The 1,119,441-nt window shown below is 44.3% G+C and overlaps 75 protein-coding genes and 6 long non-coding RNA genes across 170 annotated transcripts; 40 read left to right on the top strand and 41 right to left on the bottom strand.

Annotated features, from left to right (window-relative positions):
• Positions 1-7,624: 7,624 nt before the first annotated feature.
• arap3 (ArfGAP with RhoGAP domain, ankyrin repeat and PH domain 3) lies at positions 7,625-21,984 on the bottom strand. The gene is made up of 35 exons (XM_088294744.1): positions 21,827-21,984; positions 16,681-16,831; positions 15,806-16,582; positions 15,671-15,711; positions 15,398-15,483; positions 15,247-15,308; positions 14,727-14,849; positions 14,358-14,427; positions 14,171-14,291; positions 13,881-14,065; positions 13,674-13,780; positions 13,398-13,597; positions 13,223-13,308; positions 12,958-13,140; positions 12,700-12,841; positions 11,995-12,099; positions 11,761-11,914; positions 11,586-11,688; positions 11,266-11,464; positions 11,129-11,192; positions 10,908-11,071; positions 10,624-10,836; positions 10,433-10,538; positions 10,216-10,363; positions 10,053-10,121; positions 9,902-9,976; positions 9,690-9,807; positions 9,477-9,605; positions 9,262-9,398; positions 9,099-9,181; positions 9,001-9,036; positions 8,850-8,913; positions 8,622-8,759; positions 8,366-8,404; positions 7,625-8,290 (listed from the first exon to the last, which is right to left on the bottom strand). Exons 2-35 carry the CDS (start codon positions 16,761-16,763, stop codon positions 7,958-7,960), a joined length of 4,743 nt encoding a protein of 1,580 aa, XP_088150870.1. The 5' UTR covers positions 16,764-16,831; positions 21,827-21,984; the 3' UTR covers positions 7,625-7,957.
• A 3,110-nt stretch (positions 21,985-25,094) lies between these two features.
• LOC148338970 (putative pancreatic secretory proteinase inhibitor) lies at positions 25,095-28,427 on the bottom strand. The gene is made up of 4 exons (XM_088293371.1): positions 28,162-28,427; positions 28,062-28,093; positions 26,070-26,182; positions 25,095-25,417 (listed from the first exon to the last, which is right to left on the bottom strand). The coding sequence occupies exons 1-4, from the start codon at positions 28,211-28,213 to the stop codon at positions 25,372-25,374; spliced, it is 243 nt and encodes an 80-aa protein (XP_088149497.1). The 5' UTR covers positions 28,214-28,427; the 3' UTR covers positions 25,095-25,371.
• A 548-nt stretch (positions 28,428-28,975) lies between these two features.
• nipsnap3a (nipsnap homolog 3A (C. elegans)) lies at positions 28,976-30,971 on the bottom strand. The gene is made up of 6 exons (XM_088293370.1): positions 30,847-30,971; positions 30,034-30,241; positions 29,783-29,944; positions 29,405-29,554; positions 29,255-29,317; positions 28,976-29,181 (listed from the first exon to the last, which is right to left on the bottom strand). Exons 1-6 carry the CDS (start codon positions 30,898-30,900, stop codon positions 29,105-29,107), a joined length of 714 nt encoding a protein of 237 aa, XP_088149496.1. The 5' UTR covers positions 30,901-30,971; the 3' UTR covers positions 28,976-29,104.
• Positions 30,706-34,871, top strand: noa1 (nitric oxide associated 1). Its single transcript, XM_088293369.1, has 9 exons — positions 30,706-31,522; positions 31,886-32,797; positions 33,046-33,210; positions 33,284-33,391; positions 33,460-33,554; positions 33,628-33,759; positions 33,947-34,063; positions 34,141-34,258; positions 34,326-34,871. Exons 1-9 carry the CDS (start codon positions 31,318-31,320, stop codon positions 34,565-34,567), a joined length of 2,094 nt encoding a protein of 697 aa, XP_088149495.1. The 5' UTR covers positions 30,706-31,317; the 3' UTR covers positions 34,568-34,871.
• Positions 34,584-41,161, bottom strand: rest (RE1-silencing transcription factor). The gene is made up of 6 exons (XM_088293368.1): positions 41,007-41,161; positions 38,733-38,956; positions 38,163-38,660; positions 37,912-38,072; positions 37,749-37,832; positions 34,584-36,656 (listed from the first exon to the last, which is right to left on the bottom strand). The coding sequence occupies exons 2-6, from the start codon at positions 38,945-38,947 to the stop codon at positions 35,179-35,181; spliced, it is 2,436 nt and encodes an 811-aa protein (XP_088149494.1). The 5' UTR covers positions 38,948-38,956; positions 41,007-41,161; the 3' UTR covers positions 34,584-35,178.
• Positions 41,162-42,827: 1,666 nt separating this feature from the next.
• Positions 42,828-53,652, top strand: b4galt1l (DP-Gal:betaGlcNAc beta 1,4- galactosyltransferase, polypeptide 1, like). Its single transcript, XM_088292715.1, has 6 exons — positions 42,828-43,517; positions 44,586-44,821; positions 47,086-47,273; positions 49,059-49,181; positions 49,795-49,899; positions 52,852-53,652. Exons 1-6 carry the CDS (start codon positions 43,235-43,237, stop codon positions 52,979-52,981), a joined length of 1,065 nt encoding a protein of 354 aa, XP_088148841.1. The 5' UTR covers positions 42,828-43,234; the 3' UTR covers positions 52,982-53,652.
• Positions 53,653-54,573: 921 nt separating this feature from the next.
• On the bottom strand, positions 54,574-64,467 carry tgfbi (transforming growth factor, beta-induced). The gene is made up of 17 exons (XM_088292714.1): positions 64,241-64,467; positions 63,793-63,891; positions 60,932-60,996; positions 60,513-60,670; positions 60,255-60,419; positions 60,034-60,180; positions 59,815-59,956; positions 59,533-59,745; positions 58,757-58,894; positions 58,553-58,689; positions 58,299-58,435; positions 58,102-58,232; positions 57,770-57,894; positions 57,315-57,417; positions 57,179-57,246; positions 55,596-55,623; positions 54,574-55,521 (listed from the first exon to the last, which is right to left on the bottom strand). The coding sequence occupies exons 1-17, from the start codon at positions 64,354-64,356 to the stop codon at positions 55,460-55,462; spliced, it is 2,034 nt and encodes a 677-aa protein (XP_088148840.1). The 5' UTR covers positions 64,357-64,467; the 3' UTR covers positions 54,574-55,459.
• Positions 64,468-65,874: 1,407 nt separating this feature from the next.
• stard15 (StAR-related lipid transfer (START) domain containing 15) lies at positions 65,875-69,742 on the top strand. 2 transcript variants are annotated; one of them, XM_088293880.1, is made up of 6 exons: positions 65,875-67,042; positions 67,872-68,001; positions 68,806-68,909; positions 69,016-69,133; positions 69,238-69,290; positions 69,434-69,742. In XM_088293880.1, exons 1-6 carry the CDS (start codon positions 66,896-66,898, stop codon positions 69,650-69,652), a joined length of 771 nt encoding a protein of 256 aa, XP_088150006.1. In that variant the 5' UTR covers positions 65,875-66,895; the 3' UTR covers positions 69,653-69,742. The 2 variants fall into 2 exon arrangements, with proteins under 2 accessions (XP_088150006.1, XP_088150005.1); XM_088293879.1 differs by having other exon boundaries at positions 67,854-68,001.
• Positions 69,743-70,514: 772 nt separating this feature from the next.
• On the top strand, positions 70,515-73,929 carry tsr2 (TSR2 ribosome maturation factor). Its single transcript, XM_088293300.1, has 5 exons — positions 70,515-70,822; positions 71,336-71,426; positions 71,797-71,888; positions 72,135-72,293; positions 72,708-73,929. Exons 1-5 carry the CDS (start codon positions 70,727-70,729, stop codon positions 72,804-72,806), a joined length of 537 nt encoding a protein of 178 aa, XP_088149426.1. The 5' UTR covers positions 70,515-70,726; the 3' UTR covers positions 72,807-73,929.
• A 322-nt stretch (positions 73,930-74,251) lies between these two features.
• trip6 (thyroid hormone receptor interactor 6) lies at positions 74,252-82,923 on the bottom strand. Of its 3 annotated transcripts, none has more exons than XM_088293294.1 (10): positions 82,584-82,923; positions 80,235-80,442; positions 79,553-79,656; positions 79,362-79,475; positions 78,268-78,789; positions 77,448-77,544; positions 77,212-77,381; positions 76,514-76,692; positions 76,318-76,438; positions 74,253-75,423 (listed from the first exon to the last, which is right to left on the bottom strand). In XM_088293294.1, the coding sequence occupies exons 2-10, from the start codon at positions 80,431-80,433 to the stop codon at positions 75,292-75,294; spliced, it is 1,638 nt and encodes a 545-aa protein (XP_088149420.1). In that variant the 5' UTR covers positions 80,434-80,442; positions 82,584-82,923; the 3' UTR covers positions 74,253-75,291. The 3 variants fall into 3 exon arrangements, with proteins under 3 accessions (XP_088149423.1, XP_088149420.1, XP_088149422.1); XM_088293296.1 differs by having other exon boundaries at positions 79,362-79,472; positions 82,584-82,922; XM_088293297.1 differs by lacking the exon at positions 82,584-82,923 and having other exon boundaries at positions 74,252-75,423; positions 80,235-80,439.
• A 2,856-nt stretch (positions 82,924-85,779) lies between these two features.
• Positions 85,780-93,462, top strand: bcl6b (BCL6B transcription repressor). Of its 2 annotated transcripts, none has more exons than XM_088293299.1 (12): positions 85,780-86,018; positions 86,101-86,183; positions 87,103-87,293; positions 88,139-88,357; positions 89,217-89,336; positions 89,420-89,570; positions 89,937-90,103; positions 90,168-90,247; positions 91,360-91,458; positions 91,523-91,653; positions 91,921-92,058; positions 92,130-93,462. In XM_088293299.1, exons 3-12 carry the CDS (start codon positions 87,112-87,114, stop codon positions 92,268-92,270), a joined length of 1,428 nt encoding a protein of 475 aa, XP_088149425.1. In that variant the 5' UTR covers positions 85,780-86,018; positions 86,101-86,183; positions 87,103-87,111; the 3' UTR covers positions 92,271-93,462. The 2 variants fall into 2 exon arrangements, with proteins under 2 accessions (XP_088149425.1, XP_088149424.1); XM_088293298.1 differs by having other exon boundaries at positions 85,782-86,018; positions 89,214-89,336.
• Positions 88,055-90,722, bottom strand: LOC148338961 (uncharacterized). The gene is made up of 3 exons (XR_015842838.1): positions 90,629-90,722; positions 89,485-89,551; positions 88,055-88,365 (listed from the first exon to the last, which is right to left on the bottom strand). It is a non-coding gene; the product is annotated as an uncharacterized LOC148338961 (long non-coding RNA).
• Positions 93,463-94,873: 1,411 nt separating the features above from the next.
• slc16a13 (solute carrier family 16 member 13) lies at positions 94,874-101,146 on the top strand. Of its 9 annotated transcripts, none has more exons than XM_088293900.1 (8): positions 94,874-95,025; positions 95,101-95,172; positions 96,168-96,218; positions 97,070-97,312; positions 97,389-97,532; positions 98,587-98,843; positions 98,987-99,518; positions 100,449-101,146. In XM_088293900.1, the coding sequence occupies exons 4-8, from the start codon at positions 97,081-97,083 to the stop codon at positions 100,664-100,666; spliced, it is 1,383 nt and encodes a 460-aa protein (XP_088150026.1). In that variant the 5' UTR covers positions 94,874-95,025; positions 95,101-95,172; positions 96,168-96,218; positions 97,070-97,080; the 3' UTR covers positions 100,667-101,146. The 9 variants fall into 9 exon arrangements, with proteins under 9 accessions (XP_088150026.1, XP_088150024.1, XP_088150029.1 ...); XM_088293903.1 differs by adding an exon at positions 96,950-96,993 and having other exon boundaries at positions 94,902-95,172; XM_088293906.1 differs by lacking the exons at positions 94,874-95,025; positions 95,101-95,172 and adding exons at positions 95,191-95,238; positions 96,950-96,993.
• Positions 101,147-101,508: 362 nt separating this feature from the next.
• Positions 101,509-115,939, bottom strand: acap1 (ArfGAP with coiled-coil, ankyrin repeat and PH domains 1). Of its 5 annotated transcripts, XM_088294005.1 has the most exons (23): positions 115,320-115,934; positions 113,923-113,980; positions 113,082-113,201; positions 112,917-112,970; positions 112,078-112,136; positions 111,804-111,987; positions 111,683-111,727; positions 110,558-110,653; positions 109,451-109,525; positions 108,701-108,813; positions 108,207-108,258; positions 107,989-108,089; positions 107,818-107,929; positions 107,553-107,743; positions 107,406-107,475; positions 106,518-106,612; positions 105,843-106,033; positions 105,719-105,766; positions 104,539-104,714; positions 104,346-104,455; positions 103,192-103,302; positions 103,046-103,107; positions 101,558-101,981 (listed from the first exon to the last, which is right to left on the bottom strand). In XM_088294005.1, exons 1-23 carry the CDS (start codon positions 115,370-115,372, stop codon positions 101,884-101,886), a joined length of 2,274 nt encoding a protein of 757 aa, XP_088150131.1. In that variant the 5' UTR covers positions 115,373-115,934; the 3' UTR covers positions 101,558-101,883. The 5 variants fall into 5 exon arrangements, 4 of the variants coding, with proteins under 4 accessions (XP_088150128.1, XP_088150129.1, XP_088150130.1 ...); XM_088294003.1 differs by having other exon boundaries at positions 101,510-101,981; positions 107,553-107,929; positions 107,989-108,099; positions 115,320-115,939; XR_015842882.1 differs by having other exon boundaries at positions 101,556-101,981; positions 102,349-103,107; positions 107,553-107,929; positions 107,989-108,099; positions 115,320-115,937.
• Positions 115,940-116,989: 1,050 nt separating this feature from the next.
• On the top strand, positions 116,990-125,838 carry agfg2 (ArfGAP with FG repeats 2). 4 transcript variants are annotated; one of them, XM_088294998.1, is made up of 15 exons: positions 117,218-117,352; positions 118,382-118,484; positions 118,658-118,751; positions 119,462-119,577; positions 120,094-120,232; positions 120,314-120,428; positions 120,510-120,599; positions 120,695-120,727; positions 122,301-122,495; positions 123,045-123,117; positions 123,198-123,241; positions 124,443-124,529; positions 124,605-124,694; positions 124,874-124,944; positions 125,019-125,838. In XM_088294998.1, exons 3-15 carry the CDS (start codon positions 118,698-118,700, stop codon positions 125,064-125,066), a joined length of 1,155 nt encoding a protein of 384 aa, XP_088151124.1. In that variant the 5' UTR covers positions 117,218-117,352; positions 118,382-118,484; positions 118,658-118,697; the 3' UTR covers positions 125,067-125,838. The 4 variants fall into 4 exon arrangements, with proteins under 4 accessions (XP_088151122.1, XP_088151123.1, XP_088151124.1 ...); XM_088294996.1 differs by lacking the exon at positions 118,382-118,484 and having other exon boundaries at positions 116,990-117,352; XM_088294999.1 differs by lacking the exons at positions 117,218-117,352; positions 118,382-118,484 and adding an exon at positions 117,359-117,557.
• A 1,628-nt stretch (positions 125,839-127,466) lies between these two features.
• LOC148338956 (insulin receptor substrate 1-B) lies at positions 127,467-156,898 on the top strand. Its single transcript, XM_088293844.1, has 4 exons — positions 127,467-128,115; positions 139,079-139,380; positions 139,615-142,738; positions 156,676-156,898. Exons 1-4 carry the CDS (start codon positions 127,701-127,703, stop codon positions 156,681-156,683), a joined length of 3,849 nt encoding a protein of 1,282 aa, XP_088149970.1. The 5' UTR covers positions 127,467-127,700; the 3' UTR covers positions 156,684-156,898.
• An 8,825-nt stretch (positions 156,899-165,723) lies between these two features.
• On the bottom strand, positions 165,724-169,510 carry LOC148338955 (uncharacterized). Its single transcript, XM_088294047.1, has 3 exons — positions 169,152-169,510; positions 168,976-169,046; positions 165,724-167,572 (listed from the first exon to the last, which is right to left on the bottom strand). The coding sequence occupies exons 1-3, from the start codon at positions 169,166-169,168 to the stop codon at positions 165,849-165,851; spliced, it is 1,812 nt and encodes a 603-aa protein (XP_088150173.1). The 5' UTR covers positions 169,169-169,510; the 3' UTR covers positions 165,724-165,848.
• Positions 169,182-181,809, top strand: dvl2 (dishevelled segment polarity protein 2). 2 transcript variants are annotated; one of them, XM_088294046.1, is made up of 15 exons: positions 169,182-169,332; positions 173,456-173,525; positions 174,983-175,140; positions 176,069-176,178; positions 176,290-176,419; positions 176,480-176,570; positions 176,677-176,746; positions 177,560-177,699; positions 177,784-177,860; positions 177,947-178,014; positions 178,093-178,227; positions 178,381-178,512; positions 178,994-179,170; positions 179,430-179,654; positions 180,294-181,809. In XM_088294046.1, the coding sequence occupies exons 1-15, from the start codon at positions 169,271-169,273 to the stop codon at positions 180,851-180,853; spliced, it is 2,205 nt and encodes a 734-aa protein (XP_088150172.1). In that variant the 5' UTR covers positions 169,182-169,270; the 3' UTR covers positions 180,854-181,809. The 2 variants fall into 2 exon arrangements, with proteins under 2 accessions (XP_088150172.1, XP_088150171.1); XM_088294045.1 differs by lacking the exon at positions 169,182-169,332 and adding an exon at positions 170,051-170,532.
• Positions 181,810-183,153: 1,344 nt separating this feature from the next.
• Positions 183,154-188,341, bottom strand: LOC148338953 (actin-related protein 2). The gene is made up of 9 exons (XM_088294148.1): positions 188,206-188,341; positions 187,041-187,151; positions 186,811-186,969; positions 186,616-186,745; positions 185,650-185,786; positions 184,379-184,528; positions 184,152-184,297; positions 183,613-183,745; positions 183,154-183,387 (listed from the first exon to the last, which is right to left on the bottom strand). Exons 1-9 carry the CDS (start codon positions 188,251-188,253, stop codon positions 183,217-183,219), a joined length of 1,185 nt encoding a protein of 394 aa, XP_088150274.1. The 5' UTR covers positions 188,254-188,341; the 3' UTR covers positions 183,154-183,216.
• LOC148338952 (uncharacterized) lies at positions 185,032-188,631 on the top strand. Of its 2 annotated transcripts, none has more exons than XR_015842899.1 (5): positions 185,032-185,135; positions 185,642-185,739; positions 186,581-186,670; positions 186,793-186,991; positions 187,933-188,631. It is a non-coding gene; the product is annotated as an uncharacterized LOC148338952 (long non-coding RNA). The 2 variants fall into 2 exon arrangements; XR_015842898.1 differs by having other exon boundaries at positions 185,043-185,135; positions 185,628-185,739.
• A 546-nt stretch (positions 188,632-189,177) lies between these two features.
• Positions 189,178-195,076, bottom strand: six7 (SIX homeobox 7). The gene is made up of 3 exons (XM_088292645.1): positions 194,606-195,076; positions 192,218-192,381; positions 189,178-190,168 (listed from the first exon to the last, which is right to left on the bottom strand). Exons 1-3 carry the CDS (start codon positions 194,993-194,995, stop codon positions 189,985-189,987), a joined length of 738 nt encoding a protein of 245 aa, XP_088148771.1. The 5' UTR covers positions 194,996-195,076; the 3' UTR covers positions 189,178-189,984.
• Positions 190,523-202,979, top strand: LOC148338950 (uncharacterized). The gene is made up of 3 exons (XR_015842790.1): positions 190,523-190,881; positions 191,256-191,336; positions 202,723-202,979. It is a non-coding gene; the product is annotated as an uncharacterized LOC148338950 (long non-coding RNA).
• Positions 202,351-204,336, bottom strand: b4gat1 (beta-1,4-glucuronyltransferase 1). Its single transcript, XM_088292643.1, has 2 exons — positions 203,110-204,336; positions 202,351-202,947 (listed from the first exon to the last, which is right to left on the bottom strand). Exons 1-2 carry the CDS (start codon positions 204,187-204,189, stop codon positions 202,756-202,758), a joined length of 1,272 nt encoding a protein of 423 aa, XP_088148769.1. The 5' UTR covers positions 204,190-204,336; the 3' UTR covers positions 202,351-202,755.
• Positions 204,337-206,589: 2,253 nt separating this feature from the next.
• Positions 206,590-209,233, bottom strand: pfdn2 (prefoldin subunit 2). Its single transcript, XM_088292646.1, has 4 exons — positions 208,901-209,233; positions 207,882-207,970; positions 207,568-207,691; positions 206,590-207,080 (listed from the first exon to the last, which is right to left on the bottom strand). The coding sequence occupies exons 1-4, from the start codon at positions 208,979-208,981 to the stop codon at positions 206,889-206,891; spliced, it is 486 nt and encodes a 161-aa protein (XP_088148772.1). The 5' UTR covers positions 208,982-209,233; the 3' UTR covers positions 206,590-206,888.
• Positions 208,460-213,817, top strand: nit1 (nitrilase 1). The gene is made up of 6 exons (XM_088292644.1): positions 208,460-209,258; positions 210,068-210,301; positions 212,037-212,140; positions 212,218-212,354; positions 212,428-212,553; positions 212,957-213,817. Exons 1-6 carry the CDS (start codon positions 209,185-209,187, stop codon positions 213,230-213,232), a joined length of 951 nt encoding a protein of 316 aa, XP_088148770.1. The 5' UTR covers positions 208,460-209,184; the 3' UTR covers positions 213,233-213,817.
• An 887-nt stretch (positions 213,818-214,704) lies between these two features.
• On the top strand, positions 214,705-229,211 carry clcn3 (Cl-/H+ antiporter 3). Of its 5 annotated transcripts, XM_088293917.1 has the most exons (15): positions 214,705-214,873; positions 217,231-217,412; positions 220,102-220,262; positions 220,816-220,915; positions 221,402-221,589; positions 221,650-221,772; positions 222,912-223,118; positions 223,205-223,285; positions 223,355-223,602; positions 223,751-224,048; positions 224,122-224,308; positions 224,408-224,806; positions 225,753-225,969; positions 226,105-226,180; positions 228,393-229,211. In XM_088293917.1, exons 2-15 carry the CDS (start codon positions 217,250-217,252, stop codon positions 228,549-228,551), a joined length of 2,607 nt encoding a protein of 868 aa, XP_088150043.1. In that variant the 5' UTR covers positions 214,705-214,873; positions 217,231-217,249; the 3' UTR covers positions 228,552-229,211. The 5 variants fall into 5 exon arrangements, with proteins under 5 accessions (XP_088150043.1, XP_088150045.1, XP_088150044.1 ...); XM_088293919.1 differs by lacking the exon at positions 226,105-226,180; XM_088293918.1 differs by lacking the exons at positions 214,705-214,873; positions 217,231-217,412 and adding an exon at positions 218,513-218,891.
• Positions 229,212-230,140: 929 nt separating this feature from the next.
• On the bottom strand, positions 230,141-234,452 carry mfap3l (microfibril associated protein 3 like). Of its 3 annotated transcripts, none has more exons than XM_088293935.1 (3): positions 234,286-234,452; positions 232,494-232,874; positions 230,141-231,587 (listed from the first exon to the last, which is right to left on the bottom strand). In XM_088293935.1, the coding sequence occupies exons 2-3, from the start codon at positions 232,753-232,755 to the stop codon at positions 230,743-230,745; spliced, it is 1,107 nt and encodes a 368-aa protein (XP_088150061.1). In that variant the 5' UTR covers positions 232,756-232,874; positions 234,286-234,452; the 3' UTR covers positions 230,141-230,742. The 3 variants fall into 3 exon arrangements, with proteins under 3 accessions (XP_088150061.1, XP_088150062.1, XP_088150063.1); XM_088293936.1 differs by lacking the exon at positions 234,286-234,452 and adding an exon at positions 234,114-234,262; XM_088293937.1 differs by lacking the exon at positions 234,286-234,452 and adding an exon at positions 233,602-234,014.
• Positions 234,453-235,326: 874 nt separating this feature from the next.
• aadat (aminoadipate aminotransferase) lies at positions 235,327-240,339 on the bottom strand. Of its 3 annotated transcripts, XM_088293934.1 has the most exons (14): positions 240,313-240,334; positions 240,162-240,226; positions 239,903-240,071; positions 239,064-239,232; positions 238,548-238,680; positions 238,409-238,483; positions 238,142-238,336; positions 237,577-237,725; positions 237,395-237,491; positions 236,609-236,670; positions 236,467-236,531; positions 235,994-236,100; positions 235,812-235,913; positions 235,327-235,728 (listed from the first exon to the last, which is right to left on the bottom strand). In XM_088293934.1, the coding sequence occupies exons 3-14, from the start codon at positions 239,967-239,969 to the stop codon at positions 235,687-235,689; spliced, it is 1,263 nt and encodes a 420-aa protein (XP_088150060.1). In that variant the 5' UTR covers positions 239,970-240,071; positions 240,162-240,226; positions 240,313-240,334; the 3' UTR covers positions 235,327-235,686. The 3 variants fall into 3 exon arrangements, with proteins under 3 accessions (XP_088150060.1, XP_088150059.1, XP_088150058.1); XM_088293933.1 differs by having other exon boundaries at positions 240,162-240,339; XM_088293932.1 differs by lacking the exons at positions 240,162-240,226; positions 240,313-240,334 and having other exon boundaries at positions 239,903-240,146.
• A 49-nt stretch (positions 240,340-240,388) lies between these two features.
• On the top strand, positions 240,389-242,551 carry ino80b (INO80 complex subunit B). Its single transcript, XM_088293938.1, has 5 exons — positions 240,389-240,698; positions 240,806-240,980; positions 241,044-241,234; positions 241,682-241,854; positions 241,924-242,551. Exons 1-5 carry the CDS (start codon positions 240,659-240,661, stop codon positions 242,425-242,427), a joined length of 1,083 nt encoding a protein of 360 aa, XP_088150064.1. The 5' UTR covers positions 240,389-240,658; the 3' UTR covers positions 242,428-242,551.
• On the bottom strand, positions 242,462-252,620 carry intu (inturned planar cell polarity protein). Of its 8 annotated transcripts, none has more exons than XM_088293923.1 (18): positions 252,480-252,620; positions 251,600-251,736; positions 248,923-249,059; positions 248,060-248,454; positions 247,877-247,962; positions 247,480-247,683; positions 247,259-247,377; positions 246,699-246,788; positions 246,390-246,467; positions 246,136-246,310; positions 245,844-245,897; positions 245,685-245,747; positions 245,426-245,605; positions 244,777-244,869; positions 244,450-244,707; positions 244,016-244,113; positions 243,745-243,934; positions 242,462-243,434 (listed from the first exon to the last, which is right to left on the bottom strand). In XM_088293923.1, exons 3-18 carry the CDS (start codon positions 248,943-248,945, stop codon positions 243,012-243,014), a joined length of 2,529 nt encoding a protein of 842 aa, XP_088150049.1. In that variant the 5' UTR covers positions 248,946-249,059; positions 251,600-251,736; positions 252,480-252,620; the 3' UTR covers positions 242,462-243,011. The 8 variants fall into 8 exon arrangements, with proteins under 8 accessions (XP_088150049.1, XP_088150057.1, XP_088150050.1 ...); XM_088293931.1 differs by lacking the exons at positions 251,600-251,736; positions 252,480-252,620 and having other exon boundaries at positions 242,462-242,652; positions 243,117-243,229; positions 243,304-243,434; positions 248,923-249,351; XM_088293924.1 differs by lacking the exon at positions 252,480-252,620 and having other exon boundaries at positions 251,600-251,916.
• On the top strand, positions 249,574-252,815 carry trmt10b (tRNA methyltransferase 10B). The gene is made up of 7 exons (XM_088293939.1): positions 249,574-249,905; positions 250,209-250,311; positions 250,380-250,513; positions 250,756-250,908; positions 251,543-251,621; positions 251,693-251,760; positions 252,466-252,815. Exons 1-7 carry the CDS (start codon positions 249,753-249,755, stop codon positions 252,715-252,717), a joined length of 942 nt encoding a protein of 313 aa, XP_088150065.1. The 5' UTR covers positions 249,574-249,752; the 3' UTR covers positions 252,718-252,815.
• cxcl19 (chemokine (C-X-C motif) ligand 19) lies at positions 252,743-254,161 on the bottom strand. Of its 2 annotated transcripts, none has more exons than XM_088293940.1 (3): positions 254,019-254,161; positions 253,484-253,619; positions 252,743-253,074 (listed from the first exon to the last, which is right to left on the bottom strand). In XM_088293940.1, the coding sequence occupies exons 1-3, from the start codon at positions 254,068-254,070 to the stop codon at positions 252,945-252,947; spliced, it is 318 nt and encodes a 105-aa protein (XP_088150066.1). In that variant the 5' UTR covers positions 254,071-254,161; the 3' UTR covers positions 252,743-252,944. The 2 variants fall into 2 exon arrangements, with proteins under 2 accessions (XP_088150066.1, XP_088150067.1); XM_088293941.1 differs by lacking the exon at positions 254,019-254,161 and adding an exon at positions 253,760-253,997.
• A 945-nt stretch (positions 254,162-255,106) lies between these two features.
• Positions 255,107-264,756, bottom strand: f13a1b (coagulation factor XIII, A1 polypeptide b). The gene is made up of 17 exons (XM_088294972.1): positions 264,740-264,756; positions 264,486-264,613; positions 264,177-264,409; positions 262,626-262,845; positions 260,975-261,163; positions 260,489-260,740; positions 260,180-260,298; positions 259,710-259,817; positions 259,137-259,311; positions 258,413-258,551; positions 257,239-257,342; positions 257,086-257,174; positions 256,709-256,862; positions 256,324-256,599; positions 256,036-256,196; positions 255,821-255,957; positions 255,107-255,347 (listed from the first exon to the last, which is right to left on the bottom strand). The coding sequence occupies exons 4-17, from the start codon at positions 262,813-262,815 to the stop codon at positions 255,206-255,208; spliced, it is 2,235 nt and encodes a 744-aa protein (XP_088151098.1). The 5' UTR covers positions 262,816-262,845; positions 264,177-264,409; positions 264,486-264,613; positions 264,740-264,756; the 3' UTR covers positions 255,107-255,205.
• Positions 264,757-278,962: 14,206 nt separating this feature from the next.
• Positions 278,963-282,959, bottom strand: tex261 (testis expressed 261). The gene is made up of 6 exons (XM_088295152.1): positions 282,744-282,959; positions 281,907-281,986; positions 281,666-281,819; positions 281,513-281,580; positions 280,938-281,040; positions 278,963-279,753 (listed from the first exon to the last, which is right to left on the bottom strand). Exons 1-6 carry the CDS (start codon positions 282,811-282,813, stop codon positions 279,638-279,640), a joined length of 591 nt encoding a protein of 196 aa, XP_088151278.1. The 5' UTR covers positions 282,814-282,959; the 3' UTR covers positions 278,963-279,637.
• A 21,865-nt stretch (positions 282,960-304,824) lies between these two features.
• Positions 304,825-319,879, bottom strand: vax2 (ventral anterior homeobox 2). Its single transcript, XM_088294832.1, has 3 exons — positions 318,971-319,879; positions 316,158-316,345; positions 304,825-309,228 (listed from the first exon to the last, which is right to left on the bottom strand). The coding sequence occupies exons 1-3, from the start codon at positions 319,152-319,154 to the stop codon at positions 308,713-308,715; spliced, it is 888 nt and encodes a 295-aa protein (XP_088150958.1). The 5' UTR covers positions 319,155-319,879; the 3' UTR covers positions 304,825-308,712.
• Positions 319,880-321,943: 2,064 nt separating this feature from the next.
• Positions 321,944-328,362, bottom strand: adisspb (adipose secreted signaling protein b). Its single transcript, XM_088292409.1, has 6 exons — positions 328,248-328,362; positions 326,931-327,026; positions 325,385-325,524; positions 325,064-325,202; positions 323,528-323,653; positions 321,944-323,419 (listed from the first exon to the last, which is right to left on the bottom strand). The coding sequence occupies exons 2-6, from the start codon at positions 326,962-326,964 to the stop codon at positions 323,319-323,321; spliced, it is 540 nt and encodes a 179-aa protein (XP_088148535.1). The 5' UTR covers positions 326,965-327,026; positions 328,248-328,362; the 3' UTR covers positions 321,944-323,318.
• Positions 328,363-329,002: 640 nt separating this feature from the next.
• Positions 329,003-346,042, bottom strand: rin1b (Ras and Rab interactor 1b). 2 transcript variants are annotated; one of them, XM_088292974.1, is made up of 12 exons: positions 345,772-346,042; positions 339,805-339,948; positions 339,079-339,193; positions 338,939-339,011; positions 338,485-338,576; positions 337,697-337,860; positions 337,335-337,619; positions 335,923-336,457; positions 334,452-334,766; positions 333,789-333,923; positions 333,549-333,718; positions 329,003-332,078 (listed from the first exon to the last, which is right to left on the bottom strand). In XM_088292974.1, exons 2-12 carry the CDS (start codon positions 339,946-339,948, stop codon positions 331,755-331,757), a joined length of 2,352 nt encoding a protein of 783 aa, XP_088149100.1. In that variant the 5' UTR covers positions 345,772-346,042; the 3' UTR covers positions 329,003-331,754. The 2 variants fall into 2 exon arrangements, with proteins under 2 accessions (XP_088149100.1, XP_088149101.1); XM_088292975.1 differs by having other exon boundaries at positions 333,789-333,920; positions 345,772-346,041.
• LOC148338935 (uncharacterized) lies at positions 334,191-339,993 on the top strand. Its single transcript, XR_015842806.1, has 3 exons — positions 334,191-334,807; positions 338,918-339,214; positions 339,813-339,993. It is a non-coding gene; the product is annotated as an uncharacterized LOC148338935 (long non-coding RNA).
• Positions 346,043-348,171: 2,129 nt separating the features above from the next.
• gal3st3 (galactose-3-O-sulfotransferase 3) lies at positions 348,172-352,134 on the bottom strand. The gene is made up of 3 exons (XM_088292976.1): positions 351,323-352,134; positions 350,396-350,498; positions 348,172-349,396 (listed from the first exon to the last, which is right to left on the bottom strand). The coding sequence occupies exons 1-3, from the start codon at positions 351,435-351,437 to the stop codon at positions 348,277-348,279; spliced, it is 1,338 nt and encodes a 445-aa protein (XP_088149102.1). The 5' UTR covers positions 351,438-352,134; the 3' UTR covers positions 348,172-348,276.
• On the top strand, positions 351,264-355,333 carry ccs (copper chaperone for superoxide dismutase). The gene is made up of 8 exons (XM_088292978.1): positions 351,264-352,364; positions 352,512-352,584; positions 353,252-353,392; positions 353,509-353,686; positions 354,067-354,127; positions 354,709-354,786; positions 354,873-354,976; positions 355,075-355,333. Exons 1-8 carry the CDS (start codon positions 352,341-352,343, stop codon positions 355,205-355,207), a joined length of 792 nt encoding a protein of 263 aa, XP_088149104.1. The 5' UTR covers positions 351,264-352,340; the 3' UTR covers positions 355,208-355,333.
• A 1,294-nt stretch (positions 355,334-356,627) lies between these two features.
• rbm14b (RNA binding motif protein 14b) lies at positions 356,628-366,046 on the top strand. Of its 2 annotated transcripts, none has more exons than XM_088294350.1 (4): positions 356,628-356,775; positions 358,541-358,893; positions 361,636-362,629; positions 364,930-366,046. In XM_088294350.1, exons 2-4 carry the CDS (start codon positions 358,545-358,547, stop codon positions 365,225-365,227), a joined length of 1,641 nt encoding a protein of 546 aa, XP_088150476.1. In that variant the 5' UTR covers positions 356,628-356,775; positions 358,541-358,544; the 3' UTR covers positions 365,228-366,046. The 2 variants fall into 2 exon arrangements, with proteins under 2 accessions (XP_088150476.1, XP_088150475.1); XM_088294349.1 differs by having other exon boundaries at positions 361,615-362,629.
• Positions 366,047-369,362: 3,316 nt separating this feature from the next.
• actn3b (actinin alpha 3b) lies at positions 369,363-379,821 on the top strand. 2 transcript variants are annotated; one of them, XM_088292874.1, is made up of 21 exons: positions 369,363-370,457; positions 372,731-372,845; positions 372,929-373,048; positions 373,143-373,229; positions 374,243-374,330; positions 374,428-374,506; positions 374,629-374,710; positions 375,539-375,624; positions 375,707-375,799; positions 375,883-376,113; positions 376,191-376,338; positions 376,451-376,601; positions 376,660-376,768; positions 376,837-376,977; positions 377,061-377,243; positions 377,314-377,448; positions 378,330-378,509; positions 378,590-378,736; positions 378,822-378,887; positions 378,965-379,123; positions 379,261-379,821. In XM_088292874.1, exons 1-21 carry the CDS (start codon positions 370,335-370,337, stop codon positions 379,417-379,419), a joined length of 2,682 nt encoding a protein of 893 aa, XP_088149000.1. In that variant the 5' UTR covers positions 369,363-370,334; the 3' UTR covers positions 379,420-379,821. The 2 variants fall into 2 exon arrangements, with proteins under 2 accessions (XP_088149000.1, XP_088149001.1); XM_088292875.1 differs by lacking the exon at positions 369,363-370,457 and adding an exon at positions 372,436-372,567.
• A 117-nt stretch (positions 379,822-379,938) lies between these two features.
• Positions 379,939-387,428, bottom strand: klc2 (kinesin light chain 2). The gene is made up of 14 exons (XM_088292876.1): positions 387,316-387,428; positions 386,360-386,605; positions 385,961-386,291; positions 384,826-385,042; positions 384,573-384,762; positions 383,750-383,923; positions 383,570-383,669; positions 383,081-383,130; positions 382,945-383,012; positions 382,164-382,272; positions 381,944-382,078; positions 381,357-381,481; positions 381,184-381,241; positions 379,939-380,499 (listed from the first exon to the last, which is right to left on the bottom strand). Exons 2-14 carry the CDS (start codon positions 386,585-386,587, stop codon positions 380,416-380,418), a joined length of 1,869 nt encoding a protein of 622 aa, XP_088149002.1. The 5' UTR covers positions 386,588-386,605; positions 387,316-387,428; the 3' UTR covers positions 379,939-380,415.
• An 870-nt stretch (positions 387,429-388,298) lies between these two features.
• On the top strand, positions 388,299-391,564 carry wdr55 (WD repeat domain 55). Its single transcript, XM_088293712.1, has 4 exons — positions 388,299-388,874; positions 389,462-389,568; positions 389,639-389,908; positions 390,720-391,564. The coding sequence occupies exons 1-4, from the start codon at positions 388,368-388,370 to the stop codon at positions 391,039-391,041; spliced, it is 1,206 nt and encodes a 401-aa protein (XP_088149838.1). The 5' UTR covers positions 388,299-388,367; the 3' UTR covers positions 391,042-391,564.
• Positions 391,565-391,898: 334 nt separating this feature from the next.
• On the top strand, positions 391,899-401,661 carry psip1b (PC4 and SFRS1 interacting protein 1b). 2 transcript variants are annotated; one of them, XM_088293709.1, is made up of 12 exons: positions 391,899-392,040; positions 392,404-392,501; positions 393,383-393,450; positions 393,550-393,685; positions 394,369-394,950; positions 395,800-396,120; positions 396,838-399,240; positions 399,309-399,421; positions 399,495-400,140; positions 400,313-400,414; positions 401,053-401,278; positions 401,347-401,661. In XM_088293709.1, the coding sequence occupies exons 2-12, from the start codon at positions 392,424-392,426 to the stop codon at positions 401,352-401,354; spliced, it is 4,683 nt and encodes a 1,560-aa protein (XP_088149835.1). In that variant the 5' UTR covers positions 391,899-392,040; positions 392,404-392,423; the 3' UTR covers positions 401,355-401,661. The 2 variants fall into 2 exon arrangements, with proteins under 2 accessions (XP_088149835.1, XP_088149837.1); XM_088293711.1 differs by having other exon boundaries at positions 391,935-392,040; positions 392,409-392,501.
• A 1,382-nt stretch (positions 401,662-403,043) lies between these two features.
• ttc39b (tetratricopeptide repeat domain 39B) lies at positions 403,044-410,202 on the top strand. Its single transcript, XM_088294830.1, has 18 exons — positions 403,044-403,194; positions 404,611-404,645; positions 404,746-404,850; positions 404,926-405,057; positions 405,120-405,190; positions 405,258-405,390; positions 405,556-405,661; positions 405,983-406,048; positions 406,138-406,246; positions 406,787-406,854; positions 406,943-407,002; positions 407,080-407,241; positions 407,313-407,404; positions 407,755-407,875; positions 407,971-408,082; positions 408,164-408,281; positions 408,483-408,599; positions 408,687-410,202. Exons 1-18 carry the CDS (start codon positions 403,156-403,158, stop codon positions 408,781-408,783), a joined length of 1,743 nt encoding a protein of 580 aa, XP_088150956.1. The 5' UTR covers positions 403,044-403,155; the 3' UTR covers positions 408,784-410,202.
• Positions 410,203-410,943: 741 nt separating this feature from the next.
• cfi (complement factor I) lies at positions 410,944-417,955 on the top strand. Its single transcript, XM_088292665.1, has 17 exons — positions 410,944-411,137; positions 412,540-412,604; positions 412,673-412,826; positions 413,702-413,765; positions 413,860-414,025; positions 414,539-414,741; positions 415,214-415,315; positions 415,398-415,508; positions 416,169-416,198; positions 416,278-416,298; positions 416,381-416,517; positions 416,593-416,696; positions 416,778-416,882; positions 416,955-417,133; positions 417,306-417,407; positions 417,486-417,634; positions 417,812-417,955. The coding sequence occupies exons 1-17, from the start codon at positions 411,087-411,089 to the stop codon at positions 417,878-417,880; spliced, it is 1,812 nt and encodes a 603-aa protein (XP_088148791.1). The 5' UTR covers positions 410,944-411,086; the 3' UTR covers positions 417,881-417,955.
• A 461-nt stretch (positions 417,956-418,416) lies between these two features.
• LOC148338924 (dickkopf-related protein 2-like) lies at positions 418,417-420,554 on the top strand. The gene is made up of 4 exons (XM_088292668.1): positions 418,417-418,607; positions 418,681-418,837; positions 419,003-419,140; positions 419,200-420,554. The coding sequence occupies exons 1-4, from the start codon at positions 418,449-418,451 to the stop codon at positions 419,523-419,525; spliced, it is 780 nt and encodes a 259-aa protein (XP_088148794.1). The 5' UTR covers positions 418,417-418,448; the 3' UTR covers positions 419,526-420,554.
• Positions 420,266-423,460, bottom strand: LOC148338923 (aminoacyl tRNA synthase complex-interacting multifunctional protein 1-like). Of its 2 annotated transcripts, none has more exons than XM_088292666.1 (7): positions 423,373-423,460; positions 422,733-422,827; positions 422,527-422,640; positions 422,330-422,464; positions 421,967-422,157; positions 421,718-421,889; positions 420,266-420,860 (listed from the first exon to the last, which is right to left on the bottom strand). In XM_088292666.1, exons 1-7 carry the CDS (start codon positions 423,399-423,401, stop codon positions 420,688-420,690), a joined length of 909 nt encoding a protein of 302 aa, XP_088148792.1. In that variant the 5' UTR covers positions 423,402-423,460; the 3' UTR covers positions 420,266-420,687. The 2 variants fall into 2 exon arrangements, with proteins under 2 accessions (XP_088148792.1, XP_088148793.1); XM_088292667.1 differs by lacking the exon at positions 423,373-423,460 and adding an exon at positions 422,905-423,114.
• A 596-nt stretch (positions 423,461-424,056) lies between these two features.
• LOC148338922 (phosphatidylcholine:ceramide cholinephosphotransferase 2-like) lies at positions 424,057-429,204 on the top strand. The gene is made up of 7 exons (XM_088294788.1): positions 424,057-424,206; positions 425,544-426,184; positions 426,943-427,060; positions 427,147-427,204; positions 427,519-427,614; positions 427,698-427,864; positions 427,986-429,204. Exons 2-7 carry the CDS (start codon positions 425,664-425,666, stop codon positions 428,157-428,159), a joined length of 1,134 nt encoding a protein of 377 aa, XP_088150914.1. The 5' UTR covers positions 424,057-424,206; positions 425,544-425,663; the 3' UTR covers positions 428,160-429,204.
• LOC148338921 (myeloid-associated differentiation marker homolog) lies at positions 428,660-431,759 on the bottom strand. Its single transcript, XM_088294789.1, has 2 exons — positions 431,675-431,759; positions 428,660-430,403 (listed from the first exon to the last, which is right to left on the bottom strand). The coding sequence occupies exon 2, from the start codon at positions 430,378-430,380 to the stop codon at positions 429,535-429,537; it is 846 nt and encodes a 281-aa protein (XP_088150915.1). The 5' UTR covers positions 430,381-430,403; positions 431,675-431,759; the 3' UTR covers positions 428,660-429,534.
• Positions 431,760-431,863: 104 nt separating this feature from the next.
• arhgef11 (Rho guanine nucleotide exchange factor 11) lies at positions 431,864-450,058 on the top strand. Of its 7 annotated transcripts, none has more exons than XM_088292660.1 (42): positions 431,865-433,115; positions 433,463-433,477; positions 433,607-433,698; positions 433,769-433,873; positions 434,676-434,725; positions 434,808-434,865; positions 434,952-435,130; positions 436,038-436,109; positions 436,181-436,288; positions 436,368-436,416; positions 436,508-436,548; positions 436,618-436,710; positions 437,164-437,232; positions 438,050-438,154; positions 438,225-438,323; positions 439,309-439,351; positions 439,434-439,530; positions 440,121-440,243; positions 440,428-440,451; positions 440,521-440,647; positions 440,717-440,810; positions 440,926-440,955; positions 441,804-441,918; positions 441,989-442,186; positions 442,250-442,297; positions 442,385-442,533; positions 442,666-442,806; positions 442,887-442,963; positions 443,473-443,598; positions 443,672-443,789; positions 443,861-444,009; positions 444,250-444,325; positions 444,517-444,672; positions 444,752-444,833; positions 445,844-445,921; positions 445,990-446,045; positions 446,124-446,243; positions 447,491-447,640; positions 447,720-447,818; positions 447,901-448,118; positions 448,555-448,642; positions 448,730-450,058. In XM_088292660.1, exons 1-42 carry the CDS (start codon positions 433,081-433,083, stop codon positions 448,777-448,779), a joined length of 4,002 nt encoding a protein of 1,333 aa, XP_088148786.1. In that variant the 5' UTR covers positions 431,865-433,080; the 3' UTR covers positions 448,780-450,058. The 7 variants fall into 7 exon arrangements, with proteins under 7 accessions (XP_088148784.1, XP_088148786.1, XP_088148785.1 ...); XM_088292659.1 differs by having other exon boundaries at positions 441,795-441,918; XM_088292658.1 differs by having other exon boundaries at positions 431,864-433,115; positions 436,508-436,710; positions 441,795-441,918.
• Positions 450,059-452,858: 2,800 nt separating this feature from the next.
• On the top strand, positions 452,859-456,153 carry LOC148338919 (uncharacterized). Of its 4 annotated transcripts, none has more exons than XM_088294015.1 (8): positions 452,859-453,066; positions 453,444-453,511; positions 453,677-453,736; positions 453,806-454,003; positions 454,517-454,627; positions 454,767-455,033; positions 455,102-455,212; positions 455,518-456,153. In XM_088294015.1, exons 3-8 carry the CDS (start codon positions 453,694-453,696, stop codon positions 455,571-455,573), a joined length of 786 nt encoding a protein of 261 aa, XP_088150141.1. In that variant the 5' UTR covers positions 452,859-453,066; positions 453,444-453,511; positions 453,677-453,693; the 3' UTR covers positions 455,574-456,153. The 4 variants fall into 4 exon arrangements, with proteins under 4 accessions (XP_088150141.1, XP_088150143.1, XP_088150140.1 ...); XM_088294014.1 differs by having other exon boundaries at positions 452,861-453,066; positions 453,444-453,575; positions 455,521-456,153; XM_088294013.1 differs by having other exon boundaries at positions 452,864-453,066; positions 453,444-453,575.
• Positions 456,154-457,034: 881 nt separating this feature from the next.
• On the bottom strand, positions 457,035-460,474 carry LOC148338918 (uncharacterized). 2 transcript variants are annotated; one of them, XM_088294341.1, is made up of 6 exons: positions 460,056-460,474; positions 459,834-459,910; positions 459,166-459,471; positions 457,947-458,234; positions 457,768-457,878; positions 457,035-457,353 (listed from the first exon to the last, which is right to left on the bottom strand). In XM_088294341.1, exons 2-6 carry the CDS (start codon positions 459,868-459,870, stop codon positions 457,184-457,186), a joined length of 912 nt encoding a protein of 303 aa, XP_088150467.1. In that variant the 5' UTR covers positions 459,871-459,910; positions 460,056-460,474; the 3' UTR covers positions 457,035-457,183. The 2 variants fall into 2 exon arrangements, with proteins under 2 accessions (XP_088150467.1, XP_088150466.1); XM_088294340.1 differs by lacking the exon at positions 459,834-459,910 and having other exon boundaries at positions 460,056-460,473.
• Positions 460,475-461,153: 679 nt separating this feature from the next.
• LOC148338917 (ATP-sensitive inward rectifier potassium channel 10-like) lies at positions 461,154-465,449 on the bottom strand. Of its 3 annotated transcripts, none has more exons than XM_088292512.1 (6): positions 465,315-465,449; positions 463,842-464,174; positions 462,703-462,914; positions 462,504-462,635; positions 461,773-461,950; positions 461,154-461,673 (listed from the first exon to the last, which is right to left on the bottom strand). In XM_088292512.1, the coding sequence occupies exons 2-6, from the start codon at positions 464,167-464,169 to the stop codon at positions 461,318-461,320; spliced, it is 1,206 nt and encodes a 401-aa protein (XP_088148638.1). In that variant the 5' UTR covers positions 464,170-464,174; positions 465,315-465,449; the 3' UTR covers positions 461,154-461,317. The 3 variants fall into 3 exon arrangements, with proteins under 3 accessions (XP_088148638.1, XP_088148639.1, XP_088148637.1); XM_088292513.1 differs by having other exon boundaries at positions 463,842-464,170; positions 465,315-465,421; XM_088292511.1 differs by lacking the exon at positions 465,315-465,449 and having other exon boundaries at positions 463,842-464,351.
• Positions 461,313-465,585, top strand: LOC148338916 (uncharacterized). The gene is made up of 3 exons (XR_015842783.1): positions 461,313-461,676; positions 461,782-462,029; positions 462,488-465,585. It is a non-coding gene; the product is annotated as an uncharacterized LOC148338916 (long non-coding RNA).
• A 683-nt stretch (positions 465,586-466,268) lies between these two features.
• LOC148338915 (transmembrane protein 184C-like) lies at positions 466,269-470,373 on the top strand. Of its 2 annotated transcripts, XM_088292515.1 has the most exons (12): positions 466,269-466,542; positions 466,844-466,968; positions 467,082-467,212; positions 467,607-467,643; positions 467,730-467,935; positions 467,996-468,070; positions 468,702-468,795; positions 469,012-469,124; positions 469,204-469,303; positions 469,395-469,472; positions 469,715-469,808; positions 469,877-470,373. In XM_088292515.1, the coding sequence occupies exons 2-12, from the start codon at positions 466,852-466,854 to the stop codon at positions 470,230-470,232; spliced, it is 1,401 nt and encodes a 466-aa protein (XP_088148641.1). In that variant the 5' UTR covers positions 466,269-466,542; positions 466,844-466,851; the 3' UTR covers positions 470,233-470,373. The 2 variants fall into 2 exon arrangements, with proteins under 2 accessions (XP_088148641.1, XP_088148640.1); XM_088292514.1 differs by having other exon boundaries at positions 466,269-466,968.
• Positions 470,374-471,601: 1,228 nt separating this feature from the next.
• Positions 471,602-478,954, top strand: LOC148338914 (serine/threonine-protein kinase DCLK2-like). 3 transcript variants are annotated; one of them, XM_088292510.1, is made up of 16 exons: positions 471,602-471,652; positions 472,079-472,664; positions 473,677-474,056; positions 474,191-474,317; positions 474,398-474,529; positions 474,592-474,680; positions 474,749-474,824; positions 474,899-475,004; positions 475,070-475,127; positions 476,187-476,306; positions 476,381-476,527; positions 476,599-476,732; positions 476,809-476,886; positions 476,974-477,070; positions 478,145-478,225; positions 478,317-478,954. In XM_088292510.1, exons 2-16 carry the CDS (start codon positions 472,274-472,276, stop codon positions 478,413-478,415), a joined length of 2,115 nt encoding a protein of 704 aa, XP_088148636.1. In that variant the 5' UTR covers positions 471,602-471,652; positions 472,079-472,273; the 3' UTR covers positions 478,416-478,954. The 3 variants fall into 3 exon arrangements, with proteins under 3 accessions (XP_088148636.1, XP_088148634.1, XP_088148635.1); XM_088292508.1 differs by having other exon boundaries at positions 476,809-477,070; XM_088292509.1 differs by lacking the exon at positions 471,602-471,652 and adding an exon at positions 471,698-471,848 and having other exon boundaries at positions 476,809-477,070.
• Positions 478,955-480,259: 1,305 nt separating this feature from the next.
• Positions 480,260-492,259, bottom strand: LOC148338913 (uncharacterized). Of its 2 annotated transcripts, XM_088294301.1 has the most exons (16): positions 490,392-492,259; positions 488,416-488,452; positions 487,963-488,003; positions 487,836-487,896; positions 487,618-487,768; positions 487,408-487,552; positions 486,401-487,330; positions 484,309-484,444; positions 483,177-483,393; positions 482,971-483,111; positions 482,035-482,072; positions 481,754-481,947; positions 481,607-481,635; positions 481,278-481,452; positions 480,852-480,946; positions 480,260-480,785 (listed from the first exon to the last, which is right to left on the bottom strand). In XM_088294301.1, exons 1-16 carry the CDS (start codon positions 490,480-490,482, stop codon positions 480,678-480,680), a joined length of 2,589 nt encoding a protein of 862 aa, XP_088150427.1. In that variant the 5' UTR covers positions 490,483-492,259; the 3' UTR covers positions 480,260-480,677. The 2 variants fall into 2 exon arrangements, with proteins under 2 accessions (XP_088150427.1, XP_088150426.1); XM_088294300.1 differs by lacking the exons at positions 487,836-487,896; positions 487,963-488,003; positions 488,416-488,452; positions 490,392-492,259 and having other exon boundaries at positions 480,260-480,556; positions 480,641-480,785; positions 487,408-487,635.
• On the top strand, positions 491,980-493,699 carry tm4sf5 (transmembrane 4 L six family member 5). The gene is made up of 5 exons (XM_088294302.1): positions 491,980-492,248; positions 492,456-492,536; positions 492,642-492,784; positions 492,867-493,059; positions 493,145-493,699. The coding sequence occupies exons 1-5, from the start codon at positions 492,075-492,077 to the stop codon at positions 493,160-493,162; spliced, it is 609 nt and encodes a 202-aa protein (XP_088150428.1). The 5' UTR covers positions 491,980-492,074; the 3' UTR covers positions 493,163-493,699.
• A 1,507-nt stretch (positions 493,700-495,206) lies between these two features.
• LOC148338911 (uncharacterized) lies at positions 495,207-497,042 on the top strand. The gene is given in 2 exon segments (XM_088294303.1): positions 495,207-495,243; positions 496,091-497,042. A coding segment is annotated over 1 exon segment (300 nt). The 5' UTR covers positions 495,207-495,243; positions 496,091-496,099; the 3' UTR covers positions 496,400-497,042.
• A 2,052-nt stretch (positions 497,043-499,094) lies between these two features.
• On the bottom strand, positions 499,095-503,579 carry lgi2a (leucine-rich repeat LGI family, member 2a). 2 transcript variants are annotated; one of them, XM_088294681.1, is made up of 8 exons: positions 503,411-503,579; positions 503,181-503,252; positions 502,400-502,471; positions 502,254-502,325; positions 502,083-502,154; positions 501,851-502,017; positions 501,245-501,409; positions 499,095-500,061 (listed from the first exon to the last, which is right to left on the bottom strand). In XM_088294681.1, exons 1-8 carry the CDS (start codon positions 503,575-503,577, stop codon positions 499,244-499,246), a joined length of 1,605 nt encoding a protein of 534 aa, XP_088150807.1. In that variant the 5' UTR covers positions 503,578-503,579; the 3' UTR covers positions 499,095-499,243. The 2 variants fall into 2 exon arrangements, with proteins under 2 accessions (XP_088150807.1, XP_088150806.1); XM_088294680.1 differs by lacking the exons at positions 503,181-503,252; positions 503,411-503,579 and adding an exon at positions 502,557-502,720.
• An 824-nt stretch (positions 503,580-504,403) lies between these two features.
• On the bottom strand, positions 504,404-510,372 carry sepsecs (Sep (O-phosphoserine) tRNA:Sec (selenocysteine) tRNA synthase). Its single transcript, XM_088294041.1, has 12 exons — positions 510,248-510,372; positions 509,456-509,571; positions 509,245-509,399; positions 509,017-509,135; positions 507,643-507,801; positions 507,413-507,566; positions 507,241-507,343; positions 507,033-507,162; positions 506,579-506,670; positions 506,095-506,188; positions 505,922-506,012; positions 504,404-504,861 (listed from the first exon to the last, which is right to left on the bottom strand). Exons 2-12 carry the CDS (start codon positions 509,567-509,569, stop codon positions 504,630-504,632), a joined length of 1,443 nt encoding a protein of 480 aa, XP_088150167.1. The 5' UTR covers positions 509,570-509,571; positions 510,248-510,372; the 3' UTR covers positions 504,404-504,629.
• Positions 510,373-512,573: 2,201 nt separating this feature from the next.
• Positions 512,574-535,422, bottom strand: slc24a2a (solute carrier family 24 member 2a). Of its 7 annotated transcripts, none has more exons than XM_088292717.1 (12): positions 535,141-535,420; positions 533,297-534,342; positions 525,688-525,726; positions 524,914-525,022; positions 523,650-523,664; positions 521,279-521,329; positions 519,502-519,600; positions 518,092-518,174; positions 515,810-515,944; positions 515,632-515,721; positions 515,346-515,512; positions 512,574-514,736 (listed from the first exon to the last, which is right to left on the bottom strand). In XM_088292717.1, the coding sequence occupies exons 2-12, from the start codon at positions 534,158-534,160 to the stop codon at positions 514,487-514,489; spliced, it is 1,902 nt and encodes a 633-aa protein (XP_088148843.1). In that variant the 5' UTR covers positions 534,161-534,342; positions 535,141-535,420; the 3' UTR covers positions 512,574-514,486. The 7 variants fall into 7 exon arrangements, with proteins under 7 accessions (XP_088148843.1, XP_088148842.1, XP_088148845.1 ...); XM_088292716.1 differs by having other exon boundaries at positions 525,688-525,736; positions 533,298-534,342; positions 535,141-535,419; XM_088292719.1 differs by lacking the exon at positions 521,279-521,329 and having other exon boundaries at positions 525,688-525,736; positions 533,298-534,342; positions 535,141-535,419.
• A 4,276-nt stretch (positions 535,423-539,698) lies between these two features.
• rpl34 (ribosomal protein L34) lies at positions 539,699-540,794 on the top strand. The gene is made up of 5 exons (XM_088292577.1): positions 539,699-539,785; positions 540,149-540,220; positions 540,296-540,395; positions 540,470-540,573; positions 540,668-540,794. Exons 2-5 carry the CDS (start codon positions 540,156-540,158, stop codon positions 540,750-540,752), a joined length of 354 nt encoding a protein of 117 aa, XP_088148703.1. The 5' UTR covers positions 539,699-539,785; positions 540,149-540,155; the 3' UTR covers positions 540,753-540,794.
• A 937-nt stretch (positions 540,795-541,731) lies between these two features.
• Positions 541,732-543,457, top strand: ostc (oligosaccharyltransferase complex subunit). The gene is made up of 4 exons (XM_088292575.1): positions 541,732-541,973; positions 542,839-542,932; positions 542,999-543,196; positions 543,281-543,457. Exons 1-4 carry the CDS (start codon positions 541,835-541,837, stop codon positions 543,297-543,299), a joined length of 450 nt encoding a protein of 149 aa, XP_088148701.1. The 5' UTR covers positions 541,732-541,834; the 3' UTR covers positions 543,300-543,457.
• Positions 543,458-543,526: 69 nt separating this feature from the next.
• etnppl (ethanolamine-phosphate phospho-lyase) lies at positions 543,527-549,726 on the bottom strand. Its single transcript, XM_088292574.1, has 12 exons — positions 549,585-549,726; positions 548,763-548,922; positions 547,869-547,943; positions 547,686-547,779; positions 546,610-546,726; positions 546,449-546,531; positions 546,144-546,369; positions 544,965-545,119; positions 544,814-544,903; positions 544,616-544,746; positions 544,211-544,255; positions 543,527-544,057 (listed from the first exon to the last, which is right to left on the bottom strand). The coding sequence occupies exons 1-12, from the start codon at positions 549,655-549,657 to the stop codon at positions 544,044-544,046; spliced, it is 1,263 nt and encodes a 420-aa protein (XP_088148700.1). The 5' UTR covers positions 549,658-549,726; the 3' UTR covers positions 543,527-544,043.
• A 699-nt stretch (positions 549,727-550,425) lies between these two features.
• On the bottom strand, positions 550,426-634,034 carry col25a1 (collagen type XXV alpha 1 chain). Its single transcript, XM_088292576.1, has 38 exons — positions 633,415-634,034; positions 633,252-633,321; positions 598,485-598,529; positions 595,557-595,564; positions 587,625-587,651; positions 586,426-586,452; positions 580,640-580,711; positions 580,169-580,285; positions 579,152-579,187; positions 573,720-573,746; positions 572,987-573,031; positions 572,397-572,441; positions 572,021-572,047; positions 571,430-571,474; positions 567,604-567,636; positions 567,500-567,535; positions 565,356-565,400; positions 563,904-563,966; positions 562,140-562,208; positions 561,154-561,198; positions 561,025-561,069; positions 560,838-560,915; positions 560,661-560,684; positions 559,833-559,877; positions 559,692-559,736; positions 559,518-559,598; positions 559,345-559,407; positions 559,221-559,271; positions 558,896-558,922; positions 558,143-558,223; positions 557,860-557,895; positions 557,008-557,061; positions 556,883-556,936; positions 556,765-556,791; positions 556,406-556,459; positions 554,756-554,833; positions 553,038-553,076; positions 550,426-552,864 (listed from the first exon to the last, which is right to left on the bottom strand). The coding sequence occupies exons 1-38, from the start codon at positions 633,658-633,660 to the stop codon at positions 552,862-552,864; spliced, it is 2,013 nt and encodes a 670-aa protein (XP_088148702.1). The 5' UTR covers positions 633,661-634,034; the 3' UTR covers positions 550,426-552,861.
• An 808-nt stretch (positions 634,035-634,842) lies between these two features.
• larp7 (La ribonucleoprotein 7, transcriptional regulator) lies at positions 634,843-638,983 on the bottom strand. Of its 4 annotated transcripts, none has more exons than XM_088293723.1 (12): positions 638,884-638,983; positions 638,469-638,724; positions 638,299-638,399; positions 638,150-638,233; positions 637,781-637,945; positions 637,594-637,696; positions 636,809-637,078; positions 636,596-636,731; positions 636,182-636,494; positions 635,691-635,850; positions 635,210-635,301; positions 634,843-635,138 (listed from the first exon to the last, which is right to left on the bottom strand). In XM_088293723.1, exons 2-12 carry the CDS (start codon positions 638,653-638,655, stop codon positions 635,061-635,063), a joined length of 1,689 nt encoding a protein of 562 aa, XP_088149849.1. In that variant the 5' UTR covers positions 638,656-638,724; positions 638,884-638,983; the 3' UTR covers positions 634,843-635,060. The 4 variants fall into 4 exon arrangements, with proteins under 4 accessions (XP_088149849.1, XP_088149850.1, XP_088149851.1 ...); XM_088293724.1 differs by having other exon boundaries at positions 638,909-638,935; XM_088293725.1 differs by having other exon boundaries at positions 636,182-636,285; positions 636,373-636,494; positions 638,469-638,902.
• Positions 638,984-639,738: 755 nt separating this feature from the next.
• On the bottom strand, positions 639,739-691,653 carry adamtsl3 (ADAMTS like 3). 5 transcript variants are annotated; one of them, XM_088294661.1, is made up of 26 exons: positions 691,522-691,653; positions 670,385-670,501; positions 657,843-657,970; positions 655,129-655,174; positions 654,298-654,534; positions 653,960-654,086; positions 653,796-653,870; positions 652,070-652,227; positions 651,807-651,918; positions 651,186-651,324; positions 651,052-651,102; positions 650,753-650,957; positions 650,018-650,165; positions 649,853-649,937; positions 646,680-646,981; positions 646,477-646,609; positions 645,456-645,666; positions 645,185-645,364; positions 644,537-644,690; positions 643,577-644,462; positions 643,370-643,497; positions 642,399-642,492; positions 642,125-642,332; positions 640,778-640,887; positions 640,502-640,704; positions 639,739-640,117 (listed from the first exon to the last, which is right to left on the bottom strand). In XM_088294661.1, exons 1-26 carry the CDS (start codon positions 691,576-691,578, stop codon positions 640,005-640,007), a joined length of 4,407 nt encoding a protein of 1,468 aa, XP_088150787.1. In that variant the 5' UTR covers positions 691,579-691,653; the 3' UTR covers positions 639,739-640,004. The 5 variants fall into 5 exon arrangements, with proteins under 5 accessions (XP_088150787.1, XP_088150788.1, XP_088150785.1 ...); XM_088294662.1 differs by having other exon boundaries at positions 642,125-642,329; XM_088294659.1 differs by having other exon boundaries at positions 642,125-642,492.
• A 3,362-nt stretch (positions 691,654-695,015) lies between these two features.
• On the bottom strand, positions 695,016-773,545 carry LOC148338900 (uncharacterized). 2 transcript variants are annotated; one of them, XR_015842943.1, is made up of 6 exons: positions 773,468-773,545; positions 773,311-773,368; positions 772,260-772,339; positions 772,003-772,150; positions 703,861-703,995; positions 695,016-695,060 (listed from the first exon to the last, which is right to left on the bottom strand). It is a non-coding gene; the product is annotated as an uncharacterized LOC148338900 (long non-coding RNA). The 2 variants fall into 2 exon arrangements; XR_015842942.1 differs by lacking the exons at positions 695,016-695,060; positions 703,861-703,995 and adding an exon at positions 761,477-761,641.
• Positions 697,615-701,609, top strand: gba3 (glucosidase, beta, acid 3). 2 transcript variants are annotated; one of them, XM_088292368.1, is made up of 6 exons: positions 697,615-697,772; positions 698,203-698,427; positions 698,636-698,997; positions 700,175-700,615; positions 700,685-700,808; positions 700,872-701,609. In XM_088292368.1, the coding sequence occupies exons 1-6, from the start codon at positions 697,718-697,720 to the stop codon at positions 701,072-701,074; spliced, it is 1,410 nt and encodes a 469-aa protein (XP_088148494.1). In that variant the 5' UTR covers positions 697,615-697,717; the 3' UTR covers positions 701,075-701,609. The 2 variants fall into 2 exon arrangements, with proteins under 2 accessions (XP_088148494.1, XP_088148493.1); XM_088292367.1 differs by having other exon boundaries at positions 700,668-700,808.
• A 6,380-nt stretch (positions 773,546-779,925) lies between the features above and the next one.
• Positions 779,926-965,548, bottom strand: ppargc1a (peroxisome proliferator-activated receptor gamma, coactivator 1 alpha). 5 transcript variants are annotated; one of them, XM_088293664.1, is made up of 15 exons: positions 965,324-965,548; positions 883,897-883,944; positions 814,754-814,885; positions 812,852-813,031; positions 800,359-800,553; positions 799,434-799,559; positions 796,595-797,750; positions 795,724-795,769; positions 795,422-795,495; positions 792,103-793,252; positions 790,391-790,483; positions 789,332-789,452; positions 787,494-787,615; positions 786,059-786,210; positions 779,926-782,449 (listed from the first exon to the last, which is right to left on the bottom strand). In XM_088293664.1, the coding sequence occupies exons 3-15, from the start codon at positions 814,799-814,801 to the stop codon at positions 782,346-782,348; spliced, it is 3,567 nt and encodes a 1,188-aa protein (XP_088149790.1). In that variant the 5' UTR covers positions 814,802-814,885; positions 883,897-883,944; positions 965,324-965,548; the 3' UTR covers positions 779,926-782,345. The 5 variants fall into 5 exon arrangements, with proteins under 5 accessions (XP_088149790.1, XP_088149789.1, XP_088149792.1 ...); XM_088293663.1 differs by lacking the exons at positions 883,897-883,944; positions 965,324-965,548 and having other exon boundaries at positions 814,754-815,025; XM_088293666.1 differs by lacking the exons at positions 883,897-883,944; positions 965,324-965,548 and having other exon boundaries at positions 797,396-797,750; positions 814,754-815,025.
• A 3,182-nt stretch (positions 965,549-968,730) lies between these two features.
• On the bottom strand, positions 968,731-985,568 carry dhx15 (DEAH (Asp-Glu-Ala-His) box helicase 15). The gene is made up of 13 exons (XM_088295190.1): positions 985,324-985,568; positions 985,042-985,235; positions 984,732-984,891; positions 983,653-983,871; positions 979,464-979,631; positions 975,022-975,108; positions 974,442-974,591; positions 974,265-974,373; positions 971,564-971,755; positions 971,257-971,379; positions 971,016-971,194; positions 970,695-970,864; positions 968,731-969,293 (listed from the first exon to the last, which is right to left on the bottom strand). Exons 1-13 carry the CDS (start codon positions 985,525-985,527, stop codon positions 969,185-969,187), a joined length of 2,064 nt encoding a protein of 687 aa, XP_088151316.1. The 5' UTR covers positions 985,528-985,568; the 3' UTR covers positions 968,731-969,184.
• An 821-nt stretch (positions 985,569-986,389) lies between these two features.
• On the bottom strand, positions 986,390-998,370 carry LOC148338897 (coiled-coil domain-containing protein 149-like). 3 transcript variants are annotated; one of them, XM_088295191.1, is made up of 15 exons: positions 998,226-998,370; positions 997,493-997,654; positions 997,379-997,417; positions 997,098-997,205; positions 996,905-997,021; positions 996,652-996,824; positions 995,580-995,652; positions 995,425-995,509; positions 995,079-995,223; positions 994,095-994,171; positions 993,953-993,985; positions 991,878-991,967; positions 989,365-989,718; positions 987,643-987,765; positions 986,390-986,568 (listed from the first exon to the last, which is right to left on the bottom strand). In XM_088295191.1, exons 1-15 carry the CDS (start codon positions 998,271-998,273, stop codon positions 986,555-986,557), a joined length of 1,641 nt encoding a protein of 546 aa, XP_088151317.1. In that variant the 5' UTR covers positions 998,274-998,370; the 3' UTR covers positions 986,390-986,554. The 3 variants fall into 3 exon arrangements, with proteins under 3 accessions (XP_088151317.1, XP_088151319.1, XP_088151318.1); XM_088295193.1 differs by lacking the exon at positions 987,643-987,765; XM_088295192.1 differs by lacking the exon at positions 993,953-993,985.
• Positions 998,371-998,950: 580 nt separating this feature from the next.
• Positions 998,951-1,013,173, top strand: adgra3 (adhesion G protein-coupled receptor A3). The gene is made up of 19 exons (XM_088295188.1): positions 998,951-999,757; positions 1,001,044-1,001,115; positions 1,003,217-1,003,288; positions 1,005,230-1,005,301; positions 1,005,394-1,005,465; positions 1,005,557-1,005,717; positions 1,006,791-1,007,004; positions 1,007,075-1,007,239; positions 1,007,362-1,007,563; positions 1,007,644-1,007,793; positions 1,007,913-1,008,071; positions 1,008,478-1,008,645; positions 1,008,879-1,009,089; positions 1,009,909-1,010,117; positions 1,010,220-1,010,344; positions 1,010,430-1,010,553; positions 1,011,222-1,011,367; positions 1,011,445-1,011,540; positions 1,011,635-1,013,173. The coding sequence occupies exons 1-19, from the start codon at positions 999,552-999,554 to the stop codon at positions 1,012,953-1,012,955; spliced, it is 3,945 nt and encodes a 1,314-aa protein (XP_088151314.1). The 5' UTR covers positions 998,951-999,551; the 3' UTR covers positions 1,012,956-1,013,173.
• A 1,373-nt stretch (positions 1,013,174-1,014,546) lies between these two features.
• Positions 1,014,547-1,058,556, top strand: kcnip4a (potassium voltage-gated channel interacting protein 4a). Of its 7 annotated transcripts, none has more exons than XM_088293279.1 (8): positions 1,014,569-1,014,715; positions 1,052,881-1,052,976; positions 1,054,391-1,054,515; positions 1,056,282-1,056,351; positions 1,056,792-1,056,970; positions 1,057,055-1,057,159; positions 1,058,339-1,058,401; positions 1,058,494-1,058,556. In XM_088293279.1, the coding sequence occupies exons 1-8, from the start codon at positions 1,014,652-1,014,654 to the stop codon at positions 1,058,539-1,058,541; spliced, it is 750 nt and encodes a 249-aa protein (XP_088149405.1). In that variant the 5' UTR covers positions 1,014,569-1,014,651; the 3' UTR covers positions 1,058,542-1,058,556. The 7 variants fall into 7 exon arrangements, with proteins under 7 accessions (XP_088149410.1, XP_088149405.1, XP_088149404.1 ...); XM_088293278.1 differs by lacking the exon at positions 1,052,881-1,052,976 and adding an exon at positions 1,016,962-1,017,139 and having other exon boundaries at positions 1,014,577-1,014,715; XM_088293280.1 differs by lacking the exons at positions 1,014,569-1,014,715; positions 1,052,881-1,052,976 and adding exons at positions 1,016,703-1,016,884; positions 1,016,962-1,017,139.
• A 643-nt stretch (positions 1,058,557-1,059,199) lies between these two features.
• sec24d (SEC24 homolog D, COPII coat complex component) lies at positions 1,059,200-1,069,674 on the bottom strand. Of its 2 annotated transcripts, none has more exons than XM_088294791.1 (22): positions 1,069,590-1,069,674; positions 1,067,887-1,068,102; positions 1,067,675-1,067,777; positions 1,067,470-1,067,591; positions 1,067,173-1,067,400; positions 1,066,345-1,066,460; positions 1,066,161-1,066,272; positions 1,065,955-1,066,082; positions 1,064,847-1,064,985; positions 1,064,640-1,064,755; positions 1,064,439-1,064,563; positions 1,063,687-1,063,878; positions 1,063,513-1,063,606; positions 1,063,137-1,063,424; positions 1,062,959-1,063,055; positions 1,062,469-1,062,614; positions 1,062,251-1,062,389; positions 1,061,995-1,062,113; positions 1,061,092-1,061,271; positions 1,060,834-1,061,025; positions 1,060,264-1,060,353; positions 1,059,200-1,060,162 (listed from the first exon to the last, which is right to left on the bottom strand). In XM_088294791.1, the coding sequence occupies exons 2-22, from the start codon at positions 1,068,035-1,068,037 to the stop codon at positions 1,060,022-1,060,024; spliced, it is 3,018 nt and encodes a 1,005-aa protein (XP_088150917.1). In that variant the 5' UTR covers positions 1,068,038-1,068,102; positions 1,069,590-1,069,674; the 3' UTR covers positions 1,059,200-1,060,021. The 2 variants fall into 2 exon arrangements, with proteins under 2 accessions (XP_088150917.1, XP_088150916.1); XM_088294790.1 differs by having other exon boundaries at positions 1,067,887-1,068,077; positions 1,069,590-1,069,670.
• Positions 1,069,675-1,071,646: 1,972 nt separating this feature from the next.
• On the top strand, positions 1,071,647-1,082,582 carry synpo2a (synaptopodin 2a). Of its 2 annotated transcripts, none has more exons than XM_088294709.1 (5): positions 1,071,647-1,071,786; positions 1,074,848-1,074,999; positions 1,076,026-1,076,495; positions 1,077,315-1,079,953; positions 1,081,598-1,082,582. In XM_088294709.1, exons 1-5 carry the CDS (start codon positions 1,071,679-1,071,681, stop codon positions 1,082,066-1,082,068), a joined length of 3,840 nt encoding a protein of 1,279 aa, XP_088150835.1. In that variant the 5' UTR covers positions 1,071,647-1,071,678; the 3' UTR covers positions 1,082,069-1,082,582. The 2 variants fall into 2 exon arrangements, with proteins under 2 accessions (XP_088150835.1, XP_088150836.1); XM_088294710.1 differs by having other exon boundaries at positions 1,077,315-1,080,574.
• Positions 1,082,583-1,082,790: 208 nt separating this feature from the next.
• myoz2a (myozenin 2a) lies at positions 1,082,791-1,089,600 on the top strand. 2 transcript variants are annotated; one of them, XM_088294712.1, is made up of 5 exons: positions 1,082,791-1,083,606; positions 1,085,247-1,085,413; positions 1,086,505-1,086,637; positions 1,088,756-1,088,939; positions 1,089,011-1,089,600. In XM_088294712.1, the coding sequence occupies exons 2-5, from the start codon at positions 1,085,255-1,085,257 to the stop codon at positions 1,089,222-1,089,224; spliced, it is 690 nt and encodes a 229-aa protein (XP_088150838.1). In that variant the 5' UTR covers positions 1,082,791-1,083,606; positions 1,085,247-1,085,254; the 3' UTR covers positions 1,089,225-1,089,600. The 2 variants fall into 2 exon arrangements, with proteins under 2 accessions (XP_088150838.1, XP_088150837.1); XM_088294711.1 differs by lacking the exon at positions 1,082,791-1,083,606 and adding an exon at positions 1,083,639-1,084,009.
• Positions 1,089,601-1,093,901: 4,301 nt separating this feature from the next.
• Positions 1,093,902-1,115,489, top strand: usp53a (ubiquitin specific peptidase 53a). The gene is made up of 17 exons (XM_088294052.1): positions 1,093,902-1,094,251; positions 1,098,789-1,099,322; positions 1,101,201-1,101,293; positions 1,101,391-1,101,525; positions 1,102,729-1,102,839; positions 1,103,786-1,103,868; positions 1,103,950-1,104,034; positions 1,104,164-1,104,310; positions 1,105,597-1,105,746; positions 1,107,075-1,107,228; positions 1,107,537-1,107,686; positions 1,108,744-1,108,884; positions 1,110,121-1,110,874; positions 1,111,084-1,111,142; positions 1,114,504-1,114,558; positions 1,114,629-1,115,269; positions 1,115,352-1,115,489. Exons 2-17 carry the CDS (start codon positions 1,099,179-1,099,181, stop codon positions 1,115,429-1,115,431), a joined length of 2,982 nt encoding a protein of 993 aa, XP_088150178.1. The 5' UTR covers positions 1,093,902-1,094,251; positions 1,098,789-1,099,178; the 3' UTR covers positions 1,115,432-1,115,489.
• The last annotated feature ends 3,952 nt before the right edge of the window (positions 1,115,490-1,119,441 follow it).

The raw sequence follows: 1,119,441 nt of genomic DNA, 5'->3' as shown, positions 1-1,119,441 counted from the left end.
TCAAAGACTCGGGCAATTTCCACAGCAATAAAGCGTTTCCACGGCGACCGGACCACCGAGGGCCCGCCCGGGGTCCAAGACACCGACTTCGAGGCCGCATTGCAGGATGGACGGTCCCGTTCCGAGGGTACGATCTCTTGGGGGGGGCGGATTTCGGTCCCGGTCCGGACGTAATAATGAGGCACTTGTGCTGCTTTGAGAGGACGTTGAAAAGCTTGCTTGCGACGCTTCTTGAAGGAAAGGATAAATCAGGCGGGGAACACAATGACAGTGATGTAGGGGGGGGGGGTCACGCTGGGGGGCAGCCAGGCGGCCGCGGAGCAGGCAGGGGTGCAGGGAGCCAGAGAGCGCCCCGATGTAAAATAGTTAAAAGCTTATTAGAAGCTCTTTCAGGCTTTTGCTGCTTTGGACTTTGTTTGGGGGACACCCTGAGCTCCTTTCAAGTGATTGTGAAGGGGCCCATTGGGGGGGGGGGCGGTCTGGGGGGGGGGGTTGCTTGCTCTCAAAGCCCTTTTAGATGCTGGCCAACTCCCCACAGGCGCATGCCCTTTAGCTCCGTTACTGATTCACCACAAACACCCCCTTCTGTCGTCTTTGTCCACCTGACCTTGCCGAGACCACAACCAGGAACAGGACCGCGACGAAGACTGAGACTGGGAGCTCAACTTCAATGGAGTCGTTTTAAAAAAAAAAAAAAAAAAAAAAATGTCGATCGGCGGATGCCCGCGTGTGAGTGTGCGTGTCAGGCGGGAGGTGGGGGGGGTGGTGGTGGGGGGGGGGGGGGGGGGTGTACCGAGGAGAAGGCGGGGGGGACTGTTAAACACGGCCGCTCTGAATGGGGCGGACCCGCCGATAGAAAAAGGTGGAGGCCTGATCCCTTCTCTCTTTTCTTTCTCTTTCTTTGGGGACCCCCCCCCCCCCTCCCTCACCCCCACCCTCCATTCACATAAAGAGGAGAACAAAATTCCAAGTGGGCCTATTGGTGCCGTACTTAGATTAATTAGAGGCTCCTTTAGAGGCCATTCAGACCCCCTCTCAAACGGGGGTCCCGCTCTAAACTTCTCACATTCATTTGCATTTGTTTGTGTGCTGTGTGTGTGTGTGTGTGTGTATGGGGGGGGGCAAAATATTCTTTTAATGGCTTTTTCACTACGTTACGCTTTTTACTTTTATCTTTGAACGGCTTTTTCACGACGTTCCGCTTTTTAGGCCACTTTTTCTGCAGCTTTCAACAGGCGACCGGCGCGCCGCCACAACACAACACTCGTGCGCACGTGCGCGTGTGTGCGTGTGTCTGTGTGTGTGTTGAAATGTTGATTGAAACATTCCCTCACCGGCGTGAACGTTTCTGAATGAAGATGAAGATGAAGATGGTGGACGTGCAGTCGAGCCAAGTTGCTTGCGTGATCTTTAACCCTGATAAAAAAAAAGTTACATTTGTGAATCAGAAAATCACGACAAGTTTCACAAACCAGTGAGGAAAAACAAAATGATTTTGTGGCCCTGCCCAGGACACACATGCGTGCACACGCGCACACACACGCACACACGCGTGCGTGCACAAGCACACACAAACACGCCCAGAAGAGCAGGTGGTGCACATTTTTATCATTAAACAAACTGACCTGAGAGCAGCTTCGTGTGGCTGTTCCTGCTGCACCTGTGCGTGTGTGTGTGTGTGTGTGTGTGTTGAGGTGCACAAAAGCAAATGTATGACCAAATTTGCTTTTTAAAAGGTGGTTTTCAGTTCAGCTGGATGAGCTTCCCGGTCAGTATTTGAGGCCGACCCAGATGGGCCCGATCAGCATCAAGAACATAATTTGCATACGTCGGCGCAAATATATCGATATTTATTTTGCAGCGTGTCAGGTGTGCGGCACCTGCGTGTGACGAATGTCCACCTCTGGTGTTTTGTTTGCTGCTTGTGATTTGGTGCCATTTGGCAATTGTTGCTCGTTTTCACTGATGACATTTTTTTCTGTGGTGCTGGTTCTGGTAGGGACCCAAATGTAGGAAAAATGAGGAGGGAGGTAGGGGGCAGTTGTAGTCTTGAAAAAAAAAGTCATAATTCACAAAAAAAGGCGAACAACGTATGTGGTAGAATCAACACACTCAATTAAGATAAAATAAGTAAGTTCAAAAGTAAGAGAAACAAATCAGGAAACAAAAGCTGAACTGCTACAAACGGCAGAAAACGTGGTTACGGAGGTCAAAGAGAACGTGTAGGTGAATGTCTTGGTGACCCCACCCCTCCTGCCACCCCCCTCCCCTCGGCGACTCGGTTCCCATCACCTTGTCTGGCGTGCGCCCTGCTCAGGTCAAAGGTCACAGTTCAGGTAGCACACGTTGGTCATGTGATCCCTCAAGGGGCGGGGCGTCGCATCGGCGCTGCCGACGGAGCTCTACGAGGAAAGCCGATTTCCTCTCTTTCATATTCAATAACTTGCTGTCATTTTTTTGATCTTGTCTTTGAAGGATGTTGAGCAGCCTGTCTGGTCAAAGGTCAACTAACAACTGGCAGCGGTCGCGCTGCTTTCACCTCCGACCTCTTCTGAAGCTCAGCTTTCGCTCTCGTTTTCTCTACTGGCCCGCTTTCTTTTTCATTTGACTTTCTGCTCCAAGAAGACAAAATGGAGGCCAGTCACTTCTTATTTGACGTTTCAAAGAGGCTGAACTTCGTCCTTTGGAAGAAATTTCGCTGAGCCTTCCCAGCTTCACACAAGTCAACAATTGCTGATCGTCCGTGGACTGATTTTGCACAAGACACGCTTCACATCGGCCAATGCCTCTTGAGAGCAGAAACCACAAAACTGGTCTGTGTTGACTTTTTGACGGTGTTCTTTCAGGCGGTATTATTTATTTTTAAAAATCCAGCTCATTCCAAAGGGTTCGCATACTTTTTTGTGCTAATGTATAAAATTTGAGTCGATATAGTCATGTTGTAAGTGAGGTAAACAGAATAGACCTCACAGAATACATGTAAATGTCGTAATTAATCCGTAGAGGGAGTTGAATTTGTCTGTAATTTGGTTTGCAAGAAAAGGGGCGTGGCCAAAGGTCAGACCTGTAACTCAAGGCGCCTGCCGGTGCCGCCTTCCGAGTCCTTCCTTTGTTTTGCTTTTTTTTTCTCCCATTTTTACTTTTTTGGGTGAGCAGATTCTGTTGAAACAAGGCGACGGGGGGCGGGGCCAGCCTTCCGGTTGCCACGGACACCTGAACAAGACGTCCCCGTCACCACTTTCACTTTCATCCTTTGTAATGGAGGGGGCGGGGCCACGTGGCTGCTTCCGGCATCCTCCTTGGTTCACCTTGAGCACGCGCGCGAACGCACACACCCTCCCACAACGCGCACGCGCACACACTGGCACTTACGCCACACAGACCTGCGCATGCAATTACAAAGAAACAAACACATGCTGAAAGGCACTTGAGTGAGGAGTTAACGAGCCGCCCTGCCTCCTTGTTAAAGTGTGACGTCATCAGGACAGCGCCACCTTGCTGTCGCATCGCAACACAAGACTCGAAAAACAATCTTTCATTCACGGTCCAAATAAAACACCCACACTCCAAATAAGATCCTCACGTCACGTGGGTGGAAAAAGATGACACGGATCATCAAAAGACACACACACACGCACACGCACAACATTTGAATGGCGTGTGAGTGACTTGAGTGGTCTCGTGTGTAATCCCCCCTCAATGGACCCCCTATGGTAGCCCAGGCCCGCCTCGCCGGCCCTCACACTCCTTCTGGGGATCAGCGAGGATTTGGGTTGACACCGTGACTCCACACACACACGCGCACGCGAGTGGAGCAGAGCTTTTCTGGCGCATTCACCGCGAACATGCCGCACAGCACGCGCACGTCACGCCACAGCACAACAGTGAGAAAGCGTTTTGTCTGTCCGGCCAACAGTTGTCTTCGACCCGGTTCGAGCTCCATGGTTCCGTCCAAGCTCGAGCGTCCGATTCTTTTAGCAAGGTCCATTCTAATATTTGTCCAATGAAAACGGGACTGTTTTTTTCCCAACAGAATATGATTTCTTTGGCTGTGATGCTTTGATTAAATTAGAACTATGTGGATTTTTTTTTTGTCCAATCAGATGTCGGCATGCACGCGTTGCCATGTCAATGTTGCTACCCAAGTTCTTCAGTAGTCCCGGCCTATGAAACTTGAGCTGCGTTAGCGGCGGAAGAGTTTCTTGCACCAGTTGCATTTCAAATTCGTCAGTCATGATGTCGGCATATTACCGTCTTCCGATTGGTCGGTCAGAGCAAAATTTGTTCAAGCCAAGTTCAACAATCAGACATTTTGGGACATGATCCGCAGCAACCAAACAAAGTCACGAAACAATGAGCGGCACTTGCATGAGACGCCAGCACTTGATTGGCTTACACGAGGGACCGGCATGACAACAGGTGGAAACAATAAAACAAAATAACAAATCAGACAGAAGGCTGCCAGGATGGCCGAGTGGTCTAAGGCGCCGCGTTCAGGACCCAGTCTCCCCAGGAGGCCTGGGTTCGAATCTCGAATTTCCCCATTGTGGGACTAATAAAGGGAATATTATAAAAAAAAAAAAAAAAAAAAAAATCAGACAGAACCAGGCTTTGACTTTTGGGTTTTTCGTAAAATTTTTTTTAGTCCGTTTTTTAAAAAAAAAAAAAAATCTTTTTTGTTTTTAATTTAATTCATTAACACAATTTATTTATTTTCCTTAATTCTACTTATTTTGTTAGTTTTTGTGATCTAGAATAACCTGCACGAAATTAAGACGTAACATGATCCAAACCTCTTTTGTTTTGTGTACCCCGAAAACATTTTGCCATTTCGCGCGTACCTCATCGCTTGATGAGTCTCCAAAAGTAGACCGTAACACAGCCGATTGGGAAATGAAAATCCTTTGTCGTTCTTTTTAATCCTCTCTTTTCTTTTCTCCCATGAGTCATCTGAGCTTTCATGAGACGCTTGAGCTGATGAGCGGCTGTTTTACGGATCGATTTTGGCGAGGATGTGGTCTCCCCGGGAAACAAGTTGCAGTGCACTCGCAACATTTTATTGACGGGATTATCAAATAATTGGAAAGAAATGTTTCCATGCAAAAATCTGTGTGGGCCTCAGTCCGTTTGCTGCGCCAGTGTAATTTTGACAAATTGGCAGCCATTTTGTTTTTTAAAATGTCAATTTCCAGCAAAGTCTGATCCCACTTGAGTCTGAGGATAAATGTCTTTGCACGACCCGAAGGTACTTGCATGCCTTTGTGTCACGACAGAAAGTCAAAGGTCATTTTTGGGGCTTAACCTCTCATCAGTTCAGACGTTTAAAGCCTCGAAACGCGAAGGAGGCTTCAACTCTGTCGAGCTGTCACCGTTACATTCTTCGGTTTCTTGCGAATTCAACGTTAGCAAGTTGGAGCCAGCCAGCACGCGTGTCGGCGGAGGACGATCCGCCGCTGGTCAGATCAGAAAAGAGGAGAAGGCCTTTGTGCTGGTCACAATGGCGTCTGAGGGACACTCGGGGCTGTCACGGGACAAAAAGAGCAAAAGACAAAAGGCAAAAAGCATCTCTGGAGAGTCCAACATCAATCATGGAGTCCGCTTGCCGTGTTAACGCTGACATGCTTGCGACTCGAGGAATTGTGGCAAGAGTTTTTAAATTTTTTTTTCACCTGAACACGAACAGTCACGTGGCTGTGATGATGTCACCTGACCGTCAGGGCGACCTCAACAAACATTTGACTGTTCGCTCTTATTATATTTGGCTGGCGTTTATTTTACTCCATTCTAATCTATTCTCTTACATAATAAATATATAAAATAATTGATTGCGTTTGATTCTATCACGCTCTTTATATATTCTGTTGTTTCATTCATCCACTACAAAATTAATCCTTTGCAGATTTAATTTCCCTACAATTTGTCCAAATTTCTGCTTCTCGATAATATCCTTCCTCCGGTTTCTGTTCTCCTCCTTTCTCCTCTTGTCTTTGTGATTGTGAATTCGGAAATCACCGATCGACATTCCGGCCGAATTTCCGAAACGTTGCTGACCAAAACCCAAGGCCATGCCGAGGTCACGGGTCAAAGATGAATGTTGACGTGCGCCAATCGTAAGTGACGAGTTGCTATGCAGCTAATGTCGCTAACAGATGAGCGTGCGTGCGTGCGTGCGTGTGCGCAGCTTCCCTAGACCCATCTGTCCTGTCCCGGGTTTCTAAGTTTTCTTTTAGCATGCTGATGGGACCCCGCGGCCCCCAAACACAGAGCTGGGTGGGGTGGGCGGCGTTGGTGGTGGTGGTGGTGGGGGGGGGGGTCTATAGCCCCCCACCCGTCGACCCTCGATTGTGTCTGTGCACGGCAAAGCAAAGCAAAGCACTCTTCTATAGCTTTTTGATTGGCTTTCAATCCCCTGACACCCACACCGTTCTGCATGGCGGCTCAGTGTGTGTGTGCGTGTGTGTGTGCGGCTTAGTGAGGAGATTTAGTGAGGCGGGGCACAGAGGTGATTTTTCAGGGGGAAGTAAAACGGGGCCAGATGGGGCTGATTGTTGCTTTCTACGCAAATTAAAGAGAGAGACATCTGCACGGAGATGGACGACACAGGCAATTAACACATGCACACACCACACAAGATAGTAACAAGTGTGTGTGCGTGTGTGTGTGAGGCAGACTCGAGAATGCAGACATCCAGCCAGGTCCACATTACAAAGGGCTGTATATGTGTGTGTGTGTGTGTGTGTGCGCGTTCTTTCGTGCGAGTGAGATGACACGTTTGGCAAAGTGAAGTCAAAGTTGAAGACGAAAAAGAAAAAGAGGACAATTCACAGCTTCAGCACAGGTCAGAGGTCACTGTATAGAAGAGCACAATGAAGGATTTCATGTGAGGAAACCCTCGACCCCCCCCCCCCCCCCCCCAATACACACACACGCACACGCAGACCGAGACCTCGTGTGAGAAAGCAAGGTCAACCTGAGTATGAATTCTGTGTTTGGTCTCATAAGACGCTTGTGGAATCACAAGACGACTTGAGAACAACTGGCTCAACAATAGTCACAAGAGACAGATGTACAAATTGTTAGTTTATCGATGCACTACTTGAAAATAGACGAATACATAAACGGAGATGAGATAGCTGCACACCCACAAGTATGGTGTGTGTGTGTTTGTGTGTGTGCGCGCGTTTGCACCACCTGAGGGCATTTAGTCACTTAGTGACAGACTTTAGTGGTTTCAGTTTTCCTCTTGAGGGTCTGTTTTTTTTTTTCTTTTGGGAAAGGGTCACAAAGGGGCAAACGTCCCCTCAGTGCCAGGTGTCCAACCCCATACCACGTGACCTCGAACACTGCAACCTCACGCACTCACCTGGACAACAGGAAGTTCCAAAAGAGGACACTCGGGAAGTTCAGGAAATTCCCGGTTGAGGAAAACCAGGAGAGGTGTGACTGGCTCGCGACCGACGCAACTGTAGCTTGTGACTTGGTGTGCATTTGATGGGCTCCCCTTGCGTCTTATCGGGTTGATGTGCTTGTGCTGTCACCTGCTGTTCAAGATGAGCATTGCATCCTGCAGAAGCTTCATGTTGCAAAAAATGGTTTAAAGAAAACCCAGATTTGAGTCATCAAATGATTAGAACATCTCAGCCTTTACTGATGAATTGATCACCTTGCAAATCACCCAAATCACCATCACCATAGCAACAAGGCAAAACATTCAAAGCAGCCAAAAAGAACAACTTGTGCGTGAGTTTGACATTCATAATTTTTTTTTTATTAATGCAATTTATGAATAGTGGCTACTTTGGACGACATCCAAAACAGTCCCCATGAAATGGGTGAGTGTGTTTGTGTGTGTGCGTGCCTCACGTGCCACAGGTCATGGTGTACATAAAGAGAGCAGCATTGCCCCCTGCAGGCCACCTACTGCCATTACAAGCCGATAATATTTGTCTGGTGTCCATCAAATGATTCTGAGCTCCTGCGCTTCCTCCCGTTGCTCCTCGTCTTCCTCTTCCTCTTGCTCCCCCTTCCTGCCAAACGCCGAGGTCATTTCCTGTAGGAGGAGCTCTTGAGACGGCGTGCAGCCGGCCTGCAGACGCGTGTCGGCAACTCGGTGAGGGGCGGGTAGCGGCCGGACCTCGGGCGCGTCTCGGCGCTCTCGCGTGTCGCTGCCGGACAGGAAGCTGCTCTCCAGGGATTTGAGCACCTGCAGGCCGAAGTCGCCCACCTCCTCGTAGAGCGGCTCCGGCGACTCAGAACGTTCCTCGGCGCTGTCCTGCTGGACCTTCATCGGCTACGGAAGCAAGCGCGTGAGAGTCAGAGCGCTCGGGCCGCTCTCAAGGCTGCAAATTGAGCAAGGGAGACTCACAAAGTACATGGAGAGCGTCCTGCGGTCGTGAAGCTTCCTCTGTGGACAGCAAACAATGTTTCCAGTCAACAAGGAGTTCGGAGGGTTAAAAGCCGCCTGTAGCGTTTAGCAGCGGCACGCGAGAACTCGTTCAAGGAAGGAGCACTCCCAAAGCTGTTAGCATTTGAACGAGAAGCTCCATTCACATTAGCTTAAGCGCTAACGAGGTTATAAAAACAAAGCGTCGCGAAGCAGTTGAAAGCGCGGCGCGTGTTACCAGCGTCTGATTGGCCGACAGCATGCTTTGGTTGCTGTCGTCTCCTCGGATGGGCACCAGCGGCATCGTGCCGAACTTCTGCTTGGCGATGTCGGATGACGAGTGGCGGCGGAGGACGGGAGGGCCCGGCTCATCGTTCTGCCGAACGCACCGAGGTCAGAGGTCAGGAAGTCGCGGCGGCAGCCCGTTGTCATAGCAACAGAAGCGGGGGGGGGGGAGTATACTGACCTGTGCTTTGAGCAAGCTGCTCACCCAGTCCCACAAGTCAGCCTCGCTCGGGCAACACAGGAACCTGCACGCACACACGCGCGACCAAATGTTTATCCGCCGGCGCAAATAGTCCCGCGCTAGTTGGCAAACATGCGTGTGGGGCACTTACAGCTGATGTTTGTGTGACATCACAGTGAAGCCCCACCTATGAACGCAATCACACGTTAGCCTAGCTTAACGCAAAAACAACTGGATGGCAGGGGTCACCTTGTCGGCGCTTTTAGTTTCCTGCGGACCCCCATGTAGACCTTCATGGTTTTTAGCGACCACTCCTTCTCCGCTTTGAAGCTCTGAAGGCCAAAAACAGGCGACGACATGTTAGACCTCACTCAAAAGTCCCTCAGTCCCAAGAGTCCCCGTCATTGGGTACCTTCTTGTCCTTGAGCAGCAGGAGTTTGTTCTTCTTGATCTGGAAGCTTCTCTCCTGGAATTTGTTTCCCTGAAGCAGTTTGGGGGGATCCTCCCGACACCTCAGCACGCCGACCTTTGTCAGGTCACTCTTGTAGGCTAACGGGCACGCACCCGGGTCGCTGTCACGCTATATTTTCACGTGTGCGCGTGGGTGTTGATGTGCGCTCAACCTACAGGTGAGGATGTCGATGCCGTCGCGTTTCGGGACACTCTTCACCACGAGGTAGGCAGAGCTGGGGTCGGCCATCTTGCACCACTGCAGTGCCTGCTCCAGAACTTTCTCTTTGGGATGCAACGGACGCTCTGCGGACGCACAAAAGCCTCAGCCACAAGTGTGCGTGTTTTGTGTGAGCGCGTGTGCGTGCGCGTCCGTTGCGGTGGACGCACCCAGCTGCCCGTCTTCAATAACCTCAAACGTCATCCAGACATGTTTGTCGCCGGGGGGGACGTTCCTCATATAGAGAACCTGATTTGTCAGCTCCTCGGCACACATGCTGGGCGACACCTGGATGATCGTCACAGAGGCGTCAAAGAAGGGCTAAAGACTGTTACCGTGGCAACAAAAGCATCTTCGTTTACATGTATGTGTGTACGGTTACTTTAAGGGTGACGCAGGTGTCGGGGGTCTTCATCTCCAGGTAGACCTCGATGATCAGATCTCCCGCCTGAGACAACTGAACGGCACAACCAGAAGAAGTGACTCCTCCCACTTCCAGACTGACCCCACCCACCCTGACAAGTGTGAGTTACTTGAGTGTCCTTCCAGGAGGTGATGAGGCTGATCTCCAACTCCATCTGATTCTGGTGCTCCTCATCAATCTGACACAAAGCGAGAAGTCCAATCAGCTGCGCACTCTGAACGTGGACTTGGGGAGCGGAGTCACAAAGTCGACTCGGGGAAAGTCGTACTCACATCAAAAACATACAAGTAGTTGTCAATGAGATCTTCGACGATCTTCACTTCATGTTCTCCCTTTCCGTCCGTTTGGAAGAGGCTGGGAGCGAAGAGCAGCGACAGGTTCTTGGTGCACATCTGGTTCAGGTCGGCACATTTCTGGACCCTGACGGGAGCGATCCATCATGATCACGTGACACCGACGGGACGCCACGCCGGTTCAATTAGAACTCACCGATAGAGGTGGCTAACGAGCGCCGCCAGCGTCATCCGGTTGACCCGTGGAAGAGTCCGGATGATCTCCTTGTAGCGGTCTAACCTCGAACCTTTCGGTTTGATTTCTGAGAAGTAAACGGAGAGAGAAGTGCTCGCGAATCGTGGCGCGTCACCCGATGCTCGGTGCCGTGGGCGGGGCAGTTGACTCACTAGCGCCCTCCTGCCACAGTGGATGGAGGTCGGCCATGAAGACAGGGTCGTCGATCTCCCTGAAGAAGCGCTTGAGCACATCCGTCACATCCTCGATGAAGTGGTCGCCGATGCGCAGTTTGACATTGCGAGCATCTTTCCGGAACTCCTCCATCAGCAATTTGATCCTGGACTTGGCTCCGTTCTTGCGATAGATCCCCTCGTGGCCCAGACCTGTGGGCGTCCACACAACAGCTGGAGAGGTTCTGAAGGACAAACTCCAGATCCGCCCCCGGGCTACTGACCGTACTGCGTGATGAAGGCGATGCAGCTGTCCACAATTATCGGGATGTCATTCCTGCTCAGCTGCTGATCTCGCAGGGCGTTTCCCTTCCCGCCCCCGGCCCGCTGGATGTCCGAGTACCATAAGCTGAAGTCGGTGCGGCCCACGCCCCGCAGGTGGAACGTCCTGACACAACGGCAACGTCAGACAACCGAAAGCAGCTGAAACAAAAGGTCCACTCACCTCCCCTTCTCCACCAAAACGAGAATTTCTTTCTTCTCGTGGTTCTGGCTTTCCAAAGCTACACCTTCAAAACAAACAGTCAGTCAGACAGAACTTGGATGTGATCTTTCGGAGACTTTCTTCTCATAGACACTGACTCAGCTCCTGGAGTCGCTTCAGGTTGATGATGTCTTCGGCGGCGCCGTCGTTTTGTGGACAGATGAAGAGGTTGGACTTCTGCAGGACAAAGTACGCCTCCTTCCACTGCTGAGGGTCCAACATGGCTCGGTAACGCAGGCGCCCAATGCGCTCAAACTCCCGAGTCAGCAGGCAGTGACAGCTGAGCGGTGTCGCGGCCTGGAGAGCAAACACGACCCAGCGGTTCTGTCTCGGGTGCATTGAAAGAGTGCTAACAAGCAGAACACCGTGACTGGGCTGAGACAATCGGCAACGACCCGGCTAAGATAAAACACCTAACCTTTCCGATGGCACTGGTCCAGGTGTGCAGAACCTCGGCTGTCTCCACACCAAACTGATAGACTTTGTCCGAGGTCAAATATACCTCAAAGGTGTACCGGAACCTGAGTGTTGAAAGCACTCCGTCGATTGCGGGTTTTGCTTATGTTCTATGCGGTGCTGAGCAAAAACGTCACCTGTCCACAAAGCCGTTGTTGCTGGACGAGTCGGGTCGGCTGACTCCCAAACACACAATGTCCTTCAGGCTAATCTCCATGCACGGCTCTGCCGATCGCTCCGACTGGTACAAGAGCAGTGACTGATCCACTGAGCACCAGAACTTCTGGAAGTCTGCGGCAGTTCAGTGGACAAGAAGTGAAGCCAACAATTAGCTGCCAAGGGACATATTCCGTCAGGACGACAACTCCAACCTTCGCGAGATCGCCGGGATAGCGTCCCCCTGCTGGCGCAATTGGACCTGAAGAGGAAGCCCGAATGAAGAACCGTCTTCATGATCTCGTCGTAGACGCCAGGATCTACAGGACCAGACCAGAAGAAATTCTATTGACCGTCCACGTTCTATAACACTCGTCTTCATTGCGGCTTGGGAGGAGTTGGAGACCAACCCAGCAACTTTGGAAGAGAAGCTGAGTACACCTGGGACTGGTCGCCAGTCAATCACAAGGACTAGACAGACAAACGACAATCCACATTCACAATCATATGCTGCCAAAACTGGGGGCGACGCATGTGAACCTTTTTCCACCGTATGACAATAAAGTGTCATTGCACATCCACTCCACTAGTTGGCAGTGGCGCTCTCCTTGCCCATTGTGCACAGCGAGTATTAACTCTTCGGTGTAGGTTTGTTCTGCAACGAAAATGCGTTTAATTATAGTTGGGCCGGAGAGTGGGTGGTGGTGGTGGTGGGAGGGGGGGGCAATTTTTTTTTCTTGCGAGGGGAGGTGGCGTAAAAGAAAATAATTGAGAAGCTCTCAACTAATCTGATGTGTATGTTCTTGGAAAGTTCCATGTTCCAACCATTTGTCTGCTGATGCTGCTCACGACTCAGGTGTATTGTCGTCATTTTATGTGACGTCAGTAGTAGTCACAGGAGTCGTAGCAGTAGTACTGACCCGAGTCGGGGAAGTGATCCAGAAGGTCTCTGGTTGGCTGCTGTCCCTGAGCGGTGGCGATCAGGTGATTGGATCTGGCCTCAGAGAAGATGTGAGTGACAGTTTTGAGGAGTGTGTGTTCAGAGACAGCAGAACACAAGACCTAAAGGTCACATAAAAAAAAATAAACTGTTGAGGAACACAAATCGTTTTGGATAAAAAGAGACGAGTTCTTAGACTTGCTGATCAGAACTTGCTGTCATCATCAGAGATGTATACCTTGAGTAGCTGCTCCTGGCTGCTGAAAGCGGGATGGTCCAGTCGGAAGCGTCCTTCTCGGTACTTCAGACCGATGAACTCCCGCCGCTGACTAGGCGACGCGTCGCAATCCAGCTCGTCCGACTGGGACAGGTGGGCCGCCCAGAACTCGTTAGCGCGGTCATTACCCAGCATGATGAAGAGCTGCCACGTGAACAGACGCAAAACAAATGCCAGACAAAGGGTTTCAAGTGTTTTCGGGGTTTCGAGCCGATTCAGGTCTTACCTGCACGATCTGGTTGCTCCACACGCTAGTGTCCAGTTTTAGACTCTGGACTTTGGAAACCATTGTGCCCAGACCTCTGTGCTGACCTGCACTTAGCAATTAAATGATTGGTAAATAAAAGTGATATCACCATGCTAACACGCTACCCTTCAGCATGTCGCTAACCCGGGCGTACCGGCACAGTTCTTGCAGATGACCACACACAAGTTGATGGAAGCCCAATCGGGGTTGACGGCCCGGCAATCGGCACACGTGCGATTGGAGCGGTTGGACCAGATCTTCTCGGCCACCTCATAATCCGACAGGGTCTCGGTGATGGCTTCCTGCAGCGCCTCCATCCAGTCGCGCTTCTCTCTGTCTGATTCGGCCGTGAAGCTGGAGAGGCGGACCGACAATGAGAGGTCGCCGTGGCAACAGAACGGTGAAGGTGTCCAAGAGGTCGAAGTCGTACCTGAAAGTTCTGTAGGGAGTGATGAGTTCGAAACTCTTGTGTTTGCCATCTCGGATGGTGGCACCGCGGGCCTCGATCACCGTGATGCCGATCCCAGTCCGAAAACACTGAAAGCGTGCAAGAAGCGAGATCACGCAACGAAAACGTGTCGACGCAGGGTCCGGAACCACATCAAGGTTCTTTAACGGCTTGTGGCGCTGACGTCACCTGTTGGCTTTTGTGGAGCCAAATTTGCTCCATGTTGATGGCAACGTAAACTTTCGACTTGGTTCCTTTCAGCTCCAGAAAGCCGTGTTTCTGACAGTGAGGACCGGGACCCAACCAACGCCGGCCGAACACCAGCTGGTCCCGGACGTGGTCCTGTAGCGTGGACACCCAACGGCGTCTCAGTGCTGACATGCGTACATCAACAAACACACACACACACACACACACACCCCCACACACGGTATGTCAAAAGTCAGCAAGGAATCACTTTCCCATGTGTGTGTCGGTACCTTCATTATCAGCCTTAAAAACAAAGATCCGCTGACTGGTGACAATTTCAAATTTGTTGTCTTTAGAGGGGCGGGCCATCTGGATGGCAGCCAATGGGACGACTCCTTTCGGGTACGCGTCCTGCGAAGCGAGAAGATAATGAAAATGAAGAAAAAAAATGAAGTCAAGCATGGACTCAAACCTCACCTTTTCATTTCCAAAATACATGAGATTTTTGCCGTCAAACTTGACAAAGCGTTTCTGGAAAACGTAGTTTCTGAAATCAAGCACAAATTCGGGCCCATCAATCCAGTACAAGAAAGTTACAAAATGTGAAAAAGGGAGAAACACACACACACCCAGTCAAGAAGGAAGAAGAGAAGGACGAAGACGAGGAGACACAGGACAGGACCAAAATGATGACACGCACAACGAGAGGGTGTGTTGAACTTTCAAGCCTGAGGCACAGGCGCACACACACACACACACACACACAAACGATCAACATTTACCAAAGTTACAAAATCTTCCTCGACCTAACCTGGACCCGCCCACTGAAAAAAGTAAAAAACGCACCCTTGCGGCGACAATTTGTCCAGCCACCCGCTGATGATGGGCGTGGCCCTGTCGCTGAGGGAGGTGTAGCTGGCGTACGGCGAGATGGTCTGGTCCTCGTCGCCGTCCGGGGACACCACGCAGCTGCAAACGGGAGAGAAATGAGTGTACAGTCACACCGAGGCGCCTTCGCACACCCTCAAGGTCTCGCCACACCTGGCCGCCAGTCGCCCATGTCGGGCCGGTAAAACTGACGGTGGACGCGTCGCAGCAACACCAGTCTGACGACGACTACTTTGTAGCTTCTGTGCGTGTGTGACAAGTGGATTCTCCGTTTTGCTATACAACACGTTTTGATGAGGCCCAAAAATGCGACGTGAAACACTTATTTCGAGTGCTGCGATGAAAAAGCACCAGCCAATGGTTTGCTGGTGGCCCGAAGCGGACAGAACCGGACACGTCCGGTCGACAGCAGCTTGGTGTGTAGAGACCTAAAGGTCACGTGGCACTTCGCTAACATCCTGAATGTCACTTGATTTACCCGTGATCTTGATCACATTTCCCTTCCCGCCTCCCGGTTTCTCCATCTTGTCTCACGTCGATCTGATTGAAAAACAAAGAAATAAAAAATAAATAAATAAATAAAAAAGCGTGTGGACGCTGACATCAAAATGGCGGCGTCGAGTTCTCACCTCACTGCTGAACGTGTTGACTCCAGCCCTTTGAAAAAGGGTTTCACAGTAAGGACTGATGACGTCATCAAGGTCAACGGGGTCATCTGGGAACACAAACATGGAACTGCAGCGTGAACACGAGGATGTCACGATGATGTCACGATGACATGCTATCATGTGATGTCACATGGTGATGCCACCCAATGATGACGTCATAGTGACACCACATGATGTCACACAATGACGCCTTACAGTGACATCATGCTGCACGAGGGGCGTGGCCACACTCACCTCTGGCTGATCCTGATGAATTGTTGCTTGATGCTCCGCCACTGCCAACAGGATTCAAAGGGATTCCATAATGATCGTTAATTGATTGATTGACTTTTTGGCTGCTGGTCGAATTGATTGATTGGTTGTCCAAACCTGTTTCTCTGGTTCCTGTCAATTGCCTGTCGAGGAGGCGTTGGAGGCGGAGACGCGACAGTTCCCCAGTAGATGTCATTGGAGATCATCTCAATCCTGCTCGAGCCGAACCAGCGCGAGGACCCGGATGTCCTGCCATCGTCATGGCAACCAGGAGGCGAAGGTGAACACGAAGCAGGAAGTGGTTGGCTGTTGTGCGCTTGTGCAGGAGGAGAAGGCAACGGGGACGTGGTGAGCTGAACCGGACGGGCGACCCTCGGGGGAACGGGCGGCAAGGAACCGTCCGGCCTGCCGACGGGCGCTGCCTCGTCCCTCCGGCCGGGCGAAGGTGAGCTGATGCCGTCTAAAAGTGGGAAGCAGATGGACTCCTGGGAAAGTCTCCTGTGCGGTGACGGGACCAGGTCCGGTGCTGGGGATTGAAAGTGAACCGGTGCGGTGCGGCGCCGGTTAAAAACGGTTCTGGGTTTGGGCACCGGCTTCAGCATCGTGGCCAGGTCCGGAGCCGAGCTGTTCCTGAACGCTTCCAAGCCGCAGGAAGTTCGCGGCGGCGACGACGTCGGCGAAGACAACGGCATGTCTGTCACGGAATGGCGTCGTTCAGCCGCCGCTTTCTGATTGGCCGTCTGAGCGAGCCGCCTCTGCACATGCGACAGAAGTCTCAGGATCCGTTTGCGATGTCCGGTGGCTGTTATTCCCAGGCTGACCAGGGCGTCATGATCCAAGTGGGCCACGTCGGCGGCCAATAGGAGGCCGGCTCTCTGGAAGGACGCGTGGTACCTGTGCAGAACAAGACGGATACAGGATGTCGGGACTGCGTGCACGATTGCGAACCAGTCCCCCACCTGTGTTGCTTTCTGCAACGAGTAACCTCTGACCTCTCCAGATGGATGGCGGCCAGGAGCGTTTCCACCGCCGTGTTAGTATCCAGCGTCGCCATGACGACCATCGCTAGCGCCATCTCCTGACGCCATCACGGCGCCATCACCAGTCACAGCGAGCCATCGTCAATGAGACCTTTTTCAGCACCTTGCAAAAAAAAAACCAAAACAAACACAAAGCTTAGATGTTAGCGCAAAAATATTTCGCTAACATGTTAGCATAGTCAAAAACTGACAAAACCACGCAAACATGTTAAGGTAGCGTTAAGTGACCAAAACATGAAAGTAAGTAAATATATTAGCACACCATAAAATGATTCATTCACTAGTCTCGAATGCAGGCGTGGGCAAACTACGGCCCGAGGGCCACATGCGGCCCATTTAACGTTTTAATCCGGCCCGCCGAACTTGAAAAAAATTTCATGAATAAACCTCGTTCATGTTTTATTTTCTAAATACAGTTTTTTTTTTCCAAAGACATATATATTGTAATGCATTTGTTCACTTTCATTTTAAATTAAATGCATTTTTTTGATGAGGTGGGGTGAGGTGACCAAAACACTCCATCCATCTGCTCCTGGTCCGGCCCCTCTGTCAAATTTTAGAACCCATTGTGGCCCGCCAATCAAAAAGTTTGCCCACCCCTGCTCTAAATGTGTCAGTGTAGCAGACCATGAACCTAAAAAAAAAACCAAAATCTGTTGCATTTTAACATAGCAAGAAGTGACGATCAAAATATGCAAAGAGGTTAGCAGCATTTGTCTGTAAAATCAGATGGAGGAAGTGGCCAAAACATGTTGATAAATTTAAAGCTCGCGAAGCAGGAAGTGACCCAAAATCATCTTACAATGGCAGGAAGAGCCAAAAATCTTCAGTTTTGCAGAAAGTGACTCCCAAAATATGTTGCTTCCATACTGCACACACATTGCTTCACATAGCAAGAACTCAACTTAACAAAAATGTATTTATCCAATGAAGCACTTTAATTGACCAAAAGGAAAGAAGGGGAGAAGGGAGATTTGATGGCTCAAGTGAGCCAGTCTTTGTTTTTGGATCGCCTGGGCGTGAGCTGTGGCCGATAGCAGCTCTTGACCGTCTGCGCGTTTTCTTAAAACTCGTGGGGGAAAAAAAAAATGCAACCACACTAGTGTCATCCTGAACCACTAACGAGGTCACGGCAATATTCACGATCCTTATTTCTTTCAGCGAAAAACGACCATTGTTTCCATTGTTTTCTTTGCATGAGCAGTGGACCTGAACGCAACGTAACGTACATGTTACGCTCGACAAATGTTTTTTTTTTTTTCAAGTGACAAACTTCCACATCCGTCTGGAAAGCTTGACAAACGCGACTGACTCATCACAACACACCAACTCCAGTGGGGACTTTTCAAAGAGGGCAAAGTAGTCACACGCTTCCTTGTCAAGCAATGTCGACATGACAATGTTGTTGAAGTGGTTGTCAGCGAGCTCCTCGGTGGACAAAATGAGCCAAAAAATGCCGTGAACGCGTTCTTGATTTCCGCAGGCCAGACCGGAGGCCCTGAGTATCGCAGGAAAGGCCCACAAAACATGTGGCGGCTAACACTCAAGCACCGCAGGAAGAGATCAAAACTTAGTGTAATGTGGGAGGAAGTTGGCCTCAACTTGTTAACAGGAAGTAACCAAAAGGCGGCGGTGGGCGGTCAAGGCCTTTGAGGCCTTTGCTGGCCTAACAGAAAATCAAGAAATCCTGTCATATTATCTCCTTGTGTTGAATTTTTAGGTTTGAGTTTTTAGCCAATCAGAATTCAGCTAGCTTGTGTTGCCAGGCAGAATTCATAATATCAGTAGCACACACTATTCGCCCAAGGCCTTCAGGCACAATTGTGCGAGCGTCTGTTCTGTGTCTCAAGGGGCTTTTACAGTTGATAGACACTTGCGATAGCCAATCAGATCACGAGTTGACGTAAGGTCTTCTGGCTTGAAGGTGATGAACGTGTCTTGTGATTGGATAATCACTCGTGAGGGGGCAGCGCTTTGCGGAAATAACACACCAGAAAGTCGTAACTGGCGACCGATCGAATATCTAAAATATATTCTTGCTTTTTTTTAAACAACACTGGCCGAAGGAGAATTTAATTGCAGATGCACTTGTGAGGCCATTTTCAAGATGGACCTTTCAAGAGAAGCGAGGTCGTGCAACACCCAGTAGAGCATAAATGTCTCTCTGTATATTATTCCTTGAGCCGTGATATCATAAATGATTGAATTATTAGGGTTATTTATTCAAGTCGGACTAAGTAGGACTTCACTGAAGGTCGACGTGTGAAATGCACGGCCCGCCACTGCCAAAAGGGGTTCCCAACGTTGCAGGAAGTGACCAAAACATGCTGCGGCCATGTTAGCAGACCAGCAAGTGACGAAAACACGAGGTGAGCTTGTTCTTGAACGGCCTCGTTGATGTTTTCATCCCTCACATTTGATGCAAATGATTGGGTCGCTTTGATGACTTGAAGCTGGCTAACACAAGACCGCGATTGTTACACACATGCGCATAGACACAAGCGCACGCACGCACAATCGAGGCGTTTGTTAGTCAGCATGTGTGTCGAGCAGACCTCGGTCCCTCCCGAGGACGGCGAGGGGGCGTGTTCCCAAACAAAAGGAGTTCTGTTCCGTTCTGTTCCGTTCTGCTCTGTTCACATCACCCAAATGGAGGCCACGAGAACGTCCCGGCCTCGTTTGTTCCTCACGCTCGCGTTTCGGCCCCGGCCGAACACGTTGCCGTGGCGATGCCTGACAAGGCCGCCAATCACAGCGGAACAGGTCATGTGACTGGACAGGATGCAAACGCACCCGAACTTCCTACACGCATGCACGATAAGAGTATCGCACAAGTTTGTGCGTGATTGTGCAGGAGGAGGAAGTTTGTGTGCCGCGAAGGCCGGTGTGTATGCGTGAGTGTGAAGGACGTTGCGTGTGTATATTTCCTGAAGAGGCTTGACTCTGCATTGTTGTGTGCGTGCATTATGTGATTGGTCAAGTGGACAATGCAAGCTGGACATCCGGTTGTTGTCAAGTTGGCGAAGACGCCCCATGAGAACTTGATGAAGACATCGGACAATGGCGTCCACCACGCGCGACCCAAAAACCAAAAGCCAGAATGCCACGGTGGCGTGTTCCCGCGCCAAGGTGTTGCCATGATGTCACGCTGCGATGTGAGATCACATTGCTCGCGTCGCTGACGCACGGTCGTACAGGCAGCAAGCGCTAAGAAAGCGGACAGAGGCGGGAAAAAAAAAATCAAAAAAAAAAATCGCTTACAACAGGAAGTGGCCAGCGAATGGCCGTGACATCACAACGGGAAGTTTTCAACAGGAACATGCCGCCTTCCGACATCCTCTTACTGTGTTTGCGTGTGCGTTGGCGGGGGTGTTTGTTAGGTAGGGACGATGACCCACCCTGCCTGCAAGGAATTGTGGGAAATCCTAAAAGAGCAGAAAGGAAGCAAACACCTCCTTTTCCTTCACCCCCCCCCCACACACACACACACACACGCGCACTCTTTTTTACAAGGGCGAGTTGTGATTCCAAGCATTGCCTTCTTTCAAATTATCGAGTACTTGCGAAGGCGGTCGATACTAGCCATTGATGGTTAAGGCATTAAAAAAAAAAAAAAAAAAAAGTTCTAAAAATGTAAATCTGTGTATGAGCAGAAGAGTTACTTTGAGCAGTGGCACCCGATCCTGACCTTTGACCTGTTCCTGAATGCTCTGACGGGGAAATGAGAACAGTGACTTTCAGGAAGAATTTGCTCTTGATTACAATGCGTTTCGTTTCACGGAGCGGTTTATTTGAATGCACGCCCCCCCCTTTATTTTTTTTTCCTAAACCCCAATTGCATTGCAAACTAATTTTGCACTGAAGAAGTTGAATCTGTGACTTGCAAGAGCAATGTTTTGAACAGGCTGCCCAGACGAGGGCAAGAAAAGGGTGCGCTAGTTTTTCAGCACAGGGATGAGAATCACAAAAAAAAAATTGTCTGAAGTATTAGTCACCCTCTGAAAATTATGACAAGGATCGCCACAATATTTGGGAACTGACGTGAGCGCCCGTGCTCACAAAATGCAAAATATTAGCGGTGGAAGTTGTCATAAAAAGAGATGCTCGTATATATCCATTAGTGGAGATTGATTGCAGTTTTATGACATTGAGTGACGTGAAGCTTGTTTACATTACCTCAGCTTCAGAAAACAGGTGAGCTGTGATTGGTCGTTAAAAGAGACCAAATTATTAATCAGAATGCTATGTTTAGATGAGCAAAGTGCCACAGAACATTTTAATGCAAAGATTATTTCCGGGTTGACTTCCCCTTTAAACGTGACTGTACTTTGTCACTGGTTTCTATTTTACGTTGACCTCCGACAGGAAGCGGGATTTAAATATTTTCTCTTCTAAAAATGCAACATCAGCCGCTCACACATTGTTAAAGTCGGTAACTGTCATAGGAAGTGAGCTCGCAACAAAAGTGTCCATGGAAACAAAATGCCCGTTCCGCTATACATGAAGTGCCATGCAGATCTCACGCAAAGGCTCATGGGGCGTGGGAATAAGGTGGATAAAAGATCAGTCGGAAAGTCACCACACGTGGGCTCCCTCTAGTGGTACTCAAAAGAATCACTGCATTCAAGACAAATATGATTTACATTTACCACATGACATTCAATCTGACATATTCAAGTGAAGCTTGTAGATGTACAACAGTTTTTTAAAAAACTTTTTCTTTTAAACTTCTCAGTAATGAAATAATTTTCCAGTACAGTCTAGTAACATTTCATTTAAGCGTACCAATCACTTCAGGACTGAAAAGTCTTTGAATTTTGAGAACTGTTTGCAAGTTGTCCATTTACTATGAGAGCTCATTTATTCACGGCTAGAACCAGTCCGACCAGGAAAACCAGTCCAACAAGCAGAAGCGGTTAGAGCTGTAGAACTACTCAAACCAGTAGAACCAGACAGACTAGCAAAACCAGTACAACCAGAAGGAAAAGCAGATCAGTCGAACATGTCGAGAACACAGTGCGCATGTGTACCCGGTTTAGTCCAATTCCGACAGAACCGAACCAGGACCCAAACAAATTGACCAGGAGCGGACACTCACTTGACTCGTGCTCGAGCTCCTCTTCTCAACCGGTTCGGTTCGGTTGGCCTTATCCACACGCAGTCCAGAACCGTAACCACATCCACACGGGTGGTTCTGAGACTAGTGAGAGTTGGGCGAGTTCTGTTGGACAGCGGACGTTCACACGCGAACATTAAGGCACAGTAGGAACAACGTACACGACTTCCGGATGTCAAAATAAAAGCATAAACAAGTGTTGACTTCCGTTTGTTGGCTGACGCAATAGTCATGATTTGATATTATTAATCACTACACGTACGCTGTTGGGGATCAAATTCGCTATTAAAACTGATTAAATGACAAATATAAAAAAGAATCTAATTAAAAAAATGTTACACTGCTCTATTTCAAAATAATTACGATATTACTCATGATATTAAAAGTGTTTTTGTATAGATTATAAACATAAAGATTAAATAAACAATGTTAATATATTATTCTGTTATGCTATCTAAAATTATACTATTAATGTTAATAATTATTGATTTGAGATGACACTGTTCCTTTGCATTTCTTTAGAGATTTTTCCCGGAGTATTGGTAAATCCGTTTGGGCCATTATCAACGGCATTCCGGAAATCAAGACCTGGACCATCATGCTGACTTGGGCCTTCTGGCTCCTTATCTAAAGCCAAAAAGTTTGAACTTGGTTTTAAACTGGCTAGTGATTTAAAATTGGACTCACAAATTGGTGCTGTTGTTGTCAAATCCATCTTTTTTTAATCTTTGGCAGCTGGCTAAGGTGAGGTATCTCCTTTCTCAACAGCACTTTGAAACAGTAATTCACGTCGTCATCATAACTTGGCTGGATTTTTCCTCCATCAAGCATCTCCAGCTGCTCCAAAATGCCGCTGCTTGCCTCTTGACGGGTATTCGTAAAAGGAAGCGCATAACTCTCGACTTTGGTTTGACTGTAATGATAATATGACCACATTTTTCAGTAGGTTGTAGTAAGCGTGGAATTTCTTTCAAAATTATGAAAATAAAAGACAATTCAATTTGGTTCAAAATATATTTTAATACAATGTGTAATGAAATGAAATGTGGTGTCAGGTGACAAGAAGCGCTCATGTCCAACTAATAGTTTTGTGGGTCGCGAGAATGATGAAGACAAGAACAAATTTTCAAGCTTTGCTGGGCTGCTGCTGTTGTGCGGACAGGAAGCAAGCGCCTCGGTGGCTGCCCGGGAGCTGGTGGAGTTTCCTTTCCTCTCCTCTCCTTTCCTTTCCTCGTCCTCGCCGCCAAAGACAATCAGAAGCCTGCAGACAGGAAACGGGAAGTGTCTGAGACAATATGGAGGCGGACATCAAAACAAAGTGAGGAAGTGCCACTTGACCGGACGCCTCTGTACGGACACCTCAGCGTCATGTTAGCATCAAGTTGATAGGACATTAGTGGACATTAGTTTCATGTTAGCATCACTTTAGCATCATGTTAGCATCACTTTAGCATCATGTTAGCAACATGTACCACAATAGCTTGACCTTGGCACCTTATTAGCATCAAGTTAGTTTCAACTTAATGCTAATGAAGCATCACTTCAGCTTCACGTTTGCAATGTATCATGTTAGCATCTTCTTTGTGTCAAGTTAGCATCATTGGAATGTTGATTGAGCATTACATTTGATCAATAACGGTAGAAACCAAGTCCCACTTTCCTTTGGAAAATCAATTAATTGAAGTGATTATTTTAAGTGATATTTGAATTCTTGGCAATTGTTATCATTGCAAGGGTTGTAATAGTTTTTTGGAAAATAATTGTTCAAAAGTCATCTTTTTCACAATTTGAGTGCCAAAATGCCTCAACCGTAATGTGTCCCAAATAAAATGTCATAATTTGCAACATGTTGGCTCATGATGGGATTTTTTTGTCGTTGTTTTATATGCTTGTTCTTCTTTTACAAACGTCACTCAAGCTGTTTTTACCATTAATGCCACCAGGGGGAGCCTCATGACGATTTTTTTTTTCATGACGCACAGATGTGGGCTCTGCAAGAGAAAGTGCCCGGATGGAGTCACACAATAGCTGACGGCAAAATAGATGTGATGTGATTTCTAAGATATGTATTAATTTTTGAATGAGTCCGAACAATGGCATGTCTTTTTTCATCACTTTGAATGGATAAAGACAAGAGTGTAATGGCTTTCGTGACTATTTGGGATCATTCAGAATCAGAATCAGACATTGGGCTGCCATGTCATTTTTGCAATTGATTGTCTTTATTATATTGGCCTAAAATCGAGATCATTAATAACCTTTTGAGAATAAGACTTGAAGCAAGGATGTTCTAGCATGGCATACATTAACATATATAAAAGCCAGGTGGCATCGGTTCCTGAGGTGAAACAAGCAGACTTGTTTTTTTGCAGGGTCAGCATGTTGTCGGTTTTGCTCAGAGTAAAGAAGAAGGTCGTCGAGTCTTGTGGTGAGGTTTCCACTGCTTCAAACATATTCTCTTGGGACGATATACGGGGGGGCGTGTGGGTGAGTAAAACGCTCAGTTCTTTGGTCTGTTTGTTAGACGTAGGTGTAAATGTAAAACAGAAGGGGCGCCAGGACACTGCCTTGAGGAAAGCCATTTCGTTGTATTCGCCAATGGCTTTGATTTGTTGTTTAATAAAACAAAGGAGCGTTCATCTTTTAGAAGGGCTCCAAGGAGGTCTGCAAGTGCCAGGACATTTGTCGATTCCGAGATTGTTTACTGCTTAGAACTGCAACATAATGTGTTTTATTTATTATTTATATAATTTCATATTTATTTTTATTTAAGTCATTCAATCCATAAGAGAAACATATACATTTTCAAAAAAGTAGTCCCCGCCTCCCAAAGACGTATTTCTACGTCTTAGCCTTTTTTCTTTTTATGTCACAGCTCCGTGTTTGTATAATATTAGAACACAATATTCTGTTGGCCTCGCAAAATCCGTCGAAATCCAGAAAAATGCTGGAATTGAGGGTTTTCCTCTCATGATAATTTCTCGGATTAAATGAGTTAATTATTCCATCTTTAATTAATTTAATTGATATATTTAATTAAATTATTTGTTATATTGCACGGAAGAGGTGAGTTCTCCAATCTCGTTGTACACGGAGTACAATGACAACAAAGCGCATTCTGATTCTGGTTCAGTGTTCAGTTCAGCAGACAGATCAACAAAAAAAAAACAGCTCCTGTTATGAGTTCTCTCTGGAACCCGTCTTCGATGTGTTGTGTAAGATTCAGGAGTGGGTTGTTGTAAATTTGCCAGAACGGGACCCAGCTTGTCGAGGGATGATAAGCGGTTCAATGAAAGTAGAGAGCCCGTTAAAAATGAGGCGCTTGTTGACATTACATCGTCATTTATTTCATCGGAAAACAATTTATCACATTCAAATTCATTGTTTGGGCGTTTGTCTTCTTGCACACGTGACAAGCAAAAGATCGCACGTTTGTTTTAAGAAACACCATGAAAAATAGACAAACGTGTGAGTGTGCGTAGTCTGTGAAAAAAAAAACAAAAAAAACACGCGATAATGTGATGTCATCAGCAGGGGCCGTCCTTCATGATCACAATGTCCAACTTCTTCTCCCTGCAAACTCACACACATGCACACCCGGACACGCACACATAGGAACAAAAAAAACATGAAAGGTCACATGACCGTGACTGTTCGACCTGTCTTTGCTAAGGCCATGAAATAATCTCAAAAGAAATATTTTTTTAAAATAAACAAATGACAAAGATTCGCTATAATTTGCGTTATAATTATAGTTCTATAATCATAAATTATAGTTACAGTTATGTATTTTCAAAAAACACTCTCTTGTAGTATTTCGTTGAGTTTTTTCAATTTTAGTCATAATTCATTTGTTAGCGTTCATTCACGATAATCAACTCAGTGTAAAAAAACAACAATGAGTGTCAACAAGCAACAGTTGATTTGATTTCTACGTAGAAGATAAAGAAATATATTCATTTGTTGTCAGTGTTGCTGCTGCATCATTTGTAAAGGCTTCAGACGACATAAATGCGAATTAGCGTTAGCATGTTAGCGGCCTGAAAAGCCAAGCCAAGTGGTTATTTCAAATGATTGTAATTGTTTTTGCTTCCTGTTTGGGGTTTCCCTAAAAATCAGCTTGGGGTGTCCAAAAACCGCTTGAAGCCTCTTTTCAGGAATTATAGACCGCTATGATGAGGCGTGTTGTAAGTCGGTTCGATCGCAAACTCGGAGGTCAACTCACAGTCGGTGGATGCACAGAGCGCATTCGTTGGGGTAGGTGACGCCGTCGCTGCCGCACACGGGCGAGTAGTTGAGCGGACACGCTCGGGTCAGGGTGGTGCCGCTGCACTGCGGCTGCAAACAAACCAAAAGTGGTTACCACGTGGACACAAGGAGCCGCAAGCGCTGACAATCGCAAACTCCAGCTTGGGTGAGAACAAAAAGTGCATCCAAAAAGGTGTAACTGCATACACACTAATTTGTGTGTGTGTGATCCACAAATCTTTTTGTGACGCAAACATATAATTTGATCCTAATAGTACTTTTAGTTAATGTATTGTATGTAGGCTCTGTTATTTTTTTTTTAGGGTGACTTTTACCATGTGTCAAGAGACTGAAGTTGAAAATTTGGTTTCTGGTTAATTCTGGCATATTTACAATTTTCTTTTTTAATCTATCCTGTCCCTAAAAAAAAAAGAAAGAATAAAATTTAAACAAGATTCATTATATGTTGTCAGCTTGCCTTATTTTTATTCATTTATTTATTTTTATTTATTTATTTTATTTTTATTTATTTATTTAATTAATTTTTATTTATTTATTTATTTTATTTTTATTCATTTATTTATTTTATTTTTATTTATTTATTTATTTGCTTGTTTATTTATTTGCAAATAGGATCAAGATTGAAAAAGTTCGGAACCTTTTGGAGCCATCTCTTGCAATTGATGTTGCCAATGTTGCGAATACGCTCAACTTGTTTGCGGAGTACCAACATTCCTACGAGACAAAAACAAGCTAGGGCCTGTAATTATTTTTCTACAACGAGACAACTAAGAAAGACAGTTTGAGCAACGCTAAATCAGCGCATTGGGTCGAGGACAGTTTGAAACACTCCATGTATGAAAAAGATGAACGTGGCTTTAAACTTTATCAAACTTCACATGCACATCTTTGCCTATGATGAAATCAACGTCTGAAAATATCAAAACGATCGACGTAATATGCCCGGATGGACAGGCATGAATGTTTTGCTCTCCATACTGCAGGTGCATCCTCTTAATCCTTAATGAGGAAATGTTTCAAGTCCATAAAATCCAAACTAGTGAGGCGATCTTTTATGATATTTGTGCGGTCGTATATTATTAGAGTCAGGTGCAAACCTCGGAATCCTACCAAAGCGTGGTTTTTGGTGTCCTTTTGGAGATACCAGCAATTGACCCTTATCACAGAGTCACAGCTCAGGTGTCGAGCAGCCGTCTCCAAATTGGCGGTTGACGGCTCGTAGCTTGAGTATGAAATGAGCTAAGTGAAAAAATAAAAGCTAACGTCCCTTGGTGGATTTTTTAAATTCAATAATCTAGTAAAATTTACTGAGAATGTCTGAATGAAAAAACGTTACTAGATGATTTTTTTTTTTTCAATTAACGATCAAACCCCATTTTTTACAGTGCTCCTTAGATAGCGTCATCTTTCCTCGCAATCATTTCTACTAGATACGGCGAAACACACAGCGATATAACAGGTGTTCTGAAATTCTTTCCTACCCATCGACGTCCTACAAATGCCTAGTGCGCATGCGCACTGCGCCGGTAGTGATTTTGTGGGAAGTATAGTTTTCTGTCCTACCTGCCGTTTGCTTGATTAAAAGTGGGGAGTACTTAATACTTTTATTTTCATTGAGTCTTATTTGAATTCATTGCCTCAAAATACACTGACGTGTGTTTCTGTTGAGCACATTACTCACGCAGTATATATGTCTCGCTCGTTTGACATCGCCAGTAAAATTTGTTTGTAAACATATCTTAGCCTCTGGTCGGACGTTTCGCATGGGTCGGACATTTTGACAGATCAGGCTGTCAAATCAGCTTCCGGTATGACGATTCGTACGAGTAGGACATTTTGGCAGAAGACCGGTTCAAGTGTCCAAATTTCCAAAGCCCAAATTTCTGCTGGCATTTCTTTCCCTCATAATGAACGTGATTGCAGTCGAGCAACTTCAGAAGTTTCTTACCCTCCTGAAGATGCTGGCTTGGTCCTCAGCATCTGAAAAGAAGAAACATGCTTGAAGATGAGCAACGACTCACCGGCCGGCATGTTTGAAGGCAACTCACGTGAGTGGACGACAAGCGTCAGCCAGACAAGCAAGAGCCGCGCGCGCCACATGCTGACCGCCGGACCGCACCTGATGTGGGCCACGGACGTACTCACTCCATGTACATATAGCCGCCCGCGCACGCGCCACCACGCGCACTCGTGTTGTGACGGCGCTTTTGTGCGCGTCTAATCTCGGGATCAACGCCGTTCGCAGACTCTGCTGAGCCAGCGCAAAAACGCAACAACAAGCCGCTCGGACAAAACACGCCGAACCAGACCACGCGTCATCGGCTGCGTGTCGGCTTTCACGTGCGTCGGTTGGACAACATCACGCACGCTCGTGCACGCATTCAGAGCAGCAGCAATTCACCAAGGATTGTTTTGCTTTTTTTCTCTTGAAGTTTTGCAATAATGCAAGGACACTTCGACGTGGTCACCGGGGAAGGGGATCGAACCCTCAACCTCTGGGTTGGGGACAACCACTAAGTTTTTTAATTGCACTGATTGCCACGCATTTTGCATGCGTGTCTGTTTTTTATTTGGCTGAACGTCTACTTGTGCGGCACCTGTGTGTGATGTAGACATTATGTTCTCAAAGCTGATTGGCTGTCGCTGAAGAGGGATGAACTAGGCCCATGTGGTTTGGGCCTGAAATACTGACGGGAACTGAGTGACAGACTGACGATTCCCACCATAAATTCATACTGGAGTCTTAGTTTGAAGAAAACTCAGCTCGAGTACTGATCAAAGAATCTCTAAATTGTTGTCGTTTCCATCTTGGCGACACATCTTTGAATGGCAGAAGCCACAAATACAAGTGCAGACACAAACTTTGTAACACCAGTTTATTTGGAAGCAAAAAGAAGTGTTTTGCGTCACTATGGTGACAGAGGTCAAGCCCCACCCACCACCGCACAATTGGATGCCACCGACTCCACTTTGTGACAACCCATCAGGAAATCACTTGAGCGGCGAGAAGGAACACGGCAACATCACTTTCGTCTGCCGGGACTCAACCAGGCTCAATCCGCGCGCCACTGAAGAACACGTCACGATGTCACTCACTCTGTTTCGTGGAAGGTCATGATGACGTCTTAGGCGAACGCTTACCTGCTGCATCACTTTCCACTTGACGCCGCTCGTCAGCGCTCTTGAACCACCGCAGGGCGTAAACTGGCGAGGGCAACCACGACACGCGTGTGTTAACCAACATGCACGTACACGCACACGCACACACAAAGGCACGCGCATTGCACCGACCTGTGTCCAGTTGGCCGATGTCGCTATGGAAAGCGGCGATCAAGTGAGCGTGTCCGCACGCGTCATTGGCAGTGACGGCGTCCTGGAGAGACGTGGCCCACAGTGCGGCGGCACCTGCACGTGTCCTGATGGCGGCCAGTTCAAAGACTCCTGAAAAACATGTCTAATGTCACGGGTTTACAAAGATGAAAGACGGCCGGGACATCACATGTTGAATTCATTGTTTGACAACTTCTGGTGAAGATGTCACGCTTGAGGGGAAGTGTCAAAGGAGCTACAGGTAGCCATGATGTGGCGTGCAGTCATGTGACAGACGTGATGTCGCATGACGGAGGTGACATAACGTGGCGTCAGACGAGTTGATGCAGTGTGACGGACCTCCGTGGTGCGGCGGTGCGCTAATGCGGCTCCAGGGCAGCAGGGAGGTGATGTGGTTGTCTTGACACGTTAGCATGGGAATGGCCCGTCTGATGTACTCGGTGATCCAGCGCTCGTCCTGAGCTAGCGCCGCACGCACCGCCGCGCGATGGCTGAAGGAATCTAGGGGGAAGGGAGTGGCGGAACTTATTCACACCTCGCAGAGGTTTGCGACTGACAGAATGAGAGACGTCTGACAGACAACTCCTCACCGTACTTCCAAATATGGAAGACCTGATTAAGGGCCCCGTACTCGACGCTCCAGTAGCCAATGAGTTCTGAGTGGGCGGTCCTGAGGTTAATCTTCTCATTGGTTAGCTTCAGGAAGGCGGAGTTTTGGTCTGGACGGATTTGGTAGGTGCGAAATTCGTACAAGGCCCCACGTTCTTGTAGGAACCCCGTTGAGAGGCCTGCGGAGCACTGACCGGACACACGCGCCCACGCACACACACGCCCACACACACACACACCCACACGCACCCCCCCACACACGCACACGCACACACACATACACAAGCATGAGCATTGGCATTTGAAACTCTGTCATAAACGTGCTAACACACTTTGAATAATGAATTTAATTTCCGTTATTAACCTATTATGAATCATATTTGCCATATTTTGTGTTTGGTGTTTGAAAAGGAAAGCAAACATGTTTTTCATTTGTGAGTTTGCGTGCTGGTTAATTTTCAACTTGAAACATTTCACTCCAGCCTGTCCAAAGAGCAACGGTGTGCATGAGCGTGTATGTGTGTGCGTCTAAGTGTGTGTTTGTGTGTGTCGCCTCAAAGACTCCAAACTGTTCCAGTCCGTTTTAATTACCAGAATCAAATGTTGCAAATTGACTGGCAGCTTGACAGCATCTGACGCGTGTCGTCAAGTGTTCAATGTCACGTGATGTGAGGAGTACACAAAACTACACGATAAAGATGACTTGAGTCGTTTTCAGCGTGGTGACATTAAGTGTCCAAAAAAGTGTCAAGCTAAAAGTTTTGTCCGGTGCGGCTAGGGTTTGGTGGACTCACGTGGGCATCCGGCGTGAGGCGGAAGCGGGCCAGCAGCCGTGAAAAGCGGATCATTTTCCGAAAGGTGAAGAAGAAAAAAGTGTAGTGGGCGAGAAGAGAGTAAGCATCCAAAGATCCTGCGATTGAGTTTTGATGACGTCATCACGTAGCGTGTCTGTCACGTGTTTCAATTTACTCTTGTTTATTTTGGGGATGGGCGTTGACATTTGACTGCATCCGTGGCTTTGTTAAGATTTCTGAGGACAACTGGACTATACAAATATTTTAAAAAGCAGAAGTAAGGACGTGTAGTACTAGTATGTTCGAGTTATTGTATACAGGGTTAGTTTATAAGCCAATGCAGTTATCATGTTAGATCATTAGGTGGCGGTAATGCACTGCTTGTTTGTAAACCGCCGTTAAACGCAACAAGAAGTAGAGTGACGTCACTTCCATGCCGGAAAAGACAGTGATATCACGCTACCAAGGAATATGTTGAATGTGGCGCGCGTGTCAGCGAGCTTGGGGCTCGCGCTCCGGCGCTCGGCGAGATGGAGCGTGTCACTTTCGGGTTCGAAGGCCGGGTTTGGACGCGTCTCGAGCGGCCAAACGCACGGCAGACGTTTGCGTGGACTCGAACATAGCTGCACCGTCGACCCCGATCGGGAAGAACGCTTCTGGTTCGAGGAGCTCGCAGGTCAGAACTGCGCATGCGCGATGTTAATGTCACACTCGACATGACAAAAGCGTTGGTGTCCTTTCGCTAAGGTTAAAATAGTTAACAAAACCGAGCAAAAAAGAAAAGCCAACTTTTCTTCCAAAACAAGTAAAAGCGAATATATATATATATATATATATATATATATATATATATGCCAAAAACTAAATAAAAAAAAAATACAAAGTAAAAACATAATCCTACCTTGCAATGTCCCAAACTATGATAAGACTCCCTCCCCATCTCAAAGTTACTTTTTGTGCTGTTGAGCTCCATCATGTTGTTGAACTTCCTTCCTGTTAGCATTTAGCTGCTCTTTGAACAGTTCGCTTGTCCTTTCAGATCCCGAGGAGGAACCTGCCTTGACGGATATCGCTTCACCACAGAGCTCACCTCTTCCTGCGCGTCCTCCTCGCTCTTCTCAGCAAACTCACGGCAGGTCCGTGGAGCGTCATTTGAAGGACACAAGCAAACTGGACCTCGAGGCGGAATCCCTCATTCAGTTCCACGACACGGACTTCCCGCTTGGTCCAAGCATGGTGGCCTCCGACAAGAAAAAGAAGAAGGCTGAGCCCAAGATCTACGGTACACCTGATTCGGAGGAGCCATTTAGTGATACTTGCTGCTCCGGCTGCGGTGCCATCTTGCATTGCGTGGACATCGCCTACCCGGGGTACCTACCCAGCGAGAAGTACAAGGTCCTACTTCAGGAGGACCGTCTCAACAGCGCCACCTGCCAGCGCTGCCATTTGCTGCGCTACCGGCAAAAGGCTCTGAACTTGCAAGTATCCAAGGATGAGTTCCGCCACATAGTGCAGAAGATCCGCTCCCAGAGGGCACTGGTGCTTCTCATCGTAGACCTCTTGGATGTCCCTGACTCGATTGTACCGGACCTTCCGGACTTGGTGGGCTCCAACAAACGCGTTGTGGTCCTGGGCAACAAAATTGACCTCCTTCCCGCGGACTCGCCCAACTACTTGCAACGAATCCAACGGCAGCTCATCCGCTTCTGTCAGGATGCCGGCTTTGGCACTCAGGTGAGCGACACCCACCTGATCAGCGCCAAGACCGGCTACGGTGTCGAGGGTCTGATCTCCAGCCTGCAGAGGGCATGGAAGTACAAAGGCGACGTCTACCTTGTGGGTAGCGCCAACGCGGGAAAGTCCACGCTCTTCAATACGCTGCTCCAGTCCGACTACTGCAAGTCCAGAGCGTCGGATGTCATTGGCAAAGCAACCATTTCCCCGTGGCCCGGTGAGCTTGCTGCAAATGAGGGGACTGATCATCAAGTTTTTCGCTTTGTCGCTAAAGTTCAATGTCGGCAACTGGCCTCTTGGCGGTTGCTAAGGTAGTTTCACCATGAAACATTTGAAGTCACCACTATAACAAATGTATAGATTTGTGTTTTTTTTTTTTTTCCCACAAGAACCATTGACAGTTCATTTGAAGCACATGAATTTGTTGAAATATTACAGTGAATCTGTGCGCCATCTTGTGCGCAGGGACCACTCTGAACCTGCTCAAGTTCCCCATCATCAACCCCACACCGTATAGGATGTTTCGACGGCGCGAGCGTCTTGAGGAATGCCGCCAGCAGACGGAGGATGACCTGTCGCCTGAGGAGCAGAAGCAGCTCAAAGATCTCCGCCGCCAGGGATACTTAGTAGGTATGAGGAGGATGGGACTTGGGAGGGGGCGGGGCATGCCTGAGCTCAAACCGACTTGGCCTTTATTGCTCAGGTCGCGTGGGTCGAACGTTCCTGCCCAAAGTCGGACCAAGAACAATCACCTTCGATCCGGACGATTTAGCGTATGGAGAATATGACGACAGAGAAACCGAGACAACCGGTGAGAATGTGCTTAGGTCGACTGACGGTGAAGTTGTGCGGCGTTTTGACCAATCCAAATGTTCACAGGAAAACAAGACGACTCGCCAGGCGAGTTGACGTTCGACGAGCTCAAAGATGCACATTGGCTGTTTGACACGCCAGGAATCACGAAGGAACACGACGTGAGTGCCGGGTTAGCGATTCGATTCTGTAGCGTCTCCTGGATGAAGACTAAAGTCGATCGGGTGTCTGCAGATCCTCGGCCTGCTCAACGAACAGGAAGTGAAAGCCGTGGTTCCCACCCGGGCCATCGTTCCTCGCACGTTCGTGTTGAAGGCCGGAATGAGTCTCTTTGTCGGCGCACTGGCCAGGATCGACTTCTTGGAGGTCAGTTAGCATCGAAATGCAACACAACAAAAATACTGCTAACAGCCATCTCACGGATTAGAGAATTTGGACTTAATGCTAACCGGCAGGTGACCTGCTCTTCAATTGTCAGTTGAAAATGCCAGCAACGCGCTTGTCCTAATTTGGAGCACTAACGCTCTCGACATTCCGGATTTGTGTGCTGCAGGGGGAGAAGTCCTGCTGGTTTTCCGTCATCACCTCCGCTCGAGTTCCGGTTCACGTCACCGCTTTGGAAAAAGCAGATGCCGTTTATCAGAAACACGCCGGACGTGAGCTGCTGGGGGTGAGCGATCGCCTGAGCATGGAAAATGTCGGTGGGGGTGGCGGTGCTGATGGCGTTTTTTGTGGTTTTGGCTTCAGGTGCCAACAGGAGGAGCGGAGCGCATGAGAGACTTTCCAGCGTTGACGCCTCAGGATTTCCGGCTGGAGGGTCGAGGACATACCGAGGCCGCCGCTGACATCACGTTGTCGTCCGCAGGTACGCCGCCGCCACTGAGACGCCATCGCCTGCGTTCTATTGTGACAAAAATGGCCGCTTTGTCCAGGTTGGGTGGCGGTTACGGCGATGGAGGGCCAGCTTCCGCTGCTGAAGGTTCACGGGCCGCCCTCGGCAGCTTTCGGTCTGAGGATACCGCCGCTGCTTCCTCACGTCGTTTCCCTGAAGGGGACGCGCGTCCCCAAGTCCGCTGCCTACAAAACTCTGACGCCGGCAGCATTACCGGAGATCGGCGTGAGGCGGAATCCGAAGAAGAGCGCCAAGGAGAAGAGAAAACCGACTGCGCTCTGATGAAGACTCGAAAACATTGTAAAATCTTGAAAATTTTATTTCACCCAAGTCTAACTTCTGTAAGCACAATGTGGAAAAAAAAGCTGAACGATAACTGCAGTTAGACCAACGTTCATTCATCTTTGACAATCGCACCATGTTGAATCTCCAAAGTCATCCACTGAGCAGCCACTTTATTAGGCACACAATGTTTCTAATATTTGGACCACGTCCGCTGTTGGCTACATGAGGGGCAACATTACAAATAGTCTGACATGCACACATAATACCTATTTTTGTCTATTAAAAGGTGGACTGTCGGATTTCATGAAAATTGATGAGGTGATGTGATCTGACGGAACCTCATCACGTAACAACTCAATTCGTTCATTCATCACGACAACGAAGAATATTGCACCAAAAAAACATTTACATGTTAAATGAAATGCCGAGTCAGCTGAAAGTGATCAACAAAAGAGATTGTCAAACGCCACAGAGAAACCCATGATTAACCTTTGACCCCATCTCCTCTTGATGGGTCCTAAAGAACAGCGCCACCTGCTGCTGGAATTATCTGACAGTTCAACTTTGGCTTCCCAAAGCAGAAATGAAACAAAAAGTATATCTCGGCGTTAGTTGCTCGCCGGCGCGGCATTCATGTAGTACACGTTAACAAGATGGCGTTTGAGGTGGCGGTGATATTCAGCCTCCACGTGGAAATGGCGGTCACAGAATATGCACATATGACTTTTGAGCTCAGTTGGAGTGGGAACTTCACAGGTGGGCGTCTCCGGGTCTTCTGAAGTTTTACCAGGGCCTGTATGGTTTCCGTTGAGTCCTGAGTCGTCGCTGCCTTCGGAGGCGCCGTCGCTTACATCGCCGCCGCTGTCACCACCTCCTTCGTGGCTACTGTGGACGCCTTCGTCGTCGTCTGGGTCGGAAGCTTTGTTGCACTCTCCTGGATGCGGCGGCGTCGGGGAGGCGGATTCAACCGAGGGTGCTGGAGCGGGTGGCGTATCGGTGGGAGAGTCTTCCGTCCGGTTGGCGGGTTCCCTCGGTGGTGAGACCACCTGAGCCGGAACGGGGGTCGACTCCTCCGGGTGGGCGTAGTCGTCTGGAGTGCCGGACCGGCCTTTTGCTGGAGGTGGTGATGACTTCCTGGCGGACCTCCTGGTCCTCTTGACGGGCGAGGTGGACCGGAGAGGCGCTTTGACAGTCAAAGGTGACTTGTTGCCTTTTCGGGCCCGACGGGCCTTGGGGGCGGGCAGGCACGAAAGGTCAAACGCTTCGGCCGCTTTCCTCTTTTTGGACTTTTCTTTGCCGTCCTTCTGAAGAACTTCTGGAGCAATGATGGTCTGAGCAAATTCTTCTGGTTCAGAATTCCTCCCGCCGGATCTTCTTGGCTTGCTGCCATCTTTCCCATCTCGCCGGCCGGCCGTTCCTGATCCTTCGGACTTTTCCCTCTCATCCTTTGTCAATTGCGTGTCACGTGGTCCATCGCCCATCGTCTTCTTGATTCTTTTCTTGGCCTTGCGGGCGCTGGACGCCTCCTCCGGGTTCTCTTTGGTCTTCTTTTTTCTGGTTGTGATGGTTTTCTCTTGCTCCGAAATCACCGCAGAGACATGGCACTTCCTGGAAATCTCCTCTGGCTCCGCTTCCACCCGTGCCGCTTTAGCGCTTTTTCTGACCGACAGGTTGATAGGCCCGGACAATTTGTCACCAGGAAGCGGCTCGTCGCTGACCTCCTGGTCGTCAAGGTCCTCACCCACATTGGACGCGTTTGTTTTGGAAGGCTGGTCGGGCTTTTTGACTCTCAGTTTGACCTTGGAGACGTCGACGGTGACGTTGCAGCCCGAGTGTCGAGATTTGATGTGGTACTGCAGGTTGCACTTTTTGGAGGCGGCGTATTTGCACAGCGGGCAGAGGAACTGGCGAGGGTTGAGGTGCAGCTCCACGTGCTTCTTGAAGTTGCTGCGGTCGGCCGTCTTGTATTCGCAGTAGGGGCACGCCAGCGGTTTGGGACCGTTATGGACCTGGCGGGCGTGGCGGGTTACCTCGTGCTGGTTGGCCGCCAGGTAGTTGCAGCTGTCGCACTTGAAAGGCCGCTCACCTGCACACAAAAACAGTGTAAAGCATAGCGTCGAAATGGACTGAAATTTTTACACATTGCTCATTTTGTCCAAAGGTTACACTGGCGTAATTTACTGCTGTGAAAAGGAACGCCTCCGATCGAAATATTTGAAGAGACTGAATATATAAAAATGTCAACCAACAATGTTTTTTTTTGTACAGCCGCAAGTTGAGACGTACTTTGAGACGTGCATTTACAAGGCAGGAGTATTTTTGTGGAAAACCTCATTTCACGGTCACGGTCCTCATTTCCACATGGATGCAGAAATTTGTCAATTTGAAATGTTTTCTAGAACTTTCAATGTTTAACATTATATCCACAATATAGATACACTCTGAGATGATAATGGCCCTTGAGGGGAAAAAAAGTGCAAATCGTTCATTTCTAGCACTGTCATCAAACACATCAGGTCAAGACAACACACACACACACACACACAAACACACACAAAGAGTTTACCGTGTCACTGCGCCATTCGAATGCTTCAGTGGACAAACAAAAGTCACAACAATAAAACCTTGTCAGCTTTTACAGCATTTACATAATAACGATGACTAGGGCCCGACCAATACAGATTTTTTTTTAGGCTTAATCAGATTCCGATAATTGGCAGAAAATAATTCAGACAACCTATTAAAAAAATGCTTAACAAGACAATGACAATTTTTTGGGGGGTCACAAAACGATATGAACAACAGGCACAACATTTGACCAGTCCTTTCGTGTTTGTTGAATTTGACAAGAAAGAATTTTCAAGTACTACTTTCAAAGGGTTTCCAGTCAACAAATGTGTGACGAAATGTATGATACGCACACACACACCTATACATAGTATATGTATAATTATATCATAATAAATCCATTTCTTGACTACTGCTTTTTAATGAGCCACTGGAATCATTTAGTCTTTCATGAGAAAGTAAGATTACGTTTTAAAAAGCTATCCAATGGTCGGAAAGAATTATCCGACTGCTGTATCGGCCGGGCTCTAACGACGTGACATACTGAAAAGGACGTTGCCTCCCTCCACAGAACACGCGAGTGACACACTAGGAGGCATGCGCTACTAACCCGAGTGCGTCCGCATGTGTCTGGTCAGATGCGTCTTCTGGGAGCTGGAATAGTCGCAGTACGGGCACTGGAAAGGACGCACACCTGCAATAAGAATGCAGACCGTTAGAATACACGGGTGTTGGTGCGCAGAGCAGGCTGACGCGACGCCACTGGCAATCACCTGTGTGTGTGCGGATGTGCTGGATGTAGTTGCTCTTGCGGTCGGAAAAATAGGAACACTGCGTGCACGTGTGCAGCTTGCTGGGAAAATGATTGCGCAGGTGTTTCCGCCAATGGTACTGACTGACCGTGCTGTAGGCGCACAACGTGCACTTGAACACCCTGCGACACACACACACAACGTCAACGAGTCATCGTCACGGTGTCGACGTGCGGCTGTAACAGCGGAAGAAGACGCGCGCGGTGGCTGACCTGTGGTCGTCGCCCTCCTTGCTGTGGTGCTTGAGGTGCGCCACGTAGTGATCGTATCGGTTGGTGTTGTAACCGCAGCGCTCGCATCGGATCAAGCCTTTGGCGTCCCCTGAGGCCGCCTCGCCTTCGCCGCCCTCGGCCGTCTCCGCCTCTTTGGCCTTGGCTTTGCTGCGGCCCTCCACGCGGTTGACCACAACCATCTTGCTGACGGCGTGCGTTCGCAGGTGCTCCACAAACTCCTTCTCGTCGTGTGCCTGGAAGTGACACGGCTTGCAGTGGAAAGGTTTCTTCTTCTTGCCGCCCTCTGCGGGGATTGCCATCGCTGCGTCTTTGTCTGGCGGTGGCGGCGACGGCAACGGTGGGGCGGGGCCACTTGAGTTTGGGGGTGGAAATTCGCTGTTGGGCTCCCACACACCATTTTGTCCACGCACGACAAGGCCCGGCGGGTCAGAGAAGTCGACGGCGTCGCCAGTGGTGTGACCGTTGTCGTAACCGTACCTACCAAGAAGCGACGTGTAACGTCAAGTCCAGCGCAAGTGGTTCCGCCGCGTGTCTGCGGGCGACGCTCACCTGATGACGCTCTCGTCCTCACTGTCTGAGTAGCCGCACGCCACCGTCTTCAGCTCCATCATGTCTTCGTCATCCGCCACGCTGCCCTCGACGCCGTCCGCCGCCGCCACGGCTGCCACGTTGGCCAACATCACCAGCTGAGGGGCCGCCGAACTGCGGACGTCGTCGTCCATCAGCGAAAAGGGCTCCATGGAGAACACGGACGCTGCCGCCATGTTGACCTCCTGCCCACAACAACACATTTGATTGCTTTAAACCATGTCCAAGAGAAATCCGGTGCTATCAACTCCGCACTGAAAAGCCAAAAAGTTCCTCAAAGTCGGGCCTGTGGACTTCAAATAAAATCACAGGTTTCTTTTCAACAAAATCTATTTTGTATTCATTTTCTCCCTTGATGACATAATTCAAAACTTCTTTTAAGTTGTGTCGAGTTCCACAGAAATGATAAATACTTTTTTGAAACAGATCACATGAAAAGAAGTACTTTCTCTTTGAAGTAAATAATTTTGATCAATGGTTGCAACTAATGATGATTTTCATAGTCGATTATTGTTTGTCAATTATTTATTTGAATCATCAGTGAAGTGGATGGGAAAGAAAAATGTTAAATTTCCATCCTGTGCCTTCAATTATATGTTTGAGAGAAAAAAAATCTCAAAGCAAACTGCAACTGTGGCATTGTGCATGTAGTAGACAGCGCACAGCCACCTCCAAACACGGAGAAACATTTTCCAGCCATGTCGCCCAGCTGTATTATTTATTTATGATATATCAATCATTGACCAACTGTCAAATAATGGATTTATTTTTGCACCACTAATTTTAACTCATTCGCTAACAGCCGAGTAAAAAAAAAAAAGAAAAGAAACGATCTTTGGCGTCTTTAGCCGTCAATGGCAGTAAATGAGTTAACAAAACATACATAAAGGCCAAACTTAATTAAGTGAGATTACATAACACACCTCCCTCCCTCAAACAATCAAATTCGTAAAGTTTGCTAAATATAGCAAACAAATGGCTATAAACTACAATCAACCGCCACCAAAAATCAAGTGGACATCTCCATTCATGTCCACTTAAATTTTTGTAAATATCAAAATAGTGGTCCAGGATAGTTTGGGTTAAATGGATGTTAAACATTTTCCTCATAATAGATTCTCACTGTAGAGACAAGATTAAACGTCGCTAAACTTTCAGAAAACTGTGATCTAATCACATTCTTTCACTTGTACAGCCCTTTTCCACCTGTTAAGGCACTCGAGCAACCGGCGGTCCATGAATTCCAAAATATTGGAGTGGTTGTTTTCACTATTTTCTGAGGTTGAAGTTGAAGTTGGCAGGTGTGGAGATGTGCATGTGTATTTTGGTGATGACTAACTAAGGATTTTGGATGTTAAGTTTTTCGACACGAAGCGTTTAACAGTGGCCCTATGGCCGCTCCCATTGAGGCTTGAAGCCAAAGGAAAAAAAAATTATTGCCCAAAACGAAGGAACGCCTAGACCTTGGAGGGTTGCGAGCATTTTGAGCTTGTTCGTGTGAAGTTAATCACTTCTCCTGACGTCACTGTTGTGTGAAGAATGCGCTTGTGGCAAAGTTTGCCAACTTTGGGAGGGTGGAAAAAAAAAACAGGACTGGTCGGCCATTTTGAAACAGCACCAACGCAGTCGACAGCGCCTGCATCGCAAAAGCAGTAAAAAAAAAAAAAATAAAAAAATCAACAACGCCCAAGACACTCGCTTACATCGTACTCTTCATCGTCATCATCATCATCATCATCATTTTCGAGTCCTCAAGTGTCGAGTACAATGTTTACACTTTTGCTCATATTCGACAAACCATTTGCATTCTTTCGGGAATTTAATGTCAAGTTCGTTTTCCGAAAACATTCTGGACGCTACTAAACAAAATGTCGTCGAATGAAGTTGGCACGAACGTGTCGTGATTTGCTTCGGCCACCATTTCACTTTTCAACTAACTTGGCGGAAGTCAAAAGCAGCCGCGAGCGAGCGAGCGACACGATCCGTAAAAAGGTGGGCCAAAAGTGGCGACGAGGTCGCAGAGTAACAAACGAAGGCAAAAAAGTTTTGCCCCACAAAGTGTTAGCCATGGTCCTGAATCGTGATCAGCGACGGACAGCGCCTCGTCGCCTCGTCTCGTCTCGTCGTGGTCGCGTTGCACGGGCCGCCTCCATTTTCCAAAGTTTGCTCGGAGCGAGTTACGCCAAGTTGAGTCGCAGGCCCGCCAAAGTCACACACTGTCCCGGTCGCACTCACCAGTTGTCCCGAGGCAGCAACTTGTCGAGCGATGTGACTTGCGAAGAAAACTTTCAGGCGTCGTCGAGGTTGAAACCGAGAAGAAAGAAGGGAAAGTTTGCGCACATTCCTCCACAGGCGTACCCGAGCCACATAGCTCGTGTGACGTCATCACGTCGGCCTCGCACGCAACGCAGATTACTCCCCCCCCCACTACATTATTTTACATTTGATCACACTTTTATCTTTATTATTTACACCACAACATGTTTTTTTTGTTATCACAATACTTTTTTCTTTCATACTTTTTAATTTGTTAATCAAGTCCCCCCAGATTTCTGATAACTGCAATTCTGCACCATATCTTCCCCACGTAAGAATGCAAAGATCTCTAATCATATATGCAGCAGTAGACAAGTATAATAAATGCGAATTGGCCTACTTCAGGCAACTTTAATGCTGGAGGGGCAACAATTTTTCATCAGTGCTTCCAGGGATGGCCACGTTGGATCACTCACTTCCTTACCACATGTATGACAAAAATACTACTTTAAATACGGACAAATTAAGTGCAGAAATCATGCTCATAATATATTTAATTTTTGATATATATATTTTTCAAAGCATGTAGAAAGTATCCTATTGCAACCCAACAAAAAGGGTTTGAAGCAAACAAGAAAATAATCACGTACTGTATTTTGTTCCCATTTGTTTTTGTTTATCCTGCAAATCCATATTTTTTTAGTCCTGCTCACGTTTCTGTATTAAGACCCAATGTAAGCGCAACTAGGACACGTCTGCCATCTCGTGGTTAATAGTGTTAGTACACCTACAGCCGATTCCTGTATTATTCGCAATTCGAAAGTATATTCAATGTTCATCAACGTTCATTGAAGAATTCTTGGGGTTTGTAAAACTGAAAATGAATGAAAATTAATCAGGGGTCGTCTGAGAGTGTGGAGATGACGTCATCTTCCGTTGCACTCCCTTGCTTTGCACACACATTCCAAAGTATGTTTCCTAACTTTCCAGATGTTCTTTTGGAAGTGTTTAAATTTCCACAAAGTGACTGTGAATGTTTGTCAGTACCAGTCTTGTGATTGACTGGCGACCAATGCAGGGTGTAGCCCATCCCTCACCCAAAGTCAGCTGCGATAGGCTCCAACTAACCCACTACCCCAACAAGAACAAGCATAAAAAGATGGATAATATTTTTTTTTTGGGGGGGGGGGCTCACAGTTTATAACTGGTTGGTACGATGGCCTCACAGTGAAGAGTTGCAGGGTTCGGTTCCGGCTACGGCCTTCCTTGTGTGGAGTTTGCATGTTCTCCCCGTTTCTGCGTGCTTTTTCTCTGGGTTCTCCAATTTCCTCACTCAATCCAAAAACATGCATGGCAGCTTAATTGGACACCCTGAATTGCCTCTCGGTGTGAGTGTGAATGGGTCTTTTTGGGGCCCTGCGATGGGTTGGCAACCAGTTAAGAGTGTACTACGTCCACTGCCCGAAGACAGCTTTGATAGACTCCAGCACTCCCGCGAACCTCGTGAGGAGAAGCAGCTTAGATAATGGAAGAATGGATAATTATTTATTTATTTTTTTATTGTGTGTGTGCGTGTGTGTGTGTGTGTGTGTGGGGGGGGTTATAAACATGTTTTTACTTTAACGCATTGATTAAATAATACTAACATTTTGTGAGTTGATTTTTGAGGGGGAAAAATGAACAAAATTAATTGTTGCACTTAATGTTGGTCTGATGTTTAGCAGCTTTTCTGTGGTTCTTGAACGGTCATTTTCATGAAGCTCAAATATTTTATTTTGAAATGTGTCAGTGGAGACGCAGCTTCGCAATCTTTTGTCTTGACGGATGTTGAACTTTGTGGACTTTTCGGGCTGTTTGAAAGTTTCCATCAAGTTCTTTTGGTCGCCGCGCTTCACCGTAAGCCTCTTTGGGCTCGCGACGTCAGCGCGTGGCTCTTCTGGCCCGGTTCGATCTCTGTTTTTCCAGAAGCGGACGATCCGAACCAACTTTGGTGAACGCTCGTCGGGGGCGCGAATAGGGGCAAAAGCTAACGTGGCTACAGCTAAGTGTGACAGCACCGGAGTTGCTGACGTCACATCAGTCCTTGGGCTCGTCTCTGGGCTCGGCTCGTCTTCTGGCTCGCGTCGTCACGTCCACCCGAGAGAAGATGGAGGTCCAATCGAGCAGTTAGCAGGGTCAACACATCCGGAAGTGAGAGCGAGGTCACGATGGCCTTGGCCGAGCCGTCGGTTAACTTTAACCTTCTTCACCGGACGTGCAAGCTCGTCGTTCTGCTCTGCTTCCTGCACATCTCCGTTACCGTCTTCTTCTACGTCCGCTCTCTGGACATCAACTTCGCCTTCGCCCAGAACCAGCAGACCCGCTCCGTCATCGCCGCAAACAGCGAGGCCGTCAAGCCGACTCTGGAAGCCACATCCGCCGAGGAAGTCCAAGACGAACCGTCGGCAGGCAAAAGCTTGAAGAAATGTCCACAAACTTCACCCGTGCTCGGTCAGACCCTTCAACAACTTTTAAATGTGTATTTTATCTTTACTTCCTCCCCACTTTTCTCATCCCTTCTAAATCTGTTATACGCCTTTATTTAACTCGCACTCCAACTTTTCTTAACAGTTTCACATTTGGTTTTGTTCGGTGGGTGTGTTCGCAAACTTGCATTGTTCGATTTTATGAGCCTTGTTGATATTATTGTAATGGATTGAGGTACGTTATGTTTGTCGTCTTTTTTCCAAAGTTCATGACATATGTGTGGAAACCTGAACTGTGGCCTGGTGGCTTCATTGCAGCCCTCCGTGAAGAATAGATGCAGCACTTGTTGTTTGCCTGCTTTGCGCAACTCACAAGACAGAAAAAGACAACAAGTATTTTGCTCTTTCTCTCTCACTTCCTTACTGTCCACCTTTCACCTTCCATTCTGTGACACATTCCAGAGAATGCGCGGCTGCACTTATTGCACTTCAAGTCTGTGGACCCTTAAACAGTACCCGTATTTGTCGATGGTATCTGATCTGTTTGTTTTCTTTCTTTTTCCGTTTTTTTCTTTCCGTTTTTTGGGTGGAATGGTGGACGACTCGTTAGCACGTCCGCCTCACAGTTCAGAGATTCAAGGTTCGATTCCCGCTCCGGCATCCCCGTGCATGTTCTCCCCACATCCGCGTGGTTTTTCTCCAGGTGCTCCAGATTCCTCCCACATTCCAAAAACATGCGTGGTTGATTGGACGCTCTGCGCGTGTGAATGGTTATTCGTCGCTATGTGCCCTGCGATTGGCTGGCAACCAGTTCAGGGTGCACCCTGCCTAATGCTAACAAACCCACTCTAAAAACAGATGAAAACTGAATTTGAAAAACAAAATCCAAAATAGCAAATGAACTAAATGTAATGGACGTGCTCGGCCGTGTCAGATGCGCTGACCGCAGGCGTCCCATCGCCGGCCGTCCGAGTTTGAGCGTGAGCTGCCTCTGCTCGGCGTGTTTCCTCAGCTGTGACCTCCCGTCGGCCATTTTTACTCAGCTGAGCCGCTGATGGTAACCATGGCGACGGAACAATTTCTCTCGTTCCAGTGGGTCCGCTACGGGTGGAGTTTAACATTCCGGTGAACCTGGACGCGGTCACGAAATCCAACCCTGACGTGCGGCCGGGCGGCCGCTTCAAGCCCAAAGATTGCGTGGCGCTGCAGAAGGTCGCCATTGTCATTCCCTTCCGCAAGCGAGACGAGCACCTCAAGTTCTGGCTCTACTACTTGCACCCCATCCTGCAGCGCCAGCAGCTGGACTACGGCGTCTACGTCGTCAACCAGGTAGTCGTCGACGGGGACCGTCCGTAGCGCAATGCATGGCTTCTTTGACTCATCGAATCGTGACTATTGCTCTGTGAAAATAATCTCAAACCTATTCCAGCTAAACTATCTGGCTATTGTTCTTTTATACACCACCTTAAAGCGTGCAGCTGCACGTTTCTCCGGTTGCGCGCTTACTCCCGTCAAGTCAAGCGTGTCATTTATGCAGTGGCGGGCCGTGCATTTCACACCTGGGCCTTCAGTGAAGTCTGACTCGAATAAATCCCCCTCATATTATCGTCATTTATGACACCCCGGCTGGACAAATAATATACCGAAAGAAACTTACACACAGCTTCTCTTGAAAGGTCCGTCTTAAAAATGGCCTCGCAAGTGCATCTGCAATTAAATCCACACTTTCCCCTCCTTCGGCCATTGTGGTTTAAAAAAGCAAGAATATATTTTAGATTTTCAAACGGTCGCCAGTTACGACTTTCGGGTGTGTTAGCGCTGCCCCCTCACGAGTGAGTAACCAATCGCAGAATGCGTAAAGCCAGCGACAAGGCTCACTGTCACCAACTCGTGACTTGATTGGCTATCGCAACTGTCTATCAAATCTGAAATCTCATTGATTTTGACAGAAGAGATGCCAGCATGATTGTATCTGAAGACCTCGGAAAGAATAGTGCATGCTACTGGTATTATGAAATCTGCCTGGCGACACGTGCTAGCTGAATTCTGATTGGCTAAAAAGTCAAACCTACAAATTCAACACTAGGATATAATATGACATCAATTGGAAGAATCTAATCATTTTTTTCTTGATGATGTTAGGCCAGCAGAGGCCTTGAAGGTCTTGACCGCCCACCACTGCATTTATGCACCCATATCTCAATTTTGAATTCTTCTTCTGTGTCGGTTGTAAAGCACATTTAAGTGACTGGCCTGCAGCCTGCGTGGCGCAAGCCGGTTGCAGGGCCCCCGCTGATAGAAAACATCTGGCTCACCTACTTTTTGATTGATGACCCTCGGAACATTCATGAGCACGTTAGTCGGGTACAATTACAAAATGATACAAAGTATTTGACCGTCATCACGGTATCTCTTCGCATGCGTGGACGTTATCTGTTGCATGGTGTATCAAAATCACATTCCTAACATGTATGAACACAAGCCAATAACTCCTCGCTTTTCAAATGTTGATCTTGCATCTTGGCATGAACATTTCTAACACTCCTCTTTTCTTGTTGTGTCTTCCTCCGTGTTCTTTTTAACCCTAAAACCGGAACGACAGGCGCATCTCTCTGGAGCGGCGCAGACACGCCCCCCCGCCCCTCCCCCCCTCCGCTCTGTGTCAGCCAATAGCAGCTCATCTTTTGCTGACCGCTGACCAAAAGGGGCTCCACCTCCTTCTTGTTCTTCTGCTTCTCTTTTTCGCTCTTCCCGTAAAGTCACGGCATGCTTTCGTATCGCCAGCGTTAGCAGGTGAGCTTGCTTTGCTCGATTCTTTGCAAAATCAAAATTGTATCCATTCCCACATCCAATTTCAAAGTGTAAAGTCTCAAGGGATTACCGTGCAACATTTGTTCAAGCGTCCATTTGCTGACAAATTCAGCGGCCTCGTTTATCAGCCGCGTGGGGAAAAAAGTCCGGTTCCTTTGTGGGACTGGACTTTGGTGCAAGTGACAGAAAATTTTGATTTCTCAACGTTGCGGACACGTTCTACGCACACCAATCGCCCACTTATTCCAAATTCCCACACACGTGCAGATTTGCAGTCCCACGCGCCTTCGAATGAGCAAATATGCTCGCGGAAATCCCTTGAAGAATGCGCCGATGCACTGCCTCTTCGAAATCATGGCAAAGAAAAATAATTCGTTTTAAGTTTTGTGGTCACCGCTGATTGCAAATTTCCGCACGTCATACGTAAAAGTGCAAGTTGATGAGTCTTGGCGAGACGATGCTCGTAAATGAAGGAGGCTGCAGGAATAATTGACGCGCAGCTTCAAAGGCCTCATGGTTGTCTATAGAAGACGCAAAGTATGAATTTTATCGAAATGAAACTCTTCATGTTGCTACAAATTTCTTCCCTTGGAAGCAAGAGACCACCAGATGTCACCAAAGCTTTTTTTTTTTTTTTGGTGCCATCCGGTGGCATTTTGGTGCCAAGGGCTCAAAAAATGGCGTAATACTCACGCACGCACGCACGCACAACAGTAAGAATCAAAATGCCTGATGAAGCCGGTCGACATTTAAGCCTTCTTGTCCGTGTGTGCGTGCATCAGGACGGAGAGGAGATCTTCAACCGAGCCAAACTGTTGAACGTGGGCTACGCGGAGGCAATGAAGGAGTACGACTACGACTGTTTTGTCTTCAGTGACGTGGACTTGATCCCCATGGACGACCGCAACCTCTACAAGTGCTTCAGCCAGCCCCGACACTTGTCCGTGTCCATGGACAAGTTTGGCTTCAGGTCAGATGTGCTGCCGCCACCGCTTCCTCCTCCCCACTTGTGTTCCTCCCGTGTGCTCGTGCTTGAGCAGAGCAAGTCACATTAACCAATCAGCTCTGAGCGGCTTAAAGACCAAATACAATCACCCATCTTACTTTCTGGTTGCTCGCAATTACTCGCCGCTAAGATGCGTTGTGTGTGTTGCACCATTTTGGGGAGGAGCTACGAGGCTGCGCGGTACGGACGCGCTCCTCTGAGTCATCCCTGTGGCCACAAATAAGGTACACTTCCAACAAGTAGCGCTACCACTTAAAGGCGGATGAGTAGCAAAGCTTGCCAACACACGGAGCAACGAGAGAATTCTTAAAAAGAAACAAAATAATAAACCATGTATTGTTTGACTATAACTGCTAATTAGATAATCTAACAATTATGTGGTTGGAGAAGTCTTCAAAAGCAATTACAATTCTTTGTGTGGTTAGTACAGTCATTGCCATGAATGCAATTCTATTTTTATGACTTTCTATTTTGAATGTAGTTTTGATTAATAGCCTGTTGACACACACACTGCCCCTCGGTCATGTTCTTGAAAGCAAAGAAATTCCGGTAAGCTTGAATTTCTATAGGTTGGCAGTTCTGCTACATGTTGCAACACTTTTATGCACCGCATATGATGTCATTAATTTCGGTAATCCAAATTAACTCGCCCTCTGCAGGCCTAATGTTGTGTTGGTAAGGTCCAGTAACATGAATCTTATTGATATGCCCAACGTTAAATTTGATCTGGCTTGGGGCTTCAAGCTAAGTAAATTCTGGGTTACAACGATTGCACGCCACGTTGGTCCCCTCGCGTTTGAATCTGGAATGCGCCCACACATCTGCCATTTTCCTGCACCGTCAAACAAATCACTTCACTTCTCTCTCCGACTTCTTGCGCATAAGTGACGGAGGGGCGCAATGCAAATTGCCATGTGAGAGCGCTTATTCCAACCCTTTTTTTTTGTCTGTAAAGTTAGGTTATAGTTATGGTGCTTTGATTATTAAAAAAAAAAAAATTAATCACAATTATTTTAAAAAATGCACAAATGGAAACAATATTAACTCATTCACAACCAGCCAAGGAAAAAGAATGGATCTTTGTCGTCTTTAGCCGTCAATGGTAGTAAAAAAATTAAGACAAATCTAATTTATTGAATCTTAAAACAGGTGCACGCTGTAAAAAAAATAAATAAAGAAATACAATGAGAGAGAGAGAGAGAGAGCGAGAGAGAGAGAGAGCGAGAGAGCGAGAGCGAGAGCGAGAGCGAGAGAGAGAGAGATCATTGTGTGTCGTAATTGAATTGAATTGAAAGAAAATGGTAAATGGAATCAAAAGCACCCAAACTGTCCAAAAACTACCACTATCGTCATTTCACAAAAGCATTCAGCCCTTGTGCGTCCGTGTGTGCAACAATGAGTACTAAGAGGAAACTGATGTGCTGTCAAACTCTCGTCGACATTTCCTCTTTCTGATGTGCGCACACAACGACAGGCTTCCTGTTCCCTGGACAAAATTGTCCATCAGCAGAATATGGAGTACCAAGTCCTGTGTCGCACATGCACACGCACGCACACAACACAGGAAGTACGGTCATCTCTCACCATAGCGCCGCAAGTGTCCAAATTTCGAGATCATTTCTCACCTACAAAAGTAAGATCAAGTGCAATGTGTCTACGACTCGCCACCACTGCACGTCCAAAATCACATTTCTACGTCAAACATGGTTTGGAAGGCAACCTGTTGCTCAATGTCACGTGTCCTTGCAGGTTGCCGTACAAGCAGTATTTTGGCGGCGTGTCGTCCATGATGAAGGGGCAGTACCTGAGCATCAACGGCTTCCCCAACAACTACTGGGGCTGGGGGGGCGAGGACGACGACATCTACAACAGGTTAGCCCACAAATCTCTCACTTGTTGCTTGTAGACAAAAAGATGACCTTTTGGTACACTTGATCTCAAAAGAAGGCAGCAACGTTTTCATTACCTTCGGCGAGTCGCATTGCTAACCCTAAAGTTTTCTTGACAATATGTTCTATGCAGCCCCACTTTTCGAAACTTGATATTCTGAATAATATTGCGTTTATGAAATATGAGTTAATCAACAAAATGCACCCGTTTTTTAGCCATCTCGGACAGCGGCCATTTTGTCACTCGCTGTCGACTGAAAATGACACCACAGTTGCTCAGGGCTCAGCTAACGACCGATCATGGCTCAGCGTCAGAAAACAGGTGGCCCATGATTGGTCGTTACCTGAGCAACTGGGGTGTCATTTTTAGTCGACAGCAAGTGACTCAGGAGGTGGCCATTTTGTTCTGTACTGCCTCCTGCTTTCGACTGAAATTCACTTGGCGGCTCACCTGTTTTCTGGGTATGATCATGTTACGTCAAATCGGTTTTCAAACAAAAATGACATATTATTATGTCGGTGGCTAAAAAAAAAAAAGCAACAGGTGATCTTGTTTTCTAAAAAAAAAAAAGCAACAGGTGATCTTGTTTTGACAGGCTGGCGTCCAAAGGGATGTCCATCTCCAGGCCCAGCGGCGAGGTGGGGAAATGTCGCATGATTCGCCACGAGAGAGACAAACAGAACGAACCCAACCCTCAGCGGTACGACCACTTCTCGTTGTCTCTCTTCTATGTCTCGCTCTTCTCAGCATGAAAATTCCCAAATGGCGTGTGTGTCACATAAATGCACATCTGCAAACCACAACGTTAGCTCGTTGGCCACACGCTAGCCGACAACTAGTTTTAATCGTTAACAGGTCGGATGGAAACAGTCCCCTTGTTTTCTTTCAAACGCTTTATGACGCGAAGAGCCTCGATTTGATGTCGTGTGCACAAAATTCGGCCTCTGCATTTGAGCCATCCGACATGGTGTTCGTGGCACCAAGTGGAGCAGGGGGCTGCCAAAACGCCCGAGTGGGGCACTTTTGGGTTTGGGTGTTTTTATATCATTCAGGCCAGGGGTGGGCAAACTTTTTGATTGGCGGGCCACAATAGGTTCTAAAATTTGACAGAGGGGCCGGACCAGGAGCAGCAGATGGATGGAGTGTTTTGGTCACCTCACCTCATCGGAGGGAAAAAAAAAATACATTTAATTTGAAATGAAAATGAACAAAAGTATTACAACAAAATATATGTCTTTGAAAAATCACAGAATTTAGAAAATAAAACATTAGCAAGGTTCATTCATTTCGTTTTTTTCAAGTTCGGCGAGCCAGATTAATACGTTTAACGGGCCGCATGTGGCCCCCGGGCCGTAGTTAGCCCACGGCTGATTGAGACTGCCAACGTTATGTAACGGGTTACTAATTGCATATTTGTATTTTGTATTATTATTATAATTACAGAGTCAAGTAACGCATTACAACATCAGGACAATAGGAGAAAATGTAAATTACACTTTGGAAGTAACTACCCAACAATGGTATGAGTCGGAGCAGGTCTGACTCGTTCCAGGATCAACAAACTCGGAATATCCCCAAAGAATGCCGATTATCTACACACACGCACGCACACACTGGCTGCCTCGTCTTGGCAGTGCGCAAGAAGGAAGAACTTGATTTCAAAGCAACAAAGGAATCAAAGAAACACTGTTAACTGTTTTACAAGCATACATGAAGCGCTGCTGTGGCGCCACTCCAACCTTTTGAGCGCACCATTTTATAAAGAAATGCAGAAAAGATCACGGAAGATGTCCATTTCATGTCGTTTGAAGGAAAAGGACTTTATCAGCGTTGATGAGAAAGCGAAGACGAGAAAGTCCATTTGTTGTGCATGGGTTCCCACATGTGTGTGTGTGCGTGCGTGCGTGTGTGTGTGTGTGCGTATGGATTTGGAGCGAAGTGATGCTCAGTTGTGATGCTTAGTTCCTTGACCCTGATTCAAGTTAGATTTTTTTTTTTTTGACAACCGACGGATTTAAGAGTTTGTTGCTGGATATGTCAAAATTGCAAATTATATTATTCGAGTAAATAAATATCCGTTTCAAGCTTCACAAATGATAGTAGTTGAAAAATGTAATTCATCTCAATTTATTACGGAATTTATTTTACAAATGGCGGTGCTCCAAAATTAAGATCACTCAAAGCGAGACGTTTGTTCGCACGTTGACGCGCCGTCCTTGGCGATGACTTCAACAAGTCGTTCTTGCACGGAATTTGTGAGTTTGTGGATACTTTCTGGCTGCATGTCATTTGCGACTGCAACAACGGCCTCCCACAGTTGCTGTTTGCAAACATAATGGCGTCCGCAGCCGTAAATCTTCTCCTTAAGTATGCTGCACAGGTTCTCCATGGGGTTGAGGTCAGGGGATGATGGTGGCCACATCAGGAGTTTTTCTCCGTTGTTACCCAGAGCAGCGAAAACCTGAATGAAAGTTTGTGTCGCCTTGCCTTGCGTGAAAATGATTTGATGGCAGAAGGTGCGGTTCTTTTGATACCATGGCAGGAAATTGTCCATGAGAACTTGGGCGCCTGTTTCCGGGGCCTTGGTGACGCCGTCTGGCAACCGAAAGGGGCCAAGCATCTCGCACGATATCATTCCCGCCCAAAACATCACGCCGCCGGCTCCTTGCTCTGTCGAGCATCCGCAAGTCCATCCGTCCGGACCGTCCGACGGAGCGTGACATAGATCCGTGAATAAAACCCTTTGGAAAGGAGTCTTGATGTGCTTGCGAGCCCACCGCACGCGTTTCTCCTTTGTGAGCGTCGCTCAGGGGCGGAAAGAGGCTCGGGCGCGCCGCCAGCAGTTTTTGGAGGACCCTGCATCGAGACGTCCTGGGGACTCCGGACACGCCGGCGGCTTCAAAGATCTGCTTGCCGCTCATCTCCCTCACACTCTCTGAATCCCGCACATCTGCCCCACGGAGAGTTTCCTCACTCCGCCTTTATCGGAGCGAACCCGCTTGCTCTCCGAGTCGCACGCAAAATATTTGACGGTGCGATGATCTCGCCCGAGTCTTCTTGAAATGTCCAGCGTCGTCATTCCATCGGCGAGGCACTGGGCGATTTCTCGCTCCTTCTTCTTCCCCATTACACATGCGCGACAACAACAGCGTCCTCCAAGTCTTCGATACAGCCGACGTTTTCAGTCCTCGGCTTTGGAGGCGGGGCTCTGGTGCTGATGTTGTGCTTCTATTAGGAACCCGCCCCTCTCCAACCTCGCCTGCTGTCGTCTGCAAGAAGCATTAGGAGGACTCCTCCAATTCCCGCTGACCGCGCTTGACCTGAACGCTCCCCCGCAGTAACGTTATAAAAACTTGACGCGATGTTGGAGGGAAAAAAGGGGCCGTTTGTTTAGATTCCTTCCCTCCCTCTTGTCAGGCACCATCTTGCATCTCTCTCTCTCTCTCTCGTTCGCCCCCCTTCCTCTGTCTCTTTCTGCTCGCTCGCTGGATGGCTCTTATTTCTTTGTTCTTCCTCGCTCACTTCTCTCTCTCTCTCTCTCTCTCTCTCTCTTCCCCCTCTCCCTCCCTCCCCACATCTCCCACTTCTCTTGACTCACAGAGAAGCTGACAGGTCTATTTTTTTGTTTTTTTTTGTTTTCATACGGCAACAGGTTTGACCGCATCGCTCACACCCGAGAGACAATGCACAAGGACGGCATCAAGTCTCTGTCCTACAAGCTGGTTTCCAAGGAGACGTTGGCGCTTTACACCAAGATCACAGTCGACATCGGAAAACCGTGAGGCGCGGCCGGCTGACCCCGACCTGGCCGGTTTTTGCTATGCTGGACTTTGCTTTTGCTGTCGACAAGTCAGCTTTTCTCAGTTCCTGGGCCCAAATCAATCAATCAATCAATCTACCAATATTTTACCGTGTTTTTATATTTTGCTGTGTACATTTTTTTTTTTATTATTATTTTAGTCATTTTAAATTGGAGCATCTTGTTTCCACAGCAACGGCTCACAGGTCGTGAAGGAAAATCTGATCAGCTTTAATCACGTCGATGAGTGTGTGTGCGTGTGTGTGTTTTGTATGACTTCCAATTGTTATATTGGCTTCGTTCACACTGCAGGGCGTGATGCCCGATTTGGATTTTTTGTTTAAATCCGATCTTTTTATGTACTCGTTCACGTGACAAAAACAAATGCGTCGTCTAATGCAACACATCCGTGATGTGACACGACATCGAGTGACCAAAAAAAAAAAAAAAAAAAAGACGTCACATGGCGCAGTGTTTACGCAAGTAAATATGTTCCCGCGTGACGGGACTCATCTTATCATCTCATATTGACAGAATAGCGCGGTGGGAGGAGGTAGAAATAGTTTGAGGATATGAGGCAACGTTCCCCTATGAAAGATGACCTCACGTCATTGCCGCGTGTACTAATTGAAGCGTCTGCGTAGCTGAATTACTACTTTCCTCACAAATGCCCACTTCATGCTTTGTGTGGGATTCAATTAAATTCAGAGATGTAGGCGATTCAATTTGATTTTAGAACCAAAAACGATACATTATGCTGCGTTGCACTACTGTGAAACTACAAATAAATACTTCCAAACATATTTTACTTTACATGGACACCAATCCATATTTTTTTTTTATGTAGACGGGACTGAAGTTAAATGAATACATTTTGGGTAATGTACTGTGCTAAAAAAAAAAAAAATGTTTATTCAACCCTCATCCAAAATGTTTTGGTTCGCTTCTCTAGTATGCAGAATATAATCCACCCATACAAAATGCGATATGTACCCGAGAATCATGAAACCACACTACCCACAATGCTTCTGTTTTGCGTCACGTACGACCTGGATTACCCCCAATGCGCATTGTGCGTGTGCAGTTTTTTTTTTTTGCAGCAGCAGACATATAAGAGCAGCTCTGGTTAACATGACGTTGCAAATCGATACTTTTATTTTTTCCATTGATGCATATTTTAAGCAGTTTAAATCGATATATCGATTTTCATTGAATGTTGAAATTCAAACGTTAAATTACTCAAAGCAATGCACGAATGTTTTTCTGTACGCACTTTTTACGCATATTTGGCTTTTGACGACATATGTCGGATGCGTACAGATGAGCGTTCATACTGCAGATACAGATCCTTTTTTTATATCCACATACAAAAGAGGCCCAGTTCGGAATTGTACTCTTCACACTGTATTAAAAATTCAGATACGTGTCACATATGGGGGGGGAAAAAAAGTGCAGTGTGAACACGCCGACGACAAACATTTCTGTTGATTAGCTTTAATCATTCGGATGTGTGTGTGTGTGTGTGTGTGTGTGTGTTGGATGGATTGCAAGTGTTCTGAATAACGAGCAATGTCATTGATTCTTGATCATCTTTAATCACTTTGATGTATGGTGCATGCATGCGTGTTTGATGGCTTCCAAGTGTCCTTACGACAAGCGGCATGAGTGATTATTGATCAGCTTTAATTGTGTGCGTTGACTTCCAAAAGTTTCCCACAGAACTTTAATCTCTTCATGTCGCCGGTATCCGTTTCTTGAATTTTCCTGGAAGAGGTGACTGACGTTTTATATTGTCACAATAATTGCACTTTTGTCACTGTTTTCAAAGTGAAATCATTTTTTGTTTTTTTTTTCCTTCTTCCAAAATAAAAACATGGGATCATTGTGACACATTTTACAAAACAGAAGATGAAATGTTTGTGTCCATCTTTCACACTTCTTGTCAACTCACACATACGCGCACGCACACACACACACACTCCACGTTGGAGCGTTATTCTACAAAAGAACTTTGGTCAACTTCCTGACCACGTTTGTTAAAACAACATCAACATCCTCATCATCAACAGTGTCTTGAAGGGATTGGAAAAGCAGTCCAACCAATTTCCCAGAATGCTTTTTGGCAACATTTGCATGGATAAAGTCCAAAAGAGGAGGAAGTTTAATTGTGTTGACGCATCTCGGTGATGATTAGGTTTTGTTAATGAATGAGATAGCAAAAGAGCAAGCGATAGCGAGTTAGGGATAATAATAACGCTAGTTAGCAACATTGCTAAAAAGCAAAAAAAAAAAAAAAAAGCTTCCTCCAATTTGGATTGGTTTCTAAAATTTGGTTTGAAGTCAACTCAAGCGGATTGAGTTTTGAGGGTTTAAAAGTACTTTGTTTTATGTCATTGTCAAAAAAAAACAAAAAAAAACTGACATGACAGACTTGTAAAAGTTTCACGAAAAAATTGTGACATCACTGAGCGGCGTTCATTGTCCGGCTGGAGCGACTTTGGATGACCTTTCGGAAAAGGTCATCTGCAAATAGAAGAGGAGAGAAGTGAGTGTGTCATCCAATGTATCACGCGATCCACTTAGAAAGAAAACCTTACCATTCCTGAAGCTGCCGGACTCCGAGCGCTGGAAAAAAGACAAAAAACATCATCGACCGAGTTCATGGACACCATCGTCAGCCTCAACACAACCAAGAATATAGTCAGCTAAACATCAGCGCATCGGGCCTGCCAGAGTGACGGCGGAAACAACGCGGCAGCACGACCTTGACGCCAATCACTATGTTAAGACAAGTAATATCCGTCGGTACCATCTTCCAAAAAAAAAAAAAAAAAGGCCGCGGTGGAAGGCGGGTTTTCCAGACACACTTTCTTAATGGGTGTGGCTTGCCAGGCTACTGATTCGCGAAATAACAAAAAAAAAATCAAAATCATGCTGTTCTATGCTGTTTTTTTTAGCAAAGCAATCAGCGATCAATTTCCACAGACGATGGATGACATGTCTGACAAATGAGCGAACACCGCCCAACTCACCAACTGCCCAATGTCAGTTTGGTATTGTGACGAATCGTGTTGTCTGTTCTTGTGTTGACATTTGTGATTCGCTGAGTTGTGTCGTTTCCGATTTTTTTGACTGCATCACGCGACTCACTGGACGAGAGGTGTGTGTGTGTGCGCGCGCGCGCGCGCGAGAGAGAGAGCGAGCAAGTGATCCGTTGTGCTGATGACGTAGCGAGTTGCCCGGAGTTGTGGTCGGTTACATCCAAGAGTGCCGTTTGGTAAGGATAAAAATGAGAATTTAATGGAGGTCTGACGTGTGTCTTTTAAAGACGCTACAGTATGTTTAGACGCATGTCCAGCTCCGGTTGTCAATGGCTGCTGCCCTGCCTGTTGTAGAAATGTCGCTAATGAACCACACCTGATTCAAATGATCAGCTCATCAGGAAGTTGTGAAGAAACCTGAAGACGATCCTGATAATTTGAATCAAGAGTGTTACAGGAGGGACACATCTAATGCTACGTTCACACCAGTTACGTTTGAGCGTTCCGCTCCGATTAATTCGCTGGCGTTTCACCGCGGAGGTGTTCACCACGCAGCTGCTCGTTTGTGCTCGTGGGGGCGGGGCTTCGATTTGTGACGTTGATAGCGTTTCCGGTAGCAAACAAAAAAAAATGTTTCGACATCGCATTTAAGTGGCCGACACTGTCCTAAAAGCTATTGCCGTCTTGGTAAAGTTCTACATCTGTGTAAAAAAAAAAAAAAAGCTCCTTGCTTCCCTCCAAGCTTGGTCACGTTTCTTTTCTTTTTTTTTGTCTCTGTAGTGCTAGTGGCCGTGTTGTAAAGCTCTGGATGTCTACAGACGACAACAATAATTGGCTGATTGTCTCCCGCAATGTGACAGGTGAAGAAAGTTAAATTTCCCTTTCACCGCGCAGAAAGTGTGAATTTTTAGTGCTTCGCTCTGCGTCCCATCGCTCGAAATGCGTCATTCGCGTCGCCCTGCACGCAACCGCGCCCGCTCGTGCAAACCCCATTGACTTCAATTTAATCTTGCCGCCGCAAATCCTCACAACGGATTTGGTGTGAACCAAACATAAAACGTGCAGGAGGCAGCCCTTAAAGTCAGCGTTTGGACAACCTTAGGCTTGGTCATGTGACTTGTGATGTCACTGATTCTCACCGTGGAGGTAGACGAAGACCTGAGAGAAGCCAGCGGCCCGTCAGCTTGCTCTCGCTCGACCTTGGGAGCTGCGGGCAAACAAATTTCGTCTTTACCAGCTGCTCTAGACGAGCATCTCAGGTCATGTCGGACTCACGCAGCGGTTTGATGATGCTGTTAACACCATGCACTACGCCGTTAGTGGCCATCAGGTCGCCGTGGGCCACCGGGACTCGGTTCACGTAGACGGTGTAGTTCCTCTGCGGGCGACAGGTGCCGTTAACGCAGCGCTTCTCAATTATTTTCTGTTACGCCCCCCCCCCCCCAGCAAGAAGAAAAAAAATTCCCACCCCCATTTCACCACCCACTCTCCGCCACAACTGTAAATAATAGCATTTTATTTGGAAAACAAACCTACACTGTAGAGTTAATACTCGCAAAAGGCAAGGCGAGCGCCACTGCCAACTACTGGAGTGGATGTGCAATTACACTTTATTGTTCCCCAGGTTCACACGCGCCTCCCTCAGCATCGCATCGCGCCCCACCAGGGGGGCCCGCCCCACTATTTGAGAAGCACTGCGTTAACGGAACGATGAGGCGTAAAGCACTGACCACGCCCAGTTCCAACTTGTCGCCCAGTAGGGGCTTGATCCTGGTGTGAGAGCCCACGCCGCCCCTGACCACCATTCCCTCGCCCAAGTGGTATTTGAGCAAGGCCGTCAGCTGCTGGCGGTTTCCTGGAAGAAAACAAAAGCAGCAGTTGACAATTATTTCCACATGGACAGCTTCACGTAAATATTTGTCTCGTCGGAAGCGGCAGAGTGCAACTGTTTGCCGTTTAAATCAGCGAGTAGTCTCAACACGTCGCCAAAGAAGCAGAAGAAAGGCCAACAGATGCCTAAAAGTCCACACAGGCTCCACTTTCTGACAAAAGCGTCACTCACGCATCAGCTTGTTGAGTTCCGGCTGCGTCATGGCGTTGAAAGCGGCGTCGGTGGGAGCGAAGAAGGTCAGCGCGCCCGGCTGGTTGAGCAGCTCCGTCATCCCGGCCAACTGGATGGCGCCGACCAGAACGCTGAAAGGCCGCACAGGTGGCGTGCCGTCACGCTCGAGAGCCAAATCGCGGCAGCGCTCGACTCACCTGAAGCGGTCGTCCGCCTTCAAGACGTCCATGACCGTTCCCGTGGGCGGCGTGAGCACGTTGTCGACGGTGAACATGGTGCCGTAGCGTCCCGTCTTATCGTGGGCGGCCAGGCAAGCGTTCTCCACACACAAGTTCTACGCCAGCGGCATAAGTCGGTTAAGCACATTAGAAAAACTACGCGTGGACAGGAAGTGAGACGTGCGGATGAAAAAGGAAGCGGGCGTGTGGCAATCAAGAGTGAGATGGGTTACGTTTCTGTAGACAAAAACTCGGAGTTTGACGCCGGACAGCGTCTCCAGCTCCTGATTGTGATACAAGGACTTGGACGACAGCTGTTCCTTGACGATGTGATTGCTCATCACCTTCCGCATGTCACTGCTCACGCTTCCTGTGGAGGGCACGCATGCACGTGACGAGCGGGGCCGTCAATGGTCGTCGGCGCTGACGTTCCTCACCTCTGAAGGCGTCGTCCAGCGGGGCCAGCATGGTCAGAGGTTCAGAGCCCTTCAGGTGGGGGCTAAGACCCGCCTCCACAAACATTCTGGTCGCCGTCGCCACGTTGGAGCTTTCGGCCAGCTCCAGCAGAGTTTTGGCTACATAACACTTTTTTTTTTAATGTCGTAAATATCTGCTTTTGACTCCTTGCTTAAAAAGTCTTTTAGATTTTTTTTCTCGCTGTTTTAGCTTCTTTTGGACAAGAAGTCCTCAATTTACAAACGAGTTCCGTTCCCACGCTGGCGATCTTACTCGAATTTCCGTGTAAATCGTAATGAACGCTTTAGTACTCCCTAAATTTCTAAATAATCCAAATACGTGATATTAATCAAATAAAATTAATTAAAATAAAAAAATCAGTTACTGTTTTTAACACTGATGAGAACTGCGGCCATCATGTGAAAAAGATTTTTGTGTAATCGTTTACATTGCATTATAAATCTGGTGTGCGAAAATGTTGCGTTCCAAAAGTGATCCGCATGCACAGGATACGAATGTACAAAAGTGAATCTGGTCCAGCGTGTCGAAGCATTTTCTACAGCGAAGCGATTCGATAGGATGAAAAATGAGAGGATTTTGGGATAGTGATGAGGCGAAGCTTATTAATGTAAAATATAAAGTTACTCAACCTGTTACTCAAAACGTGGCACGGCCGTCGTAATGTCTAAACGTCAATCGAGTACGTCGTAACTCGATTTTTTTTTTTTCAATTTTCAATGTTCGGAGTGTAGCGTACCCGAATCTGGGATGAGCAATTCGTTGATGTAGTGGATGACGCCGTTGGTGCCCAGCTGGTCCTTCTTGACCACCACGGCCTTCCCGTTGACGGTCAGCTGGTCTCCGTCGCATCCCACTTCCAGAACCGTGCCCTGCAGCGTCTCCATCGGCATTCCCGACACGATGGACTCCGCGCAGCGCATGTTCTTCAGGATGTGGTAGTTGAGCAGGTCTGAAAAGAAGAACGTGAGCGAGCTAACCGGCAGAAAAAGCCGAAAGCCTTCCAAAAACGTCGCTTCACCTCGAAGAGACACGGGATCTCCCAGAATTCTGTTCAGGGTCTCTTGCTGGATCTTCTCGAAGGCCTCATTGGTCGGCGCGAAGATGGTGTACTGACCCTCGCTCTCCAAAACGCTGGTCAGACCGGCGGCGGCGATGGCCGTCTGAAAGGCCGAACAGGAAGCGGTCCGCTCTCGTCAGCGTTCCGAGCGATCGAATCATCACGCGAGTCGCCACTCACACGCAGCGTCTCCAGGTCGTCGTCCACGTCGATGAGCATGTGCACGTTGTTGGAAATGGCCGTGATGACGCGGTCCACCACGTGCACGATACCGTTGGTGGCGTGTTGGTCCGGTTTGATCAGACGTGCGCAGTTCACCGTCATGATCTGGACGCAAAAAGCAAGTTTGTGTGGGTGTGTTTGCGTCCGCGCTTTGGTGTGTGCGCGCGCGCGCGAGTTACCCCGTTGGAGTAGTGGTGCACGTGCACGTGGAAGTCCTGGTACATGGAGGAGAAGGAGGCGCCGTGCTTGAGCTCTTCTGACGTCAAGCGGCGGTTGATCATGTGATAATGGAGAGCGTTGAGCAGCTCGATGTTCACGTTGCTCACCAGCGCGTCCAAGATCTCCTGCGCACGCGCGCGCACACACACACAAACACACCACCATTTTAGGCCAAACCGTGTCCCGTAGTTTGAAAGAACGGAAGTTTTCCGACGGACCGTGGGCAGCGCGGCCCAGGCCTCGTTGCTGGGAGCGAAGAAGGTGAAGCTTCCGGGACCTTCGATCTCCTCCCTGAGTTGGGCTCTGTCGGCGTACATCTTGGTGGTGGATGCGCCCACCGCCCCCACGGTGTTGTAGATGTTGACCAGAGGGAGAGCTGCACACACAACAATCCTGCCGTCAATGGCCTCCTCCTCGAGGCAGATGGAGCAGAACACCAGCGCGGCGATGAGGCTCCACCCCGTGAAGGTGATCGACAACAAAGGATGAAAACTAATGCAAAGTTGCTTCTCGCAATGCGACACACACTAAACTCGCATTTTTGCTAGGAGGCTGAAAAGTTGGAGTAAAGACTGTATCAAATTGGCGGAGGTCACAGGTGACGGACTGCATTTGTGCTAGAGGTCAAAGGTCATACCTGCAGGGCAGCCCCTTTCTCCGGGAATCTTCTCGTAACCTGGACAGCACTCGTAAGTCACCACCCTGTGCCGGGCCACACATCAAAGACACGGCGTCAAGAGAAATTGCATCAGTGACATCACGTCAGTAACACCGCATCAACGACATCAAGTAATGACATCATATCCTAGACATACCATCAAAGACGTCGCATCGTCGACATCACATCGTCTGCATCCCGTCACTGACATTGCATCAACGATTTCACGCCAATGACTTCACATCATCGACATATCAGTGACATCTCATCAACGACACCACATCGGGGACATTGCATCATCGGAATCGCGTCAATGACATCGCATCAAGGACACCGCACGACATTGCATCATCGACACTGCGTCACTGACATTGCATCATCAACATTGCATCAACGACACCGCGTGACACCGCATCACCAACATCGCGTCATCAATATCGCATCATCGCATCAACGACATTGTATCAACCATACCGCGTGAACGACACAGTGTGACATCACATCAACGACACCGCTTTAACGTCACATCGACGACACAGTATGAACAACATCGCATCATCAACATCGCGTCAACATTACGTCAATGACGTATCAACGACACCGCATCACTGACATTGCCTCAATGACACCATATCAACGACATCGCGTCATCAATATCGCATCAACGACACCGCTTCAACGTCACAACATCAACGACACCGTATCAACAACACGACATCAACAACACAACATCAACGACACGACATCAACAACATCGCATCATCAACATGGCGTCAACATTACGTCAATGACATTGCATCAATGACACCATATCAACGACGCCGTGTAACATCACATCATCCAAATCACGTCAGTGACATGGCATCAAAGACGTGACGTCCTCGCCATCAGAACAAACCTCTACTTGCTGTCCTTCAGATTGGGCCGTTGGCATAAAACAAAAAGTTCAGGTGGGAACACTTCCCTCCATAAAAACAAACTTTTTCCACACGACCACATCATCGAGCTCCGCAGACACGGAAATTCTTGCCTGCTCGTAAAAGTTGTTAGTGAATGTTTTTAACTAGGTGTTTTCACCCCCCCCTCCAAATTGTTAGTAAATGGGACTTGAGTTTTTGTGCATTCCCACTGATTTTGTGCACGTTTGTGTGCGCGTGCGCGTCCGTAATAGAAAGACGACGCAAGCGCTCTGCAGGGGAAGTGGATGAGTGCAAAGATCCGATCCAGCTGCCAGAGTTGACAATTGGCTTGAAAGCTTGGCTCTTGAATTCCTGTTGAGATTTCCGTAATAAATGGGCCTCGTAAAGCTCTTTTCCTTGGAGAGATGTCTGCAGCCAAGTGTCCGCAGGGCATCGAGCAGGAAAAAAAAAAAAAAAAAAACATCCTGTCTGGGAAGGCCAAGAAAACAAAGAAAAGGAAAATCTTGAGGATCTGAGATTTGAGAAGACACCTTTGCCGTCTCCACTTCCAACTCAAGCAAGTGAAGCCTGGTTGAAGTTTGCGGAGGTTTTCAGGTTTGACCTGGAAAACGGTCATCTGGGTTTTCCTCGCGGAACATTCCAGCACTTCCGCACAGGAAGTCCGATTTACAAATCTGCCACAATTGAAAACGTTCATGCAAAGACGCAAGAAAACAAAATAAACACTCCACGTCAATTTCTACAAAGTGGACTTCCTCCTCAACGCTGGCGATGTGCGTGCGTGCGTGCGCGATGACAGACATGTTCTGACAGGTTTGCATGCAAACAAAGACGCGAGCGAGCAGGAGAGGGACAAGCCCTGCTTGGCTCGGCTCTCGCTTGACCTCATCGACAAAACACTCAGCGAGTCAAACGACTTTTCCAAACGAGCCACTCGGGGAAAAAAAACAAGAATGACGAAACAGGAGGTGACCACCAGGGGGGCGTCATGAGCGCAAGGAGAGCCAGCAGCGCTAATTTTTTTTTGGGCTTTAGCCTTGTAGCCAGACGTAGACGCGTACTCGTAGACGTAAACGAGGACGATGCCTCATCTGGCAGGTTGGCCTGATGCTGCGACGGTCCGCCATGTTGAATGTGGCACACATGTCCCATCAACTCAAACCGAGAAAGGAACTGAACTCGTTCTTGTGATGTTCAGGCACGACACCAGGATTTTTTTTCTCTCATTTCATTACGAGAGTCCCATTTTTTTTTTCCCAATGAAAGCAGCACGAGCGTGTTTGAATTAAAGATTGTTTTCTTGTAACTGCACATATACAACCGGTTTAGATCTTGATCTTTATTAACTGCAGTGGGTTTTCATTCTTAGAAAAAGTTAGAGAGCGACTAATTTAGAGGAATTTCGCTGTTCAAAAAGTATCTTGTCTTTCGAGTGTTGTTTTTTTTTCGTCATGGTTCGTTCAAACAGTCGCAAAGATGTCTGCCAACGATTTTGACGGACATTTTTTTTCATTGCAATAAAATTTTGTTCAAAAGTTCAGAGCAACAAAAAAAAAAATATTTTTGCAAATGTCTGGCGTTTTTGTGACATTGGACCAATCCTGACGAAAAATGAACATTCAAGATGTGCGCAAACACTCGTACAGTGAAATACGGCTTTAGGAATAAAAGATCTGCTTCATTTTCTATGAACACTTGGGCCTAGTATGCTTCTCTTTTCAAATGTTGGTCATCGAGGTGGTACTTGGCGTGCTCGATACTTGTGGGGTTTGGTTATTTCCCAACTCGCTGTGCTTCCGTCACGCTTTTTTTGCCTGCCCGCTTTTCTCATCATTACTTTAGTAAATAAAAACTGTTGTTGCCATTTGACAGCGCAGCATGATCCCTCCCACCTTCCCCCCGGGGGGCGTGGCCACTCACGTGGGCTGGTTGCAGATCTTGCGATGGTACCACTGCTTGCAGTTCGCGAAATATTTCTTGACGCTGCCTCGCGGTTGCTGCATGGCGCACACGTTCGGCCTGCAGGGGGCGACACACAAAACAGCATTTCATGTCATTTGGGGAGCGCACCTCGGAGGAAACACACACGTGGACGATATGCGGACTGCGATGCATTCAAGTCGTCACTATTTCAATAATATTCGACCTTCGATCCATTTTTGCCTCGTTGATTAACATTCAGTAGCTTTTGCTTTCTTGGCCCACATTTTCACTTTCATTTCGAGACATCGCAAAGCGCCGCTTCCTCGTGAGCATCATTCGAGTGTTTCAGGGGAAAGAATAAATCGTGTTAGTCAGGGAAGAGCGTGAGCGGTTAGTTTGCAAGTATAGTTGGTGGTAGCTGAGGCGAGAAGTGTTCAGTGTTCACCCTTGCTGGCGTCCGCGGACGCGGCTGTGCTGCAGGACGGCCTGGTAAGGCGAGCGGGCGACGCTCGAACTCCACGAGAACAAAAAGAACAAGGCGAGCGGCCAACGCGACTTCATCCTGGCGCAAATTCTCCCCTCTTCCCTTTTCAGGCTTTCTTTGCTCGCTGCTTTCTTTCTTGCTCTTGCACGGCTGCCGCTGCTGCTCTGCTTACTTTTATGCCAGGCGAGTTTGGGGGCGGGGGGGGGCTCAGGGGGTCTGCAGCTCACTGGGCGGAGACTTCGACTATGAAAAGAGCGTCCTTTATTCGTTTGTTTCGTTCATCATCTTGTATGTGTTTTGCGGGTTCATTTGAATTGGTCAAGGAGGGGTGGTCACGTAGTGATGACGTCATCTAATTATAGGACAGTAACTGATCACACGCACGCAAACCGTCGGCTGTATGTATGGCTCGAGTGCGCATTTTGTGTTCACTGAAATGTGTTGGTGACGTCACGTGACGAAGGCAACATGTGGTGAAATGATGGAGGAGCTTTCAGGAGTTTCCTGGCGCGAGTCGAGTCCCACTTTTTACTTTTCCAGCAGCCGCTTGCTTGAAGGCCACAAGGCGCAAAGTCAACAAGTCTCCCGCTGACCCCCATCTTGAGCCTTTCAACACACGTCCTGTGCTCAGGCTGAAAGCGGATCTGAAAAAAAAAAAAAAATCTGAATTTCACCACAGGGGCAATTTTTCCCTGTAATACTCACACAAGCTAGGAGACGGTCAAAATCAGGGGTGGGCAAACTACAGCCCGGGGGCCACATGCGGCCCGTAAAAAGTTTTAATCCGGCCCGGCAAACTTGAAAAAAATTTAATGAATAAACCTTGTTTATGTTTTATTTTCTAAATACTTTGGTGTGTCAAACACAGAGATTTTATTGTAATTTTTTTTTTTTTTTACGGATCAGAAAATTGGTCCGATTGCTTGGATAATTTCTGAGGCTGAACGTTACATTTTTTTTCCTATAGTGAACGTCGATGTGGAGAAACAAAGCTCATAGTTTTCTGACATTAATTCCGAAGAATTCCACCCGTAGTGATGGAAGTCAAAGGAAATGCCGAGCCTTTGTTTCGTGTGTGTGGGTGTGGGGGGGGGGGGGGGGGGGGGGTTGTGGACACTTGGAAAATCCCTTTAGTGCATCAGCGTAGCGATCCCAGCTGACTTTGGCTGGACTGGTCGCCAGACAGACAAACATGCTCGCCTTCCCACCCACATTCACGACTTGTTCACTCAGGCTCACGTTTCTTTGTTTTTGGAATGTGGAAGGAAAAGCCGAGCCGAGAGCAAGTATCGCAAATGCGTCGTCGTGTCTGTCAGAGTTTCTTTGTTTTGCTTCTTGGGCAAAAGCGTTAATGCAGCCTGACGGGGGGAGCCTCAGGATGTTTGTTGTTGCAATCTGTGATCTCAAGTGCCAGGATGCGGCAGCCATTTTGAGTTCGCTCAACCGATGCTGGGATTTCCGTGCTATGAACAAATTTCGGAAAGTGTCTTGACCGTTATTACCAATGTGTAAGAACAAGAATGTCGTGACTGTTATGCATGTGCATCCGCGGAGTTCGAAGGGTCGCACATTTCAATTGTGCGGTTCACGTAGTTCTTATGAAGCTGCGCAATATTGAAAAACATGCGATATGGTTGTTGGACATAAAAAAAGAAAATAATTTCTATTTTTTTATATATTGTGCAGCCCTAACCCAGATTATATTTTTTTTCGTGTGGAACTATTTGTTAATATTGTTTATAACAGCATTATTACACCATATTAACAATAATGTTAATACTAATAATTTACTGCCCACTGAGTGAGAAGACACGTTGCCATAGCAACGCTAAGCAGACGCTGTGTTAATGAAAGTACCGAAGAAGCCTTCCCTCAACGAAAGCAAACATCCGAGGCGAACCCACTTAACGGCTGCTCTCGTGCGTGCGTGTCGACTCTTCACACCGCCTCGGGAAATGGTGCCACTGGCAAGAGAGGATCGCTTGCGTGACTTTTGACCTGTAAGAATTTGCAATCTACCTGACAGCCTGCAGCATGCACGCACACACACACACACACCAGCACAAACTGTACCGTACATTATCAGCCTGTCTTGCAACCGAATCTCGTCCAAGACTGAAACGAGACTACGGTGGCCTACGGCGCCACCCGGTGGCCCTTTTGAGTTGCTGAGGCACACCTGAACTCGCCAAAATGGGCCGCATGTTTTGCGGGTTGGGGAGGAGGGGAATCATACTTTAGGGGGCGTGGCAGTGCAACTCTTCCAGTGGTAATGACATCCAAAAATCAAATGCAAACATGATTAGTGTGCGCACGTGCTCGCTGGCCATCCTCCTAGCAGGTAAATATACGACTCACGGGTCAGCTTCAGCTCGTGGCTCACGTCAGACGGCGCCGGTTCGACATTTTTGACAGTAAAGTGACAAAACGTCTGGTTGCTACACGCAAGAAATCTCCCTAGCAACCAAGGCGCTCCGGCCACGAGTTAGTTTTTGTTGCCAGGCGGGATCACATGAGCCATGATGTCAGGTCACCTGAAACGCACCTGAAAGCGACACCTGCTTGTCAGCACGCACACGCACCTCCGCAGAGGCATTGCTCCCGGCTTGGGGCGAGATGGCCGTTCAGATTCCGGACGACTCGGACTTCTCCTCCTTTAAAGATCAGTGCCTCGGCTCCCAAGGCTGGTCCAGGCGCTACCACAAGGGAGGGGTCACCGTGTGGTGCCGCCCCGACGACGGCGACAGCGTTCACAAGATCAAGGTGATCATTTCAGCACACGCGATTGTGGTTCAACATCAAACAAAGCAGCGGGTTAGTTTGTTTGCCAACAAACTTTCGGTCGGTGCATGAATGCCGCAAAAAAATCTTCTTTGTCATCCCCACAAACATATTCAATATGCAGTGGTAGGCGGTCAAGGCCATCAAGGCCTTCTCTGCTGGCCGAATATAATCAAGAAAAAAATGATCATATTCTTCACATTGATGTCATGTCATATCCTAGTGTTGAATTTTTAGGTGAGAGTTTTTTCATCCAATCAAAATTCAGCTCGCTCGTGTTGCCGGGCAGATTTCATAATACCAGTCGCACGCTCTGTTCGTCCGAGGCCTTCAGATTGAATTATGTGGGCGTCTGTTCTGTGTGAACGAGGGGCTTTTACCGTTGATAGACAGTTGCGATAGCCAATCAGATTACGACTTGGTGACAGTGAGCCTTCTCGCTGGCCTTACGCGTTCTGTGATTGGTCACTCACACGTGAGGGGGCAGCGCTAACACACCCAAAAGTCGTAGCTGGCGACCGTTTGAAAATCTAAAATATATTCTTGCTTTTTTGAAACCACAATGGCCGAAGGAGGGAAAAGTGTGGATTTAATTGCAGATGCACTTGCGCGGCCATTAGATGCAAACCCACAAGGATGTGAAGCCACCAACACACGCCGATGCAGACGGAGCGGCAAACGCACACCGCAAAAGCTCATTTGTCAATTTTGAATGAGGCGGCAGATCGAATTTCATGACGGGTGGAAAACACGTATCACATTCGCCCTGCCACGTTCTCTCCATGTGATTCAGATGAAAATCATGTGCAAGGGCGTGAGCGCCGAGACGCTGTACGACGTCCTCCATGACACCAGCTACCGCAAGAAGTGGGACACCAACATGATCGACACGTACGACATCGGCAGACTGACCGTTAACGCCGACGTGGGCTATTATTCCTGTGAGTCCAGGATTGAATCAAGTCAAATCCGCTTTTGGAGTGATAGTTCTTAAACACAAAATGATGCCAAAGGGCTTTCCAGTTGTGATAGACCGATATGCTTTTTTTCAGGACTGTTACCGATACCGATTATTCAAAGTCATGGAGGCCGTTAACCGATATTTGAAGTCGATATTCATTTGTTGAAAGAAAATTGATAAAATGGTGTCAACATTTTGCAAATTAAAAACTCCAAAACTTAGTTTAAAAGCCTTTAACCACATTTTTATATGAAACAACTTTAGTGATTTACAAAATGTTCAAGCTTTTTTAGATCTTAGAAAATGGAAAACCTGGTTTTAAAAGTCGTACAAAAAGTAGAGGCTCAGCTGCATATTTTCTAGTTCAATGGAAGCAAACAGGCAGCTTTTTGCTGATTGGCTGCTGCAAGAAACCAATCAGATGGTGCTGTGGGCCAATCTGCTTCTGCAGGCAAGGCCACGAGCACATCAGAGAGAGAGAGAAGTGTGCTGCGGCGAGCCAAAATAAACCAGCTTTTAATTTATCTACCTTGAATGTTAAAAAGTAAAGGCCGATGCCGATAATCGGCAACATGTCAAATATCGGTCACGATAATCGGCCCGGTCGATAATCGGTCTATCACTACTTCCCAGGCCCACAGTTGACAGGGTGAGTTCAGGTGAAGAAGTTTTTAGTATCTTATCCTCATCTCTGTCGGCAAGTCTCACCCGTCAGTCACCAATTTAGGAAATGGACGGACAGTTGATGAATAATCAATGAAGGCTTGAATGTTCTTGATTGAAGGGAGGTGTCCCAGTCCACTGAAGAATCGTGACTTTGTGACTCTGAGGTCGTGGCTCCCTCTTGGCAGTGACTTCCTGATCATCAACTACTCGGTCAAACACGCGGTAAATATAAAGATTCCTCCATGCGGTGTTGTCTTGAAACAATCGACCGTATGCGTGCAGGAACGTCAAACCACAAGGCACACTTTTCATGTCTTTTTTCAATTAGCAACATCCTCCGAAGAAGGATTTTGTGCGTGCCGTCTCACTGCTCACCGGATATTTCGTCCAGTCCAGCGGTGCCGACGGCTCGTCTCTGTACTACCTCAGTCAGCTGGACCCTCGAGGTGACAACACACGCATTCAAATCTCATGCCGGCGGGGACGAAAAAAGGTTCAGCGTGTGAGGACCAATCTGGAAGTTGAAGAAAATCTTTCATGGTTTTTACAGGTTCTTTACCAAAGTGGGTGGTGAACAGAGTCTCTCAGTTTGTTGCTCCCAAGGTAAATGAAGTGACGTGAATAAAAATGACGGTAAAGTAAGCCCAATGAAGGGATCTTCAGTATCCAGCGTATTTCAGGTTCAGGCTGAAAGCCACGCCAAAAATTTGTTGAGGTTGAACCGAGTGTGACGTGTGGCTTCTCAGGCAATGAGGAAGATCTACAAGGCATCTCAGAAGTATCCCGAATGGAAGCGCCGACACAATCCCAACTTGAAGCCGTGGATGTTTCCGGAACAGAACGCCTTGCCGTGCATCAGCGTGTCCGAGCTGACGCTGCAACGCGCCGACTCGTTAGAGAACATCGACGAGAGCGGCCTGAGCGAGGAGAAGACCAAGCACAGCGATGACGATGATGAGGCTTGAAGGTGTCCGAGCTCTACTTTGGCTTTTTGCATCTTGTGCCCGTGAAAAAGAAAACATCATCATCATCCAAATAAATCTCGTCATTTTCTATTCAGAAGCATTATGCTTGTTTTGTCGTCAAATCCAAAAATGAGACTTGCTTCTACTGTTGTTTTGATTTGTAAGCGTGCTTGTTGAGGATATTTTATATTGCCGATGACATCATACGCTTTGAGCAGAACTGTGTGATATGATTCTACAGTGTTTGTAATGATGTAATTTTGAGTGAGAGAAAAAGTACTGAAAACAATCTCAAGGCTTGTCGCCATTAATAATTATTCCAAAAACATTAAACCATTCGTCTCGGGGTGTCATACAATCAGTGGCAAAAAGACAGAAAATCGTACAATAAATGAAATAAAAGAGAGCACATGAATCCTTGGATTTAATGTCCTTCGCATTCATGGAGTTTTGTAATGTCTAAATAGTTTGACGTTAGTTAGGAAAAGTGGAGTCAAATTCATTTTGATTGAAAATGTAAAGCACTTTACTATACGAATAAAGTTGTATTTTATTGTATGGTATTCAATTTTTAACTTTTTTTTTAAAAGAGTGCCACCAAAGGTTAAGAAAAGGTGACAAAGGTTAGGAGAAGCGGCCCGACTTTCGCTCCAAGTCAGCAAGAGGCGCCAGCTAGTAAACGCATATTGCGATGAAATGACGCCCCCTGGTGGCGATGGAGGAGCCTATTAGGAGGAATATATAGTACAGAATATATACGGTAGATTTAGGTCTGGCAAATTAGTTCCTGGTTATCTTTTTGCTACACAACAGCGGAAAAAGGAACGGAAACCCTGGAACGTGTTTAACTACCAGGGAAAAAAATGCGGTTCGTGGGGCATTGTGTACTGGACATTATCAAAGGGCTTCGGCATCCGTTATGTCGTGCATTTAAAGATTTGATGATTATGTCTACTTGTTATTGCTTAAATTGTCTCACGGCCGCCCTAATCGCTCGCCCTGATGGAGTTTGAAACGAGTATTTCATTGATGTTTTCTGTCTGAGCCAAATCAGAGCATCGAGATCGATTGTTGATGTCTGTCTCATCCAACATGGCGGCCTCCGCAGATTCGCGTGCGCTTTTTACCGAAGGCGTGAGAGCGACTCTGCATACTTGGCCGGTTCTGCAGGTAAATACCCCTTATCCTAATCATATTTTTTTTTACATTCTGTGCATATACACGACTCAACATGGTGCATAATATACAGTCGACGACGTCGTGACACACACGCAGGGTTAGCGAGCGGAGATGAGCCGTCAGCTGGTTACGCTCTTGAAATGTTTCTGTTCAAGTCGACGCGTAGGTTTGAATCTAACTTTTGTAGTTCAACAAATATTACATTAGATTATGGACGTCGCAGCGCATTATCGTGATCATTAAGAAGTGTCGAATCTGCGGCTCCCAAGAGAAAGAGACGAGTTCGGTGTTTGTTTTCCTCTCCACTTTCTTAACAAGCAGTCAACTGCGGGGAAAGAGGAGAAAGCAACCCCATCACAGAAACAATGTTAATAATCAAAGTAGTGCACAACATGCACCAGTAGAAGAGACAAATTAAAAGTGTTAAATCCTGCTGATCATATTAGTCTTTTATGAGTTGCTACATGTAATTATACCACTAATAAACAACATATTTGCTTTCAGATTGCAGTGGATAACGGTTTTGGAGGAGTGTACGGGCAAGAGAAAGCTGATTGGCTGGTGGATGTTATCCAGCAGTACTTCCATGACAACGGTAAATATTTCAGCTGTCAATGAGAGTAATGTTTCAACTGAATCAAACAAATCAAAACAATCGAGAGATGGCTAGATAATTGGTCCCCTAAATGGCGCACAGCTGCGTGGAGCCTCCCAATACGGATCACATGGATTTAATGTTAAATTTTTTGTTTATTGTTACAAACATTGTTTCAAATTGACAGTGAAGAAAATGAACATACAAACTATGATTAAAATCCAATCTAAAATGACTCGTTATTAAGCAAATGTGTGTAAAAATGAAGTAAATATTCTTTGAGGCAATTATTTGTCTCACTTGGGCTGATTTATTGGCATTACTTCTAAGGTGCCAGCTGTTGACTGTATTTTGTGTTTCATGCCATCAGCTGACTTGGAGCAAGATGAAGTGGAAGATTTCATCAGCACCCTCATGGATCAAGAGTTTCAGACGGTGGTGGATGATGGAAGTTTACCTCAGGTACACACGCTGTCGTCATCATCATCATCATCATCATCACAGTTCTTGCCTCATAATAATAATAATAATAATAATTAATAATAATAAAAATAATAATAACAATTATCATTAGTAGTAGTAGTTATATAATAATAATAATAATAATAATAATAAAAATAATAATAACGATTATTATTATTATTAGTAGTTATATAATAATAATAATAATAATACTAAAAATAATTCCTACTTTGTGTGTGTGTCCAGGTGTGTGTCCGATTGATGCAGATGTTCCGTCAGTGGCAGCAGGGAGCGCTCCAACAACTGTCGCACTCCATCCAATTACTGACCCAGAAGCAGACGCCCCGGGCGAAGGTCACAGCCCCGCCTGCACAGTCAGACTCGGACAGTGATGGTGAAACTCAGGTGACTAAAACTAAAAAAAAAAAAAAAAAAAAAAAAAACCTGCATAAAAACTAATTAAAGCTAACTAATAAAAAAAAGTTAAACTTGACCACATTCACTTTAATTCCTTTTCACCCAGATGGTTGTCATGACATTTATTTTCTTATTTATTTATTTTTTTGGGGCAGGCTATTTTTCAGAGTAAAAGCAACAGATCTGTATCAAAATGTGTAGTTTTTTTTTTATTTCGGACTCCACCTGCTGGTTTCAGAGGCCAATTCACTTCAAACTTAATTTCCTTGTATTCCTGTTGACCATTAAACTGAACCATCTGCGGACTATGAAAAAAAAAAAAAGACAATAAGAAAAAGAGTCGTTTAAACGCATCGGGAGAATAAAGCGCTTCATTGCGAGTGTTTGTGTGTTGCTGTGTAGGAGATGGAGTGTGAAAGTGCGTCAGTCAACGCATCAAATCATCATCTTCCTCCTCATGAAGACGAAGATGGATGGACGCTGGTCGGCAAGAGGAAGTGACACTGGAGATGAACTTTGACCTGTGCTTGCGTTGGACTATGAGGACGCGGCGGCGCTTGTTTTATGTGTGATGTCTTTATGACAATCGGCTGCATTCACACTGCAGGTACCCAAATTCTTATTCTTTTTTTTGGTTCAATTTTTGGATGTACTCGTTGACGTTGGAATGGAACGCGTCGGTGAAGTGAGCCGCCCGCGCCCGTGACGTGACGTCGCGTTAACAGAAGTAAGGGCGATATGGTCCTGCTCATCTCAGACTGGCAGAGGAGCGCGCGAGGTGGGAGGAGGTAGAAATATTTTGGCGACATGAAATTTGATTTCACAATGGTCTGCTCAAGATGATCTTCCTTCTTTTTATGGCTTGTCCGACATATTGCATCGGACGCCAGGCGGTATTGAAAATGGACCGGTGTACCGGGCTTAGTAGACAATTTTTTTTTTGCGATGGCAAATAACACGCACAGAGTGCACGACGGGTTCATTCGTCACTTTTATTCATCTTTGCCCGAGCTTGTAACTCAATTCACTCGTATACCAAACCGCTATTCCTCATTGCAATAAATAGAAATTTACTTTTTTTTTAATGCATTTTTAAAAATTTTATTCTGTTCATGTTTTGTGTACCGCGACTCTAGCTGTCATTTATTTTGTGTTTTTGAGGTGGATATTAGAGGTTTGAGTCCTTTCCACACATTTTGTTTTTTTCTTTTAAGGAATAAAAAAAAAATAAAAAAATTTAAGAAAAAAAAAAGTAGTGTTTTACAAAGTCGAGTGAAAGACATTCGAAAGAACCAAATAGCTTCATGGAAAATTGATTTATGAACAAAGAGTTCAGAATATCCTTTGACAATAAAAGTAAAAAAAAAAGAATATAAAACACACATTTGGACATCAAGACTGATGAGTGAAGTCGGCTTCGAGTTTCAAAGTTGTGTTTAAAACTATGGTTAGGGTTTCCAATTAGGATTTGAAAGAAAGGGTAGGGCTTCAAATTAGGGTTAGGGTTTTGAAAGTGGCCTTTTTCCTCTTGACGTTGAGAAACGATTGAACTCTACTCCGATTTGTACTGCCAAGCGCACTGCAGCAGGCCACGTTCGTATTGTTTGAAGCGATTCAAAAGATGGAACTGTCACTTAGGGGTGACCTCACCGTTGTTGCCAGCCGTTTAGATATGAATAATTGCGTGTTGGGTTATTTTAGGGAAGGGTAAGTTTACGGTTCTTCAAGCTGTACACTTTCTCATAAAAAGTGAAATATTTACAAAAAAAACTTTTTACATACGATACAATAAAATAAACAAAAATACAAATTTTGCCAAATGTATCCAGCTTGGCACTGAAGTGAATGAGCCACAAGACAGCACTCGTTTTAAAAATATTTTTTATTCAGTCGCCAAAAAAAGGGGGACGTGCCGCAGTACCGTGAGCTCCACTTCACAGCATTTCAAAACGGAGAACCCCCCCCCCCCCCCACTCCCCGAAAAAAAATACAATACAGGACGTCGCCAAAGCTACATGGCTGATTGTGCAACTGGACATAACATTCTGAGTGTAAACAAAAAGGAAATTGAGATCAGACAAAGACGGTAGCAAATACTGTAGCTGCAAAAACGACCGAGCCCCAGACATGACATGAAATGCTAATTAGCGGCCACAAAATAGAAATAAAAATATATCCTTTATTTCATAGCTTGTGCGCACATTCTGTCTTATTTTTAAACGCCAGTTTAGTATTTTCTTGCATTAAATTAGTATTTCGTCTGCACGTTTAACCCATTTCGGAGCCACAGTTTATTTTAAAGCCACAAATGAGTATTTTTTTCCGCATGTTGTAACTGTTTTTAGGCCACAGTTTGATATAAGGTAGCAACAAACTAGTATTTTGTCCTAGCAACAAATTATTGTTTTGTGGAATGTTGCCATGTCATGTCTGAGGCTTTGTACAAGTTAACAAGTGCACAAAAAAATACCCACAAGGTACAAGAAGTAAGTCTTGATTGATCTTTTTTTTTTTTTTGGTGGATGTTTTCACCCTGTATTCCTATCATACCATCGACTTCATTGCACCGTTCTGAATAACAGTCCAAAAAGAGATTTTTTTTTTTTTTTTCCCCACATTCATCTCGGTCAAAACTTCTGTAACCAAATCCATGTTTAATACGACATTCTTTTTAGCTACAGTTCTACGAGGCTACGTCACGACCTGGTCAAATGTAGTAGTCACAGTTATTGTGTTTCGAGGCAGTTATGGATTTTTTTTTTTCTGTCAATCCTTCAGTTTGAAATTAGTGTGCAAGTAAGTACCTGTGCGGTAGAACAAAATGTACCAAAACATGACGATGGCTACTTCAAATGTCACTCATTTGGATCAGTAACGCGACACACAGACTAGCAAATATAAAACAAAGGTAACGGGGGGGACTGTTAAAGCTGTGTGATGTTTCCCCAACAAAAAAAAAAGGCATTAGTGTCCCACAGCGCGTCGGTCAGCAGTCGGTCGAGATTTTGGCCGAGAGGTCTTGGATCCGCCGAGCGCTGCAGCTCTTGCACAGGATGTGGCCGTCCAGCGGGTAGCAACCGCGACCCTCGCCCTCGGAGGACAGCAGGAGGCCGCATTCCTGCTCAAGACGGAGTTTAGAGTCAGTTGGACACAAAACCAACAACACTTCAGGCCGTTTTAATTCTCATCAATTCTGGTGACGTGCCCGCTTCAAAGCGCTAATTGATGAAGTGTGTGAAATGTAGACGGCTTCTAGCACATACACAATCATGAACTCAAGTTACAGAAGTGATTATTCAGTATTGAATTATTCAACAGAATCGTCTCATCAATAGTAATAACTAGAGCGGCAACTAACAATTACTCTCCATTTTATGGACTATAAGTCGCACTTTTTTTTTTTTTCATAGGTGGCTGGTACTGCGAATTCTACTCGGAAGCAATTTATACATGGGGGGTGTAATTTCACAGCCAGCCACAAGGGGGCACGCTAGACTTATGAAGCGACTCCTACTCCTTAAAACTGAGCACAAACGCCCCTCAAGAGAATCATATTCTGCAGATATAAAACTGCAAGGAGTGAAATGTGCAGCGGAAAACCGTAATCGAGTAGCACAGAGAAAGTTTGGAATAAATGAGAAACTTGTGTAAGGAACTAGCGAAAAGCGGAGGCTACTCCCACTGAAATGAAGACAAAAAAAAAAAAAAATGCCAGTGTTTGATCTGGTATTTTGTAGAATAAATTACCCGCAAAAAAATGCGATTTATACTCGCGACTTATGTCGTTTTTTTTTCTTCCTACCTCATTGTGCATTTTTCCACCTAAACTCCAAAGCAACTTGTCGTCTGGAAAATATGGTATTTTAATAATCGACTAAACTGTTGAATACTCTAATCAATTAATTTATTAATTAAATACACTTTTAAATTTTTATTCCTTATCGTTAGGTTATTATAACGATACGACGCACTAAGTTGTCGTTTAATTGATTAGTTGTCGCACTCGACTCACCTCGCAGACGTAACAGTTGACGTGAAAGCTTCGGTCCAGCGCAACGATCCTGACCGTCTCATCTTGACCCGCCTCGGGCATGATGGGCTCGCCGCACACCGAGCAGCGAGGCGCGTACTTCCTGTCGGGGGAGGGTGGGGTGAGGCGCGGCTTCGTTAGCGGCGCTCAGAAAACGCGCGCGTCTTTGCGTGCGTACCTGTGAAAGTCCTCGATGCAGTGGATCTGCGAGGTGGCGTCCACCGTGAAGGGCACGCCGTCCAAGCAGCAGTTGCACACCACGCATGTAAAACAGCGAGGGTGGTACGCCTTCCCCATCGCACGCAGGATGCGATCCAAAATGGGCTTGGAGCACTTTGAACATTGCTCTAGTGTACTCTGGCGAAAGGGGGGGGGGGGAGCTTTTAGTTCGATGCCTCTTTAGTGTTGCGTTTAGGAAGCCGTTTGAGAATTCTATTTTATTTTTTTTATATCCAAGCTTAAGGTAAATTATTTTCAACTTTGCTAGGGGGGGGTGTAACAGAAAATAATTGAAAAGCACAGATTTAGAAAATGACATCTCAGTTGGGCGGTTCCAAGCAATCACTGCTCACCTGTTTTAGGGGGGCTGGTCATGTGACATTTGCAAGCTGAGCCGTGATTGGACCTGAGTAACTGTGATGTCATTTTCAGTCGACAGCAAGCCCCCCCGAGAGCGATAGAAATGGGTGGATTTTGCCGCTTAAGTCATATTCCACAAACGTAACAATCAGAATCGCGTTTTTGGACGAGTGGGACTGCATAGGACATTTTACTGAAAAGAAAATTTGGGGGTTGACTTGCATGTTAAAGCAGCTGGAAGTACAATGCTGAAAAGCGCTTTCCAGAATTGCAGGCATGGCGCCGTCGGTCACTCACAATGTAGCAAGTCTCGCAGTAGCTCTTCTTGTCCAAGGCGTAGAATGGCTGGCCTCGTAGGCGGGCGTGGCAGGTGATGCACGTGAAGCACTCCACGTGGAACACCTGCTCCATGGCGATGCAGCCGCTGCCGTCTCCCACCACGTTGTCGCCGCAGCGAGCGCAGCGGCCTGCAAGGAGGGAAGCAAAATGTTTTGGACGTTTGTCCTCTTGCCGCGGTTGCTGATAGGTCGTACCAAAATAATCCTCGGCGGGCGGGTGGTTCATATCGTACACGAGCTTCTTGGTGAGGCGATCCAACTCCTCTTCTGGACGGGTAGGTGCTGCCACATGCTGAACAAGAACAGAAATATTCAATTTCACTTAACTGCTCAGAAAATGTACTATTTATATTATGGATTGTTATTACTTTTATTCATCTCTGTTGTGGCAGCTGCAGCTATTATGGAATAATAAAGTACTTTTGTGTTGCATTTGAAATCGCAACTTAACTAATAATGTATTTTTGATTCAACAGCTTAAAAATATCCAAATGCGTTTCTCTTAAATTGCTGAGTTAACTGTTTAAAATCTAACTTCCCGACAAAATTCCGAATTAAAATAATACTACCTTTATTTAAAATTAACTCATTGCAAAGAAAATACAAATTTTTATTTTCAATACATTCATCTGAATTAAATTTTTTTTTTTAAATTTAAAATTGATTATAATCTACATTTTTAATTAACGTAAAAACAAACAAAATACTTAACTATTACCGTTTTTCTCTTGCACTAATTACACGATTGGTAATTTTTTTTAATATACATTTTATGAATATTAATTTGCAATAAATCGTTTGTAAATCAAATAAAAAATACAACTAAATATTGTACAATTTAGAAAAATAATTTAAACTAATTCAATTACAATTATAAACATTTTTCAAATTGTTCAATGAACTGGTAAATTATTATAATTCAATGAATTGTGACAAAAAAAAAAAAAATCAGACTGAATTTAATTTGTATTCTTAAAATGCGCAATTTTATCAACACCAAATGTGTGGCCCCCACCTTGCCGGACTGGTAAGCAGGACTTTGTGCCGCTCCCATTTGATGATTTTCCATCCCTCTTTTGGACAAGGCCACCTGATCCCCTCTCGCTCGCCGCATCTCCTGAGCTGGCGCGGCGGGGTGCGCGGCGTACCAATCCTGCAGCCCGGCCTGAGGCGGCGGTCGCGGCACGTGCTGGCGAGGCGGCGTCGGCGGCGCGTAGGCCTGCTCGGCCTGCCGCCCCGTCTGCGAGTAAGTGACGGGCTGGGCAGTCTTGACCTGCACGCTGAACCTGGGCCCGGTGGGGGTGGAGGCCGTGGTGTAGGACGCCGGCACGGGCTGCGGGTACGGCTTGGAGGCGTAGAAGTCCTGCTGGTGCGGCGCAGCGTACGGGGATGCCCGGTGCTCGCTCGGGTAAGAAGATGCCGGGTGGTACTGGCTCTGGAGGTGAGGTGGGTACCCCGAGTTGGGCCGGCTTTGAGGCGCCACCGCGCTGTAGTGGTCCCCCGGGAGGTATTTGTTGTAAGGCACGTTGTCGTACAACTATGGAAATCAAATGAAAAGTGTTCATTGCTCTGATATGGATTTTTTTAGGCTGATGCAGATTCCGATACTTTACAGAATAAAATTACGACAAGCAATTAATTAAATAAATATAGAACAAAATCATTTATTTTCGGCCCTTAAATCTGAAAATAAGTTATTAAATAACCGGCAAAATATTCACTTATTTTACAAAACTTTCCTTCATATTTCTTTACAACAGAGAGACAAATGTGCAGAAAAAGTAAAAAAATAAATAAGTAAAACTAAAACTAAACAAACGAATTAAAACTAATAATAATGTCCCGATTTGAAAAGAGTAAATATCTGCCAATTAAATTCGCCGGGGGATTAATCAGTACGGTGCAATTACAAGTACGCATGCAAAATTCCTGAAATGTTTCATGTTTGAAAAATGTATTAAAATTTTCCAAGAATGACAAGAATCGACGTTAAAGGTGAATCGATGCAAAAATGTTAATCAGATGAATTAACGTCGCAGGGAAATACACTAAAAAGCTCCCAACGCTTTGCGAGCCAATGTACAGTACGAAGCGCAGCAGGTGTCGTACTTGTGTGCTGGAGTCCTGCGGCTGGCCGTCCAGGTCGGCCAGCATGGCGGTGAGCGAGTCGATTTCGGCGTCGATCTTGGAGTGATGGCCCGCGGATTTGTCGGGGCCACGCTGCTGAATGAGAGCACGTTCCCCGTTGGAAAAAAAGACAAACTGAAGGTTGGCCGGGGCGACGTTGACGAGACACCTACGATCAGCTCGTAGCCGTCCCCGTGGGTGCTCCACTTGCGCTCGTCTTTGGGCCCGTGCGGAGGCGGGTAATAGTGATCGGCAGGCGAGTGATGAACGGGCCCACCTTTGGCGCAAAACATAACGGGTACAGGGAATTCTTAAAGGGCACATTTTACGGTAAATGGACTTTCTAATTGCGGACTCTTGTACTTGAAGGAGACGGCTTGAAGCAAGCACACATAATGAGTACTTACAAATGTAATTTTTGCGGTTGTTTTTCAACTTGTATATTGTGCAAACAAACTACAATTTTAAGAAAATAAATTAGGGATATTTTCTAACAACCAGCACAGATGTTAGATTCAACTTCATAATGGAAACGGTTATTCTGGTGGTATAGAGCTCCCTCTAGTGGTATGCATAAAAAAAGTCACGTTACGAAATCTTCAAATTGCATTTCTTTTTTTATAGTGACTTATTTTATTTTAAATTCCCCACAGAACATTTGAAAACAGCAATTGTAGTCTACAACATTCGTGTTCAATGTTACAATGGCTGACAAAAATGTTAAGAGAATGTGTGCCTACGACGCTGTTGTATCTTAATCTTGGTCCCTAACGCTTGTGCTTTGAGGGCCAGACATTTCTTGAGGTGCTGCTTAGTGTAAAAAAGTAAGAGGAAACAAACAAAAAAAAGGCTTACTTGTGGGTCCGGTTGCCATATACCTCGTCGCAATCCCTCCTCCGTTAGGGTCATAAGGGTTGTATTTGGGCCGGAAGTCAGGTGCAGCTTTCTTGTTGGGGACTCGATAGATGGGTGAGCCTGCAGAGTGCGACATCTGGGGGACGGCTCGTTCGGGACTATCCAGAGTCCTCGGTGGCAGCCAGGTAGGGCCGGACATGGTGGGATTCTGAGGAGTGACACAGGTGGGGCCAATGAGTCCAGCGAAACATGTGTCACTGTTTTTTTGTTTCCCGTGGCAACGGCAGCTCAAACAATGGACTTTGGGGGCAGGAAGGCAGCAGCCAGTCGGAAAGGTTTGGGGATTTCCAGCAGCGGGCCCCCCGAAAACATTGGACGCGCGCACGCAGCTGCGACTCTCGCACCCTCGCCGCCTGCCACCCACAATGCTTATTGTCTGTGGCTGTTGACACCAGTATAGCGAGCATTTGCAAAATAGGAAATGTTGCGTAATGATAGCACCTGGCTCAAAACAATACAATCCTTGACAACTTGCTACATTTTCAATTCAAGAGTTGGGGGCCGGTTTGGATTAATAAGTCACTCAGACTGATTGAAGAGAATTTGGGTCATGGAGCCGTCATAAATCCTCGTGGCTAAGAGAATTATAACGATGAGATCACTGCACCAAAAAAAACAACAATGCCACGACTGAAAGTGTAAGCCTCAACACTTTTCATATTATTTCATATACAACGCTTAACTGATATGATAAATGATGCGTAAAAAGGTGTCAAATGCTCTCTCATACATCCAATCCATATATCTCGCTATACATATTTATTAAACCTTTTTCGTGTGTGTAAATATATTAGGGATGTAAAGATTCATAGAAAATCGATTTAGACTGCTTAAAATATGCATCGATGTAAGAAAAAAAAATCTTTCTCTCACATCTCCGTTGTAAACAAACTACAGACGCACATTGCGTGTTGACACTAAGGCTGCCAAGATTAGTGGACTAATCACGACAACCAAAACCGTCGACAGTTTAATTTTAATAGATGAGGCGTTGTTTATTTATACATATAATTATTTGGCGCTTTGTTTTCCTTTGAAAAATTGCCTCTTCTTCTACTGGCTGTTTGCACATGCGCATCAGCGGTGATCCGGGTCATCTGTCATGTAAAACAGAAGCATTGTGGGTAATTGAGTTTCATGGCTAACCCCTGTTAGCGTGAGCAACAGAGTCACACAATTACTTAATACGATGTAAACCTCCCTTTCATAGCATCTTGCATGTGATAAACGACCATATTAAAAGGAAGCTCGTTGCGGCTGGTGCCCGATTATAATTTCTAATGATAATTCATTTTCGATACGGAGAGCCCGACACATATGCAGGTACTGCTGATGAATTTTTAAACAAACCATCATACTTAAATGTGCTGTTTTTGCTGACAAACTTGTTAATGTCTTTCTTATCTCACTCCGCCTCATAGCCTAAAATATCACTAAGGTTTCTCGAGAAGAAAATATAGTTTGCTGCGAAGCACAGTTGAAATTAAAGTTTAGTTGATTAAGGTGTAAGAGGTATGTTTTATGTCTAATATTGTCATAGTTGTTCAACCAAACAAAAATATATTTATTTTTATCTGACTACTCGGATTAGTTCATATAATATTCAGTCACATATGCAAATGCCAATATATTCAGATGCTGCAGCAATGATATTCTATATCGTGCCAATTTAATTATTTTCTTCATTAGTAATTGGTTTTATATTACCGTTTTATACTCCGCTGCTGTCAAATGCCTTACCGGGAGAACCAATGCAATTAAACATTTTAATGCATTGCCTGAGATTTGACGAATGAGAAGTGACAGGCCGTGAAAGGGAAGCGGGTGTTTCTTCCGTTTCTTTCGAAGTAAAATTCTGTGACACGAAAAAGGGAATATACACGCATAAATTACAACAGAGATGAAAGGCGTAGCAACATGATTTCAAAATTGTCTGCGCCGTGAAGAAAACTATATCATAACGGCCGCTCAAATTAAAAGTAAATTCATCCGACGCCTTTATTTTGAAGGCTTTAGCTAATAGCGTGTAGCTCGCTACATGTACCGTTCTTTTTTGGTCATCTATTACATTGCACTAACAGCCAAAATGCAACAACAACAAAGTGCATTTGAATCGGCCTAAACCAATAAAAGCAACGTGACTCCATTCTGAAATAAGAAGGAGGCGGGCGCAAAAAAAACAAAAAAAAAACAAAACAAGATCATTTCGATGCTGCGTGCTGGCAAACTTCGCAACACACGACCAAATTCCAATAAAACAACAAGCACGATGACAGAATGGCCGCTTACCACCAGAAATGGCGAACTGCAAAGATGCGCGCCGCTCCCATGAAAGCTCGGGAGCGAACAAAACTTTCTCTTTTTTGGTAGGCTAGGGAGCGCCGTTCACCTCCTTTCTCCTCGGATCCGGAGGGAAGCCGAAGGGAAGGCAAGGTAATGCAAGGGAAGGACAGGGAGGGCTTCTTCCTTCTTCTTGGACGGAAGCCACACGAGCAGTTAGTTAGACAGACAGCCAAGCGACGCGTTCCCCGCGTGTGACGTAAGCGAACGCTCTCAACGACTTGGGTGCGCGCGCACGCAAGGAACTCGAGATGGGCGCGTGACGGGTGAAAGTTCTCAAAATAAAAACTTGGACGAAGGGACTACTGTAATATAATAAGGATCACACTGTGAAAGGGGGTGGGCAGATTTTTACGCAAATAAAGCTTTATATTTTCGGTGGGGAAAATGGCATATTTTTCAAAATAAAAGGTTGTGTATATATATTTAAAGATAAAACATAAAACATCACGAGGTCAAATTAATACATTTTCGCAAAAACGTCGTCTAAAAAAGTAAGTAAAGGTATATTTTTAGATTTTAATTGCATTTATTCTGGATTAAAGTATATATAATATGAGAACAGAATCATATATTTGAAAAATTTCCTTTATATTTTCGTGATCAGTTGTAGTATTTTCTGAAAAAAGGTCATATTTAATAAAGTAGTATTTTAATGTTTTGGGCGCCACGGTGTAAGCACGACGGCCTCACAGTACAGAGGTTGTCGGGTCGATTCCGGCTCAGTCCTTCTCGTGTGGAGTTTGCATCCCCGCGTGGGTTTCCTCCCACATTCCCCCAAAAAATCTGACTTTTGTCTTCTCTAAAATGCAACATTTAATCGTATTCATCTAAAAAACAAATAAAGCCGATTCCCTGGGATATCCCCCACGTCCGGTATCTGCTTGCCCTTATATGGTCATGCCGATGGCAAATTGCAGGAAGTCTTTGTTTTTGTCAACACGTTGGCACCATCTTGAGGGATTCAGGTCAACGTTGGGACTAGTCAACACTGACACACATGTGAAGGCCAGGAAGCCCCCCCACCGCCCCCCGCCCCCCCATCTTTGCCAACGGGACAGACTCGATGGCTTCCGCCCATTGGAGAACCCGTTTAGTAATGGTCTCACTTTTCCTTAGACACCCCCCCACCACCCCCATTGCACTCATCCGTTGCTCTCACAATGCCTGGAAGCAGCCGAGACCACCTCTGTTTTCTTTCCTTTATGCGCTTTCCTTTTGCTACAAAGCACAACCACCCACCCGATCACCATTGGACACTTGGCAACAATTTTGTTATTTACTGTGTCGTAAACACATCGTCCTGCAGCAGACAACTAAATGGTTTACCATAGATAAAAAAAAAAAAATACAAAATACAAAATAAATTTAATAAATAAATAAATACATATATATATATATATATAGATAGATATATCATTTTTTTTGGGGGGGGGGATTACAATTGCGTAATCGTCCATCAGTCGGTCTGGTCTGTCAGTCGGTTGGGCAATCCGTTTGCCCAAGTGACGGACTGACCATTTTAATATTTTTAATATTATTAAAGTTGTGTACTTTCAAGAATAGTTGATTAATTAAAAAAATTATACTCTTGAGGTTCGGACACCCTTTTCAATGCATGAAGCACGCTTCTTTTTTTTTTTTTATATAGTGCCACTACAAGTGTATGTTTGAACCTGACTTAGCCCCTGCATGAGGTATCCTTCCGTTTTTTTTTTTACTGATATGTGAACCCCCGTAATCTCCCTCATCGGCTTGTCTCCCCCCTCATCTCCTGCCTGCTTTATTATTGACGGATGTCCTGCACAGGCGTTTTCATCCATGTCTCTCCATAGCTTTGCAGGATGCATTGAAAAATGTGTGTGCGTGTGTTTTGTGTGTGACCAGGGGGGTTTCCTTCACATCTGTCGGCTTCATTTCGCTCAAAGCGGGGAAAAGGTTGTTTTTCACCATCAAGGAGAAGGTGTCCCCCCCCCCATCTCTAAGCCACGTTGTTGTCTCGCTTCCTTCCTCTTCGTCCTCGTAGCACTTGCACCTTGCTGAACAGTGTTCGGAGTGATTTGGAGTACAGATCCCGGAAGCTCCTTTTACCTGCCGGTTGAGTCGAGGCACCTGCGGCTAAAGCCAAACTGTGGCAGGGTTTGAACTTTTTTGGCCCGGATTTCCCAATCTCGTCGAGATGTTGTTCCGATATTTGAATGTACCTTTCAGCTTTAATGGGACATTCACATTTCTGGCATCTGCGCCAACACACCCCCCCAGACCATCACTGATGCTGGCGTTTGAACTTTGAACTTTGCACTGGTAACAATGGGCTTGGTCCTTTTCCTCTTTGGCCCAGAGGTCACCATGTCCATCTTTTCCAAAAACAAAAAATTTGAAATGGGGACTCGTCAGACCACAGCACTTTTCCACTTCTCATTAGTTGGGTTCTCTGGCACTTTTCCTCGTTGCTGTACTGTAGAATTGTCTTGGACTTACTCAGTAAGCTCGGGGTCAGAGAGTGGACGGCAGTTCTGTTTTGTTTTTTTTGTTGCTTTTGTTTGATCGAGTTTTAACTCATTTTTCAATGTCGTGGCAACTGGAAATGTTTTTTGGAGTTTCTGAGCCCACATGGTAATATCCTTTATAGAAAGAGGCCGCTTTTTTTTATTGCAGTGTCCACTCAGGGATCAAAGGTCAAGGACATTTGATGTTGGTTTTTGGCCTTCTGAACCTTTAGTTTGGAAATCCAGACTGAATCGCTGGGCCTGTTCAACCAATCAAAACACTCAATTATATCCAATTAACCTGCTCACCTGTGGAATGTTCCGAACAGATTTTTTTTTTTATGCGATTTCTTTTAAGACAGAATATGGATAGACAGAATAGAGAGGAAAAGTAACATTAATCCGGTTTGAACATTAAATATCTTGTATTTGTAATTGACTATAGGTTGAGAAAAGGAATTGGATCGTTCCAACGCCATTGGAATTGTGTTTTCTGAATTTGCAAACAATTTCAAGTTCATAATTTGCACATGGACAATTTGAGTTAATATTTTTTTTTTCTTCCAACGGGACCCCACGAGCGTTTTCCTGCCATGACTTTGCTGAGCGTGAAGGGGGTTTAGACAAACTAATAGACCACTAAAAATACTTGGAGCTCAGAGTGCTGGGCCAGGCCTTTTCCTGCGCGTGGGCCATTGAGGAAAAAGGAAGTACGAGAAGGCGGGTGGGCGACATTATAAAGACCCCCGCACCCTGTGGCCTCCCCACACGCAGTTGCCGCCCGTGGAAGTCGAGGTTGAGCTCAGCCCCAATTTCTTATTTGACCGGAGGAGCCTGAGGCGAGGGGCTTGAGGTCCGCGCGGGGGCACGTCGGTTCTCGTCCCTGCTGGTCGGGGTGAGTTGGGGACAAAAGATGGAAACAAAACGAGAAACACGATAAAAAAAATAAGAGGTCAACTTTGAGGTTTTCGTTCCAGGTACGAGTAGGGAGCTGGTCTCGCCTAACACATGTGTCTGGCACACTTGTGTCGATTTATTGGCTCACTAAGAAGACACATTGGTAAGTATTTAGATTTTTTTTTAAATTAATGTATTAATTTGTTCATTATTTTATGATTGTTTTGCTTTGGTAGGTACAGTAAATGAGATAACTCAGATGTCTGCAAAACAATTTGTAATCATTTACGTGGTGGCAAAAATTAGGCCCAAGGGGAATTTGCATTTTTTTTTTTTTATTGGTCAGCCGCATATTGTAACAATAAATTAAAAACATGTTTGAATGAAGTCACCTAATTTCACTGACTTTAGAAATGAATGAAAGAAAATTAAAAAAATCACATGATCATCTGCGATTTCTGATCACTTGATCGGATTGTACTGCAAAGATGTTTAAATGTTGCAAGATCCTGCTTAAAAATAATATAAACAAAACATTTTTTTAAATGTATGATGTCTGAAGCTGTTACACTTTTCACAGCAATAAACGGTTTAATTAAAGAGTCATAAAAAGTATAAACAATATTACTCTCAATTGTGAAAAGTGACCAAAAAAATTACCAATTTAAAAAAAAAACAACAACAATTTAAAATAAAAAACAATTAAATTAATTTTAGCTTTGTAAAAATGTTTAGCTATTTTGCAGATTTGAACTCCAAGTGCCACATAAAGTGTTCATCAAACACAAAACGCTGCAGCATTTGTTCCTAAAACATTATATTTAAAATGCCTCTCTGATTAAGATTAGGAAATTTTGAAAAAAAAAAAATACTGAAATCATGATTCATTCAAATGAATTGCACATACAAGTTAGCTAAAATGGTACGTCATTGTTTGTTTTTAAAATTCAAATATACTGAGATTAAAGTTAAATATAACTGAACTGTCCCGTAAATCCGTTCAGCGGTTGTTTAGATGTCATGTGCTACTACTTGAGTTTTTATGTATGTTTTTTTTTTTGTTGTTTTCTTTTCCTCCACAGAGGAATGCGATGACGTCGAGTGCGGAAGGCCACGTGGCGTCCGCCGGCTACGTGAAGGAGTTCACCCGCCACTGCAGCGATGTGCTGCTCAACCTAAACGAGCTGCGACACCGCGGCATCTTGACGGACGCCACCCTGGCGGTGGGCGACGCGCGCCTACAGGCTCACTCGGCCGTGCTGGTGGCCTGCAGGTAGCTTTGGTGTGACGTGATGAGCTTTCTGGGATGCCCCATTTTGATCATGAGTGCATGCTTCCTTTGTCATTACTTTCGTTGACAGGGTGGGGAGGATGAAAAAAACAAATTCTCATTCAATGCGATCGGCCAAAGTCATTTTTTGGGGTGGGATTTGATGGGATTTGTTTATTGTGCTGCTCCTTCCGGTGTGCACCTTGCCCACTAGGTGGCAGTATACAGTCAAGCAGGCACAAAAAAGAGCAGCATAATAGAAAATCTCGATTTTTTTTTAAATCGTTGCCGCAATGAACAAGGGGAAGGTTCATAATAAAATCTGATGATTGGTGAATCTGTGAATGCTAAACCACAAATACGTGGGCTTTACCTCGTGCTTCTTCTTCGACTGTGATGGTAAGTGACTGAGTAAGATGCCGTTGTAATATTAGTTCTTTGTCATTGAGGATAAAGTATATATGCTTGTGAGTACTGTTCTATTATTTGTCTATTATGTGTTGCTCCATGTACATGTCTTCAAATATTTGCTGATTACAGGGTTCTAAAACCGCACCTACCAATGCTCAACATTAGCATGGTCAATGGCGTTTTGAATTATGTTAGCATGAAGCTAAACAGACTCAGTAAGCATTTGGATACACGAGAGTATTTTTTTTTTTGTTTTATGCTTAATGTGACAGTAAACGTCAATTGGGAGTGGAATGAAAGTTGAAAAGTTTGAAAGCGCTTTTCTGATTGAATTGCTTCTCATTGCCACAAGATAACGTCCAAGCATTACTTTTATTGCTGTGTGCAAAGTCAGCATCGCTTGAGAATTGTCTTGTTTTGCTGTTTTGTTTTCTCAGCGGGTTCTTTTATTCGCTTTCCACGCGGCACACGCAGCACATGAGCGTGTCTCTGCCCGGCCACCTGGAGCCCATCAGCGTCTCCCTGCTGCTGGACTTCATGTACACGTCCCGCCTCCCACTGACGCCCGACACCGCCCCTGGCGTGCTTGCCGTGGCGGCTTACCTGCAGATGGACCACGTGGCCGACACCTGCCGGGACTTTATGCGGCTGCACTGGTCAGAGCCTGAAAAAATACACGACTTCACTTCACACATGTTGAACAATATAGAATTAGTTAATTTGCATATATTACTATTATTTCTAAGCAATATCTATCTATTCATCATATTAAATAAATGGTAACTTGATTCACTTGAAGTAATAAAACAGATAAAAAAAAATCTAAAATATTTGCGCAACATTTAACATTTGTATTTAGTTTCTTAAAAATTTGTAATTAATTACAATTAGATTAATTATAATTAATAATGTATTATTTTAATTTGTTGCACTCACAATTTAGCATTTTCTTCCAGCAATGTTTTTCTCATTTGTAAATGATCAAATAAATTGATTTATTGTGAATAAGAAAAAGGAAACAAGTAAATCATTTTACTTGAACATTTAACATCTTTTATTAAATCATTCCTTAATCAAAATTACATTATTGTCACATTAATTATTATAAATTTCAATTTAAAAAATCATCCATCTTTCCATTATGATGTATTTTAAAAATCGACATTATTTTATCATTCAAATACACTATATTTATTTGTTATATTTGTTTACTGTCACATTGAATAAAATGAATGAATGTCTTAATTTTTTATAGCAAAGGTATTTATTAATTTATTATATTAATGAATGGCAATAGATTTCATATAAGTAATAAAATAAAAAAATGTAAAATATTTTTTTTACCTATAAATTTGATAATTGTTTTTATTTATTTCATAAAAGGTTAATAAATTCTTTTACTTTCAAAATATATTATTTGCGTTTCCCCGTCCACATTTTTTTTTTTTAATAATCTATGAATGAGAAGGTCCAGCTGTCCTTTTCAAAACTCAAATTGCTTGATTTTTGTAGCAGGGAAAACACGAGCATGAGACACCCCCAACTGGAGCTGGACCCCAGGGTGTCTGTTGCTTCTGTGGCCCCGAAAGGTGGAGACCTTCCTAATCTTGGACCACAAGCAGCACGGAGAGCCAGGTAAGAACTCAAATGAAATTTCTTTCCTTCTTTTTTTTTTTTTGGGGCTGCTCGAGCTTCCCCTCAAGCCGTATTTTCTCCAGGGTCCCAAGTGAGGCAGAGGCAGGGAAACCCACTTCGGAGGAACTGAAGAAGGAGCCCGACTCACCCCCTCCCTCTCCCGACAGCCCCGCATGCTCCAGTTGCCAGCCCAGCTCCCCCTGCGAGTCCAAAACCTGCAACAAAAATCTCCCGGTGAGTTTCAGGACCATCGACAAAGACGTCCTTCAAGCACTCAATTTATTGAAAACCCTAGAACGACCAACGTATCAAACGTGATACTCAAAATTGACTGTAAAACACGTACCAATTTGACACATTAATTTCTTAAAAAAGACTTCATTTTTAATGTATTAATTTTAGTATTGGTTTTAGTTTTTTTTAATTTAGTTATCGTTGAGTACATTTTAAAAATAAAAATCCACTGTATAAGATACAAATTGAATGTCATGAATTTAAATATATTTTCGAAAACCCATCCAAGCCTCTTATTCTCCGCTTTGGAACGTCGCGTCGCTTATATTAGAGCACAGCTTTGATAAGGTTTTGTTACTCCCTCAGCGTGACAGCAAAACCACAGCGGACCCAAAGTCGTGCAACTGGAAAAAGTACAAGTACATCATCCTCAACCCTCTCTGTGCTGGGAGCTCAATGAAGGAGGAGCCGCGACGCCACGCCATGGCGGTCACACAGGCGTGGCCTGGAGAAGTGCCCGGTCAGATTGATAGGTAAGAGGTCACGGGGGGGGGTCTTGGGGCGGACATTCTACATCTCATTGTCGCTCCTCACCAGACAGGGGCAGGCCTCCTGCTACGAGGGTTCTGGCCGAGCCCCTCCCCTCGGGCCACCCGCCTCCGTGCAAGAGGGAACAGGTAACAGCCGGAAGCTTTCTAGACATTTCTTCTTTGTTTTCTTCCTTTCTTTCATCATCCCTTCCATCTCTTCTGGCTTCTTTCATTAATCCTTCCTTCCTTGTGTCCTTCACTTTCCTTTATTCCAACCTTCCATTCTTTCCATCTTCCTCCCTTCCCACCTTTCATGCATCCTTGTTCCGTTTCCCGAACACCCTTTGTAGCATGCCCTCGGAACAAGGGTGAAACTTTACTGATGATTTTGCGGTTTATTTTTTGAGCAACAACTATCCATAACCTACGAGCTGAAAGACGTTTCAAAACACACAATTAGCTAACGTATTTCACATTCAACACTCAATATTTACAAACACAAAAAACGTAGACACGTCATTTACCCACCTTTTGCCTCTTCGGAGGGGGTGCAAGTAAAAGAAATGTTCGTTTTTCTGACCGTCAATATGAAACTCGTGGCCGTACTCTTTGTTAAGTTACCTTACGTGTGAACTCTAATAAACAGGAAGTTCGCATTCAAAATAAAAGCACACAGCTAAAACCGGAAGTAGCACTTTTCAATGCAAATTTCAAATGAAAATAAATTCTAATTCATAAAATCACAACTGCTGTTCCAAAAATTTGTTACACCCTTTCCCACCTTCCTTGTTTTTTTCTTTCTTACTTTCATTCCATCCTTTTTTCCGTCCTGTCAGCAGTTTGTGAGTTCACTGGGAGAAACGGCAGCATTTTGTCCAACCTATCTGTTTTCTACTGCTGATTGTAAAACAGGTGTGGGCAAGCTACGGCCCGGGGGCCTCATGTGGCCCGTTAAACGTTTTAATCCGGCCCGCCAAACTTGAAGAAAATTAAATGAGTAAACATTGTTAATGTTTTATTTTCTAAATATTGTGGTGTGTCAAACACAGATATTTTGTTGTAATGCTTTTGTTCACTTTCATTTAAAATTTAAATGCATTTTTTTACCTCTGATGAGGTGAGGTATTCAAAATCATTGAACTAAAATTTCCTGTGCCGCTTGAGAATGCCAAAATGCTCTCAAATGGCTGGCAGTGAATGAGTTTTAAAACATGCACAGCTACTTTTGGCCCACCTTGTTTTTTCCTCACATTCCACAGCTACCACTCATCACCGCCATCCGGCTGTCAAGCGAGAGTGCTACTACGTGCCTTATGGTTACCCGGGCAACGCTAAAGGAGGCAAAGCCATCCTCTCAGGTGAGGCTCGCACGACACCTGATGGAGCCTCAAAACTTTTAACGTGTCAAACGACATCCCGCAGGTGACAAGCCGTACCGCTGCAATGTGTGCGGCGCCCAATTCAACCGGCCGGCCAACCTCAAGACGCACGCTCGCATCCACTCGGGCGAGAAGCCGTACCGCTGCGACACCTGTGGCGCTCGATTTGTTCAGGTGAGCCTTTACACGCAAGACTACAGCTCGTCAGTACGTCGCTAATCTTAGTCATTCTTCGCAGAGGATAAAGAATATATGACTGTGAGTACTGCTTTAGTGTCTGTCATAGAAAATGTGGTGTTGCACTGTTTGCGTTCAATCTGTCGATTAATAAAAATCGCCAAATAGATGCTAATTAGCATTAGCATTAAGATAGCAGATGCTAGCTAAGCTATGTGGTTGTTTTGACGATACACCTTGTAAATGGCCTTGTTTTACTTTTAGGTTGCTCACCTCAGAGCACACGTCCTGATCCACACGGGCGAGAAGCCGTACCCGTGTCACACGTGCGGCACCCGCTTCCGCCACCTGCAGACCCTCAAGAGCCACCTGCGCATTCACACCGGAGAAAAGCCGTACTCGGTGAGTTCGGCAAATTAGCGGCAATGAAAAGGAGACAAGGTCAAATCTTCATTTGTTTTTTTTTGGGGCAGTGCGAAAAGTGTGAGCTGCACTTCCGCCACAAGAGCCAGCTGCGCCTTCACCTGCGCCAGAAGCACGGCGCCGTGACCAACACCAAGGTCCGCTACAAGGTCCTGACTGAGCCGTACCCGCTCGCTGTGCAGGCTTGTTGAAGACAAACAAACACAAAAAAAGCCTAGCGTGGCGAACTTTTCATGAAGTGTATTTGTCACAACTCATTGTTGGTTGTGAGAGAACATTCAGCTGCCTGTAAAAAAAAAAAAAAATTGCATTCAAGATGAGGCCAGGAAAAAGTTGGATTAGAGGGTTACAGAAAGTGTTTTTTTGAAAGTTTGTGAAGAGTTTGAGAGGGAGTCCTGTGCGAGGTTTTGTCAAGTTTGAGTATGTACAGTGAGTGAACCCTTGCCATTCGCCAACTAAGCTCTTGTGAATTTTTTGCTAACTAAATTTAGTATCTTAAAACTTGACAATTTAACCAGCCAATCCGATTGGCAAAAATCAGATTTTTTATATTTATATATATATTTTTTTTTCCCCAAAAATTAAAAATGACAACACAGTAAGACAAAGATTATGACATTTAAACAAATTTAAAAAAATTAAAACAATTTTCTGGCTGCTGTAAACTTAAAGTAATAAAATAAATATAAAATATTAAAAATAATAAGTATGTAAAACAACCAAATCTTCAGCCTGAAATTCATATCTTTCTTGCTGTCAGTGTTAAGGGACCAAAAAAAATCATTACATTGAATTAATTATTCGGTTATCGGAATTTTATTCTGCCAAATATCAGAATCGGCTGTCGCTTAAAAAAAATGCAAATTGGTCAGATTCGACTTAAAATCAGTAATAGCTACTCAACTTGACAGCAAACAGCAGCATGATGGGAATTTCCAGAATCGAGTTCGCAATAGCTCGCGGGGTCAATTTAGGGTTTGAATTATTAACATAATCCAGTATTGAAAACAAAAAGAGGAGAGCATCTTTTATTCTCATCGGGTCATGAATAGCGAGGGTTCACTGAAGATAGTTCGAAGGAAGTTGAAACAATGTTGATATCTGACCTAATTCAGTTAAAAAGCACTTGGAATGGTGATTGTGAGGTTTCTTGCTCACGCATTTTTATTTAACTCCACGCGTGTGAGGCCTGGAGCCCTGCGTGTTCTTTCGAATAATTTATGCATCGATAGACATTTGAAAAAGTCAAAGTGGTCAACGTACTTTTGCTGACATATAAGCGTAAAAATGAGCAACTATTGTCTAGAAACAGTCAGGAATTGGATGCTTCATTTGCTGGACAAAGATGCTTTGTGTTATTTGAATTAAATTGGAGCTTGGAAATCATGTCTCTTGATTTCTTAAAGCAGAGGCGACAGTGGACATGATGCATACATGCAACCAAGCATTTTCATAAAACTTCTTTATGTTAAATTGATATTATTTTCAAAATGTGCATTTTTTAAAATGAATAAATAATGAAAGCATTTCAAATGGAGACATTTTGGGGAAGAAATATTTTTTTCCTAGGGGGGGAATTAAATTTTTCTGAGAAAAGGTGTTAAAGGCTTTTTCTTTTCTTTTTTTTAAACAAAAACAGTATTTTTTTGTTGTATTTTGAGATAAATCCTTTTTCTGTGAAACAGACATATTTTTTTGTCGTATTTTTAGAGAAAGAAAATGTCATATTTAAACATAAAAGGCTAACTTTGAGTGGAAAAAAATGTAACATTACTTATTACACGAATGTCCATAAAATTGTATTTTAGGTGGCAAGAAAGTTGTATTCTATTCTATTGTTGTCTCTTGTATATCTATAGTTCAAGATATTTTTCCTAAAAAAAAGGTCAATTTTTTAGAGAAAAGGAACGCAAGATAGTGTTTTATTTTCTTTTTGTAATTTTGAGAGAAAGATATTCTTTTTAAACAGTTATATTTTTGGGGATATTATTTTCAAGAAACAAACCTTATTACTGCATTAGTAAAAATATTTCTAAGCAAAAACATCACATTTTCTGAAAGAATTGTACATTTTTCAGGAAAAATGCCCATTTTTAGGGGGAGGTAAATTTAGAATTGAAAAAAAAAACATTATGGAGGGGTAAAAAAAATATTTTGAGGAGCAAGCCATTAAATCACAATATTTCCTCGCCGTCTCAAATTTCCACCACTGAGTGTCACTTCCTTTCTCTCCTGCCACTTGGAAAGAAAGAAAACATCGCTGGCACCTGTTTCCTGCTTGACACTCACCCTGGTGCCATGGCTGGTGTTTCCTGAGGGGCGGGGCGGGGGTTGCGAGCGTGGTGGGAGGGCGGGGTCAATTATCTTTTGAACTACTGGGCAACTACTTCAGCTGAACTCTCTCACCCTCTGTCATCCTCACTTCCTGCCGCCATATGAATTATGACTATGAGCATTGTATTTGCACTGAAGACAAACATTGGAGCTTTGAGGGGGCTTTCCAAAGCTCTATCGCGCTCGCGCACGTGCGTGTGCGTGTCCAACTATCGTCTGTCCCAGCTGACTCTGTCCAGCCAATCAAAATGCACATGAAGGCAAGCGCTTCATTAAAGTAACTTTTAAACATTTTTCACTAACAAGCTCAGCTTATATAATTTTTGATCAAGAGACTGAAATGAATTATAAATTTTTTATCCATTAATTTTAGAGAAATTAGGAAATAAGTGACAACTTGAAAAATGCCTACTTTTAATGAGGAACATGGCCACGCCCCCCATGTTTTCACTCTGAGTCATTGAAGGGACTGAATACAAACTCGTCATTGGAATTCATTGTACTTTCATTGCTTAGAACGTCCGAAAAGGGGGATCCATTGGCACCAAAATTCCTGTGGACTTCTCTACCTATGATCACTTCAACATATCAACATGTAGCAATAAAGCAAATGTGTGAGAACTATTTCATAATTACTCTTTCACAAGATAACAATCTTGATCATTTGAATCAGTTGTGTTGCAACAGGGAGAGCAGGAAAACAGGTAGGACACCGGCCCGCGAGGAACAGGATTGAAGACCCCTGCGGAACCAACTCGGGTGTGTAATGCCCAATCAATCATTCAGTTGCCGCATGTTGTGTCATCGTTTCAACTTGACCTAATGGTAACAATTTCAATTTCTCCGGGTCAGTGAGGGCCAACCTTTCCAGCAACATTTGCACATTATACCTTATAATTCTGAACATTTGAAGCCAACGTTTTTAACCGTTACATAGCTACTGCATTTTGAAGTTAATAGACCATATTGCTTGATCACAAGATTTCCCCCTTGATTTGGGAAATTGCATGAAAAAACGGACACATTTTTATGAAATTCAAATTTGGGATGGATGGTGCATCGTTTTTGTTCGTGTTACATTGTGGTGCATTTGATAAAACAATTTTAAATGTCATTTTGAAGAAAAAAAAAATGTCCAAGTCCCCACTATTGCACTCACTCGTTAGTACGTCCAAGTTCCATTTAGAACGCAGCCCTTCTCAACACACACGTACACACATGCACACACCGACGCATACGTCTAGAGCTCCCGGCCGAGTCGGTATTGTTTGACTTCATCGAGTTCGGAGCGAGTCAATGAGAACATGACAAGTGATGTAATACGGAGAAGGTTCAATGTGCAAGCGGTAAGTGTTGCTGACAGGTTCCCATTATTTCACAGGTTTTTCGGCGAGCGGAACACACTTGCATAACTGCATCTATCATTTCGGTATAAACATAACTATATTTATTTCATTGTTTACAATCATGGTGGTATCATTTTTTAAGGTAAACGGCGTGTTAATTTTGTTTTCACCGTTATTTTTATTTCGGCTTTCTGGTAATTTAGTGTGTTGCGAGTGCGCATGCGCTACGCCAGTTCTACGTTACTTACGTAGACCGGTGCTCCGCTGGCGTAACTTTTTTTTGTTTGTTTTTGTTTTAATCATTTTTTATATTCTGTATTCACGTCAATCGTTTTATGGTTGTTCAAATAATTTAATAATTTAAAAAAAGGTTGTAAGTTATGTTTAAAAAATGCTTTTGTCCTTCAGCTTGAGCTCCTTTGAAACCACATGTTTTGCAGTGCACTCCTCATTCAGCAGGTGGGTCTCCTCTTGTGTCACAGCCCACCGAAAATAGTGACTTTGTTTGGGAAATTTCTAACCCCTCTACCTTTGATCAATAATTGGCGTGTTTTTTTTTTTTAATTTAGCTAGAACGTGTGCACATAATGTGTCACAAACCCATGATTAGTATTTCCTTGGCCATGAAATTCAGAATTGTGTCCACAAAATATGCATAAGATGTACATCTAATTTGTGGACATGATGTATGTACGAAATATTAATTTTTAGCTGCAAAATGCGCACAAAATACTGTTTTGTGACCATAAAAATGCTAGAACACAAAATATAAAATTATAGCACTAAAATTATAATGTGCATACAAAATAAAAGTTTGTGGCCATCACATAAAAAATGTGGACATGAAAATGGTACAGTATGATTTATGCACAAAAAACTAATTTGTGCCCACAAAATAGGTATTACTTTGGCACAAAATTGTGGCCACGAAACAGGAATAAAATGCGCTCAAAATTCTAATTCGTGGCCACAAAATGTATTTTGCATGCATACAAAATACAAGTTTTCTTTTTTTCCCACAAAAATACCCATTTGTGGTCACAAAACTAACTAACACAGTCCGCTTTCATATTGGATTATTTTTGTGTTTGCGGATAAAATTGTATTGTATTTAGTTTTTAAGTTTTCTCTCTATTTCATGTCTGGCATTTTTCCCACATGGTGTCAATGAATATCGTCGCGTTCTTCAGTGAAGGATTGCACGTTGTTCATCATTAACCCACGATGTGTTGAGGTGCTTCGTCACACTGGCCCCAAGCAAGTTAATGATTACGCAACAGTTACCTTTTCTTGACATACTTTTTCTCCAGATCACTCAGCGATGGCCAGCGTCCGACCCAGAGCGGAAAGTCAGCGCGTCGACGAAGCCGAAGGCCCGGACGGAGGCCGCAGCTGGGTTCTGGTCGGGGCCCTTTTCGTCAGCACCAGCCTGGTGTTCGGGTTGATGCGCGGCATGGGGATCTTTTTCGTGGAATTTGTGCAGTACTTTGAGGAGAGCGCTCAAGCCATCTCGTGGATCTCCTCCACCGGCCTGGCGGCGCAGCAGTTCTTCAGTGAGTGCACCCCAGTGGAACACCCGCCGGACGCTTCATTAGGCACGGCTGAAGCAGTCACTGTGTTGTGTGGCAGGCCCCCTGGGTGCCGCCTTGTCCAATGCGTACGACACGCGGCTGGTGGTGATGGCGGGAGGCTGCCTGGCCGGGCTCGGCTTCATCCTCGCCTCACAGGCCACCTGTTTGCTTCACCTCTACCTCACCATGGGCCTCCTTTCAGGTAAAACCATCGCACTTTGCTCCAGGGGATTTGCCAGGGGATTAACGCTTACACACTACTGCAATGCTCGACTACACTCCCCTCCGAAAGTATTGGAACGCCAAGGTCAATTTTTTTTTTTGTTTTATACTGAAGGCATTTGGGTATTCAGATCAAAAGATGAATAAGTTCATTTATTAAATTAACTTCAAGTGAATGATATTCAGCGGCCTAACCTTTCCTTGAAATAAGTTCATCAAACCTGCGAGTCATTGACTTCACCAGGCTGGTCCTATTTATTTATTTTTTTTAATTTGAAATGCTTTTGCAGGCCTTTTACTGCAGCCTCTTTCTTTTTTGTGGTTTGTTTCTGGGGGGTCGTCCCGTCAGTAAAACTACTCTCTTGGGTTATGGAAGTGCTTCTCAAATAGTGGGGTGACCTCCCCTGGAGGGGGGGGGGGCAATGCTGAGGGGGTCGCGTGTGAGCCAGGGTACCCTGTTTTTTTTTTTTTTTTTCAACCGTACTACAATAAAGTGTAATTGCACATCCACTCCAGTAGGTGGTAGTGGTGCTCTCCTTGCTCATTGTGCGTATTTCGACGGCGTTGGTTGTTTTGCAACGAAAATGCTATTATTTATAGTTGGGGCGGAGAGTGGGTGGGGACGCAAATTGTTTTCTTCTTGCTAGCGGGGGGGGGCGTTAAAAAAAGTAATTGAGAAGCACTGGGTTAAGATCTGGTGATTGACTTGGCCAAGCGAAGACCTTCCATTTCCTCCAAGTTGAAGTCCTTTATTGTGTTGGCACCGTGTTTTGTCTTGTTGCATGATGACTTTCTCTCAATTCGTTTGAATGCATTTTTCTGTCAAAATCGTTTTGTAGACTTCCGAATTCATTCTGTTGCAGCCATCAGGGGTTTTATCATCGATAAAGACTTTGAGAGAAGAAATATACAGGATGGCTCACCTGTCTTTCTTGATGATCGAACTCATGATGGTCCCAGCAAAATGAATTTGGAAGTCTACAAGATGATTTTGTCATGGCCTCCCTCACAGGTCTTCCTTGTGTGTGGTCCAGGGATGGGCTGGGGCTTGGTCTTCACGCCCATGGTGGCCACGGTCATGGCGAGCTTCACCCAGCGCCGCAGCTTGGCTCTGGGCCTGGCGTTCTCCAGCATCGGCCTGTCGTCGTTCACGTTCAACCCGCTCTTTCAGTTCTTGGTGGAGACGTACGCCTGGCGCGGGGCCCTGCTCATCCTGGGCGGGCTCAGTCTCAACATCGTGCCGTGCGGGGCGCTCATTCGGCCACGGCGGCGGCCGAAGGGCCCAGCAAAGGTGCCGTTCAATACACCCTACATACAGCAAACGACCCTTTGGCGCCATCTTGTGACAGCTTGGTGCCAAGGAACTATGTTGAAGTGGATTGAGGAACTTCATTTAGGCACAAGTAATTCATTTCCGACTTTCCCGTCTTGCAGGTGCATCCAGAAAGCAGGTCGTCATGCGCCAGCGCGTTTGAACGAGTCGCCTCCTACTTGGAGCTGTCGCTGCTGTGCGAGAGGCCTTACCTCACCTACACCTTGGCCATCTCCCTCCTCAACGTGGGCTACTTCGTACCCTACGTCCACCTGGTGGCCCTCAGCCGACACGTCGGCTTCTCCGAGTACCAGGCCGCCTTCGTCATGTCCGCCGCCGGCGTGACGGACATCTTGGGCCGCGTGGTCTCGGGCTGGTTCTCGGACCTGGGCCACTTTCGGCTCATCCACCTGCTGAGCGTGTGGACGGCGCTGGCCGGGCTGTTCATCATGCTGCTCCCCGTGAGCGTCCTGCGGGGCTCCTACGTGGGCCTGGTGGCCGTCAGCCTCCTCTACGGCTTCTGTTCGGGGGCGCTGACCTCGCTGGCCTTCACGGTGGTGCCGAACGTGGCCGGCGCTGAGCGTGTGATGGGTGCGCTCGGGCTGCTGCAGCTGATCGAGAGCTGCGCCGGACTGCTGGGATCGCCTCTGTCAGGTAGTCGCAAAACGTGCATTAACTCATTTACTGCCATTGACGGCTAAAGACGTCAAAGATCCGTTTTTTGTTTTTTTACTCGGCTGGTAGTGAATGAGTTAAGAATACAGTCAAGCCCTATTCATCCAAGCTGGCAAGCCACACCCACTCACCCAAGTCACTTTTTGGCGGCGGAAGTCTGTCATCATTAAATTCAAAATGGCGCATGGGAGAGATCGTTTTTTTTCATCCCGCATTAAACTCTGCTTTAAATGACCAGAAACAGTCATTAAAACCCCAGCAGCTGACAGCACTGGAAGCATTTATTTAAAAAGAAGACAGCAACAATATTAAAATTTTTAGTAAGTTGATTTTTGTTAAAAAAAAAAAAAAAAAAGGTTGGTTCATTGTTCAACAGTTTTGTGCCATCCTTGAATTGTCATTTTTATGGAGCAGAGCTTGGGGAAAAAAAATCACAGAATGTAGGTCATTATTTTTGGATTGTACAACACCTTTGTTGTTGAAGGATAGATATTTTATACATGCATGAAATATAGAAAGATACTGTGACGGACATTGGTTGAATTAAAAACAGGCATGAAAATATTCTGCCATATGTTTAAAATGGCATTTTTGTCAGAACTGTTTAGGAAGTGCACGATCCTATGTGGCCCATTTGTAGGACCGATATTAATGATTGTGATGCATTTCTGGTTGATTGCGGTGATCAGCTGTGAGCATATGTATGAAATAAGTTCAGCTAAATGCACTGAGAGTAAGTGCAGAAACCACAAATTCAGCAGTGGAGCCAATTTACTATACACTTCATGTCATCTTGACATGTCATGACCTTAAAAAAAAAAAAAAAAGCACTCCAGTTGTCAAACAGTGACTAGAGATATTTGACCAAAGTGTCTCGTTTACCCATCGTGGCTTGTCTGGTGCTTCCAGGGCTGCTCCGGGACATTACGGGCGATTACCTGGCCTCCTTCTTGGTGTCGGGCTCCTTCCTCATCCTCGGCACGCTAACCATGGCCACGCTGCCTCACTACTTCTCCCGCACGGCTCCGCCGCCGCCAATGCCACCAGCGGTGCCTAATGGCGAGAGCCAACGTCGCAGCTCAGAGACAGAGCAGTTGAATGAGCTGCCTGGTGACGCCAAGCACTGAGGAGGCCCCGTGTAGAATACGCCACTCACAAAAATGCAGGAACATTGCGTTTTGTACATTGGATGTGCATTGACAAATTTAGAGAAGGTCAAATGAAGTTTTCCTGTAAAGGTTTGGTTGCATTTTATGTTCATCCTGTGAATTTATCCCCAACTTCTTTGTGGAGGGCATATGATTTTGTTATTTAATGATCTCATTTGCACAACAGTAATGGAGTGTTTTTGTAATTGTTGTTAAGTCTGATGGGAATCTGCCGAAAATGGTAGCATGCGGTAAACTGGTGTGACATCGGCACACCAAAGACTGTCCTGGAGACCAAAAAAATAAATATAACAACATCACACGCTTTAGTTTGTCCCACACACTCAGGAATACAAGACTGCTGTTACATAAGTGCCATTTCTTTCCGAGACAATAATTATGACGGTACTTTGTACGTTTGCCGGCCATAGATTAAACCTGGAATTGGTGGTGACTTGATTACATGTTTGATCATTCCGCTTCTGCCTGTTATTTTAACTTCCATGAGCTTTGCTACAACTATTAATTGATAGCAACCTCAGGAAAATAGATAAAAAAAAAAAAAAGTGCATCCCTTGTTTGCTAACACCTGAGGACAAGGATAGCAAACAGTTGCTAAGTGAAGGGACTATAGGCAGCTAAAAGGATTCAGCAATGTTGCGGAAATGGCAGTGTTTCTGTTGCAGTTCAAAAAAAAAATCTAAAACATTAAGAGTTTTAGAAACAATTTACTATAAATCATGCTAACAAAGCAGCTGTAGCTTGTCTACATTGCTAATGCTATCCTTGTATAGCTAGCGCTGGTATTTCTTTTTCCAATTTTGTAGAAGCTGAACAGTGCCCTCTTGACTATCAGTGTCATATAAGGACTATATCAGAACTAAACATTTCAAACTTGGTAACTGAAAAGGAGGCAACTAACATGTGGACCTATAGAGCCGCATGACGACGTAATCTTGCGCCTCTGCACAAAGTAGTTCTTTTCGCGCCACATCACAAGGTTTCATTCAAATTACATAAAAACTTTATTTGACATGCATTCCATCGACAAAACAGAAATTTCTGTTAATAGAAATTTCTACATTTTCCATATGATTATTCATAAAAAAATATCGGTGACAAGGTAGAAGGTATCATTTAAAAAAAAAAAACAACAATGGCTCACGGATTTCTTTTTTTTTTTTTTTTTTTCTTTTTTAGAATTTTCCCTCTGCGCTGCACCGCTTGAGCTTCTCCGGGTTATTGGACGCCATGTGCGAGAAGTCTCTGAAGATGTGCTGGTAGGTTTCGTCACCTGTGTGGCACAAAAGAGGTAAACAAAGTCAATTTAATACCAATAAATTAAAACAAAGAAAACCCCAAGCGGCCCATAGCTAGAGCAATTATTTGTTATTCCACAGGATGGCGCTGTCGGCTCGGGATGTGCACAGAAGAAAAGCGTTTTGCCAGAAGAACCTCGAAACCAAGTAAGTCGTAAGTTCAAAATGTCAATAAAACATTTGTTTAGAGTGAAAATGTGCGTTTAGATGGTCACACCGTTCACCAAAAGCGGCATAAATGCATAGAGCTTTTATCTTAAAAAGTCCCCTTTGAAGTCAATTTTCGGTTTGCCTCGGAGCAGAAAGTAGTAGGAAGCATGACGCATGCACGATGCACATTACCTCGTAGATTGCAGCTGGTGGCACACTGCACAAACTGGTGAGACCAGCTCCATGTCTCAGGAGTGCAAAGACACACAGACGAAGTCAAAATGCTGACCAGCAGGGTCTTTTTTTGTTTGGGTTTTAAATAAGCACAAACAAACACATACACACAAACAAAACAAGGTACAAGAAGCAAGCCTGAATAGCAAAAAAACACAATGCAATGAGCACCTAGGCTGCAAGTTAACGTGCATGCGTTTACCTCCGTTTATGTGCAAGCAGCTCAACACCTACTCCATTTTCACAGTATTTTGAAATTTTGGGGGTTTCAAAGTGCCATAAGTGCTAAGTGGAAGAATTAATGATATATCATAGAAGATCCTTTGTTCTACTGCACTGTCACACCTGATGTTCTTCATTGATTCTGAATAGAAAACTGGATTTTCACGCTTTCGCATTGAAGGCGTAGTTTTTTACTATCTCACATGAGATTTCTAATGGTATAGTTCCGCATGGTAAAAAAAAAAAAAAAGGTGACACTGTAAAACCAGTGTTTTCCGATTGCAGAAGAAAAACGAGGCGCGTTCCTATGACACTGAAGTGAACTACTCATTTTGTCCTCCCAGAGCCCAGCCACTTATTTGGTTCTTAAAAGCTTGCAGGCTCTTCCTGGTTTGGCCCTGCCCACTCCCGGCCACCTGCCCCTTGGAGAGACCTGATTTTCCCAGTGATCCGTCCATCTCTTGCATCTCCCTGTTCATCTTGGCGATCCGCAGTCTGGGGGATAAAAAGCGCTTCGGTCAAACTTTCAGTTTTGGGCTTAGGGGGGGGGGGGGGGGGGGATGTGTTCACGACGCTCACAAAGTGACAATGTCGGCGTTGGCGTTGTCTACGGCGATGGTGATGGGGTCCTTCTGGTTTTTGTCTCTGGCCTTGTAGTCCGCGCCTCGTTTCAGGAAGAGACACACCAGCCTGAGTTCACACACAAGCGGGTAACTCACTTTACTTGGATATCAAATTCGCCACTTGAAAGGAATTGAAATCAAGAAAAATAGCACTTGTTGTCTAAGCTCTAAAAAAGGCCTTTGGAAACATTGAATCGGCTTGCTAGTTGTTGCAAGTCTGAAACCGACACTTCTACCATTGTAAACTATTGTAAACTTTGTTCTCAACACACAAAAAAAAGTCTTAGAATGGTCCAATTTCAAACAGCTGTTGCTAAAATGCGACCAGCTGGTATGCTAACATTAGCAAGATAGCAACCTGAGCTGAGAAAGCGCTGCATGCTATTTCTAAAGAGAAGTGATACAAAGTTAACAAGCTAACACTCAAGAGTTAGCATGCTCCTTGTGAGTGATTTCATTCTGTATTGCTCAGTGTGTTTATCCCGGTCAATGAATGACTGGAAATGAAACTCTTACAAGAACAAAGTCGGATTTTGTCAGGATAAAAATCTGCCATTTTACGAGATTGAGATTGTATTTTTCTGAGATGGTCATAATATTTCAAAACAATACAACTTTTTTCATATAGCGCATTTCAGACTTCAACTGGGGCAGAATGTCATATTTCAAAAATCTTTATTCACGTTTTTATGCACTGTGTACTCTGCAAACGACACATTTATTCCCAGATAATATAATTATATTGTTTTCTGGGGGGAAAAAAGTATTGGTCTTAAAAAAAAAAAAAAAAAAAGCTGCAGGGTCCTGCAATATTTTATTTGTTCCTAAAATAAATGTAAAAAATGGCAATAGTAGGCAATAAAAGGAAAACATCGTCCGAAAAAATATTTCAGTACGGATACAAACATCCATCGATAATTTGGGACGGCTTTTACTTGACAAATTGAGTTTAATTTAGTTGTTAAATATTTGTATTTTGGTTGCACAGTCACTTGTTGGACACAAAAGTGTGCTGTGCTGCATTTTGTACACTCAAGATTTTGACCAACACTGGTTATTTATTAAGTCTAATATTTGTGTGTGTGTGTGTGTGTGTGTGTGTGTGTGTACCCTGTGTGACCCAGTATGGTGGCGTGATGAAGCGGCCCTCTCCCATTTTTGTCCGCCTGGTTGACGTCAGCGCCGTTCTGCAGCAGGAATTCGCATGCCGCCAGGGCGTTCTGAAAAAAAAAAACCCAAACAAACAATTGCTTACAACCCAATTGTGATGCCGTGTCATGGCGGTCTACGGAGGAACCCTCACCACTGAGACGGCCTGGATCAGCGGCGTGCAGGCCTCCTCGGCCGCATTGACCCAGTTGACGTTGGCGCCGTGGGCCAACGCGTCGGCCATGACGGGGAAGTTCTGCAGGGCCGCCGAGCGGTACAGCAGCGCCCCGGGGTGGAGCCCGCTCAGATCCTCCTCTTCTTCATTCACATCTAAGGTACGATAAAGACAAAATAGCTCGGATTACTGCGTCGCACTTTTTTACACTCGGGATCACCATCATGGCTGAAAATAAAAAAATAGTAGGAGGCATAAGTGTTCCTGAAAAACAAGGAAAAGTTCTATTGAATATTATCGGAAGCCAGCGTGTAGCAGCAGCAAAAAACAATGTGATGGAAGCTTCCCGTAGCGTGTTGGTCAAATTGTCAAGATGATGCAGAGGTAGAAGTTAATTGATGCTAAATGGCTAGCTGCTCAAAGTGAGCTACAGCAAGGACCCAATCGAAGATTTTTGAAAATAATTTTGAGAAAAAAAAAAGTTGGATGTTTTAAAGTCACCTATTTTGTGTATGCACTTTCTAGAAGTAAAGTTTTGTAGTTTCTCCAAAAAGTTTAATATGAAAATGTTGCATATTGTTTAGAAAAAAACTAGATTTCTAAAAAAAAACCGTTTTTTTTCAGCGGTAATCTTTTTATAAAATATAAAGATTATTTGAAAGTCATCTTACGGTAGTAGCGAATTGTTGTATTTATGTAAAGAAAAAGTTGGATATTTTCCAGAAAGAAGTCATGCTGTATTGTATAGAAGATTTCTGAAGAAGCTATTTCACAAAAAGTCAGATAAAAAAAAAAATCTGTTTATACTGTAGAAAATTCTGAAATGTCTGAAAAAAATTCACATTCTTGTTATATCTTAAGAGAGTTGTATATTTTCAAAAAGCGACATTTTGTTCTGAAAAAAATAGGTAATTAAAAAAAAAAAGTAATCTAATATTTTTGGTTATTTAAATTATTTTGATTTTTTTTTTAAATTTTGTTGAGTAAAATTAAGTTGTATTTTTAAAGTCAGATTTTCTGGGGAAAAATGTAATTAAAAAAAAAAAAGTTATTGAAAAAAAGTATTTTGGAGAGCAAGTTGTATTTTTCCAGCGGGACGAGCGCGGGCCACAAATTTCACTTTGACTTTTTCCGTGCTTGTGCTTGCGTGGGTACTGACCTACACGGGAGCCCGTGTTGTTCTTTTGGACCTCGATCGGGATTGACACTGAGGAGAGAGAACACTGGTGACGAGGCGGACGTCTGACTTGAGCTTCTTGGGTTACCTTGCGGGTTCACATTACCCGATCGAGGCAGAGTGCTTCGGCCCGGTTTGGGTTTGAGCGGCGGCCTCTGCGCGGTGCGGTCTTGCGTGGCCGCCCTATTCCTCTTGGCGCCGGGCCGCTTCTGCAAAGTGTTCCGACCCGTCTCGGGCAGCTTTTGGATGAACTTCTTCTCCACATATTTGTAACGAATCCAGGCCTCCTTGTCGCCCCTTTCGGCCACACACACGAGGAGACGACTCTCGTCACGGCTTTGTGGCGAAATCCGCTCACACAGACGATGAGAGACGCTACTGAAGAGAGCATGCGGTCGCGACATGAAAAAACATTTCGTCCGTGTGCTTTCGCCACTTCCTGTTTGCTGCGGTAGCGGCGAGATGAGGAAGCGCTCTCACGTAATCAAGTGTCGAATTTTGACAGCACAAAAATCACTCGACATCGGATGCATTTGTTCTCCTACAAGTCGGCCTGAATTTCGATGTCGCACCAACCAATGACCAAGAACGCTGCTCTCAGCCCGATTTATAGGAATCCATTTCTGTCATTCGGGTCTCGACACCACCGTTGGAAAAAATGTCAATGTGAATCTGATCTGGGAAACAAGATTGAAGACTAACCCAGTGCTTCGCAATTATTTTCTGTTAGAGTATTCGCACAACCCAAAAGAAGGAGATTCTTCATTTGCATTTCGCGTACCTTGGACTGGAGGCAAGCGGCTTCTTCAAGGTGATCTCGTCAATTCGGGCCTCGTAGATGCCGTTGATGACGCCGTTGCCCAGTTCGCACATCAGCTGCAAGACACAAGTTCATCTCAGCCATCTCAAGTAGGGCTGGTTTGCGATTCAAAATTCCAGATTCGATACTCAAGGGCCCGATTGGATTCGATTTTCAATTCACTTTGATTGATTTTTGATTCAATTGAGAATTTTACTCAGTGCTAATTTTACTTTGGTATGGAAGGCATTCTCAGAAGAACCAATGCTCCAATTAACTCATTCAATCCATAAAATATACATATACGTTTTCAAAAATGTAGTCCCCTGCCTCCCAAAGACGTATTTATACGTCTTAGCCTTTTTTTTTTTTGCGTCATAGCTCCGGGTTTTTACAGCATTAAAACACAATATTCTGTTAGCCTTGCAAAATCAGTCAAAATAAAAAAACAAAACAAAAAAAAAAAACGCTGGAATTGAGGGGTTTCGAGTGAAAATCTCTGGGATTAAATGAGTTAGTTAGTGCAAACTTCTTGCTGCAACTAGGTGCATTAGTACAATTATTAATATTTACTTTAAGAATTGAAGCCAATGCAGTTACATAATCAAGTATGTTTTATTTAACATGAACTGATCAAAACAATCAATCCATCGGCCTTCTTGCTTGTTGACGCTGACTTCACTGCTTCCGCCATTTTGTTTTGAGACGCTATTTTTGCATAGTGACAAGATTTTACGTTTTATGAATCAATATTGGGCAATGAAAAGCATCATCAATTCAAATTGATATAGCGATTTTCTTTTAAAATTGTTTTTTTTTTAAACCGAATGACAAGGCACCTTTTTTGTTACCATAGAAGAAGAACGTTACCTTAATGAGTTCTGGCTCCCAGGAATCCAGAGTAAGGGAGCGTACTTTGGAAAAGTGGACCCCCAGGCTCCTGAAAGAGAGGCAGTCACTCTCAGGCCATTGCGTGCGTGCGCGTGTGCGTGTGTGTGTTGGTTCGCCAGAGTGTACCTGTGTATTCCCGAGCACACGATGCACAGCGTGATGCCAAGGTTGATGGAAGCCCAGTCGGGTCCCGGCGCCCCGCAGTCGCAACACTGGCAGTTCCCGGCGATAACCTGAACCTCCTCCAGGGCCTTGAAGCCTTCACTCTCTTGACTGTTGACGAGGCTGCCCGTGGACAGCGAGCTGGAGCGCTGGCGCTGCGGGAAACGTCGACACGGGTGATGAGGAGAGGCGGAAAGTCCTGTCGAAGCGCATGCGTGCGGATCCTCACCGGACTGTGTTGGACATCCCTGCGCTCGTGGAAGGCCGAGGCGATGCTGTTCTGCACGGCGCTGATCCACGTCTGCTGCTGCCTGTCGGAGTCGGCCTGCAACAGACAGCTTCTGCACACGCGTTATAGTCGGACACGCTGACACCGTGGTGCGCCGCGGCCGAGACTCACTTGGACGGGGAGACCACTTCGAAACAGAAGCGCCTCTCGTTCTCGCCGTTGGGCTTGACCGTGCACAGGCGCAAGTCCTCCACCACCACCGTGGGCTGTTCCTGAGGGACACTACACATTCAATCATGCAGACCACACGCCATGCACAAGACTCCTTTTGGCTACGTCTTTGTTATTTCCCATTTTCCAAGCAACAGTTCTACTCTTTGTTAGTTTACCTTAAATTTCTTCTGATACACCAGCTGATTCTTCTGAATGGAGAACCAGCGCCTGGCAGAGAACGGAATAAGATCACAAAACAAGACCCCCCCAAAAAAAAAAAAAATAAAATAAAATATATATATATATATATATATAAAAATATATATATATATATATAAAATAAAATAAAAAAAAAATATATATATATTTATATATATATATATATGTATTTTTTTTAAAATTTTTTTAATTATATATATATATATATATATATGTATTTTTTTTAAATTTTATTATATATATATATATATATATATATATATATATGTATTTTTTTAAAATTTTATTATATATATATATATATATATATATATATAATAAAATTAAAAAAAAAATACATATATATATATATATATATAAATTTAACAAAACAAAAAAAAAAAATATATATATATATATATATATATATATAATTTTTTTAAAATTTATTTATTTATTTTTTGGGTCACACCTGTTCCAAGTCTTGAAGGCGTTGCTGGCCCTTTTGTAGAGGTACCCCTCCATGGCAATCCCAACCGCAGCATCCGGATTGAAATCCATCATGGAGTCGTCGTAGGAAACATCCTGGAAAGCCGACAACCCGTCGTTGTGTTTGTGTAAAGCAAAGCATGTTGAGATTGCAGTTTCTTTAGAATTGATGTGGAAGTGCTGACGCAGAACTTAAAATGCCGGACAATTCATTGACATGAACCAAAAAAAATAAGATGGAAAAAAAATGATGGGGGTACGATTCTCAAAATGTGCGTATGATTTTTTGGAAGGTTTTCATGGAAAATGTGGAATGCAAGTAAATTCCGGAATTTGGGGAATGTGAAAAAACATTTAGCTGTCACCAGTGAGTTGGAGAGTTTGAAGTTGGAAAGTGAAAATGTGGCAGTTTCGGCAATGTGAACGATATCCTAGGGAAAAATATGGGCAAGTTTGGGAATGTGAAGAAATGTCGCTGAGATATTCATAATTTTGTGAATATTTTGAATTTAGAAAAGTCTGAGCCAGTTGAGAAATGTGAGAGGAAATGTAAATTTGGGAATGTTGTCATAGGATATGTCCGAAAATAAAAAAATAAAATGCAGCAATTTTCAGAATGTGAAAAATGCTTCCTGCGATTTCCTGAATATTTTGCAGCTCAAATGATTTGAATCTTTTGAGAAATGTGGAAGAAGGAGGCAATGCAGTCAGCCCGTCCGAGGACGTCGAAAACCTTTTTTTTAATGGCGGCGTGTCTTTGCTCCATATCTCGCTTCTCCCGGGCAGAATTCAGGACAAACTGCGTCTGCTGTCGAAACACAACAAAATGGATGCTCGTTTGGTGGCCTGCAAATTGTGAAAAATCACTTTTCAAGCTTGATTTTAAATCTTAGCCTTCATCCTTCCCGTCATACACGCACGCGCTTCAACATTTATCACATGATTTTTGGCTTAATGACTCCGGCGGGGGGGCCACAAATTCATTTCCTGTCTTTGGACACGCGCACGCGGTGTCAGGCTAGGCCATGTGAAATATTTCCTGTTGTTGCTCGCTACTTCCTGAGCCGTGTGTCAGGCACCCGTGCTATGCAAATACTCGAGTTGAGCGGAAAGGTTTTTTTCTGCGACAGGAAACCTTTGAAATGGCTTCAGGTGGAATCCGGAAGAACCGCCCATCACGCTTACGGGAAGAAAAGTGCCGATCGTCGAGATTAAAGAGCTGTGTTGGTTAGATATGACAAGAGTTCGATCGTATATTTTAAAAATGAAATTCGTAATATTAGGAGATCAAAGATGCATATTTTTTAGGATCAGCAGGCATTATTAAAAAGCGAAAAATGCATATTTTGATCAAAAGTCAGACTTTCGAGATGAATAAAATAATTTACGAGAATGACGTTTATTTAAATCGGATGTTTTTTTTCAATTAAAGATAATTCTAATAATTAATATTACACGAATAAAGTCATTCTAGATTAAATTAATAGTTTGAGAACAAAGTTATATTTTTTCAAGATTAAAATTAACGTTTACAAGCATTAAATTGTTTTTAAGAGTAAAAATGTCAAAATACTTGAATAAAATTTTATAATTTCAAGAAAAAAAACATCATCTCAGGGAAAGTTTTTTTTAGCAATTTTATTTTGAAAATTAAAGTAATAAAAGCAGAGTAAAGATGGATTTTTTTTTTCATATTTCCAAGATTCGTCATAGTTTATGTGAAGGAAGGCACATAACTTGGAGGAAATTGAGATTAAAATCGTAATATTACGAGAATAAAAGTCTTATCAAGATTAAGAATTCTTCATTGCATGTTTGTGAGATTGAAATTGAAAATTACCTCTTCGCTCAGCTTTTGCCGATAACGGTCCAGTTCGGACAAGGACTGGTAGCCGTTCTGGAACAACTGGGCCTGAGCGTCCATTAGCGACAACATCTGACGGGACCAAAGTTTGGAAAATTCAATGTATATTTTCAAGATAAAAATGCGGATAGTTTCAAGTGATAAAGTCGATAATAAAGTCATGCATTTGAGATCAAAAGTCCGATACTTTTGTCATTTAAGCCAGAAAATCAAAATGAAGTCATGAAGGGGCGTCAACGTATCAAGTTTTGACTGGAAAAAAAGTTATAAACGTGATTCATTTTTTTACTATTTTAAAAAAAAAAACACACAAGACGTCATATATCTTTGCATTCAAGTTGTAATCTTATGTCAATAATAAAAATTAATTTTGGGGATCAAATGTTTATTTTCAAGATGAACGTTGGAACCCTTTGAGCATGAACTTCTATATTTTGGAGGAAAAAAGTTCTAGAAGAAAAATTCTCCCTAACATTCACGTTAAGATTGGATAATTTATTCTGTTTCTTATTTATACTTGAAGTATAAGACGCGTCTTTCGCCTTCTTTATTCAATCATTCAAGAAAGAAAAGCGGTCTATTTTCAAGCCGATACTATTCTAGATCAAATGTGCACATTTTCCAGATTCAAGACCTAAAAACACAACAGTGCATTATCATAAATAATTAAAAAGAAAAAGAAAATCTTTTTTTTTTTTTTAACGTCATGTAAAAACAGGAATCCCTCAAGGATCCGTTTTAGGACCATTACTTTTTAGTCTATTCATAAAAGTGTGTTGTTGGTCTCCAAATGTATGCAGATAATATCTGCATATATGCCCTTGCGCAAGAGTTCCGGGTACATTTGGAGGCGATAGCTCGATGGCTGAAAAGCTCATGTTTAATATTTAACATCTCTTTCTTCCTCGAGAAAATGATGTTTAATGTGTTAGTAAACGTTTCAGAATTTCATTTTTTTCTGGGCGTGGTGTACAGAATTTTTCAGGCGACAAAATGAATGTTACGTTTTGATGAAGGGTGCATGTAACCCCCCTCAAAAAAAAAAAGTGAAATGTGATGCGTTATTCAATTTTTCAAACTTGCGTAAAAAAGTCCACTCACGGCCATCAACAGTTCCGTCTTCTTCTTGGCCTCGATGATGTTAATCTGCAACAAAATGACAAAAACAGCTCCAGTTTGGAGGCTTCCAACCCTAAAAAAATGGACCTAATTCCTTGCTCACCTCCAGGACGTAGTCCAGAGCGCCGGATCTGAAGGCCCGGCGGGCGTTGAGCAGCGCGCCGCTGGCCTCCTCCACCTCGTGAGGCTTCCCGCGAGGCGCTTGAGCGTTCCTCGCCAGCGCCCCCTCCAGGGATTCGCTGCTTCGCTCAAACTCCTTGCGTGCGTCCTTGAAGCGCCGAACATCTCTGGAGCGGCGTGACGTAACACAAGCGAGCGAAGGTGAGCGAACGTGATGGAGGGCGCTGCTCCAATTTACATTTTGGGCTGTGACTCACTCTTTTACGAAATTCTGGAGCTTCGTCTTCACTGACTTCTGCGTGATTTCAATCGCCTCCTAAAAGCGCAAGATGTGTTACGTTACATACCTAAATTTTTCTTTTTTTTTTTAGATGAAAGTTGTGTATTTCCCCTGATAAAATCAAAAAGTCTTTTCTAGATTAAAGTGTCATATTTACAAAGTTGCAACAGTTTATTTTCGAGAGAAAATCAGATTCTTACTAAAACAAAGTTTTTGGTTTTCTATGGAAGTCTGCTATTTTCCAGATTAAAGTCGTGATATTGCAAGAACAAAATGGAATATTTTTTAGATTAAAGTCATTTGTTTTTGAGATTTCAGTTTATACATGGAAAGGTGATAGAGTTTTGAGCTAAAACGTTTTAAAACATAACATTAGGAGAAAAACATTTCTGTCTTTTCCAAATTCAAATATTTCAAGGAATTAAAGTTCTAATATTAATTAAATAAATGTGCATGTTTTTTAGATTAAAAAAGCTGATTTATTAATTTCGTTATTGAATTTATGCATGTATAAATATTGAAATATGACAGTAGTCATAATTTCAAGATTAAAAATTTCACATTTTCAATATGAGATGTTTAATATTGCAAGAATAAATGAATGTCTTTGAGATTCAAGTTGAAATATTACGTACAAATATATAATATATCATAAGTATAAATTCACATTTTCTTAATTAAAATCATTAAATGTCACATATTTTCAAGACGAAAACGTTTTTCGAAATTAAACACAATAAATTTTTCTGTAATTTTGTGCCATCCCTGAAAAACGACAGCAGGCATCTCGTACAAAAAGCAGACAAACGAACTCACCCCCTGCGCGTCCAAGATGAGGGACAACTTTTGAGAAAATGTCTGCAAACACTCCTGTAAAAAGCAAAAAAAATAAAAAAAAAATGAACACAAACAACATGATTTGGATGCCAATGAACTTTCAGAGTTGAGTAGTTCCCGAACGCGGGGGGGGGGGGGCCTCACCTCCATGGTGGAGTCCCCGGAGCAATGGTGTCCGAGACTCTGGAGCCCGCTCACAAAGCTCTTGCTGGTCTGGTAGTAGACTCGTCCGGCCTCGAGCATGGCCTGGCATTGTTTCACCAGCTGCAAGACACAGAAAAAAATAGACGCTAGATCTCAAAATCGAATCTCGAACAATATACTTGTCGTGTGACTTTATTCTCACAATGTTACACCTTCATACTCATAATATTATGATTTTAGTCTCGTATGATAACTACGTTAATCTAAAAAGGACAATTTTTTTTTTGGAACTTTTACTGAGAATGTCCGATTTTATTTTTTTAGTCTTATGACTTTTATTTTGAATATTTACATTTTTCTCCACGATATCGTCACTGTCCTGTGAAAAGCACGTTTTTCACGTTAATGTGTCTCTAACGCAGAAACCCCATTGATATAAAAAAAAATTTAAAAATCCAGTAAAAAATAGACAAATGTTTTTCACGGGACGGAGATGATATACAACTTAATTCTGGTGAAATTGCGCCTTGATTCTGGAAAAATATAACATTTTATTCTTCTACTGTGAGGATTTAAATGGGAAAAAATATGCAAATTTAATCTCAGAGAAACACACATCACTCTCGTAATACATTCATAGACGTCTTTTCTCAAAATTCTGACTTCAGTCTCATGATATTATGACTTAAATTTAAGAAAATTTACAACTTCATCATGAATACATAGTTTGAAAATATACTCCTTTTTTTCCCCACCAAAATATACAACTGTATTCACATGATATTACAACTTATATTTGAAATGAATTAATGTGATATCATTTTCTTCACACAAATCTCACCTTGTCTAATCGCGTCTCAAGTTCGCCCACGTCAGCTTGGACGGCCTCAATTTCAGCTCTGAAACAAACACACACACACACACACACACACACACACACACACACACACAGAGGCCAATTGTCATTTTTGAAAAAAAAGTTTTAAAAATATAACCATATTCCCTCCGTGAAACAAGCACCCATAAAGAATGTTTGTATTTTCACTGGTGGAGGCAGCACTTCGCCAATGAGCTGCCAGATGACACTTTGTCAATTCAGTACCTCGATTCATGCATGTGGCGCATGCAGCCGATTAATTGCCAAATAACCCCTCAAGCCTTCACCCAACATTTGAGTTTGTGTCGGTTGGCAGACGCTAACGCTAGAAGCACTCGAAGACGAAGCTAATCTGCGCTAACGTTGCAGCTCTGCCTACCAACGCTTCCTACCTAAATTCATAATTGAATGACTTTTTTTTTTTCTCCAGATAATATGCAATTTCATTTTCAGAACAGAATTGCCTTTTTTTCTCATGGGAAAATATAAGGAAAAGCTGACCCCTTTTTTTACTTTTTACTTTGTCAACAAAGGACAACTTTTCCCAGGTATATATCACATATCTGTGTTTTTAAATAATCCTTAATATGGGCTCCCAAGAAACTATTTTTTGGATGGTAAGCGGAGCTCAATAGAGACGTGTGTGTTATTTTAATTTATTCATAGGACACTCACACAGAGGAAGTACAAAATGGGGAAAGAAGAAAGAGCTAAAGATTTGTTCTTGTGTCAACATCAGTGGCCCAAAAAGTGAGGTTTCACACTTCCTGCGGCGCTCGGCTCACTTCCTGTTCACCTCAACTGTCACCTGTAGCAAAACGAGGTTGCGCTTTTTTCAAGTAACAAAACGGCCACGCTACCTTAGAAAGTACACCCCCACCTTTCTCCTTCTTTTGCGTCACCTTTCACTGTTTTGTTTTCCACTGCCTAGGCTCCAAACATTCGGATGGGTGTGTGTGCATAGGGGGGCAAGTTTGAAAGATGCCAAATCAGCTGCAAGGCACAACACTGACTCAGACCCTGGGCACACCCAAAAACTGTTCTCGCCGGCTTACATGCTTACAACTGTTCCATTTAACACCGCTTGCCTTGACTTATGCTTCTACTTTTTGGCTTTACATGCAAATTATAAAACTGCTCAAACAGTCGCACTTCATGCCTGCACAGAAGACCATATTTTATATTCTCATGTCACAAAAGGTATATATGAGGATTGAGGGGCATATAAAAAAAAACTATTTGAATCGGAAAATCGTTTCTTGATTCCACTTGTACGATATATATATATATATATATATATATATATATATATGCCATTTCTTTTTGATCATTCTATCACAAATAAAGTCTTAAAGTCTTACCTGAAGCGTGGGGAGTCTTTCAAACACTCCTCAAAGTCCACTTTAATAGTCATAATCCTCTTCGTTTTGGCGCAAAAAAAATTAAAATTAAAATTAAAAAAACAAATAAAATTCCAACTTCGTCCCGGCAAGGTTTACTTTGTCATTTTATGTCCTGCGGATTGTTGGACTTGTTTGATTTGTGCGGCTACTGTGTACGATGGAACTCGGCAGACGTTTGACTCGTCATCGACACACGCGTACGCACGCGCACACGCACAAACACACGTCGGGGTGTGTTTTTCTTGTCTGGCAACCAGTTTTCCTCCCACGCAACACCGCCCACTGCGCGCAAACAAACAAAACGCACACACAAAAGCACGTACTTACGAGTCGAGCCTCGAGTGCCACACGACTGACGTCACGCACCCTGGAATTCGATGAGTCTCATGACTCGAACTAGCCGGGGCTTTCTTTCTATTTGTTTTAGGCGAAATGTCATCTTGAAAATGCTTTTAAATGCTCTAAAATAAGCACCTAAATCCACTTTTTTATTTTTTTTTAAAATGCTCTAAAATATGAGTTTAAAGACAGTTTTGATTTTTTTGTGTATGTTTCTTTTCAATTACATCAGTAAGAAAATGATTGCGCTCAATAAAAACACGCCTTTTAGAGGCGAGCATTGAATACCAAGCGAGTGACGTCACGCACCCGGAACCCTGAAGAGACACGTGACGGTGAGCGAGGTCGACACGAACGTGTCGAGCGCCCTCTGCTGACGAAAGACAGTTATCGGCGTAAAAAAGATTCGCTTTATGCTCTAAAAAAAATAACGCTGCAGGGTCATTCTACAATTGGGGTACATATTTGGCTCAATACAAAATAATGCAAAATACAGAAACTTGCGCTTACAATAAATTTACATTTTAGATGCTTTGAGACACAATGTAACTAAAGTTGAAGTCAAACTGAGAAATAAATAGTCTCCAAAATAACATCTAAAATGAGATTCTATATCAAATCAAATAGATAAAATGAGTTTCAAATTAGCTTTTTTTTTGCGTGAATCCGTTCACGTCTTCCGCGTAACCCGTCACTCAGTGTTTTAGTGCAGACTCGTTTTAAATAGTCGCTATTATGTTTTGAAGTTATCTCAAGATAGACTCAACCCAAAAACATTTAGGAAGAGGAAAAAAAGTGAGCAACGGAACTCAGCTGAAGTGACCTGAGCTAAGTCTTCTCTTCTAGTTTTCATCTTTTTAAAACCGTTTCCAGCAGTAATGTTGTGTGACTCAAATAACCCATAACCCAATTCAACCATATCAGCGAAAGGAATCAGTTCGCAACGCAGCTGACACAACGAGCATGCAAAAATTCTAACTTTAGCGTTGTTACTGTAATTAGATAATTACTAAAATCGGATTAGTATTTCAAATCAAATGCAACTTCATGTCATTCCAAATATAATGTATTATGAAAAATAAATTATCTTGCAAAAAGTACAATTTATTGTTTGAGCTATCAATGTTACTTTTTTAACAACATATATAAAAAAATATATAAAATACATGGTTGGTATTTCGTTTGAATGATCGCATATGTCCGGTGCTATGGCACGCTTTTATTCTGAAGAGCGTCCGCGTGCTTCCGGTATTCGTCGCATCCTATTCACTCCAACTTGCCCTCCTCCGTGCTGCCTGGCATTCGCTGCGAAGCAGGAGCCGAGTGGCGTTCTCTCCTAGCACCAGCCCACGCCCCTCGACCCCCCAAGCCCCCCACGCCCCTCGACCCACAATGCGGCGGTGAATTGGCCGAAGTGGAGAGCCCGGGAGACGGCGCTCGGACGGAGGCTCGACCCCTCAATCCCGCCCCTCCTCCGGATCCACGATGTCGAACCGCAAGCACCGGGACAACCAGGAGATCTGCGCACGCAAGGTCCGCGAGCTGGCCCAGTCCGGAGTAAACAAACACTGCTTCGAGTGCAACCAGCCCGGCGTGACGTACACGGACGTGACCGTGGGCACCTTCGTGTGCACGTCGTGCTCCGGAATGCTGTGAGTAGCATCTGCAGCCTGTGTCTTTTTCGAATTGCAGTTCTTGCAGGCATCAGAGTGATCATAGTAGAGCCGAAGTGGCAGGCCCGGAGATTGCAGCACGCTTGCACATGTTGGTGCAAGAGAGGGAGGAAGATGCTTTCCACGCATTTTGACACACTCTCTATCTCCCCACAGCGTTTTAAAACGAGTCATTGGGTGCAAGGTTTGTTTCTTTCCGTCCCCTCCACTACCTCCTCTAGAGCCTGGGCGTGTGTGTTGATATGTGTGTGTGTGTGTGTGTGTGGACACATTTTGCATGTTCAGCCCACTCCAAGCAGCACTCCACGAGAAGGCCACTCTTGTTATTGCCCAATCCTGCCGTGTTTGATCATTGAGTCCATATCCTTCATATCCAGCCGAAAGTTCATGTACGAGTCCAGTGTAGTTAGATAAGTCAGCCGAGCAGGGCGCACAACAGAATGATATCAACTAGTGCAGTTTTTCTCAGTAGTAACATGTAGTTGTCTTACCGGTTTGCCGAAGTTGAGCTACTAGTGCGACTGTTAAGCTTGATATTGAATAATAATCAGTGTGAGCAGTGATTCAATATCCTGGATATCCAATTAAGGTTCATGTACTAGTACGCACTTTGTCATCACTAGTAACACAGTTCAAGCACAATAGTAGGTCCAGCTACTAGTGTTTTCACAATTGTGACATTTCTGCACACTAGTAGGACAACGCTTGCTGTTACCAATGAGGCAGAGCTACTAGTGGGCATTTTGTTGCTACATTCAGATCTAGGAGGCTACTAGTGCATGACACATGCCTACTAATCGGACCCAGTTCTGTTACTAGTGCAACACAGTATTTTATTTGTGAAATTTTGTTGCGCGTTAGTCCAAAAGTAGGACCCGATATTGCGATTTAACGTGCGATTATTTTTTTTTCTTCATCTATTTTTTTTTTTTAGCAAAGAGAAGCCATATGTTTGTAAATAATAAAACAATAATAGATTTATTATACATTCATGTTCTGTTCTTACAGGTTCGCCTCATGAAAAAAAAAACGCAAATGTAAATGCTGCTTAAGCTGGATATCAAGGAGGTGGAATAAATGCCCTCCCCCCGCCACCTCAGCATGGATGAAGGTTTCACACACGTTCGAAGCCCCCCTCCCCCCTCCTCGACACCACACACACGCGCGCACACACACACACCGTGAAGATGTTTCACGCCCACCTGCTGTTTCCTCTGCTCGGAATGACAACACGAGTTGTGCTTGCGTTGATTTGTTTTTCAACCATTGGTCGTCCTCCCCCAGGCGAGGCCTCAACCCTCCGCACAGGGTCAAGTCCATCTCCATGACGACCTTCTCCCAACAGGAAGTGGAATTCCTCCAAAACCACGGCAACGAGGTGAGTGACACGAGCAGAAAGACGTCTCGTCCCAACCTCGGCCCACTTGCTCCCGGCCTCTCCCGCGTGACATCGAGAGGATCGCCGGCGATTATGTCCGCAGGCTTTTAGGTGGAGTGCCTTTTTAGTTGATTGCAGGGCAGCGTGGGAGTTCGGGGACGTTGAAATAGTAGACGTCACCATGAAAGTGTTTTTATCGTCGCGAGTCATTGAAAACGGGTGATATAGCGATGTGGAAAAAAATCAAATCAAAGTCTCACCCGCCATCGTCCATCACGCTGCTTTTGCTGTCAAAACGTCCGCTGGACATCACTTGCTCCTCCTCAGCGAACGTGGCGCTACCGAAGGGAGCGGGGCGAGATCGAAAAACACAATTTGAACGTCGATAGCTGCATTTTACAATTCCGCAAGTTGACAAATGTCCATTTGTGAATCAGCGAGGTGGTTCTGCATGTCTCGCGCCGGTTCACTAAACCGGTGTTGCCCAGCGTTCATGGTGCCAAGACTCATATTTCACATTTGAAACTGTCTCACGGCACTTAGCCACAATGTGGCAAAAAAAGTGACGGCGATGGAAGGGAAACTGATTTGAATGGGAAAATCGGTTTGGATCGAAAAGAAGGGAATGAATCGAAGCAAACGAAATCAAATTTTTCCCACTGTCATATTGCCCCGTCATCATTTTCCCGCGGTGTGCCGTTTGCGTTCAGGTCGGCAGGAGGACGTGGCTGTGCGCGTTTGAGCCCAAGACCGACGGCTGCTCTGACATGAAAGACTCGCAGAAGTTCAAAGAGTTCCTGCAGGACAAATACGAGAAGAAGAAATGGTGAGCCGATGTCCCAACGCGATGTAAAAAGCCTTTTCAGCCGATAACGTAACATGGCGGAGATTTGAAAGGAGGCAATTGGATGCTTCTTGTTTTAAGACAGTGCTTCTCAATTTTTTTCTGTTACGCCCCCCCCCTCCGCCCTGCAAGAAGACAAAAATGCCGGAATTATAAATAATAGCATTTTCATTGCAAAACAAAAAGGACAACCGGCAAGGAGAGCGCCACTGCCAACTAGTGGAGTGGAGGTGCCATTACACTTTATTGTCGTACGGTGGAAAAAAAGCTTGGGGGAGCCCCTTAACATTGCACCGTGCCCCCCACCCCAAGGGGGGTCCGCCCCACTATTTGAGAAGCACTACTTTAAGAAGTGGAATACGGGGATCTCGTGAGAATTTTCCTCTTGTGAAAGCGGGACAAAGGTTATAAAAAAAATAAAAATTTCCCGTAACATGTCCCATTGAAGACCACGATTACAAATTGTCCCATCCTGCGACATTCATCCTTGTCTTGCAGGCATTTTTCCAAAAGTAAGAACCGAAGAGATGTGGAGGGACCTTGGAGCCCGGGTGTCCAGACCGTCCTCGTTCACGGTGCGCTGTCGGGCCAGCCCCCTCATAACCTGCCGCCCAACGCCCGGCCCGCCAGGACGCTGGTGAGAGATGCTCGCTGTCGGCCGTCAAGACGCGGCCCACGGAGCCACCGCGACGCTTAACGTGTCTTTCCCTCTCGGCAGTCCCAAATGGCGCAGTGGGATCGAGCCCCGTCCGCCTCGCCCGCCGACGCCCGCCCCGATGCGTTCACCGCGCGGCCTTCGCGCTCCCAAAGCTTCCGGGATCCGCCGCCGAAAGGTATCGACACGCGCCGGAGCATTTTGCGCTGCGCTCCAATCGAAACATTTCCCCTTGTGCGTTTTTGTCTCTCTATTGTAGAGCAGAATGTCTCCGGGATTGAGAGACAACGCCCGGGCTCATTGTCTTCAGCTCACGGTCCTTCCTTCCCTGCCCTCCCTCGACCTTCAGGTGGGCATCCCGACTGCCTTCTGCTCCCTTTTTTGATTTGTCCTTTCAGATTAACAGCCTCTTATGCTCTGTGTGTGTGTTTCCTGATTTTGTAGCCGGTAGCTCTTTCAAAAAACACTTCACGTTAGGTAAGACACGCCCCCTCAACCTCGTCCCACTGGTGTGTTTGCCACATGCCAAATGTGCCTAATATCCATCCCTCATGCATCGAGTCCTTTGCCGCTCCGATCAGACGAGTCCTCACGTTGCTATTTTTAGGAGGCGGCCGCGCCGTTGCTGCTTGCGGTCAGCGGCGGGCTGCTGATATTTCACTCCGCGTCGGCGGCGTCAAAGCACTTAAAAATAAATATGTGGGCTACCGCTGTAATCCCATCGTGCCTACAGGTTCGGTTGTCCAAAAATAGTTCTTATCTGGACAACTACGGCTAGTTGTACGCATTCAACACATCAGCGATTCAGCACTTGCGCACTTTAGTCTGTTATTTTAAGAGTTCATATCATTTTTGTCAATTTTAACCAGAACGGTGTCACCGTTCAGGAGAAAAAAAAAGACTTGCTTTATCAGATGCTAGCATGCGCTGTGGCTAACGGTTGCTGTCCGCTAACATGCTTTTTTTTTTTTTTTTTTTGCTTGCAGTGGTGTTTGTGTGCTGAAACTACCGAGCAGAAAGCTTGCTGTTTCACCCAAAAAATAAATAAATAAATAAATAAATCATACCGTTGTTTGTTTGGTTGTGCAAAAATAGTCCTTTTCTAGACAGCTATGGCCAATCGTGCATATTCAACACGTCGTCGATTCAGCACTTGCGTTCTTTGTAACTGCAAGATTGTCGATAAGATAAGTATTTCAAGTTGATTTCGTCCAGAGAGTTCAGCAAATTATTTGAATTGTTGTCACCAAAAAAAAAAAAAAAAAAAGACAGGCTGCTGCTAGCATTCTCTATGGCTAATGTTTGTTGCTAGCTAACATGCTAATAATGCTAATATTTCTCCTTTCTTATTTTTTTACTGTTGCTATTGTGTTTATGTGGCGGAACTACAAAGGACAAAGCATTCTATTTTACTTTTTTTTTTTAGAAATAATAATTTCAACTTAATAAAAATAGTTCTTCTCTTCACAGCTATGGCTAGTCGTACATATTCAACACATCAGCAGTTCAGCACTTGCACACTCTATATCGGCAGGATAGTCTTTTATTTCAAGGTCATTTCCAGAGTTGAGCTAATTATGTAAATTTGAATAAAAAATTAAAAATAAATATGTCACAGTTAAGGAAAAGAAAGACCGGCTTTATCAGATGCTAGCATGCTCTGTGGCTAATGTTTGCTGCCCACTAGAGTGCTAATCATTTTAATCTCTCTTGAGCAATTAAGCATATTTTGTAAATTATTTACTAATAATAAAAATGTCACAATTCGCAATAAACGACATGCTCAGTATCAAATGTTTGCTGCCCTCTAAAATGCTTACCATGCTAATCTTTTGTTTTTGTGTGCTGAAACGATGCAGCAGCTTGCTATTTTTTATTTTTTTTTGTAAAATTTAATAACCCTCAATAATATTTCTTCCAGCATGAAAGGTTTATATTACTAAGCACCTCGTGGAGTTGTTTACATTCATTTTGTGATTTTTTTTTTTTAAATGTTATTTTTATGTTGCCTGTCTGTGGCTTCATCCTTTTTATTTTTTGTCTTTCTCAGGTCGCACCGCGTCAACGTCTGGCGCCACGGGGCCCTTCAGAGCCTTCCCCAAATCGCTCAGCTTGGACTTCGGCGGACTGAAACAACCGCACGCTCCTCTTCCTCAGTCTCTGTCCCAGCAGCAACAAACCACTGCCAACGCCCAGGACAGGTACGCTGCGGTATCGCACCTGGACAGCGTCTTCTCGGAAGCAGGTATGCCATTTTCTACCGTCTGTTTGCATTCGATTTTAGAGACACTCCACTATGTACAAAAAAGTGATGACTCATTTTGTTTTTTTTTTTTGTTTTTTTGTGTAAGCATCCAATTCTTATTTCCTCCACTGTATTACAGTAACAGCCGAATTCCACACTCACTTAGTTTTCGGCATGTTGACTTTAATAAAGCACTGCAGTGGAGTCTGTGTGTGGGCCAGATTGTCACGGCGCGCTCAGCAAGGTTGCGTAACGTCCTTCCTCCAAATGCCAAGGCTGTTAGCCGCTGAATTACGCTCATTGTGTTTGCTCCACATCACGCACAGTTGGCTTCAAAGGAGCCCCTTGACTCGTTTTAATCGGTTTAAAATCAGCCGCTTTTGACTCACCAAGGCAGATTTTTTTCTTCTTTTTTTATGTGTTGAGGAGGAAAGCTTGTTTCCTGACTCAGTTACAGCACTTTTTTTCCCATGTCAATGTTAGATTTGAACCCTGTGTTTCTCATTTGGATAAAGTGGAAAAAAATCTGCGTGAAATGTTTGTCCGCAGCACCACCTGCTGGGCCACCACAGTATAGCACCCTGTTTGGCAGTCGGCTCTCTACTGGCTCCACTCCTGCCAGGTAATTAAAACATTTTTTTGGGGGGGGGTCAAATCATCACTTTGCTGCTATTTTCTGAAGCTGTGAAATTCTTCCACCAGCTCTCCGGGTGTTGATACAACGTCAGCCTCGCAAACATTTGCAAGTAAGATGAACATTTTTCAGATTTTTATTTCCGTTAAACCAAATCATCGCTGTAAAACTCACTATTTTTGCTCTTTTTGTGCTCAGGCCGAAGCAATGAAACGAAATTGTTAGGTTTCATTTATTTTGCTGCGGGTGTTGATGTTGTTTTTTCATTTGGATTTTTGAATGCAACTCAAACTCAAACTGAAAGTTGGATTGTGCTTCTCTCACTCTATCTTTGTGTGTAAATGTGAGTTGCATGACTCAAAAATGTGCTAAGTGTGAGTGCACTTATTTGTTTGCCCATATGTAATGTCGCAACAGTTCGTGCAAACGTGTTTTTTTTTAGCCTGGTATCCTCCGGTGAAGATGTTTTTTTTTTCCTGTTGAATAATTGTACTACAAAATACTGCTGTTGATGTAACATCGGTTTTTGATTGTGTACATGCTTGATCCATGATTTGAATTCTTAGTGTCGTTCCAGATCATAGTAAATACAGTACCGGTAAATCGATCCAGATGAAACACTAATCTGGATTTAAATGATTTAGCGCCATCTTGTGGCATCTCTAGGTACTGACGGAATTTCACTATCTGTGGTTGATCCCTAGCCCCCTTGAATGGCTGGCTTTCACTTTATTATTATTATTATTCCCCAGACGTCTTAATAAAATGTCTGTTACTCGCTTTTGTCAACAAGCTTCCCTCGCCAAACACGCGTGGGGCCACAATTTTTGTTCCAGGAAGGTCAAAAACGCTTCATGCAAAAAAAAGCACGTGGGTTCATGTCAGAAAAGCACAATTTCGTGATGGTTTTGATATTATCTGAGATTGATGTGCATGTGAATTTTGGTGATGATTGAGAGCAGTTTTCCGGCCGTCCCATTTTGCACCTCCTCTAAGCTCGCGTTCTGACAATTTCATCTTTTTCAATCTGCTTGGCGCAAAGCCAGCACTTGGCCATGTGCGGCAAGGATGTGTGAACTGCACTCAGCTGTCAATCTTTTTTGGCCATGTTAGTGAGAGAGAGCGAGCGAGCGAGCGAGAGTATGTTTATAGGAATATGTTTGTGTGGCGTGTCTCGGGGTTGTGTTGTGCTGAATAGTGTGGCATGGAGCCTGTTCACGCCACACACACTGTCAATTATCTTTTCATCCCACTGACCGCCCCCCCTTTCCTGTGTGTGTGCGTGTGTGTGTGGGTGGGCGCATGTGTGTTAGATTTCCCCAACCCATTCAGCTCCAGCTCCACTTCCCAGCAGCCCGCTGCGCTGTCTCCCAGTAACCCTTTCAGCAGCTCCCCAGGAGGTGAGTTTGTTGGTTTGTCCGCAATCCCGCCACCTAAGCGACCAATCACAACCCGTTGCGCTCTTCCCCCCCCAGGCGACAGCGCGTTTGTCACCTCGCCCACTTTGGTGTTCCCGCCGCCTGCTTCGTTTTGCCAACAGGCTGCCAATAACCAGGAAGCTAATGGTAATGCCCGTTTTTCTTCCCATTTGAGGATAAAAAATTTTTTTTTTTGCTTCATTTCAATGTGCATTGCGCTGTTCATTTTTTAGTGTGCACTTTGACCACCAGGGGGAGTCGATCTTTGCAGAAGATAAAGAATAGTTACAGTGAGCTTTGTTATCCATTCTATCAAATGTTTTCAGGCTTCGCCGCCTTCCCGGCGTGCGACTCCCAGCCCAAAGTCCCTCGGCCCATGTCGGTGAACCCTTTTACCGTGAGTACTTCCTTTTCCTGCCAAATGTAAGAGGCGTCGTCAAGCAACATCCTTTTCATCTCGCTCTCTTTCAGGGGAACGTTTACCCCAGTCGGGGCACGTCGCGAAACCCTTTCATCTGACTGAGCCTCCCGTTACGCCCCTCACTCGACCATCTCTGGGAAAAGTGAACTGGAGTAATCTCTGCGGCCATGTGGACGTCTCTGGAGTATCTCCCCCCCCCCCCCCCCGCCCCCTCCTACTAATGTCCTCTTATTTATGTGTGTTTACTTGTTTGCGTGTGTTTAAAAAAAAAAAGGAAGAAGAAGAAAGCCTGAATGTAATTATGACTTCAACTAGCGAGTTCTATTTTAACGCCCCAAGCATATTTTTTTTGTGGGGGCAGAAATATACACGCAAACTGCTGCAACTTTGCTTTTATCCCCCCTGCTTAAAAAAAAAAAGACAATAATACTAATTGCATCCATTTTTAAAACTATATTCGTCAACAGAAAAAGTCGCCCCAAATGTTAAGTTTGAAGTTTTTGAAGGATCGCCGCCTTAAAGTCTGTCTTTTGTTCGTTTTTCCTTTCTAGGATGTTAACCACTGCCAGGCTGCATGAGCTTTGAGGGCTAAAAAAAGCTAATGAATGTAAAAAAAATAATAATAATTAAATAGCAACTACAGAATATTAACTTATAATATAAAATGATAATGCTTCTTATACTGGACCAAAATGTTTTTTTTTTCTTTTTTTTTTTTTTTTTTTACATGGGGGTGGGTTGACGTTTCCTGAAGGTTTCGCATAACCACGTCTTTGTCATGGCAAGTATTGAGAAAAATAATCCGTTTCATTCTTTACTGCTGGGTGTAAGCAGTGTTGTTTTCCAGAAAATAAAGCCCTTTTACACTAAGTTCCTTCTTTTGAATGTGTCCACCAGGGGGCGCGCGTTGCCCATTTTGCACTTCAAGGCCCCGAGGTTACTTTGGGATGCACGTTGCATAACACGCAGCCTGCTTTAGGAATAGTACTCCTATTTTAGGAAGGCTACCAAAATTATGGGATGTGTTGCTTGCTTTGTACTTGTGCTCTCACTGCGCTATACAATGAACCCCCTCTATTCGCGGTGGATACGGACCGGGCCGGACTGCGAATAGCAAAAATGCGCATGTCGTTGACGGCCATTGAAATGCATTAAAAAAAAACTAAATTTGATAAACTGACAATAAGCATTTTCCTTGAAATAAATCCACTCTTAGGGAAATCCGCACATATGCGTGTGCGCTATCTAATGATTCCATTCAAATGAATTTCATATAAAATTGTTTTTGTGTTAACAAATGTTGAAATAGCGTCAATGCTAATGTGCTTAAAAGCTGAATACAACCGAAATCTACATAATAGTACTGCACTACTTAGATTCCAGTTAGAATAAGAAGTATGGCTAATGAATGTACGGATTACCGAAAAGTTACGTGAATTGAATTCAGTATTTTTTTTCTCTACATGCACCACGTGATTTTCGCGAATATACAGTAGTCCCATTTTTCAAACATAAAGGTGTCCTTTCTAGAATAAAAGGTGTAACGTAATAGGCATAAAATTGTACTTTTGAAATCCACTTTCTTCCCTCGTGCTTTTTTTTTTAAACAAATATAATATTCATATTTTTGTGAACACTTCACAATTGTCTCTTCCAGTGCTAAAGGGGGGTTTGACCGAAAGGATGGGCTGAGCAAATAATTTACAAATATATTTTAGAATATTAGATAAAATACTGGAGGCTGCACAGATTTCTGACGGGGGAATAGGACCCTCTTAGTCCAGGTATAGCACCCTCCCTGTTCATCAAAGACTATTCTATGATTTTTTTTTCATGATGACAACGTTTTAATTCAGTTGGCTTCTTTTTTTAGTGAGGGGGGGTCCTTGGAAAAATGTCTTCCATTTTTTTGTTTGTTTCACCAAGTTATCAAAACGAAGATATTTCAGACACTGTATTTTTTCAGGATTACTCAGATATAACTTTGACCAGTCTTTTTTCAATAGAAGTGTCTTCTACTTGAAGTTACTTTTGCTTTACTATTTTCATAGTCGTTTAACGGCAGCCAGTCGCAATTCAGTGTAGTGTTCTCAGGCCGAGGTCCCTGAACGCAACACTTTCCAGTGTTGTGTCGACTGACATTGGTGGACAGTATTTCGCGCCTATAGTCAAATATACAGCTACTTAAGTTGAGTTTTTAATTTTAGTTTGAGTTTTTATTTATTTTAACGACGTTTTACAAAAACAACATGTTACATTTAGTCTAACGTGTCTTCCGCCGCGATATACATTGAAAGTAAACAGAAATGGAAAGTATTTTTCCACAGTTCAGTTATCAAAAGGGTTATCAAAAATTATGTTTTACGCGATTTATTCAATCGACTTATTCAATCGGAGTCTTGTGATCTCCGAGCTCACGCTGAGGTCCTTGAACGCACCGCGTTCTAGAGTACTACTAGGACGTCGCGTCGTGTTGAGTTCAGTTGAGTTGAGTTCGGTCGTGTGACAGTTCCACGGTAGTGGACCACCGTGGACGCGGAACCGAGGCGGCGGGGTCGCTATGCCTTCAAATTGCTCTCGCAGTAAGTCCTAGCGGAGTGCAGGTCGAAAGTTGCTTGCGCAAAGCGTGAGGAAGCGAAGCTTTGGGGGAGTAAACAAGACTCGCGTCTGAGGCGGTGGGGGCGCCACTCCAACCTCACATGGCCGAGTGGGGGGAGTCGGGAGATGTTTGAATGAGCTCCGCCAGCTCGCCGCGAGGACACAACGCGTCGCCCGGCTGGGGGGCGCTGGTGGCGGGCGACACGATGGACGGCCAGGCTGCGGATAACGGCGAGGACGTGCGCAAGAGCGGCTACCTCCGCAAGCACAAGTCCATGCACCGGCGCTACTTCGTGCTGCGCTCGGGATCGGAACGCGGTGCTGCTCGCCTGGAGTACTACGAGAGCGAGAAGAAATTTCGTGGCAAGGCCCCCGTCCCAAAGAAGGCCGTGCTGCTGGAGACCTGCTTCAACATCAACAAGCGGGCCGACTCCAAGAACAAGCACATGATCGTCCTGTACACGCGGGCCGAGAGCTTCGCCGTCGCTGCTGACAACGAAGCCGACCAGGACGACTGGTACCAGGCCATGGTGGACCTGCAGTGTAAAAGTCAGTATATATACACACGCACACACAAACACGCGCGTGCACAGGAGGCAAACGTGGCAGACAGCGGCTGCAGGGACCATCAAAATCGTGCGCGTGCGTGCGTGCTTTACTGAGTGCTTGAGGAGTGTTTTTTTTTTTAAATGTCCAGACCAGGAAAGCGGCATCACAGATTTTTATAGGGAGAGTGGAAGCATGTTATTTTGTTTGTGTGTGCGCGCGTGTGGTTTCTGTCAACTGGAAGAGTTTGGGAACACTCGGGTGATATTTTCAACTTGTTTACGTCGGAGAATGCCACCCTGTTCAAGACCCATTTTTTTGCTTCTTATTCTAAAGAGAACAACTGCATGAAGTTGTGAGTGCAGGCATGTGCACGGGTAGACCTCTGGTGGTGCTCAAAGCCTTTGCCTGGAGCCCTTTTTTGTTCCTTCAGTTGTATTTTCAAAAAACAAACTCAACTTTTTTTTGTCATCAATTCCTCCAAAAATTGGTATTCAATCATGAAAAAAAAAGAAGAAAAAATACAAAATATTTTTTCAGATCATTTCGTGTCATGATTTTTTTTTGCTGTCAGTTTTAAAGCATAAACTAAGATAAATGTAAAGGGGAAAAAAAAGGTCCAAAGCACAGTGAAGTGGGAAAAAAAAACAGATTGAATTGGGTGCAATGTCTAACTTTGACCAGCTGAGGGCGTTTTCTTGAGAGGCTCGTATTCGACGTAAAATCGAAGAACACCGAAAACAAACATTAAGTTTGTGTTTCACAGATAACAAACACAAAAAAAATGAGACCGACTGACATCAATCGTTTCTGCACCTCGCAACAGAAACAAAAGTGGAGGCTGAAAAGGTCGACTGTGATTGCCTGTTGTCACGCCCGCAAATATGCTCAAGGCTGATCACCTTGAGCAACCTGAAATTCATTGCAATCGCTGATTGTGATCATATTATCGCCCAATTTAAGATTGCGTCTTTGCCGTTTGAACAGGGGTGTGTAGACTTTTTAAAAGCCACTGCGCCGTCCTTTCGCCTCCATTGAAAATACTTTCATTGTCTGTGCTGATCGGGGCTTCAGCACTTGCCCCCAAAAATGTGGTCACATGCAGACGTTGCCCATGCGCTGATGCCGAAGAAGAAATTCCAGACGACCGTCTGGTTCCGCCCGCCGATTGGTCCATCCTAATGGTCCCTGAAGTGCTCACAAGTGGGCCAAATGCTCACATTCCACAATCAACCTCTATCGGCCCGCTGTGTCAACACAGCTGTCGGAGCGACGGCGCGGAGTGCGTCCGCTCCGCAGTCACCTGCTCAACCTCGCCTCGCCTCTCCGAGTCGCTGACGCAATCCGGGCAAACAAGATCCCAAGAGTTCAAGGTGCTCCTCACACATGACCTGCTGCTCTGTTGCATAAAGCGGCTGATTAGCGGCGGCAGTCAAGCGGCCGAGTGTGGACACTTTGTCTTCACACCATTGTGTTTATGTGCGAGTCGCATTTGTCAGGCATTTAGCACGTTTCTGCCCAGCCTCCTCGGAATGTGTGTGGAGACGCGTTCTGCCCACCAAGTCAGGGAATGGATCTAGAATGGCTAAAACAGAAATGGGAGACTTTCTTTTCAATTTCGGGGGTTTGGGTCCTTGAGGCTTTTTCTTTTTTTTTTTTTGTGATGATCAAAATGTCCAACAAATTTGATGACACGGGTGACCCATTTTGGCAAACTTTTTAGGACCCTTTTTTTCATGGCATTCGCCCCAAAATGGTTGACTGCTGGTTCACGTTTAGGCATGGGTCCTTGCGACAGTTTTGTGCATTTTGTTGTGAGAGACATCGCCACCAAATTTCATATTTATTTTTTTTTTGGTTCACTTCCACGACTGTTTTTGCATTGAATTTGCCTCAAAATGTCTGACTTCAAATTTGTGCACGAGGCTTTGGAATATTTTTGCGCATTTTCTTCTGATAGACATTTCATGTCGATCTGTGAAACTGGTGACCGGGCAATTTTTTTATTTCCTCACTTCCAGCCCTCTTTTTCATGAAACTCGCTGCAAAATGGCCGACGTCCTGTTTAATTTTGTGAATCCCTGCGACTTTTTCGTACGTCTCGTTTTGATCATCATGTCCACCAAATTTTGTGTCGATCGGGCCGTGCTAGTTTTGCGTTGTTCCGTTTCTGCTCATGCATGGCGAGTCGTTCGAAAGGGGGGGGGGCGAAAACAACAAAAAACTAACAACAACGCTCTCTCTGATGACGGCGGCTCATCGAGGAGTGAAAAAAGTCCTCGACACCAACACTGAACAGTGTCCGAATCGCCGGCGCTTAATAACGCAGCCGCTGGCATGCGCCGCATGGCCGTCAGTACAGTGAAGAACTTGTCCCCTACTCGAAAGATTCACAGCTTGCAGACTGTGTGCATCCAAAAGATGCTGCACTGTTCTGCCTGGAGCCACACCCTCAGTGCAACGGCTGCCGTGAGAGGTTCTTTTCAAAGCGTGGCAGGGTTTGGCCGCCGCGGTTTCCAGTGGCGCGCCGCAGGTGAAATCGCGGCTTTGGATTCAAGTTTGAGATAATCAAGCGCCGCCGAGGGGTGGGGTGGGGGGGTGGGGGGGCTTCTCAACCTGCAGGCACACTTGCACAATCTGGAAATGTGTTCACGGACCCTTAATCGGGCGGATTTTGAAAGCGGTGCAAATCAGAAAAAGGCTCGATTATGAATGTCTGCCGTCTTTGCTGCTCTTTCTGGAGAACGCTTCTTGGCCACTTTGGAGCGATAGACAGACAGACAGATTTACTGTTCATGGAGTTCATCAGAATAGCATTAATAATCGTCATTCTTCGCAGAGGATAAAGAATATATGACGTGTGGCTGCATGCTTTGTGTTTGGTCCGTTGCTGACTTCATGATAAAAATGTTATAATGTGGCGAGCGTTGAAGAAAGGTAAAAAAAATTACAAATATTTTGTTAAAATTAAATAAAAATGTTTGAAAAATGAAAACAAAAATCGAGAATTACAGCGAGATTTGTCGATTAAGATCAGCCACACACTTTTGGGGTAGATTTTAACGATCGTAAAAAAGAAGGACGCTCAAAAAGTCGTTTGAGAAGTGTACTTTACTTTATTACATAGTACCTAATGACTTTTTTTAAAAAGTCTTTTTTAATCGATTAAAACTAATACTAAAACTATCCATCCAATATCCAAGTCAAACTAAACTAAAACAAAGCATGGAAAAAAAAAAAATGAAAAAAAAAGTCAAATTAAACTAAAACAAAGCATGGGAAAAAAAAAATAATGAAAAAAAACTAAAGTCCAAACAAAATCAAAAGTAACTCTAATAAAAATCCCCAAACTATTCTACCCCTTGTTGGGGCCCGGCTTCAGTAAAGTGCCGACTTGAATTATTTTAGTAACCTGCACAACTTTGGATGTCATCCCGTAGCGTGCCTGACTGGGTCCTGGAAACGTGGCCTGAAGTGACCCCAGGAAACGCCCGGTATCACATGGGCTCTCCTCGAGCGGATGCTAATTGCACAAATACGAGCGTGCCGCCGCGCATGGCGATACGCGGATCGCAGTTATTTATTCAGCTGAGTGCAGTAAGACCCTTTCGGGCCATGAGTACAGTATCAGTATTGAGGGCGGCTATTTGTTCAGCTATTAGGAGTCAGTGGAGTGTGTAAAGGCTTCACCTCGACAGAACAGGGCGGAGGCGCGGCCCCCGCGCTTGCCGTTTGCCAGGAAAATTGCCCCCGCGGCTCTGGCATCACCTCAGGAATTGTTGACCTCCATAAAACCAAATAGCAGAGTCCAAATTTGGAGCTGCAGCGCCGGCTATAAACGAGACGGAAATTGTATCTCCACTCAGATGGAGGCCGGTGTATGTCGCCGCGGTGTTGGCAGCATCAAAGTGTTGTTACAAGTCTTTGAGGGCTCCCCTAAAATTGAGCTTGTTGAATTTGTGTCGCCGCTTGGCTCGGCAGCGAATCAGCTGCTCTCCAGACGTCACATTATTTTCCTTTCAAGTTTGCCTGACGTTGTGACGATTAATTGAGTGGCTCCATGCACAATCGCAAACTGTAAAAAAAAACTAACAAAAAAAAAACAGCGAGGCTTTCATTCACTGGCACCCACGTCACTCACCAGTTGGGCAGATTGCGATTTACCTCTGTGGCAAACAATCGAGGGTTCTTCTGCAACGGCGCATCAGATGGATGGATGTTAAACAAACAAGCCAACTTAATTGAGTGAAGATTAATATTTTCACTCATTATTGTTTAAAAAAAAAAACAGTACTCAGACTTTAAATAGTTTTATTCTTATTATTTATTTATTTATTATTATTATTTCAATTACGCCACACAGCAACTATTTTCACCATTTTAAATTGGCTAATATTGGCTAAAAATTACAGACATAGCCGGTAGACCATTAGTATCAAATTGTGGGGAAAAAAAATCAAAATGACCATATTTGGACATATGAGGTTTCTGCCGACAATATGCACATCTCTACTCATGTCCACGTCAATTTCTGAAAATGTCAAAACAATCGGCTCAATATTTGAGATTTTATGGGAGTTTAGTGTTTTCCTCTCTGAACAAACAAAACAAAAAACAAATGCAATCAAAAATCAATACGGACATCTCTACCTATGCCCACGACCGAAATAATCACGCCAATATTTTGGATTTTATGGACAGAACGTTTTAATCAGTACAGTAGAATTAAAAAAAAAAAAAGTACAAAAAAAATAAATAACCCAAGATTATGGAATGAAAAAAAATAACTGAAAGTGCCGTTTACAAAACTAAGTAAAATGAACTCTAATTATGTTGAAAATGTCATTAGTTTTTTCTTCTTGCTGTACATTCATAGATAACAAATTGTTTGAGAATTCTAATTTACCTTAATACTTAGTGAACTGTTTTTTTTTTTATATATATATCATGCTCTTGACGAATACTTTATATATAAAAAAAAAAACATACTAAAACTATCCTAAAACAAAGCATTTTCTAAATAAACTCATTCTAGAAACAAATAGACAGATAAAAGGACAAAAATCTTATTAAAGAATAAAATAAATGAGAACATTTTGTCTCGAGACCCTTCAAGGGACGACGGGAGAAAAAAACCCACAATTTGTTAAAACAATCATTCTGACTTGCGGTAAATGTGTGGGAAATCTTTCCCTTTGATTTGATAAACAGTTCAAGAAACCAGCGTATCTGAGGAAAAACAATCCACAAACTCTAATCCAGCTGCGTTTAAAAGACGGACCTCCGAAGCGTTAGGCAGACTTGCGGAGCGCCGTTGCACCCGTGTTGCCATTTTTCCGTCACGTCTTCTTTAAAAGCATCATCAAGCTTTTACGATATTGATTATTGCAGATGGTGCACGTGAGCGCTGTGGTCAAAGCGGTCAGGAAGCGGCCTCAAATGGATCAGCTTTACATTACTGGCCCCGCCCCCTTCTATTTCCTCGCGTATCCTTTGGGATGCAATTGAATATGCTCCATTTTTGTATACGCGCAGCCCAGATGTTTTCTATATTTCATTCGGATGCTCCATTTTTTTTTTCTTCCGCAGCAAAGCTCAACTTAAAAAATTTAGGAGTTTTTAAATTTAGGGGGACATGAAATATTCATTCACACGGTACTGAGGAACTGGATAACTTGATTCCTGAATTGCTGCATCCTCAAAATATATCTCGATATTTTTTTTAAATTTATAGATTTTTTTCTCCTTAAATATTGCGATTTAATATGCAATTTTCTTGGGGGTCCTCTTCTCATCGGGTATCTTGATTATTGAAAATAATATTCATTGTGATTATTTTAGTAATAATTAAAATCACGATTATTGAAATGATTTTTGGGGGTACAAAAAAATATCTAAATGGAAACTATTCAAACAAATCAAATTTATTTTATCTTAATTTTTTTTCTTTTTAAAAAGGTTCAAATTTATACATTTAAGTTTCCTTGTATAAAAAAATGGAGTGTACTTGCTATTCACTTAAAGTGTCACTGCTGCAACATTTAAATCATTTTAATGGAATGCTCAAATTTTAAACTCCAGTATGCAAACTATAGTATTAAATATGATTTAATTTTTTTCATTATTATTTTAATATCTAAGAATAAAATGGAAAATTTGAATATGTTGAGTGTAGAAATTGTAGTTGAATTACGATTAATTACACACCTTTTTTATTTGCATTTTCCCCCCCAAATTTCAGCTTTTACGATTTCTTCTGAATTAGCATTTTACGCCGCAATGCCAATTTGAATTTGATCAATTGAGCGCTATTAAATTCTCGAATGGTTTTATTTTCTCGGTACAGTATTTCTGCAGACTCAAACTTCTCTGTCAAAGAAAGCGGGAACGTCCTGTTCCCAATCGCTGTTTACTACCGCAACACCAAGCTAACCAGCAAGTGGGAGACGCGCGCCAGAAGTTTGAGGTTCTCCTGGTGTTTATTTTTTGTGTGCGGATGCGTGTGTGCGTGTGTGTGTGTGTGTGTCCCATCCTTAAATGCCTCCTTTTCTGGCTGTGGGGATAACTGGGAACACATGCGAGTTTAACCCGGGGCAGATGGCGGCGTCAGAGTCGGGAAGCCTCGTGTTCTCCGGTGCGGGCCCGGATGGAGGGATTACGCACGGGACGGCGGGATGAAGCTTGAGGAAGTGGCGAGGTTGAAACGAGAAAAGGGGGCACACATGACGGCCCTGGGAAAAGTACAAAGCGCCAATTGAGGGTGGGCGGGGTAAGAGGGAGGAGGGAGCTCGGAAGGGGGGGGGGGGGTAGTGGGGGGTTCTTTTGCAGTCTGTGCGGTGTGGAAAAGCATCACGGCGTGCTACGGCAATGAGGTCACGCGTTGGAAATGCGAGGAGCCGACTGCACTGATTTACAGGATGCTGGCTATGAAAAAGCCGTTCTATAACATCGTAAATTGGAATCGTTTTGGACGCGCCTGAGCAATCGGCGAAAAATGAATTGCGACCGGCTTGTCGAGTCGGAACCCAATTGTGGACATGTAGGCACTTTCTTTTTTTTTTGTTTTTTTTTTTTGCTTGCTTCTGCGGTTTGAAATGGGGCACGTTGTACATCAAGTGCCACAGAAAAATATAACCAAGTATAACTATAAAGACGAGCATTCGAGTACCGCAGCCTCATGATTATTTTTTTTAATAATATTATGACATTATTTTTTTCCCCTACTTCAATTAAATTGATTAATTTACTAAACGCTTGAAGTCAAGTCAGCCTAAGAGACAATTAAACGTATTTTTAAAACGGACCCTTATTTTAGCTTTCGTCCTCTAACATCATGCTAATTCTTCCGCATAATTGGTAACTCAATCAACCGACATTTAAACAGCAACACAATTCTACACTTAATCTAATTCTCACCGTCACATTTTCTTTATCGTCTGCGAGGAGCTGCGACGATCTGGATTGTTTATATTCTACTTGCCACGTTGGGTAGCAGCACATTTGACTGTCAATTGATGCAAAGTGTAAAAAAAAAAAAAAAAAGATTTTTTTTATAAAGTACAATATTACGTATAAACTAAAGTGTGTTTGTTACCACTAGTGGTCTACATAAGATACTACAAGAATCAGTTTTGTAAAGGAGCTCGGTTGCCTTGGAGGAAGACAAATCAGAAATCAGAAGCATCCCAAGGTTATTGCTTGGGCGGAAGCAAGCTCAAGGCAAATGTTTCATACTGTACCTTGATCCCCCCCCCCCTCCCCCGTACATTTCCAACCGCCTTTGTAGACTGCTGGGAAGACACCCAGAGAGAGGAAAGGCAGAGGACGCTGCTACATAATTTAGATGACAACACCAAGAATCAATTCTTGCGTTACGTCACCAAGAGAGGATGGATTCTGATAAACTGTGCGCTAGCTTTTTGAGATTTTATTTTATTTTTATAAGCCTGAGTGACCTCCGGACGAAAATGTGCGCATGTGTAAAGTACAGCGAAATCCCTTTGAAGACGAACCTAATACCCCCCCCCCCACCCCTCTGATATTGCGATTTACTATGCAATGATTTTTTTTTCAAGGTCCTCTTCCCGTGTATTTTTCAACAAACACGAGCAAGCATTTGCCAAGAATTAATATGAAAAAAAGGTAATCTACTTTGATTAGCTACTTTACTAAAACCTAATCAGATTACAACGAGAGTACAAACACATCTGAGGCTTTCTAACTTAAACTCTTCATGTTTCATGATAACCATCATCCATAAAATAGAATAAATAATAAAAACAAAGCCTGCCGAGTAGCGAGTGACTGAAATAAACTAATTCAAGCCATAAAATATACTTGTTATACGTTTTCAAAATCGCAGTCCCAGCTCCCAAAGACGTATTTATACGTCTTTGCCTTTTTTTTTTTTTTTTTTTGCGCCATGGCTCCTTGTTTTTACAGCATTAGAACACAATATTCTGTTGGCTTCGCAAAATCAGTCAAAATCCCCCAAAAAACGCTGAAATTGAGGGGTTTCCTCAAGTGAAAATTTCTGGGATTAAATCAGTTAAGCAGATTTTTTTTTCAATTCTTGCTGCTTTCCAAATTGTTCAAGATTCTACTACATGATGATGTTGATTTGAATGTGATTAATTCATTTTTTGGGTGAGCCTGAGTGGCCTCCAGATGAAAGTGAGTGTGTTTGCATATGAAGTCGAGCACTGTGTCCTTCTCCAAACAAATAGTGTTTGGCCTCTCCAAATGAAAATGATGCTAAACCCTAATTGGCATTCTGACTTAGCATTTGAAATAGTTTTGTTCTCACACGTTTTGTTTTTACAGTCGCCGATATCTTTTTGCAATCTCCCGAAAAGCCCCCATTCCCTTGCTCGCCTCTCGAAAAAAAAAAAAAAATCCCCCAACTATCAACTCCTTCCTGTTGTAAATCTTAATAGAGGAGCTCTGAGAGAAGCACAAAACAGCCACGCACGGCCTTGAGTGAGTCATCTAGCTCAGTGTGTCGGGGACGTGCGTGTTGATACACGCACGGCAAAGAAGCCACAAGACTCCACTGGCTCTCGGCACAGCATCTATTCGAATTGGCTTTGAACTTGTAAATGCTCCTCCAGTTCTTTGACGCAGCCAGAAAGCATCGGCGGAAGCTTGGCTAATGGGGCCTCCGCGGTGCGTCATCGGACGTCTTTGTCAGCGAATGGTTGCCGTTGGATGTTATGTTAAATGTTTTAAATTGGCCGTTTAAAGTCCACGAAAAAATTATTTTTAAGTTATTTTATTTTATTTTTTTGGGGTAAAATTGTTTTTCATTGGAGACTCGACACCAGAGCCCGGCCGATTAATCGGCTGCCCGAGTTAAATGGTTGATATTAGTTCGTTTAAAAGCAGGGAAAATCATTAGATTTTTTTTTCCCAACTTAAAACCCTCCTCAAAATAGATTTAGCAGATTTTATTTTTTTTCTCAGTTGTAAAGTTTTAAATTAATCAATTATTGTAATTTTACTCACATATTGGTATCTGCGTTGGACACAAATTTGTCTTCGTTTATTTATTTTAATGACTAACAGATCAATTATTTTTTAATCAATTTCCAAAAGAGGCGTTCAATAATGCCAATGGAGCGAATTATATAATTTAGATTAATTAATTAATTAATTAATTAGTGGCAATACCCTGCCCATGATGTGTTGACTCTACAAAAACGGTTATACTAATTTAAGAAAGGAAAAAAAACAATACTTTTTGAGTTGTCTTCTAACCCACGCATCGTACTAACAAGCTGAAGGGAATTCCAAACGTTGTCCAATAGGAAGCAAAAAAAAAACATTTGTAAAACTCTTGAAAATTACAGACTATTTGTATGTGTCCAAAACAAGCTAACAGGCTAGTAAAATTGAAGACCTGGGGGCCGGAACTCGAACTTCATGGAGGCAAGGCAAAGCACTTTTTTTGCTATCGCGCATTTCTTCCTCAAGGCAACTTTACACAAGCAAATTGAAACAAGAATTGTCACTTCACCTCTCAGATTTTCTTCACAATTTACTCGGAAATAGAAAATAAAAGTCCAGAACGCCAAACATTTGACTTGTAAACCTCCTTATTAGAGGGAAAACAAGCTAATAACCGTTAAGCTAACTGCAGCTAGCCTACTAGAAATACTGAAACGACACCTCTTACAAACCTGTTTGGTTTCATTTCCATCTCTTTAACCGCTACAACACGTGAGTTACTCTTTGTTTTTGAGGAGACCTGTTTGGATGCGTAGCGTAACACTTTGCCCTCACACATGCGTGACTAAAAGTATTTCTTCAATTGGAGCACTCGAATCAACAGATGTGTGGTCCATTTTGCTCACAAGCGTAAGAAACCACAAAGCCAAATTTCCTGCTTCCGATGAGCGAGCGGCAACGAAGCACTCAAATGATGCTCATTGTTGAAAGAAGTCATCAAGAGCTTTCTCCTCCATAATAGTCACTTTGTGGACACACACAAAGCATGAATGGGCTGCCGGTGCCAATGAAAGGACCGATTTTTACAAGTTAACAAAGTGAGCGGATGGTTTTAAGACCTGCCCCAGACATTTTAAGACCTTTTTTTTGAAGACATTCCTTTAAGTGTTGGTTTACTTCGGATTTCTCCCCTCCTCCCAGAACCGTTCATCATTGTTGAGCTTCACTTGTCAGCAGTCGACTTTTTCCACGCTGGTATGCGCGCTTGTGTTTGCGCGTCAGGGTGTATATGTGTGTGGTTGACAAACGAGACCCCCAGGTATGGAGCCCGCAGGTACATAGCCGGTCACACAAGCTCGTGCATGCTCGCTTTGCACACCTATCTGGTTGGAAATCTGAAAAGCTGCGGCACAGAGTATCAAAGAAAGCCGGGTAAATAGTGGCCGTGTTCATATCAGCGCTACGTTTCTTCCCACGGTTCAATTTAACCCAGCCCGCATTTTTGTCTTGTACTTTTTAGGTAAGAACCCGTCTGATAAAGGAGCTGCCGGGGACTACGGTGTCCCCAACCCTGGGCCGGCCTTCAAAGAGGTCTGGCAGGTGAAAGTCTGGCCCAAAGGTCTGGGTCAGGCCAAAAACCTGGTGGGCATCTACCGTCTCTGCCTGACGGACAAAACGATCAACTTCGTCAAGCTCAACTCCGATGCTGCAGCTGTGGTACTGCAGCTGATGAATGTTCGGCGCTGTGGGCACTCTGAAAATTTCTTCTTCGTCGAGGTTGGCCGCTCTGCTGTGACAGGCCCGGGCGAGTTCTGGATGCAGGTAAGTCTCGGATCTCCAGTCCCATTCATGTTTAAAGTACAATTTATATAATTTGATATCGATATTTATCGCAATAGTTAGGTGATTGGTATCAATAGAAAATAGAATCGATAAAATGATTAAAGATGATGAACCTGCGCTATAGCGGTGGCCATTGTATTATTGTTCACACCTCTGTCTATGCAATGACACCTATAAAAACGTGCGGCGTTTGTGTTTTGTCCAAATGTCTAGGTGGATGATTCAGTGGTTGCCCAAAACATGCATGAAACGTTGCTCGAGGCAATGAAGGCGCTCAGCGAGGAGTTTCGGCAACGAAGTAAATCGCAGTCAAACTCCGGTCCAGGAGGAGGTGCAACCGCCTCCAACCCGATCAGTGTTCCCACGCGCCGCCACCACTCCAACCCTCCGCCCAGCCAGGTGGGCTTCACCCGCCGGCCCAGAACAGAGCCTCCCGGAGGAGCGAACTGTGGAACGGGGGTGACCAGTGCCAGCGCTTCTCCCACCCCTCGACACAGCTTTCCACGGTCTCGCACTGCCAGTGATGGGAGCAAAGTTGAGGAGGGCCTCACCGGGGTCCCCAGCTCCAGTCCCTCAGCCAATGGTTCTTGTTCCACCACACCGATCCTCAGGTCAAAGTCGACTCGCTCGGCCCCCACCTCAACCGCTAAAACGCCTCTTGGTCTGATGCGTTCCATTTCCACGCCAGCACCTTCCCCAGCTCCGAGCTTGTCCTCCAGCTCAGGGCATGGATCGGAATTTGGAGGCATAGCATCTTGTGCTGGTACCGGAGCAGGGACTGGCCCCTACAGTCGTGTCCCGATGCATTGCACCTCCGTTTCTGGTTCGCCCAGTGATTACGGCTCCTCAGATGAATATGGCTCCAGTCCGGGGGAACAGACTCTCCTCGTTTCCCCCAGCCTGGCGGGAAGTTCGGTTGGTAGTGTTGGCAGCCAGTCCCTTGGCGAGGAGGGAGCTAATTACATTTTAATGGGACAGCACAGTGGTGGCAATAGCGGCAGCAATCAAAGCAGTGTGACGTCCAGCTCCTTTCCGGCACCTGGAGCACCGGTCTGTGGCTCCCAAGCCCAGACAAGAAGAGTACTTCGCCGTTCCTCCAGCCGGGAATGTGAAGCGGAACGGAGGCTGCTGAGCAAGCGTGCCTCCTTACCTCCGATGGCCTTGGAGAGGCTGGTCCCGTGTCAGCACAGAAGTGAGGAGCCCACAGAGGAAGACTCAGCTGACTATGCTATAATGTCGAGGAGCACCAGCCGCGAGTCATTTTCATCCACGTCCTCCACTACGCAGAGGGAGTCCCTCATGGGTGCTGGGTCAGGCGGGGGAGGGGGTTACTTAGATGTGGCAGGAGAGTTCAAAGGTGAAACAGGCGCGGTATCAGGTGGTGTTGTTGATTTAGGAGTGGACAATGGCTACATGTCCATGTTGCCTGGCGTTACTCAGCCTCCAGTGTCCCTGTCCCAGTCTTTGGCCGTTTCTGTCCCAGACTCGGATCCGAAACCTGCCGATGATTACATGGCCATGACGCCGAACAGCAGTGTGTCCCCTCCACAGCAAATCCGACCTCCACCCACCTCTGATGGCTATATGATCATGTCTCCCAATAGCAGCTGCTCGCCCGATCAACGTGGCGGTCTCTCTTCAGGGGCTTGGGTGGGCTGTGGTAGTGCCGACAGCCGGGCAGGTAGTGACTACATGAACATGTCGCCTATCAGCGCTCGCTCTGTAAATGGTAGCCCGCCTCCTTCAGAACACAGCCACTCGGAGACCAGTTCTCAACAGCAAGTCCCCAAGATGGTGTACTCTTACTATTCCCTCCCAAGGTCTTACAAACACAATCCCTCTTCCAGACACTTTGACGATGGACCCGGACGTGGCAGAAGGCCGAGCGGGAGCGGTGGTAGAGGAGTGGCTGGAGGTCGGACAATAGCCGGGCGTCAGGAGCAAACGGCCACCAGCAGTTCAATGCCGGGGCGACACCTGTCGCTTTCCTCTTCGTCTTACTCGTCCAGCTCCGCCAGCAGTGAGAGCCTCGGAGAAAGTGAGGAACGATCAGCCAGCGCCGTCGGTGGGGGGGCCAAAGATGGAATTAAGCTCCAGCAGCGACGAGGCTCCGGTGGCTTGCCAAAACACGGCATCCACTCTCGTAGCAGACCTGTGAGCTTGTTTGTTGATGTATCCAAGGCCAACACACTTCCCAGAGTCCGTGAGAACCCTTTGCCCCCAGAACCGAAGAGCCCCGGCGAGTATGTCAGTATTGAGTTTAAGGGGGAGAACAGCACCACGCCTGTGGTTGCGGGAGGGCGTGGCCGGGGCCTCACGCATGGCTCCTCAAACCCTCATGGTACGAATAACCAGCATCCTCAACACAGGCCGGTGTCATGCCTTGGCAATTTTATCCCCGTCTCCCACAGCCCAACTGCCCCCATCACCTCTCCAGCTGCTTCTGAATATGTCAACATGGACCTGGGCCCATCTCCTTCGCCCTCACCACATACCCCGCTCGTTTTCCCTCATTTCCACACCCCTCCCACACCCCCAACTTTGGCTCTTGCCTCCAAAGTCCCTGATCCCGGATCAAGCGGCCCTCGTGATGAAGCGGCAGCAGTTGCCGAGGCACCGCTAAGGAAAACCCGAGAGATCGTCCCAGAGTCGGAGTCCCCCACATCCTGCGGGGACTACACGGTGATGGCCTTCAGCCTGAATAACAACGCTGCTCCCAGGTCGTCCTCCAGCGTCTCACCCAAAGCTCCGTCCCCAAACAGGACTGATCTCTCCGTTGCGTCACGGGGTTTAGACTTTGCGTTAGCCAAATCGGGGCTCAACCCTGACCACGGAGCTAAAGTTATCCGTGCTGACCCCCAGGGACGCAGACGACATTGCTCCGAAAGCTTCCTCGCCTCATCTTCCCTCTCCACTCCCGGTTCAACCCCCTCTTCATCCACGGCCTCGCTCTTCCCAGAACAAACCGGGACTCGCCGGCAGGGCTTCGAAGTTACGCCGTGGCGCAATTGTGCTGTCTCGGATGCCCTCACTCAATCAACCCTCCCTGGACAGCAGCAGCCCGTTGCCTCTCAAGCGCCCACCACAGAGCAAGGCCTTAACTACATAGACTTGGACCTGGCCAACAAGGAGAGCCCCCATTTGGCCCTGGATGGGCCCCTGGGGAGCCAGGCATCTGCGCGCCTCTTTTCGGTGCTGGGTGCGAGTTCTGTGGTCGGAGGAGGGGCTGCAGCGGTCGGCAACAGCGGCGGCTCCAACGTCAACACGTACGCCAGCATTGACTTCTACAAGTCCGAGGAGCTGCGGACGCATCAGAATGGAAATAAGGAGGGAACAGGTACCTTTTTCAAATTTCTATATTTTGAAATGCCGATCATCTGCTTTTATGTCATTGTTGCAGGCCTGCTTTTCCTTTTTTTTTTTTGACGCTGAAGTCATGCCGACTTATTGTTGCCCTCTCCATAATACAATCGCCTATGCTTCCACTCGGCTTGAGCTATTGTTTTGCTGCCGCAAACATCTCACTGCAGCAGACAAAGGATGCTTTCAGACTTGCCATCCAAGCGTCCCACTCCGTTGAACCAATGATCCTGCCGTGTGACATGAGCGTTTAGTGGATTACATTTGGCCGGTGGTTTCATGTTGGGTCGAAGCATACCTTCTTTAGGTTTGCATTTCTCCAATAAAAGCCGATTCGATACATGAAGTGCGCTAAGATTCAAGGACTCGTGGAACGATTCGATTGAGCGGGATTCCGATTCAATTCGATGCGATTCGGATAGTTTGAGAGTTTGCGATGCATTGAGTTTGCGGTCATTTTACAGAATTAATGCACTTGTCGGTACTGGAAATGAGAAATTCTCTTCAAAAAGATTATTAACCGTATTTTCCGGACGATAAACCTCTACTTTTTTCCGCAATTTTAAACCATACGGGTAATACAACATTGCGGCTTTTTTGTGGATTTTTTTTTTCACCACTAGGGGCGCTCTATAGTTCAGAAAATACGCTTAACTAAATCTTTTTTTTTTTTTTTCTCTTGGGTCTGTTCTTTTTTTTAATTAGCAAAGTTGTTGCCGTGTTTAAAGGCACTGTTTTAATAATCTGTTTATGAACCTTTATGTGCATTCATCGTACAAAACATTCTTTTTTCGCCACTGTCTGCACTGAATTGGCCCCGTTCGGAGCTTGGCGCCTGCAGCCTGAGCCGATAGAGGAGCATTTATATTTCCGTGCGGATTGATGAGCATCCGTAAAACACTCGGCTGTCTTCCTCAACCATCCCACAGTGGGGCTCTTGTGACGGCCGCGCCCCGGCCAAGCCTCGCTGTTTGCCGAGCGGCTCTGCGAGCTCCCCGCTTTGAATCGCAACCTCGCTTGCGTTCACCGCAAACATTTCGTACCTGGACTCGAATCGGAGGGACGCACGGAGGCGGGATTGCCGACCGAGTTTGCCAAACGTCGCGGAGCACACGGTGTGAGTGTCTTTAACTCGAAATACTTGCAGGCTGCTACTGCGGCGGCGAGGGGGGGGGGACGCGAAGTTTACACGTTGACTGTGAATGTGAAACGGGGCCAGGGTTTCTCTCGCAGTGTCTCGTAAATGCCTTTGGACCGCGCTCGCCTTCTTTCATCTCCTGAATCGCACTTACCCTCTTCCTCCTCCACCAATAAATGATCCTTTGTGAGAGTCTTGGGGAACTCCCGAATTCTTCTTACACTCCCAGATTGTTGTCTGGATGTTTAGCACCTTGTATCAGTCGGAATGCGATTTTGGCTCTGTCTTCATAAGATGGATTTTTTTTTTCATTTCCGACTTGTGATACAGTTCGCCCATCTTTGAGGTAAGCGACCCCGCTGTCCTCTCACGACATCCTTTAAAGGCGTTTTTCTAATCTCGCTGGCTTCGTACGACGGGGCGCGATGACGCCAATGCGCCAGTCGCAATCATAAACAAAGTCCAAATGCTTAGAATCCATGACTTATCGTGGTCGTCGTCGTGTTTTTTAAATGTTATGTCTGCTTTTATGACAGAAATCTTATCCAGAAACAAAACATGATTAGAGCTTAAACTCGCACTCAATATCTACATTTAGCGATTCTTTTTTTTGACATGAGCCACCAAATGTCTGAATCAACTCGAATGGGTTTACCCGATCTGCTTTTTGTTGAAAAACATACGTCGAGCAGATACAGGGAGACGGGACGTGCCGTCCAAACGCTTCTCTCTGACGACAGTTTATGACAAAATTTGTCTTGAATGGGAAAATTCCGATTCAGCTTTCGTTTACGATCGGGGATTGGGCGATTCTATTAGAATCACTAACAATTCATGCTCGATAATATTACAATTAATTAAAAAATATATAAAATAGCTCAAATAGCTCAAATAACTTAGGGCTGACAAAGTTAAAGCTCAATTTGCCACTAACCCTTGCAAACCAATACAGTTGGAATGTGGTGCTTGGTGGCAAAACTAAATGTCAACGGTTTGAGAATTGTTTTGAAGAAAAATGCCTGGAAAGATGACTCCATTTAGATCGGATTCATGGATCAAAGAAAACGATTAGAAGAGTCTTTGAGTTAAAATTTACTTCATATTTATTGTTTTACATTCATTCCAAGATATTATTCAAGGCAATATCTATTACAAGCTTCAGAAAAAAAAAGTAATTGAAAAATGTGATTAATCACAATTAATTACGCAATTTTTTTGTGATTAATTAGTTAAAAAATTTAATGACCTGACGGCACTAATAAATATATATATATATATATATATATATATATATATATATATATATATATAATATTGTTTTTGGGCCGGCACTGTTTGAACGTCATTATCTTTCTCTTTTTCGCCGATTCTAAAACATCCGATGAATCGTTTGAGCCCCGCTATTAACATAGTAGGTTGTTTCGTAAGCTTGCGTACAGTATTTTTTATTATTTGTATTTCAAATCATCTTTCCCATTTGGAATGAATGGACACATTGATACATGACAAGTCAGCGGCGTGTCATACGTGACAGCGGTCCGAGCCTGGATGAAGCCAGCCGCGATGTTTGCGTTCTCCTCCAGGAAAAGCACGTGGGGGAATTTTATTATCCGCTGTTCCAAATATTTGCCGTCTTAACCATCTGGAGGGTGTATGCGCGCACCACTTTCACACGACTCCCGCCCCCGCCGCCTTTATTTATTTATTTATTTTTAAAGCTTCTTTCGTCACACTACTTAGGGATGAACATTTTCAATTCAGACATTTGCGCACAATAGTTTAAACTTTTACTTCGGCCCTTCTTTAAATTCTCAATGGCAGCGCCCCCCCCCCCCTCGTGCACAGAGGCAGGTCTGTTCGCTCTGCTAATTGGACAAAAGACATGCTGCATAACTGGCCAATTGGATCACTGCGGGACTGCATGTGTGTTCCCTGTCTCCTACTTGTCTAGACTCTTTTGCATGTGCCGTTTTTCTCTCGGACGACTGTCGGATTTGCGCAGTACGCCCGTTTCTTGACGTACTGATAAATGGAAGCAACCATGCACTATTCTTTAAAACACACACACACACACACACACACACTCACACGCACGTTGGCGGTATGGATAGTTTATGATGACAGGTGTGTCCCCCCCGGCCGCGGAATCCAGGTCAGGCTAACAGCGCGTTATGTAAACCACAACCACGTGGACGGGACATGATCTCCGTACTCGCCCCCCTCTTTTCTCAATTTAAAACAAATCCCAACTGTGTCTTGACAATATTTAGTAAAATTGCCGGGGCTGTTGGGAAATTATTGAATGGTTATATTTTTGTCTCCGCTGAATTGTAAAAAATGTAAATTGCCTGAAAATTGGTTGTTTTTCTTTTTGCATATTTCTGCTAATATCAGCTGATTAATTTGGCCTGCTTCACTTCGTTGTTTAAGCTCCCACTTGATGGATGGACAGCCGCTCCAGCGACACGACTGTTTTTATCCAAGCCATTCAAAAGTTAATTTTCCATAATACGTCCCCTTTAAGATAAGACTCGCTGAGCTGAAGGTCAGATAAGTTTTCTTGTTTGTTCAACTCAAGGAGATTGAGTTGGCTCAACTCTCGGGTTGCCTTTGTTTGGGTGGGAAATGGGCAGGCTTGCCTCTGTTTGGGTTTCGGGCCGGTGTTGAAGGTTGTGTGGAGCTTCATTGGCGCTATTCAAGCGTTGAACACAATGAGCTGGATTTGAATTGCTGCACAAAAAAAAGGATGAAATTGCTGTGGACATTTTTCAATAGCACACAAGTGATGACTTAAGTCATGGATTGCGTGTTCATCATTTGAATTAGAATTGCACTAAGGCTCAACTTTGCTCCGATTTAAATCTTGCCCTGCCTTTTGCAAGCCTTGGCACTGCTCTGCGCTTGGTCACCTGAAATGTTTATTTTCTCGCAATTTGTATAGGTTGTGTCCAAAAGAACTTTTTCCTTATGTGTCGGTGAAACTCAAACACTTGAGGTGCTTTTATGACTTTTTCCACAACAAAAGCCTTGAAAAGGAAAGCTGTCTGAGGTCATGGGGCGGGGAGATAAAAACTGCTGACACAGAAGAAAAAGCAAAGTAGGCATAAGGGTTACAATAGTTGGGGATTTTTTTTTTTTTTTTGCAAATAATTTTTTTTTAATTGGATTTGTTTTAATTGGTTCTTAGAGTAAGTTTGTTTGTATTAAGTGGTTTTATTTTGAGGAAATGCTTCATTTTCATTAGTTTTAGCCTGAATTTTTTTAAAGGCATATTTGTTGAGCGCAAACGCTATTGTTTAATAAAGCCAACTAATATTCCCGAATGACTTTTTGACCCTCCTGCACGAACATAGAGCAATAGCGAACTACTTTCAGTTAGTATCCGGTTTTATATGAAGCATTCTGAATAGAAAGGATCCAAGTGACCAAAAGGAATAAAAATGCTCCGTATAAGCACCTCAACCGGAATAAATGAATTAATATTCCTTTTTGCCAACCCGAACGAGCGTTATGAGAACAGTTCAATCGGAATAGCCATGCTGCATCCTGTCTGCACGTGCTCTGTTTTGCGAAAAAAAAAAAAAAATGAATAGTGACGTCATCGTAGCGCGCTTGAAAATGGCAGCGGACTGCTAGTGTAACACTCGATTCCCTGGGGTTGGTGAGTGCTAGTCCGACATCGGGGTTAGTGGGAGAAAGAACAGTACACGGAGAGGGAATCGCTCCACATACGACTTTATTCATTCGTCCGCTCACTCCATATATCGAGAGCCTCTCTCTCGCTCGTTCCTCTTTACACTCCATATCCCTCCGCCAATACAACAAAACAATAGTCCCCCTAAATAAGAAATAAAATAGATCTATACAAATATAGACATCCATCCACCCATCTTCTGTACCGCTTCTCCTCACTTGGGTCGCGGGGACAAATATAGACATTCTCGTGAAAACAAATCTTACACTAGCATACCTGTCAACCTCGGCCAGTAGCAGCCCTTCTCAATGAAGCTAGCAGCTAGCTTGTTTTTGTTTGTTTTTCTATCGAGATGCTGCTTTGATAAAAGTGTTAAAACAATTGTCAACACTGTGCTAAATAGACGAATGAATTCCATTTTGATAAATCATGTGATGTTTACATCCATCTCGTCGTGTCACACGGCTGTAACACGGCTGATCTGATTAACAGGGTGGAGCATGTGAACGGCGGATCAGAAACGATCACGTCACGCGTAAACAGGTGACCAGAGATCTTCATTCGGGATGATTTCAATCAGAATGACAAAAAAAGTTTCCGTGTGAACCCGGCTTGTCTGTTTATTTTTTTCTTTTTCTTTTATTTTTTATAAAGCATCGTTAATGAAAACGATTTTTCAGTTTGAGTTATTTTGTTCGTGTACAAAAGTGGTTCAACACCAAAATTGTCAGAATTCCTTTTGTCGTTATTTGTTTTTTCTCCTTCCGAAAAAGCTCTCTGCTTGCTTGCTTGTTTACTCATTTAGGTGAGCGCGTGCACGCGTGACGTGACGGAGACCAACAGTTTGACTTGTGCAGAGGCACAAGCGGCAGCACTTGATGTTCTGATAACATATCTTTACCACGCCAATGATCTCCGATTTTTTTTTTAATTTATTTTTTTGCTCAGTAGACCAGTAGTATGACTTTTGTGTGTGTGTGTGGGGGGGTCCGTTTGCGTGTTCACACACATGCACACACTAAGACACACAAGCACACACGCTGTCCCACAGTCTCCACTCTCACACACCGACACTAAGACGCACACACAATCTTCCACGAATGGTCTCATACACGCACACTCACACGCACACGCAGTCACTCTCTCACACAAACGCAGGCTATGTCACACATTTACACGCACCCCCTCGTCCACACACTTACCAGGTGCACTCTCACACTCAGACTTTCTGACACGTCTTTGACTATCTTTCTCATACACACGCGCGCGCGCGCAGACGCTCGTGCCACTCTTTTATCCACGTGCACGCGAATGCTCAATTGCACTCTTTCATACACGCCCTGAAACAGATTGGTTGACTCACAGCCACGCACTTGCTCTCACATGCACACGCCCTGTCTCACACATTCACAGTCACTCTCGTGCACAAACGGACGCACACAAACATGCACGCTCTCTCTCTCTCTTTCTCTCTCTCTCTCTCTCTCTCTCTCTCTCACGCGCACACATTCACTAGATGCACAATGATATACTTACACGCGCGCGCGCACGCACGCGCAGTTACACACTCTCAAACGTGCACGCGCTCAAAAACTCACATGCACGCACTGTCATACACGCACACGCTCACGCAGGCAGTCACACTCTCTCGCTCACACAATCTCACACTACGACACGCGGTCACACGGGAACGTGTGCGTGTGTGTGTGTGTGTGTGTGTGTGTCGTCGTGTGTGAGTGTGCGTGGCATGGTGCCAGTCGCTGGTCTATGCTTGATCTTGGCCACAGTACGTGGATTGTGCGCGCCGTGGTTGGCTGCGTGCCGGTGCTCCGGGTGCAGCCACCCACCAACCTACTGGAGGTGACTGAGTGCATAGAAGGAGGAGGGGAAAGGGGGGGGGGGCGGACCCGGTCCTGGTCCCTGGACCGTTCTCCCTCTTTTCACACACTCCATCTTATTTTGCCTGCCCGCCCTCCATCATCCACATTATCCCGCGCAGACTTTTCCACGCCTTCACCGCGATCGTCTGAATGTCCCAAGTGGCTCGGCTCTGGGCTGCTGCGTGTGCGCGCGTGCGTGCGTGTTTTGTAGCCATCAGTTTGCCGCGCCACTAACAGTGTTTGTCCGTAAAGAGCTTCTCCCCGGTGAGCGCTAAGCTGATTAGCGTCTCGCTAACAAGCCAGCTCGCATACAAGTGACACGTCTGACTTGACTTGTGTGCGTTTGTGTGCGTGCATATCGCAGAGCATATTTTGCGTGCATGTCAGTTGACAATATTCTACGTTTGGAAATGCTGCAAGGTGTGCAAGTACTGAAACGTTAATTTTTTTGGACATAGTTGTTATTTAGTTTCCCCTGAATTTTTTTGCATTTACTGCCAATGACGGCTAAAGACGTCAAAGAGCCATTCTTTTTTTTTCACTCAGCTAGTAGTGTTAATTGTAAATGCAATATAACGTGCCTTTTTCCTGTTAAAATATTTACCCGTTATTCGTACTTTATGTCTGCATTGAGATGCACGTTTATGTTCTGAGACTTCGATCGTAGCTCAAAACACTCAAATCATTTTTCTTATTAAAATGATTGGACCTGCCCCCGAAAAAATAATGTTTGTGTTTTTGATAAGGAAAAATAACACTAATATTGTACCTGAGTGATTTTATAAAAGTATCACCGCTATCAATGCTAACCTTTAGCATGTCACTGGCGTTTAGCGTTACGTGTTAGCATTAAGCTCACTTTTCCACAAAGCCAAGCCACGTTGTTTTAAATAAACAGAGTGTAATTCTGTTTGTTTCGTGTTTAGTTTAAAAGTAAACAGCTCGGAGGGTCTTTTGTATGAATGATCCAAAACTCTCCTCCTCCTCCTCCAAGGACACGAGAGTGGAAGATCTTACATAAGTCGTGAGTGCAGATGGAAGTGAAAGGAGGACAGCGGACATGTTTGCTCACCGCTGCCGCTAATGTCCGTAGCGCGGTCGTTAACCTTTCGGTGTGCCGGCTCAACTCAACGTCACCTTGGCGTCAGCGGCGCCGACCGAATAGCGCTAACTGCTTCCTGTTCTTGGCAGCCTTCATTTTATTGAATTGCCCGCTTTGCTGGGGGCACCGCGTGCGTGCGTGCGTGCGTGCGCGCGCGCGAGTGAGCGAGCAAGAGCATATGTGAGTAAGTGTGAGAGTGAGATTGTGTGTGAGCATAAAATGCTCCCTCTTTGTTTTGGGAATTGGCATCGCATCAGCTTGACGCCTCTCTTGTCTACTGACGTCACGATGTGCAACTTTGACTGGGTTGCATTAGCAAGGTAGCACGTCTCACAGGCTGTGGTAGAAAACAACAAAAATTTATTCATAACCTGCGGTGAGACTTTATCATGCATTTTTATCCTGCTTTTGTCGAATCAAAGCTCTTCAGCTCTCGTCAAAGCACTACTTTTGTCTAAATGTAGCCACTTTACTCACTTAAACAGAGTTGTTTGGCAAGAAGCTGGCAACAAAGCACTACTTTTGTCTAAATGTAGCTCCTCTACTCACTTAAACAGATTTGTTTGGCAAGAAGATGGCAACAAAGCACTACTTTTGTCTAAATGTCGCTACTTTACTCACTTAAACAAATTTGTTTGGCTAGGAGATAGCAACAAAGCACTACTTTTGTCTAAATGAATCTCAACTTAGTACAAGATAGTCCCTTGGCAGTAAGATGCCACAAGATGGCGGGAAGGCACCATTTTTGTCTAAATGGAGCTCCTCAACTTGCTTTGACGTTGTTGCTTGGCACCAACATGCCTACAAGATGGCAGCCAAGCCCTACTTTTGTGTAAATGAGTCTCCTCAACTCAGGTCATCGTAGTTCCTTGACACTAAGATGGCAGCAAAGCACTACTTTTGTCCAAATGAATCTCCGTAACGTACCTCCCTGCCATGCAATTTTGCCGAGCCTCCCGTTCCCATTTTGCGAAGCGTTGCCTCTGAACTGCCGCGCTGGGAGCTTCATGCAGTTGCTCTCAACCAGTCGATTGCATCATCCCAACTGTTACGGCAATTGAGTAAGCACAGTCTGCGATTTGGTGAAAAGTGGAGGGAGGCGCGCTTTTGGAGGATTTGCGACGTTTCCGTCAAGAAGCAGGAAGTGGACCAAGCAGCTTTTTCCATTAATAACATGCTTCGTATTCTCAAGCACTTGGGCTGAAAGGCGACATGCCGCGTGCGTGCCAGGTGGTGACATTGTGCATCGGAATAATCACATCTTGTCCGGAGCGTGCACGCGTTGCCGAAGCGCGGCAGCTTGGCCTGGCGTCATCGCGCTGACGTCGCCCACCCAATGCTGCACATGTCATCAATTAGGGGGGGTCATATGCTAGTTGTGTTCTGTTTCGTGTCTAGTCATGTAGTATGACCTCAGCCCGCCACAAACACCCCCCCTTCCTCCCACACACACACACACACACACACACACACACACACACGCTCATGTCCCAAAAGCTTGTGGTCCACTGGCTGCTGGTGTGCGCCCGTTTTTTGGTTCCAAACAATTTGCACGCAGCCCGCTTCACCTTCGGTGCCCCCCAACTCATTGTCAGACAATTTGATAACACGAGTCGTGCGCAGAAGGTCCCCCTGAAGGCAAGTATAAGTCCATTCGTGTTGTTTGGATCTCATACGCAACAAGCGGGCGATATTCTGCGAAAGGCTTTTCTCTGAATTCAAGAGCCCACCTGTTTGTCTTCTCAATTTTGCCTCACACTGCCAACACATTTTAGTCATGTTGTTTCTGTGCATGTGTGCGTGTGTGTGGCTGTGAAAATGCATGCCACTGAGTGTGTAAGTGTGTGGACGTGCGCGAGTGCGACACCGTGTTTGGAGAGCACACATGCATGTTAGAATGTGACTCACACAATTTTTTGTGTGCACTTTTGAGAGTTTCACTGCGTGTGTGTGTGAGTGCATATGCATGTCAGAATGTGAGTGTGCATGTGCAGTATGTGTGAGAGCATGTCTGCATGAGAGTGTGATTAAGAGTTACCGTGAGAGGAGTGTTTGTGAGAGTGTTGACGTGTGTGTGAGAGCTTGAATGTGTGTGAGAAAGAGAGTGTGTATGAGTACAGTTTTTTTGTGCTTATTTTTTTAAAGGTGTGTGTGCGGGCGCGGGCGTGGGGGTGGGGGTGTGTGTGTGTGTGTGTGTGTGTGTGTGGGCAACCGACAGACAGACAGAGAGAGCGATCAAGAGAGATTAAATGAGATAGCCCAAATCCTTTGGTCGTGTTGGCTGTTGCTTCATGTGTGTGGCGGCCAAGGACAGGATGTCCCCTGTCACATTTGCGAACGTGTTGCACAAGAACGAGCTATTTTGTGCCCCCCCGCGTGCACGTGCAGATTTTCAGGTTCTCCTCCTGATCTTCGAGATTCGGTTGTGGGGAGGTGTCTTTATACATTTTTTTTTTTTTCTCCCAGCGTGACATATTTGAAATAGGTGTGCTGTACCATGAGGAGGTCATCGTCTTCTTGGTTTGGCAGGATCTTTTTTTGTTTTGTTTTGTCTTCTGTAGTTCAAAACACAATTTGGATTGACTTTATCAAACATGGTTGATGACAAAGATAAAAAAAAAAAAAATTGTCGCACTTCAACGTGCTGCTCATTTTGGGGAAAAAAATATGTTTCTGAATACGACAGTTATTTTTGTGGTTCTTCAAAGAGTATCAAGTGTACCGATGGTGATCCCCGTCGTATGTTAGCTACGTAGCATGTTGATGCTACGTAGCTATTTTAGATACGTCATTGTCGACCCTTCACTGGAAAGCGACTGGCGCTTGTTGCGACGTGACACAAAGAGAGCATTTTATTTCAACCCGTAGGCTAACATGTCGTTCCCTAAAAAAAAAACCCACAACCCCCCCCGGCCCCCCCGCCCAGCACTGCCCTACTGACTTCCTGCCCCTGCACATTCCAGCTCCCAAAATGCCCACTCGGTGAAATACAAAATGACGTGAGCACTTTCGATTCTCACTCTATTAAACGGCAACATTTCAACACCCTACATGCACCATTTTTTTTTTTTTTGGCCAAGTACTCGCCCCCCTCTTGGTCTCGTGCGCTGCACACACCCAAACCTGTTTGTCCAGTCTGCGCCATATATCTTTGTTACGTAACAGTTGCTTGAAAAGTGATTGACGGCGCCAGGGTGAAAGTTCACGCCGGGCTCGTTTTTCCGAGCCCTTCGCTCCGGCCCCGCCAGCTGTGCGCAGCGCAACGTTTGGCAAATAACTTTGAAGAGTACAAGCGTCAAATTCACCGCCTTCGTCGTAATCGAAGCTTTTGTCCACAAGCTTGATGTTGGAAAATGTTTGCGGCCAATGTTGTTTGTTTTTATGTTTTGCTGCTGAGTGCGCTTATTTGAAGTTTCACAAAAACAAATGATCATTTCCGTTTGCCCGTTTGTGTGGTTTCACATAAAAATATTAGCGATCTGATAAAATTATATGAATATGATTTTGAATTTGTGAATCTTTTTTTGTTTTATTCCTTAGCCTCAAGGTAACTTGGATGAATATTTTGGTATTAAAAAATAGAACGTTTGATTATTTAGTTTTATGTGTCAGCCTTGCAGAAATTATCAGCATTAAGCTCGCTGACTTTTATTTGACAAAATGGTTCGGTTGATGATTTATTAAAATTTTTAATTTTTTATTATTTTTTTTATTTTCATTTGTTTTCTGTCAGTTTTACAGTAAACATCAACTGGTTGTGACAAATATATAGAGCTGCCCAACATGTTGAGGCAGAACGCAGAGTGCTACTCTAAATCAGGAATTGCCTGTATACTGTAAAAAAAAATAAAATAAAATAAATTTAAAAAATGAAAGTTCATATCTGTAATATACCAGTTGAAGTTTATTGTAAAACTGACACATACAGCAAAGGAACACCAAAATTCTCAACCCAACCTTGTTTCATTTTACAAAGTATGCCTGCTTAATGCTGACATATATAATGCAAAATGCCATAGACAGGCTAATGGAAATTAGCATAGACGTCGCAATCATTTTTATTTTTTTTTTGACATCACAATAATTCTAAACCCTTTAACAACTACAACTTGAACACACACGGCGCAGCAACACATACAAACACAAATGCTGTCACGCATAAAGTTGCTGACCACATGACGCCTCCTCAGTCCCGCAGCTTGAACAAGAAGCAATGACAGAATGACCCCCACTGGATTTATAACTGCCCCCCCCAAAAAATGGGCGACTTTCAATTGTCCACACTGTAAACCCATCGAGCCAGACTGTCTGAATTACAACGCACAGAAACAAGACAGGGAGCACTTTCTGGCAAAGGCAGACTTGTTCCACCAATACGAGTATTCACTCGAGTACTCGCTGATACCAAGTACATGACACAATGACAGATAATGGCACACGATTGATACCCGATGTGTTACCATGTAGCGCCAACGAGTACCCGGCTGGACCGTGAAACCTGGTTTTGGTCCTAAGTATACTTTGCTGAAGGAAATGAAGTATATCACTTTAATTTTTCTCCGTATGATGTTTCTAAATATGAGGAGTCAATGAATTAACCTTAGGCAGTCTTTCCCTGTATAATTTCAAATGTCCGCAATTGAAGAAGGCTCGTCATTATGAGACTAAATATAGCATCTGTGTCTGTCTCATGTGCACGTGCGTGTCGTTGCCGTTTTGGCGCTCGTGGGTGAGGGTGGGGATTGGCTAAAATGTGGCGGGAGCCGAGCCGTGTTTTTGGCCGTCATGGCTGCCTTTGTGCCAGGAGGGTTGGAGGTGGGGGGGGGCTAAATATAGCTCGCCGCATCAGGAGGAAGACCAACCGGGAGAGCGAGAGGGGCGTGAATATGGAGCCGTAATTAAAGGATTCGAGCAGTGCCGGGAAATGGCAGCGAACGGGACGCTTTCTCGTTGGTGCGTTTGTTGTTTTGGCTCCGGGTTACTTTTTGCATGAGTCATTGGGGGGGGGGGGCTCTTCCACTCGTCTTTTTCATGCTGCTCTTTGTTGACATGTAGGACGTATTTGGCATATGAAAAGAGGAAGTTTTTAAGTATTTCCGTTTTTGCATGTCAATTCCCTTCAATCCTGTTTTTTTTTTTTGCCGACAGAAAGCAACAACTGTTGGTTAATTTTCAAATGTGTATCTTGAGGCATGATTGTTTTTTTTTTGTTTCTTTTTTGTGAGTGAGACGACAGTGTGCAGAATTTTTTGGCTGCATAGCAGCATTAACGTGACCGCTCGACTTTGAGCGCTTTGCACTCATTGGCAGCAGCAATGACCTGATTGTTAAAGTAAACAAGCGTCAGGTGCCTTGGCTCTTTCCTTTATACCTTTTTTCCCCTCCCTCTATCTGTTTGCTCGTAATGTTTACCGCCACTCTTATGTACTTTCGGGTCACTGTGTTCTCCTGGATTAGATGTCCTTGTATTTATTTGATTTTTTTTTTCAGCACTGTATATACAAGTTTGGATAATTATTTATTCCTTCTTATCTGTGTTATTCTTCTAACTCGGTGGTTATCAAACTTTTTTTTTTTTAAGCAAATCACATAAAAGAAAATTCTTAAGTATGACCATCATGCCCACAATTAGAATCCAGAAGTTCATTAGGAAAAAAATCTCATCAAAAGGCTGAGCCCCAAAAAATTAAATGAAAAAAAAAAAGCATTTTTAAACACTTTTGAAATAATGCAGACATATAAGAGCGAAACAGATTTTTTTTTTTTTTTTTTTAAACAAACTAATCATCTCACTATATTGATCACTAATCATGCATAATTATGAAATGAACCGACAACTTTCTGTCGGTGTAAAAAGCAGGATTATAATGGCTGACTTTCAAGAAAAACAACCAAGGCCGTCCCCGTAATACTTCCTGTTTCGTTCTTTCAGATTCACATCTCACTGTGACGCCATCTAGCGGTCGATAGTGGAATTAATCCAATATAATAAGAATTACACATGTATATAGTTAATTTTTATAAATATTTTTTTAATGTATTAATTTATTTATTTATTTTTTACCATTCTAACAAAACATTTTTCTGTGTCTGTTTGCAGAATGCTAATGGCGGCGACGTCGTCCTTGGAGGAACAATCAGATCGCGCGCAAATCTCCGCCTGCTCCCTTTTTTTTTTTTTTGTGGGGAATGGACGCATCTCTGGAGAGAAACTGCTTTTTTTTCCCGTTGGTTGCGCATAGCAACGGTGCATGCGTGCCAAGTGACGTTCTCAAAAATAGCTTTCATTCCGCGAGTGGGAGCCAATCGGGGAAGTGTTAAAAAAAAAATTAAAAAAAAATATGGAATTTAGGTTCGAACAGAAAAAGAGCTACTCCAATTTTAAAGAGTACGATTATGGAAAAGAACATCTTTCCAGGTCTGAAACTTCTGATAAAGTGCCTATTTCGTATTTTAGACTTTGTTCCAATGCGCGAGTGAACCTTTTTGGCTTTTTGGAATTCCCAAATAACAGCGGCTAGCACCTCAAACAATCTTGTCGAATGATTTTGAGGTCCAGCACCGCATTTCAGCGTTTATTTTTCTCCTCAAATGTTTTCACTTTTCTGTTTTTGCCGTGAAATAAGAGCCATACACCGCGAGTATTTGCAAAACTGGATGTGGAAACGAGTAGCAAGGAAAATGCCGTAGCATAGCACACAGCTCAGGATGAGCTGTACAGTTGTTTGTCGGCCAAAAATAACATTTACCTCTCACGCGTAAATATCACAGGCATTCAAAACGCTTCCCATGCTGATCAAAAGAACTCACAAACTTGCATGAAAAACACTCACGCCCCCCCCCCAAAAAAAAAGGAGATTGTGAGTCTTTTTTTTTTTTTTGGGGGGGGTAAGAGTAAGTGCTTTTTTTGGGTGACCGTGAGTTGTTTTTTTTTTTTTTTTGTCTAGAATTTTTATTTTTTTTTTTTTTTTGTCTAGAATTTTTATTTTTTTTTTTGGTGTCTATAATTTTTTTTGGGGGGTGGGGTAAGAATAAGTGCTTTTTTTGGGTGACCGTGAGTTTTTTTTTTTTTTTTTTGTCTAGAATTTTTTTTATTTTTTTTTTTGGTGTCTATAATTTTTTGGGGGGGGGGTTAGAATAAGTGCTTTTTTGGGGTGACCGTGAGTTTTTTTTTTTTTTTTTTGTCTAGAATTTTTTTTTTTTTTTTTTTTGGTGTCTATAATTTTTTGGGGGGGTGGTTAGAATAAGTGCTTTTTTGGGGTGACCGTGAGTTTTTTTTTTTTTTTGGGCTATCATTTTCTTTTTTTTTTTTTTGGTGTCTATATTTTATTTTTTTTTTTTTAGAGGGGGCGAGTGTGTGAGAGGCAAATGTTGTTTCTCACCTACGCAGCACCTCATAATTATCCGCTCAGGACAATTCATCATTTATGACTCATCGATCAGCAAAAAACGTTTTGATGGCCACGCTAATGCTAACCCGCTAGCTTTTCGGAACTTTTCTCCAACCTCATTTGTTAATAAGCGCATCAGCACTGAAGTGCCTGTCTGTTTTGTCTTATTTGACCCATCACGCGGGTCGTCCTTGTCCGGTACCACGTTTATTTTTCTGTACATGATCGCTTTTGGATGTATATAAGTCATTTGTTGGGTGTGAATCGGATCGATCAGGGGACTTTCTCGTTGGCCGTGACTCTGATCTGGAGACTTCAGTGCCAAAACTCGACGGGAGAGATTTCTCCTCAAGACTCAACTTTCCGATGCATTGCTTTGTCTTGAACGCAACGCCCCATTTTATCTTTTTTTTTTGCAAGCCAGTGGAAGAACTGGCCCCTATCTCGCCACGCAGTTCTTGTGACACTCTTGAGATAAAGCTGTTGTTGTGAAGACTTGACGTTTTAACCTAGATTTCACTTTGACCAGCTGTGAAATGCATGAAGGGGAGTGTCCATCGGAGAACCAAAACCACCGCTGCCCATGCGGCGCCATCCTCATCGTCATCATCATTGTTTCAAATTGACTTCATGTGTTTGTCTGCGCATCTGCAAAGTTTCTAAACTGCACTTCATTGGGAGCAGATTTGGATCTGCCGTTTGTAATTGTCCCCATGTTAGCAGCTACCAAAGTAGTTCCACGCAGACGCAACAGGCAAACACATGAAATGTTTGCGATGTCTACAAACCGGGGCTGGGCAAAGTATGGCCGAGATTACGTAACGATTATCTTTGTATTTGTACAAATAGGGCAGCGTCGTTCCCCTTTCACCAAATGATCTGATCGGAAGACAAACTGCTGTACTGAAAAGCTGAGAATTCATTTAAAAAACCAAACGTGACCCATGACAACGAACATTTTGCCCAGCCCTGCTTCAAAAAGCCCAAAGTAACCCCCCAAAGCATTCCTATCCTCCAATTAGGAACGCAACAGGATTTGCTCAAACTGCCCACCTCCATGGTCATTGCTCGTTTTTCTTTGAAATACACTTCGTTTGTGTTTAGTCAAAATTGTCTCTTGTTCGTGGGACGTTACTGAATGCGAAAAATGCGTGAGTGTTGCCATTGCTTTGTTGTTTCAGAAACAAAACAAACAACAACAAAAAAACTTGACTAAAAGAATCCAGTCAAACAACAGATGGACTCATCGTGTCTTTTGTTTTTTTTTTGTGAAACTGGCCTGCTGATTTTTGGGAGGGTGCCGAGACGGAATTAGCTGGCGTCGATTTTACGACGCATGTTTCTGATCGCTAAAAATTCACTGCCATTGACGGATATGGCCGCCAAAAAGTACATTCATTTTACCGAGGCTGGCAGTGAATGAGTTAATTTCAGCGTTCTACCAAAGGAGTTTTTCCTCAGCTCTCAGTTTCAAAAAGGTTGTCGACATCCCACCTATCCGATCGAACCTCAACCTTAATGAGTGCACGTAAATCAAATGGATGCTTCCTTGTCTCTATGATTGATTGGTGACCACCGATGAGATAACGTTGACAATCCTCGTCTGTCGTCTCACTCACCAAATATTCAACTCGCTGGCCGTCACCGGCTCATCCGCAGATGGCGAAGTAACCTGAACGGGTCTTTATTGTGCACTGATTATAGAAATTAATAAAAATGAGAACTCGGCTCGCACCTGCAGATGTTGTAACATGAACCGAAAAAATTGAACGTGACCTCTCATCGTTGTAAAGGCCACGCGCAGCTGCATTGCAACGACGATTGCTACTGTGGCGCTTTCTGACGGAGAAGACAAACGATTGACCTTTGACCCTCCTAAGCAGAAGAGGTACGACTGAAGTTAAGGTTGCCCGAAAATAAGATAAACTGCTGAAGTTGCACTTTCCTAAAAAGAAGAAAAACTACTCGTGTTGCGCAATCCGAGAAAAGACCGAATGTTCCACTTCATCTTGACTCCTCGTCGTCGTAAAGGCAAATGTTAGCTACATTCCACATTCGCAGTGATGCCGCGGCGCTTGGCAAATGGACGGAGCTCCCACGCTGTTGTCGTGGCGACGAGCTCATCTTGCCTCCAAAGGTACGAGGAGATGAAGTTGGACGGGAGGCCCCGGGTCACAAGGTCACGGGTTCAAAGGACGCTGGATGGCGGTCAACCGGTGGATCGACGGGATTTAGGTGCGTAGTGAATCCATATTCCCGCTGTGATCATTTGAATGTTGGCATAACGGAAGGACTGTTCAAACTGCTGCTTAAATCTTTTTAATGTTTTTGGGGGGTGAATGCCACATTGCTTCATCCTCAGTGCGCTACAATGTTACGCAAGAGCTGCATATGCTCAAAACGCAAGAAAAAGTTTGGAAATTTCAAGTGCCCGCGTGCAGAGGGGTTCTTTTCTGTTACCCCCCCCCGACCCCCTTAGCGAGAAGAAAACAATTCACGCCCCTCGCACCACCTCCCACTCTCCGCTGCAACGATAAATAATCGCATTTTTGTTGCATAACAAAATTACGCTGTGGAGTTAATACTTGCTGTGCACGTTGGGGAAGGAGAGCGCCACTGCCAACTAGTGGAGTGGAGGTGCAATTACACTTTATTGTGGTAGGGCGGAAAAAAAGTATGTTCCCCAGGTTCACATGCACCCGCCCCCTCAGCATCGCACCACGCCCCCCCCCCCCGCCAATTTGAGAAGCACTGGGCTAAAGTCACTAAACGTTCAAAGGAAATGACAAAAAGTTGGAAGGTTTTTGCAAAGTATGTTCGGTATCGATAAAATGTAAGCTAAATGCTAAAAACGGCATTTTCCCCATAATGCAACGGGGTATTGATTTCCGTATGCTTAAGTCAATATCACATATTGGTCGAGCCGCTTCCACTGGCGCCGCTGTCAAGATGTTCAAAAACCACATTTTTAAGTTGTTTTTTGTGTTGTTTTTTTTTTTTTTTTTTTTTTTTTTCCAATGTCATTAAATCTGTTCCCGTTTACACAAAACATGCGATTTTGTTCCCTAACGGAACCAAACCATGACCTTAAAACATTGGTACGCATTGAAACGTGATTATGTGCTTTCACACTTTAGGTGGCCACCTGAGGGCAACCATCGGCAAGACGCGTCTTGCACGTGAACCAATTTTGGGAGTCTTAAGTGTGGACCAAAGCAGGGATGAATCTTTCTTCCACAAATGTTTGTTGGCCTTATTTTTATATTTTATGACTTTTTACATCACAAGTCCCCCCCCCCCATACGGTCTGCGCTGCTCACTTCATGGTGGCAACGTTCCAGGAAGTCTTTCTGCCTTTATGACTTCCTGCAGGGTGCACAGGACGGGAAGCTGGCTGCATGTAAGCGTGAGGAAATAGCTTTTTGTTCCCATCGTAAACGGGGGGGGGCGGAATTTCGAGGCCGTGTCCATCATGATAAGACATGAAAAAGTTGAGTGAAATTGAACAGGAAGTTGGCCATTTGGGTTTTAAGGGAAGATATTTTGAGGGGGGGGGGCGGGTTACATGAAAGAAACCGGCACGCAGCAGCAGTTTTAGCATTCGACATGAAATTTGGTCGAAAAGTCGCAAGGACACAGTCGTTTGGGGAGACAAATCCCATGAAAAACCGACTTGCGAAATTTGGAAAAAAAAAAAATGATTACACATTTGCAGTTTTATGGCTCAACATCATAAGATGCACAAAAAAATGTCAAGGACCCAAGCCCAAAACTGAAGAGAGAGGCACCCGTTTGGGTTTAAAGCAACGATTTGAGGAGACAAATTCTTAGAAAAAGGGAGCCTGCAAATTTTGAGGGAAAAAAAATAAATAAATAGCCCACAGCACCAGTTTTATGAATCAAGATGAAATTTGGAGGATGTCTATTGTGACAAGACGCACAAAAAACAAAAAACCTCAAGAACCTGTGCCCAAAATTTAAAAAATAAATGTGGATTTCTAACTTTGACTCACTCCAACTAGGGAATTTGCCTCAATCAGAAACTGTATCCTTTCAAATGATTTTGCCTCCACCATCGATTGTGGGCGGAGCATGCCGTCAACGTCTTATCCGCATATTAACTAGCCTCCGTCACGACAAAAACGTAAAGACTCGTTGGTTACTGCTTAAATTTCAAATTGCTTCCTTCCGAACATTCGTATAAATTCATTCTCGACTTTTTTTTTTTTTTAAAGATCACTTTCTACACTTTTCCAGTCATTTTAACCAACTGCTGAATGTGTTTTACCAAGATAAACAGTCTGCCTGATTCCCGAAAGCCCCCCAGGATTACATTTGGTAGACTGCAAGACACTTGTGCTAATCCTCCTAATTTTTTTCCCTGCATCACATCTTCCCATTTAACTTTCAGACTCAATAAAGTGAATTTAAACCCACAGTCCTGGCCTAAACTGCAATGGTTGGCTTATTGTTGAGCAATCTTTTTCCCTCCTCCCTCACCACAAATGCAGAAGCAACCATTTTTCTTACAATATGTCCTCACCCACCGCCATCCCCCTCTTTCGCTTCGCAAAACAAAAGGCCTTTCTCTGTCTTGCTTTGCGCACACACACTCACACACCAGACACACTTTTGTCTTATTATCCTTCTGCCTTTGTTTTTATCGTGCACAATTCTCGGTCATAAAGGGAAAAAAAAGTTGAGTTGGACGAAAGAGGGAATGAGGTGAGGGCGTGCCCAAGCGTTATTTTGACGGAAAGCTCCCTGAAAAGCGTCGACACATGCTACAGAATTCCCCCTCACTTCGAGACGGGGAGGAGGAAAAAGGGGGCGGGGCTTGCAAGAGGACACCATGCGGCCAAATACACACGGAGGAAGTAGTTCACACACATGAAAAGAACGTGCAAAGCAAACGGCTCGGACACAAACATGAGGCCTGTTAAGACAGTTCAGCTCTCTGGGAAAGTGGAGCTCGCCACTTTCCACGCCACACAAGGTGGGGGGGGGGGGGGGCAGTGTTAATCCAGCGTACAATGTGTTTGACTGGCAGGTCGCCTCACACTCTCGGCCGCGGTGAGGCCCCTCTCTGAAGGAGCTGGCAACTCGGGACAAGTGTTGGTATTTTAGGTGGCGTGAGCTAGGCTGAGAAAAAGGGTGGCGGGGTCAGGTGATGTGAAAGGGCCCAATCCCGGTTTAGCGTGGACCCGATGCCCCTCGGTTGACTCGATGGCTGTACTAAAAGACAATCATGTCTTCAGTTTTACCGAGGAAAATGTATTTTGTGGTGACACAAAGCGGTTGAGCGAAATCAATAGCTAGTCGGAGCGTTAGCTTTCTAGGTTGCTAACTAGCAAATGTAATAAACGTGCAACTTTTCCCGTAAATTTCCTTTGTGTGAGGGAGCCCACACACACACACGACGACTCTAACGAATTAGATGACCCTGCCGTGGTTTGGCGAGCTTGTTGGCTCGTTAGCTCACAAGCTGGCAGGCTAACAAAGGTTATAAACGGTTAACTTTGCCTTAAGTGCCTCTGTTATGTGGGGAGCCACTCTCAACACCACTGAGTGAGGCAGAGACTTATTGGACGGAACCGCTGCGGTCTAGTGCGCTTGTTAGCTAGTTAGCTAGCGAATGTAAAACACAGTTGACATTACCTCATGTGTCGCTGTTGTGTGGATCTGCGTTCGAAGTAATGGTTCGGATTCAACGCTGGTCGGCGTGCCAATTAGTGACTAATAGCTAGTAGCCGCTAGGCACATGCCCATTCACAATGGCGCGAGCTAACGCGCCGTTGGCTTGCTCCGTGCGTCACACATGGCATAACGCCTCATGGAAGATTCATTTTTTTTGAGTTAGTAACTCCTAATTATGACGGATAGCCACTGCTACGTACACAGAATAATGGGGAAAGCCAATTTATGCCAGGGGCCCAAGTGCGTCACCGGCCCTCATTTTAGCCTTCCCCCAAAAATGTGGACACCAAGATCTTCAATCATATTAAAGGCATTAAGAAGCAAATCACGAAACGACTTAACGGGATATTTATAAAAATCTTCCGTGGGTTTTGTTAGACGTACAGATCACCACTAGCTAACAATGAAAGCTTCTAATGTGATGCCATTATGTGATGGTGGCTGACTTACTTCATAATAGGCAAGACTAGAAATGTGAGGTTTCAATTAACTTTTTGGGTCCATAAACCTCTTGGGGGGGGGGCATTTTCCCATTTTTACCCTCTCGTAATTGTAACAGCGGGTCTACTGTAACCCTGAATTGCACGTGAATTTAAGTTTCCTACTTTAATCAAATAAGACATTGTTCGGTTGAATTCACTTAAAAATAAGGTTCCAATGTTCAGATTTTGTTTGGTTAATGTAAAATTTCTGTAATTATGTCACTGTCATGTCAGCGCTTTTAATGGACCCAAATCAAAGTTAGGGGAGAGCAACTGTCTTAGTTTGTTTAATTGGCAGGCTGGCCACGATTTTGAGGCTTGCACTATATATTTAATTTACAATATAATTTATTACAAATTATTTTGAGGACCGCCAATCTACGCGTCATGTAACCCCGCACACCCCAGTTTGAGAACCCCTGGTGTAACTTCCGCTATAATTCTTGATCCTTGAGGACATTTTTATTTTTCTTCAAGACATTGTTTCCAACTTCGTACATGAAAGCACATTGCGTCTCATTTCAAAGCTGCAGCATTTCGAGCCTCTGGCAAGCCATATTAACGATGGATCACCAACGCCCTCTAGTGGACACAGGCGCCTCGACAACGCACTGGTGGCTCCAATCCTTTGATTGCCCAACTTTGCAAATATTTAAGACGGGCATCCTTCCTATTGTGGTCAAGTGTGAATCAATAGTCTGACGTTATCGTTGTCAGCGCAACCCCCAAAATAGTCCAACTTTCATGCGCGATAAGTAACTATTGGTTCCTCTGTTTTATGTCTTCTGGCACCACAACAAAAAAAAAAAAAAATTGTACAAGTGAGCAGATCATTTTTTCCATCGCGTCGTTATTTCACCAGCACGCTCGAGTCTTGACGAGAGGACAGAAGAGAAGACGGAAAATCTGTGTCAGCACACTTCGTCGCTGCCGCCTGCATGGGAGAAATGAGGACAAGAGGAACGGGAATATTCGGCAGCCTTTTGTTCTCAACTTGAATCGCGGGAACAATTCGTTTGATTGCTTTGAATTTCTCGAAGGAAGCGGCCTAAAGAAATGGTTCAAAGCAGGCCATCATGAGAGTCCCAACAAAAAAAAAACTTGTATTTTCTTGGGCCTAAAACACTCATTTTAGTTTGCTTCAAATGGATTTGCTGAGTCTTTTTTGACTTAGAGCATGTTCATCTCTGGTCCTCGAGGGCCGCTGTCCTGCCCGTTTTACGTCTCCCGCTACTGCATTTAAATGATCAGCTCATGAGCATTTCCCCCCCCCAAAAAAAATTTCTCTCCTTGCTGAACTCTCGCACACAACTACCCTTACATTGAAGAAATGCAACATACTGTGTTTTATTAATTAATTTCACATTTATTTTTTTATTTAATTTAATTTAATTGATATATTTAATTAAATTATTTGTTATAGTGCAGTGGAGAGGAGAGCTCTCCAATCACTGAGTAGAATAACAAGGGCATTCTGATTCTGATTCTGATCTGAAACCAGGTTTAATATCTTCGATTGTCAGCCTTGAAAATCTCAACATGCTCCACCTCACAGGACAAAAAAAAAACAACTCAGGATTGTCTTTTAATCTGATTTATTGGAAGAGAGTACTGATTTTTGGAAACAAGATATTTTGAGCGACAAAACCACAACAAAGGTCGTCTTTAATTTCCTAACTATCCAATTTATCCAAATCTGATCTTTAGATGGACTTGAAGGAGATGTTCCCCGTCGCAATTCGGAGGTAATTCAGTTCGAACAAATCCTCCTGCAGAATCTCGTTCACCCCGACGTCTGACGCTTCACTTCCGCTTGATTGTTCATCCGTTTGAATGTTCTTCTCACGTTCCTCGTCGACAGCAACGCTCGTCTCGCGGCTTCGCTTTTCACTGGTGGGCAAGCGAAACTCGGTGCTGGAGAATCCGACGGCAAATTGCGTAACGTCGGGCCGAGTCTTTGTCGTCGTGTCTCCCATCAGCTCAGCTTCGGGCCGCTTGGCCAGCCTGACGATTGGCGAGTTCTCGACCACAAGCTTGGGGCCGTCGTGGTGGGCGGCATGCACGAGTTTGCCTCGCACCGTGCTGCTGGCGGACGGGCCGAAGAGCCTCGATTTCCTCTCGGGAAGCCGGCGCCCGGCGCTTCCCGAGACGTCGCGACCTGCCATCGCCGCTCTTGTCACCATTTGGTTTGGATCGTTTTCCAACGCCAGGACCTCGTTTCGATGTCGCAGAGGCGTTTCTGGAATTGGGCTCGTCGTGGCAAACGGAAAAAGGTTCCGGTCAAGACCTTGAAAATTCTGCTGAACGGCAGACTCGTTCGATGGTCTCGCTGAAGTGCTTGCACCCTTGACCTGATTTGATGGCTTTTTTAGCAAACTGCCATCCAAGATTTCGCGATATCGAAATCTAGTCGCGGTCGGAGCTGCTGTCGTTTGAGGCGCGATTTTTCTCCGGCTGAAACTGTATTTGGATGACAGAAAGGGGTAAACATTTGCCATTTTGAACACGTAGCTTCTTCCTTTATTGGTCCGAGAGTCGCTTTCCATCGAGGCCGGCCAGTGGAATCTTTTAACTCCCGGTAACTTGTTGATGTGTTTTGAGAATGTCGGGCGCGCAGGCTTTCTGGTTGTCACGGCGACCAGGCCGGTCTTAAATCCACGAGGCACGAGATACGATGAAAGTTTCTCGGAGTGACTTCGGGCGGCAAAGTGTCTCGAGGCGACTTGATAGCGACGAGCATCCTGATCCATCCGGCCAGCACGGTCTTCGTCCTTGGCGGGCGTCGTCCTGCCTTGCTTTGGAAGCCTTTCATCCTTCTCAATCTGGGACACTGCAGGGGGATTCAAAAGCTTCCCAAAATCTTCCCGTCGGACGAAAGAAGGCTTGTAGAGAAACGACTGAACCTTTTTATCGTTAGCGAAGGATGATGTCGCCCTTGGAGGAAATGCGCCAGGCCGAATCCCTTCGGACACTCTCGCGAGAGACACTTTGGTGGACTTGTCAACGTCCTTGCGACTTCCAGCCAAATATCGGCCCGGCTGCATTGAAAAGAAAGACGACGTTTGCCACACTGATTTACCGCCTGACCGATCTCTTTTTGCCGCCCATTTCCAAACGTCTCCTTGAGACAACTCTTCTTCTGGGTTCCTGGAGCTTTGACGTAAGGGATGACCAGGAGCCGATTTCAAAACGACCACGGGGTATTTGTAGAGGCTTTCTCCTTGCCTGATGGAAAGCCTGTCCGTCGGTCCCGTCATCTCTGATCGAAACGCTCGGTAATCTTGGCCCCACGGACGAGAATGAAAATCGTCGTTTGTGTTCCACTGATGGCTCGATTGACGTCCAGATGAGACGTCCAGATACCGGCTGTACGGAGAATTCCAAGACGGCTTCGCAATGTCAGCACTGAGGACTCTTACTGGACCGGCTGCGAGTGAAAAGGAATGGGAGAGTGAGAAAAAGGGTTTATTTCCAACTATGATTAAACAATACATGCAATTTAAAAAAAAAAAAAAAAGGTCTACAAACGCTTGTTTAAATGTCAGATTTAATTTTTTTCTTTTTTAATTCAAGCTAATTTCAGATTTTTTTTTTACACAATTAATGCCTAATTAAACCCCAACTGTTTGCGTAAGTCTGCACACCCTCTGATAAATGGTGATTTGATAGTGGTACATTCAAGTTAGGGCACAGCTGTCACGGTTTAAAATGCCTCCCATTGACCCAAAATGAATTTCAGTTTTATCTTTGGATACAAGCCAGGGCCCACAGAGAACTTTCAAAGAATCTCATACATGAAAGGCGAAGGGAACAAAATGTTTTTTCTTCAGCTGGAACTGAGGCCTTAGTCAAGGTGGCGTGAATTATAAACTGTTCCAAATGCTTGCATATAACCAGCAAGAAAAGCTCATTAGATTGTGAATGTGATTGGTTAATTATGGACAGAGCCCCAGTTAGAAAGAGGGTGTGAACACTTGTGCAAATTATTATTTTTTTTTTTTCATTTTTACTTTACCTCACAAAATGATTTTTTTTTCCCTTTTTAAACGAGTTGTACAAGTTTTGGTTCAGATACATTGGTGGCAAGTTTTAAGATTTATTTGTATTCATTTTAATAATTACAGTTTGGTCAACAGCATTTTAAAAAAAATAGAGTTTGAGTTTTTAAAACATCAAAATGGGACAGTTTGACTGACAAAATAACATGAATGTTAAATTTTGTAAATGGAATTTTAAATCAAAAAATAATTGGGAAAATGTCTGTTTTAAAAAAAAAACATTATGTAAGCAAGTAAACCCTACAAAAATGTGGGTCCTCGGGGCTGCTGCTGGAATATTTCCATGTTTTTATTTGATTAAAATGTGGAGAAAAAAATAATTCCAGTAAAATAAAAACTTTTTTTAGATTTTGAATTTAAAACAGGCCGATTGAACAAAAAATAAATATTTGTTTTGATTTTATGACTTGAAAATGGGTCAATTTGACTCGCATCATGAACGCAGTATGAAAAATTAAAGTTTAAAATAAATAGGGGAAATAAATACAAGACCAACAGCAAAGTTCAATTCTATTTGCCTGGATTTTCGATCAAAAATATTTTGTGTTAAAAAAAAAATATGTATGATTGTGAAGATTATTGTTATAAATCAACCCAAAAAAATAGCAGTTTTATATTTTGACTTGTTAATATATCGATAAAAAGAGGCAAAAAAACACAACTTTGGACAGCAGAAGTTTCTTTGAAATGTTATTGTTGTTTACATTTTTAGAATATATAGCATCGTTACACTTCCTACGTGGAAGCGGCACAGTCAGTTTTTTGGGCTCACCTCGTGCAGAATGTGAGCGTGTGATTGATGACATGACAGCTGCACAGACCAGCACAAAGACAAAGAGGAGCCTGCAGATCAAAACACACGCACACGCACACACACACACACACACATGCAAAACAACAACCGTGTATTGCTTCAAAACGTGCTCAAAGTGCAAACAACATTTTTACCTCGTGACAAGGGGCATTATGAGCTATTCCCTCCTTGGCTTGTGCAATGAACAAAAAGGTTCCAGTTGACTTTTTTTTTGCCTGTCAAAGCAACCGGGTTGGGAGTTGTGATTGCTTTCATGCCTTTCACCTGGTCTACTTGCTCAATGGAATACCATCAAGCGCAGGAGATCACAACCAGGTGCAGTCATATTTCATCTTTCATTTGATATGTAACAGCGCATTGAAAAGAAATAAAATATCCGTGGCCCGAGTGAATTATAAATATGACAGTTCATGGATTAAATGACCAGAAACAAGCCTGTTGGTGGTCTCAGGGTGTATGAAGCTGCAGTTAGATTGCCCAAGGGTAGAGAAGAGGAACTCTTCTCTATCATAGTGACCTGATGACATACATTGTTGTTGTCATGACGACAATGTGAACTATTTTTTTTTTAGAAATTATGACAAGGACAGTGTTTTTTAACTTTTTAGTTTTGTACTTTTTTAACTGTTGTTGACTGAAGAAGTAATTACACTTTATTTTGGGTCTATTTTGCACATTAAGGGTCAAACCTAGAGTACGTACAGCCATTTTTAATGAAGTTCAGAATTTTTTATATAAAGTGAATTGTATGTAATTATTGGAAGGGCGAATAAAAGAGGAAGGAGAGAAGGCAGGAGGAATCGATTAATGGCACTTGAATTGATGGAATTAATTAATTAATCCAGCCCGTCTACAAAAATGTTTTTCATTAACAAAAAAAAAGTAGGGACAATCGTGGTGGAGAGCGCACGTATGGAAAATTGGGCGTGCGTAATGACGTCACACGCCGCGTTGGCTCGCGCAAAAAAAAGAGAGAAAAAAAAAAGTGGTGAAAACTTTTTGGTTGTCCCCCCCCCCACTCCCGCCCCTCCCCTTCCCTTCCCCCGTGTGTTTTTGTTGGGGGGCAAAGTTGCTCCGTGTTCGGTTCGCGTAAATGTGCTTATTCTTCCGCTGTTGTCGGTAAAATGTGAGTGTAGACATTCGTTGGAGGCGAAACGGCGACGGGACGAGGAAGGGGGTCGTGTAAAGGCAACAAGAAAAGAAAAAGGAATCTGAGCGGCCACCATCGTTTCACCTCTGCCGTCTGGTTAGCCAGCCAGCTAGCTTGCTAACGGCTAGCTGCCTCAACTCTTCTGGACAACTTCGGCAAGGACCACAAAAGCGAACCAATAAACACACAAAAGCCACCGCGGACATGGCGGAAACCAAAATCATCTATCACATCGATGAAGAGGAGACTCCGTATTTGGTGAAGATCCCCATCGGCGCCGAAAGTATCACCCTGTTGGATTTTAAGCAAGTCTTGAACAAGCCCAACTATAAGTTCTTCTTCAAATCTATGGACCAGGACTTTGGGTGAGTTATAGTAAGATTCCTCGCTTTTGTAAAAAAAAAAAGAAAAAAGTTAGAGATAAAATATCCAGTGAAAAGTTGCCCAATGAGGCGCTGCGTGGGCATCGTGACCGTGAATCTCAACAAACCTCATCATTACAATGGAGTGTGATTGGTAGTGGTGGTGTGAGGTGTGGGGGGGTTCATTACCTGTCCCTGCTGCTTTTCTTTGCACTTATCCAACCCCCACCCCCTACCTCATCTCATTAAGTCCATCATGGTAAGATACGGCTTTTTCTTTTTTTTTCTTTCTTGTCTCACACTCTTTAACACTTTGGCAGTCAGCCCCCCCCCTTTAATTCGCAGGATCCCCCTCCTCCTCCACCTCCTCCTCCCATTCCTTCTTCCATTCTCCTCCGGATAGAAGCAACAAGCTCCCCCTCTATCAATTCACCTTTTTGTGCCGGCTGCTAATCCTGCTGCAGAGGAATGCGCTGTATGTGTGCTTTATGCAGCGGCACAGACCCCTCGTCCCAAGTGGGGGACCCACATAGACCAATATTGACTATCTTAACCGATTTTTAAAATGTGAGAGACACCCCACACACAACGAGAGGAGGAAAATAAAGTGTGTGCTTACTACCTGCAGTGATTGTATACAAAGAGCGGGCGGAATGACTGCAAAATAACCTTTGTGGCGATTTGTCTTAACCCTGAATATTACAATTGTAATATAAAATTAAAATTTAAGAGTTTCTTTTCCCAAAGTCCATGTTTTTTTTGTTTTTTTTTACAAACAGAAGCAATGACAACATGTAGAAACGTGGACTGAACCCATTTAGACAGTGCATCACTAATTAAACTGAATAATGAAGTTATAACAGGCACCCAACTTTTACATGCTGGCAAAAACTTATAGTTTTTACACATATGACCAGTCAAAGGCTCCTTGTCTCCCAAAAACATATTTATTATAAATCTTAAAGCTTGGCTAAGAATTTTTCCGAGCGCCGATGGCTGGATGCCATTCACATGAATAACATCTGTAGCTGGGTCCAACAGTCGTGTCCCCGTCTCGGAGGTGGCGGCTTCGGGCGTCCGCAGGGGGGCTCTGACGCCGCAGAGTGATGAGGACCGAGTTGTAGCGTTCCCCTTTTTGTTGGATAATACCATTGTGTGAATTTAATCGACAATTGGATGACAATGCAATCTGACAGGTTCGAGCGGCAGACGAGCCAGCATGACTTCCGTGAAATGTTGTTAATTTTCTTTTCTTAAAACTGCAAATGCTACAACGTGGCGTCATTCAGGGTCCTTATTTGCATCTTTCCAACAGAGTTGTGACTATTTTCAAACGTGGCTTCTGAGTCAGCTGGGCAATCAAACCAACGGACACCTCCTTCCATCTGAGAGGAGTGTGTAATAATTGTGTTTTTATTTGTCCTGGTATGAGGCCAGCTGTCTGCCACAGCAGTGTGTGTGTGGGGGTGTGTGTGTGTGTGTGTGGGGGTGTGTGTGTGTGTGTGGGAGTGCGCGCTATTGGGGGGCGGTGGGAGGAGCGTGCTAGGAAACGAGGGCCGGACGTCGAGCATTTGCTGGGTGTCTGTGTCATCCGTCGGGAGAGGAGCATTTTTGGCTTGTTCTTGGATGCTGTGCTGGTACCACTCGAGTCTTCTCGTTGGGTTCACAGTTTCAGATGAGATGTTTCACAAATTTAACATCAAGGGGGAGGAAATACGGAGTATGGGGATGGATAATATCCAATTTTTACTTTATCCGACAGGACTAAGGCCATTTCTGTTGCAAAGAATGAAGCTGTTGCATGTTGTCATCAGACTCGGATTTTTTACGTCAGGGGAGGGCGAAGTGTAATCTGCTTATATAACACAATTAATATTTTCGACAGAGACATAAATCTGCTTTTTTTCCTGAGAGGGTGGGGGTAATCTTTGTCTTATGTTGTAACGTGTAAATGTGTAAAAACAACAACAAAAATAGAAAAGAATCGACAAAAATTAGAATTTAGCAAGTTTTAAAATATTGACTGATTAATTGGAACAGGCCCTAACTGTTTTTTTTGTTTTTTTTGCCAATCTAAATAGATAATTGGTAAATAGAGTAATTGTAACTCATAAAATAAAATGCAACATTAACTTTTGTTTTAAATTAGTAACTTTATTATAAGTAATTGAACAATAGACATTGACATTAAAAGTGGGGTTTAAATAAATGAAATTATTTTAGCTATTTATCTTTATTTCGCTTATCAGTGCCCAACTCTAATAATAATAAATGTTTATTGAAAAACAGATGAATTCATTGCTTCTTTGATAAATACAGTTGAAGAAAACTCTGAAAAAGTACTCGCATATAAATGAAGTTGTATTGTATTAACGTGCAATCGCAATATTGAAGGTTAAAAAAAATCGCAATTAGATAATTTTTTACAATTATTCAGCCAAATTTGCTGCAGACTTTGTATATCCTGTAAATGTTGTTGTTTTTGTTATTTTCACCTCAATACTTAATGCTTAATTAGTTGGAAGATGGTGTAAACAAACATTTCGTTTCAAATGTTCCAAAAAAAAAAGCCGCCAGTCTTCCTTTGAGGCTTGCTGCTCTTACGCCAGCGCCGGCCCACAAACAGCTGCTTCAGCCCACTGGAGCCTGACCAAGTCTCGCACTCATTCGGAGTTTGTGCGCCCGCCCAGCCCATCTTCCTGTTAACAACTTGAATAATAACATTTATGCTGGTGTGGGTGGGAAATTGGGAATACACAAAAGTTGCGCCAAACACACGGGACAAGCCCAAAGCGGCTCTTACGTAACGTAAAGACTTGCTGCTGTGTTTTTAATTTTTTTTAATGGCTTTGTTTAGAGAGGTTTTCAGTCCTGCTACCCTTCAGTGCTCTGAATCATTTTGTTGACGTTTGTTTCTCTGTTTCAGAGTGGTGAAAGAAGAGATTTCGGACGATGGCGCTAAGTTGCCGTGCTTTAATGGTCGTGTGGTGTCCTGGGTAAGTCCTCGTTTTCAAATGCTACTTTCCATAACCACTCTTTTGGTTTTCAACACGACCCCTAAAGATACTCTATGCCGTACAAAAAATTGTAATTGAAGTAACATTGTTTGCTCCGGAACTAGATTAAATGTCCATTACAGTGTTCAGCAGCGCAGTTGAGACTTCTTCTCGACTGAGGTGGCCATATTTCAAAGCTTAAACGATATGGCTCGGTATTGATTCAAAATTTCAAAATCCATTCGATACACAATGGCCCGATTCAATTCACGATTCGCTTTGATTAATTTATTTATTTTGGAATGACAGTACCAATTTTAATTTCATATTAAAGGCATTCTTGGATGAACCAATGCTTTAATTAGTACAAACTTCTTGTCGCAAGTAGGCGCATTAGTAAAAATATTCATATTTACATTACGAATTGAAGCTAATTAACATGACCTGACCAAACCAATAAATACATCGGCCTTCATGCTTGTTGGCGCTAACGTCACTGCGTCCGCCGTTTTGTTTGTGACGCGTGAAGTCACGTAAATTTATGGGGTTTATACATCATGCCCTTTAACCTTAAATTATATCTCCTCTGTGATGTAATTCACACAGAATAACATTGTCATCCATTTACTTCCTGTCCTTTATTGTTTCATGAGAACGTGAGATAATATTGTTGCTTAGGTAGCAAAACACCCGCTGATTATTTATGATTTTTTTTTTTTTAGGCCAAATATCGGCCGATAAACTGGTCACACACTTGTTGAAACTGCCCTGATGGGTCCCATTTGATCATCAGGACGTCCTAAGAACGTTTCTTCAGTCATTGGCTCACTTGTTGCTTGTTTAAAGTCGAGCCGAAACCCTGCGAGCAGACTTGGCCCGGTCGAGCAGGTTTGAGGCTCAAGCATCTGTTAAGTGCATAAGAATGAAGGGAGCGCTTTAAAGCCAATAGACCCGTGGGAGCGATATGTGAGCTGCACGCTAAGAAGGGTGGAGCCAGTCCAGAAGACAGTGGAGGCTTCATGGTCACGCCAGGCATTGGGGTGACGTGTGTTATGTGGAGAGGGGCCAAAATGGCTGTTCCACTCCATTTCGTTCAATTGTTTTGCACTTTTTGCATAAATCAAGAGGGCTGTTAGTCCAGTAAATGTGCACCAGCTCAAACGCAAGATCCGAAGCGCGTTACATTTCTTGCTGCATGCGTCGCGAGTCACGTGCTGTACATTTAACCTGAGCGTTGACGCGCGTTTGTTTGACCGTAGCGATACAGCTCAAAATGGTGGATAGTGTTTCAGTGATCCCCGTGAGACGTCCGCTTGAGAAGAGAGTAGTGTTTGCGTGTCCCATCTTACCTTCTGATCTTCTCCCTTTTTTTCCCTACATTTCCATTCATCGTTCGCCATTCAGCACCCCCCTCCCTCCCCAGGTCCTCTGGCTAACTGATTTTTGCCCCCCATCAGCTGGTGTCTTCAGACGCTCCAGCGGCAGAGCCTGCAGCTCCAGCAGCGCTGCCCCCGGTGGAGACGTCCACCCAGCCGTCGCCCCCTCCGCCGCCCCTGCCACCCCCACCGGCGGAGAGGACCGGGGGCATCGGGGACTCCAGACCGCCCTCCTTCCAGTAAGTGTTCTTCCCCGGTGGCCACTATCAATTTTCTGTAAGAATAACAATCATTGCTCATTCAAATGAGTGTGATGCCGCCATTTTTAATGCGGCCATCTTGAGGACATCATACGCCACAGACTTAATGCACAAGATCAGATCGATGATTGATCTTCATCTCCTCGTCTCGTTATTTACTAGCCAAAACAGGCTTATAATAGTTTGTGATTTTTTTTCCATTAATGTTGTTTTTTTTTTTTTACTTTTGTTTTTTAAATTCAGTTTAATTTGAAGTTGATTTTAGAGCACCTTTGTTAGTTTTTTATTAGTTTTGTAGTCACCAACATGCTTTGTTTAAGTTTAGTTTTGGTATTTGTTTTAGTCTTTTTGAGTAGATGAAAAAACAAAAAAACAAGTCACTAAGTATTGCGTAATAAAGTCAAGTCAATTACAATTGTCAAACAACTGGCTTACCATCTTCTGTAGCTACGGATGTACAGCAATACCGAAATAAATGCATTTAAAAATAATAAATTGATAATGACAAAAAATAAGTACATTTTACTATCATAATAATTTTCAGCTGTAGTTTTCAGTTCAATTTTGTTTTTTGAAAAGCCTCTTGTTTTCCTTTTTTATTAGTTAACGAAAATGCCTTTTCTGTTTTCGTTTTTTTTTTTTTTTCCTCCTCTCGTTTTGGTCCACTATAATAACCTTGGTAACTCTTGTTTTTTAAGTGGTCTGGAAGCTGGTGGCCCGCCAGGGTTTATGCCTCCACCATCAAATTATAGCATTTCTCTCCAAAAGGTCACTAGATGTGTCATTGTGCAGCCTGCTGCTCATGAAGTCTGCATGTTCATACTTGCGGGGTGAAAATAAAAGTTGGCAAGCCAAAGGCCTTTCTGTAATCGGGTCTCGTCTGACTTTGCTCCCACGTCTCCCTCAGTCCCAACGCGACAGGCAGCGTGGAGACTCTGGACGAGCAGACCGAAACGGAGTCTGTCGTTTCCTTCAGGCGAGAGCGGCCTCGACACAGGGAGAGCGTGGAGCCACACGGTGAGCTATCAAGATGTGGCACGCCGCCATCGTTTGCGGGATACAATCAAGGAATGGTGGCGAGTCTGTAAAAAGTCAAAAAGCCTGACGTCTGGTCGCTCCCTTTTTCAGGTCCTCGCGTGAACGGCCAGAGTCGCTTGGAGCGGCACTTGGCAGGGTACGAGAGCTCCAGCACCATGATGAGCAGCGAGCTGGAAACCACCAGCTTCTGCGACTCCGAGGACGACGACACCATGAGCAGGTGAGGCACAAAACGTCACGCAAATAAATTCACATTCACTCCCCTCTGTATTGGACTTAGGTTCAGCAGTGCGACCGAACAGAGCACGGCGTCGAGACTCTTGAAGCGGCATCGACGACGCAGGAAACAGCGCCCCCCTCGCTTGGAGAGGGTACGAGCACGCCGCTCCTGTCTGATGGGCTCTGTCAATTCTTTTTGTTTTTGCATCTGCTGTGGAGTTGTGCGCACGATTTTAATTTAGTTGTTTCTTGTTCTAGGCTTCCTCCTTCAGCAGTGTGACGGATTCCACAATGTCCTTGAATATCATCACTGTCACCTTGAACATGGGTATGCATCTATTTCTATACGTTGAAATGCAGTGTTTGGGGAAAAAATATTTGGCCTCTTCCTAAATTCTCATATTCTTGCTTGCGTGTCACACTTAAATGTTTTGGATCATCAATCTGGTTTTAATAACTCCCATAGACATGTAAATACGAAACATTAACTGTGCCGCATTCTTAACAAATCTAAGTTAAATGCCAAATAGTATTTGTCCGACAAAATGAAAAAAGAAACATTGTGGTGAACTTCCAAAGAAATTGAAGAACAATTGAGAAAACAAAGTGATTGAAATCTTATCCGTCTGGAAAGGGTTGTAGCGGCATTTCCTAAGTTTTGACCAAACGTGGTTAGTTAGAGCAACTCAGGCAACTTTGGTGAACCTTTTGCTGAAGTGCTCGGTCAATCAAAATTCTTCCAATAGGACAAGGATGAATTATCCAAGAGGACACAAAAGAGTGTAGAGCGACGTCCAAAAACCTACAAGCCTAACTGACCTCATTTAAGGTCGGTTATCATGACGCAACCAAGAAAGACTTGAGGCAAAAATGGCATCCATCCATTTTACGACAAGTATTTCGTATGGCGGTGAGCCAAAAGTTGAACTTTTTGAAAGGTGTGCAGCCCGTTACATATACTGTGAAAATAACTCCACCAGTCAAACATAACGGTTGCAGTCCGGTGGACTGGGGCTGCTTTGCTTCTTCAGGACCTGGATTCTCTGCTGTGATTATAGAATTGGATGGATTTTTATTTTGTCCCCCTTACTAAATAAATAAAAAATGATCTTTACATGTTTTTTCTCCCCCCACCGTATAGAGAAGTACAACTTCCTGGGCATCAGTATCGTGGGCCAAAGCAACGAAAGGGGCGACGGCGGCATCTACATCGGCTCCATCATGAAGGGGGGAGCGGTGGCCGCGGACGGACGCATCGAACCCGGTGACATGCTGTTGCAGGTGACGCGACAAACGAACTTTCTTTGCAGCGCGTCTTGAAACGACACGCCACCTACTTCTGCTTTGAATTCTTTTCTCCACAAGGTCAATGACATCAATTTTGAGAATATGAGCAACGACGACGCAGTTCGCGTGCTGAGGGAGATTGTGCACAAGCCAGGGTGAGTTGATGACTTTGTAAATTGTGGCGTCGCTCATCAGACCCTCGCGCAATGAGCGGTGCTGATGTATCTGTGGCGTTTGCCAGGCCCATCATCCTCACTGTGGCCAAGTGCTGGGACCCGTCTCCGCAAGGCTACTTCACTCTGCCGCGTAGTAAGTAGCCGAAGAGCCCTCTTGTTGAACAAATCAGAGTTGGACATTTTTGAGCGAGTGTGCGTTCTTGCCGTGCAGATGAACCCATCCGGCCGATTGACCCAGCAGCTTGGGTCAGCCACTCGGTAGCCATGACTGGCGCCTACCCGGCCTTCCCCGGCAGCTCCTCCCTCAGCACAATCACATCCTCCTCCTCCGTCACAGAGACTGAACGTGAGATTTGCACAATTGGAAATTGTTCTATTTAAAACCAGCTGTCTTTCTCCTTTTTTTTTTTTTTTTGTTTTTAAACATCCTTTTGATTTCCGGGCACCTTTCCATGAATCATTGCACACTCCCCTAAAGTTGTCTGAAATGACTCCACAGGATTTGATGACTTCAATTTGTCACTGCACTCTGACATGGCGTCCGTCGCCAAGGCCATGGCCTCGCCGGAGTCGGGGCTGGAAGTCCGGGATCGCATGTGGCTCAAAATCACCATCCCCAACGCTTTCCTTGGTGAGAGAGCACATTAGTCAGCGAACCTCTGCACTTCACATGACTTCACAGGGCAGGCATTATGTTTCGGGAATTAAAACCGTGTGATTTGTCGGAGGGAGGGAGGGAGGGAGGCAAAGTACGAATGTGTGAGCGCTTGTCTTGACTGAAAACATCTGTTAAATTGGAATCACCTGCAGCTAAATCACGTGGAGCAATAAAATGCATTTTTAGAGGTTTTATTTATTTATTTATTTTTTTTACTGTGGTAAATGACATGATTTTTTTTCCCTTTCAGGGCATTTTCAAACTTAACCAAGTTTTTTGTTTTGTTGTTTTGTTTTGTTTTTCCTTTTTTTTCTGTTTTTCTTTTGCAATCGTGTCACTAGCTAATAAAAATTTGGGTTCCCCCACTCCTTCCATGACAGAAAGTGCTCTTTTGTTAAGAGCCCTTTGCGTGTAAATCTCATCTTAATTTGCCGTGCACGCAATGTGTGACCAGGCTCGGATGTGGTGGAGTGGCTGTTTCACCACATCGAGGGATTCCAGGACCGCCGTGAAGCCAGGAAGTATGCCAGCAATCTGCTGAAGGCCGGCTTCATTCGTCACACGGTCAACAAGATCACCTTCTCGGAACAATGCTATTATGTCTTCGGGGACTTAAGTGACTGCGAGAATTGTAAGTAGTGTGTGCAAACCTCACACTGTATTGGAGCGCTCGCTACACATTCTTTAGGCAGCCTTTTAGAGGTACAGACACATTTTCTGACATAGGCACAAAACTAAACATTTACTCAGTTGTTTAAGTCATTCTCTACCAGCCGGAAAAAAATGGATTTTTTGACGTCTTTAGCCGTCAATGGTAGTAAATGAGTTAATGTAACACACGGAGGTCAAATTTTCCACGATAATAGCCAACATTTGACATTTGCGCCCAGATATGGCCAACCTGTCCCTGAATGACAACGACGGCTCCAGCGGGGCCTCAGACCAGGACACCTTGGCCCCTCTGCCCCTCCCTGGAGCGTCACCGTGGCCCATGATGCACACGTTCCCCTATCAGCCCTACGCCACCCATCCTTACTCCAGCCAGCCGCCGCCGTACCACGAGCTCACCAGCTACAGCTACACTCCAGGGAGCACCGGCAGCCAGCACAGCGAAGGTGAGCGTCAAGTTTTGACTTTTTTTCTTTCCTTTTTTTTATTTTACTCGTAGTGTTTTCATGTGTTAAACAAAATCACTGCCTTCAAATTTCACTGGGATCGTTTTTCTCGGGCTGATTGCAATGGAGGATGACAGGGCTTTTCAAAACAACAATCAGACGTAATAATCAGAGATGTTGATACAATCTTCCTTTTTCATCAAAGAGTAAACGCTTTTCAGTCGGTTTGAGCAGGAAGGAAAGGACACGCATGGCTGTCAGAACGTTAATTTGTATGCATGACATCATCCTCTCACGTGCCCATTGTTTTTCTCTGTTTATAAGTGCTGAAGACAAAAACATCACATTTTCACTTAATAATGAACAACCATTTTTAGATATTCAACATTTTCTACTTAAATTTAACCTGCTCTGTATTTCACAATATTTTCCTTCCTAGAGACAATAGTGAAATTTCGAAGTTCTTGCTAACGCTAGCGCCGCTGCTAAACACTGGAAACAGGCGACGTACAATACGGTGTCAGCGTAATTACGTTTTTTTTTTTTTTAAGCGCCATTAATTGTGTCCTCGCCTCATCGTGTCAAAACCAGCCAAGTCAAAAGCATTCCAGTGTGACTTTGTCGTCCGTCCGTTCGCAGGGAGCCGAAGCAGCGGGTCGACGCGAAGCGAAGGCGAGCGCCGTCGTGGCAGCAGCAAAGGTCCCGGCAGCACGGCGGGAGGTGGTGAGAAGTCTCCCTGTGGGGGGGATGCCGGCGGGGGCGACTCGCGCTCCGGCAGTGGCAGCGAATCGGAATACTCCACCCGGAGCAGCTTGAGGCGGGGCCACGGCTCGGCCGCTCCCAGCGAGCACAGCCACGCCTCCTCCCAGCGCTCGCATCATCACCGCATGCCCCAGCCCCCCCACATGTCCCCCTACCCTCCGGGTATAATGCCTTACAACCCCATGATGGTGATGATGGTCCCCCAGCACCCGCACCCGGCCCTGGCGAGCGCCCACGCCCTTCCTCACGCGCCGCAGCTGCCCACGGCCCCCATGCACCCGACCCTGCCGCCACCGCTCTCTTCTATTTCGGCCGGACCTCCTGGAGCACCGCCCACCCGCGACTTGGGCTCCGTGCCCCCTGAGCTGACTGCATCCCGCCAGTCCTTCCACCTGGCCATGGGCAACCCCAGCGAGTTCTTCGTGGACGTCATGTAGCCGTCACGCCAAGTCGTCATGCCGCTCCTGCTCGCTTGGTGGCAGTTGATTGTGCTTCTCACACAGGCCGATTGGATTGAGGGCACTTGTTCCATATTTGGTGAGAACAGGGTTAAGAATTGACAAAATAACATATTCAAACGGTCAATGTGGAATCGACGCGTCATGTCGTCTCATTCGACCGATTCAAAGTCCTACTCTAGTTGCGTACCGAATCTAGTTTTGGATATGGCCAATGTCATTTAAAATGTAGCTTTTGCGCGCCTTTTCTGGTCGTTGCCCATTTCTTCTTAGTCCCATTGTGACTGATTTTCAGTTTGAACGCCGTGGCGATCCACAACGTGCGCAAATCTTTTGAACACTAAAGAGTTACCAGGTACACAATGTGCCGGACAATGGATTAGATCCTGGTGGGACACCATTTTTAGTGCCCTAGGTATTAAGACACTCCAGGTACACAAGGTCACACTTTGAAGTTTTGTTTTCGTGCGGCGTTGTTTGACAATGGATGTGTGTGTGTCGACACACACACACACCAAGCTCTAATGTGAAAGACAAAAAAAGGTCCAACAAATGTAGTCAACTTTTGCTTAATGTCGACTGTGTTCCGTAATCACTTATCTAATTGTGAAGTGTACTGTATAGTGGCTGCTTTGTGGTACAAGTTGGTAAAAAGAGACCATTCAGAAAGCGGTACATAAAAAAAAAACACACATTGTAGATGTTAACTGTGATCCACAAGCCTCACAACACTTTTTTGTGTTCCTGACTCACATTATATACACATTTCAATTTTTTTTTCTTTTTTTTTTTTGTACGAGTGACTATATAGATCATGTATAACCCAAATATCAAGGTGTGAAGTGAATTGTCATCAATGCGTGAGATTGCATTTCTCATTGATTTCATTCTGCCGCCATTTGTGTCAAAAAATAAAACTTGATTTTGACGCTTAACTATTTTTGTGTTTGATTTTTATTTAATTTTAAATTTAAAATTATTTATGTGAACCCTTTGGTCCTTACCTGTTTTTCTGCATAAATGACTCCTAAAATGGGATTTGATTTAAATCAGATGGCGGCAAGGACTGACCGTTCTCACCCAGGAGAGGCTCCCTCTAGTGGTTATCTCTCTAAATCACAGTCGTTGTCTTTGGCCCCATTTAAAGAGACAATCGCGCTTTTAGGACCCCGCGGAGTCTAACCGTGACTTCCAGGAAGTGAATTAATGATGCCGTTTATGGCGCGGAGACAAAAGGACAATTCCCCACATTTTCTTGCATCAAGTTGTCGAAAAGACGTTATATATAACACAACGTCGTCTTTTCTTTGTTTTGCGTTGAGATTATTTTTTTGTATACGTATGAATTGTGGCTCACGATTTTTCTGGAACTGTATTTACAACACATTATGCATTCTTGTCTTTAGAGACTCCGTAAGTCTGCTGACTCAGTGGGCCACCACCCTTTTCTGTGTCTGCGGGTTTTAGCAACAACACTGGAGCAAAATTTAAGTTGTTAACATTAAACATTATTTTTGTTGTTTCCCCGTGCAAGTTTGACCAACTTTGGATCGACTGCCAAGAAATTAAGGGCACTAATGGGCAAATTAAATGATGGCTTGGGCCATAATTATTCGCAGCCACCAGGGGGCTACATTGCACTTTCTACCAATCCTATTTTAAACTGACTGTTTTTATTTATTTTTTTGCTGACTTCTCCAATATTTTCTGCATCTTTTTCAAGGTAAGCCTATCTTGGGATTCATGTCATCTTGTAGCAAGACTGCTCTTCACAAGCTCCTCTACTTTCTCCTGGAGAATAGTTTTCGCTTGTCGCCGTTTGCTTCAGTACGTTTATCCAAACTTGAAGAGAAAAAGTTCAGTCTGAAAAGTCCTCATGGAGAATGGTAACGTTCATATTATGCTTTTCCGCTTCATTTTCCTATTATCGTGTTTCCTCCTCACTTTCTTCGCGTTGCAAATTTTTATGGGTGTATTGCTTGCATTTATTTTATTCGATTTAAATGAATTATCGTAATTTCCTCAATGTTTTTAATGTGTTTTGTATTTTGTCTTACATGATTGATGGGCAAACTTTTTGATTGGCGGGCCACAATGGGTTCTAAAATTTGACAGAGGGGCCAGACCAGAAGCAGATGGATGGACTGTTTTGATAACCTCCTCACAAACACATTTCAAATTTCCCCATCAACAAGTATTTTATTTAATCCTCACCTGGACAACAAGCACTCATTGAAGCGCAAACTCTCTTTAAAAGCAGGATTTGAATAAGCACTACGTCTACTTGTAGAAGTTTAATCAAAGGCGGCGTTCATTTCAAATGAACATTGTTCAAGGCACTTCTATCTGACGCCGCCTCCCAGTTTCTGCAGCACGGCAAGGCCTCTTTCCTGGTACTCGGCCCTGCTCAGCCAGAAGGATTCCTTGTCCTTCATGATGTTGGCGAGCACGGCGCCGCCCAGGAACACCATGTGTTTGCGCCGCGGGGGGTCCTCGATGCGGATCTTGAACTTCTGCGGGGATCAAGCGCAACAACTTTAAGTGTGATAGAGAACATAAAACTACGAGGGGCTGCCGAGTACATGTTTCAGGTTGACTTTGAAATGTGAAAAAAAAACAACTCTTGGGTGCATTTTTAGTATTGTAGCATTTCTGTTGTGCGTGTGTGAGGAAATCCTGAATAACGTCCCTGATGGCCCCTCATACACGATCACACTTAAATATTTGTGCCGTCTTACAGCCAACTTGTGTGTGTCTCCATCCAGAACCCGCTCCAAGTAGAGCTGCTTGATCTCTCGCTCCAGTCGTGACGGGAGGCCGGGGTACATGGTGCTTCCACCAGACAGGACAATGTGTTTATAGAAGTCCGCCCTGCAAACGGCAACACATCAAAAGCCGTGTTCTTACATAGCAGTAATCAGTAATGTATAAATAATTATTCTTCACATTCATGTCATAGTTGTATTGTATTGTGTTATATCCCAGTGTTGGATTTTTAGATCAGAGTTTTTATCCAATGAGAATTCTGCCAGTTTGTGTTGCCAGGCAGATTTCATAGCACCAGTGGCTTGTACTTTTCTTCTTCGCCTTCAGAATGAACAGTGCGGGCGTTTGTGCTGTGTGATTGAACGGGATCTTAGAGTTGATAGACAGTTGCAATAGCCAATCAGATCACAAATTGGTTTCAGTATTATGAGGGATATTTTATTCAAGTCGGACAAAGTAGGATTTCACTGAAGGTAGAGGTGCGAAATGCACAACCCACCACGACCCTCACCTGAGATCAATGTCGGCCGCCTGGATGGTGTTGAAGAGGAGCTCAGCCACGCCTGCCCCCTCCACATTGATCAGGTGAGGCTGGAAAAGCGCTTCTGGGGCGCCGAACCTTTCACCCCCCACCATCACCTGACGGCCGTCTGGGAGCTGCAGCAGATGCAAAAATTGTGTGTGAAAAAAAAAACCGCAAAGGTGACGATCAAAGAGTTCTGTTAAGGTCCAGCCTACCGTGTAGGACTCCACCAGGTAGGTGGTTTCAGTGGCGAGACGCTGCTCCTGTTCAATGTTGTATCCCACGTAGCACAACTTCTCCTTCAGCATGCGCACCGTCTCAAAGTCGGCCGAATGGTTAAAGGCGTAGCCGCGCAGCAGCAGCAGCTGAGGTTACAAATGGGGTCAAGGAGATCATGACGTGTTTTTGTGTTTTTAGTTTCCTGGTGGCGGATGGAGATTGATGTGGTAAATGTGAATAAATGAATGACACCGTGAATTCAAACGTAATTATTTTATGATCTTCCCATGACAGGTAGCCTCTGCACACCGCGTCATGCTGAGTTGCCAGGTAATAAAATATATTCTCTAATAAAAATGTATTCTTAAAAAAAAAAAAGTTAAGTCGCCTTCAATATTTTGCCATCTAAAGAGAAATAATTAGTATTTTATAATAATTACAGATAACAATATATTCAAATTGACCACCCCCACCCTCACAGCTTTTGTGCCCCCCCGACGCCACTGCGCCCTTACCATTCACCTATAATGGTTTTGTTCTGCTATGCCTCGTGTTTCGTGTTGGTTTAATTCCACTATTGACCAATAGATGGCGGCATACTGTTATTTAGCACGGTGCAAATTTGAAAGAAGAACAAAAACAGGAAATATTTCAACTATTTTTTATTGAATATGATAGACTGTGAAATCCTCTTTCGTTTTACACCTACAGAAAGCGACTTTAGGCGTGGTTATTGATGGATATTTTGAGATGGTATGTTAAATTTGCTACTTTAGGATTTTCTTTCTGTAACCAGAGTGATTGTTACTTTCTAACACTATTGTTATGTGTTTGTATTATTTTTGAAAGTGTTTTTTTTTTAATTAATACAAAACCACATCCAGAGTAATGTACACTAGTACAATTTTTGCAAACTGGAACAACTAGATTCATTTTGCTATTGACATCTATTTACAGTATACCAGTAATAATCGCCAAGCGCTAGACATTAATTAGGAGAATTTTATGTAGTTTACTCTTAGTCCTCATTAGTCAGATAGTGACACTTTACTAATGAAACATAATTGTGAGCTAGTTGACACCCGTGTGCTGTTTAAGCAATGTTTAATTTTCTCCTTTTATTTTTTTTCTCTATTTTTATTTATATATTCATTAAGCGTGTTTTCATGTGGGTAAATGTGTTTAAAGTATGGCGAGGGGTAAAACTTTATGACAGTTATTCATCTTTTCATCTTATCCCTGGAGATATTTTTTTTCAGTGTCGCACCTTGATGAGGTAGCGCGTGATGTCACGCCCTGCGATGTCCAGCCTGCGTGTCAGGTGCGGCAAGGAGTAGCCTTCGTACACCGGGCAGATGTGAGTGACACCGTCGCCCGAATCCACAACCACTCCCGTCAGTAGACCTGTTGGCGCAAGTCATTTATTCCGAAACAGGGTTATGAAAAGGTGTTTTGCGATTAAAAACTCAACAAAAGATTTTTTTTTTTATAAACAACCATGCTCATATCAACTAAAGCTACTATTTATCAGCCCACAAAATTGTTGCGTAGCTTGTGAAAATGCCAAAAGGTCAAATTTGATGCTAAACATTGTTCATATCACTGATACATTTAAAAAAAAACTTAAGTGCAGAATTACAAAAACAGGCAAAAAGCTGCGACTTTGGGATGTTTCATTTTGTTTCCATAAATATAAATAAAAATGGTTTAAAAAATGCAGGGAATAAAAAAATGAATCAATGGATTAACTTAATTTAAAGCAGCAACGAATAAGAATGTGTTTAAAAAGGAACATGTTAAGGCTTAAAATATTTTTGAAGCTTTTTTTTTATTTAATTCCATTTTCTACATGTTGAATGGGTTGAAGTCAAACTCGTCTTAAGGTGTGATTATCATTTTGATGAGGATGTTCAATCTTTATTTGAGAGAACATTAAAAAAAAAAAAGTTGGTTTGAACTCTCCAAAAACTTTCAGATTAATTCTGAAAGGATTGTTAGCACAAAGTTAAAAGCCAATTTAATTATTTTAATTTTGGACCACTCAAAATAATTGGTTTCGTTCACAGTTGCAAAATTATTTTTCAAGACGTTGAAATTTTCAGGTTGCACTCAATTAATTATTAACATGAGTGAACGCTCAAATACTGTAGGTGCAGCAAACCTCTTACATTTAAAAACATTTTTATTTTTATTTTCAGAACCCAAAAGGAGTTAATTGTGGCTCGCAGCGTACCTTGAGCATACAGCGTGAGCACCGCCTGGATGGCCACGTAGATGCCGTGGAACTGGTACTTCTCAAACATGACCTCGGCGATCTTCTCGCGGTTCTTCGTCGGGTTCATGGGAGGTTCCGTCAGCAGGATCTGCGTGCGACGGGAAGCTTATACCGTCTGACTTGTGCGCTTTTCAGCGCCCACCTCTCGGCTACCTTGCAGGAGGACGGCTCGATGTCCAGCCTCTCGGGTCCAAAGGTGTGGTCCCACAGGTGGAGCATGTCCTCCCAGCAGCGCACCATCCCGTTCTCCATGGGGTACGCCACCTCCAGCAACGAGCGGCACTCGCTGGCTTCGTCGCCCACCATCAGGTCCTGAGAGACGAGACGAGGTGAGGTGAGAGAAACCGCGGCAACGTTTGCCACACTTTTCCGTGCCTCCTTACCTTGATCTCAATGTCGCCCACTTTGGTGGTGGATCGAATGACCGGGCGACCCACTAAGGCGGGAAAGATGTGCTCGGGGAAGTTGGAGCCCGCAAAGCCACACTTGACAAACTGGAGAGGAGGCGCCGGAGGCATGTTAGTCCCACCTTTTTTTTCAGAAATCAATCTAGCTGATTCATGCAGCTCTTGTTTTATTTGCATCCTGCGCATAATAACCTCGTAAATCTCAATAAATGAACAATATTAATTCGAGCCGATTTGATTTTGAGAAAATGGACGACCCAGGATAAACTTGGCGCCTCCCCGACATTCGAGATGAATCACATCAACATATATTTTTGGATCAATTATGAAATACTTTTGTTTTTATATGAGCTTTGGTGCCACCTTGTGGCATCTTGGACCACTTCAAAAAGAATACAAAAAAATCTTATAGTTGGGAATAGCTTCAGAAAAAAAAAAAGGCAAATAGGTAAATTTAGGGAAAGTGCAGAAGGGCTACTTCTTACACGACTGATTTTTTTTTCCACTCACACTCTCTTGAAATATTCTCACACCCCTTTGAAATGCTCTTACATTTTACTGTTTTGAATGAGAGAGTTTCTGTTGTTTATATGAGCAGATAGATTTTTGTGGTATGTTAGAGCATTTCATTAGTGTGTGAAAGCATGTCAATTATTATTATTTTTTTTTGGTGAGTTAACAAAAATTCAGAAGCCCCATTGCGAGACAACATTTCAGAAGTGAGTGTGTGAGTGTTTCAGGAGTGGCTGTGAGTTACGACATTTTAGTAGTATGCATGAGAGCATTTTAAATGAGTGTGTCAGGCTGCACATCAAATTTCTAATTCAGTTCCATGAATGCTGTGCTGTGTTCCTTCCTTCCTTTGAAGGCCTGAGAGACGGACGGCAGCGCATTCCAAGCAAAATCCGATGGCAGACCCAAGCCAACAGCCCCTCCTGAAAAAAGTAGCACCTGAGATGTCACTTCCTGCCTCTCTGCCAATGGCTGTTCGGAGGAGAACTTCACCGCCTTGTATGGCGGCCCCGGAGCGCAACAAGTTCAGACAGGCTGGTGCATTCTCAGCTCGTTCTTTCAGCTCAGAATAATATGCACAAAGAGAAGCTCCAACGCACAGGAAGTGGGTTGGAAGTGTTTGACGTACCCCCGTCCCGTTGTCGCAGACCACCACTCTCCGGCCCTCACTGTCCATCTTAGCGCCGCTAACAGCTCCGACGTGCTGGCCACCTGGTCTGAAAAGCCTCCGCACCTTACCAGGCCCAGAAGACCCGCCCGCTTTGGAGGCCGGCTTGGGTGGGACGCCGGATTTGCCTCCTCCTTCGCCTCATTTTTGTTTTGTTGTGTGTGCTTGCATCCAGACATCCATCTCAAAGTTTTGAATTTGAGATCTTACTTATACATATACAATTCATTAATTATAATCCCCCTCGATAATGTTCAACAATTGGGTGTCAATGAACATGAACTTTACAGCGGACTGGTCAAATTCAGATAAACGCAAGCAATTCCGTTACAAAATTTTTGCATGTCCTTGCGGTATGCATTTTGCATTGGCCATTATCGTGGTATCAATATAAGGCTGCCAGGATGGCCGAGTGGTCTAAGGCGCCGCGTTCAGGACCCAGTCTCCCCAGGAGGCCTGGGTTCGAATCTCGAATTTCCCCATTGTGGGACTAATAAAGGGCAAATCTAATCTTATATATTATATGTATTATATATTTTGTATATATGTGTCCTGTATGCTTATATTATATATTACATCAAATTGATTATGAAATCAGTCTATAATTATTTCCGATAATTGAATAATCAATCGTTTAGATACCTTTTTTTAAATTTAAAATTGTCCAAATGTTTCTTCATTCAGGTTCTCAACAAGTAATGTCAATAATTAAAATAAAAAATCGGATTCATCAATTAATCGACAGATAAAATAATCGTTTGCAGTCCTCTCTCTCTCTCTCTCTCTCTCTCTCTCTCTCTGTAATTAAAACATTCATTTAATTGAGTCCTCAATAACGACATGCCTAATTACGTTCGTAAATGCGACGATGTACGTCATCGTGTGGCCCTCAGCACCATTCAAGGACAAATAAAACCAGTGAAGCAGGCTCACTTCGGATAGAAATACTTTCATTTATTGACGTTAAAGCATCATTCTTTTTCCCCACAAATGCTTCAGGAGAAAGTCCGCCGGTGGCACGCGTCGCCGAGACTCTCATCCTATCATAGACCTAGTGGGCGTGGCTTAGAAAAAAAAGACATCGCCTGACGTCAGCAGGTAAACATGACAAGTGGTGCCCTGAGTTCCTTTTAAGGCAGTGACATGCTCACTGTGCTAGCTACAAGAAACGTTTCTTTTATATTTACATTTCACAAAAATTGGTTGAGCTTTACTAGCTTTTTATGAGTACACGCGTTATGTATGTTAAAAAAACAAAAATATTTTTTTTTGTGCAGAAAAGATTTTTTTGACCAATTATGGCATGTTAAAAATGACTAGAATATAACCGACATTAAAAAAATCATTCATTACTTTTGCACTTCAGTCCATCCCAGTCTGCACTTTTTAACATTATTTCAGTAAAGGAGACGAATCAAAACTCCGAGTCTTTTTTGTTTGCTTTTTGTTTTTTAGTTTTTTTTTTTTAAAACAAAAGTAACCGTATTTTTGCCGCCTCTGCGGAGTCAGGCACGATGCTGCCGGATCGAGCAACAAGAAACACTTCAAAAGCAGAGGCGTTATTTCTAGAGAGCCGTTTGAAGATCATGGGGCTTAAGTGCATGACGTTTGTAGTTGTTGTCTTTTTTTGTTTGTTTTGTTTTTTCTAAAGTGTGGAATCCTGGCCCCGTCATGGTACAGCCTAGAACAAGCCGGAGGCCATCTTCGGCACGTCCACACTTGTCTTTAGCAGACGCCGTCTCAGGACTCAAATTCGCTGTCGCTGCTGACAGAAATGTCCGGTGTGCATCCGCCGGTGCCCCTGTGCTCGGTCCCTGTGCTGCAGTCGCTGGCCTCCGGGCTGCCCAAGTTCCGGGGGGAGGGCACCAACGAGCGGGGGCGGCACTCCTGGTCCGAAGGGAGGAGGTTCGGATCCTGCTGCAGCCTGGCTCGGAGCAAAGACAGGTTCGAGAGACGAGGGTCATTCCACGATTTATTAAATCGCAAAGAATCTACGTGTAATTGTGTCAATTATATTGAAGAAAAAGAGAAACCTAAATATTATTCAAAATATCAAATAGTTCATGAGAAGTAAAGCACCCCCGAAAATGGCTTGTTTCTCATGCCCCTCCTTTTTGATGACCAACTTGCATATCAAGAATTCAACAGAAACAATAATGAAGTTGTGTCACTCAACATACATGACACCAAGTTGACTTCACACGTTATTTAATCAACCATTCATTTTCCAAGCCGCTTTTCCTCACGAGGGTTGCGGATGTGCTTTCCTTTTTTTTTTTTTACTTTTTACTGCTACCAATCAAATCACAATTAACGTGCATCATTCATCTGTTGAAACAATTTATTTGGCCTAATTATGGTTTGCCATTAATTCTCCATTATGACATTATGGTTGACTGCGGTGTACTTCACATTTCTGCCACATGGTGTCAGTATAAACATGCACTCTGCGAAAACTTTTCTGCTAATGACGTCATTGTTAATAGTTCTTCCAACGACGAACGCTGGACGAAAAGACCCTAAACTAGAAGTTGAAGTCGATTTAAGAACATAATGGATACTCAAACTAACTTTATGTGAACATGTGATTGTAAATTCACCTATGCTGGACTTGCATCTAAACCTTTGTGAAACTTGGTGAGTTATGTGACTTTAGCATTTTGTGTTACGTTAGCATGCTAACATCGCTGAGCCGCCGTTAAAACGCTTCCGACATTAATTTTAATTTGATTCATATAGTTGGGTGAAAAAATTAACCTGTCCTGGTCACCGAAAGAATTCATACTGTTTAAATGTGAATGTGGTTATTTTGGCGCAGCCTAATATGATGTATTATGTTGTACGTTATTTTGGTTATGACTGCCTATATTGAAGTACATTTAAGTTGGACATTTGAATGTAAAATTATAGCGTTATATTAAGTTGGTAAAAAAGTTATATGCTGCATAATAATGAATAATTCTCTGCACATTTTGTGCTGACTGTTTTTTTTCTTTTAAATTATTATTAAGGCTTCTCTGAACCCAGATTCCTGATGTTCTATTCCTGGTGCCTGGACCTTAAGCCCCCATCTCATATCTACTCATCGCTAAGTAAGTATTGAAGGGGCGGTAGGACAATAATTTTTTTTTTGGGGGGGGGGGGGGCTGCACTCAAGGGGTGTAATACAATTTGATTGAACTTTGGACTGGATTTGAATTTATTTGAGCCTATTTGTTTCTTTTCCTGAGTTCTTAAGGTTACTGTCATTGTATTTACTGATTATGAGCAGAGCGTTTGAAAATTCGAACATTTGTGTGCTTCATTTGAGGTGGAATCTGTGTCTTCTTCAATATGACCTAGTTAAAACCATCCTCATCGCATCTAGAGTAAGATAACCCAAACCAATAACTAACTGATTGGTCATAGGCAGTCCTATACTTTTAGTAGGGTTACATTTGTGCAGCCACATTTTTTTATTGACATGTATTTTTACATTCACATGTTTGTCTGTTGCTGTTGCATAATAAATTGCCCGAAAAGTGAAATGATATATATTCTGCCTTAAGGTTAGGAATCATCTCCTTTTTCACTGCTGGTATTATTTCAATGCCCAGGTTTCATTACTTTCCATACTTGTAGAAGAAAGTCTCTTTTCTATATTTCCTCCTGCACACAATTGTATGTCTGTAAATTCGCTATTTAATTGGCAGCTTTGCTCAAGAAATACTCTTGAATACTGGAAATAAGATTACCTTTAAAAAATAAAAATCTTTAAACGTTTATTCCACAGTGCTGCTAAACTATTTGTTCTTTCCTCTTCTTCTGCTGTGCTCAGTCACCCTTAGTCTGTTGCTCCAACTCTCTATGGCATGCTCATTTCTAAGAGTTTAAAATTGCACATTCTATCGTCAGCCAAACTCCTTAATAGCTTCACTCTGTAACCCAGGCCGTCTGGTCACGGACTAACATATCTCACATTGTGACGACTCACCTGTTTTTGGCGGAGGCGGCGCGGTCTCGTTGCCGCCTGTTCTTGAACCAGTTGCCAACCTGGGTGGGCGTGAGTCCCGTGGCCTGGGCCAGGTGCCTCTTCCTGGACGGGTTGGGGTAAGGATCTTGAAGGTACCACTCTCTCAGCAAACTGCGCGTCCTCTCCTAGTGGCAAATGGTGACGAGGACTCAATTTATTAACTTGCCCTGAGACAGCCCCAGCCATAAAATAATTAGAAACCTGCTTTGTGCCCCACGTCCACTAGGGGATGCTCAAGAGCAATTATTAGCTGTCAACAGATCCTAGAGAGGTAATCGTTCTTATTTCTTTAGGTTTATTACACCTGTAAAATTGCTGGCTTAAAGGGTTAATTTTAACTCAGACATTTTCGGGTGAAATAAAAATATTCCATGAAGGGTCATTTTATAACCCAGCATTTTTAAATGTGTATTTATTTATTGTATTTAATTTTTCAGCTTTAGAGCAGAATCGAGGAGTAACATAAAACAAAATATTTGGATTAAGGTTTGTTTGTTTAGATTTTTTCTGATGAACACATTTCTGCCTTTTGCATAGTTTTAAGACATATTTATTTAACTTTACATCAATATTTTAAGATCCATTTTGTCACCTTGTTTTAGGTACTCCTGTTCACTTCCATCTCAACTTTATAGAGCAATTTGAATACAGCCACTGGTGTGTACAAAGTGTTGCTGTCTATTAATGAAAACTCTTAACATATAGAACCAAAAAATGTTAAAACAATAAATTAATTACCTCAAAAGAGTAAACCCAATAAAACACAAAAGGTCCTGCTGAGTTGAAAGCCCAACAATAAAAATGTGCTGAGATGAGACAAATCGTCTTGATTTATTTATTTTTCGTTGACATTTTCTTTATGATTTTAATTACTGTTTTGGTGGATTATATTTTTCAATATCTCACATTACTTTTTTCACTTTATTTCTGTGGGACCTGCGACTATCCTGAGATTCATTGCACTGTTGACCTACAATTTCTTGCACATTTTATCACAGTTCTAAGACCTAAGTATTCAACTTTTTCTCATTTGCGAAACCATTTTTTTCTCCCTGTTCTGCTTAACATGCCATTGTTTATTTTCATCAATACAGTATCAGTTTAATACATATACCAGGAACTCTTTGTTCAACGTTATTGTTTTTGCACTACAAAATATTTTGTTAGTGACCGAGCCTGCTGATGATCGCAAAAGTCTTGGCGTACTTTTCCCTATTCCCCAAAATTATCATGTAATTTCTCGTATAGGCCACAAGATGGCAGCAAGGCAATAAAGTTGTCTAAATGAAACTCCTCAACTTACTTCAGCGTGCATCCTTGGTAAGATGCCACAAGATCGATTGCTTTGGCCTCAGCCCAAAAAAACAGAATTGCTGATCCTGATTTCTTGAGCTCGCGTTTATTTTCTATGTTCAATGCTAGTCATTCAGTATTTTTTCCCCCTATAGTTAAACGCAATTTGAATGTTCAAGCTCTGCAAGTGGTCGAAAATGCCAATACACGTTCATAGGGTTCCGGCAATCTAATGGTGACTCTCCGATCATGCCCTTGCAAGCGTATTAGACTGGATATTATAGGAAGATTTACTTAGAAGTCACTGACTCTCCACTCAATTGGATCATGTTTAGCAGCTTAAAGCGCTGGCGGCACAATTGAAGCAAGGCCTCATCCTGCCACACCATCGAGCTCACGCACATCACCACCCAGGTTGTTATAGTTAACAAAATAACTAAACGTAAACAACGGAAGGGAACGCGGCATGTTATTTTTTTTTGTATGTGTGTATTTTGATTTATTTATAGAACGACTAGATATGTTCAGTGCTTACAAAGCGCAGTACAAAGGTGAACATAATTCCTGATGAAACATGACATGTTAAAGTGCTAAAGCCACAGATTTGTGTGCATTAGTGTTGTAATCTGATTTATGACTTATTGACTTGTTTTTACGCCGCACTCGTTTGTTGGAATTTTGTGAAGTTGTCGCTATGAACACGTTAAAAGATTGCAAGTCAGTGTTTTGTCAGTTGACTAATTGAAGTAGATAATTAAATTCTTTCATATTAATTGGTGGTTCATTTGCCTGTAAAATCCAAACCTGTACGTATCGCGAATCTTACAGTGTTTATTGCAAAATAGTTTCATGTATTGCTTGAGTTTGTTTAAAAATACACGAACTGAGGAGCTTGAAAAAGTCACCGTATATGAAATCACAATCGCATTCCCGAGTGTGGAATAAAAGGCCGCAATTAGATTTTTTTTTTTTTTTTAAATCTTTCCGCTCGTGATGCGCTTAAAACAAGTCCAAATGATGGAATAGTAGCTTAGAAAATATACAAACAGATATTACCTTAAAGCAGTGAGTCTTCTGCTCGCCATCCCAGATAGTTCGGGGCAAAGGGAACTTCTTGCGGATACGGTACTTCTCCACCGGACCCAACGGTCGCCCCCGCAGCCTCTCGGCCTCCCGGTAGTGCGCGTCAAGCCACAGGTCCTGCAGCTTTGCGTGGGACTCCCGCGTGAAGCGGTGACTTTGCAAGATCTGGTAGAGCGCCTCGAAGTTGCCCCTGTGGAAGGCCACCAGGGCTCGGGCACGCATCACCGACTCGTGGCGGTTCAGGGCCTGCCCGGCCGGGAGGGACCAGAGGAAGCGGCCCAGGCGCTCGATGTCGCCCGTCTCCTCCAGGTTCTCGCACACGCGTGCCACCTGCTCGCCCGTGAACATGGGCAGCGGGAACATGTCGCCAATCGAGGAGGAGCGAGGACGAGATGCTGCGGGGCGGCCGGTGTCACGGATAAAGCGAAGGCCACCAGGAGTCGGGAGGTATTTATAGCGGGATACAATTAGCATCTCTACGCTTGTTTGGAGAAGGATTATAGGACCGGGGTGGGGTGGGCTGGTGTGTAGGGGGGGTGTACCATACCCTGAGGTGACACACAGATCATCAGCTTGTTTGGATGATTAGCCTCAACATACATGGATCGAGTGACCGGGGATGGATCTCACGCCAAAGAGCGCGCGGATCAATTCACGGATGCACCTTCAACGCCCGAGACTTGGACGAGGTTGCCGTCAGGTGAAGGATGATCCACAGAAAAGCAGATTATCATCCTCCTCATCATCATCATCGGAACATCTGCACTCTTCGATGCACTCCTTCCCCACCCCCCAACACACAAACAAAAACTCATTTCTCTTAGCCGTTCTGCGGAGGCCCACTTGGCATAATTAATTAGTGGCTTAAACTGGAGCCTTCTGCCTACAAAAAAAAAAAATGACCTGTTGATTTTGCCAACAGGCCAAGTGGGGGGTATGCATCTGTGTGTGTGTGTGTGTTGGGGGGGGGCGGTGGTATTAGCATGCTGTATAAATCCACAGTGAACACAATTAACAAGCAATTGGGAGGAGAAGTAATTAGTATTATCTACTTAACACGCTGACAGGGAAAATGGGTTAAAAACACACACGCACGCACACACACACACACACACTCACACACATAATCCCTCCGGGCAAATGTGTAAAGGCTAATTACAAGCTCATTTGCAACTCAATAGCGGTATCCTCTCAGACAGGTCGATCCCATCGCGCCCCACCCAACTCAACACCCCCCTCCCATAAGACACTGAGTGTTGGTTTTATGCCTCACCTCACACAGGGAGGGGATGCTAGGGGGGGTTCTTCTCACACACACACACACACTGTCCACATCCCAACTCAACGGACGACTCTATGTGACCTGGGCATCGCCACAGACACTATCATGGTCGCTGTTTGAGGGATCAGCTTACCGAGAAGCTCGGCGTTAATTGAAGCCGTTGAGAAAAATAGCCCGGCCAATCAGCGCTGGCCAGGGATTATTGCTTTTCGTGTTTGCCGACACCGCCGGGAACTCCAACAGAGCGGTGCACCGATTTGTTTCTTGGAAGACAACTGGGGAATCCCCCCAAACGTTTTTGTTTTTTCCAAGTTCAGTTTGTTAAATTACTTTGTCCCTCAAATATGAACTGTCATACCACTCATCCATCCCAGCACCCGAAAACCAGCCGCGCTGTTTTGTTTATGAACATAATTTACATTGGAATAAAGTGATTATTCGTAGTGTAATTACTGTGCATAGTAGGGATGAGCGAGTGCCGATGCCGTCGTAACTGCTAAGGCGTCGCCGTACAGAGTGGCAGCTGAGGCCCGCTCAAATTCGGCCTTGCAACACTAGGCCAAAAAAAAAAAAAAAAAAATCGGTCAAGCAACAGCTCATAAACTGGAAAAACTCGCAAATTGTAAGTCAAGATACACATCGACCACGGAAATTGAAGGAGAGAGGCAAACATGTTAAAGATAAAGGTTATAAGATCTGCACGGAGCCGGATGTTCCTGCGACGAGAGCAGCGCATATTATTTCTAAGGTGAAGTGACGTCTACTTAGACAATCTCCCTGGACGTGGGAGCAGGATGAACATGGACAACAAATTGAAGAGACGGATAATGCGAACGCTGCTCTTGACATTTAACGCAACACAACCTAAAGAGGGCTTTCCTTTTTTGTTTCATATGCCGTATATAAAAAAGAAAATGGTACATTGTACAATCAGATCTTGTACTTCTCAACATAAATTCAAGCCACAAATCCACTTTGGAAGTTGTCAACTTGGCAAACGAGCCATCCTCGGTTGATTATAATTCGAGCGCGTGCCTGCATCCAACTTTAGGAGCGCTAGGCACGACACTTATTGTAATTCAAAATCTGTGGACTGTAATCTGTACCACTTTTCTATATTATCAAAATGTTTTGATATAATATTTATGTTGAATTTTTACTACACAATATTTACCGGGGTCTTTTTTTTTTTTTTTTTAAATCTTGCACGTAAAACAGCTTTAAAAAAAAAAAATCCGAAAACTGTTTTAAAAGAAAACTAAATCTAATAAAAACTAATAAAGCCACCCTGACAATTAAGACAAAAAAAAAAGAACTCCAAACAAAATAAAAACTATAATTAAAATGATCAAAGGGCGACAGAGTGGCCGACTGGTTAGCGCGATGGCCTCACAGTGCAGCGGGTCGCGGGTTCGATTCCGGCTCCGGCCTTCGTGTTAAGAGTTTGCATGTTCTCCCCTTGCTTGTGTGGCTTTTCTCCGGGTACTCCGGTTTCCTCCCACATTCCAAAAACATGCATGGCAGGTCGATTGAACACTCTAAATTGCCCATTGGTGTGAGTTTGAGCGCGGATGGTTGCTCGTCTTTGTGTGCCCTGCGATTGGCTGGCAACCAGTTCAGGGTGTCCCCCGCCTACTGCCCGAAGATAGCTGGGATAGGCTCCAGCACCCCCGCCCCGTGACCCTTGTGAGGAAAATCGGTACAGATAATGGATGGATGTATAAAATGATCAAACTCTAACCTGCGAACCTCGCCATAGTCTCTCCAGCGTGCGTTGCCCCAGGGCCTCCCCCCTGGTGGGACGTGCCCAACACACCTCACGAGGGGACACGTCCAGGGAGCAGCCTCCCCAGATCCCCGCACTTGACTCCACCAACTTTTTGAGTTTTTCTTTCATCACCAGAGGCGTACCACCATGTGCGTATGCCCATTTTGCGATATTTTTCTTTGGTGTTGCGCAATGTCAAATATGTCTTAGCGGAATAAAAATCTGGAAACACCGATGGAGACGACGCAGTATATATAGCATACGGTATGTAACGTTTGTGTCCATGTAACAGGTGTTAGTGGAGTTGTTTAGGATTAAAGGTGGGACTTATTCTTACCTAAGAGCCTAATGCTCATTAATTCCTGCTTTGGTGACTTAGCTCCCCCCTGATCCTCTGTGGACCGGCCGGCCGAGCCTGACCGGCCCCCGTGCTGCAGACGCCACCGCGGCATCGATGGCGGGATTGCTTGTCCATCCGAGCGCGAAGGCACGCCGAAGACCGACAGGTGCCGAGCAGGGTGTTAGTGTGTTGTCCAACTTCTGGGTCAAAAGTGGCCGTTTAGATGGGGGCGGAGCAGGAGGTCGGGGGATTGGGGGGTGTCCCGAGCGGAAATACTCACGTCTCTGAAGGCAACAACAAATAAACACACGATGTTTGACGATGAGAAGAAATGCACGAGTGCGTCAACGATACGCGAGAAGTGAAGGTAGTAGTGAAAAGAAACACTGTCTCCACGTGGCGCAGCTTTTATTGATTTGGACTAATAAAGTCTTTGTTGTACGCTGCAACAGATGACGGCCTACTGTGTGACTGCGACACTCAAATTTAATCTGCTATATAAATCCTCTTAATCCGCTCGATCGCCACAATAATTATAGCGAGAGCTGTGCCACGCTTGACCATTCCGGGGAGGCCACGGAAGCTTTTTCAACGATGAAGTCATGCATCCAAAGACTTTAATTAACCCCAGAGAGAAGTAATTATCAAACATTTATTTTAAAAAAAAAACAAACAAACATCATTTAAGATGGATTCCCATTCAAATAACAAGGCAATCACATTTCTCTGCTGAGACGAACAAGTGGTGGAAAAGTTGACAAATGTGCAGTCCGCAGCGCCGCTTTTGCTTGACACAAACTAGTTAGCACTCACCTGCGTGTGCGTGTGTGCGCATCAGTGGTGTTGCTGCGCGGGTAAGACAGCAGGGGTGCGAAACTAAGAAGTGTTAGTGTGGTGAGAAGGATTACATCTATCTGTTAGGCCTCCTTTTCTCTCCCCCAGCGTCGTGTCACATCTCATTATTGCCACGCTGCAGCGGAGACCGCCCGCGCCTGACGGATTTGCAAAAAAAAAAAAAACGGAAGGACCCGTTGCGGCTCCTCTCCTTCCTACGGGAACTTTTGGTTTCCGGGAATTAAATAAGCAAGGATACAGTTTGTGTCTGTAGCCGCATAAAAAGTTCTTGGAACTTTTGGTTCTTAGTGGGGGGCTTCGACGGGCTACATTTGGTCACTTAAGTGGAACCGTCAGTATGAATCCACTTTGGAATCAAATATGTTTTGGCAAGTTGCCCGGAGCCAAATGTACCGAGAATCATTGATTGCAAATGCGATTAATTTGTTCAATTGTCACATCACGAATTGAAAGTATTTTGATATTGAGTTTTGGGAACTTCTGCTTCTAATTTCCGGGGACGATATTTGGCAAAAGGCGGGAGTAAGTCAATTAAGTGAGTAAGTCTTAAGTCACAACATTCAAGTTCCAAGTAAAGTCAAGTGGAGTCGCCGCCAAATTTGAAGCTACTTGAGGAAAGTCAGTATTTAGTTTAAAAGCGATACATTTTATCCCAGCATCAAAAATCTGTAGAACGAGGAGAAGCTCCAAAGGTGACGTGTTACCAATCCATCGTCTCCTTGTTCGACTTGTTGTTTGTTGACTTGACTTGTTTGTTTGACGTGCATGTTACGATTTATTAGTCACGTGGGTTTCATTTCAAGTCATCAACATTTTGACACCTCACGACTCTGACTGCGAGTCGGATTCGATGCTAAGACGTTGTCGAACCATCGATCCTCTTTGAGGAGTCCAAATGTCAAAATGATACAAATTCTGTCAATCAGCTCGCTTCAGCCACTCGTGTCTTGTCCAGGTTTTCCTCGTTGTCTCCTCAGTTATTTTTGGACCTTAATTGAGTTTTTTTTTTTTTTTTTCATTACACCACAATCTTTGTTTGCCATATCGGAGCGTCCTCCTCCCCCGAAGCTCATGGCGCCCTCCTGCTGCTTCCCCCCGCCGGCCACAAGCAGAGCTGCTCTCTTGGCCCGAGATGGCTGGGCGGGGAGGTGGTGGCCCTCCTGCCATCCCCGCGCAGGAGAAGGCGGCCCTAATTGCTTTTGGCGTAAAGCTCTGTGACCCAGATAAGCCGGTGGAGATAAACCCCACTTTGCTCCTGCAAACCTGCTCCGGTCCACACCGGCCACCCCCTCTGAGCTTCTCTGCACCTTCTGCCACATTATTAACAACCACCACGGGCAACCAGGGCCACTCGAGGACCCCGGGGCGCTTCCCCCGCGCCTCCTTCTTGCTTGACTGCTCGGCAACGAGTGGGGCCCGCGGAAAGTGGGCGTCGCGTGCCACCGGGCTCACCAGGAGGACGCTGAGACGATTAAGCCACGCCAGGCCGCGGCGCCTCGGGAGGCTTGTCAATGCACCGAACATCACAAGTTGTCCACTCCGGTGGCAGATGGCAAAAGCGGGCAATGTGACCAAAGTCAACATTGAAATGCACCCTCTCGCCCCCCCCACCTCTCTTGGAACCATCAGCGCTGATGGGGAAGGCGGAAGGAAGTCGTGCAAAAGTTGCACCGCAAGATGTGTTGAGACTTAAATGAACGAAACCCGACTGTAATGACAAGTTTGCGCCATCTGATTAATTTGGGTGTTAGTAACACAAGATATAATTTAATAACAATTTTTATGCATGTTTTTGCATGCGCTGGCAACATTGCTGCCCTCTGCTGAGCAAAGAAAAACAATTGCTAACGACCGTATTTTACGGACCGTCAGTCGTACCGTAGTAACCGGCGCAATATCAATTGACAGATCTATTTTAAACTAAAATCATACATAAGGCTAATTTTTTCTGTGACTCGTTTTACGTTGAATAGTTTATTCTAAATGGACCAGATGTTTATATGAAATATTTAGCGCTAAATCACCGGGTAGCATCTTGTGTCTCACTTGCTTTTGTTCAGCGTGCAACCACACGGGGGTTGCGTTGAGCAGAGGAAGGGATTGTTCGACATATGTGACAAAAAGGTTGAACATCGCTTGGTTGCGTTGTTGCTTTGGCTAATGCTAAATGCTAACTTGGATGCTAGCTGAACAGCTGAAAACAATCCCATGCACTCACCATTATCCAATTTTATTTTTGCTCTGTTATTGGAAGCTGGCTGTGTCCCAATCAGTTACTAGTACCTCACATCAGTTCGTCCCACATTGGAACAAAGTTCTGCTTACGTTGGATCGACAGCGAGTGCAGCATTACGCTATTAGGACTACGTTTCCCATGATTCTTAGACCTGCCAAATTTAAATTGTCAAAAAAAAAAAAAAACATTGCCAAGTATGTATGTTTTCAAATAAAAATGGTCCTCAATTACGACAATGATCAAAAAACGTATTTTAAGGGTTTGCATATGAGAGAAGACAAAAAATGGATTACAATGTTCTAAATTGGCGTGTGTGTGTGTGTGTGCACGTGTGTCATGCTTTAGCAAGTTGTTGCCACAGCCAACTTTTTTGGAGCAAACTACACAGCTAAAAAAAAAAAAAAAAAAAAAAAACATGAAATGAACATCGTCTCCACCTAGTGTTTGGATGTAGACAGTACAACGGAATGATTTGAATTGCAAAAAATTACAATACGGACAACTTTATTTCAAAAAGCCAAAGTGCTTTCTTCAAGATGTTTATTGTCAACCCTAGTTGAAGTTTTAGCCAGCTTGACAATGAAACAAAACTTCTTGTGTATTTAACCAAAGCACATTAACTTTGTCATACCTAGCTTACGATGCTAACGCACACAGAAAAAAATGCCGAAGGGGTTCACGTAACAAAGACCAAAGTTGTGCAAAGTAAAACAGTTGACTTGACTAGGTTCAAGGACGCCAGCGGTCCAGTTGTTTCTGAAGCCATATAACCACCTTATGTTATGTGGACATTTGGTTCTGGGGACCTTTTGTTTCCAAAACTATAGTTGGCCTCTTAAATTGAATCTTTATAACAGATAAAACGAGGTGACCAAAACTACCCAGAACCAGAGGTTCTTGGAAAATTAGGTGGAAACACGACGGGCGTTTCCACTTAGGTGACCAAACATTTGAAACTATTTGAACCAGAACCAGAAGGTCCCATGACTTTTGATTGAAATTTAATTGGTGGCCAGAACTAAAGGTTCTTGAATTGTTAGGTCAGAATTTTGTGGATATGTTTGGTTCCAGAGACTTAAATGGTCATTTGGGCGGAACAAAATACCAGAACTGGCTATAGACGTATAGTTTCTGTGCTTTTTTGCTAGCTAGTTACATGGGTGGATCGATAAAGATTGAATTCATGTTGTGTTTGCAGTGACAACTTCAACCTAGATGCAAAAAAAGATAAAAGAAAACCAAACAAGCTGCTTTGTTAAGAAGTGTAACAACACAAAAGTTACAATAAATAGAAGGCAAGTAATCTTCTCCACCAATCAGGTGATTTCTAAGGGATGTGCCATTTTAGAATAAATATAAATACAAAACAACCATAAAAATGTTACAGTACAAATGTCAACCGGCAGTAGTCAGCGTGTATCTGCTGCCATCTAGTGGCCAATGACGGATATTACTGATTGAGCAGTTCCTCCTCCTCAAATGAAGAGAAAATTGATATATATTCTGATGGGTTTCCTGCACATAAACTTATATATATATATATATATATATATATATATATATATATATATATATATTAGGATTTTTTTTTTTTAATTTGTTATGTTAGGCCAGCAGAGAAGGCCTTGACTGCCCACCAGCATTAGCAACGCCTGCTCGAGTTTGGATATTTGGTCTTCAGAGCTTCTTTAAAGCGTCGAAACAGGAGCATGTTGCGATTGTTCTCCTCGTCTTTCCTCGTGTGGAATTCGCCCTGGATCTTGAAGCCGCGGTGGACAAGGAAGGCCGAACTCAGCACCGAGAACTTGTACCCTGCCACGTGGAGCTCGCAGGCCTGCTCAAAACAGGAAACAAGTCGGATGAGACGTCACAATGTACAGAGGGGTCCAGTCTAGTGGTGCAGCTTCATGAAAAAATTATAATTATATATATATATATATATATATATATATATATATATATATATATACACATATATATACACACACACACTAACCTGGCTAATGCGATTGAAGCCATACTGCTTGAAGTTCTCGTCGTAGAGCGGCACATTACGTGGGCCGATGTAAAAAGGTTCCCATGGGTCGACCCAGGTCAGCGTGTAGACCACTTGCAGGACGTCGGAGGTGTCACTGACGGGGCTGTTGACCCACTGCGAGTAGTTGGTGTGGGCTTGGCAGCGAGGACACAGTTCCTCGTAGAAAGGTCTCACTTCGCCCACCTGGTAAAGCTGCACCAGCTCGGCCTTGGTGGCCGGGATCTTCTTGGTGTGGCGGATCTCGAAGACTGGCAGGACGAAAACCTGGTCTGGGGTATGCTGGCGCCTGGCGACCATCGCCAGGAACTGCTGGTGCAATTCGGCGGAAGGCATAATGTCGATGTCGGTGACCAGGATGTAGGAGGACTCGGCGCCCCCTCGGGCCACGTTCCGGAGGAGGTTATTCGGGTAGGGGACGTCTGCCCCCATGGCGTAGTTTCTGTATTTGTTCTTGTGGGCTTCCAGTCGGGATAAGACGGCGGCGCAGTCGTCCAGGCCGACAAAGTGCTGGTGGTCCTCTTCGGGGAAGCTCGCCGTCTCCCCCGAGAGACACACCAGGTGGAAGTCCACCAGGGCCTGCACGCGAGGGCACAGAACGCTGATCGCGTACACCATCGCGGTGGCCAACTTGACGTCCTGGCCGTGCGCGAAGATCGCCACCGAAAGCGGGTTGCGCCATCTCTCCAGAATATCCTGCAGGTGGTAGAGGTTGTTCAGGCTCGTGTGGGTGGCCAGCGAGAGAACGTTCGAACCCGGCTTGTTCGCGCCATCGCTTTGAATCAAGTTCTTGTACACGCGATACTGTCCACTGTGGTCAAAGATCCCCCCGGTCGAAAGGGAATATCGCAGACGCTCCTTGCGGGAGTTCTTCTCGGAGTGCGCCACTCTCCCGGGGCCGGAGCCCCCAAAGTGCTCCCGGTAGCTGTTACTCTCCTGGAACGTGCTTGAGAAAGACAAGTAGAGGAGCTGCAGCAGCGCCACAAGAAGCAGAGCGCTAAGCACCATGCAGAAGGCTGAATATTTCTTGGACAGTTTCATTCCACACCAAGTGACGCGAAACGACCCCACACAGACTACTTTTCCAAGATGGAGGTTGGCCGCCTCGCCACCGCGGTTAAGCCAGCCCCTACTCGAAAAGACGAAGTCAAGCCAGCCGCCCCTTAGTTTCTTTCTTACCAGGCATTACGGTAATAGGTCGCAGACGAGTGGCGAACGGCACCTTCAGAATAAAAGCATGTTAATACGTGACCTGGACGTCGATGCTTCGTGTTAGAAATAGTTATATCGCTCTCTGTTATAACGCAGCCTTTGTCTTTTTGTCATTGACAAAATTGCATTCATTTTAGACATGCATAGTCGATGCATGGAGGGGGAGGAGGGGGCGCACAGGACCCCCACAACCTGTCACAGCCCAGTGTGTTAAGGCTGATTTTCTGCCGTACTTCTCGTCAAGGAAAAAATGACGCGAGCCTGCCAGGGCATACGTCAAGAAAAAAAAGATTAAGAAAAATACAGCAGCAGAGTGGTAAGTTAAGTCGTGTATATTCTGACATTATTTCTTTAAAAAAAGTTGTTATGCTACTTTCCCCCAGCCTGTACTATAGTCTCACAAAGCACAACTGGACATGACATGTTAATTGCACTTGCTTAGCCTCGATTATTTAAATACCGTACATCATATATCTCCTTGCCTGTTCATTAATTATTCCAAACAGATTTTTATATATATATAAAATTACCTCATTTAATATGCAAAAATAAAATACGCAAAACAAAATTGAATAGTGTAATGACGTCTGTGAAAATGCTATTTAGACAATAGCGTCATACAATTTAAAACATGGAATTGTTTTTATTCATCGACTGTTGCATAGTTGCTGAAGTCAAACAATACATTTTCAATGCAAACGATATGATGTGGTTCTGTAAAATAAAAAAAATAATTTTAATACATTTACATAATCTCATGTGGGGTGCACATACATCATCTTTCTGAAACAATGTAGTTAATGATTATACTGTTGCGTATTCAAGAGATACAAACTTCACCTGTTACCATTTCTTTGATCAGTAAATAAGAAAATTATAGGCAGAGGTTGTTCCCTGCCAAACTTGTAAACGACATGACTCCATCAGAAATTGTATTCAAAACAATTTTATCATTTCTTGATGTTAAAAATTAACCATTTGAAATAAATTACTGAAACAGTAGAGCTTAAATAACAAATATTTTTCTACTTCCATGATAACTAGGTGACAAATATAAATCAGCTACCACAAAATAAGCATCCATCGTAAGCTAACATTTGAACAACGCCATTTACGAGTGACTCCTTAAGGTTAGTTTAATTCGCCTGCTAACATGACAAGCTAATGTTTGCTAATATGATTTATTGCGTACTTTAGCAGATACTCCTGATCTAACTTTGACTTCATATACTTATGTTGAAAAATAAATGCGGCTCATGTTGGCACTTTCTACAGCTTCCGTTCATCGACATCCGGGAGAGAGTCGAGGTCGTCAGCGACCGATTACCGTAATGCTTAGCATAGCGTAGCATCTGCTGTAACACCTCAAATTTCCCCATTGTGGGACTAATAAAGGACATCTTATCTTATAGCATCGCCGAGCAGTATGGAAGCCCATAGAAAAAAAGCTAGGTATGTAGATATATACGCGAGGAATACGTCAACGTTTGCATGCGAGTGTCCTGCGCAAATTTCAAAGTGTAGCATCATGTACAGTGGCAAGGTATGTGTGTAAAAAAATAAATAAAAATATGTACGTAGGTAACGAGAGCCGAGGACACAGAGATAGACTTTGGGAAAATCTATAATACGATTTCTGTATTTGTCAATTTCAAGTCCAGACATATATGGTACTGCAATACATTAACTTCTTTGTTTCTTGTCTCATACTTGAAGCACCTGATGTTACATTGTACTGAGCAGTCAGCACCAACTGAACAAACTAACATACTGCATTTAGTTGTGAGCTGCCATGTGACATTATTTGGTGCACAGCGCCACTGATTATCATTCCAACACGTTTCAAAAGATGAGCAACCTCTTGATTGGGGGTCGAAACTTGCTTGATGATGTGGCGGGTCAGTTGTGGACCCCGGGCCGCGTGTTTGACACCTGTGACCCGAAAGAAATGTGAAATTGGGTGCATAACGATTCATCGAAAATACCTAATGAATAAAATAACAGATTTTTTTGAGGGGGGGGTCCCTTTATGCTTACAACAGCAAATGTATAAACATTTGACCTTTTTCCTCTAGTAACTAACCGGTTGAAGCTGATTTTGCCGAGATGTTAATTTTAATGTTTTGTTTGAATGTCAATCCTTGTTAATGTGTTATTCAACCGCATACTATTTACAAATCACTAGTGTGTGGACAATACAGTACATGACAATTGGGGACTCACAAGAAAAGCATTTGCAAGCGCCTTTATTCTTGCGGCTCGTGAGAACAAAACCCATTGTTCCAACACGGGAGGACCTCGCCTGCGCCGTCACGTTATTTTAGTGACATAAACACACTGTAAACAACATTCGAGACCTACCAAAACAGAAAATGGATTTGGTAGGGCACATCACAACTTGAAGTTGTCAGTACAAAATCTTGAGGCATATTCCATTTTTTAACCTAGATATTTTTTTCAAATTTGTTTATATGTGAGACAGCCGAAGACCCATACCATCATCAAAAAAAAAACAAAAAAAAAACAAACTATGAAACCAAAACACCAGCTCCGCTTTTAGGGCCTCCTCCTTCGCTATCCTTGGAAGACGCCGTCAACTGGCTTTGCGTGTCTCCCTCGCCCTCGCCCACCAGGCGAATGTTGAAGCGTTCTCGGTACTCGGTGAGTTCGCGCCCTTTCTCCTGCATCATGCTGTTGAGGGACTCAATTATTTTGGAGATCTGTGGGAACACAAAAAGGAGAGGAAGTAAGCTTCAGTGTAGATTTTGTTCAGGCCGCCCTTGACAATTGCAGCGATTTGGCAATGGGCTTAAGCGTGTAAATGACATCCTCCATGTCAAACAGTCCAAACTTTTTCTTATATGGCATGCATTCCAAACAGGACATCTACCCTATTTTTCAGATGACATCTGAAAGATCCAGATTGGGAGAAAGATGCCTCAGTCCTACATCTTCAAACGCTGATCTTGACAGAGCCAAGGTAAACATTTTTTGGACAGCAAACTGTTCATTCCACTCGACCCACTTCTTTACACATTAACTTTCCAAGTCTGTTCGTTCCACATTTGGCAGTGCAAAGTTAAAATGAGCATTGTCGCCACCTAGTGTTTGGAGGTAGGAAGTTTGGTCAAAGAACAAAGTGCCAGACGGATTTGTGCATAAAAATGTCACACAAGGCTACTTTTTAAAAATCAACACATCCGTTACCTGCTCCTTGTTGGTTTGCAATGCTGGCAGAACTTCTTTCACCGTCCTCTCCACCAACACGCCGCCGACGAGACGGAAGCATTTTCGGGATGGGTCCACGTCTTTCAGGGTGTCAATGACTAGGCTGGGGAAGACACACAAAATCACAGAAGAAAGGGCAAAGAAATTCAGTCAAACACCATTTGAAGATTTTTTGGGATAACATACGGTTGGGTGATATGGACAAAAATTCATATTGGGGTATAATTAGTTATTCTCAAATGCATGTCATAGTTTGGTCACTGTCATAGGCAAACACAGCACGGGAGACCCACTTGTGCTCATTTGATTCCATCTCCAACTCAGCTGCTTTGGAGGCCATACTGCGCTGTTCCTGACGCATCCTCTGAAACGTCGCCACCACCTGTCAACACAACTCAAGTCAATTCAATGACCCCTAACCTTGACTTAACCTGGCACAGAACGTTTGACTCTGCATTACAAATGAATCCAAATAAATCACATTTTAAAAAGCATTGAATTGAGCAACATGGTGGACAAGCAGCTAAATTCAGAGTAGGGGTGCATTACTGAGGCCAAAATGATTCTCTCTCTCTCTCTCAAAACTGCATTTTCACTGCACTACTTAAAAAAAAACGTAATGGATAAGTATAATTTAAAAAGAATGGCTTATTGTTTTAGATTATAGTAAAAATAACTGAAAAATAGTCAATAAAAGTTACCTAAATAAATGTGCTTTTATTGTTTAACGTCACTTGCTCTGAATCCGAAACTACAGATGTTCAACAATATCAAGGCAAAAGCTCTTCATCTGTTTTTTTCCTGAAATTTCTTCTTTGGACATGACACAGCAGGGTCGGCTAGCATGTTAATTAGGCAATTTAAAGACAGCTTAAGCATGCATTCGCCCCCTGGTGGTGGGCTGACTCGACTGGTGGAGAAAGTGCTTGATTAGATTTGCAGCATAGCCCGCATTTTAATGGAAATATCGCCGACCGTTATTTTTAATTTCACTGCAAATACCGTAGAAGGCTCGGCAAGTGTACACTGAATACAAAAAAGGCGTCGACAACACACTGACGGAGCGGTAACCATAAAAGAAGGCTATAAGAAGCAGCAAATCCACCAATCCATCGCTACAGCAACCAAAGAATCCGCCATTGACAGATTCTTTGGTTACGAAGCAGCCTTCCACGCCGACACAAGCACAGAGTCACCGGGCAGGTGGTGGCGACGAGAAGCTATCGTTAGCATTAGCTAGCTTGGCGTCAATCCACGCGCTGGTGGCCGGAAACAAACTGATGAAAGGCGGCCACGGTGCCGCTGGTCGTACCTGTTCGGCGGAGGGGCCGGTCTGTTTTCCACCGCTGTTGTTAACAGGTTTGGAAGTCGTGCTGCTACTGTTGGCTGCCATTTTGGATCTCGCTTGCTGACAAGGAAGACCCCTGTCAGGAGTTGAAATGCTGCCCGCTGGATTGCCTGAATCAAATTATCATTCTCTAGCCATCAACATAAACAAACACGCTAACGTGTCTGTTTCTTTTATATAAAAAAACGCTTGCTCGTGTGGGGAGTTAAACTCGAACATGGAGTGAACGATTTCTTTCATTTGAGTCAATGTTCTCCGCGTTGAGAGTGTCGGTCGAGATTCGTACCTTGCTCTCCGCTTGGACTATCAAGCTACACAACAGGTACTGTATTTGTTCCTCCACGTTTTCTTCAAAATCTCTACTCAATTTAATTTTATTTACTGATCACATGAAAAACAGCCGCAACTGTAGCAAATATGGGTGCATTGTAGGCCTGAAAGAAAACAAACATTGAACAAAAATGCACAAAAAACAAGAGCAGAGTCTAGATGAAGTTCAAGAATGAAACCCGAGTTGGTTTTTCAAATGGACGATGTGGGTGCTTGACTAATGTACAACAGGAGGCCATTCCAGAGTCTGTCTTGTAGTAAAATAGGTGAGACTTGAGATATAGCAAAATACGGTCTGAGAATGTTATGGAGATAAATGACTAACATTGATGAAAAGTTAGATGAGAAATGAATCTGGGAATGCCAGCATATCATTTTAGAGTTTACTGTGCCCCTAAATTGATTTGGGCGAGGAAACAAGTCTAGCCCTTTTGCTTCAGGTTGGAAGAAATTTTGTGAAATGTCAGAATTCCTCTTCTCACAGTTGAGACTTTTCCTCTTTTCAGGGTCACCTTACTCTGTCTTAACATAACCTGCTGCTGCAATATGCCTCTGGTAGGGAGAGGCTGTTTAAATATTTGAAAGGGAGCAGAATCTTAAAAGGAAGTCCGTAAATGATTAGTTAAAGACTACAGCTGGAATTCAGTCTCAAACGTAGGAGCCCAGTAGTGCACACCGTCTAACGACTATTACAAAGGAAATAATGTTTGGCTGCTGTGGTCGATGGAGAGACAATTCTGCATACATTTTTTGAAAGCCAATCTCGACTGTTGCATGCAAGGTGATCTGCTCTACGTGCAGAATGTCCAGCTCTTGCCATCCGCGCGCTGCCTTGTGTCAGATGAGCGTCACCGCAGACAAGCGAGCCAACTTGTGCGCCGCCCAAGAGTTGCTGGAGGAGGCAAAGCGGCAAGGCGCCATCATGGCCTTCCTGCCCGAGGCTTTCGACTACATCGGCTCTAGTACCGAGGAGACCCTGGCACTTTCCGAGACGCTTGCCGGAGACACGGTCACGAAATACACTCAGATGGCCAGGTACTTTTGCTTTATTATAAGAAACATTGGAGCTGATTAACAATCATGATAAATTTCAGGTTGATTACCGCCACCCGTGAGCATATTTGCTTTCTCAAACATTGGTGTGCTCTTTTTTTTCTCTATTTATTTTGTTTGCCTTCTTATTTGCTTTAAATGTCAATAAAATGTTGGGTTTGCTGTTTGAAATGTTGGAATATGGAACAGCCCAGCCCGAACGCTGACCAAACTTGAACATCGTCTTAATTTACGCCACATCTTTTTGGAGATACGGCCACACAACCAATGGTGTGTAACTTCTCCTGTCACAATAGCCTCATCTTCAGACAGTAACACCAAGCGTTGGCTAAAATTTATTTTGCTGCCCTCAGCGTTGGCTAAAATTTATTTTGCTGCCCTCAGCGGCGCGTTGAGCTGCATTTGCAGTAATTGATTTCGTCTTAGTCTTAGGGCGTCTACAGACCAATCCAACGTCGGCCTTCATGGCCAACTTTCGCATCGGCTTAGAAGTCGGCATGTCGGACCGGAAAATGACTGACGTACACCCTGCAAAAGCCGACGAAAAGAGCAACTTCCACAGATCTTCTGCACGGGCGTGATATGTAGTACCCCTCCATGCCATCGGGGGCGCTAGTCAATGCGACGTCTTTCACGGTGATGTTCAATAACGGCCATCTTTCTTAAATGAGTGATTAATTCGTCTTCTCGCTCTACCTAGCCATTATGTCCATACAAGAGACGTGAACAATTACAAAATTCAATTTAGTCCTTGAGCAATAGCTTCAATTTCCACCGCCTTTCCCGTGCTTGTCCAGTGCACCGATTTGCTAGCTGACAGCCAATCACAGTGATCATTTGTCCCAACAGCCCGAGCCAATTCTACACGTTGAATCGGCCGAGTACGCCTCCCAAACACCCCAACGACAACTCTGACTTCACGACGAGGCGCGCTACACCAAACAGACGCGCGTGTACCGATTTTCCGACATCGGATTGGTGTGTCGAGGCCTTTACTTTGCTTCTTAAACTTGCAAAAAAAAAAGAATAGAAGAAAAATATCCACTCTGGTTGTCTGTTACGCACATTTCCGCCACAAATGGAATTATGCTCACAGCTGATTGCTAATCACGAGCCGGGTCACGGCACCAATTGAAAGGTTCTGGGGAACTTTTGCCGGTATTTTATCTTTAATGGTCGCACAGCAACTACCAGACGACTGTATATTCCGAATTAATCCATTTAAGGGCCCGGAAAGATTGACGCACTGCCGTGGAGCCTTGTTCTGCCACATGCGGAAGGACTGTCCTCTCCAAAACGATCGCGATTCGTTTGTTGCGACCACGTAGGAGTGCTGCAAAGCCGAAACAATGTGCGACTCGACGGTTTTAACTGGCTTCAACCAGTAAGTGTGCACGGGTGCAGATGGTTTGCAAGATACGGAGCCAGCCAATGGAAGGCCTGTGACCAGATAACGGCCAAGCTCAAGTCACCCGCCTAATTGTGTGAACTAAAAATCACCCAGCACTACGGCAGGTCGAGTTTTTGTCATGTCAAAATGTTAAAACTGAATGACCTGACAGTAAAATATTTGGAAAATTATATTTTGAAAAATCATCCCTCTCTGGCCCCATCGTATCTCAAGTTTGCGCTCTTAAGTCATAAAATCAGCCGAATGACGGATCGTAATTAGAGAAACTCAAAATGGCCTTTTTCTCACGCCGTTCCCATGTCACAGGAAGTTGGACATCTGGTTGTCTCTGGGGGGCTTCCACGAACGAGCATGCGACGGGGAGTCCGAGCAGCGAATTTACAACTGCCATGTCGTCGTTAACAATCACGGTAGCGTTCTCATAAACCGCACGTGGACTCCTTTGCACTTATTGAGGCCATGTTGACAGATTTTCGTGTCTTTGCAGGTGAGCTTGTGTCCACGTACAGGAAATGTCACCTGTTTGGCGTGGAGCTTCCTGAGAAGGGCATCTCGCTCAATGAAAGCAGCTTCACCATCCCGGGACCCTCACTGGTACCACCAGTCCAAACCCCCATCGGCAAGGTCTTCTCCATACTGTCAGTCAAGCCGTGTTGACTTCCCCGTCTCACGAATATCGCTTTTTCCCCCCCATCAGCTCGGATTGGGAATCTGCTACGATTTGAGATTTCCAGAATTTTCACTGGCGCTGCAGAAGAGCGGCGCTGAGATCCTGACGTTCCCATCGGCCTTCACCGTGGCGACAGGAGCTGCTCATTGGGAGGTAGGACATGACCACTCTTGAGTCAAATTGGACTTGTTTTGATATTTGACTGCAATGAAAAAAAACAAAAACATACACTTCCAACGAACTGTCAACGGTTCTTCGGTTCAAACACAACAGATTGGTTTGTGTTTGAATTTGATATTCATTTAACCACTTTCATATTTTACTTGAAAGACACAATTTTCTTGGCCTAATTTGGTCCTAGCTTTTTTTTTTTTCTTTTTTTGCCAGCCCCGCTTTGGGTTTGAGATGTTCTTAAACAATGTCTTCCATTTGGTGATGAACGCTGTTATTATAACTTAAAATTGCTCAATTACAGTAAGCTGCCCCCGGGTCAGATTGGCACATATGCATGAAAAATGAATTTTTCGGAAGCGTTAAGCCCTTTTTCATTCGCCAGGTGTTGCTGCGGGCGCGAGCCATCGAGAACCAGTGTTACGTTCTGGCGGCGGCCCAGGTGGGCCGGCATCACGACAGGCGCTCCTCTTACGGCCACAGCCTGGCTGTGGACCCCTGGGGGGTGGTGACGGCCAACTGCGGGGGAGAGCGGGTGGGCGTGGCGCTGGTGGACATCGACCTGGACCAAATCCGCAGCGTCCGCAGGAACATGCCGCTTCAAAAGCATCGCAGGGACGCCACCTTTTACGCCAGCCTGGAGGGAGGATGTCATCAGTGAAATAGTCGGACGGGACTCAACTTCAAGATTTTTTTATCATCATGTGGAAACCTGCTGCAAATGAAGATTGTGGCAATATTCATGGCGTGAAGTGTGTCACTTTCCGACAGCCCTTCCCTTTCTTGCAGCAAAGATATCATGACTGTAATATTATCTGCACAGTCTTTGCTTTTTGCATAAAGTGTTTTGTTGCAGCTGTTGTGAAAGCGCTTAATCAAGAAAATTAAAGTGAGTTGGTTTTCAATGAAACATCAGTGGCGGCACTTACTCATTAAAGTCCCAAACCGCTCCACATCCTTTGCACACTCAAGTAAACAAAGTCCTTCCATTTGACTTGAGTGCATTTGGTGACACTTAATTTTCTATTCTTTATGCTGCAGATTCACTAGCAAATATTAAAATGTAGCCAAATAAATCCTTTCTTGAGAATAAATTTGATTGTCATGAGTGGCTTTTGCAAATAATTTTTGTATGTGCCGACCCGGATTTTTTTTTCCAGATTATGCTTCTTTTGTTACATATATTTAATTAGGCAAAGGGCTGTGTTATGTTATACCGTGTGAATAAATCTAAACATGTTCTCAATATATTGCTGTCTGTCAATAACTTACACGTCTGGACAAAATAGCTGGCATCCCACTGTTAATGAAAGAAAAGCCACAGAAAAAAAATCATGAATCTGACAAAAGTAATAATGAATTAATGAAAGTCTGACGTTGCTTTTGAATTGTGCTTCAAATTGCTTAGCACACGTGCCATACAAACAAACTTGTCTTGCCTTGAACAGACTTAAAATAAATAAATAAAGCACGTGAAACAGGCCTGGAAATAAAAATGGTATCCCTAAAAAAGATTGAAAACAATTTGACCATAGGGATATGTTCAACAATCTAATTAGTGAAGACTAATGTTGATTGAGTTAGTTGACTTATCTATGAAAAGAGTGGGGCCTGATTAAATTAAAGTATTCAAAGTCTCTGTCAGGGTCTGTGTGGTGTTGGATCTTCTAAGTGAAGACTCACAAAGGCTCGTTCAATAGCACACATCCTATTTTGTAATGTAAATCTCTTGGAATTGCTCCCCTGGTTGTAATCATGTAATTCTCAAAAAGAAGAGATGAGTCTTGTGTGTATTGTGTTGACTCACCATTTGGCTCGGGGGAAGACATGGAGGGGCGAAATTAAAGGTGAACTCCAACGTCAAAGTACATCAATGTCAGATTGCACCATTTTATTTAGTGACAATTAATAATAATAATTACACTCGGCACTGCCAGTGAAATTGGTGGGTGGGGAAAAGAAATAAGCACCAATCAACATGTATCATAAAATAATAAACATTATTTTGAGAACCATAATATTACCTCGAATATTCGGGCAGTGAAGTCATTTCGTGTCATGGTTACTGCCATAAAAAAAAGAAAGAAAGAAAGAAAAAAACGTGCGTGCTTTCAGTCCGAGGCGCAGTCCAGTTGAGTGGTGACGTCATCAAAGAGAAACAGGAAGTGACTATTGCTGACACGGGTACGAGACTGTACGCCAACCGCAGCAATGAAGATGAGCTGGCTGTGCGAACGATTTGTTTAATTCGTGGAGAAACGATGAGCTGTTGCGTCCGGACTGGATTTGAGGCATCGCCAAGGTTGGTTTGCCTCCTCGCTGGCTAGCTTTAGCTAACAGCGAAGGCTAGCTTTAGCACAAAGTCCCCACTGAACACCTCGTTGAGCATTTGAGGTAGCCACGTACAGGTTTAAATAGGTTTATTTATTAATTCATTTTTATTATTGTCTGCTGTTGCGTTAACAGTCAACAATGGGAAAGCTACGAAAGGCTAACAGAGTCGCTGCGCTTTGTTAATGTTACGACGGAGGCAATTTTGTTCGAGCGCAGCAATCCCTCCAAATGTCGACTGGACGCAAGTGAGCCAAGAGCTGTAACGGTACTCCCAAAATCAGGGTTGGGGACCAGGAAGGTGCAGAAACATCTGAAGGCAGTGGGAAGAAGAGTGTGGACTGTCAACGGAAACCAACTTGTCCATATCACTTGCTCTACTTCGTGTAGTAGAGCTGCTGGGATGATCTGTGTGACTCGTGTGTTCGTGCTCTGCCTGTTGATACGCCGCAGGACATGATGCACACATGGCTACATTAAAATACAAATGTAGCCACACTGGGTTAAAAATAACCCAAATTGGTTGAAATGGCTAATGGCACCGCTAATGTGGTTCAAAATTCTACATACTAAACACAAAACCATTTTTCAAAAGAACTTTCCCGTGGATGAGGTTGCCACAGCAAGTCACTCACATATTGGTGCGTTTTTTAAACCAGATGCCATTCCTGACACAACCCACCCATTTTTCATGGTTGGGCCACCCTGCCATGGCCAGGATTTAAACACCTCAGTCGGCGTTGTCACCCGTGGAGCCTTCCAACGTCTTCTAAGAATGTTACAATAAATTTACTTCAACTTCTGTACATATTAAAAAAATGGTGACCAGTTTCAGACCTTCACCGCCCAAATCTCATCTTTCTCCCAATCTCCTGGGTCAAAAATAATCAACCCAACCTTGTGTAAAATTAACCTAATCACTTTAAAATCCACAACTACCCAGTGAGTGAGTTCGGAGAACATACAATGCTCATGTTTAGTCATGAAATACTAATGTGTGCCCTCGAAGGAGCATAAAGGACAGTTGGGTAAGCAAAGCGAGAGCTCCTTCCCTCGAAATGGGGCAGCGGACTACACGGGTAAGATTAGAGCTGGTAACACAATGTCCTTAGTCAAATAATGCGTTGCGTATAAGTAACTCAGCATTAACGGGCCCTTTTGGACCCAACGTTGGGTTAGCCCTAACAAACAATTTGGGTTACTTTTAACCCAGCAGTTTTAAGAGTGCACTGTCGCTACATTTGTTTTTTTAATGGCGCCATGCCATGTGTGCATCATTTCCTGTAACATGCCAGCAGGCAGAGCAGGAATATACTAGTCACACAGGTCATTCCAGGTCGTGTACACCAAGTCGTAGTTAGGCTAGTTAGGCTAGGGATGAGCTACAAAGACATTTGCAAAAATGTGGCATTGTTGGCTATTGATGAGAGTATTATATTTTGTAACCTGCTTTATGTAGAACGTCATGTGACCGAACCCATAAAACGTTAGTGGACTTCCGGTGTATGCTGCAGTAAATGCAGCGATTAACTAGTTTATAACTACTAGCTGATGTCATGGCGGTTTGAACCCGAACATGCTCAAATTGATTTCTTTGGCGCCTCTTGCATCATACAGTCTGCAAGGGATGATTAACAGTTTTACGGATTTGTAATTTTATTGGACATTGATACTTTGTGCGAGTGTGTGCGTGCCTGCCCAGGTGCGTGAAAAGCCTTCTTGGATATGACTTTGTGGGCAAATAAATAAATAAGTAAATTAAAAAAAAAAAAAAATATATATATATATTATTTTTTAATTATTATTATTTTATTTTTTAATCGTGGTCCCCCCCAATAAGCTTAAAATTACGTGATTGGTCCAATTTTTAATTATGTGATCCGGACATCCCTTGTTAGTTTTTATTTTGTGTTGACATTTGTTGTTCAACTTGGCACAATTGTTCATTTTATTCGTTTTTATTTTGTCCGAAATTGTTTAGTTTCAGTTTTTTAGTTTTGGTGTTAGTTTTTTAAAGATATATGGAGCATTTGTCGAGTGCGAGATAAAAAAAATTGTCGCGAGGTATTGTGTCATAAACATAGATTAACTACAATTCTCAAAAGACTATTCGATGTTCTCTCTTCTGCGCGGATGTATATGGAAATAAATCAATTTAAAATGAGCCCTGAACGCTCACTTATGACATTCATTGAAACATAAATGCAAGAAAATAACCTGTTGGGAGCATTTCTTGCTATGTAATCGTAACGGTTGGTGGCTTGATCATGCCTGCCGAGTGCGGTGGCGCCGATGCAACGCGTTCTCACTGCGCTGTTTGTCACCCAGGGCACGGCTGCTTTGCTAAATGGAGTCGGAGCAGCTGTACCACAGAGGCTACTCCAGGAACAGCTACAACAGCATCGCCAGTGCGAGCAGCGACGAGGAGCTGCTTGATGGAGCTGGCATCGTCATGGACTTCCACACCACCGAGGACGACAACCTGCTCGACGGGGACGCTTCCTCCCCAGGTAGGGAGCACCTGCACTCACGCCATCGTCATCGCAATCAGCGCCAGACATTCTTATCATCGAGCAGGCCTGTCTTTTATTCCAAATTCTCTTGCACCTCCACTCTACAAACTTGGGGCTGGTCAACGAGTACTTGGTTACGTGCAGGAGTTACTGTGGTCACCGAAGACCACGTAAGTAACCCGCAGGCCCGTTTTGGTAATCGATTGTGATTTCCTAGGATTGTTGAAGAACTTATTTGCAGAATGTAAACACTTGTTGGAATGTATGAGTAGACTCTGGTGCATATTGGATATTTAGCTGTTTCCTTGTTAAAATATTTTCTAATTACTGAGAAAGCGCAAACATGAATATCATTATCAATATTAACGCGTAATGAAAGGTACGGAAAGAGCAAGTTTGTTCTTTGTTCAGAAGAGCGTTTCAAACTGGCAGCCCTTTGTTTTAATCAGTAGCCAGAAAGTAGCTCTCTATGAAGTAGCTCGCTTTTTCCAAATGGTCGGCGACCTTTGGTTTAGTGTGTTTGTTTATTGGTCCACGGGTCACCACATGACACTTGGGAGTTTTCAGTCACACTTAGCGAGCGAGTGTAAGTTTGTGCATGACGGCCAGGAGAGACTGTGTGAGAGAAAGGGAGTGAGCGAGCGAGTAAGAGTTGGCGTGCGAGCGTGCGTGCGAGCGAGCGAGTGAGTGTGTGAGCAATGACAAGTGGTAAAATGGCCGCCTCCCGCGATGGATCAAATTGGGTGGATTATGATGCTTCATTCATTTTCCACAAACAAACATTTATCAGAATGTTGTGCTTAGACTAGTGGGGGTGCAAATAACATATTATTTTTATGGGCATGCACAATTGTGCACTTGCATGAATTGATGTTAAAGTGTCTTCAGGTTCGCATTGCCACCATCACCTGACCAAACCAAAAAAAAAAAAAACAGGTGACGTTCCAATATATATAATTATATGGAAATTGCTTTCAGCGTTGGTAGTTACTTATTTGTTTAGTCATGGTCTTATTTATTTATATTTTTTGGGGAGTGGGGAGGGGGGGGGTTGAGTCTCTCCGGTCCTTTTTGCCTACAGTGGGTCTCCAACCGCCCCCGCGAGCGGGCTGTGAGTGTCGGTTTGTGTGTGATGATGTCATCAGCCTTGAAGTCAGCTGCTGCAGTGGAGAGAGAGGGCGCGCGAGAAGGGAGGGTTAGTGCGAGGCGAAACACGCACACACACTCACAGCCTCGCTGTGTCACTGCCTTGTGCAGCCCTGCTCGCCTTTCTCGAGCAAAAATGGCAGCAGCCGAAACACGCACGCGCACCTCCCGCGGTGCGCAGTGAAGCCTAGCTTAGCTTCTTTTCCGCTAGCCTAGCCTCAGCTCGCCGACTGTCCATCAACATGGAGGAGGAGGACACGGGCGCCGATCCCTATTTGCCTTACGACGGGGGAGGGGACACCATCCCCCTGCGGGAGATCCCACGACGAGGTACGGGTCGCAGCTCGGGCCTTTGACGCGCCGTTGCTATTGACGACGCGGCGCGACGGTGCAAGGATAATACGATTAAGTGAGGGAGGCCATTTGAGCCGTGTCGGCCGCAGCTCGGCGCTTGACGTCTGTCGTGCGACATACGTGTACTGTATGTTCATGTGTCCAAATAGATCGAGAGTACGGGCATGACCCCCGTTGGGTGACACGGATACAGTCGCGGTGGTCATGCTCAAACGGGCCCTCTTATCCTCCATCATGATTTTGGCTGCAGATGTGTGCAACAGTTTCATTCAGCACGTTTAATTTGGATCTTTCTCCATCACGTAATGAATCGTCGTGATTGTGATTCCAATTTGCTTTTGGACTGATTGCCGTGGCAGCCTTTGAATATGTCGTCGCGTGAAATACGAGGAAATGCTCAGTGACCAACCTACTAACTGTTTGAGTGTGTGTGCGTATGAAATGCCGCAAGAGGGCACGTCACAAGCCACATTTATCGCAGGGCTTGTGGCAACATTAGCTTTATAAAAACTTCAAACAACAAACACACCTGGAGGCAACACCTGCTAACTCAAAGTCAGTTTTGTAGACCGTCTGCATGGCTGACTCAACATAATTCCGCGTGAATGACATCCTTCTCCATGCTCTCATCAAGATGCAATGTCTCAAAGTATATATGTTGATCATATTTATTATCCCTCCCCGCAAAGCCGTCAAAAATGTGCGACGGCAAGTGCCATGCGGTGTTGTGGGCGGAGTCTTGTGTTGCTTTCCCGCTGGCTTTGCTGCTTTTCGTACGCCGAGTGAGCACAGACAAATGAGTGTGACTCAGTGGTGGCCTACTTGGATTTAGCGTCCCTCGCTCACATGGCTTCCTCGTTGTTTCTTCAGCTGGCTTCACACAGCAACGCTACACTTGAGGGGTGGGCGCCCACATTGAGGCGATCGCGGTCATTTTGTGTGACGGCTGAGCGAGCAGATAATTGTTCTGCTAAATCTCTCAAATCTGATTTTGCTTTCATGGCTGGACGTCGCCATTACGAGTCGAGGCCTTTGTGGTACTTTAAAGTCTCAGGCTGATGTGGCAACCAGGTTGGGACCGTTTCCAAAGAGATCAAATCGGCCCGCTGACTGATCGGTCGGGCCTTAATTATTAGGATTAAAAAAAAATAAAAAAAATGACATTTGGAGTCTCTCCGTCTTGCAGGTTCCAACTACGCCATGTCGAATGGGGGCGGGGCCCCCAGCAGCTCCACCCACCTGCTGGACTTCTTAGAGGAGCCCATCCCAGGCGTGGGCACCTATGACGACTTCCACACCATCGACTGGGTGCGCGAGAAGTGCAAGGACCGTGAACGGCACCGGAAGGTAATGAATGACCAGTTCAACCAGTACCAACAGGAAATATCGAGGAGCGTTTAATCTGGGATTTGCAACTTTTGGGACCGCCGCCCTTTAAACAAATATTGATATACGTTTGAATATTATGTGATGCCATGTTTCCCAACACGATGCACCGCCAAACCAAAATGGTACTAAAAGTGGGAGCGTGATCTGCGAGTAACCCGAATCACTTCAGGTTCCTCCTTTTTGAAATGAAGAGAAATGGCTTCAGTCCGCTCCACCTCGGGCTGTCACAAACAAATCTTTTTCAAAACTAATATCCGATGAATTATTTTGATTGATTCCTTGGGGAGTAGTAAAGTATTTCCCGTACTTTTTAAAATCCAATTTTCCTTAATCTTGTTTTTGTTCTTTTTGTCATTTTTGTAAGCTGCTTTTTATTTCTTGACTTTTCTTTTTAAATGACTTACTTTTTTTTTTCTTGTAACTTTTTTGTTTCTAAAGACTTTTTAAAATGCGTATAAATGATTTTTAGTATTTGTAATTTGGAATCCTTCTCCCAATGTTGTGCGCGCAGATCAACAGCAAGAAGAAGGAGTCTGCGTGGGAGTTCACCAAGAGTCTGTACGATGCCTGGTCTGGATGGCTTGTTGTGACGCTCACAGGCTTGGCCTCTGGTAATCACTTTTTTAAAAATTTTAAAAATAATTCAACCCTGCCTACCAAAAGGACCAGCACCGAACTACTATCGTACACGTCGTCACACATTTCAAGAAAGAATATCAAACACAGATTGATATTCCTTTTGGATTATTTATTTTATTTTATTTTTATTTTTATTTTATTTTATTATTTTTATTTATTTATTTATTTATATTTTTTTATTTATTGATTGATTTATTTTTACTATAGTGTGTAACAACACAGACAAAGAATTGACAGTAAGCCAACTGGAGTCAGTATTTGAATTATTCAACACAAAACCACATTCACGTGAGGCTCATCAGTCGTACCAGCAAGCACGCTAGGCTAAATAATTAGCGAGCACAAAGTGACATGCCCATTGGCCACGATAAATTGACACCATCTGTCGTCCGTGCGACGAAGCCAAAGTAATGCTTGTCGACGCCGCGTCATCTTTGGTCTCCTTGGCCCTCTGGCAGGCGCGCTGGCCGGCCTGATCGACATCGCCGCCGACTGGATGAACGACCTGAAGGAGGGCGTGTGCCTGAGCGCCATGTGGTTCAACCACGAGCAGTGCTGCTGGACGTCCAACGAGACCACGTTCGCCGAGAGGGACAAGTGTCCCCAGTGGAAGAGCTGGGCCGAGCTCATCCTGGGCCAGGCCGAGGTGAGTTGCGGAGGGACGTCCCGTTTGAGATTGTCTTTCTAACTTTGCTCCCCGGCGCAGGGTCCCGGCTCGTACATCATGAACTACTTCATGTATATCTACTGGGCGCTGTCCTTCGCCTTCCTCGCCGTGTGTCTCGTCAAAGTGTTTGCTCCATACGCCTGCGGATCGGGAATTCCGGAGGTAAAGGCAAAATGGACATCGCACAGCTTTTTTGGTTCCGAACTGGCGTCGGCCCAAGTCATATGTAAAATCGACACGTGCTTAGCGGCCCGCCACTGCAAAATGACAAAAATGTCAAATGTAAAAACATTTAAAAAAAAAAAAAAATGAAAATGCTTTTAAATAATTGATAACCAAGTGAAACTACAGCTTGCGTTTATAAACCTAACTCTTATTCCAGCAAAAATTATCTTTGTTTTTGTCTTGGTCAGTTCGTTTCGTATACGAGCGAGCTTTCGGGCTTCGTTTTAAATGTATTAATTTTCGTCTGTATGTCCACATGGAAGAAGGAATCGTCGTAATTAGTGACCTGCTTTTGTCGTCTTGCACTCAACTCTACTCCATCTTTAAAAAAAAAAAACTAATACAAAAACTAACAAAAATTCCCAAAATTAAAAATTAGGTTTAAGGTGGACTTTATACCATAATTTTGACCTAAAGCTTATTCGAAACCGTTACAAATAATAAAAAAAAATAAAAATAAAAAAAATCCTGACTTCTAACTGAATTTTAAAAAAGTCAAAGCAAAACTGAAAACAAGCTTTCATGCAAAATCCCAAAGTATTCTCACCCTGATTGACAGTAGATCAAGTTTGGAGTATCGAGAAGAACAAAAAAAAAAGAAACCCCTCAAATGGGTGAAATTAGGTTTATTTAAAAAAATTTTTTTTTATGAAAACCCACCATTTTAAATGGCTTTAAATCATAATTTTTCATTTTAATCTTTGTCTTCTGTCAGATCCTCAAAGTATTTGCTTGCCTATTTTTTTTAATACGACAAATGATTTTTTATATGTTGAAGTCATTTTGTTCTTCTTCTCCTACAAATTATTTTGGCACTGAAGCATTTTTTAAAAGCCAAAATAATTAACCAGATGACACTTTTACACCCTCTATAGAGAGAGAATATATTGTATATTTTTTGAATAGTTTTAAAAACACATGATTTAAACATAAACTTAATTACCTGATACAATACAACAATCTATATTCCTTATTGCCTGTTGTCACTCATTGAAATGCAGCAACACACGACACAACATACTTAAGAAGGCAAAAAAAAAATGGGAACGAGGCTCCGTTGTTCGTCCGCCCCTCAGATCAAGACCATCCTGAGCGGGTTCATCATCCGGGGCTACCTGGGCAAGTGGACCCTGATGATCAAAACCATCACGTTGGTGCTGGCGGTGGCGTCGGGCCTGAGTCTCGGAAAGGAGGGCCCGCTGGTCCACGTGGCGTGCTGCTGCGGGAACATCTTCTCGTACCTCTTCCCCAAGTACAGCAAGAACGAGGCCAAGAAGCGAGAGGTGCGCGCCGCCGAACCTGTCGCCATCTTTCTTTTTTTTTTTTTGCGGCGTTTTTTCCACTCACGCCCGCGCTTCGTCTCGCTCAGGTTCTTTCTGCCGCGTCGGCAGCCGGCGTGTCGGTGGCGTTCGGCGCTCCCATCGGCGGCGTTCTCTTCAGCCTGGAAGAGGTGATCGTGACGTTATCGGAGGTGCGCTGGCAGGATAACACCTGACACCCTCTTCTGTCTCCCCTCCAGGTGAGCTACTACTTCCCTCTCAAGACGCTGTGGCGCTCCTTTTTCGCCGCCCTGGTGGCCGCCTTTGTCCTGCGTTCCATTAACCCGTTTGGAAACAGCCGCCTGGTGCTGTTCTACGTGGAGTACCACACGCCCTGGTACCTGTTCGAGCTCATCCCTTTCATCCTCCTGGGAGTTTTCGGGGGCCTGTGGGGCGCCTTCTTCATCCGAGCCAACATCGCTTGGTGTCGGCGACGGAAGTCAACCCGCTTCGGCAAGTGCTTCGGCTATCCGAGGTCCAATTTGCAAATACGGTCGAGGTTCATTTTGTAGTCGTACCCCTCGCAAAAGTTCAGTGGGACACATTTGGTTTGTAACGTGCCGTGTCAAAGGGCGTCCGTTATTCCCAAATGTAACCTCAGGTAAGTACCCGGTTTTGGAGGTGATCCTGGTGGCGGCGATCACGGCCGTCGTGGCGTTCCCCAACCCTTACACGCGCCAGAACACCAGCGAGCTGATAAAGGAGCTCTTCACCGACTGCGGCCCGCTGGAGTCCTCGCAGCTTTGCCAGTACCGCAGCCAGATGAACGGCAGCAAAGCTTTTACGGACAACCCCAACCGTCCCGCCGGGCCCGGCGTCTACGCCGCCATGTGGCAGCTCTGCCTCGCGCTCGTCTTTAAAATCATCATGACCATCTTCACGTTCGGCCTCAAGGTGAGCCCGCGTTTGGATGTTTGTGTGATCCTGGTTTGACGCGCCAGCGAATCAGCGACGCTGCCCCATCCAGGTTCCGTCTGGTTTGTTCATTCCCAGCATGGCCATCGGGGCCATCGCTGGGCGGATCGTCGGCATTGCTGTGGAGCAGCTGGCCTACTACCATCACGACTGGTTCCTGTTCAAAGAGTGGTGTGAGGTTGGCGCCGACTGCATCACGCCGGGGCTCTACGCCATGGTGGGCGCCGCGGCCTGCCTCGGTGAGTCTACGGACGGTGGAGGCTGAAAAATGGGTGAAAAAAAACCCCACCATTTTGAAAACTTGTTGAAGATCGCTTTCGTTTTGTCGCCCCCTTCAGGCGGCGTGACCCGTATGACCGTCTCCTTGGTCGTCATCGTCTTTGAGCTGACCGGCGGCCTTGAGTACATCGTGCCCCTCATGGCCGCCGTCATGACCAGCAAATGGGTGGGCGACGCTTTTGGCCGCGAGGGCATCTACGAGGCCCACATCCGTCTCAACGGGTACCCCTTCCTGGATGCCAAGGAGGAATTCACGCACACCACGCTGGCCCGGGAGGTGATGCGGCCGCGCCGCTGCGACCCGCCGCTGGCCGTGCTGACGCAGGATGACCTGACCGTGGAGGACCTGCAGGGCGTCATCAACGAAACCAGCTACAACGGATTTCCCGTCATCGTGTCCAAGGAGTCCCAGCGGCTCGTGGGTTTCGCGCTGCGCAGGGATATCACCATCGCCATAGGTCAGTCGTCCCATTCGCCCATCGCACGTTTCGGCCCGCCGTGTATCCTCATGACACGGCGGTAACTTGACTTCCGTGTGGCATCGCAAGACATTGTTAGGTCGTCATTTTGTTGGGCAAAATCTGAATCAGATACGTTAATTAAAATGAAAGAGATAGCAACAATCGCCAGTGCTTGTTTCATCATTTTTTGAAGATGACAAAATGAAAACTGAAATTACTTTAATAATAGAAAAAAAAACAAATTCTAGCAGAAATTCCCTACTTCTTTTGTGTTTGTCAATCATCATACGTGAGCATGCGAACTTCATTTTAAACGTATTTATTACATTATTGCTGTTCGTCATTTACAGAAGCGAGTCATTCGAGAGGGCTACTTTATTTATTTATTTATTTTTATTTTTTTTACACATTTTTTTTAATGTTGAGCGCAACAGAAACTCCAAATAGAAACAAAAATGACAACAAAACTAAAGCAAACCAACAAAGCAGGTCTTAATTAAAAGTCAAAAAGAATAAATAAAATACAACAAATGATTCTGGGATAGGCTTCAGGACGCGAGAAGCATCGCAGATTTTACCTGGATATTCTTTTAGAACTATTCTATAAAATAAAAATGACTTTTACTTTTTGGCCCCTTCAAAAATCTGAATTCCAAGCCGATTATTCGATTGTTTTACAAAACTCGATTGAACTTTCTAGCAGAGAGGAAGGAAAGAAAAAGCATGAGATGATCATCTGACCAATTTGATTTTGTTTTCTTTTCCAAGAGATGAATGATGTGTTTAGTCACAAAATAAGTCACGTTCCGACTGCCAAATAAAAATATGACCAAGAAAAAGTTCAACTGCTTAAGAATGAAAACTAGACCTTCAAAACATTTCCTGTTTGAACATCCCTTTGCTTGAATCTTAAGACGCCTCCTCCCCTTTCCCACCGTGACAGAAAACGCTCGGCGCAAACAGGAGGGCATCATGTTGAACTCGCGGGTGTACTTCACCCAGCACGCCCCCACCCTGCCCGCCGACAGCCCCCGCCCCCTCAAGCTGCGCTCCATCCTCGACATGAGCCCCTTCACCGTCACCGACCACACCCCCATGGAGATTGTGGTGGACATCTTCCGGAAGCTCGGCCTGCGACAGTGCCTGGTCACTCACAACGGGTGAGTGCCCAAAATGGAGGACGCCGCGCTCTGATTGCGCCGCCCCCCCCCCCCGAGGGAAACTCCAAAGTGGTCCTGTGTTGTTCTGTATTTTGCTCGGGGGCCAGTTGTGCGAGTAACGGGTGTGTGTTGCAGGATTGTGTTGGGCATCATCACTAAGAAGAATATTTTAGAGCATCTGGAGGAGCTCAAGGAGCACACGGAGCCGCTGGTGACTTGCCAACACACCGACCCGCCCGACCCTTTAGGGAGGAATGCATGAAACGTGATGTGGGGGGAAACAAAAAACGAGTGGTGGCCTTAACCTCCTGCTTTCACTTCCTGGTGGGGGGGGGGGGGGGGGGGGTGTTCGTTAGGGAGGTTTGTAACGTTAAAGCAGTAGCAAAGAGCTGGAACGCTAGATTTGCCGCATCATGGCAGCCACAGCCAAGAGTCGTCGCCATAGATTAGCCATGTTGACTTGCCACGTTCTCGCAGATGTTGCAAATATTCCAACGCTGTAGATTTTTTTGCGTTAACGGTAGATTTAATCCTATCGTAGCAACCGTAACTAAGGGCCATTGACGTAGATTTGCGATGACTGTAATAGCAAAAAGCCGTAACTTGTGTTGCCGATTAATTGTGAGATGTTGCTGAGACGGGCCTATTTGTTGCCATTGCGTGATGACGGCAGGGCTTAATTTGGCGACATGGGAAATAACGTCTCACATTGACTGGCCATGTTAGCAGGACGTGATTTGAACTTTGTTCATTGAGTTGAATTAGTTGATTTGTTGTCGTTGAACTGCAGTATTTAAACCAATGGTCCTCAATTTTCCCATCAATTACCAGCTAAAAAAAAAACTCCCACGTGTTGCCAATATTATCGTAAGCCACTGTAACGTAATACACGTATAGGAAACCAAAAAAAAAAAAAAAGGATTGACTTCAATAATGAGTCAAGACAACTGCAATGTGTTGCATAGAAAAGTCTACCTACAGAAAATGTTTCAAACACTAATGAAAAATTAATTCCATAAAGATTGATCTTAAAAGCCATTTTGAGCGAGTTTCCTTTTAGCCCGCGTCGTTGAGAGTGAACGTGTGTTCATTTTAGCCGATGGTTGACGAAAAGTAGCCGCGTTTCTTGCTTGGTGCTTTTTGGAGCAAAAAGCTTGCTAGGATGACGAGTGCCATTAATGACTGACAATTCTTCTGGCGTGTGTGTGTTTGTTTGTTTTCTTAAACCTTCCTGCTCTTGGTTCCACAATGGATGTCATCGGACCCGTCGCCGTAACGACCACCTGGCGAGTCGTATACGTTTGAGTCCCACTCTCTTCCCGGCTGTGGTGTTAGCTAGTGCTTGTGTGCGACCATCCATGCAGGAACCCCTGTTGAATCCCAATCGACTGAATTCTGTCACCACTTAAGCTAACACCTACGCTAAAATGCTAATAGAACTGCTAGAAAATGAGTACAGCCTATGTTCCGCGTATTAGCACATCTTTATCTTTAGTATGTGGTAATTAATAGTCGAACTTGACCTTTGCATATTTCTCGTGTAATCATTATACCAAACAAGCACATGCTAAACTAAACTTGCTCGTTTGATTTTGAATTAGCGCATTTACAAGCCGCGTTAGCGAGCTAGCATTGCTCAGATAATAGATTGATTAGCGTTGTCTGTTTTCGCACTAGAACGTTCACATTAGCATGCTAGCTAGGCTAATATGTGAGTAACAATTTCACAATTAGAAAACTGCATTTATTTGCCCATTAGCATTAGCATGTACGCAATCTAATCAAACTGGAACCCACTTGTCAATTTGATGCACAGCTAAGGTTGCTAATTTTGTTTTCGGTTTTCACATTTGTGGGCCGCGTTGTGATTAGCTTTAGCAAACTAGCATTGACATGTTAGCATCAGCATGTTAAGCCAGTCACTAAGCCGATATGTGACCAACAACTTTAAAATTAGGAACATTGCATACGCTAGCATTAGCTTGTACTCAGTCTCATCGAAGTGAATCAATTATTTTTAGGTCATCACATTAACAGTTTCCATTTTAATTAGTGTTGAAAAGACAACATTAGCACGTTAACATTAGCTTGTTTAGCCTATTGCCAGGGTCATTTACGACAAGCCGCTTGAAAATGAGAAACGTTGCATAAGTACGCAAACGCATCCAACTGAAATCGTGACCAGTGAAGGCTCTCCTTGGCCACAAGGGGGACACTTTTATTTTTCTGGGTTTCTTCCTTGAAGCAGCTGCTGTCTGTTGTGGGTACTGGTCACTTTTATCTGCTTCCTTTTACTGCAGCTGAACCACCCCCCCCCCCCCCCCCCCGGTTTGTAGACTGTCACGTTGACAACGTCCCCAAGATGCATTGGCATTGACGAAGTCGCATTTGCAACGCAGACTAATTCTTGCTCTGTCTCGCAGGCGGCTTCTCGGCATCATCACAAAAAAGGATATCCTGCGTCACATGGCTCAAATGGCAAATCAAGACCCAGAGTCCATCATGTTCAACTGATCCGATCCTTTCAGGACGAGGATGAGGACGAGGAAGTAATTTGCCTCTTGGACGACGCCGATCGTTGACATTCAGGCCTTGTTTTCCCACAGTTTACCATTTTGTGCACTTCATCCACTCGAGTTGATTTGATGGCTGGTGACAAAATGGTGGGCCGACTTGTCGCTCCCTCCCGAATTAACGTTGCAGGAGTTCCACACGGCGCTATCTGGTGTCCCAGATTTTTTTTTGTTCACTGATCCCTCCATCGTTGTGAAGTTCCCAAAAAAAAACAACACATCTGTGAAGTGATGATGTGCAATTTACTTTCCACTACTGCTACTTTTACCATTTGGCGTCACTTTAACTGAGAAGACTTGGAAAGACACCGGTCGGCTCCAGCTCACCCTTGACCTAGTGCTCACGAAAAATCAGTCAATGGATGGACTTTTAACGGCAAATCAGCTCACCCCGTGTGCATTTTAGCGCAGAGGCTTCAGAGCCGAGAATAATTTTGTCACAACAAAATGTGAAAAAAGAAACGTTGCTTTGTGCTCCCTTTTGCCTCACAAACTGATTCACAATGTCGACGCACGTGGCCGCGTCCGTCCGTCCGTCCGTCCTGCTGAGGTCCGGCGTCGACCCATCTTGTTTTCTTAATTTATGAAGTTGTGCAACGTTGTGATCTTTGCTTTCTTTGATTGTACATTTGAAACATGAAGGTTCATTAAATTTGGATTGAAATTTCACATTTGTAATTTCACTTTTTCTGGAAAAGGCAGAATAAAATGCAAAGACAAGATTTTCTTTTTTTGATTGGGGGAGGACATTTTATTGGAGGGCCATATTGGCCAGCCCTAAAGTGAAATGAGAGATCATCGCTTGTATTCACTTAGAAAAGGCATCAGGAGAGCACCGAGTAGCAGAGAAGAGAAGCTCCATCGAAATGTCCCACAGGGCGCAGCATCAGACCAGCTCAGTGATGGAACAGGAAAACAAAAAAATGGCCGTGGGAAAACAAACGTTATCATTCGTTCTGTCAATTCACCAACAAATTCAAGATTGACAGATTTTTCACCAACAAAGCAGTCGACACAACGAAGCCAAGTGAGCCTTGGTTTAAAAAAACAACATTTTTGGAAAACTAAGTGCGTCCGACTATGTCGCGGCTGTGTCGCTCGTGTGGCGAACGCGTCATGTATCTGCTCTAAAAATCAAGAATAAGCTTCAATTGTGAATTCTGACAAGTATCAGTAGAACGAAACAAGAACAAGTATTAAGAGGAAAAGACCACAAGGGCACTGGGAAGCTACACCACTTGAAAAAAAAAACGGAAAAAGTGCTCGCGAGTTCCAGTAACATTTTTCACCGAAACCAAAAAACGGAAATTAAAGAATAAATGATCAGAACCAAGAGGAGGAACTTAGATCAAAAGTATTATTAAATATTTAATCATCAATAGTGCTGAGTTCGAGATCCACACAATGTTCTGAAAATCTTTTTTTTTCAAATCAATTTAGCTTTACGAAAGGCCAATAATTAAGAAATACTTCCATTACAATGTGAGTAAGTAAAACTGTCACGAAAATGTTTGTTAGACTGACAAGCAGGGTCATGTCATAGCTTTGGCTTTTTTATTATCATTCATTTCAACTTTATAAAATTCAGTTATTTTGAATTGTTTTTTTTTTTAGTTTTTGGAAAATACTCCGCTTTAGTTTAGTTTTTACTTTCAGTATTTTTTAATACAGTATTTGTCGAGTGCAAGACAAAAAAAAAAAGCTGACCAAGTATTGTGTAACAAAGTAAAATAAACTACAATTCTCCAAAGACTATTTTAGCATCCTTCTTTCATGTTTACGAACAGCAAGAGCAAAATCAACACATTAAAAATGAACCCCTAAAGTCCATTTGCCATATTAATTGACAAAAATGAAAACAAAGGACATTTTGTGGTTTCAGGTTGTTTTTTTTTTCATTAACGAGAATGGTTTTCAATTTTAGTTTTTTTTGTTAACTCGAAGAACCTCGGCGCCAAAGACAAAAGGCAATAACTTCAAACTTGCTCATTGCAAATGGAAAGAACGAATGATAGCCAGATTGCGGCATGAATTAAAACGAGACATTTCAGCACTCACTTGTGGAGGAAGTCAACATTTCTTTGCTGATGGGAGTTTACATTCAAGCGTGACAAGAAATGAAACGCTGGCATGTGATTGGTCAGTTGCTGGAACAGCCCGCCAAAGCTTTTTTTTTTTTTTTGAGGAGTCGTCTTCCGTATCACACGTGACTCTCGTAAAAAATCTGACAGGGCGCGGGGCTCTTGGCGGCGGACTCGTCGCTCGGACTCTCTTGCGCATGGTCGTCGAGGGGCGGAGCGGGTTCCGGTTCCAGTTGCGGGTGCACCGACACCTGGATGGCGATGTGCTGAGGCTGCTCCTGCACCGATGAGTTGTCGGAGTCGGCGGCGGGCGATTCGCTGCGCTCCAGCTGCCGGCCCCTCTCCCGCTCCCGCAGGAGGCTGAGCACGTCCCTGGGGCCGGGGCCGGGGCCGCCTGCGTCCCCTCCGCCGCCGCTGCCCGGCCGCCGGCCCTCGGGCGCCTGCCTGAGGAAGGTGTGCCTCATCTCCTCCACGCCCACCACCTCCAGGATCTCCTCCATGAAGGTGCGGCAGTTCATGATGAGCGGCGGCAGCGGGATGCTGCGCGCCAGCTCCTCGATGTAGCGCGCCAGCTCCATGGTCTTGAACTGCGTGACCTTGGCCAGCTCCAGCGTCTTGGTGGACGTGATGATGGGGATGCGCTTGGCGATCTCAAAGGCCTTCTGCAGCTTCTCGGCGCCCTCGGTGCGGAAGAACTCGTTGATGGCTTTCTCCGTCTTCTTGAGGTGGCTGCTCATCATGCACAGGCGCGTGACGTTGAGCGCCATGATGATGGTGAAGGTGACCAGGCACACCACCATGTAGTAGACGCCCATGTCGCCCTTGGTGAAGACCACGCGCAGCGTCACCGTGCAGTTGGAGGCGCCGTGCGCGTTGGACGCCACGCACGTGTATTTGCCGCGGTCGGCAAATTCGATGCTGGTGATGTTGAGGACGCCGTTCTCCAACAGCCACCACTTGCCACCTGTCCACACCAACGTTATTAGACACCAACGAAACCACCACAAGTGGAAAAACATTTTTTATCTAAACTACAATGCTTTGAAAGCACATCTCGGGTTTGTCCAGTCATCGCGGTTTAACCGAGTTACAGTTCAGTTTTTGAGTCTTGTGTTCCGATTCCCAGCGCATTTCATCAGCTCGGGAGATGGGCATATGGAACGATCCAATTTTAGGATGGAGGACAGAGGATAAAGAATTTCAAGAAGGACGGTAGGTGGTTTTCGCCCGTCTCTTTATTAGTCTTGAATCGAGTCAAGTACCACGTGTAAAGAATGAATTTGCACTCGGAGTAGAATGAAATGTGTCCTGGCTCTTTAAATGAAAGTTCAACTGAGAGAGAGCAAGCGAGAGAGAATGTGAGAGAGAGAATAAAGCATGAGCTGACAAGTTTAGTTTTTAAAAAAAGGGGTGTCGCACATAACTCAACATGATGAATAAAGTGCCGAGCAAACACGATTCACGCATGATCCCCTTTTAACATAAATCACGTTTCTTCGACTCCATTATTTTCTCTGCCATGAAGTGACGACTTCAAAATAAAAAAGAAACTGCCTTTCTCATGTCCAAATACGTCATCTTTGACAAAGTTGCATTTGAAATATGAGATGAACAGCGTGAGGGAGCGAATGCAACTCAAACGGGAGCCAAGTTGGACACGAAATGGACACTAAGCATGAATAGAAACCTCGTTTAAACGTGACCCACAAAGCGTCTTAATGAGAAGATGAAGAAGAATGTCATGCACGCGGAATAATGTTCTGTCCGGCATCTATTTCCTTGGAGAAATTGGGTTTTCTTTGCATTTCAAGGCCAGAAGGAGCCAAAGCCATTTAGCGGGAAATCAGAGTTTCGTGTGGGTTCGTCTTACCGCCACTGGCGTCCGTGTCGACGAGGTCGCCGTGAGAGTTGAACCACTTGATGCTGGGGAAGGGATCGCCGCTGACGTTGCAGTCAATCAGCACACAGCTTCCCTCGCGGGCGATCAGCTGGTTCGTAGCGGCGAGCACCGCCGGGACGGACCCGCCGACGCCATCCAACCCGTCGGTGCCACTTCCATCTCCCGAAGAGGCGGCGTGAAAGGCCGCCAGCCACACCACAAGCACAATCTCGAGTGTAGCGGCTGGCGACATGGCTTTTTTTTTTTTTTTTTTTGGGAAGGGACTGTCGGCGTGTCAGCAGGTCATTCCTCCGTCCGACGTTGCTGTGTTCCCTGACCGGTTATCTCGGTTGAGTGGAGGGCGACATCTCACTGAAAACAAGTTGTTAGAAATTTGCTTACAAATGAGCCAAGCCAAATCTTACAACGTATTGTTGCAATCGACATGACACACAGCAAGCAGTGTCCAGTGCAAGAAAAAAATAAAAACATCACAAAGTATTTTGTAATAAAAAACTAAAAACAATTCTCAAATGACTTATTGATCTTCCCTTGTTTGTAACTAAGGATTTACAGCAATACCAAATTGTATACATTAAAAATTAAGCCTGAAATTTCAATTCTGAGTCTCTGACATTGATTGCCAAAACACAAAAACTAATAACATTTTCTCTACATTTAGTTTTACAAACACATTTGTTTTAAATTAACATTTTTTTAAATTAACAATTTTATTTTGGGTTAATTTTGTTAACTATAATAATCTCAAAAACCTACAGGCTTGCAAACTAAAAGCGATGCTCGTGCACAAAATGTCCTCGCCAGAAGATTTTGGACACAATTGCAATTTGATACATTTTCAGAATGGCTCAGCCCAAACATTTATTGTGGAGGGTAACATTTCAAACATTTAGATATTTTTTAAGAGAATAAATCCTGGTTTAACAAAATAATTGTCGATGAATTTAGTTGTCGACTATTCAATTAACTGTTGCACTTTTTCTGTTTTGAAATGTGTCAAGTAAAAGTGAAGAGTCGTCATATATATATAAATACTCAAGTACAGATACCTGGGGAGTAAATGTACTTCGTTACTTACCACCGCTGACCGAGGCAAACGTTCCCAATTTCAGCGTCAACTAGTTAACTCTTTTGGATTTATAGCAAAAAATATATAATAATATTTTTTAAAAAGAAGAAAGGTGACATTTCTACTTTGGCTGACAAACGTTATGGTTGGAAACGACAAGTCGACGCTGGAGAAAAGCGGCACCGTTTTCTTCCTGACCTCGTTACGGAAAGAACAAACCGACCGACTACACAAAAAATGGATGACAATAAAACACGTCCGACTACACTCTCAGATTGCGGCGGTCAGGCACGCCGCCATGTTACTGCAGTTCGATATCATACGTGCTTATATAAATTGTATGAATTCAACTGTTGTGCCCCAACGAGTTTGGGATACGGCTATGAACTGGATTGTGGGTCTTTGTCACGGGACCCTTCGAAGCAAGTAGCCGCTCCGGCGTGCACATAAAACGGACGGAAATTGAACACATAGCTGGTCTGTCGCGACGACAAAACGAGAAACGTTTTTTTTTTTTTTACATGTTCTTTTCGGTCGCCTCTCCTCTTGTCTCGGAGAATGTCGCAGTGTGGTCGCCCTGAAAACAACGGAAATCCTCCACAGCACGTTGGTGGATTTGTCGAAAGCGCTGCGGTAACTTCGCGACGGCATTTCGCCTCCTTTTTGGAGGTATTTGTCGACTTTAGTACTCACATCAGGCCTCGTCAGCTGGGACAAGATGAGGCGACGATGCTCGAGTCCGGACCTGCAGTCAAGGGGGCCGCTATTTTCATGCTTCGAACTGCTTGGCCGCAGTGAGGCGCTGCCGACTAGCATCCGTTCGGTGCTCCTCATCACGCACGTCAACCGAAAGCCGAGCTTTTCCTGTTCAGAGTTCCAACATTTAAACTGGGCACACTTTCAGTTCGAGGCTCTGTGCTTTGAAGAACAGACTCGCCACTTCTCCTTTGAGTTTGAGCCACAGGAGTTGAATTTCCGAAAGATTCCAATCTTTACCAGACACTCAATATCATCAAACATGATTAGTTTGACTTCAAAGGGAAAAAATACAATTAAAACATTTTTCTTTTTTTCCCTCTCAAAAAAGTTCATGTGATATACAGCATACTTGTAAAAATCATCCTGGAAAAGACAGCATTTTGTCACCTCAAATATGTTTTCAAAAATGTGTGTGAATTTTTGAAGGCTGATAGTTGCACATAGTCCCTCAGGATTTTCTGATCAAACAATAGAATTTATGATTCCATCAATCAGAATACGTCGTCCAGGTCCTGAAGTGTGAGAGCAACCCCAAACTATCTCACAACCACCATCATGTTAACTGTTTGTTGGGATGATGTTCTTTTTCTGCAATGTTGTCATACATTTACACCAGATGCAAAAAGAGGCACACTTTCCCCCAAAATGTCCATAGAATATTCTTCCAAAAGGCACACCTGGTTCTCTTAAGGTAAGTTGTTGTAGTAAGAAGATTTTCGCATTCAGAAAATCGATTCAAAGGATTTCTTTCCGGTTCAGGTCACTGGCGAATTCCCTCTTGTCTCAACTAGCTACACAGTTACACTGCTCCTCCAAAATATTATCCTAGAATGTGTTTAAAAAGTTCCAAGATTTTAAAATAATACACACACACACCAGCACTGCAGTGAAAAAGTATTTGCATTCTCCTAATTAATTTTTTCTCCACTTTAAGAACATCAGACACATTTAAATATCAGACAAAGATAACTTGAGTTAAAATGACAATTTTTTTATGTGTATATATTATATGTCAAGTCAAATTTTTGGTTTTACTGTTTGTACTTTTTACTGTCTTCATTCAAAATTAGTTTTGTTCTTTGTTGTGTGATTTACTTTTCCTTCATGTGCAGCACTTTGTATACTTCATTTGCCTTAATCTTAGCATAAATCTATAAAAAGATCAAATGATGTATATCTGATGTCATTTTAAAACAGAAAAATGGATTGCTTGTGTTGAAAAAATATGAGATGAGGATCTTGCGTGAAAAAAAATAATCACATGAAATCTGAATTGCAATATTGAGGGGAAAAAAAACTGCATATGGATTCTTTTCTAAAATGGTTCATCCCAAATCACAAGGCCTCTTTGATGAGACTGGCGAGGCGTCTGAAGGCCTGTTGGCAGGGAAATGAAGAGATTCAGTGTTATACGTAACAAGTGTGTGTGTGTGTGTGTGTTTTAACATGCAAGCGCATACTTCGTCAATCTGTTCAGGCATGGACAGCGAAAACGCCGCTCTGACGTAAGAACACGGCTCGCCGCTGTTGATCATGAAGACATCTCCCGGGACGAGCAGCACCTTTTCAAAGCGGGACATTATGTCAAACACGTGCAGGAAGTGGCAAAGTTGCAAAACACGTGTCGCCACCCTCAACAGACCTCCTTCTCCAAAGCCTTCTCCACGATAAGCTGGCGGCTGTCACGGATGCCCGGCAGCTCCATCCACAGGAACATCCCTGCCGAGGGCGCGTGCCATTTGGCCAAACCTGAACATGTTCAACAAGAAACAAACAAAAAATGTCTTTTTTTTTTTTTTGCTTATGGGAAGCAGGAGATCGGTGACCACGTCTTGAAGTGTTTTTTTTTTCCTGTTCGTTCAAATCAGATTATGTCGTTAATATTTGTCAACTGTGGGCCTTTGACACTCTTTTTGAGATTAAGGGCAGGAGATATAAATTTGAAATGTTAGGTTACGTTACACTAGATGTAACGAGACACAAAGACCTGACAAAAAGTTCAACTTTTATCTCGTCAGTCCATCGACCGTTATATTAAAAAAAATTGTCCTTGGAATTATTCAGATGTTCACGTTCGGTGTTGGTTCTTTACGTTGCGATCTATGCAGAGTGTACCTGTGAGCCACTTGTGAGCCGAGCTAATCATGGCATCTCGCTGATTTCTGTAGAACTCGATCACTCTGTGGCAACAAGAAGAAAAAAAAAATCGATGGTTTCAAATAGTTGTCTTTGCCAAAAGCTTGCGGGGACGACATACCCGTCGATGTGCTGAAGAAAGCCGTCTTGGCCCCAGCTGTGCAACAGTTGCGACACCATGAGCTGCACAGGAAGAAAAAAAGCGTGAAGAAAAATTGGAAACATTTAGTTGGACTGTTTGTACATTCATTGTCATTGATATCGGAATTGACGTCTTGCTAGTGGCTTCTTGGACCTTCATCACTTTTAAAACGGACGACGTGATCGCGATTTCGATTTGGGCTTCTCACGATCATTAAACATGTTACAATCCAAATGATTTCCAAGTTGGAGTTTGCTGTAGAATTAAACACACTACAAAAAATACAAAGACAGAAATACACAAATTTGATTTTGGTACATTGCCAACTTGGTGCTAGCACTCAATGGGAAAAAAAAAACCTAGCAAAAATTAGCATTCGATATCGCAGGAGGCATTTACCTTCAAATAACGAATACTCACACAAAAACGACGAGTAGTAACGCATACAGACTGGGTATATATTCTTCCCAATCTGTGAAATAAATGAGTTGTATTAATAAACTTAACCACTTTTCTTCACTCTTTTATCTTCACGTAAGTGCGAAACACTGCCCCTAAAAGGCCAAAGCGTGCATAGCAGGGATTTATTTTTGTTGCAATTATTTGTATAATTCCATACACACAATGCGAGTGTGCTCCGATTGTGGCCTCTCATTTTTTGTTTCTTTTTGCAAAACTAAAAACACAAAGCTTGTTTATTTTGGTCACTATAATGGTGACCGGAACTTGGTGGGTGTGAGCGGGCGGGCACCAAAAAGGGCTCACCTGAGTGAAAGTGCTGGTGTGCATGGTGGAGGCCTGGATGTGCAGCGCCACGCGCTCCACCAGTGGCTTGGGCCCGGTCACAAAGCCGATCCGCAAGCTGAGACGGGCACACATTCAGTTCCAGTTGCGCAAAAAAGCGAGCGGGACGGCGGATAACGGCAAAGGATGAAGATTGGGATTACCCCGAAGACAGGATCTTGGAAAAGGAGTCGGTTCTGATGATGCGTCCGTCCACGTCCATGGAGAGGAAGGTGGGCGCCCAAGGCTTGTCAAACTGCAGGAAGTAGTAAGGGTCGTCCTCGATGATGAGCATGTCGTACAACCTCGCCAGCTGGGCACAGCCACAAAATAAAAACATTCGGACATGATCTTTTTTTTTTTTTAAATTAAAGTCCCGAGAGAGTGGATATTTTTATAGGCGTCCTCGCCACCATTCAATTGAATGCACGCCACGCGTCACGCAATGGCTTCCGTAAATTTTGCAGACTGACATCGCAAGGTTTGCTACTTCATCCACAAGTAGATATCAAATTATAAAATTAGTTCAGTATTGTTGACTCTCTGTGCTTAATCCATCTTTTTTTATTTCATCCTTTGTTCTCCATCCCAAAAACGTCCGTCTGTCCGTTCCATACTGTTGATTAATGCTCACTACAAGTATGAAGGAGTTCACCGTCATGAAGGATTATTCGCTATCCTGCATCGGTCAGCGTGCTTAGCGAGCAGATAACTAGACGAGAAGGCCACCTCGTAGACTTCCTTCTTCCTCTGCATGGTCATGGATGCCCCAGTGGGGTTCCCCCCGTTGGGAATGGTGTAAAGGACCTTGGGCCTGCGAACGTCTGACGGGTCCCAATGGGACAAGACCTCCTTGAGGGCCGCCGGTATCATGCCGTGCTGATCGCTGGCGACGTTGATGATGTTGCAACCCAGCGGCTGGAGCTGCAGACAAAAAAGTGGAGCTCGGATGAGATTTTGTCGCAAAGTCTCTTCGGGCGGGCGACGCGGTCTTACCGCCGCCAGCGTTCCGGGGTAGGTGGGCGAGTCCAGCAGGACGTTATCTCCTGGGCTGACCAGCATCTCGAACACCTGCCACGCAACGAGGAAGCTGAAACGGTGCCAGGAAGCGAGAAAAAAAAAAAGGACTACGTACTTTGCAGAGTCCCTCCTGGCTCCCTGTGGTCACACATAGGTCCATCTGTCCCTCTTCGGGACCGAAGGCAGCCGTCGGCGGGTCGTGGAGCCTTTTCTGGAGGTTCTTCATCCACGTTAGCAGCTCGGGGATTCTGCGTTGAGGTTACACATTTCTATGAGATGACATACAGGCAAGTGACACTGACCTCGAGTACGCAGCAAAACTCTGCATTCAGATAAAAATCTCTCACCTCACTTCACATCACACAGTAGAGCTGCCTCACTCATTAAGCATTCTCGCATTTAAAAAAAAAAAAAAAGATTGGAGAGAAAATTACTTATTGTCTTACACAAAAACAAAAAAGATATTTTGTGAAGTCTTGTTTTGGGATGGGAAAATTGTTGTTGTGTACCCAGCACATTATTTAAAAAAAATAACCCAACAAGGGAAAACAACAATATGAATTATTAAAAAAACAAAACAACATGTTTGAAGCCATCACGTGTCCCAATGTCAGAATTTGAAGCATGTTACCCGTTGGAAGCGGAGTACTGGAGGGCCCTTTTCATTGCCACCTGGTCGAAGGAGACCTCCGGCCCATTCTTGACCTTGATGACGGCCGACTCAAAAGGGAAGGTGTTGGGGTTGGGCGCCCCAGCAGCCAGTGAAATCAGCGACGGGGGTGAGCGCTGCTGCAGCTCGGCTTCAGACGCACAGCACACCGTGCGGCAAAGGCAAGTATATTATTTGGGCATCTGCAAAGTACTCACAGAGCTTCACTTTCATTTTGGGTTTGCATAATTTAAAAGGTCAATTAAATATTACAAGTACAAAAGTGGTTACTTTTTCATGTTAATCCTGACTGAATATTATACACTGCACATTTTATGGGCCTGATATCTTGTTTAAGTCATTCCTTGTATGAGAATTTAATCTAAAAATAATCAATGACTGATCATTTAAATCTCCAAATATGAACTCATTCACTACAATTGATGGAAATAGAAGCCAAAAAGTCCATTCATTTGACCTGGGTTGGCAGTGAATGAGTTTTAAATATTAAAAGCCCCCATATCAAGTGGGGGGGGACGAAATATATTGATTGATTTCATTTTTGCAATGTACAACTCCAGTCGCTCCCCATCCAACCTGACAGAGCGTGAGATGTGTTGTAAAGGTGAATTGGAGTTTTCTTTTTAATTCCTCAAGTCTCTTAGTATTCAAAAAGAATGTTTAATACCGTCAAGTATGAGGTGTTGAGTGTACCATTTTAATGGGGGGGCACCCGAATGTGAAAGGTGTGCTGTGAATATTTTCCAAATGCACTAAAAGTGCTTCATTTTGTTGTTGTTGTTTTTTTCGTGGACACTCACTCAGCATCCTGATGGGCGACGGCTTCCTTGCTGCACTGACAGCCGTGAGGAATCGAGCGTAATTCATGTTTCCCGCAGGCAGACTTCCTCTGCAAACCACTCACAGGTCACCCAGTCACGTGTTCTTATTAATTTGACCAGCCTTTTTGAAACCGCTACAACTTTACAACTGTTGTCATAAACAGAGATAGGAACTCTAATGAATGGCAAGCTCAGTCAGGAAAAGTCAATATTGTCGCATGAGTGTGACGTCACGCACCTGTGCGCTACCCAGACTCATCCATTGAATGGCTTCGAGTTCGTCGAGAACGTCGTAAATGTCAACTAAATCAACAGCAAATAAATCAAGCAAACGGGTCAAGATACGTTTGGAGAGGCAGGACAGCACTAGACATGTCTGCGATGCGTACAGTGCGAAGTTACCCCATAACCAAGCGTTGTTGATGCTGTACAGCCCACTGCCAGTAGAGGGCAATGAGTCTCGAAATTACAGCAAGAAATGTCCGGAAGTAGAAGCGGATGCGTACATTTCGTGTTATTAGCATTAGCTGGTAACAACAAATGTAACTTCTGGCTTTATCTCGCATTCTTCAACGTTGAATCCGCCGATTAGCGAACGTGATGTGGCCGCCCAACTTTCATGGTTACAAAAAATACAACTTGTCGGCACTCTGCGGTGTAAGTCAAATTGTTTATTTTTTTTTGAGTGCGTTTGCTTCCATATATTGAAGAGCTTCTGCCACTGTACTGCTTTCAATGGGGAAAAGGAAAGACGTGACTCATTCCAGATTTCTTTGTAAGTATCTACTTCCGTGATGAGAATATTGTGCAAATTTAGCGCATTTAAAATCTACAAGGCTCTAAAGAAGTTTTCGATAAAACTCCATCCGTTCTCACGTGTAGACGAAGGCGGCGTGGGGCCGCACGGCTTGCACAAGCACAAGCATAAAAAACACAAGAGGCACAAGAGGAAGCATCACGGCCTCCCTCAAGTTCCGGAGCCCGTCGTCGCCCCTCGTCCGCCCCCGCAGCTCCGACTCAAAATTAAGATGGGTGGACAGACGCTTGGGACAAAAAGGTGAGATGGCAACAAGGGACACTGAGCTTCACATCCATGTTCATGGCTGCTTTGACCCTCCAGTGTTCCTACTTTCACCGTGCACCCTGGTGTGGCTTGTCCTCCCTCACCACTGATGATTGTGGACGATGATGATGATGACGACGATGATGAGGACGACGACGACCACGACGATGATGAGGACGATGAGGAGGATGATGAGGATGAGGATGATGAGCCTTCTGTGCCCCTGGAGCAGTATCGGGCCTGGCTGGGTGAGAACAAGTATAGTGACCCTCACAGGGATGATTATGATAGTCAACAAATCACAGATTATTTTTGCGATGAGCCAACAAACAGGTATCATATGAAAATTGCATTTTATCGTGCTAGCAAGCAACTGCTCTTATGTCCATAAAGTTTCAGATTGATGCAGATGGACGGCAGTTTTAAGAAAGATGGAAAGGTTGTTGCATGTTTGGTTGAAGTTGTCAAAGATGATCTCCTACATTGGCATTTTTACACCAAACACGAAGCGGAGGACGGAAAAAATAAAGTAAAATAACTCTAAGGATGAACATTATTACAATTAGTTCTATTTCGTTGTATTGATTCTGGAAGGCGAATAGGTTTTGTTTCGGTGGTCAAACAGGACAATTTAAGTTGGCACTTTGACACCAAAATAACGTGTCCGTTTCAACTGTCTTGTCCGTCCGTGTCAGATGAAGACAGCAACATGGCCACATCTCCGCTACCTGACATGGACTCTGACTCCATGTTGGGAGTGCCTGTGGACGAGGAGGAGAGGTGGCTGGACGCTCTCGAGAAGGGTGAGCTCGATGACAACGGCGAGCTGAAGAAGGAGGTCGACGAGTCTTTGCTCACCGCCCGGCAGGTGAGTGGACGGGGGGGGGGGCAGTTTGTGCGGTCCACATTTTTGCTCACAGCACTTTGTGCTTTTCAGAAAGCACTACTCCACAAGCAGCAAATCCAGCCCCTCCTGGAGCTGCCCATGGGCTACAAGGAGAAGGAGATGACGGCCGAGATGATGCAGAAGCGGGAAGAGCGTGCTCGGAAGCGACGCTTACAGGCAGCCAAGAAGGCGGAGGAGAACAAGAACCAGACTATTGAGAGACTCACCAAGACCAGCAAAGCCAAGATCAAAAGCGCGCGAGAGAAGAAGTCCAAGCAGAGCCAGAGTCCCATCATCCGCTACAACGACTCGGCCAGAGGCGTGACCATCTCCTATCCGGCGGGCGTCCCCGCTCCCGACGCCGCGCCGCCCCCTGCGCCTCCTCTGGTCCCCGTGAACTGCGGGGTGAGCGGCTGCTCCAACCGCAAGAAATACAGCTGCTCCAAAACGGGCGTCCCTCTGTGCAGTTTGCAGTGCTACAAGAGGAATATGCAGTTAGCGGACAGGACTTTCTCTCACTGTCAAGACATGGACAACCGGATAACGTCACTTTGAGAGAAGAACAGTTTTCCACATAAAAGGCAACATGTGCTTGCTTCAGGCTCTTTTATTTGTCAGTCCCAGTTGAAGTTTACTGGAAAACGAACACAATTAAACCTTATACATTTAAAGACCAAAATGTTCACTGCTATCCCGTCCCCGGTCGGTGCTTTTTTTTCTTCTAAGTCCATCCAGAGTTCTTGCATTCAAGGTTTTTCCTTGCGTCAGCCGAGGTTATAACTACAATTAAAGAAACATAGTCATTAACAAAATACAATAAAAAATGCTTAAAAAAAACTATAAACAAACTACTGACTAGAATAACAATAACAAAATATATTTATAGTGTATATTTGTTTTTTCTTCATATCATACATGAGCTTTCGGGGGTCATTTTAATATATTTTGCTATTGTGCAACCATAAAGACGAATGGGTAAAATAGTCATTTGCGAAAAGAAGTTAACTTTATCACACAATACTAAATGACCTTTTTTTTTTTTTCTTGGACTCGATAAATATTCCATAAATTAAAAGTAATAAAAAATAACAAAAGCTATACTAAAACAAAGCCAAAACTGCCCTAAAAACAAATTCAAACTAACTGAATACAAAAAAACAAAAGTCAAAAACGTCATAACCGGCGTCATCACGACATCCAGTTTCAGCGAGGAAAAAAAAAAAGTCTTTTGGTCCAGTGATTACATCAAGTAGCCAAGCCGAAGGAGAGTCTGAAGGCCGTCTCCACAGGAAGCTCCGGTACAGAGTCGTGAAAACACACGTAGAACTCTTGAGGAACGGGCTCCAGCAATAATCGCCTGGAAGATGGAAAGAAAGTAGCACAAGATCCAAATGTGAGCTCAGCTGTGGGCTTGTATGATGCGTTTTGTACCCAATGACCCAGTATGTCAGACTGGGAGCAGGTTTCCTCTGGTCCGTCCAGTTTTCAGGCGCACACTGAAACAGGACGCCGTGTTCTTTGACTGGGCCCAAACCTTGACGCCTCTCTGCTGCCCCCTGGCCCTGAAGGGGGGGTAAGGTAACGCAAGATGATTAAAAAAAAAAAAAAAAAGTAAGTGGTTTTTCCCCCCAATGCTTTATATTAGGCGTGGGCAAACTACGGCCCGGGGGCCACATGCGGCCCGCTAAATGCTTTAATCCGGCCCGCCGAATTTGGAAAAAAATTAAATGAATAAACCTTGTTTTATTTTCTAAAGATTGTGGTGTGTCAAAGACAAATATTTTGTTGTAATGCTTTTGTTCATTCTCATTTAAAATGAAAATGTATTTAATTAAAAAAAACACTTTGATCGCTTATTGATTTTAGGCTTACTTGTACCAGCATGTGCTCTCGGAACATCGCCCGAATAGACAGGCAGCAGTGGTAGAAGTTGCGAATCAGCGACGGGTGAACGAATCCGCCGTGCTGAGCCTCCTCCGATCGCGTGGGCGCGATAAAGATTCCCTGGACTGTTTCCATGAGCACGTAGTGGAACAAGATGCTCTCAGCACCGACGCTTAACCTGTCGCACACAGAATCAAGACGAGACAGCTCAGCTCAGCTCGGGCTGTGAACGTTTGCAAGAAAATGTGAGGACACAAACTTGGTGGTGTTGGTCATCTCGTCCGTGTCCCTCCTACTCAGAGACTTCCTGAGGGTGCCCAGGTGGAACGAGTTTGAGGGCTTCATCCATTGGACCTGATGCAAACAAGTGCAACAAGCAAAGATAATGAGCCTCATGGGAAGGTTATTAGTTTGCTTTTTTTGGCCCATGAACATTTATAACAAAAAAGATGCAACACTTGACTGTTTAACAATACTTTGTCCATTACTACTTGTTTAACTTTAACAGACAAAAATCTGCAGATTTTTTTCTAATTAAAATTTTTTGGGGTGGGGGGATTGAATGTCATTAATTTTGTCTTAAATGAAGAAAAATCAGATTTTTGCTGATTAAAAAAAAAACAAAAAAAACATGATAATATTTGCTGAATAATCGCTCAGATCCCAATTCCAACACTTTGACGCAGTCGTTACCTTGAAGATGCCTCCACTCGCATCAGGCGAATCTTGACGCCCAACGAGGATCTTCGCTGGAGAACCTGACCCAGTGTCCGTGTGTCCCTCAGCACCCCAGTCCCGGGCCTTCTCCCCACTCAGGCCGTCCAGGCGGGCTTGGGTCACGCCATCTGGCAGGAACCAGTCGGCACTGAACAGGCGTGGCGCGGCGGGGGCGCTCAGACGTTCTTCGATGGCCTCCTCCAGCGCCTCCAATCGTAGCAGCGTGGCCTTCACCTAAGGCGGTGGCGTGGTCAGCGTTGTGCTTCAAATCCACAAAACATCATGTTGCTGCAAGCGCTGCACCTGATCCACATAAACGCAGTCGGGTCCCGGAGTTGCATCGGAATGCGCCGCGTAGCCGCCAGCCTCCAGCAGCACACACTGCAGCCAGCTCCTCTATCAGGAGACACACACACACACACACACATTTGCGTCAAATTTGCCATCAGTAAAGAACCCAGATGTCATTTGTTTACCCTGAAATTAGTATTAGTTTTTGTCTTAGTTTTTTTTATTTTATTTATTTTTTAAATATAATTTATGTATTTATTTATTTATTTATTTATTTTTTAAATATAATTTATGTATTTATTTATTTATGTATTGAGTATTTGTCAAGTGCAAGTTTAAAAAAAGTCCATTAAATATGGTGTAATAAAGCAAACTAAACTACGTAGTCCAATTCTGAAATGCTTGTTTGACCTTCCTTCTTCTTCTTCAGCAATACGGAAAAAAAAAAATGAACCCCAAAAGCTCTCTTCTGCTATTAATTGACAAAGACAAGAATGAAGGATATTTGGCCATTGTTATTGTAGGATGTAGTTTCCATATTTTCTTTAATTTGATTTATTTCATGAACTTGAATAACTTTGATTCTGATTCATTACCATGCACATGGTGGCACGTGAAAATTGGTCCAACCGAGTTTGCATGCTTTTACTTTTGTACTAACCTGGCCCACAATGAGGAGGAAGTGGCGTCGTGGAAAGGAATCCTGAAGAAAGACCTCCCGCCAGATGATTAGCTGGCCCACCCGCCGTCGAGGCGCCACGGGCAGCAGGCAGTAGTGCTGCACGTACAGACACACGTCCAGCAGGTTCTCTTTGGGAAGATGGTTGGCGATCAGGTAGGACTGTTGGCGACAAGCCCAAGCGTTCGGACTTCTTGGCCACTTTGAAGGGAACAACTAAACGACGGATCCTTCGACTTACCTTGTAGAAGAGACAAGAGCCAAGGATCCCGTAGAGTCGCCGCAGACAAAAGAAATCCTCGGACTGACAGATAAAAAATTAAAAAAAAAAAAAAAAAAAAAAAAAAGGTCTTCAAGTGGCGATTTGTGCGAGACAACCAGAAAATGTACCACAGCTCACCATTTCTCCAAAATCTGAAGCCTCAAGGTCAGTGAGGATGGAATCCACGTCCGTCTGTGAAGACACAGCAAAATATTATTTTTTGATAAAAAGACCTTTAAAAAAAAAAAAAAAGTGTCGGCCGTAAAGGCTATGCCCATGACGGAGGTGGGTTTTCTGTATTACATTTTTATACAACGCAGTTTTTTTCTTTATTAAAGGCATTTAATAAAAAGCTTGTGGTGTTTTTTTTGGCGCTTCGTCAGTCGAAAGGCATTCAAATTCATTTTAATGTCGAAAAGCGATCACTCACTTTGACTTGCACAGGCAGCGTGAGCCACCGCACAGCCGGCAGCCCGTCCAGAAATATGCTCCCGGAGGTGTCACTGGGCGGCGCTAAGGGCGAGTCTGACGGCTGGATGAGCCGCAGGAAGAACAAGTGGAAGAACTGGTCCAGCTGCAGCGTGTGCTCAGTCCCGCTGAAGGCCCTGAGGAGGCACGGCGATAAAACGCACGACTGAGAGACGAGACGCGTCAACCGCTTGTCGCTGTGCACGTGCAACCCACCTGTCCAAGGATCCGTACATCACTCGCAACGTCCGCACGACATCGCCCACCAGCGACTGCAGGCACAGCAACGGAACCCTGAGAGGAAATTTGAAAATCTTCATACCATAAGATGCTTATCCCCAGAACACCCACCAGGAATTCGGAGTAATTTTTGAAATAGAAAGCGATTGCGATTTCCCATCCCACCCTTAATATTGCGATTGAATGTGAGATTTTTTTTTTGAACAAACACAAGCAATAAATGAGCAAAATGAATTTGCTAAATTGTTCAGCCCTATCCGGAACCCTCTTGCAGCGGCCGCTTACCTCTCAGCAGGAAGTCCAAGCACCAGCAGGGCGTCGCCTTCCTTCCAGTAGCCCACGTGCAGCAGATGCTTGTCCAGCAGCAGAGTTGAACTAAAGCGGCAAGAGGGAGTTGAATGACCCGTCAAAAGGTGCTAGAGAGCTAAATCAGACCATTACTAAGAGATCAGAACAGTTCAATAAAGAAAAAGCGATTTTAAAATTATGCTTAAAAAAAAAAAGAAAATCTCTGAAATGGTTCAAGTCGTGAATACGTTAAAGAAATTATTATTACATTTCATTCAATTAAAATCTTTAGGTTTGCAGACTCAGGTAAATTAGCGGAGCCCAGAGTTGAAAGTAAACATGATGGAGCAGCATGGAGCTGTTATGCTGCAGGCAAGTAGAAAAAGTTGCCAACAGAAGACAAGTCTGTAAAAATGCTTTTAAATCCAGGTTAAAATCTTTTTTATTAATTTACTTTGCTCTTATATGACTTTCAATTTTTAAAAATGTGTAGCACATTGAGTGTGTAACACGCTATGGAAATAAAGTTAACGAGGTTTGCCTGTTGCCTTCGGTACCTGACAATGCGACCTCCTGTGACGCTGTCCAGCATGTCACACAGGGTCAAAAAGATTCCTCTCGCGCCTTTGAGCCGGGCGGCCGCCTCTGACGCCGGGTATTGGTACAAGATCTCCTCCTGCGCACACCAGACCGCAGACAGATGTTTTTTTTTTTTTGTTTTGTTTTTTTACAAACATGCCGGCAAAACGTACGGCTCCGGAAGTACTTCCAGACGGACCTCGTCCTGCGGCGACTTGGCATCCATTTTAAGTGACAGGTACATGAGCGAATATGGGTCCAGGCAGGTGGACATCTGCCTTTGGGACGCGTCCTCCCCAAGCAGCAGACGCACCGGTGGACTGACAGGCTCGGAGGCCGCGGCCACACAACCCGGTCCGGCGGTGCTACGTGTATTTGTGGGTGTTGCCAAAGTCAGCTTCACCTGAAGGAGGCGGAGATAGTTTTCAACCAACACTATACAAACAGAAAATGAAACATGAAAAACAATAGGTCTGAGACGGATGCTCGGGTTAGGTGGTAATGAAACCTTTCTTTTGGAAAGGTGAGGATGTTGAGGGAGAAAGTATGAATTCTAAGAGGGAGAAAAGTGGTCGATGATGAACCTGGCGTCACACCTGACTTGGTCCGCCAATGCTCGCCAGAACTTGCTGGATGTTCTGAGCGCTCACGTTCACGTCGTCCACAGCAACAAGAACATCACCTACAGGGCACACCAAAGTCAACGGCTTTACTTTACGCGTTACTTCCAAACGCGTGACCGGCATCATTGATGGCAACAGTGCACATTTTCACCTCACCAATTAGGATACGGCCGCACTTGCTGGCAGGGCTTCCAGGAGTTAGCCCGTCCACTGTCAGTCTTCCCTCCCATCCAAGCGAGGCGTCATCCGGCTGACATTGCCGACACACCACTCCCAGCAAACCCTCGAGCAGAGGGAGCGCACCCGAGCCGCTGAGATGTTTCGGGTTGAGGTAGACGAACACGGTTTTGAGCTGCGTCTTGCAGACGTGTACCGATGGTATAGAGTCCTCCAAAGCGCCTCCTTGACAGCAGGATTCATGCGGTTTTCTCTCTGAGATCCAAGTTCGCATGTTTTGGGTGGCCGCTCCCTCCTCTTCTCCCTCGCTCAGCTCCAAATAGAAGAGCTCGCCATTTTTCTGGACGTTGTCCAGCCATTCGTGTGGCGGGTCACTAGAACAACACAAGTTAGTTTACACTTGGGAAAATTGATAATGAACGACATCTGCCCAACATCACTATGCTTCTGAACAGACATAAAAAAAAGAAAAAAGAAATCGTAAAAGTAAACGATTTCCCACATTTTGAATTGTGCCATATTATGGATTACTTGGAATTTAAGGTTTCAGACATTATTAATATCATTTGTTCCTGTGCAAATATCATGTTAATTGTACCAAATGGAAACACAATGAGCCCTCCATCTGCAGATTTATTAATGACATTAAAATATTTTGCCCATGCCTTAGAAAATGGAAAATGCAACAATGTGACATAAAAATAAAGATATATTGTACTTAATTGTCCTATCATGTCTATGTTCCATTTTAAATGCCCCTTAATTGAAACTTTTTCTTTTTTTTTTGCAAGAATCCCCGTTTTGATTTGCATTCTGAAAGAATTTGTTTACTTGCTTCTTACTTGCTTGATGGCGTAGCCGGCATGTTGTCCCGGCGACGTCGGAACAGTCATTAAAACAAAAGGCCACAGCCACCCGACATGTCGGAAGCACTTCCTCCAAGTTTCGCGTCCGAGGTGCACAGACGCCTAAAGTCTCTCTTTTGGCAGAGGAAAAACTCAAGAACTTAGACTCCTTTGGAATGATCCAGTCTCGCGTTGAACATAACACGACACTGTCGCGTTTTATGGCGTCATCGTATTGGCATGCATGAATATGACTGACAACATAATAATCAGCACAAAATTCCCTGAAATGTCCTTATTATTCTCCTCGTAATACAATATAAATGAAGTAGCCGTGGAAACACTGGCAGTTGATCTGAACTTCCCGTTTAGTGTTGACACAAAATTCACTCTCACCAGCTTCCTGTACACCAGATTTAGCTTCCGACAAGGAACATTAGTCATCACAAATGGGAGGCCATATTTTCGTCACATTTTTTTTAACTACTAAAATATAATACTAGCCTGTATGCAAAAAATACATCCCTGAATAAATAAAATCATTGAAATCACTCCTGAAATTATAGCTAAAGAGCTTTTTAAAAAGTACAGTCGAATTCTGATTCCATTGGTCTGGCTAGCTGATACCCGATTGGCTGAAGCCACGTGCGTGGCTGTGACATCACACACGCGCGACAATCACGTTTTCCAAGTTCCCAGTGTTATTATTTGGCTTGTGTTCCTTCGCTTTGTTTTTATTTTGGTCAGCTGTCAAGATCGATAAACAGCACTCCTAATATTTATGCAAATTATATACCAATGGTTGATTATCAATTTAGTACGCGAACATGACAGAGATTGCATCAGAGTCGAGTGAAGAGCAGACAAATGGAGTTTGGGAGATGATGGCGCTGCTTCACATCGACGTGTTGGAGGAGGAGGAGAATGTGGCGCAGAATGTGCGACAGGAAACACTCAAGCGAGAAGAGGCTACCCTTTCAGTAAGTTTTACACCAGTGGCGGCAAAAAAGGGGTCACCACATCAATTTTATTCTTCCTACTCGCAGATTTGCCACTGCTTCAAGGCAAGAGTTAATGCAGAAGATTAAATGCATATCAGTTATTTGAACCTTTGATTAATCAATAATTACACTTTACATTGCAAGATCCAATTTTAATTTATGTGCAATCCATCTTAAATGGAATGAATTTGATTGCTAAACATAGAGACCAAATAATTCCACTCTTTCGCTGCTGCGGTGTTAGATATTGATCATAACAGCTTATGTGCTGTGTTACATCAGAAGAACGTGTTGAGGAAGCAGCGGCACTGGGAGAGGACACTGGCTGCCAGGAAGAGCAAAAGAAAAGAGGAGAAACTGAGGAGGAAACTCAATCGGCGCTCGGGTAAAGACTACAGGAAAGAAAATGGCACATGTCCTCCTCTCTTAACAGTTTTTTGCGCGTATGAAAAGGTGAAGATGTGGAGCCCCCCCAGCACACCAAGCGAGTCACGAAGGCCATTACCAAAGAGCGTTTGACTGAGGCTCGCTTCAGTGGAATCAAAGTGTGCGTTGACCTCAGCATGAGCCACCGCATGTCTGACAAGGTGCGCACAGCTCTCGAAACCGAAACCTCTCACACATTTTGGGTCCAGGGACAGACATTTTTCTAACAACTGCCTCATAAGCCAAATGCCAATCAAGCGTGACTTATCTTGTGAAGGCAAATCATTTTTCTCTCCTCCAATTTACTGAATAAATTAAGGTCCCTCAAGTGTCCCTGGATGACAATTTGAGAACACCTGCTCAAGACTTTTTATTTGACACGGTTGCACGTGTTGTGCCGCAGGAACTTAGCCGGCTGGCGGCTCAGTTGCGGCGGCTCTATGGATCCAACAAAAGGGCGAGCAAACCCTTCCATTTGTTTCTGACCAGCTTTGGGGAGGACAGTCGCCTCTTGGCGGAGTGTGTGCGCATGAACGCCGGCTTTCTCAACTACGTGGTGAGTCGCCATTGCGGGCAAGAGTTCGAGGGTCAGTATTAATTAATAACCTCCAAATTTCAAGCAAGTCCCCAAGTGGGGACCCAATAGAGATGAATCTCTTTATTGTTGCTTACTTTTTTGTCATCTCAATTAAACGCGTAAGCGACGAGAACTTGAGTGCAAATGTGACTAGCTATCAGTTAGCTCAACTGAGAAATTAATCTTGCTTACATGTTGACCATATTTTGTTTTACAAAAAAAGCGGACACACGCCAGTAATGGTGCATTTTAGCGGTCATTAAAAAAAAAAAAAAAGCACTCAGTTGCCACACAAAACATCAGTCAAATTTAACACATCCAAATGGAAAAACAATTACAGCCCAACATTTTCTTGAATTTATAAAACTCCCACAGACGCCCTGACGGGGTGTAAAAAAAAAAAGTGGACATGTCCAGGCAAAACCGAACATTTGGTCACCCTAATAGTGACGGATGAAATTCGATGTTCTAGTAGTCTCTGTATTTTTTTTCTTTCTATCTTGTGGCATCCTAGTCGAATGTTTTGTAAGTTTTAACCAAGCAAGTCCAAAGCCCGAAAGTTGGTGATTTACAAGTTTGACTTCCGTCTGACAATTGCCATTTCTTCTCACAGCTGGAAAGAACAGAGCAAAGCTGCCAGGACATTTTCCCTCCAGAAAGCATCGTCTACCTCTCGCCTGACGCCCAAGAAGGTTGTTGAGGCGGAAAGTCACCCCGGAGACGCACGAGACAGCCACACTCAGACTTCCATGTGTCCTTTCAGCTTTGGAGCGAGTGGACCACGACGCGGTGTACGTCCTCGGAGGACTTGTGGACGAAAGCGTGCAAAAGGTTGACAAAGTCAATTTCAAGTTTATATATTGTAGCCCTTTTCGAACAATCGCAACTGAAAAAGTGTTGTACTTTTATTTTACAAAGGTTATGAGTTTGGATTTTTCATTAGCTTTAGTTTTGTTTGGACTTTTGTGTTTCAAATTCAGATAGTTTGAAACAACTTATTTTTAGTGGGCATTTCATGTGTTTTTACAGTACTTACAGTGGATATAAAAAGTCTACACACCCCTGTCCAAATGCCAGATGTTTGTGACATAAAAAAACAAAAAAAACAAGACTAAAATAATTAATTTCATCCATTGTGACCTACAAACATGTAGACCTCAAATGACCTGAAACTGAAATGGAAACAAGTATGATGTGGTTGCAAAAGTCTGCACTCCTAGAACTGCCAATGTAGCTTTAAGTATTTATTAACCAAATTCTTGACTTTTTTGTAGATGTTTTTTTAAATGTAAAGCTGGACAAAAAAGTTGACCACAAGAATAAGTAAAAAAAAAAATCACAAAAATCTGGCATCATGTTATCATACTGCAAATCTATTCAATTAATTGTTCAATCAAATAATTGATATGATAATTAATACCCCCCCAAAAATAGATAAAAAAGTTAAAAAAAAATTAAACCAGTTAACATTTTTTTTTTCATTTCTAGTTTGCTTTTTTTTTTTTTTCTCATTTGTTTCCATTAAATTGCATGCAGACGCTGAGCCTCACCCGTGCCAAAGAAATGGGCGTCCGCGTGGCGAGGCTTCCGATCGACGAACACATGCAGAAGACGCAAGATCGCAATAACTTCCACTCCAAGATCCTGGCCATCAATCAAGTCTTTGACATCATGCTAGCCGTGTGCGACACGGGCAGCTGGACGCTCGCTCTGGACAAATGCTTCCCACGCGGGAAAGGTTACGCGGTCGCACCGCATGGCCGACACACGAGCAACAGTGAGAATTGACACAAATGAAGACATGTAAAAAGTGTTTTTCAGTTCCAACACTTAATATATTTTTTAATTCATGCACATCTGCTGCTTAATAAAAACTCCGAACAGAACATTTGCCTGTCTGAATTACAAGCTTTTTGGGTGAAATTTCAGGAATTTCACCCGAGAGCTAAACCTCCTGAACTTTTTTTTTTTTTTTTTTTATGAGTAGCCTAGTGAGTATATTCACAAGACAGCACTTATGCCCGACTCCGGGAACGTGCGGCGTCCCGCTGACGGAGCTTCTTCTCTAGGATAAAGTGAACCAGCTTCTTCACCCACAACGACTGAGGATCCAAGCAGACGAGCTCACCACTCACCAGGATCGCTCTGGTGAGAAAGATGGACAACATTCAAGTTCTCAACAACATTTTTTGGGGATGGGACAGAATATCAATACATTAGCTACAATATATATTGTTTTTGTACCCTTATATTATTGATTATAATTATTATTGATGATGTGATATCCCCCCCCCCCATTAACTCATTTACTGCCATTGACGGCTTAAGACGTCAAATATCTTTTCTTTTTTTTACGCGGCTGGCAGTGAATGAGCCGAGTAAAAAAAAAAAAAAAATGGATCTTTGACGTCTTTAGCCGTCAATGGTAGTAAATGAGTGAAATGTTTATACACAACTATGTCATCAATATAAGCTAAGCCTTGATTAGACTCTTGCGGAACTCTGCTGCTGTCAAACAAAGCGTTGGAGGGCAGAGGTGTGAAGAGTTGCTCACATGATCTCGGTCTGCGTGCAGTGCGGCCCCTTCGGCACCACCTTGATGCTCCGCAAGCTGTCCGGCGGGATGATCCTGGTCTCCGTCCGCAGGCAGCGGCAGTGTATGTTGTAGTCGCGGCTGATGGGTGGCATGCCTGGCGTGGGGAATCGACAGTACTTTGGAAAGAATCCCCTCAAAATTTTCCAACAAAAATTTTCAATACGGCTTTTTCCGTATTGGGATCGTTGGTGAGCTGGAGCCTTTCCCGGCTGATTTTTTGGGGGTAAGATGCACCTTGGATTGGTCGCCAGTCATTCACAGGGCACATCTTCACATAGATGAAATTGAAAAGGAAAAGCCGCAGAAGACGCGGAAAATAAGTTGAATCTGACCAAAGCCAGAGGAATTCTCCTTTGCTTCCTCTGGTCCGTGTTTCGTGTCGTACTGCACAGCGACAACTTTTCGCCTTTTAAATAAGCCGACTGACTGATTACAAGATTGAAGACACCTGTGATGCTAATGAGCACACAACTCGGAGAAGAAATTCTCTTACCGCCAACGACGGCCAGCAGGCTCCCAAAGGTGAGCAGGGCGCAGAGCTTCATGGCGTCGACTCCAAGATGTGTTGGACGTGCGCCTTCCCGCCGCGGTATTTAAGCGGCAACAAAAAAAGTCATGTGAATGACTCCTGTGAAGGGTTTTTTTGAGTGTGTGTGTGAAACATTTCACTATTTAAGGGGAGTTTACAATTTTCAAATAAGTAACTGCGTCAAATTTGTTAAAACAGTTGACTTGACCGTATTACACACAAATGGGCATCGTCAGTAATTTTCTGCCCATTCCGTCCCTCGTCGGCAACAGACAATCGGTGTCAAGGGCATAAGACAGGAAAAAAAAAATAAAAACCACAGACACACCCATGCCCATTGTGGTCATTTGAAATAAAATAAAAAAAGAAACATGTAATTATGTTTTGTGGCCTTGATAGGTAGACAACACTGCTTTTTTTATTTTTTTTTTTTTATTTGGCTGAGTCAGATGTGCTTGTGACGTGGTACCAGTAAGTCTGTTCTCTGTGCCGCTTGGTTGACTTTGACGGGGCTGAAAGACTGATAAGAACTCACAGTCGGACTAAAGCACGGACAAATACCCACGTCTGGTATTACATGAAAAATATGTTTATAAAAAAAAAAAAAGTGGTCTTTGCGCTCCATCCTGTCCGTCTTGTGCATAACAGGTCAGCGTGAAACCGCAGATAGAATTGATCAAGTACCATACATCATGTCTAGTGATAATGGATGTTCCCAAAAGTGATTTTTGTACTTCTACAATTGTTTTTTTTAATAACATAACTATCTGTACCTCAGTAATTTTTCCAACCTGTTAATTATGAGCCAAATCAGCAACAACTTTCACATCCTTATTCCTGTCAACCCCGCAATCAGTTCAAGCCTTGTGGACTCATGACAAGTGGTGATGAACAGGTCATAAGCGTGGCTTGATCATACAAAGCCTCAAGAAAAATGAACCTTATGACTGAAAAACAAGGACCTTCTGTGAACTCACAAAACAGTCTGCTCTCTAAATTTCATAAGTCACAAGGCGGGTGGGGGTGACAATAACGGCACTTGTACACACGGACAGCTGCCACTCATTTATTTAGTCAAGCCACAATGACAGCGCGTAGAAAACACAGCAGGAGGCCACAGTCCTACCCATCAACCCGGACGGAGCGTTTCCTCAGGCCTCCACAATGAGCGTGACCTGGCCGTGCACCTGCCTGAGAGCGGCGCAGTCCAGGGTGGCGATCAGCCTGCTGGTGCCGGCCCGCTGCGGGGTGAAGAACTCGCTCCAGGTGAGAGATGCGCCTCCTGTGATAATCCTGACAGAGAAGAAGCAGAGGTGGGAGGAGGTCACATATGTGCAAGTCCGTAAGGAACGGTTCAAGTCGCAACGTTTAAGTTCCAAGTCAATGCATCAAAAAGCAAGCAAGTCCCCGGGGCATTTGGAGAAAGTCCAGTCAAGAAATATCGGAAATGTGTGAGTGTGTACACATTTCTGGATTATAAAGCGCACCTGTACATAAACCGCAGTCTCTCTCTCCCTCCCCCTCCCTCCCTCTCTCTCTCTCTCCTCTCCCCCCCCCCTCTCTCTCCTTCCTTTTCTCTCTCTCTCCGCCTCCCTCCCTCTCTCGCTCTCCCCCCCCCCCCTCTCTCTCCTCTCTCTCTGTCTCTCTCTCCCTCCGTCTCATGTCACAGATTTTAGCCAAGTAAGTCAAAAGTCTTCAAATTTGGTGACCGTAGTCCCCCCCCCCCCCCCCGAAGTCACCAATTCAGGAATTCCTGTCGCGCTCACCTGTAGTATTTGAACTTGGGAAGCATGAGTCCAGCTCCTTCCATGCGAATGTAGACATCCTCCAGGCTGGTGCTTAAAGGGTTTGTAAACTGCACGGTGGCCATCATCTCCTCACTCACTTTCCCGGGGCCGCTCACCTGACGCGAGGGAGATACATGAGATCGGCATCTGAGCGGGCGATTTGAACGTGACGTCGACGGGACTTCGGTCGGAACCTTGACGGTGAGTTGGGGATTGTGCAGTCGGATCACTTTCATGGCGGTGATGATCTGTCCCGTCTCAGTGACCTTCCCCGTGACGATGAAGTGCAGGTTGGCCTGTTCCACCAGCGACTTCATGTACTGCTTCGCCTCAACGGCCACAGATTCTTTGACGTCTATAGAGCACAAGGACGTTGGAGAGTGGGCGGGGCATTACTTTATCCGTGCCTCTATTTCAACACAGAGTTGAAGTACTCTTGCCACCTTGGCCCCTCCCACAAGCCCCCGCCGCCCCAGACTTACCGCCATTCGGCCCAATCTTGACCGAGGGAGTTGTGAAGAGGAACTCGGAGCTGATGAGGCCCGTGTAGTAGACGACGCTGCCGCTGACGTACGCGTCCACAGTACGCCGACTGCCGCTTCGATTGACGAATTTCAGATTGAACTCAAAGTCTTCACCAACGCTGACTTCCACGTTGGACAGGACCAGGTCGACCTCCCCCGGAGGCAGGTTTGACTTCTCTCTGTTGCAGCTGTACGCCTCGGCTTTCTCCAGGACGGTGCGCTCCTCAGCGCTGCCTTAATATCATTTCAAGGTCATTTCGCAATATCAGCTTTGCAAATAAATGGCTGATGATTATATGTATCACGGTGGTCCACCAAACTATGGCGGCAACTTCTCACCGACCTTCAGGGAACTTGTAGTGATCAGTGATGTCACAGCGGTTCAACGAACCAGCAGCTTTGGTCAAAACCATGCGGCCAATGTGACTGCGATTCACCTTGACCGGCTCCATGCTGCCATCCTTCCGCCGGGAATAAAACACCATGTCGCTGTTCACCTGCGGACAGACGAGAGAGCATCAAAACGGCGCCCGTGTTGACTCGGCGGTTGCTTAGATCGAACAATCTTTGCCAGCGCTGTGTAAATGATGCTTTCACTCGGGGTCTAGTCACTTTCGTTGCCATTGTATAACCGGTGTACAACTTTCGTAACATTTTTGTTTTGTGATGTAAAATGTGCCTCGGCTCAATTAAGTTTGGGAAAGTCTCAAAGTGACCCACCTCGGCAAATACAAAGGCGGCGTCAAAGGGGAAGCAGATTTCACCGTGTTTAATGGCGTGGATGGACGCCGGGCCGCATCTGTACAAGCCTTCAAGGAGACGAGGGAGATTTTGCGTCAGAGCACGGCAACATTTCCCAACGTCCACATTTACCATCGCTGGTCTCCTGCGGTGTGGCATCCACAACCTGCCAGCCTCCGAAGCTTGGCGGCAAGTCCGGTCTGGTCATGTAGCACTCGTTCCAGCAGTGGTAGTTCCTGGTGGTGGCAACCGCAAACGGAGTGAGGTCAAACTTGAGCAGGCTGCTTGTAGTTCAAGTTGATTTACTTTTCTGACTCGCTTTGCGCTGACAAAAAGCCTTTCATACTTCCTGAAAGGAATCGATTGTGTTTGCGTCATGGTCCCGAATTATTTTTTAAAGGTCTTACATAGTCATACGATCACTTAAGATGATGTGCTGACTCGGCAGTTTAGAAGGAAATTAATCTGCACACCTTTGTGGCTGACACAGTACAGTTAATCATTTTTAGCTTAACGGGCAGACTCAAATGTTTCTCAATTATTTTCTGTTACGCCCTCCGCAAGAAGAAAAACAATTTGCGCCCCCCCCCCACTCTCCACCGCAACTATAAATAATAGCATTTTCGTTGAAAAACAAACCTACACCGAAGAGTTAATACTCGCTGCGCACAATGGGTAAGGAGAGCGCCACTGCCAACTACTGGAGCGGAGGTGCAATTACACAAAAAAAAAAAGCATGTTCCCCACGGTCACACGCGCCCCCCTCAGCATCGCACCGGGCCCGCCCCATTATCTGAGAAACACTGATTTAACCTAACAATTTCTACATATTATTGACTCAGTCTTGAGGCCGCATGATCTTTGATCATCTACTTGTGTGCTGAATGAACTGTCTCACTAGTGAAGGCAAAGAATGCACAAACTCATAGGCCCTTAAGCTGAACATCAAGCATATTCATCAAATGATCAAAAGCATTACTAGAAGGACAACTACAGGTTACTAGTGAGGGCCTTCTGGTGCTACTAGTGGGGTCCAGAAATCTAGTATTAAGTGACCTGTCTACTATTTGACAAGTGCAGCAAGGAGGTTCACTAGTAAGGTGAACTTGATACTAGCATTAGTAGTGGAAAAACTACTAGTAAGACAGTTGTTTGACTCTTGCATGGAATTGTCTAACTAGTGATGGCAAAGAGTGTACTAGTACAAGCTAGATAATAAAGACATCAAACGAATGCTCAAACAGCGTTCGAAACCTGTCGTCCAATTTGAGACAGAAAAAACCGTGTGAGGAAGAAGGAGAGCTACCAGATGGAGTCTCTGGTCCGGCTGCGATCGATGCGGCCGTTTTCGTCCAGGATGATGTCGGACTTCAGGTTGCCGTCGTTGTCGTGGGCCGAGAAGTAGTTGGTGACAACTCGTGACGGTATACCCAGGCAGCGCAAGACTGCCAAAACAAGACAAAACTTGAGTTCTCTCATAAAAGCCAACATTCAGTTGTGTAAATTTGCATTTGTTCTCATTAAAACCCCACGCAAAGTTTTTCTATTTCTAAATTTCTCCTAATTTTGGAATCCTACACAGCAAACATTGAAGTGATACATTTTCAGGGATCAATTTTGGGGAGTTCATTTTAACACTCAAAGTGTCATTTTAACCTTTCCAGAGTTACCTATTTCACAGAGTTGATCACACAGTGTTAGATGAACTCAAATCATGAAGTTAGTTTGAGAGACGAGTCAGCGCCATTTTGACCTGCACGTATGAGCCGTCGACGGGCCGGCAGATTCAACATGCGAAATAGCCTCAGCTGCAACTCATCATTCGGATTGGCTGTTAGCCAGCGAATCAGAAACGGGGACGTGACGAATGGCAAACTAAAGGGCCTTATCCAGTAAATTAAGCTCAGCTAATTGTTGAAATTTGTACTTCAATTTGATCCTTTGTTCCTTGAGTTCAAATTGAGCTGATGTGAACTCTGGCTCTTTTTTTTTTTTGTTCCTCATGAGACTGAAATTTGCAGTGCACTCACATGTGTTGAAGACGGCGGCGTAGACCCAGCACTGCGCGTAACACACCGGCATCTTGCTGCTGGCGTAGGTGAGGAGGATTTCGGTGCTGCCGGTCCAGGCCGTGGGCGCCACGCCGTAGGTGTAGTCGCCACTCCAGTTTCCCACCAGCACGCCGTCATCGTCGCGAGAGTCCAGCTACATCCCAAGCAAATTATTTGTTTCAAAGAAAGTACATTTTCTCACTAAAGGCAACGACAATCTTGTATCGGCAGCGTCACGCTTTCGGTGTGTTGGCGGCTCATCACGTTATCAGCAACGGAGGAGTAAGAGAGAGAATTCTTTGTCAGCTAAAAACAGCAGACCGTGTGCTCTCGACAGAGTGATCTTCAGCATCAATAACACGACATTCAATTAAAAATGAAATAAAAGCAAATTTTATTCTTAAATGTTACTGTTACAAATGCATGAGGCAAAACCGGCTATCAATTTTGAGTCATCAGGGAAAAAAAAGTGCGTTAGTTTTTCAAGCAAGTAATCTGTAAAGGAAGTAACGAAATGGCTTAACTGAACGTAAGCGAGGCAACAGTGCTCACCATGGCAGAGGCCCTTCTCGCCACCTTGATGGGGTCCCCTCGGTGCACGAGGGGCATCTCACACCGGTCCATGATGTACAGGCACGCATCCAGAACGCCGTAATTAAACTACACACGAGAAAAAAAAGAACACATTTCATTTAGAAAATGCACAGATGGGACAAGTCGTGCTTGTCCATTGATGAGGTCATTAAAAATGAAATAAAATAACATCGGACAATGGTTTAAAAAATATATATAATGAATAAAATTATTTAGTTTTTTTTGGTACAAACACAAGAACATTCTGAATTACAGGCAGAAACATTCTTTTCTGCTTTATGCGAAAAAAAAAAAATATATATATTTTTCAATACAATGAGAGTATAATGGGCGTCACTCCTCCACTCGATATGTTCATTTGATTAAAATGTAACAATTTTGAAAACAAATAAAATTGTATTTCTGTACTCTATTCAGCGGACGCGCACCTGTCCATAGTTCCAGTTCCGCTCTGCGACGTCGTCATGGGAACCGTGGTAGATGATTCCCGTCTCCATCATCACGCACTCGTCACGCTCGGCGGCGTCGGCCAGAAACACGCTGTCGGCTGCCAGAAGACGACATGCTCACACTCAAACAAGACGAATCGTCTTTTGGGCTTTTTCTCGTATAAAATACCAAAGTTCTCTCTCACATGAAATTGAAACATTCTCATGCATACTATTGAATTGGTCTCACATGTGTCGCTTGTACGTGTGAGAGCGTATTCAGTGGTTTTCAGGAGGGCTTGAACTCACCCGCCAGCCAGGGGTTGAAGAGAACATAGACGTAACGGCTCTTGTCCCGCCTGGTCCTGCGGATGCCGTACGGGGTTGCCACGGCGACATACATCTGGTACTTGCCCACGATGCAGTTGGCGGCGGGCGTGACGCCAATGCTGAGCACGTTGTCCGAGGTCCGGATGATTCGGCCCGGCCATGAGCTCCGCGTGCCCTCCTCGTCGGGGAAGACGGGAACGTATGTGTTCTTGCTGTACTGAGGATTGGAACCTGGGAGAGAACGATAGACATTCGTACGGTTAAAAGAGGGTACGCACACTTTGCTGATTTTGATTTTTCCTCATGAAAATTTGGGGGGGAAATTTTTTTTCAGCTTGAAATAATTCCTCTTGGTCTGTTATTTGAAAGGGGTGTGTGGACTTTTGCAATCCACCGCATGGTGCTTCGTTGCCTCCTTGCCGATTGGACACGTCAAACGATGTGCAGGTGTGCGAGTCAGCTCACCGATGACAAACTCCACGGCAAACTTGTCCTTGTTTGGCTGGTAGGGGCGGTTGAAGGTGACGTTGAGCTGGAACTCTTGCCCTCGACGGACGATCAGATAGTCGCACTCGTACACGGCCGTGTGGTGCGCATTCTTGTTGCTCTGGTCTTGATTCTTCATCAAGTCCACTTCCCAAATGTCCAGGAACTCTGCGCAAACACACACACACACGCATACATTTGTATTCTTGCACCCCACTTTCAATGCTTTGGCACCAGATAACGGCAAAAAAAAAAAGAAAAAGAAAAAAAAGAAAAAGACCTTTGCATTCCGAGTGGTCTCGTGCGACACCAACAAATCACGGAATTGAATTCTCAGGTGCAATTTGGACTTAATTTTTACATGCGATACATTATTAATCAGTATTTAAATACCGTTTTTATTTTCCTATCACTTTAAGAGTATTGAGGTAACTTTTAAGAAGTATTTAATTACATCCAGGAGTGTATAGACAACTTTTAGGGAGTATTTCAGAGTTTTAAGCGTACTTGGGTCATTTTCAAGAAGCATTTGAGTAGATCTAGGAGTATTTCGATTATGTTTTGTGAGTATTTGAGTACATTTAAGAGTATTTATTTCACTTTTGGGAACTCTTTGGTTGTATTTCAGTAGCTTTTAATGGGGAAGTCAACCCAAAAAATGTTCTTTACAAGGGCTCAGGAAATGTCACCTGAGCAACTGTGATGTCATTTTCAGTCGACAGCAAGTGACAAAATGGCCGCCCCTTGAGATGGCTAAAAAGATTTTTTGGGGGGGGGGTTGGAGAGTATTTCAGTGTATTTAAAAGTATTTGGGTAACTAAAGAAGAATTTGAGTGAACCAAAGAGTAATTAGATTACTTTTAGTGGAGAAGATGAAGATCATCCTTTCTTGGACACGTGTAAATGTCTACATTTGATGCATCACAGTAAACACGGCCACTGGATCGGGGGTGATTCGATATTAAATAGATAAACAGATTGCGATTCGATGAACAAAACCATATCTTTAAGGGTGGAACAGTTCAAAATGTTGTGATTAAGTTTGGAGCAATACCATTAGATTTGATATTCAAAACAATGCGAGAGTTAAAATTTGTTGGTGTTAATTATGAAGAAGCCTATAAAATGAATATTCTTGCAAGCTGAGCATTGCTGTTCTGTGCTACTTTTGAAAAGCCAAGTCAAAGAGAAATTGTGCCACTCAAGATAAGGTGGCTGTCCAGGATTTGGCAGATGACGATCAAGTTACACGTTTTGGACCACGATTAGCCAAGCCAGTCATCAGCTGTCAATCCCGTCTGCGTATCTGCGTCCGACAAAGAGCCCGAGCGTGATGAGGGTGACAGGCTGCCGGAAGTGAGGGCAGTTCATCTTGTTTGACTTTCGATTGTGCTGTCACTCATCTTGTCAATCATATGCAAAAACGGCAACATGTTTGTTACTTGATAAGAACTTGTGTTGTTCAGCAACGGGGCCAAAAATAGTCAGCCTCTCTATTTAAGTAGGAGGACAGATAACGGACTGAAGTGTAGCCTAATAGCTCGAAAAAAAATAACATTTACAGATTCTGTCAAATCAAACAAGTTCAGAAGCAAAGAATTCACATTTGATTGTTTGCCATCCCCCTTACCGGTCAAAGGCGGAAGTCCTCTCGGGCCGACGGCACCAAAGAGCTCAAACTCGGGGATGTCGGATTCGTCCGAGTTGGAGTTGGCGGCAGCACCGGCGGTGCGGCCTCGGCTGCTCACCTTGGGACGGAGTCCGGCGGGAGTGGGAGGAGCGGGTGAGGCGGTGGCGGAGGTGTCAAGTTGGCCAGACATGATGCTTGGCGATGTTTCACTCACTGAGGACTGGAAGAGAGGAGAGTGATGTCATAGCGCTGACTTGCAACCAATGGTAGGCAGTCCGCTCGAGGGTTTGGATAATACAGAACATGGGATAGGATTGGTTCTGGGTTAGGTTCAGATCAGGATCATGTCAATGCTCCGACCTCTGCCGCATTTTCGTCGCCAAGAGGCTTGCCTTTTTTTTTTTGGCGCGAGGGTGCCGTTTGGTCTCAGCTGTCTGCACTGTACACCATTAGTCTACACCAGAGGTGGGCAAACATTTTGATTGGCGGGCCACAATGGGTTGCAAAATTTGACAGAGGAGTCGGACCAGGAGCAGATGGATGGAGTGTTTTGGTATAACCTCACCTCATCGAAAAAAAAATAAAAAATACATTTCATTTTAAATGTAGTTGAACAAAAGCATTACAACAAAATATCTGTCTTTGACACACCACAGTATTTAGAAAATAAAAATAAATAAAAATAAAAATAAATAAATAATAAAAATAGAACATTAACACAGTTTATTCATTACATTTTTTTCAAGTTTGGCGGGCCGGATTAAAACGTTTAACGGGCCACATGTGGCCCCCGGGCCGTAGTTTGCCCACACCTGCTCTACACAGTCAAGCGCTTGGCATTCACTTCAGCGACACACATGCTTGCAATTATCCTCACTGACTCACTCACACATATCCAACCAATTTGAATGAACTCTCCAGAGCTGAACACATACTCACCAAACTACAAAAGGAGTGTTGGGGCGGCCGTGATGACCAGGACCAACATGGCCGTTTGGGAAAAATTCACAGATTATCCTGAAATTGTCATTGGTTACCCAGATGAACTAAAAAGTTAAGATTTATGTATTCTGACAAAAGTGTATCGGCTGAGTCCTGACCTGTGATTGGATAAGAAAGTGGCATCTATGGCCGAGGAAAGGAAAATTAGAATTAGAAATCCCTTTATTGTCATTGTACTCAAGTGTGCAACGAGATTAGAGATGAAGATGAAAATGAAGCGGGCACTAAAGTTCTGCATTGTTGTTGATGCAGATTTTCTCATGTGTTTCAAGCGTAACCTCCCAAATACCAAATCAAGACATTTTAGCCAAATATGCCACTCGAGTATGACTCGTGCCGAGTCACATGACTGGCGTCCCCGACCTCCGTTCAGTGCTGTTTACGCAAAAGATGATTGTGACACATCCTCAGTGGCACACTCAACGCTCTAATGCAATCAACATTTACGTAAGTGTCCTTAAACAACGAAATAACAAGACACCCATGCAGGGATTCTCTCAACAAATTTGCAAGTTTGCATCACGAGAGCGAGTTAAAAGTGGTTCTCACCAAGAAGCGTGCAAAGGGTCTCCAACCTTGGTCAAAGAGTGAAAGCGTGTGCCTGCCTCCTCACGCCCTTCTGCTTAAATAGTCCACGTCGTTTCCCTTGTGCGTATGAGTGGGCGTTATTACGCGGGTGGGCAGGACCCTGCAGCGGGGTGGGACCGCATTAAGTCAGGACAGTCGGTCCATCTTTGAGAAGGACATGTGGAATCTGAGGTCTTGGTACTGCTTCTCTTCATCTGGAGAAAAAAAAAGAAAGACATAATCAACACCAGTTTGACTAACATTCCTTTTGGTGAAAGGAAAGTGACCTACGATCGTTCGCTGCAAGTCCTCCTCACTTGTGACCCAGTTCACTGGCCACGCGATAAAACATGTCCTCATCCCTCCCGAGTTTGGCGTTTGCAGGAAGTGGTTGACTTGTTGACAGGGCAGCCATCACGCTAATATTCAGCAGACCTCAACATGAGTATCCCGCCTATGTGCACGGGCGATCCTCTTGGTGGTCGACGGTCAACATGTTTGAAGGTGCAAACATAGCGGACTATTCGCACACCTGAACATCTCACCTTGGAACTTGGCGTCGACAAGATGCGTTCTTTGGTTTGGTCCGACCCGACTCCGCCTTGTCAATGGATGACGTAGCAAAAAAAAAAAAAAAAACAGAAGGGCCACTTGATGAGAAGCAGTGGTGGGTAGGAAGAAATGACAAATACTTCATTACTACCGTATTTTCCGGACTATAAGCCGCTACCTTTTTCATAGATTTTGAACCATGCGGCTAATACAACGGTGCAGCTTTTCTGTGGATTTTTCTTTCATCTGTTGGGGTGCTCTGTAGATCAGAAAATATTATTATGGTACATTACAATTTGAAATTCGGGTATTTTAGCAAGAAACATGAAGTCGATGCGCATAATTTGCTTGAGTGGGCCACGTACAATGACGTGGTGGTCTCTAGCTTGCCCACGGGTCTTGAGTTTGATAAAGCGCAGTGGTCCCCAACCATTTTTTACGCCGCAGACGGGTTCATACAAGTCCTCAACTTTAGCGGACCGCAAAGAAGGGAGGCGGTTCGATATATTTTACAGAGTGGGCTTCGAACATGGTCTGTTTTATTTTACTCATTTTGCTAGCTTGTGGGTTTAATATTAGCATAATGCAACCAAGAAGATTAGCATCATGACATCAAGAGTCCGATGAACCGGAGAGAGGCCCATCACGTTTAGAAATAAAATATTACGACGAATTGGTTTACTTGTGTAGTTGCGGTAACAGTTTGTGTTTTGCCGAGCAATGTTGTTTCCGAGTTTCCTGAATGCATCACACGACTCGCTGAACGGGAGGAGTGCAAGTGAGAGCAGGGAGTGGACAGAGGAGGGAGGTTCCGTGTGACTAATTTTCGGTCTGCTGTTGGCATTGGCTACGGCCCACAGTAACAGTGTTGTGATAACAAAAGGGAGAAAGTAAAGTAATATTCACCAGTTATGTTTTTTGCGCAGGTTTAGAGTAACATCAGCATTTTACTCCGTCCTCTGATTGGCTGCGATAAATAGTCTCGGGATGTCCTGGAATTAGGACGAATTATGGCACTTATTAAATATGAATTTTCAACAAGATGTTTCATGAACGACCGGAGAATCGCTAGGATGGCCAACACTGTTACTGACTGGCTTGTGAAAACCTGGATAAGGATTTATATGCACTTACAGTAAACAAGCTAGCAAGGTCACTGAAGGCCCAGGTCCCAAAAGCACTTCCCGCCACTGCCGCCCCCCCCCCCCCCAAAATAAAATAAATAATAATAATTTAAAAAAATGCTCTGCACACTAGATTAGCATTGCGTGGCCACAAAGTAGCACATTAGACTCATTTAATGCCTGTAAATGAATTTTAAAAAATGGCAGTGAATTAGATGTAATGTGCAGAAAATACTAATTTGCTGCCACAAAGTAGACCACACACAAATAAAAATTAATAATACAGCAACGTCAATAATCGTCATCATAGAGTGCTGTTAAGGAACCTCAACTGACCTGCGAGGAATGATGTTCTGCTTCTGTCCACTAGATGGAAATCTTGCAACACGTGTCACCTGACCAGGATTTGATGGCGGAAGTGGCATGCAGTAAATGTTTTTTTTTATTTGTGTGTGTGTGTGTTGCGAACATCCTGTTGTAAAAGGGTGTTGGGGGGGGGGGGGGGTGGGGGGGCATCTTGCAATTACCACGGCGGGGGTGCCTTGTCCACGCTTGCAGCACCAGTACTCTGACAAGTAAATTAGGACTCTGGATAAGAGCCACGCGTCTTCCTCCAAATGCAGTTTTTGACAGCAGAGTGGGTACATGATGCCTCCTGTTGCAACATTCAAAATCGCTTGTGTGCAATCATTCCACAGATAATTAGGGAGTGCTGCAAACATGGAGGCTGGATGTTTTTTAAGGCACAATTGCCATGCCGCCTCCTTGAAATCTCAAAGAAAGGATTGTCACTGAAGAAAAAGACTCATGTTTATGCATTTTAACGCTATGTTGAAAACAACAACAACAAAAAAGCAATGATAAGACGCCCTCTTACATGATTGCTGGACGAGAAGACAGATTGCAAAGAGCCTCATTCACTCTTGTTTCAAAAGTAATTCCAAATTGTGGGAAATAGTAAACCCAGCACTGGGTCCAAAAGGGTCCGAGCCAATGCTGGGTTATTTGTACCCAGCGCACTGGGTTAAAGAATTAACCAAGCATGTTGGGTCATGATTTTGACCCAATTATGATTCCTACTAGCGTCAATTTGACAACATTTCTTTCTTTCTCTCTCATTTTTTTTCAACAATGTTGTGTTATTTATACCCAGCACAGTGGGTTTAGGATTTGACCCATAACGTTGGGTCAAGATTTTGACCCAACAAGGGCTAAAATCTACCCATAGTGAGTAAAATTTGTTACCAGGTTATCAGTAGAGCTGTGGTTAGAAAAACAATTGGGTCAAAAACAACCCAATTATGCATCAAAAAGGGACAGACTATGTATCGATTTTACCCAATTATTATCTGTTTTTGTACAAAACAATAACATTTTGGTGGTTATTTTGTGTAGGTGGGGGGACGTTGGGTCAAATTGACCCAAGTAGCAGTCTGTCTCTTTTTCACTCATAATTGGGTTATTTTTGACCCAACTGGTTTTAGAGTGCAGTAATAAAAATATTACTAATCCATTAAACTCTAAAAATGATGACCAGCTTCATCTTTTCAGCCTGCCCAAATCCAATCTACAACTTAACATGTTGGGTCAAATTAGTCGAAGTAACCCAATCCACAAACATTCCACTGCTACCAAGCCAGCGGTTTAAAAAACAAACAAACAAACAAACCCCCCAAAAAAGCAAAAACAACAGGATTTTTAGAGTGGGCTTCATTAGTATTAGCCTGTTGGTCAGCTCACTTGTTGAACTGTCTCAAAAAGACAGAAAGCCCTTTCATCAAACGGTTGCGCACAATGATGAACCAAAAAACGGGTTTTGAACATTGAACACGTCATATTCGCTATTTTGCTACCTTCCAGCTCGAGTTCAAAGTAATGCAACACGGCTGCCCTGATCGACTCTCATTTGGAGCCTTTTAAGGTTGAGCGGGGAGGCTTTTTGGCCTAAGTATAGATGCGGGCTGCATTTTCATGTCTACAAATGAGCAGCTTGCTAAAGCAGAAGATAATGGTTGGGCTGATTCTATTAAGGTCTGCCCGCTCTCATTTGAATAATGCTCTTTCCAGCCATGTTCGGCGCTTCCAGCACTTGACCCGGGAAGGACATAAATGCTATTTTGCTTTAACACCTTCATTAATATTTGAGTGGCTTTAAGGTTTATTTTTGACTTCCTAATTAGCATGCTGGCTGGGCTTTTTTTTTATGTGGAATTTAAGTGTTGCTGGGGGGAAAAAAAATGTTTCATAAACGATCCATTGTGCAACCATTGAAGAACCCACTTACTATTCAGTTTGCTTCCCCCGTCCTCTTTGTGGACAACAGAAACTACAGCAGTGGTGTAGCCCATCAAAGCTGAAATCAGACAGTTGCCGGGGTACAAGTTCTTGAAAATTAAGAGCAAACGTATCGTACTAAAAGGTTAAATACAACTGACCTTTTTCAACCTAATTGGATTGGTCTTATCTCCCAAACTTCTGTGATTCTTCGGCGTGCCACTAGAGAGAGCCTGCGTATCACTAAAACTAAATGGGCTGCCTCCACAGTTTTTCAGAAGTACAGTAAAGGTCAGCATCGCTCCCAGAAGGGGGGGGGGATCATTTCTATCAGAGTCGATGGGCCGTGAGGAGCTGCCTCAACCGCCACCCAGAGGCAACATTTAGGCCGCGTTAGTCCGTCTAACCTGCTCGCGGCACTCACATGAACGCTTTCAAGTGCCTTTGGATTCTCGTGGCCACCGGTTGTGAGCAAATTCACATACGAGTCGGTATGGTTTTTTTTTTTTTTTAAAGACAAATTTAACCATTGGTAATTTTGTTCGGTTCTTCTTAGAGTCACAGGTGGCAAACGTAAAGGTCCGTCATTGTCATTTTATATTGTCGGCAGAAAATTTTAATTTGACCTTAAGTTCTGTTCTGAACTTTACTAAAATTGGTTCCCGCACAGAACAGATTCTATTAGGTAGCGGATAAGAAGCATCACGCGCAACTAGTTTTTACATAGCTAAGAATGTGGCAAAAGCTAAGTAGCGACGTTCAGAATTCACTTCCAGCGGCACATTAACAGCCCGGGCTCTTCAAACGGGGTAGTTACTATTGTGGTTTCATGATTATTGAACAAAATGTGTTTAAAACAAACTAAAAAAAAAAAAAGAAAAGAAAAAATCTAACATCTCAATCCACACTCTCGAAGCAGGGCAGCCAAGAAAAAATTTAGATAAATGGTTATTGAATATATTATGAATGGGGAAAAAAAAGTCCTGGTCCTACAAGTGTTGATAAAAATAAAAAAAAAAAAAAATGCAAATTGGCTTTTTCCACTGGACAGAGATTAAAAAAAGGGCTATGTTCAGGATTACTAATACTATTATTTAAAAAACACTTGTCCAGATTATTTAATTTTTTTTAGGGTTACACGATCAGCCAGCGTCATTATGTAAGCCCAAATCATCAGATAGGTTTTCCAAATAGCATCATCTTCATGCTTGAGCATTCATTGGCCTCGGCGGTTCCTGAAAAGGCAGAGAACGAGGATAGAGGAGCCGATGCTGCAGATGATGAATCCCCCTCTGGACGGCATTCTTTCCGGCTGAGTGCGTCCAGTGGGCCAGAGCCAGGTCCTGGAATCTAGCTAATGAGACACACACCCCCGAGGTCTCCCAGCCTGCGATTGGTGGAGCGCCTGGCAGCGACTGAGATGATTGGCTGACGGAGCAGCTGTCGTGGTGTGTTGCAAAGCAAGCTGGCAGCTTCCATGAGCGAAAATAGCCACTATTTCGCCACAGAAACATTTAAGAAAGCCAAAAGGACAAAGTCCAGTAAAACCATGCAACACAATGAAATCAACGAAATTTAAAAAATTGACAAATCTAATACTGTATGCTTGTTTAAATTTGCTAAAAGAGCGGCTTGTCAAAACATTACACACTATTTACCAACTCAAACAATACTACTCACAAAATGCAATATTATATTACGACTAGTAAATAGAAACTCTCCCTACAAACACTTAAAAAAAAGAAAAAATATGTATTATGCTTAAACTGAACTATAACTGAGCTGTACTTACATATTTATGTATATGTGCGAATGCCAGGCACCGTATTTTCCGGACCATAGGGCGCATCTGTATATAAGCCGCAGCAATTTTTTAAAAAAAAGTAAATAAATAAATTAATAATAAAAATAATAAGAAGAATAATAACGATAATAATAATAATAATAATTAAATAAAAAAACAATATATATATATATATATATTTATATAAGATATAAAGCCGCACCCTGCTATAAGCGGCAGTTTTCTATGTTGAAAAAAAATGAGTAGTTTACTGTATGTACAGAACGATTTTGTACTGTGAATGCACACAAAGGTACATAAACAAAAAAAAAAACTTTGCTAATTAAAACAGAACAGACCCAAGAAAAAAAAAAGTCAAGATTTATTTTGCGTATTTTCTGAACTATAGAGCGCCCCTAGTGATGAAAGAAAAATCCACAGAAAAGCCGGACCGCTGTATTAGCCGCATGGTTCAAAATCTAGGAAAAAGGTTGCGACTTATAGTCCGGAAAATATTTACATTTTTATTATGTCTAAATGACGCTCCTCCTTGGTGCCGAGGCAACGTTTCCTCTGAAATGCTGGCCTTCTCTTTGCGGTCTTCTGTGTGGATGAATGAGTAATAAGATCTCCTCGGAGAAAGGCTCTTTTCTCCCCCGCTTTGATCTCTTACTGTGCTCCGTAATAAATAATAAAGACAGTTCTATAGATGCTATTTATTCAGTGAGATATCTAAAGGGACAATGAGAGTAACATGCCGCTGACATGAATAATACAGCATTTGTTACGATGTGTTAAAGTCGCGACCTCTCATCCGGAACGCCCTGCGCATATTTTGAGCATGACTGCTTTGAACTGGAAGTGTGAAGAACTCCTTTGCAATTTCCCAGATTGTCGTGATTATGTAGCTGGAAACGCAAACCTCGGCGATGGGCAGGAAAGCATGACAACGACCCCCCCACCGACCTGATAGCGAACGCAAGCAGAAGGCACGTGTTGAAGGATTCTGACAAGTGATGGAGGTTGTGAGCCTGAGCAACTTTGAGCTTTTCCATCTCCGTGGGCTCCTTGGCAGCATGACGGGAGGGGGGGGGTTCAGCTGGAGGTCAGTTTGTACGATGAGCATTTGACATCCTAGGCAAGCGTCCTCTGATCAGCTCATGGTGGCAGATGCCTGCGGGGGGCTCGAGCGGAGCGAGTGTGGGCAGAGGCTCCAACCAACTGGGAGAACGGGGTCACAGAGTCGGTGCGCATCATCACGTTTGGCCAAAAAATCATCAAAGCTTCCCACTTTATCCAAATCCCCAACGGCCTGGCTCAGGAGTTCACTGCACAGCACCTTTCGAAAAAATAAGACCCCACTTTGGCTCCATTACCTTCATGAAAGTTGGATGGGCGGTGGTAAGGAGAAGATGAATTGTTGAATATTCATTGCGTGGGGTCATGAATACGATTGCCTTGTGCTTTGGACAAAGTGCATATATCTCAAATATATTTCCCATCTGGGACAACATGCTGCGCTTACGTAGTAGTACAGTCGGAGATCTCAGATCGAACTCACAACCTCTCGGTTGGGAAACGAGCACTCTACCACTGAGCCACGCGGCCCACCCAAAGAGTCATTCCACATCACTGCAGATGCGGAACCAACCCGTCTGTCGATCTCATGCATCCCTTACTCATCGATAAGACCCGCAGATGCAGTACTTGAAGTCCTCCACTTGGCACGTGATCACATCCCGACCTGGAGAGGGAATTCCACCCTTTTCCCACTGAGTACCGTGGGGTCCCCGATTTGGATTTGCTGATTCTCATCCCAACAAGCTTCACTGTCGGCTGAAAAACTCTCCAGTGAGAGTCGACGATGCAGCTTGATGAAGCCAACGGTTACACCAATTATGTAATACTGATGTCACCACACCAAACATCCTCAACAACTTGGCCGCGTCTACAAATTATGTCCAGGTTACATGAACAGAATCAGTGACAGATGCAACTGAAATCCAATCGGACTAAGCCAGCCATGTGGACCACTTATACGGGGACTGAACAGACCACATTAGAACGTCTAGTAGCCTGCACTTCAAGAGCACCTCTTCACAAGACTCGTGTGTGACACACCCCCTCCAAGTCCACAAAGCACTTGTAGACTGCCACTGTTCCTCCCGAATGTGAGATTCCCAACGGACGCGCCCCTGAATAGGCCTTAGCAGGGAGGCTGAGGGGTGTAGTCGGAACACACCCCCAGTCCCAGTCCGGAAGGGATCTCGGCTGCATTCGTGATAATGGCACTTGATTGTACTCGTGTCCTTTAACTGTAAGCAGCCACGGCAAAATCCGCTCTCTCCGGCGAGCGTGATATCATAAAAAATGCACACAGTGGCATATGGCGTGCCGAGCTGCGTTAGCGACAATATAGCTGTTGAACACTCGCCAATCCATATCCATTACTGCTGCTAAAGGGGTCAAGAGTTCATGCCAGAACCCTCCACATCTGCCCTTGTTGTCATGGCAACTACACGCTGAAGACTCGACTGCACCGTGACGACCTTTCTGAGCCTCCTTTCTCAATCTGCTCACATAATGCGATCATGCGACACAGGTGTGTCCAAAGTATGGCCTGGGGGCCAGCTGCGGTTGGTTGCACGTAATGAATTTAAAACGTGTGCAAAAAAAAAAAACATCCATAAAGATAACACAATATATATTTTTGAATTTTTTTTTTTTTACTTTGTGACAAGATCAAAGGTTTGGTTTTAAGTGATAAAAAATTAACTGTCACATTTTTTTTTTAATTTTAAAATTAAATTTTTAGATTTTAGATTTGACCTTTCCCTTAAAATATGTAATTATTTATATTTAATTCATCAGAATTTATTTATTAATTTTTTTACAATTTGTAATTAAAAAAACAATGTTCATTGAATTCATTTTGTAATTGATTAGAAAATGGATCCGTTTGTGTTTTTAATTTTGATTTTAAATTACAAAAATAAAAGCAATATGATTTTTCAATTACAAATCTCATTTAAAAATAAGTATAGTTAAGTTTAGTGACAAGACATAACTGTTTTATTTTAAATGATTTAAAACAAAATGTAAATTACTCACACATTTCTTTAAACAATATATTTCAACTTTTTATTGAAAATATTTTTAAAAAATTGAAGGTTGCAACATATAGTTTATGTTTAAAAAAGTAAAAATGGGAAAGTTTAATATTACAAGCTATCACAAGCTCCGATGATTCCCCTTGAAAGTACCTGGAAGACATTTCCAAGTCCAGCTTGTGACTCTGTCGCGCCTTTCATAGTCAGAAAATCAAAAGAGCTCTCGTAAATAAATAAAATAATTGAAGAGCAAACAAGTGACCTTAAAGCCGGGTTTATGTGGTAAGGCTAACTCTTTAGCAGTACCTGCTATGTGCGGATGTTCCATCAATTTTAAATGCCATGCCAAAGAGAACTGTCCATATTTTTTGTACATTTTATCGCAACAAGCTTGCACAGCATTCGAGCTATCTCTTGAAAGCAAAACGTTGGGGCAAACGTGACCCAATTATGTTGTCGGCTGACTTGACCTCCGTTTATGATGCTGTGTGTGCTACTCCCGAGGACTCTTTATGCGTGCGCACTTCAACAGGGTTCAATTAAGGGTGACAAATTCACATGGAGTAGCTGCTGCTGTCTTAAGATGCGGGGGGGGGGGATCAACTTTGTTTTTCCCTTGAAAAGGTCAAAGTCGACTTTCAGTGTTAAGCTGTGACCACGTATTACTTGGAGATTATTCGAGCTGTTCTTTAATTAGCCACTTCGACGGTCAAATATACAATTAGATACGCATGCACGCACACCGGGCCTGTCGAATGATTAAAAAATGTTATCGAGTTAATCACAGCTTAAAAACTAAAGAATCGTAATTATTTTTATTTCAAACTATCCAAAATATGTCATACTTTATACATACACAAATGTGCAACAAACACATGCCTTGCGTTGAGATTTAATTTAAATTTGAATAGCTGAGGTGGAACTGAAATTCCTTCTTGCCATGAGTGAAAATTACTTGCTGCATATTTATTGTTCCATCTCTATTCTTTTTTCGATTTGAATCCCCACCCACCTTTCTTCCATGTTTACATTTACGCATGCATATGTCCGCTACGGCTGAAGAATTTTAGGAGAAATTTGGATTGCGATTTTTCTGGAAGATATTGCGATTTTGATTTTCTTCACAATGTACACTGACATTTACAAACATGACAGAAAATGCCATTAGAGCATTAAAAACAATAAAAGCTATTATTTTAAAAATGCAAGGACAGGAAAGACATCTTGAGAAGTTTTTAAAAAAAAATGGTTCAAGTAAGGCAAGACCTACAGTTCTACTTGCCGTCGAATATAATATTGTATTTGTGTGTTAATGTATATGAAAAGGCAACATTTTTAACCCAAAAATGTTCGACATTTTCTACTAATGTACATTTTCTTTGTACATAAATGTAAACTTATTGTCAAAAACTTAGCACTCTGTGGCGCAAAATAATGCAAATAACATTGATGTTCGGTTCTAGCCAGATTTCTGTACAAAGGCACTTATTTTGCGTCTTTCCCGACTCTGTATTCCCTCTTTAGCGATTAGCACGCTTAGCGACTCCTCCTTCGCCTACTTGGTTAAAACGCTACTTGTTAAAATTGTAGTTTTTCACAACAGAGGAGAGGATCTGCATCAAGCAGCTCGTTGCTGTCTGCTAAGCCCGGACTTACATAGAGCGCAGATAAAATCCGAGCTGCTGCGGTACGCTGCAAGCTATTTTAGCGCCTAGCATTCAAGTAGCCGCAAAAGCTTCCTGTAGTACGGGTGAAACCTTGACGTAGACACAGCGTTTTTTTTTTTTTTTAACTAGCTGGACACTGTGACCTCTTTACTGTAACATGCCACTGATTCGTGAGCATGGGGGGGGAGCCCTTGAACAAAAAGCGATGTCGGAATTGCATTGTCTGAAATCACTGAGACACTGACCGCTCGAGTGCTCGCTGCACTTCTGAGTGCGACCGTGGGGATGTATGGGAGGGTCGTTATGCGCATGCGTTAAATGCGTCGAATATTTGAAACAACGCACACACACACACACACACTCCCACGTATACATATACACACATATACTTGATTGCTTTTATTTTTGTTTGTTTTGCCATGGTCACCTTCTTGAGATATCTCAATTTTAAAAACGATTGTCGGTCATAACTGTTGAAAGGAAATATATAACGTTTTTTTTTCTTAAATTATTGTATTAACTCAGGAACAAATGTTTCGGAGAAACAGTGGAAAAAGATGAGCAAGGGACTAAAACTGAAAAATGAACCCGGACGAGATTCCTAGTGAAATCGAAGGACTCCAGGACCCGGAAGCCGCAGGGCAGCCGGGTCCCCGTGCGCGGTGCATTCACAGTTCAGCGGCATCTCGGCCTAAATGCGATGTGACGGGAGAACCTTTACTGATGCAAGCAGCAGTGTAGTATCAGGGAGGGCTGACCGAGCTGTGAACCGCCCAGCGAACACGGAGCAAATTAACATCAGCAGAAATAGCTCCGCCACACAGCTTCGTCACAGCCCGCACAACAGCGAGAGGCAGATTCCTGGGCCAATCGGCGTGTTTGACCTCGGATCCATCGGACGGCGGCGTTGGATGCCGAGCGCTGCTCCATGTATCGCCATGTCAATCGAATCTGCCCAGGGCCTTTAAAATCAGTAGTGTCGGCCTTGGTAACTAAAACTAAATGAGCAACGGGATTTCGGATTTGCTTAACAGGGCCATCTTGCTGGCCGTCGTTATGGTCAGCAATTTTCTGCTTCTTGATTGGTTGGTCAGAACAAAAGTTCGACTTGCAAAAAAAAATCTGAAGGGATCTGCGCGTTGCATATATTATTAATCAGCATTTCTGATCCGTATGAGGTATTTTATTTGTGTTTTGAAAGTCTGCCATCTTATTCGATAAATATTTCTTCCTAACAGCTCCAGATGATGTTCGTGGCATAGTAGTGAGCTGTTATCGTGCGTTTTTGCATGGTGGACTCACTGAAGGTCAAGAAATGGGGGATTGGAGTTACTTGACATGCCTCAAGTCAGATTGAAGTCACAGACATGCTTGGCCAAAACTTATTAGACTCAAGTTCACTTTGACTTGGAAATCCAGAGACTCCACTTCACGAATACATAAACGACATGACTCAGTTCACGTTTGAAAATCTTTAACTCATTCACTACCAGCCGAGTTAAAAAAAAAAAAAAAGGATCTTTGACGTCTTTAGCCGTCAATGGCACCAAATGAGTTAAGTGTGAGAAAGTCTGCCATTTGTTTGGTTTCAAAATATTTTTTGGGGGGGGAGCAAAGCATGCGCATATGGTAACGCTTCAGTATGCTGTCGTACACATTGCAGAGGCCACCAGAGGAATGACTTCTGGCTTCTCTGTGATGGGCTCGCCAATATCTGGGCTTGAGGTCACCGAGGTGGTTAAAAAGCACCTCAGTGCAGGGTCCAGTGAGCCACAAGTTCCTAACGTCTCCAAATATTGAGTTGACACGCGTCTGCGTTGCGTCGGGTGTATTCGTAGGCTTGTATTGGTGCTTCGGATCATGAGGTCATGTCACCACTACCGGCACCATGCTGAGCGAGCCATCTGCATACGTGTCATGAGACAATGGGCTGTTTGCCGAGCGCTGCCCCGCTGTTGAACCGGAACCGGGCCGATGCTCCGTGACCTGGATACAAGAAGAAGGCGCTGCCACCTAACGATGCTTGTAGCGAGCACACGCGCAGCGGTGATGTGGCGTGTCACGGGGGGGGGTTGCATTTCCGTGCACCCTTTTAAGTGCAGAACGTACAGATGTGTTGCATTTCAGTAGATTTTTTTGACGTTTTATAAATTGTTGTGGCCAGTCTGGCGTAATGTCGATTTACGTCCTTTCTGCTAACACACACGTCAACATTCAGTGGAACTGAAGCAACGACCAACGTGTGAAGCCTCTTTGAGGATCAGTTCACGACCTCCTTCCTCTTACCTCCTCAAGATTGACCTTTACGCAGCCATCATGTTATTTTCTCACCAGCTCTTGTGGCCTCGCTCCACCCTCCTCCCTTGGGTGTGTGAGGACTGAGGAGGAGTTGGGAATGGGAGCAAGATGGCATGAAGTCAAGTCCTGTGATCCAGATAGCATGCTCCAGCGTAAGGTCACAATCTTAAAGGCAGCTTTTTCCACTTGCTTCTGACCAAAACGTGAAAAAGAAAATACACCCCAAAAATGTAAAATCATTTTAAAAAGTCACAAATATGAACCCGCAGGTGCTGAACCGCAAGTATGGAGGGGGTCCACTGTATTATTTTGCCGCCATCTTGGGGCTTAGGCTCTGTTTAAGTGAGTTGAGCAACTTCGTTTGGACAAAAATAGTGCTTTGTCGCCATCTTGTGTCACCCAAAGTTAATCATAAACCTCTTTAGTGGAGTGGCAATTAATTTACTGCTAATCAGTTATTAGGCATGGTCTTGACTCGTGTCGTCAAAATGTGAAGCACAGACGGAAAAGGACTGTTCAAATACAAATTTCAATTGGACCAGGACATTTATAGGTCCATTCAGGGATCAAATACAGCAAGCAGTGCAAAAAAAATACTTGAACATTGAACAGCTGGACATATGCAATAAATACTAAGAGTTCAAATAAAGGTCACCTCAACAAGGTTTACACAGTAAAACAAATGTTGGGTTGGTTTTCTAACCCAATAGCTGGGCAGCTGTGGATTGTGGTTGGGTTAATTATTTTTGGCGCATCAGATTGGGTGCATAATCGGATTTGGACTATTGATACGGATTGGGGCTCAAATCCCGGTTAACCACAGCGATACTGACAACCTTGTAGCCCAATTTCTGGGTCGCCTCAACTCATCAGTATTTTTACCCCTTGTTGGCTCAAAATCTTCCACAACCCAATCGACCGGGCCACATTTGCTTTTGACCCAATAATTTTAAAAGTGTAGCGCCTTTTCAACATCACCCTGAAGCTCAACATCCCAAACTTTTCACGAGAGGTGTCGAGCATAACACCATTCAAATCCCTCACAGGTTTGCAGCCGGTTTGACACTTCGATGAAGGAGTCTCTCGGTGCCTCCTCTTCGTCGCGAGTGCACAATCTCATTCTGAGAAGGGCCGTGTGGCGATGCAGAGGGAGGTCGCTGCGCGGTCACCGTCAGGAGCTTGAGTCGCATTGTGACTCGGAGCTGCTGAACGTGCCATGGTGCATTAGCGCGGGCAAGGAGAAGGGGAGGGAGCGGATGGAGAGCGGCGAGGAGGAGCGAGCGAGCGAGCGGGAACAAGAGAGAAGATGTTGAGAGATGAGGGAGGGATTTAGCGCACTTACAGAACACGTGTGGAGTCCAGGAGCACCCTGAGGGCACATGGTCCTGGGCAAGGTTGCTCATAAAATATGAAATGGCATCCGGGGCTACACATTTATCTCATTTCATAAATTCTGGCTTTAGAGTTTGCCATACTCATCAGCAGAGGGCAGCAGAGTCCGAAGGTCGGCCAAGCGCCAATCTTGTGGAAGTCCAGTCATCGGTGGTTACTGTACTTCAGACTTTACAACTATCTGTAGGCTTCCTTGAATTTTTATTTTTCGGTTTTTACTCTTATCGGCTATATTTAAAAACAGATGTTTTCACTCTTTCACTTTCGCTATAGAGAGAGATGATCTCAACAGAAAAAAATGCAACAGCAGCGGCAAGGAAAAATGTGAAGAGGAGAACATTAATGAAAAGGGCAGCCTCAAAAGTTACAGACTCGAACCCCATCGAACTTGGGCCGGCCGCATATCACATGACGCGAGTCGAAAGCAATTGAAGCGGACCATCGTGTCCGAGTCCGACTCAAGTCAAGTCAAGTCATGTGACTCAAGTCGCCCCACTCTGCAAAGGAGGCATGAAACAAACATTTGGAATCAAAATGGACCATTTGCAAAAAGCACCAAACACTCTGAGGCAGTCAAGAATGATTTTACTCCAATTGCTTCCAGTAATTTGGGACTGCAGGAGACGGCGCCTTTTGTATGATTTGGGAAAAGCAATTGAGCGGCTTCTTTTACAAAAGTTTCGCATTGACATTTTCGGGCTCCGTGCGTGCTTGACACTCTATATCAAGGTAGAAAAAAGTGCTCATCTCAAAAAAAAAAAAAAAAACAGTCCAGCGGATGTGATGACAGGTGGCTTTCCTTCAACTTTGCCAATTGCTTTTGTGGGCCGTCTTCTATGCTGCCATGTGTCTCGACCACCACTTTCGATTTGCAGCCACTTGAATGAATTCCTAAATGACTTAACTACTCCCAGGTAATCCCAAGGTTTCATAAATATTCATCTTCCAACCTTCCTGTGGAACCATTACGCGACGGAAGCAGGCAACCAAGGCCGAGATTTCTGGTTGTGTCTGACAAAATTCCGACATGCTTTGAAACACTCGAACGTGACAGTCCAGTGCAGCAGGTAGTGCAGGTGCTGACTAAGATCTCATCAGATCATCAGCTGGTACGGCAGGAGGCGCTGCACACATCATTGGTCCCTCCTCTTTCCCCTTGAACCACAGTTACATTGGAATCCCAAACACACACACGCGATTCAGACAATCATGCCTACCCGATCCCCCCGTGAGTCCAAGTCCCTCAGTACATTTTCTGCCTGCTGGGCAGCACAGCCTCCTTGAGGAAGGAGAACACCAGGAGGATCCCAGAACGCTTCCCCCGCTTGCCCTTGGTGAAGTAATTGGACACCACGTCATCTACCAAAAAAAAAAAAAAAAAAATCCAAAGGAGATAAATTAATTGAACATTTATGGCGCTGTGCTACTGAGCCACCAAACCTCCGGCATGTTCGCTTTACTCGACTAGTTTTGTTTGGTCTTGAAAATGTGCCGTAACTTTCGGATTGTTGCTAACAACAAGTACTATGACACCCCGCCTCATTACCCACAATGCTTCTGTGTAGATCACGGATGACCCGGATCACCGCTAATGAGAATGTGCGCCCTATGAAGGCGAACAGCCAGCGGGGAAAAGCGTGAGACGAGGCGTTTCAAGAGAAAAGCAAATAAATAAAAAAGAAAGAAACAAAAGGAAAAAAAAAACTAATGAATATAGAAATAAACGACTCGTCGACTATTTAAATTAATTGTTGACCATTTAGAACGGCGACGTCATAGTGATTAGTCGACTCATCTTGGCAACCCTAAAATATTCTAAAAGTTTATTCAGGCAATCCAACAAAAACCTCATTTTCTCGTCGAAAATTTCAGAAGATGGGAGAACACTGAATCATCCGGCAACCTGGGTCTTCTCATTTGAACTTATTTTTATTATTTAGCTTTGGTCATAATGTGGAGCTGGATTCTAGTTAAGGCAAGTCATTATAAACTTTAAATTAAAACGTCTATGACAGCTGCAGGTAGTAGGGCTGAACAATTTATCGCTTTGGGATCGAAAACGTGATCTCAGACAAGACGACTGACATTGTCAAAGCTGCGTTTAAAAAAATAAAAATAAAATAGACTCCACACAAACTCAAACCAGCACCAAACTGGTAATAAATAAATAAATAAATAAATAAATAAAGTGTTGCGTTATGTCACGCTGTCGGCCATACTCCCTGAAGAGCACGAGCTCACGTGGCCACAAACTGCTATCTTTTACGATCAAAAGAAGGATGTTCTGTTTGTTATTTTGCAAACGGATCTGGCTACTTCAAACGGGTCGAACTTGAGTAGCCCAGACTTGCTAAAGTCAAAAGTGGCAGTGAGTAAAGAAATTCTAATGCCTGCCCTTGGCATTGTGTTTGAAGAATCACTCCTCGCTGTAGTCGAATGGAAAAAAAAAATAAAGTCTTAAAAGTCAAGCTTTGCACGCGTGGGACAATATGACCCACCGAGGCTCGATGGTATGCCACCGTAAAGAGCAAAAAGTCACTCACCGCCTTGCTGCACGGTGGATGGAAGCACGTTTTCGCCCGCTGACAGTGACACGAAAAAGGCAAAGGGGATCACCCAGAGGCAGATGGTGAAATACGCCAGCACCTGAGCAAACAAATGCCACATTAAACGTTCGGAGCAAATAAAACAAATCTCTTCATATTTTAATCCGGATATTACAAAAAAACACATACAAAATCAAAAATACCCGTGTTAATTGTTTTTGCTTACTTAAATTTCTCTGTGTTCCAGTAATATGAAGTAATACTTGTAATTTGGATGGATATTTTCATTATGGCCACATAATCGTCTTTCCTTTTGAGTCCTACTCAAGTGTCAACAAAAAACATGTCCTGAATATCACTTTGTACATGAATGTCATTATTAATAAAGACTGGAAACGGATTGCATGGTTTACATGCATTTTGTGTTTTTTCAACTTTTTGGTTTAAAAAAAAAAAAAAAATACAGATGCACTATTATGTTACATTTTCAAAGCATGTATTCATCTTAAGCAAATAAAAGCTTACATTAATGTCATAAAGCATATATGGAATCAGATGTGTGTTGAAGTTACCTCCGAGAAAGGATAATACTCCTGTGCAAAGAACTGGAAGGCCATGTAATGGTTGACCACCACCAGCACTGCAGAGTGGAAGAAAGAACGGTTTATCGACACGCACGCTATCAAATGGCGGCCGACGAGTTGAGGGCGTGGCAAAATGCGTACCGCAGGAGAGGATGAAGTTGGGCGAGCTCAGGAGGATGTAAGGGAACGTTTGCAGTAGGCCAAAGTAGACCAGATTGGTGAAGAGTCCCACTGCCATCATCAATGTTGGGAAGCCTTCAAAAATGTACAGACCTGCCAGCACGCCTGTGGAGAACTGCACAAATAAAGACATGAGACGAGCGAACTTCATAAACCAAGACGCCCACAGTCAAGCGCACAAACGGCTTGACAACTGTCTTACCAGGATCATGTACTTTATTATTCGACTGGTGGCCACTGTGAACTCTTCTATCAGTTCTGCCAAGTAGTATAGACCAGCAGCTGAAGTGAAGTGGAAAATATAAATGAAAAAAGCCACAATTACAGATACTATTATGCCTTCACTTATAGGAAAGGAGAGCTGTGCAGCATTATCCCACCTTAAGACTGAAAGTCTGGATGTTTTTGAGACAATAAGGAGTCAAATGGTGATTATGTTAGACAGATTTGAGAAAGCTTGGTGTGTTAAATAAGTGATCCATCAAAGAGATTCTGCAGCATTTTGTTATGTTTAGTGCGTGAGAATAAGCGTGAGTTGGAACACAACAACCTCAAAATATCCCAGTCGATCAGTCCCTAATTTTAACTTTTTAATTCATTTACATATGTTTTAAGGAAAACACACACTGAAAAATAACATGTTTCAAAATATGCACTGAATATTTTCCGAACTCCTGGGGAACTTTTTATCCCATTCCCCAATTGTTCACGATGAAATTCCCAAATTAAGATCTACTTTGCAATATTTGCCTGCACCTTCCATGTTTCTTGCATGATTTTCGTTTCCAAAATGCCAGCATTTACATAAGAACATTCCCAACTTCAGAGATCTAATCCATCATTCTACACAAATTGAAATCTCTAGTTATAATTACGTTCATTAAACACTTCTTGGATTTGTCATGTCGGAAGCTTAACTAGCAAAGTCAGTCAAGTGAGCAACAGACAAGCCCCTGTCCTTAAATGTGAATTGTTTGATATTCGACGTTTAGCAGTTTGTTCTATAGCTCGGGCCACTTTGACAGTTGCGAGCACGTACCAATAGCGAGAGTGACGAAGGACACCTGGATCAACAGCGACAGCCAGCTCAGCAAATAAATAAACCACATCGCTCCGCATTAGAAAGGACACGTTAAAATGATGAAGGAAACGAAAAGCTAGCTAGCTGTTAAGATAGCAATGCTAATAGGAGTCGTAGTTCCGGTCAAAGGTTTTCTTTTTCTTTCTCTCTCTCTCTCTCTCTCTCTCTCTCTCTCTCTCTCTCTCTTTCTCGCTCTGTCTAGCTCTCTCTCGAGCGCAGGCTGACGAGAATGTTGGAGGAGCGCCCGCAGAGGCTTTTCTTTTGCCTGCAGCGCCACCTGTCGCTGGGGGACAACAGCTGTCTTCTGTTATGTGCAGTACAGTCAAAGGATACTTATTCACTAACATCCATCCACATACACGTGTGTATCCATGGCTCAAACGTAAGACTGTGACAGTGACATAGCACAGCATTTTCATATTTTGATTGTCTGCAATTTGCCTTAAAATTATGATATATAGAGACGCACACACACACACACACACATATATATATATATATATATTATTACTAGTGATGCCAAGCGATTACATCACTTTTTTAACTAATTCATTACCACACAAAAATGTCAAGCTTGATTGTGAATAGTCACATATTTCAATTACTATTTTTTTGTGAAGCTTATAACGGATATTTACGTAAATAATATATTGTAATTAATGTAAAATCACCAAATATGAAGCATATCTTAATTTAAAGAATATGTTTTTATATACACTATTCAGTACTAAATTCCATTGCACTTTCTTATTTATTTATCTAATTTATATATTTGTCTGTATTATTGTTGTATTGCACTGGAGAGGGGAGCCCTCTAATCTCGTTGCACACTTGAGTACAATGACAATAAAGGGATTTCTAATTCTAATTTTAATTTCTAATTCTAATGATTGAAACAATATGTATAATGTGTGTGGGTGTGTGTGGGGGGTTCATATTTGATTAGACAAACAAAGTCATGTGATATTAATAATACATTTGAAATACTGGTAAAATGTTCTTGCATTTTTCTTAATATGCTGTTATAATAGTTCAAACAATTATTTTAATTGAAATGTTGAAGATGTTTTTTTAAAAGGGTTTATTTGACTAATATTTGTTATTTTATCCTTAACATTAACCTACCACTCATTTGGATAACCCAATTCATTTAAGAAAATAGTAAATACAATTTAATTAACTGATTTGAGGAAACAAAACAGCTAAAATAATGCAACTTGTGCAAAAGTAATTGTAGTGCAAACCGTGTCAACACAGTGTAAAATACATACAAATACAAATAATACAAATAATTTGTTTAATAATTAAAAAAGAGATTCCTTACAAAGTGTCAAGCCACAAGCTTAAAATGATTGAAAGAAAGAGAGAGAGGTGAGAAGAAAATGTACAGAGAAAAAGCATCACAGGGTTAAAAAAAAAACACCAACTAAAGAGCAAATTTCCAACATTTTTACTGCTATATACCATATAAATGTTTCTCCTGTTGTGTAAAATGTTTTTCATTGAAAATAATAGCACTAAAAAGTATTGCATTTTGTAATTCAAAAGAGAATGGAAAGAATGAAACAGTTCATGCAGCATGATTCTATGCTTCAATGACTTTGTGCTGCTCCTTCTGATGTGTGCACTCCAGCCACTAGGGGGAGTATAATCCACAGTCATCACACAATAAAGGTCAGTCAGCCGCAACAATATTTTATTCCCAGAGGACAAAGACTACATGCTTATGTTGTCTGTCTACATATGTTGCTGCACCGTGCGTATTCAAATACTAATATGGGCTGAAACTCAACTTCTCGTCCAAAAATCCGCTTGGGTAGGCAACAGTTTAGTCGTAACCACTACAGTGAATACATTTTTTGGGTCATCAATAGTCTTATAATGGCAACAATAAGTGGCCGTTTATTGAACAAAGCAACCACAGTAACAGCATTATTATGTTTGGTGAAATTACTCAAAACAGTGTTGCACTGTTTAAAAAGAACTGCTGCCATAGCCGCCTGAAAATGAAGCGTATTGATTCATAAAATCATGTTGATGTTTTTGTCATGTCTTACAATGACAGTATGTAGAAGCTCTCCCCCCCCACTCCCCCCAAAAAATAAAGGCTAAAACATGGTTGCCAAATTACAATAAGAAAAAAACCTGGGAAAAAAGCAAAGCACATTTAAGAACTAAGAATTAAAATGAAATGACCGTAATTTAATTCAGTGATTCTCAAATGATGTATTTTGTTTATGCCAGTGACAAGTGGTGACAGGCAGAAGATTTAAATGCTTTTCCACCAGATGGCACAAGGTACATAATTAACCTGTTTTTGTGACATTTTCATTTGTTGGTGTACCTTGAGATTTTCTTTCCAATGACAAATATGCGCCTTGGCTCAATATTAGGCTTGATTGATTTCTGACGTCTCGCAGAACAGTCGGCTGAATCGTTCTTATAAAAAGGTGAAATTAGAATGTGATCATTCTTAAAAAGATACATTGAAAGAGTGGACCTTAAAGTGCCGCATGCAGGCCCTTCCGAATATGAATTGAACAAAAGTGGACTTTAATATTTGCTGGGCCCAGTTTTCATTTTTTTGTATAAAATTCAAGGTACACACCTGTTACGTGGTCACATCTTGTTTGTTTATATGGCAGGTTGTCTAAAAGAAATTGTTTGACAATGCACATGCAGGATGGGGGTCATTTCAGAATTAGAGGACATTTTCATGAAATCATGAAATTTCTAAACGTTCACAAACGTGCCGTTGTTGTATAAATTATAGTTTTCTTTCCATAGAAATGTAACTCCAGCTTTGATAAAAGTGATTCATAAATATTAATTCCATCCATCGTTCCATCCGATCTCTGTACGGTTTACGCACACTAGTGCTATATGACTCAGCGAAAATGACATCATCAAGCTAATTGCGCTCACCATGGCTAGACTCAAAGCAAGTCTGCTATTCTGTTTTCAGCCGTAATGAAGTGAGTCACCGAAACCATCTCATATGATCAAACACTAAACGTTATTATTGAATTTTGATTTGATTATGTAGCCTAGTTGGTTCTTGACAAGTTAGCATAGCAGCCAACACAGCTAGCAAAAATGCTCTAATATTAGCATTCATTTGCAACTGTCTTACCGTAATTACAGCAAAATAAAATGTATTCAAATAAAATGTAAGTTTTTCTTTGTAAAGATTTTATTTTTAAATACAAGACGTGACGAATAAAATAGGTGTACTGTCGGTTTAAGCCGGGCAAATCAAATTAATTGATGGTTTATAACCTGATTATCTTGAAAACATCTAAAAAAGTGGATCAAATAATGGATTGATGAATGGATAAATAAATAAATTGTCTTTCTTTCTTCAAAAATGCTGATGGCTCAATTGTCCTCCAAATCTGGAATAACCCACATAATTAATAATGAATTTGCAAGATCGTTTTAGTCACTTTAAACTTCATCAATTTGGACTTTGATGCGAGTTGAGCTGCCATTTACCAGCAGATATGTGTCATCCTTCGAGGTGATGTCAGCATCCATGAATCAATTCCGCCAGGCTCTCTCTCGCTCTCACACGCGCACACACACGCACGCGCGCGCGCGCACCATATGCATAGACTCGCAAGCGCAGCAGAGCCGTATTCATTATTTCACCCCAAAAGCTGACACCTCGATGGAGGAAAACAATAAAAAATGAATACTAGAGAGTGGCAATGCAGGGCTTCCCACTGATAGCGCTAAATAAAGTTAATACGTAATGAGAAACGGTGTGAAGACGCCAAAATGGCGCCGGAGTCAAAGGTGCGACTAATGCTTTTTTCTACAATGGCAAGAGAGGCACGCGAGGATTTATTTATGCGCGCCTCAGCGCACATGTGCGGCATCTGTGTGGAGGTGCGAAAACAAAAGGCGACCTGCTGCATCTCCAAATCGTTCCAGGGTGAAGCGTGTCAATTTCTTACCTCGGCTGAGAGCTTAAATGCGTTTCGGTTGCCGTCCTCCTTGCCGGGCCCGAGCTTGAACAGGCCGACACCTCGGCAGAGAAGAATGTTGTTTTTTTAATGGCGCCGTCCTTTAAGTCGCACTTGGACTCGCTTTAAAGCGCGATCGTGATCGTGGACATTAGCCACGTGCCAGTGCCTTTTGGTTTCTTTGGCCTCACATGCAACAAGTGGCGTTTGAACGCATCACGAATGCATTTCTCGGAGCGCGAATGGGGGACAAGAAAGTGGCTTTTTTTCCCTCAGCTGCAGCCTTTTTATATTTTTTTTCCCCCTATATGGCTTATTTGCTTGTTTTTATAGTGTTAAGATAGGTTCAGTGATAAGAAGTGTCCTCATTTTTCTACATTGTTTTATGATGACGTCATGGATTTTTTGTATTATTAGTGTTATCTTAATTTTTGACTTACTGATTTAGGGTTAGTTTTGAAAAAAAAATGTGAAGTTGTTGTCGTGAACAACACTTTGAAGACTTCAAGTCAAAGTGTATGATAAAAACTCCAATTGAAGTAGGTAAAAAGTGTCTTAATTTGCCTTTATTGCCACGGAAGCCTAAACTCTAAGACTGAAACATTTATGTATAATTAGTCTGAGATTGTTTATTTTAATTCAGATGAATTTATTGCTTGTGTTTGTTAAAAAATATATGGGAAGAGGACCTTAAAAAATTTTATATAAACAATCATAATTTTGAAGGTAAACAATTGCAATTAGATTATTGTTTTTTTAAATAGTTAGTCTTTATTCTTGCTACTAATTGATCTCATTTAATTAAGATTAAAAAGAAGAGGTTTCAAAAGTACTCACCTCGCTGTCCTTGCATATAAAAGTACAGATACTGCATGAGTACTTAAGTCAAAGAACAAAATACAAGTCAACGCTCTGAAATTGAAGTAAAAATGAATTTACTCTCATTTGCAACATCGATTTCGATTGAGTTAACACGAGAACAAAAATATTTGTGACAACTGACAAAATAACAGAAAATGTCAACTAAAAAAATACGCCTTACCTGCATGTGTTTGTTTCAAATTAGGAGAATTTTTGAACGACAAATCTGTTTTTTTTTTTAAGCAGGGACAAGAACAAAATGCATTTAACCCACAGTACAGATACCGGAAATTTCAACATAAGTACACTTACAAAATATTTGTTACTTCCCACCACTGCGGCATTACTGTGAGCCACCCAATCACGACCTGATTCTAGAACATTTCGGAAAAATCACCCAGAATAAGCGAACAAAAAAAACAAAAAAGCAGAGTGGACCAAAACAAACACAAGCGCCTTTACTAACACCAAAGATGATTCTGGCCGGCCTAGTGGGACACCTCATATTCGCCACAAATACAAACACACAAAAGGACAAAGACTTGCGACGTACACAAAAAGGTTTCCCGTTCAAGGCGTGGCCGTGAATGGCCGCTGTTTTCCCAAACACACCAAAACAGACAAATAACGACGCACACAAGAGCCATTCAGTGCGGCGAAGGAGGCGTCTTCGACAATGACCTGAGAGGAAGGCTTCTGAAAAGAGGGGGGTGGGGGGGGCGGTCGGGGGTCCCCTTTCACAGGTAGGGACCCCGGCAAGGCGGCCCATTGTGCGCATGTGGGCTAAACGCGAGACGCCCACCACAAAGATCACAATTGACATGCAAAGGTGTCAGCCAAAGACAGGTTGGCCATTCTGTGCTGACGGCTAATTACAAGCAAAAGGGCGGACATTTGCAAAAGGGAAGCTCCTTCATTAGAGCAGCAGCTGGGCCGCGTGACACTCTCATGTGGGGACCAGTGAGGCGCTTTTGTCCCGCGTACCTCGGACGGAAGCTTCGGATTTGACGAGCCGACAGTGGTGGAATATCGGATTAGAGCTTTCCAATTTGAGTTCAGCCTCCACACAGTTTAAAAAAAAAATCTTCTTGGATTTCTTGAGGCTTAAGCAAGTGGGAACAACTTTGAAAAAATAAATATTGACGTTAATGTTAGTTAGCGCAACAAAGCAAGCAGGTTGTTTGCCACAAAGCACTTTGCTAAATTGTTTTTCTTTATTTTGTTAAATATGGGGGTGTGGGGGGCATAATACTCTTATTTCATTTGCTGTAAAATACCAGAAAGCCAATTTTCACCAAAGCAAATCTTAAAATGTGAAGTTGGGCAATTCAGCTCCATAATTTATCACACTTTGTTGCCTTAAACTTGTGTATTCTGCCCAGGACCTTTAGTAGTGCTGCCTGATGTAACTTAAACTATATTCACGACAAAAGCATTTTTTTTTCCAAATTTGTCGACATCCAAGACACACGCATTATTCAGTCCTCTGATTGGTTATCCAGCGCAAAAGAGCTTACACCCGAGTTTATGATTAGTATCGATTTTATTTAACATTTCATGTCTTTGCCACGATATTAGATTAAGATTGATTGAGAACTGGTCCACATCAAGGTTAATATAATAATAATAAAAAATGAAAAAAATCTTAAGTTGGAAAAGCATTTTATGAATGACATAAAATACAAATGAAAATGCTTTGAAAAAATAAAATAAAATCTTCCGTTTACTAAAGCATCTAAAACTAACTAATTATAGCACAAATGTCCTTGGTTTTGGTCTTTATTAATTTTTGTATCTATTTCTGTATTGCTGTACACTCGTAGAGACGGAAGAAGGAAAGTCAAACGAGTCTATGATAATCGTAACTTAATTTTTTGCACAATACTGAGTGAACCAAGTTTTTTTTATCTTGCAATTGTCTAATTATCCACACACTGAAAAACTAAAACTAAAGCTAAAACTAATTAAAAAAAAAAGTTGTTTTTTTTTTTTTTTTTTTTAAACAAATAAAATGCACAGAAGTGCTCTCAAAAATAATTAAAACAGAATTTAAAACCAGTAAAAACCCAATAAAAACTAATTACAATAAAAAAAAATCCCAAACCTTTATAACACTGTTCAGACGACGCACAAAATATGGCACAGTTGTGTGCAGATATATATATATTTTTTTACAAAAGTCACACCCCGCAAGTGCGCATGGCTTGAAAACGGTCACAGGAGAGCCCCTTTATCCTGTCTCGCAGCATCATCTCCTCCGTGACGCTAAGATGATACGCGAGCGTCTCCTCCACCTTGCGTCTGTCTGCGGGCGCCCCGAGGTCAGCTCGCGCTCGCATCCGCTGGCACGCCCTGTCACGCCTGGCCGTCCGTAGGTGCGAACGTATGACAAAACACGAGGTACCACGCGATCACACCTGGTAGGCGAAGACGTCCACGGGCTGCTGCGGGCCCTCACCCCTCTCCGTACACGCACGCACGCACGCACGCACATCCAGAAAAGGCCGAAATGCAATTCAAATAGTCCTGTCGTTGTTTTAACTTCCTGCGATCGGATGGCGACTGGTCCAGGCGTCCTCTTTTCCAGACATAACTGGCAAGCAGTCCAGTTTTAAGAAAGCTGTGCAGATTCTCAATGAGGTTGAGGTCAGGGGATGGCAGTGGTCGCACCATGAGTCTTCCTCCCTTTACAGCCAACTAAAAGCTTTCGTGAGAATTATTTTTTAGCGCAGAAGCCACGGTTCTTTTTTTGTATACCTGCGGAGGTTCTTTCACCCTGATAGGGAAAATCGCCATCACTCTCTCTAGAAACACAGATTATTGTTTAAGCCTTCCACGGCGGTTCACATTAGAGCTTGTCAGGACGCGGGTGATTAGCAAGAATGGGCGTGAAGGAGGGCTGAATGATTTAACATTTTGGGTCCAAAATCGAGACAACGCGATGTTGAGATTATCAAAGCTTTTTTAAAGGTCTCTTGTGCCTCTTTCAAGGCTGCGTTAATACCCGGTAAGCTAGCAGAGACTTAGCTCGTAATTTAGCTAGCTAAGCTAACCGTATTCTTAAGAATTTCCACACTAACCGCTGCCATACTATTGCCCGTAGTCCCGGAATTAATTTCTTTGAAGGCTGCTTTAATACTAGGTAAGCTAGCAGTGACTTAGCTCGTAATTTAGCTAGCTAAGCTAAATTCATAAAAGGGCTGAAAGAGAACGTGATCTCAGACAACGCGATTTTGAGTTGGTCAAAGCTGCGTTTTTTTGCCCCACGCTCAAGCAGCAGGTCACACTAACCAGCGGCATACTAATTAAAAAAAAAAAAAGTTTCTAGTATTGGATTGCTCCCTTCGAGAGCCGTGCTAGTTCATGCACTTTCCAGACCCCTTCATCTTAATATGAGTTGTCTTTGGGAGAGTTGGGATAGATACCCTCTTCTCAGCATCTCTTCTCAAACTTAACCTGAACATTCAAGGTTCTCGTGAGGTGGTCCCTAGCAACCGTTGCCGTTTTAGCTACCGTCCCGCTCGCTCTTACTTGGCTTTTTAGATGAATTTCCTGAATGTGTTGCTGACTGCGCCGATAATATATTAATCAGGCACGACATTAATATTCATATGACTTCCCTGTCGGAAGCTCTTAGCGCGGCGTTCGCGAGACAATATTTGTTACTTTCGGTTTTGCGCAGTTTATACATGAACTTGTCCGGAATAATGGGAATACAAAACTTTAGGCTATGAACTAATCTCAACCTCAAATGTAATGATACTCTCATATATCACTGCTCATTGAACAGGACAGTTGGAAACTCAAACGTTTTGCCGTTTCGGCGCTCTTACCATCTCACTTTGTCATCTCCTGGATGAAGTTGCAGTCTTCTTGGTGGCCTGACACCAATCAGCCAGAAAATTCCGTCCCATTGGATCCGTCACAACCAACGAGATTGGTGGGTGGATACTGACAGGAAGAAAGACACGGTTAAGAAAATGAAAAGCAGTAAACTAAAAAAAACCTAAAAAAAACCTAATAGCAGATACATACAGTACTACTTAAGGCAGGGTTCCTCAATCCTGTTCCTCGAGGGTCGGTGTCCTGCAGGTTTTTCAACTCTCCTTGCTGCAACGCACCAGATTCAAATGATCAGATAATCAGCAAGGTCCGCAGAAGCCAGATAACTATCGTTCAGGTGTGATGCACCATGGAGAGATGGAAAACGGGCAGGACATCGGCCCTCGAGGAACAGGATTGAAGATCCCTGACTTAAGGGCAAAAATTGATGATGAGAAGTGTATGATAAGATATGGTTCTCCTTACGATTATTTTTAATTGACAAATAATTGACCCAAAAACATGCGCCATCTTGGAGTTTCCTGACAAGTGATGGTTTTGCAGATGAACTTCCCCAGCCAAAAATTGAAGCTCAAATGCTGACCCTAAATCCTTATGCACGATAATATGTGGCGTTAGCAACATGCCGGTCACGTTTTCTTGACTTCTCCTGCGTTTTATTTATTTGTCTGCCGTCCAGACTCAAAGGGTGAAACGTAGTAACGTAGTACCTTCTTAGCTCGCAGCCCTCAGGGACGTGTTTTTGCGTCCAGGCAGAGACGCACACACGTGGCTCGTAACACAACCGATGCCATGACGCCGTCTGGTGTGAAAGCACGTGACCGTCGAGATCTTTGAAGGCGTGAAAGAAACTCACCTGCTCCGGCTCAGCAACGGCTGCGTGATTGGATTATCGGGGCCTTAAACAGCTGACAGAAAGGCTACCCCGTCAAGGGTCAACGGGAGGCCGCCGGGGTCGGCTTGATGATAGACGTTGGTGGTGTCGTTTGGCAAGATGGTGGCGGACGGGATCCGTATTCCCAGGAAGTGGAGGAGGAGGAAGCCAGAGAGAGACGAGAGATACTTTTTGACAGCGGCGCCTCGCAGACACGGCTGGCCTTCTGGTGACTCCACTGTCGCCGCCATTCACACACTCGCACACTGCTGGGGAATCATTATCAGGGCCCCACGTGGTTCTTTCACCAGCCACTACTCTATAATATTCTCAAAGAACGGTCCACTTAGGATGCTCTAAATTAGGTCAACTTAAAGGTTAAAGGGGAAGTCAACCCCATAAAAAGTCTTTGCGATAACGTGTTTTGTGCGCCTTCATGAGTCGAAACATGGCATTCTGATTAATATTGCGTTTATGGAATATCAGTTGAGCAGGAAAGTCCACCTGTCTTTAGCTATCGCAGGGGGCGGCCATTTTGTCACGTCTGTGGACTGAAAATCACGGTTGCTCAGGGCTCAAATAACAACCAATCATAATTCACCTGTTTTCTGACTCTGATGCATGATTGGTTGTTAGCTGAGCTTTGAGCAACTGTGATGTTATTTTCAGTCAACAGCAAGTAGCAAAATGGCCGCCCCCAGTGATGGACAAAGATGGGCGGATTTTACTGCTTACCTCGTTTTGCACAAACATAATATTTATCAGAAGGCCATGTTTCGATTAGTCGGCCTGCATTGTTGTCAGGAACATTTTTGGGATTGACTTTTTCTTAAGAGGACCGCACACTTCCTAACCAGATTTATGCCATAAACACCATTTTAAAATTTGTACAAAATTAAAAAAAGGAAAAAATATTGAACCCATATATATATATATATATATATATATATGTCACACATAAAATTGACCATTCAAACGAACTGTCAACGGTTCTTGTGAAGAAAAAAAGTTTCTGTTATAAAAAACATTTTTCAATACTTTTCAAGTGTGTTAATGTTAGGTGTAGTTGTGTCTTAATAAAAAAATGGCTTTCATTTATATTTCAGTTAGTTTGCTGGAAATCCTAACACAATTGTGTGTGAAAAGGTTACTGCATGGTCATGTATATTTCATGCTAAATTATGATGAGCTAAGTGCTTCCTGACATCTGAACTAATACAGTATGTGAGACGCTAGTGTGTGTTCCCCCTGGCAGTTATGCCCTGAAGCAAACTCGGTAGGTAGACTTTAAATGTGTTGAACATAAAAACTGCTTCCTATTCATGACGATATTTTGAATGGAGAAGATCCGGCCAGAGAGAAGATTTATTTTGAGCTATTCATTTGGCAAACCTTGGGTAAAAACAACAACAACAAAACAACTTTCTGAAAAAAAAAAAAAAACAGACCATTTAATACTCCGTGCTACATGAATCGGAAAAAAAATAGTTTTTTATGCAGATTAAAAAAATAAATAAAAGAATGTTATCGTCTTAAGAAAACATATAAGAGTGTTGTGGCTTCTGGCATTATTTGTTTTTTTCTGTGGTGTCGGCGGTCAAAATGGCTGCTTTCGACGTTTCTCATTTGGACACACGAAGCTCAATGGAAATATTTGAAGGTACATTCAGCACTGGAATACGCACATTATTGTCAAATCTACGTCAAGCAAAACAAACCATCGACATTTAAAAAGAAAAAAAAGAAGAAAAACTCTGAGTGAATATCATTGCAATCCGTACCTCAGTCAGCTCTGTAGGTGTCACTCTCACGCCGCCATCTGCCACTTGTTGCCTCCGTTCCACAAAGGAAAGAGGAGACCCATCTGAACAAATTATGGCCCCCCCCCCAAAAAAAAGGGGAGCGAAACGTACATAATGAATTTTGTTGGGCTGCTGGTCTCCGAGTTAAGGTGTCACACACTCGCCTCTCAACTCAGCAGCAGCACAAGCAAGCGTCATCATTTGACACTCTTAGCCTGCGACTTTATTTGCATACATTCTAATATTCCTTTCATCAATTTGTCATCATTTAAATTCTGGACTGTCTTATTCTCTTTTTATTTCCGCGCATTTTTCTTGGCCCCGCTGCTTCCTCTGCGAATGTGGATGTTACATTTTTTTTTCTGGCCAAATCAGATTTCAGCGTTTTTGTTAATTGTCATGTCAAAATCATCGCAGACTAAAAATACGTAAAAGAGACATTAAAATATGAATGAAACTGTTGCATGTGGTTATACAGTATTGCATTTTTATAACATCAATTGACTTGTGCACCCCCTGTGCACAAATTATAACAATACATCAATTTTATTGAGAATATAAATAAACATCCGGTTAGATGTTCGGAATTCAATTATCAATACAGTAATATTTAAGGCCCATTTTAAGGCAGATTAAATAAGCACTTTTACAATCACTAACATGTTTCCAAGACTGATCATTTACTTTGATGGCAAGTCAATTTATTTCAAGCAAAAAAAAAAAACTTTCTCTACTGCCAAGACTCTCAATTGTCTTCACAAAAGGCACAACGTACATATTTGCAGGTAGGGTTGGAGAGGGACTCATTTTCAGCCATTTTTCATCAAAAAGAAATGCATTGAATTTTAATTATAGTTAGTTTTTATTTCATTTTGAGTTTTTTTTTTATTTTAGTTCGTTTTAAAATTCATTTTCAGAGTGACTGTCAGTTTTTATTCATTTTATTTTTTTCAAAAACTTTTTAAGTGTTTCACTTTTAGCACGATTTAAAAAAAAACATGGTAAGTATTGGGTAGTAAAAATTCAACAAACATATATTAAAAATTTCAATAATGCAATTTACAGTTTTAACAATCCACAGACTTTGAATTGCAATAAGTGCAGTGCATATAGCACTTTTAAAGTTCGAAGCAGGCACGCATGTACCCAAATTATAATAAAGTTGGATGCTTCGTTTGCCAAGTTGACAACTAAATTAGATTTGTGGATTGAATTCATGTTGGGGATTATTAAACCCGGTTGTACAATGTACTATTTTGTTTTATTTACTCTAGATATATTTTTCATATATATAAAACCAAAAAAGGAAAGCTTTTTTTTTACCTAACATTGTGTTTCGGGCTGGGTTAAATGACAAAAGCAGGGGAGCCTTTTGAGCCAAAGCCTCACGCAAACTCGTCTCCTCCGAGAGACTTCGTTTGCTGGCTCCTTTTTATTGGCTGCTGCTTGATGACATTAAGAGAACTACAACTCCCACACGACTGTTTGACCTTTATTTATTCAACTCAGCTAACACGGCACTTCCTGTTAGCTCTCTTATGTGAAACCTATTCGCACCACTTACACGTATTTTTATAAACACATTTTTATTTGTATAGACAGGAAGTGGTACAAATACTAAAACTAATAAAAAGTAAAATTAAGCAATTTCAATAAATACAAACTAACAAACCTGCTATAATTCAAACGAACTGAATTTAAATGTCAAAACCCCACAAAAATATCCAAAACAAATACAACCCTGGTGAGGGCCCAAAACGTAAATTTCAATCAAGCAGGAGGAAAGACTGTACTTTCAAGTCCCGGCCACTCAGATCTCAAACTTCGCCCCGTTTTATCTCATGCTTTGTCTTCATTTTCGGCACTCTTCATCTTCCTCCCTCCTCCTCCTCCTCTTCCTCGTCTCTGTGCAGCTGCTGGGGCCCCGCCATTAGACCTGACATGCAGAGGCGCTGATTCTGTAAAGGTGGTGACCCTCGCAGTGGGTTTCGCCAGAGCTTAGTCCGGCACTCTCGCCACGTCTCAGTTCCCCCCGAGGTGTGCGAGCCAACGCAAATTCATAGTCCACCTCGCCAACCCCTCCCTCGTCGTCGGCGTGTGTGTGTTCATGAGCGTGCGTGAGTCAGATGTGCACGCTGACAAATGTTGGTTAATTGGACAGCTGCGAGCTTGGGAAAGACCCACTGGCTGTGTGCCGGTCTCGCTTCGGCTTTGGGAAACCATCGTGGGTACACGCCTGAAAGACTTAAAGCAGGAACGAGTTGACTCACTACACAAGCAAGTCGAAATAACATTAATGCAAATTTTTTATTTGACGGTATATTTTGTGTGATATGTTAGCATTAAGCCAGGGGAATTAAATCTAAATTATTAGGTTTATTTAAACACTTTGGTGTTGATATATATTTATATAGAAATATAATTTATTCATAAATACATTTTATATATATACAAATATATTACATTTATTTTGTGGACTTGAAGGCGCACCTGTACATAAGCCCAGCAACACGCTTGGGGGAAAAAAAAGACATACAGGCCGCATCAGGCTATAAGTTTTATTGTTGTTTACTGCATGTACAGAACGATTTTGTGCTGTGAATGCACATAAAGGTACATGAACAGATTGTTCAAACAGTGCCTTTTAACACGGCAACAACTTTGCTAATTGAAACAGAACAGACCCAAGAGAAAAGAAAAATAAAGATTTATTTAATGTATTTTCTGAACTATAGAGCGCCCCCTACTGGTGAAAGAAAAATCCACAGAAAAGCCGCACCGTTGTATTAGCCGTATGGTTCAAAATCTAGGAAAAAGTAGCGGCTTATTGCCCGGAAAATACGGTACAATGTTTTATTTTATTTTTATTTTTTTTCATGTGTCAGTTTTGCAGTTGAGTGGTTGAAGCAAGCATGGGTCACTAACGATAATGGTCACTCACTAGTCTGAAAATTTCAAGTCTAATGTTTATGCTAACGACCTAAATATTGAACCAAGGCCCAAAATAATTATAGTCTGCCAGTCAAAATTTGCAATTTTTGAGATGCCTGGGGGCGCCCCCCAGCCCCCCTCCCCCTTGCCCCCTCCCTAACATTACACGCCACCGTACAATACAAAGACAGATTTACGTGATGAATTTTGACTGAACTTGTTGCGGAATTGGCCAGGGTTGCATTGAGGCACCTTTCCTCTGGCATTTTCAAATTCAAACATCCGCGATCTGCTAGGACAGGAAATTAATTTCAACACAGAACCCATCTGGGCCTGCAACGTATCCCCCCCCCCCGCGCGATAAACGGGGTTTCTCGCTATTTGTAACCAGACTGCCTTCACGTCTTTTGAGCGTCCTTTTCATTCCCCTCGCTGACTTCCTCGCCTGTATGCCCCCTTTGCCCCCCCCCCCCCCACCCCCCGCTCGCCGCTCGCTGTAGTTGGCAACTTTGCAGGGCTGGCCTTTGTTGGGCGGACAAAGGGGGCCGTTGCCCTCTCACAGGCTATGTTACAGGCTGTCACATGAGGCGGACACTCTAGGACAGCCCTGCGTTATCTACTGTGACAACTCCGATTACTTCCACAGCCTCCCATCTGATCAGCACATCCAATTCAATTAGTGCCAATTAGTCCTGGAAAGCACCCCCCCCCCACCAACCCTCACTCAACCCCCCCGAGAACCCCCACAACCCCGCTCGTCGGCCCCGCCTCCCTCCGCGCCTGCTGCGTCTCCCCTGAAAAGAGTTTTTAAGCAACTCGCTCAACCTGCCAGGCCCGCCTGGTGCCCCCCTCCCGCCTTCCCCCTCCAATTACCCTCACACACACACTCACACACACACACAATGAGTCATTCACACATTCTCTGGGACCGGATTCAAAGTGACACATCACACAGAATTCACAGTTTCTTGCACATGAGCCCTCCCAGATCCGATCCGGCAACGACACACGGACGCACAATATCATTGAGGAGAAACACGCAAAAACGACGGCAATCAATAGCCTGCTGCAACCTCAATTGAGCCGAGACACACGCCACGAAATAAAAATGTCATTAACTCATTCAATACCATTGACGGATAAATACGTCAAAATCCATTTTTTTTTACTGGGATGGTTGTGAATGAGTTAAATGTACTGTACGTGTGCAAAAGCAACGGTATAGACCGAAAATCATAAATACGTTTCTGAGCAATGATGTGAAATTTGATCATGATTAATGATCGCCCATGGGATTTCTCCCACCTGTGAATTCCAACTAGCCCCGCCCCCTTTGGCCCTGTGTGATGCGCCAGTGACCTTGGCGGTATTCTCTGAGGTTGATTGCCGAATGCTTTTCGGAACGCCCTGACTCAAAATGCGCGCTGGCTTTCGTCTCGTCTCTTTCATTTGCTCGCTGGTCAATCAGGAGTTGAGTTGACAAACAACCGAAAACAGACCTTGAGAAACAGACCAGTGAATAGTGTGCACTGATGGCCGCTTCCTCACTCCCCCTCCCCGCATCCACCCTCCCTCTTGTTGTGGGTCTGCACACCTGGCATTGGCAAATGAGGGCGAGCCGAGAGAAAAGGGGGGGGGGGCGAGGGAGGGTGGGGGAGGGTGGTTCGCCGCGGTGTTTCAGCATTCCGACGGAGCAAAAAGTTAATGATGGTCGCTTTTGTGCCCTGAGAACGCCGGTGGCAGCACAAGTGTTACAGGGAATCACCGCCTGTGCCAGCGAGCAGCGACAAAAGGGGGCCAGCCACGAGCTGCGTCGAGTTTCGAGCATATTGATATCGCTTACATCGCGGGTGTCAAACTCGTTTTCATTGCGGGCCACATCGTAGTTGTTGATACCCTTTTTGGTCTCGTTACATCGGGGAAAATGTTCAAATAATTTTCGGGAAAAAGGAAGTCATACTAACATCCAAATATGGTGATGGCCCGGGGTCGCTTTGTAACTTCAGAACCTGGACGACTTGCTGTGATGGATGGGACCAGGAAATCCTCAAGGAGAATGTTCAGCCATCGGTTTGAGACCTAAAACGAAAGCAGGACAACGATCCGAAGCACACCGGTGAGACAACTTTGGAATGTCTTCAAATGAAGACTTTGGATTGAACCAAATTTAGGATTGCCTTCAAAATAAAAACCAACCGGTTTTTACTTTAAACAGGCAAATACTTTTTCCACACAGGGCCAGATAGCTTGAAATATTTTCAGCCAAGTGAAGGGAAAAGAGGCTATTTTTTTTTCTTCACCATATCACTTTGCCCCCACCCCACCGGCCTCCATCATAAAAGCCACCCGAACACGCCCGCCTTCCCTGCAGGCCTTAATGCAGGCTGACAGCTTTCCTCCATAATTGCTGATCACACCCAGATGGACGCTTCCTTCATTCGAGGCTTCCAATGAAGCTGGCCTGCTCACGGGAAAAGGGGGTAGCGGGGGGGGGGGTAGTGTTACAGTGAATGTGTGTGTGTGGTTTGGGGTGCCACGGCTGATTTGTTGGTTATAGATACAAGCGCAGTAAACACCCCGGGCTGCGCTCCGCCAGTTCGGCCGAGCTTTTGTTCACACGTCGGTTGAAAAACAGAGAAGCCTCCTCCTCACTCCCCCTCCCCCTACCCACTTCTGCTCGGCCCTCTCTAGCGCCCTCTGTGTGTGTGTGTGTGTGTGTGTGGGTGTGTGTGTGTGTGTGTGAAGGGTGGGGACCAGGAAGTGATTGTGTCTTTTGGCCCTTTGTTGCTTTTTTTTTTTTTTTTTTTTTTTTTAAGGCAAAGAACAGCGTGAAGATTGTCAGGTGAAAGGTTACCGTCCCGTTTGTGTTGTGTGTGGTCGTTGTGTATTTTTTTGGGGTGTTGCGGGGGGGGAGGAAGCAGGGTGACAGACTGACCCCCTGATACTAATGAGGGCAACCTGCCGTGACCCCTACGAGCGAGAAGCCCAAATGAAGGATAAATTGAAAGCCTCAAAGTGCGACATTCATTGCGTTTGTGTTTCAGCTGCTTTTTTGATGGTTGCGTTTTTTGCTCCCCCCGACTTGACTCGAGTGAGTGATACGTTCCAAACATACTCGCAATGTTTAATAATCAGCAAAACAGAGTAGCCATAAAAAAAATATAATCATTTTTTTGATAGCATACATTGGTAGTCTTTTAGCCGGTTTACAGAGTTTGCTATCGTATGTTAGCATTAAGCTAGCAGACGAGTTAGGCTAATGATACTTTTAGTGATGCAGTGTTGAAAGTTCAGTCGATCCCGGTGGCTTTGCAGGTTCGCATATTTTCGAGGGAATTAATTTTTTTCTCAATATTTTAATCTTTTGTCCTTTTTTTTTTTTGGGTGGAGGGGATATTTTTTTCCCTCGTTTCCCCTCACAGTTCACAGGAAACATACACTTGATGTTTATCAGCATTTTTTTTTCTGGAAAATGTTTTGGGGTTTGTAAAAAAATAAATAAAAAATGCTCAACTAAATTTCAATAATTAATATTTATATATATTAATTATAATATTCTTAAATTAAATAAATAAATTAATCGTAATTATCGATGCAGTATGTCAAGTCCACGGACCCATTTAAATCAACAGCAGCTCATTTTGTATTTCATAAGGTAGCCATTTATGTCTGAAAAAAGTCAGGTTTTGGCCCTCTCTCCTTGTTACGGCTGTTGCCACGGAAACACAGCCAAACATTAAAAAAAAAAAAAAAGCTCAAAAGATGCCGGTAAGTGTGACATAGAAAAACAATCAATGTGATGAATATCTGCTTCAAACCGACGAATGCGTTCATTGACGCATTCCAGTGCAAGAAAATGCAGACGTCGGACGGCACAAGGACATTATTGTTGTCGCATGCGATAGTTAATATGTCTGTTCTTGAACATGTTCAAAATTCCCTCGCGACAAGGAGACTATAGGCGAACCTCTGGCGACTGTTTGGTAAACATTTGCGACCTTGAACGAACGCTGGCGAGAACGCAACAGTCCCGAGCTTTGCAAACACTCGCCGATGTTTGCCGCTTGAATGACGGTTTCCTGCTCCAAAATGCAAGTTGTGTTTTCTATGGTGTTCTTATACAAGTCATTGTGGCATTGCTAATCTAGCAAAGCAAGACTTTTGCAAACTTAATGTCCCAGCGGCAGTGTGATGAGCTTCCACGCAAATGTGCGTCAGGACACGAGGCCGGGCAGCCTTGAATCGGGTAAATTGGCAGCTCGGATTGCTGAAAAGCGGGAGACGAGGCCTCGGCTTCTCATCCACCAGTTGCATTGTGCAGAAGGGCAAAAACACAATGTGCGATATTGTGCGCGGACCGAACATTCATTTGGTGTTGAAAAGCTCAACAAATTGGAAAGTGCCACAAAACGCGGCCGCTGCGGGTCAGGCTACAATTCTCACTCTAAATGCCGTAAATGTTTGTGCCGACCCGCGCCGGGCCTTGACAAAAAAGATTCTGCCGTGGTAACGTTGGCCTGAACGTGCGCCTTTTCAAATATTTTCATCAACGAGGAAAATGCAAGGTTGCCGCGGCGCCACGACTCCACAAGCCCTACAAAGGCCAACTGTTCAATGACATGATGAAAGCTGCATTAGTAAATATTTGAATGGAAATGGTTTCTATTCAGCGAGCCTCGTTTCCTCAAGCTGGAATGCAGCCGCGAGTCTTTTTTTTCAGCCGACGCTTGTGTGAATGCTGTCAAAACAAGCCGACATCAGCGCAAGGGGCGGGGCTGGCTTGTGGCCAATGCTGAGCCGGCCACACCCACCCAGGTCACCTGGCAATTAACCTCTGACCCGGCTGCCTGAAATCCCTTGCGAGTGGTCTTGCACCTCTCTGCGCTCGTCTGCCTGTTGCACCGTTCGAAATAACAAAGAGGCATAAACTGTATATTTATATATATATAAATATATCTAATCTAATCTAAAAATAATTAAAGCAGTTAAATATTTTAACTCAGTTTTATTTATTTAAAAAATTAGAGTCCTTTGCAAAGCCAAATTCAAATACTCTACCATATTAATTGTACATTTTTAGCACATCATCTCATAACGAAATACCAAAGGCTCAAGTTCCCACTCTGGCTTGCAAACCAACACTGCTGGAATGTGCTGCTCGTGGGCACAACTAAATGTACTGTATACGTTTTGAGAATTGTTTCTAAAAAAAGATAACTCCGTTTAGATCGCGTTCAAGGATCAAAGGAAGCTTTTAGAACAGTCTTTGGATTAAAATGCACTTCATATTGGGTGATTTCACATTAATTACAAGATATTATTTAATGAATATCTATTTCAAGCTTCACAAAAAAAATGTAGTTAAAAAATGTGATTAATCGCAGTTAATTAGGGATATATTTTGTGATTAATTAGTTAAAAAATGTCATCGCCTCACAGCACGCACGATATATTTATATTTATTTATTCATTTATTTTGTCTGAGTATATATGTGTGTATAATATTTTTCTCATCGCATATGATCAGGATCTGCAGCTCTTTCATAACAAGCCACCTAAAATTGTATTCCTCCATTCTGGCTTTCCTGCTTTTTTTTTTTTCTGCGCCTTCCCCATCAATGCAACTAATCCAAACCCTTGACCTTTGCGCACCTCTTTGAATGTCACATGACCATGCAGGTGTGGAGGGGTCCCTGGCTCAGCCGACCCCCAATTAGTGACCCTAATTAGTGGAGGCCCTCACCACCCACCCGCTGGGAGGCTGAGCTGCTTTGGAGAAAGGGAGAGGACAGAGGGATGCGGGCAGGAGGGTGGGGTGGAGTTTTTTCTTTTTTTTTTTTTGTGGGAGGCATTCCTGAAGAGTTGCCGGAACTTCGAGTTGACCTGAACGATCTGGGGTACGCAAATAGGAATTAGGAACATATTGAATGTAGCCTGATTTATATTTTTAGGCCGATATTTGGCTGGATATAACTCTGATGGATGATTAATATAATAATGAAAAAAAATAAATATTAAATAATAATAATTCACTATATTTTTACTCATAATCTTGACTTATTTTGAGAGTGTGTGAAATGAAGCACATGCCATCTTTACATAAACTTTATTTACCCTTCTCTGGGACAAGTCACATTTTCATTAAGTGCGCAACTCACGTGCACATTCTCAGCAACCAAAAGTGGAGGAAGGAGCGCATTTCTGGCCCGATTTGGAATTTATGTAACTTGTGATCTCCTTTAGTTACCTTTTAAAACTGAATAATCAGTAAAGTAACTAAGTTGATTTTTCCAGGTAATTGTGGCGACACTCGTGCACACAGCTTAACATTTAAAATTGTCGGCAGGGACAATTTCTCTAGCTGACCGGGGAAGTAAATTGCTCTTAATACAGCGCAGAATAATCAGAACCATAATCAGTGTAAAATATTTTTTAAAAAAAAGATATGTGGGCCCAATGGTCACTATGTGTGTGTACACAAATGCAATGCCAAGTGAATACGAAAAAAAAAATAAAAATCAAGAAATAAATGTGTTTTCTCACCAAGGTACCTTTGGGCGGATTTCTACAAAACGCTGGTCCGGGCGCACCTGATGGGACTTGCAATTGTGTGGTGACAATGTTGTGATGTGTTTGGCCGAGGCCTAAGCGACACAACAGGCCACCCATCTGGTCCCCTTTCTGCAGGCCCATCCTCGCTCAAAGAGACGTGCCAATCACCATAATTGGCACCCTGCCGCTCAATTGTCCCAGTGTGCGCAAGTGCCTCGTTCTGACGTCTGGGCCGAGGATGCGGACGTTGGCGCGTACACGTGTGTGCGTGGCCGTGTTTGGGTGCGCCTCTTAAACGTCGGGTGAAATTTCGAGAAATATTCATAGAGTCGTTTGCCCTCGAGGCAGAAAAAATGGCATCAACGTCATTGTTGGAAGCTCTTAGCTATTTGCTCCAAAGCCTCCGTTTTTTTCTCCGCTGAACCATCTGTGATATGTTGCAATTTCAGCTGCGAGATAAACGCCCAAGGGCATGACGGTTTATGCATGGGAAATAAAAATCAAAAATATCTGAGTGAAAGAGGTATTTAGAAGGATTGAAAAGGTGAAAATGCAAGGCTTTTAGTGTATATTTGAGGGTGTGTGTGAGTATATATATTAATAAATAAAAAAGGTGCTGTCAAGCAATTTGATTAGAATTTAACTAATGACAATTTTACATAACTAATTGCGATTAATCACATTTTTCCACTTTGGTTGTCTACAAAGCTTGTAACAATTTAATTGGGTAAAAAACTTGCATGTATATTTCCATTCGACCATTCTAATTGCTTTCTGCTTTGCGGGAATTTTTCTTATCTTCTGCTAGAAATAAAATTCTCAAAATTTCTCACTCTAGCAGCGTTGATATGGGAAGCCCAGGTGGAGGAAATTTGAGCAGGGTCTTTTGCTCGGACTCAACAACGAAATCAACTAATAAGCTATTTGAATTAAGCTTTGCAAAGTGCCCAAATTAATTTTGGATTTGTCCAACAAGCTTGTAAAACAAAATGCCATTGAGGTTTCTGAAAAATATAAAAATAATTAATAATAAAAAATCATAATTATATATATATATATATATATATAGTTATTTTGAACAATATTTAAATTTGCTTTTTTTCATGGTTTGCTGAACAGCCCGAATATGAAACGTTTAACTGCCGAAGTGCACAAAACATTTTGGATTTGAATGAGAGCGGAGGACACACGACACTGTAGACAGGAGGCAAAAGACATAGACATATAATTATATCAATCAAAGTACTTATACAATATTGTACAATAGAAAGGTCAGTCCAGAAAACAGACGAAATCCTCTTTAAATAAGTGCAAAATGTTAAAGAAACAAAGAATTGTAAAGCATATTTAGAAAGGATTTTTTTTTCTTTTCTTTTCTCCGTCAACCACACAGAAAGATTGACTTATAATATTTATGATGATATAGTGTATATACAATTCGAGCTATGTACAACAACAAAAAGAAAAGAAGTGATGACCGTGCAGAGCAGAACGCAAATGCGCAAATGGGCTTCAACAAGTGTCGAGGCGCCGTCAGGGTGATCGTTCAAGATTCCCACTCCCACACACACACGACTGAAATGTTCTCATTCACGTTAGACAAACCCTTTCAGACGTCATATCCAAATAGGGCAACCGAAATTTGAATTCCAATAGCGTGCATGAGAGCATTATATGAGAGTAGGTGAAAGCAAAAAAATATATCCAGTGTTTGTATTAGAGCATTTCAGTAGTGTGTGTGGGTGTGTGTGTGTGTGGGGGTGTTTTCGTAGTGTGTGAAGTGTCAGTTGTGTAAATGAGCAAAAGGAATTTGGTTGCATGTGCCAACAAAAATCAATTGCAAAAATGTATGTAAGACCATTTCAAATGTACGTATGTTTGTATCCGTGTTAGAGTGTTTCAGTCGTCCACATATGCAAAATAAAAAAAATAAAAAATAAAAAAATACATTTCAGAAGTGTTTGTGAGCATTTTAGGACGGTGTGTGAGAGTTTCAGTAGTGCCTATGAGGGCATAAAAATCTGTGCGATCATTTCATTTGAGAGAGTATTTCGGCCGAACACGAGTGACACATTTCAGTAGTGTGAAAATGTTTCAGTAGTAGTGTGAGATTTTTAGTAGCCTCTGAGAGTTTCTTGAGCGTATATGAGTGCAAAAGAGCAAAATAATGCGTATGTCAGCAGTGAGAGCATTTCAGCGTAATGTGAGTGTCAGTAAGCAATGAGAGTGTTTCAGTAGTGCCTGTGAGAGTCGTTCACTAAAAATGACGCAGGGAGCATTTCATCATGTGGGAACTTCTCAGGCGTGTGCGAGCATTTTTGTAGAGCTGTTCAGTTGTGTTGATAAAAAATGATGTGGTAAGTATGAGAGCATATCAGTAGTGTTTGCGTGCAAATAATACAGCAGTGGGTGTGAGCATTTCTTTTGTGTTGTGAGAGGATTTAAGTTGTGTGAGGAAACAATTTCATTAGTGTGTGTGAGAGCGTTTTAGTAGAGTGTGAGGGTGTTTTCGTTTGGGTAGTGTGTGTGAGAGCGTTTTAGTAGAGTGTGAGGGTGTTTTCGTTTGGGTAGTGTGTGTGAGAGAATTTTAGAAGAATGTGAGTGTGTTTTTTGGTAATACGTGTGAGAGAGTTTTTCAGTAGTGTGTGAGAGGGCTTTACTTTTTTTTTTTTTTTTAATTTACATTATCGTTTTTATTTTCTTTTGACTTTCCACCCCCCCCCAGTCTGTTATAATGACTTTTTGGAGGTTTGTCAGTTTTTATTTTGTTTTGATTAGTATTATTTTTTTTCTTTTTTTAATATACACAGTTTCTGTCATGTGAAATATTTTAATGAAATAATGAAAAAAGTGTTGTGTAATCAAGTCAAGTACAAGTGGCAAACTTTTTTTTTTGTACAGGCGTGGTGCAGCAAAACAAAATCAAATGAAACCAAAAGCTCATTTGACAAAGAAAAAACACAGCGGTATTTTTTTTCCACGATGACGAGTCCCACCTTAAGTTTTCGAGGCGCAACATGCTGTTTTAGGAAATATTCGTTTTGTAAAAGCATTTTTGTTTGTATTTGACTCATTTCTGTTATTTGGTTAGTTTGGTTGACCTCGAATGACCTTGATGTGTTTCGGTGGCGTGTGTGAGACAGAATCGTGAATTGTGTCCCTGAGGTGACTTCGCTTGCAACACGTGCGCACGCCATTTTCCTCACATGACATTTCGAACGTTGGTGTGGACGTGCGCTTCAATCCCGATCGCTTTGCACATTTTACAGCGGTCGCCGTTTTTTTTGTGTTTTTTTTTTTGGAATAAGTGCAGATCGGTGAAGAAGTCAGGAAATTCCTCAAAGAGTGGAGGCTTGGGTGACCCAAAAATAACCAACAACTGATGTCTCTGCGTGTATTTGGATTCCGAGTCTGTGACTGAAGGCTTTGGCGCGGACGTGAAAAATAAACTGCATTTGAGACGAGAGCAGCAGGCGGTCGCAGGCGAGCGAGCCCGTCACTCCGGTGGAGGGTCAAGCGAGTTGCTTGGCGAGAGTTGAGGCGGCTCCAAAGGACACGCCGACCTAAAGTGCTTGCAAAATGGCCACCAAGTTGGAGTTGCTCTGACTGAGGGTCCTCAGAACAACAAAAACAACCTCTGGAAGTTATTTTATTGGCGGGATACACACCGCTAATGTATATTTCCCAGTTTTTCTAAAAAAAAAATTTAAAGAAAATTTGTGCCGATAGAACTCGCAGGTGCCAAACCACTGCTATGTAGGGGTCCACTGCAATTGGTGTCAAGGAAGTAAGTTTCTTTTCTCAAACGGAGAGTTCTTTGCAAATTTGCTCATTTTCGCCTGGGCACGTATGCTTCTCGCGTCTTTGTAACCAAACTACCAGAACTAGAGCTACCTACCACAGTATTAGTTCACGCACAAACACGAGCAAATCAAGAACCACAAAGATATTTAAATAACATTTAAATGCTACACTTTTTTTTTTTCAAGCAGAGGCTGTGTTCGGAGTCATTCCCTAATCGAAATTTTCAGATTGAGGACTATTGGAGTTGAAAAGAGCAAAATAAATCTGATTATTATTATTATTATTATTAATATGATCCTTACTTTGCTCACCTATTAGTGAAATTAAAAATTGATCGTCAAGTAAATTTTGTCATTACTGTTGCATAATTATCAGGCAGGATGAACTCCCGTAATAAATATTGAACAAATAAATCAGTCCTAATAACATTCGATTACAGGAAGTTGAGTGTATTTTACAAAATAACGCACTTTGATGATGGGATGTGGTTCCCTCTAGTGGTGTGCAAAAGCATTACTGAATTAAATGTGCAATCTTTTTTTAATCCACTACACTTAAGAACGGTTCGGTTGTATTTAACTTTCTTTGCATTTGATCTTTCATAAGGTCTTGCTTTCAAATGTTGAATTTCTATTCAATTTTCATGTGCTATTCGTTTGAATTGAAAGCATTTTTTTTTTTGGTGAAAGTGCATACTGTTACAGCGGCTTACAATAATATTTAATATACTTTGAAGAATTAAAATCTTTGTCTTGTTTGATCTGGGAAAGTCCTTTGAATTGACCAATTGTAATTATCAGCTGCACATGATTAAAATGTAAACTGACGTAATTGTACCCTCATTTCAAACGTGCAACCAAATTAAGCAAATTCAAAAATTATATAACCACAGGACCTGGAAGTATCCTTTCGGTGGCATTTTTGAAAAAAAAAAAAAGTTTGATGACATGCAAAGCACAGGGCCGTGGATGCTGGGGGGCTCTGGCCCATTCAACTCCCCCCGCCCCCCCTCACCCCTTTTGCACGCTACTGCATTCAGTGCATTTTTTAACTACTCCATAAAATGGCAAAGTCACTCAATTGAATAGGGAGTGATTTCAAACACAGCCTCAGTGCTTCTTCCGGATTTTCACAGAACGGAAATCACTTGATGCTGCGCTGGCTCTCATTCACTCACACTGACACACACACACACACACACACACACACACACAGGAGAAAAGCATATAAAAACAGTAGGGAGAGTCTATTAGATGAGTCACATGGTACCCCTTCAGGTCCCAGAAGTCACTTCAAGAAACGGTTTTCTTCCCCCCGAGATCAGCCTCCTTGCGGTCCATCCTCATATACGGCTCGAAAGCCGAGGAACCGCAGCCGTAGGCCGAGGTCAGCTCATGATGTGCGCCACCCAGCAGCGGCACGGAGAAGCAGAGGGAGTGCGGCGGCGGCGGCGCGACGGCCAGCCGGGGGGACGGCGGGGTGCCGGCCAACGTGTGCAGGGGCAGCCCGAACGTGGCCCCGGGGAGGGAGCTGGGGGGGGTGCTGCTGCTGCTACTGCTGATCCCGGGCGAGCCGGAGGAGCCGCCCCCGGGGCTGCTCAGCAGAGAACCGTTGGCGGGGTGCGGCGGAGGAGCCAGGAGGGGGCTTGGGGCAGGTGGAGCGGGGCCCGACAGGAGCCGGCCCTGCTCCAGGAGACGCAGGATGTTGCAGGTGGCCAAAGACTCGGAAGATGATGACGTGCGCTTGTCCGAATCCTTGCTGGTGTCCTTCTTTTGTTTGGTCCGACGGTTTTGGAACCACACCTTGACCTGCAGTGGCCAGTAGACAAACAAAGAGCAGCCTCAATATTGCCTTTGGAATTTAGTCCGTGATCAAGGTCCTCTTCACGGGTATTTTTTAAACTTTGGACCCTTCAGGTCTGGCAAATAAACTATAAACAACAACAACAAAAAAAACCGACACACAAGCCGGACCAGGTTATAAGCCGCAGTTTTCGAAAAAGATTCGATGTTTACGGCATGTACAGACGATTTTGTACTGTGAAGATTGTTAAAACAGCGCCTTTTAACACGGCAGCAACTTTAATAAAAACAGAACAGACCCAAGAGAAAAAAAAAATTATTTATTTATCATATTTTCTGAACTATAGAGCGCCCCCTACTGGTGAAAGAAAAATCTACAGAAAAGCCGCACTTTTGTATTAGCCACATGGTTCAAAATCTAGGAAAAAAGTAGCGGCTTATAGTCCGGGAAATACGGTAGTTTAATTTGCATTCAAACCGGAGCCAGGTAAATGCTAACGCTAATTGTAGCTAACATATGTTTTATTCATTGTATATCAAATTGGCTACCGTGCTTAAAAATGGCCGAAAACAGCAAATGGTGATTAATGTCGCAAGACAGGTGCTTGTGACTCTCGCGCCTTCTAACATGAGCTTAACTGCTCAAAACGCTGCCAAGCCAGCAACACAGCAGAGCACTTCCTGTTAGACTTTGAAACTCACACAATTTAACAGACGGACGCTAAGTTACTGATCACTAAAGCAGGTTCACGAATGAACATCAGATTCAACACTCGAACAAACCACTCCGGTCAAACGAACTACGCCTCAGTTGGTACGCGCATGTTGCGTTGCATTGACGCAAAATGCTCTGCGCACGCAAGCTAGCATCAGACTTCTGTAGCAAATTATGTCAACTAAACTCCTAAACAACATTATTCAAACACAAACAAAATGAATAAAAACTCTTAAATAAGAAAGGGGCGACATATTTCCTGACTGTGATTTTTTTTTAACGCCACAAGTAACAATTTTCGCTAGCCTGTCTGTAGCATTTTGTATAATACGTTAGCATTGCCATTCGTTGACTTTTGTTTGATGAAATGAAATATTTCTACTACTCTTTTGTTTTCTGTGTGAGTTTTACAGCAAATGTCTAACACAAATAAACAGCTGGAAGCTAATTCACAATTTGGAGAACGGTGCTAGCGCCAAAACAGGCGCTAAGGAATATACTGCACAAAATGTATAGCACATAAAAGTTAAAAAAAGCGTTGTACTGAGATCAATCTTTAACAATGTATGGTGGTGATTCTTCTGCGCGTCACTCGAGGGAGCGCACACGTACAACCGTTGGACACTCGCCGGGATGGCGAAATCTAATCTCCAAGGAGCAAAGCGCTGCAAACTCCTGCCGCCCTTGTCGGCCATGTTTAATGCAGTGTGCCGCGAGTAGTGTGTCAAGCGCATGCGAAAAGTGGATCCCGAGCGACTGGCACGCCGATCCCTGCCCCCGAGCAGATCAAGCGTTTACGTGAGACGGTATCAGCGCGCCGTGAGGGCGGAGTCATGGTGAGCCTCGGCCAAGTGAGCTCATGAGTCAGCTGGCGGCCATGGCACGTATAATGAGATTGCGGGTGGCCAAAGCAAGGCCGGGGAAAAGTGCGCAACAGCCAACGTTGCGTGGAAAGCTCTTAGTACGCGTCCAGGCGGGGGCGAGGGCGAGGGCGAGGCCTACGCTACTATCTATGGCGAGGGATTTGATTGGAGGGAAACTGATGAGAGGAGAAGAAAGCAAAGCTGCCTTTGCTACATCTACACTATTGCACGTAAATCCTTTTTAATGGGATCCAGGGTTCAGCGCTGGGGCACAGATTATGCCGAGGGGCATCTGGATCTGGCCTGACCTGTATTTTGCCCCGGCCCTCGGCCTTTGCACACCCGCCCCAACGCACTCGCCAAGAGGAAACGGAAGTGCCCTCCTACAGTGGCACACAACCTGAACATGAAACAGTGATGGCGAGTAACTACCGGAATTTCTCGTCAATCGTGTGCACCCTCCAAAAAAAAAATAAAGCTTTTTTATTGTCCACTGATTTGCTGGTATCATTTATTATACTTTTAAATATGTGAAGCAAGCTTGTGTATGAAATATCAAATATTAAAAAAATCAATCAATTAATTAAAATTAATTAATTACTAAAACAAAAAAAAAGAGAGCTGCCCAGGGCTCCAGACTGCTCGTTAATGGTGGCATTTTGCTCCGGAAATTTCCAAAAGTTCAACGATTGCGTAAATTATCAGATTTAAAAATGTGTTGTTGTTTTTTTTTGCTATAATGACTATTCTTGAATATATTTTGTTATTCTGCATCACACTTAAGCCCATTTATAAGGAAAGTAGTAAAAATGATCGTCAAAGAAATATAGCAGCCGTTCAGGAAAATTGACATATTTTTCCGACATTCCCGATGGCCACCCCGTCCCCGTTTACAATATTCGGTGACGCCACATCTGCAAATAGCCAGTGGCATGCCATTATGAGCTCATGAGCAATCATACAGGCTAAACGCAGGAGACAAGCACAGAACATTCCTTCCTTACAAGTATTACTTATTTTTCGCACATGAAACGAAATAAGAATTTATAAGGCAACTAAGGCCTTGTTTAGCTACCATGCTGCGACCGCAGCGGAAGCAGGAAATTAAAACAAATGGCCAAACATCTTATTGTGTTATATACATTTTATATTACATATGTTTTAATTATTAAACATTAAATGTGCTGGAAAAAGTTTTCGCTCCTGGTAAACATCTATTAAATGTGAAAAATAATCCTCCTTTCTAATTTTTTTTATTTTCTTATTTTTATTTTTTTTTACTTATTTATTTGATTTTATTTTTAGTTCTTTTTTTTTTCTTAAAATCGACTTTTGTAAAATGCATAGGGTGGACAATTCTGGATCCTTTTTTTTTCATCTATTAACATCTATTAAATGTAAAAAATAATCCTACTTTTTAATTTTTTTTATTTTTATTTATTTTACTTATTTGTTTTTATTTTTATTTTATGATTTTTTTTCTTAAAATCGACTTTTGTAAAATGCAATGGACAATTCTGGATAAGAAAAATGCTTATTAATCATGGAAAATTACAAATACTTTGCTGCTGTACTTAAGACAGTTTTCTTCGGTCAATGTATTAACTATTTTTTTTTTTGCATGTGTGCCAAAAGCTTACATTTAGTGTTACGCTAACCCTAACCTTCTTGGATTCAAAATCAGCGTCTAAATTGTGTGAAGTGCCAGATGAGAGGGACAAGAGGAAAAAAAAGGAGTGGCGGCAGTGAGGTTAAATTCAAGGGCAGTGGGACACGAGTGGGTCAGTCGGGCAGAGGTCAGCCAATCAGGCGCCGTGGATACGCACAGCTGCAAAAAAAAACACAAAAAAACTGCACAATCCAGATCAAGACAACGGACTCTGAGATCAGTGGAATCCACGACGCTGTTCGCCGTGAGCGATTGCTTCGACGTTTAGAAAGCCTGACGCAAAAACAAAAACGCTCTTTCCCACTTTGCCGCAACAGAAAACTTGATCCCGCTCTACTGAGCAGCATGTATGTGAATAACTTTGCTTGTTTTTTGGTACAAGAGAAGGATTAGTGAATTATTTGCTGATAAAAAAAAAATGGAAGGAAAAGCAGTAATGACAGAAAACTAAATGATCAAACACGTTCGAAGTGGAAATTTGTTCCCGTGCTGATACCAACTCACGGGCACGGTCAGTAGGAATTTTGCAGATTTTTTTTCCATTTTTACTTGAACAAATTTTTTATTACTTCCACGCCACAAATCTACCAGAGTGTAGTTGTTTTTTTTTTTCATATACACTTTTTGAAATATGACCGATCAGAAATTATGATTATGAATGATGACAACTTTTTGTTGGTCTTTGCTCTTGTAGAAATTTCAACTGAATTAACGCATTTTGGGAATCACCCCTACCCCGCCGGCCCCAAAATGATCAATTTATTTGATCCTATGATATTTAGGGGCACACCTGGTTTAATTGGCGTTAGGATTACAATGATAATTTTTTTCTCTTGGACCCAAAAAAGTTTGAGAAACTACTCGTGCCGACTTTCAAGCTAACGTGTGAATTGCTATCGGGAATTTCACGCTAAAATTGTCGATATGGTGACTGAAATTGCTTGGCTGGCTAACATCGGGGAAATTCTGCACACACATATCAAAAATGCTCAACTTTACAAACTCAAGGCCCGGAAAAGTCAAAAATGTGAAGCCGGGAACCCTTTGAGGGAAAAGCCCAACTGCGATCTTGCAGGAGACCGAACGCCTCCCGATTGGCAAGGCAGTGCCAAAAAAAAAAAAATAAAATCTCTTGACAAACTAGCGACCTTTGGAGTTCTCACCGGGACCGGTCGCCATCAGAGCAGCCAGGTTCAGCCGGGGGTTAACCCCGTCTTATAGAAGGCCTGATAGATATGGCCGCCCTAATCCCTCCTTAGCACAAAAGCACTTGGGACAGTTATGAGGCCCATCGCCCTTCCCCCCCTCGCAATGGGTCACGCCGGCCAGAGGGGGCGCTCAGGTGAGCCTTCGCCTGAAACGACATTCTCGCCACAGCTGGGAACTGGCAAACTATTCCGATTCAAGGACGGTTCATGTTTCAAGAGGAACAATTTAATTCAGCGAGATTCCGATTCGATTCGATTCGCGGTTTAATTGGAGGGGGAATGACGCGAAAAAAACCTTGTCAGTACTGTCAATGTGGCAAGATGAAGCTCTCCAGTTAAAGATCATTAACTCATTTAATCCCAGAAATTTTCACGAGAGGAAACCCCTCAATTGCAGCATTTTGGGGATTTTGCGAGGCCAACAGAATATTAAGTTCAAATGCTATAAAAAAACGGAGCTATGATGTGAAAAAAAAAAAAAAAAGGCTAAGACGTATAAATACGTCTACGGGAGGCGGGACTACGTTTTTGAAAACGTATAAGTATGATTTATGGATTGAATGAGTTAAATATGCATCTTGATATATTTTAAAAAGTAAAATATGTTGAATCTAAATTAAATTTTTGCCACTCCTAATATATATGCATATATGTACGTCTATAAACTCTACTTTATTATGTGCTACCATTTTTAGGGATTTTTTTTTTTTTTGATTGCCGGTCTTGTTTTTAGATTCATGGATTCAGTGCCTTTGAAGACTTGACGGAAGCACTGGATGTATTTGATGGTGAGGCGTGTATTCCGCAAGTATTCCAAAGAAATGATCAATAAAATCTACAAAACAGCAACAGAGTTTTAAATCTTTTTTTTTTTGGTGGGAGGATTAGTTTTTCGATTCAGTTATTCAACTTTTCCAGTCAACTTTTTAGCGACCTCAACTGGTGCTAAATTCAAGGCCATTTTTTGCAATGAAAATAAATTTGCCTGACAATTTTTCCGAGGAGAAAATCGATATCCAAACGAGAATTTGTCTTCCCTTTTCACTAAATTGCCTCTAACACGTAAACTGAAGTGCTTGTGTGGCAAGGCCAAGCGTGCTCAACTGTCTCGCTTCCTGTCGCCATCGTTGGGGACAGTCGGGCCAGTGTGCGTCATGGCGGCTGCTCCTGCGGGCCAGACGCCGCCTGCTTGGGCCTCGACGGAGGACAATGCCAACATGGTCCGCCTTTGACACACGCCACTCACGTCATGTCGCGCCCAGGCTGGAACACAACGCCACCACTTCGTGGCGGGCAGACGTTGTGTCATGGCAACAACAGCCCATCCACACACACAACTGCTCAAACGTCAGGCAAAGTCTACTAGAACAGCTGAACTTTATTCTGGCCTCCTCTAATAACATACATGGTAATTCATGGAAGACTCGAAATTTTCTGTATTTGCATACATATAATAAAATGTATCAATGTGAATAAATTAAGGTTATTCGATCCAAGCACAAGATTTGTTTTTATTTTTTTATATTTTTTATTTGAATTGTATCCACTGTATGCCACACTCACTTAAAAGCAGGCATTCTCAAAACTTGGAGCCCAGTGGAGAATATTTTCGAGCAACCCTCCTCATAATTTCAAATTGCACCCCTAAATGCCATAAAGGAATTAAAAGTGCACTAAAAGTTGCATTGTTACAATAAAAAAATGTATCAAGTTAAACCAGAATCTTCATAACAACAAAAACAAATTCATTCTCATAATAATCTGCCTATGTTTCTCCACTGAAAATAAATATGTATGGATGTATATACTTTTTTTTATACACCTTTTAGATTTGTTTTTGTTCATGCAGGGATGTACTAAATTCAAAAGTGTTAATTCATGATTGATGGATTGGAAATGTGGAAAATTTATGTATATTTTATGTATATTATTTTAGGATTTTCCAAGGCAACTCAGTTTGAGTTTACGACATTCAATAATATAAATACAACTTTCAGGATGCTTATGGTTCATTTTTTAGAATTAGATGAAAATACAATAATGACAATGAAAGGTCCATCCTTATAGCGTCAGGTTCTTGATTTAAGATAGATATGGAGTTATTATGAATGAAGTATATTTTTTTTCTTCGGAATGTGTGATTTGTGCGACATTTGAATTTCCATTGACAGGCTTCACAACGTTGTAAAGGCGGATTCAACCAACGAGAAAAAAGGAATGTAGATAAACACATGACGACTTTTTGCTCCGTTTTTAATAGCTCAAATAGCGAAGAGCTGAAAAATAAACGCATCTTGCGTATATGACGAACCACACACTCCATGTTTTTTTTTTGGGCGGGGGGGCTTTTTTGTATGTGTTTTGCAGTGGTGGCCTCTGATTGGCCCGCGACTCAAGTAGGCAAAGCCAAGCGAACCAATGGAGGAGCGCGTTGGCTACGCGTGGTAGGCGTGTCGCGTGCGTGCGTGCTTGCTTCTCACCTGCGTCTCGGACAGGTTGAGCTGGCGGGCGAGCTCGGTGCGCTCGCGGCCGACCACGTACTGGCAGCGCTGGAACTCCACCTCCAGTCGGTACAGCTGCTCGGCCGTGAACGAGGTCCGCGTGCGCTTGGGCCGGTCCAGGTCCAGACCTTTGGGAAGCACGATCTCGCGGATGGTGCCTTTGGCGTCTGCTCATCCCCGCCGCCGCCGCCAGGGGCGCAGCAAAAAAAAAGGAGCACACTTACGTCATCATCGTCATTAATGTCCTTTAGCGTTATTGTTAATAGCAGCAGTAGAAACATCAAAATGGTTTCGATTGATAAGATTATTACTAATGTTAAAATTGTAAATTAATAATATTTATATACTTAAATGTATGACTTTTTTGGCTCGATGTACAGCATACAGTGGTGGTTGTCTTAAAGTGAGCAGTTTGAGTTGAGTCGTAGCAGTTGTAGTATATATCATGTTTGAACATACACTACTACTACTATTACTACTACTAGTACTACATCAACAAGTTTTTATTAATGACAATTATTTCACTTTATTATTTTCATTTACGTTACTTAATTACTCACTAGCCAAACTATAAAAACTAGTACTATTTTCTCGTTAATAATATTAATAATTGTTACCATTTCTAATACTACTAAAAATAAAATTGTATCGTTTGTGTGTGTAATCTTACACATGCAAAATTAATATTATGCAATATGTATACTGTATATACTTGATATAATAATATTATTACTATTATAATTATTAACGTTTTACTGCAAGTACAAAAAAAAGTGTGTGTTGAATTTACACAATTTTACTTTATCATGTCCCTGCACAAAATAAAATAATCTGGCTACAGATCATTTTTAAGTAAATATATAAAAAAGAAATTCTCTGCACCCAAGATGCTTTGCAACTACTTAACGAAATTCAATTGAGTAAATAAAAAAATAATAATCAGTGTAGCAGCAGCATAAACTTTGTTTAAAAGTAAAATATTATTGTTACTACTACAACTGCAGCTAATAATAATAACAACATACACATATTTTTTAAACAAATAGATACACATACTTAGACACTCACACATACACATATACACATATATATATATATATATATATATATATATATATATATATATATATATATATGTGCAATAATAGCAGTAGTAACAACATTATTATCTGCAATATTAGATTTCTATTACTAAAATAATAAAGTGTACTCTTCTCTTGAACGAACACACGGTAATAATATGTACCTGTTGTTTTGATGACTTATTGGACATTCATATTATCTAAAATATTCCATATGTAGACGACCTTTTGCTCCCAAGGAGAAAAAGAGATCGTATCAGTCATTTTCACCTACAACAGCATTTTGCATCATCCCCTCCCACCCTGCCTGAGTGTATTTCAGAGGAGGAACAGATTCAAGTGTCAATTTGTTGCTGTTGGTCAGACAGAGGTGCTCTTAGTCTTTGTCCACAGCATGCTTTCAAGTCATGAAATATGGAACCCGGCCACTTCAAAAAAAAAAAAAAATCAACAGCCACCCTGAATTAAACATGATGCAAGCAAATCGTTGAAATGAGGCGAGAACACGTGCGAGATGGGCACAAGTAGAAAACACACACACACACACACGCGCAAAAAAAAGACGTCAAGCAGCTTGCTTGCTTGTTGGCTAATAAGTCTGTTCATTGTTTGCTTGGTTTGCAATTTTAAGGCCAAACGTGACGCAAAAAGCGACGAGGAACAGTTTTGTTGGTTGTTTTTTTCCTGGGAAGAAGAAAAAAAAAACAACGAAAGCGAGTGCGCTGAACTCTCAGTGACCCCGCGCCTTTAAGAATAAAAATAATCCACGGCACACAAAAAAAAAGTGGAATAAAACCAAACGGGAAAAATGAATTCGACATTTTCTATCTACAAATTTCACATTTCATTAATTGCCGTTTTTCGAACCTCACACCACAAAAAGGATTATTTGGCTTGAGGACGCAAATAAGACACATTTGTTTTGGAAATAAATATGTCAGGTGCAGCTATTGGGTTATTTTTTATCGTAAAAAAATGGGGCACATATTGCATGCGGGCACTCTTTCAAACGTTTATTGCACATTTCACGCATTTCGCGCTAATTGTGCTACGTTCTTTTAGATGAATTATCCATTTCATTTCAGATGTCTTGCGAACGTATACGTTGCTTTTGCCTTTCGATTGCGGAGTGCTAAATTACACTCTTAAGAAAAAAAACAAAACACTTTTGGTCCAAAATTGGACCGAACTTTCCGGATTGTTTTGTACAAAAAAATACCCAACAGCGGTTCTGTTGGGTTTCCTTTTTTTTTTTTTTTTTTTTACCAAAATTGTGATTGTTTTATTTATTTTTGTTTTTTTAATCTAGCAGGTTTAAATGGTTATTTCTTCAGAAAAAAAAATCTTCTAAGACTGTTTATTTTTTTGCTCGGTCTGTTGGCCTCATAAAGCGTGGACAGCTAAATGTCAAATTCCTTAAAACAACGGGGCTGTTAAAACAAAAATATATCAAAACTGGATTAAATACTGGATTAAATATAAATAAATAAACAAATAAAATGATTGGGCTATTTTGAAGCCGATAGTTGGAAGGGTGTAACATCACCGTTGTCAAACAGATAACGAGGCGCTCCCACCCCTCTATTGTTTTGTCTTCTTTGTATATTAAAAAAACAAATGAAGCGTTTTATAAAGTTCAAAAGCGAATTTGAAGTGACCTACTAAATACATTTTTATTTTTTGCTAGGGATGACGAACTGGCGCACTCACCCCTGACCAGTATCCGCCGGCAGTAGTCGGGGTCCACTCCCAAAAGTTTGTCGTGGGCGTCGTCGGGCGTGGACGACGACGTGCCGGGGGCGTCGGGCGAGCTGTGCAGAGGCGAGCGGCACAGCGGCTTGGCTCCACCGCGGTGGGGGCTCCCGTCGCCCATCGCGGCCTCATCGAACATCATGTACGGCTCCTTCCTCGCGTCCTCCCTGCTCTCCTTCTTCTACTGCTTCTCCTCCTCTTGGAGGGGCGCGAGGGGCATGGCCTCCGCTCCTCTCCCCCACGGGGAATAAAGCAAAAAAAAAAAAAAAGAAAGAAAGAAAGAAACCACTCAGCGTGGAAGCACCTGGCAGACAAACGGAGGGGACCTCAGGTGTGTGGCCGGCATGACGCGGAAGTGGAGTAAGGGCGAGCCCAGCCCGGCCCGGCCCGGCCCGGCCCGGCGACACTACGGAAGCCGAGAATTGGCCAAGGAAGGCAACCAAGAGCTGAGGAGGAGTGAGGCGGGCGGGGGGTCGGGAAGATTTTGGGCTGGAAGGGGAGGCGGCCCACCGCCCCTTCACACACAAACACACACGACTCAAGTGAGTGAGGCGAACAGGCAACTTTGGAAGTGCAAACGATTGACTGGAAAGCGAAACACACCCGGGCACCACCAATTTGTCATGTCCACCGTCTTCCGTTAGGGTTCGTAAAAGCCACTTTGCCGGCTAAGTGACGTCACGTCCGGCTCTTTCCTGATTGGCTCTCATTTGGAGGCGAGAACGTGAAGAGGTGACGCCTCGGTGGCCCCGCAGCCGGAAATCCAAATACGGGCCGAACGGGAATCCCCGCCCCCAATACACATTCACCCACGTACACGCTCACACACGCGCACACGCACACGCTCTACGCTACTCCAAATAGGCGTATGTTGAGAATGTCGTAAATCGAAGAAACGCTCGACTGGGTGATTTGCTACAAAATCGTTACAATTCAAAAACATGAAACAATGAGTAGATTGTCCCCCCCCCCCGAATTTATGATAGAATAAGATACATATACAAGGGTGTGCAAAAGTCATAAAATAGAGAAAATATTTACAATAGACTTATTTTTGTCACGTTACTAGGTTATAAAAACTAGTAAAAAAATGAAGCATTCATCATATAAAATCGGTAATTTGACCGATGTAATACAACTGCATGCCTACTTTTGCACCCCTCTGTATATTTAATATATACGACACAACCATACACACATCATTGTATGTATTAAATGATATGCAAGTAAATAAAGGGTTGCAGGCTACAGTTGGATACGTATAATTGCAAACCATTGACTATAATTTCTATTTTATATTGTGAAAAAATGCATCATTATTTTATATAATTTCTTATTAAAGAAAATATTTTTAAATAAAATATATATTATGATGCAATGTCATGCACAGGTTAAGCAAGTTAAGAAATATATATATATATATATATATATATATATATATATATATTGGCAAAAATTCATCATATCGAGAAATCTTACCTTGTTTATATACATATCATCATATGCATATGCATATGCATATAATGTGCCACACTAAGTGGCACATTGACATGAAATTGATCATCGCAATGCTTCATATGAGAGAAGAAGAGCAGAGGGGTGTGGGAAGATTGCAGTGCTTGCAGTCACGAGTGGGCTTGTTGTCATCTGTTGTGATGTGTGGTGTTGCATAGTGCACCTGCGGCGCCTTGTTGTGACGCTTTCGCAGCAAACAAGCGTTTTTGTGCGGGGATGATATAAATATAGTTTTGCTTTTTCTTTCTCCAAGGTCGTAATTACGGCACAGTGCGGAGGCTCGTTACGCCTTTCGCCTGGCCTAATCTCAGCCGCCATCAATAGTAGCTGTCAATCAAACGCCGCACTCAGCAGAGACAACAGGAGGCTGATTGCTGCACACACACTCACACACACCCACTCATACACGAGCACACACACGCCAATTCACTGCTGCCACAATTTTTTCAAATTTGGCTTTTGTGAATATACTCTAATGCTGTAGTGCATTTTCACTTATTTGGGCCAGACAATGTTTTGTTGTGTGTGTGTGTGTGTGTGTGTGTGTTATTTTCGCCATGCGCCGGTGTTTTTGTACCACAAACGGCTTCTTTGTCGAAGCTTTGCAGCCACAACGTTGCCAAATTATTATGCATCAATTGCTGCAAATGTAAAAAAAAATGCGCGCGTCAAGCAAAAATAAATTGAACACTAATTATGACAATGAATTGTTCGTGAACTGGACGATCACAAGCAGTCACTGCCACTTTAAATATTTGTCTCAGAAAAAAACGTGTTTTTAATCTAAGTAGAATTTTTATCATTCCAATCTTTTACAATACAACTAATAGTTGATGATCTGATGTATTTCACCAAATTTCAGATTATATTCCATCCTCACACGTGCACACTTTGGGGTTTGGCATGCAATGCTTGATGATGATTATGAAGACATTTGTGGAGTCTTTGAATCAGCATTTTGCTGCAAAACGACAAAGAAAAGACGCGTAACGGCAGTCACAAAAAAAACATGCTTTACCATATTTTCTGCAATTTTAACGTTAATAGAAACTATTGCTTAAAATCCCATTTATCAGATCCACGATTTAATTTTTGCGGGAGTAAAAAAAAAAAAGCTCTACTCTCGTTGCAAAACAGATTTTTTTTTACATGAATTTTAGAAACACGTTACATTTTCTTTGTTACCATTCTAGCGCCTAAGACGTTTTTGCTACGTCTGTCAGTTAGAGGGGGGAAAAGATTCATCTGTAATTGATATAATTATTAAAAATAACAATCCGTTATTGGAGCATTATGCAGCCCTCGAAACCATCACAAGTAATTATTTTGTGGCGCGTCAATGTGTCCTAATGGGCACTTAAATACCTTCGGCAGCCTCAACTGCCACCTAGCGTGCATCCGAGGAACTGCAACAAGTCACATGGAAACACGTTTCTTTATTGGAGACGACACAAAATACAGTTGGACAGTCACTAAACGACGACTCCCCGTTTAAGGCTCAACGCAGGAACACAACAAAACGGAATGACGAGGATTTGACAGTGGCAACGTTGTCTCCATAGCGTTGCTTCTCCTCGTCCTCGTCCACGACGAGACAGGAAAACAAACAGTAAGGAGGAAGGCACTTGATGAACACAAACATTGAACAGTGCGAGCTTTTGCAACATTAAAGGGGGCGACATATTTTATTGGTGGTAAACAAACATTTGATGCCTGCCCACCTAATCAAGTACATTTATTTTGTAGTCAGTCTATTTTTGATCCTGCGTCAGTGAGTGAACCTTTTCGGCTGATTGACTTACACAAGGGCTGCACAATATATCGAAAAATATCGCTATCGCGACAATGGCTTGTTCAATATGTACATTAAAAAGACATGCCTTAATTTTCTTATGCAATTGTATGCTTTTATCGTAATTTGAACAGCTGGATGCAAACTTAAATGGCCATCGCCACTCAGTCGTTACAATTAATTGGCTAAGAACACAATGAGCTTGCTTATTCCACCACATGAAAAAAATTATACTGCTTTCATTTTATAATAAATATATAATTTCTTTAGGTTCATGTGAACTATCGCGATAATTGTTTTTCCAATATCGTGTCGAATAAATGCTGTCACACATTAACGCAAATGCTCTCGTTCGTACGCACGCACAAATGAAATGTTCACACGTCACATAAATCAGATAAAATGTAGGTAGCAGCAGCCTGAGAGTGTTTCAGAAATGCCTGTGAGAGCGCTTCAGTGTGTGTGTTGGGGGGCATTTTGCTCACACATTTCCAACCGTGTGTGTGAGAGGCTTACGTTGCATTGAATTTTGCAGAACACGCATATTTTAAGTTAGTTGTTCGCTTCTATTAAGTGGCAAATACAGTTCCACTTGGTGATGTTGCTGCGTTGCGATTGGCAGGCAATTTGAGTTTGGCGTTTCGACGCCACTTAAACACAACATAGCATCGCCACAGGTGGAAATGCTTTCATTGTTGCTAGTTATTAAGACATCTATTGTTCAAAATAGGGGAAACAAAAGTTATATTTATGATAAACGGGGCGGTTTGACTATTAACTCAGAAAAAAAATTGAATTAAAGGTGTTTAAAGATCACATGAGAGTTCCTTTGCAGATTATTTCCTATTCCAAGTTGATGGGCCACTGCTGCCCCCCTGTGGCCAAATGGCGCAAGCTCAAGTGCGAGTTGGGAAAAGAAGGCAAAAAGAGGCTAGTCACTGTTGTCACCTGTGTGTGTGTGTGTGTGTGTGTGTGTGTGTGTGCCAGTGCAATAGAGTATCAGTCAAAGCCTTGCCAGTCGCTCTGCTCCGAGTCGTATTCCAGCTCGACGCCGATGCAGCGGACACCTTCCAGGAGCATGGGCGTGCCGTGATGGCGGTCTGAATGGAAAATATAAATATAAATAGACTGAATATATGAAATGTATCATGTAAAAAATAAGAAAGAGAGAAAAAAAAAAGACTGATCGAGTGAAACGAGACTCGTACCCATGACTCTGGCGTGAACTTTGACCGTGACGCAGACGTCATCGTTGTCCTCACTCAGCAGCTGCACCTGCTCACATAGAACGCCCTCCTGCTGAGCCATGTACTCGCACGTCACCTTAAGACCTCCTGCAGGTGGCCAAGGACGACACACACACACACACACACACACACACACACCATTATATCTCATATTCACGACTAAAACCGTCTCATACGCGTGACTGAAACAGTCCCCCTAACACAGGTGAAACATGTTTTCTCACACACACACACACACACACAAACACACACAAATCAGATATGTGGACTTCTACAGCACATGTTGAACCAGAGCCTGAATAAGTGCTTCAGCTGTGGAAAAGATCCTGCTCCCAAAGACCTCACACCCTCAGGAGCTCAATAACAACAGGCCGGTGGCACTGAGACATCTCATCGGATATAGAGCCCAGAGAGACGGGCCCTTGTCCACTTGCGCCCTCGAGTGGGTTCCTCAATCAACACATTCCAGTTTGCCATCCACCTCACCAACTGACCACAGTATGTAGGACACATGACGTCAAGCCAGCAGCACCGGGGCACCACAAGGAACTATCTTGAGTACTTTGATGTTCATACGCTACCAGAGTTGGAATATGATTAATATTTTCATTATTATTATTTTTCTTTTAAATAAAGATGGCCACAGCTAGCGGAAGAGGTTCGCCAGCAGGTGGGTCCTTGAACAACGTGTTGTGAGAAAGTCTCAACGGCGAAGTTAGGTACCTCTCCACGCTTAGGCTGTTGCCAAGGCGATAAATATAAAGGACTTTGCTGCTTCTGTATCAGAGCATGGACGGCGGTGTCCCGAAAACATGAACAGGAACACGGGACACCTTTTCTGTTCATGTTTATTTTTCGTGTAGCTAAATAACCGTTATTGTGTTAGCATATCTTACACCAATTCAGCCTGTTCTTTATTATTTTATGAATGTTATAAATTGCCTTCCAAAGATGAAATGTCTGTTTTTGAGCTGGTATTTTGTAAAACAAATTACCCGAAAAAAGTGCGACTTATGCGTGTTTTTTCTACCTCATTATGCATTTTTTGGGCTACTTCGACTCATTGTCCTGAGTGACTTGTAGTCTGGAAAATATGGTAACTGAATTTAAAAACTAAAAGTAAAAAAAAATAAATAAAAAACTATTAAAAAAATTATTAAAAAATTTTAAAAAAATTATGTAAACTAAACAGTGCTGGACTATTTCTTTTCTTTTTTATTTTTAAACTTTCCCCCTCACCACACAAAAATGTTTCATAAAATGCGAGTGTCAACACAAAGATGCTGAAACACTATAATTTATATGCCAGACCTGAAGGGGCGCTGTAACGCTGCCACAGGAAGTCCCAGAAAATAAAGAATAAGAAGCACGTGACACGACATGCAAGGAAAGAGTTTTCAGATTCATCTATCGTATTGGGTTTAATGTGGATGAAACGTTGACGTTGTAAAAAATTCAATCAGGATTCCGTGTGGTCCGGATCTCAAGTTTGCTCACCTTCAGGAGCAGGCGAGACATCGATGACGCGGAGGTGGGGGCTCGGCGTTGGCGCCAGACACACGTCCTTTCCGAGAGCCGGGACCTCAGGCAGGGTGAAGGCGATTTCGTAGCGGTGCTGCGCCTTCAGGAAGCCCAACTAGACGTAGAAGGCGGGAAATTCAAATCAATTGGACGGCCCAATTGCAAACCCGAGTTGATTTTGTGTGCCGATGATCTATGATTGTGCTGAGCTTTCCTTTCCCCGCAAAAGAAGATTAAGCTGATCAAACTTTAATCTAACCGTCCCGACGACAGCTGCGGCGGCAAGGTTAGCGTCACCTTGACCAGGAAGCTGCCGTCATCCTCCGCCGTCACCATGACAACAGAGTCGTGTAACTTGTCGTCGAAGTGGACGTGAGACAAGGTGCTGGCCGCCGGGTCTTTCTCCGAGAAGCGAACGCCTGCCGTCTTGGCAGAGCCTGCAAAAAAGCAAGGAAGGACGAAAAAACTAAAACATTTGAGACAAAAAAAAAAATGTCTTACAATAATATTGTTAATATACAATAATGCTAGCACATAATCTAGAACGCCATAGACAGGCTAAGGAAACTAAGAAATGCGTTGACTGGATGCATTTCAACTGTGTTAACATCTTTATATATACAGGTGAAAATGTCAAAAAATAACAGATGTGGTTGCATAAGTGTACACACCCTCTCAATTGGGATGGGGCTGTGCCCACAATGAAGCAATTGCATTCAAAATCTTAAATTGGAGCCATTACACACCTGCCATCATTTAAACTGCCTCAGATTAACAAAAAAAAAAAAGTTCAGATGTTCGAGTAGGCTTTTCCTGTCACTTTCTTTCTTTGCAGCAAAAGCCAGAAAGTGTCGTACCAACACTGACTGGGATTTGGAATGGTTCATAATTCCCTCCGCTTCCACCAAAGCTTCTGCTCAAAGTAAAAAAAAGACGAAGAAAAGCAAACATCTGAACACTTGAAATGGTGGCAGGTGTGTCGTGACTCATTTTAAATGAGCTGGAATGTAACTGGTTCAAAAAGTAAGATGTGGGTGTGCACACTTGTGCAAGTTAATTTTTACCTTAACTCTTAATTTTTTTTTATTTTCAATTGAGCTGTGCAGATTTTGGGTCCCATTTTTAGAGCCACTGTAGTTCCTTCTTGTTGATCTGCTGATCTGCATCATTTCTACGTACTTCCTTGGAATCAATTACTACTTTCCTATCAGCCAGCGCTTTGGCAGCATCTTGTTGTTTCCAGAAAAAAAAAATGAAATATGCCAATATTCCATGAATTATATTGTTTACTTAATTTGTCAATTAATTATAAAAATAAGATTCATTATTTTTTCATCATAAAATAAACTATTTTGCATTCTCTTCTGCATCAAGTGTGTCCCCTCAGCACTCCAGTTTGCCTTCCACTGAGCTAATCCCACACAAAAGGAGAGCAACACATGTGGAGACAAACGCATACGAATGCACTCGTGGCCCACTGAACTGGCTTACTTCAGATGAACTCCTCTCGACATCTGCCCCTAATCCAAGGGCTCTCGAACATCAGACATCGGAGATAGCAAGATTATATTTGATTCAAGAGCAACACAAAAAATGCTTGACAACTAATTCCAGATGAACACACCAGAAACACACTTTGTTGCCTTAAGGGGTGAACATTTGGTTTTGAAGTGGTCCCCCCCACCCCTGTTATATATTATGATGCTCAATTTGGAAATTCCGTCTGTCGGGAATACTGTCAACACTGACGTGACACGGCGTCAATTTCCAGGAGTGCCGACCAAGTCGACAGGAAAAAAATTGCCCCACGGGTGCACGGGGGGGCGACGTGGTCAACACTCACTCTTCTTCTTAGCAGCGGCGGCGACATCAGCCATGATCCCGGGAATGAGGTGCAAACTCCGTATCACAGCCTGGCCATCGCCGCCATGGCGTCTTGCTGGAGGAGGAGACAAAAAAAAAAAAAAAAAAGCAATGATGGAGTAGTGGAATGAGAAACTAGCGAGTGTGTGCCTGACAACCGTGAGGCGAGCTGTGCTGCCAGTGGAGAAAAACAAGTCAATAAGAGGATTAGCATGTTGGTGGCTTCAGCCCAAATCATCAGCATCATCATCATCATTGCCTCATCATGAGTGATCCCCGACCACGACTGGAAATGATCCAATATTACGCCATTGGTGTGAAAATTATTTATATATGACAAATAATCTGTCCAACTACTTGAAATTGGTTGATATTGTGTAAAAAAAGAAGGTTTTTTTTGTATCAGTACACAGCGTTAGTAAATTAATAAGAAAGCATCTTGAATAATAAATAAATTAAATAAATTAAAAAAATCAATGCAACCTTGCTCTTATTTTGACAAACATTTTATTCTTTGCTGACAACAAAAAATATTTACGTTTGTGCTGAAGTACATTTAGGATGAGTGTTTTTTTTTTTTTTATTTTACAAAGGAAAAAGGGAGTCGAATAGGCATTCAGTGTTTCTTTCAACACAAGCATATTCTACTTAAATATAGAGTACGAGAGATGCTAACGTGCGATGGGTGCGATCCAACTATCGATAATATCAATAAAGATCGATATACCTTAATCCCATAGAGTTGTGCTATTGAATACGTTGACTGAAATTTAAATAAACATCGTGATTGTATTTGAATATACTTTAACTTTAGAGCATTGATTGTGAAACGGTTACTCTACTTCTTAGTTGTTTCATTTACAAAACAGCAAATTAATTGAAAATCAATTAATTATTTTCAACGTTCTAAAAGCGCTCATTTCCAAGTTTTTAATTCATTACAAAGTGGGAGAGCACTAAACTATCAAAAGTCAAGTAAATTCATTACGTTTTAAAAATGACCTGACAATCTTAATTATTAAAACGTACAAGCGATACTTTATGGGTATTTACGTATCCTACAGTATTGCGCACGACTACTGCCCACCAGAACTGAATGCAAAAAAAATCCCTGAAAAAAAATAAAAAATAACATGCTCGGACATGAGTGCCATTGACGGTCCATTGTAGAAGCTCACAAATGGAACTACACAGTAAAGCAACGTTCACATCCCAAACACGGGCGCACTGTTGTATCCGGGAAGTCTTTACTCGCGTACGTAGCCCAAACACACGCTGAGTGCGCAGTTACACTTACAAGCAGTTTTTTGTCTTGTATTTTTCTACAGCGTAGGTTCAACTCGTCTCCTCACGCCCCTCGACACTCCATTTCCGCGTTTGGTCACGTGGTCTGTCCTGGTAACATAGTCACGTGGCGCTATCCGCTGGCGACTTTTGTCATCGATTTAACCAGTGTTTTGTGACGTCACGACCCACGACACACACTTTTTAAAAATATATTTTCAAATAAAAATGTGTTTAATTACGATGGCAAGCAGTAATGCACGTTTTTGTGTCGAACGATATATATTTTACAGATGCCGACCGAGCTCAGGTAGGATCCATAAAAGCAAGAGCAACGTGTGATTTTGGCGCCATCTCGTGGAATAGTCAAGTAGGTGCTAGGTTTCATGAGCGTTAAATAATGTATTTTCGCGTGTATGGAAAGGCCTGTGTCAAAACTCACAAGTGAAAGTCTGCCAAAAACGGTGTAGGCTAGTTTGCGGTCCTTCTCAATGAGCTAACCAGTTAATTGCCAACATTTTAGGCTTAAACGTCCAGCCACGTCCACTTGACTATTTACCAAGACTATAATTCCTGTCTTTTTTCTTTTTTAATGCCTCATCATTTTGTGTTATTATTCATGTTTTGATACCTCTTTCAAAAGTACTTTAGTTCTTTGATGTCTCTGGGCGAAAAGAAAAAAAAAATACTGACTGTATTTAAATTGCACAATATGCCGTGAACATCTTGAGTATTAAATATGTTGGAGGGGGGAAAAAGTACACACAGTGACACAATATTTTTTTTTATTCTTGTAATTATTGCAAATGACCTGGCACATTTACAGTGAAAAGGAATAGTGAGCTCACACAGAAACACATGCACACACCACTTTCGCAGAGCCTTTAAATAAAATAGATATATATATATTTGTTTTGTTTTTTAAAAAAGCATGCAGTTATTTTCAAAACACATCATGGTCGTCACTTGCTGGTTAAAGCCTGCACAGCGCTGCAAACATCCACCTTTGCAAGCTGAACATTCAAAGGTACTTTGCAAAACAAAACGTAGAGTTGAATAGTCCGTGGGAATTTGTTCCACTCACATCCATTCAGTCACAACTTCCAAAAACTTCAAAGAATTTTTCTCGACCTTTCCCTTGGATAGCAAAAACAATTGACGGCCATTATAACTGCAGTGAAAAACAAAACAAAAACAAAAACAAAAAAAACATTTTAATCAAATGAACAATTATAACAAGGCGTCTCCATTTCCATCTGTCTTATACCCCTCTCAAGTTTCAAAAACAGACTCTAAGACATTTATTCTTTTATGCATCATGTTGAAAAATGAGTTTGGAATGATCGTAAATGTTTTGGAATTATGGGGCAACTTTTGACAATTTGTGTCCTTAAGCCTCCTGAATCGTGGGGGGGGGGTTACCGTACTTTCACGTAGCATCTCCACAATAGAAAAGTGATCAAGAAGAATCTCACTCACACTGCATCATGCTAAGAGACACTTTACAACAATCGCAGGGTAAGAAGAAAATCAAACAAAACAAAGGAAATGATGGATGACCCACATTGCCTCTAGAGGGCAGTGTGCAAGCACTTGAAGAAAGACGAAGACACACTAGTAGAACGTCTGTGTCTTACTGTTATCGTTTTTTTTAGTACTGAAACTAGATGCAAGACCTTATTTCAAATTATTGGGTATTCAAGGAGACTACCGATACCAGTCATCGATATTTTTTGAAAAACTGACATTTCTGCAGCGGTTTATGCATCAGAAAGAAAGAAATGTTGTTCACAATTATCTTTTATTAAGTTAATTGAAATGTACGTGTCAAAAGTATTGGTGTGTTATCTGTACTTGGTATCCATGAGTACTTGTACTGGCCTTGGTCTGAAAAAAGTGGTCTCAAGCATCTCTTGGTTTTCCCACTACTAATGTCACTCTTGACCTACTAGTACCATATTAGTGAACCTCTGTGCTGCACTAGTAGCACCACTTGGCCCAACTAGTCACACACTTAGAACCTCTTGGACCTTGATAGTAGCACTAGAGGCCCACTAGTAGTTTTGCTGCACTAGTAACAGTGGCATGTCAAAATTGTCCTGCTCGTGTAGCTTTTTCAACATTTTTTCCAAAATTATCAATACCCATCTTAAGATTTATGCACTAGTATACTCTTTGTCCTCACTGGTAAGACAATTTAGCGAGCTTGTGTCTTACTAGTAGTTGTCAAAACCATGCACTTAGTTGACAAGTGTGTGAAAATTTGACAACAGTTGGCAACATCTTGCACTTTCCAAGTACCTAGTGCAAAATTGTCATTTGGTGCATTGTTTTACCTCACAACTAACATGTTGTCCTTCGTGAGGGATGAAACTTTATACAGCAGTGAGAGACAATCGTGGAAAAAAACGTGACATCATTCTGCTAGGAGCCAGTCGTAGAATGAATGGCTGTTTCGCACGAGTAGGACCAAACCGATTAATCGGCGAGCCTATTTAATCGGCTGATATTTGTTTTAAAATCCGTAAAAATGACCCGAGTTCGTTTTAAACATTAACACATTACAACATAAGACAAACATAATGAAATTAAACATTCCTTCGAGCCATCGAATTTTTCGTCCGATTTTTCCCTCTGTGGTAAAGCTAGACAAAGCATTATACACCTTTTAAGGGTATAAAAAATATATTATATCATTCATTCGGTGAATATTTAATTGGTAAACCATCAGAATTTAATTATTGGATTGAACTATTAAATCAATGCTTTACAAAAACGAAAATCTGCCGATTATCCAACTTAAGGTCTTATTGCTCGACCAAAAGTGTTATTAGTAGTGGAAAAAAAAACTTTACAGTAAGACACATTTGTTCGTCTAGTGTGCTGAGTTGTCTTGTTCATGCCTGCAAATTTTGTCATTCATGGGCTGTGTCCAAATTCACATTCTACGTCCTCCAAAGACTGCATTTTCCGTCATTGACCGTCATTTTCCAAATTCTTGACAGATAATTCGCCTGGCCCCTTTGACGCCTTCAGGGACTCCTCCTCACGTAGCCTCCGTGGACCCCAAAAAAAACGCAGAAAATTAGTGCAAGCTCAATATGAATTTGGACACCGCCGAAAATGCGGCCTTCGGAGGGCCCAGCCTGTGAATTTGGACACAACCATTGACTCGACTGACGTTTGACCTCTCATCCGAGCAGACGTTATGCAGCGGCTCACCAGAGGGGGCGCCGTGGGGCTGCTTACGGGTAAGCAGGAGAGCAAGGATATCGCAGAAATGCACAACAGTTTTTCGTAAGCGAGCCAACATTGGACGTCTCTTCTCAAAAGTCAAACGCTGGAAACTTTGGCATCGAGGTCTTTGAGCGGATGGGCGTTTTCATGATGTCATCTCTCCACGAGACAAATGGAAGCCTCCTCCACACCAGGCATCGGTTTGACGCCAAGTTCCGTCCCACACCCCCCCTGCGGGCATCAGTCTCTTCTTTCCTGCCGCCCTCCTCTCCTCCGCTCCCACTCACTCCTCGCACACCGACTCACTCAGGTCCACGGCCCCACCTCTGGTGAGCCGCCGCATCTTGCTGAAGTCATGGTCGGTCCTCAGGTAGGAGAGGGAGGGGCCTCCCTCGCTGTGGCCCGCCAGGTCCTGGGGCTGGGCCTGGGGCGGCAGGGGGCGCATCTCGCCGCCGCTGCGCCAGTACAGCGCGTACTGCTGCGGGTCGGACACGCCGAAGGTGGCGGCGCACAGCTGCGCGAGCGCCTGGCTGCTCTCGCCCACTCGCCACTGCAAGGTCCGAACGGCGCTCCGCTCCCCGTCCTGGAACAGTATCCGAACGCACCTCTGCAATGGGGAAGCACAAACAACATTTAGAGATCGAGGAGGGGACCGTTCCAGACCGACCGGAGAAAAGTGAACATTCGCAACACAAGGAGATTTAAAAAAAAATAATAAATTAAATCATATGTTAAAAAATTGTACCCCTCTCGCAAGCTTTTATCACATTTCCAAACACATATTTCACTTCTCTAAACCTAACCTCCTGAGGACCTATCCTCACCGTCTCATTATCATCAAAACTTCTAACTCTTTGCTGTATCTACAGTGCATCCAGTGAACCTCAGTGTTGTCCGCCATCTTGTGGCACAACCTGGTACTACACGATAAGCGCGCAACTCCAAATTCAAACTTGCCTGTATAACGCAAAGCGATGGCTTAACAATCGGTAATAGTTCACAAGCGTGAAGAATGAGCCTGGGCGTCAAAATTTAGCAGTGTACACTTATCCTTTTTGTAACACACACACACACACACACACACACAGAGCAACGATGGACAAATGTCAACAGGTCCAACTTACAGAGTCACCCAGCTCCTCGCTGTCCGCGTGCATATTGTGTTGTTTGCCTGCTCGGATGAGTAGATGCAGCTCAATAAATTTCATGTTATCTGACCGCCCACTTCCTCATCGCACTCGCCTCACAGATCGCCCGCCTGTGTCGGAGCAGAATCTGGCTGCCGGCTCACTTGGATGGGCTATTTGAAGCCCGAAGAGGCACCACGTGACCGCACGCAAACGTTGTGCTTGACAATGCCGCTTTTATTTTTTTGTTCTCTCTCTCTCTCTCTCTCACTCCTGCATCTGCTCGGACCTGCGTGAACCCAGCGGTGTGCTAACAGGTGTGTGTGTGTGTGTGTGTGTGTTCTAGCATGGCCCACATCAGAGGATTACCTTTCAAAACTAATCCCTGCAAATTAATTTCTAGCATGTTTAGGAAAGCTGGAGGGGGACCACCTGGTCTTGTGCAAAATGCAAATTATTTTACGAACCCCCAAAAGAACAGCTCGCCAACTCCAATTGAAGAAGCTCGTGTTTAAGGAACTGACTTCTCGAAAGGTTTTTCACTCGTTTGAGTCCGGCTCTGGCCTTCCTGTGTGGGTTTTCTCCGGGTACTCGGGTTTCCTCCCGCATTCTAAAAACATGCGTGGTAGGTTAATTGGAAACTCTAAATGAGGTGTGGGCAAACTACGGCCCGGGGGCCACATGCGGCCTGTTAAACATTTTAATCGGCCGTCTAGTCGGCAATCAACTTTTTTGAAGAATGTTACCAAAAGTTTACCTAATGCAGAACAACAAATGCGTCTAAACCATTTGGTCCAAATACAACATCTTTACCCCAATCTATTGGGTCAAGATATTCAACCCAACCCGCTTAAAATCCTCATGCAGCTCGCCATCATTTTATTACGGTGTAATAAGATTTGATTGTAGTTGTCGAGTCAACCAACGTGGAATTCTGTGTCTTCAATTACCTGGCTCTGCAGATTCTCCTTTTGCCTCTGAGCCTCGCGGCTTCGCCTGCAGCGCCACTGCTTCAGTTCTTCCTGAGCGTCGGGTGTAAGGAAGCTTGAGATGGGCTGGTCCCGGTCCAGGCTTTGGATCAAATGCAGGCTGGCAAACACGCTGGTCAAGTAGGAGCCACCTGGAAGCAAACGTGCAGCAAAGTGGAGCCCAGACAAGTTGAGAACGCCAAAGCGCCACTGATGGCTAACCTTCGCCACCGAGCCAGGATGGCTCCAGGAGCTCCATCATGTACTCCACCTCGATGAGGATGTGAGGCCGGTTGGACTCAACGATCACGTAAGACAGCGACGGAAGGAAGTCATCCCAGCTCACTTCCTGGCCTGCTGAGAACCATACAGTCCAGATTACAAGGGTTCTGACAACTTTCAAATTTCTCATGGGAATTCACGGGAATAAACAAGTCAATTGCAAAACTGAAAGTTGCGCAAGAAACAGTTTTAGCATAATCTTGACTAAAACAGAACAGTTACGCTAAAACAGTGCTTCTCAAATAGCGGGGCGGGCCCTCCTTGGGGGGGGGGCGGTGCGATACTGAGGGGGTGTGAACCTGGGGAACATGCATTTTTTTCCTGCCAAACGACAATAAAGTGTAATTGCACCTCCACTCCACTAGTTGGCAGTGGCGCTCCCCTTGCCCGTTTAGCGCCGCGAGTATTAACTCTTCGGTGTAGGTTTGTTTTGCAACGAAGCCGCTGTTATTTACAGTTGCGGCGGAAAATGGGTGGTGCAAATAATTTTTTTTTCTTGCTAGGAGGGGGCGCGTAACAGAAAATAATTGAGAAGCACAGTGCTAAAGCCAATTCCTGTGAATTCCCATTACGTCTGGAACTCTTCCACCCCTTCCGTCTCACCGTGCGGCGCGCCCATGGCCTTCTGCACGCACTTGCAAACTTGCAGCAGAAGCAGCACCTTGTCGACGGGCGAGTGCGTTCGCCGCATCAGCGCCAACTTCTGCTTCACCTTATCCACCTGCCGACCATCCGGCACGCCCGTGCGCACGCCCAGCCTTTCCGCAGCGCCTTCGCCTTCGCCTTTCAGACGTGAGAGGTTCCGGTTAAAGCGCTGGCTTGATGCATCCTGCTGGTGCAGCGTCACAAGAGCTTTGTCCAGGTGAGACCTCAGGGGGCGGAGCACGCAGGAGAACATGGCACGCTCCAGGGCAAGATCTGCCAAACCAGGACAACTATTGGAACTCGACCTGTCAATTGTAAGTCCTTACACGTTGTTGCTATGTTGAAGTCCAGAAACGTATGTAAAAATAAATAAATACTACTGTATTTTAGTCAAAGTAAAGCATACAAATGTTTACTCATTAACATAAAATACTGCTTTAAATAACCTGACATGAGAAAAAAAGAAGTTATTCTATTGTATTCTAACGGCACAACACAACATGCGACCGTAACAAGGCTGACGTCAGCAGGCTGAAGCAGGGGGTGTCAAACTCAAATAGACGGTGGACCGAAAAGTAACACTTGAACAAAGCCGGCCAATTTAATTAAAACAATATAAATGCTTTTTTTTTTTGTTTAATTTTTTTATTATGAATGATTTTATTAATGCAATACAAAGTTTAGTTTTTAAAATTACAATTATCAATTAAAATTGTATAGTAGTCATTTGGTATAGCCTTGCCGGCCGAATATAATGACACTGTGGGCCAAATTTTGCCCGCGGGCCACAGTTTGACACCCATTGGCTAAAGTATTGTCATTCGGCGAAGTTGAATACGGAACGAGCCGATTTTGACAAAGTAAGGAGTGGAAAGTATAAGCTAGCAGTGTTCAAATCTACGGAGTAATTAAATAATCAAGGAAAGGACAAATATTCAAAAAATGTACAACGTAGTGTAGCCAAGAATTTATTTGTTACTTTTCATTCTCCTTCTCTCTCGCTCTCTCTCTGCCTCACCTGTGCTGAAGTATAGATTTCATGTGTCCATCTTGCTCACTTACAAATATGTTAAGTGACTCCATGTTTCTACTGTAACACTGCCACCCCCCGCACCCCCCCCCCCCTTTGAATCGTGCGCTCTCCAAGCGTGCGTGGGCCTGTGAGATCTTTTTATGATAAACGAGAGAGAGGGAAAAAAAAATGCAAATGGCTCCCACCAACGCAAAGGCAGATAAATCAGAGTGCAGGAAGGAAGGAAAGCGAGCGGCCCAGCAATCCCCCCCAGAAGTCCGCGCAGTGCCAGGCAACACACGTGCACGCACATACACAGAAGCCTACGCACGGGGCGGTGTGACTTGAACATCTTTTATTAATGCGTGCACAAGAAAACAAGATGAGTCTTGTTGCTTTGGATTTGGATGTGTTTACCTTTCTCGTTCTCGGGAACCAAAGTTTCGATGGGAGGTTCCAGCTCGCCGCTTTCCAGTAAGCAACATTTGGCCTGGGACAGGAAGAGGCGCACACCTTGCAGGAGTTGCACCGACGTCACAGCGGACGAGGCCGCGGCGAGCGATTTGAGTAAGCTCGTATGAGCCAGGAGGAAGTCTTGGACCATCCCGCCGAAAATGGAGCGCCTGTCCCGGGACAGCTCCTGCACCAGTCGCGCCAGACGCTTGTCCGGAGCGAAGAAACACACGAATGCTTCGCTCATGCGGTGCAGACCGCCGCGGCCTCGCGAGCGCACCAGCGGCGGTCGCCGAGAGCCCCGTGTTTGGCTTTGGAGGACGCACTCGGAATCGGAATCGGAATCCGAATCGTTTTCCTCATCCAGACTGCTAAAGGAGCTGTTGCTGTCCAGCTCGGCCAGAGACGGAGCCGGCCGGCGCTCCAAGGCCAGGAGAGACACTTCGATGGCAGGCACCTCCGCCGGGACCGGCTGCTGGACATCGGGAGAACGCTCCACCTTAAGCACAGTACACACAAACATCCATGTAATTTCGTCTACAGCAGGGGTGGGCAAACTTTTTAATTGGCGGGCCACAATGGGTTGTAAAATGTGACAGAGGGGCCCGGCCGGACCAGGAGCAGCTGGATGGAATGTTTTGGTCACCTCACCTCATCGGAGAAAAAAAAAAAAAACATTTCATTTGAAATAAAAGTGAACAAAAGCATTACAACAAAATATCTGTATTCGACACACCACAGTATTTAAAAAAAAAAAAAAAAACATTAACAAGGTTTATTCTTTTTTTTTTTTATTTCGGCGGGCCGGATTAAGACATTTAATGGGCCGCATGTGGCCCCCGGGCCGTAGTGTGACCACGCCTGATTTAGAGTGCCCAATCAACCTGCCATGCATGTTTTTGGAATGTGGGAGGAAACCCACGCAGGCACGGGGAGAACATGCCAACTCCACACAGGAAGGGCGGAGCCGGAATCGAACCCACGACCTCTGCACTGTGAGGCCATCGTGCTAACCAGTTGGCCGTTATTATTATTATCTTCTTCAAATTTTATTTGGAGTTGCATGCGTAACTTCATGGAAGAAGAAATTTGAGTTTAGTCTGACATGCAAAGGAAACAGTTTTTATTCACTAATGAGCAACACATGAGAAGTAGTCATGTGACGTGGCGTATAAATGTTGGTCATGTGACGTGCTGCGTGCACAATCAGAAGGTCGGGTGGTGGTGACACCGTTTTTCTGACCGTCAAGCTCAAAAAAAGAATCGACGATCATTACGATCACTAGACCCGGAAAATCCCAAACCAAAAGTATCAAAAATAGATTTTAAAATGAGAAATTCTTTCTTTCTTTTTTTTTTTTAAAACAGACTCTTACTTGAGGTGCTCTCGCGGCCATCATGTCCTCTTCCTCTGACCCGGCGGAGCCCGGTTTCACGGCGGGGGTTCTCCTCAAGACTCCAGCACCCGCATGAACTCTCCTCTGCAAATTGGAGTTGCGAAGCGTCTCTGACCCGCCGGGTATCTCCACGGATGGAGGCGGGGAGTAGGAGCCCACCCCCTCCAGTGACAGGTTCATGGAGGACTCGGAGAGGCGGAGCCGCATGCTACGCTTGAAGCGGTGTCGCTTGTTGGAGGCACTGCGGTTTGGGAGTTCTGATTGCTACGGGAATGGAAAAGATTGGCTGTATCAGCTCATCGTTGTCGGTTCGGAGTCGCTGGCTCACTGACACAACCCACCTTGGACACTTCCAGCTGCAGGAAGAGCGGGTTTATAAAGCACACTTTGCCTTGACTGACGTGGCCCTCAACCTGCCATCGGTCCGCCGCACGGATCAGGCTGCTGCTCGATGAGGCCAGAGGTCCATTTTGAAGTTCCGATGCGCTCGGAGAGTTCCAGAAGTCTGCGTGGAGACCGGATGATAGGGAGGACAGAAAAGCAGTTTAGGCTTTCGGTTTCGGCAGTAACACATCGCTGTCGCCAGTGCTTCTCAAATAGTGGGGCGGGCCCCCCTGGGGGGGGCCGTGTGTGACCATTGGGGGGGGGGGGCATGCTTTTTTTAAAAGTGTAATTGCACATTCACTCCACTAGTTGGCGGCGGCGCTCTCGTTGCCTATTTTGTGTAGCGAGTATTAACTCTATAGCAGGCGTGGGCAAACTACGGTTCGGGGGCCACATGCGGCCCGTTAAACCTTTTAATCGGGCCCGCCGAACTTTTTATTTATTTTTATTATTTTTTTATTTTCTAAATACTGTGGTGTGTCAAAGACAGATATTTTGTTGTCATGCTTTTGTCTATTTTTTTTTCTCAGGTGAGGTTGTGGCCCGCCAATCAAAAAGTTTGCCCACCCGTGCTCTATGGCGTAGGTTTGTTTTGCAACAAAAATTATATTATTCATAGTTGCGATGGCGAGTGGGTGGGGGGGGGGCATGAATAGTTATCTTTTTGCTAGGGGGGGGGCGCAACATAAAATAAATGAGAAGCACTGCCTTAACGAGAAGTGATGACCCATGTGATGGATTGCACCTTGGCCCATGTGCGAGATGGCCTCCAGCTGCCTGTGCGTCGTGGCATTGGCGATGGCGTCCGGCAACTGAAGAGGGAAAGGCAAGACGTCCCTGCAGAAAAGAAAATCATCGAGAGATCGTTTCAAATGAGGATGATCTTAAATATTGTTGAGAAAGATGACTAACAAGGTTGGCAAGAGGTGGAAGATTTGGAAAAAAATGTCTGTAAAGTTTCTGGTAAATTCTCAGAACTCTCATGGGAAGTTAACCTGGGATATTTTGGCAATCATCAGCATGAATATAAATATTTTCTTGAACTAATTCATTGAAAGTTCTCAACTGTGAAAATTCCCGGAACTTTGCAACCCTAAATGAACCATTTCAATGAAAATTCAAAATCTCAAAGTGTGTGGCGTCTGACGTGATGCTGCATCTCCATTATTGTTGTTCAGTAGAACCACAGCTAACTGGACCTGCTGATGCAGTAGAAGGCCACCATGCGACACAAGTCCGGGAAGCTGAGTGCCGAGCTCTCCAAGGCGAACGCTGGCGGAAGAGGAAGCAGAGTTTGAGTGACAGGCATCAGCCACAGTGCTGGTGTCGCTGCACTCACTGTAGTCTTCCTCACAGATGAAGCACTCCTTGACGGAGGACAAACTTCTGTCAGCCGTGACCCTCACGCAAAGAACCTTCCTCTGGCTCAAGCTGCACTTGCGCACCAAGAATGTCTGCAAGGAGACCAACTACAGGTGAGTATCCAATCACAAGTCCAATAGTGCGTGCTACTGGGATCATGAAATCTGCCTGGCAACACCAGCTTGCTGAATTCTGATTGGACAAAAACTCTAACCGAAAAATTCAGCACTCGGATATCATACGACATGAAGAATCTGATTTCTTGATTATGTTAGGCCAGCAGAGAAGGTCTTGAAGGTCTTGACCGCCCATCACTTTGTTTTTGTTTTTGGTGGTGTCTGCAGACATTTTTATTGGTTTCTCCACAGATTATAATTGCATTTTATTTTAACGGAAGAGGTTATTGAGTATTTAAATTTGGAATTTTCTGATTAATTAATCTTGAGGATTTTATGTTCAATTATTTCAAGAAAGTAATGGTTTTGGGGATATAGTGTCTCAGTCTTGCAGCAAAAAATTTAATCGACATGAATTCCGTTATATTTTCAGTGTTGACACTACTAAGCAACTGTCATATTGTTTTCACAAATATAGGAAGAGTCAAAATCAATAAAATGCATAATTTTATGCAAAAAGTATCAAAATATTTTTTTAATTGAGCGGAGTGGTTGACAAAGTGCATCTTTTTTGCTCGTGTGCTCACCCCGACAGGCTCTCTCAGCAGAATGTAGAGGGCGGAGTCTTGCTTGAGTGACAGCTGAAGCCACACCGGGTGTGTTAACAGCAGACGATCCAGGACGCTGAAAGCCCTCTGGGGACCTGGCTGAGAGGCGTCCGCCTCCTGCATCTGAAACAAACAACAGACAGATCTGCTATTGGGTCACTCTCAACAAAGTGGGCTTAGTCACATGAGTCGTTATATATATATATATATTAATATATATTAATATATATTAATATATATTAATATATATTAATATATATTAATATATATTAATATATATATTAATATATATATATATTAATATATATATATAATATAAATATATATATATATATTAATATATATATATATATATATATATATATATATTAATATATATATAGAGAGAGAGAGTTTTTATGCATATATAAATTTTTGAATATCCTGCTTGTGTATTAACATAATATATTATGCTTTCTAATAATTCATACAGAAAAGAAAAGGGGGCGGGACTACATAAATCTACTTCTTCCCACTCCCTTTGAACATAAAAATAGTTTTGCACTAAAATGTTGCAAATGGGGCATTCACAGCCTCCACGCCCGACAAAAACATTTCAAGCCACCTTTCATGCTAACGGTGTGGCTCAGATTGCTGTGGCAACCCGACAATTTAAGTGCATTTCAAACTGTATTTTTTTTCTCTTTTACTTAAGTTGAATCAGTACTTCAAAGTGATTCTCAGTATCACGAGCATTGAAAGCAAAAAAAAAAATAGAAGTTGCGACGGAACTGAACATGGTTTTCCAGTGGTTACGCAAACTGGAAGGCTAATGCTAACTACCGTTAGCTTGATGGTACCACGTCCTTATTCTGGTGAGACTTGTGGCGCTCGCTCGGCTCGATGTGATGCTGGATGTCACAGTGTGTGGGCTGCCGGCAAGCATTCGCCAGCGTAGCAGCAGATGGTTGCCATGGCAACCCTGGCCTACACGTTCTACCAGGCATTCCCACTCAGTGAAACACCTTTTCCCTGATAAACTGAGGCTACGCACACACGCGCACACACACACACACACACCAACGCGGTTGTTAAAGTGGCAAGGGGGTTACATGTTTAGAACCACAAACCTTTGAAAAAAAAAATAAAAAGTGACACCTTGGGTACGCCGCATGTATTTATTATTTTTGCCTCCTCCCTTGCGTCCGGTGAATATTTGGGAGGAAACATGTGCTTCAGCAACGTTCAAGGAACATACTGCTGAACATACAGCTCTTTGTTTCCATTCATTTGCACATCAACAATCACCTCCTGACACCTGTTACATAACTCCTCCCCCTCCATAGCTTTGCGCTTCGCAATGGTCATGACGACCGCAAGTTGGCGAAAAAAAAAGCCAAAGAGAGAGAGCTCATTTGTCATGTCCAGGATAATTGTTTTCATCATTTCATTCGTCTCCTCCGCAGGCATCATCGTTGGCCACGACCCGAGTGCGCGTATGAGACGCCCAGGGAGCGCGACCCCACACTTCCTTACGTAAAATGCAACTGCGCCCACACAGACGCGCGCACACGCACACACACACACACCAGAGAGGGGAAGTAGTTCTAATACTTTGTTACTGTACTAAAGTAGATGTTTCAAACACTTTTTACTCCCAACATTTGAAAACAGAATGTGTACGAATGTTGTTGGTTTTTTTTTTTTTGGCTGTGGCCCCAGGCATTCAAATTTCAATCATAGTGTGAGTGAAGATCCAATCGGCATCAACATCGAGTTGTAATTTCTATCCATCCATCCATCCAATATCTGTACCGCTTGTCCTCACAAGGGTTTCCGGGGGTGCTGGAGCCTATCCCAGCTATCTTCGGGCAGTAGGCGGGGGGCACCCTGAACTGGTTGCCAGCCAATCGCAGGGTACACATAGACGAACAACCATTTGCGCTCACACTCATACCTAGGGGCAATTTAAAGTGTCCAATTAACCTGCTATGCATGTTTTTGGGGAATGTGGGAGAAAACCGGAGTACCCGGTGAAAAGCCATGCAGGCACGGGGAGAACATGCAAATTCCACGCAGGAAGGCCGGAATCGTACCCACGACCTCTGCAATGTGAGGCCATCATCTTGTAATTTCTATTCCTTACTTCATTTTTTTTCAACCCCCTTCATGAAGAATTAAATTCCTATCTAGGAAATCTGCTTTTTCAGATGAGTCAAGCCTTCACATCTTAGAGGAGGCACTAGTTCAGAGCCACTTTGACTACGCTGCCATCTCCTGGTACGCCGGCCTTTTGCAGATTTGAAAGAACTACAGACAGCTCAAAACAAATTAGTGTCATCTAACAAGTGGATGGGCGCACAAATCTGGATTCTGAGAACTTAAAAAAAATTCAGTGTTCTTATTACCTGCTAATTTTTATGACATCATATGGAAAGCGCTTTGTTCCAGCTCCATCTGTTGTGAAATGCGCTATAAAAATAAAATTGTATTGTATCAGAGAAAATGTATGATTGCATGCATGTTGCGCCTCTATCAGACTTATTGGTACAACCGTATGTGGTGGCATTTTCCCAATGGAGAGACCTGAAAATGTCACAGAGAAATCACTGCATTCAAGCTAGGCAAACTTAGCGGGTGGCAATTCAAGATGGCCGCCGATGGCTTCATGCCTCATTCTGGCAAGTAGGCGGAATTGTGAGTCTATCATATCTACATCTGTGTCAGAGGGTTTACTCCAAACTAATAAGAAGCTTACGTTTGAGCAGCTATCATGGGTTAAACTGTGTAGCTAAGCTAGCTAACCTTGCTAACCTAGCTTACCTGGGTCTCTAGGTTTCATAGTAACGGATGGATTTTGACGACTGTTGCCACAGTTGCCTCACAAAGTGAGGCGAAACTGGAGAGGGAAAAAAAAAACAGTTTGACAACCGCCTGCAACTCATCTGCGTGAACATGATGACGGCTAAATTTAGCCTGATGACAAATGGGACAGCTATAAGTGTCCACATAGAGGGCGGGAGCGCTAGCGCGGTCCTGCAGGGGTTCTCTTTCTGATTTGGTGGCAGGTGTCCGTAAGCCATTTGTGAGTCACAAAAACACAACACAACATTTGGACTGTAGCGGAGAAGGAGGAGCGTTAGCATAGCTGTGAATATTCATTATTTTACAAGCATATCACTTAGGGAGTTGAGCGCACGTCTGTGTGTGTGTGTGGGGGGGGGGGGTCTTTTTATGCGTGCGTGTGTTTTGTTTGTCTGAGCCTCCATTTGAATTGTTGTGCGTGTGTGTGCCTACAAGTGTCTGTAAATGTGATTTGTGCGTGTGCGCGTGTGTGTGTCGTGCATTTATGTCTGTGTGTGTCCGTGTGTTTTCGTGTGCCTGTTTCTACGTAAAGTGTGTTCGCGTGTGCGTTTTTCGCATGGTTCTGTGTGTGTGCGTGCGCGCGCATTTGTGAGTATATTTGCACGTGTTGTAGTAGTGTAGACCTTTTTGAGGTTGTCTGTCCATTTTTCTGTCTGTCAATATCCACGTGTGCTTGTCATTGCGCGTGCGCATGCGCGTGTGAGAACGTGTATGAGTGCGCTTGTTTGTGCGTGAGTACAATGGCGTCGTGATGACTATCCGTGAACTGTTTGCTGTGGAGTTGTTTCTTACTTTTGGAGCGCGAGTGCGCTCATGACTTTTGTGGCCATCAGATGGCGTCAATGACGCCCACGTCAATCAAGCAATGCCTTCGGGCCGTTAATGGTGAAGGAATAATTTCACACCGGACTGACGCTTCTGTGTGTTCGTTTTTCAACCATCACCATTAATTGTGTTAAACTGTGCTGATTTTTTAATTTCCGTTTACTGTACTGAAACTTTTACAACTTTTACTTTATTTATGTTTTCTGACAGATTACATTGTTTAGTAATTTTGAGGGACAATTTCGTGCAATTTCATTAGTTTGCCTAAAGAGACGTTTCAGGGCCGACTGTACTTCAATGGAGGAAATAAATGTTGCCATTTTTATTTGAAGTGGAAATAACCTCTGCTGACCATGTAGATTAGATTTACATTTTAATTGAAGAAGATGAAGCGCCCTCTGCTGTCTGTAGAAAGAATGTACTATTATGAATATAAGGAGAAAGGGTGCTGCTACTCCATCGCGCAACACGGTTACATTTAGATTACTATTTTGTGGAATTGATTTTTTTTTATAACTTATTCAATTGTTGGCCACTAGATGTCAGACCTCTGCTATGTTCTACTGTCAGTTTGAAAAAAAGAGTAAAAAGTATTTCAAAGTCTGCCTTTTTTCCCCCACAAAATCCGCACACAATTAGCATGCCTCAAAAAGGGGTTTGTAATTACATATAGGTGCCACAAGGTGTCGGCAAAGCCCTTAAAACCGAGGCAATGAGCGAGCATTTACACCATACATTTAGCATGTACACCATCATGAACCCATGTTACAGAGAATCTGTTAATTTTAATTTGATCTTTTTTTTTATTAAGAGACAATGTAATCATTGATGAAATTATGTAGAACAAACACAATCCACATTCACATGAGGCTCATCAATATTATTAGTTAGCATACAGGCCAAGTTTTATTGCTAGCGCAAAGTGCCATGACACATAGGCTAATAAATACGTGTAGCACTATTTTACAAAAACAATATAATGTTGGTCAAGTCACTTTTCGGAATGTACAGCAATAATCAAATGTAGAGGAAAATGTTCATGAAAAAGTGGATTAAAATGCCTGTCGGGAGCTGCGTCGCAAGGGTGGCAAAAATAAACAGTGCATATCAACAAGCAAAACAGGACTCAAAACAGCAGCATCACAATTCCACCAGATGGCGCTAAAGTAAAACTTTTAAGGCTTTGATCTGAGCACAAAAATGCAACAAAAAAAACAACTGGATTTTCAGCAACAAATGGAGGATAGCTCCCAACCCTCCCAGAAATCTGTTAATTGAACCGTGAAAAGTGTGTGTGTGTGGTGAGGGGGTATCCTCCCGTAAAACTGCCGGGTCAAATGTCACCACCCAGCACTGGGTCTTAAAGGGACCCCTATCCCACTGAGCTGCGAAAATTTGCGACTGTTGGCGAAGGCAGCCAAATGCCCGTTCAAGATTGTAAATGTTCGCCAAAGGTTTGCTAAATGTCTGCCATTTGACCTTATGCATTGACTTTGAGCCAAAATGAGTTCAAGCTCCCACGAAATTGGTTCGCAGTAGACTCGGGTTGAAAATGAAACTTTATGATCATCGTTTTCTAAGCTTCACGTGAGATTTCTTTCAACTTCAGTACACAAAATTGCCAAGAAAAAAAACAAAAAAGCAGCTTCAGCTCTTCATCCCGCCCAAATCCAATCTTCAGCACAATCTGCTGGCTGAAAAATAATTAACCCAACCTTGGCTAAAAGTAGCCCAATCTGCTCAAAATGTGAAGCTACCTTGTGGAGTGTTTGTGGGGGGGGAGCTTATTTTGGGGTGTTTGTGAAATTTTGCTCTGTTTTGCACAACTCAAAAACCCCCAAAAATGAAGGACTGTGAATTGCTCCGGATGCATAATGGGGAGAGGGGTCCTAAGCAGGTGCTTAATTAGCTGATACCATGGGTGGTCTCTGCTTGCGTGCCATGCACACGCACACGCGACGGCTCGGACGCGAGGCAAGCGCGAAACATCATGTCCACTCCCACGCCGACAGGATGGTGGTTTTCACTCTTGACGATTATGTAACGTCCCAAGTGTGAGCTGCCGCCCCCTCGGGTTTGCTTTCACCTGATCTCGACGCACGGACGGGTACGACCTCTCCCCGCCAGACGCACAAAGTCACTCGCCAAGAGCGACTTTGCGACTTTTCGCTGACATGACGTCATCATTCAAAGTTGACGTCTTTTGGGGGGAAGTCGTCACAGCCGCCCACGTTGCAGGAGGTCACGCTCAAGTCAGAAGTCATGCAGGTGACTTACCTTGTGCTTCCCGGGAGGGGATTAGCGACGCGGCGTGGCGGCTGCTCGGAGGGCGTGTGCGCGTCTGCAGGAGCGCGAGCACGTCAGCGATGATGAGCGCGCATCGGCGGTGACAAAGCGGAGGAGGAGACTGAGCGCATCTCCAGTTGCCGGCCCGTCACTGTGCGCGCAACTTGCATCGAGTACAGACGACTCGAGTCCTGGAAGCCCAAATAGAGCTCAGGCGTGGCCATGGGAACGCTGTTCGGCGCGTCATTGGACCGGAACTGGACTTTGTCGCACGTCAGCGCGCTATTTGTGTCCCCAAAGCGTGCAGGTTAAGGGTGGGTGTGATTCTTCAGCTTGTCCGCCGGGGCGCGCCGCCCACCGCATTGGAGCGCTTAACTCTAGTATGTGTTTGGAAGTTTGTTGCGAAACAGACTTCAAATGAATGACACACACGAGATGACATTTCGGGACTGTAATATTTACAATATTTTTCAAAGTCCGCTCCTGACGATTTTTTTTATGACAAACACAAACAATAAATGAATCTATACCGGATGTTTTGGTCTCATATGTTTGGCTAAATTGCAATGTACAAAAAAAAAACATTTTGTGTGAGAAATTGACCAAAAAAAATGCCTCCAAACTCATCAGGCGAAGCTTCATCACGCAACAAGATGACCCAAAATACAGTGCCAACACAACGAAGACTTTATCGGGGAGGTGTGAAAGGTCTAGCCATGTCAATCATTAGCCCTTGCCCCAATTGAGCATGCATTTTACCTCCTGAAGGAACAAACCCCTAGACACAAACGAGAACTGAAAGAGGCTGCAGTAAAGGCCTGGGAAAGCATTTCAAATCAAGTCATGCATATATTGTCAGCAAATGTTAGACAACCAAATAGTCAATGTTATTCACTTGAAATTCTTTTAATATTGTCCGTTCCAATACTTTTCCTTGAGCGGAATGTGTGCGTATTTTTTTTTAGTATAGTTTACATACATATAAAATCACTGTACTTTTTCCATCCACTGTTGTCATGGCAACTGCACTACAGGCAGACAGTTCCTTCAACTTCCTTCACTGGAGTTGTAAGGTCCCAGTCTCCTTCTGCGTCCTCGTCTCCCCCTGCTGCGAGAGGATACTAGGACCTTGTGAGGCCGTCGGGGTGGCAGGGCAGTTGAATTTAAGTTGGGGAGAAAGAGGAAAAATTCCTCATCGGTTTTATGGTTGGACATGTCAGGTGAGAGGACCGACAACTGTCACATGGTCTGGGAGGTTTGAGTCTTCTCCAAAGGTGATTCTCAAACTGGGGTCCCCGGTCTCCAGGGGTTGTGGGACATCATCCGAGGGACCACCAAATAAAATAAATGTTGTCACATTATTTAATTGAATCAGGATTAGGATTATGAGAGCATACATAGGGAAATGTATCTCCGGTATAAAGAAACTGGATCCCAAAGGTTTGTGAAACCCCTATGGGCTGATATTTGTGCCACTAGAAACTGAATCTGAATATCATTGATTTGAATGTGAATTGCTTAACTTGAATATTTGAATTGAAAACTGAATTATTGAATTTTAAACTCAATTATTGAATGACATAAATGACATAATTGTTTAATTTGAATCAGAATTTTTCCTTCTACAATTTATGCAATTCAATAATTCAGTTTTTAATTCAAATATTCAAGTTAAGCAATTCACATTCAAATCGATATTCAGATTCAATTTCTAGTGGCACGAATATCAGGCCACAGGGGTGCCTCTAGGATGAGCAATGGATTCCAGATACATCGATCTCCTCGTCGGCCAATCAGCCCCTTCGTTTTGAAGATCGTAAACTACGTCATGAGTATTGCCAGCCGCCATCCCCAACCATGTTTCTTTGATTGTGCTTTTGCAGGACCGAAAGAGACCTCTGGAGGGCGCCAAGCGTCGGACACTTGCAAGGCTGGTTGCTGATTTGTTCACCGCAAATTTCTCTGGCGTAACTTATATTTTATATATGTGTATATATATCGTATATTCCTTGCCATGGCGGCTGGCAATACTAATGAAAAACTTTAAAACGAAGGTGCTGTTTTATGGGCTGATATTTGTGCCAGGTTGCCGATGAGGAGGTCTCTGTATCTGGAATCCACTGCTCATCCCTGTGCCACTAGAAACTGAATCTGAATATCGATTTGAATGTGAATTGCTTAACTTGAATATTTGAATTGAAAACGGAATTATTGAATTGAAAAAAATTGAATTATTGAATTAAAAAACTGAATTATTGAATGACATAAATTGTAGATGGAAAAAATCAAGTTGAACAATTATGCAATTTATGTCATTCAATAATTCATTTTTCAATTCAAATATTCAAGTTACGCAATTCACATTCAAATCGATGATATTCAGATTCAGTTTCTAGTGGCACAAATATCACCTCATAAGCCCCGCCCACCCCCAACGAGGCCGGGTTGAAAAGAGATCTGGTCCGGCCTGGAGCAGCAGCTTGAGTGCAGTTCGAGTCAGTGCTGGTTGTTACGGCTGTAGCGAATGGATTGGGAGTGCAGCAGATTCCTCGTATACTGGACCTCGGGCATGATGAGGTTCAAGCAGAGTTCTCGTTTAAACTTCGAGAACCCGCGGCTCAGTTTGTCGGGGAGGTCATAGCCCAAGATGCCGACTTTGGCGCTGGGCTGCCAGGGCTGCAGGTCCTTGTTCTGCATCTTCCCCACTGATCTGAGAAGAGGGCGCTGTTCGCCAAAGCACTTCTGCAGCAGCCTCTCTTGGGCGGCATGCAGGAGGCGGATCTCCTGTTGCACACAGGCGGAACCCAAAGCGGCCAGCTGGCGCCACAGCGAAGCGTTGAAGTGATCGTACAGGTACGCGTCGATCCAATTCCACGTACGGATTTTGCTCACGAGATTTGGGGTCAGGCTACGCTTGGAGCTGGGCGTGCGCATGTTGAGCTTGACGTAGACTAAGTCGTCCAGGTCCCAGGAGAGGAGGTAACGCAGGAGAACAAGCGACTCGTCAAAATGCTCCGTGATCATCACCAAAGAGAAGACTCGCTCCACTTCGGCTGCAAAGGAACGCGCGTACGCCACATCTGTAGCGGGGCGGTCCTTGTCACCACCAAGGTCGTAAGTCAGCGTGTTCCGTGCAAAATTCGAGTTCTTGTCTTGTGGGCGATAGTAGCGCAGGGGCTGCTCCAGGAAGGCTTCCAGCGAGCCCCTGGGGACTCTCCGGAAGGTTTGACAATTCTGATTGTAGTAGCTGAACAACGACTCAAACATGGCAGCAGGCTCCCTCAGGATGGTGATGTAGCGTGCATCGGCGGGCACGACGCGGTGCAGCTCGCCGGCGCTGAAGCGCATATGACTGCTGATGATGTTGGGTGGCAGCGTGTGCGGGTGTACGAAGTGAGCCTGGAAGGTTTTTGGGTAGCAAAAAAAATGGCCGCATTGCTGCTTGGGCAGCGCCACTGTCAGGCCGTTGCGTTCGGCGAAGCGGAACAGAATGTTCTGCACGGTGCTGCTCGCTGTCTTGTGGGTCTTCAAGAAGACCACGTTGTTGTGCTTGGACTTCAGACCCGCCGCTTGATGGGAGCACTGGTCGGTCTTGGAGTGAAGGTGGGCTCTGGGCCTAGAGGCAGGAAGGCAGGTGTGGGTCATTTGGAGATAAGGGTAACGTACTTTCCGGACTATAAGGTGCCCCTGTCAAAATTGTTGCTTACGGAATGTACAGAACGATTTTGTTCTGTGAATGCACATCAAAGTACAAAAACAGATAGTTAAAACCGTGCCTTTTAACACGGCATCAACTTTGCTCATTAAAACAGAACAGACCCAAGAGAAAAAAAAAATGGAGGTTTATTTTGCGTATTTTCTGAACTATAGGGCGCCCCTAGTGGTGAAAGAAAAATCCACAGAAAAGCCGCACTGTTGTATTAGCCGCATGGTTCAAAATCTAGGACAAAAGTAGCATTTTATATGGTAAAAAAAATTATAATAATAATCCAATATAATAATTAATAAACAAATTATTAAAAATTAATATAATAAATAAAAAAATACAGTATTTTTGGCATGGTCGGGAGGGTTACTTTAATAAATGGAATTGCAGTTATTAGATTTGTGTTGAAAAATTTAGTTTGTGTTCATTAAAACTGGAAAGTGACAACAAGAAAGTCATCGCGTCATATCCTCTTGAACTGAGCCGTACAATATTGAAACGAATCGTATCGTTCCAATTAAAATAAACTGTCTTTGAACTGTATCGCACACCATGTATCAATACAAGTACAGTATTGAGTCGTTTTTATTGTATTTTTTTTTTGACAGAGAGAGATGCACACCACTAACACAAACACAAAATGAAAACAAAAATGAGAAGGTGACGCATGCATCCCTCATTTGGATCCGGTTCCTCATGAGATATATTTTAATATAGACAAAGTTTGATATTGCTTTAGTTTGCACAATTTTTTGGGTGGGATACTTCTCTTGCCGTCAGCATGTGACCAGAATAAAATATTTTTCGAACCAAAATGTCTCTGTCGGAGAAGTTCTTTTCCATTTCCAATCCAGCCTTGCTCTGAGACAGACCCGTTCTTCAAAGGCAAAATACAAAACACTCACTCACCAGCTCCAATGGCCATTGTAGAGCATCAGCAGAGTCACCGTAGTTATGGCGATGAGGGCCAGAAAGTGCTTAGGTGACATCCTGATCCTCCGCGCCCCGAACACTGCGACGATGAGAAATGAGGACTCAAGTCAGATATGATTTTGGGTTATCGCAGGGAGGCCTCTGAGCCAATGGGCAATCAGATACGTTTGGGCCCTCTTGGGTAATAGGATAATATCAGTTGCAATCATTTTATTAAAAACTCAATGTCATTGATAGAAATATTGATCAAAGGTAGTGATTTCCCACCATAGACTGGAAACATTTAATATTTGATCTCACACTATATGGTTTAATCTTCACTTCGTGTTAACTTTATACAGGTATTGTATGGTAAAAAATGTCAAACTCATTATTAAATAAATTAAATCTCGATTTAAAAACAAAGGAAGTAACTTAAACTCGAGTATAACTCATTACTGTACAAAGACAGTTTTATTGTAAAGGAACTTATTATTTTCAGATGCAAGTTTCACGTAGTAACGATGTTCAAAATTGGCAGTAGTTTGAGAGCGAGTTATTTCATTTCGCACATATGCACTGGGTGGTTTCAGTGCAAATGAAACACATTCAGTTTGAGTTGATGTAAAGAGGAAACTATAAATAAATAAATAAATAAATAAATAATTAAACATATACATATATATATATATTTTTTTTTTTCCTTAAGGAGGATAAGAAGAGCTGCAGTCATCATTGCACTTGCTACGGAAGTAGGTAGGGAGAATTCTGACTTTTTTCTCAATGTATTCTCAATAAAGTCAGAATTGATTCTGAGAATAAAGTCAGAATCCTTACAACCTTACAACCAAATCCTCTTCCTATATTTGCAGTCGTATTTAGAACAGGTAAAACAACGTGAGACACAAATACAAAAACACTCACAAGGAGCTGCTGTAGTCCAGATGCTCACACACAGACTAATTGGCCATGTTCTTGACGTCAAACAGGCACAGGTTGAAACTTCGGTCCGGTTAAGGCTCTGGCCAGCACAAGTCATGTTATGCGCTTCATCCAAGACGGAAAAAATATCATGGTCGCGTTCGTGGGGCAGCAGGCGATCCCGATCCAGGATTTAATCTCCTACATGGACCTTTTTAATCTGACGGACATGACAAGAATTCTGGATGAAAGCCCTTGGAATGTAGCCCGAATGGCATTAAAACCCTCGTCCATCTGGACTCGTCAGACCCTGACGTGCATTCCGAAATGACGTTAGACGTGATGGAGAGACCACCCCCACGCCCCCAAAAAAGAAGAACCTCACCCATCCTTAAACACAGACACAATATCACCTATTTTAAAAAAAACGATGATGGACGCGGATTCCCGCAACACGTATGAGACGAAGATACGCCCTTTTTGGGGTGGGGGGGTGGGGGTGCAAGTAAAACAGACCACCACAGCCCACAGCAGACTCCCACCTTTGTCATCCCCGCGATTCCCGCTTCGGTGGACCTGCTGTTTACATTTCCCTCCTCCTGTCCCGTGGATGATAAGGGGACCGCTCAACCATCCCACATCACTCCTCCTCCTCACTTTGTACGGTCGAAATAATAATCCGGAAAAGGTTACCTAGAATCTGCCATTCTAATTTACAATATAAATAATTCCGAAATGAATCCAAGAGCAATAAATTACCAAAAAAGCTATTTCCCCTTGTTATGTCTCAAAAACGAGTTACAGTGGTGCGTCAAGGACTATGACACTAGATGGCAGTAATGTAATCTTGACGAGCCCTCACCAATATGGCGGCGGTTTGACGGAAACTCTCAACAACCCCTGGCCAACATGGCGGCCAGCCATCCTTTGACAACTTCCGCTTAGGAAAAGGGGAAAGATAAGTTTTTTTTTTAGCTTATCTCGAATACTGAATACTTTTAGAGGACCACGCGCAGACGTCATGGACACGGATAAGCCAGCAAAGGTTTGACAAGCACGTATTTTATTGTCAATAAGCGTTGAAATGGACAAGTTTGGCGGCTAGCAGGCTAGCCGCGCAGCTAAAAACACAGGTAGCATTTTTGGGGGTTTGTTTGTGTTGTTGACGTATCTTTGACGTGCACGTCCTCAGTTGGAGTTCGCGGTGCAGATGACGTGTGATGCCTGTCGAGATCAAGTCAAAGCTGCTCTTGAGCACCAAGCAGGTTCGAAAACTTCTTCTCTATCTCCCTTTTTGTACGTTTTATGTTTTTCACAAGTGGTTCGCAAACTGGATTCCCCGGACCCTCAGTGGTTCTAAGGCTGGAAAGCGTGGTCCTAATTATCTGTAGCGTAGTTTAGTATTTTCCTTTTTTTCGTATTTGTTTGTTAATGAGAAAAGGGCATTTAATAAATTTTTCCATAATTGAATGGAGGTTATAGATTAATGAAAAATATTAACTAGACCTGGTGGTACGGTAGATGTCTGGTTAGCACGTCCGCCTCACAGTACAGAGGTCAAGGGATTGATTCTGGGCTCCGGCCGATAAATCAATGCCACTATAATTTGCAATCCATTACCTAAAGCGTGCTATATAAATAAAGTTGTAAATTTACTGTATTATGTTGTATGTTTTAAAAAAAAAAAATAAAGTTCATATTAGGGCTGGACTATTTTAAGAAATAATGTAGTTCTAATAAAAAATTTCCTCTCAATTTTGTAATTGTGATTTAATATGAGATTTTTTTCCCCTAGGTCCTTTCTCGTGTACTTTCAACAAATTCTCCACAATAAAAATTTCCTACGCCCATCAAGTCTGAGAACCCCTCGTTACTCTGACATGGACAATTATTATGATGCAGGTGAATTATTCCTAGATTTTCCCTTTTCAGGCATCCACTCTGTCAGCGTAGATGTCAGCGAAGGACGCGTCCTGGTGGAGACATCCCTGAGCAGTGGCGAGGTGCAAGCCATGATTGAAAGCACCCATCGTCAGGCTGTGCTTAAGGGCATGGGGAGCTTTGAGGACCGAGGTGACATTTCATGCCACAAGCAGTAACGCAGCCAAAATGATGGCCAAATCCCAAGCAAAAGAGAGAAACATGTGCAAAACGCCCAAGGAGGGTTAAGCATGGTGTGGCTTTGACAGATCTGGGCACAGCTGTGGCAATGTTAGCCGGCAAGGAGCGGCAGGTCCAGGGAGTGGTGCGTTTTCTACAGCTGTCTGATGAGCGTTGCTTGATCGACGGAACCATCGATGGCTTGGAGCCCGGCCCCCATGGCCTCCACGTACACGTGCTCGGCGACCTCACAGAGGACTGCCTAAGGTAGCCTGAACGGTCACATGACAGTCAAGACAACCAGGGGAGCTATTCACCATCATTACTTTGTACTTTGGCTGTGTTTACATTGCAGGTCAAAGTGCCAAATTGTCACACAACAAAATTCCCATGTAATTGAGGGATAACTCTTGTTTTTTGTTTTATGATATGACAATTGTTTTTTAAAATTGTTTGGACCCCCAAATTATGTCTGAGAGACCCTAGTTCAAGAACCACCGGGTACTGCTCTCGCCCTTTGGATGACGTGAAAGTCACACTATGTGGTGGGGTGACATTGTCTTACAAATATTCAAATTGTGGTTCTTGAGAGCAAAATATCAGAATTGCGTCACTTAATGACATTGTTGATGATCATTTGTGTGCAGCTGTGGTGAGCACTTCAACCCGTTTGGAAGACAACATGGTGGCCCACAAGATGCTGAGCGGGTATGATGTTGCTTATTGTGTGGTGTGTGTGTTCTTTGGGGCTGAGTGAGTGAGATTGTGTGTCAATTGTCACAGTGTTGGTGCAGAGAGAGAGACCTAGCCCACCTAGATCTGACGGCGGGCACATAGAGGTTACTTACTGCCCTCAATTTATTGTGCTTCCAAGCGTTATAATAAGAAACAGAAAAGTGGATGGACGAAAAGAAAGATGCCATTCAGGGCTCGAGCTAACGAAATGCGCCAAAGCAGAGGGTTCAGGTGATGATAAGGACAGGGAGACATCGGCCGAGCAGCAGGTGAAGAAGAAAAAGGGATGTCTTTTATTTTTAAATTGTCTTAAAAATAAGTAACAAAGAACAAAAAAAACTCCCTTTGTTCAACGTAACAGAAACTTTATCGACCAAAGAGTGGAGCTCCTTTGATTAAGTTCCCTTTAAATAACAGGAACAAAACATTTAAGAAAACCTCTCCGACCCGCAATGGCAGTTTTGCTTTCTTGCCTTTCAATTCCGCGCAACTCTTCTACACTGAGCAAGTGAAGATGTAAAAAGGGCTTCACCAAGTTTGTTGTCGTCATGCAGCATGTTGGTGATCTGGGAAATATTCTCGCTGGACCTGAGGGCAGAGCATCGTTCCGACTGGAGGACAGACAGCTTAAAGTACCACACACACACACACAAACGCACACGTACACACACATGGACTATTGGAATTTCAGTGTAAAAGTCTTGGTGACCCGCCACAGGTTTGGGACGTGATCGGGCGCTCTCTCGTGGTGGATGCTGGGGCAGATGACCTGGGCCGCGGAGGCCATCCGCTCTCCAAACTGACAGGAAACTCAGGCGCCAGGTAAGTTAACAGCGAGGCGCAGGAGCCATTGCACCAAAGATTCAAACCCGCATCTCAGGCGTCGCTCTTTGAAGTTATTGGTCACCTGTTCCCGGCAGGCTAGCGTGCGGGATCATCGCTAGGTCGGCGGGCCTTTTCCAGAACCCCAAGCAAGTTTGCGCCTGCGACGGGCTCACGCTGTGGGAGGAGCGAGAGCGGCCGATCGCTGGGAAGGGGCGGAGCAACCTCTGATTGAAGAACACTGACAACACATGAAGAAATATGCCAAGCCAATAGAAAACTGTCTAAATGTAAGAAAATTACTTTTTCTTTTTTTTCTTATTATTTCACAAAACATTAAAGAAGAAATATACAGTCGTGTTGGAAGTTCTTTATGCCAGAACTGGGCAAACTGTTGTGTTCTAGTGTCGTATTTGATTTTTAAAATGGTCAGATGCACCAAGTCATTTGTAGATTTGCTCAAATAAAATATATATGATTATTAAATTATAAAATTCGATTCGTTATTTCTGTGAATGCTGATTTTTTTTTTCATGAAGAGTGTTACCAACAATTTTGTTCTTCTTTAAATTTAAGCAATAAATCAACCGATTATAAGTTCAAGAAATGAAAATGAATGAATACATACACTAACCCATTTTAGGAAAATGTACTAAATGAATGTAACAAATATTACATGACTCTTCATAATGTCAATGCTCCTTAGGTCGTATGCCCAACCCGTTTCAGGCCTCTATTTGATTTGATGTAGAGCAGTGCAGTAATGCTCATACACAGCAACAATGTTTTCATGAACCGAATAAACCACGGCATTGTTGCAACTTCGGTAGGAGAAAACGGTCTCTCTCTCTCTCTCTCTCTCTCTCTCTCTCTCACTCTCACTCTCTCACTCGGCAGGAGAAACGTAAACGTTCCACTGCTGTTGCAGCAGCGGCTTCTCGTGGCATTGGCGGAAGTGACGTAGAAGCTGCTGCGCCAACGTGAGAGTAATGCAGTTTTTTAAATTTATTTAGCGAATCAAAATATGCAAATAGAACAGACAGGTGTAAAAAAAATAGAAGCAAAGAAATCTATTTGAGAAATACGTTATTGAAGCGTGACGTCATCAGCAGGCGCGCAGCCACCGAAGGACCCCGACCACATCTCTGCAACCCGACTACATCTATTACTGACAACGGCACACTTGTTTTCTGAAACTGAGCCATGATTGCTCATTAGCAATATATGTTTTTGCAAATATTTTTTGGGAACAAAGACCTTTGTTTCTGTAGCAGATAATTCGCCGTTGTGTCAAACTGCGGTAGTATAGCGTCACCTACTGCTGAGGATCATTTACTTGATGACAGATTTCGATAAAAACCTTAAGATGAGGCAGAAATAAGACTCCACCTTCCCTACCACAATTGGAAAAAAATGTACATATCATAACCGCAAGGGTCTCCGTGCCATTTTGTCGACAGCAATGCAAGTTGAATTTCCCCTTGAGGGATCAGTTAATTTTTTAATTCAAGAAACGTTTTTATATATTTACAATAGAGTGATAAAATGTTAAAACTCAAAGTACCACTTTACAAGATACTGAAAATGAACCTTATTTTCCTCCGAAAGGTTCCACGTAACGTGCAAAAAGAATGAGAATAAACTTGAAATCCAATGAGAGGTTTGAGTTCACTGCATCGCTGCTTGCCCGTGCACGCGGACGCGCACGCACATCTCTCCCCCTCCCCCTTTCAATGCCGGGCAGTCAGGCGGAAGCAGCCGCGACCATTTTGAAAAACGGGATCAGCAGCAGCGCGAAGGTAAGATGGTCGATTGGTACATTTCTTCCCTCAAGCGCACGACACTTTCCTGTTTCTGATATCGGAGCCGAAACTGCCAACTATTCTTATGTTGGCGCAGGCTTCCCTTTTGTTACGATCCTTCCCGTGTGCTTGCTCGACGTGCTCGTATGACGAGACCCAAGCGGTCTCATTGTGTGACTTGTTTGTGTGTGTTGCTTTCTACTCGATTTTTCGACGGCGTGTTTGTTTTTTCCCACCCTTGTGTCCATGGTTTGTTGAGTGATTATATGTTATGTACGCACTTTGTTTGTGCGCCGACACCGGGTAGTTGTTTGTTTCCCCTTTTTCTTGGCCGTTTTATTGCCAACGCAAATCTGCGTCGACGCGAATGTGATGAGTCAGCGTCCGGTGACGTCATCAGCACGCCGCTCTGATGAAGCTGATGGAGCCCGTCCCGTTAATGTGTTGTGGTAAACGGCAGGAGAGCTGATCTCCTTTACCGGATGCAGCTGTGTGTTACAAACACTTAACAATGTAGATGAGACGGGAAAGTTAAAACTCTCGATTAATTTTTGAAAACAAACTGGGCTTTGGTGGAGCAGTTTGAAGTAGTGTTTCATTACCAGATGGGAGATGCCTGAAGATGACCTACGACCCCTAGTCTGTGCTCAAGTCAAGCCACGATGATATTAGTAGAGGTGCGCATTTTACAAAATATTGCCAATCCGTCATTTTTCAAGAAGAACCGAATTGTGATGGTCAATTGGTCAGGCCGTCAAATAAATCCGTCACTTAGTCCCTCAGCCCATCTCCGTCCACCTAAAACACATCACCAATAAGCGGTTAGTGCTCTGGCAGACCCAAATCCACTTCCGTCACTGCTTAGTCCGGCACTTTTCGGAAGTGTCCCGTCAATCATCAGTAAAAGCGCCGTCCGTCTGTTACGGACTGACAGACCGGCCCCTTAATCTGTTGGAATGCCCTCCTTTGTAGATAAGGTCAAGAAAATTAGTTTTCAGGTAAAATAGCAAGAACATGCGTTTACAAAATTTAATCCATGTCGAGTTTGCTTTTAGATATTTATCAGTATGACAGATTTAAGTCAACATTACGACATCAGCGTTCCCACGCAGCCCTAAACTAAAAAAAGGTAGTGTTGCCATCTTTCCAAAGTCCTGAAATACATTAACAGAAGATAAACGGATTTTATGATTGTAAATGATCTAAAACATATCACTTCTTTTTTAAACAAGTTATGGGTATGGATGTTACTATTTTACACACAACCGCAAGTCAATTTTTATCACGAGGGAAGGTAATCGTTCCTGTCAGACCTGTGGAAATCTGTGTCCAAATTACATATTTCACACATCTATGCTCATGGTCTATCCTCACTTGGCTCTGTTGGTTTTACAAAAGTGTTAAAAATGTCTTTTTCTCTTTGGCAATGTAATGGACAAAAAACGGTTTCCTGAAACATATCCAATATGCAAGCTGTTTTTCATGACGACGTTTCAGTTTTGGTAACGATACCGGTGTAGGATCAAAGTATGATTTATTGCTATCATGTCACCTCCCGAGGCAGTGCGGATTGTAACAAACTATCTGGTCTATGTGCCACAATTGTTTGCAAAAGCAGCTGAGGGAGGCCCAGCCAGTTGTCTTGAGCATGAAATAGGAATGCGCTCAGAGGTGTCTCGTTCCATTTGGTTTTGATTGACACCCGCAAGCCGATGAGTGACGACGCAAAGCTAACCAGCCCTCTTTTCCTCCACGCGCGCAGCACCATGGACAAGGGCCAAACGGTGAAGCTCTTTGTGGGCAACCTTGCGCTGGACACCACCCAGGAGGAGCTGTCGGCCATCTTTGAGCCATACGGTCACGTGGTGAGCTGCAGCGTGCTGCGACAGTTCGCCTTCGTGCACCTGCAGGGCGAGGGCGCCGCCGAGCGAGCCATCCGCGAGCTCAATGGCCGCGAGTTTCGCGGGCGCAATCTGGTGGTGGAGGAGTCGCGGGGACGGCCGCTGCACTCCACCAAAGTCTTTGTTGGCAACCTGAGCGGCATGTGCACCACGGAGGATCTCCAGCAGCTCTTTCAGACTTTCGGTAAAGTTCTGGAATGCGACAAAGTCAAAGGTGAGCCACAACTTGACACCTGATAAAGTGTGTTGACTGCATGTGTTCAGATGTTTTCCACTAAAGGCCACGCACAAAAAAATGCTAATCCTTCCAAGTTATTAGTGTCAGTATTTTCATTGCTCTTGAGTTTGTTTGATTTCTTACTGATTCACAACAGCGCCTATAATTACTTGTACTTGATATTGACGCCAGACTTGTGGGGCAGAAGTTTGCTGTTGTGGTGAAGACTACGCATCAAAGTAGCTGCAGTCAATAGGATAAGATAGGGAGAGTCACGAAATTCTACATACGATTGACGTCCATCAAAAAAAAAAAAAATAATCAGCAGATTCTGATAAAAGATTAATTATGAAAAAAAAAAAGCCTGCTTATTTATGTATTTATCAAATGTGCATGTGCTGAACCGCATGTGGGGGGTGGTCAGCTGTAGGTTATAAAAATAAAATATTAAGGTAAAGGCAAATGAAGCATTAACTCACATGAAATTGTCTTTCACATGAATTGATGCTGCATTTGCCTTAATCGTCATATCCGACAAAGTAAACGTTATGTTTACTGTCATAAGGATTCATAAATTGGACGTTTGTTGAAAAGAAAAAAAGTGCTGAATGATAATAAAAAATAAATAGAATTGCAATCCCCCCCCCTAAAAATTATTTGATTTGATATTTTTTTTCTTAAACCCAAGGTCATTTTCTAATGTATTTTTCAAGAATTAATTTTTATTACACAATAAAAAATCCTCTATTTTCCATTATAGGATAGGAAGATAAAGCCAAATGAAGCATTCATGAATACAAAATAGTTTATTTAGTACAATTACTGGTATAAATCTCGAAAATATTTAGACGTGCAGTTACATAAGTGCACTGCAAAGGCACAAACCGAGTATACATCCCAACAATAATGCAAACGAGTGAGTAGCTTTACAACTTCCTACATATCACTTTGTTTCGTAAAACATATGTAAACGTGACCTTCACTTCTTAAATCACTTGCTCACCTTATATGTATAAGAAATGCAGCTTACCCGATCTCCTATTTGCCACATCACACATACCAACGCAGGAAAAGTGGCGGCATCTAATCTTTTGGTTTGGAACATACAGCTGAATTCGTCCTCTTAATATTTGACCTCTTGACAACTTTGCACGGTTGCACGCTTATTTGTTTTGGCTCAAGTAGCAACCCACTATTGTCTCTCTGTGCGTTCGTGTGCTCAAACTCCAGAGGCACGTAAATCCAAATCAGCCCTTACAACGGCTTACACCAGACACACAAATGCGAGCTGACTTCCATCGGCAGCCAAAATACACACGGTGCGGTTTAGCCCCCCCCCACCCCCAAACACGGGAAGTTTTGTTAATCATGCGAGGTCCAAAGGATCAAGCATGTTCGAAAGCTAAAAGCTCGTGTGGCTGAATGCCAGCTTGCCATTTTGTAAATACCCCTCTCCCATCCACTCGGCTGTCAATAAAGTCATGACCATTTCAAACGCGGCCTTTGAGTTACAAAATCGCAATATGTCAAATTCTGTTTAGATTGCAAATGCTAATTGTTCAGCCCTATTAGAAAAGGACCTTAAAAAAAAAACAAGACCATATTAAATTGCAATGTTGAGGAACATAATGTTAAGTCGATCATTCACCCAAATCGTTCTTGAGTGCTTAAAATATCTCAAGAAGTGTTGTAAAATTCGTCTTTAATCCGTAGAAGGCAGGACTCGTTGAAATTTTAACGCATGTTTTTTTTTGTTTTTTTTAATATAAGACAAAGTGTGACAAAAGTAAGGTAATATAATTTGGAGTAACCTTGTTTTCTTTTAGTCAATTGCGGTAAGGCTTCATTGCAGAAGGAAGCCCGCCTGTTTGTAAATGAATACACATGGTTAGTTAGTGTGTTTTTGTATTTCTTGCAGCACTCTTAGCTGAAAGAAACGTGAGGACGTAACACGGCGTCCGCTTTTGTGAAATATTAAAAGCTTTTTATACGGTCGGCGGCATGGCGTGAGCGCAGATTTTTAATGTGGACGGCTGGCGGGGTGTTGTACCAATCTAATCAATGACAGAGTCAAATAATATAATAGAACTGTCCAATTCACTTCTCCAAAATCAGAATGTAGAGCGATCTGTAATAAGATGAGCAATTTGAAAAGTTGTTTTCTGGAGGCAAACCATTTTTACAACTGAAATGCAATTATCTTTATTCACAAAGAGCCATTTTGAGATGTTTTTCATGATAAAAAGTATTTTTGCGTTGCCTAGAAAACGTCTATTGATTTAAATGACATTTTCGGTCCTGAGAGTAGTGCCGTAGTTGTTGAGAAGAGGAAATGAGAGTCAGAAGAGTCGCAAAGGAAGATTTTAAGTTTGTTTCAATCACTAAAATGTATTTAAAAAATGAGTTTAAAGTGAATAGGTGGGTTGAGTTTGGAGTGTTTTTTTCTGAAGTGTTGGAAGGGAATGACATGGAATACAGGCTGGACAGGGCCTCTCAAAGACTAGACTTGTGTACAAAAATATATTTTTGCTCTCTATATCCATGTTCCTTAAGAGCCAGCCTTTAATTTCTTTCATTTATGATTTATTCCCATGAAAAGTTACCAACTTTGACAGTTCTGTGACTTTTGCAACCCAAGTGTTCGTCCACATCCTGCTTCACTTTTAGTGCTTAGGTGTTAGCAAAGATGCTAATTGTGGTCCCTGCGCTCACTGACAGCCAGGCATTCCTCTTCCGTAGGCTACGCCTTTGTGCACATGGAGAACAAAGAAGATGCGCTTCAGGCCATCGAGGCGCTTCACGGCACCTCCTTCAAGGGGCGGCCGCTTTCCGTGGAGCTCTCCAAAGTTCAGCCCAGCAAGCAGACGCCCACCGGGAAGATCCCCTGCGTCAACTGCGGAAAGCAGGGCCACTATGCTGGCGAGTGCCCAGTGGGGAAGCCCACTTTGGAGCAGTACCAGAGTCAGGCCGCCGTGCTGGCCGCCGCCGCCGCCGCCGCCGCGGGCCTGCCTTTACAAGTCCAGCAGAGCGTGCACAACTCGGTGTACAACACATCCACATTTGACCCCACGTACGCCGCCCTCACCGGGATCACCACGGGCACGCGCACCGACGGCAACCCCGTCAACCCGGCGGTCTACGGCGCCCTTGCCAGTCAGGTGTACGGCGCCAACGTGGCCAATCAGCTGTACGGCTCAATGGCCAACCAGGCTGCGCTGACGTCGGGAGCCGCTCAAGTTTACAGCTCGGTGGCCCCCAACATCTACGGCCAGGTGGCAGCCAGTGCCGCCGCCGCGTCCGCTTACACGACACCCGTTTATACGCCAACAATGGCCAACCCCATCTACCTAACCGCCGCACCTGGGATAGAAATGCAGTCGGCGGCGGCCGCAGTCAACCCCGCCTACACCGTGGCATCGGCGATATCGCCCGCCTACGCTCACATCACCGCCATGGGCGCTGCAGACCCCGCGACGGCCATCTTTGAAGCGGCCAGACAGGCCCATTATTTTGCTCAAGGTCAGCAGGTTGTGGCCGAGCAACAGACGGCGGCGGCCAAGTCTAGCGAACGGGACCGCAGCCCGCTACGGCGGACTGCCCCCCTGCTGCCGGACCCCATCATGAAGCCCTTTATTTACCAGCGGGCCAAACCGCGGCGCTCCCTGCTCCCGACACCTGCCGGCCGCGCTGCAGAGGAGGCGGCGTCAGAGGCGACTGAGGACTACGTGGCAAGGTAGGACGTCGTCCGCCCGCCGACCTCCAGCTCTTGGTTTGCCTGCGTGTTGCTCATGAAGCTGCGTATCATTTGTTCTTTCCATTTTCAATTGACAATTGAAAATGCCCAAAAAGAAAAGGTGACTGATTATTTTATTTCTTAATTTTATTAATCCAACACAAAAAAAAAACAGGGAAAAAAGACCCAACTGTTTTTTTTTTAGTTTTATTTTATTTAATCTCAGATCAAAAAGACAGCGTTGAAAAACAGGCCACAGGAATAGTTTGATTTTAACTTGAAATTAGTGTCAAGTTTCCGGGGTAGTTTGCTAAGGACCTCCAGATCACGATCAAACGATCAGTTCTATTAAAATCGGTGACAAAAACCTGCTTCATGCATGACATCTTACACACAAGATTTGCTTTTATTCAGCCAGAGCCAGTTTTGCTGGATTGTACTGACTCTCCAAGGTCATTAAATGATGTTAACACATTGTGTAGCATCATATCGTCAAAATTATCATGTTTACATTTGGAGTCGACTTCATTATTCCAGAGAGGGCAATTTGTTTATTTGGGGTCTTGTATACCTGCCAAAACACTTAAGACTGTCAACTAGTTCACTGTGTTCTTTTATATTGTTCTACATATGTTGTACTGTTGAGTAAAAAAAAAAAAAAAATGTTTTCATATTTTTCAATGTTAATCTTTTTCATTTTGTTTCAAAAAATTACTTCATGTTTTAATAAAATGTTGAACTACTCTCTAGTTTCTTCAGTTTTCAGTACAGAGGCTTTAAATCTGGCGATTAAAAAAAAAAATTTGTGACGATAATTGAGATTAGACAGAAGTGATTTATTTATTTTTAAATTAGCTGTACGTAATGGCTCACAACAATGCTTGTCACTAGTATCCCTATTTTTTTCTAGTGTAGCGTTGACTTAACATTGAGCGTTCATGACGATTATGATGACTGGGTTGTATTTTAAATGGAGGCTCTGCATCTACTTAAATGTCAGGTCTCCTTAAAGGTCCCATGGCATTAAAATAATTTTTTTCCTACTGTTGTATGCGTAACATTCGTCAAAAGGACTCTGTGACGCCGTTTTGCGTGCATTATCCTTTGAAGACTGTGTTCGAAACTAGCGGATCTCAATTTGATATCTAAATACCCTCCTAGACTCAAATTAATTTCTCACGACGTCGCGACAACCAATCGGCGTTGAGAGTATGCTACGTCACTCAGTGTCCGACGACATTGGCGGAGAGTCGCTGGTCGTGAACACCGGGAACGTTTTGATAACTCCTGCTACCAATATCGGGACTTTACGAAAAAAAAAAGAGCTGAACTGGAGAATGGTGAGCGAGGAAATTGACCTATCTGGTAAGTACTACTTGTTTACAGTTGTCAGTTGACGCCTGCTTACGTCGAACCAAGCTACCAATAGCCACATATGTTATGATACTCTATAAAGGCTTGCTCAAACGCGCAAATTTTATTAAGCACACATGGAGAGAATTGTTGGTACGCGTCTGTTAATGAAAGAAAAACCCGCAGTGGTCACAGAAATAACTTGACTGTCAAAAGTAATAATACAAATTTATCCTATGGAAATCAGACATTTCTTTTCAATTGTGGCTGAGCGACATTATTTTAAAAAACACGCCTAGACCAAAAGAGTGCTACCGACCGCAGGTACACCTTCAACCAAGGGCTGTCACCTCATTACTGTCTCCGCAGTGAGGCTGCGTATTTTACGGGTGACGTTTTTTTTATTTTTTTTTATTATTGAACAATATCAATTTCCATTTTAGAAACAACACACAAAAAAAAAAAAAAGTCTACTCAGAGAAACAAACCCACCATTTCTTATCATATATTACAACAGCACGTTTTCTTTTAAATTTCTGCAATATTTTATGGGTGACAATTCTGCTGTTAGGACCACACTAAACATGGACCAGAGGAAGCAAAGGACAAAGTTGTCTCTTGAGATAAGAGACAAAATTGTACCGTGTCTAATTACTAATGGTTTGAAAAGAGCCTAAAACCACCAAAGAAATTGAAGATGAACGCCAAGGACAAGGTCCATTCGTGTCAGATGGCACGAGCCATCCTCATTCGAGCTGCAGTGGACTTAGTAGGGGACCAGGGAGGACGCCATTTTAAATCGCAATATTAATTGAATGTCAATTAGATTCCTTTTCAAAATGGCTCAGCCCTCCAAAAAACAAAATAATCAGTCACTTTTGATTTTTGGATGGAAAAGAAGGAGTGTCCGTCGTCTTGTAACGCTGTGGTGTTCCCGCCTTCTCCAGATACTATGCTGACTACTACCAGCAGCTGCAGCAGTACCCTCACTTCCAGTACGCCTACCCCTCCCCTGGTGCCATGACCGCCATCCCGGGCGTGCAGGCGGTGCCCGCCATGTCCGGCCAGCCCGTGGCCACGCTGGACGCCCTCAGGCCAGTGGTGCCCGCCGCCGCCGCGGCTGTGGCCGCAGCCATAGCTGCGCCCAGGGTGTATGAGCCGCCGTTGCCGCCGACCACGCGCAAGGAGTCCATCCTCCGCCGCCCCGAACTTTCCCTTCACACGCCTGAGCCCCCCTTCCGATAGTCTGCCCCCCCCCCCCCCCCCCACCCCTCCTTTGCTCCATTCCTCCTCAAACGGGCTGTTTGGTGTGCGTTTGTTGGGGCGGGGGTGGGGCGATGGGGCTATTAACCTGCTTGACCAGCCGTTCTGTTCGTCATGCAGTGCAGCCCCTCACCTGTTGGCCATCTTCGACCTCTGCTGATGTCGTGCCTGTCGCGAGGACATGCGCTACTCTCAAAAAGTTTGGGATGTCAAGCTTTGTTGATGCGCTATAAACTTTACAGCCAAACTTAATTTGACCTCTAAGTTTTTGAATGCTTCTCAGCGTTTCAGTACGTTTTTTGGACAGCTTGGGGTTCTCAAACAAAAATCTGAACGGCAACATACACCTCAGCTGTTTAACAATTGATTAAGTGGATTAAAAAAAAAAAAAGATTTTGTTTAAAAGTAAAAACAGAAAATAGTTTTGATTTATTTGCGTTTTGGTGTGTAAGAAAATCGGCAAAAATGTTGCTTGGTGTTTTTTACCCCCAAAGTAAAAACTGATGTTTGCAAATTTCTTATTTTCTGGAAAAAAAACGATAATCAGTTTGTTTTCAGAAATCTGTAAATATTTGTTGAGAGGCTTAAAGTTAAAGTAAGGGCTCTTGGCGATTAATCGCGATTAATCGATTATCTAAGTAATGATCAATTAAGATGTTAATGGCTGAGTTGTTGGTTAATTGTTGCTTAATCCAAAAATATTTTTGATTACTTTGAAACTTAAAGAACCGTAAATTGTCAGCTTGGTGTCATTCGCCGATTACAACTGAAAGACTGGAAAGAGTTAGCCCCGAAAGGCACCAATTATTATTTCATATTTAGATGTCAAATGAAGTCAAGCTGTAAAGGTTAAAGTTCATTTTGGGGTCATCGTGAAACGTCACCCAAGATCTGAATATCCCTGACTTAGTGACTAGTGCACTTTGACCTTTTTTTGTTGTTGTTGTTGTTTTTGTGCCAGTAGTGAGCCACATCCGCGACTCACCTCCGCCTTTGTTGAGTTCCTCGCTCCTGCGACAGGAAGTCAGGTTCCGTGCAACTCGCCATCCTCCCAATGTGTGTTCAGGTGGTGGTGGTGATGGTGAGGGGGCCAACCGCTCTTTTCACAAAACAAGTTTTCTTGCCTTATGTTAGTTCAGTCAAGAGGTCAGACAAGCACACGCCGCGTGGCGGCTGCATTGTGACGGACAGAACCAAGCGTCCGCGAGGTGTGTGTGTGTGGGGTGGGGTGGTGGGGGTTGGCGTAGGTCAAAGCACACACACACCCACACACGAGCCGTACTTGAACCTTGGTTTCTTTTCCCACCACCTCCTGCTGTCGTCACGGCAACGCCGGAAGCCACAGTCTTGCCTCTTGTTTTTATACAGCAGGCTACCTCTCGTCCCTCATTTCACCTCCACTCCTCATATAGTTGACCCTTTATTCCCCCCCTCCCCTCATTTTTTTTTTTTAATTTTTTTTTTTTAAAGTGTTTAAGTCTTTTTGTTTGTTCCTGCGTTGCATGTTGACTAGTGAATGAGAAGCTGGACTCTGTGCCTACGCAACAAGTGCTTTTCACATTCATCGTTTGGGGCGAGGGGGTCGTTTACGTTCATTTTACATGGAAGACATCGTGGCGCAGTGGTGAGCACAATTGTCTAGAGGGGGAGGGGGGGCAGTTTTATTTCCTGTACTCTAAATGTCATTTTTTTTGTTATTGTTGTTCCTGATTTCTTGCAAAGAAAGCCGTTATATTTTTGCAAAATGACCGTTTGACATCTGCACATAGACACGCAACAATCCCCTTCCGATCACCCGACTGCCTTGCTGCGCCTCCCCCCTCCCGTTCGCCCTCCCCTCCCCTCCCCTGTGGTGGTCACAGTGTAATCTTGTGGTTGCATCCTTTGTAGAACTTTGTGTCAACTTTTTGTCTCTTGTTTTATTGAGGGCATGCTCTGATTGACACGTGTATCCAAACTTGAATAAATGTTCTCTGGATGTTTAGTGCTGACTAAAGGAACACAAAGCTTGGGCCATGTACGCTTCTTTTTCTTCTTCTTCTTCGTGCAGGGTGGGTGGGGTGGGTGGGTGTGTCGCCGTGTGATCTCCCTGCGTGTGTTTGTGTGTTCACTGTGCATGATGTCACCGGCCCGCCACGCCCGCACACCCCCACTAACTGTGTCAACTGAATTAGGTCACCTGGATGGCGGCGTGGGCGTGGATGACTTTTTGACGTGACGTCGGTCACCACCGAGGTAAATGAACCGAGCTTTTGCCCGCTCAAACCCCCCCCCCCCCCTCCGATACCCTTCCCTTTAATGCCTTGTCCTCAAGAACCCCCCCCACCCCACCCACTTTCCTTGGTATCGGGCCTGAACCCACCTCCAGTCCCAGCTCACGTCAGCAATCCACTGCCTCTCTCGTGTGTGTGCGCGCGCGCGCAGGTCCGTGTGTGTGTGTGCGCCTGGCCGTGTGTGTGCGTTGTAATATTGGGGACTCGGACTCGCTCTCCCCCGCTCAAAAGGTCGATCCCGGTCCGCCGCATTCGCCGCCCTCTCACTACCCCGCCCCCACTCCCAGCCGCCGTTTACACACCGTGCTTTTGCCCGCCGCCACCGCCGCCGCCACCGGATGGGAGCGCTGACTTGGCTCTCCCGGATTCTCCCACCGCCTCTCCATTTTGTGACCAGGAGATGAGGAATGCACATGAAACGTGTGTGTGTGTGTGTGTGTGTGTATAGTGAACCCCTGTTTATCATGGGGAAAACATTTATTTCAAATACAATACAGCAAAATCATTTTATTTTCTTTTTTAAGAAATTTAAACCACTGCCACATACTCATCCAAACACTCATTAAAACGCCATCTTTAAAATAATCCTTAGTTGCTGTTTGTCTTGAAGCCAAGCAATGGAAGCCTACCGTTCACACAGTTCTCCAAATAGGATGCACAACGTGCCTTTTATTTGAACGGATGTATGTGGGAAGTGCATATGTATTGCGGCATGTGAAAGCAGATGCTTCACTAACAACTAGTGAGCTAGTTATGAGCATGAAATTGGGGGGGGGGGTCGCCTATGATCACGCTTTTATTTTGAAAGCGGTATGTCTGTCTGCTCTCTTATTTTGACTACAATAAATCTTGACGAGCAACGAAATTTGCTCCGGCTAAACTGGTGTACAGATGGAGAATGAAATAGAGATTATTTTAAAACCAACATGTTTAACCTGACCGTACATTAAAGATGCAGACTACAAACTCGCCACGGTAGTGCCAAAACGTAAGAATCTGTGATACATTAGGAGCACGAAAACAAGTGAGAAATAGCGGGGGTTCACTGTACTGTGAAAATTGACCGGCTTTGTTGGTGTGTGCGTGGCGAGGGCATTTTTGAGGTGGCACCACTCATGTAGATGATCCGCAATGTCAAGAGTTGTTCTAGAATGCTTGCGGACCAAGATGGAGGTGTCGGCCCTTACCAGGTGAGTGTTGCTGACGCCTTCCTGATTTAGGGGACACGTGTTAATTTCATTTTTTGAAATGTATGCTTCATTTCTCTCCTGATCATTATGTATGAATAATCAATGGAACAACCGCAGTCAATCCGTAACCATGGTGACAGGACTCTGAAAAGCTGGTTGTGTTGTACAGTTGAGTAAAGTCACAGAAGGGCGGAACGTGCCATATGCCGTGTTTAACGAGGGAATTAATAAAAGGTCAAATGCAAAGAACTGCTTGCGTCCTGTCTCTTTTATAGCTCCTCATCTCGGTTTAGGATCGTTGCGTGGGATCATTATCCTGCCTCTATTTGTGTGGAGACGTTCATTGGAAATTAAGTTGGACCGAGTTAGGTTTTAAAGGAGACGGCAAAGAGAAGTGAGCAAAAACAACAGTATGATGACAATGTTACATAGTAAGTTGTGGACTAAATGGTGGCAAAGGAGTGGGAGAAGGACAGGACAGGATTTTCTCTGTAGGAGTGGGATGGGATGTGGGAAAACCACTCCCACACAGTTTTTTTTTCTTCGTTAGTGTATGTTTTTTTTTTTTTTTTTTTTTTCAAAAATAAAATATCAGCCTCAAATAATAAACTGGAAGTACAGCAAGTTTTTTTTTTGGCCCACAGCCTGGCCCTAATGGTTAGTCCCACTCCTTTCTGTTCCCGTAAACTTTTTATCCTGTTCCGTCCCAATCACGTGACTCCCATCCCATGGATTCTTGAAAAAATGGCACCCTCCAAAATGGACGAAGGAAGGCGAACGAGAGCAATAGGTAGTAAATCGGACAGGACTCGGACTAGTCCGATAGTGTGGGAGTTGTAACATAGCAGGAAGTCCCACTAAATCTGTGCTTTTCAATTATTTTCTGTTACGCCCAAAGCAAAAAGAAAACACTTCGCACCCGCCACCACCACCCACTCTCCGCCGCAACTATAAGTAGCATTTCTGTTGCGGAACAAACCTACACTGCAGAGTTAATACTCGCTGCGCACAATGGACATTGAGAGCACCACTGCCAACTACTGGAGTGGATGTGCAATTACACTTTATTGTACTACAGCAAAAAAAGCACGTTGGCTGAATGGCAACGTGGTTAAAGTTAATTGTACCTTCTGCCCTCTAGTGGAAAGGCATTTTAGTATTCTGCCTCTCACTACACATTGCTGACATAGATAGGAACTAAATATAGATTTTTTTTTTTGTAGTGTAACAACGAATGATTGCTCACAGAAAAATTAGTTAAGAACTGCAAAAAGATATAATAGGCGCTGAATTAATAGCTTGCGAGGCGTTTTTGCCACCCGGTAGAAGGCGTGACCTCCCCTATGGCGAGGCATGCCTTTATTTCCTATGCTGATGATGATGATGCCCACTTGCACCCCTTCACTGGAGCTTCACTAGCAGCAACAGGTGCACACGGGAGGGGGGAGAGCGAGGGGGCGTTTCCTCGGATCCCCCCCCCCCCTTCCTTCCCCTTTTTTGGATCACAACCCTGACCCTCAGCCCCCGCTTGACGGCAGTCAGTCGGTCAGAGTGGAGCACGGCGTGAGCGCCCCAGGACGAGAGCTCGTGTCCCCCCCTCTTGTTGATCTCTTTTCAGCGGCCACCATGACGACGCTCGAGAGCCACATGACGTACACCATCCACCACGAGCAGACCTACATGACCCAGGAGGATGACTGGGACCGAGACCTGCTGCTCGACCCTGCTTGGGAGAAGCAGCAGAGGAAGGTACACACCTCCACCTTTTTGTGTGCGCGCGCGCGTGTGTGCATACATTTACGTAGGTGTGTGTGTGTGTGTGTGTGACGTAGAGACATTGATTTAAAATCATCCAAACGTTTTCATAAATGAAGTCTTTCTCTTGTTGCTCCTGGCGCCAAGCCTCGGCCGTGAGGATATTTTTGGCCTTGGAACTTTCTCAGTGTTGTCTTTCACTTGCCCCCCCTCCCTCCTCCTCCTCCTTCCCCCGCAAATTCAAGACCCCCCCCCCCCTTGCTAGGAGTATCTAAATATAAACACGCTTCTATCGGCCTAAAACTTGACTCAACTTTGATTTGTTGTTGATTTTTTTTTTTACTCGCTGCGAAGGGGGGTGACATCGCAAGTTGTAGTTTCTCGAACCAACTCCTCATTGGTGACTAATTGGCACACCTGTGCCCTGCGCTTCCTTCGAATTAGGCGCTTCTGACGTCAGCAATTCCAATTTTATTCACCAGACTCTTATGAGCGCACCTGCTCCTCATTGGTGACTAATAATCGCACCTGCAACTTGCTCCGGACTCAAACGAGGCGTTAGTGACGTCATTCAGCGTCCAAGCCCAGGCTGGGAGTGGGGGGGGGGCTTCGTACGTCGTGCTTCCCATTACAGACGAGATTAGCCAAAGTGGCCAAGGGACACCAACAGATGGTTTCACTTCCTCCTAAAAATACTCCCCCATCCTTGCTCTCCGAAATGTCTCAATCCGCCCGCCCACCGCCAACTCTCCACCTCCCTCCGTTTTGGTCCATCTGAACGTTGTGACGGAATGGACACCAACCGAAGATCCCAGCTATGTTTGTTTGGTTTTGAGTGAGAGTTGGGCAGGGGGCTGGTCGATCAGAAGACAAGGAGACCCCTCCCCTCCCCCCAGTCCTCCTTCAAGTGACGTAAACATTCGAGGTGCGTCACGTGGTGGTGGTGGTGGTGGCGGCTAAGTGACCTCATATCAAGTCTTGAGAAAGCAACAGGTGTGACTCAGTGAGGGTGGGGGCGGGGTTTCATTCTGAGGGGTGACTTCATACGGGTATGAGCAATTAGTTTGCTAGCAGGAGTGCTTGTGCACGCTCGTCATCCTCCCCGATCCATCCCTTCCTCTTAGAGCTTGCCTCAGGAATCTCGCCTTCTCAGCTGTCCGCCGGTGTCCCATAGCAACCCGATTTAGCCTCTATGCACCTTGTCCTCTCTCCACACACACACTCACTACTTGGCCTAGTGGCCTGAGAGGGCCGCTTTAGGAGTCTGTCTAAATTTGGTCATGTGTGGCAAAAGGAGCCCCGCACCTGCCAGGACCCCCATCTGGCCCCTCTCCAGGGAACGCACATCAAATGCAAGCGGGACCCTGGAAGTGACCTCAGTTTGGTGTCGTGTCACCCGCAGAAATTGAAACGGCGATCGTACTGTAAGACGTTTGACTTCATCGGACGTGCCGATCAGTTCCGACATTGTGGACCAAAAAGTGCACTCGACGTCATCGCGGGTCTTATTGTGCAATGGTTCTCAATATGGTCACGAGCTGTTGGGTCGAAGGAACGAGATCTCAGTTACCAGCGGAAGAAATGAGTTTCCTTCGCATGGTGTTCGGGCTCTTCCTCGGAGATAGGGTCAGGAGGAGCCTGATGAGGTGGCTCGGGCATCTGATTACGATGCCTCCTGGACGCCTCGCTGGCGAGGTGTTCCGGGCCCGAGGATGACCCAGGACACGCTTGAGAAATCATGTCTGGGAACGTCTCGGGATCCCTCCGGAAGCGCTAGAAGACGTGGCTGGAGAGAGGGAAGTCTGGGCTTCCTTGCTGAAGCTGCTGCCTCGATGACCCGACCCAAATAAGCCGTAGATCAGGGGTGTCAAGATCCAGTCCTGGAGGGCCGCTTTCCTGCATGCTTTCAATCTCTCCCGGCTGCAACCCACCTGATTCAAATGATCAGCTCATCAGCAAGCTCTGAAGAAGCCTGATAAGTATCCTGCTCATTTGACTCAGGTGGGTTGCAGCTGGGAGAGATGGAAAACATGCAGGACACCGGCCCTCGAGGACTGGAGTTTGACACCCCTGCCGTAGATAATGGATCCATGGTTCTCAATTGGTGCGTTTTAGACTCATAGTAAAATAATGCTATCATCGAATGATAGTTGCGTTCATAAGCCGTTTTTGACATTGTTCTTTTCTTCTTCTAACTTATCAGACAATAAGAACCGCTGCGTTAGTGTATGCTGTTACTATATTTTGTGTGTGTGTGTGTGTGTCAGACTTTCACAGCCTGGTGCAACTCCCACCTGAGAAAAGCCGGCACGCAGATTGAAAACATTGAGGAGGATTTCAGGAATGGCCTCAAGTTGATGTTGCTTCTGGAGGTCATATCAGGTAGGCGGTCGGCCCGCACACGAAAAGCGGGCCTCTTCGGTTCTGTACCAAGGCCTACGCTGACTTTGTGTGCGTACGGGCAGGCGAGAGGCTCCCCAAGCCCGACAAAGGAAAGATGCGCTTCCACAAGATCGCCAACGTGAACAAAGCCCTGGACTTCATCTGCAGCAAGGGCGTGAAGCTGGTGTCCATTGGTGCCGAGGGTGAGCGGGCTGCCGCGTTGCTGTCGTGATCCTGTCAGACTTCTGAATCGGAAATGGACTTCACATGTGTGTGTATGTGTGTGTGTGCCCGCAGAAATCGTTGATGGTAATGTGAAGATGACCCTCGGAATGATCTGGACCATCATCCTGCGCTTTGCTATCCAGGACATTTCTGTTGAAGGTTTGTGACCTTGTGCGTCGCATTAAAATGCCTCAAGGCTGGAAATTCAGAAAAGAGAAGATTCTGTGCCAGCTGTTAGCTTATCCGGTCACTGCATTGCTCTTGCTAACTCTTCCTCCTCTGGTGAAGAACTTGATCGACCCGTTATACACTCAACAAATGAAAATGAAAATGTTTTTGACACACCTCAGGGAAAAGTGTTTTTAACCACTATTCCAAATTTGAGTGAATAAAAAGAATCAAGTATATAAAATAAGGCTTTAAAGCTATCACTAGCCACAAGCTAATTTGCGAGCTAACAAGCTTCCAAGGCTAATCTCGGCTGGCGAGCTCGTCCGCCACTTTTGGTGAAATGTTCGCGTTTATGTCCATTTAACAACTACGTGACAGACATCTGAGCACATGCTTCCTGCAAGTTGTGTGTGTATATATAAATTATATATGAAAAAAGATAGATTTTGACATATTACGGTAACTAAGACAAAATACATAACACTTGGGAACTTTAATAACTTTGAGCTGTTCTGTAAATTGTGGCAGCTGGGGATATACACATTTCTTGCTAGCTAACTAGCTAGCTAGCTAACCGCACACTGCAATAGTAAAAATAGCTGCTAATGTGAACCAAGTACGGTGGTTATTTTATGGAAGTGGAGCAAACTAAAATGGTGAAAAACAGTTTAATGCCATCTCCACAAGTGAGTTCTACTCTGTTCTCAGCCTATTTAAACAATTTTTAGAAACAACTCTCTCTTAAGTAGCGTGTGCTGTACTCGAAATGACCCATTAAACCAATTCAATCCACCGTGTTTAACTTTTACGATCTGAACCGATCGTTGCAAAAAAAATCACTCTTCAAATCCGCATCACAGGATAGTTATTCAGAATAATTTTTGGAAGACATTTGAGAATCGAATCCTGGCCGATTTGGATCGTCGATTATCAAAGTTTGTGTAGCCTGCTTTAAAGTACGTTTGTAAAGAACGCCGCCTTTGCGTTTTGTGTTGGTGCAGAGACGTCCGCCAAGGAGGGTCTGCTGCTGTGGTGTCAGAGGAAGACCGCTCCGTACAGGAACGTCAACGTGCAGAACTTCCACATCAGGTGAGTTGACAGGGTCCTATCCCTTTGGTCCAGACTGTCCCGCCCCCTTTTGGGTTTCCATCCTTTATGGTTTCCTCCTCGTCCTTCGCTATCTCAGTTGGAAGGATGGCCTGGCTCTGTGCGCGCTCATCCACAGACACAGACCCGACCTCATCGACTACTCCAAACTGAGAAAGGTACCTCCTTCTTTCCTGTCTTCCTTCCTTTTTTTCTCTTCTCCGTGGTGTTCCTCCAAGCACGACAGTTGGAATGTCTTGACTTCACTTGTCACAGTTGACGTTTTGTTTGTTGCCCGTAGGACGATCCCATTGGCAATCTGAACACAGCCTTTGAAGTGGCTGAGAAGTTCCTGGACATCCCGAAGATGTTGGATGCTGAAGGTGAGAGTTGTTGTTGGCTCTGTCCACCTTTTACTATGATGTCACGTGTACTTGTTGGTGACGGGAGCTTTTGCGATCTCCAGTGGCACCTCGAGTAAACGCAACCTTGGATGCCATTTGACTAGTGGCGGGCGGTCAAGGCCGTCAAGGCCTTCTCTGCTGGTCTAATATAATCAAGAAAACATGATCATTTGCTTCACATCGAAGTCATATTATATCCTATTGTTGAATTTTTAGGTTAGAGTTTTTATCCAATCAGAAGTCAGATAGCTCGTGTTGCCAGGCAGATTTCCGAGGCCTTCACATACAATCGTGCGGGCGTCTGTTTTGTGTCTCAAGGGGGCTTTTACCATTGATAGACAGTTGCGATAGCCAATCAGATCACGAGTCGATGACACACAGACGTTGAAGGTAATGAACGTGTCTTGTGATTGGATACTCACTTGTAAGGGGGCAGCGATATGTGGAATCAACACACCCGAAAATCGTAGCTGGCGACCGTTCAAAAATCTAAAATATATTCTTGATTTATTTTTTTTATTAATTTTTTTTTAAACACAATGGCCAGGGAAAAGTGTGGATTTAATTGCAGCTACACTTGCGACGCCATTTTCAAGTCAGACACTCTTCTCCCACAAGTTTTGCTGGATTAATATAGATTTTTTTTTTTTTTTTCCTTTGTAGGAACTCTACCCCCAAACACAAGTTTTTGTCATTATCAGTTCAATTCACCAATTGTTGCTTTCTGCCACTCGGAAGTACCGCTGCATCTGTTCTTTACAAACGTTATGTTAAGGTCAATAGGCTAACTGTCCATGTGGCCTTCAGACATCGTCAACACGCCCAAACCGGACGAGAAAGCCATCATGACCTACGTGTCCTGCTTCTACCATGCCTTTGCTGGTGCCGAGCAGGTACATTTTGCACACGGGAACAGGTTGTGCGCTCACAGCTACGCCGCCTGATGACATGGCCGATCTGATCTCCGCTTGACAGGCTGAGACGGCCGCCAACCGCATCTGCAAGGTACTGGCGGTCAACCAGGAGAACGAGAAGCTGATGGAGGAGTATGAGAAACTGGCCAGTGAGGTGAGAAACGCCCAGTGGCATTCTTGCGTGGTTTTTGTCACGGGCTGTCCTCGGGAGCAAAATGTCTTGTGGGCCAAGCGCAGCTTCTGGAGTGGATCCGCCGCACCATCCCTTGGCTCGAGAACCGCGTGGCCGAGCAGACCATGCGCGCCATGCAGCAGAAGCTGGAGGACTTCCGCGACTACCGCCGCGTGCACAAACCGCCGCGCGTGCAGGAGAAGTGTCAGCTGGAGATCAACTTCAACACCCTGCAAACCAAACTGAGGCTCAGCAACAGACCCGCCTTCATGCCCTCCGAGGGCAAGATGGTGTCGGTGAGCACACGTCTCCGCACGCACGTCGGAAGGGAGCGACGCACGCGTCACTGGTGGGCGCCATCTTGCTCCCACAGGACATTGCCAATGCCTGGAAGGGTCTGGAGCAGGTGGAGAAGGGCTACGAGGAGTGGCTGCTCACAGAGATCCGTCGCCTAGAGAGGCTGGACCACCTCGCCGAGAAGTTTAAGCAGAAGTGTTCCATGCACGAGTCGTGGACCTCAGGTTGGTGGCCGTCGAGTAACCCCGTATTCGTACGTCGTTACTTTCTACCGCTGACAATCCGCAAGGTGTGGTGGGATGACTCAATCCTGGCTAACGCTAAATGCGGTACCAGGTAAGGAGGACCTGCTCTCTAGGAAGGACTACGAGTCTGCGTCTCTGATGGAGATCCGGGCGCTGATGAGGAAGCACGAGGCCTTTGAGAGCGACCTTGCCGCTCACCAGGACCGCGTGGAGCAGATTGCCGCCATCGCACAGGAGCTCAAGTAAGACAAAGATCTTGTGCGGTGCCTTGGCGGAGGTTGACTTTTTGTCACCCTCCAGCGAGCTGGACTACCACGATGCCGCCACCGTCAACGCTCGCTGTCAGGGTATCTGTGACCAGTGGGACAACCTGGGCACGCTGACCCAGAAGAGGCGGGACGCTCTGGAGGTATAAAAACTCGCTCGAGGTCGACTGCGGCCGTCATCTTTCGTAACACGAACGGCGCCTCTTTGTAGCGCGTGGAGAAGCTGTGGGAGACCATTGACCAGCTGTACCTTGAGTTCGCCAAGAGGGCGGCGCCCTTCAACAACTGGATGGACGGAGCCATGGAGGACTTGCAGGACATGTTCATCGTCCACAGCATCGAGGAGATCCAGGTATGCCGTCGCTTCGCTTCTTTGCCTCACCTCCCAAGAGGCGCAAGTGTTTCTTCTTGACCCTTCCCTGTCGACCTCTGCAGAGTCTGATCACCGCCCACGACCAGTTCAAGGCTACGCTGCCTGAGGCGGACAAGGAGCGCATGGCCACGCTGGGCATCCACACAGAGATCCTGAAAATCGCTCAGACCTACGGAATCAAGCTGTCCGGCATCAACCCGTACACCAACCTGACACCCCAAGACATCAGCACCAAGTGGGACACGGTGAGTGGGCGAGCGAGTCGGGTCCGGCCGTCCGACGTGCTTTTTGTGACGACTTGATGTGGGTGTGCAGGTGAAACACCTGGTGCCCCTCAGAGACCAAATGCTGCAAGAGGAAGTGGCCCGACAGCAGGCCAACGAGAGGCTCAGGCGCCAGTTTGCTGCCCAGGCCAACATTATCGGACCTTGGATACAAACCAAGATGGAGGTAATGGTGTTGGCGATGAATTCAGTCATTCAAAAGTTGGATTGAAATCTGGAGAGGTCATTGAGTTTGCTGGTTTTAACCAGTGGCGGGCCGGGCTCGACAAATAATATCCAGAAACACACTTGCGAACTACTGAGTGAGTGTTGGACGACCTAGCTTCTCTCGAAAGGTCCGTCTTGAAAATGGCCTCGCAAGTGTATCTGCAATCAAATCCACACGTTTCCCTCCTTCGGCCATTGTGGTTTAAAAAAAAGCAAGAATATATTTTAGATTTTCAAACGGTCGCCAGTTACGACTTTTGGGTGTGTTGATTCCCCATAGCGCTACCCCCTCGCGAGTGAGTATCCAATCACAAGACTCGTTCGCCTTCAGCGAGAAGGCTCACTGTAATCAACGCGTGATCTGATTGGCTATCGCAACTGTCTATCAACGGAAAGTCCATTGACAATGACAGAAGAGATGCCCGCACGATTGTACCTGATGGCCTCGGACGAATAGTGCGTGCTTCTGTTATTATGAAATCTGCCTGGCAACACAAGCTAGCTGAATTCTGATTGGATAAAAACTCTCACCTAAAAATTCAACACGAGGATATAATATGACATCAATGTGAAGAAAATGATCACGATTTCTTGATGTTAGGCCAGCAGAGAAGGCCTTTACGGCCCGCCACTGGTTTTCACTTACATCAACTGTAAATTTGGACGATTGATCAAATAGTATATGAATATTGTTGGAGGGAATGGTAAGCTGTTTTGGATCGACGCATGAATAAGAGTCATTGTACATTTTCATTAAAACGTGAACTAAAGTGGGCCGATCTGAACTTAATGTTGTCACTCTGCTATCACTCCGCCACCACCTGTGCGGCTCCGGTGCAGGAGATTAGCCACGTGTCTGTGGACATCTCCGGCTCTCTGGAGGACCAGATGAACAGTCTGAAGCAGTATGAGCAGAATATCATCAACTACAAGTCCAACATCGACAAGCTGGAAGGCGACCACCAGCTGAGCCAGGAGTCGCTCATCTTTGACAACAAGCACACCAACTACACCATGGAGGTAACGTGCGCTCAAGTGGGGGCGTGGCCGGCAGTCTTTTCCTCATCCGGTTCGCTTAAAGTCCCCATGCTACTCCGCAGCACATCCGTGTGGGTTGGGAGCAGCTGCTCACCACCATCGCCAGAACCATCAACGAGGTGGAGAACCAGATCCTGACCCGTGATGCCAAGGGCATCAGCCAGGAGCAGCTCAACGAGTTCAGGGCCTCTTTCAACCACTTTGACAGGGTGAGGCCTTGACGGACGCAAGCGTGACCAGATGACGTTTGATTTGATGAAAAGAAGGGCTCATGTCACGTATTTGTCTTTGCAGAAGAGAAACGGCATGATGGACCCAGACGACTTCCGTGCTTGCCTTATCTCGATGGGCTACGACCTGGTGAGCCTCAGCCAGTATGCCGGACTTGTCTCGGTGTGTGTGTGTGTGTGCGCTCAATGTGTTTTTTTGTAAAACAGGGAGAGGTTGAATTTGCCCGCATCATGACCCTGGTGGACCCCAACAACACTGGCGTGGTCACCTTCCAGGCCTTCATTGACTTCATGACCCGAGAAACTGCAGAGACCGACACCGCCGAACAAGTCATGGCCTCCTTCAAGATTCTGGCCTCAGACAAGGTACGCACGCAGTTTTTAGCGATTCTAATCTCAGATACCAACTTGTTATCCGGGACATGGCATGACACCTTCTTGTGACTAGTATCATCCTATCCAACCGAGGACTGAGCACACGTTTCTCTCCCCCCCGAACTCAGAACTACATCACGGTTGAAGAGCTCCGCCGTGAGCTTCCGCCCGAGCAGGCCGAGTACTGCATCAGCCGCATGACGCGCTACGTCGGCGTCGACAGCCCTGCCGGCGCCCTCGACTACATCTCCTTCTCCAGTGCCCTCTACGGCGAGAGCGACCTGTAAGGTCAACCAGGAGGCGTGGCCACTCCTGCAACTTGTTTGTTGTACCACCTGTTTACACACACACACACTTGCAGACACACACACACACACACACGCACGCAGATGCAGTGGATCTGGAGGAGGGATGATAACAGTGACGTGATCCGAAGTCAAAGCATTGTGGGTAGCTACAGGTGTAAATAAAGCGGCACAGGGAATGATGAGAAGTGGATCCTCTTTTTTTTTTGTTTTTTTTTTTCTCCCCGGGAGTCTTAATGAGATGCGGCAGGAAGGTTTCTGACGGGCTGATGTGTGACCTTCGACTGTGCTCCCTCCTCCATTGAAACGCCCCCCCATTGACCCCCCCCCCCCCCCACCCATTCACCACCAACCCAAACCTACACCAAAGCTTTTTGGAAACACCAAAACTTGAAATAAAAACTTGTCACATTTGAACCATCACTGCACGCCACGTGTCTCTCGTTCTCTTCCGCAACAACTAAAACGTGGTCGCGAGCTAGCATCACACGTCAACAAATGCACCGTCCGAGTACATGTTTATTAATTTATTGAAGCATCTTCAAGCACGTTTATTGATTTGTGGAAACATGTTGGACAACAATGCTCCTGATAAAATGGCGAGAAGCGCTAATCTGATTGGATTCGGTTGTGCGACATTCATTAAGGTGCTACTTCTGTACACCAACAATCACTACCTGTCCTGTCTAGCCACGCCCACATGATAAACAACCAATCACTGAAGAGCAGGTGACGTCACGTGTCACGACGGGAAAGCGAGCGACTAATCACGGCGACGTGGCCAATGGCGCGTCACCGTTGCAAAGCGCAAACCTCGTCGCTGAGGGTCATGCTACAGTTTGCGTCATGAGGCATTTGTGTTCACATGCGGAGTGGGGAATGTACAACAGTGACGCGGTGTCTGATGTGTTGACAAAAAAAAAACAAAAAAAAGTGAGCTTGATATGTGCCCCCCTGAGCCCCGCCTCCTGGCTGGATCTAGCCAATCAGGGAGTTGCGTCGAGTGAGGTCCACGTTGCTGGCGCTGAGTCCCCGACAGTCCGACAGGCCCGAGTTTGCGTCCTGAAAAAAAAGCGTTTGAGTAGAATGCGTGAAAAAAATGTGAACACATTTTTCAGTAAAAGCAAAGTGTTTCAATTCATTGAGTCCAACTTGAATAAATCCCTCTCCTGACACCATCATTTATGACACCGCAGCTGCAGAAATAATATACAGAAAGACACATGCGCACTAATGAGCGAGTGTTGGACGACCGAGCTTCTCTTGAAAGGTCCATCTTGAAAATGGCCTCGCAAGCGCATCTGAAATTAAATTCCCTCCTTCGGCCATTGTGGTTGAAAAAAGCGAGAATATATTTTCGATTTTCGAACAGTCGCCAGTTACGACTTCCGGGTGTGTTGATTCCGCATAGCGCTGCCCCCTCACGACTGAGTATCCAATGACAAGCCGCGTTCATCACCTTCGTGAGGCCCGCGAGAAGGCTCACTGTAACCAACTCGTGATCTGATTGGCTATCGCAACTCTCGATCAACAGTAAAAGCCTCCTTGAGACGCAGAACAGACGCCCACACGATTGTATCTGAAGGCCTCGGACGAATAGCGCGCGCTATTGATATCATGAAATCTGCCCGGCAACACGAGCTAGCTGAATTCTGATTGGATAAAAACTCCAACCTAATATTTCAACTCTATAATATGACATCAATGTGAGGAATATGATAATGATTTCTTTCCTGGCGTGCTCACCTGCGCTGTCTCCTCGGCGCTCTTGTTAAGGAAGTTGAGGGAGCTTGCTCTCTTCATTCTGGAGGTTGGTAAACAAAACAAAAAAAAAAACACCATCAAGTCCAATGCTGGTTCTCATGATGGCTGTGGTCTGCTAGCCCGCTATGCTAGCTGTGGTATGCTAGCTGGCCCACCCTGGATTGCGCGGCTCTTGTGGGCCGCTGCCTTGAAGCTTCTTGACCAGCATCTCGCTGCTCCTCCTCAGGGCATCGCGGATCTTCCCGAAGGAGCCGCTGCGGCGAAGGGAGCCGCTTCCGTCCTATGGGAAGGACACATGCAACTTTGGCTGGGCGCGTTTCGGTCGTGCGCGAAGTGCGTGTGACAGTTGCTAGTTTAGTGTGCGTAAATTGTTTTTGTTTTGGTCGTGTTTGCTAGCATGACTGCGCAATTATTTGTGTGTATCTTTTCAGTTGTGTGTGTGTGGCTTAGAATAGTTTGGGATTTTTCATGATACTTAGTTTTGTTCTTTTAAATTCAGTGTCTGTTAGTAGTTTTTAAAGCAGGTTTGTTAGTTCTACTTAAAAAAAATGCTTCATTTTAGCTTAGTTTTTTTATTAGATTTAGTTTTTTTTAATATATGAAGTGCAAAATTACAAAATAAATAGTCAAAGTGTGTATCGCTCATATTTGACGAGTGTGTCGAGCATGTCAGTCGTGTGTCGTCAGTGTCATTTTTCAGTTGTCCACATGCAATCGTTTGGCCTGAAGCGCGACGACTGACCCCGTTCCACTCGGCAGAGTCGTCGGCCTCGTTCTCCCCTCTGGCCGCGCCACAACCGCTTTCCCTGCCGTGCCGGCGCTCTCCTCCGTCCTTGAGGAGCTCCACCACCTTGCTTTGGTTGATGGCGTCAAAACCCTGAGGGCACACACACACACACACGCACACACACAAATGCAGTCGACTTCCTTGAAGCGTTTGGCCAGCGGGGGGCGCTACCTACCTGCTTGCGGGATTTGCTGGCGCACTCCTCCAGCGTTTCTGCTGCCTCCAATTTGCCCTGGCGGCGGTAGAGGGCGCCCAGACTCTTGAGGGTGGTGTTGACGGTGGGACTGTAACAAGAATTTTTTTTTTTTCAAGAGCACTTTTTAAATTTAGTTGTGCACTCTACAAGAAAAAAATTACAGAATATGAAAAAAGGAGGGAGAACTTAGATTGGTCACCAATCAATATTGGGGCTTGATCAATACGGATTTTTTAGGCCGATGCCAACGTTATGCAAAAAAAAAAAAAAAAAAAAACAGAAAATTTATTAATTCACCGATAATTAAAAAAAATATATATGAAAAAAAACCTTTTTTGGTCCCTTCACACTTACAACAGCAAAGGTTTAACTTTACAACTGAGAGGAATTTCCAAGCCGAAAAAAACCCATGAAAAACCCAAATTCCTGAATTTAGCTTTAGATTTAGATTTAGGCGGGAACTGTGTGAAGTTCAGACGCAGCAGAGTGAGTGAAGTGTCTGGCCCAAAACAAGTTTTTCATGATGCCATAACATGAAATCACATTTCTTCTCCTCAATTATGTGATATTTAGTTTGTTTAAATGGCCTAATGTGAGCCAATTAATCGGTCAGACCCTATTACACAATCTAGGTTTTGCTCCTCTCCGCTGCACAGTATGGTAGTAAAACTAATCGTTCTTCTCAGAGGATAAAGAATATCTCCATCCCGATACCACTGTAAAAAGGAACGATGTCCTCCAAGAGATGTCCGCCACTCACCTGTCCACTTTGCACGCCTTGTACCAGCTGCCGTACTCCGTGTATGGCCCCGCCTCCTTCCGCTTGGCCTGGCCAGCAAAAAGGTAACATGACTCATCTGTTTTTAACTTGCCGCCTGATTGTGCTGTCAGCCCACCTTGCTCTCTTCTCTCTCCTCGGCGTGCATCCAAATGGGTTTGTTGTCATCTGCCACACACACACAAAACTTCTGAGAAACCTCTCACACAAACTGAAAAAACTCACAAAAGGCAAAACAAAAAAAAAAAACACATCAACCAAAAACCAGGACTGTGAGGTTTTGCTTCGCCTGTTTGAGAGGTTTTTGGGCGAATGAGAATTTTATTTTTTTTTTTTGTGTTTCAAAAGTTTTTGAGTGCACTTGAATTTTTTTGGTGGATGTTTGTGAGACATTTTTTTTTTGGGTGTGTTTCAAAATTTATTTATCTTTTTGGTGAGTGAGTTTATGGCTTTCGAGAGATGTGTGATCTATATCTTTGCTGCTGTAACACCTCAAATGTCCCCATTGTGGGACTAATAAAGGACATCTTTATCTTTTATCTTTATGTGTTTTGGTGGAGAGGTTTTGGGGTGTTTGAGAGTTTTTTTTATCTCCCACGTGACTTACTATTGACGGAGCCAAAGTCGCGCTCGTGCGCTCGGGTCAGAATATCCTTGTAGAGCGTCTCGGCGTCCTTGAACTTGCCCTGCTTGAGGTAGCACGTGGCCTGCGGGCGACACACGCACCAGCCTCACTCCAAGCCGGGATGAAAAGGACAAGAAAATCAGAAGGGCGCAAAAACCCCACCAAGTTGTTTTTGGTCTTGGCCACGTTGGGGTCGTCGGCGCCCAGCTTGGACTGGTAGATCTCCAAGGCGCGGCGGTAGTAGTACTCCACCTCGGTATACTTGGCCTGGTTCTGACACAGCAGGGCCAGGTTGTTGAGCTGCTTGGCGACGTCCGGGTGGTACTTGCCCAGCACCTGCGGACAGCATGGACTGCAATGAATTTGCGTCCTCACAAAGGATTGGGGTTGCGAATCAAAAGCTTGAGTGAAGTGAAAAAAAATAAGAGGCTGTATTGTTTTTTTTGTTTTTTATCCATTTCTATTTTTCTCTCAACATTGAAATATCGAACTCATTTACTACCAGCCTAGGAAAAATGAAAATACTTTTTGGCGTCTATGTCCGTCAATGGCAGTGAATGAGTTAACAGAATAAAATGCAGATAACTGGTCGATTAATTACAATTAACGCATTTACTGCCATTGACGGCTAAAGACGTCAAAGATACTTTTTTTTTTTTAACTCGGCTGTTAGTGAATGAGTTAAGAGAGTCAAATGTTGCGCAATTTCTATTTTACAATATTTGACCTTTAGTGTTCGTTTGGCTTAAACCTGAGACAAATCAGGAAATGTTGCCTGCTGTTAATGACATTGTTACGCTCGCGTAATTTCAGAGTCTCCTACGAACGACACCCTGCGGGCTCCTCCATCATGAATGTCGAACAAATAAATTAGAATCAAATTCTATGAAGATGAGAGCACTGCAAAATGTTAAACTCACTATGTCGGAAACTCCATCCTTAAAAAGTCTAGCCTAGTCACATGACACGAGACGGGCGACCCTACCTTCTCGCGGATCTCCAGCGCACGCTTGCACAGAGGCTCCGCCTCCTTGTACTTGCCCCTCTTGCCGTAGAGGACGGCCAGGTTGTTGAGGGTGGCCGCCACCGCCGGGTGGTCCTTGCCCAGCGTCTTCTCCCTGATGGCCAAGGCGTCATTGAGGAGGTGCGCCGCTTCTTTGTACTTGTTCTGGTCCCTGATCACAAAGTCACATCAGATTGCCAGAATCCAAAGTTGACAACTAAAGGTGAAGTTGAACCTGTAGACGAGAGCCAGGATATTGAGCATGGTGGCCACGTCCGGGTGATCGTGTCCCGACGTTTTCTCCAGGTCCTCCAAGGCTTGCTTGCACAGCGGCACGGCCACCTCGTAGCGGCCCTGCGAGGCGTACTGGATCACCAGGTTGTGGAGCGTCCGAAGGCGAGCCGGGATTTCGTAACCGCCCTGCTGCGCCGCCGCCTCGCCGCTCGGTTGAGCTGCGTGAAAACCGGACCAATAGGCAAGGATGTTTTTGCTTTATGAGAGTGCGGCAAAGTCTTTTTTCACTTTAGCAACAGTTTGGGCATCTTTTAGATCGTTACGACATTGGTTAAAATATGAACATTTTGTTCGGTTTATGCTCCTGGAAAGAGTCACGAAGCCTGCACGGGAAGACCTGACGAGTTTCGTCTCATGGGGGAGTACAAGGTCTTAAACTATGGCCCGCGGGCCACGTGCGGCCCGTTAAACGTTTTAATCCGGCCCGCCGAACTTGAAAAAAAGATTTCATGAATTAACCTTGTTAATGTTTTATTTTTTTCATACTGTGGTTTTTCAAAGAAATATATATTATTGTAAGGCTTTTTTTCACTTTCATTTATTTTTTTTCTCCGATGAGGTGAGGTGACCAAAACACTCCATCCATCTGCTCCTGGTCCAGTCCCCTCTGTCAAATTTTAGAACCCATTGTGGCCCGCCAATCAAAAAGTTTGCCCAGCCCTGGTTTAGTGTATGTTAGACCAAAATCAAGATTACATTTTTGGACTTTTACTTTTACTTTTTTTGTGATGTATTCAAGTTTCCTGGCCCCTGTAAAAAGTCAAATCTACATTCTGGACTATTTGCATCTGTCTGGCTATTGTTTTTTTTTTGTTTTCAGTCCAGTCAAAAATGGATGAAAATGATTCCAGAGCACGGGTGTTCAGTCCTGTTCCTCAAGGGCCACTGTCCTGTTCCTGCTACATCACACCTGATTCAAATGATCAGGATCGTTATCCAGCTTCTGCAGACCTTACTGATTATCTGATCATTTGAATCCGGTGTGTTGCAGCAGGAACAGGACAGTGGCCCTGGAGGAACAGGATTGAACACCTCATTCCAAGAGGTTAGGCAGTGATGCCCGTGAGACGCCTCACCTGCCCCGTGATCGTCGTCGTTGGGGAACAAATCATCCAGGCTGTCTTTGGACGTCTCCCCACCAGAGTTTTGGTTCTTGTCGTCAGAGGGCGAGGCGGCGGCGACGGCGTCGTCATCATCCAGCTTCTTGATCTGGTTCATAAACTCCAGGTGCTTCTTCTCCTCCTCGAGCTGCGCCACGCTCTGCTCACTATGCTGCAGCTTGTGCTGCGTGGCCGCCAGTTCGTCGCGCAGCCACTGGTTCTCCTGGCACAGGCGCCGAACCTGAGCGCGCAGCTTCTGCTTCTCAGACTCCACCGCGCTCAGGTGGCCCGACAGAGCGATGATCACCTGGACGCCAAACGGGTGCTCAGCTCATCACGGACGCGTGGAGGAAAACCCGATGGCGGCTCACGTACCTGAGCTTCTCCCAAGCCTAGCTCAATGGCCTCCATGCTCTTGCGCAGCACGCCCGACTTTTCCTGCATGACCGGCGGCTGGGCGCAGTCCAAAAGCGAGTTGAGGAGCTGGGCGTGCTCGCCGCGCAGCGTCTCCAAGCCCTGCATGACGGCTTTGGTGTTGACCACGATCTCATCCTGGCTCAGACGCTCCAGGGCTTCTTCTCGAGGGTACACCATGGTGGACATGGCCAGCTCGCATCAACACTTGCAAATATGCAAAAAAATATATATAATGTCATACAACTGCATATTCCATTTGTATCTTGATACGTGGAGTGTAAAACCAATCTCGTAGAGTTGGATTATAAAGCGGAACGGGATAGGCTCCAGGACCCCTCGCGACCCTTTTGAGGAGAAGCGCTACGGATAATGGATGGATATTGAAGAAAAGAGTGAGGCTTCCTGCCTCATTCCACAAACACGTTAGGTTTTTAGTGACGACTCTAAAATGACCTTAGGAGTGGTTAGGAATGTTTGTCTATGTGCCCTGATGTTTGGCTGGCGACCAGTCGAGGGTTTCTAGTCCAAAGTCAACTGAGAGGGATCCAGCTCACCTGCTAATGAGGACAAATGCTACAAAATCAGAAGGATGGATGGAAGGACGCCGAAAATGGCTCCTTCAAAAACATCATACAGGGGCTGCCTGCAAGCGTCACTTTTGCCATCGTCTGCGACGTCATCTCGCACCTGGCCGCAATGCACCACTCGGCTCCGTTGACACGCACAACAGAACCAGCTGATGACAGGACGGACGTCATCGAACCGGACTTGGCCGCCATTTCATTATTACACCGCCTCCATCCTCACAACAGAGCCACGCCGAACAAGTGCACAGCCGTGAATTGTTTTTCTTTGACATGAATGTTTCACGAGAATATCCCCCCGTTGGAGTGGAAAAGGGAGAAGGTACAAACCTGCATGGAACAATCCCGGCGAACAAAGCCGCGATGTTGCGATGAGCCGCAGCGACCTGAGCACACTCGCGTCAAGTTCCACTTACGTCACTACAAAGCCACTTCCGGAGTCTTTCAACATTAAAATGTGTGTGAAGAACGCGACGTAAGGACGTAATAAAAGTCCCGAGAACATAAACTCATAAGCGTCAATCTCGTCAACTGGACACCTTTGACGAGATGCTGTATTTGTCATGTAATTTGTCAAAAAAAAAAAAAAATAATAATAATAAATCCGACAAAATCTATTACTCGTATAATTTATTTTGGTGTTTGGATCACCCGTTGACATACAGTGGACCTACCACGGAATCGCCCCCCCCCCAAAAAAAAATTCATTTCTGCATCTTATCTTTTTTCTCATGCATTCCAATGTATTTCCGAAATGTTGATGACTACAACCTTTGCAATCAAATACGATATATGTATTAGAATATTAATTTAATGTATGTGTTATAACTACAGTAATAACTTAGACATTAATAAGTACTTTACTCATAGTTTTAGTGACAAGGTTGCATTGATTTGAGTGTCACATTACGACTGCACACACCGAATGAACGAAGATTTGAATAAAGGACATGACTTAACCACCCATGGTCACAGGAATAACTTGGCATCATGATTGTGCTGAGTGATGAAATTATTTTTTTATTCATCTAGAATCTAGATAGTTCGTGTTTTTGCGTGTATGATACGAGCCTAATTACGAATATAAAAAATCCCTGTGAACGACCTGATCTAGAACTTAGTTTAGCGTTTGACATGAAAAGTAAATTGGTCTTCGTGAAGGAGAGAAAAAAATTGATAGCTCAAGAATTTTCGCCGGACAACTATAATTTATCCACGAAGTGCATTTTCCTGAGTTATTTATACATCAACTTGAACTTGCATCATAGTTGCCCTGCAATAACATTCACACTCCATACCAGTAGATGGCAGTAACATGGAATTGTTCTCCAACCGCCATTAAACCACTCATCAGAAGAAGAGACGAAGCAAACGAAAACATCATGGCGGCGGCCACGGAACACGCCGTTCTACCCTCAACGTCACAAACGGACGCAAATCCCGATCCCACAAGTTCCGAATTCGAACCGGGAGATCTGACTTCGGATGGCGACGGAGACGACCCGATCGAGCCGAGAATCCTGGACACCCCGCAAGACATCCGGCTTGAGGCGGTCGCCAACACGGTGGCGGTCCACCCGAGCCGAGACGTGCTGGTGTGCGGGGACGTGGACGGGGACGTGTACGCTTTCTCCTACTCGTGTACGGAGGGGGAGAACCGTGAGTTGTGGTCCTCCGGCCACCACCTGAAGTCCTGCCGCCAGGTGCGCTTCTCCGAGGACGGCGAGAAGCTCTACAGCGTCTCCAGGGACAAGGCTGTCCACATATTGGACGTGGAGCGAGGACGGCTGGTGACCAGGATCCGCGGCGCGCACGACGCTCCTATCAATAGTCTGCTGCTGGTAGACGCCAACATCTTGGCGACTGGAGATGATGGAGGCACACTGAAGGTCAGCAACGATTCTCAAACTTTCTACACTAAGTAGGATCTCGTGTTTTGCTCAAGAACACACCATCCGAGACCAGTATCTGCCCGAAACCAGTTTTCACCGAGACCATAACAAGGCTATGACAATCCATTAAAAAAAACATTACATGGTTGAACAGTTAAAGAGCATGGTTTCTTTAGATTAGTTTAGTTAGATAGATAAATACACATGTAATGTTTAATTACATTTTTCATTAAATGTTTAATTCATTAAATATGTAATTAAATAAGTCAGATGAATAAATAAATGCAGCATTAAATAATTACATAAAAGTGTCATCAATTAAGTAAATTACCAATGATTATATGCAAAAATATCTCTATATAAATTTCTGTATTTAATAAATGATTTCATTGTCCCGCATTGCAGTGCTTCATGAATTTATTTTATCTGTCAAACCTGCGCTTTAAAGTTTAGTGGGCATCAAGGCAAATCAATACCAGAATAATGCTGTTTTTTTCTTATTATTTTTTTTATTTTCTCTATCACCTATGATAAAATTGGGGTTGACTGTAGAAATAAACAAAATGCCAACTTCTTGTCCAAAGGTGTGGGACATGAGGAAAGGTTCAGCCATCATGGATTTGAAGCACCATGACGACTACATCAGTGACATCGCCGTGGATGAAGCCAAAAAGATTCTGCTTACAGCCAGGTGGGGTCCGACGCGACCGCTGCTCGTTTGCAGACTAGCGCTAACATCCTCTGCTGTGTCCCGCATAAAGTGGCGACGGCACCATGGGCGTCTTCAACATCAAGAGGCGGCGCTTTGAGTTACTGTCGGAGTACCAGAGCAGCGATTTGACCTCTGTGACGCTGATGAAGCGAGGCAAGAAAGTTATCTGCGGTTCTAGCGAAGGCACCATCTACATCTTCAACTGGAACGGCTTCGGCGCCACCAGCGACCGCTTCGCCCTACAAGCCGAGTCGGTGGACTGCATCGCCCCGGTCAACGACAACATAATATGCGCTGCCTCCATTGATGGCTATATCCGGTTAGTTGCAACCCTTTGATAAATTACGTTGAAGTTCTGTTTATAAGTGGTCGGGGGAGGCGGAGGGGTATGGTTCAGACCCATCGGAGCGAGAATTACAAATCTGCGCAATAGAGAGAACATACATAGTTGTACCCCTCCAACATATTTTAAACACATTTAAATGACTAAAATTTACTAAAACAGACTTTTGAAAATATCTCTTAGCTCCTGTTGCTCTCTCATTCTCTCCGAACAGCTCTATAAATAAGAGGCAGGTTTATTTGTCACTCCCTGTTGAAATTTCATGCATGCCCGTCATGAACAAAAGACAATCAAACATTGTTTAGTTAAACAAAAAAAAAAAAAAAATGTTCAGCCAAACTATAGAAGCTCATCCAATGAAAGTCAGCCGGTGAAATGCTATTGCTAAACGTTGTTAATGGCTTAATGGGAATTAGCATATTGTAGATGTTTTAGATAATTGTAAACATTTGAACAGCTGCTACTTAAATGTTACATGTTTTTATTGATACAATCAGTGTCACGCTATCAATGCAGCAGCCGTAGCTAGCGAACGTTGGCTATCTAGCTAATACTAGCTTAGTGTTGCTAGCACTGCTATTTTGTTGAAGCTGTTTTCTTTACCTATCAGAACTTTACACTTTCATCAATTCCATGGCATTATAAATGGCCATGATTGAGAATTTTTATTCTATCGTTAAAAAAATTTGCAATATAGCGGGGTTGTGAATGATGAACAGGGTTTACTGTATTTTTGTTGCCACGTTGGGTAGGGTGTCCCTAACATTCTGTCGCTTCCTCTCATCAGAGCCATCAACATCCTCCCCAACCGCGTCATAGGCTGCATCGGGCAACACGTCGGCGAACCCATTGAGGAGCTCGCCAAAAGCTGGGACTCTCGCTTTCTGCTCAGTTGTGCCCACGACCAGCTCATCAAGTTCTGGGACATCTCCTCATTAGCCACGACCACCGTCGATGAGTACCGCAAGAGGAAGAAGAAGGACGGCCGCATGAAATCGCTTTCCAAGAAAGCTTTCGGAGACACCGACTTTTTTTCGGGACTAGTTGAGGAGCCGGAAAAAAAGGAGGAGGAAGAAGGACTGGATGACAGCGACAGTGGCAGTGATTAAAAAACAAAACAAAACAAAAAAAAATTATGTTCTGACTCTTGGCAAGACACTGTTTACTTTTAGTTGAATTTTTTTTGTCTCACATTGTTTTACTTTTGCTCCCTACGATATAAACACCTGTCTCCGCTTTCTACCATTTATTAGATGATGGCAACAGATTCACACTAGCAAGATATTCCTCATTGTCTAAGAAACGTGCTGGTCGGAGATCTCAAAGCTAATATGTGGACTGGATACATAAACACACACACAGACACACACCCACACACACACACACGCACCCCCACGCAAAACTGTATGAGGAGAGGTTTCATTTTCAAAGTTTACTGATTATTATTTTTTTTATTCTCATACACACACAGGACGGGGAAGAAAAACTAAAGACAGAAGCGACATTTTTGTTTTTAAATTGTTAAATTAATATGCTTGTAAGTCATTTGTTTTATTATTTGCATTATTACAATGAAAAGACGGACATTTTTTAAAGCTGCATTTTCTACTGAAGAGGTATTTAGAACAGTAAGACTTCATTGTACGAGCACGATGTAAGGTAATAACACAGAAATTTCGGTTATCAAAATGTATGTTCCGTTACTGTAATAGACAGTAGATATGTACTTTTTCATTTTTGAAAATCTAGTACGTACTTCAAAAAACAAAACTTTTTGTTGAATGATGCCCACTTGTTCTTTTCAGACTTCTGAAACGAAAGATGAGTTTCAGTTCAAATAATTATTCCTCTTATTGACTTTCATATTAAAATAATTATTTAAAAATATATGAAGTGGAAGCATTATGCGCACATTCAACTTTGACCCTTCCACGCGGGAAGGAAAAGCAGGAAATAATGTTGCCGCTTTGCACGTCACGTGACAAGGGTAGTTCCGCTCCAGTCACGTGATACGTAGCGTAGTAACCACTAAGCTTCCGGTGGCGCGGAAGCGTTGTCCTTCCGCGGCGATAATAATCAACAAGACCGAGAGCAATCGTAGTTGCTGGGTAAGTGAAGCCTTCGTGTACCTTCGCACGCCTACGACGACGAAGTGCGTCGCTAAATTCAGTCTAAAATCCTCCACGAGAGCCGAGGTGCTCCCAGCTAGCATCCTTGCTAGCCTGATTGTAAACAATGTCCTAGCTCGCTGCTAATGATGCTTTCACGTAAATCCTGCTTCCGTTTAATTGACCACTAATCACTTCTAAGATGCATCTTTTTCAATCACTTTTTGTTCGTTTTCTTCAGCGTTTGTGTTTGATACCGAGACTATTGCCCGTGTGTGTGGTTACATGATGTGTGCATGTGAGGAATAAACATAAACGTGACGTTTTTTCTCTCCTTAATTTCAATGTATTTGAAATGTACAGGACAGTTTTGTTGCAGCAAGATGTCGGGCAAACCGCAGTTTAAAGCAGGGGACCTCGTGTTCGCCAAAATGAAGGGCTTCCCTCACTGGCCGGCCAGGGTAACACGCACGCACACAAACGGAAACTGACACACATTTATACACTCGAAGATAGAAATGCACTGACGGACACACACACTGGCAGAAACACACACTTGCAGACAAGTCCTCTAATGACATTTCGCTCGCATTGTCAATCAAAAAACACATTGACGCACGCGCGCGCACACAAACGCACTTAAAACAAAACTAACCAATACAAAAGTCAGGGATGGCCACATCCCAATATTGCTTTCCTTCAAGAATTCTTTCAATTTCTAGTTAGTTTTATTTGATTGTATTTTAATCTTTATACCATTTCTTTTTTTTTGAATAGGTAAAAATAAATAATATCTGCTGATTGGAAATACTTACATTGTGATAAAAGTGGAACCTGTATCATTTTTTGCATTTCCATTTATTTTGAACCAAGACAAAAACCCAGGAAGTTGTCGGTTTTAATTTGCCCTTTTTTCATTTATTACAAATGAATCTTCAATCAGAGGGAGTTTTATTTTGAACTTAAGTTCTTTATCGCAGTGTGATTGATTTGCCTTCTGTCAGAAATCAATGAAAGTTCTGTCTTTTATAATATCTGTCATCACTTAAATGTAAATTTGATGTACCAAAAGTGGTATTGGTGTTGCTTACTTTGTATCGATTTGGGGAAAAAATTTGGATCAAACAAACCTTACTAAAATACACACACACAAAATCTCTCACACTCCAAAAGTTCTTGCACAAAAAACTCAAAACCAAACCACATTTCTTTCTATTATTCACCAACAACCTTCTTACGAAAATGAAAAAACCTTCAAAAAGACAATCTTTTTGTTGAGAATGAAGGTTTTTTGTTTGTTTTTTTGCAACCTAATTTCTTCACTTGTGTTCTTGTCGTTCAGATCTGTAAATCTGATGAGTCACAACAAAGGAAGCGAGTTGGCGTCTTCTTTTTCGGGACCCATCAGATGTACGTACATATCGCCTTGTGACATCACTTCCTGCGCCACACCAACCGCAATTGTCGAATAAGCTGACTGGCTCTACTTTTTGTTGTTTTTCTTTTAAGAGGACACCTCTCTCCAGAACAGATCGTTCCGTTTTCTGGTAACAAGCTGAAGTACGGCACCGGCGTACGCCTCAAAGGCTTCGCCGAAGGCATGTGGGAGATCCAGAACACACCCGGAATTGGCAAGAAAACAACAGTCAGTGTCTCGCTATTACTTCTATTAGCCACACCGAGCATTTTGTCATACTAGTTACAGTGGGGGAAACGACGATGATGATGATTCTTTGGCTCACAAGAAATTCACCATGTCTAATTTCAAGTGTGTTCATTGTTTATACTAATTGACAGAATCTAAGTCCAAATGAGTTTAAAAGTTATAAAATGATGCCAAGCCTCAAAATTTGTTGAATAATGTTACCACCTCTGTGCTTGTGCTGATTGTGTTTAGGTCTTACTTTAACCAACAATTCATTAGCACCAATTCTTCGTCCCCTCAAACGTATCATAGTCTGCCACCATTTTTTTTTTGTGTGACTCCAATATGTACATGTGGCATAATATCTGATCAAAACATGCAACGTGGTATTTGGTCCTGTCATTGTGAATTTGTAAAACCTGTAGACAAAATTTGCATTTTCCTTTTCCAATAGACTGAAAAATTACCTGTAGCGTAAAAACGTTTTTGCACATTTTTTTTAATTTCAGGTTTATCTACGCAATACTTGAAAATTCTAATTTAAAAATTTGTGTCTGGAAACCAACCAAATAATCGACCAATGAAAATTGGAGGCAGTTTGTTCCTCTTTAAGTAAAATCTAATTATTTCACCCTCACTAACTACTAGTTCATGCTCTTTTTTTTTCGTGCTTGTCTCCCCAGTTTGCAGCCAAAAGTACACCTAACAAACCAAGTCCCGCTTCCAAAGCAACTTCTGCAGCCAAGGAGGCTCCCGCAACGGCAGCTTCTGCCTCGAAAAAAACAACCACTGCAGCCAAACGCTCGCCTGACCAACCGCCTTTGCCTGCAAAATCAAGAAGCGTAAAACTAAGCACAGATGCAAATGTCACTACAGTGAAAGCGTCTTCTGAGGCAGCGAAGTGTGCGAGCAGCATGTTGCGCCTGAAGCAGTGTGTCGTCAAATGCATCCCAGCCAAGACCCCGCACACCCCCGTTAGCGGTCCGATCGACTTGCCGACCGCTAGCCCGCCAGCAAGTGCTTTGACTGCATCCGACAGTGAGACGAGACGTACACAGTCGACCAAAACTCCGTTGAGATCTTCATCCAGGTCATCTGCACAAATACAAGTGGAGGAAAGTCCAATGGAAATTCAGACCCCACAGGAAGCTCCCACGCCTGACGGTGGCGTCGCGGCACAGACGCCAAAATCAGCACCTAAGGTGCCACGGAGACCAGGGCGGCCTCCGAAAGCCTCGGCAGTAAAGAAGAGCGAGTTACCACAGGTTGGCATTTACATATGAACCGTGAACCCTCGCTGTTTGTGGAGGTAAGGGGCCACAACCTGACGTGAATCGCGAAAATTCCCAAGTTGGAGACGCTCCCAAATAAACATCAGCATTTTTTCTTAAAAGGCGTGAAAAGTCTTTTGTCAAAAAAGTGGGAGGAGACCCAAATAAATCCCTACTGCAAGTCTTTAACTATACCTACGAGTGAAAACGTCTTTCAACGTCGAACTTTTATAAATATCGCCAACCTAATTATATATTTGCATTTTTAAACATATTTTTTTGGGGGGGGGGCAACAAATTTTAAACTTTTTTCAAACGCTTTCTGCTACTTGTCAAGGTCCAATTAATGATCCTAAAATAAAAAATGTCATCTTTCTACAGAATTTGGTTCTTAGAGTGGAGGACAACATATTAATGGGACGGCGCTTTTCTAGATGGCCACCCCAAAATTTTCAAAATAATTTTTTGACGGACACAGAAAGCTGTGATGTCATTTTTATTTTTTTTTTAATGTAACTACAGTTTCTAAACCATATGAAATTGCTTGGTAGAGTGATTTTGTCATATTCTATCAATTGGAGGAAACACTTTGGACACCCCTGACCTTGCTCAACACTTTCAGATCATATTTTGCCTGGCGTCAGAGTTTTAGTTGCCGTAGGTGGCCCGAAATTTGGTCCAGATGACTCCCTTCAAATTTAAATGGGGAAAAAAAATCCTTGTTAGGTTCTATAGAAATATTTGCAATTGGCTGAGTTTGTGAATCGCGAATCGGCAGGGGTTCACCGTTTTCATGTTGACTGTGTTTTATGTTAACTGTCTCCACTGCGTCGTCTCTGCCAGGTTGAAGAAGGCCAGACGGCAGTGAGCAGCACGCGCGTCACGGCAAGTACGCTGCGATTGAAGCCATGCGTGGTCAAATGCGTCCCCGCCAAAACTCCCGACAGCACCGCTGGTGGCGCAAAGAACGACAAGTTGGCAACATCGAGCGAGCCGGGCAATCTGTCCAGACCGTCTGCCCCCGCACCAACAGATGACCTCGGAGCACCACGGGAAACTTCCACGCCAGAGGGCAACGTCTCTACACAGACGTCCACATTGACACCTGTGGTGAAAAGGAAACGAGGGCGACCATTTAAATCCAGCACAATCCAGAAGTACAAGGTACAGACTTTGAAATTTATGGGCCGTGGCTGCTGGCAGAGTTCTAATTGGAACCAGTTGGGAAAAAAAAGCTCCTATATTTTGTGTTGATGATTGGGTTAAAAACAAAGTTCCGGTTCAATTTTTTTGAATGTCAAAATGTCGTCTCTTTTCAGACTGGCACAAGAGATTACACATTTTTCACAAATCATTCATGTATCTGACATCAAACAATTTTTACAAAAAAAAAGGCCGTGATGGACGATATTTTGAATCAGCAAATCTGTTGCGGTCTCCCCCAGTTAGACCTGATTAGTATTTCAATCAAGATCTCAATCCCAGTAGACGTTTCTCTATTAACATCTTTTTTTTATGTTGTCATCCACGCAGGTCTTAAAAAGTAACAAACCTATCGTGAAGAATAGGGATGTAAAGATTTTTTTTTTTTCATTTATTTTATTTATTTTTTAATGATTTTTTTAAACTGCTTAAAATATGCATTAATGTAAAAAATAAAAACATTGATTGCTAAGACCACGTTAACCAGAGCCGCACTCTGGTTGTAAACCAACATGCACACGTCGCGTATATTATTTCACTTGACACTAGAGCTGCCAAGAGTAGTGGACTCATCACGTCGACAATCCAACCATCAATTTTAGTGGATGACGTGTAGAAAATAAATATTTTTATTTATTTGGCGCTGTGTAAGTGGGATCTTTGTTTTTGTCTTGCCAGGTTGTAGTTGAACGGCCCAAGAGGACATGCACAATCCGGCCTCTCGCTACTCCAAACGCTTTACCTAAATTCCACAGTGCACGCGGTCGTCCCAAAACAGCTGATCAAGCCAAACCAGCTCAGACACAATCGTCCCGCATTAGCGAAGGCAGAAGAAACGAAGCGCAGACGGCGGTGGCAAAGATGAAGTCAACAGGTGAGATGGGGAAGGAAAAGGAGGAGAGCAAGCAGGAAGGAGGCGAGAAGGAAAAGGCGGGGATGATGATGGAGGAGTCGACACCTTGCAGAGGGAAGAGAAAGAGAATGGACGAGGTAAAGGAGAGGACAAAACAGGAAGGACCCGAGACAGGCAAGCCGGAGTTGACAATTGAGAAGTCGGCATCTAGGCGAGGACGGAAGAAGCAGAGAAGAGAAGGGGAAAACGAAGAGAACAAGCAGAAAGACGATGGGAAAGGAAAGACCGAGGTGACAACAAAGGAGTCAGTTCCTAGCCAAGAAGAGAAGTCAAAGACACAAGAAGGAAAAGAGGAGACCAACCAGGAAGGAGACGAGACGGGAAAGACAGAGATGACGACAAAGGAGTTGGTACCTAGCCGAGGAGAGAAGTCAAAAACAAAAGAAGGAAACCAGGATGAGACCAACCAGGAAGAATGTGGCGAAGGAAAGGCAAAGGTGTTGATGAAAGAGTCGGTACCTAGCCGAGGAGAGAAATCAAAGACAAAAGAAGGAAAAGAGGAGGAGACCATCCAGGAAGGAGGCGACAAGGCAAAGTCAGAAACGACGACAAAGGCGTTGGTACCCAGCCACGGAGAGAAGTCAAAAACAAAAGAAGCAAAACAGGAGGAGACCAACCGGGAAGCTGGGAAAGAAAAGACCGAGATGATGACAGTACTTGGCCAAAGAGGAAAGAGAAAGGAAGGGGAAAAGGAGGAGACCAAGCAGAAGAGAGGTGAGGAAGTCAAGGTGACAACGGAGGTAGCAACACCGAGCCGAGGAGAGAAGTCCAAAAGTAAAGAAAGGGAGGAGTCCAAGCAGCTCGGGGGTGAGAACGGAAAGACAGAAATGATGATGGAGTCTGTACCGAGCCAAGGAGGAAAGAAAAAAGAAGGAAATCAGGAGGAGACCAAGCAGAGGAGAGTTGAGGAAGGAAAGACTGAGGTGACAACTAAGGAACCAACACCTGAAGGTGAGATGAAAAGAAAAGAAAGGGAGGAGGTCAAGCAGCTAGGAGGTGAGGAACGAAAGACAGAGTTGACGACGGAGGAGACATCTAGCCGAGGAGAGAAGTCAAAGGCAAAAGAAGGAAAAAAGGAGGAGACCAAACGGGGAGGAGGCGAGGAAGGAAAGACAGAGGTGACGACAAAGGAGTTAGCATCTAGCCAAGAAGGGAAGTTCAAGAGAAGTGAAAGGGAGGAGACGAAGCAGGGAGGAGGCGAGGAACGAAAGACTGAGTTGACAACAGAGGAGTCAACACCTAGCCGAGGAGAGAAGTCAAAGACAAAAAAGGAGGAAACCAAACAGGAAGGAGGCGAGGAAGGAAAGACTAAGGCGACGACAGAGGAGTCAACACCTAGCCGAGGAGAGAAGATGAAGACAAAAGAAGGAAAAAAGGAGGAGGCCAAGCAGTCAGGAGGGAAGGAAGCAAAAACAGAATTGACTCCAAACGAATTAACATCCGACCGAGAAGGGAGGATGAAGAGAAAAGAAAGGGAAGAGACCAAGCAGGGAGGAGGCAAGGAAGGAAAGACGAATTTGACAATGGAGGAGTCAACACCTAGCCAAGGAGAGAAGACGAAGGCAAAGGCAAACGAAAAGGAGGAGAGCAAGCAGGCAGGAGGCGAGGAAGGAAAGACGAAGTTGACGACAGAAGAGTCGCCGACTAGCCAAGAAGGCAGGACAAAAAGTAAAGAAAGGGAGGACAGCAAGCAGGTAGGAGGCGAGGAAGGCAAAACAAAGGTGACGTCTGAGGAGTCGACAACAACAAAGAGGAAGAGAAAAGAAGGGGAAAAAGAGAAAACCAAGCAGGAAGGAGGTGAGAAAGGAAAGCCGGAGGAGACAACATCGAGCCAAGGAGGAAAGAGGCAGAGAAGAGAAGGCGAGAAAGAGGAGAGCAAGCAGGCGGGACGTGAGGAAGGAAAGATGGAGGAAACGACAAAACCAGCAGGAAGAAGGTGGACGACTCAGGATCAAAAGATGAAGACGACGAGAGCGGACGCTCAACAAGACGGCGACGACGACAAGAAGAGAGCGAGTCACGAGAGCCAGAAAAGCGAAACAAAGGCGACGAAGGACGATGAGAGAAGAGGAGAGAAAAAGAGGAGGTCAAGGAAAGAGGACACAAGAGATGGAGGGATGGCGACAGAGGGCGTCCGCGAAAGGGACGGAAGCAACTTAGACGAGGAGGTAAGGCTTCTTTTACCTGGTTTTGTTCTTGCGTGTTTTGACCTGACAGCTGTGTCTTCCCGTCGCAGCGGCGGGAGCGGCGGCTCGCGGCCAAGAGGGAGAGCGTCCTGAAATCGCTGCGAGGTCTACTCAAGTCCACGAGGGGCGGCAAACGGAGGGAGGCAGGGACCAAGGGCATCACGTGAGACCAACGGACGCGTCTTGGCGTTTGCTGGAGAGCATGTGTGACACGCGTCTACTTCTTGTCTTGACAGGAAGACGGCCATCAGAGCTCAGGCCAAGCGGACTCGAGGTCACAATGAATCCAACATTCGAAGGAAAACTATGCACGTGACAGAAAGTCCACCTGTCGCGGGAAATCCATCGACGGCCAACCAAAGCGACTGCAAAGTCAAAGAGGGTCCGGAACCGCTCCGAGAGGAACTCCAGAAGAAAGATGGGAGAAAGTTGATCGGAAAAATCGTGAAAGCAACCACCAAGGTTCACGTGAAGACGATGATGGGCGGAGCCTCGCTGCTGCCGCCACTGGAGGAGGAGGAGAAGGCGGCGGCTACCGCCACGCCGACGAGAATTGAGAGGGCGGCGGACCGAAGCTCAGAGGAAGAGAGGAGGCCGCAACGAGTGTTAACGGATGACGAGAAAGCTGCCACAAAGCGTCGCGAGGAAAAAGATGCCGGGAAGGCAGGCAGGGCCGCAACCGGCGAGAAGAGGGAAAAAACGGACGCCAGCGCATCGGCAAAGCTGCAAAGCGGCGGGAGGAGTCGTAAACCAAGCATGGACGACAACCAGAGTTGCGTCTCCAAAGAGAATAATCAGCAGAAGAAGAACTTGACGCTGACAGACTCGACCCTGCACAGAATCCACGGAGACATTCGCATCTCGCTCAAGAGCGACAACCCGGTAGGTGGCTCGTGCCAAGGTTACAGTTCCAATAAAAAAAAAAATATATATATATATTTTGAGAACAAGAGAAATCAGAAAATATTTTATATTTATTTATATTGATGATGCAACGGATTGCGTTTAAGCGCCAGCGCATACCTAACTTCCATTTCCGTCTGCCTTTGGTCAGGACGTCGCCAAGTGTCTGGCGGCTTTGGATCAGCTGAGCAGTGTCTACGTGACGTCGCAGCATGTCCAGAGGCACAGCGAGCTCGTCTCCACTCTGAGGAAAGTAAGTACCTGAGGTACCGGTACTAGAAAAGTTACACAATAGCTCACCGTCAGAAGTCAAAACAAGTATTGAAGTAAAAAACACTCCAGAAAGCTTGTCTACAGCTACAATTTTGTCGATGTCCAAATGTGACATAGGTTGATGATTGGGAACAATCGAGATCAGGGGTGGGCAAACTTTTTGATTGGTGAAAAAAAATTTGACAGACGGGCCGGACCGGGAGCAGATGGATGGAGTGTTTTGGTAACCTCGCATCATCAGAAAAAAAAAAAACATTTAATTTGAAATGAAAGCATTCCAACAAAATATCTGTGTTTGACACACCAGAGTATTTAGAAAATAAAACATTAACAAGGTTTATTAAATTTTTTTTTTCCAAGTTTGGCGGGCCGGATTAAAAAGTCTAACGGGCCGCATGTCGGCCCCGGGCTGTAGTTTGACCACACCTGTGCTTGATGCCTGATGGTGATGCTTTGTGGATTAGTCAATCAGTCCAATTGCAATTCAAGAGCATTGCTGCCCTCTTGTGGCATTTGGACGCAATCGCAAATTTTAGAGAGCACGTCAAAACGAATTCCACTTCGGGGGTTGACTGAAGTATAGAAACGCGCCGCAAACGCTGCTCCGTCTTGCCGCAGATGCGCTTCTACCGCGCCAACCAGGACATCATGGACAAGGCGGCCATGCTGTACAACCGCTTCAAGAACACCTTCCTCCTCGGCGAAGGTGAAGAGGTCGTGAGTGCCGCCTTCTTGCGCTCGCTTCTTGAGGAGAAGGAGCGTGAGGAGGCGGAGCGTTGCAAGAAGAAAGAGAGGACGGCGGGAGGTGAGGAAGAGGAGGCCCCCAGACACCACACGCCTTCAGGTTTGCGATGCCCAACTTATTCTTGCGTCTTAACTTTCAAATAATTACTCACGGGGTCTTATTTGCAGTGGACTAGCTTCTGGCACGGAAGACGTCAACTGCGCGAGTTGGATGTGACTGATCCACGCCCACACAATTCCCATGGAAACTTGAACTGAAGCAAGATTTTAGTCTTGATCCGACGTTTGTATTTATTCACGTGAACGCCGCCCCCACTCTGTCTCCATTGTCCGCAATCTGCGGTGCAGGAAGGTCCTGAACGTATACGGTGATAGGATTTGTTTTGTTGTTGTTTTTAACACAATGTTTAGATGTTTTCAGTTCTACGAACCTGGAATGAATGCAGCCTGTTCTGTCATCGTTCAATAAAGCGGCTGCGCTCACGCTCCGTTTCTCATTGATGTGATGCAAAGCTACGGAGTCGAATGACATCTGAAAAGCACAAGCTGCTGTTATGTAACTACTTTGTGTGATGCTGCTCTTGCTGCGGTTGTTTTAAAGGCTAATGAGATATAAATGACGCTTTTTTAAAAAAAATAATACAATTGTTTATTTGCATTTAAGATGAATTTATGCAACGCACAAATGTTTGAGCCGGAGTGGATATTACAACTATTAATAATAATACTTTTGCTTTTCTCGCACATGTCCTAATGCACAGGTGTCAAACTCCCGTCCTCGAGGGCCGGATGTTTTCCATCTTTCCCGGCTGCAACACACCTGATTCAAATGAGGAGGGTACTTAACAGGCTTGTTCAGAGCTTACTGGTGAGCTGATCATTTGAATCAGGTGTGTTGCAGCCCGGAGAGATTGAAAGCATGCAGGAAAGTGGCCCCCCCAGGAATGGAGTTTGACACCTTTGTCCTAATGTGACCCCCCCAACGTCTGGATGTGTTGCATGTTGGCCCGTTCTAAAAGTAACTCACCAGTTGGACATTGGGATTTCAGAGCAATATTGAAGAAGTGATCATTTGAAAAATGTAAACCATTGTAGTCATCAAAATCTAGTATTTTTACTTCTATTGATTGATGGAATACACCTATTATTAATGGTAATCATCTCACTTTAAAACATGTGGGCGATCCCATGATTTACAGCAGGGGTGGGCAAACTTTTTGATTGGCGGGCCACAATGGGTTATAAAATTTGACTGAGGTGCCGGACCAGGAGCTGATGGATGGAGTGTTTTGGTAACCTCATTTCATCGGAAGAAATAATACATTTAATTTTAAATGAAAGTGAACTAAAGCATTACAAAAATATGTCTTTGAAAAACCACAGTATTTAGGAAAAACATTAACAATGGTTATTCATTAATTTTTTTTCAAGTTCGGCGGACCAGATTAAAACATTTAATGGCCCGCACGTGGCCCCCGGGCCGTAGTTTGCTCACGGCGGTTTAGAGTCTCAGGTGACCACGTTTCTAGTCAACCCCCTCATACTGAGCTGGTCGGCCACCGCTGAGTTACCTAGTTATTGAAAAACAAATATGGTACTAGTTTTTTTTTTGCTTTGATAGCAACGCTTGTTTTTTTATGTTGTTTGTTTTTTATACGAGCGGCACATGAGTGATTGTCAAGAATTTTGGAGTTTAAAAAAATAAGTTCTATGCCTTTTCAACAGGTGTCAATTCGTTAAGTATAAGCGGATTTTCACCAAAAAAAAACAATGAGCACATTTCTATTAATTTTACTCGGTGATTTAGTCTTCCGCGGCGATAAAAAAAAAATATGACTCCGCTGGAACTAGGGCAGTGTCAGACGGAGGCGTGTCCGCCCCGTGACGTATCCGGAAGTGACGGTCACTCCACTACGAGCTGGCTGGCTGGCTGGCTGGCTGGCGCACAAGCGCGAGCGACGTGTCGACTGCGGAGCGATGGACGTGATGGAGGACGCGGCCCATGCCGAGGACGAGGTGAGAGGGGACTCACTGACCACTCTATTCTTTACATGTTCAGCCCGAAAACCCCATAGATAGATTTTGTCGAGTGCACTTCCGCGTATATTCGCAGCACGTCGGTCTTTGACGGAATACTTGGAAGTGTTTTATTGAGGTCGTCCGACTCTGGAGGTCTCCAGTTTGGCTCATCTGAAGAAACGTTCGAACTGCTCATGTTAATGTGAGGGACCTCCTCTGCCAGTTTCCAGGCTTTTGAGCAGCGAGCTTGTAGTCCTGGGTCTTGGCCTTTGTGGTGACGTTGTATTTTTTTTTTTCCCATGTAACTTGACGCCGTCCTTGACACTTGACCCGGTGGGGAAGTGGCAACACCGCCCAGCATCTTTGCGTCGGTGTGAACGTCCATTGTGTGGGGAAAGGATGTGCTGAGGCTGCAGGTTGAGCAGCGGTGTCTGGAATGTTGGCAATGTGGTAGAAGCCAAGATAATTGTGAAAGGGGCATCTGTTCTCCTTCTTAGTGCTTCGCTCCTCAGGTTCTTGTCTCCCTGGTGCTCCCGGCCGGCCTCTGAGTGTGTTCCGGATGGGGTCCTTCTACTTGTGACTTCGGGTTTTTCCTCCAGTTCAGCCTTTAGGCTCTTCGTTAGGTGCTTCATCACCGAGTGTTTGTAATAGACACCAAAAAGAGCATGTGAAGTACAAACCGAAAGAAACACCTCAAGGAACATGTTTCTCCTGAAAGTGTTCCTTGTGGAATTTCCTCAATTTTTGGTACAGTTTCTCCTTTTGGTGTTTCTTCAGTTTCTGTTACTCTTCCCTCATGTTTTACTTGAGGTGTTTCTTCAGGTGATGCTTTAGGCTTTTCCTCAGTGTGTGTGTTTCTTAAGATACACCAGAAGGACCTTGTAAAGGGGAAATCAGTGAACATGTTTATTTAGGTTCCCCTCATGATCTAAATTCAGTTTCTCCTTCCTTTTGGCTTTTCTTGAGACGGTTTATCAAGGTACTTGTCTCTTCAGTTTCTCCCTCCGGAGTTCCTCAAGCGTTTCTGTAGACCTGCCACAGAGCTGGAAATTAGGCCTGGAATCGCCTGAAGCGGACCAACGCAAAATAAATAAATAAAATTCTCGTCTGTGAGTCTTTGACGCACTTCAAGCTATTGAGAACCATGCATCAACCAACGTACTACGATCGAGAAACTGCGAGCCTGTTTTTACATTGTGGCTTCACACACTGTACTTTCTTGTATTTTTTTTTCTCGTGAACAGATGCTTATTTAGGTTGTTTAGCTCACGGTATACCTGAAGGAGTATTTTACCTTTGCTAGGTTCTCCTTCAGCTTTTCCTTTGTGTGTTGAGGTTCTTCTGTGAAAACGAGACGAACCCCATCGTTGTTGAACATTTCTCCGTATATGACCGCCTGTTTTTGTTTGGCAGGACCGCTTTGAGGATGCCTACGACCACATTCCCACGTGAGTCACACCATCATGCACGCCACCACTTCCCGTGTACGCTTCTTGTCACTTCCTGTGGATTTATGCCCACACCGTGTTAATGTGCGCTCGTGTACAGAGCGTGTCACATGGACCTGCAGTCGGCCATCCGGGAGACTCAATGCGCCCTCAACTTGGTCCTCAACAACAAGTTCTCCGAAGCCTTGGACCTCCTCAAGCCATGGTCAGGATGCAATTGCGGATCTTTTGGACGTGCTCGTCTCTCGTCTCAATAATAACGGGCTGCGCATTCGTGTAGGTGGCGCGACAGTATGTACCACGCGTTGGGTTACAGCAGCATCTTGGTGATGCAGGCCGCTATGACCTTTGAGCACCGGGACATCCAGGTTGCCATGGCGACCATCAAGGAGGCCTTGCACACCTGTCAGAGGTACGAGGAGACCGCGCAGGAACGCTTTGTGATGCTCACATAAACGGGTATTTGTCCTTCAGGTTTCGCAAGAAGAACTCTGTGGTGGGCTCCCTGTCCGGTCTGATCAGCAGACAGTCCAACCTTCAGGAAGGTACGCCCGCCACGCCCCCGCCGCCCTCAGCCGAGCGAGGCGTAACCTGGCGCTTTTGCGTCCTCAGAGGAGATGCACGCTGAGCTCTGCTACGCCGAGTGTTTGCTCCAGAAAGCCACGCTGACCTTCGTGCAGGATGAGAACATGATCAGCTTCATCAAAGGAGGCATTAAAATCAGAAGCAGCTATCTAATCTACAAGTCAGTCCTTTCTTCTTCTTAAAAAAAAAACATTGACACCCCCCCCCCCCCAATAATGTTTAGAATTGTTTAAGTAATTAAATATATCACAAAGTGTTTTTAAAGACACAAAGCCACTGTTGTTGGATTGTTGGCCTTTCACCTTCTTTTCTTCTTTTGTCTCAGGGACTGTCACAATGTGCTGAATGCCGCTCGTGACCTGAGCAGCCAGTCAGACTCGCACAGGCAGTTTGAGGGTGGAGTCAAGTTGGGCATTGGCTCCTTCAATTTGGTGAGTTGTGGTGCTCCTGGTTGTTCTTATTCTGCTCTGGATTATTATTCAGACTACAGTGAACCCCCATCTATCGTTGGGGATGTGTTCCATTGCCACTCCAAAATTTGGATGAACCACTCCTTTCCTCAGCTGAAATGGAGAACTGCGATAGAGCGACGTTCATTGTTTTTGTTTTTGTTTTTATTTTTATTTTATTTTTATTTAATTGATTTATTAATTAATTAATTAATGTATTTATTAATAATAATAACTATTATTATTATTATTATTATTTGTTTTGGGTCCTGTGAACACTAACACGATACACGGCTCCACCAGATGCTGTCCCTCCTCCCGCAGAGGATCCTGCGCCTGCTGGAGTTCATGGGCTTCTCCGGAAACAGGGCAAGTTGCTGCCGCCGTTGTCGTATACCGATCGTGACATGCACACGTGCGTTCTAACGTTCGCTGACAACACGCAACTGTCCCGACAGGAGTTTGGCTTGTCCCAGCTGCGAGAGGGAACGTGCTCCTCCAGTTTGCGCTCCATCTTGTGCACGCTGACGCTGCTGTTCTACCACACCTACGTCTCACTGGTGCTGGGTATGTGCTTGCCTTCCGGCGGTTGCAATTAGTGACGCTGAAAAGCACTTTAGAAAAACTACCAAGTCAAAATGATCAACACAATACATGGACAAAAAGTGTTGGTACCCGACTTGAGATCATTGAAGCGGGCCGAAGTAGTCGTAATTACCACATTTTATGAAAATCAGCCAACGAAAGTTGGAATGAATCGGTTGAAACAGGGCTGGAGTAAAAATGATGCTAGGCCTAGTAAAGCCTGAAAATCAAGGAGTGTCCTCTATTTAGTCTCGCCATAAATCAGTCAGTCAACCTTTTAAAAAGGTGACCAGTCAGCACTGTGCTGTTTGGTGACACGGTGTGTGCCACACGAAAACACGGACCAGAGGAAGTCAACGCGAGAGTTGTTTGAGGACATTAGAGAGAAAATTATAGACCAGCACGTTTAAATTCAAGGCAAAAAAGACATCTCCATTCACGTGGCTGTCGCCAATCTGCCTGCACGAAGCTAAAAGGAAAACGTGCTGGAAAAATCAATCATTTTTGGCCATGTGTGTGCAGGAAGTGGTGAGGGAAACGTGGTGGAAGCTGAAGCTCTGCTGGAGCCGTACCTTCACAAGTATCCCAAAGTAAGACCTCCCTCCCTCCCTTCCTGTCCAAGTGACATCTTGCAGGCTCCCTGCACACATTCACTCACGTCTGCGTGGCTTCTTCCAGGGTGCCATCATTCAGTTCTACTCGGCCCGGCTGGCCGCGCTGCGGGGACACTTCGAAAAGGTTCTCGACTCAGCTACATCGCTGCCAGGGTGGGTAAGCGGCGGGCTCTGACGCGTGTGGTTTGATGTGTATGGCAGGCGTGCTTGGGCTACCAGGAGTGTGTGAGCAGTCAGCAGGAGTGGAAGCAGATCCATCACCTGTGCTACTGGGAGCTCATGTGGACGCACACGTACCAGCAGGAATGGCTGCAGGCGTACCGCTACGCCGAGCTGCTGTGTCGTGAGAGCCGCTGGTCCAAAGTAAGTCCTGCAGAGTGGGCGGATCCCAATCGCCGACGGGCACGGCACTGACATTTTCCGGTTTCCCACAGGCCATCTACGTGTACCAGAAGGCTGCTATCCTCAGTATGATGTCAGAGGAGGATGTAAAGAAGACGGGCGAAGACGTGGTGGAGCTCTTCAGGTGGGAATCTGAAATTCCTCCTTCTTGTGGTGGGCTTGCATCTCTGCCATATTTTTTGTATTTTAATTATTTTATTTTATTAATTAAATTTTTTAATTTTTTTTTTATTTTTTAACTTTTTTATTTATTATGATTATAAGCAAATATTTCGGGACAGTAATTTTTGATGAGTACTTGTTAGTTTTTTTTTTTTTATATATTTTTTTTATTTTGGTCAAAAAGGTGGTGCTTATAGAGTTAAGTAATTTTTTTTAAGGTGGTGTAATAAGTTTGAGAAGCACTCGTTTTGACTATTGCTGGATGGACAACAGCTCAATGAACATATTTTGTTTGCGTCCGTGTGCTTGCAGGCAGGTGGAGGGACTCAAGCAGCGGCTGGCCGGCAAGTCCATCCCCACGGAAAAGTTTGCAATTCGGAAATCTCGCCGCTACAAGGCCAACACCCCTGTGCCGCTGGTGCTTCCAGCGCTGGTACTTCACACTTGCCATCGACCTTCAGATGACCCGCGCGGCGTGATTACGCGAATGTGTGTGAGACTTTGACTGATTATGCCCCGCCCCCACAGGAAATGATGTACGTTTGGAGCGGCTTCACCATCGTGGCCAAGCGAGCCGACTGCACCGAGGCGCTGCTGGTAACCATCGAGGCGGCTGAGGAGCAGCTTGGTCGTGACCCCCGTGAGTGACCCGGCGACCCCCGCTTCTCCTTCTTGTGTGTTTCACACGCCCTCTGCTGACTGCTGACCGCGCCCTCCTCAGAGCCGTCCGAGTTCCACGTGGACGACAGCTGTCTGGTGCAGATGTTGAAGGGACTTTGTCTCAAGCACGCGGGACGCCTGTTGCAGGCCGAGCTCTGCTTCACGCACGTTCTTTCCAGGTACAAACGTTTCTGTTCCGCTGTGTTTGGTACAATAAGCAACACTTTAGCAAATAGTGAAAAATTCATCACAAAAGAGGCTCGCAAAAACTGTTTAATTACTCCATTCTATGTCATTAGGTTCGTACTCTTTGTTTTATTATAAAAATGCAGTTGCATGGAGTGTTATTTAACGTTATTTATCAAATTTTTTTTTTTCAGTGAAAATCGCATCCGCTATGATCACTACCTGGTCCCCTTCACGCTGTACGAGCTGGCCCTCCTCTACCGACAGCAGGGTGACGACGCCAAGGCTGCCGCCTTCATGGAAAATGCCAAGTAATTCATCACATGCACATGAACACAATTTTCATCATGTACCTGAGTTGTTTTTTTTTGTTTTTTTTCTTTTTGTCATGGCATCAGGAGCAACTACAAGGACTACTCCATGGAGTCCAGACTGCACTTTCGCATTCATGCGGCCCTCTGCAGCCTCAAAAGTTCGCCTGCTGCCACCCCGTAATAGCCAGCCAGCGCCTCCTGTCAAGGTGTGTGACTTGACGTGTATTTTGTAACGTTGGGTCGCTCGACTTTCATAATTGGCTTTTGGGCGGCCTCGACATGCCCGAACATCATCTATCCTGCTGAAAATGGATTTATTTTGAGGGTCCTGAACATGACCCCCTTCCCTGGAAAGTTACTAAAGAAAACAAAACATAGCCCCCTTCACCAATTCCACCAAATCACATGAAATTTGGTGGACGTACACCATAACAGGGTACACCAAAAAGTCTCAGGAGCCCAGGCTCGTCATTGAACAGGAAGTGGCCCCCGAATCGTAACCAGGCAACACTAAATTCCGGCGGGGCGTGGGTTTGAATTTTGATCTTTTTGAAGAAGCCATGAAAATGTGGCTGCGATGTTCTGCTCATCACGGCTTGCAGCTTTAATTATTATTATTATTATTTTTTTTTTTTCATTTTGCCTTCAGCTTCCGTTCGTCCCACACAGCTGCCAATCAAAATGAATGAGCACTGATTGGCTGCCGTGTCGAATGACCTCCATATGTCGCCGCGGCAACACGCTTGACGGCAAGACGTTTTCTCCTACCTCTTTATTTATAATTTTACGTCTTGGCATTTCTGCACGAGTTGGGAGTACAATCTGCGCATTACACTCTTGTTATTCATATTATTGTTATTGTTATTATGTTAGGAAACAAATGTGTTCTTATGTGAATTTATATGTTCCGCACTCCGGTCGCCTTAAACAGCGACACGCACACACTCTCCAACTGACACGTTAGTGTGTTTAAAAAAAAGAACTCCCAAAACACTTAACAGCCAGCTGATGCAAGACAGGAAAACAAATGAATGGTGTGTCACGCGTGCGTTGCGACGGAGTGGAATGTTTATGTGACGGGCGGACTTCGTCCCACTTGAAAAACTCCTAATTCTTCAGCAGTGAGATTAAATCGATGTAAAATGGTCAGGAAAGAACACTAAAAGAAAAATGATATTTAACGTGGTCTGCTAAATATGTGTCACTTTTATTTTTTTGTGCCTCTTTGTCATTCATTCACAAAACTGCCTTTACGGGATTTTCTCAACAAATATTTTTGTCGTTTTAATGACTTGACTAAACCTCTTGTTGGCTTTAAACCAAACTTTGCAGCAAGCTAAGCTCACGGTTACCTACTCAAATGTAAAGTAGGTACAAAGAAGTACTTCAGGCATGACAAATCAAATGGGCCTGTCGCAAGAGTCCAAGTAATATGTAGGAATTGGTGCAATGCAAGCTTTGTCAGCTTTAGTCTGTTTATTTATTTTGAAATTTGCTTTCAACACGAACTGTTGTTTATTTTTATTTCACGTTGACTTGATGTCAAGTCATGTTCTGTTTTCATTGAAATGAAAAGCAAATAAATGCATTTCAGACAGCCTTTTGGTTAATTGCCTTTGCTTTAACTTTTATCTTGATCGTTGGCTCCCTCTAGTGATGCATTTAAGAATTACTGGATGGAATGTTCAAACTGCATGTTGTATTTAATTGAAATACGGCTTCGATAAGGGATGGATGGACCTTTTACTTTAATCATTACGTAAGTACAGTTTTAATTTTCATGTATTTCAGCACAGTTTTAATACTGTAATTAGAATACAATAATAAATTAATACTCAAACCTCTATTATATAATTTTATTTGCTACAATGTTTTTTTCTGTTTTATAACTTTGGAGATTAATCTTTTTTTTTAACTCAGTAAAATATTTTAAATCTGTTTGATTTACTTCAAACATAATTTGCATACTTTCTACCATACTAGCTGTACATCTTTATCATATCATCTCAGAACAAAACACCCTGCTCAAGTAACCGCTGGGTCAAGAAAAATGCCTGTAAAAATTTTGATCGTATTCACGAATCAAAGAGAGCTATTAGAATAATCTTGGAATTAAATATACTTCATATTTGGTGTTTTTATATTAATTCCAAAATATTCAAGTAAATATCTGTTGAAAAATGTGATTAATCGCTATTAATCACGGATTTTTTTATTTTTTGGGGGGTGAATTAGTTGTAAATTTTAATCACTTGACACCACCCAGCTGTCCGGCATGACCGCGAAAGGTCCGATACTTGAAATTGATCTCATACTGTTTGATGTGTGATGCACGTGTACTATTTGATATGTTGTTGGCCGGATCGATGCGGTTTGTCCTGTTCACCGAGGCGAGCTAATAATTGACGGACGGTGTCATCAGAGTCTTGATTCACTGCTGTGGATTTTGTGGAGACAACAAGAAGCTTTGTCGAATTGGTCAGGATGAAACTCGGTCTTCTCGTGTCGTTTCTCCTCATCTGCGCTTCCAACTTGGTGAGTTCATCTTTTACTTTTTTTGTGTATTATATTCTTTGGCTTTGGCCGCCATCTTCCACCTGACCGAACTCTATTGAGAACCTCTGGCACATACTTTAACGTAAATTACAGCATACATTACAGCTGCAATTCTGAGTAATATTACAGGCGGAACCTATCGATGGATTTACGGTTTCAGCCAATGACAAAGGTAAGGTAGTATGATTTGATTAGAATGCGGTGAAATAGTATTAAAAAATGGCGGTTGCTCTCATGTCAGTCGATTCTCATCACAGTTTAAATCAAGTCACCGAGTAGTTCAAGTACCCCCATTAAAAAAAATAGCTCAAGGATTTGTTTGAGGACAGTTGAGGATATAGTCAAGTCAGCCGCCGCAACAATTGCGGATGTGATGCATGACGGTAAAACACCGCCAACACTGCGAGAAGCCCAACTTCAAAATAAAATCTTACCAACGAAGAAATGGACACCAATGCCTTGTCATGCTTTTATTTTGAAATTGCCCTGTTAGCGCCTGGTGGTTCGTCTTCCCAATCCGGAGGGTTTATTGGTTGGAGGCCAGTTGACCATTTATTTATTTATTTATTTTATTTTTTTTTTTAGGCCAGTTGACCATGCCGTCACAAACATAAACACATCTGACGTCATCCTGAAAATAGCAATTTTGCTGACTTTGTAGAATGCGGTGCCCGTTCCCAACGTTAGCATTAGTGGCTAGCTGCTAGCTGTTTAGCAAGTGCTTGTGAGAGGTCAGACTTCTTTTCAAATGCAGAGGCGAAAATGACTGCATTTTTTTTACTCCTTTCTTTGATTTTTGTTTTTTTTGTTGTCTACTTATTTGTATGTATATTTATTATAACATTTCATTAAACCTTTTGAGGAAAAAATCTTTTTTAGAGAGGAAAATTCCATTTGCTGCTATTTACAGTAAAAACATTTGTAAAAAAGCATGATGATCAAAAAAGCTAAACCAGTTGGAGGTTCATTCTTAAGTGAAATGTTATTTTCTGGATTTATAATTGTCTTAAGCAAAAAAAAAATATCTGACTCTTCTATTATTCAATAGAATTTTGCATTGGATAGCCAAATACCAAAATATTGCATAGCTGCAGTCCGACAGTCATATATTATTTATCCTCTGTGTAAACTAATATTAATGCCGGACTGATGATCTTAGAGGAGTTGAGACATCTCCGTGAACAATATATAATTCCATTTTACGCTGCCCCAGGTGTTCTTCATGGATCAAACATTTGATCAATTTTGCCATTCAGGTGCTTTTTAGGAAAGAGCAAGTACTGAAATGTCACGTGAAGTGGTTGGGTATTCCTGCTCGAGCTAGCATGCGACACATTATACATTATATGATTGTTGTGATCAAGCGCTTGTGCCCCTGCAGGAGGTCACCTCAGCAGCGACTGATCGAGACAACTTTTTGGGTCCCGAGGAGTGTCTCAGCAGGAAGTAGGTTACGCTTTTGGGCCTCTGGCTGCCCCTGGCGACGTGCGCTCAAGGGTGACTTGTGCCTGCAGGCCCACGCGTGCATCATGTGACCTGGTGTTTTGTTCCCCGTGGGAGCGATGCATCGAAGGACGTTGCTCCTGCAAGCCGCCGTATTTGTGTCCCTCTGAGGAAGTCACTCCTGTTTGTGGGCAGGACGGCCGCCTTTACCGCTCCTACTGCCAGGTAGCTCACATTTGCAATTTGGGGGGAGGGGGGCGGGACTGTCCGACATGGTTTGGGTCCATGACCACACCACTTAATTTTAATGGCATTTTAAACCTGGCCACCACTGGTAAAACTCTGCAATATAGACAAACTGCTGTGGTGTGAGTTGAGGAGCTTCATTTAGACAAAAGTAGTGCTTTGCTGTCGTTCTTTTACATCATTGTACATGCATATCTCTCTCTCTCTCTCTCTCTCTCTCTCTCTCTCTCTCTCTCTCTCTCTCTCTCTCTCTCTCTCTCTCTCTCTCTCTCTATATATATATATATATATATATATATATATATATATATATATATATATATATATATATATATATATATATATATATATATATATATATATCTATATAAATTGTTAGATAATTTTATTATTATTAGATAATTTTATTATTAGATAATTTTATTATTATTAGATAATTTTATTTTATTATTATTATTACTAGATACTTTTATTTTATTATTATTATTAGATAATTGTATTTTATTATTAGATAATTTTATTATATTATTAGATAATTTTATTATATTATTATTATTATTATTATTAGAAAAGTCGAGTTTGCAAGAGAAAAACGAGGGCAGATTCGGAATCACTTCAATATATTAATTGACAAAATAAGGCTGCACAATATGCGATATGGTTGTTGAATATTGATATTGCGATATTTAACGTGTAACTAAACAAATGTATTTTTTATTATCTAATGGTAAATGCGCTTTCACTTGTATATCGCTATTAAAGCTCTCACACTGATTTGCTTTCACTCACTGATGGCGCGGCACCATTTCTGGGTGCCAAAAATTGTCTGAAAAATTTCTGTTTATGTTCGGCAGGCCATGGCCTTGTCGTGTCGCTCCCGCAAGTCGGCCATGTCCCACTTTGCCCAAGCGTGTTCAGGTTTGCTCTCCACGTTGTCTCGAGTCGCCGGCTTTCCGACGTGTGGAAACGTGATATACGCTGGTTGAGCTCTCCCCAAATCTGCTCTCTGCAGAGGAGGAGCCCAAATTCCAGAGTTTCCTGGATTCCCAGTCGGGTGTGCTCAGCCTCTTCATTCCCAACCAAACGAGTGATGACGGGGGCAAGCGCTTACTGGTTTGTCGCCAGCACTGGGACATGGCCAGCGCCAACGTGGCCTGCAGGCATCACGGGCACCCTCTGTGAGAGCGCACCACAAACACTCATACACTACTCAAAGCCTCTCACACATGCACAACTGAAATACTCCACACACACTACTCAAGAATTATTCACTCACTCACATGACTGGAATGCTCTCATATACCGGAGGAAAAAATGATATTCCGCAAACATTCCTGAAGCGCTCTCACTCACTCTCTCAAATGAGACATTCTCACACACGCTTTCATGTGATACTAAAATGCTCTCACACGTTGATGAAACATGCGCACAATTGTCAAATACTCTCACACATTCACAACTAAAAAAACCCTCACACTCACTTTAACATTTGCTCACACATTACAGAAACTCTCACACTTACTGAAATGCCGTTAGAGATCACTGAAACGCTTTCTCACTGTTACTCTCATACTTGCTACTGAAAACTGATTTACAGGACTTGAATAACACTCTGACATGCAACTCAAAACTTGCTCTCACGTTTACTGCTGAAACAAGTTGGCTTAAGCCAGTCCTGGTGTGTCCTGCAGTGGCGCCGTGTCTGCTGGCTCTCTCGCATACAAAAACCTAAGACAAGAGCATGCCTTCCCGCAGCTTCCTAACAAGTGCGTCAGTGTTCGCTGCCAGGGCTTCGAGTCGTCGCTGGCCGAGTGCGTCATCCATGACAGCGTCCCGGTCTGCAGCGGCAAGGTTGCCACGGCAACCTGCTACGACCAGTCCAACGCCCACCTAGGTAAGAGGCCTACTAAGGGACAACATTCCGCATCACCTCACACACTACTAACGTGTTCTCATACACACCCTACATGTTGCTGAAATCCTCGAATACGAAACTGAAATGCGGTCACAATCTCACTATTCAAATGTTCTTACATAGAACTCTCACAACCCAATGGAACATGCTCACACACTACTGAAAAATGATTTGGTCACACTCACTACTGAAATGCTCTCACACATACTGCAGAAAAATTGTGGTGTGATTATTCAGTCATGATTGTGAGGTCATTTCAGTAATGTTTGATTTGTGCGTTTTTTAGTCTTGTGTGTGCGTGCGTGTAGGGGTGTGTGTGTGTGTGTTTCTGTAGTGTGTGTGATAGCATGACAGTATATCGCCGAAGGGCTCTCATATAAAGTGTGACTTTTCTCACCACATTCACACCAATGCACGCTCACAACCTGTTGACCTGCTCATCGTCTCCTAGAGTGCGGCTTTGTGTGTGCCAACGGGAAGTGCGTGTCTGCCAACCAGACGTGTGACGGCATCGACGACTGCGGCGACCGCAGCGACGAGATGTGCTGCAAACGTAAACGCGCGCGCACACACACACACACACGCTTACACAAACGGTTTGCGCCCTCACTGTGATTGTGTCCCCCCCTCGCCAGGCTGCAGAAGTGGCGCCTTCCGCTGCGAGACGGGCGTATGCGTGCAGGCCGACGCGCTGGCTGACGGCCAGATTGACTGTTTGGCGGGAGACGACGAGGCGGTGATGCACAGTGAGACAAACGTGCTCGCTCACGGAAGAATTGACAACTTACATCCTGTTTGGGTTACATTTGGTGTTTTGACATTGGCATGCCAGAAAAAAAAAATTCAGTTCCGTTATGTCTGAAAAATTGTTGAAAAATCTGGGACATCTGCCTCCACATAATTAATCCGATTCACATTTTTTCCAATGTCAACATATTTAAAAAATTTCACGCTTTACAGATTATTATTTTTCTCATTCCAAAATTTCACATTTTTTCCAAAATTCTGCATTTTCAAGCAAAATTCCTTCATTGCCTTCCCAATCCAACAGATTCACATCGTTCCCATTTGAAATTCAAAGCATTCATCGGCTCATTCAAATCACAACAACATTCAATGTGCCAAAAATTCATATTCACCAAAACTCTAAAATTACCCATCCCCCAAAAAATTTAATTAAAAAAAAAATATATATATATATGTGTGTGTATATAATATATTTATATATTAAATATATTTATATATTCATTCTTACAGACACATTCAGATTTCAAATAACTAGAAATTTTTTCATTCAACATTTCATGTCATGAGCATTTTCTTGGCCCGACTCTGACTCTGGCCTGGAACATGTTATGTGTCCTTGAAAAATGAAATAAAGTTGATCAACTTTTATTGTCGCCCAGAACCAGTCAGGATGGAGATTAACAACAAAGGTAGGCACTTGGAAAGGATCACGCTAGAAGCTTCCACCACGTTGACCACTGATTACATCATTCAATCTCCTGCTCGCAGAGTACGTCTCTCCTAGGAAAGGTTTGGAACCTTGAACATTTTGGAGCAGATTTGATCCCCTGCTGAATCTGTGCTTACGTCATTTTTATGTTGTGTTATGTAGAAACGCGTGCCAGCCGTTTAGATCTGGAGTCCCGTTTGCAGTGCGGTGTTCCCAATATGACCGCCGCTCACGACGACAGCGTGAGGGACCGAGTGAGCCGGATCAAGAGAGTTGTTGGCGGCATCGCGGCCAATCGGGTGAGTTTGCACGTTTCCAGAGTGTGCAGTTAAGTCTGAAAGTCGGGACTCAAAGCGTGTGTCGCCGTCGCGCAGACGCAGATCCAGTGGCAGGTGGGCCTGGAAGAAAACGGCAAGATCAACTGCGGGGGGACTTACATCGGAGGCTGCTGGATTGTGACTGCAGCGCACTGCGTCAGGTGCGACTGCGGAAAGACATTCGGGAGTTGATATGAGGAAGATTTTTTGCCACGTAACCAACAGTTTGTCTGTCTTTCCAGACCCAACCCATCGGCTTTCCGGGTGAAGTTTTCCATTTGGAAGAAGTCAAAGCCTCAAGACACCACCGACATCATTCCTGTGGGTGACATCATCATCCACCCCAGGTAGCGCTCGCTTCCCCGCTGCCTGTCCAGCGTGGCTTTGCTCGCATTGCTAGCACGGATGTCGTCCCGCAGGTACAACGGCAGCACGTACGAGAACGACATCGCCCTGGTGCGGCTCAAGGACCTCCCGGAGGAGGTGGGCAAGTGTATGGAGGACAACCCTGCGGTGAAGCCCGCCTGCGTCCCCTGGTCCACGCACCTCTTCAACGCCAACCACACGTGCAGCATCTCGGGCTGGGGACGCACATCAGGTGCGTGTGCGTGTACGCTTACGGCTCCGGGAAAAGTAGAAATAGTGAATCGACATCTAAAAATTGGCCGTGTGACGAAGTCGCCAAAGTCGCTGGTATTTCAGTCTCGAAACACCTGAAAAGAAACAGTTACTTCTCATCACAGTTGACATGCCGTCTGATGGTCTTTCAGAGGGAAAAGCCTCGCAGGTTCTGCTGTGGGCCAAAGTGTCCCTCATCCATGACTGCCAGCGTTTCTACAAAGATCGCTTCATACCCGGGATGATGTGTGCTGGTCAGTGTGTCGCTCCACCACAGCAGCGCATGTGACAGTGCAGTATGTGTCCATGTGGAAATGTGTGTGTGTGTGTAGGTGACCTGAACGGAAACGTCGACTCATGCCAGGGGGACAGCGGCGGCCCTCTGGTGTGCGAAGACCACCTTGGGGTGTCCTACCTGTGGGGCATCGTCAGCTGGGGCGATCAATGTGGCCAGCCGGGGTTGCCGGGCGTTTATACTCAGGTGATACCAATTAGCCCAATTTACCAATGTTTGCGGCCATCATATATAATTGATAAATCACTGTTACAAATATTTTTTTATTTTTTGCTGACTTTGATATGAATAGCTCGAATTGGGCCCATTCATCCATGTACGATATGATGGTAGTCTAATTCACCGACGTTTGTCTGTCTGCAGGTGGCGCACTACTTCGAGTGGATCCGCCTGCACACGGGCTGGCCCGCCATCACCAGGTTCAACTCGTGATCGTCGTCTTCATTCTCATCTGTTATTACTTGGGAGTGCCATGAAGGTCAATGTCATTAAATGCACAACCTGAAAGATGCGTGAGGGAACCTTTGACTTGGATACTGAATGATGAACACTTGCAAACCACACCCACCCACCAGGGTTGTAATATAGCTTTGTGTATTTAATTATAGTTAGTCCTAGTTATTATTATTATTATTATTATGAGAGAGAGAGAGAGAGACTTGAGTGTGTGTTAATTGAATGTTTGAGACTCCTATGATTACGCTTTTATTTTGAAAGCGGTATGTCTATCTGCACTCTTATTTTGAAAACAATAAATCTTGACGAGCAACGAAATTAGTTTAAAGAAACGTATTTTCCCCTTACAATTAAACCCCTAACTCTGATTCCCCCCCTCGTATCGGTTGGGTGAGGGTGAGGGTGGGGGTCTTGGGGTATCGGTGTACGTGAAAGGGCGGGTCTCGTGCGCGTGGCCCTATAAAGTGCACGCGCACACGTGAGCCGCACTTTCGAGGAAAAGAAGCCGAAGAGTTGTGTTTTTTTTTTTTTGGGGGGAGCGGGCATGTTTCTCAACGTGGACGCGCTGCAGTGCGCGCTCACCCTGGCGATGGTGGCGTACGCGTGCGGCAGGGAGGCGCGTGTTCGACTCAACTCCATCCGGACGGTGGTTGTGCACAACAGGCCCGCGGTTTCGTTTAACGGGAGCGCGTGGGAGCTGACGGTGAGTGTTTGCCGGCTGCGCGTGGCCGCGAGAGGTTGACTCCGCAGTAATAATCGCGCGTGCGCGTGCGTAGCTCCGGCAGTGCATAAGCGACCTGGAGTGCAGAGAGGGGAGCTACTGCCACGCCCCCTACAGAGTCCCCGCCTACTCTGAATGCCGAACCTGCAAGAGGAGGAAGAAGCGTTGCCATCGAGATGGGATGTGTTGCCCCGGCAACATCTGCAGCAAAAGTAAGACCCGTTTGTGTTGCATTTTGAATTCCACTTGTCGTTTGTAAATTATTGTGAGACGAAAGCGCTCTGCCCTTCCTAACACAAACTCTCGGAGTAGTGCGCATGCGTCAAAGTGACCTGCCCTGGTTGCAAGGTGAGCCAATTAAACGGCGTCTCGCACAGGTTTGTGCGTTCCTGACGGCGACACGATGGCGTCCCAGCAGATTGCCCAGCACGACGACTGGGGGCGTGCAGTTGTCTCCCCCAGGGCAAGATGGGGCAAGAAGGACAAAATGGAAGTCGCAGGAGCATCTGGTAAAGGTAAGTATCGCGTCACGTCCAGTGGTCAAAACTCTCGCTAAGCATTCTCACGTCGCCAGGCCAAGTCGGTGACCCGTGTCTCACCGCCGCCGATTGCTCGGGCGAGCTGTGCTGCGCTCGCCACTTCTGGACTCGCATCTGCAAGCCCGTTTTACGCGCGGGACAAGTTTGTTCGCCCCAGCGCAGGAGGCGGCGGCAGGGTGGCCTGGAGCTCTTCCAACGCTGCCCCTGCGGCGAAGGACTCGCCTGCCGCTCGCCAGCGAGAGCCGCCGCCCCGCCCTCGTCGTCCCTCCTGGCGGCGGCGAAGTCCAAGTTTACGGCCTCTTCCCGCCACCCCCGCCATCGCGTAGCCAAGACGAGACTGCACGAGTGTCGGAGCAAGTGACTCTCACACACGTGACGACTTCGTTGTTTATATGGACGCATTTGGGCTCGCTTCGAAATATCGCTGCCATGCCGGTGACTCCTGCTTAAAACATTGTTGATTGTGCTTTCAAAATGAAGGACATTTCTAATTGGGGGGCGGGGTCAGACTTGTCAGCGGGGTGGCCAGTGTGACACAACACCTTGCATGTGGGCGTCATTCTTTATCATACCATCATTCATTTGATTTTATGAAACCACGACTGTGGATGGTATGATAAATAATGACTTCTCGGCCATGTTTGCGCGCTGTGATGTCAAAGTAATGATGTTGATTGACGGTGAATCAGAATTCTTTTTTTTTTTACCTAAAACTGATGAATTTGTAGTTTGCATTCACATTAATTGTATATCTATATCCATCCATCCATTTTCTGAGCTGCGGTTTAATATATATATGTATGTTTAAAAAAAATGTGGGAGAGTAAAGGAGTCTAAGATACTGCAGCCATGTCAAAATGTCCGAAAAATCGCAGCTATCAAAAATTCTTATTGACCCTGCAAACGTTTGAACGATAGTGTATACAAAGCAGACTACACGAGTTTCGGAGGAAGTGTCGCTACGCTCGCACAGACGGAGTTGGGAGGGGGTGCCTAGTATCGCAATGCTAATGAACTTTCTGTCGAGCCGGATTCACACACGGCCGGTTTGCTCGGGTCACTAGTCTGTCTATTGTCTTCTTATACTCTTCATGTTCAAAAGTTTGGGCTCACTTAGAATTTGTCCTTATATTTTAAATAAAGCCACTGTTTTTATTTGATAATGTTGAAATATTCAGAAATGTGCATTTGGCTAGCTTGCGATCATGAGCAGATTTGACATTCATAAACATGATCAAATTTACAAGTCGCAGCTTACATTCTCTTACTTTCACATTCCCTGTAATTGACTGATGACGAGTGAGATGCGTTACGTGTGTATACCCTCCGTCTGACCCTCTGAGTCAGTCAATCTCAAGATAATTCGCAATAAATATGATCCAACTTCCAAGTATCACTTTCAATTTTCGTTTTGAAGGACCATCTGGAAAAAAAACACCACTCCAAATGTCAACAATGTTTTTGTGGCTCATAACAAGAAGATGTAACCATGATGATGTCATCAAACGGCGCCGGTGCCGAGTCTACGTGCATCGGATGGTGCAGCTGGTGAGGGATGGCGCCTTGCACAGGCCTTTTCCCTCCACTCGGAAGCCACAACCTTTGTAGTTGGCCACTCCCTCGTCGTCCACCTGCAGGTCGGGCTGGACACGATCCCAAACCCGCTGCTTGGCCTTCAGCTCTCGGTCAGGTTCACCTGGTCAACAGGTACGCGCGCACACGTCACCTTGTCATTGTTTAGTGTCAAATAATTCGCTTCTAGATGCTTAACACCCCAAGTTGAAGTTTACTGTCTAACAATATTGTGTATTTGAAACAACCAATGTTGCCAAAATAACGGCCGTCAGATTAACTCGAACATGTTATAGGAAAATGCCACGGATATGCTAACAGTTAGCATAGATTGGTACTCTATCCCATTTTGCCGGTCCGTCCTCCGCCCCCCGCCCTCGACATGAGCACCCTTCCGTCCGTACACCTTCGTCCTTATTCATAAAAGTAATTGCCCTCCGCCCCCGTCCGTCTTTGTCCCTTTAAATTAAGCGCAAGGATGCTAACTTTGGTGACCAGGGGTGCGATTGAAGCATTCGAAGGCAATTTTTGTCCAATTTTGCAGAGTAGGTCTAAATAAACTTTTGGCCGCCTCGTGTCGGCGTTGAAAACATACGTGGTATGTCATGCACACGCATGAGGGACGGCCGAGAATCCACTTCCACGTCCCGGGAACTAAATGTCCATCTCTGACAGTTGGCATTGCAGTTTTAAAACACTTTTAACAAACTTTATTTGAGCAGATGGTGGCGCAAAACCCATAGTCGTAATATAACATTAAAAAAAGGCATTTATCCTCTCCCAAAAAATAAATTTTACAGCATCTTACTGAGTTTAGAACAGTAGAAGTTTCTTCTTCTACATTAGTGTCATCACTGTGTTATACTGCCTCCCAGTGGCCAGAGCGGGCACACCAGAGGGAGCAGCACAATCAAATCAACTGAATACGTCTGATGTGTCTTGGAAAAAAATGAAGAAGTTTACGAGTACGACCAAGCTTACCGGGGTAGTTGAGGAAAGTGACTCTGTCTCCAGGGTTGGAGCCTGTGGGCGGGGCCAGCAGCTCAACTGGACCGTCAGGCTGAAAGCAGCGCAGGAGGCGAGCGTGCGAAGCCACGCCCTTCACTTTCCAGGCCTTGATGTTGCAGAGCAAGACCGCGAGCGAGCCAGTGACCTTCCGGGCAAAAGAAAATGAGTGACGCAACGGAGAAGCAAGGGCGGAAATGAACGAGATGAAAAATTAGAAGAAACCGGTTGTTCGACGTCCGGGCGGCGCTTGCTGACGACCGAGCGAGGGGTTTTCTCTCCGATGTCTACGTCTTGAACTGTCAGATTGGCTGCTTGCGGGTGGCGGCGAACATTGAGGATGCGTCCAACCCGCAGGTCGAGGCGGGAAACGTCAACTGTGGGCGTCGACACCAGAGGGAGCGCTTCAGGTGCGGCTGGGCAAAAAAAAAAAAAAAAGAGCTTCATGACTGCATTGTTAGATTTCATCATCTGACCCATCTGAATCTGGCCAAGAGAAAGAGAAACACTCCGGAATTTTTTTTGCCCCTAAATTGAGACGACCTACCAAATTTCATGTCGCTCTGTGCCTGCATTTTGATTCCTTACCTTTTTTGTCTCCTCTTTGCCGGGTCGTCACCTTGCGTCTCCCCTCGAGGTCGCCCGAAGTGGTTGTCGACGCGGCGGTGGCGGCAGGTGAAGCAGGTGGATTGACGACTTTGCTCGGTGAGAGGAGCGCCTTTGCTGAAAGAAACGGATCCAAATGAGAAAAATGGTTTCCAGCCAATGACGGCGAGCGCCCGTACCCACGCGTCTCCTCTGTTTGTCGTGGAGCTCGTGCCTCAGCTCCTCGATGTCCTTCTTCAGCTTGCCGTTTTCCACCAGCAGCTTCTTCTGCTCGCGCACGGATGCCTGCAGGACTGCGAAAAAAAAAAAAAAACACAAACCGTTCACCATTTCTGCGCTCACCGGAATCGATTTGATCGTCTGAGAAAAAAAAAAAAAGTCCCACGGGCTTTCTCTCTGGCCAGCAATGCGTGTGTTTGGAAGTACTCCATCATTTTCCCGCCATCTTCTGGGTCCAACTTCATCAGGGCCGCAGAAAGGCTGCAAAGTGTGGCATAATATAAAATAAATCGTCATGTTTTATCCAAGATGACTTTGGGCAAGAGGTGGGAATACACCTTGGACTGGCAGCCACTCAACTTGCGAGGCAAATCCAGACAAACAACCATCCATCCATTTTCTATAGCATAGCATGTACTTGTACGTCTGCAAAAATGTCCTCACATGGCGTGCACGCGACAGCTGTGCTTCTCAAAATAACTTTGGCTGACAAGGCGCATGCGCACACTCCGAACAAGCGTGACTAATTGTAAAAACACACGCACGCACAATTACAACAACAACGGTCACTGAGAAATTCGAAAAAATAAAAATGAAAATGTGACGTCTGGCAAACTGTCCCCTGTTTATTAGGAAAACGCGTAGTTTCACACTCACCCAGCCCCCCCCAAAAAATATATAAAATAAACAAAAACACTCATGCTCCAATTCCAACCACGCCGGCTTTAGTACGCTACACACGCACACGCCACAGGCACACACATACATATGCACACACTTGCACAGATTTGCGGCAGTTTTTTAACCTGGGATGAAAGATCTTGTCCTTGTCCATATTTCCGAGAATTGTGTTGCCCTACGCCGACAGAGACGTTTGTCCATCAGCTGTCCCAGTCCATCTTCAGCTCCGGGGGCCCCGCCTCCCCACACCAAAAGATTATAAGTTTTAATTATAAATTAAATAAATTTTATTCTTACGATGATCACAGGTGAAACATAAACGAGCCCATGCTTATTTATACAGTTGAAAAACAAATCGAATGAATAACAAAAGTGAAAGGGGGGGGTTAATGTGCTAAATACTTCCCTCTGGTGGATAGTAAACAAACTGCATCCAACGAATTGTAACAAAACCGATCCCGTGGCATGTATGAGAATACAAATTCAAAATATTAAACATGACACTTTGACATAAACAAATTCCTGAAGAAAAAAGATATGGGTCCAGTTTTCTACAGTATATATCCTGTACACAGAAAAAAACGACGTTGTCCGAGCTTTTGACGTTTACTTGGTTTAATTTCTGAATTATACAAAATATTGCGATTAAACATTAGTTTACAACACACATACAAAATAAACATATATCTGGCTAGAGCTAGGTCGCTTTCTATTCTGATATTCCGGGGTTTCATATAGCGACTCCTGTCTTTTTTTATACGGAAAAAAACGAATTTGTCCGAACTCAGGTGAGTCACGAAGCGCAAGAGCGGGGGGCGTAACCGGAAGTAGACGTCGAACCACAGCTGTGTGAGCCCTCAACACGTCCAAGTCGAACGTACATCAGCGCCAAGTTTGCCAAAGAGCGAAAAGAGTTCAATTTGTTGGGATTATTCTTTTTCTAATGCTGATCTGAAGCGGTGAGTGTGTGTTTGTTCACTTTTGTTGTTTTATGACGACAAAGTGTCTTCAAGACAGGTGTATTTCTGATTTCCGGTCTAAGCCTCCATTGAGGGACGCCAACTGCTTCATTTTCATGTTTTGCCCATCTAAACGCTTGTCGTGGCTTATGACAAATTCATGGATCGTTTTCATCGGCGTTATGTGTAAAACAGAAACATATAATTTATTTTAACACTCTTATCGTAGTCTCTGAATGTGTACGCCCCCACTGCCCCCCCATTATTATTATTCTCTCAACTTTGATGGTCAAAACAGCGACATTACGCCCTCTCTTGCCGAATCGGCTTTAATTAGAGTCTCCTGATGTTGATTTGAGAGGCGTAAACAGGAAGTTAAGATGATGTTGCGTTCAATGTCAGACTTTTTCAGAGTTTCTTTCAGTGTTCCAATGCCGAGAACGAGTCATAATTGTCGTTTCGATTTAAAAGCTTAATTGTCATTTTTAAATTGCTCTCTCTCTACACATATTCACACATACTTGCAGTTACAGGAACGAGTAATTGCCTGCATTTATTAATAAATTAGTTGTAAAATGTGGTTGCATTTTCATCTAAATTTATGGTTCTCAAACTTTTGACACACATTAACATCTAAAAAAAAATGCTGTAAGTGCCACCGTCTAGCCCAGCATTTCTTTGCAATAATGTCTTCAAACGAACATATTTTCGTGCGATACACTGTTATTCACATTTGAAATATTTCATTCAGTGATTGTTAATTTTGAGAGCCCACATATTACAAAGGAACCACGCACCACACACCAATAATCACTGATATTTGTCATAATAAGAGTCCAAAAACAGAAATCTTAAACCAATACCTACCCGTTTTCATGATTTTTTTATGTTTCTATATTTGTGTTGTATGGATGTAAAAATCCAATGCAGACTGAAAAAAGTATGTGAACCTTTGGATTTAATAACTTGTCGAGACTGCTTTTGAAGCATTAACATAGAACTTAACATTTCCTGGAGTTAAATATCTGACCAACAAATGGTCAGGAGGAATTTTGGATCATCTAATTGAATTTCGGGCAGTACTCTAACTGAGCCATTCTCTTATTTACTTCTGCGTTGTGGTCCGGTTGCATCATCCAATAGGTCCAGTCCCTGAGTGCAGCTCCAAATCATAATTCGCCCATACGTAAACAGCATTGTGGAGTTTTTCTAAACTAGTAATTTTTTTTATATTCATCTGTGCACATTGCCAGTAGTGAACTCATTCACTCACTGACTGACTGGAATCATTTGTGTATAAAAGAAGTTATTAAAAAAAAAATATATACGATTTTCAGCTTTGCAGCCCAACTTCCGGAACGGGTGTCATTTGGGAGGCGCCATCAAGGATCCATTTTTCGGACCTGGTGATTAGTGTCGGGACTCCGTTCTGAGTCGCGGTCATCCCTAAAAAGGCCATGGCGGCCTCGGGTCTGATCCAAGACGACGACGACGACATCCGCCCCCACGTGGAAGTGAGTGTAACTACAACCGCCCCCTCCTCGCCCTCTCACCCTAACGAGAGTCCCAGTCGCCCCGAGTCCCCGCCTCCGGTCAACGTCCCCGACGGCAGAAGCAAGCGCAGCAAAATGGGCGGTCTTCTCCAGCAGAACCAGCTGGTCCAATCCTTGAGCAGTGGCCTGAAGCGCCACTGCGACTATATCAAGATCTCATTGCCCGAGGAGCGCTCTGATCGCCTCCCCAAGGAGTGGTGGAAGACGGGTGTGGCCTTCCTCTACGCCGTCTTCAACTTGGTCTTCACCACCGTGGTCATCACCATTGTGCACGAGAGGGTGCCCGACAAGTCAGTGAGCCCGCCGCTGCCCGACAAGTTCTTTGACTATGTGGGCCGGGTTCCCTGGGCCTTCACTGTCACCGAGGTCAACGGGCTGATCCTGGTGGGACTCTGGCTGGTCCAGTGGCTGCTCCTCAAGCACAGGTAAGAAACGTGATCCTGTGCTAAAGCTCAAGAATGATTTTAAAATTTTTTTTTTATTTATGTCGACTACGCACAAAAGCGTTCTCCGTTTGAGGCAACCGGTGTCTGATCAATTTCCAATGTAGACCCACCTTTGTCATATTGTGCATGTCAAAAGTTTCATACAGACTACATATTTGGTGCATTACAATTGATCATTCCATCCTTAAATAAAATTGTCAATAATAATAGACTAGCTACCTACAAAGAATAAAATTCCGCTGACACATTAATTGTCCGATTAATTGAGAAAAATATACATTACTTTGTCCTTAAGTATTAGTTTGACTTGGTAACAGAGAACAATCTGACAAAAATCGGCTCATTATTTTTTTTTTCATGGAGGTGGACAATGTTTGAATAGTCATAATAATAATCACAATAATAATAACAATAATAATCTTTGTCATGTACTTTTTTGTGTTAGAGTGTGGTGGAACAAAATTGTCCATACAATTGTCGTAAAAAAAAATCTGCAAATTTCTACCCATTTTAAAACCGCTAATATTTAGATTTACAATAGCGACATTTATCATTCAAGCCCTTCTTAGCACATACCACCTTACAACACCTTAATTCTTCTAGTTTGTTACATTTAAATTTCTTTTAATTCCTACTCAATGCTTCGCTAGCTTGGTTGTTTCTATATTCTTAACACAAATACAGTACAATATATGTGAAAATTGCCTCTGTGACAATTTCTGTTCCCTTCACTTAAGAGCCATCGTGGGGCGCCGCTGTTTCTTCCTCATCGGCACACTCTACATGTACCGCTGTGTCACCATGTACATCACCACCCTACCTGTGCCGGGCCGACACATGGTGTGCGCACCTAAGGTACACAAACACACACACACACACACACACACCCTCAGTTGCCCTCATGATCTTGCATTGACATGTGTTGTTGTGTAAACTTGCAGCTGTACGACGACTCGGCAGGGAAGATTTGGAGGATCGTGCGGCTCATCTCTGGAGGAGGTCTCACCCCCCCCCCCCCCACACACACACACAAATAAATTTTCATTCATTTACATATGAACTGTATTTGATACACACCTGAAAATCATTATTATATATGGAAAAAACTGTGGTCCTAAAATAGACCTTTGTGGCACTCCTTTACAGACATTCAGGTAATTTGATTGCCAAACATAAGCCACCGCAGCTCAAATTCTGCAAAATGAATAATTATTTATTTATTGTTATTATTCATCTATTATTTCTTGTATATTTACTTAAAAAAAAAAAAAAAAAAAGGTCGAGACTCTCAAATGTGCTTAATGCATTCACAGGTTTATCTCTGACCGGCTCTCACATGATGTGCGGCGACTTCCTGTACAGTGGCCACACGGTTATGTTGACCCTGTCCTACCTCTTCATCAAAGAATGTGAGTTGGCCAAATAGATAAACGGAATGGCGTCGGCACGTTCGGCGCGGCGTGATCTAACGTGAGCCTGTCGCGCGCTGCAGATTCTCCTCGCTGGATGTGCTGGTACCAATGGATCTGTTGGCTGCTCAGCGCCTCGGGCGTGCTCTGCATCCTGGTGGCGCACGAGCACTACAGCATCGACGTCCTGGTGGGATACTTTGTCACCACCAGGCTCTTCTGGTGGTACCACACCATGGCCAACACACACGTAAGCGCAAACACGCTTTTATCCACCTAACCTTGACATCGGGTTGAAGCTACTAGTATGCTTTTTGTCCTCACGAATAAGTCAATCCACCTCACGTGACGTCTCCCTTCCTTCCTGGCAGGCTCTCCGTCGGGCGCCCAACAACTTCCTGTCGCGGACGTGGTGGAACCCGGTGTTCAACTTCCTGGAGCGAAACGTCCAGACGAGTGTGCCCGTGGTCTTCTCGTGGCCGCTGGCGCTGCCGTCCTCGTGCCGACAGCGCTACCGGATGGTGGAGGGGGGGCGGGACGAGTGAGGCGGCGGCCAGTGACGGTAAAACGCTCCTTTTTTTTTTTTTTTTTTTTTTTGCCTCGGGCCCAAAGGCGAGAGTTAGTCTGTCACTCACTCAGCGTTGGAGAAACTTGAAAAGTACACAAATACGTGACGGAGTTCAAGAGCAAAGCTTGCAAACTCCCGTTTGGTCTTTTCCACTGATGACTTCACGACGTTTGGACGTACTATCAGTCTTTGATTACTTCTTATTATTTGGAAGGACCTGTTATTTGTCGTGTGGACTGCTGCCAAGTTGGCTTCATGAAGTCAAGCGCTTTTGATATTTTCTATGCTAAAAATGACTGCACACGATTAACACGCCTTGCCACGTCCGATCGCCATCACTTTGCTTACCTCATTCCGCTACAGTTGCCAACACTGGAAAAAGTATCCGAAGGAAACGTCTTGTTACAAATGAACAAAATGAGTGATCTAACTTCACACGCAGTTTGACTTGAATAAAACGAGAGACATGTCTGTCCTCGGGAGCTTTTATTCAACAAGCCATCGCATTTTACTGGGATCCAAAATAGAATGCCGATTTGTTAAATAGTCTGGGAAATTCGCGGGCCAACAATTTATTTAAAGCTTTTTTTTTTTTTTAACAATATTAGGATTTTATTTTTGCTCCTTAGTGGAAATTTTGCTTTCCCACAAATGACATAAAAAGTGTGATTTGCTTAACAACGTGGAACAAATTTCAGGATGAACCTAAAACCTACACAGGTGACCTTTCGAAACTTTTGAACATCCCTCTGTACATTTTGCATTTTGACTTTTTTACTGTTTGCTTAGAAAGAGCTGAATGGCAAAATTCACAACAACAAAGAAGTGAATTTCGATATTCAGCTCCAAGTTGTACAATAAGTGACGTGCATTATAGGGACATTCAAGACCAGATTTTTTTTTTCAAACTGACACCCATTGCAACAACCCTCTTTGAGTACTGCTACTTTCATTGCTTTGTAAATATAAAATTTCTTTTCACAAAATGACAAAAAATGGTGAATAAAGACCTTTCTTTCTAACGGAGACAGTGATTAACCCATGTCAAATTGTCGCAGTATGGCGCCAACTAGTGGCAAAGAGGACTTACTCAATGTCGTTGATTAGTATCTGCAGCCTCCACCAGAACCGATACCTTAAATCGGCCCGATAGAATTCTTGGAATTTATTTTTACTTTATATACATATGGAATATATTATGTAATGAATCTAGAAACGATTCAATTCTAAATTCATCACAAATGTGTTCACCAATGTGTTTTTTTTTTTCTTTTTTTTTTTTTATTGTTCCGCCCTAGTAGTAACAGAAAGTTCTGGGGGAAAAAAAACCCAAAAAACAGTGGAGTGCTGCATTAGCCGCTGACAAAGACGAGTCTGGCAGTGTGCGCTACGTCAGCGAGGTACAGCAGGAAGTTGAGGCCGGTGAGGACCGCCACGGTGATCAGGCGGGACTCGGCGCCACCTCTGGCCCCGTAGCGCTTGCCAAACTGGAAGATGGGCCAGATGATGGTGGCCGTCAGGTACATGATGGCCGCCAAGAGGCCGCACGCAGTCAGGAAGCGGGGGAAGGGCACAGGCAGCCAGCCGGTGCACTCGCCCACGCACATCACCACCACGGCCATGGAGAGGATGAAGCAGATGCAGTACACCGCCATGCACCACTGGAGCGCCGCATGGTGCTCGTACGCCACAGGATCGCTGACCAGGATGAAGATGATGCACGCCACAAATGTTTGGCACACCTTCAGCAAGCCCGGCGCCGTGGCCATGTAGCCCGCCACCTCGCCGGGCCGCGCTCGCGTCAGGCTCACCTCCACCATGTAGGCCAACGCCGCCAGGCAGGAGAAGACGGTGGATGCGATGCGGTGGTCGCGCGCCTCGCCGTAATAACTGCGCTCTCTCAGGAAGTAGAGCGGGAAGATGACGGAGGCGGAGAGGCAGAGGAGAGCGGCGTAGCACGCCACGGTGACAGGGAAGTTTGACCAGGATACGGGAATGCGAGACTGCAGGCCCAGCAGCTCCACCAGCAGGATGACGACGGTGGCGGCGAAGCTGAAGGCCCAGCAGAAGATGCACCAGGCGGCCATGCCGCCGTGCGGCAGCAAGGCGCCGTGCGCAGCCACGCTGAACGCCACGCAGGTGAACAGCAGGGCGGCGACGCGCACGCTCAGCAGACGGGACCAGGTAATCAAGGGCATGGTGGGTTGTCACAGGGGCGGAGCTTGATTTGATGTGGTCAACAGAATGGGAGAGAGGGAGACAAGTCATCATGCTTTTTGTTCTTCAGACAAATTCTGCAGCAACACATGGTGACAGATCATACTACGGGAACATCTTCTTTATCCTCTGAAAAGAACAACTACTCAGACTTACCATCCTGAGATGTCTCCATGCTGTACAACACTCTCTTATACTGCCTCACAAACCAGAATAAGCTGACCAATCAAAGTGCAAAGGGGGACAAAACGGTTTTCATTCCACTGGTCAACACGTTCAGCACTCTTTGTAATACAAACCAGTGAGTAAAAAAAATGTTACCTAGACTGCATTCAACAGGAAAAATATACCTTATTAATGCACTAAATTACTTTTTATTTTTCTCAGTGGATGAAAGCTGGTAAACGTTTCAAGTAATTAATTTAGGCATGAAATACTATGACTGAAAAAATCACATCATCCAAATTGATTTAGCAAATGTTTACTTTTTGGTAGCAACACACAAATAATGCCCAAAAATCATTCATATAAACCTTATAATAATAATTGTATACATAGTTATATAAATTGCATTTGAGAGGATTGACATGGATGCAATTCAATTACAAACATGTTCTGTCAGCATCCATGCATGTCATTCACTTTCTGAGAGTAGAATGGCCACAAGAGGGCACCAGTGCCTGATATCGGCAGCCTCCTGAAAATCGATACCTGCAAATATGGCCGGTATCGGCCCGATCCCTCTCGTATATTTTTTAATATTTATGAATGAAGGGTTAGGTTCAGAAACATGTGGATTTTTTTTCCCAAAAAAGTCTTTGCTTCAAATGACAACACTTAATAAAATCTGTTTTGCGCCACCTTTTATTGGTTAAATTTAAAAATAAGAGTATCTTAAAAACCTGATGTGCCACAAAAAAGAAATTAATACAAAGTTTTTAAATCAGCATCAAAAATATGTTTAGGAACACGCTGGAAGTTGTGCAGTGTTACATATGGATAGCTATGACGTTTACTGTGTAGGAAGTTAATCACCTCCATTTTCCCCTGCATAGTTTTTTTTCTTTTAGCAAGATCGTCTTCTTTAAAATCCACCTCACCGAACTATAAAAATCCCCCCACGCCCTTCCTGAGCGAGCAGGGGAAGTCGCTGCGAGCGACTGATGGATGACAGGAAGTGTCGAGACTACGCAAAAACTAACATGTGTGCGTGACAGAGAGACAATGAAGCCGCAAAAGCAGAAAAGCAGCCCCTGAGCAGTAGATACAGCTTACCTCGATTCTCTCTGGTGGCGACGGCTTGTAGTTTCTCTAAAAGTTTGCTTCTGACATGCACGCGTCTGAACCCCCCTCCGCCCCCATCCTGCCCTGACGCCCCACCAGACCATGTTTGGTCAAAACGAGCGTAGTCGTATTTTTTAAAACAATCACTGATGGAGGGTGATTTGCCACACTGTGATTTATTTTATTTCGTCTTATTTGTTTTAAAACTCCTGGTTTGTCATCTTTTGGCGATATGCGCGTTCCACCGCGCGCGGAACCCGACGCCGTGTCCGCAGGGGGCGCTCGCGCAACTGAGCTGCGGTCGAGCAGGAAGCGGAAGTCAATGACCGCGGATGCCCCGGAGAGCACAGCAACAAAACATCACGCTCGTTCGCTCCTCAGCTGGCATTCATCAGGCTTCTATTTTTGTGCATGCGGCGCGGGATGTGACTGCCAGACGTGTGTTTTGATGCAACACGCGTTGTTGTTGTTTTTCTTTTTTGACCGCGTAGCGGAGGTGGACATCGGCTTGGGTGGCGGCTAGCCGGCTAGCATTGATGCACCTTTAACCTCCTGTGTGGATTTGCACCAGCAGTGGATGCAATAGCTGTCTTCTTCTCGTTCAAGGAGCGCTGGTAGCGTGGCGGCTTAACACTTTATCCACACGTGGCACGTTGCCGTTTTTATGCATAGCTGGTTTGTAGCAATCTCAGACAGAAACCCGAGAATGAGGCGCTTTGGGCGGCCGCAGCTTTCACTCCATCTCGCTGCTTGACGTCAGCCCAGCCAACCAGCTCACGTCGGCACGCTATCGCGAACTTGACACTAAGCGAGACGCGAATAGTAATGTTGAATTCTCAATAAAATTGTGCCTTTAATAGGTTAGCAACGGGTAGTGTTGATTCAGCTGCTAGGCAGCCAGTTTGCAGTGGACGTCCACCTGGTCTGTCCACTGCAGTGTTTCTCAACCTTTTTTTGAGCCAAGGCACATATTTTGAATGAAAAAATCTCATGGCACAGCACCAGATTTGTTTGCAGAACAATGAAATTGCACAGAAAGCACTCTTTACATTTTGCCATTTAGTGGAAGAGTGTTTAAAAAGATACATTATTTGTTGCAAGTGAAATATTTTTCAGACCATTAAGTTGTGTGCTACTCAAGCTAGACCTGCAAACAAGCCTTTTCCTCGACACATTTAAGTTTAAGCAACTTTCTGCACTCTGCGTCGTGACCGATGTGGACAAATTGGTTTGAACAATTATGGCTTTGAGTGTGAGTATTCTCACAAGAATGCTGAAAGGAAAATGAGCAGCTTGTACATGTCAGTGTTGTGAAGCCGCATAAGAAACGGACACTTGAACAAGTGGAACATGGCCACGAAGAGGACGGCGACAGCAACAGCTCACTGACTGAAGACATGAGTCTCCGCCAGCCCACCTCCACCCTTGACAGGTAACGTTGACGACACATTTGTACCAGAGAAGGTGAAGTTAAAATATTGACAGAATTTAGGATCCTGCAGGTCTGAGCTGTCTCCAGCAGAAGTTCTATATCACCTTAAACAAAAAAAAAAAAGAAGAAAATTCAAGAGCAAAACCTCTCTGGGGGAGGCAAAAGAATCAGGGAAGAAAATTAAGAATGCATTATGTCGCTTTAGACATGCCAGAGATCACCTCAAATGCAAACTGGAGTAAAATAATTGAGCTATTCAGAGAAGCGGGTTGACAAACGCGTTGTGAGTTCTGAACGTCTTCTCTCTCTTTCCCTTTGCTTCGCTTCCCGCCTCCTCACGCTTTCAGCCCCTTTGCCGCTTGGTGAGTTGTCAGCTTGTCACGCCTTCCCCGACCTCCCCTTGTCCTCCCTGCTCGACACTGTCCTATCTCAACGAGTGTCCCTCAGCTCGCCGCTCGTCATCTTCTAAACGCGTCTCTTTGCTAACACAGGCTCAGCAGTCTGACCATTGGGGACTCAGAACGCAAATTGTCCGCCACTCAGCAGAGGGACCCGCTGGTTGATCCCCCCAATGAGAGCGCTGGTGAGTGCGGTTTGTGGGGTGATTTACCCAATGCGTGGTTTGTTTGAGGTCTACGTATCCCGTCTGTCAGGCGCCGGCCTGGTCCAAAGATGCGTGGTGGTGCAGAAGGACCAGCTGGGTTTCGGCTTCACCGTGTGTGGAGAGCGGGTGAAACTGGTTCAGAATGTCCGAGCAGGTAAGTTATTCCCGTTTAGTGTAAAGTATCTAAAAGTATGTTGAGTAAAAATATCTTAACAGAAAATAACTTGGGTGAAAAGTCTTTAACTCCCAGACATTTGCTTTACGTCATTTTCAGACATCAAATGTACTTTAAGTATTGGAAGTAGAAGTATTTTTGTCAAAGTATAACTAGCGGAGGAACTATAGTGGAGTAAAACTCGAAGTTGCCGTAAATTAAAGTGCAGATTCGAGCTGAACAATTACTCATTTAAATTAACGTTGCAATGTTGTACAATGAATTTTCAAATTGCAAATGCTGCTATTTAGGGGAGAAAAAATGCTTTATTTTTTTTAATGTATATTTTATCTATTTATTTGTTTATCTGTATTAATCACTGGTGTCAAACTCGAGGCACGGGGGCTGCTGTATCGTTTTTTTGTGGCCCACCAAAGTAGAAATGATGTGCATCAAATTCATGTTTCTTGCTAAAATACCAAAATTGAAAATTGTCTTCACATTTTGCGATAATTCTTTTCTTATCAATTCCGCCTTCATAATAAATTCAATCGTATTTGAACAAACAGATTTTTCTGGCCTCTGATTTTAAACTAGTTGGTCATGAATTTGCTGAACAGGAAAAGTGAATGTTGAAAATTGATGAGGAAAAACCGTTGAGCCCCGGGGTACAAATATGTAAAAATTCTGTACAGTAGCAAAGTATTTGCACTGAGTCGCGTTCCAAAAAATGAGTCCCACAAAGGTTAGCTGCCAATTATCGCTTAGTCGGCGCTTTTCTTATCCTCCTTTGTCGTCGCAGGCGGAGCAGCCGTCAAGGCCGGAGTCCAGGAAGGAGACCGAATCATAAAGGTGGGCGCTGCCTCGGGGGCACACAGCCAACGGAGAGCTTAGTCACCGCTTACTTCCTGTTTGTCCCTCTCCCGTCCTCCAGGTGAACGGCTCGCTCGTGTCCTCCATGTCCCATCAGGAGGTGGTCAAGCTCATCAAATGTCAGTCCTGTGAATTAAAAAAAAGAAAAAAGAATGCATTTTTACTCGAATTTGTCTTGACGCGTGTTGTCTCTGTCATGACACAGCTGGAACGTATGTCGCGCTCACGCTGCAAGGGCCGCCCCCTTCACCGTCGTCCTTCCCAGCGGATCCCACCCTCAATCAGAGAACGTTTACTGGTGGGGAGACTCCACCCACACCACCCTCACTGTCAGGACTGTGCAGCACCCCCTCCCAAAGAATCACCGGACCCAGACCACTCCAGGTCAGTGGGGCTCTTGGCCGGGGTTAGAACCCCCAACCTCTGAGTTGGGAGACAAACGCTCTACCGCTGAGCCCATGCCTCCCTATCGTAGTTAGTATTTATTCAATTTTTACTTTTTTAAAATTTATTTCTTCCTTTTTTTTAATGCTTTGTTTAGTTTAAGTTTTTGTTCATTTTACTATTAGTTTTAGTTTTTTTTTCCAATATATGGAGTTTTTTTTAAGCGCAAGATAAAAAAATATAAAAACAAAACCAGGTCACAAGGTATGGTGTAATAAAGTAAAGTATACCGTATTTCCCAGACCCCAAAGGCGCACCCGTATATAAGCCGCGGTAAACCCCCCAAAAACATAAGCCGCACCAGGCTATAAGCCGCAGTTTTCTTTGTTGAAAAAATGAGTTGTTTACTGCATATACAGAACGATTTTGGATAAAGGTTCATAAACAGATTGTTAAAATAGTGCCTTTTAACACGGCAACAACTTTGCTCATTTAACAGAACAGACCCAAGAGGAAAAAAAATTGAGATTTCTTTAGCGTTTTTCCTGAACTATAGCGCGCCCCCTATTGGTGGAAGAAAAATCCACAGAAAAGCCGCACCGTTGTATTAGCCGCATGGTTTAAAATCTATGAAAAAAGTAGCGGCTGATAGTCCGTAAAATACGGGACTGCTATTCTCAAATGATTTTTTGACCCTCCTTCCGATTGCTCACGTATGATATTAATTTACAACAGAGGTTATAGTTTCATAAACATAAGATAGTTTTTAAAGCATTTTTGGATTTATTTCATGAATGAATATTTTTTTTTCAATAACGGTGTGTTATTATTTCGTTGTGAATTCTATTAACCTTAACCCTCACCTGCGACTGGCATTCTCGTCATCATCGCAACTGCTATGTTTTAGGACCCGGAGGTGCAGAAGCACGCCTCTCAAATACTCAGGAAGATGCTGCACCAGGAAGAAATGGAGCTGCAGGTAATGCAGGCACAGCAATGACATCATCGCAAGCCTTGCGTCAAACCCTGCGCTGTTGTGCGCTTTTCCAGACCTTAATGAACGAGCAGTCGCGGAACCCGTCGCCGTCTCTGGAAGAGCGAATCGAAAGCGCCAAGCGGCGAGCTCATCAAGTGCGCGTCAAGCTGCTGCAGGATGCGGTGAGGATGCTCGTCGGTGGGCCGTCAACATCTGGTGCTCTTCTCCCAACAAACGTTTGACCTTTTTGTGCGTCCCCAGGAGGGAATGCGGCCGGAATGCGTCACTCGGGCCATCACGGCGGTCGAAGGTTTGTGTCGTCGTGTGAGCGGCTACAACATCATGGTAGTCACTCTTGCTACAACTCCTCCTCCTGGTCTTCCTCTTCTTCTTCCCTCCAGCTGGACGCTTGCCGGCGGACTCGAGTGAGGCCGACACGGAGGTAGGCAGCCCGTCACCCCGCCTCGCACCCTGGCATGTTTGTGATTGTGCCCCTCGCCGTCCCTCTCAGGCTTTTGACAGTCCCCACTCATCCCCCTCACCTTCCTTCCGGAGCCTTCTACACCGACGGCAGAGCTCCGACACACACCCCCTCTCTGATTGGGTGAGCACTTCCTGTTTGCTGCGATGTTACCTGCTGACCTTGTGACTGCTCGGTCAGTCAGAGGGGACTTCTCGTTTCTTTGAAGTGCAATCCTCGTTGCCGATATATTGGGGCCAAATAATTTAGAAATGTTAAGAAAAAAAATCTGTATTTTTAATGATAATTGTGATCCCCCCGCCCCCAGTATTGCAATTGTGATTATTTTTTCCCCACACAAAAACATGCAATGAATTAATCTGTGATACACTTAACTATATCAGAATTATCACAAATAAACGATGGCGATGCACTAACAAAGTGTCAAGTAGGAACGGAACGATGTCCGCCGCATGCCTTCCTCACCACCATCATCATCATTTTCATGATGGACCCCTCCCGACACGTACACATGCGCATGCATGTGGTGTTTGAGCTGTCAAGTGTAAGTGTGTGTGTGTGTGTGTGTGTTGGCAGAGCGGCAGAGCCCAGATCATCGGGCCCGAGGAAGAGGAGGAGGATGAGGACGGTTACGCGTTCAATGAGGTGAGCCTTTCGCAGCTCCGGCCGCGTTCCGCCATTGCTGGTGGACTTGAGTCACGTGACTTGACTGGAATCAGACTTGCGCTGCAGTCCAGGAAGCTGAGAAGTCGGACTCCACTGGGATTGTCCCAGTTCCAACTTGAAAGCGTGTGAGGCGAATGGAAACAACAAAGATGGCTTATTCTGATCATTTTTTTTGCGGTTTCGGTTTATGACAACACATTTTGACCATCAGCAAACCTCCTTCATAATTTCCTTTATGCAGTCATTACAAAATGTGTGTTACGTCATTATTTTCAATAGCTAAATTAATGTAATCATAAATAGAGAGACATTTTCATAATCCTGGAATTATATTTCGCCATTTCCGGTCTGTGTCTCCATGGGGGTTACAATTGTCAAGTGACATCACATTTTCTGAAGCTGAGCCACAATTTGCCGCTACCTGAGCCCTGAATGACTGTGATGTCATTTTCAGTCGACAGCGAGTGACAAAATGGCCGCCCCCTGAGATGGAGAGAAGCGTGGATTTTGCTGCTTAATTCGTTTTCCACAAAGAATAATATTCAGAATATCAACTTTAGACTTGTGGGACTGCTTAGAACATATTCTTGTCAGGATTTAGTTTTTTTGGGGGTGGACTTCCCCTTTAAGGACTGAATTGTGTACAGTTTGAACATTAACAGTGTACTGTTTCAAAACTGGTGTTACTGCTCATGAATGTGTTAGCATAATTGACTTGAGGTTGATTTATGACTTGGACACGTGTGACTTTGATTTACTGCTGCTGATGCCCCTAACCCCCCCCCCCCAAATCCAGATGGATGGCCCCTTCCAGGACATGGAGCTGCTGAAGTCACGGCCCGCCCACATGACTGTCTTCCTGAGATACGTCTTCACGCAGCTGCTGGACCCCAACCCGCTGGTCGGCTGCCTTGAAATTTGTGCCGTTTTTTGGCTTTGCCGTCTCCTGACGTTGTCTTTGTGCACGGCAGCTCTTCTACCTGTCGGTGGAAGCGTACCTGAGCGCCGCACACAAAGACGCCCGGTCCCTGGCACCGCAGATCTGCTCCCATTTCCTCGATCCGGACGCCGTACGTACAGCCGCGATTTGCAGACGTTAGGATGTTCGGGTCGTTCCTAGAGGCGTGTGATAGGAGCTTCAAAAACAAAACTTTTTTTTTTTCTATTAAAATCCGACTCCCAATTTTAATCATTTTCATTGTCACTCAAAGCAATTGTTGTTAGTAAAAATAAAAATCTCTTCTGAAATTTGAAAATAGTACAAGTCAATACTTTTTCATTATAGATAGTGATTTATTTTGTCAAAATGTTGTCAACACAATCTTTCAAGAGGAACTCGGCTCAGAACTGAACTTGACGTCCAAGTGCCCTCGAGCTCGCTTTGTGGATGTCACGTGACCAAATCCAGAAAGCAGGTGTCATGATGTTCGCGGCGTCAGCTCGAGGCCGCTTGACTGATTTTAGTCAACAGCAGAGGGCGCTGTGATGTCAAAATGGCAGCCGCCCTGCGACAGATGAAAACAGTTGGATTCATCTGCTTTAAGGGATAGTTTACTCATTTTTCAATTTTCAGCGCTTAAATTAATATTTTGTCTATAATGACATTACTTTTCATGTACAATTAGTGTCTTTAAAAATGCATTTTGCTCAGGGACCAATCATGGCTAAGCTTATGTACATTAGGTTGATTACCCCCAAAAAAAATTACTAATGCGCCTAATGAAATAAACAGTCTATAAAATATTGTCATGGTACTACATATTTGTCTTATTTTGGTTCTGAACGAGGACCAGAAAAATCCTGAAAAATGTCTAATTACGATTTAGCTCCTCACCTTGACCAGAAAGCTGTGTGGTAGCAGTTTTTACAAATTATTTCTATATTTATGAACATAACATTTGATTGCTTAGCATATCTTAACTTTGTAGTGTTGGATTGGTTTTAGCCTGTTTCATCATTTAAAGCGCCTGTGCAAAATAAAAAATCTTGACAAAATTGAACAAATCAATCAAATGAATCAGTCACCACTAAACACTGCATTCAATGATATTTCAGCCCTTGAAGATCAAAGTGCCAGAAGACTACCTTACAGATATCGGTAAGAAGAAGAGGCGGTCCTGTTCTCTCGTGTTGCGCTGGCATGTTCCCTCCCCAATTTGTGCGTTTTTTTTCCCCGACAGAGAGCCGCCTACACGCCCAAGAGGACATCCGCGGGCCGCTGTCGGAGCTCCAGCAGCAGGTGCTGCCTCACATCCAAGACCAACTTCTGGATTACAGGTGTGTTAGTAGGGCTGTGTCGAAAATTCGATATCGATATTTATCGCGATAGTTAGGTGATCGATATCGATAGAAAATTCCATCGATAGATTAGCCATAAAAAATAAACGGAGCAGATTTGGCTCATCACGGCCCAATTCGTTATCAAACTCCCTCCCATTTAGGAAATACAAACTGAGGCTCAGGCTTGTGCCGCTGAGCTAGCGTGACTAAAACCAAAAAAAGGGGGGGGGGGGGGGGGCGAAAGGTCGACTTGACAAAACGGCCCTCAGTTCCATCACTCGGGAGCTCCGGAGGAAAGAAAATAATTAAGCCGATGACACTCAATTTCTTTCAATTTTGAAATAAACTTAAAATGAACTTTTAAATAAATTTATTTCAAGATGACACTCCGAGCCTTAAACAAGGTGGCTCGTTTAAATAATTGTGTATTTAATTTGTACTGAACAGAGCGTTAGACTTTTTTTTTCTAGTTCATTTTGAAGGTTAAATTTTAAAATAAAACAAATTCAGCCCTTTTTCCCTTTTTTATTTTCAATAGTTAAAAAAAAAAATCTGTATATCATTTTTTTTTTTAATGGCTGGGACAGGAACAAGCAAATGATGGGGCTGGGCGCGCTCTTCGGCGAAGGTGACCTGCTGCTGCTGGACGGAGACCCGATGAAGGAGCGTCAGGTGGTGGACAAGCAGGTCACTGCTCTCTGGGACATCCTGTAAGTGCTGACTCCAATCATGTGACTTGACTTGAGTCCACTTCATGACTCGCTTTGGCCAACCCTGAACTTTATTGGTGACCTGACTAGCTTGATTTTTGCCACAATAATTTGAGCCCAGAAATTGTGGCTTACTCCCACTTCCTCCTGTCCTGATACTTCTGCTTTTGTGACCCTGCCGCAGGTGCAAGCACGAAGAAGACAAGAGGTAAACAAGGCAGCGAAGTTCGAGTCCGTTCTAGCCTCCCGCGCTCTTCATCGTCCTGTTTTTGCCCAGCTCCCCGCTAGCGTCGGCCGTGCTTCTTTACCTCCGTCACGCCGGCATCAAGCTACGAGACTCCAAGGTGTTCTCCGGTTTGAGCACCGAGAAGGAAAAGTGGCTCACGTTTCTCAAGGCAAAAAAGGTAACAAGCGTCGGCGCGAGCTTGCATCACGACGCCGCCGTCGCTTCATGTCCGTTGTGGTCTCCTCAGCCGAGCAGCGCCAAGAAGGACAAAGATGGCGAGGACAAAAAGAGGAATCCCATCCTGAAGTACATCGGCAAACCTCGGAGCACGTCTCAGTCCAGTAGGCTCACAGTCAACAAATTGTTTTGCGATGCTCAGCTACGATTTCATATTTGTTTGATTTCTGTTTGGTTTCTCATTGTGCGCTTTCTGTTGGCTTCTTTTTGCTTTCATAGCATTCCATGTCCCGTTGTCCCCCGCTGAAGGTACTTTTTGTCCTCACTTCCTGTCTTCCTTCCCTCCCATCGTGCCTTTTTTGTTTTGTTTTTTTCCCCTTCTGTGATTTTCCTCATTTGCATTGAACCAATTTTTCCCCAGCAAATAATTTTTACCCAAGCATTAATTTGCAGAAATTTAAAGAAATAAAAGACTTTTCTTTATAGTTTTGGGGGAAAATAAACCCAATCATTAATCAATTAATATTTTCTGTACAGCTCAACTGATTAATTGGCTTTTTAGAAATTTGACAGATTTTTTTTTTTTAAACACATTTCGACACACAACAAATAAAAACATCCACCCCTCAAAAACATATAAAATATTAGCTGATTTTTCTCTTGTAAAGTTAAAAAAATATTAAAGGGCAAAGTATTAATAGACCAAAAAATTAATTGATCAAAACGTCATCAGATTAATCGGTTATCTGAATTTTATTCTGCCAAATATTGGAATCGGCCTTACAAAATCCATATCGGTCACCCCCTAATATTAAACATTCAAAAATGTAATTAAGATTGAAGAGTCAAACTGTGTGGCTCGGTTGAGGCAAGGCAACCTCGGCAAAATATTGACGACTTCGATCGGGTCATTGTGCCGTTAGTGAAGACGACGTGAAAATGGTTTCACTCAAAGCTGGAATTAAACCTGCTTAAGTTGTTGAAAAAGTTGCTAAATTGGCAACGCTGCTCGACGTGCCGAGCCCTGCGACCTCTTTTTTGCTCTTCGCCTCCATTCTTGACGTTTTTATCTTTTCATTAACCTTCATCCTTCTTGACAAGCAACTGCAGCTTTGTGCGTGTTTGCGTTTCGGTACGCGTGCGCACAGTGCGTCCAGGAAGCGTCAGGAACATCATTCAGCAGTTTGAGAATCACTCCGAGCCCGGGGCCGAGGACAGCGGCGACCCGCAGATGGCGTCGTCCGGCGGCCCGGGGGAAGACGCGATGAACAGGTGAGGCACGTGACGCCGGCTCGCGAGATCCATGACGTCAACGCGCCGTGTTGTGCGTTTGCGGCCCCAGCGCGTCCGTACGTCTGGCACGCAGCGAGTCTTTGAAGGCTCAGGGAGAAGGTCGGCGGCGCGGCATGGCCTCGTGTAGCGATTCCGTTCCCCGATCTCGCAGCGACGTGGACATGGATGACCCCAGCGAGGAGAGGGAAGGGCCAGGTTTCAGACTGCAGCACAGCGCCTCGTCGTCGGCGTCGGGCAGCTCGGCCAGGTTGGGCGACGTGTTCTGAGCGACGCTGCATCTGGAACATAATCGCTTTCTTCTCACTGTCAGGTCTCTAGAGAACCCCACGCCGCCGTACACTCCGCGCTCCCTCCGCAGGTGACCCTTGACGCCATCCCTCGCCAGTTGCGAGTCCACTCAAGCTAAGTGTTGACATTCGTACCCGTGTCCGTCCAAACGACGCAGGAGCACGGAGTCGCCGCTGGCCCTGCTCCTGGACACCGGCGCCACCGAGGAGGAGGCGTGCGAGGGTCACAACTGGCAGGAGACGGTGCCGCATGAGCTCTTGGCCACACTCAGCCCGAGGGAGGTGGAGCGACAGGCCGTCATATATGGTGCGAGTCCAAACAACTGTCACAGTTTAGAGTTTTAACATTCATGATGGAAATGTCACAGCACACTATTTAAAAAAAACCATCCACTTTTCCTAACTCGCTCAGCACGAATGTAAAAGTTGTTGTCGGCAGAACTCTTCACCACCGAGGCATCGCACCTCCGTACGCTCCGAGTCCTGGACCAGGTCTTCTTCCAGAAGATGAGAGCCGTGCTCAACGCCGACGAGCTGGCATGCATCTTTCCTAACCTGCCGCAGGTCTACGAACTGCACGGTGCGTACGCCTTTTCCCGGCGTGGGCGTGGGCGTGGCCCGCGAGCTTGTAACGTCTTTGCGCTTCGTCTCCACCCGCAGCCAGTCTATGCGAGGCCATGAGGATGCGGCGAGAGTCTCTTATCGTTCAAGACATCGGCGATGTCATGTTGGCAAGGGTAAGCTGACTTCATTGATGACATTTTATTTTCAACCGGGACAGAACGAAATTCATTCAACTCGTCCAAGAGACATAAAAAAAAATTTGATCGACGGAGGGAGACAAAACAGAAAGTCTAACTAATGACTTGCCAGGTGGCAGATTATTTCATTAAAAAAAAAAAAAAAAACTACATCTTGGGTTCATAAAACTAACTGGAATTACCATAAAAATTGTCCTTGGTTTTCATTTTTATTTCCTTCATACTTTAGATTGTTACACAATACTTAGTGACATTTTTTTTTATCTTGCCCTTGACATATATTCCATATCTAAAACTATTACTTATAAAACTCAAACTCAAACAAAGCACATTTGAAAAAAAAAAAAAAAAAAGAACAAACCTGCTTTCAAAACGAATTCAAACTACTGAATTTCCTGAACAGAAGTCAAAAGGGAAAAAACATTCTGTGATGAAAATGTTCAAATTAAGTGATGAAGATGATGTGTGTGCGTGCTCACGTCCAGTTCGAAGGCACCGCCGGCGAGGAGTTTGAAGAGCAAGCGTCGCAGTTGTGCAGGCAGCAATCTCAGGCGCTGGAGCTGATCAAGAGCAAACAACGCAAAGACCCTCGCTTCGCCCACATTGTGCAGGTACGCGAAGGTCGGCCGCCGCCTCCGAGACCGGACGGCGGCCGCATTTTGCTTGACGCTGTGACTGGTCCAGGAGTGCGAGGCCAGTCGCCACTGTCGCCGGCTGCAGCTCAGAGACCTGCTGGTGTCGGAAATGCAGAGGTTGACCAAGTATCCGCTTCTTCTGGACAACATCATCAAGCACACTGAGGGTGATTACGCAACATCGCGTGCGCGCGCAGCTGCACAGCTGCACAGCTCACACGCTTCTTTTTTCTCCAAGTCACCTCCGCCGACCTCCCCGCCCTGCAGCGGGCTCAGGCCTGTTGCCGTGGAATCCTGCAGGCGGTCAACGAGGTGGTCAGGGAGACGGAACACCGCCACCACCTGAGCAAGTACCAACGCAGACTGGATGTGGCGCCGCAGTTCAAGGTAATCGACACCCCGACGTGTCCGTCCGTCCGTGGCTTGGCCAGGGGTCAAGAAAAAAAAAGATTATTTTCAGTTGAATCCATCAAGACAAGTAAACAGAACTTAGTTGAGGGGCGGGAACGAATTGCTTTCATTTCCATGGCGAGGAGTTACTTCGAGGTCTCGAAACTGAATCCGGAAACAAATTTTTGCTCAGCTTTGTGTTATTTACCAATGTTTAACTTCCTATCTTGTTGGCAGGGTCTGGATCTGAGCACCAAGAAGATGATCCATGAGGGGCCACTGGTCTGGAAAGTCAGCAAGGACAAGCAGTTAGGTCAGTCGAGAGCAAACCACACTTGCATCGGCGCCATCTCGTCTTGCGAAATTCTGGTAGATTTTCGAAATTGAAGGAATGTGCAAAATTAAATGGAGACGTGTGAGGATGGTCAGCGAGTGTTCTCGACCCTTTTTTTTGTTTTTTTTTTTAACCACGTCCACCGCATTTGGAACCCTTGCCGTCGTCAGACATCCACGCGCTGCTGCTGTCCGACTGCCTCCTGCTGCTGCAGCGCAGCCCCGACGAGCGTCTCTTGCTACGTCACCCGTCCCGCTGGCTGGGCGGCGGCGGCGACAGCCCGCTGGTCAATTTGGACTCGCTGCTCGTACGCTCGGTCGCCACAGGTGAGTTTGGCGCCGTGTCGAAAATGCGGCAGGCGACTGTACGCCACCTCATCAAGTTTTTTTTCTTCTTCCCACGCAGACAACAAGGCGCTCTACGTGATTAGCACCACAGAGACGCAGATCTACGAGCTGGTGGCGGGGACGGCGTCGGAGAAAAACACGTGAGCTTTTTTTGGGCATCCTCTTCGGTTTAAGTTATGTTCACTTTGCAGGTCAATTGTGGGGGTTTTTTTGTTGTTTTTTTTTTTTTTTTTTTTATTTGTTTTAACTGCGACCCAGGCTTCTTCCTAACGTGGATATTTGGGCTCAATGATTTGGAAAATTAATCTAAATATGATTTCTTTTTTTGGTTGTATTATTATTATTTTCTTTTTCAAGGTCCTCTTCCAATGTATTTTTGAACAAACGCAAGCAATTAAAATAGATCCGGATCCAAGGAATTTCTCGGGGCAAAGAGCCAAACCAAAAAATGTTTCGATTTGCCTTAGCTGACATGTCAAACAATATCAAACGGGATCATTTGTTTTTCTTTTTCAAAGCATTTATTTGTGCTTTTGCAAATACGTTTAATTTTCCACCCCCAAAAAAAATTTGTCTTTACTTAAACCAAAAATATTTTAAAGCCACTTAAAGATAACACAAACAAATGTATTGACCCCAATCGCCAGTGATAGTGACAGTAAAATTTGTGAAACAGAAATACCCAAATGTATATACTCTCTTGGCCTATTTTTAAGAAACCTTGAAAAAGACTTTTAAAATAATGTAAACACATTTAAAAACATATTGCACAAAATCAAGAGCAATGGATATGACAAAAAAATTGTACAGTTTTAGTGTATTGATCCCTCCATTTACAGTCAACAAACCATATTTTTTTTTCAGAAACTAACCAACTTACCAACTTGCATTATACATCAATAATCTTGCCCAAAAACGTACATGATAAAATCAATCTGTCGGCATAAAATGCAGGATTTCTCATTCAATAATCTTCAGCAAAAAAGAGGCTGATTTATTATTTCTTTTTTTTCCTATTTTCATTCTTCTTTTTCCTTTCCAGAGTCAAGTATATTAATATGCCACCAACTAATGCCCAAAAGTGTAATAAAACCCAAATAAACCAAATAGTTGAAAAGTGTACAAGAAAAAGAATTTGTGTTTGTTTCAGCTGGAAGGACTTTCTAGAAAAGACCATCGCTTCTGCTGCCAGACCGCCGCCAGTCAGCCACGGCTCAGCGGCTGTGGCGTAAGTGCACGTCCCCGTTCAAAATCCACTTTATCAGAGGGTGAGCCCTAAAACGATTGCTTTCCCAGCTCTCCCAGTCATGGCGGTACGTCCGTGGTGGCAGCTGCGAGCCCCGCCTACGCAGGTACGCGTCGCTCCACCCGTCGCATTTTTGAAATCACAGCCCGACGCTTACCATCCCACTTGACTCCACTTCCTCCAGAAAATGCAGCGAACATGCAGGCCGACGCCGCGGTCATCTCTGCAGCGTGTGACCAAGCGGGGTTTTTGTACTGTGATGAAGTACATGCAGTGGGTGTGGCGGAGGCGGCGTTGCAGGACGGTAAAGAGCAAAACATTTCAAGTGGTTGGCATTTGCTTTTTCCGCAATGTGGAATTCCCACACTTGTGTAATGCAAAAATCTTCAGCACACTGACACTAATGTGGTGGCTAACACGTGTCAGAATTCAGGTCACATCAGATCAGGGCTACAGTATAATAGTTGTGGATTTTTCATGATAATTTGGATTTTGTTTTGAATTTTTTTTTTTTTCTTTAGTTCAGTTCATTTGACTGTTTTTCGAGCGGATTTGTTTTTTTGTTGAAAATATTTTTTATTTGTTTTAGTATTAGTTTAAGATTTTTCTTTGATATATTCAATATTTTTGAGTGCAAGATGAGGGGAAAAAGTGACAAATAATTGTTTAAACAAGTACATTAAAATCAATTCTTAGACGACTTTTGGACCTTCCTTCTGTGCGCAAAAATAATTGTCATAGTTTTATAAACTACATATGATGTAGTTTCACTTAGTGATTGCTTATTTTAATTCATTGAATTTTCTATTTTTTCAATTAGTTTACGTGAGCTATAATAACCTTGCACCTGATATAAAATTGCTTCCATAACTGAGATTGAAATAAATTCGCACAAACTAATTTAAATCTGCTGTCATCCAGCTAACATCTTTTTTCTTTTCTTTTTTGAAACAGTGCTAAATCAATCAACAACAAATTCATCAAAGCATAATTTTCGACATATAGTCCAATTTTGAGGTGAGGGATAACCTGCTATTTACAAAATAATAAAAAAAAGTCATATGAAAATAATTTTGCAGTTCTGAAAATCACGCGGTAAGACTATTCCCTCCTTAAACTTTGACTTAAGTATCGTATTACGCCTTTATCTTGGAAAATCATTTTTGCTCATAAAATCACAACTTTACCACTGCTCCTTTTTAAGAAAAAAAAAATCCCAGCGTCAACATTTTTTTTCCCCTCAAAAAAAACATCAACTTAACATTTCAACTTTTTTTCCTCTAAAAAGTCACTTTTTAATCCTGTTGGTGTTTTTGCCTTAGCGTAATAGTTATGATCGCCGTAATTAGCATTGAGAAGCACTTTTCTGTCAAAATAAAATAAATAAATAAAAAATGTGGAGAGTGAAGCAAATTGATGCGCAGGAAAAAACGAAGAAAGAAAAACAGCCAAGGGCATCAAATCAACTGGAAAATCGGACAATTCAGACTCCCATTCACTTCAATTATTGAGCCTGCCCCTCCCTTTTTTTTTCTTTTTTTTTTACGCCAGTGGCCGCTCTTCGTCAGCTCCTCTTACTCAATGCGGACGAGGATGGCTGGAGCCACGCCTCCCAAGACTCGCCCAATGAAAGCGTGCACAATCTGAGCGGTCACCGATGGGAGGCTGCGATGAGCGGCAACGCTCAAGTCCTACGGAAAGGTTCGCCATTTGTAGCCATTTTTTATTTTTTTTTGCCTCCTCCTTTTTTTCTCACTCTTGTTTCACACACTTTAATTAGCGGCAGCGACGGCTTCTTCTTACGCTGTCGCTGATGATGTCACTGATGACATCACGACGGCGCCTGAGCAGTTGTCGCCAAGCCAGGCCGCTGCGCACGGTAATGCCGACCCACGGCGGCGTTGTTGTCCGTGTGAAGCGAACGGCTTTCCTGATTTTTTTTTTTTTTACACGGTGGACAGGAAACGTCTTCTGCCTGGTCATGCCCACCCAACCAGGTGAGAGTACCACCGACCCGACCGATGAAGCGACGGGTCGCTGCCGGGAGAGTGTGCCGTCGGATGGCCGGGAAGAGGAGGCCGGCCAGTTGGAGGCGTCGTGGCAGAGTCACGTGATCAAAAACGTCGAGGAGGTCTTCCGCACGGTCGAGAACTTGACGAGCAAGCTGCGTCAGCTCAAGGTCAGTTCGCGGACGGCCATTTTGTCATTTGAGATAATGCTGTTTTTTTGAAGGAACTTTTTTTTTTATTGGCCTTCCCTGTTGAAGTTCAACACAAAGCAAAAAACAAACCGTATATTTAACCAAACCACCTGATTTTGTAACGCGATTCTGTTAGCTTAATGCAAACTCAAATGCTTGCAAACAAACTAGCATAAATATTGAAGTGATGAACTTTTAAAACGACTGATAAATGAACACAAACAGTGCCGAAGTACTCAGGCTTCTATTCTTTCTGCTCTGTTTTCATCAGCAAATCGCTGTCAATATTTTTCCGCCCCCTTCCCTAAACGTCACTGTGGAATCGTAAACTCGCCACTTTACAACCCCAACTAGTGGGAAAAATTGTTGGTTGAAAACATCCTGAAAATCAACTTTGCTCCCTCCATCTGTGCAGGACATCGAAGGGGAGCATCACAAATTGCTGACGTCGCTCCGAGAGCGCTCAGCCTGTCAGGAGGAGGAAGACCGCGGCTCGGCGGACGGTAGGCGCGCGACACGGCACCTTTTTACATCCGCACTTCCTCCCTAACACCCCCCTTTTTTTTTTTTTTTTTTTGTCAACCCCGCAGGCAAGGAGGCAAGTCCCGCCCAGCCTCGGATTCAGTCCACTGGATTGTGAGAGACACTGGAAGCACCCCACGAGTGACCTCCAATCACCCAGCACTTTAGCCACAACGCAGACCACCCGAAATCCCCCCCCCCCCTTTCCCGCCCTTAGCCGACTGACTGTGTTTAGCATGTCCTAGGCCAGTGGTTCTCAAACTGGGGTCTCCGGACCCCCAGTGGGCAGTGAGACGTAGCTTGCGGGTTTGCAAAAATGATTTGCAATAAATTATGACTTTGTGTCATTTACTAAACGAGTGCATACCTACTGTACATACGAGGACGGAAGCGCCAATTGAATAAATATAGGAAACCAATTACTACTTCTTACAGAAGCAAATTCCTGCCATTCCAGAAAAAAAAAACACTAACATGATAAATGACCACGTTAAACATGATAACTGATTCTTTTCACTTGTTTTTTACAAATCACAGTTACTGGAGACGAAACTATGTTCAATACTTGAAAGTCATAATAATAGGCCCAGTTTTTAAAAAGGAAGTGCTTGGTTTGTTGATTTCTGAAGTCAAACTGATCACATTATGATGTTAAATTTAATACATTATACATGGATAATGGGCAACAAGCCACTTCCATACTTCCTACCTTAGTTTTTGGCAAATGAAGGAACCGTTTCCAGACTAGAAATCGTGACAGCTGATGAAGTTTCATTTTTGAAATGCACGTTTTAAGAGTCGCTGGACTCTGATCTCATGATAGTTTGATTTTATCTTTTTGAAAATGTGTTTGCTCTCATAAAACATGACTTCATTCTTGAAAATCAGTCACTTTTTTTTTTTCACTCCTTGGTCATTTTGGGGTACACGTCATAGTCGAGTTTCAAAGGCGTTGCGATTTTGAGGGAGGCCGGACCCAAAAGTTTGAGAATCCGGGACTTAGGCCACGGCCACTAAGGACTGAACCGCTCAGCTTCCGCTTCCATCGGGACGTAGCGGGAAAACGAGCAGTGCTAAGTAAGCTGTGCTAATTTTTCCAGCTGCTGCTGTTAAGTCATCACAATAAAAAAAAAAAAGTAAACACTTTTTTCTTATTGTTGTGTTGTGGAATCACAAAGCAAAGCTACGCCGCCGCATTTCACAAACTGGCGGACGGACGCTACCAAAGTCAAAATATCCGCCGAGTGCGGTAAATTAGCGCAAGTGATTCTACCTCCACAGTCACATGCGGGTGCTCTGGCGTAGTCTTGTTGTTTTCCAGGTGTTGCACAAAGTAATTCTACTGTAAGTTGTGTCATGTTTCCTGTGTTTGTGACATTAAAATCACACAAATCAAAGTGTGTTTCTGTTGTTTCCGGTGGCTTTATAGAAAACTATTTGAGCATACTGTGTACTTATTTGTTCAATATCCTTGATATCTATCTTTAAGGCATTCCGTTGCAGGGACAGAATGGATTTATTTATTTTATTATTTTTTTAAAGGACGGAATCATCCCTGACCTGGTTAAGTACGCACGGACGTGTTATTTTGGGTTCTTTTTAAAAAAGAATGACCACTGTTCTCTTCTGCGTTACCACGGACCTGCCTTTATTAACTGCCTGCAACAACAATGTAGAGTCCTTTATTATTTTTTTTTCATGTGCGTTCGCGTTCCCTGCAGGAACATTGTACTCAAAGATCTCGTCTGCCCTCTAGTGGTTGGACACGTGTACTACCATGGATTACGCCCCTGACGACTGTCAGAAACGCTCAGCCTTTCTTTTGAATTACTCGATATGTATGTGGTATAGAAAAAAGGATATCAATTTTGTTTTGTTAACATTTAGTACATAGATTATCCCTTTACATGCGAAGTATGTCCTTGTGGGACATCGCTCAGGAGTAAAAACTTCTTCAAACCGTCATACATGCTTATGCGCATCACGGAAGTGAAACTGCAGTCAGGCCTGCCTCCGCTCGCAAAGACAAAGTCAAACCAGCCGCCACTCTTATTGTCAATACTGTGCAACACGGTGCATTACGGTAATGCACCGAACGCGCTTGTTGATGGCCACCTTCAAAATAAAACCTGTGAAACTCAAGTAAGCGCGTCAGTGGTTTGGATTTAATGTTATTAAACTCGTCTTTTCACCCAGGGGGAATGCAAACTGACTCAGAATTGCACCAATAAATGTTATGAATCGAGATAGAAAGAGATATCAATGTTAACTGTAGATCAATGGCTGATATTAGAACTGATTTAATAAAAAATAATTTAAAATTCAGTTTTTGTTTATCCCGCAACCAGACAAGCACTAGGGCACACTAGGCCACCCCAGGTATCCAACCAAAGTACTTTCATCAAAATCTGATGTGGCATTTCAAAATAAAAGGGCAAAGAAATATCAAAATTTGATAATTTCACCCAAATTTGAAAAATCATTAAAAATGAAGTTTTCGTTATCCCGCAACCAGACCGGTGCTGGGGCACACTAGGCCACCCCTGGTATCCAACCAAGGTACTTTCATCACAATCTGATGTGGCATTTCAAAATAAAAGTCATAAGAAATCTCAAAATTTGACCTTGACACACGATTTTGAAAATTCATTAAAAATGAAGTTTTCGATATCTCGCAACCAGACAAGCGCTGGGCCACACTAGGCCACCCTAGGTATCGAACCAAGGTACTTTCATCACAATCTGATGTGGCATTTAAAAAAAAAATCCTAAAGAAATCTCAACTTTTTACCATTACACATTCTTTTGAGAAATCATCAAAAATTAGGTTTTCGTTATCCCGCAACCAGACAAGCACTGGGGCACACTAAGCCACCCCAGGTGCCCAACCAAAGTACTTTGAATGAAATCTGATGTCACATTTCAGAATAAAATGCAGAAGAAAGCTCAACTTTCGGGTGTAACTGAAAAATGTTGAGATTTCTTCTTCCTTTTATTTTGAAATACCAAATCAGATTTTAATGAAACTACCTTGGTTGGATAACTGGGATGGCCGAGTGTGCCCCAGGAGCAGTCTGATTCTGGGAAAACAAAACTTAATTTTTTATGATTTTTCTAAATCGTGTTTATTTGTCAAAAGTTGAAATTTCTTTGGCATTTTATTTTGAAATCCTAAATCAGATTTCATTCAAACTACTTTGGTTGGAACCTGGGGTGGCCGAGTGTGCCCCAGCGCTTGTCTGGTTGCGGGATAACGAAAACTGAATTTTTAATGAATTTTCGAAATCGGGTGTCAAGGTCAGATTTTGAGATTTCTTTGGACTTTTATTTTGAAATGCCACCTCAGATTTTGATGAGAGTACTTTGGTTGGATACCTGGAGTGGCCTAGTGTGCCCTAGTGCTTGTCTGGTTGCGGGATAACGAAAACTTAACTTTTAATGATTTTTCGAAAATCGGGTGTAACAGTCAAATTTTGATATTTCTCATTCCTTTTATTTTGAAATTCCACATCAGATTTTGATGAGAGTACTTTGGTTGGATACCGGGGGTGGCCTAGTTTACCCCAGCGCTGGTCTGGTTGCGGGATAACGAAAACTTCATTTTTAATGATTTTTCAAATTTGGGTGAAATTATCAAATTTTGATATTTCTTTGCCCTTTTATTTTGAAATGCCACATCAGATTTTGATGAAAGTACTTTGGTTGGATATCTTGGGTGGCCTAGTGTGCCTCGGCAGTAGTCTGGTTGCGGGATAACAAAAACTGAATTTTTAATTATTTTTTATTAAATCAGTTGTAATATCAGTCATTGATCTACAGGTAATATTGATTTCTCTTTCTATCTCAATTCATAACATTTCTTGGTGCAATTCTGAGTCAGTTTGCATTCCCCCCGTTTGAAAAGAGAAGTTTAATAACATTATTTTAAATCCAAACCGCTGACGTGCTTACTTGAGTTTCACAGCTTTTATTTTGAAGGTGGCCATCAACAAGCGCTTTCGGCGCGTTACCGTAATGCACCGTGTTAAACAGTATTGAAAATAAGAGTGGCGGCTGGCCTGACTGCAGTGAAGTTGGAAGTCGTCAGGCGCAGCCTAAAATCATTTTGCAATAATTATTTTTAAGGCAAATTCGCGCGATAAAAACGGAAAACTTACTGCATTATAATACATTTTTCTTTATAATGCATTACTCTTGTGAAATAATGCAACAGAGTATCTTAAATATTCTCGCGATATCCCCAGAAGGGCTCCCACGTGGAGCACTCTTCCTGTCTACTACGTGGTTTTGTTGGCAGGAGGTTAATTCTCTCTTTGTTGAGACGTAAACATTTATAAACAATTCAATCCAACCAACCACAAGTCACGCCCAGACGGTGAATGAATGTGAATAAGAAATGAGCCAGGTAATGAGTTTTAAATAATATTTATGAATTATGACACCACTTCCGTTAGCTTCTCTCCCACGGCGTCATCATCCACGACGCTATTTTGTTTGTTTGTTTGTTTTTGGCGTGGGGGGGGGGGACGTGAAAGGAGGATGAATATTTTTTATAATGAGGACGATGACGGAAGAGTGGGCACCCTTCCGTCACGGACGCAGAACTGATGGACTGGCGAAATAGGATCAAGTGCCCATCTCTGCACACACACACACCATAAAAATCGTCTGTCAGTCATGCATGTTAGTCAGTGGCTTAGTTCCAGGACATACGCTGTCTTTCGCTCACAATTCCTGCCAAATGTAAAATATAATGTCTGTGATTTTTCACTTCCTGAAAAGTTGAATGACTATCATGCGGCGCATGATAAAGAGGAAATGAAAAGCGAGCGGCTCACGCAACTAAAGCGGTGAGTCCTCCTCCGTCAGTGCAACGTTCTTCCTCTGTCATGCTCCGAGTGGTCGTCTTTCAAGGTAAAACCACTGAAATACATTTTTGAAACCAGCCTCTACTTGATGTTTTTTTTTTTTTTGGGGTGGGGGGGGGCCCACGTGTCATGTCATCATCACAACAGAGCTTACCCTGGCTGCCATGTTGGTTTTGCTGGCGTCTTCGTTTGAGACAGCTGCCAACGGTGAGTGGAGCCTCAATTTTGCGAGCAAATGTACCGCTATGCAGTGATGGGTCACGTTACGTGGCACAGTGCTTCGTCGCCAGCACGTGGCCTACCAGGGCGAGGCGGTCACGTTGTCTTCCGGCGCCGACCCATCCCGGGAGCTGGCGTCCATCAAGTGGTCGGTGTTTTTCAACCAGACTTGGATCGCCACCTTTCACAGAGGGAAGATAAACACGGAGCGCTTCTTCCTTTTCAGAGGACGACTCGCTCTCAACGCTTCATCGGGTGAGCACCGGCGACCTCGAAAATACTTTACTTCCGTGCAAACCAACACTGCTGGAGTGTGGTACTAAATGTAAAACTTGTGAGAATTGTTTCGAAGGAAAATGACTGTAAAGATGACTCAGTTTTATCGTTTTCAAGGATTCATCATCATCAACAGTCTTTGATTCATCATACACTTCATATTTGGCGATTTTACATTAAGATATTATTCAAGTAAAAACCTGTTACAAGCTTCACAAAATTATTTGCAATTAATTACGGATTTTTTGCGATTAATTTGTTAGAAAATGTAATATATATATATTTATTTTATTTTCAGCTTTAACAAATATTTCATACATTAAGAAAAATAATCTGATGCTAAAACAGATAAAACAAATATTTTTGAAAAAAATAAAAAAAAACTAGAAAAGTTGCTCTAAAAACGAATTAAAACTAAGTGAGTGAATTTAAAAAGAAAGTCAAAAATCAAATACAAGTGACTAATCTGACCGTATCGGTGATTATCACCAGGCGACCTGACGATCCGCAACGTGAGCCAGGAGGACGCCGTGGACTACGGCGTGGAACTTGTGGACACGGAGAAGCGCAGCGTGGAGAGAGTGGTGACTCTGGTGGTGAAAAGTAAGTCACCAGGTGCCGCGTAAGCTAGTTAGCATACGGCTAGTTAGCAATTCTATTCTCAAGTGTAATAACCAGCTAAGTAGCTGACGAAAGAGTTCTAGAAGTAAGTAGCTCGCGGCCGTTTGTTGTCTCTTCTCAGGACACCTCCAGAAACCGATAATACGGACGCTCTTCTCCGTGCATTTGGAAAGCGGCTGCTGGGTGGGACTCCACTGTTTGTCCCCGAATTTGGGCGCCAACCTCTCTTGGACACTCGAACCCCCGCTTCGGACTGCCTACAACATGGCCGACGCCAACGGCAATGCCGTCGTCCTTTTCGCGTCCGTTGCCTTCCGCGACGTGGCGCACTTTGCGTGCATCTCCAGCCGCAGTCCAGAGAACGTCTCAGACAGCGTCCGCGTTGAGTGTAAGGTTCCCTGGCCGGTATGGCTGACGACTTCTCGTTTTGAGCGAGCTCCGCCTCATGTGTGGCAGGTGTGACGGTGTCAGGGTGGCAGCCTCGAAATCGGAACTGCCTTTTCATCTTGGCAGGAATTGTTAGCGGAGGAGTTCTGGTGGGCATCATGCTAAGGAGGAGCTTGAGAGGTGAGTGGCAACATGTTAGCATGCAGCTAGCAATTAGTATCAGCGTATGGAAGTAATGTCAACCTCATACTATAGGTAGATATATATTTAAAAAAAATTTTTATATATATATATATATATATATATATAGAAAATACAAAAACATTTAATATATATTTTAAAAAATTATATATATATATATTAAAAAATAAGAATATATATTAAATAACTGTCTACTTCCGCCCACTTTAAATGCATAAAAAAAATTTTTAAAAACGATTGCTTAAAAAAAGCACTCATGATGAATTTGCTTGTTGTTTTCTCAGCAGATCAACAAGTTGAAGGAGAATTAAGAGGAGCAAAAAAAGAAGACAATGGCTAGATGGTGCGACATTATTTTGGTTGTCGTAGGATGACATTACATCCGGGAAGTATTCCCAGCGCTTCAACTCAACGCCTCATCCCAAAAAATGGACTAGATTCAAATCAAAATTCCATAAACAAGACCTTATAATGAAGATGTAAAAAAAAAAAAAGAGACTTTCCCGCCTTGGAAATGAGTTGGGAGAAGATGAACTTGAGTTGACTTTTCAACAATCTGCACTTCACTTGAGAATTTATTCTTCCTGATTATGTCTTACTTTTAAAACCAGATATTGCTGATCAGCTGATGGTCATAACTGTCAAACAAAACAAAAGAGAATTACATGTGAATTTACAACAACATAGCCTTTGCTACCTGAATGCAAACAGCCAATTAGAAACTTCACAGGCTAACATTTAAGCATCTTTGAACACAAACGTCGTGACAAAAACATTGACGACGACTTCTGAGATTCCACCCAGGAACTGAGCCTCCTGTAAAGTATTTTTGTTTGTCTGTCTTATAAGATGTCGTTTGCCAGAATGAACAGCACAAGTGAAAGAATGTGTGAAGACAAAATAAAATTTTTATGACGATGTTTTTCCATGGTATGCTGTTTTAGTGGTATTTTTCTCATGAAAAACATCTGATAAATTGTTGCTTTTCTTCAAGTGGGGGGAGACTGGACTGGATTAATCTCAAGGCTGCTTGAGTGTAATAAGAAATATATTGGCATTGGTACAAGGAAGTAATGATTTGACTCTTTAAGCAAATGGAAAAAGTACATTAAATGTACAAAAGTAAAATGTAAGAATTATAAGTGATTAAAAAAAGTGATGATCACACATAATTACAGTATTTTCCGGACTATAAATTGCTACTTTTTTCCTCGATTTTGAACCATGCAGCTAATACAACGGTGCAGCTTTAATGGAAATTTTTCTTTCACCACTAGGGGCGCTCTATAGTTGGGAAAATACGCTAAATAAATCTCGATTTTGTTTTTTCTCTTCTGTCTGTTCTGTTTTAATTTGCAAAGTTGTTGCACTGTTAAATGGCACGGTTTTAACAATCGGTTTATGTATCTTTGTGTGCATTCACAGTACAAAATCGTTCTGTACATTCAGTCAACAACTCTTTTTTTTTTCGACATAAACTGCGGCTTATAGCCTGATACGGCTTTTATGTCGGCTTTTTTTTTTGTTTTTTCTCCCAAAAAGAGTTGCTAAATACAGGTGCACCTTATAGTAAAATAGGTAACTTAACTCAGCTGAATATGTGAATATGTACTAGTGAAGTCATGAATATCCGTGTCTAAATGACACCCATTAAAATCTATTGTGAAACAGTTAAAAAAAAAAAGAAAAATTATTTCAATTTATGTACATTTTCATCATGTTTTCCTAAAAAAAGGAAGGAACTGGGGGAAAACAATTCAGATTAAATATATATATATATATATATATATATATATATATATATATATATACATATATATATATGTGCACACAATATCCGCCAATATGTAAATCGTTAGGTTACACTGCCTTCAAATGAAATGTCTTTTTTTGTTTTTCCACTAGTTGTCATGATGCTCCATCAGCCACCACAAACCACAAAATGTCATCTTAAGCGCCGTGGTCGTCCGTGGCCATGCGGTCGAGCTGTAACTTGTCATAGAGCGTCTGCATGCGAACCAAGGACGGCGGCGAGCTCGGTTCCGCAGCACGCACGCTTACGTAGGTGGAAGTCACTTCACAAACGTCAGCGTAGACCGTTGCATCCTCAGACTTCCTGCCTGGGACGTTGCAAACCGGAAGTAAGAAGAAGAAAACAAGCAAATGAAAGCCTGCTGATCAAAATGGGGGAGGACGCATGAGCCATTGATGCTAAAAATAACATTTACCTCTCACCAAAAAAAAAAGTCCCTCTAAAAACCTCACACATCTTTCTCACGCTTAAAAAATTTTATTCCCCCCCCCCAAAAAAAATCTCAATCACGTGAGAAAACACACAAATCCAAAAGTTCATTATAAAAATGTATTCACTCACTCCCAAAAACTTTTTGTCGTGTGTGATCGAAATTCACGTTAGAGTTATTTGGCTGGGTGTGAGAGTTTTTTTGGCGCGTGGGGTATTTTGGCAAACATGAGAGGATTTTTGTTGTGTTGTTTTTGGCATGTATGGCAAACGATCGGGGAGAACGTCTCACTTGCTCGTTGGCGCCTGCGGCGGCAGGTGGCCGCGGCGATGCCGACAGCCATGACGAGCAGAAAGAAAGCTCCCGCCGCCACGCTGACCACGGTCACAAAGCTTGAAGGATCTAAAACGATGACGTCATCACCATGCATGACACTCAGCGGGGAGGAAAATCCCGAACGACTTGGTCACCTGTCGCCGACGTGCTGTAGGCCGTGTCGTTGGCGCATGTCACGGAGGCGGAGGCGGACTTGGCACTCACGGCGTTGGAGACGGTGCACGTGACCTCCGTGGTGGCGCCCCGCGGCGGCACGCTGACTTGATGCCACGGGCCGCTCAGGCTTCGGTTCCCCACGCGCCACTTGTACTCCACCGGCCCCCTGCTGGCAGAGGCGCGGCATTGCAGCAGAACGCTGCACGATCGGTTGATGGCGCGCCACGTGGCGTTGACGGTCACCGCAGGTTCCGCTCTTATGGGCTCTACAGGGAAAGAGCGTAAAGTTGAAACTTCTTAAGGACGCTCACTTACATCTTTTTATGATTTGAATAAAATTGCAAAAGTACAATATACTGAAGGTGCAGCCTCAAAAGCTTACACAGGCTTCGCCGGTTAACGTCGCATGGCGTCCTTCCAGGAAATCCGTCATTGTGCGGGTGTAAATCACTTAACATCTTTTTTTTTTTTTTTGCAATGGTCCAGTCCAAGTTAGGTTCGTGTAAATAGTAAGTGGCACACGGCGTCTTTTGTGTCTCGCATGCAATTTAGTAAGTCACATATGCACCTTGCGTATATCATGACATACTAAGTACCGTATTTTCCGGGCTATAAACCGCTATTTTTTTTCTAGATTTCGAACCATGCGGCTAATGCAACGGTGCAAGTTTTCTGTGGATTTTTCTTTCATCAGTAGGGGGCGCTCTTTAATTCCGAAAATACGCTAAATAAATCTCGATTTTTTTCCTGTTGGGTAAAAAAAAAAATTGTTAAATATTTGGTGCGACTTTATAGTCCGGCGATTACGGTAAGTCATACACCCTACTTAAATATTTTACCCACATTTTTAGTACGTTGCACATGCTACTTCTGCATTTCATGAGTGCAACTTACTAAGTGTCAAACATGTCTCACGAATCTCGCTTGCAACTTAGTAAGTCGCAATTGGTCCTTAAAAATCTCGCAAGCGCAACTGAACTAGTTGCACGTGTGTGTCGTAAGTACCGTACCTCATGAGCAAAACTTAGTAAGTCACATGCACTTGTCACTCACATGCACTCGCATTTCTCATTTTTTGTATCTTACATATCTCACACGCGACGAAGTAAATTATGAATTTTTTTTTCCAAGCGCAACTCAGTCGCACATGCGGCTCACTTATTTTCTCGTGACCACCCTTTTATTAGGCGGCATTACCGTCAACGTGCAGCGTAACATCCACCGTCTCTCGCTGGGTGTCGTTGACCGCCGACACGAAACTGAAGATGCCCGAATCCTCCAGAGTCGCAGACCTCAACGTGAGACTGAAGTTACGGCGGTTGAGTTGCAGCCTGCCAGCGAAGCGGCCCGCCTCCGCGGCATCGTCATCGTCGTCCGCGGATGCCACTTTCCTGCCTTGGTAGTTCCAGCGCGCAGACGTGACGTCTCTGCTCGGTAAACACGACGGGAGCTGCACCTTGTCGCCAGCTTTTGTATGGATGACACGCTGGCATCCCGGTGCTTCTGTAAAGAAAAACAACAAGTAAATAAATATAACGCTTACGAAGGTGCGTTGGCGAGGAACGTAAGAGGCGCAGGCAGTTTTAGTGCCGCCCGGTAGGCTATGCAGGATTCTGCCACGTTTTAATCACGGGTTCAGCATCTACCTTGACAATCACGCTATGTTTTTGTGGGTCATAAAAAAAAAAATGATACAAAACAAGATAATGTATGCACAGCCTCAAAACCTTTAAAAAAAATGCAGTTTTTCCATTGTGGCGCATCATGTGTGGAGATGTAGTAAGTTACGTTGACAAAAAAAACAAAAAAAAACCTGAGCGTGCGTCTATCTTGCAAAAAAAAAGGCATGTGCATGTGTGACTTACTGTAAGTTGCAGTCACAAGTTTGGCAGCAGATTCCATTTTTTATGATTACTTGCAATGAGGAACAACAACAAACGCCCTGAAAGCAAAGAGGAAGGGCGGCAGTACGGACGGGCTGACCTAAGCGAACAGGGATGAGGACTCGACATCATTTTTTTTTTTTAACTGACTTTGTATTCCAGCGCAAACCATCAACTTCTTAGAAAGTGTCACCCAAACCGTACCGTGGAGGCTCGCCAGCAGGAGGCTCGCCAGGAGGAGCCACGCGCTGCCGCAGCACATGAAGGAGGTCTCGCCACCCGCCACCATCGCACCGTCTCAACTTCAGCTGACGCTGCAGTCTCGGTCAGGGGCAGGTCCACGCGTTCCGTAGGCGACTGAAATGGGAAGCCTCTCGCTTTTGCCTCATCAGTATTATCAAGAGCAGGGCGGAACCTCGAGGCAAGTGAAACCTTCAGGATCCGTTTTTATCAAAAATCTAGAAAATGTAGAAGAAGAAGCTTTTGGCTTCACCCACCAGATTATATTCTGCAGTTGGTGCAGACAAAACGAAACACCCACAAGAATCGACAACACGGAATAATGTGGACACGGCTCTGGTTAAGTTTCCTCTTTCTGGTTTTGCTAGCCTTCATCTCATTGGCTGTGTCACGTCACCACAAACATGTTTGCTATTGTCATAAGATCAAGACTGAGAAAAGACTGCTGAAAAAAACAACAACTCTGAAATGATCACCAAACTCTAAACCAGGGGTGGGCAAACTTTTTGATTGGCGGGCCACAATGGGTTCTAAAATTTGACAGAAGGAGCAGATGGATGGAATGTTTTGGTAACCTCACCTCATATAAGGAAAAAAAAAATCTTTTCATTTTAAATGAAAGTGAACAAAAGCATTACAACAATATATATTTGTTTGAAAAAACCACAGTATTTAGAAAATAAAACATTAACAAAGTTTATTTATTTCATTTTTTTCAAGTTCGGCGGACCGGATTAAAACGTTTAACAAGGCCGCATGTGGCCCCCGGGCCGTAGTTTGCCCACACCTGCTCTAAACTATCCAGATGGCGGGAGTGAATTGTGACTCCAGTAAAACTCGAAACCTTCCCTTTGACTTGAAGTTTTTAGTCTGAGACTAAAAATCACTATCAGCCCAACTTTAGACGGAGGGCAAAAGTGACAACTAGGAAGAAAGAGTGATGGATAAAAGGAGATGAGACGAGCGACAAATAAAAAGATGGGCAGACAGACAGTTAGTTTGACACGCAGACGACATGCGTGTCGTAAAGATAATTTTTGACGTCCTGTCAGGCACACACACTTCAAAATGGACAATTAGATTTTATTATGTTGATGATGTCACGACAAACATCCGGTGCTAACGTTAAAACTAAGAAAAAACGTTTCCTAAAGAGCCTTAGTGACGTTAAATAGTAATTCAAGCGAACCCACGTGGGTAGACCAGAACGCCACTTTCTGTCTCAGTCAAACATTACTTATCCGCACGCTCAGCGCGCCACTGTCTCGGGACCGCCCCTTTTGGCCCCGCCCTACTACCCGGAAGCCCTCTTCGAGTTTCGTCTTCTCCGAGTCCGTCCCTTCCTTGCCAGGCGGGGCGCGCATGCGCGGCGGCTGCATTTTGGCTTTGGCCACCTTGTCGAAGAAGGCAAAGTTGGCAACGTAGCCCCCCGAGGCGGACAACGACATGACGGGGGGGAATTCGTAGCCCCAGAGGATCTCGTCGGGGAGGTACGACGTGCGCACCTGGCAGGTGGCCGACGTCGGCTCCACCGTGGCGCTCAGAATGACCAGCAGCTCGAAGTCCGCCGCCCAGCCTCCACCTGGTAAGTGCAGGAGAAGAGGCTGTCTGACTCGCAAAGTGGTCACGTGATAATTGGATAATGGGGGTCACCTCATGCGCGGCCTCACGACTGGCTTACCTTTGGCAGCCCAAGTTTGCAAGGGGCTGCTGTTGTCGATGATGTGATAGAAGGTCAACGGGATGATGAGGAAGGGGCTGTCGCTGGACGTGTCCACCTGGAAGGAAACATTCCGCTGGTCCAGACGCACCGCCTCACCCTCCTCACTCAGCGACGTCTGCAGCAGCTTCCCTGTCACCTGAAGGTCAACACGGCCAAGATTTGAAAGCGGGGAAATCTCGCCGTTCGCAACGTGAAGAGCACAAATCTTCTTGGAGGTGAAAGAAATGCTGAATGAAACGTTCAAACTGTGTTTAATGCCATAGTATCTTTAAAAAAAAGTACATCTTGTTAAGTTCAGGTCATTTAACATTTGTTTTGGTACAATGTCTATGAAACTTATCTGCATCACATTTGAAATACAGTTTTTGATTTATATATATATATATATATTGTTTATGAAACATGTTTTATATTATAGCGTGTATACCTGAGTTCCAAATTTAAGCGTTCTTGAGAAATTGTTCATTTAAATGTCAATGGCAATTTATAAGGTTGTAGCATGTAAACTCCAATCGACCTTTTTTTTTTTTTTTTATAGACAATTTGATTTGATTTGGCCAAACACTGTTTCCATTCATTTATACAAATTTATACACATAAATATAAATAAACCTCTTTCAATTATTACTAAAATAATCGCAATTTATTTTTTTTTTTTTTCATAATGGAGCAGCCTGACTTCACTGTACCTGACACCCCAGCAGCAGACTCTTGCGCATGTTAGCCACGCGGACCATGAGACACGGCCGCCCTTCGTACGTGGACACCACGGCGTGCTGGCTGAACTTGACCGTCTCGCCGCGCTTTTTGGGACGCGCTACCTGCAAGCGCACGAAACGGATGACGTCATCACGCCAGGCGAGGGCCGACGGCGCGCTCGCGGCTCACCTTTGCGAGGAACGTGCCGGTTATGAAGATCTCCATCACCATGGTGACGACCAGCTGGAAGATGAGCAGCACGATGGCGGCGGGACACTCCTCGGTGATGACGCGGAAGCCGTATCCGATGGTGGTCTGCGACTCCAGCGAGAAGAGGAAGGCGCCCGTCAGCGTCCGCACCTCCGTGACGCACGGCGTGTGGTTGGAAGCCGAGCTCAAGTCTAAGAGGAAACGCAACGCCGCTCAGACCTGAAGCGCCAAATCATTCAGCCACAAAAACTCTCACGCATGCAAACTCTCACCAAACCCAAAACGCAAGTTCAACATACTCACATAAATCCTCTCACATACACTAACATAAACACACCCAAAATCTCTCATTCACTTAAAAAAACTCACATTGCCCAAAAAACTTTAAATCAGACAAAACTCTCCCTCGCCTCAAAAAGTCAACATCTCGCATTGCCCCAAAAAACTCCCCCAAATCCTCTTACATGTGCATGAAAAAACATCCATGCAAACCAAAAAATGTCACGCACACTAAGAAACCTCTGACTCACATATAAAACACCCTGAAACACATGACTCACACACACACCAGAAAAAAATTCTTACTTGCTCAACCTCCCACATGTTAAAAAAACAGAATATGCACCTCAAAAAAACACAAAAAAAAATTTAAATATAAAAATAATTAAAAACACACACACACACACACACCCCCAAATGTTTTTTTGGGGTTAGTATGAGAGTTAATGAGAGAGTTTTTTTCGGGGTGGGTGTCAGAAGTATTTTTGAGAGATTTTTGGTGTCAGTTATTTTGGTGAGTGAAAGATTTGTTTGGCCTGATTTGATTTATATTTTTCTGAGACGTTATTTGGTGTGTGTATTTTTATTTTTATTTTTTTTTAACTGTGAGTGAGAGGATTTTTAGTGATGTGAATTTTTGTGTGAGAGTTTTTTTTGGGTGAGTGTTCAAGTTTTTCTTTTAAATGTTTTTAGTGAGGGTGAGTTTATTTCTTGAAGTGCAATTTTTTTGAGTGGTAAATTGAAGATTTTTTTTCATGACAGTTGATTTTTTTTTTTTTGACCATGAGATGTAAATGATATTTTTGTGCAATACGCCACCTGGTAGGTTTTCCCCTCACCTGCCAAGTCGCCATGTATGGCGGCCAGCAGGTACCACAGCAAGCCGAAGAGAAACCAGGTGCCGGCGAAGGTGGCGCAGAACAAAAAGAACTTGTAGCGCCACCGCATGTCCAGGAAGGTGGTCCAGAGGTCGCGCAGGTAGAGCGTCTTCCGCCCGCTCACGTGCTCCATCATCACGTTGCTGCGGCCGTCTTTGGAGAGGACGCGCCGCCGTTCCCGTTGCCCTTCGCCGGCACCGCCCGCCGCCGAGCTAAGCAGCGGCACGGTGTGGGAGTGACTTATCTGAGGGGAGGAGCCTTGAGAGGAGGGAGGCGTGGCCACTGTCATGCTGCCTGACAGGAAGTGGAACATTTTGTTGGCTTTAGAATAAATCAAGACATAAAATAATAAGTGTGGCTGTGTGACAATCGAGGGAAATGCCGTCTGTCTGTACGCGCTGATGAAAATAGGTGGCCACGCCTCCAGCACTGACGTCACCCATCCTCTTTCTTTCTGTGAATGCGCATTTGTAAGTGTGTGTGATAATTTGTTTTCGTGTGTGCGTGTATTTACAAAGTATTTGTGTTTGTTTGCGCGCACGTGAGCGTGCATGCACAAGCCCACTTTGTCTTGTTGAATGTGACAGGACAAAAGATGCTTTGAAAAATCCGAGAGGGGTGCGTGACGGTGTTTCATGTGAATTTTAATGTGTGTGTGCGTGTGTGGGTGTGTAAGGTGGGCGTGGACAAAAATGTGGCGGGATAAAGTGAGAATGGAGTCTGACGACGGATTGTGGTCAAAGTAAACGTGTTCCGTCGCCATGGCGATTTCAAGCTATGACCATCAGGGCCGAGTGGTTAAGTCGACGCGTCGACTAGTCGGTTCAACGACTAGTAAGGAGCACCTGCGACTTGGTAAACTGTTTTCATGAATTAAATAAGGCACATGTGAGAGTCACTAAGTTGCGCTTGCAAGATAAAGAGTGGATCTTTTTGCGAGGGAAATGAAAAATGAACAAATAATGCGGTTGCACAAGTGCGCACACCCCTCTTACAAACTGGCTCTCGCTGTGTTCAGAATGAACCAATCACATTCCAAGTCATGTTAAGTGGGAGTCAGCACACATCTGTTATATTTAAAAGAGCTTCTGATTGTGAAAGTTCAAATGATCTCGTAAGCTTTTCCTGACATTTTTGGACTCACATCAAAGGGATCTTATTGTCCAAGGATCCGTTAGGAGAAGGCGACTGAAGAATTTCGAAGGGTTAGCCTTAGCAACATTGAAGCAGCTGCAGAAATTTCTGGCAAAGGTCGATTATTTAAGACATCTGACAACAATCTTTGTTGGCCTGTTTAACGTCAGTTGCTGTTGACGTTGTACAGGTTAAAGATCACATTAATGGCGGAGTTAGTTTTGAAATGATTTACATTTATCACAAAAAAAAACTGGAGTTTGGACAGGGGTGTGTAGAATTTATATAAAATAAACGTACCTTAGCGAGCATCCACGTTTCACCTTTTCATCGCGTGGCGTCCGGCGGTGGTGCCGGCGGTGCTGGTGGTACTGGTCCCAGTGGTTCCCAGTGCAGCTGTAACTCTGCCCCCCTCTTCGAGAAACCCACCACAAGTCACATTTTTCATTCATTCATTCAACCCCCACCCCCAGCGCCCCCACCCCATGCTGACTGAGGCCGCCTTTGTGTGTGTCATGTTGACAATCAATGTCATACTGAATATTTTCTAAGCAGTGTCCCACGTAATGAGGCGTGTGCGGTTTTGGTTTGTTTTCCGAACTTTGCAATGTGGTTGACATTTAAATCATCAACAATTATTCCAGATTAGGTAAGAATTGTGTACAAAAACACCATCAGACGGTTTACAATGTCAGAGTCTGCTCAAAAAAAAAAAGTGTGACGTGAAAAGGCCATCCCATAGTTCAGTGTGCTTGTGTAATAATTATTGCAATGTTTCTGCTGCTTAAAAAAAGATAATGAAATATTTTTTTTATTTTAAATATTATACAGGCACAATATTTAACATTAAAATGTGTTTTCTTGTATTCCCTGCTAAATATTGTGATTCTGTGGAAACACGTCGTGAGTCCTCTGTGCTTGCTAGTGCCCTCTACATGCTGATCCCTACACTACATCACACAACAAATAAACCGGTTTTTTTTTTTTTTACAATTGCCACCAAAATTAAATTAAACGAGTCCTATTACTCATTTTGATACTACTTAATATTTTATATATGTACATTAGAGGCCAATACCCAATTGATGAATGATTGTCGTTTAATTAAAATTTTTTACCTTCTTTGTTTTAAATGTACTCAGAATAAGACAATAAAGAAACACCCCAGTTAATACGGATACCCCCCAAAAAACAACAAAAAAACAACGATAAGGAAAATAATGTCCCCAATCGGAAGCTGTCGTCTACACGTGACTAAGGTCGCGTACGTGACGCAGCGTGCAGAGGGAGCGCGCGCGCATCGTGCCCGCGCGCACGGCGTATCAATGGCGATTGATTGATTCATCAGCTTCGTCGGCCGGTGATCGTCGGTCGCGATCGCATGGCGGGACTTGGAAGGAGGTTACGACGCTTTTGGGCGGGGGGCAGAAGAGGCGTTGCCTGGTAACAGACCCCCCCCCCCTCGCAGCCTGCACGAAGACAACAGGCCCGCCAGCGCCTCCATCAACACAAGCTCCGACGTTCAAACGTATGAAATCTTCACACAATTGCGACTAGTAGGCACTACTTGTAACATTTAATACAGTAGTTTAGGATCTGGGTGAGTTATACGGAACCCAGGGTATATTACATGTGAGAATTCAATTGTGTCCTGTTATAGATGTCACGTGCGTAGAAAATACTAATTTATGTCCAGAAAATAGCTGTGCCACCGTTTTGGACGGCTGCTATGCAAATGGTAAAACGTAATTTGGGGTCACAAAATACTTAAATGGTGAATGAAATAAATCTGATTGAGGTCGACGTTAAAAAGTTGTCACACGATCAAGATCCCGCCATGCCGTGCTCGTGCACCGAGTGGCGACGATGGATTCGCCCGCTGGTTCTGGTCCTGTACGCCGTCTTGCTGGCGGCTGTGGTGCCGCTTTGCGTCTGGGAACTTCACAAGGACAAGGTGAGGGAACATGACAGGAATGTCTCAATGAACGCCCCCTCAGAGCATCCATTTGTGTGTGTGTGTGGGTGTGGGGGTGTGTGTGTGTGTGTGTGGGTGTGTGTTGTTTTCAGGTGGGGACTCACAGCAAAGCGTGGTTCATCGCCGGCGTCTTTGTCTTCCTCACCATTCCCATCTCACTGTGGGACATTCTGCAGCACCTGGTGCACTACACGCAGCCCGAGCTGCAGAGACCAATCATCAGGTGACCCCTGACCCCCACTAAGTGCATCAATTTTTTTTTAACACAATCATCATCAGGCATATTGGCTTTTAAACAATCCCAAACGAAACAAAAACTTTGGCAAAACTTGCTGATTATTGTAAAGTTAAACAAATACTAAAGGACAAAGTACCGTAAAAACGTGATTGTTGTTAGCACCGAGGGACCAAAAAAAGAAGTTATTTTATTATTTATTTATTTTTTATTTATCATAATTTTTTTTTCATTAATCGGCCGATTAATCGGTTATCTGAATATTTTGTTTTATTCTGCCAAATATAGGAATTGTCTTTTAAAAAAAAATAAATAAATAAAATAATTTCAGCCAGGCACTCGTTACCACGGCAACACGTAATAAACTATTTCACTTCCTCAGGATACTTTGGATGGTTCCTATCTACAGTCTGGACAGCGTGAGTCAAAACACACACACGTTCGTCCACTTTGCTCATGTGTCCCCACAGTGTGCGTCACCGGTTTTTTTTTTTTGCCTCCCTAGTGGCTGGCCCTGAGGTATCCCAGCCTGGCCATCTACGTGGACACGTGCAGGGAATGCTACGAGGCGTACGTCATCTACAACTTCCTGGTGTTCCTGCTCAATTTCCTGAGTAATCAGTACCCCAGCCTGGTGCTGATGCTGGAGGTGCAACAGCAGCAGGCTCACCTGCCGCCGCTCTGCTGCTGCCTGCCGTGGCCCATGGGAGAGTAAGAGGAGGGGGGGGGGTCAAACGAGTGCGCTGTCAACACAACTTCCTGTCCCGACAGAGTGCTGCTCTTCAGGTGCAAGCTTGGAGTCCTCCAATATACTGTAGTCCGGCCCGTAACCACGGTAACAGCACTGTAAGTTCCGAATAGGAATTACATTTTTTTTCAATCGTGGGTTTCCCTTACATGTGTACGTGAAACAAGTTATTATCTAGCTTGAAAAATTTGCAAGTATAGTGTTAAGTGAAGTCAAGAAAGATTTTTTTTTTTTAATAGAAAATAAGTAGCCATTTATGTTCAGTGAAATCCATTAAGACTCTTTTCCAAAAATCAAATTACTACTTACTTAATGTTTAGTTTAAAAAAATGGTTGATTCATTTTTTTATTTTATAATTAATTTAAAATAAACTTTATTCTTAAACACCATTGTTAAATTAAATCACTTGTAATCTGTTACTTCTAAAGTCAGGTAATCGGTTCAGTTATTTCGTTCATTTTTCCAGGTAACCCTCGACGCTGATTATATTTTCCTGTCTAACAAAGATTTTTGATTGTTTTTTTTTTAAAGTGGTCCTGAGATAAAAGAGTCTGACTTTGAGATTGCAAGGTCATCATTAAGTCCGTTGCCATGGTGACGGCGCAACATAATTGGCGTAGTAGCCATGGCAACAACGCCACGATGGCGACACCGCAGAATGATTTCCGAAACCGAACCGTGACGACACAGCGCGACGAAGCGTGATGCATTTCCTTGGCGTCCCGCAGGGTCTGTCAGCTGTGCGGCGTTTACGACGAAGCCAACTTCAGCTTTCGCAACGCCTGGTCCTACCTGGTCATTATCAACAACATGTCACAGCTGGTAAATGATTTTGGACATAGATTAAAGGATTATAGGATTACATATTTTGATAAAATTGCATGTGTGTGTGTGTGTGTGTGTGCGTTTGTATCACATCTATATGAGGACTTTTGACATTTTTGATAAAATTACGTGTGTGCGTTTGTATCACATGTATATGGGGACTTTTCACATTTTTTGATAAAATTGCATGTGTGTGTCTGCGTGTGCTTGTAGTTCGCAATGTACTGCCTGGTGTTGCTCTACCGAGCGTTGAAAGACGAGCTGACTCCCATCAGGCCTGTGGGCAAGTTCCTCTGCGTCAAACTGGTGGTGTTCGTCTCCTTCTGGTACAGACGTCGTCTATCACATTTAAATTTATCATCCATACCGAGCCTGATGTTGTGATTCCGGGTGCTGCGTGTCCAGGCAGGCGGTGCTGATCGCGTTCCTGGTGAAGGTGGGCGTCATCTCCGAGAAACACACATGGGACTGGGCCAGCGTGGAGGCGGTGGCCACTGGGCTGCAGGTGAGCACAAATAATTGTGATGAGAATAATAAATTGAAAATGAGGCTGTGATGTGATCACAATGATGTGATTCTTTTCACCTGCAATCCAGGACTTCATCATCTGCATAGAAATGTTCCTGGCAGCCATTGCACATCATTACACTTTCACCTACAAGCCCTACGTGCAGGTGGGAGCGCGCACACACACACACACCCACACCCCCCCACACACCCCCCCCACACACACACACCCACCCCCACCCCCACATACACACACACACGCGGTAACTTCAGCATCCCTGACATGTGTACACATGCATATACACACACGAACACACACACACACATGCACACAAAAGCCCTATGTGGGAACTTACACATGCGCGTGCACACACATTAACTGTGGCCGTATATTGAACGATACATTTAGGAAGCAGAGGAAGGAACATGCTTGGACAGCTTCCTCGCCATGTGGGACTTCTCGGACATCAGGGCCGACGTCACAGAGCAGGTCCGCCATGTTGGTGAGTGCGTGTCCTTCTGCTGCCATTCAATCTAGAACAAAAACAAAAGCCAAACCGTTTGCCTCCAGGCCGCACTTTCCTGGGCCGCCCCAACAAGATGTACTTTGGCGCCGCCGCCCGCCCCGAGCACAGCGAGCACACCGGCCTCCTGTCACAGGATGCCGCGGCCGCGCCCGCTTCCATGCCCGCCTCCCCTTCCTCGAGCGGTCGCTACCAAGGCCTCGGGCACACCCCCGCCCCGCACTCCATCTCTGCTCCGGCGGGATTCACCACAGCATCTTGGGAGGAGGACGACAGCGACGGCGACGGCTCGCCAACGCCGGCGGGGACACTCCTTAACAGGCAGACATGCAACGCTTGTTTTTCAGTCAACAATCACGGATCACTTGGACATACTTCCTTGATACCAATTCCCGTTCGATAGGGCATCTTAGGGCATTTCAGATCGCACAAAAAACTGAATTGTTGTAAAGGTGCCCTCATCTCACATATACATACATAAACTTTTCCTTTAATTACATATATCAAGACTTTGTGTTTTTGTGCAATAAACAATAATGTCAAAATCAAACTGACCTGCCCTTTACTTCAATTTTTTTGTTGTGCCATTTGGATTTGGATGAGGTGATCCGGGCAATGTCCCAGCAATGAAGCTTAAGACGTCTTGGTTGTCTATAAAAGAGAGAGAGAAATTATTTTCAATAGTGCCCGACGCAACTCACTGCAGGCATGCACGTACACGTATCGTACATACAATTAAACAGTGATGAGTCACAGTTAGGCAGTTTTTTTTCTCTCGTAAAAAAGGAGTGGAGATAATTTATGAATAAATATATTTTAGAATATAAAATAAAATGCTGGAAGGGCGTATCTGAGTCATATTTTTGTGATTGGGCTATAGGTTATATCCACCCCACAAGCCCCAGTGTATCACCATCACTTTTTGAGTATTGAATGAAAAACTATATATTTTCTACACACACCTACAGTCTATATTTAGACAAATACACAACATCATATCTGCTTTATGTCTGCAGATCTAAAAATACCGAAATAGAAATATATTGATACATACAGCCCAGATCTATATTTATCAATATAGTAATTAAATCCATTTATATGTCTATTTTTAGGTTTTTCTTCCCTCGGGCGTTTGCCATTTTTCAGCTTTAATTGGCAGAAGTGACAAAAATGGGACAAGATTAGGGGGAGGGGTCGAGATACACAAAAGACAAGGGGGGGGAAGAGAGAGAGAGAGAGAGAGAGAGAGAGAGAGAGAGGAGAGAGAGACAGAGAGAGAGACAGAGAGAGAGAGAGAGAGAGACAGAGAGACAGAGAGAGAGAGAGAGAGAGAGAGAGAGACAGAGAGACAGAGAGACAGAGAGACAGAGAGAGAGAGAGAGAGAGAGAGAGAGACAGAGAGAGAGAGAGAGAGAGACAGAGAGACAGAGAGAGAGAGAGAGAGAGAGAGAGAGCAGAGAGACAGAGAGACAGAGAGACAGAGAGAGAGAGAGAGAGAGAGAGAGCGCGCCTCGGACGAGGGGCGGGAGCGGAAGCTGCTTGTACCGGCGTCTGGTCTCTGCTGCAGCGGCCGCGCAGCTGCTGCTATCCGGAGCCCGTTGCGGCGCATCCCGCTGCGAGCTCCCCGCCTCTCAATCACTAATCCCCGGATAGCGTCCCGGTCCCGCTCGGGCCGACCGTCGTCGCGGTGGAATTCACATGCAGGCGCCGTTTCAACCGGAAAATACCGGAACCTGCGCACCGGGGAGGAGGGGAGGGCAGGGAAGTGTTGAGGAGGGGGGGGGGGGCCTCCATAGCAACAAACCGGCTCCTCGGCATTATTGGTAGGTGCCTCCCTCCGCCGCGCACGCGTTTGGGCGGGTGCGTGCTTTTGTTCTAATCTCGTGTGCAGGTTGAGCGGAATGGGATGGAAGGCAAGGCACGTGACTGGATTGCACCTGCAACCTTGACTGACATGTTTGCATGGCAAGGTGATGCTGGCTCATCTGACCTTACGGACGCGTGAAAACGGGTTCGTCGGTGAGCTTGTGGTGGACGGCTGCAGGATGCTGTCGTGACCTCTCCTTCTGATTCGGGCTCATTGTTTCTTTTCAGGAGCCAACCGGAGATTTTGGATGATTTTTATTTCAAAATTATTTCGACGCTAAATGATTTCATTTCCTGGCCACGAACTACAGAGAGAGAGCACATTTTGCAGAATTTATAGCGGCTCAGTCCAACAGTATTTCACCCCCTTTGCTTCTTTTCAGGATTCAAGTGGATTCTCGACTTCCCACCAGAATCTTCCCATCTGAAGAAGTCACCACTCAAAAGATCTTGAATGGCTTTCTAGAAACACCTCATCCCGGTCTTCTCAAAATCGCCACGGGAGCTTCTCAGCGGAATCGAGATGACTCTCGCGTAACGGGACGGTGCAAACGGACCTGATCCCCGACACCAAGACCATGGAACCGGAGCACTTCGATGAACGCGACAAGGTCCGCCGAGGGCGCTCCGCTCGGGCCAAACGAGACGACTCGGGCCCGAGCTCGCGCGGCAGCAGCCTGGTTCCGAGCCCGGCCCACAGCACCAACTGCAGCTACTACCGCACACGCACTTTGCAGGCGCTCACTTTGGAAAAGCGCGCCAAGAAGGTGCGCTTCTACCGCAACGGGGACCGCTCCTTCAAGGGGCTGGTGTACGCCGTTTCCAGCGACCGCTTCCGCTCGTACGACGCCCTCCTCATGGAGCTGACCCGCTCGCTGGCCGACAACCTCCACCTGCCGCAAGGTGTGCGGACCATCTACACCATCGACGGCGCAAAGAAGATCAACAGCATGGACGAGCTGGTGGAAGGTTAGCGACATGCACGCAGTTTCGCAATATTCGGGTTGCAATGATGTGGGAGCTAAAATGCTTTACGGCTTCCGTTAGCTTAATGCTAACACACAATACAAAATGTATGACAGATTAATGAAAAGAATCTATGTGGAGGTGTTCTAACCCTTTAACGGATATTTGAAAACAAGTAGTGCAACATTGAAAAAGACAAAAATAATACTCACAGGCATATTTTCTTTATCCTCTGCAAAGAACACTTCTTATTGCAGCTGACTGAGGAGCTGAGACTCCATCCATTATCTGTACCGCTTCTCCTTAGGAGGGTCGCGGGGAGTGCTGGAGCCTATCCCAGCCGTCTTCAGGTAGTAGGCGGGGTTTACCCTGAACTGGTTGCCAGCCAATCACAGGGCAGACAAAGACGAGCAACCATTCGTGCTCAAAGTCACACCTCGGGGCAATTTAGAGCGTCCAATCGGCCTGTCATGCATGTTTTTTGGGAATGAGGGAGGAAACCGGAATACCCGGAGAAAAGCCACGCAGGCATGGGGAGAACATGCAAACCCCACACAGGAAGGCCGGAGTCGGGGATCGAATCCACGACCTCTGCACTGTGAGGCGGATGAGCAAACCAGTCGTCCACTGTGACGCGAGTATGTTGCATTCTTATGTAAAAAAAAAATAAATAAATAAATTGCAGCCATTGCGTTTTGAAAATTCTATTCTCCTACATTGCGATGTCGATTTTAATCGGATTAATTGTTCAGCCCACATGCGCACCATTTTTGTTCTCGTTATGCCTCTTCCTCTTTCCTCGAAATACTTTCCGGATGTGATTTATGGACACTCAGCAAAGTCCAGTTCAATTGACTTGAACTCCACTCATCAATATTGATGACGGTTAAGACGGCTAATGAGAACTAATGCATGGAAACGAAGACCGATGCGTCGCTTGGTGACATACGCGATGCACAAAACCTGACAGGATCTCCGTTAAGTTCTGCAATGATCCTCATGTGTCTGCGCTCAGGCGAGTGCTACGTTTGCGCCTCCAACCAGCCTTACCGTAAAGTGGACTACACCAAGATCTCCGTTCCGAGCTGGAAACCCGGCGCCGGATCCGGGAGCGGCACGGCAACCTCGAACAGGTCTTCGGCCGCGTCTGCCGGGGCGGCGACCGGCGTCGGCGGGAGCGGCAAAGAGCGCCCCGAGGGCCGAGAGAGCAAAGACTTCATCAAGCCCAAGCTGGTGACGGTGATCCGAAGCGGAGTCAAGCCCCGCAAGGCGGTGCGGATCCTCCTCAACAAGAAGACGGCTCACTCCTTCGAACAAGTGCTGGCCGACATCACCGAGGCCATCAAGTTGGACTCGGGAGCCGTCAAGCGGCTGTACACGCTGGACGGAAAACAGGTGAGCTCACAAAACAAATATACTCCCCTTAACGTCTCATAGAGCGCCTCACTGTTGAGGTTTGACCTTCAAAACGTGCGTGGGGGCGTGTGCGTGTGTGTGTGTGGGGTGGGCGTGTGTGTGTGTGTGTGCAGCTGACCTGTCTGCAGGATTTCTTCGGGGACGACGACGTGTTCATGGCGTGCGGGCTGGAGAAGTTTCGCTACGCTCAGGACGACTTTGTGCTCACTCACAGTGGCAAGACGGCGGCCTTTGTGAACGGTCTCTCACACACACACACACATTTATTGCCAATTCTTTTTTTTTGTGAGCAGTGTCATTAAAGTCGTCTCCTTTTCCAGAGTGCCGTGTCAAAGTGGCTCGTCCCGCCGCCTCTCAGAAGACTTCCACTCCTAAAAGTTCCAGCGGCTCTGGTTTGGCCTCCTCCAAGGCTGCAACAAAAGCGATGCCGCGGTCCCGGTCACCAGGATCAGGTAAGACGCGAGAAATTTGGTTTCGTTTTCCTACCATCGTTGTTGTTTCTTTTCTCCCGCAGCCAATGAGGCGTCAGGATCTCAAGTCCCCGCAAAGTCGTCCAGGTCCAGCCCCTCCCCCACCAGTCCCGGGACACGCAGCAGCCTCAAGGTGGGCTCTTCTTTAAAACTCGTCTTCACCGACATGATCCGTGTGGAACGTTTCGGTTCCATCCGCAGGTTTCTCCACATCGCTCTTCTTCCACGGACATCAACGGCGCGGCTCAGCACTCCGACGACGACGTCCCTCTCGAAGGTGCGTGTTATCGCGTCCGTCCAACTTTCTGTCCAACGGCGACGTGACCACACCGTCAAAACTTCTCTCCCAAGTGAACGGAAACGTGTCGGTGTCGTCGTCGCTCATCAGCAGCAAGTACAAAATCGGGAAAGTGATCGGCGATGGGAACTTTGCCGTGGTGAAGGAGTGCATCGAGAGGTAAAGACAAGATTTGTTCTTCTTTGTTGAACGTGGAGTGACGGTGGTTCTGATGCTCCGGGCAGGTCGACTGGACAGGAGTTTGCGTTGAAGATCATCGACAAAGCTCGCTGCTGTGGGAAGGTAAATTGTTATATCCATATTTTAGCCACAGAAAACCCCCAACAAAATCCGCCATTGCCGCGTTGGCGTCCCACACGGGTCACTCTTAGGACCCCTTTCGTTCAGTCGGTATATATTCCCTTTGGGTCAAATGCTTCAGAACGCCAATATTGGTTATCACATCTACCGTATTTTCTGGACCATAAGGCGCACCTGCATATAAGCAGCAGCAACTCTTAATAAATAAATAAATTATATATATGTAGAAAAAAAATGAGTTGTTTACTGTACAGAACGATTTTGTACTGTGAATGCACATTAAAAAAAAACAGATTGTTAAAAAAGTGCCTTTTAACACGGCAACAACTTTGCTCATTAAAACAGAACAGACCCAAGAGGAAAAAAAAAAAAAAAATCGAGATTTATTTAGTGTATTTTCTGAACTATAGAGCGCCCCCTAGTGGTGAAAGAAAAATCTACAGAAAAGGCGCACCGTCGTATTCGCCGCATGGTTCCAAATCGAGGAAAAAAAGTTGTCCGGAAAATACCTTATCTTGTTCAATAACCCCAAATGAGAGCAGTTCAATTAACTTTTTGCGTCTGGAGCAAATTAACAACTGGATGAACCAAAAGTTCCTTCAGTTAAACCAAAACAAAATTGAGGTAATTTTTTTCTGTGAATAAATAACCTAGAGCAGGGGTGGGCAAACTTTTTGATTGGTGGGCCACAACGCGTTCTAAAATTTGACAAAGGGGCCGGACCAGGAGCAGATGGATGGCGTGTTTTGGTCCCCTCACCTCACTGGAGAAAAAAATCATTTTAATTTTAAATAAAAATGACAAAAGCATTACGACAAAATATCTGTCTTTGACTCACCACAGTATTTAGAAACATGAACAAGATTTATTCATTCCATTTTTTTTGCGGGCCCGATTAAAACGTTCAACGGGCCATATGTAGCCCCCGGGCCATCTGTGGCCCCCGGGCCATAGTTTGCACACACCTGATCTAGAGTCACTGACTTTTGAAACCAAAGACCAAGTAAGAAATGTGCCGCCTAACTAAAAGGTCTGGAATAGGAGCACCTGATCGAGAACGAGGTGGCGGTCTTGCGTCGGGTTCGCCACCCCAGCATCATCCGGCTCATCGAGGTGGACGAGACGCCGTCTCAGCTTTTCCTGGTGATGGAGCTGGTCAAGGTGCTTTTCCGCGTGCGACGAGACAAATCGCCGGGGGGAACAACGTTACAACGCCGTCTCTCCGCCTGCTTTAGGGAGGCGACCTGTTTGACGCCATCACGTCGTCCACCAAGTACAGCGAGCACGACGCCAGCGCCATGGTGTACAACCTGGCCGGAGCCATCAAGTACCTACACAGGATGAACATCGTCCACAGAGACATCAAGCCCGAGAATCTGCTGGTAGGCGTCGGGTGGACGCCCCACGTGGACGCCGGCCAGCGTGCTCACTGACGCTTTTGTGTTCCCGGCAGGTGTGCGAGTACCCGGATGGCACCAAGTCGCTCAAACTGGGAGACTTCGGTTTGGCCACGTTGGTGGAGGGGCCGCTTTACACCGTGTGCGGCACGCCGACCTACGTGGCGCCGGAGATCATCGCCGAAAGCGGGTGAGAGGAGACGGGAAATGAGCACGGAGGTTATTCCGAGCTGGCGTTGATTACGCGTGGATGTTTTGTGCGATAGTTACGGTCTGAAGGTGGACATCTGGGCGGCGGGCATCATCACCTACATCCTCCTTTGCGGTTTCCCGCCATTCAGAAGGTCAGTGAAGGTCAAACACGGTGGCTTTATTCCCAAAAAACCAAGCGTCGGTCATCGTTCAGTGGAAATGGGTCTCGTCTTTCGCAGCGAGAACAACGTCCAGGAGGAGCTTTTTGATCAGATCCTCCGAGGGAAACTGGAGTTCCCGTCGCCGGACTGGGATGCCATCAGCCTTTCTGCTAAGGTGACGGCTGCAAATTTTACAGATGTGGTTGTGTTTTTTTATTTTTATTTATTCATTTCTTTTTTGAGGGCCAATACAGATTACCAATAGTCAAGGTGGCCGGTAGTAAATATTTGGAACCGATATTCACTTCCTGTTAAAGGGAAAATATTAGTGTGAAAAAAATTCACACTCCAACTCCTAACTTTGTTGAAACGTGTTTGAGCATTTGTTGAGAGACAACTTAATTTGCAAAATTTTGAAGGTTTTTTTTTTTTTTTGGTTTTCGACAAAACGTTTTAAACAAAAAGGTGCAGCGCTCCCAAGGTCAGGCGGATCTCTTATAAAATTAATGGAAAATTCAAATTAATAGATCCCGGAAGTGAGCACACTTTTATTTATTTATTTTTTAAAATTTCTTATAGGCTGTCAGATTTTCATTTAAAAAAAAAAAAGGCCGATGCCGATATAAAATGCCAAATATCAGCAGATAAATCGGCCCAGTGGATAAGTTTTAATCAGAGATGGCTGAACTAAATGACGATATTTTTTATCCTGATTTAAAAAAATGTCTTTACTTTCTTTCTCCCCCTGCAGGTTTTAGATTTTCATTTTTTGTTTTCGTTTGACCTATAAAAACTTGCGCAACATGAATTCCGCAATGCATCGGAACTTTTAGTTGACATTCCAGAAATGCCGGCTGCGGCGGAACCAAATCCGTAATTCATACAATTTTGATTTGTTATTATTACGCAAACCTGATGTGCTAGAAAAAAACAAGGGCAGATTCTGAATCAGTGCAAAAAAAAAATCTAGAAAAATTGACTTGCAATGCGGATTAAAAAAAAAAAGTTGATCAAATTAATCAGTTTATCGCTTGTTTTTACTAGTTTTTGATTTTTTTTTTTTTTACATATTTTTTTTATGTATGAAGATAATTGTTGAAAATGTGCAAAGACCGAGAACTGAGAACCGCGTAGTACTTAATTAGTGAGCGATGTATTGTGAAAATCTTTACGAGCGTGCCCGTTTTTCTGCTTTTTGGGCCGCGGTGGCGACCTCAATATCGTAACGAGTCCACGCGATGTCCCTCAGATGCTGATTAGTCAGATGCTGCAGGTGAACGTGGACGTTCGCTTCACAGCGGACGAGGTTCTCTCCCATCCGTGGGTGTCGGTGAGCTTGCCCCCTTTTTTAAAAAAAAAAAAAAAAAATTCTTAATTATTCTGAATAACAACGCTGCTCATTGCCGTGTGCGCTCTCGCAGGACGACGCTCCCGTCGACTCCGGCAACGACGAGCCAATCGCAACGGAGAAGGAATCCCCGGGGCTGGAAACCAAGCAGGTTCCGTCCCCGCTGGTTTAGATGTCAGCCACTGGACCAGATCTCGTCCTGGAGCGCTTTTATTTCTAGAGATTGCCGACAAATTGACATCGCGGAGGATTCGATCCCCATCGGTGACAATCGCCGATTCGAGTTGATCCAGCCACCACAATCGCATCCTCAACTCTTCCGACTGCTCTCAACTGGAGCACCGCGCAGTATATTGGGACTATCTGCAAAAAGGCAAAAAAAAAAAAAGGGGTGCACACGTCCAGTGTGTGCATCAGGAAAAGTGGACAGATCATTTCAAGCCTTTGCCCGTTCCCAGAATGTCTTCCACTTTTTCTGGGAAGATGCACCCCAAGCTACTTGTTTCTAATTCGCGATCCAAGGCCAGAAGCACTGTGCCTGTCTGCACTGATCCAAACAGGGTTTAAAAAAAAAAAAAAAAAAAATCACAGTTCCGTGCTCAAGGCCCCGTTTCAGTCCAACAAACTTAGTTGTTAGTTTCCCGCCTTGTTGAAATTCAAAATATGTTGTCCATGTTAGCTGTCATGTGAGTCTGTCGTGAAGCCGAAAATTGTGACGGCTTCCGAATGGTGCTTTTAAACTAATTATCCCATTCGTCCATCGTTCTGTCTGTTGTCTGTGAGCATGTGGGAATTTAAAGCAGGGTTGTCCAAACTACGGCTCCAGGGCCAATATTTCTTTTAGCAACCAGAAGAGAGGAAAAATAAAATGTTATTGCTTGTAATTATTTTTTAAATCAATAAGTGGTGTCTCATTTCAACGGGAAAAATGATTTGAGCTTGAGAATAGCTTCGCCTATTTTTTTTCCTCCACTGATGGCTTATTTTTTAAATATTTAAAATGAATTAAAGATGAAGAATGTCATTGGACCGCCCTGATTTAAACGGAAGAACTCAAGCCGTCGGCGCGATGCAGTTACGACCTGTGGCCGAGAGCCACTCTTAAGTATTTCTACTTTTCGCTTTACACCAAACCAAAAGACGCCTTGCCGTGTTGACACCGTGAGCGACGTGCACGCAAGGCGCAAGTCCTCGCGGCTAACCTCTCCTCCTTACTAACATACTTCTGTTTCCGTATGTGCTCGTCATCATGCCTTAGTAACCTTGGATCAAGTGCAGTAGATTAGAACGTTTGCCCAAACGCTTTCCATGACAAAGGTCCTTTCTGAATTGCATTCGTGTGTTTTTTTGCAAAACCGAGCCACCTTCGATGGCTTTTAGGAACGCTTTGCTCGTCCCAAAGCATGTGATGATGTGTGTGTTTTTTTTTTTCTATCAAACGGGCCACGGTGCGTTCAAAGACCTTCAAATGGAGGACGAAGATGCATTCAACTGTGAAATAAAACGTAGCCAGTGAAAATGTTTACTTTGTCTTGTTTTGAAATCCGAGCTGGACTGAAGCCAATTAAGAGCCTGCAGCCACTAGAGGGCCCCCAAGAGCAGAGTAACAAAAGTTATTTTTCTTTTTTTAATGACTCAAGTTATTTTGCCCATTTACATTTTAAAGTCCTAACGATTCATCCATTACGTTAGTTTTTAAACCATGTTGTCACCTCACAGTTTAGTCACATCAGGGGTTTTCAATCCTGCTCCGATTGGCCTGTTCTTTACATCGTTAGTATTTGAATTTTTTTTTCCATTCAGTACGCTGCTTTTTTTTTTTTGCATATTTTGATTTCTCGTTGCACTTAATTGTCTTTGCACTAAAAATAATTTTTGCTGTTGCAGTTTTTTTAATGCAAACAAAATAAAACATCTGATACTTTTACAGTAAATGGATAGTAAAGTCCAAATGGCGTTTACTATATATAACCTACATTTGGAGCTTTTTTTTTTTAAAAGATGAGTTGAACATAATTAGAAGAATGCAGCAAAGTTTTATTAGGATTTAAAAGTTGGAATGTTTGTTTTGATTACATTCACGTCACTTCACCGAACAAGCCTCTCATCGTTCTGTAAAAATACTTGGGAATTCTCAACTCCACTTATATTGTCGTTCAGGTGTCAACGTGCATTAATTAGACTGAGACACTTCACGGAAACATCCGATTGGTTAGTTACGTTAATAATCAAACGCGTTACGTCGAGGAAAGAAAAGATCTCGTACTTGAGCTTCAATGTCCTGTTCCATGTCGTCAAGACTCCAAAAGCGTCCTGTCGCAAGTATTGAGCAGCACGGAGGAAGTCGTGAGCGAGGCCCATGCCGATCTTGGTCGACGGAAATACTGTTGTCCTCACCTCCGCCACAAAACGTCCGTTCAGCGGATTGTGCTCGTCAAAGAAGCAAAATGTAGTTTTTGGGCACAATTCCACGCTTACTGCCGACCACTCCCGCAATCCACTCCTCATCCGCAGACTCCACCTGCGTGATGATGTCGCCGGGCTGGAAGAAGAGCCACAATATCAAGTCACAACATGTTGTTTTGATGACGTGTTTCCAGAAACTCACCTTCACTGTGAGTTCATCCCGGTGTTCGGCGGTGAAGGAAAATAAAGCTTTGGCCACGCCTCTCACTGCGACCTTCTGGCTTGGGATTGGCCGAGCTGGAAGCAGGAAGAAAGCAATTCGGTCAGTGGCTTGATAAACTTGGGAATTCATTGATCTGCAGAAGATCGCAATGTAACCAGGCCTTGAAGGAGCAAAGCATCCCCAAAGCGAAAAGTTTGATTGGGCGGAGCAGCTTTAACCAAAAACGCCAGTCTCGTCGCACTGAATGAACTAAATGTTGGTTGGCTGACTAGACCACATTTTATGAGCAAATTATGCAGAAATCAAATCTTAGGTCGAAAGATTTTTGTTTTTTGGTGTCATACACAGTATGAAATGACATAATAATACAATTTTGCACATTATTCTGTTTTGTGTGTGTCGCACCTGGGCAGGCCTGCGTGAAAGCTGCGGGATAAAGCCCCTCCCTCCCGTTCAGTCGGCCCCTCCTCCATTCAGAGTCCACGTGTTCCATCACTCGGATATACGCCCCCTTGTGGAAGGAGAGATCCTCTGCAGTCTGACCAGGGAAGTCAAAAAGCGCCACTGCCCACTCCTCCACCTGAGTTTCATTTAAATATATGGATAACTAAGACATTTGTTTTTCTGTGAAAATGTTTTCTATGTCAGTGATTCACAAACCCAAATTAACTTGCAATATTATGACATTAAGGTCAAAGTTTATCAAGAGGAAAAAAAAAACATTTTACACTCACTTCTGTTTCTTTTGAGGGGGTCGTTGCCACTGAGGAAAAACATAAAAATGCAATATTTAATTGTGCCATCGCAGAAGCAAAAACATAGAAACAAAAACACAAAAATAAATTAATTAATTAAAAAAAAAAAACAATGCCGGGCCTCACCAGGACTTTCTGCTGGGCAGCCCTCGATGGCTCGGGTGAAGCTAAGTGGGAAAAGTCCGACGCGCCCATGAATCTGGCCACGCCCCCACTGTTGGTCAACCACCTCCAGGAGGCTGATGGCGTCCCCCTGGGAGAAGGTGAGCTCGTCGTCCTCCGCTCCCACAAAGTCGAACAAGGCGACATAACGAGGGCCACTGCGCACACGCGTACACAACAAGGAAGCAAGTTTAGTTTGACAGACAAACAAACAAACAAACAAGACGGTATTTGACGTGTCCGACCTGACCGGAGGCGGCTCAGGATGTTTCTGCATGGCCGGCTGCACAGACGACACAGAATGTTAAGTGAGGAATGTTCACGCTAGAGAATTTTAAAAATCTCGCACATTTGAATACATATTAAAACATTTTTAAGTACTGTTACTAAAGTCCAAATTTAAAGTTGTGCGCTTTCGGTTTCATACCACATTACGGGGCAACAGCTAATTTCCGTGAGGCCCCGAGTGTCATTTTGTATTAAATGTTAGCATTAACTCATTCGCTGCCATTGACGGATATAGACGCCAAAAAGTACATTCTATTGGCAGTGAATGAGTTAAGATAGCTGACTATTGTTAGACAAAATTACATAACTTGATGACATGGTTTGGTTACAAATGTGGGTTTTTAAACGAGCAATGTTGAATTGTCTTGTTTTCTGAGCGAAAACAAAGCGACAATAACAGCTTGAAGCAAGCACGCTTGGCTTCTTTTTTGAAGAACTGTGCGAGCCACAGTGGGAACTTAAAGGAATTAGGGAGGGGTCAAGTTAAAAATTCTCTTCTTATTTGATTTTATCGTAGATATAGATAAACTGAGGGTGGGGAAGGAATGTATCCCCTACACTGTATAATTTTAAAATACATTTTTAATGAATTAATTTAGAATTAATTTCAAATGAAATAAAAAAATAAAAAAAGATGATAGGGGTAAAAAGAAAAGCTCCTCCCCTCCACACAAAACTGCATCACTTGAACATATTCAACAATACAATTAATTCAATGCTTTGGCGCCATCTTGTGGCATTTTACAGGAGCAGCATCTCGATGAGTCATTTCGCTAACAGCTGAGAATGAATTCCACAGGCGGCAATCGACATTTGTGAACAGCAAACCGGTGGAACTTGACTGAATTGAACATTGTCTGCATCCCCCCCACGTCAACAGAACCTCCTCATACCTGCAATGCGGGTTCTGGTCCTTGTGCTGGGGGCAGCACGTCCAGGTCCATGAGACTTTCCGACGTGCTGAAAAGCGGCGTGACGAGGGTGGGCGGAGACTCCGGCGGCAGGTCATCCAGAACGATGAGGACTTCCTGTTTCTGAGACACAAACGTTTGATAGCAACGTGCTTCAAAATCATATTTGTGACCTTTCGGTTTGTTACCGTGGGATAGAGCGGATGTCCGGGCTTGGGGCGAGGGGGAAGAGGCGGTCCTCGTTTGGATGCTTTGTGATTGGACGCTGTGAAGGAAGACGCCGTTTGCGGCTGGGGCTGGCTCGCCACTGCCGAAGAGATGATGGCGGGAGGCGGTGGACGGGCAGGGACGGATTTGATTGATGGAGGCCTTGGGGGGAGGGCCACGGGTTTCACACTTGAAGGCCTGAAGAGGAGAAAAGTTGTGCTAAGCGGCTTGGCTAACGTTTGCATGCATGTTGAGGTGAATTAATGACAGCCATTTTTGGAAAAAAAAAAAAAAAAGAAAAAACCAGAACATCACAATTTTAATATGCACTAATCTCATCCAAAAGAGAACCAATGCTGCCACCTGCTGGCCATAGTTATTTTTTTTTGTTTGTTTTTTGGATTTACCCAGTTGAAGATTAAATCAGAGTTGCCCAAGACTTTTCTCTGCCCATCACCATAAAAACGGCAAAAGATGTGGACTCGTCGTCAATGGCGTTCAAAGAGTTCATCAATCTTTAAGTTGAATGTACGAGCATAATTGTCTTCTTTATAAATGTGGACACACGTTAAAGAATTCAAGCTTTAACATTTTCTGACAAGTTACAGACCAAACAAGAAATCATAAACACATTTTTTTTTTTGCATTTGCAGCTCTGTCAATTTGAAACAATTGTCATTTTTTTCATGAAGGCATTGAAATAAAAAAAAAATCGGATTCATCCATTAATAAAAAATATTTACTGATTAAAAATCTCTTAAATTAATCGTTAGCTTCATGCGTTAATTTTGTTATTTCTAGTCATCTAATTAGCGTATGGGTTCTCAAACATTTTGGGGAGCAAAGCAATTGAAGGTTTTTATTTTTGAACAAATAAGAAATAAAATACTGCTCAGTGTTCGAAGACGTTCAAATGATCTTACAACGGTTGAAATTTTGGAAACTATACCGACTGTCATTTGCATTGACAATCGAGGAAAAACAGAAAAATTTTGAACACGCTGTAAAGCAAAACAATTTATAACTACGACTTACAGCGCCACCCACACTTTGAGAAGCGGTGATCGAAAGAGAGACAAAGAGAGAAAAACCGACACAAGTCGTCGCTCTTACCTCGGCGGTAGCGGCGGCTCACAGATACTGTCCGCCTTTTTCAGGCCAGGCGACGACGGTTTGACGAGGACGGGAGCGGGAGCGGGATTGAGCGCGGCAGATTTGGAGGGGACCGGATTCGGTTCAAAAGCGGAACCTGAAAAGATAACAGCAACATGCTTTGACATGGAAATTAAGTTGCAGTTGAGCACTTTCAGATAGCAAGCATGCGGTTTTATTTTGAAAATCATGAGCCGAACTGTTTTGTAAGTAGTAAAAAAGTAACCCCAAGAGTTGAAAAAAAAAAAAAAAAGAGAGAGATCTGTGTTTTAGGTTTTTAACTAGTTTATTTTATTTTATTTATCAAATTCAGATAATGTTTAAATTGTTTTTAAAGCAGGTTTTTTTTTTTTTTAGAAAATCTTTAGTTGATATTAGTTTTATGATTAGTTTTTTTTTTAAATGCATGGAGTTTTTGTTGAGTGCAAAATAAAAAAAAATAAAAAAATGTCACAGTGAGTGAAAATTCTCAAGTGACCGTCCTTCTTTATGTTCGTACAGCAATAGCCAAATAAATACATTTTTAATTATTAACTGCCAAACACAACGCAGAACATTTTTCCGAAATTAAAGTTACTTTCACAGTTCTATTTTTTTGTAAATGCATGTTTATTTATGTTATTTCATGAACAAAAAACGTTTTTTTCCCCCAATTGTCATTTTAATCAATTTAATTAATCATTTTCGTTAACTAGAATAACCTTTGGTCCACACAGAGAGGCTTCTTCTTCTTCTGCGCACACAATCGGCCAATGTCCAGGCTGAATCGGACGACCACAACTCTCTCACAGTGGCCGTGCAACGTTTGCATTCAGCCTCAAAAGATGCTTTGTGTTGCGGCGCACAGCTTACGTTACCCACAATGCAACTCGGGAGCTCAGGCACTTTAGCCGAGTTGCCAACACGCATTGTTGATTCCTCGGGTGAGGAAGACGAGACAACAACATAAAGCCCTGAGGGGGTATCGTCTTCCCGCCGGCATGGAAAGCAACAGGTTTTCTCGTTTCGTGTCATTTCCTGTCACGTTTTCTTTCAACGGGTGTGGTGCACTGAGGCGGCCAACAACAGAAGAGGAGGGCAAGCGAAGGCCACTGGTTCAAATGCGACCGACATCCTCACCCACCTGATTTCAAAATTGCTATTGTTCAATATGTGTTGAGTACACAGAGGATTTAAAAAAGTCTACACACCCTTGTTGAAAGGCAAACCTGGCCTTTCAACAAGGGTGTGTAGACTTTTGAAAACTTTTTGCGATAAATTAAAAAAAAAAAAAAAGACTAGGTTGGCTCACTGTGACCTATAACCTGGAATGCTCAATTGAGGGAAAAAAAAACGATTAAAGAGCGGCGCTAAAAATAAACTCCATAGAAAGTGTGCTTGCGCAAGCGAGCACGCCCACATCGCTGAGTTGTGTTCAGTCTTAGCCAATCACATTTAAAGTGTGGTGAACCTAAAATCAAGTTTAGCCGTGCCAGTGAGCTTTTCCTGACGCTTTTGTGCTAACACTGAGTCATAATTCCCTCCGCCGTGACTAAAGACGCCGATTCCAACTTAAGAGAAATGACCCAGAAAGTCGATGCTGCCGCCAACGTGATTGACTGCAAGGTTTGTTCTTTTGGCGACGAGCAGCGTTACGCTTGCGTCATGTTGGAATTTTCTTTTCAAGCTGGCGTTCATTAGCATGGAAAACATTTTCCCACGTGCTTTGGAGAATTTGTCACGGGCGATGGAACAAGGAGTTGAACCATTTAGTACGTCACATTAATGGTGGAATTTTATTTTTATTTATTTTTTTTTTAAATCATGTCCTGGTCGTATTTCTGGTGTATAACAAAAAACGGGGTGTGGATTTTTTTTTTTTAGGTCTTTTGTCCTGAGGTGATCGGAAATCGGGCCTGAACTTTTAATTATTTGTAATTATCAGCAGTTCTGTAAAAAATGTCACGGCCCACCCTCAATAGTTTGCATTACAGAGAGACATAACAGTAACTAAATTGTAATAAGCAAAAAAAAAAACAGTCGACTGTATATTTACGAGTAGAACAAGACTTACCTGTCAGGTTAGCAATATCCTGACTTTGCGTTTGTGGCCCCCTGCTGTCCTCTGCGGAAGGTCTTGGGGGGCGTGCTGGGGCCATGTGTACCTTTTCGTGGGGTGCGGCCCCCACACTTGACCGCGGGGCGATTGGTGGTCGAGATGGAGATTTAGTCGGGGGAGGAGTCTCACTGAGGGAGGGGGAAGATTTCGCCGGGGTTTGCCTGGGGGCTGGGACAGGCGCAGTGCAAGGCGAGGTGGTGGGCGCGTGAGTCGGAAGGGGCTCGGCGATTGGCGGTGCTTTGGGGTTCGGGATCTCAAGGGGGGGTTCGGTGGGGTCCACGGTGGATGCTTTGGGGAGGTTTTTGGGTTTAGGGGCAACGGCGGGAGGAGGCACTTTGGCGGGTTGCGCTCGGAGAGGAGGGCGCGGCCGGGGGTCGGGTTTCTTGGCGACCACCTCCTCGTTTCCGTCGAGCGCCACCTGCTGCTGTTCAAACGCCTGGATTCTCGCCCTCAGGGCCGCCATGTCGTCGTGGTCGTCGTCCTCCTCCTCCGATTGGCTGAGGCCGCTGTCGTCACCGCGCTGCTCCGGAAGACCCCAGTCGTCGGAGCTGAAGGCGTCCAGGAGCTCTTGAAGGTATTTCCCTTTACTCGCGTCCAGTTTGCTGATGTCACAGCGAGCGCGGGCGGCGAGCGTGGCCAAGCCGTCCTCTCGCAGTTTCACCAAAGTCTGAACCTTGACCTCGTTGCTGACCGGGGTCAGAGTGGGCCGGGATCGGGATCGGGGGAGGGGCTTGGGGCGCTCGGCCTGGTCGGGAGGTCGCGCGGCACCGGGGAGCTGCTCCGATTGGCCGTTTTCCGAAGCTGGGGTCGAAGCGGAGACGATTTCGGAATTGGCTCGAGACGGAGTGGCGGGGATCGGCGGGCGCTGCGGTTTGACTTGTTTCGCTGGACACCGAAAACGTTCAGATTAGCGTTTTTTTGTGTTCAAGTTGCGCCTCCAAACGAATGAGGCGTCTTCTCACCTGCAGAGGATCCGGTGTCTGTCTGAGTGGCGATGGTCGTTCGAAAAGCTGGATGAGACGACGCTAACGAAGATGACGGCGATGAAGACGTGTGCACAGCCAGCTCCTGCGTCTTCTCCCTGATCACCTCATCATACGACGGCGGCTGCGGGTGGGAAAGGCGATCAAAGTTCCCCGTGGCGCAGCACGGCATCATGGGAGAGGCGTTACCTGTATGGACGGCGGGATGGTGGGCCCCCAGATTTGAGCAGCCGGTGGAGGAGGGGGCGGGAATGCGCCAGGCGTTCCGGCTAACCACGACGGGGAGGGGAGCGGTTCGGCCGACAGGATGGTGATCTCCGGTCGCCTGGCAACGGGAACCCTGAACAGGAAGTCAACGGGAGGAATGAAAGGCGATGATGACGCTAAAGACGAACGTGTCGCCTTACCTGCCGTCTCCGTTACGGTTTCTGTCCCGCGGGGGGTCAGACAAACTGGACCTGCTAGTGGCTGACGGACAAAAAGTATTGGGACACACTTGGAAAAATCCAATCCGAGGCACTTTTGTGTACTCACTTCTTTTGATGGCCGCTCTGAGGGACCAAAGTGGACCTTGGCTGCGCAGACAGAAAGATGGAAAAACAACATTTAGCTCAGCACTTAAACGGATTTTCAAGATGTTTTAGAATGTCTGAATGAAGACTGAGATTTTCTTTGTTGCTAGGCAGATTAGCAAAGGACAGCAACTCAACACACACACACACTCAACAAAACCACTTTGAGGTTTGCCCCATAAACAAACGCTGACAGTGCTGACACTGCCCCCGGCTGGTTGCCATGCCAACAGACCAACAGCCTAAATACTTTCAAGAGTGTGTCAGAGGAAAAGTAGGGGGGGGGCTGGTGGGGGTTGCAGACACAGCAGAGTGGGGATGGACTCCAAGCACAAAACGTTTGGAGAGGCCAAAAGGGTCGATGAACAGATTGGGTTACACACAAAAACGAAGAGAGGGAAAAAGTGTTCACAACCTGAGACGATTTTCTGGCTTCCTCCTGCCCGGACGACCTGCGGGGGCACAAAAAAAAACGACACAGAGGTTACGGCAGGAAACTTCAACGTGTCATCGGCTGTCAATCATCCTCACAAATCGGTACATTTTCCCCCAAATCCTCTTTTTCGACGGCGCGTCTTCCGCTCACGCCGCTCTCCTCCCTGCTCTGGACTCCCGACTCTCCCGACTCGCTCCTCTCCAGGAAGTCACTGCGATTGGCTGCGGGAACTTCTGCTGGAGTCATGGCGCTCCTCTTTACACTTCCAGATGTTTGCAATACCCGCCCCCAAGATTCTTCTCTTGTTCACTGCTTTCACGAGAGAGTCCAAAGATAGTTTCTTTGATTGTGACCTGATAGTGGAGGTTTTAAGAGATGGATTAGGTCCAAGCCAAAGGCCCCCCGCCCCAAAAAATGGCCAGCCCACCACTTCATGGACATAAAGATTTCCGAGGGGGAAACACCTGCTCAGCGAATAGCAGGATTACACCTTTTAAAAAAAGAAGAAAAAAAAACTGACAATTATCTGAAGTTTTCTGACACTCCTCCTATTATTTGTTTAGTTAGTTTGTTTATTTAGCAGAATTTAAAAAGAGGGCAAGGAGGAAATGGCGCCGAAAGGGCTTGCTCGAGATTCCATTTTAAAATGAAAATTCCGAGGCGTACGGTCAAAGTTAAAAAAAACGAAATAAAATATAATGCGTACAAAGCAGACATGATAACAAATTGAGATTTCATTACAATGACAATGAAGAAGAAAAAATGACCTCCTCTAATGTAGATTTTCAGTGACTTTTTTAAAGGATGAGAGGTAGGATATGGATCTCAAAGATATATCCAAGTCTTCCCAAAGTTTGTGAATGTCAGATTTTACTGATGACAAGCGGTCCAGCAAAAGGGGAAATGAAAATTGTGACCATGCCTCGTTGGATACAAATTAAAGGAAAAAAAAGGAATAGGGAAATATTTCTTACTGTTTATGCATAAATAGGCAATAATAGAAGTTATTGATCTCATGAAAAAGTATTGTTAAATATAAAAAAAAGGTGAAGATGAATCTCAATTGTTCTTATTCTGGTAACTATGGTCAGATAAATTGCACGCAAAATAATGTGACAGTAATTCATGAATAGAGATTAAAAAACAAACTATGATACAATATTCAATAACCAGAGTAGAGCAGATAGATATTTTTTTTCTTCTTAAGGAAAAACAAAAGGTGTATTTTTCAGAATAAAGCGCAAATCATCTTCGAACATGGGTCGCTTATGTAGAAATAAAATCTTTTAACTTTGACCTTAATATACAAGGAACTTTATTTTTGTCAACACACATTTCTTCATGACATGGCATGAAACACGACACTTGAGGTTCCTCGTTGACTCAGTAAATTCAAAGACTCGTGAAAATAAAAACAAAAGATCAACGATAACAAGAGAAAGGAATGCTTATTCACGACTCAAATGAGTGCAAAACATACAAACGGATGCAAGACAAATTTTTAAAAAAAATGAAAAGTGCAAGAATTGCACACGATATCTGCAATGTCTCTGAAGTTTGTATATTAAAAAAAAATACAACTAGCAGGGATGACGAGTATCGGTGTTTCGCGTCTGTTCCAGCAACTTCCGGGATAACGTGCTATTGCGACTTTCTCCCGGGAAAATAATCGAGGAAAATTAAGATTTATCATCCTGACAAAGACATTAACTTACTTGTCAATAGCACAACTATAAAAAATAAAAAATAAATGTTACTTTATGATAACGATGTCCCGAGAACGCAAACAACTTTTGTTGAGTTTTATGAGGGGGAGGGGGTACTTGGAAACATTTCACCCTGGATTCAATACATTTTATTTAGAACCCCCGAAGTAAACAAAGGTAAACGCACAACATCGTGACTCAAATTGTTCCCGTGTTTGTGTCCCGTTGTTGTTGTTTTTTTTTTTTTACCTTCGCTGCCGTTGGACTGCCGTCGGACCACTTGTTCCCCGGGATCCCTCCTCATACTCTCCTCGTCTTCCTCGGGCCGAGCCTCGGCCATGTCTGCCCGACTTTCGGCCTCTCTTTCCCCAGGCAGCGGCGCGGTGACTCGGCTGTGTTATTGTCGTTCAACAAAACACGGCGACGAGTTCGTGCATAGCTCCAGGCGCCGACAACCATAGATACGAACCTAAGTGGTTAAATAGGACACGCCCCTTTGTAGCTGCCAGCCTGCAAGCGACGCTAAGCTAGGAGGGGCAAACTCGTCAGTGCATTCCATGTGCGTGTAAGGCATGAGAACGCGAAAGAAAAAGGATGCCGGAACACTGTGCCGCATACGTTTGTGCAATTACCCCAAATTACAAGGACCTGGGAATAATTTTTCGCAAGTTAAATGAAAACAGCATTTTTTTCATGTTATGCGTAGATAGCACGCATTTGGGCATTGATAAAAAAAAAGAGAGATGATTTCATGACAAATTGGTTGATTAAAAAGGACGTTAAGACTTAATATCTATGTGCATGCATTGCCTTTAATGCAAACTTTGCCCCTGCCAACATGGCCGTCACATAAGCACGTTGGTTAGCCAGTGTTCAGCAGTGTACAGGCATATCACTTCATTTTTCCCTCGCCAACATTTTTATTATTTTGTATATTTATATTTTCATATATGAGTGGTCAACTTTAAACCTCAATTTTACTTCTGAAGATTTTCGCCACGGGGACTAGCAAAAAACGGGAACACGCAAATGGCCCGGAAACCGAATTCAAACGGGCCTGTCTGATCATGCTGACTCTTGTTGCCAGAAAGATAATGAGAACACATTTCTTGTATCATGGTAAAACAGAAAGCCAAGTTATTATCACAAATCATCTGGGAATATGTAACTTTAGAGACTGACTCTAAACACACTCCTAACAAATTACTTGAAGAACGACATTAATCCTGGATGGATGAAACAAAAAATGCATCCATTCCAATGTTCAACAGTGATCTGCTGTGATGAATGAAAAAAAACAAAACATTTTTATTAGCAAAATCTTTCATATTAAAAATAATACTGACCATTATTGAAACCAAATTTGTGAAATGCTGCAAAAGAATAGATCAATTCATTCTATCGGCTTTTTTTGTCCATGGATGTTTGACATTTATGATCATTTTATTAACTGATTAATGTGTCACTTAATTAATCTGCTCCTGAAAAATATTCCAAACACAACAAAGGACCCTTGGTATTTATCTAAGAGCTGAATCGACATCACGAGATAACACGAGGGGTCTGTACTTGAGATTGCAACGGCCCGAATGGTAACTTCGGAGGGAGTGTGCCATGTAAACACCAGTGAGCCTTTCACCTCCGCCCCCCCACAAGTCACCAGTCGACAGGCCGTGCCGAAATAATCCAAGCAGATAATAAACACGATCAAGTCATCTCGAATAATGGCGAGAAGCTACCGGGTGCTAATCAATGTCCACCTGCAGCCTATCAGAGGTGGAAATCAAAAGCGCACATCCACCCTTGGTGGCCTTTGTTCCCTGTCTTGCTTCCGCTTTGACGTGTTTGAGTTTCAGCGAGTGACGCACTCACTTTGCTCGCCTCGTTGGCCGCTCGAGCTTGTGGCAGCAAAGGCTCGGAAAGCAAGGCAGGATGTGTTGTACGGGGAAATGCGCCCGCCTGGTGGGCTTGCTCCTGCTTCCTTCGGCCTTCGTCTGCATGATCGCCAACCTGCTGCTCTTCTTCCCCGACGGCAAAAGTCTGGAAAATGATCAGATCTCCCTGCAGGTGTGGCTGATGGGTGGTCTCATCGGAGGAGGACTCTTTGTGAGTAACTCGACAAAGGCGACCGTTATTTGGGGGATTCCGTCGGCAGGAAACTGTTTTGTAGAATGATGACTGATTTGACACTGAAAGGTGTTAATATTCTTGTGTCGTCAAGCGCTGCTCGAGGCCTCATCATAGCTTCGTTAGAACCCTTTTGAGGCGCAGGTGTCTTTTTTTTTTTTTTGAGGCCCGATTTTCTGTTTTCAGATGCTGTGCCCGAGCTGCTCCGCTATCAGGGCCGGGGGCAAGGGTTGCTGCGGAAAGGGTTGCTGCGGCAACCGCTGCCGGGTGAGTGCTTGAGATTACAGCGCCATTAGATAACGAGCGAAAGCAAACATAGGCGGGGGAGGTGTGGGCACCAGATAACATCCGGGTTGATTTCGCCACCGCCAGATGTTGAACTCGGTGTTCTCGTCGGCTTTCGGTCTGGTGGGCGCCATCTACTGCTGCAGCGTGGCCTCGGCCGGCTTGGCCATCGGGCCAAAGTGTCAAGTGGAGGGAGACGTTTGGACGTATCCCTTCGAGGAGCTTGGAACGTGAGTATCCACAGATGAAATGTCGAAATGGCATTGGGAGGGAAAGGCGAAAGCTAACATCGAAACGGACTCGTCCTTCCAGCGGCAATGAGAGCTACCTGGTCAACCAGAACTTGTGGGACGTGTGCCTGTACCCCAAGAATGCGGTGATGTGGCACGTGGTTCTCTTCTCCATCCTGCTGGCGATGAGCGTGCTGCAACTGGCGCTGTGCGGCGTTCAGGTGGTCAACGGCTGCCTCGGCTGCATTTGCGGGGACTGTCGCGAAAGCAAGGAGGTAGGCGTCCCATCGGGACTCTGAACTTTACGCCAAACATCTGATAGATATTCCCATGCAAGCTAACTCTTGTTTTCCATCACAGGATGAAAGCGGGTTGTGAAATCGGCGGCAACAGAATTCTGCCAATTTAAGCGGTTTGGGATGTCCTTCGCCACAGCTCTTTTTGCAGGAGTGATACTTTGACTCCATTTTGTGTATATTTTTTAGCAATGTGACAACTAGACGCCATCAAGGCTGAAATTAGATTCCGACGGTCTGATAACCAGGAGCAAAAACATTACGTTTTAAAATAACATCTTTTGAAAATATTTGTGTAACCAAAAATACTCTCATTGAACATAATCTGCTTAATTTATAAAATATAACATTTGGTACCAAAGAAACATGTACAATATTACGTTTAAATAAAATTTTAAAAAAAGAACATTCTATTCTGGAGAGCTATTTTTAGAATCGACCTGTGGACACTCAACTCAAACAACTCAAACAAACACCAATGTGATGAAATCATGCCGTAAACATTTCTCGATTTGAAATTCCCTCCAATAAAAATGTTTTCGTCTGTTTTTACAAAAATAAGTGTTGAATGGCTTTGCTGGAAAATGTTTGGGATATTAAACATTGACTATTGACACTTTTTTAGCACTTTTTGTTTAGTTTTTCCTCTGTTCGTGCAGAATTTAAAGATGAAGTTGTCTTTATACATTTGGAATGCAGTTTTAGCGTTTGTGTTGAAAGAGGAAAACAACCGCGTCTGTTCATCATCTCGTTCTTGACAATTGTATTACAGCACCACCCAGTGGTCGAGTAATGCAACAGCAGTGTTAATTGCAAACTTTGATTGCGCAGTCGTTTTTTTTTTTTTACAAGACCGCAGAGTGACCCAAAATCTCAAATTTGCGCGGGAAGCTCAGTGAAATCCGCATTCAAGCACTTCATGGTTTTCTTTTTCACACTTTTGCACTGGAGGCCACGGAATGCAATGTTAAAAGTGTAAAACGAACGAATGACAGTTGTCCAATGCAATATGTGCAAAACATTCAAACATGATGAATCATCGCGAGCTCACAGCCAGACACGTCTCGTATGTGATTATACGTCTTCTTCCACATCTAATAGGATTGTTGTTGTTCAGACGGGGTCAAAGGTTCGCGTTGCGACGAGGATGAGGAGGAGGCGCAGGTTAAGCCTTTAAGCTTTTGTTGCTTGCTGGCTATTGTGAGCTTTGTAACCTTCAAGTGTAAATATAGAATATAAAAAAAGGACAAGTGACATCCTTGCTGGCTCGGGAACGAACGCGCGGGCTAAAGTACAAGAATGATGTAACGAGTTGGCGAGGCCTCTTGGCGGCTCGCCTCCGCGCGCTTGTTTTCCCCAAGCAGGAATCAGCCGGATATTCTCGACGTACACTCGGCTTTTTTCATTTCTAACCAGATAGTTGCACTTTACCTGCTTTTTGTACTTATTAACCAACATTTGGAAGCATGTAGTCAATGTGTTATCGTTGTTTTGGCCAAGACAGGAAGTGTCAAGTCAAGTGCTAACTCATGAAGGGTACACAAAGGCCACTTTCATTCTTTCATTATTAACATAGTGCACATGCTGAAAATTTTCATTTGCTATCAACATTACTAAGTTGAGAAGCCACAGCAACCTTTTAGTAAACAAAACCTCTAAAGCCAGTTTCATTGACAAAAAAAAAGAAAAAAAGTCTTCTGACAGCCACAGCAAGTCTACCATTTTGATGTGAAGAGGCAAAAAAAATGAAGAACTATTTGATGTGTTGGTTATAAAGACCAGATCCGCTTTTAGCAGCCATCCTTCCGATTTGATGGACGGCCCTCGTGACGTCATCAATGTTGATTACGATACTTTGCTAACATGTCATTATTATTAATTTGTTTGGGAAACATTCACAATTGATTGGACTTAAACGTTCTATAAGAATGCTGTAACTAACGATTGCTTTAGAAAGGATTGAGCTAAGTAGTGGACGAAGCTCATTGACGACGTGATGAAAGCAAAAGCTTGAAGGGCAGACAGAAGAAGAGCGCGAAGGGGGGTGGCGGGGGGCGTGTCCTACAGAGCGGAGTGAGTGAGCTATTTAAAGTTCACTCTGGGAGTGAAGAGAGCTTTCCATCGCACCTCATCCAGCTCCCTCGACAGCTTGCTCGGAGTCAGGTGAGTTCTTTGGATCGCTTTGCAAAACAAATCATTTCAGATGCGCGCGAGTTTGTTTCTCGGAAATGATTGAGAGAACGCAGCTTACCGGAGACTTGAGGAAGACTTTCTTTGCATGCGGGTCACCAAAACATTCGATCGGACGCATGACATCGCTCTCATCCACGCACACGCGCACGCGCGCTCCCAGGCAAAGAGAGGACGTCCGAGGCTCGGTTGTCATCTGCAAGAAAGTCAGTGTCAGTGTCTGAAACGTGTTTTTGAGGGAAAACAGACAAATGATCATGTCGCAATCGTTTCACCTGACCCACTTCCCAGCAACGTTTGCTGAAGCCCCCCCCACACACACACTTGGCCTTTGGCTGTTTCTGCAATTTGACCTAATTTCCTCATCTGAATTTGAAGTCGCACATTCTTTAGGTTGACATCTCACAATTTTGAGAATAATAACACAACAATCCGGTTCCTTGGCCAATTTCTTTTTGAATTGAAGTTAAAGTCGAATATGACATTAATGATGGCCCAAAAAAAAAAAAACGAAAAACGGTTTGTGATCAAAACGATATGAGATACAGATGAGATGTCATGAGTGATTGGGCAAATTATTAGGATTTCTCCGTGTAGGTGACGGCAAAAGAATGTCAGTTAAAACGATTCTGTGACGTAAATGAAACAACCCAGAAAACGAAGGCCGAGCAGCTCACCTGGCCGGCAACGTCTTGCGTCGACTTTTGTGTCGATTGCAACTGAAAGTCGAATGGAAATTTGTGGAATATTTCTTTTTAGCGTAGCATTTTCTGACTGGTCCAAATGAACTTACCGAGCACGTGGTCTCTTTTTTGTGCAGTTTTGCATCATGGGCGTGAAGATGCTGCAGTGCTTCCCCTTTTACAGACACTGCAAAGAGCGTTGCAAAAGCAAAGGCTTCCCCTCAGCGGCAGGTGAGACGCGCAACTGACGACCGAATGGCAACTTTTGGCTAAACTAGACTTTGCTGTCATCCAAAGAGGAGAGGAACCTCCGCGAGGCCTCCGGCACATCGTGGGGCTGCGACGGCCTCGCCCGGGGATCGCACGTCTATTTCTCCTCCAAAGCCAGGATGTCTTTTCGACACCAGCTGGACAGCAACGTCAACGCGGTGAATGCCACCGACTGAGCGAGCGAGCGAGCGAGACAGTCGGACGGCAACGCCGATGGACGCTTCGCCACGTCTGTGGGCTGAGCGCTGCGATGGTGCCTGTGAACTCTTTACACTTAGACAACAAGCAGCAAAGTTTGGCAGACACTGAACGATTCTTGCAAAAAGAGGCTTCAAGCTAGTTCATGCCACTCCCAGCTGAAGTTTAGTCGAAATCTAAACAAAAAAAACAACGAGGAGAGAATTACACTTTGGGGTTTGAATGCAACCACATAACTTTGCTTTTATGCAAAGCGTCATTGACGTGCTAACGATAAGCGTTGTTAGTTGCGGGTTTAGAAGCAACACACGTAGACATAATTAATAATAATCACAGTCGTGTATTATTTATCTTTTATGAAAAATAAGCTAATGATGACGAATTAGCATCTTCTTCGCTTGTTTGCATGGCTAAAATACAGTACTGCCCTCTGGTGGTCATGGCAGGCACACCAGAAGGAGCAGCGTACTAAATTGGGTCGCAGCATTAAATTTGTTGCATTATTTACATTCTATTTAATCATGTCATCATTCTACATTTTTACAAAGTGCAATTGCTAGTTTTCCACATTAAAAAATCGCAAATGTTGCATTTTTTGCCTTTTTAATGTCTTACTACGCAGTGTTTTAAAATTTTTTTTTAGACCTCACTATACTTCACTGCACATTGTAAACAAATATTTAAACACCGTATTATACATTTTTCCTCAACACTTTCTCATACATGACCCCCTTTTTAAACACCTTGCTTTGAAAGTTCTTCTAATAATGCCATACAATATATGGGTTTATTTTTTTTAAGCCTTTCCTGCCTAACAACGAAGGTCAACAATCGTCCCGTCCAATAAGAATGGATGGCAATGCACCTACATAGACATAAAAAAAAAGTGCCACAGAGAAACGAAAGCGTCTAAATATAAATAACAATATTAATTATAATAATTATTAATATTAATAAGTATAATAACAATTATTATTATCAATAATAGTATCATATTATTAGTAATAATAATAATAAAAAAGAATATTAATAACAATATAAATAAATAATAATAATTATTAATAATAATAATAATACTAACAGTTTAGGGTCAAGCCATTGACTGGGGTTCAAAATGTGCCGCGACCCTCAGAAACGGAAAGCATGGAGTCGTCATAGCCAAGCCCATCTTGCAATGTTGGCTTTTATTATGTTGACATTCGGAAAGCTTGGGTGGATCTTTGACGTATGTGGAATATCTTTTGCTTCAAATATTTGCATTCATGCTCTAACAAACTACTCAAACATGATGACATCATTATACAAAGCTGATGAGATGCGTTCCGGAGGCCGGGCGTGTCGTCGGTGTTTGTTGGGAACAAATGTGTCAAGCGTAAAACAACATTTGCGTTTACATTTGGATGAGCGATGTGATGCGATGCGATGCGATGACCCCACTGCCCCAAATGAAACATCGGCAGTGGGCGTGACCTCCTTATTAGAATGTCTGAGAGTCGTCAAAGGTTTGCGCTTCAAGACATTTCCTGCACAGGAGAAGCAAAGGGCCGCGACGCTCGTTCACGACGGCAAATTGTTGAGAAGGCAACAAACGGGATTTTAGCACTCCTGCTTCCACCCGCAACAAATGTCTTTTCCTCCCATTTTTACACACAGCTCAACATTTGAACAACACACTGAGAGGTGTTATTTTGCCAAGTTTAGGAACTCTCCATCGTGGATTTGAAGAGAACAAGCCTTAACTTGTTTGAAACATTGCGTGGGAATTAATGTCATTAAAGCAAGAATTTACAATGTTGAAGGTTTGCTCCCAACTGGGTGAAATGAATCGGAGCATCGTTCGTGACTAAAATAGCAAAAATGTCATTCGAGTACCGCTGAATATCGACACGATTCCTCGAGCGATTGCTTCGCGCTATTGAGCGGACGCCGCCGACATGCAAAGTGCATTCCGACGTCACATGCAGAGAGGATTTCGAGACTCGAGTGTGAAGCGGGCGGGCTGCCTCTAGTGCGATGCAAAAAAATCATGAATGAAATGTTTCTTACATTTAGTTTAGTCGTATTTAACGCGCAAGTACAAGATATTTGTATTTGCTTCAGACATTTGCTGAGAAACAATTTGTGCGCAATATGTTTCACTGGAATTCCATCTAAAACAAATTTTGAAATAATTTTTAATCAGAGATGCAAGCTTTTCTTAATTTTTTTTTGCGGGGTTTCTTAATAATAATCTAATATCGTAATATATTTAGTAATATTTCTGAATTAAGGTTTAGGTTCAGAAACAGGTAGAATTTTTTTTCTGAATCGTCACAGCTCTAAATTACAAGGCGTGGCAAATCACTATTGCACAAGTCAAATTAAAAAAAAAAAAAGATCTCAAAAACTTGATGGAAAAAAAATTGGGATTTTTTTTTTTTTTTTTTTTAATCAGCATTAAAAATCATCTCTGATTCAAATTTCATGATGACCAGTGTAATTAACTCATTCACTACAAGCCGAGTAAAAAAACGGATCCGTGACGTCTTTAGCCGTCAATGGCAGTAAATGAGTTAATTGTTAAAAAAATAAATAATGCAATTGTTGTATTTTACATGGATGTCTGCTTTGAAGAAAAAAAAAAAAGTCCCTTTCCAGGCTTGAGTATGACACTTTTCTGTAGTTCAGCAGCCGAACTTCCTGTAAATTGACATGAAACTTCCTGGAAATGCACTGCAAACGTTCTGAAAGTGGCGGCCATCTGCGAGCCAAATCCCGACACGTCACTCCTCATTCGCGGAAGACTTTGGATTGTCTGAGCCTGCCAATGGCGGCGCAGGGACTCACGAGCTCAAGTCCACGATGACGTGCTCCCAGATCTGCGTGCTCCCCTTGAAGCTGGACGTAAAGATGAAGTCCCGTCGGTCCGTGGACACGGCGGTGAAGGATCGCGGCGCCTGGATGTAGACCTCCTTGAAGCGCTCAAACACGCCTTGTTGCTCATCCCACAGGAGGATCTGCGAGAAGGTGTAGTCGCTTCCCAGGGCCAGATAGTGGCGCTCTTTGAAGGAGAACGGCTGCAGGATCATGGCGCCTCGCGAAGGTAGCGCCTGAATCTCAGAGAACTGCTTGGCGCCCCAGTGCAGCACTTTGGAGTCTCCGATGTAACGCGTGACGGCCAGGTAGAGCTCGTCCTTGATGCGGAAGTGCTTGACGGCAACCACGTCCTCCGTGTCGGGGATCTCGCCGTGGAGCGCAAACTTGCGGTTGCTGCGGCTCCACTGGTAGATGACGGGAACCTGCGAGCGGCTCGCCAACACCAGGTGCGCTTTCCCATCCAAGTCCAGGAACTCGGCGTCCGTGTCGCGGTACCACTCGTGAAGGGACTGGTAGGAATAAAAGCCGTTGTCGTTCCATTTATAGAGAGTGGAAAGGCCCGCTTTGGAGCTGTCGGCGATGACGAAAAAGCGGTCGGAGCCGATCTGGAACACCTCGATGTCGTTGGGTTTGGAGATCTTGGACACTTCGATGTCCTGGAATTTGGTGAAGGTGCTTTGGTCCTCGTCAAACTTGTAGATGTGCGAGCCGCCGAAGAGCTGAGCCACGATGACGAACACCTGGTCCTCGATCACCACCGACTTGCATCCCACGATGGATTGACCTGAAAAGAAAGTCGTGGAAACGAGACCGGGTCTAGTCCAAAACTTCACCGTGGCCCGTTGAGGCGCAACGGCATAAGGTTGCGCTCAAAATAAAGATACAGGTTTGACTTCAATGGATTGAGATCACAACATGGACTTGACAGAAAATGAAGGACCTAAATCTTGGTATAGACCAGGCGTGGGCAAACTACGGCCCGGGGGCCAAATGCGGCTCATTAAATGTTATAATCTGGCCCACCAAACTTGAAAAAAATTCAATGAATAAACCTTGTTAATTTTTTATTTTCTAAATACTGTGGTGTGTCAAAGACATATTTTGTTGTAATCCTTTTGTTCATTTGTATTTAAAATGTTGGGTTTTTTTTCTCAGATGAGGTGAGGTTAGCAAAATTCTCCATCCATCTGCTCCTGGTCCGGCCCCTCCGTCAAATTTTAGAACCCGTTGTGGCCCGCCATTCAAAAAGTTTGCACACCCCTGATATAGACTGAAGAATCTTATGATACTTGTTCTAAATGTATAATAAAATATATATTTTAATCAAGCTTTTCATACTCTTGTACCTAACGCAAATATGGTTGGTTCTTTTAGTTCATTGATACAGTAATCATTTGGTAATGTCTAAGGTTATTTGGAGTTAGAAATACTACAATACTAAAGGAGCTTGGAATATTGCGTTCGATTTGTGTTAAGGAAATGTTTCCGCCACAAGGTGGCAATGATGTTTCACGTTGGTGACCGGAACAGTACATTTCTCTTTTCAAATTGAGAGCAAATTAACTGGAACATGAAGGAACATGTGGACTTCTGCCCATATATATTATAATAATATTTATCAATGCTTGATTGTGTTATGGTGACTCCTTTGCGTAACATTGCATGCTTTCATTTTGTTACGTTTTAAGCAGAAATAAAGCATTAAACAACCTATCTTCGGGAGTTGCTGAATAAAACACATTTCAAGTCTAAACAGCAAGTGAATTGGAGTAGTCCAAGTGGCAAGACCGGCAAAAACATGGCTCATGGCGAATCAGGAAGTGCCCATGCGGACCCTTTTACGAGCGGTCGAGCAACCTAGCTCGGTGCTAACTGCTAATTGACAGCCGACCAATAGTGTTTTAACTTCATGAATGCTTCTGGACATCATATTTAATGGGCCGCTATGATTTGTTAGAGAAATGTACCTGTGATGTTATCATAAGTCCTGAAGTTCATTTCGATGTGGTCCCACTGGAGGACCATGCAGCTCTCCACGCCGGGAGCGGCGACCGCGACGAAGACGTCATTCTTGTAGCCGAACGTGTCGATGGACAGGGACTCTGAGCTCACGCTCTGATGCAGGATGAAATCTGACAAAGGCAATTCTCATTGTCAATGCTGAGTCATGCATCAAACGACAGCTCCCATTTCGTCGCCTCCGTCTGGTCACGTGACTTAAACACGCATTGCAGGTAAAAAAAAAAATTCAGCTCCAAATCGATATTGTTTGCTTTTAAAGATGCCGAAAACGGTCAGTTGTGTCACCACGGTGCTCACGATACTGTATTTCCAAATGCTTAGCAAAAGATGCTTAGCAAAGTAGCTAGCCGTCCCGCGATAACGTTCTAATGAGCGTTTTCCTGTCCTCTCGATTGGTTGGTCAGCGCAAGCAAAGTTCGACCGGTTAAATGTGTCCGTAGCGATCAAGACAGATAATCAGCATCTTTGTTGAATTTGAGTGTGCTTTTGTCATGTAATGAGCTAAACATTGATCCTGAATGCGGTACAAGTTTCGCACTGCTGTTTCTCACCCGTTGAGACGCACTCGTTTTGTAAGCTCATGTGGTTGAGGCGTTTGTCCTCGACGTCCTCCGGCCCGGCGCACGGCACGTCGGACACGGTGGCGTTGGTGGTCCGCAACCACGTCATCAGCCACTTGGCTCGGCAGTCGCACTGGAAGACGTTGCCTCGCAGGTCCCTGTGACGTTTTTGATGTTACAAAAGCAAAAAAAAAAAAATAGATCCGCACATGGCCGGACTTACAGCTCGATGAGAGAATCCAGCTCGCTGAAGAGATCCGGAGGCAGCGCGTTGATCTTGTTGTTCGCCAGCGACCTACAGCCGGACAACCAAACACAACAATCGATTAAACCTGCTGTCAGCTCTTTTCGTTAAACAAATCAAATTTAGCCAAATGGAACGTGAGGAACAAACAAGTGGGTGAGATCCCGGAGTCCCCGGAAGGCGTATTTGGCGACCGTCTCGATCTTGTTGTTCTCAATAAACCTGTCCAAGAACCACAACTTGGTCAGTTTGTTTCCCCAACTTCACGTAGCCTTCATTTCCCGCGACAAACTTACAGGTATTCGAGATGTGGAAGGCCAGAGAAGGCATCGTCCCTTATGGTGGTGAGTGAGTTGGAATTGAGAAGCCTGGAATAAAAGAAAAGACAGACGTTTCAATTTGGTGTCCATTCCATTTGAAACGCGTGCAAGCACTGTACATGTCGTCACACACATGGCAGCAGCACTTGGGTAGATTGATGGCATGTGGTGGCGAGCCAAAGACTTATGCCGCTGAGCTTTCAATAATTGCCGAGGTGTTAGTTAGAGGCTTCTAAAAGCTTTTAAGAAGCAATAAACAAACGGGGCTCCAAAGTTCTCCAAATAATCACATCAAAACCTTCATGTATTGTCTTTGCCAGGCATATGCACACAAAGCCACCAGGTGGCGCTCAAGCACATGCTCCTTTGACCTGGATGAAAAAACGCACCCCTTTTTCAACATTCTATTCAAATTCCCAAAACGGATTACCCTTTTAATTCCCCACTCTCATATATATACACATTTTTTTCAATTGAGTTCTACATATTTTATTAGTCGGAAAAAACTTTATTTTAGTCTCATTTTTGGTGTGTCATAGAGACTTGCAATTTAAGCAAGGGTGTGCAGACTTTTGATATACAAGGTCACTCCAATTGAAGTCCTTTGTTGTTTTATTGACTGAGTTAACAGAAATAAATTCATATTGCGTTATTTTTCTTAATTGTATAATTTCAGCAAGTGGAACTTGAACACCTGCTCACAAATTGTTATCCCACGTTCCTGATGAGTGAAAAAATAAAAAATAAAAGCTCTTACAGCAGCTGGAGTGACGGCATGTGTGAGAACATTGCCTCTTTGACCTCTGAGAAAGTGCCGTTGACGATGCTCCTGCAAGCACAACAACATGCGTCACCATGGAAATATGAAAAAAAAAATATTAGCGATGCAAAAACGTCTGCTCAAATGTCGATTTGCTCCGACTTGCTATCGTGTATTGAGACTGCGTCAACTCGCTGGTGCGGGCTCGGAGGACGGCGGGTACTTACAAAGAAATGATGTCGCCGGGGCTCGTCCGGGGGATGGAAGAGGAGCCGACGCAAATGATGGACTCCTTGGAGCAGCTGCAAGTTGAAGGGCAGCGGGCAGGCTTTTTCGCCAGGCTGCCGCACAGGCACACGCAAAGCAAAATCCAAAATGTTGCAGTCGGCGGCATCGCTGCTGCTTGGTTTGCATGTGCGACTCGGAACGAGACCGAGCAGGGAGGCTGGCGCGTTTCCACCCTGCACCACGCGACGCAGCACCGGACGGCAGCGAATCAGCAGCAAGCCCCCCCCGCCCCCGCTCCACTCCAACCCAACCCAACCCCCCCCCTTCACCGCGCATTTTTATTATTTATTAAATCAATCCTCCTCCTGCTTAAACAAGCAAGCACCGCAATACTGACAACATCACGACTGCCAAAAGCGAGCGGCACCAAAACACGAATAGGCGCGTTTCTTACTGGACAGAAAATAGCCCCCCCACAACGAAAAAAAATATATATATATAATAATAACAACAACAACTGCAACATATTGGCTGACTACGCAGATATGTCTATCTATTTGGAAAACATTGATTCCAACTTGAGCAGCAGAAAACAAACACTTAATGATCATATTTTCACAGCTTTTAATGGAAGGAAAGAAGAAATATGCAATGTGCATTTCTGAACAAAATAAATAGTTGTACATATGTAATGGCTTGAATATTATACCAATTCCAACTCAAATTTGGGTAAATAAAACGCACACCCACTCCTCAATCCTGTTCCAAAATGGTAAAAAAAATCTGAAAGATTTTGTTTTTAATAGTTTTATGATGAAAGTCATTGCTTTTTCTCTCATACATTTATGAAATAATCTTTGACGGATTAAATAGATTATCAGTATTCACTTTGTCTATGTGTGGCTTGAGAAAACCAAGCACCATACCTATGGAGTTCCACAAGGATCAATTCTTGGACCCACATTATTTTGGAACTACAATCATCAAGTTTGACACAATATAATTATTATTAAAAGACTGTAAAGTGAATTCAGAGATTTGTTTCTCACAAATACATTACACATGTTTTAAATTACACCACAACACTCTTCTATGTGGTCTGTCAAATTTACACGACACGATTTTCTCTTTCCCGGGAATTTAATGTATAAGGATTTTTTTACTGCGACTTTGCAGCATAAAAATATAAAATGGAGCTAAGTTTTTGGGTATTTAAATTCAACTTGAATTTGCCGACGGTTGTGGAGAACTACTTTGAAGCGAATTTGCCTCCTTACGCAGCGTCTTCAGGCACTTGTCCAGCCTTTTGATGCACAGCGCCACGTCATCACCGGTGATGCCCACGGCGGCCGCCGCGTTGAGGTACGGGCACGGGTAAGACTCGGAGTGCGACATGAACCCTCGAAAAGTGTGCCCGCCGATGCTCTGCTCCTTGCCCAGCGCTACCACCCTGCAAAACAGCCACATCCGAAGAATTACATGAACGACCTTGACTCCACTTTTCATGACGATTCTACGTTTGCCACCTCTGGATGAAGATATGAAAACACTTGATCGTTAGCCGTCCAACGTGTGTGGAATCGATAATTGGCAACAGCGGCGAAGCCTCAAATGCACCTCATTACAATTCTGCAGCCGTGACTCAACCGACTGAGTGAAATTCTTCACCTTACTGCAAGGAAAAACCGAGCAGCCGAGGGAACGGGCTGCCAAGCGGAGACGCAGGCTAATGTTATTGGATCGAGAGGACAGCCTTATCATCTAATGTCCTCCGGCGTATTTCGCACATCCATCTTTTTTTTTTTTGACAACGTAAAAGCATCGATTCTCATCTTTCGGGTCATGCTTTGCCCCCTTTTCCACATACACCTCTTACAATCTATCTTGCTTGATGTGTGTTAAAGATAATTTGGTCCGGGCACGTTTACAATTTAGTTAGCTTTTATTTCATTTGGACTTTTTTTTTTTTTAATTCAGTTAGTTCCAATGAGTTTTTAGAGCACTTTTGTTAGTTTATATTTGTTTTCAATAATGCTTTGTTTTAGTTTAGTTTTTATTAGTTTTGCTATTAGCTTTATTTTTTTATTTTATTTTATTTATTTTATTATTTTTTTTAAATATATGGCGGTCTTGTTGAGTGAAAATAAAGGTGACTTTTCAATAAAATAATTATATTATATTATATTCATATTATAATAATTTTATAAAAAAATAGTTATTTTAGTTGGTTATGGATTTTTTAAATTTTATTTTCGTTCTAGATTGGGTTTGTTACATGTCACAAAATTAGCAAAAATGTTGAACATTCTTTTCCAAAGTAAAAACAGATATCTGAAAGATTTTTTTATTGAACAAAGACAATCAGTCTGCTACAGAAATATGAAATTAGAGTTGATAATGAATTATTTATTTATTTTTTTTAAACACAGTTTCTCTCTATTGTGTTTGTCTTCACGGGTAGGTGTGAAACGCACCCCCGCAACAAAAACGCTCAATGGCAAAGTACCTACCTGGCTCCTGAAACTTGGCGAGTAAACAGCATAGCACCCAGCTGAGTTGGCGCCTGGTCGCAGGCGGCCCGCAGTCCGTCCAGCGACATGGCTGCAGCACCAAAACACAAAGTGAACATTTAACAGCGCGGAAAGCGCCGTCAGAGGTGCGCTGACGTAGGTGTCGTGCTCACCGAGCGAAATGGGGTTATGTGGCGTGTGAAGCAATCGCTCGCCGTGCGCCGAAGCCAGCTTCTTCAGTTGCTCGGCCAGGAGCGCGTAAATCTCCTGCGAGGAAACACACACAGGACACACATAGCATGGCAAGGCCGAGAAAAAAAAGAAAAAAAAGAAATAGCACCACTCGCTTTTCTATCCCTTTATTGCTTATCAAGCGATTCTTCCAGCTTTCAACCCATTGAAAAATCGACCTCAAAAGGATTTTTGAGAGCTTCTCAGCTCAGGGGTGATGCCATTTAAAACCACGAGGGGAGTCTGCTTCATTATTGATGCACAATGCGGGGCGAGACGCAGCATTAGTGAGCCGTGATGGCATCGGGTCACCCGAGGGGAAATTCCTCCTTATTATGGAGTAAGATTCATCACATTTTGGGATTCTGATTCAAAGTTCATGAGCAATATTGTGTTCCCCCCCACCCCACCCTCTTTCCACCTTACCTTCCTTTCTGACAGTAGCTTCTTATAGCCGCTGGCTCCCAGCGTGAGAAGCGTGATGAGAAGGTCGAGGGAAGGCGACGCAGATGCTCGGCCTGGACAAGCAGGTCGTTTACGGACAAACAAAAGAGTAAAAGTTGTCATTAAACCAAATTAAAAACAAAGTTTGTCACACTGCATCAATTAAAAATGCTGGTCCGTCTTGGCCACATGGGGGCAGTATAGGACACGCAGAATTAGAGACAAAATGACATTTTTTCTCTCATATTATTGCTTAACCATTTGGATTGTGCTTAAAGGGTGAAAGCAAAGCAACAGAGATGTTTATTTCAGCAAGCCTTTTTTTCCCCCCGACTTGTTCAACATGCATGTGACATTATTTTGCTAAAATAGCCCAAGGTCAAAAATAAAACCAACAAACAAACAGACTAAAAAATACACAATGAGCTCACTCGACCTGGGTAAGTCTTGCTAATCTCCTGTACGAAGGCTTCGTCAAAGCCGGCGATTATGGCGCCCCCAACTGGAACCATGAAGTTCTTGTCCAAGCTTTGGACGAAGGCGTCGATTCGTCCGACACGGGCTCCCTGGCGGACAAACCCAAAAACGGATTTGAATATGCAGGCGGTGCTCACATGCGTGACAGATATCATAATCATACGAACCTGTTGGATGAGATGCATGCACTTGGATGACTGCACGCCGTACGCGTTGTTGACTATGTGCGGGATGTCATATTTGGCACACAGGGTGGCCAACTCTTCCAGCCTGGCAACATTAACAAGGATGGAACACAGGAGAACAGTTCCAATCGTAAGAGCTGAGTGCGCGGCTTACCTGTCGGGCACTCGCGGCGCAAAGCACGACGTCGTGGAATGGACGCACAGGACACTCTCGGGTCCCAGCTCGCAGATTTTGCGCTCCACCTCGTCCACGTCCGTCCGCAACTCGTCGCCCTCCAGCACGTTCTCCACCACGATGGGCACGAAGCCTGTGAGCGACACGCACGTGCACGAGGAGGTTTGAGCGCACGTGGGTGGGCGAGGTCTCCCGGCGAGCGAAGTCACCTGCTGTGATCATGGCCTTGAAGCAGGACTTCTGGTCGATGCGCGGCCAGACGATGTAGCGGGCATTCGGGCGCCGTTGCCGCAGGGTCAGAAAGCACAGAGTCAGGCTCATGCCGGTTGCCATGGGAACCACAAAGCAGCTCTTCACGCTCCTCACGCCTGTCGGAAACATGACAAACGGCGGCCGACTGAATGGTTCCATTGAATTGATTCAAGGGTTAAAAGTAAGATGGAGGTCATGAAGCAGCAGATGTCGATTTTTTTTTTTTTACCACGTTTAAGTGTGGAAAATGGAATTGAGATTATCGGTTTAATTAATAAATACTGATGTTTTGAAATTGAAGTTTATGAATTGATTGAAATAAACAAGACTCGCTCGAGTAGGATGGGAAAGCGGCGGCCCAGTGGCAGCATGTGGCTGAGTATTTAAAAACAAACAAAAAAACATTTAAGATTTAATATAGGGTTTTCACAAAAAAATGAGACAAATGAGGAAATAAAATCCACCCAAAAAAGGGGAAAAAAACGAACTAAAATACATAAAAAAAAGGAAAGAAAATCGAATGCCGAACTGCAAATATGCATACTGTAATTTTAAGTTGCAAGATCGTAATTTTTCAGTTTTTTTTTCATATTTGAAATAAGACATAATATTAACATTTATTATTATATATTTATTAACATTTCGAGTGAGTTGATATTTGTGTGGAAAAAAATGCTCATATTAAATCCTTGCACTTAATTTCTATTTGTTGTTTAGCAATGTTGTGCCATCCTTGAATGGGAATTTTTATGCAAAAGAGCTCTTTGTACTGGCGGGGAAAACGTTACGGAATAGTTATTTTGTTGTTTGTTTGTTGTTGTGTGGTTAGGATAGTGGATCTTTTTTTTTTTACTTGCATTGAGAAATGCATTATAAAATATACTAAGAGCACATATTTTGCACAGCTCTAAACTGGCATCTTTTAAAAATGAATAAATGTGAAATGAACCTCGAAAAGTCATTAATGAAATTAATTGGCAAAGTTGAAAACAAAGGACATTTTTACTGTAATTATAGTTTGTTTTATAAATTTAAGCTGTTCTTTCAGTTAGTCAGTTTTATTTTTTTTTAAAGCATTTTCGTTTCTATTTTATTTTCTTGCCGATAATGATTTTTTAATTTTTTTTTTCTTATTTAATTTTTACAATAAAATGCAATTGAACATTTCCAAATGACTCAAATATTAGTTGTTATTTGAAAGTTTCGAGAGTTAATCCAGGTAAATCAAGTTCAAAGACTTGCATGTCATTTCATCAGTATCTAAAAAGTCCAAACTTGACACCATTTGGGTGCACATGAACCAAATGTTGTGTTCGCTGAACGTCACACACCTGCCATCTTCAGAATGTCCAGCACGAGCGAGTTGGTCAGCTTATTGAGCAGACTGGAACCGGCAGCTTTGGGCTGAACGGCTGCAATGTCACCTGAGCGGCCGATGCCGTGGATCAACCTGCGTGTTAAAAACAGTGACGATGGTCTGTTAACACCATGACTTTCACCTCGCTTAAAGAACATCTCCGAGTCGTGTAACATCGTCTGCCTGAGCCCAGCAGACGGACCTGTAATATCGTCTTGCCACCATGTTGGACACCACGCGGCCTTCCCGCTCGCCCACGCCGCAGTTGCCCAGAAAGTTGTTGCTGTCCATGACGGCCAGCTCGTTCAAGAAGAGCTCGACGGTGGCCTCGCTCCATCCTTCCTCCGGACACTTCCCCTGCGAACGAACAAATGATGTCAGATGAGATAAGACGAGGCGAGGATCGCCCTTACCTGCTCCAGCAGTCGCCTGATGAGCTGCTCGTGGCTGCGGCGAGCTTCACTCGCCTGTCGGATGTACGACGCTGACACCAATTTCTCGCTCAGCATGAAGTTTTCACTGTTCATCGCTATTTAATGCAAGTTATGTGTTAACATAAAATAATACATGACTGAGTCGAGCCGTACATAATGACGTCCCTCGGTAAGGAGTGTGCAATTGCGTACAGATTCCACAAGATGGCAGCAGAGAATCATAAAGCATAAACGCCATGGTTTTGTTTTTTTCCCCCAAAAAGTATCTATCTATCTATCTATCTATCTATCTATCTATCTATCTATCTATCAATATCAACCAATTAATCAATCACTATAAAATTATTAAACAAAGCAATTTATTACATTCACTAAATAACAAATGCATTTCAGCACACGTTTAGAACAATTTTGTCTTCTTACATAGTTTCTTAGTTAATTTCACTTTGAGATGCACTCAAGGACCGTCAACAAGGCAGGACATCTCAAAAGCACACGAAAAAAATATATTATTGGCGAGAACGAAAAATAACATTAGCCTGCTTTCGCAACGACAACGAGTATCACTTTTCATTTCCAAATTGAACTTAAAGGTGGTGGACAATCCGATCAAGCAGCAAATGTGCATTTAAGTGACGATCCTTTGGCTACATCAACATTTTATAGTGTTTAAAAAAGCACAACCTAGTCACCATAAAACCCTTTATAACTAGCAACAAATAACCTTCGCAGAAGGGACATTAAATTAAAAAAAATAATTGTTTTGATTACCTCAGTGCGGTAAAGTCGCCGGTGCAAACGCGGAAGTATCTGGTTTTGTTACGAGAGTCACGTGACCAGCTGTTCTGAACTCTTAAAGGGACAGCGTCCAATTTGACGTCAATCGACGCTTTATGGCCAGATTGATATCTGATTTACAAATACATACGATACAATAATACCAAACAAATTGTTCTATTTGATTACGTGTGTGTGGATAGGGTATGAACTTCAGAAAATTAATTCATTCGTTTGAATCCCAATTTATTGATTTATTTATACAATACTGTATATAACAATTTACAAAGATAATGAGAAAACGCTTATATGACAAAATGACAAAATTGTTCTCAGTCCTGTCAGTCTGCTAGGTAGATTCGGGACGAGAAAGACGGCAAGTTGTTGGCATAGCAGGTTTTCTCACACAACAGCTATGCCAACATCTTGCCTTCCTTACTGGACCCATTCCCAATATTCCCAATATTTGAGGTGCCATTCGTTGATTTTCTCCCAATCTAAGAGAATCTGTGCAAAGATACATTATTTTACTGCGCAAATTAATGATATAACGTGAACGAATCAATGCCGATGATTTACCTGTTAAGATGTTTGGCGCAATTGAGCCACCGTCGTAGTCCTGCCTCAAAGTGAGCCTCCGAGAAGAGTGCGAGGAAGTTTGACAAGATCAACTCGTCACCGCCCATTTGTGTGCATTTGAAAAGCTGCTCGACGTGCCGCTTGAGGTCCGTCAAGTCACAAAAGAACGCGCATGCGCTCGTTGGGCGTCCAGCAGACTTGGAGAATCCCGGGAGTCATGGCCAAACCTGCCAAAAACTGTTCCAAGTCTGATTGTAATAATCAAAACGTGATCGTGACTTCACCGTGGGGTATTTCCACCTAAAGTCATTTGCTGATGAGGAGATTTGCTTCATTCATGAATCACTCAATGATTCAAAAAGTGTCTAGACCAAAACGTGAGGACGAAACAGGACCGGGTAGTACTGTAAACGAGCAGAAAACGTGAATTGAGTCACAGTGTATTAGTTAAGTGGGTCATACTTTTTGAAAGACAATGGCAGGAGCATAGATAGAAGTGGATGGACTAGATGTCCTTTGCATAATAACAAAATCACATTCCAGACTCTTCCAACATTGATGACTCACTAATTTCCCAAGGTGTCGACTTTGCCACTCCCCGAGTAGGCAGCACATTATATGGGTCATTTTTTTTAATCTGTTGTTTTTTATGGTTACCACCCAACAGCAATCAGAGAAGTCATGTCATCATGACAAATGACATCGGGTTGTCCTAACCCCACATTCAGTAGGATTTAGGTCTGGGTTCTGACCAGCCTTCTTTCTTTTTGGTCACACGCTCCCATTCTGTTTCTCTGGCCATCCAGCTCAGTAACACATGTACACCAGCGACTTGTGAGTCAGTCCAAGTCTGCTGAGGCCCTCATTTTCATGACCACCCAGCCGCCCCCTCCAAATAAAACCATGACTCGACTTGCACTGTAGCCTCCCTTGAGATGTTTTCTGCTGAGTCAAACCCAAGCATGCCCCGTGACGGCAAATGAGCAAAGTCGACTCAATAGCCAACCGGCCCGTGTGTTGCTAACTTTGCCCCCGAGATCGTGCGTTGCTGACTAATCGCTGGCAAATAAGCACTGAATGAGCTGCCGTGCCATAAAATGAGAAGAAAATTCTCCAGACAGACTGCTCACATTTGAGCCATGACTCACGCAATACAAAGGTCATACAAGTTGACCTTGATATTTGTATGGGACTACTTATTTGCTTTTTTTCTTTCTTAAATTATAATTTTTAAATGAGCAAGCAACATTCCAATGTGGCTTCACAGTTCCATGGAAATAGGCTGGACAGAAAAACAAAACAACATTCTTGTGGAATAGTTAAAAACTGAACTACTTTCTTCAGTCTTCTATACATTTGAGAAGATTAAATACCGCAAGCCTGCTTGTCCTAAACTCATTTTACATTTTTTTCTGCTAATTCTATACCGTTCAATAATCTCCATCTAAAAAAAAAAAATTTAATTAATTGTCCCAGTAGCCCACCTGTCTTATTTTCAAAGTGGTGTCCAGATTTGTCCACAAGAGGGCGCAAAATTCCAATTATTAACCACGACGATCACGTATTAAAAATGACAAATTCACTGAAAGAGTTCGACTTCAATTGTCAGAAACAAAACTTATACGCGAGAGTCACTGCTCTAGACAAAGTGCTTTTAAAAACATATTCTTTTACTATACCATTTGGGATCTTGTGATGCATCGCGTCCGTTTCATACAAAATCGCCACGCAAGGTCATCGATGCATATTGGAATCAGATCAGCTTTATTCGTTTCATTATATACTTTGTGTTTTTACATAGAGACAAATGTGTTGTACATATATAGATTATATAGTTAAATTTGTATCTGTATATATGTACACGTGAAACCAATCTTACATGAACACCCAAAAATAAAGACAATTTACAGTGCAAAACGTTGATTGGTGACTTGTGCCACTTGACTCACTTACCTTCATCAAGCACAATCAAAAGTCATTCGACGGCATCTTTCAAGCAACGTGTGGAAGAGCAACTTTGGAGTCCACCTTGAGTTGATCGCATGGGCCTTCAAGTGCACAGAAAAGATTGTCCAAACTCAAGCAAAATTAGCTGACACCATACAGTACCGGTAAATACTCAACGAGCCTTAGAGAGGCAGGTTGTGGGTCTTCCATGTTTTTTTTTTTTGTTTGTTTGTTTGTTTTTTTTGCACTTCAATACGTGAAAAAAATATTGGCAGCATCAGCCCTACGTCCATTTGCTCAACATGAGTATAAAAAAAGAAGTCATATCCAAACTGGTTTTGCTCGTTTGAAACAAAAATAGATATTTACAAAGTAAAACCTGTTCTCTTTTCTAATCGAATGCATAAAAGTGAAGAGTTCCGTTGTACAGTCCGTGGGTAACCAGCCCAAAATAACCTGAACGCAAGCACCCCCCCCCCCCCTCGTTTACACGTCATTACCACTAAGATGCTGTACAGACGCTGAGGTCAAAGGGCGTCGAAATGGAAAGGCGGTGGAGTGCGGGGTGGACGCATGATAACACGTATATTGCTGTTTAATCCACATTCTAATCTCACACATCGTGATTTGGAGCTCTCTTTTTGCGTACAAAAGACAAATGGGTGGACTCATGTTTTTTTTTTGTTCTAGTATAGCGCCTCTACAGGGAAGGGATGGTCATTGCAGCTTAGAAAGCGATCTTGACTAGATTGCCGATATCACAGTTTTTTTTCTACGTCGAGACTGAGCACTAGTTTACGTTTGCATGTAACATGGTGGAAAAAAAGTGTACATTTTGGTATACAAGTTGTTTAAATGCGGATTACTACGATTCATCTGCGAGTGTCTTTTTTTTTTCTTTTCTTCTTCAGCTGCGACTCGAGCCCAAAGCGCTACACGCTGACTAATCTATCAATTGTGACGCGTTTACACCGATAAATTCTTTTCTCAAATGTACTATTTTGACTTCATAATGGAGGCTTAGCGAGCCTTAAGTACTCATGCTTTTGGTTCCAGAGGCCCCCTTTTTTTTTTTTTTGTGGTGGGTGTGAGTGCGTGGTGTGTTATCTACAATCAGAGGGAGCAGATTGTCCTGCTACAGTACATCTAATGCTACTGCTAATTATTTCATGGAAAAGTGTTCAAATTGAAAAAGAAAATCCTCTTAAGAGCGAGTGCTGCGTTGAACAATGAAGTCACCAGAAATGAGTCCGTCTGCCTTCTTTTTTTTTTTTTTTGGGTCGTTCAAAGGATTCTTTTCCCGGTCTTCCCATCTTCTTGTTATCCGTATTTCTGAGCTCCGGGCGGCTTCATGTGTTAAACCAATGTGTACAAAGTTCCCAGCAGGTGGCGCTCCTCAATCTGCCATCTTTGTTAAGCCTGATCTAATGACACTAATGGCATGCATAATGCTTTTGAGATTTAGCCGGTGCGCCCGTAACGCACCCCCCCCCCCTCACCTGCTAATTAAAGAACACAGAAAATCCACTCAGGTGAGACCAAGTTGGGCGCCTTTCGTTGGCGTCTCCACTGCACGTTCTCCTCACTCCAGTTCGACCCAGCACGCAGGAGAGCCGATGAGGATGTTTTGTTTGTTGGTCGGTAAGGGGGAAAGCTGGGGGGCGGACCTCGGGTGGAGGGGTGTGGGTGGGTGTCCGGCCCCCCCCCTCAGACGGACACGGGACAGATGAGCACCCGGTCCTCCAGCATGACGCTGACCACCAGGAAGACGAAGTAGAGCATGAACATGATGAAGCCCAGCAGCTTGCTCATGCGCCATTTGCACGCGGCGATGGAGATGATGACGAAGAGGAGCATGAGGAAGAGCAGCACGATGGCGCAGAAAAGCCCGTTGGAGCTCACGGCCACCGGTTGCAAGCCGCTCAACAGCGACCACATCAGCCACGGGAACGGAAGCCTGCGCAAAACACAAAAAGTGCGTCGGGTCATGTCGGAGGGGAAGTGACGAAAACGACGACGGGTTATTCTTGACCCGGTTAGCGGTTGGCACGGCACTCTTGAAACGGTTCAAAGTCACGAGTAAAAATGTTCAAATAAAAAAGAAAATAATAAGTAATACAATAGATTCGTAAAAAATATATAGTGTATATGAAGCGGCGCATGTAGAATTGATCACAGGAAAAAAGAAAAGAGCATTTTCATTCCGTTTCGTGGCGCAGGCTCATTGCGATCGCATTGCAAGGCTCCGTGTAAACATGACTGATGAAGAAGATTCAGAAAGAACGCAATCTCACTTGACAGTTTCATCCGTCCACTGCGCCGTATTCGGCATTTTCATCGGTTAGATATGATGAGACCCGACCCGGAATGGTAATTTGCTGCTTTCCCGGTGGGCCAGTCCGCTAAATGCGCCGCTCGTGGCTGTTCAACCAGCCTGCAAATTAATTTCTTCGGACCGGCAGAACAGTTTTGTAATCACCGTGTAAAATAAAAAATAATAATAATAAAATGAAAGCCTCCACGTTTATTTGACAGGAGCAAACGGGTTTTTTCTTTGCTGTCGTACCCGACGGTAATGTCAAAGATGTTGGAGCCGACGGAACTGGACACGGCCATGTCGCCGAGACCCTTGCGTGCCACAATGACGCTGGTGATGAGGTCAGGGATGGACGTTCCAGCCGCTAATATAGTCAGACCCATAATCTCCTCGGTAATCCCGATGGTCTCTCCGACCTGCATAAAAAAAAGGGGGGGGGGGGGGCTTCAGAGTAAATAAATAAAGCCTCATCAGCCGCTCCGGCTATTTTCTGAGGGACATTTGTGAGCCGCTCGGTCGGGAGGGGGGCATCTACCTGGTGGGCCCACCACACCATCAGGTAGGAGAAGGCCGCGATCCAGCAGATGGCGCCCAGGAAGGTGATGGGGAAGAACTTCTTGGACGACTGGCAGAGAGGAGGCAGACGAGCGCAAGAACGTCAGCGGGAAAGGAGCATTCCCGCACGGCGGCCGACGGCAAAGGAGCAAGGTTACCGGTTTCCTGACGTCCGGCAGCGTCAGCCACAGCGGGAGGACGATGGGCATGATGAAGAGGTAGGTGAAGCGCTTGCGGCCGGACTCGGGCCACGACAGGCTCAGAGGTTGGTCGTCTTCCTCTTCGTCTTCCGCCTGAAAGTCCGCAACCAGTCAACAAAGTTCACGCCTCACGACAGAACCCCGGCTGCATCGCGGGTTCTGTTGGGCGGTGATTATTCGAAATATTCGCCAGCCAGGAAGAAAGAGGGTAAAAAGACTGGTTGGAAAGTAAACCTCGTTAGCGCATTGCTTAAAGCCTCCCACTGCGAGTTAGAACAAACTGGAAACCATAGCACATGGCAGGCGTGGGCAAACTACGGCCCGGGGGCCACATGCGGGCCGTTAATGTTTTAATCTGGCCCGCCGACTTGAAAAAAATTAAATGAATGAACCTTGTTAATGTTTTATTTTCTAAAGTCTGTGGTTTTTCAAAGACATATTTTTTTTTTGTAATGCTTTTGTTCACTTTCATTTAAAATTAAATGTTTGGTTTTTTTACTCCGATGAGGTGAGGTGACCAAAACACTCCATCCATCTGCATCCGGCCCCTCTGTCAAATTTTAGAACCCATTGTGGCCCACCAATCAAAAAGTTTGCCCACCGCCTGGCACATGGTTTCGATGGAGAAGATTCTCGTCCAATTGCTTTGTTGGACAAATGCTGACAAAATACAGTCAACACAAGCACATTCTGAGCTGAATTGCAAATGGCCTCTTTGATGCCGTCGCTCTAAGCACGGTTGTAAAAGATTTTTTCTTTTTGTTTTGAGTTTTCTTTTTTAAATTCAGTTAGATTTAATTACTTTTTTTTTTAGGGAGGGTTTGCTAGTTATCATTAATTTTAGTTTTTAAAAAAAAAAAAAACTTCAATTTACTTTAATTTTTATTAGTTTTAGTATTATTTCTGTTAGATTTTGTTTTATTTCAAATATGGAATATTTATGGAGTGCAAGATAAAAAAAATGTCACTAAATACTGCGTAATAAAGAAAAGCAACCTACAATTCTCAAACGACTGTTTGACCTTCTTTCTTCTGTCTAGACTCATGAAAATGTTAAACTTGAAAGCTCATGTATGATACTATGACAAAGACGAAAACAAAGGACATTTTTGCTATAACAAGAGTCAGTTTTAGTTAGTTCAATAAAATCTTATCTTATTTTTGTTTCACTTCCTTAGCAATTTTTTTTTCTTTTTTCAATTATTTCATGATATTTCCATAATAACCTTGTACTATGAATGCTTATACTAGTTAACAGCCAGCTGGCCAACTATACGTCCTCATTGGCTCACTTCCATGTCAATCAACAGGCCACACATTCAACATCACAGATGCTACAGTGTAGAATTTGTGAAGACGGTGGCTCCAAGTGGCCAAAAATAATACCGCCACCTCCGTTGCATTTATTTCACGGTGGCATTATAGCGCACACCAGGAGACTTCCATTGGTCTATTTATGGTTGGATTTCATCGCTTGGGGAGGGGCTATGCTCCCTATTTCGCAAATGCCAGCCCCTGGCGGGCCGTTCCCGCCCCTCGGGGACCCCCTGCCAAGGCCCCGCTTAAAGGTATCGACGTTGCACCCGCTGCAAGGGAAATGTGACATTTGATCCGAGTATTCGGCTTTGATAAACGTGCTTTATTTACATGACATTCATCCAAGCTGGGAATGTAACGCTCGTCTTCAAAGATATTCAAATGGGATGTTATTTCCATCCCGTAATCCACCGAGGTTACACGCGCAATTTGTTTGAGCTTCTCTAAAGACGGGATGAGTCAGAAACACCCCGTCGCGAGCGATTCGGATTACTCATGAATATTCAAAAAGGGAATATTTGGAAGCAGTCGGGGATGATTTCGATCAATAAATAAAAGGGGGGGGGGTTCGCTTCCAGGAAACAGGCGTGACTTTTCAATTTGACCTCCGCTTTGCCCTTTCTTTCCAAACGCTTGCCAAAGAATGAACAATTGGTGTGACAGCACACGGAGCACCCGGCGTCTTCCTGGATCACACAGACAGGTGCGCCGTGGGAGGCGGCGCTGAAAATAGCCACCAACGCCAACGCCAGCCAACGCCCCCCCCCCCTGATGTTTTGGCACTTGACAGAAAAAGAAGCGCTTGCAAAAAGGGAGTACACGCCGATTTTGCGAAACACAAGGTGAAGTGTGTTCCTCCCGTTTTTTAGAAGATACATTTTGGACAGCCTTGATGGTTTTGGTATAAACGGTTTGTTTCTTACCGCTTGGCCCTCTTGGCCCGCGGTGCCGTTCATGGGCGGGGTCACCTCCACTTGCACGCTGGAGCTGTTTGGCAGGTTCTTATCTGTGCAGGGACGGAAAAAAAAAAAAAACCTCTGATAAAAAGCATCACTCGTCGCGGTTTGAATTGAAAATGCATCTGTGGTTTCCAACCAACGGCCCCAAATCTCCAGCCGACGTGATCTTTGCGCAGCGATGCCGCCCGAGCGCACCATGAAGAGGCTAACATGTTAATGCGGCGCCGTTAACATAATTGCGCCTCACTTTGATTCCGCTGCACAATGCGGCAATGAAAGCGATTCCTGCGGCCTCCTCCGCCTCATCCTTCCTTTCAAGTGACACTTGCTCACATTAGTGACTGGCTTGTCTCTATCATGTGCTAAATAGTGCTCGGACAATCCATTTGGCACTTCTTGATCACAATGCCGCGCCACGCGGCTGCCTTTCAAGTTGGTCCGCAGCAAAGCCATCCTAGCATGCCTTTTGGGACCGTGCTGAGATGCAAAAGAACGAGCATTTCCAAACAGCCGGAAATTTGCACGTTTATTTGAGTCATTGACTGTCGTGGACGACGTCAACCGGAATGCAGGCGTTCGCTTCCGTCAAGTCCGAATTTAGGTTTGTCAATTGCTGTAATGGCGAACAGATCCCAGGAGATGGCACAGCTTTTGAGTAGAAGAGCAAGACTAGGGAGTGAATCTTGGCTTGTCACGTTGATTGGGAGGAGACAAATGGCAACGTGTCGGGAGTCAGGCAAGTTGAGGCATCTCGTGGTGACAAAAAAAAAAAAAGGGATTAATTTATTTTTTTGTCGTTCGTTACCAATAAAATTGGACACCTTCCGTGACGCGTCGCTTACGTAGTTGACGTTGAATGAGAGAATCTTTTTTTTTTTTTTTTTTAATTGCATTATGAAGCAAAACTAGTGAACTCACTGTTTAACTTACTCAAGTAATTTGGCGGGAAGCAAAGACTCCAGGACAAAATTTGAAAATCATCGGCGGTACCTCGTGGACACATTTTTTTTTCCGCCAACATATCCCTCGAGACCTCACGATGACATTACGGACATTCGATTCAACGTTTTTATGTTCTATTGACATTCTGACAGTTAGTTTGTAAAAACTATTTTTGAAAGTGTATATTATTTAAAGAAAGAGATGGTTTGTGGATATTGCGTCTCCGTCTTGCAGAAAATAATTGTGTAATTATTAATTAATTATGTTATCTAATCGACATGAAGTTCAATTTGTTAACGACTGCCAGTCGTTGAGTTCATTTTTCCATATACGATTTTTTTGTTCATTCAGTATTGTGGCATTTATTTTTGTTGACGAGATTTTTTGAAGATAACAGATGGACGTCGGGTAAGAACGCAGCGGCTTCCCTACCCGAACGGCTGGCGACCCCATTGGCCTTCTCGCTGTCCTCGACTTGGCATTTCTTTTTGGCGATCTTGTGAAGAATGGACGCTTTCTCCCGGAATTTCCCTGCAAAACAGCAGTCGGCACGGTCGTTAAAAGTGCAGAAGCGAGCGGCCCGCCGCGGACTCGGTTTCCTCGTCCGCCCTCGCTTCGCTGCAGCGGCTGTGACGTGAAGTGATGATCCCGCATGTTGTCGTCTTTGCGTTTTGGGATCTGGAGCTCAGCGGGCTCATGTTGCTTTTTTTTTTTTTTTTAGTACATCAGAAGCTAACAAACGATGCAAGAGCGACGCGGGAAAGGAATTCGTCATTCTGATTGGACGACGGAGGACTTCCTTCTCCGCACTTGCGCTCGGACTCCACGAAGCTTCACTCTTTCTCTTTCGTTTTTTTCCATGTGTGATTGAGCAACAACAAATCCGAGCGGCGCCGAGCCGTTCGAACAACAACGAGAACACATTTGAGCAAACGACTAGAACGGGCGTCTCCATCTTGGCTGGATCGCAGCGGTCGATTTAAAAAAAAAAAAAAAAAAAAAAAAAGCAGTGACGCACGAGGGCGAAATGAAAAATTGGACGTCGATGACGACCTTGGGGTGTCCTCGAGGCCTCACGACGACGCTCACACGCAAGTTGAGGCGCTGGCGGTTTTCCCGTCCTCGTGAAAATTTCCAATTAAGTCCCATCGTAATTTGGAGCTTTTCTTTAAAAATGAAACCAAACGCAAAACGGCGAAATGTTGACCAAAGATCAGGACTGTGTGCGTGGCCGGCCTTCCACCAATTAGCCTTTTTGTAATCAATAACTTTTTCATTTTTGGATCGCACGCGTGATTTGACGCTGTCAATGTCAATACGCGTTTGCCCAACCATGTCCGTGCTCGTCGGTGACCTTCCGGCAAAATCGTTAGGCACCACCAGCTTCTGTCTCATCTCCATCGCACGCACACCCCCCCACACACACACACACACACACACACCATCTTTTTATTGTTTTCGTTGTTGTGACACTTGACACTTTGGCCTTGATATCAAACCATCTCCGTTTGAAAGTTGGATATTTCAAGATGTCCTTTTTTCGAGGAGTGACAACTGTGTCGTTGCGAGAGCCATTTAACATGCACGCGGAGTTGCGCAATCTGTGTGAAGAAAATGTTAAGAATAGCTTCAAGTTGTCACTGTTGTTACGCTCAGTTTTTTTTTTCCTGACGCCAGCTCTGCCTCTTATGAAAGCGCCCAGTGGATGACTCACTCCACTCGGGAAAAATTCAGCCACGGCGGCTGCTGCATCGCCGGCGTGCAAGTAGAAGCTCTGAAATGAATGATGGATTTTTCAGCGAAAGGGAAAAAAAAAAAAAAGAAAAAAAGAAGATGAAGCCTGTGTAGCAAGTAGCGAGTGACTGCGTTGCGTTTTTACGGGCATGCCTCTTTGATGCATTTCAAAACAACACATGAGCAACATGTAGAGACTCAAAATGGTACAGAAGCACGACACAGATTGTCGAAAACGATCATGACAAAAAATAAATAAATAAATAAATTAAAAAAAAAAAAAAAAAAAAAGGAGCACCACGATTTGCACTTTGGGAGTGAAATCTCAGAAAGGTCGTGTCACCAGAAAAACACGACCGAAAAATAAAAAAAATAAAAAAATCACAACAAAGAAAGCTGATGTGCTCATAGTGGAGATGGAGGAAAAAAACCCAAAAAGGACGCCACATAGAAGTGAAATTTTTTTCGGGCTTACCTTCCTCAGTCATTGAGTGATAATATTTTAGTTTCCCATAAGTCCCAAGCTCTACAAGGCCACAGCAAAGGACAAGGAAGGGTAAGGGCAACGGACACACAGAGAAAAGGAAAAGAGTGAACACCACTGCGCACTGCACAGAACACACACAAAAAAAAAAGGAACTCCAAGTCGTCCCCTGCAAAAAGTGGCAAGCAGCAACAAAAACATTCGCTGGCACACAACGCGCCTTTCATGACAACAATTCAGCGGAATGAGCCAGAAATGCCGAGGTGAGCGTGCAAAAAAACAAGAGTCCTCCTCTCCTCCTCGCCATTTGCTCTTCAGCGGACGCAGGTCAAAGGTCGACTGCCTTACAATTAGTGGCTTAATCGGCTGTAAATTCAAACTGGTTTGCCAACCGAATCAAGAAGTGATTGTGAAGACGCGAGGATTCTGCGCTCTTATCATTTTGTGATCTTACGTTGCATTGCGCCAAACGTGAGCCTCGCTCACAAACCATCGGCAAATCGGGCCTTCAAAACCGGGCCGGCCTTGAGCTGGCGTTGGACCGGAGGGGCAATTAAGCGGCGGCGCAATCACTGCACTCGCCCGTTACAAAGAGAGAGAGGGAGAAGCGAGGAGGAGGGGCTGTTGTTTACCAGGGGGCCTCTTGTCCTTGCGGAATGCCCTCCAAACCTCCGCTGAGCCATTTGACTGAGTGCATGCACACTCAGAGTGGGAGCTTCAGTTTGAAGCTTAAAAAAAAAAAAAGCTTTTACATCGATTCGTTCACTTGCTTGTTGCGAGGAAGTGGAAGCCCGTGTGGATGTGCAAGCGACTGCTGTCTATGTAGACTTTTTTTTACATGTTGGGAAGGTTATTTTACTTCACAAAAACTAAGTTGGAAAAAAGGTTTTTGTTAAAGAAAAAAAAAAAAAGCTAAAAAAAAAAGCTAATAAAAAAAACCCCAAAAAATAAAAGTCACTAAAATGAACTCTAATAATAACGATTTAATGAATTAATTTTTATCTTTGGCTGTTAATTAAATATTACGAGCCTTTCGGGTTGGTTTTAGCCATTAACCCGAAGAAGAACAGTCGCCTGGCCGTTCTTAAGGTGTCGCACAGAAATGACATCATCAAGCAGCAGCCAATAAAAAAAGCGGCACCAGATGACGTCACCCCTAGTTTTTTCTTCCCTGTTTTTGTCACTTAAGCCAGCCCGAAACACAACGCTAGGTAAGAAGAGTATTCTTTTTTTGGATCATATATAAAAAAATTATATACAGTATATATATGAAAAAAAAAGTTTAATACTTCTCAATGGGAATTCAAGCCACAAATCCACTTTCCAAGTTGTCAACTTGACAAACACGGTTTATGCTAGCTTGATTTGATTAAGGTTGTGATGCATCTAAATTGAGAAGCGGTACTTCGCACTGCACTTATTGCAATTCAAAATCTATGGACTGTTATGAAGTACCTGTATAATCCAAATGTTTTTTTAAAATAACAAAGTTGACTTTTTACTCCACAATATTTAGCATGGTGCTTTTAAATATTACACAAAAGAAATACAAATATTAAAAAAAACAAAAAACAAAACTAATACTAAAACTGAGTTGTTTTTTTTTCTAACGAAAACTTAAAATCTAACTAAACTGCCCTGAAATCTAAATTAATAAAAAAAAATATATATACATATATATATATATATATATAATAACCCTGCCAGTTGACCACCGTTCTCAGTGCAGAATTCAAGTTGAAAATTTTGAATACACGTCTACGTCCACACACACACACTCACACACACACACGTGATCTTGTTTTTGCTTTTTATGGGGTCCACCGCAGCGAGGTCATCTGCTCTCTCAGCACTGTCGTTCGCGTTAGCCGAGGCAGGCTGCGACCATGCAGATGTGCGTCCCTGAGCTTGCAACGCAACACAATCAACACATTTGCGCAAATGAAAGAAAAAGCATGAAGGAGAAAAAGCTCTGCTCCAACTCCAAAGGTGATCGGATGCAGATTAAGCATGCATGCAAACACGGGCGAGGTCATCTTTAATCCCTTGTCAGGTTGATTGATTAGAAATCCTGAGGAAGGTCAGCCATCTGGCCAGGACATGAACTCCATTGATGCCTACAGACTGACTGCTAATAACCAATAAGAGGAGGGAGAGGATGGGCTCGGCGAGGGGGGGGAAGAGAAAAAAAGCTCACAAAGAAGTCCAGGGAGGGGAGACGACACCCACAGACGAGGATAGAAATACACGCTTGACATACGGGAAAGTCAACAATACACACATGAGGGAACATTGAGAATTTCCTGCAGGTTGAGGTTAGAATAATGGAGGGGGCGGGGTTACAGAAATGAGATCAACTCACCAGAGTCGGCAAATTCTGAAAGGGGGGATATTTGACAAAAGAGTTGGAGAGACAGAAACAAACAAGATCAATCCAAGAACACAATTTTTGTTTCAATTCAACCCGAAGCGGAAAGTATTCCAAATGGAGTCGCATTGTAGTCTGCAAACATGAACGCAGAGAAACTTTCTGGGAAGGGATCGCAGATGAAATGGACACCTTGCACCATTTCTTCCACGGAAAAGTCAGAGCGATGACGATAAGAGTTTTCATTCCATTATTCATATTATCGCTTCTCTTCTTCTGATAACAGTAAAAAAATAAATAAATATCGATGCCTGCGTGCAGTTCGTAAGGAAACTGAAAGCTTCTCGTTTTTGCACCGGGAATGGGATTCATCAAATACGGGATATTTTTCAGATTCACTGCAAAGTAATGCCAATTTGGACACGCAAAGAGAAAGCAAAAAGTGAACAAAAAATAAAAAAAATAGCAACATCAGACATCCTCCGCAGCCCAGACAACTTATTTTGAGAACTTCCCATGAAATATACATGCCCCCCCCCCTTCCCACCGCCACATGTGCTCCACTTAAAAGCCCAGAGTGTGTGCTGGGATGCGGCGCACCTGCTCAACTCCTCCCGAGCAGCCCAAATGATGCGTTGCGCTTTTACGACATCGGCACGATCAGATATTTTTTTTTGGGGCATCTGCACATTGGAACAAATATAACACGTGTGCACGCTATTTGCTCTGATTGGAATTCCCAGTTTTCCCGTACAATCAATTCACATTCATTAGAAGCAACTACCGTCATGTGGAGCATGATGGATGCATCTCTTAGGGAACCAGATCTTGGACTCTTTTTTTTTTTTTTGGTTTTTATAATCGCCCAGACAGCTTGATGGATATACTTAGGGATGCAATGTACAAGTTGATACATGCTAATGGGCACTTGAAAGCCCAGCTCGGGAATGGCGTGCTAATCTCTCCTGAGCTGTCTCACTCCAGGCATGGCTCGGCTCTCAAGGAACGCAAAGTCTTTTGAGAGACAAACCAATATTTCAAGATGGATTCTTTTGAATTTATCTGGAATGTTGCCACAGAATTGCGCAATTTCCAACTGTCAGGATTTTATTAACTGTTACCTCTAGGTTAAAAAGCTTGCAAAAAAAACAAAAAAAAAACAACAACCCTAAAAAGACTGAAAGAAACATTTCGGAAATAATTTTAAAAGAACGAGAAATAAAAGCCAACAGGAAAGTGGGGACAGAGACCAACTCACCTTCACTTAAAGGGTCCAAGGTGTGAATCATAAGCTGGAAAATGCTGTTTCTCATCAAGCTGTTGTGCAGGGAGGCCGAGCTGCCTCCCCTCTGAAGACGAGGTCTGGCCTGCGACGAGACGGAGACGGCGTTAAGAACACTTCCTGGCTGCCATTTCGAAGGAGCCAGATCTACAACATCTCAATATGCAAATAAAATAGTTTGGCCAAATAAGTTTCTAAGTTAGTCTCTCTCTCTCTCTATATATATATATAAATATATATATATACACATTTCTTGATATAATTTTTTTTTTTTTTTTTTAAATCGCAGCTTCACCAATTATGCTCCCGCTTGGAATATGATTTGTTAATCCGCTTTTGCAAAAACCCAAAGTGGAACCAGCAGGCAATGTTGATAAAAGAACCCTTCTACTTCAGGAGGCCCTTGGGTTGCATTTCAAGTGTGGTTATGTTCTTCCAAGTGCCGCTAAGGTGGTTACATGGTTCCATGCTCAACTGTTGGGAGAATCGGAGCGCCATTGAAGCTAAGACGGCAGCTGGAGCCATCCTTCTCGCTCACAGGTGACACGTCGGATGACGTCTGGTGTTTTCTCCAAGGCCAACGCCGGTGCGTACCGTTTGATCCAAACATCTCCCGTGCATGTGGATTTTCTAAATAACTTGTTTTGTACGAAGGGAACGACTTGGATGAAGTTAACACAAAGTCACGGTATGGTGGAAGAGACACACATCATCTAACGGCCACAACAAAAAAGGAGACAAGACACCTACCGACAACTTGCCATCATCCTCGGGTGCCCCTGGACTCGCCTTCTCATCCAACAAAAAGAAAGAGGACGATCAGAAAAGAAGGGGGGGGGGAGAACAAGACAAAAATGTGAAGCATGCCGCACACAACGATACACAGACGTCACATCACAGTTACGGTCATGAAGATGATGACGATAATGAGGACGACAAAAGGACGTTTTAGGGGGACGATTGTTTTGAAAGGTCGAACCGATATCACATCGCAAAATTCCAGGCGGCAAGTGAGATCAATTTATTAGGAGGGAGACAAATACAATCGTCCGAAAAATGGTTTGTATTTTGAAAAAGTCGCGTCGCTCTTATCTCAAGGCACAACTGTACATAATTTAGTTTGACGATTTCGTATTAACATCCTCAGTCTCCAGAAATATCAACAGAAAGTAACATTTAGTTGAGTCTTGGAGAGGTTTAAGAAACTCAGGGGGGGAAAAAAGTTACAAGTTGTCATGCAAAACTTTTGTGACTCAGGCCTTCAAACAATCACTCACTTGCCGACCATTCTTGCCAGCAGGCATTCTGGCACATCTATTTTTGAGAGGCAAACAAAAAAAGTGGCGCATGTGCGAAATGTCCCTTTAAAGGCTTCTTGCTACCCTATTTGTTTGGACGGTGGAGTATGGAGCCTTTTGTTTCCCGGCCTACACAAAATGTGGAGGCGCACACGTGTGGTGAGAAGATCCGCCGTGTCCAGTAAGATCTGGATCCTTTTATTGAAAACGTCACTTGAAAGTGAGCCCGAGCATTGCAATTGTGAAGCAAAGCTGTTAATAGGACTTTATTATAGAACACACATGGGGGGGGGGGTCCTTTGAATAAGGTTAATTGCTAAAAACGTGTCAACATGTAGTACTCAATTTTGAAGATAGCGTTAAACTGTTTTCTGTTTTTTGTTTTTTTTTTAATGGAAAATGGTGCCATGTGATGTATTTGAGATTCAGCCCTTCCCTGCACTGAAAAAAAATTCAGTTCAACTTACTCAATTTTTTTACATCAAGTGGTAACACAAAATAAAATACCTGAAAAATATATCTTTTATTTCGTGCAACCACTTGACAAAATAAAAAGGAGTAAATTGACCACATTATTTTCAGTGCGCTTTACATAAGAACTTTTTGATTCAACATTTTTTTTCCATTTCTAACAATAATAATAATAATAATAATAATAATACAAATAAATCTAAAAAAAAAAAGAAGAAACTGCACGGGACTTCAACCAGATAATTTCCCAGGCTAATTCCTGGCACATATCAAATAGAATTGCTCTTTTTGGCTCGGTCCTCCTCAACGGAGGTGAGTACAGGTGTCTGATTGAGTTTAAAACACGTTAAATATTATGACTAATAATCTCACGGACGGATTAGGATACTTGTGCGCTCCTCTAATACCCGCCTTCCACTTGTTACGTAATGTCACATCACGTCAGGATGTTTCTTGGAAGCGGCTCAGCTGGCGGCGGATGAGCGGGACGGACGAACGGAAGGGATGACTGGATGGACGGACGGGCGGTCGGATTAATATTCCCGCGCAACTACGTGCACGTGGCGCGACGTTTCGGGGGAATTATCGCTGGCAAAAGTGTCACATGCCATGAGCACTTCCACTCCAGCGTCACAAATTGCCAGCAGATTAAAGGGGATTTTCTGTCCTGCTCGCTGAACGTCCACTGGGGTTGGAGGCGTTCACAACCAGCGTTTTAACTTCGCCACTAGGGGCGCCGAAAAAGGGGGAATAAGGAGATTCTCGGGGGGCTAGGATCATCAAGGGCCCAGAAGCGCCCCTAATAAAATTATAATCCTGCCCAAAAAAGTATGACAGTCAGTAATAAATCTACATTTACCCATGTATTTAATTTACAATGCATTGGTGGCAGCATTAAGTGTATTTGTTTCAGAAACTTCCTCAATGCCTCCCCCCTCTCCGTTTACGTCAAATGGTTCAGTCCACCTGCTCCCGCCTGCAGAGACAGACATCTTTTCACGTTATCAGACACTGAGTGGAGCCAAACCCGGAAAGTCAAATCCGGTAGACAAAAACGGAAAGCGAAGAAGCCTTAGTAGGAGAAAGAAGTCGACGGACGACAATATGTCACCCAATTTTTTTTATCGGCAAGGTGGGTTAGTGTTTCATGTGATGTAAAGTTTTGGAACAACAGCTTGTTTATTCTTGTTCGATCGATGATAATGTTCAAAATACAATAAATCCTAAACGACAATTGGCCATTTTGTTTTTGGTGGTGTTTGCAGAAATTGTATTTGTTTCTATATAAATAAAATTGCATTGTATTGTATTGTTTGTATGATTTCACCACAGATTATAATTGCATTTCATTTGAATGGAAGAGGTTATTTAGTAATTAAATTTTGAATTAATGAAAGTAATCTTGATGATTTTATGTTAAATTATTGAAAGAAAGAGATGGTCTTGGGTTGTAGGATCTCCGTTTTGGAGCAAAATAATTAAATGGACATGAATTTCCTTATATTCTCAGTACTTACGCAACCAAGTAACTCTCATATTGTTTTCACAAATATGGGAATAGTCAAAAATATCAATAAAACGCATAGTTTTATGTCAAACAGCATCAACATTTTCCGCCTGCCTCGTGGCTGGCTGTGGAAGGGTCCAGGAAGATTTCTTTACATGGAGCCCAAAGTCCCTGTTAGCGGATCTGTACGCCTTTTTGCCATCGGCAGTGGCGCTGTACCAAAAGGGTGGCGCCAACCAATCAAGGCGACTTGTTTCTGTGTTTGAAGTGCACTGCGCAGGTCAACATTGCGTCAACAACAACTTCCAAAAAAAACACTCCTCTCCTTTTTACAAGCAAGCGTGGCATGAAAACGATGACTTGACAGTTTGCGACAGATTGCGCCGTCGTTTTTGCGCTGCGAGCTGTCTGCCTTGTTAAAGCGACTTGTGCAAATCTTCCAGCAGCCAACCTGTCTGCTGAAGCGTGACAGAACACCCTCCGAGATTTGTCCGTGTACATCAGCCATTGCCCTTTCTTTCCATTATTGCTCGGAGATGATAATAACCATCTTTAAGGGGGTGGGGGAGAAAAATTTGCACAAGTCAAGAAGCCGCCCACTTGCTAATTAGTAACCCCTTCATTTCTTTCCCCCCTAACAAGCAGAACTAATTACAGAAGCTGCCACCGTGGCTGATTTCCCACAAGGCAGCGCTCACCAGCTCAAATTGCTTCCTCTCACCCGCCCACCGACCAATCAGGTGCCGGCTTCTGGGAAATGCACACAAGAGGACGAGAACACAAAACTGCTGTGCCGCCTTCGAAAAAGAAACGCAGAAGCCCGGCGGGTTTTATGTGACATGTTTGGATAAGTGATCGTTAGCAATATCGTCGATGGTCGAATTGTCGGCACGTTGAAGCGAGTGAGGCAGCCGAAAGACAAGTTGTGTTTTTTTTTGTTTTTTTTAAACTTGCGCAGAAGCTGACATGTTCAAAATGCTTCCTGAGTTTGGTACATTTCGCAAGAGCTCCCTCAACTGTCAATCAGCTGCGGCTTTTATTTCATGCAGCGGCGAGAAAAAGATCCCATTGTCCTTCGCATGCTGCGTTTACAGTGCACTTGTCGAATTCGACCTCGCGTTCAGAAATAGCTCGGGATCGATGAAGCTCTCAGTTTCTTACTTAGCCATCCGACTCTCCCTTAAGAAAAAAAAACAAACAAACAAACCCCGAATAGAAAGTATACAGCCTCAGGTTTTTAAGACTCCTCAGTCGTGAGAGACTTTGACCTTGATTTGACTTTCAAGATCTTTATCACAAAACTTTGCGAAAGGAATGCAGTGAGCGAGGGAGCTGTCCGTGGTTCTTAAATGGAGACAAACACTCAGTTGGGGACTCATATTAAACGAGACTTCCAATTTCTTAGAATTTAAATACCCGGCAGTGTACGGGCAACATTATTCATCAGGAATCCAAAAGTGGGCCGCACAATGACGATAATTTGTTTTTCAAATTGCACGCGCGATGTTTAACTCCTTTCGGATGCGCTCCAAAATGCTAATGCGCAGGAGATGACACAGTAAGCACCTGGGATGCAAATGAGAGCGCCGCTCGCTGTTGTTTGCAATGAATGCGGCCCCCAAACAACAACGGCGCCGGGCTATTGATGGCCAAAGTCCAGCCATGCTGCAGCTGCATTGGATGAGACAACTTGGGAGGCTTTTATTGTCACGCTGAGATCAAACTCAACAGCTCTTCTATTTTTAAACGCAGGCCCACTTGCAACTCGACGACGCATGAAAAGACAGCTCAAATCTTGCTCCAACGCTTCCTGGAACCGAGGATATCGCCAGAACTTGGACTCACAAAAAATAGTCCCGGGGGGGAGGAAAAAAAAAAAAAAATCGATAAAACCCATTCTTGTTTCTTCAGTTGTTCGTTGGAAATGTCAAGTACAACTAAAACTACATTTGTTTGGACAAATATGACGACAAGAAAAATAGTTCATGAGAGTTGAATTTAAGAGTTGATGTCTAAACATTGACCTGGTTTATGATACTAGCAAAAAGTGCTCTTAGGCATTCCATGTTTTCTCTGTTAGTCACGTGAACCAGCTTTTGTGGTAACGGGCGTTCACAACTTGGGATGTTTAACTTATTCACTAACAGCCGAGTTAAAAAACAACAACAAAAAAATAAAAATAAAATAAATAAATGAACCGATCTTTGACGTCTTTAGCCGTCAATGGTATTGAATGAGTTAACAATTATCTTGCACCTGATACGAATATGAGTATTCACTCTTTGCGTACTCACCAATACTGTTACCCCATACTTCTAGTATACTTTTGATACCTAAAATTTAATGAAACTTATTTCAGTGGGAAAAAAATTGTGACGAATAACCTTTTTTTTTTTCTAACACTGCTGAAGTGTCTCACTGTCGCAGTATATCGCCAACTACTGCCGAGGAGGACTTACTACATGTTGGATTCTTTTTGTCTTGAGGCTCGGTGGCTGGTATCGGCTACCTCCACGACTACCTGATACTTGAAAAGTTATGACACCTTATGTGTGTCGTTGCACACCCGTATTTAAAAAGAAAAAAAGTGGTCTACGTCACCAGACCAATGAAGTGAAAATGGATTATTTGTGGCACGAGTCGGGAATGCCTGACAAGTTGACAAAACGCAAACACACAGGCAGTATCTTCCGTTTCATGTTGCACTGAACGCGGCAACGCCGACGGGAAAAGGAAACGCAAGCAGTCTGCTTTGTAAGCGATCTTTGAAGCCCCGTCATGACGAAAAATCTCGCCTCTGCATCGTCTATTTATAGCTTGCTAATGCCGCGAGCAGAGGTCGCAACCCTTCCTATCTCAGCAGATGCAACATCTGCCTGCGCGCAACAGCAATTTATCTGACGACGACGGAGGAATCTTAACCGGCTTCCTGGTTCCGTTTGCTTCACAGAGCACATTTTCTCCCAGTCAGCCATTTGCGAATAAAACCGACGTGTGGGAATAATTTGCCGACGCTGGCTGCCCTCACACTTGTGAAGTGAATGCATTTTATTTTCATGACGAGGAGCCGTCCGGGTATCTAAGACTAATCGAAATGACTAAGGGGGGTCGGAAGCGCCATTCGTAAACAGGTGACCTTATTTGACCCATTCCGCTAATACACGACGACTTTCATGTTCGTCTCATCGAGTCGCCAACCGGCAAAGAAGCTTAGCAGAGCGCACTTCAGTTTAGTCATCTTCACACCACAACAAATCTTACAAAAAAAATCACCTTCTTGCAGCGCTATGGTCAAAAGCCCCCGTGAGATTAACGCGCAGATTGAGCGCCCATTAAGTAAACAAAGGTATTAGGCGGCCGTTCGGGATGAACAAATAGGTATAACGACATCCTTGCAACATCTGTGCCGCTCAAATCAAATTACATGCTGTGCGCTGGGATTAGCGCAATGACTGACTGCTGCAATAAAATTCTGCTGCATGACTTTGCTACCCCCCCACCCCGACGTTTGACAAACAGCCTCTAGGGTTTAACTTTGCAGGGACAACAAAACAAGAGGCGCTAGCAGCCGACTCAAAGCTCAACGAGAAGTTGCAGTCGTGTGGTGGAGACTGCCGGCTGATAAACTCTTGGATTTGCCCGTCATAACCAATATACGGCACGGGTGCATTTGTCATCAAGTGAGCTCGCGCCGAACTTTTCGGCCGTGTTGGGTAACGCGAGCTAGCATACGCCAGAAGTCTCTTTTTAATCAAATGCTTATGAGTCAAACTCATTTCTTGCGGCACAAATAAAGTGCGTCTACTATTTTTTTGGTGATAAATTGCTTTAGTTCTTTTCATTTTGGCACGACAGATATTACTTGTTACCCCCCACCCCCTCCCCCTCCTCATCCTCATCCCCCGCGCATCCCACCAGATCCTTTTGTAGAATAAAAAGAGCAATAATATTTCTATTGGGTTGACACAACTTTCCAGGATTTCTCATTTCCAATGAGAATGTGTCGTAATGAATATTTTGCGCCACGAGAAAATTCTACGGGCAATCGGGTGTATGTAATATGATGAGTTGATGACACAATTTTCAGTCACCATCATTTGACACTTTTTATTGTCCTCACAAGGAAGGCAAGTTGTCCCACCTTGTGCCTCTCTTCTGTTCTGTTCACGGGAACATCACGGCTGAGAAGATGCCCCCCCCCCTCTCGGTCAAACGGCGTCGAGTTAACTATCTATGTCACAATTGGAGCGCCGTGACACTCACCTGCTAATTTGCCAATTAAAAACCCAAAATAACACGCATGCACGCGTCCCCAAAGTGTCAAGACTTGATGAAAAATGGCGGCTCTTTGGAAGATTACGATCCAATTACGTGTGGGCCTTTTGGACGCCCTAATTAACCCGGTCCATTCATCTGACGACGACCCAAAACATCTTCCGCAATACACCGTCACATCACCGGCGTCTACGATTGCAGAGTCATCGGCGTCCGCACCCAGAATGCTTTGCAGCTCAAGGTCACCTCGCTTGTCTGGCACGGAGGCGGCACACCTTCCTCCTCCCTCGCCTGTCAAACAAACCAATTGAGCGCAACCTGGAGCGACATCCCAAAAAAGTAGAAAGTGCCGCCTCTTTGGAGTGAAATTTAAAAAAAATAAATAAATAAAATGTCCTCTGAGCAAATCCTGCCATAATAAAGGCTTTATGGGACAATGCGCTCCAAATTTCATTTCCACCTCATGTCACGAGGAAAGCTAAATCCGCAAAGATAATCTGCAGGCCGGTGTCCGATTGCACCAGCGATTAAAGGACCGGCGAGCGAGCCCACGCGGCGTTGTTTGCCGTTAAGTGGCCACACCTCAGCCACTTGCGGTGAGGTTGACTCACCGGAATGAAGCGGACGGATGCTAAATGTCTCCTCAGAACTTCCGGCGCGATTTGTTACTCAGGCAGAATTTGGCGATCTTAACCCAGGATGACCGTCTTTTCTCTCGATCCGAAATGGAAAGCAAAGTGATATGGACGCGCGTAACCTTCAAGTGGCATCGGCTACTTTTGGGAAGATGACGGAGAAAGCCACTCACCTTGGGCTGCGCCTCCACCTCCACCACTTGGTTCTTGTTCATGCAGTTCTTGACGAAGCCCTCCATGGTCCCGTTGAACTTCATAAAGATGACGTAGGCGGCGTATCCCGACAGCAGCGTGATACTTTCCCACACGGAGATGAAGTTGTCGAGGAAGAAGACGATGAGCAGGATGAGATCCAGGATGTAGAAGGAGACGTCGCGGAAGAGCGGCCACCACGTCAGGTTGAGGATCTCCTTGGAGAAGATGGCGCACATGCCGATGACGAAGAGGATGTTGAAGACGGCCGAGCCCACGATGGTGCCGATGCCCACGTTGCTGTGCGAGATGAAAACGCCGATGATGGAGGTGAAGAGCTCGGGGGCCGAGCCGCCCGCCGCCATGAAGGTGGCGCCCGCCACGTCGTCTGAGATGGTCATCTTCTCGGTGATGACCGTCAGCGCCGGGACGAAGAACTCGTCGCACACGATGGCTAAGGCGATGAACATGTAGATCATGCCGAACATGTGGAGGATCACCGCACCGCGGCGCCTTTGCTGGAGGTCAAAAAGGTCCGGCGGGTACGCCCCTTGGCTTTCGTTGCCGGCCGACCCGTTGGCGTCCTTCTGCTGTTGGCTGAAGAGCAGAGTCCGGTGGGGCACGGGCTGGCTGAGTCCCTCCTGGGCGTCTGCCCGATCACCCGAAGCGGCGGCGTTCCACGTCAAGGCACAGATGGAGACGGCACTTACGGCCAGCAGGCTCACCACCAAGCCCAAGATCCGCACCGGCCTCAGTTTTCTCCGCAAACAGCGCTGACCCCTCCGCTTGCAGGGACCCGCCGCGACGGCTTGCGGCTCAGCCGGGCGGATGCACGGCGGACGCATCTCGGGGCGCTTCTGGAGTGACCTCGCTCCAGCTGGCTTGGTAGGACGAGGGGAAAAGTGGGGCGGGGGCACGGCTTTTACCGCAGATGGTAAAACATGGTTTTGCTCTCAAATGTGTTGAAAGGACTGCTGGTACTTTCCTGGGTCTGGCTTGCCAAATGTTGCCTTCATATTAGCCTTTGCTGGAAAGACAACAAAGAATAAACGACACAATGAGAAATTTACAGCGTGTGATTTGACCATTGTTGTGGTTTTAGGGCAGCTCTGCAATAGAAAATAACACCACCCGCAATAAGATCACACATTTATCACGAAGGTACTTATTTGGACATTTTGTTTGGGGCACAATGACTTGTGTCGACTGCCCTTAACTCATTCTCACTACCAGGTGAGTTAAAAAAAAAAAAAAAATCTTTGACGTCTTTAGCCGTCAATGGCAGTAAATGAGTTCAAGTAAAGGCTGAGAACAAAATTTACCTTTTTGGTCCCAAGGGCACCATTGGATATATTATTATAGCTGACACCATAAGGGATGGAAATTAACACTCAGAGTACTGACAGCGCAGACAACAAAGTGCGATCATTTTGCTCATTCGATAGCCTGTGTAGACCTGTAGATTCAACACACAATATGGAAAACTTGAGAAGGGCAGATGATTTTTTTTTTTGGCATGCGCCAAACTGCAGTAAGAGAAATAACAAGAGGGCCGTCAGATAAGGGGCATCCGAACCGTGATGACGCTGCTGAAAACGGACGATCGCTATGATTATTCTTCATTTATTTTGACGGCCAAAGCCCATCTGCGCTGCCGGTAACCCTGCCTGTTACTGATGCGTTCACCCTCTCAGCTGTATTCAATGAGAAGAAAGAAGAGAGAGGAAAAAAAAAAAAAAAAACACGAGCCAACGTGTAATGTGCACGCGGATAACGGATGATGCGCGGCGTGATGCGGCTGCAGACGTGCGAGGTCTCGCCTTACCTGTGGACGGAGGCAACAGACACCAGCAGGTTGCAAATTCACAGTCCGGTGCCCTCTTGCTCTCATTGAGCACAAAAATGTCACCAGTCTCGGCTGTAGCGACGGTCAGAGGAGGAGCTTTTGACAGAGGAGGAGGAGGAGGAGGAGGTGGTGGGAGGAAGGGGGGCGGGGTGGGGGGGTAAATGCGCACGCCTCCTCTCTCGCTTCACAGTCTCGGCTCAGCAGCATCCATCCCGGCTCGGATGAAAGCAAACACATTAATCGCTTATAAAAAAATTAAAAAAAAGAAGAAAAAAAAAGGAAAATCTTGGCAAATGTAGCCAAGTGACGTGCTTAGCTGGGCTGATCACGTGATCTAAATGAATAAAGTCAGGTAAAGAGCACCCCCCCCCCTTTTTCCTCGCCCTCTTGCCTGGTTCAAGCTGCTGCATGCGTGGGGCTTTTGGTGATGCTGCATGTTACCGTGGTTACTGAGCAATGACAGCTTTGCTACTCGATTTCTCCCCTCTCCCCCCTCCTCGGGCCTGGCGTCCTGCACGAACAGGTGGCCGTGCTTCAGACGGGAGGCTGATTGATGGGCCAGCCGGCATAAAGGTCATTTCAAGGTTACACGCAAGACGCGGTGGGAGGAGATTCGGCATCCTCGCATTTCTTTCACCAACTGCAGCAGTGAACACTCGATCGGTGATGGGGGGGGGGGGACAATTTTTCATCAGTGCTATGGATGAAAAAATTCATATGGACAAAATATATGCTCTTATCACATTTTATTTTTGATAGCACATTTCTCGATGCATGTATAAAAGAGCCGGTACTTCACACTATTACCTCATCTATCCACTGATGACATCAGAATAGACCATACAAGGACAGCACAAAACTGCTGAAGAAGCAACCGACATTAAGAGCAAGAACTCATTTTGTATGCTTTTTCACTCACAATCAACTCACTTATTTTATATAAGTTTATATTATTGAGCTTCCGTCTGTCATGCATATCATTTCAAATATGAAAAAAAAAAAACATTAGGGCAGTATAAGACCCTGTGTAAGCACAACTAAGACATGCCTGCTATCTAGTGGTGAGAGGTGATATTACAACTTAAAACTACAGTCAAAGCCAGCATATTTGCTGATTTTTTTTCTTTTGAAGATTTTTTCAATATATAAATTTTCGTTTATTTCCCCAGTTTTTACAGGATTCCCCCACGCCCATTTTATTTAGTGCAAAATATTAATTGAATGATTATCAGTGGTTTTTTGGGGGGTTTTTGGAAGCCACAAACACAAGAAAATGTACTGAGCACAATTTTCAGTCTTGTAGCTGGATCGTCACTATATTACAGAAAGTAAGCCAAACGGTGAATTAGCAGACTGCAGGGCACTTGTGTGCTTCCAGTGGTGGTGCAACGCCAGTGAAAAGCATCAAGGGACAAAACAGTCCCGCTGGCTATTTAAAGCTACGCTAAAAGAATGTGTGGAATCAATAAGCAGGTGCCCGGGTACTTGTGGGTGGAAGAAAGTGCTTACAATTTGTCCACCGGAAGCACAAGTGACGTCCTGCAACAGCACATACAATAAATCACGATTCACTGACCTTATTGATTGACCCCCCCCCCCCCAAACTCCTCCCGACCGGCCTTCTGTTACCTAACAGGAAACACACAGACAGATCACATTAAAGGACGACATTTTATTATTCATTGAAAAACTCAAAATATGTTTAGGACCAAAACGAAACGGACGCGGACATTTAACAAGCGTCAATTCTTTCATGAAAGTTTGCACGAGGCCTCGAGGAGCCCCTCGGAGGCCCCTCGCCGGCAAGTCTCATCATCTTTTCAATGCGATTAAATGGACTGCTGAGTGGACATGAGAGGCGACGTTCTCATGTGAGCGATCGCCGGCCTCGTCATTAAAATGCACTAAAAGATGCCCCCCCCCCCTCCCGGAAAAGTCCATCTAATCAGCGTGCACGGTCCTCACGCCAGCTCTCCCCGATGATGTCCGTCGATAGTTTTCTCATCGAACCAGATCTCTCCAGGCCGTCAGCTCTTTTCACCCCCCCCTCAACAATAGCGCTCGGGGGTCTGGCTGCCTTTCCAGCATAAAAGTGTTGACTGGTCACACGTGGGCCATGAAGGAGGGGATGGGGACAGTGGGTGTTTTGATTTTGATTCGACAAAAACAAGAGAAATTTCCACGCCGGGCCTGCCGCACCCCCCCCCCCTTCGGAAGCGGCACAACCCGAGCCCACCCCACGCTCGGGCCCGGCGGCTAAATCCGAGCCTTTGTGCTCCACATAGTTGTATGGATTTGTCAGCATTGGGGCAGGGGCATCGGGGGGGCAGATAGAGCGATGATAAGCAAGCGAGTTTTTCCAGTGAACGGGGAAGGACAATTGAGCGAGCTCGGCGAGCTATCGAGCTAGCGTGATTGTAAAGGTCTATCAATCACGCGTTTCGGTCACATGCGACGCTTCTCTCACGGGTGAAATGCTGGAAGCTTCCAATCACAGGCGCGGGGCTGTGCCGCTTGACGGCCGGCGGAATGCAGTCAGCACAACGAAAAGGCAACCGGCGGGATTCGGGGAAAACCAATCAACCAGCGAGGCTCTTATAATGGCTTTGTGAATGTATCGCCAATGCCGGCGAATATTTAAAGAGCGCGGAAAAGGGAAAGTGGAGAGATAAATTGGTTGGGTTGCGCCGAGGGAGATTAATCAATTGATAATCGTCGAGGAGGTTTGATGGCTACTCCATGCACTGGAGCTGATTAGAAAGCAGCTGAAAGTGAGATCCGACTTGGATTTCACAAATACTGCAGGCAGAATGATGAATGTACGCCAATTTTTCTCGTACTGCCAAAACCTCCTGAGTATTTTGTGCCCAAAATGAAATTTTGTGATTTCATAAGATGCTTATTCCATTTTTGGATATGGAAGACTTTTCTTCTAATTCTGAATGCGCCTTTTCCAACACAAATGCTGCTGAGTTTATTTTACACACACACAAACTTACTTTACCGTTCATGCCACTAGGGGGAGCTTCATCACGTTGCCGCAATACACCAGAGGATTCTGTGATCTGCATGTCACGAACGGTGAATTTTGCCAAATACGGGGGTTCCCTCCCGACACGCGACGAGCGTCCGCTTGCTGGCAGATTGCAGGACAAAGCAGACAAAAAAAAAAAAGAAGCAGCGTATTGATCCACTGGCTTGATCTCGCAATAAAACGGGAAGGACACCGCCTAACCTTTGGCAGCCGAATACGGCCGCTTAATATTTCATGGCTTTCCGTGGGCGGGAGACAAAAGAGAGGCCAGATGTGCCGAGGGACACTCGGGAAGCTTTGCGGGTCTTGTGCGGGGCAAAAAGAAATTGACATAGGGAGGATGATAAGGTGAATCCCGAGGTTAACCGTCCTGCTGGCGCAAGTCGGACGGAAGAAGCCAAGTAACAGAGTACAAATACTCAGGGATGAGCGAGCTCAGGTGACAAACTGTCAGGTGAAGGAAATGGGCGGGGCTCCGCTTGACAATTATTTCACACTTCAATGTCATTGGGAAGGCAAAAGCGTGAGCTGTGATTCTATTCTAATCACAGTAGAATTATTAAACGGGAGCAGCGGGTTTAAATCTCAGCAGATTACATGAAATGGCCCAGGAGAAATGAAATACATAATCATGCAGGGACAATTCTGTATTCGCAATTAGATGGTGAGGTTATTACATATTTATAATTTTACAACACTCTGAAGGAAACCTGAGCCGTGATATTTCTTCTGGAAAAAATAAAGTAAAAGTGAATTTGACAGCCCTGACTGGAGACCATGATTATGAAACAATCACAGTGCAGTGTTTAGAATAAGCGTGGTTGCAAATATGATCCTTTTCCTTTGACTTTAAGAGGACATTGTCGTCGTCAGAGTCATCACTGAACTTGCATGTGGAAATGTTCCACATGAAAAGTTTGCCAAGGTCTCCATCTGTCGGATGACTGTGACAAATGCCTAATTGTCTTTTTTGTTTTCAAACGTGTGCTGTGCGCCATCTTCCCACTTCATGACATCTAAAATATGAATATGCACATTCACTATATGGATACTATTTCTCTTTAAAATGCTAGTAGTGGATCCAAATGTGATAATTAAAAAATATCCCTTATTAAATGTTAACAAAATATAATTGGTTGTTTTCATCTCTACTTTGACAGAAACAGATTTTAAAAAAGCGAAATATTCCTATCCACTGGCGTGAATTATTTGATGTTATCAGCTTCAAGAATGACTCATAGCGAATGCCAGAAAAACATTGTTTTGAAGTTAAAAACCACCCCAATCTGATAAAACACAAAAATTTGTTTTTAATGAGTTTTTTGTGGCAAAGCCTGAGCCAAAGTTAGCAAATGCATATTGTATATAATCAAGAGCAACTATCCTAACGATTTATATTTCAGAGGGTGTACGTTTATTTTATATACGTTTTCTAAGTGTTTTTACACAAGCGTCCGAAAAAAAAAACAAAAAAAAAAACATGCAGTACATTGTCATCTCCAGTAGAGGGCGGGGCAACAACCGGCATGGAGGACTTTAAACCTTCCACATCCGCCTTCGTGCTTCCTCTTCCGGTCACGGCGATAGCAGGTATGGCGGCTATGGAAATTCCTGTTAGATCGCCGTTTGCGAATCCAGTTTAATCCGCCCGCACATATATGTTTACAATCAATTTCACGACACAGTGATAATAAGGACATCTTGACCTCCTCGTTTGTGTAATCATTTTTCTATCGGCGCCTTGGAAGGTTTATTGTCAAAGTAAAACAATAAGGCCGCTGCCGGTTCACATCATTGAGCGTTCGCTGTAGCCACAAACCAACTCTGGAGAAAACGTATCAAATCGCTTTTGTCTTGTTCGGAATTATTCATTCCGGTGCTCGTTCCCGTGGTTGTTTGTGTGATATTCGTTAGGCAGACCAACGGGCTAACACCAGTGTTTTGTTTTGGCAGTTCAAAAATGGTGCAGCGCCTGACTTACCGACGTAGGCTGTCCTACAACACGGCGTCCAACAAAACCAGATTGTAGGTGCCCATCAGCGCTGGAGTGTTTGCGGCCGCTTGTGCAGCTGTGTCACGCCCGACTGCCATGTCTTTCAGGTCCCGGACGCCTGGTAACCGCATCGTTTACCTGTACACCAAGAAGAGGGGCAAGGCCCCCAAATCAGCGTGTGGCATCTGCCCTGGAAGACTTCGTGGAGTAAGTGGAAGGGAGCATGCCAGAGCTTCAACATAACTTGTGCGGATGCTTATTTGTTTGCATGTGCTTCCCAGATCCGGGCTGTGAGACCTCAGGTTCTCATGAGGCTCTCCAAGACCAAGAAGCACGTCAGCAGGGCTTACGGAGGCGCCATGTGCGCCAAGTGTGTGCGTGACAGGTAAAAAAAAAAAAAGAGCACAGCTTTGAAGGGGGGGGGCAGGGATCAATCTCCCTTATGTTTTAATTGAAAAATAAATCTCCCCTTTTTGTAGGATCAAGCGCGCGTTCCTGATTGAGGAACAGAAGATCGTCGTCAAGGTGCTCAAGGCGCAAGCACAGAGCCAGAAGTCCAAGTAAAATGTCTGTTTGTAGTGCCACAATAAAAAAAACAAAAACCAATATTTGTGTATGTTGAACTCATTTTATCAAGTTGACAATCTGACGTTTTAAAAGAGTGTGGCTCGTGAACTCCCTCTAGTGGTTCTTGAAGAACACCATGTACAGTTTTTTTTTTCTTTCAATATAAGCGTGTACTGTTGAAAAAATATTTTTAGAGGTTGACTTCAGAGAAACGCTGTTATCAAAGATCGACTTACGTCATGGTGGACAACTACATAGCACGTCCACCTTACAGTAAAGAGGTGTAGGGTTAGATCCCGGCTCTGGCCATCCTGTGTGGAGTTGGCATGTCCTCCCGGTGGGTTTTCTCGGGTACTCCAGTTTCCTCCCACATTCTTAAGACATGCATGGGTGGTTGATTAAACACTAAATTGGCGCTGGGTGTGAATGGTTGTTCGTCTTTGAGTGCCCTGCGATTAGCTGGCAACCAGTCCAAGGTGTACCCCACCTACTGCTTGAAGACAGCAGGGATGGGCTCCAGCACGCCCACGACCCTCGTGAGGAGAAACGGAACAGATAATGGATTGATGGAACTTATTCTTTTTCATTGCTATTTGCCAGTTGCAAAAAATAACTTCAACATTTGGCTTTAAACACTGAAATATTTAATTAAACATGTTTTGAGTTGGTATGAATGGCAGTAGCGATAATACTGGGGTCCTTCAAAAATACATTTCAAGAATTTTTTGGGGCAAAATTTCATATAGTACCTCCTACATGTTGGGGGCAGGATGCCAATACAAATATGGCACCTTAACTTAGATTTGGGCCAACTTAAAGATCTGACAACTGCCATTTGTGGGTGCATAAAAGCATTTCTCGCTAACAAAGATGATACATACGCATTATTCCACACAATTCCATTTAGTTAAGGTCCTTTCTATAAAAGAGTCAATGCATGAGACGAATGCATTTATTTTTGTGCAAAAGAAGAGAAAGAAGCGTCACTCACTTGACTTCCGGGACACGTCACCAACTGCTTCCGAGACGTCAGGCTACGAGTGGAACAACAAGCTTGTCTCGGTGCAGTCGGCGACGTGATGGAGACTTTGTACAGCATCCCGTTCACGGTGCTCGAATGCCCCAACGTGAAGCTGAAGAAGCCGTCTTGGCTGCACATGCCGTCGGCCATGAGCGTCTACGCGCTCGTCATTCTTTCCTACTTTCTCATCACCGGAGGTGAGGCCGGCGAGCGACTGACGCGCTAACTCCACGGACAGGCAACATAACACATTGCTGCACACGGCTCATGAAAAGAAGTCACCGCAAGAGCCGTCGAGCGTGTGGATTTTGCCTCAAAACGTTAAGAAGAACCAAGCTAGCCGAGCTAGCATTAGCCGACAATTGGAGCAATTAAACGGACGAATAAGTGACTGAAATTTTGTTGGCAAGCCTTCACACGTTTCACTAGCTTGACGACATTTTTATCGATTGAACTTGATAGTCAACATAAGCTTCTTGGAAAAGAGTTTTGAATTCTACTCGGGCGCGCCGCTAAATGACGTCATTGCAGTCGCATAATTAAAACGTCAGCTCGCGGCCGGTCTAATAAGTTTTAAAATGTTTTCATCGAAGTCTGTTTTGCAAAATGACCGTATGTTCATCCGCGTTGTGGTGTATACGCTTGTAGATTTTTCAAAACATGTATTTGTTCTTATTAATACTAACCGTTTATTTAAAAGAACAGGTGAGACCGAGCAACTTTTACAATAGTGACGTGGCCAAGACAGCAGCATGTTAATCGTAAAACACAAATCCTAAACTACACATCCAACCAGAGACATCAAAACAGTGTGAAATTGTCAAAATGACGCAACATTAGCAGTTTGTGGAAACACTAAAATATAAAAATAATTGGACGGTAAAGTTTGAAACACTTCTCGATGTTTATCTACTGCCCCACTGCATTTTAGTATTTGTCATGATTATGATGATGACACACGGAGATGGAAGTTTTCATTTGTATTTTTCTGAGGGACTACTTGATGTAAAAAGCTTGTTGATGCCGTCCTATTTTTAGCATGTATTTTTCCCCCCCTGCCAGGTATCATCTATGACGTGATTGTGGAACCGCCAAGCGTGGGCTCGATGACGGACGAGCACGGACACCAGCGGCCGGTGGCGTTTCTGGCGTACAGGTGAGCACATCGCCCACTTTGGCACTATGACGCAAACAATGCGAGCATGTTTTGTGCCTTCTGCAGGGTGAACGGCCAGTACATCATGGAGGGCTTGGCGTCCAGCTTCCTTTTCACCATGGGAGGCCTGGGCTTCATCATCCTGGACCGCTCCAACGCACCGAATATCCCCAAGCTTAACCGCTTCCTGTTGCTCTTCATCGGCTTCGTGAGCGTCATCCTCAGCTTCTTCATGGCCCGAGTTTTCATGCGCATGAAGTTACCGTAAGTCTCCGGAAACATTGAGCGTTTGCGGCCATTCCGTCCCGTTTGTCTCACTCCTTTCTTTTTTTTTTTTTCTATCACCAGAGGATATCTCATGGGATGAATTCAAGTGTGGATGATGATTCATCTGGACTGAAAGCACTGATGTTGCTGCAGAAATTAAGCGCGAAAAACTGCCAGCAATGGAGATGAAGCATGAAGTGGGATTTTCTTTTTTTAATTTTTTTGTTACGCAGTCCTGAAATAAAGCGGTTTCCAGAACCTCCTGTGGTGGTGGAAGTTGATTTAAGGAATAATCCAAAACTAAATAACTCACGAGAACAACATACCTTTGCTTCATGCTGCATTTAATGACTGTAAGGCTTTCATTCATTTCATTGAGCATAAGATAGAATCATTAAAATCACTCCCAAATGTAACAATTTAAGAGGAACAGAATGCATGAGTCATACCTTAAAACCTGTGAAACGTTAATACTGCTCTTTTGAGAACCCAGCTTAAAAAAAAAAATATAAGACGTCGGGTGCCATTTGCCTCATAACGTGTTGAGTGGGCAACCCAGTTTTGTAATCGTCCCTTTACCCCGTTTAATGTCCAGTCAAGATCAACTCATTGAGCACCAACAAAGACTTTGCGCTTGTTAATTAGCATTTCACATGTTGCACACTTGACTAGGTCAAGTCCTAAAAATAACAAACCGAGCAGGCTTTGCCTCTCAGTTTATCCTCCTTTTTCATCAACAGTCAAGTTCTTCTTTGTCACCAGCAGCACACTTTCTCGCTCAAGCTTCTTCATGACACTTTCTTGACTCTGTGCCAAGCTGCTGTGACGATCATGCAAAGTTGATTTATCCGGCGCCACCTTAAGTCAAGAAAAAAATGTTTTGTTAAGCGGTAAGCTAGTAAAGTTTTCAAAATATTTATCATATTATTAAAGCCAGTGTTGTATAATATCTACTTAAATTTCTTCCCCAATTCCACGTTGAAGATTGTATTTTTTTTTTGACATTCTTACCATTGATTGCGTTGGTGGTGTTCAAACCTGTGGCTGCTTCAATTTCTGTGTGGGGGGGGGAAGAAAGTAATTCTGTCAAAATGCTGCAAAGAAAGAACGCACCAAGAATTTTCAAAATCAGAGTTTTTTGTGTGATATCACCGAGTGAAGATCTTCAAATTTGAGTACAATTGTAAAACTTGAACTTTTCGATTAGCCTGCTTCTTCATGAACATTTAAAAACTTTGATTTGCTGACAAATTTACTAAAAGTCTTACTTCAGTGTAGCGGGTACTCATGAAAGCTGACGATACCAGCTACCGATACTGTCCTCGACATAATTTGTTTTTTGCTGACTTTATTCGTTCAGGAGGATTTTTCAAGGTGTTCAAAGCGCCCCGACAGCGTGAATACTTCCCGTCGCACCTGTGAGAATGGCGTCCATTTTCTCCACCACAAAATCGGCGTCATCGATATTGAAGCACATGGGGGGTTTGAACTTGAGCACGTTGCGGTGCGGCCCGTCGGCGCTCAGCAGCACGCGCTCTTTCTTCAACCTGGTTACAGAAGGGTCAAAGGTCGTTCTTCTTGGGCGTGTTCACGTTAATCGTGCACGTGTCTTACCGATAAATGACCTCCTGGGCCTCCGCCGTCGCCGGTGTGAGTTTGGACCTGTCCCTTACGAGTTCCACGCCCACAAACAGGCCGCGACCCCTGCAGGAGGTCACATGGTCTTTCTCCGCCGCCGACACATTCTGTAGGACTCGCATTTTACCTGATGTCGCCGATCAGTGGGTGCTTCTCCTTCTGTTTTTCCAGAAGGGAGGTCAGGTACCCCCCGACCCGCAAAGCTTTACCCTGCAGGTCCTCCTTGGCGATCACGTCCAGGACGGCGAGGCCGATGGCGCATGACACCGGGTTACCTCCAAACTGCGAGCGCACACGCACACACACCGGTTAGCGTAGATTTTGAAGGCCTCATTTGCAAGCGTGTTGCAACATGCAAAGCTGGAAAATCACCTGCAGCGGTTAATCTAAATTTGACGGCAAGTCGTACTGCAAATATTGTTTCTTACAGGCGGCTTTCTTCGGCTGAAAATTGCCTGCTCTTAATCTGTTTCATTTTTAGGCTTTTGCCCCTCTTTGGAAAAACTGTCAAAATACTTTTTATTGCTTATTTGTGTGTTTGTTGGATTTTCAAAATAAAACAACTCTGATGATCAAGAAATATGTTTTGTTCACGCTGCGTGTGATGCAGTGGTTGGGCGGCTAACGACAAACTAAAAAATAGAGCAGGCAAATGTATCAAAAATTAATTTATAGTTCTGCTCGCAACAAAGTTGATGTTTGGCTATTCCTTTTTCAGTGAACTGAATCATTAGAATCAGTTCATCAAAAGATTCGTTCACCGAATTCTGAGCTGCCCTCGCCAACACGCTATGTGCATTTATATTGTTATTATTTCAATTAAAAACGTTGCGGCTGCAATGTACGAACGAGAATGGCAGCACAGCACGTTCACTCACTGAATCGTTGGCGACCGGGAAATGACATCACATTTTTTTTCACCGATTCGTTCGTGAATGGGGAATGACATCACATCTTTTTTTCATCAAATAGTATGTGAACCGAAAATTACATCCGGTTCACTCACTGAATCGTTTGCGAACGGGAAATTTCAGAACAGTTTTGGTGAACGACAATAGCGTGGCCGTCTGTTCAGTAAAATCCCTCGTCTATCTGACACTGGCTGCTTATTGGTCGTTCGCGATGATTGACGAAATGCGCGTTCATGAGCTCAAATGTGAAAAGAACGAATCACTCGAGGAAGTGATCCATTCGCTCACATTCACTGAAAAGAGTAATTCTTTTTGAACGAATCGTTCAAGAACGACCCAACACTAATTCACATCACAATCAGAGATTTTAGGAACGCGCGGCGTGGCGTTCTCACCGTGTTGAAATACTCGATTCCCGACGCCACGAAGGCCTCGGCGACCTCCCTGCTGGTGACAACGCACGACATGGGGTGCCCGTTGCCAATGGGCTTGCCCATGGTGACGATGTCGGGCACAAAGTCGTCGCCCTGCAACTGGAATGCCCAGAAATGACTGCCGACCCGGCCGAAGCCCACCTGGACTTCGTCGGCGATAAAGAGTCCTCCTGCTTTACGGACGTGCCTGCAGCGGAGGCGACAAGGAAAGATTCAGTCAAGCGCAAAGCAAAACGGGACGGTTTAGATTTCTCACGCGTACGTACTCGGCTACTTGTTGGAAGTATCCCGCCGGGGGGATGACCTGCCCGCCGCAACTCTGCAACGACTCGGCAATAAAAGCGGCGATCTGCACCAAAGACAAGTCCGCATAATTAGACGAGTTCTTCTTTTTCAGACTTCAAATGAATGCTCGACACGACAGCACCTTGCCTCCTTGAGCTCGCACTCGCTCGATGATATCCTGCACTTCATCAGCGTATGCTTTTGCGGGATCCGGGTGCTCTCTTTTGTATTTGCCACGGTACACATCCGGGCTGGGGGCCTGAGGAGGAAAGACAAAAGAGCTCACAGGTACGCCTCAAGCAGTAGGCGGGGTACACCCTGAACCGGTTGCCAGCCAATCACAGTGCACAAAGACGAACAACCTTCCGTGCTCACACTCACACCTCGAGGCAATTTAGAGTGTCCAATCAACCTGCCATGCATGTTTTTGGAACGTGGGAGGAAAACAGAATTCCAGGAGGAAACCCACACAGGCAAGGGGAGAACATGCAAACTCCACACAGGAAGGCGGAGTCGAGATCGAACCCACGACCTCTGCACTGTGAGGCCATCGTGCCGCTGCCTTTTAAATATATAAAAAAGAATGTGTTCCTGGATTTCACAGAACATGAATGGTCGACTTGTTTGTATTAAAAAAAAAAAGTCTTTTTAGACTTAGAAATACATTATTGTTTAAACATTTCTAAAAAAAAAAAAAAAAAAAAAAAGAAAATAATCAGGGACCTCCTGCATTAGTTGCAGCGTTGCTTCACACAACCTGTTGGGACTTTGTAAGCTTTAATGAACTGTGCTGCTCCTCCAAAAGTGATTTTTTTTTTAAAGCTAAATAACATTTTGCCGACAGTATTTTCATCTTTAGCTGTCGCAAACTGAAAATAGGGGTTTCCAACTTGAAAAACGCAAACGTCTCAACGTCCTTCATTGGGAAGTGAACATGCTGAAAACACCACGACTTGGGCAGAAATGGTATTTGTGCCTTAGTTCATAAAAGGTTGCGCTTTGTTGACTCTTAGTTTTGTTATTCATGACTTATGCCTCCTCACTTCTACAATTATCTGCGATTGTCTTCCAAATGTGTTTCGTCCCGAATGCATGACGTCTCCGCTCTAGTCGAGACAGAAATGCTTGAAACGGCAGCCATGAGTAACACTTTCCCGGCATCAACGCTCGGCGGGCATGACAGGTCCAGTTAAGTCATGGCGTTTTAATCGCACTCACCACGTGAACAAATGGATTGAGCGGCGCGTCTGCCAGATGGTGGAACTTGTAGGGGCTGATTTCGATGAGCGAAGTCACGTGGCCGTGGTAGGCGCTGCAACAAAACGCAAACAAGTCGTTGAAGGGGGTGGCGAGGTGGGCGGAATGCACGCTTTTTTTTTATTTGAATTTTTTTTTACTCACTTGTCCAGGGTGATGATATCTTGGCAGTGCGAGTACTGGCGGGCGAGCCGCAGTGCCAGGTCGTTGGCCTCCGATCTGGAGTTGAAAAGGGCACCAAGGTCAGAGGGAGTCCGTTACTCGCAGTCATCCAGTTACTGAGTCACCGTTGAACACACGCACACACGCACAAACACTCGCTCGCTCGCTCGAGGCCCCGCGCATGATTCACTCAAACTACATTTCTGCTCACAACCCCCAAAACTCAAATGACGACAACACGTTATTACAACGTTTTGGTTGTGGACAATTTTTCAGGCGCTGTTAGCAAAGCAAAAAAAAAAAAAAGCAAATACAAGACTTGAGGTGAACATTTGTGATCGTCGGCGTAGTTACTTATTGACGCGTCTCGCTGCCACGTGACCTTTGACTTATCTGAGCAAACGTCACAACATGGAGGTTTATGACATCGATTCTTTTGGACGTCCCGGTAATAAAGATGAGTTGTTTTTTTTTTTATCATGTTTCAAAAGTGCTGACTGATTACAGTCATCCTCCTCCACTTCAAGCGACAGTATGCTAATAATATGCTATGCTAGCATTCTAAATCGTAAAAATCTTGTGGGCCTATTTCTTGTATACTCCTTGACCTTGAAGTACAGAATTTACTTTCAAATAAGAGGCGAGTTCAAGTATTTGATTGTATTTTGCGGAAAAAAATATTCCATCCTTCATATTTTTGTGTGTCCGAATGAACAAAAAAAGAGCAACAAATTAAATTGAATCATAAGAGTGCGGTGGAGGGTTGCGCCTGCCGTTGTTTTCTGAGTTGGACGAGTTTTGTGGAATGCGGTGTAGCTACAAGTGAGGTGGCAAGGTTCACGAGAGGCGTGTTCCCGCGTTGCCGCGTGTACCCACCCCGAGTTGACGAAGTAGAAGAAGGAGAGCCGGGCGGGCAAGGTGGCCTGCAGCCTCTGGGCGTAGAGCACCAGGTTGTCGTGCAGGAAGCGCGAGTTGGTGTTGAGTGTCTCCATCTGCTTCGCGCCAGCCAAAACCACGTCCGGGTGACAGTGACCCACTATGGGATGGAAAAAAAAAAAGGGTGAGGTGCATTGTGCTGCTAAACAAGGCAGCTGCAAGTTGTGTGGGTGTGTTTGCGGTGGCTGCATCCAAATTATTCGCTAGAAGAATCATGATAACCCAAAACACGCTGCCACCTCAACAAAGGACTTCATCAGGGGGGAAACGTGGAAGGTCATACACTGGCTGGACCAGACTTGAACCCAATAGAGTATGCATTTTACCTCCTGAAGAGGAGGCTGAAGGGAGAATTCCCCCCCCCCCCAAAAGAAAAAACTAACGAACTAATCGAGGCTGCAGTAAAGGCCTGGATAAGCATTTCAAATGAAGAAAGCCGCCTTCAGAAGTCAAAGAGTCGTCGGCTTGATGCACTTCTTGCAAGGAAAGTTGACGCCATCAAATATTGAAAGTTATTCACTTTAAGTCAATCTAATAATATCAGTTCCAGTACTTTTAAGTGGACAGCTTTAAATAAAAGGTGAGCTGTCCAGAGAAGTTCATGACATCTACATGTAAAAAAAATTCACCCCATATGATTTGTGTCATCCGAAACCCAAATGTCTTCAGTATACAACCAAAACACAGCAATTGACCTTGCAGTTCCATTACTGCAAATTTAAGTCTAATCTTCGACATTGCTGCAATAATTCAGCTCTTCACCTTTTTTTTGCACTTGCAATTTGCACTTTGAAGTGGTGCTGATGATGACGTCATTTGTTACCGTGCGCCACATTGTTGATGCAGTCCAGGTAGCGTTGACCACCCTCGTCAAACATGTACTGACCCCTGGCGCGCACCATCTTAATGGGGTCATCGCTGAAGAAGATTTTGCATGATGGCCTGCAAAGGGAGAGAGGAAGAAAAAAATGTCAGAGTAAAAAAAAAAAAAATAAAAATAAAAAAAGATTATTTTTAATAAACTCGGTTTGCTCGTACCCAATGAGCTTCCGTCTCAGGTCGATCGTCTGCGTTTTAGCCAACTTCTCGGCACACATCGTGCAAGTGTTCCGCGGGAGGAGCACTCCACGCACTTTTGGACTGACGATGCGCGCCGCCCATTTGCTGGGGCACCGAAGACACGCCTTTCTGCTGCCACCTACTGGCAACGTGCGCGCATTACACTCACGAATCAATGAAGTAACAAAATATTGAAATGCACTTCCGTTTCACTCGAGAAACATTTTTTTTTTCTCAAACCAAAAAAATCAGCATGGTGCCTCAGTGCCTGCCTCGTAGTCCTTTAGTTCAGTTTTGCTCCACGTTCCTGAAACTAAGCAGGAAAAAAGGAATTTCATTACAAATATGACTTAAACAAAATGACCTGTCAGTTGATCAATTCTGCCAGAAGTCTTTATTTCTCCCTTACCTTGAGATTTGTGAATGCAGGTGTTACTGCCGCTTGGCCACCTCAAGCTCACCTGCAACTTAAGTGTTTTAGGGATAAACTTGATCACCAACCATTGCAAACGTGTGTGTGTGTGTGTGTGGTAAATACCAGTGATGCATTTGAAAGACTGCGTTTATTTGGCTCCAACAGTACAGTCACGAATTTTAACATGTTTTTTTGGTAAAGAAATGTCAATCAAATGGGTAAAAAAAAAACTAAGAAAATCGTACAAATGCAGAACATAAACTTAAAACACAATCAAAAATAATACAAATATAATCAACTCACACGACTGTTTTTTTTTTTTGTTCCAAAACCACACGTGACATTTCAGAGTCTTTTGCAGAATTTTGAATGGCAAAATATTGGATTGGATAACTTTGGCACTTGTGCACATGATTAAAACAAAAACAGACTTAAAAAAATTAGCTGCACATGCTAAAGACACAGCACCATGTGAGAACAAACACGAAATCAAAGCGGAACACTGACGAGACGTTCAAAGTCTTTTGTGGAAACATCCTGGAGAAAGGGGCAGCATTTGAATTGGACATGGAAAGTCCAGTTTTCTATTATTTGTGCCCCCCCCCCCACCCAAGTGGTAGCCTATATTTGAAATGGGTCGGGAGGCACAGAAATCACTCAAATAAAATGTTCCTGTTGCATTCAGCACACACGCACGCGCGCACACACACACGAGGTGATCATAAAATTGCACTTTGTCAAATGAGCACACATCTCATCAGTACATTAACTCATCCACTATACAGAATACATATACAGTACACACACATGACATTTATAGATATATTTATAGATATCGAGAGAGAGATAGAAAGAGACTGAGAGACCATACTACATTCAATGCAAACGAGCAAGGGGATAAAAGCAAAAAAAAAAATCGCATTGGCTGGGCCCAACAACATTCAGGTCACCGAAATAAAAGCAGATGTGTCGTCATGGCGACGCCCAGGAATGCCGCTTCGGAAAACCCAAGCAATCCAAGAAATCATAGAAAAATAAATTATATCATCAAATACATCATATATGGATACATAAACAATCCGACGACAAAGAAACTAGTGAATATCCCTTCCGCATATTTGGGAAGAACAAAACTCGCTGAATAAACAGAATGCACCCCAAAAAAAAAATGCCCTTGTGGGTGTTCCATTCGGGACTTGCAATATAACGCACACGAATGCACGTGCAGTGAACTGACACCTCCAAGTAGCATTTGTGTTTTGTTTTTGTTTGCGCTCACTTGAAGCAGAACAATTGTGAAGAAAACAAACAACATATTTTGCCACACAAATTCCTCTCCAATAAACACAATAAATGAAAAGATGCAATAAAATTTGTGGTAAAGGAATGAATAAAAGCTTCAGGCACCAAAGGCTATCATACAATAAGAAAACAAAAGATTATTTTAGCGTCATATATATATATATATATATATATATATATATATTAGGGGTGTGTTCTTCGCCTGTGTTTTCTGACTCGATACTCAAAGACATTACATTGTAAAGTGGTCCAATTTGATTCGGTTTACTGACATTTTGAAATCAAAACTGATACCCCGATGCAAATCAGTTTTTCGGTACACCCCAAAGTCAAGGAATAACTGTATATGTGAAAATGCTCTCATTTTGGACGGACCACCAATCAGACGACGACAACATATGCCAGGTCGCTTGCGCTTCAGCAAGATAACAAAAATTTGAAAAAAAAAAAAAAATCAAATAAAATGAAACCAAAAACCATGATTGCATTCCATCAACACTCAGTAGATCCTCAGCCGTCACCGCGGAGACCGTCCCCGGCTCAGAGGGGGCACCCGTCCCAACTAAAACCCATTGTGGATTATTATCAGTGCAGCCGAAGGGGGTGCGGGCTTCCCCGGACCCGGCGGGGCGGCGCCCATCAACGCCTCTTGCAGGCACGGCGGGCGGACGCATTAAAGCAACAAACATCTTTGACTTTCGGGACTTTTCAGGCAACCAGCCATGGCGTGACTCCCTTGGGAAGATTCAGCAAAAGTGGACATTAAAAGAAAAAAACTAAACAAATCTAATCTCTCTCTTGTTAGTTTTTCCTCTGCAGAAGCCAAAACAGTGTGCGCACAAGACATTTCAACATGCTTTTGCGAGGTTTTGTCTTTTTTTTTTTTTATGCTGCGTGAGTGAGTGGGTGGGCGGGGGTGACACAAAACATCTTCCTGTCTGTGAGTCCAAGCGGACCTAGGCCAGAGCCCTGTGGCACTCCAGTGTGGGAAGTTGCTCCGAACCAACCGACACGCAAACACAAACAATGTGGATGTGAGAGAGCAGACAAGTTTGCTTTTTTTGTTTTCCACACGCTGATTGTGATGTGAGTAGAAGCAGCTTTGACACATCCCAGGGTTTCTTTTGTTGTTGGTGTTGGTTTTTGCATCCTCATACACGACGTAGACTTTTTCTTTTTTTTTTAATCCCATTAAAAAAACTATAAATACCAAAAAAAAAAAAATCATTATTTACAAACTCCATGCGTTTCAGGTTAGCGTGATCACTGCAAGAAAAAAAAACACAAGGAGAGAAAACCACATGAGGTGTGCTCACGTTTTGATTATTTATTATTATTATTTTTGTGATCATGCCAACAAAACAGCGTGGAAGACGAACAAACTCAAAAGAAGCCACATTTTGCTCTTGCCATAAAAACGTCAACATTGACACTCTTACCTTCTGCCAGCAGCCAGGCATCGGTAAGCCATCGGGACCCTGCCACCAGCACCAAAACACACAATTAGACTGAACCGGCACTGGGAACTTGTTCAACACACACCCGAATAAAGATGGCTGATTTTATATCACAAGGCCACACACAGTAATTGATGCACAATGTGTCTACACAGAAGATGATATCAAAAGTCTACACACCCCTGTTCAGATGCCAGGTACAAGAGGGCCAGTCAGTTTATTTTTACCTTTCTCTTTTCAATTCAGTTGTGCAGGTCATAGGTCACATTAATGATTTATCTTGGTCACATTTTCTTTTTTGATTTCACACAAACTGACATTTGAACAGGTGCGTGATAATGTTTTATGTACAAAAAAAAAAAAAAAGATGAATCTCGCTGATATTTTGTGAGACACGTCAAAACATTTATTGTGCATGCATTTAAATTATCTGTCAAATGTTTTTAAGTTTTGATAAGTTCATGGCTGGGTGATAATAGGAATTTTTCACAATAGCTAGTAGCAACTTTGAAGCAACTTTTTATTATGACTTGTTTTTTTTTAATTCAATTAGATTGATTTTTTTAGCACAAGGTTATTATTTTTTATTGCTTTTGTAAAAGTTTTAGTGTTTACTTTTTTTTTTTTAAAGATGTTTTGTCTTTATAGAGTGCTTAGCAAAAAGTTTGAAAAAAAAGTCCACCTGTTGCTGAATCTAACCGTTAATTCAAATGACTAAATAGTATATCTTTCATGTAAAGTTGTTGTTATATCATTATTATTATTATTATGACAAGCTGATGTAATTGGAAAAAAAGGACAACTTTGAAATCAGCTAAAAAAAAAAAAATCCAGAAAAGATTAAAGATTTTTTAAATTTGTCAAGCAGTGTACGGTATTTATAGTTTTAGTAACACAAGATGTGCTTTCAGTTTGTTTTTTTGTTTTTATTTCAACCCCAAAATTTTCCCTCCAATATTTGTTTGTTCTTTTGTTAGTTTTCGTGAACGATGACCTCGGTACGTGATTACGAACACTATATTGTCATTCGTGCAAATTATGACATTTCAAACTAAAAATAAACAGCATGCAAGCTGAAACACTGATTCAAGTCTCTCCTTTTGCTGGGATGAAAAGTGAAGCGAGTTGCTCCGTATGTGCGTGTGAAAACTAGCGTTCAATGTTGCAGCTTCGACTTGGGTGACATTACGTAAAAGATGACAAGAAACTTTATGTAACATTGGAATGTCTTCCCACTTGTGACGGTCTGGCCCAATTGGTACAAGAACAGGAGGGAACGAGTTAATGGTGGGGGAGGGGGGGGGGGGTCGCAGGAGCGCAGGGGGGGTCACTCGTCAGGAGAGAAGTCCGTTAGCGAGGATGTTAAAGGGTAACTTCATTGGAGGGATCAGCTAGAAGAAAATGGGATTGGGAATTTTTAATCGGGCGTGAAAGGGGAGCGTTAAAGTTGATGCCAGCTTGTTTGATTTTTTTTTTTTTTTTTTATCACGTCACATTCGACTTGTGTTGTTTGAAGAAGGCTGCGTGCAGTCAAGAGGTTAGTCTGATGCAGTGGGTGTTTTGCACATGTGGCAAATGACAAGATGGCTGCGCATGCGTGCGTGCGTGCGTGTGTGTGTGTGTTGCATACGTGCTTGATGGCTGAACGTGAACTGCATGCAGAAAAGGTGAGTAGTGGAGGAAAGAGAGGAATACTGTACCAATTGGCACGGGGCATCCAGCCCGTCCAGACCTGGCTGCCCTGGTTCCCCCTTTTCACCCTTAAATCCCCGGAAACCCTGTTTGCAAAGATGACCTCGGAGTGTTACTGAGACAGAGGAGGACCGAGCTGCCTCAACGCGCGCGATGGCGGGGTCGCCTCGTGACCTTGCCGACGCCTTCATTCGGATATTTTTGGACGTAGGGCTGCTTGCCGGGCGTCGGTGTGGCCACGAGGCACCCCCGCCCCTCATTCGTTCGGGGAGACCGCCCTAAACGGCTGGGAGGTGACTTCCAGCTCACAGTTGTGACATACCAATGGGCAGGGTGCATCTAATCCAGGGGCACCCTGTTCTCCTTTCTCGCCCTTAGGCCCTTTTTTGCCCTTCTTTCCCTTCTCCCCCTGTGAATACAACCAATTGGTCAAGTTAAAAAAAAAATAAAAATCACTTCTGTGGAACAGCATTTGAGATTAGGAAAAAGGGAGTGATTAAAGAAGAGGAGCCCACGACAGGGGGAGGTTAGATTGATCGCTCAGGAGAAAAAAAAAGAAAAGAAAAAGGGAAATATTACAGTCAGAGGGAGTGAAGCTGACCACCTTTTAAGGCTGTCGAGGGCACAAAGGATGAGAAAGAGTAGCAGGGAAAAAACACCGTCAACAAGGGAGTCATTTGAGTCATGCATTACTCTGTTGACGTCACACCTCAAGTTGGGTTATCTGGAGCAGACTAAACAGTGAAATGTTGTGTACGCCAGTGGTGGGCGGTCAAGACCTTCAAGAAATCATGATCATATTCTTCACATTGATGTCATATTATATCCTAGTGTTGAATTTGTAGGTTCGAGTTTTTATCCAATCAGAATTCAGCTATGCTCGTGTTGCCGGGCAGATTTCACAATACCGGTAGCACGTTCCATTCATCAGAGGCCTTCAGATACAATCGTACGGGCCTCTTTTCTGTGTCTCCAGGGACTTTTACAGTTGATAGACACTTGCGATAGCCAATCAGAGCTCAAGTTAATGAGAGTAAGGCCTTCTCGCTGAAGGTGATACGCGTCCTGTGATTGGATACTCGCGTGTGAGGGGGCAGCGTTATGCGGAATCAACACATCCGAAAGTCGTAACTGGCGACCGTTCGAAAATCTAAAATATAGTCTTGCTTTTTTTAAAGCACAATGGCTGAAGGAGGGAATTTAATTGCAGATACGCTTGGCCATTTTCTAGACGGAGCATTCAAGAGAAGCTAGGTCGTCCGACACTCGCTCAGCCATCAGAAAAGCACGGCCCGCCACTGGCGTACACAATATCTTCCATCGCATTTCCTGACTTTTCAGGTCAGTAACTGAATTCAGCTCAGTCCACAATTTTCGCATCGAGCTAATGTTAGAGCAAGCGAGCAAAGAATTAGCCATTTATTTTCGGGACCGGAGGTGGTGAGATGCATGTTGCCAATCAAAGATGGATGCAAAGAGCCTGCTGTCAATGGACCTTGAATGGAAATGACGATGAGTGGTGACATGGTTCGCATGAGCTGAAGATGACATTGCGAGGAGCTCGCCGTGACGCTAACAAATGGAAACACTCGTCCTGTCCATTGACACCAGTCGTCTCGTGTTAGAATCAGTGCAGCGCATCGAACTTCTACATCTACCTTCTCTCCTCTTTCCCCACTGTCGCCTTTCTCTCCTCTCAAACCCAGCAACCCCTGGAAGAGGGCAACTTCATTAATCCCAACAAAACAAAGAGATACAGAAAACAACGTTGCGTGCCATTTTCAAGGATATCGCCAGATGGGATCCAAGGTCCTAGGAAATCTTCAAACCTTCAGCAACCCGGTTTTTCTATGTCACACTTGCTGATTCGGATGGAATGTCGAAATGGAAATCCATCAAAAATAATTAGCAATGGATGGCGATGAGACTTTTGGAACGACAACACGACCGATACGTATTTTTTTTAAACATTCTACTTGACGGCCATCTCGTTTCTTCCAAGTTTCCTGAGACTTACATCCAAGCCCGGTGTTCCTGCTGATCCCTGCAAAGAAGGAACGACCCAGATCAGAACCAAGCAAGGGAATCTCAATCCTGGCTGGCAAAAACATGCAAAATATACAAGCCAAACTCACAGGTAATCCGTAGGGTCCCCTGGGTCCCGGGTCCCCCGCCGCCCCTCGCTCGCCCTGATCCGGCAACAACAACAAAATCAGCTCAAGCTTCAAAACGGAGGTGAGTGCGGCGCAGTGCTTCTTACTCTATCCCCCTTTGGGCCGGCCGGACCAGCTGGACCTGAAGGCCCGTCGGTGCCCTGGAATGAGAAGCGTTGTTGGGGTGACTCTAAATAAGTGCCGCCCCCCCAAAAAAGGAATTCCCAAAACACATTTGGACAATAGAGCAGCGTACACATGCACCACCGCAGTTAATGAATGAGTGTGTGTTCATGCTGACAAAGCTGGACTGCGTTTTGCGTGTGTGTTTGAGAATACAGTGGTTCCTTGACATAATACTTCCATTGGCTCCGTGTCAATTTAAAGGAAAATGACACCTTTATAAAGGTTGAAATGGGAATGCATTGTATTACAAAGTTAAATACAACTGAACTGTATTGAGGTCGCGATTATCTCGGATAGCACTGGAAGGGGGAAACGTACCACTCATAGTACTCGTACCTCGCTAGAATCATGGATTTAGAGCTAGGAGGTCAAATATCAGAATCTTAAAATGAACTCTGAAGTGCTGGCTGACTCCAAAGTAAAGTGCTTTTTAGTAATCCAGCCAAGATGTTCACCAAAGGGCTTCATCGTTGCCAGCTGCCTGTGGTGGAAAATCAATGTTCAACTGAAAACCCAACTTGGCAACAAGTTCGCTTCACAAAGTGGGATCACTGGGACCAAAGCAACATTTCAGTTCCCCGCGTCAAACTTCTAAATTTGGCTCATTGCCCGGTGCAAAAATAAATTGACCAAGCAACAGCTGGTTGTTGGGGGAACCTGGAAGTCAAGGAACCACTGAACTGGCTCACGAAGTGGGAAAAGCGAGTCCGGATGAGAGTCGTAAGACAGGACAACGAGACTTTTTGGGTGGTCGAAGCCTCTCGGTCACTCACCCTAATCCCGGGCTTGCCGTCCAAGCCGGAGGCTCCCTGCGTGGTTACGGACGTATGAGTGACATGAACATGGACAAGGCGGGATTAGTACCAGATGAACTCTGTTATTACTGCACATTCTGATGCCAAGTTTACTTCTAAATGATACGCTGGGTTACTGGGATTTGGCAAACTAATCAGGCAAATGAATGAGCGCACATACACACGCACACCGTCAATATCATACAAACACAAACAATCCAGTGCACAAATACAGAAGCAGAGGCCTTTTTTTTGTACTTACAGGGAGACCCAACGGTCCTCGGTCTCCCTTGTGGCCTGGTTCTCCGCGTGCCCCCTTTGTACCGTGCAAACCGGGTTCACCCTGCGTCATAAGGATTTTTGTAAGTGTTGCACACACAGCGAATTAAAAAAAAAAAAAAAAAAAAAAAAGGACTGCCCACTACAAGACGCCAAAAAAGCTAAAAAAATTGAGTTGCTAATTGTTATACAAGGATATTATAGTTCATGAAAACTAAAATTAAAAAAAAAATGTTAATGAAATTAAAAAAAATGCCCAAAAAAAAGAAAAAAAAATTACTAAACTAACATCATCTTATATTTATGAAATTACTATAATTAAAGAGAAACGATTATTTACGTGTTTGTCACTTAATATCATAGATGAGCTTTCCGGGTTAATTGTAATAGCATTTATTTCAGTATTGAAGTACATCCGTACAGTGGGGACGGTCAAACAATCTTTTTTTTTTTTTTTAAATCTTGCACAAAAAAAAATACTCAAAATATATTAAAACAACAAAACTACAAAAAAAAAAATTACGCTAAAACTAATACTAAAACTAAACTAAAACAAAACTTTTTGGGCAAAAATAAAAACTAACTAACATAAGAAAAATATAGTAAAAAAATAAAACATTATAATAAACTATAAAATACTTTTATATTTATATTATAATAAAATTATAATTATAACCCTGTTGCTGATGCAACTCAACAACTCAAAATCAACTGCTCCAAATGGATTCTTAATTACCTTTGGTCCGGGGAAACCGTGGGGTCCCTGAAAGACAAAACAGGGAACAAGTCTATGTTTCAGAGTCCACCCATGGCGACTCTTATCTTCATCATTCTACCAAGATCGCTGTTCTACTTTGGCATGTTCATGACATTGACTCACACACTCTGTTCAAGTGAAAAAAATCCTGAATTTGTCTGACTTACAATCAATGTCTCAGTACTCAAAAGTTGAGTGAATCCAAAATCATATTTTGTTGCATAGCTGCCATCTACTGGCATCAGTTTGTCATTACAGTTCAAATTCAACTGCGAACATTTTTTTTATGGCTTTTGAGACTTACCATCGGTCCCGGGGGCCCGTGAGGTCCTGGTGCCCCTGGAGGGCCAATAATCTAAAGAGAGACACGTTTGTGACACATGAGGCTTTTGAACGTTCCCATCAGTTGTGTGGTCGTTGAAACTCACAGAGGAGCCTTGAGGACCGGGCAGACCCGAATCTCCCTTGTCTCCTTTCACCCCGTTGACGCCCTAGGCATGAAAAAAAAAAACAAAGACAAAAGACAAACAAATAAAAAAAAAAAAGCACCATCAAGTCACATGTCAGCAAAGTCACTATGAGAATGTTTGCAGATTCTTACAGGTAAGCCGGGTAAACCGGTGGCTCCTTTGTCTCCTGATGCTCCGGGCATTCCCATGTCTCCTTTGGAACCCTTGTAGCCCTGCCAAATAATGACCCAGAATGATTAAAATAAAAAACAAAAAAACTCTCATTCTGTCGTGATTGGAGTCAAACGTCAGCGATGTTATCTTACGCGTTCTCCGTCAAGTCCGGGTAGGCCAGGCATACCGCGATCGCCCTGCCGCAATGCAAACAGGAAAGCTCGTCACTTTTTTTTTTTGTGGTCCTTTTAAACAGCAGTTCAAGCACTCATTGGAAAACGTCCAACATGTACCTTCATCCCGTGCGGTCCTACAGGCCCTGGAAGACCCGGCGGACCCTGCACACAAGCAAAGGCGTCACGACGATACAATTCGGCAATCACCGAAAGCAACGCTGCCTTACGCTACGTGACGTGATGATTTGGAAGAACAGAAGAAGTGAACACATGCCAAAGATGACGAGAACGTGTTAGCCGCAAAACATCAATTCTGTTATGCAGATCTGCCTTGACTTACAAATTCCATTTGTTGCGTGACCATGCTTGTACCTCAAAACAGAAACCTGTTGCAGGAGCGTCGTCTCATTTTTGCTTTTATTTCGTTTCGTTTAAAAAAAAAAAAAATCTATTTAAATGTGTATTTTTTTTTTTAAATGAATTTAAATCATGAGCGTGGTCATGTAACAAATTCAATTTGTAAGTCAAAATAAGAAAAATGGCAAATATTTTGATGAGAGCATGCCAATGTTGATGATTGCTTCAAATTAGTACTTTGTGAATGATGATTAAAGCTAATGGGAAAAATAAATAAATAAATAAAAACACGAACACGCAGACCTACTACGCTATTGTATTGTCATGTTGGTCATCAGGGCAATATTTGGAGCGCGCTCATAAATTGTTTTTTTTAGGGTGGTTTAATAGGTTTCAGAATAACTGACAGTCAATCGATTGCTGTTGACAGAATGAAACCATCACTTTTTTTTGTAACTTAATGTCGACATATGAAGCCATTTCAGTCACTGTTTGGTACACATACAGTTAAAAAAAAAAGTTAGGGTTGTGCTCATGCGATGAACAAACAAACGCGGATGGCAATTCTTAGTACAGACAAATAATTACCGTCACTGTAAGAGTGGTAATCTTCTGCAGCACACCAAACGAGCGCAACGAGAAAAGGAGAGAACATTGCACAGGAAACAATCCTTTGCGTCAGCATATTTTCTCTTTTGCACGGACACAGCCTAAGACTTGTATTTTCAAACCAACAAAGCCAAAAGATATCATCCATTGTCTGACCTGCAACGCGTCCTGAATATTTCCATTGTAGTCGATAATTTCAGTGGCCCCCTGCTCTCCTTTTTGCCCGGGTGGGCCCTGCACGAGGACATTTGGCACATTCATTCATTGAGGATGAACTGTAGTTACAAGTCGTTTACAGATATTCAACACGGGTGATGACGTCAGATGAAGGCAAGAGTCTCACCTTTGGCCCAGAAGGCCCAAATTCTCCTTTATCGCCACTTTCACCCTAATTCGGGATGGAGAAAATATGAATTAGTTGATCTCGCGGGATCCAGTTGTTTGCAACAAATAGAATGGAAGTGGTGATGACCTTTGACCCCTTGGATCCAGGTGTGCCCGCCTCTCCTTGCGAACCCTGACAAATATAAGACAATTAACAGAACATGACAACAGTGGTAGGAAGGAAGAAAATACAAATATTTTGCGGTCACCAGATATAAAAACAATACAAATATAACACCTTCACCTGTATTGGTTGTATGAAAAAAAAAAAACATTTTATGCAATAACTTGAACAACCAATGGGACGGTGAGAAGAATTATGGACTAAAAAAGGAGCCCCAATTGGAAGCGTGCGGAGAAGGTCAAAGAGCATTAAAATACATCCAAGTAATAAAACTACAACTACTGTGATTGAATCCGTACTTCGTAATTAGTTGACCAGTCTTGTCTGAAGTTCAACGTACAGAATGTGATTACTTTTGCCACCTGTGATGACAGACAGACTTCTTATGTTTTTCTGCCTTTTCCTCATTCACGGTAGTGACGTCGGAGTTGAGGTTTCCATGTCATCCCATTGGGATGCCGGCGAAAACAGAACCTCGATGACGGCGGTTCAATTTCAAAAGAATTACACGTGCGCCTCCCGAGGGAGCCACGCGCGCCGTCGGCTTTCTCTAAAACAACCGACGGTGTTTATTTGAAGTCTGTCAGCGATTAAGGCGAGGTTTCACATTTTGGATTTTTTTATTAGCATGTGAAACACATGTGTGGGTCATCTGAGTTTAGACTGGAGTTTATTAAAGCTACCTGTCGGGTCCGAGCCAGACATAAACAATGGCCGACTCATTTCCACTGAGTTGACATGACGCAAACTCCCGGTAGAATGTTAAGATCATGACTTTGATTTGAATAGTTTAAGCAGCACTCTGTTAACACAATGAACCACTCAATTGGAACTGGTGAGGTATTTTTAATTAAAAAGACGTAGACAAAAAAGACAAGTGGGCGGACCGCCATAGAACCGATATAAATATGCCTCTAGAGGGCGGCAAAAATCAATTAGGAATGACACACCTTTGGTCCGATGGGTCCCAGATCGCCTCGTTCGCCTTTTCCGGGCGGACCGTGCTCGCCCCTCTCGCCCTTTACACACAAACAACAAGTACTCAGTCCTGGAAGTCTTCATTTGTCACCATTTGGTCCGCATTAAGCCGACAATTATGTCTGACATTTGCGTTTGTATCCTATCCTGCCCTCTCCTCAAGCGCTCAATGTACTTTGTAGTGAATTGAGCAGAAATGGCCAAAAGAGGGCGCTGTGGTGCAACTAAGAGACGCTTTGAGCCAGTGTCATCTTTCTGTAACTAATCATCAGCCGAAACAGTTTGCATAACCACCCCACAAAATAAGAATAAATCTGACTTGTCACTGCCAGCATACATAAGGTAGACCATCATATTAAATGTGTTTTTACTCTCCTACTTGTGCCGTCGGATGAAACCACAACCCAATAAAAACACATGCACATTCTGGACGCCCTGACAAGAACATTCTTAATTATCCTCCTGTGAGCGCTTGTGGAGCATCACAGCCAGCTTCTCAGTGTGATAATGTCACGACTCAAAGGAAGCACAGGTCGCCAAAAACAAACAGCTCTCCATACAAACTGGAACTTGATTGTTTGACTCACATAGGTCAATAAATTGCTGGTAACAGGAAATAATACCTTCAGTTCTTGCAAAGAAAACATTTGCCTTGTGATCCCTTTAAATGGTGATGCGGGCCATGTGATTTATTTGTTTTTGTTTTTTTACGATATGCCATGTTCTTCTAAAAAAACAGACAATAACCCACAAATGCCCCTCAGGCCATAGTTTGTACACCTTATAAGCATTGCTGTAAGTGGGGAAAAAATGTCAAAAAGTGCCGCTACTCCCCTTATTCAACTGTTGCCAGGTAAATTAGGCAACAACAGATCATTAAATTAACCTCTCTCTCTCATAAATAAATAACATTCAACTCAAGATGTCAAATATGACCTTTTAGGTTTCATGGCCACAATTTCAAGTGCAATATAAGGCAGGATCCCTTCTTATTTTCGACATGGACCATGAAGGAAAAAGTGCAATTTTAGTCACAACCCCTTCCTTTAAATATGGAGAGTGAGTTACAAAAAAATAGTCCAAGGACACGGCATTGAAAAAGAAGAAAGAAAGCAATGCAACACAACAGTCGTCAGACGCTTTTGCCAGAGGGGCACCCATTGCTAGCAGTTAGCCGCTAACGCCGGAGATTTGTGCTGTGTGATACAATGACGGCGGAATCAACTAGCAACCTCAATAAGCAATTGATATTCGTGATTTCAGAATGGTGATGTGTTGATGTTGGTATCTACCCTGTGATGGCATTATAGAGTAGCATAATGTGAGACGAAATCGCGAGAAGGTACGTCAAGCTAGCTGTCACGCCACCACATGCTACGAGTGACGACTTCAAAACAAAAGCTTACCAAGGTCATTGCATTGGCGTCAATGTATTATTTGTTAAGATTGTATTTTGAAGTTGTGTTGGCGCCGAGTACGTTTGCAGCTTTCTTGAAATGTCTAATTGACGGGAAAAATTGAAAAGTGGCGGTACTCCACATCGCTACATACCGGCTCACTGAAAGCACTGTGTAAAAGGGATAAGGGATTTTATTTCATATTTTGTCATTATTTAATCTGTAATTTATTTAATTGATATATTTAATTACATTTATTAAACGATTCTGGAATGATTCTGAAATGAGATATTCATGTGTTGTGTAAACTGAGTTCTATACAATGTGGAGCTCACCAACCTTAGTTCCTGGAAGGCCTGGGAGGCCTGGCTCTCCCTGGGGACCGAGGAATCCCGGCTCTCCCTAAATTCAAGAAAAACAACATATTTAACACGGTAAGTGAGAGTCACCTTTCAGTTCAACATGCACGGACAAACACTGGAAAAAAAAAAACAAAACAAAACAAACAAAAAAAAAAAACATGCGCGCGTGCGGCAATTCAAGGTTTGTTCCCAAAACTGTGCCGCAAAATGTAGCGATGGTACAGACTCCGTTAGATGGTCAGTCGAAATTCTTGTTTTTGACTTATGAGGAGCGAAGGGATGCTATGAGGTGCGACGCTCTATCTGATTTTCAAGGGAGCTCAACGTCGGCGTATCGCTAAACCATCTGCGCCCCCACCCCCCGTCAAACACTTGGGGGGGGCGGCGGATGAAGCAGAACGCGGCAAGAGTGCAAGCTCAGAAGTAGGTGAGTGCTGCGTTAGCAAAATGCTGTGAGAAAAATCAAGCTTTCAAGCCTTTTAAGTATAAAAAAAAAAAAAAGGAGAACGCGGCATGTTAAGCTTGAACAAGCATGAAAAAGGCACCGTCACCATTTGTGCATTGATGAGTTTGGATTTTTTTTTTCTTTGTTATACAAACATGAATAAGGCAGCCGACTCAGTCAGGAGATGCAAAGAAACATCCACACAAATGAAGCCTACAAGAGCGCACATGATCGACAGTGGTCCATTTATGACCTTTGACCTGGCAGCCTCTGAAGTGGAATGCAAAGCAAATCGTAATCTTGAGTATCATGATTCTTCGACCAATTACAGGATGGCCGAGTGGTCTAAGGCGCCGCGTTCAGGACCCAGTCTCCCCAGGAGGCCTGGGTTCGAATCTCGAATTTCCCCATTGTGGGACTAATAAAGGGCATCTTAAATTTGTGTTTGGGTGATTAATCTGTTCCAAAAGCAGATTGTGCCAAAACCAAAGCAATATTCCCCACAGAAAATAATGCAAGTCGAATTAATCTGTTCCAAACACTCGGAAATAAGAACAGAAAAAAGATTTTATAGCAAATAACTATAATTTAACATCCAGAAAACAATTTGAAATACATTTAAACGACTATTCAAATGGATAAATAAATATTCACCATCACATTTACCTTTTATTGCACGTAACATTTAGGCCAAAGCAAGTCACAGTGAGGTCCCATGCGTTCTGTTCTTATGGCTCACTTCCGACAACTCCTGATTCATCAGGCTCCAAACACAAGGTGGCGCTAAATGGATGACTGCTAGCAATGTGTGCAGATGGACCCACAAAAAACAAAAATAAAAAAAACCCAAACCAAGCACAACGCTAACACCTTTGTTTGCGACACAAGGGTGGTTGAGTTTTTGCCGTGTTGGGGCTGAAGCAGATGGAAAGCAGGTCGGGAGAGGGTGTGACAGGGTTGGGAAGGAAACAGCGGAACATTTACCTTAATCCCTGGCAGTCCAGGCAGCCCTGGAAGTCCTGGCTCTCCCTACACAGGAAGAGTTGCGACATGTTACAGCCAAGCTAAGCTAAGAGGCCAGCTCGGAATCCGCAGAATATTCTTTACATGTTCAATTGGCAATCGAAAATCCTACCAAAAATTTCGCTACCAACCCAGAATTCAATTTTTTTAAACAAATACAAAAAAAAAAAATGGACCACGGTACTGAGTTTGCATTTTAAGGCCAGGGACACACTGAAAGATAATGTTTTTGCCTCTTCCTGACTATCTTATGTCTTCAAAGATGATTTTCTAAGATGATCTTGTAGCCTGAGATCTCTTAAGAGTGGATTTGTCCTGATAATCGCGACGCAAATGAGATCAAAAGGCAAGAGTGTGGATCGTGAGTGCCGGCTCATTCATTGACTGCACTTGTACATTTCAGCTACAGAGACTCTACACGCTTTGCTTTTAGCACTAGGGACATATGAACTAAAAAAAAGTGTTATTCTAAAAAAAACCCCAAAGTAATACATAGATTGACAGGTTTCTAACAAAATGAAATGTTTTTTTTTTTGTTTTGTTTTGTTTAAAAAAAAAAAAAAAAAAAGTCACTTGCCTTCCCGCATTCTTTCTTTTTGGATTTTGGATTTACCAATTGAAAATGGACAGAATGAATGAGACCGGCCCAACATTTTTGGGCTGCTATCACATCTCATCTTGTCGACCTGCTGTGCCTCGTCGTCCGTCGCTAGTGGCTGTCACCAGGAGAAGATGGCGCACATGCACTTTCACACCAACACCAAACCATGCCGTCTTCATGGATTAGTTTGTTAAATCACTCAAAGCCGCAACCTGCAATGCGATTCGCTTTTATCTTTGCTGGAAAAAGCTGCAGCCGTCACACACTGCACAGTTGCAAGAGCGCTTTTGGACTTCGCGAAAGCAGCCGTGGCTCGGAGATCATTAGGAGATTGGCGTAAGCCTTCCGTGTCGCCGACAAGCTGAGAACTTTGAATAATGCGCCGAGAGGAGGCCTTGGAGGGACTTTCCAAACAACGTCTTGGGCTAGGAGAGATCTACGACTCCGTATTTACGGCACATGGGATGGAAGGATTAGCTGGAACGCCACTCTTTCAAGGAGACAGCTGTAAATTGACACTGTGGTAAATGAAAGCCTCGTAAAAGTCATGAACAAAAGCCTTTCTCGCACCATCTTCTGTATTAGCGACAAATTGCGTAAGGCCGTCCAACTGGGGCGGTTAATGCGCAACAATAACTTCACGATGCCGAGTCGGAGATTATCGTACGTCAGCGTGTCAGCACAATTGCAGTGGCAGTAAATTGTGTGCTAAGAGGATGCGAGTGTTTGCTAAAAGCTCTCGCGTTTGTATGAGCCCACAAAAGACAAGTTATTCATGTGCTGCGGCACTCAAGGTTGACTTTTTTTTTTTTTTGGTAAGGCTACATTGTATGTGCAAAACCTAACCAAAAGAACAGTGACATGATGGCATTATGCTAGTAATCCCAGCATACACGCAGGGACGGCGCTATACCGGCAAAATTCAGTTGAGCATAGGAGCAAGCATGAGAGCAGTCGGTCAACAGCAGAGGGCGACACGGCGGGGCCCAGAGAAGGATGAAGCGTGATGAATTATTCCGTTTTGTTCCGATTACCATGAACACGATATTAATCACAAAATCCTGTTTTGAGTAGACATGGCACACATAGTGTATTCTTTCAGGGATTGAGTTTAGTGCTCCCTGAAAAGAACCGTCCACTTGTGTCCCTGTTTAACAAGAGGCTAACACATTTGAAACCCAAATCGGACATTTTTTAGTACATTCGCAAAGATTGCACGATCCTGGGAGGTTTGCGCGCCTCAAGCCAAAGAAAATGAAAAGTGAGATCGGCGTGACTCTCCACAGCCAAAAGTCAAGCGTCAGGTTCTGCTCGGCGGGCCTCCCGTGGACCTCAGTCGGTCCTCATTTTGGACTTTCAACTCAAAGGCTCGACTGAGATTGGAATTCTCTTGTCAAAACTCGATCCTGACCTATTTGATCTTGCGCAACACACGCGTTTGCTGCTCTAGTGGCACAGACATCAAATAGTCTTACGGTTTCAGCTGCAGCAAAGCCGTCATTACCTTGTGTCCGCTTCTTCCAGGCTCTCCGGGTTCGCCCTGAAACAAAAGCAATGACAACGCTTGTTTAAGCTGTTTTTGGGTAGAAACTTGTTCAAGTGTTTTACCTTGATGCCCGCTGCAGAGGAGCCTGCATCCCCCTGCAAGGCAACAAAAAGGGGTAAAAAAAAAGTTCGGGCTTATGATTGAGCCATGAGGAACACCACAAGTAATAGGGAGAGTGGCCAACTATGCTCCTCCCAAAGAATCACACTCCGTTCGGTCAGTGAGATATGCAGTGAACCAAGACAGGCAGAAGGACGATACGGTGGGCAACGGTGTCAAAGGCTGTGGTGAGGTCGTTGCTGATCATGACCAGAGAAGTTTCTGGACTATGGCCACAGCGGGAACCAAATTGAGATTTTTTTGGCATAGCAATATTTGTTTTGAAAGGATTGTGGAGTTGGGGAGCAACTTCTTTTTCTAGGACCTAGTGCGGCTGGGGCAAAGGGGTGTCAGTGGAGGCCTCCGGTGGACCTCGGACCTCATTTTGGGCTCGACTGAGATCGGACTTCTTTTGTCTCCCGTTTGTGTTGCATGTCCTGATAATTATTCTCACATATGCTACTGGTGGCATTTCAAAATAAAAGGAGGGAGTGGAGCGGCTGTGGTCTGCTTTTGAGCTGAAGAAGGAGATGAAAATATCGCAATGCTCCTCTGAGTTGTCCGAGGGTCGCTGGGTTGGAGGAGTTGTGTGAATTTACTAGTGAGAACAAAGAGTATACTAGTGCAGGGACAATTGAGCACACTAGTAGGAGATGGAATAAAATCATCAAATCTAATTACAGAGATGAGGAAGCCAGACGGCTCCCATGTGCCACCTTGCAGACGAAACAAGGGGCCAACGAGACTAATGAAGTGCGGTCGCGGGGGAGGGAAAAAAAAAAAGGAGAGCATGTTTTGCTCTGGACTTTGTGGTTTTCTCCACATGTGCCTGCTGCTCAGACATTGCTGAGCGCTTCAAGCTTTTTATGGGGCACATTATGATGCATGGCGCACAAGGTGGCTTTAAGCGTCTCAACTCCCAACAAGGATGCTTTCAGCACATTTGCTCGAGATTGCAATTGAAGGAATTTGCACACATTTGGAGGAATTACCTCGACAGAACTTACCACCTGCAGCTGCATTTACTTTCTTAAATGTCACATGAAGAAAATACGAGTGATAAAAAGGTCTTGTTAAACAGCTAGTCAAGCAATTAATTCACTCAAAGGACTTTTGACAAAGTGCTAACCGATGCAGCACTGGGCGATTTAACAGCGGGGCGTGTCTGCTTTTATTTTGAAATGCCAGCAGTGGCTCATGCGAGAACAATTATCAGAAGATGCAACACGCGCACTTCACACAAATGGCAGCCGTTTCGTCACTGTGGACCCTCACTGGACAAGTTATGGGGACTTCCTGATTTCATAAATATTTCAACGCGAGCCGCAAGACCCGCAGCCCAAACCGCAACTGCGTGTGGCGCAGCGAGCCCAAATGTCCCGACTGGGCCAATTAGCATACTAAGGCTACATCCTGCGATTAAAGTGTGTCGCCGCAGCTCCAATTTACAGGCAGTCGCGACCCACGCTGAGGATTGCAAGTTGAGGATAAAAGCGCAACTGCTGCTCAGTAAATTGGGCAATTTTCCAGCTATTTGCCTAAGCGAGGATGTCTGGATGGCGGCGACTCCATGAGCAGCTGCATACAAGTCGGCAATATTTCACTCATTTCAAAAGAAGGACAAGGTAAAAACACATTTTGCGTGATCACTGAGATTCTGCACTGTTGGAAGCAGGTGTAAAAGAATAAAAAGAAGGGTTTGTGCTTTTTTTTTTTTGCGATGACAATTTCAGGGAATTAGTGACGGATGCTTGGGGAGATGCAAATTCAAGGACAATGAAGAGTTGATAATGAGTTTCATCTTAGTTGATCTGGCATGACGCCTTCTTGTGGCTGACGAAACAAGTCTTAGTTCCAAAGTTGCATTTCTGAATAGATGAGAGGGTCATTTTCCAGTTGTGGGCGGTCAAGGCCTTCAAGGCCTTTTGTGCTGGCCCAACATAACCAAGAAATCCTGTTCATATTCTTCACATTGATGTCATATTACGTCTTAGTGTTTTATTTTTAGGAGAGAGTTTTTTATCCAATCAGAATTGAGCTAGCTCCTGTTGCCAGGCAGATTTCATGATATCAGTACCGTACTATTTGCCCGAGGCCTTTAGACACAAGTCGTAACTGGCGACCGATTGAAAATCTAAAATATATTCTTACTTTTTTAAACCACAACGGCCAAAGGATGGGAAAAGTGTGGATTTAATTGCAGATACATTTGTGACGCCATTTTCAAGACGGACCTTTTAAGAGAAGCTAGGTTGTCTTTCTGTATTTTATTTTTCCAGCTGTGGTGTCTTAAATGATGCTATTATGAGGGGGATATATTCAAGTCGGACTAAGTCGGATTTCGCTGAAGGCCTAGGTGTGAAATTCACGGCCCGCCACTGTCATTTTCATTGGTGACATTTCAAAACGTTGTGCAGCTTCCACATCCCGTTTATTTTTGCACGTGCCGCCGTTGTAAAAAAATCACGGCGGCCAAGACTCAAGTCCACCAAGCTCTTTTTGCACTTATGACAACAAAGCAACATAAGTAGCCTGCGGTTTGACTTTTAACTGCGGCAATAGTTGCTTCGACATATTTTTCACAAGAGGTGCTGATGTCTTGCGAAGGCAACACAGCGGCTAACATTTGACGCGTGCACAAAATTCAGCCTAGAAATCATCATCGGCCCCGGCGCTTCGAAGTGAAGGTGTATCTATCATCTTGTCATTTGCTTTCTCCTCTGGGTCCCCCCAACCAACCAGCCCCCCCCCCTTCCCCCTCCTCCACCCAATCCTGTCTAAACAAACCCCCTTTGTAACGTGCAAAGTTCCCTCTAGACCTCATTCTCTGCGGTTTTCGCTCTTTCCCAGAGCGTTCCCGCTATTTTCCCCACAGTGCGTGCTGCCTATTGTTAACTTTGGCATCACCGCGTGCCCGCATCTCGCGTCCCAAAAAACTCACACACATATATAGCCGCTGATGGATCGGGCTTCTGCTTTGACAATGACAAATATTTCCTCGGAATCCGATCCTTCGCCCCTCCGAGACGGACTCTTCCCTGCTGCACCAGTTGCATTTCCAGCTCCTCACACTAACTTGTCTCTTCTCATCATGTAATAACCACATTTGATCTCAACTCAATTCCATTTTATCCATTCGTACTGCAACTTCCAAGTTAGGCCTGAGCCGCTATCTCATTTTCCACACGTGATGTTCCGCATCTGTTTCCCGTGAACGCAGTCGTTCTTGGCAGACGTGTTAAGTGAGAAACAATCAGAGCCGAGCGGCACTAAATTGACAGTGACATTTTGAGCGCAACATTCCTGCCATCAGTCAGACGTAAGTTTTGTTTTGATAAAAAAAAAAACATAAAATAGAACAATAGACATCAATCAAATAATCAAAGTATATTTCTGATGCCTCAAAAGAAATTTGATATCTTTGTCATTTGAAACACATTAAAGATTCAAATTTTGTTTGTCAGGCGCTTGACAAGTTTTCACTCTAACAATAATCATCGAGGCAGCGTGAACATTTGTGAAAATGATATGCGATAATAATGAAATGAGAAATGCTTTTGGACCGAATTGACCACTTTGCAAAGTTTGTCTTTTCGTTGGCTCTCCGTTTTATAAGGTCTTCACTCTGACGCTATTTTGGGTCTTTTCTTTTCCGGGCTTTGCCCTTGGGCTCCCCCTTCATTTATGGAGTGGAATTTACTTTGACAAAGTCCTTGTGTGACAGCCGCTGGCCCGAAAGCCCTCGCTTAGTTAAAACCACAAGTATGGAAGACAACGGAATGGACGTACCTTCTCACCGATTTCACCTTTTGGTCCTTCTTCTCCCATATCACCCTACAACAAAACGAAAAAGAAATTAGCTTCCGATGTCGAAAGAATAACGAGGAATGTTCTGCTTTATTCATCGAGAGCAGCCAATAAAAGTGCACAGGTTGTGCATTAGGGGAGGGGTGGGGGGGCGGTTGACTTTTATGAACATCTTAAATCCACTTCAATGTCACTCAAATGGCTCACACATGGTTCCAGTACTTCACGTGATGTCAGTTAGGCGCACGTTTAATGAGTCCAAAGTATTATTGCGCCATTGATCACCAAATTGCTTTGCAATGAGAGCTCGGGTGGGGGTGGTCCTTCGAGGAGTTGCAAAACATCACGTGATGCAAGACTGTCGGTGAAATGCCGCGCGGTGGGCCTCGGAGGAACCTGGTGGCTTATACGGTCGATGAGTCAGAACCTTCGACCGGCCGGGGTCGAAAAATAACCCCCCCAAAAAAACGGCCTCCACTAAAAGGTGAGCACGAAGGAGCAATCATTACTCCCTTGGTGGTCGGATTGGCTGGAGTGGACAATCATCCGGAAAGATCTGAACGAGACGCTTACCTTTTCACCTCGCTCTCCCATTTCACCCTGTTGGCAAAAGAAAGCAGAGGGTATTACTGACGCCGCAGTGGGTCCGATTGTATCCAAGGTGCTCAATTCAGGTCGGATTAGGACAATTCTCTTGTGTTATGGCAGCATTTATCCCCAGATGGAACATCAAGTATCATATTCACCCCTCCCACCCCAGTCAAAACAGGGAGTAACATTTTTTCACAATAACATTATTCTATCTATATCCATGCACGGTAGAACAAACAACATATTTGCCCCCAAAAAGAAAGCGGGGCAAAAAATAACAAAGAAAGCATGTAAAGGGAAGTTTAAGGAGGAAGAAATATGAAATGGGATGATGACACGGAATACGTGTGCACCAGACCTTAGCGCCGGGGATGCCGTCCAATCCCGGGATGCCAAAATCCCCCTATGGACAGCACACACACACACACACACACACACACACACACACACACATGCAGAATGCTGCATCAGCATTAGTTCTCCCGAGTGGATTGATTGAGCACTGTCGATTCTGACATATCTGCAAAATTCATCGTTTAAAGGCTGACAAACAGTCGACGTGCAAAGCGACTTTGGCCTCGCCTCTCCGTTTCCCATTCAAGCCGTAAAAGCTCTCATATTCTTGATGTCGGACTGAGATTAGAAAGATGGCATCTCTTAAATGATTCCCCATCAGTCCTCGAGACTCCCCCAGAAAAAAGAAAACAGGCTTCATTTCCCCCCTGTTGAGAAACACCTGCACCGTGTCCTCTTTGTTTGCTTTGGGAATTCGAGGCAGAACCGAGTCGGACACGCACTTACGCACCGTGGTCATTTTATGAGGCAAGATATATGGCCGTTTTTTTTCCCCCTCTTATGAGAACGACAATAAAAAAAAACAGTCAAAAAACGAAGGTCGAGCATCAACAACTGCAGCTTCGAAATGTGTTTTTACTGGAATGAACTCACCTTCAGTCCATCAACACCTGGAATACCAGGAGGCCCCAGCGAACCCTGGGAAAATAATTAGAAAAAGCCTTGAGGCACTTTATAATTGCCATGCAGAACACATTAAGCGGGGGTGACAAATGATTGCATTCACGACGCATTTAAGAATTTCCAAACACAATAAAGAATGGTTTCCACTAACGCGGCGACACACGGCTGCCACGGTAACCGCTGTTTTGATTGTAAATCCTTCCTAAAAACACCTCACGCGGTTGAAATTAGCCGTCGTCACCTCAATCACCTGAATGGCACCTGAAAAGCTACTAAACGCCGCGCGACGAGAAAACCCAATCGAGTGAGCCTCGAGGCCAGGCTCGCCATCGTTGACCCCCTGACCTCCTCCGCACACATCGTCTTTGCCGGCGGTCAGGTCCTGCCGACGCATGACAGCACAGACAGGAAGCGTCCGATTGGGTTACGCTGAACAAACACTGGCAGCTACCTGATGGCTGGATACGGCCAACATCTGCTCCTCACATCAGCGGCCCTCAGCCTGTATCACTGCATCGCAATTTTCACTCTGCTCCCTCTCCATTCTCCACGCTGGTAGAGTTATAGTCCTTAACATGTCAATTCAAGCCCATGCCGTATGTCATATCGCGTATCTTCATAGACGGCCGCTTCCTGTGTGAGCCACGATCATGATTTATTTATTGAGAAGCTAAGGTTGTAAATCAAAAAAAAGGTAGATTACCTTGAGTCCTGGAGGCCCCTCTGGTCCCTGGAAAGAAAGAGTCACACAAGGGAGGTCAAATACAGTCAGCCCCGGTGCATGGCGGGGGATTCGTTCCAGACGAGAGAAAAAAAAAAAAAAAAAATCGTATTGTAGCATTTGTGTCGGCAACGCATGGCGATATGCGAACAAATGAAATCTTTGATTTGAAGGCAGAAGGCACAACAAACCCGTTGTCATTCATGCAAGAGCACAAGTCAACAAGTCATGGCTTCCTGCTTGGCGTTGAATTTTTATGTATTCACATCCATGTGATATTATATACCAGTGTTGTACTTTTAGGGGAGAGTTTTTATCCAATCAGAATCCAGCTAGCTTGCGTTTCCGGGCAGATTTCTTCGTACTAGTGGCAAGTATTATTCGTCTGAGGCCTTCAGATAGAATCGTGCGGGCGTCTGTGCTGTGTGAGTGAACGGGGCCTCGCAGAGTTGATAGACAGTTGTGATAGCCAATCAGATCGCAAGTTGGTGACAGTAAGGCCTTCTCATAAGCCTCACGTCATCGCGTCTTGTGATTTGATCACTTGTGAGAAGGCAGCGCTATGCGAAATCAACAAATCCACACCAGAAAGTCTTACCCGGAGAGCATTAGAAGATCTAAAATAGATTCTTGCTTTTTAACCCACAATGGTCGAAAGAGGGAAAAGTGTGCATGAAATATACTTATTAGGCCATTTTCAAGATGGACCATTTAGGAGAAGCTAGCTCTCGTGAGCCGCGGTTGTCCAACACCCATTGAGTGTCTGGAAATGTTATTTTTCTGGCCGTGGGGTCATAAATGATTTTATTATGAGGGGAATTTATTCAAGTCTGACTAAGTAGGACTTCACTGAAGGCCTAGGTGTGAAATGCACATTCCGCCACTTAAAAACTCCAAACCCAAATGACTTGAGAATGTGCAAGACAGCTTTGCAGAATTGCAAGGTGAACACTGCAATGAAATAACGCCAATTTCAGTGTCCGTGTTCAGTGCAGCTGAAGCCTTGAGCTCTTGACAAAGATTCAAAATTCCACTTGAACACCGTCTCTAAGCAGTGACCTCAACAACATGATCTCTGCTCCACCTTTGCTGCTCTCGTTTGGCATCTGGGCAGTCCGCGGGTTTATTACCCAAATGAGGCAACGGCTGGAACGCTCCGAACGAGTCAACGCAAATATGGCAACAGACTCTGCAAGCGTGATTCAAACCAGGGATGAAGGTGGCTTTCTTCTTATAGCCCCTCAATGAAACTTAAGGCCATGAAGGAGAAGGCCCTATTTTGGCACCCTCCTCGACTGCCGTCCAAGAAACAATCGAGGACAAGGTCTTCCGCTTGGGTCTGTTGCTTTGTTTTCATTCACCGACGGCGTGTTTTAAGGAGTTCCGATTGTCCCGACAGCGGAGCGACTCTCTCCTCGGAGAGAGCAACAATTACCCACAGAAAAGGACTTTCCTCCGCTTGCCTTTGTGGAGCCATCCTCAGCAGGGCTCGGTAAACATTTTTACGACCCGTGAGGTATGTGAGCATGTGCCACTCGCCTGTGCACTAATTAGCTTGGCTCCATCTGAGAACACTCAAGGGCTACTGGCTGAAAAGCACCATTGAGAGGTGGAAGCAGTCAAGAGCTCCCTGTGCTAATCCTGGGCCCTTTTGTTCCTGCCAAACTGAGGATCAGCACAATGCGTCCGCGTCCAAAACCACAAGTACGATGAATGTTCACAAAGGGAAAGCAATCGGAAACACGGTTCCTTTCCGCTTTCGCTCGAGGTCGGGAAACAAACACGGAGGCAATCGTTGCATTTCAGGAAGTTCCCAAACGGAGCGGGATGTGAAAGTGTCTGTTCCCATTCTTAAATCTCTGCAATTTATTTGATATGTGAAGGTGCTTTTACGCTTCCCTAGACTGTTTTTTTTTTTTCCCCGTCAGACTCACGGTGTTGTCTTAGGGTCTTGCGTTTTACCATCGGAGCTGTAGGTTAGCATAACAGTGCGCTCACCACAGCAGCAGGGAGCTTACGGTGGCGTTTGCTTTATTTAAAGGGCGAATGTTTCAATCATAAAGCTTTTGCGAGAAGCGTAAACAAAACGGCGGCGAGGCGAGCTGGCGGCGATGTCGTGCTTTCAAAACACGGAGTTGCCATCAAGCGACTGAAATGTGTTTACAGAAAATGAAGGTGGATCGCTGGTGCATTGTGGGCCGTTTTGGAATGAACGGAATGTAAAGTGAGGAACAGTGCAGCGTGAAATGGAAATGGAAACAACACCAAAAGGCAGATTTATTTATTTTTTTTCCCCATTTACCGGATGAACACAATACAAGTGCACACTTTTGCTTTCCCGCAAGTTCCAAATGGATACTGTACGCGGAGCAGCAAGCGACTTTGAGCTCCGACCATCCATGTATAAAGCATTTAAAAAAAAAAAATGGTTGAAGTTTTATATTTATTTTCATTTGAGTTGTATGTAGGGCTGGGAGATATGGCTGGAAAATATATCGTGACGCAAGTATGTCATTTCGGTCGATATCGACATATATCGAATTATTAGTATTATTATTATTTATTTATTTTACTCTTGAAAATAAAAAAAGGGCTGAACTTAAATTTTTTTTTAATTTTAAAGTGTAGTATACAACTTTCAAAATGAACTAGAAAAAAAGTAAAACGCACGCCGGCCTCCTTTGCGATGTGTGTCCGGGGAGGGTGCTCGTTAGCGTCTTAACTGCTTTGTACGCCAGCCTCGCTTCTCCGGAGCTCTTGTGTGATGGAGCTATGGGCCGTTTCCTCAAGTCGGCCGGTAAGGTTGGGTTGCATTTCCTAAATGGGAGGGAGTTTGTGACGAGTTGGGCCGTGATGGGTCAAATCTGCTCCGTTATTTTATTTATTTATTTTTTGGGGATCGATAATTTATCGATACCATTATTGGTGCCAATCAACCAATTATCGCGATAAATATCGGTATCGAATTATCGTCACAGGCCTAGTTGTATGTATTTAAATGCGGAAAAAGTGTTTGACTGCATCCCTTGGGGATTCTTCTGGAAGTTTGGCGTCCCGGACCTCCTCATATGAGCTATTCTGTCCCAGTCCAACCAGTGTCGAGTTTGATCAACATTGCTGGCAGGAAGTCGGATTTGTTTTTAGTGAGTTTAGTTATCGTCCTCCCTCCAAAATGCTCACTTTTCTGGAGACCCCAAAAAATGACATGTCTGTCCAACAATTGACATATAGTAAAGATTTTCAATTTAAGTACGGTAACAAAGTACTTTACAAGAGTGGAGCTGAAGATTCCCCTCCCCCCCTGCAGGAAAAAAAACCCTTACGGCACCAATGATTTGGAGCGAAATCCTGAAAACTCGTCCCTCCTTTTTTCTCTTGGTCTTCCCACCTCCGCCCCTGCAACAACTTCTAATCCTTCTAACTAGCACCATATGTCCTCGAAGGCTGCTGGAAAACTCCGGAATCTCCTCTATGCCGCTCAAACAATAGCACGCATCAGAAATGCGAGTCTGCGTCAAGTGGACACTCCACGTCCAAGAGCAGTTCACATTTTGGACCTGGAGATCAAAGCGCCTGTTATCTCTGCATGCATATCAGATTTTTAGATTGATTTTCAAGGACCTGTCCTGGGTGGAGACATGATGGAAACATTTTTTTTTTCTCGCCGTCACATCTTTTAACAGCCTTTCGGGTCGCTCTTATTTCAAAACATTTGAACAGGATTGAGTTACAAATTTATTGGCGTAGTTATGACACAATACGCTTCATTTCAGGAATTACAGTGAGCCACCATGTTGGGGTTATAATCGAGTGCTGCTTGCACACGCTCCGTTTATGATACGTTCAATTTACTACTCGGAAGAAGGTCCAAAAAGGTCGAATCCAAATTGTCTTCCATCATCCTCCAATGCAATTGTGACATAATCACATTTCCCTCCCTGCACTTTTAACGCATCACATGCAACTTTTTCGTGTAAAAGGGCCATCAAATGTGTATTCGGTGGCTGTTAACTCCAACAATGTGTCCCTACTGTATCAGGGCGCCGACCTCATGAATTATAATGCACGCCGTGAGTCATTTTCTCCATCACACGTGGTCATATATTTCATCCACCTTGAGTATGACTGATCATGTTGGATGCTTCCGTTTACAAGCGACGCGCTGCACTTTCCCACAGCTTGTCGTCTTAATTCCGACAGGGCTATTAATGCCATTTCTGTCACTGTTGACGCAACTTAATAATGACAGAGTTGCTTTCGAACGCTCACAAAGCTGTCGCGCAATATCGTTAACATGTGTGCAGCAACTGCTATGTTTTGTCATTTTAGATGATAAAAGTTCCTTTGTGCATATCAAGTTTGTTGTAAATTTCCAAGAATGGCAGAGTTTATTTTTCTTGTGTTTACCACCTCGCTGGACATGTCAATCATTTGTCTATTTTATTAACATTTCAGTTGGGCGTAGCCATACTTGGAACGTTTGCGTAACTAGCAAGTGAGCAGTAAAGGAAGTAGATGCTCTCAAAAACAAGAGGATGCAGAGTCTACAGATTTGTTTTGTCACCCAACGTGAGTACGTCATGTATTTATTTTTATTGTGCTCAGACGGAAAAAAGCCAAATGCTTATTGCAATTTGCGACGTAGCGATGAAAGCTAATTGCATTCTAGCAGCCGCCTGCGAGAGCGACTAAATTGAAAAAGATGATTTGCGGGCCAACTTTGGCACGCACCAGAAAGTGGTCCCGAGCCAAGCCATAGTATAAATAGTGTTTTAGAAAATTTCAGGGAGCCCGCCAGAATGGGTCTGAAGTTGCCGCGGCGCGTGTTTATATTACAAAGCCAAAGCGAATCACACAGCTGTATTAGGTTTTATTTGACTATTTTGAGACGTAAAGCTGCAGAGTCCGCGTATACATTCGGCTAAGTAACGGCAATCACGGTGAGATTTATGTCCAAAGTGTTTCTGTTTGTTTATATCCAACACAAAGTGACACTGGGATTGTCCGCTTCCTAAGAAGTCCGACTATTTTTTTTTTTTCCAAGTCCAGTCAGCAAGCCAATTGTTTGGACCATGTTTATGTCAATCACACAGTTGTCATAGCGATTCATATGATAAACCAATTCAAAAAGGTATTTTAATGATCAATATTTATTTTAACATTCGCATGGAACCACTTCCTGCTTCCGTGCCTAAGAATCAGCGTAAATTTAAAATGAAGTAATAATCACTTTTAATTTAATTTGTTATAAACAGTTCCTGGTGAGAATTTATTGTAGATTTGATATTCAGCAAAATCGTAGTGTCCCGGTTTGCAATTGTGAAAATCTGGTTACCCCAACTTTTATGGTTCCATGCTTGAATGTGAACATGTGAATCAGCACAATGAATACTCGAGGAAATGCTCGTTCTTACCATCGGTCCGATTTCTCCTGGATTCCCTTGATCACCCTGAAAGAAAGAGTTCATGGGATGAATGTTTTTATCATCGATGGTCACATTACCCCAATTTGTCGGTCCGTCCTCAGCCCTCGAGACTATTTTGCTGAATAGCTTGAAATTAACTTTTAGCCTCCTAGTGTCGGTGTTGTACATGCAGGAGGGGCAAACGAAAATCCACTTCCCTTGCTTTTCATCCTTTTCTAACACCTCTCGCCCTACGACTCAAAAATGTACTTCCGTCCAGGACGGACCGATCCGTCCAAGGGACTGAATGCCCATCTCTGCGTTTTATATTTTAGGTGGCCACCTGTGCTGGCTCCTCAAGCTTCCCACCCCCGTTTTTTCCAAAACATTGATGCAGAAAGCGTACACCTAACATGTCAAAGTCAACCATCTACAATGAAAAGGGGAAACTCTGGCGCGTCACCCTCTTGCCGAATTGCAGAAATGAACGATGAGAAAACAGAAAGCACCGCAAGCCAAGCAAGGTTTAATTTCTTGGAAAAACAAGAACTATTGCAACTGTGACTGGAAGAGCTGACAATAATCATCTGAAAGTTGGAGAGAGGCAGCTAACAACACTTAATTTCTCTGCACTCCCGCCGCCAGCACAACAAAGATCACATGGAGCTCCCGGGAAGGCTTTGGCTCAGCGTAATTGACAGGCCTTTCTGCTTCTTCTTTGTCTCACAGAGAGAGCGCACATCAATTAGCGTGATGCCAGTGACGCGGACATGGAAAATGTTGTGCACACGGCCAAGTGTATGTAAATCTATACAAGGAACTATTCTCGTGGGAAGCACAATCATGTTGCGCTTGTCGAGCGTTCATTAGGGTGGTATGTTTTGGAACAAAGCTTGCCGGCACGGGGAGATTCAAAATAAATATGATGAGCAACGAAGCTGGAAGAGAGTAAAAAAAAAAAAAAAAGAAAAAAAAGTGCAACGTGATCTCCATTTTCAGATGAATATTCCGTATCTCAATACTCACCGGTACGCCTGATATGCCTCTCGGCCCATCTTTGCCCGTGTCCCCTGGTGGGCCCCGAGGGCCCGGAGGACCCGGCGGCCCCGGAGGCCCAGGTGGTCCTGCTTGCCCCTGGTCTCCCTGTCCAGCAAAAAATAAGACGTCAGCCAGTTGCAATATTGCGAAATGCACTTAGACTCAAGGCGCTGCCGTTAACTCATTTACTGCCAATGACGGCTATAGACGTCAAAGGACCATATTTCTTTTTTTTTTTTTAGTGAATGAGTTAAACGCTAAGTCGGCCTTTTGATTTCTACGTCTCATCATGCGCTACGCGTTCGTTCAGGCATTACAAGTCGAATGTCCTGCAGAAGCAACCAAAGTGGTGCTCTTTCCCGCAGGTTAACAAGCAAGGGGAAAACGGAAACAATGAAACAACCAACAAGAGCTGCTACTGCATATGCGAGCAGAGAGTGAAGTGACTGCGGCCGCTACCTTGATGAGACGTCGCTTTATGAGCTGCTGGTCAGCGGAAAGAAAGCCGTGATTGATCTTAGGGAAGACCATCTGAGCAGGCGAGCAGGTCAGAGGCGAGAGAAGGTTGAGATCCCGGAAGAAGGGGAAGGAGAGGCGGCCGGAAAGCGAAGAAAAAATAGAAATAAAAAGAATCAGAGTTGGACATTCTTGAACTTTTTGAGGAGTGTCTTTAGAGATTATCAGAGAAATCCACACTTCTGCAGCACAAGAGGAGGCTTGCTTCGGAAGCCGTTTGCTAATTTTTTGGATCTCAAAGGCTATAATTACGTCTAAGTCTGTGGACAGAGTGGGAATTTCTCCGTCTCTGTGAAAACGCCGTCATCATCGTCATCATCATTGTTCCGGCTGCAAAGTGGAAGCCCAGCAGCTGCTCGATGCACAAACACCCAGATGGATTGTCAAAACATGGTCGCTGCTGTCCACTGGCAGGAAGCGGCGTTTGCGCTCACTCAAACGGCACCGAAGGCCAAATTGATGGATTTAGAGATTTGTGGCGAACCACTGGCATGAACTTTAAAACAGCACTTTGCCACATAGGTTCACCAGCATCGTATTTTCCTTGGCCTTTCTTTGTTTTATTTGAGCATCAATGGACACAAAGCAGACCATGTCTCCGTTTTGGGATTCGGCTTCTCGTTCCAGAAGGCCGCATACTAACGGGTTGGAGGCCGCCGACGCGTTCAACGTGGGGACATTTTTTTTTGGATGCAAGGCAATTTGTGCCAATGGAGGGAGGGGAGGGGGCGGGGGGCTCTGGCAAGTGCAGCGGAGGGATGCCACTGTGCAGCGAGGCGGGCGACGTGGCCGCCGACAAACCTTGACGGTCAGGATCTGATTGCTGTGCAAAGCGGCGAGCGTGGGGAGGCCGGGCAATCCCTAAAAGGGGTAAACACGGCACAATGCACACATTCAAGACATTCCAACACGATGGGAGACACCATAACGTGCGGAGGAGCCAAGCACCAGATGGACATACAAGAATTCTTGAGGACCAAAATCAGACATATTGACGTGGAAATGGGTGTGAGGGCCCATTTGCATTTTTTGGGTTAGTTTTGTGGGCTCGAGGATTCAAGTATTGGATTTCAAACGTGCATTATTTGGCTAAAAACAAAAACAAAAACAACATTATTAAATTGTATTTCCCATGGCACTCGAATGAAATGACCAAATAATCATTCCCTGTTGTTTGTGCCACATGCTCCAAACAGATGGGGCGTTTGTTGACATGATTATCACACGCGCGACTTTGAAGTCGAACGCGGCGGTAAATCGAGACGCGGTGTTGTTCCGACATCAAGGAAATTCAAGTAAACGCTTCCCAAATTGCCCGGTCAACAATCCTCATGACAGACACGATCCACTCGTGAAAACGGAATATAGAATGAAAACATTGAGGTTTTTGTCGTTTAGACTTGGAAACAAACTTTAATCTCAATCCAGCAATGTTCGAATCATTTGGGGTTGACATGCTTTTGGAAAGTTCGCCGAAGTTTACGTGCAACTGCTCTCCGTTCCTTTTAAGGGCATCTGTTCCCTTTAGGGTCACGACAGTTGACATGGCATCTGTAAAGCTGACAATTTTTCTTTTCATTCATTTCTCGTTTATTGCTCTTGAGAGTGCCGCAGAAGCCAACATGCTGTTGTCAGAGGAGCTTTCGCCATTCAGGTTCTATGAGCACATTTGACCACAAAAAAAAAAAAAAAAAGGGAATCCCATATGCGGTTTGCGAGTTATTTTACTTCCATTCCGAGATTGATCTTCCCATACATTTCAAATCTGGCCAATCCAAACATGTCTTTGGTGCCATCATTCTGGTTTTCCAAAGATAATTCAAAGCGCATGGCTCGTTCAGACGTTGGTCTTTTCAAGGGCATGCGGGTTGGTTTCATTGAGGCCCTGCGGCGGAAAGAACACAGGCGTGGAATACGTAACGCGACACACAAAAGCCGTAACTGGTATTGAAGTGCAAATATCTCTGCAGATATTGACAACCTCAAACATCTTGAAGACCGAAAACGAAAACTGGATCATGGTCAAGGTGAATACACGATACATACGAGTTCAAAGATGATGTTTCAGAGCGATACGCAAAAGGCAAGAACAGCCTTTTAGTTTTTTTTAGCTTGGAAAGTGCGCATATGCGACATTCTGAATCAAAGCGGAAAGCGGCAAGAGAAAACAAATCCTTGATTAAGTGTGGCGATCTTTCGTTACCAGGACAATGGACAAGTCTTAACCATTCACAGATTTCCTTTAAAGAAAAAAAAAAAACCAACAAAAACAAAAAGACAACAAAAAAAAAAGGATGTTGGTTATTGGCTGATCTGCCTCCAGCGGAGCAAACGGAAAAGCAGCGACGAGGACAATCAGCAACAGCCGCCACATCGGACGGCGGCCAGAACACGCATCCTTTCAACCACAGCAGAAAAAGCTCAAGCCCACTTACAGGCGACAAGGCTCGTCTGCATCTGTGGCCAGGATTAGCGGCAACACGCACAGATGGGTTCAATCCATTTAAGAGAGGAGTCGCACACATGCCGTGGCCTCACATCTGACATGAATACGACGCAGCACTTCTATCCTTCGCCCAGTTCAAGACAATACTGGAAGTGACTACAACGAACGACAAATGAAGCAGGAAAAACATTTTTTTTTTTTTTGAGGATTCACAGGTATTGTCCCGCTTGCTCAGTGAAATGCCACCCAGGAAGGCAACTGAAGCTCGCGCAAATGTTTTGGAAAGACCACACAGCCACGCGTTTCATTTGAACACTGGCGGCATGTTTGGGCCCAATTCGTTATCGCTTTGTTTGCTTAACCTTTTATTTGGAACTTGGCCTTTCACCTTTGAGGCCCAACAAATGGCGGAGCTGACATGTGGCTCGCAGGCCCAGTGGAAACTCCGCCGGCCATGTGCTGATTCTCAGATAGTCTATGGCACAGATGCAAAGTGACCTTAAAGGACCCTCACCATTGAAACGATTGGCGCTTATATTATCCGATACCATACTTGGTATTCATGCGTATGTCCTATTAGAAGGTTTTAATAGTTTTTTTTTTTCCTTCGCTGAACCGTTTTACGAATCAATGACTTCCTTTGAAGAGCAACTTTATAACTTTGGGGAACATTTTATTTATTTATTTATTTTTTTGCAGGTCACTGAAGCAAGGATTTTGTTAAACAACAGATATGACATAAGAATGAAGGAACAATTGCTTTTCTATTTTTTTTTTCAGTTTTATTTCTTAAATTCACATTGAGTAAAACAGCAATTTCTATTTTCTTGTCTAGAAGCAAAGCTAAATTAATTTTAAAAAAAATGACTTCCTACCCTAGTATAATTTGAAGAATATTTTCTGAGCAGACCTCGAAATTCAAAGTTAAAACGCAGGCCGGTTTTCTAAAAAAAAATTACTTACGAAAACTAAATTAATTACGAAAGTGAATTAATCGCTAGTTACGGTTCAAGTTAGCTTGTATGAGTTTCTCTCCAAAATCCAGACGAGTATTAATTGTCCCGCTATTTCGCTGTACAAAGTTGGATGTGCCCCGCTTTGATGCGGTTCCCGCAAGACGTCTGTAATCAATCACCCAAGCGCTTAATTGCGGTGGTAAATGCGCAAGCCGTGTTATCATTAGGATAGCTTAGCATTTAGCATGGTTTCTCCATATTTTCTAACTAACCCTTCATGAGTATGATACTTGCCAGGAATGTAGCTTTTTCTTACATTGACAAATTTAGAAGCCACTTTAGGTGCACTAGAAGCAAGTTGAAGCTGTTGCTCGCTAGCTGCTTCTACGCAATTAGCACAGAACTTCTCTCCCACTGTGAACTTAGCCACCAAATTGCACATTTCAAGCCTGAGATTACTCGCCAACCATTAAGAGCGACAAATAAGCACCAAATAAAGGCCTTAAATGAGCTCAAAGTCAGAAAGTAACCGAGGGCTCGGAAAGTTCATCGAAAATCCACTTAGTTTTGACATCGAAACTTCGTCAGGCAGCTCCACATTTATCCGCCTCCACGGGGGCTTTGGTCGGCTCCCCGTGTTACACGACAGCCAGTTTGACGCAAGGTCACACAGCCCTTGCCCTGTTCCGTCTGTATTTGTTGCCAAAAATTTCTCCTCCGGCGATATATACGAGCTCATCTAACACGTCCCCAATCGATACGCCACTCTGGGAAGGTAATACGATTTAGATAATAGCTCTTGTCGTCCTTCGTATGCGACTGGATGTTCATTTGCAGCCCTTTGAGAACAACGCTACTGCAAATTGGACATTCATGAAATACTATCTGGAAGTGGACGCTTTATTTATTGACTCTGGAAGACAAATAGGGTTTGGCTGGTCCTTGTTACCGAACTGTCAGCCCCGCTGCTGCCTCGGAGGTATGAATCATTTAACTGATAGAGACAGATGACTCCATTTCCTAGGTTAAAAGGGTACAAATTATGGGCAACCGTGAAATCCTAGCCGAAAGGACGTGGTTTACTTTGGTCAGCTTGTCTGGAGAGCAAAGCCCCCCCCACCCCATTTGGTACTCTTTTGTAGTGGTTTACTTCAAATTGAAGTCAACCAAAGCAATTATTACCGAGAGCACTGGTAAAACGTGTAAAGTCAAACGAAAGTCAGTGCGTCTGTGTAATACAAGATGCGTGGCGTGTCATATCGAGAATGCTAATTCAATTTCACAGGGAAGGCCATTTTATGGACTTCCAAATGGTATGAAACGTAACGCTTTGCAAAGCGCGTACAAGCGGCCCGCAGGAGAGTTGACAAAGTTATCGGTGACGTCTGAGTGGGCGCCGGTAAGGGATTGGAATCAAATCCTCTCGGGTGACGGCTGCTTCTGGTAACGCAACCTCAGCTCGTGCCTCCATGCAACACAATTCCCATGAGGAAGTGACAAATAGTGAGTTCCTGCGGGCCGGTGGAGTTCAGTGTAAACAAAACCCGGACAACTGGCGAGTGGATGCATTTGTGACCGTTGTTTAAGAAAAAGCACGTTCGAGTCGTAGCCTGACAAGCAGGAAGGAGAACTCGCGTCATCATCATTTTTAGACTCGACGCACACTTCAGGTCGCGTGCCAAACGGGATAAACATTTGTCAACGAACGAATACCAAACACAATGAATGCGAGTTAAAAAAAAAAGCAGCAATCTGAAAATAGGTTGTTAAATACAAAGGTCTGTCAAAATCATAAAAATTTGAAGTGTCAATATAAATTGTGCTTTTAAGTCTTATGAAGAATAATATCTAATAATATTACACGCTGGCTCATGCAAGAGTTAATTTTCGGTGTTCTTGAGATTCTCAGAAGAGGAGGCTGAGGAGGACTTACTTGATGTGATGAGTTTTTTTCGCATTAAGTATCGGCAGCCTCTCGGAAACTTTTAACTGCCTTGTATCGTCCCGATACTAATTTTACAGCCTTTGTACACTTGCTGTGCTTTTTATTAAATGCCGTTTGCGCGCCGTGAGTTTGTTTGACAGTGATTTAGACGCTTGACTTGGGTAGATGTCAAACAACAGCGCTGGATCTGAGGAAGGGTCTTCGTTTTTTAAGGTCATCCGCACGGTTTTTTTTTTCTCCCCCCTTTTGGATTTTAAATAAGCAGACTTGTCATTCTTGTTGTATTTGGCCAGCGAACGCTATCCCAAAAATTTCATGCATCCCAAGCCCGTTGCCCACATTTCTGCCGAGGGAGACGCAGTCATCGGCGTTAAGCACATACCCGTGGTCCCTGGTCGCCTTGATCCCCCTGCAAGAGGACGAGAAAGACAATTTCATCTTCCGTGCACGCTGCTCAATAACGGTCATCAATAAGCCGAGACAAACAGGGCGAACTAACTCAGAACACATTGACGAAGAGAAAGAACGCGGGAGGCCACAACTATTCATTGCGGCGGAGAGTGTTATGATAAGAGAAGGTGACGGACGGCGGCTATGCGAGACAAAGACAAGTTGCGGCGTGGGGAGGTTTGAAGGCTTTGGCAAAGGGGCGGCGTAAGTAAGCGTTGCCAGGCAAAATGTTACGCACGAGAATCAATTGAAACGCGAGTGATTATAAAGACGAATCGGCAACGGCCACCGACGTTAACGCCTTGTAACGACCGCGTTTCTCTGGAAGCGTTCGGGCAGAGTCAACCAAGCGAGGTGTCAGTTCTGGACGGGACTTTTTTTTTACGCAGAGATCTACTCAGCGCCTGAGTCAATTCAAACAAAACAGCTCCCGGAATTCGCTTCTTCATTGGAGCCAGATTTAACGGAAAACCAGTGGAGAACGGCCACGCGGCTGCTGCACACTTCTTGGGTGGGAGACTGCGCGCAGTTGTTTCTCATTTGGTTTGACTGCCGATAAAGAGGTTCATGGGAGAGGCAGCAATACCGAGCCGCTGGTTCCGGACGCTCGGCAAACGAGCGTCTCACGCTGCTAACCGTGAGAAGTCATCACCAAGATGAGCATTTTGATGTTGCTGACATACGATTTGGATTAATAAACGAATCATCAGCCGCCTATGGAAGGCATTGGTAATTCCAAATAGTCTTTTAGGGGTTTACACAAATGAATAAATTTGCCTTTTGAAGCCAAACATTTCACTCCACAAGTCGTGCACACGATGCGGTTCATTTTGCTGGCTTCAATTTGAGTTGTGTGGAGGAATGCTGAGCGAAGGACTTCATCCGGATCGCGCTTTATAATTTTCAAGCATGTCGATTTATGAATGGAAAAAAGCATCTCCCTGTCCTCAGAGATTCGCAAATGCAAAACGACAACTTGTACAAGTTGTTAGTCGCCGAACCGAGTCACCTACTTTGAAAAAATATACAATCGTTGCCGTATTTTTTCACATGCATTCCAAAATAAAAATGGCGAAACATTACGGACGTGAAATAATATCACAGCATTGGTTGAGTCGATAAAATATTTACCTTTTCACCCTGTGGACCTGGAGGGCCCTGTGAAAGAGAAGAAAATACGAGTTCAGCAACAAATGAGGAAGATTCAAATCAGCATTCCAATATAGGACATAATATTTACTTTTTCATATTTGGGGGATAAGCAGCGAACTTTTTTTTTTTTTTTTTTTTTTGGAGTTGAGCGACACGGTAAACAGACTGCAAAGTACATAAACAAGAGGATCTCATGAAAAAAAAGTGTGTCCGTCTACCTGAGCCTACTGCGAATGCATTTGATAATTCAAGCTCACGCGTATGATCGCCATGAAGCTGCTCTCGTTCCACACTGGGAGGTTTTGGAAAATCTTACATGGAAGGGGTTACTGCAGGATTAGGGAACAGCAAATTGACTAATTGACCACCCACTTAGACAAGCATGGCATGTCGACAGCCACCAAGATGAATGCGCCATGTATTATTGGAGCTTCAACTTGACTGTGAGATGTTATTAACTTGTGCACACGAGCAGCAAAGTTAAAAACTCCAAAAGTCGAAATAGGCTCACAGGCATTGAGCACACACGCCTGAATTTCTCCCACCCTCATTCCTCATTGGATTCAAATAAATCTATTTTTGCCTCGACAGCTTGAAGGCATGCTTCTGAGGGACGCAGTTATAAAATCAAATTTGCAATCAAACCTCTCAAGAAGCTGGGCTGTTCGATACGTGAGAAAAAAAAAATAAATAAATATCGACGCCGGTGTCTACTTTTGCATTTTGGACAATGGAGAAAATCATATTGAAGTGTTGCAAACACGAGCGACACGCCAACCATTTCCGCCCACTCAACACATTTGCAGCTGAAATTGGAAAAACAACAATGGAGCGCAATCAAATTGTTTTTGTGCAATTTTGCATCGGGCAGCAATAGAGAAAAGCATTTTTGGATGGCCTTGCATGTACTCCACTTTTCCTCTGCTCATTTTCACATCATGTGCGAGTCATCTACCCGCACCTGCCTCGGACCTCGGCCCATCGTTTGGTCAGCACTTGGCTGCACATGAGCAAACGCGGTATGGACAGGGAGTTTAGAGACTATTACACCCCCTCTGTTGCCCCGCAAAGATTGTTTCAAAGTGAATTTCAGTGAAATAGCACCGGGCGTCTATTTAGCACGTTGCCTGTGCAGCTTGTGGTTTTCTGTGTGCCCCCAGGAAGCTTTCTGATTACCAGCTGTGAGTCTTGCGCAGAATTTTTTTTTTTCCACTGCACCGACAAAAGCAGTCTGAGACGCACACAACCAGAATGATGTTACCCACCGGTGTGTGATTTGCTGAAGAGCGGTCGCCATAGTAACAAGGTGCTAACGTCAAGTCTGGCTATGAAAGGGCAAAGAAAGTATGTGATACTATTCATGCACCAAAAAGTTCTGGTTCCACCTCGAAATATGACACTTTGATCTCCATGCCAATGTCACCTTTGACCTCATTGGTGGAAAAAGTTCAAGACGTTCCAAAAGTCCGTCACTGATTTTACAGCAACTCACCCAAAAAACATTTAAAAAGCGATGTGCACAGATCACATCTTTTGCCACTTAATGCTGGGAAACCACAAGAAGATTTGTAACAGAATTTCCCCGTGTGCATATCGTCTGATTTTACGGCCAAGCGTTGGATGCCGATGATGCTTCTTTCCTATCCAGATTCAAATCTCGCTTCTTGAGTCTCTCGAAGCCAAACCGTGACCACTGTCTCCTGTACTGGCCCGAGCGAGATGTTGATGTAAAATAAAATAAAATAAAAAACTTTACCACCTTGGGGGGAAAAAAAGGAAGGAGGAAAATATGAAAGGCAGAAACTTAACAGGGGCCAAAGCCGCAAGCAACATGGAGAGCATCTGCATTTAAAGCACACAATATAACTTACTTGACTTCATATTTCTGGCAGAGAGTAAACGACGACTAATGAAACGATGCTGGCAGGTTTGGCTGCAATCCCGAAGAATATTTTTGTATGCCGTATGCCTGTGTATCTTTTTTATTAATAAGGAGCTGGTTTTACTTTCATTTTGTGTGTTTTGGTCCTATGCCACATCACAAATACAAATGTCTGGAAAATAAATGTACGTTTGCATTTATCACAACATGAGGAAAACAAAAGAACTTTTCTGATCTTTCAAGATGTTCGCATTACATTCTGGTGAGGATAGATTATTTTCTATCGACAAATGGGTGGATCTTGCCAAACCTGTCAATCAAAAGGTGGCTACACCCCAACAGGCAAAATGCACTTAAGTCATAATTTTGTGGCTGGAAACTAACACAGTGTTGATGCAGAGGAAGACTAAACTATTGATTCAAGCGACCAGCTCCGTGAAAGTCGCTTTGGTGAAACACTACACTACCAACAGCCCAGAATCCTTTCGTTCACCGGATTCCAATTGCAAATGAATGTCTTTTAATTTTTTATATTTTTTTTACATTATCATAGGCAGTGTCGCTGCAGTTGTCGTGGACACAAAATCATTCATACGGGCTTGGCCGCCTCATCTGACAAGATGCAGAAACATAAGGATGGCGCTCGGGACCTGGCTGGACCTGCCGTGTAGTCGTTTTCATCACAGCGACCCTGGTAAGCGTAGCCAGGTCCAGAAAAAGCCATCCATCAAACGAGAGCTTCGGATCCTTATTGGAGGTGCCGAGCCAATCGGCCTGCCAGCATATGGATCCAATCAGCTCACCGTGAAGCCCGTTTTTTTATTATTTATTTTTATTAAATGGCCTCGTCTTTACAGGCGCGACCAGCACCGCAACATTAATAAGCATGCATGTACACAGGAAGCTCAACTACACCATCCTCGAGTGTTGACAGCAAATTTGGAAGATTGGCGGAATCCTAACCACCATCAAGTGGCCTCGCTTGGTTTCCATACATCCAAACAAAAAATAAAAGTGGACTGCTTTCACAGTTTATCAATCTATCAAAAGGACATTTTGATCAAGAGAAACAAATTTACGTCTCCGACTACTGGCGCGTAAGCTATAACTCTTGACAAAACGAGAAGATATAGTGTACGTCAAACGCAGACTGTGCCTGGCAAAAGCAATAATGGTCTGTAAAAATTATTCAGTTTTATGACGTGTCAACGCCATGGTTACGTTTTAGGGAAATATCATATTTTGGGTTGAGATAATTACTCCCTGATGCGAAGGTGACCTTCGCTGGCTGTCATGCTTGCAATAATGAGCACATGGTTAAGGTTAGGAGATGATCGAGTCTTGACTGGCAGGAGAACATGTGAAGCTTGCGGTTGGAAACAGAGGAGGAGGAAGCCACTTGCCGTCTCCCGCCGCAACATTTGGCTCCTCGGTCACCCTCACGCAACATGTGGACGTCGCCTGATTTTCTTCCTTGCGCAAAATTACGACTCCTCCAGCCACGAGAGGGCAACTTGTGTGGGGACAGCAGCTAATCTATCTGGAAATAAACAAATCGGTTTATTTTTCTTTTCCGATAAATCTCTGTAAATGGAAAATAAATGTCTACTATGTGAAACGCCTTGTGACCAAACCCGACAACAGACTTGTGTTTTCTCAAACAATGACGGCGTAATTAAGTAGCTGTCCCTACCTTTGTTCTGCCGCGGACCGGTTCATACAAGTCGCTAATTTTTGCGACCCGCAACCGGAGTTGGGAAGCGGAGGTCGCTGGCACGCGTTGCTAATGATAACCACTAAAGCCGAAGTCTTCTGTCATGTCATACAATGAAGGCATGATTAACTTACGGTTTGTTAGCATCCAAAATTAGCGACTGATTATGATTTTGGGATGGCGTCGTGTTGATGTGAACGGCAACTATGCCGTGTCAATTAAAACTGGCATAAAGTAAACCGAAAGGTCGTCAACGGAAGTCAAGGTAGTAGTTACGCCACTACGAGAGCCGCCTTCAAAGTAAAAGTCGGCTAAGGCTATTGCATTGGCATCAATGACTCAATTGATTCTTTGGTAAGTTTTATTTTGAAGTTAGCCATTGCGCAGGCGGCGTGTTCGTTGATTAAGTTTGCAGCTTCCTTGACACGTCTGTCTGTAATGACGGTGTCGGAGTATGAGACAAAAATATAATCCTTAATCATTAATTTGAGGACTCGTTTCACCGCGGTGGCCCACTGCTGTTGATCACATGATGGTTTGAAGCCCAACTTGATAAAAAAAAACATTTTCTTTACAGCCGGCGTCTTTGAACAGAAATTACATACTTCTTAATGCAAATGTTTTGAAAACTGGATTTTGGGATCAGCCTCACCACAGAGAAGAATGCCGAAATCAATTTGAATGATTCAATAAGACTATAAAACGAGGCTGCAAAATGGTGAGAAATATCCAGTCATCGTATTTGCTCTCCAACACGGCGGCTGTGTTTGCCGGATGCGCAGAAACCCGCCCGACTAAACTGTCAACAATCAATCAAATATCATTGCTACTACCCGCATACATGGATACCAATTCACCTAGCATCCCTCCAAGTTTAAGCCACGAAAAGACATCCGCTAAAAGCATCTGGAGGTTCAACGATATCCCACCGGATATTTGCGAGGCTTTTCCCATGCCACGACAATGTCGTACGCTGGCTGTCATTTCTGGTTGTGTGGTTTTTTTTTTTTAACACCTTGCTCCTTTGCCTTTTCTCTGGGATGTGCGCACACTCATGGTTGACAATGAGGCACTCCAAAGCGGACACACCGGTGAACTATCTAAAAGGAAGGGTGCAGCAAGCTATCTAGCTAACTGGGCATCACATGCCACCATACATGCTCAAGGTCTTTATTACTGATGGAGGGGCTGAATTTTGGCGCGGTTTTAGCCACGCCCACCCTCCCCCCGCATTAAAAAAACTAGAAAACTGAAATGGTGAAAAACTATTTAATGCTATATCTCCAAAAGTGTTTTTGCATATTTTCAGCAATTATCCTCATATAGCACTTTAACTCTGGATAACTACAGTATAAGTAGAGAATGAGAAGAATTCAAGCCAAACTAATCCAAGCCCGAACAAATGGCCGAAGAGGTGCGCCCATATTTGTCCATGAGTTATTCCAAGCGCCGCCGTGCTTTTCGACACAATAGAGGCCGTTGGCACCTGTTTCCAATCTTCATGCCACAGGGCTAAGCAGCTACTGGCTATCTCCCATGGAGCCATTTGAGCTCCATCCACCTTCTCGTCGACCTCTTGGCAAGAACGGGGAAATTAGCTTCTTTCCCAGAGTATCAAACTATTCCTTTACACACGCAAAGAAATAAGTGCAATCTTCTCCAATTGCGATGATTTTCGAAAAAGAAAAACGTCCCATTTGGATGCGGCAAATGCAAATCCATTGTGGCTGCGCCGGGGTACGAGTTTTGCATATAAAAGACTGCTGCGGGCATCATTAGTGGAGAAAGTGCTCAATGTTGGAAAGGGCTTCAAGCCGTGCCGTAAAAACAAAACAAAGGGAATTTATACACCTCCATCTGTTACTGGTGCAGCACACGAGCCCCTGAGACGTTTTTTAACTGTTGGAGGACACGCATGCGAGCAATCAGAAGCAGAATGGGCACAGACGGACGACCACAAGCGGCTGGTGCTCCTCGCTCCAATTTGGACGGAGAGGTTAGGCCCGGCTAGGGAAACCGCACTGGAAAAGCGACTTGGAATCGCATCTGGTTCCCATATCCACAGTGTGTCACAATTAGCCAGTCGAAAATGACAATATACGGTATTGTGTGAGTTGGAATCGGCCACAATGGAAACTTCTAATGAGATTTGTTGCCAGTCTTTATGTGTTAACACGTGGGAGGTTAGACTTCCCGCTCACAGGTTTGGGGAGACATTTAACTAGCTTTAAATAAAGAGCAGGTGCTTTTCTTCAAGAAATTTTCACTTGCATAAAAGAGGAAAAACAGAAGATGGAAAATTCATCCATGACCAGGATTACTGAAATCCAGTGGTGGGCGGTCAAGGCCTTCTCGGCTGGCCTAACATAATCAAGAAAAAATTATCATATTCTTCACATTGATGTCATGTTATATCCTAGTGTTGAATTTTTAGGTTAGAGTTTTTAGCCAATCAGAATTCAGCTTGCATGTGTTGCCAGGCAGATTTCATAACACCAGTAGCACGCACAAGTCGTCCGAGGCCTTCAGATACAATCGTGCGGGTGTCTCTTCTGTGTCTCAAGGGGGATTTTACCATTGATCGACAGTTGCGATAGCCAATCAGATCACGAGTTGATGACGGTAAGGCCTTCTCGCTGGCCTTACGCTGAAGGTGATGAACGGGTCTTACAATTGGATACGCACTCGTGGGGAGGTAGAGCTATGCAGGATCAATGCACCAGAAAGTCGTAACTGGCAATGAAAATCTAATAATAATATTCCCTTTATTAGTCCCACAATGGGGAAATTCGAGATTCGAACCCAGGTCTCCTGGGGAGACTGGGCCCTGAACGCGGCGCCTTAGACCACTGCTTTTTTTCAAACCACAATGGCCGAAGGAGGGAAAATTGTGGATTTAATTGCAGATACACTTGTGAGGCCACTTTCAAGAGAAGCTTGGTCGTCCAACACCCGTTCACTACTGCGTAAGTGTCTTATTCCTCCAGCCGTGGTGTCATAAATGATGATAATATGAGCTGGATTTATTCAAGTTGGACTAAGTAGGACTTCACTGGAGGCCTGTCTCATAATGCAATGATAAGGATCCATACAAAAAGCACGTACGGAAAAAAAAAAAAAAAGATTTATTTGTCCGATCCAGAACCCAGTCGAGCGGGGCCGAGAGGCGAGACCACCTGGGCTCACTTACTTCCCAGGATCCCGGGAGCGAGCGTCTGCAAAGGCTCCCAGGATTAACTTACGACTTTTACAGCTAAGTCAGCACATGCCAATTCGACGCGTTCAATCACACTCGCCCCCGGACGATAAATAATAGCAACGACACACGCGAAGCTCCCCCGAGCGACGGCGAGTCATCGTAAGCTCTGCTGCTTTTCTATGCATGGATTTGTCTTTCTCTTTGAAGAAAGTTTTCCATCTGTGATGTGCCGGATGTGAAATGAGGTGTGAAAACGGCTGCGAGTGCCACTCGCTGGCCGAGGGGGAGGAGTTTGGTTTCTGCCACCAAATTTGTCAGAATAAAACAATTTTGAATTTATTTGTTGGAGCAATCTATGATCACTCGTAATAGTTCATTCTTTTGCAATCCGTTGCTCATGTAGGGCTGAACGATTTTAGGAAAAATTTGTATTGGAATTTTTCTGACAGATATTGCGATCTCAATTTGATTTGCGATTTTCTTCACAATGTACAGTGACGATTACAAACATGACAGAAAAATGCCACCATACAATTAAAAACAAAAATGTTTGCCGTAATAATGCAAGGTCACTAAAGTTTTCTTAAGTTTTTAAAAACTACTTTGTCAAGTATAATTTTGTATTTATGTGTAATTGTGTATATGATAATGCATTTTTTTAAACCCCAAAATGTTTTACATTTCCAACTAATGTACATGAGCGTTGTAAATGTCAGATATGTCAATAAAGTCATTGTCCCTGAGCAAAGCTAAATTCATTGAAGAGCCCTTTAAAAATAAAAATAAATAAAAAAAAAAACAGTTTTGAGGATCTCGAAATTGCATCGTCTGAGATTGCGATTTCCGTTCCAAAACGATACGTCATTCAGACATACTGTCATGCCCATCACTACTGGCTGTACCAAAATAACCAAATAAATTGCACCCAAATGTTAAGTTTCAAGAGGAATCTGGCTCTTTACTTCCTGTTTTGGCAGAATGGTCTCATTAGTTGTCGACTTCTAGCCAGGAAATGAGCATCAGCTGCTCCTCTGCGACTGTTCAACCTCTGGATTGGTGTGTGTGTTTTTACCTTTTTGCATCTTTAAGTAGAATATGCAAAGCAGGCATACTTACAGGAGGTCCTGAAAAAGAAGAAGAAAAAAAAAGTCATCGTTAATAGAAAGACAACATTCACGGTGCTCATTTGGTCTTGTGTACCGGCTAAAAGGTGTTTGTCCCCGTGTGTCAGAAAATGTTTTTCCTTGGCCACCGCAATTGGCAATCCGGTGACACATTTGTAGCTGGCTCTACTTTTACAACTACAAGGGACTCTGCGCTTGTTAAAAAAAGCCCCCCCCGGACCCGCCCATGTTTTTTTTGTGAGGTGACACCTGTCTTTTTTTCCCCCCTTTATTACCACACCTGGAATGGCCTTGCTCCCTGGGCTTCTTGTTAAAACATCGCCTGAAATTTTTTTATTTATTTATTTTTGGATTCCTACGATCTCTAAGTGTTTTTCTGAGTGCAAATGAAATCAGTCGTTTATTGTTTAGTCTTTTATTGAAAATTAGTCAGAAAGATGACGAAATTGAAAGGCGAATATTGTTGAGCTATCATCAAGGATGCGACGTTAGTGTAGCAACAGAGCTAACACAATAGCCCGCACATTAAAAGAAAACATTTTGACGGCAGAGGGCTGCATCGTATCGTCGTTTTTATATCGCACTATGACATATATCGTCATATCATACAGCTTTGAATAAACGCTCAGGGGTGGGCAAACTTTTTGATTGGCGGGCCACAAATGGGTTCTAAAATTTGACAGAGGGGCCGAACCAGAAATAGATGGATGGAGTGTTTTGGTCATCTCACCTCATCGGAGAAAAAAAATACATTAAATCTTTAATGAAAGTGAACAAAAGCCTGACAACAATATATATGTCTTTGAAAAACCACAGTATTTAGAAAATAAAACCTTAACAAGGTTTAGTCTAGGGCTGTCAAAATTAAAGCCTTAACTCAGGTGATTAAATATTCTAACTCCGTTAACTCAGTTTGATTTACTTCAAATATGATTTGTATACTTTGCCAATATTGAGCCATATTAGTTGTGCATCTTTAGCATGTCTCAGAACAAAACACTGTGTTTAAGTTACCACTGGGCCTTGTAAACCAACACTGCTGGAGTGTGGCGCTTGTGGGCAGTTTTGAGAAATGTTTCAAAGAAAAATGGCTGTAAAGATGTCTCCGTTTAGATCGTATTCAAGAATAAAAGAAAGCTATTAGAACAGTCTTTGAATTAAATGCACGTCATATTTGGGGATTTTGCATCAATTCCAAGATATTATTCAAGTAAATATCGGTTACAAGCTTCGCAAAAAAAATTGTAGTTGAAAAATGTGATTAATCGCGATTAATCGGAATTTTTCCGTGATTAATTAGTTAAAAAATTAATCACTTGACAGCACTAGTTTATTCATTGAATTTTTTTCATGGTCGACGGACCGGATCAAACCGTTTAACGGGCCGCCGGTGGCCCCCGGGCCGTCGTTTGCCCACACCTGCTCTATAAAACGGTCTTCAGCTCCGTGAAGTTGACAGGACTGAATCTACGAGTTGACCACCGTAGCAACAAAATGATGATTCCCGTGACTTTCCAGCCATTTTTACGTGGATGCAGCAAACCCAAAACATCGACCTGATGGAAAGAATCTTTTACTCTTACAATGTCAATCAAAAGCATCACTTTCATATCTTAGTGAGCAAACGGCAAATGGCTGAGAAGTCCTTGATTATCGCAGTCATTTAAAACGGAGTATTTCGTCACTGATCACTCCCATTGGCTGTTAGCTAGCAAATCTTAGCATGAGATGGAAGTGGATTATAAGAAAAATCAAAACACTCAAAATAAAAAGCAATTGAGTATATTAAGCTCAACAAATCTTATCACTTAGACTTGATGCCGCTCGTTTTATGAGTGCGTCAAGCCAGCTTCTGGATATGGTATGCTGTGCTAGAAAAAATAATGAATTCTCACGCTACTGAGCAATTTCACGGTACACCCCAGGAACTTGACTTCTCGTGAAATAACGACATTTTTCTCTTCACATTTATTTTGTATCATACAAAGAGCTCGGAACAATGTTTGGAGTAATCGGTGGCGCCGTTAATGAACGCGCAGGGCGACGCCAGCTGAATGTGAGTGAACGCTTCCATCTTGTCCAGCGTCATGTAACGTAACGGGGCTATTAGACAAAACACAGTATGCCGTCCGATTGCCTTTAATAAACTCCCGCGCCGCGTCGGAGCGCGCGGCTCCAGACTTGAATGGCTGCCATTGTTTTTCCCGGCAGATTCAGCGAAATGAAGCGTCGTTTGCTCCGGCTGAGCGGCGAGCGAAAGGGAAGCGTTGCACAACGGCGCCATTGAAAGGAGGCCAGCGAGCGTCATGTTGATTGAGACATTACGCCGTAAACAAAGCCTGGCTGGATTTCAGAGCTGCAGCAGCGCTATTGTCTGCCTGTCACTGGAATCCCCGCCTCTTGCTTTCATATCATGCGAAAAGCTTTCAAGTGCTTCAAAACAGAAAGAAAATTGTTGTGTATTGTTGCAATCTCTTGGAGGAACAGCTCTTCAATGTATGAAAATATGCGGGATTGAAAAGGAGGAAAGCACACGTGCATATATATGAAATATTATGCAGCGGTGACCACGCTGCAAACAAATACAGTGCGGCTCAGCCTCAATATCGCCTGGGGAGTTTTGACGAGTCAGCTCGGGAGCAGACACTTTTCAACTTTCTCATCCCTTCCCAATGTGGAGCAGTGGGCTGGTATTCCAGTGCAAATCTAGCGTTCCTATGGCGACCCAAACGGCAACAGTGAAACCACTAATTGCACATCTACGAACCTTTTTGGCTTCCCAAGATATACGCGGAACTTTGACATGATTGTAAAATACAGCATGGATTGCCGATGTCCTCCCGAATCATTCCTCAAAGAATTGTGGATTGGGCCAGCCTCGGCCACACACACACACACACAAAAACAGATACACACATACCGGGTTCTCCATTGCGGCCTCTCCTTCCTCGCTTCCCCGGAGGTCCTGCAACAGAGGAAAAAGGGCACATTCTAGTGACTTTTATTTTTTTTTAAAGAATTAAAGTTAAAGCTTTAAAAGAATGGCAATTGGTACGCTGGCTGGTTGGTTGTCATGGTTACCGAGGATGCATCACGTTACTTTGTCTCTAATTCTGGCCGACAGACTTCAAATAAAGCCACAAAGTCAAACTGGAAGCCCTTCAGACAGTTTGTTTATCCTTCGGTTGTTTTTTTTTTCTTCGTCAACACCAGCACCCTTCTGGAGAAATGAGACAATTACACGCTTTGGTGACTTTCATGCGCTGTGTTTGTATGAGGTCGCATTCACTCGCTGACAACGAGAAGCTGGAGCATGGTTCCCAAAAATGCCCATCCCGGGCCGGGCCTCTGGTGTACCGATGGCAGGTATGGAAAGAGTTTTCCCTCCACGGGGTTTCACGCAGTCAAAAGTTGCGATTGTTGCTTTCACAAATTGAAAATTTCAGCCGCTTTGCACGGCACATGAAATGGACTTGGAAGTCAATGCAACTATAGAGGAAGAAAAAAAATCTGCTTCACATAAAAAAAAATTATTTTTTTTTTTAAATTAAATAAACTAAATGACAGGAAACAAAAACAGTTGATGGAACTGCGCTCTTTTTTATAGACGCATTCATTTTTATGCTAAAATTGGTCTATGTAAAAAAAAAAACTTTCCATTCCATTTTCTTTTTTTTAAATGAAGTGACCGTTTGTATTTAAGATGCCTTTGGAGTTTTACAGCAAGAGAATTCGTCGGAGACATGGTTGATCTGCGTGACCCGATTGGACCTCGGCTTTGCTCGCTCCTCCTCAGCATTTTATCACTTTGACAACACAAGCCGTCTTGATTTATGTCCCTCCGGTCGTCCTACTGGGGCGCAAAACGCAAGCTTATGTTGCTTCCCCCTTCCACCATGCTCGCTCCTCAATTCCATCCCACCGTTTGGCTACGCGTCAGCCTCCAGCTCTGCTCTTCTGGACGGCGTTCAGGATAATGTCTGACGCTGCCAACCGAGGGTGCGTGCGCGTTTAAAGCGCGTAACCACAGGTGGACGCAAGCTCGGGTTGTTCTCATCAAAGACCGTTTAAAAAAAAAAAAACACAAAAAGGGTTTCCTGTTCTTGGCAGCGCCGTCTTTGTCATCGTGACACTGGAAAGCGCTCGGAGGTTGGCTCTGACGATACGATGCACTCGTGAGAAAATGTTGGCCGCACGGGACGATGACAGGCCAGACAAAATAAGCTCGATTCGTTTTTCAGATACCGTCACATATTCACACTATTTCAAGACTCTGATTACAACCTGAAAGACGAGATGGCCGCAAAAGCGTGCCAGCGCGGGTGTCCGGTGCAGGCCAAGAGAAACCGAGAAGAATATTTCACTCGACCAAACCCAAATGAAAGACTAACCGGATTGGTACCAGCGAAAACAGCTTTTCTGATTTTGTGACAATCGAGACCCAAAGCATACAAGCAAACTTCTGCCGCGTGTCATTTGGCCACCACGTCGTGGAACAGCTCGCTCAGGAGGGGGGAAAAAAACGAGGGATTCAAGTGGAATGCTCCTGTCGCAGCGCTAGGACCGATGAAAAAAATTGACAACTTGTACATTACAATACAGACATCAAAATTGACATGAAGGAAAATTATTTTGCAGTGGTAAAGTTGAATTGACAGGACAATGTTTGATAAATATTTTCAGTTGATGTACATACAAGGCTGAAGTCATTATCGAGTCCAAATCAAGTTTGAGTCACAGTTGTGCGAATCCAAGTCAAGTCTGAGAAACGAAGGAATGAGTCCAAGTGAAGTCCGAGGCACAAAGGGCCCAGTCAAAATCAAGTCCGAGAAACAAAGGTCGCAGCCCAAATAAAGTTGGAGAAAAAAAATCGTCTGAGTTCAAGTCAAGTCCGAGACATAGAGGTCCAAGTCTAAGTCAGGTTTGAGTCACAGTTGTCCAAGTCCAAGTCAAGTTCAAGTCAAGTCCAAGTCTCAATGGTCCGAGTCCAAATAAAGTTTGAGTCACAATTGTCTGAGTTCAAGTCAAGTCCGAGTCTCAATGGTCCGAGTCCAAATAAAGTCCGAGTTACAGAGGTCCCAGTCCAACTCATGACCAAGTCACAAAGGTCTGAGTCCAAGTCAAGTCCGAGCCATAGAGGGCCGGGTCCAAGTTAAGTCCATGACACAAAGGTCCAAGTTAAGTTAAAGTCAAAATTGTCTGAATCCAAGTCAAGTTCTAGTCACAATTGTCTGAGTCCAAGTCTAGTCCAAGTCAAGATTGTCTGAATCCAAGTCTAGTCCTAGTTACAGAGGTCAAAGTCCAAGTGACGGCCAAATCACAATTGCCCGAGTCCAAGTCAAGTCCAAATTACGGAGGTCCGAGACTAAATTAAGCCTGAGTCCCCAAGGTCCAAGTCCGAGTCCAGATGTGTACAAGCGTAAACCTTAAGACATAAGCTGAGAAATATCCCATTTTCGCAAACACAAAATTAGAGAAATTTCATGATTCTCAACCCTCTTAGATGGCATCGTCGTTGCGGCAGGGATTTCGCAATTTCATCATCAACTCGTCCATTGGACTCACAAAACATTTATATTTTTAGTCAAGTACGAGTCAAATGCCAAGCGCTCCTACTTCCCGGTATACTTTCAGACTAACGGGAGTAGCGCTCGAGTCCTTTTGCCCTGAAATTTTGTCCAAGTTGTTTTAAATCTCCAGTACGTGGACGTGTGATTATCGTGAGTCCGCATAACGGCTAACATATTGTTTTAGTGCTAACAAGCAACAATCCCGCACTTCAAAACCACACTGAAGCAAAACAAGCCCAGCCAGCCTCCCCGGACAAACACGGAGGATCGTTTGAGGGGCTCCTCGCAGGCCACGGCGAGCCTCCCTCCCAGAACCCGTCCAACATTTCTTCAGCATTATTGTTCGAGTGTGGCCAAAAACAGCAAAGTCGGGGTCTCGGCGCAAAACCTCACAAGCATCAATCAGGTTTGACGAGCACTGGAAGCGCTCTGGAAATGGAGTTCTGGTGCGGCAGAAGTGGCCCATTGCTGGCGTGACCGTTTGATCAAATAGTTTTGTAAATATAGCAATTGTGTCAGCGCCGACTTTCGACTTTCACCCTCTCGGCTCATTTTTCGCTAAATCCCCAAGCGACCTTAGTGTGTTTGCACGAGCGTGGGCATATCCTGAATTTCACACCATAAAGGAACTCCCGAGAGAAATAGCTTGCGCGGTCCTGATCCCGCAACTCGGTCCCGACCCAAAGGAAAGAATGGGAGGTTTGTCAGCATATCTCCGACGTCGATTTACAAATCGAGTCTTTGTTTAACCGTCGACGGACTTTTTACGACGTCTCCGCAGTCCGAGAGCCTTCTTGAGTGACACGCTCATTTCTCGCATAGCTGACAAAACCCATTCAAGAATTTCAGGAGGATTAAGTCGAGACAGACTTTAACATCTCCCATTAAATCCCGCAACACGCTCGGATGACTTGATTCAACCTGGCAACCCTCGAGCATCCAGGTCAAACGGAACCCAAGCTGCACAGTCGGGTTTTCTTGGTGGATTTTTGCGGAAAAAGGGTCTGGCAAAAGGGGGAGATCGTTTTTTTTTTTTTATCCAGGCTCATAATTGAGGCGCATGACAATGAATAAATCCTGGCGGAGAAAAACAGGAAGGAATGAATTGCAAGTTTGAAAAGCGGAGTCAGCTCAGGAAGTTGCTTGCCCGGTAACAGATTCCAAGCAAATCAGAAAAATCTTACGGGAATCATCTTCCTGTAACTGAAAAAACGACTTGGAACCTGAAAATAAAAATTGTCCGACAATTCCAACATGAACCAGCCGAACGGTGTCAGTCAGCAACAGAACAACGAGAAGAAGTTCTGGAATTCGTCTCCATCGACTCTGGACTGGATTCGAGGTCACCGGTTAAACGCGTCGTTGACAGAAATAGAAGACCCCTTGAACTTGTGACCTGTGCGCAAAAGCCTTTCCTGGACACATGCTAGCCTTCTCACTGTCAGTTGTTCAACTTCAAGCAAGTTTGTGTGAAATGTAATGACGGCCAGCGAATTCAAGCGCACTCCCGGTGTGCTTTGCTAGCTTGCGTTAAGCTAATAATGCGGAATGTAATAATGTCGATTCTCGACAGTGGCACACACATCACAACAAAATAATCCAAAAGCTTTATTTTGTCCATTTATGCGCCAAAGCCTTGACTTCCATGAGTTCACAGGACTGCACATTCAATCCTGTTCCTCGATGTCCGCCGTCCTACCCGTTTTCCAACTCTCAAATGAGCTAATCAGCAAGGTCTGTAGAAACTAGATAAAGATCCTGATAATTTCAATCAGGTGGGTTGCGGCAAGGACAAACGGATAACAGACAGGACAGCGGACCTCGAGGAACAGGATTGAAGGCATTAGACTTTACTTCTTGGGCTAAGATGAGCATGCTAGCCGTTCACTGTGTTAGATATATTTTTTTTGTTTTATTTCTACAGAATAACATCCAATTTGCTATAAAATAAAATATTTCGATCGAGTTATCATAAGGCTCAATTTTAATTGACAGAGAATAATTTGTCCTGAAAATGCAGCGTTTAAGGGGGAGTCAACCGAAAAATGGTCTTTACAAGATTATGTTCTACGCAGGCCCACAACTCGAAACTTGGCATTCTGATAAATTGTGTGTTACGAATGCGAGTTAAACAATAAAATCCACCCGTTTTTAGCCATCTCAGGGGGCGGCCATTTTGCCTCTTTCGATCGACTGAAAATGACATCACTGTTGCTCAGGGCTCAGCTGACGACCAATCATGGCACCGCTTCAGAAAACAGGTGAACACTGATTGCTCGTTACCTGAGCAACTGCCATGTCATTTTCAGTGGACAGAAGTGACCTCATGGTCACACCTTGAGATGTACAAAAACGGGTGGATTTTACCACTTGACTCAAAACCATCATATGAAATCAGAATTCCGTGTTTTGACCAGCTAGCCTGCATAAAACATCTTAAGATTTTTTTTGTGGGGGGTTGACTTCCCCTTTAAGGCCGCATTCAGCTATTGTTATTGACAAATTACACAGGAAGCCAAAGAAGTTAGCTGCAAGGCGTTGAGGGCTCGAGACGGAAGCCTTCTGAGAGAGTCTTTTCATCACCTTGAGTGATCAATGCGCTTTCCTCTGGCAAGAGTGCTGACATATTTTGGAGTGGAAGTGGCAAGGTAAAGGGAGGGGGAGGTTGCAGTAATGAGCCCATTGATTGGCTGCGTTGTATCTCTTTAGACAGCCGTCCCAGTCAGGCCTATCATAGCAAAGGCTTCAGAATGAATAACACGTGCATGCCATCTCAATGTTACTCTTGGAGAATCACGGCGGGAACTATTCAGCATGTATTAAAAATAAAAGAGGCATAATAAGTTTGGCTTGGCATGACGACTCAATGAACATTTTCCTTTTGATTGTTCTATCTTGGAATACATATGTGTCGAGCGGTTCACAAACACACCAGATGAACTGCGGTTATGACAGAAGGGCAGTCTGGAGCCAAGAAACGAGACTCGAGTTTTGGGACGCCTCGCCATGGCAGAAATTTGTTGCGTTCGCTTCTCTGGGAATTAGAGGCGTGGATTGTCTTACTTAAACATGATTTGTTTTTTTAGTAGGTAAAGTAAGAAAATTCACACTCTGCACTTCGAGTGAATGTGAACGTTTCCTTTTTTTTTTTTTTCCAATTTTTCAGAATCAGTCAAACTGACAGAGACAAATTCAAAGACACAAGAAATGGGACTGTTTCTTTAAGCAATCAGATTTCAAATTCATCCTCACAGGCCCAGTCACTATCTTTTCCTTCTTTACTCAAAATTCTTCGAGGTAATTTCGACCGGCAAAACACATCAGTCGAGATCTGCATCGCCGCTGAATTTGATGTCTTTACATTTTGGATTCTATTCTCACGTTAAACGTTGAATATTAATTCAGAGCTGCTCCAGATTCACATTGCACCGTTTCAAGGGATTCTATTGCATTTTCTTTTTTTTTTTAAATACCAATAACCATTTTGATGAATCGAGTCCCCCTCACTGAGGGCGCAGGAAGCAAATGCGCACTTTAAGTCCGGCAGTTACTTCAGCTATATATAAATATCTGCATGAATATTCAAAAAGCCCGTGACGCCTCCTGGGTGCACTTTTGAAGCTCTCCGAGAGTACCGAATACTGCACCGAGCAGAGTGATGTTTATGTCATTTTCCCACACATGCGCTCGGCCGCTAAAATAGTTGCCGTGGTCCAGAGTTCGCCTGCGAGCGAGCGGGAGGGACTCGAGTTCAAATAAAATACTTTCTATGTGTTTAAGAGTCGCGTGGCTATTGGATGTCGCGGTGAAATTATGTGGAAGCCGACACCTGCGGCCAGCGGACGGCGTGACTCCTGGCCGACCTCCAAGACGGCAAAGATGTGTGCCCACCTGTGCATGTGCGTCTGCGGCGGGAAGTTTAAGGGACCCACGAGTCGTAAATCAAGGACCGCTCCAGGACAGTTTTTGTAGACATTCAGTCATGATGGACTTCAGTGGGGAACAGAAAGAAATCCTGCCTCCAAAGAGCATGACTTGCGTGGACTTGAAAAGTAGGACAAAATTCAAAAAAGAAAACCAATTTAAAAAAGATTTATTGAATTTTGCAATGACACGTGCAACATACCAGTTTGTAGTTTTCTGTTTACATGGCAACCAATTGCGCAATGTGGATACGATCTGGATTGAATTTGGTTTGACATTCTCACAATTTCGATTCCAGCTCCGGACTTCTTGTGTGGGTTTTCTCCGGGTACCTCACCTACTGCCTGAGGACGGCTGCGAGCTGCTCCAGCACCCCCCACCCCCCGCAACCCTCGTGAGCGGAAGCATCTTAGAAAATGGATGGATGGATTTTAATTCAGATTTTTTTGTCTTTCTATCCACATGAATCCAAAGTTCCTCTTCTCTTTCCGCAACAGCGTCACAGAGCTTCATCGGACCATCTTGTAGTAAGAGCCGGTGGTCCGACGCGGCGTTTACTTGACTTTGTGCACACGAGCGTGACGGGCGAAGACTCTTGTGTCATCGATACTTCATCTTGTTGACAGCAAGACAAAGGGACGTACGTTTCAAAAAAGCAACACGGAAGCTTGCGTCTGAGACAACCACAACATCAACTCAATCATTTTTAAGCGATGGCGCTACTTGCGTCCGAGACACTGGTCGCTATTTTGCAAACCCACCTGCGCTCTTACATTCGCATCCTCCAAAGACCGAAAGCGTCAAATCACAACAGTACCCATTCACAAGTCCGGAGTGGAAAGATTTCCTCATTGGGCAGTTAAAGTAGACTCACGCAACTTAGAGCCAACTTACACAGTTTATTTTCCCAACCTGGAACAACCCCTTAACCCACTCCCGGGGAAATGAACTCTTCCTCCAACCAAGTCAACGAAAGCAAATGAGGCACACACTGGCACGAGGGAGCACATTAGAAGATAATCCTCGCACTCAGGAGCGTCAAAGACGGGCTTGTGATCAAAAAGACTCTCGGAAGACACCATAAAGCATGCAGAAGTGCAATCCAAGGCCCAGAAATAGCGTGACCGAAGAAGCCAATGAACAAGGCTGCTGTTTTCCCAACTTCTATCCATGTTTCCTTTTAAAAAAAAAAAAGAAATCCCTCACAAAAGCCGAGTCATGGACGTGAACAACAAGCTTCATGCACATTTTCAGGAATGGACATAAAAGCTTCTTGGCTGCAGGGAAGTTGAAAAAATGTACACATGACAAATGCGTCTTTTATCGTCATTAATACAACTGCGCGTGTGAAATGACCAAAAGGACATTTTTTCCGGCTTCCCAGAGAAGACAAAGACAAAGTGTGTTTCTGCAGCATTCACCTCGTTGCATCGTATTTCCTCCCGATATGTCACTCAAACTGACCAGGTCAAAGGGGCCGAGGGGCTGGGGGGTCATGGGGGGCTCGTCCTCTTGGGATGATTCGAAATCCGGAGCCTGTAGTTACAGCTGGTCGACGGGCCACGGGGAGAAAAGCTGGCACGACTCTGTGGACGCACCTCTTTCTTATTATGGGATTGAGCCCAAAGGGACGTTCGAAAACAAGCGAACCAAGTCATGCCTCGGACGGTAGCCACGTCAACCCCAAATCTCAAATTCTAGAAGAAAAGATCTGATCTCCAAGCAGCATAACGGCTTGCTTTCAAGTGTTGCATTAAAGACGAGTGTCAGATTTTTGGGGGGACCTTTAAAGGCACCTTATTCAGCAGAGCGGTCCAGCTGGCGGCCACGCGCGACCACCGGCGGCACGCTAAACGAGAGCCAGAGCAGAAATATCAAAGCGGCGGTGAGAAATCGACAGCCGTTTTCAATTAAGCGGGACAATCATCTCTTCTTACGTCGCCTGTAATGAGTGAGATTAGAGCAGATCCCGCTCCGAATCCATCCTGTTCCCCCTCAAGAACCAAAAGAAGACACGCAAGATTTAAACGGCGAGGCAAGCGAGGAGTCTGCACGCCAACCTCGGACTTGTAAACAATAGAGAGGTACAAATGGAGACGCTTGGCTGTGGAATGAAGGGAACAAATAAGGAGATTTGCTTTTAACGCTTTCTTTTCAAGCCACCCAGTCGCAGTTAAAAGAAAAAAAACGACGGAGGACACAATCGAATTATTGCATGGAACCAATTAATCGGTTAAGGCAGCGGTCCCCAACCTTTTTCCCGGTGTGGACCGGTTCATACAAGTCCAGAATTTTTGCATACCGGCAACCGGAGTCGGGGAAGCGGAGTTGGCTGGCATGTGTTGCTAATGCTAACAGCTAGCTGCTAGCCAGTAGTAACCACGAACGCCGGAGACTTGTGTCGTGTTATACAATGATAGCGTAATTAGCTAGCGGTTAAAAAAAAAAAAATATATACATTTTTTCTCAATTTACTTAAATGGAACAACCGGCTGATCTAAAAAGTCCTTTGAATTGGAGCTCAGGTTCTTAGGCTGGACGTCAGTCTGTCGGTCCAAAACCGATGCGGTTTTCCCGTCTTAACTTCCTGTCACTAAATCAGCCTTGAGTCCTAATCATCAATCTCAACTCTAATGATCCAAAAAGGAGGAGGAGGAGGAGTCGTCCTTTCCCCAAAAAAACAACCTCAATGGCATCGATGCATGCCACCTTTCACCACGCCTTCGCTTCATGGAACTACAAAGCGTCGTTCCAAAACAAAACCAGGCCGAAGATGACGACATCAAGGACAATGAAGACATTTCTGATATGGAACGATGGAAGAGAGGAAAGAAAGGGCTTTCCTCCCGGAAAATGGCTCCACTGATTGCCGGCCCGCTGGAGCAGAGTGGCAGCATACTATTCACATTACAGTCGCCGTATTACGGCATCGGGATGTTCCGTGAGAACCCGTCAATGGCGTGCACTTGCGGGAAGACGATGAAAGGCGCATGTTCGGATGCTCGGGTCCCGATTCTGCTTCAAGCCATCCCCGCCGATCTTGTCGAATACTAATCAGTTTCATGAGCCGAGCATGAGCACCTCTGTCAAGTGCAAGCGCGGCTTGAAAAACGGGCCTCGTCGTGAGAGCGCAAGACCAACAAGGCAACTCTGTTCTACGAGTTCCATTTTATCAATCATGAATCGCACGGAGGCCGTTTTTTTTTTTTTTTTTTTTTTTTTTTTTTAAAAGATGTGCTCACGTGTTTGTGGGTTGCGGGAAAAAAAAAGATCTTTTTAACCCAACTAGACAATTTTGGTTATAACAGACACTGAAATCATTAGTTCCCTGGATTTCCATCAATGCATACGTCAACCTCGGTCCACTCTGGAATGATTCTGCGGTACAATTTTTCAAGAGAAAAAATAAATAAAATAAAATAAAAAAAATTTAAAAATTAAAAAAAAATTAAAAAAAATCAAGATTTATTTAGCGCATTTTCTGAAATCTAGAGCACCCCCTACTGGTGAAAAAAAAATCCACAGAAAAGCCACACTGTTGTATTAGCCGCAAGGTTCAAAATCTAAGAAAAAAATAGCGGCTTATAGTCCGGAAAATACGGTAAATGAAATCAATATAATTGTGTTTCATAGTCGTGACGCATTGTTTTATGGGATGTTCTATCCTTCGCTACAATGACGTGTTTTGAGTTATGGGCTGTCGGAGCAAACAACAAGGCTCGAAGCCAGCTAGCACAGATCTGTTGCTTGTGAATGCCGTGACAAAATTGATTTTCACACCGATAACACTCGAGATTCCATTCGATAATTGCAGGTTATTATAATTAGCTGTGCTTTAAAAATTGTCGCTTAACGCTCGTTGCCACGTGGGCGGAGCTAATAGCATCGCGGCCAAATTGTTTGGCATCCGTTTCGTCATGTAATGTCGTCATTATTAGAATTTAATCTCGCATCTGCTGATGACACCACCTGCACGCGACTCGAAAAACAGTCGCAGTAGCGTGAACACCCTCTTATTCTTGAAAACCCCCTAAAAGGCGGCCAGACCGTTCTTGTTGGCGCACACACAACTCAATTTTTGTTGTTTCCATTAAATCTGGGGAACACGGGCCGAGCGTTTGAGCAGCCAAAACGTTCTACATCTTTACTGTGGAAGCTCAACTTGTTTTCCCCTCCAAGACCTCCATTCATCGGCCTCGCGTGCGCCAAAACTCTTGCCACGGAAGACCCTTTGAAAATGAGCCTCGCACACAATTTACAGACACACTACACTAATTCCACAACAATAGTTTTCCACACAACCTTTGACTGAATAACTTGGAGCAGGCTAATAAGGAAGCGTGATCGAGATTGGCCAATTACTTGGCTCGGACACCACATTACTTTCCAGTACGCTGAATTATGATTTGAAATTAATTTCACGACTCGCAATGTAACACAAAATTGCTTGGCTTCCAATTGAGAGCCGACAAAGACACCAATGATGCAGAATCAGCCTTGAGGTTTCACCAGGATTAAAGTAAATTGACCCAAGACTCCTCGGTGATTGTCTGTGGTGTTCGGCAGTTAAAGGCACGTCAACGTGGACAATGGCGCAATTGTTGCGCAGCTCACTTGTTATGCCGTCGCATGACATGGGACGTGTATGACGCAAAAAAAAGAAAAGCACGTTAAATGTCAAGAGCAGGTGAGCCACACTCCAACTTGTCTCTGAGGAGAAACGTCGTTTGCCGGCTCGTTTTTAATTGGCTGCTGCTTGATGCTGTTCGACCTTTTCTTCCTCCGGGAAACGATTGTGTCGTTAATATCAAAAGAAATGTTTTTAAAATCAACTCCAAAGGCTTGTGTATTAAATTAAGAAGACAAAGAACTTTTTTTGGGGGGGGCAATTTTTTGTTTTAGTTCGTTTTGTAAATGTAAAATGTGGTTTCAGTTAGTTTCCATTTTTCTAAAATCATTTTAGTTTTTTGCCTGCTGGCCACAGTCAGCCTGCTGCGAGTTGACACAACTTTAGCTTGACTCCCTGTAATTGTCCGAAATATAACTAGTTGGGGTTCGTGTGCACATTCTTGCTCTTGTAAGTGGTAAATCATTTTTGATTTTGTGGAGGTGAGCTGACGTGATCTCACGTTGTATGTCAAAGTATTGAACGCTTTTGTCTTTTTGTCATTTTGGTGGCGATCGGTTGCCGTTTTAGACAATAGAGCGGACAAAGCCTCGCTTGCCTCCCTGCTGTGATGTCGACGCTGAAATCCCCTCTTCCCACCAAAAAATAAAATTAAAAATTAAAAATATAAAAAAAATAAAATCAATCACAAGCCAGCTCCAAAAAGGGGCGTGCCAATTTGTCATAAATTGCATCACAAAAAAATAAAAAAAATAAAAAATGTAAATCACGGGGGGGTGGATTTTAGTACTGATGTCATTTTTACATGCAAACCTATTATATTACATTATTATATTACATAAGTGCAAATTTTAACATCAATGAAGTGTCCTAACGTAAAAGGGAATTTGAACAACAAGTAAATATAAAAAAATAAAACAAATTAAAAATAAATAAAAAAAAGAGTACCGGGAGAATCCATGGAACCCATATTGAGAAGCGCTTCAACTTGCCTCTCAAATTTCAAATGAAAGCCGCTTTCCTAGTACACAAGCAGATGCCCCGACAGCTGACATTTGCCTTAACGCAAACGCTTCCGGGCTGAAAATGCTTCGTTAACGTCCGCGGACAAAAGCTTCTCCACCAGCTGCATCTGGTCTATTTCAATGCGCTCTTAAGCGCGAGCGACTCGCCAGCAGGTAATGTCTGGGGTGTGTTAAAGCCACAGAGACAGGTGCTTCCGAATGCCCAACACAGCGAAGTGAGATGCATCAGACACAAAAAAAAAAAAGTCAGGGGCTGTTTTCAAATTCTGTGAGCTACCGAAGGTGCTGGCAGGCGCTGACAGCTGCATGTAAGCAAGCGGGACCTTGACTTCAGTTTGGGTTCGCCACCCTTAAGAGGGGGCGGAGGCAGCGGTGAAGGCTTCACATGAGGCCCATCCTCAGAACTGCTCTTCAAACTCGTTAGAAAAAAAAAAAAAAAATGTAATTGATTTTTTTTTGTTTTTTTCTAACGCCCTAATTTACTGCTATGGCTACCACGGTAATGAAATTGCTGCGAGAAGTGTTCTATTAAAACCAAAGACCTGAAAAATTAACGACTTCCATCGTCTCGCCCGCCAAAAGCAAAAAAAAGAATTCTGGTTTGATTAGAATGTTCCTGATAAGCGGCAGTTCGTTAATGGTTGCTTGTTCTGCTCACAAGAAAGCAGATAATACGCCGGCGTACATGATCAAAGTCCGGAAGTCTTCCAGAATCCCATTTATTTCTCCGCTCGCAAATCCGAAACCCTCCTTGACATTTCAATTCTCTTGGCTAACTGCTGTGTTTTGACTCGGCCTTTCACAGATGAGGCTTTCATGCAGTGGTAATAACGCAACAAATCATCCATCTCTTACAAGGCAATGAAAAAAAAAAAAAAACCCAATGGAAGCGGGCATTACATTCAGCTTGCTGATGGATGGATTTTTTTATTTTTTTTTTTTAAATGAAGTCACTTTTCCAACGGAGCAAATCCACTGCTGTGTGCCCTTTCAAAAATAATAATAATAAAAAAATATTATTGCATTTTTTTTCATCTCACAACACGGTCTGACTGCTATGTTGTCAATGAGGAACTAAGTATTTGTTTATCTCTGCCCTAAGCCCGCCGCCCACAATAAACGAGAGAAGGGGGCGGCGGCGGTGTTGGTGGTGAGGAGTCGGAAGAGCGGAAAAATCATAAACAAACTGCCTCAGAGAAAGCCAGCGCAGGTAAACATGGAGGTCAGAGGGGAGGCTCTTTCGCACACCAAGATAACGAGGACCTTCTGCAATGAGCGAGAGGCGATCGACAGCGAGTCCGCACTAAATGTTTGTGATATTTCGATATCTTGTCATTTTGCGATTAAAACCATCCGTTATCTGAGTCGCGACGCCTCACGAGGATCGCGGGCGTGCTGGAGGCTAACCCAGCCGTCTTCGGGCAGTAGGCGGGGTTACACCCTCAACAGGTTGCCAGCCAATCACAGGGCACACAAAGACAAACAACCAGACAGACTCAAAACGACAACTCGGCTCAATTCAAGGTGTCCAATCACCCGACCATGCACGTCGTTTGGAATGTGGGAGGAAACCGGAGTACCCGGAGAAAACATGCAAACTCCACGCAGGAAAAGCGGAGCACAGGACCTTTGAACTTTGAGGCGGACGTGCTAAATAGTCGATCGCTGCGCCGCCTGCCATTAAAACGAGTCAGAGAAAAAACAAAAAATAAATTCATTGCGACGACACCCAGTGACCTCCAACGTACGTTTTCTTTGAATGAGGGCTCTCTGCGGTATTTTACGAGCGTCTTATTTTACGACTCTTAAAATGGCTCGCCGTGGTGCGGCTTAGCGTTTCAACCACAAAATAATAAAACATCAGCTCATGCGTTTTTTTTTTTTTTGCTCTATATGTCAAAACGATGTTCCATTCCATATATTTACGGCAAAGTCGCATCGCTGCGCAAGTGTCATTGTTGCGCCGCCAACTCAACAATAACGCACAAACTGCTGCACAAGTTAATTGGCGAGTATTTTTGTTTGCGTTGCAAAGTGAGAAGCGAATTCAGGAAATGATCAACGCGTCTCTGCTTTTTGACAGCAGACGGGGATCACGAAGGTCACATGACATGAAAAAAAAGTCAGTTGGCAAAGAGCAGAGCCTAAGAAGATACGGTACCCGCCAGTACACAAACGGAATTAGCAGTCGCGTGAACTCCCAGAATCCATCCGTCTAGAGCAGGGGTTGGGCAAACTTTTGGATTGGCGAGCCTCAATGGGTTGTAAAATTTGACAGAGGGGTCGGACCAGGAGCAGATGGATGGACTGTTTTGGTATAACCTCACCTCATCGGCGAAAAAAACCCAAAACATTTAATTTTAAATCAAGTGAACAAAAGCATTACAACAATTTAAAGGTCTTTGAAAAACCACAGTATTTAGAAAATAAAACACAAACAAGGTTTATTTATTTCATTTTTTTCAAGTTCGACGGGCCGGATTCAAACGTTTAATGGGTCGCTTGTGGCCCCCGGGCCGTAGTTTGCCCACGCCTGTTTTTTTTTTTTTTAGTTCCAAAAGTATATCCAGAAGTCTCCGCCACCAATTCCAGCAACATTTGCATTTTGAAGTTTACAAAGAAAACTTGCTGTGTTGCGCAAAATGCGACCAAAGAGTCAGCAAGTAAGCAGCACGGGTGGGAAAAGTGTGCTTGACACGGGAGGCAAGCGAGCGTCGGCCTTTTTTAAAATCAGACTACTGAAGCATAACAAGATACGAGCTGAGAGGTGGCAGCAGGGCTCGAAATCACCTCCCGGAACTCCGATATGGTTTGCAAAACGGGTCTTTGACTTGAAAGTCATGAATTTAAAAAGCTAAGGAAGTAAAAAAAAAAAAAAACGCACGATTACTGGCAAAGGCAATGACAAAGAAGAGAAGAACTCCAAATGAGTTAACTTGAGTGATGAGAAATGTCAAATATGCAGAACGGCTCGCGTTGAAACACTCGTCGGGTTCCACCACTGGAAGCAGGACAACTCGTAGTCACATTTTGCGGCTTGCGCAAAGCGCCAAAGATGAGAGGAGCAAAGCGGAGAATTCCAGTCAGCTGTCATAGAAACACCAGAAAATAAACCGGCGATGAATTGGCACCAAATAAAGCAGCAATCAATACTTTGAACCCGGGAATCGTGGAAAGAAAATTCCAAACGTTCGACGTGATGCATATCTGGATTTGCATGATGCGGCGTTTAACCGATCACATTTTCGGCGGCTCCTGGCATCGCAAAATCAAATGGAAATGCAATCCCGTAATTGGTTACAACCCAACACGGAAGGCGCACGCATCGCTCAGCCTAACCGGCGTGCAAAAAAAAAAATAAAAGCACTGGGAGGAAATTTGCGAGCGGCGGTGGTCAGAGCTCGAACGGCGCCCCCGTGGAGCCGCACATATCGCACATACCACAAACCGCCACAGTGAGTGCGAGTCTGCCCAACAAAATCCACACCAAAACTATTTTGCAGCAAATTCATAGCAATAAAAAAATACTTTTGTTTTTCTAAGGGCTGGGTGGGAAAAATTATAAAATAAATAAACCCGTTCCAATGCTTCCACCAGGTATAAACAGTAAAGCGCAAAAAAAATGCATCATGAACAAAAAAAAAATGCTTTGCATTTCCAGCCGACTGGGAGTAAACAAACCAAATTGGGATTACGCCGCAGCAATTAGACTTCCATTTTTACATCCTGCAGCTTCACGAGAGGAGACGACAAGAAATGTGGAGTGGATTTGATTAAAAACAGAAGAGACACTCGAAATCGCTTGTCGCTGATTCGAGTACATCATCGCAACGAGATGCTCCGTTAATTTTGTCAATCGTGGGCGCGAGAAGGATTTTGAATTATTGGACCTTGAGAGTGCAATTTATTCCCCAAACTTCCGTTTTGCGCCGCCGTCGATAGGAACAAGTGGATTTCAGAAGCAGCCGTTTGAGAGCCATCCACTTTTCAAACGTAAACATCTGTAAAAGATCATATCCAGTGTTTTGCGAGCGACTCGGTCGACCTCTCATTATTTTGTTTCACGAGGGGGGGGGGTTGATTGAGGGTCTTTTCTCGCCTTGAACGCGGCACGATTATGGCTGATGAAATTAAAACGCTTTTGTGTCGTAAGCCGCTCGCATCTTTTGACGCTCTCTGGCAGGCGGAGTTTTGGGGTGGGGAGGGGAGGGGGTGGGGGCACACTCGGGGGAGGAGGGGGGGGTGTATTACCAGACCACACAGCACAGGAGTGCGAAGAACAAGAGGGGGGGGATTTTGGCAAAACGGAGAGGTGGATTTGCTTGCGAGGGAATGACGAACATTCCTCCCAATGAGATGCGGAATATAAACATACGTGGGAAACAACAACGAGGCTCTGAAAAGCGGTCGGAGGGACGCTGCCAACTTGGAAAAGTAGCCAAAAAAAAACAAAAAAACGTTTTCCAGCTTCATTAGCGTAGCATCAGCCCGCGTCCCGAAGGAGTCCAAGCAGATGCCGCCTGTAGACTTACAGGAGCGGGCCTCCGGGCAAAGAAACGTGATACCGGCTTGAGAGGCGTGAACTTCTGCGGGCGATGCGGCGAGACACCAAAATGAATCCATGGCCAAGCTGTCCACCGTCAGACCCGTGTTACTTGCTTGTTAACAGTTCCCCAGCTGGCGTCTGATGTGCGCGAGAGCAAAAAGGCAACAACGCACATTTCTTCGCACGGGCGGAATGCAGACCACAAGCAGCAGGTCCGAAAGTGGCAAAAGGGGGTCCGAGATTGGGTTTCGACCAGTTTAGACGGGAGACCGGCAAACAACTTTGCCGCTTAGCTGCTCGGCTTTCTCATCGTGCGTCACATTCACTTGTCAAAAACGATGCATGAAAAGTCAAAGCCGATCCCGGGATAAAAGACGCCGGCGCCATTTTCGTCACCGTTTTATTCGCATAGTTGAAGGGAGCCTTTGCATTTTTGGTGGCGAGCTGTATCTTGTCATTATAGACTACAAGCGCGATTTTAGGACGCAGGGGAGGGAAAAAGTTTGGAACGCCACTGGAGCATGTCAGCAAGAGGACTTTCTCTCTCATCTGCGATTGGGAAGGGACGATGGGAACGGCTGGTGGCGATGCCTGCGGTTTGGGTTTCCTCCCGCAAAAACCTCACCGGGGTCATCAAGAAGCGTTTAATGAATCGCAAAGGGTGGCGTCAAGTGTGAGCGGACACTCTGCTCAAGTGAGCCAAAACGCAAAAAAGGGGATGGCTACGATTTCCAGGAATTTCAAATGGACAGATATAAGGTCCCGATGGGGTCTCGGCTAAAGAGACGATGGATGACGATGACTCGTATTCATCCAGCTACAGTTATTCAGGGGAAAAGTTTCATTAAAGAGAAGCTAGGGCTGAACGATTTATCGTTTTAGGACCGAAATTGCGATCTCAGACAAAATGATTGAGACTTTTTTTTTTTAAAAGGGCTCTTGTGCCAAAAGTACACAAAGCAGGTCACACAAACCAGCGGCGTACTGATTTAAAAAAAAATAAATAAAAAAATGGTGGCACTGTTGCCTGCAGTCCCGGAAGTAGTTTTGCAGTGGCTTGAATGCTAGCCGCTAAGCTATCTTGCACCGCAGCAGTACGGACTTCATTTGTACTATATGCCGCAATGAGCAGCGTGATGTGGATCATCTCCTCCATGGTGACAAATAAACGACGCCACTAACAAGTGGCGTATAAAACGAGGAGGCTAGCGAGGAGTCGCTAAGCATGCTAATCGCTAAAGCGAAATGCAGAGTTGGGAAAGACCCAAAATAAGTGCGTTCAACAGAAGTCTGGTTAGAACCGCGTTAGGGTGGAGAGCCGGCAGCTATGAACAAAAATGTTGTTTTGCAATCAATACGTATCGAGACGTAAAATAAGACGACGGCTACATTAGCAATTGAGCAGACGCTCTCAGACCGGAACACGTAACGGCTGAGGTTTGAGTCAAATGTTTATTACATATTTATAATCTCATCAATAATATCAAAGATATTTTTCGACACAATAAAAGGTCTCATTTGAATCCATTTAGTTTTGCTAAGGGACTACAATTTTATTGACATATAACCTGGCATTTATGTAGAAAGAAAATTCACATTAGTTCGAATTTTTTTTTTTTTAAAAATGCATTTTCATTTATACACATTTACAAAAAATAAATAAATAAATCACAATAACAAAAAAAAAAAAAAAATCATAAAATAGTTTTTCTTAAAATCGTTCAGCCCATAAGCCACAAAAGGCAAAATACTGTTTTGCCAAGTGGAGCTAAAAACTTCAAAAAGGAGAAAATGACCTTAAACTTTTTAGCTTCAGAAGTGAATACAATGGTCAGATGCTGAAAAAGTGAGGCTGCTTTATCTAATCCATTTACGAATAACACCATACAATCTTGTCATCAAACAGAATAGCCGTCCAGGCTTAAGTTGGACAACTTTAAATGTGTCAACTTCTGCTACTGTTTTATTTTGTTGTTTTTTTTTAAGCACTTTACACAGTTCCATTGCCGTGACGCCGACGTGCACGTCTCATGAGTCGTTTCTCTCGGGAAACACATCACTGGTGAATAACGCAACGCCGTCCAAGTGTCTTCCCTCAGCAAATTGTGCATTCCACCACCGAGAATTTTGGACGCCGTGGCCTTTCTAATCATCAGTGGCGACAAAGCGCCTTTTTAGTTTCAAACGTTTGCTTGTCTGCATGACTGACTCGGCCTGGAAATCGGAGTTGCTGCTAATGAGCCCCCAAAAACAAACCGGGGGGGGGGCTGTGGTGGCGGGCGCAACAAGAAGAAAATAAAAAATCATTTCTGATGAACCTTTGGCTCACATTTGACCTGAGTGTGAGAAAAGTTCAGAGGGTTATCCTGCTTGGAGACGTCCTACAGATCAAAAACCATCCCCCGGTGTACCTAATCAAGCGTCCCTTGAATTGTGAGCATTTAGCCTATCAGCAATTAGCTGCCAAGCCTCTCGACGTGAATAGCCAACTTTTTCCTCTCACCTCTGATAAATCTGATCAGTGAGTGGACCCAGAATAATAATGGCAACCTTTTTTTTTTATTTACATTACCCACCACGGGGAACCGCTTTTGCTCGGCCAATCACAGCGGGTCATGAAACATTAATGCATTGAAAGGTTAACGATACTTCTCGGAGGGACTTTTGATGACTAATTAAGTCCGAGGAGGTTTGTTCTTTTGTTCCTTATGAACAAAAGCGGCCTTCTCTACAGCTATCTCTGCCAAGGTTGAACAAAAAGTGACTTCTGTTCATTCGCACTCCCCACACGCCGTCACAAATCCTCGCCGTGAACTTGCAGACCCAAAACGAGCCGCTGTTGTCGTTTCCCGTGCGGCGCGGCATCGTGGCACCCTCGCGAGCTCGTCCTTCGTCGTCTCCAAAATAGCCGGCACCTGACGCGACAACTGCGATCTGGCGGCGGGTGTCGGCGGTCCAGAATCCGAGGGTCCCGTTTCAAAGCCTCGCGAGCCGCCGGGCTGCTCGTACCCAGGCTGGGGGGGCTATTTGAGAGTGATGACCTATGACCTCTGGCTTCCGCACCGTGATCACGTCCCACTGTGCATTCTTTCATGCGCCAACTGCTTTGCACTGAGACGCGGGCCTTCGAAATTTGCATTTATGACCAAACACGAAGCCCCAAAGGAGTTGAGTAAATTATACCATCCATGCCTGAGTATACTTACTTATCAGTTAGTAATTTATTAACTTAGTAAGATTCACTAGTTTTTCTCCATCTTGGGGCGGGGGGGGTGATCAACAGAAAATGACATCACAGCTGCTCAGGGCTCAAGTAATGACCAATCACGGATGTTTTCTGAAGGTGAGCCATGATTGGTCCCTACCTCAACCCTGAGCAACTGTGATGTCATTTTCAGTCGACAGAAAGTCGCAAAAAGTGGAATGTTTAAACTAGTGAAGGCGCGTCAAACTTTTTATTGCAAAGAATTTTGATGCTTGACTTCACCGTTAACAACAAAAGTGACTAGACTCAACATTGACAACATTTAAACAATTTAACATAAAATGTTAAAAACATTTAAAAAAAAAAAAATACAGGTGGGTTTCTAAACTCTCTAAAAGAAAACAAAAATGATTTAAATTTGTTTGGAGGACAAAAGTTACTTTCTCTCTTTTGGCAGATTATTCCGCTTGTGTGCAGCATAACGGCTAAATGCAGCTTCACCATGTTTGCTTTGAACTTTGGCCCAATCAGCGTTTCTTGAATGCATTCCGGACCTAAACCATTCTGTGATTTATAAACCAGTGAGACTTTTTAAATCTATTCTCCAGCGAATTACGCGCCAACGTAGAAGCCTGCTAACGATGCGGATCATTTGAATCAGGTGTGTTAAAATTGTCTGGTTTGAGGCTCTCGAGGACATCCCGGAGCTAATCCATCAATTTGAGCGCCATCCTCCTATCTTAAGAGCGGCGTCGAGAATGCAAGGTTGCTTTCACCTCGGCCTCATTGCTCCAGCCATTCGCCCGTCGGCCTCTTTTTGAGCCAGCGCGTGAGTCAGTGACCTCCGTCGTCATGCGCCATGACTCGACTCGAAAAAAGGAACGTCCTTCGTTGGCCCTTAGACGCTTAAGAACAGGAAAGAAAGACAACGACGGACAGGAAGAGGTCGCTTTGGATGGCATGATGTGAAATGACGAGTAATGGATGCACGGGAGATGTTGCGATATATTGCAACGCTTCGTACCAGCGCCGCTCTCTCCCTGCCGGTAACTCAGATTCGTGACGGGCATGACATCGTAAGAATCAGTTCACTAAAAATGAATCGTTCAAATGATTATCATTCGCGCCCCCTGAGTGCATTCACTCATATGTTCGGTAAAATCCTTCGTCCATCTGACCCTGGCTTACGATTGGTCGTTCTTGATGATGAACAAAATGCGCCTTCCTGAGCTCAAATGTACCGAGAAAAGAACGACCCACTTGAGCAAGAGATCCATTCACTCGCTTTCACTGAAAAGATTCATTCTTTTCGAACGAATCGTTCAAGAACGACCCAGCACCGACTCCGAAAAACACGTATGCCATTTTTCAGCTGGCATTAAAATCAGTCGTTCATTTTTAGAATGAATTTGGCCACTTAAAACGCCTCCATAAAGACACACTTTGTGTTTCCATGAAAAGACTGCAAAGTGTGCATACGTACCATCGAGTAAATCAACACAAAACAGCTGTCGTATTGCCGGAGCCGCTGAGTGGAGTGTACCATCTATCATTATTGTATTTGAAAAAAAAAAACTATGAAAATGTTCAAATATTAGACCCACAAAACCACTAGAGAAGCTCGTGTGCATGACAAACGTTGACACATTTCATTTGAACGGGCCAAATGGCTTTTAAGGACGACCATCAAGTGCATGTTTTCATATTGTTGCGTGTTTACGATGGGGAAGCTTGCCATGCTTTTGCCATTAAGAAGTTTGAAATCTTTTTTTTTTCTTCCCTCAAGCTGACTTTGGGCTCACCCCTCCCTCTCTTTTTGGCTTCTACAATGAAGCATTTTGCACACCTTGCCAGGACTGTAAAATGCATCCAATGCCGACAAGTAAATGCCAACTTTAATGACATGCCTACAAGTTGACTGCAGTTCAGTTGTGTCACATCATTCGGGTGTTATTTTTTTCTCTCTGGCATCAATTAGAACACTTTACGGGCCTAATGGATTTGATCATAGCAGCCAGCCGGCTGGATTTCCATTCGCCGCGAAAGGTGACAAAAACAGAAACAGTACACGCTTGTTTTGGATGTTAAAAAAGGCCACTGATCACTCTTAGTGGATGCGTTTGTTATGCACACGCACACACACACACACACACACACACACACACACAAAAAAAAGGTCTTTCATCAAAGTTTGGTGACAGAACCAGTAATAGAAGCGCCCTCCGCTTTAAGGCCCCAGGCCACATACAAGCGTCGACGGCGTGATTTACATCCTGGCCTTCGATCATGACGCACTAACTGGAGCGGCCACCGTCGCTTGCGGGAGCTGAAAATGCGTCAATCAAAGAGGTCCGCTTCCTATGCGGTGTTCCGACCCGATGGCTCGGACCGCACCAGCCCCAAATTGTCTCTCTCATTTTCAGGACGACTTTGGTGGGCCCGTTGGTTCGCCCGTAAATCAGATGAGGACGAACGCTTTTGTTTGCCGCCTCACAAATGAAGGCCGGAATTAAGGCCGGACAATTTATCGTTTCGAAACGGAAATCCAATCTCAGACAATATCATTTTGAGATCTGCGAAGCTTTTAAAGGGCTCTTGTGCTCCATGCTCAAGAAAATGATATCTTTTAATCAATTTAGATTGCTCAGGGCCAATGATTTTAATGACAATCTGGCATTTGGGGTTCAACAAATTAATTTTCATATACGTGATTACACATAACTACAAAATTATAATTGACGGCAAGTCATTTTTAAAAACTTGAGAAATAACTGCCCCCTCGCAAAACCGCTTTACTGTCCTTGCATTATTACAGAAATAGCTTTTGTAGTTTTTAACTCATTTAATCCATAAAACGTACTTGTACACGTTTTCAAAATTGTAGACCCCGCCTCCCGAAGACGTATTTATACGTCTTAGCCTTTTTTTTTTCCTTTCTGCAGCATAGCTCCATCTTTTTATATCTTTAGAACACAATATTCTGTAGGCCTTGCAAAATCAGTCAAAATCCAGAAAAAAAAACGCTGTGATTGAGGTGTTTCCTCTCGTGAAAATGTCTGGAATTAAATGAGTTAATCTCTAATGGCATTTTCATGTTTGTAAATGTCATTGTACATTGGGAAGAAAATCGCAACTCAGACAAACCAAAATCGCAATAACGGTATTGTGATTTTGCGGACAATATTTTCCTCAAATCGTTCAGCCCTCTCCTGAAGCCTCTCGGATGAGGCGCAAACGTGAGGACGCGCGTGCATCAGCGCTAATGAGCAAAACACCCCAGGAAGTGACTGTGACTAAATGCCACCGTAACAGTTCACGTCAGTTCACGCTCTATTATTGTGGGCCCCTAATTATTTAGAAACAGCCCGGAGAGCCTCTTAAGACCTTTGTTTGCCTTTTATAAAAACTTCACGCCGCGTCCTTGTCAAATTAAAAATCAAGTGACGAACAGCTTGAGACGAGGCCGCAAATTGTGCTCGCTAAAATTAGGCCGCTTTTCTCCGCCGTGCAGTACCTACTTGGCTTACCGCGGCTCTTTCAGCAAATCAGCACATTATCAAAGTGAGTGTCTGAGACTTAAAAAAAAAAAAAAAAAGCTTGAAAGTGCCTTTACACTTCATTGTCACCCTCAGCTCTCGTGAAAAATGTTAGAAGAGTCGCTATGGGCGCTCCAAATAACGTTAATTAGAATAAAAGCCTTGCCGTCGCCCGAGTATTTGTGTTTCGAAGCCTCACCTGCAAAATGAGCGCGGCCGCTCCACCGGGAGCTCATTTGCGAGCGGGAAGAGACCATACTTGAAATTCTTGCCGTAAAAACAAAACTAGTAAGCATTCCTCTCAAACTAAAATAACAAGTGCGCCTGCCGCCGTTGCTCTTTATTGAGCAGATCAAGGGAGCCACTTGCCAAGGAGACATCTTGATTATTTTTGCACAACGAGGAGGCACCGAGGGGTCGCACAAGTGGAAGCTTGACAAGCGCAATTGAAAAATAATAAACGGACGTTTGCGGCGCAGGGGATTTTTATTTTTTTTTTTCCAATATCATCTGCGCTTTTATCGTCAGTGGCGCACGTGACAGGTGAGCGATGCGCTCCGTGTCTTCGGCAACGCAAGAATTTGATGGAGTCGACGATTAAAACGAGTTTATGACGGCGCTAAATAACAAGTGCGAAGAAACGGCCGACTCAGCGTGCCGAGCAACCGTCCCGACGTTCTCGGCGCCTGTGATGCGGATCTTGGAAGGGCTGCGGTAACGCAACTCCGTTGGCTCGTATATCGAGGGGTTGTCAACGGCGGCGATGATGAAAGAGATGAGGGGGACTGAAATCAGAGTGCAAGGACAAGGCGGCAAAAAAATAAATAAATCGCGGGAGGACTGCTCTGCCTCACATCGGATCCATCCTGAATTTATCTGCTCAAAGGCTTTGAGGTGGCTCATTCCTCGTTTTTATAAAAATGCCATCCATTCTTTTCGCTTCACATTCATGTCATATTACATATGAGTGTTGTATTTTTGGCTGAGAATTTCTATCCAATCAGAATTCAGCGAGCTTGTGTTGCCAGGCAGATTTTAGAGTTCCCGTGGCAGGTACTGTTCATCTGTTCAGAATCAACCAGCCATGGTGTCATAAATGAGTGTATTATGAGGAGGATTTATTCAAGCGAAGCCAAGTAGGACTTCACTGAAGGCCGAGGTGGGATATGCACGGCTCGCCACCGCTTGTCACATTGTTAACGAAAGGCAAACAAAAGCATTGATGCTCGGCAAAGAAACCAAAAGAGGAACAACATTTGCTTTTGTCGACCAAATGTTTAATATCCCAAAGCACATATTGTGTTTAAACAAACCAAATGGAAAAAAAAACATCCCAGTTCTCTTGTGGTGGACACATGAAAACGTTTGAAAGGTCCCGCCCCAAAATAATGTGCTGCCAGTATTGGCAACTATTCGTTCTATTTTAATTTTTTTACGTTATTATTTTCAAATGAAAATAGAGCTCATGGGGCAGATTTTACAAGTGCCGCAAACGATCCTAAACAATAAATCAGCGCAAAGCAATGCTAAGTATGGATGAGTGCCCCGGCGTTGCCGTGGCAACAATAGGGATGCTATTCTTCGTATTATACGAGGCTGCGGCAGCAGGGCAGTCTGATGCGAATTCAAACGCGGCTCGAGTTTCATAACATCGCAGACGGCGGCAGACCGGAAGCCTCGCCAACATTCCCACACCACCGGCATGTCGGAAAACATGACAGTTGTCACCATCCGTCACCGCGGGCGACGACTCGGAGAATCTTGAAAAAGAGACGCGCCGGCCGATAAAACGAGAGCGGGGCCGCTCGTAAAGGGCCTCCCGTCGTCAATCAACAAACGTGCCGCCTCGCAGACATGACAAGCGCGACCCTCCGCCCAATCATCGGAACGCGGACAATGTCGGCCTTTCGCCGGCCCTTTCGCATCAGTGCGTTGCCGTGGTGATCAAAATCCGAACGAGCGATGCCCGACAACTAGGCCAAGTGATTCAGAAATGAAAAATCGGGCGTTGAAGAAGCAAGAGTCGTAAACGAGGGAGCTCTCACGAAATGAGTGGCAGAGAAACGGTTGGAGGTGACCACAACAGAAGCCGCAGGACATTTGGACCATTCTTTTTTGCATTCTTTCTCCGAACGCTGTTGCGACACAATCCCAGATTCGGCATTATGAAGATTTTTCCAGCATTTCATGAGTGAGCTCTTCCCTTCCTATCCGAAGGCGGCGTGTAATTGTGGCACTCGGGGCAACAGATTTTTATTTTTTTTATTTTTTTTAAATAAGCATCTGGGCGAGGGCTGGCGCTCATGGTTGACAAACACACTTACCGTATTTTCCGGACTATAAGCCGCTACTTTTTTTCCAAGATTTTGAACCATGCGGCTAATACAACGGTGCAGCTTCTCTGTGGATTTTTCTTTCACCACTAGGGGCGCTCTACAGTTCCAAAAATACACAAAAAAAATTTTTCTTGGGTCTTTTCTGTTTTCATGAGCAAAGTTGTTGCCATCTTAAAAGGCACTGTTTTAACAATCTTTTTTTTTTTTATGTGCATTCATAGTACAAAATCGTTCTTTACATCAATTATTTTTTTTTAAATTTTGCTGCAACTTATATACAGGTGCGTCTTATAGTCCGGCAAATATGAGCGTGCGCCTCCACGTGAAATCACGAGAATCAATATTATATATATTTTTTTTATTTTAACGAAGCAATCATTTTGTCCAGTTAGTCTCCTCCGTCCCAAAGATGAATGTGAGAATGCATGGTGGCATTGAGCCGACCTTGTTACAATGTGCTTGAACGCTCCCTTGGGATCAATTTCATAGACCGGCGTATCAATATTTGTGCAACGCCGCACGCTTCGCATGAGGATTTCACAGTGGGGTGACGCCACTTGGCGTGGAAATACAGAACCCAATTATATGGAGCTACAACAGAACAGTGGACAACGCGCTCTTGTAATTTTAGATGTTTACTTGGCAAGTGAACATCCACAAATGCATTTTTTTTTTTGATCACATGGGTTGTCAACTACCACGGGATAATGACTAATCCGCCCTAGTTTCGAGTTCAGATCATGTATCCCAGACGGTGTAGTGTCGTGTTTTCCCTCCATTAAAAGCCTCGCACATCCGCCGACACACTCAGATTAGCAGCCAATATAATCGTATCACGGCTTAGCTCGGACGGTAGCGTTGGACTCGCTAAAACGGAATGAGGAGACGCAGGGCCTACAGTCGGTGACGTGTTCCCAACTGTCCGTTCGTCATTGGCGGACACCCTTTGGAAAGAGTTTCGAGTTAGGGGACACGGGATTTCCTTTTTCATCGATTTGAAACTTGTCAGGTCGTGTTCCGCGAGCGACATTTGTAATAAATAAAAATAAAATCAAACATTAACAAGGTTTATTCATTTCATTTTTTTTCAAGTTTGACGGGCCGGGTTAAAACGTTTAACGGGCCGCATGTGGCCCCCGGGCCGTAGTTTGCCCACACCTGCATTAAGGGCTTCAAATATGTTTTTGCATTGGGGGTACGAGATGAAGTCGACCTGCAAGATTGAGGGTCCCGCCTACTGATGACATCACGCTTTAGAATATATTTTTGGAATGCATTTCTTGGCCTGGTTGTTGTGTTTGTATGTTATGAGTTATTCAATAATAATAAAAAAAAACAAGTACATTTACTGTGACACATGATCATCCATGACACACTTGGCTTAATGTCCATTTCTTTTGTGGATCCCTTTTCATGATTGCCGCCAATTCCCAATGGGCGGATCGTCCAGTTGTGCACCTCAGCAAATCCCGCCATTCCGGTTTGACTTTCCATCCGTCGCCAAATCACAACTATATTGTCAGTTCTCGGATTCCAATTTACAATGGCGGCACCCGAAGCAGCTGCCAGACCGTAAAAAAAGTGACCATGCAAACGACGGCGGGTTTTCGACACACAACCGCCGTAACGGATTACACCGGCCCGTGTTAGTTTCCACATTGTAAAGATTTCACCGCAAGCTTTCAAACTGGAGGAAATGTCGCCCAGAAATTGGCGCCCATCAGTCCCACGGTACCAAAGTGTGTTTTGGCGGGTAGGTGGAAAAGTGCTGGACGGTCCCTGCGGCCACAAGACACGCTGCATGAACCACTTGTGCATGTGGCGGGCCAACTTTTTTTGTACCGCCACGGTTTCGGGCCAAAATAACACGGCCATTACAAGCAATGACACTTGGGACGAGACGGAAACACCGACCTCCCTTCGGACTTGGCCCATTTCAACACCGCGATGTGTGTACGGGCTCAAAGAAGTCAGTCAGAAAAGTTGTAATTTGACAGTGAAATGATGGCGTGCAGTAAGTTCACCAAGGTTGCCTCCAGTAGGAGACTAATAGCCGCACTCACGCGTCACCTCAACAAAGAAAATAGGAAAAAGGTCGCACGCGTTGTCAAATGCAATTCTGGTTCTGCGTCAAAGTCCAGTTTAAATGCTCTCCGTTTCAATACGAGCGCCGCCACAGCAGATGGGCCGAAATCTCAAGTTTCCCCTCTGATGTTTTTATTTTAGTCCCGCATGTCGTTCTGCAGGCCGCCTCCCAAGTCAGTCCAAAGTTCGCCGAGGTCAAAGGCCTGGTCCACTTTGAGGGACCCGACCATAAACGAGGGAGCCGCCACCACTGCCGCTGCTTTTTATTTGTCACCGCTGACGTCATGTCGCGGCATCTCTACGAGAGCCTTAAGGCTTTGGCGGGGTGTCGACTGATAGGCCAGCTCAGGGGGGAGTCGTGAAAACGCGCTTAAGACGTTCGTCTCGGAGGCGGGGGACGCCGCCTGCATGGCTGCAATTAAATTGCATCTCGAGCACCTGGAAAAATGGATGCTGATTTGTTGAGCAGCTTTTTTAGGCCTTCACCTAACTTTATGTTGGACCTGGGAAAAGTATGAGCTGTGGTCATCAGTATCCAAACTGTGGCCCGGGGGCGATTTGCGGCCCAACGTTCAATTTTAATGGCCCGCGGCGTATGCTAAAAATAACTTTAGACGTGGCTCGCAATTACATAAAAAAAATGAATAGACTTCATTAGATATGCAAAGACACAAATAATACACCAGAATTTCTCTTCATATCACTGGACAGCAAAGAAGAAACTTTTTTTTTTTCCCCACTTTCTGCTTAGTGTCAAGATCAGATTTGTGAACATGTCGCATGAATGGTCCTCTAGCACGGTCATCTTACGACAGATTGCTCTCGTTTTGGTTCTGAATGCGTAGATGGGACTCAGCTGACACTCAGTGGAGGAGCACATCTATTGTAGTTGCTACAATGCCACCGCAAAACTAAAAAAAATTAAAATTAAAAATTAACTACTTGCTTTATCTCATTTCACAGAAAGCTTTGACAGCAATTTTTCAAAATAATCATCCATAAACAATGCCTCATTCCGTGATTCATTGATTGGTTCTACCGTGTTTAATAGATTAAAGGTAAATTTGATCATTTTCTGTAAGCGGCCCTCAGAGGAAAAAAGGTTTGGACCGAAGTACATCCCAGTGGGTCGTCATGGAACTTTTCCCCGCCATGATGATGAGGCACTCTGAAGCGGCCACACCAGTTTGAAGGTCCGATTCACAAAAAAACGGTTTGAACACGATATCACCACGGTCATGGCTTGTTTTTCACCAATTAGCCTGAAACATGATGTTCAGAACCAAATCTTTGAATTCCTTTCATAAATCACATGTCGGGCTGATGACAAAATGTTTTCACCCGCGGACGACTGGGAAAAGCCCAAATCGTGACTCGTAAGGCCAGACGATATTTTGAGGGATGCGTTCACAGGTAAACAAGTGATGACGCCATCGTCCGAAGTACATCGAGCAGATCGTGGAAGTCGTAACCTGCTGACACTCCTCGAGGGTAAACGCAGACAAAGAACAGAAGGAGGCCTTTCAGCACCCTGCCACAAGCCAGAGGAAAAGCAACTACCCCCCCATCTGTTTTCTATTTGGCTGCCGCTGTCTCGGAGCAGATCTTCAACACTCTCACCTTCGCTAATATCAATTCCCCACCTCGACCCCCCTTGCAGAGGTGCTGTAGACATGCACCTGTCTGTCGGGATTCAATCACCGTCGGCAGCATAATTCATTACTGCTGGACAACATTTGCGGAACGACTCAGTGATAATAATCACTAAAATAAAGTATAAAATAAAAAAATTAAGTTTTCCACAAATACCGGATTAAAAAAAATAAATAAAGCTGATACGTTTTTTTTTTTTTGCTCTGACATGAAAGCGGAGAGCCCGTGAGGAAGTTAACAAAAGCGCTTTTATGCCTTCGAACCTTCACCAGATCTCAACCGCAGTGTTGACACGTCGTAAAATATCATTATTTGATTCTAAATGGGTGATAACAGCCTCCTTGAGAAAAATGGGGAGATCATTTTGTAAAATTTATTTGCGTTCGGGACATTACCGTTGATCTGGCGATAGAGTGACAAAACTTTTTGTTTTTGGGGCTTCTGAGAAAAAGCTTTGCTTTCAAATGCAAACTGCGAGAGGCCGCAGCGGGACGTCTGCCCTCGCACGCTCCACCACACAAGCTTCCGGCACGTTATTATTTCCAAGTGTCATTTCTCCCTCCCCCCAAAAAAACAGAGACTGCGTTGTTTCCGGGACCGTCACTTAATGAAACGCGCCGACTTCCTCACTCCCCGGCGTGCGGCCTCTCGGGAGGCTGCGACGGAAGCAAGTTAGGAGGCTATAAAAAGGACGCGGTACTCGCGGCTTGGTTACGGCAAGACGCCTGCTCGTGTGTGATGTGGCTCATTTGCTCCGATTTGGGGATTCTGCATACTGTCATCTTTCATGGTGCGTCCCGCTGTCCAGATTCAGAGTCTCCTTCGGCAAATTTACAAAAACGAACGGACGGTTTCAATGAGCCGACCGCATGAGGGGACGCAAATCCGAGCAAAGCCTCGTGAGTGTTTTTCCACACACCTGCCAAGAGTACAGAGAGAGAAGAATGGAGCACGTTGTTGAAACGGTGAAGAGGATTATGGCTTGTGGTGGACGGACGGTATAGACGCGGACAGTCAACTGCAACATTCACGATGAAACAGAGTGTCACTCAAGTAGCAAGTGCTAAATTAATACGGCAAATAGTGCATCTATTACAAGAGCTTTATTACAATTTTTCTTTTGAAAAAATCACGACAGTTAGCATCATAACCATCTATGCGGATTTTTCCTTAAAAAAAAGAAAAAAAGGGGGGGGGGGACAAGTGACTCAAAATGAAAACATTACGGTCATTTTGACTTGGAGAACGAGTCCGAATTTCAACCCGTGCACGCTTATTTGGGGGATATTCTTGACCCAAACTTTTCAGCCAATCCGATTTTTTTTCCCGATAGGTGACATCACAGGGAACGATGAATGATTTTATATAATATATACGGTGAATATTTGAGCGAAAGTTATTGTTCTGCTTTTCATGGCTCCTTATATTCAAATAAAATGATTGTTTTCTCTGCTTTTTGAGAGAGAGAGAGCGAGCGAGAGTGCGAGCGAGAGAGAGTGTGAGAGAGATAAGGTTACACGATATCACCGAAACAGTTCTAACGCCTGAAATCTGTCTGAAAAAAAAGTAGCATGGCTCATCGCAATTACAATGAATTTCCCAATGCACATCCCCTGGAACACGCCACAAGTTGTTTTTTCACGCATAAACAGGCCCGGCTTTGATGGCGAGCGCAAATATTGACTCGTCCATGATGGTGTCCCCGCCGTCGAGGGGGTGAAAGCGGGCTCACCACGACGGCAGCCATATTTACACCCGGCAGCAGACGAGGCCGAGATCCACGGGGGCCCCCTCGTCGCTTCACACATCAGCACACACTCTTCTCCTCCGGCTCCTGACAGGGACGGCTTTCTTGGCGCGCGAGCGGGAGCCTGGCCAAGCGCACGACCCGAGTTGGAATGCGTGTGTGCGCTCAGTACACAACATCCAAACGAGCGACATGACCCGACTGACACATTCAATACGTGAAGACATTGCCACTGATCCGAACGCGCCCGGCACAGAACGCCACGAACAGTCGCTTCCGAAATGATTGGAACAGCAAGGTCAATTCCTTTTGTTTTTGATTCATTCTGTTGGAAACGAACAACTCGGGTCAGATCACCTTTTGCTCGAAGCCTGACACTTCTCAAGTGAGCAAAGGAATTGGAACGTGACGGACGGGTGCTTCGAGAGGCTCAGACGTTGCCTTTCTGATCGATCGCTTAAAGATTAGACAATTCGCACCGTCAACGTAAAACCTGCGAGAACGCTTACTGTCACCAACTTGTGATCTGATTGGCTATCGCAACTGCCGATCAACTGTGAGAGTCCGTTCGCTGACACACCAAAGACGCCTGCATTGTCGATTCTGAACGGATGAAAACTACCTGCCACTGGTACCATGAAATCTTCCTGACAACACTAGCTCGCTGAATTATGATTGGATATAAAAAAAAAAAAAATCTCACCTAAAAATACACAAATATTAATTCAGATTTTTTTTCTGCCCAATAGTATGTCAATAACAACAATTCTGAACCAAACCATGATCGGTCAAAAATCCTGACTTCTTCCACATTTTAGGTCGACGTCACATTTTAAGCGTGGCTCACACGGCTACTTTGTCAGCCGTCTTTCTCATCGGATGCGCACCGAGGAGGAGGAGGAGTTTGCGTTACAAGAAACAAATCAACCCAGCTCAAATGAAAATGTCTTTTGAACGCCATTTGGGGAAAAAACAATTGCCAGTTGCAGAAAAATTCCCCGTATGTAAACAAAAGATCAACTGTTCCACACGTTAAAAAACGTCTCTGAAAGTGTCAGTGAATGGCTCGTGAAGAGAACTCAAAGGAGGTCTCAGGCAGGGGTCAAAGGTGGGATGAGATGGAGGGTCTGTGAGCTGGCTTTTGTGCTAGCTTTGAACCCACCCCAACTTCAGCCCAGCTCGGACAGAAAAGCATCAGGGGGGTGCTGATGACGCCCACGTCACACGACAAAGACTGGACTTGAATGAACCACCGACTGCAACACGAGAATGGCACTTGCCAGACCGCAGACCTCCACCAAGGCTCGTCAGCCCCCCGTTATCAGCTATGTGGACTCTTGTCAACAGAGCAGGACAGGAAATGTTGTTGAACACGTGAGAAGAAGCACTCTCAGATATCTGCTATTGTTCGTTGGCTCTCCATTCAACATTTTGCCCTCAGGTTCCACACGCGCCATAAAAGCAAAGCGGGAAAGTGTGCCGCGCTTTCAAAACCGCCGCTTTTCGGTTTCAGTGAAGAAAGGCTATTCGTAGCCTCCCAATGGAGAATTAGAGCAAGTGTAGCTCGTGATGAGTCATCGGGATGAACTTGAAAGCACGGCGTGCTCAACTTAACTGGCTCAATTCCAACGGCGAGGCAATCGAAGCGTTATTGCGTAATGCGCGTCTCATGAGGTGACTCGTCTTAAGCAGAATGCCGCCTCGGCTGCCATCTGCTCGACGTGACCTCGCACTTGCTAATTACCAGTTGGGCAATCCGAGTCACATGACTTGACTCAAGTCACATTTGAGTTGTGGATTTTAAGAACGTGAGACTCACGTTAAGAAAACTTGAATTCGTATTCTTGACCATGTTAATTTTTTTTTGCCGATGTGTGAGAAGTATATGACTTTTTCATGTCAGTTTGACCCCCCCCCCTAAAATAAAATGACCCAAGCCTGTCTTTAAATTAGACAAGTCTACGTTGCCGCTTCACTCCAAACACTCAAGTTGCACATATCTGACCGACAATATTAACCAAAAGGCAGACGTGGGGAACGCGAATAACATGATTTAAGTTGTTAATTTTGCGACTTGCGTGACAAAAACTTCTGAAACTTGAACTCAGTGACTTGACAAGTCATTATGCCTTCCATTTGAAAATCAGTAATCATTTGAAAAACGCCTGACGCGGCTAATGCTAGCCGGGTGAACTGTGAAGCTAAGCTAACTATTAGCTTGACAGTTGAGCTCACCACTAGCCGGTCAAATATGAACTAAACTTGATCTCGCTTCTGCATTTAATGGTGAAGACAATAAAGTGAAAGATTTGACACCTTGGAGAGTGTCATCTTGAAAGCTTACTACTAAAAATGCAATTGTTACATAAACAGGCATGTTCGTGAGCGGGCACCGTAAACCATAATTTGACTCAATTTCAGAAAATGACAACCTATGAACATAACGCCTCGCAAATACACACAATGATAGATTTTGCCCAAGAGTCACGGAATTATCAACATTGCATGACTTGCCTGGTCTTGCTTGACATTTTTGGGCGATTGACTTTTTTTCTTGGGAGTTCTTAAGAACGTTACGGAATTAAGACTTGAGACCCACTTATGACTTTACCCAACAATGCAATTATGACACCGCCCACCATGAAGGAATCAAAGTTGCTTTGGCCACCAGGGGGCGACTTGGCATATTTATGCCGGAAATGATGGGATTTTAAGCCTTTAGGCGGCAGTTTTCTTTTTTTAATTAAATATTAAGTTTTTATATCGCTATGTTCAGAAGGGTGTGGCTGGAAAACTATTAGCAATGAACGCAAAGTGTAAATGTTGTAGGTAACATTTTGCTGCTTTGGCACTTAAAGGGTTAAGATTTAAGTATGAAAATTGATGACTAATTGAAAATCTTTACACGACAACAGAAACGCGTGACGGAGCTGTGCCTAGGATTAATCAGCAGAAAACAATCCACCTTGTATTTAAAATTTAAAATGCATGCATTGTTCCCAGAGAAATTAAGGAACATGGCTCTTCACTTTTGTTGTCACCTGAACTAAAATTATGACGGTGCATGCTTCCAACATGTATGATTCAGTAACTTTTTTTCTTAGCTTTACTGCTGCGTATATGTCCTGTGAGGCTGTTGAGTTGTCAAACCAAAAAAAATAAAATAAATATGTATATTGAAAGTGTGCTGGACACAAAGCTGAGGGAACAAATGATTCCATCTACCGGCGGCAAGCGGGAAGCTCGTGTGTCGTCGGCGTTTCACAACAACATCGCAAGTGTGCCAGCCACTCAGCACGTCTATGTTTAGGCCGCTCACTCCATCTCAGCTGCGCGCATCCGTCACAGCGAACCTGTCAAACACGCGGCAACATCCGCCGCGTCCTTCAACGCACCACTTCCCATTCACTCCCACGCGCCGTGGGTGGCTCACCTGGAGGACAGTTGCATTCAGGTGACGCTTGCCGGGCGCTCCTTATCTTGACGAATTGCTCATACGAACGCTGCGTGGGGGGGGGGGGGGGGGGGATTAAAACATCGTGACGTCAGCAAGGCTCAATTGAGCAACATCGGGGATGTCCGCGGGTCGATCTCACCTGGGAGAGCATCTCGTTGACTTTTTGCGCAATCAACACATCCAAGTCGTCGGCGGGGGCGCGCGTGGCTGCGTCCGCGCCGCGCTCCAAGCCCGCCAGCCGGCGCCTGACGTCTCCTGCGTGGATGCTGAGCACCACGCAGAAGGCGATGGACGCCACGGAGCACAGCGACGGGATGACGCTGGCGGCCCGACGCCGAGGGGCCACTTTCTCGTCCATGTTCCCCGCGGACGCTCCTCGCTCCATCCGAATCTCGGCGCTGGTTGACGGTCGCGAGGCGTTCACGTTCACCGCCGCAAAACTTGTTGCACCTCAGACGTCCGCGATGCGCGAGAGGAGGCGCTGAGGAATCGCGTGTTAAGTCAAGGCGGCGTGGGCACTCGCAGTTTTTCCACGCACACGCACAAACACACACGCCCCCACCCTCGTTCTGGCAGCAACACGCCCCCAAACTCTCGTGGCACCCTGCAGTCAGTCACCGGATGACGACAGCCGTGAAATCAAGTCGCACGAGCATTAAATTCTATCCAATTAAACTTGCAATTGTCAAGTAAGCGTACTATGAACGTGGAATTATTATTTTTTTCTAGAGTTACATAGAGCCCGTCGACACAATATTCCATGCCTGAGGACAAACACAAATAGACACACGAGATACTAATTAATGTTAATTAGTGAGCGGTAGTTCGATGAGGCTTTCGGGCACAATATCGCCACCCAGTGGACAGAAGCAGAATCAGAATTAGAAATCCCTTTCTTGTCATTGTACTCAAGTGTGCAACGAGATTAGAGAGGAGGGAGAGCAAACGCTGTTTCAGTGGGAGGCGTGATTTAATAATTCATTCGCTCCCCAGACCTCCACACACAAGTCATGACAAAATATTGGTGCCAATTTAGGCACCAAGTTTTTTTTGTCAAGGAAATAAAGCACCATATAATTTTTAACTTGATGAGTTTGGCACAACCCTGTTAGAGATCCTTAGGTACCTGAAAAAACATTGATTATTGGTGAATAAATTCAAAGTAAAAATGGAAAATGAAAATGTCAGCATTAGGCTAATTACAAATAATAATGCAAATGTCAAAGATTTTTGCTCAAGAGTGCACGCAAGCTAGCTGGTCCAAAACAAACTAAGCCATGTAATAATAATAACAATAAAAAAAGAAAACCATGTTAGCTAAATGTCTTTTTTTGATAAAATGAGTAAGAGGGTTGTGTTGATTGATTTGAGTAGACACTCCATTGCGGTTGAAAACAACATGAAAAATAGAAGAGGGGTCAATCCACGGTCAGAGCAATTACCTTGACGTCATTTCAGCTGAGTCTTTGCTTTCCTCCCTCATCCTGTGGACGGCTGAAAGATGGCTTTGGAAAACTGTCACACCTTCAGAGCATAATTTAGGAGTCAATTAAGTGAAAAACTCTCAAAGTGTTAGAAAGTTTTTCTTTAATGCATCCTGCACATTTGATTGAGTCCGTCTGTCAAATGACAATTTAAAAAAAAAACATTTTGTCCACAACTTGAGATGAGGAGAGTTTCGTCCTATTTACATCACAAACAGAGCACAATTTTGTGCTTCAGTGCAAACACAAAAATGATTTAAAAAAAAAAAAAGCGTCTCTTCCCTAACAAAGTGGACGCCAGTCAGTCCTCTTGAAAGCGAATGTGCTTGTTGGCCTCCTTGGCGCGAGCTGTAATGATCTTCTCCGCTTTGGAGAGGAGCTGAAACGGGAAGGATTTGAAAGATGAGCTTGATGTCAGTCAGAGGCCATGCGAAGGCGCTCCCGTCTCACCTTCTCCGTGCCGCGTTTCTTCTCCCTGGGCCGGTTGAGTTTGACTTGTCGATCCACGAGGATCTTCTGCCAGTACCTCCGCTCGTTGTCACCTTTTGACAACAACGCAACCGAGATACGTTTTCTTACCACCCGGGTTGTATTTTCTTTTGACACCGTGGCGGCAGCAGCAGAAGAAATTGCTTCTGCCCTACTTGTTTTGCACGAGTTACACGTGCGTAAAATAGAAATTTCTTTTGGGAATTTGCCGTTTTCACTGGGAATGCGAGTGAGACATGGTCTATTTTTTTTTTTTTAAGAAAACAAATAATGTTGGCCATTATTTCAGGGAGCTGACTGTTATTTTGCATATCCTTATTATTATCCATATTTCTTTTAATGTGTTACATAACTCGAGTGGTTCTTGCATCCTTCCTTTTTTTTTGCTGTACAAAAGCCATGGAAGCAAACGTTTTCGTGCGTGAGCGTGTGTGAGAGCCACCTGAAAGGATTTCCAGCTGCCAGCTGTGCGCCCTCTGCAGCTCAGCGCTGGTGGCGCTGACGGCCTGCGCATCTTCCGGGCGCTCGAAGCGCACGTAGCCCTCGGCGTCACCTTCCAACAGGTCCACGTACGCCACGGGCGAGATCTTACACAAGGCATCCTGCGTCCGGAAGAAAAGTGGACTCAGTAGAGATGGAAGCCTAAATAAACGTTTCTTTTTTTTTTTTTTTTAAAAACTCTTAGTGCAGTTTACATGAAATGTCATGAACGGGATTTGTAACGAGAAGTGCCGGGGACTGTGCAAACAAAAGACTTGATGAGCTTTAGTTTGATCATTAAGCTGGAAAAGTAAAAAAATAAATTAAAAAAATAAATAAATAAATATTAACAATGGCCAGCAGATGGCGACATTGGTTCCCATTTGGATGAGACGTATCAAAACGAAGCAACTCAACAAGTGGTCAATTTGATCTCGATAAAGTGCACTTTACTTTGATCGTCTTCCTCCCTGGAAGTGCTTTGTTGTCCGAAATCTTCATGATGACGCCGCTGGTGAACTGAGGACCTTGACTGCTCGCCTTCTCGCTCGCCTCCACTGCAAGAAAGCCGACGACAAAAACCAAGCCGATCCACGTTATGTGCTCGTGCTTGACGTTCTGAAGCGAAGCGTTGCGCGACTCACTATTCTCGCCGCCGCCGCCGCGCCGCCCGTCGCCATCCAGCTGCATCATGCACTTCTTCAGGGACGCCATGCTCCGCTTCTGCAGCTTCAAGTATTCCGCCTTGAGCTCCAGCCACGCTTTCCTATGAACGCACAAACATGCGCATGTGCCGCAGATATTTTTATTTTTTTTAGTTCTCTTCTGTTGAGCGGAAGTGACACTGTAACTGTTGTGTGTTCGTACTTGGATAAAACCCGCAGCGGGATGACCTCCTCGCCGATTTTAAGCTTCTCCTTGTGTTTCTTCTTCCGCTTCCTCTTGGCTTTGACCAGCGAGTCTTCTTGGTTTTCTTTCCCGAGCTCGCCTTCCACGGGAGGATCTGCAGAGCACACGCAATCAAATGGTCACTTTGCTTTTTGTTTTTTCTCACACTCAAACTTCACCGAGTTGACTTACTGCTCTCGGACGCGACTTCATCATTCTCCCGGAGCTTCCTCATCTTGGAGGGCAGCGCCGCTTCCGATTCGTCGGCCGCCTGCGAGCGGCGTCTTTTTTTCTCAGAGATTTTACCCGCCGTCTTCTGACTTGCAACGTCTGAGCCCCGTGACTGCTGCTGCTGCTGAAGATCCGACGATTCGGCATCCATCGGCGCCACCTTGGCCTCCTCAACCAGCGGCTTCTTTTTCTTCTTCTTTCGCTTTTTCTTCTCCTCCTCACCCCTTCCACCTGCAGGAATTACGCACATTGTGTATTTAAATACAAGAAATGCTTTGTTTTTAGAACATCGCTAACACAAATTGCTAAAGTCAATGGAAAATACAGTTGACATGCTAACGGAAAATTAGCAACGACTTTGGGGAGTGATGTTCTTTAAAAAAAAAAAAAATATTCACATTCAAACGCTGTAGAAACACACACAGGAAACACAAACGCGACTCAAAGGCACAAATTCTTCCCAATCTGTGAAAAACGAGTTTGTCCGCCCAATGAACAAAATACAATACCCGACATAGTAAATCCCAAGATTTCTGAAAAGAATAATAAGATAAAATGCACATGATAATGTGAAAAGGGAGATGCTTATTCACAATTTGAACGTATAAAAAGATGCAAGGCAGCAAAGGGATGTTGCAGAATGAAAACGGAAGAGGCTTGAATTCCAAATATTTACAAGGTCACTTTCTATTAAAGGCAAAATTTACAGAGGAAAAAAAACAGCTTTTTATGCGGGCAAATCCTACCTGAAGGCGGATTGTCTGCAACCTGTCGGATGGGCTTCCCGTTTTTGGTCTTGGGGAAAATTCCCGGCTTCCTGGGAGCGTCTTCAGGAGGGTTATTGAGCATCTGGATGGGAAAAAGAGCAAACCTATTCAAGTGTTCTTCTCTTCAAGCTCATCAATTGACTTTTTATTATGAATGCATGTTCACCTCAATGGCTTTGTTTGCTGCCTCTGGGTTTTCGAACTCCACAAAGGCAAATCCTTTGGAATCGTTGGTGGATTTATATCTGGGGATGCTGGCGTAAACGACGTTCCCGCATTTGGAGAAGACCTTCTCGATCCAACTGTGGGTCACATCCTTTGGGAGGAGTTCCTAATTGATGCCAAAGCACGTTCAATAAATAACATTTGAAAACAAAATCAATAAAAAATACTTTAAAGGCATGTTTGTTTGTTTCTTTTGATAAAGCAAAGACGTTCAAGGGTCAATGTGGGTCCTTGGTCAAATGACATGCAAATTGATTGTTTCACACTACCGGAAAGGAAATGTGACAGAAAGAAAAAGAAATAAGTTTACCACGTAGACTGTGCGGCTGTCCACGTCAATTGGAACGTCTCCAATGGGATGCTGTCGTCTCACTTTATCGCCCTCTAAATTCACCTGGAAGTTTTGCGATTCATTGGGTCAGTTTGAAATGCACATGTAGGCGTTTAATGCACGTTTACCTCCACCACAGAAGAATTCTTCAGAGCCCTTGCGATCAATTTGGTGTCGCTCGTCAGCTTCTTCATCCGATTAAAGCTCGCCACCACCGATAAGTCGACATCTGAGGCAAAACCACAAAAATAATCAAAACAAAACACGTCCGACGAATTACCCAATGTGGGCGACTTACAGCCATCGTCCGACGCGTCAATGAGGTTTTTCAGAAAGCGGTCCTTGTGGAGGTTGACGTCTCCGAACCAGAATTCCACTTGCTTCTTCACTTCGCCCAGCAGCTGCTTCACGCGGGATCTTTTCTTCTTGTCCGCCTCTTTGCTCGGACCTTCTCCGTCAACCGCGGTTCTCTTCGGCTCGCTCATCCTTTCCTTCCGGAGCCCGAATCGGACAAAACGCTACCACCACGTCCAAGATGAATTCCAATGCGCGGTCTGTGGCATTCAAAACAGCAACAACAGTCCTGACCACGAAACGTTTATAAACTGGAAATTCATACGCCAATGGTCACAATTTACCAAATTAAAACAAAAACCCAAAAGAGGGCATGTAAAAACAAACGTACAAGGGATTAATAGCAACCCATTTCTTACGTGTGATTGTGCATGATGCACTTACTGATTACTGCCGTCGCAGGTTGTATACGTCACACGTATGCGCCACGCTTGGTGTTGACGTAAAAGAGAAAGTGGGAAACTATGAAAATAATGGTCCATTCAGAAATGACAAATAATAAAAATATGAGGAATAGGCAACATGTTATAAAAGGAATGTGCTTTATTTTAATCCAAGAAAAGATAACAAAAAACAAACAGACGTGACATATCAAAGCCTCCAGCAGAGGGCGACCTCAGCATGTACATCAAATACAATCATCATTAGGCGAGTTCAATTACTTAAAACCCAACCATTTTATTTATTTACAACACTATACACACAGACACGCATGATAATAAATAAGACAAAAAATACACATCTACACAACTGAAGCGTATACTTGATATGTTGATGACTGTTTCTTCTCACAAAATCCAAAATCACACCTCAATAAAATGCAGAGTATCTGTAACATGTTGCACTTAAATCCAAAAGTGCCAATCGGGTGAATAAATAATGGAGGAAAAATATATACCAGATATAAAAAAAAAATAAAAATCAACAATTCAAAGAGAAACACAATAATGATGCTTCAATATTGCCGTTTTTCAGCATTGTGCTGGCTTGTCACCTGGGAGCCAAACCAAAAGAGGAATTAAAATTAACAGGCGACACTACTTGTGCAAAAGCATACAAAGAAGTGGTTAAACTAGACAAATAAAAAAAAAAATCACCAAGCAAAATATATAAACGTAACATTAAAAAAAAAATTCAACAAGTCATGTTTTTCACAAAGACTTCAGTTGAGTTTTGAGTGCAAAATACTCCCCCTCCCCAATTGCCTCCCATTTTGTGTTTGCTTCAGTCATGAGTGCAACATTCATTTCAAACTCCTAGCCTATTCACTTCATCAATTCAAATCTCAGATAGGAGTTAGTTCTTTTTCGGCCAACGTGAAAAACTTTGGAAAATGTGTTTCAAATCCTTTCCAGTGGTTATCACATCACGTCACATCTGTAAACGTCCATCGTGTGATATGTCCCTCCCTTCAGTCAATGCCTGCAGCGTCACGGGGACAAGCGGGAGGTCCCCGACCGCATCCGACGTATCCCGTCCCTCAGGTGTCGAGACACGAGTGACAGCAGCGACTCTTAAACTGCGCCAGTGTGCACAGCTCCAACTGCCGCACCTTCTCGCAGTATCTGGTGCTGTCGCGACACTCTCCGGCGGCTACGGTCATCAAAGCATCAGTGAGTGATTAGGCTTCAAATGCACACGCATCCGTAATTGTCAACATTTTCATGTCGTGGATTTAATTTATATAATGCAAATTTTGGTTGAATTGACCTCAAAATGTCAACAAAATGCTAATCATGACTTATGGGGCTTTTTGATGTTACTCAAATGCCTCTCTAAATTTAACTGAAAATGATGTAAGAATCCAATTTTTATAAGTCAAATTTTGGTGGACTTCCAAAATCACCCAAAAATCTCTGATGAATTTCAAATCCGGATTTATTTTCATGTACACTAGCTGTTTGAAAATGTTCAGACATCAAGCGACGTTTCATAGTGTCACGCCTCTTCCTGCACGGTTGCGTTCGAACGGCTCACCTCTGCCGCAGGACACCGTATTGCAGCGCTGCCAACTGGCGGGACGAGGCCTCCGCGCGCAGCTTCCGCCGGGCCGCTGCGTGCACACCACCCGACGCGACTGGAAGCCGTGTCGGCCGCACGTGGCGGTGCACTGCGTCCACGGTCCGACTCTCCACCGTGCGGTGCAGGCGTCCGCTGAGCAGTTCCTCGTGGAGCTCGGCCTTGGAAGGGGAGCACAGAGTCACGCAGTGATACATGGTGGGGGGAACGTTTCGTCGGAACGGCGATTTTTACTGTCGGAGTCCGCTACACATCCTGGAGGGGACTTTGGTGCCATTTGTTTCTTGGCAGAAAACATTGCGGTGTTGAGCAGCCAATCTCGGACCCGTGCATTGACCACGACACTAAAACATTCAAAAAGAACAAACAGGTTGTCAGAGGGTTTTGAGTACCACTTACAAAATACTTCATTTCCACGTCAAGAATCACAAATGAACGCAATTCTAAATCTATTTGTGTCAGTGTTCAAGTCATTCACTGCTGTAGACGATAAAATTCGTCGGCTTGAAAGCAAGCGTTCTCCGCCACGGACAAATATGTTTTACCATGAACGAGTGTGTTAGGCTGTCTCACCGTTTTCTAGTAGACGTTCAAGATTACGTCAATTAAAGTGGCGAGAAAGGCCAACACGTTGGAAGTTTGACAACAGAGTATGTACAGTATATGTATGGCAGTGGTCAGTCAAGGCCTTCTCTGCTGGCCTAACATAATCAAGAAAAAATGATGATATTCTTCACATTGATGTCATATTATATGCCAGTGTTTTTAGGTGAGAGTTTTTATCCAATCAGAATTCAGCTAGCTCGTGTTGCCAGGCAGATTTCATAAGAACAGTAGCATGCACAATTCAGATACAATCGCGCGGGCATCTGTTCTGTTAGAGTCAATGAGCTTTCAGATTTGCTAGACAGTTGCGATAGCCAATCAGATCATGAGTTGGTGACAGTGAGCCTTCTTGCTGGCCTCACGTTGAAAGTGATGAAAGCCTCTTTCTTGTGAGGGGGAGCGCTATGCGGAATCAACACACCCGAAAGTCGTAACCGTTGGAAAATCTAAAATATATTCTTGCTTTTTTTTAAACCACAATGGCCGAAGGAGGGAAAAGTGTGGATTTGATTGCAGATACACTTGCGAGGCCATTTTCAAGACGGACCTATCAAGAGAAGCTAGGTCATCCAACACTCGCTCAGTAGTGTGTGAGTGTCTTTCTTTATTATTTGCCCAGCCATGGTGTCATAAATGATGATATTATGAGGGGGATTTATTCAAGTTGGACTTTACTGAAGGCCGAGGTGTGAAATACACGGCCCGCCACTGATGTATGGTAGAAACAGAGTATGTGTTGCATTAGGTAGCTCGAAAGTGTGTGTCATGAGCGTGAGAAAAGATGATGCAGTTCATGGAGTGAATGGCGAACGTCGCGTAAAAAAAGCCACTAATGATCAACATGAGCCGCAAGTCAGCGTCGCCCTTGTTGCCAACGAGGTCGCAAAAATGTGTTCCAGACAAAGCGAAGGGAACCAGGCCACCTACATTTTTCCATGACTTGGTATGATAATTGGTGACCACAAATTGCCTTACCAGTCCCCAGGCGCCGGTAGCCCAAGTGGCGCAGGGCAGAATGTTACATGTCCTGGTGTCAGAGGGTCGCCGCCCAGCGCCGAGGCAGCGGTGGCGCTCCACGTCCATGGAGCCGCCCTCGGCACCTCGCACGCAGCGCACTCGTCTGGTCTGGTAGCCGCCGCCGCAGGTGGCTGAGCATTGCGCCCAAGGGTCCGTCCGCCAACTACTTGAAGAGAGTTTCACGGGTCTCTGATTTGAAAACGGAGAAAAACAGTGCAAGGCAGCCACCAACCTGTGCCCAGCTGATTGGATGCTGCTGTTGCTCCTATCAGGGCACAAGGGGCCACCGGCTCCGACAGCTTGGACGCAGTTTCTTCCTCCGCTTCCTGAAAATACAGTGGACGGGAATTAATGAAGGAAAAAAAAACCAGAATCGCTTGTCCCTTGACAGCCCCCTTATCCTTTGCAACTCGGAGCGCAGCGGCTTATCGTCTTTGAAACTTCCCCCTTGAGCCATCTAATTGTTGTCGTATGAGTGAGAACAGCGCCAGAACGCGAGGAGAGCGGCGGCGGCGGCGCTTTGATGGCAATCCAGAGAGGTTGCAAGTGGTCACGCTTTGAGGCGAGGTGGGACAGTGCGGCTCTGAAGAGACTTGTGCCGATGGCACGCACCACACATTCCCCACCACTGACTCAGCCAGACCAGTCGCTGCTTCATGACACAGTGTAAAAAAAACTTTTGTGGTGGCTCTGCTCAACTGCGTGTGTGACAGAATGAGTGTGACTTCCCAGAAACTCAAAGCTTGAACCGGAAAAGTAGACATCTCTGCCACCTGGAGATAATGGAGATCATTGTCCCTTAACGGAGGCTTGTATGTGGGTTTGGACCAGCAAACATTTCTGTGCCTAGCAACCGTTACTAGGGCTGAACGATTTATCGTTTTGGGACCGAAATCGCAATTTTGAGATCACCGAAGCTACGTTTTTTTAAAGGGCTCTTGAGCTTTTATTGTTTTTAAAGGTATAATGTCATTTTCTGTCATGTTTGTAAATGTCACTGTAGATTCTGAAAAAAAAATCAGCAAGTAAATCAAAATCGCAATATCTGTCAGGGAAAAAAAAAAAAAAAAGAATTCACAGTTTTTTCCTAAAATCGTTCAGCCCTAACCGTTGTAAAAAAACAGACTAAACAGTTGGTCAGTTAACAAAGCTCAGAAAGGATCTTTTACTTGCTCTTCAACTAATTAGGGTTCCGGTTCTCACCTATAATCTGCAACCAAGATGAGCGCGATGAGGACCCAAGTCGGTTCTTTGCAGTGCAGGTGTACAAACCCTCATCTGCCGGGTTTGGAGACCGGATCCTCAGCGAGCCGCCGGGCAACAGGCCTATTCTGCCGGTGCAACGACACGATGTCCAATCAGCAAAATCGCAATCACACCTAGTTGCGTTCATGAGTCATCGGGTCATACCTGCTATCGTAGCGCAACTGTTTTCCATTTTTGGTCCAGGTTAGGGATGGCTCCGGGTAACCAAGAGACTCACACTTGATCTCCAAACTGGCGTAAGGCTTACGCAGCAAAATGGGCACCCCTACGTTAACGGTCACATCCGAGGACAATACCGTTGCGATTTTCCCGGGGTTGTGGAGAATCGCCGGGCTTCTGTACCTGCTCGAGTGTCCTTTCGTGTTTGGTTTAAGAAGGAGGGGCCCTTGCAGGGAGGGTACGTCCATTTCTGGGTAGCGAGGAGTTGAGTAATTGGTTTCAAAGTCGGATGGTGAAAGCTCGCTGAGTAACTGAGCAAACACTTGCTCGCCTTGCTTTCCTTTGAGACGGTCGAGCTCAGCCAGCTTCTGGCTATCAAGAATGACAACATTGGGGATGTTGAAAGCGTCTCGCCCGTCTTCTGAGGTGGTCTTATTATTTTCAACTTTGAGTTGGAGCAAGCGCTCGACGATGTATTCGTACCCGTTGGGGGAGACGGAGAGTTCCTGGACCCTCAATGTCTCTGGTGAGTGCAACTTTTGCTCGGCGCCAATGACCCGGAGAACTAAATGTTCCTTGGCTTGGCCTGCGACGCAGGTGTACGTCCCGGCATCAGATGGACCAACCTGCTGGATCTTCACTAATCCCAGAGGGGTCACGGACAGGCGTGGGCGACTCACCAGAGGCTTGCCTTCTTTCAACCACTGGATATTCGCCTTCCGGATGTGGCGGGTTGGACAGCGAAGCACCGCCGTTGTCCAGGGAAGCAGATAGGCAGCGCCGCCAACCACCAAATGGACCTTTTTGCTCTTCCGCCACTGAATGTACACATTCCTCTGAGCCAGGATAACCGGGTCGGGTTTCAATGAATCTACGACAAAAGATGCACCGTTTTGTTTATTTTCTTTACAATCTTCCACTTGAAGTCTAAAGAGGGTTTCTTACGCTTGCAGAGCCTAAGAGAGCATGGTCGGATTCTCGTGGGTCGCGCGAGGGAGGAGCAATTGTTAGGATCGACGGTGTGATATTGTCCATCGTCTCCTTGTTTCCTGCACACCGCTTCAAGTCTTTGCATTCCATTTCCACAGGTTACTGAACACTGCACACAAACACACACAAAAAAAGCAATTTTCACAAGGGCTATGGCTATATATTTTACATTTTCAAACGGTCGCCAGTTACGACTTTCTGGGTGTGTTGATTCTGCATCGCGCCGCCCCCTCAGGAGTGAGTATCCAATCACAAAACGCGTTCATCACCTTCAAGGCTCACTGTAACCAATTTGTGATCTGATTGGCTATCGCAAGTGTCTATCAACTCTGAAAGCTCATTTGCTTTGACAGAAAGATGCCCACACGATTGTATCCGAAGGCCTCGTGTGTGCCACTAGAATCATGAAATTTGCCTGGCAACACGAGCTAGCTGAATTCTGATTGGATAAAAACTCTCACCTAAAAATAAAACCCTCGGATATATACGGCACCAATGCGAAGGATATGATCATGATTTCTTGATGATGTTAGGCCAGCAGAGAAGGTCTTGAAGGCCTTGGACGGCCCACCACTGCATTAATGTGATCTGGATCAAGCCTACCTGGGACCAGCTCGTGACCCAAAGTGGCGGGCACCGCTGCTCTGCGCTACACAGCCGCTGGTTTGCTGGCATTTCAGAGGGACAAAATGAGTCTGGCATCTCCAGGACGCTGCCATCTGCCAAGCGCTGTTTGCACAGGACCCGTCTCCTCTCAACTCCATCTCCACAGCGACTGGAGCACTAAAAGCAGCAGCATCAACCAAAACAACAAACAAATATTTCAGAGTTTTCTTGCGAGGGATCAGTTTGAGTGATTAATTTGTCTTCTTACCTGCCCCCATTCCTGCGTCTCCCACATGGGAGGGCAGTCAAAGCGATTGCAGGCTTGGACGGGGTTTGGTTTTGGATCGTGGCAGTTTTCATTTGGCAACACTTCCGTGTTGTTGCTGTCCAGAGACGGTCTGTGAGCGCACGCTACGGTGCGGGACATCAGGCCAACCCCGCAGGAAGCGGAGCACACACTCCACTCCCCCGCTTCCCACCTGTAAATAACATTATTACTTATCACTCCACCCAGCCATGTTGCGGTGTCGGCCTTGCTGCATTGCCCCGCTCCGACGAACATATGCTTTTTTACAACCTGGAAAGTGTGATTGCGCTTGGATGAGCTCAAGCACTTCTGATTTTTCTCACCCACATGCTGCGAGTGTGATGAACTAATCCCTCTCCCACTTCATGAATCGAGCCTACTTGAAACATTTTCCTTTCCAAATGATTCATATTGACTCCGAGGCCCTGAGGAGAATCGGGAATGCGGCGTGTTTCAGGCGTTCGGTCTTAACGCCACGGCTGTTTCACCTCATGGGGAATACGACCCAATGAGTGGAGTTTAATGCGGGAGCGTGAGGAGACCTCGGGGAGCGAGCGCAAGGCCAAAGGAAACACGTCCAATGCAGCGTTTGTTGTGCCTGAAAATAAGGCTCAAGGCCTGGAAAAACAGGCTTCCAGCCTCGGCGTTCGCTGACGAGAGGGAGCAGCGGAGCGTGACACCACCGAAAGCGTTCAAGTCTAAATGTGCGCCATCAGTGGTCCGCAGTCATTCAAATTCAATTGTTATTTCCTGTTCGCCGAGAAACAGCCAACAATCCGTCTCCGTCTGGTTTGCTGAAATGATGTCACGGGTGCACGATTGGATTATGTTCATTTAATCGTGCGATGTGTTTCTTCACAGTCAAGTGGTTGCAGGTGTGTGACGAACAGACGCTTTTGGACATTAACGTCGACAAGCTTGTTGCTTAAAACCAAAAACATCCATGCGAATGATTGCCAAACTGTTGATTTGAGGTTTTTACCTGGGGGGGCAAGGCTGCGTTTTGCAGTCCAGGAGAAGCGGCGGGGGCCTGCGGGTGCTCACGCACAAACTCTGGTTTGCTGACGCCTCCCTGGTCTGCTTGTTCAGACAGATGACCACGGCCTCCTGCACACCTGAGATTTAAACGAGTGAGGCTTATGAGGAGTGCATATGAGACGACGAACACTGGAAAAAATCGCTGACCTCCTCCGCAACTCTCGGAACATTCCGTGAAGCCGTCGTACTCCCATTCGTGCAGCTCCTCTCTTTGGAGGTTCTCCTCCATCTCCTCCTCTTCAACATCCCGGTGATTTTTGCCTTCTGGCGTCTGGCAGGGAGTCTGGTAGCAGGCTTGACTCACCGCAGGTTTGATGCCCTTACACTCATCATCAGGGAGGTCGGCAACAGTCTGGGAGAAGGAGAGCAACACCCGGCACTTGACTGTGCGCCGCTGAGTCCCGACGCCGCACGTTCTGCTGCAGGGCTGCCAAGCACTCGGGTTGAAGCTGGCAAGGAGAGACGAGCGTCATACAAGTGCAATAATTTATCGATATTCTCCAAAACAGGAGTTGTGAGGGGTCGCGACTACATCGCTCGTGATCAGGGTTTAGATTTTTCACAACACAATTTTGTTTTGACTTTTGTTTGTATAATTCAGTTGGGTTGAAATATTTTTAGAGTAGTGTTTTTATTTGGTCAAAAAAAATCTTTTTATTTTTTTTTTATCATATTAGTTTTAGCATTGGTTTTAGTTTTTTTTAATCTATGGAATATTTGTCAGTCAAATGATGGACCTTTCTTTCTTCAGTACGGACGCACAGCGTTACTGAAACAAATACATTTAAAGTGAATCCTGAATGTTCATGTAGATTATTAATTGGCTAAAATTATAGTAAGTAGTAGTTAGTTACGATTAGTTTTAAAATGAGTTTTAATTTTTTTAAAAAACGTTTTTTTTTTTTAATTTGATTTCATTTTTAGCGTTAGTTTTAGTTAATTATTATAACCTCGCTCGTGAGCAAATGGTACCTCCCAGGGCCACTTCAAGTCGCTTGCCAAGGATTGGGAAAGAAAAAAAAAAAAAAAGGACAATTAATTCAGTCAGAATGGCAGATGTTCTGCCTGCCCCGGAATGAATTTTTGTTTTGCTGCAATGTTAGCCGGCTATGCTAACAACAACAGCAAAATGTGAGCACCAAAGTTGATCAACAATCCAATGCTTAATTACTTTTCAGTCCTCAGCCACTTCACCCTGGATCAAAGGAAGTCAGCCAGTTTCATGGTTGCATATTTTCATCGTACCTCCTCTAATTTTTTTTTTTCCATTCGCGTACGGCTTCACTTCCAGAATTCCACTCTTCCTCTTTGACATGGTCTTTTGACTTGAGTGAAGACGTTAAGTCCACCTTAAGTACTGGCAAAACTCTTTTTTATAAAACGCTTCATCGTACAGCTGTGATGCATTAGGAAGTCCCGTCCACGGATAAACCTTCCTTCCTGGTTCAAAACGAACGGATCAGAAGAAGAAACACTTGTAGCTCATCGGTGTCCATCAAGGTTCATCAAGAGGAACGATTTACATGAAATCCTGGGGGGCTTTTAAAAAAAAAAAAAAAAAAAAACTTCAGACACGCTTCCTGAGGAATGCGCAGCAAAAAAAGTGTCATCTTGAATTAACAGATCAAGGAGCGGATTTTTTGGGGTTTAAATCATTGTGTTTTCAAGGTCGCCTTTGATGACTAACGGATGTTTGAATGGTAAAACGAGCTGCTGTTCATTAACGGAAGACGGATGAATATGTTTGCCTTGGTTGAATCATCTCCCCACAAGACCTCAAATGCAGTCATGCTAGCTCCCTCACAAGGACGCGACGTGTTTAGCGTTAACAAATAAAAGACGTCCAGAAAAAAAAAAAAAGATGTTTGTGAGTTATGATCTTGCAAGAGCAGATGTTTGCAATATCCGCCAAAGCCCCTTCCTAATCTCATCAATTACATTTCCGACAGTGGAAATATTTCATTCAGTGGTGTTTTTTTATTTATTTATTTTTGTGTGTGTAAATCCAACACAGGACTAGTCTTTGTAATTTTGTCCCATATGGTTGGCAGATACGGTATTAGTGTTGGCTTGCGAACGAGGCGTCATTACACGCACGTATTTGCAGGAGGAACGACGCTCTTCTTTGTCCTTCGTTGCAACTTTCCCACTTCACAGATGTGTCAAAGTCGCAGATGTTTCAAACTGGCGTACGTGCTCACTAATGCAAGTCATGCGACGCGCCGGGCCGCGCTCCAAAAGTCTTTGGAGGACAGACTTTATTAGTCAAATGATATGCAAGAGAAAAACATCTGCAACATCTGCGGGGGGTGTTGAAGCAACACGGGCAGCCTGTGACAAAGGGGGCGGACCCTGCTCCAAAATTTTTATTTTTTTTTTCACCCCCACTTGCTTTCAACTTCCCTTTCGTTGCCTTACGTGACCCCATACATCACATTTACGAGCGGGATCTGACAAGGCAGGTGTTGAGCAGAGGAAAAGAAGCGTGAAAGAACAAACTTGGAACAAGGTGAACAATGAACGCAATGCACACGCAAATCCCTCTTGGGCTCAACCCAATGTAGTTAAACTGTAAATTGAGTTTATCCACGCTGCTCATTCAGACCCTTTATGTCCATATATAACAATTGTGACATATTTCATGACACATGCCGTGTTTTGACAGGTGTGGACAACAGGTGCACACTGAAAACCGCCGCTGGGTTCCCGACGCCACTGAAACCGCAATCCCATCAAGGTTTTGGCAACAAACAACGAGTCCTATTTTGCAATAAAAGGTTTCGCCGTAATGCGGACTGTCAGTTATTGACAGACCGATTATCGGCCGATTTTTGGCATTTTGACGATTATCGGCATCTGCCTTTATTTGACTTTCAAGGCCGATAAATTAAAATCTGGTTTATTTTGGCTTGCTGCAGCACACTTCTATCTCTCTCTCTGCTGTGCTGGTGGCCCTGCCTGCAGAAGCAGATTGGTTCCTTGCGTAGTGGGTAGCAGCCAATCAGCAGTAAGCTGCCTGTTTGTTTTTTCACCTCAAGTCACACGCACTACGAGAGAGGATGGTAAAGCAACGGACTTTGCCCAAATTTTAATAAATGTCAGTCTACTAAAACTCACAACTAATGGAAAACTATTTGCCGTAGTAAACTTTAAAGAGATGTTTGTTTTCATTGAACTATAAGACATGCATCTGAGCCTGGGAGCTGCGGGCACTTTTTGTGAGACTTTTAAAACTAAGTTGTCTATTTTCCAAGATGGAAAATGGCTTTAACATGTTGTAAGCATATCGGTCGATCACGACTATCAGTTTATCAACTCACTTTGGCTCCTCGGTCACAACGGTCTCCTCGTTCAGCTCGATGGCCTGCTTATGCCACAGCGGTTTGGCCTCCACGTGGAGCGTATCTGAAGCACCGGACGGCGAAAGGAAAGGAAAAAGTCAGGCGTGGTTTCAAACTCTTTTCTGCGTATGATTCCAAACCCACCGATGGCCTTGTAGCAGGGCACGGTCACCAGGCACTCCTCCTTGATGTGGGGCTTGCTGGTGGGCTTGCATCCTCCCGCATGGAGCCCCCTGTGATCAATGCAAAGCACCACCCTGTAGCGTAGCCCCTGACCGCACGTCACGGTGCACTGAAAGCGATGGAGGGGGGCGGGGGAAGGGACAGTTAATACCTTTCGCCTTGCATATACATTCAGAGATAAATCTGTGTACGTTGGACAGCTCTCATCTCTTTTCTGACTGACTAAATGTCTTGGCCTTTGACTCAAGGGGAGACGGGGGAGGGGACGCTTCAAAAATCCCCCACTGCTGTCTGAACAGGAGTGAACTTTGCGTGTCCTCGGCCAAACCAAGCATTTGAAAGGCACGTTCCGGGAAGAATGTGCAAGGTAAACTGCATCCAAGTGTTTTTTTTGCCTCTGTGTGTTTGTATGGCTGCCATCGAAGATGAATTAATGCAGCAAAAAGTGACATTTCAACCTGCTGGTTTTGGCATTTGAGCTACTGGTCAGGATTTAAACTTCTCTCCAAAAAGTTCGGGATATTCAGCGTTTTGGAGGAATTTTGTAATGATCATAAAATGCAATATAGCTTACAAGGGTGGACCTGCAAGGCCTAACATTAGCAAAAAACAAAAGATTAAATAAAAATCAAGAAATCAGGATCATTTAACGGACAGTGTACAGTAAACAAGTGGAAGTAGAGAAATGGAACTTACAGGCGACCACTCCTGCGCCATCCAGGTGGGGCAGTCAAAGGTGTTGCAGGGCTGCAAGATGGCCATCTTGGGGGCGTAAAGGCACTTCCACTCATCTGTGGCGATGACGGTTCCCTGCATGTCTTCCTCCACGCAGGAAACCGAGCGACTCTGGAGGCCCCCGCCGCAGGAAGTGGAGCAGGCGGTCCAAGGGCTGCTCTCCCACCTTACAAGACAACAACGGACAAGGTTGGAACGCGGATGCGAGTACTTTAACTCGTGTTTTTCGTTTTTTTGTGAAAGAAGTCAGGAAGACATACTGAGGCAGGGGGTGGTAGAGGTCGTACGGCATGATCTGCTTGTAGCCGTCACTAATAGACAACAGATCAAGTTTATATCACGCGTCTCTAAAAATAAATAAATAAAATAATAAAAGCAAATTGCAAATTTTAACCTGGCCAAGCAGGGCTCCATGTTGCACTCTTGCAGTTTGGGTTTGGGCTTGCTGTTCTCTGGGTAATAATGGCAGTACTGGTCCACCACCACTCGGCCGCTACGCAGGTCGAAGCACTCTGCCGATGTCAGCTGGTACCCTGGGCCAAGGAAAGCAGGCATTTATGGACCTTTTCAACACAATATTACACATCTGGGTGGCAGGAGGAAGTCTTATGAGCTTCTCTATGTAATTTTCCTTTTTTTTTTTTTTAATAAATAAATAAAAACAACAACAAAACTACACATCTGGCGACACAAACAAGTTTTCTCGTCGTTTTCTGTTGAGGTCAGCGGTCGCTTTCGCACCCCGATAAATCCCCCACATATGGTTTCCAAACATTCTAAAAAGGTTTATGCTAGGTTCACACCAAAATACGGCGCAAGTAAATTGAAGTCAATGGAGTTTGCGCAAGGCGGCGCGTTTGCATGCAGGGCGATGCCAATGATGCGTTTGGAGCGATGGGACGTGGAGCGAAGCACTGAGAATTTGCCTATTTGCCATTTTGGCGCGGTTAAAAAAAACCCGCTGAAACGGATTTGGTGTGATCGTAGCATTGCAGCTCATATCTCGCTCACTTACCGCCACCACAAGTGACAGAGCAAGGGAAGAAGTCCGTTTCCCTCCAGCGGTGGACGATGGGCTGGTAGAATATGTATTGGATGACGCTGTCCGGTCCACTTGCAAACTGGACCTGCCGGAAGAATATTCAATAGAAAAGATAAAACCACAATGCCATGTGGCTACAACCGCTAAAAATGTAAATTAATCCAACAGTTGGACTCTTAAGCAGCACTGTAATTAACACCAGATTTGAAGCACTTGAAAGGAGTCTTCGCGCTTACTTGGATGGTGAAATCAGCCCCAAGTGGCCCTGGAATTCGCAGGACCTCCTTATCGGACAGTTTCTGGTAGTCCAAGGTGGTGTTTTCCAGTTGGTACTGCCCTGATTTATCCAAGATAAGTTGGCCTTTCACGCCATGCAGAGTCTTACTCTCCACATCTAAAAAAAGGAGGGAAGTCACACGTGTGCACACATGGAGGAGAACTAACTCTCTGACTTGTGTTACAATTGTCACCGTCTTAGATTCCGCCGATATTTTGCATTCTTGCCAAGTGCATTTTCTTCACCGTGAGCACACTTTGAAACAAACGGACAGGAATTGTGCTGGAAGGTTTGGAGACAAAAGTCGCTATTTGACATGCCGCAAGCTAAGCTCTTGCGAGGTTTGACCTGACTTCAACCCTGACCCACGACGGCCATGTGGATTTCCAACAAGGGCATTCAGGGCAATGAAAACACGAGGAAGTACAAGATTGAGCGCTAACCAACAATAGCCAACATCAGCGCACACATGGTTCCAATTTGCATGCCAAAAGGAGAATAAAAAAGCTCTCCATTCAGAAAAAGGCCTTGGGAAAGCTCACTTGAAAAGAAAACATACAGTAGGTTAAACGTATGATTAGCAAGTGATTCAATTTGTCTGCTGATGACATTTAGTTGATGGAAGCATCTGCTTGGTCCAAAGGCTCAATATCTGGCAAGAGCTGAACATGCAGTGAAGGATCGAATGTGAGGTCACGCAATACATTTGACGCCAGGGCTGAACGATTTATCGTTTTGGGACTGAAATCGCGATATTAGGCATCGCTATTTCGAGATCGTCAAAGCTGAGGTTTTTGCTCACAAGGCAGGTCACAGCACCGTACTGATAAACAAAAACAAAAAAAAAGGTCGCACTGCCACCTGTAATCTCCAAAGTCATTTATTTCGCCGCTGCTTGAATGCTAGGTCCCAAGCTAGCTTGCAGCGCAGCAGTAAGGACTTTATTTGAACTATATGCAAGTCCGTGCAGAGCAGCCGCAACGAGCTGCGTGATGTGGATCATCTCCTTTGTGGTGACAAATAAACGACGCCACTATCAACTAGCGTTTTAACCGAGAAGGCGAACAAGGAGTCGCTAAGCATGCTAATCGCTAAAATGCAGAGTCGGGAAAGACCCCAACTAAGTGCTTCGGTGTACAGTCGACTTTTAACAGAAGTCTGGCTAGAACCGCGTTAGAGTGGAGAGCCAGCAGCTATGAACAGAAATGTTCTATTTCAATCAATACGTATCGAAACATAAAATAAGACGACGGCCACGTTAGCAATTTCGCAGACGCTCTCAGACCCGAACACGTAAACAGCTCATCGTGACTAGAGTGGTTCAATGTCAAACGTATATTAAATAGTTATAATCTCATTAATAATATTTTGCACCTCAGAGTGCTAAGTTTTGAGATCTACACAATAATAGGTCGCAAAATTATATTTTTAATCAATTTAGCTTTGCTAAGAGACAAGGATTTTATTGACATAATCTGACATTTATGTACCAAAAAATTTGGGGGTTAAAAAAAATAGCATTTTCTGTTAAGAAAATCGCAAATCAGAAATCGCAATATCTGTCAGAAAAATTGCAATACATTATTTTTCCCCCAAAATTGTTCAGCCCTACTTGACGCTACAAGTACAAGGACAGTATTTGTCCGATTTGTATGGAAGAGCACCCTGGACCTACCAGGACTTACACAAGTGATCCGGTCCTTTTAGGATAAGACGCACGTGTCGACTCTTGAAGGGGATGACGACAACAGTGTCCTCCGCTTCAAAAGTATGGATGAGGGGGGAGAAAGACAAGATTTTTTTTTTAATCACATATTTTAACTTGTGCAATGACAAACATTGGACTTACTTTTTCCTGAGGCATGCTGGGATTTGTAGTGGCCTCGCACCAGCCTGCATGAGGAGCCGTCGCCACTGCACACGCCGCAGTTGTCCTCTTTGGCCGCGCTGCCCAACTCGTGATCGCAGCCGACAATCTAGAATGCGCACACACGGGCGGGTCTAAGAATAGCTCAGTAGTGAGGGGATATTGTGATTTCCGAGGAATGTTGCAGAAGTGATCATTTGACAATTTACGGATATTTCTAGAAATAAGGAGCCATGCTTTGATGTTTAGTTGTCTATAAATTGTGACATAATTTGAAGAAGAACAAGATTTTCAGGCTGCTCATTTGTCATCTGTCCCACCTGGCACATGCCACTGATGCACATGTCTAAGGACTCGGTGTAGCAGCGCGTGCCATCGAGAACCTTGGGCGCCAACTCCACCAGCAGCCCGGAAGCCTTGGCTTTGCATTTGAGAGCGCACGGGTTGTCCGGGTCGTTGTACACGGGCAGCCATTCGTGGTACTGGCCCTGGTAGCGAACGTCGTCGTGGGCGGAACATTGTTGAGCGCGGAAGTCTCCGGCATCCACGGGGCAGTCCTGAGCGCAAGATGACGTCAAAGTGCATCGAAACGATAGTTTTGCGATACAGTGAACACCTGCCTCGTCGCAGTTTGGCTTTTATATTTTGGTTGTGGTGGTGGAAAGTAAAAATAGGTACTGCGTGAAATGTTTAATTGAATCGAAAATCAAGCAAAGTCAATTGCGAATCGAAAATCAAATTGAATCGATTTTGGAATTTTGAAACGATACCCAGCCCTAATCAGCCTTCGTAATGTAGTTCAGCCCTTAAAATTTGCCTTCACATTTATAATTTTGTGTGAATGCCATAACACAGGTTTAGCATTTGTGTATGTTTTCCCATGAGCATAATGCCAAGCCAGTGCTCGTGTGTCTTTTGGACCCTCCGTGCAAAAGTAGTTTGCGAGGAAAATAAATCAACTAATCAATGCATTTGTTTCTCTACCATGGCTTCTTGCAAGATACTCAGTGTAGATGCTTTTTCAATTTGCGGTAGAAGAACTCGGCCCCCCGATCGCCTGCCAATAGCAGGCGTTCACTGTATTTGCATGTTCATTCATTCCCAGAAATCCCCCATTTTCAAGTTCCCCAACATGAAGATGCTGAACTTACCACATTACTGCATGTGCGATATTTGATATTCTGCCCTTCGCAGGTCCTAAAGGAGCAGGAAGGAGGGGGAAAAAGGAGCACTTGTGTGAACTGGCTTTGGCTGGTGTTGAATGATGAGGCGAACCACAATACACACCAGTCATGTGCGCCCAAAGGCGGCGGTTAGCTCGACATTTGCTCAACACTTTTCGCATGTGGCGAGCCGCAAGCGTGCGAAGTGCTGCGGCGAGCTCGCAAAGACATAATAGCGGCCGTACGACGTGACCGCGCACCGAGCGCAACACTGTGGCGCTACAGTCCAAGGAGATTTATCGCACTTGCAAATCTGCTGATCTTCAGCGAAAACGAAGATGTTGACACGGGGCAAAAACGGACATTTATTCATGTTTTTAATCGAGCCATGCCAAAATAAATCTCAAATAAATCCAAACGTTTCAGGGTAGACAACCACAACGGATCCCGTCCGTCGGTGAGAACTGTTGCGATCATCCTAAACCGACTGTAGATAGAGCAGCGCTTCTCAAATAGTGGGGCGGGCTCCCTAGTGGGGCGCGGTGCGATGCTGAGGCCGCGTATGACCCTGGGGAACAAGTTTTTTTTCCCCGACGTACTACAATAAAGTGTAATGGCACATCCACTCCACTAGTTGGCAGTGGCGCTCTCCTTGCCCATTGTGCACAGCGAGTATTAACTCCACCGTGTAGGTTTGTCTTGTGACGAAAACGCTATTATTTATAGTTGCGGCTTAGAGTGTGTGGTGGGGTGGGTGCACGAATTGTTTCGTCTTGCTTGTGGGGGGCATAACAAAAAGAAAATTATTGAGAAGCACTGAGAGAGAGTGAAGTGAGCCCTCCCAGCGGGTCAAACACATTGGAACAGTTTAGGATGTATGGACGACAATCTCCAGTATCTCCACTCCAATTATCGAGCAAAGCTCAAATTCTGCGGCGCTTTGATGATGCTGAGCGATGATAAAACATTGATGGCGAATATGATGGGCTAATTATCCGGAACCAATCATAGGCAATTCTGTTGACTTTGGAAAACCTTTAGAGGAATCCAGAGTGGAATCAGAATTAGACGCCACAAGGCAGTGTTTCAGAGCGACAGATGACGGAGAGTAGGGCTGGGCGATAAACCGAAAATTTACTGTTACCGAAATGTATTACAATGACCGACACCATTTTGCCCATGTCGGTAAATTTGGTGTCTAAAAATTTTTTTATAAAGAAAAAGAAGTCTTTTCTGTCTGCGGCGATGTTCATGCCCCTTTAAGACGGCTACAGCGCGTGTCGTCAAGTGACTCCACCCTTCTGAACAAGAATGTAAACAAGACGCGTTCGTAGCTGGCGATTCAAATTCAGAAGCGGCTGACACGGCTGAAGACGAAGTAACGTTAGTTGAAATTGTTCCTGTTGCGCTTGTCCCGAAAAGAAATTGGACATCTGTCGTTTGGAAATGTTTTGCATGCATGTAAAAAAAAAAATAATAATAATAATTAAATAAAGCTAAGATGCCTTGTTGCCAACTTCTAAAGAGCTGATGTCATTTTTACATGCTAACCTATTATATAAGTGCCAATGTTCACGTCAATCAAGCGTCCATTTAAATACACAGTAGAAGGGGAAATATGTATTAGCTTACAGATTTCATGCAAGGAAAAAAAAAAAAAGAAAAGCGCAATTAAGAGCAAGTATACATTTGGCATTTATGCTTGAGCATAATGCATTTCAATCGAATTACCCTCGATTTCTTGGAACTCCCAATAGGCCCCATTACCAATTTCGTAGCTTCCCATGGAAATGCACCGGAAATATTCCAGCTCTTTCCATTGCTTTCACTCTTTAAGCGGACATCGCAATCAGCGAATTATTGTCACGCTCCATCTGACAGACACAATCGTGAGTCTCAATTTCCCCAGATGGTACCGTTTGGCCCAAAAAAGAGGACCCGAAACGTGGTACTGGGCGCGGTAGTAAGATGCGGTGGGGCGAACAAAGCTGGCCTGCCGCTTTGTTCCACTTGCTAATGGAGCAAGCGGTCCAGCTGGCTACGTTTGGTGCTTTGGGTGGGTGATCCATTATGGGAAGCGTAAAGTAGCGCAATGCAATGAAGTCACGCTGAGGCTACTGCTCAGTCTATCAACGTGACATGACCAGAAAAGGCGCCCTTTGGATCTCTATTCCTGACCTTGTTTTGCAAATCCTTTCAAAAAGGCCACTTACACGTGTTTGGATTTGACTTTGGTGTGGCCATTCATTTCGAACCCCATTGTCGGGAATGAACTCAAGTCTGGAAAGATTTAGTAGGTGGTTGACCGATGGCATAAGAGCGTTGCGGGAAGTCCCGTCGCAGACTACGGGAGGTTGACTCACACTATTAGGGCAATTGTCTGGGTTTATTTGGCGGAACGATTGGGAGTAGCAGAGAAAGGCCGACCAGATAGAATTTAAAAGCCAAAATATGGCAGTTTAATCGAAAGCAGCCCGGCGGCAGACAGGAGGTTTCATTTTGAAAAAGTCCAAATGACTCTGGATAGCGTTTGAACACGCGCTTACAAATTGGCCACAAGATGTTTCCATTTATCCAAAGGTCAATGAGGTATTTCATTTTCTAAATATGGCTCATGCGATCCAAGCCTCTCTCGGTGCAGTCTCGAGCTAAACGTTTGCGCCGACTAAATATAGCGCGGTGCATTTGCGTGGAGGACTTACTTGGAGCTGAGGCATCGTCTCAGAGAATATGAAGCGCCTCCTCCGCAGGTACGGGAACATTCGCTCCACGAGCCCCAGGCGTCCCACAGGGTGTCTCGGTCCTCTTCCGAGCGGGCCGTCCGCGAGCTCTGCGCACGGAGAGATGGGATGACCGTGAGGTGCGTCTCGTTCTCAAAACGTTCTCAGGCCTGACGTACGCTCGTCCACTCAGTGGCAGCGGGGCTCGGAATGTTACCGCCGCATCCAATGTCAATATTATGAGATGATGAATTTTTTTTTTTGGAGACTCGCAGGGCAACATGCATCTCAGGTGGCAAGTGACAGCCCAAAAAAAAAAATATGACGCTCCCCACACAACCCCCTGTTTCTTTTATTCCTGCACAGGAAGCGTGGCGGGTGGGGACATGGGGGGGGGGTCTTCGTTTTCTATTGATTTAATGGGACAGATTCATCAAGCTGTAAAACAAGGTGTTTATTTTGAAAAGGCTGGCATGGTCATGTGATACGCATCACCTCCGTCTGACTGCGTGCGTGTTATGTTTCTTGCTTTTGGCCTGACGATGCCGCCGGCAGTCGATCGAATGACGCCGGAGGGTGAGAAGCAAGGCCGGCTAAACTGGCACGCTTCAAAAAGCTGCCGCTCCCAATAAAAGACAGGCGAGAGACCCTGTGTTGCTTCTTTTGCACTGGGGGAAAAAAAAACAAAAAAAAAAACTCTGGGAAATGGAACTAACACTGGGACAAATCATCCACCTCCCATGGCAGTTGGAATGCGGCGGAAAAACTCGGGGTGCAAACACATTCAATCAAATAATCTGCCATTCACTGGAGGATTTGAAGCCGTGAAAAGAAAACTGCTGCGAAGGAGGGGAAAAAAAACAAAAACATTTCAGGCAATAACCTAAACACAAAGACGGCCTTTCTGATGTTGGTGGACCATCAAAGCATATTTGCGGAAATACTTTACACCACAGCTCCATCCAGGCTTCAAAATTCTGCAGCCATGGGGGATCATTTGCATCAGAATTATCCCCCCCCCTCTGCCCCCTCAAAAAAAAAAAAAAAAAGCCCCTGAAGTCGGGACAAAAACAGACCTCAAGATTTTAGCTCAGTGATCACCTCAAGCAGGGGTGTCAAACAACATAGTTTGGGTGTCAGTGAACCCATAGAACCCAGAAAATTATGTGGCGGGCCAGATCTGGCCCCCGGGCCATGAGTTTGACACCAGTGACTTAACGGAGCAAGTCCCCTTAGTCGTTTTTCCAGAAGCTGCCAGTGTCAGCAAAAGAGGAAAATATGATGAGCGTGGAAGAGGAAACTTTTGGGACATTAGTGACGAGAGCTCATTGCATCCGAGCCGTTTTTCTTTTGAAGAATTAAAGCAGTCATGTTAAAATGCTATTTCCACAGTTGCAAAAAGCCGATGCGGAGCCGCACGGGTTTGTTTTCTTCAAAGTGATGTGAATGGCTGAGAGCTCGCAGAGGATGGCAGAAGTCAACAAACGGCTAACGGAGAGCGCAGCCAAAGCCACGCCGCTCCTTCTGACTTATGTGCTTGCCGACTCTTCCGATGTTTGGACCCACGGTAAATAAACGGATTTTGTCGGGCAGCTGCTTGATTCTCCTCCTTTTGAAAGCCAATCAGGATATTTCGCAGTCCACTGGCGAGCCAAGAGAGCTGGAGGCCGAACAAGGCTGGTGGAGAGAGGAGAGGACAAGAGGGATGGACATGGAAGGAGGACGCTGCAGCCGCCGCCGCTGCCGCTTTGGCTCGCGGCTCCGCTATTGTTCTCATCGAAAGCGGGATAATACAAGCTCCCGCAGGGATTCGGGGCTAATAATCAAACGGCTCGCATGTCCGCTTGGCCGTCCCGACTCGTCTCGTTTGCGTCGTCAATGAGAAAAGCAGAAAAGGTGGCCTCTCTTCTCGTCTACTCAATCAAGCAGAAAGGAGGAAATGAGCACCCAGCGCCGATGCTCACTGATGGACAGATTCAATGCAAGTCACCTGTCAGCACGGAAGGACATTTTCCTGGACGTGGCGAGAGAAACACCACTCATAGACCTTCTATTGAAAACGCACACTGGACGGCCTTGTCAGGTTGGCAAGACATTTGATCGGCGCACATCTGCTCAATCTCTTGTCTTCTGCATCACTGCATCCTAACCAAAGGAGGCTCAAGGAGGGGGGGGGGGAGCTGACCTCAAGGGAGGGAAGGGACACTTTTCAGCTGTTGCAGTAAAGCGGACCTCAAGGGGTGACCGCTCTGGAGTCACATGTCGCACAGTAAACGACATCATGTGACATCCAATGATGCAGATGTGGTCCAAAAAAAAAAAAAGAAGAAGAAAAGCGAGATATTACAGTACCATGATGAGAATTGCCGTCAGCAGCAGTTTGCAACCTGTTGAGCCCTCCATGCCTTCATGAAGCCCGCCGAAGCCGTCTGTGCTCCTCTTTGGGTCAATCTATGCGTCTGGTCCGCCTGTAGCCTTCGCTCTGCGCTCCTTAGTCGTAACTTGGATTCACGGGAGGGAGGGAGAGAGGTAGGGAGGGAGGAGTGTATATTTGTATGTGCAATGTGAGGAGGAGGATTGGGGGGGGGGGGGTCCTGAAGTCTGGCACAAGAGCCAATCAATAAATGGGCTTCAGTCGAGCGTGCTAGTTCAAACAAGGAGTTGGCGGGCAGCCGCAACTTCACACGTTCGCTTGTATAAGGATGTCCAACTGACCGACGCTCGGATGTCAGTCTCCTCTTCACTCGTGCGCAGCTTCCGCTTTTTACTGAACAGGCCCACCAAGTTTGTATTGAGAATGGCCCGAAAAAATACACAGAAAAAAAAAAATGACTGGGAATGAGCGTCATGTATGTCATGTGACCGTTTGCCCACAAAAAAAGTCATTACGGGTGACTTCGCTCTTAGTCCTTTATGAGCAACTTCAACAGCGCCTTTTTAGAACATCTGGCACTTTAGGCCCAGGCCAGGTGGACGGACAATTCTGGAGGAAAAACAAGCCGTGAGATGGACAGCTCTTGGCACGGAGGGATTGGATTAGAAATTGAGCAACGTTCCAGTTTCTGCAATGGTAGGCAAAGAAAAAATGGATTCTAGAAATTTAGTCCCCGCCTGTGATCAAACCAACTCTGTTGGCCTTCCACTCAAGTTGCGCCTGATGCGTTGGACAAAACATGGCCACCGCACCACAAATGGACATCCACTTGACCCCACGGCAACGGCGAGGGGAGGGGGCTTTTCCACAAGCCTTGCCACCCCCCCCCCTCTTAATACATAACCCTGAAGTTTGCTTTCAGAAGGAATCCTTCTCATTTTTTTTTTGCAAGTGCAAAAGTACAGAAAATAAACCGCGGCAGTTGCTTGACAACTATCGCTGCCAGAGGAGGAAATGAACGCGCTTGATTGACAACCCACTGGAAATGGTCGTCGACCACAACATTGCGGGAGGTGTCTTGGCTTCAAACGACAACTTGTGAAGATGAAAAATGTGTATCGCTATCACACGCAGGACTTGGGGAATTCGATGTACACCCCAAAAATGCAAAAACAACAATAAAATCTTAAAACGTATTTGAATCAGAAATGGGTCAAGTGATCAAGAGATTTGGTTGTTGCCACGGCAACCCCAGATCACCTGCTTCAGTGCTTGCCCGGGACCACCCCCAATATTGCTGAAATCAAAAGAGTGAGCGGAGTACACTTCTGTCGTTCTTTGTGCTCCAGGCATGATTTACATCAAAGTTATTGTTAAAACAGCTTTCTGGGCGACTGCCTTAAAATGTTTTACCAGGTTAGATTTTTTTTTTTTTTTAACGACCTGCAGTTGAATAGCCACCACATTTCCCAGTACTTGTCCAACCCGATGGTCGGAATAGAGATGTAATTCCCCAGCGCCAGACCAAGTTAGGGCAGATGTAAGGTGAGTGAAAACTGTACTTTTCTACACTTTGATGTAAGTCTCATTAAAAAAAAAAAAATGTAAAAGAAATTCAAGCTACCATGCATATATTTGACGATTAGCGCAAGGTGACTGGAATATACTTTGCAGGTTTTGAAAAGTTCTCCAATGTAAGATGTTGGTAGAAAGCCATCGGGGGTAAAAGCTCAAAATGGGCTTCCTCCTCCTGCGACCAACACATAAATTTGTGTTTCTTGATGTTTTACGGCACATCTAGGAGAGCTTTGATGGACAGGACACTTCAGCCAACCGAGTCTGTGCAACACTTGACCTCCTTGACACCGAAGCAGGGACATAAAACTGCAAATATGGACTCAGCTAAACTGTTCTTCGTCAGTGCACTGGAAGAAATGGGCCAAAATCCCAATTTGGTCACCGCATCTGCTAAATGCTAAATCTCAATCAAACCCAGATGAAGCCATGTGGTTAAAAAAAAAAAACAAGATGATACTATAAATCCAACCGAAGCGCTTGTTTCTTTCCATGCCTGACACTGATGAATGTTGCGACAGAGTTGGTAAAAATATCTTGAAAGTGAACAGAAGACCAAGCGGCTCCGTGTGCGGTGTCCAAGACACAACCTGACATTTTTATCCCCTTGCAAAGTCTTTCGATGGATACGATGTATAACCCCATGAGGTTAAATACTAAACTCCAAAGTAGCCTTTTTTTTTTTTTAAATATTTCCATGCACGAGAAGATGGGGCTGAACAATTTATCGTTTTGGGATGGAAATCGCGATCTCAGAAAACGCGATTTTGAGATCGTCAAAGTGTAGTTGGTTGAAGGCCTCTGTGTTCGGGGGCCGACAATTTTTATGAATAAGGTCGGGCGGTCGAGGCTGGAAGGCTAGCCAGAGGGCGGAGGACTGACCGGCAAAAAAGGGTCAAGTGCCCAGCCTTGCTAGGCGCCAAGTTAGCTTGCGCCGCAGCAGTACGTACTTTATTTGTACTATATTTTTTTCAGTGCATTTCCCACCTAGGCCTTCAGTGAACGACTGTGTCAGTCGTATGAGGGTACAGACCAAGTGACTGCATCCAGAGGCCTCAACAACACGAAACAGACCCGCAACCATCCAACTGTGAGCACTGAGGCACCTGGTTTGCCTCAGCAGCTTATTTTACCTGATGAGAGTGCTGAGCATTCACACTCCAAGTTGTTATGACCACCAAAAAGAGACGTCTGATCTTCTGGAAAGGCTCCGTCGAGCCACGGTTTCGGTTTTCAACCTGAAAATGGAGTCGCTTCGGTAACATGTGGTTCTCATTGTTGGGAATGTATTATGTGTTGTCTTTGGCTCGGGAACATCCACAGAAAGCGATAGTAACGTGATAAAGGTGGTCAAAGTTAGGCTTCAACCCTTTGGAGCGTCCTCTGCTGACATTTTCCCCTCGGTTAGATAATAATGCAATAACAAGAAGCAAGAGAAGGCACTTCAGTTCCTCGTCGTGACCTGCGGCTGACCTATAAATACGGCTACGATTAAAGGAGAAAAGAAAAAAAAAATAGAAGGAAACCACAAGTGCCAAATCTCCTGAGAAAAACCCATAAATTCACAGAGATTCTTTTGATATACGTGCAATTAAGTTTTCAACAAGGCATGGATCAAACAATGACTCCGCCTCTTTTGTGGAGACCAGCAAAGTTCAAATCCGAACAAAACACGTCAAAATGGAAGAAAAATGTTTGGACCTTAGTCGCTCCTGCACTTGTTTTTGCGTCATCTGACTAGTTAATCAGCATTTCGCACTTGGGCTGACATCTGACAGCAGAACCGAGCTCAGCCGTCTACATACGTTACCGTGGCGAGAGCTTTAGTGGCTGCTCGGCCACGAAACACCGAGAGGCGGCAAGGAAAGCAAAACAAGGGAAGAAGTACGACTTCTTTTTAACTTAAAGGCTATTCTGCGTCTTACTGTTCACCGCCTCCATCGTGCCGCAGCATTCAGCTCGACAGTGGCACCTAGTGGCAGGGATTAGAAACTACAACAAACTACCCTCCAAAGTACCACCAATCGCCAGTCCATAACTTTGTCACGCCAGGCAATTCACTCCAACTCGGAGACTTCTGTATGAGCCATCTCCATGTCGCTCCATTCGGAAGGGGCGGGGCTGCCCTTCACCCCCAAACACCCCCGCCACACCGTCATTATCCCAAGTGAGGTCACTGAGAATTTGCTGAGGAATGCTGTCGGTTTCATTGTGGTCCAACCTGGAAAACCCCAGGCGCCACAAATAATTGCCCAACAATTTACAGTCCAAACAAACCCTCCCTTATCGCAATTATTGCAAAGAATGTGAAAGGGGGCGGGAGGGGCCTGATTTTGGCACAATCACGCGGATCAATTGATTGATGTCTGAGAACCCGATCAGATATATTTCCATTTCATAATCATAAATCACAGGCGTCACAAAGTTTTCAAGGCAGAGACCCTCATTGTGCGCAATCGCCAATAAATTTGGAGGCCTCAGTGCTCCGCCGCGTCGCCTCACATTGCGATTTGGGGATGCAACTAATCGCTGGAAAGTTGGGAAAACACATGTTGCAACAGGATGAATATTCCCTCAAGAAGAAATCATTTTCTCCCCTTTGACATCTTCTGGAAACACACCCCGATACATCTCGCATCCATCTTTAGACGAGACCCTTCACCTTCGTTCCCGCTTAATCAGGTTCGATGAACTCGAAGAGATTCGAGACGACAGTCGTCTTCACAGCTTTTGCCTATTTAGAACTTTTGAATGAACCTTGTCACACTTTTTTTCCTGTTAAGTATGTTCCTTTCATCCACTTCATTCTCGTTCAGAGCTGATTTAGGAAAGTCATCTGGTTCGTTCTCAATTTTCAAGTACCCCAGCTTCATGAATTGGTGACACGCGGTGGCGGATGCGAACGTCCTCGACTGCATGAGTGGAAACAGTGGCAACGCAAAGTCGCAGGCCTGGACGGAAAGAAGCTAGTTTTGTCGCCTGCCTCCCTGCTGTGAGGTTAGGTGCCGAAACCGTAAATAAATGAGCCGATCTCCAAAAGGGGGCGTGCCAATTTGTCATAAATATCATCACAAAAATAAAACTTAAATCACTACAGAGTCTTTTAAGGGGGTGAATTTTATTCCTCATTTTCACATTTATACATATTATAAAAGTGACAATTTTTAAAGGGACTCACGTCACATTTTCTCCTAATGTTTGATCCACAGAAGTTAAGTCGACATCGCTGGCCACTTTTCATCAAATGAAAGATAAAATACACAAACCATCAACACAAAGAGGCTTAAATTATTCTTCATTGAAGTCAAAGGCTTATCTCAGGGTTCTATAAATATTTAGACCGCGTGTGCCACGCGTTCCAAGCGCTGTTTACTTTTCAGCTCGGCAAGTGCGTCAAGGTTATCGTTCCAATTTTGTGTTTTGTGAACATTTTCTCGGCGAGCTTCGGCATATTAAAAAATGTGCATTTGCTTTTTTTTTTTTTTTTTGCGACTGGAAGAGATGGACTCTCGAAATGCACAACAGGGACACTAGCATGCTCACTGCGAAGACCAGAACCTTCTGTCAATATGTTAGCTGCACGCAACCATGTGCGTGCCAAAGTTAACGGCTAAATGAAGCAGCAGCATTCGCTTCACAAATGAAATGTCATGATCCTGGTCACATGACTACCGTATTTTCCGGAATATAAGCCGCTACTTTTTTCCCAGCTTTTGAACCATGCGGCTAATACAACAGTGTGGCTTTTCTGTGGATTTTTCTTTCACCACTAGGGGCGCTCTATAGTTCAGAAAATACGCTAAATAAATCTCGATTTTTTTTTTTCTTTCTCTTGGGTCTGTTCTGTTTTAATGAGCAAAGTTGTTGCCGTGTTAAAAGGCATTTTTTTAACAATCTGTTTATGTCCCTTTATGTGCCTTCACAATCCAAAATTCTTCTGTACATGCAGTAAACAACAAATTTTTTTTCAACATAGAAAACCGCGGCTTGTATATCGTTTTTTTTTTTTTTTTTTTTTTTTCAAAAATAGCTGCGGCTTATATACAGGTGCGCCTTATGGTTCAGAGAATATGGTATTTGTGGCCGGGCAGAGTCGCATTCAGAATTGTTGCTTAAAAAGAATTATAGTATAAACTATTTCCTCTGATGGCAACTGTTAGTTATCAAGAGACTTTTTTTTTTTTTTAACAGCAAGTACAACATGACACATCTTTCCGGGCTTTAAAAACACTTAATTCTCGATCCTATCCACTCGAGCCATTAGAGCCCACATTAAAGAGATGGATTCGTTTAGAGTTGCATGTTGCCCAGTGGTTAACCTAAACGCCGCTCCGCATGGGTGGCGGCGGATCTTTCAACGGCAGGTAATTACAGCCGGGATAACACTGTTGCTTACGCTGGAAATTACCGCGGGTTGTCTGAGCCAAGTGCTTGCAATGAGCGACTCATGCAGAAGCTCCCACCGCACTGTTTCTGTGCTTCTTCACGTTTATCAAAGTGCCACACAGTGATAGATAATAAACAGCTAATAGGCGGGCTTGGAACTATTTTTATTTTTTTTTTAAACAGCGCTTACGGCCAAGAGCAGGCGAGGTGTTTGGGGAATTCCCTTCAAAGACAACATGTTTACCATCCCAGGACGCTGAACGGGGAGAGGCGGAAGAGGAACAATCGGCTCCTTTTGGAGTCCACTGGAGTGTGCAGTGCCAAGGCACAGCCAAGGACATCCAAGAATCCTTGGATGAGACTTTTTCGTTCCCCGGTTGTACAAGCATGTTTATGGAAATGCAGGCGGTACATTGTGGAGTATAAACATCAGGGCCACCTGATATGGAAACAATTACATACGAATCACTTGACCCGGGAAATGTGCGCGTGACTTGACGTGGTGAAGAGGTGCAGATATTGTGTGTGGGAGGGGAAGGAGTGCGAGAAGGATGGGTGATATGGTGTGGGCAAACATGTGGCCCGTTAAACGTTTTAATACGGCCTGCCGAACTTGAAAAAAAAATGTAATGAATAAACTTTGTTATTGTTTTATTTTCTAAATACTGTGGTTTTTCAAAGACATATATATTGTTGTAATGCTTTTGTTCACTTTCATTTCAAATTAAACGTATTTTTTTTCTCCGATGAGGTGAGGTGACCAAAACACGCCATCCATCTGCTCCTGGTCCGGCCCCTCCGTCAAATTTTAGAACCCATTGTGGCCCGCCAATCAAAAAGTTTGCCCACCCCTGGATTACGCCAACGAGCCACCAAGGAGGACGAAACAGCTTCGATGGAAAAAGGCTACCGTATTTTCCGGACTATAAACCGCAACTTTTTCCCTAGCTTTTGAACCATGCGGCTAATACGACAGTGCGGCTTTTCTGTGGATTTTTCTTTCGCCACTAGGGGCGCTCTATAGTTCAGAAAATACGCTCAATAAATCTCTATTTTTTTTCTTGGGTGTGTTCTGTTTTAATTCGCAAAGTTGTTGCCGTGTTAAAATTTTAACAATCTGTTTATGTACCGTTATGTGCATTTACACCACAAAATTGTTCTGTACATGCAGTCAACAACTAATGTTTTTCAACATAGAAAACTGCGGCGTTTTGCCTGGTGAGGCTAGTATATCGTTTTTTTTGTTTGTTTTTGTTTTTTTAGAAGGAGTTGCTACGGCTTATATACGGGTGTGTTTATAGTCCTTATAATCTGGTTTGGGTTCCCAACTTTTCACACCAGTGACTTCAACATTAAGGACAAAATATGGCTGACGTGTGGGAAAACTCTGATAAAAAAAAAAAATGCACAAAACTAGTAGCTGGCCAACTATTGGCTGCACACCAACCCGCATTTGTTATGTGGTGAGGCCTTGTACCTCAAGAGCATAACTCCAGTACCCACAGTGCAATAGTGTAAGACTACACCAGGCTGGGGGGTGGTCACATGGGTTGCCAGAGATTTACTGAGAGCGTATGTTGACGGAACAAACACATGGAGGGATGACAGAACGCTTCAATGAGCCAACGCCACGTGGCTTGACACCACATTCATTGCTCGGGAGCTTCTGTCCAAACAGCATCTTGTAAATATACACGGGTTAGTCAAAGCAAACATAGCAGGAAGGCAAATATGGGCTCATTCCCTAAAGAACCATTCCGTGCTTTTAATGGCATCATTTCTGACTTTGCAAATAATCTTTGTCATTTGTTGCAAACATATCAACATTGGAGTTTGATTTATTCTCGCCCAAAGTCAGCTGGGATTGGCTTCAACTCACCTGTGAGCTACCAGCAGGATAAGCAGTATGGAAATTGGACGGATGGATGGATGAAGTGTTATTTATGGTCAGAAGCATGACTGTTTGTATGTGTTGGTGCGTGTATACCAAGACAAAGTTCAAACCCAGTGGGCAGGGCGCACAATGAGAGAAAAAGCCCCAGCTAAACATTCTCAACAATCGGATAAAATATGTGCACACGGGCAATATTGATCAGATATTTGTCATTGGAGGTATAACAGATACACAATCCAACCCCAACAACACAGTGTTGGAATCAAACATTAAAATAAGCCGAAACTGTCATTAATTTTCCAGTGCAAACGGCTCTTGTGTAAAAATTACTATTCAAGGTTGGCACAAAACTGCTGAACAAGAGAAGAACATTGAGTGCAAAAATTCATTTTTTTCACAAAAATTAACATGCCCAATTTTTTTACATTATTGAGGTACCACTTTTGTCCTGCATCTGCAAAAAAATATTAGGCCTACTCACGTTGTAGACGACCCTGCGACAAAGATATGTCTGCCACCTGGTGATGATTGGTGATATTAAAACTAAAAATTACAGTTTGAAAAAAATACTGATGTTGAGACTAAACACAGCTGAAGACCGAGTTGCCATTTGCCACACATGCTCAACCACAACGCCTTGCATTGGATTAAAAATTTTAAAAAAACTAAAAAACTCAAGACTCTTTCCGCTTCAGGAGCAACTTTGAAGTTATGATTTGTTACTGGATTGTTCTGGATGGCTTCTTGCTTTTATTGTAGTTAAACTTGTGAGTTGATGCACATCCATGACGGAGCCTCCCTGCAGCTCGGTCCGCACTGGTGTGAAACCGAGCCTCATTTGTCAAACAAATAGGAGTCCAAACAAACCCACAATAACTGAGAGATCACTTTTCAGAAAGTCACTTCAAAGTCGCCTAGCTCCAGGATGAACGCATTTGCCGTCTAGACGGTAGCTGGCTGCAAAGAAATCCACCCGGTTTGTCCTGTCACCACCTCGCTGCTCTTTTGTTCTATCACCGACGGTTTTCCTCTCCCACGTCTCAAATCCCACAAACAGGCCCTTTGAATGAGTTCACCTGCAACGGCATTTATTTGACTGGTTTGGAACTTGAAGAACGGGAGCAAATCGTCTGGGAAAATTGCCCCGAGTGGAAAAAAAATGGAATTATCTCATAATCCCCTGACTCGTTCAAGTCAGACAATACTTCAGTCATCAGACCCCTGATGAACTTTGAATTTTTGTCTATGAATGCTGATATGTTTTATGCTCATTCACGGCTGAATCCGCCGAAGTATATTGGAATGCGGCCGACACCCTGGCAAATGTGTTGCGCCCCTCCCGAGGGACGAACGAGGTGAAGGGTGCAGGCGAGGTCGGCTTAAATGCGCACCGAGCGACTCTGGCATCCTCACAGAAGTCAAAGCCAATACTCATCGGAGGCCACGATCGGCCTCCCGGAGCGCTCGCTAATTAAGCCGCGTTTATGTTGGCTGCGAATCAAGCTCAATATTGAACCAAGATCCAACATGGAACATGGAGTCCGAGACCAAGTGAGTGGTGAAAGAAATCACAAATATGGCTCCAGGGAGTCTGCGGCCTCCTGGTCTTACAACGTGTGAGCATGACACACACGGTCCAAGAAGTCTTTGGTGACATCGCAAATACGCTTTGCCTGGAGTTGGCCTCCAAGCACTCAAAGTTTTTGCTCGGATATGCATCTTTCACGGAATATTAAGTCCTTTATTTATTTATTATTTAGATATTATTACGTGCGGACGACAACTTACACACAGACGTTCCAAAAAAATTAAGAAAAACGGAACTATACACGCCGGCCCAGTAGGTGGCGATGGAGACGCAAGGGAGGTCGCGCCGTAATGGACACATCATATCAGGATTTGGAAGCATCCTTCTGATACGGTGGAAAGGCGATTAAACCAACCACAACACAACCGACATTCACATAATTAGCAAGCGGAATCCTCCCGTGCGTAAACACATTTGGTTTATTGGCACTTTGTTGCTTCAATACAAAATAGAAATTGATTTGCATAGGAATTATTGAGGACGAACCGATTTATCGTTTTGGGAGCGAAATCGCGGTCTTAACTCGATTTTGAGATCGTCAAAGTTACGTTGATTATTATTATTTTTTTTATAAGGGCTCTTGTGCCCCATGCTCACGAAGCAGGTCACACTAACCAGCGTAGTAATGATTTAATAAAAAATAAAAAAAAACGTTGCACTGTTGCTCATAGTACAAATGTCCTGACATGGAATTAAAAATCGCTTACCGGATCCTCAGGTTTTTGGCCGGCGTCGTGGAGAGGCTCCTCTGAGAAGGGGTCTCGACGAATTAGGGTGAACTCTCGGATGAACACTGCATCTCCGTTGTTGGCCCACACAACAATCTGGAAAAAAGAGATTCCATCACCACTGTCCTCCAGCTCACTAGAAAAACGAGCAACACGATGCAAAAATCTATGCGAATCCAAGCACTGCAAAAATATTGGAATGAGCTATTTCACAATGCAGGTGAATCATTTAGAAAGTAGGAAAACTTTGTTTTTGCTTGCAATCATATTTTAAGTCCTTCTTGACAGACGACATGTGGGAAGGATGTGATGTCATCGGACATAAGCAAGTATCCCGTCTCGTGTGGCGGGGACAAGCGGGAGGAATGTTGGACAGGGCCCATTAGCAACGCAGCGGGATCCGCATTCTCAAGGAATCACAGATCAGGGGGCCCGCAGCTGCTCTTCGTGGCTCGTAAACACCCGGCAATGACACGGGTGAGCAACGTTTGCCAAGTTGGAGTTACTTAGTGGCGACGCGGGCCGGGGATTCTGGATGACTGAAGTCGCATCTACTGTGAGACACTCAGTCCAGTTTTGCTTGTGACGATAAAACACACAACACTATGGCGAAGGAGTGTTTAGCATACCCACTTTGCATGCTCAAATGGATTTTCGCTTCTCACGTCACATTCCAGAAAAATACGTTCGGTTCACTGACGACTCAACTGTCCGCAGGTGTGAATGTATGCCTTGTCATTGGCTTGCATCAAGAAAGGACTTTATGCATAAAAAAAGAACGGAATTCACACCGATAAATTTACAACTTCAGTTGTGCAAAGAATGATTTAAAATCAACCGAGAGCAAGGTTATTATAGTTAAATAAAACTGACAAAATAACTAATGCTGAAAAAAACAAAACAAAAACATTTTCGTTAATGAAACAAAATAAAAAGGAAAATATTTGTGTGAAACCACATCTTACGTGTATAAACCTCACTAAAACTGTGATTGCTTTCAATTATTAGAACTTGTTGCTAATGCTAACAGCTAGCTGCTAGCCAGTAGTAGCCACTAACGGCGGAGATTTGTGTCGTGTCATACAATGACAGCGTAATTAACTTACGGTTTGTGAGCGCCCTAATTTGGCGACTGAATATGATTTCGGGATGGCGTAGCGTTGATGTTGGTGGCAACGACGTCATGTCAATTAAAGCTGCCAGAAAGATAGCCGAAAGCTCGAAAACGAAAGTCAAGTCAGCCGTTACGCCACCACGGGGACTAATTTCAAAGTAAAAGTGAGCTAAGGCTACTGCATTGTCTTCAATGACTCAATGGATTATTTGGCAACTTTATTTTGAAGTTAGCCATTGCGGCGGCGGCGCGTTCGTTGAGTATGTTTGCAGCCTATTTGACGTGTCCGTCTGAAATGACGGTGTCAAGACAAGAGACAGATAAAAAAATCCTTTGTCATTAATTTGAGGACTCGTTTCACCCTAAAATACTCCCGTAAATGCGACTTACGTGATCCATGTTGGGTTTCAACTTCTTTTTCTGCAATTATAGTGATTGCGGGTTCATCATGATGCCTTCATGTGATCGCACACACTTTTATTTTCACCAGCCATTCGGTGGATCGCGCCCCGCCCGAACCGTGGTGCTTGATCCGTACGGATCACAGGTCAAAGATGATCCAATAGTCACAAGTCCATCATAGAAAGATGGAACAGAGAGAAGAAGCCTGTCACTTTTCAAAATGAGATATTTTTTTTAGCCCTAAACAATAAACAAACCAGAAGTACTGCAAGTTTTCTTTTCTTTCATCTATGAGCACCGCCGCGGCCCGGTGGTTGGGCACCACTGCCTGTCAGCACATTTTGTTCGACTTGAAGAGGTTCCACAGTGCTACAAAAATTGCATCAGTCAGGCCTGCTTTGAGAAAAACTTGTTCCCCTAAGTAGGTTGGACCAAATTTGGTCTCTGGGTTAGGGAGTATGTATAAACCTGAATGCTCATTCCCCCCCCTTAGCCCCCAGCAAAATGACTTTACGTTGGCGGCCCGCCAGTCAGATATGAAAACCACAAAAATTCACTTCATACATTTGAGAAAAGCGAGTAACATGGCTCAACAGCGTGCATGTTTCTCAAGTGGTCTCAAGTGGCTTCAAGACCCCCGCACAACATATCAATGCACATTTAATGGACTTAATATGGCAACACAAAAGGCCTACATGTCAAAACTTTATCAAAACATGGACGCAACACGACACCTCAGCCAGGACGTGCTGCTTTGCAGCGAAGCGTGACGTCCCTGCCCTCCGACGCCGACAGTTCAAACTTAAACAAAACCCCCCCGCGACGCCACCAGTCCGAGAACCGACTGCGGTGGCGTATGACATCATAGCTCCAGCGAGATCAAATGAGCTCGCAGAGGTTAAGCAAACTGCCTTTGCGCCAGCAGATCTCCACATGAGCCGAAATGCAACCAGGTCAACGACTCGTTAACCTCTCAGACCAGTTCGATTATTTCAAAGTCTCGTGCAGGGAAGCGGAGACAAAGTGAAAAATGTTTGCATGAATCAACTGCTGCTGTTATGTCATTGACATTATGCCAGCTTCTAGGAAAAAAAAAAAAAAAAGCGAGCGACTTTGACCATGCTAGCAAAGACTAAAAATCTGGATTTGTGTTCCAGGCAGGTCTGCCTTTGATTAAGTTCACATCCAACATTTAAATAAGGACAGGCCTTTTTTATTTTTAAGACTGGCTCCTGTCTGAAAGAAACCGGGAAAGATATTTTTTGCTAATCCACGTTGGAGGGATTTATGCAAGCATTTACTTAACACATCTTGGAAGAGGAAACGTTGCGGCCTTCTTTTCCTCTCCCTCGCCGCTAATCTAGTCAGAGGAAATAAAAGGAACATTTTCTCTTGTATCAGAGGAGTTTTGGATATCCAGACATTGTCCAAATCTGAGCCCCCCCCCCACACTTAAAATGGTGAAATCCTGGGATTAAGAAGCGCTTGGACTTCCTCGTGACTACTCGATAATTTTGCGACCGATAAGAGTATTAAAGGTTACAATTTTCCCCTTTTTCACACAGGAGACCCGAGAAAGCAAAGTAGCACTTTCATCACGTTCTCCGCTTCCTGATGGATTGTTTAATTATCTTACAAATCTTCTTCAAAACCCCTCTTTGAATGCCTCGAAGCCCATCTGCCCGATTGCTTTCAGCTTCTTCGTCTCTCGAGCGTCATCTGTCCGCCCGTCGCGGATTCTTTATGAAAGGCCGTTCGCCGCGTCCGACTTTGCTTGAGAATGACCGTGACGATTCATTCTTCAACCTGAGCACCTTTCGGATGAACGCGAATGACGGCCCAGACAACGAGGAAGCAGCTGTAGCCTCACACAGGCCTAATAACGCATATTAAGCGTAAATGTTTTGTGTGCGAGGCGTAAAAGGGAACTGGATAACTCATCTTACGAATGTTATAGCATCCATCATTTTTTATGATGGTTGTCGGCAGCCATTTTTCTTCAACTATCTGCTGCCGTTTGGGACCGCACACTATCGGCCTGGAATACAAACAGGGAGCGAATTCTATAATGTTCATACCGGCTGTGTCCTCGCCTCGCTATAAATCACGGTTCATCACCTGACTAAAAGTGACTGCAATGTGAACATTTCACCAAAGAGTGGAACGTAAGAAAAAGTGGCGGGTTGTGCATTTCGCACAAAGGGCTTCAGTGAAGTCCGACTTGAATAAATCTCCCTCTTAACATGATTTATGAAACCACGAGAGATACTATACAGACACATTTACGAACAACCTCGCTTCACATGAGAGAGCTTTTTTTGAAAATTTTAGATTTTCAAACGGTCGCCGAGTAAGAATGTCTGGTGTGGATTTGTCAATTCTGCATAGCGCTGCCTTCGAGTATCGAGTCACGGGACGCAATCCAACTTTGAACGTGAGGCCTGCGAGAAGGCCTTACTGTCACCAGCTCGTGATGTGATCGGCTCTCGCGACTGCCTATCAACTCTAAGAGCCCGTTCGATCGCACAGCACGGACGCCCGCGCGGTTCATTCTGAAGGCGTACTTTGAAAGCTGCCTGGCAACACAAGCTAGCTGAATTCTGATTGGATAAAATATCTCAGTTAAAAATAAAACACTGAGATGTAATAGGACCTGAATGTGAATAACAATAATCATTATTATCTATTATTATAACAATGATCATAATTTCTTGATTTCTGGTTATGTTAGGCCAGCAATGAACGCCTCGAATGCCTTGACCGCTCACCACTGGAAAAATCGCAGAACTCCTTCGAGATTGAGCCCACCAAGTCGACCATTTGCGCGTCTTCTACGAGCTGATAATGTGGTGGGACAATACAAACACAAAAACCTGTGAAATCCACCAGCCGAGGCCTTTAGAAGACATTACAGAGCCAGGGAAAATGGTCACATGACCAGCATAGATTTACCACGTACATTAATCTCTGCACCAGACACTGCGGTTGTCCCACTCGGTAATAGCTGGTTTTACATTTAATGTCGAGGTTTTTAATGAGGCCCTCAAAAGAGCGCTTTGACAGCTCGCAAAACAACAGCGGAGTTAGCAACCGCCCAATCGGGAAGCAAAAAACCCCCCAAAAAAACTTGCGTAGCTTCAGCGGACACTGGAAGGGTTCGGTCGGCTTTCATGTGTCGCAGAGGAAATTGACACCTTTGGCCCTTTGGTGTTTAAAGTGCATATCAGCGGCAGGAAGTCGTGACAGGCCCGCATTGGTTCCCACGGTGATGTCAGTGAAGGCACCGCCGCTTGTTATTTCCTGAAAGAACATCCACGCAACAGCGGGAGCAAAACTCAAGAGCCGCTAAGCCAATGTTCCACGGTTATTAAAGAGGTAAATTCACAAATGCTGATTGCGTTTCTTTGTTGATGTTCTCGAGCGCTTCATAAAGAGGCAGCTGGAAGGCTTCAGTTGGACGTTTGCTATGACATCCACGCAAAATGCATCCTCCATCACACCCACTTAAATATGGAAAAAAAAAAAGCCACTAGTTTTCGTTACTACTCACTCCGCTCGTGATTGATGGCTTTGGCCCTGAATTTAGTGGATCGCAGCATGTAACACAGGCGGGAGATTATGTAAGGATGTGAAACTCAAGCAAGCGAGGGTGGACAATCCTGAGTTTGTTTCCCCCAAATCATCCATCTTTTCACTCGTCTGCCGAGATCTCCTCTGTCCTTGGGTCCAAACGCAGATGAACTAATCCATCATTTAGCCTCCCGCCAAGCAGCGCTAAGAAATGTTATTTGTTTGAATGAAGCAGGGCAGAGAGAAGGGAGTCTACGGAGATTTGAGCCACGAACATCCAATTAAATCCCAATCAGATGGAGCCAATTCGCGCCGATGATGCAACAACGTGCAACGCGTCTGTGACTGCATATTGAGCAAGAAATGCTACGAATAATTTCAAACGAAATAAAACGTTGACTTGCACTTGCTGGATTTATAGATGGGCAACTCGATGTTTTGAACAAGTCAAGGAGGTTTCGACGGAAATCAAAGGCTGGGGCCAGGAGGGCTGAACGATCTTCGGAAAAAATTTGTATTGCGATTTTTCTGAGAGATATCACACAATTGCGATTGAATTTGCTATTTTCTTCATAATGTACAAACATTAAGAAACATGACAGAAAATTCCATGATACCATTAAAAACAATAAAAGCCATTACTGCAATAATGCAAGAGGCTTTGTGAGGGAGTAAGTTCTTTCTCAAGTTTTTATAAACTACTTGCCGTTAGGACTGGGCAATATGGCTGAAAACTAATTAACCTTCAAAATGAATTAGAAAAAAATTCCAAAGTGGGAGGGAGTTTGTGAAGAGTTGGGCCGTGATAGGTCGAATCTGCTCCATTGTATTTTTTTTTTTGATCGATAATTTGTCGATACCATTTTCTATTGATATCAATCACCCTATTATTGCGATACATATCGATGTCGATATATGAGTTTTGGTACTTTTTTTTATCTTTGTACATAAATGTCAGATTATATGTTAATAAAATCATTGTCCCTTAGCTAAACTCAAATGAAAAAACTATAATTTTGATACCTATTACGTAGATTTCAAATATTATATTTTATATAATCAATGAGCACTTATTTTGGGCCTTTTCCAACTCTGTATTGCACTTAAGTGATTAGCACGCTTAGCGACTCCTCGTTCGCCTCCTTGGTTAAAACACTACTTTTTAGTGTGATAGTTTATTTGTCACCACGGAGGAGACGATCCACATCACGCAGCTCCTTGCTGCTGTGCACGGACTTGCATATATATATATATAAAGTCCAAACTGCAGCGGCGCAAGCTAGCTTGGCGCCTAGACTCTAAGTAAATTAATTACTCATAAAAAAATAAGTAAATTACTGGTGACACCGCAACGTTTTTTTTTTAAATTTATTTATTTATTTATTTATTTATTTTAATCAGTGTCACATGCTTTGTGAGCCCTTTCAAAAAAATACGCAGCTTTGACGATCTCAAAATCACATCGTATGAGATTGCGATTTCAGTCCCAAAACGATAAATCGTTTAGCCCTTGGAATGAGGTTCCCCGGGCTGGCAAAGCGACCATGGTGATTTCAGCTGCGGGACTAGACTTTTACTAAACTTTGCATCAGCACTCATATGTGACAGCGGTCAGCGCTGAACCTCAGACGCCAATCCAGAATGGTCCGCATGTGAGAGAAAAATCAGAAGGAACCACCAAGACTTCATCGATAAGTGATTGTTAACCCAAGGTGGCGTCAATTATGGGCTGTTAATAAATTCAAGTGCGAAAGTGCTTCGATGGTCCGTCGCATTGACGTCGCAAGCGTTCGCACACCCAAATGTTGGCAAATGAGCCAAACTGCCGCGCTGCAGTTCTCCCCTGAATAGGTGCCATTGACTTGTTAGTCTGCTTGTGGCTACGCTGAATAACCATAATCACCGGCTCGAAGCGGTAATGAAGCAAGGTGTGGTTAGAAGCCATTTAGCACAAGACCACACAGCAACGACAAGGCTGGATGGATGAGGTTGCGGAACGACACGAGAAAAAGCAGCCGCTTCGAATTCAGAGTCTTATTCGTAACCGCACACTTGGCGCACGCAAAGCCCCGAAACATCTGTCCGGCCTCATCATATCGCCCTCGTCGAGGGATTCAGATTGACAGCTGGGTGGCACAATGTTGCGCACGTCCAAGGACAAACGGGTTTCGGGATTTGCTTGCGTGCTTAAAAGGTGACTCTCGCGGAGTGATTGATGACAACATGTGAGGTCCACCGCTTGAGTGTTACACTTGAATACGTTGTGTTAAAATATACTTTCAATTGAATCGAGAATAAAATATTAGAGCACATCCACAAATAGTCTAAGTCGGAGTTGCTCCATGAGTTCATACTGACCTGTGAGATAACGTTAATAAAATTCCGTATGAGAAAAAAAATTGTTGCCTTGAATGAGGCATTTTAGGAGCAAAGACGGTAATTTTTCTCTTATCTTATCGCTCAGTTGTAACAGGAACAGCGTGTGAGAGAAACATTTTTCTTTTCTGTTCCCCTGACGGAAGCTGCAAATGAGAACACGCTCACGTCTAATCTATTTAATTCCATCAATTTCGGCGCTAACAACGAGAGTCTCTGAAGAATCACCGGTGGCAGTTCCCCCAACACGGACCACTTTTTACTTTTAAAACACGAGCAAGCGACCCGCGCCAGACCTCCCAGAAGAACAACGCTGTAAGAAGTGCTTTCCTTGAAATACACAAAGAACAAAACTAGCCAAGCATGAGGCCCAAATCGCGACCGCATTCAATGAAGGGAATGAAACCTCAGCGCTGCAAAGCAAGAACCATTAAGTAGAAAATACAATCTGTGAAGATTCTCGGGCTCCAAGAAGTTTGCTCTGTTGAGTTTTTCCCAACTTTTTTTTTTAACCAGCATCAACTCCGGAAAACTGTCTGCGGTCACTGACTAACCATCATTTGGTGGAAATTGTCCTCCATAACCTCGGCAGGAATGGTGCCATGCCCGTAGCGGGAAGACATTTATGCCTTCTTTATTAAAAGCCAACAACAAACCTTGCATAACGCGCTCAGAGGTCAGCTCAGCTAGTGCCTTTCACTAAACTTAACAAATGCATCCATGCTGTTCTTCATGGTCACAGACGGGTTGGGTTTTTCTCACCGGTCGAATGGTGTGACAGCGTAAATTGGTCAATGTGACTCCCACAGGGTACAATTAGCTCCGACCGTGTCATTGAAAGGCGACCAACAAAACACGGGCGAGCCGGACCGGCTTTCAAGAAGACATTAAAGAAGGTTAAGTTAAAAGACATTCCAAAAAAGGTGTCTGTAACTTCGGCGTCGTTGACAGTGATAATGAAGGATTGCCAGTACGTTGACTAATCGTCCAAACTTCCCTGTCATTTTTGTGAGATGGCTGGCAATAAGGAGCCTTTTTTTTTTGTTGCAGGAATTACAGCGCTGACTTCTGGAGCCAGCTTTAAAAATGAGCTGGTCCAGAAGGTTATGCGGCAACTTAAAAAAAAAAAAAAAAAATCCCTCAGAGTTCATCTTTAACTCATTCACTGCCATTGACGGGTATATACGTCAAAAAGTCCATTCATTTTACCTACGCTGGCAGTGAATGAGTTTTAAAAGTCAGCAGGCAAAGTGAACATGTTGGGAGAAACTGGAACGCTCCAACCACAAAAAAGACGTAGAACAGTGTTGCATATTTGTCAGGCTTGTTTAGCCTGGCAGAGCAGCTCGTGTTCTGCACATGGTGGCTGAATAGGTGCTACTGAAATATTATAAAATATATATTTATATATACATATAAAAGAAAGGGGAGGGGCAGGGGGGGGGTCTCAAGGCTCGCTAAATAATTGGATTTGGCTCAGCTTAAACATGAGTGTGTGTTCAGCAATAAGGTTGTGTTTGTACAGCTGGAGCGCATGCCCAGGGTCATCTCAGTGGGGAGCACAGTTTGGCAATGTTGGGCATAGCTACAGAACAAGCGTGCTGAAGAATCCCTGGCTTTTGTCCTAGCCCTGTCCTTCCTCTTTATAAAAAAATTAATAAATAAATAAATACAAAAAGCAGGTTAAACTCTCTAAATGGTTCACCAAAGACAGTCTCCGTTTTGAAACCAATGACCAACAAGACAATGGCAAGCTGAGCACCTGAGAGCACAAGTGTCAATCTCCGGTCCTCGAGGTCGGGCGTCCTGCAACATACCTGATTCAATTGATCGGGATTGTTAGAAGGCCCCTGCAAAGCTTGCTGAGGAGCTGATTGTTTGAATCGGGTGTGTTGGAGATTGGAAAACATCTAAAACATGATGGCCCCTTGCGACTTAGAGGGTCAGCGGAATGGTCTTGACCAAAAAGTTATCCAGAAACGGATTAACTTCAAAAAAAGATCCATTGATTTTTGGAACCAAAGACAGTGACAGTCCTGATAAAACTCATTCTAAAAGCAACACACACATTTTAGTTCCAAACACGTCATTGTAGTAGTGAAGAGAACCGCCTGTAAAAGCTTTCAAAATGTGCCTACTCATCTCAGAAATTCTATTTCAGACTTGTCAGAAAATTGTGTCTGCGACCAACAGTCTTCAACGAGGCCAAGTAGAACAGATGGCATTGCATTTTGTGGATCTGGGAGCAAGCCAGACACGATACAACGATCCTAAGGGTAATAGGTCAAGTCAAGAGATGGAGCGATGGAGCGCAGCGTGGTGTCAATACTGTTCTTGGCCCTGGATCCAGAAAGTATTCAAGGAACAACAGATCCCATCGGAAACAGAATATCATGACCTGTCTCTCAGGTTCTCACCAAGAATAAGCGGGATCCGCGAGACTACCCGAGTCCCGTAAACGTGATGCCTTCAACAGGTGGACGTGACGAGCACACTGTGAATCTTGACGGGTTCGGTGGGCAGGAAGAAGAGAAGCGCAAGGAAGCTGCATATCCAGGTGGTTGACGGACACTTAAAGGATTAAAAAAAAAAAAAAAAAAAACACTTCACAGACATTGGTCTCTTGGAACGATTTATCGTTTTGGGACCAAAATTGCGATCTCCGAAAACACGATTTCAAGATCGTCAACCCTTTTTTTTTTTTTTTTTAAGGGCTATGATCGGAAACGGAAACAGCTGACGTTAACCATGACGAAGTGCTCGATGCCAAACGTGTATTAAATATTTATAATCTGTGATTTTGTACCACAGAGTACGGATCTTTGAAATGTACACAACAATAGGTCTCAAAACTATATAATCAATTTAGCTTTGCTTAAAGGACTGTTTTTTTATTGACATAAGTTTCCCTTTATGTACAAATGTATATTGGTACAAAATGTTTAAAATGCATTTTCATATGCAGAACTACACAAATAGAAAATTCAAACTTGACAGCAAGTAGTACAGTAGGTAGTGATGGGAAAATAAAGCTTCAAATCAGCTTCATGAACCAGTGGTTGTATTTTTGAGTCCTCTAGATGGCACTGTTGGTTTAAATAAAGGGTTTAAAAAATGGCAAGTCGGTGTGCTTTCAGCCCAATGTTGAACAGAGAGTGCCAGCTACAGGAGTCCAAAAATACCACCACAGGTTCATGAAGCAGATTTGAAGCTTCATTTACCCATCACTAAAAGTAGGTCTTGCCATCCTCGGTCCAATTGTAACGACTTGAAAACGGACTGCCTCCCTCACAAAACGTCTTACCTGCCCTTGCAGTTTTACAATAATATATATTTTTTTTAAATGATATAATAGCATTTTCTTTCACGTTCATAAATGTCACTGTACATTGTGAAGAAAATCGCAATTAAAATCAAAATTGCAATATATGTCAGGAAAATCGCAATACAATTTTTTCCTAAAATCGTTCAGCCCAACTGCACGGATGACGGTTTGTGACCAGCAAGAGACCAAAAAGTCCCCACTAAGGACATTAACGCTCTGACAAGGTAAGCCTTTTAGATCGTACAGATCCTACCCTCCCATGGTCTGGATTTATTTTTATGAGGTGTGACAGGATCGTATGTTTTGGAAACTGTAATTCCTTTCGAGCCGATGGCGGGTGCCAAAGTAGCCACTGTGTTTGTGTTTTATGGTTTTGCTTTTTCAGTTCATCGTGCTCATGGTTTATGAGAGCAGTTTCATTCCAGGGTGGAACCCATCCCACCGAAAGAACGATCGAGCCTGTTCCCGACCCGTGACAAGGACAGTCCAAGAAGACAGAAGCACACAAGAATTATGACAACAGCTGGGTGTGCCTGAAACCGATGAGACACAAGTGCTGGATCTGCCCTTATTGTCTTGCGTCATCCAGATAACTCGGGCATGCGGGTTCACGAAGGGTCCGCCGGCAAAGCACACGGGGGGGGGGGGCACAGCAACGACTTTCAATAGAGCTTGAATTCAACAATCTGGCACTGGATGTTAACATGAAAAAAAAAAACATCCCTATCCTTTTCACTCTGTTAGAGGAAATAATTTTTCCCCCTTAGTGACCCTACCTCTACTCTCCAGCCAAACAAGCAGCGGTCATCCTTTTGGAGAGTCCAACCAGTCAGGCGCAGGAAACCAGAAATCGATTAGTTCCAGGAAAAGGGAGAGGCTGAGTATGATGACATGAAACCAGGATTTACGACAAAAATACATCTGCGCGCTGCTTGTGTCATACGCTTGAAGGCGTCCATAAAACTGGACAATTAATGGAAAATACAGATCTAGACGACAAGGTGTCGGCGGAAGAATATCGCCAGGAACGAATATCATTCGTCCTTGATTTGATGAAACGTGCCTTCACTTTCCGTGAGTGGCACTCGTTCAGAGTCACATGATGGTGAACGGTCGCAAATTGCCGGCGTGAAAGCAAAGTGCGGTTGTCGGGGGAAAAATATTCCCCGCCGCAAATTAAAGTCAAGGCGGATTAGCCGCAGCAATTACAAGCGAGCAAGTGTTGCAACATTAACGGCGAGCGAGTAAGCATTATTCACGAGCGAGTTCGCTGGCATCGAGGGAAAAATAAAAAAAAAAAGCAATAAATACTTCAGCAGTTGTGCAAAAAGCCTCGTTGGCCAAATATATTCATGTGTTGCTGGCTGCCAGGCGTTTGCTGCTAATTAACATGTTTTGCACTCACGTTTGCAATTACATGAAGCCAGCGAGCATTACAAAAGTTTAATATTAGCCCCGAGCGAAAGGAAAAGATCATTCTGGGCGTATTTCCGTGCCTGTGCCAAAGACTAAATGTCACCCGTGTTAATATGGTGGAAATAAAGAACACATATTGTGGCCGCACACTCGATTGTATCGCGATACAGTTATACAATACAACTTTATTTCGATTTCACAACAGCTGGATCTGTCGCAAAGCGCTTTCCGTATGGTGTCATATAAATTAGGGGGAAATTAGGACACAAATTAAAAGACATAAACAAGAGACAACCAGAAAAACAGCGACAGTCTCATGTTGAGTCGAAAGACCGGCAACACTGCAGGGGTGGGCAAATTACGGCCCGGGGGCCACATGCGGCCCATTCGACGTTTTAATCCGGCCTGCCGAACTTGAAAGAAAAAAATGAAATGAATAAACCTTGTTGATGTTTTATTTTCTAAATGCTGCGGTTTTTCAAAGACATATCTATTGTTGTAATGCTTTTGTTCACTTTCATTTCAAATTAATTTTCTCAGATGAAAATTTTAGAACCCATTGTGGCCCGCCAATCAAAAAGTTTGCCCACCCCTGGGCAACAGAAAAGCCCCCCCTGAGGTTTCGTCCTTGGGAAATCTAGTAGCGTCTCGGCCGCAGACCTGAAGCAGCGGGCAGTGGAGGAGCTCAGAGAGTTACGCGGGGGCGGGCCCAATTAAAAATTTGAAAACGAACAGAAGTATCTTAAAGCGAACTCTAAAGTGCGCCGGGAGTGAAGAGAGGCCAAGATTGGGGTGATGCGATCCGTCTTCCGAGCATCATTTAAAAGACGAGCAGCAGCATTTTTGGACCAGTTGGAGACCCTCGAGGGAGGACTGGCTGACTCCAAAGTCAAGTGCAATGCATTAATCGAGCCGAGATGTAACAAAGGCATGGATTAGTGTTTCGAAATGCTGCTGGGAAGAAAAGGGCTTCATTTTAGTTATTATAATATCACGATACAAAAGTAGATTATTTTCAAACTGTTAATAATGGGCGCTAATACAGTGAGATTTGTAAATAACTTTTTGGCTCTAAACAGCACCACGATGGCTGTGAAATCATCTTTAATTTCATTTAAAACGCATGGCTGCCAATTTGGATTTGTTGAAACCGTGACCGCTGGATGAATTCACATTTTTTTGGGGGGGAGCCATCTGATTATCGTCTCGTATTCAGTCAAATGCTTCAGAACACATTGGACACACAAAAGGTCCGATGGACGATGAAGTGTGATTTATGATTGTTCGATTGTCTCATTACTTTTGGCAACTTGAAAAGTGGGTGGCAAATTTACAAAGTGTTTTCATTCCCACATTGTTGAAATTGTTTCATTTCAAAAACATTGTGGTGGTTTTTTGAAGCAAAAAAAAAAAAAAAAAAATGACAATTGGGTCCATGTCCACATCTTTACAGATCGTATGACACATCTTAATATCATCTTTGCCTTTGGATTTTTCGGAACGTTTCGCTTGGTCATTTATTTATTTATTTATTTATTTATTGCTGGCAACCTGCCAATCATGTTTCAAGTTAACTGAGACAACTTTGGTGATAAAGTCGTTTGGGCTACTTTCAGCAAGCAGGTTTGCCCTCCAGCCAATCAACCTCTCGCAGTCACATGACTTTACTTAAAAAAACAAACAAAAAAAAAAGAAATAAATATTCAAGATGATGCACACATGGCAGCACACGCCCTGCAAACATTTTTCTTTTTTTGCAAGCGGAAACATTCCTGCTTTGTCAGTCAGGATTAAATCACGCATTCCTTCCTCCCGACATTGGCAAAACAATTGTTAATTGTTTGCTTGGCACGTTACTCAGTAAATGTGATGAAACGCTGACACCACATTTAGAACACATGCTAAGAACATTTGCATATTTTTGCCAGGATTTGATGAACAAAAACAGACGTTATTTTGTTTCATTTTTATAGATATCGCAAAAAAAAAAAAAAAAAAAAAAATCAAATGTGCTTTCCATCTTTCTGCTGCAGGCCAGAAGCGAGGCAAACGCGGACAACACGTCAGGCACACGCGAGACTGTGTTTTTTTTCTGTCCCCCGCTGAGATCACAGCGAGCGAGAGCTTTCGGGCAAAGTCATCAGGCGACGGTATGCCGAGACGAAATTCCACAGTGGCACCTCAAATTTACCGCCACGCACAAACAAAGGCCGTCAAGCCAGTCACTGCCTTGAAACAACAACAGTAGCCAGCGGGTGCGTTTTCTTTTTTTGTTTGTTGTTGTTTGTTTGGACATTGTCCAGGTCAAACGTCCATCATTGAAACAACATGCTGCAGGCTTATAAAAAAAAAAAAAATCCAATAATCATTTATAAAAAAAAAAAAAAAAAGAGAGGTCACATCGAGTTTGCAGTCAAGTTCATGCTTCGGTCTTCAAGTTATGCTTTGAGCTGTCACCTGATATGAGCATGAACACGGCCGCTTTGCAGGAATTACAGAAAAAAATGTGCAAGTTAACATGACTGCCATTCTACTACTTCCGATGGAGGCGAACGAAGAAAAAGATGGTCAGGGCAACTTTGTGTTTGATTTCCACAACAATAATTTGTTTCAAATTAACCAACCGGAATTGCAGCTCTGGCAAGAATGCGATGTGGGATTCTATGTAACGTATCATTTTAAGCTTAAAATAAAAAACTTTAAGTTAGTTATTAAGCGGATGTTTCGTCATCAGCTCACACTGCAAAACCTCCCCGAGAAAGAAAAAAAAACCCAGCAGTAGTTTCATGCATGTCAGAGGGCTGCCACTTTGGCCTCAGAGCGCCCTCTGCTGTTGAAAGAAGTTGATATCAAAATGCCATCGAGCTCACAACTCACTTGTTTTGTGGGTTTGGGCCTCGCAACGCAAGCCCGAGGGTACTTTGAGTTATACTTCAGCCAACAGCAAGGGGGCGGTATAAAGTCAAAATGGCAGCCGTCTGAGACGGCATTCTCTGAATTCAAACGGACAAGCCAACTGGAAGAAAAAATAACACGGCTCCAGGTTACTGATTTGTGTCGAAAATGCAGACAAGTGACAGGCCAAGGAGGACGGGACAAAAGCGACACTAAGCAATGCTAACTTTGCCAACCGAGGGGGAACCTCACTCCCCTTTGTTGGGTGACAATATTGAAATATTATCTCGCAACATTTCATCCGAAACTGAGCCAAACATGCTTTTGTTTTCTTTCAATTTGGACCACAGTCCCTTAAGATGAAAGCACATCTGTTCTCTCGCCGCCGCTTCAAGACATAATGAGAAATACTTTTGAACGGCCAGAGGTACAAGACGTCACCCAAACACACGGGCAAACTTGTAAGCAGCAGATCGAGCTTTTTTTTTTTTTTTGTCCTCCTACTTGGACATTTCTCACACTCCAATTCAGTCGCCTTTCCGCCCCCTCTGAGCAGCAGACAGATAGCCGCGCTTCTATTTGTTTTCCAAGCCGTCACGGCGTCTGGAATTAGTGCCGGTTGGTTTCCTTGTGCCGGGACTTTGCGAGTTTATCTCTTTCATGTACGTTTCCTCGACTTGACTTTTTTGCACTGTGTCTCAGGACTCTGCGGTGCCTTGACACACAAGTTCGTATCTCAAATCATCTCTACCCACTGGAATGAATGAAATAGCCATTAATCCAACCAAAAAATAAGAAAATAGCGCAGGAATATTGTACTTCAGAAAAATGAATAAAAACAGATGGAAATAAATAAACAGTTTGTGAATTAAAATTTGATGACTCAATCCAACCCAATGTGCTCTGGCCACCCTGGCCACCAGGAGGCAGTACAGTATACTCTAATTTGTCTAAATGTGTTGCTTCACCATTTGTGTTCAAACGTCATGCTTTCAACCGATGCTAACTGTTAGCATGGAAATGGATTTTCCATGTGTGTTAGCATTTGGCTAAATAGAGCCGAGCGAGAGATGGATTAATGTGCCTCTAAATTATTACGATGCAAATTTAAAATATGTCTTTACTATATTACGATAGCACGTCAGGTTTGTGTGATGTTTTTATTTTTTGTTTTGATATTTCACCTATAAACGCTTGTGCGGTATGTATTTTACCATGCAATGTCATTTATAGCAATAATGTTTCAGAAAAAAATCTACCGGTTGCGGAACCTACAAACAATATTACACTACATTACATAATGCATTATAGTTGTTATATGATGAAAACGAGCTAATGAAAAAACGGGGGTAGATTCTGAATTAGTGCGAAAAAAATGTAAATTAAATAAAAAAAAGTTTTCTTCAAAAAATGTAAACATTTGTTGACCAGTGTCATTGAAAGCGAAAGAAAAAACCTCCCCACTTCATCTTGCTCCTATTTCAACATCCTTGTTGACCTTTTCATCCATTATTTCCTCGTCATGCCCTCTGAAGTGTCAAATGGGGCCTCTTCCTCGAGCTCTACAACTCTCCCAAGTACTGTTTTCAACACTTACACAAGAGCGCACACACCTCCTAGCTCGACTCCCCTCTAATTAGACCTCCCCTAGAGGCGGGCGGGGGGCACCCGAATTGCGATCTCCCCTCTCGTTAGCGCCACTCCTGCTGCAGCTCCTGCCCTGGGAAGGGATCCGAGGTCAAGGCTGGGGCAGAGCCAACAGAGCTGAACACGCCAGGAGACGCTCCAGTCGTGAGCGGCTTGAAAAATATGCCGAGCAGATGACGCAGCGAGCTCGGGACAAACAAAAACGGGAATAAATCAACACAACTCGATTGCGATGACGGAAGATGGAGTCCATCGTGTTTCACGGGGACGGGGACGCCAGAGGCTGGATGGTGAGAAACGAACCTCCCGCTGAGGGAACAAGCACAAGATGGTCCTGGGGAAGGGGGAGCGGGGACAGGATGGGGGTAACCAGCACACAAGTCGCACAATGTGGACTATAAAAAAACGCCCCTCTGCTGTAACGTTGCCATCTACTGGTGGCCCCTTGGCAATGCACGGGATGAAGTAAATGTTCATGGGCAACCATGCAGCAGTTTTGCTCGAGCCACACGCATCTGCCCGCCGACAAGAGGCTGTAAAAGCAAATTCAGGCAAATTCTGGGCAAAATTTACTGCCATTGACGGCTAAGGACGTCTAAAATGCTTTTTTGTTTTTTCACTCGGCCGGTAGCGAATGAGTTCAAAATGCAAACGCTTCTGCTTTCAAAGTGCTCGATTGCAGCAGCTCCTTGCGAGTGTTGTCATTTTGTATCCGTTTGTCATGTTGAATAAACGTCTGAAAGCCAATTGGCAACCGCGGCTCTCCTTGCCCACAAGCCACGGCATCAGCCTTTTCTTCCACACTCCTCTCGAGTATCTGACACTCGCTCCTAATGCCAATTTTGGCTCGAGATTTTCAAGTCAAGCCACCGCAGTCTGAACCATGTTTGCAAAACAATTTCAAGTGCCAGTGTCTCAACTCAGGATTCCTGTTCCCTTTCCCATTTTCCAGCGCCTTTCGTCGCTCGTTGCCAGTGTCCATTGCGAGTACTTTATTTGGAATCTGCCATCTCTTATTCTGTTGCCAGTGGCTTTTTATTCACCAGTGTACCAAGCGCAGGATGGAGTTTCACGCTTTTCGGCCAAGCTCCGGCGGGATGAACGCCGGCTCGCCCCGATTTGGAACAGGAAGCATCCCGGCACACCTACAGCAAGTCGGCCAGCAACACGCCGTTTGCACGCTTGTGCTTCGCAAACACGAGTACCACTTCAATTTGGCCTGACATTACACACACACCCATTTGAAGCAAAGGCACACTCGGCAGAGATGAAGACCAGATGGCGACAATGGGATGAGAATGAAAGCTTTTGTTGTGTAACTGAAAGCAGTCCTTCTTGTTAACACACTCCAAAAACTTGCTCCATCCATCCATCCATCATGCGCCAGATGTTCTCTTTAACTCCTCAAGCGGGACCGATCCTTCTCCATATTAATTTGATTCCCTTTCTGCCCCCCCCCCCCCGCTCATCAAAGCTATGTTGAGATTTTCTGCTTTTTTGTCATCACGCAATCGAATCGAGGCGCCACTCACTCGCGACCGTTTACATGACTTGACCCATCTGCCACGATGCCGTTTTTCACAATAACGACCAATCGAACGCGTTACTTTCCTCAGTGAAGGAATTTGACTGCTGTGACTTTGCAGAGTCACAATTCGTTACTGAGTAGCAATAAATGATGACAATCAGCTCACAGATAACCAGTTGCTAGTTACTATTCACTATCAAGAGGAAGTCTTCTTGAGTACAACGGGGAGCAAATATTTTTCAATCATGTTTTCTCCTCACACATGTATGTGGACCAAAAATAAGAATAAACAAATAATTAGTTTGTGTCCGCAAAATAAAATGCTAAGAGACGATGCACATTCTGTGCTGTTGACAAAGTGTGATTGAGCTTCCAAAACACTACCAGTATGTTAAATTAATTACAGACTGCGTTAAAAAAATAAAAAATAAAAGTCATGGGCAGTCTAGAAAGACTATTTTTGTAGTCGTTTATGTGAAAGTTGCACAACAGCCTTTTCATTTGACCATTTAAAATGTTCACATTTTATAAAAACCAGATTAAGACTTTCGCTGTTCACAACGGACAAGCTTGCAAGCCTCCGGAAAATAATTTCCAGACTGGAAAATCGGGTTCGAATTTCCCGCACTCTTTCTGCAGATGTGACTTATTCGCGTTCCCGTCGTTCTTTCGACCAGAAATTTGAACAGTGGAGAGTTCTGAAAATCGGATTTGGCAGTGAAAAATTATGCCCAAATTGCTTTCTTTCTGCTCCAAAAGTAAGAAGTGGTGATTTAAGCCGGAATCGTGCATGCGTAGAAAGATATGTGCAATTTCATTTTTGGGCTGCAGGGGGCAGTAGCAGTACAAAACTCCAAATCCTACATTGTGAAGATTTAAGTGAAATTATTTCACGTTCCGGTTGAAAACGTACTTCCAATTAAGTACTGGCAAAACTGGTTGTCAATTTTATGTTAAGTGGGGTCATCGGCATCTGTTGAGTGTAACTTGAAATGTAACTTAGTTCCTTTCAAAATTTAAAACATTCAAGTAGCTTCAAATATTTTTTAAAGTCAACTAAGAAGTAAAAGGACAAAGTCATTTTTTCAACGCTGCCCATCTGGATCCTGCCATCAGCTTCCTTGTGTGTCCATGGGAGGCTGCATTCAAACGTTAAGTGGGGCCATTTCCTTGAATAAACACGACAATTTGTTGCTTCTTGCGGCCAACTTCCTCACAAATTCCAGCGGGATCATGAAAAAGGAATTGTGGTGGCCGAGCGCGGCACACAAGAGAAATTGTTGCCCACATCGCTGCTTCTTAAGGAAGATTCTGCATGGTTGCGCCAAGCACGGGAATGACGAGAGAGCCCACTTAAGGTATGCCATTATGTCACCCACAAAGGAAGGTCTATTCCATTTCGGGTCAGAGCCACAGGCCACTTGGCCCACACACGCAAATCTCACAGAAGAGGACCCCCAAAGACCAAACGCACAACTATAGAGCGTCATTCTTCTTCACCAGAATAGTCGCGCTGAGACGCTGACCCGAGGTCTAAACATGAGAGAGTCGCCGGGACCACTTGTTGATCGGCCGTCTCTGAAGTCAAGCGTGCGGGTCACCGCTGTGCCAGCAAATGTGCTGATTCATGCTTACCCAGCACACATGCTCGTCATGTTTTGGCCTCCAACGCAACGAGGCGCTCCCTTGCTGTCACTGTCGCAAAGAAGGTGGGGGGGGGGGGAGGGGGGTCGATCCTGAGCCGTCAAGGTGCAAGCGACACTCACGGACGACTGGTTAGAAGGATCCGAGCTCGCGTTTGGTCTGCCCAAAGGATCGACATACAGACTGAGCCCAAGATGGAAATGTGGACAAAAGTTATCTTTGGAAGGAAATGAACCCAGGGAGAAGCGAAATATAAGGCACAGGTGTCAAACTCAAGGCCCGGGGGCTAGAACTGGCCCGCCACTTCATTGTATGAGGGTCGCGGAAGCAAATCTTCAGCATTAAATTTCCATCTTTGTTATCAAGCCCCTTTTTACGGTAACTTAACGATAGTTGAACAAACTATTGGCATATCGACATTGAGGTCACAGTTTGTTGCTTTTTTCGGCGCAGGTCAGCGCGGTTAAAGTGTCAAGGCTAGCAAAGAAGTACATTAAAAAAGATGATCGAGGATAGCGCCGGATGACGGCCTTCATCGCAGATGTTCACTGATTAAAGTGGACTAAATGAAGGCCGGACCACCGCGAGGCACTCTCAGCACCTGTCGCGCCGTCCGTTACGCGGCGTGCGGCCGCCTGGAGGAGATAACAAGCTTGAGTGGCGATTAGTGCGAGCTGACTGCATACACACACGACTGATTAGGATGACACGCGCGGCGTCCAATCAACTTTCCTGGGGGTCGGCACTATGAAGAAGAAAAAAAAAAAAAAAAAAACTCAGGTGCCGCTACCCCCCCCAACATATTTCATTGCACTAACGGAGCTTTACAATAAAAGTGGCAATGTCACTTTTTCCCCCTCACTTGTCCCACAGTAATGAATCAAGTTTTCTGAACCTGAATGAACACTTAAGGCACTCGATACTTTCAAGGCAAGTTATTTGATTTTTATATGGAGTCTTCACTTTAAGGATAATTACATGTAAATACACACGGACCTAAAAAAAAATGTCCAAATGAGTTTCCTATTAAAAGTTGACAGACTACAGTTAATTTGGTAATGCCATAACAACGATTTATATTTATTCGACATCATATGATAGCTCTAGGTGATAATATAGAACAATAATCAACCGCTGCCTGATATATCGAACATTTAGATTAGCCCTTGACTCTACAAGTGTGCTCTTCCGAACCTTACCTTGACCCAAAGCGCGAACAGAAGCAGTCCAGTCGCGCCCCAGCCGCCCCCCGTCATCTCTCCCCAAATTCCGCGTGTTTGCACACTGAATGGAGACAAGTGATCGCGTCTCCTTTTGCCTACGCTTGGTGCTTCGCGAGTGAGTGTGCATGTGCGCGCGCGCGCGCGTGTGTGAGACAGTGTGGAGGGGGGCGTGCGAGATGAGGTGGGTGGGGTGTTGACTCAGCTCAGCTCCCGCACCGAAAGGACGCGCGCGTCGGGCTCCCAATAAGTGACGTCTGACGTAACATTTGAGAGATATGTTGCTGCCGGTGCGAACACGTTGCTGCTAAATTTATGTTTGCATACCAGGCACGAGTCAAGCAAAAGAAAAAAAAAAAAGTGGGGGCAGGGGGGGTGGTGGGAACCCGCGATTCTTAAAGAAACACGATCCTGGCTGCTGCGTTTACGCACTGACGTCACTTTGTGGCCATTGTGGCGCGAGAGTGATTAATCGGGAATTCGCTCATTTTAAATGAAAAGATGATGAGTGGCTATCAGCATAAATAATAATAATAATAATAACGATAAATAACAGTAATAATAATAATAACAAAATAATAATAATGATAATAAGCACGGCTGAATGGGCAGCTGTAACCATTGGCGGAGCTACGTGGTGGCCAGGGGGGCCACGACCACCCCTTATCACTCTCTGGCCATCTCCACCCCAAGATTAACATTTTAAAATGTGATTTTTCTGCCATTTTCAGATGGATGCAGTATTCTTAGATCCTTTGATACTTTGTCAAATGTACTTTTTATCAACTGCACATTGAGCTAATACATTTACAATTGATCTGAATGGAAAAAATGATTAAAAGAGGCTGTCTTATTAATAATCATACAAAGATTACAACCAACACCAATCAATTACACAACATGGCTGAGAAGTCATTGTTTCTCATATGATCCACAGTAATGATTTCATGAAATAAAATACAAGCACACATATCCAGAGTACATTTTGAATACTAGCGGGAACAAACCTAAGTAAAAAGCAACATTTAGAATTTTGAAGAATTACAGGATTTTCGTGTTACTGTGCTTTTTGGATATGATCTAAACCAGTGGTCCACAACATTTTTCTTGCGGCTGACCGGTTCCATAGCTTTTGGGGACCGGCACCCAGGGGGAGCAGTGGTTGGTTTGTATGGGTGCAGAGCGTGCTTCGTATGTGGTCTGGTTTTTTTTTTTTTATACTAATTTTACGAGCTTGTGGGTTGAATTTGAGTTTTAATACGACCAAGAAAATTAGCACCAACATTTTCAAAACTAAATATTTTTCAGTCATGAATAATAAATAAACCGGAAAGTACTGTAAGTTGCTTTTTTCTAATCATCAGCCATAGACCGGTTCCGGGCCGCGGCCCGGTGGTTGGGGACCCATGATCTAAACGAATAATTAAGCAATGGCAGTTTGCAAAATGGCATCGACCATCTGTGATCACTGATCACTCTGATTGGTTGTTAGCTGGTGAATCACACTCACTGTTTCCAGGTACGCCCCTGGCTGTACCTAATGATGTGGCCATTTTCTCCAGACTTCCAAGAGAAATGCTTTTTCTTTTTCTTTTCATGAGGCGGATGCCACAAACGCCCTCTCCCACGTGCAGGTGGTCAAATGTCAGTTTGACCCTCTTAAAAACACAAGATAAGATAATCGGCTCCTATTTTTTTTCATTCTAAATAGCGAATGGGTCAGAGAGCTCCTGAAAGGGAAGTACAAAGCGTCGGAATATCAGCTCTCTGCTGTCTAGTTGTTTTTTTTGGAAGCGCCGCCAAAAGAACAGGGCGAAGCGGTGTCCTCATCGGAGCTCGGAGAGAATGCGAGCAGGCTCACAATAGTGCAGGTATGCGAGGTATGAGCCACCTGAATTGCTGGCTGACACGCAGGCTCGAATTCGGGTTAATCTCCATTAACACGGCGAGCGCAGGAATGCAAATGTTTATGACCCCCCCCCCCCCCTGGAAAGAGAGACAAACCCCCTAAAGAGCGAGTTTCATCCTGGAAATATTCCTTTAAAGGCCCGTTTGTTCATGGCAAATTCATAAGGTGCACTTGAACTTTGACCCCCCCCCCCGCGCCAGCGAATATCATGAATAGTTGACATTGAGAGCGGCGAGCGCATAGCTAAGCCACATCCTCATGTTACAAGCGGGATCACGGGCTCAAAATGAACTTTCCTGGGTTGCCGCTTTATTTTTAGCCGCTGGAAATGCTTAATAGCGGACAAATTTTCTCAGTTTGTTTTCATACGACTTTACACGTGAGCACGAGGGCTGCAGTATGTATGCGGCGTGTGGAGATTTCCTTGCTACATATTCTCCGCAGAGGTCAGTCACACACACACACACACACACACACCCCGTGAGTAACCTGGTTGTCTCCACTTTCGGCCAAGCCCAAACAGAGCTTTGGCCCGGGAGTCAAAGTGCTGCTTGTCACATGTGTTCAGAGAGCGGGCCAGGAATTTGCCAGCTACATGCCCCTTCATGGGACAGCGGCTAGTTTGTTTTTGCACTCCAACGTCTGCTCCAGCATGTCGGAAAGGCAACCGCAGGGGCGATCGAGACGTGATTAGAAGAAGTCAACCCACTGCTTTAGTGTAATTTATCCATTCGAGAAAGCGGAATTTATCGGATCAGAAAGAAAACTTCAAGAGGGCATGTGTCAAAACTATGACTCTTTTGGAATTTGAAAAAAAAAATATTGGTGTGATGCATTGGCAGGCCGGGCATCTCCCACCGAGGCCTTCAGTGAAGTCGTACTTATTTCGACTTGAAAATCGCCCCCACAATACCATCATTTATGACACCACAGCTGGACAAATAATATATAGAAAGACACTTGCGCAAGACAGAGTGAGCGTTGGATGAACTAGCTTCTCTTGAAAGGTCCGTCTGGAAAATGGCCTCGCAAGTGTATTGCAATTCAATTAAAAAATTTCCCTTCTTCAGCCATTGTGGTTGAAAAAAAGCAACAATATATTTTAGATTTTCGAACGGTCGCCAGTTACCCCTTTCGGGCGTGTTGATTCAGCACGAGTGAGTATCCAATCACAAGACGAGTTCATCACCTTCAAGGCGAGAAGGCCTTACTGTCACCAACTCGTGATCTGATTGGCTATCGCAAAAGTCTATCAACTGTAAAAAGCCCACACATTCATACAAAACAGTCGCTCGCACGATTGTATCTGAAGGCCTCGGACGAATAGTGCACGCTACTGGTATTATGAAATCTGCCTGGCAACACGAGCTAGCTGAATTCTGATTGGATAAAAACTCTCACCTAAAAATACAACACTATGACTTCAATGTGAAGATTATGATCATGATTTCTTGATTATGTTAGGCCAGCAGCGAAGGTCTTGACTTCCCGCCACTGATGTGATGTGTCCTCTCAAGACAATCCAAAATAAGTGCATCTGACCTGTGGGTGGAGCTCTATCCGCCGGTTCTGGTCAGTCACTGCCCTCCATTGCCCCGATGCAAGTGCACTGTAACAAGTAGAAGAGGGGAATTTTTATCTGGATGGCCGCATAAAGTTACAGCTATTCAAAATGAGCACGTTCAAGAGCTGTAAATAGCGTGTTGCACGCAACACGTAAACAAGATACGGAGTTCAGGTAAAGCACTTGCAAGAAAAAGTAAAACAAGCCACATTGTTCTTGGCTCGCATCGGTCCCCTGCCGGGTGCTTTCAACCAACACTCCCCGAAACAAAGACATTGCCTGTGTTGCTTGCCAACCCAAAAATGTTATTCTAATTCCTCCCAAGTGCCTATTTAAGGAGCTGTTTTTTGTAAACATTTGGCTGCGGATCGTTCTCAATTAGATTTCCTAATCCGCAAAATCTGAAACGGGTTATGAGTGACTTGGCCGACAGGCCTCTGCTCTCCTTAGAGGTCAGCGTCCAGCGCAACAGAGAGACTTTCTACACCTTGTTGACAAAATCATTCAAAAAAAAATCATTCCCAGGGTGGTCGCGAGGTCACATTTTACATGCTGCATTGCCGATTGAGCCTCTGAGCAGGTACTTCCAGTTAGCAAGTTGAAAGAGCCTCCATTTGGTTCCTCTGAAATCCACCCAAGACAAGCATCATGACAGATTTTTATTTCCCTTTTTTCATCTTCCTAAATTTAAATACTCTTCAGGAATAAAAACATCACCTGAGTACTTGGGAGCTAAATATTTTTTGAGGCGGCTCTTGGTGTCAAAGGTTCGAGAAGAGCAGCAACCCATTCTCACAGCGGGTGAGGAGCACACAGGTATCTGTTACCGAGATCCATTAACTGCCACACAGGGACTGTGGAAACCCGAGACTGGAGTCACAATAGATTTATTTTGGTAGCCTGCTTGATCTCACTTGGATTGTGCGTCGCAATATTAACTACAAGCTACAACGCTTTGCTTCACATACCTCACGATGTGCATTATATTGCTCCACTTACTACTGTTTATTGTTGTTTATAACGGTTTCATACTTTTACTTCATGACGTTAAGTCGGTGAAGTGTCGGTGATCTCAGCAACACGATTGACAAATGTACAATTGGTTTACGTTAGCGCCATCTGGTGTTCAAATATAAACATGTACAGGACACTTTGTCCAATGCATTTTAAAAAGACAAACACACAAAGAATCAGAAAAACTAAAAAAAAAAAAAAATCATATTAAGTTTTAGTTAATGAAGAATTAGCTTTAGTATAATCTAATACTAAATAATTACATTTATTGAGGATAAGTGGCTCATTTAGTTGTTTATTTTTTGGACAAAATACAACAAAGAGCAGGCAATTCAATTCTCACACTTTACAAATTAGAAAGCCAATATAAAAAAAGTGAGTTATATAATAAAATAAATAAAAACTACAATAGTAATGAGAAAAATAAAAACCAAGTTCACCTTTCAAAACAAGGACATGCGTAAGCTACTCTTTAAAGATTTCTGAATATATGTTGATTATTGATCTACATTTTTTATTTGTTATCAGATCAATAGATTTAGCATGAAAACTATACTTACAAAACATACAAATTAATAATAGTGCACTATTTTCTTCTATATTTGAATAGAGTATTTAAAAAAATCCATTCAATGTAATCTAACTTGTTTTATACAATAGTTCTCCAAGTCTTTCCAAAATGCAACACTAGCGGGTCAGTCAAAAAAAAAACAAATGAGTCACACTTTCGTGTTCAGCTGTACAAAAAGAACAGTTATCATCAATGTCCATTAAACGTGAAATAGTTGGGTATATATTATGCTGAATTTTTAAATGTAATTCTCTGACTTTATTTGTAACAAAGAGTTTAAAAGGAACAAGCCACGCCTTACTCCAACTAATAATTCAAAATTGAGTGTTCCAAAAACACTTTCAACGTGGGATTATTTTCTTCACTTTATAAGGAGATTCTTTGTGTTTATTGGTACATTTACAACTTAAAATGTCAATACCGTTTATATTGAGATTTTTCATAATCACAGGCTGCTCGTTTTGTTTCTTATAACCGTCCATTCATTCTACTATACCACTGGGAATGGAATTTATTACAGAGTGAAATAAAATGGCTCAGACAACGGATGGATAAACCAACGACACTTCCTTGACTTTAGTTCCATCTTGTGGCAGGACGCTGTAAATGCAAAGAAAAACCATCCACGACGAAACTTTTTAAACAGACGACTTATGCATATCCAAATATTAAAAAAATAGACGTTATTATATTCCGTTTTAAGTAGTTTTTGAGTAATTCATAGTCTGGATTTATCGTATGCAAAAACGACCTGTTCGACGTCATCACGCAGTAAAAAAACGCCCCCAACGTGTGCTGCATTCAATACCACTCGTAAATGACAGAAATTCATCATTTTAGACAAACACAAAATCCCCTGGGTATAAAGAACAATGACAGTATTTTTTTTAGATTGCAATTACGGTGTGATTCTACCATCATGCCACATATGGCGCTCAAAGAAAGGGAATAAAAGTAATGAATTGGATAAAATCCTGTCGTTGCAAACGTCACACGAGAAACACTTCCTGATTGTTAACGTCACTCGTTGGCATTGGATTTGTACGCAAAGATAAACTACGACGATTTGTAAATTCAATCATAAGCATTCGAATTCACTACTGCCCTGCAAAAAGGCATGTTTCCATGTGACTTTGCTTGGGGAGCGGCGACTGCGGCATATCAAATTGAAGGTAGGGACGCAAACTCCGATTGTACATCATTGATTAAAAAAAAAAGAAATTGATAAAAAAAAAAAAACAGACATTTCCAAGTGCATAAAACAACCAATTATTTATTTGTTCACCAATCTTTAACAGTACATTAATGCTTACAAATAACGCAATACTCGTTCAATAACACAGAGAAACATTTGAATTTGAGAATATAAAACTTTGCAAGAAATATGAGTTTGGATAGTATTCTTTTTTAAGAGAGGTGTCACAATCTTCTAAGCCCAAAAAGTGCATTTCGAAAAGTAAGATTCAAGTGACAGCATATATTATCCAAGACAAATCTGCAGATGTTTTGTGTAAATTTCCAGAAAAAATACATAACAGCCAATCACTGACAGAAATGTACATTTTATATGATATGATGAACCCCAAATCCTTACTATTTTAGGAGGTTGGCAGGCGGACGGCAAGGGTCCGAGCATCTGGGACACATTTTGTCATGAGGAGGGCCGTGTGCGCGGGGCGCAGACTGGTGACGAGACCTGCAACAGCTATGAATTGTGGGAAAAAGACCTGAGTTGCATCCAGCAACTTGGGCTGACGCATTACCGCCTGTCTCTCTCCTGGGCCCGCCTCCTTCCCGATGGGACCACACGACATGTCAATCCGAAAGGTATCAGAAATCTATGCAGAATATTTCGAGGCAGATGCCAATTCTGATATTGCGACTACCGATTAATTGGCCGATTAATGAGGTGATGAAATAAAATTAAGATTTTCAGCAGTTTAACGGCAAAACTCTTGCCGATTATGATTATTTTGAAAAGTGCTCAAATAAATCAGGCTCTAGTTGTAATATCAGCCATGTGGTTTCTCTGCAGGTGTCCAGTACTACAACAAGGTGATTGATGATTTACTGTCATGTGGCGTGTCCCCGATGGTCACGCTCTACCACTTTGACCTGCCTCAAGCCCTCCAGGAGCGCGGAGGCTGGAAAGCGTCCGCCATCGCCGCCATCTTTGACGACTACGCTCGCTTTTGTTTCCAAACGTTCGGGGACCGCGTCAAACTCTGGCTCACCATCAACGAGCCGTACGTGTGCGCCAAGTTCGGCCACGAGTACGGCGTCCACGCGCCGGGCTTGAAAGAAGCTGGAACGGCGGCCTACCTGGCGGCTCACAACATGTTGCGTGCCCATGTCATGGCTTGGCACAGCTACAACTCGTTCTACAGGCCAAAGCAGGTGCGTATTAAGCGTTTGATCGACATCCTTGAAGTCCAGCTCGAGGCCCGTGTTCTAATTCTTTTATTGTCCTCGATGGTAAAATATTAGAGTGCAACAGTAGAACGAGGGGACCCTCATAATACAAGTTGAAGTAAAAAAAAAAAACATTTTGATGAGTTTAATTTACTAGACAATGTCATTTGATTTGCTGCAGCTCTGCTTTTTTTTTTTTAAGATAAGATAAGATAAGAGATCTTTTTTTTTTTTTTAACCATCTCATCGAGTACTTCCATCTTATGCACTGATTTACATTTTCTTGCTAACAAGCAATTAGAGTGATCAACTGGAATCAAAAAGCACTCTTCACAATTCTAAACGCTGCCTTTTACGTATGTTTGCTCCGGATTGTTTTCTGAAGGCGTTGCGCAAGATATGTTTGGATTTAATTTTAGGAAACCATGACTGTGGACAGGATGGCAAACAATGACTTCTCAGGAATGTTTATTATTGTGAGAAAGTGATTTTGATTGACATTGATTGTGTGGGTCAAGTTATCGAAGGACACCTTTGTCAGAAATTTGCATTGAACAATTTTAATGGCATTTGAAATTATACTTTTATACGTTGCCTTCCATAATTATTAGCACCGATGGTTAAGATGTGTTGAATAAATTCATAAAAAAAATAATCTTATCTATCCATTATCTGAATTGCTTCTCTATTAGACCAAAATAAGAAAAAAAAAAGAGGATATTCCAACTTTAAAGGGGCAGTCAACCCCCCCAAAATTATTTGCAATAACCTATTTTAAGCGACTTAACTAGTCTAAGCATTTCATTCTGATTAATATTTCGTACGCGGAATATCAGTTAAGCAGCAAAATACACTCGTTTTTATCCATCTCTGGGGGCGGCCATTTTGTGTCACTTCTGTCGACTGATGATGACATCACAATTGCTCAGGTTTCAGATAACGACCAATCATGGCTCAGCTTGTGAACACTTGTGAGCCGTGAGCGGCAGTCTATCAAATGACCTTAAGATACTGCATCCTTTTGACTCAATAGCGACCCAGCGGGAATTTTCCCGGTGATCCAGATGAGCCAGTCCGTTGTTTTCCGAGTGAGAACAAAGAGCAAGCTAGTCGCTGGATAGCAAGTACATGAATAAAAACATTTTCAAAGGGCTTTCCGTAGGGTGGTGCGGCGTCCCTGGCCATCAACAGCGACTGGTTCGAGCCGCTGCGTCCCGAGAACGCCGCGGATATCGCCGCTTCGGATCGTTCCTTGGCGTTCACCTTGGGATGGTTGGCGTGGCCGCTCTTCCTCACCGGGGATTATCCCGACGTGATGAGGGCGGCCATCGATGCTCAAAGCAGGAAAATGGGCTACGACGGCGGCCCGCGACTTCCCACCTTCCCCGAGGATGAGCCGTCGCCGTTGGGCACGGCAGACTTTTTTGCCTTGAACTATTACACTTCCCGGAAGGTCAAACATGGATGCGTTGGCGAGCGGCGGATGTCCATGAAGTGGGACCGGGACACGGAGGAAGTCGTGGATCCCACTTGGAGCATTTGTGGCGCGTCCTGGTTGGCTGTGGTGCCGTGTGGCTTGCGGAAGCTCCTCAACTACATCAAGGTAGGACTGGAATTGTTTGCATTAAGGTGAAATGAAATCAACTTTGCAGAAGGTTTCTTCGCCTTCCAGGACACATTTGGCAATCCAGTGGTGTACATCACCGAAAATGGTTTCTGTCAGGCGGGGCCGTTGGTCATGGAGGATGTTCAGCGTGCGGAGTTTTACAAGGAAACCATCCAGGAAGTGGAAAAAGGTACCATGATTGATGTTTTGGCGTCGGCGGACAGAAGTTTACGTGTGTCTCTTGTCGGCGCAGGTATCGGAGAAGATGGCGTCGATGTCCGCGGGTACTTTGCCTGGTCGCTTCTGGACAACTTCGAGTGGGCCGAAGGATTCGATCTTCGCTTCGGATTGTTCCACGTGGACTTTTCCGACGCAGAGAAGAGGCGAACGATATACCGCTCCGGATTGGAGTACGCACAGATCATCTCAAAATACAAAGCGTTGCACTCCAAATGATGTCAATGTCTTCTGCCATCCGTTTTTTTTTTTTAAGAGAAAATTCAGCGATTCTTCTTAAATTGTGCTGAATGACAGATTAGAAGTGAACAGTTCTTCAACATTAAAATCAAACGAACTAAAAAGTTAAATAGAACTGAACTCTGCTTAGAAAATGATTCTTTGGCTTACCACTAGAGGGCGCACAAATAGCAAACTATGAGAATCAACGCTCGAGACTGCATGATATCAATTTGGCTACTACTTTTTTTTGTTGTTTTTGCAGGACACTCAACTCCTCCGGCATGTTTATTTTTTGCAAATCATTAGAAATGGCAAACTCGGAGGAGTGCTGTTCTTCTCTGACATGTGGCCTTTTATGGAACGCACCTTGTCAGTGTAGCAATAAGTAGCGCGATGCATCATAGGTGTACAACAGTTAATATTCATGCTCCCACTCGGGAGAAAATGTCATTTATATTCGCCGCGGAGAGACTTTATTTGCATTCATAAGCGTGTCGCACCGTGCCACCCATTTGGCTCCGCGTTCTTTTTTTTTTTCGGCACACGTGTGAATAATAACACCCCCGTGGCCTCTCTCCATCTACGTCAAAGCCAGTGAGATTCTCCTTTGTCTTATGATGAACGGCACGCTATTGTGGAGCCATGAATAATCCAACTTCTTTGTGGGCTCCTGCGGGCTCCAAAGTTGAAGCGCACATTTGAATATCTGAGAACCCTGTTGGAGTCTGAGGATTGATCCTTTAGTAAACACGCGTCCACTCGTCTCGCCGCGGTCACGCTTAACGACTGGCGCTCGTACGAATATATCAATTAGCGTTGGAATGGTTCACCCCTGCGGCCAAACTTCAAATATCGCACTTCAATTCATTACTCGGAGCCAATTCATTGTGATTAGAGTCAAAGAGGAAAGCATTTCCAAATGTGCTTTCCAATTACGCGCCAGATATATCACACGCGCAGATAAGTTGCTTTTGACAATGAATTAGTACGTTTAATTGTTACATTCCATCACATGCACTGCGGGCGGAGATTTACCCCGAGGAACATTTCAGAAAATGACTAAGGCAGGTCCATTTGTATTGGACAAGCATTAGGAAATATTCAGGATTTATTGAGTTATTCTAAATTATCTTAATAATTTAGCAGGGAATTGTGAACTCAAAATTCCCCCCCCCCCGCCAACGTGCCAACTTGTGGCAAATAATGACCTTTTTCTATTTACCGATTAGCCTCATTTGCATATTCCCATTAGGAATCTCTAATTAGATTGTTGGTTCCATTTCAAGATGAAGAAACGGCGCCCCCCCCCCCCCACCAAAATCTCAAATCTCAATCCAATTGCTCATTTGCTATTGAGTGGAGGAAAGAGAGAAAGAAAACTTTGACAATCCCATTGACCTACTTTGCAGAGAATTCACGCCAGCGCCGAAAGAACACGGAAAATGTTTGCTCTCCTTTTCCAAGTCTTCCGAGCCGTGTTTGGATGTCGCAAGCGTGACATCAGAGTTATGAAAAACGCTTACAGACAGAGTGGGTGGGTTGGGGGGGGTATAAGTGGGGTTCTGCCTGGAAGACAGGAAGTGGAATTATGACAGACGCTGAGTAGAAAGGCAGCTCAAATAGTTTCCTTTTTTTCCCAGTCAAACGCTCCCCTTTGGGAATGCCGATGACCCCGGCTAACGAAATTCTTGAGTGTGACGGCACCACTGAGGAGGGGCGGAGGGGGTTCGCGGACCTGCCTGAAAAATTGAAAGCCCCTTAGAATATTCAAGTTTGGCCGAGGGGAGGTGCACGAATTTGTATTCGAGGTGTATGCGCAGCGCCCGCCACCACCTGTGTGTGTGTGTTGGCAAATGAGCCAAACACAGTTGAGTGGGAACAATGACATGAGAAGCGCAAGCGAATGGGAGCCAGAAAAAGGGGGAAGACAATTTATAGGACCGTCGTAAGAATAGAAGATGCAATTTTTTATTTTTTTTATTTTAGTTATCAGGGCGGAATCCGAGCGACTAATGACGTGTGCATAACCTCGTGCTCCCAATATTCACACACAATGCTGGCAAAAAGAAAAAGAAAAAGATCATCTACTGCGAATTTCCTCGGGAAACGAGCTTGGGAGCGAAGTCTTATCTTTTGCGATAATGTCAAGAACACAGACAGATTGGTGGCGGACTCGTTACACGGAGCTCGTCATTCTTGTAAGCCGGCGTTAAAGCGGAACAACAATAAATAAACACGTCACAATTTGGGTAAGATGGCACAAGAAGTGATGCATCTCAATTGAGAGACACGCTTTTTATGGTGGGGAATAACTAACTTTAGCTTGGGTTGGAAGCAGAAAGTAACGCAGATTCTTTGCAACATGAGCATGCAGGGACGATGCTCCCCATTTGGGGGCACTAAGCTGAAAAATCAGATGGAAACCGATATCGAAATTGTCGTGTCTTGACATTTTTGCGTGCATGAGTGTGTGTGTGTGTGGGGGGGGGGGGGGGGGGGGGGTGTTGCATTTGTTTAATGGATACATACATACAGTTACTAGTAAAAAATGTAGTTAGAAATATAATTAAAGTGCCAAAATATTAATGTAACTCGAATACATATAATTACTTATATTGAAAGAAATTAAAACAGAAAAATCTATATTTGTTTATTTTTATATATATTTCTTATGTTTCCCATCCTATGGTTGTTTCATATGCACGGTTTTGGAATGCTGGAGAAAGTCTGAGCACCCACAATTCAAATCCAAAGCACAAGAAATGTTTAGGAGGCACACTTACCACTTGAGCTTCTTGCTGCAGAGTCGGACAGACAGACAGATAGATCGATAGATGACGTCATCTGGTGAGGGACAGTAGATTTGGTAGCTTCAGAAAGGTTTTTAAAACCTTTCCACGTGAACCGTTCGTTCATTTCTAAAAGGTAGAAAAGAGAAGTTCGCTTCACAACCTGCCGTCTCATACAAACACGCACACACACACACACACATGCTCTGTGATTGAGACGGCAACCACAAAAATAAATTTGCATTTTGTGCATTCTCGGTGACAAATTTATCAGACGACATTGGTCATATGGCGTTTAAATAGTAAAGTTGTACGTCATTTCTAACGAGGATTCGTGACGTATTTACTTACAAGTCACGGGCGTAGCACTAGCATGCTAGCGGTTCGCGCTCCTCCACGATAACAAGCAGTCCGGATGATTTTGACAGTTGACACATTTCCTTACAAGTTATTTAAAATGAATAAGTCCGGCGGTGAATACGATCCAAAACAGTCACCAGCCACTTCCTTTTGAAAGTGACCGCTCTAAAACCAACACACCGTGATCTCGCGATGATATCGCAAAGCGTTCCCATGGACGAGATGTTGCGCACGGACGATGGCGCTCCGTACTCAGCGTATCGGCGGCGCCCGTCCCGTGTACATGTACACATGTTTAGGCAGTTATGAATATTTTTAGGGAATCAATTACTCATTTTTCACGATTCCTGGAACTATCGCCCATTTGATAGTTGGGGGTTAGCATAATATTAGCGAGCTAACCAGGATAAAATGTTAAAAATATTCAAAGCTGCCTATGTGGACAAATGGCAACGTAAAGAATACAAACACCAAGATTAGGTTATTTTTATTATTTTTTTTAAAGACGGGATATGTTTCGCTGGATAAAAAGGGCAAATGAGTGAATTTGTGAATACGCGGCGAACGACTGGATTATTGCGGTCCGAGCCATGGTGTCCGTAGTCCAAGTTGGGGAATGCGGCGGCGGCGGCGCGAGGAGCCGAGAAGCGGCGGCCTAATTAACTCGAAGTGTTGTACGACATGCTCCCCTTCTCACCCGTGTTGTCACTCAGGGTTTGAGTGGTGCTAATGAGAGAATTATCTCGCCTCGGACCCCGCTAATGCATTCAAATGAACACCGGCCCGACCCGACCTACAAGACGCCTTTTTAATCTCCGGCACTTAATAGAAATCAGAAGTGCTTTCTCACGCGCCCACCCGCAGCGGGAGGGCCCTCTGCTCCCGACGCCGCCAACTGTTGATCCGGGGGAGAGCGCTAATTGTCTGGGACGAGTCGAGGGGCCCTCCGCTGGTATTATGCCGAGTTCCGCAGGTGGGGGCCGCTTAAGTGTTTGCTAAACATAAACGGGTTTGCATTTGCGGGGAGTCCCGTATTCCTCGCGGAGCTTTTTGTCGGTGTTTACACTAAATGCTAATCGTCGGGCTTAAAATAAATGTAAAGAACAGAGAATCTCTGCATATGGCGATGTTTTACTCACCAAATTTGATGTGTTTTTCATAGTGATGTAACGGTATTATAAATATTGTGGTATGTTGGTTTCAAAAGTCTTGCAATAATATTGTGGCTGTATTAAAACAAAACTGAGTGAAATGTGTAATTTTTATCTGGGCCTGCTGTCAAAGTTTTGCGACTGACTTCGGTGCTGACAAACAATGACTATTTTTTTACATGCCGTTAATATTCGGGTTGAGGTCAAAATTTCTGTTTCGGAAACACAGAATACAAATGTTCCGTTCAAAAGGGTAATTCAGGTATGCTTTTATATGACCAAATATTCTGGAGTAACCGAAGCGATTTTTAAAAACTGGAATATGAGCATATTTGTGCAACCGTAATATTGCTAATATTCCAGACCTGTCAAGTCTACTGGAGATAAAAGCACGTATAAACTTCTCCTGGTCTGCTTGGAGCATACAACACCTCAATATGGATGTTTTCAGATGGTGAAAGATTTTTAATCAATGATTTGATCTGGTTTGTGAAAGTCGGTCATTAATTTGTTTTAGAAAATTACACAGCACCTTAATTGAACGATTGTCATTTGGGGATGTTGATAAATGAGAGCAAAAATGTGACCCAAGGGTAGCACAAGCACGCTGAACTAAAGGGGGCCAATGACTGACCCTTGAGAGATCTCACATCATGGCTCATATCGATCATATTCAAACCTTCCAATGATCACAAAATAACGACTTTCCTCCGAGTGGAAACGGAACCATTTTAGGAACGCTCCATTTAGTCCTACCCGAGTTTCCAACCCAAAACTCGTATGTCAAGGCACTTGTATCTCAAGGGACCGCTATACTGTATATATGGACTCTCAAGATGGCAGATTTCCTCCTTTTGCGAGTGGATTTCAAAGTCCGTGTGACAAGGATTTCTTTTAGGCAGACAAAGCTCCACTTGAGAAAAAAACACGAGCAGTCATGCAGTTTTTTGTGTTTTTTTTTTTGGTTTTCTCTCCGTTTTCTTTACATGTTCAGGCTATTTGTGTTCATGCCAAGAGCTCCAGATAACAAATAGCACATCAGCCAGAGTTGATGTCAGCTGGGGAAATGCTTGGTGAGTTCAATGCCTCTTGTAGCAAATGACGAGTTTTGCTGCTATAAATCTTGTGCGTCAAATATAAACTTGGGTGCAATATTTGCTCGCTGTGAAGCAGCATGCTTGTTCTGCATCTGTCAACATATTTCTTCGTACCAGGCACTTTTATTTTTTTTTTGGTAAGAGCATTCCCCCCCCCCCTTAAAAGTTCGATATTTTATTATTGTATTGTACTTGTTTTTAGAAATGTGTCAAAGCACGTACAGTCACGCTATGTCAAGGAACACCAAATCAAATTGTCGAGCGCATGTGCATTTCAACTCAAAAGTAGGTTAGTACAACACCAACAGCGCCATCTGGTGGCGCACCGGAATGTCACGCGGCCCTTATTTGCAAATGAGGTCCAGTTAACGCCAAATTATCGGTCACGGCTTCCACGTCAACTGTCGTTAACTCCGCATGACAGCTTCCATGTTAGCATGTTGATTGCAACGAGGAAATGCGCCGATGAGGAGCCCGCAGGCCGATTGTCAACGCGCCGGCTCGTCACTCATCTGCCCTGGCGCTGACTGATGATGGAACCGCAATGCTGAGAGTTTAACGTCTTCGCACCTCTGAGCGTTTCCGTGGCAGTGAGGCTAGCACAGAAGTATTATTTTCAGAGGTGCAAGTAAGTCACATATGTGCAAGACTCAGATGTGAAAGCGGAATTTCTTTTTTTTAATTCTATGAGCTCAATATTAATCCGAATATTGTCGATTGACTACCGGGGTCTCAAAGAAAATTTTTGCCTTGGGTTCTCTTTTAACCTGAACGGGATAGTGGTTGCAGTAATTAATTAGTTTAGCTCGGAAATGAGACAAACAGTGAATAAAATACACCTCTATATTGATTAATTGCCCTTTTATTGCAACATTTTTGATCCAATCGGGGGGTTCATATTGACTGCTAACACGGAAGTGACGTCACGAGTGACGTCAATTTGCCGATTTCCTCAAGTTCCAAAAGAAGGGAGAGCAAAAAAAAATAAAAAAATAAAGACAAAGGTCGGCACAACAAGGCTACCTTCACAATTACCGTATTTTCCAGCCTATAAGGCACACCTGTAAAAAATAAATAAATAAATTAATTAATTAATTTAAAAAAATAACATTTTCTGAACTATAGAGCGCTCCCTCCCGGTGAAAGAAAAATCCACATAAAAGCCGCACCGTTGTATGAGCCGCATGGTTCAAAATCTTGGAAAAAGTAGCGGCTTATAGTCCGGAAGATACGGCACATTGCTTGGATTGCATTTATTTGTTTATTGATCGAACATAGCAATTTCAGTCGCAAAGAAAGTCAAATCACTCGCTGGGCCAACTTCAAAATAAAAGGCCCACAAAATCCTACACAGCTCCTTGACTTATTTGTTCATTGGTCGGGCAAATTTTGCTCCGTCACAATTTGCACTTGAGCCACTTCGTACTCAGTATCCGTACTTTCTTTAGTTAGAGTAATAACCGATTTTTTCCCACAAAACTGCGACCTCCCCACCGATGTTGCCGCGTCCTCCACACGTGTGCGCCGTGGGTGTGCAGGTGTCAAAGCGTGGGAGGAGAGTGGGCCGACAAATGCTAAATGGATGCGATGCAAATGGCACCAGAGGACAGAGGAATCAATTTACCTTATTGAAACAAATGAGAGCGACTCAACCCCTGCCATGCCAAACCTTCTATCCTTTTTTTTTTTTTCTTTGGGCCGCCCCCATTGTTATTGTAATTAACCCAACCAACCCGACTCCCCCGACCCTCCTTTCTACAAACACAGCCCTGCTCCCATCCTCACCGTGCCTTCCTCTTACTGTAATGAAAAAGCCTTTGCGGTGGCCCGGTAACAGAAAAAAAAAACAAAAAACGGGCGCTATATCGGTGATTCATCGCCAGGGTGACATGCTAAAAGGCATGGGAAATCTGCCTCTGTGAGCATTTGGGGATGCCGTGTAGGAGTGAGGGTCCCCCCCCTCCCCGCGCCATCAGCACACACAGTATATCGGATTTTCACTTGTATTGACTTCCGTTGGAATTCCAATGCTCTCACGTTTATAAACTCCCCCCCAATAACGAAATGGGTTACTCCAAATGACCTCGAAGCAACAATGTGTATTTTGTATCGCGCGATGTGGCGTCCTGATTGAAAATCTGCTTGTTTAAAACTATGCCACATTGACACCCGCACTCCCAATTCCCCCGTGTGGCACACGCATTGTGGAATGGTCTTGGATCAATGCTTCGAGAGAATGAAAGGTGGTGTGAGGAAGAGGGGGGGGGGGGCGGCCATTCACGGTGGAATCAATGCGCCGGACAAACGACCTCCAGCTGCCGCCTTCCAAGCCACTCTGACACTTGAGGCAATCTCCGCCCCCCCCCTCCGACGTCCTCTGCTCAAATGCCAGCGGGCCACGGGCCGCTGAGCAGCCGCTCAAGCGGCGCTCCCCAAATCGAGCGGCGTTATGCAAACCGGCCCGCGGCCTCTCATCCGCGGCGAAAGGCCTCGGCTCGGCGTGACTACACAAAGCAAAAGTGGAGCTTCACCTGGGGAATGTCAATGAGTCGCCGCTCGCGCCTTTTGACGGCTCGCCGCTTTATGGCCAAATCGGGATTCATCTCGGGAGGACGGCGACCAGCGCAGAGGTGACACCGGATGCATATCGCATTACGTGGAAAATCCCATTGTGGGCCAATCTTAAAGGTCGTCGTCATTGCGGTCACTAGCGCCTCAAGTTTTTTTGTTTTGTTTTTGTGAAGAGGTCATCTCATTAAGCAAGTAAGAGATTGAAGATTTTTTGTTGTTGAAAAAGGAAGTAGAGCGATTAAAACACAACAACGGTGACATCTAAGGCCAGGTTCACCAAAACATTTTTTGTCTTGATTTTGCCACTTCCCGACCAAGGATAACAAATGCCAAATCTTCCGAGTCATGACTCCGTGAATTGAGATGTGGAACAAAATGTAGCCAATCAAGAAGCGACCCGATGAAGGAACAAGGAAGCAGCTGGGAATTATAAATGAGTTGTGACTACATATAACGCAGGAATTGGCAACTGGCGGCCATCTTGGCAGCCTGCACACTAAGTGGCCGCTTGATTAATTTTCAGAAAATAAAAATGGGGGGTTGTTTTCTTTGCGGGGGATTATAAAAATGCTTACTCTACAACAATGGACTCCAAAACACTCGCGGCTTGGTTTTCTCAATATTTTTTTTTGTTTTGTTGACATGCAGGACAAACATACAAACAAAAAATTACAGAATAAGTTATTGCTCATAATGGTGCACTGCACTGGAAAAAAAAGATGTAGTCTTTGCTGTTTGCATCAAACCCTTTGCAATTGAATAGTGGATCTATTATACATGCATTGAAAAATGAGCACATATTTTGTACATATTTTACATTATTGTCGGAATTATCTGGTGCCCCCCCCAACCTGTCACAAAAATAAAAAATTGGCCCCCCACAAGACTACTGTCATGTCTTGAATAGACATTAATATTTCACAAGTTTGTGTTAGTCAAAGATTTTGAATAAACTCATGTTTCCTCGTGAATAAGTATATTATTCACGATTGCCTAGTGCAAGCTGTTAAAACTACCGATAAAAGTGTAAGACCTCTTCTTGTTGTGGATCGTTTTCAAATTCATTGATTGTAGCGCATCTGTTCCAATAGCGGATCTTTGAGGATTTCACCTCCGCAGAAAAAGAGAGAAGATATCGTCGTATTTGCATAAGAGTAGCTCATGACGTGGTAAACGTACTCTAAAACACTTGAGCCATGGAAGACTTTCGTCTTTGTGAGTGTTTCTAATTTCCTAAACATTTATTTGAGGTCAAGTGTGTACTTTATTTTGAACGCAGGTGTGTGGAAATTTGTTATTTTATCAAGCTAACTGCTCATGTACAGACTTGCAATATATTAATTTACTCTCCGTTTATTTCGTCTGTTTTTGTCGTTTGTTGTAGTTACTGTATTTATAAAAAGCTCAAGCCCAAGCTCGCCGCTTGCTCTCCTCCAAAGCTGCCACAATTGTGACGTCACGGCCCAAATCGGCGTGACCTTGCAGGTGTTGACGCGTGCGGCATAAAATAAGTAAATAAATAAATAAATGCTTCCTTGTCAAACTGAAGCCAACTTCCTGTGCCCGTGTGGGTTCACGGGGAGGTGCTGCATAATTCTACAAGAGAAGCTGTGCATATTTATCCGCTTGAGGATATACTGTACATTTCCTTTCATTTCCCCTTCGTTTCTCTTTTGAAGAGGTCAATTCCCTTCTCTTCTTTTATGCAGCGCCGATCTGTTTTTCATTCGTCTTACCTGCTGACGCGCGTGACAACATGCTGCCGTATTATCGCCCTCCCACCTTTCCACAACAACACTTTCTCCTTTTAGAAAACTGATTATAAATGGTCAATTTGAAAATAGACCTGAAAGTCCCCCAAGGCTGCTTTGCCTTGTCAAATTGAAAAGGGACAAGGACAAGTCGGTCTACTCGGCCCCCTCGCCGCTGCCCCCATGAGTTGGAGGCAAAAAAAAAAAAATCCCCCACCCTGGATGATGCGGAGGGAGGGGATGAGGGCAGCGAGCGGTGGATCTTCAGCATCTCGCCCTCAGCATTTATGTCACAAGTCTCCACAAAGAGTCTATGGATCACTGCAGTGAGCTTGTGGCGGCGGCGCTATCAGGAAAAGCCAAAGGCTGTCAGGGAATATAGGCGCCTTCCATATTTCACCGTCGACAGCCCTTCCCGTCTCGCGGCCTCACTCACAGCAGCCTTTGAGGATAATATCTTCAAATCTCCCCGCGCTGAGAGCCTATTTTTAAATAGATATTTATTTCGCTCTCTCAATTTGTCTTCCGCTGTCCTCTCCGTCTCCGAGGCGCCACTTCTCTTCTTGGGACTGCTCGCAAAGATCGCCACAGAACGGGATAGGCGGACTTCCGTTACCTCCGGCAAACGCTTCTCAGCATCCATTGTACAGTGCTACCTTGACTTATACGTGCCCCTCCACGCCTGAACCGTCGCTTGGTCGATGTTGCGAGCGAGCTTCAGATACGGCGCCGCTCGAGTAGTGAGACTTTCAGCCTTTATTGGCCTTATCAGAAGCATGGTTTCAGATGCAAAACCTGAACTAATTGCGGATTAAACCGACGATGTGAGCTGGAGTTCGGGCTCCTGATGTCACTCACTAGGCCACGCCCCTTGAAAGCGCACATTGCACAAATTCTGTGTGTGAAACTTTCCCAGTGAAGGTAGTGTGATGCCCTCATATGTGGGCAAGGAGAGCCACATTTGCCACAACTCAGACGCAGATGCTCACACACGGATAAACCAGCCAACCACAAACTCCAGTTTGTGCTGCCACTCAATAGGCACCGCCCCTTAACTCATTCAATCCATAAGACATACATACACGTAATCAAAAATGTAGTCCCCACCTCCCAAAGACGTATTTATACGTCTTTTTTTTATAGCATTAGAACAATATTCTGTTGGCCTCGCAAAATCAGTCAACATCCAGAAAAACGCTGGAATTTAGGGGTTTCCGCTAGTGAAAATTTGTGGGATTAAATGAGTTAAAGGCACACATCAACAGAACAAACATGAATACGGCAAATATATTATATTCTCGGTTATGTGTTTATATTTTAATCAAGAGTGCTATTTTTTTCACCCCCAAAAACTTTTCAGGGGTGGGGCTGTTTAACCAATTTCTGATTTTTCAATCCAATTTCACACAAACGTCATTGACCGAAATGCGAAAGTCAAGGTAGTACTGTACAAGCAATTCTGATGAGGCATTTTTTTTCCCCACGCAACTCGCGTACGTTCATCACGTCAAGGGTGGGGGCGCTGGCGTGGTTCGGGGAGGGGAACCTTTGCACTAATCAGATTGGACGTGAGCTTTGTCTCCGACACGTATCGCCGCTCTCCGCTGAATACATTGGCGGCAGGGTGAGCGACAGAATCATCAGATAGCGGCGAGGCGAATTGAAGTGGTCATGAACCTCGTGTCAAACTCAAATCGCTGAGTGGCGGCAGATAAAACAAACAAGGCCGGCCTGCAGAGGGCGGCGGCGGCGGGCCGATAAGGCCGAGCGCGGCGGCGCCGCATCGCAATCGTAACATTTGACCCCAAAATTTATGTGCGCCGTGAACTTTCTCCCCACCTGAGTTATGTTCCACGTTGAACGCGAGATGGAAATTTATGTGCCCTCCGGGCGCAACGTTGCCAAGTGACCTCGCCGGCGCCCAGATAAAATACACCACACGACTCCAATGCACTTCATCGGCCGCCATGATATTGCCTTCATGTTTACAAGAGCCTACAAGCAAATGTCCTCGTTCCCTGGCCTGGATTGCACAGCTAGCACATTTGCTCTTCGTTATCTTATTTCACCCTTCTAACCGTGCTTAATAACACTGTGTCCTATCTTTCGCTATTTCTGGGCTAAGCCGTCCTCTGCCTCGCCAAGAAAACGCTTGGCTAAGCAACGGGAGGATTCCACCGTTGCTTCCTCAGGTATCGCCAAGCCCCCCCTCCCCACCCTCTCCTCCTTTCTCACGCTTCCTTCACCTTCTCCCTTTCGCTGCGATTTCCATCCCCCCCGGCCCTTATTATCACCAAACAAGCACTTTTTGATGATAAGTAATAGCCGCATCCCCGTGCACACGACTCACTTCTCAGGGGAGGAAAGAGGAACGTCCTGGTCATCTTTCTTTTACACAATACCCAGGAAAAGAATATTTAGAGATGAGTCGTAAATCTCGGAGGCAGACGTGTCAAACGTGTTCACATTGTTGTAAAAGCCACAAACGTAGAAATGCTAGCGGTGTACAGCACACTCCTTCATTTTAAGCTGACTGTTTGATTCACATTAGGCAACAACATGCGAAGAAAATAAATAGATTCTTATTTTTTGTGTTGACAGGAACAGATGGGATTTTCTTTTTCTTAAACGTCATAGCTATAGATGAATGGCCATAAAAAATTTAAAAAAAAATCTGGATTGTGCAAGCTTTCATAAAGTAAAAAAAAATAAAATAATTTAATATCTTCAAAATCTTTCTCCGGGTACTTTGGTTTCCTCCCACATTCTAAAAACATGCATGGCAGGTTGATTGAACATTCTAAATTGCCCCTAGGTGTGAGTGTGAGCGCTGGGATAGGCGCGAGCACCCCCCCGCAACTCTTGTGAGGACAAGCGGAACAGATAACGGATGGATGCATGCATGCATGAACCCGCCTCGGCAGTAGTTGGCGCTAGACTGGGGCAGTCGGCAAATCGTCATTTGCGTCATTCTTTTGTGTCTTTGTTAAATGAAATTCTGTATGTCAAAAGTGCTAGAGCTGTTGATATCGCTGAGTACTTAAAGAGTGAATAAAAAAAAAAATAATAAAAAAAACGTGGTCAAACATCCTCAATTTTTAGGCCAGTTTTAAACCACAGTCGTCGTTTGCCAAATGGGAAAATACAAGCAAGGAAGGAACTGGAACGGATTCATTTGAGTTTCACGGAAGGAATTCAACTCCAAAGTCAAAGTAACAAGTGTCGTTCTGGCGTTATTTTGACGAGCGGGCATTTTTTTTTTTTTTTTTTTTGGGCATTTGAATGTGTGTCGGGTTAGCGCAAAAGAAGCCGAGTGTATTAATAACGCTGCACTTCAAGATTATATTTGAAGGCATTCAGGAATCAGCACATGCACCCGCGCATTAGCCGAGTCTCCAGTGCGGCCAAGATGAGGGATGAGCGCATCATAAAAAGGGTCAGCTCTCTCCCGCCCCGAGAGGAGTTTTGTCAGCGCCGACAGCGCGCTGAAAAGATCTCGCATAAATAAACAACATCACGCAACCTAATCCCGGAGAATTTCTCTACAGTGGCTTGTCAAATTGAGCAGACCAATTTGAATGCACAGCAGGGGTTGCGGCGGTGGGCGGCGGCGCTCCTTTGCTCCCTCAATCTGGCACTCATCAAATTTATCTGCAGCGGCATCTCGCAAATCAGTTTGTTGATGTGGGAGAAAGCAGGGCTGAGTGGTCAGGGCCAGCAAGGCCTTCTCTGCTGGCCAAAACTATGACAAACACTGAGCAACCTTTAAAAGATAAATATCATATGAGTTCATTCGAACAGATTGTTCTCTTCATTTGCTGGCGTCTTTATCAGCTGTTGACATTTTTTGTTCAGCCTCTTGCTGAGTCCAACTAATCTGCCGTCTCAGAAAGTTGTCCCTTGCTATGTCATGATTTATTTTGTGGGTTCAGTGCATCACCAAATCTTTTTTTTTTTTCCAAACCTCCTCGGATCGCAGATTATTGACGATATGACGGGATTTTGCACCCACTATTTTGCTACTTGGAGGAAAGAGTGCATGAAAGTCAGAATGTCCAAAATTTGGCATCATTGAAAGAAGTTGTCGTACAATGAGCCAACATCCTTTCATCCATTATCTGAGCCGCTTATCGTCACGAGGGTCGCGGAGGTGCTTGTGCCTATCCCAGCTGTGTTCAGGCAGTAGGCGGGGTTACACCCTGAGCTGGTTGACAGCCAATCACAGGGCACACAAAGACAAACCACCATCGGCGCTGACAATCACACCTGGGGATAATTTACTGCGACCAATCAATGTACGATGAATGTCTTTGGAGTGTGGAAGGAAATCGGAGTACCCGAAGGGATTTCTGATTCCGATTCTGATTCTGAAAGCCACGCAGGCACGGGGGAGATAATGTCAACTCCCACACAGGAAGCCCGCAGTCAGAACCGAACCCTGCACCTCAGAACTATGAGGCCATCATGCCAACCATTTGTCCACCGTGCCGCCTATTAAAAAGTACAGTCGTGGTAAATTAGAAAGAGGGAAGATGGAAATCAGCCGCTGGTGCACTTTGTTTTTTTTTTCCTGAACAAATTCTACCAAAATACATAAACGCAAGCACATTCTTGGCCTCAACGAATGCCGTCTGCACGCAAAGAAGCTAAAGCAAGTTAACTTCCTCGGCACTTGACAAAATCAGGTCCGCCTTTAAAGGGAACACACGCACACACCGTCACAGATACTACAGTGTATAATGTTATGATGGTGACCCCTGGTGGACATAAATAATACCTGCATGATGGCGAAAAATATTCGATAATACAATAAATACTTGGTTGTGATTCCAAAAGCTTTCTCTCGCCGCACCGTTTCTTTAATTCCAAATTTTCTTTCCCTTCTCTGGACTAGCAAAACAAATCTGAAGACATTTGCATAAAATAATCCATTTACTAATCAGGATCTCTGCTGGGTGTGATGAATTTTGCTTGACATGTTTCTGTCACGGCATTCGATGAATATGAATTGTCAGACGCTCCAGTTGGATTAAGTCAGGTAAATGAGCCCGGTCCGAATGCAGTCTCTTTTTTTTTTTTTTCGTTTTGGTTTGAAGGCTCGGTCGGGTGCTCTTTCTTTGCTTTCTCAGGCCTCGTCTCGCCACTTGACAGAAATGATATTCAAAGCGGACGTCCGCACAAATCCTATCAACCAGATTGATCCCTGAGCCTGTGCAGCCTTTGCGAGGACGCTTTCATCCTTGCAAGGTGCAAATAATCCCTCCAGCGCCTCGAAGGAACAATATGTAGATAGCTGAGCTCACAATAACCGCTTCAGAAGAATTTGGAGGATGGAACAGGGAGGGTCGCTTGTCTGTTTTTAAACGGAGTGACCCCGGATTATCTACTTTTGTGCTCTATTGTAGCGGCGGACCAGCCAGGACGATTTGAGTCGGTGCTATTGTTACTCTTCAGCATTTGGAGTTCTTTGACACGTAAAACGGAGATGAGTGTATGCTGCAGCTGACCTGCGACCCCCACTGGTACAAAAAAATTCATGTGAATTTTTTTTATTTAATTTGCTTTCAAGGAGTCATTTGAAAAACAACAATGTTCAAAGGCAAAGGGTGAAGCGACAGCTTTTTATGTCTATGCCCCTTCTTCATTCAAAAAATCAAATAAATAAAACTCCAATACTGAATCCTCAAGGCCTCAACACAAACATTTCAACACGTTCAGGACTGGAATGAGTAATAAACAACATAAATAGCAAAAAAAAAAAATGCATGAATTTATCGCAATTGTCAAGCGTGCAACAATATTTTTCTGTTCTGCAAATTAACTCCTGCGCGAGAGACACCTCTCTGCGATATATTCGTTCTTGACTTATATTTTATCTTGTTCCACTCAAATAACTCAAAGTCAAGTCATCGGTGCAATTCGAAATCCTACCAAGCGGATTTCAATTGATAACATAATTAGAAATTTTCATAAGAATAATTGTAATCCATGATGGCGGATGACCACAAGGTACCGAACCCAAGAACGATTGTCCAACTGCAGGGGGAGCTCTTGGGCCAAACAAACCAAACGTCGCCTCCGGAATCGAATCATTTGGGCCAATAGTTGCAGTTGTCGTGTTGCTTCCACTTAAGCACACGTGAGCTTTTGCGTTTATGGTCTCGTGCTCTAGAAGGTGTTGCCTCCTTCCACCCCCACTCGACTCTCCGCAGCATTTTCTTCCCGGTGGCTGTCACGGTGATTCCCCGAGCTGCCACAGAGCAACCCGACCTTTGCCTTCGCCTTTTAGTGCATCGATCCGCCGCTCGGTCATTGTGGGCCGAGATGGCCTCCCTCGTCGCACGTACCTCCCAGCCCAGTTAACCCCGAGCGCACGGCGCCGGCCCGCACCTTTGCCCTGCCGCCCGTGGGCCTCCCGTCACTTTTCAAAATGTCTTTAAATGGAATGCATCCGGAGGAAAACGGAGAGGCATCTTGTGAGAAGGCAATTAATCCGTTCCAGCTCCCCCCCCCAAAAAAAAAAAGTTTTACGAATGCCTGGCCGCACTTTCAGCAGTCAAACAATCAGATGATTAATACAAAATGAGAACACTCGCAGAGCTGCTGTAAGCCAAAACTATCGGACTGATGCTCACACGCAGACCAAGCGAGGACCTCACGTCACTCACTACACATTCATCCAACATGCACCAGCCTATAATTTCAGCCGTCTACTTTTTAATTTGCATACCAAACTTCGAAATGTCTTTAATTCACATGTTTCAAACTTCTTTTACATGTACTTTTAATTGTGTGAAGCACATTGAGTTACCTTGTGAATGAACTGTGCCTGACTGCCACCTAGTGGTGACATTTTGCCCCTAAAATTTGAGAGAGTGGAACGACAATTTATCAACTCGCGCCAGTGGAACCGGTAAATTTGCTGATATATTAAAAAATATATATATTTCTACTCTTGAATATTTGGGGATACCAACAAACTTCTGCTTTTCTTCAATACGTTCATCAGAAATAAAGTGAAAGTGAGTGGAATAAATATTGACGAGTGTAAAGTAACAAAAAAAAAAAGTTATCCTGGAGCTCTGCACTCTGTCTCACCTCCACATATGCCGCACTGAAATACTGGACTGGCATTCACCAAACAAGTAGAATCTTAAGAAAAGTCAGTGTAACGTCACCATCTAGTGGCTTTAAAAAAATAATGGCACATTTCAACAAATTCCACATCCGACCGCGGTAACTTTGCAAGGAGCAACAATCGTTGCGCTGGCTGACTCTTCAATATGCAAATAGCCAAAAACATGACCTTAGGTGGGCATTTTACGTGCTGCAAACGTCTTTCGGCCAATGCTAGTAGGCTAACGTGGCTAACTGACGCGTGACCCTACGGACGAACTTCACGATACGAGCACAGAACTGGTCTTCTCCAAAATTCTCTGAAACGAGAAAACATTTACAAATTTTTATCGATCCTTGTACAATACAGTGGACAATTTAAAAACAATTTTTTTTTGCAAAAAATGCACATTAATCATGAGAAATTATCTTCATTTAGTTCGAAGCTTTCAAACGTATTCAAACCGCATTTATCCGCAATATAGCCGATAAATGCTTTAATTCTGTGTTTATTGCGTCACCTTGGATGAGAACACCCTTGATGTGAAGAGGGGGCACAGTGAAGACCCCCCCCCCCCTCAATGTTACTTTGCCAGTTGTTGCTGACACCTCCTTGGCAGCACCGCTTTGGCTCTGAAATTGCTCCCCTGCCTGCCAGCGAGCTTGTCCCATAAGGAGGAATGCATACTATAGATGAAGTAAATGTCAAGGCGCTCCCATGTTACATTTCAGGAATAAGCGCCACAGACAGAGCCTGTACTTTCTAGATATTATTACCATCAAAGCATACTCGTGGAAAGAAAAAAAAAAAAAAAGGCAACGGATCCTGTGTAGTCCATAAAACACCGCGCCTGTCTCCATGTAAGTGGGGGCGTTTTATCACTCCAAGCTCTGGGAGTTCACCCCTTGGTCGGCCCTCGTAAACATGCCCCCCCCCCACTCCTCCACCACATCACCTTCCCTTCACCTCCCCTCCCCCTTCCTTGCCGCAAACGCAAAAGAGGCGCGGCACGAGCGGCACGGCGCAATCGGACATTGCATTTCAAGCGCCTTTTTTTTTTTTTCTCTCTCTCTCGCCGCCACACTTCCAGCAGGGCAGTAATTAATCTGCTTGGAGTGGAAGGAGGAAGGGATGAAACGGAGAGGAATTGGTTGAATATTGCATGCCTGGATTGGTTGACAACAACACACACATGCAGCGCTTTGAAACCCGCAAGTGGTCCACACTCTTGACACAAGCGGCATATGCAAAGTCAGCCGGTGGCAGTCCTGCCGTCAATGGCAAAAACAAACAGACAAACAAAAACTGATGAAAACGTACACACAGTGGTCAGAGGTGGACATTTGACTAAATTCTTATACTTCAGTCAGAAGCTGAGTGAGACCCTCCAGGACACGCGTAAAAAAAAAAAAAGACGTATAAATCCGTCTTTGGTAAGCGTGGGATAATTTTTCTTCACTAGAAAAATGTAGACACCTGCACCAAGCTCTTTAGTTGGCAAAAGGCTACAGCGGCGCACCGCTTGTTTGATTGATCATTAAAATGAAATCTGGAGGTAAACGTGTTGGGCACATTCTGTAATTCGCTTTGACGCCTGCGCATGTGCACATGTTCAGAGAGGCGCCAATTAATTTCCAAAGTATTAATGTTAAAATTCCAACGTTAATCCTTTTATCCAGGACTTTGGCGCCATCTTGTGGCAAAACTACAACTGAATGCTACGAATGGTTGCAGCGTTTAGAAAATATTAAAGTATACGTTCCCCCCGTAAAAAAAAGAAAAGCTGAATTTGTGAATAGTGAACCGAGCAACCATCAGTATTCTCTTTGAGTGTGCGCATATAATGTCGTGGTTATTCTTCCAAAACTGAGCTGATGAACACAACGTAAGCTGCTTGCATTCTAAAAAGAAAATGAACAAGTTGAAAATATGTAAAGTACATGTGAGGGAGGGAAGGGTGGGGGGCGTTTTTTTTTTTCCTGTTCCAAAAAAGTTGGGCTTGTTTGGAGAGTTAAAGTGCTCCACAACCAATTTTCAGGCTTAATGGAGGTGAAAGGGTTCATTACACTCCCTCTTTTGGTGATATAATTTCACCTCTATCAGTCCTCATTTTTTTTTTTTTTTTTTTTTTTAATCAGTGCTGCATTTGAGGACGCTTGCATTGAACGGGCGTCTTATTATTTCCCAACTTTTTGACACATACTGTTAACTTTTGACGAAAGCGCGCTCGCAAAGTAATGACTTTGCGAGCGCTCTCCACTCTAACTTGTGCTCGGAGATAAATTAGCAGCGCGCTAACGCGACGGGAAGACTAAAAGGAAAAGGAAAGGATTTGCGCTAAGAGGGAAGTAAACAAGCCGGAGCCGAGCTGTCGGTGCAATCGATGTTTGGGGCCGAATAATTGCAGACTACACAAGCGATTCCGGCGTTGAAATTGGACTGAATGCATGGCTAAAATTGGCTTCACTTTCTGCTTGAACACACCTTTAGTCTTGTTCATTACTTCGACTCTTCTGGGGGGAAATTCCACCCCCCCATCCAGCCGAGCGAGTTTGGTCCATACGGTTTCTTTTTTCTGGAAGCTTCAGGTACCAAAGGGATCTTTTACGGCACAACGAGCCAAATCAAAGTCAATTTGACATCAAACTTGCACACACAAAGACGGAATAGACGCGAAGTGATCCGAGCGCTTCTTCTCATCCCCTCTGATTTTTTTTTTTTCCCCCCTCCGTCTTCTGCTCGCAAAGCTTTACAAGTTTGCTTCGTTATGACTCGTGTTAAATATCTTTTTTTAGTCTAGTGAGCAGCGAGAGATGAGCAGGAGGGATTCAAGTCGGAATTGAGTGCAAAACTCTTTTTTTTTTTTTTTTCCTCCTCCCAGCCTCCATTTAAACTTTGAACAGAAACAGTTTCCAGTTGAGACTCTCAGAGGATGAGCGGGGGATTGGAGCTTTCAGTTTAGCCTCCGTGCTCATTTTAAGCCTTATTAATCGAATTACTTGCCCAATTGTACGTATTTAACATTGTCCCCGAGTAGGCACCCGGCTGAATTGCACCTTTTTCGGGAACATTTGCGGATGGAGGACACAATGGCCTCCCTTGCATGAAACCCTCGCGCTCGTCTTTGAAATCCCACTGGGCATCCCGCAAATAATTTCGTTTATTTCACATGACTGTAAAGTGTCATTGAGTTAACGCGAGTGACTTTGAATAGTAAGACAGGATGAGGTGTCCGGACTTGTCCGCACACTCAAGTGGGTCGTTCCAAAAAAAAAAAAAAAGATTTTGGTTGTTCAAAAGTGAAATGGGCCTAAATTGATGCATGGCGACAGCGGCGGTTTGTTAGCGCTTTATAAATATTCTCGCTCTTTGTACGGGGGACGGTAGAGTCGTTTATCAAAAGGAGTTGTAAAACAGGAAGCACTTTTCCACAAAGTGACGACAACACAATGACGCGGCTAACCTTGAGGTATCGGCCCAATTGGACTTTACTGGACTTTTACTCACTGGCGAATGACGAGACAAGTGCGCCGCACACCCGTTATCCATATACTTCTCAAAACGCAAGGTTAGCACGGGTGGGAATGCAAAAATGAGTCAGATAGGGTTGAATGATTTTAGGAAAATATTATATTGCGATTTTTCTGACAAATATCGCGATTTTGATTTGAGATTTTCTTCACATTTTGACATTTACAAACATGAGAGAAAAATGCCAGTGAACCATTACAAACAAAAACGTTTACTGTAACAATGCAAGGACACTAAAGAGGTTTTGTGAGGGTGGAAGTTCTTTTTCAAGTTTTTAAAAACTACTTGCCGTCATGTATAATTTCATACTTCTATGTAATTGTGTATTTAAAAATACATTTTTAAACCCCAAAATGTGGACAGCGAACATCCGAGTCTCCGATTTGAAACCTTCTCCCGTTTGTGACCATGTCAAAGCAAGGAGGGCGCTGAAAGGAAGAAGGGGAAAAAAAAAAAAGGTGACAAGAGGAAGACACGAGCAAATCGAGGAAACAAGGAAGGGAGGCTAAAAAGAAACAAGTCAGGGAGAGAGCAGGTAATGAAGGGCGAGAACATGTCTGACTGTTTCAACGCTTCATTCTGATGCATGGAGACAGACGGGAGAATAGATTGGTAGCCTTGGGTGGATAAGGACAGAACCATTCCCCGGAGAGATGGATTAGGCCAAGGAGTGAAAATAAATGATCACACTTTTTAATGGCCCTTTGGCTTGCCCCCCCTTCCCCCCTCCTCCCTCGCATCTTCCCAACCTTTCCCACGTCCACGTGGAGGCAAGTTTTACAGGCGTGACATTTTCACACACCAGCTGTCTCATCTGTGCAAGAATGGCATCGAGGGTCGGCGGCCTGACAATAAGAGACGTGCGTCACCTGATGAATCAGTGAATTCATCCTGAAATCGGACGCATTTTTTCTTGGTGTGCCCCGCCCCCCTCCCCCCGGACCAAAAAAGTGCAAAGGAGGGATATCTGTGTCCACAGAGTTTACCTCCAAACCGAACGAGAGGAAGTTCATGTTGAATTTATAAGCTGACATGTCAGCACTGTCACAGCTCACTGCAGCGTCCAAGCTTTTGGATTTGTTAATTTTTTACAAGGCGCCATTTGATCCAAATATGTTACGACAGCAGACAGGTCCAGCATCTTCTACTTGTCCGTGGCAACACCCCCCCTACTTCTGAATTTGAAAAAAAAATACTCGCCATCACTTTTGTTTCTTTTAAATCTCCAAATTTTCTCAATATTGCAGCTTTTTTTTTTTTTTTTTTTTTTTTAGAGGGGGGGGGGCCACAAAATGGCTTTTTTTTTTTTTTTTTCACGTCCAAAGCAATTTGCGAGCGCGCCCTGCCTTTCTCGCAAGGGCATTGCACATTAATGACATTCATTACCCCGTTTCATATCTCCAAATCCAGTAGCGCATTAATCTTGGCAATTCCGACATTACATATATATGTATATTTAAAATACAGTGGAGGCGTCTGTATAGAATAAAAATCGGCCGCCGATCGTTTTTATGGAAATGTAGCCCTGGGTTGTGGAATAAAAAAAAAAAAAAAACACGGCAGCCCTCCTAATTTGTGTTATGATAAGTTCCATACCCGATTGCCTTCATAAGAGGCAGATCTGTCTTCATAATGCACAGTGAGGTGCCTGACACCTATTTAACTCTGCTAATCCATTTGTTTGATTTATTTCGTACAGGGTGTAGTTAATGTCTCTTTAAAAAAAAAAAAAACGTCTCACAAAGAGAGAAAAGGCAAAAGCGAGCTGATAAGAAGCAGACTTTTTCAACGTCTAATCGTTCTTGTGCACCTCAAAATTCTTCTGGTTAAATAGATGAGATGCTTGATGAGCGCCGGAGATACGGGTTGTCTCGACAAGATAGCAATTCCGAGCTATGTGATAAGCATCCTCTAAATAAACTCCAGACTTCTGCTGCATAACAATTGCGAGCGCTTGAAAATCACCATCCGAATCTTGTTCCGAGTAACTCTTCCACCCGATCGCTTGTTTGAGTCGAACCCGCAGCAGGCCAGCCGCTCGGGTTGCGACCGGGTGCTTGGGAGACTTTCGGGGGCGGGGTGGGGGGGGAGTTCTGCAGGCACGCCCGAGCAGGAACATCCGTCACTGTCGGACTGAGCGCCACCAAGCCTCGGCGGCAGGTGACGGAGGGGGTGCAAAAAGCGAGAGCTCCAGACTGATGGGTGAGCGGCTCATGCTCCTCTATCATCATTTCACAGGCCTGGGACTGTGAGACATGGCCATCAAACTGGGAATCATCACCAAGCTTGCCAATGGATGGCAAAAGCGCAAAAGCACGAAGCTCCGGGAAGGCGGACCAAAGCCTGTAATTCGCATACCTCCAACGCTCGCAATATAACTTCGCCAGGATATGCAAATGTGAAGAAACCAGCAGTAACACGTTTGAAATAAAGCCGCATGTCCGCACGCAGATTAGACCACTGCAGGGACTCGAGAGAAACGCTTTAGGGGTAGCGCGCGTGCGGTGTGGACGCGGCGACGTCGATAACTAATCCTGACCTTTCCCCGGCCTACAAATTGAAAAATAAGAATAAGGGCAAAAATAAATAAAATAGATGGCGGATGCGATGGAGGCGGCGGTGAGAAGCGCGCCGTCTAATGGAGTCGAGAGGGAGGATTGCGTTTTTTTTTTTACAAGGTCCTTCCGGACTGTCCTTGGCTTGCTACTCCGCTCACAACCTTGAGAGCCGTTTTTGGTCCATCTATCTCCCAATCGCACATCCGCGTGACGGAAGAGCCGCGCTACGATGGCATGCGATACATGACCTATACAAAGCCAAATCACGGCCCCACGGTTCATTAAATGAGGGCCGTTTAACCTTTACAAGGCTTGACAGAGCCGCTTGCATTGTCATACCTGTTAGAGTTGTAAATTACCTTGGCCGCAAGCGCGGCCCGCTGTCGGCACGCATTTAGCTGGGGCGAATATATTTGGTTACATTACCCAACCATCCGTGGCATGGCGCCAAACGGGGGGGGGGGGGGTGTTTATGAGTTGCAATGCGCTCTACCCCCGAAGTGGCTCCAGCCATGTGTGACCGTCATCAGAACTGGAATAGCACGACGAGAGCGCAGACCTCCGCCAAGGTTTCCACACACCGTAAAGCAAAGATGACTGACCGTTGCCGTGCAACTGAAAGATAAGATGCAATCCCAATGAATAGGGGATATGCCACAGAGGAGGCGGGGGGACTTCCGCCCCCCCCCCCAAAACAACTTCCGGGTCACTCTGGTGCCTTCGCTTGAGAGTTGTACAGATGAAAACGTCTCAGTTGGTCAGAATAATTGTCAATTCAAGTATCAGCGTATTTTTTTTTTTTTTTTGCCCTCAGATGTGGAGACTCGATGACAGTGGATCGTCTAACACTCACATTTTTTAAAAGAAGACATGGGGGCCAACATCAGAGCCAGGACACCATTATTTTTTTTTTTAATAGAGAGGAGTTGTCCATGTGTTGTTTGAGTGGAAGCGAGATGTCCCGAAAAAGAGCGCCACGCAGACACACCTGACCATGACTACGACGTGCATCCTGATCCGGCTGATGGAAGGTCCGTCTTGAAAATGGCGTCGCAAGTGCATCTGCAATTAAATCCATACTTCTCTTTAAGAAAGCAAGAATATATTAGAGATTTTTGAACGGTCGCCAGTTACGACTTTCTGGTGCGTTGATTCTGCAGAGCTCTGCCTCCTCACGAGTGCGTATCCAATCAGAAGATGCATTACATCACCTTCAACGTAAGGCCAACGAGAAGGCCTTAGTGTCATCAACTTGTGATCTGATTGGCTATCGCAACTGTCTAACAATGCTAAAAGCCTCCTTGAGACACAGAATAGACGCCCACACGATTGTATCTGAAAGCCTGCCACTGGTATTATGAAATCTGCCCGGCGACACGAGCTAGCTGAATTCTGATTGGATAAAAACTCTAACCTACAAATTCAACACTAGGATATAACATGACATCAATGTGAAGATTATGATCATCATTTCTTGATTATGTTAGGCAGGCAGAGAAGGCCGTGACCACTTTTTAAATCGACTTTCTTTGTTTGCCCCGCGGCATTTTCCAAAGTACCTGACCAAACCTAAAAAGTGATTCCAAACAAAACTAAATCAAACACTCACAGCTGCTTTACAGTCACTTCCAGATTTATACACGGCAACAAGGAGACGGCGGCCTTTCCTCACAGACGGCATTCGTCGCTAATGTCGGCCACGCAACAGGCTACAACTTCAATTCACACCGACAGCTATTGAGGAACGTGTTCAAGCGACATTCTCCAGCTGTCACGACGCAAGCTAGCCACGTTTTACACTCGTTTCCTTTTTCTGTCTTTTCGGCCACTTGGGGCATTGACAAACAAAACAGCTGCCTCATCTAGCGGACACAAAGCAACATCTCTTTGGAGTGGTGTTTGTGTCCAACGGAATATTCCCCTCGTGCTAATGTTTTCTCCTCGGGGGGACGTTACGCTGCCGCTGTCATCACCATTGTCTGCAACACCGTTCCCATTCGGCAAAGTTGTTGCTTTATATAAAGACAAACAGGCCGTTGTGAGCAGTCGCGACGCCTCACATTACCGGGGAACTCTTTTAGAGTAGTTTGTACAGCTGGGGAAAGGCCGCAAATGACAATCTCGGAAAACCATCCACCTCCTGTTGGGAATTAGCAGCAGTTCATGAAACTCGACAACTTCAGTTCAAGTGCCTGTTGTCCAAAAGCAGTTATCGCCGTTTCGTGTACGTCAGAGAAGGTCACTGGAGTCGCCTCACCCGGGAGTTAGCTTAACGGCTATTTTCGACGGTGTTTCACTTCACATTAATGGAGTATTGGCCCCCGGATATCCGAAACAGGGCTAATTAATCCGAGTCATTATTTGCTTAAGCAGACAAAGCGAACATTTTGTCTGCATTCTGCACTTTTGGACAGGGGAACATTGCGTTTCGGGAAACACGGGAACCGGCGCTGATTCCAGTGATTCGTTAGCACGTGGTTAGCTTGGCACGACGCATACAAAAATTCAATACAACTCGGACTCGTTTTCAATCGCTCACGAATCAGTCCGCTATTGGAAGTCTTCCTTTCATTCCTTCTCAATCCTGAATTATTTTTCACAAAGCTCCTAAAATTCACCTAGCACCCGACGCTTAATTCTTCATCATCTGAATGTGATTTAATTTCAGGAACAATGACTCTCCAGTCAGCTGTAACCACCATCTCAAACAAATCTAATTACCTCTGATCTAAAATGGAGTTAAATTTGTTCACTTGTTGAGATTTCTTTGCGGAATTAATTGGCTTGAAAAGGCCACAGAAACGGGCAGTAATGAATCGACGGGATCAAAGCGGCATACGCGCGCGTTCTCGTCACTCTGGCCTATATATCGAACAGGCCGGTGGTTCGAGGACTCCAAATCTGTTCATCTGTCAAAGTGTCAGAGTCTATGCATCACAGGCGAGTGTTGGGTGCACGCATGCGGGAGAAAAAGAGCATCGCTCCCAAGCAAAGCAGAAGGCTTCGCCATATTTTAAATGACGCCGCCTCGCCAAGATATCAGATTGCTCTCCATCTTTGCGGGAGACGTCTGCCGCTCTCTCGTCTTGCGTGGGAGTAACAGAACATAAACTATTTTCAGAAGGCCTCTAAACACCGGAGAGAAAATGAAAGTCGCGCAGGTGGAATATATTTGCCTCCCGCCGCCGACTTGGCGACGCTGTTCCACTTTTGCTCTGGGAGGCCAATCAAGGTGTCACGGGAGTGTGACAACGAAACGCGTGTAAGACTTAATGGGTGGAACGGGCAGGCCGCATAAAGGCGTCGGCGCATTGTTAGCATTCTCGAGGTGACTATATTTATGGGCAATAGTTACGAACGATTGGGCGCAAATGTGGCGGCGGAAACACATGGAGGTCACGTTGGCCTCAAGTCAAGTTTGTTTGAGTCGCAGAAAATGTTTGACTTGCGTTAGCGGCGAGGCGACATTGAGACACGACCTTCACCATGTGCCGAAGGCTGAACAATTTTGGGAAAAAAATGGAATTGAGATTTTTCCGACTGATATTGCGATGTTGATTCATGATGACGTCAGCTGTTACGTGTTCCGGTCTGAGAGCGGCTGCTAAATTGCTAACGTAGCCGTCGTCTTATTTTACGTTTCGATATGTATTGATTGAAATAAAACATGTCTGTTCGTAGCTGCTGGCTCTTCGCCCGAATGTGGTTTTAGCCAACTTCTGTTACAAGTCGACTGCACACCGAAGCACTTATTTGGGTTTTTCCCGACTGTATTTCAATTTAACGATTAGCACGCTTAGCAATTCCTCGTCCGCCTCCTCGTTTAAAACGCTTCTTTTTAGTGGCGCCGTTTATTTGTCACCACGGAGGAGAGGATCCGCATCACACAACTCGTTGCTGCTGCTGTGCACGACTTGCATATAGTACAAATAAAGTCCATCCTGCTGCGCTGCAAGCTAGCTTGGCGCCTAGCATTCAAGCAGCAGCCAAATAAATTACTTACAGGACTACAGGTGACAGCGCAATGCTTTTTTTTTTTTTTAAATCAGTACAGGGCTGGTAAGTGTGACCTCCTACGTGAGCCCTTTAAAAAAAACAACTGCGATCGCGATTTCTGTCCGAAAACGATAAATCGTCCAGCCATATTTTTTCCCTTTTACAACCCAGTTTCTACTGCAGATTGCTAAAGAATGGAACAAATCTAAAAAACTTCTCTTTTTTTCTTGAAATATTGGTTAAACAACACCAGAACAGCTGGCAATATTGCGAACGCTATTTTGAAAACGTCTGGAAGTGAAAAAGTTAACCTCATAAATATAATATAATATATAAAACGGTTATACCCCAAATTGCATGATCCTAACAACGACAAAAACAAAGTAAATAAAGACAGACGTACCAAAAAAGGAAGGGCTCGTTTAAGAGGCGTTTTCTTGAACAACAGACTAAGCGTGGGCTGGCAAACGGCGCTACTTTCACCGACTCTCTGCATCCCATTATAATAATGTCCTTATGCGATTGTTCTTAAAGTAACCCCACTTACGAAGCACTTGCATGCAACAAAGAGATGCTCGGCTGCTGCATTACTCAGACGGCTGCATATAAATGGGAACACATTGCGCAAATGTGATTAGGCTTCAGAAGTGGCCACAGAGCTTACTTACAGGAAAGAACTGCAGACGGGAGTTGTTCGCAAAAAAAAAACAAACAAAAAAAACGTTGGTCTCTTGTACTTTCCTGACTTTGGAATGTTGCATCAATTCCTGATTAAGCAAGCAAACCTAGCTCCGACTCTTCAAGTGTCACGTTAATTATTGAACAGCAGACACCCAGTCAGTCATCCCTGTGAGAAGCGTGATCAAACGTTGGAACGCAACGACGATCAATTTCACACCCTTCTTGGATACAAATCTTGACTCAGCATTTTTTTTTATTGTCCGGGTTTTGTAATGAGTCACGGATGTGTGAGAGGAAAAACAAGCATAACCAACGCAAAACCATTCACTGGCCCGTTTCATACGCCGAAATAGATGAGAATGAAAGTTTAAGATGAAGGGTTTAACGGGAGCCGTCAATTTGCCGGGATGGCCGATGAACATTCCTGCCGCTAACGCACCGACGTCCCCTCATACTGACACCTTATTGGACATTTTATTATGTTTGTAAACAACAATTGCCAGGATACTTGCAGGTGACACAAAAGTGATTGACTACCGCTGACCTGAAGTGAAAGGATTAAATATCATTGCTGTCAGGTTTAGGTTAACGTTCGACATAGAAGATTGATAAAAATTCTCGCAAAAATTCAAGACATTTTTGGTCGCTTGTCGTTGGTTAAATTAGCAAAACATGATAGCTAACGTGCCAGGTGACCACAGCGTGCTCGTGTCGCACCTGAAATAGTAGATTCTCTTTTCATTTAGTTTACGCTAGGGTGTGATATTTTGCCATACAGCAGAGGGCAGTGTTGAATATTTTGTCTGAAAGGAATATTTGCGAAGTGAACAAAAAGAAGAATCTCGATAAGAAGGAGAATCGCCGTGCTGTAGCGATGGCTGAAAAATGTGTCTACCACCTCTGTTAACAGCAATAAAAGTTCCGGCTCGTTCCACACTGGTGTAACGCTAGCCATTAATCTGAAGGACATAAAACTCAAGTGATCAGTCTTGTTTGTTAGCGAAAATGGAAATATAACGTCCAGCATTGGCTAACTCAGTGCTTCTCAATTCTTTTCTGTTACGCCCCCCCCAGGCAAGAAAAAAAACAATTCGCCCCCCCACACCACCACCAACTCTCCGCCACAACTATAAATGATCGCATTTTTGTTGCAATACAAACCTACATCGTAGAGTTAATACACAATGAGAGCGCCACTGCCAACTAGTGGAATGGATGTGCAATTACACTTGATTGGAGTACGGCAGAACTGAACAGCGCAATCCCAGGTGGGCCTGCCCCACTATTTGAGAAGCACTGGTCTAACTTTTTACAAGACGAAGCTCTCTCACAAATGATTGTAGGCTGACCATTTATTTTTTTTTTTCCCGATCCCCCAACTTCAATAGCAAGACCTTCCATCTCAATGTCAACCATGTCTTAATTTCAATCACGTCTATATTTGAATGTTGAAATTGAAATTACAGCCAGTGTTCCATCTGCCACACATTCAAACTACGACAGTAGAGAAGAAGAGTGAACTCATCATTCAAGCTTCTCAACTGCTCCGCCTTGAAAGGCTTTGTTTACGAGCCGTGCGATCGGAGGAAGCGCCAGCTTTTGCCGCCTGGAAGTTGGTGAACGTGGTGGTGAAATGTCCTATAACCATCACGCCTACACGAGCCTTTGACTTTATTGAACGCCACCTCAGACGTTATCAGTAAACCGCGCTCCTCCACTGAGCGTTAAAGACTTTATCCACTGCGCAATAAAAGAGTTTTGGGATGGGGGGGGTGGGGCGGTTGGGAGATGGATGAAAAAGCAACAATGTATTGGCACGTTATCGGCATCGCTCTGTAACGTGTTGTCTGATGTGGCAAAATGGATGCATCGGCCGGGAGAAAATAAATCCAACACGCATTTACAAACAGCACATTTAAGCAAAAGTGCTCCATCATCTGCTCCACCCAGTTCAATTTCCTCACGCAGGTGCAGCGCCAGAGTTCTGGCTTAGCGGGCAGGCACTCATTCACCTGAGCACTGTTGCTTTATTCTTCCATACATCAAAATAAGAAGCGAGTGCGTCGGCGGGCGTATATTTACAAATGAGCGCTTTTAATAGAAAAGAATGAGCCAATTCTCAGGCGGTGTCAAAGGCATGATGACGAATGCGTCGCCTTGAGACTCGCTACAAGTGATTGCTTTTCTATTGCATCAAAATCAGAGATTCATAGATCATGATAAAGCCACGCGGCCGCCGACGATGTTTCATTAACGGTCAGAAAAAGACACGGGCTTGAGGAGGGTGTCTGGAGAAACGCCCCCTTTGGGCCTTAATAAGAGCGAAAACCAGCAACTTTTACGCAAGGTCACAAAGAGAGAAACCGACGCTGCATAATGGTCCTTCTACGTCAAGGTTTAGCTTAGTGTATTCAAATTACGGATCACTCGAGTATGGCACTTTAGTTGGACAAAGTTAGATGGCAGTTCACTTTCGTGGGTTCGCTGCATTGCGGATGTTTTTATTGTGCAGCCAAAACATAACTAAACTGGAATCCCTCCACAAGTGGATAGGATAGAGGGGATGTAGCAGTAGTGGTGGGGAGGGGTGGGGGTCTTCATTCGCTCGCTACCACGTCGCTCAACAAGTCGCCTTTTAAAGACACACACGCATTCAACGTCACAGATATTACAGTCAACAATGCAAGTAATACCGACACCTTCCACGCATATATGTCGGAATTCTACGCACGATGTTTTAAAATACTGTGCTCATCAGTGGATTTAATCTTTTTCTGAACATAACTCTCGTGTTAAAGGAGGGATTATTGTAGTTCAGTCCTGACTGAGCAAAAGGCAAGAATATTAATTAGTCTAACAGAGAGAGACCCAAACACTTGGTGTCAATATGTCCCATGTGTCATCAAGAAAGATGCGCACTCCCTTCAGAATGGCAACTCTATTTAGAGTTCCCATGCAGCCCGGCCAAATCAGGGGCCCTCAAATTGGGTAGTTAAGGAAGCTGCAAGCAGAGGAGCCCATTTTATCGCCGGATCGGCCCCGAAATCAATGTGCCCGCTCAAATGGCCGTCTTTTTATGGACCGTCGGGGAAATATGAGTGGAAATGGAGGAGCGGGAGGCTGATATGAGTGAAGGCCTTCATTTCTGGGTCTTTCCTCCCAGTTCAAAACGGACATTAAAAAAAAAAAGTCCCATTGGTCAACTGCGCCCTTTGCTGCTCTTGAATCTGAGCCGTGCGGTCACGCGCCACATACCGATGCTCGTTTGTGTCGAGGTGGACGGTGCGTTCAGGGGCAGCCCTTTCCTTCGGTTCATGTCCAAGCTCACTCGTCACGATGCATTTTAATACAAACAACGAAGACCCGCCCCGCAATCATTTTTTTTTTTTTTAAAGTAGCCTATCATCATTTTCACTTCAGATCTGATCGTCTGTTGTGGACAAACCTTGCGAAAAGGTCGACAAGAGCTGAAAAGCGCCAGTCTTCCCGCGGTTTAGCAGGTACAGGGTGGCAGATGGCGGCGCTGCCCAACCCCTCCACGCACGATGTGCCGCCGGCTCGGGCTAGCGCACACGTTCCCTCGGTGCAATTAAGTCGAGCTGACCCCATCGGAGCCCCCCGCATCAGCGGGGCGTTCCCGTCGCGTTCCTCCGTGCAGATGCCGAGGGGGCCGGCGCGCTCGCCGTCCGAACCCTCGTCACGGCGCGTCACGCTGTGCACATATGGCCGCTTCGTGTTCTGCATACTTATTAGCGCCGACGAGTTTGGGGCCGAGAGGAAATGGGCCAGCTTTCGACTGCATATTGCTGCGGTGTCCATGCCGCGGCCCGGGGGCCATTTTGCGGCCCGCTATGCATTTTCCATCAAAAATACAATTATGAATTACTTGCGTGAATGATTTTAGCATGTTCAATAAATTAATTTTTCCAAGTGTCCCTAGCAACGTTCCATTCTTCAGTACACTCCTGGCATAGTGCACGTGAGCCCGCAACGAACATAACCGACAAATGTCTCGCATGATCATTTCCCGACTTATTTGTTTGCTTATACATGGGAGGGAAAAGTGCTTTGTTCACTTTCTGCTCTTAAATCAAATTCTCTTTTTTGATTGAAAAACAAATCTGCCGTCTGATGGCGGAATTGCATCTCTCTCCCTCTCTTCTTATCCGCACACACAGTAAATATATCTTTCTATTTGCATGCGCAGCCTGCACCCAGGCATGACAATAAAAGGAGCGGCTTAATATATCAAAAAAAAGAAATCTGTCTGATTTATTGGCATCTGAAGTGTTTGCTCGCAACAAAAATCATTCCCGTGCCAAATAGTCTTTGTAAGGCTTGACTGCTATTTACTGTCATGCGTCTCATTTTAGTGTTATGGGTGATTATGATGGCGAGGCCTGCGCAGTCATATATTAGCATGCGCCGAATGAGCTGTTGGACACGACGCCCTGCGACTTGCGAGGTAGATGAAATCCGCTCGCTTATGCAGATGCATTTACGGCGCCCCAGAAAATAGCCTTGAACATTATGCGGCCATGTCGAGCTCTGTGCATACCCATACATTTGCTCTATTTATGATTTATCCGTCATGTGCAACTGCACATCCTTACTCATCAGTCTGCGCAATGATGTCCCTGAGGACTCCCCCCCCCCCCAAACGGGGCATCCGTCAATCTTCCCGTGCATCCAATTTGGGTTATTCAGACGTGCTGACAGGCTCTCCCTCACGTTCCGGCGAGGGGCCGTCCATGCGTCAGCGTGCTTGCGTGGACTGGATCATGCTTGCACTTCAACGATTTTCAGCTCTTGGAATCAAAAGCAAAGGGATCCATTAAAGGAACTAGAACAGCTTTCACTCGACCCGGAGGACATTCTGGATTGCTACCGTTGTTGTTTTTAATTCAGAAGGTGGTTGAGATGGCTCAGTCTCACCAAATACAACAAATCGTCTGATTTGTTCCCAGTTGAGGGTTGGCCTCCGCCAAGGCTGCCTCTTATCACCGATTCAAACTCTGACGGACAGAATTTCTAGGCGTAGCCGAGGTGTTGAGGGTACGCGGTCTGGTGGTCTCAGGATTACGTCTCTGCTTTTTGCAGATGACGTGGTTACTGATGACTTCTTCAAGCCGTGATCCTCAACTCTCACTGGAGTAGTTCTTAACTGATTGTGAAGTGGTCGGGATGAAAATCGGCACCTCCAAATCTGAGACCATGGACCTCAGTCGGAAAAGGTCGGGGGGTGGGATCCTGCCCCAAGTGGAGGAGTTCAAGTCGCTTGGGGTCTTGTTCAGGAGTGAGAAGAGGATGGAGGATCATCTGCGGTGATGCAGACTCTGTATAGATCTGTCGTGGTTAAGAGTAAGCTTCACCTTCCGGCTCAGTTCTCAATTTACCGGTAGATCTACATTCCTACTCTCACCTACGGTCTGAACGAAAGATCCCGGATGAAAACAGCGAGGGTGTCCGGGGTCTCCCTTCGAACCTCGGTCTTCCGGGAGGGGCTTAGAGTCAAGCCGCTGCTCCTCTGCATTGAGAAGAGCCAGATGAGGTGGCTCGGGCATTTGGTTAGGATGCCTCCTGCATGTGCCACAGAGAAGACGCCCCGAGGACGACCTAGGACACATTGGAGAGACTATTTCTCCCAGCTAGCTTGGGAACCCCTCGGGATACCCCAGGAGGAGCAGGACGAAGTGGCTGGGGAGACGGAAGTCGAGGCTTCTGCTGCTGTCCCCCAACCGACCTCCGATAAGCAGGAAAGAATGAATGAGTGAATGACAAAAATGGGAAGCTGGTACTTCAAATACAAGCTTCTGGGACTGAGCTGTCACGGGAAAATGTTAAAAGGGACAGAAAGAAGAAATACACGCATGGGGACATCAGATTCACATCCAAAACGAAACCTCTTCAATTAATTTCATTAAAAAAGATGCCGATCAAACACGTGAGCAGACATCTCACGTCCTTAACACTCTTTGTTTTTATTACTATGCTGCGGGGATCGGTCGAGCCGCTCGTTAAATGATTTGAGCCCCTTTGTGCTCTGGAACAGAAACATTCCATTCCCATTTGTCTTGGGAAGCTGAAATTTTGGTTTCGTTCGGCCCCCCCAGCTGTCGTGTTACATCTCATCGAAAGGCACTCGAAGGGGCCGAACCCGACCCAACCATGATTGATCAATTTATTGATTAAATAGGCCGTGAGCAATGCATTTGTATCCTATTTGGCCTTTACATCCAATTCAAAGTTAAAATTCTTCACTTGTGATGGAGCAAGCTTAAACACACACACACACACACACACACATTCAGGTGCTGCCCGCAGCATCCGTCCTATCAGCGGCGCTATTTCTTAATTTAGATCTTAAGTAGGATAAGCGGTCAAAACACACAACACAGTGATGGATAAATAGACTGCCTGCCTGTCGTGTTGTGCCCCCCCCCCCCCCCCCCCCTCTTTTGCTCCCCCCTCGCTCCGGCCACATGGCACAGAACGCAACGCACATCAATTGATTCGCCATCTCTTCCCCGTCGTCTCCGCTCGCTCACGACTCGCCCTCTCTCTTAAACACACACACAAGCATGAAATCACTTACACGCACACGAGCGCACACACAAATATGGGGTGGCTCTTTGCTGGAGTGGACAGGCCTTTGTGAGATAACGGGCAAACGCAGGCTGACAGGCTCGGCTGGGCCATTATTAAATTGCAGTGAAGACTATATTACTTGAGAGTGAGATAAAAGACTACATACAAGACGGATGGGTGGGGGACATCAAACAAGACCGTGTCCGGATTGTGCCAGGAGTAATCCGGCTGAAGGCGCTGCTGATTTCCCCCCAGGCCAGGTGCCATTTCTCCTTGAATAATCCTTAGGAGGAATCCAACAGTTGCCGTACGGACGGGCTTGGCCAACACTTGGCTTCACTAACGCTTCTAGACAGCCTTCCGCGTGGCACCTGGAGTGGCAAAGCTTGTGCCGTTGTATTCCCTTCACAGTTGCACCTTGTTTTATGCTCACAACTTGGACGTCAAGGTACCACTGAATAATTTGGGAAGGTTAACGCTGGGTAAAATAAGTGCAACTGAAAATATGGTTCAAAAGTTCAATCATATTCCATCTGTGATGAGGACCGATATCATTTATCGGGCCGGTGTACTTCAAGAGATGGGTATTTGCGAAGGCCACCGTTACCGAAGCGCCCTCTTGGGGCCGTTTTATTATCAGGAACTTAATTTTTCCAAAGTTAAATAAAACTGATTTCTGTCAGTAAATGTATGATTATAGGGATTATATCACTATTTCAAGAATTGACCTGCAAATTAAATTTTTTTACACACAAGAATAATGCAATTTAGGACTTCTATATCCGTCATCGGCAGTGAATGAGTTAAATAAATATAATGCGGCGCACAATGCATCGTGGGAGTGTGTGGCTTTACCATCATTACCATCGAGTGTTGTTGCTTCTCATGTTTAAGAAAAAAAAAAATCATGCATGTTCTGTATCGATAACACATTTTAGAACTGACAAAAGTCAACTTTATTTATGAAAGAGCAAATTACGGATTATTTTTAATGCAGAGGCCTACCCTCTGATGGGAATGTCGCTGAGCTAGGCTGCTACTGCGCATCTCGGCAGTAGAAGCGCGCGTGCTTTCACACGCTAATAACTTGTTGATCGTTGAAATGCGAGAACGTGGCTCCATTATACGGCTCGAAATAAGCGGTTTCGCTTGGCTGTTTATGGGTCAAAATCAATATTTTGCGCCTCATTAATACATATTGATTAGCAAAACAGACTCAAATGCCAAGCCCGTCAAAAGAAAGTATCAGAAGAAACAAAAAAACAAAAATCGTCATTGGACTCACGTCACCTACCGGTGCTGTGCTACCCACGCATAAATAGCTTGCTTGCAACGGCTTCCGCATTACGAAATCAGTAACTACCTTCTCCATAGCAACGAAGAAGCGACATGTCTGACAGTTGCAGGCCGTGCATTTCACACGCAGGCCTTCAGGGAAGTCCTACTTAGTCCCATCTATGCAATCACAAGACGCGGTCATCACCTTCAACGTAAGGCCAGCGAGAAGGCTCACTGTCATCACCTCGTGATCTGATTGGCTATCACAACTGTCTATCAAATCTGAAAGCTCATCAACTTTGACAGAACAGATTCCCACACAATTGTATCTGAAGGCCGCGGACAAATTGTGCATGCTACTGTTCTTATGAAATCTGCCTGGCAACACAACTAGCTGAATTCTGATTGGATAAAAACTCCAACCTAAAATTTCAACTCGATAATATGACATCAATATGAAGAATATGATCAGGATTTCTTGATGATGATAGGCCAGCAACGAAGGCCTTGACCGCCCACCACCGATTTCTGACAAGTATTAGTTCTCACGAACGGGGGATGAGAAGATGTACAAGCATGCTAAAATCTAAGAATGACACGAGTGGCGCTTTTAACACCTCAAATAAGTGCTTGTGTGATCAATTACATGTTTCACAGATGTCTTGCTGGAATCGCTGGAACTTTGAACAGCAAAATAGCTGGATAATTAATGTGTCTTTTTGAGAACGCTAAATTGAGATTACAGATAACAAAATACAACTCTAAATGCAAACTGAGATCGTTTCGTGGGTTGCCACCTGGAAGTGCGCACGTCGTCACAGTGCAAACGACTATTCGTTGATAATGAGGCGTGTCTTACATTGAGGATGCAACACAGAAAGCAGGAGCTGGCTGTTTGATCGGCAGTTACAAAAATAAAAATGTCAACATATGCCAAGCGACCACGGCGAGGACAACACGAAGGGAGGTCATCATGGCTCGAGGCAGGCGACGTGACGGAGCTCCTTTGTCACCACGCAGCCCTGAATGGCATTGGGCTCGATAGCGACGCTGGCACGCCATTAATCAACTATATATGCGTTGAAACCATCTCGGCGCACAGCCATAAGTTACACTTAAGTGGCAAGGGATAAAATAAGTGAGGGGTGAAGACGGGCTTTTTTCGCAGCTAGATTGCACCGATTGTAAAGTGGGGGTGGGACGGGAAATCTTGCTCGAACATAAATCCCGGGATCGACGTTAATAAAATATCAATGTTCAGTGATATGAGGAAATCGATCCTCTGGAGTGGCACCCTTCTAAATTACAATCAAACACGCCTGCGCAGTGGATGTGTTATATGGCAACGTTGTGAACAGAGCCCAAAAAAAAAAATTACCACAGATTACTGACACACATAATTTATTTTTTGCTTACCGTCTGCTTGACATGGTGTAATAGCTTGTTAATTTTTTTTCAAGACAAAATCCAGAGTAACTTCCCTTGTCGAGAAACGGTTAAGGCAGTGCTTCTCAATTATTTTCTGTTAAGCCCCGCCCCTAGCAAGAAGAAAACAATTCGCGACCCCCACCACCCACTCTCGGCCTCAACTATAAATAATAGCATTTTCAAATTTACAGCGTAGAGTTAATACTCGCTGTGCAAAATGGGCAAGGAGAGCGCCACTGCCAACTACTGGAGTGGAGGTGCAATTACACTTTATTACAGTAGGGCGGGAAAAAAAGCGCGGTCCCCAGGTTCATATGTGCCCGACTCAGCATCGCACCATGCCCCCCCCCCCTCGGGGGCCCCTCCTCTATTTGAGAAGCACTGGGTTAATGCCACATGGTAGCGAGTAAACATTTTTTTCGATAAGACGAGTCCATCCCTTGATGAGATAATTGTTGCAGGGTACAAGGATTGCCACCAGACGGCGCCAAAGCAATACTTTTACCAAAGACATGGCTTCGGCCTTTAAAAATGCTGTGCCATATTTTTCGGTTTTGTTTTGTTGAAGTATTTACTTTCAACCTAATTGTCTTATTTGTCCACTGACGGGATTCACGCCACAATAATAATTAACCGAGGTTATTAATTTTTAATGGGACCTAAATGGTGCGCCCCCAAGGGCCTATAACCTGCGGTTTTAATTAATATGCAGCCGGTGCACATTAGGCTTTCAATTAGAGTTATCCAGGCAATGGCGCACCACTTTTAATCCATATGCTCATCAAGGGTCCGAGTCATGCCTCTTTAATCAAGCGGCACCCCAGACGTGAAGAGAGTGAACACGTGTGTCTATCAGTCACTCACTGGACCTGAAGAACAGTGCCGTCTTTTAATCAGCTCGCCTTCAAGACAGTCATGTGCACGAAGCAGCGGGGCAATTCCGAAGGGGCGCGGGCCAGCAGAATCCTTCAGGAGGAGCCGCAACTGGAGGTCGCCTTAATGAGATGCAAATGAGTCCGCCGTTTGGTTCAAATGTGGACAGCTGAAGCGTCGCTCCGACGGGGCACGGCGTCAGTCCGAGCCAGCGCAAATAATCACATCAGTGTTTTTAGCACCCCGAACAAGCGTGCAACTTGGATTGTCGGCTTATTACGACGACACACAGTGAGGCGGACTCATTAAACAGTGCAGATGCCTTGGAAACATAATTCCTCCCGCATTGTTTTCTCTCGAAATAAACAGAAACATTGCCCCAATCAATCCTGACAACAAATCCACGACAAGAAGCGATGAAGTGTGTTTCACGACTGCGGTTCCATCAGGAACAATGTTCAGTTATTAAAAAAAACACTCTTGTTTTTTTATTTTGTTTTCATTCTTTCAAAAAGGAGAAATTGCATTGAGAAAACACTCAGGATGAAGTACGACAAATATTTCACTCAACTTACATTTTTTTTTTTTTTTTTAACAAGGCCATGCAACTCAAATCACTCGTCTCAAATCAATTTTCACAATTGAAATTAAATAAATAAATAAAGGCAATTTTTGTCGTTTGCTCAATTCGCCGAGTAAGGTTGAGATGAACTTTTGGCCGCCTTGTCGACTTCTTGTCCTCACCGGGGTGCACAAGTGAACTGGAGCTAATACAAGAAAAATTCAGGCTGAGAGGCGGGGCACGTATAGACAAACAACCAGTCACATTCACGCCTGTGGACAATTTAGAACAAGCGTGGGCAAACTACGGCCCGGGGGCCACAAGCGGCCCGTTAAACATTTTAATCCGGCCCGACGAACTTGAAAAAAATTAAATGAATAAATTGTATTGTTTTATTTTCTGAATATTGTGGTTTTTCAAAGACATATATTTTGTTCACTTTCATTTAAAATTGAATGTATTTTTTTTCTCTGATGAGGTGAGGTGACCAAAACACTTCATCCATCTGCTCCTGGTCCGGCCCCTCTGTCAAATTTTTTTAACCCATTGAGGCCCGCCAATCAAAAAGTTTGCCCACCCCTGATGTTTTGGTCACAGAAAGAGGCTTGAAGTAGAGAAATTTTCATCCTAACGCGGTTTCAACAGTGTGACCAAAATTGACCAAAATCAACCCGGATCACTGCACGAACAATCGGAAGTTGACACTCGATTGTCATTCCTCGCATCGCATGTCACGGCAATGAAATCTATCCTAGTTTGAAAGTGAGCTCGCTGGATTGAGAACGTGGCGAGTCACCAGTGGAGGTGGAAGGGTGCGAAAACAGGTGTCATCATTGGAAAGCGGGCGGAGAGGTTTGTGTTTTGCAAAGCAGCTAAAGCACACCGGCAATTACGGGCGATCATAATCACAGCATCCAGTGACAACATAATCATAGTGCAATCAGGCGGCCAATCGGAGGCAATTTCCTGGCTGTTGCTACAACTCGGAGGAGGAAATTCTCACATTGGCGTGCAGTCCTTTTCAGGTGCGTCATAATCCCACAGCGGGACGACTCGCCACATATGGAAGAGAGCGGAAAACCACGGGAGACGAGGCGACTATTAATTTCGCAGGGATGACAAATACGCGCATAGGAAACGGAATTAATACCCACCAAGAAGGTAAATTGAATCTGTCGAAAAAATGAGCGTGGCCTTGGACTTCAGTCGTCGCCACGATAACAGAAATTAAGCATAAACATGACTGCTCGCTTGCCGCTTTGCAAATCTCACTTAAAAGGTCTCGTTTGGAATTTGAAGCGCCTAATCTCCAGGTGCCTCATGGTGATGGAAAACAAGCGCGGGGAATAAGTTACGTTCTGGTGCACCGCTTACACGTGTGGCTAAGCACGGTGGCGTCTTGGTCCCATCCGAGGCGTCCTGTGCAGATAAGAGAGGAGCGTCACAAGCGCCACATTTTAATGCGGGCGGATGCAGGACAAATGGATTGAAAACTACCAAAGGGACAAATTTACCAAACGATAATCTGTAGGGGAGGAAAATCTTATTGTGACGATATATGATGTGGGGAAATTTGCACTTTGTCCTTTAGTGACTTGAGACTTGCAAACAACTCCGCAAGTTCTAGAGCATTCTCTTTTCAGGCTCCAGAACTCTGGAACGCCTTGCCTTACACATTACTGAGCGAGTGTCGGACCACCTAGCTTCCGCATAGCGCCGCCCTCTAAGGCCAGCGAGAAGGCCTTACTGTCATCAACTCGTGATCTGATTGAAGAGTGAGTCCCGTACGATTGGATGTGAAGGCCTCGGACAAATAGTGCGTGCTACTGGTATTATGAAATCTGCCTGGCAACATGAGCTAGCTGAATTCTGATTGGATAAAAACTCTCACCTAAAAATTCAACACTCGGATATATATGATATTAATGTGAAGAATATGATCATGATTTCTTGATGATGTTAGGCCAGCCGAGAAAGCATCAAAGGCCTTGAGTGCCTACCACAGCTAAAACCCAAACCTAAACCTTACCCTCTCCCTAACCCACCTTGTGGTCATCTCCCAACTCAGAGGCTGGGGGTTTGATCCCCAGCCAAAGAGAAATGTTCTTAGGGAGGATACTGAACCTCAAGTTGCTCCTGAAGCTGCGTCGTAGATGATCTCACCATGTGAAGCGTTTTGAGGACCAAATGTAGAAAAGCGCTATACAAGCGACAGCCCTAACGCAAATCTAGTTTGCAAATTGCCTCTAGCCCCGCCTTCCTCGCGACATCTCTTTTTTGGCCTGTTTTACTGCCGCTTCTCCTCTCGTGTCCTTTACTCCTCTGCTCGGAGACAGGGAAAGCTGGTGATGATCAAATCTGAGGTTGTTGCTGCCTGGATTCTGCACCCACCAAGTGAGCATTCCACAGGGGCAGTCGGTCAGCTTGGGCCTGATCAAGAACCGCTTTCACAGACGTCTAGCTGTGCTGCTCCATTTCCCGAAACAGAAGTGACATTGTTGAGCAACCTACTACGTGTTAAATGTTTCACACTCAGCATCCGTTGCAGCCTGAAAGTGGAATTCCTCCATCTGGGGTCCCGTCCCGTTTCTTCTTTTTCCCACCAACGCATTTTTGAGTTATTCCTTGACGGCTTTTGTGGGCATGTTGTCGATCTTTGTCAAATGCGAGCCCTTTGAGATGCTTTTGTGATCAAGGGCTGGACGAATAAAATTTCATTTGACTTGGAAATGGGTAGCTTTAGCTGCCCTTCCAGACCAAACTCAGGCAACCCTGCATTTATGGACCTTGCGTTTTGCTGGAACCGACCAGAGACCGTATCACCATACCGTAGATTTCCACATCAGCACCAGACCAGATTAGCATAGCCAGCGCGGTTGCGACGACAGCGCCTCGCAAATGAACCGGAACCGCAGTCAGCGGCCTCCATTATTTGAAGGACACTTCCGACAGAAATCACAATTGACGGGCTCAAGTTTTCCCATTTCGGAGGTGTGCACGTGTGTGTTACGCGTGTATGTGTGCATGCATCGGGGGGGGGAATCTCATTTCAGGGGCCGTTTTGGTGGTCCGACGTGCACGTGGGACTCAAGAAGCCCACAGCAGAAAGAGTCAATCTGAGACATCTATTATGCACTTCATCAATCTTTTTGGGGACTCTTGACATTTCACTAGCTGAACAAATTGTCAGTTATCAAAACTCAATTTTCCGAAATGACACTCCGAAAATTCCGAGCACGCACACACAGTCGCACACAAAATCACGGAGAAACGCGAGTGCTCCTATCCACGCGGTCGCTTCAAGCTTGGCTTAGTGGTCGTTTTATATAAACACAGTTAAGCGCTCCTGCTTTATTGCTGTGCCTGTGAGGAGATAAGACTGTTTATAAATTGATTTGGTTATGCTTCATTGATACTAAAAAAGAGGCCAGTCTTGTTTACCTGACAAAAAAAAAACACTGAATGGCTGCGCAACCATTTTGTGTCTTCTGTAAAATGTACATCTTCTAATAAATAGCGAAAATGTGCAGTTTGTTTGTCCGGAGATTAACATTTCCCAAATGATTAATCTCTAATCTGATGACCGCATCACCTGCTTCGTTTGGCGGTGAAGTCGCCTGGCGCGCGATAAGAAATAGCCGTACCTTTTGTGACAAACAGAGTTTTAGTGGCAAGGACGAGCCTCAGGGGGGGAGGAGGGTTGATTTTCAAGCCTCAAGCCCGACTTGTTATTGGAAAAGAAACAAATCAAGGTGGTTTTCTGCATGAATGTCGTGCGATTTAAATTCAGGCACAATAACGAGAGGGATGATATATCCGACTCGGAGTTGGGGGGGTGCACTCATTTCAGGAAGTGGAATTTTCCCACTTTTCTAAAAATGCTACAAAAAGAGCTATCGGAATATTCTCCTGTTAAAAAAAAAAAAAAATGCAGCTGAACGTGATTAACGCTATTGACGTCAGAATACTTCATTCCCAATTTGTTTGTGGTGAAAACAACCTGACCTTTTCTTGGTAACAGCAATAAAAGCTTCGCCGCTTTTACGCCACCGGTTGCGCGGGATGTACAGTGGATTAGAAGATCGGTTTCTCGGCTCGGGGGACACCACTGCTGAAAGATTTATGAGGACCGAGAAGCCCATCAGAGCAAGAAAGAAGAAGAGGAGAGCAGTGTTAAAAAAAAAAAAAAAATGAAAAAAAAAAAAGATGAAAAGATCGACTGAGAGGTCCCAATAATCATAAACATCCATATTCCCGGAACAGCGCGTCATGTGCATTAGCATGCGGCGGACTCATCGCCTCGCTCGGGGTACGACTCTGTGGTTTGCAATAAAAAATAAAGATGCCAAAACAAAAACAAATTGAAGATAACACAAATTAGGCGACGCGTTTCTCTGCGCCACGGTCGTCGAGCCCACGAAGAAGCAGAGGCAATTAATGAGCCGTTGCTGTTTGGATCCCTAAACAGTAAACATAACAACTAGCTAAACTTCACACCACTTAGCACGGTGCTTCTCAAATCGTGACGTGTGACCCAGCATGCTTTTTTTCCGCCGTACTCCAATCAAGTGTAATTGCACATCCACTCCAGTAGTTGGCAGTGGCGCTCTCGTTGCCCATTGTGCGCAGCGAGAATTAACTCTACGGTGTATGTTTGTTTTCAAACAAAAATGCTATTCTTTATAGTTGCGGTGGAGAGTGGGTGGGGGTGGGGGGCGCGGGTTGTTTTCTTCTTGCTGGGGGGGAGTAACAGTAAATAATTGAGAAACAAGCTTCAAATGGTGGATCCAAAATGTGGTTGAAAAAAAATCCTCAAAAAAGTAGAATGCAGTCGAAAAAAAAATAATAATTCAGATGAAAATGTAACTCTGAAGCCGCTCTGGACAATCCCTGCCCGCATTCGACAACTTTCCAATTCTTGTCACCGCGAGGAAAGGTTGTGACATCTCGTCGGAAAATCAACGCGTTCAAGATTAGCGCTTCAAAGGTGGGAATTTCTGCACGCAGCGTTTCTCGGCAAAACAAAAGCGCGTGCTTTCCAGAATGCGTGTTATCTGTTCCGTTTGTTTCGACGCAGCTCTGATACGGAGCTGACGGAAACAATTGGACGGCTCGTCCTGTCATTGTCACCTTCACATAAATCCCTGACACGGCTGTCTGGAGATATTTACAGATAGGAGGCGGCGTCAGGGGACAAGCAAAGTGCTGAGATAAACCTTCCTCCGCCCCCACTCATTTTTATATCGAAAGCCATAAATATAAACATGTACATTCGTATTTGCCAAATCGGCGCGGCGGCCGAGATGCACGGCTGGCGACGGGAGGAGGTGACGCGAGAAATAATCCATCACGGCCAGGAAATAGCAGCCCTAAACCTCTGTGGAAATCCCACCCTGCGTCCTGCTGGATGCCTGCAAAGATTCTTTCTATAGGACCCCTGAGCGGTTCGAAGATAGGGGATGAGAAAAATAAATAATGCCTTGCACTCTGAGCTTGGCAGCAGTTCTTATTGCAGACTATGTATCCATTACGGGCTTCCTCTAGCGACCCTACATCAATACAACCCCGAGAAATCCGGTGCGGCGGCACCTCCCATTGACAGAGCGTGTCTGGACGGCTCGATAATGTGTAAATACAGGACAGTGGTGCCAAAGCGCCGTCTCCGGCCAACCAGTAGCCCCGTAAATGAGCGGCGCTTCTGCTGGGATTCGGCAAGTGTTGGCGCCATCGCTTGGACCGCCTTCCGCGCCATGTCCTAGCGAACCAACCAAGCCAGGTTTACTTTTAGTGGCTCCAACCGACCGCAACCACATTTGTCACAGAGTTGTTATTGAAACTATATTTTATAGATCATCAAAATCTGACAAGTTTTACGGCGTGATATGCTCGTAAAAAAATAAGCAAACGAGTCAAATATGAACATTGGAATTCTTCAGAAAGGAGGGAAGGATGAGATGTGTTGGTTCTCGCACCCCAAGCCTAAATATTCCTCCGTGCGCTACCACACTTTGAGATCTAGGCATGTAAAATACATACAAACGTATTATTATTATTATTTCGCTCTCCATTAAGGTTCATTCCAGAAGGCAGACAATTCCCTGTTGAGCAATCGACAGGCAGCCTACCAAAGTGTGCGATTTCCACTGCCACCCCCTCAAAGGAGCACTAAAAAGTATTCCAGGCAGTTTCAGTCCCTATATGCAATAAAAAGTGTTTGGAACTGAATTGTATTGCTCGCTCCATGTTAGTCTACTAAAGAACATGTAAAGTTGATCCAAACTTCTGCTGGATGTTGCAGAACAAATGTGTGTAACCCAAATTAGTTTCTGTTCATATTTTGTCATAGCCACGCCCACACATAGGATGACATAGCCTAAACCAGTCGTCCCCAACGTCTTTTCCACCGGTTCATAGAAGTCCATAACTTGCGGGGGGGGGGGGGGGGGGGCTAGCACTTGTTGCTAATGCTAACAGCTATCTGCTAGCCAGTAGTAGCCACTAATGCCAGAGACTAAAATAATTGAAAAGCACTGCCTTAACAGGCCCAAACAGTGGTGCTTGATCCGTGCAGATCACGGGTCAAAGAGGCTCTACTAGTCACGAGTCCATCTGTCACTTTTCAAAATAAGATATTTTTGAGCTTCAAATCTTAAATAAACCAGAAGTACTGCTAGTATTCTTTTTTTTTCACCTGTGGGGGGCCTCTGGCCTAAAAAATGTTTTGGTATTTTCCTGCGTAACTCCACACTCATAAAGTGTACAAATAGAAAATGTTGTCCAGTCCGGGTCAAGTCACGAAATGTAGTCAAAATAAAAATAAATAATAATAATAATAATGTAGTCTAAATCTAAGAAAGTGAATCTGTGAGAATGCTGGAGTGACTTCCCGCTATGACAAACCAATTGCGGCATTAAAATCCTTTTGAAGTTGCTATAATTTCTTTTAAAACGCAGGATGGCAGGTCTAAAAAATAAGCCTTCCCCATCACGTGTCATACACATAGAGAACATACCACGAGGACACACACGCGTGCACAATACCACGCGAGTGTCGGTAATGGGCCGACCATATCAGCTGCCGTGCGCATATGCGGGAGGTTGGCAGGATGCCGGCAGAGGCGGTGTCACCCTCTCTCCTTTCCCATTATTCCACCAGTAAAATATCCTATATTAATGTCTTCGGAGGCACAGCGGCCAGAGGCTTGTTGACTTGCTAAACAGCCCGGCTAGCAGAAAGGCATTTTTCTGAGGATAAGTGGCGGGGTGGGTGTCCGCCGCCCTTGTGCAGCCTTTAACAATAGCTGCCAGCGTCTTCCATTTGGTGCCACTTCACCTTACAGGCAGATCGACCTCCTCTCGCTGCCGTTTGTGAGCGCCATCTGTGCGCGCACACACATTACAGTGACATTGGTTTGTTCCGTACGTAGCCAATCCTACCTCTTGGATACAATGAAAGTGCATTGACAGTAGGAACGCGACAGAAACGCATCGTTTTACAAGGTGTGACTTCAAAGACACCCCATGAGTGTACCGCGCCATTATGATTTACATCTCCGTCATCAACTAACCCTCTTCCGGCCATTTGTTGCAAAGGCGCAACCTTCACACCTGACGGTATCTCCGAGCGAAGCGTCACAGGGACCGACCGCGTGAATGGCGCAAATTGATTTCAGGGCGCCGGGAGGGGAGAAAAAGCCGGGCGCTTTTGCTATCAGCCGCTGTGTTTACTGCCTGATTACGTTAACAAGGCACATATATCACATAATTAATCCAGAAGATTACCATCAAAAATCTATAAGGCTGCAACATGCTTGCTCGAGTGCCGCCGTTAATTATATTTGCGGTGCCGAAAGAGATTGAATGAAAACACTTGGAGGAAGACGACCCCAACGCTGATTCATGCGCAATTTCCTCGCTACATACTAAATATAGATAAATATATGATCGTCACCCTTTAAATCCAACACTTCTACTTTTTCTTCTAATGCGCGAAGGAAAACTCAAGGCTGGCTTGTCTTTTTGTGATCAATCGTTGTCAGAATACATATATTTCCCCCGTGCTGATTGAGGTTTCAAGGTGCTGGGGTCGATTTCTGAAGCCCATTATTTCCTCACTGATGGATATAGACATTGTCAGCTAGACATTACTGCCCCCCGAGCATAGCCGCAGGACGACGGTGCCTGGCTTTGATTCCATTTCAACAAACTTTCGGTCTTTCCAGGTATTTTCCATATATACACCACGTATATATTAGCCTGTAAATCGGTGGAACATTTGGAAAAAAAGACGACCGTCTATATTATATATTAGCTTTTTTTGCTTTTTTTTTTTCCAAAGTATATTCAAGTTGATTCATATAGTCCATCACAAAAGTCCGAAAGGATAGCATATTATAATTATAATGCCATAGACGTTAAAAATAGTCAGGTCGGGCACAAATAAAACCGTTTACTGTCTTTTTCAATGTCGTTTGCGGATCCTGTGCGTCTCTTCTTGTCTATGCTTGAAGTGTGTGTGTGCCCCCCCCTCCTCCCCTCCCTCTGTCTTCTTGATTATGATGGATGGTGCCCCTATGGATGAGCGGGCGGTGAAAAGGGCCATGATGAAGGCTGGCCTTGGAGGGGAAAGCAAAGGAGAAGTCGGGATGGAGAGAGTGAGAATACGAAGGTGGATGACGACATTGACGTGTGAAGGATCGGAAGCTTTGCCGCAATCAACGAGCACCGGGACGGCCGCTAATCCCAGATGATGATGATCGTCCTCTTCTGACCTGGATGTTATCTCGAAGGCTTTCCCTTTTCTTGAAACCAACTTTCTCCCAGTTGGCCTGCTTTGAGATTTTGTTTTCAGTTTTCGACGTTCATGCAGGAGAGCACAACCGAGCCCAGAGCTTTATTAATTGCCAGCAATCATCTTCGGACGATAGCAACATTTTCGACGAGCATCTTAAATGCGCCACATCCCAAGCTCTCGATGACACGCCCCCTTGCTACTTGCCATCTACGACCAAGAACAGAAAATGAAGGGTCCCTTAAGAGACCCTAAAGGGGATTCCATTTAGAGAAGAGGCTAGTTTGCGCATGATGAGACTTTTGACCCTCATCCTGCAGCCTGAGGTGACAACGGAGTTTCGCATAGTATCCGTCACCGGCAGAACCCTGGGGTCCCGCCACCTGCGCGACTTTACTCGTGACAAGACACAGGGTAGCTTCCTGATGACAGAACTGCTCCAAACCAGGCGATCTCAGAATAAAATGCTGCGAGAAAATGCTTTGTATGGTGCGTGGCGTTACGGACATGCTACAGTTTTCCCTAAATTTGGAAGCTCACCGGTGTTCAAACCTGCAGTGTGATGAAGTCAAGTCAAGTCAAATGTATTCCTATAGCCCTAAATCACAAGAAAGTCTTAAATATTGACGACATCTTAACCCCCAGGAGGCCATGGAAAAATTATAAAAAAAAATTTTAAAAAATCAGAAACCTTGAGAAGGGACCACAGATGGGGGAACCCCCATTCCAGGATGATCCGCCGTCAATGGATGCCAAGTGAGCAACATTTACCACATCATGATGCTGTACAATGTTAGTTGAAATCATGTTGAACGGGATCTTAAAATCGTGGGGAAGCCATCAATTCTTTCCATCCACAACGGAGTGAACAGCCAAAGAAGCGAGCTGCTAACACGATAGCTTTGCAAATGAACAGAGGATGCCAGGCACTAATTAGCATTGTAAAGCGATAAAGTGGCTCATGAGCTTGTTTGCACATAACCTTGGAAGACATCTCATATCTGTATCATGCTACTCAAATAAAAATTTAAAAAAAAAAAATCGGATTGAATATGCAAAGAAAACACAATATATCGGAGGCAAACATAAAAACACGCGACGCAACATGAGCTACTTATTACGAGCCAGGATGAAAACAGTCAACGAGAGAACATGTCTTGGCACAACTGCGTGCGAAAAAAATAAATAAATGAAATCATCAACGAGCATCGTGAGATGCCTCAAAGCAGAATTTGCTCAGCCATTTCTACCACTTATCAGTTCACATGACACAGGTAAGCTCATTAGCATGGGAAAAGGTCACTTTGGGAAGTGGAAATCAAATGCACGGACTTGGGCAGGGCCATTAAGCCACCGGGCTATTAGTATTCATGCAGTGCAGATTAATGGGAAATATGAGCCAAGATAGCGCGACCGTGGTATTAAACTCGCAAAGAACCTCTGACATCCCTGTTTGCCCAAACCTTATTCTCCCTCTTGTCTGTATTAATATTAATGCTTTTGATTCTCTCTCTCTTTTTATTTTCTCATCTGGAGGCACAGTTCTGTCGGGTTACTTTATTTAGATTGCCTGTTTGTTGCTAGGCAGGAATCGTGGAGACTGATAGTTACACCTAATCTCAGGTGGTAAAATGTCATGCCCACTTGCGGTTTAAAAAAAAATATATATATAAATAAAAATAAATAAAAAAAAAAATCAAGATTTATTTAGCGTATTTTCCTAACGAAAGAGCGCCCCCTACCGGTGAAAGAAAGATCCAGCGAAAAGCCGCACCGTTGTATTAGCTGCATGATTCAAAATCTAGCGGAAAATATGGTGTTTATTTCCAGAATAGTGACATTCTTTTCCATACTTTCCAGCACCTGTGAACGTGACGTTTTTTTTCCCAGCAGATCCAACAGTCACCCAGCCTTCCCCGATGGCTCCATCCAACAATTTCCCCCGACCTCCCCCCTCCCCCTCTCCTGTGCACCCCGCCTTCCTCTCCATCTGTCAGCCAATAACTTTCTGGAACCTGCCATGCCGTTCGCGCACCTGTGCCTGCCACCACAAATAGAGCCGTTTGACGCACACGGCGCAGGACTTTGTCTACGTACTAAGTCATCCATTCCTAAGAAGCCCCCGTGCTGCAAAGGTAATTCATTGGAGATAAAAACTTGGCCTTTTTTTTTTTTTTTTTAATGTTTCGCTCAGACGCTTACTGAGCCGTGACGGGTACAACGAGAGCGCCGCCGGCCACGGTCCCGCTTCTCCATTACCTTGCACGGCACACGCTTCCAGGGAGAGGGAGACACGGCCGGCTCTATGCTCATTAGCTTTGAAGAAACGGCTGAGGTCCTCTGGAGTGTCACATTTCATTCCCCTTTGCACAATGCGAGAGAAGACCCTCCCCTGCAATCGTGCCGAGTTATTGCATCTTCCTCAACCATCTGTTAACAAGCAAACGGCGCTGGCCAACGACGTTCTCATACGATCAGAAGCTCTTAAAAGTTGAAAATAACGACTTTAATGATGCCCTGATTATTTATTTATTTATTGCTGAAATTTAATATCGATCGTTTACGTCATGTTTTTCAAACAACCGTTATGGCGACCAGACATGAATGGAATAACTTGAGTTTATTCTTCTCAACAGTAATCGCCACTGGCCCGGGTCCAAAAGTGACTCACATTTATCCTCCCGTTCGGACCGGAACGCGTCGTTTAAACATCTGCCGCTCGGTCCAAATGCGACTCGAGCAGTTTGAAATGACGCCTACTTTGAAACGACTCCACTTAACAGTTTGGAGCGTTTGAGCCACGGGGACGAGCAGGGAGCGACCAAAATATCAATTAACAGCAAGTGAACATTTCCATTTCTGGAAACGGCAATAAAGACAAAGAGCGGCGACGGAAATGGTTTCATCTCCAGCGCTTGGTACGAAATAATGAACGTGCTCAAAATAGTGAGCGCAATTGGTGGCATTTGCCTCGGCGGGACGCCGACGACTTTCCCGCCAACTGTTGAATGACAGGCCATTAGCGGAACACCTGTTCTACCTTTTGCCGTAAATGTCAAGACTGGAGATCAGCTGATAAACACAAGCTTCGATTCAAATGAGAACTCAAGACGCCAGACACGCACTGTTGACTCCACATTCACTTGGGATAGTTAAACGTTCATTGATATTCCCGCGGCTAACTTGAGGACCGACGGACCTTTCTCCCATCGGGATTCGGCCGAGGAACGCAGATTGCTCCGACACTGGCTGATGATAATTTGGCAAAGCGCGGCCCCGGCCAAAATGCTTACGGGTTCTTCCGATTCTCTTGTTTGAGGCTAATTGCTTATGACGTCGCCGTCATTTATTGCGTGGAGCCTCGCGATGGCGGCCTGAAATCAGTTCAAACACTTAACTGCGTGTTATTACACAAAGATCGTCCGAGAAATTGACGTTCATAGGCATGAAGACAACTAAAGTAGATTGTCTCGTTTTGGCGTTGGAGGGGTCAATTAGCTATTACCATTCAGTCACAAGATATCCCTACTTAAGTGGGCGACACTGCATTAACTTTTAAATCCTATTCCAATTGAATCAGATTTTCCTTCAGCGACCCGAAAAACACAAATGAAAATGTTTGAAGATGCCATGCTTTTCGCTACAACGCTTGTGTAAATCAATTTAATCTGACATTGGCCATCTGAGCCAACTGTCATCTCGGCCTAGAAGTCGGCTAGGTCGGACGGGAAAATGACAGAAGAGGAGCTAACGCAGATGCAAACTACTCCGGAGCTTCTGCACATGCGTGAGAAGTAGTACCCCTCCCTGCCATTGGCGGCGCTAGTCAAAGCTTAGCCATATACGGTGATGTCAAATAAATAGTTAACTTCTTGAGGAATAGCTTCAAATTTCACCGTTTGTCATCTTTCGTCACTTCCGGGTCTTATCCAGTGCACTGATTTGATAGCTAACAGCCAATCACAGCGCTCATTTAATCCGACAGCCCGACCGGATTGTACATGTTGAATCGGCCCAACACGTCCTGCCAGACGCCCCAACCACGGCTCTGACTTTACGGCGTGTACCGACTTTCTGACGGCTGACTGGTGTGTTGAGGCCTTTAGACTTAGCGTTGTGTAAGCGTTCAAGAGGGAGCTTTAAACCCACCACATTTGCACAGCTTCCCGCAGAAACATGCACCAACGAATCTTTGAGAGGGTCATCGGAGATCTCGAAACAGTGAAAGAGTATCTTGGGTAATATTGGACATGATATTTTTTTTCCTCAAAACATTTTATTCATAATAGATATTCTATTTTGAAAAGACCTGGAGTTCATATTTCTATCTCGACCAGGGTCTTCACCCTGTTCCTCGAGTGCCGGCGTCCTGCCGGTTTTCCATCTCTCCCTGCTGCAACACACCTGGTTGAAATGATCAGGATTGTTATCTAGCTTTTGCAGACCTTGGTGATTATGTGATCATTTGGTCATCAGGTGTGTTAAAGTAGGGAGAGATGGAAAAACAGGCAGGACGCTGGCCCTCGAGGAACAGGATTGAGAAACCCTGATCTAGACCATTAATAGAATATCCGCGGTAAATGAAAAAAAATGGAAGTGCTAAAAATGGCAAAAAGACTTTAGGAAGTAGGGTTAACTATGAACGTTTCGACATGGTCTTATTTCGTCCATATTTATCGTAGTTTCTCAAAAGTCAATTCCACTTCAAACCAGCAGGGGGAGCCCTGCGGGAAAGCAACGATGTGACTCGAAAATGACTGGCTTAGTCACCGCAACATAGCGTACGGCTGCCAACGAGCTGAGTGTTTATGAATTTGATCGAGATCACAGCCTTTACCGTTCCGCCAGGGTGTGTTTGGCAAGCTGCTTCCACATCTGTACCGCTTCCTCATGATTGCCGACGTGGATCCCGGCTCACCATCCTTCGCAAGCGTTGCCGACTTTGTTCTGAGATTGCTTCTGGGCCGGAGGAATAGTATTGCCTGGGCGAGCCTCAACCTGCTCACCTCCTCTGTCAATCAATAGGTTCCTTCCCGGGCTTGGGTTCAGCGATCATTAATAATAGCTGAGACGCTCGTATAGTGAGAATAAACTGGGGGGAATCTGGTATGTAATGGTACAGTAATGGCACCTGCGCGGAGCAATCGACAGCTGCTGATGGATAAACCCCGGGAAAATGGACGGGGAAGCATTTGGATTTGTAAATGGGGCACAACTGGCGCCCCCGTCCAAAAAAAAGTCTTGTGGGGGTTCAACGACTGCAAAAACGGGGTCGCCTCGGAGACAACTCTTTCCCTGTTGACGCCCCCTTTGTCTTCTCTTATCACATCCCATCGTTTTCCCAGACGACGCGTCGGCACTTCGGACAGCGGGGACAAGAGACAAGACAAAGAAGCCCGGCCAGGAAGGGGGAGATATTTTTTGCCCTCTAACTGACAAGTCCTGAAATATGGCCCATTCTGCTTAACCAAAAGGAGCACATACATTTCTATATTAGAAAGAATTCCCATTATTTCTCCCTGAGCCATGAAAATCAATTGTAAAATGATTGCTTTCACTGACGACGGGGGAGAGGGCAGTTGGCCAGCCCCAATAGGAAGAAATAGAAGTTTTGATTTTTTTTCCATCCCCAATTCTATTTTCTCATGGGAAACGGTCGAGATGGGGAATGCATGTCTCACTATTGCTATTTTTCAGTCCATTTTGCTAAGAGTGGACCAAGAGGGATTGGGCCATCTCCAAGGAAACAAAATGTAAAGACATCTACTAAATAACCCTTACAAGGAAATCATTTTTTTTAAACTTATATATTATGGTTATGGTCTTAAGAAACCAAAGACCAAGTCCAAAATCATCAATGCTTTTATCTCCAGTAACGGTCTTCTTATTGGACTCTCTCAAAAGAGCATCAAACAGCTGCAGCTCATTCGGAACGCTGCAGCTCGGATTCTGACCAGCGCAAAAACATCCAAACACACTACTCCTGTTTCAAAGGTTTAAGACTGGCTCCCAATTAGCTGCAGAAAAGATTTTAAAATTCTGCTACTGGTGAAGAAATCGCAGAATGGCTTGGGTCCGAAATACATTCAACAAATGCTAATTGACTAAAAAAACAGTTGAGCTCTGAGGTCCGTAGACTTGAGTCAATTAGCGGAAGCCAAAGTTCAGAGTAAATATGGTGACGCTGGATTTTGCCGTTATACTGCACACACAAAAAAAACGTGCGTAAATGCTTTTAAATCCAGGTTAAAAACTTTGCTTTTTTTCTCAAACCTTTGATTAAGGTCCTCTAAACAATTTTAATTTTTTTTTTTAGATATTTTAGTAACCCAGTTTTATGTCTTTACTTTTAAACGTTTTCTGTTAAACGCTGTCAATGTCCATTTGAATAATTTTTTAAGCTAATTTTGTTGTTTCTGCTTTGCTTTTGATTGTTGTTAATTGTTTGTAACTATTTGCTATATTATTGCTAATATTGCAATTTCAGTACAATGTGCTTTTCTTTATTCTTTGGCTGTAAGAAATTACAAAGTTCCAAGTTACATGTTACAGTTGAGTTCGAAGAGCCATTACGTGTTGTACGTCGGACTAAAATGATGTAATGATGTAAAATGAGACATGCATGATGCAAGGCCAATATCTTGCGGATTTTAATGTACAGTTTTGAAAAAAATACAATCCAGTACTTTCAACATTTTCTTCCAACAAATACTCAAGTCTAATTTTCATTATCTTCAAAATAGCAAAATCCGAAATTTGCAGTAGACTTTTCCATTAATCCGGATCTGTATACATTACATCTAGATTATTAGCATACGTTGTGCGATTGAGACAAATCACTTTGTCTCCACGTGTCCCATTAATGACCCTGTTGTGATTCATCCCCACCCTTCCCGTCTCTTGTGAACCATATGAAGTGCCCTCTTGAAGGGCGGGATCACTGAGCCGCCCAAAGGCCACTTTCAGGCAAAAAAAAAAGGCCCATCATTATACTCACTGGCATTCTTATTTCATGACTAATGGATGGGAGTTTCATGGCGCGCTCCTCCGTGTAAAGTGACCCCGGCTTGCACCACGCGTGCGTCTAAAAAAAGCAAAAGCGCCCTCAGAGATAGTCACAGGAGACCGCGGTTCCACCTCTCCGTATTGATACTCGGCGAAACACGGAGAGGCTTTCAACAAAAGTAAGGCCGAGACCACTAAAAGGTAATGGACTGGTGATCCCGGTGACCAATATAGTCGGAGATAAGGGGGAGCCCTCTTGGAGATGCTCACGTGCCGCATCCGGGAGAAGGAGGTGGCGTGCGGTATTAGAAAGCTCAAAGCGCATCTGTCGGTGAGAGTCTGTGTGTGGCGTTAAAGAGAGCCAAACCCTCAAGAAAGAAAGAAAAAAAAACGAGGTCTTTTGCCAGAGTTTACAGCAGAAGGCAAAATATATTAAAAAGAAAATATATATATACACTGTAAACGGTTCGTCAACGGTTTGACAGGAATTTAAGCATGATAGAAAATGAAAAAAATTAAGGACAGGTGAGGACTCTTCACAATCCCAGGAAGTGAGTTTTGGCCGACTGTAGCTGCTTGTGTTGTCCCATCCCAGAAACTGCTTAAAAAAAAAAAAATCCGCGACAGTTGCTCAGGGATGCCGAGAATATTCGATTTATCACGATGATGTCGACGAATTTTAAAAGTCAATGTCTCATTTATTTATATATTAAACTATTTGCCGCTCTCAAAAATACTTCATCTTCTATTTCGAATCCGGGTCATGACTGAAGTAATTGAAGTTCATGGCTAACCGGCGTTAGCGTTAGTAAGAGAGTCCGAAACTCCGGGCGCATTCACAAAAAGGACGTTGTAAAATTCTCTTTCACGTCAGCACGACGGTGACAAACGAGCATCGAAAAAGGAAGCGCGTTACGGCTGATGCTCGATTTAATCACATTCTCGCCGTAAGATTTTGCCTGCTGGTACGATGATGCCACGATTTACATCTGATCCGATTTGTTGACTGATCGCAACGACTGTCGGTGATTAGTCGACTTGCCAAATAGTGACACGCTTTCACTGTACTTCAAAGTCGACTTATTTATGCAACCATACACCAACGTGTGTCACCGGGCTCATATGACCGACCTCCACTCATCTGCCTCGTTATTAAACCTAAACGAGACGACTTCAATATCGCCCACTTGGCCCGTTCGCCACTACTCTCGGAGCCTCCTCATGCCGCCGCCTGCCGTTTTTTTTCATTCTTCAGTGTTATTGCTTCCTCCAGAAGGCCACTTTTAGGATGCACATTAGAAACTGGCCTTCCATTTTTTGCGTTCTTATAATTCACTAGCGAAGCGGTTGACCCCTAAAGTTGCAGGACGTCATGGAAACGCATTTAGATACCAAATTCGAATCATTTCTCCATTGGAATGCTCTAAAGGGAAGCAAAGCACATCCTGCCGTCCCGTATTATGCATTAAAAATTGAGGCGGGGGTTACACTCTCTCTGTTACCGGTCGCCATCAATATTTGATCAGAGCGAACAGCGACTGGTAAACAATACAAAAACAAGGTGACTGGGGGAGAGAGGTGAGGAGCAAGGCACGAGCAGAATACGTCCCCGCCTTGTGACGGTTGAGTTGGCGACAACCAAATACATTTTCTCCACAAGCCAAATTTGAGGCTCCGAATATGCATCGCCTTCAGATTTCACCAGGTCATCTTGTAATTTGCCACGCTTGCGTCGACACCACCTGGCAACAAACCAATATTGTAACCGTGTCACGGTGATGCGCACAAAGTGTTAGCCGCTAAAGAACTACAGTTGCTTTTTGACTTTCAAATGCAGCTTGGAGCAAACGTGAGTGGCGTCATACGGCCTCATACTGGTCAACCGAGACTTCAACCTCGCGACTCTCCCTCTCGGCACAAAAGGCGGCACTTCCTGTATGGGACGTGCCAATGTGAAGACGGGAACTACGTTGTATTTTCAATGGAGAGGATGATGATGTTTGGTTATTTATGAATTTATTATGATCATTATTATTTTATGTTGTGTGTATCAGTTTTATGTTTTGTTTTGTGTACAGCACTCTCAGAGATGCAGCTGTCGTGAAAGTGCTACAAAGAGTCGAGTTGACTACTAAAATGTGCGTACGTGTGATTTTAAGCTTAATAACACCAGTTTATTTCTTTTCATGCATATTTTCCAAAACACAATATTTCTATTCATTAAAAAATGGGGAGGGGCTTGAATGGATTAGTGGCATTTCAATCGCATTACAATGAGGAAAATTCATTTATTTTCCGGACTATAAGGCGCACCTGTAAACAAGCCGCACCTACTCTTTTGGGAGAATAAAAAAACGATATACAAGCTGCAGTTTTTTATATTGAAAAAAATGCGTTGTTTATTGCATGTACAGAACGCTTTCGTACTGTGAATGCACATAAAGGTACAAAAACAGATTCTTAAAACAGTGCCTTTTAACACGGCAACAATTTTGATAATTAAAACAGAACAGACCCAAGAGAAATGTTTATTTAGGGTATTTTCTGAACTATAGAGCGCCCCCTACCAGTGAAGGAAAAATCCACAGAAATGTTGCACTGTTGTATTAACTGCATGGTTCAAAATCTAGGAAAAAAGTAGCGGATTATAGTCCGGAAAATACGGTAATATGATTGATAATACTACAAGCTGGTTAACGCTGTCCAGCAAACTACATTTGTCCAGTGCAGTATCGAAATGATGCGCACGTATGCGTAAACTACTTTTATGTCATCTAGAGAAGTCGAGACAAAAACGAGGATGAGACGTGGGGGCGACGTGTGGTTTAGTTAATCTTCTGAGAGTAGCTTCTCCCATCAAGTTGCGGTGACTTTAATCAAATTATGACCTTGTAAAGCAAGCGCTTGTCATTTGGGACCCTAATCTCCTCACTAATGACTAATTAGCCCCATCACCTGTTCCTCCAAGCCTCCATTACAACCCAGACAAAGCTTAAAGATAATGGAATGATAATCTAAAAAATCTGATCCAAAATAAATATCAAATGGGCGACCAGACTTGCATCAATTCAAACTCTTGAGATTGATGAGGGACTCACAATGCAGCTTTTGTATTTAGACCGCGTTTGCAATGAAGCCGGGCTGCCGAGGAGAAATAAATTCATTCGGGCTAATTAAGCCAAAAGAGCAGAATTCAACACGCGGGTTGTTGAAATGATCCCGTCAAAAAGATCACCTGACATCGGGACGAAGCCCTTGGAGTGGCCGTTTGCCGTGTTTGTTGGTTTAGGCGCCCGTCACGGGTTCAGCCATCATGCGAGAGTCTTCGCAGGTGGAGGGGAGGCGCTCGTGCAGCTGCGGCACTTGGCGGCGTCTATGCAAACAGGCGGCTCCCATTCATTAAACCTTTTTAGAGCAGACACGCGCTCCCTCTGCGGGCCCCGAGCATCTGCCTCGGCATCTCGAAGAGGCCCCGGCGAGCGCGCGGAGGCCGACCACGCAGCCAGACTTGACAAAATTGGGAAAACGATAGCGGCCCGCGGGGGGGACGACGACACAATCAGCTCTCGCTAAAGTGCGAGTGGAAAGGCGACGGCTCTGCTCTTCATCACTCCTTCCTCATCGTCTAATCACAGGAACATCTGGCAATGAAGAATGCAAAAATAAATATATATCCTGCCTGATTTGACACAAGAGCACCTCAATTAGTTCTTCAAAGACACTCATGGGAGGGAGGAAACAGCAGCTGGGAAACAAACTACACTCTGGTTGTACTTTTTAGGGTTTTCACTCGGGTGGTACTGCTTTTGTGGCCTTAATGCAGACACTAACGAGCACTATGTGGTTACGGCAATGTAGTTTGTGGAAATTGAAGGGGCAGGTCCGAGGGTGTGTGGGGGGGGATGAACTGACCATGGCGCCATTTAGCTAGGTGACTTGAGCTCGGCTGTTGTGTCGCTGTGACCTTTCTCCTTGCTTGGAAATTAATTAAAAAAAACATATACAAGCCGCAGCAGGCTATAAGCCGCAGTTTTTTGTTGAAAAAAATTTAACTGCATGTACAGAACGATTTTGTACTGAGAATGTCCATGAAGGTACATAAACAGATTGTTAAAACCTTTTAACACGACAACAACTTTTCAAATTAAAACAGAACAGACCCAAGAGAGAGAGAGAAAAAAAAGATTTATTCAGCATATTTTCTGAACTATAGAGCGCCCCTATTGGCGAAAGAAAAATCTCCAGAAAAGCCGCACCGTTGGATTAGCCGCATGGTTCAAAAGCTAGGGGAAAAGTAGTGTCTTATAGTCTGGAATCAAGTTAAGACCATGGAGCAAGTCAAGCGAGTGTACCAGTACACCATCAGTGACCCTCGTTGAAATATCCACCTCTGGGAGAGAAAAAAAAACAAAAACTTTGCAAACTGAGCATAAGACTAGCAAAATGGAAGCACGGCGAAGGCACCTCAGGCAGTTGAGGTTTCACAAACGGAGCGCAATAAGCAACATTTCCACTCATTTCTCACCTCTTTTGAATTTTTAATTCATTGCATCAATTAATTTCGTGGGATTAGTGAAGTGAGTCGACGTTGAAGTCCAGCAAGTGGTTTTAAAACTGACGATTCTGCATTTATTAAGATACCGATTCTCAACAGGGGTACCGCAAGAGATCAGCAGGTGGAGAAATTATCTAATTTCACATGATTGGTCTGATTGATTTGCCTTCTGACGCACTTCATAAAAGGCAGTTTGTGCTTCTGTACTTTCGTGCAAGTGTGCATAAAGACTTCAAGTCCCTGGCAAGGTGTCTCAATGAATATCACTGAAGCATGCACACAAAACACACCAGAAGGTGCAAGGACGGGGACAGTTTTTTTTTTCTTCCCCAGTCAGGGGAAAAGGGAATGTGGGGAACGAACCAGGTTATGCGAGGCCATAAATGAATAAAACATGAACTATAGCGTCACATTAACGCAACTGGGCGAGAGGTCCCCCAAAACAGTTGCGCCTGTCATGTCTAATGTTGCGCACACCGCAAATAATGCCATCAAACGATCGATTGTCATCATTTTTAGGCTAAAGAGCTTCATTGGTATAATTTATAATTAACAATGTTGCACTTTTGACACTGACAAAAAATGTGTTATTTAATTGAACCACAACAAGAAAAATAAATAAATAAATAATTGGATTGACCTGGCTGCTACATTTATATTAACGTTGGGGGACTCTCCACGCTTCACTTTTGGCCACAGCTAATTATAAGATGAGAATATCCATCCATCCATTATCTGAGCCGCTTCTCCTCACAAGGGTCGCGGGGGGTGCTGGAGCCTATCCCAGCCATCTTCGGGCTTGGCAGGGTACACCGTGAACTGGTTGCCAGCCAATCGCAGGGCACACAAAGACAAACAACCACTCGCGCTCACAATCACACCTCGAGACATTTTAGAGTGTCCAATCTACCTGCCATGCATGTTTTTGGAATGTGGGAGGAAACCCACGCAGGCACGGGGAAAACATTTGATCAAACATTTGCATTTTCGATCGGGCAAAATGCAAGTGACGCTGCAACGGCGTTCACCTGCGATTCAATTTTCCAATCTCAGCAAAATTAGCCGCTGGAAAGCTCGTCGCCGAACCCCGTATGTCGGTCTCATCGTTTGGATGCGCGGCGGGCCAAAGTGGTTGGACGGTATTTGTAACGCTTTGACAGTCAGTCTGCCACTCTGTTCTTTTGCGGCGCAGGAATCCCACAAAACAAAGCGGCGGGCGAACCAAGGATGCCGTTTGACGTCCTCGTCGGCGAATATTTGATGTGTTTTGATGAGGCTCCCGTGGCGGTGGTGGGCTAATCAAAACAGCGAAGGGAAATCAATGTTCTTTTAATAAAAGAGGACTTTAGGTGGGAGGGAGACAGACGATTTTTTGCTGGTGACAGGACCTGTCGCTGCCTTATCTCGTGCCTCTCAGATCCCCCAGACAGGCAAATATTTTCACTGTAAACACCGCCGGCTCGACAGGCTGCGTGGGCCCGCCCTGTCACGCTTCTCCACTTGCTACTTACTCGCTCACAACCACAAGTTTCTTGTATGTTTTCTTTCAGCTGACACAAATACACAGGTTTCCTATGACACTTACAACAATTAAACACTTCAGAGAGGAAGTGATTTTTGTGGTATTCAGACAACCAAGTTTATCATGGGCGAAACATTGCAGGTGAAAAAAAACTTGATCATTAAAAGCTTTTTTTGTTTATTTGTACGCCTCCCACATGCTTTAAACACAAAAGTGCCCAAAACACACTTTTTAGAGCATTCCTCAGCCCCCGTTCTCCTGCTGTCAAAAAGACTGTTCCGCTCGCGCAGTTCTCCCAAAAAGTGCCAAGTGTGCTTCCTTCAAGCTGTTTGTCACTCCCGGTTGAGGTTTCCTGGAAAACTGACGAAAACAAACACTGGAAAATCTCTTTATTCCACCTCCATGTCGGCGGCCGGTGTCATGGCGGACACCCGGCAAAGCGCACAGAGACGCACTGAGCAATGAGTCAACTTGTGGCTGTGCCGCATCACACCCGGACATACGTGTTTAGCTTGCGTGAAAGCTTTTGTTGCCAAAATCATCCTCTAAACTCATACGCATAACAGAAAAAAAATACAGTGTGTATGATACTGTAAATGCATAACAAACAAATATCTCTTGGGTTTTTCAGTGTGAAATAGAGTATCATATTTTCTGGACTATAAACTGCTACTTTTTTTCCTCGATTTTGAACCATGCGACTGAGACAACGGTGCAGCCTTTCTGCGGATTTTTCTTTCACCACTAGGGGTGCTCTATTGTGCAGAAAATACACTATATAAATCTCGATTTTTTTTTTCTCTTGGTTCTGTTCTGTTTTAATACGCAAAGTTGTTGCCGTGTTAAAGGGCACCGTTTTAACAATCTTTGTGTGTACCTTTATGTGCATTCACAGCACAAATCATTCTGTACATGCAGTAAACAACTCATTTTTTTCAACATAAATCACAAAAGGAAACTCAGAAGAAAGGTAGGAACTCTAAATACCGACCTCCCTGTGAGAAGAGTTGCTTCAAAATCTACTCCATAGCCGGTGTGCCAAGTATGAAGCGCCATATCAGGGGGTTCACTGCACCTGCAACTCAACCACCCCGTCCCCCAACTGCCATCCAAATCCACCCTCATCCAGATTAGCCTGCAAAGCGGCACATGCATCCGAGCCGCCAGCAGAAAGACAGCGGCGGCGCAGTGAATTCCGGTAATTAATCCCAGATTACATGTGATGGCACTCCATCAGGCCAGTTAGCGACATGAGCGTCTTGCTTGACTCCCACACACACACACACACACACACACACACACACCCGCACACACACACACACACACAAAGTCTTGTCTTCCAAGTGTACAACATTTCTGGCAGATCCTTATTGCTACTTTAAGTCTCAATTACTTCCCTAAGAGCGGCAGAATCTGCCGGATGGTACGCAGGCATGGTAAATGACAGCTGGGTCATCACCATGGCAACCGTGAACCCCCAACTATACTCGGCTATAATATGCACCAGCTTGGACACCTGTTGTGTTGCTTTCAAATATCCAAACTACGTCATAATCCTTTCCACCTACATTACGTTGCAATTACTTTAAATCAAGCTCAGTGATTTATAAAATCATTTCAAATGCAAGTAATTTATGCGTTGCGCATCCTGCAGGCCGAGAAGCAGCCCACCCCACATACATTTTTTTTTTTTAAACTTTTTTACAATCACTGGAACTTTCAAGCCATTTGCATTCCCATAAAAATGTGTCAGTGCACCTGAGAATAGTTGGCATGCTCTGAATATCCCATTCCTTTTCAGCAATCTCAATATTGAAAGAGCGGCAAGTGACATATGGGGGAGGGGTGACAGGGGCGGCGTGGGCGGGGGTCTACGCCCGGAGCCCTTGCATTACGGTAATCATTTAGTCGTGACAAATTAATTAAAAAGAATAATTAAATAATGAACACGTTAAATATGGCAATTAGAAATCTTGTCCTACATGAGTGAATTGGAGAGAATTTAATAGGGGAAGCTAACGGTGCGATGGAGTGTACCAAAACAATTTTTATTTAATGCCTCTTCCACAATAAAATGCACGAGAGGAACGCTTGCGATAATGTTATGACAGCGTTAACAGGAAAGTGTATAGGATCAAAACATCAATATGATGAACACCACTTTCCCGGCTTGAATATATTCATTAAAGTTTCCAAACTGGCCTCTCCGGCCACTCCTCTGCTTGTTGCCTAGCAACCCCAGCATTCTCGAGAGGATCCTGAAAATGCGGGAACACCCCGACGTGGCTCCCGCAGCTTCGCGACTCGACCCGAGTAAGCCGGGTCACGAGAAATGATGGGGTTAATTCCAATCTAATTCCCTCCATATATCCTCGACAAGATGCGATTTTTAAAGTTGTGCTGGTGAGAGCACATGAAAGGAACACTTGATGAAGCGCCATCCTATAGACTGCGGCGTACACTCGCATGTTTCTCAGACCGCTCTCACTTAGGCAGTCCCACACCGACATCATCAACAGCCACATTTGAATTATAGTGGCACATTCATGGAATTGCACATGAACAACAATATTACCCTAAACAGTTCCAACCCATCCAAGAAATATAAAAACAATGAGCAAAAAATGGAGAAGCCAACCACTGCCCTGATTTTGTTAGACGAAAGAAAAACATAAGCATGGGTGGAAAAAAAGGGCCCTATAAGGCAGTGGTGTCCAACCACAGGGCCACGGTCTCTTCACGGTCCGTGGGCTACTTCGGACCGGGCCCCTGCAGGCCGCACAGATGAAAGAAAATACTTGCAGTACTTCCGGTTTATTTATTATTTGAGGCTGAAAAATATTTCATTTTGAAAAGTTATTGCATTCTCATCTATGATGGACTCTTGAACTGAATTGTCTTGGTCACATTACGCTAATATTAAAATCACAAGCCAGCAAAATGCGGAAAAAAAAAACAGACCACGTAAGTTGTTCTGCGCATAATGCGGGGAGCCCCCACAATCACCCCGTCATACGTCGTACGAGTACGACTGTTTAATTTAATTTAAATGGCCAAATTTTCTAAAAATCATTAATGAGCTGTAGCTTGACAGATTTTTTTTGCATTATGCTACGAGCAAAAATTGGGACGATTAACGACGATCTTCAGACAAGTGTCATGTGGATGCCTTGTAGGGAATAGCCAATTTTTTAATTTTGTGCTAGCACGTTCCAAACTTGGACAGGGATTTTGCCAGACAGGAAAAAAACGTGAGTGCTGAGAAAGAGAAGTGGGTGATGTCCATTGAATTCAAACTTAACAGGAAGAAGCATCGCTGATAATATCACGACCCCAATTACGGGTACTACAAATATAGATATTACAATTTTTTTCCCAGAAATTTCAACTCATTTCTAAGATTTTAAATATTATTGGTGTGAGGTTTTGCGGAGGTCTTCACTCTAGGGAGTGCCATCCTGTTTTCTATTTCCTGATGCGTAGGGCACTTTGAACCACCCCGCAGAAAACGAGGTGCTCCAGTATATATATATAAAAAAAATTGCCTCCCATTTGTCATGCATAAGTTATTACACGGGCGCCTCCGCTTTATCCACCTGTCTTCCCGTGCATCAGCATTTAGGCGTCATTCCGAACGTCCCTATCCGTACATCTTCATGTAAATTCAAATCTGCTCATCTCACACTCCAGCGGGGAGGACGTGATCTCGTATGCAACCCGCGTTAAATCTCGCTCAAACCGTCCGTGGGCTAATGTGCGTTTTTGCTCGTGCGAATGATGAGCTTGGACCACTCGGCATTAGACGGCAACACCACGTTCCGCCCGAAGGAAGTGAAAATGTAAGGGGGGGGGGAAAATGCAGTTTTGCAAGAATCTCCGGTCGAGTTTTCCCAATTGTGTTAATGGAGTTTTGCGTGAAAATACGTTACGGATGAACTCGGCTTGTCCTGACCTGCCAATCAGCGGAGGGAAAAAAAGGTTGACGTCATTGTGGGCCACCTGTGAGGTGAATTTGAAATCGATTCGTGGATTTCATCGATATGCTCAAACGGGGGCTGGATAACATACTCACACCGGAAACAGAACAGACAACAAAATAAAACAAAACTCAATTCACGTGAAATCCTTTTGCGTTTTCGGCTTCGCTAAATTCGCTAGCTCGAGGGGCTTCGCTTTGTGACGACGACGGCGTTTCTGGTAGTAAAAAACGAAAAAAAAAAGCTCTCGATATCGCATTGAAGTGGCCGACACTTTGCTAAAGCTAATGTTAACAGTATTGCAGTCTTGATAACGTTCAACAGCTGTTAAAAAAAAAGTCAAACATACCACGTACGCAAACTTGTCTCTAATCCTGGATATTTCTTTCCTCTGAAGTGGTAGCTAGCCGTGTTGTAAAACTCTGAATGTCCACAGACAGCATCCATAATGTTCTCCTCCATTCTTTTTTCCTTCTCCTTTCAAACAACCCGGCAAGTGTACTTGACGCTGAGTGTGACGTAGTACGTCCCGGAGCTGATTGGCTGCCGCGACGCGACACTCGAAGAACGCTTCAACTGCACGGAAAAGTCGGACGGGCGACTTTTTAGTGCTTCGTTCCAAACGCATCTTCGCGTCGCCCCGCACAAACGCCATTGACTTAAATTCAATCGCGCCACTTTGGTGTGAATTACATTCATACAATTTCAAAGAAAAATAAATTATTTAGCATCTAAATGCAGGTGAGCACTTTGAATAGTGTTTAGGCCAAAAGATATTCAAGCTGCCAATCACAATGGAAGGCTTAACAACCAAGTTCCTAAATGCTAGACTACAGTTCACTGTGCAGGATTGTAGTCATATTTTTTACTTTTCTGAAGGACACATGGAAGCATTTCTCTGCTTTCCTATGCGACAAAGTCTGGAGAGAAACAAGTTGCTCGGAAGAAAAAAAAAAGTGTACATTCCTATTCCAAAATCATTTTAGGAAGGATTTGAAGTCACTGGAGCAACGCCGCAAATCAGGTGGTTTCCTGGGCTAACAATACGCAAAGCTCCATATCTACAGCGGCAATAGACAGATAGCAATCAAAAGGTTTTAGCGGCAAGCCAAATGCAAACAACATGACAAGAGCGGCGCTTGGAAAGTTTGTGGCGAAAGCCGAAGAGAAATATAGACGTCGGCGGCAGGGCGAGCGCCGCCTTTCACAGGCATTACTCTAAACCCGGGGTGTTATGATCCATCGCAGCAGCTCCATCATACATTATGAGATGTTAAAAAAAAAAAAAAAAAAAGTGGAAGAAGCGGATAGAGCAGCAGTCACCACTCCAACATTAGCATCGAGGCCCGAGGGCTCTCAATAGCATCCATGGCTCTATTTGTGTACACGTGGGAATGATCCCTCCCCATTGATCCTCTTTCGTATAAGCGCTTTTAGAAAGTCATCGATTCCATCGGCCCCGCCGTGTTCCAGGAAGCCCCACCAGACAAATGTGACACTTATTTATGTCCTCGGCTGCAAATGTAATAAATGAACGCAAACAGGAGTTGTCGCGCGCAGTCAATAAGTGCGGGCTCATTTTGCATTCAGCACATTTGAACTCCTTTAATGGATGATCAAGTGGTGAAATATTTCCAAGGATGACGCAAATGTGTCATCAGTTATGGGGATTGGAAGCTCACAGCGTTACCTTAGAAATTAGCATTTCGCTGGTTAGCAGCTATGAAAGTAAACAATTTTTTTTTTTTTAGCAATAAACTTTGACATAGTTGAAAGTGATATTCTGCCAATGGGTGAACATTTTAGGATTTTAGCGAGGAGCTTGGCTACCTGGTCTGTTTTAATTCTTATTTATTTTTTAACAGCGGTTACCAAGGCAACCACCTTGTTTTCATTAGCTTCAGCAACAGTGTCGGTCACTTGAAAGCGATTTTAAAACCTTTTTGTCCTTGCTGCCGGAAACGTTGCAGCCGTCGTCACAAATCGAAGCCTCTACCCCCGTGTGGGCAAACTACGGCCCGGGGGCCACATGCGGCCCGTTAAATGTTTCAATCCGGCCCGCCAAACTTGAAAAAAATTAAATGAATAAAACTTGTTAATGTTTTATTTTCTAAATATTGTGGTTTATCAAATACATATTGTTATAATGCTTTTGTTCACTTTCGTTTAAAATTAAAATAAATTTTCTCTGATGAGGTTACCAAAACACTCCATCCAGCCCCTACGTCAAATTTTTAGAACCCATTGTGGCCCCCCCAATCAAAAGGTTTGCCCACCCCTGCTCTACCCCGTAAGCGTGAATAAGCGTCATGCGTTGTGAACACCTTCACGATGGAACGCCAGTGAATTAAGCCACGGCGAACGCTCAAACGGATTTGGTGTGAACGTAGCGTTAGTCGATGGCGGAGGGGACAAGCAAATGTAGTTTTCAAACATCCAAAAGTTCGCCTTTGGGCAAACAACTCACATACCTTCAATTCTTTATTTACAAAGTATGAATAATAATTTTTAATTAGTGAAATAAACAGCTGTAATATTGTAAAATTTGTATTACAAAATGTATCCTTTTTTTATCCTCGCCTTTTAATGTGGACTGCGTTTAATCTTATTAGCATGTGCGACGCATTGCCCCAGCTCATCAAATTGCAGGGCGGTAGACGCGTTTAGTTTTCAGAAGTATATGAAAATGCAAAAAGAAGGCGACGCAGAAGGCGCCAAGACGGTCTTTAACAGCCTCCATTACGAACGACAAACAGTGGAAAAGAAAAAGGCAAGCGAGTAGTTTACTGGCCTGCCTGGCTTTAAAGCGTTTATGGTGCAATTCATTGTTTGATTACGCCTCCATGACCACCAGCCATTTGTGTGACAAAATACTATTAATATGCTTATGAAGGGCCAAAAGGCATGCGCACATTTGAATAACAAACCCGAAAACCAATGCATTCAGCAACTTTGAAGTGCGACACAAAAGAGGGTTAGATAAGGATTTTCCTTGAAATACATATATTAAGACACACATTATTCGTCAAGCACCATTTAACGCCTCCCATCAATACACCTAGAAACAATGTTTCCCCTCATGGAAATTTCCCAAAGGAATTGTGCAACAGATGGAAAAAAAAAATTCAGATCGATTACAAGAAATGCATTTCATGATTAAAAGTAAATGCGAGTATTGCAGTCTAGTACAGGGGTGTCAAACACAAATGCACAGTGGGCCGAAAAGTAAAAAACAAAGCTGCGGGCCAGCATTTAATTTTTTTAAAATAATATAAATGCCATTTTTTTTCAATAAAATCTTTTCATAAGTGGTTTTATTAATGCAATACAATGTTTAGTTTTTAAAATGACTTTGAATGTTACTATTATCCTATAGAATGTAAAATGGTATAGTAGTCATTCGTTATAGCCTCGCGGGCCAAATATAATTACACTGCGGGCCAAATTTGGCCCACGGGCCACAGTTTGGCACCTGTGCTCTTTAAAACAGGCAAAAAAACCAAACAAAAAAAAAAACTGAGCTGTTGTTTGGAGTAACCACGCGAATCCGCTATGAACGTAATGAGGGCACGACAATAACTCGCTTTGGCTTTAATGGCCCATTTGTTTAATGTCAAACCTCGCTAATTAGCAGCGCTAAAACTTCTTTGCCACAATCGGAATTAACATCAACCACCAGCCCAAACAAAAAATATCTCAAATCATCTTTCCCCACTGAAATGAATTGCAGCATCTGAGTTTTTCTCCACCAACTCAAATATTTAATGTACACCGTGGAAACTCTTTAGCATGATGAATGTTGGCACTGTTGGTTTTCTATGACTCAACTCCATGCAATTTATTTTCCATGTCGCAAGAAAATTTCTTCCGAAACCAAAAATGGATCTGCAATTCCTTTACCACAACGGAAAGTCAAAAAGAATACTGCAATGTGTAGAATTTAATTGGAAATAGCTACCATTTGTGAAAGTAGTATTAAAAACTAGCACTGGTTGTGTGTATTCAGGTCAAATGTCCCCGTAATGCATAAAAACAAACACACACACGCACACACACACACACACACACACACGTCTGAGCAGACCATCCGAGGTTGTAAAAGTGTAGAGTCATAATGTTCCCCGCCTTGGGGGCTTATTAGGAGGCATAAAACTTGTATGATACCTTCATTCATATTCTCTGTAAACTCACTGCCACATATTTTGGTGGCTAACAACACACACACACACACACACACATATCTGCAAAATATAAGCCACTGTTTTGTGCCGCATGATTGATTTGCAAAGTAGGCCGGCGCTGAAAACGTATGGGAAGAAAGCGAGGATTTGCCTCCGCGCGTGTACGCAAATTGCAGTGTCAGATTGCCGCATGGATGTTGTTTGTCTGGCACGGACTCAGCACGCCAGCGATTTTTGGGCCCCTCTCTGCAAACTGACGTGTGCGTAAGCTGCAAAAATTGGAGCTGGCGTTGATTATGGCAGTCAAGGAGGCAGAAAGGCCTGAGTAAATTGACACTGCCAAATTGGAAACCCCGGCGAATAATAAAAAGCAAATGGAATTCTTCAAAGAAAGGGCCGTACAGGAGAAAAAAAAGACTGCGTCTCAAGCGTTCCCAATTACAAGGGTTAGGCAGCTATTGAGGGAATGTGATGTTGAGAGAGGATTATGTGGCTTTAAAACAAGCCGTGACCATGACAGCCAATCAAAATAAAAATGGACACATGAAACGATCCCGTAACAATTCTGCCGGTGAGGGCTGCAGTGTGCATGCCACACCAAGAGGTGGCAGTGTCACTTTGTGAGAGGTTGTCATTGCACATGCATTCAACTGTTCAATTTCAGTCGACCAAATTTGTAGATTAAAAATTATTTGGATACTTTTACATTTAATCCTAGTTTTTCCTTTCCTCAAGTAACGTAGCATTTTATTTGCTGTAGGATAGAATGATTTTCATGAATCGTGATACGTTTCATGTTTGAATCAAGCAAATGAATTAAATGACATTTTATCAAGGAAACCCTCAGGCTCAGTCCACACCCACTCTGGATGTTCTCTTAAATCAGATCTTTTTGATTGTCATTGATTTTTATGATTTTGGAGTCAGCCAGTCCGGCCTCAAGTGCCTCCCACTGGTGCAAAAATGCTGCAGCTCGGAAGAGGGATGACATAACCCCAATCTTGGCCTCTCTTCACTGGATCCACTTGAGAGTTCGCCGTAAGATACTTGCGTCTTCAATTCTTTAAATGGTCTCGCCCCAGCGTACCTTTCAGACCTGCTCCACCCCTGCCCGCTGCCTCATGTCTGCGGCCGAGACGCTCCTAGATTTCCAGAGGACGAAGCGCGCCCTCAGGGGGAATCGCGCCTTTTCTGTTGCCGGTCCTTCCCTAAGGAATGAGCTCCCATTAAATGTGAGGGAAGCCCTCTCTGTTCATTTTTAAAACTTGTTTGAAGACACATTTTTATTCTTTAGCTTTCGACTCAACATGAGACCGTCGTTGTTCTGCTGGCATCTACTGGAAATGTGTTTTCATTTGTGGTCTCATTTATATTAGACCATATGGAAAGTGCTTTGTTACAACTGCAGCTGTTGAAATGTGCTGTATAAATAAAGTTATGGTATTTTATTATAAAAAAAAAACGCAACTTCTAATTTGAACAAACGCATCCGTGAAGTGACACGCATGCCCACAAAAACATCAGCTGACGTGATTGCGGCAACTTCAAAGATTTTCAGCAAAGATTTTCTGAAGAGAATATTTTCACGTCAACTTTTTCGCAACCGTTTGCTGCTGCTCCACCCACCATTTCTAAAGCGTCCAGACTGTCGTCGTGCACATAAAAAAAAAACAGTCCATTTAAAAAAAAAAAATCTTTATCGTAATGTTCACATTTGTGTGAACAAATCAGATGCACTTCACATACAGGATGGGAAAAATAAATAAAATTCAACGTCAGAATTGACCGCCCTTATAAGGACACGATTTTGTGATGTCGTGTGCACCAACTGATGAGATGAGGATTTATATTTTTTTTCCGCTCTTATCAAATACCTTTGCATAACAAGCGCGAGGCATAAAATTGCCACACACTTCAACAATGCTCAAAGTAGGCCAGGAAGAGGCGGCGCGTTGGAAAATAATAACAAAAGGTGAGCCCTGGCGCTTTCTCGGGGGCTCAACTCACTCTCGCTCTTTGCACCGACTCAACCAAATTGTGCCGTGTCAGCACTCTGCAAATAAGTCGGCGCCGGGTACACGCGCGCGCTTGTAATGTTTTAACAAGATGCAGTAATAGAAAATGCGCACATTTCCCTGCAAAATGATGACTTTGGACAAGCTGAATTATGTAAACGTAGATAGAAAAAGTCCACACACCCTTAAATTCAAATGTGACCAACAAAAAGCGATAAATCCATCTAAAACTTTCTCCACCATTAATGTGATGGGCACCATGCGGCAAATTAAAGCAGCCACTTCAAAGTATCCAAAGCTGCAATTAGCCGAAAATGTGTGGGTTGCCTGTCACATCCTCAGCGGGGATGCGCGTTCCAAAAAAAAAACAAAAAAAGCAGACGCAGAATTTAACGCACTTGCAAGTACATTGGAGCCATCGCCTTGTTAACATGTTGGCGCCCCCCAGGCAGCCGGCAGATAAGATGACAGATATCAAAGTCTGTCTTGCCCTTGTCGCAAATAGTTTCATATGACTTACACACGCACACGCACACACACACGTTTACCTCTTGACAAGTGATGAGGAAACAAGCAAGCTTAATTCCTGGATGTGCTATCAGTGACAGGACTGCATGGGAAGCAGTTGCCCTTGGCCAGGAGGCGCACATTACGAGTGGAAGTGATCCAACATGGCAGCGTGGCGTCTTGCTTGACCTGAGGAAAAAAAAGAAACAGACAAAAGGATGATTTGTGTCAAAAACATGGAGGGCGACGCCGTGACGACTTCAGCGTCGGCAAGGCGGAAGCTGCAGTGAATACTTACAAATTTTGGAGTTTTGCTTGACAAAGGCTGTCATGAGCGAGCAAAATAAGAGGCGCCTTCGCACAATGACGTCACACGTTCTTCACAGTGGCAAAAACGTTGATTGGCATCATGTCGGAAAGAGAAGGAATTCCCCATTAAATGACAGGAATTCAATTTTGTTGTGAAAAATCATATTGAGTGGTTTATTACAACTGATGAAAAAAAAAAAGGAAATATATTTCCAGATTCAACGATTTATATATCTGATGAGTAAACATACTCGCGTTCATATTCGAATGCGTTTCCATAATTATAGAAAAATAATTCCTTGTGGGAAATTCGTTTCGAACTCAATTCATGAAGATAGATTGGCGCAAAACGTGGCCTTTTTATAACTTTTTGTTAAATTAGGGACATTTCACATTCACAAAGCCAAATCTTTTGAATTGACTCCATGTTTTAAGTAGGTTTTTTTCAATCAATCAAATTTTAGTTATATGGCACTTTTCATACATACATTTTTTTATATTGATTGATTCTCTTAAATTTGTAGATAAAGAAAAAGGTATTTTTTTTTTTACATTTACTCCAAGTTGATTCGTTTGCCAATATATATGATTAAAGGTTATTTTTTGATATAATTTCTGTATCTGATCAAATTAAACGCTGATGTCTGATTGTTTGTACATATTTCTTTTTGTTTTGTTCTTGTTGATATATTGGTAAAGAAAATGCTACTGAAGTGTAAAAACAATTGTTCTGTCAATAAAAAAAAAAAAAGAAAAGCGGAGCCATTGAAAAATGTTTGTGGAAATGTCAGTCAAAAAAGATGACATTGCATAAAGAATGAAAGGCAGACAGAAAGCCGGCGGTAATTCACAATTCATCAAGTAAATTGATTTGAAAAAAAATGGTGTTAATTCAGACATTGTTAACATGATCATTCAAGAATGAGCTAATTAATTGTAACATTCAAAATGAACTCTAGTTAGCTGGCAGCTCAAGGCCAAACAAGCTTTTGTCATCATCATCTTTAGTTGAAGCCAACGGTGGTTATCATGACTCACACCGATTGGGGGTCGCATGACGAATTTTCCAAACTGTCGGCTTTCAGTAACCTAGAAATGCTAATTCAGGGGAAAAAAAAAAAAAGGAAAACACAAAAAACAACCTAAACAAACCCATTTATATTAAATAAATAAATGCTATAAATAGAAAGAACATACTGTACTTGAAAAGGTGGTTAACTGCTTTTCTGAGCGAGGCTTGACTTCGCTGGTTGACTTCAGCCCTATGTTGCCACCAATCTCCAATCAACGCTGATTGAGTTCAAGCGTCGGCCCGTCGCAGCCCACAAGACAGCTGTCAACCAAACAACCAATAGGAAGACACGGTGAAGTGACGTCAGCGTCACAACAACGATTACAAACTTTCCATTTGGTTTGATTTTTTTTTTTTTCATTCACAATATTCATTTTTGAATCGTAATTCAGTCAAGGGCCAGGGCTGGCAAATTTGAAGCAAATACACTCAACTATTATTTCACAACCAAGACACAAATTTGAGAGAAAATAGGATGACAAACCAACAAACAAATATCTGAAAAAAAAAGACACTACTAGAACAGCCTTTATTTTTTTTCTGCCTGTCAGTACACAGCTTACTAATAGCTGGATATCAACTAAAGCAGTGGTCCCCAACCAGCGGCCGGTACCGGTCCACGGGTCACTTTAGACCGGACCGTGGCGGGCCGCGGCGGACGAAAGAAAAAAAAAACAGCAACATTTCCGGTTTGTTTATAATTTGAGGCTAAAAAAATAATCTTATTTTGAAAAGTGACCGGATTCCCTCCGTTACATCCATCTATGATGGATCAGTGACTAGTGGTGCGACGGATCATCTATGACCCGTGATCCGTACCTATCATGCCTCACGGTTCGGCCGGGCGTGATCCGCAAAATGGATGGTGAAGAAAAAAACTTGAGGCAACTTGAAGTTAAACGAATCCTCAAATTAATTGATTTGATTTTTTCAAATGATTTTTTTCTGTCTCTTGTCCCGACACCGTCATTTCGGAAAGACATGAGTCATTGACACCAATGCACTCGTCTTTAGTTGACTTTTATTTTGAAGTCAGCCCTCGTGGTGGCGTAACGTCTACCTTGACTTCCGTTTTCGACCTCTCGGCTTGCTTTCTCGCAGTTGTATTTGACATACGTTGCCACCAACATCAACACAACGTCATCCCGAAATCATATTCAGTCCCCAATTTAGGATGCTAATGAACGCTATTTAATTACGCCGTCATTGTATGACACGACACAAGTGAGTGGCGTTAGTGGCTGCTATTTGGCTTGCAGCTAGCTGTTAGCATTATCAACAAGTACTAGCCTCCCCTGCCCTCCCCAACCTTGGTTGCTGGTCCATAAAAGTTATGGACTTGTAAAAACCAGTTTGTGGCAGAAAAAAGGATGAATACTTAGAGGTACAAGGTCCTGCTGAATTGTGGGTCACTAAACAAGTATCCTTAGCTTAATGCTAATAACTTGAGGCTCCTCCGGCAGCATGATCAGGGATTCCTTCGCTCATTTTTCGAATCCTGATTCTGTCTAAATTCAGTTAGCATTAGCAACAAGTGCTAGCTCCCTCAACCCCAGTTGCCGGTTTGCAAAAGTTATGGACTTGTATGAATTGTTCCACGGCAAATAAAAAAACGGTTGGGGATCACTGGACTAAATGCTTCAACAGCCTGAGGTCATGCTATGTGGCCACTGAAGCGTCTCGTCTCACGTGACACCAACCCCGTCCAACTCTCAAACTGGACATTTCCTGCGGCCTCATTTAAAAAATTGAAGTAAGTTGAAAGCAAATGAGCCTCCCAGGAAGTTGAAACAAAGTGCTAAAAAGTGGGGGTTAATTGAATTGTAAGCCTTGTCGCACAAGATTACCAAGTGCTCAAAACAGCGATTTAATTGCGTTCTCGCCACGTGGATTCATTTTTGCCCGCTAATTACAGCTCCTCTGTCCGTGCGTTTTAATGCACTATGACAGACAGGGAAAAAAAACAACAACAAAAAAAAATGTTTATGCTAACAAACCAGAATTACGATGATGGATTTTAATCGTGATTTTCCGTGACAATAAAGGAATTGGCTGTACTGATTAGAGGAGAGAGTTCAAGCTTCCAGGAAGGGTAATTTTTTTTTTTTTCTTTTTGTTGACATTTTTTTCCAGACACGGGAATGAAATCACGGCCGCCTTACTTCTCACAGTTCCGGATCATCATTAGCCTGATGGACGGCAGAGCGGGACAGCAGGAATGACTGATTACATTATGGGACCATTTGCCACAGACTGTACATTGACATAAATAGTGCAAACAAACAATAACTGTCCATGTGGCCCATCTACTGTGGCGTGATGAGTCGGAGGTTCAAATCGCGGTCTGGAAAGCGAGAGGGAGGATGGGTGCAGGAAGTAGCCTGCAACTGGATTTAGACTGGACAACAAAAAATAAAGAAATAAATAAATAAAACGGCGCAAATAAAAGGAGAGAGCACTCAGGATCTCTCTCTCATTTCCAGCCAGCCCGTCATCAGGAATGCTTGAACGGAGCCATTATGGCGCCTTGATCCGACAAATATGGGACATTTCTCTGATGATGAGGAAAAAAACGGAGTGGTATAGCCAGCTTTAGAATTTCAAAGGAAGTACTTTCTGGATGGAGGTTAGGACGCCCTGCAAGGGGTTTTAGGACGGAGAGAAAATATACACTAAATCTTTTCTATTATTACATTTAGCTAGCTCAGGCATGACTGTCAAAAATTGGCTAAGTAGCCCTCTTCGGAAGCTAGTTTGACTTTGTAAACTTGGAATTTTGTAGGCAGGTCTATCTTGAGTTGCCACAACAAAAAAAGTACTGCCCCAAAAAAATCTGGTTGAGGTAAGCTCAAAGATTAGCGCTACAAATGCCACACTAGCTAGCTAGCAGCAAGCTACTGCTGCGGCTAAACATGTTTGACGATTCGCTCCCAAGTCGTCACCTCTGTGGCGGCGAATCAGCTACACTTCTGAAAAGTAATATTCTCAAAAGGGATGATGAGGAAAGATGGCGAAGCTACGGTAATCACTAAGATAACCTAAGAATGACACAGCTAGCGCGTCTAATTCCAGAATAACGTGCCTGAGTGATCAAGTGCATTTTTCACAGACGTCTGGCTGGAACCGCTTTAATGCCGAGAACATCCAAGGGGACAATGAGAAAGTATCCAAACTCTGGACGGAAAATCATATTCACTAAACAGAATCAAAATAAATTTAGATGATGGCACAGAGAAAAACTTCGGTCTTTGAGGGCCAGTATCCGGCAAGTACTTGTTTCCCTCCTCCAGAACACCGGATTCAAATGATCAGGATCAGAGCAGAGCTCGTCAGCCAGGAGGAAAGCATCCCTCCATCCATTATCTGAGCCGCTTCTCCTTACGAGGGTCGCGAGGGTGCTGGACCCGATCAACCGTCTTCGGGTAGTTGGCGGGGACACCCTGAACGGGTTGCCAGCCAATCACAGGGCACACAAAGACGAACAACCATCCGCGCTCACAATCACACCTCGGGACAATTTAGAGTGTTCAATCGACCTGCTATATATGTTTTTGGAATGTGGGAGGAAATCGGAGTACCCGGAGGAAAGCCACACAAGTAAGGGGAGAACATGAAAACTCGGAGCCGGAATCGAACCCTGCACCGCTGTTCTGTGAGGCCATCGTGCTAACCGCTGTGCCGCCTGTGGGAAAGCATATCAGGTCAAAAATATTTGAATACAGTTCTTTATCAAATATGAATACTAATAATGTAATAATAATTAATCCCCAAATTATTTCATTTTATTATTATTTTTATTTATTTTACTATTTTTTAAATCAAATTAGCTTTGCCTCTAAATAAATGTGAATTTGAGAAACCAAAAAAATAATTTAAAGGAAAAAAAGAACAATAATTGTTAGTTCTATTTTCATATCTCTGTTGTTAAATAAACCTGCAAAAAAAAATTGATCCACTAAAGTTGCTCCTCAAATGAAGTCATTGATTAGCAAAACTGCTCCACAAAGAAAATTATTATAATGGATGTTTTTTAGATTGTGGTGTATATATATATTACCGTAAAATCCCATTTTACCGTCTGAGCTCCTCAATCATGTTTTTGTCCAAACGGCACACAAACATCCGTCAAATGAGGCCCGTGTTTACTTGTTTGAGTAATGAGGCTCATCGGTTAGTAATTCCGATCTCATGACGCTCTTTAACTCACAGTGCAAGTCTCCATTCGCTCGCGAATAAAACTGCAAATGAACCATTTTTACAAACGAAATAAGCGTATTTCATTCTTCAGCGCTTTGAAGAAAAACATTAAGCGTTGAAGTCACGGACGTTGATGTCGTTGAAATTATTATTGATGCAACTCGCCGATTGCTAAATAATTAGCGATGATACGCGCCGCAAAACGCCGCGCCGCCACTGGCGGCCATCTTTCAGAAGACGTCCCTCCCGAAGACGATTGCCATTGGCCCGGAGGTCCAAGAAACGATTAAAGCGGCGAGGTTTATCAAAGGAACACATTTGCAACGTCCTGGATCTCATTCCTTCACTAATCCATCAACAAAACCTACAAAACATCATGACTAAAACACCGCAATCCTGTTGTTGTTGTTCTTCTAATTAATACGCCGCGTCTCGGGCACACTCGAGGTAATTAACTTTTTTTTTTTGCCAGCGCTGCACAGCAGATGGTGATTGAAAATACAAGCATGAGTCCCTCAATCAAGCGCCATTTGTCAGTGGCCATTAATTATCCAGCGAAAGAATACATCCGGTCCCCAAAGTTGATCGTTTAGAAAGAGAAGAAGAAGACTGTCCTTCTGTTCCTCATTACTCTTTAACGGCGGAAAGTGCTGAAACTCGAATGTCGCATGGGGAGATTGCAATTTTAATAGCACTGTCATTATCTTTCTCCCATAAGATGGCATAAAAGACTCGGAAGAAGAAAACAGAAGTGTTGGGGGGGGGGGGGGGGCTCATCATCTATTTGATGATGAAAGGGTTCAAAAGTGGATTGAAAATGATGCAATGCGTGACCAAAAAAAACCAAAAACAACAACAGATGATTGTTCAATAATACGCTTCTTGTGAAATCAAACTCTGGAGGTTTCTTGTTTTGGGATTTTTTTTGCTTGAACTGATTTGACACCACCGTGCTCAGTCTTTGACCACGTCGTTGCAGATAATCAGCTTGGAAGATAAAACGCAACGACTGTCATCAGGATTCATGCATTATTCAGAGAATCATCAAAATGCATGCTTGTGGATGTTCATGTTGACACAACTTCCCATATGTGCCATTAGCAATTAGAAGAGCTCTCTTTTGAATGCAAAATAACAATAAAATTACAGTATTTTCCGGACGATAAGCCGCTATTTTTTTCCCGAGATTTTGAACCATGCGGCTAATACAACGGTGCAGATTTTTCTTTCACCACTAGGGGCGCTTTATCATTCATAAAATATACAATTTTTGTTTCTCCTCGTGTCTGTTCTCTTTTAATTAGCAAAGTTGTGCCGTGTTAAAAGGCACCGTTTTCTGTTTCTGTACCTTTACGTGCAGCTTGTATCTCACTTTTTTTTCCCCAAAAAGAGTTGCTGCAGCGTACAGTAGATTAAAGGGAATTGTTGTATTGCTTTATTTTTGCTATCTAATCTCCTTCCACAGATGTGGAGTAAGATTTAGATCATGCTACTCACTTTTTAAGACGAGTGTTTTGAGTCATTATCCAATTGGAGGAGCCATGACATGTCACATTTGGCTCCGGGTTGCCTCGACAGTCTTGACATTTCGTCGTTGCCCGCGCAGAGTCAGGAAGCTGCCCCAGAACATAATTAGTTTTGCCTTATGCCAAAAAAGAGCTCCAGTTTTGTCTCGTCCGACCCAAGGACATGTTGGGACTTTTGCCGATTTTAGTCCTGTCAACATGATGGATTTTCCTTTCATTACCACGAGGGTACTCACTAATTTTGGGGGTGTTTAAAAATAAAGGTGATCGAGAAAATTCCAAGAAGGGTTCCTCTGCACTGAAATGAAAGCCCTTCGCTTCTCTTCCTCGAAGGCCAAACAGCAGCCTGAATAAGAAAATAAAAATAAACACAATCACACCTTCCCGACTTCCCTCCCGCGCTTCAAAAGAGGAAGAAGGGGCAAGTCAAAAGACATTTTTTCAATATACTTGGGGCATTTGTTTGCGTGATTTCTGGAAATGAAACTTCAGGTTTCTATTCGGGACTTTGTTTCATTTATTTTGACCCTGGAGTGGGTGGGAGAATATTTTCAAACGTTAGAAACAAAGCACAAATGCCATTTCCAGCCTCCTGCGCGTGGAGGAAATAGCCATTATCAACTGGCTTCCCTCGTCTTAATGAAACTGTTCCCTCGGACGTTTTAATTAACTCGCTGGCTGAGTCAACTTGTGGACACAGACCGAGGCGGCGTAACCTCCCGGATGATCGGAATACCAAAGAGGCAGCGACGTTTAGGAAAGGTTCAGGAGTTTTCTGCTCCCGTCAGCTTTCACTCTTTGCGGTGCGGCAAAAAAAAAAAAAAACAATAAGGACCATGATTTACGAAAAAAAAAAAAAGTCACATTTTTCCCTTTATTGGCATGGTGAGGCTGATGAGAATTGCACATGAAAAATGAAATTCACAAGAAATTCGTACAATAGGTAGAACCACAAAGGCATTGGTAAGGCAACGTGGATAGGACACACACACACACACACACACGGCCCTACTCTCTCTCCAAACGTACAAACACCTGGCTAAAATCACACTCGCACATATTGTCCTTCCAAAGAAAACATGATTACCCGACAAAGCAGTGGCAAAATCCTCGGTAGGTCACGATATTAAAAATTGCTCTAATATATTGCTACTCTAGGCAATTTACAAAGCAGTTTATGACACTGATTCAAGCCGCACATCTATGAAACGCGACGCCATTACCCAAACGCTAGACAGGACAGCCAACGGAAAGAAAACAATGCGTGGAAATAATTTGTCGCGAGGTCAGCGGTTTTTTTTTTGGGGGCCATGTTGTCAGCACCCTCTCGTTATTGGCCATGCACACGAGCAAACCACAAAAACGTCCACGACAAACACGCGCACAAAAAGTTGGGAGTTTGCCACGCACGGATGTCGCAAAGGTCATACGTGCCCATTTACCAGCACAGAGACGTTTTAAAGGGACCGGCCGGCACGCGGGCGCTGACGTCACAGCGGCTGGGTAATGAGTCAACAGAAAAATAAAAATAAAATAATCACACAACAATCAGCGCTAAAATACAATTCTGAAAAATAATTTATTGCTTTTTATATATTTTCCCATTTCTATTTAGATTATTATTACTCATCTTATTACTGCGAATAATATCAGTAGTCTGTGTTTTTTTTTTTCTTTTTTCAAAAGATCTTTAAAAAAAAAAGATTCAAGAAAGGAAATTGTAAACTTTTCGTTTGGCATTCACTTAATCGAGCGAGAGCGGAGACACGACAAAGTCTTTCAGAGTGGTGCGAAATTCCTGCAAAGAAACCCCGTTTATTGCTTTCTGTTCTACTTGAAAGGAAAAAAAAATAAAAAATCAAGCAAGAAAGTGCTGCGGACTCAAAGACGTGAGACTGGATCAAGCTACTGATTGTTCCGGAAAAAAGGCATAGAAGGTTGTACGATTTCCCTACCTTGGAAATTATTGGACACCCTGTCTCGTGATTGAGCGTTAAATAAAAGTCAAAAATAAATATATATATTTTTTTTAAAAAGTCATGTAAAATGTAGTCCATAAATATTGCTGATTCAAATATGAAAATAAATACATAAATATGCAATTTCCGCTGATTGAAAAGATTCCAATGCATCATCCTCTCCCTGTGTTGAATTAATGACAACCATACAAAGCACGAAAATCAAACAGATACGCATGTCTGCACATATTTACATACACACTGTACACACACATAGAAATATATGCCGTATACAGTATATACACAATATATTTTGATTGCTTTAGAAATAATCAATAGAAAATGGGGTTGTTTGTTTGTACAATCATGAAAAACGTTAAAAAAAATGTTTTACACGTTGAAGAAAAAACACTGAGAAGCCCGACCAAATAAAAAAAAAAAGACATTTGTTCACGTGCTGCCTCAAAAATGAGCAATCGGCCACTCGAAACACCCCCCCCCCCCCCTTTTTTTTTTTTACAATCATTATACGTCTCCTAAACATCACGTATGTTTTACAGTATCGTAATCATCATCGACATTCGGAATTAAGAAAATGTATTCCTCTTCGCCCCGTATTTTTAAAAAAAGGCTGCGTTTTACAGTGCATAGCTGTAACAAATAAACAACTTTATTCCCCAACTTGACATGAACATAAAAAATATTCCTTTTTAGAGTTATTTGTAAGTACACAACTACAGTCCTCTTTCAAATGTAGACAACAAGAGATTCAATTCCCTCAAACAATTTTAACGCTTGCTTTTGAAATGTAACACCGGATCCAAAGAGATTGAAAGGGAAAACAGCAAGACCCCCAAATACAACAGAAAAAAAAAATCAATCTGGCCGAACAAGCTGCATCTTTTTATCTCCTCCAAAGAATTGTGGGTCTTGTAGTGCTTCGGGGAGGGGGTGGATTGTGGTTGGGGAAATCACTTTTTTTATTTTTTTTTAATAATCACCCCCCTCCCCCTTCTCTTATGGTTCCCCAGCAGTCAAAGCCGTGCAGCAGGTTCTGAGGGTTCACTGGCTTTCCCAGAAGTTGCTTCCTCAGCTCTTCAGCAGCTTTGTTCATGTAAACTTCATTTTGGATATATTCTGATTTACATCAGGTCTATAGACTTACTCTTCTTAAATACTCCACCACGTATAGAGTGTAAAACTTCTCAGTGTCTCGTCGTCCAAAAAAAGTGACGCGAGTGAGGTATCAGGAGTCCCTCGAGGGTCGGGTGGGTGTCGGTTTGTGAGGGTGGGGATGGCTCGGGCGTGGAGCCACGAGAATGTTACCTTCTCAGGCTGCGCTGGGCCTCCCTCAGCAAGCTGTCGAAATCCAAGGAGTCATACTTGCTTTTGGTGGAGGCGGGGTCGAAGTCGTCCGAATGGGAGTCTGGAAAAGTAAAGTGAAATGACTTTAAAAATGAATATTTACTATTGATACAGAATCAGGATTTGAAAAATGGGCAGCGAAATTTTGATCTTGGTGCCGGTGGGGCCTCAAAATGACCAATAAAACCAAATTCCACCTTCATTATTCTTACGTGGCTCAAGTCGACCAAGCAACAAGTGGCCTGAATAAAGAATTTTGAATTGCTAGCATTAAGCTAAGGATAATTGTGTGGTAACCCACAATTCAGCAGTACTCTATACCTTTAAGTAGCGAACCTTCTTCCCCCACGACCGGTTCATACAAGTCCATAACTTTTACAGACCAGTAACTGGGTTGGGGGGCCGGAGGAGCTGGCACTTGTTGCTAATGCTAGCTGCTAGCCAGCAGTAGCCGCTCACGCCGGAGACTTGTGTCGTGTCCTACAATGGCAGTGTAATTAACTAGCGGTTTGTTAGTGTCCTACATTAGCGACTGAATATGATTTCGTAAAGGCGTTGTATTGACGTTGGTGGCAACGATGTCACGTCAATTAAAACTGCCGGAAAGCGAGCCGAAAGGTCGAAAACGGAAGTCAAGTTAGCCGTTACCCACCACGAGGACTCACTTCAAAGTAAAAGTCACCTAAGGCAATTGCATTGCCACCGAGGAGTCAGTGTATTATTTGTTAAATTTATTTTGAAGTTAGCCATTGCGGAAGCGGCGTGTTCGTTTGTTCACAGCTTCCTTGACATGTCTGTCTGAAATAACGGTGTCTGGACAAGAGACAGGAAGAAAAAAATCACCTCAAGTTGCCAAAATACTCCCAAACATGCGACTAACGTGATCAATGTTGCGTTCAACTTTTTCTTTTTTTATTTTCACCAATGTGGTGCTTGATCCGTATGGATGATCCGTTTCACCACTTGTCACGAGTCCATCATAAATGGGTATAACGGAGAAAAGCCTGTCACTTTTCAAAATAAGATCTGTTTTTAGCCTCAAATAATAAATAAACCAGAAGAACTGCAAGTTGTTTTGTTCCATCATCTATGCAGCTTGCCCAAAGTCCAAAGTGGCCCACGGACCGATACTGGGTCAAGTTTCCGGGTTTAAAGGGATGAAAGAGAGTAGTTTGCTGCGTAAACCGTCAGTTTTGCGTGGAGAGTAAAGACACAACCATGACTTGCCTTGCTCTCCTTGCATAATCATTCACATTTTTTCACAAGACAAAGCTGTAGTTGTTTTACAAACGACTGTTCTAATCAGTAAACTTTAGCAGGGAGTGACATAATCAGCTTGAAGCCACTTTTTTGACGAATTGTTCAATATTTGTCAAAGTGCATCCTATCGTGAAGAGAGTTGAGTTCATTGCAAAGACGGTTGGTATCTTGAAAAACTTTCATGTCGGGTCATTTGTATCTTCGGGCTCCTCAGTATGACTTCTTTAATTGGAACAAAATTAGATGCTGGATAAACAGGGAAATTTCACTTGACAAGATGTCTTCAAATAGGAGCATTATTTACCTTCAGAATGATGCTATTTTGCATTTGATAATAAGTTGAATTCTAACCAGAATAATTTAAGATTTTTGAAGCAAATTGCTGGAAGCAGGTGAAACACTCCAACACAAAAAGTGTTTGCTAAGAAGACATATCTTGGCAGCATATTTTTTGATACTTCGTCCCGGTTCCATTTGGGTGCTTGCAGCGTGGGAGTGCGTTTTCTCCCCAAATTCCTTGGAAGTGTCGGCAAGACCAACAAAAACTCAGGAAAATCCAGATTTTCAGATTGGATGTGTTGCAAAAGTGGCTATTTTTATACTGACGCCTCCACTTTCTCATATGTCCTATTTTCCCCGATGGAGCAGATAATACGCCGGCTCTATCTTATCTCTGGCAACAGACAGCTCCAACAAATGGGGGCCCCAAAGGGACCCGGCGGCACACGCTGAGAAATGGGACTGACCATGGCAGCGAGAGGAGATACCAGGCGTGATCTACGCTAATGCGATGGCCGACGGCTGCGTTTGTGTCCCGCTGCGCACCTTGAGGGATGAAAAATAACCCCGGTGCTCTACTTTTAAACTAATGGACAGTGTTCTGTGAAAACAAGCGCATACACACCAACACACACACAAAATGACGCAAATAGGCTGACAGACAACACTTATCAGGCTAACCTTCCCTGCTTACGATTGATCATTCTTAAAAACTTCACATGAGCCTGACACAATGGATCCCATTATTGGCAACTCCCAATTTTAGAAATGCACCGCACAGTTTCTCAAGATGAGATATCAAGTTACTGTTTGAAAAAAAAAATGCACGCCTTTGAATTCAGTGAAATCCAATGAGGGAACATTTAAAATTAGAAATTAGAATTAGGGATGTTTTGAACGATACCAGTACGAGTACGAGCGGTTCAGAAAACGGATGGATGGACATATCCAATTAAATCTGAGCCTTTCTGTTTTTCTGCAACACATGGTGCTTTACCGAAGCACCACCTACAGGCAAGGAAAATGTACGCAAATTCAGATTTAAAAAAAAAAATTTTTTTCTCAAGTATCAGTGGCTATTATCAGCATGGAAGTACCCGATACCTTGAAATAAGGCCGGTATCTGGTACCAGTACTCGCCCATCCATACCAAAAAATAAGAGTAAAACAAAAAAGAAAAAAGGTACTTGGTTGAAATAGATCCATGAATGCCTGACAAAAATGTACTTAAAATTTCATCCAAAAATGCGTTGCTAAATCATTGAAATTTCACAAAATACAAAAATAAAATAAAATCCATTATCTGAGCAGCTTATCCTCAGGATGGTCACGGAGACTTTTCCAGCCATCTTTGAAATAATAATAATAATAATAATAAAAAAAAAAACACACATTTAAATTTGCACATGAATCACTTACAAAAAATGGTCTCAATTGAAATTTCTCAAAACAATAAATAAATAAATTCCGTGCAGATATTAACTGAATTTCACAAACGGCTTACCAAAAAATACTTGAAATTTTTAAATAAAAAAATCCGCTAGCCTGAAATTTCTCAAGCACAAACAAAATCCAATATGTAATTTGCGTCATTCTAAAAAAAAATAAACAAACCTAAATTTACAAAACACATAAATGCCTTAGAAGAAAAATATCAATTGACATTTCTTGAAAAAAAAAATTGGCTTGAATTGTCCCAAACGCAATACAAAAAATAAAAATAACAATTTTGACTCTGACTTCATGTGATGGTTCGCCGCGGCTGTTGTCCCGCTCCGTTTGTTTTCATGCCAACGAGCATCCCACATCAGCTCCTTCCTGCAGCAAGCTCTGTTCACAAACTGACCTCTGAACTCGAACTGACCCTTTTGAGCAGTGAATGCCCAGCGGACACGTTGAGGGCGATGCAGCGCCGAGATGAGTCTGCTTTTATCTGCATCGCCTTTTTTTTTGCCGTATTAAACCTCTCCAAGCCCCCCCGCCCCCCGCTCGAGCCCCCCCCCCCCATCTCCTCTTTTTCCTGACAGTCCCTGCAGCAATGTAAACATACAAGGCTGCCTCCAGGGTCTCGGGATTGGACTAAGAATGTGCGTGTGCGCGTGTGTGGACAACAACAAAGCTGCGCACTTACCCAAGTCTGTGTAATGTGATTTGCAGAATTGCTTTTGTCCGCCAAAGCACAGCTCGAAGCGCGGCTCGTTGGACCGCCGCAAGGTGTGTCCGTTGTCGAGGGCGGCGAGGGCGTCGCAAGTGTAGCGGTATGTGATGAAGCCAAAATTGTCCCTGCGTGGTCAAGGACACACAAGGAATGCGTCAAGAGTGGCACGGTGAGACAACGGTAATTGAACGGCGGTGTCTTGGATGCGTTATTTATATGCAAAAGGAAAAATCAATGAAGTGGTTCCCAAAACAGCAACGGAATAGAAACCGTATAAGACAACAATAACTCATTTAGAAGTTGGATTTTATCGATAGGTGGACTGGGAAGGCAGTGCGAAACTCTGTGAGGAAAGGACGAGACAGGGCAAGGCGGGACACGTCAGTTCGGAAGCAGTGAGCCTGGCTGTGCTTCCTAAAAAAATGTCTCCTTATACAAGCGGTTCCCACTTAGCGGGAAATGATCCAATTTCAATTAATTTGAACGAAAAGGTTGTGAAACACTGCCTTAAGGCCTCGACAAACCAATCCAATATCAGCTGTTGTTGCCAACTGTCGCGTCGGCCTAGAAGTCAGCACGTCGGACCGGAAAATGACCGAATAACACGCCGCAAAAGCAGAGGAAGTCGCCAACTTCTCTGGACTTTCTGCACATGCGTGATATGTAGTACCCTGGCTGCCAGGATGGCCGAGTGGTCTAAGGCGTCGCGTTCAGGACCCAGTCTCCCCAGGAGGCCTGGGTTCGAATCTCGAATTTCCCCATTGTGGGACTAATAAAGGCAATATTATTACCCCTCTTTGCCATCGGCGGCGCTAGTCAATGCGTAGCATTTGATGGTGATGTCCAATAACGGCGTTTTTTTTCCGTGAATGAGAGTGAATACCGTATTTTTCAGACTATAAGGCACATTGTTTCATTTCCTCAAAAATTGACAGTTGAGCCTTATAATCGGGTGCACCTTATGTATGTACTGGTTTGCTTCCCTTAATGTGCAGTAATGTGACTTATAACCGAACACGGCAATAACTCATATATATGGATATTCCCAAAAATGCGCCTTAATAGCCCGAAAAATACACTCATTCGCCTTTGCGTTCTTCAGTCCAGCCAGCAATAATGTCCATCGAGGAAATTTGACTCATAGCCTCAATTTTCACAGGTTTTCTGCTTTCGTCATTTCCCGTTCTTGTCCTGTGATTCACTAGCTAACAGACAATCACAGAGCTCAGGTTTTACGACGCGGCGCGCTACACCAAACAGATGGCGTGGACCGACGTTGGACTGGCGCATTGAGGCCTTTCGACTTAAATACATGAGTGTGGACTTTCGTCGAAATGATGAATTTACGTGTGATGGTGAAAACTGCTAAATCTGTTGATTTACGGAAGCGCGCAAACGGAGAACTTACCCATCATCCCTCAAGTTCACTGCACATTCTTCAATCTCGCCAAAGACTTCAAAGCGCCGCCTCAACTCTGTCCGGGTGCAGTCGGACCTCAGTCGTCCCGCGTACACCACCCGTCTCTCCCCCTGCTCGTTAACAAGAAAGACGGGGCAAAAGGCAGGAGATTAAAAAGGGCCGCTCGTGCGCCTGTTTCACCCCCCCCCCCTTTTCTCTGGTCGTCCTTTGCCATCCCTAATTGACTAGCCTCCATTGCCCACCGCAAACGTCTTCTCCAGTACGTTCCTTTGTGATTGGTTGGCTTCGCTTTGGCTTATCTGATGGAGCTGTATGGGGAAAGTGCCTCCGGTCTGCCGTGGCACTACGATTCCTCTTCCTCTCGGTGCAACACATCAACCACGGGGAGACTGATTTTTATCAAATGATGCAATGTCTTCACTCCGGGACCGCTTCTTCTACTTTGTCCAGGTCTAAAAATAAAACGCCGCGGTGACTCAGCCTCATATCAGGAAGCATCCGCCTGATTGAGTTCCCAAACTGATGACTTAATGGTTGATTAAGGAATCTTTTGTTTTGAGGAAAGGGCAACATCAACAGTTTTTGGCTTCTTTGTGGGAACGGAAGGATTGAGAGAGCTGCGACAGAAACCGTTTCGAACACTCTACAATGCGGATAGAATACGGTTGAATTGTCCACTGATTATTATTATAGCGCGCAACTAATTTGGAATGCTACGTTTTGGAAAGATACAAAAAAAAAATTAAAAAAAAACGTGTTAAATTTATTCTTATTTTGGTTCTGTTTCTGCCAAAAGCATTCCACAAGTCATGACGTCCACAAGCTGCGAGCTAAACCACAGCATTTTTGTTCACATTGCAACGTGCAGCTTTCGTGGAGGAAAAATTTGTACGTAATACAAATACCGTCGCATCCTAACTTATTGACCCACAAGACAAAAACACCCAGATTCACTCGAACCTCAGAGGACGTGCGGGTCAAAGCGGAATAATGAAGCCGCTAAGTGCACAAGGCTGCAATTATATCTTCTGACGACTTTAATTGCATCGGCTAATCATTTTTACACCGCGCACGCCTCGGGATATGGCGTACAAGTCACATTATTTATTTATTCCTTCATTTACTTCACTGCGGCAAGCCAACGGAGGCCTATTGAGACGGTGAGTGGCGTCTTGAGGGTACTTGTGACATATGTAAATCAGGTGTCACACTCGAACTTCACCTACGCCCCGGGAGAAATCCAAATTAACTACAGATTTATACTTTGCACCGTCTCTTTCATGCTCGGGTTCTATCCGTGACGGACAAGTAAACGCTGAATTAGGACTTTAGTTGCTGACAACTGATAAATAGGCGGAATTTTCTTGACGGCACCCCCGAGGGCTGCCTGTGTGGGAGAGAGGCAGCCAGACGGACAGAGATGCTCTCCCATCTCTGGCCTCTTAAACCTCGTTTGACAGCGTGAGCGGTAATTGTTTGTCTCGGCGCCGGCCAAGTTTGCATTAGCGCGTCGGTTAATGCGTTCTTTATCGACGGGCGGTCAAGGCGTTGCTTTGCTGGCTTTCACCCTGTCTGAAGGAGACAGGGGACATGGTGATTTGGTGCTGATGCTGCCATTGTCTCGTGAAATGCCAAAATCGTTCGGAATCAAGTGTTGGGAACAACCTCCCTTTTTTTTTTTTTACCTCTATTCATTGCAAACTTCCCCACACAAAGGCATCCAGAAATACACAACCACGTGACATAAGGCTTCTGGGATGTGCCTTTGCATGCATCCTCAAGAAAGATAATTATATCGCTGAATGACGGCATGCAAATTGACTCACGATTGCCTTTTGCCGTTGCCTGTCCCTCTGCTCGGCCTTTTCGAGCTCTCGCTTCTCATAGTCCCGAAGGTACTCTTCCCTCTTCAGTCTCTCGTGCTGATACTCCTCGTAGCTGTCGTACCTGAGAAGGAAAATGTATTTTCTGATCTTCAAAGGGAATCCAAATGAGAGGACTTGAAGGTTCGGTGTGTGGCGACCAACATCTCTGACTAGTCTCACATTTCGGTAAAAACCTTGCGGTTGAGACTTTTCTGAAGTCAAGGGGACTATGCTCGCTGCATCTGTCAGCAAAACTTCACATGTCAGTGCTTTCTGCTTAGGAAGTGCAACATTACCCGCCCTGCACTGATGAGTGACTCGCAGCCTTGTCGGGTGTCATTAGGCACATGGGTGCCAAAATCAGCTGGGAGTGCTGCGATGGTGTCACTCGGCTTGCTCCCAAATTGCCGCCTTTGCACGGGTGCAAACTTGAGTCAGCACCATAACACCACCAGTGTCGAAATATAGCGCCGACATTTTCAAATCTGAACAATTACAGGAGAACAGGAATGTTCCGATTCCACTCGGTTTTTGAAGCCCAATCCTAACCAGGCGCATCAACCGAATAAACGAGTGAAGTATTCTCAGGTGCGTCGTTAATTGTGTGCACAATCTCGACCCGACTTGATGGTATCAAACCATTTAGGGGAGTGCTTCTCAAATAGTGGGGCGGAACCCCCTGAGGGGGGCGCATGTGACTCTGGGGAACATGCTTTTTTTCCCACCATACTAAAATAAAGTGTAATTGCACTTCCACTCCAGTAGTTGGCAGTGGCGCTCTCCTTGCCTATTGTGCGCAACTCTACGCTGTGAGTTTGTTTTGCAATGAAAATGCTATTATTATTATTACAGTTGTGGAGGAGAGTGGGTGGTGGTGGGGGGGTGAATTGTTTTTTTTCTTGCTGGGGGGGGCGTAACAGAAAATAATTGAGAGGCACTAATTTAGCTGTCCTTTTACTGAACCATCTGTAATGCTAATAACAGACATGACAAAACGTTAAAAAAAATCCAACGCCTCACCTTGGCCTGCGACTGAGAGGCGATCGCGACGGCGGTTGCGGGCTCTTATGACTCCTGGAACGGAACGTGCAAGACTCGTTGTTGTTACGACACCTGTAGGGGGTGAGAGATAAAACGATCGATGAAATGACGATGATGGCATGAAGGATACTCATGAAAAACAAAATTGTAGTCAAGTTATGGGAGGAATGAAGAAATCCAGCTTGAACAAATTATGCTGCACTCCTCCAGTTTTGAATGCTTCATTATTGAAGCATCGCTGAGGAACGACAACGTGAATTATGGAAGAAGAGAAGCCTGGAATGCCGATTTGGAAGGACAGAGAATCTCTAACGGGGGAGATGTGAAGAAAACACATCGAGTGTTCTGTTCTTTTCTGTTCTGCTGTGGCCTAGTATTTTCCGGCAAGCTTGTCAGACTGTGATTGAATTGCCTTGAGACTATTATTGGATAAATGCGCGAGTACGTTAGCTCCGAGCAAGAAACAAAACGACGGAACAGAATTGAAGTGACTCCGTCGGCTCCGGAGAGTAAACTGACCTTTTGGTAATCAGGTAAACAAACTGCATTGGAGTCGAGCACTGAGAGGCGCTACCGCTGACTAACTTCATTTACTCGCAACAGACTCGGTTTGCCTCTCGGAGGAACCCCGCAGAAAGCCTCGACGTGCTGATCAAAGAGAACCATGGGAAATGAAGTTCTCACACGCGCTCTGATGACAGGAATCTCCTTTGAAGAGGATTTGAGACGACAATCCCACAGCCTGGATTTTAGCTTTCATCTCCGCGCGATGTAAAAGAGGAGAGTTCGAGCATGCCATAAAAACAACAGCTGCCGCTTAAAACAATAACGCTCGCATCAAACGGAAGGAAACGGCATCAGAGAGAACAGGGGGAGGGGCGTCAATATGAGGAAGACGCTCCAAACTCTTTCGAGAAATGAGAACTGATGAGACAATGCTGCTCTCTTGGGAGCTTCCATATCACGATATTCCCTTTTGTTGATTAGGTGTTATTTTGGGGAAAAAAACATACCGTATTTCCAGACTTTAAAGCGCACCTGTATATAAAATGCAGCAAGTCTTTTTTTGAAAAAAAATAAAAAATAAATAAATTAATTAATTAATAAAAAAATATACAAGCCGCACCAGGCTATAAGCCGCAGTTTTCTATGCTGAAAAAAACGTGTTGTTTACTGTCTGTACAGAACAATTTTGTAGTGTGAATGCACATAAAGGTACATAGATTGTTAAAACAGTGCCTTTTAACACGGCAGCAACTTTGCTCATTAAAACAGAACAGACCCAAGAGAGAAAAAAAAAATAAAAAATAGAGATTTATTTAGCGTATTTTCTGAACTATAGAGCGCCCCTAGTGGTGAAAGAAAAATCCACCGAAAAGCCGCACCCTTGTATTAGCCGCATGGTTCAAAATCTAGGGAAAAAAATAGTGCCTTATAGTCCGGAAAATACGGTAATTGTAAACACCAATTGATCAGCTTGCTCAGTCTTGCTCGTTCTACCAATTACAATATATCGATAGAGCAATCTGGAAAACAGCAAGCACTCAACAAGTCTCCAGGGTTGATCCAGTCTGACACTGACTGGTCAGGCTTCCTAAGCTGCACCCCCTGCTGCTTTCCAAGCCCCGTTTAACTGCATGGGTGGGGTTCAGCCAAGGTTCAGGCAGAGGAAATTCATTCGGGTGACTTACCAGGAGGAGGGGCGTGTATCCGGCGAGCTGGAGAGGGAGCGCCTCCGGTAGCCCGGGGAAGAGCTGCGTGAGCCGGAGTGAGAACGGGAGCGGGAGCGCGACCTCCCGCCGGACCAGCAGAAAGGCCTGTTGGGCGACAGAAGGAGGGACGACGGCGGCGAGACGGAGCCTCGTGATGGCGAGCAGCTCAACGGTGGGGAACAGGAGGGAGAACACGGAGGGCAATCAAAGAGTAGGTCCAGAGGGGTGCCCTCCCACGGGTAGAGGAAACGACTCTCACGGCCTTCGCCCAACTCCAGCTCATCATGGAGGGACAGGAGGCCCGAATTCAGGTAGCCGGAGCCAGGCAACCGTTGGGAGTCCATCTCTTCTTCCTCAAGAGATGGCCCGGGCTCGACCTTGTTGGCTTTGCCGCTGAGTTCCCTCTCCTCTTCACCCGGACTGTACAGGGCTTGCAAGGGGTTGCCAAAGTGCTTGTTGAGTTCAGCTCGGATTTCCTGGTCGCGCAAAAGCTTGCGGCTGAGGACAGACGAGCTGTCCTGTTGTACAGGGACCTGGGAGTTCTGGGTTAGCGACTCCTTCCCTAATCCCTGAACGTGAGCTTCATCTCCAATCGTGGAGGCCAAACTTTGCCGCTTAGCCAGAGGACAAGATGATGATGAAGGTGAAGCGGATGGAGGCGTGGCTGAATCCTGACAGCCGACGTGCTGGTTCCCCACTGCGCCCGCTACAGGCACAGAAGCAGCAGTGGCACCTGGGGTGATCGACTTCCCCCCCGATGACGTCATGGCACCGGCGGCGGAGTTGCCGTTCTTCTTTGCGCTCGCTGACGCCTGACAATAGTCATGGTCACTGACGCCACGGGGAGGAGCCCGCTTATGGTTGCTAGCTCCGCGTTGCTCCTCAAGTCCGCTCCCTGTCGTTTGTGGAGTGACGGGGTACGGGAGGACGGTGGAGGCTTTGCTCAGCTGGGCATACAGCTCAGTCTGTTCAGGACCCTTCCTGTTGGGGCCAGCACCCAACTCCACCAGCCTTGCTCTTTTACACGCCAAGGCTGAGGAGGAACATGAAGACAACTTGGTTTTGAGCGATACTTTAAAAGGATTCTCTTGACTGGCTTTGTGTGGGGGCGTGGTAGGTGGTGTCAGACCTGCAAAAGGGGGACAGACATTAAGGTGGAGATTGGAACGGAAGTCAATCAAATAAAAACAGGCCTTAAATAGATCGCATTCTCTCCTTTCACTCAGTTTATGGATGAGGACAAAGATATGTGCTTGATTAAAATATGCGCTTTCACTATGATTAATCCTGATCTCTATTTTATTACAATCTTGACAGATTAATGTAATGCTTGATGTAACTTAATATGGTGGTGCTGTAATGCGCTCGCGGATTGCCACCCCCCCCCCCGCTCTTTCCTCTGTGACCTTGGAAAGATCCTTTTTGGAAGGGTGGTGGTGGTGGTGGGGGCCTGAGGGGGCGTGTTAACCACCACTCAGGACACGCCTAATTCCAGGTTGTGGTCACTCTGAAAGAATTCCAGCACCATGACCCTGTTTTGCAGAAAATCCCAACGCAAAGGTGTTCTTGTTGCACTTTGAGGATGTATAACAGAAGCACAAGGTGGGAATTGAGTGTCATTCCTCTCAGATGGCATGTCCCTACTGCTCATGGCCTCCCGTCTATTCCTCCACCCCTGGTCAGATTTACAACCAGACAGATGGCAGTTATATGGGAAGTCCTGAGATGAGCCCACTTTATAGCATTGTTAATGCACTCACACAAGCGGGCCGTCGCCATTACACTCATTCCCCGTTTCCTCGTCTCCTCTCGCCTTCTTCCTCTGCCTCCCTCCCGTCTGCCATCTTATCGTATATATTTTGCCGGCAAACCAGAGTCAGGCACTCCTGACACACCTACGCTCGCCACTCTTCTTTACCTTTCTTGTAATGCACATCATTCCTCCTCTCGCTCCTGAATTGCACCAAATGACAGCTATTAGCATCAAATCCGGCATGAGAGGAGGCAGCAGAAAGGCAGCTCGCAAAAAAGGGAGCACGGGAGCGGGGTACGCAAATAAGGGAGATTGCTGCATTCCGAATGCCTGATGGCAATGGATTCTCATGCAGCGTGCAAGCTTTTACAGCCTAGTGCTGATCTTTTTCTGAGGTTTGAAACACATATCTATAAATTATGAAAAAAAAAAAAAATAGACACAATGAAGCACCATCTGTCCAAAGCAACGCGTACGGCGGGTCATAAACTAGGAGCCATTAGCGACGGAGGGCAAAATAAATTTGAATTAGAGAAATTTGCGTCCCTCAGTCAAACTTTGGAGTGATGGATATGGTACAGACACAAACACTAATCATGTCGCCACTGGAGGGAAAACAATGCAAGGCTTTTACTGTCATCCATCACTTAAAAAAAAAAAATCGCAATTCCAGCTCGACTGCCACTGTCTGGGAAATCAGGAAAACACGGCGCCAACAGCACAAAAGTTGGCATAAGGTTGTACGGTTAGTCATCAAGTAAGATTCATGGAAAATTCCATCAGTGATGACTTGCCTCGAAGGCGGAACACCCCCCCTACCCTCCTGCAATCTTATTGTAGTGGAATGTTACTCTTGGTGCGCAAAGGACCAAGAAGCTTTCACCTTGGCTTACTGGGATCTATATCCATCTGTCTCATTCAGCACCAGCTAATCCCGAGGTCGGAACGAGCGAGGGGCTCAGTAACCTGGAGCTTTACTGAGCTAATAACTTCCCAGCTAATATTCAATCCCCAAATTTGCACTTTATATGGAAGTCAGTTCAGGGGCTTTGTGGAGCCACTGGTACAAATCAGGTCACGGGTCAATTCATGCGCGCAGTAAAAGCAGAAGAAATATTAACCACATCGAGAGTTGAAGGTTTAGAGTTCGCTTTCAGCATCCTCGTCCTCGACGCACGGACAGTACAAGGTGCACACGCAGTGAGCCATTTCCAAAGCTGGTAAATGAATACCTAAAAAGGGGGCCGGTGCGGATTAACCAACTGTACGATGGGACAACGATGATGACCTTGCACAAAAGCGTTCGCCAGTCATGCAAAAAAAAAAAAAATAAGTGGCTGTGTTAGCTAAGTAAGCTACGTGATGTGACGTGTTAGCTAGCTACGCGAGTAGTCGGAGCGCATCGACCTCTTGTCAAGGCACGACTTCCCTCAAAAACCGACAGCCTAATCAATACTCGGGTCGCATAAACGTCCCTCCTCACCTTCAACTCTGACGGAATAATCCACATTTGAAGAAAAGCGGGAGAGGAAGCAAAGCGCTTACCTGGGGTTCCAGCAATCTCCACACTTAATGTGCATTCAATGGTTTTGCTCTCAAACGGTGATCCCTTGTGGTCACTGGAAGACAAAAATAAAAGGCAAGGTGTTTCACTCCTCGGGTGACGCCAAGACTTTAAAAGTGATCTAAGATGTGGAAATGATTCACGGAAATGCCTCGGATGAGAAATGTAGTCTATACGGTTGCTCTTTTTGGCTGCTCTTTTTCTGACCTCTTTGTTTCGATTATTTTCATTTCATTTCTTTGGTTGTTTGCCTAAAAGAACGTGGAAAACTTCTCACACTTACTTTGGAGACTCTGGGGTCAAAGGAAGTGGCAAGGTGGTTGGTTTGGCTGCAGAACACAAAGGAGCATGGGTAATTATTGATCTAGTTCGAACACTGTTGGCAGAAGAGAACGGGTCCGCATTCTGCAACAATTAATATCAAATTTGCTCAATAAATGCACTCCAAAAAAAAACACCCATCCTTGGTTAGAAGACTGTACTAGTGTTTTTTTTTTTCTTCTGGTTTATTTATTGTTTTTTTTTTTTTCTTATTTGGATGACCCCATTTGATCAATTTACTCTCTTTGGATAGACTGTTGACTGTGTGAGGCAGGATGAGGTGATGGCGCGTGGGTCACAGGTGTCGTTGGGATGGAATCAAGACAGACAGAGACAATGCCACATTCAAGACACAATGGCGGTGGGTGAGCCCCTCCATGGACAAGTCATCATCGCATGCACCAACAGCAGAGGAGGGAGGGGCAAATAAAGAAAGGAAGAAAGGAGAGTCAAGGAAGCTTGTGCAGTTGCCCGAGGCTTTGGCCGACTTGCGCTCCGGCTAAGGGAACGTGGCTTTAGTGGCTAAAGAGCAGCATCCCGGGTCGGGAGGCGAAAATACTCAGCACACTCAGCTCAACCGGCCGACTGTTTAAATACAAGACGTACAGTAGCAAGACAAGGCCCACCCCTTTTCCCACCCTCGTTGTTTTGGTTTCACTCGATAGAAATCGGAAGTAAAATGTCAGTCATGTGGATGCGCTCGGAAATGAGTGTTAGCTCCGAATTAGAATAGCGGTTAGTCGTGACGCCAAACTGGGAGTGGTTAGAGCAGAAGGAGAAGGAGAAGAGGGAGCAGCGATAAGGCCAGTGGGGGGGGATGCAGTCATGATTACCTAACAACAGGTGGTCGTCTGGGTGCTCGCTGTGTGGCTGCCCGTGCCCGTGTATGAAGCAGGCAGGGGTGGGCTCTGCAATGCTAGTATCTGGGAAGAGTGGGCTCGGCGGGCCCTGCGAGAGCGCCGCAGCGGGGCTGCCCGTCACATGGTCATCATCATAGACACCATCAGCAGCAGCATCATCATCATTATTTCCATCATGGTCGACATCCTCCCCATAGCCTCCCAGCTCGAGTCCGGAGCCCGCGTCTACCTTAGCGGGGCTCGCCGCTCGACTCTGCTTTCTAACATTGGCGCACTCTTCCTCCTTCAGTTTGATACGCTCGGAGCGCTTCCCCGCTAAGTTGCCGTGAGTGCCGGTTAAGGGGTTGAGGAGGTGCCCTCGGTAGCGAGCAGGTCTCAGTTTGGTGGTGAGCAGCCGGCTAAGTAAGGGGTGCCCCGGTTTTTCCTCCCTTTTCCTAATAGTCACTGTGACGTGCGTACGTTGAGCGCGGTTGGCCCCGCTACTCTTTTTTCGAGTGGCGCCTACAGCCTCTCGGCAATGCTCACAGCTGTGACTCACCTCTCGGGGAGGGAGGGAATAAGAATGCATATACCTAATGAACCTAGCGGCGGCCAGGTGGCCCACATCACCTGGCGGCCTTCCTTCCTCGCTGGCTTTAGGGCGAACGCGGCCGCAGCTGTAGGTTCGGTGGCCGACAGAGATAGCGGCCCCTTCCGACTCCTCAACCCCGTCATCCTGAGCGCAACGCTGCCACTTCCCAGCCCCACTACATTCGCCTGCAGCCCGGCTCTCACCTCGCTGGTGATGATGCTGCTGCGGTGGCGGCGGCGGTGGCGGTTGCGGCGGCGCGGCCGACTTCTTTTTGGAGGCGGCGGTGGACGAAGAACAAGTGGAGGACAGGGAGGAGAAGGAGGAGGTGGATGACGAAGATGGCGAAGAGGAAGAGGAGGAGGAAGCGCCGAGGCACAGGCTGCTCTTGTCCCTTCCGGCGGCGCCGCTCCAGCCGCCCTTAACGTCGTTGGCTTTGGTGTGGAGCAGGATGTCATCGGTGGCGGTTAAGTACTTCAGCAGCTCTGTGCACGGCCGCCTCAGCGGACGGTTTTGTTGGCTGGAGACCCCTCTTGCTTTGCCATTCCAGGGGCTCTCCGTCTGTTCAAAAAGGGTCACAAAGTCGTACCGAAATGTTAGTATAGTGGGATCAGGACTTGTGAGTTTCATTCAACAACAATGACCGAGCTCAATCATTAAAATGTACGCAGTGAGGTGAATAAATATTTATTACGTTACTTTGAAAGTATGAAGATTTAACGAATTGATTGGTTAATTTCACTTTGTGCGATGATCCAACGTGTCGAAAGAAACAACTAAATAAAATGAAAATATGGCGACAAATCTTGCAAGCAAGAGTTCTCTAGAGATCGTCACAACTGCAGGATTTTCCAGGCCTTCCAAATAGCGCAATCACTCGCACTTTTCACTTTCTTGGGCGACGTATTGAGAGCTAAATTCTAGCAAAAAAAAAAAAAGAAAAAAACCCCCCAACAATTTCACTTTACTGGCACAGAGGCCCATCCACCTTGCAAGCATACTAAATAAATAAATAAATAATAATTTGAGATGAATTTTTAAAAAAAATTACACAGTTAAATATTTTAACTCAGTTTTCTTTACTTCAAAATAATTTGCATAATGTATGAATGGATCTTGCAAAGCTAAATTCAAATACTATTCCATCTTTAGCAAATGATCTCATAACGAAACACCAAAGGCTCAAGTTACCACTGGGCCTTGCAAAGCAACACTGCTGGAGCGTGCTGCTTGTGGGCAGAACTTAATGTACTGTAGACGGTTTGAGAAAAATGCCCGACTCTGTTTAGATCGTATTCAAGGATCAAAGAAAGCTATTAGAACAGTGTTTGAATTAAAACACACTTCATATTTGGTGATTAATTCGGAGACATTATTCAAGTAAATTCACAAAAAAATATCAGTTGAAAAATGTGATTAACTGCAATTAATTAGGGATTTTTTTTGATTAATCATTGAAAAAAAAAAATCACTTAGCAGCACTAATAAATATAAAAATAAATAAATAAATATTTAAATAAAATAAATAAATATATATATATATATATATATATATATTCCCCCCCCCCCCGAAAAAAAAGCTTGCCTTCAGAACAATGTTTATTGGTACACACAGGGTTCGAAAGAAGAACTTTGCTAGCTGGAGCACAGCGTCTGCCTAAGTGTCTAGAAGGCAACGCTGGGTGTGAAGTCATCGTCTTAATTGCGCGGCCCTCCAAGCGCTCTGCTTGCACGTCGCGTCCTTCGGGACCCCGCGTTCGCCGGCGCTCCACAAAAGCATGACTCAAAGGCACCGGCATGAAAATGGAACGCGACACTGTGCAAACAGAGCGCGCCGCGAATATGCGTCTGATCATTTCAAAGTAAGCGCAAATTAAGTCATGTAATATGAGTTTGGACACAAAATGACAACCCGTACTGAGTAACTTTATTGTGAACGCATTCCATGTTGAACATTACCAGATATCTGGAGATCCATCAGTGCTTTTTTTTTTTCCTGACAGGTCTCCATATCAAGGCGGATAAGTGGCGTAGCTAATGAGAGAACGGTGCCGAAGCCGCGCCTGCAAAGCCCAACAGCAATCAGACTGTTTTCATTACCAGAAGCCCCCCCCCCCCCGACCCCCCTCTGGGATAGCAGCGCGGTAGTCTAACATCTTCTAAAGGCGGCGACCAAAACAAGAAAATTGTGAGTACGAGAGCAGAGCGAGTTAGATTAACTAACATAAAAATGAGTGTGCGTACCTTGACGACAGCAGGTGGTGGTCGGATGCGGTGGTTGCTGCTGGCTGCATGGTTCTGTGCCTTGCCACCTGTGTATTGATTATAGCTGAGCTGGGAGTTTGCGGGCGCCAGAAGGAGCTTCTTCAGCTGGACCCGAGCGATGCAGGGGGAGACACGACAGGGAGCGAGGGACCAGAGGGAGGCTGAAGTTAGCACAGATTATGCAAATTTATATTTTCTTTCAATCGCCGCTGATTTTTTTTTTTTTTTTTTTTTACCCCGTCTGAGCAGATGGGGGTCTGGTAAAGTGGTGAAAATTAGTATGTGACAAGGTTTGTATTCTCCAAGGGGACTGAACAAACACTGGAAAGCTCATTAGGAAAGTTAAATGAAGTATAAGTTAACATTTTAGCCGAAAAGCCAAGAGGATTGTTCTCACGCTTGGGTGTAAAAATAACCACACAATGCTAAGAGGCCTGCCTCGCTGCCAAAAGAGACGACTTTGGCACAAGGAGTGTGCCGGTGGTGAGGGGGGGGTGCACGGAATAGCCGAGACCTACCGGGAATAGAGGAGATGAATTTCGCTTTGCCTTTTTCTTTCATTTAATGCCCACTCCATTTCCGGCCGCGGTCGGCCCATCTTCCACGGCGCTCGTATTTGAATAGAATTAGCACTTAAGCGCCATTATGATTCGAGTTACCTTATTTGTTCATTTAACTTAATCAGGACAAGAGGCCGCGTCTAAATACGGATTTTAGTACTTTTGTCATGTGAAGACACAAATAGCGTGCAGTTGTTGTGCACGCCCACAACTCGACGGCAAAATGACTTCAAGCAGAATGGAAGCAATGGAAGAGTCACATTTTGTGATCCTGAGCCAGTGCGGTGATTGCATACAAATGCTTTAAAGTGAAGGAGCAGCCAGGACAAATGGAGAGGCTTTACCAGGGAAGGCTCCTCGGGCTCTGGGGTGCGAGGCGAGCCATCGGGGGAGGAGGGACAGCTCTGGTCACTGGCATTGGTCACGTCCCCATCTGCCAGAGCCTCAAACGAAGGCAGACCGTCCTCATCCACCGGGATGCTATCCAGGGTCTCTGTAAGCACTGCCAGCAAGTTGGCCTCATTTTCTTCATCTATCTTCTTAGCAGGCGGGAAAAGAAATAAAAAAAAAAAATGGGGTTGGGGGGGCACAAGACAGACAGAAACACACAGAGAAAGGAAAAAATAGGACATTTTAGTCGAGAAGTTGTAAATCTTTTCCTCCCAGGAAAGTAAGAGTGGTGGGTGGTTGTATGCAGACTTTTATTGTTAATAATGTCTCCCCCCCCCTCCTCCCTCGTTCTCCCTCCAGGAGCTGGCTCGAGTCTGGCAAACAAAATCCCCCCCCCCATCTTGAGTCAAGCCTGTCACTCATATTTTAAATACGCAGCTTTACCGAACCAAAATAATATCTTCTCTGAGAAAGCCATTACCAAGGCTGACAAGTCGCAAGTATCTCGAGAAGACAGGAAGGTTTGGGGCTGGCGAGGAAGGAGTTTGTGGGCAAACAATGACGGCAAGTTCAATCTCTCGCTGGTAGGAAGTTTGCCACCAATCCTCAGATATGGAGAATTACTGTCCGCTTATGCAAATATAAACATGCTATATTTAAAAAAAAAAAAATGTTGACAGGACAGTGGATGCTTATGACAGGCGTCAAGTTTCTGTCAAAGAAGCTTTTGATTTTTTTTTAATGTGTATGATACACTGTAATGACTTATTCCATTTAAAAAAATATATCATGACTTACTGAACTAAACTCGTTTTTTTTTTCAATCAATGCGATTTGATAGCTTGCTGACCACCAAATGGGAGTTGGCGGACACGCTGTCACAACAAAATCGAAGTGCTGTTTGCATGCGGGGTGTTTTGGGGAAACGGATAAATAAGTGTTATTACGCTTCCCTTGACAAAATGTCACCGGCCGCCACCGGTTATTTTCATGACCAACCACACTGCTTCAATTTTCATTTCGAGACGACACAGACATCTTAGATGTTCAGTTAGCTCGCTAACAGTGAGGAAAATGTTAATCGGATGCTCAGTGAGTCGATCGTCTCCCTAACAACATGCGCACTCTGTCATTATTAGAAAATGATGAAGGGGACATATTTCACCGAGATAACACGACGTAGACTGGGGCCATGCCACACTGGCAAGCAAAACGCCTTGCAGGAAATTGCTCTGTATGAGGTGTCATGCTGTTTAATTACTTGTAAGGAGCTTTAAATCCACCGCTCGGGAACGGGTTGCAACTTCTTTTTTTTTTTTTGCTCCCCCAGCTTCAAACGTGACGTGCTGATGAAAGGTGAGCGCACACCTCAGCCCAAAATTCCAATGAGAGATTAAAAGTACGATTATTCACGCCGGTCATCTGTTTCGGGTTTGTTACGACTCCAAAAGTCGAGTTACGACGAGGAAATGTTCCGGAACGTTCCAAATTCTAGGCGATCACAGGGAAGCCCATGAATGATGACGAGTAAGCGAAAAGGACTCGTTCTACCTCGCGTCAGCAGGGTCGACAGCGAACGCATTGCATCACGTGACCGACGCGTTGTGCTCCACAAAGAACAGGAAATGATTGAGAAGCACTGATTAATATGATGCCAGCTCCAGCCTTCATAAGATGGCCAAACGGCAGCCAACTCCGCAGCCGTAGACTTGGAATTGTTGGAGTGCCAGCGAAGGTGAAAGATTTTGAGGGACAAATTAACCGTAGCGCCACCCACTGACTTGGAGTGAAACTGCACCACATTTTTACATTTCTTTTCACACCAAATGCGTGACTGAATTGGAGTCGATGGAGTTTGTGTGAGCCGACGCGGTTGCGTGAGTCGATGCGAATGATGCGTTTGGAGCGATGGGACGCGGAGGAACGCACCGAAAATGTGTCTATTCGCCCTTTCTGCGCGGTTAAAAAAATGTTTACTTTCAAATCACGCAAGTGGAATGCTCAAACCGATTTTGGTGCGAATTTAGCATAAGAGTGACATAAGTGACAATGTTTGAAGAACTCCAACCTCAGGCCAATGACAATTTAACAATTTAAACGTTGACTGACCAATAACCAATCAATTCCTGCCTCGTTTTGTAATAATTGACACGTGTAACAGTATTGGACCAATGTTTGCATGAACAACATGTCCAGCGAGCGACCAATCGCCGTTTTTTTTTTTTTTTCATGTAACAACGACCAATTACTGCTTATCTTCGTCATAACTGATATGCAGACCGACCAATATTTGCGTGAAGAATCCGTTTAAATGCCCGACCAACGTTCACACGAAGAATCAGTCACATGCTCGACAAGTCCAGCCAACAAGAGTCTCGTAATCATTTACACGTTTATCGACCATGTTAAAAAAAAGTAAAGTGTGGGTTTTCTTTGTCATGATTGCGATGTAGACATGCTTTGTACCAAAAAAGAAATAAATGAATTAAAAAATCCCAAAAAAAACCAAAAGATTTTCAAATCCAAGATAGCTTCCTAAAAGTGCTTTGACATGTACAGCAGACGGGTACGAAGCCTGCTGGCTAACCTGGTTGCATTCCACTTATATTGATTACTACTGAGCTGTGGAGAGTATCGGGGGCGCGGAAGGAACAAAGAAAGGGGAGAAAAAAAAAAACAAAACAAACGTCTCGGTGGAAACACTTCCTCGCCCATCTCGCTTAATGGACCTCGCCGAATTAAAGAGATCTTAACAATCCCGGGCTAATTGTGGGATCACAATATATTAACCCCGCCGCAATTCTAAAGGGTGCCATTCTGTGGCTGTTTTATTCCAAATGCTTCAATTAGCCATAAAACATGCCGGCAAGTGCTTGGCAGAGCTTCCCCTCCCGCCTCTTTTGCCCCACATCGGCGCAAAAAGAAAGCCGCTTGTTCATTATTAGGTGAGGTCCTTTTGTTATCAGGTAGGGCTGTCTTTCAGATTGTCCTTGCCATTAACTATTTTATTGAGTTCCAGACCAAGGCATTGTGTTCCAGGAGATACTATTCACCGGGCTGATAACAGAGGGGAAAGAGGTGAAAGGAGCTGCTTTAAACAAACACTTGCTTGGAAACTCTCGGCCAAATAGTCAAATGAAATCTGCTAATTGCTTCTTGAACATTGCAAAGGCGAAAAAAAAAAAATCCTCAACAAAACAGAACTGTTTTTTCTTTTTTGGGCAAGCGAGACAAGACATTTCCCTGTGGGAAAAAAAAAAAAAAAAAAAGGATGAATGAGCGAAGACAAAACATCTGCGACCAAGTGGGTCATCCGCAGTTAAAGTTTCATTTATCTCGCTTTGCGCCGTGACAGTTTAATTGCGTTGCTTCATCTAAATCTTTCCCGGGCGCTCACGTTTCATCGCATTTCAGACGAATCGTGTCGGCTTTCGACTTGGGAGGGGTGGGTGGGGGGACGCTAAACAAATAACGTCGCTCCGGGAGGACTAGATCAAGGTGAGTCGGCCGGGGGACTGGACGCGCATATGGCCGCGATGGCGGGGAAGGTGGCAGGAAAGGGTAAGGGCGCAGCGAGAGACGGATCGGAGCGTCCCGCCAAAGACCTCTGCTCATTTAGCATGAACTCGCTGAAATGGAGAGAGGGTGATTATGGCCTGTGTACAACCATACGTAAGATCCCCCCCCTCTTGTGTGCCTGACAGAGTTCCAAACCATAAAACTAAATGTTAAACCTCCATCCGGCCCTGCGCTGCGATTAGCTTTAATAAATAGCAGCCAACTGGCTCTTGTTATCATCAGAAGTTACTCCCAATCCAATCATTTCATGTGGCGGTGGCGCGAGCGTGACTTTGTAATAATCCATTAGTCCTGCTCGGAATTCGCCACTCGGAGTCTCCTTGTTAAAAGCGTACGAGCTATGCGGATGAATTGACGTGAGGCGGCATTGCGGGAGCGCGCTGGCTATTTATATGCCAGATGTCTGTCTCGGCTTCAGGAGGCCGTGCGAGTAATACATCACAGAGGAAATGGTTTGACCCATCAATGAAGATGTGCGTGCGTGCGCGGGGGAAGATAAATCTCCCGGGAAGCATTCGACACTCTTCGAACACTATCAGATGAACTGATGGTGCACGAGAGAGGAAAAGAGAAAGTGAGAAGAGGCAATAAGATATATTAATATACTGTACATGTGCGTGACCAGACGCCATTGAGACGCCGGCCGCTCTCGGGACGCGAGCGGGAATGTTCTTTTCATCCGCCTTTTTGGAGCCGGCTCACCCTTGCTACTGTTGCTGATTCGCTGTTTTAGTGCGCCGCGGGGAGCGGAGATGGCGATGAGCTCGAGACGACGGCGTGTTACTTTGCTGTAAATATCCCAAAGTCAGCAGAAAATTGACGATACTTGTGAGCGTCATATCAAAAGATTCAATGTTAGAGTCGCGAGACCGGACAATAAGCGAGACCAATATGAATAATGTACTAACCGATGTTTCGGGAAAATAATGAGTCACATGACCAGCCGAGCTCTGGTGCTGCCTGTAATGGTTGGACTTGTAACGCCATTTTCAAGACGGACTTCACTGAAGGCCTCCGTGCGAAATGCACGGCCCGCCACTGCCCTGTTATGACTACAACGGCCGACATAAAGACTGAAGGCTTTCGGACAAATCGACGTCCTGACTAAAAGAAGCCCCTCCCCTTCAGCTCAACATCGTGACCCAGCACCAAAAAAAAAAAAAAACCACCAGAGGGCGCCAAAGCATTTTTTTAATTATGCAAATCTGCAAAGTTACAAACACCGAACTGTGAATACGTGCGGGAGTTTGCTGTCGCGTTTTTAACAGAGGACGCCACCTTCACGCTTTTGCAGCGACACGCTGTGTGTGTGTGTGTGTGTGTGTGTGTGTGTGTGTGTGACCTTCTGTGCCCGGCCAAGCACATCGATAGTGTTTTGTCGCAGTTTCGGCGTCCTCGGAAGGACGCCGATGTGCTGTATCAAACAAATTGTGCACATCGTTGTCACAATCCACATGGCGGCACGCACGGGAAGGCGCGTGTGTGTGTGTGTGTGGGCAATATCGCAGATGCATGGTAATTGAAATGGCAGAATCTTTTGGGGGGAAATGCAGTCAATTTGACGCGGCGGCGAAAGAAGGTCACCGTATTCAATTTGCGCTGAATGGCGGCGTGACAGGGAAACACCTGAAAGCACACGATCTTATCAAGGCCTCACAGGCACCGCCACTTACCCACCGGCTAAAAGCTATTTGCTGATTACCAAATAAACGTATTATCTTTTACCTTGACTTCGGTGTGTGTGTGTGCGAGCGCCTGGAAGCGGGTAGAGGCGGAGTCTATTATCCTGGTGGTGACTTTGCAAGCGTGCTATCTCAGCTGTCTCCACCCACCTTACAGAAACCCCCCCACCCCTCCCGTCAGCACCACCCGTCCCCCACGATGGCCGCGTACTTTCAAGTGCCATATGGGCTCGTCAAAGCGAGAGGACTTCACAAGGCTTTTGCGTCCTCTTTACAAGTAAAGAGAACAAAGCTGGTACAAGGTTCATCTTTGTCAAACATCAATGCCACACACATGGATGCGAGCGTTGTGGGAGTGCGTTTGATGGGGCTCTTCGGCGCCAAACTCATCCAAACGCACGCGCCCGTTCGGTTTGGTTCTTGGGTCAGTTTGACCTGCTGATAAAGAGATGCGGCTTCACAAGAACTAAAGATGTTCTATCCTATTTATTCATTGATTTAAAACTTTAAGTCTGAGGAATTAGCATAACCGCATCGCAGTTCGGAGGTTCTGCGTTTGAATCTCGGCTGCGTGGAGTTTGTGAGAGATCCTCAAACTGGCTCGGGTTTCTCAAAGGAACTGCGCCTCACAGTAGAAAAACTCACTTCTTGGGTTAAAATGAGGAAAACCGTGACGTTATTAAATAGGGTAAAAATCCCCCAACAGGTGAATGTCCAGCCGCGTTTTTAAACAAGGATATCGCCTCCACAAAATGTAGAAAAGTCCATTTGACTCATAATACAAGAGGAGGCTTCGTAATTAAATTTTGTTTTGCAGAAAAGAAACTTCCCCACAATGTTGAATGATTAGCATAAAGTGGTGCGTCAAAAAAAAAAAAAAAAATCCTGCTCTTTTCAATGTTTACATTCCAAATGTCAGCCAAATACACAGTGATTGATCATCACTGAGCAATGGATGACCCACATTTTTCATCTCTTCCACGACAACAACAAAAACGACACGGCCAATAACCAGCTAAAAAAAAAAAATCGGGGGTGGGCAAACTTTTTGATTGGCGGGCCACAATGGGTTCTAAAATTTGACAGAGGGGCCGAACCAGGAGCAGATGGAGGGAGTGTTTTGGTCACCTCACCTCATCGGAGAAAAAAAACAAATTCAATTGAAATGAAAGTGAAGAAAAGCATTACAACAAAATATATGTCTTTGAAAAACCACAATATTTAGAAAATAAAACATTAACAAGGCTAATTCATTTAATTTTTTCCAAGTTCGGCGGGCCGGATTAAAACGTTTAACGGGCCGCATGTGGCCCCCGGGCCGTAGTTTGCTCACGCCTGCTCGAAATACCCCCAAACCTCAAAGTGAGGCCATTTCTCTCTAGCTATGTCAAAAAGATCACATGCAGTGTACCAAAGTCCCAACAAACTCGCGCAACGCTTCACATTTCCCGCTCGTCTCACTCCGTCATGAAGCATTCTCAATCTACAACGAGGACGGTGTCGTCACTCTGGGCCTCAAGGGCCGCCGCGCTGCAAGTTTGCCAACTCTCCCAGCTGCAACACACCTGATTCGAACCACCGCGATGGTTATTGTGATGAGCTGATCGTTTGAATCAGGTGTGTTGCGGCAGGGCCAAATGGAAATTCGGCGGAAGTGCGGCCCTTGAGGACCGCGACTGGTCATGCGTGAGCTAGGATTGATGAATTTGGGGTAATGGATTAAACAACTTGATGGGGCCTTTTCTCGTCTTTCAAAAATTTGCAGGAATGTGTCACAGGAGTCATTTAACGAGACGATTTTGGGAGTAGGTGAGAGTCCATGCGAAATCAGTCCCGTGTTAAATAACACGATGTTTGTTTTCGCGTGGCATCGGGGCAACATGTTACTGTGTGTGTGTGAGTCAGGGGGATGTTTGGATTATTGGCTTAGTGTTTTGGCCAGGTTAACGTGAAACAGCCCTGAAAGGCTCTTAGCCGAGATTACCCCATTGGCTAAAAATAGCCGTCACTGGCTGCTGCTGCACGCCGCCTCCGAAAGCCCCGCTATCTGATGTGCGCGTGCTACGTTTCAATTACACACCTGTAGACACTAGTGGCGGTGACGGGGGGATGCACTTGGGGGTTTGGGATCAGCTGGTTAGGCTCACCAAAGCGTGCTGCAATCAGCGGCAGCAGCAGCTTCCCACCGGGACGGACGGAGGGATGAGTGTGGAGGAGAGATAGTGCAAGACCAAAAAGGATGCTCCCTTCCTTCCCTTGCTCTTGTTCCCAAACGTTCCCAGAAGGGACTATTGTTTGGTATCCCCCCTCCTTTCTACCGCTTCGCCTTTCCAGAAGAAACAAATCCTCCGCCTCGGGAGCCAACGGAGGCGGGGAGTTTTGTCGCGGCAGAAAGACGCCCGAGCGCGCGTCTTCGCCACTGATCGCCCGAGCCTGGATGCGATAACAGTCGAGATGAGGAAGGGGCGGTGCGTTGTGGCGACTGTGGTAATTCGTACACCCCTTTGCTGGAGCGCTGAACCGGTGTGGGCGGTGTATTCTCAAATGTCAGCATAAATTTGCAAAATCAAAGCGCTCAGCAGGGTGCAGGAACAGGAACAATAAAAGCCTGCCCTGAGTGTGTGTGCGTGCGTGCACTGACAAGTGTGTGAGCTAATCTACTGCTGATTTTTCCAACCCATTGATCCAATCCATGTTCACCTTAACCCGCCCGTTTGATTTGTTTCTCAGCAACTGCAATAATGTGGCCGGGTCAGTTTGAACCGGGCAAGTTTCAGCATCCAAAAGTTGCCGAGGTGAAAATAATTCCCCCGAAATATCCCATTAACATTTATTAAGACAAGCAATTAATTGCATTTAGTCAACTTCTTCTAAAAGTGACTGAAAAATGACTCTTTTTTTATTTCTTAAAGGTACAGTGTGTAGAATTTAGAGCCATCTAGTGGTGAGCTAATAGAATGCATTGATCTAAATTCAAAGCGCGTGCATTTTGAAGCATGTGAACTACGATGCCTCAGAGAGATCAAACTTTGCAAGCCTACCACCAATTTCCTCAGCAGAGGCGCGAGCAAAATGTCTTCACAAGCAACTTTTAATATTCTCTGACAAAGTGGGTGCATTGCATTTGTTACACATGCTGTTGTCATCGATCCAGGAACTAATTGTGATTGGGTGATTTGTTATATGATTTTTTTTTGCGTGTTATTGAATTTGATTTTTAAAATGAATGAACATTGAAAAATTAAACATTGGGCACATTTCCCCTTTAAATTTTATTTGGGTCAATTTGACCCCAGCCTGTTTAAATAATCCAAAGTGCCAGAATGAAAAAAAATCCCCCAAAATATTTTTCATTATTTTCTAAAAGCAAGGGGGAGTGTCATAGCTAAAAAAAAATCATTTTATTATATTTATTGTAATTTCTTCAAACGTAAAATGGGTCAAATTGACCCGGCCTCACGACAAGAGGTTTCAAGGGAGAAATTGGCCCAAAGCGGCTACGCTGGGCTGTCAGAGGGCATGTGTGACCGAGCTCGGCGACGCATGATCGCATGCTTGCAGAATGTCCGCGCACACTATCTTCGTAAGACTCTAAAGCCTTGGCATTTCATTTTACTAGCTGCAAAGCCCACAACCTTTTACTTGCAATCCTTGGGCTTTGATTCAGGCTGGCATCGGCCCAAACCTTTTCCTTCTCCACCCATCTGTCCTGATGTCTGTCTGGACAAATGTGCCGGGACGCTTGACGATGACATGACATAGGCAGGCGGGGGAGGGCGGGGGCACCGACCACCAAGCAACCAAAAAAAAAAATAAAGAAAAAAATCCTGTGCGACTGACTCACTAGAAAATGGAACAACGGGAATATTTTTTTCAGCAACAGAAGGACAGATCGACAGAACTAATTGGATTCTTTTGCGTCTGGGCAAAGTTCATCGGGTTCAATCCGAGCTGCATCGTAGGCCAATAAAAATCAGAACGACTTAAGCTATGGAAAATAATAAAAATTAATAAATAAATACTAAATCCTCCGGTTGTCGATCAATTTGACCCATTTTAGTCACGTTAAATGAATGCAAAACAATGTTTTTTTTTCTTAACTCATTCGCTGCCATTGACGGTTATAGACGTCAACAAGTACATTAATTTAACCTGACAGGTCGTAAGTGAATGCGTTTAATAAATCTGATCAATATACTGCAAACAAAGTCATCCAGACATGTTTTTTTGTGGACAGAACCAAAAATACTTGATCGATTAATTCCTTGATTTAAGGTTGTCCGAATACTATCCAATACCCGTCTTTGCCCCCCCCCCCCCCCACCCTTCCGTCGACCGCCTGCCGTGTAACCCAAGCAGGGCTCTGACCAGTTCAAAAGACATTGGGTCAACACTTCCATGCTGTTATCTTTGGCAGTACATCAGGAAATCATTGGCGCTAGCGCCCCCCTTAACAACTGCGCCCCGAAATAGAGCGCCGATGTTCAGAGGTGTCGAACGCGAGCGGGCACAGAAACTTTCAAGTGTGTGTGTGTGTGTGCGCGGCGCGGGGATTGCGGTTGAGGGGGCGTGGCCTATCATGCTGCACATTTCGCATCAGGAACAGTCAGTAATGCAGCAAAAGGCCAGCCAGGGGACACCTCATGATCCCACGTGGCTGCCCCACATAGAGTGCAGGTCAAACACAGGCACGGGGGGGGGGGCGCGGCGCCGGTTTCACAGCCACGTAAAAGTTGCTTCTGTCTCCAATGAGTTAGGCGAATAATCCTGCAACCTGAAATCGAGGTTTCATGGCATATTATATCATAATAGACGTCATTCCGGGTGACGACGACAGAACGAATTTCAAAGTGGCGGCCATGTTGCCCGGGCCAACCTGAAAGTGGCTCCAAGATGACAATCAGGATTTTTTTTTTTTTTTATTGTGCTGATGCTCCAGCAGGCTAATTAGGAAATACATCAGCAGTGCCCCCGCCGCCACCCACACCCCGAGCACTACCCCCCCCCTCCCCGCCGGCGCTCTAATCCTTGCCAAGAGGCAAACTTTCCCCTGTCAGATTAAAAGGGATTAGCCGGGTCCTGCTACATGAAGAACTGGCCACTTCATATGGTGACTTGAAACTTTCCAAAGAAGGAGTGTGTGTGTGTGCGTGTGAGCGGGGGGGCGGGGGGTTACGAGGCGCACCCCCTCTCACCCTTTACCCCCGCTTCTTCACGGCGAAGATTTGCCGAGCTTTCACTCAGTGTGACACAATAACTGCTGGCGTGCGCGGCAAGGGCTCCAAAACATCGGCACGAGTGTGCAATATTTATGCGGAACACGTGAGCCGCGTTCGCGAGGACACGTGCGCGGGCCTCATGCGTGACCACAAGAAAGCGGGGTACCGGAAAAGCCCGTTTCTGTCTCATCGGAGCACATGATATTTCTTTTGCCAGGCGGGGATAATTACAATGCTCAACAATTTTTTATTTATTGATTTTTTTTAATCAGCATGTACATTTTTCTACATTTTTTTTTATTGCTCAATTTGCGCTTGTTTTTTATTTTTCCTCCAGCAGATCAGAATAATGAAAATAATATTAATATGAATAAAAATCACATAAAAGCTACGATGGAAATACATGAAAGAATATTTATGAATTAAGCAACAGGTGTAACTTTTTTTTCTGAAACCTCAGAACTGAATATGACAACAAACGGTAAAATTAATCTTGCGCAAGCTTTTTGAGGTTAAACATAAAGCAAAAAATGAAAATATCTCAGAAAACTGATGTGCTTGAAAAAAAGTAAAGCGTCAAAAAAATGCAGTCCGGGACACAAAAAGCCCAAAAGCAAATTTGCTGTTGACAAATGTGACGAGACTCCCTAATAAAATATTTCAAAGTTAAAAACTATTGAAGCTTGATCTCTATTTTCATTCCTTGTGGCATTATTGGCTTGAGAGCCCAAAAAAAAGTTCTGAGCAAACGCAGAAAAAGTAAAGAGCATATCATCTAAAATCTTTCTTTCCAATCGGATATTGTGAGGAAAATGTCCAATTCTGCCTGGCAAGGTTTACAAAAAACCTCAATTTGATGTGTTGTGGATTTTAAGGGAAATACAAAATGTCCGATTTCAAAATGGAAAGCGCTGGCATGATTTGTTTGGGTCGCCTATTTTGTCATTTTCGTTCGAGTGCGGCCAATCGTATTCAAGGCTCCCCCTAGTGGCCAGGAGGTGAATTGACTCGGACCATTTGCTGAATCGAGGCAATTCATCGATTCATCAATATATCATGTGGTTAAAAACAAACTGTGATTTTCTTTTAGAAAAAACGATGCCCCGTCTTTCAAATGCTGACACGTTCTAAAATATCAACTTTAAAATGAAGCCAATCTGACCTGCAACAGAACCGCAGAGTAAAAAGCTATTAAAGCAAGTCGGGCTTGCGTTGTTCTTTAAACTGACACTTGTCGGTATTTTTAACCATATCGCTCGGCTTGACGGCAGACAGTCACGCCAGCTAGCACTTAGACGCCATTTGTGCGTGCGCGCGCGCGCGTCCGTCCGCAGAGGTGAAGCACACACAAAGGCACCGAAAGAGTTCCTGGCGCTGGTCGGCGAGGTTAAACGTGGAAAGAATTCCGCCTGTTATCAAGTGTTGCCCGCAGGACCACCGAGCGCACGTACAAGCAGCTGAAAACGTGAGCGCGTGACACGACACGACACGACGCCATTTTCGGCCCCCTCGAGGCGAGGCCGTCGAGTCCGAACCCGGCCTCCGCCTGTCTATCTACGGAAGCGATAAGGGCTCCTAATGAAGACTGCGAGACTGACGGCTTTATGGCCCAGACTGGATCATCGACCTTGTTGGCAGCCTCACTGGGTGACAACAGAAAAAAAAAAAAGGAACAGCGGAAGGGTGATAGGGGCAAGATTAAAGTTTTACAAGCCTTTTGAGAAGCCTTTCTTTACGACGTGTCCAGAGTTTGCGTTCAGATGTGAGCCGCATTAGTAAGTTGAAGCTGAAATAAAAACTTTTGATAAGGAGGCCCACCACTGTCAGGCCCCAAATAAGGGGACAAAGGTCCCGCCGGGCTTATCAAGCTTCACGTTATCTCCCCCCCCCCACAACAACTGTGTGCCTGCGCTGTTTTTTCAGCACCCGACATTATTTTCACTTCAAAAGATGCTACTGTGACCTACCTCAAAAAGATTGGACGCCTCGTTGCCATACTGCGCGGAAATGATCTCCGATTGGTCGCTGTACCACTTAAGGCCGCCCAGGAAGCCGTCGGCGTCGAGGTCACTGACGTCCAGTTCGGAGAGGTCCAGTTCGGGGAGGTCGGGGCAGAGGGGCTGGTCTTCGCCAACCAAGGCAGCACACTGTTGGAGAGGAAGGGGGGCGAGGGGGGTGAAGGACACGGTCAGTGCGACAAAAACAAGAGTTGACGGGTGCGCGGTTCGATACCCCAAGATGCAAAGCGCACCCGCTTTGCGTGCAATGTGCGCGCATGCTCGCTGACATTCAATGTAATCTCCGCAACTTGTCGTGTACTTTACGGAGCAGCTGCCTGCACCCCCCCCCCCACCACCACCACCACCCGACTGTAACAGGGCAGGGGATGGTTGGGGGGGCGGGGGGGGGTCGAACGAGGCTCTGGGTGTTGTGAAAACAAACAGAGAGAGAGAGAGAGAGGCAAAGAGGAAGATGGGCAGAGGTTGGGCTAATTTGCATGTCTCAGCTGATTTTTTTTTTTTTTTTTTTGCAGGGTCATTGTGAATGGAACTGGAAGAGGGCTGCCGTGATGCGCCTCCGCCTGCCACGGCTGGACATCACGCATACCCCCATTGCTGCCTTTTTGCATCAATACACAAATATGACAGCGAAATACGCCGCAAACTTCCCGTCTAACGGTACCTGGCCGCACATGTCAGAAAGGTGGATATCCCCCAGGGGGTCGTTTCGGCTCCCGCCTGAGCAGGAGGGACGTGAGGTTGGGCTCAGGTAAAAAAAAAAAGCCGGGAGATGTGTCGCTTGTGCCGAGGAGGCAAAGCGAGGGGCGCCCAGACAGTCACAGTTCGACTACCCCCCCCAACCACCACACGAATACACAATGACTTCAAGACTTGTGATGAGACAGCTGGGTTGTACTGCACACGAGAGGGAGGGGGGGGGGTTGCTTGTGCCTGTGAGGTGATCCAGTCTGACAAGGCACGGCAGCCAAAGACGGCAAACGTTCTGCAAACCAGAGGTTCCTCTTCTAGGATGCCCAATTATCTTATGGACTTGCCGGCCGGGTGCAAAGTGATGGACTAGCGCCTACACAGACAAGACAATCGGTGATTTACGCACATAGAAGATGAGCGGAGAGGAAGAGTCCTGCTGCCTTATTCCTTCCGCTGCAAATATTTATAGCGTGTGCGCACATTTTGGACACAATCTCAAGCACTGCGGAGAAATCTCCACAAGCAGGGAAATAATCCGCACCTCCGCAGAGCATCACTCCGCAGATTCAAGAGCTGGCAGGTGCAAAGAAAACAAACGAGAAAAACAAAAAAAGTCGAATGGTGTGCTAATGTGCTCATGTGGCTGATTAAAGGTCGAATGCCAAACAGTGGTCCCCCTTTTCATGTGCGCAACCTTTGCTCCCTTGCAAAATAACGCGCACGACCGCTGGCCACCAAGGGACTCCGTGCGTAAAACGACACGCACACACACACACACGCACACGAACTCTCAAACACGCGCACGCACGCACACACGATGTGACGCCGAGAAGCCTCTCCGGTACCTGAACGCACCACGGGGGCGATACATCCGATAGAGAGAGTGAAAGGGTCCCCCGCTTTTTTTTGCGAAAACGACACCAAGAATCAAGGTGGAAAAAGGCAAAACATTCCGCTCGTTTAACAGTTGCCAAATAGTCCCGCTTGTGCATCCTCAACTGGGTCCACATTACGCGTTACGCATCGGCAAGCGAGGACTCAGCAGCCACTAAAAGCTCCGTCGCTCCAGGAAAATAACATAGCAGCAGTCCACAAGGATAGAACAATTCGTTTTTTGTTTTGCTTTCTTTGTAATTTTCTTTTTTTGCATGGGCTCACCTCTAATTCTCTCCACACCGAGTCCTGGTTACACCTGTCCCACGCCATCCAGCCACTGAATGACGGCTCCGTAAAAAAATTGAAAGAAACCCCCAAAAATAATTGTCAAAAAAAATCGTCGGGATAAGGGGGCTGAAAAGAAAAAAAAAAGGGGGGTTAAAAAAGGAAATCAAGTAAAAAAGAAATCCACGCACGCTTTCCCACTCGCTCGCACACAGGCAACTGCTGCCCCTCGCCGAGAATGAACCGAGGGCACCTGTCTTACAACTGCTTTCCATCACATGACAAAGCTATTAAAAGTAGGCAGGGAGTGACTCCGCGTCCACGCTACTCGCCAGTGACGCGCGCGGCGGGGGCGTGGTCTGCCTGCAGCTTTTTTGCTCCACTGTATGCATGTGAACGTTGAACATTTTCAAGCGTTCCTATTGGCTCGCTCAACAAATCGAGTCGAACGCGTAAGGCTGCATGCAACAGCAAGTCAATTAAGCGTAACTGCACAGCGCAAAAAAAAAAGGAAAGGGTGCTCACCAAAGGAACAGAAAAAAAAGGAATGTTTGACGGAACATTTGCTTTGTATTTTTTTTCACATGCCGGCTCTCAAATATACATTGCAAGCATTTGGTGTAAAATTTGAACAGTTTTTTTTGTTGTATACAATGGAAGCAAAAATAATCGCCATGTTTTACCGCCGTTTGGCTGTAAACAACATTTCATCAAGAGACAGAAAATGCAAAAAAAAATAATAATTCAACTTAAATTGCGTTCAAAATGCATGGAAATTCCAATTTTTGTAATTTTTGTATTTTTTGTGACATGTATCCGATTTTTTTCTATGCAAAATTCGATATTTTTGTGTAATCCTGCAAGCTAACAATGATGCAATCAAAACATTCTGTATCATGACCAAAATTTCAGGATGAAGGGCAAAGCTTGATTAAATCGTTTAGGTATAATCCCGTGAGGTAAAGCTACAGCACATATTGTCAAAATTCTTCCCAAATTTTTGGCATAAACTCACTAGTTAAAAAAAAAAAAAGAAAAAAAAGGGAACACTCATTTGTGTCCAAATACTTTCTTCAGTAGCTTTTATGCGACAGAAATTGACGTGGAAATTAGTGAATTATTTTTTTTTTCGCTCAAACCCATCAGCAAGACCAAACTGTCTGAAAAGTTCTCTTTACCCCCAAAATATCGGTCAGAACACAAGAAATTGAAATGTTATCATAAAAGATATGATGAACGCAATAGATCTACAAGCTCATGAAAAATAGCTGACGAATAGCTCGATAATTTTGAGTAGTCTGATTGCGCAAGCTAACAAATGAAAAGAAAATAAGCAAAAACGGAGACAAGCCGTTTTTATCTTCCTCCCGCTCGCAAACAAAACCGGCCCAGTCACACCGATTTGAATGAATAAAACATTTGTCAGAAGCTTCCTTGGCGAATTGGCGAGTTTTGGATTTCCTGACGGATCGAGTTGCTGCCAAACTGACCCGAAACGGCCGTGCTTTGTAATTGTGCGTTTCTTCGGCCATTCGGAGGCAGCAAAAAGGACAGCTGGCAGTATCAAGTGTGTATACAGTGTCAACACAGCGTGTATAGACAACATACGATAGCTTAAATCAAAACAAGAGCTTTGTGGATATGTTCAACAAAGAAGCTTTTTAGACAAAAAAAAAAAACATGCTTTTCTTTATTCTAATCCAACCAGTTAGTTAAGTGTCAAGATCGCCCCTATTTCCTCTTTAATAAGCCTATTAAGGAAACATTATGTGGTCATTTGATCTTCAAATAACAGCATTTGGATCTTGACTTGAGTGGTGTTGCTGCTGTTGCCATGGTGACCGAGGATTACTTACTTAAGTGGGCTAAAGCGCCGGTGGAGCGGCCAGGACACCTCTCGTGTTAGCTTTAGCATCGCTGCTCGTGTCGTTGACCATAATGGACATTTTTGGGTGTGTTTTGAAGGTGGGTTTTTCAAACTTTAAGATAAAAAAAAAAAATAATAATTACTTTTAAAGTACCAGCGTTATGACTAAATTAAAATAATTAGAACAGCGTTAGTCAAAAGTAAGGCTGAGGTTTTATTCCTTAAAAAAAAAAAAAAAAAAATCGACTTTATTTTAAGACATAATTTTCACTGTTAGAACATTAAAAATGCACATACATATAGAAAAAATATATGGAAAGAAATGTACCAAAATGATTGATTTTAAAAATAGTGCAAATAAAGCTAAATAAAAGTGCACTAAATGTTAAAAAAAAATCTACTTTAGTTTAAGACATTGTAACTTTCACTGTTAGAACATTAAAAATACATCAAGAAAAATATATGAAATAAAATATACCAAAATTATTGATTTCAAATAGAGTGCACATAAAGCAAAATCAAAGTGCACATAATGTTACAAAAAAAACCCAACAACACTTTATAAAGATTTCATGCAATGTACAGCATTGTTCTTAAATACTTCAGACCTGTGGGGGGGGGGGGGGGTTGCAAGCACATGACAAACTACTGCAACAGTCTGTAGCTTTCAAAAAAAAAGACGGCAATAAAACACGCGTATGCATGTCAGCCTGCAACATTAACCATGACGTTCGTGTGTACGTGTCGCACTAAACCTCTACATCTGCTTGCCCCGTTGAACACCGGGCGGAGATGCCACCTAAGAGCCCGGCCGCCGCCCGATCGGAGCAGGTGGCGTGTGCAGTGACCTCACCGAGCCCAGATGGACCGCTACCACACGGGCTGCCATGGGAGAGAGCAGCGGGGACTCAACTGTCCTCCTTTGATAATGAAAATGAACAGTCGAAAAGAACATCCTGGGCCCCGGTACGGCGCCATATGTACACCTAAAAGGGAACTCCTCTTTCTTTCTGGGAGTCGCTCTCAAAATGCTCATCTGATCCGATTGTGAATGCACGTTAAGGGGAAACTAAATGCAGCTCCGATGTGGCGTTCTTGAGCGGCCCTTTCATGTGAGCACACGGAATGTTTGTGCAATATTTCGACACAGGTGTGCCCAAGCCCGATTAGTGACTCCCAGTTGTCCAAATATTTTTGTCCCGACCGTGCATATTGACATCATTGTCAAATCAGACTTCCAAAAATGGCAGCGGCACCCGCGTTCACACCGCCCGTGCATTTAGCCACTCTTCTGGACACTATGTATATCTGGCGTGGAGCCGGGTCCATACGGCCGCAGTGTGAAAAGTCGTTCGCGCCCATCAGAAGGCGAGCGCATGTGACGGACGCTCCCTCGAGGCGTTAAATGTCGCACATGGCGCTGGCCCGCATTGACAAATGCACTTCAAAGGGAGCCGTTAAAAAGTGCCGATTTTCATTGGCGGACGCATCGTCGCTTAAATGGCTCCCAAGTCAGGAGAGAACAGATCTTGGCGACCCAACTTGTCGCGAATTGCGCCGCTGGCAGTTCGCAGAGAGCCAAAGGTCTGAATGATTAAGCAATCTCTCCCAGGAGTCCAACTGACAAGTGGAAGTGGCCCCCGCCAAAATGGGGCTAATCCACAGATAATTACCTTTGTTTGAATATTCAACGTGGTCTGACTGGCAGCGCGAGAGATTCTTCTTGGCGTTTCTCACTCTCGAAGAACGCCACAGTCGATTCTCGGACTACGTAATCAAAGGCGAATGCTGACTAAGACGGTCTCGATAAAAACTCCAGCCATCAAAGGAGAGTCCCGACATCGGCCGAATCAGGATACTATGGATTAGAGCAGGTGTGGGCAAACTAGGGCCCGGGGGCCACACGCGGCCCGTGAAATGTTTTAACCCGGCCCGCCGAATTTGAAAGAAATTAAATGAATAAACTTGGTGAATGTTTTATTTTCTAAATACTGACATATATATTGTTGTAATGCTTTTCAAATTAAACGTACTTTTTTTTCTCCGATGAGGCGAGGTGACCAAAACTCTCCATCCATCTGCTCCTGGTCCGGCCCCTCCGTCAAATTTTACAACGCCAATCAAAAAGTTTGCCCACCCCTGGCCTTGAGTCGTCCAAAGTCACTAAAGGTGAGGTTTTTTTTTTTTTTACAGCGAAGGTTAGAAGTGACACATTTTACGCAGCGCATTTAAATAAAAGCAGACTTTGATACCAGTGTGCAACTCCCTTTCAATCGATGAACTCGGCGGTGCCATTTAGCCCCTCTCAGGATGGCGGCAGCGGTGGCGGCTACTTTCCCCCGCCGAGACCGCGGCCCACATTATTGAGGCAAATGGGCCAGTTAGCCGCGGCACCGAAAATAGCATCTGTCCCCACACAGGCAGCCCTGGAGGGAGACGGGGCGACCGAGGACCAGCCTCCTCTCCACGCGCCACTCGAATATAATAATATCATCGCCGCCTCCACGACTACGTTGTTGTGATGTTATTGAACTTGTTTGAAGTCATCAAGTCATGCAAAATGCATGCGGAGAGTGGCGCGAAGACTGCGCTAAACTGGCGCTGCGGGGCTGGGAATTGTGCGGCACTTTGCTTGGATATAGCACTCGGAAGGAATATTAAAATTTATGGAGTGAGTGGCTGTGCAGATAAACAAGACTTGGGCTTAAAACGAGACAAATTCTGAGACACAACATGTCTGGTGCTGGAAAAAAAAAAACTGTCAGCTCAATTTTTTACACTGAGTCGGCTATAGCTTGAGCGAGCGATGACGATTGCAAGAAAATGTATTCCGGAATGTGAAAAATTCATTGAGATCTCATGGCTGGCTTCAGGCAAATGCATTTTTTTTTTTTTTTTGCTTAAAAAAAAAAAAAAAAAGGTCTCCTGTGAATCACAAGGAGCCCCAAAGCACAACAGATGTTGCTTGATTTCCAGAATTAATGGCGAGAGGCGGGGCTGGATACCTTGACAGAGCGGCACTCGCGATGCTCAGCACTTTGAAAGAGCGCCAGGGAGGAATTAGGTCAGCCGGAGTGCAGCTTGCGCCCTGTGGAACGCCGTGTTCAAAAAACATCGGTGGGAGGAAATCGGAATGGCAGGTAGAAATGTCCCCCCCCCCCCCAAAAAAAAAAAAGAAGTCACTCCCACAAGTCTGGCCTTTTTTTTTTTTTTTTTTTTATGAGCATCCTGTACAGTATATTCACAAGACTGAAAGAATCCTTACGACACACTAAAACTGATTGTTTCCACACCTCTTTTTTTTTTTTTTTTTTTCACCCACAGATGCCGCATTTTTACACCTTTAGAAAAGGAGCAGGGACTGTCAATAGACGTGAAGAGACAAAAGGAGAGCGGATGGATAGAGGGAAGAATGTGGCAGGTGGGAACAAAAGCAAGAGAGAGCGAGCCGCGAAGACGGGAGGGTTCAATTAGAGGCAGATACGGACCGACGGGGGAAAGGAAAAAAAAAAAAAAAAGATCGAGGTGGCAACCGATGTCATATCGGGAGATAAACCACCACGGCGGTCACTATCTCGGGGGTAATGATCACGCTTCGAGATCTTCGAATGCTTGAGAAAGCATGGAACATGTTGCTGACAAGGACTCCCAGATGCTTTTACTTTGCCAGCACAAAAAAAAAAAAACGTAGACGATGGAAATTTCCGCTAGCATTCACTAACATATTCAACGGCAATTTATTTTATTTTTTCTTTTGGGTCAGTTTGTATTTTTTACAGATTTTTTTTAGGTAGAATTGATGTTGCTCTCAGGGGAGAGTTCGGAATAAGTTCAATCTTCTAAATTGATGTCGACCGATGGCCCATCAAAGAAAAATTTGGACGGCCATCATCAGAGGAGACGGCAAACGATTGTCGTCCAAGAATAATCCATCGGAGGGTGCCACAATTTCAAGACGTTAACCTCACTGCCCCCCTTAGCGAACACGACGCTTTGGGAAACCAAATTCGGACCGCCCCCCCCCCCCCCCTCCTCATAGCGATAAACGGTGACTTGTAACCAGACACGGCTGTGGCACGCTTACTTTGGACACGTGTGTAAAAATCCAAATTTTGGCAACTTTCCATAAATGTGCGGGCTGGTGTAAGCACATTGCAGATTGTGCTGAGAAAGAGCAAACGGCGTGTTTTTTCTGAAAACAAACCACACTTTTCCCATACGAGCTTGCGTGTCTCAAAGCTGTCATATGAGAAAAAAAAAAAAAATCAGAATAATAAGCGATTTCTATTCTTTCCGCAATCTCTTTGTGGCGCAATAATTCCCAGCGGCAGCTTTTTCGGCATCCAACGTCCGCCGGGAATGCCGTCACCGCCACCATAAAGTGATTAGCCGCACTGGCGTTGGGACACTTTGGTCCAGATGACGCGTGTAATTAAGGCGTAATTAGCATGTAATAGACATGAAAAAAAAATATGACGCGCAAGAGTCGGGAATGCCGTGTCCCTCGGAGATTAACTCGCCTTCGCTGACGCGCTGGCTTTCCTTAACGTCTCTAATCAAACGGCTTCAATTGTTTATTCACATGCTAACGCACTTAAACACTCATTTACCGACTAGTTTGCGTATTTACATGCTAACGCATTTAGCGCTACTTGCATTCAGCAACTTCTTCACTCCCGATTTCATTTCGACACGCAGAAGTCGCCGCTTAATTGAGAGGCAACGCTTTTCTCGCTCGTCACACACACACACAAACACACACACGCACGCACACACACACGCACGCTCAGTCTGCAGTGTGGCTGCACACAATGTGAGATGGCCAAGATGCCCTTTCATGTTGCGGGTCATTCGCGGCCGCAACAAAAGGTCCGAACGGGCCTTATCGCTCCTTGTAAAGCGTCGGGATAAGTCCGAGACTCGTTTTTTTTTGCCGCTCTTGAGGGAGATGTCGGAATGAATCTAACCAAAGGGAGTCGGTGCGCCGTTGCACCTCGCACAGGATTCACCCTCGTTGTTGTTGTTGCAAGCTTCCCGATGATGTTCCGCCTCATTATTTCACGTTTACCTCCGAGAATGCCCCCGCCGCATTCTGTATTCCCGCGCTGTCCTATTAATCCGAACACTGTCGAGATTATTAAAAAGGTGCGCCGCGGCGTTTTGAGTTCCTAAGAAAACAAAGTTAGGATCTCGTTGAGATGCCTTGTTGTTTTTTTTTTTTTTTAAACATCACATTAATTTCACACCTTCATGAGCAGTTTTCAGTAAAAATGGGAAAGGGGTGGCTTTGAGACAGCTAGAGGGGATAAAAACAGAGGTGCGCTGAGTTGAAATTTGAGGGAGGACACCATGAAAACGGATTGGTTAAATTTAACCAATCGAGTTGGTAGTTATGAGAGCGACCAATCCTTTGGCTAAAAGAATTATTCGTCATTTTAACCAAATTACTGGTTAATTTATTTAAAAAAAAAAAAAGACAATCACGGGGTCCACATAGAAAAAAAAAATGTTTATGGAATTTGGGATTAAACCAGAGTAGCAGCAGAAAAAAGACACACAAGTAGATACGAGCCTGGATTCGAACCCACAACCTCTGCCAACTAACCAGACGTCCCCTGTGTCGCTTTATCTCACCCAACAATACAATCGGATATTTACGACAATAAAACTGCAAAGTACAATGAAGTTTCGCCTTCACCATTTGGGGTCAAAGGTTCATCACTTAATTAAATGAAATGTACGATTTACAAAAATAAATGAATCCATCTAAGATGCTTTTTGTCAAATTTATTAAATTAATCATAATTCATTTTTTTTTTTTTTTTTTTTTTTTTTTTACATTGGAAGCCGCAAATCCAGCCAAATCGATCGGTCAAATTCTATTGGTTAATGTAACCAATAGAAGCTTTACCAACTAGTTTTTTTTAACCACGCAAGCCGTTTTTAGCATGTACAAGGCTTAGGGTTCGGTTATAGGACAGAAAAAAAAAGTGTTCTACAAGTCAATTTTAGGGTGAAAGTTAAAATAGAAGAAAAAGCCGAGCTAAGCTTTGGGTTGGGAATCCGATCCAATTTTGATTTGGGGAGACAATCTTTGTAAGTTTAGGATTCACGTCACAGCCACGGAAAAGTACCTGGAATCTTCCTTGGAATTCCAACACAGTTCCCGGTTTTATCTTTGCTTGACGTGACACATATTTAACCTGACAATTGCTTTATGGCGTCCTGGACAAACACTTTTTATTGAGCCTTGCGTCACCCCTCGCCTTTCATGTATTTGGCGCAGCATAAAGGGAACAGTCATTGAACTACTGGAACGTCAAATATCCGCTGATGATTTACATTTGTACTTTGTATGTATAAACTGCAGGAAGTTGGAAAAAAAAAACAATCCCAGGGTGGAAACTTTTGGGCAGGGATTTGTCCGATACATTGAATAATCTTCTATCCTGCATAATTAATGACGTGCATTTTTAATTACCCCCGTGTGAAGCTTTTGTTTATGGAGCCCCACTGATGGCCATATTAACAAAGTTAGCTTAATGATAGAGGTATTTTACCTAATAGCATTTTTATTACTCCCGCCAAGAAGCCAGCAATTAATTAACAATGAGCAAATTAAGTTCCTCGCCTGTAATGGCGATACCTACACAGGACATCATTACAAATAGTCGGAATAATTCATAATGCCGCCAAGTCGGGCGGCACGACGGCGACGGCGACGGCAGGAGAAATTAATATTCCCGACAGACAACTGAGCTGGAATAAATTACGCATACGGGCTGTTGGTGGACATGTTGGACTTGTTGCTTGCCAAAGCAATTTTTTTTTTTTTTAAGACTACTTACTGAGAAAACAGAAGAAGATACTGAGTTTAGCATGCGCAGTAGCGCCCCCTGGAGGGTGAGAGAATTTGTATTTTGTAGTCGGACGTTTTTGGTTTAAATCAGTGCTTCTCAATTATTTGGACACTTTCAACTCACCCGTTTATTTCGATTGATTATATTCTCTTGCCGTGTCATAAAAACTTCTCCCGTCCAAACAGCTTCATTAGTCAATGAAGTTGCAAAATGAAGAAATGAATTTCCATTTCCAACGCAAAGGGTTTACAACGGAGGTAAACCTGATACCTGCAACCTCTCACACACACACACACACACACACATTTAGAAGAAATGGCGAGATTCCGTTATGAGGGAGAGAATTGGACTGCCAAAGACGTATATGAAAGCGCATAATCTTTTAAGCTTGCATTTGAAGCTAATCTTCCGTTAAAGAATAGTACAGTCGCTATTGCTTTGTGGAGCGGAAACGCAAAGACAGCAGAACCGATGGGCACTGTTGGCCGTGACTTTCAATGGAGATGGAGAAGGGCGGAAGGCCCCCCCCCCCCTCTCGTGCAGACTTCGGACTTCGATTTCCAATGAAAACAGTCGGGAAAATAATCTCCACGTGCAACGCAGACGCACACAAACAGAGCGTACGCGACAAAAGCAGGAAAGATTAAAGCGAATTGGATCCCGGCATAAATTTGGAACGATTGTTTGGGGGTTATCTGGTGTGTTCTCGTACATGCAAATGCAAATCCGGTTCGCGCTCTAAAACTTGTTTTGCTTTGATAAGTGCTGAGTGTGAGCGTGTGTGTTTGGGTGACAACAAGCGCGCTCTTGTGCGTGGAAAAATACCCAAACTACCCGAGCGGCATTTTCTGTACCGTGTTCACGCCACCGGGCATGTCCGCGAATGTGCTCGATTTCCATCAGTGGACCGGATCAGATAGATAAGGCGGAATATTCCCGTCTCGCTAGGCTACGCCAAGTCATGCTCGACAACAATAGGCTCGAAATGCAAACGTTTGGGAAAAGGTGGCATTGGTGACACACTTATTTTTACGCACTTCCAGGACTGAGGTCATAAATCCAAACTGGAGCCTTCTCTGTCTCGTTGACAGCTTTGCCGCCACGCCCATCTTGATGTCATCCACATCTTTAAATTGGATGTCCTTGATGGCCAAGTTGAGTTTAAAGAAGAGGAAAAAATATATAAAAATAAAAAAAAAACTGCGCCAATTTGCCTTATCATGGCAAGGAACTGTCAGATGCTCTGCCATTGTGAGCAGCCATAAGTGTTCATGCTGAGATATTTTTGGGTTCATTGTTTAGCCCACAATGAAGATCACAACCTGGATTTTCAAGTTTAATTTTCAAAAACAACTTTTGTGACATCAGTCCTGGAAGTTTTCTGACACCTCGTCGCGCCCCGAACAGACGCCGTCAGGTCGCACAACTACGGCTCGATAGCGAACCATCTGCTGTCACTTGCTTTTAATCGTTTTTAACATCTTTCTTTGATTGTTTTACCAGTTAAATTATTTCCACCTTTTGCGTGACAACTCAAATGTTAAAATACAAAAACCTTGCCCGCGATGACCACAGTTTGACTTTCAATCGCCGGGGAAAGGAATCACCACAATTGTACAATTTTGCATCGCTTATTTAAGCACAAGACAAACTCTCATGACATCATCAGTCCTGCGGCCAGACGGTATATTGGCGAAGGCGACGGGGGTCAAGGAGAAGTAGCGACAGCCACAGAAACGTGCTTTCAACTGCAACCCGAGTAGGTTACAACGCGGCCACACCACAGGCGCACCGAGACTCCCCTTTTCAGACTTTGATGCCGGCGTCGACGCCGTCCCGTAGCAACCGAGCTGAAAATAATCATTGTGTGAAGCAGACACCGGCTTGGGAACGAGGTGAAGAGCATCTCTCATGTTGCCACGGTGAGGGAACTCGAAACAATTATCGTTCGCATGTCGCGAGCGTTCTTAAATCACTTCAATAGATTAGGCGAGGATGTTCGTTGTTAGCATGCCGGAAGTTTTTTTTTTTTGTTTCATTTTCAGCTCTGGTATTGGTGTTCCTCCAACTTGGCCAGGTGCAGAAAAACAATTCTTGCGACAATTAGACTGCAGGCTTTTGCCTGAAAATGAGGTCTGGGAGGATTTTGTCGAGGTATACAGTATATGAAGACAAAAAAAAAAAAAAAAAGGAGCAAGCACTTGTTTTTCTCTGTTATGGGCTACATCTCTTTCGGGACTGCCAAGCGCAAACTAGCGTTTCACAGCCATTTTCCACACCGAGTTGTTGGCCCAGACTCGGGCAAGGCAATTTGGCTCTGGGGCCCATCTATACACTGCCTTGTCTCCAAATGGATTGGGCGATTTTGATCTTTTTTTTTTTTTTTGTACCTTCAGTCTTTGTCTGCATTGTGAAGACGAAGGGAAAGACAGAGCGGGAGGAAGGACAGAGCGAGGGCGAGTGAGGGAGAGAGAGAGAGAGAGAGAGAGAGAGAGAGAGAGAGAGAGAGAGAGAGAGAGAGAGATTGAGGGCGAGCGAGGAAGAGAGAGAGAGAGAGAGAGAAAAAAACAAAACAAGTTTGACCGAAGCCCAGTCAATTATCTCCCAGGTGTTTGACTGAAGCGATTGTAAGCGATCGCGGCGGTTCCCACGAGCCCGCCAACTGAGACGAGCTAGAATTAGCCGGGAACAAAACCCAATTCAGCAGAAGTGAAGGAACAGCAGTTTTGAATAAAACCCAGCGGAGAATGCACAAGAAAAGGCTCCGTGCGAAGATAAAGTTTTCCCTTCTCCCTTCGTCTCGCGACACACATCCTATCAAGTCTTTTAAACAAACGCCAGCGCCGGAATGGTGTCGGCGCCATTTCCAATAGCGTATTGTGAGAGGGGTTAATTACCGGCACCGGCGGGGAAAATGACATTCTCAAAATAAAGTATTACGACAGCGGGCGTCTCTTTTGCGCCGAGAAGTTGAGATAGCCGGGAAACCGGATGTGGCGTTCCATCCATATCAAGTAGCCTCGTTTCAAGTCGGCCACAAAAGCCGCCATTCGGGCTTGCAAATTACCTTTTCCCACGCAGCATTTCCGCGAAGATTAAGTTGGAGCAAGTTCTCGACTGAAACGCCATTGTCGTCACGTGGACACGTTTCTATCCAGAGCGACCGATTCGCTTTTCGTGAGAGAACTCTGTCGTGCTGAAGGGCAGCATCTCCGTCGCGCCGGGACGGTGTGCGGGGATTGACATTTACAAATGGCGGCGGGGTTGGGGGGGGGGGGATGGGCGACAGGATGGAGTCAGCAAAACGGCGCATCGGAAAAGGCCTTGGCGAGGATGGAATCTTATTTCGATAGCGGCGCTTTCGCTCCGCTGCCTTCCTGGCACGCCATCTCACACGAATCACGGCTAATAGATATGAAGCGCCGGGAAAAGTGGCTTTGCCTGCAGTCGGCCGTCACACGCCGGGACAGTTTGGGGCGAGCTTGTAAACGCAAACGCTCATGTCCAGGAAGTGCAGTTGGGGTATGATTTGGTTTCGTGTTTTCTCCCACGTGGGCCCGATGAACTGCCAGTAACGAGGAGGAAGGGGAAATCGCTGTCATCCATTCCCATTGTCACATGGAGGTGCGAAAAAAAAAAAAAAAGCAGCCGCGCGAGGATTAGTTATGATGCTGATCTTGATATCTTTGGATAAGGCGAACCGTAGCAACCACATCTCATCCGGTTTTCAGTGTGGCGCACCAAACCACCACCAAATGAAAACGAAAAAGGCAGCGTTGGGCAGTCAAGGCCTTTAAGGACTTCTCTGCTGACCAAACATAAGCAAAAATGAGGAAATCCTAATTAATTGTAATTTTTCTTTTTAAGTGAAAAATGTAATCCAATCAGAATTCAGCTAGCTTGCGTTTCCAGGCAGATTTCATCGTACCGGTGGCACGTACTATTCCTCCGAGGGGTTCAGAATGAACAGTGCGGGCGTCTGCGCCGTGTGAGCGAACGCGCTTACAGTTGATAGACAGTCGCGATAGCCAATCAGATCACGAGTTGGCGACAGAATCAACAAATCCACACCAGACCGTCTCACCAGGCGACCGTTTGAAAATCGAAAATATATTCTTGCTTTTTTAACCCACAATAAGTGTGGATTTGATTGCAGATGCACATACCTTCCGGAATATGAGAAACTCCATTTTTGCGGTCCTCCCACCTCTCGCTCTCTCTCACCCATTCCCTTTTTAACTCCTTTATTGCTCCTCGACTTGCAATTGATCCTTCGTCCTTTCCGCCACCGGCCATTGACGACAGCCGAGGCTTTGTGTGTCGCGAGCGTCACGCCGGCCCGATAATAGCTGTCGAGCAGTTCTCGCCACTCCATACCCCGGCTCATTAATTAGGCTTAATCGTCAAAGAAATAAGGACGCTCCACCTGTGTTTATGGGCAGCCACTTGTTTGCATGCAGCGTTTTATGGAAGGCTGTTATTTGTGGAGCGGGGGGGGCGGGGGGGCGCTCACTGGAAGTGACAAGTTGCGGGGTTATCTGGGCATTGATGTGGCAGATGCACAATGGCGCTGGATACAATGAGTCGGGGGGGGGGGGTCGAGTCTCTCTAACAAGATGACAGCGCACAAAGCACAAAAAGGTGCCTCGGACACTTTGCCTACGAGGGGTCATCTTGAGTTGGACGTCCTTTCCCATCAGGCGGATTTTTTTTTGGGAGCCGATAGGATAATAGCTTTGTCACGCCGGCTGACACATTGTTTTGTTGATTCCTACGGGGAAAAGCAGCTTAAGTTCTACGGAAAAGTATTGGCGAAAAATGTTTTGTTGGGGGTTGCATTTTGTTAATTGATGCCGTCCTCGTCGCCTTTTAATCAGATAATCCTCCGCGTGAATCTTCGTTTAAGTCGCTGATAGGATGCCTATTTTGCAGCTGACAGGGATCAAGTGGAAGCCAAACTTCTTCTTGCAGCCGGCCCACGTCCGGCTCGCGAGCGGTTATTCCGGATCTCGTCGTGGCGTCTGAGAACGCTTCCCATCGGAAGAAGCGATGGAGCCGTCTCATCTGGTCACAATGAGTTTGCATCCCGAGAGAAAGTCCAACCACACGGCGCTCGCTGTCTTTTTTATCAAATGGTCTTTTTGTTTGCTTTGACGGTTAAATTAAAATGGTTTCAAGTGAGATAAGGTCGTCACCCCAAAGGCTTACCGCTGCAACTCAATTTCCCCTTTTGCTCCCATTTCCATATTTTCTCATAAAGTGTACATCTTTTGTGTTTTCTTAACTGGGGGTGCAACGGTACACGCATTTCATTTTTCTGGAAAGAAACATTAACTCTGGTACAGAAAGCATATTGCGAAAGGGACGGGAAGCGCAACTGATTCACACGACTGCATGAACAAACAAGGCTGGAGACCACACCGTACTCGCTTGAGAACTTGAGCGGACTTCAACAGGCTCCATCTTTGGGTTTTTTTGTAGCTTTTTGGGAAATTCTTATTACAATCTTAAGCAGAAGCCTCCGGGATCAAGTAAGGCCAGGTATCGATTCAAATTTCAAGCGCCCGATTCAATTTTCGATTCACTCCGATTGACTCTCGATTCAATCAAGGATTCGGCGCAGTACCAATTTTACTTTCATAGGCAAAGGCATTCTCAGAAGAACCAATGCTGAAATGACGACAAACTTGTTGCTGCAACTAGGCGCATGAGTAGTTAAGAATTTAAGCCAATAGAGACACAGTAATTTCTGGACACCTTTATATAAGCCGCAGTAGCTATTTAAAAAAAAAAAAAAAAAAAAAATAATAAAAAAAAAAAAAAAAAAAAAAATTAAAGAAATTTTAAAATTAAATAAAATAAATAAAGATATACATACCGCACCAGACTATAGGCCGCAGTTTTCTTAGTTGAAAAAAATGTGTTGTTTACTGTATGTACAGAACGATTTTGTACTTTGAATGCACATAAAGGTAAATAAACAGATTCTTAAAACTGTGCCTTGGTCATTAAAACAGAACAGACCCAAGAGAAGAACAAAAAAAAAAAAAAAAAAAATCGAGATTTATTTTGCGTATTTTCCTAACAGGTGAAAGAAAAATCCACAGAAAAGCCGCACCGTTGTATTAGCCGCATGGTTCAAAATCTAGGAAAAAAATGGCGGCTTCTAGTCCAGATAATACGGTATATTTATCATGTGCGTATCATTTATTAAATCTGATCAAAACTACAAATACATCTGCCATTATGCGTGTTGGCGCTGACTTCACTGCGTCCGCCATTTTGTTTTGATACACGACTTTCACGTCGTGACAAGATCTGGCGTCATGTAAATTTATGGGGAAAAAGACATTATTAAAAGTATTAATATATGGTTTTATGAATTAATATCGGGCTATGAAAAGGAAAATCGATTCAAATCGACTATATGGATTTTTTAAACCCCGCCCTAGCATCAAAGAAATACGTGATAAATACTTGTTGAGAATTCTTAAAATTAAACATGTCTTCAAAGGTTTGACAAGTTGGACTGGAATCAACTTGAAAAAGGTACGGACAACCAATGACTGCCGACCCCAAGGTGCTTTCCCAGCTAGCTTGGTCAGAGGTTAGCATGTGCGCGACCGTTAGCGTGTCAGTCATACTTACGTCTTTGTTCGTATTTATATTCTGGCCGCGACATCCGGACCAAAACGTGAGCACAGCTGATTACAAGCGCCACTGTAAATTGGTCCCGCAGCCTTCGTGGCTGCTCACACCACCCGGCCACCGTGTTTGGCATTCTCAGAACCCCCCCAACGCGCCCCCCGCCTTCCAGTTTGACCTTTCCACTTCGCATACAGCTGTCTGCCTCTTAAACGATATTTCAGTTACAAACAATGCTTGTCTTTCATTGTCTTAAATGCTTTTAACAGACACGTCGCACTCTTGTTGTGCGATCCTTGCAAATTGGAGATTCATACGCTGCCATAAAATGGAAATAAATGCCGCATCCATATCCCGGCTAACGCTTCAAATGCGACAGGAGATGTTTACATGTGTTGATGTATTCTTTTTTTTTCTCCGTCAAATTATATTGCTGCTTCACAGCTAGCATTTACGTGCGCCAATTTGCGGCGAGACGCTCCTTCAACTGCTTCAGAGCACAAATGGCTATTTAATTGACAATTGTCAATTTCTAGACTTTTTTTTTTGCAACCCCATAAAAAAAAAAAATTTAATAAAAAAAATAACACTAATAAGCATGCCAGGCCATTAGTTGGTGAAGTATACATGATATTTTCCCAGACAATTTTTTTTAGGGAGGTTGCTGTTATCGTCAAACAGAAATTACGTTATGATCTTTTTTTTTTTTTTTTTCAAAAGTTTACAGGTCGATAACTGTCGTATCGTGTACACCAGTGCTTCTCAAATAGTGTGTGGGGGGGCGGAGTGCAATGCTAAGAGGGGGGGGGTGAACCTGGGTAACATGCTTTTCCGCCACACTACAATCAAGTGTAATCGCACCTCCACTCCACTAGTTGGCAGTGGCGCTCTCATTGCGAATTTTACGCAGCGAGTATTAATTCTACGGTGTAGTTTTTTTTTTTTTTTTTGCAACGAAAACGCTATTATTCATAGTTGCAGTGGAGGGTGAGTGGTTGGGGGGGGCGGGAATTGTTTTCTTCTTGCTGGGGGGGTGTAACAGAAAATCATTGAAAAGTATTGGTGTACACCAGCAGTGTTCCTTTTATAAGAAGTATTATTTTAAAAATGTTAGAAACTTCAGTTTTCACGTCGGCAGGAGTTGTCGTGACATGGATGTCGCTCCTCTCACTCTCGTTTTTCTTTTTTCTTTTTATTAAACATTTTCACGGTTCACATGTGCAACATTTTGTGTTTCACAAAAATCATTCATAGCACCGTTTATTCTAATCATGTCCAGTCAGTCGTGACTCACAAACTTGATTTAACAGCGATGAATATTTTGTTCTTCCATCATCTTACGAAAGCATTTTAAAGTAATTCAAAACTCACTGGAACAAAAACCCCGGGGAGCAACTTTGTTTCGTAAAGCATCAATAATAACAACGAAAAAAAAATTAAGTCATATAATAATAATAATAATAATAACAATAATAATAAAACAACAATAATAATTATAATAATAATAAAATAATCTGGATAAATGAATAAATACATGAATAACGGGGAAAACTCTCAAATTATGACAAGAAATTAAAAAAAGAGCCTCAAGTTAGCATAAAACAAATGGTCTTACTTGTGAAACATATTTGGTCCATTTTTCCCTTTTTCTCCAGAAAACAGATTGTTGCAATCCTATTGCAAAAGTAATCCTTTCCATTTTAAAAACGTCATAAATGCCGTCAACCCATTCATCAATCGTAGGTTTCAGGTTTGAACCACCTCTTTGCGATGACCTTCCCGCCTGCAGCACTAAGGATCTGAAAACCATATTTATCCTCTGGGGAAACGTTCCCCTGGTGGCAATGCCTCTAGATGCAAAGAAACAAAGTTGAACGAAAAAACCGGATGAGGAAATTTGGTGGATCACCTGCCAAAAAAAGATTTTATTTATTTATTTATTTATTTTTTAATCAAAATGATCAACAAATGCAGCTTTTCACGCGCCTTTACAATTTTTACCGTCTGGCGTGTCGGAGCCCTTGGAAAGATAACCCATTTGTGGGAAGAATATGGTAAACCTTCTTCTGTATGTGTTGCGTAAATGCCCCCTTGCACACCAAATTAGCATCAGGTTGCGAGACTCCACAGGGAAACGTGACAGAAAAAGGTCCAAGTTGACAAACTGCAGACACCAACACGAGGAGCTTGAGTAAGTGAGCCGGGGGGGGATGGGGGGGGGGCTGAGTGGAAAAGGGCGGAGGAGGGGGGGGGGGGGTTGAAGCAGTCCAAATCTGTGAGAAAAAGCCTAATCCCTGCCTTGCTGAATCTTCGGAAATCCTAGAAATAGATTAGGCGCTTCTCTGGGCCAGTTTGTCTTTAATAAGGAGGCCCGTTTGGCTGCAAAGTCATGGCGCAGCACTTGCATAATGTGCCGAGCCGCCACTTCTTGTAATTATCGTTTCCCCTATTCGGGAAATGATTCAATAAACACCGATCGGCGGCGCCCGCCGCATACTGACAAGCGGCGGGTGGAAAACGGCGAAAGTCCGGGTGCGTGTACGTCGTCCGCCTAATCCAAGTACCGGCCGAGGATGAGGCGTGCGCTAATCGAATGACAACTGACCGTATCGACGGCCGAGTCCACCGAGGGGGGGTGCGTTTCCAAAAGGGTCGCTGTCAGATTTGGGAAAGTCTGCAAAACTTTTTGGGCCACTTTTTGCATCGCCTGATTGACGCGTCCCAATTTGGCGGCGAGGGAAAAAAAAAATCATCTTGAACTTAACTTGGATTGAAATCGCAATATAAAAATCAACAAGTCTGCATCGTCATTGTGTTGAGTCCATTATAAAAGCCCCCCCCCCGTATCTAAAATAGAACATGACCCCCCCTCGCAAGTTAGTCAACCAATAAATACCTGAATGTCATCTTTGCCGTAGCGGAATGTGTCTGGCATTTGGAATCGCTCCAACGGTCCAAATGGCTGGCCCGTGCTTTTATCTGAAAGGGAGGGGGGCTTGGGGGGGGGGGGGGTCGCACGGCGAGTGGATTTTTCCTATTTCGAAATGATCCTATTACTAGACGAGAGGTCCTCAGATGCTTGTCAGCGTCACCTGAAATCCATTCTCATTTATTGACACCCCTGAAGCTCCGCTGGACAGCGCTTCGTTGCCATAATGGATGTGTCAAAATGACAAATATGAGCTCTCCTCGCCCTCAATCAATTAAGAAAACTGGTCAATGAGAGGCTATCGATGAGAAGATTCCAAGAAGCCTTTTAAATAGCCTGTCTGCTTTCTGTTTTGGGAGCTTCTTTTTTTTTTTTTCGTCTCCCAGGAAAGGAGGCTAATGTGCTATAAAAGGTATCCCATATTTCACACCTTCTGGGCCAAGCAGCTGTCCTTATGAGAGCAAACGTGTTATCGGCTAAACAATGAGGCTCGCGGAGGAAGGAGGGGGGTGGGAGTGAGATTTGAACGAACGCTGAGCTTCAAATCGCTTTGACGACGGACTCAAAGACACGAAATAGAAATCAAATCAAAAGGTAGACAAAACGTTCTGGGCAAGGTTGTGATCACAGAAGAAAAACAAGATTCAGCCCTTTATAGCAGGTGTGGGCAAACTACGGCACGGGGGCCACATGCGGTCCGTTAAATGTTGTAATCCGGTCCGCCAAACTTGAAAAAAATTTCATGAATAAACCTTGTTCATGTTTTATTTTCAAAGAGATATATAATATTGTTGGACTGCTTTTGTTCACTTTCATTTCAAATTCAATGTATTTTTTTTTTCTCCGATGAGGTGAGGTGACCAAAACACTCCATCCATCTGCTCCGTCAAATTTTAGAACCCATTGTGGCCCACCGATCAAAAACTTACCAATGTGTTTTGATAATCGAGCACACAAGTAAAACACCAGTTTCTTTCAAAATGAAATCTAATGCTAAAACTAATAAAACTAAACTAAAACATGTTTTTGAAAAAAAACAAAAAAAAAACTAATAAAAACCAACAAAGCCGTCCTGAAAACGACTTAAAACGAACTAAACTTAAAAAAAAACAAAACACAAAATGAAATGAAACCAAACTGTAATTAAAATTCCCAAACTATAATAACCCCGATCAGCTTGTCAGGCCTGCTGGAAAAGCTCCGAATCCGGGCTGGAGCATTAAATCCGGCAATATCAGAGGCACTCAGGCCCCCCCCCACTGTCTCCACTCTTCAAAAAAAAAAATAAAAAAAAGCCGATATCCTTTCACTTTCCCTGTGAAACTGCCAATAAAAGTGTGGCACACCAAGCCTTAAACGGCGGTGCCGTAACACTCGCGAGGTGTACGGCTCCAGGGCACAATTTTCCATAGTCTTGCGCTATATTGCTGGATGAAAATGCTATGGAATGTTATTGGAGAAATAATCACGGCAGGCAGGCGGACGGAGGGTGGCTGCTACTCTTGCATTCGTGTCACACTCTCCGCTTGCCTTTACGTCTCACACATCTGCAGAAAGCCGCCGTGTGTATACTTTTACTTCCCAAAATGCCGGTGACGAGATCGGAAAGACAATGAGCCGATTAGCATGTGATTCCCGCCGCTCGGAAAAAGTTATTTAACTTGAAATTGACAACGGCGTGCAGCAGAATACGTTCTACGAACGACGGAGCCGCCGCTGATTGATGGTGAGGAGGACCATTTGGAAATTGTAATTGGCACAAGCCAATTCCGGTTGAACAAAACAATTTCAAGTGGATTGCGTTCCGTCTCGTTCCAAAGAAATGGAGCATTTGCTTTTATCGGGGCGCCCGATTCCTTATGGGAAGAGACAAACGATACCTTCGAGTTTGTGTTCGATGGTGATGGCAAAATGAAGCTTCGTTTTCCCATCTCTAGTTTCCGACAATGAAATTCAAAAGGGTGATGATAACCCAAGAGTTGGATTTGGATTTCTTCAAATATTTCAAACAATCACAAAAATGGCACATATCTACTTTCATGAAAGCTTTTTTTCCCAACTTTAATTATTTATTTATTTTTTTTCTGCGGCACAGTCCGTCGCAGAGGTTCAGGGTTCGATTCCGGCTCGGGCCTTCCTGTGTGGAGTTTGCATGTTCTCCCACGTGCCTGTGTGGATTTTCTCCGGGTACTCCGGTTTCCGCCCACATTCCAAAAATATGCATGGTAGGTTAATTGCGCACTCTAAATCAGGGGTGGGCAAACTTTTTGATTGGGTTCTAAAATTTGACAAAGGGGCCGGACCAGGAGAAGATTTTTCACCTCATTGGAGAAAAAAACAAACCATTTAATTTAAAATGAAAGTGAACAAAAGCATTACAACAATATATATCTTTGAAAAAAAAAAAATGTTTTCTAAACTTTACAAAGTTTATTCTTTTTTTTTTTTCCCAGTTCGGCGGGCCGGATTAAAACGTCGAACGGTCCGCATGTGGCCCCCGGGCCGCAGTTTGCCCACCCCTACTCAAAATTGTCCCGTTCATTCATAAAAGTTTCCAAGAGCTTGTTGGATTTGTTGCAATTGAGCAGGAGAGAGAACTCGGACCCAACGGCGACATCTTCGATAATATCCGCTCTGTTTTTCCGATAGCCGGAGAAGCCGCTTGGCATTCCCAGAACACGCTCACAATTTTTAAAGGAGTGCGCGGTCACTTAAGCGTCCGGTGACTCAGTCCAAAAGTCCAATAAGAGTCACAAGACAATTTGTCCAATGTCTCTTTTTTTTTTTTCTTTTCTTTTCTTGCCCTTGTCCATTTTTGGCCCGCCCTCAGAATCTGTCCCATCAAAGTTGGGGTCCGACAACCTCTGCAGTGTGACACAGCGCACCGGGTCTCCGATCCCAACCCAATGCCGCCGCCAGTCTATAAGTGGCTTTGAGATGGGAGAAGTGATAGAGGCTAAGCCCTTAATAGCCATTTCTCTGTAATCTTTCCTATGAACGGCTAAACGCCGGGCGTATTGATTTGTTTGAAAAAGGCGGCGGCGGAGAAAAGTACTCCATCAGGACGGGGCATCTCCAAATGTGACAATGCCGTTTCGGTGGTCCGGGCAGATAAGCTTCAGGTTGAGATCATTTCAGCAAATCATTGTGGCGGAGTTTGCCGCGAGTGAGCGAAACAAAAGCGAATGACGCACAAACGCCGCTTCCCAACTTTGCGTCTTCGTTTGACTTCCGTTCAGGCGCCCCTTTTGACTACCATTGACGGCAAAACACGTCAATTTTTTTAAAATTTTTTTAATTTTTTTACTCGGCTGGTCGTGAATGAGTTAACAGCGACGACATTGTCCAGAAAAACTGCACACGCGAGGATGCTGGGAAGGGAATTTGTCACACGTGAGCATGTGGATGTGCCCGCGTCCTGTTTGCACCGGTGTTATTTCAATGAGTCTGTATCGCGCCGCACATGCCAACACGCATCTCCCCATAGATATAGCCCTGAAGGCTATGCTAATTGAGCTATTATTAGACATGACAGCGATAGAATTGTTCTCTTTGTAGTCCCAACGAATGCATATTCAACTCTTTGACGCATTAAGGGAACGCACGTTGCACCCTCCCACTCGGGTATGAAGAATCGAAACAATTGAATCCCATCGTCCACATGCACGCGGGTACAAGATCACATTGAAAATGCATCGAGACAGAATTAACCGGATGTTTATCTTGCCTTTGATTGGCTGATAGGTTAGCACGGTGGCCTCACAGTGCAGAGGTCGTGGGTTCGATTCTGGCTCCGTCCTTCCTGTGTGGAGTTGGCATGTTCTCCCCTGTGCCTGCGTGGGTTTTCTCCGGGTACTCCGGTTTCCTCCCACATTCCAAAAACATGCATGGCAGGTTGATTGGACACTCTTAATCAGGGGTGGGCAAACTTTTTGATTGGCGGGCCACAATGGGTTCTAAATTTTGACAGAGGGGAGATGGATGGAGTGTTTTGGTAAGCTCACCTCATTGGAGGAAAAAAATATTTTTTTTCGATGAAAATGAACAAAAGCATTACAGTATTTAGAAAATAAAACATTACCAATGTTTATTCATTTAATTTTAAGTTCGGCGGGCCGGATTAACACATTTCCCGGGCCGCACGCGGCCCCCGGGCCGTAGTTTGCCCACCCTCGCTCTGAATTGTCCCAAGGTACGAGTGTGAGCACGTATGCTTGTTCGTCAATGTCTGCCCTGCCCGAGAGCCGTTTTTGCCGTGCAATATTAAAGACACGCAGGGATTCTCCTAATCCACCGTGGCATCTGAATAAAAGTCAAGCCGGCCTTCTCAGGTACAGTTGTTGCATATTGTTGCTATAACGGCAGAATTCCACGTCGCGCTTCATTTGGCAGTCAGGACAAATGCTGCGGGTGTGCTTTTGGAGCACGGAGAAAGAGACAGACGTCTGATCCTTCCAACAGGACTGCAAGCGCCGCATTGGCCTTATCAGTCATTAACCTTTGTGTTGAGTTTATCCAACACAAACAACAAGTTCTTGACCCCTTGACCAGCAAAGGTTACTCATTACCACGCGACAGGAAGGATTGTCTATCCGACCAGTCGACTGCGACGAGCTCAGTCAATAAGGGTCCATTGAAAGACATTGAGTGGCCTGAGAGGGTGAGGGGGGGGGGGGGATTAGCAATTAGTCATTCATCATTTACAGCGCATTCACCCGCAGTAGGCTAACATGCGTCTGTAATTAGCTTCAACAAAAATTGAAAAAAATAAAAATAATGCAAAAGAAAAAAAGGGAGAATGCATGCATGTAATTAAGTCTCCTGTGGAGGACTTTGTAGCAATTTGGGGCACCGCAGGACGTAGCGCTCGAATGCTAATGAAAGCACCGTAATTGTCACAGTTCATTCCCAATAATAAGACATTTTTTTTTTTTTTTTTGTCAAATCAAAAACTCGTATGTAGGACAGTAGATGCTCATTTATGCAGAGTCAGGATGTGCTCGTGGGGGGTCCGGAGTCCACAGTGGCCGTCTTGCTGAGTTATTGGCTAACGGGCTGTTTGGCATCCCCGGACGTCACTGGAAGCGGGCCCATGCAAACACTGTAGTGAAGTGATGAGCGCTCACACGCACACACGTGGGGCTGGAGGAACAACAGCCAATTACACGAGGACACCGTACTGGACGTGAGGGGGAAGGCAAGCATTCTACCTCCGCCTCGCCTGTCGCTCGCTCGTCACATCAGAAATTTCATCCCGTGCAAACCCCCAACGCATTGGCGTGCAAGAGGAGGACGGGCCAAATCGATAGTGATCACAGGCCCTGCCGTTTAGGAGCCGTGGCTCCGTTGGGATGCGGCGTTCTGCGCGAGAAGGCGTTCGCACTCCGCACGTCTCACGGAACTACCGACGGCCCTCCCTACGCACGAGGAGGGGCCGATATGATGATTATGACGTCTTGTGTTAGAAATGGAAGGAAGGTACCAGGTACCGGGTACCTGGAAGCAGGTACCGGGTACCTGGAAGCAGGTACCGGGTACCTGGAAGCAGGTATCGGGTACCAGGTACCTGGAAGCAGGTATCGGGTACCAGGTACCTGGAAGCAGGTACCGGGTACCAGGTACCTGGTACCTGGAAGCAGGTACCTGGTACCTGGAAGCAGGTATCGGGTACCGGGTACCTGGAAGCAGGTATCGGGTACCGGGTACCTGGAAGCAGGTACCTGGTATCTGGAAGCGGGTACCAGGTACCTGGAAGCAGGTATCGGGTACCAGGTACCTGGAAGCAGGTATCAGGTACCAGGGACCTGGAAGCAGGTACCTGGAAGCAGGTACCTGGAACCAGGTACAAGACAGACAGACAGACAGATGGATACATAGATTCAAATTTCCCAAATCGTTTTGATTCGAAAGACAAGGGCCCGATTCGATTCGATTTTTGATTTACGATTCATTTTGATCGATTTTTGATTTAATCAAGGATTTCACACGGTATCTCTCAGAGGAACCAATGCTGTATAGACCAAACTGCTTGCTGTAACGTGGTAGCTAGCTAGCTAACTAGCTAGCTGGATCAATCGGGAGATTGACTGATTTTACATTTGAAAAATCCTATAGCACACCACAAAGCACAATTAAATAAATACTGACAAATGTGCCGCCTTGACTGGTTTAGTTGAACACAAAGCTTTTGTTGTATGCTCATGACGATTTCATACTTTTGCCTGGCAAAAACAAAAAAAACTGTCAAATTGATATTATTTGAAAAAGCAAATTTGTCTTTGTTCTTCTTGTTGAGTTTGCATTTGAAGATCATTTAATGTAAAAAAATAATGCGACGCATAGTCTCGTGAAAACAAAAGATGTGCCCTAATTAAAAAAAAAAAATTATGAGAATGAACATTTGTATTAATCAGTGTAGCGCAGCGATACATGAATATTTACATGAGCTATTATGTGGTCAAAGGTTTTATGGGATTGTTTTACAACAGCGTCAAACGTGACCGACCAGCGGCATTAAAACCAACATGCATGTTCTGTTCTCCGGGGGGGGGGTGAAATCCGAGCCGCCTACTTTGTCGTCGTTGTGCATGAGAATGTCAGACACGCCTGCAGCCTCGCTGCCCGCACGGCGATGCAGCTGCTGTAAATACAGGCCTGGGAGGGAGGCGCCGGAAAATGTCATGACACGGCCAAAATATCACGTATGAAAGAAACGGACGGAAGGGAGGCAGGAACGGCACGAGCTGACAACACAAGCAAGCGTTTCTCCCCATTTCGGAGGTGCGCTTCGTCTGGCTGGACCGCCCCGGGCCGAAAAAGCAAAAGGCTCGGTGTTTAGCCCCGCAGTGTGCCCGTTTGTAATTGGCCAAAACACCAGGCGGCCTGTAGCTATTTGTCAGCTTGAATAATTGATCCCGCCAACATGGCAAACGCAGCGCTTTGGCTTGGCTTCTCGCTCTTTTTTGCACGTCATTCATCGGAAATGGATCTATGAGGAGACGCAAAGATTATCGGCAAAATATCCGTTTCGAGAGTTTTCTGGCGAATCATCAAATTTCGCTGGTGGGCTCCGCCCACATGCAATGACAACAACTCAAATCTTTTGCAGGATCGTTTTGGTCACTCGAAAATTTGGTAGCAACAACAGCCTGAGGGCACGTTTGTCTCTGAAAGAGCCGGAAAATGGATCAACTCGCTCTAGGTTTAGGTGCGTTCTTTTGTTTATACTGTCTTCCTCTTGCTCAAAATGGGGGGGGGGGGGGGGGGGGTCTCTCTCTCTCTCTCTCTCTCTCTCTCTCTCTCTCTCTCTCTCTCAAGCAAAGCAATTTCAAGTCGCTCCTTTGCAGAGAATGCCGGGTTAAGTAAGCGGCAATCGATAATGGTTTTTATTGTATACCCCAAAATGATATTCTTGTCAGGGAATGACACTTTGGAATCCAAAAAAGAATTACCAATGTGTCAGAATTGTCAAAATGGCCTCCCAAGCCTTCATTGGTTGACCTTTCCCAGGCGCACAGTCAAGCGGGCGGGCGGATTTGATGTGTGCCTTTTGTTTTAATCCCCCCCCCACCCAATTCCTCACTCTTATGTCCTAATTAACTCCCTTTTGTATCACCGTGTTTTCCAAATGAGCGCTGTGATTCTCTATCTCGCTGTTATTCCTGTCGCTATTAAATGAAGGTTGAGCGCCGACTGCCTTGTAATTAGTCGGAGGAACAATGCGAGCGTTTATGGCCTCGGTTTATTTTGGCGAGGCGCAAAAGGGAGAGGAAAAAGCGCGCATCCCGTGACGCCAGCGACGAGAACATAAGCCGCATCGCAGGACCGCCGACTTGTGATGCCAGATTAGTGACGGCAAATCACTGGGCTGCGTGAGAGCAATGCGAAAAGGCACACAATTAGACTGTAGTGCTGGAAATGGAGTTGAAGTCGGGTTCTCACTGACAACACGGACTTTGGGGCTCACAGCCAATCGGATGACATTAAATAGAAGAGAAATGGTTTCCGTTTTTTTTTTTTATGGAGTTGTCCAAATTAGGGATTGAATTTGAATGCTGGATTAAAAAAAAATCCCCATTGCAAAGGTTTTCCTTCCTTTAAACCAGGCGTGGTCAAACTACGGCCCGGGGGCCACATGCGGCCCGTTAAACGTTTTTAATCCGGCCCGCCGAACTTGAAGAAAATATTAAATGAATAAACCTTTTTATTTCTAAATACTGTGGTTTTTCAAAGACATTTAAATTGTTGTAATGCTTTTGTCCACTTTCATTTCAAATGAAATGTAATTTTTTTTTCTCCGATGAGGCCAGATGACCAAAACGCGCCATCCATCTGCTCCTGGTGCGGCCCCCATCTGTCAAATTTTACAACCCATTGTGGCCCGCTAATCAAAACGTTTGCCCACCCCTGCTTTAAACTAACCAATAAAGGATGGCACAAAACTGCGGAACGACAATTTCAAGTTTTTCTTTCCCACAAAAATCAACTCACTTGAAATGTTAACGTCATTGAGATATTATGTTTGTGAAGCATACCATCCCAAATTTGCTAAATATTATGAGCCTAATTTATGATGTAGTTTAAGACCCAGTGAGTGCAAACTAGCCATGTCTGCCACTAGTGATGAATGGTGAAATTACAACTTTTAACTACAATCCACCTCTGCATATTAAGTCACAGATTATTATTATTTTTTTATATATTTTTTGAGTATTTTACGGTGTATTTTTCTGCCCGTTTGAAAACATAATGAATATTTATGTTTTTTTTTTTTTAAGAATCTAAAAATATTTTCATTCGATAGGTTGATAGATCGATAGATCAACAAATCGATGGATGGATAGATCAATAGCTAGAAGCAGGAATTAGCCTGTGAACCCAAAAATAACAAATGATGGAGCTTGTGAATCCTTTTTTTTTACTTCTCCTGAGAGCCTCCATCGTTTCGGTTTGGACTCGAGGCAGCCCGCAAAGAACGAGACTTGCTGATGCAATCGTTCAAAATGTCTCGCCGCGGGCGTCCACGAAGACCCTCTGAACTTTTACCTTCCTTTTGCCCGCTCGACCGTGCCCGACTGCTCTCTACGCAGCCGCCGGTATCCCGCGCTAGCGCCAAACGGTGTCATAGCCCGGCGAGCGTGCGTTGCCAAATATTTATGTGCGAGCATGAAGAGACGGAGGAAGGCCGGTTGAGGGTCAAGGTGTTCATTTCAGCACTCAGTCGTTCTGCCGTCTTTTTCAATCCGCCTTTTTTTTTTTCCCTCCATCTCATCTCTGCTGCGCTCAAGTGAGCCAAAGTTCACGTGAAGGGCAAACCGACTTTACGGTTGTAGGCAAGACAGTCATGTGTCTCAATCGTGCTGGCGTGCTACACTCCTAATTGACCCCCCGTCTACCCCATCTTGCGCGCACACATACATGCACTCGGTGTTTTTTTTTTTTTTTTATCTGATTCCATTCCACCAAAGCTGGTGTTGACAGCGGCGAGCGCTTTATGGGAACAGCACGTCCATTCTTTCTAACACCTCCTAATCACTGGCACTGCCGCTCGCTGCTCGCCCAGAGAACGGGAGGAATGAAGAGAGACAGAGGAGGGGGGAGGGGGAGGGGGGGGGGATCCAGCGGCATGGAACGAGATAAAACAGGAGGGGGGTGTGGGAAGGGGGGGGGGCTGAGTGGCAGCGAATAGTTGCGAGGGAAAGACGGGTGATGTTGACAGACATAGCGAAAGGAAATGCGGAGCCTATTTAGCACCAGATCAGCTTGGCGCCAAACGGTTTGAAATGGTTCACGTGGAGTCTACGGGGGGGGGGGGGGGGGGATGACAATGTTTTTTTTTTTTTGCTGTTCTTCATGCTGACAAACCATAGAGATGCGTCGGGAAGGAACAATCAGTGGACTGCCGTTTGTCAAGCACCGTCGTGTTATGTTACAGACAAGGGTGGAAAGCAACTAGTCGACGCGTTGACTAGTCGACTTCGCTACGTCGCAATGGGAGTTAAAGCTTGAGGTCGACCAATGGCCATTCACATTTGTGAGTGGCGGGTTTTCAAATCTGATCAACTCATCCATCGTTGTAGCTATTTAGTGGAAAAGTATTTTATGATAATGCGATTCTGCCGGTCAATATACATCACGAGATCAAAAATTGCGTTATCTTGGATTGGGAGAGGTGAGATTTCCGACAAATTCTGAAGTAAATATTATATAGCATAACATCAATGCATGCACAATAACTCCCAAATTAGCTACGCAAAAAAAAAAAAAAAAGGAGCAGGTTAGCCTTTGACCAGGGAATGTTAACAAGGAGGATAAATTATTCATGTGTGGAAGAGCAAAAACATGCCATGTCATAAAGTCACAATTAAAAAGATGGCGTTCTTTGAAAAAAAAAAATGTGGGCTGTGTTACTGTTTGCATTATTTATATGGCCAAACAATCAAAGCAAGTCCTTGCAGCGTTGCACGACAGACAAGGCCAGGAGACATCGTGCACTGCTTTGGATTGTTAATCAAACTCTTCACCGCGGTTCAACTTTTCTGCACGTTAAGTCCCGAAAACTAATATTTAGAATATTATTTCCACCCTCTCTGCTCTCTTATGACATTAAAATTAAACGTATGGTCGTCAAAAGGAGATGCAAAATAAAGATGTTGGCTCTGAGATGCGTTTTGGGCGCCTGGCTGCCTCGCTCGGGCCAATAAAGTCAATTTGAGGATGGAAAACTCATTTGTAGAAAGTCAATATAAAATATAATATAAAAAAAAATAATAGTCAAAATTAAAGATGATTTTTTTAAAAAAATTCACACGATTAAATATTTGAACTCAATTAATTCAGTTTTAGAAAAATTCTCGTAAAGATGACTCCATTTAAATCATATTCAAGGATAAAAAAAAACCAATTAAAACAGTCTTTGATTTAAGATACACTTCATATTTGGTGATTTTACATTAATTCCAAAATATTATTCAAGTAAATATCTGTTTAAAGCTTCACAAAAAAAATTAAAAAAAAAAAAAAAGATTAATCGCAATTAATTACGGATTTTTTGGGTGATTAATTAGTTTGAAAAATAATAAATCTATAAAGTCTAATTAGAATATCTTAAAAATTTGCTAATATAAAATAGGTGAGACTCAGTGCCTCCTTCCTCAGCAGCGGTTCCCACAGAGCTCGTCCACATCTCGCCATCACTATTTATGAAACAACCCCGCTTTTATAGTCTTAAAATCTAAAGAAGAGTGGAAGTTAATTTTTAAAGCTGTTTTCTCAGATTTTTGGAATTCTCCAGCAGCTTGCGCCATCGCGTTCATCTCTCATTTAAACCTCACGCACACGCCTGCCCACTAAGTGGCCTAAAGTGACCCCCCCCGTGCCCCCCCCCACCCGCCGCCTCAAAAACTTCTCATTTGCAAGGATCGTGCATCATCGACTTAGAGAAAATGAGGGCGAAGCATCGGAATATCAAAGAGGCTGACATTTACTTGTTATGTCGCGCCGCGTATGTGTCTTTTTAGTGTCGGCTTCATCATTCGAGCCGCTCTGGTTTAAAGCCTGCTCGTCCGTCCCTTCCCAACAAACAGCGCACCGCTTCACCTATTAGCTGCCTGCATTTGGTAGCGACGAGGAAAAAGGAAGTGCGGTGATTCCTCTCGCGCTGACTGAGTCGAGTGTCAAAAGCGGCGCTGAAAAGTGACGGCGCCATGAAAGATTGAATGCTCGGCAAGACTCCGTGTTCCAAAACACGCTGACAGGAATAGTCAGGGAGACGGGGGGAGGCAAAAAAAAAAAAAAAAAAAAAGGTTGAGCGTTTAGAAGACCAACTTTGAAACACAATGAATATTAAAGGCGACGAGCAGCAATGAACTGACTCCACCCCCCCAAAAAGGGAAACTGTAACCTTAGGACAGGAGTGGAGTTGCTACATCCAGGGACAGTTTCCTTATGCTTATTTACCGTAATTCCCGGACTATAAGGCGCACCCGCATATAAGCCGCAGCTGCTGCAAAAATAAATAAAAATAAAAATACATAAAAAATAAAACACAAGCCGCAGTTTTCTGTTTGTATGTTAATAGATTGTTAAAACGGTGCCTTTTAACACTGCAAAAACTGCTAATTAAAACAGAACAGACCCAAGAGAAAAAATAAAAAGAAATAAATCGAGATTTATTTAAGCGTATTTTCTGAACTATAGAGCGCCCCTAGTGGTGAAAGAAAAATCCACCAAAAACTGCACCACATGGTTCAAAATCTAGGAAAAAAGAAATAAATACGGTAAATGCCTTCGTTAAATTTTTGGAATTAAAAAAAGTTTTATAAATCAAGCAGCCTTGGCTTGCCTTAAAAAAAAAAAGAAATAAAAAAAAAGAGATCTTGGGTAGTTGCTGCCAAATACTACAAAGTGTATAGTAGTGGCTTATCGTCCAGAAAATAGCGTATTTCTTTATTTATTTTCACCCAACAAAGCCACAGTTCCACAAATGGCGGTTCTCGTTATGAATTGTCGCACTGCTATCGGCGCTCCGCTGGCGTGACTGATGCTTATACCTCGAGACGCTAATTGGCACTTATGGGGAAACCCTCCCGCATACTTTCTCTCGTACTATCCAGGAAATAGATTGACCTCATTCACCAAGCTTGAGGTTCTGTTGTCCAAAAAAAAAAGCAGGTGGTCACACCAAGTGCGAATCATGCCCTACTTTGGCTTGCTCTATTGGGACCTGCGAGGGATTTCGACAAGGTCTTTAATGGATCGGCTTGTTCTACGTGGATCAGGACCTTTTCACTCATACGGAACGGACTCTGAACCTGGACATTGCCTGTGAGGCAGCGGCGAGATTCCTTTTCCAAGATTGGATTCTTGCACTTTTGATGAGGCTTACAACTGCGCCTTGGCTTCTGGCACACACCATATTTCTTCCTGCCTTTTGAGGTCCTCTGATCTTTTTGGGCGTATCACCATGCAAAAAAAAAAAAAAGTACCCACAATTGCGCTTGGTGTCGTGTCAAAACACAAACACCCGCACGGGAATGCCCACGCAAAAAAAAAAAAAAAAAAAGAGCACGCAGCTTTAAATGATTTAAAAGGTTCAAAACAGCCCACCTGCACGGAGATCAATCGAGAGTGGGATTGCAGCGGAAAGCGATAGGGAGCGACCCCGAGGCGTCCGGTCGCCTTTTCCATGCAGCTTGCGAGAGACGCTTTTACACGTCTATATGGGCTTCCTCCCTTTTAAGGCGGCGTGCGGCGATCTACTGGATGTATGCGCACGATGCATAATGCATCACACATTCAAGTCGCCGCGCAATTAGCAGTGCTCACACGCAACCGGCGCACGCATCCCGCTCGTCGGATCACTGCAGGCCAGTGGCGTGAGAATATTCAGGCTGAACAAAAGGGGTCCAAGGATTGAGCCCTGAGGGACTCCACTCGATGGCCCTTCAATCAAATTAAAAATGGTCCAATGGTCACAAAATAACTTCATCCCTCTAAGTAGGACCTAAACCATTTTAGGGCGGTTTTAGAAAAATTCAAGTTGTTTTGTGGCGGGTTACCACACTTCCTTGTCTAAAAGCTGAGTTCTTCAGAGAAGAACTTCAGAGTTCGATACAAGTGAATTGAAAAGTTTTTTTTTGTTCATGTGAATTTTCAAACAGTACACGGTGGTACGTTCAAGACTTTCTGGGTAGGGCATTGAGCATGAAAAAATAAATAATTATTTCCTGTGTTTGACCCAAATGACTCCGAAGAGAATTCCCCACCACACATTTGACACCGCTGTCCTTCCTGACAGCCAGAATAGTCCAAACATGAAGACACACGATGTCACGTGCTTTATTGGTGGCATTATTAAAACAAGAAAAATGATGGCGTCAACCCCACCTTCTTATTTGCATTTCCCTTTAAATGCCCCCCCCAAAAAAATAAAACACACACACACTGTCCGCTATCTCTCTTTGTCACCCAGGGAGGATAATAAATGATGAAAATATACCTAATTGGTCTACTTAACGGTAAAACGACGAGCGCTAAAGTGGCCCCGATCATCCATCTCCGCTACCTTGCCCGAGGGGCGCAGACACGGCCAGCGTTGGCTCTACTTTGGGGACCGGGACATTTGGAGTCACCTCTTTCCAGCCCGACTTCCACCCCCCCCCCCCCCCCCCCCTTTCCGCCTCCTTCATCCCCGCAAATAAACACCGGAAAAAGCCGAAAGTGGTCGATGTAGAGGTAAACAAGGACTTTATCCGCACATCCAACTGCGGCCCGATTGGTTTAAAAATCTCCTTAAGGCCACTTTGGGGTGCGGGGGTGAAGACGGACATCAAGGTAGGCTCAAACGTGCACCACGAAGCGATAAAGACGATATAAGGTATAGACGGGGAAGCAGATTGTGAGCGCAAAGGAGGGAAAATGGGGGCGAGGACGAGAATGCGATACGATCGGTCAGTGAGAACTGGAGGAGGTCAGAGTTGGATTAACCTGCGGAAGGATTTAGATAGCGCTGCCAGGGGGAGCCTCGAGCAAGTGGGCTCACGTTATTGGACGTCCTGCTCATGGGCTCCCCCTGCAGGTGTCGCCAATTGCGGTCATAAAAAAAATAAAAAAAATTAAAAAAAAGCCTTATATTGGACGCAACCCCGAGGAGTGACATCATTATCGAGGTAAATAGGAACAGGACAGGAGAAGTGTCCTGTCTGGTTTCCAAAACCTTTTCAATTTAAAAGTTGCCATCGATTTTAGGCTGCGTGCAACATAAGTGCAAGAGTACTATTTACTTCTATTTTGATCACATTTTCCGCCGTAGCATATTTTTGGGGTAATGAAATGCCGCCCGCCCGAAAGAAAAGATTTACATCTTAACTTGGCAAATAATTGGCTTGGGGCTGCAGTCACAAGGAGTTCAAATAATGAGAGTCAGATTAGCACATTATTGGTTTTGGTCCATTAACAGGATTTGGGAACAAAAGGATGAAAAAAAAAATAAAAAAATACACAGAAAAAAAAAAAGTCTTATCTTTTAAATTATTCAAATGCCAGGTAGAATCACCTTGCTGTAAAGTCAGTTTTAAGTAACTGGGACTATTTTGCATAAGACTTTTGAAAAAGTGTGTGTGTGTGTGTGTGTGTATCGGATGGAGGTGTCTCGGTGACCATCTGTGGAACTGCCCATCGCTGCAGCTTTTTCTCGCTTATCATTTTGACGCGACTGCAGAGGGGCTCTGGGCTATGTCATCTTGTCTCTAAACACACACACACACACACACACACATCCGTCCTCCATCACAGTAGGAGTCACTGGGCTCAGCTCCCTCTCTGATCTCGCCACGCAGCCATCCGAGCCTCTGAGATAGGGTCAGCGCAATGCGCGATGGCCTTCCAATCGCTTCTCGGCTACAAGCGCACAACGCGCATGCAACACAATGTCGGCGACTTGCGCATCACACGGAGCGCGGGGGTCAATACCGAGGCTATACCAACAGCAATCACAGGCTGTGTATTTGCGTGACATTCGATCGGACCGAGTCGCCTTGTTCTTGCCGCCCCCCCCCTCCCGGGAAAAGCGATCGGTGACATTTTTTTGTTTTGGGTCGGGCGGCGACTTTTCCCTCTGATGATGCTGGCCTGGACTCACAATGAGCCAACTGCGGGGTTCCCCGCACTGAAACAATCTCTCCACAGCAGGTATTCTCCAAACGGGCCGGACATGGCAATCGGCTGCAAATGGTGGTGAGATGGCGTATTTGTTTTGTCAAGAAATAAACAACCCAGGGAGATAAAATGTGATGTGACACTGTGCAGGGAAGGCTAAAATCCAAGTAGAGGAAAATGCAATCAAATGGAAATTGAATGCCGCTATATACGGGGTAATATAGTCCGTACCGTATACGAGGCACGTTTCGCGACGAGCATCCAACCGTCGTCTATCTGTCGAAGATAACCGGTTCTGTTTGGGGTTCATTTGGAGATGTTGGTCGATCAATGCCTGATGCATTCTAAGTAGCGATGGACCGATTATCGGCTGGGTCGATTATCGGGGCCGATATTTGTCATTTTGACGATTATCGGCATCCGCCTTTATTTTATAACATTCAGGGCCGATAAATTCTAAATCATTTTGGCTCTCTCTCTGCCATGCTGGTGGCCCTGCCTACAGAAGCAGATTGGCCCGCCCACTGCACCATCTGATTGGTTTCTTGTGCTGTGGGTAGCAGCCAATCAGCAGTGTGCTGCCTGTTTGCTTTTTCACCTCGAGTCATACGGACTACTGGAGAGCTACCCCGAGCAGAGGGAGGTAAGGCATCAGATTGTGCGGAAATTTGAATACATTTTTTTGCCGAAGCAAACATTAATTGATAAAAGGCATTTAAACTGAGTCTTTATTTTTCAAAATTCTGACACCATTTCACACCTTTTTTCAACAAATATCGGTTATCGGCCTCCATGATTGCTAATAATCTGTATCGGAATTCGGCCCTGAAAAAAATCACATCGGTCTTTCACAAATTTTCAGCTCTAGTTGTAGAATGCAGACAATCATTCCACGCATGCCCCAAAGACATTTTCTAGGTTAACGTTCTGCTTCAACGTTGGATCGAGTCCAACTGCCAAAAACGTCTCAAGTGTATATTTTCAACCAAAAATAAAGCAGCCATGCCAAACTGCGAGGAAGTTTCCACTCGAAAGTCTGCAAGCGTCCACATGCAACACTCACAGGATATCTATTCATTGCTGGAAATGTGTTGCAATCGACTGGGGGATTAGAGTCTGGCTTTTTTTTTTTTTTTCTATCCATGCAAATTCAAATCAGGCGCTTGATAGCACTCGCCTTATTGATCCTGACTGGAGTGGAACAGCCCAACTTGAAACTCGGGAGAGGGAAAAGCTGCGTCTCGTGAGGGAAGACAACACGCCGCCGAGATCCCAAACGAAAGCGGTCTTGTTTTTTTGTTTTTTCCATACAAACACCAACACGCCCCACCAGCACCAGCACTCCGCATCTTGCGTCTCCATCGCGATCCCTTGGGTTTCAATTACTGTATCCCTTCACCTCTCATTAGCACGAGCAGGCCGCACATTCTTAATCCTCACAAATAATGGAAATGGAGCACGAGTGTAGCGTGCGCACCAAACAATCATATACACACAAAAACACGCTCAGGCCCCCGAGCCACTTAGCAACAAAAAATTTGGTAGACATGTCGCGTCTCAAAAAAAAAAAAAAAAATCCTGAAAAGTGACTGAAAGTCTGCTGGATTGTTTCGAGGGACAATTGGGCCGTATCTCGGAGTTCTCCGAGCCTTTATTGTCCGATTGATGCGGCCTCTAAAAGCATTTCTTCAACCAATTTTTCTAAAATGTTAGTCCGATGTAATGTTCTTTTCGTCATTTTTCAAAACAACGATTAATTTATTCACTTGGCTGCTACCGTATTTTCCGGACTTCCGCATCTGTATATAATAAATAAATAATAAATAAATAAAAAAATAAAATAAGATAAAATAAATCAATAATAATAATAATAATAATAAAACGATATACCAACCGCACCCAACTATAAGTCGCAGTTTTCTATGTTGAAAAAAATTGTTGTTTACTGCAAGTTCAGAACAATTTCTTTCTGTGAGTGCACAGAAATGTCCATAAAAAGATTAAAAGTTTGCCTTTTAACACAGCAACAACTTTGCTCATTAGAACAGAACAGACCCAAGTGAAATTTTTTTTTTTAAAAATTGAGATTTATTTAGTGCATTTTATGAACTATAGAGCGCCCCTACTGGTGAAAGAAAAAAACTACAGAAGAGCCACGCCGTTGTATTAGCCGCATGGTTTAAAATCTAGGGAAAAAGTAGCGGTTTATATTCCGGAAAATACGGTAAATGTCTTCTTTAAATTTTCAGAATTATTTAGTTTAAAAAGGGTTGTATTTTTAATTTTGTGAAGCACATTGATATGAAATGCATTTTATAAATAAAGCAGCCTTGGCTTGCCTTAAAAAAAAAAAAAGATACATTTTGGAGAGTTGCTGCCAAATACTACAAAATATAGTCATCAATCGTCTAATTTCATGTAATTGGTCTGGAAATTAATATTTACTCCAAAAAGTGAAGCTTTGCTCATTCTATGTTGTTGATTTATGGTGACAGGCAGAACAATAAAACGCTTTCCCCTCGGTGGCAGAAGGAACAATCTGTTAAGAATAATTACTTTTGTGCTCAACTTCACAAAGGAGACAAAAATGATCATTTAAGTACTTTTGTTTGCGATGTCAGCGTTTTTTCAAGCAGATGTGTGCCTCGGCTCCATCCGGGTTGGGGAAAAATTTGGTATCAGACGGATGGACGATGCCCAAATGTGGAAGATCTCGGGTTTCCGTGGTTGCGTGTGGCCAGAGCGTGACGGCGGAATTTGATGATTCTACCACCGTGTCTACTTTAATATCCTTTCTGCATACACTAATTTCCTATTTTCCTACTCGCATCCTTTTTTAGCATTCTCTGCTGAGCCAAAACACATCAGCAGGCACGCAACCCGTGACCCTAATATAGAAGAGATTCAAGATAAACACACTTTTGACTCACCAAACTTCTCACGACGTGACAAACCTCCAGCGGAATATTTGCTGCCTGTTTATCTCGCTAGTCGCCGTCTCGCATCCTGGCCCCCCCCCCCCCTAGACGACCCACCCACCCATTCCTCCTCAACCCCCCCCCCCGCCTGGTTGAGACATCCGAGTTAGCCATCAGGCTAATTCTGCTAATACAGATTAGCTCCCTCGGGTAGTGCCGTATCGATCGGACAACAAAGGCTCCAACATTCAATTATCCACACCGATAGACAGAATGCCATTCTGCTCCTCCTTCCGTCCCTCCCCGCCTCTCCTTCCTTGTCGCCGTTTACTTCACCGCCTGGCATCTTCTTTCCGATCCTGACGACTTGCTAGCAGCAAACATGCTATATTGAAGACACATGGTTTGGTCGGCGCGATTATTTGCACGAGACCAAACGAAACGAGGGAGTGCAAAGAATTTGAGTTGAATTCAAATTAAGAATTTCAATTGATGAGACTAAAAAAAAAAAAAAAAAAAATCCCACAACGACATGCTAACTAACAGTGTACAACTTTAAACATCTTTCAAAATCAACTTGACACGAGCAATAATTTTCCCCAAAAAGTTGAAGCTGGTGAATATATTTCATTTTGTAAAAAAAAAAAAAATGGCCGCAATATCGAAAATGCGCTCAGGATATGCTAATTAGCTGCCATAAAATTATATAATTGACATGAGAATGGAATATTAATTTGTGGCTTTCACGTCATTACAATATCGGCACGATGGCCTCACAGTGCAGAGGTTGCGAGTTTGATTCCGGCTCCACTTGGACATCTGCCAAAGTCAAAACCCACGCAAGCAAAAATGTGCAAATCCAAACCCCAAACTGTGAGGCAGAATTGCTCGCCACTCAGCCTCCAATTCTTGCATTTAAAAAAAAAAAAAAATGTGCACGCTGCAGTTTTGTTCCGTGCACTGAACCTTTCATTCCCTTTTTCAGATGTGACCAGAGATTTTTTTTTCTCTTAAATAATCAAAAAAAAAAAAAAAGCTGACGTAAGACGACTGCAACGTCTTGCCGCTCCTCACCGTCGTCATTTCCAATCAACCTAATCTCTCCTCAGAAACTCTGTGAAACTTTGCCCCCCCCCCCCTTTTTTTTTTATTGCGCGGCATAATTGGGACCATAAACCTGGTCTGAGCCTCATTCAATAATGATTCCCTGCTCCAAATACCTGCTGGCCTTTCGCAGAATATTACTTATTAAGCACTCCAAAATCGAGCGCAAGTATTATCTGTAAGGTCAAGCGTGGAGAATCTTTGGAGGCTTTATGAGCTCTTCCTCTCGGCGGCGTGCAGATGGCATGCTAATGGACGCCGAACGGCCCGGCGGAAGCGTGCGAATATACGCGGCGGTGCGTTCGCTCATCGGAACTTGTAAACGGATTCCAAAAGCGTCGCGTGGAGGGTGACGGACGCCCCGGTCCGCTCCGGCGTATCCCGACGCGTCGCTTTTTGGCGCAACTGTTCACATCGGATGTGTTACATCAATCTGCAATTTGAAGATCAGTCCTGCATAATTCATACGTGCGATAGACTGACATTTATTGGGCGGTGCACATGAGACGCAAAAAAAAAAATAGTAGGAGGCATGATGACAGATTTGACCCGTTTTTGATCATCAAGTAGCTCCCGTCTAGACGAAGCAGCAGCAGGCGGGCCGGTCGGTTTAGGAGGGTTTCACTTTGGTAAAACGCTGCCTTGAATCAAACCTAATAAACGGGCCGTGCATTTCATACGTAGGCCTTCAGTGAAGTCCGACTTCGTCCCACTTGAATAAATATGACCAACGTTTATGACACCACAGCTGGGGAAATAAGGAACCGAAAGACACTTACGCACTACTGAGCTTCTCTCGAAAGGTCCGTCTTGAAAATGGCGAATATTGAAACAATGAAATCTGCCCGGCAACACAAGCTATCCGAATTCTGATTGGATAAAAACTCACCTAAAAATTCAAAAATACTCATCTAAAAATGACATCAATGTGATGATTATGATGATGATTTCTTCGTTATGTTAGACCAGCAGAGAAAGCCTTGCAGGCCTTGACCGCCCACCACAGTCATATACAACCAAAGAGTTCGGGGAAGACACGGGAAGCTCAAAAGTTCCAAAAGTGATGGGAAAACACTTCCCGGAAGCACACTAACAATTAATTGGATAGTAAAACTAAAAGCAGGACAGAACTTTAGTAAATGTCGACTTTTTGAACTCAAAACCGTTCCGCCTCACAGTACAGAGGTGCTGGGTTCGATTCCGGCTGCGGCTTTCCTTTGTGGAGTTTGCATGTTCTCCCCCGTGCCTGTGTGGGTTTTCTCCGGGTACTCCGGTTTCCTCCCAGGTTACAACGACATGCATCATAAATTGATTGGTCGCTGTAGGTGTAATTGAGAACAGATGGTTGTTTGTTTTTGTGCGCTGGCAACCCATCCAGGGTGTACCCGAGTACCCCTGGGAAAGTCTCCCGCACCCCCGCGAGCCTGGTGAGGATAAGCGGCTGAGATAACGGCTCGATGGATGGATGTTTTCCTCCATACAACGCACCAGCCATCAATCTTATCCATGCTATTCTGACGTGCCATTTCGTCGGTTTACTTGACCCTCGCCAAAAGAGGACACGGTGCCGCGTGCGGCCAGGTGCTGTAACATTGTCACCACCTAATAACTCACGAGTGTCGCGTGGTGACATCCAAGGCGCCTAGTTGCACGTGCACGCTCGAAAAAGTGTGCTAAGACAAACGATATAATTAGCCGCGAATAACATTTAAGTGCGGCTTGCCAATTCTCGAACCCAAAATGCCCGACCCCTGACCCTCACCCACCCCCAAAAAAAACAAACAAATCAATCCGTCGCACCACTAATTAAAAACCACCAAAGAGATTTCTGTAGTCATGCATCAGGTCGTCTCTTCCAAAACTTTTCCCGAATATCTCAAGCTCGAAACGACTCCGAGAAAGAAATCCCATCGGCGCCATAAAGCATGAAAGTGCATCTACCTTGGCTCGGCCCTGAGCTTGCCATGCCTATACTTTGAAAACAAGGCCTTAAAATACCAGAGTGTGAAGAGAAGGGGGGGGGGGATTTATGTGCGTTTGGAGAAGGTGAAAGAATATGGGAGATATATTAAAAAAAAAAAAAAAGCAGAAAGGTCTAGCCCATAAATATAGGCCAAGGGACGCAGGGCAAGCGTGTAAGGACCCCCTCCTCATTGGGGGGCGGTTTATTTATTAGTGCTTTGTATGCACTGATAAGCCAGGGCGGAGGCTGGAAAGGAAGCAAACAGTCCCGGAATCCGAATGAGATGCAATTAAATGCCAACATTGATGCGAATGCTTCATATATTTACAACGGACGAGAGCACAGACACCTCCCACAAGACCTTTCTCTGCCTCCTTCCCCTCGCAGGACTGATGAAGGACTTCATTTCAAGTGCTACCTCATCATTCCAGTAATCTAATTAGTGCGGGCTGGTTTGCGCCGTGGGTCGGCGGGTGGTGTCAGACACGAAAGGCCGCTACACACCAATACGACGTCAGCGGTCGAGGCCGACTGTCGCGTCGGATTAGAAGTTGGCACGTCGCGCCGGGAAATGGGCTGGGCGATACGGCTGAAAACTATATCGTGATGCAACGATGTCATATCGGTCGATATCGATATATATCGATTTTTAAAAAAAAATTATTTTATTTTTTACTATTGAAAATAAAATATAAATAATTGCGATGTATGTAATACGCTAATATTAAACCCATAAGCGAGCAAATTGAGAACGACCACCAATATGGGGCAAGTCCGCAAAAGGTTATGGACCCATATGAACCGGTCCGCGACGGAAAAAAGGTCGGGGACCACTGCTGTACATGAATGCAGAAAATACCGAATAAATTGTCGTGTCTGTGTGTTAGATTTTACATCTTGTTTGCTTCATGTTGAATGACCCGGCCGTTTTGTTTTACCGCAATTGCCGTTGCGATAGAAATGTCGCTACCTGTTTGCGCGCTGACATGAAAACTTTCCGTCGATATTGCATGCGATTGCCATAATGTCACGGGTGTAATCCAGCTGCTTCCGTCCCAGGAGGCGAGCAAGTCATGCGATGGGGACGATGTTTGGGGGGGTGGGGGGGGGGATCAGCTGGGAGAAGCACCGAAGACGAGGCGAGGCTCAGCTGACGGCTTGCTGGTGGCCTGATTGCTCCGACCCGGCGGCCCACTGAGCAGTGATTGCCACAGCTGGGGCCTGCGGGACGGATTCCTCTGGTGCTCCCATAGCTCAAAGTTGACATCTCTCACTAAAGCACTGTCTGCCCACGCTAAGCTCTTGTCCCGGAAGATGGAAGGACAAGTTTGGACCGACGTGATCTTCCACAGATTAGGCCTTTCTTCTGCCTCCCTCGGCTCACCCATCCATCATTGGGAGCCTGGTGGACTCGGGCCACTCCCACCTCGTGGGCCTCACCTCCAAAATATCACAGTTGGAGGATATGTTTGGCGAAGGGCAGACGTCACCCAAAACTCTTTTTCAAAAAGTTTCAATTGGTATTTGTTGGTTGGTTGTTTCTTGGTCAAACACAAATTCATAAACTTAAGTAGACACATACTTCACACTGCACTTAACATTTCAGCCTTGGTGGAGTTCTGCCCACACTGATCGCATTCTACTTCCTGTACATGTACCAGCTTTTATTGTCTCTTCACTTGGACGGCGGCTTCCACCTAATCCGCAAACGGGTCCGTTCATACAGATGACATGATCAAATCTTGCCGTTGAAGTGAACGGGATTAATCCTGCCGATTCTCTTCTGATGACCGAGTTCAGTCTGATGGCACAAACGAGGATTGAAGAGACAGACAAAAAAAAAACAAACACCAGAAGGAGAAGAAACCTTTTTATGGACTGAGAACCAAACGGGCAGGCCATGCTGTACCTAAGAAGCAAAGAATGAATACGCTTACATTACTGCATGTATGACTGCTCCGTGACATGTGTGCAGCTTCACGTTTGATATCTGCTGAGCCGCCTACTAAAGTGGCCACGCTTTTGCTCGGTGGGCTTTTTGCCCCACTTTATATGCAGAAACTAACATTAACCATGGCAACATGCATTGAGATGCTGCTTTCAGCAACTTGTAAATGGACTGGCGTGACATTTTTAGGAGCACGCTTGATGCATCATTCAAGGCCTGCATGTCAACTGCCCCGCCTTGTCAATGCCATACGGTGGTCCGCTTGTCAACTAAAACGGCTTCCATTCTTCTGCAGGTCAAAATCTCTAATCAAAGAAAACTACTTGGCGATTGCTTGTCTGTCAACACTTGTTATTGACATTGTATTACAAGTAATTTGATGTAAAAATAGGAAATAAACCGTATTTTCAGGACTATAAGGCGCACCTGGAATTTTTTTCTAAAAAGAAAAAAATAAATAAACGATATACAAGCTATAAGCAGAATTGATTTATGTTGAACAAAAATTACATATTTTTTTTAAACATTTAAAAACTTTGCCTTTTGAGTCTATTTCTGACTGGCTCGGTACACTGGTGAGCTCTGCCATAGTTGTCTTGGGATGACATCGCACTCCCGGCTTTGGCGCTCGGCAGAATTTCTTCGGGAAAACTATTATTTTGTCAAATATACGAAATATTTTTTTTCATGCTTTATTATTTGTATTATGAATACGGTATTTTCTGGACTATAAGCCGCAACTTTTTTCCCAAATTTTTAACCATGCATCTTATATAACGGTGCGGCTCGACTGTGGATTTTTCTTTCACCACTAGGGGCGCTCTATAGTTCAGAAAATACGCTAAATAAATCTAGATTTATTTTTCTCTTGGGTCCCGTCTGTTTTAATGAGCAAAGTTGTTGCCCTGTTAAAAGGCACTGTTATAACAATCTTTATGAACCTTTATGTGCATTCACAGTACAAAATCAAACAACTCTTTTTTTCCAACAGAAAACTGCTGATTATAGCCTGGTGCGGTTTGTATATCGTTTTTTTTTTTTTTTTTAAATTTTATTATTATTTTTTGTTTATTTATTTTTATTATTTTTTATTTATTTCTTTCATTTTATTATTTATTTATTTTTTTTATCTCTGTTCATTATTTTTTTCTGCGGCTTAGATACATGTGCACCTGATAGTCCGGAACTTGTGACTCAAAAAGATTTAATTTGATATTTTCCGAACTTACTTGACAGTTGGTCTTTCACAAGGGCTCTCGCTTACGCTATTATTGATGAGTGAATTGGTTGGTAATACATAAAGAGACAACCCCCCCCACCCCCCCTTTAGCCAGATGACACACATTGTGGCTGATCTGTCAGTGTGCTGGCATCATCAGAGCAGGACATGCATGATGTGTCAGAGATAGAATGTCACGCTAGGGGAGAAGGTTGGGTGGGGGTTGGGCACGGATGACAGATGAAGCGAGATGGACAAACGAGAGCAGTGCACAAAAAGAAAAAAAAAATGGATGGAGGGGACACAGGTGGATTGCAGGCAGGAAGAGAGGACAAAAAAGTAACGGCGGGGATTAAGCACAATGAATGACTTTCAATGCGGCGCACTCTTGAAGCTGATGCTTATACAACACACACACACACACACACACACACACGTAACTCCATGTTGCCAAAAAGACCTGCTGGGGCGCCTGCAGGGAAATGAGTCAGAGTATCCATATCGCTCCACCACAACACACACAAACAAACATATTGCCGGGCTGCCGCATGGCGTTACGCTCGTCTTGACATTTGCATCGTGTAAAACTCACAGCAAAAAAAACAAAAAAAAGCACACGGGTGAATGAGGTGCAACGGGTGCATATGTGAAAAAACGCGATGTACGCACTTTTCAATAGTCACGTTCAGTAGAAATGACGGTGGGAATGTGCGTTGCTTCATGGCGACGACTGTTTTTCTTGCTTTGGAGTTGTAGAGATGATGGCGGGCAAGAAATCATGATCATTTTCTTCACATTGATGTCATATTATATCCTCGGGTTGAATTTTTAGGTGAGAGTTTTTATCCAATCAGAATTCAGCTAGCTGGCGTTGCCGGGCAGATTTCATGATACCAGTAGCACGCGCTATTCGTCCGAGGCCTTCAGATACAATCGTGCCGGCGTCTATTCTCTGTGAGCAAGGGGGCTTTTACCGTTGACAGACGGTTGCGATAGCCAATCAGATCACGAGTTGATGACGGTAAGGCCTTCTCGCTGGCCTCACGTTGAAAGTGATCAACGCCTCTTGTAAAGGGGGAGCGCTATGCGGAATCAACACACCCGAAAGTCGTAACCGTTAAAAAATCTAAAATATATTCTTGCTTTTTTTAAACCACAATGTCCAACGGAGGGAAATTTAATTGCAGATACACTTGCGAGGCCTTTTTCAAGAGAAGCTCGGTCATCCAACACTCCAATCAGTTTATTTATGCGAGTTGGACTAAGTTGGACTTCACTGAAGGTGCGGAACGGCCGAGCCGCCACCTTTTTATACTAATTTGCACATTTATAAGAAGGAGCAGCCTGGACCTCCGACATTTCTGCATTGATTGAGACGTACGAGAGGAATGCGCTCAGCTACATCCGTACGCAGACATTCATCTCGATTCTTTTTTTTTTGTGCGTGCGATGTTTCCGGACTTTTGCCGTACGTCATGTTTTAGTATAAAACTCTTTGTACATGAGGCCACCGGTCACGATTGCCACTTTGATTCAATTACCTTGACCTCCGTGGTTGCACGCTGCCCCCTTCTCCGCCGCGCCTGCTTCCCTTTGCTCCGACGGCCCCGCGAAGGTTAATTGAAACAGAACGCAACATTAATTTCCTTACTAATGAGAGCAGAAAGTTGCTCTCTAACCGCGGCGGTGGCACGATTGCACTTTCGGAGGCACCTCGCGCCCCACATGGGGTGAGTATCGAGTATCACGCGCGCGGACGAGACGGACGGATACGGCGCAAAAAGTTGCCGCAAACTTTACAAACAACGCCGACTCGGTCGCCCACAATGCTACAAAAGTCCCCCGGTGTGCGCATCCGACTCCCTCTCGCCCTTCATCTGTCAAAACATGATAAGATATAAAAAATGCGCCAGCGACGGGAAACAAGCAGCCTCCTCTTCAATCTCCTTAAACAAATACCAGGCAAATGGATGAATTTTGAGCAGCCGCCGCCGTCTCTATCGCCAGACGGATCTGCCGCTTTATTTCACGCCGCCACCTTCCCAAGCGTTGCAGGAAGACGCAAAGCAAGTCGCTCTAATGCGATTTCTTGACTCTCTTTCCAGCCGCGCCATTGTTTAACTGCAGAGTCTATTAAAAAGGCAATTAAACACCATGCAGGTAATATGTATAATCCTTTGAACAAATCCCGGATCAAATATGCAAATAGAAATCATGAAATGTTGATTAGTGTGCCATTTTGTCTGCACTATTGAGTCAGTGGAGTGCAAGAAAGAGAGAGAGAGACCTTCTACTCTTCACGTAATAATACGCGGTCATTTGACGTCGAAATAATCCTTTGCATTGCGCACCGTGGCAACACACCACGTGAATTCCTACGATTGAGTGTGAGGCAAGGGCAAATATTTTGATTGGTGGGCCACAATGGGTTCTAAAATTTGACCAGGAGTGTTTGGGTCACCTCACCTCATCGGAGAAAATAAATACATTTCATTTGAAATAAAAGTGAACAAAAGCATCGCAACAATATACGCGTCTTTGAAAAACCACATTATTTAGAAAATAAAACACGAACGAGGTTTATTTATTTCATTTTTTTCAAGTTCGGCGGGCCGGATTAAAACGTTTAACGGGCCACATGTGGCCCCCGGGCCGTAGTTTGCCCACGCCTTCTCTTGAGGGTGGTGCCAGAAGACTTCAGGGGACACAACTTGATAAATTATTTGGACTACGGGTCATTTTGGAATGATTACCGTATATAAAAAAAGTCAATATGCCGCAGTTTTCTATGTTGAAAAAAACGATTTTGTACTGTGAATGCACATTCAGGTACATAAACAGATTGTTAAAACAGTGCCTTATGACACGGCAACAACTTTTCTCATTAAAACAGAACAGATCCATGAGAAAAAAAAAAAAATAAAAAAAAAAAAATCGAGATTTATTTAGCATATTTTCTGAACTATAGAGCGCCCCTAGTGGTGAAAGAAAAATCCACAGAAAAGCCGCACCGTCCGGAAAATACTTGCCTTATCAAGGCCGACCAAATTCTGCACATGAAGGGGTCCGCCCCTGAAATTCCATTCTGCTGACCCCTGAAAGTTATACCCCGGAAACAGACGGTCTTGAAACTGGATGTCTTCCATAAAAAAAAAAAAAAAAGATTTGCCCATGTTGGTTTCAGGCAAGCATTTGGGGTGGACTCCAAGGCTTCGCAAACTCCTTCAGACGAGAGTGGCGGATCGTCGAGGGCTCATTTTCCCTGGAATTCCCCCAAAATGGCTGCTTCAACCAATTTCGGGCTACGTCGTTGAGACTTTGAGGTGTGTCTAATATGCACATCCAGTTTTCTGTTCAGTGTCGGGGTTCATTTTTTTTCAAAACTTTCCCGGGGACGAGTTTCGTCGGTACTTGAGGGGAATGGGTTGAGCACCCCTGAAATAAATTCATCTTAGCAAAATGTTTTTCGGCGTGCTGACGGCCTAAAAAATAAGTCGATTCATTTGTTGCAACGCTAACAATAAACACAGTGATTTCCAAGAGGGCCTTTAATTATGATGATTTTGTATTTTTCAAATTGTCAGGACAATGACATGAGGGAATAATTGCACGGAAGACAAACCCAAGCTTGGAGAGGAAAAAAAAAAAAGCACTTTTGCACAGTCTCGTCTTGATGCAGCCGCTCTTTGGGGGCTTTGCTTGTTTTGTTTTGAGAGATTAAAAGTACAAGCTGGAGGGAAGGCGGGAGGAGCGGCGGCGGCGAGGTGGGAGCGGGGGGGGTGGAGAGCCCAGTTTGGTGACAAGGGAGGAGCAAGGAATGGTAGTGAACGTTTGTGTTATGGATGTGCGGCGGCGGCGGCGGCGGCTTAGATAAAGTATTGGTGCGAGCCAGCTTCTTCCTATCTGGCACCTCCAGCCAAAGGCCTGTTTGTGTAGGAGCCGCCTCCGAAACCAAAGTTAGTGTGTTTGCATGTGCGTGCTGATATGCTTTGCGAAGGGAAACACAGATAGGAGCACGCATGTATTTTGGAATTAGATTCTGCTTCCCTCACCGTACAATTAAGAGCGTGGGGAGGGAGAGAGAGAGAGGAATTCTCCGGGTTCAGCAAAATGGACAGACAGCGGCGTCACAGATGGAATGTGATTACCATGGATCCATTTCTGTCACGCGAAAAAGCAAGGGGGAATAAATAGAAGCAAGCATATGGCCGAAAATAAGCAGAGAACAAATCAATACGGTTGGTAAGCGGAGCGTCAAAAGACCTTGATGAAGGGGCGGCTTCATAAAAGAAGATGTACGGTAAATGCGGCTCCTGATTCGTATCGACACGGATCCGCCGGTGATGCAATGTCAATTATGGAGTGGCGCGGCGCAAAAGGGGACGACGGGCTTAGAGGCATGCGTCTCTCTCGGGGGAAAATCTCATTTGGGCATCACGGACAGTCGTAAGGTGGGGGAGTGGTGCGGAGGTCGAGGGTTCGATTACGGGTCTGGCCTTCCTGTGTGGAGTTTGCATGTTCTCCCTGTGCCTGCGTGGGTTTTCTCCAGGTACTCCCGTTTCCTCCCACATTCCAAAAACATGCATGGCAGGTTGATTGGACACTCTAAATTAGGGCTGCATGATATTGGGAAAAACGGAAATTGCGATTTTTGGGGAGGTTGCGATGTACATTGCGATATTGAAACTAGAAAAAATGTCCGGTGTTTCTGTGGTAAGACTCAAAGGCCACACGGGCCAATGATTGCCACGGAATAATGATTGACAAGCCGAGTTGCGAATGGAGCCGCTTTTCTCATGTGTTGCAAATAAGAACATCATAACGGCATTTTTCTTTGCCATCGTAAAGGAAATGTTGAGGAAACATTCCTTGATCCATTTAACAAGAATCGGTGTACCCTAGCGGGTCGCCATCATAAAAGTTGACGACTGAAACAATCAGGTTTCGATAATAAGGTCACTCCGCAGATGGAGCCGCTTTTAGTGTATCCGGGTAAAAAACAAAAAAGTGGTGTTAAAGTTTGACTGGAGTGATGCGCATGAGTCATCCACTTGCACCTCACGCTCCCTCGTAGCCTTCATCGTGACGGATACAGGCGCCGTGCTAACTTCCATTTGTTTGACCCTCCAGGAGGGAACTGATGTGCTGATCCATCAGAAGCAACCGGGCTCCATTTGCGGAAGGACCCCCCGCGTTGGAAGCGGCAGCACCAGCAGGCACGGGGCATCTGCCCGCCCGCCCGCCCGCCTTCAGAACCAAGGGCAAGGCCAGATCTCAGTCTCTATTCTTCTCCTCTGCTTACTTTCCTGAGTTATTCTCTCCGTTTGGACATCAGGGGACGCCGACTGAACTTTCAGAGTCAAGTTCCTCCAAAAAGTCAACTTCCTGATGAACAGCAATGCAGTACGTAAAACTTCCCAGGGGGCCCGGTTGCAAGAAGGGCGAGGCTCCACTGCAACGGCCACGGGCGTTTTTTTTTTTTCCAGCCCATTCATGGTCTCGTTTGCAGGTGCAGAGTAGGACGGCGAGGAGGAGGAGGAGGAGGAGGGAATGCCCAGTGTGGCATGCCTTCATCGAGCCAAGCGGGAATTGATATCCCACAGCCCCTCCCCCCCTCCCCCCCTCTTCCTGAAAGCAAATGTGAGAATAGGGGCGATGCGACTGCGGGGCCGCACATGTGCTGTTAGACGTCATTCCGGTTAGTCAGCTTGGTCACGAGTGGGGCTACATTCCCCCCCCAAAAAAATTATAGACCACAGCATCGGGAGACACAAAGCACTTTCAATTTCCTTGCAACTGTGAAGTCTACACTGCCAGTTATAGTTTCGCCGACTGTAGTGGTTGTGGAAACGGTATAAAAGCGTAATGTGTACGTAATCGCAATATTACAATAATTACAGCTGTTGCGAAACTCGCCATATAAATAAAGTTGTATTATATTTTATTGTACAAATATAAAATTGGAATTAACGGAAAATTGTGGTAAGCAAATATTCAAATGCACAACTATCGTTCAAATAATTTATATTTATCATTCGCAGATAAAATGATTGCACTTTTTGGCTTCTATACCCGTCAATAAGTTTTAATTGCACTTTGAAAACAAATATCCTCCTGATAATGATCAAAAGTACAAATGTGTTTTGCAAAAAAATATGAAGTAGACCCCGAAAATAACACGCATGGCGGGTTTCGGCCCGCAGACCTGATGTTGGACACCTGCGCTCTAAATGATATAAGAGAAACGAAAGTACCGCGAACGATACAAACGGTGACGCCAGAATACCATCAACTGCTTTTTTCCCCCCTTGCTAAATAATTGTTCTGAAGGTGGAAAAATCCCGACATCAATAAGTAAACGGCGGCGACCGCGAAGCAACATCTTGAGTAAGAGTTTTAACAGATTTGAGTGTTGAACATTAACATTGTGCAGGCCATCTGACGGCTTCATCCATGGAAACTTTGCTCATGTGACCCCCCCCCCCCCCCATACACATGATACGTCCACTTTCCCAAGCTCGCCTCCATCCCGCAGGCCGTACAGTACCACCATCCAGCTGGCTGTAACCTTAGCCTCATCCGACGGGGTGCATAATCTCTCTCATGTGCCCGCCTCTCTCAGCCCTGCTCTAATCTCACTTGTCACCCCCCACCCCTCCCCCCTCCACCCCCGCGGCTGCTCCAGGCTTTACGTGGAATGCCGCAGGCCATGTCTGCCTGGGCCCACCCGCCGCGGCCTCCCCATCGGTGACATCACTTGGCCGCCCTCTCGGGCTGTGTCACGAGTCATGAGCTCTAGTCACAGGATCGGGGACACGGGATAGCGGAAGAATCTTCCATTAAGTTTAGACGGCAGTATGTGTCACAGGATTGGAGTCGGAATAGAAAGGAACGACAGGAATGATGCAAGCGGTACGCCGGCCGGCGACTGACGCAAGAGCGCAATGGCATTTCCTGCGCTTTTCTTCTTCTTCTTCTTGTGTCATTTATTGCAAGCTTTACATAATCTGAGCGGGGTGGTCAAGAGGTCCCGGTCACGCGAACAACGAGGCCAGCTGCAAGAGTGGCAGGCGGGAAACAGCGCATTGACGACATCGAGAGGCGGGTCAGCTCCGAGTGACATGAAGCTCATGGCTTTGGCTGACCCCGATGTTCATGTCCGTAGATGATGTGGATGTCAGACCTCCGCCAAGGCACAACAATCTTTATATGGACCAGTTACTGCCTGCACCAGAGTTTTGGCAGGAGCTGCTTTTTTGTGGCGAGCCGTGCATTTCACACCTGCGCCTTCAGTGAAGTCCTACTTGAATGAATCCCCCCCCCCCCCCATCTTACCATTATTTACAAATATACAGAAACACACTTACACACTACTCCCGGGCGACCGAGCTTCTCTTGAAAGGTCCGTCTTGAAAATGGCCTCGCAAGCGTATCTGCAATTAAATTCCCTCCTTCGACCATTGTGGTTTAAAAAAAAAAAAAAAATCAAGAATATATTTGACATTTTTTGAATTGTCGACAGTTACGACTTTCTGTTATGTTGATTCCGCATAGCTCTGCCCCCTTCACGAGTGCGTATCCAATCGTAAGATGCGTTCATCACCTTCAACGTAAGACCCGCGAGATGACTCTCTGCAACCAACTCAAGACCTGATTGGATGTCGCAACTGTCTATCAAATCTGAAAGCTCATCCACTTTGACAGAAGAGACGCCCGCACGATTGTATTTGAAGGCCTCGGACGAATAGCGCGTGTTACTGGTATTGTGAAACCTGCCTGGCAACACGAGCTAGCTGAATTCTGATTGGAAAAAACTCTAACCTAAATTTTCAACACTGGGATAGTGCCAAATCCAATTCACGCCTCATTCCCGTGTACACGCTAATTGTCTGTTCTTGTTGGGTTTACGGTTTAGGGTGAGGATTTATGGAACGATCAAACGTGAAGCCACGCACTCACCGCCCCAAACGCTGTCAAGGCAGAGCGTGGCGGAGTGCGACTTGAGGGACGCGGGCTCAAATATGCAACTTTCATTATTGGCGATGAAGTTTGTGTCGTTTTTGCAACTGTCAACAATGCACCAAAAAAAATGCTTGTTTTTCCGTGTGTGTGTGTGTGTTGCGTGTGAGGGCGTGTGTGTGTTTGCGTGTCTGTGCGTGTGTGTATTCTCTGGCCCCGACTACAAAGCCTCTCTCTTCTTAGCATGAGCTCCATCTCCGGGCCTTGTCAAACAAACGGCTCCTGGCGCGTCTTTCCCAGGCATGTGCCATAGCCGCTGCCAGGCCCGTCGAGGCCCCTCTCGCTGGCGCCCCCCCCTTCCAAAACAGTCTGAATCTTCGCCCGACGACCCGTCCTTGTTTACATTGACTCAAATGGTAGCTACGAATGTTGGGGAGCTGCCTCCGATGATAAACCAGGACCACCTCTCGCTGCCCATTCGTTTGGCTTCCTTGTGCCACCCACTGCCTGTGATGGTGCCCCCCCCCTCCCCCCTTTAGGTCCCGTACGTGGGCTCGGTTGGCAGGGCTGACAAGTCACGGAGGACAATCACATACACCCAACAGTTTGTATTGTCCCCATCCATCTGTTTCATGAGTTCATTTCTTCAGGTTTTGATTGGCCCAAAACAGGAAAGAGAGCCCAGACCAGACCAATTGTCAAATTGTCACAATCCGGAACAGCAAGGGGTGTGTCGGTCTGTTTCCTGTCTGACAGGTAACACGGCAGCATCCTTAGAGTCTTCCATGCCAGAACAATTCCAGACAGGCAGATGACGGGTCAACCTACGGAAGTTTGGAACGCTTACATGATGGATGAGCGTTTCAAATATTAAAAAAAAAATGCTCCATTGCGGTGACATGAAGAGGAAACCAACTCTGCAGGGTTCCACACGCCGGGCAAAATACACTGAAGAGGGGGTGTGGGGTCAAACGCTGCCGGAGTGGCTAAGCTAACGAAGAGATGAGCGAGACAAGTGTTAATTACAAGCGGTAAGTTGGGATAAGGAGAAGGATTAGGTCAAACTGGGAGAAGAAGAAGAACAACCCCCGAAAAAAAAGAGGCAGACTTTAATTAGCATCGCTGGGGGGGCGGTCACCCTAAAGAGCTAAGGCTAGCTGTCATTAGCATTCTTAAAACAGCGGCGAGGGCATTTCAGAGCCAATTACTTTAGCCTAGCTAGCGCCGTCATGCTGAGGCTCTCCACTTTGTGGAGGAAAAAAAAAAAAAAAAGCCGCTGGATATACGCACGTACCAATCTTAGCACGTCATTAACTTCCCTCCACGGCGGCGGCTGGACGTTCGGAGCTTATCACGTGGAGCAAAAGGGAATAATTACCCAAATACTATCCGCCATGGCCATCTTTAATCAGAGAAGTGCGTAATTACTGCCACGCAAATGACTTGAGTTCATTATGAGAGGCTGGCGTAACGTGTTCCAACGTCGGACGGTTCATCATGCTGGTGTAGTAGTTATCGCAGAAAACCGGGGACGCATACACGAGGTGGACAATCACGTGAGGAAAAAGTGGGGGGAAACCGGACAGCATATTTATTTCGTTTACGTAAAATGAGCATTTTATTGAACGGCTATAAACGTTTTTTGTTTTTTATATAATGAGTAAAAACACAGCACCTCACGCTGACCCCTGAAGAAAAAAAAAAAAAAGACGGTTAAACGGCTCCTTTTTTTTTCGGAAGCTGGGCTTGTTGTTTTTGTTTTTTGCTTTCAAGTGCACACGTGACAAGGACTTTCCACATGCACACTAATCTCGGCGAGCCAGATGTGTCGAGCCACCAAAAAAAAAAAAACAAAAAAAAAACCCTCCAATGCTAAACGTCTTCTGCATCGCTCCTGGCCAGATATGACGCCGCGTCCCTCCGAGGGGCGGGGGGGGGGTGAATTCATCATGGCAAAAACGAGCGGTCAGACTTCAGGTCCATCCGAAGTCAACCGACTCACCCGAGTTCTACACGCGTGTTCCCGAACGATAATATTTGTTTTATTCGGCCGCAATTCTTCCCCAGCGCCTGACTGCAAGTATCCCCGCATCGTGTGCACCTTATCAAAAAAAACTATGTTTGAAAGCCCCATTAGTTCTTCATCAAAACTAACTAAGCATAAAATAGGAGTCTTTATCACTGTATCGAGGAACAGGAAATGAAGGAAGCCACTCGGCAAACAGATAAGCGACGGGATCCCAAAGATACGTTTCCAATCCAAATCATTAGTTTGCCTCATTGAGCCAATCAATCATCGTCGCAGAAAATAAGATGACATCACACCTCGGATCCATTTCCCAATATCGGTCGGCTTGGTGGGAATTTTTTTATTTTTTTTATTTCTCACATTTCAAAAGTCATGTCAACCGGAACCCAAAAGAAAAAATAAATAAATAAGAATTCCACCAGTGGTCATTCCTCATATCGCGGCGACACAAAATCATTCCAACGTCATTGCAATTGATTAACAGTCCCGCGGTAATTGATCCCAGCAAAGGGAAGGTTTTTTTTTTTTTTTTTAAACTTCTGCGCTCCGAAAGCGCATTGGGGGGCGTTTACCTTTCATGGCAGCTTGTCTGCATGGGGAACAGCTCAATTTCTCAACTCAACAAAGCAGCAACACGGCGGCCGTTTCATCAACGCAAACGTGCGCTGACACCGCGTCAAAATCACAAGACTTCTCACTAATTGGCCGTTTCATTCTTTTTTTTAAAAAGTAGAAAATGACGGAAAAATCTCAACTCAAATGAATAGTAATAATGACAATGACAATGCACGTTCTCCCCTGCGTGGGTTTTTTCCGGGAAATTCTGTTTTCTCCCACACTCCAAAGACATATATGGTAGGTTGATCGGACACTCTAGATCAAGGGTGGGCAAACTTTTTGATTGGCGGGCCACAAATGGGTTCTAAAATTTGACAGAGGGGCCAGACCAGGAACAGATGGATGGAGTGTTTTGGTTACCTCACCTCATCGGAGAAAAAAAAATACGTTTAATTTGAATTGAAAGTGAACAAAAGCATTACAACAATATATATGTCTTTGAAAAACCACAGTATTTAGAAAATAAAACAATAAAAAGGTTTATTCATTTTTCATTTTTTTCAGGTTCAGCGGGCCGGATTAAAACATTTAACGGACCGCATGTGGCCAAAGCGGCACATTTTTGGAGAGCGAAGCGGGTTACACCTTGGACCGGTTGCTCGTCAGTCGCAGGGAACATTTTGACAGACAATCAGGAAGTCCGAAGCAAAAAGTCCAGCCCTCCATTTTCGATACGCCTTATTGTGGGCGTGGCTAATGACAGTTTATGAAGCGGTACCACACATCTATAGATAGAGAGATTCTTACATAACGATCCGAAGACATCTCATAGCATTTCAAACGCTTACAAACTCTTTCTGGTCCTCGTTTGGCAAAACTCTTATGAGTAAAAGTAGACATTTGGCGCCACCATGTAAAGCAATGGATCTTCAATCCTGTTTCTCGAGGGCCGAGGTCTTCCCTGATTTCCATTTCTCCCCGCTGCAACAAACTCAAGGCCCGGGGGCCAGATCTGGCCCACAACATCATTTTATGTGGCCCACAAAAACGAATCGTTTCCGTCAAGTTCCAAAATGCTTGCGAAAATATCAACCAAAAATTCAAATTCGTATATGCATCGCAAAATAATAGAGATATTAAACATATTTATGGTTTCATAAGCATCACGGCCCTTTGAGGGAAAACTAACGACCACGTGGCCCGTGACAAAAAATGGAGATTTTATCCGATGATTTTGAAATTGTGGGTGTTTCATCTAAAGACGTTCAAAATTAAAAGGACGAAGAAAGCTTTTTATTTTGTTCAACACTACTGTTGCCGTGGCAATGCGCTGTTGTCCAAAAAAAAAAATTGGATTGGCCTACACCACTGCTGATTGGTTTGTCTGGACCACATACTCTTTCATCTCATATCTGAAACCGAAGCTTGGCTCTGCAGCAGGAAAGGAAGTTCAAGAATCCAAAGTATGCTCACTTTTGGGTCAAAAAAGGTGCGGGAGGCGGCTTGGGGGAATAGCGCATGGAGGGGAACCGGAAGACAGCCGTCGGAGGAAACGGAAAAGGTCAATGTTTGACTGAGAGGAACCCACCACTCCTCAAACAAAGTTTGCTTTGCCCAACTTGCCCCCTCGGGGGGGTGCCCGGCGTACGCCTCCATCTCAGATCGCAAAGAGGGAAGTGCGGGCCGGACAAAAGCGTAAAGGCCAACTTCGGTCGAGCGTCAGGGACAGGTCACGCAAACATGTTCATCACAAATGTCCTGCCGCTTACTGATTTTTTTTTAACCAATTAATCACCCAAAAAATTCCATGATTAATCGCGATTAATCACATTTTTCAACTACTATTTTTTTTTTGCGAAGCTTGTCACAGATATTCACTTGAATGATTTATTGGAATGAATGCAAAGTCACCAAATATGAAGTAGATTTAATTCAAAGTCTGTTCTAATAGCTTCCCTTTAATTCTAGAATCCGATCTAAACGGAGACATCTTTACAGGCATTTTTCTTCGAAACATTTCTCAAAACCGCCCACAAGCGCCACACTCCCGCAGTCTCGGTTTGCAAGGCCCAGTGGTAACTTAAACACAGTGTTTTGTTCTGAGACATGCTAAAGATGCACAGCTAATATGGTTTAATATTTGCTAATTATTTTTGACATAAATCAAACTGAGTTTAAAATTTTTAACCGAGCTAAAATAAATTGATTAGTCACCTGAAATAAGACTTTAATTTTATATATATATATATATATATATATATATATATAAAATTAATTAAGTAATTAATTTATTTATTTAGTGACATTATTTTTTTAGGGACTAAAATTCAAATACCGATCATGTGACATCCTGTGAGGCGCGAGACCAAACTGCGGCTGCCGCGGCGGCGAGTAAAGTCCTCTGTTAGCGCAACTAAATGAAATCTGTTTAATGTTGACCGATGGGTCATTTGGGTGTCCTGCTGCTCATCAGTGCCCCTCCCAGATAAACAAATCACCTCCGCCATCGGCCAAAACAAAATGGCCTCCATCAGTACGCTCACGGTGACAGCTCCATCTGCTGTCAGACAAACCATTAAAAGTGCACGGCAACATTTCAGCCCTGTCAGTGCATATAAAGTCGCTCATTTCTCTCCATCAGCGCCAGTCCAGCAGTCCTGAGCAACACACACAGACTCCATCCAAAAGTCGGACTCCCATACACTGCGTTTTGATTTCATTACCACCTGTCACTGAATATTCATTTTCTTTTTTCTTTTTTTCCCTTTTAGTGAAGTCACACCTGGAAGCGGCAGGACATCATACGTTATTCATGAGGCCGAGCCAACGGGGTGTGGCCTAATAGAGTTTCACCGACTCCGCCGGCTGACACGTTCATGGCAGCGGCCACGACCAGAGAGTAAGCTGCTCGTTTATTCGACATTTCGAACGCCTGGTTGTCATCTGACGAGAGGAAAATATTTTATTTTCAAAATCTATTTTGGGATGAAATATTGCATACACACGGGATGGCTTTGAGGTATTGTTTTAAGTAAAGCAGTGAAATGCAAAAAGCCATCGATTAAAGCGGCTCCCTGCTTCAGGGTGGATAAGCATCGTGCAGGGATTAAAAATAAAACATCGCAGACTGGCCTTCTCTCATCGAAGCGACCCAATGGACGAGAAGGATCCGATAGCACAGCTGTCAAGATCGTAGGTCTCTCACGGTGCAAAATCTAGACATACATATACCTTTTTGAAAATGTACACCCTGCCTCCCAAAGACGTATTTATACGTCCTTTTGTTTTTTTCCTTGTTTGTATAGCATTCGAACAGAATATTCTGTTGGCCTCGCAAAATCCAAAGTCCACATCCAGAAAAACGCTGGGATTGAGGGGTTTGGCTGGGATTAAACGAGTTCATCAAAATCACGCCTCGGGTCTCTCCAAAAACAGACCGTCGGAATCAACCAGCGACCGTCATTTTCAAATCCAAAGCCGAGGATCAAATGGGAAATGGAGTGACGTCCGATTGTATTTTTCAGCGTGGCGTCCAGTCGCCACGCTCCGCCACTCGCGGCGGTGGCATTTGCCGGGTCCGTCCCGTGGCAGAAATACGGCGAGCGAGGGTGAACACGGGCTCGTCATAGACAAATGACCAAGCCTTGGAAGGTTAATGTCCACCAAGTGTGGAACAGGGAGGGGGGCACGGTGGGCCAATGTAGAAAAAGAAAAAAAAAAAACCTTCCAGACACCCCGGCAGAGGAGAGGCTGATTAATGCCACAGTTTGGCTAATTACCTCCTCGGCGGACGCTGGCTTTAATGACACGACTCATCAGAATGGTGTGGATGGATGACTGGTCGCAAGACGAGAAAGGCAGGAGATGCATCAGTGCAGCCGAGCGTCCGAGGAAAGCCATCGACTTCGCCTTCCCACCCCATTAGGCCGATTCCGCGGCCGTCTCGGCGGCGCTCGCGCCCAAATAACCGCGCCGACCTTTCCAGCTCGACGAGGCTCGTCGGGCGCTATAAGGCTAATTTACAAAGATTGCAACAGGCCTCACGTGAAGTTGCGGTGGTCATCCCAAACCCTGCGGGGAAGACGTGAACCCTGATGGCAAAGCTAATTTGGATCCTCTCTCAAGCGTGAAATATGGAAAAGAGTTGCTAAATGAGCAATTAATCCCGCCGAGATACCGAGTACCTGCGAGGCGGCACGTTTTTTACCTGAAAACACCGAGAGAAATGCGCACACCTCCGCCACATGTGTGAGCTGCCGTGTTGCCCGGGAAGGTTCCGCCTAATTGCCTTGTGGATGACTTCAGCCTTTTGCGTTCATTCATCCCCTGAGGGGGCCGAACTGGAATGTGCGCTTTCGGGATTGTTTTTTTTGCCACTTATCAGTCATGGGCGGTTATTAATCATATTCTGTTTTGGTACATTTTCGAAGGGAGGGTGGATGATACATAAATGCTTCGCGCATTCAACTTGTTGCCACATTATTGACATCGGTTTTGAATTTGGGGGTTGAATGGTCATTTGTCGAGATGTACCGTTTTTTCCAGACAATAAGCCGCTACTTTTTTACTATATTTTGAACCACGCGGCTAAAACGGTGCGGCTTTTCTGTGGGGTTTTTTCACCACTAGGGGGCACCCTATAGTTCAGAAAATACACTAAATATTGTATTATATTGTATGTATTCTCAAGCATGAGAATTATTTGACGAGCGAAGGAACACTTCTTGTAAATTGGCCTTCCATCTCACTTGTCATGATTGCAGACCTGAACACCCGTCGGACTAATCCTTGATGTCGCAGCCTTTTCTGACTTCGGGGACTTTTCTTACAATCCTGACCAAAAAAATGAGCGTGTGTGTGTGTGCCCAGTGAAATATTGATTTCCAGAACCAAGCGAATGGCAAGGTAAACGTTTGCCGCATTTCCCATGTAATGATGTCTCCCGACAGGAAAGAGAAAATAAAAATAAAAAAACTTCAGCGGCGGCAGTTTTTGTCCTTGAAGTCAAGTTGGAAGCGTTCAAACGATTCCAATCACAATTTGTACAAAGACCGCCCATGTTTTCTTTATTCAAACAGCTCAGGGTAATCTCTCCCACGGCGGCACGTGCGCGCCCGCACACACGCACGCGCACAGGCGCTAATAAGTAGCAATCATGATCATCTATAACCGCATTCCAGCAGAGTCCCCGGACGGCCATTACAGTCATGTTGCAGGGCCAATAAATAACGGCACAAATGAAGCGTCTGTCCATTTGCGTGCGCCCGCCGTGTATGCTAAATAGGTCAATAACGCTACCCTGGAGGTCATTGCTAAACCGTTTGCGCCATTATTGACTCTTACGGTGACTCCGCGGGAAATGAAAGAAAAAAAAAATATATCAGAAAATCAGCTCTTCATTTTACGATGGCCTATTGAGAATCAAAGTATGGATATAAGTCAAAAAAAAATAAATAAATAAATGTGCCTTCCCACTTTTGGATCACATGAGCTCCTAATGCAGAGAGAGATGGGTGAGGCATCAAAAGGTTACAGCAAGCGCGCTACAGATGAGGCATACCTCGCCAGGCATCCAGAATCTGGCCAATGAGAGGCGAGGGGCGCGATGACTCATGTAAACAAACTCCAAATACGAATCAGAAATGAAAAGCTACAAGAAGCAGACGGGAGCAATGGCAGCCTTTTTTGTTCATGGCCAATCCTCGGAATGATCGTCAAACTTCGCGACTACATTAGAAAGAATTCGGAAGTTGGTTTGCTTGTACGACTTCGGTATAGGCAGTTGCGATTTAGTTGACTTCTCTGCTGGCCGAACAAAATCAAGAAATCCTGATCTTATTCTTCACATTGACGTCATGTTATATTCTAGTGTGGAATTTTTAGGTTAGCGTTTTGATACACTTCTCCTCAGCCACGCCCGCTAAGTTCTGCTCCAAAATGCTGACAGACGCGGCGTCAAGTCTGCTTGGTTTTGATACTGTCAAAAGAAATCTCATCCCGCCTCTCGCTGCCCCCCCCCCCGTCCCCCACTTCCCGCCCATCATGATGGCCTGAGCACGACCAAGTCATCTGTCACTCCGCGCTCGGGTCCTGGGAGCCCGCCACTCGCCGCTCAGCCGCCTCGGCTGTCATGTCCACTGGCTGGCGGGAAAAAGTGACGAGCGCCGACAAACGTCCCCAGCTTGAGCATGTCAGTAATGCACCCCCCCCCTCCCCCCTCCGTGCTTTTTATCCGCTCGCTCTTTTCCTGCATCCAAATTCATAGACACCAAATCAACTCCCTGCATCGGGTTTTCGAGAGCTCGCCCTCAATCGATTTTGTCCATTTTGCGACAGCGTGGCTCCGTGACAAAGAGGGGGGCGCGGGGGGGGCGATCGGCGTTTGTGGTATTCCCCCGTCTGACCATTACGAGCGGCATGTCAAACGAGGGCGGGAGACAGAGGCCTTGACATGGGCCAACCCGCATGGGGAGAGGAAGGGGCGGGGGAAATTGGCGAGGAATAACGATCGATCGGGTGTACGAGGCGCAAAACAACACGTTGCATGAGAAGCCATAAAGGCCATCGCAGCCAATCAGAAGTCGGGGGAAAGGAGGTCATTTGGGGGGGAAAAAAAATGAAATGTATCTTTGGTGTACAGTAAGTGTTGCATCAGGCAACCGAGGGTTTGTATTGCAAAAGTTATCGAACCCGTCAGGAGCCTGAAGAAAGTCATTTGAAACTAAAAAAAAATACATTTAATACAATCCTTGGTGCCACAGGGTACTGCACTCGGTTACTTTTGTTTGATTTTGATTATGTGCATCTGTACAGTATATATTTCAAAAGTTAGCAAAAAAAAAAAAAATAATTAAAAAAAAAAATCGGGTGCTAGGTCAACATTAATTCATCTGATTGGTTACTTTTTATTAATTTATTTGATTCAAATGTTATGCATGATTGATTGACAAATTGTCATTAAATGTAATTTGCGTGTGAACAAAACAAGTAAGGGCAATCAGAAAACTGGAGAATATCATTTGTGGAAAAGGTGAAACAAAAAGGAAATACATCCTTGGTGTGCCACAGGGCACCACAGCGAGTACCATTTGATTTTTTAGGCCAAAATTTCAACTACAGCGTGCATGCGAAAAACAGGCCCCAAATGCGCAATAAATTTTCAATCACGGCAGGATTCACGTTTTTCATGGCAACGGCCTCCGGTTGCCCCGCCTCAACATGGCTGCCTTTGCTCTCATCTCCGCCTCCTCTTCCTCCAACCACTACAGTGAGACAGACAGTGAGAATGGAGTGATAGCGTGTGATTGTCAGCTGAAGTGGCAGTTATAAATTTAGCCATTTACTGTGACGGTTCGGGAGATTGAATGAGTGCGGCGCCGAGGGAGTGGGTGGGGAGAGAGAGAGAGAGAGAGAGAGAGAGACAGAGAGAGAGAGAGAGAGAGAGAGAGCGCAAGAGAGAGAGAGAGAGACAGAGAGAGAGAGAGAGAGCTCGAGAGAGAGAGAGAGAGCGAGAGAGAGAAAGAGAAAGAGAGAAAGAAAGAGAGAGAGAGAGAGAGAGAGCGCAAGAGAGAGAGAGAGAGACAGAGAGAGAGAGAGAGAGCTCGAGAGAGAGAGAGAGAGCGAGAGAGAGAAAGAGAAAGAGAGAAAGAAAGAGAGAGAGAGAGAGAGAGAGCGCAAGAGAGAGAGAGAGAGACAGAGAGAGAGAGAGAGAGCTCGAGAGAGAGAGAGAGAGCGAGAGAGAGAAAGAGAAAGAGAGAAAGAAAGAGAGAGAGAGAGAGAGAGAGACTAGAACGTTAAGGGTGTGGGGGCAAGCTCTTATCTTTGGCTTCCCATCATCCTTTGTGATAAAGGTGATTTCATGGCTTCAACCAATCAGCACGACACACACACCCCCACACCCACACACACACACACACACACACACGCAGAACCCCCTCCAAAAATTCAAGCCTGCAAGAAAAAAAGTGCCTGTTTTTTTGTCTTTGTTGACACTAACTTCCCAACATTTAGAGGCAAGCACTCATTCCCCGCCCACACACACACACACACACACACACACCATCCACCACAATTCCTGGTGGGCCATTCCTTCAATTTCTTAAAAGCCGACGCCTCGGCGGGGATGGTCCAGTCGCGAGCGAGAGTGGAAGGGCGCTTGGCATTTACAAATGCTGTGTGCGCAGTGAAATATGGAGGCCATATTTCAACACGCACAAGTTCAGGCGTGTCTGCTCCGCTCTCCACACAAACACACACGGTGTGTGATGCATCATTCTGCAGCAGTCGGGTGTGTTTGTGCAGGTGTGCGCGAGGCTTGTACACCTTTAACAGCAGCCTGACAGGACATAATTGCCTCCAAAGCCCGTGACGGCGTTTTGTTTTGCACACATACAAGATGCTCATGTGCTTGCGATTCAACGCAACGCTACACAGGAGACTTGTTAATGAGGCAAAAAAATTGCATGTATATACTTTTTATATTCCCATTGCCGGGGTCAAAACAATTCTCATCCGGGTTAAAATCGTCGCATAGATGCCAAAGCAACAGGTGGTGCGAAAATATCAAAGGTGAGAGAGAAGGAAGCCATTCCTGGGGGGGAAAAGAAAAAAAAAAAAGATGTTTGGAACGACTGCCTCAAACCAAAATGGCCGACCGTTCAATTTCAGCCATGTGTCACTTTTTCATGCGTCCCCTGAGTTTGGTCGCGATTGGTCAAACTGTTATCGGACAATGGAGGATTTTGAGGGCTGCGTCGGAAATCCATCAAATAACTCTTAATGCTATTTTCACTTGAAATAACGTATCGTTTCTAATTGGTGCAACATTTTTTAATTTTATAGGAATTTTTTATTTTTTATTTGATTTTAATGCAACTTTTTAATCATTAATTCAATCATTATGTTGAAATCATAGTCGAGGTATCCATTCCTCCGGTTTTTTTTTTCAGGTTTGTGTGTAGTCGACTCTGCTAAGCATTACGAGCGCGGCGCTTGTGTGATATTTAAATGAAAGAATAAAATAAAATAAAAAAATGAAATAATACTCATAATAAAAATAAAGCAATTACTTAAATTACAATATTGCTCAATTTCTGTTTTTTATTCAAAACAAATGATAATAAATTGTTTTTGGGGGCAGAGGTGTGTCAAAACATCACACAGTACCGGCGGATTTCACACGTCTTCTTTACAGAGCGAGCGTTCCTTTTCTACAAACCAAAGAGATGAAAGGGAATTTTTGTTTTTATTCGAGTGCATTTAAGGTTCTGCGTCGCAGTTTCGCTCTCCTGACAACAAACAAACAAACAAACAAAATGAACACGCGCTTGTTTCCACAATCCCGCCGGGTGATGAAAAACAAGGTTTTTGCGCTCTTTTCATTTTTTTCCCAGCTGGTTTGCATATTTTCAAATGCTAGAGCGGAGCTAGCGTGGCTAACGTGATGTTGCACGCGTGTACGCGGCGCATCATCATGCACCTCAAATGGACCCATTTTCATGTGAAATCAATAAAAACGGTTTCAAATAGTCTTTAGCAGAAATCAGATTTAAAAAAAAAAAAAAAAGCTTCGTCAAGTACAGTGGCACCAGTCAGGTACAATTTTTGTGAGTGTGTTTGAAATGTTACAGTAAAACGTATTTTAGAGTTTTCCTCCGCCTTCAATAGTAAATCACAATACTTGGAACTAGAGTTGGGTCTCGATTCAAATTTCCAAAATCGATTCGATTCGATAAATAAGGGCCCGGTTCGACTCGATTTTTGATTCACTTTGACTGACTTTCGATTCAATATTTATTATTTTTTTTTATTTAATATTAGAAATTTATGCCAATGGAGTTACATCTTGCATCTTTCGGGAAAAAGACGATGGATGCTTTTTTGAATGGATTTCAGGCTATGAAAAAAAAAAATCGATAGATCGATTTTTTTAAATGCAGCACTACTTGGGACTATCGATTACTCTGGTAAAAACATTTTACGCCATTTTTTTATGTATTTTTTTTCTTATTCAGAGATGCACATACGCTTTTGTAAAGGTCATATCAAGGTTACATAATAATAATAATAATAATAATACAATTGGTAATAATTAAATGAATAATAAAAATAATAATAATAATAATAATAATACAATTACTAATAATTAAATGAATAATAAAAAATAAATAAATGATAAAATAAATAAATTAATAATAATAATAATAATAATAATAATAATATGGGTGGATGTTCACTTATGCCAAAACAGAATATTTCCTTGCAATTTTGCTCAGTTCAATTTTAATTCCCATGGTAGGTTCGAAATTTCCCCCGCTTATCCTCCCACTGAAACTTTGCAGATATTTTGTAACCTTTTTCAACCGCAGAAAACAATCGGGGTATTTTTTATTCTTCTTTTTGTTTCAGATACGCCACGGGTCCAATTGGCCCCGGAACATTATTAAGGCTGTTCCCGAGAAACCGTCCGCCGCAACAGGAGAGTTAAGCGTCCGCCATCTGTGAACGAACTCACGCTGCACTCCGAGCCGACGCTCGGCATGGGAAGCCTCGTCCCTGCGGAGCGCTCGTCTTGTTTTCCGTGTTGGTACGAGGACAAGGGCGGGGGCGATGCGCCCCGAAGGGAACGCGTCGGTGGCGGCGCCTCCTGGCGGGCCCCGCCCACTCTGGGCCTCCCAGGCCTCATTGTAATTTCATTAGGTGACAATGAACGCCGCATCGCATCAACACATCAAACCCCCCAGGCCGCCGCTACCCCGAAGAGTTACATTTGAGGAAACACGAAAACCCGCTCTCTCGCTTTTCGCACATTCCCACACTCGCATCCCACCCCTACCGAGCTGCTCTCCCACCGGCGGTTCGCAACTCCTTCTGGGGCTTTCCCTGCCTTCCTCTTTTAGAAGACGCGGATGAGAACGAGGAGACGATCGGATGGGCTTTGATATATGGAAACAGCTTTGATGGTCTCGGCCTTTCTTGCCGCTATAAATAGCCAGGTGCCGCTTTAGGGGGGCATGAGAGGTTGCCAAGAAGAGAGAGGAAGAAACAAACCCTGGAGATAACTCTTACGCGCATAACGTACACACGTAAACAAGCTGACAGGGAAGTCATCAACGAGCACACGAGCAACGAAATGTCCTTGATATGCAGTCGCACTTCACTTTTTGCATGGATTTTTATTTATTTATTTTTTTTAATTGTACATGACGCTGATTATTTCCCACATGGACTGTTACTGCTGAGTCATGCCGCAATAAGCAAGAGCCCGTAGGAAAGAGGGCGTAAAAGACAAAAAAGACCAACAGGTCGACGGAGAATCTCCCAATAGTCACAGGCGGAAATTGCCCAAAAAGTGGTGCGCCGGTTCAAGGAATATTACAGCTCAGTCAGCTTTGCTTTTATTTTCAAGTCATCCATGAAGTTGGTGCATCAGGGGAAAAAAAATAAGCATCAAAACACGGCAACATTTTGATGCGCACCCCCCGCATATATTCTTTATCCTCACCAACAAACCACGAAGAGTACTTCAGCTATCTGAATCCTTGGAATTTTTCGTTTTTTTCGGTCTGTATGGCCATATTATACTGCCCCTAGTGGCCAAGATGAGCACACCAGAAGGAGTGGCACAGTGAATTGAAACTTTATTTATTTTTTATTTATTATTGCACTAATTGACAAATACTTTTCATTTAATTATGTCTTAATTGATGGTTATTTATTTTATTTTTATATTTGTTATTTTTCCTCTTAAAGAGACATTTTTACGCAAACATTTAATTGAATTAACAGCATTTTCACTTGAATGGGCAAAAATGATGAAAATGACATTTGAGTATTTGCGCGTTTTGTTGTAGCTTCAAACGAACATAACGCGACTTGTCCACCGACATAAGCGAGCGTGCTGCTATTGTTCCATGTCGCTTGTTACAAACAGTCCGCGCGGCTTTCCATGACCGTCGACTTCGTTTAAAGCCGAGCAATGAAAGCGCACGGCCACGTTCCATCCAACGACTACCCAACACGCAACACGGCGCCGGCCTCGGGGGCCGGCATCCATCCTCAAACGTCAATGTCGGCCACGGCGAGACGAGAAAGCGATTCAATTTGGGATCTGGCTTCTCTCGCCGCCCTCACGTGCGCACAAATCTAATGTAAACACGCAGGCCGCGCGCCTCCAGCAGCCACGGGGGACGGCGGGCGGTGGGCGAGCGCTCTCGTCGCGAGCCCGAAAAACAAATGGTCGGCGCTTTTCATTTGTGCGCCGCGTGGGCGCACGCGTGCGGCACGCCTAATCGCTTGTCGTCGGCTAACATGACAGAGCTTGGCCTCAAGTTATGACTCGGGCTTGACGACACACTTAGGAGGCTTGACAAGGCGCGTTAGAGAAGCGACAAATGTATCAAGGCGATGGCGGCGGCTCGCCTCAGCGCCGCCGCCGCCGCCATCGATAAGTGACAAATGAGTTGAAGTGGCAGCGTTAAAGGCATTTAGAACATTGATCTGGGCTCACACTCCTAATATTACTTTGAGCTGCTCTGGCATGTGTAAAAATACAGCAAAGCCGCGCTCACAGTTTGGGCTCTATTTACGATTTAATCCCGGGGTGTGCAAATGTTATCAAATCGTCAAAGGATGCAAGGGGCACTTTGACATTCTTGGTCTTTTAATTATTTAGAGAACTGCGTATAAAGACACGTACCTGCATAAAAACGAGGGCTGTCGAAATTAAAGCATTAACTCATGATGATTTTTAAATTTTTTTTAAATGCAGTTAAATATTTTAACTCGTTCAGTACCATTGACGGATAAACACGTCAAAGATCCTTTTTTTTTTTTTTTACTTGGCTGGTAGTGAATGAATTAACTGAGTTAACTCATTGGGATTGACTAATAATTAGCATATTTTGCAAAGCCAAATTCAATTCTTTATCATATCACATCATCTTAGAACAAAAGACCCTGCTCAAGTTAACACTGGGTCTTGCAAAGCAACACTGCTGGAGTGTTATAGCTTTGAATTAAAATATACTTCATATTTGGTCATTTTGACATTAATTCCAAGATATTATATAATATTATATAATACTTGTTACTAACTTCACAAGAAATCGTTGAAAAATGTGATTAATCGCAATTAATTATGGATTTTTTTTCGATTAATTTGTTAAAAAAAACTTTAATTGCTTGGTAGCACAAATAAAAAAGTTACAAAACAACACAAAAAAACATTTTTATCAATTATACTTATTGACCGGGCTTTACACCAGGGGGTCATCGCAAGCCCCCTATCCTGCTCGGCTCGAATGTTTCCCACCTCTAACACGCCTTATTCAAATAATCATCTCATCAGCAAACTCTCCGGAATGATCCTGATTTGAATAAGGTGCATTGGAGGAGGGAAACATCTAAAACAGGCAGAATAGTGGCTCTCGAGGACCGCACTCGTGCACTTCTACTTTACACGATCAGCATTTTGGAGCCAAAAACTAATTCGTGATTTAAAAAAAAAAAAAAACAACAACAAAAAACTGCAGGTCTCCGTAAATGACAACGTGAGCGTCCGGACGTGAGCTGTGGTCGACAGCAGCTTTTTTTCCTTGCGAGTCTTCTCATTTAAGTGCAGTCACGACTGCGTTTCTCCTTGCCCACATGCCAAATGGAAGGCGAATAGACGGCGGCGAGGCCAGCGAAAGGCTACTTAGGCAAAGACTGATCTGCCTAACTCATGAAAATCAACACATTAGGAATGGACGGCGTCAAGCGACCTCTGCGCTGCCCTCACTCCATCTTGACACAATTAATCCCTCGTTAAGGGGCTAATTGTTTGCCGCTGCTCATATTTATTGTTGATCGGAGTGGCGAAGGTGCCCGCTGTGTTTCAACACACACACACACACACACACGCACACACACCCTTGTGATGTTGCGGCGTGTGCGCAGGAGATAGCAGCGTCCCGCGGATCGATATGCAGAGGGAGAGCAGCGGCTACGGGGGGCGCTAATTGAAATGAATTCAGCGGCCGAGAGATGAACGATCGGACGTGTAAAGCGATGGGGGGGGGGGGGGGGGGCGAGCGGGCGCATTCGCCTTTTCTTCCCTGTCTGGGGAGTCTTAAAAAGAGAAATACGGCGAGCAATAGGAATTTTACAAGCGGCCCAATCAATCACGCCGGATGTGGAGGCGCATGAAACAATGCGGATACGCCATGACACTGTTTTTACATCCTGGACGTTCAACTGAATGATAATCAGCATTATTATTATTTTTTTTTTTTAATCAGCCACTTACCTCCATTAGCATGTGCGTACATAAACAACTTTCGGTAAACAGAATAACGTGCGTAACGACAAACTTGAACATGGAAAATAGAGCAAACTAATGAAAAAAAAATGCAACTTACCTCCTAATCCCTGAATTCTTTTTTTTTTTTTTTTAAATTCAATAAGTCTAATTCATTTATTGGTCATGTAAATGATGAGCAAACAGTTTCCTGGCTGGTCCGCCACTAAAGTGGGAGGAGTCTCAGACTAGTTCATCATTATATAAAAAAAAAAAACACTACGCTCGATTGTGGCTTTAGATTTGAGCAGAAAAAAAAAATAAAATTCACTAAAATTATGTTTGAAAAAAAAATACACGTTTTCGCTAATTAAATAAAAATGAAAATGCTTTTAGGAAAATAATGTACTTGAATGGACTTTGTGCCTTCTAGACACGTCAATGGCAGTGAAGACGTTAAAGCAAAAATCTCCATCATTGTTGTCATTTAATATCATACGTGGGCTTTCAGGGTTGATTTTGGGTTGTTACTTTATTACACAATTACACTTGAAAAAACTAAAACTAATAAAAATATTTTTTAAAAAAGCACCTTTAAAATATTTTTTTTTTTTTTTTTAAAAACGGACTAAAAATGAACTTGAACAGCAGTGGGCAAACTACGGTCCGGGGGCCACATGCGGCCCATTAAAAGGTCTAAATCCGGCCCGCCAAACTTGAAAAAAACAAAATGAATAAACCTTGTTAATGTTTTATTTTCAAAGACATGCATTATATTTTGTTGTAATGCTTTTGTTCACTTTCATTTCAAATTTAGTATTTTTTTTCTCTGATGAGGTGAGGTGACCAAAACACTCCATCCATCTGCTCCTGCTCCGGCCCCTCTGTCAAATTTTAGAACCCGCCAATCGAAAAGTTTGCCCACCCCAGAACTAGAATATGAAATCTATTAAAAAATTATAAAACTATTACAACCGTGATCCACCAATATTGGTAAAACTTTTGTTGCTTTAAATCAACACGACCCCCGGTCCATTAAATAGACCTCTGAAGATTTTTTTTTTTTCCCCCCAAGCTCAAAACCCGACCAAGGACACACAACTTCCCCTTAATGATTAGAAAACATTTAAATGGCTCAAATTCCACCAGGCCAACATCAACAAAAATTGACGCTTGATCAAAATATGTCCAAAGGAGTTCACCAACCTGAGCAGGGAAGGCAAAATGTTTTTCCATGTCCACGCCCACCAGTGCCTGACACAAGAAGAAGCAGAAGCTCGGATTAAAAGTAATATTCTCACACCGTTTATGTGATAAATGGTCGAATCGGTCGGTTGGCGCGACATTTGACATTTGTTTTTTAAGTTTTAAATCCGCACTCTCCTCTAATTGCAAGGCCAAATAATCGATCAATCGGCTCTCGTCGAGCTAAACGCGCCGACCGCCTCGTAGCTTCGAGACAAGCAGCTTACCAGCCGAACGAAGCAAATTAGGCGTCGGAAAATGAATGGGCGCGAACCTCCAATGGGAGGGATGATGGATGACAGCTGTCCGCCATTCATGACATTTTTTTTTTTTTTTTTTGACTTTGTAATTAATGCCGGGTGCTAATGTGTTTGTTAATTCTGTCAATAGCAATTCCGGCTCTTTTGGCCCGCTTTTGCCAGGTTTTATGCTAATGTGCTGCTTTGTATGTGTTGGCACCACAAATGCCAAACAAGCGGCGCGAAATGGGCTTCGGCTCCCGAGCGGCGGCCGTGCGCATCCGTCGACGCGGCATCCGAATTCAAGGTAGCGCCATGCTGCTGTGTGCTTAAGGAAATTGGCAAAAATACTTTGGGAACGTTCGGGGGAAGCATCATGTTTACACAGCAAGGCGGGTGAAATGATGTTGATCATATTTGGGAGTTAAACAGGATCGTAAAGGACGCAGGAACATTTGGATTTAATAAGAGGAACGAAGAAGAAGTGAAAAGACGACAAAAAATGAGTTATTGATTTTAGGCAGAGTCATCAAATTGCCACACCCAAAAAAAAATAATATATATAAAATTAGGTTTTTATTTATTTTTTATTAATTTTTTTAATTTTATTTTTATTTATTTATTTATTTTTTGGTCTTCTCCTGACAGACATGGCAACCAAATGTCATGTCGCTGAAAATGCGTTGCGAGAAATAAAGTGAAAGAAAACTCGTGACTCTGAAGTAGGAGATAAATAGTGAAGTCCTTGGGTGAACTTTTTTTTTTTTTTTTAATGAGGTTGCAGACTTTTCAGAGCAGTATCCAGAAACTTTGCCAAGTCAGCGCTCCAAGCCCAGGGACGGATTTAACTTGCCACTGTCCCATCCGGGTTTTCATGTGAAAAATTCCGTCTTTTGTTACTTTGTTCAAGACCAAAAGATGCAAATAATGTTGGGAACCCAGGGACGCTTTTTCAAACGTGTTTGCCTAAAACAATTTCCAACACCGAAACATTTGGGACTTTTTTTTTTTTTTTTTGCATGAGATCCATATTCATGATCATAGATTTATTTATACTTGGGGAAAAAAAAACAAAACTTGACACTCACTTTGGTTTGCAGAATGACGTGCAAACCGAAGCAACCGCATTTTTGGGGATCTGTTTTTAGCTTTACTATGGGAAAAAAAAAAAAAGTACGAGAGTGAGCGAGGGGGGGGGGGGGGTGGAGTCAGCCCAGTGTGGAAGATGAGTTGTTGGAGTTGAGGAAGCACGAGGGAAAAGCCAGCAGTACCTTGCAGACACACTACATTACTTTTTCATCAGCACATACATTCCCGTAAGCCTCGGTCCACGGGGGGGGGGCGGATTGAATCACAAGCGTGGCCTGGGTTGCTTCCCTTTGCACTCTCATATATTGCATACCCAAGTAATGTGGGAGCGCATGCTAAACTCATATAACACACACACACACACCCTAAAGCGGGAAGAGAGAAGTAAACATTGGGGGGGGTTCGGCGGGTGTCGCAGAGAAAACCAACAAGAGCCCCAACTCAGCTTGAGAGGCGTCCTGGTTGGTCGGCTCATATTACGAAATAGAGCAGGCTATTTTGTCCATGTGAGGCAAAGCCGTCGAAAAAAAGTCTGAAGAGTCACATGCGCGGGTGCCATATTGTCGGCCAGCTTGACGGGGCGTCGCTATGACGATTTGAAGGAATGTTGCCCACAGACGGCTCACGATATACAGATCCAATGTTAATTGGAGATTTAAAAAAAAAAAAAAAAGGGCTGCGATTATTAAGACGACGGTACATTTGCGATCGTAAGGCGGGGCTAATGTTGACAAGCACCCTCGCCAGTTTTGAAAAATATTTGTTTTAATTTCATTGATCACCTCTTTAAAGCAGAGCTTCTCACTTATTTGCCATTACCCCCCCCCCACCCCTCACTCTCCACCGCAACTATAAATAATAGCATTTTTAAATACTCGCAGCGCACAACGGGCAAGGAGAGCGCCACTGCCAACTACTGGTGTGGATGTGCAATTACACTTTATTGTCATATGGCGAGAAGAAAATCATGTTCCCGAGGTTCACATGTGTTCCCCCCCCCCCTCAAACTTGATTCCAAATTGATTTTGAAAATTTGAACCGATACCGAGACCTCATTTGAAATATCAAAAGGCGTCTTGTTTTGTTGTTGACTTTGAGCGCAACGAACATTTCTGGGCAGTCATTTGTTTTGCAGCATTCCGGCGAACCAGCCCGAATTTCGAGCGTACATCCGAGGTAGGGAGCTGTCCATTATTGGCAGTCAAGAAAGTGTCGCTCGTGTCAGAGCTGAGGAATTGCGGTGGGGGGAGAGAAGTCAATCCGGGGAGGAAGGATTTTCACTCTCGCTCTCTTCTTCTTTAGTAGGCCATAAAAGCTAACGGGCGCAGAACAGCGCTCACCTCCGAATCGCCCAATTGCCTTTTTTTTTGGGGGGGGGGGGGGGGGGGGGGTCTCCTTCCCTCTGCTCCTCAGACAAATTGGTAGCCAGGATGGAGGTGAGCGTCATAAATAAGGAAAACGCTCGTCATGTCAAATGCACATGCTTGCATGCACACGCAATCTTGCACTCATGCACAGCTCTAGGCAGTACCCCCCCCCCCACCTAACTGTCTTTTGCTAGCGCACACACCACACACGCTTGTGCACTTCAGGTGCGAGAGAGGGGTGCAAAACTTCTAAAAATACAGTCGCTGCCACTGCAGAGGTTAAGCAAGCCAAGAGCTGCAGGCAATCATTCAATTTAAAAAGCACCAGGAAACCTCGAGGGCCGCAGGCCGGAGCGGGACGCATAAAGAAATTTAACAGCTCAATGTTTTACGGCCCAGGAAAATGACTTCTGAGTACAGGAGCAAGGCGGCGGCGGCGGCGGAAACGGCGGCGCCTTGCTCGCCGGCTGGCCAGATGAAAACAAACCCAATTGGAGGAGATACTTTTTGATCGTCTGAAGCGATGAAGATGTTCAACGGTCAAATGGATCCAAAAGTCGTAAAGCGTCGCAATTTAACGTCTTTTGTCTTTCTAAGGAGGAACACGGACGATGCCCGATAATGGTTTGATTTAGAACGCTTGTCACCACTTGGTGGCGCTGTGACAGAAAAACTGAACACGATCTATGGCTGCCCCTCAGAAAGACGTCGTCTTCATGCCAGGACTTTTTTATTTATTTATTTATTTTTTGCTCAAGATCGCAACCCGTGGAGTCAGGTTGGGAGAGTTTTTTTTTTTTTTTTTGTGCAATTATCAAAATTTCAATGACAAGCTCCGCCCATTCGCTTTCATGACCTATCGCCCTAAATAACTCGTATAATTAAGTTAAAATTTGGGAGCCATCAGGTGAATTCCTGAGGAGGAGGGAAACAAAAAAAATATTTTATAATACAGATTATTTGTTTTTTTAGATTTATTTATTTATTTATTTATTTGTCATGATTTTTAAATAATTAATCGTCCGTTAATCGGTCGTCCGTTTTTTTTTTATGCCAAAAATCAGCATTAGCCTAAAAAAAAAAAAATCCTTATCGGTCGAGCCCTGACATATATCATAGCCTCAATTCCTTTTTTCAAAAACGCCCTTTCTTCTTTTCATACATGTAATATTTATACGTTATGTTCCATATTTTCCATGTACACTACCGTGAGCATTATCACTTTACATGCAGTGATGACTCCGGGATTTTTTATTTTTTTTTGTCCGGGGATTGACCAATATAGAAATAATTTCGAAATCTATTTTCGAATATCGAATAAAATGCTGGAGGGGCTTAACTGGGCCTACAAATATTTCCGATGTGCTAGCTAGCCTCCGTTAGCGCCTGTTTACATGACATTATATAACCTCGTTTTGTTGGATTGATTTCAATTAAAAGAATTTACATAAATCCCAATTTTTTTTTTTTGTGTGTGTGTGAATTTTTGTATCTATCAAAAGCCGATTTGTTAAGAACCCAAACGCACTCCGTCGGGTCCAAATAAAAAAATGTTTTAAAGATTTTTTCACGCCTCAAACGACTGAAAGTAATCGGCGCTCTTTTATCCGAGTAGAAACGCATTGAGAAAAGAAATCAACTAAATAAAAGTCCCGAAATCGGAGCGTGTTGGCGAGACCGGACAGCTCGTGACAGACGCTAAAACCACGCAGCCAGGCCGCCGCAAATCGTCGAGGACAGGCTGAGAAAGGCAAAGAGAGAAACGCGAAGGCAATGATCCATACAGGAGAAGACAGGTAGGACGAGCGAGAGACAGACAGGCGGCGAGGTGGGGGCGGGGGGGGGGGGGGGGGGGGGGGGGCAGACAGCTTAGTCGAGCAGAGGACGACACGGTGCGGCTAACCGGCGCGAGCGAGCGACAAGGAGGGTGTCACAAGCGATGAAAGCAAACGCGCAAGACGGACTGTATTTTTAAAGCCACGAGACGACAGAAAGAAAGAGAGCGAGGGCGAGGGCGAGCATTTTTAGACATTGTCGAAATCCAAATAAATAAATACGCTGGCTCCTAGTTTTTTTTTAATATACTTGGGAAGGCGGCCTAACTTCAGTGGTCTGTGAGTTTTATGAGAAGTTTTATGAACGGATGAATGATTTGTGAATTACGGGCAATAAATTGCTTCATCGCACCCTCACAAACATGTCAAGTTGAACAGCAAATATGACGTCGAGTGAACGATTGCAGCTGGATTGGGAGAATATTTTCAAGTCAGTTTTATATCTGGATCATGACAGCTAGCAATTGAGCAATGTTTGGATGCTACGTTCACACTCAATCTGTTTGAGCGTTCCGCTTGGCTAAATTGGCTAACGTTTCACCGCCGAGGTGCTCACAACTCAGCCGCGCACAGGGGGAGGGGCTTAGCCTGTTGACGGCAACATAAAAAAAAAAAAAAACGCATTAGAGTGGCTGACACGATGCTAAAGCTACTGGAAACAATACAGCCGTCTTGGTAAAGTTCAACAGCTGTTAAAAAAAGTAAAATAAGTAAAACATAATAGGTACGCCAAGGTCCTTTCGAATTTGTCTCCAAGCCTAGTTGGGTTTTTTTTGTTTTTGTTTTTTTCCCACCCAAATTTTTTATTTATGTATTTTATTTTTGGGGATTTTTGGTGCTTCGGTCGCCGTCCCATCGCTCCAAACGTATCATTTGCTCCCGATGGCGTGCACTCGATTCACTTCAATTCAATCGCGCTCGCAACAGATCTGGTGTGAATCTAGATTACTTCTAAATCACTTTCCGGTATCATGACACCTGCTGTTGACGCCGAGGCTTAAACGCAAAGCTGAATAGATTCCGAAATGTCTCCGGCAAAACAATACGGACAAAAGTAAAAGGAAGTGAAAATTCCCACAAAGCACGAGCTCAGCCAACTACTTTCGGAATAATTCTCAAGTTTTTCTCAGCTTCACCCAAACATTTCCGTTCCCTTTTTGGTCCCATTTTACTCCCACATTGCCTCTTTTCCCAATTGTCAGTCCTCTCGCCTGGCATCGTCCTCCGCCCTGGCAGAGGGCCCGAGAGTATGCCCCCCCCCCCCCCCCTCCCTCGGCCGCCGCGTGCCCGCATTGTGCGGCGGGCAAATGTGCTCCATTGTGTCCGTGCCCCTCGATGTGGAAGTGGCTCTGAATGCGGGCTCGTTAACCAATCAATAGAGCAGACGTGTCTAAAACCTCGTCCTTGAAATCCCTCTTTGCTTTTGTCCCATGCATGACAAATGAGTTTGAAGAAGAAAAACACCCGCCGTACCCAGCGCCTCGCCCCAAACCTCCCTGTAATCACGCTAAAAAGCAATTTAACAAACTTGATGAGAGCATTAACAAAACACACCAAAAACTGTGCCTTGTAAAAAGGATGTGGAGCTGTGGCGGGGCCGTCAACGCCTTCTCTGCCGGCCTGACATAATCAAGACAAAATGATCATATTTCTTATTATATCCTAGTGTATTTTTAGGTGAGACTTTTTATCCAATCAGAATTGAACAAGTTCTTGTTGCCGGGCAGATTTCACAATACCAGTCGCACGCACTATTCGTCCGAGGAATTCAGATACCATGGTGCATTAATGAGCTTTCCGAGTCGATAGACAGTCATGACAGCCAATCAGATCACGAGTTGGTTGATCCTCAGAGCAATGCGGAATCGACGCACCCGGAAGTCGTAACTGGCGACCATTCAAAAATCTGAAATATATTCTTGCTTTTTTTTTTTTGAAACCACGATGGCCGAAGGAGGGAAAAGTGTGGATTTGATTGCAGATACGCTTGCGAGGTTATTTTCAAGACGGACCTTTCGAGAGAAGCGAGGTCGTCCAACACTCGCTCAATACTGCATACGTATTTTTTCTGTATATTTCTCCAGCCGTGTGTCATAAATGACGACTTCGCTGAAGGTGTGAAATGCACAGACATGGCGCATACGCCTGCTTGTCAAAACAGGAGCGTTTTGCTTGCCCAGGAATCGGCAAATGAGTCATCCCTTAAACGTAGCCCAATAGAGTTGTCCGGCGTCCTCGCCGGGAAAAACCATCCCCGCTCGAATGTTAACCGCATGAGTGCAAAGCGTGTTTTTTGTCGTACTTGAAGCCAACAAACCGCTGACATCTTTGAGACGCTGGCCGGCAGCCACGCTTGGCAGAATTCCGCCGGCCGGGCTCAAACGTCCATACTTGAAGCATTAAGTCGGACACGCCAAGGGCACTTTGTCAACTTGCTGCTAGGACTCCTGTCAAATATGAAAAATACACTCCACGGAGCACCGTTGTGTGGCAGGGAACAAAATGATGGACCTTCGCTGCTTTTGATCGACTCAGAAGGCTCAGCGCTCGTTTATCCAGAAGGCTAAAAATAGCCCTTCCGGTCGGACGTGTTGGGTTCGGGTTAGGTCGGAGATGCTGAATGCGGCCAGGATCCGAGCGACGCCGGTTGACTTCAGTCGCCGACGGCGTAAAGTAGCGCCGGTCCCTGCATGCTGATGCACTCGCCGGCTCACTGATTGCCGCCGCCATGGGCGGGCGACAGCTCCCCTCACTGACGCTCCCGCGACTTCACTCCCAATAAAGTCGCTTAAATGTTTTTCGCCTGTCATTGCTGATGGAGTAGCGCATGATGAAGGAGATTAGGGTGAATCAGCGAGCGCGCCGGGATGGCGCCGTCGTGAATTAAAAGCCATGTCCGATGACTGCCTGCTGCCAAATCAATCCAATCAGCAAGGGGTGATGACTTTGCACGTGCCCGGCAATCAACTCGTCTCCTGTGATGTGAGAGGTCGTTCTCAGGGTGAGCGTCATGGTTGAGATGACATTTTGGGTTGACCCATAAAAACATGAGGAGCCATCACCGGAAAAGAGAATGGAGGGCAACCATTTTATTCGTACGGATCACGAGTCAAAGATGATCCACTAATCATAGACGGATGTAACGGAGAGAAGCCTGTCACTTTTTAAAATAATCTGTTTTTCAAGCCTTAAATTATAAATAAAGCAGAAATACTGCAGGTTTTTTTTTTCTTTCATTCGGTCCCCACTTTGGCCTATTGGTTGGAGACATCTGCTGTAGATGATCAGACAAGTCCTCAGACCCAACCGTGTTGTGATGCAAGCGTTTAACTTTCTGGGTTCAAGCGTGTAAAAAAAAAAGCCTTCACACAGAGTCACGGATTCACTTCAAAAGAAAGGTTGCAACATGAGGGGAAAAACAAGTTTTCATTTCCAAATGTGTAAAAAAGCTCCGGAGAAACCTTTGGTCCTGAAAACTTGCGAGGAGGCAACTAGGTTGGATGGCCGCCGCTCACCTAAGGCCATTAAACCGCGAAAACCAACGCACATTTGAATAATTGCCAACCGGGACGAGAACAGCTGTGCCGACAACAATGAGACAAATTACAAGAAAATAAACCCCAGGAAGTGAAAGAGACTCTCCTCACAGGCTTGCCGTGTTTATGCAACAAAACGGATTCTATTTTTGGAGTTGTGTACGAGGAGAAGTCAGCATGTTTTCCTCGGGGGAGGAGGCCGTTATTTCTGTCCAGGTGTGTCGTTAATGAGTGGCCACTTTGTTCTTCTTCATTTCACTTTTGAGTTTGTTCAAGCAGCACGAAGGGAACAAACAAATCCAAATGATTTTGAAGCCCTCAATTTGGTTCTAGAATGACGTCGTGTTGCTTTTGGGAAAAATGTTCAAACGAGGATTTTAAATCAGGTTTGGGTTTCAAATTAGGGCTTCCAACAAGACAACAAGGTTTCCAAGTATGAGTAAGGTATCAAATGAGGATTTCAAACTTATTTGAGTTATGGTGTCAAAGTTGGGCGATGCAACCAGCAGAATGTTTGATCTCAGGTTTGAAAGTAGGGTTTCAAATCACAGTTATGGTTTCAAACTAGGGTTAAGGTTTCAGAATTTGGGTTTTAACTCATTCAATCCATAAGTAGTCCTCGCCTCCCAAAGACGTATTTATACGTCTTGGCCTTTTTTCTTTTTTTTTTAAAGTCACAGCTCCGTGTATTTATAATATTAGAACAGAATACTCTGTTGGCCTTGCAAAATCCGTCAAAATCCAGAAAAACGCTGGAATTGAGGGGTTTCCTCTCGTGAAAATTTCTGGGATTAAATGAGTTCAAGTGGGGAGTTGGGTTTCAGAGTAGAGTTTCAAAGTAGGGTTTTATTTAAAATTAGGGTTTCAAACCAGGGTCAGCTTTGGAGAGTAGGGTTTGAAATTAGGGTTGTATTCTCGGACTTTGGTTTCAAAGCGGGTTTAGGGTTTCAAATTAGGGCTTCGAACTACGGTTAGGGTTTAAAATTGCAGTTTTGAAATAGGGTTTTGGTCTCAGAGTAGGGTTTTAAACTAGAGTTATGGTTTCACAATTAGGGTTTTCAAGAGGGATTTTAGTTTCAGAGAAGAGTTTCAAAGCAGGGGTAGGGTTTCAAACAAGGGTTTAAATTTCAAATTAGGGTTTTAAAGTAGGGTCAGCGTTTGAGAGTGGGGTTTGAAACTAGTGTTAGGGTTTGAAATTAGGGATCTATTCTAAGACTTTGGTTTCAAAGTAGTGTTTCAAATTAGGGCTTCCAACTACGGTTCGGGTTTCAAATTGCAGTTTTGAAATTGGGTTTTGGTTTCTGAGTAGGGTTCCGAACAAAAGTTAGGGTTTCAACCTCAGGTTATGGTTCCAAATGAAGTAATTAGTCTAAGGCTTTGCGTTCAAAGTAGAAATTAATGAACACCATTCAGTTCAATATCACAAAATTAAAAAAAAAAAAAAAAAAAAAAGCTAAATTAAATAACGGTTAAAAAAAAAAGTGATAGCTATATCCTAACAATTCACTACTAAATTATCTTCTGTCTTTGCACGCGTTGAGCGTTTATTAAATGGATTACAAACAAATGACTAAAATCACCTCACTGTGTTTTTAAAGCAATACAAATTGGATTTAGTGGATTTAATTAAAAAACAACGGAGACAACACCAAACCAAAAAAAAAAAAAGGCAACTAATGAGAAAATACATCAAAATAATGCAATCCTACGGATTATATATTTTTTTGTTTGTTTTTTTTCACCACATTGCGTGGATTCAACAGTCGGCAAATTTACAGTAGCTCCTTTTCCCGAAATCACTTTACGAGCACGGAATCGATGTTGCAGTTTTGGGCCATTTTACGGCCTTGCATCATTTCGAGCGGGAGACTGACGGCAGCAAATGAAATTTAGGCCGACGCCCTTGGGGGGGGCGGGCAAATTGTAAACAACAGCACATAGTGTAGCGTAGATCAAATTCCTGCTGGTAATTTTCCGTCCCTCGCCGCTATTCTGCATACGATTATTGATTCCATTAAATGAGAGCCTCCAATAGCGCCGTGGTATTTGCATTTATATTCTGCGGCGCTGGTGGGGGGGGGGGGGGGTGGAGCCGCAACAGGAAGGAAGGAGGGAGAAGAGAGTGGTGTGGCTTTTGGTTGCGTTCACGTCCGTGATCGGGCGCAAATTAAGAGGCATCGGTGATGCTTGTGTGTGAATCAAGAAGATTTGGAGAGTCAAATAGGGAGTCAGACAAACGGATTCGGCGTCCAGTGTTGCCGCAGGCATCTTGGAAAAGCTACATTGTGGCTTATGACTTTTTTTTTTTTTTGCTTACGTTGATGTTTAAGAATAAAGATTTTATTTGCAATAAAATAAAAAAAAATATATATATTTTTTTTTATGCTAATAAATATCTATATATATTTTTTCATAAAAAATATTTATTTTTTTTTATTTATTTTTTTTTAAGTTCTCTTATCATGCTTTTTTATTTTAAGTGGTGGAGGCAATGTAAACCAAAGCGAGTCAAGCTATGGCGAAGTTAATCGCCAATAATGAGGATACTGTAGGTCAGGGGTCTTCCATCCTGTTCCTCGAGGTCCACCGTCCTGTCCGTTTTCCGTCTCTCAACACACCTGATTCAAATGATCAGATAATCAGCAACGTCCCCAGAAGCAAAATATAACGATCCTGATCGTTTGAATCAGGTGTGTTGCAGCAGGGGGAGACGGAAAACAGGCAGGACAACCGGGAACTCAAGGAACAGGATTAAAGAGCCCTACTTTTGGTATTTCAGAAAATAGACTGACTCTATTTGTTGGAATTCAAACACCGACGGTTCGTGGAAGTGGAGCTATGGCGAATGATATTTTTAATCATTTGAATTTATTTTGGTCATTAAAAATGTCTTCACATGGAAACTGCTAGTAGCTCGAAAATGTTTGGCGTCCTGTCTTCATTTCAAGGTGTGTGTGTGCCATGTGTGTGTCCCCATTGTGCAATGTTAAAATGGCAATGCAAAGTGAATAATTTTGTGAATGATTTATTATTAAAAAAATTAATTAATTAAAAAAATAATAATAATATATATATATATATATATATATATATATAGCGCGTATTAAAAGAAAACTCATGCATTTAAATGAGCTCCTTAGTCCGCAACGTGAGCAAACAATACACGTGTTTGTTTGCTTAACATATGAATGGACACTTTATTTGTGGAAGTACACCAATCACTTGAGCTCCATTAAATTCCATTTAGCCCCCGATGAAGCCTCCAGCCGCACAAAGACGGCGAGCGATATTGTCAGAGGGGCGAAACAATGCAGCCTAATGGAGAGCTGCTTTAACCCCTTCGCTGCCACGGCTTGAGGAAAATGCCGCACTTCCTTTTTGTTTCTCATCAATGTTTCGCCATCGGAGCCCCTCAAGTCGTTGATCAACTGTCAAAAAATTTCTGATGGCTCGCGTTTCAAAGGCTCCAGCACCACGGACAGCTCCTGCATGAATCTACGTTGCTATGGAGCTAACCCAACTAATTAAGGTTCGGAATTTGGTGAGATGAGAGCAAAGAACCCAGTAGGATCCTGACATCGGCAGACTGGGGTCAATTATGGCATTCCCAAAAGCGACCCCCCCCCACCCACCCTCCGATATGTCACATGATCATTGTTTGCACCTCGGCCAATCACACATTGACCCGATGCGCCGCATAAAGCCGCCAAAAAGTGTTTGCGGCAAATGACGGGCGCTGATTAATGCGCCGATTATCTGCTCCATAAATAGACGCCGCCGCTCTCTGTTTTGTATTTTATGTCGCCGCCTTTTACAACCGCAATAACCGTCACCAGGGCTGTATTTCACGGCCGCTCGTGCTGCCAAAGCCGTCCGTGCAAATTGCCGTCGCTCTTCCCTTTGGGCCAAGCTTCGTTTTTTTGATGACGGCTGAGAGCGCGGCCTTAAATACCCTTCAGGGGAAGTCGTGTGAAAACGGCAAAGAAAAGTCATCACGGATATGCCCCAACTAATATGACAGGTCAGCGACGCTCAGGCCAAACGTGAGCCTCCGAAAATCGCCCCCCCCCCCCCCCACCCCCGCCCGTCGCTCGGAAACGTTGGCGGCGTTTCCAGATCCAAATCTTCCTGTCGCCTCGGGGCGCTCACCCTCGCCTGAACCGCCTCCCGCCACCCGCTTTAGCGTGTGAAGAAACAAAACAGACCAAACACAACAATAAACAGCAGCGTTTTTCTTCTCCTCATCACATTTGTGCCACACTCTCTTGCTGTGTAACTTTATATTACATTTAAAAATAAAAGCTTCAAATTCACCGGGCTCAAAATGAGGAGAAGAGAGAGAATCGGACAGAAAATGTTTTTAATCCTTGACAAAAAAAATAAATAAAATATTAAGACACACAAATAGAGTCTATTCTTCTTTGTTTGCAGCTGCATGACTTGTGAGGTAATATACTGCCCCCTGGTGTCCAAAGCAGGAAGACCACAAGGAGCAGCGCAAGGAATTAAATTGCGGTATTAAAACATTCTGCACAAAACTGTGTCATTCTTTGTTCCATTTATTTCTATTTGATGACTCTTCATTTATTATTTATTTGATTATTTTTTTTTTAGATATATCACAAACAATGTTGCCAAAACAGTTTGTCATCATTTCATATTTATCTTACAACATTTGCTTTTTTTTTTTTTTTTTTTGCATTAGCTTGCAGTTGGTGTGATAAAAAAATGCACCAAAAGTACAAATCTGCCTCCACGCCCCTTAACTTCCGCTAACGACCCAGGCTACACCTTATTCCCTCTGACGTACAAAGTTTGCATCTCACCATATTACCTTGAAATCAATTACTACTTTCCCTTTTTAACAGGGCTTTGGCGCCATCTGAGTGTTTTTTTTTTTCTTTATTAACCATTTTCGTATGTGCTTCAGTGGAAACTTAACAGCCTTTGAGCAGCATTTTTTTTTTTTTTATCAGGAGGCAACCAATGGCGGGCCACCTGCACAATAGCGCTACTTCAAATAATATAACATGCCATAAATTAGCCATACGAGCGGAACAAAGGCCATTACGGATAATCCCTCACTCACCTCCTTGACACTTAGTGCAGGATGCAAGCAAGGACTACCCGCTACTCTAGCCCAGAAAAGGCAGAAAAGGCGAGCAGGCAGGCGTCGAGATTGGCTCTGGCGGAAAGCAGGTCACACATACATCAGAGAGCAACAGAGCGCGTTGCCTGTTACAGCTTAATATCCACATGAGGCAAAACGCGGCCACGGCGGCGAGGGAGCGGGAGGAAAGCCTGACAGAGGAGCGCACGCGGCGGCCGTGAGAGAGAACGAGAGAGAGAGGAGGGGGGAATTAGATGGAAAATTGAGAGGGAGGAGAGAAGAAAGGAAATGAAATGATGGGGTTTGGGTGCAGGAGTTCATGAAAGAGTTGAGAACATCGGGCGAGGGAGTTGAAGCCAGGGCAAAAAAACTAAACAAAAAACAAAGACGTTTTGGACACAGGATCATGACGTCTACTTTCATTAGAAAACAGCAGTTGAGCGCACTAACAAAGGAGAGCATACAACGTAATCACGTTTACAAGAAGCTACTCGGAGCGGTTATCATTGCTAAACTTGAAAACAACAGTTTTTTTTTGGAATACGCAAGAGTAAAACTTAAATGTGTCTGATAGGCCACCGACAAGAAGCACACACAGACGAGTTGATAATAAGTCAGTGTGAGCACTTTAATTCTTACTATTAAGTTGGAAAACTGTTTGACATTTGGGACCGAGGAGGAGTGCATACAAACCCCATTAAGGCACTTAAGTACTTTAGAGAACCTTGCTCCTTTTTCCCGGAGGACCAAATTGTCAGCTTCCAAGAAACATAAATAATAAAAATAAATAAATGAATAAATAAATAAATAAATAAATAAATCATTATTATTAATAATAATCATAAATATATTTATATGGCTGCAAAAATATTGGACAAGGAGCACATACAGCCCAGCTGAGTAAATTAAAAGTGAGCAGTTCAATTTCAAAATGGTGGATGAGAATTGAGACCAGCAAAGGAGTGCATACAGACACATTAAGTTAACAATAAGCTGACTTGTGCCGTCGTCGTTTATACGTTGAAAAAGTAACTGACATTTGGAGCTCATGGAGTGCATGCAGACCAAGTTAATAAGAAGTTAGAGGAAAAAAAAGTCATCTATCGTTGTTGAAATGGAAAAAAAAAAAGAGCGTTTGGCAATTGAGACCGAGGAGGAGCGCAAACAAACCCATTAAAGCACTTAAGAAGCCTTTCGGAGAACCTCGCACGAAATTGTCAGTCTCCCCAAAATATGAGCGCATACAAATCGTCTGAGTTCATTAGGAGTTACGATGAGCGATGGCTGACAATTGAGAACGACGAAGTGCAGACAAAGGAGTCCATACAGACCTATTAAGTGAATCATTTGCTAACTTGAGGATTTATTGTTGAAAAACCGAGACTGCAGCCATATAGGATTTTAATTTTTTTTTTGCCTCCACCGCTACTTGAGCACACTTAAGTGGATGTCATTAAAAATCACTCAGGTTCAATAATCGACGGCGTCAAGCCCAAACTTGGGCCGGACAAGCCCAGAGGTAAAAAAAAAAAAAAAATGGCACAAGAGCGGCCTAATCAGCGCAAGGACCAAATGGGACGCCGATTGTTGTTGCTTCTAAAAATATCCCCGACTTTTCCATCTTCATCGAGTCAATCAAGGCTTGAAATCAAACACGGTTAAGATGCCAAAGCCAATTTTGCCAAGAGGATCAGCACGGAGTCTCCACGTGCTCTTCAAAAGCCTTCCAAGTACTCTGCTGATTGCATTTTGATTCCGTTTTTTTGTTTTTTGGACCGCGTCTGCATTTTCAAGAAAGCTGCTCATATGCTGACGCTAATAACGCCGGGATTGGTGTTTTTATTGTTTTTTGTTTTTTTGGGGGGGTTGTTGTTGTTGTTATCATAGGAACGCGACGGGCTAAGCTGCGGGGGGTTAGTTGAATCGCGGCTGGACATGAGGGCTTAGCTGCTCGCTTGAATTCATCAAGGTTTGATTACTTCTATGAAGATTTGTTCCTAAGCCTGATAACCCGATGCTCCCCAATTAAGGCTTTTCCGCAATCCTGCCGACGCCGACACGATCACAGAACGCCGAGCCGGCTTCTGCTCTTCAAACGTTCTTAAAAAGTTACAACCTGGAGTCTCACTAAGAAAATCCTATTCATTCAAGAATTAAAGGTGGATTTTTTTTTTTTTTTTTTTTGGGGGGAGAATAGATTTTTTTTTTCTGGGGGTGGGGGCGACTTTCTCCCCTTTTAAAAGTTGGACGAGTAAAAATGCGAAATACTTATTGGAAAATTCTAACTAATTCCGACAAAAGACTACATTTAGAACTTTTTTTTCTCGAAAAAATATAAATTTGTTAGAATTGGCCACTTTTTTTCCACGAATATGACAAAATGTTTGCTTGAATGAAACTTTTTTTCAGAACAATTTGTACATATCTCGTGTGCGACATTTTATCCGAATAATTATTTAAAAACTGTTTTATTTGTTCAAACTGTGCAGAATGTTACCGTGTCCTACAATAATATATTTTTATTTACCTTTAAGGACTAAAAGCCGAGAACCTCTGCATAGCGTTTTGGTGTCCACATTTTATGCGATGGCATTAAAATGAGGCCGTCCTTTGACAAGCCGCTCTTTGATACATGGTGGCGGACCGACCCGGACGCCTCGACTGTGCAAACGTTTCTGTTTGACAATTATCCAGACTGTGTTCGACAGGGGGAAATTCATGAAAGATTGATTCATCGTGTCTGGAAGAGGATTAAGTCCGTGTGCTCTGCTCATTACAATACCATCTTGGAAATATGAGATTGGACAATTCGGAGAGAAATAGCTCCGCACGTATTCATTTTAACGAGCGATATCAAGTATCGGGCTGATAACGACCTAATTTGAAGGTATCGAGCGAGTAATCGCGGAGACTGCAAATACCATGCGGCTAATACACAGGTGCGGCTTTTCGGTGGATTTTTCTTTCACCACTAGGGGCGCTCTATAGTTCAGAAAATACGCCAAATAAATCTCTTTTTTTTTCCTCTTTGGTCGGTTCTGTTTTAATGAGCAAAGTTGTTGCCGTGTTAAAAGGCACAGTTTTAACAATCTGTTTATGTACCTTTATGCGCATTCACAGAACAAAATCGTTTTGTACATGCAGTAAACAACATTTTTTTTCTGTCATAGAAAACTGCGGCTTATAGCCCGGCACGTCCTGTATAAGTTTTTTATTTTATTTATTTATTTATTTTTTTGCTTCGGCTTTTATGCGGGTGCGTCTTATAGGTAAATATGTTATGTGTAATATAAATTAGCAGGAAATTAGCACAAAAATTGAAAGACAAACAATAGATACCAAAAAAACAGCAGGACAGATAAGAAAGAAAGAAAAGGAAAGAAAGAACGCATTAGCATTCTTGTAGCATTAGCTAGCTACTGATGCTAGCATCTTAGCTTGGATTTGGGTTGTGGGAGGCGGCTTGCCGATTTCTCAAAGAGCGTCACTTCACTTTTCTCAAACGGCCTCATATAGTTGAAAATATATGAGCGATATTGGCCTCGACTAAGGGACATCATAAATGTGACCACATAATGAACATCCGCCGGGAGGGGGACTGCGATCGGGGCCATAAACCCTGTGCCGAGTCGGTCGCCGCTATGAAGGACATCAAAAATGGGACTCGGGGTGTCAAAGGGGCTTCTGGGTAATTCTTGGCGGTTACTGCTTACAAGTCACATTTTTTGTTTTGTTTTGTTTTTTTAAGTTGAGATGTTTGCGGTCATCTTTGTGATTTACAAGCAAGTCCGCAGCCTTCAATTCGACGGCCTCTTTGGCTAATGCTCCATGTTCAGCATTCGTCTGCGCCATTAACGGGGGGGGGGATCATAATCTCCCCAACTCGTAAAAAGTCCGTTATGGCCACCGCGACTTGGATTTTACGACTGCGATCGCACGCACTTACTCGCAAGGAAAGGCAGAGTCCAATTTGAAACGTAGACAACCGGTGGACCACCAGGATGGGCGAGCGGGTCCCCCCGCCGCGGCCCGTACACTTGCAGCGTGTTTAATTACAGATGATTTATCACCGCTCCGTGGCTTGCTAACTGGGCCCCTTCCCATTTTCGGGCTCCCACTGTGTGCTGCTGGGATCCTTCACATCATTATGAGGGAGCTCATTTGTATTAAAATGAGTATTAGCGCCTAATTCCTGACATACATTCTGCGGGCCCGGCGCTTCATCGCCCCGGTGTGTCAGCGGCGTCGACATACATCAAGTGTTTGTTTTTTTTGTTGTTTTTTTTACGGGCGGGAGATTTAAAGGCGCGTTTGATCCCCGCTGCGATCTCCCATAAAGATGAAAGAACAACACGGGGCGGCATGCGTACATCATGTCAGCGAGCGTGCAAACACGATACGTTAACACGCTAACGTTTATGCTCTTTTTACGTCGTTCACCTCGGATCATCAGCAATATTGCTTCAAGGGCACCCTGATTTTTATCCTTAAAGCGGTAGTAAGGATGATTTTTTTTTTTTAAATTTTTATTTTAACTACGTCATTAAGTTGCATTAATCATTTTGATGACAAAGCAAAATTCGACAACAAATCTATGAATAAATAAAAAATTGAGATAAAATTAAAATTGTTCGAATCCTGAAAATCTCTCCCTCTCTCTCTCCCCCCCCCCCCGTCCCTCCCTCCCTCCGCACGTAATCGAGGAGGACCCCAGACAAACCGCGTGAATAGCTTCCTGCCCGCTCACGAAGGGCAAATATTAATAGAGGGTATTAAATACAGTCAGCACATGAAAAATAATAACATATCGATCGCTTTCAGGGGAGCTTAATGGCCTGATTTCTGATATTGATCTCCAAAAAAAAAAAAGCCCTCCGAGTGAGGATCATATTTAATGTTTTTATGATTATGGCTTTCAATTCAATATTTTATTTTAATTTATTGTATTTTTCAAGATTTGCATATGATTTGTGATTAAATACGCAGTGGATATAAAGTGCGAGCGAGCGATGATAGAGATCGTCATTGAGTTGTCAGATAAGTGCACATAAATCTGTGTTGCATTCAAGTCCCCATGGGGGGGGGGGGGGGGGGGGCAGGGGGTGTGTGTGTACGTTGCAGTGGGTGCGCGTGTTAGGGGGGGAGGGCTTGTGTGCAAAAGCCATTCTCCAGCTAAACACATGTGATCTCTAACACCGCCTCTTCAAAGTGATCTTATTCCTCGCTCAAAGAGACAGAAAAATCTATATCTCAATTTGGTACACTTCAACAGCACTCCAAAAAAGTGCCCGCAGAGAAAAAGCGAATTAAAGTGCGACAAGCTGATTCAACACCCTGAAAGATGAATCTAAGTAGTTGTTTGTGAAATATGTATTTGCCGCCTGCAATATCGGGCATCTCGCGGGGAGAACGTGAAGGGAATTTGGAAAAACGGGCACGTTGAGAATGCATCCACCGCAAGAAAGCGGACGGCTGGCTTGACATGGAATATGTCGCACTCTTATTTCTATTTGATAACAAGCACCAAAAGAAAAAAAGGAACCCCAATGCTGGTATGGGTCAAAATGACCCATTTATATAACGGGTATTTTTTCCGTAATTAATTACCACTGAATTGGAGGAAAGAATCCAATATAAAGAATTTAGGGTTTGTTTCAGGGACGGTCCTTCTCTGCTGGAATGACATAATCAATAAATTATGATTATATTTATGATATGTTCACATTCAGGTCATATTATATCCCCGTGTTAAATTTTTAGCTGAGAGTTTTTATCCAATCAGAATTCAGCTAGCTTGTGTTGCCAGGCAGATTTCATAGTACCAGTGGCACGTACTCTCCGTCCGAGGCCTTCAGAATCAACCGTACGGGCGTCTGTGCTGTGTGATTGATTGGCCTCTTCAAGTTGATAGACAGTTGCGATAACCAATCAGATGACGAGTTGGTGACAGTGAGCCTTCTCGCGGGCCTCACGTTGACGGTGCGAACGCGTCCTGCGATTTGAAAATCACTTGTGTGAGGGGCAGAGCTAGGTTTGTTCGAAAATCCAAAATATATTCTTGCTTTTTGAAACCACAATTGCCGAAGGTGGGAAAAGTATGGATTTGATTGCAGATATACCTGCGAGGCCATTTTCAAGACGGACCTTAAATCTCTTGTGAGCCGAGGTGCTGTAGGAGTGCGTGTCTGCATGTTATTTCTCCACCCGTGGTGTCATAAATGATGGTGTGATGAGTGGGATTTGTTATTTTTATTACAGTCTGACGAAGTAGGACTTCACTGAAGGGAAATGCACAACCAGCCACTGATTAAAAATGAACCGGGTCAAATTGACCCAGTCACATTTGACTGTGCTTTATATTCCGTAACGTGCACCAAAGTGCAAAAAAAGGATACATTTTAGGTTAGGGGTCCAAATAACCCAATTAAAAAAAAAAAAAAAAAGTTGTCATTACTTTGTTTCGTTGTGGATGACTAAACACGCCCCCGGGTCAAACTGACCCGGGAGCGTTCCGATTTTCCCTGAGAAGCAAAATGAGCAGGAGCGTTAAAGGCGCGCCGACAGCCGCGTCAGCTGGATCAGTGGACCCCCGCCGTGAAATTGTCACAATGCGCGTCCGGCTCTCTCCCTTAACGACTCGTCCCGACTTTTACCAACGGAGACCCCCCCACCTCCCTCCCAGCGTTGGAACGTGACACTGGAGGAATTGTGTGCGCGGGGGGCCCCCTGGATTATATTGGCACACTGGAACAGGTGGCCTTTTATTGGCTGCGTGATATTGACGATCGTGCAGCCTTTGAAACCGGATGCAGGGCGACGAAAAGACACAAAGTGAGGGTGGTTGTCTTGGGGGGGGGGGTTTTGGAGACCTTGTGCCTTGAGTCAATTGTAACGTGAGAACGCAGCGTGGGATGTTACGACCACTGCTAAGACGACAGAAAAAAAAAAAAATGCACATTGTCCGGCTGTCAGTCTGGCGTTAAGCCACAAAATAACACAAGCGAGTCAAACAACGAATATAAGTCAGTCATCAAAAAAACATACAACGCCCAAAAAGAGTGAAAATAACAGGATGAACAATTTGAAGCAGTATTGTGACTCATATTGGTTTTTTTTGGGGGGGGGGGCTTTTAAGTTTTCCAAATATCCTCTGGCGAAAGTTGAGGATGACTGCCTCATGTGGATCTTTTTTTTTTTTTTTTTTTGGTAATTTACTTGGGGCTAAATTGGCAAACTTATTAAATATTGAAGCATTAAATGCTACTTTTACATTTTATTTCAATACGTTTATGAGTGTGTGTGTTTTTAGGAAGTTTGCAATTAATTTACCTTTAAGTTGTTATTAAAGGAACGGTTTATTGCATTCCCAACCACCCACGAAACACAAAAAGTGCAACGTTAGCGTCCGAATATTTATTTCTTTTTTTTTTTTAAATAGAACTTATTGAGTGCCTGCCAATTTAAAGCATTCTGACTGATCTTTCAAGGCTCATGACATAGAAACTTGCATATGAAAGATTAGAAACATGGGTTGCTTTCACCCAAATAACCTAATTGGGACCAAAAAAAAATGCAGAGAACAAGCTTTTTGTATAAATTATTTTATTTAATTTCTTTTATTTATTAAATATATTTTATGCTGTTATGCTAATTAATTATGCTTTTATGCTTTTGTATCACCGCAAACACCTGAAGAGTCTAACTAGAAGACTACAAATGTCATTTTGATGGCAAAATAAGGATTTTACAAATAATCATGTAACAATTTTAGATTTGACAAATTTCACAGACAAACGTGTTTGACGACGATTGCCGTCGCTGGAGCTCCTTGGTAGGAATCCCGTTGATGACATTTCACGTCAACTGCACTCAAAGACTTAAAATGTCATATTACGTCCGCTTTGCCGTCCTCATGTTTGTTTAATGTATTCTGTCATCTATTAAAAATCCACAATTTAAGTGTGATAAAAATATCGGCCTTTAATACTGAACCTGCAAAATGTGAACTTTGGGATAGTGAGACTCAACTTTCTACCCGTACAGTGGCTGCATTTTCTTTGTCTTTTTGTTGCAAAAGATACCGGCAGATCTTAGATTGTATCTTGCGGCACGATATTGCTAAACTGTGCCACATTCCGCTTTTCCTCCACAGCAATCTGGTATTCACAGATGACCTTAAAGTTCTCAGCGAAGGTTGTAGAACCCGTGGCAGCCCTTCACGTTTAATTAAGAGGTGAAGAAAGTCTTTTAGCGGTGCGATGATGGCTCAAGCAGTTTTTTGTTTTTTTTTGGCTATGCTCCAGTGCAGGGGTGGGCAAACTTTTTGATTGGCAGGCCACAATGGGTTTTAAAATTTGACAGAGGGGCCGGACCAGGAGCAGATGGATGGAGTGTTTTGGTCACCTCACCTCATCGGAGAAGAAAAATTACATTTAATTTCAAATGAAAGTGAACAAAGCATTACAACAATATATATGTCTTTGAAAAAAAAAACACAGTATTTAGAAACTAAAACATTAACAAGGTTTTTTCATTTAATTTTTTTCAAATTCGGCGGGCCGGATTAAAACGTTTCACGGGCCGCATGTGGCCCCCGGGCCGTAATTTGCCCACGCCTGTTGTAGTTCATTTTTAGTCCGTTTTTATTTTTTTTATAGGTGCTTTTTTTAATTAGTTTTAGTTTTTTTTAACATGAAGTGTTTGTCAAGTATAATTGTGTCATAAAGTAACGATAATTTTGTAATTAAAAGTAACAAAAACTACTAATAAGGTTTATTCATTTAATTTTTTTCTAGTTCGGCGGTCCAGATTAATAAGTCTAACGGGCCGCATGTGGCCCCCGGGCCGTAGTTTGCCCACGCCTGCTCCAGTGGCACACTTTTGCCCAGACGCTCCAATGAAAGTCTATCTGTAAATATGTTGAGTTTCTTTCATCGTGTCAGCTGAGAAAATGTCAAATTGCATCAACGAAATGTTGATAATAGGAGCAATGCTGGATAAAAACACGCGACAATAATTTTGCAGCTTTTTTTTTTTTTTTTCGAGGTTTTCTTGGACTGGTTGGGGATGACGGCACGGGTCAACCTCCATCCACTCGTTGAATATTTATACAGCCCATTCAAGAAGAGAAGTCAGAAAATCAATAGAGTCGGCGGGTGTGTAAAGAATAAATGTGTCACCACCTCGCTGTCTTTATTGCGGCGCCTCAATCCAAATATAACTTTTTTTTTTTTTTTTTCCTCCCTCCTTCTTCCTTCTTCTGTCACTTTGCCGCTCTTCCGAGACCCGGCGAACCAATGTGACGCTCTTATAACTCGATTGCGCGGCTGTGCCGGGAATACGCGGTGTTCTACCACAGCTAAATCAACATCAGACACTGGTCTGGTCCTCGGGGTGGTGGGGGCGAACGGGGGGGTCGCGGATAAGGGCTTGCTGCCGTTTCTTCGTCAAAGGCGTGCGCCTCCAGCACCCTCTGCGGAATATCCCGTAATGTTACTCTTCATTTTTAGGAAAAAAAAAAAAAAAAAAACGGACTTGTACTCTAAAAAGAGCAAAAAGTGCAAGACCAACAGAGGAAAACAGTGTAAGCTGTTAATGCTACGCTAATCCTCGACTAAAAACGGCTGAAGGTAATGGAGGGAGCTCAATAGGTAGAGTGAGAACGAGCAAAAAAAAAAAAAAACAAAGAATAACTTTGACACATTAAAAGCCTCCTGCTCGGAACGAAACTGGAAACAAGAGTTCGGTACGGTTTCAGATCCTCCCGTCGCATTGAAATGATTTCGAAAAACAACAACGGACTGATTACAGTTGTGACTTTGACTTACGATTTCCCCAACAAGCAAGCTTCGGGTCGGCTCCCGCTTGAGTGATGTGGTGGGGAAAAAAAAAAAAAAATAGAGCATTTAAGGTCGTGTGATGCTCTCGCCTGTGGGGAAGGAGAGCCACCAATTTAACGGCGGGAATTAGCAGTCAAAGGCTCCTTACGGTCTTTGTAACGTCGTGGACAACGGATCCGATATGCAGACTGCAATGAAATAGCAGAAACCCGAGCATGAATATTCATGAGCACAACAAACTGTGAAAACGGCTTTGTTAGTGAAACCAATTCCCCAGTCCTCCAGAGGGGGTTTGGACGGCGGCCTGCGGAGATGTTTGCCACACCGGTGGCGGAGAAAGATGCTAAAAATGCTGGCAAAAAGAAGGGCTAGCGCGTGGCTGAGATGTTGTTTACCTTCCTGCCTGACTTCAAAGCCACGGACGGGAACTCATGTTCGCGATGTTTCGCTCAAGGGCTCCCCCTGCTGCTTCTGTGAACTTTCATTTAGACATCAAGCGCAGGAGCAAGACAAGGACGAGGACTTCGCATAAGAAGTATTATGCGAAAAATATTACATATCACAATTATTTTTGGGAGTAATTGAAATCACCATCATTCAAACGTACCGGAATTTATTTTATGGTACACAACAAGATAATGTTTAAATGTTAAAAAAATAATACAAATCAAAAAAATGAAAGAAAAAAAAAATTGAATAATCGCTTAAACACTATAATTATGTAAGTTATTTTGGGACCAAACAGGATTTATGAAATTAGTTATTTAAAAATAAATTTTAAAAAAAAGGTGCAAAAGGTATAAATTCAAGTATGGTTTCCGTTTATAATTAATCATAGTGTCTTGAACTTTACTTGCTATACGCTTACAAATTGCAACATTAAAATAAACCATTTCAACAGATTTCAAAAATGCAAATTTTGAACTCAAGAACCTTCTCAATAGTATTAGACATAAAATTAATCATTTTTAACTATGCTATATAATCACTTTTTTACGATTTTGCCAATTTTGTAATCGTTGAATGTAATAATCATAATTGAGTATCGATTAATTACACAGCTTTATATATATATATATATATATAATTTTATTTATTTTTTTGGCCTAGCTGTTGGGTCACCGGCAAACACGAAGAAGTGGATTACATAGAAACTGTAACGCTGATGCAGCATACCAGAGATAAGGCTTTTGCCAGAACGGAGAAGAGCATGGTGTGGTGGGATGCTGACGTCGTTAATGCCAGTATCTAACCTTGGACCCCCCCCACAAGCGTTTATTGACACAACCTCCACAAAGGACGGCTGTTTCCTTGCATTGTTAATTTGATTAACCCGCAAGCTTCATGCTTCATTCAAAATAATTTTCTACCAGCCATTTGCAATCCCGTACAACAATTAAAGTGAGCGGTCAAAGGTCACCAATCAGCTTGTGATTTGCACAGAAACCACAATTCCTTTAAGTGGGTCATCAATCTGGACACGTGACAGTCTGGTGCCCTTTCATTTCCCAAACGTCTACAGTACATCAACACCTAACGCACGGAGAATGCTAAAATCCGATGACTTCCAAAAGAGGGGGGGGGGGTGATGCTGATTTTACGCTATTTGCATTTGCTCTTAAAGTATCCGAGGTCAATGCCAAAGTGATGGCTCTAATCTAGTATGTGAACGTGAGCTGCAGCCAGTGTATTAGTCTTAGCTCTCGCGTAGACTGAGCATGCCGGCGAGCGTGACAGCCGGCTAATGGCTTTGTCGCAAAGGGGAGCGGAGTTTAGACGGCGCCATAATCGGGATCTGAATAAGCGCGTTGCCACCGCCGCGTCCAAGCGACGTCACAGGTGGCGTTGCTGTGTTTTGCGACGGCGCGACACAATTCGTCAAACGCCAAGACGCTAATCCTGGGGGCGCGGTGACATGACAACGAACCAGAAAGAATTATTTCCGGAAAAAAGTTTCACGCGGAACATACTTTTGAAATATATTGACTAAATATGACATAAAATATGTAACAAAGCAAGTCTGCATACGAGTTTCAGAGTGCGAGCTGTGGTCAACAGCAGCTACATTATAAGTGTGCTCGTCATGCATTTTTGTTGTATGTTTTTGTATTTTTATACATTTTATATATATATAAATTAAGAAATTAGAAAAGCTTTTGAATTGAGGAAGGATTGTCCTTGAGAAAAGTTTTTTCCTGTCTTCAATCACGCTACGTTTGTGATATAACTTTCATTTTTGTCACACAAATCGGAATGGTCCATTTTTGGGGCGGAGGAGGGAGGAAAACTTTTTTTTTTTTTTTTTTTTTTAAAAAGGACCGACTAATCGAACGCAGAAGTAAATTTTCGTCCGTCCCTTCAAGTACCGCATCCATAGAATTCAAATATTTGCACTCGGAGCAGAATGAAACCTTTGGCCCAGTTCCAATACCAACACTTCAACTGCGTTCCCGTCGAGGGTGCCAGCATTTCGCCCCGCCCCCTTTGCACTTTTTTTCCCACATTTTGGGTGAGCCTGCAATGACTCAGTTTAAGAATATTACCCACATTTCATTGTACAAGTCCGCTTTTATGGCCACATTTTGGCATAGTAGCTTTTATTCGGGTGTTTGTTAGCAAATTATGAAACCTCTGCTGATAGCCTCTCATCATACACCAAAAGTTCAATCTAAAGACGGAAGTGCTTTAAAAGGACGAAGACGGACGGCCATTATGAATATGGACGAAAAGTGTCAGGACGGAAGCCAGGCCGCAGACGGAGGAGGCGGGACGGACTAACAAAATCGGGTAACGTGCACATCTCTGATGAGTGTTAACCCGTCTCGTCGTTGGGCGTAAATTGGGAGTTGTTGAAAAGCAGCAACACTGTCCTCTACAAAATGAGAGGAGGCAAGAGCTGTGCGTGTGTGTGTGTGTGTGTGTGTGTGTACACGTGCGTTTGTTTGTGCCAAAATGTGCGCTCGCCGCCTGTTATCATCATTAGCCAACGCGGGAAACGCTTGGCGGGTGCACAACAAGCTATGAAGGGCAAACCCGGGGATATTGCGCGTGTCATTGGACGTCGGCGAGGAACGACGGGGACGGCGCGCGAGACAATGGCACATTGTTCACCACGCCACGCCTGACTCATGCTCGCCTCTTCGTCGGGGTTCACCCACACGATACCGGTTATAACAGCTGTTCCGCTGGGGTGGGCCATTCCGGATTTACGGAACCATTACGGTAAATTCATAGAATGCTTGCCTTGGTCTTTGATAACTTGACTTAAAAGTAGAATTTCTTGTCTGACCGAGATCGTCACCACTCGACTGTACATCGGAAAAAAAATTCACACTGGCTTTTGATGACAAAATAATAATCTCTCTAGTAAAATAGAAGCACTGGGGTGACGCTGACTCACCAGAAAGTCTCAGACAGCCGTCAGCGGCTGTTCAAGAGACGACCTCGTCATCCTCGTCATATTTCAAAGATCGTCATCTATGATACACATACTTCTGACATCTTAACACATACTCTGTGATACACGCACGTAAATGTGTTCCGAGCTTTAAATCATCCAATAAAAGTATGTTGACAACTTGACAGCACGGCAAAAAAAATGCACTCAGTTTTAGTTGTGTCAAGTGGTTGCACTCAATAGAATTGTCCGGATTCACTGTAGCGAAAAAAAAAAAAAAAAAAGAATCTGGATCCAGATTATTTTATTTCATGCAACCACTTAAATAAATAAATAAATAAATGTGAGTGAATTCAACAATTTCTTTTTCCAGTGTGTGCGTGCCACTATAATAATCAAGTGCCCATCTTCCACTGTAAACAGTTGGCCAACAGTTGGCATTTTTCACTCTAAATTGGTACACTGCTTCCCTTTGCGAGCAGTTTTGCTTATTAATATTAGTCATCAAACTCCTTGCAATTTAAAGGACCAGCACATCACACCCACAGCAACACCCACCAATGAAAAAAAAAAAAAGAAAGAAAGAAGTAACGCATCCTTTGCACTAATGAGAGACCGATAATTGGCCGGGCCGATTATCTGGCCGATATTTGGCATTTTGCTGATTATCGGCATCGGCCAATTATTTATTCATTTTTAACTTACAAGGCTGATAAATTGAAAGCTGATTTATTTTGGCTCGCTGCGGCAACCTTCTCTCTCACTCTCTGCGGTGCTGGTGGCCCTGCCTGCAGAAGCAGATTGGCCCGCCCACCACACCATCTGATTGGTTCTTTGGGCAGTGGGTAGCTGCCAGGCAGCTGTAAGATGCCTGTTTGTTTTTTCACCTCGAGGCACACGCACGACAGGAGAGGAAGGTAAGGCAACAGACTCTGCCAAAATTTTAATAATGTCTACTACAACTTAAAACTAATCGAAACTATCTGCCGTAGTAAACTTTGTTTTCATTGAAAGATAAGACATGCAGCTGAGCCTGGGAGCTCCGGGGCACTTTTTGTTAGACTTTTAAAACTAAGTTGTCTGTTTTCTAAGATCTAAAAAAAAATAATAATATTTAATAAATATGTGCTTAAAGGCATTTGAACTAAGTCAAGTTTTGGAGTTTTTAAGTTTTCAAAATTTTGGCACCATTTTACCTCCTGTTTTTTTTTTTTTAAACAAATATATCGGCTTCAAATATCGGTTATCGGCCTCCGTGACTACTCATAATCGGTAAAAAAAAAATGCCTATCGGTCCATCCATTTTGATTGTAATGGCCTCGATTCTGGCCTTTAACGTGTTCAGGGATGTGGCCTCGTGAGTGAAATTGGGAATTGGTGATGTTGCTTGCCAGTGTTCTGTATTTGTACATTTGACTGTCTTGTTGAATAAAAAAACTGAAAGTGCGTCATGGCCTCAATTGCTGCTTTTGTTTTGAGCGGCGGCGTATCTAAAGCTGGCTCGGAACTCAAATTCTCAGGAAACCCGTAAATCAAGGTACTGTTGCGTTTGCGAGATATGCAGAAGAAACGATAGTTGGAGTACGCTCTCCAGCTCCCCCTGGAGTTGGCGAGTGGGATTGAAATTGCGACTCGCATCGCAATGAGGCAAACAAGCATTTGAAGCCATGTCAACATGGCCGCCAGCGCCGCTATCAAGGTCCCGAGTCATTCTGCGACCCTCCAAATGATCAAGCTGCCTTTTTTTTTTTTTTTTCTTCCCCCTCTCCGCTTTAATGTGAAGCAGCGCCCGGCTTAATGATCCGTCCCCTCACATCGGGTGGGGAAGAAAGGAAAAAAAAAAAAGCTCAAATCGTTGCACGAATCAGAATCAGCACGTCTAAAAAAAGAAAGAACGAAAAAAAAATAGACGGCAAATTCTTGTTGTCACTGTCATGAACACCAAGCTGGGACGAACTAATTAGCATATTTCCCATTAATGGGAACAAAAGTTGTTTGGGCCAAGTTCTTCAACTGCAGTAAATTCTGTAATTATGCGCCTTTTCTTGTTATTCTTGTTTGCTAAAATTGGAAAAGTCACAATGAACAATATTCGGTGGATTTATAAGCGAGCGGCAGGAACTCTGCTTGTAAGCTGATAAAGGAACAAGCTGAGCTGGTTGGGCATTCCACACTTTTAATGGTAATAGGGAGCATTTATATGAACTTGAAGAGCGGCTTTGTGCCTTCTATTGGAAAAGTGAAGAAAAACAATCATAAAAATGCTTGTTAGACGCGCTCCAGTACCTCGCAGCTGGAGCGTTAGATTTTTATGAAGCTCAACATCATGTCGATTGTTTCTATTTGAACAGGAATTTTTTTTTTTTTTTTTGGGGTCAAAACGAACAGGCGCTATTGAACTTAGCGTGACTCCGCTTTTTTGCGAATGGCGGGGCTGGAGGAAGCGGGGGATTTTGTATGCTAACCCCCCGCATCGATCCAGATCAAGCTCGGGCAGAAAAGCGGTGGGCGTCGGGAGCCGAGCCTCTTTGATCAAACGGCGGTCGTGACTTCTTGGAGAAGCGGCGAGCTCCCCCGATGGAGTCTGGGAACAGCGCGAAGGTTCCACGAGGGATTACGGCTGAGTATGCCTATTATGGGATGGACGCAGAGCGACTCCGGGGTACAATCGGAGAGTGTCTGTGTCTCTCTTTTGTCTGTTTATTTTGTTTTTTCCGATTTTTACTCGACTATTGTGGGTTGTGAAAAGTCGTCGGGCCATCAAAGTGTCCTCCCTTTGCAACCTATAAAACAAAATAATACATTTTAAGCAAACTCTCGTTGTTTAATACTTCTGGGCTGACAGGACTTTAGAATTATTTATTTTGACTTTACTTTTCCCTTCTTTGGGTTAAAAATGCAAGAATAGATTTTAGATTTTCGAACCGTCGCCGGGTAGGACGATCTGGCCGGGCCCGGCCCTCTTACAAGTGATTATTGAATCAGCGGACACGTTCGCGCCGTCAACGTGAGTCATGCGAGAAGGCTCAGTGTGACCAACTTGTGATCTGATTGGCTATCAAGGCTAAAAGCCCGTTCACGCACACAGCACAGACGCCCGCAGAGTAGAATCTGAAGCCTGAGAGAAATAGGAAATGAAATCTGCCTGGCAACATAAGCTAGCTGAATTGTGATTGGATAAAAACTCACACCTAAAAATACAACATAATATGACATGAACGTGAATAATTATTTATGTGTATATATATATATACATATATATATTTTTTTAAATCTATATATATATTTTAATATATATATATATATATATATATATATATATATATATATATATATATAAATTATTATAATTATTACCATTAAAATGATCAAGATTTCTTGATTTTGTTGAATTGAATGAATATGAGTATAAGTAAAACGCATTAAAAGATGAATGTAAAAACACCCATCGTACCAAATTCCACTTTTGGGAGGAAACGCTCAGAAGTAGATATTTACTACATATTTATTTTCATGACTATTTATGCATCGTTCCGGTCCAGTGGAAAAAAAGCACATCTGCCATTTTTTTTCCCACCTCAAAACAAATTTTTGCTTTTGTAAGAAAACAAACAAGGAACATGTTTTGATTGTTAAATGGACAGCAAAAAAAAAAAAAAAATCCTCATCCTGCTCTTTGGCAAGTAAACACACTTGCATCCACGCACACTCTGCCGCCTCGTTACTCGGGCTCTTAATTAAAACCCCAACGCTTCTCCTTCAGGCGGTTACCAATACTTGATGCGCAGGATTAGCCGCATTGAAGTCGGACATAATTTGTTTTTAATAAAACATTGGGAGGATTAAGCCGATGGAGTTTACCGAGATTGGGGCTCTGAGGAGCTCCTTGTAAGGCACAAACAAACGCGCAAATGCTTCGGCGGCTTCAATCGCCATTTAATTGCTCTTAATATGCTAGCAAATGATTGTAATACAAAGGATTTGGCACAGAAATGGAGAAAAGACGCACGCTAATGAAGGACTTACCTGTGTGTTTACAGCCGTTCCTCCTAATTTACGACGCTACGGCTGTGCACAATGTCATTTATTAATTTGTGGCCTTAATTAGGAGTTGCCACGGCAGCAAGCGCATAAAACAAAAGCATCATCGCTAACTCAACATGGCAGGACTGTGGATCAACCATCTGCTGCCATGGGAAGGCCGCTAATATCGTCGCAGTTACTTTTTAGCGTGAATAAAATTCGTGTTATGAGAAGCATGGTTTAAAAAAAAAACCTGCTAATGATAATTCTGGGTTTCATTGCTGATGATTGGAAACAAACGCTGAGTTTCATTTGTTAATTGCGCTTCGCATCCACTTACAAGCATCCGCTAATGAGGCGACACCACCACCAACAAAACAACCCCCCCCCAAAAAAATAAATAAATAAATAAATAAAATAATTCAGCCTGTAATTGCGCAGCTGGCTATCCAAATCAGGCAGACACAATTCGCCCCCGTCAGGTTGCAACACGGATGCCGCCCTCGATCGATAGCGCCCGCTCGTCCGCCGCGTTTTACGTGTCGTTTCTCATCAAGGACCTCGCCGCCTTGCCGGGCTTTTGTCGCCAAGAATAAACGGTCAGAAGAGAGGCCTGATAATTTGGTTAATCCCCCTTTTGCCGAAGACCTTGACAAGTTTAATTCGCTATGATTGTTGGGACGATCGATGGAGTCCATTTCAGCTCCGAGAGTGCTCGGCCGTCATGGTGAGCCGTTTATGGAAGAGCAAACGCAATATAGAACAAAGTCATCGCAAGTTTACGAGGCTAGCTTCATACATGCACATGCTACCGTTAAGCACTGTTTATGTATGTATTTATTTTTTTTATTTTTTTATTTATTATTATTATTTATATTTGAAAAATCTCACCAAACACCTAAAAAAAAATTATTTTGCTATTTTAAGATTCGATGATCACGTCAAACAGCTCATGAAGGAAACCATATTGGATTTTTTTTTGGGAGCATTCCGGTCACAATACTTTTTATAATTTTTTTTTTCTATTGATGCGAGAAAGCTCAATTCTCCTGTTTTGTGTTTTTAATGAAATGTGCCCGGCTGCCAATGTCTAACCAAATTTGTAGCGAGCAAAGTGCGCAAATTAAGCACGCCCGTCGCTCAGACGGCGCTACCTCCGAAGCGGTATTTGGGGAAATTACTTCACTCGTTTCATTTATGGCCACGCTTTGTTCGCCCGGTGGTAATTGACAGTGATGTAATGAAATTGCAAGTCCAAATACTGCATGTGTTATTAAAGTCAATAATGCAAAATGGAATGCCCCACCGAGCAAGAGTGTGGGGAATACAATTAGGAGCGAGTGGAATCCATAGGACGGAGTTCCACGCTCATGGGCCGAGATGCATTGGAGAGTTCAACAAGTTTTAGGCCGCTAGCTGCTTCCATGGCAACGCAGTGCTGCAAAAATCAACAAGGCACGACCAAATGCAGAAGTGAAATAAAGGATCAATCGACAAACATTGCAAACACCCCGTTTCGATCAAACCTGCGAGTCACCGGCATAGATTGCTGCATATGCATTCCAAATATTGAAAAAATATCAACTTGGTTGATGAGATTGCTTTTCCACACACGTTCAATCAACCATGCAGGTTTTTGGGAATGTGGGAGGAAACCGGATTACCCGCAGAAAAGCCACGCAAGCACGGGGAGAACATGCAAACTCCACACAGGGAAGGCCGGAATCGGAATCGACCCCACGACCTCTGCACTGTGAGGTCATCGTGCTAACCGGTCGGCCACTGTGCCGCTAAAATCTTCGTATGATCTTTTATTGTTTAAATTTGGAGCGATTGGGACAAGCGCGAGTTGACAATTCATTACATGGAGTGCATCTTGTATCAAAATCTCTCATCTGGACTAAAAACCACAAATCCCGGCCCCTAAAAAAAAAAACCTAACACGGCACAAGAACACGTAGCGAAAGAGACGCGCGTTTGTACCGTCCCAGTGTTGAGCTGCAGGCGTAATTTTCCATTTATCAGAGTTTGAATCATTTCTCAAATGCGGCCCCAATCAAAAGACTCTTTGTAAAAGCTCCCAAACGCAAAGACAGTTAATGAGTCAGATGAGCTCACATCAAAAGCAAAAGAAAAAGCCAGAAGACCGTCACTCGGCGCGTCTGTCAAACGGAACCCGACGAACCACAGGACACGTTCTGACTGCTGCTCTCTCCCTTCACGATTCCAAAGACCAGCTATCCCCCGAGCAAGTCTCTCCTTAAATCTCAACTCGGGACTTTCTGCCTTGAGTCTGGGATTTCGAGGACTACCTCAAAAACGGTTATGAGTTTAACCAAAAACTCCAGAGTGCCTGTTGTCTTTCTCCGTTTGCTCGGTGATCCTTCTGCCTCTCGCCATTCGCCAAAATGTTTGCACGGAAGGTAGTGACAACACATTCCAGCGAGGGCGACAACGAGCCTCGGCCTTTGCTACAAATCAAACTCGAACGTCGGACGCCACCGCGGGTCAACGCGAGCCTCGGCGGCAGGTTAAGCGCGATAAGCGAGAATGAGCGTATGCCGGGGGGAGCAAGATAATGACCAAAAAATGACTTTCCGTCCCTCTGACACAAAAGCGAGACAGGTAGAGGGGGCACAGCTGCTGCGGAAGATTAATGGTGCTGCCAGATGTGGGGACTCTGGAGAGGGTGACCAGCCCTTGGTGCCGGGAAAGGACAAAGCAGGCATGCAGATTACTCGACGGCGCGAGCGGGGAGGAAAAAAAAAAAAAAAAAAAAGAAATCGGCAAAGATGTCGCCCAAGCACTAATAATGACGTCGTTCGGCGGCGATGATACCTAAATCTCCTGCATACACCTCATAATCCGGAAATAATGAAGCATGTCAAAGATTGACTTTGACTTCATACATTTCTCGCGAGCGTTGTGATACACAAAACACAAATCGCAATGGAGCATGCTCTCCGAACGAGGATGAGGCTTTACTGATGATTTTTGTGATTTATTTTTGGAGCAACATTTATCCATAACCGTGTAACTTTCCGACCAAATCACCGTAAGAGTTGTGACACATTTCAAAACACACGCAAACTATAAGCTAGCATATTTCACATTCAACACTCAGTATTTACAAACACAAAATACTTACAAACATCATCTACACAACTTTTGTCACTTCGGAAGGGGGTGTAAGTAAAAGAAATGTTCGTTTTCTGAGGCTCAATATGAAAACTCTTGTGGACGAGTTAACTCTTTTATCATTAAGTTACCTTACGTGTGAACTGTACCAAACAGGAAGTTTGCATTCAAAATAAAAGCCTCTTGCTTAAACCGGAAGTAGGACTTTTCAACGCAAATTCCAAATGAAAATAAAATCACGACTGCTGTTCCAAATATATGACGATGGGTAGTTACACCCGGCAACAATTCAAGATCAAAAAGGTTGAAAACTCCTGGCTTGAGAAGACAAAAATAGAAGATTGCGCGAAAGAGGAGTACCACCTGCAGTTGGGTCACCTCTGACTCACCTTTAGGTCAACAGCCATCACCGCAAAGCATCAATACCGCAATTTGTTTCGCCATTGCGCCCCTTATCAAGGTTAAACGGAACAAATCAATCATCCGCTGGGACAAAGAGGCTTCTTGTCTGAAAATAAAAGGTTAGAAAGACTTTTTTTTTTTTTTTTTAATTTGGCAAAGTGAAAGCGAGCGAAACCTGAAACAAACACCGTCTGAAAGCCTTCCTGCCAAAGCCGCACATTTGACCGGTTGTTCTCGGGAACAGATACGGTTTCAATTACATGCAGTTTGCCCTTGGTTGGGCTATTTCAATATTTTATGTTGATGCATTACCACCGCAACGCGTCGTCATTCATTTCCATTCAGGAGACGGGCGCTTTGAGGAGGAAATAGGCTCTTTATCAGGCCCTGCTCGGTGTTCTATTATTCCGTTTTGGATGGTAGAGAATGGCAAATACATAAATTAGAAATGCACAATTACTTTTCACGCGGATCGCCCAACGACTGGCACGGAGATCGTTCATCGCACAGCTCGCCGCGTATCAACGACACGTCTTGTGAATGTTGCCATGTAATTGGGTGAAAGCGGCCGTACGCAGCCGTATATTCCCGCCGTTGTTGTCAGCAATTTTCGCAAAGATGCCGGGCGACTGACAAGACGTCTCGGTGATCGTGAAGCAAATGGATAGCTGCAATTAACCCACGTTGAGGATTCGGAGGGCGTCCGATATGGGGGGGTGTGCGACGCCAATTTGGGTCAAACTGAAAATGAGGAAAAAAGAAAAATGGAAAGAACTGAGTCACAATCGTATGGACTGGTGTGAACGGGCGTTCAAACGACACGTGTCACCATTTATTACCTTCTTTTTCTTGAATCCACTAGTGTCGCTTTTGGTCATCGATTATCACGCTTTAGTACATATATTAAAAACAAAAACAAAAAACTGACTTATTTAATTTTCATTTTAATATCGAAACACCAAAATGGAAATACTTGATATTCTAGTTTGTTGTCTGGACCGAGTAAGGAAAAGTCTAAAAACGGTTTGATTTTCAATTTGTAATTCTAAAACAAAAATAGAATATAGCGTGAGACACAAATCGAAAATACGGCTTGTATATTTTACAGTCCCGGAAGCTGTCATCAGCAGCATTTCTCTTAATGACCAGGAGATGGCGATAGCTTGGCGCCTAAAAAAATAAATCAACACGTTTATTCTAATTAAATAAATATTTTGTGTTTGTTTGTGCAGCCTGTTACCAAATTGCGGTCCACCGACCAACGATTATTATTTATTATTTCTTTATCAGAGCGGTACCAACAATTTTCTCCAAGTATAATTCGCATTTGTGGACTTGAGCATTACAGTACATCGCCACCTCCTGGTCAGTAGAAGTAATGCCGTCCGATGAACTTCCAGGATTGTATTTTGATTTGTGTCTCGTGCTATATTCTATTCCAGTTTAAGAAATAAAGATTGAAAAGCGGCCTTTTTCTTATTAGTTCCTATCAACAACAACAACAAAAAAAAAAAAATCAAGCTTGTTTTTCAATTTTTGAGTTTCGATATAAAATTTTTTTTTAAAAATTTTAGTGTCGCATTTTCAAACGAGACGGACCCAACGGCTTCAACTAATTTAAGGTACTAATATTCTTTCTGCGGGTTTAAAGGCCAGATGTGCGGGTCAATACGTCACCCGTGTTTGCATCCAGCTTGTGAATTCCAGGTTCTGAAGCGCCGCTCAAGCTCCTTTACGGCAACATCACGCAGATTGATCGGCTGCTCCGGCACCTCAGGCCCAGGTGTACAAGTCGGGAGTTGTTTTTTTTTTTTTTATATATCCGACTTTATGGCGCAGATGCTTGTGCTGAGCTGCACTCAAAACCACACTGAGACGAAGGCGCCCATCGTCAAACTCTCCAGAAATGCAAATAAAAAAAAAAGAGGAAAACTCATGAAAAGCGCGTTAAAGACCAAGAAGTTTACCCCGGAGGAAGTTTTAGGCGGTCTAAACTTGACATGAACCCGCTGAAAGTGGAAGAAGTTTGTGGCTCATTAAAGCTATTACCTCCTCCAAGCACCACCTACGCCAACACCTTACCCAGCGAGTGCACACCCCCTCCGGAAAGAGCTCGACTGGAGTGGCGCTCTCTAATCATTGTAATGCATCTCTGTTCTTTTAATTAAGGGATAATGTCCAATTTCATGACGTTTATGAGGTTGTAACATCCATTAGCCCGCAACAGATGCTGCGGCGGAATAGCTAAGTAGCCTCGAGCCGAGCCGGGCCGGCAAAGCCCGCGTTTCCCGCCGGTTAATTGGCGAAAGACTCTCCCGACTTTTGGATACTCGTTTCCCCCCCATTCTCCTGTCTCCGCCCACAAGCCGATTCTCTCTATTTTTTTTTTTTTTTTTTTTCATCTCGCTGCCTCTGAGCAGAATGAGATTTAAAGAGTATAAGCGACTGAACTTTAAACAGCTTACGGCCGAGGAACATAAAAGTGGCATTTAAAATTTGTGATTGCAATTAAATGCGAGTTATTCGCGAAAGGGAATGTCAAAAGCAGTTCTAATCATTTTTATTGGGCCGCTTCATTATTGCATCGCACTCGCCGGGCTCGCCGTTTCAATCCTTCGCCCGGCGTCTCCCGCGTTTGCCAACAGCCAGATGAGCAATGAGCACCTTGATTTAGGGGGAAATGAACAGGCCGTGAACTTTTCCAACATTCCCAAGCCGGCCCTCCATCTCGTCCACCGAAGGATGATCGACCCGAGTCGCAAAAGTATCATCGCTTTGTGACGAAGGGCGACTTGGAAAATTTCGCAGTCGAGCATCCCTCACAGGCCAGATGGCATCCGGTCTCGGAACAAATGAGCTTCGCGAGCCCGCCCCTCCGCTGACTGTTGGAGGTGAACCGCCAGAACTCCCTGGAGGCGTCCCTGCCAAGCTCCGGTGATGGAGATGGACTGGAGCTGGCGACGGTGGCGCCGGGTCTCGGGTCTCGCGCTTTCGGAGGGGAAGTGAGATAGACGGAGTCTCCGAGGGCAGGGTGAGGGTCTGCTGGGCAGCTGTCCTCTAATTAGTCGCCCCCCCCCCCCCCGCTGGCATCTGTCGGAGCAGCCAGCGGTGAACGGAGCTAGTGGAACTCATCCAGTTCTCCGTTGGAGCCATTTGACTTTATTTAAGCGCACCCACCTGCGGTTAAACCGGCACCTGATCAACTCGTGTGACAGATGCGGCAGCGACACAAACAGATGATTTGACTTCCCACTTTAATTGAAATGATGAAGACATTTTCGACAGAGCTGCAATTGTCAAAAAAAAAAAAATGTCAGGATTGTCCATTTTATCGTACTTTCCGGACGGTCAGCTGTTTTTTTTCCCCTACGCTTTGAAGTTTCATCAATATTTACGGACGTGCTCAAACCGTCAATAGATTAATAGTTTCATCACATCCGACCAATGAATTCCAAACACATCACAGAGGACCAAAGAAACTGTCCTGATCTACCTTCCAACTGAATATTGATCAAGCATTTGCGGTTGGAGCGCGCATGCAAGAGGTCGGTAAATACGCGGGTATGTAAGGAGGAACTGATAGCAAAGAGAAGCATCTTGAGTCGAGTTTAACGAGTGTCATAAACGCAGCCTTCGCTCAGTTGTTTGTTTGCCCACCGATTCCAGCCATCGCCGGCAACAGACGACAGGCGCTACCCCCGGGGGGACAGCAACTCCAGACACGGAGCGACATCCAAGCAAACAGCTTTCCAAAGGCTCAACTGCGGCGTGATGAAGACGACTGCACAAAATCGTCAGCGAATTTGCTTCGTGTGACAACAAGAGAGACGGAGAAATGTTCTGGGACATATTGTGTGACGAGCTGCATTTAGCATCGTTTTTTGGGGGGGGGCGGCGGAGGAGTATGTACCGGTGTATATGGTATGGTAGGGCTGGGTATGGATTAAAAATTCCAAAATCAATTTGATTCGATACACAAGGGCCTGATTCATTGGATTCACTTTGATTGATTTTCGATTCACTCAAGGATTTCACGCAGAATCAAATTTATTTTGGTATGGAAGGCATTCTCACAAACCACTTTTGTAATTAGAACAAACTTCTTGCTGTAACTAGGTGCATTAGTACAAAAATTCATATTTACATTAAGACTCGGCGCCAAGTACATTAATGTAATTACAATGTAATTACATTGTAATTACAATGTAATTACATTGTATTTATATTGTACTTGCATGTATGTTTTATTTAGCATGAGCAGATCAAAACAGTGCGACAAAACAAGATGAATGCTTGGGACCAAATTCATTACCTAAGTGACAGCTTGATGGCACAGCTGTATCATAACTTATTTTTCATGTGAGAGACATTGGACAAAAGAAAATGACATTTGCGTCTGATGACAACAAAGCACTGCCTAAGCAGCGGGAGCGGGTGCTGAAGGTTGGGATTTTTAAAGAAGCCCTTTTGAAAGGGAAGCACACAATACAGGAAATTTGAGATGCATTATTTGGAATCACTGGAGGTGTGTGGGCTTGTCAACATCAAACTACCCGGCAGATTGCCACAGACTGTCAAAATGTTTACTCTCAAACCTCCCTTTTCTTGTATTATACATTGACGGAGGAATGGGAGTTCTCAGGCGAGACAGAAAGCACAATGGCGCACTTTTAGAACGCATCAGTGCACGACAGCACAAGGTGAAAGCCGGAGTTAAAGCGACAATATTCATTAAAGCTGCAAGCAGCCACAAATAGGCCTCGCTCCCATTTTTTATTTATTTATTTTTTAAATGGCACTTATTGTGATTCAAAGTCTGTGGACTGTTAAAACCGTAAACTGTACCCTGCATGATCAAAATGTTTTGAAATATTTTTGTTGAATTTTCACTGCACAATAATTACAATGGGCGGTATTATTTTTGTTTTAAATCATGAACCTATTTTTTTTTAAAAAACTAATACCAAAACTAATCAAAACTAAATAAAAAAATTTAACTAATAAAAACTAGCAAACACGCCCTGAAAATAAATCAAAATTAACTACATTTAAAAAACAAAACTCAAAATTAAATAAAAACTCACAATTATAAAAATTCCAAAACTATAACAAATTGATTGGTGGAACTGGTGACAGGGGATATTCTATCCCAAATTTCCAGGGAGAGAAAGTTTGAAAATTTGAAACTTCCCGTTTTAGTGCTCTTGGTCCTTATGTCAGCATACCCAATTTGATCGGTTGTTTCTAATCCGGCCCGCTTGCTGATGTCCAGATGCTCAAAAGAACATTTCACATCTGTAAGGGGAGCCCGGGAGCAACAACCCGACCCGAATTGCTCCACTTCCCGCTTTAGCTGAGCTCACCAAACAAATCCTGTGCAGAATCAATAACAACTCTATTGTCCCATCCAGTCGGGTGATAAAACAGAGCAAGCAGACAGCAAATATTCCTCAGATGTCGTTGAAGGTTTGTGCTAAATAAAGGCTCATCTGCTCAATATCAGGCTGGTTAATTTTTCATGAAAGGAAAGGTCATGTGGTCCACTGTAATCTCAAGTCTCAGTCCGCGTGTATCAGTGGCAGCCTCGCTCATGCTCTGGCATACATTATTCAACAAATACGCCAGACTTCATCGCCACGGAGGGCAGCGGTTGGCCTCGTCGCTCTCGGCGCCAGATATTGCAAAGGTGTCGGAAATTATTTCATGTTTTATACCGCCAATCAATTCAGCATCTTGTTACTTCCCTTCCGACGCAAATTCTACGACTGTTTGTCAGCAATACCAGCGCGATGTTTCATTCAAAATTGTTCAATATTTTAGCTATGAATCTTATGCTGCAGACAACCAACGAGGTGGGCGAGATCCTTTTTGGATTTAACTTTTTTTTTTACATTTGTGTTGTAGCCAAAAAGGAGATTAAAAAGGCTTTTTATGTTGTGCTGATATGGAACTTAAAACTTTTTTTTCTGCCATTGCACATTTGATTTGATTTTATGTGAGTTTATTGTTATGTTATTTTATTTTTGGTATTTTAATGAAATATATATTTTTAATTATTTTAGTAGAAATATTTTATTTAATTACTTCGAAAAGGAAAAAAAACATTTTAACTAAGGAAGTGAAAAAAATGAGTCACACTATTTTGTGATATCCAGAATTATTTTATTTTATTTTTTTAGGAGAGGCAGTTAAAAACAAATTTCAGAAAAAAGTCAATAGAACAATTTATTGCTTTTAGGTTTTACTCCCATCAGTGGTTTCTACTCAAGGACATAAATATTAGATAATATTAAAAATTGCATATTACTCAGAAAAAAATATTTTAATATAAAAATGTGGGATAATCTACAAAAAGTATTAAAATGAAATGTTGCAGAATTCACAAATTTCCCCATTGTGGGACTAATAAAGGACATCTTTATCTTTATTTCATATTTTTAAGATGGAAAATATTACACGAGAAAAGTTGGAATAGTATGTGACTAAATTTAGAAAAGTTTACGGGGGAAAAAAAAAAAAGTTGAAACGTGACTGGAAAAAAAAAGTCGGCCTTTTACAGAAAAAAAAAAAAAAAGACGCTTTGATGTTCCGAGAAAAACCTTGCCGTATTATCAGAACAATCACCAAGGCATTCATTGACGACAATGTTTGCTCACACTCGAGCGTCTTGGGTGCGCAAGTGCACCAACTTCAGTAAACGTACTTGTTAATTTCCTCCACTGCATTTCAGGATTACCCCCGAGTAAATTGCATTTCATGATTAAGGGCAAGTGTTTAATGGCGGGAAGTGAGACGAATCAGCATCAATAATTAAAACGCCAAAGACAAAAGAGCGCAGCAGTAAGATGGAGTGATCAAGAAGCAGCTTGATATATAAATAGACTGCTGTTGTCTTGTTGTTGCCACCGAAAGGAAAAAAAAAAATAATAATAATGGAATCTGGCTTGTCGTCGTCACCGCACTGAAGTGCTTTTTAATCGCTATCCCCTCGGTGAAGTGTCCGCACGTGCTTTTTCGGGCATCCCTTCCCTTCCCTCCGTCCAGAACGGCCGCCGTCATCACTCGCGACGCCGATTAAATGTAGCTCGACACACAAAACAACACGTTTCAAAGCGTGGGAATACAAATTAACCTGCGACGCCATCGGCAATTAAGTCTAATTTCAATAACGTTTCATATTCATGCGTGCTTCCCCATTAGCGTAATCAAGCGACGACAAATGTTTCCCAGCGTGATAATGGCAAGCTGCCTCCTCGGTGTTTGGAGAAATGAAGGAAAACGCGCTCCGGCGCCGATTCAATTTGGGCCGACGGGAGGAAGGATCGGGGGTGCCCTCAAGATGCCGACTCCCTCGACAAAAGGCACACATTCCTCTCCACGCCACCCGCCGTCGCTATTGTTGATGATGTTATCGAGCCGATCGAGTGAAGTTGCTCAAGAGTCGCGCGGCGTTGATATTCAGCAGCGTGCGGCCGGGGTGATTAAAGCTAGACGCGTGAATATTTGAAGAGTATTAAGCAACGTGGCATCCTCACCGTCGGTCAAATCGCGGCCGGCAGCCGTCACTTCCTTTTGCTAGGTTGATCCCAAATGTGTTGCGAGCGTTCCCGGCGCCGCCATTGTATCCACGGATATGAAAGGACGACGAATGACGCTCATGGAACGTTGTTGATGAAATAAGAAAGGTGCAGGAAACGAGGTGAAGAAGACAGCGAGGATTGTTCTGCGGGTTGGAAAAAAAATGCGCAACTTTTTTTAAGACGTTGTGCTGGTCGCGCCGATTGAGTCTGGCGCCAGACGAGAGCGCTTCCCGAGTCCGTGGACAAAACATTGCGTTTCGACGACCAACGCCGGTCTTCCAAATCTAATACGGCAACCCGGAAAATCAGTCAGGATGGATTTCAAGTCAGCCAAGTGTGTCAAGAGTCAGAGAGGTACTTTGAAAGAAGCCTTTTGCACTTCTGAGGGTCCACAGTAAGTCCAACAATAAGGCTTAGGCCAACAATACGGGAGAAAATGATGCTGCCTTAACCGGGCTGCATGGCAGCCTGAATAATAATTCCCCCATGGACCGCACCCCCCCCCCCCACACACACACACATACACACAGATACTTTAAAAAAAATTATTATTTTTTTTTTCTGGCTCTGCCGTGACCCGCTTCCAAACAAACACAGACCCCCCGCTTGCTCACATGCCGTATTCCAAAATGTTTGTCACGGCGGGAGGCGGTGAAGCGTCCTGCACGCGCGGCGGTTCCGTCCGTATGCGCCTCAACCGAGGGGGGAAAGACTTACTGTACGCCGTCTCATGAATATCACATTATTTCCCCGCCAGGTGAACCGCGATAAGGAAGCAGCCTCGGCAAGGAGGCGACCGCGGACGCGGCGGCGGGGCCGGGCCGACGTACACGATAATCACGCACTTAACATGCGCGCACTTCCGCGGGGTGCCGAGGGACCGACGCCACAAAATGACACGACGTACCGAGGCATTAACGATGAACGCTGATTAAACATCGCAGGACTGTGTAGTCATTTGACCCGGAAGGATCCGAGCTACTTATTAAGGCCTCGAAACACCAATCTAACGTCGGAAAGTCGGTACACGCCGTCCGATTGGCCTAGAGCGCCACGTGGTAAAGTTGGAGCCGTTGCTGGGGCGTCCAGGGTTTGTGTTTGGACGATTCAACACGTACAATCGGGTCGGGCTGTCGGGACAAATGATCACTATGATTGGCTGCCGGCTAGCAAATCAGTGCACTGGACAAGAGAAGGAAATGACCAAAGCGGAAAAACTCGGAAAATTGAAGCTAGCTGATTTTCTCATCTCCTCTACGGCCACAATGGCTGGCAAAGACGAAGTAATCACTCTTATTCATGAAAGTCCGCCGTTATTCGACATCACCATCAAGGGCTATCGCCTCCGATGGCCTGGAGGGGTACTACATCTCACGAATGCGCAGAAGCTCCGAAGTAGGTCTCCAGAGTAGGTCTCCGTCGGTTTTGCGGTGTGTTCTTCCGTCATTTTCCGGTCCGACGTGCCGACTTCTAGGCTGACGCGACAGTTGGCCGTGACAGACGACGTCGGATTGGTGTGTTGAGACCTTCAGGCAACAGAGATCACCTACGTGCTACTAGACCATCTTAGACACCTATTCCCTAAATTCTAAAGATGTTGGATAGAGTTAAAATTACTTTAATACCAGACTGGCAGACACTTTTCAGAATCTTGCAAGAACGGACGATGAATTTGTCACATCTTTGTGTAATTTTCTTGAAAAAAATAAATAAATAAATAAACAGCATTGAATGAACACTTCAAGAATCACCCACAGCCAATAAATTCATTAAAAAAAAATAAATAAATAAAAAAAATTTAAAAATTAACTGTCCTGTGGCTCTTCCACGACTATTGCTGAATTTGTGTTTTCACTCGAGTCACACCGTTAGAAAAATCTCGGTAATGACGCGCTCAAGATATATTGAGAAATAATCAAATAATACACTTTTCATTCAATTTGAACGAATTTTCGGACCAGATTTCCCCTTGCCAATAAGGCCATTTTTCCCCGACGCACCCGAACACATCATTCCAGCTTCTCAACTGTTGCTACGTTGTACTCTGGTTGAGTTTTTAAATCAGTCATTAGTCGATATTAAGCAAGTCACACAATATGTGAGACAATTCTATAAGAACGCACACATGTTCGGCGCACAATTTCTTTAACATACGACAACGCCAAATGCACACAAAATAAAATGCTCTCTCACTCTCGTCAACAATGATTCAAGGCTTTCTGCAGCTGCATTCTTAAATAAGAAAGTCGCTCCGACAGCAACACACAAATCAAACCCAAGTTTGGAGACCGAGTGATGTTTATAGTCCGATTAAGCCGCGCGCGTTCCAAAATTTCCAGCGAGGGGGAACGTCTCGCGCGTGACTTGATTATCACGAAAGCAGAGCAAGGCGTCGAGAGACTTCGGAGGGAAGTTTCCATTTCAAAAGCGGCGTGAGCTACCTGTTGTGAGAGCGAGGAAGAGGCGGAAGGCTGAAGGAAGAGCAGCGGGTGTCATGCGTGTATACATGCACGCTTTGGCTCTTATCAGCGCCAAACACATCTGTTCAAAAAACGGCGGCATATGAAAAACAGACCATTCGGAGAATTCAATCAGAGATGCTTGGCTTCCCGCGATAGCTACAAACGCAACGCTTTCTTCCGTGCGGCGGGCGCGCCAGCTGCGATCTTTTTTTTTTTTTTTTTTTTTTTTTTTTTTCCCGACAGCGAGCCCGATGCTTTGTGGCACTGACAATTATCGGCGGCCATGTGTGACAGTATGATGTTTGTTGAGAGCGCCGACAAGTGTGTTTGGTAACAAGCTGGCATGAAGGGGGCAGAAAACAACACCGGAATACCAAGCTTAGAACGTCACGACGCTAACGGGAGAGTGGTTTGGTAACCGTGAATTTGCATCGTTTGTCGTTCGCACCCGTTTTTTCAGTGATTTATTTATTCAAGCAATGTTTCTTTATAGGTTTTTATCATTTCAAATTTAGCGCTTTGCACCTTCACGAGTATAAAATGTTGTGCCGGAACATGCTAGCTAGCAAAACATCTATGCTAATTTATGTTAGCCCATTCATGGCTGCTTATATTATACAGGATGTTACCTTTAAGCAGTGGTGGACAGTCAGGGCATTCTCTGCTGACCAAAATTCAAGAAACGATAAAATGCGTCTGGACTATAAAGCGCGTATATAAACCACAGCATGTTTGGAAAAAAAAAACCTGACATACAAGCCACACCAGGCTATAAGCCACAGTTTTATATGTTTTAAAAAAAAAACAAGAGGAAAAAAAAAAGAAAATCAAGATTTATTTAACGTATTTCCTGAACTATAGAGCGCCCCCTAGTGGTGAAAGAAAAATCCACAGAAAATCTGCACCGTTGTATTCGCCGCATGGTTCAAAATCGAGGAAAAAAGTCACGGCTTACAGTCCAAAAAATACTCATGTCATATTAATTCCCAGTGTTGATTTTTATCCAATCCGAATTCGGCTAGCTCGTGTTGCCAGGCAGATTCCATAGCACCAGTGCACATGCTATTCGTCTTCGGCTTCAGATACAATCGTACTGGTGTCGTGCTGTGTGAGTGAACGGGCTTTTTCAGTTGATTGACAGTTGCGATAGCCAATCAGATCACCAGTTGGTGACAGTAAGGCCTTCTCGTCCTGTGATTTGATAATCAGTTGTGAGAGGGCAGCGCTATGCGGAATCAAGACGGGACCGTTTGAAAAGCTGAAATATATTCTGGATTTTTTTTCAACCCACAGTAGCCAAAGAAGCGAATTGATTGCAGATATTCTTGCAAGGCCATTTTCAAGACGGCCCTCAAGCGCTCGTGAGCCGAGTAAGTGTGTCTGTATATTATTTCTCCAGCCGCGATGTCAAAAATGATGGTATTATGAGGGCTATTTTATTCAAGTGGGACTAAGTAGGACTTCACTCAAGGCCGACGTGTGAAATCCACGGCCCGCCACTACCATTAAGATAGCTGACTTTGCGTAAACTTGCTCTACCTAGTGGTGGGGTTGGTGAATTACAGTTCTGTTTTTCATTTCTTTGCGAAAATAAAAAATAAATAATAAAATTGTCTCGAATCTGTCCGGAATGAATATCGACACACAACACGTGCGCACAAAAGCCAACGTAAACGTTGATTCCGGTGACATTTGGAGATAATGTGGCACCGGGGTCGCTGAAGACAAATTTCACGCTCCGTTAATGCCCACCAATTACGTGCCACTTTCAATTAAGCTCATTTTCAGAATCTCCCGATTGAGATATTGCAACGGGTTGCGAGGCTAACCGCGCGGCCGCTTTCATATTCCGACGGGCCCCTCCGCTGCCGACAGGAGAGGTTAGCGCGCCGCCAACACCTCAACGCCACGGCTATTTAAATCAAATTGGCTTGACGTGCTGACACACGCAGATGTTTAGCATTCAATCAATATTTGGCGGCGTGGCACAATAACGCTTTGAAAATGCAATTAGCGGCTATGTAAATAGACACGATTCAGGTTGTCCGGTACAATTACGTGCCGGCGGGGGAAAGCCGCGTGCCGAGTGGCAATTTGGCCGCGCCTTTATGATTACCTTTTTTTTGCGGTCCCCATCGATTCCTTGATGACATTACGACTTGTAATTCCGCAAACAATCTCCGAGCGACGGAGGAAGTTTGCGGCCCGGCTTGCTTTATTTATTCATTTATTTATTTTATTCTCCTTTTGCCGCGCCACGCGCACAAACAGATGGGCATTTCGGAGAAATTAAAATCCCATTTTCTTTGGCTCAAGTTCAATCTCGCGCCAACACCCGTGCACACGCACGCACACACGTGCGCACACAAGCTTCTGGCACAGAAATGGGCCATTCATGACAGCAAAGATGAGTGAGTACACGAGTGCAAACGTTTACCCGTGGCAATTTCCTCTAACAAGATGTGGGTTTCTTTTTTTTTGGCTTCATGTTTGATGTGTTACAGGTAATGATGTTGCCGCTCAAAGCCCAGACAAGAGCACTATAATATCACTCCTGACTAAATACTCTTGGTATTTGCATCTCCGGGAGAAAAAAAAAAAAAAAGCAGACGTGCGACTTCACGGTCATGATGGAATTGCGGGTTTTCCGCGGGTTGGGCGAACACCTCCATCTTGTAACCGCTTCACTTCTAATCAGACGCCGTCACCGTTGCGGTGTGATTTGCCTCTCGATAGCCCGCCGTCCCTCTGGCAATTATGCTTTTGACAGCTCCAGTAAGACACGGTTCCCCCGCTATAATTACCCGTGGCGTATTTACCAAGGATGGGTATGAAAAGTGTGTGCGATCAAGTAGAAAGCAAATTTTTCTTTATGTTCCCTTGATTTGGGACGGCAGAGCGGCAGACGTTCTTTTGATGACTAAAACGTGCATGAGCGAGAAAGCTGATTGTGGACGCGGTTTCCGTGACTGCGCTGATGAGGGTCAAGCATTCGCCGCATGGAAAAATAAGAACTCCACCAAAAGTTGCTCGCGGTGATTGAAATAGACGACGGGGTAAAGAAGACTTCGTCTCGTTTGCGACCTCGCCTGATGAGATCCCGATTCCCATCAGGAAGATGCATGATCGGTGAAAAGTCATTCAAGTGTTTTTTTTTTTTTTTTTCTCTCCAACCTTAACTGAGCCAAGTGGCATATTTCACTTAAGAATAATCTTATGGTTTACAAAAAAAACCCAAAAAACGTCTAATTCTGTTATTGCAACAGGTGGATACACACGTTTATCGTACCTACTGCCATCTAGTGGAAGTACATTTAAACAGCGGCGGGCCGTGCATTTCATACGCAGGCCTTCAGTGAAGTCTTACTTAGTCCGACTTGAATAAATCCCCCATCATTTGTGACACCACGGCTGGAAAAATGATTAACAGAAAGATTTATGCACGACTGAGCGAGTGTTGGATGACCTAGCTTCTCTTGAAAGGTCCGTCTTGAAAATGGCCTCGCAAGTGCATCTGCAATTAAATCCACACTTTTCCCTCCTTCGGCCATTGTGGTTTAAAAAAAGCAAGAATATATTTGAGATTTTCCAACGGTTACGACTTTTGGGTGTGTTGATTCCACATCGCACCGGCCCCTCACGAGTGAGTATCCAATCACAAGCCGCGCTCATCACCTTCAATGTAAGGCCAGCAAGAAGACCTTACTGTCATTAACTTGTGATCTGATTGGCTATCGCAACTGTCTATCAACGGTAAAAGCTTCCTTGAGACACAGAACAGACGCCCGCACGATTGTATCTGAAGGCCTCGGACGAATGTTGCGTTCTCCTGGCATCATGAAATCTGCCCGGCAACGCCAGCTATCTGAAATTCCAATTGGATAAAAACTCGAACCTAAACATTCAACACTAGTATATAATATGACATCAACGTGAAAATTCTGATCATGATTCCTTGATTATGTTAGGCCAGCACAGAAGGCCTTGAAGGTTTTGACTGCTTGCCACTGCATTTAAATGCATCTATAGCCAAGTGTTGTATGTTGATGGACGACTATTCTGCGACCTACTGTTTCATGTACCATCACCCACTGTACCCGTTTGTTGCATTTTCTGCCGATTTCACCACCCACTCTCCACCGCAACTATAAATACAATTTTTGTGGCAAGAGTTAATACTCGCGGCGCACAATAGGCAATGAGAGCGCCACTGCCAACTACTGGAGTGGATGTGCAATTACACTTTAAAAAAAAAAAAGAATGTTCCCCAGGGTCACACATGCCCCCCTCAGCATCACCCCCCCCCCCCCTGCCCCACTATTTGAGAAGCACTGGTTTACTGAGACAAGCCGTCTGAAGTGATCAATATGATTTATTGTTCAAACATTTTATCCTTTTTGAGCAACGTGGACAGTGATACTTGAACGGAACTCAGTTTTCTCGCTGGTCCACCAATGCCTTACCAGTTTCTTGTTGCCGCTTTAAATAGTTTTGTTTACTGAATTTAAATGACTTTAACAGTAGTCGCACAATCCTATTGTCATGTCGCGTTCTCACCGATGAGGTATGCCCGTCCCGCCTGATGCCATTTCATGCTAAGATTCTTCATCACTCCGTAACGCCTACACTAAGAAGCCATTTGTAGCGCTTTAATTAAGACAGCTGTTCCCTCGACATTAAGCTCGACAATGCAAAAGCGCCGCGGCCATTTCCCGAGGGAACTTCATCAAAGATTCCTCCCCAGGTCCGCTATTATGACTCGGGTTTCCGGGGGAATGTACCTATCAGCGGAGGCTGCCCACATTTGCAACGTCGATGACTCTGGAGATCCGTAATATGATTCATCCGTTTGTCACTTTACGGCGGAATGCCTCCGACGCGACGCCTCGTTTCCTTCCCCCTCCCTCCTCGGCCGTGCTAATTTTGCCACATTTATAAACATGGCGGCGCTCGGCTCGTGACCGTCACTGGCAGCCATAAGCGCGGCTATGACAGAAAGCTGACAACTTGTATTATGCGAGGCGAGAAAGAGAAGGGATTTTAACTCAGCAGTTCGCCGGAAAGTTGTCCGCGTCATTATGAATAATGGCAGCGGAGTGTTTGGGGGTCTCGCTCGCTGTCACAGTGGTTCTGAACAAGGCGTCAACTCCAGCCCGGTGCTGAAACGCATCCAAACGCAGCTTGAGTGACCTCCAATCAAATCAGTGCTGTGATGTTTTCTGGTAGAGCGGAGCCAAAACACACGTCTCTAATCCCTGCAATTTTCGTCTCGGGACTCAAAAGCAAGCGACTGTCTTTAAAGCAGCGTTTTAGTCACAATTACATTTAATAGATAGATTAGAAAGCTGTGTGTTGCGCCGCGACGGAAGAGCAGGAGGGAGTCCGCTCAGGTGTGTTAAGCGCCATGGAAAATCCCTTCTCACCTTGGAATAATGCTCGGGACTAAAAATGTTTGTGTTGGCAAAATTCGACGACAGCCCATCTGTAAAATGCACTCCCTACGACACCTGTTTTTTTTTTTATCTCCCAATTTAAACTTTATTTATCCACTTAAGGCAATTAAGAACATATTTTCATTCGTAACGCCGACCGGGTAGCAGATGCATGGGGTGAATAAAAAGTTTGCATGTTCTCCTCGTGCCTGCGTGGCTTTTCTGCGGGTAATCTGGTTTCCTCCCACATTCCCAAAGAAAACATGCATGGCAGGTTGATTGGACACTCTCACTTGTCTCTAGATATGAGTCTGAGCGCGGATGGTTGTTCATCTTTGCGTACCCAGTTCAGGGTGTGCCCCGCCTACCTCCCAAAGACCGCTGGGATAGGCTCCAGCAACCCCCCGGGACCGTCGTGAGGAGACGCGATACAGATGATGGATGGACAGTCGTTGGAACAGAGAGTGTGGGTGCTGGTATGCATGGTGAGCAGAGATGAAATGGAAAACGGATTCTCCCATCTTAAAAAGATCAAGAGGGGGGCAGATATTTGCTTCGTCGTGGTGTTACGATGTTCTGGTTAAGATAATTGAGGCCTGCCTTGGCAGGTCAGCATTTTTAACTCATTCACTGCCAGCCCAGGTAAAATGAAAGTACGTATATATCCGTCGATGGTAGCGAATGAGTTAACATGCAGATGATATTCCGTCACCGAGACGACCACTGGCGGACATTACACGGCAAATCCGCCGTGATCAAAGCGACGGACGGACAGCATCGCCATCCCCAGAGCCACTCTCATACTTACATAGCGCCCAAGTAATCGGATAAGCAGCTAACAAGACGCCGCAACTGATGGAAGGGGAAAAGTGGGGGACGGGGGAGGTGTGTGTGTGTGTGTGTGTTACATGAAGTTTTCAGCAGCGTGTGATCAAAGCGCGGCAATATTTTCAACATCAAATGCAAAATCTTCGAAGGCCCGGGTAATGAATTTTACGGTGGACGTTTTCATTAGGTAGCGTAACGAGAGGCGTGCAGGGTGAGCAAGTCTGGGATGGGAACGTCACAGTGAACATGACTCACTTCTCCATCTTTGCTGCTTGGCCACCAGACACAAAGAGACGAGTTAAAACATTGAAAATGAATACCGGGAGGGGGGAAAAAATGTTTAATCTATTTCACTCTTTATCCTTTCCAGTTCAAGTAATTAAAACATCACTTCGCTTGTGCCACGGCAGGTTTTTTTTTTTTTTTCTCTCTCTCTCTCTCTCTCCTTGCCTGCATGCGCACAGGGTCTCCAAAGCATCAGCACATTACAAACCAATTTCCCTATATCAGCTTATATTCACATTTGATTCTGTCGCGGCGCTGATGGGAGTTGGAACGCGGGAATCTAAAATAACATTATGAAGCCTGGCGCCGACTTCATTTAAAATCCAATGCCTTGGCTGAATCCCATTATGAGTTTCCCCTTTTCCTTTATTTGTGGCAAATAAGGGAAAGTGAAGAATATATATATATATATATATATATATATATATATATATATATATATATATAGGTGCTGCCTGCGATTAACTTTTTCAAACTAATTAATCGCAAAAAATTGTGATCAACTCATTCACTGCCATTGACGGGTGTATACGTCAAAAAGTCAATTTGTCTTACCTATGCTGTCATTAAATAAGTTAATCACATTTTTCAATCAATATTTTTTGTGAAGCTTGTAACAGATTTTTACTGGAATAATATCTCAGAATTAATGTGAACTCACCAATTATGAAGTATATTTTAATTAAAAAGCTGTTCAGCTTTTTTTTTATCCTTGAATACTAACTAAACTGACTTATCTTTACAGGCATTTTTTCAAAACTTATACAGTACATTTAGCTGTTGGTTCTCAAGGTCGAGTGGTAACTTGAGCAGAGCGTTTTGTTCTGAGAAGATATGATAAAGATGTACAGCTAATGTGGTACAGCATTTAAACTGGGCTTTGCAAAGTATCCAAATTATTTTTGAAGTGAATAAAACTGAGTTAAAATATTCAACTTTATTAAATGTTGACAACCCCAAAAATAAATAAATAAAATAAATAAATATATATATATATATATATATATATATATAAAGGGGTGTGGCATCGTTGACAAAGTGTCGCCTTTCAACAGAATCCATCTCATTACTTCTCAAAGTGGTCTTCAATATCAGTGTGCTAAATCCGTTTCATAAACGTGTGAGAAACAATTTGGGACTTCCCCCCCCCTCCCCTCCCACGGGGAGGAAAATCAATTTCAATCTCGTCGTCCTCCGGCTCTTCCATATGTATTTCCCAGTGCGGCACACTGTACATTATACCGGGCGGCGTGACAATGGGATGAAATTTGATTGTATTGTGAACTAATGACTAGCTATTATGAAAGATGGGGGCTTAATTCACATATAGGAGAATCCCTCAGATTGTTATAATCCGGACAATGGCAAATCCAGTTAAACATACACAGAGAGTGTGAATGTGTTTATTTCTGTCGAAATGCCACGGGGGCCTGACTCCTTTCATCACCGTTCTGGAGCTTGGCAGGCCAAATCCCGACAAATTAGCCAGAATTGCGACGGGGGGCCTTAAGCATCGGCGGAGGCCACCGTCTCCCGGCTAATCTGTTTATCGCGCTCGGCATTAAGATGAGGGCCAACACATCTGAACATTTGTCGATATTGAATCACAAAAGTAGTTTTTCAACCCTCCTCCCTCCCCGGTGCTGGAAAGTCAGCCATGTTTATACATGAAATGCCCACAGAATATTTGCTCTGAAGGGCTTCCTCTGTGAATCACAATAGCCTTCTTAAGGAGTGGAGAGGGGGGAAGGGGGGAAGGGGGCGAGCCAAGGATGGACAAATCTGCTTACTTTGGAGCTTATTGAGCAGAATGAGTCATGCGCAGAGATGAAACGTGACTGCAAAGCAAAAGGTAAAGGATGCTTGGTGAGCGATGGGAGGCTACCGAGAGGTGAGACAGTCAGGAGGCACCTGAATATGGATGGGCACACGGAACCAAAGGGAGGGAGGGGACATTCAAAGGCGACCGTCCACCAGGGGCGCTGCGTGCCGCCTATAATATCACTGAGTGGATCGCGCAAGGTGTCACTATTGATAGGAACGCGATGCACTCAATGTACTGGAAAGTGTAAAGTCAAGCAGCGCGGTTGAGTGAGAACGGAAAAGGAGGGGTAGAGTATAGAATCATCCGGCCTCGTCAATGTCATGTGCTAACCTCAAGCGTGCGTTGGATTTCCTCACATTCAGGAGGGAGTCTTCCGGTGAATTCGAGCCTTTGACGGCTTCCATCGTCAAAACCGTTTTAATTTTTTAAATTCCTATTGTGTATAGCAGCAAACTCATCCATAAGCAAAATTAAATTGATATAAAAAAATAAAATAAAATACACAAGTAATACACATTTAAGTAATTACACAGTAATTACAAATAATAAAGCATGACTTATTTTTTTTTGGTACATTTGACATGTTTTTGTTTTGGACATTCAAACAGATGCTTCCCAGAATGCGAACAATGCATCGCCACACTGCGCCGAGGCATTTCGCCGAATAACACAAAGAATGTCAGTTGAGCAGCTCAGTGGACAAGAAAAAAACCCAATGCAGCACAATGGCGACTGGCGACTCGTCGTTCTGCGAATGACATTCATTCCTGACGAATAGCGGAGATTGGCGAACAAAAGCGTTTTTGTTGTTAGGGCGTTATGGGTCGAATTATGAATTTAGGTCATTTGCGGTAAAAAAAAAACTAACGAGTATTCTTTCAAATCGATTTATTACTCAAAATACGGTGGGTCAAGTTCACATCACACACGGTCTTTAACAGTTCGGACGTCTGTGAAAAGTGTACTCGATCCACTTAATTGTTAGGTTAGCTTAGCAATTAGCATGACTTCTCCCTTCGGAGCGACAGTACAGCACGTTCGGGCGCCAGCCGAAGCTCATTGCTAGCTAGCTGGTCTAGCGCCAAGCTGTGACTCAACCACCGGGTCACGTGACAAATTCAAGTGCATTCTCCATTTTGCTATTCAATGTGCTTCAACTCAGAGGCAAACCCAAATTTTGCAAAACTGCTCATTTCGAGCCTTTAAAATGCTCTCGTAACTTTAACCTGACGTGTAGCTGATTTATTTTAATCTAGTAAAAGTTTGCTCACTCTCTTTTGTTTTTTTTTTCCATCTCTTATCCTCCCCTAAACCTTTAGCATTTTTATCCTAGCCTTAAGCACAGTTCCCACTGTAGCCTTTTAAGCGTGTCCAAGAGCGTTATCCCCATGACAGAACAAAAAAAACAAAACAAACCAAAAAAAAAAAAAAAAACAGAAGAGGTAGCGCATGAGAATGTCCGCCACTCTCTCGAAGGAGATCAATCATGGACAGCATTAAGGAACTTGTCACAAATGCCGCATATCAGGTGTTACTAAGGCGAGCGTTATCGTGTAAAAGGGGTGTGATCACGCTAACGTTAATGGAAATTGAAGGGGAGGCGAGTTTCAAAGCCAGCGGTTAAGCTTGTTGACACGTTTTAATCTAAGAAAGCCAGACGTGCGCCTCCCAACCCATTGCTTTGTAGGGAGATGTAAAGGCTGGAAAGTGCCGCCCTCATTCCCTGCCTCCCTTCACGCCACTTTGCGTGTGATATGAATGCCGTCAACGTCACGGACCGCCATTCCAAAAATAATAAAATAAATTCCGTTATTGTAGCTAGCATCTCCGAAGCTCTATCTCAAAACGCGCACCTGGCGTCACGCGGAGAACAAGTTGGGGAGTGGATCGGAACCCTGCCGGAGCTTTGCAAACGCACCTTGATGTGGAAAAGGATTTCGAGGGAAACAAAGTCGTCGTTGGAAAACGAGGAGAACGCAATTGATCTGGCATTTGCATAATCCACGGCACGCCAAAGCGGCTCATTTTCACCTTGCTTTCAAAATGAGTCGAGTCCAAACTCGGACTCGACCGACGAATTGATCTCAGGCGAGGGAGCCAAATGTGAACGATGTGAGGATTCATTCAAGGAGGCAAGTTGTCAGAATACATTTGAAGAAATATCAAGGTCTAGTTTGGAGGGACTCTCAAGTTTCATCTTTCGAAGCATTGTGGTTCAAGACAACATGCGAAAAGTATGACACGAACGAGCGCGACAAAAAGGGAGTCGCCATCAAACCCCCGGCAATCTTTTGTTGTCTTTGAATTATTTGTAGTGACAAATCCCTCAAGCGAGCACAACGAGCCGACCGCAAAATCGACAGCGACAAAAGCATCCTGCCAATTAACAGGAAAGTGATCAAAGTTGATTGGAAGAAAAGAACCAGGCGGACGGGTTCCGTCTAATTGGTGGCTGCAGTGGCATTGACGGATCCGACGTGAAAACTAACAGGATGGGGGAAAAGCACTTCAGCACACAGCGTTGTGCTTGCTATCAGAAAAAAAAAAACAAAGTCAAGATCACCTTTGTGTAAAGACCAGTTCAGGGTCAGTCAACACCATAATCGCTTCATAAATTGAAGTGTCACATAGGAGCCTCGGCAAGCGCTTAAGTTCTACATAAACATTTGCCGCAATGGAGCCAGATAAGCCATACAGGCATGCCAGGGGGAGATAGCGGAGGTGCCCCCCCCCCCCCCCTCACCATGTCTGTTTGCATTCTCCTCTATTTCTCTAACCCCTGCCGGCCTTTACTGCTAATTATAAGATTTAGCCGTAATCCTGCAAAAATCCCAAATATGAACGCGTCTGCAAACGGGGCAACCCTCTCGTGCGCTTCACAAGCGTAGGCCGCCCCCCATCCCCCGACACCCCCTGTGAGGTTTGATGTTCAATGTGTGGAATCACAGACGTAGCGGGAGGGCAGGCAGGGAAATCACACGTTAAACTCCCAGCAGGACGGGTTAATGCAAGGGTGGGCGAACTTTTTGATTGGCGGGCCTCAATGGGTCCGAAAATTTGACAGAGGGGTCGGACCAGGAGCAGATGGAGTGTTTTGGTTACCTCATCTCATCGGAAAAAAAAAAATTTATTTCATTTGAAATGAAAATGAACAAAAGCATTACAACAACGTATATGTCTTTGAAAATAAAACATTAACAAGTTTTATTCATTTCATTTTATTTTAAGTTGGGCGGGCCGGATTAGAACATTTTAACGGGCCGCACGTGGCCCCCGGGCCGTAGTTTGCCTACGCCTGGGTTAATGGGATAATACGGCCTGAAGCTCGACGACCTGATTCGGCTCGACATGGCGGCGGGCTTTCGGCAACCCCGCGCAAAGCAGCGTCGCCTCCCATCGTTGCAGCCCGATGTTGATTACTTCAAAAAACGGTTCCCTCGCAGGAAGTTGAAGACGATTCATCACCTTGTGTTGTCTTTCCAGCAAAGGCAGCAGATAACGGCGCAGTCGCAAGCAGCCAAGGTCCTCCGGCTAATGACATCCACTTGAAGGTGACAAGAGAGGAAGGTCCTGACCCCGCTAAACCTCGTCGGCGGAGAGCTGTCAATCAAGGCGGCGGCGCCGTCGCCTGGCAGTTATTGGCACGACGGGCCAAACGAGGGCCGGGCCCCCGCGATGAGATAGACATTGAACCGCGTACTTATCTCCGATCAAGCATCTGCTGTGGGCGCCGTTACGGGGAGGCGAGGCAGCGGGGCGGAGCCGAATCAAACGTGGTTCGTTAATGGCGAGCGAGGCGGCGAATGGATAGTAGCGTGTTGGATCCGAGGTCACGTGGACCCGAAGATCCGATTTCAGCCCCAATACTGACTTGAAGTGTCGTCCTGCACTTCCACATCGCAACTGAAACCACTCGTAATTCCTCCATGTCACTCCTGTCCTCAACATCTCGATTACAATCAATCAAGCGATCAATCGACAGGATCGCAATCATGGATGCTTAAAAAAAGTAAAAAGAAAATTTTGAAAGAGTAAGGAGTGAAATTGCATGATTTCAAATGTACGGGGGTGGAAGTTAGACTTCAGAAACAAGTCACAGTCGAGAGGTCGTGCAGTTCATTTTTTTTTTCAAATTCAAATAATCGTTTTGTCATGAATTTTTAAGGGTAGTTCTGTAAGATTATACTAAAACTGTTTTGGAATCTGCAGAATGGTGGACGACGGGTTAGCAAGTCCACTTCACACTACAGAGGTCGTGGGTTGGCCTTCCTGTGTGGAATTTCACACCTGCGTGGGTATTCCGGTTTTCTCCCACATTCCAAAAAAATCATACACGGTAGGTATGTATGATGGTTGCTCGTCTTTGTGTGCCCTGCGATTGGCTGGCAACTAGTTCAATTTCTCGCCACTCTCAACCAATCAAATCCAGATGAAAGCAACACCAAAATGAAACAACACTCTATTGCTTTGAAAAAAAGGAATAATTCAAGCAAAGAACACATCATTTCAGTCTTCCAACTTCCACAGGCCGCCCGCAAAAAAAAAAAAAAAAAGGTACCATTTCATGTGGTGCCAGCTTGAGGCTACCCTGGAGAAACCAGACTGCGGTAAAGTGTCACAGAAGCCAGCACAGCGCCAGTAAAGCAAAGCTCGCCCGCCCACTGACCTCTATTTCCTGCCTCCCTGCACACCTGCAACTTGGCAACAAACTGCTCCTCAAGTTTGTTTGCTTTTTGGACACCTGCATGTGCAAACTCATTTCAAGCGCAAGTGAGAGAGATGTTCGCTGAATTTGCCTTCAAATCTCCCGCTATGGCTGCGAAGATGATCCTTAAGTCCCTTTTGGTGAGCCGTCTTTGGTCTGCTTTGAAACTACAACCTACTCAAGGCCAACTGCACTCGTGTCATCATATAATGTCGACTTCACTCATTTACTGCCAGCCGTACTTTTTGGACGTCTATACCCGTCCGTCAATGGCAGTGAATGAGTTAACGTCAGGCCCATATGGAAAAAAATTGCGTCATCCAATGCCTGACGATTCATATTTAGAGAGTCAACATAAGGACAGATGCTCTCGCAAGGTTTCCTGTACTACCTTTTTTTTTTATTTATTATTTTTTGGCAACGCATCACAGCGCCCGTCATGCCACCTGGGCGGCGCGGGCAATTTCCTTCCCAACGTGGAGCATCCCGGGGAGAAGCCAAACAAGGTGTTGTCACGACAACAAACTAAGCCGCCGTCTCCGCCATTCTGTGGATATGTTGAGATGCCTTGGCAGCGCTGTGACAAGCCGTTAGTCACCAGGTAGTGCGAGGAAAGACCGACTGAGACAAACAAAGTTGCTCGAGCGGCTGTCATGTTGAACGGGCGCTTCCAACTTCTTTTTTTTTTTTTTGTTTGTTTTTTTGGGGCCATTAAGTCATAATCGCGCCGCACTCCTTCCTGCTCACCTCGCCTTGTCCCAAAGCCGAGGACAATACATCAACGGCTGTCCACACCACCGTTCTGGAATAACTCGCCGATCTCGGAATTCATGAGAGAACATCTTTTTTTTTGTCTTGTAATCAATTGAAAGACATCAACACGGAATGAAGACACAAAAAAGGAGAACAGCATTAGCGACATCATTATGGCACAAGAGCTAGACCAAGCAATTTATTTGTTATTTATTTTATTTTATTATTATTATTATTATTATTATTTAAGGGCAACAAAAAAAATTAGCCTGATGCCAGTTTAATGCAAAAAAAAAAAAACGGAATTGCCATGACAAAATGAAAACAATCAAATCTATTGAGGCAAGGACCCTAAAGTGGTTTTGAAAGGTGGACGGTTCTTTCGGAAGTTTTTAAAAACTACTTGGTGGCTGGTATAATTTCGTATTCATGTGTAATTGAGTATATGAAAAAAATTTTCGACCTCAAAATGTTTTACGTTCTTTGTACATAAATGTCAGATTATACGTTAATAAAATCATAGTCTCTTAGAAAAGCGAAATTGATTCAAATGTGTAATTTGGAGACCGAGTGTGTCGCTCTCAAAACTCCGTACTGTGAGGTGCAAAATATTATCGAGGAGATTCGAAATACATAATACAGTGAACCCCCGGTTATCGCGGTTAATGGGGACCGAGACCACCCGCGAAAACTGAAAATCCGCGAAGTAGTGTCGCACCTTCAAAAAAAAAAAAAAACAGTGTATATATATATATATTTCGCACCTATATATATATATATTATATATATACATTATATATATATATATATATACACTGGTAGAGAGAGAGAGAGTGAAATTCATGTTATAACAAAAAAAAACAAATTATTATTAAAACTTGTGTTTTTATTCCCCAGCCATTATTTTTGTATTTATTCAATTACTTCTTTTTGTATTTATTTAATTACTTCGACTTTTACCTGCTGGTACGCCGTCCGGTGTGCCCTGTGAATGTTATGATCCTCCAGCAGAGCTGGAGGATTGAACAGGACTCTCCAAACGCAGACACGGGAAAAAAGGTGGTGATACAAAGATAGTGTAGCGACTTTGTAAATGGTTCAAGGGTTCTGTGTTTTCCTCTTTTCTGTGGAGGCTGTGAAGGCAGCAGGGGAGTGAACGTTATGTTGTTGTCGTTGTGTTGCTCTCTCTCTCTCTGATCGGCGTGGTTGCGGCCAACAGCAGCCGTTTTTGGCTTAATAATAAAAGCGTTCGCTGATGGACAAATTGGCCTGATTTATTATACTACGTTACAATATTTATTATAATCACAATATAGTCAGTGTAATCAGCGCGTCTCGCAGCAGCTGACGGCATGGCGCGAGACTATCGCTGGAGGAACGCCCACACAGCTGAAAAAACAAAAACACACGCGGCATGACAGGCACGGATCATGACAGTGAAATGAAAGGTGGCATTCTTCATTTATTTATTTATTCATTCATAACTGACAGCCTCGCGCTCCGCCCGTGCCCGGGGAAGGTGCTCCTCTTCGGCTTACTGTGACGCGAGCATGCCCTCCTCCTCGGCAGCTCCCATTCGGTTAAACTTAGGGGCCGTTTGGCACCGCCCATGCCCGGGGAAGGTGCTCATCTACGGTTTAACTGCCACGCACGCCGGCCGGAGCTCTGATACGGTCCGAACCGCGCGAAACGTCGCCACCAATCGTGTTCGGGGGAACCTGCTCTTCTTCGTCCACTCTCCTCTTCGGCGCACGCCGGCCGTCTAACCGCTTCAGCGCCCCCTTGTGCCGCTCGGCGAAACTACAATGCCCCCGAATATTTTTTAGACCCGCGAAGCACTGAACCCGCGAAAGGTGAACCGCGAAGTAGCGGGGTTTCACTGTATACGTTTGACATGAAACTTCTTCGTCATGATGATATCAGCCGTTACGTGTTCCGGTGTGAGCGAGTCTGCTAAATTGCAAACGTAGCCATCGTCTTATTTGATGTTGACATACGTATTGATTGAAATACAACATTTCTGTTCATAGCTGCTGGCTCTCCGCCCTTATGTGGTTTTAGCCAACTTCTGTTAAAAGTCGACTGCTCACCGAAGCACTTATTTTGGGTCTTTCCCGACTGTATTTCAATTTAGCGATTAGCATTCTTAGCGACTCCTCGTTCGCCTCCTCGGTTAAAACGCTACTTGTTAGCGGGGTCGCTTATCTGTCACCACAGAGGAGATGATCCGCATCACGCAGCTCTGTACGGACTTGCATATAATACAAATAAAGCACGTCCCGCTGCGTCGCAAGATAGCTTGACGCCTAGCATTCAAGCAGAGGCCAAATAAATTACTTCCTTGACAACGGCCGACCGAGCGACGTTTTTAGTGTGGCCATGCTGCTTTGACGATCTCGAAATCTCATTGTCAGAGATCGCGATTTCGGTCCCAAGACGATAAATCAGCTCTAATAGTCAATCCTACAATGCTACGTTTTTTTTTTTTTTTTTTTTACCCAAGCCATTTAATGCCGTCACTGAGGATCCGCCGGGAAAATGCTCCTTGCAGCTTGAACTTTAATTGTGTTCATTTTCATCGCTTTTAATGATTTGAAAAAGTACTCTTTAAAAGTTGCATTTTACAGAGCGACTTTCATTTAGCTTTACAGTCGGCTAGCCTTTATGTCTCTCTGAAAACTACCCCGCCCGAGAGCCTCAGAATAAGGCGGGAAGAGGGAAGCTGGGGTAACGATAGATGTGATGAGGGAGCACATCAGTCCACAAGCACAATGGCTAGAATTAATCATCGAGTGTGCTATTTCTTATCAGGAGATTATTTCGGAGAGAACCTGGAAGGTGGTGGTTGTCTTAGGTCGGTCGGTTGCACTGCAGACTTTAGCCGAAGCCCAGAGAGTGGTGCATTGGTTATCTTCCAGCTATCATGTTTTGTGAGAGAAAAGCAACCATTCTTTGTCAAAGTGGACATTCTGGCACACTTTTAAAAATAGAAAAAAAAAAAAACAACAGGAGAATTTGAAACAACGTCTCCAGAATACAAGTTTGGGTTGGTCTTCGGCCCAACACGGTCTGAAGAAAAGGTGGATTTGTCCGCAGTGGAAGAAAAAAATAAATAAATTCAAAAGCATATCTACGAGGAGCAGAGGCGCAGATGATGAGTGCCTGTCACCTTTAGCTGACCTTTAGCAAGCCTTAATTTGTTTGCGTCTATCACAACGAGGATTTGCAACAGGATGACATGCATCAAAACAGCTAAGAGGAAGTCGTGATCACGGCAGTATAATCCTGCGGCCGATCCCGGGAAAAGGATTTTTCTCAAAGTGAAGGTACAGGAAGGCAAACCTTTCATTTCCAATTGCTTACTGTGTACAATTGCAAAAACAAGGAAGCTCAGAAACCTAAAGCTTCACTTGACTTGATTTTTTTTTTGCCCATTAATATGGGATCAAGCATCCTCGCTAATGACTCTCAAGACTCCAAAATGTCAACCTATTACCAAAAAAAAAAAAAAAAAAAAGGCTAATACGTCAGAACGCTATGGTCTGCATACAGAAGAAGCGGTTCACAGGTGGCCTTCGTGACTCAAGCCCAACAGATTGTCGTTGCGGGATTTAAAAAAAAAAAAGGGAGGACATCCAGTACTGAAAGGAGGCCCCTCCCAGTTCTCCCAGTAATAGGAAAACTCAAATGATATGATAGCAGTGGCAAGAACAGCAGGTTGAAGCCACATATGACTCGTTCAACGAGGTAAAAAAAAAGAAAAAAAAAAAGAGAGCAGGACGCTTGTACGGCTGGGTGATTACGGACAAAATCATAATCATGATTCTTAGGGGTTGATATTGAAATAAAAGCAATAATTAACTGATTTCAAAATTTAGTATTTATTTAATTCCTAAAATTCAGCTACCCCCCCCCCCAAAAAAAAAAAAAAATCACCTCATGTCACATGATTTCACAAGTAGCATGGTGCATTCAGGGAACTTTCATAATGTCGGTAATTTGCGGAACGCACACTAGCATTTTGCACAAATGCTGTTCTTTGATGAAAATGTTCTTAAAATCGAGTGAAGCCAAACTCAAAAACACAATTTTATTTCTGTATTTTCTGGACTATAAGCCAAAGTTTTCGATGTAGAAAAAATGTTGCTGTTCACTTGAAAAAAAAAATAAATAAAATTCGAGATTTATTTAGCGTATTTTCTGAACTATAGAGCGCCCCTACTGGTCAAAGAAAAATCCACAGAAAAGGCGCACCGTTGTATTAGCCACATGGTTCAAAATCTAGGGGGGGAAATGTGCGGCTTATAGTGCGGAAAATACGGTACTTTTTAATTGCTCAGCCCTACTTACAGCATGATTTTATTTTTTTATTTTTTTTAATCTAACCAACTTTTACCAAGGTAATAAATATCACACTTGGCTGCAGAGGCGACCAGACACTAAAGGCTTTCCCTCCTTGACAGTCGTCTTTGTTCCTCATCACACTCCATAACCCACTGACGGCCATTTGTCAGTCATCTCCCCAGCACAAAGGCTGTCCTTGCTTCATTGCCCCCTCAACTGACTCGCTCTAAATCTTTCAGCAACGACGGGGACGGCGTCGGGGTTTTCCTTCTACAGACAGATTCGGAATGAGCTCGATAACCCCTGAAGCCCTCTCCGACCCGGCGGGTACGCCTGCACAACCCTCCACCGCCCTTTAGTGCTTTTGTGCAAATGGCAGCGCATTAAAAAACATAAATAAATAGAAAGGAGGGGGGGGGAAATGCTGAGACGCAGAGAATGGCGCTGCTTATCTGCGGCGAGATCTGCAGATGAGCGGACCGACCGAAAGCAAGCAAAGCTCGGGGGCAAAATGAGATTCCTAATCCCAAACAACATCCCAACATACGAGCGTAAGAACACAAGAGCGGCCTTTATTTACACGGGCCACCATCGCAAACACGAGGAGACAGCCAGGACAAATGTCAGCCGTGTGTGGCTTCTTCACAATGCAGATATATTCGGGCAGCGCGCAACATGATCTACTTTGAGACGAACGGATGTATCCCGATCAATTATTGGGCAACGGTTGCTAAAATACGCCTAATAATTGAAAGCATTTTTTACGGCCATCTACTACGTAACTAAGACCCGATCTCAATGGCGCCCCTTCCGTATCGTCTTGGCCCTTCCCCCTTGAATTGCGCGTTCACGACAAATAAGTCGTGTCGCAATTTACCGGAAACTAATAAGAGGCGTAAGCACGAAGACACACCCCGACCTCCTTAGATTCTACACACGCCGCCTCGGCAACAAATACAATGTCTGCAGAAATGACATCGAATGAGAAGAAGCAGGAAACAAAAGAGAACAGTATTTTCCGGCATATAAGTCGCAGTAACTCCTTTTGGGAAAAAATGATATAAAGGCACCACCAGGCTATAAGCCTCCGTTTTCTATATTGGAAAAAAAATTGTTGTTTACCGCTTGTGAAGAACGATTTTGGTACATAAAAGGTACATAATCAGATTGTTAAATAAAACAGAACAGACCCAAAAGGGAAAAAAAAAAAAAAAAAATCAAGATTTATTTAACACATTTTCTGAACTATAGAGCGCCCCCTCCTGGTGACATCCGTCACGTGTCATCAATCAAGTAATGTGGAAATAAATCTCGCATGTGCTGACGACACAACCTGCACGCGACTCAAAGTGATGACGTAGCTGATCTAGTGCGTTCCAATTTCTTAGGGGGATTGTTTTTCCAAATTTCGTCTTGCCAAAATATGTAAAGGGGGCGGAGGAAGACAAAGATAAAAGATAAAAGCTCCATGATTGGGCTTTAATACTGCGTCCATTAAAGGCAGGCCAGACTAGAAGACTAACAGATCCAAAAGACATCTTCAGGTTTACTGATGTGCACTTTGGATGGACTTACAATCAATTAATTACAGCAAAAATAATCCTTTCAACGATCCACCTGGTGCTTAAGGAAAACAATTTCCAAAATTATCGTTCAGCTGACTCAACCTTAGTTGCCGGCTTTTTATTCACATGGCAGGACGTCAGCTGGCACACTTTCTCCGCTACAAGATCTTGGCACCGGGGCAATCACATGCTCACCAGAGCTGGCGTTGGTCCCGCCCGCCCTCCCTACACCCCCACCGCCATCCTCCTCCTCCTCCGCCCCCCCCCTCCCCACACATAAACCTATAGAAAGCGCCAGCCGTGACGCAAGGCCGCAAGGTATTTTGGGAAGTCGCGCGTGGGTTTCCAGAGTGCGATCAGGGCTCATTTTAACCGGCCAATTCCACTGTATTCCAGCCGAGAAGCTATTTATGGCTTTACGAGGCACAGCAGACAAAAAAAAAAAAATAGCACATGGCTGGAGGAAGCGGGAGCATGACACATCTGACACTGTAAGCGGTAGGTGTTAAAATATTGCTCGAGACAAATACAGTCGAGTGAATCAAGCTGATTTGGGCTAATTTGACGAGGGTCACGAGATTCAAGGTTGGTCAAAACGAGCCATAATAACAGCAGTGGTGCTGTTTGATGGTAAAAAAAAAACGGGCCGTGTTTACCACTTATACGGCATTAACCTGCAAACACAAGATGAATGTTGATTTATTCAAATGTGTTTGGCCCCAGGCTTTGCGGAGTCGAGCAAATACAAGCATTGTAAGGACAAAAATAGGCCCGCTGTTTATTAAAGGCGCGTAGAGGACAGAAGAAAAATATGACGGTTAAGTAGCGGGATATTAGCGTTATTAATAAAAATGGAAATGTTGAAGGGTAAAGCGTGACAGAATCCTGTCGTTTAATAGTCGGATGAGGAATGTTTGGGCGGGAGGTAAAAAAAAAAAAACAGTTGGTTAACAGTGTGAAAGCGGCGTGTGTTTGCAAGATCGGGCGCGCGGCAACTCGTTCCTCTAATCGTGCGGAAACTGTGACTACTTACAGGAGCAATGAGGGAGGTAATGAGAAAGTCATTTTTACTCATTTCAGCCAGCGCCGCTTCCAGTCGGTGGCCGTCGTCCGCATCATTACCGGCAGCATCTGCAAACGCCGACAAGTAGGGGCGGGGTTTGATGTGGCGCCCGAGAGCGCCATGCTCACACTGCCGCCTGTTGACAACTGCCGCGCTTGTATTTGACAAGCAGCAGACGCTAGTCTGTTGGCGGAGCCGTGCTAAATGGCATCCTTGAATCGGCGCCCATCACGATTCTTTGGAGCCGGAAGGGAATAGGGTGACCAAGAACTTGATTGGTCGACTTTTATGCCATGACATTTGTGTCAGTGCGTTTGAAAGAAACATAATTGAGAAAAAAATTATCATATTCCTTACATTGAAGTCATATTACATCCTAGTGTTGTATTTTTAGCTGAGAGTTTTTATCCAATCAGAATTCAGTTAGCTGGTGTTGCCGGGCAGATTTCACAAATCCAGTAGCACGCACTATTCGTCCGGGCATCTGTTCTGTCAGAGCCAATGAGCTTCCAGAGTTGATAGAAAGTTGCGATAGCCAATCAGATCACGACAAGTTGGACTAAGGTGGTCTTCACTGAAGTTCTACGTGTGAAATGCACGGCCCCCCCCAACTGATATTTGCTCAATCTCTTGGACACAAAAGCAGCTTCCGTTGACGCCGTCTCCCACAAGCTTATCTCGTCATCGACGTCCAAAGCCGTTTGCTTTGTCGTCAAACTGAAACAGGCGCCTCCTCGTGTTCTCCGACCCGCAGAATGCTCACGCGTCGAAAGAATTGCGAGTCGTGGAGCCCACATGAAAATTTGATGCCGGCGCCCAGGGGCACATGAAGGAACAGGTGCCCGTGAAATTAAAGTCAGGAGAGGTTTGAAGGGGCGGTGGGGAGGCCACGATGGCACCAGGGCCATTGAGGAGCTGGTGACGCACCCACAGGGAATACGCTACCACAAAATTGCCAATGACATCTGGGCATTTTGTTCTGGACTGTAGGGCGATCCCAAGGCTTTGTGATTAATGTTTTTTTTTTGTTTGTTTGTTTTTTCTTATTTTATTTTCTATCCAAAGATGCGACTCGTTGCCATTACTGTGATCTGCGCTTATTATAGATTCCATTAAGATGGCAGTTAAATTGGACGTCGCGCCATAACGCCGCCGCCGCTTCCCCCATCAGCTCAGGAGTACGCCGTTTGTTTTAAGATGCCGCTATGCTGAGTCACACAAGTGCTAAAGTCTTCCAGGAGATAACAGATCAATTAAAATGTCAACGCCACCAAGAGGCGGCTGTTCCATCCCGGAGAAATTCAAACAACAGAAATCAAAGATAAATCTGTCTTATTGGAAAGGTTTGCTGCTTCGTTTGGGGAAGAACTCAGTGATAACAAGACAGGGGGGGGGGGTTGATTTAACACGGCTTGGTCAAGAGATTGAGACGGTCCGATACAAAGACTCTCCAGTTCATGAACCTGCAATAATAATCTGAATAATTAATTGTATTTAGAGTGAACTTATATATATAAATATAAATTCTTGCTTTTGGTAACTCAAAATGGCCAAAGGAGGGAAAGGTTTGGCCATTTTTAAGACTGACCTTTCAAGAGAAACTAGCCAAAGTGGTCCAACACTCAACACCTCATCTTGAAACTTCCAAGCCAGAGTCTTGCCAAACTATCTCGAGTTGGCAAAAGGACATCGACTCGGTCCTTAATTCTATCCCACAACGCCAAACTCCGATGTTCCCACGTTAGGCCCTTTTCTTTGCATGACTGAAGAAAGAGCCCATTGTAAATGAAAGATGAAGGCGATTGCGTTACATTACTGCGAGGTTCCCCTCTCCGCGTCGGCTGATTTGTGAGCGTGTTCCGCAATGTTTCCGGCGCACGCCCTTCATAATGGATGCACTGGGCCTTGAATTGTTGTGCGGCAGAAGCCGTTCAATTAATAGAGCGGTGCTATAAAATAACGATTGGAGTGACAAATGGGGGGAATGAATGGAGGGATGGAAATTTCTGCCGGCAAATTGTGCGCTTTTAGGGATGCCGAGCGGTGTCGCGCGAGCCGCGTTTTATCTCACGTATCATCAACTGACACATTTGAATATTTACAGCTACATTTAGGCGAGGGAGGATTATCTCTGATCGTTACAGGCCATAGCCCGAGCGTGTAGTCGGGGATAGCGACTCAAACTTGCTCAAGTCAAACAAATGAGAGGGAAGGCCTCGAGGTGCCGGATCCTCCGCGTGGAGGGATCGAGAACGCCCTCTCGCCGTCAATATGCATCTTCAGAAGACACCGACGCAAGCTGCGGGGATAAATATGCATGAAGGATGAGAGGGTGGTGAGCAAGAAGAAGAGCTGCTGCTTTTAGAGCCCACAGTGCTCACTGCATGCTGATTAAACACTCGAGTGCATGATGACTAAGTCAGGGAGTTTTTAATTTACACTTTGCCACATCCGCCAGGTCCCCTAATCTTAGCCGAGGCTGCAGTTTTTAACTTTAATGCAGGTCAGAATCCAGTTATAGAAGAAGCCGGTGGCGAGCCTTCAGTGAAGTCCAGACTTCGTCCGATTTGAATATCGCCATCATTTATGACACCACGGGCGGACAAAAAATATGCAGAAAGACACTTACGCAGTACTGAGTGAGTGTTGGAAGACCTAGCTTCTCTTGAAAGGTCCATCTTGAAAATGCCGTATCTGCCATTGTGGTTTAAAAAAGCAAGAATGTACTTTCGATTTTCGAACAATCGCCAGTTACGACTTTCTGTTGCGTTGATTCCGCATAGCGCTGCCCCCTCACGAGCGAGTATCCAATCACAAAAGGGGTTCATCACCTTCAACATAAGGCCAGCGAGAAAGCCTCACTGTGAGCAACTCGTGATCTGATTGGCTATCGCAACTGCCTATCAACTGTATGAGTCAGAACACTCACACAGAAGAGACGCCCGCACGATTGTACCTGAAGGCCTCGGGCGAATAGTGCGTGCTTCTGGTATTATGAAATCTGCCCGGCAACATGAGCGAGCTGAATTCTGATTGGATGAAAACTCTAACCTAAAAACAAATATAATATGATGATGATTTCTTAATTATATTAGGCCAGCAGAGAAGGCCTCGAAGGCCTTGACCGCCCGCCACTGGAAGAAGCCTTAAATTCAACTGGCCCAAAGATTGTCCAAGCTGGAATTCCAAAATTTTCAAAAACAAAGACGCCTGTTAAAGTCACGCAAAACTTCAGCGTTCCAACTGCTAAAACGCGCAAAACAATGAGCTGTGTCCAGAGTGCAGTTCACTCCCGTTTCAATTATAAGCCACAAAATGAATTAAGAGGTTTAAAGACATTGCCGTTCCAGTGGCGGTATTAACCCGGAGCTTCTCATTAGCCACCCCTGGCTGATAAAGAGGAGGGGGGGCAGGGGTTGCGGTTAGCCTTGCACACAGATTCCTCTCCCCCTCCGACAACGGGTGACAGAGTAGATGACACCGCCTCATGAATAGTAATGGTCGCCAACACGTCCCGTGTGAGGAGTGACGGATTCCTGTGTCAACAGGGCCCGTGGCTAGGGAAAAGGGACTATGACAAGTGACGGAGACATTCTGCAGGCTGGAAGAATGGGAAGGAGACAGAGGAAAGGGCGACAAGGGGAGAAGGGGGGGGTCTGTTGAGGGATCCAGCCCTGACATGAAGGCTGCATCATAAGATTGTTTGTCAGCGCCGCCGTCTTTGCCTCCCAGAGAGTGAATAAATAAACCTTGTTTGCAGGGAAAGAAGGTGCGTTTGTTTTGTTCTGTTTTTAAATCAGTGGCCGCTCTCGATGCACTGGCCTAAACTAATCGAGCGAGAGAGAGAGAGAGAGACGAGCTGATGAGTAATGTCACCCACAGCCCTCTTGGCGGATGCACAGGTGGGCAGCGCGACTAATAAAGTATACAGTCTGCCGTCACGGCCTCATGGAAACGGGCGCCATATAGTTGGTGTTTTAAAAGCTTTCGCGTAAACACACCATTGTTTGAAGAAATGTGTGTCCTCACAAAGACGCGGAAACGCTGCAGGAGATAGGGCAGGCCTGAAGCGGCGCCATAATAGTGCCACAAGAAGTGACCAATAAGAAGTCTACATGATGTAAGCATGCTCACATTGATGACGAGAAATGCAAAACGAGCGACATAAGAGACATGAGCGATGACGCGGTACTGCCAGTTGGGGCGTAATTGTGCATGAACCTCGCCATCAACAACAACAATAGTGGCGGATCTTGTGTCAGATGTCCTTTACCTTAACTCATTCGCTACCAGCCGAGTAAAACGAAAAAATGCATCTTTGACGTCTTTAGCCGTCAATGGGAGTCTAAATACTAAAAATTTTACAGATGATAAAAAAATGCATGTACTCCATGACATCTCCTAACAACCCAAGCTAAACTGAGCTCCGCCAGTACCGAAAAACAGCGATGTATCATGTCAACATACATCCTGGACATTAACTACTACTTTCCTATTTGCGATTGCTTTCGAACATTATCGAAGAAGCCTTTGTTGGCGCAAGGGGCAAATTCGTTGCAGGATGCTAATCACGTGTCAAGATTTTGATTATTCATTTAGGAATTTTGGAAGCCAGGTGAGTTCACGGCCTTAAAAATAAATAAATGTTAGCCGATCTCTCCCACTTGGCTATGCGACTGCCAAGGACGTCTCAGCCAAAGAGAACGCTTTTGTACAAAGTGAGCGCTGGTGTTGCTAATATTGGATCTCCCTCCCTCTAGATTTGTCTTATCACACGCACAAAATATGCAGCGAGGCTGACACGTCGCGTCTCCGTTTGTCAGGCAGTCCTCGGAATGTTTGGGGTCCCCCCCCCCCCACCCAACACTCATGCTGATCAAACTGAAATGAACGCAATTTTTTTTTTTTCCTCGCCTGTGTGTTGTCACAGACCTGGCAATATGCGCCTTGTGCTCACTGTCAAAGGTTTATTGGCGAGCGGCTGTTTTCCCGCCTTTAATTAATGGCGAAACAGGCTAGTGGAGCGCGTTTCCCGTCAAATGTTTGCTTTAAAGCGTCACGTGAAAACATTTCTCGTTTCCGCAGGTCGACAACACGGCGACTGAAGGCTCGGCCGTCGCCACCGCATTCGACGGCCGCCTCGGGTGAGGAGCTCAGACGTCTGGGTGAGGCGTTCCGGGCACATGCGACCGGGAAAAAGGCCTCGGGGCAGGCAGACATGGCGGGAACGCCGGGAGTGCACCTTTATATTGAAACGTTTTTTTTTTTCCAAGCTGAGAAGCCGGCGAATTCTAATGTCGCCTTTAAATTATTGCCACCAACAATTTGCTTTTCACGTGCGCCATTTGGACACAAATTAAATGCGTTTTGGCAGATTGGCCTCTTCATAAGGTGGAATAGCAGGTCTGCGGTTGCCACGGTAACCGCGGATCACCAGCCATAACAATTTACAACCGCGAAGGGGAGCGTGTTTTGGTGGCATGAGGAATGGAGGACAATGCCCGAACCGTTGATAACGGCGTTCCATTAAATCCCATTTAATCAATCATTCCGCCGATCACTGTTCATCTTGTTTGTCACCCCGCTTTTTTTTTTTTTTTTTCCTCGTAGTAGGGGTGCGCTGACAGCCAGCAGTGGTATCATTTATTGTCTTGTTTACGGCAAACACGGGAGGTTAATGTTCTTTTTTTGGGCGGACGGCTTGTGCTTAAGGAATCAATTTGACTGGACAGCCTTACAAATTGCATAAAGAGACAAAGTTGTCCTTGGAGTGCGTCACCATTGATTGATGGCTCGACGGACTCGCGCCGTAAATCCTGTGAGGTGCCGGGGAGACAAATCAGTGGCACTATTTGCTTATACCGCTCTTATCGGCGCCGCTTGCACACTAAACGGCGTGCCGGTTCAATCCATTCAAAACAAAAGCAAAGTCTCTCGCACACAAGTGTGATGATTGAACACTTTATATGTAAATTTGACGGGAGATTTGAATGGCAGTACTTTATGGAATTAAAAAGCCGTGCCGGTAAACTTTTTTTTTTCTCGCCCTTTTTGTCTTCAGAGCTTTGTTGATGTTCTCCTTGTCGGGAGGGAGGGCACCATTGCAAAGAAAAGGCCAGTCATCCCTGGGGGAGGCCACATCACTGTTCCAGGAGAGGAAAAAAACCCGAGCAGTGTATTTTTAACAACTGTGGCCACCAACAAGGCTTCACAATCGTGATCACTGGGCATGAAAGAGTAAGACAACTCGTTGTGAGTTTTTATCCTCCATTAAGTCACAAGTCAACTCATATCATCTTGCTTCATCACGTATGCATTCGGACCTGTACTAGTGTTAGTTAGCTGCGGGGTTATTATAGTTTGGAAATTTTAATTATAGCTAGTTTTTATGTCGTTTTCAGTGTGGGTTTGTTTGTTTTTATTAGTTTAATTTTTTTTTCCAAAAAGACTTAGTTGAAGTTTAGTGTTAATTTTAGGGGTTTTTTTCCACATAAGCATTCAGACCTGTACTAGTGTTCGGTAGCTGTGACGTTATTATAGTTTGGGAATTTTAATTTTAGTTAGTTTTTATTTTGTTTTCAGTGCTGGCTTGTTAGTTTTTCTTAGGTTTAGTTTGTTTTTTTTTTTTAAACTTGACACTTTTTTTCCCAAAACTAACACTTAGTTTTAGCATTAGTTTTTTTTTCCACGTATGCATTCAGACCTGTACCAGTGTTAGTTATCTGCGGGGTTATTATGGTTTTGGAATTTTAATTATAGTTAGTTTTTATGTTGTTTTCAGTGAGGGTTTGTTTATTTATTTTTTTCAAAAACAGTTTTAGTTAAAGTTGTTTTTTTTTTCACATATGCATTCGTACCTGTACTAGTGGGGTTATTATAGTTTTTCGTTTTTTCCGTTTTTAGTGTGTGTTTATTGTTTTTATTTGTTTTGTTTTGTTCAAAACTTAACACTTTTTTTTAAAAAAACTAACACTTAGTTTTGGTATTAGTTTTAAGACATCCAACGTATAGTTTAGGGTTTTAAATGGGCTGTCGCTTGCATGGCGCTTTCCTACCTTTGGTACTCAAAGCGCTTGACACTATTACCACGCCTACCTACTGATGACATGCCACAGCCCACAAACTTTGAGTCCCAATAAGTGTGGTGCATACCGCTTCTAAAGTTAGATGCAGGCATGCATGCATGTGCCTGAAATATTTTGAAGTCAAATCAAATCTGAAGTTTCGACCGAGGCGAATGCTAAGCTAGCTGACTCGAGCATCCCAATCTTGACAACAAACAAAGAGTGAGCCAGCGTGCCCAAAGAGGAAGCGAATGAAAGTCAGGCCGACCTGGCTGACGTTGCAACACCGCCTGCCCCGCTAACAAGAGAGCCCCCCCCCCTAACAATTAAAGAGCAGGGAGAGGGAGGGCGCTTATTGATTTCCAATGGCATTCTCTCAAGTGAGTCCTGGGGTAAGGTGACCATGTCTGCGCTCCACGTGATAAAAACCTCGCCAGTCATCAGGTAGGGAGGACGCCGTGACCCCTCGACTCGAAGTGGCTGGGGGAGGAAAGGACCTTATCGATTAGGATTGGCTCCTTTCCAATCTCCATGCTAAAGCAACAGGTGGCCCATTTCCCATTTTAGCCAATCAGCAACCTCAACAAAGGCGATGTTCACACACTCCAGGCCAATTTTGAGTTTTTTGACGCATATGACACATGTATCAAATTTTATTTATTTTTTTTTAATTTCAATAGCTTGGTTTACACTTTTTTCTGATTGAAATCATTCCGAATGAAGATCTTTGTTGACCTGTTTATATGTGAGGTATTCGTGGGTATTCGCATCAAGATTCCTGCAGCTCTACCTGGTACAGCAGCTGCACTGAGGCAGACAGAGTGAGACTCCCGAGGACAGTCAAAACAGCATAGGAGATTATTGGCTTTGATAAATCGGAATACATGTCTCCATGTAAACCCGGCTAATGTGAACAGTACATTTTCGACTTTTTTTTTTTCCCCCTAAATCGAACACATGCCTCGATTGTTTGCAGACATGCATGACATGTACGTGATCAAACGGCAACTCGTGTCACAATTGTTCAACAATCAAGGCCGGAAAGAAGACAAGTTACAACTGAAAAAAATCTTAAAATAGCCTCAAATGTGTCAGAAGTGCATCTGGAAACGTGTTTTTGAGCACGTTTGTCACTTTACGGATCTACATTCACATTTGTTTTTCTAATCTCGACGACGAAATAAGAAAATGGAATGGGACAAAAACCACAAAAAAAAATTGGGCATCACGCCCAGCAGTGCAAACGTAGCCAAAGACATGCGGAAAAGAGCAAACATGGGCGTGAAGAACATTTCCTGCGCATTTCATACAAACCCAAAAATGAATGAGGGTGTACATGTTTTGGCGCCATTTCAGCTTCACCGTACAGAAAAGCAATCGCCTCCATTGAAACGGAAGACGAGCAAATGCCAAATCGCACGCGTGTTAAGCAGCCCCTCGCCCGTTTCGGGACGGGTGTGGGGGGAGGCGGGGGGGTGTGTGCATCTTTTAATTATTCTCAGGCCAAGAGCCCGGGCCTTTGGCTTGTTTACCACAAACAGCTTATGATTGCTTTGTAATTATCTTGCACAAAATGCAGAATTTCCCAGCAAGCCCCGAGACCGCTCTCTGCTCCTTCCTTTTTCTGTCCTTTCAAAAGGCGCCACGCATTTACCCCCAAGCCCCCCCCCCTCCCCGCGTTAGGCTTCTATTTCGGGGAGGTGGCCGTAACGCGACTAGATGACGGGTTAATGAAGCGCGACCACAAACGGGCCTTGTTGTGGCACGGCAATCATCAGTCGAGCTTTTGGGAGTGTAACCTTCACCCAAAGAGCACAACGTTTCGCCTCTGTGAGACTTAATGAGACATTAGCCACACTAACAAATGGCGAACCAGGACGTGAAAGTGACTTTCCAGGTAAAGGCCCTTAGCCGCGCCGTAATCAGTCCCCGGGTGCAGGTAAAAGACGGAAAACGGCGCAGAGTCTCCGTCTCAGCAGCTTGCCGGCGGCTTTTATGGCGGGCCGCGTCGGGCCCATCCGGCGGCATGTTACATCTTAATATGCCTCAAATAGAACACATAATCTGCTTTTGTTGTCAGCTAGTGGGCCGTGATGCTCACAATGGAGCCCGTTTTAGCCGTCGCATGGAGCGCAGCGATACTGACGCTACGCCGCGCGGCCGTCACGCTTTGATTTTACGCGAGGAAAGCTGGAATAATTGGGGTTCAGGGCTCCCCCTGCAGCCATCACGTGGAATTGACTGAGGCAAGGCAACTTGTCCATTTTATACTCAAGGCTTCACACAAGCAAGCAAGGAAGCAATACAAGCTGTGGGTTCTAAAATTTGACAGAGGGGACGGACCAGAAGCAGATTGGTCACCTCACCTCATCGGAGAAAAAAAGAAATACATTTAATTTGAAATGAAAGTGAACAAAAAGTATTACAACAATATATATGTCTTTGAAGAAACTCCGTATTTAGAAAATAAACCATCAATAAGGTTTATTCATTTCATTTTTTTCAAGTTCGGCGGGCCGGACTAAAACGTTGAATGGGCCGCATGTGGCCCCCGGGCCGTAGTTTGCCCACGCCTGATTTAGGGTCTCCCATCAACCTGCCATGCGTGTCTTTGGAATGCGGGAGGAAACCGAAGTACCTGGAGAAAACCGACTGGGTCACGCGAGAACATGCAAACTCCACACAGGAAGGCCGCAGCTGGAATCGAACCATGCACCTCTTAACTGTGAGGCAGGCGTGCTAAACATTCATCTGCCGTGCCACCCTTAACCAAAAGTATGGGGGGAATAAAAAAGATATTTGGATTTAAAAGCATTTATACTTGGAGCTGACATTCCATTTACGTGCAGCAGAACAATTAAATGCTGCTCCACCATGTTTGCTGTGAAAATAAATTTGCATTTTTCTATTGAGAAATTCTTTTAAGAGCAATAAAGACATCCAGAGACGAAAGCGGTTGGATGAAAAGGACACAGAGAGTGAGCGAAGGGTCTTCAGGAGGCCTCGCAGCTCAATTAACGTCAATTCTTTGCCATTGTTATTTTGTTTGCTTTTGCTTTTTTTTTTTTTGCGGAGGGCGAGAATCATCAACACCACGCCGGCCGCGCTGTCGGCAGGCCGGCGGATGAGTCGGTGCGCTCATCACATGCTGATTTGCACTTGACGTGGGTGGGCCGTCTGTATGAGAAGAGCCCCGCGGCGCTCTTTGCGGCACCTGAAACCAATTAAGCGGCCCAAACTTCACTTTTGACTCGAGCCGACCAGAAGTCGGATGGTCAAACAGAAATTTCAATCGACGCACGTGGCGTCCGTTTCCACGAAGCGACCAACTATGATTCCTTGCGCGTGAGCTTTATTTCACGCACCGTCTCCTCAGACTCTGAATTCGGAGGCACTTTAACAGCCTTGATCCAAAATGTATGCACTTTTCAAAATCTTCCAAATGCTCCAAGATGGCTCGCCGCACCCGTGGGAACTTTGAACCGAGCCACTCCAGCTTTTGGGCGAACGTCGACAGCATTTGAGTCCAAATGGCGGCTGTAGGTGGACTGCTCGTAAAATGGAGAACATAAATCATTGACACAACAACCCCCCAGGACGCGCTTTCAGGATGTCCTGAAGGGAGGAAAGGGGGACGAGACGCACACGATGCACACGTGTGTCTCAAAGGCAAGCGGAAAAACAGGAGCACTCAATGGAGGCGGGGCGCAAAATAAAGTGAAATTGCTTCACCGGACATTTTTTTTCAGCAAGGATCAGTTGATGGGGGAAAAAAAAAAAAAAAAAAAAACTATGCCGCATCACGAACCCCCGGGTGACCTACAAACGCGACCTCTTGTTTTCCTGTCACCAACCACATGTTGTTTCCATGGCGATAACCGTCTTGTTAATTTCCTCTAAATATTTTTTTCGAATCATTTGTTGATTTTCCTTTTTATGTGTCAGTGTGCTTTCAGCCTAATGATGAACCTACACTGCCATCTTGACGAGTCCAAAAATACGAAGCAAATTTGAAGCTTCATTTTCCCCATTCTTAGCGATTAATAAAAAAAGCAATTTTTTTTTCCGACGGAAAGAGCGGCGATGATAGTAATGTGGTGCCTAGCTTTACCGCTTGACAGAAAATACAATTTTTCTAACCAAGGATTAACTCTTAATTTACATGTGGGGATGAATATTTAGAAGTATTTTACTTTTTTTTTTTTTTTTTTAAATACACCAAGATGCAGTTCCAACAACAGAAATGTATAACAATGCATTGTTTAAAGCTGCTAAATAAAATCAGCTTCACCTCACGAGGGTCGCAGACGTCCTGGAGCCTATCTCAGCCATCCCGGGAACACCCCGAACTGGTCGCCAGCCAATCGCAGGGCACACAAAAACAAACAACTGCCCACCCTCACACTCACACTTAAAGAGACTTTATAGAGTGTTCAATCAACATGCCACGCATGTTTTTGGAATGTGGGAGGAAACCGGTGAAATACCCGGAGAAAACCCACGCAGGATTTACATTCTATGGATGAATATTTAACAGTATTTTACAATTATTATATAAATACATAAAAAAATGGAAGATAGCATTTTAAATTCACCGGAAATGTACAGAATTTCCTAACAACAAACATTCACGCCCGCTAATTTTTCTTTGGGAACTTTTGGAACGCTGTCCAACACTTTAGCAAAAGGACAAGAAAATCTGGCTGTGAAAACAACATTCAAAGGAACTGAAGGTCTACGGCGTACTCGCTACGAAATGTCATCTTCCCCAAAGCAAAGAACGTCGCTGATGGTGCTAACGGTGACGATGGAGGTAAAATGAAGCAATGCAGGGCAGTAACGGGGATTTTTTGGTTTTTTTTGGTTGTCCACCCCCCCCCCCCCCCTTATTCTGGCAGGCGTCCATTTGGTGCAGCCAGCAGGCATCAGGTGGGTGGGGGTTCAGAAAAGCAATTAATCTGCTGCAGAGGTAATCAAAAGGAACACCTTGGCAGGGGGTGGGGGGAGTCAAAGGGAGGGGTGGGGGGCGCAAGGGGGGGCTGGCGGATGCGATGCGATAGTTTCCGAGCCGCCATCAAAAAGGGGGCCGCCGCTGATAAAGCTTCATTGTGCCATTCAAAGTTTCGCCAGAGTACTTTTTAGCTCCCGGTGAGAAGACGAGGATGCGTCACGCCGCCGCCGCCGTCGTCGTCGTCTTTCATCTCAAGATTCCGCCAGGGATCAACAGATTGTTGAGTGGCGAGGAAGAAGAAGGAGCTTTTTTTTTCTTTTTTTTTTTGCCTCCCCACGCATAATCACAAGCAAACGGGAAGCGGATACAAGAAAGCCTCTGCATTATTTCTATTGAGCATCACAGCGCTTCATCCTCAGCGACCTCGACGGTGAAATATTTCAAGCTGTTTAATGCCACGCCCATCTAAAGTTAACTCTAAAACTATCAGAAACATAAATTGAGTTTTATAGTCCAAACCGCTTTAATGCTGCAATCCGGTTTATTGCGCTACTCCTTCTGTCAACTACTGCAATAAGTTGCGGCAATGTTAGTCATTTTCTGTAGAGGATAAAGAATATATATGCCTGTGAGGATTATTTATATTGTCTAAATGTGTTGCGCCACCGTTTGTGTTCCAATATCCATTTCTCCGAATCACGACTGAAATGCGTGATATAAATAAAGTTGTGCGGTATTGTATAAACAATGAGAGAAATTTGTTTGAAAAAGTCAAATTAGCTTAATGCTAACAAACAACACAAAACTCCATTGAGGTATTAACAAGTAGCATCGACAGTCGTGGTTCTGAGCAATGGATATTGGAATACAAACGGTGGCGCAACACATTTAGACAATATATAAAAATACTCACAGGCATATATTCTTTATCCTCTACAGAAAATACGACTAATATTACAGCAACTTCTTACAGTAGTAGACAGAAGGAGTAGCGCACTAAACTGGATTGCGGCATTAAATCATAGTGCACAAACAGTTCAATCTATTCTCATCAATTATGGTCTTACTTTATTTAGAAAGTACAATATTATTTAGTGTAATGTCTCCTTGTTCCAAAATCAACGGGTGGCACGGTCATCTGGTCTGCCTCATAGTGAATAGGTTGTGGGTTCAAATCCACCCCTTCCTTTGTGGAGTTTGCATGTGCTTGCGTGGGTTTTATCCAGGTACTCTAATTTCCTCACACACTCCAAAAATAATAGATGGATACAATATCAACACAAAAAAAAATGGCATTTCCATTCACCTCAGTGGGTAAAAATAATTTGAGATATGAGTAGTGTCACTCTCGGGATTAAACTTGTATCTCAAGGTTCCATTGTTTTTACAGGTGGTCAATTCTTCTGATTCTTCAGTCAAATAACAGCGCTGACGTAAAACGTTGCAGCCATGCGGCGAGCGGGTGATGCGCTGATGAAATGTCGGCACTTCCACAAAGTCTCGATAAGATAATTATCCATCCGGATCTCCGCAATATGTTGCCGACTCGTTAAAGCACGGCATGGCGTTCAGCAGGCGTATGGTGCACTTGTTGATGAGCAAGGAAAACAAGCAAAAGAGAGAAAAAAAAAAAAAAAAAAAAAAAACTCTCCTCGGGGGCAAGGGTGGACTTAAGCCATGAAGCAAAGTTTGCCGATGGCGCGGTAGATAACGCAGCCTCCCAAATGTCGTTCTTCTTATCTGTGCTGCCAGCCATCTTGAAGGGAGTTAACTCTCGCTCACACACACACAAACGCGAATCGATGGCCGCGCAAACGAGTGCCAACGCGGACCAACCGAATGAATAAAAAGGAGGCAGAACTCGCATTACATACGACCTCTTAGTCACCTCGCAAATGCAATTAGGAGCAATTATATGCTTGCAAATTACTTTTCCACTACTTTCATATTTTTTTTTCTATATTTTACATATTTTTTATGATATTTTAGAATTTTTTTAAAACCTAATTCAGTATATTTTTCATGTACTTTTTGTGTATTTTTTTCTATTACTTTGAAACCTGCCCCAAGTATGTTTTCCTTTTTCTGTGTATATTTTATGTCGAATATTTTTCTTATTTTTGAGGATTACTGCTGCAACAATGCATCCTACTTTTTTTTTTTTCACCGCTCCCTTTAACAATTCATCTGTAGTGTCGCCCTACCTGGAGGGGATCCTAGAGGAATCCTAACATCTGACAGTGTTGCAATCTAAGAGTGTAAAAATGTTACATTTTGTAACCCCAAAAAAAAAAAAGTATGGGCTAAAACTTTCAGCACCATGGACAGCAGCCCTCAAGAAAAAGCGAGGCTGATGCTAATTAGGCATCGTGCAGTCCCGCTATGCCCACAAAGTGAAGGCATGTGCCCCAAAAAGTGCTCACGGGCCCAGACACACGGTCCACAATCGTTGATGTCTGTGTGAGTGAGTGAATAATGCAGAGCCTTTTTAGCCGGCGCTCAAGCATGAGTGGCTAATGTGGCCACAAGGACGGCCTCTGTCAACATTTGCCTTTACTTGCTTCCTATTTATTTATTTACCCACCTAGCTGCTTTTGGGGACGCAGAGAGAGGGGGTGGCTTGGGCGCTGTTGAGTTGCCCGGGATGAGATGACCTGCTTTCACTGGACAAAATACTTACAACTATGCATACTGTATAGGGCTGCTCGATTATGAAAAAAATAATATTAATATTATTACTCACGATAATTCAAACGATTATTGTTTGGGGGGGACAAACGAAAACAATTTTCAAATGTTAATAATATTAAAAATGAAATATTTTGAAATACTATAATGAAGTAAGTTTTTGTGGGATACGATTGTTTATAAAACTGGTTATTTTAAAGTAAACAAAAGGTACAAATGTATAAATCTGAGTATGGTTTCCTTGTATAAATAAACAGTGCATAGGAGTTTACTTGCTATACACATAATAAATAAATTGCCATTGAACTGTTAACAAATGAAACATTTTAATAAACAATTTCATTACAACACTCAAATTTTGAACCCAAGTATACTAAAAATAGCATTAGATATTGTAAAATAAGTATGCGGCAAGGTTATATATGTATATAATAATGCTGTCTATAATAATCATTTTTACGATTATGCAAATTTTGTAATCATGTAATAATCGTAATCGAATTTCGATTTAATTTAACAATTAAACCACTCCTTTATTAGTCTGGGAGGGCCCCATTTTCCACAACCCTACTTATACATACATAACTAAATACAAACGCTGTACATTTATCTATATGTACATATCTACACATACACTATATACATGGAGTATTGTATATATGTCTTAAAATAAATTGCTGTGTCATTGCCATGTTGAACAACTACAGCTGTATGGCAAGGGTACCCAAGTCTGGTCCGCAAGAGCTCCTATTCAGCCTTTTTTAAGTGTATCCCTAATCCAACACACACAATTTAATTGATCAGCTCATTAGCGAGGTCTGTAAATACCTGATAACGATTCTGATGATTTCAATCAGGTCTTTTGCAATAAGGATCTAAAACTGGCTGGATCGGCGATCTTGAGGACCGGACTTGGGCAGGCCTGCTGTATTCCTCTTGTGTTGCATTTCCACAAATGTGGAGGTTACGGATCAGTGTACTTCACCAAGTCGAACAAACACAAAAGTGCAGTTCTGTTATTGAGCAGTGGCTTGATTAAAGTCATTTCAAGAGTGGAATTAAAGCACTTCAGAGAGGATTCATGGACAGTTGCTATTTGCAGACATCAGCAGCACAATAGCATTTTAATAAATAAAAAAAATACATTTGTTTTGTGAGCATTACCTCGAAAAAAAAAAACAGAATGGGTGCAACAAGTGATTCACAATAATCCGACACGAGCATGCTTGCTTTTGTTTGCCAAATTGGTGCCACATTATATTAAGACACCCACTAAGTGCCTCTTTAAGACTCTTTGGTGTTGTGATTAAAAAAAAAAAACGTGTGCAAACCCCCTCAAACCACGCGAGATTTGCTCGACTAACATACATTTAACACTCTTAAGATATCAAATAGACGTTTTTTTTTCCCTGGAAATGCTAAATAGCTGATTTGGAATCATTTCTTGAGTCATTTTTGCGCAAATGAGAACCTGACAATCAAAAGGAGGTTGAAAGTGAAACCTGGCAACCAACAGGTTGCACTCACGTGAGCCAACATGGCAACCTGCGCGACCAACGTTCACGTCTCCTCATGTTTATTAACTCTTTTGTCCTTCAGCTGCATCTTAAATATTGATTGCATTGTTCCGATAAGCACAATAAGTCTTTTATAGAAGAGTAGTTGTTGGATAAAGTTTAACGGAGAAAAAAAAGGAGCACACCTGAAGTTAATTAAGATGATTAGCTCAGGTGTGCATCACAACAAAAGATACGTGTCTTATACTTTTCTTTTTTTTTTTTAATTATTATTATTAATATCGACAAGCTTTTAGAGCTTCCATTCCATCACCAGCTCTTTTAGAGTGTCATCATGCTGGAGGGTCCTACCTGCTCGCAGCGACTCTCCCACGTGAGGCTGACCAACTCGTCCTCACTTCGGCGGCCACGGGTGTCCATTGCTCGCCAGCCAGTCGCGTTTTCGGGTGCGCGATCCTCGTGCTCGGATTCCGGTCGGCTCCGCTGCGACGAGACGAATTCTTCCGGGCGGCTTGTCTCGCTTCCGACGAGCGGGAAGCACCGCGCGGATGAAAGCGACGAGCTCCACCGGCTTCCTCTGTCACATGGTGTAAACCCCCCCCCCCTCCTTCCCACTTCCATAGAATACAATCAAATAATAAATAACCTCAGGAGGAAAAAAACTGTTTAAAATGTCCTTTTTTCTATGTTCAGCGTGGTTTAGTTACCTAAAAATTACGAATATAAAATTTAAAATAATTTAATAAAAATAACATGTAGGCTTAAACACAGTAAAGTGTGATATCAATACACACTTTGTTGAGTCCATGGCTACTGAATGACGAAATTTTGTTGGTATGATTATTGCTCATGCTTCTGATTGGCTAAAATTGCCTTGTGCCTCGGTGTTACAGCGCCACCTGGTGTTCAGGAATGCACTTCCATACAGTGATTAGCCTGGTTTGCTGTAAAAATTCATTTGCGCAACCCAGCGCTACCTTGTCATATGGGTGCCCCATAGCTATGAATTTTGAGTTACGAGCCATTGTTTTGAGATACAAACCGAAATCTAAGCTAGTAGAGAGATTCAAATCCACTCAAGTGAAGTGGGGGAAAAAAGGAGAGTTGATGCAATTTCAGCCATTACTTTTTCAGGACAGTCAAATATATCCATCCATGATCTGAGCCGTTTCTCGGTTTGACAATGGCCGCTTCCGTCGGCTTGCGTATGTCAAAATACTCTTCCTCGAATTCCAAAACATCGCTCGCCATTGACTGTGTTGTGTAGCGTATGGAAATCGTACCTGTATCTCGATGATGTAGCGAGTCAGTCGACTACTAAAACGTCACTTCCGGTAACCCTACTGGCGGCTAGAAGAACTACACCCACAATGTCTCAAGCTTCCAGTAGGTTTGGAAACCCTCAAAATAAGAAATTAAAGAAGAAAAAAAAAGACAGAACCAAAATGTATACGAAGTATTCATGGTACTGGTACTCGGTTTTGGGTGAATACTCGAATGATTACTATACACGCTATACTACAAACTATATATGGTCTGCCATGATGGTCCCGTTGTGGCAGCGGAAGAAAAGTAAGCATCACCTTATCCGCAGTGGTGAAATGTTATCTTTCCCTTGCTGTAGAGATTAATTTAAAGATAGCCGAGTGGTGTCATACGCTTTTTGCCGCGCGTCGAGGGAGGGCCAAGGTGGCGAGCGTACGACACGGCTCAGCTCATTTGATACATGCATCTTGTGTTTCCTCTCTCCGAGCTGTCTCGTTTTCTGCCCGGCCACGCGTGAAAGCTTCTCGCTGAATCAAATCAGCGGCCCCAGACACTTTGGTGACAATACGCAGTTGCATCGGCGAGGCTATGATGCTTCGTGTGATGAGGCAAACTGGGTGAAAGGTCATCGTGGGCTGCAAGGGAAGAAATGAGTTTGAATCATTTGGGCCTCGAGCCACGGCGCCGTCGCCGCACGCCACCTCGCCGTCTATCAAGGCGAACCCAGGCGTCGTGCGTGCCACGTGGGTTGGCGGGGCGGAGATGCGGCTGTTGTAGACGGCGCGATGGAATTGTTCCCTCGCACCCTCACCACAGGGGCTATTACTTCAAATTAGCATACAAATTCAAACCGGGACAGATGGATTTGTCACATTCCCGTCGCCATCTTCCCCAAAAGATTGGCTGTGCTGTGCACGGCGAGATGGGAGATACGACACCTGGCCTGGGCTACGGTGCAGAAAAAATAAAAAGAAAAGAAAAGCCCAAAGAGGCAGAAAGGAATCGTGGGTGGGTGGATGGACTTCCCAGAACGCTGAGGTGTGCTGCAATAAAAGTTTCCTGCCCGCAGTCATCAAATGATGATGAGGCGCTGGACGCCCTGGACGGACTCCGGGGGTGGCGGCAGATTGGGAACGCTCACTCACACGGTTTGGAAACACCGCCCACACGGGTTGCATTCGTGTTGTGATGCTCCAATTTTGGATCGTGACATGAAGCAAAATTCAATTACACTAATTAACAGCAAGTAACTTGGAAAATAAAATCTTGGTATAAAGCTTTACTGAGGGACAGACACCAAACTATATTGCCTTCCTCCCAGAGTTGAGTTGTTGAGAATAACCATAGGTGGCAAACTCTGGCCCGCGAGGCTATACCAAATGACTACATTTTACATTCTATAGCAGAGGTGGGCAAACTACGGCCCGGGGGCCACACGCGGCCCGTGAAACGTTTTAATCCGGCCCGCCGAACTTGAAAAAAATGAAATGAATAAACCTTATTGATGTTTTATTTTCTAAATACTGTGGTTTTTTCAAAGAAATATTTATTGTTGTAATACTCTGTCAAATTTTAGAACCCATTGCGGCCCGCCAATCAAAAAGTTTGCCCACCCCTGTAATGTGATGTGATAATAGTAACATTCAAAATGTTAATAGTAATGTTAAAAACTAAACATTGTATTGCATTATTAAAACCACTTATAATACACATTTTCAAAAAAAATCAGCATTTATATTGTTTTTAAAAAACTTAAATGTTGGCCGGCAGCTTTGTTCAAGTTTTACTTTTCGGCCCACTGCGTATTTGAGTTTGACACCCCTGATGTAAACCATTAACATCTGTGTGTCAGAGATCAAGGTGCAATCTCCTTTCATTTTCACTGCAATTCATCCCCTTGCCACTAGATGGCGCAAAACGTCATTTTACTTGGAGTACATGCGATCCAAGAGAGCCTTTGTTGTTTGTTGGGTGTCATCAGATGGGGGACAGGTGTACCTAATCAAGTGACTGCTCAAGAAGTTTAAGCCACGCATACCAATGTTTTCCGTTGCAAGAAAGAAAATCACTTTTTGTGTGTGGGTGCGCGTGCGTGTGACTCTGTTCAAAACACAAGTTGGCTCCGTAACGATTTTCATTTATAATTATAGCAGCCGGAATCAATGGGAAGTATCGAGCCTGAAAAAGTGTTCTTACCTCAGGATCAATTCCATATAATTTCCAGATCAGTGCCGACTAATGGCCTTTCTATTGGCTTCACTTGGGGAGGGATGACTCTCACACTTTTTCCTTCTGTTGCTGGCAAAGCGCCACCCACTTTTGGGAACAATGCAAAAAAAGAACACATGCTAACCTCCTCAATTAGCACTTTAAAAGGCGTTTTCACATTCTTACACAGGTAGCTTGACACTTATTAACGCATATTGAGTCATAGATCTTGGTGGTTGGCAAATTTGTCACACAGTTCCATTATGACCAATTTTAAAATATGGTAGAATATGAAGTTTAATTATTTATTAAAAACCTGACAACCGTTATATTCCAAAATGTGTATTTTACATTTTTGTAAGCCACAGTTTCAACATTAACAATGCGCTAAAATCAAGGACAATGAAAAAAAAATGTACTAAATGATTTAAGGTTTCAAAACAAACTAATTTAAAAGCTAAATATAACTGAAATGTGCTTTGGCAGTAATTCTGTCATGTACCACTAGAGGGAGCCCACATATTTAGCTTCTAATACAACTAAAATACCAACACTTGGGGGTTGTTTTATACCAAAAAAAAAAAAATCATGTTTATTACGCTTTAGAGGCGTACATGTGACAACAATCCAGTTCTCAAAAACGATGAGAGGTGGACGCGTGACAGTCCAAACTGACGAGATGGGAACTGTTCTGGATGAAAGCCAATCTCGATGATGCCTTGCCTTGATTTATTTCCTTCACAGTTGCTTGGATGAGAGCTCGCCGTTGATGCGCTGCAACTGTCTCTTGGCTTCGCACGGCGGGAAGTTGCTCATCTCGTAGTAGCGTGGGGCGATTTCCAGCAGCCTTGAAAAGAGCATTAGGATTAGTCCACAAACTTTGGGATTCGGGAGGGAGCTCCGAGGTCATGGCCAGGTACCCGAAAACAATATTTGCCGACATTCACTGTATTGTTCCAAATCATATCATTGGCATACGTAGAATATTCAGTAATGATTAACGTGCTACTTTTTCCAATCAGGTAATCAGACTACAATTACTCACAAATACCACAAAAGAAAAACTAAATATTGACTTCTTCTTGAAGGTAATATTTTTTTCAACCACCGAAAGGCTACAGCATCAGAAAGAGTTGAAAAGTACGTTAATTAACAGCAACTTTTTAGCCACGGTACCTCACACACACACGTCAACAAAACTATTAATTATTGAATAAAAATATTCAAGCCACTCAACAAATAACGGCAAATTGTGGAAGACGTGAGAAAGGGAAACTCGGCTATTTGCAGCTTGAACATATTGAGGCATTGTGGGCGTCACCAATCTGAGAGCGTGACATCATGCATGCGTCGTGTCACGTTTTCTGGATGTTGATGACTCATGCCGCCATAACATATTACATAAACAGCAATGGAAGAAAGGTGCGACATTTGCATTTTCAAGATGGAAATACAAAGTCACTATTTTTAGGCCCTTCCGTCTCATCTTGTCCCTTCCCCCTTGAAATGGGTTCAGGTCACAAACAAACAAGGGACGTGTGGACCTTCGAAGAAAGACCCCGACTTTCCTTGATTCTACACACGCCGCCTTGGTGAACAGAAATAATGTCTGCAGAAATGACGTCAACGAATGAGAAGAAGGGGTAAACGCATAAATATACCGTATTTTCCGGACTATTAGCCGCTAGCTTTTTCCTAGATTTTGAACCATGCAACGAATACAACGGTGAAGATTTTTCTTTCACCAGTAGGGGCGCTCTATAGTCCAGAAAATACACTAAAGAAATCTTGATTTTTTTCTGTTGGGTCTGTTCTGTTTTAATTAGCAAAATCGTTCTCTACATGCAGTAATTTATTTGAGTGTTTTGAGTTGTGGGTTGAAACGCTCTCTGTAGAGCTTGCTGTCAAACCAAACAACAATGCTAGAAGCCAACCAGTACACCACTATTGTTTCTAATAAATTGATTTTCATACCGATAACACTCGAGATTTCATTTGATATTTGTAGGTTATTGTAATTAGTTTTATTGTTTTACTTTTTTTTTTTTTAAAGTATTGGGCTGTCAACCAGCAGCAAAAATATTGCTGTCGACAGAGTGTTCTCTTGCTTCAATAACATACTTCAAAGAACAACAACATGGATTGCAGTATGCATTCAATGTTGAAAGAGAAAGACCCACCAGATTGTGTGACCGCAGGCGGTCCCCAAATGTAATTGTTCCATTTCTAAACATTGACTCAGACTCACCATTGCGGGTGGATGCGAGTGCACACGCGGATGTAGTTCTTGGCGGTGAGCACGTACTCGCCGTAGAGGAGCCACTCGGGCTTGCGGCCCAGCACGCTGGACGGGTGCAGCTGGACCACCTGCTTGTCCTTCACTGTCAAATAATGCCCGCTGCGCTCCAGGTGAGCAACCTGCCCAAATTGCGATGAGGATCGTGTGGAGAAAAGCCGCAGATGATATTGCGTCATTCTTCTTGATTTGATTTTGTTTCATCATCAAACATGACCAAATACGAACAGCAATTTAAAAAAAATATGATTTTGCAATTAAAATAACCCCGACCTGCATGAAGAAACCAGTGAGCAGCATGCGTCGGATGTGAACGTCGTCTCCGTCGCAGCTCCGCAGAGGCAAGCCCGAGCGCTCCATGATCCGGCCCAGCTGCAGGCGCACGCTGTCCGCTGCCATCAGCGAGCGGTAACTGACAAAGTTGTCGTAGCACCACTGCGATGAACGATGGCCTGCGCAGGAAGGTGAAAATGTAAGAATCTGGACGAGGGGAATTCATTGATTACTTAATTACTTTGCTGGAAGGCGAGGTAGACGTTGAGAAGAGTCAGGTGGTCTCCATCCGAATGGGCCAGGTGCATCTTGGCATCGTCAGCTGCCTTTTTGGCCTCGGGGGGTCGTATGAAGCACTGCGGGACTAAACAAGGTTGGTATGGGCCCACAGGGAGAAGTTAACCCAAGGGTGGGCAAAGTCCGGCCCCCACCGAGCATTCATATTATCCAGCCCCTTGGAAAAGTTGTTGAATTTGTTTTGTTTTTTTCTTGTTATGTCATCTGAAGGTTACAAAAGATAGACTGGTTGAGTCACAGAAAGTACCTACCTGACAGCATGGCGGTGATGGAAAGCGCCTCGTCCGAGCAACCCAACTCGCAGCTGGCGACGACCATCTTGGCCAGCTGCGGATCCAGCGGGAACTCGGCCATCAGAGCGCCCAGAGCCGTCAGGTCGCCGTCGTCGTCCAGCGCCTCCAGGTGGTTGAGCAGCTCCAGGGCTCGCATCAGGGTCTCGGGGGCTGCCGAGGAGGGATGGGACAGGTTTTACGTCATCACACATTGTGTGTGTGTGTGTGTGTGTGTATACACAAAAAAAGACAGTTTGTCCCAAAAGAAAGTGGGGGAAAAATGTAAAAAATAAAAAAATAAAAATGTGAAAAAAAATTCTCTTTCTCAGAATATGCAAATCCAGAGTTGCCAAACTGCGAATATGAAGGAGCCGACTGTAGTTCCCAAGCTGCGCAAACACTGGGTCATGTGCTGCCCTTTACTACAACAAGCGTAGGCCAAAATAGTTTTTGAAATGATATGAAGGGCAAATATAGCATCTCGTTATTAAAAATTTGGAGCAAGCTGATAAGTCCAAAATAAGTTCTTGCAATTAATAATTGGTTTGCTGTTCAGCAGTTATGTGCCATCCTTGAATGTTTTTAATATAAGAGGGCCCTTTGGACAAGAAAAAGAAGAAAAAAAATCACAGCATGTGGTCATTACTTCAAATCCTTAAAAATGAATTGAGAAAGGCATTTACTTTGCAAAACAAAACTACGGGCAAGGAGAACGCCACTGCCAACTACTGGAGTGGAGGTTCAATTACACTTTAAAAAAAGCATGTTCCCCAAGGACACACGCGCCCCCTCCCTCAGAAATGTCACCAGGCAAATGAAACCATCGGCCGATAAGTCAATGGCGTTTGGGGCTGATTAGCCAGACAGCAACAGCAAGCCAAAAAAAAAAAAACACACACACGCGCGCGCACACACGCACAGTGGCAGGAACAGGCAAACAAAACACGCTGTTAAGTCTTTATATCATAGCGCGTCGCCTCCGGAGACACATCCCTGGCTGGCCCATTTACTCGGAGGCGGGCGCATAAAAATCGATCGGAAGCGACGAGATATTATAAAGAGTCTGTCCTGGACTCAAAGCGCGGCGGCGGCTTCCAGGAACTTGTTAGGTTGCGGCGTCAATGCCACCGGTGCATCAAAGGAATAAAAAGTCATCCTTCCTCCCCACTTCAGCCGTTCCCGCTTGGCCGGCAGACGAGGCCGATCCGATATGTTGACGCTTCCATTTTGTGAGGAATGCGGGGGTGATAGTGGAGGTCAGTCACTGGAGGAATATAAAGGAGGAGGCAATAGCCGAGACGATAGCGCCGCTATTGATGTAACCAATTTCGTTCGCAAAATGGCGCTTGCCATTCTGGACGGGGGCGCGGGGGGGGGGGGAGATGGGTTTAATCTCAGAGGTGAGATGAAAACTATATTATAGTGAGGAGGATTGTGGGGGGTGGGGGGTTGTGGTGAGGTCTCCTCGGGAAGATGTAGTAACGCCCGCTCTCGCGGCGAATCTGCTTGGCCTAATTCCACCGTGATTCACAGCAACCGCCGCGCGCTTGCAAGTCAAACCGCTCATCAAAACGACGAGCGTTCCGAAAATCTCCAAATATGCAGCGTTTGATATTTCATCTCGTCGTCTTTCGCCGGCTCCCGAGTGGCGCGGCGGACTCCGATTTAATACCCCGCATCAAACGGTCGCGCCTTGTAACTGCGTTTGTATCGATTAAGACAACACTGATCCCAATCAAGAAGGCGGGAGTTGTCTGATGTGAAATCAAACCGGAGAGGACAAGAATCCCTCGCTATATTGCGATTCATCTTTGCTGCGGGTCATTTTTAAATGGGCGTTTACAGTCGACAAGACAAGTGTGAATTTAGAGTTGCACGTTTTCAGGGTGGTAACACTCAGCTCGATTGGATGGAAATGTAGCGCAGACAAGAAAAGAGAAGAGCTAGCAAAGAAAAGTAGTGTGGTAAAGGAAGAAGAAAGGGAAACTCTAGTATTTAAAGTGTTAACATGGTGAAGGATTTGGGAGACTTCAACTTTACATTCCCGTTTGAGGAACTGACATCATGGACGTGTCATGTGACAGCACTTGAGGAAGATTGAGTTTGTGTCAGCCAAACGCAAAAATATTAATCAGGTTTGCTGTTTACTCAGCGCTGTAGACAGAGTGTTATCAAGCTTCAATAACCATATGTCAAATTGTAATTTCCCGCTAATTTATATTTCAGCTCCAGCTGTTGTGAAATGCGCTATAAAAAAGTATGCATTCAGCCTGAAAGATATTGTCTGACTATAGGAAGTCCCCAAATATATAAACAAGGACATTACAAATAATGAGTTTTGCTATTAGAACATAAATTGTAAAATATGTTCAATTAAAAATTTCATTAAAAAATGTAAAGTGAAGTCTCGAAACAAAAATCAACTAAAAAATTAACTATTAACGTGGCTTGTAATCTAATTTAGCTACTTTTACAATTAATCAATGAAGTAACTGAGTTACTTTTCAAACTTAGACAGTTAGGCAACAAATTACTTGTTCACGCAAACGGTGGCCAAACTGTATCACAATAAATGTTATGGTGGCCTTGATATGGTAAAGAAATGATGTGTTCAAATATTACAATATTTAATTCTAATTTCAGCTATTGCAGGTGTCTTTGGAACGCTCCGCGCACTAACCTGGTGGATCCATGAAGTCAAAATGAACCAGGTCGTCAATTCCCAACTTCTTCAGCTGCAGCACCGTGGAGCCCAGATTGGACCTGAGGATCTCTGGATAGGCGTTGTCCTGTGCCAGTTGAAGACACAATAAGCGCGGTCCGACTTGGCATTTTTCTGCGATTCCCTGCTTCCTACCTGCATCTCGGTCCTGTAGGTCTTTTCCGTGTACAGTCGGAAACACTTGCCAGGACGCGTGCGACCGGCTCGGCCCATCCTCTGTTGCGCCGACGATTTGCTGATGGCCGACACCAGAAGGGACTCCACTCGGATGCGAGGGTTGTACACCTGTCCAGGTAGGAAATCGGCACTACTACCGCATACGCTACAAATGTCCTGGCTCGAGCTTGATAAAATATCTAAGACAGGAGTCCTCAATCCTGTTCCTCCAGGGCCGATGTCCTGCCTTCTCTAGTCATATATTTCAATTTCAGCGATAGAGGCAATGTAAACCAAAGCGAGCCGTGCTATGGCTGAGACAAAAGCTAATATAGAGGATACTGTGGGTCAGGAGTCCTCAATCCTGTTCCTCGAGGTCAACTGTCCTGTCTGTTTTCCTTGCAACGCACCTGATTCAAATGATCAAATAATCAACAAGGTCTGCAAAAGCAAAATAACGATCCTGATCATTTGAGTCAGGTGTGTTGCACCAGGGACAGGACAGCGGCCCTCGAGGAACAGGATTGAAGAAATGTGCTGTAAAAGGAGCTCTGCCAACCTTTTGCTTGGCAAATCCAGGATCGATAACAAACACGACGCCGTCGATGGTGAGGGACGTCTCGGCGATGTTTGTTGACACGACAATCTGTGGAAAAAAGAGACGAATTGGTTGAGAGATGATCTGACAACAAATCCCGCACGGTCACTGCTCCTTGAATTAATGGAGGTACGCCTTGAGCAAAAGTCAAATTCTTCACGATTTAGTCATCTATCTATGTGAGATATGTGCTTGAAATTTGGTAGCGTTTGGAAAAAAATCTTAAACCCACTGTCATGAATCACTGAAAATGTAAAACCTCCAGAGTCCTTTTTGGCATGTTGCTTTGTTAAAATGGCTTCTACTTTGGCCATTGTGGTTTAAAAATGCAAGAATGTACTTTAGATTTCCCAACGGTCGCCAGTTAGGACTTTCGGGTGTGTTGATTCCGTATAGCGCCGCCCCCTCACGAGTGAGTATCCAATCACAAGCCGCGTTCATCACCTTCAACGTGAGGCCAACGAGAAGGCCTTACTGTCATCAACTCGGGATCTGATTGGCTATCGCAACTGTTTATCAAACCTGAAGGCCCATTGACTTTGACAGAATAGATGTCCACACGATTACGACTGCTATTGTGAAACCTGCCCGGCAACAGGAGCTATCTGAATTCTGATTGGATAAAAACTCCCACCTAAAAATACAACACTAGGATATAATATGGCATCAATGTAAAGAATATGATCATTTTTTCTTTATTATTTTAGGCCAGCAGAGAAGGTCTTGAAGGCCTTGACCGCCCACCACAGCCTAATACACATAATCAACTTGAGGCACCAGCAAAGTAAAAATACTTCCATAAAACCACAGCGAAGCAATGAAAAGTCATATTTGCAAAGAGAAGGAGACACAGAACCTCCTGCACGTTCCGGTCACGGATCCGTTTTGATTACAATTATCCCCATAGCAAGACTGCCAATGAGAAATGACAGTCAAATGAGTCATCGCGCCCGACGGGTCTCTCTGGCTGTCAGCACAGACGCAAACAGCACATCACGCAAACGCAAAGCGCCCGCCGCTGGGGTGAGTTTGCCTTATATAACAGTGGCCCTTTTAGATTCATCACAGCACTCGGGACTGTGACGGCTGACTAATGGCCCACTCCAACTGGCAACTGCCTCTCTAGTGTCATAACTTAATATGCGGGTGGGCGTCAGATGAAAGCAAAAGAATGCTTCTTTCCCCGCGCGTCGGCAAGCCGTGTTTATTTACCTCAGCCGAGATGAGGCGACCGTGAATCGAGTCAGAAGTGGGGAAACCGTCGAGAATTATGAGGCTGCGTACAGTATTTACATTCGCACTTGTCACATTGCTCAGTGAAACTGTGTCTTGAATTATTGGAGTTTGAACTTTTATGGCGAGTTATCAAACTTGCATGGAAGACTCTTTTCTTTCTCTGGTCATGACAGACATGCCTACTAAATTTCATGTTGCTAAGTGACATTGTCAAACCTAATTTATTATTATTTTTAACATCGAATGGCAAGTCAGCAAAATGTCTGCTTCAAACCAAAATGGCCGACTTCATGTGTTTTTGGGCATGGCTTCTTGAGACATTTTTCTAAGTCTATTCATGTCCAACACATTTCATATTGCTAAGTGACATTTTAAAGCCCAATTTATTCAATTCTTTTCACATTTAATTAACAGCTAGCAAACCTGAAATGACCATAAAACAACCGCCCCAAACCAAAATGGCCGACTTTATGTGTTTTTGGTTTGGCTTCTTGAGAGATTTCTGAACCCAATTTATCAATTTTTTTTCAATGACCAGCCAGCAAACCACAAATGACCATAAAACAACCGCTCCAAACCAAAATGGTAGACTTCCTGTCTTTTTGAGCATGGTTTCTCAAAACTTTTTGGTAAATTTACTCATGATAGACATGTCCATCAAATATCATGTTGCTAAGTGACATTTTCAAACCAATTTATTTGATTTTTATTCATGGCCATAACAGCGGCTTCAAACAAACCAGCAATATTTCCTATGTCTTTTTGAAACTTTTTTGTGTATCTATTCATGATAGACAAGTCGACCAAATTTCATGTTGCCAAGGGAAAATTTCAAACCAAATTTATTGGATTTTTAACATATAATGGCCGATCGGCAAACCTCGAATGAGGATGAAATGGAGGCTCCAAACAAAAAGGGCAGTGTCTTTTTGGTCACTTGAGACATTTTTGTGCGTCTACTGATGATATACAATCTCCACCAATTTTCATATTTCTAAGTGACACTTTCAAATTCAATTTATTTGATTTTTAACGTTAATGGCCAGTGAGCAAACCTGAAATGACCACAAAACAGCTGCCGGAAAGAAAAATTGAAAATTTCTTGTATCTTTTTGAGCATGTCTTCTTGAGACTTTTTTGTGAATCTTCTCATGATCGACACCAATATTGTCATCCACAAATATTGTTGCTGAGCAAAGTTTTCAAACAAATTTATTCAATCCAACAAACCTCAAATGAGGATAAAATGGCCGCCCCACACAAAAATGGTCACGTCCACTTGAGACTTTTTTTTGTGTCTACTCATGAGAAACAAACAAGTCAACAAAATTTCAGCTTGCCAAGTGCCAACATTTACAAGCTCAACCAGGCCAGGTAAAAGAAATTCACTTTTTGACGTCTATATCCGTCAATGGCAGCGAATGCGTTGAGAATTTTGAAAACTCAGGATCTTTTGAGAACAAAATGGCCGAGCGCTTAGACGCGGCGGATTAAAACGCGCCGATAGGCGAGATTGTCCGAGCAGCTGCCGAGCATGAAACCCTCTCCCATTTCCCCATCATAGAGTCGCCTTCATTGACTGCATTGATTGTGAAGGATTATCTCGGCCGGGGCCATTACGCCCGACGCCTGCTGGCTCCTTCCAGTCTGTTGGCGCGCCGGATAATCCGGGCCTTGCTTCATCAGTAATATCATTAAAGCGTCGTTTCTGCGTGTTATTTCTGGGTTATTACCTGCAGAAGGAGCGAGTGCAACGGCTAACGTGGGCCATCGCTCACAGTTTAACGCTCGGGACGTGAGCTTTGTTGACAAATAAAGCCCGGACTTAAAGTGGAAGGCGCGTCAAAGCATGCGTCCACATTTAAAAAGCGTCGAGAGACATTTGACGAAACACTCCAGATCAACTCAATGTTGCGCATTTGTCCAAGTGAGATTACAGTGTGGGGAGGGAGAGAAGAAGAAAAAGAAAAAAAAAAAAGGCAAGACAATGAGCGGCTCTCCCGGACAAATGGCGAATAAATGACGAGCCAGTGCTTTATGTTAATTGAGGGCTGCCTAATGCAGTCGTTAGCATGCGCAGCGGCGGGCGTGACAAGCCTTAATTCTTTTTCACGACTTCCTCTCGGGGAGGCTCCGATGACATCTCTGCATTTTTCACTCGACGTGAGGCCGCCCAGGAGCAGTACGTGTTACCTCCTCCTTCCATTTGCGGCCGGGATTGCTGGCTCATGGAGTCGCTCCTTATTTTATTTCCCGCTTTGGTGTCAATGACTTGAAAACAGCAGGTAGAAACTGTCAGGTTCGCCGGTAGGCGGGCGAGGAGGAGGTGGACCCAGAGGTGCGAGGAAGCAGGGAAAAGGGTAAACTAAAGGGAATTTATTAAATTAATCAATGAGGACAAATAACATGGCGTGGTCAAACAAACGTGGCAGGGTGCAAAATGACTATGACGAACTAAACTTGACTAAACAGAACAAAAACCGAGGAACGAAGACAGTGACAAAAACTAGGGACAAGAGCGGGAGCGAAGCGAGAACATGAGCGTGAACGAGATCAGGGAGCGGTCGTGACAGTCCAAATGAAGCAGCAGGAGTAATGTTCCGACAATGGGTTGTCGGAGTGAGGTGTTTAAATAGTCCAGTCAATAGGGGAGCAGATGGGAATCAGGTGTGTTGATGATAACGGGGAACAGGTGCGTGGCTGGTGAGACAGAGTGCTGAGGGGAAACGCCCTGACAAACATAAACAAAAGTGCACATGGTAGGAAAGTGACAAAAACAATAACAAAAGCACATGCAGACGAAAACAATGACAAAAACCCCTGTCATGCCCGACGCGGATCATGACAGAAACAGAGGGAGCGATGTCCGATTTAGTTTATTTGTCACGAAGCGAGATCAAAGTGTTTCGAGTTATAAATCAGCAAAGATGCCGATGCGCTTCCCGCCGTTTATTCAACAGGACCAAAAAAAAAACACAAATGCAAAATGAAAACACTCACAAGGAGTGACATCACTCGCCAGGCCACGCCCCTTTAAGGCACACATCCACCACGTTCATCGGCCCGTGTGTGACTGAGCTCGGCGTCTGATATTTAACTGTGTTATTTGTAGTCGTGCTCATTTCCACCGTGGGCAGTGGCGCTTATCGATCGGGATTTTTGTTTACCTTCCTTCCAATGGCGCCGTTGGGTTTATTGGCAGGAGGCGGCTCGAAGATCCTCTGCTGCTGCAGCGGGGGCAGCGTGGAGTACAATGGGATGATTTTCAACTCGCCGGCATCAGGCCCCAGGTCGTTGACCTCCGCCTCGATGCGCTTGCAAGCTTCCTCGATTTCCTGTAAAAGACACAAGCGCCAATCAGAGAAAGCGGTCACGCAACAGAAACGCCCTGCTGCTGTTTTCGACTCTCCGTCCAATTTGACGGCGGCGCTTCCACGTGGACTGCAGCGAGCAAGCACGGAAAATGTGGCGTGCGAGGCAGACGGATACAAACACGCGTCATGATTTCACAGCGCGGCGGAATATGCCTGACCGCTGGCAAATCCGTTGAGTCAGGCTGGCGATTCGGGAGCCAGACTGAAGGAAGGCCTGAGTGGCGGCAGGACTTAGAGAACATGACAGCGCCAGCGCACGGCAACAAGTGCACTCGGAGGCGACAGGCTGGACACTTTTATTTATTGCGCTCACATCCACATAGAAACATCTCAAAACTGCACATAAATGTAGTTCTTTTTTTTTTTTTTATCTTTCAACTGTCACCATTGAGGCCTGGGTATTACAAGTGATGACAAGCCTGGGCTGTAGCACCACCTGCAGGCCAATGAGGGCACTGCCTGACCAGCCAGTAAGCAAAAAAAAGCAAAAGATGAAATGATCATCAAATAAAGGGCAATGCATGAGCAGCAAAATTAAATTCTTACAGAATAAATTCGTAAAATTTTAAAAATAATTTGAAAGATAGATAGCATATCAAAAAACAACTTTTGACATGACCTGCAACAGCCATGGGTGCGACACACCAGACAATTGATAATTAATTCAGTTTCAGAAGCAAGAATGTTTTCCTCCACTTTCTTCCGCCTGTGTCAAGGTCTGATTTATGAACATTAATTAGGATTCGCAAATAAAAACTGCTTTGAAAATAGTCATTTTATGAGAGATTACTCTTGTTCTGGTTCTGAATGGGGGAGATCTGCTCAGGGCAGTGGCGGATCTGGACTAATGGAACACGGGGTTGCCGGCCGCCCGAAAATCATGAGAAATTCCATTCGGGTTGCCTTACAGAAATTCAAAAATAACCCCAAAAAATAAAGTAAAATAAAACCTGCTAAAATAACTACAATGCATAATTCCGTAATTGATTTATTCTAGCACGTTTAATAAATAATGTCAAAGTGGCCTCTGCATCGGTTGACTTTTTTGTGTGTGTGTGTGGCCCTCGGAGGAAAAAAAGTTTGGACGCCCTGCTGTGGAGGGATCGCTGGAAAGAATTTTGTCTGGCCACTTGATGAGGTACACGAGCAAAATCCACGAAGATGCAATCGGAAGGGCAGCATCCAAAGTGATGCTTTCAAAACCAAATCTATGACAGAGGTGTTTTTTTTTTCCCGCTGAACATCAACGAGCGAGCCCCCCCGGTGGTCCCTTTGTACATCCCACGAAGTCAAAGCCCGCCGATGGCCGCGTGCCTCTTAATCAGCGCAGTGACAAGTGGGGAAATGGCAAATCGGAATGGATCGGTCGAATTAGCCGCTGTATTAATAGCCAATCAAGCCTCGGGACGCGGCAGCTGCTCTAGAGAGAGAGAGAAAAAAAAAACAACGCCGCTCTTTGCCAAAGCGCTGGAAGCAAGCTGGGCCGGCGTTCCCGGAGGAATACGGCCCACGTGTTGGGTTGTGTCCATCAGCTAATACCCGCACGCTTTCCTCCACGAGGCCACCCTCTCTGGATTTGCCACTGCTGTGCTGTGTTTTCACGCTCGCAGCTGAGGGAGGAACTGAAATATTAGGACTTATCTTTGCTCGACAGCTGCCATGGGTTTGGTGCTGAAAGCAGGTGCTCTGCTCACGCATGCTCCAAATCCCCCCCCCAAAAAAAAAAAAAAAACATGGACGCGGATTGCCTCCCCATCATTAGTCCACTTCAAAGTTGCGGCCGGGCCGTAGAGGTGAAGAAGAAGAGCTGGAAGGAGGCTGCAACGGCACCCTTTGAACGTTACACTCCTTCAACCCAATTAGGATGCGCAATAATGAACACGCACACGCACACCAAAAATTAAATTGGAGAGCATGACCCACAAACATCACAGACGGTTGATGCATGGGCGAGACAAGTGGTCCGAATTTGGAATTCAATGTTTGACCAGATTTTTTTTTTTTTAATATGAGTCCCCATTTGACCATTTTTTTTTGTCTCAAGACAGAAGCAAAATTTGAGACATGGGTGTGCTTCATACCCCCAACACGAGCCCACACAGCCAGACACAATCCATTCATTTTGGTTTTCTTGCAGTGGAAGGAAAAGATCAGTTGGTGGCGCTATTGCACCCTTAAGCATCTGCCAATACCCCACAGAAGAAGAACAGCAAGGAAAGACAATACATTAGGTACACTTCTTGTTTTGTGCACCCAATTTTTATGCTTGCAGATTATACAGAGAGCAAATTAAACAATGAAAATGTGTGTGTGTGTTCTGCAGTCATATAAAATAAATCCTCTGTTTTTATTTCCTGCAACGGCAACAACAAGTAAAAAAAAAAAAAAACACCCAGTGTTTGTTTATCAGACTTTGTCTGGCTATCGCAAGACGTTTGTTGAGCTTTTCTGTGTGTGTGTGTGCGTGTGTGTTCACCCAGCTGTAACCAAATTCATCATTCCGAGAGTGAACCCTGCCCTCCATTACACATCAATGGGCAAGCGTGTGCAAGGGGGGGGGGGTCACTTAATTTCAGGAGATTGTGCATAGGAAGGCCCGATTGGTTGGTCACTCCGCTCCTCCTTGCTATTTGCCGAGGCATTCTTAAGAAACGGCCTGAAAAGCGCGCTTGGTATAGATCGTGTCCGGTGGACCCTCGGAAGTTGAAGGGCAGACAAGTCAAAAGGTGACCCCAAATCGTCAAGAAGCGAACAGGAAGTTAGAATCACTGACTCCATTAGTTTCAAAAAAGTTTGATCCATCTGATGTGCCGCTAATAGCATATCGTGATTTATGACGTATGCTCGAGTGCGTTCATTCACGGTGTCAGCGTGCGGTCACCAAACGAGGCCGTCTACAAGTTTTTTTTTTAATGGGATTGGGCAGAGAAATGTTTTTGGATAACTCTCGCTTGATCATTTATCTGGAAAACTATTGCCAGCAAATCTCTTTTGGATGAGCTCACCATGCGGTACAACAATGGTTAAGCTGCTAAAAAAAAATGGTGGACCGTTGGAATGCGACCATAACAAGCAGCTTGTGATTCATCAAAGTTTTAGACATGTTAAATTTTCTACATAGAGCAGGTGTGGGCAAACTACGGCCCGGGGGCCACATGCAGCCCGTTAAATGTTTTAACCCGGCCCGCCGAATTTGAAAAAAATTAAATGAATAAACCTTGTGAATGTTTTATTTTCTAAATACTGTGGTTTTCAAAGACATATATTTTGTTGTAATGCTCTTGTTCACTTTCATTTCAAATTAAAAGTATTTTTTTTTCCTCCAATGAAGTGAGATAACCAAAACATTTCATCCATCTGCTCCTGGTCCGGCCCCTCTGTCAAATTTTAGAACCCATTGTGGCCCGCCAATCAAAAAGTTTGCCCACCCCTGACATAGAGTGTGACAAAAAAAGAGAAAAGATGACACCCACACATGCGCACACACACAAATAAATATTACTACTACTACTCAATAGCATCCAAATAGTTTGTAAGATTTCTCAAAATGTAAAATTGTTACACTGGTGATTCATTGCAAATTTATTATTTTGCAATCAAAAATATATTTTTACTGTTGTTGTTAGTAATTTATAGAAGAAATGGACTGTTCATATGTTTGAAGCATCCCTAAGGCAAAAAAAAAAAAATTGACATAAAATTTGCTGTTGTTGATAAAAATAATTTTTCTGAGTTTTTTGGTTAAAAATGTAATATGGTGGAAGAAAACCTTTGTTCCGAACCGCCTATCCTCACGATCCCCGCTGTCTTCGGGTGATAGGCGAGGTATGCATCAAATTGCTAGTTCTTAAAATTAGCTAACAGCAAAAAAAAATCATGTTTCTTGTGCTTTTTCTGAAATGCTCATAACACAAACAATTAGAATTAATCATCAGTTACTTTTTTTTTTTCATAATGTGTTGTAGTGGATTACTAGTCATACCTCTTGCCCCGTGAGGAACAGCAAAATATCCCCTTGGTCCTCCTCGGACATGTGGATCTGGACGACGGTGCGGACGGCCGCCTCCAGGTAGTCGCGCTCGGGTTCGGGCGTGAAGAAGACCTCCACCGGGTGCGTGCGTCCGGGGATGGACAACAGCGGGCAGCCGTCAAAGAATGCTTGGAACTTGCCCACTTCCAGCGTGGCGCTCATGACGACAACCTGGAACACGAAGAGGTTGTTCATTTGGGACGCCATCGCAAGACGTCAGCGACCAACACGAGACATCACCGTTCCTCGTCCGCCCACGTCATTCCCTCACAAGTCGTCAGATGAAGCGCATTAAAATTCTGATGGGAAACGCGTCGCCCCCTTTTTCAATCTCCGCTATTTTCCGGGGCCGGCGTCTCGGCATTTTAGCTTTCCGCTCGGCGGGGCATCGTAATTGCTCTTAATCAAGGCAAATTAAACGTCCCGGATTCGCCAGCCGACGGGGTTGGAGGAGATGGGGAGGGCGTGCGCTAGGGAGGAGGATCGTTGGCAATAACCTCGGATTCCACAATGACAAACAACAAAGGCGTTATCCGTCTGCTTTATGAGCGTTGCGGTTAACGGCGGAGTCAGGTTTAGGCCTCTTCGTGCGGAACAACAAGGACATCTCTGTTGAATTTAGGAAAGAACCAAATGCGTGTTTCCCCACTTTTTTTTTTTTTTTGCCGGAACAGGATCGGGGCGGATAATTTTTCTGAATAATGCCGAAGGGTTGAGGCAGGATTGTTACAGAGAACGTGGGGGACTGACGAGCAAAAAAGGGTCAAGTGCCCAGCTCTGAAAAATAAACTGTTGCTTTCGAGACAGTTTGGACCCGCCAAACTAGCGTTTGTCTTAACTTTTCCAGTTAGCCGTGGTTTGGGTGAAGACCGAAAATAGCTTCCGTTGGTGCTTATTTCGTCACTGTTTTAGAGATTACCGTCAGTTGTAAATCGGCCAGCGAAACGGGAGTCCGTCAGTGACAGACTCACGGATCTTCCGTCGGTATTGACGGGCTGGTGACGACATGCCGTTCGGGGAATCGCATTTACCTTGAGGTCCGCTCTTTGGTGGAGCACACGCTTGAGGACACCCATGAGGACATCCGTGGCGAGCGTGCGTTCATGGGCCTCATCCAAAACAATGACGGCGTAGTGCTCGAGCCGCGGGTCGTTCATGGCCTCCCGCAACAGCATCCCGTCTGTCAAGTACCTGTGGAGATAAAATGTGATTTGGAAATACTGATCCTGTCAAGTCGGAATTGACATGAGTGCGTTTACAGTATCAGTGCAATGACGCCCTTGGTGGTTTGTGAGTGGTTTCCTTCTCTGCGGTATGTGAGCCCTGAACGCGTGTTCTTACTTGAGCACGGTCTTGGTAGAGCTGCAGTCCTCGAAGCGAATGGAGTAGCCCACTTCTTGGCCCAGCGTGACGTCCATCTCGTCAGCCACCCTCCGGGCGACGCTCATGGCAGCCACCCGCCTGGGCTGAGTGCAGGCCACCGCCCGCTTGGCTCCCATTTTGGATTGAACCGTTTCTACACACCACTGGGGGATCTGACGGAAAAAATAAAGCCGAGGTTAAAGGAAGGCGAAATGTTGTATCGGTCCTCGATATTTCACACGCTTGCTGCTTTCCTTCTACCTGTGTGGTCTTTCCAGAGCCGGTCTCTCCTACAATGACAAAACACTGGTGACGCATCAGGATGTGTGTGAATTTCTCTCGGTAGCCCCACACGGGGAGCTGCTGCCGCTTCTTGAGGATCTGGTAGTAGCGAGCCGTGTGGGGCAGCTGGGTGAAAGGGTTGATGTGCTCCCGTACGGGGGTTTGCCTTCGGTCCTTCTCCATGTCTGCACCCTGAACACAAGAGCTGGCCCATGACCGCTCATCACCACGGTCACGCCTGGAGGAAATAGAGACAAAAACATGAAACAGTTAAAGTGATTTATCAAGGGTTATACATTGCAAAAACACACTTTTAAACATTTACTGTAAAAATCATAATTTTGTGCGACTGAAAACAATGTACATATGTTGGTTTGGTGCTTACCTCCATTAAATTAACTTGCCTGTCTGTTTAACAAATATATTGGTGTGTGACTGGTTGAATTGGATGCATAAACTTTGTAGGTTATCGCGTTACGACGTTGTGTCCGTTTCCTTGCATAACCTTCCTGGCAGAGCTGCCACATCTAATATGGCGCACACACCGGCGTACTATACCAACGGGGCAACGCGCTCAAAGAGACCTCTTCGCATATCTCCCTACGGATAACTATTCAGTCATTACAACATAAAGTCTTCTCGATATAATGTCTCGAGGGTTTTAAAGTGTTTTAGCATTTAATAACAATAAATAAAACCAGAGCGAAAGTGTTGATTGGGGGAGAACTTCCTGAGTGGGAGTCACGTGATGTCTGTCGGCCAATTGTAATAATGCTAACCCTAAGCGAGTCGCAAGCTGTCAAACTGCCTCACGTCTTAGTGTCTTAATTAACCATTTTTGCGAAAGCGCAACGTTTTGTAACATCCAAAGATTCGTCGAACGATGCTTATTTTGTAATAAATTACACAATTGATACGGCCTATTATCAACAAACCCAATACCCGCTACTGGACTAGCATCACAGGCTGCTGTATATTACAATAACGCTTCATTCTTTATCGAAACTAAGAAAAAAAAAGACAGCCGGTTTCGTCCTCACCTCATCATGTTTATCCCTGCACAGCTACCATGAGGTCGACACGTCGCATGTTTACAAGGATGAGGTTCGCTCGAGCTCGATGAGGAGGACGAGAGTGATGCTGATGCACTGAGCGACCGCCCCCTTCGGCTTCAAACACTCCCGCAGCTGCATTTGCACGACTGACAGGATCACTCGATAATCACTTGGGAGAAAAAGTAGACATCGATCATTTGCTGCCCCTTGAGATATAAAATACTGTAATCCATGCAAAAAAATATTGAAAAATGAATTATTTAACAGTATTAAAAGTGCATTGTATGATTAAAATCGGATTATTACATTTATCGACGACCATTTCGATCAAGGATTAATCGTTTGGAGACTTTGTTTAACTTCAGATTCTCTGATTTCAACCTCACAACAGGAAATATTGTTCCATTTCTGGACTCCTCTGCGGAAATTGCCTTATTATCTTTAGTCTTGAATTAAAACAAGACCTTTTAAAACATCTGCTTTTACTTTGGAAAACAATATTCAACATTTTTGCTAATTTTCTGGCGCAAACCAATACCTGAATCATCATCGTATTTATGGATTATGCCGTTTCTGCACTGTCAATTTGAAATCATTCCTCAATTTTTAAACAACGGGATTTGAATTAAAATGTTGTTTTAATCATATTCATTTAGTACTTGAAATAATTCAAGAGATTAATTGATTATTAAAATAATCGTGTGGAAGCCATCATTAAAAAAAAACCATACAAAATCACTCCTGATGACCATCTTAAATATCAAAAGAAAAAGTTTGAGATATTTTTTAGGATTTTGTTTTTCTTGTTTGTATCTGTCAAAACATTTATCATCCACATATTTTATCCATCCATCCACTAACCGAGCCGCTTAAATAGTTTTAATTATGCTCTGCAGTTGTGACTGTGACTTGTGATTACAAAAATCTTTGTTCCCCTTTTCCTTTTCAACTTTGCGGCTTTTGCGGGAGGCTTAGAAAGCTTTTTTTTTCACCTCCAATTGTGATTCTATATCAAAAGAGGAGTGACAAGCTCTGCCTGTTTCCCTCTCTCGTGCACTGCTGCCCTTTTCTGACAGCTAATAACAAGGCCTGTCAGCAGCAGAGCAGAAAGTTACACTTGTCAAGTCGTATGCCCCAAAAGCTGCGGGCGTCCAGGCGTCTCCCGAGACACGAGAACACTCGGGTGCGCGAGGGCCATCGCAAAAAGAAGAAAAAGAATCAGCCGTTTGCGAGAGTCATTAACCCCGGCTTGGAAAGTGCGGCCTCCCAAAAGTCCATCTTCGCCCTTCAACCTTTGACAAGATGATGATGATGATGGTGGTCACACTTATTGGAGCCCATGAATGAACCCTCTCGGCTGCTCTCACTGCAGGTGTCATGAAATAGTGCGAAAAAGCAAAAAAAAAAAAAAAATTAAATAATAAAATTGCAACGCTTGCAGTGTCAATAAAGTAGTGGTGGCATGGTTTTTACACCGGTTATATTCATATAAAGTTTAAAAAGAAAAAAAAAATCCAAAAGGCGTTGCACCACTACTTGGAGCACAGGTGTCAAACTCAAGACCCGAGGGCCAGATTTGGCCCGCAACATCATTTCATGCGGCCGGTAAAAGCAAATTGAGCAGGTCAACTTCCATGATGCTTGCTAAAATCTGTACTGAAATATAAAATGGTCATATGTAATAATAAATAACCTTGAGATATTACAAAAAAACACATATTACAGTCACATAACAAAATAGCTGAAGTAATAATATTTTTAATAGAATAAAATATCAAATAAAACAGTTGGCTCTTGTTCAGTGTTGCTTAATAATGCTTAAATAATTCAAAATGAAAATGAAGGAATCAGCTGCAAACCAGTGTTCCGTGATGAATCAGGAAAAGTGCTGACTGCCCCCTAGAGGTTAAAACAGGAACTGAAACAATATTTGCAGAAAAAAGGCCGACAAAAAGAGTTATTTTTTTGCGACATTTTTTCAAACTATATTTGGCCACAACCTTTCCATGAAATTCAACACTCGGAGCTTCGATGTTGTTGGAGGAATTGATGTCGACGGAATGTATGTCACACAAGCCCACAAGAGCTCCAGGATCTTCTTGGCAAAATGCTGTTTTCTCCCCAAGCGACTTTGCAAATCTCTTCGCTGTCTCGAAGGCGTGCAAAGATTCCTGATGAGGAATCCAAAAGCAAGCTGCTATCGTCTTACGACTTCATTAGTTTGCACTCCCATCTGCTTGAAAAAGTTACGCTTCTCGCTCGGGGAAGGAAAGCGGCTCTTAGCGGCGTGCCAAATCAGCTGGCTGGCGCCAGGTTCACGGAGCCGCCCGCCTGCCCGCCCGCCCGCCGCCCCAATTTATTTAGTGGCGTGGGGATTAAAAATAGCAAATTGCGCCGCGTAAGCGCTTCATGGTTTCTGGCGTTTTGCGTGGAGAGGCCAGCTGTCACCTGCGTGGGGGGAGAGGGGGGGGGGCGGAATGGGGGGGGGTGGATTCATCTATGCCATGTCATAATTATGAGGAGCGAGAACGAATCGATAAATCGACAATTCATTGATTATGAAGGATAAAACTTGTTTACCTTCAAATGATCCGAATTTCTGCCTCACAACATTTAACTCCCATTGACGGCTAAAGACGTCAAAGATTCTTTTTTTTTTTTTTTTACTCAGCTGGTAGTGCATGAGTTAATATTCTCCGATTTCTGTCATCGTCAATCAGCTGAAAATGTACATTCAGAAAGATTTGGATTTTTTTTATTTATTTATTTTTTTTTACCGACAATACTGACACGTATATGCTTTTATTTTGAAAATCACAATCGACAACTTTTTGGATGATTTTCTGACATATGTTACGGATCACATCAGTAACGGTAAAATAATTAGAATTTGAAATAATGCCCTACTTTGCAAAAAAAGCAAAAAGTTTCTTTTCAATTAATCACACGCCTTCACGCTAAGTACCGTCACCCCGCTCAGCTCGACGTCGGACGTCCTCCTGGTGGTCTTGCGCCGCATCAGAGTTGCGCGTCTGGTCAGGCGAGGCGTCCAGCGCCACGGCCGCCTCCTCGCCATCCTCCACTGTCGTCACGGCGTCTTCTTCCTCTTGGGCTTCCCGCCCCGCCTCCTCCACGGGACTGCGTCCGTCCTCCTCCGTCGGGGTCGCTGGATCGCCTCCTCTGCCGTCGATCTCGTTCGTCCGCGCCGCCGCCGCCACCAGCTGTGTCACGCCATCTGTGCCAAGGTCGCCAGCGGCCGTGTGGCACTCCCACAATGAATCATGGGAACTTGTGTCGTGTGCAGTGTTGCCGCAGTTACCTGGAAAAAGAAAGGAACTAATTTACTTGACAGATTACAGCAAAAAATGAACACCGTTCCTTTACCGATGATTTTAAAAGTATCAATGTTAGATTACAAGTTATTTTAAAATTTACATTCACCAGATACGGACAAACCTTCTTAACATAAAAATAAAACCGGCTTTAGCCAATTAATTGGATGTGCATTAATAACAGAGACTTTTAAGAATAAATTTTGTTTTTATTCAAACTAAAATAAAGGCAACCTTTTTGACTTAACTTAATTTCTTGTATTTAAACAAATAAGTCAATCACTCAACATAAATGGACTACTTGTTTTTAATAACAAATAAATAAAAAATAATAATTAAGTCTTTCTAGACTCCACTTAACACGAACACTTTTTAAAATCAAATTAACATCTTTTTTAGTTGACATACTGAATAATGACAACATTTTATATTTATATTGTACATTTTTATGAATATTTAATATTTGTATTAAATACAAATATGGGGACCTTGTGGAGTCACACAATCTTTTGGGACTTTCTCTTTGAGCTTAAGTGCATAAAATAGTACCATTCATGTTTTTTGTGACGTAGCGGTTATTGACGCTTGATAACACTTTGTTTTTAGCAGACACAAACTTCAATTAATGCTTGAAAATCCAAATCACTTTTGCGTCTGCATTGCTGTTAATGTGGTATGGCATGGACATGCCAGTCTTCAGCGTGCTGAAAACTTGACACGACGCGTAAACGTCTCACTCCCTCAGACGGTAATGTGAAGTTGAAAACTCCCACAATTCCTCACAATGTTCAACGTCTAAATATCAGCGTTTTCCTTTCTTCCACGTTTTAGTTATTTATTGAGTCCCTTTACTGCAGCGGTGTCAAACTCATTTTTGGGGATGGGCCAAATCATAGTTATGGTTTCCCTCAGAGGGCCGTTACGACGTTACCGCGTACCGAAACAAACTGATGGTTAGCGAGTTTTGAAATCAGAAGCCAGGAAGTAATTGTTTGTTCGACAATTTATTTTAAAGGGGGAGGGTTGCTAACAAATGAACGACAATATCTCAGATCCCAATGTTGTTAGAAGTGAAATAAATGTGTTAGAAACAGGAAGTTGGCACACATGATTTCACCTTTGCGGGCCACATCAAATCAGGTCGCGGGCCAGATCTGGCCCCCGGGCCTTGAGTTTGACACCCGCGCTTTAGTGAGTGCTACAGCGTTAAGAATCATGTGACTTCCCATATTTTATTATTCATTAACTATTCATTTTGTATGTGAGAGAGGCGAAGCTCCCTGTTTATTTAAGTCAATTTTTCTTCTCACTGCTGCAACCTGGTGGTGATTTACTCGAACTGCCATTGGTGGAGAAAAGTATGACTTTGATTTTACATCAACTGCGCAGTAATATTTTATGATATTAGAAGATTCACTGTAGTCAGATTACTTGAGTGGAAAAAGGAACACATTCGATTTGGAGTGACCGAAAAATTTACATTTCGGACATCAATGATCATTTTCAAACAAGTGACGCGTTTGTCGTAATATTATACATCAAGAAAGTGAAAAAGTGCAAGTCATGGCTGAAAGTCGCGGTAGCAGCGCCATCTGCTGCTTCTGACGGGCTATTACACCACCTTGCCCCGAACAAGTTGAATCCTCCTTATTTGGTAAACGCAGACGATGTTATTTCAATTGAGACTGGAGCACTTCCATAGCAACAGTCTAAATATAGCCACAGCGACAGCGACAAGGGGACGTGTGACAGCAACAGCTTAGTTCTGCCTCTTCGCCAAAATGTGGCCGCACTTGGGGGATTACTGACCCATATTTGTGGACACGCATGGAAAAAAAAAAAGGTTAAAGACTCTCAAAGGCCCTGCAGACGAATGTGAGAGGAGAACGATGTTACTTCAGTCGGGCATCCATATTTATGGCCCCTCTTACGCACACATTTCACACTTGGTCGTCTTTCAAGAGAAGTTTGTGAATGTCAGCGGGTTGAGAATTTGCCTCCCATTTTCCAAATGCCACGGCATTTGGGCAACTCGCGCCAATGAGGAGACGAGGCAGCAGAGGCGACGGTGGCGCGGGTCTAATGGCGCTTTTCCCGCCATCTCGTCAGCGGGGGGCGGGGTTTACACGCGATGACTCGGCTTTACCTGCGGGCGGACGGTGACGCGGAGAGGCCGCCTGCGTTGGGTGAAGCCTCGGCAGGAGGTTGACGTGGGACGGCGCCTCGTTGTGCGTTCCTGACAGGACGACAGGTTAGTTAAGTGGTGAGCACACTTCAAGCGCTGACCTAAATTCAAACACAAATTTGTTTTTTATTTAAAGTTCTTATTGAAAAACGTTGTTTTGTGGCAAGACAAAAACTTACAACTGTAATAATGCCTTTCTCCAGGGAAGACAATAGCGGAAAATCGCCACTAGGCGGCACAAGTGTAACATGATTAAGCCACATTGTTTGCACATGCAAGGAAATGAATCGTTAACAAATAAAATAACAAAGCTAAAACAGCCGCTTTTACTAACCAACAAGCACACAACAAGCAACTGTACATGATGGAACATAAAAGCGATAAAGGGAAAAATTTTTTTTTTTTTTACACAGGTGTCAAACTCAAGGCCCGGGGGCCAGCTCTGGCCCACGACCTCATTTTATGTGGCCCGCAAAGGACAAATTATGTGCGTCAATTTCCTGTTTGGAGCACATTTTCTTGACTTTTAACAACATTGAGATATGAGATATTGCCATTTATTTGTGAGCAATCCTCCCCTTTTAAAATAAATTGAAAAATTTTTGGGAGTGCTAAGCCACATTTTCAGCACGGTGACATCTCACATGTACATACCAATGAAGGAAGTAGAGATGTTATCACGCTAGGAATAAAATCCGCATGTTGAGTTCATGACGGCTAACGGTGAATTGTACACGCCGTGTTGTCGACAAAGTGTTATTTTGCTGTTTAAAAAAAAAAATAAAAAATGACATCAAATTTGAAGGCGCATTTGGAGTCCAAGCACGGTACTTTTGTGCTTGCAAAGTCCCAACAGGTTGCGTGAAGCAGAGCTGCGACTACATGGTGGAGGTCCCAGAATTTTGTAGTCACACGTATGAACAATATATTTTATGAATGCTAAGTTTTACCTTCACAGTATTAAAAAAAATTATTTATATTTAGTATAGTCAAGAAAGTTTATTTTTTATCAAAACAAGTAGACCATTTGTGTATTTATTTTTATTGTGTTTTTCATTTATTTATGTATTTATTGTGTTTAATTTTATAATTCCAAATTTCACAAATGTATGATCTAACTTTTTTACTTTTAAACTCAAGGAATGTTGCGAAATGCACTATTTAACTAAAGTTGTGTTGTGTGTCCTCTGATTGGTCGGTCAGAATAAAACTAGATCAGACCAACTATCAAAACACGTCTGTAGCGATCCGTACACATTAATATATTTAATCCTCAGCAATGAAGTTAAATGTGATCAATTCCTGTTGGGAATCACGCATCTGAAGTGCAGCCCACACAAAGGCGATATTTCGCCCCGTGTGGGGGGGGTCGCTCACTTTTGAAAAATCATTTTTAAGATCAGTAAGCATTATGGTCACGTCCATAAAAGTGTCGCTGTGCCCCCCCCCCGTCAAAAGTGGCCTCAACTTCGCCGTCATCTGTCTTCATTAGTGATGGCTGCACGCCTCTTGGCCTGACACCATATGCTACTTACGGCGTCACATACGCGCACAAACCTGCTCAATGCGCTCATCAACCTTTACGACGAACCATTCAAGTGTGAGGCCGCGCCGCCAAAACAACACCCCAAAATGCTTTTGTTTTGGGGTGATTGGGCGCCGAGGGGGATGTCAATCATGCGCTTTTCACTCCAAACAAATAGTTTGCCTGTTTCATTCTGTCCTGTTTAATACACATCAAGCGCACACCTCTCTTTGGGGCGCCTACAAATCCCCTAATAACGCCACATTCCCCTCTAAATGTGTTTGTAATGTGGGCAATCATTTTCCATAATGGACGCTTGTCAGTTTTATGGCGGAGAATGATGGTCTGGTCTGACAGGCCGGCAGTGCCCCACCCACCCCCCGCAACTCCCCTCCGCCGCTTTATATGTGGCACAACACCGCCGCCCGGTGGAGGAAAAGGGGAACTGCACTGTGGATGGTAGATGGAGTTGACGCACGGTAAATGGAAGTGACACGAAAGGAATACATACTCCCAATTCCAACGGATACGCGGTAAGTCAGGCCTGAGACGCCGCCGCCACAAAAAGGAGATAAAGACACGCCATAAAAGTGTAAGAGGGAGGAATCGTGTTGAGTTTTGGAGTCCAAAAAATAAATTAAAAAAAGACGCACCTGGAAGACTCCAAAAGCCCGCAATCTCCAACGTCTTCAATTTCTTTTCCAAGTCGGCGACTCTATTCCCGAGTATTCTACAATGTGAGGGAGGCAATTTATGCGAAAATCATGCCTTTTAGATTTACATATTGGTTGCATATTTATATTGTATTTGATTACATAAAGTGCAATTATACCATTAAAAACAATAAAAGATATTACTGTAATAATGCAAGAATATTAAACAGGTTTTGAGAGGGAGGGGGTCAAATTTTTAAAAACAACTTGCCGTCAAGTATAACTTTCTATTTATGAGCAATTGTGTATCTGAAAATGCATTTCTTTCAACCCAAAAATGTTTTACATTTCGTGCTAATGGACATGTTCTTTGGACGTAAATGTCAGATTACATGTTAATTTAATCATTGTCCCTTAGAAAAGCTCAGTTGATCAAAATATATAATTTTGAGACTCATTATTGTGTAAAAATGTGCAATTATTATTGATGAGATAAGCATTTATTTTGGGTCTTTCCCGATTCTTTATTTCACTTTAGCGACAAGCACGCTTAGCGACTCCTCGTTCGTCTCCTTGGTTAAAACGCTACTTGTTAGTGGGGTCGTGTATTTGTCACTACGGAGGAGATGATCCGCATCGCGCAGCTTGTTGCCGCTGCTGTGCACGGAATTTTTTATTATTTTTTTTTTAAATCAGTACACCCCTGATTAGTGTGACCACTTTCATGAGCGTGGGGCACAAGAGCCCTTAGAAAAAAAACAAAAAAACAACGCAGCTTAGACGATTTCAAAATCGCATTGTCTGAGATCGTGAATTCGGCCCCAAAACGATAAATCGTTCAGCCCTAATAATTTTCTTTTTCCCTGCCACAGTTGGGAAAAAAATTGAATCTGGTACAGAGCAGATTTTTTTGCACATTATCTCGGACAAAAAAATAAATAAATAAATGTAGCCGATGTGGCCGCCGATCGATCGCTCGCTTACCTGTTGGTGTGCCGTTGGTGCTGGATGACGAGATTCTTCTCGTGGACGGTCTCCAGCAGGGCCGTGGCCAGGGACTTGAGCTCGCAAATGGACCGAGGCGTGGCCGGTAGGCCGGTGCCGTGCTCCTCCAGAAGCATTTCCTCCACTGCAATGTCAGGTTGACGGGATTCGTTTCGTTAGCCAAAAAGACAAGCGAGGGAGGAATTGAATGGGTGCCTTTCACATTTTAACCACTTTGGTTCTGGGAATGCCGGTACTCAATCGTAACAATTTACTGTCATACAAAGAACAAAGTTAAAGAAATAACTGTATTAGCGTTTATCTTTGTTCCTGAGGGAGCAGCGACCTCGTTCAGCGGAGAGGAGCCCTGTGATCGGACTGCTGTGTGACTTCTCGTAACCGCTTGAGTTCTTCCTCCTCGCCAGCGCGGCCTGCAAAGATCGAAGCATTTTTTTTCCCGCACGATTGTCTTTACGATGATCATCCCAACATGCTTTTTACCTTGTACTTCATGATGTTGGATTTCAGCAGTTTCACCTCCTCTTGCAGTTGTGCGAAGTGCTCGTGCAAATACCTTTGGGGCAAAATGTGCCGTCAAATCCCGAACGAAACCGAGAAAGGGCGTACATGTGCAGTGGTGATAGACTGATTATCGGCCGGGCCGATTATCGGGGCCGATATTTGGCATTTTGCCGATAATCGGCATCAACATTTTTCAATAACTGTCAAGGCTGATAAATTAAAAGATGGTTAATTTTGGCTGGCTGCAGCACACCTCACTCACTCACACTCTCTCTCTCTCTCACTCACTCACTCAGTCAATCACTCACTCTCTCTCTCTCTTTCTCACTCTCTCTCTCTCTCTCTTTCTCACTCTCACTCTCACTCTCTCTCTCTCTCTCTCTCTCACACACTCACTCACTCTCTCTCTCTTTCTCTCACTCTCTCTCTCTCTCTCACTCTCTCTCTCACTCACTCTCATTCTCCCTCTCACTCTCACTCACTCACTCTTTCTCTCTCACTCTCTCTCTCTTTCTCTCTCTCTCTCTCACTCACTCACTCACTCACTCACTCACTCACTCACTCTTTCTCTCTCTCTCTCTCACTCTCTCTCTCTTTCTCTCTCTCTCTCACTCTCTCACTCACTCTCTCACTCTCATTCTCACTCTCGGGTGTGCTGGTGATCCTGCCAGCAGAAGCAGATTGGCCCGCCCACAGCACCATCTGATTGCTTCCTTGTGCAGTGGGTAGCGGCCAATCAGCACAGCTTTGAGCTCCGGGCACTTTTTGTTAGACGTTTAAAATTACATTTTCTATTTTCTAAAATCTAAAAAAGCTTTCACAAGTTGCTAATCACTAAAGTTGTTTTATAGAAATGTGCTTGAAGGCATTTAAAGTAAGTTAAGTTTTGGAGTTTTTATTTTTCAAAATTTTGGACCCCATTTGAACCTTTTTTTCAACCAACAAATATCGGCTTGAAATATCAGTTATCGGCCTCCATGACTACTAATAATCGGTATCGGCCCTGAAAAAAAAAAAGCATATCGGTCTATCACTAAGTCGTGCGCGTTACCGGTTTTCCATGCAGAGCGCGTCCACGTCCACGATACGCGAATCCCGGTTGCCCAGGACGTGGTTGAGCTCCACGTTGAGGCGCTCGGCCTTGTCGCGATAAACGGCACGCTCCGCCTTCAAGTCGTGGAGCTCGTCCGTCAGCGCCTTCACGTTGTGCGCCATCTCTTCCATCTAGGAGAACGCAAACCACATCCCGAAATACACACCTGCAAACTGGACACCCCGTTCGAGATGGATGCCGCTTTCCCGACCTGATGACCTGCTCTCTCCAACCTTCGCACCAGATCTTCCCGTTCGTGTGCAGGGAAGTGTCGCACGCCCACCTCGTCGTCCCCCAGCCGCTGTCGCGTGATTGTCATTCGCAGGAGCTGAAAAGAACGATATCGGGCAATTTTAGAAACATCTGGCAAACGAGGACAGGAAGCACGCGCTGTCCACGCTCACCTTGTTATCCCCCTGAGCCTCTAGTAAACGCTGAGTCAGCTCTTTAGACTCTTCAGTGAGCTTCTTCACGCGCTCCTTGGAGTCTCGCAGCAGCTGGGCGAGGTTGACCTGCAGGGAAGCAAAATCAACATTCAGAGATGCCGAAACAGAGCAACGCAACAAAATGATCCTGACTTCTCACTCAGGGCACGTAAAAAGAATAAATATAAGAAGCGGATGAAAACAAAAAAGTGATGGTGATTTATCGAAAAGCCCGTGACAACATTATCACACGGACTTACCTGATTGCGTTTCTCCGGCGGTAAAGATGGGTCGCCGTCCTAAACCAGGAACAAATATCAGCGTCAAAAAAAAAAAAAGAAGAAACCTGCTGACACACACATTCACACACTCACAATGAGCTCCCTGTACTTGTTCTTGAGTCCTTGGTGGCGCTCTCGAAGCTGGTTGGCCATCAGCTTATACTGGTCTCGTTCCTGTTGACACGTGTCCAATTCCTTGGACAAAATGAGCAGGGCCTCTTTTTTGCTCTCAAGCTTGCGCTTGCACATCAGGAACTAGTGCAAACACATACATACCAGTGGTGGGAAATAGGATTGATTTCCTGAGAAATATTTTTTTACAGGATTTGCATTGACGTATATAAAAGTTAATCCGTATATGAGTATTTTTCCCACTGAATACTTTCAGTCAAGTAATTATTTTAAGGACTATTTTTAACTTTTGCTTGATTTGAGTCACATTGTTCTACTTTATGGCTACTTTAGTCACCTCTGATTATTTCTTATACATGCACTGCCTATATTTATAGATCAGATGACTCTGCAAATGTCAACAGTGGTTACCTGACCAGCAAGTGGAAAGGCAAACATTAGGAGTCAGGGGTGCAAAGTGACGATCGGACATTAAATAGGGCTCAATCCCAGAAAATAATAGCCGACGCATTGTAGGTACATATCATAAGTGGCTCATAAAATTAAGTTAATCGCTCGTGGTCCCGAACCACATATGTTCGAAATATGTACAAAAAAGTTGAGCATCACTCCCACCTGCTGGCTCCATATGTTAAGGGGAGGATCACCAAAAATAAGGGATGCCCGTGTGTGCATTCGCGGACGGCGTACTTGCCTCGCTGACCAGGCCTTGCCAGTCACTCTCGCTCCGAGAGGGCTGCATTTTTATTCTCCGAATATCTTCAAGAAAACGTCTGAATTCGGAAGGACTTGGCACGACTCGCCTTCTGTTTACCGGCTACGTCACACAAAACGAGCTACCGCGTAGTCAAGTGGCACTCTGTGAGGAAGATATCCGTATCCGGTTTGTCTTTTTAAAATGTTTTTTCTACTGTTCTTATTTTTCAACGATTTGATACTAATGGCTTAAATTGTAATTATTATTTGTTTTTCGTTTTTGTATTGGATTTATTTGGGTGTTCTGGTTTCATATGTGGGCTCTTTTGACTGTTAATAGTGAGGCAATGAACGCTTGTGTGAATGCGGAACTGGATACCAGTGCATACAATTGCCTTTACTTCCGGGTTTGGGGGAAACTCTCTCTCTCTCTCTCTCTCTCTATATATATATATATATATATATATATATATATATATAAATATATATATAATATATATATATATATATATATATATATATATATAGAGAGAGAGAGAGAGAGAGATAGATAGATAGATAGATAGATAGATAGATAGATAGATAGATAGATAGATAGATAGATAGATAGATAGATAGATAGATAGATAGATAGATAGATAGATAGATAGATAGATAGATAGATAAAAAACATTTTTAAATAAATCCCCCAAATGTTTTATTTTGAAATCCGGACGCGGAAGCTGGTAGCCAACTCAGCTCCGGGCGGGCAAGAGCGAAGACTTTTCAATGGACCATAACGCGTTTGGAATTCTTTACCCGACACGAAGATAACTCGAGAGACGCAACAATACATGTTGGATATGTTCCCTCTACATAATTTCCCATCGAATTTGACGTTTTGAGCGGTCGTAACTTTTGGGCTACTGTTGCTCTCGGAGCTCGTGTTTTTCTGGCCGATTTCCTGTAGCAACAAAAAAAGGGAGAAAGGGGACTTCTGTTGGCTCAGGTTTGGATCCGACCACTGCCCGAGACCTTTTTTTGTGCTCGGTACCATTTTTGGGATGACCGCAGCCGCCTTCCGTGGAAAAGGAAACACTAATTACGCGATGGGCACCAAACGCAACGCTATTTGGAAATGTGATTTTAAATGACGGAACAAACAAAGAACCCTTCCGTTGCATTGAAGGCAAAGAAGAAATGGACGCTGGAGCAGTATTGCGACCGAATAAGCTACGAGCTAAAGTAACATGTCTGTGGTTAATATAAAAAGAAAAGCAACTTTTGTACGATTCATGAGATTTATCAGTTTACACTGCGGTTACTTTACCGTCCCGTGGGGAAAATGAGAGCGCATTGGCTCCAATTTGTGACTCTGCTCCTGTGCGTTGGCGGCGGCCGCGCGGCGGCGGACGCGTCGGCTTGCAAATACGACGAGCACTCGAAAGGCACCGGGAAAAGCCTGGCGTCCGACAGGAAGGTGGTCTGCAGCAACATGGAGCTCCGTCAGACGCTGCCGCCCGACTCCTTCCCAAATCGGACTGTCACGCTGTGAGTATAAACGATAGGAATTCTCGTTTACGACGCCATTTGAACTCACCACGTCCTCCTGTGAGGTCCCAATGGTTTGCGACTGATTGTGCACTTTTCACGAATAATAACATGATTAAAGATTCGTTACTAAATTAACCACAAAAGTGAGCTCACCCCACTCACACAATTGTGACTTTAGTTTTCCCCCTTCAAATGTACTCAACTTTTTTTGTGCACTTGTCGGAATTCCACAGTGCTACTGAGTTGTTTTTTTTTCTCTCTGTGCTTTTGTGTTGGTGTTGAGCGATTGCAGCAACTTGAGAACACTAAAGCAAGTAAAAGAGGTCTGGGCCCTAGAAATAAAAAGGGGAGGATTTGCCTCTACCCTCTGGAGTTGATTGGTGTCCAACCGCGTGGATTTGTTGAAAGCCTTATTGTTGACCAAGACTGACATGGTTTGTTTTTATTTCATGACTTGACGTGTCTGGATGGACAGGAAAGAATGTTGCGGATTCCATCTTTGCTGTCTTTCTTGGATTTCAGGTCACGAGATGATAACAACATTTTCGAGCTAAGAGGTCATACTAATGCATGTCCCTGACGATGGTCAGCTGACAGCTTGAAGCTGCCTGGACAAAACGCACAAAAAAAGGCATTTGGGTTATTCCAGCTGAGCGATCCTTTCGTGTGGATCATTTTTTGAAATCAGACTCCAGGCCAACCTTGCCATCACTCAACACTGTTTTTCCCCTTTTGCAGTTTTTATTCCGATGATGTCACTCTTGTCAGGTTCTGCCTTCTGCTCCCTGGAATTCTTTTCCTCAGAGAAAAGGGGTATGCTTTGTCATTAAATGGTTGCCAGGGATACCTTCCTATGCTTAATGTTAGTCATATAATATTCCTCAATTCTGGCATTCTGGAAAACATTTCAGGCTGGAAAAGGATAGTGGGTTGAAGTCCACCTTCCAATTTGCCAGCTTCAGACGAAAAATCTGAATTATTATTTGAAAACACAGTTGAGCCTGGGAGCTTTTTGTTCCCCTTTTAAAATGAAGTTTTCTATTTTCTAACATCTAAAAAAGTTTTAACATGTTGTAAATAACTAAAGTTGTTTCATAACTATTTGCTAAAATGCATTTAAACTGAGTCAAATTTTGGAGTTTTTATTTTTCATCATTTTGACACCATTTTAACCCTTTTTTTCAACAAATGAATATGTTATATTTGAAAATATGTTCATATTTTTTTAAACCTTGTATTATTTATCTTTGCATTAATGTGGTTTTTTCCACCCCCCTTCACAGAATTCTGAACAACAATAAAATCCAAGAACTGAAAAACGGCTCGTTTCTCGGATTGTCAGCATTGGAAAAATTGTAAGTAAAATTTTTAACTGCATTGCAAACGTTGTAAAAAATGTTGCAAAAGCCGTACTGGCTCCTTCGGTAATCGCAACCCCCCCCCCCCCCCCTTCTCGACGTACCGGTTCTCCTCTCATACGCTTGTGAAATGTCATCGCCCGTGTTTCCGAGCGAGGGATTCTTTCAAGAAACAAGTCTCCGGGCCACGCATGATTTATCACTGGGGAATGGCTTCCTCGCAGATTGAATAACCAGGCCGTTAAGGGTCGTGCTTTCACCCGAGGCAACCGGAGCACATGACTGCATCAGGAGAGAATTAGAGGTATGTTTCCTATAGTCCTGGTAGAAAGCGCCGGGTTCTTAATGGAGCCACTTTAAGCGGATGGCCTTCATCCTATCCGCTCTAAAAAGGAGCTGTGAGGGGGGGGGCCATGTTATGAGTTATTGACTTTTTAATTGCTTCAATACAAATCGTTGTGTCTGTGAAGTGTCTCACCATGCATCAAGTGTGAAATTACACAAGCATGTCAATATTTCCGATTTCCTAAAAAAATGTGCTTGAGTGGGAGCATTTCCGATCCTCGGGGTATTTGGAAAGCATGTTATTAAGACACCTCAGTTGTGGGAACAAAAGGCATGAGTTTTATTTAAGTGGTCCCGCCAAATGTGGTGCTGATGGCTCTTTTTTTCTTTTTTTTTTTTTACTGCTCGGGGACAATTTGAAGCATGTTTGCTTCATTTGCAAACTTTGATCTTCACCAAGAAAGCTCATCGAAGGCTTTTATGTGCTTTTTGTCTGCCAGCGGCTAGACGATTGGGTCGTAAAAAAAAAAAAAAAAAAAGTGTGCTCAGGCCGTCGTCATTCGGATCCGAGAGCTCGGAAAGTAGCGCTCCTTTGTGCCCGGAGGGTCGGTGGAGCTGGCCGGCTCGCCTGCTTTGTCATTGTAATGAAGCCGAGCTAAGGTCGGAGGATTCTGCAAAACAACCCGACACCTCCTCTCCCGACGTTCATCATCGAGTGAAAATAAAATGAAGGCGATGCCCCCCCCCCCCCCCCCTTGGCCCTTTCTACGGCCTCCGGTGTCTTTCTCTTAGCCCACCCCACCTCCCCTCCTTCTCCTTTTGTCTGCCAAGAAACTGTCTTTCCAGCCATGAACATGAAGACGGCAACGAGCGAGGGGAGCGAATCACTTCTGCCGATCGGGCTACGTGTGTGATTTATTTTATTTATTTTTTTCTGCGTGGTCGTTGTGGGCATGACACACAATCGGCATTATTACGCCACTCATGGAAACGGGAGCCAAGCTAGCCGAGCCTCACATGCAAATTTCTGCCGCTTTGGAGGAATTCTCATTGTGGGAATCGAGTTTGAAATCATCCAAGTCGGAGTGATGAGCAAAGGTTGAATTGAGGCGACTGGGCTTCCTTAAATGACAGATTCTTGGTTTCTGCGATTTAATAATCATGACGAAAATATACATTTAGGAGGACTAGCTAAAATGCTGAAACGATGTATAATTGTTATGATTGTATCGACGAACCTTCAACATAACTTCTGGCTTGACATTTCCCTGGGTATCGATTCAAATTTCCAAAATTGATTCGATTTGATGAATTTCGATTTTCGATTCAATCAAGGATTGCACGCAGTTCCGATTTTACTATCGTACCCGATGCCGCAATTTGTACAAACTTCTTGCTGTAAATTGTTGCATTAGGAAAAATATTAATATTATCTTTAAGAATTGAAGCCAGTGCGGTGACATGAATCCGTTTTATTGAACATGACCTGATCAAACAAATGTGCCTTCATGCTTGTTGGCGCTGACTTCACCGCTTCCACCATTTTGTTTTGATACACGACCTTTGTCTAGTGACAAGATTTTGTGTAACTCGTGATGTCATGTCAATTTTTGGGAGAAAATGATTATTATTAAAAGTATCGATATATGGTTTTATGACTCGATATCGGGCTATGTAAAGGAAAATAGATTCAAATCGAAAGAGCATTTTTTTTTTTAACCCAGCCCTATTAAAGACTGACAGGCTGCATGTTAAATAATTAAAAAAAAAAAAAGGAAATAAAGAATGAATTCTTTGATTCTTTGTTTTGCAGGGACCTGCGGAACAACCTGATCAGCCGAATAGAACCGGGTGCCTTCCTCGGATTGACAGCTCTCAAAAGACTGTAAGTAATATCTTGAGCGCTCTTATCACACTTTCCGATTTATTTTTTTTTCTCTTTCCACTTTGACTCCCCCTTTTTGAGACTTTGTACCTCGTCAGGAGCAGCTGTCGCCCGTATCTATGTCTGCAGCGCGCTGCGTGTTTGCGTTCGGCAGCTCTGCTATGCGTTCATAAGGGAGGACGCTCGGTCAAGTGCTGTTTTATTTCCACTGCCTTGTTTAGTCTGGCGCCATGCCAGAGACAGCTTGGGCCCTTGGACGCTTTCACACGCTCCCACCAGTGCGACGATGGGCGTAGAGGGCCAGTTATTTTGTTATCTGTGCGTTCAGGAGACTGGGAATTCAGAGTGCCCCCCCCCCCCCCCGAATGCGCCGTGATTTGGAGGCAAGGATTTGGATTTTGGAGGCAAGAGTGCCCAGATGCGGGCGGGCCAAAGTCCAAAGGCCACGCCTGCGGAGCAATAAAAGCCAGACAGGAAAGGCTTTCAGCTTGTGTTTGCTGCATAGTCGTGGCTCGTTCCTGTTTTTTTTTTTTTTTTTTATTCCACACGAGTTTTTAGGTGAAAAACAAATGTGTCACAACATTTCAATTAAAAGTCGTACGTTTTCATTTTAAGCGGATGGGATAAATTCCACGGTGCGTCAGTGTGGAACAGAATAATTTTTCAGATTTAAATATTTGTAATGTAAAAAGTATTCTCTTGAATTGCTTTCCAGCTCTCCAGTCTGTGCAGTGAGTAAAAAAAAAATAAAAATACCCCACACCAATTTTTGTTTTGACGTGCAGAAATTACAACACAACACATACATAGATTCTACAAATTCCAATGGCCTAAACTAAAGTCCCCCCCCCCCCAAAAAAAAAAAAAACAGCTGAAGGGTCCCAGCTCAGGCTTCATCACATCAGGTTATTTTTACCTCCCCTTTCCGTACTGTTAAATCTCGCCTGCCGTGTCTTGCGACGCCTCGGTGGATCCCCGCGCTCGCGCCGCACCTCGCGACAATGCGCATCGCTTTGAAGAAATGCACCATCTTAGAACTCCTGTCGCATTCGGAACGGGAATGTTCTCGGGTCAATTTGACCCGTGGTTTGTTTCATACAAAAGTGACACATGAAAAAAATTCCAGTAAATGTTTTGGATAACCACCACTTTTCCAAAACTCTAAAATGTTTCAATTCACGTATGATGTCGCGTAGAATTTGGTGCCATCCTTCCTGGCTGGAGTGTTTACATGCTCGACGGAGGCACCGATAATCACGTGTGATGAATCACCTCAGTCTGCCTTTTTGAAGTGCAGACACCCACCTGCAGGCACACAAACAGGCTTGGGAAAAGGAAAAAAAAAAAAAAAAAAAAGCACCTTGAAGTTGTTCTGTCTCAACACGCCTCTTTTAAGCGTTCTTTTTTTTTTTTCAATTTGGATGCAAGTGGATCGCATGAGAATAAAAATCTTTGTACGTGGAATTTATTTATATGGTTCAATTACAGTCTCGGTATTTCGAGAAAGAGGAAAAAAAGAAAGTGTTTATCTTCAAATGTTTTTAAGGAAATTAGAAGACTGTATATTTGTTTTCTTTTTTTTTTCATGTTTACTGATTTATTACACACTTCTTATAAAAACCAGAAGTTTCATAGAAACAGTTGTAAATTTAAAACATAAAAATAGATTAAAAAATGATTTTTTTATGATTTGTCTTCTGAATCTGCATGAAACTGATTTATTGTTTTTGTGCTTTTTATTGACTTTATTATTATTTATTTATTTTTTCATTGTTTGTTGTTGTATGACTTACTTTTGCTCCATCTACTGCACTTTACATTCAACGACGATTGTCTTACAGTGCTTTATAAATTCAGTTAAGTTGCCAATTTTTCCCCCACAGTATAATAAAAGGTACAAAATTCCCCCAACTAATTTTGAATTGTGCTTTTGTGTGGCAGGGAGTTGTCCAACAACAGCATCGGCTGCCTCAACGTGGACATCTTCCGAGGCCTCACGAGTCTCATCCGCCTGTTAGTCTTTCCCAAAAGTTTAGTGATGAAATTAAAGTTATTGCCCCCCCCCCCCCCTCGTGACTAATTCACATGTTCACTCCTATTTGCAGAAATCTTTCCGGGAATCTGTTCTCTTCGTTGGCTCAGGGGACCTTTGACAGCCTCGTGTCGTTGAAGTCACTGTGAGTAGGAAACTCGCTCCAAAAGCTCGCCGCGAATGGTCGATCGGCGACCAATCGGTCACCCGGGGTTGCTTTGCTCGCGCTCCCGCAGGGACTTCCAGACGCCGTACCTGCTGTGCGATTGCAACCTGCTGTGGCTGCTGCTTTGGCTCCGCGACAGGAACGTGGCGGCCAAGAGCACCAAGTGCTCGTACCCGCAGTCGCTGCAGGGCCAGCTCGTCACGGCCGTCAAGCCGGAGCTTCTCACGTGCGGTAGGCGAGCGCCTGTCCACATGTCTCTTTCAACTTCCTTTGTTTTGCTTTCGGTAGAAGAGGTTAATATGACAGAATTAAGCGCCTGTGTCTGTTCATACGAATGTCTTATCAGTTCGCCAATGGAATGGTGGAGGATTTATTTTGAACCGCAAATATGTGGCGGGTTTATATATGTATATATATATATATATATATATATATATATATAATTATTTTTTTTTTTGGGGGGGGGGGGTTATTCATGACTTTTTCACTCATTAATTCATTAGCTTGGTCAAGTCAAATAGTACACATGATCATGACCCTTAAAATGCATCTTTCTAATTGAATCTCAATAGCTTACAAGAATAAAAAAAAAAATGTTGGCTCACTATTTAGCAGGAGACTTCGGAGTAGACAACTAGACACTCTAAATCAGGGACTTTGATATATTAAAAAAAAAAATCGGAATATTCGAATCCGTGGGTGCCAAAGGGTGGACTGTAGTTTGAAATTGTAATATCAGCCCGTCACCACTAGATGGCAGAAGTCGACATAATGTTACAGCTACCGCTGTTGTGAAATAAATCAGGATTTATTGTATGTCTACATCTTGTAGGATACAACACAACTTCATTTATACATCTTATTTCACAATAGCTGCAGTTGTAACAAAAAAACTTTACATATCTAAAAAAATAATAACACAATGACTAAGACATAGTTTATTGTTGAGCAGTTTGTGCTGTCCTTAAATGTTTTTTTGATTTAGTTTTTTCTTTGTTTTTTTTTTTTTTTTTTTTTTTTATCCGAGAGAGCCATTTGCACGTGGAAAAAAAATACCTTATGTGATTATTTCGTTTTTTTTCTGTCTTTGTTGTTGGGTTAGGTGACTGCATGTTTTTCTACCTGCAATAAAAACTGTATGATCAAAAATGAAATATATTAAGAGCACGTATTTTGCACCTGTGCATGTATTTTGTCATACATCACGCTAAGTGCTCTTATGTGGGATCCCCAGTCGTGCTGATAAAAAAAAAATAATAATAATTATCTGATGATGTCTCAATTTGTCTCCCTCCTCGTTGCAGATGCCCCACTGGAGCTGCCCTCCTTCCAGCTGACGCCCTCCCAGCGCCAGGTGGTCTTCCAGGGGGACAGCCTGCCCTTCCAGTGTCAGGCGTCCTTCGTGGCCGAGGACATGCAGGTCTTGTGGTACCAGAACGGGCGCATGGTGACGCCTGACGCCGCCCAGGGCATCTACATCGAAAAACACATGGTGCAGAACTGCTCCCTGATTGCTAGGTGATGGAGAAAAAAAAATGCCTTGACGCCGCATCTCTTCGAATATAAATTGAAATCTGTCTTCTGGCAGCGCGTTGACCATCTCGAACATCCAACCGGGCTTTACTGGGAACTGGGAGTGCCGGGTCAGGACGAGCCGAGGAAACACCACCAGGACGGTTCATATTGTCGTGTTGGAGAGTTCCGCCAAATACTGCGCCCCTGAACGCGTCTCCAATAACAAGGGAGACTTCCGGTTGGTTCGCCGTCATTATTTCGAGTCACCGCTTGTGCGGCTTAAGATAGATTAGCTTTCATCATCCAAATTTGGAGTTAAATAAATTGCCGTCACTAAGAGGCGTTCCGACAACATTCCAGGTGGCCGCGCACCCTGGCGGGAATCCGAGCGTTCCTCCCCTGCCATAGATTACAATCGAGCGCGGGAAGCTACTCGGGCGGCCCCGGCGAGGAGCAGCGCGCTTGGCGGGACTGCAATCGCAACGGGCTGTGGGCGGAGGATGATTACTCTCGCTGCCAGTTCCAAAAAGACGTCACGCGCTTCCTCTCCGTCATCAACCAGGCGAGCGTCGCTCTTCCCAATTTGGGATTTCTTCTCGTTTCTCCGCCCGTCGTCATGTTCTCTTTGGTCTCCTTCATCAGATGCCGCTGAACGAAAGCAACGTGGTGCCGAGGGCTCGCCGCCTCCTGGTCTACACCATCGACGCCGCCAACTTCTCGGACAAAATGGACATCATCTTCGTGGCGGAGATGATCGAGAAGTTTGCCAAGTTTGTGGACAAGTTTAAAGACGTGAGTGGCGCGGCGCGGAATTTTATTCCGCGGGTTGGATCCATTTTCAGCTCAGCACCACTCACAAGATGGCGGATCTTGTAAACCGACGGTCGTGCCTGATGTCGTCTTGTTTCCAGCTCGGCGAGGTGATGGTGAGCATGGCCAGCAATCTGATGCTGGCTGACGAACGGGTGCTGTGGATGGCGCAGCGCGAGGCCACCGCGTGTTCCCGCATCATCGCCTGCCTCCAGAAGATCGCCGCCCACCGCTTGGCCTCAGCGCAGGCTTTCTCCCTGGTCGGTACACCGGAAAAAAAATTCCTATCGTAATCGTATGGAATTTTTTTTTTTGTGTATATTTTTAACTCATTCAATCCATAAGACGTGTATATATCTATATATATATATATAGATATATACATGTTTTCAAAATTATAGTCCCTGCCTCCCAAAGACGGATTTATACGTCTTGGCCTTTTGCATCAGAGCTCCATGTTTTTAATCTTGAGAACACAATATTCCGTAGGCCTCGCAAAATCAGTCAAAAGCCAGAAAAAAAAGTGATGATTGAGGTGTTTCCTCTTGCAAAAGTGGCTGGGATTAAATGAGTTAAAATTATTTTTGAATTGTGCAATCAAATAACATTTTCGGTGGACGAAAACAAATGAAATCCATAAAAGCACAACGGTTGTTTTGTCGGCAGACATCCCCCAATATCGCGCTGGAGGCCCACTCGGTCAAGGCCAACGAGTGGAACGGCATGACCTGCATGTTGTTCCAGAGGCCCGGCCCGGAACGGACCCCCGGGCAGGACCGCCAGCTCACCTTTAAATGCAACACCACCGGCTCCTTCTCCAGCGTTCTTCTCAAGGTCAGTCAGAAAGCCATATTTGAGTTATTACTGCCACCTAGTGGTAGTCGCAGCACACAACACTTACAAATACTGACCCTTTCTCTTTTTTTGTTTGCATTGTGTTTAAAAAGTTTTAAAGTGGGTAAAAACGAAGGTGACTATGGAATATATCCACCGGGCCAAGCAGGGTTCATGGAATTATTTAAAAAATGTTGGTTGTATTTTCTCCTGACGTTGTCTTGGTCCCTTAGAGCACCACAGTGGAGGCGTCCCTGCAGCTTCCTCAGTCGCTCTTCACCCAGGCGGCATTGCTGCCCGGACATTCAGAGGACACGGTTTACAAGCTCCACCTGCTGGGCTTCCGCAACGGCAAGTTCTTCCCATCGACCGGCAACTCCTCTCAGTTGGCCGACGGCGGGAAGAGGCGGAACGTGGCCACTCCGGTCATCATGGCAAAAATAGGCAAGTGGGATTCTATTTGGGTTGGGTCGTTTTACCTGAGGAGCCGAGATGTGTTTGTCCAACAAATAGTTACGGATTACAACTTTCCTTTCGTTTTAGTGGTCGGCTACGGCCCTTTAGTAATAAAAAAAAAAATACATTAACAAATGTTTTGGAAATTTCCGTAGACAAGACAAACTGGGCGATCAGGCAAGGGTGGGCAAACTTTTTGATTGGCGGGCCACAAATGGGTTCTAAAATTTGACAGAGGGGCCGGACCAGGAGCAGATAGATGGAGTGTTTTGGTCACCTCGCCTTATCGGAGAAAAAAAAAATTCATTTAATTTGAAATGAAAGTGAACAAAAGCATTACAAACAATATATATGTCTTTGAAGAAAAAAAAACACAGTATTTAGAAAATAAAACATTCAAAAGGTTTATTCAATTCATTTTTTTCAAATTCAGCGGGCCGGACTAAAACATTTAATGGGCCGCATGTGGCCCCCGGGCCGTAGTTTGCCCATGCCTGCTGCACATTAATGGAAACAAACCAGTACCACAAAGAAGTCAAGCTTAATTCTACTTCGATTTGACGTCTTTACGTAAGGCACACTCGATTATAAGGCTCACTGTCTTTGATTTTTTTTTTTAAGCAAATTAAAAGACTTTTAGTCCAAAAAATACGGTACACGTGTTTTGGAGGGCTATTTTTGAACAATGCCTTTTCTTTATTGTTAACTTCTCTACAAGTGTGTGTGGCAATTTCTGTGACAACAAAACAAAATGCAGGCGCTCTGGCGACTTGTTTTAAAATGAGTTTGGTCTCCTCTCGGATCCAGACGGCATCTCCGCGCGTATGCTGCGGACGCCCGTCAACATCACCCTGCGGCGCTTTGCCCGCGGCTCCGACGCCGTGTCCGCCTGCTGGAACTTCAGCCTGGCGGGCGGCCAGGGTGGCTGGCAGAGCGTCGGCTGCCGCATCCTGGGCCACCACGACAACTTCACCACCATATCCTGCAACTCGCTCGGCAACTACGGGCTCCTCATGGTAGACGAGCCGCTTTTCCCGCTTGGAACCTTTGAGCCAATTTGTGTCCATACGGAGAACTAAAATGAAAATAAGCTGCGGTGTATTTTTTTTTCGCTGCAGGACCTCAGCACCGTGGACTATTTCACTCCCAGCATTGAGCCGCTGCATCCCGTCATCTACGCCACCAGCATCGCGCTCCTCTTCTGCCAGCTGACCATCATCGTCAGTTACGTCTACCACCACAAGTGAGCGCTACGCTCGGCCGAGCCCGTCTTCCGAGCATCCCCGCCCTGCCGTTCCGCTAACGCCCCGTGTCGCCGCCTCTTCCAGGTCGGTGCGCATCAGCCGCAAGTCATGGCACATGCTGGTCAACCTGTGCTTCCACATCTCGCTCACGTGCGCCGTGTTTGTGGGCGGCATCAATCAGACGCGCTACGCCAGCGTCTGCCAAGCGGTAACATCACACTTTATTTTTTTATTTATTTATTTATTTTTTGGGAAACACTCTTATTTATTTTTTGGGGGGGGGACACTCTTATTTTCTTTTTTTGGGTAGACGCTCTTATTTTTTAGTTTTTTTTGTTTGGGAGACACTCTTTTTTTTTTTTTTTTGGGAGACCCTCTTAGTTTTTTTTTTGGGAGACACTCTTATTTTTTTGTTGTTTTTTTGGGAAACACTCTTATTTTTTGGGGGGGGAGACACTCATTTTTTGTTGTTTTTTTGGGAAACACTCTTATTTTTTTGGGGGGGAGACACTCATTTTTTTTTTTTTTTTTGGGAGACTCTCTTATTTTTTTTTTGGGGTAAACGCTCTTATTTTTTTTATTTTTTTTTTGGGAGACTCTTGTTTTGTTTTGTTTTTTTGTTTTTTTGGGTAGACGGTCTTATTTTTTTTTTTTTTTTTGGGAGACACTCTTAGTTTTTTTGGGGGGGGAGACACTCTTTTTTTTTTTTTTGGGGAGACGCTCTTATTTAAAAAAATTTTTTTTTGGGAGACACTCTTATTTTTTTGTTGTTTTTTGGGAGACACTCTTATTTTATTTATTTATTTTTTGGGGGGAGACTACTCTTTTTTTTTTTTTGGGAGACACTGTTATTTATTTATTTTTTTTGCCCCCTAGGTCGGTATTTTACTGCACTACTCCACGTTGGCGACGGCCCTCTGGGTGGGCGTGACGGCGCGCAACATTTATAAGCAAGTGACGCGCAAAGCCAAGCGTTACGAGGAGCCGGACGAGCCGCCCCCGCCCCCTCGCCCGATGCTGAGGTACGTGCGACGAGCCGCATCATCATCGTCTTGATGTCTGTGAGGAGGCCTAAGCGTTTTCTTCACGCTTCGCCAAGGTTCTACTTAATCGGCGGAGGAATACCCACTATTGTTTGTGGCATCACGGCGGCGGCTAACATCAAGAATTACGGCAGCCAGATCAATGCGCCGTAGTGAGTAGAATGATTTGGCACGTTATCGTCAGAGAAAGAAAGCCAATAAGATCAGGGAAGATGACAGCAGAACTTTTTTTTTTTTTTTTTCCAGCTGCTGGATGGCGTGGGAGCCGAGCATCGGCGCTTTTTACGGCCCGGTGGGTTTCATCGTCTTCGTTGACTGCATGTACTTTCTGAGCATTCTGCTTCAGCTGCGGCGCCACCCCGAGAGGCGCTACGAGTTCAAAGATCTGGCCGACGAGCGGCAGCACCTGGCCAGCGAGGCCGCGGCGGACGGCCCGTGTCGCTCCCTCGCATCCGGCGTGGTCCCACGAGCCACGCCCCTGGCGATGCTGGAGAACGAGCGCACTTTTGGCGCCCAGCTTACGGGGGCGGCGGTGGCGTTGGGGTTGTACACCAGCCTGTGGGTGTTCGGCGCCACGGCCGTGTCACAGGAGCACCCTTTCGATTTGGCGTTCACGTGCCTGTTCGGCGTGGCAGCGCTGGCCCTCGCCGCGTTCATGGCGGCGCACCACTGCGTCAACAGGCAGGACATGAGGCGCTTCTGGTCGCAGGCCTGTTGCTCCACCAGACGCGACTACTCGGCTCAGGAGGACGCTCTCCTGCCCCAGCCCGGCGTCGCCGCCGCATCTGCGGCCGGCTCAGCCAAGACGGACGCAGAGTCCAACAAGGGTGCCCGCAGCAGCAGCGCCGACTCCTCCTGCACGAACAAAAGCGCGCCGAGCGTGCGCAACTCGGCGCACGGCAGCAAGCTGACCAACCTGCACGCAGAGGCCGCCCAGTGCAAGCCTGCCGCCGCCGCCGCCAGCGCCAGCGCCGTCCCGGTGATGACCGTTTTGGACAACAGCCTGACGGAGCATTCGGTGGACAATGAAATCAAAATGCACGTGGCGCCGGTGGACGTGCAGTTCCGCCCCCTGGACCACAATCCAGCCGCCAACCGGCCCCACAAGAACCGGTCCCGCTCTCAACGGGCCAGCCGCCTGACGGTGCTGCGGGAGTACGCCTACGACGTGCCCACCAGCGTGGATGGCAGCGTGCAGAGCACCCCCAGCAGGCGGCACCACTATTACGACGTGGCGGCGCGCAACAGCCGGCGCGCCGCCTACATGGCTTACAGGGAACGCCACCGGAGCCAGCTGCAGCACGACAGCAGCGACAGCGCCAGCCTCCCGCGGCGCTCTCGCAAAGCGGCCGAGGCGGGGGCGGCGCCCGCCGGGTCCAAAGACTCCGCGAGCGCCACCGAGACGTTCGGCGGCGGCGAACTGGAAACCAAATCCTACGGGCTCAACCTTATCACACAAAATGGAGGTGCGCTCAAAGAAAATGGGCAAGCGGTTCCACTAATTGGCGCCGGCGAGAGCCGACCTTGTATCAAAACTGGCTTGTGGAAACATGAAACTACCGTGTAGCGACACGTTCCATCCCAAAGACACTTATTACTGTGAAAGGCCAATTTTTTTTTGTATTCTTCACAATTCATGGCACGTATGGAAGAAGTTGCCGTGTTGGTAGCGCTCATCTGCTTTTTATAAATGTTCTATTTTTCTAAGAGCCATGACGTCGCCACTGTGTTCATAACAACAGCAACAACATCGGCAGCAGTAATAAAAACGTACCAAATATGAAACTCCCGTGTTGCGACACTTCCATCAGTCTTGGTTCTTCTGTGGTTGAGAAATGATCTGAGTAAGGCGGTTGAGGGTAACAATCTGATCTTTACTGAACAGAAACCTTTTATACGTGCTCATGGGGAGACTTTATTCCGTAAAAGGATGAAATGGCTTTGACACAAAACACAAATTAGGTGAGTTTTTTTTTTTTTTTTCAAGTGTGTTTGAATGTGGGTAGCTGAATTTTATAAATTAATTTTTTTTAAAAACGTCTACAGTTTTCATAACAAAAGCAGCAATTACATAAGGACTAATTAGAAGTTGGTGATTCCGGCAAAGTTGTGTTTTTCTGCTCTGGGGCTCGAGTACTCGGCTCAAAGGTGAGCCAGAGAGGAGAATTTCTCTCGCGGTCACGTGACAATTGCTGCTAATTGGCTTCGCTCGCTGACCTTCAGAGATCCCGCACTGACCTCTGAGGGGTGAGCCAGGTGTCTTAATTGGATCCTCCAGGGGCTTCCTGTGGGAGGGGCTTTTAGGTGGGAGGCGTGCCTAAATGGACATCGCCTGGGTTGTGCTTGACAGCTGACTCGACAGGTTGGGGGACACATTGGGCGGATGGTCGCCATCTTCAAGAACTTCCAGTCAACTTCATCATTTTCATCTGTTTGCCATCAATGGAAACCCCTAAAACTTTTCTTTTTGAATAAGTGCCAAGTCATCAGTACAATATAACTTGAAACTAAAATAATACTCATATATGAACTGTTTACAATTTAGTTTTTTGTTTCAATCACGCACACCAAGTTTCTTCTTTTTTCTTTAAACTTTTTACGTAAGGAGTATTTTTAAGTAATGGTGCAGTTTACATATATTTAACTGTAAAGTACAATACCACTGCATTTCATATTTACGGATTATTTGTTTAATCAATTAATTGAAGTACAATTGTGGGCATCATTGTAATGGCTATAACAAATTCTACTAAGAGTTTTGAATTATGCACAGGGCACTAAATTTATAGCCTGAAGTCAGAGGCGCACATTGGGAGTAAATTTAAAAAAAAAATGCTTTCGGAATGAAACTATCGCTTTTGTGAAGACGTCTATTTTTAGCAGACAAGTGATCTTTGTTAAAAATATGCTCTCTTCAAAACAGCATGAAACATTTCTAAATTTAGTGCTCTAAATTTGGATCCAAGTTGTGGTCGATAACCTATATTAGGAAGAACACCAGTATGACGTCATTCAGTCGACAACAACAGATGATGCAATAATGACTCAAGCCATTAATTTGACGTTTCCAATTTAGAAAAAGAACGCAATTCTCTACCGTCCCTGTGGCTGTTTTCTAATTAGTCGTAATTGATGTTTTGCGCATGCGCACCTGCTCGCAGTCATTACGCTCGCCCCCGCCAAGGTGCGCGCCACCACACGGCTCGAGGAGCAGCAACTGGTTGCAACCTGGCTCGTCGGCCGTTTGTTTATTTCCCCTCAACATGGAAACAAGACGACGAGTGTTGACCATTTCAGCCCGCGTGGATGCTGCCGTCTCGTCTGCTGGTAGGACCGTCCTGTCCTGTCCCGTCCCGTCCCGTCCTGTCCTGTCCTGTCCTGCTTGTGCGTGCATGCGAGTTGCTTGTTGTCGTTGATTTCAGAGCAATTCCATTTTTCGTTTCCTCTTGACCCACCAATTCGACTTGTCGAAAAGTCTTGAAAACTATCGCGCGTGAGTCGGAAACTTGTGTTTTGCACTCCCCCTTCAAAATAAAGTTAACACGTAGTGCATTCGCGAAGAATTCGTTTTGAATTGCGATTTTTACTTCTTTATTTGTGCTTTTGTGTTAGCATGCTTTTCATGTGCTTTGTCGAGCTGCTGAAACTTTTGCCTTCTTATTCCTTTTCTGTCATATTTTTAGACTTCAATTTTGAAAGTTGCCCTCTTGTGATGATGAAAACCTCCAAGTGTCTCTTTTTGTTGGACTTTTGTCGTCATTTTAGCATTAAACGAGCTCTTCGCGGCTCACGACTGCTGGGCACTAGATTTTAGTGGCTTGCAATTTTTCTGGCTTTTTTTAAAAAAATATTTAAAAAATAAAACAAATAGCAAATGAATCATTTAAGAATTCCTGTCTTGTGAACGACACGCAAGCAACTAATGAAAGAGTTAGATAAATACAAACTAGACAATAATATTCTGTTACAGAATTATTATTTTTTTAAATTTTTTTCAGTAAATTCCTATTTCCCTTTGAAGTCTCTCTTCCATCTCTAAACAATTTTGAAGTGAAATATCAACTTTGTAGCAACATGATTTTTGCTGCATGTCTGCTCATTGACGTGTGATTCAAATTTTTGGCTTCGGGACTCGATCCGTATTTAAATTTTTCATCAAGTCGTTAGCAAACTGATGGAATTTCCTTTGTTTGTGTGTTTTAGTTGAGGCTTATGCTCACATTTTGCTTGAAAATTTCCCTTCAAATTTGGGCTGACGCAGGACCAAGCTGACTTGATGGCTGTGTGAGCTTTTTTGTCTCCTCGGCAGATTTTTGTTTGTTTGTTCCCGTCGGTGGGCGTGGCATCGCGGGGCGGCCGGGTGGTCCATCTGTTGTGGGATTTGGGCCAGGAGAAGGTGGATGATCGGTCGGGGCGGGCGAGGAGGAAGGTTGTGGATGCAAACAATGCAGGGAGAGATGCCACGAGATGGTGGAAGCTGGGGGAGTGGGGGCTGTTGCCATGGCAACTTAATTCCGTTTAGGATACAGGACTTTATTTAGACAACATCTGGCCTTACTGTTATTTTTAGTTTTCAAGAGCAAGAAAAACAAATTCTTTATATATCAATGATTCTGAAAGTGTGTTTTGCTGGCTCCCTCTAGTGGCACGCAAAGGAATTGCCTAAGTACAGTACAGTTCAGTTGTATTTCTCTGAAGTGTATGTAGCTCATCATGGTGTGAAATATTATTTTTTTTTAGGGGGTGTAAAAAAAAAAAAAGGTTGAGATCCACTGACGTTAGACATACTGAAAAGCGACACACGCCTTCCACACATGATCCTAATTGATAATAATCCAGTCATAATCACTCGAGTGCACTCGCAGCATTCGGCTTGACTTCTTTACTGCTGCATTGCGGCGACTTTACTCCACAGGGCCACTTCCCTGGTGCCTTGGCTAATTTTGGCCAGCGAGTCAGACGACAAGGTCAGCATGCGTGTGCGCGCCCGCGAGCTCCGTGGGATCTTCGCAAGTGACCTGCCAACACTGGTTTGTGCCACGCAAACATCCCGCACTCGCAGTTGAACGCGGGGCTGCACGGGGCATCGCGAACGAGCGCACCGGCGTACCTCGGCTCCTTTCTTGTTCTTCCCCAAGTTGGCCCAAATCTGCTTGTTCATCTCGCCGGGAGCAATTACCCCGTCTTGCCATCTCTCACTGCACTCCAATTAAACGAGGAGGTGGTGATGCGTTCATGGTCATAAACTGTCGGTGTGTGCGTGGTCCTCATTACGCTAAAAGCAAGTAGGGCTTCTTTGAAAGGTAATAGACGCCAACTTGTATGGGGGGGGTGCTAATCCCCCCCTAGTGGCGTTTTGATAAACACTGCTTTCATTTGGATCGGGCGCTCTCTCTCTCTCGCTCGCTCTCATCACCCCCATCCTCCTCTTCCACTCTGTTTCTTGGCTCAGAAAGGGAAAGTGGATCACTTTGCCCGTCTTTTGTTGCCCGCAAGGTACGTTGGGTGATTCATCGGATCGCAAGGTAAACAGCAGCGGAACGTTTGTTTTTGTTTTCCTGACATATCGGCAGGAATGGGAGCGGACGTCGGCTATTATTTCCCACGCCGTTGAGCTCCGCGCCATGCGTCCGTCGTCCGCAGAACACCGCGAGGCTTCGCCGGCCTTCCGCAAAGGCTTCTCCAAGAAAGTCGTGCTCAAATGCTGCCTGGTGCGCCACATCATCACCTGGGCCTCCCCAAAACCGAAAGGTAGCTCGCGTATTTGCAAACGGGGTGACCGAATGTGTAATGCGAGGGATTCCGCACTGTAGCATCTGTGACGTCGAATGCGTGTGTGGAGCATACTTGTGCTTACTTTTTTTTTTTTTTTTTTTTATATAATTATTTTGTTCCCGTTAGTCTTTTAAGATGTTTAAAAGAGCACCACGGGCTGTTTTCTTACTCTTCTAACGTGTTTTGTCACTTGAGCCAGTCGTGTGTTGGAGAAGGCATGTTGCACTTTATCCTTCGCAGATAATTATCCATGATTAAAAAAAAAAAAACTCAGATGCACGTAGCATGTAAAAAGTGAACGGTGATACGGCAATGGAAGGCTGTATACGTTTGTGTTGACAACAGGGGCCACACGTTCCAAGAATCTGAGTGTCTATCAATCAAATTTTTCACTTCTGTGGCTTGGCCCGAGTGGGCGGAGGTTGGCACGATGTCACGAAATGTCAGATCCCACTGCGAGAGAATCGATCACAGGTCTCGCTCAGTGAGCCTCTTTGGGGTGGGGGATAAACGGTGTGTGTGTGTGTGTGTGTGTATATTAGGGCTGACAAAATTAAAGCGTTCAGTCTGGAGATGAATCCAAAATATTTGAACTCCAAAAAATAATTAGCATATTTTGCAATTATTGTAGCATATTAGCTGTACATTATTCAATGTTTCCAAGAAAAATGCTTGTAAAGATGACTCCGATCATATTCAAGAATCAATGAAAGTTATGAGAACAGTCACTGAATGAAATCTACTTCATATTTGGTGATTTTTGCATTCATTCCAAGATATAATTCAAGTAAATATCTGTTAGAACAAGCCTCACCAAAAAATATTAGTTGAAAAATGTGATTAGTCGCATTTAATCATGGAAATGTTTTGTTATTAATTAGTTTTAAAAAATGAATCACTTAAACTTTGCCGGTAGCTCGGGCAGAAGGCGGGGTACACCTTGAGCAAGTTTTTTCAGATGTTTGGAAAGTTCTTCGTCCTTTTCATCAGTGAAAAGTTACTTTGTCTGAGCCACTCCACGTCAGGCTATTGATTTCTCATCCCCTTTGCCCCGCCCCTTTTTTTTTTTTTTTTTTTTTTACATAAACCTTAGGAGGCTTGACTTGATATTTCGATCCCTTGACACTGCTGTTAAAGCTTTCTTTCCCTCCTTGACTTCTGTGGCCGCACTTCTCATCTCTTCAAGGGAGGTTTCGTCCCAGATTGTCTCGGAACTGTTTCTGACATGAAAAACAACAAACAAGAGGAACAACCTCTCTACACAATTCAGGCTAATATTTAACTAGCATTATCGCATAATTTAAAATTGTTCAACAAAATGTTGGCTATCCGCTTTTCCATGGGAGTCTATTAGCTTTAGCGCAACAGTTAAGTTGAAAGGAGGTGAAATGGGAGGGGCTTAATAACGAATTGGTCACATGACCACAGATTTGCTCTCTTACTTCGATCCATTCCCTTCCCCAATATTTCACGATAACCCTCTTCTGTCTTTGACACTATTGCACGCGGGTTGTACTTTTTTGGGAGTTTGTTAAGTCGCCATGGACGCCACTCTCGGTTGTAACTGCGGGCTAACAACGATAACAACAACAACAACAGCTGTTCTCGTCACGCATTATAAAGGAGGCAATATGCAAATTTGATCTTGTTTCTATGTTAAAAAATAGCACTCGTGTTGTATTGATTTGTCAAGGGTCGATGGGGCGGCATTTCGAGATACAGCAAGATGTGTCGTGTCCAAAATGCTGAGTTGGTCACTTCAACCTGTGGAATTAAATGGCTCCCAAAATGCCCACTAAAAGTCACTTTGGCGTGATTAGGAAGTAAGGTGTCTCTTTCTTGCTGCCTGTGCTTGTGTGTGTTTAGGACGGTGCTACGACACATTCGAATTGTTGTCCAATTATGTCCTTTGATTCACAAAGCAACAGAGCAGAATCATGCGAGTGATTTCGTGGCTGCACTTCTATTTCCAGCCGCCAGAGGACAGCAAAGTATCGAAATAAAAGTGACATTTTCTGCTTGAAGCATCTGTGATGGACACAGTTAGGGCTGCTCGATTATGAGTGCAATCAATATTAAGAAAAAAATAATTATTTTAAACAGCAATTGTCTAAGTTACTTTTGGATTTTTTTGTTTATAAACTAATTATTTTAATATAAAAAAAGGAGCAAATAAAAAATTAAAATTGAGTGGTTTCCTTGTATAAAGAAACAGGTCATTGAAGTTTACTTGCTATACACAACTTGTGTTTTATTTATATTTATTAAATATTCAGTAGAACTCTCTCACATACAAACTCTAGACATTGTAAAATGAGTACTATTTCAACAGGTTTTTTATAAATAAATAAAATCTGTTTTTGTAAATGGTTTATAATGTATAATCGTTTTTTACGATTATGGCAATTTTTGTAATCGTTGAGTTTAATAGTTAATTTGAATTGAATTTGGATTAATTGCACAGCCCTTAAACAGTGATTGAAATGTTGCCTAATGGTGTTGATATAAAAAATATATATGTATTGTTTTGTTTTTTTTCGGTGTAGTTTTAGATGGTTGAACACACAAATTGATGCAGAAGCATCGTCCCTTTGATGGAAAAAAATCCAAAGTTTGACGTTCCATGTCATGAGCCACCGCACACACAAATGTCTCCAGGCGCCTGTTTTGCTCCATTGTGAGGAAACATTCCTGCCGTGTTTGTCCTTGCCGAGAGTGTCGGGGTCGCACTTTCCGCCAGCAAAATGCGTTTTGTGGCCCCGGCCTATCGAGAGGTGGTCAAGAGAGCTGGAAATGAGGCAATAATTGATGAGCAACCTACCGGCAGAAACGGGATGCGCGAGAGAGGAAGGGAGGGACTCGGTGCGGTGGGAGTGTTGCGCCGTTGTCATTGACGTGATTCATGTGTTGTGGAAAGTGCCGGTGAGGAAAGATGGGAAACTGATGATCCCGCTCCTCGGCTTTAATCTTGTTGCGGAGACAAGAGGAAAAGGAGACGCTGCACTAAAACCTTGGCGATGATAATGAGGATGATTACATCACTTAAGCCATCTCGGGATGCGTATTTTTGGTTGTCTCGGATTGTTGTGCTCTTCTTTATTAGTCCGTTTCGTTGGGATTTTATTGTTGTTTTTTTTAATTATTCGTAGCCCATATAAAAATTGGTTGGATGAACAATATGAGCAAAATTGAACCCTGGGATAAACCATTGACGTGCGTAATACGAATGCAAGGGTGGGCAACTCCAGTCCTCGAGGGCTGCAATCTTGCATCTTTTCAATGTTTTCCCGCTCCACCAAATTAAGCGTGTACTTGTTAATTTTATTCGGCCGTAAAATCTCTTCTGAAATTGCTTTTTTAATTTTTTTTGCTTTCATTTCCCCTTCCAGTAATGAATTCAAGAGGCGTACTTTCCATCAAGGCCTTTCTTGAAAGCTGCTAAACAAAGAATCGTCCGCTGCGCTAACAGTGCCGTGCCGTTGTTGGCAAAGTCGCCCGTGTTGAAAGACAAGAGTGCTCTCTTGCCCGTCGATTAGTCGAGCCTTCGCCCCGTAACCGAGCCGGTGCCGTTTGTGTCCGGGGGAGCGCCCTCCCTTCATTATTAACTCGTTTAATCCCAGCCGTTTTCACTCAATCAAGGCGTTTTTTCAGAATTTCGACAGATTTTGCAAAGCCAACAGAATATTGTGTTCAAAAGATATAAAAACATGGAGCTATGACGCCACCCCCCCCCAAAAAGGCAAAGACGTATAAATACGTCTTTGGGAGGCAGCGACTGCAATTTTGAAAATGTGTATATCTTATGGATTGAATGAGTTAAAGACGTGCATTCGTTGATTGGGACAACCCGTCTGAGTCTCTCGCCGACAAATTTCTCAAGCTTGGGCGTCACATTCAAGTTTTTTTAGTACATTGCACATGAATCCGTATTTGCAGCGTCTCTTTTATCTTGCTCTCGATCCCGCCTCCTCTGTGCGTAACTGCTCTTCCCTCCGCTCTCTGCTCACCAAAGAGGAAAAAAAAATGACGTTCAAAGAGGCGGCTTGTAGTGATGAGCACTCTGAAACCGAAGCTCCGGCGCTCGTTTCAAACCCGGAAATAAAATTGCCTCGGACGCTCTGTTCAGTCTGGAGAAAAACGCGTGACCTGTGACGTCTGAAGCAATAACGGTTTCATTCTCAAAATGAGCTCTTGTAAACCCTAAAAATAAACTAAAACAAACGAAATGACATTCCCAACGTTTCTTAGCTTGACATTAAAACTAGTTGTGACCATTTGTTTGATTTTTATTTTTTATTTATTTTTTACACTTTTTTTTTTTTTAATTAATTTTTTTTTCAATTTACTCAAAACCTTCCACAAGACACAAAACACAATATTTTTAGTATACAGACCTCGGTAGCCAATCATTGTTTCCGTGTGTTTTTCTCTTTTACTGCCTCCATAGTATTTGCCTGCAGTTCTAGTTTTTCACCAGCAGATGTCCCCATCCCTGAAGCTTTGAAGCTTCAAACCATTTTGAACCGGCTTCAAATGGTTCAGTGGTTCATAAAAGCTCCATTTGCCCATCACTAGCGGCGTGTGACTCAACTTTGCACGCCGACTTTGAATTCAGAGCTGATTGCTGTCGTTGCAAGTCAACATTTTGCCGCTCTTGAGCAATGCTTTCCATAAAGGGAATCTCTCTCTGTCATGGTGAAGGTGTTCCCGTTGCCGCACTGCCGGTCCCTGAGCAGCATCCGCAACTTTCAAGGTCCTTGACGCGTCTCAGACAGCCGGGGTCATTTTCACACCTGCATCGTCTGCTTTGCCAATTGTCTCCCCGCGGGCGTGTCATCGCAACCTCTTTCAACTCGGACGCCTCGCGCTGCTGGAATTGGGTCGAGCAGGCACATCGGGTGGAAGGAAATGAGGTCACTGAGGAGGACGTTTGAGTTTGGCAGGCGTGGTGCGTATCCGCGTGGTTCTGACTGCTGTCTTAACAGGGGAGGCATGTCTGGTCCTGAAGTGACGATCGTAAACAAAGCCCGCCCGCACTTTCAAGGAAACCACTCGACTGGATCTGGAGGTTCGCGGGAAATGTCATCAACGCGATGCACTTGCTCATCCTTGGCGGAGTGTTTTGTGGCACTCCGCGTGTCATGAATCTCCGCAGTCATTACGACCCGTGTGATCGCTTGTGCTTTTGTCTGCTGGTATCATTGCCAACTGGAGATTTTTTATTTTTATTTTCCACTCACTGGCTGGAATGGCTTGAGGGCCTTTGAATGATTTTATTTTATTTATTTTTATTTATTAATTTTTTTTCAATTACCGGTTTTGTCCGGACAATAAGGTGCACCTGTATATAAGCCGCAGCAACACTTTTTTCAAAAAATAAATAAGTAAATAAAATAAATACATACATACATAACTAAATAAATAAATTGTAAAAAACCAAAAAACTCAATATACAAGCCGCAACATGCTATATATAGGCCGCCGTTTTCTATGTTGAAAAAAATTGTTTGTTTTTTTACTGCATGTACAGAACGATTTTGTACTGTGAATGCACATAAAGGTACAGAAACAGATTGTTAAAATTGTGCCTTTTAACACGGCAACAACTTTGCTCATGAAAAGAGAAAAGACCGATGAAAAAATTTTTTCGTGTATTTTTTTTAACTATAGAGCGCCCCTACTGGTGAAAGAAAAATCCACAGAAAAGCCGCATCGTTGTATTCGCCGCATGGTTCAAAATCTAGGAAAAATAATATGGGAATTAATTAATTTTTATAATTATCGCCGTTATCCTGAATAAATTCAATCCATTTGGTGGTGATGCGGCAAAATCCCAATTGTCAGCAGATGCGACAAGACTAAAACTAGTCGGGTGGACTATTTGTTCAGCGGTGGTCTAACTAAAGTTCGACGATGCAAAACAAATCTCAAATGAAGGCAAATGTGCAATGATATTCTTTGCTTGCCTTCCAAGCACGTCCAAACGGGCTGGTCTCCCTCATTGGCGCTGGCGAGGCTTCGGTATCGTGTTGGCTACGACGCAAACGAAGCTACAACGCGGCCATATTTACCTTGAGCGGCATCACGGTGTGAAATATTGACATCTCCGAGGACAGCGTTGTTGGCTGGGAGCGTCAGGAAGCGCTCATCGGTATGCGCATGTGAGAACACGGTCGTCATGTCAAGATCAACGTTCACGAAAAGCTGTTTTTCTTCAATTCCCTGCGGGTGAAAAAAAAAAAAAAAAGGATCCATCACGGAAAGTCCGTCCAACTTATTTTCACGGCCAAATCGTTGTTATGATAACCCTCAAGGGGGCGCTGTTTTTACGGTGAAACGGCGTACGTTTATAATGATTATAATCGGTTACAGTACATTAAAAAATGGTGTTTCATTTTGAATCCATGTTGGGTTCAGTAAGAGAACAAAAAAACTTTTTTTTTGTGTGTAAACGGGAGACAATTAAACAGTTTTATTTTCCGGGAAGTGCGACGGAAAAACTTTGTACGGTGACTTCAGAAATCAGAAATCCCTGCAATGTGTTGGTCCTGTCCTTGCAAAGTTGGGATTATTTTCTCATTATTTTTAGTTTCACTCAGTCAACGTGTCAAGATTTCCTATTAAAGGTGAAACGTCTTGTATCACCGTTTAAGAGTTTAGCTCGCTGTCTAGCTTGGACTACGCTCACACACGTCCTTGCGGGGACGGTACATCTGCCGAAATAAAAGCAGGCCTTCCAAAATAAAAGTTGGCATGAACAAATGAGACAAATCTCGCGTGTTTGCCGATTCCCGTATTTTCCGGACTATAAGCCACTCGTTTTTTCCTAGATTTTGAACCGCACGGCTAATATAGTTAATATAACGCTGCTGCTTTTCTGCACATTTTTTTTTCACCACTAGGGGCGCCCTATATGTAAGAAAATACGCTAAATAAATCTCGATTTAAAAAAAAACAAAACTTTTTATTCATTTTATTCTATTTTTTTTTTTCCTTTTTCTTCTCTTGGTTTTTTTCCTGTTCGAATTAGCAAAGTTGTTGCCGTGTTAAAAGGCACTGTTTTAACAATCTGTTTCTGTACCTTTATGTGCATTCACAGAACAAAATCATTCTGCACATGGCATAATTGTCAGATTATTTATTTAATTTTTTTAAACAGTTTTGAAAAAAAAAAAAAACGGTCCCCAAGTTTCACTTGAAGTGGATGTTCATGGCTCTCGGGTTTGACGCGGAGATTTTCAAGTCCGCCCAAGCTTCCTTATGTTATTCATGTACCAGTAGGACAAACTATAAAATGTGTTCAAAGTTCAGTTAACGACGAAGAATAATTAAAGAAGAAACTCCTCGCCAGTGTCACTTTATCATTTTAATCGCTGTACTCGCTCCCACGACCGCCCGTGAAACATCCGCTCGGCCAACTTCCCCGTTCCTCACGCGGAAGACGGTGATTCATCATGCGCGAGTCTTCAGTGCGCCGTTACGTTAAAAGAGCCGCCTGGTCCCCGTTTAAAGTAAATCCGGCGCCGCTGACGCTCTCCAGGCCCTTTTGGCTTCTGGTCAAAGTGAGCGATGAGGCGGCGGAAGGCGCGATCGTGTTCACGACTGAAGTGTTCATTACGGCTCCCTTTTTGTTTTCCACGCGGAACCGCTTCAGGAGGTCATTATGGGGTGCAAAACCCACAAGTGAGTTTTTCAGGGGTGCGCGTGAGCATGAAGACATTTCCACTGAGTCAGCATCTGAGCTTTTTCACATTTGTAAAGATAAGGAATGATATCCTTATTTCGTCGTGACCTTTTCCAAAGCGTGCCCCTCCCCTGCTCATATTACCTTCCGATATACGGCGGGGAAAAAGCGGGGTGCACGCGCACGTGACCGCATACGGGAGGACAATAGATATTCACGCGAGGACGCGTCTCAGCTGAGTCCCTTACACTCCATGTCATCAGCAATTCATTCCTCCGGTCGGGTATCGAGCCGTCGACTCTTATCTGTAGCGGCGCCCCGCATCGGCGCAGCCACGCCTTCGCCATCTTCACCAAAGCACTGAATTGGCCTTTTATGGCTTTTGCGCAAGACTCAACTCGCCGCATTGCTGATGTGTAATTTATGGCAAGTAGGAATTTTTCGTTTTGTTTTCTTATTGTTTGAAATGCATTAGTTACTGTGTAATAACACAAAAAAAGCAAAATAAAGTAAAACTGCTCACCGTTTGACTTTTGAGGATACTCACGCAATCCCTCAAGTCACAAATACTACACTTATATGGCTCGATAAACTTGGGTTCACTGTTGTCCAATTTTCTCCTGTCACTGTTTCCGCGGGACTTGTGAATATGCTAATAGCTCTCCGGCGGCTGAGCTTGCCTTCGTCAGCAACGATGGAAGGAACATCCGTCGTTGGGCATCGACCGGCTATTGTTGTTTGGAAGGGAGATCGCTTGATGCCGCCTTTGTTTTGGTAGCGGAGTCTCTTTTGGGGAAATTGTTCTTTTCAGTCCACCATCGCGGGCCCAAAGCCCAGACCTAAATGAAGTGAAATTTTTCTTTGCGTTGGATGCCAAGGAAACTTGATCAAAAGTCATAATTCTGTGTTTGTCCTGTTTGTTGAATTTTTTTTTTTTTTTTTAAATCAACTCATTCACTGCCAGCCCAGGTAAAATGAAAGTACGTCAATATCCGTCAATGGTAGCGAATGAGTTAATTTATTTATTATTATTTTTTATTAATGTACACTCAACCAGCAAGCCTCCGTGCAACCAAAGTGCTAATATTTTCAGCGCGCATCGCAGCTTTTTAATCAGCGCTTGATTGACACTCGGAGACTTCGGCCCGAGTGCTGTGAAGACGCCTGATATGAGCGCCACCTTGAATCGGCTCAATTAAAAAACCCCCGCTTCATTTTAATGGCTTATTGCGCCCGAGGTACAAAACCCTAAAAAGCGTAGCAGACAATCTGCTATAAAAACCTTCTCGAATTCACGAGAGTTAATACATTTCTGATAAACTCATTACCAGCCACGCCCCCCCCAATCCACGCACGCGGGAATATGCGACATGTCCGCCCCGAGTCTCGGAGACGATTGCTGATGGGCTTGGGAAGTGTCGGATATTTTTAGCTTCTCTTTCCTTGTCCTTACCCCCCCCCCCCCCCCAACACACACGCACACACACACACACGTTTCTTTAAGCTTTCATATCACTTTGAGTAAACATATGTCTTTCTTTATAAGGACTTGGAATGAGGTGAAATGCTCCGTACGCGACACTGACATCCCAAATTTTGCTTCTCAAATCGTGGGGTCCACCCTGAACTGGTTTCCAGCCAATCGCAGGGCACACAAAGACGAGCAACCATCAAACTTACCTCGGGGCAATTTCGAGAGCCCAATCAACCTGCCATGCATATTTTTTGGAATGTGGGAGGAAACCGGAATACCCGGAGAAAAGCCACGCAGGCACAGGGAGAAAATGTGAAATTCCACACAGGAAGGTCGGAGCCGGAATCGAACCCACGACCTCTGCACTGTGAGCCCATCGTGCTAACCGCTCGTCCATCGTGCTGCCCAGTTCAGCGAATAACTTTAGAAAATAAAAACGCGGGTGAGTTACTTGGCTAAATGTTAGAAACTGCTGAAGCTGAACCGTTTCGTGCTGTTAGGTGATGCGAGCCGAGACTAAATGAAGCGTGACCGCATGGGCGCGGGGGGGTGGAGCTTGTCAATGATTCACCTGCCTGGTTTCTGACCAGAAGTCAGCTGCCTCGCTCGTCAAGTGACATGCAGAGAGATTAAAAACGACCAGTCGTGACTTTACTTCTTCACTGAAGTGAAAATGCGCAGAACGTGAAATATCGAGTAAAAAGTCAGCAAGAATAATCGTTAAAGAACAGATACCTAAAAAAAAAAAAAAAAATAGTTTTCGTACTTGCCAGCTCTCACATTGACTGCTGTTACGTCTAATGCGCTTCCATCTCTCCTCCTCCTCCTGGTGGGCCAATCAGGCCCCACCTCCATAGCAACCGTCAGCGATGGTAAAACATCCACAGATGGTGCCGAGTGGAGCGAGAGGCGCGCTCACGACCGCAGCAAGTGCGGCAGCGTGCGCTTCTGTCCGGGAAAAGACTTTTGCTCCCCACGCCCCCCCACCCTCCGGAAAGTCTGTCGCAGAGACGGATCGGCGCCTTTACGCTGGAGCCTCTCACGGGTGAGCGCCGCGCCGCCAAACGTGCGCCGCCGACGCCGACGGGACCTTGTTTGAAGGAGAAAGCACTCCCGGCGGCGGCCAAGATGAGCTGCAGGAAAAGGTGCAAGCGGCAGGTTTTCAAGTTCGCCCGGTACCTGTTCAGACTCGTCACCGGCTCGCTGAACACGGGTAAGACGCTCCTGGGTCGCTTCGTGAAAGAACCTGACCGTTTGTCACTTGTGGCTTGCTGGCTCGTTCCCCGGATTACTCCCACTGCGTTTTTTTTTGGGCTTTAATTGAGTGTTGCTGTCAAGACGCTTGCTTGTGCCCTGGCTGCATGAGCGAGATAGCGCTCGTCCGCCCCCCCCCCCCCCCCCCGCTCCTCCCGGAGACGTGCTGCATGATGCTAATGAACTTGAGGGCGCTTCCATACAGGCAGCCACTCTAAATTGCTTTTATATTCTTCTCGACCGCACGATACCCGGGTAGCCCAATATCCTTTGCTGCCCGCTTTCTTGCGGTTTGGTTGACTGTGGCGGAGTGAAGAAAGCTCAAGGCTTTCAAATCCAAACCAATAAAAGCAGATTAGCGGAAGATGCCAAGATTGGAGGAATCCATCAGTTGGCCCAATGGAGTTAGCCATTGGTTTCCATAGCGACCAACGGGTCATTTATTAGTGATTATTAATCCGACGCTCGTGTTGATACCGATACGCTATATGCTCCAGGATTTGTTCGGGATTAAAGTGATCATGTCGACAAATAAATTGATTGAAAATGAATGGGTTGAAGAGATAATCCCCCAAACTTTTAAATCCCGATCGGATCAGCTGTTGGTCGGGTCATGTTGGCATGCGTTTCAGTAGGACCGGGTTTAAAAAAAAAAAAAAAAAATTGATTTATCGATTTGAATCGATTTTGCTTCTCATAGCCCGATATTGATTCATAAAACCATATATCGATACTTTTGTCTTTTTACCCTTAAATTTACGTCAACTTCATGCAGATTTGGCTTCGATTCTTAATTTAATTAATATCTTTATCGGAGTTCTTCCGAGAATGCCTCACATACCAAAGTAAAATTGGTACTGTGCGAAAACCTCGATTAAATCGAAAATCAATCAAAAGTTTTGCCAAAAAATCGATTTGAATCGATTTTCCTTTTCATAGCCCGATATTGATTCATAAAATCATATATCGATACTTTTAATGTCTTTTTACCCTTAAATTTGCGTCGTGGCAGATTTGGCTTCGATTCTTAATTTAATTAATATTTTTATCTGAGTTCTTCTGAGAATGCCTCACACAACCAAAGTAAAATTGGTACCACGTGAAATCCTTCATTGAATCAAAAGGAATCGAAAATCGAATCTGGCCCTTGTGTATTGAATCAAATCGATTATGGAAATTTGAATCGATCGCCAACTCTCCTCTCCAGTGCCACGTCTGCTTTTGATAGGAAGCAAATCACGGCCGGCTTTTATGTGATAACTGCCGCGTCGGCAGTTCTTCAACATCCGAAGCGCACCCCGTCCGACATCTTTATCTCCTCCATCGCCTTAAAGTGACATTTCAGTCCCCGTTCATCATCTTGTCAATACAGGGTGATAAAACCTTTTTTCCCCGTCGCTCTTCAGCGCCTTCTGGAAATGGTTGTGAGCTTGCGGCGCATCACCCGTGGGCCTCGCCGGCGCCTCATCCGTCATGAGCAATCCCGCGTCTGGGTTCTGCTACTGGAGAGGAGGGGCCCCTCATCTTTTGTTTGGGTCAGGTCATGTTCCACTCGCCCCCGTGCCGACTGTACACGAAACACTGAATATTTGATACGTCCGTGCGACACGGCGCTGCTTGAGGAAGTGTCCGGACGAGCTTTTTGGGGCTCACTTATATGCGATGCGGCAAGACGAAACCATCTCAGGTTATGTCACGGCAACGACGGAGAGGTGTGGAAAGTTTGCCGTTTCATTAATCATCGCATGTGAGGAGAATAATTAGAATGTGATGGGCTTGTCGAAAAGATATCACCCCCCCCCCCCCCCACCACCGTTGAAGTGATTAAAACCACAAGCGATGTAGATCCATGATCGTGCGGTACTCACTCACAGCGTGATTAGATCGCCCTCTCTCCTTTTTTTGTTACACGTACTCTAAAATCCCCTCGGAGGCCCTTTTCGACATCGTCCAAGCAAAGTGAAAATCGGACGACAGACAATGTCCTTTCCACGCGTGGTTAGCCGGCAATTACCGAGCAGGTTTCCTAAGAACGAATCGGGAATCGATACACCCTTCAGGGATCAGAATGAATCCTCTCGGGAGCTCGTGACGCGAGTTGTTGCAGTTTCTTGAACTGAGTTTGAAATCTGTCTTTTTTTTTTTTTTGCTGACTGTGTCAAGATTGTGTGGAGTGACGGCTCGCAAATGGTTTTTCATCGCCCGGTTGATTGGGGAAAATTCTGGATGGATCAATCTTCGGACGCTTTTATCACAAAATGTCAAATAGTTTTGGATGCGGGGGGGGGGGGGGGACAACCTGTTTACATTCGTTCCTACGTCGACATTGACGACGTTATGTCTTAATACACTTGTTATAACCATTATTCGTAGAGAGCAACCATATACACTTTTTACGTCGTTTTAAGCCATCCCAACGCTTTAAAGTTTCAAATTCTGGTCCTCGAGGGCCGACTATGTTTGATAAGAAAGCTTTGCTTATTAACGATGGCAGCACAGAATGTCCCTGGCGTGAACGAGATTTCACTCTCCGTAATGTCTCATTTTGCGGATCTACCGTATTTTCCGGACGATAAGCCGCTACTTTTTTCCTAGATTTTGGACCATGTGACTTTTCTGTGGATTTTTCTTTCGCCACTAGGGGCGCTCTATAGTTCAGAAAATACACAAAATAAATCTCGACTTTTTTTTTTTTCTCTTGGGCCTGTTCTGTTTTAATGAGCAAAGTTGTTGCCGTGTGAAAAGGCACTGTCTTAATAATCTTTTTTTTTTTTTTTTTTTTTAATCAATATGACATTAAAACCGATCAGCGATTTTTCCTCAAATGTAATCTATCCGCTGAACTGATCCAGTTGATCAAATCTGTGTAAAGTCTACGGGAAAGTGCTTGTGACTGCGGCTCTCCTTTCCCACAAACACGGGCATGCTCGTAAGCATCCCGTTGAAAAAGAAAACGAACAAAAAGGATCGCTTACGTGACAGTGAAAGTGGATACGTTCCACGGAAAAAAAAAAATGTTGAACCTTTTGGTCCCGGCTTGCATTGCGAGGTTTTGTCCAAAGCGGAATGATGCTTGATGTTGTCATGCGTGACGTCAGCGCGCATGACTGAAAGGCGACGACCCATTTATAGCGTGACAAAGGCACCTCCCGCGTGGCCCCCAACTTGCTTTTGCAGTTCCATCCTCCGGAGGTCACGTGCACAAAATAGACTCCCCTTGGATTGTTGTGTGAGAAAATGTCACCACTTCCCAAGGACAATTTTTCCACATCTCGGTACGTCTCCCCCAACCCGTCCTTTTCTCAACCCACACTTCCGTTGTAAACGGACACAATCACTCACTCTGCCCACGACCGACCAACCGTGCCGAAAATGACTCGGATCAACGATACATTTCGGTTCCACGGCCTGATATTTGTCAAATTTTGAATGTTTGGTACGGATTCAAATAGTGTTGAAATTCTTCGTTTTATTTCCTTCTTAGGACGTCGCAGTGTCCCCTCACTGATGAGTTTTTTTTTTTCCTCATTCATCTTTGCAGTGTCGCTCCTCCTCCTCTTTGCATAAATGCCCACACCTCCACTCTCGATTCACCGAGAAGGAGAGGGAAAAAAACGTAATTTGGAGTCGATTAACGTCAGAGACGACTCTTTTATTCAACTCTGGAAGCGGCCAATCATATTGTGCCCTGCTTGGACGTCCCCTCGAAAAAGATGAGAGCTCATTACCTCATTTTATTTTATAACCACTAATTTGCCACTGCCTGGCTAAAATCAGGCTCAATTTGAGCCATTGTTGATTCAACTTATTATTGTTTGTGGAGTTTTTCTTAAAACATTCGTCGCAATCACTTGCTTATTTTAGAGAATGCAGAATTTTAAAATGCTTCATACCCCCCCCCCCCCCTTGGGCAGTTGCAAAAACCATCCGTAATAACGCAAAATCAATTAAAAGTAAGCCAACTAGCGCGACGCTGGTCACGCTGTTGGAGTTTTTGGAGACGGAGGTGTAGGTGGCCGCCTGCAAATTTCTCATGCAGATGCAGAGGAAGAGTTGATGTACGATTTTGAATCTTAGCCTCTGTTCCCAAGCATTGTCTTGGCGCCGCCGAGCTGAGCGCACCGAGAATTCAATTTAAATGCAAAGCAACATGGGAAGTGCGGGTGATTTGCCTCGCGCGCGGCCGGCGAGGGGGGGCGGGGCCGTCGTCACGCGGTGACGCGCTGTTGCCGCCGATACATTAGGCTTGCACTTAATGAGGATGGATCGACATTTTCTGCGTGGCCTCTTTTTGGGTTATTCAACCTATTTTTCTTTTTTTTTTCTGCCCCTCTGTGATTAACCCGTCAAGTACCAGCTGGACCGATTGGTTAAGCACATTACACGCAGTCGAAAATTTTTTTCTTGTTGTTGACGAAGAGTTGGTCGAGTGATTTGTTCTTGTGTGATATTGTAGATGAGTTTCTTTTCATTTGTTGAAAACAGTGATGAAGGACCTTGGAGCCGTTTTTTCTTTACAGGAAAAAAAAACTTTTTTCATAATTAATTTAATTAATTAAATAATTTATTTATTTAATTCATTTATTTATTTATCTATCTATTTGTCTATTTATTCATTTATTTTTTTAATTTAAGAACCATGGAGCTGTTTTTCTTTACAAAATCCCCGATATTTTTTTAAATTAATTAATTATTTTATTTATTTATTTATTTATTTATTTCATTAATTAATTAGTCATTTAATTATTTGTCTATATATCTTTTTATTTAATTTTTTAATTTAAGAACCTTGGAGCTGTTTTTTCTTTACAAAAACCCCCATATTTTTTAATTAATTAATTATTTTATTTATTTATTTAATTAATTAATTAGTCATTTAATTATTTATATATTTGTCTATTTATTTTTTTATTTAATTTCTTACTTTAATTATTTAATTTAATCATTTAATTATTTTATTATTTATATTTTTTGCCATTTTTATGCGCTTTATTTACTATCTAGTGAAATCTCAATCTACTTTTTTTTTTTTTTTTAATATTTCCTGGGAAAGGAGTTTAAGGACAAAAAGTGACCAGTGGCAAAAGATGTTTTCAGGCCGCCGTGGTTTTTGTCTGCTTCTCCCCCAGCTGCAGGATTCCCCGCCTCCTAATGCAATTGCATATGGCCTCCAGGACGCAAAAAGAAAGCAAATAACTGTAATTGCAGATTTGCTGGAGTAAATAGAGCATAGAATCCGCAGCAGTCAATCGAGACACAGTCAAAACAATGCTCGTTTTGCGCATTATGAGCCTCAGTGGGATGTGTTTGAGTGCCCGGCAAAACTATTCCCGGAGGTGGTCCTCGTGCTGGACGAGCCAACCATTTGGCCACGACAACAAAAAAAAAAACATCCGGAAAGCCACTTCCCGCAGCAACATTGAATCATTTTTCTTTCCTCTTCTGCATTAAAGCCGTTAATTAAGTTTTTTTTTTTTCCCACGGAGGATTAATGCATTGAAAAGCATGGCCGCCACTCAGCATGGCAACTGTTGGAGCGTGTGAACGGAGATGAATTAGCATCACGTGACCGGTGGCGTCAAGCCACAAGATGCTTCAGATCGCCTTTTTCCCGGCGTCGTTTAATTGGTCGACCCCGAGACGTCGCCGCGCGGAGCCACCGAGGCGGCTCTGCTCAGACGTTTGTCGGCTAAATGTGACTGCATGTTGAGGCTGCAGTAAAAAAAACAACAAAAAAACGCGTGAATCGTTGATGCTGACGTCAGACGGTGAGGCCTTTGGAAGGTTTTATCACGCAGGAGTCGTGTTGTGAATCTGTCACGACCACTTGAGACAATTCATTTCTGTCGCCGGGTGAAATGAAATTCATTGATTTTTTTTTTTTTTTTTTTTTTTTTGCCGCCGTGATGCCGCAGTTTGACCGTGAAATGGGTTTTAACCATGAAGCAGACGTGAACCCTTTTTTGTGCGCCCAATGCAGACCAAATATGGACAAAATCCATATTTTTGTATTATCGCCATTGTATCGTTTGCTGTTCAACAATAATTGTTTTCAATTGTACATTTTTTTATTTTTGCCAGCGGTGGGCGGTCAAGACCTTCTCTGCTGGCCAAACATAATCAAGAACTCACAATCATATTCTTCACGTTGATGACTTATTATATCCTTGTGTTGTATTTTTCGTCAAAGTTTTTATCCAATCAGAATTCAGCTAGCTCGTGTTGCCGGGCAGATTTCATGATATGCACGCTATTCGTCCGAGGGCTTCAGATACAATCGTTCTGTGTCTCAAGGGAGCTTTTACAGTTGATAGACGGTTGCGATAGCCAATCAGATCACGAGTTGATGACAGTAAATCCTTCTCGCTCGACCACCCTGAAAGCAATTTGAAACATTGTGACGTTCTTGTTTTTAATATTGTGCCTTGCTAGTCGTATGCAAATTTTTTGTTCTTTTTTTTTTAGCGATGATTTGGACTCCTCTTAATTGACTTTTAATCCCCTTTATGTACAGTTTTCCATTTTTATGGCCCCGGGTTTGAAGCCGTGTGATTAATGTCCTCTATTAAAACCTTCCGGCGCTTAATTGATGCTGCGGACGATGACGTCGGCACGCGAGCGAAGGAACCTATTTTATGCTGTTTTTAAGAGCGTCTCTCAGTTTTTTTTTTGGTGGAATGCAAACGTCACCTTCGGCCCTTGAATAACGACGCCGCTCAACTTTCTTCATTTGTTTCTGCATTGCGTGTCTTTTTTTGTATACAAAATGACACATGTATTCCTCTCAATCTGCCGGGATTAATGAGCGAAAGCGCTTGGCTGCGCTTCAGTTTGTAAATGAGATGCTAAAAATACGAGCCTCGGCTTCACGATTTGGATCCCGTTGGATTAGCCGCTTGCCTCGCTTGGCAAGTCGCATTGATGATTGAAATGAGGAGTTTTCATCACAATGTACCTTTGATGGGAGTACAGCGAACCGATTGTGGAATTTGGGGAATTACAATCGTGTGCATTCTTCTGCACACTTGGCACGGTGCTCCAGCTGTGCATATTCAATCGTACTCGCCGCAATATCCCGTTTTGAGGACTCTGCCGCCAATATTGCCCAAATGAAGTTGTGAGGTTTAATAAGCTTATTGCTGAGGGACTTTGATTTTAAGGACTTTTTTTCAATTGCTTGTTCTAGGATTGCATAGTACTCGCTAATGCATGATGTTGGTTGAAAAAAAAAAAATCAAAAAAAGATTTGTTTGGGAAAGAAGCGCAAGGCACTTTAGGCGCTGCGTCACGTCATGGAAAAAAAAAAAAAACTAAAGTGTACTCTGTTATTTACATTGGGCCCCTTTTATGTCTCATCTTATCCCGAGCGTCTCTTCCAGCAACGGAATGCTCTTTCGTTTGACAGTGTTTGGAGTGTGGGAGCAAAACTCCCAAAAAGAAGAGAAAGCGTTTGGACTTGTCAGGTGATTCAAAATAGAGAATTTGCGCCCTCTAGTGTCCAAACCAATGCAGTAAATTTTGAGACCTTTAATGTTCTAAATGTGTTTGTAAGATCGTTAGATAACTCGATAGAGATATTGGAATGTCGAAGCCAAAGCATTAACCCAGCTTTGGAGAGAGAGAGGGAGAGAGAGAGAGAGAGAGAGAGAGAGGGAGAGAGAGGGAGAGAGAGGGAGAGAGAGGGAGAGAGAGAGAGAGAGAGAGAGAGAGAGAGAGAGAGAGAGAGAGAGAGAGAGAGAGAGAGAGAGAGAGAGAGAGAGAGAGAGAGAGAGAGAGAGAGAGAGAGAGAGAGAGAGAGAGGAGAGAGAGAGAGAGAGAGAGAGAGAGAGAGAGAGAGAGAGAGAGAGAGAGAGAGAGAGAGAGAGAGAGAGAGAGAGAGAGAGAGAGATCAATTTATTTATTTATTTATTTATTTGTCAAGGAACAAACAGTTTCACTCAATACTTTGTTGCCATCTAGTGGCCATTTTTTTTTTTTTAAATGAGTCGTGGACGTTCCAAATTTTTCAATCCCCTGGATGGATAAAGTGTGACCTTCACCTTTAATCCATGCAATCTTGCCCCGAGAATCACTCTTGAAGAGGCAATCGCTGTCTCTGTAATTCCTCAAATAAAGAAAAAACAAAATTGCGTGCTTTTGACACCTTCACCACGGAAACTGAGTCCATCTCGTCTTGTCTCCGCTCTTTTGGAGTGCGACTATTCATCTTGGTGGCTTTCTTCGGCACGGTCGAAGGAGAAAAAAAATTGAGGAGGCTTTAACGGGAGCTTGCGTCCAAATTCCAAACTCTAAGCGCTTGCTGAGTAGCTGGAAAGGAAGTTTTCTTTTTCTTTTTTTTTTTTTTTTTTCTCCCCCCCCCTCGCCTGTCTCTCTCTTTCGCTCACTCACTCCAATGTGAGGCTTCACTCTCAAGCGTGGGAGGCAAAAGTGAGTGTGTGGAATTGGAGCAGGACTTTCAGCTCACTCGCGGCGAGGGAGCCTAGCAGGGCATCATGGGAGCTTTGATGGTCATCTTCTCTCTTCAGCCCAAACAAAGACGCAAGCCCACAGGTAGGAAGCCAGACTTTTTTTTTGGGGTGTCGTGAAAAAAAAAACCCCAGGTGCCGTCCCCATACAGCCTCGTAGGGAACGAGCTCAGCCAACTTGACGATTTCCAGCTCATTCCGCGAGCGTTGATGATGTCATGCAACACATTTCAGCTGTTGCTCGCCTGCAAATTTGGACGTTGAGCGTGCGCGGCAACTTCTTCCATTTCCTTCGTCCAATTTCGTTGCCAGACCAGCAGATCATGAAATTGCTTTTGAATCATCATAGTTATTTTTTTTGTTGCTGTTGGGTGGGAGGCGGGGGGGTTCACGAGGGGGTGTAAAGTGCGGCGATGTTGTTTGCTTTGCCATTATTTTTTTCTAGCACATCGTTGAGATAGTTTCTTTTTTTTTTTTTTTTTGGTTTTTAAATTTGACGTGTAAAAGCTTAATTTTACAATACGGATTTAACCAAAAATCCCCCAAAAAATCCACCTTTTTTGTTTTTTGTCCGCCTAACCCTGAATTTAGAAATATTCCAAAATGCTATATTACATCTATTCTTATTAGTATTATCCATCCAACTATCTCTTTTGTTATTAAAAACTCCTAATGTTCTAGGAAGAATATTAAGGGTCGATTTAGAATTTTCGCCCCCCAAAAAAATCATCTGGATAAAATAAATAAATTATAAATTAAATATATATTAACCAGTGTAATTATTGCGCCAACACAACTGCAGTGTTGATTATTATTTTTTTATTTTTGCATCGTCTAAATAAACATGTGCAACATAATATCCTGCACAAGTGCTTCCTTCGAACATTTATGTTTGGTCCCCCCCCTCTCTATTTTCCATGTATTAAATGTTGATAAGCGCTTTGGAACGGATTTTTAGGGTTTCATTTCTCCCCCCCACCCCCTCACCCCAATGCATTTCAATGGCCGTCAATTCTGCACAAATTCTGGCTATTCATCGGTTGGGTCGGCTTGCAGGTCACAATTCCCTGCAAACAGCGAGAGTACAGTAAACAAGTTGTTTCAATAGATTGGTCCATCTTCTGTTTGTTTTTTTTTAAACTCGCTGATCAGTGATGGAGCCCCAAAATCCTGATTGTTGTAAAGCGTAATTATTTTGTGTTCCCCCAAATGAAAATGCTACGCTGGCTCCCTCTCCACCGAGCAAATAATGCAAAGAGGCACTTAACAAGCCACTCTGCCGCCTGCCATTTTTCTCCGTCATTTGCATGACAAGAGCTGGCCGTCCCACAAGTCCAACAAGCCCCCTCAGGTGCTCGCGCGTTGCGTGCCTGCGTGCGTGCGTGGCCGGGATGTGAATGTTTGTGTTTTTGCCGCGTGGGAGTGAGCTGCTTACTCAGACTACCAACTGGTCAAATGAGTTGTCTGCGACAAGAAGCGACTGAAAGGCACGTGGAGGGGCTTCGTTGTCTTCATCGTCCTCCGAGCGCGCTTGTTGTGGGCCGCGTTCCTGACGCCGGGCCCGGTTGTCTTTGTCGGGCCTTCTGTTGTTCGGGGCCACAGAATTTTATTATTTTTTTTGTGTATCCATGGTTACCTGACAACCTGCATGCTCCCTTACGGAAGCAAACATGGGCCACAGGTAGAGCTTCCCCCATCGTTTGACCAAAAATGCTTTTGGGTGCAGTGTGATCGAGAGCCCAGCCGATAAATCGGTGGGATGATGATGCCTTCAGTCATTCCACATCACCAGTCAATCATAATTCATTTAATAGTGGCACCAAAGGAATTAATTTAATTTTTCCACCGCAAGAACCTGTAGACCAGTGCTTCTCAAATAGTTGGGCGGGACCCCCATGAGGGGTCGCGGTGCGATGCTGACGCGTGACCCTGGGGAATATGCTTTTTTTTACCGCCGCACTACAATGAAGTGTAATTGGACATCCGCTCCACTAGTTGGCAGTGGCGCTCTCCTTGCCCATTGTGCGCAGCAAAGTATAAACTCTACGGTGTGCGTTTGCTTTGCAACGAAAATGTTGTTATTTATAGTTGCGGCGGTGGGGGGGGAGGCGTATTGTTTTCTTCTTGATAGGGGGAGGGGCGTCACAGAAAATAATTGAGAAGCACTGCTTTAGAGGAACTTTTTGGTCAACTGAGTTGGCCTAATGGTGAACATGCTCTGTAGTTGAAAAAAAAAAAGAAGTCTTACTTCAGACATTTTTGAAAGTTGCTCTTAATTTTAATGCAAAAATTAAATATAATATATATAATATAATATGAACGTTTGTTTTCAGAAAAAGGCTCATTTTTTTATTTTTTAAATGTTCTTTTATAATAACAATAATTCCTATTCAATAGCTGGCTCACCTCCCAAAGTTTTTCCTTCGAAATTCATCTTGTTCTGATCCATTTGCGTGTGCATTCCGGTGCTGCTCGGCCTCAACATTCCAGCTCTGTGAGTTGGTGCTGGCCTGGATTGTCTCGCGAGTGCATCTTGTTCAGCAGTACCAGATGGGACGTGACAATGACAGCCCGCCCGCCGGCCGCTTCTATCGGGCTCAATTGATGACAAGGGCTGCAAATGTTTCCGATTTGTTCCCAGATGGTCAATGCTGCTTTGTGTTGTTGGCTATTAGAAGCCGGACTAACGAGCAGGAGGCAGCAATCCTGAGCAGCGGGGAACATTGGCGGCCACACTCGCCATTTGTCACGTCGCTAATGCTGATGTTTCCTGCAACGATGGAAACAGGATACTTGCTGTTATGCAACTCTCAATTTCACCCATTTCAAAAGTTGACGACAAAAAAAAGGCAATGCACAAAATATTGATTGAGATGCTTCGTGATGAAGTTAATGACATCCTTTTGGCGGTCCTTAAACATTCCCTGGAGCGTTATTACTGTTTTTGAGGAACCAAGGTTAAATAAAGTGTTTTGTTTTTTGTCAGTCGCTATTTTCAGCTCTAGTTTGCAGTTTCAATCTTTGTCCACTAGATGGAGGCATTGCCACAGAATACAGAGTGCAACACTGCTTGCATTTGTCTTGTTCTAAAATTTGTTATTAATTAATTGGCATAATTTACCGGATTGCACCGAAATAGTTTGTTCTGCTAATTTTGTAAGATTCCAAATTAATCCTTTTTTTACTTCAAATTTTTTACTTTTTTTTTTCATCAGAGAAGTAATTTTTTTTAGATCACTTGGCTGCACGCAAACATCTAGCAATCTACCCAATGACATTGTGTTCATCTTGTCAGCGTGCATCTGGCAACACACACATGCCACTAATTATGTTCACCACCAATCACACTGATTGATACGACACAACGTGCTGATTATTTCTGACTTGCATTTGCCAGGCCTTGATTGCGCCCTTCGAAGGAACTAATAAACACCAATCATTTTCCAGAAAAGGGCATATTTTGCATCATAAACAGGTTTGAGACTGTTTAGTAGTTTCAATAGAAAACAATATTTCAGAGGAAAAATTTTGTGGGATTAAGAAAAAAAAAGTTGTACATTCTCAAAAAACGGTCTGACATATTTCTGGGGGGGAAAAGTCAGTTTTTAACAAAATTATTTTTTTCCCCAAAAAATATAAATGAAGTAAAAATATACATTTTTGAAAAGAAAATATTTTCTTGGAAAACTGAGAGAAAGTTTGTATATATGTACTGACTAAGATAATAATTAAAGTGAATAAAATAGTTTGTGCATCATGATAATTCAATGGACACGACACTGTGGTGCTCATTCTGCGCTACGCGTTTTAGCCACCAGGGGGCAGTGTAATACATACTGCTCTTAGCTTTCATGATGAAACGCAGAAGTTCTTTACAGGTAAGCTGTAGAAATATTTGAAACTTTGCAGAAGATAAACAATTTGGGTCTGTGTATGCTTCCGAAAGTGAAATCTTCGTGAAATGCGTGAAATCTTTGATTGAATGGAAAATCAAATTGAATCAGGTCCTTGTGTATCAACTCGATTCGTATATCGAGTGCGAGGTTTTTCTCCCTCTTTCTGCCTCGACTGTTGACTGACAGAGCTGCAGTAGGCCTGCCCTCACTTTTGGCTAGCGACTGAGATGAATTACATCTCTGGTTTCAGTCGAGCCGCAGCAACAATGACGGCGGGTTTGCGATCGCGACGGCTAGCAGCTAGCCTTTTACTGAGCCACCTTTCACCCAGTGTTTCATCCTTTGCTCCATTGCGCAACATCACAAAGAGAAAATGTGTGAATTCATTTGAATTCAGCTCGAGTAAAATACTGTGTATGGGGAGAGAGTTTGTTTTTTTTTCATGCAGTTTTTAGCGAGTGTTCCACCGGGCTCGTCTACTTGGCTGTGGCGGTGCGCTGGGTGCTAGCAAGCGGCTTTGGCCTCTCTCCAAACCATCAGCAGCTCATTAGTTAATCTGCCGTATTCCATCATCTTGATTCACTTCGCAATGAAAGTAATTTCGATGTCAACATCCAAATGAGAGCTTGTGTTAATGTTTTATTGCAGATGAGTCGTTCTTTCGAACAGCTTTTCTGGGGGGTAAATGATGAGAATCAATTTGAACCAGTGATCAAGCCGATTTTGATTTCATTTTTTTATTAATTAGTTTTAGAGCTATTTGGTATGGTATTTGCAATCTGGTTAAAAGTATCAAATCTGAGGTAAAATATGATATTATATATATAATATATATATAAAAAAAAATATATATATATCAGCACATGTAAATTTTTTTAAATTTTTCAAAAATAAAAAAAATTCTTAAATACATCACAATTTTCTTTTTTATGTATTTATTTTTTTAATGATCTAAATTTGAATCCTTGCCAAACATAGGCGCCCCGTCACTTTCTTCCTCCTCCTCCTCCTCTTCCTCCACCTCCTCCTCCCGGTTGTTATCGTCGTCCACGCAAAGAGCGGCCCACACACACGCGAGTCTGTTGAGTGGCGCTTTGATGGCCCGCCGACATGAACTTGGAGGGTCTGGAGATGATGGCCGTGCTGGCCGTGGTGGTCCTCGTTGTGAAGGTTCTGGAGCAGTTTGGCTTGTTGGACGTCGGCTACGCCGGTAAGACGAGCGGGAACGAGCCGAGAAAGTTAGCTTTCGGTACTCTTGTTATTTCTGGACGTTCTTTTTCAACTTTAATTTCCTGTTATGGACCAAATGGTTCATTTGGTAATCTTGATTAAAAAAAAAAAAAAAAATATATATATATATATATATATATATATATATTTTTTTTTTTTTTTGATAATCGTCAGCTGTTCCATCTATGCCTCATTTTTATTTCCCAATTCCCGCAATAAATTCTAAAATACTCCAGTTATCTGAAACTGACTAAACCTTACAAAACAAGTGTTACGTTCCAGTGGGACATTATGACGACATTTTCCTTTTGCATTTGCGATATCGAGAATGCGTAAGAAAGTTAGCGATTTTCCCGGCGGTGCTGACGATCTTTGCTGGTCGTATTTCACGCGCCGGCCGGCCGAACCGGACAGCGGCTCCGACCCTTCTGGGTGGTGGCTCCCTTTTTATGTATTCCCGTCGTCCCCACCGGCGTCCTCGTCCCTCGTTGGCCGCTGACCTTTTCACTCGCCCGTCGCACCGGTCGCCCGACCGCTGACGAACGGCACGGCGTAAATCAAACGACGGATCGTCAATGTTATCAGCTCCCGCACGCGGGCCTTCTCGCCTTTTGTCACGCTGTCACTCGTTTTTATTTCTTCCTCTTTGAGTCAGCCCGCATGAATAGGTCTCATTTATTGAAAGGTAGGTGGCGCTATTGGCATGTGTCAGGGAAGATCGGTGAGAGTGGAGCATCTCAACTGGGGCCTGATAAAAAATAAATAAATAATTGTCACACTATGAGAGTTATACAGTGGACCACTGCAGGCTTATCAGCTAGTCACTGTTTTGAAAAAAAATATTTAAAAACACCTCACTAAGGGATGGCCATATACGCTCCCTGTAATCAAAGGGTAATTTTTTATCATACCATCTATAGTCAGCTATTATTATTTTGGAGTCAGCCAGTCCTCCATCAAGCATCTCCAGTTGCTCCAAAATGCTGCTGCTCGCCTCTTGACTGGAATTTTTTGTCATAATTTCGAGTTTGAGAAAAATGTTAGCATTTTGAAGGGGGAAAAAAATGTAATTCAGGAGGAAAAAAAACACAGAAAGTCTTAAATAAAAAATAAATTGCTGAAATATTTTTCGCCAAAAGTATATTTTCTAGAATTTTTTTTATGCTTCAACCACATACATCTTCAATTCCAATGCAATGTTCGTCTTTTAGCACAAAATAGGAGTTGTCGGCAAATTTAAATCCTCTGTCGAGCTCCCGTTTGCTCCTTGAGATTCCACACCTTCGCCCTCACCTCGTCACCAAAAGCGACGGAACGTTTACAATCGCCGTCACGCGAAGTTGCTGCAGGTGTCCCCCTAATTGTATCCCCTAATTGTGTCCCCCTCCTTGACGTCCGAAAATGACGGGCCAAGCAGCTTTGATTGATGAGCGAGCCAGCTGTTCTGTTCATGGTTCACTTGAAGCCAGTTCATGAAAATTCCGAGTTGAATCGTGGACGAAGGATGCTGATGAGTGGACGAAACACAAAGTCGCATTCCACACGCTTTTGGCCCTCTTGGACGGGCGGGGCTCATGTAACTTCGCATGTTGTCATGTTGCCGAGAAAAGTGAATTGAATATCTTCCTTTAGACAAAAGTAGTCATTTGCGCCCTCTTGTGGCAACTATAGGCAATTACAAAATATTTCAGGAGTCCTCTGTTATTTGCGAGTTTTCAACATTTGAGTTGGTCTTTCATCCCTACAAATATTGTACTTTAACAGGATTTTATTATTTCTCGGAAATAGAGGAGGCATTTGCAACAGTGAAACGCTAAAAAAAATACACATTTTAGGTAAAAAAACGATGCACTTAGACACAAATTGGTTGAAAAAAAAATGCGATAGTCCCATGCTTCTCGATTTATTTTCTGTCATAACCCAGAGGGAAGAAAATATTTTGCACTGCTGCTATAAATACTGATTTCTCTATAAAATTGTTCACTATATATATATATATATATATATATAAATAAATTTGGAAAATATATTTATTGACATTGTTGAGACTCGCTGCGCAGTTTAACAATGTGAGCGGCACTGCCACCTACTGTAGTGGATGTGCAATTACACTTTATTCTGTTTCCTACGGTCGCCCGATCTTGCATCGTATTAAATATCAACTTTTCCATAAAATCTCTCTTTTTCAATTTATTGAGGTTTTTTTTAGACAACATACCCTTATTTTCTCAAATATTTTTTTTAATCTACAAAATATTTTTTTTCCTGTGATTAAAAATTTTTTTTTTACATCCTCAAATTCTCAGCTTTCAATTTTTTCACCAAACACTAATCAATCAGTGTCAGTAATCTTTCTGTGTACACAAAAGCAGAGTTTTGAAAGTAGCGACATTTTTTTTTAAAGGGCCAGTAGATGGTGGTATTCGGTCATATTATGCTGCCGACCCCCCCAGCACCGCAAACATCTTGTTGGGGACAAGGTCCCGCATGATCGGTGATCAGTAATGTAGTCTTCCAGAGCGGTGTATCTTGTTCTCTTGTCGTCACTCCTCCCAGTCCACCCCCTCGCCCCCCCCCCCCCCCCCCCCTCCCCTCCCTTCCTCACACGTCTCCTCACCATCCTCCCCCTCGCTCGGCGCTCGTCAAGTGCAAGAGCGGACTTTGCTCCCGCCGCTTTCCCGTCATTGTCTGGATTGAGGTCACGCCATTGCTTCTGTGACCCGAAGGCTTTGAGTTTTCCGTGTCGACCTGGATTTAGCGAGCGGCCAGGCAGGAGACGGGTGTCAGGGGGCACCCGGCTTGTGTGCCCGGCCCGGCTTAGCGCTGGAGTGGGCGCGGGGGAACTGGAGCGTGGGACCGGGCGCCAGCCCTGGTGGCTTCGAGGAGGTGGGTGGCTCCGGGTCCGGGTCCGGCTCGGGCCAGGGGGGTGACGAGTGGTCCGAGAGCGGCGTGGTGCTGAGCGCCATCTGGGAGACGGAGGGTCTGCAGACGGTGGGCATCGTGGCGCTGGTGTTTGCCTCCATCAAGCTGCTGCACATCTTGGGGATCATCAACTTCTCTGAGGGTAAGACCTCAAGAAACGAGTCTTTCAACTTAAAGGCTGTCCCCAAATAAATGTACTCACTCTTCTTTTTGGTTTTTATTTTCTAAATACTGTGGTGTGTCAAAGACATATTTTGTTGTCATTCTTTTTTTCATTTTCATTTAAAATTAAATATATTTTTTTTTACTCTGATGAGATGAGGTGACCAAAACACTCTATCCATCTGCTCTTGGTCCCGCCCCTTTTTTATTAATTTTTTTTATTTTAGAACTTATTGTGGCCCACCAATCAAAATGTTTGCCCACCCCTGCTCTAGTTTGATAAAATAAACTGCACTACACTCTCTTGGGAAAAAAAAAACATGTCTTAAAGAAGCACATGGGTGTCAAACTGTGGCCTGGGGGCCAAATTTGGCCTGCAGTGTAATTATATTTGGCCCGCGTGGCCGTACCAAATGACTAATATACCATTTTACATTCTATATGATAATACTAACATTAAAAATGATAATAATTTAAAAAATTTACATTAATAAAATTTAAATTTAATTTGCATTAATAAAACCACTTAAAAAAAAAATTTCAATAAAAAAAAAAAAAACAGTACTTATATTGTTTTTAAAATATTAAATGCTGGCCCGCGGCTTTGTTCAAGTTTTAGTCTTCCAAACGGTCATCAATGTAACACTTTTGTGCTTCCAGTGGCACTTTGACAGACGTTCTTTTTTTTTTTTTTTAGAAAGTTGACGTGAACACCTCAAACAAAACCAAAACATACGTTAGCTTCGGACAGCCAAAGAGTGATTTATTTAGTTGCGGTAGTTATTTTTGGGACACCCTGTAGAGGTAAATGATTCAAATGTTCTGAGGGGAAGCAGTCTGCGGCGGGGACACTTGAACGCCGTCTCATATGCATCTCAAGGAAAAAGCCGTCTAATTAGCGAGGCGGCTGTAAAACTCACTCCGCGCGTCAGGCCCAAGCGAACGCTTTAATCCCGACCGCGGTCGTCTCATTAAATCAACCTGGACCGCAGACACTTCTGGCACACTTCCAATTAGCGTAAACCGTTCACAAATGCGCGAATTGGCCTCATTCTAATTGGGATGCATGCGGGCTTGTCAAAGATTGAGTGCAAGTTTTGCCTTCCCAACGCAAATCGATGAGGCCAGACGACCTGCGTGTGTCGTTATCAGTGCGACGGGTGTCTACGGGGATCATTTCTGCGGGGAAAAAAAATCAAGCATCTGATGAGCTTGGCAGTCCTGAGCGAGAGGTTCAGAGATGGCGGGAAAAAAAAAAATCATTTTACAATTATGGAACTGTGGAGATGGTCAATAATGGGAGACAAATGCTTATTTCGGAGGCTAATCTTCACCGACTGTCGGTCTGACACGGTGTATATAGATCACTTCAAGCAGGTGTGGGCAAACTACAGCCCGGGGGCCACGTGCGGCCCGTTAAACGTTTTAATCCGGCCCGCCGAATTTGAAATAAATTAACTGAATAAATCTTGTTAATAATATTTTTGAGGGGCGACCAGGATTATTTTATTTTCTAGCCATTTTGGAATTGCAACTAATTATTGAACTCTGAGGTAACCACTATCCGCAAATAATAATACTTGATTATTTATTATCCATTTATTTCCCTGAGGATTAATTTTGGAGGCGTCAAGTCGTAGTTCCCGGCGATTGAACATGAGTCCGTCCGTGCCCGCAGCTTGCGTCCCCCCCAAAAAAAATTTCCACCTGAGCAACCCCATCTGGACGGCGTTAGACGTTAGAATGTTTAGAAGTCCACCGTTAGCAAAATATCACACGCTTGTTGGTTTTTTTTTTTTTGTGTGGAGTGCAGAAGTGCTTCGCTTTGTGCTGATTCAGCCACTTGAGCTCCATCCATCATTTGGTTAGTTTTGCTTAATTGGCATTTTTTCTTTTTTTTTTTAAACAATGATGTATCTCGTCCAGACCTCAATTCAAAGGAGCCCAAGCGTGTGGCGCAATTAGCCTTTTGGCTATCTTCCTCAACGCCTCTTTAAGCATGTGGAAGTGATTGACGTGGCCTTTTGCTGGCGTCCCTTGGGGGGCGGGGGGGGGGGGGGGGGATCGTTGCACTCAAGTAAGTCTGCGGCAGATTGAAAGTATGAGGCTTTCATCACTTTGGATGAAAACATCACTCGTAAGAGAATGCGATTGAGACGATAGAGCCGCAGATGCGGAACAAGAGAAGACGGATAGGAAGACGGGGGATGATTGACACCGTTGTCGAAGACAAGAATTAGCACACCTGTCTTTGAACTTGCAAAATCGAGCAAGCGTTTTTGATGTGGGGCCAAGAAATCTCAATATCGGAGTTTAGTGTATTCAAATGAGCCGTGTGCATGTTGGTATTCCTCGAGGGTCTTGTAATGGAAGCAAACATGTTGGCCCGCTCGTATTTATACGCTTGCAGGATTTTTGCGTGGAAGCCTTTTTTGCTCGGCGGGACAAAGATCGGACTGTCATCTGCATAGCAATGGAAGGAAATAAAATGATTTTGTAGGATGGAACGAAGGGGCAGCGAATAGAACGAAAACAGCAAGGGACCCAAGGCGAAACCTTGTGGGACACCGCAAAAAAAAAACTTGTTGATGAAATGCTCACTTGGCCCTGCAATATATTCACGCTGTCAAGGTGTCAAGTGTGTCTATGTAAAGCCATATACAGTATTGACGGCCGCATGTCTTTGCAAAATGTCGCGTCCATTTTCCCGTCAGTCGTAAAACGCTGCAGGCACTTTTATTAAATCACGACGGTGACATATGGCTCATGCCGACTCGCTCGCGCTGGGGCTTGTTTGTGCATCCACCTCCGGAATCCTCTGTGTGTTATCTGATTGGATGAGTTGAAGGGGGGGGTATCTTTTTTTCATTACGCAGCAGGGGACTTTGTTTGGATTTCTTTTGCTTTATTGACTGAGCTTGTGTGGATGCTAATCAGCATGTGTCGTCCTCGTGCGGCAGCAGCACTCAATCAGTTACATCCAGATTTTCATATTTGATTTACTGTATACCTGTTTGTCGTGCCACTTTCTCATATCCCGTTATAGTGTCTCGTGCGAGGGTCGCCAACTCCAGTCGTTGAGCGCCCCTATTTTGCATGTTTTAAATGTTTCCCTCCTCCAGCACATCTGATTCAAAAGCTCATCAGCAAGCTCTGTAGAAGCCTGATAAAAATCCTGATTATTTCAGTCAGGTGTGTTGGAGGAGGGAAACATCTAAAATATGCAGAATAGGGACCCTCGAGGACCGGAGACGGGCCCCCCCCCCATGTCAGTCACCTGCCCAAAATTTGTTTTTAGCTCATCAGCAAGTTCTGCAGAAGGTTTGACAACAACCCTGATTATCTCAGTTAGGTGTGTGGGAGAAGGGAAACATTGAAAATATTCAGGAAACCGGCCCTCGAGGACCGGTGATAGGTCCCCCCATGTCAGGCACCTGCCAAAGAAAAGGATTTTGCTCATCTGCAAGTTCTGCAGAAGCTTGATAACAATCTTGATTATTTCAGTCAGGTGTGTTGGAGGAGGGAAACATCTAAAATATGCAGGATAGGGGCCCTCGAGGACCGGAGACGGGGCCCCTTGTCAGGCACCTGCCCCCAAAAAATGTTTTAGATCATAAGCAAGTTCTGCAGAAGGTTTGATAACAACCCTGATTATCTCAGTCAGGTGTGTGGGAGGAGGGAAACATTGAAAATATTCAGGATAGGGGCCCTCGAGGACCGGCGACGGGGCCCCCTTGTCAGGCACCTGCCAAAGAAAAGGATTTTGCTCATCTGCAAGTTCTGCGGAAGCCTGATAACAATCCTGATTATTTCAGTCAGGTGTCTTGGAGGAGGGAAACATCTAAAATATGCAGGAAATGGGCCCTCGAGGACCGGAAATGGTGCCCCCATGTCAGGCACCTGCCCCCAATTTTTTTTTAGCTCATCAGCAATATGCAGAAGCGTTGATAACAACCCCGATTATTTTAGTCAGCTGTGTGGGAGGAGGGAAACATCTAAAATATGCAGGATAGGAGCCCTTGAGGACCGGACATGGGGCCAAAGAAAATGATTTTGCTCATCAGTAAGTTCTGCAGAAGCCTGATAACAATCCTGCCAACGAACAGATTCACACCTTTTATCAGACTTATGTACTCAAACTGTCTGGTGCCCTTTCGTAAAACTGTCTAGTACTTCTTTGTTGACCTCTCTAGTACCATGTCATTCAAACTCCAAACATAATACTATCTAGTACACTGTTGTTGAACAGTTAGGTGCCCCGTGGTAAAGGTCAATGAAAATGAAGCTTCAAATTTGCTTCATGAACCATTTTTAGAAACACTGAGTGTCTAACGGTCTCGTAAACATCATACAAATGTCAAATTCTGTTTGTCGATGTGTCTGGTACCCGATGTAGCACGATCGCTTGTGTTATAAGAACGGTCTACTCTTCTAATAACATCAGTCCTGGAACTTTTCTGACAGCGACATTTCTCATTGTACACCTGTTGACCGGCGGCGGCAGCGTGTTGATGGACGCGCTGCTTCCGTGGAGATGAGCTGGCTGATACACGGGCTCCTATATTTGGAACGGCTGCGTGGCTGCCGTTGAGATAAGATCAGGTGTCGGGTTGCGTTCGGGTGCTGACGGTTTGTTGCTGGATTTACTTGGTGAGCTTCGACCGTGATTTGAGGGGCATGGAATTTCAAAATTGCATTTTTTTCAACTCTCTTAACATCTTACGTGGTGATTGCGCCAGGTTATAATTATTAAACAATATTTGGGAGTAATATGCGGGGTGTGGCGGCGTGTAACGCTATCTTACGTCCTACTTTTTTCATTCACGAAAATGTATGGACCAATCTGAGTTGTTGCATTTTTCGAAGCTGACTAAATGTCAGCGTTACGGATATGTGCTCTGCTGCGTGTCGTGGGAATGACCCCTAAATGTACTGCAAAGCCTGAAATGCCCCATGCTGGTCATCGACTGCGTTTCTAGGTCACGCCGACTCATCAAATATGAATAAGCAGCTCCTTTTCAGGTTCAGGGAGATATTTTTTTTTGTTGTTGTTGTTGTTGAGGGTCAGCAAGGTTTGATCTTTACTTTCAGATAAATGACCAACCTGGAGGCTGTTGTGCTGCCATTTGATCATTTCCAGCGTCCGCTTCCTCCTCTTCATTAGTTTGGTAAATTGATAAAAAAACAAAGCGCCAAACGCTGTCGTCTGCAAAGTTGGTCATGCAGCGTCCTGTGGTGATTCCAATTTGCTGAGCTTTTTAAACCCTGGTGCGGCGTTCAATCTTAATAATCCGTTTCTGCGTTGCTGCAAGGTGGAGGGGCGAAAACAATGACAACGTCTTTGCTGATTCGGTTTCTTTGGAGGGGAAAGAAGGCAAAAGTGCAGCGAGGTTGTGTGTTTGCGTGTACGCATGGGCATTTGACTACTATTTCCAACCTCAATTTTTTACGGGAATCTTTCTTTCAATGTTCTGCACTCCGACATTGTGTTATTGGAGTGGATATGCAGTAAGCTCAACTTCCCATTCATCCCCTCCTCCCCCATTTTTGTGTGTCTGTGTAGAAATGCGCTAAAGCTGCACACTTGATTCTTCAGGTCAACAACACCAAAATGCACGGCAAGGCGGACATGGAAGACAGAAAAAGTACACAATATATAAAATACAGCCTTCTCTTAAAAAAATATTTCTTTTTTTGAGGGAATGTCGCCTCCATTATTCACTAAACTTGCCTATGCACGCTTTTTGTGCTAAGAGGAAAGTATAAAATTAATATTTTGTCTTTAGTGCTTATAGTTTGTGGTATTTTTCAGGGCTGGGTGTTGATTCAAATTTCCAGATGATTCAGTTTTCATTTCGCGATTCACTTTGATCTGATTCGATTTTTGATTCGATTCGATTTTTGATTCGTGATTTACTTTGCGTCGATTCGATTCGCGATTCGATTCGATTTTTGATTCGCGATTTACTTTGCGTCGATTCGATTTGCGATTCACTTTGATTCGATTCGCGATTCACTTTGATTTTCGATTCAATCAAGGATTTCACGCAGTACTAATTTTACTTTGGTATGGAAGGCATTCTCAGAAGAACCAATGTTGCAATTAGTTCAAACTGCTTGCTAGGTGTATTTGCCAAAATATTAATATTTACGTAAAAAATTTAAGCCAATGCAGTTCCATTAATCATGTCCGTTTTATTTAACATGACCTGATCAAAACAATAAATACGTTTGCCTTCATACTTTTTGGCGCTGACTTCACTGCGTCCACCATTTTATTTTGATACGCGACTTTTGCGTCATCATAAGATATCGCGATGTGTGAAAAGATGTTATTAAAAATATCGATATATGTTTTTAGGAATCGATATCGCTATGAATTTGAAAATGTATTCAAATTTATATATTATCATGGGCCATAGGAGAACCAGACCATATTTTGTTAAAAAAATAATAATAATAAATAATAATCTAGATATATATTTAGTTGTTCATTCAAAACTCTTTCAACAAATTCCCATTTTCCTAAAATGCATTTTGGGAAGTATTCCTTCCTAGAACGATGACTTAAATTTCATGTAGACACGCCGAATGGAAATGGAAAAAATATCCCAAAAATATTTATCAGTGGCAGTCCACATTTCGACTCCACTTGACGAATTTAAGCGCTAATTAGCAACTCACTTGGCTATTTGCACTCAGCCGAATACTTTAAAAAGCCATAAACGCTTTAAAATTGCGATGTGGTGGGGGCATGAACAGTGAATTGATAGCGCGGGTTCACTCGAGTGTGTTTGTCTGGCACCCGCAAATAATTTGTCTTGCGGGCCAGCACTTTGTCCTTGAGCTCCTCGCCAGAACGGCGGCCTCCCATTGGTGCGAGTCAATCTTCCAAATTCACGTCTGCCTGTTATGAAATCGGCACAGGGAGGTTGAACGCGAGCGTTGTGTCAGCTAGGTAACATTGATGAATCAAAGTGGCCCAAAGACATCAACAAAATGTCTCCCTCAACGCTGACAAATGCGTCGGGCACAATAATGCTCGCCATCTGCACTCGGCATCGATGCTGCACAGCACAAATGAGGACTCCTTTTTTTTTTTTCTTCCCCATTAGTATGCGCCGCCAACTTGGGGTAAATGCGTTTGGCAGTACAGTTTTCGGATGGTAGTTGTTGTGAGTCTGTCCAAGAAATAACAATAAAAAGTTGATTGGGAAGTGTTTTTTTTTTTTTTTTTTTTACAAGCGGAGAGATGCTTTTGTCCTTTTTATGAGGCTGTCTTATCTGGCTGTTTAAAGATGCACTTGCAACCGCGACACTTTTTTTTTTTATTGGCCGGCTTACGCAAGCCTCACGCGCCTGTTACAATTAGTGGATCTAAAAAGTCTACACACCCCTGCTATAAAGGGCAGGTTTCTGTCATGTTGACAAATGAGACCAGGATAAATCATTTCAAAACTGTTGCTACCGTTCATGAAAATTGTACAACTTAATGGATTTTTTTTTTAGATATTTTGTAATAAATAAATTAAATAATATGGTTGCACAAGTGTGCGTATCATCTTCTAAATGCAAATTACTTTTGCAAGTTAAATGGAAATCAGCCGCACACGTGTCACCACCATTGTAAGTGTCTTCAAGTAACCCCAAATAAATTTCTGCCAGTGGACTTTTTTTTTTTATATCATCAGTAGATAGTATTGTTAACTGTACAGCAAAAAAAATAAAAAATGAATAAATCACAGTTTGTGACATCCCACAGTTGACATTGGATGCAGTAAGAGAACAAAATGCAAATCATGAGAGTGATTAATTTTTTTTTTTTTTACTTTTTTCATGTTGGGAACAAATTCAATGCTATTTAAAATAAAATATTAAAAAAAAAATGGTACCAGTAAATCTCAAAAAGGGCAAAATGTATGTAATTAAATTAAAAATAAATATTTCGTACTATAAAAATGCAATTTGAAAAAAAAAAAAAATGTAAAGTTTGAATTTCATCATAATGCATGTCATCTGTGAGTCACAAAATCTGCGAGCCAGAATCTGAGCTGCACTTTATTTCTTTACACTTCTAGTCTCTTGACATGTCTGTGTTTGGGGGGGGGACAAAAAAATCCAGATAATAATACCGTTGTACCGTTAAACCCCAAATCCCAAAAATTATTGTTAACTAGGCTCGGATGAAAATAAATAAATAAATAAATTCACTTTTTTATTTGGAAACCTTTCATGGGACATTTGAAGTCTGATCAACAACTGGACGGGAAACACTCGTGGTGACACCTCACCGACAGGAAGAAAGTCATCCATTGGCGCACGGCCGAATGAGATATCGTTGTCACACCTTCACACGAGAGGAGGTCAGCAGTCTCGAGTTCTACTGACCCAGTGGCGGACTTTTGAATAAGTCATACCGACCGTTGATGTCACGCTCAGGTCAGCCTTCAACTTGTTCACAGGTGTCACTTTACACCAATGCTTGCTTGCCTTCGTTCCAAATCAGTGGCCTTCCATCCTTCCTTCCTCTGCTGGCGTGTTGTTGCCCTGAAGAAAGTTTGGGGTTATTTTGCCCGGTCTCCGTTGCCACGGTAACCGGCATTATCCACCCATGTAATTGTGCTCCCCAGGTTACCCCTCGATTGGCCGCGGGCGCGGGGTGTGGGCTCGCCTCATGAGGTTGCTCCCGTGCGCCGCCGCCACATCGTCATCGGGCGCGGAACAAAGCAAGTGGCTCTTCTTCGTTCCTTTGTCAAAGATACTTAGTGCAACTTAAGAGCTATTGATGGCACACGGGTGGCAAAAAAAGATCAAGTGACCTGAGTAAAACAACCCTCACATGAGACTTTGACCACACTGAGGTCTTGAGAAAATTGCTTGAACGACGTTTTGAGACCTCTGGCTTGAATGTGTGATAGTCAGTTTAAACAAAAATGTTACATGAGGTAATTTGCTTCCAAGGGAGCACATGGAATAGCAACAGCAATCTACATTTCAACTGGTAAGTTGATTAAAAAAATAGACATTGTGGAAATTCAGACATTGGTTAAGGCACTGGTCTCCAACTTTTTTCCGTCGCGGGCCGAACTTTTGCATCGTGGGAGGGGCTAGTACTTGTTGCTAATGCTAACAGCGAGCTGCTAGCTAGGAGTAGCCACTAACTTGTGTCGTGTCATACAATGACGACGTCATTAGCTAGCGTTTTTTTAGCGTCCTAAATTAGTGACTGAATATGATTTCGGGATGGCGTTGTGTTGATGTTGGTGGAAACGATGTCGTGCCAATTAAACCTGCGAGAAAGCAAGCCGAAAGGTCGAAAACGGAAGTCAAGGTAGCCGTTACGTCACCATGAGGGCTAACTTCAAAGTAAAAGTTTACTAAGTCTATTTCATTGGCATCAATGACTGTATTTGTTAAATTTATTTTGAAGTCAGCCGCCGTGGAAGCGGCGTGTTCGTTTGAATATGTGTGCATCTTACTTGACATGTTCGTCTGAAATGACGGTGTCGGGACGAGACAGGGAAAAAAATATTTTCTCATTAATTTGAGGACTCGTTTCACCCCAAAAAGACTTTCGTGATCCATACTGCTTTCAACCTCAATTAGTGGTTGGGGACCTCTGGGTTAAGGGACCGGCGAGGTAGAGGTGTTCTCTTTAGACTTGTAGAGCAGACATTTGGTAACAGGCTAGCCAAAATGTTGGCACACCCTTTGAAGTGACCCAAAGTATTTTATTTTTTTTTCTTCATATCCCCAAGTTGCGTCTCAGACCCCATTTTGAGATCATCAAACTGTTTAATACTATCACTTTCTTGTTTTTTTTCAATGTTGAAATGCTCACTTTCTCTTGAAGTCAGCTTTACAGATGCCAGGTGTGCTCTACTGGCCATGTGTGTTGTAGAAGTGAAGGTAATCCCAGCTCCATTAGTGGCGCCACCTGTTTCCTGACAGCAAAAAACGAGCATCCATTTAGGGTGTGGGGTTTATTCCTTGAAGCGGATGACTCACCTGGCAAACGAATGGGGCGCGTGGTCAAAATGTCAACATTGGCAATCCAGAAGAGAATCATGTTGAATTTCGAGTTAGCTCAGGATCGGAGCCTCCCAGATTTGATGCATGACCTCTGTTTTCTTCCTGCAGACAGCGTTGAAGATGAGCTGGAACTGTCGGCCGTGCGCCACCGACCCGAAGGTCTGGGACAGCTGGAGGCGCAGACGCGTTTTTCTCGCAAGGAGCTCCAGATCCTCTACCGCGGCTTTAAGAACGTGAGTGACATTCTGCATCGGGGAGGGAGCATCCTTCAGTTAGAGAGGACAAATCTGATTTTTTTTTTTCATAGTATTTAATGGTCAATTCACAAAACTTAATATAAATTAAATATGTTTTAGCAAGATAATCGAATGTTTTTTTTTTTATTTTTGAAATTCCATTATACCATTAAAAACAACAAAAACGTTTACTGTAATGATGCAAGGACACTTAAGACATTTTGTGAGATGAGTTATTTTTTATTTATTAGTAAGTTTTTAAAAACTACTTGCCCACAAGTATAAATTTGTATTAGTGCGTAATTGTCTATATGAAAATGCATTTTTTAAAACCCCACAATGTTTTATTTTTTTTTTACAAATTTACATGTTCTTTTTATAAAAATGTCAGATTATATGTCAATGAAATCATTGTCCCTAGCAAAGCTAAATTGAATAAAATATATAATTTTGAGACCTATTATTGTGTAGATCTCAAAACTCAAAATAATGCAAATATTATTGATGAGATGGTAAATATTTAATATACGTTTGGCATCTTAAGCTCTTCGTGATGATGACGTCATCAGTTTTACGTGTTCCGGTCTGAGAGCGCCTGCTAAACAAAGGGAAAAAAAAAAGAGTGTCTGCTAAATTGCTAACGTAGCCGTCGTCTTATTTTATGTCTCGATACGTCTGATTGAAATACAACATTTCTGTTGCTCTCCGCCCTAACGCAGTTCGTGCCAGACTTGTGTTAAAGGTCGGCTGTACACCTCAGCACTTAGTTTGGGTCTTTCCTGATTCTGTATTTCACTTTAGCGATTAGCACACTTAGCATTCAATCTTTATGCCGCTGGTTTTGTGTGATCTGCATCGCGAGCGTGGGGCACAAGAGTCGTTTAAAAGCGCAGCTTTGACGATCTCAAAATTGCGTCGTCCACGATCGTGATTTCGGTCCCAGAACGATTGTTCAGCCCCACTCGGCAGTCATAGGTTTTCTTTTTTGGGCGTTGGGTCTTTTCCATTAAATGCCTCTCAAATATTCTCAACATTTCCAAGCTTTACTTCCCATGCAAATTTCCCGAATAAGGTCTTGACGTGAAGTGACGAGTGACCTCAATCACACGGCAGTGTTGTGTGGTTGACCCGGGGCACGACCTCGGGCGAGAGGTTGAAGTCGGCTTTCACTTGTTGGGGCCTCAGGAAGGAATTTCACGACTCGCCGGCTTTGCGCCGCACTTGAGGTTTTACGTTCATGGATGAGCAAATGTTACGAGCGTATCTTATCAAAGAAATATTTGTTCTGCCGTTTCACTCCAACGCTTTTGGCCCCGAATAATCTGAGTGAAAATTCAGTTTTGGCATATACGCCATTCCCTCGCTCGTTTGTTTACTATATCACAGTTTTTTGTTTTTTTTTGAAGAAGCTTTTTTATGGTATCCATATAGGAGTCATTAAAGGAAACAACAGCAGCCAAGAGTATTAAAATATTTCTTAGCTGTGGATCTCTTTCTATGAATGATGGAGAAGCTGCAGAAAATGATGAAACTGTGGCGAAAAGGGCAAGAAAGAGAACACAAGACTCAGTAAAAGTGAACTGAGAAAAATGTAGGAAATTTAAGAAACGCTGTATTTTTTTTTACAATGTGTATTTTGTTATTTTTGTATTTTTTTCGCGCCCCCTACAATAGTGGACTGTATTTTTATTTTTTTTTTTACTTTGTGAAAACAGGTGATGCATTAGGGCGGGGGAACATTTTCATATGGTCTCATTTTGCAGGAATGTCCGAGTGGCGTCGTCAACGAGGAAACCTTCAAAGACATTTACGCCCAGTTCTTCCCACAAGGAGGTTTGTGCTATTTAGTTTTTTTTTTAGGGGGGTCAAAAGCCCTTTGTGAGCGAGAAAAGACGAGTTGGACATTGGTTGCTGTTCATATCTCTCTCACTCTCGCTCTCTTACACGCTCTCTCTCAAAATCTCTCTTGCACTCACTCTCTTGCAAACTCTCTCGCCTACTCTCTCGGTACACTTTCATACTCTCTCACACACTTTCTCATTTACACACATTCTCTCGAACTCTCACACACTTTCTCTCCCTCACACAATCTCTTACGCACTCTCTCGAAATCTCTTACACACACTCTCGCAAACTCTTTCAAGCTCTCTCACAAACTCACTCTCTACCTCTCTCTCTCACACACACTTTCTCATTTACACACTCACTCTAACTCTCTCACTACCTCACTCTCCAACTCTCTCACACACTCATTTTTTAACACTCTCTCTTAGACGCGTCGACGTACGCTCACTTCCTGTTCAACGCCTTTGACACGGATCACAACGGCTCCGTGAGCTTTGAGGATTTTGTGATGGGTCTTTCCATCCTACTGCGGGGCACCATTCAAGAGAAACTCAACTGGGCTTTCAATCTCTATGACATCAATAAAGATGGTTACATCACCAAAGAGGTGCGGCAGAGCAGACCCGCGTTCAAACGAAATGTTACGTTTTTTGGATGCTAAGTTATTGGGCTGACCATGTCGTCCCCGCAGGAGATGCTCGACATCATGAAGGCCATCTACGACATGATGGGCAAATGTACGTCCCCCGTGCTCAAAGAGGAGACTCCGCGCCAGCACGTAGACGTATTCTTTCAGGTACGTTCTAGAATGACGAGGCGAAAGGTTTATGAAAGGACTCTGGAGCAATTGGAATATACAGTCCCCTCCAAAAGTTTTGGAACGGCAAGGTCAATTCTGTTGTTTTTGTTGTATGAATGAGGATAGATTACGCCAGCATGGCAATTTTTTGAACGTCAGATTACATTTGCAACAGGAAGGAGTGTCATCAATTTGTAACGTCTGACGAACTACGCGCTAACATATCGTCTTGCCTTGCTCATCTTGTCACTGAAAATTCATGTACGCCACGTCATGTTTTCGTCATCGAAGAGCCACGTTGAGCTGATCATCGTCATGAATAAAAAAGGGGTGTTAAGGAAATAACGGCGTATCAGACAAAAAAGTTGACAAGTCCAACTTCCCATCAGTCTCTTCTTCAGGAGGCAAAATTGCATCCTCGATTGGGTTTAGGTTCGGTGATTGACTTGGACTTTTTTTTTTTTTTCTCTCCCTGATGAAGTCCTTTTGTTGTGTTGGCAGCTTGCTTTGGATTATCGTCATGTTGCATGATGAAGCGTCTCCTGAATTGTTTGAGTGCATTTTTCTATAAACTGCCCGACAAAACGTGTTTTTTTTTTTTTTTTTTTTTTTTTCAACTTTCTGCCGTGACCATCATGAGATTACTTATCAATAAAAACAAGTGAGCCTGTTCCAAAATTAGCCATGTGACATTACCTCCACCAGGTTTTCACTGATGGGCTTGTGTGTTTTGGCTCAGAAGCAGATGCTTTCTTTCTCCATACTTGGGCCTTTTCCATCACTCGGGTCGAGGTTAATCTTAGTCTCATCGCTCCATAAAACCAATCTGGCTTTCCGATTCTTTTTGCTGTCGTGTGCTTTGCATTTTGTGGCATTGAATATCTATTTCTTCTTGGAACGGTAGCTTGTCATACCTTCACGCCTGACCTGTGGAGGTTGGCAGTCATGTTTCGTCACAGCTCTTAAAATGTTTCTGTCATCACTTGCTTTTGATACCACTGGCCGACCTCTTTGAAGTATCTCCAGTATACAATAATATACCGTTCCAATTCTTTTTGAGGCACTGCTGGTCTTACGTTAAAATAATTTTATGGAAAATGCGTCGCCGTGAGAGTAGAAAAGAACGTGGTCAAGTGGAAACAATGGAGTGATGATGCCCTTAAATTGCCCCCACAGAAGATGGATAAGAACAAAGACGGCGTGGTGACCATCGACGAGTTCATCGACTGCTGCCAAAATGTAAGCAGCGACCCGATCCGCCTTGGTGACGTTGCAACATTTCGGTCCGCTTGTCAAGGCTAACCGGCGTGTTTTCTTTGTTTTGTCGCCAGGATGAAAACATCATGCGCTCCATGCACCTCTTTGAGAACGTCCTTTAACTTAATGACCGCGTTGGGGGAGGGGAGGGGAGGGGGGTATTTTTGTCGTACATGCAGACCTCCGTTCATCACGTTTTGTTCCCGGCTGCGAGCACTCTGGAATTGTTTACTTTTTACCGTTTGTCTGTAGCTTTCCTCTCTTCTGTGACCTTTTTGTTCCCGTTCATCCACATTATTCTATTTCCGGAGTGTTCCTTTCTGGCTGGTGTATTATTTTTGATGGTTCTTAAACTTTTTACGCCAATTACCACTTCAAAATAGTTGTTTTTCAAAGGACAACCTTCATGACAGACCTTCGAATACAATAACTTCAATTTAGGGAATATAAAAAGAGTTATTTCATCAAAATGTATTTTAAAGTTGGTTCATGCGGCCGTACAGTCAAATGCCGGAAGAAAATGAGTGGAATGACTTGTACACAAGCACATCATTTGTTTTTATTAAATATAGATCTAGAATATTAAATGACAGTTAACACACTCCAATTGGACTTATTTTATCTTTTCATTTTCAAGCAGTTTTTTTTTGTTGTTGTTTATTTATACAACGCGTTACGTTCATTGTACAGTACAGTTTTAAATAAGGAGACAAATGTGAATTTTTATTGTTTTAAAAGCGATGTATCTATGTTTCATTTGACTTAAAATGACTCTTAATGTTGTATATCTCTGACAGAGGCGTGAGTGTTGTATTTTATTTTTTCATGTTAGGTAAGGGAAACAAATCCTGACATGTCACTCCAAAGTCATCATGATGCATTTCTACAGTTCTGTAAATATACCATAAGGTAAAAAAAATAATAAAATAAACTGATGAACATCTATTAATCGCATATTCCTTCTTACACAAACTAGTGAAGAATATTTCCGGTTAGAATTCGGGCAAATTTATTGGAGGGTTTTCATGTCATATTCTGTGCTCTGCTGCCCTCTAGTGGCGTCAAGGTGAAGGCACTGAAGCGTTCTCTTCTCAAGTAGGTATCTTTTTTTTTTTTTATTATTCCAACTTTGTATTGTTTTTTCCCAAAAGATAAATACTCAAATGAACTGAGGTCATGTTTTAATACAAACCAAAGAAGCTGTTAAATTTAAACTAACGGGCAGATAAAAGTTGCAATCATCTTGTAAAAAAAAAAAAAAAAGACTTTTGAAGGCAGCACAAAGGACAATATAGGAATGGTGACGGTCAATGAAATGAAAATGTCTTAAACTTTGCTTAAAAAAAAAAAAAAAAAAAGAAGGTTCCTTGTTTCAGCATCATTCTGGATTGCTTCATATAACACGAGTGTTTCATGTGAAATATGCAATATGGCGCCTTGTTTGTTTGGACTCAACAAGCACAAATGGAGAAGGGGGGGCTTGAAAGGCAACTTTGGCACTTGCAGGGTTAAAGGTCACTCTCTCCGCTTTCCGTGTTTGGTCCCAACATGTGTAAAAGTCCATTTGAGTTTCTGGAGAGGGAGATTCTATTTTTTTTTTTTTTAGGTGAGCAGTTGTCTGATCTCCCGGTGAACGTGGCAAAGGAAGTCCATATAGGAGGTGCCGCCGTGCAGGCCTTTGTCCTCCACCAGGAATTGGCGGAAGACTATCTCGGGCTTGTCCTTTTGCTTCACAATGTGAAGCTGGGACGGAACATACATCGGAAAACAAAATGGAGCGTTTTGAATAGTGGTTTGTGCTGTGCAATGATGGAATGATGAGTTGTTGACACGACGTCGCTTACCTTCATAGATCTGGGCCTCTTTTCCAGAAGGTCATTAATGATGGCTCGGACCTTGTTGGACAGAGGGTTGTCCAACTCAGGCAGCGCACACTGATAAGAAAGGGGGAGAAATCATATTGGTAAGTCTAGATTTTGTTTTGAACTGACTTGATTGAAAAGGAAAATCTAAAAATAAATAAAAAACAAAACTGGGTTATTTCCCTTTTAACTGATTTAAAAAAAATACAAAAAAAATTACTCAACTTATTTTGCTTTTTAAATTTTTTTTTTAATTTAAAAAAATAGCCTCAGTAAGGATGTTTTTCCGAAAATATTTGATAATGGCAAGTTTAACCGAACCTCTTGAAAATCCAAAAAAAAATTTTAAAATCTGGATTCAGCTTCTTCTGCAAACTTTGCTTTCGTCCCTTTTTAAGAGAAAATAATTTAGCAATGGGCCGATAATTTTTTATGATGATAAAATGTAGAACAGGTCACATTGACCCATAAGCAACAAGTTGGTTTAACCTACACCGGGTCAAAGCGACCCGAGAACATGATTGCCGTTCCTGAGAGGAACATTTAACGAACCATGTGTGCCTGCAAATGGGCGAGCGAAGGCACGTTGAAGAGACCCTGGATCACATCCGGGGGGCTGGCCTGTCCGAGCCACAGAAACAAGGCGTGGCCGTTCTCCAGCAGGAATACGCCGCCATCCGCCAGTCGCTCCTCAGAGCAGCGAACCGGGATGGGCGGGACCTCGCTGCCGACATCCATGTTGTGCTAGAAACAAACGATCGTTAATTCGTCCCATTTATGACCTTCAAAAACAAGGAAATAGATCGGTACCAGCGGGATGAGGCGTGGGTAGAGCAGCAGCTGGGTGTCCTCCACCGCCATGGCCATGACGGCGAGTCTCTGATGGGCGCGGTCGTCCGTCGAAAGCTCCGTGCTGCCCGTCAAGGGGGCCGTTTTCATCAGGCTATTCATGTAGACCGGGAACACCTTCATGGCGTCCGGCAAGATCAGCTACAAGCAGCGTAGAGAGGTAGTTGATCATGTTATATTGCTTCATTGCCGTTATTCATGCTACGTTCCAGAAAACTCTCACGTATCAGCTCTCCAACATAAGCAAACTATATCCTGGGCACAGTCAGCATTTACAGTAAATTATGAACTTATTCACAACCAGCCGAGTAAAAAAAAAAAAAATGGATCTTTGACGTCTTTGGCTGTCAATGGTAGTAAATGAGTAAAGAGTATTGTAATAATGTAGTCGTATCGATTTTGGCATCTTGGTGCCAGGCAATGGGGAGCTTCATATAGTAAGGCCATAGCCTTGTCTAATAGAATAAAAGAGCTTTGACGCCATGCTGTGGTATTTTATTCTATTTATGTGAGCAAAATATTGTTCCGTATAAATTGAATACATTTTATTCAATAATGAAAGTTAAACAAAGGCTCCAAATGATTCCTTGATGATAAAATAATAAAGATAATAATGTCAATTAATTAGATAAGCGATTAGTTGTTGATTCATTTTAACACCTTCAATTATATTATATTAAAAAAAAAAAACGGCACACCAACAGCCTGTATGGCGATCAGCACGCAGACATAATGAAACAATAACTCCCCTCTAACTTGGCTTCAGCCCAGTTAAAACCCCAAAAGACAAATTTAAAATTCCTGTATGACTTTTTTTTTTTATTATTTCAAGTCAAGTTTGTTCAGTATGTCAAAAATTCTCACCTGGCTGGCGACCGAGGCGCTGGCGCAGTTCTTCCTGTAGCAAGCCAGGATGTGGGCCGTCTGGTTGACCAGAATGTCCCGCACGTTCTTCAGGGGCTGGTTGAGGATGGCGCGGTAGGCTGAACGTCAACGCCACAAAAGTTCACGAGAGGAACAACGCAAGGGAGCCTCCCCGGATGCGCATTTATTCTTGATATCTACGCAAGCTTTGCCCTCTGAATATTTTGCCCGGTGTTACTCGGGCCGTTCAACTCACCGGATTTGGCAAAGAAGTTCACGAGCGCGTCGGTCTCGCAGCTCTTGTAGAGCTCGGACAAGTGCGAGCTGCAGTTGAGGCCGATGTTGAGGATGCGTAGACGCCGCTGCCCGCCGACCGTGGTGTACAACAAGGCGCACTGCGAAGAACCGTTGGGTTTGCTTGCGGCGTGTCATTGAATGGAAGCAAAATCACACGGAAAGCTTGGAGGCACGCACCTGGATGAACGCGCCGGTCTCCTCGCCGAGCGCGTCGTCGTGCTTGAACTCCACCGTCACCACCTTGTCGCAATCCACCGCCGCCATCTCCACGTCGGTGGTGTTGTTCATGCGGATGGCGCCGAAGAAGTCTGTGGCTCGGAAGCCTGAAGTAAATGAAAACACAGCACTGTTTTGGAACATTAATATTAAAACAGAAGAGAAAATATACTCGATTTTCCGGACTATAAACCGCTACTTTTTTCCTAGATTTTGAACCAGGCGGCTACTACAATGGTGCGGCGTTTTTGTGGATTTTTCCTTCGCCACTAGGGGGCACTCTATAGTTCAGAAAATATGCAAAATTTAGATTTTTTTTTTTAAGAAGCTGTTGAAGCTTCTATACAGGTGCGCTTTACAGTCCAGAAATGTTTCTTCGCTCTCCTTTCCGATGTGTGCCGCCACCGTTCTAAATGTTCCCTTGACATTAACTCTCCAAGTCTTATCTCACCTGTACTGGTACGAACACGCATGACGGCGTCAAACCCGATACTCTTCTCCACTTCCTTCCTCAGGTCTCGCAGGAAATGTTCGCCGTCCGTGTCCACCTGCGACCCCGCACGTTAAAAAAAATAAAAAAATACAATCGTGTGGCAGGCTCGTGTGGTGTAAGCAGCGCGGCGCCTCACCTGGAAGTTGTTATACTTGAAGACAGAGCCTCCCGTGTGCGACGGCACATCCGCCATGGTGGCCACGTCCACGTACTGGTTGGGGAAGAGGAAGAGGTCCACGCAGCAGCCCTGAGCCACACAATCCTTGGACAGCTGCTCGTACGTGCCCTTGACGGGCTGGAACAGCGTCTTCTCTTTGTCCGTGTTCACCAGCTTTTTGTCGTCTCTGTTCTTCAGCTTGCCAGGAGCCTCAGCGGTGGGCATGGACGAGTGGAAGACGAACAGCTTGCCGCTGCAGTTCGCTTCCTGGCGCGGAGACACGACCCAAAGATGAGAAGATGTTCTGCAGCTGCACCGGGATTTTTTTTTTTTGGGGGGACTCGTAAAAACTGACCTTGAACGCCTCCACGCCGGCTTGGATGACGGGAGCAAAGACGGTTTCGCTCTCGTTGGTGTCCGTAAACATGTCGGGGATCTGGCTCAGAAGGCTGCGAGGCGCACAAAGCAAATCTGCACGTCATACCAAAGTTTTGTGAGATTTTCCAGCTTGACTTTGGATTTTCCTCACTTGCAGATGAGCGCTTTGGATTCCTGGAAGTTGACCAGGAAGCCGTCGGGAAGTGGCACGTACATCTCGGCCATGTCGGACACCACCATCATTTGTGGCTGCGACAGCGAGCTCTTGACATTGTAGAAGTGGAGCGTCTTGTTGTAGGTGGCGAAGCCCACCTTGATGGCCGAACTCTCGCTGCCCTCCTCCCTAGTGAGTCGAGTAAGTAAACGCGGTTGATTTGTGTCGCGCTTTTCACCGAGTCGTCCTCCAGTCCGGCAATTGAATGAAGTGCTGCCTTCATGAGTGAAAATGCATTTGTCTTAAAGTGAGCTCATTTTTTTTTTTGCTTTTCTGCCCCACACGTTGGGCTTGCATAGTCACAGCAACCTAATTCCGCCTTCAGTCGCCATGGCAACAAAAGCAAGAAATAGGGTAAGTTGCGCTTCGTTAAATGATTTCTTTTGGGGTATTTCCATCCATTATCCTATCCCAGCTATCTTCGGGCAGTAGGCGGAGTACACCCTGAACTGGTTGCCAGCCAATCGCTGTTTTGGGTATGTGGGAGAAAAACATGCTAACTCCTCACAGAAAGTCCGGAGCCGGAATCGAACCTACGACCTCTGCAATGTGAGGCCATCGTGCTCAAAACGTCTTTTGAAATTGTGAAAAAAAAAAAAAATGCATGTTAAATTAAATTGGTTGGCAACCGCATTAGAGCGGAACAGCACCACCTAGTGGTCAGGTTGAGAAAAGTATTTAAGTTTTACCTGGGCAGCTTGTCCAGTAGCGTCTTCAGCTCGTCACATATGAGCCTGACCAGTCCACTCTTGATGTTGTTGTAGGACACGTCGATCATGAAGATGTAGGCGGGCGGATTGGGAGGCTTGTTGTTCTGTGGACGATCAGGACGCGAGGACGCGTCAAACGCGACCGCTGCGCTCGTCATCAACCTTCGACGTTGGAAATACCTTGCAGTACTCCAGCGAGGCGACCATCTCGTAAGATCCCAGCGACAGCTCGGCTCGCTCGTAGAAGTCCACCCGCCGGCCCATGTGATCCAGATGTTGGAAGTAGAAGACGGGCACTGGGGGAGAATCACAGAATTGGTTCGGATGTGTCAAAATTCCACCGATTGTTGATTGTGTTGCTTTTTTTTTTTTATTGTATTGCGTCACCTTCATTGATGCAGCTGCAGAAAGCACACTGGTAGCGGCGGCCGCCGTCGATGAACTGCATGTAGGGACACATGTAGGCCTTGCACCGGTTGCAGCGGATGGGACCGCTTTCGCCGTGGTTCACCAGATACAACGGAATCTGACGACGAAGAAGGTGACGCATTTGCATTTCAGTTTCTTTGCCGAAAAAGGCTTATGGGATGAGGCCAGCTCGACGGAAAGCGAGACCGGGATGTGGGCTAAACTTCAGAACACTTTGACCTCACGACATATGTCAAATAAGAACCAGCATGAGAGCTTTATCCAAAACAATGACATGCACCGGCAGTCATTTAATCATAAGCAGTACAAAATAAGACTGGTCAACAGTAAATTTGAATCAGACACGGCATTGGCTCTCCCTAAATGTATTTGCGACGCTGTTTTAAACATGTTCACTTTTTTTATATAGCACATCATCTTTTTGAGATCTTTTCATTTTGAGTTTCTAAGTTTGACCTATAAAAAAGCTTGCGCTATACAGATTTTACCATGTGTTGTCATTTATAGCTATGATGTATCAGAAAAAAAAAAATCACCTATTGCTGAAAATAACCATTCATTAATAAATATGAATAAATATATTACAATACGTCATATTATTATAATAATTATTATTACTCTTATCATTATTATTACTATTGTTATTATTAAAATTATTATTATTATAAAAATATTACAAATTTATTATTATTAAAATTATTATTATTACTATTATTATTATTATTAAAACCTGATGTGCAAGAGAAAAAAACAATTGCAGATTAGCAATCACTGTAATAAATGCACTGGTAAAGTTTACTTGTATCTAGCATCAAAATGTCGTAAGCAAATGTAGTTAAAAATGTGTTGACCGGCGTAATTAACACATCACTAAAAATGTGTATACTTGCCTGTATTAATAGTTTGAAAATGTAAATATATCACAAACTATGACCCTAAAACGTCTTAAAGTTTCAAACTCAGCTTGCCACACTACCCTTCAAAATAGATGATTTTGTAAAAATAAATCAAATTTGCAGATGATTTTGTAAAACAAATTCAAAATAAAAAAATGCAAAAACCTTACCTCATTTTTGGGCAAACGAGCAAAGGGTTTGACAATGCACCCCAGGGGCACCTGGCACTGTTTTGCCAGCTCGGCGGTACACGGTAAGGAGTAGGTGGTGCAGCGGATGAACCTGGGACTGGCGTGGCCTAAAGTGGATCAAATCGAGAGTGAGGATGGGAACAGGATCACGGTTCTTCCAGGAGGGTGGAAAAGCGGCTTAATACCTTGGTCTTGTACTGTGAAGTTGGTGGTGACCAGAGGTGGGACTTGTCCTCGCATGTTGGTGCTGAAGACTCGTCCTCCGTGTTTGGCTTGGTCGTCCTCAATCACTTGGGTCTGAAATCAAACAAGGAATCGATTGATTGACTCACAGCACGAGCACAATTGGCGCAAGAGCGCTTCACTCACCGTGCTGGGGATGGAGTCTAGATCCAGTTTCTTCTGGGGCGGACCGGCTTGTGGGCCCAGTCCTGGAGGGAAGCCCCCTGGCTGAGGTCCTGCCATGTGGCCTCCCATAAACGGACCTGCTCACAAATCACACACAGGTTGGCATGCACCAAAATTCTCAATGCTTTTGTCCTCTAAGACAGGCGTGGGCGAACTACGGCCCGGGGGCCATATGCGGCCCGTTAAACGTTTTAATCCGGCCCGCCAATCTTGGGGAAAAAAAAACAAAAACCTTGCTGATGTTTTATTTTCTAAATACTATGGGGGTTTTTTTGTTGTCGATACCGATACCGCTAACTGGCTGTTCGGTATCGGCCGATACAGATGCTGTACCGATACTTTTGAAAAATCAAAATAAGCACAATTTTTCTTGTAATTCTAAATAATTGCAAACTCGGATGTAAAATAATTAATTCACCATGAGCACAAAGGCTGTCAAATCTTCAACATGACCAAACTAATAACATCACAACATGCATTCTCTTATCACTTTCTATCAATTATTGTTTTCTTTTCATGTACACTGGGTCATTTGATTGAAATTTTAAGCATATTTATGAGTAATTATGAATATGAAAATGCATTTGCTGCGTTCGAAGCATGATATCGATGTCGATAGCCGGTATCGGGCCCATACTGGTTCTACTCGCCGATCCCGATACCAGCTTTTAAGGCAGTATCGGCACAGTTACGATACCGGTATCGTCACAGTTATCGATACCGGTATCGTATCGGAACAACACTGATATCTATTTTCCCTCCAAATGGAAAGGGTCACCGTTTGTGTACCTGCTTGTTGCGGGTATCCAGGTGGACCAGCAGGTCCTGGTCCAGGCTGATGGAAGCCTCCAGGAGCCGCCGGAGGAGACGGTCCAGGGAAGGGTCGGCCCATGGACATGCTCGCCGGCGGGGCCATCTGGGGCTGCATGGGGGGCTGCGCGGCAGCCGGAAGAGGGGGTCCCCGGAAAGGCTGCTGGGCCACGGGGCTCGTTGCAGACGGGGGGCTCTGAACGGGCCCTAGAGGAAGAAAGCGGCGCCATGTTGATTCACTCGACGCCAGCCGATGAGTCGTTGAGGACCGCTTACCGTAGTTGCCCAAGTTCATGGCGCTCATCTGATTGGTGAGTTGCATCGGTGGAGGCGGGGCTGGAGAGGCCATGCTGTTGTATGACGGCTGTGGAAGTTGTCCATAAGTGGCTGGAGGGTACCTGACCACGGTAATTAAAAAAAATTATAATAAATGCGTGACTAGAATGTGAAAGGAGTCACCATTTCCAATTTCCTCACAGACCTTTGCATATGAGCCCCGTTCTGCTGGCTGTTTGGATTGTAAGGACCCGGACCGGGAGGTGGAGGCAGGCCAGGAGCTGAGGACGCCGGCGTTTTCAGCACAGCTAAGCACACAAAAGGAGTCCAATCTGGGGTACTACTTCCAAGTCGCTGTACTTTTACTTAAGAACAGCAAGTAGGCGCTTCCTTCGATCGCGACTTAAGTTTGCTCACCTGTAGGAGGCGCTGCGAATGCTGGCGGCGCTCCTCCATAGTGTGCGTAGTGGGGCTGCGCAGGAGCGGGTCCGAATCCACCTTGGTAGCCCCCCAACCCCGGTTGGGCCTGGGAGTATGGGGGTGCGGCAACGTAACCCTGCTGACTCATTTCAACGCTCTTCTCATGCCAGCAATTGGCCTCTTACGGTCTGCCAGGGCGCAAGAGAACAGTTCCTTAACCAAAACAATCCCAAAAAGTTTGTGTTTCATATTTTCTTTGGGACGTTACAACAAAAATTATTGAAAATATGGGCGATGTCACTTGATTCAATTTTTTCACTCTATGGAAATATTGCTGAAAATATGAACATTTTCAATCGTTACAGTTGAGCTGGCCCATATGCTCCTTAAAAGCAAATATTTGCTTTCTTTATGCGCTGCACTAATTACGGAGCAGGTCGTTAAAGGGTTAAAGTCCACTTCCAATGAGTTCAAATCCATCTTGGTCAACAACAACAACAAGAGCATCTGCGACTTTACACGTGCGTCCATGTGCAACATGGACCTTTGAGATTTCTCGTTGGGAGATAAAGCGAGCGGGCGGGTCGCCACGCGAATTATCTTTTGTTAATTATGACAGGAGCTGAAGAACAGAAACTCACGCGTTGCAGAAATGCACACTAGCAAGAAATAGATTGGTCCATTCATATTTTTCAATACTCAAGGGCATAAGGGGATTTAGCACCCACTAGGGGACCCCAAGAGGAGTGCTTGGAGTAGTAATAGTAATGTAATGTAGTATGGTGGCAATAGTGTTTTAATTAAAGTAGTCTTATTTGATTTGGTTTAATAATAATAATTATTATTATTATTATGACAATAGTAATAATAATAATTATCATGATTGTCATCTTTTTGTCAATTCTTATTTTTGTTTCAGGTTAATATGCTCAGATAGAAGATTATTGAAGCGGTTTCTTGTTCCTCTTGCTTGCTTTTCTTGTACTGACATTTGTTTCTACTTCCGTGATTTCATTTCTTCTTACATTTCATTCTCGTTCTTGCTGGTGCCATTTTTTTTTATGATATCCGGTATCCCACTTGGTGTCGACAATGAACGATCAACAATCAGTATGACAGGCTCCAAAATCAGGCTCGCCAAATGCGCTTGTCCGGAATATTTGACCACATCGACCGAGGAGCGCAGTTTCAAGGTGTGCCTAATGAAGTGACCAGAGAGCGTAGCACAACTCGACAAATGCACCCGATGATTGACAGCACCCCCCTGGGATCCCCCCCAAACCGAAAGCAAAACGCGTGACAGTTGCATGAAAAGGCAGACGAGAGCAATATTTGTCGCAAAACGCCCTTTCGGTTCATCCACACACGGACGGACACTTGCCACGTCAAGCCCTGTTAAGGACCGTTGCAAATTATTCCTGCCGAGCGAAAATGAAGCTTTCCACTTTCCACTCCAATGATATAATGAGATGAGCTCTTTAAATTTCAGTCCAGTTAAATAGTTGTGTTTTGTTTATTTGTTTTTGTTTTTTTTCATTGAGCGCATCCTGCTAGCCGCTTTTCGCTCCTCTTAGCATAAAGTTTGCCATTATAAAACAACGCGCGCTCGTCCGTGACACGAATAAACTGGCCCCGTCGCGCGTGCGAGGTCGGTCATACTTGTTGGTCACGCGTGTTAAGGTGTTGTTGTTTTTATTTACCTGTACAATGGGCTTCCGATGGCCTCGTCTGCTGGCTTCGCGGAATGCGGAGTGCCACGTCAAACTCAAAAAGCACCGGGCGGTCTCTGTGTGACGTCAGAGCAGACGAGCTCAAGGAGGCGGGGAAGGAGAACAATCCCATTTCCGGTTTCAAAATAAAACAGCAAGCGGCGTTTCACACATACAGAATAAAATAGTTTAAGAATTGTTTGGTCGACGAAGTCAAACAAACAGCCAGCAAGACGTGTTCTTATTTCACGTTTATTCATATGAATTAAATGAAGACGAAGATTATTTAAATTGACACATTGTGAGCGTCACGTAGAAGCTTGCCTGGGTCGTTTTCTGCGAACTTCACAATAATATTTTAAAATATATCAACTAATTATTCACAAAAGGTTTCCATGATTAATTCCGATTAATCATATTTCTCAACTTATATTTTGTGAACCTTGCAACAGATATTTACTTGAATATATTGGAATGAATGCAAAGTCACCAAATATGAAGTAGATTTAATTCAAAGACTGTTCTAATAGCTTTCATTGTTCTTGTTGGAATTTATCTTTATATCAATGTTAGAATTTAACTTTAACCCAATGTAAACTCAAATAAGTAATCTGACTCCAATTTGCGACCTTACCCAACTCCCACACATCCAACAATATGCGCGCTCGTTCTGCAATAGAAAGGTATCAGGAAGCCGGCATTTTCACACACGAGTGGATTTATTCCTAACACACAAATCTACAACTTGAGTTTGGGTCCCTCTCAATACAGCTCTACACCTCTCTTGCCACCAGCGAATGTGTTCTACCTCTGAGTTGCCCAGTACTGATTCATACTATACAACATACAAAATGGCACAGACAAAGGCATCCTGGCATGATTCTATTGGCTATGTGTATTGCAGCTAACTTTAGCTCGCTCTCATTGGTCTTTCTCCTCCCGCCGAATCCCGTGGCGACTCCTCCTGCTTGTGCTATCCCCCGATGGCCGCTCCTTCCCGGAGTCATCTCGTCTCGCTCCCTCCTTGATGCTATCACCCTTTGTCCTGAAACATTCCACTCGTGCACGCTCTTGCAACCCCCATTCTGTTGCGCTCCACCAGTCACACTCTCAGCATTTTACAATATCACATTTTCATACATTGGATGCACCAACATCTAATGAACTATGTTAAGCTCAAACTCTTATATTCCTTTAATAGTCAAAAGTATGAAATCCTTTAAGTGTAACTGAAGTTTAGACCATGCTAATGACCAGACACTCAGAGGAATGCAGGAAGATTAGATCACAGCTGCACCACAGGAGGTGTGAACGAGACCCCTCTGAAACAATGGACTTCCATGCCAGGATCACAAAAGTGGCTCCGAGCAGTCCAACCTTTGTTCAGTTTTAAATTGACTGCCATTTACATTATCCTTTATTCTTGAATACGATCTGAAGACATCTGCAGGCATTTTCCTTGGAAAACATTTCTCGAAAACTGCCCACAATTACCACACTACAGCAGCATTGGCCCAATGGTAACTTAAGCAGTGTGTTTTGTTCTGAGATGATGTACTCAAGATTTATAACTAATATGGTGCAATATTTGCAAAGTATCCAAATTCTTTTTAAAGTAAATTAAACTGAGTTAACTGAGTTAAAACAATTTAGATAAAATCCCAGAGTTAACGCTTTAATCTTGACAGCCCTAATATATATATATATCCATACATATATATATATGCCAGGATGGCCGAGTGGTCTAAGGCGCCGCGTTCAGGACCCAGTCTCCCCAGGAGGCCTGGGTTCGAATCTCGAATTTCCCCATTGTGGGACTAATAAAGGGCAAATTATTATTATTATTATTATTATTATTATATATATATATATATATTCCTCATAAGCACACAGCCTTTTTTCAACCTCCTGTGAGTGACGATGCCAAGATGACGTCACCAAGCGGGCCGGGCTCAACTCAGATGATGGAGTAGACTGTAGAGGATGGAGGGAGTGGAGCTAGTGGGAGTGTTGTTCTAAAAACCTGCTTCCCTGCTCAATAGTTCTGTGGTCCGGATGACGAGCTGTATGTGCACACAGCATGGGAACTGGGGATTACATCTGCATCACTTTGCAAGGTGACGGGCCTTGGGGGTTCACCCTGGAAGAAGGACTGGGGGACACCGACGCGCCTTTGCTGGTTTCTCAGGTAACTTTGCTTTCCGCGTCAACATATTATGCAAAGTGTAACTCAATGTAGCGGGAGAGTGGCTTTTTGGGCCATGTTTTGGGTGCCTGAGATTCCTCAGCACCCCCTTATATGGTCAAGGCAGAGATCGGGAGAGTGTGCGATGATGTGTTGTCACTACCAAAGACTTCAAACCAAAGCGGTCGTCTAGAGAGCGAAAGGTATGCCTGTTATGCCGGAATGCCCGGGCAAAATAAAAAATGACATTCGAGTGTGCATCCTTAAGTTTTAACTCGTGCGCCATGCTCAAACTATGGAATTGATTTGTATCAAAACGTAAAAACAACTCAGCAACTTCCACTCCACATTCCTGACTATTACCTCCTTTGCAACGCTTTCAACTCACATTCTGACATTGCACGCACACACACACAAACAGCATTACAACTTTGGGGCTTGATGGAGCCACTGTGAACTCCTCTGTCCTTATAAGGGAACTTGTGTTTTCCCTTCTTCTGACCTGTGTACAAAATTGATGAGGTCACTTTAGTTTTAAAGCAACAGAGACTGAGTTAAAAAAAAAAAAAAAAAAAAGCCAAGTAAATGGGGAATGAGGCAGGCGAATGTCGTTTATCACACAAATAATATGACTAATAGTGCACCATGTCAACTTTATTAAGCACCAAGGCAATCAGCAAATTAGCATTTATGACTTCTAGCAAATAAAGTGTAGACAGAGTGGTGGGAATGGGCTTTGAAAACCAACGCTGTGCTGGGAAACATTGTGCTGCAATGCACAAGTTTAATTGTTTAAAGCTGCGATGGTCGGGAAGTGCCAGGAGCTAGAACGAATTCAAAGTGGGTTTCTGGGTACACTTTAGGCTCTACTGTTTGGAGAGAGGGCAAACAATAAACGTTTCCCCTCCTTTTTTGGAGGTAAGTCTCAATGGAAGGCACACGGGATGCCTTGTAGGGCCTGGATGCACACAGGGGGATTTTATCAGCTCCATAAAGTTGCCCATAAAAAACATTTCTTGCATACAAGGTAGGGTTGTCTAATTTTACGAGTTGCTCTTACGGGCTGTGTTATGGTCGATGCGGCAGCGCAAACAGTTGGTACCGTACTAAATTGTCCGGAATTTATTTGACCTGTTGAACTCAAGGTCTCGTCTTAATGTTGCCGTGGTGCAAGGATGCCCTCTGGTGGCCACGACGTGTTACTGCAAGTACAGCTTGGCTTGGCTCAAGAGCGGAAATAACTCTCGGCTGCTTTTAGCTTTCAAAATAAAGGTTGCCGAGACCAGTTAAACTTAGGTCGTCTTTTAAATAATAAAATAAGTATGGTTTTAAATTAAAATGTATACAAGGTTTTAAGTTACAGCAATTAATACGTTTATGGACGTGATAAATTAGCTTGTGTTAACTTGACGTCTGTTAAAATAACCTTGGTCTTTTAATTGCAGGCTGTTATGTTAACTTGCTAGATTTTATATATTTTTATATTTTAATTAGAGGGATTCATCTGAACCACATATACGTCTATACACTTGTGTGTTTTTTTTAAAAACATTTAGTGACCACTTGCACTGCCCTTAAATGGTGGCATTCTGAGCTCTGAAATTTGTGACAGTGCAAGTAAAAATTTCCTCTACTCATGCGCACATGCATGAGTTATTTTTTTCATTATTATTGTTGATTATTCTTTCCTACACTGCTTTCAAACATCTGCAAACTTTTGTCTTTTATCATAAATATAAAGAAAATGAGTGACATTTACTTTGCTTCATGAGTTGCAGTGTGCTCCTACATTTTCTACTACTTTGCAATTTCTTGACCAACATTGTTGCATATAAGTTCTTTCCCTTTATTTTTAAATTAAATATTCTGTTGGCAAATTCCAAATCTTAAACTAGTTAAAAAAAAAAACAATCCAATAATGAACCACTTTTTTGTTACAATGTAGGTAGTAATTATACTGTTGTGTTTTAAAGAGCTACAAATCTCACTTTCTTCAAATTTTCTTTGATCACTAAATAAGAAAAAAAATATAGACGGCGGTTGTACCCTACCAAACTTCTAAACGACATAAAGTCTTCATCAGTGATTGCATTTAAAACAATATCAAGAGTAATTCTTGGGGTGTTAAAAATGAGCCATTTGAAATAAATAACAGACCAACCAAACTAATGTTATTCAGAAACAATGGGTTAAATAGCGATTTTGGTCTGTTTATATAATGTCTTGCTAATTCCATCATATTGAGGTGAGACATAAATCAGCAACCACAAAATAAACATCCGTTTGATACGTTTCACGAGCAGAAATGTAATCTTCAGCGGTTAACGTGGCTAGCTAGCTAACGTAAGCTCATTTCTCTTTCAAACATTCTTTATTGAGCAAAACTAGCATATATTATCCCATAAAACAGAATTACAAAATGAGCAAACAGCACGAACATCAAATGTAAGCGACTATTATCTAAAGTCTACATTTGAGGATGCACTTTGGCGGAATAACGCGATTTACGAGTGACTAACGTGACAAGCTAACGTTAGCTAATATTTTTTTATTGTGTGCTGTTGCCGATACTCTTGAATAACATAACTCCGGCTGTAAATCCATATTCTTCAAAAACTAATTTAAACAGCCACAACAATCATCCGCATTTTATTCTATTTTGATGTGACTTTGTTATTTTACTTTGTATTATTAGTTCCTAGAAGCCAGATTAGATGCTGGACATATAACCAAGCCCGATATTTTTTAATTCACTGCACTTTCCTGTCCGAGTCATTGCTTACAGCCGCCTCCAGCCTTCTGAGATTTATGTCCCACTTCCGCTTATTTAAGTTGTCTTATTAATGAGCCGTTTTATGAGCTGTGGGAAGCAATTACAAGGGAGCAAAAACACCCTTCACTGCGATAACTGCCCTTTCAATTCGATCACATTCGGACTTTATTTTATTATTATTTTTTTTTAAGTAGCTGACCCACATCTTCTTTTCTAGAAGTAGAAATTGAGACTCATAGAGAATTACATTCGATGGTGATGGTCACGTGACTTGCTCATCGTCGTTTGCAGGTGGAGGAAGGCGGCTGTGCTGCACAGGCGGGTGTACGAGAAGGGGATGAAGTGGTGTCCGTGAACGGAGAGCCGTGTGCCGGGGTGACCCTTCGGCTGGCCCGCGCGCTCGTCGACGCGTCGGGAGGCTGCCTTCGACTGCTCATCAAGAGGTAAGAGGGGACGTCACTTTGCTTGCTTTTTGTCAGACACCCTAAATAATTGTTTTTAATAGCTGCTATGCTTCACTGTAAAAACTGGTATGGAAGATTAAAAAAAAAAATCTAGAAAAAAACTATGAAATGCGGAAGACATTACCAAATTAAATCAAAGTTATGTGATAATAAAATAGGGAAATATTGACTTTGAATATTTTTTAAAAAAAAGTAAACATATGTTGCTCGTCCTCAAAACCACCGCCCGTGTCTTAAAGGTAAGAAAAAATATCTTGCATTCTAATACATCCACCAGGGCAGGCGTGGGCAAACTACGGCCCGGGGGCCACATGCGGCCCATTAAACCTTTTAATTCGGCCCGCCAAACTTGACAAAAATTCAATGAATAAACCTTGTTAATGTTTTATTTTCTAAATACGGTGATTTTTCAAAGACATATATATTGTTGTAATGCTTTTGTTCACTTTCATTAAATTCTTTCCGATGAGGTGAGGTGACCAAAACATTCCATCCATCTGCTCCATCCCCCTCTGTCAAATTTTAGAACCCATTGTGGCTGGCCAAGCAAAAAGTGGGTGACAAATTTAAAAAAAAAAAGGGCTCGATTAAGCAAGGCCGGAGGCGGAACGGCAATTTTTATGAATAAAGCCGAAAGATGGAGGCTGGAATGGTGCCTGCCGGAGGGCGGGGGACTGACTGTCAAAAAAGGGTCAAGTGCCCAGCTCTGCACCTTTCACAACAGCTGCAGCCAACAAAGCGTTTAACAAAGAACATAACATCAAATACAAAAAAAATGCAATAATCACGGTAATCCCGCAGATTATTTTGCTCAATTTGTTGATTATGTTGAAAATGTATTTCTTGCATATATCATGCATGTTAGGTTCATTGAAGACTTCCGTTGTCCATGTGTAGCTCCAGTTTACCCGCAACCCTAATGAGGACAATTGCTCTCAAAAATTAATGTATGGAATGAAATTTGTTCCGTGCCATTTAATAGCAGCATCTCATCTCCTCCTCCAGATCGAGAGGCAATAACGAACGTTTAAAGCTGAGGGAGCTCGACATATCCGAGTCCCAGGACGGGTTTTCTGATGGAGATCTGCACAGGGACCCTGGAGCTCCACCCTCGCAGCCCCTTTCCCAGCAGACCTTGGACAACATGAGTTGTACCTCTCTGGGAAGCGCACACGGAGCGGAGGGAGCGCATACCACCCTACAGGAAGCAGCTCCATCCTCCGCCCGAACGCCGCTCAGCCAGCACGGAGTGGTGCAAGGGAAGGAGCCGGCAGCATCGGCATCACCAGGGAGGGGCGGGGTGGGAGGCCCCGGGGTGAGCGCCGGATCCCGAGGCGTGGGAGGAGGGCCCTCTGAGCTTCCCGGCTCGTTTAGTGTCGCTTTCCAAATCCCCTCAGATGAGGGAACGCCCAGCGAGGAGCAGGATTCCGACTCCGATCCGGAAAAACCCAACAAGCACCGAGCGAGGCACGCCAGTGAGTACACTTATTGGGATTTTTGATTCTTGAAAGGGTTTTACGTGTGTGCGCGCGTCTGTGTGTGTGTTAAAGGTTATTTGACAACATCATACGGACATTCCAGAGCATGATGTCCAGTGTTCCCGAAAATAGCATGTCACCCCAGTGCAGCTGGTGGATGGCGATCGTTCCAAATATGAATCCAGTCCAGTAGTCACCAAATAAAATAGCTATATTAAATCAGAGCCGTGAAAAGAGAGTTACCTAGACTTTTTTTTGGGGGGGGGGCCATAAATACCCCCGCAACCCGTTGACGATGCCTGCAGAAGTGCAGCCCTTTTTTGACAGACACCAGCATGTGCGCCCCCCGAAGCTGTTACCCGATCCTCCTCTCCGACTGGGTGCTTTAACTGTGCTAAAAGAGCGAGTCGGACCCTCACTCGCGCTGCCCCCCTCACCGCCTTCAGGTTGGTCTTGGAGGAAATTCAAGCAAGTACTCGTCCTCTTATTGTTGAATTGTTTCAAGACGCGAAATGTGGAAATTGTCGACTTGGGTGACTTGAATCGGCGTGAATTTGCAATTGTTTTATGGGAATGGTGATTTAATGCGATGTGTTCTCCGCGGCTTAGACACGGGTCATGGACTTATAATTGCTTTGCGGCTTTATGACTTACAAATGAGGGCAAGAACTTCGCTTGAGATGGAGCGATAGTGTTCGTGTGCCGGCCGATTGCGCAAAACAAACTAATCCATGAACGATGTTGTGCTGTTTTTTTTTTGTTTTGTTTTTTTATTGTTGACCAGAAAACCCCGTCAATCGTTGTGTTTCTCTGCAGGGCTCAGGCGCAGCGAGAGTCTCTCCGAGAAGCAGGTGAAGGAGGCCAAGTCCAAATGCAAGCGGATCGCCCTTCTCCTTAGCGCCGCGCAGCCCAACCCCAACAACAAGGGCCTGTTGATGTTCAAGAAACACCGTCAGAGAGCTAAAAAGTACACCTTAGTGAGCTACGGCACCGGGGAGGACAAACGAGACGACAGCAGCGAAGAGGACGAAGAGGACCCTCAGGGCGGAGTCCACGTTGTTGAGTTCACGCTCGCCGATCGAGACCGCTCCGATTTAGAGAAGCATTTCCTCACGAATGCCCGCGGTGGCAAAAGCGTACTGACGATCTGTTTGGATAAAAGCCTCCTTGACGTCGATCAGAAGCAAACTCAGATGGAGTGTTTGCCCGAAACCAAGGGCAAAGGTGCCCTTATGTTTGCCCAAAGGCGCCAGCGCATGGACGAGATTGCGGCCGAGCATGAAGAACTGCGGCGCCGAGGGATGGCAGTGGAAGGGGCACAGAAAGTGGAACCCGCTTACTCGCAGTCCACCGCGGAGGACCACGCGTACATGGATGTGAACTTGCACCAGCAGTACCAGCAATACCAGCAGTATCAACAACAACAACTTTACCAACAGTATCAGCAGCAGCCGTTCGAGCAACAGCAAACATATCACCAACCGCCACAGCAAAGCCACGAAGCGCAAAGCTCTTTTGGCAATCGCACTGCAAAGCCCTTTGTGGTCCAGAACATGGCAGCGACACCTTATTCTCCGTCAATAACGGGGAGTACGCAATATTCTACAGGCCAGGGAGAGCAGATCGCCTCCCGTGACGAGCGCATTTCCACGCCTGCGATCAGGTCGGGCCTTCTGGATTCAAAGAGGAAACCCGTCGCCAAGCCCATGTTCACGTTTAAAGAGACGCCAAAAATGTCCCCTAATCCCGAGCTGCTGAACCTCCTCAACATGAGTCATAAGAAGATGGGTTTCGAGTCGGGACCCGAGGAAGACTACCTCAGCCTCGGTGCTGAGGCTTGTAATTTCCTCCAGTCCTCACGGTCGAAACACAAGACTCCTCCGCCGGTGGCCCCAAAGCCTGTGATCGATCCCAGCTCTGCCCCCTGGTCGCCACAGATGGAAGTAGCCAACCAGGACATGCCTCCGCATGCTGAAAATAGTGTACCCACACCTGCTGTAGCCCCCACTGCTGAGACCACCCCTTCGAGTGACCAAGAGCCAACCTCTAATGTGCCTGCCCCTGGGCCAACTCCGCCTCAAGCCCAACTGGAAATCCCTGACAATGCCTCCGCAGAGCAACAACAAACATGGCCTCCCTCAGAGCCAGAAACCCAACAACAGCAAGTCGCCGTGCAAGACGGAAACGGTTATGTCAGCTCGTCTCCACAGCCTGACACCAATGCCGGAAGACTTTGGGATTCGGCACAAGCAGCCCAGCAGCAATCTACGATTTCCTGTTACACACAAGTGCATCCCCGGGAGCCTCCTCAGAGTCAGTCCGCGCTACAGCCTCAGTGGGCGACACCTCAATCCTCTCACAGTCAGTCTCAGCCGCCTGGCAATACCTGGACGCCGCAAATTCAGGCCTCCTGGAATCAAGCAGAGCAAGCACAGCCACATGCTCAAACATCCTGGTGTCAACCCCAAGATCCACCACAGTCTCAAACACAACCAAGCTGGACGCACACTCCGGAGCCGCCAGTGCAGCAAATGCAGCCGACCTGGGGTCGACCGCAAGAACCGATGCTGCTGCCGCCGCAGTCGCAGGCTTCCTGGGCCCAGGCCCCGCAAGTGGACTCTCAACCGACATGGGCGTTAGCCAAATCCCAAGCACAAGCTCCTTGGATTCAACAAGAATCCCAGCCACAAGCGGCATGGGGTCACTCAGCTCAGCAACCAGCCTGGCCACAGACCCAAGCACCGGATCAACATTGGGCTCCAGCTCAGCCTCAAGCAACAGCGCCAATGAATACCTGGCCGCCGTCACAACCGTCTTGGACCCAAACAGCTCAAGCACAACCACAGACGCAGCCTCCAGACGGCTTGAATCAATGGGCGGCGGTTCCCGCCCAGCCTCAGCTACAGCCATCTTGGGCCCAGCAGCCTCCAGAACAGGTCCAACGTCCTACTAATTCCTGGGGGGCCGAGCAAGGTCCGGCTCAGCATCAGCAGTCCTGGGACCAGTCTGTTCATCCACAACCGCAGCCAACCTGGCAACAAGCGCCTTTGAAGAAAGCGCCACAGCCGCTGATAAATGCGTGGCCGCCAGGTCAGCCTCAAAACCGGACCTGGGCACCTCCGTCCCAGCAAACGCCCGTGGCTAACCCTCCACCTTTGCCCAAGCCTTGGAACGCCCAACAAAGCCGTGGCCCACAGCGAGTGAACACCTTGACCTCTGGTCAGAAAGTTTCATCCCCCGTCATCAACCCCTTGGCCACCGTCTTGAACCCATCGTCCTCCAGTTCCGCATGCGAGATGCCGGCCGTCCGAGGGAAAGGAGCCGACATGTTTGCTAAGCGGCAGTCTCGCATGGAGAAGTACGTGGTGGACTCGGAGACCGTGCAGGCCCATATGGCGAGTCGATCCACGTCGCCAACTGCTTCTTTACCAAACGAGTGGAAGTACACCCCCAACGTACGTGCGCCGCCCTCACGGGGTTTCAATCCCATCCAGTCCCCCTCTTACCCGCCAGCCGCGTCAAAGCAGCCCCCGTCTAGCGGCTCTGTATCCAAAGCCAAGAAAAAAGGCAAACAAGGACCTCCGCCGAAACCGCTCGATGTAGTTGACGTCATGAAGCATCAACCTTACCAACTCAGTTCCTCGCTCTTTACCTACGGGCCTGCAGCAGAACCCGCGAAGGATCCTGCTCCTAATCTTAGCCCATCATCCCAAAAGCAGCAAACGTATGAGCAAATCGCCCCAGATCAGTCAGATGGAACATTTAGCGCGCCGTACGGCCAGCAGGCCTTCGAGGGCAACTACCAGCCAACTTCTAACGCTTATACCCCCTCTGATCCTTACCAGCAACCTTCAGGTGGTCCTTATTGGCAACCATTTAACCAACAAACCCCTCAATTGCCCACCCCCCAGTATCCCTCTCCACAAGTCTCCTACCAAGCAACCGGTAGCCCTCTTTACCCTCCTGCTAACGTAACGCAGAGTTTCCCCGTAGCTTCGCCGCCTGGCTCCACAACCAGCGGCAACACGGGCGCGGCGCCAAAACCCAAATTTATTGCCAAAAAAAGCTCCGCTCAGGTGTGGAAGCCCACGCTCGCTGAGAGAGAGTAATTCTGTACATTTTATGTTTAATGGAAGAATTTCTATTTCGAGAGTTTAAACTCCATAAAGTGTTGGTCGATTGAACTCATTCGCTGCCGTTGACGAGTATAGAAGCCAAAAAAAAGTATGTTCATTTTGTCTGGGCTAGTAGTGAAGGAGTTAAGAATGTAGGTGAGTTGAAGGAATATTAAATGAGGGAATAAATCCACCAGGAAGTAGATCGGTTGAAAAATGGACAGTGACGTCAAGTGGTGTCATGAATCTCAGGTTGCAATAGTTCAAATCAAAGCTCAAAAGGTGAAAAATCAAATCTGAGTCTTGAGTCTATTGGCCCTGCGGAACCGCGGTCAAGTTGATTTATTTTAGGCTTTTTTTTGGGGGGGAGGGGGGTTCAGCTGTTGCGTCATGCTGGCGGTTATATTTAAACTAAGGTGCACGAATAGCCGGCTTGAATTTCAAATTAAGCCACGATGACCCCGATTCATATTTAATCTACAGAATATATCCAAACAATGCTGTTACATAAATAGATAAATGATGTTCTTATGTTAATTTTGCTCCTCATGTCATGTTTTATGTTTTCTTCACCCCCCCCCTTTTGTTCCCTTTGTGTTTTTCCTTCTCGACACAGTGCACTTTCTGTACCATTCAATGCAGTGCCATTAAAAAAAACAACTCTTATCCTCCTTTGACTTTCTTTTCTTTATTTCCGTTCTGCATGGCTTCTGGGTTTTCTTCTGTCCTCTTGTGTTAAAAATCAAACTCCGATTCATCTCATAAACTCTGGAATCTGAGGTTGAACAACACAAACTAGATTCTCAAGCAGAAACACGATTGGACACATACATTTTAGTGGTCCAACATTTATAATTTGGCATTTCCTTTTTTTCCCCCATCACTTGCACCTCCGTTTTTTTGCCACAAGGGAGCAGCATTGTGTGTCACAAAATAAGTGCAATAAATATATCTGGGTCTCCCCCCCTCCTCCTCCCCCCACAGGTCACAGGCAGGAGCTACTCTCTGTCCCCTCCAGGTAGAGCGCCCCCCACAGGCCGTCAGTCGCCTTGTTACTTCGCTCGGTCTTCCTGGCTGGAAAAGACCCCCAAAGCGCTCACGCCGTGGGAGGCGGCGTCACGCCATCCTTTGGGGCTGGTGGATGAAGCCTTTGTCTTCCAGGACGTCCAGCAGAACCTGGCCTCCAGCGTCCGCCTGGCCGCCCAGCGGAAGTTTGGCCCCGAGCCGCCTGCCCAGTGGACGGCCAGGGCGTCACCGCAGAAGGCGGGCGGAACATGGGGCTGGGGTCCCGGTCGGGGGGGTGTCGCCGGCACCGGTGAGCGTGTTGGGTACGGGTCCCTGCCCAGACAGTGGCAGCCTCATCGGTTTGCGAGCCACTTGGGGCCCCCGTTTGAGGGGAAAAGGCCCCCAGTGGGACTGCAGAAGTCCCCATATAGCACCAATTGGCAGCAGTAAGATCGAGGCAAAGACTCCAGAAACGTTGCATGCCGTAATTGTATTAACATCACATAGATACTTTGAAGTAATTGATTTTGTGACTATGGCGAGCATTAGTTTCATCTTATTTGTTTTTTGTGCGTGTCCCCCTTTTTGTCACTTTTGCCTTCATTTCAGTTCATTTTTTTTTGCAGTGGTAGTAGTTCCTAGAGAGAGCATGCTGATCGCACCCGTACTTTTTCGTTTACTTGCGCTTTAAAGCAGACTTTCCCAACCATTTTGCCACACAGCAGCATATGATTTAATTTAACTTGAATTGTTGTGAAAATTAAATATAGCTAAAATTATGTACGGCAAAAAAAATAATCTTTGATGTTTTTATCGATGTATCGTGACATGCAAAATAATGAAATGCTCGTCCACTAGATGGCGGAAGGTACAATTAAGTCTATGTGTCACCTTCTGCTCATATGTTAAATTTGAAAAAAAAAAAAAACACGATTACACATTATCGCGATATTGTAATTACAAAACGAAAATTTTAACAATCACAGCTTTTACCATTTTAGCACAATACATATTGAATATTTGTGCCATGTTAAGTTGAAAACTCCAATAAAATAAATGTTGCTTTAGTGATCAAAAACCTGCAGCTCAATAACAATATAAGCGCTTAAATTCTTTCCATAAAAATAAATAAATAACTGAAATAGATGCAGTCGGGGGTGGCACAGTGGGCAACTGTTAAGCACGTCCGCCTCACAGTTCTGACGTGCAGCGTTCGATTGCGGCTGCGGCCTTCCTGTGTGGACTTTGGATGTTCTCCGCGTGGCTGCGTGGGTTTTCTCCGGGTATTCCGGTTTCCTCCCAGATTCCAAAAACCTGCATGGTATTTTAATGGGACGCTTTAAAATTGCCTTAGGTGGAAGTGCGAGGGGTTGTTCGTCTTAGTGTGCCCGGCGATTGGCTGGCAACTAATTTAGGGTGTCGCCCTCCTACTACCCGAAGACACCCGGGGATAGGCTCCAGCACCCCCGCGACCCTCGTGAGGAGAAGCGGATAGATGCAGTCGGTACCAAGCCTGTAAGTTAATTTCACCAATCAGCCATACTTAGATTATGGAAAAAGTTCAATTTCAACGCTGTGTTCTAATAATAAAAAAAAAAAAAAAAGACAATCCAGCAATCCCATTTATTTTTGTTGGTGTTCCGTGAGATTTTCCTAAAATAAAAAAAGGAATGGTTGGGAACCTCTGCTTTATGGGACCAAAAACTGTCTCGCATGACCCAAGCAACCCGACTGATTTTCAATGAGCAGTGTGAAGCCCGCCCTGCTGACCAACAGACCGTCCGGCGCTAAATTTAGGCAGGACCCTTTCGCTTGCGAGTGACATCGCGATGACAACAAACTGACACCCACCCACTCATTCAGTCGCTCGGTTAAGATCGAGCCGCAGAACCCCGACCCGTCCCCGTGGAGTGCTCGTGTCCTTTCGGCGGAGACTGTCCACCTTTTTCGTCCACTTCCAGAGAATCCGGGAGGATCCTTCAGGGCGGGTAAGAAGTCACCTCAATGAATGTTTCATTTTCATGTCATTCCCACCACGTGCCTTCTTTTGCCAAAATCAACGAACAAAAGCGTTGGGATATGTTGTGTCTTTTGCGAAATATGCCGATGAAAGAGTTCTTGGCGCACGCTTGGCGAATCTCCTCACGCATCGATCGGTGGGCCCGTGCTTGCGGTTGAACGGCCCGAGGTTATTTAAAGAGATGTGCTAATTTTGCCCGTTTCTTTGCCCTGTTAAGTCATCTTGATGTCATGCATCGGGTTTGTCCAGGTCATGCTAATGTGTCCTCCCTAATTGCCAGGGGCAGCCAATGTCGCTTTTCTCCACCATGACGACTGGAGAGAGGAAAGCTCAGGCCGCAGCAATCTGCGGGGAGTTTCAAGGACCGGAAGGTAGAGAGACGTTTCAGCGGGGTGGTCAGGGTGACAAAATCGACGTGTAGAAATGGAACTGAGAAGTCATTGTTTACACAGGCAGAGAAATTAAATGTAAGGAATTAAATCGCAAATACATTTTCTGAGCTTAACTCATTCACTGCCATTGACGGATATAGAAGCCCAAAAATAAATGAAGACAAAAGCATTTTATTTGCCGTTGCTTTCCTTATAATCTACTACAATCTCACGGGGGAGATTTGCATTTTTTAGTTCTTTTTTTTTTTTTTTTTTTACTAGGTATGTCCCTGCTTTTATTATAAATGTGTTGAGCAACTTTCTGTACATATGTGTATTTTATTTCCCGGAACCATGACTGTGGATCAGGGGTGGGCAAACTTTTTGATTGGCGGGCCTCAATGGGTTCTAAAATTTGACAGAGGACCAGGAGCAGATGGATGGCGTGTTTTGGTCACCTCACCTCATCAGAGAAAAAAAAAACATTTAATGTTCAATGAAAGTGAACAAAATCATTACAACAATATATATGTCTTTGATAAAACTCCGTATTTAGAAAATAAAACATTGACAAGGTTTATTCATTTCATTTTTTTTAATCAAATTTGGCGGGCCGGATTAAAACGTTTCACGGGCCGCATGTGGCCCCCGGGCCGCAGTTTGAGAAACAATGACTTCTCTGCCATGTTGTTTGCTCGGCACGGTTTGAAACGAATGATTTGGATTGACACTACCAATAAGAGTCAAATGTTCATTTTTTTTAAAAAGCGCTTTGTTTCCAAAACTGCATTCAGATCAATTCTGTTTAATTAATTAATTAATTAATGATTTTTTTGAGGGTGTCAGAAGTGGGATTTCTGAGTCATTCATTGAAGTTTCGACATGCGCCGACGTGTGTCAATGTGACAATTATCCTCAAGTGGTTCAAAACAAGGCGACCGAAGACCCAACTCGCCCTTGTAAGCTGAAAAAATGTAACTCGTAGCTTCATGGTTGGACGTCAATGTTCACAAAGTATTAAGTTTATCAAGCAGACGATGGCTATAAATAAGTAAATGAATACTTTTACGGCCCGGTGCCGTTGTCGTTGTGGTCTCCAACACGTTAGTTAATACGAGGCGAGTTCATGATATGCTGTCTGGCAAGAGGAGGTCCTGAATGCCACCGACAGCTGAGAGCCGGTCCGCTATGCTCGGATCGCGCCAACCCGCTCTCGTTTTTTTTTTTTTGTGCGCAGACGTGGAGATGGACTTGGGCAAGAAGGTGAGCGTGCCTCAAGACATCATGTTGGAGGAGTTGTCCATGGCGTCCAATCGGGGCTCCAAGCTCTTCAAGAGGCGGCAGAAACGCTCGGAGAAGTACACGTTTGAAAACGTCCGCGATGATGTCGACTCGCATCTCGACGTAGGAATGGGTTATGGACATCATGTTTGTGCGTGGAAATGAGCCTTTTAGCTAACCTCGCTAACCCAATTCCAAACCCCTCGATTTATTTATTTTTTTAAAAAGACTCCCAAAAACGAGACCTAAAACAAATCTATTTTTAACAGACACAATTTTGGCTGACGTATCCCGCCGCTAACGTCTTGCTAACACATAAAGGGAACCGGCATAAATAGTTTAAAAAATTGCATCTGCTTTACAGCGTTCTAACCTTATAAAGCAAGGGAATAATTACACAAATGGTGAAGCGACACATGTCGACAGATAATAGAAGAATACTCACAGGCATATATTCTTTATCCTTCCTTGCAACTTGGAGAACTGGGGTGATAAAACACCTCCATGTACAGTTTATGTCGGTGCTATACTGCCCCCAGGTGACCAAAGCGCGCACTCCGCAATGTCCATCGAAATGAAACCAAAAAAAAAATGTGGCCGAAAGCTTTTGTCATAACATTATATGAAATATAAGAAAGTACTGTTTTCCCGATTGAAAACCCGTTTAAAATATTTCATTTCTATGTGAAGAGATGATTTTTAGACGTGAATGCTTTGCGTTTCCAGCGTCACCACTGAACAAATACAACTCGTTTCGTGTTGAAAACATCATTTTGTTAAAGTCGGTATGCCTCCCAAGCTCATTGAAGCAGGGTTTTCATTCTCTTGGACTCTTGACGAACCGCTGGTAATATTACGTAACATCGAGCCCTCTAGTGGCCCTCAAGCATCCTGCATGCCTTACACATTATTTTCGAGGAATTTTCTACTTTTAATGAGCGTTCCTTATTTATTTTGTGTGTGTCCATTTTGGCTTGGATTTCATGTGGAAGGAAGTCCCCCCCCCCCACCCCCCCTCCCTACCTCCCCCTCCACTGCAGTATCTTTGAAGTGAGAAGGACTCGCATATTTCGGCTTTGTTTATCGCTCGAGGGCAAATGGAGGGATTTAGTTTCAAGTTGTCAACATTCCCTCAGGAAGTTCTGGAGTCAATCATCATAACTATCCTTGACGGGGATGACCGAGGAGAATGATTTGTTTTGATGTCTTTCTAGAACACGACAGACTCGCGAGCCGATAACAGGAATTCCACAGAGGAGCGCGGCTCTGCTGAGAAGGATTCGGGTGTGGACCGGGCCTGCACACCAGAAACGGCAACGGTACCAGATCCGGACAGCATCGCCCCTGGTAGGCCATGGCGCTCTGACGCAAATGCGGTGCTAGTTTGCTCTTTTGGGAGAACCGTGAACATTTCGTCATGGATTTCTAAGGCCAATTTGTTTTGCCAACGGGAAATTTGGGGAAATCCTATGAGTGGAGTCATAAAAAAGTTTTAAGAATGGCTTCATAATTGCCATTTTGGGATCATTTTTAGCTGTTTGCGGGGTCTTTTAAAGTTCACTGTACTCGTCCTTGAGATTTTTTTTAAATGCTACTAAATTTAAACATGGATGAAGTCGCCTTGTCAAATTGTTGACTCGTCTGTGCAGATTTATTTCATCTTCCCCTTTCTAATGCAGAAGACTCAAACATTTAATTGCTCCGCATGTCACTAGACACCATTGCCATAGATCAGTGCTTCTCAATTATTTTCTGTTCCGCCCCCCCCTAGCAAGAAGAAAACAATTCGCCCCCCCATCACACACTCTCCACCGCAACTTTAATAATAGCATTTTTGTTGCAAAACAAACCGACACCGTAGAGTTAATACTCGCTGCGCACAATGGGTAAGGAGAGCGCCACTGCCAACTAGTGGAGTGGAGGTGCAATTACACTTTATGGTCGTACTGCGGAAAAAAAAGCATGTTCCCAAGGGTAACACGCCCCACTCAGCATCGCACAGAAAAAATGAATAAATAAATAAATAAATAAAATATACAATATAAATAAATAAATAAATAATTGCATGTGGTGTGCAAATTTTCTCAAAATTGAGCCCCTGGAGCTCGTCTCATAACAACATTCAATTTGGATGGCAAAAAAAAAAAAAAAAAGTGGTCACACCCAAAAAGATTTTTAAAACTGAGCATGACCGAACAAAACTGAACCCAGTATAGAAGATCTAAAGAACTTGAACTTGTCAGGCCTACAGTGGACTTGACTGGCTAAATCTCTTCTGGGTTTGTTTTGCCCCAAGATCCACGCACACTTAATTCATCTGAACTCTCAGGGTCTCCTCTCGTTGATACCGCAATCAGCTTGGACTGTCTTGGACCGTACGCTGAACATTTCCTGTTTGATAACACCCCCCCACTCCCCACTCCGCCCCCAGGTCTGTTTGGTCTGTGCTGCTTCCCCCCCAGAGGGCAAAACATAAACTCCGGAAGGAGGAGGATTGTTCATTGTGAGCGCTTCGGACGCGACACGAAGTCCCCCCCCCACCCCAACCCCCACGTTATGTAAGCCCCTCCTCCTCCCTCGCAAGTGAAGCACTGGCTTTGAAGGATAGTTCTTGGGATCTTGCCTCTCTCTTTCCCTCGCTTTCCAACACTTGGCACACATGGCAAGGCAACGTTACATAGCGCAGTTCATACACAAAGTGCCTCACAAAGAACTCACATACTTCAAAGAGCAACATTTATAAAGCAAAGTGAAGAAATAGAAGAGATGCTTTGAAAGATCTTAATCGCAGGTATGGGAAAAGAGCAAAGTTTTTAACCTGGATTTAAAAGTATTTGCAATTGGGGAGGATTTCACCTTTCAATTGCATGCAGCATAACAGCTAAATGCTGCTTCATCATGTTTGCTTCAAACTCCGGGTTCCGCTACTTTTCTCGAGTCTACAGATCTCAGATGCCATGGAACGAATTACTTTGGCTTAGAAATAAATCAAATCATGAAGTTCCAAATACACCAAAATTTAATATTTTTCATTTACAATATTTAAAAATTATGTCTAAAAATATAATTTCTCAGTAATTTTAAAAATTATTTTTTTTCTTTTTAATATGGAAATAATAAATATATTGTTGAATAAAAATCTTTCTGAAGGCGTCTTAAAAGGGAGGATACAAATCAAGTTAAAAAGTTTATACAGAATTTGAAATGGAGTAAGAAGAAGATTTTTTTTTTTTTAATGCTACTCCTTTTTGTACTTCATTATGACATCTCTCGTGACTTTAAAAGAATAAAAAAAATCCAAAACAAACCCAACCACATAATTATAATAATTATAGTTTGAATATATATTTATAATGAAGCCTCCAGTGCCTAAGGGCAAAAAAAATCAAATTGTCGCTCAATCAACTTCTACTTTGTGCTGCGCAACCCCTCACCCCCCCCACCACCGCCCACCCCCCCTTCCAGGTTACGGGGGTCCGTTGAAAGACGTCCCACCAGAGAAGTTCAACAGCACGGCCATCCCCAAGTCCTACCACTCGCCGTGGGACCGAGCTCTTGTCCGGGAACCGGTTCTGATTGACACGCTGGTCGCCTGCTTGTCTGAACCGGAACCACCAGTGGACCTGCCAGGCTACAAAAGTTTCAACAGGTGAGAACGATGACGACTCAGACAGAATGGGAACAAGCGCCCCCCCGTCGCTGACACGCTGTCGTCTCCAGAGTGGCCATCCCGTTCGGCGGCCTCGCAGAGTCGCCCGGCCGTGCTGCCGTCCAGGACGTGGACGCGGAGCTCGCCTTGCCCGACTTCCCCGAGATCAGAGGTCGCCCGTCCTTCAACAGGGCCGCTCAGGGGTGGCATTCGATGGGTGTTTCGGTTCCGTTATTCGCCGTGTCCCCCGATGCGACGCTCGCCCCCGAGTCAGATGACTTGTGAACTCGTTCACAGAACGACGATTAATTTCATTTTGCGCATTTTTATACTAATTAATTGACAATTTCATCATACGAATCATCTTTTTAAAAAAAAGTCTTTGAATAATTATGATTGACTAAATATTGACGGCATTTTTTTTTTTAATTTTAGTTTTGATTTTTAATTTATTCAATACGATATCTTGGCGCGATATTGTTATTTTAATGAACAATAATGACGCGACATTTTTATTTACAGAATGACACTTTCCAAAAAATATCTGGTTTTGTGATATTTGAGAATTACTCAATTACGTGATGCTTGAGTCAGCATGAGTTAAAAACAACAGTCACAAATCGGCTTACGGAGATTTTAAATGTATAATAGTGTGCTGAAATTTTCCTTTTGCTCAATAAAATTGTCTCAAATTCACAAGTTCACGTTTATCTTGGCAGCTGTTTGTTGTTTGGGAGAGAGAATTACGTAACAACTCAGTGGATTTGGAGGCAAATGCGGACGACAGCATTTATTTCACCTTTTTAAATTCGGGTTTGTTCATTTTCTCAATATGGGTTGAACCGGCAACTCATTAAAATTTGGTGAAAATGTCATCAATAATATTTGCCACACAAAGTACTGAGTTTCTAGAGCAGGCGTGGGCAAACTACAGCCCGGGGGCCACATGCGGCCCGTTAGACGTTTTCATCCGGTCCGCTGAACTTGAAAAAAATTCAACCTTGTTCATGTTTTATTTTCTAAATACTGTGGACATATTGTTGTAATGATTTTGTTCACTTTCATTTAACATTAAATGTATTTTTTTTTTTTCTCAGATGAGGTAAGGTGACCAAAACACTCCATCCATCTGCTTCTCTGTCAAATTTTAGAACCCATTGTGGCCCGCCAATCAAAAAGTTCTGGATCGACACAATAATAGGCCTCAAAATGATATATTTTAATCAATTTAACTTTGCTAAGGGACGACGATTTTATGGACATATAATCTGACTTTTATGTACAAAGAACATGTACATTAGTACGAAATGGGTTTAAAAAAAATTCTTTTCGTATACACAATTACACATGACTCCAAAATTATACTTGACGAAGAGTAGTTTTTAAAAACCACCTCACAAAACATCCTTGCATTATTACGGTCATAGCTTTTTTTGTTCTTAAAGGTATAATGTCATTTTCTGTCATGTTGGTCACTCTACATTGTGGAAAAAAATGTCAACTCAAATCTAAATCGCAATATCTGTCAGGAAAAATCGCAATACAATTATTTTTCCGAAAACTGCTCAGGCGTTGTATTCGGCTCTTCTTTTGGACCAGAAACTAAATTTAGACTACAGTACCCAAATGCTCCTCCAAAAAGTGGTGTGATTGCTCCCGATGAATGTGCTGATCCAAATGAGGATCCTTTGGCCTTCCTGCCCCAGCCGGTCGAGTGCGAGCCGTTTTCATTTCAAATGCAATTCCTGCCGCGGCATCTAAAATTAGCGTCAACTCCCACGAGGCTTTGCTGCAACTGTGCAGCCTCGATTTAAAAATCGGCGATACAATGAAACTGCAACAAGTGGCAAGACCAAAAACGTGATTAAAAACTAAAACTCTTTCTTTTCTAAATTTAAATGTTGAGTGATGTGCCAGAAATGTGCATCTCACATTCCATGACTTGGAATGTGGCCACTCCCTTTCCCTCTCATTCCTCGCTGTCCGCTATTGAAGCCGTCTTACGGCTCTCTTTCAGGAAGATAGCAAGTCGAGCCTTCTGGATAGATTTAGTGCATTAAAACAGACGCGTCAACTCCATTTGAACTGCCATTTTCGCATTTATCAGAAAAGTCCAAACGGGAACTAATATTGGCGCAGGCTGCATGTGGTGTCGCTCCACCGGTCAAGAAGGGTGGAGGGAAGCCAGACAATTCGATTATTAGTGTCTGACTGCTTTCCCCTCCGGCGCGGTTCTCTTGGCATCAGGCAGCGCAGTCACTATCAGACCTCGCTTTCTCAACTATGTACTCTGAGTTGATTTGATTTGTTTTTTTCCGGAGCCAGAAAAAAGAGAGGTGGGTTTATTTCTGAACTTGTTTGGATACTAGTTCATACAATTCAAACGCAGTGGTGGATTACCGTATTTTCCGGACTATAAGCCGCTACTTTTTTCGTAAATTTTGAACCACGCGGCTAATATAAGGGTGTGGCTTTTCTGTGGATTTTTCTTTCACCAGTAGGGGGAGCTCTATAGATTAGAAAATGCACTAAATAAATCTCGATGATTTTTTTTCCTCTTGGGTCGGTTCTGTTTCAATTAGCAAAGTTGTTGCGGTGTTAAAAGCCACTGTTTTACCTTTTTGTACCAAAATCTTTTTTTTTCAACATAGAAAACTGCTACAGGCTTATAGCCTGGTGCGGCTTGTATATCGTTTTTTTTTTTTTTTTTCAAAGAAAAAAGAGTGGCCGCGGGCAATATGCAGGTGCACCTAATAGACCAGAAAATACGGTAATTTAATTTTATATTATTTATTTATTTATTTATTTTGTTTCTTTTTTAATATAATTCTAGACTTGTTAATTTGTTGGCGGAGTTGCTGATAAGCAACGTTTGGCATCAGGTGGCCGCCCCTCCCTGCAGCTCCATCAGCAGTTTCCCCCCTTGCGCCCCCCCGGTTCCCTCGGGTTCTCGTCAGCAGTTCAATGCCAAGCGGGTGCGCTGACGGCGGCTAAACGACGCCATCCCCAAGCGTACGCAGGTCAAACGTCGCAATGACACACAGCGATCGTGTCTGGATGGGAGATGAGCCCCCATCACCCCCCACCCCCCCCCTCCAACATGCCGTTAATAGGCTCTGGATGATGAGCGGTCGCAGCTGGTGCACGGTTCTCACGGGAAGGTGCAAAGCCGAATGGGATATCTAAAAATACAGAACACAGACACTGCAGGTCAGCCCGGGTGGTGTTTGGTGTCTTTGCGAGCTCCTGAAATGTGGTGAAAAGGCGTGACTGGCCGGAGCGTGTTGCCCACTAGGTGGTTTTGAATGGTTGTCATGGAAACGTTCATCTGGATGCTCGGGGGACCAATTAGAGTCGCGGTCCAACTGCAAGCTGCAGCCAAGGGACCCCTTGACAAACCTGACAATTCACCTCCCATTAGACACAAAAGTGTTCTCCGATATCAAGCAGTGTGGTACATGGACGTCGTATGTGAATTAAATGTTTAGCTTAATTTTTTATTTTTTTTATTTTAGTACAGCTAAACTAGAACTGCCCCCTACTGGGGAGGAGTAAATATCAACTACTCGCCCACATGAGAGCAAGATGTTTATTAAAAATACTACAAAATCAATAAATGATATTGATAATTGGGGGGAAAAATAAATACGATGCATTACACAATTTATCTTAAAATATTAACTGTATATCAAAATACAGACACTCTTTTTCTTCAAAAAAAAAAAAAATTTCTGACGATACAAGCAGTTCTCAGTCATTTAGACGCGTTATTGCCACGCTCTGAAACTTTAAATTATTTCAAAAGGAAGCGTTATATGTCCCACAGGGAAATGCGTGGAAGGAAACGGCTCCGTCTCTTCAATGGAGTCCTTTCAAGTACTTCCTGGGGAAAGACTGGACTGTGCTGATACATTGTGACCCCCTCACCGCACACATGCTAAATAATCGCATGGTGTTTCCTTTTGCCTTGATTTATTTGAAAGTAGATTTATACCTCTTGTCAATTCAGTGGGATGCTATACGAGCACTGCACTTTTGATGAACACTGTCAGAGAATTGTGTTTTTAAAATGGGTCTGCCCCTTATGTTTCTGATTTTGTAGTGAATCGTTGGAAAATGAATTGAATTTTGAATCGGTAGTCTTGAGAATATTGTAAAAATGATAAATGTGGTGTGCTGTGCTGCAGAGCAACAATAACACAATTATTTGCATAAAACATTATTGAAAGTAAAAAAAAAAGGATATTGAAAGTTGTTCTGCAAACCATTGAACAATTATACTCCCAAAATAAAATATTAAAGTATCAACTAAATCAATGCGGGATATATTGTCACCAAACTAGCTTATGAATAAAAATACAAGAGTACAAGTGTGTGAAATGCCAGAACTATGTACAACTGAATAATGATAATAATAATTATAATAATAAGAATAGTTATAATAATAATAATTATTATTGTTATAATAATAGTTATTATTATATTATAATAATTATTATTTATATTATTATTATTATTTTTTTATGCACTTATAGTAAAACATTTAATACATGTTAAGTCATACGTTAACAAATACAACAGACAAAAAATACGTTCAAAGTGTTTTGGCCTTTAATTGTGCGTCCTTTTGATGTGCTCACTTTTATGTAACACAAGCTCGTAACGCAGATGGCGTTTGACTAACGAGAGTGCAGACGTCACTTTTGCCTGTCCTCTGCTCTGTTGAAAAAAAAAAAAAAGTATACAATAAACATGCAACTGTGCCATGGTCAGTCAATATTTAACGCCCCTCTCCCCACCTCCCGTCCCGTTTAATCATTCGCTGACACACTACGAGTGCAGAAATAGCAAACGTGCATGCAGTGTGTGCAACTTCGGCAAGTGTGTACGAGGATGCGCGCGCGGGGGCGCGCGTGCGTGACACGCCGCAGTAAAGAGAGTCGAAGAGGAAGGGGCGTGACTTGACTCGGACATCTCTCCTCGAAAAACATCTCTGATCCAGTTCAGGTGCCGAAACAACAAAAGTAGAAGCGTCAGTTTGTGGTGCTTCGTCCGGGACTACCGCCGCTGGTCCCCCCTCCCTCTTTCCCTCCCTCTCGGTTTCCCAACCCAGCCTTCAAAACAAATCCGCATCAAATTGCACCGCAAAGGGGATTATTTGTCACAGGAAGGGCGACGTGTGGAGTTGAAAACAAGGACGGAAGTTTGCGGCGTTTTCTCACGTCTCCTCCCATTTTTTTTTTTTCAATTTCGCAACTCTGTTTTTGGAACATATTTCAGCACATGAGGATATATTTCGCACTATTACCAAGGTAAGTTATTTTGTCTTTTAATTCTTTTATTTATTTTTATTTTTTAAATTCTATTGTGGGTGGGAAGTGTACCTGGGCTCAATTCAGGTACGCGCAAGAATCAGGAAGTCACGTCCTCTTGTTTATGAAACAACGTATCTTTAAAAAACAAGTAAACTTGTAAAATAAACCAAATAAACCGACGTCAACTTTCAACTCCGGCAAAAAAATAAAAAAAGTTCACCGTGTACACTTCAGTCGTATGTCGACCGCCAAATCAAGTGTACACTCGAATCAGGCATCGAAGGCGAAAAGTTTCCACAATAAATACCCAAAATGTACTTGACTATTTGCGTTATATAATCTACAATTAAGTGTGAATTAAATCGAGTTAAAACAGCAGATTTCCACAAAACAGCTCTTTGTCGTAAACAGGCTTCTTATTTATAATACAGTATCGATACATTTTTTTTTTTTGGCCACCATATGAATATTGTATCGATACTCGAACAAACGTATCATTTGACGATAAACTCAAATGTTTAGTAAACAATCCCCAACTCCAACATTGTGTGTTGGAATAAGCGTAGACTTTGTGAAGTATTCAATAAATTGTGGGACTAATAAAGGACATCTTTATCTTTAAACACTAGAAGTTGTCTATAGGATCACTATTTGGCGCATGTCCGCCCCACAGTCCTGAGGTTCTGGGTTCGAAGCTCAGCTCTGGCATTCCTGTGTGGAGTTTATGTGCTTTTAGTGGATTTCTTTCGAAAAACATCACAGACTCTAAATTCGATTTTGAATGCTTGTTTGTCAATATAGGCCTTGCAATTGACTCGTGGAAAGTACACCGTGTACACAAAATGGATGGCCAACCACCTACCGTAATTTGCATTACACAATGCTTTCTGTAGTTAAAATCTCTCAAAATATTCGTTACTTTTTCTCCACCAAAAGTGTTTCCATCTGCTCATCCTGAATGACGCGACTGCAGTCGATTTTCTGTCCTTCTTGAGCATGTTGGAGGCATGCCGAATAACCTGTTTAGTTTCTTCATTTTGCATTTTGTTTGCCCTGCGACAGCCCTGTAAGTGTGTGAAAAGTCTGAAACATGACACCGGAACAGCACAAAATAAAGGTCACAGAGGGGTCAAGATGCTAGCTCGCTAAATGAATGGACGCCTACATTGACATCAAAAGCGGTGGTCATGTGCGGACGATGCGCCGACATTTCCCCAGAAAATCCTAACATGCTCCCGTTGCCCTGATGTTGTTGCTATAAAACTCACAACCGTTCTAACGCCCGCTCCAAACAGTTTACCATTTCTTCTTCGGGTGTCAGGAAAAATTCAAAGCAAAACAACATGCTCAAGTGTTAATTTAGTGCCTGGGTGGGCAAACCTTTTGATTGGCGGGCCACAATGAGTTCTCAAATTTGACAGAGGGACCGGACCAGGAGCAGATGGATGGAATGTTTTGCTAACCTCACCTCATCAAAGAAAAAAAAGACATTTAATTTTAATTGAAAATGAACAAAAGCATTAGAAAAAAAATAGATTTTTGTCACACCACAATATTTAGAAAATAAAACATTAACATAGTTTATTCATTGAATTTTTTTCAAGTTCGGCGGGCCGGGTTAAAATGTTTAACGGTCCGCGGGCCTTAGTTTGCCCACACCTGGCTGATGTCTAACTTGAATCAGATTGCTTGTAATCGAGTGAAACCGAAAGCAAAATTCTGCTCTTGTTTGCGCATTGCTCGAGTGGGAAGTCTTGGATCCTGGAACATGTGCTTTTGTTTTGAATGTTGTCTTTTCCTCTGCTGGACAGCAGTGCGGAATAGCCGGTGAGTCAGCACCCCGCGGGTGATCCGTTTTGTTCCGTGGCCCGAATGTGGCATTGTTGTCCGAAAGGCTTGACAACCGCCTTCGGTCTGTCAGGAATGAGAAAGCACCTTCAGGCGTGTGAACAAGAGTTCAGAATATCCACAGTGAGACTTTTGCCCAACCGTAAGCCGTTAAAATGAATCCGATCTGGATAGTCATCGGGAATTCCTGCCTGCCGTGCAAAAGCAGACGTTCCTAATGAGCTCGTCCATCAGTCGATCAAATGCCGACGACTTGGCGCCAAAACCTTCGACTCCCTCGGTTCTGTTCCGACTTGCTGATGCGTCTCTCCGGGTGCTAGCTCGCGCATTTTCTAAATGACTGGCGAGGAAGAAGCTCTGGACTTCTTTTGACTTGACACTTCTCTGCAAACCTTTTTTTTTTATTTTTTTATTTGCAGACTTCCGGACTTCCTGTACTGCAGAGAACAGAATAAATCATATTTGTTTATAAAACCGGGCAGCTCAACGTAGTCGTTCATGAACTATTCCTTTTTGGTTATGTGCTGCATTTTAAACCTGCATAAAATCTTTTTATTCGTTGTGGACACAGACCGAAGGGTCTAGAAAATATAAAAACATACTTTTTAAACAGAGTTTGCCTGTTTGTTCCATTTCCTTCCATTTTTTTTTTTTTGTTTTTTTTTTCCTGATCCAGCTGATGCAGTGACCCAATTTCCACACTGGGATCAATGGTTTCCTTTTTTTTTGCTTGCATATTAAGTAGACTGCTCTCAATCTGTCCACATCGCATAAATCAGGAAAATATTGATCAGATGGAAAGAAAATGATCATTTATGGCTGACGTGCCGTCACTCCTTCCAAACTGTATTAACAGAAGCTGGCGACGGCGCCACTTGAATTTGATTTAAAGGGGATCCATTTTCTCTCGGAGATTGGGTTTTATTAGACAACCGTAAAATGGCAGATTATGGCATGCTGTAAGAATGTCACTCTTTCGCCATGTGCGACTTTAACCTCTGTGGCTTGTAACTCGGTCCGACCGAGTCTAAAAATGTGCCTTGCGTGGTCCGTGTCGTTTTTGCCGGACCCAAAAAATGTCCTGGCTCTTATTTCGGTCTACTAACACAGCTAGGCTTCCAATATTTGTATTTTATTTTAATCAGGATGTATTTTTCTATTTTATTTGGATACAACCGACTTCTATGGATTTGTGGCGTCCGACATGATCGGCAGGTGTTTCCTTCCAGCCCCTTTGACCCCCCCCCCTCACACCTGATAATAATTTGGCGATGCGGTCCGTGTACAGTCGCGGCAGAACGGCACCGCTTTCCACTCTTCCCGTCAGACCCGAAACCAATCTAAAAAAACTTGCGGCTCTTAAGCAACTCTGAGCTTAAGTGATTGCTTTGGAATCTTGTTGCCATGGCGGCCAGCCGCAAAGTACGGGCCCGCAATCCCGGCCGGCGCTGTTTAAATTGAATTGCGTGAGGATGATGAGTGTAAATGCCGTATTTAAGGACTCGACTCAAAAGGCTCCTTAAGTGGACGTGGTCGTCATCCGTCCGGGATTTCGGAAATTCCGCAAATGTTGTCCGACTGGTTTTGGCTGCAACCTTCTGCTAAGGGTTTTGTGTTTTCTTCTCGTCTTTGTCCTTGTTGAGCAACCTTTGCTTGAAATAATACTTTGTGTTATGCACGTTCCTGAATATGTGCGTCATCCGCAGTGGCACAAGCGTAGATGAAAATGTGCGCGTCCGAGACTGTGTGTGCCTCTCGGGGCGTTGAGTAATGTAATAAAAGCGACTGGCACACTCAGTGCAAACATTCATCAAACCTCTCAAAACGTCTTCATCTGCGCGTGAACACATGTAGCCTGGTTAAAATAAAAAAAAAAAAAATAGGGGGCTTAAAGTTTCTCTTTTTCCTCATTCACCATGAAATATGACGTATGCATGTTTACTGCTATAATATTTAAAAAAAAAAAAAAAAGGTTGCCGGTGTTGGTGCTTGATGTGGTCGTGGCCCTTCGGAGAAGCTTTAACACATATTTTTCAAATCTATTTCTTTCTTCTATTTCCTGGCAAAAGTACTTTATTATTTTTTTAATTATTATTTTCATAACTGAGAACATACAAATGTAACAAACATGGATTCCAAGAAATCTAACACATAAATATTTTATAACATCAGCAGACGCGAAGGCTCGAGAAAAAGCAGACCCCAAGAATCAAAATGAACGTGTCGCATATTGACAAAGACTTTTTTTTTTTTTCCAGTCTTCATTCATCTTTTGTCACTGTGTTCCGTAAACCAGGAAATCAATGAATGACGATAATGAGATTGAATTGGTTGCATGTTCTGGCTACTGTTTGTCCCATTTTATTTTTGCTTGACGGACGCTTGAAATGCCCGTGGAAACAAGTGGACGTGAATGCACCGCCGTTGCCCGGGTACTCCCTCCAATTCGACCTTGGCCTCTGTTTTAAGGGCTGTTTGTAAAAGTTAATGTGCAAGCTTTGTTGACATTCCTTAAAATCCTGACTTCAGCCAGAGGTAGGCAACATTTTTTTCACAATTTCTAAAGGCCTCTGCGTTGACATAGTAAATTTCTGAACACGTAACAAATGTTTATGATATACAAGATTCTAGGTCAGGTTGTGAAATCCAAATGACCCCATTGTTGTTGTTGTTGTGTCTTGGACAGAAGCTGAACGTGGATCCAAGTGGATTTTTTTTGCCTCGTCAACGGACCACTGAATGTCCCGAGCAGCATCACAAATATGTGGCGAGATGAGTCCTCTGCGGTTCGAAGACGTCGCACCTGTGGAATATTAAACCTCACTGACTTGTTACTCGGATTATAATTTTTTTTTTTACCCCCCCCCTGTTTGATTTTGGAGACCTTCCTCATGCACACAAGACATGGACTAGTGGCCCATGTGTAGCGGGGCATCATTTTCAGCTCGCGGGATCACTTAGTCCCAGACTTTTTTTTGGGGGGGGGGGACATTTACTCCTCCGAGGGGCAAAAGGACCGCTCGCCCCGGCTTGCCTCCGCTCAAAGCCATTGAGAAGGACCTGACGCCTCGTCCCGATGGCGTTGCTCAGGTTGTTCAGAAAGCCGGGGAGCAATCTGGGGAAGGGCTACCAGCCCGGGAGCATGATGTCTCTGGCCCCCACCAAAGGACTGCTGAACGAACCGGGCCAGAACAGCTGCTTTCTCAACAGCGCCGTGCAGGTATGACTTTTGCTTGGAAATAGCGCCGTGTGGTGAGAGATCATCTCATACCACAAAATTATTGATTTACAACAGAAAACGCGTCAAAGTGCACCCTGTCTATCCAACTGTTGGAATTATTGAGAGACCGATGCACTTTTTTCAGGGCCAATACCGATACGGATTATTAGGAGTCATGATAATCAATATTTGAAGCCTGATATTTATTTGTTGAAAAAAGGGGTAAAATGGTGTCAAAGTTTTGAAAAGTAAAAACTTCAAAACGTGACTTTTTTTTTTGTAAACAATTTTAGTGATTTATAACATGTAAAAAAAATAGGCAACTTAGTTTTAAAAGTCTAACAAAAAGTGCAAGGAGCTCCCAGGCACAGCTGCATGTCAAGAAAGTTTACTACGGCAAATATGAGGTTTATTAAAATTTGGGCAAAGTCTGTTGCTTTACCCGCCATCTACTAGCGGGACCTCTCCCGTTGTGGTGAAAAAGCAAATGGGCAGTTTACTGCTGATTGGCTGCTACCCAATGCACAAGGAACCGATCAGATGGTGTGGGCGGGCCAATTTGCTTCTGTAGGCAGGGCCACCAGCACAGCAGGGAGAGAGAAAAATGTGCTGCAGCAATTCCAAATAAACCAGCTTTTAATTTACGGCCTTGAAAGTAAAAAAAAAAAAGTCAGATCCCGATAATCGGCAAAATGCCATACATCGGCTCCGATAATCGGCTCGGCTGATAATCGGTCTATCACTAGTTGGTATTCATAGAATACAGTTTAGCTTTGTGTTCAAATACATTTGTGAGCAAATAGAGACTAGATCTCGTATACAGTTGTCCCTTTCGGTTCACTTTATGTGGCTTCTGTTTAGTGCCATTTTTTGTTGTTGTTGTTGTTGTACTAATTGTGGATTGCTCGCTATAATTATTTTCCACACGGTTACTGCAGGACGATGAGTGTGAGCCAGAAGGAAGAAATGCATCGCGTATATTTGACTTTTGATGACGTAACAAAATGTGTATGGATGAGCATTCATACTGCAGACACATTAAATACGTATCCGATTTTCATCCACAAACGAACAAGACCCAGGTTGAATTTGAAAAAAAAAATCAAATCGTACTGTTCACACGGCATGGAAATAAATCCGATACATGGAACATGCTGCAGTGTGAACTTTGCCCTTTTCTGTCGTGGGGGGGTGATAAACAGGGGTTTCGATTTTCCTTTTTGTGACATTTGTGTCGGGTGTTATGACATGAGATGTTGTTACTCATCTAAAAATATGTGCCTTGGCTCACAAACTGTTGGGAAATTCTGAAATGGATGATGTCAGCAAAGTGATACTCGCTTGTCAAACGTCACACTCCTGTGCCAGAATTTCCTTTAAACTCTGGCACTACCTCCACTCTGGAAATGCGTCAAAATTGTATTGTTCCCTTTATTTATTTTTAATTGCTGCTTTATCCGAGATTAATTAATTAATTATTTAAAAAAAAAAAAGAAATAAAATTTTGTTTGTGTCTTCATGCCAAAACTGTACCCGAACACCCCCCCCCCACCCACCAAATTTTACGTCTTAGTCAGCCCTTGCGCTCGTCAGCCCTTTCCTCGAGTGACGTAATAATACACTTGAAGGTTGTGTCGTCTGACTGGTGGGGTGTTGGCTGCCGGGTTGCCTCATAGTTTCCAGTCAGCGGCCCGCAGTGAGGTCACCCGCCATCTCTGCGTGACTGACTCACAGGGTGAGGCGGCAGATGAGCTAGTTGGAGATGAACACCCTCCTCCTCCTCCTCCCCGCCGGCATTCTTCCTCTTCTGGAGGACCTTGAAAATGCAAAACTATTTTATTTATTTATTTTGGGGGGCGGGGGGGTCATATTGTTTAGGTCCTGTGGCAGCTGGACATCTTCAGACGCAGCTTGAGGCAGCTACCTGGTCACTTCTGTCTCGGCGAGTCGTGCATCTTTTGCGCATTAAAGGTAAAGCGCTTTTCGGTGAATGTTTTTTTTTTTTTTTTTTTTGCTGTTTTGCCTGCACACCAACCCCTCTCCTCTTCCTCCTCGTCCTACACCTCAGGGCATATTCTCCCAGTTCCAGCACAGTCGGGAGCGCGCGCTGCCATCAGACAACCTGCGTCACGCCTTGGCCGAGACCTTTAAGGACGAGCAGCGCTTCCAGCTGGGCTTCATGGACGATGCCGCAGAGTGCTTTGTAAGTTCTTGTGGTAACCCCCCCCCCCCCCCCCCTCCTCGGGATGGAGAGTAACGTCTGTGTGCTCTGCAACAAACTGTTTGGCGAGGTCACAGAAAAGAACTTCTGTTCCTCCTCGCCCCTCCCATCAACCCCTACCAGGTTGCCACTAAATATCAAGAAGACTGATTATATAAGAGCCGAGGATTGCATCACCTTTTTGTGCTACGCTCAATGTGTTTATTTCAAACACAATAAAGATGACTATTTTCGAGAAATGCAGCATAACAGCCGGAACCAAAGCAAATTGGGCCTAGCTGTTAAGTCTTGCTAGGTGCTGCTGCTTTGGTTAAATGGGCTTAACTCGTGAGCCAAATGGCATCTATTTGAAGTGCTGGAACTAGAGTATTTTTTTATTATTTTTTTTTTAACCCTTCTGGTGTCTCTTTGAGTTAGTCATTTATTTATTTATTTATTTATTTTCACCAAAAATGGATAGGGTCGGTGTGACTCACTTGATAAAGTTTTCAACCAAAAAAAAAAAGAAAATCACATCTTCATAACCATACACCAGAGAGATAGACCAACATGTTTTGTTTTAAATTTATTTAATTTTTTATTTTTATTTTTATTTATTTTTACTTATTTATTTATTTATTTATTTTTTTTTTTACAAATATCAATTATCAGTAGTCAATGAAGGTCTGTATTTGTCGAGAGAGACGTGGCTTCGTCAGAGGAAAAATAAGCCAGTTTAAAATTGAGGTCTTTGAATAAAAAAAAATAAAAAAATCTATTTGGCGAATATAGGCGCCGATAATGGACCTGGCTATCCCTCATACACCTTGACAAACACTATTTCCAGGAATAATGTTAGCTTTTTCCAACACCTATGCGGCGAAGTTGCTGTCTCTTTGAGACAAAATGAATCGATCACCTTTCTTAACTCTTGAGCTCTGGTGGCAGTAACTTTGCATGTCCGTGACAAATTCACCGTTCAGTGTCATCTTAACTTGCCGTGGTGTTGTAACCTCTGAAGGCCTGCCATGCAGTCTTGAATATTTTATCATGTCGGGACCTGAGAACACCGGGTGCTAGTCTTCCCTGCTTTGAAACCTTATGCCTAAAATCGAGCTCGCTCGCTCCCAAACTGAGCTGCCCCGAAAAAAGGACAGGCTCTCATTGCATGGCTTTTTTTTTGTGTTGTTGATTAATGTGTGACAGGAAAATATACTGGAGAGGATCCACTTGCACATCGTGCCTGAGGAGACGGACGCGTGCACCTCAAAGTCGTGCATCACCCATCAGAAGTTTGCCATGTCTCTTTACGAGCAGGTCAGTGTGACGTCATCCTGCTCGTCATCCGCTTGCGCTAATGCCGGAAGTCGCGCTTGCAACGCACACGCATGAATCAACGTCTGAGACTGTGTGAGTCCAATCCGTCATGTTCTGATAGCAGGCGGCCTCCGTGGAATAAGGCAGATTTGATTGTACTTGGGTTCTACAATGCTGCATCAGCAGAAGCCAGTAAATCACAGATGGTGTGTGCCTGTGCGTAACTGAACACCCCCCCCCCCACACACACACACACACACTGTCCACTGGGGCTCGCGTGATGCTGACTCACCTTACCGAACCAGTTCAACCTCACCATGAATTATGAGAAATAAAAATTTTAATTTTAGTATTATTGTGACTATTTTGTACAAGTGTCAAAATATGTTTTTTTTATTAATCATATAAAGAGCAGTATACATGAAATATTTGAAAGGCTGAATTTGAAATGATACGGAGTGGCGGAAAGAATCAATCTTGTTTTCTACCTGCTTTTACAGAAAGACTTAAATGTCATATTTCGGGCTGGGTTTAAAAAAATCGATATATCGATTTAAATCGATTTTTCCTTCGCATTGCCCGATATTGATTTATAAAAGCATATATTGATACTTTTATTAACGCCTTTTTTAATTTACATGACGGCATGCGTGATGCGAGATTTTGTCATTATGCGAAAGTAGCGTATCAAAAAAAAAAAAAATTTCATTATTTAATGCTGTTGATTTGATGAGCTTATTGATGCCAAAAAATCTTAGACTGTCTTACATCTCAAAGTGAAAAAAAAAAAATCTGTTTGTTCAATTATCATCATACAATTGCAACTCAGATTTAAATGACACTGCCACCTGTTGGCCTGGCATGCACACTGCAACCACTGGATAGGGTGGCAATAAAGGTGAATCTCATCCTTTTTTGGTCTCTTTGTTTGTCTTTCTGTCTGCAGTCCGTGTGCCGTAGCTGTGGGGCATCCTCTGACCCGCTGCCGTTTATAGAGCTGGTACATTATGTCTCCACCACCGCACTCTGGTAAAGCAGCGGCAACATGAAAAGCCCAAACTGCCCGCCGCCGCCGCCGCCGTTGTCGTCTGGCTCACTTTTTTTCCTCAGCCAACAGATGGTTCAGCGTAAGGATGATTCCTTTGGAGAACTGTTACAAGCGGCGTGTACCGTGGGAGACCTTCGCAACTGTCCCGTAAGTGGCTTATATGCAACGCCGTTGTACAGATAGAACGGTCGAAAATGCTGTACTGACTGCGCAGTCTTGGAAAGTATGCGTGCAAACTGATCGTTCTACTTTGTTTCCTCCTGTTTCTTGCTCTAGAGCAAATGTGGCCAGAGGATTCGGATCAGGCGTGTCCTCATGAACTCCCCGGAGATCGTCACCATCGGCTTTGTGTGGGATTCGGACCAGTCGGACCTCACCGAGGACGTGATCCGCTCGCTGGGGCCTCACCTCAGCCTGTCAGCGGTGAGCGCCGCCGCAGCGCCGACCCCCGCAAGGGGCTCGTGTCTATTGTCAGCTGCGGCTGTTGCGTAAGCAGTCAGTGCCCCCCCGCCGGGGTCTCCCTGCCCCGCTGATCAAAAAAAAACCACTCATTCGTGTCAACAAGTTCAAATCCCCTCCCCGCCAGAGGAGCTTGAGAGCCGTTGGCGACTAGTACAGCGCGGCTGGGGGTGGGCTCCTCGCACGTTACATAACTTCCGCACTGAAGTGTTGCGTGTGTTTGTTTGACGGCCCCTCCCTCACATGTTTCTCAATCTCCCACCACAAAAGCTTGAATTCATTTGGGAGTGTCTAATCTGGCGTTATTGGGTGTTAAAGGCAGACCCACCACCGCCGCTCGAATTGTTTGCAAACTATTGTTCGCAAGGGTGAGAACTTGCTGAGCGCGAAGCACGAGGTATAGACCCAACTTATTTCTTGCGATTCGGATTCCGTTCCTCTCTGGAAATTTTTGGTTTAGTGTTTTAGGCAAAGCAATATTTTGACGGACCAGCACAGAGAACAAATAATTAAATGATACAAATCGACAGAGCTGGGCACTCGACCCTTTTTTGCCGGTCAGCCGCCATCTCGGTACCCACCCGGCCTTATTCATAAAAATTTCAAAAAGCGTCTGTGCGTGACACCACAATCATTAGCCGGCTAATTTACTATTCAAATCCGCTTACCTTATTTTTTTGTAAGTGTCTCGTCAAACTGAAGGAGGTTCATGCTTTGACTTCCCCTCGGTTCGTTCCGTCTGTGGTATTCCCCGTTTATTTTTCTGCATGCTGTTGTACGTTTTTAGCGCGCATGCATGCTACCGAATATGTTTTAACATTCCTGCGCCCAATAATGCTCTTATCTTACGGTTGTGAAAATATGCTAAGCAGCACGAGCTAGGTGCGGGAAAATGACCTGTTGTGACAAATCCGACAGCATATTTCATGTCTTGAATGGCATCTTCTTTTCTTGGAAGTTGGAGTTGGTTGCTTGTTTTGTCCTTTTGTGCCGAAAAATCTTGGCCAATTTTTTTTCGAGATTTTTTAGCATTTTTTTATTTTCTTTTTTAATTGTGTCGCCTGACTGAGATGTTAAAATAGTGTTTTCTCTGCATGACAATAAAGGGATTTCTGATTCTGATTCTGATTCTGACCCACTATGGGTCGGTCGCCTGTTGTTGGTTGTTCTTTTATTTATTTTTTTTTGTCTAGTTTCCTCCATATTTTATTTATTTATTGATTTATTTTTTCTTGTTATGGCGTGCTCAGCTTTTCTACCGAGTCACCGACGAGCACGCCAAAAAGGGTGAGCTGCTACTCGTGGGGATGATCTGCTACTCCAGCCGTCACTACTGTGCCTTCGCCTACCACACCAAGTCCTCCAAGTGGGTCTTCTTCGACGATGCCACCGTAAAAGAGGTGACGAAATCCCACAGTTACCAAGCAGAACTGCACTCGTACATAATTGTGTAGAATTTTGCCCTTCCTGTGGAAGGAAAAAAAAACAGTCAAATACTCCAAATGGTATCCCACCATTTTATGTCCACTCAGAGCGGCACTGCGCAGAGCTCAGGCTGCTGCCAAGTCTGCACAATCCTAATTTGGCTCAGTGCCAAATTGCCCACAGATACCGCAGAACCTCCAATGATGAACACATTCTGTGACGCCGCTTGACTTCCAAGTGGTTCTCATTTGAACCCAAACCAAAGTTGCATCATAAAACCAGCACGTGTAAAACTAAATGTAGCCCGAAAAGTAAAACTACTCAACCTTTGAAGCCGACTCACGAACGTGGAATGAGCTTCTCGAGTTATTTATTTATCGATTTATTTATTTGACTGATGAGCCATCTGGGTATTTAAAAAAGTTACGTTTGGTTCTGGAAAATAAATGAATTGTCATCCATCCATCCATGCTGGGGCCTGATTCTGAAAACAGCAGCAAGCAGAAGCGATTTCCTCCAACTCTCATCTCCACCACATTGATTCCATCGCTCGATAAATTGCGCATCCATCACTCTCTGCACCGAACTGCGTGTCGAGTCAACCATTCTGCTGCTTTGTGCCCCCAATTTTACATTGCGATGTGTTGCAGTTGTTGAGCTGGTCAGAATGCTGACTCGCTGCAATTATGTCCACAAAACAACACCGATGGGGGAAAAAAAAAATAATTTATTGGACTTTAGTCTCGCATCCTCGTTGCACAGTCGCAAGTACGCAAAGGCCGGCTGGATCCTTGTCAGTCCCTCTGCAGTTTTTTTACGGTGCATACGCCTGCGTTCCTACCCTCGGATTTCTCTGATTGCGGCTTTTTCTTCTGTAACTCATTCACTACCAGCTGAGTTTAAAAAAAAAAAAAAAAAAGGATCCTCGACGTCTTAAGCCGTCAATGGCAGTGAATGCGTTCATTTCTATTTGTTCTTCCGTTGCTCTTACTCGCCTTCATCTCTCCGCTGTAATCTTCATGTGCTTAATGAAGACACACACGGGCATCTGTTAGCCCACAGCTTGCCTTTGTGGCGTCTCTGCGGCGGCACCTGACGAAGCAGCCTTAATGCGATTGTTCCACGCGCTCGCCAATTGGACTGCGAGGTGCGCTTCACCCTCATTTTATTTCCCGTTACGGTTTGGCTTCTGGTCCAACATCTGCTGGTGCTCACAGGCTTAATTTGAATGTGTGTGTGTGTGTGTGAAAGGAGTTCTTGTGCTTTGTTTCATTGTGCACGTGTCCTCCTGTGCTTCATTTAGGTCGGCTCCAGGTGGAAAGATGTGGTCAGCAAATGTATTAAAGGTCACTTCCAGCCTCTTCTGCTGTTTTACGCCAACCCAAATGGCAGCGCCATTATGGCAGAGGATGCATCACAGCAGGACCTGAGCCAAACCCGCTTCGAGAACGGAGAAGGCAAGTCATGCCGTATAAAAGCTGCAAAAAATACAATTTTGCATCCACGTTAAGCAGCTCGTGCAATCGGCAAACTCACTCCTGGATTATACACCCCGGGATTTGTGTGCTTGGGGATGTTTTATCCCCGTTTAAAGATCCTCCTCAAAACCTTCCATCCTGGCCGTAGCCCAGGTCCGAGCCGAGTGGCGGCCGGCCCGACGGGGCGTGTGCCTAAACCGACGTGTCATGGTCTCACGTGTGCGGCAACGTGCCTTCCGCGCCGCTCGCACGAAATGACGGCGATATTTTTCCTGTTCCCATCTTAGGTGTGACGTCTCCACTTCCGTCCCCCAAGAAGCTGGAACTGACCAAGGAGAATCTGAATGCTTTGCTGGGTCTTCCGCGCTCCGTAAATCAGAAGCCCCCTTCCACCTTGAACCGCAGCGGTGCCCATACTAGCGGAGGACGTGGCCCAGGTAGACTTTATGATATGCGGTCGCTGTCTGTTGAATTTGAATGAAACAATTGGAACTTATGGAAAGTTAATTTATCGTTCATTAAGTTGCAGCAGAGGCCCGACAAAAGCACAGTTTTTAAGCACAAAGTAGATTCATAACAACGAGTGGTGCATAAAAAAATGTCAGTGTGGTTCTCAAACTTAAAGCACATCTCAGGCCCCGGTCAACATCCAGATGGTCCGTCGTCTTTCCAGCCTGAATGAAATCGTAATCAAACTAGGGCTGTCAAAATGAAAGCGTTAACTCAGGATTAATTTTTTAAAACAAATTCACACATTTTTTAACCTCATTTTATTTACTTCAAAAATAATTTGCATATCTTGCAATTTATACACTGCTCTCCATCTTTAGCACATCATCTCAGAACCAAACACCCTGCTCAAGTTACCACTTGCAAACCAACACTGCTCCAGTGTGCTGCTTACAACTAAATGTCCTGTGTACGTTTTGAGAATTGTGTCTAAGAAGAATTCCTGTAAAGATGACTTCATTTAGATTCAAGGATCAAAAGAAGCCATTAGGACTGTTTTGGATTTAAAATACACTTCATATTTGGTGATTTTTCAAGGAATTCCAAGATATTATTCAAGTAAATACCTGTTGCGCACCAGCGCACCCCCTGGTAATCACCCATCGGGTTCTCTGCCCGATGATTCCTGCTGGCAGAACCGTCGCATGATCTTGTTTTCCAACACTGTCGCTTCCGGTGCCCCTTTTGTTACCCAGATGCCTTTTAACACCCGTTACAAACGCGTGTTTAAACCGCAGACCACCTTAACTCATTTCATCCCAGATATTTTCACTCGAGGAAACCCCTCAATTCTTTTCTGGATTTTGACAGATTTTGCGATGCCAACAGAATAATGTGTTCGAATGCTATAAAAAGACGGAGATAGGACGCAAAAATAAAAATAAAAAAGGCTAATACGTAAAAATACGTCTTCGGGAGGCGGGGACTACATTTCTTCACGTCTTATGGATTGAATGAGTTAATTGTATATTTTGTGTTTGATAGTCCAAATTGGCTCCAGCGATCACAAGCGGCAGCTGCAAGAGATTTTCAGGGAAGTCGCGCAGAGAGCCGGCGGCGAGACGCATCCAGTCGGAAGAGACTCTGTTCCAAGTGGTCAGCGCAGGCCGGAATCACGCTTCAGAGGTCGGTCATGCACAGCCTGTACATGTGACGCCACGCATAAAACATGCGCGGGGAGAATTCCCAAGCTTTTATGACACACGAGAGCGGCCCTGGTCTCCCATTCAGCGGGCCTTATGTAAGCGCCGGTTCGGGGAGCGACGTGTCAGAAAGGGGATTAACTGCTGACGTCCGTCTGAGCTTTCGTTCATCCCGCTCGCTCTGAGTTAGAATTCTCTGATTCCCCTCTTCGCTGCCGACAAACAAAACACACAGCACATACATATTCTTTTTGTAATATTTTGGTGTTCTATCGTGTATCACACTCCGTATTGCTTGGAAGGTTTCCTGGGAAGAGACTTTGTCTATTGAGGTGGAATTGTGAAAAGGAAAACAATGGGAATTGGACACCCGTTGGCCTTCCTCTTTTTTTCTCGACAACCTGCTGAGTTCTTTGTCAGAACAACGTATTTGCAATGACTGATATCCGGTGGCCGGCCGTGCATTTCACACCTGGTCCTTCAGTGAAGTCTTACGTAGTCCTACTTGAATCATCATTTATGACACCACGGCTGGACAAATAATATACAGAAAGACACTTACGCAATAATAATTGAGTGTTGGATGACCGAGCTTCTCCCGAAAGGTCCGTCTTGAAAATGGCCTCGCAAGCGTATCTGCAATTAAAGTCCCTCCTTCGGCCATTGTGGTTTAAAAAAGCAAGAATAGATTTGAGATTTTTGAACGGCCGCCAGTTATGACTTTGGGTGTCTTGATTCCGCATAGCGCCGCCCCCTCACGAGTGAGTGTCCAATCACAAAATGCGTTCGTCCCTTTCGGCGTAAGGCCAGTGAGAAGACTCCCTGTAACCAACTTGTGATCTGATTGGCTATTGCAAAAGTCTATCAACTGTAAAAGCCCACTTGAGACACAGAAGAGACGCCCGCACAATTGTTTCTGAAGGCCTCGGACGAATAGTGCAGGCTACTGGTATCAATCTGCCTGGCAACATGAGCTAGCTGAATTCTGATTGGATAAAAACTCTCACCTAAAAATACAACACGAGGATATAATAAGACATCAATGTGAAGAATATGATCATTTTTTCTTGATTATGTTAGGCCAGCACAAAAGGCCTTGACGGCCACCACTGCTGATATCCCATCGTCTCTAAACATGGCGGACACCTGCACAAGCTGTCAAAGGAGCCTGTCCGATTTGTTGCTTCAATTTGACAATCCGCATTTTATTCCCGCACAGATTCGGGTCAAGACCGCGTCCACTCCCGCTCGATCTCCCCCCCGGCAAATGGTTTCAAGCAACACGTCGAGACTCGTCTGTACAGCAGCCAGGGGAAAGGTCCCACACGGAATGAGCGCCCACCCCAACTTAACACCAGGACTTCTCACGAGCCCCTTCGCTCCATCACGAGGGTTCAAGTGTTGCCCGGCGTCCCCGGCGTGAGAAGGGCTCACTACAGCAGGAAACCGGACACCAATGGCTACGACACGGACAGCAGCCAAGATTCTCGCGGGCGTCCCGGCAGTGCGGGGAGCGCTCGCAGCAGACCCGGTCGTCCCTGGAAGCCCATGCGGGAGGCGCTCAACGTGGACAGTGTCGTAAGCGGCAACGTGGCCCGTCCAGTAAGCCCGCGGCGACGGCCTAGCAACAAGTCACCGACGCGGGAGCGGGAGTGGGAGGTGATGCCGGGTGGCTGGGAGGAGCGCAGGCCCAATAGCCTTCGGACCATTTACGAGGACGACCAAAGACACGAAAACGGCAGCAGCCGCAGCTCGCTGGATTCGCTCGGCCGAGGTGGCTACGGGGACAAGGACAGGTCGAAAGGCACGGCGACTCTTAAAGTCTACAGCGATAACTGGAAGATCCAGCGAACGGAATCTGGTTACGAAAGCAGCGACAGAATTAGCAATAGCTCCGCAAATCTGGACTCTCCTGTTGTGGAGAACTTCCCTCCTAAGGAGCTACGGCCGATACCCGAGCTGCAGCTGACCCGGTAAATAAAATGTTGTGTGCGCTCAGATAAGCATTTGCAATAGCTGCGCATTAATCGTACGTTTATAATGAAGTGCCGCCTCCGCAAGTGAAAACACAAGCCGTGGTTTTACTATCTCTGGAGGTGCTCAAGTGTTTTTCAAAGACGTTTTGTAAAATTGCACGTGTCATTTAATGTTAAATTAATTGGATTCCCTTTGTTGGTTTTAGGGATATATTCCCTCCAAAGGGAAGTGACGATGACCTATTGCAAGCTACCTTTCCTACCGGTAAGTCACTGTCATATTAAATAGAAATATTCTCAAGTGCCTTTTTCTTTTTTTTTAAGCAAAGACTTGTCCTATTATGAGAGAAATTGTATTTCTTGTCCTTCCTGTTATCATAAGGTAAAACTCATTGCCTGATTGAAGGAGGAATAAGACTGGGGCATTTTTACAAAAGAAAACCAAAATCTTAATTTAAACAAAGTTCAGGAAGCAAAGCAACTTTTGAGCTTACCGATGTAAAAACGGTAATTCCCTCAACAGGCATGCTGAGTTAATCTTGAATACGAAGCGGTTTGGTGGTGATGATGATGTTGATGATGAGTGAGCTTGTAAGGGCCACCCAGCTGTGCTCAGCCGGGCAGAAAATGCCACGGCCGGGCCTGTCAGAAGGTGGTATTCAGACAGGAAGCCAACAAACTGCGGGCATGTTTATTGCCAGGTCTCGGGGAGTTTCAAAATGAAACACAAAAACAAGAGTGTTACCTCGGCCAAGAATGTTTTCATCAGTGTAGGATGAGGGTAAAAAGTCATTTCCGTTTTTTTTTTGTTTTTTCTTCATGATTCGATTTTTTTGGGAACACTTTAGAGTAAGCTAAAAATAATTAGCTCATTCGTGGGTTGGGCTAAAATCCACCTCCAACCGTGATTAATTGAACGCTTTTTTAAAAATTGGTCACCCCACTGCCCCAAAAATGGACGTCTGGCCTGGCCGGACGGCCCAACTCTGATAATAAGGTATTTACAAACTATATGCAAATGATTATTCATGTCAGAAATGCTTTATTAATGTCTTCAATATTTACAAATGCTTAGCTAATGCTTATTACTGTGTTATTACCTACTACGCCTTATATTATAAAGTGTTAGCGATTTTTCTTAGGCCTTAAGTTGGCATACTGGTCACAGTCTCGCTTTGTTTTGAATTCAGAGCGGATTCATTCCAGGTAGTGTGCCGAGAAGCTTGAACCTAGCCTCTTGAAACTTGTTTAACTTGTTTGGGAAAGTACTCGACGTGCACGTCCATCGCCTCGACACCTGTGCCAGAATAATGTATTCAAGTAGACTGCTCCCTTTTCCCATCAAGTAAAACAAAAAACAAAAGTGTTGAGCTATAATTACCTCAATTCACAGACTGCTGCGATGAGCGCTCACATGTGATTTTCCCGCCGTGTTATTAACTGTCGATCAATGCAGGGTACACTCGCCATCCTGAATCGGCTGGAGCTCACATGTGACCTTACGGAGGAGGAGCGGTATAGAAAATAGATGGATGAATTGTTCCATATGGTGGCCTCGTCCCCTTTTCACTCCAGCAAATCAACTTCCCCCAGCCACTTTCCATCCATCCATCTTCTGTACCGCTTCTCCTCACAAGGGTCGCGGGGGGTGCTGGAGCCTATCTTCGGGCAGTTGGCGGGGGACACCCTGAACTGGTTGCCAGCCACTTTTCCATTTGTGGAAAATTTCAAGTGAGCGTGTGGGGAATTTGTCTGCTACACACGCGCACTGGACTTGCATTTTAAAGTCAGTTTGGCAACCTTCCAGTCCGGCGTCCGCTTGCTGCAGATTCCCATTCAAAAAGCGGGTGTGGGAGACAAAATGGCGACTGAGGCTCAGACATCTGGTGTAACGGGGGGCCATCTCTGTCTTGATGCCACCGCCGCTGCTAAATCATCCTTGGCCGCTCCAGCGACTCCTCATAGGAACGCGCCGGAGAGGCCATCAGTGCTCCCGTTTGCACTTGACCATGCGACCCACCAGCCCTCGTGCGTGACACAAATATCGTTGGAATGCGTTTGAACCCGTGGGCTGATCTAATGGATTCCCTCGCCTCGCCGTTTGCATAAATTGCCCGTCCTTGAGTTCGCGAGCCGAGGCCGAGCGTGAATTACGGTCGGCGCTCACCCCCGGATGGACATTTGAACGTAAAACAGCGGTTCTACAAATGGCTCGTCTGTTTAGAATCTTTTTTTTCGTGCCGTTGTTCTCTAGCAAAAAAAAAAAAAAAGTGTGTCGGCGTGTCTTTATTTTGAGGAAGGATCACAGATCAGCAGCCTCAAATTGTGAATTACCTCATGGACTTGACAGCTTAAAAACGCAATAGCGTTGTGGATCGCGTGGGCGGCGGGGGGGGGGGTGTTCTGACCCCGGTGTAATTGCATGCCAGCACAAAGGATTTAGCCTCTAATGCTTTGAGAGTGTGCTGACGCATCGCAGATGGTCACTCTCTCCCTTCATTTTGTCCGTTTCGTCAGCTGCTCTTGTAGATCGCGCTCATATTTTATTATTTTTTTTCCCAATTTGGCTCGGTGATATAGCAACCACCCAGGGATCTGATGACGAGACGAAAACTGAGAGGTCAGGACTCTGCAGTGGCCAGTCTTGCACTTCCAAAGCAAATTAGTCCAACTTGGGCATTTGGGATGAGTTTTATGTGAAGAAAATTTGAGTGTCTGGAGTTTTTACAAAGAAATGCCATTACTCTCCCATACTGTGTTTATCAAAGACCATATTTTACATTTGAAAAATGTCACAAAAATATTTATTCTGTCAAAATTAAAGCGTTAACTCTGGTGATTTTTGCATTAATTCCCAGATATTCTAGTAATTATCTGTTACAAGCTTCTCAAAAAAATTTGATTAATCGCAATTAATCTTGGTAGTTAAAAAATGTTATCACTTGACAACACTAATTTATACTGATAGAATTATTACTTTAGCCTCAAATTATTCTCAAATTTATTTAGCATGTCTAAAATTTTGGGCTTGTGTTGTCTGAATGGCACGAGGTGATTGCGCGGGTTAATTGCATCTTCTGCCTTTGCGGTAAATAAACCAAATTTTCTGCCTTTGCTTTAAGTTGCTGACATAGCTAGATGAACAATTGGCCCAAAAAAATGGTCACTTCAAATCAAAAAGTCCGACTTGAAGTAGCAACAACCACTGATGGATTCATGAATTGATTAAGATGTATATTTATGGACCCCCCCCCCAAAAAAAAAAAAAAATCTCTCTTCATTACTTGTTCCAACTTGCAAATCTGCTGGAATTCTTCATTCGCTCCAAGCGAGCTGGTTCTGGTAAGGCGCGAGCTGGCTGGACCAGACGCCCTGAGTACCCCCCCACCCTCACCCTTTCCACTCCTCCCCAAGGCTACTACAGTGTCAGACAAGCCACTCTGCTACTTCCACTCCCGACGTTGCGCCTCATGGTGACCCCCGTTAGATAACACGTCGAAAACATCATCACATCGTCCCTTTCCAAAGGAAACGCTGCGGCGGATGTCTGCGAGCTTTATTTCAGACTGTATGCTGCTGGAATTCATATCTGGACGACTTGTTTATGTTTTGTTTTTCTTGTCCAGGTGAACAAGGGAAAAAGTCTCCGGATCTGCGTGATTCAAACAAACCCTTACACAGGTAAATTCATTTTGATGCGTTCATGTAAGTCGGCAGACGTGTCAACGGAATTATTTTGTTTCGGGAATAGGAAAGGAGCCTTTCGATACACTCCTGGAGTCCTGGAAAACGATGGCCTGGACAGCGAAAAAGAAGAAAATATTGATAGTCCGGTGAGTCCGATTCCGCCTTACTTGACAAAGACTAGCGGTTCTGAGTGGATCAGCTCAGATGACCTCGCCGGACCCTTCCCTGACCACAAGGGGACGCGCAACGATGCCTTTCCGCCTCCTCAACACTTTGGTGGCGATCACGCCGACCTATCGGGACCTTCGGAAATACCGTCCCACCGGTCCAAAAGCACCGCGCCTGCGCTCTCGCACAACACCCTGATCCGCTGGATCGAGACGCCCGCCGAGCGCAGGCTCTCGTCCGACGCCAGCTCCACCAGATCCTCGGACCAGGACCGCAACGACCTGTCGGCCAGCGAGAGCGAAGAGCGCTTCCCTGGCCGAGAGGGCGCCGACTCCCCCGATGTGGTTCTGCCCACAACTTACTTCTCTGTGGATAACTGCATGACGGACACGTATCGGGCCAAATACCACAAGAGGCCCGCTTTGTACATGAGAGCAGAGGAGCACACGTCTTCAGGGGAGAGCGATGTGGACGCGAAAGGACTTGCTGTGTCAAATGCCGAGCCGTCAGAACTCCCCGCCGACCGACCACAACCAGGTACCCCACAACCTGCAGTTTTGGGTTCGCTTCCATTGGCCTTCATTTCTTACTTTGAATTTTTTTTTTTTTTTTTTTGCAGGCTATTCGGCTTCCACCAAGCCCATCGCAAAGTGGAACCCGGTGACCACAAAAGGACTCGATGAGCACGGGTTCCTGTAGATGGAGTGAAAACAACAACAAGGCTGTGATAGGATCAACCCCCCCCCGCCCACCACCACCACCAAAAAAAAAAAAAAATCACTATGCATCAAGATGTATTCTTTGAATGTCTTGGGCAAGAATGTGTCAGCCAAGCAGATTGCGCCTCAGAACAAGATTGAATGAAAATTGAATTTGCACAACCAGAAAGGTACAGAAAAGAACTGGCCTGTTTTCAGGTTATCAAGTGGTAACTGTACCAACTACTGAGCAGGTTTGTACTGTCCTGGTACATAATGGATCCTAGGGATCCGTATCTATGGGTGCACCCAAAAAGGTGCAGCACTTGAGAGCAGGGTTTCCCTAACTTAGGGGCAGGAGCCAAAATGGGCCGAGGTGAAACACGGTGCGAATGTCTTCCTCCTCGCTCTTTTTTAATAATAAAGGCCGGGCAGATTGACCCTCCTTAGGTGACGGCTATTTAATGCTTCTTTGCAGCACAAATGAAGTCTTAGCACTGGATGACACACCTAACTGTGCAAACAGCTTTTTTTTTTCTTTTTTTTTAAGATAACACAAGCATTTTGTTTTGGGTAGGTGTAATCATAATAAAATGCTCTAAAATGTGTTCATGGCTTCATGTTTAATAAGTGATACAGTGCCTTTTTGTATATTTTTTGTTCGTGCCAAGCAAGTTTGGAATCGGCAGTAATTTGTATTTTTTTGGGGGGGTGGTATTCCAGAGATTTTATTTTATTTCTATTGATTACCACTTGTTGAGTAAAATAAACAATTTTGATTAAATTTGCTTGTTATTGACTGCTGTTTTTTTTGTTTTTTTTTTAACATTTTTTAATTGTATTTTTTTTAGGAAATGTAAGAGTTGTCACTAATCATCTTGCTCTGTGCATAATGTTTTGCTGCCATCTGCTGTTATGTGCATACAATTACACCCAAATGCTTCGAACTTTCGTGTTCACGCGTTTAGGCAGCGGTGAGAACTGGACCCTTTATTGGCCGGTCAGTCCCCCGACCAACGACCGCTATCTCGGTATGGTTCCGGCCTCGACCCTCCGGTGGGTGTCCGGAAATCCGGACCGTTCCGTCCCCGGACGGACTGCCCAGCTCTGCATTTAGGTACGTCACATGTTTTTATTTGATTTATATGTTAAATTGTTCTTCTAAAGCATTTATACATGTTAACCACAAATGAGCTACATGACACAAATATCTGTCAAAGACCTCAACAAGCCTACTGCCAAACTTCGCCGTTCACTCACACTTTTAACGCCTCAATTCTAAGTCAGTGCAGCATTTACTTTATTCGGTGTGCTACTTATACTGAATAACGTCCGACTCTTAACTGCAATAACATTTTAAAACCGTCTAATACGACTTAAGTTGCGGACATACAGAGTAAGAATGACTACATAACGATTAGTAAAAAAAATGATATCCTTTCTAGCTAACGGTTGTTTGTTCCTTAATTGGAAGCAATTGAGTTAAACGTAGCTAACGGAACTTAGCTTAACTTAGCTTTTTTTTTTTTGCTTACAAGTAAGTTCATAATAGTTATTTAGCAAATTTTTGAGTCAATTTTCATGTTTGGGGGGTCTAGTGTTTTAGCTGTGTTATAAAGTGGAAAATGGCGGCCTTCTCAATCACTTTATCACAATCGATTGGAAAATGAGTTGTGAAATGTTAACTCGGCATGCAAATAAAAATAAGGGTCCACTTGCTAAAAGTACTACCGGAAGATTCCAGTTTTGGGTAATTTTCCTTTATTTATTTTATTTTTATTTAAACCAAACTGAGGTGAGTTTTTCTTTTTATAAAGGCCTCAGCCAATAGGCTAAAAAAGATAATAAACATGAAGGTGAAATACTTAGCTATGCTTTAAAAAACTGCGGGGAAAAAACGTGTTTGAGAACCCGATGTAATATATCGATAATATAGTAGATGGGATCAAGTTGAACCTTCATACAACGGGAGGGTTAACAAGCTTTATTTCACTACAGCACCACCTGCTGGAAGTGAAGAAACCATGCAGGAAATTTAATGGCGCATGCACTATTTGTAAAAACGTTTTATTTGAACACAGCATCATAAACAGGAAGTGTATTTGCATACTGTATGCATGCCGTCTCCCTTTCGTCTGCTCATCAATCACTGCATCCTCTCTGTGAACTAAACTAAAGTATAAAAAGGTGGCTTCATGAAAATGAAGTTGTTTATGATGCGCTTGATTACCAGGGTGGCTTTCCTTGCTGAAGATGAGCGATGGGAGCCTCTGGGACTGCTGCCAAGCGTTCAGGCAAAGTGAGCTCAGGTACTCAATCATGTGAAAACATATGTTATTGACTTTAAATAATTAGCAGTTGGATGAGTGTTCTGATGCATTTACCCTGTAGGACCTCAATTGTAAGTGATGCTTGACACAAAAGTTCAAGGATCAATATAGAAAGAATCCTGTGATTCACACATTAAGCGCTAAAACACCAGGCAGAGCATTCCTCTAAAACCTATGAGCAACTTCAGAATCACCTTCTAAAAGTTGAAGTTTTCCCGGAAATTCAACGCCCACAAATTAATATCGACATCATTTCAAAACAATTTGAGAGCTTAGAACTGTGGCTTTCTCACATGCCTAATTTTATTATTTTGAACTTATATGTATTTTTTTTTTTTAAATCCACAAACTTGACACAAGGAATGCATATAAAACAGACAAAATCTTGTGTTAATAACACAAATCTCAGTGGAATACAGTTCACAAGAGGTTGGCGATAAAGTTCCCAAAAGCTGCCCTTGTTTCAATAAAAAATAAAACAAAATAATTCAGTGCAAGAAAATCACTATTTTTTTTGTACAAATCAGCTTGTAACGACTAACATTTTCCCCCCTCCTTAGTTTCAATCAAAAAGGTTTGGATAGCTAAGAATACCTTTAACTTGCTTATTTTTGCTGCATCAACCAAACTATAATTCTTTCATTAGATAATGCAAATTTAATTTCTTTAGGTACTTTTTAAATATCACAATAATATCAACATCACTATATTCAACAACCATTCGCATGTTTTTCCAATATTGTGCAGCCCGAGTAATTGCACATCCTCCATTTTGTTTCAAAGCCTTTGAAATCTTGTCATCGTCACAGACGGTTGCAATAATCAAGTCTACTGGAGATAAAAGCATGGATAGGTTTCTTCTGGTTTGCCTGGAACATGCAACCCTCCAGTCTGGGTATAGAAATGTCGACGTTTATCAGTACCTAGAAGTTGTCAAAGGAAAAAGGTGTAATTACATGACACGTAATGACTAACATTTCAAATGTCCCTTTCCCGGTGCAATCGAAACAGTACAGCAAAGACCTTGCCTTGTTCATGTTCTTGTCAGCACTGTTTGCTTGATGAAAGCTAAGTACATGTCTGTGCTCATATCCTGCCGATATAACGGTCCTTATTGCCGTATAAAGTTAGCCACGATAGCCTGCTCGCACTGGCCACAAATCCTTTGCGGTAATTATTATTATGTGCACGATAGGGCCATGTTTACGTACGAGAGTCACATGATGTTGTAATGATTGTACCTCCTTGCACAGGTAGTGTGCAAGTGTGTGGAAATATGAACATTTCCATGGGCTTTCAAATGTCACAAAGTGTAATTATTATTACGGCCACTAGATGGTGGCATCAAACTGTTTTAGTGTTTGCACGGTTTCCGCAAGGCAGACTCTCGACCTTTTTTTTTTTTTTTTTTTTGCAACTGGGAACTCAGTGGCCCCTAATTTGAAATTTTAAGGGGCACACGCAAAATAAATATTCATTCTATGACTGATAATTGGGCTGAAGTGTGGAACAGAAGTTTGTCAGCAACAAAAATTCTTCAAGAATTGTAATTGTCAGAGATGGGCGGCTCGAATTGCTAATTCCTTACCAAAAACTTGGAACTCTGTATCTAACCGACTCGTTTTGACTTACACTGGAACTACATGACTTGATAAGTCATCTTTTTCGTTCCCCAAAGTTC

Source organism: Idiotropiscis lumnitzeri, chromosome 4, assembly GCF_059441095.1.
Source record: "Idiotropiscis lumnitzeri isolate Australia: NSW breed Sydney's pygmy pipehorse chromosome 4, RoL_Ilum_1.0, whole genome shotgun sequence".
NCBI classification, from domain to species: Eukaryota; Metazoa; Chordata; class Actinopteri; order Syngnathiformes; family Syngnathidae; genus Idiotropiscis; species Idiotropiscis lumnitzeri.
Note: the sequence above shows the minus strand (reverse complement) of the source record. Positions and strands in the feature narration are given on the sequence as shown.

Excerpts from the sequence above, each read along its gene's own strand:
- f13a1b (XM_088294972.1), bottom strand. The coding sequence starts at position 262,815 with ATGTCTGGCCAACTTGACACCTCCGCCACCGCCTCACCCGCTCCTCCC. Across the intron at positions 259,312-259,709 it reads CGAGAAGGGCCTCTGCCATG|CTGGACTCTCGCGACGATGA; the intron begins GTGAGCACTGTT and ends CTTGGGATGTAG. Across the intron at positions 255,348-255,820 it reads CCCAAGTTCAAATACTACAG|GATTATCACAGGAGGCGCAT; the intron begins GTGAGCGCGACA and ends CTTCTCTGTCAG.
- sepsecs (XM_088294041.1), bottom strand. The coding sequence starts at position 509,569 with ATGAACAGTGAAAACTTCATGCTGAGCGAGAAATTGGTGTCAGCGTCG. Across the intron at positions 507,567-507,642 it reads CAAGGCCATGATCACAGCAG|GCTTCGTGCCCATCGTGGTG; the intron begins GTGACTTCGCTC and ends TGTCGCTCACAG. Across the intron at positions 506,671-507,032 it reads GATTAGCAAGACTTACCCAG|GCCGAGCATCTGCGTCGCCT; the intron begins GTCGAGTGAGCT and ends CTGCTTGTCCAG.
- etnppl (XM_088292574.1), bottom strand. The coding sequence starts at position 549,657 with ATGTGGCGCACGGTAACAAATGACGTCATCATCAGCACCACTTCAAAG. Across the intron at positions 547,944-548,762 it reads TTCTACTTCGTCAACTCGGG|ATCGGAGGCCAACGACCTGG; the intron begins GTGGGTACACGC and ends TTTCAACTCCAG. Across the intron at positions 545,120-546,143 it reads GAATCGAGTATTTCAACACG|TTTGGAGGTAACCCGGTGTC; the intron begins GTGAGAACGCCA and ends GTGCGCTCGCAG.
- pfdn2 (XM_088292646.1), bottom strand. The coding sequence starts at position 208,981 with ATGGCAGCCAACAGTAGCAGCACGACTTCCAAACCTGTTAACAACAGC. Across the intron at positions 207,971-208,900 it reads CCGGCCCCTCCGCCGAACAG|GTGGTGGCGACGTTTCAGAG; the intron begins GTACGACCAGCG and ends TTGTGTTGACAG. Across the intron at positions 207,081-207,567 it reads TGCAAACCAACAAGGAGCAG|ATCTCCAAAATAATTGAGTC; the intron begins GTAACGGATGTG and ends GTGTTCCCACAG.
- noa1 (XM_088293369.1), top strand. The coding sequence starts at position 31,318 with ATGTTGAATGTGGCGCGCGTGTCAGCGAGCTTGGGGCTCGCGCTCCGG. Across the intron at positions 31,523-31,885 it reads CTGGTTCGAGGAGCTCGCAG|ATCCCGAGGAGGAACCTGCC; the intron begins GTCAGAACTGCG and ends TTGTCCTTTCAG. Across the intron at positions 33,555-33,627 it reads GAATCACGAAGGAACACGAC|ATCCTCGGCCTGCTCAACGA; the intron begins GTGAGTGCCGGG and ends GGGTGTCTGCAG.
- stard15 (XM_088293879.1), top strand. The coding sequence starts at position 66,896 with ATGGCCGTTCAGATTCCGGACGACTCGGACTTCTCCTCCTTTAAAGAT. Across the intron at positions 68,910-69,015 it reads ACTACTCGGTCAAACACGCG|CAACATCCTCCGAAGAAGGA; the intron begins GTAAATATAAAG and ends TTTTTCAATTAG. Across the intron at positions 69,134-69,237 it reads CAGTCAGCTGGACCCTCGAG|GTTCTTTACCAAAGTGGGTG; the intron begins GTGACAACACAC and ends TGGTTTTTACAG.
- ttc39b (XM_088294830.1), top strand. The coding sequence starts at position 403,156 with ATGGACGTGATGGAGGACGCGGCCCATGCCGAGGACGAG. Across the intron at positions 404,851-404,925 it reads TTGGACCTCCTCAAGCCATG|GTGGCGCGACAGTATGTACC; the intron begins GTCAGGATGCAA and ends GCATTCGTGTAG. Across the intron at positions 407,405-407,754 it reads GACGTGGTGGAGCTCTTCAG|GCAGGTGGAGGGACTCAAGC; the intron begins GTGGGAATCTGA and ends GTGTGCTTGCAG.
- LOC148338918 (XM_088294340.1), bottom strand. The coding sequence starts at position 460,140 with ATGGTGGCGGGTGGCGAGACCTCCTTCATGTGCTGCGGCAGCGCGTGG. Across the intron at positions 459,472-460,055 it reads CCTGCTGGCGAGCCTCCACG|AAGCACCGGGATGCCAGCGT; the intron begins GTACGGTTTGGG and ends TTTTCTTTACAG. Across the intron at positions 457,354-457,767 it reads CCGCAGGCGCCAACGAGCAA|GCAGGAAGTCTGAGGATGCA; the intron begins GTGAGACGTTCT and ends GCAACGTCCCAG.
- slc16a13 (XM_088293898.1), top strand. The coding sequence starts at position 94,985 with ATGATCACTTCAACATATCAACATGTAGCAATAAAGCAAATGT. Across the intron at positions 97,533-98,586 it reads CACCATGGGCCTCCTTTCAG|GGATGGGCTGGGGCTTGGTC; the intron begins GTAAAACCATCG and ends TGTGTGGTCCAG. Across the intron at positions 98,844-98,986 it reads GGCCGAAGGGCCCAGCAAAG|GTGCATCCAGAAAGCAGGTC; the intron begins GTGCCGTTCAAT and ends CCCGTCTTGCAG.
- rbm14b (XM_088294349.1), top strand. The coding sequence starts at position 358,545 with ATGGACAAGGGCCAAACGGTGAAGCTCTTTGTGGGCAACCTTGCGCTG. Across the intron at positions 358,894-361,614 it reads GGAATGCGACAAAGTCAAAG|CCAGGCATTCCTCTTCCGTA; the intron begins GTGAGCCACAAC and ends GCTCACTGACAG. Across the intron at positions 362,630-364,929 it reads ACTGAGGACTACGTGGCAAG|ATACTATGCTGACTACTACC; the intron begins GTAGGACGTCGT and ends CGCCTTCTCCAG.
- gba3 (XM_088292367.1), top strand. The coding sequence starts at position 697,718 with ATGTTTCCATGTGACTTTGCTTGGGGAGCGGCGACTGCGGCATATCAA. Across the intron at positions 698,428-698,635 it reads ACGACATGTCAATCCGAAAG|GTGTCCAGTACTACAACAAG; the intron begins GTATCAGAAATC and ends GTTTCTCTGCAG. Across the intron at positions 698,998-700,174 it reads CGTTCTACAGGCCAAAGCAG|GGTGGTGCGGCGTCCCTGGC; the intron begins GTGCGTATTAAG and ends GGCTTTCCGTAG.
- b4gat1 (XM_088292643.1), bottom strand. The coding sequence starts at position 204,189 with ATGAAACTGTCCAAGAAATATTCAGCCTTCTGCATGGTGCTTAGCGCT. Across the intron at positions 202,948-203,109 it reads GCTTCAATCGCATTAGCCAG|GCCTGCGAGCTCCACGTGGC; the intron begins GTTAGTGTGTGT and ends TGTTTTGAGCAG.
- nit1 (XM_088292644.1), top strand. The coding sequence starts at position 209,185 with ATGTTCTCCGCGTTGAGAGTGTCGGTCGAGATTCGTACCTTGCTCTCC. Across the intron at positions 209,259-210,067 it reads ACTATCAAGCTACACAACAG|AATGTCCAGCTCTTGCCATC; the intron begins GTACTGTATTTG and ends CTCTACGTGCAG. Across the intron at positions 212,355-212,427 it reads TCCAAACCCCCATCGGCAAG|CTCGGATTGGGAATCTGCTA; the intron begins GTCTTCTCCATA and ends CCCCCCCATCAG.
- LOC148338956 (XM_088293844.1), top strand. The coding sequence starts at position 127,701 with ATGAGCTCCGCCAGCTCGCCGCGAGGACACAACGCGTCGCCCGGCTGG. Across the intron at positions 128,116-139,078 it reads GGTGGACCTGCAGTGTAAAA|GTAAGAACCCGTCTGATAAA; the intron begins GTCAGTATATAT and ends TGTACTTTTTAG. Across the intron at positions 139,381-139,614 it reads CGGGCGAGTTCTGGATGCAG|GTGGATGATTCAGTGGTTGC; the intron begins GTAAGTCTCGGA and ends CCAAATGTCTAG.
- slc24a2a (XM_088292716.1), bottom strand. The coding sequence starts at position 534,160 with ATGCGTCCGCCGTGCATCCGCCCGGCTGAGCCGCAAGCCGTCGCGGCG. Across the intron at positions 518,175-519,501 it reads TGGGGTCGCCAGCCGTTCGG|ATAAGAACCTGCCAAACAGC; the intron begins GTAGGGAAGCCG and ends GTCCCTGCACAG. Across the intron at positions 515,945-518,091 it reads CGGGCCAAGAGGGCCAAGCG|GCGGAAGACGAAGAGGAAGA; the intron begins GTAAGAAACAAA and ends GCGGACTTTCAG.
- clcn3 (XM_088293917.1), top strand. The coding sequence starts at position 217,250 with ATGGAGTCGGAGCAGCTGTACCACAGAGGCTACTCCAGGAACAGCTAC. Across the intron at positions 223,119-223,204 it reads ACGAGGCCAAGAAGCGAGAG|GTTCTTTCTGCCGCGTCGGC; the intron begins GTGCGCGCCGCC and ends CGTCTCGCTCAG. Across the intron at positions 226,181-228,392 it reads AGGAGCACACGGAGCCGCTG|GCGGCTTCTCGGCATCATCA; the intron begins GTGACTTGCCAA and ends TCTGTCTCGCAG.
- dhx15 (XM_088295190.1), bottom strand. The coding sequence starts at position 985,527 with ATGGAGAAGGACCGAAGGCAAACCCCCGTACGGGAGCACATCAACCCT. Across the intron at positions 975,109-979,463 it reads ACGGCGCCATTGGAAGGAAG|ATTGTCGTGTCAACAAACAT; the intron begins GTAAACAAAAAT and ends TTTTTTCCACAG. Across the intron at positions 974,592-975,021 it reads CTGGATTTGCCAAGCAAAAG|GTGTACAACCCTCGCATCCG; the intron begins GTTGGCAGAGCT and ends CTACCTGGACAG.
- LOC148338913 (XM_088294301.1), bottom strand. The coding sequence starts at position 490,482 with ATGGCCGAGGCTCGGCCCGAGGAAGACGAGGAGAGTATGAGGAGGGAT. Across the intron at positions 488,453-490,391 it reads GCAGTCCAACGGCAGCGAAG|GTCGTCCGGGCAGGAGGAAG; the intron begins GTAAAAAAAAAA and ends GTGCCCCCGCAG. Across the intron at positions 481,636-481,753 it reads CTGCCCAGCAGAAAGTCCTG|TGGCAACGACCCCCTCAAAA; the intron begins GTGAGGCCCGGC and ends GTTTTTCCTCAG.
- ino80b (XM_088293938.1), top strand. The coding sequence starts at position 240,659 with ATGGGGAAAAGGAAAGACGTGACTCATTCCAGATTTCTTT. Across the intron at positions 241,235-241,681 it reads GCAGTATCGGGCCTGGCTGG|ATGAAGACAGCAACATGGCC; the intron begins GTGAGAACAAGT and ends CGTCCGTGTCAG. Across the intron at positions 241,855-241,923 it reads CTTTGCTCACCGCCCGGCAG|AAAGCACTACTCCACAAGCA; the intron begins GTGAGTGGACGG and ends TGTGCTTTTCAG.
- agfg2 (XM_088294996.1), top strand. The coding sequence starts at position 117,186 with ATGTCGAACCGCAAGCACCGGGACAACCAGGAGATCTGCGCACGCAAG. Across the intron at positions 119,578-120,093 it reads AAATACGAGAAGAAGAAATG|GCATTTTTCCAAAAGTAAGA; the intron begins GTGAGCCGATGT and ends CTTGTCTTGCAG. Across the intron at positions 120,429-120,509 it reads CCGGGATCCGCCGCCGAAAG|AGCAGAATGTCTCCGGGATT; the intron begins GTATCGACACGC and ends TCTCTATTGTAG.
- ccs (XM_088292978.1), top strand. The coding sequence starts at position 352,341 with ATGGACACGGATAAGCCAGCAAAG. Across the intron at positions 352,365-352,511 it reads ACACGGATAAGCCAGCAAAG|TTGGAGTTCGCGGTGCAGAT; the intron begins GTTTGACAAGCA and ends GCACGTCCTCAG. Across the intron at positions 352,585-353,251 it reads TGCTCTTGAGCACCAAGCAG|GCATCCACTCTGTCAGCGTA; the intron begins GTTCGAAAACTT and ends TTCCCTTTTCAG.
- vax2 (XM_088294832.1), bottom strand. The coding sequence starts at position 319,154 with ATGATGTTCGATGAGGCCGCGATGGGCGACGGGAGCCCCCACCGCGGT. Across the intron at positions 316,346-318,970 it reads CCGGCGGATACTGGTCAGGG|ACGCCAAAGGCACCATCCGC; the intron begins GTGAGTGCGCCA and ends GGGGATGAGCAG. Across the intron at positions 309,229-316,157 it reads TCAACCTGTCCGAGACGCAG|GTCAAGGTGTGGTTCCAAAA; the intron begins GTGAGAAGCAAG and ends TGGCCACTGCAG.
- nipsnap3a (XM_088293370.1), bottom strand. The coding sequence starts at position 30,900 with ATGATCCGCTTTTCACGGCTGCTGGCCCGCTTCCGCCTCACGCCGGAT. Across the intron at positions 29,945-30,033 it reads CTTCCATATTTGGAAGTACG|ATTCCTTCAGCCATCGCGCG; the intron begins GTGAGGAGTTGT and ends CCTTCCCCCTAG. Across the intron at positions 29,182-29,254 it reads AGTGGAAAGTGATGCAGCAG|TGGCGCGCGGATTGAGCCTG; the intron begins GTAAGCGTTCGC and ends CGTGTTCTTCAG.
- LOC148338914 (XM_088292508.1), top strand. The coding sequence starts at position 472,274 with ATGGAACCGGAGCACTTCGATGAACGCGACAAGGTCCGCCGAGGGCGC. Across the intron at positions 474,318-474,397 it reads GACGGCGGCCTTTGTGAACG|AGTGCCGTGTCAAAGTGGCT; the intron begins GTCTCTCACACA and ends CTCCTTTTCCAG. Across the intron at positions 476,528-476,598 it reads TCAAGCCCGAGAATCTGCTG|GTGTGCGAGTACCCGGATGG; the intron begins GTAGGCGTCGGG and ends TGTTCCCGGCAG.
- LOC148338924 (XM_088292668.1), top strand. The coding sequence starts at position 418,449 with ATGTTTCTCAACGTGGACGCGCTGCAGTGCGCGCTCACCCTGGCGATG. Across the intron at positions 418,608-418,680 it reads GGAGCGCGTGGGAGCTGACG|CTCCGGCAGTGCATAAGCGA; the intron begins GTGAGTGTTTGC and ends GCGCGTGCGTAG. Across the intron at positions 418,838-419,002 it reads CGGCAACATCTGCAGCAAAA|GTTTGTGCGTTCCTGACGGC; the intron begins GTAAGACCCGTT and ends CGTCTCGCACAG.
- intu (XM_088293923.1), bottom strand. The coding sequence starts at position 248,945 with ATGCCGGCTACGCCATCAAGCAA. Across the intron at positions 248,455-248,922 it reads CCGGCTACGCCATCAAGCAA|TGACCCGCCACACGAATGGC; the intron begins GTAAGAAGCAAG and ends GTGTTGTTCTAG. Across the intron at positions 247,378-247,479 it reads CCAAGTCGCCGCAGGACGAG|GAGGAGATCTTGTACCAATA; the intron begins GTCCGTCTGGAA and ends TGGTGTGCGCAG.
- rin1b (XM_088292974.1), bottom strand. The coding sequence starts at position 339,948 with ATGCAGGAGGCGGACGCCTCTCAGCCAGGTCCCCAGAGGGCTTTCAGC. Across the intron at positions 339,012-339,078 it reads CATCTGTGAGGAAGACTACA|CGTTCGCCTTGGAGAGCTCG; the intron begins GTGAGTGCAGCG and ends CTCTTCCGCCAG. Across the intron at positions 333,924-334,451 it reads GGCCATGGGCGCGCCGCACG|CAGGCCAGGAAGTGAGCTGG; the intron begins GTGAGACGGAAG and ends TATGGTTCTCAG.
- mfap3l (XM_088293935.1), bottom strand. The coding sequence starts at position 232,755 with ATGTCGCCAGCCGCTACACTCGAGATTGTGCTTGTGGTGTGGCTGGCG. Across the intron at positions 231,588-232,493 it reads CGACACGGACGCCAGTGGCG|GTGGCAAGTGGTGGCTGTTG; the intron begins GTAAGACGAACC and ends TGGTGTGGACAG.
- trmt10b (XM_088293939.1), top strand. The coding sequence starts at position 249,753 with ATGACAGAGATTGCATCAGAGTCGAGTGAAGAGCAGACAAATGGAGTT. Across the intron at positions 249,906-250,208 it reads GAGAAGAGGCTACCCTTTCA|AAGAACGTGTTGAGGAAGCA; the intron begins GTAAGTTTTACA and ends GTGTTACATCAG. Across the intron at positions 250,312-250,379 it reads GAAACTCAATCGGCGCTCGG|GTGAAGATGTGGAGCCCCCC; the intron begins GTAAAGACTACA and ends GCGTATGAAAAG.
- synpo2a (XM_088294710.1), top strand. The coding sequence starts at position 1,071,679 with ATGGGAACTGGGGATTACATCTGCATCACTTTGCAAGGTGACGGGCCT. Across the intron at positions 1,071,787-1,074,847 it reads CGCCTTTGCTGGTTTCTCAG|GTGGAGGAAGGCGGCTGTGC; the intron begins GTAACTTTGCTT and ends CGTCGTTTGCAG. Across the intron at positions 1,076,496-1,077,314 it reads GCACCGAGCGAGGCACGCCA|GGCTCAGGCGCAGCGAGAGT; the intron begins GTGAGTACACTT and ends GTTTCTCTGCAG.
- tsr2 (XM_088293300.1), top strand. The coding sequence starts at position 70,727 with ATGTCTGTCTCATCCAACATGGCGGCCTCCGCAGATTCGCGTGCGCTT. Across the intron at positions 70,823-71,335 it reads ATACTTGGCCGGTTCTGCAG|ATTGCAGTGGATAACGGTTT; the intron begins GTAAATACCCCT and ends ATTTGCTTTCAG. Across the intron at positions 71,889-72,134 it reads ATGATGGAAGTTTACCTCAG|GTGTGTGTCCGATTGATGCA; the intron begins GTACACACGCTG and ends GTGTGTGTCCAG.
- rest (XM_088293368.1), bottom strand. The coding sequence starts at position 38,947 with ATGGCGGCAGCGTCCGTGTTCTCCATGGAGCCCTTTTCGCTGATGGAC. Across the intron at positions 38,661-38,732 it reads GAGGACGAGAGCGTCATCAG|GTACGGTTACGACAACGGTC; the intron begins GTGAGCGTCGCC and ends GCTTCTTGGTAG. Across the intron at positions 36,657-37,748 it reads ACACATGCGGACGCACTCGG|GTGAGCGGCCTTTCAAGTGC; the intron begins GTTAGTAGCGCA and ends TTTTGTGTGCAG.
- bcl6b (XM_088293298.1), top strand. The coding sequence starts at position 87,112 with ATGACGTCGAGTGCGGAAGGCCACGTGGCGTCCGCCGGCTACGTGAAG. Across the intron at positions 89,337-89,419 it reads CAAGCAGCACGGAGAGCCAG|GGTCCCAAGTGAGGCAGAGG; the intron begins GTAAGAACTCAA and ends TATTTTCTCCAG. Across the intron at positions 90,248-91,359 it reads CTCCGTGCAAGAGGGAACAG|CTACCACTCATCACCGCCAT; the intron begins GTAACAGCCGGA and ends CACATTCCACAG.
- six7 (XM_088292645.1), bottom strand. The coding sequence starts at position 194,995 with ATGTTCCCGCTGCCCATGTTCACGGGCGAGCAGGTGGCACGCGTGTGC. Across the intron at positions 192,382-194,605 it reads AGAAGACTCACTGCTTTAAG|GAGAGGACGCGCAGTTTGCT; the intron begins GTAATATCTGTT and ends ATTTGCCACTAG. Across the intron at positions 190,169-192,217 it reads GCCGCCTCCGCCAAAAACAG|GCTGCAGCAGGATCCGAACC; the intron begins GTGAGTCGTCAC and ends GCTCCGAGCCAG.
- b4galt1l (XM_088292715.1), top strand. The coding sequence starts at position 43,235 with ATGGCCTTGGCCGAGCCGTCGGTTAACTTTAACCTTCTTCACCGGACG. Across the intron at positions 44,822-47,085 it reads GCGTCTACGTCGTCAACCAG|GACGGAGAGGAGATCTTCAA; the intron begins GTAGTCGTCGAC and ends TGCGTGCATCAG. Across the intron at positions 47,274-49,058 it reads ATGGACAAGTTTGGCTTCAG|GTTGCCGTACAAGCAGTATT; the intron begins GTCAGATGTGCT and ends GTGTCCTTGCAG.
- arhgef11 (XM_088292658.1), top strand. The coding sequence starts at position 433,081 with ATGAGTCTCCGCCAGCCCACCTCCACCCTTGACAG. Across the intron at positions 436,289-436,367 it reads TCAAGCTGCTGCAGGATGCG|GAGGGAATGCGGCCGGAATG; the intron begins GTGAGGATGCTC and ends GTGCGTCCCCAG. Across the intron at positions 440,452-440,520 it reads AAGCACGAAGAAGACAAGAG|CTCCCCGCTAGCGTCGGCCG; the intron begins GTAAACAAGGCA and ends GTTTTTGCCCAG.
- LOC148338923 (XM_088292666.1), bottom strand. The coding sequence starts at position 423,401 with ATGGACAAGGACAAGATCTTTCATCCCAG. Across the intron at positions 422,465-422,526 it reads CAAACAGAGGAGACGCGTGG|CAAAGGCGCTCCTCTCACCG; the intron begins GTACGGGCGCTC and ends CGTTTCTTTCAG. Across the intron at positions 422,158-422,329 it reads GCAAAGAGGAGACAAAAAAG|CCGCACCTGAAGCGCTCCCT; the intron begins GTAAGGAATCAA and ends TTTTTTGCCCAG.
- psip1b (XM_088293709.1), top strand. The coding sequence starts at position 392,424 with ATGTCGGGCAAACCGCAGTTTAAAGCAGGGGACCTCGTGTTCGCCAAA. Across the intron at positions 393,686-394,368 it reads GAATTGGCAAGAAAACAACA|TTTGCAGCCAAAAGTACACC; the intron begins GTCAGTGTCTCG and ends TTGTCTCCCCAG. Across the intron at positions 394,951-395,799 it reads AGAAGAGCGAGTTACCACAG|GTTGAAGAAGGCCAGACGGC; the intron begins GTTGGCATTTAC and ends CGTCTCTGCCAG.
- cxcl19 (XM_088293940.1), bottom strand. The coding sequence starts at position 254,070 with ATGAAGCTCTGCGCCCTGCTCACCTTTGGGAGCCTGCTGGCCGTCGTT. Across the intron at positions 253,620-254,018 it reads CCTGCTGGCCGTCGTTGGCG|GCATGCCACCCATCAGCCGC; the intron begins GTAAGAGAATTT and ends TCCCCACGCCAG. Across the intron at positions 253,075-253,483 it reads TGCACGCAGACCGAGATCAT|AGCGATCCTGGTGAGTGGTG; the intron begins GTGAGCAACTCT and ends CTTTCTCACCAG.
- kcnip4a (XM_088293278.1), top strand. The coding sequence starts at position 1,014,695 with ATGCTGCCGTCTCGTCTGCTG. Across the intron at positions 1,054,516-1,056,281 it reads TCTACCGCGGCTTTAAGAAC|GAATGTCCGAGTGGCGTCGT; the intron begins GTGAGTGACATT and ends CTCATTTTGCAG. Across the intron at positions 1,057,160-1,058,338 it reads ACGTAGACGTATTCTTTCAG|AAGATGGATAAGAACAAAGA; the intron begins GTACGTTCTAGA and ends TTGCCCCCACAG.
- LOC148338970 (XM_088293371.1), bottom strand. The coding sequence starts at position 28,213 with ATGTGGCGCGCGCGGCTCTTGCTTGTCTGGCTGACGCTTGTCGTCCAC. Across the intron at positions 28,094-28,161 it reads GACGCTTGTCGTCCACTCAC|ATGCTGAGGACCAAGCCAGC; the intron begins GTGAGTTGCCTT and ends TCTTCTTTTCAG. Across the intron at positions 26,183-28,061 it reads AAGCCAGCATCTTCAGGAGG|CCGCAGTGCAGCGGCACCAC; the intron begins GTAAGAAACTTC and ends GTTTGTTTGCAG.
- LOC148338921 (XM_088294789.1), bottom strand. The coding sequence starts at position 430,380 with ATGCCCTTGATTACCTGGTCCCGTCTGCTGAGCGTGCGCGTCGCCGCC.
- dvl2 (XM_088294045.1), top strand. The coding sequence starts at position 170,372 with ATGGCGGAAACCAAAATCATCTATCACATCGATGAAGAGGAGACTCCG. Across the intron at positions 170,533-173,455 it reads TCTATGGACCAGGACTTTGG|AGTGGTGAAAGAAGAGATTT; the intron begins GTGAGTTATAGT and ends TCTCTGTTTCAG. Across the intron at positions 179,655-180,293 it reads CGGCAGCCAGCACAGCGAAG|GGAGCCGAAGCAGCGGGTCG; the intron begins GTGAGCGTCAAG and ends GTCCGTTCGCAG.
- LOC148338897 (XM_088295191.1), bottom strand. The coding sequence starts at position 998,273 with ATGCAGCCCTCTCGGAGCGAGAGTGACTGGCAAGGCCTGGTCAGCGAG. Across the intron at positions 996,825-996,904 it reads TGGAGAGAGCAGGTCATCAG|ATGGAAGAGATGGCGCACAA; the intron begins GTCGGGAAAGCG and ends GCGTTCTCCTAG. Across the intron at positions 987,766-989,364 it reads TCGAGCTGAGCGGGGTGACG|TGAGAGCAGCCGAGAGGGTT; the intron begins GTACTTAGCGTG and ends TGACACCTGCAG.
- tm4sf5 (XM_088294302.1), top strand. The coding sequence starts at position 492,075 with ATGTGTTGTACGGGGAAATGCGCCCGCCTGGTGGGCTTGCTCCTGCTT. Across the intron at positions 492,537-492,641 it reads GCTGCGGCAACCGCTGCCGG|ATGTTGAACTCGGTGTTCTC; the intron begins GTGAGTGCTTGA and ends CGCCACCGCCAG. Across the intron at positions 492,785-492,866 it reads CCCTTCGAGGAGCTTGGAAC|CGGCAATGAGAGCTACCTGG; the intron begins GTGAGTATCCAC and ends TCGTCCTTCCAG.
- adamtsl3 (XM_088294659.1), bottom strand. The coding sequence starts at position 691,578 with ATGACGGGGGGCGGCTGGGGCGCGACTGGACTGCTTCTGTTCGCGCTT. Across the intron at positions 655,175-657,842 it reads AGACGATGCCTCAGCTCCAA|GACCTGCGAAGGGCAGAATA; the intron begins GTAAGTCCTCCA and ends CTGCTCCTTTAG. Across the intron at positions 645,667-646,476 it reads ACGCAGCCTTGCCCCCCCAG|GTGGGAAGCGGGGGAGTGGA; the intron begins GTAAAAACCTCA and ends TGTTATTTACAG.
- lgi2a (XM_088294681.1), bottom strand. The coding sequence starts at position 503,577 with ATGCCGCCGACTGCAACATTTTGGATTTTGCTTTGCGTGTGCCTGTGC. Across the intron at positions 502,472-503,180 it reads ATGCCGTCACTCCAGCTGCT|GCTTCTCAATTCCAACTCAC; the intron begins GTAAGAGCTTTT and ends CTTTTATTCCAG. Across the intron at positions 500,062-501,244 it reads GACTTATGATAACATCACAG|GTCAATCCATCGTGGGATGC; the intron begins GTACATTTCTCT and ends CTTTCTTTTCAG.
- adisspb (XM_088292409.1), bottom strand. The coding sequence starts at position 326,964 with ATGGCTGATGTCGCCGCCGCTGCTAAGAAGAAGA. Across the intron at positions 325,203-325,384 it reads ACGGCAGCTTCCTGGTCAAG|TTGGGCTTCCTGAAGGCGCA; the intron begins GTGACGCTAACC and ends TTCTACGTCTAG. Across the intron at positions 323,654-325,063 it reads TGTCTCGCCTGCTCCTGAAG|GAGGTCTTAAGGTGACGTGC; the intron begins GTGAGCAAACTT and ends GGCCACCTGCAG.
- actn3b (XM_088292874.1), top strand. The coding sequence starts at position 370,335 with ATGACGACGCTCGAGAGCCACATGACGTACACCATCCACCACGAGCAG. Across the intron at positions 372,846-372,928 it reads GCTTCTGGAGGTCATATCAG|GCGAGAGGCTCCCCAAGCCC; the intron begins GTAGGCGGTCGG and ends GCGTACGGGCAG. Across the intron at positions 378,888-378,964 it reads TCTCGATGGGCTACGACCTG|GGAGAGGTTGAATTTGCCCG; the intron begins GTGAGCCTCAGC and ends TTTGTAAAACAG.
- tgfbi (XM_088292714.1), bottom strand. The coding sequence starts at position 64,356 with ATGAAGTCGCGTTGGCCGCTCGCCTTGTTCTTTTTGTTCTCGTGGAGT. Across the intron at positions 63,892-64,240 it reads GTCCGCGGACGCCAGCAAGG|GCCGAACGTGTGCGCCATGC; the intron begins GTGAACACTGAA and ends CGCCCCCTGCAG. Across the intron at positions 60,420-60,512 it reads CCTGGGCCGCGCTGCCCACG|GAGATCTTGGACGCGCTGGT; the intron begins GTCCGTCGGAAA and ends GCGCGTGCGCAG.
- col25a1 (XM_088292576.1), bottom strand. The coding sequence starts at position 633,660 with ATGGAGCGAGGAGCGTCCGCGGGGAACATGGACGAGAAAGTGGCCCCT. Across the intron at positions 580,712-586,425 it reads AAGGCGACCAGGGACCACGG|ATGGTCTTCCCTAAGATCAA; the intron begins GTATGTGCTTAA and ends TCGCCTGCTCAG. Across the intron at positions 573,032-573,719 it reads AGGGGCCTCCAGGACTCAAG|GGTTCGCTGGGGCCTCCTGG; the intron begins GTAATCTACCTT and ends TTATTTTCCCAG.
- LOC148338915 (XM_088292514.1), top strand. The coding sequence starts at position 466,786 with ATGGTGAATGAAATAAATCTGATTGAGGTCGACGTTAAAAAGTTGTCA. Across the intron at positions 469,125-469,203 it reads GTGGTGTTCGTCTCCTTCTG|GCAGGCGGTGCTGATCGCGT; the intron begins GTACAGACGTCG and ends CTGCGTGTCCAG. Across the intron at positions 469,473-469,714 it reads CCTACAAGCCCTACGTGCAG|GAAGCAGAGGAAGGAACATG; the intron begins GTGGGAGCGCGC and ends CGATACATTTAG.
- rpl34 (XM_088292577.1), top strand. The coding sequence starts at position 540,156 with ATGGTGCAGCGCCTGACTTACCGACGTAGGCTGTCCTACAACACGGCG. Across the intron at positions 540,221-540,295 it reads GCGTCCAACAAAACCAGATT|GTCCCGGACGCCTGGTAACC; the intron begins GTAGGTGCCCAT and ends CATGTCTTTCAG. Across the intron at positions 540,396-540,469 it reads GCCCTGGAAGACTTCGTGGA|ATCCGGGCTGTGAGACCTCA; the intron begins GTAAGTGGAAGG and ends TGTGCTTCCCAG.
- klc2 (XM_088292876.1), bottom strand. The coding sequence starts at position 386,587 with ATGTCCACCATGGTGTACCCTCGAGAAGAAGCCCTGGAGCGTCTGAGC. Across the intron at positions 386,292-386,359 it reads TAGGCTTGGGAGAAGCTCAG|GTGATCATCGCTCTGTCGGG; the intron begins GTACGTGAGCCG and ends TTTGGCGTCCAG. Across the intron at positions 384,763-384,825 it reads ATCCTGGCTCTCGTCTACAG|GGACCAGAACAAGTACAAAG; the intron begins GTTCAACTTCAC and ends CTTTGTGATCAG.
- gal3st3 (XM_088292976.1), bottom strand. The coding sequence starts at position 351,437 with ATGACTTGTGCTGGCCAGAGCCTTAACCGGACCGAAGTTTCAACCTGT. Across the intron at positions 350,499-351,322 it reads CTGGACTACAGCAGCTCCTT|TGTTCGGGGCGCGGAGGATC; the intron begins GTGAGTGTTTTT and ends TCATCGTCGCAG. Across the intron at positions 349,397-350,395 it reads TACAATGGCCATTGGAGCTG|GCCCAGAGCCCACCTTCACT; the intron begins GTGAGTGAGTGT and ends TCCTGCCTCTAG.
- ppargc1a (XM_088293664.1), bottom strand. The coding sequence starts at position 814,801 with ATGGCGTGGGACAGGTGTAACCAGGACTCGGTGTGGAGAGAATTAGAG. Across the intron at positions 790,484-792,102 it reads GATACACGCCCCTCCTCCTG|GTGTCGTAACAACAACGAGT; the intron begins GTAAGTCACCCG and ends CACCCCCTACAG. Across the intron at positions 782,450-786,058 it reads ATCACATTACACAGACTTGG|ACTCCCATTCGGACGACTTC; the intron begins GTAAGTGCGCAG and ends TTACTTTTCCAG.
- tex261 (XM_088295152.1), bottom strand. The coding sequence starts at position 282,813 with ATGTGGTTTATTTATTTGCTGAGCTGGCTGTCGCTGTTGATCCAGGTG. Across the intron at positions 281,987-282,743 it reads CTTCGTCACTCTCGCTATTG|CTGCTGGTCTATACTACTTG; the intron begins GTACGTGCTCGC and ends ACTTCACTTCAG. Across the intron at positions 281,041-281,512 it reads AGTATTATCCTTTCTCGGAG|GTGCTGGCGTATTTCACCAT; the intron begins GTAACTTCAACA and ends TTGTTTGCTCAG.
- LOC148338917 (XM_088292511.1), bottom strand. The coding sequence starts at position 464,193 with ATGTTCCACTTCCTGTCAGGCAGCATGACAGTGGCCACGCCTCCCTCC. Across the intron at positions 462,915-463,841 it reads CATACATGGCGACTTGGCAG|ACTTGAGCTCGGCTTCCAAC; the intron begins GTGAGGGGAAAA and ends GTTTCCTCTTAG. Across the intron at positions 461,674-461,772 it reads GCAAACTTGGGCTGCCAAAG|GTGGAGGCTGGGCGGCGGAC; the intron begins GTAAGCCAGTCG and ends TGCACTTACCAG.
- larp7 (XM_088293723.1), bottom strand. The coding sequence starts at position 638,655 with ATGAGCGAGCCGAAGAGAACCGCGGTTGACGGAGAAGGTCCGAGCAAA. Across the intron at positions 638,400-638,468 it reads TGACGCGTCGGACGATGGCT|ATGTCGACTTATCGGTGGTG; the intron begins GTAAGTCGCCCA and ends GTTTTGCCTCAG. Across the intron at positions 636,732-636,808 it reads TGAAGTCGCGTCCGAGAGCA|ATCCTCCCGTGGAAGGCGAG; the intron begins GTAAGTCAACTC and ends TGTGCTCTGCAG.
- trip6 (XM_088293294.1), bottom strand. The coding sequence starts at position 80,433 with ATGTCCGGCCCTACCTGGCTGCCACCGAGGACTCTGGATAGTCCCGAA. Across the intron at positions 79,657-80,234 it reads TATGGCAACCGGACCCACAA|GTGGGCCCGTTCATCACTCG; the intron begins GTAAGCCTTTTT and ends TTTGCGCCAAAG. Across the intron at positions 76,439-76,513 it reads TGCATCGAGGACTTTCACAG|GAAGTACGCGCCTCGCTGCT; the intron begins GTACGCACGCAA and ends CTCCCCCGACAG.
- LOC148338955 (XM_088294047.1), bottom strand. Across the intron at positions 167,573-168,975 it reads ACGCTCACATTCTGCACGAG|CCGGTCCAGTAAGAGTCCTC; the intron begins GTGAGCCCAAAA and ends TTTCACTCGCAG.
- wdr55 (XM_088293712.1), top strand. The coding sequence starts at position 388,368 with ATGGCGGCGGCCACGGAACACGCCGTTCTACCCTCAACGTCACAAACG. Across the intron at positions 388,875-389,461 it reads ATGATGGAGGCACACTGAAG|GTGTGGGACATGAGGAAAGG; the intron begins GTCAGCAACGAT and ends TCTTGTCCAAAG. Across the intron at positions 389,569-389,638 it reads AAGATTCTGCTTACAGCCAG|TGGCGACGGCACCATGGGCG; the intron begins GTGGGGTCCGAC and ends TCCCGCATAAAG.
- sec24d (XM_088294791.1), bottom strand. The coding sequence starts at position 1,068,037 with ATGAGTCAGCAGGGTTACGTTGCCGCACCCCCATACTCCCAGGCCCAA. Across the intron at positions 1,066,461-1,067,172 it reads TGGATACCCGCAACAAGCAG|GTCCGTTTATGGGAGGCCAC; the intron begins GTACACAAACGG and ends ATTTGTGAGCAG. Across the intron at positions 1,064,756-1,064,846 it reads CTGCAGCTGCATCAATGAAG|TGCCCGTCTTCTACTTCCAA; the intron begins GTGACGCAATAC and ends ATTCTCCCCCAG.
- LOC148338953 (XM_088294148.1), bottom strand. The coding sequence starts at position 188,253 with ATGGACAGTGAGGGCCGGAGAGTGGTGGTCTGCGACAACGGGACGGGG. Across the intron at positions 187,152-188,205 it reads TCTGCGACAACGGGACGGGG|TTTGTCAAGTGTGGCTTTGC; the intron begins GTACGTCAAACA and ends CCTCCTCTCCAG. Across the intron at positions 184,298-184,378 it reads ACCTGGTGGAGTCCTACACG|CTCCCAGACGGCCGTCAGGT; the intron begins GTAGGCTGGACC and ends CATCTGCTGCAG.
- LOC148338922 (XM_088294788.1), top strand. The coding sequence starts at position 425,664 with ATGGCGGCCTCGGGTCTGATCCAAGACGACGACGACGACATCCGCCCC. Across the intron at positions 426,185-426,942 it reads TGGCTGCTCCTCAAGCACAG|AGCCATCGTGGGGCGCCGCT; the intron begins GTAAGAAACGTG and ends CCTTCACTTAAG. Across the intron at positions 427,615-427,697 it reads CTACCTCTTCATCAAAGAAT|ATTCTCCTCGCTGGATGTGC; the intron begins GTGAGTTGGCCA and ends CGCGCGCTGCAG.
- aadat (XM_088293933.1), bottom strand. The coding sequence starts at position 239,969 with ATGAATTACGCTCGATTCCTCACGGCTGTCAGTGCAGCAAGGAAGCCG. Across the intron at positions 237,726-238,141 it reads GGAAGAAGGAAGTCTACGAG|CTGGCGAGGTTGTACGACAT; the intron begins GTGGCCTTCTCG and ends GGCTGTGCCCAG. Across the intron at positions 236,101-236,466 it reads GGCTCACAAGTGGCTCACAG|GTTTGGCCAAATGGCACGCG; the intron begins GTACACTCTGCA and ends GAACATGTTCAG.
- adgra3 (XM_088295188.1), top strand. The coding sequence starts at position 999,552 with ATGAGAGCGCATTGGCTCCAATTTGTGACTCTGCTCCTGTGCGTTGGC. Across the intron at positions 1,005,302-1,005,393 it reads CTCACGAGTCTCATCCGCCT|AAATCTTTCCGGGAATCTGT; the intron begins GTTAGTCTTTCC and ends TCCTATTTGCAG. Across the intron at positions 1,008,646-1,008,878 it reads TCTCCAGCGTTCTTCTCAAG|AGCACCACAGTGGAGGCGTC; the intron begins GTCAGTCAGAAA and ends TTGGTCCCTTAG.
- cfi (XM_088292665.1), top strand. The coding sequence starts at position 411,087 with ATGAAACTCGGTCTTCTCGTGTCGTTTCTCCTCATCTGCGCTTCCAAC. Across the intron at positions 412,605-412,672 it reads GAGGAGTGTCTCAGCAGGAA|GCCCACGCGTGCATCATGTG; the intron begins GTAGGTTACGCT and ends TTGTGCCTGCAG. Across the intron at positions 416,518-416,592 it reads GCGGCATCGCGGCCAATCGG|ACGCAGATCCAGTGGCAGGT; the intron begins GTGAGTTTGCAC and ends GCCGTCGCGCAG.
- LOC148338919 (XM_088294013.1), top strand. The coding sequence starts at position 453,551 with ATGCTCCGAGTGGTCGTCTTTCAAG. Across the intron at positions 453,737-453,805 it reads GTTTGAGACAGCTGCCAACG|TGCTTCGTCGCCAGCACGTG; the intron begins GTGAGTGGAGCC and ends TACGTGGCACAG. Across the intron at positions 454,628-454,766 it reads GGTGACTCTGGTGGTGAAAA|GACACCTCCAGAAACCGATA; the intron begins GTAAGTCACCAG and ends GTCTCTTCTCAG.
- ostc (XM_088292575.1), top strand. The coding sequence starts at position 541,835 with ATGGAGACTTTGTACAGCATCCCGTTCACGGTGCTCGAATGCCCCAAC. Across the intron at positions 541,974-542,838 it reads CTACTTTCTCATCACCGGAG|GTATCATCTATGACGTGATT; the intron begins GTGAGGCCGGCG and ends CCCCCCTGCCAG. Across the intron at positions 542,933-542,998 it reads GTGGCGTTTCTGGCGTACAG|GGTGAACGGCCAGTACATCA; the intron begins GTGAGCACATCG and ends TGCCTTCTGCAG.
- myoz2a (XM_088294711.1), top strand. The coding sequence starts at position 1,083,928 with ATGTCGCTTTTCTCCACCATGACGACTGGAGAGAGGAAAGCTCAGGCC. Across the intron at positions 1,085,414-1,086,504 it reads ATGTCGACTCGCATCTCGAC|AACACGACAGACTCGCGAGC; the intron begins GTAGGAATGGGT and ends ATGTCTTTCTAG. Across the intron at positions 1,088,940-1,089,010 it reads GGCTACAAAAGTTTCAACAG|AGTGGCCATCCCGTTCGGCG; the intron begins GTGAGAACGATG and ends TGTCGTCTCCAG.
- arap3 (XM_088294744.1), bottom strand. The coding sequence starts at position 16,763 with ATGGCGCTAGCGATGGTCGTCATGGCGACGCTGGATACTAACACGGCG. Across the intron at positions 12,100-12,699 it reads GGATCACTTCCCCGACTCGG|ATCCTGGCGTCTACGACGAG; the intron begins GTCAGTACTACT and ends CTGGTCCTGTAG. Across the intron at positions 9,037-9,098 it reads AAACTAAAAGCGCCGACAAG|GTGGGGCTTCACTGTGATGT; the intron begins GTGACCCCTGCC and ends TTGCGTTCATAG.
- acap1 (XM_088294002.1), bottom strand. The coding sequence starts at position 115,372 with ATGACTATTAAAGTGGACTTTGAGGAGTGTTTGAAAGACTCCCCACGC. Across the intron at positions 111,988-112,077 it reads CTCCAGAATTTCGTAAAAGA|AGATGTTCGGCGCTTCAAGG; the intron begins GTGAGTCACAGC and ends ACGCCGCTCCAG. Across the intron at positions 108,259-108,700 it reads GCCTTCAAGACTTGGAACAG|GCGCTGGTTCTCCATTCAGA; the intron begins GTGTGACCCAAA and ends GTTCTCTGCCAG.
- usp53a (XM_088294052.1), top strand. The coding sequence starts at position 1,099,179 with ATGGCGTTGCTCAGGTTGTTCAGAAAGCCGGGGAGCAATCTGGGGAAG. Across the intron at positions 1,101,294-1,101,390 it reads GCATCTTTTGCGCATTAAAG|GGCATATTCTCCCAGTTCCA; the intron begins GTAAAGCGCTTT and ends CCTACACCTCAG. Across the intron at positions 1,104,035-1,104,163 it reads GAGACCTTCGCAACTGTCCC|AGCAAATGTGGCCAGAGGAT; the intron begins GTAAGTGGCTTA and ends TTCTTGCTCTAG.